A 1,113,453-nucleotide genomic window follows, 5' to 3' on the forward strand; every position below is an offset into this window, starting at 1 on the left:
TTGGTGGCCCTAATGAGGGCAGGAAAGCAGGGTATTAATTCTGTAAATAAATCAAAATGCACAAAAATTGTGTCCACATGATTACAGGAATATACCTGTCCTTTGGAGAATGATGGTTTTGACTTGCAGTGTATTGACCTTTCCAAGGTAACCCAAACTGAACTTCATTTTCTACTTTCACTTGCTAGTTCTGCCTCAGGTGGAAACTGTTCTTGCTAGCCTGTGTCATTGGAGACCTTGCAGTTACCGTTCAAACCCATACATTTATTTGCAGACAACACAGCTCTTATTTTACTTAATCCTAGCATCACAGTTCTACAATCATTCAGCAAGCTAATAGAAAATGGAGATGTAACTGGTTTAAAATCAGGGCTTTTTTGTAGCAGGAACTCCTTTGCATTTTAGACAACACCTCCCTGATGTAGCCAATCCTCCAGGAGCTTACAGAGCTCTGTCGGAGTCCAGCTCCTAACACAGGGCCTACTGTAAGCTCCAGGAGGATTGGCTACATCAGGGGTGTGTGACCTAATATGCAAATGAGTTCCTACTACAAAAAAACCCTGTTTAAAATTATGCTAGTGACTAGTTTGAGATGAGAAGAAGAAGATGATGATATTGGATGTATACCCACCCCTTTACTCTGACTTTCAGAGTCTCAGAGTGGCTTACAATCTGCTTTATCTTCCTTCCCCACAACAGATACCCTGTGAGGTAGGTGGGGCTGAGAGAGCTCCCCCATAAGCTTCCCTTTCAAAGACAGCTCTGTGATAACCAGGGGTCGTTTTGTAGAAAAATAGGCGGTGGAGCTCATCCAGGGATTGTTATGCAGCTGCACATACTATTCAATGGACAAGGAAGTGGAACTCTCAGAAGGAAGAGGTGGAACTCTCAGAAAGGTTCAGGAACTGCACTCCTGTGATCTCCCACTGAATCTGAGGCCTGGTGATAACTATGGCTGACCCAAGGCCATTCCAGCAGCTGCAAGTGGAGGATTGGGGAATCACACCTGGTTCTCCAAGATAAGAGTCCACACACTTATCCACTACACCAAATTGCACATGCACATACCCCAGTTAGATCAAAAGAGCCTGGTGTGAGTGAATGGATCATCTTTGGTGTGAGCTAACATAATATATCTGGGTGCCATCATTCTCAAATCATCAGTGACCTATAAATCTGAAGTCTTTCTCCATGTCTTTATCCTTAGAATGGCCCATTCCAGGTTAGACTGAGATGGTGTGAATGGGCCATAGAACTTCATATGGATGGAGAGGAAGTCTCTTAAGTCCTGGTGAGGTGTTATGCCCACATTGGCTAGCCGTAGGCACCATGACCTTCCTCTATCAGCACATTCCTTAGACATTTGTGGGCCATGCTTTGTTCCCTGAGGGACAGGTGTACAAATCTTAAGCTTGCGTTAACCCGCCTGCTGGTTAGGATTGCTACCTCTAGGTTGGGAAATACCTTGAGATGTTGGGGGTGGAGCCTGATGGCAGGGCTTTGGAGGGGAGGGACGTCAGTGGGATATAATGCCGTGGAATCTACCTTCCATAGCAGCCATTTTGTTGCCAGGAGGTCATCTCCAGCTACCTCGGGAACCTCAGCTCTTGTGTGTGTGTGTGTACCAAATCTCAGGTTTCTACATGGTGTGAACATTGCTTTTGACATTGGCGACTGGGTGAGTGACTCAGTCCTGAGTATCTTTATACATTTTGATAACTAGTTATTTTGAATATTGGATAGGGTGACAGAAGGCCCTGCAGACATGAAGTGGGCATGTTCATGTGTCTCCGTCTGTGGTGTGAATTCATGGGGAAGTTGCCATTAATGTTGTTCCATCCGTGGAAGGTTATTGCTCATTTTGCTAGCGCGTCACTGAATTAGGAGAAGTTGTCCTGACGTATCTATTCCTCGCACAGTCTTGAAGCCCTTGCGGTCTGGTGGTCAGGAAACAATTCAGAAAGATATAGCCAGGAGCCTTTAATAACAAGAAATCCCCAGTGAACCTGACCTTAGACCTCGAAGAAGATCTAAAAATTAGTATGGTGCCGCAGTGTGTTTTTATTATTTAATGTTATTAAGCAAACTTGGTATCTTATTTCTCTCTCTTTCTAAAAGCAATTGATTGGATATGTGGTTGTAGCTGGGCAGAACAGCCCACTGGATGGTGTTCGCAAATGGAATTTGTTTAGAGACTCTGAACAGACATTTGTTCAGCGAAGACCTTTCCTGAATAATAGATCACTCTGAGATAGCTCTGCAGCTCTTCCATGCATAGAGGAGGATGATAAAGATGCAACTCAAACAGGTTGCTGCACAAGAGGGATTCAGGCATGGGGAGGGGGCGGGGGGGGGGATCAGCTCATCGTATCCTTGCAGTAAAAAAAGGAAGAAAGAACGGCTTAAGTCTCAGGCTGGAAACCTAAGCTGGCGCTTAACTTCTTGGGAAGGCTTGGAGATGCTGAGGTCAGGTACATTCTGTATTCCAGGTACACAGAACTCCCTTTCTGCAAATGGAAGGAGTCCAGGTGCCGTTTCTTTAGTTCATAATTTTTTTGAATTTTTAAAATGAATGAGTAAACACAAAAAAGGGAAAACAAACTATCCACAATTAACAACAACAACAACAACATTTGTGTCTTCAAATGTAGGCAAATGTTAAAAGCAGGGGGGGGGGGGTTTGTAGCAGGCACTCCTTTGCATATTAGGCTACAGCCCCCTGATGTAGCCAGTCCAAGAGCTTACAGGGCTCTTCTTACAGGGCCTACTGTAAACTCCAGGAGGATTGGCTACATCAGGGGGGTTTAGCGTAACATGCAAAGGAGTTCCTGCTACAAAAAAAAGCCCTGGTTAAAAGTATCCTTCCGTATGGTGGTGTGCACCGACTATGGCAATCAGGCAGGCATCTGTTGGCATAGTGGTTAACAGCCAGTTTGGTGTAGTGGTTAAGAGCAGCGGACTCTAAACTGGAGAACCACGGGTGACACAGCCCAGGAGTCTTGCTGGGCCCAAGGGGGCCGTAATAGATATTCTGCCACCAGTGGTGCACCACCAGGGGCAGAGCACAAGACCAGGAGATATCTGAAGATTTGGGGTTGGAGCCTGGGAAGGCTGGAGTTTGGGCAGGTACGTCAGCTTAGTATAATGTCATAAAGTCCCCTTTCTAAAGCAGCCATTTTCTTTAGGTCTCATCTGGTTGTTGGGGATTGTACTTAGTCCACCCAGGTCAGTTCTGTCTGCTCTAACTGGCAGCAGCTCTTCAGAACCTCAGACAGAGATCTTTCCCTCGTCCTTTTAACTGGAGATGGCAGGGATTGAACCTGAGACCCTCTGTATGCATTGGAAGTACTGTATCCCTCAGCCGTGGCTCACAGTACAAATGTGATTATCACATACTGGCACGCAGGGCTTTGTTTATTTGGAGCAGGAGCTCCTTTGCCTGTTAGGCCACACACCCCTGATGTAGCCAACCTTCCTGGAGCTTACAGAAAGCCCTGTACTAAAAACCCTGAAAGCTCTTGGTGGATTGGCTACATCAGGGGTGTGTGGCCTAATAGGCAAAGGAGTTCCTGCTACAAAACTCTCCCCTGCTGGGATGTGCCACAATTCTATTACTGGATGCAGCAAGACTGACTTTGATAGGCCCCGTAGATCTCCTTCTTGCTTATGTGGAAGACAGAGGCCGTTGCAGTCAAAGTGACTTATTTACAAGCCAGTGTATATTATTCGGGATTTTCAGAGCCCTTTTGTAAAGCACCCTTCTGTGAGGGTGACGAAGATGGTGAGGGGTCTGGAGGCCAAGTTCTGTGAAGAAAGGTTGAAGGAGCTGGGCATGTTTAGCCTGGAGAGGAGGTGGCTGAGAGGTGATATGATCACCATCTTCAAGGACTTGAAGGGCTGTCATCTAGAGGATGGGGTGGAATTGTTTTCTGTGGCCCCAGAAGGTAGGACCAGAACCAATGGGTTGAAATTAAATCAAAAGAGTTTCCGGCTCAACATTAGGAAGAACTTGCTGGCCTTTAGAGCGGTTTGATGTAGTGATTAAGTGTGTGGACTCTTATCTGGAAGAACCAGGTTTGATTCCCCACTCCTCCACCTGCACCTGCTGGAATGGCCTTGGGTCAGCCATAGCTATCTCAGGAGTTGTCCTTGAAAGGGCAGCTGCTGTGAGAGCCATCTCAGCTCCACCTACCTCACAGGGTGTCTGTTGGGGGAGAAGATATAGGAGATTGTAAGCCTCTCTGAGTCTCTGATTCAGAGAGAAGGACGGGGTAGAAATCTGCAATTCTTCTTCTTCCTCCTCCTCCTCAGTCGAACAGGCTTCCTCAGGGGGTGGTGGGCTCTCCTTCCTTGGAGGTGTTTAAACAGAGGCTGGATGGCCGTCTGACAGCAATGTGGATCCTGTGAATTTAGGGGGAGGTGTTTGTGAGTTTCCTGCATTGTGCTGGGGGTTGGACTTAAAAGACTCTGGAGGTCCCTTCCAGCTCTATGATTCTGTGAGTTACCTTGACCTGAAAGAGTGGGACCTAGGCCTCTGGCTTTTTTTGGTTGCTGCAGCTGTGGTGAGAATTATAATGCTGTCCTTCCTAGTGATCACAAATGCACATAATAAACCAGACAAACCGTAGAAAGAAGAACAAAACGAACAGAGAAAACTGTAAGATCCCTGCTGGTACTTGCTGAATTCAGTTATGTCACAGGAGCGCAAAATTGGGCTGAGATGGCTTTTCCAGGTCAGGGTAACTCATTTTTGCAATTCAGCCCATACTTCTGATGCTTTCACCTATGTCTAGTTTGATCATCTGAATTTACAAAATTACCAAATTGCTATGCTGATTCTCTGCACCTACAAGCCAGCCTGGAATATTTGAAAGCGCAGATGATACGCGATGCGAGGAGATAGCAACTTTTGAAATTGATCACCTTAACCTGTGACAAATAGACTCATTACTGTGCATCCTGTTGTGATCCTTCTATAATGTTTTGCTGGCTTGCCAGGCTCATGTGCATATTCATAAATAATGGTGCATTAACTTTCTGATGATTAGCTCCATAATAAACACATGAGTCACTAATTACTGAACTGAGAAGAAATAGATCAGTGGGAGGGTTGTGGGGGAGGGCAGCATCCCGGGAGAAAAATGTAAAAGAAAGATAAGGCCTCAACTACTTACCATCAATTCTGACCATGGAGTTCCTAGTGATTCATAGAGCGACCCAGAAGTTACAGTGGCAGTTCTAGCAGTTGTCGGAAACTCTGTAGTCAGAAGTTCCCATAAGAAGATAACACCATATTTTTCTTTTTAATTTTTCTCTCTAGGATGATTGTGCCCCCCCTCTTTCGCCTCAGTTTCTGCCAGACCGTCACCTGAGCAAGGACTGCAGTTGGCTGGAGGTTTCCTGCCATAAGAGGGCAAATGGAAACCCTAATAAGAAAGGCAGATCGGCAGATTAGGACTTTAGAGATTTGGGTTTGAATCATGAGTCTCCCGTTAAGATTACTTTGTGACCTTGAGACAGGCACACACTTTCAGCCTAACCTTTTCTTGTAGGGGAGGGGAAGGGGAGGGGAACTGTCTTTCTGCAGATAAAGCATGAGATAAAAATGGATGGGAAGGTAGATAGCAGAGTATATTGAGAGACAGTAGAGTTTGAATTTGGGTCCTCATGTATGTACAGCAGGTGTTGTTAACCTCAGGTTTATTTATTCAAAACATTTGTAAGCCACCTTTCTACCTTATTAACAATCTTATGCTGCTGGGGATTTGGGGAACCTTTAGATGGAAAGAAAACCAATAATTTTTAAATTATTCATATTTAACATCTCTGTTCCAAAATTATGCACTTTAAAAAAAACTTGGATGCTTTTGTAATACGTATTTAAAAGTTAAGGACCTTTTAGAGTTATTTAATTTAGAATATTCTTTGTAGCAGAAATTTCTTTGCATAGTAGGCCACGCCGCCTGATGTAGCCAACCCTCCTGTAGCTTACAGTGGGATCTGTACTAAGAGCCCTGTCAGCTCTTGGAGGATTGGCTGCATTAGGGGTGTGTGGCCTAATATGCAAAGGAATTCATGCTACAAAAAAAGCCCTGTTTATATATGTTAGCTTTCTCCTGAAATAGTCAGGAGGCACAAGGTGAGTGACAACAGTAGAAACAGTATTAAACCTCGATCCTGGGGCTGGCATGACTTCTCCTGCAGCGCAGTTTAAATTGCTCTGCAGGAGAAAGTGGCCCCAGGATCTGTGTGCGGCGGGGAAGCAAGAGAGGATCAGTTGGGATGGCGAGAAAAGCTATTCCCTGCTGAAGTGGTGCAGAGCTCTCAGCTTCTGTCTCCCCCAGCTGTTCCAGGGCTTGGTATAGCTGAATATACCTGAATGGAGGAGGAGGAGAAGAAGAAAAAGAAGAAAGCATTATTTGGGCTCAGCTATGTGGGTAGCCAGTCGGATTCTCTGATCTGTATTCAGCTTAAATAATACCCTTCAAATGCCTTTAAGATATTTTCTTGGTTTTTCCCCGCAGCTCAGTTTATGCTGAATGTAGACCCCATAGTGGCTGCCTATTTACCTCATAGCTACTCATGGCCATCACGAACGTCCACTGGCAGTGAAATTCTACTATTTAATTACTTGTTGAGTAAAGACGAGTAAAGATAATGCTGTTAAAGTGATGTACACATTATGTCAACAAATTTGGAAAATGCAACGGTGGCCACAGGATTGGAAAAGGTCATTTATATTCCAATCCCAAAGAAGGGTAATGCCAAAGAATGTTCAAACTCTATCACACCATTGCACTCATTTCACATGCCAGCAAGGTTGTGTTAAAGATCCTACAAGCTAGGCTTCAGTAGTATGTAGATCGGGAACTATCAGAAGTTCAAGCTGGGTTTCGGAGAGGTAGAGGAACTAGAGATCAAATTGACAGCATTCGCTGGACTATGGAGAAAGCACGGGAGTATCAGAAAAAGGTCTATTTCTGTTTCATTGACTACACTAAAGCCTTTGATTGTGTGGATCACAACAAACTGTGGCAAGTCCTTAAAGAGATGGGAGTACCAGACTGCCTCACATGTCTCCTGAGAAACCTGTATAAGGGTCAAGAAGCAACTGTCAGAATGGGATATGGAACAACTGATTGGTTTAGAATAGGAAAAGGAGTTCAACAAGGATGTATATTGTCACCCTGCTTATTTAATTTACATGCAGAGTTCATCATGCGGAATGCTGGCCTGGATGAAGCAGAAGCAGAAATTAAGATTGCCGGGAAAAACATCAACAACCTCAGATATGCAGACGAGACCACTCTAATGCCAGAAAGTGAGGAGGACCTAAAGAATCTCTTGTTGAGGGTGAAAGAGGAGAGCACAAAAGTAGGCTTGAAACTCAACATCAAAAAGCTAAGATCATGGCATCCGGCCCCATCACTCCTTGGCAAATAGAAGGGGAAGACATGGAAGTAGTGACAGACTTCACATTTCTGGGATCCAAGATCACTGCAGATGGTGACTGTAGCCATGAAATTAAAAGACGTTTGCTCCTTGGGAGGCCAGCTATGGCGAACCTGGGCAGTATAATAAAAAGCAGAGACATCAGCCTGCCAACAAAAGTCTGTATAGTCAAAGCAATGGTATTCCCAGTAGTAATGTATGGCTGTGAGAGCTGGACAATAAGGAAGGCCGAGCACAGAAGAATAGATGCTTTTGAGATATGGTGCTGGAGAAGAATCTTGAGAGTCCCTTGGACTGGAAGAAGATCAAATCAGTCAGTCCTAAAAGAAATCAACCCAGACTGTTCCCTGGAAGGTCAGATGCTGAAGCTGAAGCTCAAATACTTCAGCCACCAAATGAGAAGGGAGCACTCACTGGAGAAGATCCTGATGCAGGGAAAGACAGAAAGCAAAAGAAGAAGGGGGCGGGAAAAGAGGAGATGACTGGACAGCGTTACTGATGTAACAAACACTAGCACACTAGCAGAAATCCTCAAGTTTTTGTGCCGCACACTACAGTTTGTGATTGGAGGTAATTCATTCTTCCTTCCACATCAGGATTCTATAGCTCTAGCATGACAGGGAAGCAGTGTTTTAGAAAATGGCAGCTGGGAAAGAGCAACAACAGGGTAACGATGCCAACAGGAGTGGGACTACTACAGCGTGAAAACATACACCATTCTTTTCACACAACATGTCAGTGTGCTTTGATGATGTTCTTTCCAAAAGCATTGAAGTAAAGCAGATGTGTCAGAAGTGTTTATGGAGAAAACCTCGAAAGAGGATGATTAGAACCAGGAGTGGAATTCTAGCAGGAGCTCCTTTGCATATCAGGCCACACACCTATGATGTAGTCAATCCTCCAAGAGCTTACAAGAATTCCACCCTTGATTAGAACACATTGTGGGGGTGCTCTAAAAGCACCATTCCAGTTCGGAAGCCAAGGTAGCAGAGGAAAGCCTCCATATAGAAGCAGGCATATCCTGGCTTTCCTGGATTTTTTTTTTAGTCATCACATCATAAGTGACTTATGGTGTAAAAAGTAAAGATAGTCCCCTGTGCAAGCACCGAGTCATTACCAACCCATGGGGTGACATCACATCCTGATGTTTTCATGACTTTTTACAGGGTGGTTTGCCCTTGCCTTCCCCAGTCATCTACACTTTCCCCCCAGCAAGCTGGGTACTCATTTTACCGACCTCGGAAGGATGGAAGGCTGAGTCAACCTTGAGCCAGCTACCTGAACTCAGCTTCCGTCGGGATCGAACTCAGGTCGTGAGCCGAGTTTAGGACTGCAGTACTGTAGCTTACCACTCTGCGCCAAGGGTGACTTCATAAGGTGACTCCATAAGATTTTCAATGCAATTGTGGTTCAGAGGTGGTTTTCCATTGCCTAGCTCTGTGTAGCAACACTGGACTTCCTTGGTGGTCTCCCATCCAAATGCTAACCAGGGCTGAGCCTCCTTAGCTTCTGAGATTTGACAGAATGGAGGCTGCAGAAGATGGAGCAGCCTGGCTTACATTGTTCTTCCTGCAGCCTTTCTTCCCATTCATTTCTAACATGTTCTTGTCGGAGGCATTGAGGCTGGTACAATGGTCTTGATAAGAAGCTGAGAATGCTTTCATTATGCAGGAAGGCTGCTAGGTGTTTTCCACGGACTTCTGAGGCATTGATGAATAAGATTTCTTCCTTTTGATTTCATCTGCTCATATAAGCAAGTCTTCCTTTGACAGGAGGGAAAGTGGGGAGCCGGGGAAATTAATTCATTTTCTTTTAAGTTGCAGTACCCTGTGCTGTCTACGTTGGTTAGTTGTTCTCAATACATCTGTAAGTTAAAAGTTCTCTCCCTAATTATGAGGAGACTAGTGTTCCTTTCCTGACTCCAAAATCATCTCCCCTTTTAAAAAAATCATTGCTGCTTTTAAGTTCAAATATTGGTCATGAGCAAGTGTGTATATATAAATAGTATGAAAATGTTTTTTGAAGTTTTAGACTTAAAGGTTTTCGTGGCTCCAGCACTGGGGTGGGGGTGGGGGGCGAGGCAGGCACCCCAGGCAAAATTCTTCCCTACCAACACATTCTAGTTTAATTTACAGTTTCAATTAAAATAACACACAAGCACACCATTTTCAGAAAAAGTGGGATAATATTGGTCACAACTTTATTGGTTACAGCTGCCAGTCGATGCTCCGCTGGACACCTTGGGATGACAGGTTTGGGATTCCACTAGGGCGGAAGCCCAGAGGTGGTCTCCCCTGCCGACTGAGCGTGAGGATAATCCTCCAGATATGCCCCCGGGTTGGGTACATCAGTTGCCCCTCATGCCAAGATCCCAGCATAGAGGGATCCCCATGCTCTGGAAGTGGGCACATAGGCCAGTTTTCCTGAGAATGGATCCAGCCCCATGCTGATACTGCCAAGTTGTGATAAGAAAATCAAGAAGACAACCCATATGCAACCCCTGCAAAAAAACACCTAAATAAAGGGCTGGGAGAGTGGGCCAAGCAATCCAATGGCCAAAGAGGGCAGGTGGTGGCGCTGGGTCCTAAGTAGATGCTAGCCGTCACTGCCCTCCATCCAATCCCAGAGACAGCCTATATGGCCAGCATCAGGCTAGGGGCGGGCCTTGTTTCCTGCGCTTGGCCTGGCCCGCCCCCCTCCACCCAGTAAACGGCTGCCCTCCCTCTTATCCCTCCCCGCGGCACCACAAATGAGACTAGGGTGAGTCCAGGTCTCTGCTTTTTATCATAAGAACATAAGAAGTCATGTTGGATCAGGCCAGTGGCCCATCCAGTCTAACACTCTGTGTCACACAGTGGCCAAAACCCCTAATGCCATCAGGAGGTCCATCAGTGGGCCCAGGACACTAGAAGTCCTCCCACTGTGTCCTCCCCCTGCCAGCAGCAAGAATACAGAGCATCACTTGCCCCAGACAGAGAGTTCCAGATGTTACTTCAGCCTGTTTGCACCCAAGTCTTCATTTCAGGGTGTCCTTGAATAATACATGACAGAATCTAAGTTATCAGGGTCACTATGCAGCGGCAGGCAATGGCAAACCACCTCTGAAGGTCTCTTGCCTGGAAGACTCTATGGGGCCACTGAAGTCAGCCTCAATTTGACAACACTTCCCACAACCACAGGTCCCAGATGCCGAGGCAGAGCAATAATTATAACCAAAATGCAAGTTCAAAAACAAAGTTTAATTTCATTTCTTATGAATATTTCCCTTTAGACAGTAAATGTGTGAAAATGTTTAATGTGAAGTGAATTTTTCTTGGACAGTTGAATGAGAGCTTTCATCTAGGCGGCCAGTGGCTGTTTCCTTCTCGGTTACAAGTACAACTTAAAAATCTGGACCAGTTTTCTGTAGCTTCCGGTTTTGTTGGCTTTCTGTTGGTGAGGCCCACAGTTCCATATCATGGGGTTTCTTCACAGTCTTCATAATTCAGTGATGCTAAAACTAGCAAGCAAACAGTTTCTGGATTAAGTTTTGCTAGAGCATGACTGATAGTGTTGGACCAGTGATCAGGAAAACTAGATTTTTGGAGGCATGTAAATAAAGCGAGAACATTCATTGCCCCTGAAGAAGCAAAACTCCCAGGTGGGTCATCTTCTGCCATTCTCTTCTTGTCTGGCTGACACAGCTCCCTAAAAGAGAGAAAAGCAGTGGGGCTTGATTACCCCAGCACCTGTTGGACAGCAGCAGAAAGGCCATTGGTAGAAGTGAGGAAATTGTCAGGTGACCCAGGATTTAAGACTGTCTTTTACAAAGCAGAAGCTGTTAACTGGATAGGAAGCGATTGCAGATGTTGAGAGTTGAAAAGACAACTTTACTGCTCCTGCTGTGTCCACCCCTCACATCTTAAACTTTCAGTCTCCAACACATCCTTTGGGATGTTTGGAATCATTTCCAGTTTGTTTGAAGGGTGGTTGAACTTGCTCGCATCTTCTTCAACTCATCCTTTCTCCAAAGGGCTCAGGACGGGTGTGTGTAGGATCTTCTGCTCCTGTTGTAACTTCTGGTTGCCACTTCACGCTGGCTCTTGGGTGTAGCTTTGGCTTTCTGCCTGCTCAACATACTGGTTGCTATGGTTGGTCAGTTCGGACATTGCTTCAAATCTTAGCATAAACAGTGCTTACAAATGCACTTGAAATCCTCGTTTGGATTCTGACTTTGTCAGCCAGTCATAAATTGTGACTTTTCATTGACCGGTTTTAACATGCTTTATCAGACTGCAAACTTGTACTAATGTCAGTTAATTTTCTTTTTAAATTATCCTGCTTCGTCGTTTTGCTTACCTGTTCAAACCTCTGACCTTTCTCATCATCCATTATGTGTGACTGCTAATTCTGTTGATTTATGATGGGATTCACAACTAACCTTCCTACCTTTTACTCTTTCCTTTTGAACTTACCTTGGAAACTTACAATACTGGTGAAATTTGCACCAAGCCACTCTACCTTGCCCACCCCCCAAGTCGTATCCCCTATAAGGAGAATTCCTAATATTCCACAGGAGGACTTACGCTCTGCTGAGCACCTTCTTCTACTTGTCCCTGGCCCAAAGGATGTCCACTTAGCCTCAACTAGGGCCAGGGCTTTTTCTCCCAGTGAAGATCCGAGCCCTGGGGAGCCTGCTGCAGTTATGCAGGGCCTGTAAAACAGAGCTGTTCCACCAGGCCTTTAATTGAGGTGGACATCACTGAACATCGGTATGGCCTCCTTGCCACATGCTAGCCCAATCTGGAGTAGTGTCTGACTATTATCACTATCATCTATCTTTATGTGTTTAGCCATGGACTGGGTTTTCAAAATGGTTGCCGTCTGAATAATTAATTAGTAAATTGATATGTTTGGTTTTATATTTTGGTTAGTTAGTTTTGTATGTAATTGTTTCATCTTTGATTAGGCCTGCCCTGAGGCTGTTTGGGAAGAGTCGGATAGAAATGTGAAATACTAAAATAAAAATATATATGATTTCACTTCACATATATGAAGAAGTGAGCTGTGATTCTTGAAAGCACACACTGAAGGAAATATTGTTAGTCCTACAGGAGCCAGCAGACTTCTGTTTCACTTATCGGTTCCGACATCACACTGAACTGTGTTGATGAATCCTTTCTGATTGAAGTCATGGTCCAAGTTTGAACCTTCACCTCTCCCCTGCCCTGTCTTTCTCCTCAGATGTGGTTAGTATACACTGAATCATAGGCATCCTCCTCCATCCTGTTGCTTGGACATCAACACTCAGTTTTGTCTTTGATTCTTCCCCTTTGTTACAAAATAGGAGTGCTGTGTTTTAGTTTAAGGAATGTCACACAGAATGGTGCAATGGTGAAGTCAAAATGGAACAGGAAGTCTTGTTTTCTGCAGTGGAAAGTTGAGTGTGAGATTCTTATATCTACTAGATTGAAAACAAAACTCTGCAGTGCAACAGAATAGCCACAAAAAGACAAGTCCTTTCTGTCGGGAGAAAAATGGTGGTGAGAGTTAACAGTTGAAGAAGAAACTTGTGGCAGCTTAAAGGGAACTTTTGTGGACTAGAAATGCAACAGACTAATATGACTGCGTGTTTGGAAAGGCGCGACTGACTTCTCTCTGAGACAGAACCTAGATTTCTTTTTCTTTTCTTTTAAACATAATTTTTATTAAAATATATAAAAGCAAATGAACAAAATATTAACAATGTGCAACAACTAAATTAAAATTTACAGTAATTATATTTGCGACCATTTCAGTAAGGCATATAAAGGAATATTGTCATTATTTACTTTAAAAGAAACTTAATATAAATAATATTTATTAATAATATCTGGAATCTCACCTTGAGATATTATTCTAAAATAGAAAAACATACTGATTCAGAAGATCTACTTTGAGAAAGATTTGTTATGGATTTTATATTCGATGTGATTTTGCTCATTACGTAGAGATTCCATAAGTTTTTTATGCCAGAGATTTAAGTTTGGTTGCCAGTCACTTTTCCAAAGGAGAGCTGTTTCTGATTTTGCAGCGTATAATAACATTGTTATTGTTTCCTATGTGTGTTTTGAAGGTGTAATTTCTGGTCTTAAATTTAGTGATAATGATTTGGGAAGAGCCTGAGGAAGGGATGGGGCTCTCTGCAGATGAAAAAGTGGCACCTGGCCATGGAAATCTGGCATGTGCAGTGATAGACCATCAGCATCCTGAAGATTGCTTCTGGAATGAGTCAGAAAGCTCTTCCGAGGTTAGAAGTAAGAGTCGGGTCTAGACCCCATGAGGACTCTTCCTTACAGGCAGCCAAACAAATATGCAACGCAGAGCTTACTCTAGATGTAATCTGTTAATGATCCAAATACTATCTGACGTAGTCCCTCTCTGTATGTATGCCGTGAGAAGATCTATTTGCAGATTTTGGCTGAGGGGAGTAGGGAGTTAAGATGATGCTCATCCTGTGATTCTTGGACAGGTTCTTTGGCTATCTCCCTAACATCTCCAGATGGTAGATTTCCCCCCCACCTCCCCCATTTTGGGCCTGTGAACAGCCGTCCTTTTGAGTCCTTCATAGAGGAATGGCAAAAGAGTTCCAAAGGAAGATGTGCATTTGGGACAGTTGGCAGAAATGAGTTTATCTTTGGAAAATCAGTGTGGAATGGTGGCTGGAGCAGGGCCGTCAAACTCATTTGTTATGAGGGCTGAATCTGACATAATGAGACCCTGTTGGGCCAGGTCATGTCGGGCTGGGCCCTGTGTGTACCGATTTAAGATTAGGTAGTAGAGATATCAGGGGTCGTTTTGTAGGGGAAAAAATGGTGGCGCTCATCCAGGGATTGTTATGCAGCTGCACCTACTATTCAATGGACGAGTTGGGAAGGAGGAGGCAGAACTGTCAGAAAGGTTCAGGAGCTGTGCTCCTGTGAGCTCCCTCTGAATCCGAGGTCTGAGAGATACAAACTTTATAAAGGACACACACAAACACAATTAAAGATTAAAAAGACAAAACTTAAAACATTTGCACTCTTTGGTCTTAAAGGTGTTTTCTTTGTACTTCTTCCATGAGATCCAGGGAACTGCGCAAAGGAAGCTTTGGATCTTTCCTTCCTTCACCAGTGGACCAGGAGGGGGAGGAGACTCAGCCAATAGAAGGAAGAGAGGCTTGGCTCAGTAGCTCTGCTGTGCGATTGAGAGAGCCTGGTAATGCAAACTCCCCCTCCCTCCCCAAGGGAGGAGCCTCAGCTGATGGAGAAAATAGAGGTTTTGCTCTGTAGCTCCTGTGCGATTGAGCAAGCCTAGCAAAGCAAGCTGTATGCAGAAGGAAGCAAGAGAGAGGGAGAAGGAAGCAGATGACAGCCAGTTGCTTGGGGGCCTGATAGGGGCCCTCCAGGGACGTCATTCGGTCCCTGGGCCACATGTTTGACACCCCTGAGCTAGAGAGTCAGACAAGGGCAGGGAAAACACACAAGGCTGATCAGTGGCCAGTCTCTCTCTTTCTCAGTCTCACTCGACTACCTTGTAGAATATGATGGTAGAGGAGAGAACCCTGCACTTCTTGGAAGAAGAGTAAGATAAATTCCTTAGGTAGAACCATTTGGGCCTGAAGACATTGCGTAGAATCCAGCCAGGTTCAGCACTTTTGCATTCCATTCAGCTCAGTGGGAGAGTTAAGTCTGTATTTCAATCTCTTCCATAGAAATCAATGAAAGTACTTAACTTTTTGGCTGGCTTGGGCCTCCTGTATTGAAATGGGCTAAGAGATAGCTTGGTGTGACTTTTTCTTTTTTTAAAGCCCCTTTAGTGTGGTGTGCCCAGCTGCTTCAATAATGCAGATTGGCACTGCTTTACTTTCTCAGAAGGCGTGTGCCAGAATACAGCATCCCATGTTCCAGCTTGGCAATCAGGTTTTATATTATTAAAAGAGAACATAAATTATCATTTTTGTGGTCCAGAGTAATAAAAAATGCAAGTTGTCACCGTTTCTTCCTCTCCTTCTTCCAAGACTGATTTCTGAATAAAGTATGCACATTAACTTTGGTCTAAGGAAAGATGCATATATAATTTAATTTGCATACATTAAAAACTTAGTTTTATTAATGATTTAAGATTCTCTTACATTTGGAAGTCTTCCACATTTTTTTCCTACCCTCGTTGAGCTGTTCCTGCACTCTCTTTGGTAATAACGGCTTTTATATTGCAAAATGATATTGGGAACTAGGGTTGCCAACTCAAGGTTGGGAAATTCCTGGATATTTGGGGGGTGGAGCCTGGGTGGGGCAGACTTTGAGGGTGAGGAGGGACTTCAGCTGGGAATAATGCCATAGAGTCCACCCTCCAAAGCAGCCATTTTCTCCAGGGGGATCTGATCACTGTAGTCTCTAGAGATCAGTTGTAATTCTGGGAAATCTCCATGTCCCACTAGGTGGTTGGCAACCCTACCTGTAAAACTCTTTGATGTTCTCTCCTCCCACCAGTCTCACTTACTCTCAAGTGCTTTGGGCTATTTATTACCCAAAGTGCCTTTTTCCAAAGTGGGAACTTTGAAGTTATGCTGTCAGGTGGGCGGGCAGTGTTGCATTAGAACGCCAAGATGGTATCTGGGTAAACGGAATGTCTCCTGTGGCAAAAGACTGGGGATTTTTTTTTGTCTTGCAGAGGAGGGTAGCAAAAGATGTTAAATTAACATCATGCATTTTTAAAAAAAAAATACCTGGATACCAATTATTCTCATGAAAGATGATGTTCTTGGAGAGTTTTTTAGAAGTTTTTTTTTCTCATCGGTAGGCTGCTTTGGACTTATTTCCAGATTACTATCTCCCCTTCCAATAATAAAATAAAATGCATCCTAGGAATCTCTGGAGGCCCATAAGTGTAGCTCTTAAGGACTTGTTCTCAGTGTCTGTCTGGGATGTTGACAAGCTGGAACTGGTCCAGAGGAGGGTGATGAAGATGGTGAGGGGTCTGGAGCAGTGTTCCCTCTAAGCTGAATTAGTGTGAGCTAGCTAACAGATTTTTAGCCTCCAGCTCACAGATTTTTGTCTTAGCTCAGGAAGAATAGCCCCAGAGCACACTAATTTATGCAGTAGCTCACAACTTTAAATGCCAGTAGCTCACAACTTTAATACCAGCAGCTCACAAAGTAGAATTTTTGCTCTCAAGACTCTGCAGCTTAGAGGGAACATTGTTCTGGAGACTAGGTCCTATGAAGAAAGGTTGAAGGAGCTGGGTATGTTTAGCCTGGAGATGAGGTGGCTGAGAGGAGATATGATCACCATCTTCAAGTACTTGAAGGGCTGTCATATAGAGGTTGGAGTGGAATTGCTTTCTGTGGCCCCAGAAGGTAGGACCAGAATCAGTGGATTGAAATTAAATCAAAACAGTTTCCAGCTCAACATTAGGAAGAACTTCCTGGCTGTTAGAGCGATTTCTTAGTGGAACAAGCTTCCTCGGGAAGTAGTTGGCTCTCCTTCCTTGGAGGTTTTTAAACAGAGGCTAGATTGTCATCTTGACAGCAATGAGGATACTGTGAATTTGTGAGTTTCCTGCATTGTACAGGGGGTTGGACTAGATGATCCTGGAGATCCCTTCCATCTCTATGATTCCATGTGCCTACTAAGAAGTAGGCCAAGCTATAGCCCTTATATTTATTAAACTTTAGGGTACCATGGGACCCTCTGAAGTTTTTGTTGCAGTGGGAATCGTCTCTGGAATTTCTGCTTAGAGTTCCTCATGCAAACAGACTTTTGAGACTGTAGAGCGGCCACTGCTCCGTAGTAAAGCTTCTGCTTTTTTGATGAAGAAGGTCCCAGGTTCACTCCCTGGCATCTCTGGTTGAAAGTATCAGGTAGTAGGTGATATGAAAGACTTCTGCCTACCAACCTGGAGAGATGCTGCCAGTCTGTGTAGACAATACTGACCTCGATGGACCAATGGTCTGAGTCAGTATCATGCAAGTTCATGTGCTCAAGATATTCCTGCTCTACCATACTATTCTTGGCTGGGTTTTCTTATTTTTTGAATGAAGGCCCGATAATGCTTCTAATTATGATCAACCAGAGCTACACATAACAGTGGTTGACCCTAATTAATGATAGTGTAAGTTAAGTGCTGTCAGGTCGCTTCTGGCTCAAGGTGATCCTATTAATTAATGACCTCCAAAACTTTCTATCGTTAACAGCCTTATTCAGGTCTTGCAAAGTGATGGCCATGGCTGCCTTGATGGAGTCAATCCATCTAATGTTTGATCATCCTCTTTTCCTGTTGCTTTCCATTTCCCCTAGCACCATTGGCTTTTCTAGAGATTCTTGTCTTCTTACTGGTGTAGTGATTAAGTGTGTGGACTCTTATCAGGGAGAACCGGGTTTGATTCTCCACTCCTCCACTTGTAGCTGCTGGAATGGCCTTGGGTCAGCCATAGCTCTCTCAGAGCTGTCCTTGAAAGGGCAGCTTCTGGGAGATCTCTCTCAGCCCCACCCTACCATTTGTTGTGGGGGAGGAACATAAAGGAGATTGTAAACCTCTCTGAGACTCTTTGAGTTTTAGATTGAAGGGCAGGGTATAAATCCAATATTTTCTTCTTCTAAAACGAATGATTGTACAAGAGAGATAAAAATTGCAAAAAATTTGAAGTTGTGGCAAGAAATTGTATGTGTTGAAGGAAAATATGCATCATTTATTCACCCTAAACATTAAACAATATGAAATGTCTCATTTAAAGCTATGCATATACAATTGAGTGTTAGCTGTATTTATGAAAGTTAAAATTTATAAATGCCTTAGTTTCTTAGTATTCTTAGTATTTATGAAAGTTTCTTAGTATTTATGAAAGTTAAAATTTATAAATGCCTTAGTTTCTACAAGCAACACTGCACATGTACCCAGGGCTTTTTTTGTAGCAGAACTCCTTTGCATATTAGACCACACACCCCTGATATAGCCAATCCTCCAAGAGCTTCCAGGGCTCTTAGTACAGTCCTATTGTAAGCTCCAGGAAAATTGGCTACATCGGGGGGGGGGGGGGGTGGCCTAATACGCAGAGGTGTCCTGCTACAAAAAAAGCCCTGTGATGTATCCAGTGCTAGGTAGAGACAGCTGCAAACTGCTACCTTAGCACATGTGTCTTTATTTTTTGCCATCTGAGAAGTAGTAAACAAATGACAGTATTATTTGGACATTAGCGGCCTCATACAATTACAACAAGACTAGTAGCGTATCTGAATGCCTGAGTAAATGTTTACCCTGCTGGAAACATTGGATACAATACTGAACTCTTCAAGCTCGTACAATGCGGCATATTAAATTGTGGATGAAATGAGACATGTGTAAACAGCTATTTGAAAACTCTCCAGTATACATATGAATTGTCCATGTCTAATGCTGTTGATATCCTGACCTGGCTTAGAGCGATCTCATCAGATCTTGGTAGTTAAGCAGAGTCAGCCCTGGTCAGTATTTGGATGGGAGACCTCAAAGGAATACCAGGGCTGCTACACAGAGGCAGGCAATGGCAAACCGCTGCTGAATGTCTCTCGCCTCGAAAATCTTATGGGGTTTCCATAAGTCATCTCTCACTTGATGTCATTTTCCACCATTGCGGTAGATTATGCAAACACTTTCTTGCTATATACAAATTTCATTCGTACCAAAGGAGAAAATATTTCATACATCCAGACTGTATTTTGATCTTTCTTAAACCCGGTTTGTTGTAAAGTTTTGGGAAAGGATCACAGGAAACGCAGAGAAGGCCAGGGAGGTGCACGAATGCAACGTGGTGCTGTGGGGAAACAGGAAAAAATCAAAACCTTGCTTCCCAGCAGTGTTGAGCAGGGGACATGAAACCCCCCTGGAGGTGGCCTTTCTCTTCTTCCTAGAGCAGAGGTGGCCAAACTGTGGCTTGGGAGCCACATGTGGCTCTTTCACAAATATTGTGTGACTCACAAAACCCCCACTGCTCTCTTTGAACCACTTCTCGAAGCCAATTGTCAACTTGGAAAATGTATTTAAAGTTGCTTTCTTTCCACCTCTCCCTCCCCCATCTCCCTCCCTCCCTCCCTCCTTCCTTCCTTCCTTCCTTCCTTCCTTCCTTCCTTCCTTCCTTCCTTCCTTCCTTCCTTCCTTCCTTCCTTCCTTCCTTCCTTCCTTCCTTCCTTCCTTCCTTCCTTCCTTCTCCGTGGCTTTTACATTAAGCAAGTTTGGCCGCCCCTGTCCTAGAGCGTGGTTTGCTCATGGAAAAGGGCTGTATTTATGACCACAGCTTCCGTTGTGCTGCCTTTGCCATATGAAGATTTTGGAAGCTGCCACCTCTTGGCCTCCGGGGAAGAGTCAGTCAGCTGCATATTTTCTAGCCGGGCTTCCTTGAACTGTGAGGTTTTTGCGGTGCCTGCCGTGTGTGATTGCTGTGCAGATCAGTGATTTTATTTGGTTGGACATTTGTTCTCTGGGTTATAGAGTATTAATTTGTGGCTTTATAAACAGTTGAAATGTCTTCTTTTCCTCCAACATTTTAATAGGGAAAAAAGAAATCTGGAATTGCTGGGGGTGGTGGTGGTGGTGGTGGTATGCATTGGGGAGAAAAGCTTAAGCTCCCCCGCCCATGTTTTTCTGCTCAAATAGCCCTCCCCTAAGGTGCTTTTTCATCCATGGAGAAGAGATATGGGTGCCTCTTGGGTGGGTGGAAAAACAGCTAGGGGTAGGGGGTGAATTCTGAGCTGAGAAGCGGCTAGAGGGGGATGGATCCAGCAGCCTTTTGCATTCAAACCAGAGAGCCGCCTGAGGCTGCCTGGTCTTTGAAAATGAAAAGTCATGGGGAGAGTTGTGTGTGCCTGCATGTGGAGTGATGAACTCCCTCGCCCCAGGGAGTTGCTGTCAAGGGCCAGCTTTCATTGTGCACTCTCCCCTCGAGTCATCACATGTGATCCTGGCTGAATTGCTTAGGCTTTGTGTGCTTGTCCACAACTGTAGCAGCATTCCTCTCCCTTCTTTCCCCTGGATGCTCCCAGAGGACCAAGAAAGAGATGAGAAAGCTCAAGAGATTCGGAAGTCAGGCAGGAATGGCTGTGCAGGAGGAAAGATGGCCTCCTGGGAGAAGAAATGGTGAGCAGAACTAGCCGAATGGGACATTTGGGAAGATGTAAGCCATTTCCAGTTTTCAGCATGATAAGAAATATTTTCTCTCCTCCCTACCTCCTCTCCTGCTTTGGGGGGGGGGCAGTTTTCTTTCATTTTTTGTTGTTTCTGTGTCTTTTCACACCTTAGCATAAAGCTTTTTGCACACAGAATGCATTATTTATTTATTTATTTATTCATTCAGGTTTTAATATTTTATTCAGGTTTTATTGTACATAATTATAATCTTGTTGTTAACTGCCTTGAGACCTGCTATCAGGAATAGCAGTCAATCAAATGAATGAATGAATGAATGCCTGTGGTGGGTTTGCCAGGTCTGTGTTGGAAAATAACTGGAGACTTGGGGGGTGGAGCTGGGAGAGGGTGGGGTTTGGGGAGGGGAGGGGCCTCAGCATGGTACAACGCCATTGAGTCCACCCCTCAAAGCTCCCATTTTCTCCAGGGGAGCTGATCTCTGCCAGCTGGAGATCAGTTGCAAAAGCGGGAGATCTCCAGGCTCCACCTGGAGGCTGGCAACCCTAACCTGTGGATGACCTGAAACTTTCCACATCTCCCATACCAGAATGGGGTGTGCAAGAGAATGGGAAGGACATATCTGTTGTGTTTGTAATGTGGTTTTAAAGCCCAGAAGAAAAAGACCTCCCCCTCCCCAAACAAAATTAAAAAAAGGCCAGTGAACAGAAAGTAATTAGTAACCAGAAAAATAAATGTGAAGAGACTAGGGTCGTATGTGACTACAAGTCCCTGTAGTATTCTGTATCATGTGGAGATGGAGAACACGTGTGCAAAATGACTTTTTAAACAGTGGCTTAATATAATTAGGCACAATCAGTGTTCCCTCTAAGCTGAGTGTGAGCTAGCTCACAGTTTTCTAGCTTCTGGCTCATACATTTTTGTCTCAGCTCAGGAAAAATGGCCCCAGAGCAAGCTAATTTATGCAGTGGCTCACAACTTTAATGCCACAAAGCGGAATTTTTGCTCTCAAGACTCCACAGCTTAGAGGGAGTAGTGGCCACAATACATCTGGGGGTAGGAAACAAAGTTCATAAAGTGAAGATTACAGGCAGGCTTCATTCCTAATGCTTGTTTTCTAGCAACAAAACATGGAGAGAGGACAGCTCATAGATTTCTAGGGTGACATTGTGAGGCTTATTGTGTACATTTCCCTCTTCTCACTACTGCTGCTTCTGCCCCTCTCCTTTGCTCAAAATCTTCTCCCCTACTCTTCCTCCCTTGAATAGCAGCCACCAGAGCTTCACACAAATTGACCTGTTTCACTTAACAACTAATTAAATGATGGACTCGACTGCCAGTAGAAGTAGTGAGGGCTATGAGCATAGGTGGTTTTGAGAGGGGGTTTGACAGATTCATGGAAGAAAGGTCTAACAGTGCATCTGAATACAAGGAAGCAAGGAATGCAAGGAAGCAAGGAATGCAAGGAAGCAGTGTTAAGGGAAGGCCTTTACCTCTGTGCCCTGTTTCTTGGCTGTCCAGGGCAACTGGTTGGTAGCAGTGTGAAACAGGATGCTGGGCTGGATGGACCAGTGGTGTGATCTGGCAGGGCACCTCTGACACTCTTAGCTGAAGACGCTTGCTATTGAATGTGAGCCCTTTTGCATGCTAAGTATGCTCTGTTTTAGAATAATAGAATCACAGAGTTGGAAAGGGCCATACAGGTCGTCTAGACCAACCCCCTGCTTTATGCAGGATTAGCCTAGAGCGGGGATATAAACATGTGGTCCGGGGGCTGAATCAGGCCCCCAGGCAACTGGCTGTCATCTGCTTCCTTCTCGCATTCTCTTGCTTCCTTCTGCATTACAGCTTGCTTTGCAATGCTTGCTCAGTACCACGGGAGTTACAGAGCAAAGCCTCCATCTTCTCCATTGGCTTCCCCTTGGGGGGGGGGGAGGCAGAGCTTGCTTTGCCAGGCTCTCTCAGTTGCACAGCAGAGCTGTTGAGCCTTCTATTCCTTCTGTTGACCTAGGCTCCTCCGCCTCCTGGTCCCCTGGGGAAGGAAGGAAAGAGCCAGAGCTTCCTTTGCCCAGTTCCCTGGATTGCATGGGAGAGATACAAAGAAAGCACCTTTAAGACCAATGAGTGCTAATGATTTAAGCATGTTTTAAGTTTTTAAAACATCTTTAATTGTGTTTGTCGGTGTCCTTTATACAGTTTATATTTCTGTTGCCTAATCTTAAATAGGTACACATATGGCCTGGCCCAACATGGCCTCGCCTGACAAGGTCTCATTTATGTCAGATCTGGCCCTCATAACAAATGATTTTGGCACTCCTGGTCTAGAGCATCTCTGACAAGTGTTTGTCCAGCCACGGCTTTAAGACTGGTCATGAAGGGGTGCTTGCCACCTCCCTAGATAACTGATTCCACTATTGAACAGCTCTTACTGGAAAAAAAGTTCTTCTTAATATCCATCTGGTACCCTCCCACTCTTAATTTAAACCCGTTATTGTGAGTCCTCTCCTCCGCTCCCAACAGGAACAGCTCCCTGCCCTCCTCTCAGTGACAGCCCTTCGAATACTTCAAGAGAGCAATCATGTCCCCCCCCTCAACCTCCTCTTCTCCAGACTGAACATTCCCAAATAACCTCAGTCTTTCCTCATGGAGCTTGGTTTTGTTTTTGCTTTTGTTGAACTGTTCCTGCATTCCTCCTTAAGGCACGGAAATGTGGTGAGACTGGAGTGAGACAGTTGGTTTGCCCTTGTATGATCATTGCGACAAGATGGCATGAGGTTGTTAAGGGGAGGCAGAAATAGAGAGAGATTTTATGTGCGGGTCTAGTACTTAGGTGCTTTGAATGCTGATATTAACTGAAGTCAGACCTAACATTTCAGCATCAATCTGGTCTGATTATTATTATTTATTTTTTTGCTAAATTGTTTAATGTTTCTGTTCGAATTGCAAAGCTGACTGTGCAGTGGATGTGATCTTTTAATTAGCAGGTGTCATAATTAGCATTTCTGGTGAGTTGTACTCTTGTATGCATTGTGAAAGACCCAAGTCAAACCTGTCAACAAGTCGAATAAAAATACTTTGCTCGCAGTCTGAGAGAGAGAGAACGAAATCCGCAAGTACCATGGTAACTAACAGATCAAATAAGAACGCAAGAAGAGCCCTGCTGGATCAGACTAGTGGTCTGCCTAGTCCAGCAACCTGTCTCAAATGGTGGTCAATTGCTTGCCCTGAAGGGCCAACAAACAAATCATAGAGACCAAGAAGTTCCTCTGATGTTGCCTCTGGCATTGGTATTAAGAGATTTATTGCCTCTGGATGTAGAAGGTCCCCTTTAGTCGCCAGTAGCCACTGAGGAACCTGTAATCCATGAATCTGTTTAATCCCCTTTTAAAACCTGCAGGCATCTCTCCATCCTCTGGCAGCAAATTCCACAATTTAATCTTTTGTCAAAATGGGCAATTCGAGGGATGATCTAAAAACTCTCTGATATCATGCTAGCAGGTTATGGGTTAGATCCAAAGAACTGCGAGGGGAACAGATCTTTCCCGCCTCTCTGTTTGCTCCGCATCCCCTGTTCTCCGTATAAAAAGACTTGGATAGCCCAGGCTTGCCTGCTGTTTGGATGGGAGACCACCAAGGAACCCCACAGTCGAGACAAAGAAGCAGTCAGTGGCAAGCTATCTCTGAATGTCTTCTGCCAGGGGTTGTTGTAAATAAGGGGTTGTAAATAAATGTTGTAAGCTGCCCTGAACCCGCTTGCGGGATAGGGCGGGATACAGATCGAAAAATTAAATTAAATAGCATATTAGGCCTCACCCCCCTGATGCAGCCAATCCTCCTGGATCTCACAGTAGGCCCTGTAATAAGAGCCCTGTAAAACTCTTGGAAAGAGCGCTGTGGCTCAGAGTGGTAAAGCTGCAGTACTGCAGTCCTAAGCTCTGCTCACAACCTGAGTTCGATCCCGGTGGAAGCTGGGTTCAGGTAGCCGGCTCAGGGTTGACTCAGCCTTCCATCCTTCTGAGGTCAGTAAAATGAATACCCAGCTTGCTGGGGGGAAGTGTAGGTGAACTGGGGCAGGCAATGGCAAACCACCCCGTAAAAAAGTCTGCCGTGAAAACGCTGTGAAATCAACATCACCCCAGAGTTGGAAACGACTGGTGCTTGCACAGGGGACTACCTTTACTTTACATTTCTTTAAACTCTTGGAGGATTGGCTACATCAGGGATTTGTGTCCTAATATGCAAAGGAGTACCTGCTACAAAAAAAGCCCTGTAAATCAAATGTGATTTGATGGCAAAAAAAAAAAAAGTTATTGTGAGACCCTTGGGAACAGAAGGGGGATAAATGAGGTGTGTTGCAGTGGAAGTCTGGTACAAGCTACTGCTTGTGACCCAGGAACTTTGGACCTAACCCCATGGTACAAGCAATGTACACCACTTTTTCACTGAAACTTTATACTGCATTCTTATAATTAGAAACTATAGCATTTTGTTTATCCATGACTCAGAGATACCTTAAAAGCAAAGGAGTGTTGTTGACACACAATGACTTCTTCCTCCCAGCTCTCACCTAAGTCCTACAGAATGAACCTTGCCTCATGTATCCGTGTGTGTTTGCGTTTATCTTATCTGCCTTTTCTATCAGTGTCTGGGTAGCCTGAGCAGTAATTCAGACCACTCTCGGTCGAGTTTGGTTGGCTGTCCCAGAGGATTCTATAGTCAGCCCTACGTTTGGCATCAAACAGAAAAATTCCAGCGATCTTCTCTTGCTAAGTCCATGAGACTCATCCAGGCCTGTGTTGGCCTTATCTTGAAGGCTGGCTATTTGTTTACCACTGATCTCACATGAAAGAAAAAGCAGCCTTGAAAGATCTGAGGTGAGTATAAAGGGATTAGGGGCCTGTTTTCCTGTCCCTTGAACAGTCTTTCTCTCTTGAGTGTAGGGTTGCCAGCCCCCACGTGGGGCCTGGGGATCTCCTGCTTTTACAACTGATTTCCAGCTGGCAGAGATCAGTCCCCTGGAGAAAATGGCTGCTTGGAAGGGTGGACTCTATGGTATTGTACCATATTGAGGCCCCTCTCCTCTCCAAACCCCACCCTTTCTCAGCTCCAGCCTCTAAGTCTCCCAAGTATTTTCCAACACAGACCTGGCAACTCAACATATTGAAAGTTTTCCTCTTGGTTGAACTTGGTAGCCTCCGTTGTAGACTCAGGCTGGACATTATGTGCATAGCCATGGTTTAAATTAAACTGTATGGTTACTGAGGTTCTTTGAATGCAGGCAGGTCCATTAACTGTGGCTGGTAAGAGATTGTCAATCCAAGATCTGAAGTTGTAGGTTGAAGTTTGGTTTACTGATTGAAGTTAGTCTTAAATATGTGGCTCACTCTGAAACCCAATACCAGGAAGCAACACCGGAGGAAGGCCTCGGCCTTTGTGTCCTGTTGCTGGCCCTCCAGAGGTTCTAGTTAGCCACTGGATTGTTTTCCCAGTGCTGGGATATTAGCTTGGCGTCTGGTGGGAGAAAGAGGAAGTCTCCACCTCCATCCAATGCAAGAAGTGTATAATCTGCATATGCCTTTGTAATTAAAGTTCATAAATGTGAGCCCTTGTGAAATATGGATGGCAACACATAGGCTGCAATCCCGGGAACATTCCTCCCCCACACCCCCGAAGTAACTCTCAATGAATAAAATGGTGCTTAATCCTGAGTAAACCTGTGCAGGGGTGTCAGACTCATTTGTTACGAGGGCCGGACATAAATGAGACTTTGTAAGGCTGGGCCATGTCGGGCTGGGCCATGTGTATACCTATTTAAGATTAGGTAGCAGAGATATAAACTTTATAAAGGACAGAGACAAACACAAAGATTTTTTAAAAAATAAAGCATGCTTAAAACATTAATACACATTGGTCCTAAAGGTACTTTCTTTGTATTTCTGCTGTGGGATCCAGGGAACTGGGTAAAGAAAGCTCTGGCTCTTTCCTTCCTTCCACAGGAGACCAGGAGGGGGAGGAGCCTCAGCCAATAGAAGGAAGAGAGGCTTGGTTCAGTAGCTCTGCTTGATTGAAAGAGCCTGGCAAAGCAAGCTATTCTTCCCCCATTCCTCCCCAAGTGAGGAGTCTCAGCCAATGAAGAAAATAGAGGCTTTGCTCTGTAGTTCCTGTGTGATTGAGCAAGCCTTGCAAAGCAAACTGTTCTGCAGAAGGAATCAAGAGAAATCGAGAAGGAAGCAGATGACAGCTTACAGTAGGACCTGCACAAAGAGCCCTGTAAGCCCTTGGAGGACTGGCTACGTCAGGGGCTGATTCAGCCCCAGGCTATATGTTAGTGGATGAGGGGAGAAATCAGTGATATCCAGATCTTATGGGACACAGACAAATCAAGATTGAGTTAAAAATAATAACTTTATTTATTTACTTCATTTTTAGTCCATGTTGCTGAGATTCAGAGTGGATTATAAAATATATTTAAAGAATTGATTAGACAGCACAAGACATCCAACGATCAATGCAGTAGGACAAGAATTGCAGAACTGGAAAACAATGTCTAAAAAGAAAAGCCTGTATAAGTCATGACATACCGTGATGCAGAAAGTGGGTTACCAAGTTAGGAATGTGTCTGAGTATTTGTTCAATTAAATGGCAGGGTATAAAATGTTGTGTAGAGTTCAGATAATGAAGAAGGTACAGAGACTGTACATTGGTGCAGTGAAACTAGTTGACCCATGCAAAAAATACGGTGGAGTCATGGATTTAGCCAAGATAGTCAATAGCAAACAAACATGAACAATAGTCCTAGTGAGTTGTTAGCCTAGTGCAGATAAATTTAACAATAAAATTAATTGTGCATGTTTATGCAAGAGAAAGACCCTTTGATCATAGTAGTAGATTTACTTCTGAATATACATGCATAGAATTGGGCAGTAAAGGATTGCTTTCAATAGAGAACAGAGATCCCAATTTTTTTTCTTTTGGGTTTTCTGCTTTGTACGAAGACTGGTGGACTTAACAGCGAAGTTTCTTTCCGACTGAATGGACATCTCCAGAAAAGCATGTTGCATTTATCTCCAACACAAGTCCTGACAATGCCAGTAAACGGTATTAAAAACAATCATATCTGGCTTTGTCAAATGCAGGTTTAGTACCGTAAGCCCTTCTGCAGGACATTTTTATGCTGTAATTTCCAAATGAGATTACTCTCTGTCAAGAAGTGGGTTAATGACAAAAAATGATTAACATAGCTCAACTATCAGTCTGAATTTCAGTCGAGTTCAAATGTTGTCAAATGTGCTAGTGACTCACTATCCTATTTTTTAAAAATATAATTGTCTACACTGCAGAGTAGAATAATTTTTGAATTTTTGTATTAACATGTTTTAAATATTTACCCATCATTTTACCATGTTCTACAGCAAAATGTAGCAAACGGGTACATATCTCTGGAAAAGGACAGCGCTGCTATACAGGCAGGAAGAAACAAAAATAGTCAATAGTCTATACATTAAAAATCATTAATCTGGAAAATATAGCTATTTTGAACCTAATTGCACATAGTAATGGCAGCTAGACAGGTCCTTGAAGAATAATATTTTGTGTGTGCCCCTGAGGGAGAGAAAGTGCAAATGTCATGGTATATATGTTACATCATCCTAGATGCATTTTTCTAGCCTGGATCATTTCTGCTATTAATTTATTCACTTAATTTATACCTCACCTTTTCCCCCAGTGGGGACCCAAAATGGCATGCATCATTCTTCTTCCCTTTGTTATTATCTTGAGCTAACCTACTGAAATGTTAAGGCAGATGTCAGACTAACTGCAAAAGAAACCAGATAATATTCCGTTCGTCCAAAGTCTAGAAAAAAATGTAGTTTAGGCAGCATTACCAAAACGGCAGTTTTGGCGGGGGGGGGGTTTTTTTGTAGCAGGAACTCCTTTGCATATTAGGCCACTCCCTCCCGATGTAGCCAATCCTCCAAGAGCTTACAATAGACCCTGTAATAAGAGCCCCGTAAGCTCTTGGAGGATTGGCTACATTAGAGGTGTGTGGCCTAATGTGCAAAGGAGTTCCTGCTACAAAAGAAAGCCCTGAATTTTAGAGATAGCTGCTACTGTCCTGCAATGTGGCATTGAACCTTGGAAAATCCGTAGAATACAACTGTGTATGAACTAGGGTTGCCAGGTGAGGCCTAGAAATCTCCTGGGATCACAAGTGATTTCCAGACCACAGAGATTAGTTCCCCTCGAGGAAATGGCTGTTTTGGAGGGTGGTCTCTGTGACATTATACCACACTGAGGTCCCACCTCTCCCTACACTCCACCCTTGACAGCAGGGTTGCCAGCTGTGGGTTGGGAAATACCTGGAGATTTTGGGGGCAGAGCCTGGGAAGGGAGGAGTTTTTGGAAGTGAGGGTCTTCAGTGGGGTACAATGGAGTCTACCTTCCAAAGCAGCCATTTATTCTGAGGGAACCAATTTCTATAGTCAATTGTAATGGAGATTGGCAGCGCTACTCAGGCTCATTCTCCAAGTCTCCAGAAGTTTCCCAACCTGGAGTTGGCAACCCTTGCATGAAGTGACTGCATGTGTCAGTTTTCACCCTCAATAATCAGCTGCAGCCCTATGATTGTAGCCCATTGTTGGATTCTGGAAGGGGAAGTCTGAGATGAGAATCTGTAGTTGACTTGGGTTGATTTCAGTGGAAAATACAGCCTGTTTCTTCGGAGAAACTCTAGTAGCTGCCATTACAATGAAGCCGATTTCCCACTAAACTTACGCTGCTCTCACACTCCTCTTCTCTGTGGGGCTGCTCCTGGATTTCGCACAAACTGCCCCGGACCAGCAAGTCGCTCTGCCTCTCTTCAAGTTCCCTCCACAGCAGGCAGGATCCTCTGAAAACCGGTTTCTGTCTGTTGCGGAGGGAACTTGAAAAGGGGTAGCGCAACTCCCCAGCTCAGGACAGCTTGTGCGAAATCCAGCAGCAGGGAAAAGGAGCAACGAGACTGAAACAAGGTGAGTGGGAAATTGGTCTGAGTCTTTCCTAGTGCTCTGCCTGCTCTGGGAGAGAGAGAGAGAGAAAAGGGGGATATTAATTAATTCATTGTTTTCCCTGTTTGAACTTCCAAGTAGCAAGTCTTGACATCTGTAATCAACTTGCAGCCACTTGAATGGAGAAGATTGAGTCTAGAATTTAGTACCTCCATGGCCTACATGCAGTTAGAGGTGTTCCCCCCCCCCCCCACACACACACCACAAACGAAAAACAGGTTCAGGGCCCCATCAAAACTGATGGCTTTGTGAAAGGCGACAAAGTATTTAGAAGAAAATGACGACAAACAGATTGCTTTCTTTGATCTGGTGCAGAAGATCAAAGAATATGGCGAAGATACATGCAGATTATCCATGAGGATTTTGGGTACAACATAATCATTTCAAGGTTGGTGCAGAGCCTGATGGAGTAATTTTGCAACTATATCTCCAGTTGCAAGACACCTACTAGAGCTAGAGAATTTGTGATTACCTCTCAATGGGACAGTTGCATGCTTAATTAAAAATAGGATCCAGTCTGTCCCCATGTGTAGGGTTACGGTGTCCATCTCTCAAAGGCTGAGTATCATTTGACTTTCAGAAAACTGTGGTTGCAGATTCATTGGAACTTCTTTTTAGATTGATATTTACAGAGCAGGAAGGAAACATGAATGAACATCCAAAGTTCAGGCCACTGTACAAGCCATTCAACCAGGAGTTACTCCCACTCCATGGCAGATAAGTCTCAATATACAGCTACACCACCGTTTCGTTTTGAAGTATCTGACAAGAGAGGTGTATAAATGTAGCTTCTCTCTGCTTAGATTTGAGATTAGGAAGGATGAAATGTGTGCTTGTTGGATCATGAGATTCCCAGCAGTATTTCCAGCAGTATTTCAGTTCAGCATTATCAGTGTGGATCATGACACCAGATCTTTGGCTAGAAATAATAGTGTTACATATGCCGCAGCTTCCAGAGCAGCAAGAAGTTATAGGGATGGGTTTTACCAGGGGTCATTTTGTAGAAAAATAGTGGCAGAGCTAATTAGCATAACTCATTAGCATATGTCCTTCCCCAGCCAAAATCAACCCGATGCAAGAAAGGAGATCCCTGGGCGAGCAAGGCCTGCTTGGGCTGGCTAGAGATCCAACCAGCCCAAGCAGGCCTCACTCACCTGGGGCTCTTCTGGGCCACACACACCCCAGTCAAAAGACCAGCAAGCCGCCCACTGCCCAGAATCCTATAAGAAGTGGAGAAAGGGTAGCGCAGGCTTCTCCAGGGGTTAATGAGGGCTGCTGGGGGCGTGGGAAAGTCCCTGGTGGCTGGCCGGCTGCCCCCTCTCCTAATCCAGGGATTGTTATGCAGCTGCACCTACTATTCAGTGGACAAGGTAGGTGGGGAGGAAGAGGTAGAACCCTCAGAAAGGTTCAGGAGCTGTTCTCCTGTGAGCTCCTGCTGAATTCAAGGCCTGAGTTTTACTCAGATTGACTTGCTTTGGAGGAGAGAATCCTGGAGACATCTGACTTGCTTTTATAGATTTTATCTTATTTACACAATATAGGTAGAAGCTAAGAGGCACTCCTATAGGGTACATCCATTGCCCCACATGAGAGAGAGAGAGATTGTGCTTTAGCCAGTTCACAGGAGTGGGTATTTCTGTCCACCTTTTCCAGCATCAGAACTGCCCTTTCCATCTTCTCTCTCTGTCCCTTTAATAGGCAGAAGTTTACCATTTCCAAACCCTGAGGGAAACTTACATTTCCTGAAGCCCACCAAGAGGGATGGCTACAGTGAAGAATAATTACTTTTCCTTTTGTCATGAAGGACAGGTCTGCAACTGTACTTTCCACATCTGTATTCCATCACACTGCTCTGAATGTATTCTGAGTCCTCAAGAGAGGGACCTGGTGTTCTGGAAATGACTTCTCTGAAAAGCCTACCCAAAGAAAGTGAGACCAGCGGGTGATCACTGCCAAGAAAAGGCCCCACCTGTAAATTATCAACCAAAATGAGCCATGCAGGGGAAATAAGATAATAATCAATCAAACTGCATCCATAAGAGGTAGAGAAGAAGATATTGGATTTATATCCCGCCCTCCACTCCGAATCTCAGAGTCTCAGAGCGGCTCACAATCTCCTTTATCTTCCTCCCCCACAACAGACACCCTGTGAGGTGGGTGGGGCTGAGAGGGCTCTCACAGCAGCTGCTCTTTCAAGGACAACCTCTGCCAGAGCTATGACTGACCCAAGACCATTCCAGCAGGTGCAAGTGGAGAAGTGGGGAATCAAACCCGGTTCTCCCAGATAAGAGTCCGCTCACTTAACCACTACACCAAACTGGCTCTGGGGCTGGGGCTGCTGTTGGATCTACAGCTGTACTTTTCCTCAAAGGAGGAAGCTGTTGGATCTACAGCTGTACTCTTCCTCAATTGATTGCACGTTATCTCCAGTCAGCAGCTACCACGCCACATTGTGGATGTTGGCATTGCTTATTCACTGCAAGTAACCCAGCATACAGGGCTTGAACTGTTTGCAGCCTACCTGAACTGTCTGCCGAACAATTTGCTCTCTGGTTCTGTGGGATGAGCCGGAAGTAAGCCAAACCCAGTGGGCGCTTGAACATCCCTCATTAAGAAACTTGCAAAATGCAGTCGTTGCTTGAGAACCCTTTGAAAATGATTGGCATTGTCCGGCTGACCCTCTCTTTTAACCGTCAGAACAAATTGTATTGTGAGCGGTTCTACATCGACTCAAAGGCAGCTTCCGGAGTGGCAACCAGCTGAGTAGCTGACAGCCTTGCATGTGTGATTATTATGCCCCGCACCATCATTGGTATATTTATGTTATTTGCAGTCTGTCTTTCTCCTGGAGACTCAAGATGAAAAGGTGAACAAGCTAGGTTGTATGTAGGGTTGCCAACCCCCAGGTGGGGGCAGGGGATCCCCCGGTTTGGAGGCCCTCCCCCCACTTCAGGGTTGTCAGAAAGCGGGGGGAGGGGAGGGAAATGTCTGCTGGGAACTCTGTTATCCCTATGGAGATTTATTCCCATAGAAAATAATGCAGAATTGATCTGTGGGTATCTGGGGCTCTGGGAGGCTGTTTTTTGAGGTAGAGGCACCAAATTTTCAGTACAGCATCTAGTGCCTCTCCCCAAAATATACCCCAAGGTTCAAAACGATTGGACCAGGGGGTCCAATTCTATGAGCCCCAAAAGAAGGTGCCCCTATCCTTCATTATTTCCTATGGAAGGAAGGCATTGAAAAGGTGTGCCGTCCCTTTCAATGTGATGGCCAGAACTCTCTTTGGAGTTCAATTATGCTTGTCACAGCCTTGATCTTGGCTCCACCCCCAAAGTCTCCTGGCTCCACCCCCAAAGTCCCCAGATATTTCTTAAATTGGACTTGGCAACCCTAGTTGTATGTGTTGGCTTTGCACCTGCATAGTAGGCAGCATGCCTCTGTCTTTGCCTCCTTCCTTTGACCTTTTCCTTTTTTTTTGTCCTGCACCTTTGCAGCTGAGAAAGCTTTTTGTTCTGTTTCATTCACAGTGCACTAGGAGGACCCAGTTTGTTGGCACAGAAGCAGAGCTTGGAGACTAGAAACGAAAACCGACCACTTTCTTAAGGCATGCAGGAGAAATATAGAACCCCCTCCCCGTTCTGGCTCATCCCTGATAACTAGAAAACAGGGTGGGTCCAGCTGTCTTCCAAGGAGCCTTCCCCAACTTTAAATAGAGTTCTTACAATTTTTTAATGAATCTTCCTCCAATGGATGTTGGAGGAGGCATCCTTAGATTGAAAGAAGCCTTCCAATGCAAGCCAGAAGGAAAGTGGGGTATGAATATTTTAATAAACAACTTTTGGAGTGGTAGAATAAGAGGTAGGGTCTTGTGGTATATAATGCTGAACTTTTGGCTGCAAGATAATCTTAGGATCTCCTGGCTATGCCACACATGCCGCCATATGACAATGAAATAATTTTACCCCTCTTGGGGTAGAAAATTGTTTTCAGAAAAAAAAATGTTCTTGGGTGCTTTGAGTAGGCAGATGTGGAGAGTTTGGAACAGTGGGGAGCCATGATAAAGTGTTTTTTTCAGGGCTGTGATTGCCCAAAGCATTTACAACCCAATTCTCAGCATTTTTGAATGTTGAAAGAAATACACCCAACTTCTTTCCCCCAAAGTTTGAGTCTAGTGGCTCCCTTGAGACCAACAGAGTTTAATTCTGAGTATAAACTTTTGCATATCTGAAGAAGTATGCATGCGCGTGAAAGTTTGTGCCCAGAATTAAAATCTGTTGGCCTTAAAGGTGTCACTGGTTGCAAACTTTGTTTTCTTGCTTCAGACATGCAAGGCTACCCCACCTTCTTTTTGCCCAAGAATTTTAGTGTGCCAATCACAGTTTATGAGCAAACCGTGATCCGAACAGGGAGGTCATTAACAATTCTTGCTACTAAAATATCTGTTAATGATGTTATAAAGAAATATACAGTAGTCAGGCTTGATGGGTATAAATTTGGTTTGTCAGTAAGAGAACGGTACGTACTGTTAAGTTTAGGAATTGGCCCACGGGGAAAGTTTACAGGAGATATGATTGTTCAGACAAAGAAGGGGTTTTTCTTTGCTAACGAGACAAACAACAGTTCACCCTCATGCTGTGTGTAAAATTGATGGCTAGTAGTTGCTGAGCAGTGCGTGCAAAGGGTGATGCAGTGATGGTCACAACTGCAGTAAAATATGCTAAAAAATGCAGTACTGTTTTTACTGGGAAATGAGGCAGATCTCCTAGGCCTTTTGTGCCACTCTGCTAATATTGATAATAATTTCAATTTACTTCAGAGAAAAAAAGAAAGTCCAGAGAATCATTCAGAGCTGTGTAACTTTAAATGTCTGAAGGAAAACTTTGGGTGCGAAAGTACTCTCTAACTACTTCCTTTGCTTGGAGGGCGCTGTGGCTCAGTGGCAGAGCATCTGCTTGGGATACAGAAGGTGCCAGGTTCAGTTCTTGGCATCTCCAGTTAAAAGGATAAGGTTATTCGATGAAGTGCAAGACCTGAACCTGAGACCCTGGAGAACCACTTCCAGTTAGCATAGACCAGGGGTGGCCAAACTTGCTTAATTTAAAGCCACATAGAATAAATGTCACATGTTTGAGAGCCGCAAGACATGAATGTCAGATGTTTGAGAGAAGGAAGGAAGGTGGGGAAGGGAGGTGTGGAAAGAAAGCAACTTTAACTTTAAATGCATTCTCCAAGCCACTGGTTGGCTTAGAGAAGTGATTTAAAGAGGGAAGTACTTCTTCACCCAAAGGGTGATTAACATGTGGAATTCTCTGCCACAGGAGGTGGTGGTGGCTACAAGCATAGCCAGCTTTAAGAGGGGATTGGATAAAAATATGGAGCAGAGGTCCATCAGTGGCTATTAGCCACAGTGTATATGTGTGTGTGTATACACACATATTGGCCACTGTGTGACACAGAGTGTTGTACTGGATGGGCCATTTACCTGATCCAACATGGCTTCTCTTATGTTCTTAAGTCCCCCTTCTAGGTCAGCAGATGGGAATAGTGAGGGCTTTGAAGAACCACACAATGTGTGTGAAAGAGCCAAATGTGGTCCCAAGCTACAGTTTGGCCACCCCTGGTGTAGACAGTACTGACCTTGATCGGCCAAGAGTCTGATCCAGTAGAAGGTTGTTTCATTTATTCATGTGTGCTCTTTGCACACACTTTTAGTGGCCATTAAATGAGCACCTCTCATTTTTTTGGCGTGGGAGAATCCTGCAGAAATTTGGCACATACTCACTCCGAGGAACAAGCAGAGGTTTACTACAGTAGAATGTCCTGAAAACTGCTCTTTGGAGCTGGGGGAAAGGTGGTTCATACAACAGAAGTCTGCCTGGTGGGAGCCTAGCTGCATTTTGTGATGGACACTTTTGTGAGGAAGTTTTTGTATGTCATTTGTACGAGTTCTCATACATCCTTTGACAACAGAGACTGCTACAGTTCATGGTTTGTGTCTTGAAGATGGTCAATCTGTAGGTTCAGAAAACAGTCTTGTAACTGCCAATGCCTAGCTAAAATGAATGAATATGGAGATAGTAACATGTGGATGCTGGCGATGCACCTGGGGGAGGGACGGTGGCTCAGTGGTAGAGCATCTGCTTGGGAAGCAGAAGGTCCCAGGTTCAATCCCTGGCATCTCCAAAAAAGGATCCAGGCAAATAGGTGTGAAAAACCTCAGCTTGAGACCCTGGAGAGCCGCTGCCCGTCTGAGGAGACAATACTGACTTTGATGGACCAAGGGTCTGATTCAGTATTCAGTATATTCAGTATATGTTCACCTAATAATTTCTGTGTATTTGCCAAAGTTCAGTGCTGTTTCCCATGAGTTGCAGCCTTTTATAAAATAGCTGTGTTGAAAATGTACACCTGACTACACCCCCCCCCACTGCCCCAGATGTTTGATATGTGAAATCCATGAGTTGTTCATTTAAATAACACAGGTTTGTTACTTTTGCAAGTAGTTTGATGTGGAGCCATATTTATACAAGTGTGGGGAGATAATTCAGGGTGGTGGTAGTGGTCACAATGATAAAATTACATCTGAATTCCACCCTCCTCCCCAGTATTTTACACATGAACAAGGAAGAGATCTGAATAAACAAATGCTATCCCTTTGTCATGTCTAGCACGGCCTTTAGTATGAAGATATTTTGAGTTGAGTTTTATTATAAGTCAGAGACCAGATAAAAAGATTTTGGTTTGTATCAGGGGTGGCCAAACTGTGGCTCGGGAGCCACATATGGATCTTTCACACATATTGTGTGGCTCTTGAAGCCACCACCCTGTTGGCTGGCTTGGAGAAGGTATTTATCTCTTTAAATCACTAAGCCAGTGGTGGGGAACCTTTTTTCTGCCAAGGGCCATATGGATATTTATAACATCATTTGTAGGCCATAAAAAATTATCAACTTAAAAAACAGTGCTCCGCCGAGGGAGAATGATTCAGGCCAGCAAAATTAATGCAAATAATTGTTTTTCTATTTGAAGTCATGTGAGGAGAGCCTAATTTGACACACACACACACACACACACGGCCCGCCGCCCTAGGCAAATGCATAAGTCCAGGGCTTTTTTGTAGAAAAAGCCCAGCAGGAACTCAGTAGCATATTAGACCACATCCCCTAATATTAGCATATTGGGTCACACACTCATTAGCAGATTAGGCCACACCGTCTGGTATAATCAAGTGCAAACTGAACTGTGACAGTAACTTTTCCAGGCCCTGCAGCAATTCTGGCCGGCCAGCGAGGCCACAGGGAGGCTGCCACACAGTACATCTGAGCCCTGTGATCGCTGCCTGGCCCTGGGGAGGCTGCTGCGCAGCGCAGCTGGGCCCCATGATCCTTGCTGTCCAGCCAGGCCCCAGAGAGGCTGCCACATGGCTTGGTTTGGCCCAGCAGTCCCCAAGGGCCACACCAAGTGACCTCAAGGGCTGCATATGGCCCTCGGGACGAAGGTTTCCCACCCCTGCACTAAGCCAAGGCAGCCGGCAGTTTGGAGAATGTATTTAAAGTTGCTTTCTTTCCACCTCTCTCTCTTAATCTTCCTTCCTTCCTTCCTTCCTTCCTTCCTTCCTTCCTTCCTTCCTTCCTTCCTTCCTTCCTTCCTTCCTTCCTTCCTTCCTTCCTTCCTTCCTTCCTTCCTTCCTTCCTTCCTTCCTTCCTTCCTTCCTTCCTTCCTTCCTTCCTTCCTCTGACATTTATTCTATGTCTCTTACGTTAAGCAAATTTGGCCACCCCTAGTTCATATGATTGTGTATCTACTACATAATACACGGCAGCCCACATTGTTCAAAAGAGTGTTGCTTTTTTTGTCTCTAAATTGAAATGTCTGTTAATATTACCATTTATTCCGTTTTCCAAGCGTTACGTAGTGAGAGCAGAAGGGAAGAACCATTTGGAGGCTGTCAAGCAATTCAAGGAGATTCTTATTCCGCTGCCCATAATGTATCCTTGAACAGTGTTTATTGGATTAAAACTAATTAACTGTTAGCTTAATGATCTTCAGGGTTTTTTTTTGCAGTAATAACGAGGAGGAGACTATCTTGCTTTTCTGTATTGCTCTGAAAGTAACAGATTTGCCTTTGTTCTGTGAGCCAATTTAGGTGGTTATTCTGTTTACCCCATTGTACAGGACATGGATCCATATTCTTGTATGCTCATTGCTGATCCCTTGCTTGCTTATATGAATGTGAAGTCCTTTGAGCTTTGAGTTCAGTGAAAGGCATTTATGTGCTCGTAAGAATTACATTTTAAAAGTATATGGCCGGACCAGTTGATCCCTTTGATAGTGCTGTTTTGTTTATGCACAATTTTCATTTGATCCATTTGTTTTTACGGGGATTCCATTTAACATAGAGGTCGGATCTGCTTTGTGTCAGTTGGACATGAGCAATAGAAGTTCCTGAAGGATTTTTAAAATCATGATATTCTGAACTGGAGGAAAGATGAGCTGTAATACTTTGGATTTCAGACATAGAGCTCTGGAATAAATGTCACTTCATGGCATATTATTTTAAGGGTGTTTGGTTGTCTAATCTGCTCAGATATCTTGATATATTGCCCAGAGATGATTCACAGACCCTGTTGATCTCATGATGATGACAACTTTTGCGTGACAGCTGGGCATTTGAAGTTTTCATTATGTGATGGTTCTGGATGTAATTTTTGTTTTTTTAAAAAAATCTTGCGTGGAAAGCTGTTGCAATATCATGCAGCAAGACAATCACCCTTTTCCACTTCAATGGGTTTTGAGTCCTGATAGAAAATTGGGTAATAGAAGCAAGGTGTGAAGGTTGTTTCTTGACAGTTATCTTTTAACGGGGTGTGTGTGTGTGTGTGTGTGTGTGTGTGTGTGAACTCTTCTGATAACAATGGAGGGCTATTTAGTTGATTAATTATTTGCCTTTGTGTGAATAATTGATCACCATAAAATTATACAACCCCAAAATTTCTGTGTAAGCACATTGTGGAAAAAGACAGTGAAATGGTAATTATAAATGACTATAGAATTATAAATCAGTGACATTAGTAAGTACTATAAACTAGTAAAACCGAAGCTATATCTCACTGCTTCAAGGAAATCCTATTATATTGCTTTCTTTTTCATTCTCTATTACAGTAACATACTTGCGCCAAAGTAGCCTCAAAAAACTGAAAAGGGTGTGCTGTTGTAGTCCAGTTTATTAAGAGCTGTCTTCCCTGAGCAATCAATTTACGACAGAATAGATTAAATCCTTAAGTAATGACAGTCCTTGGAACTTCCATGGTGTTTCATGAGCATTCAAAGCACTTCAGAATATATTCGTAAACCTTTGTTATGATCCCTGTCTTGCAGATTGGAGTGGGAGTTGGGGGCAGAGATGGTGGCTAACCTGAGACCATCTGCTGAGTTTTTGACAGAGCTGACAGTTGAACGTATAGAATCAGTTTCCAAATAGAAGGCCTCTCTAGCATAATTTTTAAGTTGAAAAAAGGTTCCAGATGTCTGCATTTATTTATTTATTTAGATGATTTCTAACCTGTTTTTTGTGCAAAACAACCGAAATAAAATTCCAAAAAGGAAAAAAAAAACAGTACAATAAAACCATAGTCCACGAGAAACCAGGTGCAATAAAAATTAATAAAATCACCTTGTTAAAACATTTATCAAGCAGCAGTGGGCGTTTAAAGCGACAATTACACAATTATGATTTAAAATGTCAGTGCAAATTAAAAGTCAGTGCAGCTATTAGCTGTATCAAATGCCTTCTGAAAATGGTACTTGGTCTTGAAGTTTCTGCAGACAGCGTTTTCCATACTTTTGAGGAAGCCACTGAAAACGTGTCACCTTGCCAGCTTGAACTTGGAGAAGACCAGTTCAGAAAGATGACTGTAAATCCTAGACAAACTGATATGTCTACAGCAGTCCTTAGGCCCTGAACTATTTACAGCTTTAAAGGTAGCACTTCTTATTGAACCCAGAAATCAAAGAAACAAATAGAATGTTTTCTTGGAGAAATGTCCCAATTAGGCAGTTTCCAGACAGCCTTTAAAGGCAGCTCCAGGTACAGTATACCACTAATCTGGGCGATGTGTAGTCTCATCTGGATGTTACCTGGCATATATTGCCAGGTCTGGTTTTTCCAGGAATGGATGCAGTGAACAAGCCCAAGCTGGTAAAAGGTATCCCTGAACACGCTTGTCAAATAACAATGAGGGATTCTTGAACATTCTAGAGCGTTCCTCAGGGAGCTACAACTTCATCCTGCAGGGGTGACCAAACTTGCTTAATGTAAGAGCCACATGAAATAAATGTCAGATGTTTGAGAGCCAGAAGACATGAACAAATATTATACACACATCTTTATTAAAACTTTTAATACTTTCATTACACAGAAAGATAAAATACATATGTATGCACTTTACAACACGGCCATGCTAGAAGAAGACTTTAAAAACAACAACTGGGAATAACAGTCCCCATAAAACCAGCACAGGGAAAGAGGGAATTGTTTTTTTGGCATTGGTGGGAGAAGGAAATACCATATAAATCACTGACCACTGTTTGCATCATTATGCATTTCTCTTCGCTTTGACACCAAGGTTGGTAAATACAGCCCCTACAAGAATAATGAAACTAAGGGGGGCCTTGTGTCACCCTCTTTAATTCCATCCCTCCTTCCAGTGGCTCCCTCAGCTCCTGAACTCTTTCTCTTTGCTCTAGGTCTCCAGGTGACCTCTGTGGTGGCGGAAAAAAGGTTGCAAGCCTTCCTATTTCCCCCTCCTTCCCCACTTCACACATGGCAGAAATAGTCACCTACCTATGGGTCAGTGCTCAGAGGCTGACTGAGGTCCTGAAGCTAAGCATGTTTACGTGAAAGTGAGCTGCATTAAGTTCCTCCTCAACCTCTGGGAGCCTTACGATATGTGTGAAAGAGCCACATGGGGCTCCCGAGCTGCAGTTTGAACACCCCTGCACCATCCTAGGACCATCACCTTCTCTCATATGAGCCTACCTGTTGACTCTGGTCATCTTCAGTTGCCCCTGCCATCTGAGGCTAGATGGGTGATAACCTGAGAAAGGGCGTTCCCAGTTACGGCATCAAAACTTTGGAATTCATCTGCCTCTTTGTATTGGTGTCCTCTTCCACTAGACTTTTTGGTTCTTTTGACTTATCCCCAGTAATGGTTATTGGCCTCCTCCCTGGTTCAGTTAATATATGTGTATGTATTTTTATTGAATTATTTTGTTTTATTCTGTTTTAAATTGTTCAGATGTTTTAATGTTTGCATCCTTGGGGACCCTGATCTGGTGGAAAGGCAGCATAAAAATGTTTTAGATCAATCAATCAAGAAGAAGAAGATGACATTGGATTTATATCCCTATATTCTGAATCTCAGAGTATCAGGGTGGTCACAATCTCCTTTACCTTCCCCCCCCCTCAGACATCCTGTGAGGTAGCTGGGGCTGAGAGAGCTATGGCTGACCCAAGGCCATTCCAGCAGGTGCAAGTGCAGGTTCTCCCAGATAAGAGTCCGCACACTTAACCACTACATACAACTGCTCTCACTCCAAACTGGCTCTCTCATTCCAGCAAAGGTATATTCCAAACCCCAGAGTCAGGATGCCTGTAGTCAACAGTGCTTCCATTTTTGTAGCAGGAACTCCTTTGCATATTAGGACACCCCCCCCCCAGATGTAGCCAATCCTCCAAGAGCTTACAGGGCTGTTCTTACAGGGCCTACTGCAAGCTCTTGGAGGATTGGCTACATCATGGGTGTGTGGCCTAATATGCAAAGGAGTTCCTGCTACAAAAAAAAAAGCCCTGGAAGCAAGTCAAAGTCAAAGTCATTAGATTCTTCCTCCCCTCCTCAAAAATGGTTTCAGGAGTAGGAAGTCAATAGGACTGCGGTGTTTCCTTGCCATAGGTCCTGATGCCATGTAGCCATGATACACGAGACTCTTGCTACTGCATACAGACAGTGATAAAATAACATCTAGGAAATATTTAGTGTTCTTACCTTTTAAAAAATAAAGGGTGAAAGTTTTCGTTGTGCAGGAGAATGTATTACTGATTTCATAAGAGAAGTACTTATTACACCCACACACGCTGTAATGAAACTATAATGTCATCAGCAGGAAAACCCAGATGAACGTTGGGGTAGGAAATTTTTGCTGTTCATATGCAGAGCTAGCGGAGAAGAGGAAGCAATTACCTTTCAATACCTGACAAAAGACTGTGGGTTTTCTAGACAGGGATTTTTTTTAATGCTAAGTAAAGTAGACCAATTACTTTGGAAACACTTAAAGAATGGAACTCGCTTGTAACTCAAAAATATTTATGATTCCGTAAGTTCCTTCTTCTGTTTCAAACCTGTCCTCAACCCATCTCCATCAAATTAATCAGCTTTAACAATCTGAGGAATTGTTGAACTTCTTTTGGAATGATGAAGCAGGCCAAACCAGGGGATGCAAGGAAGATTAATTATCAGGCTGAATTCCCCACTGGCAGTTGGCTTAATGAAAAATCTTTTGTGGATCCATTGATTCTGCCTTTTCTTCCTTTTGCTGGCTGGTGCAGCCTTCCTATGGTTTGAGAAATCTTTTTAAAATCAGTATTTTACTTCTATTGAGTATTTTTGCTGAGCAATGTAGAAGATGCTGTAGAGAACAAGAAACATGGCTCTTATCAAGAGAGGACATTCAATACATCAGTGGAAAACCACAGGCTCTGGTCCCATATTCATCCTCAGAATCACCGGTTGAAGGAAGAGAAGGATGGTCTAGGAGGACCAGTTGCCTGACTCAGTGTAGGGCTACTTCATCTTTCAGGGGCTGTAGTCAAATGAGACAACAGCTGGAAACAAGTCATAAAATAACCTAACATGCTGTGGGTTGGAGGTTTGGGTTTCTGTACTTTTTTTTTTTACAAAGAATGTAGAAGGAAGGTGTACAAGGGAAGGAAACACAGAAGAGGTATAGAGAACATTTGAGTAGCTGACTGAGAAAGTATGGTTTCTATGGAGAGCCAGTTTGGTGTAGTGGTTAAGTGTACGGACTCTTATCTGGGAGAACCGGGTTTGATTCCCACTTTGATTCCCTCCACTTGCAGCTGTTGGAATGGCCTTGGGTCAGCCATAGCTCTGGCAGAGGTTGTCCTTGAAAGGGCAGCTGCTGTGAGAGCCCTCTCTAGCCCCACCCACCTCACAGGGTGTCTGTTGTGGGGGAGGAAGGTAAAGGAGATTGTAGGCCATTCTGAGACTCTGTCCTTGAAAGGGCAGCTGCTGTGAGAGCCCTCTCAGCCCCACCCACCTCACAGGGTGTCTGTTGTGGGGGAGGAAGGTAAAGGAGATTGTGAGCCGCTCTGAGACTCCAATATAAATCCAATATCTTCTTCTTCATCTTCTTCATCAGGGTGTTCCTATTAGGTCTTGACCTAGATGGCCCATACTATTATCTGATGAAGTCTGCTTCTAGCACACAAAAGCTTACATTCTGAATAAAACTTTGTTGGTCCTAAAGGTGCAACTTGGCTCTTGCTTTGTTCAGAATGGTGGTGTTTATGGTGGCCACAAGAACACTGCCATGTCTGGTTTGGCCTTCAGTTGGAGTGAATTCTGGAGGAGACAGTAGAAAAATGACCGGCAAAATTAGCAGCGGTTGCAGCAAAGAAAGAATGGAATTGTTGGGGAAGATAGAATGATGAGTTGGAGGTGGAAGAATCATTGGATGCCCAGCTCAGTTTATGATGTTCTAAGACAGACAGAGTGCAATGAAGAGTGAAGAGCATGGTGTGTGTGGACGAAGTGGCAGATTTTAAAGTTTTATTTAAAACTGCCTGAATACATTCATCCAAAATATATTCCATTCCTGAGGACACTAGCCAGTTTCTGTTTCAATTGCACGTCTCATCATAAGAACATAGGAACTTAAGAGAAGCCATGTTGGATCAGACCAATGGCCCATCCAGTCCAACACTCTGTGTCACACAGTGGCCAAAAATACACCCCCAAGTGCCATCAGAAGGTTCACAAGTGCATCTAGAAGCCCTTCCACTTTGCCCCCCCCCAAGCACCAAGAATACAGAGCATCACTGCCCCAGACAGTTCCAATAATATACTGTGGCTAATAGCCACTGATGGACCTCTGCTCCATATTTTTACCCAATCCCCTCTGGAAGCTGGCTACGCTCGTAGCCGCCACCACCTCCTGTGGCAGTGAATTCCACATGTTAATCACCCTTTGGGTGAAGAAGTACTTCCTTCTATCCGTTTTAACCTGACTGCTCAGCAATTTCATTGAATGCCCACGAGTTCTTGTATTGTGAGAAAGGGAGAAAAGGACTTCTTTCTCTGCTTTCTCCATCCCATGCATTATCTTGTAAACCTCTATCATGTCACCCTGCAGTCAACGTTTCTCCAAGTTAAAGAGCCCCAAGCGTTTTAACCTTTCTTCATAGGGAAAGTGTTTCAAACCTTTAATCATTCTAGTTGCCCTTCTCTGGACTTTTTCCATTGCTATAATATCTTTTTTGAGGTACGGTGACCAAAATTGTGCACAGTATTCCAAATGAGACCGCACCATCGATTTATACAGGGGCATTATGATACTGGCTGATTTGTTTTCAATTCCCTTCGTCAATTTTAGTGTGAGCAAAAAAATAAAGTGGGAGCCACCAGCCGAATTTTATTTCCCATGGAAATGTTTTCCATGTAGGAATGTATTGCTACAACCCCTGTCGAGGAGGATTGTGAACTGGAAAAGCAGGATTAGAGAGTTCCTAAATCTTCTTTAGGAGAGAGGCAGTTTATCAAACATACCTCTTTGCACACCCCCCCCCCCCCTTTTCTGTCTCAGCATAAATAATAGATGCAATTCTTGTGTCGGACAGTTTGTGTCCTGAATATAGTACATATTTGACTAGCTGTAGCCCTTCTTCTTCTGTGCTAGTATCTTCACCATAAACTTTTCAGTGGGATGAAAGATGTTCCTTGGCATGGGTATCATAGAATTGGAAGGGGCCATACAGGCCATCTAGTCCAACCCCTTGCTCAGGGCAGCATCAGCCTAGAGCATCCCTTACAAGTGTTTCTCCAGCTGCTGCTTCAAGACTGCCAGTGAAGGGGAGCTCACCATCTCGCTAGATAGCTGATTCCCTGTTGAACAACTCTTCCTGGAAAAAAGATTTCCCTGATATCCAGCTGATACCTACCCACTCTTAATTTAGAGCCATTATTGCAAGTCCTCTCCTCTACTGCCAACAGGAACAGCTCCCTGCCCTTCTCTAAGTGACAGCCCTTCAAATACTTAAAGAGAGCGGTCCTCTTCTCCAGACAGAACATTCCTAAATCCCTCAGTCTTTCTTCCTCGCAGGGCTTGGTTCCCAGGCGCCTGATCATACTTGTTGCTCTCCTCTGCACCTGTTCCATTCCATCCACATCCTTCTTGAAATGAGACATTATTAAACCCACATCTGTATTATTTTTTTTAAACCAACTCCCAAGTATTGAGTTCCAAAACTCCAGACTGCTCACTTGGACAACTTCCCTTGGTGTTGTTATAATACCGTAATCTTCTTGTTTGCATTCACATGTGGTACTCAGTACCAGGTGGGTTGAATACTATTACCTTGTGGGCCATATAATACATCAGGGGTGGTCAACGATAGCTCTCCAGATATTTTTTTTGCCTACAACTCCCATCAGCCCCAGCCAGCATGGCCAATGGCTGGGGCTGATGGGAGTTGTAGGCAAAAAAACCATCTGGAGAGCTACCGTTGGCCACCCCTGTAGTACATGATAAACAGGTAGCTATATTAGCTCCAAAAAACCAGGTAGCTATATTAGCTAATTATAAGGAACTAGGAGTAAGGTCCATTGTGAAGAAAAATACAACAGGCTCTAGAAGGAGGCTCTGGGCAAGGCCCCCCTTTGCTATCTTTCCACCCAACCAAGTGAAGGCATTCACTCCCCCCCACCTGGAGAGTGACTGACGTGTAATGGGCCTTTAGTGTGTTCCCACAGTAACTGCCAGAACTGAAGTTGGTTGCATTTTACTGACAGAATCAGCTTTGCTGACTAGCAAAGGGAGAGAGGAGCAGACTCAATCAATGGTATGCAAGTACTCTTGATTAATAGTTTGATGGGCCAAAGGTTTGTACCGCACAGTTCCACCAAGCCCCAACCAGGATGGTCAGATTGGCCATTGCGACAGGAGAATTATTACTAAAAGTTGAGCTTTTGTGTGTACACACACTTCTTCAGATATAATGAAATGGAAGGAAATGATTCATACTTATGGACAGGACTGAACAGCAAATTAGCATGTAACATGAAGATATTTTGTGACAAAATAGGAATAACCAGTTAAGCGAATAATGTCAAAAAGCTAGATGGATTTTATTAAGGGGAACAATAGTTCAAGCAATAAATATGTCAAAATAGGAAATAAATGTGTAAGAGAGTACTTTCTAATTGTGGGAAGTTAACTTTATGACACCCCATTCATTTCCTCTCAAGTGTGAGGATAACAAACAGCATTTGTTCTTATGTCGGGGTGGGCTTTAGTGTTATGTAGTGTTATGTACGCTATATGTTGTTCTAAATACTATACCAATATATTCTTTAGAGGTGTGTTGTCAGAAAAATCTATTCTATATATTGCATTGTATTGCAAACAGCATTCCAATATATTATTTTTAAATGCATAAAGATATAGAGGATGTATAGTCCTTGGTGAGAATGAATTAGTACATGTCATGAAATAAGAAACCAATATTGCTGTTAAGTCCTGGGGAGTGTTTGTTCTGAATGTTGTAATAACTTGTAATTCAGCAGTTTCCCTTTCCATTCTGTTCCTGAAGTTCCTTTGCAATAAAACAGCTACTTTGAGGTCTCCCATTGAATGTTATGGGAGGTTAAAGTTTGTTTGTTCTGTTTGTCCTCTACAGGTTTGTTCTGCTTGTCCTCTGTTGAGAATCGAAGGCCATTGTCGGCATTTAATGTCATATATAACCATTGAACTAGGGTTGTCTGGTCCCTCAGTCAAGCAGGTGGGGGGACTGGGGTGCACTTAACAGGAGGGAAGCAAAAAGAAGCAAGAAATAATTGTGATGTGCCTATGCCACTTTCAGGACATCAAGGGTGACTCTCTGGTTTGTGGGCAAAACTCTGTGGTAAAACTAGCTTCAAACTATAGCATTTCCCCCCCAAACCAGAGCACGCCCCCCCCCCCCCCCCCCGGACATCAACCAACATGCTTATTTCACTTCTGGGTGATACAGACACGTCACATTTACTTTTGGTTTCTTGCCTGTTTCGAAGAGAGGATAATTTCCCCCAATTAATGAATCAGGGCGAGAGGATTCAAACCAGGGAATCCCCTGCCCCCAATTGGGGACTGGCAACTTACACTGAACACACCTGCAGTATGAGTCTCTGTTGCCTAAATTGTGTCTTTCTGTATGTAATTTAAAACATTTTTTCAAGAATGATCGTAGCCAGCTTCCAAACAAAATTGCTGCCACAAAAACCCAAACAACCCATCAGTGAGTTCCCATATACTGATAGCGCTGTTTAGAACTCAGCTGAAAGCACTGGAAGCAGCTTTACAAAGGCAGGCCTATGGAGCAGCAGCCTCATTTAGTGGGCTTCCCAGAAGCTTCCTCTCTGCTGCTGTCATCACACAGGATGGCTTTGGGGTCAGATCCAGCAGAATCCTTGTGACTTCCTCAGTGTTAGTTTTGTACCCTTGAACGCATCTGCAGTATGAGTCTCCCTTGCCTCAGCCATGCCTTTCAAAGTGCAATTTAAAACGATTTCTCAAGAATGATCTAAGCCAGGGGTGGCCAAACTGAGGCTCAGGAGCCACATTTGGCTCTTTTATACATATTGTGTGGCTCAAAGCCTCCCCCACCCTGTCGGCCAGCTTGGAGAAGCTTTTTAAAGTTCCTTTCTTTCTACCTCAACTCTCTCCTCCTTACCTCTCTCCTTCCTTCCTCCCTCCTTCCCCTCAAACATCTGACATTCAAGCATCTGAGGTTTTTCTGTGTGGCCATCCCTCATCTAAGCCGACTGACAAAGGCAAAACTGCTGCCACAAAAACTTAAATAAGATGCTTGTGTAAATGTGTGGAAACAGTCACTGTCTATGGAATTTGAGACTAGGGGCTGCAGCTTCTTCCCCTTTTCGGGTCACCAGAGTGAAAAAGTGAGACCTGTAGCCAAGGGTCTGCATCTGTAAGGACCTCGTCCACTTCCCTTTCCCAGAGGCAAGATTTTCCCTGTTTCTGTTGGCTTTTCTGACTGAGCAGCCCTAGTGGTTTGTTTTCTTTTTCTTGAAGATCTCTGGCTGTCCCACCCTGACTCAGTATGATATTTTACTATTGGCTCAGTCCAGGAGCCTGAGGGAAGGGTTGGGATTGCCCTTTAGCATAAACCACTGAAAGTGGTGCTTGAGATGTCTTGAAATTCAAAATTAACAGAATATTATTCAACAGACTGAGGAAAGGTCAAGTGAAATCAGGGGTTGAAATTTTTGAGGTGACATGAGGGACCTCTACTGAGATCCTGGAGAGATGTTTCCAGTCAGTAAAAGAAACCTGGGCTCCCCAAAATCATAGGAAGCTGTATGAGTCTCCTTAACCTGTCACCCCTATGCATTCAGACTCTTCAAACTTGGAGTGATAATATATGGATCTGTTCCACAGAGTTATAATAATTCCTGCAGTACAATGCATGCAAATCACTTTGAACCTTTGAAAGTGCTATATAAATGCCACATGGTATTATGCTGATCTGTTGTTGACTGCGTGAAGCCAATTAAACCCGTGCCCTTTTAGGGCACACTGAAATATTCCGTGTTGGATCCAGGAGCAGCTGGGGCAAAGAGTTTTTAGAGGCATGTCTTCTTTGCCCTTCTTCTTTCTGTGATCCTCAAAAAGCTGTTCCTGAGGGCAGGGGAGATTTTTGTAGGCAAAATGCCACATGGCTTGGTGATCGGCAGAGCAGATCTTCCAGTAGTGGATGAACCTCAGCTGAGAAAGTTACTGAGTTCTGAGGACTTGAAAATAACCAAGGATTACGCACACTTTCGAGAATAGACCAGTTTGTATGTCTGCAAACTGCCAAGAAGCAGCCCATTCTATAATCACGAGTTGCATAAATGAAATGCAGAGCATTTTTTGTAGCAGGAACTCCTTTGCATATTAGGCCACACCTCCCTGATGTAGCCAATCCTCCAAGAGCTTACCGGGCTCTTCGTACAGGGCCTACTGTAAGCTCCAGGAGGATTGGCTACATCAGGGAAATGCGGCCTAATATGCAAAGGAGTTCCTACTACAAAAAAAGCTCTGGAAATAGTCGGGGGGGGGGGGGTTGTTTGCTTGTTTTAATTCTGTGTGGACCCCAATTGGCTTACATCATTCTCTTCGCCTCCATTTTACCCTCACAGCAACCCGGTGAAGTCTTTGCTAGATACTTCCTTGATTCCCTCTCCCACTGTAGAAATGACCAGCAGTGAGCAAAAATGCCTGACTACGTTGCTGGGTTTTGGAGATAGCCGGACAAACAGGTAGCATATACAAATATGTGAAGTTGCCTTCTACTGAATCAGACTGTTGGTTCATCAAAGGCTGACTGGCAGTAGCTCTCCAGGGTCTTTCGCATCAGTTACTGTCTGATCTATTTTTGACTGGAGATGCTGAAGACTGAACCTGGGACCTTCTGCATTCCAAGCAGATGCTCTACCACTGAACCATGGCCGAAGGCAGATCTTCAGTTTGGTACAGCCAGCCGATTCTAAATTGTTTGTCTAATCAAACATAGAAACATAGAGCTGGAAGAGACCTCAAGGGTCCCTTCATAACATTGCACAACACTGATAACTTCCCCCTGCATAACACATTCTGTGAACTTAGGCAGATCATGAGAAGGAGAGCAGGGGGAGGTACTTGTGAATTTCCTACATTGTGCAAGGGGTTGGACTAGATGACCCTGGAGATCCCTTCTAACTCTACAATTCTATGATTCTAACACAGGAAATTCACAACTACTTCCCATTCCCCCATGGACATCTGCTCTATGCTCAGAGGAAGGCAACAACAACAAAAAAAAAACCCTTCAGGATCCCTAGGCCAGTCTGGCCTGGAGGAAAATTCCTTCCTGACCCTAAAGTGCCAATTGGCTTTACCTGGGCATATAAGTAAGGACCATAAGAGCCAAGCACTGACTCATTCCCTTTCTGCTCTCCCTCTCATGATCTGTCAGAATCAGCATTGCTGTCAGATGGCCATCTAGCCTCTGCTTCAAAAACCTCCAAAGAAGGAGAGCCTACCACCTCCCGAGGAAGCCTGTTCCGCTGAAGAACCACTCTGTCAGGAAGTTCTTCCTAATGTTTAGCCAAAAACACTTGATTTTCCAATCCATTGGTTCTGCTCCAATGTTCTGGGGCAACAAAAAACAACTCTGCTCTGATCTATAGAGTAAGGAAAGCAGATGCACTGCCGCTGCACATATAAGCTGGGAGCAGTCTGCGTTTAAGGAAAGTGCAAGGGGTTGGACTAGATGATCCTGGAGGTCCCTTCCAACTCTACAATTCTATGATTCTGAGCCTGCCTCGGTGGGGAGGGCGGGATAAAAGTGGAATTAAGTAATTAATTAAATAAATAAAAACCTATTATACACATTAGCTTTGAATTAGCTAAAACTGTTCCTGAGCTGTGTTTGCCTTCCTCTGTCTTCCTGCTCTGTTGGCTCAGGAAGGGCAAATGGCAGTAACTTTAAACCGAAAGGCAAGAGTGGAGCGGAGGCTGGCTGCACCCGGCATAATTGTAGTCGGCTGCTAATATTAAGGTTTGTCAGACTAAATAGCAACTATTGCTCCGCGGATAATTACCAACTCTGATTGTAGACTCCGATTTATTCAGTTAGACTGGTAGCCCAGGCAATGTTCACTGAAACCACTACTTAGAATGGCACAATAGTTTGTTTTCCAGATCGCATTCTTTAAAAAGCACAGTGAGAGCAGAATCGCGGCTCCCCCAGATTACCTGCTGAGCCAGGGGTTTTCAAAGCTGTGGAGACAGGAGGGGTGGGTGGCATTGGGTGTTGTGGGGAACCAGCAGGAGGGAAGTGGGTTGAGCAAATGTTCTTGGCTTCTTTGGTGGAACATCTAGAGGGGATGAACAACGGAGGAGGGCATCACTTATGCATTTCAGCTTGGAGAAGTGTGGGAGCTGATTGGCAGAGCAGGGGAAAGAATGTTGGTTCTACCTGCACATTCCGTTTGTTGACAAGTTTGTCGTGTGATAACCCCCCTGGAACAATTAGATCAGGGGTGTCAACATCATTTGTTATGAGGGACGAATCTGGCATAAATGAGATCTTGTTTGGTTGGGCCATGTCAGCCTGGGCCATGTGTGTACCTATTTAAGATTAGGTAGCAGAGATATAAACTTAATAAAGGACACAGACAAATGCAGTTAAATATTTTTTAATTTAAAAAAACCCTTAAAACATGCTTAAAATATTAGCACTTGTTGGTCTTATAGGTGCTTTCTTTGTATTTCTCCTGTGGGATCCAGGGAACTGGTCAAAGCAAATTCTAGCTCTTTCCTTCCTTCTCTAGGGGATGAGGAGGGGGAAGGAATAGAATAGAAGGAAGCCAATAGAAAGAAGAGAGGCTTGGCTCAGTAGCTCTGCTATGGGATTGAGAGAACCTGGCAAAGCAAACTATCCTTCCTCCCCTGTAAGGGAGCAGCCTCAGCCAATGTAGAAAATAGAGGTTTTGCTCTGTAGCTTCTATGCGATTGAGCAAGCCTTGCAAAGCAAACTTTTATGCAGTAGGAAGCAAGAGAGAGGGAGAAGGAAGCATACAACAGCCAGTTGCTTGGGGGCCTGATAGGAGCCTTCCAGGGGCCTGATTTGGCCCCTGGGCCGCATATTTGACACCCCTGAATTGGATGTCTGGAGTTTAAGGGCAGTGCGCCAGGCTAAAAGAATGAAGCTGAGAGGAATAGAGGATTTGTGTTTTACCAATTTCTTTTGTTCTTCCTTATTTCAGTCTGGTGTGGTGCTAGAAATATGCTTGTACATATATAGGGAAGGCAAGCAGATGGCAACTGGTTTATTCTCCCAGGGGCGCACAAGGCATTAATCTATCCTTGTGGTAGCCAGGTGCTGGGCTAGTGGGAGACCCTGAGGCAAGGCCTCTGAGCTTGGAAGGGAAACTGGGAGTCATCCTCTCAGTGGGAAACTCCTATATTGCTCAGGTGGTGGCAGTGGCTACTGAGAGAAAGAAAGGAAAATTCCCCTCCAGGGGAATTGCGAACCCCAAGGAGTGCAAGGCAGAAACATAAGAGAAGCCATGTTGAATCAGGCCGATGGCCCATCCAGTCCAACACTGTGTCACACAGTGGTAAAAAAAAAAACAAAAAAAAAACAGGTGCAATCAGGAGGTCCATCAGTGGGGCCAGGACACTAGAAGCCCTTCCACTGTTGCCCCCCCAAGCACCAAGAATACAGAGCATCACTGCCCCAAACAGAGAGTTCCAACAATACTCTGTGGCTAGTAGCCACTGATAGACTTCTGCTCCATATGTTTACCTACAGGGCCCTTTCAAGAGAAGCTCAGGGCAATAGAAGTGTGGAGCCGTGCTAGACCCATTGGAGATACAGAATATTGCCAACTGAAATACACCAGTCCCTTGGTGAGCTGCCTGAGGAAGGATTGATTTCAAATGTGGACAGAGGCAGTGGTCCAGCTGCAGCCACACCTGTTTGGAAATTACAGTCACACCTGTTTGGGAATTGCAGTCACACCTGTTTGGGAATTATTAGACTTCAGGAAAAACAAAGAAAGAACATTGTACATCGTCTTTATAAAATGGACTGTAACATCTTTCTAGATTAATACGTGAATATTATTGTGGTTAAACATTGTTTTTCAATATATGTATTAGTAAAAATAGTCATATGCATGGTTCAGTGCCTGGCATCTCCAGTTAAAAAGGGATCTGGCAATAGGTGATGTGAAAACCTCTGTCTGAAAGATTGGAGTGCTGCTGCCTGTTTGAGTAGGTTTTGATGGTCTGATACAGTATAAGGCAGGTTCATGTGTGTTCATGTGTGGCAGAGTGGAGATTCGAACCTAGGTCTCCCAGATCTCCCAGTTTGCCACTCTAACCAGTGTACCCTACTGGTGGGTAAACAGTGGATGGTTTTGTTTCAAGTTCAGCAAATGGGGTAGCCACATTCTCCTTTCTATCTGAGATCCCAAACCCCTATTGTGCCTCCCTGTAGAGTTGTTGTTTGTGCACGCATTTAGGGAAGTAATTGCATTTTGGTGTAGTGGTTAAGTGCGCAGACTCTTATCTGGGAGAAACCGGGTTTGATTCCCCACTCCCCCACTTGCAGCTGCTGGATGGCCTTGGGTCAGCCATAGATCTCTTGGAGTGGTCCTTGAAAGAGCAGCTTTTGGGAGATCTCTCTCAGCCCCACCCACCTCAAAGGGTGTCTGTTGTGGGGGAGGAAGGTGTAAAGGAGATTGTAAGCTGCTCTTTGACTCTGAGATTCAGAGTGAAGGGCGGGATATAAGTCCAATATCATCTTCTTAATTACAAGGGATGAAAAGGGCTGATGAGGTATGTAGTGAAACTGGATTTTTATTTATTACGTTCTATCCCTGCTTAGTGGTAGACTTAATGAGCAGACTCCCAGTAGTATTTGCCAAACCATAACCAGCTTTGCTGCAGCAAATCATGTGCTTCCAGGCTGTGACTTAGAAATCGATCATCTGGTTGAAATAAGTATCATATACTTGGGGGGGAAATTGGCTAAATATTTGCAGTAGTCCTGCAAATTAGTGAGGAAAATAGGTGGCATCTTTCTTAGCTGGATAGGGTTCTTCTTTTTGCTGGTGAAAGATTACTACAGGTTTCAAGGACCTTCAAGTGTAAAGTAATTAGTTTAGATGCACAGTTTTGAGCTGGTCTTCCCACATGCTCTTCTGCATGACCCCCCAGAGGTCGTGACCCCCGCCACAGCTGCTGGCGCTTCTCTAGGCAGGAACTCAATTCTTTGCACATTCCTGACAGTCTCATACACTCTCTTATTTTGGATGCTGGGCAGAGATGTTGCATTCTATAATTCCGTGAAGCCTTGGCATACAAAATGTGACAAGCTTGCAGCAAGCAAATGGGTAAATTTGTTGCTGTAATGGTAACAAAGTGGAATGTGTTTCCATGGGATTCACTTTGGCTTCTATTTTTTTTTTTACAGTATTTTCAGTTATTCCCCCCCTCTCTTAAAATAATCCGTTTGTTAAATCAGTCATTTTATGTGAGTATAATAAGTGTGTTTCAGGCTGAAAGCTAAACGATTACTCAGATTTTTAATTGGTTCTGCAGGCTGTTATTTCTAAATTAGCTACCTCTGATAAGCATTACTACATAAGCAGCATCATTTCAGATTTTGTGAGTGGGGGAAGGGCAAGATTCACCTAAAGATCCAAATGCCTTCTCTTGGTTTATTCACAATTAAACTGGAAAGATCTTTGCTATTTATACCTCTTATAATATCTATAGTTATCTAATCAATCACCAATCTTATACGTAGATCCACAGGGCTTTTTTTGAGCAGGAATGTACAGGAATGGAGTTACAGCTGGCTTGGTGTCAGGAGGTGTGGCCTAATATGCAAATGAGTTCCTGCTGGGCCTTTTCTACGACAAAGCCCTGTGTGAAAAAATGGCAACACCAGGGGGTGTGACCTCTTACACAAATGAGTTCCTGTTAGGCTTTTTCTGCAAAAATAGCCCCGTAGGTCCATATATATTTTCTGAATAGTAACTTCCAGTTTGAAGAGCCAGTGAGATTGGGTAACTATTAATGTTCCAAAGACAGCCTCACATGTAGCTTGAAATACAGGGGACAGGTGTGTGCCCTCTCCTTCTGGCTTTACTTACACAACTCTTCTGTTGCTAGGAGCAGCGGTGGTGTGTGTGTGTGTAATTTAAGTATGGTGAATTGTAGAGGAATCATGCGTTATGATTTTGGGATTGTCAGGGGTCCTATGGGAGTGCTTTGGCATTCCTTGTGATCTCAGGATTAAAGTCCCAAGTTGGAAGGGAGGTGTTAGCCAGGTGGGAGACAGAGGCAGGTAGGGGAGATTAGTCCCGGGTTTCCAAAGTGAGAACAATCGAGAGAAGGAGAAAATATTGGATTTATATCCTGCCCTATACTCTGAATCTCAGAGCAGTCACAATTTCCTTTACCCCCCCCCCCCCCAACAGACACCGTGTGAGGTAGGTGAGGCTGAGAGAGCTCTCACAGAAGCTGCCCTTTCAAGGACAGCCCTGTGAGAACTATGGCTGACCCAAGACTATGCCAGCAAGTGCAAGTGGAGGAGTGGGGAATCAAGCCCGGTTTTCCCAGATAAGAGTGCACGCAATTAACCACTACGCCAAACTCGCTATCTGCTTGGTAACTCTGCTTGGTAGGAAAGACTTCAGGGAAACAAATTGCTAAGGTGTGTTCATAGCAAGGGGGGTGCTGAATTGCCTTGCTCAGTCATCAAACCGAGAGCTGAGTCAGGTGGTGGGTGTTGCAAGATGGGATCCTATCAGGCCTGACTGGCCTTACTATTCCCTGAAAAAGACATAGAAACATGTCCAAATTGGTGAGTCTGTCTCCATTTTGAATCCTTAGCTAGCGCTAAGGTCACAGCCAGACTTGGGCCTGCCTCTGGATGCCTTAGTTGCTGCTCTGAAAGGCTGTTGAATATTGTTTTTCCGCTTTGTCAGGGCTCTAGTCAGCTGAGCTTTTCCCTTGGTTCTGTGCCTCTTTCACTTGATTATACCCATTTCAAACTGGAGAGTTTCAAAGCAGTGTTTTGGAACTGGTGGAAGGAGGCGTTGCTCTGATAAGAGACTTCCATCTCATATAGAGGGTCTGTTTCCCTGACAAGGGGCATAGTCAGGTGTGTGCTGCTAGAACTCACTTTCTGAGAAGGAGGATCTGGGTATCTGAAAGACACAGCCTCAGAGAATTGGATGAGGTTTTTGCCATTACTATTTCTTTAAGCCAGGGGTGGCTAAACTTGCATAATGTAAGAGCCACATAGAATAAGCATCAGACATCTGAGAGCCGCAAGACATGGACATCAGACATTTGAGAGAAGGAAGGAAGGAAGGAAGGAAGGAAGGAAGGAAGGAAGGAAGGAAGGAAGGAAGGAAGGAAGGAAGATGGGGAAGGGAGAGAGAGGTGGAAAGAAAGCAATTTTAACTTTAAATGCATTCTCCAAACTGACCAACATGATGGTGGGGGCTTTGAGAGCCACACAATATGTGTGAAAGACTTGCAACCCCTCCAAGCCACAGTTTGGCCATGACTTGCTCCCAAGCCACAGTTTGGCCATCCCTGCTTTAAGCTGTGCATCTAACCTAAGATGGATTATGGCCTTTTCCTGCTGTCTGGCTGCTATGGCACTGCAGTATGTTTCTTCCTGGGGATATCTGAGGGCCAGGATCCACACATTGGCTGGCCATGGCAAATTTCCATTGTCCTCCGAGTCCTCCATTGTCCTCCGAGCCCCAACTCTCTGCCTGAATTTGGGCCATTGCAGAAGTTCAGAAAACCCACAGCAGTCTGTTTGTACAGTAGAACGCAACTGCAGGGATAATCTAACATTGTTGTCTCCAAGCTCCAGATGGGCGCTGGACCACTTCCAGTGCCTTGGAAGTGTCATGTTGTGATGCTGAGTTGCGTGGGATGGGGGAAAGGGGGGTTTTCCCTGACCTTGCGTTGCCCTTTGGAGGGGTTGCAAGTCTCCCCATTGCTCAGGGTGGCATTAGAGGCAAGATCTTACCCACCTACTCACAGATGTACATCTGGATAGGCTGTCAACATTTGGGAGTTTACCTCTTCAAAGATTACAGCGTCAGCCCTGAGGTTTGAGAAGTCTTTGATGCTAAAGAGGAAAGGAAACAGCTCAGCTGCTGTTATAACCAAATATCTCTTCCTAGCTAGAAAGAGTGGCTGAGTGAGAGGTGCTAGTGTGAAGGCGGGTGAGATTGGTGCCAGCAGAAGACTGTCAATCTTTTAACCATAATTAAAACTGAGCCATGAATCCGTGCATTTCCCCCTTCCTTCCCCTCTTGGCATGAATCCCCCTTCTCTTTCCTTCCTGGCTTCAGTCGTGTTTTAATCTTACATGCATGCTGGAAGACAATTCCTGTTCCAAAAATTTTGAAGTATTTTCTTTTTTGGTTCAGGGACAAGCACAGATATTTAACAGTGCGGTGTGTGAGCATTTAAACAAAGCTAAACTCTTTGTGATACCAAACTCGGTCAGTCCATTCTTTTTCAGACAGGTGAAGTTTTTCAGAAGTCATGGAGGCTTTGTCAGGGCCAATAAGCCCCCTGGTGGAGGTGGAGGATTCCTTGCCCCCAGATCCTGTTGCCGGCCACTGCTAGAAGTGGTAGCAGAAGTAAAATTAAAATGAAAAACAAGGCCTCATCTATTTATAGGGAGGTCTTGCCATAGAATTCCTGGTGAGTTCTAGAAGGGTAGCTCTAGGAATTACTGAAAACTCTATGGTAAGAACTTCTGGTTTTACCATAGTGTTTCTGGCAATTCCTAGAGCTATCACTTTCACTTATGAATAGTTCTAGGAATCACCAGGAACTCTGTGATAAGAACTTATTTGAGTAAACAAGGCTTACTTTTTAAAATTTTCCTACTGGGATGCTGCTATCCCTCTCTCTGGCACTGTTCAAGTTGAGACCAGTGGGGAGATTAAGAAATTTATCAAAGAAAGGTAGTCTTAATTTTTAAAAAATATGTATTTGTAGATAATTGAATTTATTTGCTTGTTTCTGTTAGGCTCCTTATCGAGTATGTAATCAGGCCTCATAGATTACAGTGGATACAATGGGCAACATTTTGGTTTGTTTCAGTCCTCCTGTTTGTTTGTTCATTTGTTAAAAACTCTGCTTTTGTATACTTAACAGTTTGCATTTTTCATGACACTGTCTCTGAAAGGGGCCAGCACAAAGTAAAACAAAAATTATGATTATGGACAGTTAAGGAATGGAAACCATCGGTAGCTCGCATTACAATTTATTGTCATTCCTAAAGCAAACAAGGGAATCAATACTTATCTGATTCTTTTTTCAACGCAACTGAAGGCTAAATTGATCTAAAGTTGTGTTCCATATATTAGAATATGTCAGTCTGCAGAGCTTTTCTGAAAATCTGCTTGGAGAGGTTTCTCAGGGTTTCTCAAGATTGCCTTCATCGCTTTAATTTGACTAATAGATGATTATTTTATATTGCTGCTATTTTTCAAGGCCTGGAAGTCAATGAGCTGTTGGACAGCAGGAAGAGATTTCATTGCTTGTAAAGAGGAGATGGCTCTTTCCTTACAATGAAAAAACACTGCAGTTGCCGCTTAGGAGCTGAGTACTCAATAAACAGTGGTGTATTCTGTGGGTCAGCTGGATTCCTTGTTTCGTTCCTCGCTCATGCCTCCTGACCCTCTGATCTTCATGGTTTGTGGCAGGGAGCAAGAAGGTGAGAGAACGAGAGTGTGTCAGATCGAAGATTTATGCCTTATACAAAATGCCTCAAACGCCAAGTCTCCTGAGATAGTCGCATTTGTTCAATTTGACGCTTTCACCCTTCATTTGCTGCCCTGAGGTTGTGGGACAAGATGAGTAAAAAATGGTTCTGCCCATCCTGCTCCCCAGGGGCCAGATCTGAAGATGTCCTGTGAAACTGGGAGCCATTGAGGAGCCAAGGAGACCCGGCAGCGATAGCCAAACTAGGGTTGCCAGCTCTAGGTCAGAAAACTCCTGGAGATTTGGGGGTGTAGCCTGGTGACGACAAGAACCTCAGTGAGATACAGTGCTATAGAGGCTACCAGGAATTTTTGGGTAGCAGGAACTCCTTTGTATATTAGGCCACGCACCCCTGATGTAGCCAATCCTCCAAGAGCTTACAGGGCTGTTAGTACAAGACCTACTGTAAGCTCTTGGAGGATTGGCTACATCAGGGGTGTGTGGCCTAATATGCAAAGGAGTTCCTGCTACAAAAAAGCCCTAGAGTCTACTTTTCAAAGTGCCCATTTTCTGCAGGGGAACTGATCTCTGTAGTCTGGAGATGAGCTGTAATAGTGGGAGATCCCTATGCCCCACCATGAAGCTGGCATCCCTACTTATTCAAGAGAGAGTCAGCTTGGTGTAGTGGTTAAGTGCGCAAACTCTTATCTGGGAAAACCGGCTTTGATTCCCCACTCCTCCACTTGCAACTGCTGGAATGGCCTTGGGTCAGCCATAGCTCTTGTAGGAGTTGTCCTTGAAAGGGCAGCTGCTGCAAGAGCTTTCTCAGCCCCACCCACTTCACAGGTTGTCTGTTGTGGGGGTTGGGGAAAGGTAAAGAAGATTGTGACTACCCTGAGATTCAGAGTATAGGGTGGGATATAAATCCAGTATCTTCTTCCAATGTTTGCCTTGCAGATGGCAGGGGGTAGGTGTGGGAGCTTAATTCTCCCCTTTCCTTCCTATATTTCCTAGAGTGCACATGTTAACTTCCATATATTTCTAAGCCTTTAAAAATGGTAGCATATATTTTCTGTAAACTGAGATGGTGCATCATACATGGTGTATCTTGGAGAAGTGCAAAATGGCCTTATAATGCTGTAGTGCCAAGTGTAATATCCAGTTAGAGATCCAACAGGTTGCATTCAGCTAGGGTTGCCAGCCTCCAGGTGGGGCTTGGAGATCTCCTGCTTTTACAAGTGATCGCCAGCTGGCAGAGTTCAGCTCCCTTGGAGAAAATGGCTGCTTGGAAGGGTGGTCTCTATGTCATTGTACCTTGCTGAGGCCCCTCCCCTCCCCCAAACCCCACCCTCTCCCAGCCCACCCCCAAAGTTTTCAGATAACCCTACATTCAATGGTTGTGCATTATGTGCCATCAAGCTGCTTCCAGTTTATGGCAACCCTACGAATTACTGACCACCAAAACATGGTATCATTCACAGTCTTGCTCTGATCTTGCAACTGGAAGGCCATGGGTTCTCTTACGGAGTTAATCAATTTCTTGTTGGGTCTTCCACTTTTCCTGTTGCCTTAAACTTTACTTAGCACTTTTGTCTTTTCCATTGACTCTTGTCTTTTCATAAATTTGACCAAAACCCAATAGGCTCAGTTTGGTCATTTTGGCTTCTGTGAAGAGTTTAGGCTGGGTTTGATCTAGAACTCATTGATTTGTCATTTTGGAGGTCCACAGTGTCCATGAGACTCTCCTCCACCTCCTCATTTCAGATCAATCAGTTTTATTCCTGTCAGCTTCCTTCATCGTCCAACTTTCACATCCGTACATAGTAAGGGTTTGGTAGTAAAGACCATGTAGTGGATTTGGATTCCTCCTTGCCCTCTGCTTTCAGTCCCTTCCTCAGTGCCGCTTAGTCCTGCTGTGCATTTCTTGAAGCGCCTCAGGGTCTTACTCTGCTTTGTCCATTTATAGCGCCTTTGCTTTGCTTTCCTTTAGAGTGACAATATCGTGAAATTTTGGTCAGTTATCTATCGATCAGCTCAGCTTTGCAACAAACAAGCAGAACCCTAATTTTAACTTGAAGGCGCTTCCCTGAGGCGAGAAGGTCCTCTATTAATGCAAACCTCTTTCTGTAGAAAGAGAGAAGGGTGCTAGGCTGGCATGCGATCAATCTTTCTGTAAAATGCAAAGTTTAAAGATTGGGATGGGGGAATGTTTTTGATTTTGTTTTTCTCCAGCATCAAAAAAAGCCCAGAGATGAACTTGAGGAAGCAACTGTGTGTATGTGTGTCTCTTGTGGCAATATCCCAGAGCTCTGGTATTTTCTCAACTCCACGGAAACACCAAAAGCTTTTTAAAAAACAACAGGGAAGGTGATGAGCCCCTGCAAAACAAAAGGTAGAATACCTTTTGATTGCCTCCAGCACCTGCTCCTTACCTAGAACTTCATCTGATAAACTTTCCCCCCCTTGCAGTATACTCTTTTAAAGCCAAAAACAAGACATGGCACTGGAGTCCTATGTCTTTTTTTAAGAAATAAAAACAATAAGTAGTTTCAGATCAATGGAAGAGAAGAACACACCTCTGGCTGAGGGTGATGCTTTCACTGGGGGTTCCTGGGGAACAGAGAAGATCAGTCAATGGCCTAAAGTAGGGGGCACTCCAACTTTATTTTGCCTGTTTGCACCTTTGGAATTCTGTCAAAGGGCAGTGGGCACAAGCAGAAAATGGCTGTCATGAGAGGCCAAGCTGATCACAAAATGGCTGCCGCAGGAGGTGGGGCCAACCACAAAATACCAGAGATCAGAGTTCTATACAGTTCTTCACAGTAATGCTTCAACGTTTCATGCAGACGTTCTGTTTAACAGGATTGCTTCTAATCTGCTCAGCCAATCAGAAACCCTGCTGGGGAAAAGCCCCACCCACTTTCTAATAGGCAGGTGCCAAAGAAGGTGTTGAGGGAGTGCCATAGCACCCAGGCATGTCATGTTGATTACCCCCAGGGCTTTTTTTGTAGTAGGAGCTCCTTTGTATTTTAGGCCACACCCCCTGATGTAGCCAATCCTCTTGGAACTTAACTGTAGGCTCCGTACTAAGAGCTCTATAAGCTCTGGGAGGATTGGCGACCTCAGGGGTGTGTGGCATAATATGCAAAGGAGTTCTTGCTGCAAACAAAAGCCCTGATTACCCCTGTCCTAAAGAAAGCATGAAAAGGAATAGGGAAAGGGGAGTGGTAGGAACATGAGGGAAAGGGGAGTGGCAAGAACACGAGGTGTGAAGGGCAGTACCAGCGGCAGGAAGAGGGGTGTGTGTCTCAGTGATATTCAGAGACCAGGTTCCTATCGCCTATTGCTGAGATCTCAAGTGTGATTAGCTTCTTTAAAAGGAAGCACAGGCAGAGAGCAGAGCACGGGGCGGGGGTGGGAATGGGGGCTGAGAAATCTATAGCGTTGAATTGGATCTGAACTAGTCGTGTTGATTTTTTTTTTTTTAAAAACCCACTTCCTGTAGCGCCTTAAAGTTATTTGTTGGAAACCCCAGGCAAAACAAATGCAAGCTGACGATACGGCGAGCACAAACACAACTTTGAGCAGCATATTGCTACAATAACACTGAGATAAACAACAAGAAATTTCTTTAAATACATCAGGAAACCAGCCAGGGAGAGGGAGTGGGGGGGGGGGGTTGGATCACAAGAGTGGGAGACTTGCCAGAGAGTGATAGGGAGAAGGGGGGGGGGGTGAGTGATTTGCGTCTGTCTTCACTGTGGCAGGTGCGAGTTGGTTGCTCATGGCAATAGTGCTGTTTTCAGGGAAGGTTTCTGAAGACGGGATGAACAGAGGGGGGCAAGAAAAGTCCTAGGCTGATTGAGAATTCAAACTTAACAGATCATTAGGTTTGGATCATGTACATCCCAGAGTCCTTAAAGAACATAGTCATGAAATGGTGATTTCTTAAAACAATATGCCGGTTGTCACTGAGGCTGGCTCCCATCCAGACGATTAGGAAGCAGGAAATACAAATGGTGATTTTACAAGAAAGATACCAAGCAAGAGTCAAGTTGCACCTTTAAGACCAATGAAGTTTTATTCAGAATGTAAGCTTTTGTGTGCTAGAAGCACACTTCATCCGACAATAGTATGGCAAGGAGTCCTTAATATAAAGAAAGTGGGCAGTGAGTTAGTATGTAGAGTCATGGAAATGTTTTTTAGCAGATTAAAAGAATCATAAATTGGGGTCTGGGGTTTGTTAGTTTGTGTTAGCTGGGCTGAAACAACAACGAAGGGTAATATAAGTTGGAATAGCAGATTCATATCCATGTACAAAACCCATTAAGTATCCTGGGTGTGAAGTGCATTAAATGAGAGTCTGTTGTAATGTTAGTCCCGTGTGCAAGCACCAGTACTTTCTGACTCTGGGGTGACATAGCTTTCGCAGCATTTTCATGGCAGACTTTTTACGGGTTGGTTTGCCATTGCCTTTTCCAGTCATCTACACTTTCCCCCCAGCAAGCTGGGGACTCATTTTACTGACCTCGGAAGGATGGAAGGCTGAGTCAACCTTGAGCCAGCTACCTGAACCCAGCTTCCGCCGGGATCGAACTCAGGTTGTGAGCAGAGAGCTCGGACTGCAGTACTGTAGCTTTACTGCTCTCGGTTAAAATGAGGGCATAGGTTTCTCAGAGGTTTGATTTAAATATGTAACACACGTATAAACATAATGGTTAACTTAACTGGGTGGGGTAACGGTGGAAATTGTTGTTAAAGAAAGAGCTGTTGAGAAGAACCAGCTCTCCTGAGAGAGAATGGGAATAGGTCATGCAAAGGGAAGTCCTTTCTCACCTTCTGTTGGAGGCACTTTCACACATGCAAAATACTACAGTCTCAACCCACTTCAGCGTTGGTTTGCAAGTTGATTCGTATATGTGTATTTGTGTCTGAGTAAATTTCAGAGTATACATAGATCCAGATTCCCCCCCAAAATAGGCATATTAACGTCATCCTGGAGTCTCATTTAAACGTCTACTTGTGTTCGATTAACAGGAAACCATAGAAGTGTTATAGAAAATTAAATTTCAGTTTAATTCCGTTTTGCTTTGTTTTAACCAAAAGATGTTTGTGGCATGTTGTACTAGTTGAGGTTGGAGAAGATGGATAGCTTTCTCACCTGTGGTCTTTGGCCTTCTGTTTTCCACGTTTGAAGTTGACAATTGTGATTATTTCTTTCTTTTCTTATTATGATCTTCGCAAAGTGGCTGTTTTAACTAGTCGGCGTTGTAATATCTCATACTAGGTCACCTGGCCAGAGAAGATTGACAGACAGAGCTGCTTTTGTATTGCCTCTCAGGGTAATTGTTGCTTCGTAGATAATGAGTACACTTAATGATGTTCTTAAATGTGGCGCAGCATTCTGCTTTGCCGTGTTGATATTTCAATTTTAATGCACTACTCCATTGGCCCGCCAACACTAACCTGTCTCTTCAACAGAACCGTAAAAATTATCTCCACAAAAGAAAAATAGAGCTTTTGAAGAAATAAGTAATTTAGTATAATATTCCTGCTGGGAACATTCTGTACTAGAAGAAACGTTGCCATTCTTTAGAGTTTGCAGAAACCCTGAAGAGTGTTTCATCTGTAACGGATGAAATGGAGACCGGGCTTATGCAGAAGACGATGCTTTCCCCGTTGGGAATGGCACTTTCCTGTTATTAATTTAAGATAGCGCTGCTTTAAAGGAGTTATTGTCATGGGAAGATCAGATTAAATAATGATTTATCTCTTAAGAGTAAAAAAATTAAATGTTTATATATTTATATATGTGTGGGGTTTTTTTTGCTAAATTACAGCCTGTATCTTTCAGGGACAGCTTTTGACATTAGAATTCATAACACTTTAAAACACTGTAGCTCCGTTGATAAGGAAAGGACTTGAAGGGTGAGAATATGTCGTAGAACAGTTGTGGTATTTAGTAGTCTGTGCTTTGTAATGACAGAAAGCAATGATATTCCTGCTTGGTTTCACACTACGTTAGAAGCTTGCAGAACTGCAGTTGGTTTGCCTTTTTCATTTTGTACACAGTAATTGATTTACCTCAGAATCGAATTAATATGATGGAGGATCCCCAGGAGATGGTGAATACATTGTATTTTTGCTTAGAGCACCAAGGATCAATTCCATGCGAAAAAAAATGAAATCATTGAGAGCAGATGCCTAAGAGAGCTCAAGATTCCCTTATTTTCAGCGCTGCTGTGTGCTGTGAAACTTACACAATGCTGGTCAGCATCTAAGTTTGTGAGAGGGTCATGTGGAAGAGAGATTGGAGTGTGGGTTGTCCCTCTAACAGTGCAATCCTATCCAGAGAAATCATCATCATCATAATCTCCTCCAATTAGTGAAGCACCCTATTCTGGCTTGCACCAAGGAACAGGGTGACAACACCAACCATCTTTATTGGCATAGCAACCATATTAATAACAGAAGAAGAAGGACAATTCAAATAGTCATGGCCGAGTCTGTTAATATATCACTTGCCTCATAGATGGTTGAATTTGTGGATCTTCTGACAAAAATCTGTAATCTTTCATTGAAATCTGCCTCCGTTCCTGAGGACTGGAAGGTAGCAAATGTCACCCCCATCTTTAAAAAGGGTTCCAGAGGAGATCCGGGAAATTACAGGCCAGTCAGTCTGACTTCAATACCGGGATAGTTGGTAGAAACCATTATCAAGGACAGAATGAGTAGGCATATTGAAGAACATGGGTTATTGAGGAAGACTCAGCATGGGTTCTGTAAGGGAAGATCTTGCCTCACTAACCTGTTACATTTCTTTGAGGGGGTGAACAAACATGTGGACAAAGGAGACCCGGTAGATGTTGTTTACCTTGACTTCCAGAAAGCTTTTGATAAAGTTCCTCATCAAAGGCTCCTTAGAAAGCTCGAGAGTCATGGAGTAAAAGGACAGGTCCTCTTGTGGATCAAAAACTGGCTGATTAATAGGAAGCAGAGAGTGAATATAAATGGGCAGTCTTCGCAGTGGAGGACAGTAAGCAGTGGGGTGCCGCAGGGCTTGGTACTGGGTCCCATGCTCTTTAACTTGTTCATAAATGATTTGGAGTTGAGAGTAAACAGTGAAGTGGCAAAGTTTGCAGATGACACTAAATGTTCAGGGTGGTGAGAACCAGAGAGGATTGTGAGGCACTCCAAAGGGATCCGTTGAGGCTGGGTGAGTGGGCGTCAAGGTGGCAGATGAGGTTCAGTGTGGCCAAGTGCAAAGTTATGCACATTGGGGCCAAGAATCCCAGCTACAAATACAAGTTGATGCGGTGTGAACTGGCAGAGACTGACCAAGAGAGAGATCTTGGGGTCGTGGTAGATAACTCACTGAAAATGTCAAGACAGTGTGCGTTTGCAATAAAAAAGGCCAATGCCATGCTGGGAATTATTAGGAAGGGAATTGATAACAAATCAGCCAGTATCAAAATGCCCCTGTATAAATCGATGGTGCGGTCTCATTTGGAATACTGTGTGCAGTTCTGGTCGCCGCACCTCAAAAAGGATATTATAGCATTGGAGAAAGTCCAGAAAAGGGCAACTAGAATGATTAAAGGGTTGGAACACTTTCCCTATGAAGAAAGGTTGAAATGCTTGGGGCTCTTTAGCTTGGAGAAACGTCGCCTGCAGGGTAACATGATAGAAGTTTACAAGATAATGCATGGGATGGAGAAAGTAGAGAAAGAAGTACTTTTCTCCCTTTCTCACAATACAAGAACTCATGGGCATTCAATGAAATTGCTGAGCAGTAGGGTTAGAAAGGATAAAAGGAAGTCCTTCACCCAAAGGGTGATTAACATGTGGAATTCACTGCTACAGGAGGTGGTGGCGGCTACAAGCATAGCCAGCTTCAAGAGGGGATTGGATAAAAATATGGAGCAGAGGTCCATTAGTGGCTATTAGCCACAGTGTGTGTGTGTGTGTGTATGTGTGTGTGTGTGTGTATGTGTGTGTATGTATATATATATATATATATATATATATATATATATATATATATATTGTCCACTGTGTGACACAGAGTGTTGGACTGGATGGGCCATTGGCCTGATCCAACATGGCTTCTCTTATGTTCTTATGCAAGCCGGGGTGGTTTTGTAGAAAAATAGGTGTTGGAGCTCATCCAGGGATTGTTATGCAGCTACAATACTATTCAATGGACAAGGAGGTGGAACTCTCAGAAGGAGGAGGTGGAAGTCTCAGAAAGGTTCAGGAGCTGTGCTCCTGTGAGTTCCCACTGAATCCGAGGCTTGGATGCAAGGTACATGAACTTCGCCACAGTTTTAATCACCATTTGATTCTGGGAAGATAATAGATACAGTTTTTTGTGATCATCAGGTTTCCCTAGTATTTGGATGGAAGTTCTCCAAGGAATACCAGGGTCGTGAGCAACGTTCCCTCTAAGCTGTGGAGTCCTGTGAGCAGAAATTCTACTTTGTGAGCTACTGGCATTGAAGTTGTGAAATGCTGCATAAATTAGTGTGCTCTGGGGCCATTTTCTGTGAGCGGAGACCAAAATGAGTGAGCCAGAGGTTAAAAAACTGTGAGCTAGCTCACACAAATTCAGTTTAGAGGGAACACTGGTCATGAGGTGGAGGCAGGCAATGGCAAACAACCTCTAAATGTCTTTTACCTCGAAAACCTTACCAGGGCTCTCCATAAATCAGCTGTGAGTGACCTGACTGCAAACAAACCCTAAAAAACCAAACCTCTACGTAGGATTGCAGTGCGGGTCTTGTTAGTGTAGCTGCCAAGGGCTTCATGCACTTGTTTTGTCTTAGTGTTGACAACAGGAAGCCCAGCAGATCTGGGGATCTCACAGACCAACACAGGTGGGTTGCCATTGCCTGCCTCCATGTAGCAACCCTAGGCTTCCTTGGTGGTCTCCCATGCAAGCTAATAGCCTGGGCTGATCCTGCTTAGCTTCTGAGATCTGATGAGATTGAGTAAGCTTGAGCCATTCTGGTCGAGCCAGCAGCTGCCCAAGGAGAGCCCAGTGCCCATAAAGATGCAGAATTCCAATGGGCTCCTTGAGGACTCCAGCCAGAGCACATGATGCATGACACTTAAAATCTCTGTTAGTATAGCTAGTAAAAAACTTAGATCCAGGTGGACAGCCGTGTTGGCCTGAAGCAGTAGAACAAAGTGGGAGTCCTGTAGCACATTTTGGTTTGTTTAAGACCAACAAAATTTTATTCAGAATGAAAGCTCTCAAATGCATGCAGACTTCGTCAAACAATGGAGTGGGGTACAGTGAGCAGAGCTACTTATAGCTGGTGGGCAATGGTTAAGAATGCAAAGTGGTACAAAGTTAGAATCCAGTGGCACAATAGTGAAATTAACAAATGGAAAGAACACTTGGTCTGGGTAGCATCTGCGTGGGAAACCAATAAAACAGTAACATGTCAGAATGAGAGCATGAAGTAAAATGCTGTCAATTGCTCTGTTGTTTGCAAATCAGGGTTAAACTGAGGACATGGCTTTCTCAGAGCTGTTCTTGCCCGTCTAATTTACTTTTTAACATGTAACATACATTATAAACATCATTTTCATTTGCCATTAGAAGAAAAAGAGGATACATTAAAATATAGCGAACGATGGGTTTTAGTATATGTAATGAGATAAATAGCCAATATCCCTTATTTGAGTATTTCAAGTTAAAAAACATTCTGATATTTTAAAAGAGAAATACATTGGAATACTGTGGATATATAGCTATACTTGGTGAAAAGCTTGTCCTTCACTGTTTTAAGGGGTATTGCCCAGCGGTCACTTCCATAAAGCTCTGCGTTTGTGCAGCAGAGGTTACAGTTTTCAAAACGAGCGAAACTTTAAGGAACAAGGCATCTTATAGAGCTGATGAGAGAAATTTGTAAATTTTTGGATCTGAAATCAATTTGCTGGGCGGGAAGCAGCCGCTGCCGTTTAAGAGCTGTGAATAGGAATCGACGTGGGAGGCTGGAATTGCTCTGAAAACAGCTGGCAGAAGGGTTCCAGTGGTGCCGGTGGGATGTAAAGGTTATCTACAGGGCACAAAGACGAGAGGACGGGGGTGGGGTGCGGACAGCTGGTTCCTGGTGCATTGATACATGTATTGATCGCTTGCCGATATCACTGTCAAGATACTTTTAACTGGGTAAGCTTGTTAAGGCTAAAAGCTGTTCCCACATCAGAATCCTAAATGCTGCACAGCATCAGGCAAATAGAGGATGCAAGAGGGAAATAGGGGAGGGCTCATTACTGGCCCCAGATGCACTTCTCCCCCACCATTTCGGCATCCATTTCCCCCCCCTCCTTTACTTTCTGTTAACCAGCCGCAACCCACCTGTTCCGTTTTCCCACTGCCCTTTCCATACCTCCTGATAGTCTCCCAGAGGAGTTTGGTGCCCTCTCACATTGGGTGTCGGGTGTGTCACTCAATCCCTGTGGGATGGCAGTCAAGCCTTCCGTGGAGGGAATGACGGAAACATTGTGTGGGATTGCTGCAACAGTTCAGAATCTCATTATGTTCTGTCGAGATCTCAGCTGGCAAGGAATTCTCTCTCTCTCTCTCTCTGACGCACAGACAGAGGGAGACACACACAGAGAGACACACAGAGAAAGAGAGCATACGGGGGAGCAGGGCTGTGGCTCAGTGGTAGAGCACTTGCTTGGTATGCAGAAGGTCCCAGGTTTTCAGTCCCCGCCACCTCCAGTTTAAAAAGATCTGCTGAGACCCTGGAGAGCCACTGCCAGTCTGAGTAGACAACACTTACTTCGATTTAGTGAGGGTCTGATTTGGTATAAGGCAGCTTCATGTGAGACCTGTGCAGATAATTGTTGTTAACAGAGCTGGGGGATTACCTTTCTATCTTCTGTTCTGGCCATAGTGCTCATTTGCAGCTGACCTTGTGTTTATACATTTCCCCCCTCAATGATGAGAACTGGACAGGGTTCTCCTCTTGGCTGGACAGGTGCCCAGTTAAACATTTGGATGCAATACATTATTGACAAGAGCCATGCTCCTAAATAATACGTATTGTTCATTAATCCCCCTCTCCAAAATCTGGTTTTTTAATGCCTGGCAGGGAGACAAGAGGTCCATCATTTATTTACATATTTTACCGCTAGAAAATTAAACCTTCTTGCTCTTTTAAATCAATAATTTATCATGGGTCTTTATTTAAAAGGTTAAGAACAAATTAGGATTGCTGTTGTTTTTCCTGTGTGCCAATAAGAATGGGTTAGGTTGGTGTTCCTTTGAATTTCCAAACTGTTAAGGGGGTATGTAGCTGGGTGGGGGATATAGATGGAAGTTTGGGGATTGTGTTAGGGCGAAGCAATGGCAGTCAGGCTCAGATTTCTATTAGCGGTAATGAAATCATGATTGAAGAGCTCCGGTTTGCCGGACAAATTGCCCTTTCAGGCTGATGCAATGAAAGGTTGTTTGTTCAGTTTTTAAAAAAACCTTTGCCGTTGCTTGCAGATCGGCTTTCTGGACTCTTCTGTTTTTCCTCCAATCTGAAACGTGTCAGAAGAGTTACAGCAGAGGGCCTGGTGTGCTTCGTATTTTGATTGAAAAATTGATCCTTTTGTACCAAAGCAGTGGTGGCCTTGATAGCCCAAGCTAGTCCAACCTTGTCCGATCTTGGACGCTAAGCAGTGGTCAATTCCAGTTAGTATTTGGCTGGGAGACTAGCAAGGTTGTCCAGGGTTTATTACGCAGAACCATAGAAACTTTTGGGTGAATGAAGAAGATGATGATATTGGATTTATAGCCCACCCTTCACTCTGAATCTCAAAGTCTTAGGGGGGTTCACAATTTCCTTTACCTCTATGACGTAGGTGGGGCTGAGAGAGCTCTCCCAGAAGGGGTCCTTTCAAGGACAGCTCTACGAGAGTGATGGCTGACCCAAGGCCTTTCCAGCAGCTGCAAGTGGAGGAATGGGGAATCAAACCCAGTCCTCCCAGTTACAAGTGCACACACTTAAGCACTGCACCAAACACTGAGTTGGCTTGATATGTGAACTCTTCTTCCAAGTGATCCAGCAGGTGATGATTCTTTCTGGAGATCTTTTAAGATGATTGTTTGGCCTGATTTGAGATTTGGTGGTGGAGGAAAGTGTTGTCAAGTCAGAGCCAGCTTATGGTGACCCTGTAGGATTTTCAGGGCAAGAGAGGGATGGGGTGCTTTTTCACTGCCTGTTCAAATAATTTTGTTAAGCAAAGATATTCGAGTTTTGCTTTTGCACAAGAAGAAAGTTGGTGAGATTTTTCAGAGCTGTTGTTACTCGTAGCTTTTTAAATTTCAATCACTATGCATACTTGTGGTTCTATTATACAATCAGTCCTACACATCCTCCGCTGCAAGGGGACCCTCATCCAAACTCATTCAGCCCCATAATAGCCACCAGATTAACCATCTCTCTCAAGTAAAGTTTTTTTTTTTACATCCTCACTTCATTTTTGTCTTGAATGGAAGCCTCTTCTGATTTTGACACTATTGTCCTAAAAGATAATGGAGGTGCTTACAGAATTCTCAAGTTCTCCCCCTGCTCCAATTTTGCAATTCTGAGTCAGTTAATTTTGCTACTGGAGCTGCACCAAAATGTTAGCAATTCTACTGCCCCCAGTTATTATTTACAGATTTTGACTTCTGCCCATGACCGGTTTCCCCCAGTTTTCAGCATGCCTCTTATCAGTGGTGTAATTAAAACTTGGTTCAGAAAGAACCCTTTGTCTGATTGCATGGTCACATTTGAATTCCTTCATTCCCTCAGTATCTGTGCCCTGTTGTTGGCCCTCCAGAGGAATTGGTTGGCCACTGTGTGAGATAGGATATTGGGCCACTGGTCTGATGCAGCAGGGTTCTTGTGGATAGTCAGTGTTCAATTTTTGGCCGGCTCAGTTGCATTATTTTTCTCAGATGTTAATAGGTGCTCTTTTAAGACAAATAAGACTCCAGCATGTTGAAAGATAGCTGGTTCAGAATCTTTCTGTCTCTTCATGTGAGGAAAAGGACTGAGTGTCGTGCATGTGGTTTCCTTTTGTTGTACATGTTGCTAGTTTTATTTACTATTTTGGCTAAAGTATCCAAAGTATCGCTGGAGTAATCCGCACAGAATTTGACTAGTCTGGGGAAGTACGGATTATCCAGCGTCCTTCACTGCCTCTTCCATCATCTTGTTATTCTAAATAAGAAGAGAATTTAAAAATGTAATTTAAGTGGATGTGGTAAAGCTACAATTGTTATTCAGATGTATCCTTGTCTGCATTTTGCTGAAAACCTGACAGGGTCACCTTTGACATCAGACTTGAGACAAAACCGTTCCCCGTTTCAGATTCTTTCACTCTTTTGATAGGCCAAAATGATCTGGGGTTTTGGCAGATGTATGAACATGTTCTAGGATTGTCTTGTTTCTGTGTTTGACTGGATTTACATTTCATTTCATTTTCCTCGTTAGAGTTTCCAGAGGAGTAAAATCTCAGACTGAAGGCCTAACTTATAACGTCAAAGCACCAAGGTATTTTCTGCTAGGCCTTGCTGCTGACTCTACCCACATGGTTCTTTAGACTCTGGAGAGGTGTAGGGGTCCTAAATCCCCCGCCTGGGCCGAAGACCCCCGATTTGGAGCCTCCTCCCCCTGCTCGCCAAAAATCTGGAAAGCGGGGGGGAATGGCAGCCCTTCCCACCAAGACGAGCCGAGTGCAAGCGGGCCTCTGGCTGGGTTGGCTGCCCACCGAGGTCTCGCGCCGCTGGAGCTGAGCGCTCCTTCTCAGAGCCCTTTTCTTTCTGGTGGCGCAGCTTCCCTTCCCGCCTCAGCCCAGCTGGCTGGGGGCTCTTCCGCGCCCTGGTGGTGGAGGGCCGGCTGTCCCCGGAAGGAGGGAGGGAAGCGCGCTTGTGGGCCTCTTCTGCGGCGGCAAAACAAATGAAAGAAAAGTGAGCTCCGTTGCTGCTGGCCGCGCTCGCTGCCTTGGCGCCCGAGCCACTTTGCAGCGACGACGGCTCCAGCCGCATCACCACCCCCCGCGCCCTCGCTTCCTACCAGGGGCCGCAGCAGAGCCACTTGGGGAAACCCCCGGCAGAGCAGCCGCTTTCTACAGGAGCCAGCAGGTGACAGGACTGCACGCAGGTGGCGGGACTCGGCGGGACTGGCTCTTCTGACTGCCTTGACTCGAGGGAGGGCAGGTGAACTCCCGGCGGCGAACTGGTATGGGTGGGCAGGCAGTCAGGCAGCCGGGTGGGCGGCTTCTGTTGCTGGGGAGGGGAATGCCCTTAATCAATGGGCAGGCGGGAGCAGCGGTGTCGGACTCGGAAAAGAAGGTGCCGGGGTTGCCTTGGGCACTTGAAGCTGGGGGACAGACAGTCGCCTGGCCAAAGTGGGGGAAGGCAGGGACTGCTGGGAAGGGCGAGCGAGCAAGTGCCAGAAGGGCAGCAGCAACGGAGCATGGGACCAGCTGCCCATCGTGCCTTCCTTCACAGCAACACATACACACCAGAGTTGAAGAGCCTAGGATCCTCTGGGGACGGGGCTTCCCCCTCTGGTCAGCTGACTCGGTGGCAGCGCGGGAAGCAGTTTCCCCCACCCCCACCCCCACCCCAGATGTAGGACTATGGCGGAGTGCAGATTTGCATTGGGGGGTGGATCCACATGTCACTTGAGGACTTATCACCAGCTTTAAGAGGGGATTGGATAAAAATATGGAGCAGAGGTCCATCAGTGGCATAATTGCCCATCTTGGAGTTCAATTATGCTTGTCTTACCCTTGTTCCTGGCTCCGCCCCCAATGTCTCCTGGCTCCACCCCCAAAGTCTCCTTGCTCCACCCCCAAAGTCCCCAGATATTTCTTGAATTGGACTTGGCAACCCTAGAGAGGTGGCATCTTTTGGCTCGACCCTCAGTCTTCCAGGCCACATCTGTTTCTGTGGCAGGCACTTCCCTATCATATCCTGAGTCTCCAAGTTTAACTGGGCAGCCCCATTTCATGACTTCAGAGCCTCAACTGAAAGAAGAGTCTAGGTCAGCTAGAAGAGAAGCTGCTTCCTTCCAAGGTTAGAAGAGCAGAGATGTGTTCCGGGGCTTGTTGGGACACTTTTTGGCTTTATGTTGCCCCTCCTGAAATGGCCTGATCATTTCTTTCTTGCTTCTTGTCAGACAGAAAGTTTTACCGCATCCCGATAGGGCAGGTTTTGAAAAGGAAACCGAAACTGAAAATTTGGATCAGTTCTGTTTTATGCCAGGCCTTTTGACACTATGCGAGTCTTTACTCTTTGAAAAAGAATTATAGCTGTATGGAAATGGGACATCTGTTCCAAGAAATGTATTTTGATCATAGCAGAAGTAAAAGAAAAGAACCGGGAGGTGGTAGCGGGAACAGACGGCATTTGGTTTATATTAAAGCAGTGCGGAAGGAATTGGATATGGAGGATCCACAGAGAAAGAGTGCATTTATGTTGTATCTTCCTGCCCATAAGACTCCCCAGTCCTGACAAAACCCTGGCTGAATGGCAAATTACAAGTCTGGAGTAATCAGGTGGCGCGGCAGAAAAGCAATCTCCGAATTAATTAACTGTGCGAGAGCTGCCTGTGTAGCTGGATGGCTTAATGGGAAGAATGTGATGCATTTTGAGCTATCCTGGCTTCTGGAATGTTAATTGTGCTTTGCGGATGCTAAAATTAAATCCTTTCCAGGAATAGTGAATTTTTCAGGAGACGTGATATTATTATTCCAAGGCACTTTGTTTTTGTTTTCAAAGCTCATCGTGAATGACAGCCGCTACCCAGCTCGGCTTGAGGACGTTGCTGTGCCTTAAAACCACCAAATTCCTAGTTCAAAAGAGAGCGGCTTCTGCTAATATATTAACAGATTTAAGTGAAGCCAGAAGGCCGTTGGGTCCCAGTGAGGCAGGTTAAGAGTTCCCTCCATTAGACAAAGAAAACGGGAGCGCTGCTTAAGCTCAGGAGATGAATGTAGTTAAAAAGGTGAGCAGCACAGACGTCCGCCTCGGGTCCTTCCATCTGCTCCTCGTGGCCTACTTGAAAAAGCAGAGCCTTAGGCCACAGTCAGATCTCATTACGATGGAAGGCTAGAACACAGACGGTTTCTTTTTATGGCAGGAGCAGGCAATTGCATCTGTTGTGATCACGACTTTTTAGAAAACCAACTTGTTACCGCCTGCTGTCAGAGCCCAAAGAACAATGTCTCAACAAGGTCGGAGTTACGATCAGGTCTGGAAGGGCGGCCATTTTAAATGTGCGTGTGCGAATAGGCGAGAGATTTGCAGATGCCTGGGTAACAAGCTGAGGCATTAAAAGTCTGGTGTTAGACCAGCGGTCCTTGGTCTTTCATCCACTCTCTTACACCAAGTATGCAATATAATAACCAAATTCTCCCGCTAGCCACAAGTTAAAAAATTAGGACATAAAATGGCCACTTTATTTCTATAGATAATTTTGTGATACATGTGCCAATCTCAATAGGGCTGCAGGGTTGCCAGTCTCCAGGCGGTGCCTGGAGATCTCCTGGGATTATAATTGATTTCCAGGCAACAGAGATCAGTTCACGTGGAGAAAATGGCCACTTTGAAAGGTGAAATCTATGGCATATCCCATTAAAGTCCTTTTCCTTCCCAAACCTTGCCCTTCTCAGACTCCACTCCCAAGTTTCCAGGCATTTCCCAACCCATTGCTGGCATCTCTAGTTGCCAGCCAGGAGGATACTGGGGAAGCAGGAATGTGGGATTTCCACAATGTCAGCAGCATGATGTCACTTCCAGGGCAAGTTCAGAAGTGATATGTTGCTCTAGGATTCCACAGAAACTGTGGTTTTACCATAGAGTTTCCACTGAATCCTAGAGTGACATTGTCACTTCTGGGTATGTCCTGAAAATGTAATACCATTGATGTGACACTGGGTTTTTTTTAATCCCCCCCCCCCCCAACAGCCTAGTGAGTGACTGTGCAGGCAGGAGATCCACCTGTGTTCAGTGAGACCCTTGTGCCTGATGGTTATCAGCATTTGGTTGTGTTCAGCACATTTTTAAAAGAACCAGGGGGAGAAATCTTGGCTCTGAGATTTATCAACTATGTTGGATTGTGCTGTTGCTGCAATCTTAATAATAGTAATTGAGGAAAATGGGACTAGCTTCCCAGTAAATCAGCTTAGGTTTGCTTCCTTAGACTCCATAAGCAGACTTTTGTTTTGTTTTTGTGTGTATGATTAGAAGTCACACAAAGAGAACCTTACCGTACATGGAATGACCGATGCCCCATGGCAGTTAGGTGGAATGGTAGAGAACCTCATGGTGGATTCCATGGAATGGTATATTGCTCCTCTTCCATGCCACTTGCTCTTTTCTTTTTTCCTTTGCTTCCGCTCTTGTAACCCCCCCCCAAGTTTTCAATGCCCACATTAATTTATACCTGTAGACATAAATGGGACCAGCTAAGAGCATTTCCTCAGTTCTGTCAGCATCCCATGAATTTGCTCTTTATCCCACCTGCTGTGCCTTTTGACTTTGAGGATTTCTAGAATGGTTCTAGAATGGTTCACCCTGCCAACAAAAGTCCATATAGTCGAAGCGATGGTATTCCCAGTAGCAATGTATGACTGTGAGAGCTGGACCATAAGGAAGGCTGAGCGCAGAAGAATAGATACTTTTGAGATGTGGTGCTGGAGAAGAGTTCATTGGACTGCAAGAAGATCAAATCAGTCAGTCCTAAGGGAAATCAACCCTGACTGTTTTGTTCCCTGGAAGGTCAAATGCTGAAGCTGAAGCTCAAATACTTTGGCCACCAAATGAGAAAGGAGCACTCACTGGAGAAGATCCTGATGCTGGGAAAGACAGAAGGCAAAAGAAGAAGGGGATAGCAAAAGATGAGATGGCTGGACAGCATTACTGATGTAACAAACATGAATTTGAGCAGACTTTAGAGGATAGTGGAAGACAGGAGGGCCTGGTGTGACTTTGTCCATGGGGTTGCAAAGAGTCGGACTTGACTGTGCAACTGAGCAACAAAATAATGGTTCTCAGAATTTGCATTTGAATTCTGTACTTTGTTTTTCAGTTTACATCTTTTTTCACCCTTGCTGCTTATGGATGTACAATGTATGTACATTGAGTAAACTTGCAAAAAAAAAGGAATCCTGATTTGATATCAGAATCATGCCAGTATTTTTTGATGTATGTGTGTGCTTTGACTTAAGAAATGCACATCTGCTTTTAGTGGATATTAGTATTCCGCAAGGGGTTGGGGGGGGGAAACACCTAAAAACTGGGCAGTGTGCAGAGGTGTGAATGACATTTGGAAATCAAAATAGGAAAAGATGGCAGTTGTGGCCAAGAGTGCCTTTTACCAGCTTTAATTGGATGGCCAGCTGTTGTGTTTTCTGGGCAGAAAAGATCTGGGCAAACAGTGCTGCATGCCCTGTGTATAGCTAGATAAGATCATTGCACTACATTCTATATGGGGCTGCTATTGAAAGTGGAAACTTCAATAAGTACAAAATAATGCAGCCAGGATATTAACGCGAGTGGGTTGTAGAAGCTGTAACACTACAGTCTTGGCCTATCTATGCTGGCTCCCATTCTGTTTCTGGGAAAAAAACAGGGTTCTGGTGTTGACCTTTAATGTCCTACCTGACTTAGGACCAATGTACCCGAATACCACCTACTCCTTTATGAACCTACCCACTACTACAACATGCTTTGAATGCTGCTGCTTTCTGAGATTAGGTGGATAGTATCCTGGGAAAGGACCTTTTTAGTCATGGCACCATGGCTCTGGAACTCTATCTCCAGGGAAACTTACCTGTCCCCTTTAGTCGCTGTCTTCCACCAGCAAGTGAACGCTTCATTTTTTCTGACATTCCCTCAGTGATCCCTCCTTCCTTCCCTGTGTTTTATTTGCTCTTTTTTATGTTTTAGTATGTGTATTCTAGCTTTGGTTTTACTACTTTTAATGGTGCCTTTTTGTTTGGTTTTTAACAGTTTTTAGGATGTGTGTTTTATTATGAATGTTTTTAATATGTTCATTGCCTTGGTGGTCCTGTTGAAGGAAGAAAGGCGGGGTATAAATTTTGCAAATAAATCAGTAAAATAAGAATGATGGATTCTTGGTGCTGTTCTGGTCAGTTAATTCAGAACCCCAGAATTCTAGGAGAAATTCTGATGATATTGTAGATATCGCAGGTCCAAGAAGGCAAACTATACTTTTTGGATTTGGATTTATAGACGATATTGGATTTATATCCTGCCGTATACTCTGAATCTCAGAGTCTCAGAGCAGTCACAGTCTCCTTTATCTTCCTCCCCCACAACAGACACCCTGTGAGGCAAGTGGGGCTGAGAGAGCCCTCCCAGAAGCTGCCCTTTCAAGGACAACTCTTACAAGAGATATGGCTGACCCAAGGCCATTCCAGCAGCTGCAAGTGGAGGAGGGGGGAATCAAACCTGGTTCTCCCAGATAAGAGTCTGTGCACTTAACCACTACACCAAACTCGCTCTCCATCTTCAGCTGACCTCTCTTGATCAATACATTTTTGTTAGAAAACAAATGTTGACAGATCCAGGTAGGCAGCCTTGTTGGTCGGAAGCAGTAGAACAAATTAGGAGTCCAGTGGCACCTTTAAGACCAACAAACATTTATTCAAGGCATGAGCTTTCATGTGGAGGCACACTTCTTCAGCTAAGAGGAATCCGAGGAAATGTGTCTGCGCATAAAAACTCATACCTTGAATAAACTTTTGTTTGTTTAAAAAAAATGTTGTAGTTGACCATGGTGGCATTTCCTGATAGAGGTCCTCCTCCCCTTGATGCTGAGGTGTTATTTGGGATGTGTTCTCTTCTTTGGGATCTTATTGAAGAATATTCTGAAGGGTTTCTCCTCTTTTTTGAAGAACCAGCTGTTTCCATCTTTGAAATACCGAGTTATATTTTCAGCTGACCTCTCTTCTGTGGGATCAGTTCTCGCATGTCTGAAGGCAGTGGGAATCTCTGCAGTGGCTTGACTGGTTCTGTTCTGGAATGTGAGCTGCTATTCTGCTGTTTTTTACTGTCATTTAAAAAAAATATTGTTGTTCAGTTGCACAGTTGAGTCTGACTCTTTGCAACCCCATGGACCAAGTCACACCAGGCCCTCCTGTCTTCCACCAGTCTCTGAAGTCTGCTCAAATTCATGTTAGTTACATCAGTAACACTGTCCAGCGATCTCATCTTTTGCTGTCTCCTTCTTTCTGTCTTTCCCAGCATCAGGATCTTCTCCAGTGAGTGCTCCTTTCTCATTTGGTGGCCAAAGTATTTGAGCTTCAGCTTCAGCATCTGACCTTCCAGGGAGCAGAACAGTCAGGGTTGATTTCCCGTAGGACTGACTGATCTGGTCTTCTTGCAGTCCAAGGGACTCTCAAGAGTCTTCTTCAGCACCACAATTTGAAAGCATCTATTCTTCTGTGCTCAGCTTTCCTTATGGTCCAACTCTCACAGCCATTCATTACTACTGGGAATACCATCTTTTTGACTATACAGGCTTTTGTTGGCGGGGTGATGTCTCTACTTTTTGTTATACTGCCTAGGTTTGCCATAGCTAAAAAAATACTGCTTTCAAATTTCGCTTCTAATTACTGCTTCATCGTGGAAAGGGTTTGTTTTTTTTAGCAGGAACGCAGCTCCAGCTGGCTTGACATCAAGGTGTGTGGCCTAATATGCAAATGAGTTCCTGCTGGGCTTTTTTCTCAAAAAAGAGAGCCCTGTGTAGAACAATTGTGATGCCAGGGGGTGTGGCCTAATATGCAAATGAGTTCCTGCTGGGCTTTTTCTACAAAACAAGCCCTGATCTTGGGTTATATGTATACAGCATTTCAGATGATGAGGTACTCAAATGATGTACACAGATGTGAGTAATTCAGTCTTACCAATGTCCCTTTATATTTTTAATAACAGTAGAACATAATTTTCCAGATCTTAACAAATGAATAAGTTGGTGGGGAAATAGACATTGGTTGGAGTCATTTACAAATGCAGAGAAAGATACATTGGACTTGTGATTTTGTTCATGAAGCATAAAAACTATTCACCTGCTATATTGGTCACCTGGTTACTGACACTGTGATTATGCAGTTCTGAATCTGGAGATTTGATTCTTCCTGAGGAACAGCTAATGCATTCATTATGAAATTATGCTGCAGCATAATCTTTTGGGAAAGAGGTTTAACAGAGATAGTATTGTAAACCAGATTATGGGCTGGATCTAGTGCAAAATTTCCTCTTGCAAAAGAGCTCTTGGGCAAGTGGAAATGCAAGAAAAAGATTGCAGTAGCCACTTGTACAAACTCAGACTTACTGTATCCCCTTTTACATTTCTCTTTGCTCAAAATCTCATGCAACCAGTTTCTGGGCACTATAATATATAGGGAGGAAAGCTGTAAGAGTTGCACAAGATCTTGCCGAAGTGGAACAGCACTAAATATGTTTATGTTCCCATTTGTGCATCGCTGGATCCAAGCCACTGTATTGAAGCAGCCTAAATGATTTGGAAGTCAATTAAACCTTTAGGCAGGGGTGTCAAACTCATTTGTTATGACTGCCGGATCTGACATAAATTAGACCTTGTTGGGCTGGGCCATATGTGTCGTAAAATGTAATGCCAGTTGCAGAGATATAAACTTTATAAGGAACACACACAAACACAATTAAAGATTAAAAAAAAACCTTAAAACATGCTTAAAAAGATTAGCAATCTTGCAGAATTTTGTTTATTTATCTCTGATAACTGACAGCTTTTGCTCTGAATCATTGCATCAAAATCTTGAGACAAAGTTTGCGCTGTAGCAATCTTGAGTATGCCGTTTAGGTGTTGTTCAGGTGTATATCTGTAAGTTGCAAACCTACTTTTGATTTACTGACATTCATTGCAGAAATCTCATGGTCAGTGCTTTGATCCTAAGATGCAGAGGAAAATATGAAATGGCTGGGCATTGCAAGCTTCATAAGTTGCTTCATGTGCTGGTCAGCCAGTGGAAAAAATAGAGGCTCTGTAGTTTGACTGAGCAAGCCTGGTAAAACAAGGTGTGATGTAGAAGGAAACAAGAGAGAGAGAAGGAAGCAGACAACAGTGAATTGCTTGCGGGCCTGTTAAAAGCCCTCTGGACCCGATCCTACCCATAAGCCACATGTTTGACACCTCTACTTTAGATTAAGTTAGATTATATTGTAGTAACACTGTTGGTTACATCAAGATGGTTAGCCATGTTGGTCTGTCTGTAGCAGCAGAAAAGAACAAGAGTCCAGTAGCACCTTAAAGGCTAACAAAATTTGTGACAGAGTATATGAGCTTTCATGAGTCACTGCTCGCTACACCTAGAATGTGAGTCCATCTTGAAGAGGGTGTGATTTCAACTGCCGAATGACAATAGTATGTGAATGATAGTAGCAGGCATGACTGGATTAGGTGTGATATGCAGAGGGGTAGTAGGCGTGAAGAAATCAGCATTGGCAATGAGACAGGAGACCTAGGTCTTTATTCAGTCCGGGAGGCTGCATTGTCTTCAGCTTCATTATCAGTTGCTACTCACCAGTCTTTCTTTCTCATCTCCCTTTGTAATTCCTTTGTAATAGAACTGCTACTCTTAGGACAGCAACTGAATGTCCTGGAAGGTTAAAATATCCCCCCACCAGTTTTTGAATGTTGTAGTTTCCAATATCAGACATGCCCAGGGCTTTTTTTCTAAGCAGGGATCCTTTGTATATTAGGCCAAACACCCCTGATGTAGCCAATCCTCCAAGAGTTAACAGGGCTCTTAGTGCAGAGCCAGCTTTCTACAGAGCCAACTTTCTTAGTGCAGAGCCAGTTTGGTGTAGTGGTTAAGTGTGCGGACTCTTATCTGGGAGAACCGGGTTTGATTCCCCACTCCTCCACTTGCACCTGCTGGAATGGCCTTGGGTCAGCCATAGCTCTGGCAGAGGTTGTCCTTGAAAGGGCAGCTGCTGTGAGAGCCCTCTCCAGTCCCACCCACCTCACAGGGTGTCGTGGGGGAGGAAGGTAAAGGAGATTGTGAGCCTCTGAGACTCTTTGGAGTGGAGGGCGGGATATAAATCCAATATCTTTATCTTCAACTGTCAGCTCCAGAGGGACTGGCTACATCAGGGGTGTGTGGCCTAATATGCAAAGGAGTTTTTGCTACAACGAAAGACCTGCTTATGGCCATTTATTCTTTGTCATAGGGACTGGTCTGTTTGTCCAATGTAGAAAGTGGAAGACCACAAATTTTGTTAGTTTTAAAGGTACTACTGGACTCTTGCTCTTTTCTACAATTAGTTAGGAAAGACTAAAGACTACATGGAACCTTCTGAATTAATTCTTTCTTTTCTTTTCTTTTAAATTGAAAGCAGCCTCTCATATTGAGAATTTTAATAGAAGATTGAGGAGGGTGGGTGTAATTTAACCTTTCTTTTTCTCACTAAATAGCCGTCCCTAACTGTTTTTTATATGTGAGGAGAAGGAGCTGGAGGTCTCTATTCTTCCTCTTCTTGTAAGTGGAAAAAATAGTGGAATTATTTTGACAGGATAAAGGGAAGAGAAAGGGAACCTCTGTTTTCCCGCTCTACCTTTCTGGCGCTGATTTTATTTTTGAAAAAGTCAGAAGATCATGGAAGGAGCCCCATTTGCAGTATCCAGGCCAGCGCAAAACTTCCATTTACACTATACTGCCAGAAGAGAGCTTTTCGGGCAGAAGAGGATCTGCTAATTGAAACCTTAGGGTCGGGAGGTAAAAACCAGCCCAGTGGATTGAAGCCACAGACTTTTGAGAGTCAATCCCATCAAAGGACATTTCTGCCACAAATTGGAAATCAGAAATACTTGAGCCGTAAAGGTTGTCTCAAGAAGCTGCAGAATCACTTTCTCTGGAAACTTTAAAGAGGAGAAGCGATATGAATCCCAGCTGTCTCTGTGGGTTTTGTTGGTTAAAGGAGAGATAGGGAATCCTCCAGGATCCTTAATGTGTATCCCCCTGCCCTTTCTGCAAGTGGTCTCTTCCTCATGTTCAAATCAATGTGTGTGCATGGGGATGGGTGGGTTTGAGAGGTACACTTTGTCAACAGCATCATTTGAGATCTTTGAGGTGATATCTTGAGAATGTCTCTTTTTTTTCTCCAAACCTATTATAATGCTGGTATTGAACCTCTCCCCAGTGTGCTTAATGCACAGCAACAGACAGACAAGTACAAGTTCCTGAAATGCTATATTTATTCCTTAAAATAATTCATATCTACTTTATATGCACCAAAAAGTAGATAAGCTGTATTAAAAATGCTGACTCATGTGTGCAATGAAGTGCCAATAAATACTCTGCTTTTCATAGATGCAATATTTTCTTAGGTGTTTAATTTAAAACAAAACAAAACTGCAGTATCAGATGTTCTTTAGTGTTTATCCCCATGGGCTGGAGAAAACGGACCGTTTTCAGAATGAATGACATGAAAATGTTTATGTATTCAAGCATTCATCCTGTCCTTAAGACCTCCCAGTGGGATGCGTAGTGGTGTTTAGTCTCTTTATCCACTCCAATCTGCTATTACAGAGTTTCAGAACTCAAATGAAATGAGTGGATACACATGTTCAGCCATCAGAACAACTTCCACGCGCGAAGCACACATGTACGTTGCTGGAGGAAAAAAGAATAAATAAATCTATGGGAGAACTGACTGACTTTGATCAATGAAACATGCAACATTTCCAGCAGAGGTGCCCAAAGTCACTGCAGAAAAGTTTCACGTAGGTATGGGAGAAGCATATCGCTTGAACATCTGTTGTTATTTTTGCCTTGGAAGGCTTCCCTTGTTAATGGTTTGACCTCTGTCAAATTACACAGTCTGCCTTAAGAATTTAGTAGAGACTGGAACAACTTTGGTTTGGGATGCAAGGATTTTTCACGGGATCTAGGATAAGTGTATGGTGGGGTGGCTTTTTGGGGGGAGGGGTCAGTAGTCCTATTGTCCTTTTCTACTCTTGAAATTAAAATAAAAGCTGTTCTAAACAAGCCTGTGCCTTGGGAGCCAGTGTAGTGTAGTGGTTAAGAGCGGTGGACTTCAATCTGGAGAACCAGGTTCGATTCCCTACTCCTCCTTCAACTGAAGCCAGTTGGGTGACCTTGGGTCAGTCACAGTTCCCTGAGAACTCTCTCAGCCTCACCTACCTCACAGGGTGTCTGTTGTGGAGACAGGAAGGCGACTGTAAGTCGTTCCGAGACTCCTTTGGGTCTAGTGGAAAGTGAGGTATAAAACCCAAGTCTTCTACTCTTCTTTTTTTCACTCATGAAAAAATTTCAAATAAAAGGGAAGAAGGGGTCGGATAAAGAGCATTTTGCCAAATATATTGGCCCCATTGCATTATTTTGTTTTCTGACAAAAGGTTTTTGACAAAAGGGGGGGCTTTGACTCTCAAAAGTCAAATGCCCTAAAAATGTTGTTAGTCTCTAAGTGGCTAGTGGACTCAAGTCTATTTGTTTTCTTAAGATTCACTGCTGAATTGTTTTCTCATGTATTGGGCTCTGCTCACTAATTTAATAGCCTTTCTCATACCTGTAACCTGCCCAGCCCTTCTGCACCGTTATGGAAAGAGCAGACATCTCGTGGGGCCCATGTACAATATGAACTAAAATGTGACTGCTTTAGAAATGTCAGTATGTGACATTAGCAGCAGTTTTTTACTGCACTGGTTTTTCTTTCTTTTTTTTATAGGAATGTGATTGCAACGGATGAAATAATTCCTGAATAACGTCTGATCCTAAAAGATGCTTTCTGAGCTGGTTCCTGGTGGGAGAGTTTGCACTCTTCACTGGGGTCGCTAGCCCCCAGGTGGAGCCGGAGGACCCCCCATTTCACAGGCTATTGACCAGTGCCAGGCAACTGGCTGGTTGGGGAAGTCCCACCCCAACCGCCAGAACTCAGTGCAGTGTCCTCAGCCTGATGACATCATACGGAAGTGACATCATCATGCCAAGGACATTAACGTGGCAACACTCTGGTATTTGGGGCAAAACTCTATGGTAACCAATTGCTACCATACTGGAAATAACCTGTTCTCAGAATGCTGCTGGTTTTTCAACCTGCTGTCCCTCAGGCCAGTGGTGACCAGAGCCAATCTAATTGCAAATCTCCCTGCCTCAACAAATGTTGAGATAGGGTTGGGAAATTCCTGGAGATTTGGAGGTGGAGCCTGAAAAGGGTGGGTGAAGGGAACTCAGCAGGAGTCTTCTGCTTTAGAGTCTGCCCTCTGAAGCATCCGTTTTCTCCTTGGGACCTGATCTCAGTAGTCTGGAGCAGGGCCAGTGTGTGGGAGTTGGCAAGGTAGGTGGCTGCCTCCGGCACCATCTCGCCTACAGGCCCCCTCTTCCACTGCTTCGCTGCTCACAGCTTCCATGGTCACAGCCCCCAGAAGCTGAGAGTGGCAGAACTGCACCCCAGTTTGTGCTCTCCTCCAAGCCTGGCTTCCAATGTGGTGAAGTACGCAGACTCTTATCTGGGAGAACCGGGTTTGATTCCCCACTCCTCCACTTGCACCTGCTGGAATGGCCTTGGGTTAGCCATAGCTTGAAAGGACAGCTGCTGTGAGAGTCCTCTCAGCCCCAGCCACCTCACAGGGTGTCTGTTGTGGGGGAGGAAGATAAAGGAGATTGTGAGCCACTCTGAGATTCGGAGTGGAGGGCGGGATATAAATCCAATGTCATCGTCGTCGTCTTCTTCTTCTTCCTAGCCGGGCGTTGCTCTGAAGCTGCCACTCCTGCAAAGGGAGACAATCTCAGACCGAGGCAAGCAGTCCCATGGCCCCTTTCCACCACCCGGCAACCAGATGGAAGAAGGAGGAGGCGTGGCATCACTCAGACCCCCCCCCCCATGGGGGGTGAGCAGCCATGCAGGCGGCCTGGGGCAGCAAAACCCCCAGCGCCTCCCTTAGTCTGGAGATCCACCATAAATCTGGGAGATCTCCAGGCCGCACCTGGAATTTGGCAACCATATGTTGCACAGAGGATAACTATGCTGAGCAAAACAGTTGCGCCAGTAATGACAGATCAATGCAATTTTGTTTTGTTAGTATAATTTTTACATTTCACAGAATTCAGCTTCCTAGTGGGCTGCTTGATGCGCCATCCTACGCATGTCTATTCAGGTGGAAGTCCCACTGTGTCCCACGGTGCTTACTGTCTGGTAAGCATGCATAAGAGCGCAGTCTTCATCCGAAAAGTCTCTCAAGAGTTACATTTTTCGAAAGGTGGCTGTTTTCCTTTTCATTGCATAGAACAAAAGCCCGAGGCGTCTTTCTACGTCATGCCTAGAAATCTTGGCTCATATATCTTATCTACGTAAGAGGATTATCTAGTATAGGAGTTGATTAACGAAGAGGGGGAAAGTAAAAGAAAGATGACAGTATTTCAGTGGAAAGGGGAAGATATTGAGGTATATATATTTAGAGAACTACAGAATTCCATTGCCAGGAAAACGATACTACCTTTTAAAGCATCCTGAAATATGACTTTTGGAAGTACCTGTCAGTTGAAGGAATGTGAAAATTGCCTTTTCTGGTTTGTTGCATTGAGATGCAGAAATCCAGCAGTGGTTTCTCATTTAATGTTTCCTGCGCTAAATCAGGAGTTCTGTTATTCACATGCCTAAGGCTTTTTTTTTTTTTAAATGAAAATTATTCCTGCTTCCAGTCTTGAAGCGACACGCCTTAGTACATTTAATGTATACTTCTCATCTGAATAAATTAATACATACAAATCAGAAAAGCAAGGGGACAAAGTAATTTGGAACTAGTATGAGAGAGGACAAAAATAGCAGAGGAAAGATTGGGCAGTCTCTTAAAAGTATCCCCTGGAAGGTAAGGTAAGGTAAGGTAAATTTATTTTTGTATCCCGCCCTCCCCCGCCAAAGGCAGGCTCAGGGCGGCTCACAGACAAGGTAACAGAACCATGTGGTCTTCTGCTGAAGGCAGAAGTTGAAAACAAAATGGCGAGCTAGGGGGTACAGTTTGGTGGTCCAGTATACATGCTGCACTACAGGTTCACATTTTTCTGTGCTAGTACAGAAAGAGTTGCTGCCACTCAAAAGTTGCTTCCACTGCAGAGCATCCACACAGTAGTTGTTGTTGTTTTTCACTTTGTGTGTGTGTGTGTGTGTGTGACTGCCTGCACCTGGAAGTCATATTGACCTCTGGGGACTGACCCCTACTGTGGGCCTGGAGGATATTCAGGGAGGTGGCTGAATAAGCTAGCCCCCCTTCCTGACTGGTTATTTCAAGCACAGTCTCCCATCCAAGTTCTCACCACAGTCAACCCTGCTTAGCTTCCGAGATCTGACGAAATCGGGCTTGTCTGGCCTATCCTGGTCATGGTGCAGCGGGTTCGTTTCCTGAACATCATGGTGTCATGGATCAGTCAAGCACAATCGATCTGGAAGAGGACTCTAGGGGAAAGGGACAGGTTACTCAAGGAGATTCCAGCTCACAGTCAATTTCAGACAACCTATTGTAGGAAGCTGTGCAGCCAAATAACAATGCAGAATCAGACATTAGCACTCTAGTTGTTCAGGTCTAGGGCTCAGAACCAGTGTGCCACCATCAACCTCACCTCCTTCATCATCAGATCTATTGGAATGCAGACGAAGGAGGATCCACCATGAGATATTAGAGAGAAGGCAGAATTTGTGATTAGCAGCCTAGAAAATGTGTCGGATTGCTTCTGACCTCATCGTCACTGACTGCCTTCATCTGATTATTCTGACTCCTTGGATCGTTTCTGGACTCCTTTCTGATGTTCCCCAAACCTGCTCTTGTTGCTTCCATGTATGACTTAGAACTGAATTCTGACCACACTACACCAGATGGTGTCTGCATGACTTTGCCTTGCACCCTGTCTGCTCTGAGGCACATAATTGCTATTCCCCTTAATATTTTTTTTTTCATTTCTTAAATCATAATTGAATGGTTGCTACAGCACAATAATAATCTGTTGCAACAGTGTATTAGTTCCCAGCTTTCTTTTTTTTTTTAAAGTGAGTTGCTAGCCCTTTTCCTTGTGGAGTTATAATTCAAAATGTGCAGGGTGCATATTTCCACTCACAACCATGCAACGAAAAGTAAAGATAAGGAGAAAGATATTGGATTGCAATCTTTCTAAAAAGATCGAACCAAATCGAGTTTGGGAAAGATCCTAGGAAAGCAGGGAAAACTAGAATGTGGATGGAATCGGAATTGGGCTTGCTTGGCCTATCCAGGTCAGGGCACAGCGATTTCCTTTCCTGAGCATCATGGTGTCATGGATCAGTCGGGCACAATCGATCTGGAAGAGGACTCTAGGGAAAGGGGACAGGTTACTCAAGGAGATTCCAGCTCACAATCAATCTCAGACAACCTGTTGTAGGAAGCTGTGCTGCTAAATAACAATGCAAAATCAGACAACTCCAGTTGTTCAGGTCTAGGGCTCAGAACCAGACAGTGTCCCACCAGCAGCCTCACCTCCTTCATCATCAGATCTATTGAAATGCAGACGAAGGAGGCTCCATCACGAGATGTTAGATATCAGTGTCCTGTGGATTCTCTTTAAGATATTGCTGATATAGGGAAGCAGAGGCAGAGCAAACAGCTAGAGAAAGTAATATTAAGTTTGCTGGATGTGCGAATCAGACTAGGTATAAGGCTGGTATGTGTTTGTATGGGATACCATTCTGCATCCATTTTTTTTTCTTTTTTAATGATCAAAACAGCCCTAACTGCATTCAGGATACAGTCTACTTTTTCCAGTAGTCAGCAGTGGAATTCTAGCAGGAGCTCCTTTGCATATTAGGCCACACACCACTGATGTAGCCAATCCTCCAAGAGCTTACAAAAAAAGAGCCTTGTAAGCTCTTGGAGGATTGGCTACATCAAGGATGTGTGGCCTAATATGCAAAGGAGCTCCAGCTAGAATTCTACCCCTGCCAGCAGTAATTGCCTCTGTGCATAACTTTCTGTGACTGCTCGAGTGCAAAAATCAAACCAAAGGAAGGAAGAAAAACTAGCAAGCCAAGAGCTGGGTGTATGCTGTGAACATTCTGTGTGCTGTGCCTAATCTTCACTTCAATAATCTTTGTTCCTGGCAGCTTTATCCTAAACCTGTCCACAGTGGTTTCTTTCCACGGAGTTCAACGGGACTTGCTTCCTGATCGGTATGTTTGGGATTACCGCCCAAGTGTGCCCTTAAGTGGAACTTAAGTAGCAATAAAATACCATTTTCGCAATTTCTAAAAACAAACAAACAGAAACCACTGAGCTAAACACAGTGAGTGCTTAAAATGTGCACCATTAGGAAAAGGCACAGCACTTAAACAATTTACTCTTAATTTGCTTAATTGGCACAGGATTACAAATTTCTTGGCATGAAATATTGTCAGAGCGGTGCTACAGCATAATTAAATATTTTCTGCAGGCTCACTCAGTGTCTCACCTGAGATCCAGGCGAGGGGTAGATTAGTTCATTGCCAAAAGAAAAAAGGCTGTTTTAATGGCCGAGGCCAAATCCAGTATACCGACTTTCTTCAGCCAAATGCCTCCTGAACTTGTCAAGCAGAACATAAGCTGATTATATCTTCTTATTTATTTAAACCCCATGGCCAGAAATACTTAGGAGGAAGGGGGTTCAGGAGGGATGGGAGTTTCTTAAAAGCAAAATACTGAAAGTCTGACTTGAATACCGGGAAAGTTGGTATAAACCATTATCAAGGACAGAATGAGTAGGCACATTGATGATCACCATCTTCAAGTACTTGAAAATGTCCTATAGAGGATGGTGTGGAATTGTTTCCTGTGGCCCTGGAAGGTAGAACCAGAACCAATGGGTTGAAATTAAATCAAAAGAGTTTCCGGCTCAACATTAGGAAGAACTTCCTGACCATTAGAGCGATTCCTCAGTGGAACAGGTTTCCTTGGGAGGTGGTGGGTTCTCCTTCCTTGGAGGTTTTGAAACAGAGGCTAGATGGCCATCTGACAGCAATGAAGATCCTGTGAATTTAGGGGGAGGTGTTTGTGAGTTTCCTGCATTGTGCAGGGGGTTGGACTAGATGACCCTGGAGGTCCCTTCCAATTCTATGATTCTATGATTTTATTTTAAAATTTATTGATGTCAGTAATTCTCCGTTCTCATTTGGATTCCACTCTCACTTGGACGGATTACAATAGCATTCCTTTTGCATATGTACTCAAAGATATACTGCCTTTGAACATGGAAGTGCTTTTTAGCTGTAAGGTCTATCAAGACGTATTAGTTGTATCTTAAATGAATCTGTTTTGTTTGAACCTTCATTAACATTTTTAGAACTGAAAGAAGCACATATCACACAGGTGTAATTTACCAGGGGGCGTGGTATAGCTGTGGCTCTTTTTCAAAGAATTAATTAAGTTAATTAATTATTATATTTGCTTTTCTTCCTGACAAAGGACCCAAAGTGTGCGCTTGTGGGTAAATGCAAATTTATTGTTGTTAGTGTGCAGAACACCCATGGCTGGTTTCCTACATTTGATGTATGCAAATATATGCAGTTATTTCCTGAAATTCTTTTTGTGGCTTTGTTGTTGTTGTTGATTTACATTCATTTCTGCTAATTCCCCCCACCCCCCCACCCCCAAAAAAATAATTTTAGGAAAGCTTCAGGAAGGAAGAAAGGAAGGCTTCTCATAATTTATCATGTCCATTTTATGAGGAGTATAATAGCAGGACTTCTTTTTGGGCAGGAACACACAGGAACACAGTTCTGGCTGGCTTGGTGCCAGAGGGTGTGGCCTAGTATGCAAATGAGTTCCCGCTAGGCCTTTTCTGTAAAAAAAGCCCTGTGTGAATCAATGGTGATGTCAGGGGGTGTGACCTAATATGCAAATGAGTTCATGTTGGACTTTTTCTACAAAAAAAGCCCTGCTGATACTTGTTTGGACTTTGTGGCACCTGTTTAATTTGCTGCTCCCCAGAAGCCTTCTGAAGGTATCTTATCTTTCTTTAGAGTCAGTTTGGTGTTGTGGTTAAGTGTATGGACTCTAATCTGGGAGAATCGGGTTTGATTCCCCACTTCTCCACATGTACCTGCTCTTTGTACTGGGCCTACTGTAAGCTCTTGGAGGATTCGTTATATCAGGGGTGTGTGGCCTAACATGCAAAGAAGTTCCTGCTACAAAAACAGCCCTGATATATACCTTATGCTTGAGAGCTGAGGGAAGGCTTGGGACCAGACTCCTCTCTTTTTAAACCCTGTCTCTCTCTTCAGTCTTGGATATTAAGAACGAAGTCATTGACCTGGTTTCCCTCTATAATGAACTGTGATCTTAGTAGGTCCTCAGATGCCCTCTTTGGCATTGGATTATTGTATGTGTTTGAGGGAAGATTTTTTTTTTCCCTTTAAAGGCAGGGACAAGTCCTTAGGGTTGCAACCAGCAGGAGTCCAGGGGGGCAGATAGGGGGGCACCATCAATGTGACATTGTTAAATCACATCCAGGATAAACCACAAAGTTACATCATGACACTCTAGGAATTGCCAGAAAGCCTTAGAATTTATGGTGATTCCTAGAGTGAAACACCATCACTTCAAGTTTTCTTTAGAATTGTAGAATCAGAGTTGGAAGAGACCTCCAGGGTCATCTAGTCGAATCCCCTGTACAATGCAGGAACTTCACAAATACCTCCCCTGCACACATGCATTCCCAGTGACTCTTGCTTCATGCCCAGAAGATGGCAAAAACCTCCAGGATCCCAAGCCAAACTTGCTGGGAGAAAAATTGCTGACTGACCCCAAAGTGTCAATCAGCATTTCCCTGGGCATGTAAGAAAGGCCCACAAGAACTAAGCACTGATGCAACCCTTCCTGCCCTCTTTCTCATGATCTGCCTAATTCACAGTATCAGCATTGCTGTCAGATGGCCATCTAGCCTCTGTTTAAAAAACTCCAAGGAAGGAAGCCCACCACCTCTCGAGGAAGCCTCTTCCACTGAGGAACCACTCTAATGGTCAGGAAGTTCTTCCTAATGTTTAGCCAGAATTTAATTTCAATCCTTTGGTTTCTTGGCCTGACCTTCTGGGGCAACAGAAAACAATTCTGCACCATCCTCTATATGACAGCCCTCCAAGTAGTGGAAGATGGTGGCCATATCGCCTCTCCGTTGTCTCCTCTCCAGGCTAAACATACCCAGCTCCTTGGATGTGATGTAACACTGTCATGCAGTGGTCTTTAAATCTGCTTTTTCTGCCACTGGCTGAAGGAGCTGCGACCGCTGGCGGAAAGGACCACTCTCTAGTCTGTCTGCCTGCCTGCTCACTTTCCCGCATTAAAGAACTATGGACAGGAGGTTCTGCACTGTTGATGTGTAGTTGCAGGGGAGACCAGAGAAATCATAGGTCAAGAATTAACCTTAAACATACTGAACATGCAGTTAGGGAGGCTAACTTTGCAGATGTTGTTGAGAGATTAGTGCCTGTTCTTGGTGGTGGGAGGGGGCAGCTTCCACTTTCTGTCTATCCTCCCTGCCTTATTTTGCCATAATTGTTCCAGCTATTACATTCCTGCTGCATCTTCGTTTTGCTCTACATGACGCGGCCTGCATAGCTCTGCAAAGCTGAACATTGATCGCCACCAGTCGATACGGTGTGCTCGTTCAACCTTGCTTCACGGGCCCGCACCGCTCTGTGAAAGAAATAATTGTGGGGAGGCCTCGGGTTGGTTGCCTGCTAGGAGTAACCTGATTGAAAAGGACCCGGAGCTCTCTGAGATGCAGACACCCTGAATAGTTTGCTGCCAGGAATTATCTGTTGACCTAGACGGTGCTAAATTGAGCAGAGATGAAGTACTAGTTGTTATTGATTTATGGCGTTCTCTCTCCTGAGGAGCATGAAAAGGGTGGAGCCTTCCTGGGTCTACTGAGTGCTAAAAAAATTCAGTAGCGATTAAGAAAAACCCACCTTCAGGCTTAAGATAATTCTACCTCAAAACCCGCTGTGGTGAGCATGGCTGCCTCACTGTCAAAGGTAGTCCTTTGAGATGGTTTTATTGGTTTAGGTCATAATTCTCCCATTGAAAGCCAAGATGAGTCCTGCTACAGATTGGTGCTGGTGTCTTCTTTTGGAAGTCCTCCCCATCTGCCAGGCCTTTAAAAAGACAGGACACGGAAGCTCAGTTGTTACCAACCTCCAGGTGGTGGCTGGGTATCTCCTGGAATTACAACTGATCTCCAGATGACAGAGATCAGTTCCCCTGTGTCAAGTTCTGCAAGTTCTTCTCCATTAAACGACTCAGGGAGGTTCAAGAATCCGTTTATTAGGATAAAGACATGACAGGCTAGACCAGGTGTGACCAAACTTACTTAATGTAAGAGCCACGCAGAGTAAATGTCAGATGTCTGACAGCTGCAAGATATGAACATCAGATGTTTGAGAGCCACAAGGAAGGGAGGGAGGGAGATGTAGAAAGAAAGCAATTTTTAACTTTAAATGCGTTCTCCATGTCACTGTTTGGCTTGGCTTGGAAAAGTGATTTAAAGAGAGAAGTGCACTTTCGGGGCAGTGGGGGCTTTAAGAGCCGCACGATATGTGTGAAAGAGCCACATATGGCTCCCGAGCCACAGTTCGGCCACCTCTGGACTAGACGGTCATTGCTGAAACTGACTTTGGAGGGCCCCCCTACATATCCCTTATGGTTGACGGTTATGCAGTTCAAAACCCAAGGCGCCAAAAGCAGACATTCCCTCCCCCCAAGGTTCAGTCCCAGGAGCCCCTTCATTTGCAGGTGCAAGCCATTCTCTGTGAACCAGACAACCTGGCCTTGAGACGCCTGGCAGAGGGCGTAAGAGACTTCATGAATGTTATGATACAGAATGCAGATAGACAGCATGCATAGCACAGAGCTTCAATGAACACGCCCATGTTACCCGATGGACGGGATGGGGATGGCTTGTGGGGGAGCGTGTGGAGACTTCAAGACGGCCCTTTTTGAGCCGGCCCAATTCAAGACGCCTCCCAACTGCCTCAAAATGGCGGCCTGTTATCACTCAAAGAGTCTTGTACAGTCTCAGTAGGACCAGCAGTATATTTGAATATAGGATTAAACTTCATAAGACTGAGAACATGGCATTTTTCAATAATTCTGTTATCATCATGTACATCGTAGCATATTAATTGTGTTAAAATAAGTCCCATTTAAACAATAACACAATCCTTGAAAATCTGTTGAGTATCTCTGCACAATATACATTGAAATTACCATTCGCAAATGCTGCCAATTCTTTTATGTAAAATAAGTCTTCATAGTGCATGTTTTATGTGAGTAAAACTTTGTCTTAAAATCATTTCATTCACTCTAACAGAGAAAATATTTTGTGGGTGCTTTTTTCAGTGCTTTCCCCCTTCCAATCTTCAGTTTTTTACTGCGGGGGGGGGGGGGGTTGCGTTAAAGGTTTTCTTCAGGGTTTTCCCATCATTAGTGGGTGTCAAACTTCACTATATTTGCCTTGATGATAATAGTTCTTCCGTTTGTTTTACATGTTACCTTCACGCATTAAGTCTTTATGTAGAGGCAAGAACAGGTATGTGCAAGCCAATTAAGAGGACGAAAATAATATTGGGAAAATTAACACAATTTGACATGGTCTGGTATTGCATCTCGTCTCCAGCAGTAGATGTGAGGGTATCCTATTTGCATATGCCCTAGTTCAAAGGAGAAATGGAGATCAAAGGGAGCAGCTCACAATGGCTGTTCGGATTTCCATTTCTTTTAGTCCCCAGCAGATGTGTGTGTGTTGTGTGTGTATACATGTCTGAATATGAAGTCAGAATGTGCCTTCCAGCATTTCAGTCTGTAGGCTCAAATGAACTCCATAGTAGTTATACAGCACTGTGATGTGAGAAGCGAGGTCAATGTTTATCTTTGCATGCTTTTCCTGACTCAAATGCAAGATTAGTTCCTCCCCCCATGAAAAAAAAAATGTGGGTAGAGTGCCCTCAAGTTGCAGCCAATTTATGGCTACCCTGTGGCATCTTCAAGGCAAGAGATGTTCAGAGGTGGCTTGCTGTTGCCTTCCTCTGTGTAGCAATCCTGGACATCCTTGGTGGTCCCCCATTTATTTATTTGTTTTCATTTGTTTGTTTCTGTTAATTTATTCCCAGTCCCTCCTGCGAACATCTTGGGGCGACTTCCGACAATAATAACAATGATAACAACATTGAAATACTACCATCAAAATTAAAAAGGTAAAGGTAGTCCCCTGTGCAAGCTCCAGTCGTTTCCGACTCTGGGGTGACGTTGCTTTCACAACGTGTTCACAGCAGACTTTTTACGGGGTGGTTTGCCATTGCCTTCCCCAGTCATCTACACTTCCCCCCCCCAGCAAGCTGGGTCCTCATTAAACATATGAATATATGAAGCTGCCTTCTACTGAATCAGACCCTTGGTCCATCAAAATCAGTATTGTCTACTCAGACTGGCAGCGGCTCTCCAGGGTCTCAAGCTGAGGTTTTTCACGCCTGTTTGCCTGGACCCTTTTTAGTTGGAGATGCCGGGGATTGAACCTGGGACCTTCTGCTTACCAAGATGATGCTTACCACTGAGCCACCCTCCCTCCCCTGACCGAGCTCAGAAGGATGGAAGGCTGAGTCAACCTGGAGTCGGCTACCTGAACCAGCTTCCGCTGGGATCGAGCTCAGGTTGTGAGCAGAGGGCTGTGACTGCAGTAATGCAGCTTTACCACTCTGCACCACAGGACTCTTCAAAATTACAGTATCATAAACATAATAAAACATTATTAAAATCACAAACATAATAACAACAGGCCTCATTTTGGGCAAGATCTCACAGGAGCGAAGCTCTGGAACCTCTAAATTTCATTGTGCTCTTTCTTACCCCCCCCAACCCCCTCCTCTTGCTTCCAGGCTCCATTGTTCCAACCCCCTGAGAGAATTTTGCTGAACTCTTAAGATTTGACAAACTTTCTAATATTTCCTCACACAAACATGGGAAAATAACCAAGACATAAAGCAGGCAGATGGAAATCTTCCTCATGCCACTGTGGCCACATAGGAGAAAGTCATTTAAAAGTATGATGAGAGTAAGGTTTGTTTAAAAAGTATGATGGGAGTAAAGATGACCACTAAAATTCAAGAAACATTTTAAGATAGATGTCAGTGGTGTGTGGCATATGCAAATGAGTTATGGAAATAAGTTGTGCTAATGAGCTCCGGTACCTATTTTTCTACAAGATGACCCCTGAGTAACGATATCCATCCATCTAAAATACTAACCAGGGCTGACACTGCTTAGCTTTTGAGCTCTGATGAGATCCGGCTATCCTTTGCCATCCGGGTCAGGTAAGGTTGCCAGGTTCTCCCTGGCTACTGGTGGGGTTTCCAGATCCAAATTGGGAAACTCCTAAAGTCGAGTTTTAGTGCACTTTGAAATAAATGCATATATTGTGTTTATCATAATTTTCTCCCAACCAGCCTTTGGTTCCCAAATTTGTTCCACCTTGAGTGGAGCATGCATGGTGGAATTTGAACTGGGATCCACAGAGTCCGGTTCCATGCTGATGCAGGCATCGCCTGATGCTTTCAGGGGAGAGAGGTTTTGCTCTGTAGTTCCTGCGCAATTGAGAAAGCCTCAAAGAATGGAAATTCCTGGAGATTTAGGTAAATATTGAGGCAATTCCTAGGGCCTTGGCATTCTTGGGTTTGGCACTCAAAGGCATTTTTCCCTTTGCATATGGCAAACTGTGGAAGGATGCAGTTCATATCGGGGCATGGTGGTAGGATTGCCAGCTGCCCAGAGCAAAAAAAATGGTGCTATCCTTCTGTGGCAGGCTACCCAGCAACAAGCTGCCTGGCAAGACAGGACAAGCCCTTGAACCGAGCAGCAGGGATCACCCGGGTGGAGCAGGGAGGGACTGGGTCATGAAGGTGCAGTCGGGAACAGCATTGGCAGGCTCCAAAGGTGTAGCGGCATCGAGCAAGCCTGGAGGGGAGAATAATTTCATTTAATTCATTCATTTATACCCCCACCTTTCTCCCCAGTAGGGGGCCCCAGGGTAGTTTAAGTCACTCTCCTCTCCTCTGGTTTTAATCCTTACAACACGTTTTGTGAGGGAGGTTAGGCTGAGAGTGTGTGACCAAGGTGACCCAGTGAGCTCCCATGGCATGAGTGGAGATATGAACCTGGGTCTCCCAGTGACAAGTTCAACTCTCTTAACCAGTACACCACACTGGCTTTCTGGGCCCAGGTGATTTAAGTCAGGGCTTTAGGGTTTGGAGTACAGAGAAGAGGAGGGCAGGTGTGGAGCTAGGGCTATAAAGAGAGGGTGGAAAGTGGAAACGGCTGGCTGGGAAAAGGAGGAGGTGGTGGTAGGTGGAAGCATTGTCCCATGCCATGCTGTGTAACCCTGAAGTGGGTGAAGTTAACCACACCTTCAGGAGCTGGGATAAAGCAGCCTGAATAAGGAGACAGTGTCAAGGCTGATGATTAAAAGACACCATGGACTCCAGGTATGATGTTGTCCTGTCCTCAGAGAGTGATGCACCCTCCATCACTAGAAGCTCAATAGGATGTTGTTTACCAGGTGTGTCATTTAGCTCTGTGGCTTCTATTATGGGGCTGGGTGTTTTTCGGTATGTCCGCTGGCACCTCTCTAGGTGATGGTGTAGAAAATGGAGGGTGAACACTTTGTCCTTGTTTTTTTCCTGATCCGAAATTGGCCCTGCAGAGACGCTGTTTGCCAGATTGCAGCATATTTACAAGCACATGGTATGTTGCCTGCATGAGGTTTGTGGGTCCATTTCAAGTTGGGAAAAAGAGCGCAGAGGGGAGAGGCTTAAAAACTACTCTGCCGTGCTTTAATCCTCATCTGAATATGGTTGCTGTTTACAAAGGGGGGGAATGCATTGGAATGCCTGCTTTGGAACTTTATTTGATCCATTAATTGGTTGCATTTTGCACTCTGCATTTTGCACACTTCACAGGGCACAGGGAGGCTTTATTATTTCTTTTGGGACAGAAATTGTGCTCATTTTTATCTGAGCAGGACCACCAACCCCAAGAGACAGAATCCAGTACTCTTCTATGCAGTTTCTGACACCTTTTTGGACCAGCCGGTGCCCCTTCTGAGATTAGGCAGGTGCAACCCAGGAGAGGGCCTTTTTGGTTGTGGCTCCTTTGCATATTAGGCCACATACCCCTGATGCGGCCAATCCTCCAAGAGTTCACATGGCTCTTTTTTTGTAAGTTCTTGGAGGATTGGCTACATCAGGGGTGTGTGGCCTAATATGCAAAAGAGTTCCTGCTAGAATTCCACCCCTGGTTGTGGCACTAAAACTCTGGAATTCTCCCAGGGAGTCTTGTCTGTCCCCTTCTGTTGCTCTCTTGTTACAGCAGGTGAAGGCTTTTCTGTTTCATTTGGGATTCCCTCAGTGAGCTTTCCTTCCTAACCAAAGTTTTAATGGTTGTTTTAAATGTTGTTTGTGTATATTGTGGCTCTAGTTTTATTCATTTTTAAAAGTGCTTTAAAGGGCTTTTATGATGTGAACTTTAATGTATGTTTTAGTTTGTTATGTCCCTTGGGGGCTCTTATGAGGGCAGAAAAGTGGATATAAACAGTCTGAAAACCAATAAAGAAGTCAGTTGCCCCTCCCAGCCTCTTGGAATTCACTTCCTGTGGACACTTTGCTTTAATTGCTTTAAAAAGGCATTAAAGCAAAAAGCTACCATGTCGACAAAACCCCAACTGAAAATTAAATAAACTTTTACTATATTATCCAAAGTATAAGAAAACCATTCACAAATCCATCAGTAACAAACATCACACGTACAAAAATTGTGCAGTAAGTGAAACAAATCACAATTGATATAGATTCTCAGAACAATTTCATCTGGGCTGGAAGTCCCCCTTCTATGCTCTAGATTCTGGGGCAGCTGGTACCTGTGGAGTGGGGTGGCAAGCAACTGACAGGAGTGTGCATCTGGCCAATCCTTGGGTGAACGGGGGAGCACAGGGGCAAGCAGTCAACTTGCAGAATAAAGAGAGGTCCTGTCCTGGTAGTGGGGAATCTGAACCAAGATGTGGAGGACTGGAGACTGGAATGATGTCCGCAGCCAAGCCAGGATGGGGTGTGGGGGGGGGGAATAAACCCAGAGAAGGAGTCCTTAAATAAAGAGGGTTGAACAACGGTCAAATAGTGGTCAAAACCTTCTGTGAAGCATCAGCAAGGGTAGGGGTCCCTGCCCCTCTTTGATTAGAGTGCTTAGCAGGGGTCGTTTTGTAGAAAAATAGTTGGTGGCACTCATTAGCATAACTCATAAGCAAATACCACTGCCACCCCAGCCAAAAGCAACCCAAGAAAAGAGAGCCCCAGGCGAGTGAGGCCTGCTTGGGCTGGCTAGAGATCCAGCGAGCCCAAGCAGGCCTCGCTCACCTGGGGCTCTCCTGGGCCACCCCGTCCACAGTCAAAAAAGTCAGCAAGCCACCCAAAATCACATAAGAAGTGGAGAAAGGGTGGCATGGGCTTCTCCAGGGGTTAATGAGGGCTGCTGGGGGCATGACAAAGCCCCTGGTGGCTGGCTGGCTGCCCATTCTTTTAATCCAGGGATTGTTATGCAGCTGCACCTGCTATTCAATGGACAAGATAGGTGGGGAGGAAGAGGGGGAACCCTTAGAAAGGTTCAGGAGCTGTGCTCCTGTGAGCTCCTGCTGAATCTGAGGCCTGGTGCTTAGTACAGCATAGCTGAACACAAGCATGAGGCATCCAAAACATTTGTTTGGGAGGAAAAAAAGTGTTCTAAAAGCCTTGAATGGTTATCCATGTGTAATTTTCCCCCTACAGAGTAATGGTGGAATTTCAGAGGGTGGCAGAGGAATCCTGGAGCTACCCAGACCCCCAAGCTCAGCGTGTGCATAATTGCTGAGGATCCCCCTGCAGGGTTTCACACACACACCGCCCCCCAGCAATTGCATTGTTTATGTTCTAATTTCTTCAGTCCGCCATGAGGGGAACTAATTTCAGCAGGCGCGTATTCTAATTTCCCCTTTTGGATGCTCTAGACTCGGGGGGGGGGGGGGGGGCAGTATAATTACTGGGAGGGAGGAGAGGCATCGAAACAAGGTCCCAGAGTACTCTGGACAAGAGGTTTGTCTCCATAATTCGCAGCACAAACACAGGCTCCTGTCTTAGCCGCATCTCTTGCAAGGAGCAGCCGGCAGGTGTCAGATTCTCGGGTTGGAGCTTGCTGGCCTCTGGGTGGGACCTGGGGATCTCTGGGAATTAGAACTGATCTCCAGACTGCAGAGATCAGTTTGCCTGGAAGAAATGGCTGCTTTGGAGGGTGGACTCTATGGCTGAATTCAGACGGGCTGGCACTGGCACCCCCCATAGCTGGATTAAAAATGGTGCATTCAGATGCACTCATCTGGGCCCCAGCCAGCACTCGCCAGTTTGGTGTAGTGGTTAAGTGCGTGGACTCTTATCTGGGAAAATGGGGTTTGATTCCCCACTCCCCTACTTGCAGCTGCAGGAATGGTCTTGGGTCAGTTATAGCTCTCATAGGAGTTGCTGCTGTAAGAGCTCTCTCAGCCCCACCTACCTTACAAGGGTATCTGTTGTGGGGGTGGGGGGAAGGTAAAAGGAGATTGTGACTCCTCTGAGATTCAGAGTGTAGGGCGGGATGTAAATCCAGTATCTTCTATCTTCTTATTCTTCACCCGTACCTCATCCTCCAGTGCCTCTATGCGGCTCCAGAAAGCCATCTGTTACTAACTGGTGGCAAATCTCTGAGGTGCATTTTTCGGCATCTGGGTGCTGGCTACTTGGCAGCAGGGATGAGTCTGCAAAAGTGGGGGTACCCTTGCCCAGACCAGGGGGCTGGCAACCCTGACTCCTACACTAAATTTTACCGATGGAAGAAAATCTGAAACCTATTTGTGTAGATTTTGGCAACAGCAGAGCTCCCAGCCTTCTCTTGTGTCAGACCTATTTTTTTTTAATCAGTGTGACCCAAACAGGAGGTTTGTGAAATAAAGCGTGTCCATTTTCTTCCCCTCATGCTCATGCTGAGAGTTGTAACCAGCCCTCCCAAATTACACATTTCAAAGAACTAATTCACAGGCTTGCATAACTGTTCCCTTCTCAGTCTGCTGACTCTTGAGTGTTTAAAGCTATACTGCCCTGTTGGGTTTTTTTTGTACCAGGGACCCTCCTAGCAATGCCTTTACCCCTTGATTGCAACTTCTAAAGCAGGGCTGGCCAAACTGCAGCTTGGGAGCCACATGTGGCTCTTTCACACATATTATGTGGCTCTCAAAACCCCTACCAACCTGTCAGCCAGCTTGGAGAAGACATTTCTCTCTTTAAATCACTTCGCCAAGCCAGCCGGCAGCTTGGAGAAGGCATTTAAAGTTAAAGCTGCTTTCTTTCCACCTCTCTCCCCCATCTTCCTTCCTTCCTTCCTTCCTTCCTTCCTTCCTTCCTTCCTTCCTTCCTTCCTTCCTTCCTTCCTTCCTTCCTTCCTTCCTTCCTTCCTTCCTTCCTTCCTTCCTTCCTTCCTTCCTTCCTTCCTTCCTTCCCTCAAGCATCTGACATTCATGTCTTGCGGCTCTCAAACATCTGCTGTTTATTGTGTGTGGCTCTTACATTAAGCAAGTTTGGCCACCCCTGTTCTAAAACATATGGGAGGGGGAATCACATTTGCAGAACAGCATGTGAGGATTTAGAGATCTTCTCCTTAATGCCAATTCTATACCCCGATCTTAGCACATGTGGAGCTGGGAATGTATACCTTGGGTTTGAAACTCCAGTTTCCAAAAGCTGTGGAATTTATTCCTGGATCTGAACTCTCGCCTGTCTTCCCTGAGAGCCAGTATGGCATAGTGATTAAGGACTGTGGACTCTTAATCTGGAGAACTTGGTTTGATTAATATGACTCCTTCAAATGCTGCCAGTTGGGTGACCTTGGGCCAGTCACAACTGTCACAGAGCTCTCCAAGCCCCACCTACCTCATAGAGCCGGGGACCCCAATCCCCGGGCCATGGACCTGTACTGGTCCATGGCCTTTTAGCAACTGGGCTGTGCATTGTTTAATTATTTCATTATATATTACAATGTAAGTAGCAGTAGTAGTAATAACAATAATAATAATACGGCATTGGATTTATATCCTGCCCTCCACTCCGAATCTCAGAGCGGTCACAATCTCCTTTATCTCCCCCCCACAAACATAACAGACACCTTGTGAGATGGGTGGGGCTGAGAGAGATCTTACAGCAGCTGCCCTTCCAAGGACAACTCCTGCCAGAGCTATGGCTGACCCAAGGCCATTCCAGCAGCTGCAAGTGGAGGAGTGGGAAATCAAACTGGTTCTCCCAGTTAAGAGTCCACACACTTAAGCACCACACCAGACTAATAGAAATAAAGTGCACAATTGTATCATCCTGAAACCATCGTCCCATTCCCCCCCCCCCCCCGGTGGAAAAACTGTCTTCAACAAAACTGGTCTTTGGTGCCAAAAAGGTTGGGGGCCGTTTGTCACAGAGTGCCTATCGCAGGGAGAGGAAGGGAAGACAACATTAAGTCCCTCTGAGACTTGTTTGGGTAGTGAAGGGATGTAATTTCTGCTTTCTAGATTGTTGCAATACCTTTGCACAAAGAGGCCCTGAACCTGAAAGCTAGCATTATATCAGTGAGGTAACCCCACAATTCCCACCTCCTGTCTTAAGGCTGTTATTAGGCTCCTGGCATGCTTGTCTGGTTCTAGGCAGCTGGTCTTACTTGCATCTCGAATGAACAGAGTTGGGAGACCCAACAGTCTTATTCAGAATGTAAGCTTTAGGGTGCATGCACACTTGCTTACATTTTAAATAAAACTTGGTTGGTCTTAAAGGTGTGCTGCTGGACTCTAGCTTTGTTCTATTGCTTCAGACCAACACGGCTGCCCACCTGGATCTCCTTGCATCTCAAAGGCATATCCAGATGTTGCTACACATCAGCAAAGTGCCGTTGATTGTCCAGATCCAAGAGGATGTAGTGGGTTGCGCTTGGTGCAGTTGCAGCAGACTCCTCTCCAGAAGGAAAACCTACTGCTAAGGAAGCTGCAGGAGCACAGCAATAGAGGCAGTAAGCACAGTTCACAAAATCACCCCCATAAGCCCCCCTAGCCCCCCAAGCGAACCTAGAATGATGTTTATAATGTATAGATTGATGTTGATATGTAAATTAGGTGGACTGCAACTAGGAAATACATGTCCTTTGTACCTAGATTTGCAGAAACACCAACTGGCAGGAAACTTTATTACCTTTTATGGCTATCCAGACCACATCGCCAAGCCACACTGTTTTACCATGTGATCATAGTCAGCTTGCCCTCTTAATCAACAAACTGCATGTATTTCTGCCCACTATACCTGATTCCCTCGTCTGATGAAGTGTGCTTAGGGAGCACACAAAAGCTTACGTTCTGAATAAAACTTGGTTGGTCTTAAAGGTGCAAGTTGACTACTGCTTTGTTCAACAGCTTCAGATCAGTGGGAGAGCCGGTTTGGTGTAGTGGTTAAGTGTGCGGACTCTTATCTGGGAGAACCGGGTTTGATTCCCCACTCCTCCACTTGCACCTGCTGGAATGGCCTTGGGTCAGCCATAGCTCTGGCAGAGGTTGTCCTTGAAAGGGCAGCTGCTGTGAGAGCCCTCTCCAGCCCCACCCACCTCACATGGTGTCTGTTGTGGGGGAGGAAGGTAAAGGAGATTGTAGGCCATTCTGAGACTTTGTCCTTGAAAGGGCAGCTGCTGTGAGAGCCCTCTCAGCCCCACCCACCTCACAGGGTGTCTGTTGTGGGGGAGGAAGGTAAAGGAGATTGTAGGCCGCTCTGATACTCTGTCCTTGAAAGAGCAGCTGCTGTGAGAGCCCTCTCCAGCCCCACCCACCTCACAGGGTGCCTGTTGTGGGGGAGGAAGGGAAAGCAGATTGTAGGCCATTCTGATACTCTGTCCTTGAAAGGGCAGCTGCTGTGAGAGCCCTCTCCAGCCCCACCCACCTCACAGGGTGACTATGGTGGGGGAGGAAGGTAAAGGAGATTGTGAGCCGCTCTGAGACTCTTCGGAGTGGAGGGCGGGATATCAATCCAATATCTTCTTCTTCTTCATCAACACTGCCCACTTGGATCTATCTCAATTGTAGAGCATCTGCTTGGCATGCAGAAGATCCCATATTCACCTCCAGTTGGAAGGACCAGGCAGTAGGTGATGTGAAAGACCAAAAACCTTGGAGAGCTGCTGCCAGTCTGAGTGGAACAGGAGTGTCAGACTCATTTGTTGTGGGGGCCAGATCTGACATACATGAGACCTTGTTGGGCTGGGCCACGTGTGCCATAAAATGTAGTGCCAGGTTGTGAAGACATAAACTTTATAAAAGATGCAAACACAATTTTTTTAAAAAAAAACTTTAAATAAAACATGCTTAAAACATTAGTATTCTTGGAATATTTTGTTTATTTAACAGTCTCTGGTAACTGACACCTCTTGCTCTGAATTATTGCATCAAAATCTGGAGACAATGTCTGTGCTGTAGCAATCTTGAGTATGCTGTTCAGGTGTTGTGTGTGTCTTAAGTTGCAAATCGACTTTCGATTTATTGACATTTCACTACAGAAATCTCATGGTCAATGCTTTGAGCCTAAGACCCAGGGGAAAACATGAAATGGTTTGGCATTGTGAGCTTTTGTACATAAATTGCTTCATGTGCTGGTTAGCCAATGGAGAAAATAGAGGCTTTGCTCTGCAGCTCCTGTGCGATTGAGAAGCCTGGCAAAGCAAGCTGTGATGTAAAAGGAAGCAAGAGAGAGGGAGAAGGAAGCAGATGACAGTGAGTTGATTGGGGGGCTGATAGGAGCCCTCTGGGGGCCAGATCTGGCCCTCGGGCCACACGTTTGATACCCCTGGTCTAGATAGTACTATAAATACAAAAAGAGGCTTTTCTGGTTGGACTAGAACTGGGGCTGGCCTTAGATGCTTCATGTTAACCTTTTGTAGTCCACCTTTTGGGTGAAGTTTTAAACATTACCACCTGCCACAAGCAGAAGGTGGTGATGGGGAAGATATTTGCAAAAGGAGAAATGCAAGCAGTAAATGTTTCCTGCTCTGTGCTAAGGGTCACCTGCCCAGGCAGAACCTGTTTTCCAGGGGCCTTCATTGTAGCATGATTTGATGCACGCACCAGTCCTTAGATTTCATGCACTCTCTTTTCAGCATGGTAGTTGCAGCAGGCGGAGCAGCTTGGGACATCTATGGTGGGTTCTACATGTGGTGATGCAGTGAAGGCAGCGGAGTATCGGGCACGGTGCCAAAAGCAGAGCTGCAACAATATAATTTCATGTTCGCTAGAACAAATTTACAGCTTGCCTCTTAGTGGATGTGGGGTGGGGGGGGAGCCTTGCTAATTGAAAATACATGTTGTGAAAACACTTATTGGAAGGATTTTAATTTAACCGTTTAATTCACACCTAAGTGGTTGACAATGCCTGCATTTCATTTTCACTCCTGGCAAATCCTGGCCAACAGGAGTGATTTTTTCAGTGCTGGTGAGGTGAACGGTCACTTCTTCCTGAGCAGCCACAAAACTTGGACCTTTTGATGTCCAGTCAGAGCTCGGTTTGCATCACTTATGGAATAAAGTGTTCAAAAACAGGGAGCATGTAGAGCTGCAGTACAAAGGAACGGCCAGGATTTCATCTCTCCAGGCAGGGCCAGCTCCCCCACTAGGCAAACTAGGCAGTTGCCTAGGGCGCTGGCAGGGCGGGAGCACCAAATTCGGCCTTCCCCCTCTTCCCCCTAGGCAGATGCCTAGTTTGCCTGCTCCCCAGCCTCCTCCCTCCCTTACCCACCTCAGGTGTCTATTTCAATACCCGGATATCTAAAAGGTCACCCTCCCCTGGCCGATCAGATGATCATCAGGAAAAACTGCAGTATGCTCTCACTCTCCTTGCAGGGCAGGCCAACAGCAGCATGAAGAACTACGAAGCCTGAAAGGGCGGCCGCAGTGCTGCCTCCTTCCCACTTCCTGGATGGGAAGGAAGCAGGGAGGAGTCAGCAGTGGCCTGCCCTGGCAAGGAGAGTGAGTGTGCGCTGTGGTTTTACAGCCTTTAGATAGCCCAGAGCACGTTTCGACCGCAGCTCTGGGTTGCCGGTCTGCCTAGGGTGCCATGTGCCCTCAGGCCAGTGCTGAATCCAGGACAGTCCTTGCATGAATGTTCCGTTGAATCTCACCCCTCCCCTCCAACAACCACCTTTCCTTCCTGTCTATGTGTCAACCTAATACATCAAATATACCAAAACACACTAAATACACAGGAAGAATGACATGAGGATCTGCCATTCAGATATTGAGCCTGTGTTGGCCTTTCTTTGCTCAGCCTGCAGTACTCTTAAGTAACCCTTGCAAGGCCTAAACCGACCAGTTGAGTTGGTTTTCTTAGGATCTTTTAATTAGGACCAACCAGAATATCTTCAAATAGCAGTCAGCCATTCCCAGAACCCTCTATCAGGTTGGAAGTTTAAAAGTGGGAGGGAGAGAGGGAAGGGGAAATAGCTTTAAAAGGGCATGATGACCAAGGGAAACCTCCACAAAGTGCCTCTGAATCTCATAGGCAGGAGGGAACGTTAGGGGAAGACCTTGGGCTCTGTACCCTGTTGTTGGCCCTCCAGATGAACTGGTTGGCTACTGCGGGAGGCAGGATGCTGGACTTGATTAACTACAGCTTTGATCCAGCCGGGCTCTTCTGATGTTCTTATGAAGACCTCGGCTTCTATGCCCTGTTGCCGGCTGTCCAGAGGAACTGGTTGGCCGCTGTGTGAGATGGAATGCTGGACTAGATGGACCACTGGTCTGCTCTGGCAGGATTTTTGTGGTGTTTTTCTAGTGTTTTTAGAGCTCATTGGCGAAACTCCTGGTCTACCATTTGTACAGTCTTAAAATGGAATGTTGGATGTGTTGTAGGTTGAACTGCGTTTCTTGTTTCATCTTGAACCCGACTAGCCCAAAGTCAATTATGCAGTGATTCTCACTGGCTAGGACTTATGCTGCTTGTCTGATACTGACACTGGAACCCTTGTTGGGCATTTGTTCATAAGAATCCAGATAATAGAAAGTAGGAGGCAATGCAATTATATTATGAAAGAAAATGCCATTTAAAACTGTAAACATCTAAATTGAATATAAAATCAAGGATAGACTTACCTGTTCCTCCCGCTCCAGTTTTCATTCTTCCAACTCCATCCCATCTTATGCCTTTCAGTTTATTTTCGCCTCCCCCAGTATTGGTACTTTAAACAAATATGTCTTTACTCTACTTGAATGCATGTTTCAGTGAATATTAATATTTCCTTGTCTGTTTTTGTTGATGGACAATAATCAAACTGAGAGAATAGGTTTATTGGCTTAGGGAAGAAATGAATAATTGGCAGGTTGCTGCTTGTCCTAAGTTGTACGCTTTAGTTTACTGGTGTGATTATTTTCTTTCATGCTTTTCTTAGTTTATTTTTAATGCCTTTGCATTATATCTATCCCTCCTTTTACCCCAGTGAGGACCCAAAGTGGCTTACATAATTCTCCTTTCCTCTGTTTTCTCTTCACAACAACCCTGTGAGGTTGCTTAGGATCAGAGTGTATGACTGGCCCAGGGTCAGCCCAGCAAGCTCCCATGACGCAAGTGGGGATTCGAAATCAGGTTTCCCAGTTCCTAGTCTGACACATTAACCACTGCACCACACCGGCTCTCAAAGAGCTGGCATTACAGTTTTGTGCTTCCTTTCTGCTCAGTTGTGTTATTGATCTGCTAACTGTAATAATTTTCTTTTTTGTTTTCTCGATTTCTCATTTTTATTACTTGGATTCAGAGCTCAGCTCTTTTTTTAACCTAAAAAAGTTGTTCTTAAATATAAACCTTTCCAAACATGGTCAGTATGCTGCACTGTCTAGATGAATTTGAAGTGACAAGATTGTTCTGTATTGTTTAAGTAAGGAAGTGTATAGAATTAATTTACTGTGAAATGTTGTACCTTCTGTCTCTGTTTTGTTCGGTTATTGGCAGTGCTTCCCTCAGGCTGGCTCAGCTGTGCTGGAACTGTCAGCTCTTCGCTGAGAGCTCATCTGATCAGAGTCTCTTCGTCAGGGGTTGCCAACCTTCAGGTGAGGCCTGGAGTCCCTCTGGAATTACAGCAGATGATGGCTGTTTTGGAGGGTGTGCTCTGTCACTGCCCAGCTGAGGTTCCTCCCCTCCCCAAACTTTGTCTTCCCCAGCCATCACCTCCAAATCTGCAGGAATTTCCCAGCCTGGAGTTGGCAACCCTGGATGCGCATGTTGTGCCATAGAGTCACTTCTGACTCAGGGTGACCTCCAAAACATTCTGTTAGCAGGACAGTAGATGGCAACTCTACCTTTGTGCTTGATACTGTCAGGAACAGGTCCCTGACAAGTATTTCTGGGGATGGCACTATTGCTGGAATGATTGGCTTGGCTCATTACCCAACTCATCATTTTACAGATGTATTTGTATCCATGTGCTTTACTAATAGAGAGTCCCATGGCACAGAGTGGTGCAGTACTGCAGTCCAAGCACTCTGCTCACAACCTGAATTCAATCCCAGCGGAAGCTGGGTTCAGGTAGCCGGCTCAAGGTTGACTCAGCCTTCCATCCTTCTGCGGTCAGTAAAATGAGTAAGCAGCTTGCTGGGGGGAAAGTGTAGATGACAGAGGAAGGCAATGGCAAACCACCCTGTAAAAAGTCTGCCATGAAAATGTCATGATGTGACATCACCTCAGAATCGGAAACGACTGGTGCTTGCACAGAGGACTGTCTTTTTTTTTTTTTTTGCTTTACTAATCCCGAATTACAAATGTATTCACCACTACTAACATTCATTGTATTTTCAGAAACATTCGGTGTTTGTGTGTAATGGGAGATTTCCAGTTTGCAGGTGAACAGGGAGCGTGGGGAGACAGCTCTAATCTGGTCTCTCTGGGCAACACCGATATGGACCCGTGTTGGGATGAGTCAGTGGTATGTGGTCTTGATAAAAGCAACACAGAGGCCTGAGAAAAGACTTTATAACAATTTTTATTCAAATGACTTTGGCGGGCGCGGGAAAAGGGGGGGGGCGTTGCGTCCGGAGGTATAATTGTTGTAGGACCAACTGTCCACCTGAGTTTGGCAAGACACAGTCTTGCGAATAGCATGCTGATAATGGTTGCTCTCTGATCTGTCAATAAAGCTTGTTCTGCATGTATTTGAGGAGTCTTAGGTTAGTTTCTGGACGAAACCTTACAGGTACTCCCATTTCCTCTGCTTCATCCTGCAGGAGAGGCAGGGAGAGTAAAAGGAAAGCAAACGGGATGTGGGCTTCCTGAGGGCTTCCCTTGACCATTGCCATCTGAAGTGCAGCGTGGCAGGGCTGACTGTTTCCACACGGGATACCCTGCCCAAGCTTCGATAGTGTTAGAAAGCATTCCTCCCCTCGCAGCAGTGTGGTATATTTGTGCAACTTGGGGTGGGGGGTGGGGGTTCTTTGGCTTTCCCACAATCTTTCTCAAACCTGCGCACAAATCCAGTTTGCGATTTGTGAAGGATTATAGCAAACATGGTGTAATGGTTAAGTGCGGCAGACTCCAATCTGGACCAGGGAGTTTGATTCCCCACTCCTCCTCCACAGTGAAGGTGCTGGGTGACTTTGGGCCATTGCCAAGTCCCCAACGGTTCAGTGATCAGCACCAGGCCATTCAAAGAATAGACTTTTATTGACTTACTGACAGGTTAGGCTCAAGATGGCAAAAGGGATCAGGCAAAAGGAATGCTTCAGTTGTTACACAGAGATAGGAGCTGGCTAAGCAAGAAGTGAAAGTAGTGTCCTGGCTAAATGGCAAGAGGCACTCTTGACAGTCAGTCACGGTTGTCTCAGAACTCTCTCAGCTTCACCTGCCTCACAAGGTACCTGTTGTGGGGAGGGGAAGGGAAGGCGATTGAGACTCCTTAAGGTAGAGAAAAGTGGGGTATAAAAAGCTACTCTACTTCTAGAATTTGATTCTGAGCAGTCAGGTGTTAGCCTCTGTGGTATGTACACTGTTACTCAGGTTTATTTTAAAGTTATTCCCGCAAGGTTGTAGAGAGGTAGCTGTGTTAGTCTGCTGTGGCAATATAAAACCAAAGTTCAGTGGCCCCTTAGAGACTAATAACAATTATTTCAGTACATGCACTTTCATCAGGCAGAGCTCACTTCTTCAACTATGTGGGGAGAAAGCCATTATGAGAATTTTTATAAATTTTCCAAGTGCAGTCCTCTGTGTAAGGGACTGAAACATTGCCAGTTACACATAAACGGATGATAAGAACATAAGAGAAGCCATGTTGGATCAGAGCAGTGGCCCATCCAGTCCAACACTCTGTGTCACACAAGAACACAAGGGAAGCCCTGTTGGATCAGGCCAGTGGCCCCTCCAGTCCAACACTCTGTGTCACATAAGAACATAAGAGAAGCCCTGTTGGATCAGGCCAAGGGCCCATCCAGTCCAACACTCTGTGTCACAGAAGAACATAAGAGAAGCCCTGTTGGATCAGGCCAAGGGCCCATCCAGTCCAACACTCTGTGTCACATAAGGACATAAGAGAAGCCATGTTGGATCAGGCCAAGGGCCCATCCAGTCCAACACTCTGTGTCACATAAGAACATAAGAGAAGCCATGTTGGATCAGAGCAGTGGCCCATCCAGTCCAACACTCTGTGTCACATAAGGACATAAGAGAAGCCATGTTGGATCAGGCCAAGGGCCCATCCAGTCCAACACTCTGTGTCACAGAAGAACATAAGAGAAGCCGTGTTGGATCAGAGCAGTGGCCCATCCAGTCCAACACTCTGTGTCACATAAGAACATAAGAGAAGCCATGTTGGATCAGAGCAGTGGCCCATCCAGTCCAACACTCTGTGTCACATAAGGACATAAGAGAAGCCATGTTGGATCAGGCCAAGGGCCCATCCAGTCCAACACTCTGTCACAGAAGAACATAAGAGAAGCCATGTTGGATCAGGCCAATGACCCATCCTGTCCAACACTCTGTGTCACATAAGAACATAAGAGAAGCCGTGTTGGATCAGAGCAGTGGCCCATCCAGTCCAACACTCTGTGTCACATAAGGACATAAGAGAAGCCGTGTTGGATCAGGCCAGTGGCCCATCCAGTCCAACACTCTGTGTCACATAAGAACATAAGAGAAGCCCTGTTGGATCAGGCCAATGGCCCATCCAGTCCAACACTCTGTGTCACATAAGAACATAAGAGAAGCCATGCTGGATCAGGCCAGTGGCCCATCCAGTCCAACATTCTGTGTCACATAAGAACATAAGAGAAGCCATGCTGGATCAGGCCAGTGGCCCATCCAGTCCAACATTCTGTGTCACATAAGAACATAAGAGAAGCCCTGTTGGATCAGGCCAATGGCCCATCCAGTCCAACACTCTGTGTCACATAAGAACATAAGAGAAGCCATGTTGGATCAGGCCAGTGGCCCATCCAGTCCAACACTCTGTGTCACATAACGACATAAGAGAAGCCGTGTTGGATCAGGCCAATGGCCCATCCAGTCCAACACTCTGTGTCACATAAGGACATAAGAGAAGCCATGTTGGATCAGGCCAATGGCCCATCCTGTCCAACACTCTGTGTCACATAAGGACATAAGAGAAGCCGTGTTGGATCAGGCCAGTGGCCCATCCAGTCCAACACTCTGTGTCACATAAGAACATAAGAGAAGCCCTGTTGGATCAGGCCAATGGCCCATCCAGTCCAACACTCTGTGTCACATAAGAACATAAGAGAAGCCATGTTGGATCAGGCCAGTGGCCCATCCAGTCCAACACTCTGTGTCACATAAGAACATAAGAGAAGCCATGTTGGATCAGGCCAATGGCCCATCCAGTCCAACACTCTGTGTCACATAAGAACATAAGAGAAGCCCTGTTGGATCAGGCCAATGGCCCATCCAGTCCAACACTCTGTGTCACATAAGAACATAAGAGAAGCCATGTTGGATCAGGCCAATGGCCCATCCAGTCCAACACTCTGTGTCACATAAGAACATAAGAGAAGCCATGTTGGATCAGAGCAGTGGCCCATCCAGTCCAACACTGTGTCACACAGTGGCCAAAAAGACCAGGTGCCATCAGGAGATCCATCAGTGGGGCCAGGACTCCAGAAGCCCCCCCCCCCATTGTGCCCCCCCACCAAGCACCAAGAATACAGAGCATCACTTGCCCCAGAGAGTTCCATCCATACCTTGTGGCTAATAGCCACTGATGGATGAGAGAGGTCCGGAAGATCTCCCCGAAATATGGCTGTACTGCATGCAAAAGGGTTGTTCTGGTGAGCTAATTGTGACTACAGAAACTGTTGAATAGATCAAAGTACATGTGTCAAATGTGTTGTACTGTTTATCCATGCCCTGACTTGAATAGCGCAGGCTAGCCTGATGATGTCAAGATAAGCAGGGTCAAACCTGACTAGTATTTGGATGGGACACCTCCAAGGAAGGCTGTGAAGAGGCGGGCAATGGGAAACTACCTCTGAATGTCTCTGCCCTGACCTGGATGGCCAAAGCTAACCCCGTCTTGTCAGAGCTAGGAAGCTAAACAGGATTGGCCATGGTTAGTACTTGGACGGAAGGGCACAGGCAGTCCAGAGTCGCTATGCAGAGAGGCAGGCAATCGCAAATCACCTCTGAACGTGTCTTGCCTTGGAAACCCTATAGGGTCCTCCATAAGCCGGCTGTGACTTATCAGCAACAACGACTACTGCTACAGGGCTCATCCATAGATAGTTGTTTCTGTTGTAAAAGGATAGAGAGAAGAGCTCTTTCGTTGATCAGTTTAGGTGAAGGGAGGCATAGGCTCCAGCACTGACTGTATTTGGAAACTCTGCTCAGTCTCATTTAGCCAATCAGAAAGCAGAGTTGGGCTTGAGAGGAGCATTTATTTCCCCCTACTGAATTTCTCAGTGCTAAATGGTGATGTAGAGTGCTGACTTTTTCCTCCAGCGGTGGTGATGGACGGTGCCGTCAGTCTCGGCCCTCTTGGGTTTTCAAGGCGAGAGGGGAACAGAGGTGGTTTGCCATTGCCTGCCTCTGCACAGCGACCCTGGACTTCCTTGGTGGTCTCCCATCCAAGCAGTAACCATGGCCGACCCTGCTTAACTTTCTGGCTCTGACAAGATGGGGCTAGCCTGGGCTGTCCAAGTCAGGGCAGAGATGTTCAGAGGTAGCTTGCCATTGCCTGCCTCTGCATAGCAACCTTGGATTTCCTTGGTGGCCTCTCCAAGTATTAACCAAGGCTGACCCTGCATGTAGCTTCTCAGATCTGATAGATTTGAGTAACCTGGGTCATCCAGACCAGGACAGAGACATTCGGAGGCGGCTCACCATTGCTTTCCTCTGCATAGCACCCCTGGGGTTACTTGGTGGTCTCCTATTCAAGAACTAACCAGGGCCAACCCTTCTTGACTTCTGAGATTTGATGAGAGTGGGCTAGCCTGGGCCATTCAGGCCAGTACTTCTCCAAAGGACCCGCCCCACATTTTCTTTTGTGCCAGTTTTGCTTTGCATCCTTTCAGATCCCTTCTTCTGTTTGCTTTAAACACAAGACACATTATATGTGCCTTGACACAGACAGTATTTTCCTCATAAAACTAGACTAGAGATTAAAACGGTGGCTTGAAGTGGGTTTTTCAGCTGCGGTTACCAGAGAATCTTACTGTGTTTATGGGTTGCGGTTGTGCAGAAGTAATGCCAAACTTGGTTTCATAGATTCTTGAACACCGTGACGCTTCCTTTTTCCAAATTAAATTGGAGGCACACTTTGCTCTTACATCTCAGAAGGTTTACTTTTTAGAATATGCAAAGATAAACACTATCCATCTTTAGAGGAACTCCCTCCCTCCCTCCCCATATTTCTGCATGAATTCTTCTTCTGCATGTGCATCCCGTTACGTGAAGGAGCAGTTCTGTGATGCATGAAGGAATGCGTCGGGGAGTCTCTTCTGAGAGGGAAAATAGTTGCGATGCAGGTCTGCACTGAGAATGATCAAAAGGTCCAATCTCATTCAGTGCAGCAATGTGGCAGGATTGCACTGCAATTCCTATGCAATTCCTCGTTGTCTGCAGGGGAACTGATCTCTGAATTCCTTCCAGTTAGGCTGCCTCATTACTCCCAGCTCACCCTTAAAGGGTGCTGGTGTCTACTCCACAGAAAAGGCTAAATCCCAGATTATCTGGAATTTAAAAAAAAAAAAGATTCAACCATTGCGTCTTCCCCTCTCCAAGCATCCCAGGAGCTGTGCTTTTGGAATGCTGCTGCTGGATGTTCTTTAGTGCCTCTGAGCCTTGTTACACGACTACAGTTCCCAGGGTTTCTTGATAGGGAATGTTTATTTATTTATAACATTTACATACTTGTCTTTCAGTCCAAAAAGGGCCACCACCAAGGCAGCTAACAAAAACAGAACATCAAAAACAGAACATTAAAAACAGAGCAGGAAGGAGAGGTCAGGTCATTAAGCAAATGTCAAATGAAATAAAGTCTTTACCCATCAGTGAAGTATTTCCAAGTTTGGGGCTGGGGTGTGGTCATGCTGACCAACTCCCATGCAAAGGCTAAGAATGCAGAGTTCATTTTATTTTATTCACTTATACACCACCTTTCTGGCCAGTGGGGACCAAAAGCCACGTACATCATTCTCTCTTCTATTATATCCTCACAACAGCCCAGTGAGGTAGGTTAAGCTGAGAGAAGAAGAAGGATTGCAGATTTATACCCCACTCTTCTCTCTGATTCAGAGCAGTTTACAATCTCCTATATCTTCTCGCCCCACAACAGACACCCTGTGAGGTGGGCGGGGCTGAGAAGGCTCTCACAGCAGCTGCCCTTTCAAGGACAATCCTTGCAATAGCTATGACTAACCCAAGGCCATTCCAGCAGGTGCAAGTGGAGGAGTGGGGAATCAAACCCGGTTCTCCCAGATAAGAGTCCACGCACTTAACCACTACACCAAACCGAGAGTGTGACTGTTCCAAGGTTACCCAGTAAGTTTCCGTGGCACAGATAAGGATTTGAACCTGGGTCTCCCCAATAGTAGTCCAGCACTCTTAACCACTGCACCACTCTGTGGCCGTTTTCCCACTGAGCTTACCTCGGAGCGACGTCCCTCTTCACCGCGCAGCGTCTGCGTGGATTTCCCACCAACTGCTCCGAAGAACCAGGAAGTTCCCGACCTTTTGCGTCGCAAATGGAAACCGCCAAAAACCAGTTTACATTTGCGACGCAAAAGCCGCGGGACTTTGCGGCTCCTCCGGGTTCTGCGGAGCAGTTGGTGCGAAATCCGTGCAGACGCTGCGCGGTGAAGAGGGACGTCGCTCTGGAGTAAGGTCAGTGGGAAAACGACCAGTGTCTCTAGCTCTCTCTCCCCCTCCCTCTCAGAGCTGTGAGGAAGTGGTGACCAAAGACAGCACACATAACGACAAACAGATCCAGGTGGGCGGCCATGTTGGTCTGAAGCCATAGAACAAAATCGGAGTCCAGTAGCACCTTTAACACCAACAGAGTTTTATTCAGAATGAAAGCTTTCATATGCGTGCAGACTTCATCAGACAACGGAATGGGCTACAGTGAGCAGAGCTACTTATAGCTGGTGGGCAGTGGTTAAGAATGCAAAGTGGCACAAAGTTAGAATCCATTGGCAAAATAGTGAAATTAACAAATGGAAAGAACATTTGGTCTGGGTAGCATTTGCGTGGGAAACCAATAAAACAGCAACATGTCATGATGGGAGAATGATGGTGAGTGTCATAGGGCAATAAATGCAGTCTGTTAATTGCTCTATCGCTTACAAGACCGAATAAAACTTTGTTGGTCTTAAAGGAGCTACTGGACTCCTACAAGGACAAACAGTGATTTCTCACAAGTGGCAAATCTGGCAGCCCCTTGCACTCACTTCTCACGGGGGGGTGGGCCATCACAGGAGCCATTTGATCTCGTTTCTGTCCTTGGCAAGGGGAGCAACAAAGGGGTGTGTGACTTTGGTATCTTTGGACTGTGCAAATGCTGAACTATGTGGGTTTAAGAGAGGGAACCCAAACAGCACTCAACACAAGCTTGACAAATAGAAATGGGGCTATTTCTCTGCTTTTCAAGGTTTTAGTGCAAAAATTAATAAGGCTGCAAAGATCACAGAGGTTATGGTTATGCAATCCGATGGCCAAAGAGAGCAGGAGGCGGCAACGCTGGGTCCTAAAAAGCCACTGTTCCCCCCACCCTCTGACTCACCCCAGAGACAGCCCAGAGCGCCAACATCGGGCTGGGGTGGGCCCCTATTTCCTTCACTTGGCCTGGCCCCCTCCCCCTGGCAAAAGGCTGCCTTCCCTGCAGCGCCACAAATGGGACCTGGTTGATTCCAGACCCTGCTTATGGTCATGGAATTGTGCAAGTTTTAGCCAATGCCTCTGTTTTCATTTAGCTGGTACAATGTTGTGTAAATTGAAAGTTTGCATATTTTCACCTGACATTGCTTGGTTTTTTTTTATTTTGCTCTTCCCACATGATTTGAAAGGAAATTTTTCATTGTTTGAAGTTATTTTTTTTTAATTGTAATGCCCAGCCTCTTTATTTGTGGTGTTGGTGTGATAATAAAATGACAGAACGGTTCATTATAGATCTGTGAGGAAACCTCCAAGACAGGCAAACATGATGAATGAGCAGTTTTAGCAGTCAGGAGTAACTGTGCCGTCTTAACGTGTTCACAGAGCAAGATTCAGAGTAGGAATGACTACAGGTTGCATTTCCTTGTGTCTTCTTGTTTAAAACACCCTAATCTTGTATCTGAATTTAATAGCATTTCTTTTTGTCATTGAATCCCAGTGTTTTTGAAGTATATAAAATAAACATTTTGAAGCGTCAATCTATATGTGCTATTAACTGAAATGCTGGTGACTGAGGCACACCATTCTCAAATGAGAAATATTTTCCCTCTCTGAAATGCCTGCACCATCGGCTGAAAATTTCTTTTCTCTTTAATCTCTTCCTGTTGATTTTCCTCATCCATCTTCTCACGTATCATTCTTCACCTGCCTTTCAGTATCACCTTTCAGTATTTTTAAAGGTCTTATCAGATGGCCTTTAACCTATCTGCACTCCCCTCGAACTTCTGCATACAGCCACACCTTACAGTATGAAAAAAACTGTAGGGGTGTTGTGTGGGTTGCTAATTACAATGTGTATAAGGTGCTTTGGAGACTTGGAGTAGTGCCATTTAAAGTGCTAGTTTTGTTACTGCTGATCCTGTGATACGTGAAATTTGCTGGCGGGGCATGTGGTGATGGCCACAGGCATTTGTTGTCGTTGCTGTCAAGAGACAGCTGACTTACGGCAACCCTGCTTCCAAGGCAAGAGACATTCAGAGATGGTTTGCCATTGCCTGCCTCCATGTTGTGACCCGGGTATTCCTTGGAGGTCTCCCATCCAAATACTAGCCAGGGCTGACCCTGCTTAGCTTCTGAGATCTGATGAGATTGAGCTAGCTTGGGTTATCTAGGTCAGGGCTGGTACAGGCATAGACAGCTTTAAAAGGGGATTAGATTCACAGAGGAAACGTCTGTCAGCAGCTACTAAGCATGGTGGCTAAAGGGAACTTCCATGTTCACAGGCAGTCAGCCCCCCCCATCCAACTTTCAGGAGGTAACATCAGGGAAGGCCTCAATTTCCATGCCCTGTGTGAGACAGGAGGCTGGACTGGATGGACCACTGGTCTGATCCAACAGGGCTCTTCTTAGGTTCTCATGGAGGCCTTGACCTCCATGCCTTGTTGCTGGCCCCTCAGAGGAACTGGCTGGCCCCTGTATGAGATAGGATGCTGGACTAGATGGACCACTGGTCTGATCCAGCTGAGCAGTTCTGCTGTTCTCATGAAAGCCTCGGCCTCCATACCTTGTTGTTGGCCCTCTAGAGGAACCCGCTGGACGTTGTGTGGAATAGGATGCTGGACTAGATGGACCACTGGTCTGATCCAGCAGGGCTTTTCTTAGGTTCTGGCATCATGTTATCACGAAAACAAAACAGTTTTACTGCAGAATTGGTCCTGTGAAGTTTCTAGCTTTGTTCTCTCAAGGCTGCAGGTGTTCTGAAAACACCAGGGAAACAATTCCTGTAGATTCGGCAAATGGCCTTGCTTATTCTGTGGGCTGTCATGAAACGCGAAGGAGCTGTCAGGCCCGCTGGAGCCAACGGCAAAATCTGGGCAAAAGGAGGGCAACAGCTGTCTAGTTCAAGAGGTATCTCTGAAGGAAGCAAAATAAGATCATGTCAGAGATTTTATGCTAGTGGAACCTTTTCAGTGATGCCCCTAGCAAGCATGGAACGGATGGGGGGGGGGGGGTCTAATAGGAGAAGAGCCATTGAAAGAGGATTCACTTCAGGCCTATTCACCAGGGAGGCCTATTCACTTCAGGCCTATTCACCTATTCACCTTTTTACACTGGTCAAGAGCAAAAAGGGATTCTTCTCAGTGGAGAATTTGACCACAGGCCATTAACAGAGGGGAATAATTGGCTGCCACAGTAAACGTTGGATTATGGAGCCAGAGAGATGTGCTTTTTGTACGCACAAAGCCATTCATGTATCGTCAGACATGGCCCATGCTGCCAGAGGTATCAGGAATGGTTAGAATTGCCCTGCTTGGGTCAGGCCACATAAGCCAGGACAAATCTGTTAGCCTTCAATTTTGATTGCAAACTGGGCATGGGGGTGATAGCTGCCCCCATGTTACTTGTCCTCAACATCTTGTAGTCAAGAGGTGTACTGCTTCTGGATGTGGAGGTTTCATGTGGAGCATGAGTGATTTCATATGCTAACTGACATTGGCAGGCAGATGACAGTAGAAGTTGTGATTGGATTAAGTGTGATATGCATAGAGGTAGCAGGTGTGGAAAAATCCACATTGGTAATGAGAAAGAAACCTAGGTCTCAATTCAGTCCAGGTGGAGGCATCATCTTGAGCCTTGTTATCAGTTGCAATTCAGTCTGGCATAGTGTTGGATTAGGATTTGGGAGACCTGGTTTCAGATCCCTGCATGCCCTGGAACTCACTGGATGACTGTGGGCCAGTGACATTCTCTCATCCTGACTCTCCTCACAGTGGGATAAAATGCATGCTGTCCTAAGCTTCTTGGAAGGAGGATGGGTTGGAGAGATATGCACCAACTAAGTAATTCTAGCAAATAATCACGTAGATGCATATAATCCTAATAGCAGCAATTAAAAAAGAAACGAGCAGCGCTTAAAATCTTTTAACAGTTTAGAGTGAGAATTAATTGAGCCAGTTAAAATAATTCTCCTTTCCAGAGATCTGAGAAAAAAAGAATTGTCATGTGGCACTTGTTCTTCAAAGAGTAGATGCCAAACATGAGGACGCTGGGAGGAAGTTTCCCGCCAGAGGTGCCGACACAAAAAGGGCTCCGTTTCTTTTCTCCACCCATATTGCTACTAAAGCTCGGGGTCCACAACCAAGACTTCTATAATAGTCTGTATCTTCTCATGCTGCTAGAAAGGCATTTCCAGGGGTGAAATTTTAGCAGGAGCTCCTTTGCATATTAGGCCACATGATGTAGCCGGTCCTCCAAGAGCTTACAAGGCTCTCTTTTTGTAAGCTCTTGGAGGATTGGCTACATCAAGGGGGTGTGACCTAATATGCAAAGGAGCTCCTTCTAGAATTCCACCCCTGGGCTTCTCCATTTGAGGAAGGGGGTGTGTGATTTCTACCAATTCCCTTCTTCTTTGCCCTCTGGCTTGTCTACTGAGACTTGAAAATGTTCAGGATTCTCCACAAAATCCATGGATAGTTGGGTGCTCCAGTGATCAGAAAACTGCCAGAAAGTTTTGTAGGCAGGAGGTGAAGTATCTAGTGCAGTTCTTCTGTCATTGATGAGATGGGCTCCCATAAAGACAGACTGGTTAGTGTTAGCTGCGTTCTGAACCAATTAAAAATATCCCCATCAGTCTTGCAAGCTCCAATTCATGTGCTTTGCTGCCTTGATGTGGAAACTGTGGCCAAGTCTTGCTTTTCTGGGGAAAGACACAGCTGGTGATCCAGCCTCAACTTGCTAAAGGCACTCCGTGTCCATCTGTAGAAATTGATCTTACTGTACCCACCAGCTGTTGACCTGCTCCTTTAGGAGGAATACAGATCAGTCTAAAACTAGGTTGACTTCTCATTTCTTATGATCTCTACTGTCAGCCAACAGCACTGGAGTTTTGCCCGGATTGAGCTTCAGTTTATTGGCCCTCATCCAGACCACTGTCCATCCTAGACAACTGTTGAGAACATCCGAGTGTGTGACCTAAATTTTGCTGAATTCATATGGATCACCTTTTACCCTCAACTACTTTAGAGCAGCCCTGACCTCAATAACCCAGGCTAATCTGATCTTGACAGGAGCTAAGATTATGTAACCAGACAGTTCTGTGATATTCCAACCTCAAAACAACTCAAAACACAATTAATGATGACAATCAATTATTGTTATTAACAGGGGTTTTTTTGTAGCAGGAACTTCTTTGCATATTAGGCCACACACCCCTGATGTAGCCAATCCTCCAAGAGCTTACAGGGCTCTTAATACAGGGCCTACTGTAAACTCCAGGAGGATTGGCTATATCAGGGTTGTGTGGCCTAATATGCAAAGGAGTTCCTGCTACAAAAAAAGCCCTGCTTATTAAAGGTAAAGGTAGTCCCCCGTGCAAGCACCAGTCATTTTCGACTCTGGGGTGACGTTGCGTTCACATTTTCACGGAAGACTTTTTACGGGGTGGTTTGCCATTGCCTTCCCCAGTCATCTGCCCTTTCCCCCCAGCAAGCTGGATACTCGTTTGACCGACCTCGGAAGGATGGAAGGCTGAGCCAACCTGAAGCCGGCTACCTGAACAAGCTTCCGCTGGGATCGAACTCAGGTTGTGAGCAGAGTTTAGGACTGCAGTACTGCAGCTTTACCACTCTGAGCCACAGAGCTCTTTCCAAGAGTTTTACAGGGCTCTTATTACAGGGCCTACTGTGGGATCCAGGAGCCATGGGGTCTTTTAAAAAAAGTCTGCCATGAAAATGTGAAAGCAACATCAACCCAGAGTCGGAAACGACTGGTGCTTGCACAGGGGACTACCTTTACCTGCTTATTAAGGATGTTTAAATAAACTTAAATAAATATTGTGCATGACCAGGTGTATAAATGATGAGTCAAAACTCATTTCATTGAGAAAAGTCCATTTCATAAGAAGAAATCCAGTTTATGTCTTCTGTTCTCACCGTGCCAAAAATGAGTCCTCAAAATGTGCAGCAAGCAGAAGTTCTTAGTGCACAGCTATGCCCAAATAAATCCTTGGTGCGACAAGGCGGTACTCTAATTTCCAAGTTTCATGTGAGCTTTGTCCAGCTTCAAATTCACACGCTTAAAACATGGCAAAAATGCTTCAAGGCCCAAACTCCTCCCTTAGTGCAAAAGCAGAATTTCTTGAGTTGTGTTGAGGTTTGAATATCATGGAACTATCTGGTTACATAACCTTGGCCAGGGCTTTTTTTGTAGCAGAAGCTCTTTTGCATATTAGGCCACACCCCCCATATTAGGCCACACCGCAAGGCAGTTGGCCCCCTTCCTGGACCCCGACGACCTAGCAACAGTGATCCATGCTACGGTCACCCCGAGGTTGGATTACTGCAATGCCCTCTACATGGGGCTGCCCCTGTGCCGGACCCGGAAATTGCAGCTGGTGCAGAATGCGGCCCGGCTGCTATTGGGCCTCCCAAGATGGGGACACATTCGGCCGGGCCTTCGGGCTCTGCACTGGCTTCCAATAATATACCGAGTCCGGTACAAGGTGCTGGTCATTACCTTTAAAGCCCTATATGGCCTGGGACCTGCCTACCTGAGGGACCGTCTCTCCCCACACGTTCCCCAGAGAGTACTGAGGTCTGGAACTCAAAACCTGCTCACCATCCCCGGGCCTAAGGAAGTACGTCTCAAGGCAACTAGAGACAGGGCCTTTTCTACAATGGCCCCTATGTGGTGGAACCAGCTACCGGAAGAGGTGAGGGCCCTGCGGGATCTTGCTCAGTTCCGCAGGGCCTGTAAGACAACCCTCTTCCGGTTAGCCTATGCCTGATTAGATAAATGTAGCTGCCAGATTTCTGTGATTATACTGTATAGTTCTGATGTTAAATATTTTAAGGTTTTTTAGGTTTTAAATGTCTGTTTTTAAATGTAATAACTTTGTTTTGATTTTATTGTTTTATTATTTGTTGTAAGCCGCCCTGAGCCACTTGTGGGAAGGGCAGGATATGTTACCAAATAAATAAATGAAGTAGCCAATTCTCCAAGAGCTTACAGTAGGACCTGTAAGAAGAGCCCTGTAAGCTCCTGGAGGATTGGCTACATCAGGGGAGTGTAGCCTAATATGCAAAGGAGTTCCTGCTACAGAAAAAGCTGTGACCGTAGCCATTTCATCCATGCATTCTCTTCTTGGTTGCTCAGATCTCAGGAGCTAAGCAAGGTCAGCCCTAGCTAGTATTTGGATGGGAGACCACCAAGACAATGGCAAACCACCTTGAAATGTTTCTTGCCTTGAAAACCTTACAGCGTCGCCATAGATTGGCTGAACCTGACAGCACTTTGCACACAAACACTTCAGAGTAGTTAAAGACACTTCCAAAAAGTGTCAGAAAGACGAGGAGAGTGTTGACTTCTACGTATTTAAAAGCTGACCTAAGGAGAAGAGTTCGTAGGAATTTCATATCTCATTTGTTGATAAGCTTAACTAAATGCACAGAATGGAAAACGCATGAGTGATGAAGCCGTATACAATCAGGAAGAGAAGACGGAAGGGAAATATATGTGAGAGTGAGTTTCTGTTGCCTTCTTAAATTATCACTTTTCTGTTTTATCAGACACCATTTGGCAAACTGAGAAATCTCTATCTGTCATAAGTCTGTCTCAATAATTGATAGCTACATTTCTTTACGATTTATCTCAATATGCTCACAGTGTTAGATTATAAAACAAAGTTTGAGTCCAGTGGCACCTTTAAGACCAACGGTTTTATTCAAGGTATGAGCTTTCCTGTACACACGCACTTCCTCAGATACAATGAAATGGAATTTACCAGTCCATACTTACGGGAAGAGGATGAGCAGTTCAGTTTCATTGTATCCAGGGTCGGCGCATGGGAGTAGGACAAGTAGGCGGCCGCCTGAGGGGGCCACTTGGCCTAGGCGCCCCCTCTCCCCACACCCCGCATCTGCTGCCTTCCTGACTTCGCTGAGGCTTCTGGAGGCTCATGAGAATGTAGCCCGGGGGGGTGGAGGAGTGGGATCCGGCCTGGGCTGCAGGAACCCCTAGTACTGGGCCTGATTGTATCAAAGGAAGTGTGCATGCACACGAAAGCTCATACCTTGAATAAAACTTCATTGGTCTTAAAGGTGCCATTGGACTCAAATTTCATTCTGTTGTTTCAGACTAATATGGCTACCCACCTGAGCACTAGATGATGAACTTGGTGATGATGGTGCTTGGTGCTTGGGAGGGGCAACAGTGGGAGGGCTTCTAGTGTCCTGGCCCCACTGATGGACCTCCTGATGGAACCTGTTTTTTGTTTTGGCCACTGTGTGACACAGAGTGTTGGACTGGATGGGCCATTGACCTGATCCAACATGGCTTCTCTTATGTTCTTATGTCTGGGGCAGTGATGCTCTGTATTCTTGGTGCTTGGGGGGGCAGTGGGAGGGGCTTCTGGTGTTCTGGCCCCACTGGTGAACCTCTTGATGGCACCTGGAGTTTTATGGCCACTGTGTGACACAGAGTGTTGGACTGGATGGGCCATTGGTCTGATCCAACACGGCTTCTCTTAGGTTCTTGTGAACTTTGCATGCTGTTCTTTAAAATGCCTTGCCCTTAGCAATGCTTCCGGTGGGCAGAGTTGGATTGGGACCATCATGTGGCGAGTCAGATGCATTAATTGTGAAAACATACTTTGATAACACAGCTGGCAGTACTTGGGTGGCTGCATTTAACGCCGGCTTGCTATTTGCATGGTTTTGTATCATTAATCTTTGCATGCGGTTGTAACGTCAAACCAAGTGTCAAAAAATGATTCTCTAAGTTAATGAAAATATGACAGTCGGTATTTTATTGTAATAATTTCCACTTGCTGCATGCTGTTCAAGTAGCTGCAGCATCAGAATTCTTCCTTGTGGGAGCTCTCAAGTGTTTGGTCAGCAAGGTTAACAAAATAACAGCCCACAGTCTATCTCTCACTTACACAGGTGTCCCCTGCTTTAGCAACCCCAAATCAATGTAGGTGTTTATTTGCTGAAGTATTTCTGCCGGCGACCAAGATTAAGAGAATTCATACCAAAGTATTCCCCATTATTGTGTATGGTTGGCATTAGAAAAAGCCAGGACATTTTTTTAGTAGGAACTCCTTTGCATAATAGGCCACACCTTCCTGATGTAGCTCTGTACGAAGAGCCCTGTATGCTCTTGGAGGATTGGCTACCTCAGAGGGGTGGGGCCTAATGTACAAAGGAATTCTTGCTATGGAAAAAAAAAGCCCTGGAAAAAGCTGAAAGGGAGAAAGTTGATTGATTTGAAATGTGGTGTCAGAAGAGAATTTTAACATACACCGTGGGCTGCCAAGAAGACACTAGTGGATTCTCAACCAAATCAAGCCTGGACTCTCCCTAGAAGCTACAATGACCAAACTAAGGCTATTGTACCCTGGTCTTATTAAGAGAAGACAAAAGAGCTTTGACTCTCATAAAATTACCCTTAAAATCTTGCTGGTTTGTAGGCTGCTACTGGGCTTGAATTTGGCTGGGCAGTGATGTGGCAGGTGACATTTCCACCACTGCATCTCTGCTCCTGGTTTTGTTTGGTCCCGTTCAGTTTGAATCTCTCGACTGAAAATCGAGACAAAGCAATTAATATTTATTTCACATCCCTGTGGCCTTTAGTCTCCTAATGTTCTGGACCTGTTGTGCTGGTTTTGCTTTCCCAACCCCATGGGTCACTTCATTTCACGTAATATTTGACCATTAATCCTTACGACATCTGTCTTTTTTGTTTGGTACAAGACTGAATCTGAGCTGACCTTCAGGATGTCCTTGCCCAGGCGTCTCATTTTCCTTTCCCTCCTCTATTTAGCCCTCCCCAATAATCAAATCCTCCCCCCTCTAGTCCTTTCCTGCTTTGTTTGTGTCCTCATTTCTGTCTCATGGTACCAGCTCACCCAGTTGAGTCTGCAAGATTTTTGCCTTGCTTTGTTTACACATCATAAATCCATGCGTTATTGACTAAAAGGAGTTCCAATCAGCTTCTGTACACAATAAAATAAGGCCTTTAGTTTAGCGTGGAAGTGGTAAGCCCACTGTCGGAACTGTACTGCATTCTGTACAAAATTGTGCTGCACAAAATTGAATGCTCCGTTCTGTTAGTGGAAATTTTGGACAATGAAGGGGAGATCCTTGTCTCTGTGGTGTCCATGGAAATACTTGTGTGTACATTTCTGCAATTCAGGAATCATCAGAAAACTGCAGCCAGGCCTTCAGTGTGTGTACTCAAGTATTTTAAAAGTGATACTTTAATGTGCTGTTTTTGGGAAAGTCACATTAGAGATGCTTCATTGTCTAGAGATATTTTTAGTAATTCAGTAAAGGGTCACTTTATGCAGTACATTAGAGAGCTTTCTGGAGCCCTTGACATGCCTTTCTGACAAACTCTAACTTGTAGAAATATATCCACAAACTTCCCAGATGTTTTCCCTGATAATCCCCCACATTATCTCTGCAGACACCCATGAAAAAGTCTGGGAGTGTGAATTGGATGGATCATTGGAACTCCCAGAGACTGGATTGCAGTTTCATTCAGTCACATGCTCTCCCCTCATCACATCACCTGCTACTTGAGCCCATTAACTAGAGATGCTAGAAATTAATCCTGGGGCCTTCTGCATGCCAAGTAGATGCTCTACTACTGAGCCACAGTCCTTCCCTAAGCCCTAAAAATCAGTTGATGACTCTGAGGAAATGTTTGGTTTTAATTTATTCCAAAAAAGGTACTGACTGACTGACTCACTCAGAAGTGGATATAAGTCCCAGTCATATAGCAAAGCATGTCGTGGATTGTCCAGAGGAAGGGAACTTGGTACTTGAGCAATCAAGGGTTCTCAGCCCTTTTGAACCTATGAGCCGCTTTGGAATTCCGATGGAGTGTGAAGGACACAGCCACAAAATGGCTGCCATTAAAGGACGGCTGCAGGAGATGGAGCCAGCCACAAAATGGCTGCCACAGTTTACCATCAGTCACATAGTAAAGATTGTTGTGCTGTGGAAACAGCTGCTTCCAAAGCAACATTTTTTTTTTAAAACCTGCACAGTCAATCAGAAGCTTTTCTGGGCAAAAATTCCCCTGGCCCCTCCCACTTTCTGAAAACACTTGGAGGACACCAGGAAAAGTGTCAGTGGGACACCATCTGCAGTTTCACCCTCACTACACAGGGCTTGTTCCCCTGTAAGCTCCTCGTAGAAACATATGGAGGCTACTCAGCTACTGTAGAACATCTGGATCCAAGATAGGCCTCTCTCCTTTACATGCCCTGATAACTACCTAGCTTTTCTTCATTTGTTCCTTCCACTGTCCAAGTCTTGGCAATTCAGCAGGGTCTGCTTGGCTGTAGAGATGTCTTCAAAGAAAAATTCACCTTGCTGGCAAGCTCTTCTTAGGTCCTATAGAAACCCACCTCTCCTGGCTATGTAGATTCCGCTGTCTCAACCAGATTTAGTTTTCTGATACCCATTGACCGGTGTTGAGTCATGCTCTGGCTGAGCATCTTTCATGACTTGTAAAGTTTTCCACAAGCTCTCAGCTGGCCCTGGGGAGGCCGGAGTAATAAAACAAGTCCCAACGCACTCAAAACCAAGCCAGAGGAGTTCTTTAAAGGACACTGAAGGATACAAAAGACGAAGAAGAGAGCAATCTCTCTGTATGATAAAATTATACAGCTGCAAAAGCATCAAATTATACAAGTCATTCCTAAAACTCCTTTATACCAGCAGTAGCACTTGCTGCATACTATAAAGATGTGAAAAGTACTAAAATTTCTTATCCAAAGTCATAATAGATTTTTAATATATGTATTAAAAAATCCCTTATTCTAGCAGTTGTTAAACTTCATTGCATTGCAGGGTGCTTGTCTGGCTCGCTTATCGACACTTTTTATTGCATTACAATAGATAAGAGGCTAATTCTGCACTCCGATGCATCTGTCCAATACCTGATTTAGACATGATGCTGTTACCAGTGAACCATATTTGATTACGGTGCGTTGTAACATGTGCAGTGTCACGGTGCATATGATGGGTTGGATGCAGCCACCTGCCAAGGAGTCCTCCTCCAACTAATGAACCTTCCTTCAATTTAAGAAGCTCTTCTGCCAACGGAAGATGGTGGAGGATGGCTTCAGACCGCTCATTTGAACAAACTGATCTTTGCTGGCCTGTGAGCTCTGTCATGAGGCTAAGAGTGCCATCCATCACTGGTATGGTTCTCCTGCTCTGCCATGTTCATTTCCTCCTGTGCAGTAAGAAACGGGGAAGCATTTCATGGCCCCAGTGATCATTTGAGAGCTTCTGAGGGGAGTGCTTGCCAGAGGGGGGGGGCACATCTTTAGGGAATCTGGTTAGGGATTTGAGGAGGACTTGATCAGTTCCTTTGCAATCCTTGTGCATGGTGTGTTCGTTGCCCATTAAAAATGTCTTCTGTCGGGTTTGTATTTAGTTAGTAGAGGATTATTCCCTTTTCCAGCAGTCTAGTGCTGCCTGGTTTGAACTATATTTCAATTATAACATAGAACAGGGGTGTTACTCATTTGTTGTGAGGTCCAGATCTCACATAAATGAGACCTTGTTGGGCGGAGCTGTGTGTGTCATAAAATTTAATGCCAGTAGTGGAGATATAAACTTTATAAAGGATACAAACACAATCAAAGCTTTTTTTAAAACTTAAAATAAAACATGCTTAAAAATTAGCACTATTGCAATATTTTGTTTATTTAACAGTTTCTGATAAATGACACCTCTTGCTCCGAATCATTGCATTGAAATCTGGAGACAATATTGCACTAAAATCTGGAGACAATATCTGCGCTGTAGCAACCCTGAGTGCTGTTCAGGTGTTGTTCAGGTGTGTATCTGCAAGTTACAAACCTTGTTTTTATTTGTTGACATTCATTACAGAAACCTCACGGTCAATGCCTTGATGAGCCTAAGACCCAGGGGAAAATATGAAATGGCTGGGCATTGTGAGCTTTTGTACATAAATTGCTTCATGTGCTGGTCAGCCAATGGAGAAAACAGAGACTTTGCTCTGTAACTCCTGTGCAATTGAGCAAGCCTGGCAAAGCAAGCTGTGTTGCAGAAGAAAGTAAGAGAGAAAGAAGGAAGCAGATGATAGTGAGTTGCTTGTGGGCCTGATAGCAGATCTCCAGGAGCCTGATCAGGCCCACAGGCTGCACGTTTGACGACCCTGACATAGAGAGATGGCTCCCACTTTATTGTGCTCTTGCTTATTTTTTGGCTGACTTAAGATGGATCTACACAAGAAAACATGTTCTCTGGTTCAGTGCAAAAGGCGCCTTGGTTAAGTAGTGATGGTAGTGGGTCACCATGGCTGTGGCCAACCAACTTCAGCAGTCCTCTTCTTGATTCACCTTCAGTGTATTTTTCAATTGTATTGCCTGTTGGCATTATGCTAATGCAAATTTCATCCAATCACGGAGAAATTTCCATGGCTTTCTAAGACTCAATTAAAAATTCATGTTAGCTGTTCAGAGAGCTCTTGAGTTAGTTCTTAGACTCCGGAGTGTATCTCCTCTGATCTTGCTGATTTATAAATGTTTAATCATCATATCTTGATTACTGGTAGTAAACATTTGTTCTGTTCATGGCAGCATATGACGGAATTTGTCCTGGTGGTTTTTGTCAGAGACAAAGCAGAAAATATGTAGAGAAAATCGTAATACCAATTTTTATATTGTTGACCTTAAGTCTGACGAGTTGACTAGGGTTGTAGGTCTGGTAGGCGGGTCATTTTCAGGAAACGAGAATAGTAATTGCCGTTGCACAGTGACTAGAAGGTTGGAGTGATTATACATTTCATGTCAAAAGTCATGAAAAGTTATACTTGTGCAACTTTCTTCATGTAGCATAGATTTTAGTGAAGACATAAGGTGTCGTATGAAGAGACTAACAGCCTACGTGTGTTAAGTGCTGTCAAGTCACTTTCAATTGCTGGCGACCTTGTGAATTAATATCCTCCAAAATGTCCTTTCGTTAACAGTCTTGCTCTGGTCTTACAAACTGAAGGCTGTGCTTTGCTTGCTCAAGTCAATCCATCTCACGTCGAGTCTTCCTCTTTTCTTGCTGCCTTCAGCTTTTCCTAGCATCATTGTCTTTTTGCAGTGACTCTTGTTTTCTCAGAATGTGACCAAGCACGATAGCCTCAGTTTGGTTATTTTAGCTTCCAGGGAGAGTTCAGGCTTCATTTGGCCTTCAGCTCACTTGTCTTTTTGGTGTCCACAATATGCATAAAACTCTCCTCCGGTACCACATTTCAAAGGAATCAACTTTTTCCCTGTCACCTTTATTCCTTGTCCAATGTCATTTTTGGCAGGTCTGTGTGGAGGCATTTTGACTGAAAGTGAAAAGCTACTTCTTAGTAACAAAGACGATTGGAAGGTGGGACATTTTGGAGTCTTGTGTTTTAGCTTCCTGATGGGAACATCCTCTCTGTTCACTTGTAGTCCATGTCTAAGTCGTTACTGCCTTTGATTAGTATTAAGATGATATTCCAAGCATCACCTTGCATCCTGACCTGCAGCTTTCAGTTTTATTGCATCTGCACTTTGATTTCGTTTTTATTGCACTGGAGAGCCAGTTTGGTGTAGTGGTTAAGTGTGCGGACTCTTATCTGGGAGAACCGGGTTTGATTCCCCACTCCTCCACTTGCACCTGCTGGAATGGCCTTGGGTCAGCCATAGCCCTGGCAGAGGTTGTCCTTGAAAGGGCAGCTGCTGTGAGAGCCCTCTCCAGCCCCACCCACCTCACAGGGTGTCTGTTGTGGGGGGGGGAGGTAAAGGAGATTGTGAGCCGCTCTGAGACTCTTCGGAGTGGAGGGCGGGATAGAAATCCAATATCTTCTTCTTCTTCTTCTACATTACGGTTTGCCAAGGATAGTACGTTATCACGTTTTCCCTAAATCAAATACCGCTTTTTCATTAAAAAAACAACAATATAAGTAAACAACTAATGAAAATAACACGTGCATAATAAAAAATTAAACAGTATTAAGTCTGTTAAACCGTGTTTTTTTTTTTTTTTACTCCTTTTGCATAAAAACGGCATAATTATTGTTGTGTATTGGGACTTCAGGTTTCATTTACCAGTGTTCCTGTCTGGCGCATTGGGGACTCAGGAACATTGGGCAGTAGGATCAAAATCCCTGCTGCTCTGGCCCAATCAGAGGCCCCCTGCTGGTTCAAATGACCCAATAGCATTCTAACGCAGGAACCCAGGACTGTATAAAGTTGGCCAAGTTAGCAGTCTCCTAGTTCAGCGGTTACCATGCTGTAACTCAGTAAAGAGCTATGAGCACTGCAACCTCATTTCCTCAGTGCTTTGAACCCGCTATATTATAGTTATGAATAACTTAATTTAATTTCAACTTAGTACAGCTGGAAACACTCGGCTGGGGCATGTGTGTACACTCATCCTTTGAAGAAAGCTATTGCATGAAGCAGTGACCTTGGAGGCATAAAGGAGCCAGGACAAATCCCAGTTCTGTCATGCAGGAATTCCATATCCTCTCTTCCACCCCAGTGCTTTTCAGTCCAGATTATGCAACTAGCTCCGTTTTTGTAAGCACAGACTAAAGAAACTGCCACATTCCCACAGTTGTGCAAACTGATTCTTCACATTGGCTGGTTCAGGCGTCTTCAGTGTGGTGCATGAAGGCACTGTGGCACCCACAAGCACTTTTCCTGGTGCCTGCCAAACGTTTGTAGAAAGTGGGTGGAGCCAGGTGGGGCTTTTTGCCCAAGGAGCCTTTTGATTGGTCATTGGGAATTTTAATTGGCTGTGCAGATTTTTGAAAACATTGCTGTGGCTGCAGCTGCCACCACAGGACAAGGCTCTTTGCTGAGTCACTGCCAGGAAGCTAGGGCAGCCATTTTGAAACTGGCTCCACCTTCTGTGGCAGACATTTTGGGGCTGCGCTTGCAATATTGTGTCAAAATTCCAAAGGGGCCCACAGGCTCAAAAAGGACCCCCGGGTAGCTGTCTTGCCTTCATTTGGTCGTCTTGCTGCCTTTTTTGTTCCTTTGCAGCCTCCAGCTTAAAAAGCTCCCTTCCATTTTGTGCTTCTTCTATCAGTCTTTGCTGACCAAGGCTTTAGGATGCATCTCTGTATCGTCATTCTTCACCCCTTGCCTTTTGAGATATCAGTCGAGGAAGCTCAGATAGCTTTGTTCCGCTTGCTGTGACAAGCCTGTGCCACCTCCTGGTTTCCACATCTCCGGGCTGTGCATCATGTTTACGTTGCGCCATTAAACTTCCTACCTACGCAGGAGGGCCCTTTCCCTCAGCGAGGGTGGCGGGGGTTGTAAGCTTTCGGAAGACCCTGCTTTGCCAAAGATTTAAATTTCTGCCGTAAATAAGGGGAAAGCTTTACTGAGCATAAATGGCAGTCTGTTGACACATTATGGAAAACGCAAATGGAACGGAGCTTGGCGTGCTGGTGAGGGCGTTGAGATTTAATAGTACATTTGTATCATTTATCCCAGTGGGAAACAACGCAGGATGTTGCCTTGTAAATTTTTACTACTCTATAATAAAATGTAACTATAATAAATGGTGTCTAAGCAAATAATGTAGCAGCTTCTGGACCGCATCCAAGCTGTCTTCATTACTGGGGTTTGCTTGCATTTAAGTTATATTCAAGTGGTGGGAGAAACAGTTCCCAGATCTCACAGAGGAACTTGCAGACGGCGCTCAGGTGCAAAAGGATCCTCTCTATCCTATCTTCATAGCTGCCCAAGCAAAATAAAAAAAGGAACAGTGGTGGAGGAAGTTTTACGCCAATAGCAAAAAATGTTCTGAATTATGCCTCCCCCGCAAGGGGTGATAGAAACAAGATGAATTCTTATATGAAGCTACTATTTCTGCATTAGACAGATGAGCTTAAAGCGGAGGGAACCCTGCCCTACATGTCCCATATGCAATTCAGTAAAAGAGTGTGGGATGATCAGCACATTATCTTTCCACACTTCTGGATATCCCTTTATATGTGGAATGCTCTACTGTTTTATGCATTTATTGAAAACATTTATTGGCTACCTTTCTACCACATAGAAACTCAAGGTGGATTACTCGGAGTGTGTGTGACTGATTCCTCACTAGCCAGGATTATCTGAAAACCAGGATCCTGAAACGGCGGAGGGAACTTGGGAAAGAGACACGGGGCAGGTTGGAGCCCCATACCTTTCTACCACATAGAAACTCAAGGTGGATTACTCGGAGTGTGTGTGACTGATTCCTCACTAGCCAGGATTATCTGAAAACCAGGATCCTGAAACGGCGGAGGGAACTTGGGAAAGAGACACGGGGCAGGTTGGAGCCCCATGGCGGCATGTGCAAAATTGGGCAAAAGACTGGGGCAGTGAGGAATTGGTCTGTGTTTAAAGAGCCCTCAAGCTGCAGTCAACTTACAGCAAAGGGTTTTCAAGGCAAGTGAGAAGTGGCTTGCCATTGCCTTCCTCTGCAGAGTGTCTCTGGGGCAGTGATGATCTGTATTCTTGGTGCTTGGTGGCGGCAACGTGGGAGGGATTCTAGTGTCCTGGCTCCACTGATGGACCTCCTAATGGCACCTGGTTTTTTTTTTTGACCACTGTGTGACATAGAGTGCTGGACTGGATGGGCCATTGGCCTGATCCAACATGGCATCTCTTATGTTCTCTTGGTGAACTTCCATCTCCTTATCTCCCAAGTTCTGACAAGACTGGGCTGTATTGTGCAGCCTTCCCTCCCATCTTTCAATGTAAATAATAATAAAAAGCATTGAAAACATTACTTAAAATCAAAAATTTAAAACTTTCAGTAGGCAGATCTGTGAGTTCTAGATCTCTCCTGTGAGCTGTAGCTACCAAGAAACTTGCTCATCTCTGTGTAGGGGAATATGTCTGAATACCAATTTTCACAACAGTTTTATGCCAGGGAATGTATAACAAGTGTAATGTGTGAATTGGGCTGAGTTTGGGTTTTTTTAGTTGAATCAAAAAACTTTTTTGCCATTTTTTAAAAAAAATATAGTTTTTTGACACTTTAAAAATGAATAGCTTTGTACTGCAATCTTAAGTAGAATTATACACTCTTCTAAACTGATAGAGCCCAGTTGTTCATATGTAAGCATATTTTATCCTAAAATTTATCCTAAAATAGATAAAATTATAGAGACTCAGACTTTTTATTTCTGTGCACAGACCGATTAAAATACAGGAAGATAAAATTATACATAGGAGGGCCAAAGAGTGTTGATATGCAAGGGATCTGTGCCATGAGCAAAGCTCAACTATTTGCTTGCTTTGAACCCTGTTTTTAGTTTTGGAGGTTTTTTGCAGTGAATTTTGATATAAAAAGTCTCATCTTCAGTGGTGTTCTCCATTTGGACAACTGTTTGCTTTTCTGATTTTGAAATGGTCCTTCAACGATCTTGCAGTGAATTCAACATAAGTCATTGCTCCATAATCTGGAATTGCATCATGAAGAAATATTAAAGTTTTGAGAAAGAGATTTCAGTGAACTTTAACATTTTGTTTCTCTGGGAAACATCTGAAGCGGAGCGACCAGGGAAATGAACTCTGATCAGGGAGCTGAAACCTTATCAGTTAAAAATCTTATCAACAGGCTCTCTGGAAATTTAAGACAAGCTGCTGTTCCCAGGTTGATGTAGTGGTTAAGTGCGCACACTCTAATCTAGGAGAACTGGGTTTGATTCCCTGCTCTGCCACGTGATGAATGACCTTGGGTCAGTCACAGTTCTTGCAAAAGCTGCTCTCTCAACAGCAGTTCTCAAAAGAGCTCTCTCAGTCCCACCTACCTCACGGGGTGTCTGTTGTGGGAAGAGGAAGGGAAAGAAGAAGGTAGAGAAAGAAGTACTACTTTTCTCCCTTTCTCACAATATGAGAACTCATGGACATTCAATGAAATTGCTGAGCAGTTGGGCTGGAACTGATAAAAGGAAGTACTTCTTCACCCAAAGTGTGATTAACACATGGAATTCACTGCCACAGGAGGTGGTGGCGGTTGCAAGCATAGACAGCTTCAAGAGAGGTTTGGATAAAAATATGGAGCAGAAGTCCATCAGTGGCTATTAGCCATAGCGTATTGTTGGAACTCTCTGTCTGGGGCAAGTGATGCTCTGTATTCTTGGTGCTTGGGGGGGGGCATAGTGGGACGGCTTCTAGTGTCCTGGCCTCACTGATGGACCTCCTGATGGCACCTGGGTTTTTTTTGGCCACTGTGTTACAGAGTGTTGGACTGTATGGGCCATTGGCCTGATCCAACATGGCTTCTCTTATGTTCTTATGGAGATTGTAAGTCACTCTGAGATTCTGAGTGAAGGATGGGGTATAAATCCCAACTCTTCTTCCTCCTCTTCTCCCTCAATTTGCCCATCTTCAAATTAGGGATAGTAATGCTGTCTTTCCTCCTAGGACTGTTGAAAGGATTCTTACTGTTGGGTTGAATCTGTTTTTCCTTGTGTCTTTATAGGACTTTTGGATTCCCAATTTGGATGCAGCGCTTGGGAGGAGCAGAGCAGGAAGGGGTTGTTTTCTCTTGAGCCTGTTCCCAAATTCTTGCTTTTCCGCTTGTTCTAGTTGGCAAATGTGAGCAGCTTTGTTTTTAGCCCAGCCTCATGGGTAGACCATGAGCACTTAAAATATGCATGTGTTTAAACTGACACATGCAAATTAAGCAGTGACTGGATATTTGGGGATAGTTGCCAATCCTCAAGCACAGCAGGGGATCATAATTAACTTCTAAATATATTTCTTGATACACAACAGTGACGTCTGAAGGTATTGCAGCCTGCTCTAGCGGAGTGGCTGGGAAGAGGAGTTGAAACTCTACTGGTTAAAAAATCTTATCAACAAGAGTCTCTGGGAAACTTCAAGGAAGCCTCTGTTCCCTTGACCTGTCTGCCCATCTGCCAAGCAGGAACAGTAATGCTCAGGGATGGAATTCTTGCAGGAACTCCTTTGCATATTAGGCCACACCCCTCTGATGTAACCAATCCTCCAAGAGCTTACAAAAAAGAGCCTTGTAAGCTCTTGGAGGATTGGCTGCATCAGGGGTATGTGGCCTAATATGCAAAGGAGTTCCTGCTAGAATGCCACCTCTGGTAAAGCTGGTTGTTTTTCCTTGGGCTGTTGAAAGGATTGCTAATGTTGGGCTGGATCCCCCCAGCTTTCTTCACCCAAGCCAATTGTCTTCCCTACGACAATCCTTGTACCACGTAACTTACATCCATGGAAGAGCCAGTTTGGTGTAGTGGTTAAGCGCGTGGACTTTTATCTGGGAGAACAGAGTTTGATTCCCCACTCCTCCACTTGCACCTGCTGGAATGGCCTTGGGTCAGCCATAGCTCTTGCAGAGGTTGTCCTTGAAAGGGCAGCTGCTGTGAGAGCCCTCTCAGCTCCACCCACCTCACAGGGTGTCTGTTGTGGGGGAAGAAGATATAGGAGATTGTAAGCCGCTCTGAGTCTCTGATTCAGAGAAGGGCAGGGTATAAATCTGCAATTCTTCTTCTTCTTTGTTATGTCATCTCCCAGTAAAGCCATTTTTAACAGTCGAAGGGTACCCATCCTTCCTTTCCCACCAGTTGAATGTGACCCATTGTGTGAAGCAACACCAAAAAGTACTTGACTCAATGGTGGGTGTTATTGTCAGCCTGCTCACTTTCAGTGTATACCATACATCAGGGGTGGCCAATGGTAGCTCTCCAGATGTTTTTTTGGCTACAACTCCCATCAGCCCCAGCCAGCATGGCCAATGGCTGGGGCTGATGGGAGTTGTAGGCAAAAAACATCTGAAGAGCTACTGTTGGCCACCCCTGCCATACATGTACCACAGATCAATTTGGGCCTTCTCGAGTCTTTCTCCTACAAATGAAGGCTCTTGCTCCAGGATGGCACTAAAAGTGGGGAAATATCCATGGGTTTCCCTTTGATTTCTCAAAATTGTCCTGGCACACACATTGACCATAAAAAGGCACAAGACCAGAGAAGTTCTCTCTTCACCTCAGCTGATCTCTGGCCTCAGAAACTTCCTGGCTTGGAGATAAATGCCCAGAGCGAAGGGCTGTGTGGTGGTTGGCAGCTGCTGAGAATTCCATGCTCTCTTGCATGCTCTTTTTCCTGTGGAATACTGATACCCCCCTTTCCCCCTGACTTTCTAAGCCAGGGGTGCCAAACATGTGTCCCAGGGGCCAAATCAGGCCCTGGAGGGCTCCAATCAGCCCCTGAGCAACTGTCTGTCATCTGCTTCCTTCTCCCTCTCTCTTGCTTCCTTCTGCATAACAGCTTGCTTTGCAAGTCTTGCTGAGTTGCACAGGAGCTACAGAGCAAGATCTCTATTTTCTCCATTGGCTGAGGCTCCTCCCTTTGGGAGTAAGGGGGGAGGCAGAACTTGCTTTGCCAGATAGATCCAAGTGGGCAGTCGTATTGGTCTGAAGCAGTTGAACAAAGCAGGAGTGCAGTTGCACCTTAAAGAAAGACCAACCAGGTTTTATTCAGAACGTAAGCTTTTGTGTGCTCTCTAAGCACACTTCATCAGACGAGGGGATCAGGTATAGTGGGCTATACCCACTATACCTGATCCCCTCGTCTGATGAAGTGTGCTTAGAGAGCACACGAAAGCTTACGTTCTGAATAAAACTTGGTTGGTCTTAAAGGTGCAACTTCACTCCTGCTTTGTTCAATTGCTTTGCCTCTCAATTGCACTGTAGAGCTTCAGAGCGAAGCCTCTCTTCCTTCTGTTGGCTGAGGCTCCTCCCCCTCCTGGTCCTCTAGGGAAGGAAGGAAAGTTCCAGAGCTTCCTTTGCCCTGTTCCCTGGATCCCACGGGAGAAATACAAAGAAAGCACCTTTAAGACCAATGAGCGTTAATATTTTAAGCTTTTTTTTTTAAAAAAAATATTTAATTACGTTTGTCTGTGTCCTTTAGAAAGTTTATCTCTCTGCTACCTAATCTTAAATTATGGCCTACACACATGGCCCGGGTCAACAAGGTCTCATTTATGTCAGATTTCGCCCTCAAAACGAATGAGTTTGACACCCCTGTTCTAAGAGTTTGAGTCAGATCTGGGGGTGAACTCCTGGCTCTCCTGCTGTCATTTCTTGCTTGGCCCTGAGCCTCTTCCCTTGCTGGGATTCTCACCTGTTAGTCATGTGAGCCCCCCAGGTTTTCCAGGAAGAATATAGGCCAATGGGGAGCCCAGATGACTCTTGAATGTCATTTACCAGGAGTCAGTTGTGAGGCACTTGTCACAAGTAGATGTGTACTTAACTACAGTGCTCGGTTCTGGGCGCGGGCCCTCGTGCTCTGCAAAACATTGCTGCCTCAAAAGGAAAACCCAGTTGCTCGGTTGGGCCCGTGGAGAAATTTACTACCCGTTTCTCTCCCTAAACAAATTCCTTCTAAATTGGAGGAAAATTTATTTTACGTTGCCTCCGACAGAAGTAAATTTGTTGCGAGATGAACCCAAAGGGGCTAACTGTCAGGGTGAGCTTTTAAGTTCTCTGTACGGTTGCAAAGCAAATCTGAAAGCAGATAAGCCTTTGAGAAAGGAAGGCGAGAGCGAGCGTTGCTGAGGGCAAAGTGGGTCTGGAAGAGGGGGGACCGATTAATTGTAAGGTTGGAGGAATGAGCGGGTGCTTTTGCAGGCTACAGAAGTGTGAAAACAAGGACGTGCCCTGCCCCCCCATGTACCCCAATGCATTAGTCTGTTAGCAAAGCCTAGATTGGATGTCTTTTCTTTGCTGCAGGAGTGCCCGTTCTCTCTCCCCTCGCCATGTGTGGTTTGTATAATGCAATGCAGAAACGTCTCCTCTCCCCGCCATTGAATGCTAAAGCTTCCCGTTGTGCTGCCGTAATGTACCATTTTAGACAGTTGTGTGGCTTAGTGCACGCTGCTATGATACATGATGGCGATGGGAGACACTAATGTTTTCATTCTAATGGTCAGCCAATATAATCCATAACCTAAGACACAGGGAATTGTTTGTAATTCTTGCTGGAGGTTAAGTTGCCGGGGCTTTTAATATTTTATGTTCTGAAAGTCCTTTGCAAAGGCTGAAAGCTTTACTTGGTCTGCATATTTCTGATGTACCGTCTTTTCTTCCCAAAGCATGCCATAGATAAATTATATAGAAGGTAGCCTCGTAAAATTTTGAAATGGGTTGGGGGAGAGTGAGTCTGACTTTACTTTTGGAACTAAATCCAGCTGAAGATGCCCCATGCTTTGGTAAAGGCTCATCAGCTTCTTGCTGAATCTTGCTCGTATGTGAATGTAAAATGGCAATCAAGATTCCAATGTCATGTTTACCAAGCTCTAATCAGGGGATCTGACATAAATGGGACTTTGTGGGACCAGGCCATGCATGTTATAAAATGTAATGCCAGGTAGCGGATATATAAACGTTATAAAAGGACACAGGCAAACACAATCAAAGATATTTTTTTACTTAAAATACAAACATGTTTAAAACTCTCATGATATTTTGTTTAAAATGGAAAGATAGGGGAATAGTGGGATCTGGCAATGCAACTTTTAAAATAAAAAGCACAAGGATCACAGCAGAAACTAAAAAAAAAACAAAACTAAAATGTAAAATGCTCTGAGCCTAGGAAGACATGAAATGGCTGGGCATTGCAAGTTTCTCCCCCAACATGGGTCTACTCAGATTGGCAATGGCTCTTCAGTGTAATATTCCTGTGTAATGGACTATGGGTTCCCAGGTTAGAGTACTCAATAGGCACCAATTCTCAGGTCCATTCAGCAGAGACAAGCTGGCTGAAAGCACCGGCCCTTTATTTGCAAGGAGACAACTCCAACAAGCAAACTGAGCATACGCAAATGATGTAAAGTGAAACTACTTGAGCTCCACACCATTGAAATGCTTTGGAGCACAGACAAAGTTGAAAGGAAAATGTGGAATGGTTTTTCCATTAAGGTTTCTGGGCCTAGACAGACTACTCTCAGGGTAGTCTTATCTGGGTGCAGAGACCTTAATGGAAAATCCATTCTGCATTAGATTTGCAAGCCAGGAGAGCTTTCTGCTGAAGCCAGCAAAGACAAGGCAGAAGGAGCTGGGAATGTCAGCACCCTGGGAGCTTCAAAGGGTGAGGCAGGGCTGATGCCATGCTTCCTGGCACCCTAGGCTGGGGGCTGCCCTCTCCCTCCTGGGTGATTTAAATCACATGAAGAGGGCCCCAGGAGCAGCCGCTGCCCTCCCTGCACCAGTGAATGGTCCTGCCAATCATTGGGGCAGAGAATGCTGGCTGAAGCTGCTGGGCCGGCCTCTCCATCAATTTATAGAGCTGGGACTTTAAATCATGTGGGGCCAGCTGATCGATGGGATCTTGCACTGGTGTGGGGAGGGCAGCTGCAGGCCTTGACACTCCTGCCATAACCCATAACTTTTCAGTTTGTATCGATATAATCCATCCTGAGATTTTTTTTTTAAAGTGCTTTTATCAATATTTGATCTAACAGTAGTGTGAGGTAAAGGGACCATTTGTGTGGAATAATTCCAGAATATGAATCAAGAAAAAGTAGGACTGGAAGAAGCTGTCTTATTCTGGCAAAGTCTGGCTTAGCATTGCATATTCTGAAATGCAGAAATGGTCACCCTGCCTGAAATAGAAGGTGCTGGGATTGAACCTGAAGCCTTCCACGTACAGACCTGTGAATCATGCCTCTTCTTTAATAAGTAAGCAAGAAATGTAATGGGATGGATTCAGCACAAAATGTCCTCTTGAGCTGGAGTTATTGTGCAAGCAGAAATGCTAGAAAAAGGCTGCATGCAATAGCCAGGGCTTTCTTTGTAGGAAGACCCCAGCAGGAACTCATTTGCATATTTGGTCACACCTCCTGACATCACTGTTGTTTCACACAGGGATTTTTGTAGAAAAAGCCCAGCAAGGATTCATTTGCATTTTAGGCCACACCCCCTGACAAGCTAGCCAGAACTGCGTTCCTGTGTGTTCCTGCTAAAAAAAAAAAAAAGCCCTGGCAATAGCTAATTGTTCTAAGTCAGAGGTGCCTAGTCTGGTGTCTGTGAGTGCGATGCTACCCACTGACACCTTCCTTGGTGTCTGCCAAATGCTTTCAGAAAGTGGGTGGGTCTAGGTGAAGCTTTTGTCCAGTAGGGCTTCAGTTTGGCAGTGCCAATTAAAAGGCATTCTGTGAAAGAGAGCTTCTGTCTGAAATGTTGAAGAGGTATTCTTAGAATTATTCATAACCTTGCTCCCTTACATTTTGTGATTATTTCCACCTCCTCTGGCAGCCCCTTTGCTGGAATGGCTGGAATCGACTGTCTCCCGCTTCTTTAAATTTATTTTTATGCTAAGCTATGGGAACAATTTTTAATGAGTAGAAGAATGGACAATCCGGGTTTTTTCTGGAGTTCCTGGTATAATGACCCATGTAGATCACCTGGAGCTATGGTCACCAGTTTTGACTCTCCTATCCAGTAAAGAAATACTTCCTATAGATGTCCAATATTTTAGATGTTTGAGATTCTAAGAAATGGTATCTTGTGTTCTTAGACTTACTTGATAGATTGCTTTGGGTGTGTGTTATCTAGTGTCGGATATTAGATTTCTCTGTAGGTAACTGAAATTTGTTTTATCTTTCTATTGCAATCTATACTTGGACACTACAATTGTGTTATTTGTTGTGTACCTGTTTTATTTCTTAATTTAAAAAAAATCCCTTCACCTCTTTCAGAAGCCATTTTCTGATTGACTCTGCCTGCTGTGGCACCCATTCTGTGCTTGGCTCTGCCTCCTGTGGCAGCCATTTTGTGATTTGATCCGCCTCTTGTAGCTGCCATTTTGTGATTATGCCCACTGCCCTATGTCAGACTTCCAAAGATGCCTGCAGGTTTAAAAAAGTTGTGGACCCCTATGCTAAGTCAAAATTATTGTATCCCTGCTTGCATCTCCACTTGCTGAAGACATTGCACAACCAATTTGTGGACACTGGAAATACACTTTTTGGTCTTGATTCATATAGGGCACATTTCTATGCAAAAGGCAGAAGGAAAGCACACACTTTCATTTAGATTTAGTTCTTGATAACATGCAAAAAGCAACAAGAAGGATCCCAATCTTAATAAGGCACAGTGGGCTTGAAGCGCTTGCAAAAAGGAACAGGGTTCACCTTTGGAAGAAGCTGGCTTCTCATACTTCTCTCTAGGTCTGATTTGAAAGGGAAAGAGGTCTTGCTTAAAATGGGCTGATGGTTAATTAAAGCTCTACAGAATTCACCTCTCAGAATTAGAGTCCAATTTCTTCTAGTTTGTTGTAGTGGTTAAAACCAGTGCATGGACTCTTATCTGGGTTTGATTCCCCACTCCTCCACTTGCAGCTGCTGGAATGGCCTGGGGTCCGCCATAGCTCTTGAAGGAGTTGTCCTTGAAAGGGCAGCTGCTGTAAGAGCTCTCTCAGCACCACCCACTTCACAGTGTGTCTGTTGTGGGTGGGGGGGGAGGTAAAAGAAATTGTGACTGCTCTGAGACTGAGATTCAGCGCATAGACTGGGATATAAATCCAATATCATCTTCTTCATCATCATCTTGTTATTTCTGTGTTGATATTAAAATCTTAGAATTGTAGAGCTGGAAGAGACCTCCATGATCCACTAGTCCAACCCCTGCCCAGTGCAGGAAACTCAAATACCTCCCCCCCTCACCCTCAGTGATACCTGCTCCATGCCCAGAAGATAGCAAAATTTAAAAAAAAAAGCATCCAGGATACTACTGGTCAAAGTATGCTGGATATTGGCCAGGAAGAGATTCCATGTATTAAAGGACATTCTGGGAAGGCAGGTGTATGTGGACGCTTGTGGCGTGAATCATTCTGAACTAGATGGTACTCAGTGGAGCTCCATTCACAGCTTAGTCAATATATTTATTAATGATTTCCAGCCCTACATTCCAGAGCAAATATATAGTAATCCTAAGCAATGCAAAGTTATGTAGGCACTGGGTTTGTTAAACACCCTGTAGTACAACTGTTTTTAGATAATTGTTTTTATCTTTATGTTCTCGCTCATATCCTGAATTTTAATTAGAAGAAGAGATTGGATTTATACCCCACCCTTCACTACCCAAAGGAATCTCCTTTCCTTTCCCCACCCCACAACAGACACCCTTGTGAGGTAGGTGTGGCTGAGAGAGCTCTTTCAAGAACTGCTCTTGAAAGAAATTGTGTCTGATCCAACGTCACACTAGCAGCTGCATGTGGAGGAGTGGGAAATCAAACCTGATTCTCCCAGATTAGTCTACACCCTTAACTATTACACCTTACTGGTGTAGTGTAATAATACCTATTAAGATGCAGTCTGAGCTATACAACAGGGATGTATCCAGAGTTATACAACAGGGATGTATTGCAGTCTGGGATCCAGTGTTGCACAGGAAGAAACATAAATGGACTTAGTGCACTTCTGCTTTCACAAAAACCCAAAAACTGCCCAATTTTCTAGCTATGGCCTTTGGTAGAGGATGTACCATTGACCTGGAAGCAGGTGGGTTCTCTCCACACAATTCACATATTTTCCCTCTCTCCTGGGGGTGAATGAGATAGATGGTGTAGCACAGTAGCTAAGGGTCCAAACTGATGAGAAGAAGACGACTGCAGATTTATACCCCACCCTTCTCTCTGAATCAGAGACTCAGAGCGGCTTACAATCTTCTATATCTTCTCCCCCCACAACAGACACCCTGTGAGGTGGATGGGGCTGAGAGGGTTCTCACAGCAGCTGCCCTTTCAAGGACAGCTCCTGTGATAGCTATGGCTGACCCAAGGCCATTCCAGCAGCTGCAAGTGGAGGAGTGGGGAATCAAACCTGGTTCTCCCAGATAAGAGTCCGCACACTTAACCACTACACCAAACTGACTTTGAAGGATCCATGGCTAGATCTTTCTGCCATCCTTGAAAGCCATAATTCAGGTGAACGGTGCTGTGTAGGAATGGGAGAAGAGGAGAAAGACAGGCAAAAGATGCAACCTTGTCTTTTTCCCACCAGAGACCAAGGATGCAATCACACTGGAGATTAGACGTGATGTTATCCCAGTTCTGAAATCCATGCCCTGGCATTCACACACCCCCTGCTCTGCTGGTGGGAGAGGCATGGGCTGCATACATGCATGAGGAGTCTTCAGACTGCTCACGCACACATCCATTCAAACATCTGGGAAATGCACCCTACATATCGTTTATAGGTTTGCTACCTGGAAGTTCCCAATAGCTATTAAATGGGTCCCAGCCCATCCTCAGATGAGGTAGGTACAGGCAGGACTTGGGAGGCAGATGTGCTTGTGTGATTAAGTACATTAAATCCGGATGGGAGGCATGGCTAAGTAGGACCAGATCTCTCATGTGATCGCGCTCTAAGTGGTGCATGGGGGGCAGTTCAATGGGCAAACCTCTTCTCATCCTTCTGTGGCCCCGACTCAATAGGGCTGAAAATTTAGCTTTTAGAGGCTGTCGGAAGTTCTGGACTCTTGAAGACTTGTTTTTAAAGATATCAGAAGATCTGTGGTCTTTGCATTGTCTAGTTTGACTCTAAGTGACTCAGCTATGAATCAGGGGAAGTCGCTATGTACGACCCTCCCCATCGTTGTTGGATGACTTTAAACCAGCCATTCTTTGCGTTCCATTTGTAGTATTGGGGTATATTAATAAATCTTACGGACAGGGCTGCAAGTTTGAGGGATGTACGTCAGGTCCTGAGGTATGACTCCCTGCTCAACACAATTCAGTGTGTACACAGCTTTGTTGTCATGGTGGGGACACTTTGACCACAGGAGCACAAATTGTGGCTGGCCTTGCTTTGTACCCATGATTGTTTCAGTAACTAATTACTGTATTATCTATAATAATTACTACATTAATCAGACCTTGTGCAAACTTTTAGATTATTTTTTGTTACTTGTTGTGCAAGAGCTTAGATTTATTATTGTCCTTGTTAACGTGTCTTTGCTGCCTTTCACCACAAATAGCGTCCCCAGGGTGGCCAACTTCTAAACATTTCAGCATTGAAACAGCATTTAAAATAAAATATGTTTGCAACAATTCAATGAAAACACACACATACACATGTAACACTAAGGTTAAACATCAGGGTGGGAAACTTTTAGGTTTGCAAACTCTCCTTTGTTGTTTTGATACAAACTTAAGATCTGCCGCCTGGAACAGGCCTTAAAATGATCCTTTATAGAGCAGAGCGAGGTGTGAGGTCTGAGCTGCGGCTTACTCCTTGTTTACTTCCTCTCAGTACTGACTGGAGAAGGCAGTGGCAAACCACCCCATAAAAAGTCTGCCAAGAAAACGTCATGATGTGATGACACCCCATGGGTTGGAAATGACTTGGTGCTTGCATAGGGGACTACCTTTACCTTTGTACTAACAGTGTTGGACTAGAGTACATTTGAATTGTTCTACATCAGGGGTGTCGACCTCATTTGTTATGAGGGCCAGATCTGACAGAAATGAGACCTTGCCGGACCATGCATATGCCTATTTAAGATTAGGTAGCAGAGATATAGATTTTATTAATAACACAAACATATATATTATTTTAAAAACTTAATAACATGCTTAAAACATTAGCACTTATTGGCCATGTGTGTACCTATCAAGTTACCTACCTATTAGGTAGCAGAGATATAAACTGTATAAAGGACACAAACACAATTAAAGATATTTTTTTAAAAGCCCTTAAAATGAAACATGCTTATAACGTTAGCACTCATTGGTTTTAAAGATGCTCTCTTTGTATTTCTCCCATGGGATCCAGGGAACTGGGCAAAGGAAGCTCTGGCTCTTTCCTTCCTTCCCCAGGAAACTAGGAGGGGGAGGAGCCTCAGCCAATAGAAGGAAGAGAGGTTTAGCTCAGTAGCTCTGCTGTGCAATTGAGAGAGCCTGGCAAAGCAAGCTATTCCTCCCCCCTTCCTCCCCAAGGGAGGAGCTTCAGCCAATGGAGAAAATGGAGGTTTTGCTCTGTAGCTCCTGTGCAATTGAGCAGGCAAACTGTTATGCAGAAGGAAGCAAGAGAGGGGGAAGAAGAAGCAGATGACAGCCAGTTGCTCAGAGACCTGATAAGAGACCTCCGAGGGCCTGATTCGGCCCCCAAACTACATGTTTGATACCCCTCTAGATTCTCTGACTGTTGTTCAAGTTTCTTTGTAGCATTTTATGTTTTTCTAGCTGCTAACCAGCAGCTTCTGCTGATTAACAGGTCTGTTAGTTCCTTAAGTGCAAGAATGGGGTCTACTAGTGGAATTCTTCTTTTTAGCACCAAGGGGCTTCCTTTGTGTTGGAATCTGGAAATAGTGAAATACTAGGAACAAAGAGGCAACTTTGAATTCTGCCACAGCTCAGCTGCAGAACCTAAATCTAAGGATTTGTGCTTGTACCTGGTGGTGTAACGAAGACCTTGCCACTGAATGTGGGCTGAATGCCTTGCCCCACCCTTGGGGTTGCAAAACTCGCAAACACACACCTGGAATTAAGAGGGGGTGTTTCCAGGGTAGAGGCACAGTTTTCAAGCATGAAAAAAAGGAATTAATGACTGTCCCCCTCCCCTCTACTTTGCCCTGTTGACTTGGAAGTTGAACAGTCTGCTGCTCTCTCTACAACCTGTTTGTAAGCTCTTTCTCACTTCCAACCTGACTAAACTGCCAGATGTTTAGAGTCATGGCCTTTGCCTGACTCTCTTTCAGTTTCTCTTGCATTTAGATACTGACAAAGTGCTAAGTACAAATAGAGGAGACCATCTTGACGCTGAATGCAGGTCCTATATAGCCCAGAAAGAAGCTTGAGCAATTGATTGGAGGAAAATCATCAATAAATTGTGAGGAAGCCAGGCTTCTTTTATCAAAAACAGAGTTGCCAGCCAAATGATCCTTCCAGTTGCCACCTAGCTTCAGTCTCCTTTTCATAGGTGAGGTGTCAGAGTGGTCCATTGCCACACGTTATGTACCTTTCTTGGAAACAGCTTTCTTAAGCAGTTTCATCTTATGTTATGGCTTTGCCGTAGGGACAGTTGCCCTGTTGGACTGTAGCTGTTGGAGAGTAGCTGTGTTGGTCTACAGTAGAATGTGTAGATTCAAACGGGTCATTTTGTAGAGGAAAAAGGTGCAGGAGCTCAGTAGCATGTCTCATTTGCATATGCCCCAGGATCTGTGTCTAGCGGGGAGAGAACTCCCTACTGAATGCAGACCTTGACTGGAGGTTCAGGAGCTGTGCTCCTGTGAGCTCCTGCTGAATTCAAGCCCTGGATTCAAATCTGCAACACCACAGAAACCAACAAGGCCATAGGGGTATGAGCTCTTAGGAGTCAGAGCTTCCTTCACCAGATAGAAATCTGTTGGACTATTAAAAAGAGATATTTACATTGGTTAAAGGTTTCTTTTATCGTTTGTATTGTTTAATGTAAAAAAAAAGAATGAAAAATGGAAAGCTAAAAAACTAACAATGTGCAGCACCATCTTCCCTGAATTGTTAGAGCATTACTTCAAAAACTGTGCTTTATAATTGTTCCCAATGAATTGTTGTAAATATATGGTAATTGTATAGGAAACAATTGGGCCAACTTTCCTGCATACAGGAAAGTGTGAAAAGGCTGTTCTATAATTGTGATCATTTCCTGGAGACAAGTGCAAATAAACAATAAAACCTTTTCTCTCTCCCCAGAAATGCTGAATTTGGTTGTCTGCAAAAAAGATACATGGATTTTTAGCAGCTGAAGAACAAATTCAGGTAATTACAGCATCTATTGAAACTGGATTTAACAACTGAAAAAATAATTTTAGAATGGCATTAACTTAGTCACATAAAACCACATGTTATTATATACTGATTTTATGGCTTTCATTTTGTGAAGAAGGATATTGTTGCTCATTTGAAATTGGGAGATATGTAACATGCGTGTGGAAGAGTCCATAAGACCTACATGTTCCCCCCTTCCTAGCATCTGGAAATGATAGATTAGCCTGTAGGAATCTAATGGGATGCAGATAATGGCTTATTCTGTTTATTTATTTATTTACATTGTTCGATTATTTTGCTTAATGGGTAGCTCACAGACAGTTCTAGCACTGACTCATTAAAGCGAATGGGATTTCAGTGGCCTAGTTTTAGTTAACATTTGCTTTGTGGGAAGGAAGCAAGTTGACCAAGATGAGATATGATGGGATTGCATTAGCAGTGATTACACCTTTATTCTTCTCCTGGTTCAGGCTGACACACAGAGGGGTGGCTTGGCAGATGGCTAGATAAGGTATGGCAAGTATCTAGGGCAGGGGTGTCAAACATGCGACCCAGGGGCCAATTCAGGCCCTCGGAAGGCTCCTATCAGGCCCCCGAGCTACTGGCTCTTGTCTGCTTCCCCCTCCCTCTCTCTTGCTTCCTTCTGCATCTCTCCTTGCTTTGCAAGGCTTGCTCAATCGCACAGGAGCTACAGAGCAAAACCTCAATTTTTCTCATTGGTTGAGGCTCCTCCCCCTCCCGGTCCCCTGCAGAGGAAAGGAAAGAGCCAGAACTTCCTTTGCCCCGTTCCCTGGATTGCAGGGGAGAAATACAAAGAAAGCACCTTTAAGACCAATGAGTGCTAATATTTTAAGCATGTTTTATTTTAAGTTTTTTTTTTTAATTAGGCATGTTTGTCTGTGTCCTTTAAAAACTATCTCTCTGCTACCTACACACACATGGCCTCTGCTAGGTACACACATGACCCGACCTGGCCCGGCCCAACAAGGTCTCATTTATGTCAGATCCGGCCCTCATAACAAATGAGTGACACCCGTGATCTAGGGAAATCTGTGGATGGTCAGGACCACGGACAGCTCCCTGGGGCTGGCTGCAGACCTGCAGGTGAAGGCAGCGCCTGCCCTGTTTATTCCAGCAAACATCTGAAGCTGGCCAAGTGTTTTTAAATAGTCTCATGGGGAGGCCTGTGTGTCTGTGAATGCGATCCAGGGTTTGGTGGGGAATGCCTTCCCCTTGGTGACCCTCCAGAGACATCAGCATCCGCAAGAGAAGAAGGATGGCCTTCTCAAAGGGGCAGGGTTCAGAGTTGTTCCCGTCGTATGTTTGGATCACCTTCTGTTATTCTGTGGGAAGTTTGTCTCTGGAGGTGGTTCTTGGTCTCAGTCCTTTTGGTGTTTGAGGACCCTCTGTCTCAGCGGTCCCCAACCTTTTTGGCACAGGTATTGTGAAAGACAATTTTTCCACAGACCAGGAAGGGTGTGTGTGTGGGGGGATGGTTTAGGGATGATTCAGTTGTGCACTTTATTTCTATTAGTTTGGTGTGGTGGTTAAGTGTGCGGACTCTTGTCTGGGCTTGATTCCCCACTCCTTTACTTGAAGCCGTAGTTCTTGCAGGAGTTGTCCTTGAAAGGGCAGCTTCTGTGAGGGCTCTCTCAGCATCACCCACCTCACAGGGTATCTGTTGTGGGGAGAGAAGATAAAGGAGATTGTGAGCTACTCTGAGACTCTGAAATTCGGAGCGGAGGGCAGGATATAAATCCAATGTTGCCGTCTTCTTCTTTTTCTTCTTCTTCTTACTGTATTGTAATATATAGTGAAATAATTATACAACTCACAGCCTGGTTGCTAACAGGCCATGGACCAGTACTGGTGCACAGCTTGGGGGTTGGGGACCCCTGGGGATAGGTCAGAATCTGGAGCCAATAGTATTTTGCTTGCAATCCCTACCTGAATAAGTGTTTTGATCAATCTGATTTGGAAGAAAAGTGTCTGAAGTTACATAGGATTCATCCACAGAAGCTGCTGTCTTAAGATGCGTAAACTCTCAGTGCATCTAGGGAAATAGGTCAGGGAAGGTATATCTGGGTGAAAAAACAAGATACATTTTCAATAAATGGAGGATGGATTTTGCTAGTTCCTTTGTTTAGCTTTTATTCACCCCGCATGCTTGCTACAGGATTTAGCGCAGTATCAGTTTTACAAAAAGTATAGAGAGAAAAATGGTAAAGAGTGAAGCATCTGGATTCCGAATCATGTTACGATACATTGAGCATTTTGCCAGAGCCTGTTCAGCAATCCTGAATTTGCTTTTACTGGTCCTGTTTCTTAGTGGCTGAAAATTCTTCTCATGATTAATTGCATTTTGAATTAACATTGCTGCTCTCTCTTTGCCTCTTAAATATTATGATCAGTTTGCCCGGGGTTACTCTGCTTCATACCTGGAATGAATTTGCAAACGATAATTCTCTATATTTCTAGGTTGGAATAGCCTTTGTTCTTGGATTATGCAGTATTATGCATGCCCAAAGCAGAAATAAAAATGTGCTTCTTTTTTTTTTTGCAGACCACAAGCATCCCTGAACTTAGGCTAGAAATTAGCTTAGAAGTATTAATAATCTTTTAAAAAGATACTGCGTGTAGGAAAGCCTCTCAAAATTGAGAATCATTTTTTTTAAAAATGTGTTGTATTTATTCCTTCATGCAAAAAAGGCAGTGGATTTTCCTCATCCTCACTGGGTAATTTAAAATTATTTTGGTATCCTTGTTTTTATGTGTCATTTTGGTATTGGCATTCTGGATGTATATAATTTCCTGTTTAATAAGGAAAGATCTGAAAATATTCAAATGGTGCGCGGTGGCTCATTTGTTCCACATACCGTGGGGGCTGGCTTCATTCCAGTGTTAATGAGGTAATCAAAATGCATCATTTTTGGTCATACTGAACACAAGCCTTGCCTCCACATGTCTTCCTCAGGGAAGTCTGAGTTTCGCACACGTCTCCTCAGGATCACCTTCTGCCCGGTGGAACAGCACTCGTAAATGTCTACAGAACGTTGTGTTAGCACATTTACTAAATGTAATTATTGGAGCAGGGGGAGAGACTGTGCTTCAAACACCGCTGTTGTGGTGAAAGCTAAATGTATTCATAATTTTCCGTGTCTGACATTTTTATGCCGCCTTTTTTATACTTCCATTTTTATGCTGCCTTTCCACCCAATTTAGAAGCCCCCCAAGGCAGCAAACAATCCAAACAATTAAACTTTTAAAAAAATCATATTATAAAAAAAAAATCATTTAAAAACAACAACTCAAACACATAAGTAAGAGGGGACGCCAAATGAAACAGAGAAGTTGTGTGTTGGCGGAAGACAGAGACCGAGGGGGACATACCAATCTCGCTAGGGAGGGGATTCCAGAATTGGCTCTGTGCAAAGGCTCCAGGCAAATGTGGCTGCAGAGCTTGGGCCCAAAACACTTCATAAACACCGGAGAGAACTCTGTTTCTAAATTGGCGTCCCTCCTGCCTAGAGTGAGCTCAAGGCACAATCGGTCAGTGCCAGGGGTGGCAAGTCTGTATCGGCCTTTTGGGTTTATTTATTTTTCCATTTTACAATCTGCCTTTCCAGATTGGACTAACGTAGGAATACAGAATAAGGAAACATCCATTAGCTACATATAATACATAGCATGGGCCAGGGATCTCTAACCTGGTGCCTATGAGTGCCATGGCTGCAACCTGTACTTCCTCTGGTGCCCACTGAGCTTTTGAGAAAGCAAGCCATTGTAAGACAGGGGTTGTTTTGGCTACCCTCATGTCAAGGAAAGAGTTTTTCTTTGGAGGATCAGTATAACTAATTAATCCCCAGGCTTTCCTTCGTTGGTTTGTGGTTTCATTCGCTCTTGAAGATTCTTCCCAAGAGGTGTGACGATGAAGGTCTTCTGTTTGGCTCCGCCTCCTGAAGTAGCCATTTTAGACTTGGCACTGCCCCCTGTGGCAGCCATTTGGTGTTGGAGCTCACGACCCTCTCTGAAAATTCCGAAGGTGGCTCTGAAATGCTGGAACCTCCTGCCCATAAACAGTGCTGTCTGGTAACAGAAGTTACAAGACGTCACACCACGTGCACACACAAACAAACCAAGATACTATGTATAGTGTCCTGTACCCTTCTTCTCAGCTGCTGCTCTCTTGCCGTCTGATGCAAATTAATTATATTCTGGAATGGGAGTAACTTTCATTAATGCCAAGATGGAAGACTGGAAGGTGATACAAGAGTTGTGCATTCTGTTGAGTGCTTCTTCGTGTTCCCTGCATACACCAGTGCATTGGCAGGGGTGAGAAGGAGACGATGGGAGAGCACAGAGTTTCTGCACTACTGGATCGGTCCTTTATTATGCGTGTGCAGGGGGGGGGGGTTGTAGCAGGAACTCCTTTGCATATTAGGCCTGATATAGGAAATAATATAGCTAGCAACTAATATAGCAAATAACATGCACCCATAATATAGCCTGCTATCTAGAGATGACAAAGTGAAAGATGCAGGTCTTTGGCATGCTATGTGGAACAGTTCCATATCAGATGGCATCGTGTGCTCTGACAAGCTGATATAGCCAATCATCCTGGAGCTTACAGTAGGCCCTGTACTAAGACGTCTGTACTAAGAGCCAGTTTAGTGTAGTGGTTAAGTGTGCGGACTCTTATCTTGGAGAACCGGGTTTGATTCCCCACTCCTCCACTTGCACCTGCTGGAATGGCCTTGGGTCAGCCATAGCTCTGGCAGAGGTTGTCCTTGAAAGGGCAGCTGCTGTGAGAGCCCTCTCCAGCCCCACCCACCTCACAGGGTGTCTTGTGGGGGAGGAAGGTAAAGGAGATTGTAGGCCATTCTGAGACTCTGTCCTTGAAAGGGCAGCTGCTGTGAGAGCCCTCTCCAGCCCCACCCACCTCACAGGGTGTCTTGTGGGGGAGGAAGGTAAAGGAGATTGTAGGCCGTTCTGAGACTCTGTCCTTGAAAGGGCAGCTGCTGTGAGAGCCCTCTCCAGCCCCATCCACCTCACAGGGTGTCTTGTGGGGGAGGAAGGTAAAGGAGATTGTAGGCCGTTCTGAGACTCTGTCCTTGAAAGGGCAGCTGCTGTGAGAGCCCTCTCCAGCCCCACCCACCTCACAGGGTGTCTGTTGTGGGGGAGGAAGGTAAAGGAGATTGTGAGCCGCTCTTAGACTCTGAGATTCGGAGTGGAGGGTGGGATTTAAATCCAATATCATCATCTTCTTCTTCTTGGAGGATTGGCTACATCAGAGGTGTACGGCCAAATATGCAAAGGAGTTCCTGCTGCAAAATAAACAAACAAACCCTGTGCATGCAGATTTTAGTGAAGTTAAATGTTGCTTTGCAGTATGATAAGTCTGTAGGTTGGTTTCAGAAGCATAACCAGATTCTCAGACTGAAAGAAAAACACTCCTAGGTTCCTTACTAAATAATCTTGGGTGGATTCTAGGGGGTTTTTTCATATCCATAAAAACATGGGAGGAGGGTTTGCAGTGACATCTGCTCCAACCCTTAACAGAAGGAAGCTGGCAAAATTACATTGGGAATGTACAGGAACTAAAGGAGTAGCTGCCTGGAAAGAGAGAGGAGAAGAAGAGACTTCCTCGTGGAGAAGGGATGCTTGGAAAGAATATTAAGCCTGCCACAAGTCATAACGCAGTTTCCCATAATACAGCTAGCAAAAGCTCCTGCTATCTAGAAATGACAAAGTGAAAGATGCAGGTCTTTGGCATGCTATGTGGAACAGTTCCATATCAGACAGCATCGTGTGCTCTGACAAGCTGCGTAGCCAGATACGGGAAGACACAGTGCTGGCTTCAGTTTCTGCTGCCTTTCTGTGGGACAAATGCTGGCTTCATTTGTGCCTTGAAGTGAGTTGGGAGTGCCTTGGGGAGGGGAAAAAAGCTAGTATGCACAAGAGTTTTTCAGATTTCAGACCCCTGTTGGAACAGGCTGGGAGAGGGAATGGAACAGAGACACTAGAAACTCATGCAAACACAGGAACCTGCCTTATACTGAATCAGACCATTGGTCTATCAAAGTGAGCCCCCCAGGGCTGAATAGGGATGTAGGATTCTTGTCTTATTACAGATGCTAATTTTCTGCCTTCAAGCCTTTCCCCCCTCTGCTCTGATCAAGCTTACTGCAATATGCATGGTCCCTCTGCATCCTTTACATGCATTCTTTACAACACCCTTCCTACCATCTGTCTGAGATATTAGAGATATAAAGACTCTGAACTCTCCATTCCTATTCACGTCTGATGAAGGGAACTTTGATTCTTGAAAGCTTCTACCCTGAAAATCTTGTTGGTCTCTAAGGTGCTACTGGACTTGAGTTTAACAAGGTCAATATTGTGTCCTTTGACTGGCAGCAGTTTGCCAAGGGGTCTTATCCATCGTCTTCTAACTGGGGATTCTGAGGACTAAACTTGGGACCTTCTGCATGCCAAGCAGTTGCTCTACCACAGTGCATTGCGCCTTCCCCGACTCTTAACACTCATGGACAACAGATGCTAGAGGGGGTGGCCAAACTTGCTTAATGTAGAACAAATGTCAGATGTCTGAAAGCTGCAAGACATGAACATCAGATATTTGAAAACCACAAGACAGGAAGGGAGGGAGAGGGGAAAGAAAGCTATGTAACTTTAAATGCATTCTCCAAACCACCGGCTAGCTTGGCTTGGATAAGTGATTTACAGAGAAAATCCTTCTCCAGGCTAGCAGACAGGGTGGTGGAGGCTTTGAGGGCCAAACAATATGTGTGAAAGAGCCACATGTGGCTCCCAAGCTGCGGTTTGGCCACCTGTGTGTTAGAGCCACTTGTTTTTCTTCCATCTCTGTGCCTATCTGGATATAAGCGACTTAGCAACTGTGATCCACGCAACGGTCACCTCGAGACTAGACTGCAATGCCCTCTACGTGGGGCTGCCCTTATGCCGAACACGGAAACTTCAGGTAGTGCAGAACGCGGCGGCCAGGCTGCTAATGGGACTACCTCGGTGGGAACACGTGCGGCCTGGGCTGCGGGATCTGCACTGGCTGCCGGTTGTGTACCGTGTTCGCTATAAGGTGCTGGTTATTACCTTTAAAGCCCTATATGGCCGAGGACCTGCCTACCTAAGGGACCGCCTCTCCCCATATGTTCCCCAGAGAGCACTGAGATCTAGCTCTCAAAATCTTTTAATAATCCCTGGGCCAAGAGAGGCTAGATTGAAGACAACCAGGGAGCAAGCCTTTTCAGCAATGGCCCCTCGATGGTGGAATCAACTTTCAGAGATGGTGCGAGCCCTGCGGGACCTGAACCAATTCCGCAGGGCTTGCAAAACATTTCTTTTTCAGCTTGCTTTTAAGACAGAACCTGGCTAAACTGACCTGTAGCCATCTAGCCATCTTATGTATGATTGTGACTTATAGTATTTTATAGCACCTGTTTTTATCTATTTTAATTAATTTATGTAATTGATTGTATTTAAATTGTTGTCTACATTGTTTTATTTAAATCATGGTATTCCATGTCTGTGAGCCGCCCTGAGCCCGCCTTTGGCGGGGGAGGGCGGGATACAAAAATAAATTTATTATTATTATTATTATTATTATTATTATTATTATTATTATTATTATTATTATTATTATTATTAATAATAATATTATAATATAAGTAAGCACTGTTTGATGTGTTCAGGGGAAAGAGCTCCGTGACACAGAATGGTACACTCCAGTACTGCAGCTCATGACCTGAGTTTGATCCTGGCAGAAGCTAGGCTCAGGTAGCTGGCTCAAGGTTGACTCAGCCTTCCATCCTTCTGAGGTCAGTAAAATGAGTACCCAGCTTGCTGGGGGTAAAGATGACTGGGGAAGGCAATGGCAAACCACCCCGTAAAAAGTCTGCCATGAAAATGTTGTGATGCGACATTACCCCAGAGTCAGAAACGACTGGTTCTTGCACAGGGGACTAACTTTACCTTTTTTACTCTGTAAATACAGCCAGATCCATTCTATTAAACATTTTTTTAGGTTTGAGGTTTTTTAAAACCAATATTTATGGTCAAAGGAATGCAAAAGGTCAGGTTCAGTGAGTAATGAAGCAACGAGTCAGGACTAGGGGTGTGCATTCGGCAAAAACCAAACTGAATAAGTACCCCAAAAATACTTTCTCAGTATTTTTCAGGTATTTATTCAGCCAAATACAGATTTTCTAATCTGATTTTTTTTTCCAAGTTAAACATTTTTATTGAGGTATAAAAGTAGCTTACAATCCATAACACAAGAAGTTTACCGTGAAAATTAACAGAGATAACGTCGTAAGCTTAATAGACAAAATACAGAGCAAAAACAACAACATTTAAAAAACAAAATAAACAAAATACAAACAGAAGGTAATAATAATTATAGTTGTTATAACACAGTATTTAAAAATAAAATAAGATCAGGGAAAGGAAAAAGGAAGATATAATACCCTTTAAGTAACTTGAAATTAACTTGTTAAAAAACAAATTTTATAACAACAGGAAATCCTTATACATTTTATTTTTAGAATAAGAGTTAGCATAAAATGGATCGGTGTCAAGCTTTTCCAGAATGGGAAGCCAAATTGCCAGATATTTAGCGTAGGCTTGGTATGGATCTTTGTGGTCTATGGCTGCCTGAATTTTATCCATTACAATGTGTTCCCAGACCTTAAGTAGCCAGTTGTCAAGTGTCAAATTCGATGTGTTTTTCCAGGACTGCGCGATCGTGGTTTTAGCCGCTGTCAGGAGTTTAACTATCAAGGATTTTTTAGAAGGTAAGAGACGGGTATCAGACCAATGATTAAGAAGTATCCTTGATGGGTCATCTGGGATCAGGACCCCAACTAGGGAGGAGAGATGGGCACAAATTGAGGTCCAGAATGATCTGATTTTAGGGCAGTCCCACCAACAGTGAAAATAAGAGGCTTTGAGCCCACAGTTTCTCCAGCAGTCTGAAGAGCCTAACTGGGTCATATGGGAGAACTGGTTAGGAGTAAGGTACCAACGTGCAATCAATTTAAAGTTTTGTTGAGATATATTTATAATAGTAGATTGTAGGGCATCACTAGCCCATATAGAATCCCATTGGTCGGGGGAAAGGGTGATGCCACAGTCTTTATGCCATTGAGTGGTGTAAGAGGGTAAGGTTGCTTCAAGTTTGGACAATAGGATTCGATACAGCCGTGAAATGAGACTTTTAGGCGTTCTCTCTTCGTGAAAATGAAGAACCAGATATTCGTAGTCAGATGAAGGGCGAGAAAATGAAGAAATCACATTAGGGTCCTGAAGAAAGTGCCTGATTTGAAAGTATTCAAACCAAGGTGCTGGCTTGGTCAAAACTTGGTCTAGGTCATTTTTAGGTAGAAGTTGTTTAGAAGATGAAAGAAGATTAAAGAAAAAAACTTTTGAGGAGTCTCTCCAGACCTTGAAAGAGAAGGGTAGTTGAGCAGGGAGGAAATATTTTTGTCCTACAAAGGATGAGATGGTAGAGAGACCTGGAGCTAGAAAATAACGCTCCGAATCCCATACTGACAAGAGCGCCCTGAGGAATGGGTTCATAAATTGCCACGGTGGGTGTTCATTTTTCTTAAGCCATAGTAGTTCGTAGTATTTCAGTGGGGTAAAGTGAGCTTCCTCTATGGGCGTCCATGGCGGTGGGGGATGTTGGTACAGTATTTTGGTCATCTGGGATAAAATAGTAGCTTTATAATACTTTGCAATGTCGGGAACTGCTAGGCCACCTTTTTGTCTTGATCGACATAAAGTTGAAACTTTGATTCTAGGCTTTTTATATTTTCAGATAAAGGAGGTCAGTATTTGTTGCCAGGATTTAAGATAGGCTGAGAGATCTCAATAGGAAGAGCCCGAAAGAGATATAAAAACTTGGGGAAAATGAAAGATTTAATTATATGGATTCTTTCCATCCAGGATAATTGCAACTTATCCCATTGCTTTAGCGTGGTAGTAATCTCAGAAGCCGTGGCCGTGTAGTTAGTTTTTAATAGGCCAGCTATGTTTAAGGGAATTTTCAGCCCCAAATAGGACCAATAATCAGAGACCCAATGGAAGGGGTAGTTTGCAATTATGTCTTTTTTAGAAGTATCGGAGATTTTAATTGGGTAGAGAATTGATTTTGAGTGGTTAACTGTAAGACCTGAAAGTTTACTGTAATCAGACAGGAGAGAGGAAACAGCTTTAATAGACTGTAGTGGATTTGTAATATATAAGACTATATCATCGGCAAATAAACTTATTTTGAAAGTAGAATTTTGGACAGTGATACCAGAAAACTCTGAAGAAAGCCGTATCAAATTTGCAAAGGGCTCTATGACCATGGCGAATAACAGTGGTGATAGGGGGCACCCTTGACGAGTTCCTCTTTCTAGGATAAGTGAAGGGGACTGTTGGCCATTAATTTGTATAAACGCCGATGGACAGGAATACAAAGAATCTATAACCGTTCTGAACCTAGGTCCGAAACCCATATGATATAAGACTTTTTTAAGGAAGAGAGGTTCTACACTATCAAAGGCCTTCTCTATATCTAAAGCAAGAATGCAAGAGTCGTATGGCTGAAAAGTGCAATATTGAATTAGGTTAATTGTTTGTCTAGTATTGTCTGTGATATCGCGATTCGGAATAAAGCCTGATTGGTTGGTGTGAATATAGAGCCCTATGATTGTGTTCAATTCTAATCTGATTCAGCTACCGATAGAGCTGAGCCCAAATAAAAGCCTGATTTTCCTGGGCTTTGGAATGCTGGGAAATACTGATAATATTTGGGTCCAATAGACCCAAATTTTAAAAAATGGCACCCCACCCCCCGGGCGCACACAGGGCCCATTTGGCCTCATTTGGAATACTGCGTGCAGTTCTAGTTACTAGACCTAAAAGAAGATACTATAGTGATGGAAAAGGTGCAGAAAAGGGCAACTGAAATAATTAAGGAAATGAAACACCTTCCCTATGAAGAGAAGTTAAAGAGGTGAGGGATTTTTAGCTTGGAGAAATGACATGGGGTGACATGATAGAGTCCTACAAAATTATGGATGTGGTAGAGAAGGTACAGGAAGAGGTACTTTTCTCTCTTTCCCACAATATAAGAACTTATGGGCACTCAATGAAATTAACAAGTAGTAGGCTTAGTATAGATAAAAGGAATTGTTTCTTCATCCAAAGAGTGGAATTCCCTGCCACAGAAAGTGGTGGCAGCTACAAGCATAGACAGCTTCAAGAGGGGATTGGATAAGCATATGGAACAGAGGTTCATCAGTAGCTATTAGCCATAAAGTGTAGATGGAGCACTGTGTCTGGGTTGGTGATGGTCTGTATTCCTGGTGCTTGGGGGAGGACAACAGTGGGGGGGGGGGCAACAGTGGGAGGGCTTCTGGAGTTCTGGCCCCACTGAATGACCTCCTGATGGCACCTGGGTTTTGGCCACTGTATGACACAGGGTGTGGGACTAAATGGGCCACTGGCCTTATCCAACGTGACTTTTCTTACATTCTTATAACTCGAACCTTGGCATGAGGGCCGATGCAAGAGTCCTTCATTTCATGGGTGAAATGTTTGGAAGTTGTACTTCAGTTGACCTATTAGCAAGAAAGATTCTGGCCCATGGACCTTCTGATGGCAACACTTCTTCATAGTTTGATAGTACTACTTCAGAGTATTGCATTCTTCTAGACTGTCTCGTCATCCAGAGTTTAAAACTAGAATTTAATAAGCAGCAAGTAGATTTTTCCTTTTATTTGGATTGTAGAGGATATCAAACCCCAAGTTCCCTTCAGCACTTTGTCCTTCTGCTGCAGGGCATTAGATCTAACTTGTGATCCCCTTGGGCAGTTGACAGTCAATACCTTTGTGTTTTGACAAATGCTGAGAGCCTTTCTAGCTTGATGTAGAGCTGAGGTCCCAACTTGGTGCCAGGGCTTTTTTTGTAATAGGAACTCCTTTGCATATTAGGTCACACCCCTCTTATGTAGCCAATCCTCCAAGAGTGTACAGGGCTCTTCTTACAGGGCCTATTGTAAGAGAGGATTGGGTACATCAGGTGTGCGTGGCCTAATATGCAAAGGCGTTCCTGCAGCAAAAAAAGCCCTCGTAACACCAAAAGACACCTTTCCTGTTGTCCAAAAAGTGTTTTTAGAAAGTGGGTACGGTCTGGTGGGCCTCTTGCTTTTGATTGGCCATTGGTGATCTGACTGTCTGCGCTTGCTAAAATAACATTGCTTTGGTGGCAATTGCTGTTAAGAGTGTTGGTTTTATTTTCTCATTTTGTAAAGTTACCTTTGGGCTGCCATTTTGTGACTGGATTTGCTTCCTGCAAGCAGCCATTTTGTGGTTACTCCCACCACAGTATCAGAGTTCTAAAGATGCCCACAGGCTACAGAAGGTTGGGGACCCCTAGCATAGAAATATCCCTGCAAGCCTGACTGAAAGTTTGACTTCCCTTTTTGGTAATCAAATTCCTGCCAAGTATCATAGGGGCTTCCTGTTTTTCATAACATCCATGCTGCTTCTTCAGTTAGCTCCGGAGGACTTTGCAACCAGAATTAATCTATATGATGAAAGGAGTTCCAACAGTTTTCCATATTTTAGGGGCGCAAGTGGTGTTTGTCCAATTATCTTGTTAATTAACCGCCGTATCCCCTCTAAGTCTGCCCTGCCGACATAGCGCATCTCCACAGCTGTTCCTCTTCCACCTGTCCTTCCACAACATTTGACATGTTAAATTTCACTTCCAGTCGGAATAATTCACATTTCATTCATCTTCAGTGCGGAGGCTTTCATTTGGCCTGGAGTGAAAATAACACATTCCCACAGCTATCATCTCAAATAGTTTCATGTTATTATAATCCAATTCCCTTCTCTTGCTCTCATATTTAATAATCTAGAGGTAGAGCTGTTGACGCTTCTAAAGGGTTTAAATCTCATTCAAAGCTGTATTAAGCTTGACACAATAGTTAATGTTTCTGGAAGTGTTTAGGGTTTTTTTTTTTTTAATATTCTCTCACCGCCACTGTCACACATGGCCTTTTTGTGTCATATGCATTGTGATGTAGACAACTGAAATCTTTTGAAAGGTGCAGAATTTAAAAGCTTTCCAGAAATACCAGTGATCCCAGGTAGTCTTTAATGGAAGTGTAATATTAGCCTAGGAGGTCCCCAACTTTTCTGAGCCTGTGGGCACCTTTGGAATTCCGGTGCAGGGTAGTGGAAGCAATTATAAAATGGCTGCTGCAGGAGGAGGAGCCAATCACAATAATGACTGCTATAGGAGGTGGAGCCACATGCTCAAAGGAATCCCAAGCTTTGGGTGGGGGGAGGTGTTAAATTAAAAAAAAATACACAAAATGGCTGCAATCACGCACACACAATAATCCATGTTCAATGTACTTTCCAACTGGATTTTGCCAGTTCACACAGTAAAATCCAGTTGGAAAGTGCATTGAAAATGGATTGAAAGTGCATTATTTACTGGATGTGATTGCAGCCAAGGAGAGAGAGAACAAAACTAACACTGTGGTTGCAGTGTACGGTCAGGAGCCCTGCTGGGCAAGAGTTCCATATGCCCACTTTCTAAAAATGCTGGGTGGGCACCAGGAAAGGTGATGGCAGACACCACGGCACCTCTGGGCACCATGTTAGGGGCCCTGAGTTAGTCTTTGCAGAATTGCACATGGCTAAGAGTTAACCATGAAATGAAATCCTTTTTCACAGGGCTTTTTTTTGTATCAGGAACTCTTTTGCATATTAGGCCACACACCCCTGATGTAGCCAATCCTCCAAGAGCTTACAGGGCTCTTCTTACAGGGCCTCTTGGAAGCTCCAGAAGGATTGGCTACATCAGGAGTGTGTGGCCTAATATGCAAAGGAGTTCCTGCTACAAGAAAAAGCCCTGCCTTTTCGTCGTCTTTGCTTTAATAATAATGAATATACCACCCACTTATAATGCAGTGGAGCCGGTAAGATCCTTGCTATCTGAACCTCGAGAGAGATATTGACAACCACCCGAAGCTTGTTTTCAGTAAGTTCTGGTATCTTGCATCTTCTGGGATGGTAAGTTGTCTGGGAACCCTACTGAAGTATTAACTGCAAGTGGGTTTACAGGCAAAGAGCACCCTTATAGAGTTTGAGGGCGGATTTTTTTTTTAAGTTAACATTTTATTGATTTATTTTTGTTCTAATAAGAGTCCCTAAGAGAGTCGCAGGTCTCGAGTCGGCTTGGGGTTTAAAGCCCTGGATAGGGCAAATTGGTACAGTTAGTTTTATTTATTTATTTATTCATTTATTTATGTTCCGCCCATTCCCCCATGGGGGCTCAGAGCGGAGTACATCAAATGTACAACAGTAAAGCAAACAAGACAGCTAAAATCATAATAAAATCAGTTACAGCATTAAGCTCAGAATCTTATCAGCACTTTACATACCACATATTATGATGTTACATTACCCACTGGCCCCCGTCAGTAACAAAACAGTCCAAATAATTAAGAAATAGCAATGCTATATTAATAGCGTAGGTTTTTTCCCCCCTCTGGCACTGATGATGGTGGCATGGAATGGCCTCAAACATTTCTATACCACTTTTCACCCAGCTCAGGGACCCCGAGGGGATGAAGACGAAAACATTTCAAACATTAGAGCAGAGTTTAAAATACAAACATAGAATCATAGAAATCTAGAACTGGAAGTGGCCCCAAGGGGCATCTACTCCAACCCCTTGCGCAACACAGGAAACCACAGCTGCCTCTCCACTCTAAATGGTGACCCCTGCTGTATATATAATATATATATATAGCAGTTAAATAGACACAAACAGGGAGGAAGTTTAACAAGCGGTAGTGAGGAAGCACCAAAAAAGTAAAGAAAAACTCCCTACCCCTGAATTTTCCTGTTGCTTTTCTTCCTGGCCTCTATAACTACTGAGTGGTTACTAGGCACCAGCTAGTGGCTGCTATGGAGGTAAGAACTTGTACAGTGTTGTGTAGTGGGCCCAGCAGCTCTCTCATCACGTGCTCCCAATGTTCTTTGACATGGAACGACCTCTCTCTTCTTCTTCGGTAGTGGAAACTATGACCCTTTATGTTACCCTGAGTTGGGTATGCAGACCTGTTTTGGGAGACTTGCTGTAATAGTGACACTTGCTAGCATGTGTTAAATTGTGAGCGAGGATTGCCAGTGTCCAGTTGGGAAATTCATGTCCAGGCCTCGGATTCAGCAGGAGCTCACTGGAGCACAGCTCCTGAACCTTTCTGAGGGCTCCCCCTCTTCCGCCCCACCTACCTTTTCCATTGAATAGTAGATGCAGCTGCATAACAATCCCCGGATTAGGAGAGCAGCCAGCCAGCCAATAGGGGCTTTTCCAAGCCCCCAGCAGCCCTCATTAGCCCCTGAAGAAGCCCACACCACCCTTTCTCCACTTCTTATGTGGCGGTTGACTTGCTGGCGTTTTGACTGTTGGTCGGGCGGCCCAGGAGAGCCCCAGGCAAGCAAGGCCTGCTTGGGCTGGCTGGATCTCTAGCCAGCCCAAGCAGGCCTCGCTCACCCAGAGCTCTTTTCTTGCATCAGGTTGCTTTGGGCTGGGGGGGGGCATATGCTAATGAGTTATGCTAATGAGATCCACTACAAAACTTCATGTCTATCTGGGGGCAGAGCCTGTAGAGGTGGCAGAGTTTGGGCAAGGGAGAGGGCTCTCTGTGTCCTTTTGCACTTGCTCTCTTTGTCCACACCTGGTCCTGACCAGTGTTGCTTTTTCAGTCATGGCACCTCCCTTTGGAATGCCCTCTCTGTTGTCTACTGTACTTTTCTTTAGGCGACAACCCAAAGTTTCTCTTTACACAGGCTTTTAGGTCAGAAGGTCCATCTTTTTATGGTCTGCTCCAATCCTGAGGATTGCTTCTGTCAGTATCCTTTTAGATTACTCTGTGCGCTTTGTATGTTTTTCAGACCTGACTTTTTATAAATGTCTTTTTATTTTATTTTATTGGTGTGGCTTGTTTTATTAGCATGTTTTTATGGGCGTGATGTTTTCATTAACTCATTTTTATTGTGTTGGGGTGTTTTTTTGTTTTGGTTATGAGCTTCTTTGAACAGACTTGGAGAGGTGGTTTACCAATTTTAAGTAAATAAAGTAAAATTTTTAAATTAAAGTAAATAAACAAACATGCATTTAGTAGCTCTGTGTGTATGCTTCTTGGCTTGAAAATTATAGTGAGGAAAATTTCTTCCAGATGGGTGGATTTTCTTACCTTTAAAATGAATTTTTAATTATTTCTGTTTCCTTCTCTGCTCTGGCTCACTGCTCCTTTGTTTGCATTGTTGCAGAAGATGGAAAAATACACAAGAAGATAATTTGTGTCACCCAGGGAAGATTTTTTTTTTTTAAAAAAAGAGTAGGTTTAAATTAATTTTTTGAAAATGTGTTATTCTTTTATATTTTATTCTTTTTTTTTTTACTCAACACAATACTGCTTCTTCCAGCAAAGGAGAGATGTCACAACGAATGCTTGGGTTACATTCTGAGCCAGATAAGAGTTCCTTGAAAAAAATGAAACTCCACTTGAAATGTATACAAACATTACGAATTTGGCAAAATCATATTTTGGAACCAGGCAATCCAGAAGAGAGAGAGAGTGTGTAAAATGCTATCAAGTCACAGCTGATTTATGGTGACCCCTGCAAGAGACTTTGAGGGCAAATGAGTAGCAGAGGTGGTTGGCCATGGCCTTCCTTTGCAGAGCCTTCTGGTAGTCTCTCATCCAAGACTTATGGTGACCCATCAAGGGCTTTTGAGCCAAGCAGGAAACAGATGTGATTGGCCATGGCCTTCCTCTGCAGAGCTTTCCTTGGTGGTCTCCCATCCAAGACTTATGGCAACCCAGCAAGAGGCTTTCAAGTCAAGTGAGAAGCAGAGGTTGGTTGGCCATGGCCTTCCTCTGCAGACCCTTCCTTGGTGGTCTTCCTTCCAAGACTGATGGTGGCCCTAGCAAGGGGCTTTCAAGGCTAGTAAGAAGCAGAGATGGTTTGCCATTGCCTTCCTCTGCAAAGCCTTCCTTGGTGGTCTCCCATTCAAGTACTGACCCTGCTTAGCTTCTGAAATGTGATGAGATGGGGCTATAGCATGCTGACTTCCCTTCCCTCAAAGTATCCCTAATGTAGGTATCACTAATGAGTATTGAACTTTGATGAGGGATCTGAATGGGCTGTTCTAATATACCCACCAGTATTTTATTAAGATAAACTGGGATAGCACTCTGCACTCTTCAGAAGAAGCACAGGATGAAGAACCTTGGAGGTTTTTAAAGAGGGGCTAGATGGCCATCTGACAGCAGCAGTGATGATCCTGTGAATTTAGGGGGAGGTATTTGCGAATTTCCTGCATTGTGCAGGGGGTTGGACTAGATGACTCTGGAGTTTCCTTCCATGATTCTGTGGTTCTAGGATATGTATATATTCAGGAAGCAGTATCAGTCACCACTTGCTTTCATCTGAACTGTTTTTTCTAAATTGCTTATTTTGAAAACATGTAGAAAAACCATATTCTTGATCCTTTATTTTCTCTTAAGTTTGAACCGTGTTTAAGTGCAAAGTTCATGGGAACTCCTGGGGAATAAACAAGTTGAGGATGGTGCTTGGAAGAATGTGAGGCCCTTTCACACACACTAAATAATGTACTTTCAATCCACTTTTGATGTTCTTTGCAACTGGATTTTACTGTGTGAAATGGCAAAATCCACTTGCAAACGGTCACCAAAGCGGATTGAAAGTGCATTATTTAGCACGTGTGAAAACACCCTGTGGCTGCAATCACAAACACACCCAATAATACACTTTCAATACACTTTCCAACTGGATTTTGCCAGTTCACATGGTAAAATCCAGTTGAAAAGTGCACTGAAAGTGGATCGAAACTGCATTATTTAGCATGTGTGAAAGCACCCTAGATGTCTATTTCTTCTGTTCCAAGTTCTGTCTGGGTCGAGTTGAGTCCGTTGAACGTTTGGCCAGAATAGGAGATTGTTGTGTCTCATGAGGAAAGGTGGGCCGCTAGCAAACTTTCTGGATGGCTGAGAAGCATGTGCAGCAGAACTCCAAACTGCTCTGCTGCGCCGCCTCCGAGCTCTATAAAATCTGTCAAATTACTTATTCTTGGCAACAGAGGCAGCCCAACGAATGTAAACAGCAATTTGAGAGCCGGGTCCCCAGGATTAAAATTTTGTAAACACTCCAACTAATTGCGTCCTTGTTCTTAGCGTACTGAAGGCACCATTTAGCCAAAGCGTTTGTTTACTGAATTTTGTTTATTTTAATGAACGTGAGTCTGGTGGTGCGCTGAGTGGGGCATGGTGGGATCAGCAGGAAATGCTAATGGGAAAGGATGCCTCATGCCTGGAGTGCGTACATTACCGATAACTCTGTTAAAGGGGCAATGTGATTGCCTTCTGTTTCTTGCTTATGGAATCCCTGGAGGGAAACTATTCTCCCGCTGATACGGATCAGGAAACAATAAAACGGCATGATTTGGACTTCACTTATCAGCAAGAAGTTGGACAATGAGGAGGCCCATGTTTCAAGCAACGTCATGCCCTGTAGGAACAGTTGGAAGAGCTTTGCGTGCTGGAGGGGAGGGGCCGTGGCTCAGTGACAGAACATCTGCTTGGGATGCAAAAGGTCCCAGGTTCAGTTCCTGGAATTACCAGTTAAAAGGACCAGGCAGTAGATGATGTGGTGGATCCCAACCTGAAACCCTGGAGAGACACTTCCAGTAAGTGCCGAATTCAGAATAAGGCAGCTTTGCGTGTTGGTTCAGAATAAGGCAGCTTTGCGTGTTCACATCCATTAGTCATTTTGGTTTCTGGAACAGCTGGGATGTGTGGTATTAGAGTTAACTAAAGATGAGACCTTTGTTTGATCCCGGAGTCATTTATTGTCAAAACTTCCCTTTGTTGGTTGGGAGGTTCCAGCTTTGTTTACCAGTCTGGTTGGTTGAATCTCTTAGTGAGGCCTGGAGTTGCGTAGGAGCCACCAGATGGTATTAAGTGAAGCCAGCTTACCAAGCTAGGACTGGTGGAGGTTTATGAGCAACAGCGCCAAGCTGGGCAAGGCAAGGATGGCCAGACACAAAGACTGATTTCACACTAGGGCTTGTTCCAGGTGGAGAGCCCTTTTGCCCCTGGTGCTTCTCTCTGTTTTTGCACAAGCTGCCCCGGAGCTGCGAGTTGGCGTGCTGCTTTTCCACAGCAAACAGAAACCGCTTGTCAGAGCATCTCGCTTGCCGCAGAAAAGCGGCGTACCAACTCACAGCTCCAGGGCAGCTTGTGCAGAAAAGGAGAGAAGTGCCAGGAGCAAAAGGGCTCTCCACCCAGAACAAGCCTAGTGTAAAATCAGTCAAAGTTTGCAGGAATTGGACAGCTCCCAGTAAACATCCCTTTGCAACCCTAGAGGATTTTGTGATCACTCCCAGTAGGATGGGGATTGGGTGAGGCAATATGGGAGTTTGCCACCTAGTCATGTACTCTGAAAACATGGTTTGGTTTGATATGGCAACCTGCCCATTCTGTTCTTAGATTTATCCCCACAACAACGTCTTAATAACAGAACAAGTAGCATGGCATGGATATTTTGCTCAGCGTAGGATTTAAAAGTCCATGATCTGAATAGCCCAAGCTAGCCTGATTTTGTTAGCTTTCAGAAGCTAAGCAGGGTCAGCCCTGATTAACACTTGGATGGGAGACCACGAAGGAAGTCCAGGTTGCTACTCAGGGGCAAGAACTGGCCAACCACCTCTGTTCATCTCTTGCCTTGCAAACCCATTGGGGTTGCTATGTCAGCTATGACTTGACTGCAAACGAAGGAGGGGCTAAAATCATGCCCATAAGAAGGCTGTCTGGGGCCTGTTCTCTTAAAGAGATGGTGGGAACCCTCATTTAATAATAATTCAATATTCCCATTATATTGAATTCTAATTTATGGTCAACGTTGCTGGTGTTCAGCAAGAGCAAGTAACGACTACTACCATAAAATTTCGCTTTGGCTTTGACATCATAAAAGCAATGAACCATGAGCACTTTACATTTCTGTGAGCTAAAAGGCAAGACTCCTGGAAGTTTCTCTTTTTTTGATATTTTGAACTGAGCTTACACTCTGGAAATCTTAATTTTTGTGTTTCTGGAATGACTGAAAAGACTGAACGGCTTCTCTTGTGGTCTTCGTAGCATAGAATGGTACAGTAGTTTTATGCATATCTCATCACTTTGATGATTCAAACCCAGGAGTGGGCTTCATGAGGGAGCTTCCATTGGTGGTAAGTTGCCCTTACAAAAGTTGACATGTGATGTTACCTTACAAAGAGAGCAGGGTGCATTTATGGTCTTGTTGAGTGGGTATTTTTAGTCTCACCTGATCCAAGTATCTTCTGCCTTTGCCATGTTTGCTGAATTGCACATGGTAGCCATGTTGGATTTGTTGTGTATTCATAATGTTATGTATTGTACATTTTCAGCTTAATCATTAAGTAAAGACTTCTGAGTGGAGCATCTCTGTGCATCAAATGTACTCGCTTTCTATACCTCTTGGTTTGAGTTGTGTATGCCTTTCACATTTTACCTTTCATGTGATTGTTCTGTTTTGCTCTGCCTTATTGATTTCTCTTCCCAAATTTTTTTCTTTCATTCGCTTGGATGTTTTGGTTCTGATACAGTCTCTGTGGCTTAGATGATGGAATCACAGTTCTTGACTGCTGTGCTTTGAATTATCTAGGAGTTGGTGGTGATTATGATTTTTTTTTCCCCATTAAGTTACAACCTGCTTAACAACAGGCAAGGTCTTAGGAGTATGGTGCCCTGGGTCCAGCAGAGTACGAATTAGGGAATAATTTATTATTATTATTTTAGAAAAAGGTTTTTAAGTTGGATTTTTAAAAGAAAAAAGTATTTTGGACATTTTCTTACCTTGGGCATTATGATTCCTATTTGTTAGCAAGTCATACTTTTGTTATTACATCCAGATTAGGCAATCTATGGTATGTGGAAGAGCCATAGTTCACTTGCTGGCCGATGTTCACAGTTTCTAGTTCGGCTTTGCAAGCAGTCTGCTGTCTCTGCATTTACAGATTTAGGCTTAATTCAGATGCCACACCAAACCATGCTATGTGAATAAGCCTAACAAGATTCCCGGGTTCCTCTCACACACCACAGTTTCCTCCCTGTGTTCTTGAGTTTAAAGGAAACCATAGTTTACCACTACAGCCCAAGTAGCGCACTATGGTTTGCATTTGTTGCACAAACTAGAATTGCCCCCGCCACAGTTTGTTTGTGGTCTGCAGTCTGATTTGTTGGGTGAACACAACACATGGTATTCTGGCTGAGCTCTAATAGCAAGCTTTGGTTTGCCCTAAATTCGAGAGGGAGAAATTGAGGGAAGAAGGTGCAGGGAAGAATACACCAGCCCTAGGCACATGTTGGATTTTGTTCATCTAGTGCCATATCTGAAATTTTCTTAACATTTCCTCCAATTGCAGACATTCCTATGTTGTTCCATGGAAGATTGTGCTGCAGAGGGACCTGGTTCTTTCCAAGTATGATGATTGTGTTCCATTATGTTTGCATCTTCAGGCTCTGTAATTTCTCTGTGGCAATCTCTCTGTGTAGGCTGCTTGCCAGAAATATCCACAGAGTGGGAGGGGGGGAAATCTATATCTGACAATGTAAGCTTTGACTCACAGAAGCTTATACCCTGGAAAATTTTGTTGGTCTCTAATGTTTTGCTGGACCGCAACCTTTTCTTGACTCCATCTTGAGTTTGTACGAATTGCATCGATAACATTTCTTTGTGTTGAGCACTAGTTTTCCATAGCCTCCGTACTCTCTGGGTTGTTGCATGCCATGGCAGACATTGTTCTCACCTGGTGCAAAACTTGATTTGTGAGTGTCTTCGTAATTGCAAGTTTCCTGACCTGTGAGGCTGCTGAAAAAGAATTTCTAGCCTTAGAAACTGGAGTATCTAGAGCAGGGGTGTCAAACATGTGCCCCTGGGGCCGAGTCAGGCCTCCAGAGGGCTTCTGTCAGACCTCTGAGCAACTGGCTCTTGTCTGCTTCCTTCTCCCTCTCTCTTGTTTCCTTCTGCATAACAGCTTGCTTTGCCAGGCTTGCTCAGTTGACAGGAGCTACAGAGCAAAGCCTCTATTTTCTTCATTGGCTGAGGCTCCTTCCTTCAGGAGGAATTGTGGGGGAGAGAGCTTGCTTTGCCAGGCTCTCTCAATTGCACAGTGGAGCTACTGAGCCAAACCTCTCTTCCTTCTGTTGGCTGAGGCTCCTCCCCCACCTGATCCCCTGGGGAAGGAAGGAAAGAGCCAGAACTTTCTTTGCCCAGCTCCCTGAATCCTATGGGAGAAATACAAAGAAAGCAGCTTTAAGGCAAACTAATGCTAATGTTTTAAGCATGTTTTATTTTAAAGGGTTTTTTTAAAAAAATCTTTAGTTGTGTTTGTGTCCTTTATACAGTTTATATCTCTGCTACCTAATAGGTAGGTAACTAAATAGGTACACACATGGGCCAGCCCAACATGGCCCGGCCCAACAAGGTCTTATTTATGTCAGATATGGCCCTCATGAGTTCAACACCTCTGTATTGTTGATCTGCTTAGAAGAGAAGGGCATGGTGGCTGCAGTGGTGGTTTCCAGTTGCTTCCACCCAACAGTGGGCATTTGTACAAAAGGGATAGAAAAATGTGTATCAATAGATAGATACATGCAGGGCTTTCTTTGAGCAGGAACGCAGTTTCAGCTGGTTTGGCACCAGGGAGTGTGGCCTAAGATGCAAATGAATTCCTGCTGGACTTTTTCTACAAAAAGCCCTGTGTGAAACCATGGTGACATCGGGGTGTGTGGCCTGATATGCAAATGAGTCCAAGCTGGGCTTTTTCTGTAAAAAAAAAAAAAAAGCCCTGGATACATGTGTAGACAGCTTGTGATTAGTTGTAGATCACGTTTTGAGAATGTTGAATGAGAATTTTATTATTCATTTTTTATCCCACGGTTCTCCCTAGTGGAGTCCCAAAGCAGGTGGCATCATGCTCCTCTCTTCCATTTTACCCTTGCAACATTCCTGTGAGGTAGGCTGGGCCGGAAAAGTGACCGATCCAGGCTCTCCCAGCCAAGCTCCCATGGGATTTGCACCTGGGTCTCCTTGATTCTTGTCTTAATCACTTCACTACTGTAGCTCTGACGTGGGAGTGGTTGTGGCTCAGTGGCAGGACATCAGCTTTGCATACGAATGCTCCTGGATCCCTTTGCAAGAGCTGAAGACGATCGGACAAATGGAAAGCAGACTTTGTGGGGCATTCCAGCTCCGCCCGACAGTCACATGAAGAGGTGGAATTCTAGCAGGAACTCCTTTGCCTATTAGGCCACACCTTCCTGATGTAACCAATCCTCCAAGAGTTTGCAAGGATTTTTTGTAAGCTCTTGGACGATTGGCTACATCAGGGGTGTGTGGCCTAATATGCAAAGGAGCTCCTGCTAGAATTCCACCCCAGGTCACATGTACTGTATAAGAAACAAACAGTCCAGGGGTCATTTTGTAGAAAAATAGGCAGTGGAGCTCATTAGCACAGCTCATTTGCAGAACTCATTTGCATATGCCACACCCACCCCTGACATCACAGGAAGGTGTACTAAATTATATCAGTTCAGTATCCACCTTAAAATGCTTCTTAATCATACTTTCAAAATTCCTTTCTCCTGTGTGGCCACGGGCATGATGAAGATTTCCATCTGTCTGCTATGTATATTTTGGTTGCTTCCCCCATTTTTGTCAGGAAAATAGAGAGTTTGTCAAATCTTAGAGTTGAGCAAAATAGTCACGGGGTGGTGGTTTGAACAATGGAGCCCAGAAGCAAGTATTTGGGGGAGGGGGTTAAGAAAGAAAGAGCACAATAAAATTTAGAGGCTCCGGAGCTCTGCTCTTGTGAGCTCCTGTTCAAAATGAGGCCTGAATCAGTCTGTCAGCATACAGTGGATGCTGTAACTGAGCAAAATCTCCTGGAAATACTTGCTATGTAGATCAGCAAGATAATAACCTCCCCACACTCTTCTCTCACTCTCGTTTAAGCCTACAGACAGGCCGCTTTAAAAAAAAAATTGCATTGCTTCCAGCACTTTGATTGACTCATCGACCGCCCTGAACATGCATGCATGCAAAAATCAGTTCTTTCCCCCTCCTTAGTGTTTTCTCTGCTTTGCAAATACCTTTTGTACACAGCTGACTCCTTGACGTTCCTTCCCAACGCCCCACACAGAGGCTGAGAGGAAAGAGACCCAGCCGCGGAGGCATTTAACACACTCCTTTGGCTTCGTATGGCTTGGATGCTGCGGTTGGTTTCTCCCGCGCAACCCCACTGAATACCAATAGCTGCTATTTTGAGAGCCAGCTTGTTTGTTTCCGAACACTGCAGGAGGCGAGTTGCCTCTTTTTGCATGTGGCTTTTGACTCACCGGTGGCTTGCAAACAATGCAAATGATTCCAAACTGTAAGCATTGGAGTTCTATGCCGGCTGACTTATTTGACAGTAAAATATTATCTTCGCTAAACATGTTTTTTTTTTTTTTCCCCCTCTCTTCGTTTTCTTTTTTTGGTTCTTGTCGCCAAAAAAGCTAGAATTTTAATAAGGAGGAAATTAACACAAACGAAGTGATGAAGCTTGTTCCCTGAAGCCTACACTTGAAGTCATCATTACAGACTGACTTTGATTTAGAGAGGATTTTTGGGTCTCTCTGTCTCTCTGTGTGTGTATGTATGTCTCCCTCTCTCTCTCTCTCTGTCTGTCTGTCTGTCTGTCTCTCTCTCTCTCTCTCACACACACACATACACACACACACACAGGGCTGGCCCTGCCGCTAGGCAAACTAGGCAATTGCCTAGGGAATCAGCCTTGGGGACACTGAATTGTGCTTTTCATTTCCCCCACAATTCATCTTTTTTTGAAAATTGGTTATCAGTGCGGGGGGGGGGGACAAGAAGTTAGCCTTGCCTAGGGTGCCGGATAGTCTAGGGCCAGTCCTGCATACACACACACACACACAACAGAGCTCTCCTTGTCTATAAGAAGATGGCTAGGATATTGTGGCACCTTCCTTTGCATCCTAAAGGACTTGCAGAGGCAAACAGAGAACAAAAAACTGCAGAGCCTCACAGAAGCTCCTGTCTGAGAGTGGATATGCAGAGGTGTCTTTTCTGTTTGCTCCTTTTTAGCTCTGCAATTAAAACACAGGTACGCTTTTTGTGTGTGTTGTAAGTCCCATGTGAGGCTACGCTCAGTTTGTTGAGCAGTCTCTTCCCCTCCCCAATCCTTGGATGGGGAGAAAAGATGGGATATTATTATTATTATTATTACTATTATTTATTACATTTAATGGATCGCCCTATCCAGGCTAGCGCCAGACTCAGGGCAGTGTATCACAGTGAAAAACAAATATATATAAAACCAATTGCAGTAAAAAATTACAAACCCTGATGGCGTCTTTAAAGTGTTCTTAGTCAGTACATCACATCAGGGTTGGGGGGATCCCCCCAAGAGGGGGTGGAGAGGAAAAGGTGCCAGCACGGCAAGAAATAATTAAAATGAAGCAAGGAGCCAAGTTGGAAGCAAAGCTTCTGTTGAATGCATTTTTAAAATCCTGATTGGGAATTCCAGGTTGTTGGTATGTGGTGGTAGGAAGTGACATTGAGTTGCAGCCAACTTGTAGAGACTTTGTAGGGTTTTCAACGAAAGAGACAAACGGGGGTGGTTTTCCATTGCCTACCTTTGCATAGCAGCTCTGGTTTCCCTTGTACTAACCGGGGCTGACCCTGCTTAGCTTCTGAGATCTGACAGGATTGGATTAGCTTGATCTCCCTAGGTCAGGGCAGAGATATCCAGAGGTGGTTTGCCATTCCCTGCCTCTGTGTACCAACTCTGGCCTTCCCCGGTGGTCTCCCTTCCAAGTACTTCCCAGGGCTGACCCTGCTCAGCTTCTGAGAAATGACGAAATCAGACCGGCCTGGGCAGACCAGGTCAGGATGTGGTCATGTGTCAGGCCAATAAGCCAGCTTTGCCTTTGTCACAAGCAAATTGGAGTTTGCTCGTGACATATGAACACCCTGTATCTGGATGGCATTACAGTGGATGGTAATTTAGGTCATTGCCAAGTCAACCACTATTACATATAAAAATGTAAAACTAAGAGTCCTCTGCTGCTGCTATAGCTTGGGAGGGCGAACATCCCCAAATCTAATTTTAACATTTATTGAAGATACTTAAGAGATTTAAAAGCATGCAATTACTGGAATATTCAAATGATTACACATGGCAAAGTTTAACATCTAAATGGAAATTATAGAGACAGCTGCGAGATATCAATAGACATATGGTGGAAATGTAAATATATCCTCCGAAACTGTACATAAACATTTCCAAGCACGAATACTTATGGAGAGAAAATTCCAACAATCCATTGAAGTAATAATTGGACTGTGATTCGGGAGTTGGGAAAAGGCACAGGGCTTGGTCAGTCTTGGTTCTGAGTTGTGTCAGCTTCCGCCTCTCCAGAAGGAGTGCACATTGTTGCCCAGAGTCTGAGAATCTTTTGGGTTTACTTGAGGCAACTTTTTATCAGTTCCAGTCTGTGTTTCCCTGAAGCATCAAGTTTTTGCCAAGTATATCAGGGATGTCTTGTCAAGCTCGCTCCTAATTTAAAGACTTGAACTTTAGATGAAACGCTATGTCTGGGGCAATGTTGCTCTGTATTTTTGGTGCTTGGGGGGCAACAGTGAGAGAGCTTCTGGAGCTCTGACCTTGCTGGTGGACCTCCTGATGGCACCTGCATTTTGGCCGCTGTGTGACACAGAGTATTGGACTGGATGGGCCATTGGCCTGGTTCAACATGGCTTCTCCTATGTTCTTAAGACCAGAGTTCCTTGAATGGCCATTAGCTGCAAGGTCCATATGGAACACTGACTGAGGCAGTGATGCTTTGTATTCTTGTTGCCGGGGGTGGGGTGGGGGGGCGACAGTGAGAGGGCTTCTGGTGTTCTGTACCCTGCTGGTGGACCTCCTGATGGCCCCTGGGTTTTGGCCACTGTGTGACACAGAGTGTTGGGCTGGATGGGCCACTGGCCTGATCCAACATGGCTTCACTTATGTTCTTCTGTGACACAGAGTGTTGGGCTGGATGGGCCACTGGCCTGATCCAACATGGCTTCTCTTCTGTTCTTATGTGACACAGAGTGTTGGACTGGATGGGCCATTGGCCTGATCCAACATGGCTTCTCTTATGTTCTTATGTGACACAGAGTGTTGGACTGGATGGGCCATTGGCCTGATCCAACAGGGCTTCTCTTATGTTCTTATATGACACAGAGTGTTGGAGTGGATGGGCCATTGGCCTGATCCAACATGGCTTCTCTTATGTTCTTATGTGACACAGAGTGTTGTACTGGATGGGCTATTGTCCTGATCCAACATGGCTTCACTTACGTTCTTCTGTGACACAGAGTGTTGGGCTGGATGGGCCACTGGCCTGATCCAACATGGCTTCTCTTATGTTCTTATGTGACACAGAGTGTTGGACTGGATGGGCCATTGGCCTGATCCAACATGGCTTCTCTTATGTTCTTATGTGACACAGAGTGTTGGACTGGAGGGGCCATTGGCCTGATCCAACAGGGCTTCTCTTATGTTCTTATGTGACACAGAGTGTTGGACTGGATGGGCCATTGGCCTGATCCAACATGGCTTCTCTTATGTTCTTATGTGACACAGAGTGTTGGAGTGGATGGGCCATTGGCCTGATCCAACATGGCTTCTCTTATGTTCTTATGTGACACAGAGTGTTGTACTGGATGGGCTATTGTCCTGATCCAACATGGCTTCTCTTATGTTCTCCTATCTAGTTTTCTACATAGGGGGACCTGGGCTATAAATATCATCAGGCAAGTGTGCAAGCCGCTAAACACTGAGAGCTGTCTTAAGCATGTCTGCTCAGATTATTCAACAGGGTTTACTTCCAGGAAAATGTTCTTAGGATCGTTGCCAGAAAACTGGTCAGCAGTGTTCCCTCTAAGCTGAGTTAATGTGAGCTAGCTCACAGATTTTTAGCCTCCATCTCACACATTTTTGTCTTAGCTCAGGAAGGATGACCCCAGAGCACAGTAATTTATGCAGCAATTCATAACTTTAATGCCAGTAGCTCAAAACTTTAATGCCAGTAGCTTGCAAAGAAGAATTTTTGCTCATAAGACTCTGCAGCTTAGAGGGAACATTGGTGGTTAACAAGGTAACTCTTCTGTTGTTTTGGCACTACAGTGCAGACCACATGATTAAAGATCTTTGTTGAATCTCCCTTAAAAAAAAAAAAAAAGGAGATAGTGGGATCAAATTTCTGCCACTGAGAGTGGATTGGGATCCCCAAAATGATATCATAGCGATTCTTACAGCCATTCTCTTACTGCGATATATAGCTATTTTGTCTACTGGACCTGATTTTGTTACTCATATTTCTTTGTTGCCCTGTGTTTTGTAAGATTCATCAGCAACTTCTTGGCCCTGTTATCTCTAATTTTTCCAGCCCTCCAGTAAGGAATTACCCAGTATTTACTTGCTGATAAATTCCCCCAGACCTAGTAGCATAGTATTTGGCTATTGTACTGCGCAAGGGCTATTATATTTTTCAAAGGCAGTGAATATTTGACCAATTTTGCTTCAATGCACTGCTTTTCTATGACATTGTTTTAACTACTTTTTGGACGGTATAACTTTTCCTGGATTTTACCCATTCTGATTCTGTCTGTACTTTAAATCTACTCTTTTATGCCATTAAAGGTTTTTAAAATTTGATTGGATATAGCTATTGCTGAAATAACAGACCAAAGTCAAGATTGCTGGCACCACTCTACAAAGAACATTAACTCAAAAGACCAGAATATGTGCACACTCTCACCTTGGGTGGAAAGGACTTCCGTGAGTGCACATAGGGGAGCTAGATTTGTGTCCAGTAGCACTACAGAAAGCAACAGGAATTTTGGGGTGTAAGTTTTAGAGAGTGAAAGCTCCCTTTGTCAGATACAAGGCAGAGGGATGAAGAGGGCTTTGACTTTTGAAAGCTTTTATCTTGGAAAATCTTGTTGGCCTTTGAGGCACTGCAGGACTCAAATCTGGGGTGTTCCGCTGCAGAGTGACACGGCTACCTTCTGAAACTGTCTGCATGTGGGAGAGAATAGGAACAATGTCTTTCAGCAGTAGCCCTGGTGTTGTGTAGGATGAAGCTGTAGGGTCATGTGCAAGATTACTAGGAAGTCAAAAGCTCCCTTTGGGGATCTCATCCCAAGTATGGGAGTCATAGAGTGTTGACTCCAGCCATTGAAGGCCAGCAGAAGGTTTGTCTGCAAGTTGTCCTCTCAGTAGCAGGGATGTCAAACATGTAGCTTGGAGGCTGAGTCAGGCCCCCAGAGGGCTCCTATCAGGCTCCTGAGCAACTGGCTATCATCTACTTCCTTCTCCTTCTCTCTTGCTTCCTTCTGCATCACAGCTTGCTTTGCCAGGCTTGCTCAATCGCACAGGAGCTACAGAGCAAAAGTCTCCATTTTCTCTGGTGGCTGAGGCTCCTCCCTTGGGGAGGAATGGGGGAATAGCTTGCTTTGCCAGGCTCTCTCAATCTCACAGCAGAGCTATTGAACCAAGCCTCACTTCCTTCTATTGGCTGAGGCGCCTCTTCATCCCCTGGGGAAAGAAGGAAAAAGCCAGAACTTCCTTTGCCCAGTTCCCTGGATCCCGTGGGAGAAATACAAAGAAAGCACCTTTAAGACCAATGAGTGCTAACGTTTTAAGCATTTTTTTTAAAAAAAACCCTTTTAATTGTGTTTGTCTGTGTCCTTTATAAAGTTTGTCTCTCTGCTACCTAATCTTAAACTGGTACACTCATGGCCCAGTCTGACATGTCCCGGCCTGACCAAGGTCTCATGTCAGATTTGGCCTGCATAAAAGATGAGTTTGACACCCCTGTGGAGTAGATTGTGGCCAAACAGTGTGCTGGACAGAACTGTTGTTTCATTTCTGCTCCAAAGGAGGGATGCCAGGCTCCAGGTGAGACCAGAAGATCCCCCAGAATTGTCTCCAGACTGCAGTGGTCAGTTCCCCTGGAGAATATGGGTGTTAGAGGGTAGGCTCTTTTTGGCATTGTACCCCACTGAAACATCTGTCCTCTCCAGGTCATTCTGAAACCTCTGGAAGTTTCCCAACCTAGATCTGGCAATGCTGTCCCCCCCCCCCCCCATCCCTTGCTGGTTAGCAGGAGGGACTTGGCAGCCCTGCTCAAGAGACATGAATTAATAACATAAGAGAAGCCATGTTGGGTCAGGCCAATGGCCCATTCAGTTCAACACTGTGTCACAAAGTGGCCAAAAAAGCCAAGTGCCATCAGGAGGTCCACCAGTGGGTCCAGGGCACTAGAAGCCCTCCCACTGTGCTCCCAAGCACCCAGATTACAGAGCATCACTGCCCCAGATGGAGAGTTTCAACAATACGCTGTGGCTAATAGCAACTGATAGACCTCTCCTTTATATGTTTCTCCAACCCTCTCTTGAAACTGTCTATGCTTGTAGCTGCCACCACCTGGGTGAAGAAGTACTTCCTTTTGTCAGTTCTAACCCAAATATATGACAAACTTGCCTTTTGAAGAGGATTGTGGAGTTTGTGAGTGATGGGGCTTATGGTGGCAAGTTTCTGTATCCATGTCAAGGTTTTCCTGCTTAGATGGCCACTATAGGGTATTTTTAAAAATGACAGAATAAGAAAAATCCCATAGAATCCAAGCATTAGAAATTGTTTTGCAAAATGGATTTAATTAGGGAGCTTACCTTCAAAGCCTGAGATGATTGGAATTTTGAATGTTAATTACTGATGCTATCTCTACTGTTCCACTCAAAAGCATTCTTTAAAGTTAAGATTATAATTGGGATTTGTCTACATAATGTTTCATGTATTGCAAAAAAAAAAAAGCTATGAATTTCTTAAAGTTCACATGGAATTAGCTTAAAAAGCAGGAGATAGAAGGCATTGTGAACAGTTTGGTCTCCTCGGAGTGATGTTGCCTTATGTTCAGCCCCAGCAATTTTCATATGTGCTCCTGATGCCAAGAAATCAGCAAGTATATATTTTTAATTTAAGGATGAGAAGTTGTGTAAGTTCCATGTGGACAGATTCAGGCATCAGTGTAGAGTGTCCATGTCTTAAAGTGAGGAGGCATGTACATGAGGGAGGGAAAATGTGTACATGGTACCTCAACTGGTCAAGAAGAGCAAAGCCATTTTGGGTAATGCAGAAACTGGGAGAGAGGACCAGTGTTCCTTCTAGGCTGAGTTAGCTCACAGTTTTTTAGCTAGTGTGAGCTAAAAGGTAAAGGTAGTCCCCTGTGCAAGCACCAGTCGTTTCCGACTCTGGGGTGATGTCGCATCACAGTGTTTTCATGGCAGACTTTTTATGGGGTGGTTTGCCATTGCCTTCCTTAGTCATCTACACTTTCCCCGCAGCAAGTTGGGTACTCATTTTTCCGACCTTGGAAGAATGGAAGGCTGAGTCAACCTTGAGCCGGCTATCTGAACCCAGCTTCCACTGGGATCGAACTCAGGTTGTGAGCAGAGAGCTTCGACTGCAGAACTCTAGCTTTACCACACTGTACTAGCTCACAGTTTTTTAGCCTCCAGCTCACACATTTTTGTCTTAGCCCTGGAACAATGGCCCCAGAGCAAACTAATCTATGCAGTAGCTCACACCTTTAATGCCAGTAGCTCACAAAGTAGAATTTTTGCTCACAGGACTCTACAATTTAGAGGGAGTATTGGAGAGGGCCTCTCCTAGGTTTTCTTCTTAGTGGAGATGGATTGAACCATCCTCCAAGTAGTTCCTCCAACTTAAGCAGTCCTTCCTCTAGCAGAAGAACTTCTTAAGTTGGAGGAAGACTGCTGAAGGCTGGGGAAAAGTTTGCTCAGTGGAGTGGTAGGACAGGGTGTAAGATCCGCTCTGATCTAAGCAAGATTAAGGATGTTCAGTAATTAAATTCACTGGTTTGTAATGGAAGAGATCTCCTCTCCTGGAGAAAGGCTTCCAAGGTGGTTGAGCACAGCTGTGGGATACTAGCCACTAGCCAACCATAGTTTGTATGTATGTCTCCAGGGGTTGTTTTGTAGAAAAATAGGTGGTGGAGCTTATTAGCATAACTCATTAGCATATGCCACCCCCCCAACCAAAAGCAACCAGATGCAAGAAAGGAGAGCCCTGGGCAAGCGAGGCCTGCTTGGGCTGGCTTGAGATCCAGCCATCCCAAGCAGGCCTTGCTTACCTGGGGCTCTCCTCGACCACCCCCGCCAGTCAAAAGGCCAGCAAGCCACCCACCACCCAAAATCACATAAGAAGTGGAGAAAGAGTGGTGCAGTTTTCTCTGGGGGTTAATGAGGGCTGCTGGGGGCATGGCAAAGCTCCCGGTGGCTGACTGGCTGCCCTCTCTCCTAATCCAGGGATTGTTGCACAGCTGTACCTACTATTCAATGGACAAGGTAGGCGGGGAGGAGGAGGGGGAATCATGAGAAAGGTTCAGGAGCTGTGCTCCTGTGAGCTCCTGCTGAATCTGGGGCCTGTTATGTCTCTAAATTAAAAGCTGTGAGGAATGGAAGAGCAGGGAGAGCATTGGCTTAATTTTTTTTCACTTCTGCCATTTTCTTACTGCAGAGCTCTCCCAAGCTACGTCGTCATCCTTTGGAAGAGAACAATTTGAGGGAGGGAGCAATTTTGAGCAGAGAAATGGTGGGGAAAGGAGGGGGGGCTGAACAGCCACTTCCTTCCGCCCTTCTTCCAGGGAGACTAGTGGCTTGCTGCAGTAGCTCTAAAAACATCAATCACCATTAGGTGACTGTTCACATGCCTCCTGAGCATCATCTAGTCTGGTCCTGAGACCGTAAACCTGTATAGTAAATGATAAGACCAGAGAAGCCCTGTTTTGCTGACTTCATAAATCTCAGGCTTTAGGATGGGGAGACATTGCAGAGTGCTCTTCCTGGCTGGGAAGAAAAGTTTGAATTGCCACTCAGAAGCATGCAGGTGTGAGAGTCTGGAAACTCAATCCCTCTGTTGGTTTACAGTTATCAAGGGAGGCCAGCCAACTTCCGTGCTTTTGATGCTTTGCAGCTATCTTGAATATGTCAGATAAAATATTGCCAGGTACAAATAGACTTTTGAGCCCTGTAAGTACTTGCTCCTCTTCTCCCAGAAGGTAAATATACAAGAAACAAGATTTGGTTTAGCTCAAATGGGTTCTGAGCTGGATAGCCCAGAATAGACTGATCTAACAGATCTTGGAAGCTAAGCAGGGTCATTCCTGATTAGTATTTGGATGGGAGGCCACCGAGTATTTGCAGGGTCACTACGCAAAGGCAGGCAATGGCAAACCTCACCTCTCAATGTCTCTTGCCTTGGAAACCTTAGAGGATCACCATAAGTTAGCTGCAACTTAATGCCACTTCCTCCCACTGACAGCAGTTCAAAATGCAAAGAGCAACCTTTAAAATTTGGGCATCTGCTTCCTGCTTGAGACAAGCAGGTCCTGGAACCAACAGTATTGAGTTCAGAAGAAGTCAGAAGTGAACAAAAACCAGGACTCTCTCCTTTTGCTTTTTTAAAAATAATTGATATTTCAGTTACGCAGACAGATTGAAATATATAGACAACAATTGCAGCATTATAAAAATAAAGGTAATATTAACAATTAAAAATGGAAACTTTAAAAACTATGAGCAAAATCTGTACAGGGGTGTCAAACATGCAATTCGGGGGCTGAATCAGGCCCCCGAGAAACTGGCAGTCATCTGCTTCCTTCTCCCTGTATCTTGCTTCCTTCTGCATAACAGCTTGCTTTGCAAAGCTTGCTCAATTGCACAGGAGCTACAGAGCAAAACCTCTATTTTCTCCATTGACTGAGGCTCCTCAAGGAGGAAGGGGGAAAGGAATAGCTTGCTTTGCCAGGTTCTCTCAATCATACAGCAGAACTACTGAGCCAAACCTCTCTTCCTTTTACTGGCTGAGGCTCCTCCCCCCAGTCCCCTGGGGAAGGACGGAAAGAGCCAGAGTTTCCTTTGCCCAGTTCCCTCAATCCCACAGGAGAGATGCAAAGAGAGCATCTTTAAAACCAATGAGTGCTAACGTTTTAAACATGTTTTGAGTTTCTAAAAAACTATATTTGTGTTTGTCTGTGTTCCTTATAAAATTTATATCTCTGTTACCTGATCTTAAATAGGTACACACATAGCCTGGCCGACATGGCTCAGCCCAACCTGACATGGCCTGGCCCAGCAAGGTCTCATTTATGTCAGATCCGGCCCTCATAACAAATGAGTTCGACACCCCTGATCTATAAGATAGATATAACATATAACAAAATATTTATGATTTCTAAAGAAGCTTGTACCTTGTTGTAGTTTGGTCTAATTTCTCTATTATGGGTGACTATTTTGATATAAATTTAATATATTTCTGATACGGGTCTGCTTGGGAGATACCCACAGTGATTATATCCATAATGTAGTGGTCCCAAATTGTAGTAATGACACACGATTCAGGGATGAGGGTCACGCACCAGTCTGTCCGTGCTGCTTGTGTCTCTCCGACAGTGGTCGCGTTGCTTTATTTTATACATCCCTCTGTACACAATCATTGACTAACAACGTGCAGAATGAAACGGCCAGTGTTTACATAAGCTTGTAACCCCAAACGTGGATTCCAGGAAGGAGGTGAAAAGGCGGGCAGCACATTCCGAGACCCTCAGCATTCTTGCATAGGTCAAGGTACATGAAAGCTTAATGCGGCCTTCTGAGTCTTAAGATGCAGGCCGGACAAAGTTGGCCAGGCCATTGTCCTTCCTTCATCTCACTCTTTTTTGGTTTTTGTTAAAAGGTGTCTGCCCCCTCACCGTCACTCTCTGGAATCGATTGTATTAAAGGGGTGTATCGTTCCAGTTGCTTTGCTAATAAATGTGCATGATTGGCTTGCAAGGAACCTATATTCTTCTCTTGACGGTTTACATACTCTTGTACACAAGACAGATAAGGAAGGCAAGCATTGTATAAAGCAACACTGTAAACAAGACACATAATCAGTCTGAGATGATAATGCCATATCAGAAGAATCACAGGTAGAGTCTAAGGGGACAGTTTCTCTGCTAATGCGTGAGGCAGAGGATTCCATAAGCCAGGATCTTCGAGGTAACACCACAGCAAGGCGACTTAAACAACATACAGAAGGAGATATATTAGCAGGAATACAACTAAAAGTTCAATGGAAGCAAGAGGAAAACCAATCAGGCGGTAAAGGAATATAGCCATAATTACTGGTTACATTAATTGTTATATTACATTTCCACAAAGGGGCATCTGTTTGCAGGCAACCATGCAATGGCTTATGGTGGGAATGCCAGTTGGGTAAAGTTGCATAAGAGATTTGGGATGCATTTAAACATTTAAAAAGAGCTGTATCAGTTCCTGGAGCCTTGCAAACGGGAATGGCATATGTAAATCAGTGTGCTGTGTTATACAAAAATGTGAAACATTGTTAATGTTAGTCTTCAGTTTAACATTTGGGAACGTTTAGCTATGTCCAAAACTAATAGCCTTGACAGGAGACAAAATACATAAACATAAACAACAAAGTTTGTTAGCTGTGCAAATACAGCAGCCGCCAAGTCCTCTGGAGATGGCTCTTGCCCAGCCTCTTCCAACGTTTGTTGAGCTGGATGAGTTAGACGCTTCACATCCCCCTCGTGTGATATCACAAACTGTCTGGGTCTGCGGGCGTTACACAATCTCTCGTTTGAGGCTGAGATTGAAATTGGGAAGTTGATTTAGGAGATCCTGATGCCATGCCATCTTTAGCCAGGTGAACACAACGTGCCAGAACCCACAAAGGACCTGCAAGAGAAAACGCAGCAGCATGCCGGCACCCCCAGTTAATTAGGGGCACTGAACCATGCCAAGTTAATAAGGCCAAATTCAATTGTTCCTGAACCTGCGTTTGGGTAGGAACCTTCATTTTCACTCCTTTTAATTGTTTTTGAAGAGTGGTTTTCAAGGTCTGATTAGCATGTTCCACAATAGCTTGACCTGTGGAATTATGCAGAATACCATGACTGAGACAGATGTCCCATTGTATATAAAATTCTTGGAAACTAGCAGAACAGTAGGCAGCGTCATTGTCTGTCTTGAGTTTTTGAGGTTTGTCCAGGACAGTGATGGCAGCAATTAGATGAGCAATAACATGCGTGGCAGACTCTCCTCTTTGAGGAGTGGCCCATAGGACACCTAAATAGGTGTCTGCAGACACACGAACAAATTTCCAAGGGGCAAGGAGGGAACATGCGTGACATCCATTTGCCAGAGTTTGTTAGAGAACACTTTCCCTATGAAGAAAGGTTAAAACACTTGGGGCTCTTTGGCTTGGAGAAACATTGACTGTGGGGTGACATGATAAGAGGTTTACAAGATTGTGCATGGGATGGGGAAAGTAGAGAAAAGTCCTTTTCTCCCTTTCTCACAATACAGAACTCGTGGGCATTCAATGAAATTGCTGAGCAGTCAGGTTAAAACAGATAAAAGGAACTACTACTTCACCCAAAGGGTGATTAACATGTGGAATTCACTGCTACAGGAGGTGGTGGCAGTTACAAGCATAGCCAGTCCCAAGAGGGGACTGGATAAAAATATGGAGCAGAGGTCCATCAGTTGCTATTAACCACAGTGTGTGTATTTGTATGTGTGTGTGTGTGTGTGTGTGTAGAAGAAGATATTGGATTTATATTCTGCCCTCCACTCAAGAGCTGCAGAGCGGCTCACAATCTCCTTTATCTCCCTCCCCCACAACAGACACCCTGTGAGGTGGGCAGGGCTGAGAGGATTCTCACAGCAGCTGCCCATTCAAGGACAACCTCTGCCAGAGTTATGACTGACCCAAAGCCATTCAAGCAGTTACAAGTGGAGGAGTGGGGAATCAAACCTGGCTCTCACAGATAAGAGGCCACACACTTAACCACTACACCAAACTGAAACATATATTGGTCACTGTATGACACAGAGTGCTGGACTGGATGAGCCACTGTCCTGATCAAAATTTAATGAGAACTGTTTGACAAAGGCGCTGGCATTCTGGTGAAAATAACTATGACAGAGAAAGGGATTAGTACATAGAGATGTAACACCTTTTAAATCTTTACCAGCATGCATCGCCCTGAGCAATCAAGCCAGGAAGATTAGGATGGCTTGGAATTGTAGCAATGAAAAAAGTTAACTCACAGCCAGAAATTTAAAACTGCAAGATTAAAAATATAGCCAATCAAAATTAGAGTCAATTTGAGAAGTGATACATGCACCCGAAGTTGATGAATCAAATTTAATGCATATAAGGTGTCAACTATTAAGTTGAAAGACCTTTGTAAATAGAGTTTTTCTAGCAACAACTTCAGCCTGTTGCACTGAGCGCTGTTGCAAAGTGCAGTGAGTCTGTTACTCTTTTCCCCCAGCAAACTGGGTACTCATTTGACCAACCTTGGAAGGCTGAGTAACTTTGAGGCAGCTACCTAAACCCAGCCTCCGCCAGGATCAAACTCAGACCGTAAGCAGAGCTCAAGACTGCAATACCGCAGCTTTAACACCCTGCACCCACGGGGCTCTTTCTGAGGCCAAATTAGCATTTTCCTTGACCAATTTCATCATCAATTCTCCTGCTTCATCAGGATTATCAGTCTTCTGATTGCTGCCTGAAGACAGTTGATAAAGTCTAAATAGGATTCTTGTGGCGTTTGACAGACAGTTGCAACAGGGAGCACAATTTGAGCTGCAATAGTGCTGAACTGTCCAGCTCCATATATTTGTTCAGCAGTATAAGTCCCATTGGAGCCATGCCCTTGAGCATTAGCCAAATTACAATATTCACTGTCCCATATCACATACTTTCCAGAAGTTAACATCATTCCCACCATATTTTTTCCAATCTTGAGGAATCACAGTGTATCCATTAGAGAGTCCTTCTAAAAGACTATGCACATCAGTTTCCCTTATGCCCATGTCTCTGATAGCCTTTTGAATTTCACTCAAAACAGAGCGGGGCAACACTCTACAGTTAACAGTCTGTTGCTCATTCTCATTCTGTGCATAGGTTACTGGGCATACCGATAAAAGGTCAGGCAACTCTTCCCCTGTCAACTGTTCAGGGCAAATAGACAACATTTCTGCCAACTCTGGAACATTTTCCAATTTAGCCTGATCAAGTTCCTTCTCCAAAACTTCACAGACCATGTGTTCTGGGGCATTAGATAGTGAGCCCACGGGTAGATCCATTGGTGGAGGAGGAGGAGGAGGAGGAAGAAGAAGAGGGGGGCAGGGGGCACAAGTTGAACACCAGTGCAATTTAGGGGACAATCTTTGGAGAGCTGGCTTGTGTTAGAAACGGTCACAAATTTCTCTACTGCATACCTGCATTTATGCCAGGCTTGCAGAATTTCAACAGAGGCTCGGGGCTCTGTATGAAAGGTCTTCCCTATCTTCTCCCAGTCCCGAAGTTTAAGAGAATCTCCCTCCGGATACCAGGGGCATTGCTTACTCATCTCTTGTAAGAGAGTCTGAAGTTGCCCAGAAGTCACGGACCCGCCGTACTTCTGAATGAGGAACCGCAGCTCCTCCAAATGTTTCTGCTGGATTTGTGAGAACTGCCCGTTCATACTCACAAAGGAAGGGGTCGTTTAGAACGAAGGAGTGCACCCAAGGGGTCTGCTCCAGAAGTTTGTGAGAGGGGTTCCTGCTCGCTGCGCCATATGTAGTAATGACACACGATTCAGGGATGAGGGTCACGCACCAGTCTGTCCATGCTGCTTGTGTCTCTCCGACAGTGGTCGCGTTGCTTTATTTTATACATTCCTCTGTACACAATCATTGACTAACAACGTGCAGAATGAAACAACCAATGTTTACATAAGCTTGTAACCCCAAATGTGGATTCCAGAAAGGAGGTGAAAAGGCGGGCGGCACATTCTGAGACCCTCAGCATTCTTGCATAGGTCAAGGTACATGAAAGCTTAATGCGGCCTTCTGAGTCTTAAGATGCAGGCAGGACAAGGTGGGCCAGGCCATTGTCCTTCCTTCACCAAATAATTGAATACCATTGAGTAATATTACGGGAATCTGTAGATTTCCATTTTTGAGCTATACAGTGTCAAGTCGGCTGATTCAATAACGAGACGTCGTTGATACAAAGTTTCTAGTTTATTGTTATCATGATTCTCGACTGCTGTAAGATTGAAAGACTGGCGAGTATACAATAGGAGCAAGCATATAAGGTATACATCAAAAGGATTCTTGAGGGAGGGGCACTCTATGCAGGGCACATTCACACATTGATGTTACTATTTCGTTCTCAGGCCTGGCTTGGCCTTGAGTGTCTTTCAAGCTCCAAAACTCCCACAACACTCTGTCTGAGAAGGCACCGTAATCTCTTTCCCAAATTCCCATTTCAAAGCAACACTACATAACAAAGGAGAGGAGGGGGGGGGGTGAGGAGCACTCAGGCTAGCAGCATTGGCATACAGTATGGCTTTACCCAGGATACATTTCTCCTGAACCAAAGTTTGAACACAGACTTAACCAGAGTTGAAGCAGACTTGACATACAGGACTCTCTTTGTATCTTTAAAAAGCCTCAATCCACTAACAATATAAAATGACCTTAGGAATTGTACCTCTGGGAGCTGAACGGATGGGGGACCAGTGTTCGGACATGCTGTGTGGCAAAGGATTTCAAAATGTCCCTTTCCAAAAAGGAGTTCCTTCTCCCACCTGCACCGCCGTGCAGTGGATCTAGTCACATTTGATACCATGAGTTATTTGGAGAGGACTTATCTCAGGGCCAACTTTTATTCTACCTTTTCCTACCAGGTTAGCAGAAGACATTTTTATATTGGAGGTGTATACCAAAATTTTACTCCTGTTCTCTGAGTTCTTGAATAATTATATGGTAATGGAACATGCTATCAAGTTGCAGCACATTTACTGCGACCCCTCATGGTATCTTCAGGGCAAGAGACATTCAGAGGTGTTCTGCCATTGCCTGCCTCTGTGGAGCAGCTTCCTTGGTGGCCTCCCATCCAAGCAGGGGTGGAATTCTAGCAGGAGCTCCTTTGCATATTAGGCCACACCCCCTGATGTAGCCAATCCTCTAAGAGCTTACAAGACATCAGGGGTGTGTGGCCTGAAATGCAAAGGAGCTCCTGCTAGAATTCCACCCCTGCATCCACGTAAAAACTAGGACCGATTCTGCTTAGCTTTCTGAGATCTGACAATATCATACAAACCTGGACCATAAGAAGAAATAACTGTGACACTTTACTTCTGCCGTTATAGTCCTTTGTTTCCATTATTCCTTATCCTGTAACTTGTGCCAGCTGTAGCCTTTTTGGCTGTCTGCCTAATTGGAATGACATTTTGGGGGATTCTGCCTCTCCACCAATGAGATTCTCCCTGCCAGATCTCAAGCAGGGAAGAAGAAGGACTCCTGTTCTAGAGGAAATGGAAGTTCTCACTCGCACAGCAGGTGTAAAAAAATGTTCGGCAACCCCAGATGGCAGGCAGAAGGACAGAGGTGGCACGGGGAGGGGTTTGGCACCCTTAGAAGGCAAGCGGCAAGGCAGGCAAATATCCTGCAACCCCAGAAGAGCACTCTAATCAAACAGCAGCAGTCATTGTAGAAAAATCACAGTTTCTTATTAGCTCGAAACAGCAGCGACTGCCAATTGCTAGGAAGTGGAGATGAAATATCTGGTTTTGCGATGTGCGTAAATAACTTAAGTTGTCAATGTTTAACAATTACGGGAGACAAAAAAATTGGTCACAGGAGAGTTTTTCTTCAGAGTTGCCAACCATTTCTAACACTTTGGGAATGAAAATAAACTCCCAAGAATCTGTCAAACAAGGAGTGCTTCAGTCAGTCAAGCTGATGAACATGGTGATAAACAGTTGTGTTCTAGAGGGGTGTGAGTTACGATCATGTCCCAATGCACAGATCCACATTTGCCTTTCGAGAAAGGCCCACTATGTTTTTATGGTGCTGCTTTTGTTTCCAGGGTTGGTTTTCTTCCTTGTGCTCCATTTCCCACCAGCCTGTGGTTGAGGCCTGCACTTGTTGGCGTTTCTAAAGAGATGGTGCCTCATACAGCTTACCCATCACAAAGCACAGAACAACCCTACAGTCATAATGAGAAAGTACTCAACATCAGCAGAGAAGTAGTGATGTGCTGTGCTTAAGCAGGACCCCAAAAGCGCTCGCAGACACCACATACAATACATGCTCTTCTCACTGGTGAATATGCTTGTCTGTCGTGTTTCCTCTGACTCAGACCTTTCCCTGTTTTCCCTCCCCTACTATCCTCATGCTTCAGTCAGTCAAGCTGATGAACACGGTGATAAACAGTTGTAGAGGGGTATGAGGAGGGTGTTTTTTTGTAGCAGGAACTCCTTTGCATATTAGGCTGCACACCCCTGATGTAGCCAGTCCTCCTGAGGCTTACAGTAAGCCCTGTATTAAGAGCCCTGTAAGCTCTTGGAGGATTGGCTACATCAGCGGCGTACCCAGCTTGCTTGGGGGTAAAGTGTAGATGACTAGGGAAGGCAATGGCAAACCACCCCGTAAAAAAAGGAAAAAAGTCTGCTGTGAAAATGTCATGATGCGATGTCACCCCAGAGTTAAGAACATAAGAGAAGCCATGTTGGATCAGGCCAATGGCCCATCCAGTCCAACACTCTGTGTCACACAGTGGCAAAAAATTATAGATAGATAGATAGATAGATAGATAGATAGATAGATAGATAGATAGATAGATAGATAGTTGGAAATGACTGGTGCTTGCACAGGGGACTACCTTTACCTTTTTAATAGCTACTGATGGACCCCTGCTCCATATGTTTATCCAGTCTCCTCTTGAAGCTGTCCTAGCCGCTGCCACCTCCTGTGGCAGTGAATTCCAAGTGTTAATCACCCTTTAGGTGAAGAAGTACTTCCTTTTATCCTTTCTAACCCAACTGCTCATAAATTTCATGGAGTGCCCACAAGTTCTTATATTGGTGGAATGGAAGAAAGGTACTTCTTTCTCTACCTTCTCTGTCCCATGCATAGAATGGATGCTCTCTGCACACCCAAAGACGATGCCTGCTGGGTACTTCCTGATCCACAGACGTGAAGGAAAGCCAGGACTGGCTCTTTGAGGGAAGAAATACCTTGTTGAGAAAGCAGCCTGGTTACAGAAAACCCATCAATGTCTGCCAATGCCAAAGGCACTGGGTGTTGTATCACGGGCCTTACAATGATTACAAACCTTGTGGGTGTAAAAAAAAATTGCAAAGACATAAAACTTTCGCCTTGGAATTTTACGTGAGTCGAAAGTTTGTCCTGGAAAGTCTTTTCCCTAATCTCGAATCCTGTTTAAGCCCTCACATCCCTTTCTAAAGCGCTTAAGAGATGGCACAGAATTTTTCACTCGTTCATTATCGGTGCTTGCTGTCAAAACGCAAGGTTCATCTAACTAAGATGCCAAAATATGTGCATGGCATTACCAGGTGCTGCTAAATCAGGACCGCCGTGTGCCTTTGTTCTTCAGGAGTTGTGAAAGCAACAGATGCAGGTCAGCAGAAAATGAGAAAGGTGGTGTTTCTTGCAAGCATTGCAACAACACACCATCACTGATGGGGAAACAAACCTCTCCTCTCCACTCCGGGCTTTGGGGAAGAGCCATTTGGGCAGAGCTGCCATCTGTGGGACTGTGACTCTGAAATTACAATTCTTGCAAATGAGAATAAGATTCTGGTGTAGCAGCTTCCTTGTTGACTGAAAACAGTCAGGTTGCATGGTCCATTTTGTTACCCAGGCAATGATTTGTTCCCCTGACTTGGTCTCTTCAGTTCTTGGAAGCTCAGCAGGGTTGATCCTGGTTAGTACTTGGATGGGAACAGGGGTGGAATTCTAGCAGGAGCTGCTTTGCATATTAGGCCACACCCTCTGATGTAGCCAATCCTCCAAGAGCTTACAAGGCTCTTTTTTGTATGTTCTTGGAGGAATGACTACATCAGGGGGTATGGCCTAATATGCAAAGGAGCTTCTGCTAGAATTCCACCCCTGGATGGGAGACCACCAAGGAAGTTTAAGGGTGCTGTGCAGAAGTAGGCCACGTCAATCCATCTCGGTTCAGCTCTTGCCTTAAAAACCCTATGAGGTCACCATAAGTCAGCTGCGACTTGGCAGAACTTTCCATCACCACCCGGTTACAAATAATTTAAATCACTCAGTCAAATTCCTTGGAAAGCTGTCACAAAAAAGAAGAGGCTGTTGCTTTGGTGTGTTAAAGAAATAACTACATAATTGCAACCCTCTAAGGAGCAAAAATTCTACTTTGTGAGCTGCTGGCATTAAAGTTGTGAGCAACTGCATAAATTAGCTTGCTCTGGGGCCATTTTTCCTGAGCTAAGATGAAAATGTGTGAGCTGGAGGCCATACCAAACCTTTAATGGCATAACAGTTGCAAATAAAAATACACAGAGTATAAAAATTTAAACATTGGATATAAAATCAAAATGAAACTGAGTTTACAGATGCATTCATACATGGTCAGATTTAAATTTAAGGATGTCAGCAAAAATTTTGCCACAGCCTCGCTAACCTCCCCCTCAGTATCATTCAGTAACTAATAACAGGGTGGCAGAATAGACAAATCTGTGGAGAAAGAAAGCTTACAAAATAAATCTTTACGGAGATTATGATAAAAGGAACAATCAAGCAATATATGCTGAATTGAGTCGGGAATATTGGCTCCACAGGAACAGTGTCTGTTGCCTAAAGGGACTCGATGATTTCTCCCTTGTAAAACTTTGGAGGGAAACGCATTTAGTCTAGCCAACATAAATGCCCTGTGATGACTTGGAATGGTCAAGTCTGATAGATAATGGGGCATTTTGCAGCAGAAAGCATAAAGACCTAAGGAAGCTGGGGAGCAAATATAAGGGTCTGTTGGCCGTAGTTTTGTTTCCTCCAACTCCCACAGTCTCAGTTTAATACATCTGAAGATATATGACTTATCAGAAGTAAGAAAATCATCAACCTCTATCCCCAACTGGTTAAGTTTGGACATAAGAACTGCTGACCAGGATGAAATATATGGATCTCTTTTCATACAATCAAGAAGGCTGTTAGGATCTGTTCTAAAGTGAATTTTGAGCCAGAATTTAAACACTGCAATCCAGGCTTTTGTCTCCACCAAAGACTGACCCACTTCAGAGCAGAGAGCAAAGTAGGACACACATTTTGACATACCAAGAATTCGTCTAAAGAATGAGGCTTGGATGCCCTCCACTTTCCTGGTAAATGCTGAGATCCATATAGGGATACCATAGAGAATTTGGGCTAGCGTTTTGGCTTTGAACACCTTAATTGCTGCTGGAACTAATTGGTTGCCCCTTGCAAAGAAAAACTGTTTAATTTGAGCAGCCGAACATTTAGCCAAGTTGACGGTGTTGTTACGATGTGAAACCCAGCTTAACTTGTGATTAAAAGCGATCCCCAAGTATTTAATTTTTTTTTGTTTGCTCAATTGTTGAGTTGCCAATAAACCATCTCTGTGGGCGCCAGCAATTTGAAAAGACAACTACTTTAGCTGGAGGCTAAAACGCTGTGAGCTAGCTCACACCAACTCAACTTAGAGGGAACACTGATTGCAACACATGCCCTTTTAAGTTACTCTTCTTTTTCATCGTCGTCATGGTTGTTGTTTGGTATTGCAATCCTAAAGCAGCTCTCTGGTCTGCCCCGGATGCCCCAGGCCAGCCCAATCTCATGAGAATCCTGGAAGCTAAGCAGGGATTTGTATGGAGGACCTCCAAGGAAGTATACGGTTGCCATACAGAGACGGGCAATAGCAAACCACCTCCGCACATCTCTTGCTTTGAAAACCTATGGGGTCACCATTGTGTTTTAACAATTTATTGATAACATATGGCTATAAAACTTAATTATAAATTTTCTGAACTAACCCATATGGTGGTATTTCAATCCCCCCCTCCCTCCAATGTTGACTTCCCCGAAGTTATAGATTTAAATTCAATACTAAAGGTACTACTAACCGATCAAAGTTCAATATATATTTTTTCTCATTAATACTAAAAAATTGTCCAATGTCTTTTTACATTCCACTCTTTCTCCATATATTCTTTAAATTTCTTCCACTCCTTTTTAAATATATCTAAATCACAGTCTCTTAGAGTTCTAGTTAATTTGTCCATCTCACTCCACGATAAAGCTTTCTTGATCCAGTCCCATTTCTCTGGTATTTTTTCTTGTTTCCACAGCTGCGCATACAATGTCCTAGCAGCTGAGAGCAAGTACCAAATTAAAGTCCTGTCTTCCTTTGGAAATTTTTCTAATTGTAATCCAAGCAAAAAAGTCTCTGCAGTTTTCTTGAAGCTGTAACCCAAAATTTTGGAGATTTCTTGTTGTATCATCTTCCAGTACTCTTTCGCTTTTCACAAGTCCACCACATATGAAAGAAAGAACCTTCATGTTTTTTACATTTCCAACATCTATCCGACATCTTTTTACTCATCTTGGCCAGCTTTTTCGGAGTCAACCACCTCCGCACATCTCTTGCTTTGAAAACCTATGGGGTCACCATTAATTAAGTGATTCCATGGCACTTTACATGCACAGAATGATTTGTTCCAGTACTAACCTTGCTCAGAATGAGTGGCGTTGTTTCACTCAGGCCTGACACGGTGTTCTTAGTGTGTCCCAAGCGCTCCACAGACATGGTCCCTACAGCAACTTGATAAGCTAAGTCAGTATTATTTCCCACATACTGCAAATAGGTGCGCTGGAGCTGAGAGAATGGAGCTTCACTATAAAGCCACTCTGTGAGATAGGAGCAAGAGCAAGGTTCAAGCTGGGGATGTTCTAATTCAGATTCTCTCTCTCACGCTGGCCCCTGTCCTAAGTAAATGCACCAGAACTGCATGGCAAATTCAGGGATTTTGTTGCTGTTTGGAAAGCAAATGCTGGCCACATTGTTTTTGTTCATTTCCTTTTTGCTGTCGTTTCTGCAGTCACTTCTGATAGAAGATTCTATGAGATTTTCTTTTACTGTAGGACATGGAGGAGAACATACTGGTATTTCGTTCTCATTTCTCTCTCGCATTCTCTCTGGAATATATTTGAAGCACTACCAGTTATGGTCTTAAAACATCAGTAATATTGCTTCCCTGTCTTGGAAGAAATTTTTTAAAACATTTCAGACTACCTTTTTTGAAGGATGTCTGTCTCAGCACGCTTTTGTACCTTCCTGATGGACGCTGTCTTTGGCTGCTTTAACACACGTTAAATAATGTGCTCTCAATGCACTACAGAAATAGTTTGCAGCCATCATTTTCAGCTGGAGTCCCCTCTTTTACACAGGTAAAGGTTTAGTTGCAAACAATGGCTGTAGTGCATGGAGAGTACACTATTGAACAACATGTGAAAGCAACCTTTTCCCTGAAAGACTGTCCCAAAACATCAGCTGGTGCAGAATTCAGAAGCTTTGCATATTAGTATTTGTGCAGCTGCCTTGGAGTGGTTTGTTTCCAGGTTGAATCCAAGATGCTGCTTGGCTGTTACCACGGCTTTTTTTGTAGCAGGAACTCCTTTGCATATTAGGCCACACCCCTCTGATGTAGCCAATCCTCCTGGAGCTTACAGGGCTCTTTGTACAGACTCTTACTGTAAGCTCCAGGAGGATTGGCTACGTGCAAAGGAGTTCCTGCTACAAAAAAAGCCCTGGCTTTTTCCTTTTCAAGCCTTTCATGCCCTGGGAATTTCATATCTGACCTCCCCCCCCCCCACCCTAAGCATTTTCTGCTTTGTGAAGATTTAAAAAAAAACAAAAACTGGACCTTTGGATAATGTTGAAGTGTGCTGGGCATTGTGAGGTATTTCTCTTTTAAATATTTTAAATATTTTATTTTTTTTTAAAGCTGGACCTTTGAATAATGTTGAAGGGTGCTGGGCACTGTGAGGTATTTCTCTGTATAACTCTAGTTTTGTGGTCTGAATTTATTTTTAGTGGATTTTTCTTTTTTAGCTGTGAAATGGTTTTTAAATTATGGTTGTTAGCTGCTCTGCGGCCCAGCAAGATAAAATAAAATTTTAAAAGAAATTGTTTGGCTTGTCATAATGATATAACTGAAGTAAAGTAAAGCTGCGGCCCTGCCAGGATTGCCTGTCTGGGATTTCTCTCACTGAAAGAGACGGAGATTTGGGGAGAGCAGATGATAACTGTTGGTTTATTTACTTTGTTTATACCCAGACCCTCTCCCAGTATGGGCTCAAAACAATTTTCCTCATTCTTGTCTCCTCTGCTTTATCCTGGTAGTAGCCACCATGTGAAATATGTTAAGCTGAGAGAAAATGACTGCCCCAAAGTCCCCGAGAGGGGATTCGAACCCTGTTCTCTCAGATAATCCAAGGCTTTTTTTGTAGCAGGAACTCCTTTGCATATTAGGCCCCGATGTAGCCAATCCTCCTGGAGCTTACAGTAGACCCTGGAAGAAGAGCCCTGTAAGCTCTTGGAGGATTGGCTACATCATGGGGGGGTGTCCTAATATGCAAAGGAGCTCCTGCTATAAAAAAAGCCCTGCTCAGATTGTAGTATGACATTTTAACTGCTGCACCTCACCGGCTCTGGAAAACGTATGGCAGGGGTGCAGCCTTGTGGGGCCTTTTGAAACCCTCGTGTGCTGGGATGAAAGTTCTCTGTTGGGATAGGGGACCAAGGGTTTAGTACTGTTCTGTAGTTCTTAATATACATTCCATTATGCAGATGAGGGTCTTTGAAGAACCAAAGATATTCCATAAAAGCCTCCTCCCTCCATTACCTTTCTTGGCCCTGCTAGCTGCTCTTTTTGATGCCTTTTTTTATCCTCCTCCTTTGATAACTGAGTCTGTAATCGCTTCTCGGCTGTCAGAATTGGCTATGGATACTGCAAAGCCAATTCAGAGCAAGGAGAGTAATCTTTCTCCCCTCATTGCTGTTCTGTGTCCTGCCATGAAGGAGGCTTCAATCAGATTTAGACAGGAGAGCCAAATACGGTGTAGTGGTTGAAGTGTCGGACTAGGATCTGAGAACCTCTGTTTTGAATCCCCACACTCTGCCACAGAAGGTTTTGGGGTGATCTTCGGCCAGTTTACACACCCTCTCAGGGTGCGTTCACACTGCACTAAACAATGCATTTTGCAGCTGGATTTTTTACTGCGTAAGAAAGGCAAAAACCCACTTGCAAAACACATTATTTAGTGTAGTGTGAATACACCCTCAATCTCACCTACATCACAAAATGGCGGATAAGAGAACAATGCAAGTTGCTTTGGGGAGAAAGGCAGAATGCAAATATAGTAAGTTGAGTGAAGGAATGAAGGACCTATCTTAGGACCTAGGCAGGATAAGCAAAACACACAGTAACACCATGTAATAATTGCTACACTCAAGCCTCGTTGCACAATGGTAAAGCTGCAGTACTGCAGTTCTAAGCTCTGCTCACGGCCTGAGTTTGATCCCGGCAGAAGCTGGGTTCAGGTAGTCAGCTCGAGCTTGACTTGGCCTTCCATCCTTCCGAGGTTTGGTAAAATGAGTCCCCAGCTTGCTGGGGGGAAAGTGTAGGTGACTGGGGAAGACAATGGCAAACCATCCCGTAAAAAGTCTGCCGTGAAAACATTGTGAAAGCAACGTCACCCCGGAGTCGGAAATGACTGGTGCTTGCACAGGGGACTACATTTACCTTTTTAATAATTGCTACATAAAACGCACTACTGTGGCTTACATATAGATTGTGTTTATATAACAACACTCTTGAATAAATGCACACATATGATATTATATTAGTCACTGTCACAATACCGCAGTTCCACTTTTCCAATTGATGTTAAGAGTCTCTAATCCAAGTCTCTAATACCGTGGAATGAGCTGGTTGTCCAGTCAAAGAACTTCCCTCTGGAGCTTGTTACTGATATTGCAACCGAAATTAAAATATGCATGTGGTGTTGGCTACTCTGTGCAAAAATATACATGAAGATGATAGTGGCTATGGTCCAAACTTTCCACATATGGCTGCCAACAGCACAACAGTCCACAGTCCAAAATTGAAGAAGACTGCAGATTTATACCCCGCCCTTCTCTCTGAATCAGAGACTCAGAGCGGCTTACAATCTCCTATATCTTCTCCCCCCACAACTGACACCCTGTGAGGTGGGTGGGGCTGAGAGCGCTCTCACAGCAGCTGCCCTGTCAAGGACAACTCCTGCAATAGCTAAGGCTGACCCAAGGCCATTCCAGCAGGTGCAAGTGGAGGAGTGGGGAATCAAACCCGGTTCTCCCAGATTAGAGTCTGCATACTTTACTACACCAAACTTGCTCTCTACCCAAACTGGCTCTCTACAAAAACAAAAAATCTAGGACACACAAAAAAAATTAATAATCTCATCTCATCTGTTTTATGGTCCTGGAAGATTCTGCACCACAAAGTCAGGTATGCAGTGCAGATTCAACGGCATCCACGTTGAGAAAGTTTATAAACCAAACTCTCTTTTTCCAGACAGAAGAAACCTGCTGCAGATTGCCATGGCCAGAATAGCCTTCCTGGGCTTTGCAGAATGTTTGCTCCCATTTACAGGTTTCCCCATAGAATCCTTTGGGAGGGATTGCAGCCTGAATGGCACTGTGAAGAAGCGCTCTGCCCAGCAAGGGGTGATTGGCTTGAGCTTTGCTCTGGGGAGACAAGACTGTTAAATGGTACTTTTGAAAACCCCATCTCCTCATCAGATTCAGGATGGCTATTCAGAGTGTCTCTGTGGGGTTCTACTGGAGAGCTTGGAATTTTAATTACTGTCAGATGCAAAATGTGAAGTATTTTCCGTGCATTGGGGATTTTCAAATGGAAACAACCCCCAATTAGTGGGAAATCAAAACCATTTTTTGCAAATTCATTTACACTTATGGCAGGAGAGTGGTTGATGGGCTAACCTGGGAGGAAGGGGTCAGCAGGGAAACCACTGCAGCCTCAGAAGGAAACTGATAGGTAGGATAGGAGCCTGTGTTAACCCAAGATCCTAAATGGTTAATCTAGGCTCGAGAGCAAGGGAAAGCTAACAAGCAGGCAGGCAAACCAGGAGGGGCAAGGAGGCTCAGAGGTGAAGGTGGGAAGCCCCACCCTCTGGGAAGATTAAGTGAGCTTATTACAAGAGAGGGCAGTCTCAACCTATGGGTGGAGCTGGCAAGTAAAAGTGGCATCCTGAGGGAGAGGAAAGCTGTCAAGTTGGAAATAAAAGAATCTCTCCATAAGAGAAGTGGTCTGTGAATTAGACTGCCACTGTTGCCCATGGAGCCTCTAGGCCCCTAGCGAAAAAAATGGGGGGGGGGCACCAAGGGGTTCAGGGGGAGGGAGGCAGAGATGGTGCTGAAGCAGGTGGCAACCAGGGAGGACGAGGCATGCCTGTTGGAGCTGTGTAACTGAGGAGGGACTGGCCACTAGGAAAAGCTACTCTTGAGTAAGACATAAACTAAATCTAACATTCAAGAATCCAGTTTAAATCATTGGATACCATACAGTTTACAAAAACAATACATAATATGCTAGGTATTAAGACATAAACTTTTTGCCCCTTGCCCAATCAGCCTGTGTCTTACAGAGAGCCCTTTGTGGTCTCTCTTGCCTCTTCCTTCTCCTGGTGAGGTAGCGGTGGTGGCAGCCAGAGGTTTCCAAAGATGTTGCCTGACCAAGTGCTGGCTATTTCTAGTTGGGCGTGCAGCACCTTTCTCGTACTGAATCTGTGCCCTGCACTGGCCACGCTGCTGGTGGAAGCACAGCCTCCCTCCCTGCCTACCTAGCCACTGCCACTAATGCCACTGTAGCTCCTCCCAGTACTGGTGGCCATGTTGAGTTTCCCGCTCCTTGAGTTCCAGGGAAGATTCAAGAGGTCAGGGGTGGGGGGCTACCTGGGATCTCATTGCAGCTCGGAGCTCAGGAACTGCCAGCCCACCCTGGAACTCGGCCATCAGCCTGTTTGCCCAAGCAGCAGTGCTACCACTTCCTCCCAGTCCCACTTAGTCCTTCTCAGGTTTCTCTCTTGCCAGTCTGGCTCTCTGTCTGGCTACTCACCACCACCGGGCTGAGCAGGAGCACATTGTCAACACCAACATCTGCTGGAGTTTGGCCGTGGTCACCCAGCGGTCCTGAACCCGGGCTGCGTGTTTCCTGTGGCTCACCTTGGGGTGGGGTGTGTGTGGCAATTTGGGAAGGGGGTGTCACCCCTCCTGCCCCTGCCTAGCTGTGGGCCTGCAGCCCAGAATACTGGTGAGAACATGGACAAATATCCACGCTCCCCCCGCCAGTCTTTTACTGCCCTTGCTGCTCATAATGCCCTGGTGAAAATCCATTAGAACACAACAGAATGTATTATTATAGTATAGCGACCGATCTGTGAAAGACCTTACTTCAAAAAGCCACCTTGAGATGAAAACCTCTTTGAATGAATTAAAGCAAAGCATTAACCGCAGACAGTGCAATCCCATACAGTTAGTCCAGTCTAAACCCATCAATTTCAGTGTGCTTAGGCTGGAGTTTCTACTGCCAATCATAGTGCTGCTTGATAACGGAAGATTCCTTTAAAGACTTCAATCTTTGCAAGGCACAGCCGTCGGTCTCTAAGGGAGATACTGAGGTTTCATTTATTAGTTCCAGGTTCGAAGCCCGTAAACAGAGTGTTAATTAAAACTTCTCTTTTAAAATAATTTGACCGCTCAAGATCTGATTAAACAGAGCATTAAATAGATGCACAGAATACTGGTGTGCCCTATAGAAATCAATCCTGTATAAGTATGCACCTCATTCTGGTTCTACCTAAGCTGGTTTTAAGCAGAAAGGGTTAAGTTTGAAGCTTCTTCCCCCAAATGTTGACCAAACTGGGCAAAGCAGATTACATGGAATTCCAGATGGGAGAGACACAAACGTTAAAAGCTATTCCCAGAGAGGAATGCTATAAACTTCCAGGTTTCCCTGGAAGTGATGTCACATCATTGCTGATGGCCAACCTCCATGTCCCATTCTTCCTGTCTACTGCTGTATGTCTGGCAACCCTGCTCCAGTTGCCCCCCCCTCCCCTGTTTAGAGCTCTTCATGAGTTTTACGGCAGTTGTGCTGTAGAGATTCACTAGCTGGGAATTTTGTGCCTTTAAAAGTTTTGTTCTCTATCATGAGTATTAAAGATGAGATTTCTGTAATGCATTTAGCCCTATATTCTTTCCCCTCCAGTTTTGCTGGGAGAAGGGCAGTTTGAGAAATCTAGCCACTTCCCTGACAGCAGGATTCAAGTGCCCTTGAAAATTGAAGTCTAATTGGAAATAAAACAGAATCGGTGCTGACACAGCATGAGCCAAAGGGGGGGGGGGGAATTACTCCTGGATATGTTGGAAAGGAACACTGTTTTGCAACATAAAAAATGTGAATCTTGAATGTTCTCCTCCTTGTTTCCATATTTCCCCTCATTGTTTTTGAGAACATCTTGTCATCTGAAATTGCCTGAGCTCAAATTTGCATGGAAATAGTATTTCTGCTAATGCAGAAGTTTCTATTCTGTTTGACCAATATTTCAGCATCCCAGATTATGTTTATTTTTCATACCTTGTGCAAAATCTCCCCAATGACCTTTTCCTATTTATTATACAGTTTCCAGTGTCTTTACTGAAATGTCAGAATGTGGAAATTGGCAATGCCACATGCGTCTTTTTGTGCCACTCACCTGTTCCTTGCTCTAAATTATGCATGTGGTATTCATTATCTTTGGGTTTTCAGGGACCTCAGCAAAAGAGACCAGAAAATTTGTGTTCCGTTATTAAAAATGTTCTGCTCAGTGACAGTGAATTACACAAGGCCTTTTTTTTCAAAATGGAGTATTAATGGAAGGTTTTCTGAAGATTTTTAGTTAAAAAAAACTCTACATCCAAAGAAGAAGAGTTGGTTTTATACTCTGCTCTTTGCTACTCAGAGGAGGCTCGGAGTGGCTTACAATCACTTCCCTTTCTCTTCCCACAACAGACAGCCTGTGAGGTAAGGGGGGGCTGAAAAAGCTCTAAGAGAACTGTGACTGAACCAGGGTTACCCAGCTGACTGCATGTGGAGGAGTGGGGAATCAAACCTGGTTCTCCAGATTAGAGTCCACCACTCTTAACCACTACACCACAGCTGGCTCTTTGCACACTTTGCCCCTCCCAGCCTCTTCATGGCCGCTCACCTAAAAATGATTCTCTGAAGAGACAAACTGTGTCTGTCAAGTCCATTTATATCTAAATGCATTGTCTTGTTTGAGGCCTTCCTTCCAGACCAAGTTCTACTGGTTAGTGAAAGAACCACATAAAGAGGAAGTCTCCTTAGGCAGGTAGGAAGCTTCAAACTCTGCTGAGTGGTTCAGGAACATAGAGGGCGTGACCTGCCTTAAGGGTTTCCAGGTTCCGCCTTCTCCCTGGCAGGGGACTTGGGGGGGGGGCATTCCTAGAGGGGGTGTTAGCTATGGCTGCTGGTCACATGGCATCAGAGCAGTGTTCCCTCTAAGCTGAGTTAGCGTGAGCTAGCTCACAGATTTATTTATTTATTTTTAGCCTCCATCTCACACATTTTTGTCTTAGCTCAGGAAGGATGACCCCAGAGCACACTAATTTATGCAGTAGCTCACAACTTTAATTTCAGTAGCTCACAAAGTTGAATTTTTGCTCACAAGACTCCATAGCTTAGAGGGAACACGACATCAGAATAAAGATATTCTAGTAAGGTCCTTGATTTTTGATTTTTTAAATTAAGTACTGCACTGAGTACTCAGGCCTATAGACTAGATGGGGGCAGAAGAGGCCTTCCAAAGCAACTGAAACTCTTTTCTTTACCTGAAGAGAGAGGTTTTTAAATGTAGTTATGGCTTCTGTTGTTAGGATTTTTCTTAGCTTTAAGAATGGCCAAGCCTTCAGCCCTGAGAACTGTTTCTGCAGGGCTATAAATCCTGTAAACACCAGACATTGGCATTTCTTCTTGGATACCTCTCCCTACGATACTGAGTTGATACTTTCAGTATTTTTTTGCTGCAGGTGACAGAGTGAAATACAGAGCTAGCTTTCTTATGCTGTGTAATGGGAATGCAGTTTATTTGAAACTCTGGTGTTAATTTTAAACATTTTAAATCAGATGCAATTTGGGTCTCTGATAGAGTAGTTTCTAGGGTTGCTAGATCTGGATTGGGAAATAACTGGAGATTTTTGAGGCAGAGCGTGGGGAGAGTGGGGTTTGGGGAAGGGAGAGACCTCAGTTAGCTATAAGGCCCCAGAGTCCACCTTCCAAAGAAGCCATTTTCTCCAGGGTATCTGATTTCGTTAGTCAGGAGATCAATTGGAATAGTGGGAGATCCCCAAGTCCCACTAGGACAGGGGTGGAGAACCTCCGCCCCTCATACGACCCTCGAGGTAATTTGGTGTGGTCCTCAGGGATTGCTGGGCCCAGCTTCTACACCTGTGCCATCAAGAAGATTGGACCACATGTACCGCGTCCAAGAGGTTGATGCCGAATTCCTTTTCACCCACCTGAAGCCAAACTCGGTGGTTGTATCCTCCTCATCAAAGGCCCACAAGACTCACCTACTTTCCCACCAGACAAGGAGGGAAAGAAGTTGGACAACGTTGGGAGAAAGTTTTATTCTGCTGGAGCGCTGGGGGTAAAGGTATCTAACTATGCTGCTTGCATGGCTAGATACCAATACCCGGTGTGGGAACAACTCACCCCCCTCCTGTCTTCGCTGAGCGAGGAGAAGAGGTCTGCTGCAAAAGGAAGGCTTTGCTGTAGCCAATCAACAACTGGCTGCAGCAAAGCACATGGTAGATGTGTCAGCAAAGACGATCACATTGGCTGTCTGCCTCCGCCGCCACTCCTGGCTTAGGTCAACGGCCCTCCAGCAAGACACCAGGGCTTTCGTGGAAGATCTGCCCTTCGAGGGCGAAGGCCTCTTCAGCTCGACCACCGACAATGCTCTTCAGGAAATGGATAAGAGCATAAAGACCTCCAGGAATCTAGGTGTCCTGGCGTCTTCCAGAGCTGCTAAACCAAAACAGTGGCATAAACCCTGGTCCAAGAAGCCATATCAAAAGTTTTCCTCGGAACAGCAGTGGAGACCTCGCTCTGCCCAACCTGAGAGTAGGTCCCCATACAGGAACAATAGAAACCGATACACTTCAGCACAGACCACTGGCAAGTCCAAGGGTGCTTGCCCCCAAAAGCAAGTAGCACTTTCTAGTAGCACGCGTCACTGTCTCCACTTCTTCTTCTATCCGCCTCCACTCATCCCTGTCGGCCTGGGAGTCCATCTCTACGGACAGGTGGGCGCTTTCCATCATCGCAGAATGCTACAAAATAGACTTCGCTCAGATTCCGAACCAATCTGTGGTAATCACCACACCTGCTTCCCCACCTCTGCTGGGGAAGATACAGCGGGGCTTCCTTCAACCCGTGTTTCATCTCTGGGGGTACCCTCAGGTGGATGTGTTTGCCACAGCCAGAAACCGGAAGGGTCCTCTGTTTTGTTCCAGAGGGTGCATGGATCCAGAGTCGTTGGGAGACGGTCTGTTGTTCCCGTGGGAAGGTCGGTTCCTATATCTGTTCCCACCTCTGCCACTGCTGACAAGAGTTGTCAACAAGATCGCAAGGGAGAGACCATGCTGCATCCTGGTGACTCCGTGGTGGCCTCAGCAGAACTGGTTCCCGATCTGGCGAGGGGGGTTCCCTCCAACTGGCGAGGGGGGTCTTCTACCAGTTTCCGGCAGAACCAGACCTGTAACTGTAGATCTTCGAGTGGTCATCTGTGCATTCACACTACCTGCCCTCCTTCCCCACTGCTGATGGTCTCCCTCCAGTAGGGGCTTCCAGCAATCAGGAAGGATCCAGCGGGATCCTCGTGCTGGCGCCGGCGAGCATGCGTACTGGGACGCCTGCGCATGCCTGCTGGTGCCGAGCACGAAAAAATCCTGGGCTTTTTAGGTACCGATTTGGGGATCAGCGCAGGTGCTCTATCCCATGAGTGTGAATGCACGGATGACCACTCGAAGATCTACAGTTACAGGTAAGCAACCTGTCTTTCTCCCTTGGCGGAGCACTTTTTTAAGCTGATAATTTTTTATGGCCCGTGAATGATGTTATAAAGCTCCATGTGGCCCTTGGCAGAAAAAAGGTTCCCCACCCCTGCACTAGGAGATTGGCAACCCCAGTATTTTCCACCCTCCTTTTCTTTTTCTGTAGTAGCCAGCCTCCGTTCAGTGCGTTCTGTAACTGTTTACTCCTGCTGTACTTCTTTAGCTTGAGTGTTCTGCCAGCATGGACCAAGAACAAAGTGGATTGTTTTTGTTGTGATGCGTGCATAGTAGGTCAGTTTTTGTAGCAGGAGCTCCTTTGCGTATTAGGCCACACACCCCTGATGTAGCCAATCCTCCAAGACCTTACAGGGCTCCTATTACAGGTTCTTCTGCAAGCTGTTGGAGGATTGGCTGCATCAAGGGTGTATGGCCTAATATGCCAAGGAGCTCCTGCAAAAGCCCCCCTCCCCTTTGCATATATATCTTTCTTATCCCTGGGTACAAACCTCTCTTTGTGTGCTTTCTTCCCTCTGTCTCTGGAGCAGTTAGCTGTTGTGCCTTTGCTTCTTTGTGATGACACATCCTCAGTTAATGGTGAGCATTTTCATTTTGTGCTTCCAAGGCCTCAAGTGCTCTGGCTTTTTTCATGAGAATTCTGTCCTCCCATAAGAGTTCTGCCTTTTGCCAGGCATCCTCATCCGTAAAAGCACTCTTGAAATATGAACTGCAGGTGGGTCACCCACTTATCAGTAGTTTCTGTTGAGCCTTGCTTTCTCTAATAATTTCCCCTTTCCGTTGAAGTGTTTTTCCTTGCCATGTAGTAGGTCTCAGATGCTTCAGACAGCTAACTGGTCTCTCCCTCCACTCCCGTCTCTTTAATCTTATCACTGGAGGCCCAAGCTCTGCAGATGTCCCTGCACATCTGTCCAGTACTTATTAGTTAGCGAGCAGGCTTTTGAACTGCTAAATTCTCCAGCCTTGCACAGGACAACTCTGCTCACTCCTCCAGGCTTGCCCAGTTCTTTGCTCTTTTTCTACTTTCAATCCCTGTACGTGACACATTTCTTATGTTGCTGTGCATGGAGCCAACGATCTATCCCACTGCTGCCACCATGCATCGTCTGCTCCTTATAGGAGCGGAGGCTCAAATTAGAATGAACAGCAGGACAATATCTAGACATCTAACCCCAAGAGATACGTGGATTTTCTCTTCTGTAGGCTCCTCCCAGTAGCTCACATTTTACTGTTGACTCTGTAGAAGACAAATTCCTCAATTGTAACCAGGGGCAGCCCTAGGGCATGTGGCATCCTAGGCAAGGCCCTGCTGTGCTGCCTACTGCCCTCCTCTGCGGTACCCGCACTGCACTGCAACCCACACCCTGACACCCCCCGCGAGCAATGGGCAAAGCCAGAGGAGGGTGGGGAGGGCACCCAGCCTCAGAGAGTGCCACAGAGAGGCTGCATGCCAGCTGGCTGGTGTAGCTCTACCTCCCTTCCAGAAGTTCTGGAAGGGAGGCAGAGCAATGCCGGCCATCATGTGGCCCTCTAAGGTGCTCAGAGAGCATCACAGAGGCCACAAGCTGGCCAGGTGCCTCCCCCCTCCTCTGGCTTTGCCTGTGGTCCACAGGGGGGTGGAAAGATGCAGGCGGTGGTACAGTGTGCACATCATGGAGGTCAGTGGGGGCTGAGGTGGGGCAAATTAGGCATTTGCCTGTGGTGCCGGGGGGAGGGCCCAATTCGGCAGCCCCCCCGGGCCCAACGCTCTAGGCAAATGCCTAATTTGCCTAGTGGCAGGGCTTCCTCTGGTTGTAGCAGTTTCTGTTATAGGTGCTACACAGCAGGTAGATGGCTAGTCATGCGTTTGTTAGCTCAAGAGTTTGAACTGCTCTGTAATTTGGTCCTCTTCTGGCCTTTTCTCCTGAAATTTGGGTTTACCTACAGTATTCGCAACATGGTGTGTTTGTATATAAAAAGCTGTCCTGCTTCTGTAGCCAACTCCAGCAGCACCTAGGACTGGCATTTTCAAATCAGCTTACCTCAGAGTGCCATCTTGTCTCTCCACCCCCAAGTTTAAAATTTTCTTCCTTGAGTACGGAATCACAACAGGAACTTTACTACCCTGTAATTCCAATAATCCCTTGCAGAATAAGCCTGAATTTTTGGCAAGGTTTAAACCAATATTCATTAAAATGGTTGTTTTCCTTAACACATGCCATTTTTCTTAGCAGTCTTGCGTTGATTTTTTTCTGAAGTTTGGCCAGACAGAACCCCTGGTGAGGATCTCAGTGCCAAAATTCTGACTGAATGCATAGACTTCAGGAAGGATTGGATTTTCAAGCATAGTGTCTTTTTCATATGTGGTTTAAGCACGCTGGTGCTCTCACGCTGGTGTAATATTTCTGAGTGCAACTCAGAAATCTTTCCAACAGCCCTTTTGCAGATGGAGATCTCAGGGGAAGGATTACCCAAGGCTATCTGGAACAAGGGTCCGCAACCTGTGGCTCTAATGCCAAATACGGCTCGATATGGAACCTAATAATGTGGCTATTCACAAAAGAACATCAAATCTTTTAAACTGGAAGCTTATTGGAAGGAGTGGGTGGGGTATTAGGATAACAAGGATGTGAAGGGAATGGCAGGCAAAGATTTGCATGGGATTGAAGGGCTTTTAAGAAGTGCTTTACAAAAAGGGAAATGATGGAGACAAACAGCTGCTGGTAATCCATGTGCAGATTTGTGCCAGTGTGCTGAAACAGCCACATAGGGTGTTACTTATTGTTTATTGTGGTATCTTGTGTGTTCCATTTCCTAGTAAAAGACTGGACTGGGGGTGGGTTGGGGGCCATGGAAATGTTATAGATTATTAATTCACTTGTCAGTTATCAGTAATGTTAACTTTCAGCAGCCCCGTGATGCAGAGTGGTATATCTGCAGTTCTGCAGTCTGAGCTCTCTGCCCATGACCTGAGTTCGATCCTGGCAGAAGCTGGGTTCAGTTAGCTGGTTAAGGGTTGACTCAGCCTTCCATCCTTCTGAGGTCGGTAAAACGAGTCCCCAGCTTGCTGGGGGGAAAGTGTAGATGACTGGGGAAGACAATGGCAAACCACCCCGTAAAAAGTTTGCCGTGAAAACTTCGTGATGCGACGTCACCCCAGAGTCATAAACGACTGGTGTTTGCACAGGGGACTACCTTTATCTTTTTAAATTTTCAGCTATTCATATACAGTTTTTGCACTGGCTCTTTGTCAATCACTTGCTCTGAATGTTGATTTCATTTGGTTCAATTTGGAGTCTGTGGCTGTGAGATCCAGTTTGATGTACTGGTTAGGAGTGGCAGACTCTAATTTGGAGAACCTGGTTTGATTCCCCACTCCTCCACAGAAAGCCATCTGGGTAATGTTGGGTCAGCCACATTTCTCTCATAATTTTCTCAGCCCTAACTACCACACACGGGTGTCTGTTTTGGAGAGAGGAATGGAAGGTGATTGTAAACTGTGCCAAGACTCCTTTGGGTAGTGAAGGGATAGCTATAAAACCAACTCCTCCTCCTAAATCACAAATTTTGATCCTTGTACTGGGGTTAAGGGATTCGGATCAATTCCCCTCTCCTAGCTAGTGAACAATTCCCCTCTCCTAGCTAGTCTGTTGTTAAAGTTAAATGGGTACCATGTGGTGTTTAACCATGATTGAATACTAACCATGTCTTACTTTTTACTAGGGATTAGCCAATTCCTGACCTGGATGACCCAGGCTAGGCCAGTCTCATCAGATTTTACAAGCTAAGCAGGGTAGTATTTGGATGGGAGACTACAAAGGAAGTCCCGGATTGCTACGCAGAGGCAGGCAATGGCCAACCACCTCTGTTTATCTCTTACCTTGAAAACCCTACAGGGTCACTGTAAGTTGGCTGCAACTTGAGAGCATTTTCCACCACCACTGGTCAGTTCCTCCGAGGGGTGGAATTCTAGCAGGAGCGCCTTTGCATATTAGGCCGCACACCCCAGCTGTAGCCAATCCTGCAAGAGCTTACAAAAAAAGAGCCTTGTAAGCTCTTGGAGGATTGGCTACATCAGGGGTGTGTGGCCTAATAAGCAAAGGAGCTCCTGCTAGAATTCCATCCCTGGTTCTTCCTGATTAGGCTTGTTCTAACTCTAGACCAGTTTTTTTCAGCTGCCTTCATCGTCATTCCATGGAACTCCATGGAGGAGAACCCAAGGACTGAATGTGCCTCCCCATTCACTCCAGTCTGTGTTGAGAACACAGATCAAGGAGGACACTTTTTTAGCTCCCAGTGGCATGGTGGTGGTCAGTTGTAGCTGATTTATGGTCAGGGCTGACCCTAGACTGTCTGGCACCCCAGGCAAGGCTAACATTTGAGGTCCCCACCCCGCACTGATAATGTCACCAAGTCACATTGGGAACGCCCAATTCAGCACCCCCAGAAGGCCAGCGCCCTAGACAATCACCTACTTTGCCTAGTGGCAGAGCCGGCCCTCTTATGGTAACCCTGTAGGGTTTTCAAGGCAAGAAATGTTCACACTGGTTTCCCATTTCCTGCCTCTTTGCAGCAGCCCAGGACTTCTTTGGGTGGTCTCCCATCCAGATGCTAAAGAAGGCTGAGCCCTGCTTAGCTTACAAGATCTGAGGAGATCAGGCTAGCCTGGGCCACATTGCCATAATTGCAAAAACAGGGATTATGAGAATGTGCTCCCATGTGGTACAGCCAGGGGTGGAATTCTAGCAGGAGCTCCTTTGCATATTAGGCCACACACCTCTGATGTAGCCAATCCTCCAAGAGCTTACAAGGCTCTTTTTTGTAAGATCTTAGAGGATTGGCTACATCAGGGGGTGCGGCCTAATATGCAAAGGAGCTCCTGCTAGAATTCCACCCCTGGGTACAGCATATGAAAGGTAAAGTTATTTTTTTTGTTTGTTTCCATATTGCAAAAATGCAATTTGTATCCTCCTCCATAGAAAACAGACAAATAAACTCTTTCAAAATGTTTCTATTGAGTATTGTCAGAACACAGGAGCCACGTGGGTATCATACAAATAATTTTGAAGGGCTTTCCTGAAATATGTGGATCTGTAGACCACAGATATATGCACCTAATTGTACTCCAAAGAGGAGGGGGAAAATCCTCAGCATTCACAGTTTATGTAGCTTAAAGGACAAAGAGAAACCGTGCTCTTAAAGTACTCATTGTCTCTTCCATAGAACAGGTTTTGATCCACAGAGCAGGCAGACGGAGGGCGGACCAAGATTCACTTAAGCAATCCACGCTTGTAGGATCAAACTAACATCTTGGCTCTCCAGAGCTTCAGATCTTTCTTGAAAGTGAATCCTGCTTAGCGTTAACAGTGGATAACCATGGTATCATTATAACACTTAATTAAGGCTGACTGTTGGGACTGTGATTTGGCTCATTATGTTTTCATGGGTTCCTTGTGAGTTTGCAGCGATGAGACTTGTACCACGGACTTCTCAACTTGCCATTTTAAGAATTTTGTCTCCCGGTGGATCAGGATGTTGTTACGCTTTTGGGACACTCTTGTGCCTTGATTTCTTTCTTGAAAAAAAAAAATCTGCTTGTTAACCAGGAAAAACAACATTAAAACAGCACAATCCCCATCTTTCTTGTGGGCGAGGATGCTTCAGAGATCTGCCTGTCCTTGAGAGCAGAGTTTTGAAAGAAATAGTCATTAACAGGAGGACTGAGAAATCCTACATCAAAGTCACAACGGGGGAGATCTAATCAAGCCTGACTTTTCTCTTTCACCCACTGAGTGTTAGAGGGGCCCATGCATGGTGGCTGTTTAATTTGATACTGGAGACCTAATTATTATATTAAATTAAGAAATATTATGTAACTATAAGTGCACATCCGTCATGGCAACATGTTTGCTTCTGTTCATGTCAATCCCTCTGTTTTGCTGTCATTGCAACTGCAAATGTGAAGTCACTGGAGCCTGTGGATACTGATTTTGTCTTCACTTTCCCCTTATACCTGCTGTTCTCCCTCTCTGCTTCAACTGGCAGGCTTTTTGTCATTTTTAGAAGAATCATTAGTAAGTATGTTGGTTATTAAAACACCGTAGTGATACATCTATCCAGGGGTGGAATTCTAGCAGGAGCTCCTTTGCATATTAGGCCACACACCCCTGATGTAGCCAATCCTCTAAGATCTTACAAAAAAGCCTTGTAAGCTCTTGGAGGATTGGCTACATCAGGGGGTGTGGCCTAATATGCAAAGGAGCTCCTGCTAGAATTCCAAGCCTGGTACCAATACATCTACCGATATTTAAAAAAACAAAACTGGCAAAGCCTTCTGGTTGCTGGAAAAGGAATGGGCAGGCACAAAAAATGGTGCTTGATGTGGACAGGTAGGTGCAGTCAGGGCTCATCTTGTAGCAGGAACTCCTTTGCATATTAGGCCGCACCCTTCTGATGTAGCCTACCCTCCAAGAGTTTACAGGGCTCTTCTTACAGGGCCTACTGTAAGCTCTTGGAGGATTGGCTGCATCCGGGAGGTGTGCCCTAATATGCAAAGGAGCTCCCGCTACAAAATGAGCCCTGGGTGCAGTAATCTGAAGCTTCCCATCCAAACATAACCCAAAGCTGCTTTGGGTATTGTCTTCCCAGACGGTTCTTACAAAATAAGTCTGGGAATTCATGCAGTGAAATTAGGGGAAACTCGGAAGCTGGGTGACCTCGCAAGGATGTCATGCAAATACCCCTAACTAACACAGTTGTAGTTTAGGAGAGACCATGGTGTAAGAGCTCTGTGTGGACTCAACCGCGGCAACCAACTGTGTGCAGGGGAGGGGGGGCAGGGTGTTCTGTGCTGGATGAGAAAGAAGTAGAACCAGATTATGTGAAAGCTGTGGCTTGAGGTAGAGCCCTTAAGATTGTATTAGGTGTAGTGAATGTTTTTCTCAGGTGCTTGAAAACTGTACTTTCAGCGTTGCATACCCATTGGGCTAGATTTTCCTCTCTGCATCCTCCTGCCTTTTCTGATGAATTGCCATTTCTCTGGTTTTCTCAACACAGTGTTCAATCCAGCCCCCAATTTACAGCTTCTCTTGGGAGAATATAGGCACACAGATTAAATCAACAAATGTCTCACGGCTTCATTGACTCAGAATCACCGTTTCCTGGATAACTGAAGGCACTGTGTATTGAAGATACAATACTAGCTTTTCTCTCTGTGACTTCCTTAGCTCTACATTCCTGTATGTTCTCTCTGTGACTTCCTTAGCTCTACATTCCTGTATGTTCTTATAGCAAGAGGTTGCAATCTTGGACCACTTGCTAGTCCACAGACAGAATGGTTTCTTCTTCTAAACTTCCAGCCATGCCAGCTTGTGGTAACCACTGGAGATGGGAGGCACTGCATTTGACATTTATCACACAGGTAACTTCCATGCTAAATAATCCATATCTTCAAAACCACATGGCGGAGACTACATGCCTTCACAGATACCACATGTGGTATATTACCTAGAGGCGTGTGCAAATACTGCTTTTAATATTGCTATTCAGTGTGACATCACCAAGTCCTACTCGATGACAACCATTAGGCCCTGCCCAAAATATCAGGTTTTGGCAGGGCTTTTTTTGTAGCAGAAACTCCTTTGCATATTAGGCCATACCCTCCTGATGTAGCCAATCTTCCAAGAGCTTACAAGGCTGTTCTTACAGGGCCTACTGTATGCTCTTGGAGGATTGGCTACATCAAGGAGGTGTGGCCTAATATGCAAAGGAGTTCCTATTACCAAAAAAGCCCTTGGTTTTGGTATGATGGACACCTGGCAACCTTACCCCCTTCATTCATTTTACTCTTGTGATCCCTGACTGTAAAGTTTTTGGCTCTATCTATATAAGTTTTCTGTTAAATGTAAGGAAAAAAAATGATTCAAGTATCACTTGAGGAAGTGGCTATAGTATTTCATTGGTTTTAAATTGTATTATAGATGTTTGAACCGCTAGCTGCCCTGAGCCTGCTTGCAGAGGGCGGGATAGAAATTTAAAGTAGTAGTAGTAAAATAATAATAATGTTATCTCCCGTTTTCATTTATCTTTAGTTTTTTTCCTACTATAAAGCTTGGTTCGAACCCCATTCTCTCTTGTTATGCACCATTTTAGGGCTGCATGCTTGAATCAATATAATCAACAGCTGAATCTGCTAAAGCTTGAATTGAAGATTAAAATTTGATACCTCCCCTTCCACCCCAATACTAATTGGTTGGCCTAAGATTTTAGGGCCCAGTGAGCAAGACACGCAGACAGTGTGACTCTGTCAAATTGAAAGGAAGAGAAAGAGCAAGCGGGCTTTTCTTCTTGATTGTATCCAAAGCTGATTGATATTTTGCATTTCAAATGAAAAGGGCCATGGCTTTCCTCCTAGCTATATAAACTCAGCCAACTGAAGCTGACGGGGGCTCAGTTAAGATGGATGTCAGCACATCATTTACATCTGAATCTTCCAGAATACCGATGGCCTTGGAACTTGTTCCTTTTTTGAGGCTTATTTGCCTCCTGTATGTTGTTTTCTGTGTAGATTCCCAAACGGATAAAAAAGAAAATGAAATTCCCGTCGAAGAATTAGTGGCTGGGTTTTGTTGTTGTTGTTGTTTTGTCTTTGGTTAAACTCTCACACTGCCTTTAGTCCTCAAAACAAAACGTATTGACCATTTGGTTCTAATGTGCAGATTTCATTTTGGTTTAATCAAGTGATCAATCCGTTAGCATTTTGAGGAGCAATTAGTGAAGAAGTCTTTAATCAGCTGCCAGTACAGGAAATGAACTCTGTTACACATCTGACTTTCTGCTCACACAAGGCATAGACCTCTCTGGGTTGTGTCCAAAGGCCCTCTTTAAGAACATAAGAGAAGCCATATTGTATCAGCCAATGACCCATCCAGTCCAACACTCTGTGTCACACAATGGCCCAAACCCAGGTGCTATCAGCAGGTCCACGGCAGGGCCAGAACTCCAAAAACCCTCAGACTGCTGCCCCAGAAGCCCCAAGAATACAGAATATCATTGCCCCAGACATAGTGTTCCATCTATGCACTGTGACTAATAGCAACTCATGGACCTCTGCTCTTTCTTGTGCAAAATTACACTTTTGCATGCATGAATTGGAGGGGAGGGCAATTTTTACTGATTGCGCTGCACTGCAAGCTCCCTTGCAGCCTTGTTTGCTCTTCTAGAGGGATCCCCATGCACCCCATCAGCTGTGTTTAAGGAATGTCTCTAGCTGTGGCAGGAAAGGAGAAGCAAGAGAGATTCATTCCACAAGCGGAGCCTTTTGTCGGGTGACACTTTGCACCAGCCCATTGAATATTGGGTCTTAAATTGAAATCTGTTCCTTAAAAAGGTAAAGGCCGGTTTGGTGTAGTGGTTAAGTGTGCGGACTCTTATCTGGGAGAACCGGGTTAGATTCCCCCCTCCTCCACTGGCACCTGCTGGAATGGCCTTGGGTCAGCCATAGCCCTGGCAGAGGTTGTCCTTGAAAGGGCAGCTGCTGTGAGAGCCCTCTCCAGCCCCACCCACCTCACAGGGTGTCTGTTGTGGGGGAGGAAGGGAAAGGAGATTGTGAGCCGCTCTGAGACTCTTTGGAGTGGAGGGCGGGATATAAATCCAGTATCATCATCTTCTTCTTCCTGTGCAAGCACTAGTTGTTTCCGACTCTGGGGTGACATCGCATCACGATGTTTTCATGGCAGGCTTTTTACGGGTTGGTTTGCCATTATCTTTCCCAGTCATCTACACTTGAGTCAACCTTGAGCTGGCTACCTGAACCCGGCTTCCACTGAGATTGAACTCAGGTTGTGAGCAGAGAGCTTGGACTGCAGTATTGCAGCTTTACCACTCTGCACCATGGGGCTCCTAATCTGTCCCTTATAAAGAGCTAATCCACACAGTAGCCAGAGGGGATTTGACAGACATGCGCATATTTATGTCATAAAAACTATTTAAATAATGCATTATGGTGCCTATAGCTGATAGTGGGTTAGATCCTGATTCCCTTCCATTGAGCGATGAGGCTTCCATTTGTAGAAAGACTCATTCCATGAAGATGTGAAGAGTGTTTGCCTGCCATTTATAGGACAGCTCCTTCCATGACAAGAAGATTCCCCCTGTTCATGGAAGAGTGTTCTGTGAGTAGAAAATTCCCTCACTTACTATAGAAGGAATTTGGAAAAAATGAAAACCTTTGAAAAGTTGTGTTTAAAATAAATCATAGAATCATAGAGTTGGAAGGGATCTCCGGGGTCATCTAGTCCAACCCCCTGCACAATGCAGAAAACTCACAAATACCTCCCCGTAAATTCACATGATCTTCATTGCTGTCAGGTGGCCATCTAGCCTCTGTTGAAAAACCTCCAAGGAAGGAGAGCCCGCCACCTCCCGAGGAAGCCTGTTCCACTGAGAAACTGCTCTGTCAGGAAGTTCTTCCTAATGTTGAGCCGGAAACTCTTTTGATTTAGTTTCAACCCATTGGTTCTGGTCCTACTTTCTGGGGCCACCAAAAACAATTCCACCCCGTTATCTATATGACAGCCCTTCAAGTACTTGAAGATGGTGATCATATCACCTCTCAGCCGTCTCCTCTCCAGGCTAAATGATTACGTACAAGCAGGCCTCTCACTTTCTGAGAGTTCCTCCTCCTCCTTCTGAGAGTTCCACCTCGTTGTCAATTGAATATGTGCAGCTGCATAACAATCCCTGGATGAGCTCCACCACCTATTTTTCTACAAAATGACCGCTGCGTACAAGGTGAAAATGTCAAATTGCAAAAGCATATGACTTATTGAATCCAAATTTTTAATTAATTGACCGAGAGTAACTGTGTTCACAATGGCTAAAGTTAAAAGTGCAAGATTCCAGGTAACTGGAAATAAATACTTTTTTTAAAAAAAAGAAGGAAGCTATGCCAAAAATGTCCAACAATCAAATCCTCCCCTCTCCCTATGAGAGTCAACCCATAGCTCATTTGGGATTCTCCTTATTTGAAGGATAGCTCATTTCCTACAGTAAACAGCTGAATTGCAAAATGGATAAACATTGAGCAAACATAATTAAAAATCATATATCCACATGTACAAACTTAAATAGCCAAGTTGTACAAATTATGCACTATGGTAGAAAGGACTTTAGTAAGCATTTTTTGAAAGCCTTTTAAAGGGACATCAAATGACACCTCAAAAAAAAAAAAGATGTAGCTACATAAAGTTTTAAAAGGCAACACATTCTCCCCATTTTCTAATATTTTTGTATATGACAATTTACAAGAAGAATGATTGGATACTGCTGCAAGTTATATAGTGAACAACCACAGAGAAAAATGTGAAGCTAATTATGGTGTGATGAAATATACTGGCCATTTATAAGACACTGTTACTCTCGGTCAATTAATTAAACATTCTTTCGCTTTAGCCAGATGTATTTGACTTCTAGTGCAAGTTCTACATTTCCCTCCATGTGGCTAAGGTTGCAATCTGTAGACAGAACAAGGTTTGTGTCCAGTGGCACCTTTAAGACTAACAAAATTTTATTCAGGGTATAAGCTATCCGTGTGCAATCACAGTTCTTCAAATAACAGTGAAACAGAATTTCCTGAGCCATTACATACAGGTAGGGAGAGGGTGGTGGGGTCTTTGCTAGGCTAGCTAGAGCCAAAATGCATAAATAACTTGGTGATTCTAGCCATCCACCAGGCTGTCTCTTCCTTTGAGAACGCACGCATGGTCTTGAGGACAAAAGGAGATTGAGGAAGAATCGCACAGCTACAGCACCAACCCCAAATCAGACTTTTCCCTGCAGCCACTGTGGCCGGATCTGCCTGGCCCGCATTGGTCTTGTCAGCCACCAGCGAGCCTGCAGCAGACGTGGACTACTGCACCCTTCTTAAATCGTTAGCGAAGTCAAGCCGAGAGAGAGGGGATTAAGGCAGTTGGTAACTATGAATGGCAGTAAATTAGCATACAAATACAAGAGTTAACAAAACACATGTGAGGATGAAGTTTGAGGCCAGTGACACCTCCAAGACCAACAAAGTTCAATTCTGGGTATAAGCAAGAATGGAGAGACTTAGCATGTGTAGATGCATCTATAGAGGATGAAACTGCCTTGTATTTTTGAATATATCATTGCACAGTCCCAAAATGCTGGATGGAAATTTGTCATTGTGAATGTTGTAAGTTTTCTAGATGCTTAAAATGGAAGGTTTTCTAGATGCTTAAAATGAATAGGGGAGGCGTGGAACACAAAAAAATGGTGATTAATTTCATTTTGTGGTTTGGTAGTTTGCCCAGTTAGGTAGTTCGTTGGCCCCCGAGAGGGCTAGAAAGCGCCAGTGTGCCGTGATATGCCAGACATGATGACATCACCTGGAAGCGATGTTATCACACCGGGCATGTTACCAGGGGAATGCTCTATCACTTGTGAAAAAACTCTATGATAACCATAGAGATTTTTCCCGAAGTGATAGAGCCGCCCCCCCTGGCAACATTCCTGGCACAATAACATCACTTCCGGGTGCTGTCATCATGTCACAATGACACAAATGAATCACCCCAAAACCAAGCCGTTTAGTTTTTATTTCACGCACAGCACTGTTTGCTGAACTGGTTAGTAATGAATCACGAATCAGCCATGTTAACCACACATCGCAGTTCGTCTGTCGATTTGTGTCCACCCCTAGTCTGTACATGATGAAAGGAATAGACATGTTGTTATGCATTGATATTGAGTAATTTTTTTTTTATTATTGTTAAGATGGCATTGCTCTGTAGTCATTGATTATAATGTTAAGGGAAGCCTTATTCACAGCATTCAGTCTTTGATGTTTCATTATTCTATGCTGTGAGCCTGTTTGTCGTATTTCCCACCTGGAGGTTGGCAAGTCTAGTTAGAACAGATATTTGGCCGGACTCAGGATGAATCTGACTAGAACACAGTTTGCAGCTCATACTAGCACCTGTTTTGTGGTTATGATAAAAGTGCATTTACTTTTTTGCCACCTCTTGCCTAGCCTCATTGTTACCCAGAAGAAACATTCTGAACAGTTGCGACAAAATTAGTCCAGGAGGCCATACCTGATGAAATATCAACTGCCCAGGCACTTGCTGAGAGATGTTTGCTATATCTCCTTTGATCTGATTTGGATGATGATGTCTGAATCTGAGCCTCTCTCTTGTTGCTTTTGCTTGAATGAATTCCAGGTGTTGCAGCCTGAGGTACGTGGACAGAATCCTTGAAGTAGTTTGGCTACCCATCGGTGCTCTTCACCCTTATCTCTACTGGGAAAACCAGGGACTTTAGGTTTATTATTGGCATCTGTCTGAGGGATGGAGAAGTCCCTGTTGCTCGTAAGATCAGTTAGTCCTTAAAAAAAAAAAAAAAATTGCATCTTCTGGACATAGGAAATTATAAACCAAAAGGCAAGGTCGATAGAGCAGAGGTTGGACCCGCTCCCTGTTCTTTTGAGTTAGGTTAAGTTCCCAGACTGTTTATAACTCTGGTTGGCTTTGAGACAGAAACGGCTTTGGTTGTTCTGGTGGATGATTCCTGCCAGGAGATAGGCAGGAGTGTTTCCTTTAATCTTGGGACAGGTGACACACCTTGACAGCAGTTCTGTTCTTACCAGTCATGTAGGTCTTAGGTGATGGGGGACTTCTGCTGTCATATTGGAGTTATCCTGTGGGGTTTTCTAGTGTTCTCCTTGCTTTTTTAATATCTTAAGGTAGGTCTTTGGAATTTGGAATACGGTCCCATCAATATAGGGATGACACTTAGTGTGCCTGAGACAGAGAGTGAGAGAGAGAGACATAAGGACAAAAGGGTGGAGGTACGTCAATTTTCCATGTTCCAGAGACCAAGTTAGATCAAATGTGTGTCTTGCACATACAGCAACCATAACTGCCTGTGTCAGCTGCAGTGAATGTTGACCAAGCAAATGGAAAAGGGGAGACTTCAACTTGAAATCTTGCTCATTCATTCTTGGTTAAGTAAGAGTTTCAGGGGAATGATGGCCCTGTTTTGATATTTTTTACAAAAAAGCATAAACTCCTATTACAAGTTTGCTATTTGCAAACTGCATCAGCATCTCTGCTTTGAAGGCTGTTCAGAAACTTCCGGAGCCCAGAATTTCAACTGGCATGGGCCCTAGAGACCATGTCGCGCCAGTTCTAAAATCATCTGCATGAGATGCCTGTTGGTTTCCAGGCTCAGTTCAAAGTCTGGTTTGTTCTTTGAATTTTTTGTTGTGGTTTAGGTTGTGCTTATTTGAAGGAACAGACTCTGCTCATGCCTGTCTCCCAACTCCTTTTGTATGGAGATATCACAGAGTCCTAAAATCAGAAAGTGCCTTGCACACCATCTAATCCACACTCATGCTCAGTGCAGGAAATTGAAAACTAGAGTAATCCCAGCAGATTGGGTGTCTAGCCTTTGCCTGAATACCTCCAGTAAGAAAGACACACTCCCATCCCTGCTCCAACAGCTGGTTCCTTTGCTGATCTACTCCTACTGTTAGAAAATATCTTCTAATGTTCAACCAAACCCCTATAACGTCCTCTTAAAACAGGTTTTTGCCACCTTTCACTTAGCAGTCCCTTAGGTGTATAAAAAACCAGGAGTGGAATTCTAGCAGGAGCTCCTTTGCATGTTAGGCCACACACCCCTAATGTAGCCAATCCTCCAAGAGCTTACAAAAAGGAGCCATGTAAGCTCTTGGAGGATTGGCTACATCAGGGGTGTGTGGCCTAATATGCAAAGGAGCTCCTGCTTGTATTCCACCCCTGCTTAGGTGTATAAAAACCATGTTCATGCCTGAGAAGTAAGGTTGCCAACTCCAGATTGGGAACTCTCTGGAGATTTGGGGTGGAGTCTGGCAAAGGCAGGAGTTGGGGGAAGGGAGGGACCATGGAGCCCACCCTCCAAAGCAGCCATGTTCTCTAGGAAAACTGACCTTTGTTGTTTAGAGATCTGTTGTAATTCCACGATATATCTAGAACTCATCTGGAGCTTGGCAACCCTACAAAGCGGTCCCCCCATACAGTCCTGCTGCCTGAAAGTATAGTACAGGGGTCCACAACCCCCAGGCCTGTTAGCAACCAGGCCTATTAGCAATCTGTTAGTTGTATAATTACATCATTGTATATTACAATGTAATAAAAGAAATTAAGTGCACAATTGTAGAAGAAGACTGCAGATTTATACCCCGCTCTTCTCTCTCTGAATCAGAGACTCAGAGTGGCTCACAATCTCCTATATCTTCTCCCCTTACAACAAACACCCTGTGAGGTGGGTGGGGCTGAGACAGCAGCTGTCCTTTCAAGGACAACTCCTGCGGGCGCTATGGCTGACCCAAGGCCATTCCAGCAGCTGCAAGTGAAGGAGTGGGGAATCAAACCCGGTTCTCCGAGATAAGAGTCCGCACACTTCACCACTACATCAAACTGGTTCTCTATCATCCCGAAGCCATCACTCCCCCCCCCACCCTGGTCCATGGGAAAATTGTCTTCCATGAAACCGGTCCCTGGTGCCAAAAAGGCTAGGGACCACTGGTATAGTAGATTCGAGGTTTCATGGGGTTGGCACCAAGTTGGTGGTCTTAAATAGAAACTTGAAAGCTTATTTCAGAATGCTAGCAACTGAATTTGTTTTAATTGGAAGAACCGTTTGTTCTTTGTGGTATACTTATTTTTGTAGGGTTTTTTTTAATGTGTATTGTTCAACAAACATTGACTATAAAGTAGTAGCATTAATAAAGATAAATATTTCAATGATTACTTTGTGCTTATTGCTGTGGAGAAATAACATGGTGAGAATGGATGATCTTCAGTAAAGGAAAAAAAAGAAATAGTCTTTTGTACACATTTGTGAAGTCCCATGGTGCAGAGTGGTAAAGCTGCAGTGCTGCAGTTGACGCTCTCTACTTACGACCTGAGTTCGATCCTGGCTCAAGGTTGACTCAGCCTTCCATCCTTCTGAGATCGGTAAAATGAGTGCCCAGCTTGCTGGGGGGAAAGCGTAGATGACAATGGCAATGGCAAACCACCCCGTAAAAAGTCTGCCGTGAAAATGTTGTAATGCGACGTCACCCCAGAGTCGGAAACGGCTGGTGCTTGCACAGGGGACTACCTTGACTTTTTTAAAGAACATGCGATGAAATTGATTGACTCAATTAACGAAGACACAACCCTCTGTCTGCAAGACCTGAGCAAAGGTGTTAAGGACAGGACATTTCGGAGGGCATTAATTCATAGGGTTGTTATAAGTTAGAGACAACTTGATAGCGCTTACCCACACACACACAGAGAACATTTAACTGGGAATATTAATGTCTCTATTATAAACAACAACTGTATACTGATCTGAAGTCTTCATCATGGTAGGCATGTGTGAGAGAAAGAACAACTTTTTTTATTAAATCAACTTTACCAATTAAAAAGTAGAAATGTGTTTCCTCACCTTTTCGTCTTAATCTTGGTTGCAAGAGTATGGTGTGGGAAAAATGTAACACATCAGGTAGCCCTAAGGCCTTTTGTCTATGGCATTTTCAGTAATAATTTACTTATATTTTAATAGCTGCGTTAGAATTGGCTGAAATGCTACGTGAGCCGAACGGCTGCAGCTAGGAGCCACATCCATGCGGTGAGGTCTCTACATCAATATACAGACATTTGCCTCCATTTCCCACTTGGATCTACTAGAACTAATCATACCAGTCTTTGTGCTGTCTCCATGTAAGTGGTGTTATCTTTTCCCCACCCCATCCTGTGTGAAATGCCACCATGTTCATGAACAGCTGCAAACGGCTTTCATAGCAGTTGCAATGGAGTGGCGATCTCCGTTATTATGCAATTATTAACAGAAGATGCCCTTGTTACCTTATGAAGAGACTTCCTATCTAGTATTATGCAGAGGACAACAGCCGATCCTGCAGGCTCCGCTGGGGCTTGGGGGGGATGCAGTTTAAACTGCCTTCCCTCAATGGATCGGCTTCTCCAAGCACTCTGTGGCCATGGGGCACTTAAGGAAGCGAATGTTTGGAGCTACCATTTTGGGAGATTCGGGGAGGGTTCGTAGGAGGCACTTTATCCCAAAGCCAGCGGTCCCCAACCTTTTTGGCACCAGGGACCAGTTTTGCGGAAGACAATTTTTCCACTGACTGGGGGGTGGGGCAGGGTGATGGTTTCAGGATGATACAACTGTGCACTTTATTTCTATTAGTTTGGTGTGGTGGTGAAGTGTGCAAACTCTTCTGGGAGAACCGGGTTTGATTTCCCACTCCTCCACTTGCAGCTGCTGGAATTCGCAGAGTTGTCCTTGAAAGGGTAGCTTCTGGGAGAACTCTCAGCCCCACCCACCTCAGAGGGTGTCTGTTGCGGGGGAGGAAGGTAAAGGAGATTGTGAGCCACTGTGAGACTCTGAAATTCAAATGGAGGGCAGAATATAAATCCAATGTTGTACTATTATTATTATTATTACTACTACCTTGTAATATATAATGAAATAATTATACAACTCACAGCCCTGTTGCTAACAGGCCATGGACCGGTACCAGTCCAGGGCCCGGGGGTTGGGGACCCCTGCCCAAAGTGGTTCAGAAAGGATCTGTCCATGCTCATGCCTAATTTAGACTTTAAAAGATTATTGTTCTGTTGTGTTAAACTAAGTTCTGTGTTTTTGTTACACAGTAGGATGTTAAGTGAAAAGTAAAACTGCTGTTTTATTCTCTTCGAATTATTGCAGGATTCGTTCCAAGTTCTGCCCCATGGAACCCATAAACTGTTTGCAATGGAAGTGTGCAGAATCTTGGGGTCTGATCCTCATAAAACTGCTTTGTTATGTAATATAAGCTCGAAAGATGTAAATGAGGATATTCAAATGAGAATATGTAGAACTGTATGGTGCAATTGCTATGATGCTGCAGAAGAGAGAAAGGGATGTTGCTGTGTGAATTCCAGAGATCTGGTGTTCTCTGGAGAATAGGAAAGCAGTGCTGGAAGCACAATTTGCATTGGAAGTCAGATGTTACTTATAGTTGCAGAGTTTGCAATGATTGTTGGGGAAGATGTTGGAAGAGGAGAGAGTTCCTAAATAAAAGGACTATTATTAATCTTAAAATAGATCTGTGTAACTCTGCTAACACACTGAGAACAAAGAGCTTTTACTGTGTGTAGCTGCAATGCACTTTGCTAAATTGAGAAGGGATACTGTAACAGTTACTCCCAACAGAAAGCAGCAAATAAGTTTGCTCAGGAAGAAGAAAGAATGCTGGGGGCGGGGGGGGGCAGTTATGGGGATGAAAATACTCCAGTTGCAACCTCTAGTTCTTTGTCCATGAATTGCAACAATTCTTTGTCCATGAATTGCAACAATTGTTGGCAGGAGTTTGGCAAATTGCCAGTGCTGCTAAGATTTCAGCAGCAGATCTAGAGGTGCATTTAAAGACATTTTGTGGTATTTCATCTGAACCAGGGGTGGCCAAACTCTTTCACACAAATTGTGTGGCTTTTGAAACCTCCACCACCTTGGAAAAATCATTTGTCTCTTTAAATCACTTCGCCAAGCCAGACAGCCAGCGGCTTCGAGAATGCATTTAAAATTAAAGCTGCTTTCTTTCCACCTCTCGCCCCCTCATCTGTTTCTCCCCTCCCTCTTCCTTTCTTCCTTCCATCCTTCCTTCCTTCCAACATGACGTTTATTCTATGTGGCTCTTATGTTAAGCAAGTTTGGCCACCCCTGATCTAAATTGACAGGGGCAATAGAGCATTCTGTTTAGAGAGTGCACACAAGAGAGTTAGTAGAAGATGACAGTATTCCTGAAAATATTAAGAGGAGGAAAATTGTAGAAAACTCGCTGCCACCTGCATAGCACATAGCTTTGAAAACAGGGAGAAGAACCTCTGCAAAGGAATGCTTTGCTGTTTTATAAACAGCATATGGCAATATTGCTTCAGTTTCTGAAATGAAAGTTAAGTTTTATGAGACTTATCCGCACAGTAATCAACCCCCATCGGCATATCTAAATTGTTTGCATATTTCTGTTATGGACATATTAGAAGAAGAGGGGATTATTAGAGGAAAGATTTACGCTTTATGTGCAGAAGCAATTTTTAGAGGATGCTGGCGTGAAGCAGTGGTGGAGTTTTATATATATATATATATATATATATATATATATATATATATATATATATATATATATATATATATATATATATATATATATATATATATATATATATATATATATAATATGTGCGTGTGTGTGTGCACTGGAAGCCATGGTGACCTCTGGTGACTGACCACTACTGGGTGCATTGAGGATATTCAGAGAGGTGGCTGAATAAAGCCTGCCGCTGCCCTCCTGACTGCTGGTATTCCTTTGGAGGTCTCTCATCCAAGTAGTTGTCGGAGTCGGCCCTGCTTAGCTTCCAAGATCTGATGAGATCAGGCTTTCCTGGGCTATCCAGGTCTGGGTGGCATGAAGCGTTGTTATCAGCTCTTAGAATAAAAGACATAGGGGTTGGTAGTGGATCAAGAGAAGTTCGCTATGTTGATCTTCTTCATGCTGTGAAGTCTTTGGAGAAAGAAATTTTGAATAAACGAGAAAGGAAACCAAAACAAAAGAGATGCACGAAAAGGGAAGACCTTTAAATAAAAAAGTGAGGCCAGCTGAAAAAAGTGCAGCAAAGGTGGAAAGGCGTGGTTCTAACAGAGCAGTAGACTGGGGATCCTAGAATCGGAGAGAAAGAGAGAGATGGGTAATGCTTATCCTTCAGCAAGCAGGGGGATTTAGCAGTTCTGAGCCACCATTCTCACCTTGACTAGGGATAGCCCAGGTAATCCAATCTCATCAGAAGCTAAGCAGGGCTGACTCTGGCAAGTACTTGGATGGGAGACTTCTTTGGAATACCAGCAGTCAGGATGTGGTTGGCAGGCTTTATCCAGCCACCTCCCTGGACAGTTTTGGCAAAATGCTAGTGTTGCCAGAGATGCAGTAACATCACTTCTGGTTACTCTGGAAGTGATGTCATTACATCGTTGGCAGAGACCTCACAGATAGGTTAGTCTCTTTTCAGTTTCCAGTGTCATGCTTGCAACCCCAGTTGTTGGGAGGTGGTTAGTATTTTTTAATTGTTGTTTTCAGGGGTCATTTCATAGAAAAAGAGTCATTAGCACAACTCATTTGCATAACTCATTTGCATATGCCGCACACCTCTGACATCACCGGAAGGTGGTCTAAATTATAGCCGCTCAGCATCTACCTTAAAATGCTTCTTGAATTATGATTGTCATATTAAAGCCTTACGCCCATCATACTTTTTAAATTACTTTCTCTTATGTGGTCACAGTGGCATGATGATGATTTCCATCTGCCTGCTTTATATGCTTTGGTTCTTTCCCCATTTTTGGTGGGGGAAAATATTAGAAAGTTAGTCAAATCTTTGAGTTCAGCAAAATTCTCACAGGGGCTTTGAACCATGGAGCACAGAAGCAAGTTTTTTTTTGGGGGGGGGGGAGGGTTTAAGAAAGAAAGAGCACAATGAAATTTAGAGGTTCCGGAGCTCTGCTCCTGTGAGTTCCTGCTCGAAATGAGGCCTGGTTCTATTATGTAAGCCTCCTTGAGCAAGAATTGTTGTGGGAAGGTGGCAAATACAGAGGTTGTTACTGTGTAATGTGTGGTGACGTTAATGACCGGAATTAAGGAGACGCCGCTTTACTGGGAGAGGCATCAGTTGATGAGTTTTGCTGGTATTAATGTCCTTTAATAAACCTTTCAAGGAAATTTGGAAAGGGGGGTGGAGGTTAAGAGGAAAGAGTTCAGTTGGCTCTTTTATAGCTTGGTCTGAAAATATATTAGAGAGTTCTGATAGAGCGTGTAATTATTTTTCAAGGTGTTTATACTAAAGAATTAATAACTCGGCATACTTAAGGCTCTATTATAAATGTTTCAGATAGACGATGTTCGAAATTAGAAAATGACCCTTAGGAGAGCTTTAACATTAGAGGCTTTGGAGTTAATTTTTAAGAGATTATAACTGAAATACAGACACAACCTTGTCATGGGTGCATTCAAGTTCATAGTTACAAAATAAACCTTTCCCCAGACATACAGCCCAAAATCGAATTATGTTGACATTCTTCATGGAATCTGGTTCCAGGATATTCTTCAGGATTTCATAATGAACTATAGTGCATGCTCAGCTCTTAGGGAACAAAAAATAACAATATCCATTGCCAAGGACACTTTGTGGCTTTGCATTTAGATAGAAAAATGCTCAATGAGATGAGAAGTGCAATATTTTAAATCGCTTGAGTATATAATATTTGATATTTTTGTATCAGCAAGTGGAATTTGGAGACTCATGATTTTCTCCCTTTCACTTCTTTCCCTCTCTTAGTGTTTTGGTTCTTTAAGTTATTTGCTGTGATCTAATATGTTGGGCATTTTGTTGGTTGTACACTGATTTAGCACATATATTCATGGCAGTGTAAAATGTGCAGAGTCAGGTTATATTGAGGGCAGCTTTTGACATATATGTTGGGAGGAAAACCTAACCTAATGCTTTGCCTCTCATGAAGATACTTGTGCTGACTGTTCTTCTTTATTCTACTGGCAACTGAGAATGGCTGCTCTTGGACATGGTTGCTCTCAGATTTTGGCACTCTAATCTTAAAAATGTGGGCTTGGTGATTTTAGGCTGTAGAAGGTTCACTGACAGAGGATGTAGTGGTGGCCATAGGCACGGCAGCTTTCAAAGGAGAACAGACAGATTCGTGGAGCATTTGTGTATCAGTGGCTACTAGCCATGATGACTTCATGAATCCCAGTGCCAGGAGGCAAAGTCAGGGGAAAGGTCCTGTTTTTGGACTTCCAAAGGTACTGGTTGGCCACTGCATAAAGCAGGATGTTGAACTGGATAGACCACTTAGTCTGATCCAGCAGGGCTCTTATGGTCTTAGGCCTTATCATAGATGACGTTCCTGAAGCCATTCAAGATAACCTTCTTTTACAACTCTGGCCTAACTTTCAGTGAGGTACCAAACCGACCATTTCATATGGCAGCTGGGGGCTCACTGGATGGAATCCTCCTTTGTACGTAAAAATCCCTTTACATGGGAAACTCGTTTGTCAAGGTTAGGTTGGAACTCTTCTCTCTAACATGCTAGTTGTTTGGGTGTTTTCCTACACGGGGGGCATGTTTTTGCGTGCAGAAGCATTCAGTCATCAACCTATATGTAGTGATACAGCCCAGGCTCAGCGCCTCTGTGAGGAGGCCTCTGTCATTCAAGATTAGGTATCTTGTAAATCTACAGTCCCCGAGATGGTGCCCATGGGCCTGCCAACACCTTTTCTGAGGCCTGCCAAGTGTTTTAGAAAGTGAGTAGGACTTTTGTCTAGCAGGCTTCTGACTGGCCAATGGAGATTTGATATTAGCTGAGTGGATATTTTAAAATGGCACTCCATTATTCCCTATGGAGACCGATTCCCACAGGGCATAATGGAGAATTGATCCACAGGTATCTGGGGCTCGGGGGGGGGGGCTGTTTTTTGAGGTAGAGGCACCACATTTTCAGCATAGCGTCTAGTGCCTTTCCCCAAAATACCCTCCCAAGTTTCAAAAGGATTGGACCAGGGGGTCCAATTCTATGAGCCCCAAAAGAAGGTGCCCCTATCCTTCATTATTTCCAATAGAGAGAAGGCATTTAAAAGGTGTGCGGTCTTTTTGGAGTTCAGTTATGCTTGTCACAACCCTGCTCCTCGCTCCACCCCCAAAGTCTCCTGGCTCTGTTCCCAAAGTCCCCAGATACTTCTTGAATTGGACTTGGCAATCCTACCTGACACAATCACATCTGGGATGTTGTGTGATGCTCTGTTATTTGGGAAAAAACTATATGGTAAATTTGGCTTCTACATAGAATTTTTGTCCAAATACCAGATCATCACCCCAACATCCTGGATGTAATGACATCCAGTCAGTCCTGGAACATTTAGAAAGAATGGATGTGATTACTGAGAGCCAGCATGGTTTTCTCAAGAACAAGTCATGTCAGACTAATCTGCTCTCTTTTTTTGAGAAAGCGACTACCTTGCTGGATCGGGGGAATGCTGTAGACATCGTTCATCTTGATTTCAGTAAGGCTTTTGATAAGGTTCCACATACTATCCTTGTTGGCAAGTTGGTAAAATGTGGTTTGGATTCTGTTACCGTTAGGTGGATCTGTAACTGGTTGACAGATTGCATCCAAAGAGTGCTTGTGAATGGTTCCTCATCCTCTTGGAGAGGAGTGACAAGTGGTGTGCCTCAGGGATCTGTCCTGGGACTTTTTTGTTCAACATCTTTATCAATGATTTGGATGAAGGAATAGAGGGCATGCTTATTAAATCTGCAGATGATTCGAAATTGGGAGGGGGTTGCAAACACAGAAGAAGACAGAAACAGGATGACCTTGACAGGCTGGAAAACTGGGCTAAAACCAATACAAGGAATTTTAACAGGGGTAAATGTAAAGTTCTGCATTTAGGTAGGAAAAATCCAATGCATGGTTATAGAATGGGGGAGACTTGTCTTAGCAGTAGTATGTGTGAAAAGGATCTAGGGGTCTTAGTGGATCATACGCTGAACATGAGTCAACAGTGTGATGTGGTGGCTAAAAAGGCAAATGCAGTTTTGGGCTGTATCAACAGAAGTATAGTGTCCAGATCACGTGATGTGATGGTATAGCTTTACTCTGCTCTTGATGACCTCACCTGGAGTATTGTGTTCAGTTTTGGGCACCACATTTTATGAAGGATATAGACAAGCTGGAACGGGTCCAGAGGAGGGCGACGAAGATGGTGAGGGGTCTGGAGACCAAGTCCTATGAGGAAAGGTTGAAGGAGGTGGGAATGTTTAGCCTGGAGAGGAGGCGGCTGAGAGGTGATATGATCACCATCCTCAAGTACTTGAAGGGCTGTTATATAGAGGATGCTGTGGAATTGTTTCCTGTGGCCCCAGAAGGTAGGACCAGAACCAATGGGTTGAAATTAAATCAAAAGAGTTACTGGCTCAACATGAGGAAAAACTTCCTGACCGTTAGAGCGATTCGTCAGTGGAACAGGCTTCCTTGGGAGGTGGTGGGCTCTCCTTCCTTGGAGGTTTTTCAGCAGAGGCGAGATGGCCATCTGACAGCAATGAAGATCCTGTGAATTTAGGTGGGGGGGAGGTGTTTGTGAGTTTCCTGCATTGTAAAAGGGGTTGGACTAGATGACCCTAGAGGTCCCTTCCAATACTATGATTCTATCACTTCTGGGTCACATGGGCAATGATGTAGATACTTTGCTGCATGCAAGTGGAACTCCCTGTTTTTGGGGGCGAGTCCCCCCTGCCGGCCAGCTGATTGGAGAAAGGGAGGTGGTGGGGCTTGTCAGCAGAGGCAACCTACCTCCACTGGGGGCTTGGCAACCCTATCCTTCATGGATTAGCGGCCTTCCTGTCGTTTCATTACCTGTCCCTGTGGGAACATGATTGGTATAGACATTTTTCCAGCTTCTCTTCCTTCAGTGGCTTGGGTTTCTGGATTATTTGTAGGATTATCCTATGAGGCATATTCTCATAACCTCTCAGGAACTAATGACATGAAAAGGGAAAAAAACAACATACTGCATAGTTTTCCATTTTTAGAAATTTGGTTTATTAATAAGAGACTGTCACTTCCACTGAATACTTAGGAAATCATGACAAAGGGTTAGCTTAATGATTGTTGTGACATCTGTGCATTCAAACGCTCTTAAATTGTATTCCAAGCGGTAGTTCTGGATAGGAAACAGCTGTTTTAATTAGAAAGAAATAGCAGGAAATTAAAAGTAATTTTAAAAGGCAATTTCTTTGGGCGTTTTACTGACCACTAGAATTTATTTACCATACAGATCTGGCAATAAAATCAATATTTATGAGATGCCTTTTAATTAGACTGGTTTGCAGGCTTGAAGCAATTAATAATAATACTCAGATATAGACTATAGTAGTCCAGAGGGCTGCTTTCTGTACTGAAGATTTGATGAGTAGATTAACTCAATATGAGAGGAAGTCTCTGTATTTTTGCACAGATTATTTTATTTATTTTATTATTATTATTTTTTAGTCACCACTCACCCAAAGGGCTTTGTGGTGATATACAGCTAGGGTTGGGCATGAACCGGGGAAAATGGTGGTTCATTTCATTTCATGATTCATTTGAGTTCTGACCTTCATGTTTCATTGGTTCACTTGGTTTGGGAGGCATAAAACTCACTGGGAATCTTCAGCAGGCTCTTCTCCACCCATCCTCCAAGTCTGGTGAAGGTTGGATTTGGAATGTCTGAGTTGAGGCCTCCCAAACAGGTGTTCCCAGGACTGCTCAGCTTCAGTTCTCACAACAGCTCTTTGTGCTGCAGAATGGGAGCTCCATGATTGGCTCTCAGAGCTGTCAATCAAACTATGGACAACTGCTATGGGTGTTTCTAGGGCTCCCAGAAGTCCATCTCCAATCTTGTCCAGGAAATTACTGCATCAGCACCAGGCTGTCTGGAAAAACGAAGTTCAGAAATGAACCAAATGAAGCATCGAGGTCCTGACCGATTCGGAACAAATCACGAATCTGCTCGATTTGTGCACAAATCACAAATCATGGTTCAGTTCGTGCCCATCCCTACTTACAACATTAAAACCAGTAAGGTAAAAACAACATAAAACAAATACATCATATTATTAAACATTAAAACATGTGGCTGTCACCGCTGTTAAAACAACCCAAACGTGTGGTTATTTCCAAAGGCCAACCAATATAATGCAGCTTTGCATGTCCTGCAGAAACCAAACAAGACTCTGGCTGCCTGTCATCCATTTATCTGTCTGTCTGTCCATCCATCCATCTGTCCATCCATCCATCACCTATCCCCCCCTCCCTCCCTCCCCTCCCCTCCCTCCCTCCCCTCCCTCTCTCTCCTCTCCGTATATGGTCTTTTTTTTTAAAAAGAAAAGAATGGTCCTTCAAATTCAGAAGAAGCAGAATGTTCAAATTTCGTTAGTTTTTAAACCGGATATCTAATCTGTCTTCTAAGGCAGGGGTCCCCCACCTTTCTGAGTCTGTGGGCACCTTTAGATTTTTAAGATGGGACTTGGGTAGCTATCCCAAAATGGCTGCTGCAAGAGGCAGAGCCAAATTCAAAATGGCTGCCACATTTTGTCCCTCATCTCTTTGCAAAAGAACCACTCCTCTCAAAACTGCCTTATTCAGAGCCAAGCCAATTGTTTGTGAAGCTAGTATTAACTGTACTTGGATCAAAAGCATGGTCCAGCCAGTAGGAGGACAACAAACAGGGAATGAGCTTCTGTTCCTGAGGATTAATTTCCCATTTTACAGCCCAGCTCCCTGGGCTGTAAGATTGAAACAAAGTTACCTCTGTGCTTTGCAGAAGAAACCCATGGTGGGCCACATGCCCCATTCCAATACTTTATCCCCCCCCCCTTTTTTTTAATTGAGTCACAGCTGACCTCCGGCCACCCCATAGGGTTTTCAAGGCATGAGCTGTTCAGAGGTGGTTTACCATTGACCTGCCTTTGCACTGTGACCATGATATTCCTTGGTGGTCTCCCATCCAAATACCAACTAAGGGCTGACCCTACTTAGCTTTCAAGATCTCATGACAATAGGCTAATCTGGGTTATCCAGGCTATGGCCTACCCCCAGGACGCAGGAACACAGTTCTTGCCGCCTTGGCATTGGGGGTGTGGCCTGGTATGCAGATGAGTTCCTCCTGGGCTGTTTCTACAAAAAAGCCCTGTGTGAAAAAATGGAAGAAAGGTTAAAACGCTTTAGCTTGGAGAAATGTGAACTGAGGGGTGACATGATACAGGTTTACAAGATTATGCATGGGATAGAGAAGGTAGAGAAAGAAGTACTTTTCTCCCTTTCTCACAATACAAGAACTCATGAAAATTGCTGAGCCGTCAGATTAGAATGGATAAAAGGAAGTACTTCTTCACCCAAAGGGTGATTAACATGTGGAATTCACTGCCACAGGAGGTGGTGGCGGCTGCAAGCATAGACAGCTTCAATAGGGGATTGGATAAGCATATGGAGCAGAGGTCCATCACTGCTATTAGCCACAGGGTTTTCATGGAACTCTCTGTCTGGGTCAGTGATGCTCTGTATTCTTGGTGCTTGGGAGGGGCAACAGTGTGAGGACTTCTAGTGTCCTGGCCCCACTGGTGGACCTCCTGGTGTCACCTGTTTTTTTTTTTCACACTTAAATTTTTATTAATTTTTCTAAACAAAATATTCATAGACATTAAACATAATAAACAATAACACAGATAAATACTAAAACAACATAAAGAGTACTCTTACAGTCTTCTGTTAATACATATCTAAGCATTTACCATCCATGTTTCAAGTATATTATTTCACAATGTATCCTATCTTTTTTTCCAAATTAAGAAGAAATTTAGTAGTATGAGAAGGTTATGTATTTTTTTGGAATGCATTTTTCAAATTCATCATCCAAGCTAATATAATTTAAAAACGGGAACCATTTTTCAATAAAATTGTTGTCTTTCTGTGGTAAATCATTCACCCTTATCTGTATAGCTAGTTTATCTAATGCTGCTATTTCCCATACTTTGGACATCCATTGTTGTTTATTAGGAGACACATCACTCTTCCAATGTTGCGCTATCAAAAGCTTGGCCGCCATGAGTAATAAAGCTGCCAACTCCTTCTTTACTGAAGAAAGTTTTAAATTTGGCCAGTAGTTCAGAAGGATTGACTCTGGGGTAAAAGGAATATTACCCTCAACAATATTGTCTACTGTTTTTTTAATCTCTTTCCAAAAATTATTAATTTCCGGGCACAGCCACCAGCAATGTAAAAAGGACCCTTCCTGCCTACAGTGTTTCCAGCATTCAGGGTTGGGTTTTATATGATGTCACCTGTTTTTTTGGCCAATATGTGACACAGAGTGTTAGACTGGATGGACCATTGGCCTGATCCAACATGGCTTCTCTTATGTTCTTAATGGTGACATCAGGGGATGTGGCCTAGTATGCAAATACATACCCCTCTCCACCAGTGTCCCCTCTAATTCAGTTCAGATCTTGAAAAAAATATAACTGTAATCTTAAAATGAGCAATGGGCAGTGCAAGACTCTGTGTGGCTCCAGTTTGCTGCCAATCAGGGCTTCCTGTGTTAATGATTGGCTGTTCACGTCCACAGCTTTGAGGGAAGACTGATCTCCAACTCATTTCAGATGAAAACCTGAAAACAGCCTTATGCCGAATAAGATCAGTGGCCTACCAAGGTCAGGATTGTCTTTGTTCTGACTGGCACATATTTTTGGGTGACATTCTATTTAGTGACTTTCATGTTATTTTAATCTCTCTCAGGCTTCCCATATTCATAATAAGCCTTGGGCAGGAGCCTGTTTTAAAGACCTTTTCCCTCTTAAAAAAATGATAAAAGCTTGTTTCTCAAATAAGAGAAGGAGAATAAAAAGAAACAAATGAATGCCTAAGGGAGAGAGAATGAGAAGGGGGGAATAAAGAGGAAAGAAGAAAAGTCTGAGGGAGGGAGAGAGCAAGAGGGGGAAATTGGACTGCCACATTGATTAAGGGAAGTCCAGTATCCAGCGGCTGCGGCAGCTAATACAGTCATTGAAATCCCTTTCATTTGAATGTGGGCTGCCTCACTCTGCCCACTAGGCATCAGGGGAAGAACTGAGGGGGGGGGGAGCCATAGTGCTGATGGTAAGTATGCCAGACTTGAGGTGGGACCTGAGGATCGCCTGGAATTACAACTCATCTCCAGACTGCAAAGATAATTTCCCCTGGAGAAAATGGATGCTTTGGTGGGTGTACTCTATGGCACGTTAACCCCCTGGAGGTTTCTGTGCTCCGCAGGCTCTACATCCCCTCCAAATCTTGGGAGTTTCTTAACCTGGATCCAGCAACACTACTGCCCCAGCCCCTGCTGATAGGCTGGGGAGACCTGGCTACTCTAGCCTAGTGAGTATCATGTTGGGGACCTTTTTGTTTATGGATGGAATGGTCTACACACTGCCCTGAGTTACTTGGAAAGAGCAATGGGATACCAGTATGGTGGTACTTGCTAAACTTTCATTTCTATAAGACCAGAAACACCCTTACATGCACACAGAGTCACATACTTGATTTCTCCAACAGATTTAATTAGAATGGCTAGAAACTTTCTTTTTTTAGTAAGAGCTGAGGAGCCTAAGTTCTGCAACCAATATACTGTATTATTCTGTGCTTGTGCAGAGCCACATCATATACAGTCATATGCGCTTTGCACACCATTGATCAACATCTGCTGGTTATCACTGTCCCAAAGCGTCAATCAGGGCCAGGGCCTTCTCTGTCCTGGCCCCTACCTGGTGGAACATGCTTCCACCTGAGATCAGGGCCTTGAGGTGATGGGCACCCAATTAGCCAGCCTCCCTGCATAGAAACTGCCCTGACCACCTGCCCTCATGTGGTCCTTGTATTATATAAGTTTGATGTGACTCCTGTTACCATCTGTCCATCTTACGGAGTATTTGAACTGTTGTTTATTTGACCATTTTTTAATTGTGACATTTTGATACTACCTGCTCTGAGCCCGTTTTTAGAAGGGCGGGATATAAATTTAATAAATATATAAATAAATACACATCCCTAAATTTTCCTAGGACCAATCTTATCCTAAATTGTTCAGTTTCCTAGGACCAATTTTATCCTGAATTGTTCAGTTTTTAGGGAGGTGCTCAAATGGATCTTTGGTGCCATTTCTATTTCACTCTTAGTTTCACTGTTAAATAACTTTGTTTCTTAGATCCTAACCCTTGCCAGTGTCCAGGGGCGACCTGGTAACTCTATATTGTCATGTGTTTTGCCCCAAGCTGATGATGTGGTATGACGAAGGCAGATGATCTTCATGTGTGACAAAGACACCTAAATATTCAGGGTTATTGGCAGAATGTGGGAGAAGCTGCTAGAATTATCTCTCTGTATTCATGGCCTTTAAATTCCTGGCTGTAAAATAGTAGTTATTAATCTGATTGTACCAGGTAAAGAAAAAGAGAGAGAGTTCTCATCAGTGAAAAGCTCCAGATGGTCCCTTCTCTATTGGCAAAGTGATTTGCCCTCCTTAATTAGATTTCAGGAAGGCAGAGAAAATCAGGGGGAAAGTGAAGTAGTTCTTTTGAGTCTTGGAATGCTTTCCCTTTTATGTTGAAGTGCTCACTTCAGTCAGAATGATCCCGTTAAAGCTATGCTTTCTTGACAGTGTCTGTGGCTCTTGAAACTTAAAATGCATCCATTACATTAATTGATACAGTATGAATTAAAAGAATTCCGTTCAAAATGTGCTTTTTTTAAAAAAAAAAAAAACACCCTCAATTATTCAAATGTTTAGTGTAACCTATGGAGAGAGATGGGGGTTGGACAAGTTTTGGCATTGGCGAGGGAGGAGGCATTCTGGAGTAGGGTTTCCAGGGAGTGTCCTGCAACCAGCAGGAGGATTGAGGGGTGGGGGGCTCAGCATTGTGAGAGATCTTTTTTTATTATTAGATGAAGCCTCATTTACTTCCCAGAAATGACAAAAGGCTGCTCTAGTAATTGCTGGGAACTCTGTGTTAAAACTGGTGTCCTAGAGCTACCCCAGAAATGACGAAGGCAGCTGGCATGATGGTCATCTTTTTCTCCCAGAGCTGCTCTAACTCTGTTCATAGGTCTTGTTATCTGAGATCTTCTCCTGTTCTTTCTTTTCTGTTCTGTTGTCTCCTGCGATAGCAGTGTCGATTATCCAAACTGTATTTCTCATTGTAATATTGTAGTAGTAGTAGCAGTAGTAATTATTATTATTAATTTTGTCAGTCAGATATTTGACTGGTAGCTGGTGTTCTGCAATTCATGATCTAGCCTGGTTGCCCTGACCTGGATAGCCCAGTTAAGCCTGACCTCATCAGATCGCAGAAGCTAAGCAGGGTCGACTCTTGTTAGTACTTGGATGGGAGACCTCCTTGGAATACCAGAGACAGGAGGCAGGGACAGGCTTTATTCAGCCACCTCCCTGAATATCCTCCAGGTCCCTAGTAGGAGTCAGTCACCAGAGATCACCATGACTTCCAGGTGCACACACACACACATGCACATGCAAATATAATTATAAAAATACCCAAGAGAAAAAGAGATCTAGCCAAGTTCTTGGAAATTGCAGAGGTATGAACATATGAAGCTGCCTTATACTGAATCAGACCCTGGGTCCATCAAAGTCAGTATTGTCTTCTCAGACTGGCAGCGGCTCTCCAGGGTCTCAAGCTGAGGTTTTTCACATCTATTTGCCTGGACCCTTTTTTGGAGATGCCAGGGATTGAACCTGGGACCTTCTGCTTCCCAAGCAGATGCTCTACCACTGAGCCACTGTCCCTCCCCTGAGGGACAGTGTATCTTTGCAGGATTCTTGCTGTTCCAAACAACACTGTCTTCTGGAGCTGTTTTTATTACTGCTTCTTCTGTTGTTGTTATGAGTTTATAGAGTCCACCTTTCTTGCTGAGACTCAAGGTGCACATCAAGTACAATCAAGGAGATGAGACATCCAAATGGACCACAATATTTGGACTTCTGAAATTGAAAACAAACAGAAATCTCAAACAGAGCTGAAACATAATGCATTAAGTGGTGTGGAAACTACCTAGTCTGAAGGATGCTTACAGTGATAGGTAGAAATACAGGGGTATGGATCACACTCCCTGCCCCTTTTACTAATGCAACTTTCTGACCATGTCATTACAGCCAGGACTTCTTTTTGTAGCAGGAACTCCTTTGCATATTAGGCCACCCACCTCTGATGCAGCCAATCCTCCAAGAGCTTACAGGGCTCTTTGTACAGGGCCTACTGTAAGCTCTTGGAGGATTGGCTACATCAGACGTGTGTGGCCTAATATGCAAAGGGGTTCCTGCTACAAAAAAGCCCTGATTACAGTGCATTCTGTTTACGTGCTCAAAAGCTCTCGAGTAATTCTGTTTTGCATATTTTGCAGAAAGACAGGACAGTGTGAGCCTCTCTAATTTCCTCAGGGAGGCCATTCCCTAAGGTTGGGTCCACAATGGAGAATGCACAAGTACAGGCGGTTATCAATTTTGCCTACTTGCAGATTAGTACCTGCAGAAGGCCCTTCTGGGATGAGTGAAGTTGTGGTGGAGCACAGGAGGAGGAGCAGTCCCACAGATAAGAGGGACCAAGGCCATGAAAAGATTTGTAGGCAGGGTTGCCAACCCTTCTGGTGGTAGCTGGAGATCTCCTGGAAATAAAACTGATCTGCAGACCACAGGGATCAGTTCATGTTGAGAAAATGGCTGGTCTGGAAGGTGCGCTCCTATGGCATTATACCCCATTTAACCCCCTTCCTTCCCCCAAACTGTGTCCTTTTCTGACTCCCCCCACTCAAATCCCTAAGTATTTTTGAACCGAAGGCTAAGCACTAGGGATAGGGTTGCAAAGTCCCCAGCATTGCCCGGTGGGGGACCCGGAAGTGATGTCATCGTGCCGGTGCTGTTGCTCACGGCCGCTCTAGGCATTTCTGGGAAAACGCTATGGTTTTCCCAGATGCTCTAGCCATTTGGGAGGGGAAAACTCTATGGTACCTATTGCACCATAGATTTTTTCCCTCCCAAATGGCAGAGCGTCCAGGAAAACCATAGTGTTTTCCCAGAAATGCCTAGAGTGGCCGCTGTGCGATGTTGCCAGCGTGACGTCACTGCCAGGTGATGTCATCGCAGCGGCGACATCGGGGGAGGTTATCCCCACTGGCGCAATGTGGGCTGGCCGGTTGGGAACCTCCTGGGCGGGGGAATCCCCTCCCGGACTGGGGGCTTGGCAGCCCTAACTAGGGATGAGCATGGACCGAAAAATGAACTAAGGTTCGTATTGTAAAGTGAGATCTGTCAGCTCTTAAGTAAGCAGGAACAGTCTATTCAAGGGGAAACAGTCAGAAACAGTACAGGCAACTTCACTCAATATATATACTGTGGCTGAGTTAAACACCGCCCCCCCCCCCTTTAATTGGCAGCAATCCCTCCTATTGACCTTCATTTGCATTTCCTGGAAGACATGCCTCACAACCCGATTGGCCAGTTCTGAGAGAATGGCCAATCAGAATGCAGGCATCAGGATCCTGGAGAGTAATGGAAGCGTGCTTCAAGCTCAGGCCTACTAACTGAACACTGAACATGGCAAATACATAACACAGCAAATACATAACCGTTCAAACATGAACTGGGCTGGTTTGTGGTTTGTTTTGAACTGGTTTGTTTGGTCATGCCACGCCTGAACCAAGAAATGAACCGCCTTTTTTCCTTGGTAGTTCATTTGGTTCATTTATTCAGTTTGTTTTTCCAGACAGCGTGGCACCAGTTCAATCAATTCCTAGGAAATGCTTTGGGTGGACAACTGGGTGCCCTAGAAACACCCATTGCAGTTATCCATAGCTTGATTGGCAGCCCTGGGAGCCAATCATAGAGCTCCCATTCTGTTCTGGGGGAGCCCTGACTCAGCTGCTTTCACATTGCAGCAGGACGAAAGAAGTGTCAGTTGTTCTGAGGGCTGAAGCTGAGCTTTCCCGGGGACACCTATTTGGGGGGCTATAACTCAGACATTCCAAATCCAGTCCTTGCCAAACTTGGAGGGTGGGTGGAGGAGAGCCTGCCGAAGACTCCTGGTGCGTTTGGCATCTTTAACTCATGAGGGGACTCTTCTACACCTCATGAACCAAACTAACCATGAACCAGCATGAACCACCAGTTCAGGCAATCGAACGAACCATGAACCACCATTTTCCTGGTTTGCACCCATTTTATGTATGTGATGAGCCGTGACTACGCAGTAGCCTTCCATCCCTCTCCAATTACATTAATTTTCATCTGCCTGTCCATTAGTCATTGAGTTTCTCATTGTGGGAGACCAGAATGGGGCCAGGCTGACATAGCAGGTACACGTTTGTAGTTTGGATAGGAAGTCTCTTGGATATATGATCTGCTGAGCAATTAGGAATCTGTTTGCAAGGTTCCTGGGGAGTTAAATGTTGCCTCTTTCAAGCTGCAACTCAAGTTGGTGGTTATGTGTTTGGAGCCACCTCCACAAAAAAATGGGAAAGAGTAGACAGTGCATGTCATCTTTCTCTAAGATATTCAACAATTCAAGAGCATTCAAGACGATATGCAGGCCCTTTTCAGGTGCTGGAAGCCACGGGGATGAAAAAGATGGGCAATTTGATTTTCCAGCTTTTCTGTTTGTAATCCTAAACAAGGGGATAATGGGCACACACAGAGCAGATAATTTCCGTCTTCTTGCCAATGCAGGTTTTATTGTTTCTCAGCCTGGCTTTTATTGAAATTGAGTTTTCATTTCTCTGTTGTACCAAGAGGAGCTCTCAGCAGCATGGAGACTCTATTCCATGCGCTTCTTTCCTTGTTGTGCATTTTTAAATGCCTTCAGTCTCATTGATCTACACATTTTCCCCAGGTCTTTTGCAGAGACTTAATTAAAACATATATTCAGTCTGGCTTAAAATAATTCTGGATAGCATGCAACAGAGAGCAGAACAGTCAGTTAAAAAAAAAAGAGGCTTCCAGAGCAGGTTCCTTTTTCAGTTTAAATTTAATTTGCATTTTTCTTGCACCAACTCTGTGCAGTCTATTCTCCTGGAAAATTTCCATGGGCTCTGTTTTTTCAGATGCCTGAACCAAATTGTGAGTTGAACTGCATGCATAATCTTTGGGGTTTTTAAAAAATGTTTAGTTGTTCTGTAGCACAGCATGAAAGGGATATGTGGTTGATGCTAATCTTAAATAAAGATTTGGAGGACAATTGAATACACTCAGGTTGTTATACGAATAGCCTCATTCTGGCAGGCAGTAATGTAGCCGTGTATCCTGTCTACAACTATGACTCAGTGGCTCCTTTAATACCCACAAAGTTTAATTCTGAGTATAAACTTTTGTGTGCATGCTTATATTATGCATGCTAACGGTCAGGGGTGGAATTCTAGCAGGAGTTCCTTTGCATACTAGGCCACACACCCCTGATGTAACCAATCCTCCAAGAGTTTACAAAAAAGGAGCCTTGTAAGCTCCAGGAGGATTGGCTACATCAGGGGTGCGTGGCCTGATATGCAAAGGAGCTCCTGCTAGAATTCTACCCCTGCTAATATGCAGAATAAAACTTTTTTTGTCTTAAAGGTGACATTGGACCCCAACTTTGTTCTGTTGCTTCAGACCAACATGGCTATCCACTTGAATCTATAACTGTGAGAGTTCTCGTGCTACTGAAGGAGCATGGAACCTCTCTAGTAGAACAGGGCAGCTGTGCCTGCCATCCATTGCACTCTGTTGCTAGAAGTTTCCTGAAGTACCCTTTTTTCAGCAAAGGAACTTTTGGTATTCCTGTCACTTGAATTGGGTCTAGAATTGTAGATATCATATTAGTGATTCAATTATATTAAAACACATACTTGCGTTTGGTGCCTTTAAAAATCTACATAATATAATATCAACTGCTGTCAAAGAACTGGACCGGGGTGGCCAAATTTGCTTAACATGAGCTACATAGAATAAACATCAGATGTTTGAGGAAGGAAGGAAGGAAGGAAGGAAGGAAGGGAAGGAAGGAAGGAGGGGAGAGAGGGAGAGGTGGAAAGAAAGTGACTTTAACTTTAAATGCATTATCCAAGCTGCTGGCTGGCTTGCCTTGGAGACATGATTTAAAGAGAGAAATGCCTTCTCCAAGCTGGCCCACAGGACATTGGGGGCTTTGAGAGCTCCACAATATCTGTGAAAGAGCCACATGTGACTCCGGAGCTGCTGTTTGGCCACCCTGAACTAGACTGAAAGCAAAAGTAAACCTTAAAAAATCAAACAGTCTGATAGGTCATTAAATCCATATCAGAGCAATACCATTTTGGACTCAGCATTCAGGGTGTTTTGTAAAAGGAGGTGTTCCTTCCAGGTTGTGATGTTTGTACACAGAAACATGTAGAGTCCTGGGGATCCCCTGGAATAACAGCTCATCTCCAGACTGCAGGTGTTCCCCTGGAGATGACTACAGGTGTTCCCCTGGAGAAAATGGATGCTTTGGCAGATGGACTCTATGGCATTGGACTCTACTGGGGTCCCTGTCCTCTCCAGGCTCCATCCCCAAATCTCCAGGAGTTTCTCAACCTAGATCTGGCAACTGTGTGCTGTCCACCTTCTAGGGTTTCCAGCCTCCAGGTGGGGCCTGGAGATCTCTCGCTTTTCCAACTGAACTCCAGCTGCCAGAGATCAGCTCCCCTGGAGAATCATTTTGCCTGTGTAAGTGTTGGAATTGATTTCCTTATAATGCTATGAGCCTTGATTCCAGATACAAAAATCACATGGTCGAAGAAGAAGATGTTTGAAACACGCGAAGATAAGAAAGCGTGTCACCACGTTATTGAATCTGTACATGTGGACAATCAACAGAAAAAACAACCTTTGAATCATTCTTCTAAGCCTACACTTAATTCAAGGACTGTTTGTTGGTTGAGTATACTGCAAATTTTGCATGCTGCATACAGAAATAAGAACATAAGAGAAGCCATGTTGGATCAGGCCAACGGCCCATCCAGTCCAACACTCTGTGTCACACAGTGGCAAAAATTTTTATATATACACACACACTGTGGCTAATAGCCACTGATGGACCTGATAAATAATTACTGTTTAAACCTGGACAACCTTACATGTTTTTCTTCCATCTCCCTATATGTTGCTTAAAAAGCTGATTGTGGTGTTTCCCCTTTAAACACCATTAACATAAATAATATATTGCAGAGTGCGATTAAGCACTGATACAATGTTTGTGGAGGGTGTGTAATTCTTGTAAAACTGTTACACAAGTTGTAATTGTTCTTTGTACAGTAATTTCTCTCAGCCTCCTATGTTTTTCTCACCCCTGGAGAAAATGGCTGCTTGGGAGGGTGGACTCTATGGCACTGTGCTGTCTTGAGGCCCCTCCCCTCCCCAGATCCCACCCTCTCCTGGATCCACCCCCAAAGTCTCCTGGAGTTCTCCAACACAGACATGGCAACCCTACTGCCAGTGCCCAAGGGGAACTGGGAAAGCCTTAGGAGCAGGATTGCAGAGTCTAATAAAACCTTGGCAAAGGCTTATTTACAGACGCAGACACAATTTCAAATAGCAGACTTTTTTAAAAAAATGGGCAAGAGTTAAGCATGTTCATAATTTTCCTCTTTAAATCAGCATGACTTCAAAGGGTTGAATTTTTATCGCATCCCTCCTTTATCATATCAAAAACATTCCAGAGAAGTACCGCATTAGTGCGTGGCTGCAAAATGAAATAGGCACCTTGAGGCTTCATAAGGACCCAACATTTTATTCCATTTGTGGACTAGAGCCCACTTTTTCAGATGAACATGCATTTATAAAAACAGGATTCCAAAAGGGACTCTGGATTCTTTTTTTCTGCAGTGTGTGTAATAGTTTAGAACAGGGGTGTCAAACATGCAGTTCAGGGGCTGAATCAGGCCCCCAGAGGGCTCCTGTCAGGCCCCCGAACAACTGGCTGTCATCTGCTTCCTTCTCCCTATATCTTCCTTCCTTCTTCATAACAGCTTGTTTTGTCAGGCTCTCTCAATCACACAGCAGAGCTACTGAGCCAAGCCTCTCTTCCTTTTATTGACTGAGGCTCCCCCCCGCAGTCCCTGGGGAAGGAAGGAAAGACTCAGAGCTTCCTTTGCCCAGTTCCCTGGATCTCATGGGAGAAATACAAAGAAAGCATCTTTAAGACCAATGAGTGCTAACATTTTAAGCATGTTTTCAGTTTTTTAAAAAAAATATATGTGTTTGTATTCTTTACAAAATTTAGATCTCTGCTACCTAATCTTAAATAGGTACACACATGGCCCAGCCCAACATGTCTCAGCCCAACCCGACATGGCCCGGCCAACAAGGTCTCATTTATGTCACCTCCAGCCCTCATAACAAATGAGTTCGACACCCCTGGTTTAGAAGATACTTCTGCAGACTCCTGCAATGTAGTCCTGTGGGTGGTTGCACAGAAGTCACCCTGGCACACTTCTATGAAAGTATGCTCCATTTAAAGAATTATGAGAACAAATGCATCTATTTGCAAGCTTGGGGAGGAATGCTTGCATACAGTTTGCTTATAAGATATTTTTTATTGCCACAAGCAAGATAATGTCCATATGAACATATGAATCTGCCTTATACCGAATCAGACCCTCGGTCCATCAAAGTCAGTATTGCCTACTCAGACTGGCAGCAGTTCTCCAGTGTCTCAAGCTGAGGTTTTTCACACCTATTTGCCTGGATCCTTTTTTTGTTGGAGATGCCAGCGATTGAACCTGGGACATTCTGCTTACCAAGCAGATGCTCTACCACTGAGCCACCGCCCCTCCCCTTCTGTGCAACACAGGGACTTTGCTTAGACTAGAACACTGATGATGTAGGGTGGAGCTGGTGAAGTTCACCTGCAGCTACAAATGATCAGTTACCCTGAATGAAATGGATGCTTTGGCAAGTGAACTCTGAGATCCCTCCCCTCTCTGAATCCTACCCTCCTCTGGCCCCACCCCCAAATCGACAGGAATTTCCCGATCTAGAGCTGGCAACCCCAGGAGTGGAATTCTAGCAGGAGCTCCTTTGCATATTAGACCACACACCCCTGATGTAGCCAATCCCCCAAGAGCTTACAAAAAAGAGCCTTGTAAGCTCTTGGAGGATTGGCTATATCAGGGGTGTGCGGCCTAATATGCAAAGGAGTTCCTGCTACAAAATAAGCCCTGCGTATGGGATTCGAGCAACCCCAGGGATTCTTTATCCAAGTCCCTTGCCAGAGCGCCAGTGACTCAGTCCTTTGGGATGGCCCTTGTTACTAACCACTTTGTTGAACATACCCACCTTGTAGGTTTGGGGAGGCTGGGCACCCGAAGGGGCTACAGAGCTCTGAGGAATTTATTTATTTATTTATTTATTTATTTATTTATTTATTCATTCATTCATTCATTCATTCTATGACTTATATCCCGCCCTTCCCATAAAATGGCTCAGGGCGGCTCACAACAAATGATAAAAACAATAAACAAAGTGCAAAAATTGTTACAATTAAAAAGTCAAAACATTTAAAAACCTTAAAATCTTAACATTAAAACTATACCGTATATTTCACTAAAGTCTGATAAGCTACATTAATCTAGTCAGGCGTAGGCTAGCCGGAAGAGGCTTGTCTTACAGGCCCTGCGGAACTGAGTAAGATCCCGCAGGGCCCTCACCTCTTCCGGCAGCTGGTTCCACCATGTGGGGGCCATTGTAGAGAAGGCCCTGTCTCTGGTTGTCTTGAGACGGACTTCTTTGGGCCCGGGGATGGTGAGAAGGTTTTGCGTCCCAGACCTCAGTACTCTCTGGGGAACGTGTGGGGAGAGACGGTCCTTCAGGTAGGCAGGTCCCAGGCCATATAGGGCTTTAAAGGTAATGACCAGCACCTTGTACCGGACCCGGTATATTATTGGAAGCCAGTGCAGAGCCCGAAGACCCGGCCGAATGTGCCCCCACTTTGGGAGGCCCAATAACAGCCGGGAATCCCTGAGCCACGTCAAGAAAGGTAGCCCAAAATGTACCTGGTAGCCTTTTACCTGATCTATCCTTAGTGCAGCTGATGGCATCCTGTGATTCTTGCAGTTGTAGAGCTGAGACAGGAGTGGAATTCTAGCAGGAGCTCCTTTGCATATTAGGCCACACACCCCTGATGTAACCAGTCCTCCAAGAGCTTACAAAAAAGAGCCGTGTATGCTCTTGGAGGATTGGCTACATCAGGGGGTGTGGCCTAATATGCAAAGGAGCTGCTGCTAGAATTCCACCCCTGGAGAACCCTATGTCGATCACCTCCTGTGTTGCTGATGAAGTGAGCCAAGTCTTTGCAGTGCAGCGGTGCCTTTCTTCTCATCCTGTCCCAAGAGCTGCTTGGCGGTTTTGGCTTCAGAACGAAGGTTGACAACTCTGGTTTGGGAAAGTTCTGGAGATTTGGGGGGTGGAGCCTGGAGAGGAGACTCGGTGGGGTAGAATGCCAGAAAGTCCACCCTCCAAAGCACCCACTTCCTCCAGGGAATTGAGCTATGTAGTTTGGAGATGAGAGGTAAATCACATTTGCTTTGACAGTCATGGGCCTGGGGAACTGTGGGAAAAAGCACTAAATTTCGATTTCCAAGGAACTGACTTAAACCTGACCCCTGGGTTTGTTTTATAGAGAATGAATCTCCCATTATGCGGGCAGCTATAAATTACGCTTTTTACTGGCCTACCTAATTGCTTTCCTCTTTAATATAGTTTTTTTCTTCTTCTTTATTGTCGTGAATGAAAAGAAAAATAACTTGTTTATATGCAATATGCAGTTTTACATATTTTAGAATTATTATGTTCTCTTGTTTTGGAGAGAGAGAGTTCTGTTCTGCCATTTATGAAAGAAAGAAAGGGGGGGGGAAGTCAATCGCTGAATGATTTGGCTCATTAAGCTGAATGGCTTGGCTGTACGGCAAGTGCTGATTTAAATGAAAGAGATTTGCCTTTCTGACGCTTTCGCCTAATAAGGTAGTGCCACGTTCTTCCAAAAAGATGATGTAGTCATAGCAGTGGACATGGTTTTACGCAGGATTTGTGCTTGGCTTTTCCATCTCCAAGTTGCCATAGGGTTTCCAACTCCAGGCTGGGAAGTTCCTGGATATTTGGAAATGGGGAGGGACTTCAGTAGGGTATTAGCAGGGCTTTTTTTGTAGCAGGAACTCCTTTGCATATGAGGCCACACACCCCTGATGTAGCCAATCCTCCTGGAGCTTACAATAGGCCCTGTACTAAGAGCCTTGTAAACTCTCGGAGGACTGGCTACATCAGGGGTATGTGGCCTCATATGCAAAGGAGTTCCTGCTACAAAAAAGCCCTGGGTATAAGTCATAGGAGCTCTGTGGCACAGAGTGTTAAAGCTGCAGTAATGCAGTCCTAAGCTCTGCTCACGACCTGAGTTCGATCCCCGGCTAAAGCTGGATTTTCAGGTAGCTGGCTCAAGGTTGACTCAGCCTTCCATCCTTCCAAGGTTGGTAAAACGAGTACCCAGCTTCCTGGGGAGAATGGGTAGATGACTGGGGAAGGCAATGGCAAAGCACCCCGTAAAAAAAAGTCTGCCATGAAAACATCGTGATATGATGTCACCCCAGAGTTGGAAACAACTGGTGCTTACACAGGGGACTACCTTTACCTTTACTTTTCAAAGTCATAGAGTCCACCCCCCAAATAAGCATTGTTTTCCTGGGGAACTGATCTCTAGTCTGAAGACTTAATTCCAGGAGATTTCCAGGTCCTGTCTGGAGCCTCACCCTACTGAAGTGGAATGAGTAGCAACAGAGTATTATTATTCCTACTTACTCACAGTACAGCTCCAGACTTGTGTAGGGTATCAAGATCTTGCCAGTGTAGATCCATTGGGTGTGCTGTCTATCATAGCCTCTAAAGCCAACAATTCATAAAAGGAAACCACAAAAAATGTTCATGCAGAGGTGTGGTATCCTGCCTCACATTTCAGGGCATGCATAGCCACTAAGTTGAGAGCCAGTTATATTTAGATCAATTTTATTCTAAAATGTTTTATTGAATAGCTTTTGCTTTTGACTTGTACTTGTTATTGGCTGAATAAATTGATTGACTGATTGAAGTTGAGAACCAGTTTGGTGTAGTGGTTAAGTGTGCAGGCTCTTATCTGGGAGAACTGTGTTGGATTCCTCACTCCTCCACTTGCACCTGCTGGAGTGGCCTTGGGTCAGCCTTAGCTCTTGCAGAGGTTGTCCTTGAAAGGGTAGCTGCTGTGAGAGCCCTCTTAGTTTCCACATAGCTGGAATTAAAACACCTCAGAGTTGTGGGGGAGGGAGATAAAGGAGATTGTGAATATTTTCTTCTTCATCTAAGTGACTTTCACACCTGTTTACTCAAAATCAACATGAAAATTGCATTGGCAAATTTGTGTTATTGAGGAAGAAGATGAATCCTGTGAGGAAAAAGAAGTCCAAGAAAAAGAAATGTTCCTTTGAGGAAAAATGCATCTTGCTTCCCTGAAACTAATGGCCAGCAATTGCATATTTATGGAAAGACCTGTGGAACAACAAGAGATCAGTTCGTTTTGATAGCCCTGCAAAACACCTTTGGTCTTTCCTTTGACCCTGTGCCGCTTGGTAGGTCAGATCCAAACTCCACATATTTATTCTGATGCATTTTTTAAAAAAAGAAAATCCTGTCGATTTTCTCTTCTTTGCAAGTCGAGGGCTGCTTATAAAATGTTAAAACTAATAGTATGCTGTGTGGAACTAAGTGCAACGGTAAGTACAACACATGTTTGAGTGCATCTGGCTATGAATAAATCATGAGTTTCCACATAGCTGGAATTAAAACAAAAAAAAAAAACACAGCGAAGAGGAAGCTGAACTTTTCTCTTTTTCAGCGAGTAATAATCAGGGCTGGATGCGGTGCTTGAATTGGTGAGTGATAGGAAGGAAAATATTCCGTTCTGATGCTGGATCAGAGCCTCTGCTATGTTTGCCAAAGCTGGTGGATTTGCTTCTTGAACATGAATAAGAAGCTGCCTTATGCTAAATCAGACTCTTAGTCCATCATAGAATCAAAGAGTGGGAAGGGACCCTCCAGGGTCATCTAGTCCAACCCCCGGTACAATACAGGAGCTTGACAGATACCTCCCCCACATACATACATCAAGGTCAGTATTGTCTACTCAGACTGGCAGTAGCTCTCCAGGGTCTCAGGCAGAGGCCTTTCAACTGGAGATGCCGGGGATTGAACCTGGGGATTTCTGCAAATCAAGCGGATATTCTGCCACTGAGTCATGGCCAGTGTTCCTTCTAAGCTGATTTAGTGTGAGCTAACTCACATTTTTTTAGCCTTTGTCTTAGCTGAGGAAAAACAGCCACAGAACAAACTAATGTATGCAGTAGCTCGCAACTTTAATGCCAGTTGCTCTCAAAGTAGAATTTTTGTTCACAAGACTCTACAACTTTAGAAGGTCATGGTTCCTCCCCTCACTTGCTTATTCACTGGGGGGGGGGGGGAAGCAATTCAGGACTCATCTTAGCAAGCCAGAGAAATGTAGTGTGTGTTAAAGGCTGTTCCCCCATTATGCGCGCGCACACACACATCCTCCAAGTATTCTATGGATGAAAACGTTTGTAACTTCCCTGTTCAGGCCCCAAAGAGCTTTCTTTTGAGCTCTCATATTATGAAGACTTTAATGCTGCAAAGAGACAATCTTGTAGTGTTTTGAAAGCTAAGAAGGTGTCCATTCTTTCAGTCAAAGATAGACTTCATTCATTCATTCATTCATTCATTCATTCACATTTTATTTATATCCCGCCCTCCCCGCCGGAGCAGGCTCAGGGCCTGGGAAACACTTGAGCTACTTGGGAAACACTGGAGCTAGGGGTGCCACTCTCCATGTGGTACCTGGGAGGGAACCCCCAAGAGTTACACCTCATCTCCAGGTAACAGAGATCCTTTCCAATGGAGGAAATGGAAAGTTTGGAGGGTGGACAGTATGACGTTGTACCCCACTGAGGTCCCTGTCTTCTCCAGACTCCATCCTAAAATCTCCAGGAGTTTCTCAAAGTGAATCTGGCAACCCTGTCCTCACATCCCCTGCTGGTAGCCATAGGAGACCTAGCAACCCTAACTGAAATGCTGATGATGATGATGCAGAAGAAGAAGAAGACAACGACGACAGGCAAGCTGGAGTTCTAGAGCAGTGCAGCGGTACTGGACAGTGGTGTGATGTATGGCGAGAGGGGTGTAGAGTCTAGCCTAGCAGAAGTTGCATAAACATTTCCCGAATATATATTTGCAATATTGCATAAAAGGGTAATAAGTGATTCCAGAATTAGTAAGCTTATCCTTCCTTTTGCAAGTGTGTTCGCTTTGGGGGTGGAAAGACGTTAACGTCCTTGGTCTCACAGGAATGGTTTCCTACCAACGAAAAAAAGCACGATATTCAATTCACAGGTTTATTTATTCGGCGTTCTTCCTTCGCTCTGCAGAGGGGATTGGCAGGTTACACGTTTTCCTGCCAAAATCTATTAGCTGCTGCGTTATAATTGTGGCTCCGTTTCAGGATTGTTTCTTCCCTCTTTTAAGCTATGAATAAATTGGAGGGAACCATTGGTGAGCATCAGGCATTTCCACTGACATCAAAGGGAATCTGGCTGCAGGGCTTTTAATCTACCCGCTCTTAAAAATTCCGTTGCTCAAATTAGACTGCTCAAGTGTTACAGATAAGGAACAGAAAATGTTTGGCTTTGGGGAAATAAATGTTGTATCTCATGTGTATATTCAAAATATTGAGAACAAAATTCTCTTTTAATATGTGCTCTTCAGTATTAAACATCAGTTAAATGATGTTTAGCCCTGTAGATGCTGTAATTTTGTGTCTACATATGTGGTCTGGATGCCCCTCCCCCTCCCCAGGAATTTAAGCACAACAAACTTGGCTAGCACATTTTTATCCCACCTCCCCAGGAATTTAAGCACAACAAACTTGGCTAGCACATTTTTATCCCACCTTCCTTCCAGAGGCCTCTGGGTGGCATATGTTAGTCTGTCCTCCTCAATTTTACTGCCCTAAAAACCTTGTGAGGAAAGGTTAAGGTGGCCCAAGGTCACCCTGTAAGCGATTGTGGTTGCCAGCTTCCAGGAGAAAAAAACAGTCCTGTCCCTTTAAAAGAGCCTGATTGGGATGTTATGTACCGTGTCGCATTATTTACCTCTGTGCTATGAAAGGCTCCAAGTGCACACTCCTGTACAGTGCCTCTGTTAAAGGGACAGGACCTGTTGGCAATCCCATGAACTTCTTGACACAGTGGGGATTTGAACCTAGAACACTCTAAGACTAGCCCAACATTCTAAACACTTACAGGGGTATTATAGGTGCGACCCGAAGGCCAGATCCGGCCCTCGAAGGGTTCCTATCAGGCCTACAAGCAACTCACTGTCATCTGCTTCCTTCTCTCTCTCTTGCTTCCTTCATCACAGCTGGCTTTGCCAGGCTTGCTCAATCACACAGGAGCTACAGAGCAAAGCCTGTTTTCTCCATTAGCTGACCAGTACATGAAACAACTTATGTACAAAAGCTTGCAATGCCCAGCCATTTCAGGTTCCCCCCCTGGGTCTTAGGCTCAAAGCATTGACCATGAGATTTCTATAATGAATGTCAATAAATCAAAAGTAGATTTGCAACTTACAGACACACACCTGAACAACACCTGAACAGTATACTCAAGATTGCTACAGCACAGACATTGTCTCCAGATTTTGATGCAATAATTCAGAGCAAGAGGTGTCAGTTATCAGAAACTGTTAAATAAACAAGATATCACAAGAATGCTAATCTTTTAGGCATATTTTAAGTTTTTATTTTTTTAAAAATCCTTAATTGTATATGTCCTTTTAAAGTTTATAGCTCCGCTACCTGGCATTACATTTTATGACACACTTGGCCTGGCCCAACAATATTTCATTTATGTCAGATTCAGCCTTTATTAAAAATGTGTTTGACACCCTGGTTTACCATGCTGTCAGGTTACATGGGCCCACCCTGGAGGCAAGAAACATGTTTTGGGGTACCATTCTGTTTTCTCCAAGGTTGTTACAGTGTTTGAACCTTAACAGGAAACACTGTGTGGATTTTCTATGCCAGATTTCACAGTGGTTTGGAAGAGCTTCCCATTTCCAATGGAGATGGAAGATCTGTGCTGGGCTAGTCCTTCGTGCAGGTAAATTACTCTCTCCTCTGGAATGAATAAGGCAGTAAAGGGCCAAAGCTCAGCAATATGAGAGATTCAGGAGGAACCATGGTTTTGTGAAACACATATTTTGCATACAAAAGGCCTTGAAGTGGACCCCTAGAGTGTTAAAAATCTCAGGTATGAGCACTAGGAAAGATTTCTGCCTGGGACTTTCAAAAGCCATCTGCAATTGGAATAATGTTTGCATAGATGAAGCAATAACCTGATTCAGTATCTGGCTGCTTTCTGTGTTTTTGCATAAGTATCATATTCTTGTGTAGATTTCAGAGTGGACGTGTACAAAGCCATCTCTCCAAGGTATATGCTCCCCCCACCCCCCGCCATGTCGGTATGTCATTCATTCCACTTTAGTTTCCTTTCTGTTGAAATGTTATTTTTAATTTTCTGTTACTTAATCAGATCTTGGGCTGCCAGTGCTTTCTTTTAACATTTGTTGTTTATACGTCTGCCTGCAGTGTCTATGGTAGTGATCTTGTTGACCAGGGGTGGCCAAACTTGCTTAACATAAGAGCCACATAGAATAAAATGTTAGATGTCTGAGAGCTGCAAGACATGATTGTCAGATGTTTGAGAGCAGGGAGGGAGGGAGGCAAATAGGAGGGGAAAGAAAGCAACTTTAAATGCATTCACTCCTTGGGTGACATACAAAAGAAGAAGGGACCTCCTTTCACCAACCATGTCTTTCCTGCTTTGGTCTCAAAAATAAAACTCTGAAGATTAATTATTGATTTAATTGAGTTCTGGGATGAACAGCTGCAGAATTTGTGAAGTGTGAAATTGTTGGCTTTGGCCTGCTCAGGTCTTGAGGCAGCGTTCTCGATCTTGGCCTAGACTTTGGCTTCTCTTCACCTCTGGCTTACCTATCATGTACCCATCTCTAGCTGCCACTGGGTAATTGCTGTTTGCTTTCTCTTCAGTTCCCTCATGACTGCTGTATATTTATAAGACTAGTGAACACTCTTGTAATACCCAGGCACAAAAAGGGCCAGATTCCTCTGATCGCTTCTCCTGTACCTCTCTTAGTGAGGCACTGAGGTAATTGACTTACTCTGTGACCCATTTCACACTAGGGCTTGTTCTGGGTGGAGAGTTCTTTTGCCCCCGGCGCTTCTCTCAGTTTTCGCACAAGCTACCCCGGAGCTGCGAGTTGGTGCACTGCTTTTCCGCGGCAAGCAGAAACCACTTGTAAGAGGATCTCGCTTGCTGTGGAAAAGTGGCACGCCAACTTGCAGCTGCAGGGCAGCTTGTGCGAAAACAGAGAGAAGCGCTGGGAGCAAAAGGGCTCTCCACCTGGAACAAGCCCTAGTGCGAAATCGGTCTGTGTTTCTTTCCATGGGCAGAGGCCTCCCCTAGTCTGGACACACCCTTTGCTTGTAAAGAGAAGTAAAGTCCTCCTCTCTCTCTCTCTCTCTCTCTCACATCACTTGATACAAACATAAAAATACAAACATAATCTTCACTGCAGTTGGTTTCGTTTGCTTCTTAAACATATAACGAGGAGTGGAGAATTTGGCCTGATAGCATGGTTAGCAGAAAGACAAGCAAAATAGAAGCTCACCCCTTCCCCTTTTAAAACCATGATGTTTGCTTAATAGTTCTGCTTGTGATACATAACAGTGGAGCTATTTCCCCATTCAATTAATAATCAGTTCAGCTACCTGGGGTGCATCATCTCCTCAGATGCTAAGATCGACAAGGAGATTAACAACAGGCTGGCAAAGGCAAACCGTGCCTTTGGCCGACTGCACAAAAGAGTGTGGAGCAACAAGCATCTGAAAAAAGGCACAAAGATCAATGTTTACAAAGCGGTTGTGATGACAACCCTCATCTACGGCTCCGAATCGTGGGTTTTATACCGTCATCACCTGCGACTCCTTGAGCACTTTCATCAGCGCTGCCTTCGCACCATCCTCAACATCCACTGGAGTGACTTTGTGACCAACACTGAAGTTCTCAAGCGGGCGGAGGTTACCAGCATCGAGGCACTGCTGTTGAAGACGCAGCTGCGCTGGGCAGGGCATATTTCTAGGATGGAAAACCACCGCCTTCCCAAGATTGCCCTGTATGGCGAACTCTCCACCGGCCATCGAAATAGAGGGGCACCAAAGAAGAGGTACAAGGACTCCTTGAAGAAATCCCTTGGCACCTGTCGCATCAACCATCACCAGTGGTCTGACCTAGCCTCAGATCGCAAAGCATGGAGGCACACCATCCACCAGGCTGTTTCTTCTGTTGAGAACGCACGCATAGCTGGTCTTGAGGACAAAAGGAGATTGAGGAAGAATCGCACTGCTAGCACCAACCCTAAATCAGACTTTTCCCTGCAGCCACTGTGGCCGGACCTGCCTGTCCCGCATTGGTCTTGTCAGCCACCAGCGAGCCTGCAGCAGACGTGGACTATTGCACCCTTCTTAAATCTTCGTTCGCGAAGCCAAGCCGAGAGAGAGAGAGAGAGAGAGTAATAATCCCAATCCCAATCATACAGTACTGGATTCTAATATGTCTTAGACTGATTGTGGTTCAAAAGTATTCTGAAAGCACTCTCTGCAGGAAGGAGTGAGTGACTGAAATTCATCTGAAAAGTTCCTTGTCAGGGAAGTAATTTGTGTGGAGTAAATTTTTGTTGTGTTTCAAGCCAGACACCCTGCACGCAAACATTTTTCATAAGCCGTCTCATCTGCCCCCTCCCTATTTAGAGAGTGAATGTTTCGGGTCCTGTTCTTATAGATATTTAAATTGGTTCTCATTTTCCAGAATAGAAAGCAGTTTACCAAGTTCACCATTTATCGAAACAGGAAAGCTGTTTATATGTTACGTGGAAGTTGCAATCAGTAATGGCTCTCTAGAAAACACTGCAATATTGTTTGGGGCTGAATAGCTCTGAATCTCTGGATTTTTAAAATTATTATTATTTTAATGCTAGAGCAGTGCTCCTAAATCTGGAAGTCCAGAGTGACTGACTTTTAAAAGCTCGTGCATACCGTGAAGCAAGCAAATGGATGCTTCAGAACAGTTGATCTTCTTCGTGGTCTCTGTGCTTCACACTCATGGGATGAAGCGCCAGCACCGATCCCCGATCGGTAATACAACAGCCCCAATGCGCATGCACCCGGTGGGCACGAACATCCCGCCAGTTCCTTCTTTACCGCCACATTGGATAGATACATTCGTGGTAGTTCCAGTCGGTACTTCACTTACCTTTTTTCCTCTCCGGGTTTCTCCTCGTTCTTGTTCTTGTTATATATATATAACATATATATATGTAAAAAGAAGAGACTGTTAGTTTACTGTTGCTACCCCTTGGGGTTTTTTCTCCCCCCTCTCCTCCTCCTGCCATCCCCTGTCTATGGAAAAGCGTTGGGGGGGTTTTCAAGCGGTGTCTTAAATGCGGGAGCAAGATTCCTCTTCCCGATGGACATTCCCTCTGTTTGTTGTGTCTTGGGGAAGGCCACCGAGTTGAATCTTGCCATAGTTGCTCGAAGTTTTCTAAGCAGACCAGAAAAAACCGAGCGGCAAGACTATCGGTGGCGCTGTTGAAATTGGCTCTCGCACCGCAGATGTCGACATTGGCATCGACCAGCACTTTGATGGCCACTCCGGCATTGGTTCCAATCTCGCTGTTGAGCCAACCGACTCAGCCACTCCAGGGAGCCGATCACCCCCACCCTTGACTCTAAACCCTTGACTCTGGCCAAGAAGGCCAAACGGGATCAGCACTCTTGCTCCGCTGAGTCCAAGAAGCATAGGAAGGAGAAGTGGCACCAAGATCGGCAAACTCCTTCTCCACCACTGAAGGACCCGGCGATCGTTTCAGGAGAGCCTCCGGAAAAGCTCCTTGCCTTACTGAAAAGCCGCTTGGGTCTGACGGATGTTCAGCACTCCTCTCTCTCTGGCTCTGATTTGGAGATTGATCTTACACAGCAGTCGGCATACTTGAAGGAAGGCGGCGATCCGTGTTCGGCGTTGGACATCGAAGTTTCCCAGCCGAAGGACCGCTCGACACCGAAACTGCCGCTGATACCTCAGCCAGATCGGTTCAGTGAGATTCCAGACCCCTTTTGGTGGCCGCATCCTTTGCCCAGTTGGGACCCACGCCCATGGGCATATCCATTTGGGGGCTATCCCTTTCATGCTCCATACCCATGGAACACCCCCCCCCCCCCTAGAACCCAAACTGGGACCAGCGTTCTGAAGCTTCGCATCGCTCCAGAGTCTCGGCACACTCTCCACCTGGTCGACGGGACTCATCGATGCCGACTTCAACACCAAAGGTAGTCAGGAAGCAGACACTTCCCAGCATCCATGACCTCGAGCGGACTCCCTCTGCTGGGATTATGGTAGACACACCAGACTTACCATCTGAAGACAGTGCCCCATCCTCTCTGTCGACCTTGGATAATGAGGCGGAGGACAACTTGGGTCAACAGCAGGAAGGGTCCTCACCGGAATCCAGGATAACTGAAGATCTCCCAATCTCTCCTTTAGAAGACTTAAAATCATATGGGGAGTTGATTAAAAGGATGGCGAGCTCTTTGTCTCTGCCAATGGTCCAGCCTCAACCAGTCATCGACAATACGGTTTTTGATATTATGCAGAAGGACACATCAACAGCTGTAGCCCTTTCTATCACAAAGGTGATCCTGTTTTTCGTGCATCACACTAAGCCATTTAGAAAGGAGCCCAATCTATTTGTCTCCTATGCAACACCTAGGTTCGGTTTCAAGATCTCTGCACAGAGACTTTCTAAGTGGATCATAGAGGCCATTAGACTCTGCTACCTGTTGGCGAAGCGTCCCTTGCCAGGGCCTCTCTGTGTGCATTCCACTAGAGCTATGGCTACATCTACAGCATTCCTGAAGTTGGCGGACATATGTTTGGCTGCAACCTGGGCATCTCCTCATGTCTTCATGCGACATTATGCCCTGGATGTCCAAAAGCACCACAGAGCACAGCTGGGTACCCTGGTCCTTCAAGCTGCTACTTCTGCATAACCGCCAGCTCCCTCCTCCAGGTAAGCCTAGCTTGCTAATTTCCCATGAGTGTGAAGCCAGAGACCACGAAGAAGATAAACAGGTTTCCTACCTGTAACTGATGATCTTCGAGTGGTCATCTGTGCATTCACACTACCCGCCCTCCTTCCCCTCTGCTGCCGGTCATGGTATCCTAGATAGGCGGTGGGGGGAAAGAACTGGGGCTGTCGTGCATGCCCACCGGGGTCGGGCGGTGAAAAATCCCGGACTTTTGTATTACCTATCAGGGATCGGCGCTGGCACTTCATCCCATGAGTGTGAATGCAGAGATGACCACTCGAAGATCATCAGTTACAGGTTTGTTTCCTAAATCAATTTCCTCTTTTAGTGTCTGGCTACATGTAATATTCGATATTCATCACATGAAAAATTGCCGCATGTAAGCCAGTTCTGCCACCCCAGAGGCACGCAGAGAAAGCTGCAGGCAATTGTAGCCAAACTGAGAGGAAACCGAATCTACGGGCCAGCTTTCTCCGTGTGTTCTCTGCTTATCTCTTTTCTGAACAACCTTTCGCTGCCCTCTCACTCACAGTCCAGAGGGGAAACTGGTCACTTAAAGGAAAGATGAGAAAAATGTAACAAAAACATAAAAATAAAGGTAGCCAACAGCTCTATCCCTCCAGCTTTTTCATTCTCTCTGGCATACCAAAAGGCTGCTCCTCAGTCAGTGACTTAACTTTCCCTCCAGATCAAGAAGGAAGGACACAGTTGTCAGATAAGAAAGCTGGACAGTGGCTTTAGTTTTCTGTCTGGTTGGCTAAGAGCCAGAGCTTTATTTGAAGCAGGAGCTCCTTTGCATATTAGGCCACCTCTTTGATGTAGCCAGTCCTCCTGGAGCTTACAGCAGGCCCTGTTCTAAGAGCCCTGGAAGCTCTTAGAGGACTGGCTACATCAGGGGTGTGTGGCCTAATATGCAAAGGAGTTCCTGCTACAAGCCCCTTCTGCTCTCCTGCCTGTTTCTGAAAGGGCTCTTTAGAATTCTTGACCATCAAAGCCTGCCTTAGGTGTGCCTGTTTTCATGCAGTGGGTTATAAGATGAAGCCAGATGCTAAGGCAGAAGGTTTAGATAGGGAAAAGGAATCCCTTTGCAACTTCAACGCTCTTAGTGAGGCTAGCCAGACTATAGGAAGTGACTTGTCACCATTTCAGGGAATCTCGTGAGAGCGTCGGCTATTTTACTCCGCCTTTGGGGGGGGAAAAAACCCCTTTATCATGGTGAGCCAGGGTGCTTCACAAAAGTTCTCATGCCTGTTTGTAGCGGAGTCCCTCAACTTTAATAAATGTGCCAATGATGAGATGAGCAGTGATGTAACGTGGCATGGAATTTATTTATTTATTTATTTATTTATTTACATTTATATCCCGCCCTCTCCGCAAGCGGAATCTCAAGAGTGGACCATTAGTTCCTGACGAAGAATGTGCAAAGCATTTGTGATCAGGGCCAGTGCATAGGAGTAGGCAAGGTAGGCGGCCTCCGAGGGTGCCGCCTCATCGAAGGAGCAGGGAGCATGTGCCCCCTCCCCACAGACGCTGACCCTGACTCTGCCACATTCTTTCTTCGCTCTCATCGCTCACAGCGAAGAGAAAACACAGCAGCCCCTGTCAGACTCTGTTCATTGATACTATTGCTGAATGCTGACTACCAACCATATTGATTAACTCGCATATATGCTCACTAACCTGTGTTAGTAGAATAGGAGGGGGGGGCCAAGTAGGGAATAGCCAAAGAGTAGCTTCCCAGGGACATCAAAGGTTGCTAGGCATTCTTTGAAGTGGAGAATGCCCAGCAGATTCTCACCTCCTCCCTAGAGGCAGCAAGGACATCGCCGCCAGGAAATGTAACTACTAACTGTAGAAGATAAGGAGGAGCTGTGTGAAAAGTCTCACATGCAAAAGCAGCCTTTGTTTTGGGAATTGGCGGGTAGTTGTAATTGCTTTGATGTAGAATGTTAAATACCAGTGATTCGAACTGCTCGCCATCAGTTCCAGTGCCTATCATGCTGAAGTAACTTTGGAGTATACAATAAATGCAACTTTGTTTCAAATAATCAAGCTTGCTTATTTTGGGAGCTTCAATGAACCTTCGCTGACAGCCCCTGCTCAGCTCCCTCTGAAGCAGGCAGAGGGCTGGGTAGGGGGTGCGTGGAGCGTTACTTCTTTGCTCTGATTGAACCAAAGAAAGAATGCGGCAGCCTCTGCTCAGCTCCCTCTGAAGCACGCAGGGGGCGCGCTGTGGGCCATCACGATGATGTCATTGCATTGCACATGCGATTGGAGTATGTGGGAGGCGGCAGTGCTGGGTTCTGCCTGGGGTAGCAGAACTCCTAGCTCCGAGGCTGTTTGTGATCAGGGCTTTTATTCTAGCAGGAGCTCCTTTGCATATTAGGCCACACACCCCTGATGTAGCCAATCCCACAAGAGCTTAGAGGGCTCTTATTCCAGGGCCTACTGTAAGCTCCAGGAGGATTGGCTACATCAGGGGCATTGGCCTAATATGCAAAGGAGTTCCTCCTCCATAAAAAAAACTCTGTTTGTGATGTGATTTAGTACAATTTCACAAAAGAAGCAACTTTCTTTGAGAGTTTGATGTGCTGCTTGTAGTTGATGATAGGAAGAAGGCTGAAGCTGTCTTCACATATTGGTATTCTGCAGGCTTCCAGCATCAGACATTGGGGATTTTGAGATCACTTGTGCCGTCTTCTTTTTGGGGTCGTGTTTTGTTCCTTTCCTGGCCAACCTTTCTTCATCTTTGTCATCCTCAAATTAAACCCCGATGTACAAGAGAGGGAAAGTGTAGAGTGGGCAAAATGGTGATTTATTATTGCAGCAAGAAAAAAAAAATATGACTCTGAATATGAGTGCCCTGGTGCAGAGAAGGAACAGATGTACATTCTGGTGTCTAGGAAGGAGCTCTACGCGTGATCGAAAATAAAGGTTAAGGCAGCGATGTGGTGTCTTTGCAAGAATGCGCTTGCTCAGAGTGCAATCTTCAATCAGGGAGGATTGTATGAGGCCATTAATCTGGTGCAATTTTAACAGTGAGCCCTGTGGCACCTTCAAGATTAAGCAGTTTATTACGGCACAGGCTTTCACGGATACGAGCCTACTTCATCATATGCATGAAGTGGATTGTGAATGTGCGGGATCCAGGGGGTGGTGAGTGGAGAATCTCTTTATCTTATCTGAGCGGTTCTCCTATTATCTTTCTGTATTAGTACCGTGACCCTAGGATGTGGAATGATATGGTTATGGCCTGGTCTCATCAGATCTTGGAAGGTAAACGGGGTTCAGTACCTGTATGGAAGTCCACCAAGGATGGCTCTGCGGAGGAAGGCAAGGCCAATCACCTTTGCTTCTCCCTTGCATTGAAAACCTCCTTATGGGGTCACCGTAAGTCAGTTGTGACTTGATGGCATATACATGCTGTCAGAGAGCCAGTTTGGTGTAGTGGTTAAGTGTGCGGACTCTTATCTGGGAGAAACGGGTTTGATTCCCCACTCCTCCTCCCCTTGCAGCTGCTGGAATGGCTTTGAGTCAGCCATAGCTATTGCAAGAATTGTCCTTGAAAGGGCAGCTTCTGGGAGAGCTCTCTGAACCCCGTCTACCTCACAGGGTGTCTGTTGTGGGGAAAGAAGATAAAAGAGATTGTAAGCCACTCTGATGGGCCCAGCCTCGTGGCACAGAGTGTTAAAGCTTCAATACTGCAGTCCTAAGCTCTGCTCACGTCCTGAGTTTGATCCCCGGTGGAAGCTGGGTTTTCAGGTAGCCGGCTTGAGGTTGACTCAGCCTTCCATCCTTCCGAGGTTGGTAAAATGAGTCCCCAGCTTGCTACGGGGAAAGCGTAGATGACTGGGGAAGGCAATGGCAAACCACCCCATAAAAAGTCTGCTGTGAAAATGTGAAAGCAACGTCACCCCGGAGTCGGAAACAACTGGTATTTGCACAGAGGACCTTTCCTTTCCTTCCTTTCCTAAGCCACTCTCAGACTCTGGTTCAGAGAGAAGGGCAGGGTATAAATGTACAGTCTTCTTCTTCTTCACAACTGCATGAAATTTCCACTCTTTTCCTTCACTACAACCCTATAATGTAGTCTGGATGATGACTTCTCCAAAACTAGGATGGCCAGAGGACAGTTCTCCTTTCGTGAGGCCTCTTCTCTGAAATGTATGTGTTCTGCTTTTGTTCAATAAAATTGGCTGTTTGAGGATTGCTCAATTCCTGAGCAGCCAGGTACCCAGAAATTCCCTGCCACTGGATGAATGGGTGGTCAAGCTACCTAGGATGTCTTGCATGGATGAGAGAGGATGAGCCGTAAGAAGGGAGAACAGGAAGGATCATGAAATGTTTCCCATCCACACTTAGAACATGGACAGCAGTCAGAGCAGACCCGAGGCAGAGCTGTATTTCTATTCAACTTATTATAATTCCATGAAAATGTGCATTATGAGTGTAAATTAGCACATGCAGCTGTTATGCAAACTTTTACCTGTGTTCTCTTTTTGAGGGTTTTTTTTGAGCTGGGGGCAGGGGCAGGCTTTATTCAGCCACCTCTCTGAATATCATATTGTATACCTTTATTGGCATATCAGCGATCTGATATTTATTCTATGTGACTCTTAGAGTAAGCAAGTTTGGCCACCCCTGCTTTAGGGCATCATACCCCACTGAAATCCCTCCATCCTCAAATATCCACGCATTTTCTAACCTGGAGTTGGCAACCATAGATTGAGGCAGGAAGGAGCATTAGCTGCTCTGACTCCTGGGGGGTGCAGGTGGTTGCAGCCATTCTGATGACCATTGTGATGATGAGGAGGATAAGGCTGCAGAAATTATTGCTTCTGCCCTTCAAAATCTGCTGCCCGGTGTCACTTCCCTCTAACCTCATTGCAGATCCAGCCAGGCTTCCTGTGGCTTTGTTTCCTTAGTCAAAGCAGAGGTCTCATCCATTTATAGGAACATGCAAGCTACTATAGCCAGTTCGGTGTAGTGAGAGCCAGTTTGGTGTAGTGAGAGCCAGTTTGGTGTAGTGGTTAAGAAGAAGATGAAGAAGATATTGGATTTATATCCCGCCCTCCACTCTGAAGAGTCTCAGAGCGGTTCACAATCTCCTTTACCTTCCTCCCCCACAACAGACACCCTGTGAGGTGGGTGGGGCTGGAGAGGGCTCTCCCAGCAGCTGCCCTTTCAAGGACAACCTCTGCCAGAGCTATGGCTGACCCAAGGCCATGCTAGCAGGTGCAAGTGGAGGAGTGGGGAATCAAACCCGGTTCTCCCAGATAAGAGTCCGCACACTTAACCACTACACCAAACCGGCTCTCTTAAGTGTATGGACTCTTATCTGGGAGTATTGGGTTTGATCCCCCACTCCTCCATATGCGCCTGCTGGAATGGCCTCGGTCAGCCAGAGCTCTCCACAGAGGTTGATCTTGAAAGGGCAGCTTCTGTCAGAGCTCCCTCAGCCCCACCTACCTCACGGGGTGTTTGTTGTGAGGGAAGAAGATAAAGGAAATTGTAAGCCACACTGAGACTCTGATTCAGAGAGAATGGTGGGGTATAAATCTGCAATCTCCTTCTCCTCCTCCTCCTTCTCCTCCTCCTGCTCCTTCATCTCCTCCTTCTTGTATTCTTTGTACTATTCTGATGAACCTGTTGGTCGAAATCAGACACTCCATTCAAACCCTTCGGAAGCTCTTTCCACAGTGTAATGCAGCTTCCCTTTAGAAAATGGCTTCAGGAATTGCAGTCTTGATCCAGACACCACTCCTAGCTGTGGCTAGTGGTGTTGTGATGTCTGAATGGGTCGACGCTGGTTTGTGGCCAGCCGGAAATCTTGCAAACATAGTTCGAAGTGTTTTTGCAAAGCATGGCTTGTTCTACGGTTACTTTATTTTTATTTATTTACATTATTTGTACTTCGCCTTTCTCACTGAGACGCAAGGGACATTACACATCATAAGACAATGTGATTGATAGGAAGAGAGATCTAATAAGTATTGCAGCAGGATCAGAATTACACTGACCTGAAACAAAGCACAGAGGATTCAATGTGATATGTTAAACAATACTGAAAGGGGTATTACATAGGGATAAAAGCAAAGCAGTGAAAGTAGGATAATACATACAGCAAACAGATAATGCATACAATGCATCCCTTTATAGAAATGTTCTCCTGAGCAATTCTGTTTGACGTAGTTGGCTGAACGACAGAAGCTCAAGAGCCTTTCTGACCTTCTCAGGCAGGCCTTTCCACAAGGTGGGGCACAACAGGAAAAGGGACATGTGCAGGTGGTTGATGATCTCACCCAGTTGCAAGGTGGCATATGAAAAAGACCCCGCTCAGAGGAATAAAGCTTGTCATAGACTGGTTACAGATGGGTGGTTTAAGCCACCCCAGGGATGACTGGCAAGCTGATCTGAAAAGTGCATCCAAATGTGCACATCTGCCCGCTTCCCCTGGCCCATACTCACCCTGTCCTGGTCTGACTGGGAGCTGCCTCAAAAAGGTACCACTTCCAAAGTGGTATCTATTATCAGATGCGTCTTCAAGGTGAGGTGTCTCTCCGGCCATCTGGATAGCTAGGAAGCACCTGGGGAGATGGGCACATGAGCACTAGACACTCTTCCAGGGCACCCATGGCCCATCCCTGTTCTGGGGGCAGGCCACGGGTCATCTGCACACTCCCAGGCACTCGTTTTCTGACTGAGTCACTTCTGGGTCAGTGTCATGTTCTCAGGGTGCAGGCAGGCAGGAGTCCAAAGCCAGTCCAAGGTCAAAGTCCAGGAAGTCAAGCAGGAGCCAAGTCACCAATGCAGAATCACAAACCAGAATCAGAAGTCAATGTCCAAAAGCCAAAAGGTCAGGGTGCCAAGGAAATCAAGCAGGTCAGGATCAGGAAGGAGCATGGATGCAAGCCAGATAATAGACTTGTTGCTTCCACAAGTTTACCAGGTCCTGGGTGGGAACTATATGGGAGTCTCAATCAGCCTGCTCCCTGGTTGGCAGTGACTCTGCTAGAACTCAGGGCTGAGAGATCTGAAGCATCGGTGTGCCTCACGTCTTTGCTCTGAACGTTCTTTCTGGAGCCTGCTTCGAACTCTTAAGATGGGAGGAGGAGAGCTTGGAGGAGATTGATCGTAAACAGCTGACACTGGTGCCTGGAGAGTGATTGATGGGCCAGCTGCTATTTGTTCAGCTGAGGAACTGGGCACGACTCTTCCAGGTCTGTTAACCCTTCCAGCTCCTCCTCGTCAGGGTTCATGACAGTCAGCTTGATGCTGCCCTAAGCCAGCAGTCTGTAACCAGGCATAGTGGAGCGTAGCAGTCCTGCAGATAGGAGGGTCCATGGTCATGAAGGACTTTGTATGTGATAACCAGCACTTTTCTATAGATATTGTAATGATGGGGAGCCAGTGGCACGGTGAGCGTCGTATGCAGGGTTGGAATTCTAGAAGAGCTCATTTGCATATTAGGCCACACACCCCTGATGTAACCAATCCCCCAAGAGCTTACAAAAAAAGAGCCTTGAAGCATATGGAATATGAAAACAGACAAGCCATTCTAAACTATAATTTGCCTGTCTTTTTGAAACCTCAAGCCATCATTTAGGTTGCAAACCATAGCTAGCGCACATCATGATTTGGTAAGATTCTGGGTGTCTGGAATTAAGTCTTTGGCAGATTCTCACATTAAAACATATTTTGATAAAAGATACATGCTCAGGCAAGTTTTTAAATGTTATGCACTTGGTGGACCTTTAGTGAAGCTAGGGGAAGGTATTTGTAAATTCCCTGCATTGTGCAGGGGGTTGGACTTGATGACCCTGGGGGTACCTTCAGACTCTGATTCTACTGTAAAGGACTTCAGTATGCCAGCAGATATTGAAATGTTTTTTTGAATACGCACATGGTTTTCTTGAGCTGAGGTACTTACTAGCAGAAATTAAATGAACCACATTCCTTTTTAGCTCTATCATGCTGAGCTGATAGCAACAGCATACCTTTGGTGCCTAGAGTTTCACATACCTAGAAAGGAGTGCAAAATAAAGCTATCTTGGATGATGTATGCTCTCACTTGAGGTGGAAGAAAAAAACAATCTTCTTACACTCTCTCCAGATGCAAATGGGAAGCTTCATGTTTCTGTAGTTCTCCCCACCAGCACATAGGATGGGAAGACTCATTGTCCGCTATTAGATTTCTGACACCAATTTGGCAATGTGGCAATTTCTGTGCATTTCATTAGTCGAGTCAAATGAAAATTCTTGAATTTCTCTCTCCCTCTTGACTCGTATGTTTCTGGCAGGATATTCCTGTGCCCCATTGAATGGTTGGAAGAGGTTATCAGCTCAATGTCCTGGTCTTCTCCGAACTTGATGTCACTGATAGGGTTTCCCATTCAGCTTCCTTAACAGCCTTGCAAATATATCCTTTGTACGTAAAAGGACATTAGTGAGAATGGTGCCAACTGATGCTTTTGGAATGTTGTAGAACTGGATCAATGCAACATGATAGTGTGTTGAGAATACGGCTTTAGCCAAGTGTCAGATTCAGTAACTCTCCTGCGTTGAACCGAGTGCCTTGTCAGTTGGCCTAATTCCAGCAAGTATAATTTGACTGTGAACCGACTTCAAGACATACAATACAGCTCGTCAATTCCAAGTCATGCCTCCTTTGTTTTCCTGGACTCCAAATCAGCCCTGTCATAATTTTTTTTTGCTTAAGGGATATAAAGGACAAAACTTCCATCAACAAACATCATCCAAGTTTTCCAGCTGGGATAACCTAAAGCAAAACAGAGCGGACGTATCAGTTTTGCAAGCCTTGGGGCTGAGTAATAATGAATGGAAGTGTGAATCCGCAGCATCCATCTTTAAATCCAGTGGGGCTATGAAGACAGAAATGCTACCATTGATTTTCTTGCGTGTCAGAATGAATCCAAATGCACCCAAGGCAAGAGACTCACCAGTTATGGGGGGGGGGGGGGAATGATAGATCATGCCATCCCCAAAATGTAATATGCTTTTTGTTTTTGGTGAACTTAAGTGGATGGAAGGATAAACAGAGAAAGGCTGAGGGGAAATTGTCTTGCTTGAGTTCTTGCAAGCTGATGTGTTAGCATGGAGTGCCCTCAAGTTGCAGCCAATTTATGGTGATTCTGGCAAGGGGGTTTCAAGGCAAGTGAGAAGCAGAGGTGGTTTGCCATTGCCTTCCTCTGCAGAGCCTGCCTTGTTGGTATCTCCTCACATTCACCAACCCTGTTTAACTTTTGAGGTCTGATGAGATCGGGTTACCATACCATTGCACATCCCTGCCAGTTGGAAGCATTCTGAAATTAGGGAACATATGCCACTCATAGGACTAGACTATTCTTTTTAGGGAACAAATGCCGAACATAGGACTAAACTATGTCAGTTTGGTGTAGTGGTTAAGTGTGCGTACTCTTATCTGGGAGAACCAGGTTTGATTCCCCACTCTTCCACTTGCAGCTGCTGGAATGGCCTTGGGTTAGCCATAGCTATCGCAGGAGTTGTCCTTGAAAGGGCAGCTGCTGTGAGAGCCCTTTCAGCCCCACCCTCCTCACAGTGTGTCTGTTGTGGGGGAAGAAGATATGAGAGATGCTACTCTGAGTTTCTGATTCAGAGAGAAGGGCAGGGTATAAATCTGCAGTCTTCTCTTCTCTTCTCTTCTCTTCTCTTCTCTTCTCTTCTCTTCTCTTCTTCTTCTCTTCTCTTCTCTTCTCTTCTCTTCTCTTCTCTTCTCTTCTCTTCTCTTCTCTTCTCTTCTCTTCTCTTCTCTTCTCTTCTCTTCTCTTCTCTTCTCTTCTCTTCTCTTCTCTTCTCTTCTCTTCTCTTCTCTTCTCTTCTCTTCTCTTCCCTTCTCTTCCCTTCCTTCCCTTCCCTTCCCTTCCCTTCCCTTCCCTTCCCTTCCCTTCCCTTCCCTTCCCTTCCCTTCCCTTCCCTTCCCTTCCCTTCCCTTCCCTTCCCTTCCCTTCCCTTCCCTTCCCTTCCCTTCCCTTCCCTTCCCTTCCCTTCCCTTCCCTTCCCTTCCCTTCCCTTCCCTTCCCTTCCCTTCCCTTCCCTTCCCTTCCCTTCCCCTCCCCTCCCCTCCCCTCCCCTCCCCTCCCCTCCCCTCCCCTCCTCTTCTTTTCTTTTTTCTTTGTAATTCTATGAACTGGCAAGGTAAGGGTGGAATATGTAGTCCCTTTCAGGTTTATCCTTGCAACAGTGCTATGAAATAGGTAGAGAGTGTGTAGACTTTCTGGCAAAATAGATATGAGAGATGCCACTCTTGAGTTTCTGATTCAGAGAGAAGGGCAGGGTATAAATCTGCAGTCTTCTCTCCTCTCCTCTCCTCTCCTCTCCTCTCCACTTTCCTTTTTAATTCTATGAACTGGCAAGGTAAGGGTGGAATATGTAGTCCCTTTCCGGTTTATCCTTGCAACAGTGCTATGAAATAGGTAGAGTGTGTGTAGACTTTCTGGCAAAATAGAGATTGGAAGTCAGGTATCCCCAGTTGTACCCAATAGGACCCTTCAGTTAGCATACAAGAAAAAACCTTCAGTGGTAACTGGTGGCACAGCTTTGCCCCTCTCCCAGACCCTTTAAATTGTGAAAGCTACAGAACTCCCAACTACTTTTTTTGTTTCTGGGGACACATACCTTAAATTGCACAAATCCAAGCCCCTCACATAGCACAGGGAGAGAAGGGTAAATGCATCCATAGAGGGTTCTGGGCTAAATAAGCAGCTTTGTGTGAGGTTTTGCTCAGGTTCAATCATGAGGCTCCTTAAGTTGGTTCAAAGTAAGATTTTAATGATGAGGCTTGAAGCAAACATTGATGACATGCATTCGCAAGACCAGGTCTTGCCAGATTGAAAGGAACCAAAAATTGTCAGGCAAAAGTTTCTTGAATTAATATAAAGTCCCTTCTCAGGCCTCAGTGTTTCCTCCGGTCAAGGTCACATTCCAAGTACTCTTCCCCTTTCAGTTGGTCCATATCAGCGTTGTTCAGGGAGATTGGATTAGAGCTATCTCCCCATAGCCCGTTTCTACCTGCAGGCCTAGAACATCCCAGTACACTTAGGGTGATAACAGTTGGCCAATTTGGGGTGGTTGGGAGGTGTTCCGAATTGAGCTGGCTCAAAAAGAGCCATCTTGAGCTTCCACATGCTCCCTGGTGAGGTGGTCCCATCCCATCTCCAAGGCAATTGGGCAAGTTCAGACCAGGAGGTGCCTCAGAAGCTGGACTGCTATTTTTCTCTCCTGAGGAGTCAAGAGCTTGTGCGCTCATGCACTCAAGTGCTCTAATTAGGTTTTACAAGAAAAAAAATCCGCCTTCCGCCCTACTACTTTCACATCCGCCCTGCCGCTTCCAGACGCCAATGGGATGACTGGCTGTTGACTCAAAAATTCACTACCACTTTGGAAGTGGTAGCTTTTTGAGCTGGCCTGCGGAGGCCGAGGGGCAAGGTGAGTGCGGAATGGGGATGGGTGGCAGATGTTTGTGTGTGGAATGATTTTTTGGGTTGATTTCAGAGCCATCTGAGTGCTGGTCTGTAATCACCCGTAGAATACCAAATGCCTAAAGAAAGTCAACAGGTGTTAGTATTCAAGATTACAGTAACAGTATGTGGTTAGTAAATCATAAAGTCTAAAACATAGTGAAATAATAGTAGCAAGCAATAATAGTAATGAGCAAGGATAACAATACTGGCAATAGCAACAACAGCGAGGCACCAAAGCCGCAACTGTCAGGGATTTATTGCTGACACTTTGTGCTCTGGAAATTGCATAGTAGCTCAAGGCTTATGGAGCTTCAGGGATTGTTGCTCAGAAACCCACACCTCAAACTATAACTTAGGAGTGCCCCTTGGGGATGAAGGGCTTCCTCGCTGCTGCTTCCAACACTTTTGTTCTTCATGGGCCTCCAATTTGTAGCTTGCATGGTGGTGGAAAGAGGCATCAGGTTGCAGATGTCTTCCAGAAACCCTGTAGCATTTTCAAGGCAAGAGATGAACTGCGATGGTTTGCCATTGCCTACCTCTGCATAGCAACCCTGGGCTTTCTCGGCAATTTCCCAACCCAAGTATTTACCAAGGCCAACCCTGCTAGAGAGCCAGTTTGTTGTAGTGGTTAAGTGTGCAGACTCTTATCTAGGAGAACCGGGTTTGATTCCCCACTCTTACTCTTGCAGTTGCTGGAATGGCCTTGGGTCAGCCATAGCTCTCGTAGGAGTTCTCCTTGAAATGGCAGCTTCTGGGAGAGCTCTCTCAGCCCCACCTCACAGGGTGTCTGTTGTGGGGGGGAAAGATAGGAGATTGTAAGCCGCTTTGAGTCTCTGATTCAGAAAGTAGGGCGGGGTACAAATCTGCAGTCATCTTCTTCTTCTTCTTCGTTTCTGAGATCTGACAAAATCAGTCTAGTTTGGGCCATCTGGGTCAGGCTGATTTGTAGTTCTCATGGATATGAAATTCATACTGAAAAGTCCATCATCCTGAAGTCGTATTTTGGAATATAGAAATAACAGCCTGGCCTTCAGTTTAATTAGATTACATTTTTCTTTGTCCACACTGGAAAGAAGTCAGGTAAGGCCAGGTATGGATGGATACGGGAAAACTGCCAGTTTAAGAAATGTTGCCTTCCATATCGCTCCTTTCTGCTCTTTCTGTGGTTTCTTGAGGAATGTTGTCTAGCTTACTTGACTCTCTGGGGCCTTTTCTTCTGAGGTTCTGATTACCAAAGCACGTTTAGAATGAGTCATTAGTGTTTTCAAATGGGGTTTAGATCTGGTGTGGATTCAAGGAAGCTGAGTGTGAAGACGGAGAGGCAGGCAAACATTATAATGTGCAGGAAGTTATGTGAGAGTCTGTTCTGAGGCATTTGTTTTCTGAGGCAGTATGTGTACGTACAGTTTTCCATTTCGTATTAGGGAAGGGAAAAGCTATATGTAGTCAAGATTTATAGGTTGGACTTCAGAAAGGCAAACTTTGATAAACTTAGAACTATGCTGGGTAAAATCCCATGGTCAGAAATACTTAGGAGGAAGGGGGTTCAGGAGGGGTGGGAGTTTCTTAAAAGCGAAATACTGAAAGCGCAATCACAGACGATTCCTATGAGAAGAAAAAATGGGAAAAAACCTAAAAAAGCCAAAGTGGCTCCATAAACAGCTCTCTAAAGACTTGAGAAATAAAAAGGACTCCTTTAGGAATTGGAAGGAGGACCTTATAACCAAGGATGAATATAAACAAATCACCAGTGCTTATAGAGAAAAAGTCAGGAAAGCTAAAGCTCAGTATGAGCTTAGGCTGGCCAAAGATGCTAAGGACAACAAAAAAGGGTTCTTTTCTTATGTTCAGAGTAAGAAAAAGAGCAAGGACATGGTAGGCCCATTGCGAGGGCAAGGAAGTGAAATTGTAACAGGTAATGAAGAGAGGGCGGAACTGCCGAATTCTTACTTTTCCTCAATCTTCTCTTCTGAGGGGAACGGTGCTCAACATGGCAAAAACAGAACATATAAGGAGGGTATGAAGTTCCAACCTAGGTTCAGCATAGGGGTAGTACATAAACACCTAGTTTCTTTAAATGAAACTAACTCCTCAGGGCTAGATGAATTGCATCCAAGGGTTCTAAAAGAGCTTGCAGATGTAATTTCTGAGCCTCTGGCTATTATTTTTGAAAATTCTTGGAGAACAGGAGAGGTGCTGGAAGATTGGAGGTGGGCGAATGTTGTCCCCATCTTCAAGAAGGGGAAAAAAGAGGATCCGGGTAACTACTGACCCATCAGCTTGACGTCTATACCTGGAAAAGTTTTAGAACAAATCATCAAACAGTCGGTCCTGGAATATTTAGAAAGAATGGATGTGATTATTAAGAGCCAGCATGGTTTTCTCAAGAACAAGTCATGTCAGACTAACCTGATCTCTTTTTTTGAGAAAGTAACTACCTTGCTGGATTAGGGGAATGCTGTAGACATCATTTATCTTGATTTCAGTAAGGCTTTTGATAAGGTTCTACATACTATCCTTGTTGACAAGTTGATAAAATGTGGTTTGGATCCTGTTACCATTAGGTGGATCTGTAACTGGTTGACAGATTGCATCCAAAGAGTGCTTGTGAATGGTTCTTCATCCTCTTGGAGAGGAGTGACAACTGGTGTGCCTCAAGGATCTGTCCTGGGACCTGTTTTGTTCAACCTCTTTATCAAAGATTTGGATGAAGGAATAGAGGGCATGCTTATTAAATTTGCAGCTGATACTAAATTGGGAGGGGTTGCAAACACAGAAGAAGACAGAGGATACAGGATGACCTTGACAGACTGGAAAACTGGGCTAAAATCAATAAAATGAATTTTAAGAGGGATAAACGTAAAGTTCAGCATTTAGGTAGGAAAAATCCAATGCATGGTTATAGAATGGGGAGACTTGTCTTAGCAGTAGAATGTGCGAAAAGGATCTAGGGGTCTTAGTGGATCATATGCTGAACATGAGTCAACAGTGTGATGTGGTGGCTAAAAAGGCAAATGCAATTTTGGGCTGTATCAACAGAAGTATAGTGTCCTGATCACGTGATGTGATGGTATAGCTTTACTCTGCTCTGGTAAGACCTCACCTGGAGTATTGTGTTCAGTTTTGGGCACGACATTTTAAGAAGGATATAGACAAGCTGGAACGGGTCCAGAGGAGGGCGACGAAGATGGTGAGGGGTCTGGAGACCAAGTCCTATGAGGAAAGGTTGAAGGAGCTGGGGATGTTTAGCCTGGAGAGGAGGTGGCTGAGAGGTGATATGATCATCATCTTCAAGTACTTGAAGGACTGTGAATTGTTTTCTGTGGCCCCAAAAGGTAGGACCAGAACCAACACGCTGAAATTAAATCAAAAGAGTTACTGGCTCAACATTAGGAAGAACTTCCTGACCATTAGAGTGATTCCTCAGTGGAACAGGCTTCCTCGGGAGGAGGTGGGCTCTCCTTCCTTGGAGGTTTTTAAACAGAGGCTAGATGGCCATCTGACAGCAATAAAGATCCTGTGAATTTAGGGGGAGGTGTTTGTGAGTTTCCTGCATTGTGCAGGGGGTTGGACTAGATGACCCTAGAAGTCCCTTCCAACTCTATGATTCTATGATTCTAACACTAGTTTTCATTTTCAGGAAATTTCAGGAGCAGATTCAACTTTGGTTTGAGAGAGAGTAGGGCTGCAGGGTCCCCCCTGGTGGGGGATGAGATAGTAGGGTTGCTAGATCCAGGTAGGTAAACACCTGGAGAATTTGGGGTGGAGCCTGGAGAGGACAGGGACCTCAGTGGTATACGATGCCATAGTGTCCACCCTCCAAAGCATCCGTTTTCTCCATGGGAACTGATCTCTGTAGTCTGAAGATGAGCTATAATTTCACTGCATCTGTAGGCCACACCTGGAGGCTGACATCCCTAGGAGACAGGGAGCGAGGAATGTTCTCCTCAGATGTTTCTGGATTCCCTTTCACTCTCTGATTTGCAGGACTTAAGAATTCCCTTTATTGAGAATTTTACAACAGCTAGGAAGAGAAAGCCAGGAGCAAGTGTTCCCTCCCAGGTAGCAAGGCAAGAATCAGTTTGGAATGAACTCCCCTGGTGAGCTTTGTAAAATTAACTTCTCTGTAAGCCAAAACCATTTTTTGTGCCATTTCTTCTCTTCTTTGTATGAAAATTTGATGGAATCCAGCAGCTCTAGCTTGTGGTCCAAATGTGCCAAGAATAGCAATTGCTCTTGTCCTTCCTTTTCCCTTCCACAATTTCCCTGTCTATTCAGCTCCTTCTAAAGTCCTCCACTCTTACACATTCCTTTGCTGACACAATTGTCCAGCAGAAGACCGTTCATGGGGCTGGCTCTCTTTCAGATCACATCACAGCAGGAGGGGTCAGGGTTGCCAACACCCAGGTGGGGAGTGGGAGAGTTTTCCCAGAATTATAGGTGATATCTAGACAACAGAGATTTGCTCATCTGGAGAAAATGGCTGCTTTGGAGGTGGAGTTATGTTGTCCAGTTGGTAAGGTACAAGTCATAGTACATGCCCAAAAAGAAGAGGTAGTAGGCGATGATGGTCTCTGCTTCCCCGGTTTTACTGGTCATGAAAAGTTGAGGGAGGATAGCTGACTTTAGGTAGATGGAGAAGGTCCACAAGATCTCCAGATGAGAGAAGTCATGATTGACAAGGAATTGACAGCCCACCAATTGGAACCACAAGAAACTCCACTCTGGAAGTATCATGGTTTCCATCATAGGTAGCCTTAAATTTCATATAGATCAGGTAGACTGTGGCATAGGAACAAGCCATGTAGATGAGCTTCATAGAAGTGTTATAAAATGAAATGGACAGAGTGAAGAGATCCAGATAACAAGTAGTGAAGACCAGTGCAAAGAGAAGCTGGCTTTTCCCAGATATACCAGCGCATGAGCGGGTCTTCCAGATCCTAAGGAGTAGGATCATGATGGCTGTCAAGTGGGACAGGTTCCTGGTGAAGTGGAAGATGTTCATGGTGGCGGAGCGGGATGTGGGGAAGGCAGGGCCAGGGAGCCAACTGAAGATGGTGAGAGCTCAGCAGGTACTGAGTGACGTGGCCCGGGGGACATGACCAGAGACAGCCCGAGTTTATGTTGTTATACCTTAGTGAGGCCTCTTCCAAAGCTACATCCTTAAACCTGCAGAAGTTTTCCAACCCTGAGTTCATACCTCTGGGAGGGGGCAGAGTTGTGGGAAGATGGCTGCCAGGCCAGCTTGTCAAATCCAGGCGTATTTCTCCTTCCTGATGCACGAGTGTGAGGCCTGGGTATACCCAGCCCCATGATCTGTAGGGCGGATCTGAAGATCTCCCCTTCTCCTGTCCATTTGCTTTCATATGGTTGCACGCAGCGCTTTTTTTGAGAAGGAATGCAGGGGGTGTGGCCTAACATGCAAACAAGGTCCCGCTGGGCTTTTTCTACAAAAAGCCCTTTGTGAAGCGATGGTGATGTCATGGGTGTGACCTAATATGCAAATGAGTTCCTGCTGGGCTTTTTCTACAAAAAAAGAAGAAAGTCTTGGTTGCACTTCATTTTTGTTGTTCTCAGCCATTTTGAGTCCCCCCGGTGGGATGAAAGTTGGATAGAAACAACCTTTAGAATAGGGGTGTCAAACCACAGGCCAGAACTGGCCCATTTTGGGCTATTTTCCAGCCCATGAACACCTGGTTGTTACTTTTAGTGCCAGATGACAGAGGCCCTTTGCATTATGTCCCTGTTTACTGACCGGGTGCTAATGTGTAATGGACGGTTGAAGTGGGAAGGTGGGCCTCAGGGAGATTCTGTAAGGAAATACTGTGGGAGAGTGTTAATGCTTTCGGCAAGTTTGTATTTTGAATAAACAATAAAATTGTTGATTGGGTTTGCCTGTGTCCTTTACAAAATTTATATTGCCAGTTCCTGGCATTATGTTTTATGGCGCACATGGCCCGGCCCCACAAAGTGACATTTATGTCAGATCCAGCCCTTGTAACAAATGAGTTTGAAACCTCTGCTGTAGAACATAGTTTGGAGGACAGAATGGTGTTGTGAGTCAAGTGTCAGCCTAGGGGTGTGGAGGCCCCAGTCGGTGATACAACTCATTGTGTTCCTTGGCCTACTCATCCTTTTAGCATAGCCTGCTTCATATGTTTGTTGTGAGAGTACAATAAAGGTGGCGAGAACCACCTAAGCTCTTTGAAAGAAGGTGTGGGGAGGATATATGCATGTTACAGATTTAGTGTTGACTCAGAAGGTTGCCTTTGGCGCGAGCTGAAGGGCGAGAGCTAAAGGGCTCTTGGCCTGTGGCTCTTCGCCTGGAGGCTGTGTAAGGACCAGGAACCCAGATGCCTATTTTCCTTGTGTTCCCAATAAGGTAAGTAGACCCTCCAGAAGGAGAGTCACATAAACAAACAGGATTTAAAAGGGGACTGTATAAAGCTATCATGAAGGTAGAATGCCAGCAGCGGGGTGGGGGCTTTCCAGTGTTTTGCACTGGGTGTCACATGTATGACTATCTGCCCACAGAACAGAAGTCTTGGGTGTGTGCTCAATGCAAGGAGCTCCTGGTCCTCAGGGAATGAGTTCGGACCCTTGAGACCGAGGTGACTTACCTGGAGAAGCAGAGACAGTCAGTTAGGCACTCAAAGAAGACTCTCGGGGACGTATTAGATGAGCTCCACTCTGAACATGGCAGCCCCGTTGCTGCCAGGGAGCATGAGGGTCAAGAGGGAACAGGGCACCGTGCTGAGGATAAGGAGAATGCACCCTCAAAAGTGACCTCTTCTTCAGTTGGTGAGCGGGTATCCTTTTGCGCCAAGGAACCATCCCTGGGCAGGGAGGGGGGGGGGTCTTGGTAGTTGGTGATTCGATCCTTAGGCAAGTAGACAGCTGGGTGGCAAAACTGTGTACTGACCGTATGGTGACTTGCCTGCCTGGTGTGAAGGTAGCGGACATTACGCATGTTGTAGATAGGCTGATAGACAGTGCTGGGGAGGAGCCAATGGTCGTGGTGCATGTTGGCACCAACGATGTGGGGAAATGCAGTCGTGAGGTCCTGGAGGAAAAATTTAGGCTGATAGGCAGGAGACTTAAGGCCAGGACCTCCAAGGTAGCCTTCTCAGATGTGCTACCTGTTCCACGTGCAGGGCTGGAGAGACAGGCACAAATTAGAAGTCTCAATGTGTGGCTGAGACGATGGTGTAGGGAGGAAGGGTTTAAGTTTGTTAGGATGGAACCAGGCTGCTGGCGATTAAAATCAAAAAGGTGGCAGAGCAGTTTTTAAACCAAATCTTGGGGGAAAGCCGACAGGAGATGAAATGGTTTGGGAGGGCTCATCTCAAAGAAATGAAGAGTTAGCTGTTACTTTTCTACCGGGTAATGGATCATAATTGTACAATTAGATGGTGACAAACAGTATGAACTGTCTGCCAAAGTCTCGAGGCAGCAGGAGGAAGGTTGTGGACCTAACTTGCCTGGGAAATTATAGATTTTTGTATACAAATGTTAGAAGTAAAATTGGTGAGTTGGAATGTTTAGTGTTGGGGAAAAACATAGACATTGTGGGAATTTCAGAAACTTGGTGGAATGAGGAGAATCATTGGGACACGGTGATTCCTGCATATAAGTTATATCGGAAGGATAGGGAGGGAAGGGTTGGAGGTGGGGTGGCTCTGTATGTTAGAGAGGATATACAATCCAGTAAGACTGAGGTCAGAGAATTAGATTCCCTTCTAGAAATGCTTTGGGTCGAAATAGAGGGCCCAAAAGGAAATTTAACTATGGGAGTTTGTTATCACCCACCAAATCAAAAGATAGAGGACGATTCTAATATGATGGAAGGATTAAAGATGGTGGCTAAACGTAAAAACTGTGTCGTAATAGGTGATTTTAACTAACCGCGGATTGATTGGATCAATATGTGTTCAGGTTGAGAGAAAGAGATTGAGTTTCTAGACGCTCTCAATGACTGTGTTATGGAGCAGATGGTCACAGAACCTACCAGGGGTGGGGCGATCCTGGATTTGGTCCTAAGTAATGCCCAAGACTTGATGAGAGATGTAAAAGTGATTGCATCGCTTGGGAGCAGTGACCATAATGTTATTGATTTCACCATTAGTATAAATAGGGAGTTGCCTCAAAAGACCAGCACAACCACATTTAACTTTAAAAGGGGTTAATTCTCTGAGATGGAGAGGCATGTGAAGAGGAAACTGAAAGGAAAGGTAAATACAGTCAAAACCCTTGGAGAAGCTTGGAGGCTATTTAAAACTACAACCCTAGAAGCTCAGATAAAATATATACCACAAGTTAGGAAAGGCACAAACAGGTATAAGAAAAGGCCTGCATGGTTAACAAAGTAACGGAAGCTGTAAAAGGTAAGAAGGACTCCTTTAAGCGGTGGAAAACTAGTCCAAGTGAGATTAATAAAAGGGAACACAGGCTGTGGCAAATCAAATGCAAGACTGTGATGAGGCAGGCAAAAAGGGACAATGAGGAGCATATTGCAAAAAACATAAAGACCAACAATAAAAATTTCTTCAAATATATTAGAAGCAGGAAACCAGCCAGGGAGACAGTCGGGCCCTTGGATGACCAAGGGGTAAAAGGATTACTGAAGGAGGATAGGGAAATGGCGGAGAAGCTGAATGCATTTTTTGCCTCCATCTTCACTGTGGAAGATAAAAAGTGTTTGCCCGCTCCAGAACCACTAATTTTGGAAGGGGTATTGAAAGACCCGAGTCAGATTGAGGTGACAAGAGAGGAGGTCCTACAACTGATTGACAAATTAAAAACTAAGAAGTCACCAGGTCCGGATGGGATACATCCAAGAGTTCTGAAAGAACTCAAAGGTGAACTTGTGGATCTCCTGACAAAAATATATAATCTTTCATTGAAATCTGCCTCCATTCCTGAGGACTGGAAGGTAGCAAATGTCACCCCCATCTTTAAAAAGGGTTCCAGAGGAGATCCGGGAAACTACAGGCCAGTCAGTCTGATTTCAATACCGGGATACTCGGTAGAAACCATTATCAAGGACAGAATGAGTAGGCACATTGATGAACATGAGTTATTGAGGAAGACTCAGCATGGATTCTGTAAGGGAAGATCTTGTCTCACTAACCTGTTAAGAGTTCTTTGAGGGGGTGAACAAACATGTGGACAAAGGGGACCCAATAGATGTCGTTTACCTTGACTTCCAGAAAGCTTTTGATAAAGTTCCTCATCAAAGGCTCCTTAGTAAGCTTGAGAGTCATGGAGTAAAAGGACAGGTCCTCTTGTGGATCAAAAACTGGCTAATTAATAGGAAGCAGAGAATGAGTATAAATGGGCAATCTTTGCAGTGGAGGACGGTAAGCAGTGGGGTGCCGCAGGGCTGAGTACTGGGACCCATGCTCTTTAACTTGTTCATTAATGATTTGGAATTGGGAGTAAGCAGTGAAGTGGCCAAGTTTGCAGACAACACTAAATTGTTCAGGGTGGTGAGAACCAGAGAGGATTGTGAGGCGCTCCGAAGGGATCTGTTGAGGCTGGGTGAGTGGGCGTCAACATGGCAAATGAGGTTCAATGTGGCCAAGTGCAAAGTAATGCACATTGGGGCCAAGAATCCCAGCTACAAATACAAGTTGATGGGTTGTGAACTGGCAGAGACTGAACAAGAGAGAGATCTTGGGATCATGGTAGATAACTCACTGAAAATGTCAAGACAGTGTGCGATTGCAATAAAGACGGCCAATGCCATGCTGGGAATTGAAAACAAATCAGCCAGTATCATAATGCCCCTGTATAAATCGATGGTGCAATCTCATTTGGAATACTGTGTGCAATTCTGGTCACTGCACCTCAAAAAGGATATAGCATTGGAAAAAGTCCAGAAAAGGGCAACTAGAATGATTAAAGGGGTTGGAACACTTTCGCTATGAAGAAAGGTTAAAACGCTTGAGGCTCTTTAGCTTGGAGAAACGTCGACTGTGGGTGACACGATAGAGGTTTACAAGATAATGCATGGGGTGGAGAAAGTAGAGAAAGAAGTCCTTTTCTCCCTTTCTCACAATACAAGAACTCGTGGGCATTCAATGAAATTGCTGAGCAGTCAGGTTAAAATGGATAAAAGGAAGTACTTCTTCACCCAAAGGGTGATTAACATGTGGATTTCACTGCCACAGGAAGTGGCAGTGGCTACAAGCATAGTCAGCTTCAAGAGGGGATTGGATGAAAATATGGAGCAGAGGTCCATCAGTGGCTATTAGCCACAGCGTGTGTGTATGCATGCATGTGTGTGTATGCATGCTGTATGACACAGAGTGTTGGACTGGATGGGCCATTGGCCTGATCCAATATGGTTTCTCTTATGTTCTTAGAATTGGTTATGGAATTCAGTTATGGAAATTTCTAGTACAGAGACTGAGCCTCCTTCCCAGCATTTCCTTGAGTCTTCCAGATAGTGACCCCACCTAAGGTTGCCAGCTCCAGGTTGGGAAATAGCTGAAGATTTGGGTAGGGGGGTGAAGTCTAAAAAGAATGGAGTTTGGGGAGGGGAATGACATCAATGCCATTGAGTCCACCTTCCAAAGCAGCCATTTTCTCTAGGTGAACTGATTTCTGTTACCTGGAGATTAGTTGTAATAGTGGGAGATTCACAATTACCACCTGGAGGTTGGGAACCCTATCTCCAGTTGACTTGCGATTGTGTAGACAAAGCCTGAACTCTTATTCACACTTACTTGAGAGAAAGGACAGGTGAACTCAGTGGAATTTTCTTCTAAGAATACTCACAGAGGTTAGGCCTGAAAAGGTGTTGAGAAATGATCAGATGTCATTGGTTCAATCCTGTCAGAAATTTCAGTCAGACAGAAAATCCAGATGGTTTTACTGGTTATACTCCACAGCACGTATAAATTTCATGTTGCTGAAGGCTTGGACATAGGCAGACAGAGTGTACATACATCTGCTGAGCCAAAAAACTCAATGGATATCTGTTGCCAAGTTATGTCCACATACTCCTCATACCTCACAGGGCCGTTGTGAGGCTGCTGTAATCTCTGAGGGAAGCATGAATACAAATAAACGACTCGGAACTGTTGAGATTTAAACCTTTACTTTCACAGCTGCTCCCCCTTTTTATATTTTAGATCATTTTAAAGTCTTATATTTATGTTGATTTTATTCAGCTAAAGGCTTCCTTTAGAACATTGTTCACATAACGTATAGGCTGAAATAATTTTTTTTCCACGTTAAATTTACTCCTAGTGAAGAGATTTATTCAGTGAAAAAAACAATTGCAAATGAATGCAAATGGGACGTTATTGTTTGAAAGCTGTGATGTATGACTACAGGATATTAGAGCACTGGAGAGTTTGATTTATCACGCTGCATCGTTAATGTGAAGGAGGCAGGAATTACAGCGCTAGGCCTGCTGCAAGCTGGCTTTTGCTGGGCTGTCCTACAAGCCACGAGGGAGGCCACAGTGTCCTCCTGGTGGATGTCCTAGCCCAGGGGTGGCTAGCCTTGATTAATGTAAGAGCCCCAAGCACATAGAATAAATGTCAGATGCTTGAGTGCTACAAGACATGAATGTCAGATGAGGGAGGGAGGGAGGGAGGAAGGAAGGAAGGAAGGAAGGAAGGAAGGAAGGAAGGAAGGAAGATGGGGGAGGGAGGAGGGAGGGAGAAGTGGAAAGAAAGCAACTGATTTGCTTGTCTTGGAGAAGAGATTTAAAGAGACAAATGCCATCTCCAAGCCAGCCAGCAAGGCAGTGGGGACTTTGAGAGCCACTTAAGGTGTATGAAAGAGCCAAATGTGGCTCCCGAGCCACTGTTTGGCCCCCCCTGTCCTAAGTAAGAAACTTAAAAGGTTAATATGCAATTAAAGGGCCAAACATTAAAAGCAAACTGTATAATAAATCATAAGCAAACATACATGTATTTATTACAGAAAGCTAAAACCATTTAGGAGCCCATCATTAGCCTCTATCCTTTGTACAATCAGAAAACCACACAATGGAAACTTGACCTGATGCATTTTGACCTAAACTGGTGGTCTTCCGAGGTCAGAAAAGTAAGTACACTTTTCTGCTCATAATACAGAATACAAGAAAACAATAGAACAACGCTGGAAGCACAAGGATCACAATTTAATGAAGTGACAGAGGCTTAAAGATATTCTTGAGGCCTCTTATTCTACAGCCTTATGTCCTAATCAAGGACATATATATTGCATCCAGTGTCTTATTGTATGCCGTATGGTCCAGAATTGATCAAGGTAGGTGTAAGGTCAGATCCTATGTGCCAAGAGTGCTTTGAGAGCCACGCAAGGTGTGTGAAAGAGCCACATGTGGCTCCCAAGCTACCATTTGGCCACCCCTGTTTTAGCCAATACCCACAAAAGCCCATGGGATGGAGAGGAGAGAATGGTATTGAGCTAGGACTGGGGGGAGACTCCCACGCAGATCTTGCATCAGCAGTGAAGGGTGGTGGCTGATCTTCAGCCTGGCCTACCTCACAGGGTGGATGGGAAGTTAAGAGAAAGGCAAAGGGTGTGGATATGATGTTGCCCTGATCTCCTCGGAAACAGGAAGAATTTTTTTTTAAAGGAAGGAAATCGGTTTGTAAAGAAAGCACCGTTGTAAAGCGAGAGAAGTCTTCTTTTTTATGTTCTGCTTTTATTTTTCCATCTTGCGTGCTTGATTACGTACTACGTTATGAATCCCTTGCTGAATTATCACCCAGTAACGGTGGTGAGATTAGGATGTAGCAGGGTGGATTAGTGAGCGTCATAACTTCTGCGTGGCAGCACTGCCAGAGAGCAGAACACAATGAGCTGATTCCTTCAAGCTTGGCTGAAACCCACCTCTGAATTAAACCTGCAAAGAATCTCATTTCGGGCTGTTGCACACAAGCATAGGGGACTTCTGATGGTTACCTTACGTTGAAGCCTTATCTTCTGGAATCGTTTTGCTTGGGTCCACCTGCGACCACTGCTTAACCCAGCATCAAGCTACTTTCCACCCTAGATGTAATTTTTTTTTTAGATGCATGTGCTTAAACAGCTGGTCACAGGCAGAGAGTTAGCATAGAATCGTAAGAGTTGGAAGGGGCTATCAAGGCCACATGCTGTCTAGTCCAACCCCCTGCTCAGTGCAGGATCAGACTAAAGTATCCTGCTACCATTTGCCCACATGGTCTTATGAAACCACACATTTTAGGCACACAGAACTGTGAGTAAGACTGAAGCCATATTAATTTTCAAGTTCTACTACCTGCATTTCAGAGCCGGCGTAGCCCCTGCAGCTAACAGCTTAATCATAATAAACAAAGGAGGAGGAGAAGACGACTGCAGATTTATACCCAGCCCTTCTCTCTGAATCAGAGACTCACAGCAGTTTACAATCTCCTATATCTTCTTCCCCCACAACAGACACCCTGTGAGGTGGGTGGGGCTGAGAGGGCTCTCACAGCAGCTGCTCTTTCAAGGACAACTCCTACGAGACCTAAAGCTGACCCAAGGCCGTTCCAGCAGCTGTAAGTGGAGGAGTGAGGAATCAAACCCGGTTCTCCCAGATAAGAGCCTGCACACTTAACCACTACACCAAACTGGCCATTTAAACCCATTGACTTCTGCAGACTTAGAAGGGCACATCTTGGTTTAGGACTGCACTGTGTAAGAGGTTCTAATCAGAAGGGCCCCCTTTCATATCTTGCTTTTTGCCATAATCTCAATATAGGTGGCTTGAGGCAAATCACTGCTTTCTCGGTATAGCGGCAAAGTGTAGATATTGGGGTGAGTCCTTCCACTCTGTACAACTAAGTGCAGATCCTTCCACTGGAGGCTTACAATAAAATAGTGCTGAGTGCTTTGGACAGCTTGTTATGATTTATTGTGGCTTACTAAGGTCGGTTCCGATAGCACTTTTCCTTACATCTTTAAAATGACTACCTGGAAAATGTTCAGAACGTGACTTAAACTTTGCATTTGACATTTTCCGAGATACAAGTCCCCAGTAACGTGTTCCCATTATATGTTTTGAGTCTATCAGTGACGGGGGTGAGGAAGAACTGTGGTTGCATTATAGTTCATCAAAAGGGCTGAAATATTTTCCTTACACTGTAGCACATTTTAGAAAATACAGTGTTTCTTTGAATTCAAAAATGCTACACCTTCAATGCTTATCTATGTTCATGAAACACTGAGAAGGGACAGAAATGAAAAACAAACTTTTTGGGGGGTGGATCATGGATTGCTCCGTGGCGCAGAGAGTTAAAGCTGCAGTACTGCAGTCCAAGCTCTGCTCACGACCTGAGTTCGATCCCGGTGGAAGCTGGTTCAGGTAGCTGGCTCGAGGTTGACTCAGCCTTCCATTCTTCCGAGGTCGGTAAAATGAGTACCCAGCTTGCTGGGGGGAAAGTGTAGAGGACTGGGGAAGGCAATGGCAAACCACCCTTAAAAAGTCTGCCGTGAAAACGTTGTGATGCAACGTCACCCCAGAATTGGAAACGACTGATGCTTGCATGGGGGACTACCATTTTTTATGGATTGCAGAGGCCTCACATTTTGATATACCTTGCCTTCTGGTTTATTTTGGAGACTTTCTAAAATGACTTTTAAACACTGGTTTATGCACCTTTTGCTACAGCACCGATTACTTCTTCTTTCCTGTTTATTGTTATCCTTTCCTGTAGTGGTGGCCTTTTTGGGCTGATCTAGTTTATGTATTGCCCTGGCATGGATAGCCAAGGCTAGCTTGATCTCAGAAGCTAAGCAGGGTTAAAGGTAAAGGTAGTCCCCTGAGCAAGCACAAGTTGTTAGCCCTGGTTAGTATTTGAATGGGAGACCTCCGGGTATTTCAGGGCAATGGCAAACCATTACTGACCACTGAAAACCCTACGGCAGGGGTGGCCAAACTGTGGCTCTTTCACGCATATGGTGTGGCTCTCGAAGCTCCCACTGGCCCATTGGCCAGCTTGGAGAAGGCATTTCTCTCTTTAAATCACTTCTCCAAGCCCAGGCAGCCAACCTCTTGGAGAATGCATTCAAAGTGAATTTCTTTCCACCTCTCCCTTCCTTCATCTTTTCCTTCCTTCCTGGATGCTCTCAAACATCTGACGTTCGTGTCTTGCAGCTCTCAAACATCTGATGTTTATTCTGTGTGGCTAAGCAAGTTTGGCCACCCCTGCCCTATGGGGTCACCATAAGTCAGCTGTGATTTGATGGCCAAGAAAAGGGGAAGAGCTGGTGTATATGCGCACTGAACGCTAAGGGGGTCATTTAAGAGGAAGAAAAGACACATTCTGAAAACTGTATCCCTCTGCTCATGTGCTGTGGTCTAAAGTCTGTGTTGGACAAAAGAATGGCCAATTACTACAGATTCAGAGCTGCTCCAGAAACAAAGTAATTCAGAAACCTCCCCCTCCCCCCAAAAATCCAGATAAAAAAATCTAAGGTGGAACAACTTCAGAACCATCTCTCTGAAGATGTGTTAGAGAAACGCCTTACCCTTTAAACAAAAGAAGCAACATTATTTCTACTTAATAACTGAATCTGCCTTTACGCTGACCTCTCTGGGAAATTACTTGACAGTCTCAAATTATTATTATTTTAAATAGATGGCAGGTGGTGACAAAATTAAACTAGTGCAATAAGAGCAGAGCCCCAAGCAATCCAGATGGTTCTGCTACATCTTTAAAGTAGTTCTTGGGGACGTCTCTCGCAGACTGAATCTTTGTGGTGGAAAGTGCTCAGCAGAGAGAAATTCCTGGGCTGGAGGGCTCACAAAGCCCACCTCAGCAATGGTCACTGATCTCATCTGAAGTTTCACTGCCTTCTTCAAAGTCTCAAACTGGTGTGTGTGTGGGGGGGGGGGGGGGACACAGTTTCTCCTGGTCTTGGACAGCCCTGTTTTGTTTACTGTCATCATACTGCATTGGAGATTGATTCAGTATTTGGGAGATGTTAAATCAGGAGTGGCCAAAACTGTGGCTCGAGAGCTGCATATGTTTCTTTCATGCATATTGTGTGGCTCTTGAAACACCCACCGCCTTGGAAAAAGCGTTGCCTCTAAATCACTTCTCCAAGTTGAGCCAGCCAGCAGCTTGGATAAAGCATTTAAAATTAAAATTGCATTTTTTCCACCTCCACTTCTTTGCCCCATCTATTTTCCTTCCTTCCTTCCTTCCTTCCTTCCTTCCTTCCTTCCTTCCTTCCTTCCTTCCTTCCTTCCTTCCTTCCTTCCTTCCTTCCTTCCTTCCTTCCTTCCTTCCTTCCTTCCTTCCTTCCTTCCTTCCTTCCTTCCTTCCTCCCTCCCTCCCTCCCTCCCTCCCTCCCTCCCTCCCTCCCTCCCTCCCTCCCTCCCTTCCTTCCTTCCTTCCTTCCTTCCTTCCTTCCTCCCTCCCTCCCTCCCTCCCTCCCTCCCTCCCTCCCTCCCTCCCTCCCTTCCTCCCTTCCTTCCTTCCTTCCTTCCTTCCTTCCTTCCTTCCTTCCTTCCTGCCTGCCTGCCTGCCTGCCTGCCTGCCTTCCTTCCTGCCTGCCTGCCTGCCTTCCTTCCTTCCTTCCTGCCTGCCTGCCTGCCTGCCTGCCTGCCTGCCTGCCTTCCTTCCTTCCTTCCTTCCTTCCTTCCTTCCTTCCTTCCTTCCTTCCTTCCTTCCTTCCTTCCTTCCTTCCTTCCTTCCTTCCTTCCTTCCTTCCTTCCTTCCTTCCTTCCTTCCTTCCTTCCTTCCTTCCTGCCTTCCTTCCTTCCTGCCTTCCTTCCTTCCTGCCTGCCTGCCTGCCTGCCTGCCTGCCTGCTTTTAAACATCTGACGTTTATTCTGTGTGGCTCTGACATTAAGCAAGTTTGGCCACCCACCCCTGTGTTAACTGTTGATGGTGGAAAGTACCATCAGATTGCAGCCGATTTATGGCAGCCTCCTCGGGTTTTCAAGGCAAGAGACAGATGGGCTTGACATTGCCTGCCTCTGCATAGCAACCCCATTCTTCCTCCGTGGTCTCCCATCCTAGTACTAGCCAGGGCTGACTCTGTTTAGCTTCTGAGATCTGGTGAAATAGGGCTATTGCGGGCCAGGCAGTTCAGGGACATATTAAATACCAAGGATAAAAGTCAGACAAGTCTTTGTTTGATGGGACCAAGTTGATCAAGGACCAGTTTAGGCACCAACAACTGTGCAGCCGTGCCATCTCTGTGATGGACATTCTGCTTATTTGAATGCATATTCTTATAAACTGTATCGGGGGGGGGGGGATTGCTCATTGTGTAATGACCTAACCAGCCATGACCTTGACCTTGACGGCCCAGGCTAGTCTGATCTCATCAGATTTTGAAAGCTAAGCAGAGATGGCCCTGGCCAATACTTCGAGGGGCAACCACCAAGGGAGCTCAAGGTTGCTACACAATGGCAGGCAATGGCAAACCACCTTTATTCCTCTCTTGCCTTGAAAACCCTCTGGGGTTGCCATAAGTCATCAGTGATCTTTCCACCCACCACCAGCCAGCTGGAAGACCACACTGTAGTTTGCTTAAATTGTCAAATTGGCAATTGGAATAATGTTAGAATATTTAAAAAAAAGCAGGCACCTGGAAGGACAATCCCTTCTCTAGCTGGCGCTAGGTTTCAGGGCCCCGTCACCCATGCTAGATGCTGCCAACAGTGGCTGTGTTCCCTACCAATAGCTGGTAGCCAGCTGAAGTTTCCGAACCATCTTCAAGGACAAGCCTACGCAGATGGTTTTACAGCAGTCCCATCTGGAGGTTGCCAGGGCATGAATTAGTAGGGATAAATCTGTATTGGCTAGGAGAGAGCTGCAGCTGCCTAGCTTAATAGCAGAAGCAACTGTTGACATGTACTCTGTTCCGGCCAATGCTGCTGTCCAGTATTCAAGAGGAAGGGCAGGGTGCAGGATTGTCCCCAGACGGCTCACATGTTCCTGACCTTGCTGAGAACAGGCAGTCTCCACGTCTTGAGTCCCAAAACCAACCAGTTACCATCAACTCTGGCTTGTCAAAATTCAATTGCAGTCTGTTCTCACCCTTTTGGCCCTTAAAAGCTTCTGGGTGCTAGCAAAAGAATTCTGCTGCTGCTCCTGAGTTTTATGAACAGCAAGCTTCTCATTTAAAGCGTAGGTCAGGCATAAGGAGCACCCCAGAACTGGGACTGGAGGAACAGGACTTAGTTTCTATCGAAGGCACGGAACGCACACAGCCTGCGATGAAGACTGTGCCTTCGTTTTGGAGCTGGACTTCCATTTTGCGTCAGATTATTGAGCTGGATGGGAGGGAGAGAAGGCAGCCTGGGTGTAGCCTGATTTCATCAGATCTCGGATGCTAATCAGTGTTGATACTTGGAAGGGAGAACGCCAAGGTGGAGTCCACAGAGGAGTGTGATGACAAAATCACCTCTGCTTCTCACCTGCCTTGAAAGCTCCTTGCTAAATTAGGTGCGATTTGACAGCACTTTGCACGTGCATGTTGAGCTGGATCCCACGGACCTGTTCTTCAAGTGCAAGCTCTTTCCACTGGCAACAAAAGCCCTCTCCTTGATCCGTAGAGAAGTCTCCAGAGAAAAGTGCTTCTGTTAATACTGTGCATCTACAAGATCCAATGTGAGCACATATGAGGACCAGCCTTCCAAAATGTGATGTTTTTGATAGTTTGAAACAGTTTTTAGCTGTAATCTTGGAAGAGTACCTACAATGCCCTCCTGAGCAGATGTTCTTGGAACCTCTGCTCATGTTCAGTAGAGTTCCTTCTGCTCATGTTCAGTAGAGTTCCCTCTTAGGAGAGTGTTCTTATGATAGCATTGTGGGTCTAGGGTTGGGAAATACCTGGAGATTTTGGGGCGGAGCCTGAGGAGGATGAGGTTTAGGAAAGGGAAGGAAATCAATAGGGTATAATGTCATAGAGTCCACCTTCCAAAATGGTCATTCTCTCCAGGTGATCTTTGTTGCCTGGAGATCAGTCATAATCACAAGAGATCTCCAGACACCCCTTGGAGGTTGGCAACTGTATCTGCCCTGTAGGAAAAATTCCTTGTTAGCTTGAGGCCGCTTCTGAAAATGTCTTCTGCATTTTTTGTGTTTTGAACATTTGGGGTGACTAACAACCTATAAATGCCATAACAACAATGCAACCATAATTTCAATAAAATCCAATTAAATATATCGTGTAGATAGACATTGAAGCATGTGAAAGGATTTTTAAAAAATCAACATTGACTTGATACAAAATGACGCAAAATATGATGTATTTTAAGATGTGTTTAAATGAGTGAATGATACAGTGCTATCCTAAATTGATTGAAGTCAGTCACTTTTAAAAGGGTTAACTCTAGATAGGACTGCATTGGTTTTCTGTTACACTTATTTGTTCTCAGTGAATCCCCGGTGAGTTGAAGGGTAGAAGTGGGGTTGGGAGGAACACTGTGCCTCTGAGAACACACAAGAGCAAAGTGTTTTGAGATCATCTGACCTTTATAACACTAGAAGAAGAGATACTTAATTGATTTATAAGCACTTCTTCAGAAGTCTCTTCTGAGGCTGTTTCATTGATTAAAAATACCCTATAGAAGGGAGCAGTTGTGTTTATTCGTCAAGAGAATCGTAAAATAATGTCAAGCTGTTTGGGGAATGAAAAATTAAAATGTATTAGAGAAGCCGGAAACTGGACATTTAACATTTGTCTTCTGGTGGAGTGGACTCGTTTGGTTTGGCTTGGTATTAGCCACTTAAGAGCTACAACTCAGTTCAAAACGTTGAAAAATGGGCAGAGATGTTTTCGAGGTAATTGCTGCTTAGAAACTAGTCTTACTAAGCTAGTATAAATATTTCTGTATTTAAATAATAACTTTTTTTTTGTTTGCTTTTTAAAATGTGCTGATCAGAATTAGCACTGGAATGTTTCTCTTCCATGGCATGGTTCAAATGTAGTGGGAATCCATGGTGTGTATTTTACTGGGATATGGACTGGTGTAGTATCTTGTCAAATATTGGAAGCTAAGTAGGGTGGTTATTTGGATGGGAGACCTCCCAGGAAGGCACTGTAGAGGATTTTTGTTGTTGTTGTTGTTCAGTCGCACAGATGAGTCTGACTCTTTGCGACCCCATGGACAAAGTCATGCCAGGCCCTCCTGTCTTCCACCATCCTCCAAACTCTGCTCAAATTCGTGTTTGTTACATCAGTAATGCTGTCCAGCCATCTCCTCTTCTGCCGTCCCCTTCTTCTTTTGCCTTCTGTCTTTCCCAGTTTCAGGATCTTCTCCAGTGAGTGCTCCCTTCTCATTTGGGGGCCAAAGTATTTGAGCTTCAGCTTCAGCATCTGACCTTCCAGGGAACAGTCAGGGTTGATTTCCCTTAGGACTGACTAATTTGATCTTCTTGCAGTCCAAGGGACTCTCAAGATTCATCTCCAGCACCACAGCTTGAAAGCATCTATTCTTCTGCGCTCGGCCTTCCTTATGGTCCAACTCTCACAGCCATACATTACTACTTGGAATACCATCGCTTTGACTATATGGGTTTTTGTTGGCAGGGTGATGTCTCTACTTTTTATTATACTGCCCAGGTTCGCCATAGCTGTCCTCCTAAGGAGCAAATGTATTTTAATTTCATGGCTACAGTCACCATCTGCAGTGATCTTGGATCCCAGAAATGTGAAGTCTGTCACTACTTCCACGTCTTCCCCTTCTATTTGCCAAGGAGTGATGGAGCCGGATGCCATGATCTTAGTTTTTTTGATGTTGAGTTTCAAGCCTACTTTTGCGCTCTCCTCTTTCACCCTCAACAAGAGGTTCTTTAGGTCCTCCTCACTTTCTGCCATTAGAGTGGTGTCATCTGCATATCTGAGGTTGTTGATGTTTTTCCCGGTAATCTTAATTCTGGCTTGTTCTTCATCCAGGCCGGCATTCCGCATGATGTACTCTGCATATAAATTAAATAAGCAGGGTGATAATATACATCCTTGTTGAACTCCTTTTCCTGTTCTAAACCAATCAGTTGTTCCATATTCTGTTCTGATAGAGGATAATAAATGGCAAACCACCTCTGCTTAATCACTTGCCTTGAAAAACCCTACAAGGTCGCCATAAATTGTCTGTGACTTGTTGGGATTTTTGTGGCATTGTAACTAGGAATAATTTGTGAAACTAGGATTTAGCTTGCAGACAATTACTCAAATCCTGGTTTGCCTCAACAAATTCTGGTTTCTGTAGGCATAGAGAGCAGTTCTGAGGAACATGCCAGGGTGTGTCTAGATACATACAGCATGTGAAAGCGTTGTTGAGACCAACTGTTGTGAATAAAGCAATGGCAAATGGTGGTTTCAGATCCTGGTTTGTTGGACCCATCTAAATATTGGGACATTTAGTTAATATAGCAGTTTGTCCAGTCATGTTAGTTACATCAGTTACATGTTAGTTATGAATAAAGTCCAGGCATAATATTGAGTGCACTAAATAAATCTCCCAAGAAGTATATTGCAAAAAAGGCAGGGCTTTTTTTGAGCAGGAGCACACAGGAATGCAGTTCCGGCTGGCTTGGTGTCAGGGGGTGTGGCCTAATATGCAAATGAGTTCCTGCTGTGGGTTTTCTACAAGAAAAGCCCTGAAAAACGGTAACTTTACATTTATTCAAGTATATTTAGATGGGCAGCCATGTTGGTCTAAAGCAGCAGAAAGAACCAAGTTTGAGTCTAGTGGCACCTTGAAGACCAACGAAGTTTTATTCAAAGTATAAGTGTGCTTGCCCATGAAAGCTTATTCCTTGAGGGGAAAAAACAACTTTGTTGGTCTTAAAGGAGCTGCTGAACTTTCTTTGTTCTGTTTATTCAAGTAGATTCGGTTCACATTCAGGTTGCAATCAAAGAGGAGAGAGAAGCCTAATCTGAAAATTCAGAGGTGTTAGCAGTGTTAGTCTATTGCTGCAAAAATAGCAAAGTGTCCAGTACCACCTTCAAGGCTAACGAATTTTATTGTAGCATAAGCTTTCAAGAAACACAACTCTATTCCTCCATGCATCTGATGAAGAGAGCTGTGTTTCTCAAAAGCTTATGCTACGATAAAATTTGTTAGTCTTAAAGGTGCTGCTGGACTCTTTGCTAATCGAACGAACAGTCCTCCTATTGCAAGCGGCCAGCTAGTCCAGCATCAGGGCATTGTTTATGCAAGAGAAAACTGTAGAGACATGTGAGTCCATGAAAAGCCATGTGAAAAACGGGAAGAACAAAGCACACAGAGAAAGAGGAGGGGTCAGAGGGCATCTACCAGGTTAAGACAAAGAGAGGCATCCCATTCAAGGAAATAACATCTGTGCACAGTGAGAGTGATATAGAACACACAAACACACCCGGTTTCCAGGAATGGTGAGTCACTGAGTCACTCACTCCAACACTAAACATAATTACTGGCATGGCCAGCATTCTGAACTGAGCTCACGTCTTTCACAGTTGATGAACCTTGCATTTTCCGAAGTCATGAAGCTACACACAACTAAAGCAGTATTAGGGACACAAGAGAAGTTCAATCAAGGAAAGAAATTGCATCTGTTACCAACTGTGAAGTGCCCCCCCCCCAAGTCTAGGCAGGGGATCCCCCTGTTTTGCAGGCTGCTCCCTGCTGCCAACCAGCTGGCTGTAAAGGGAAGCCCTGCCTCAGCAGCCATGATGTCCATTTAGATCTGTGTTTTAGAATATGTGTGTGCGCCTTTAAATCTCAGCAGGACTTGAAAGCTGCATGTGGGGGCAAGCTGGCAGAGTCATGTGGCTCTTCCCAGGTGAGTGTGTGAGAAAGGAAGAGAGCACAGTCCCTCTGTTTGTTTTGTATTCCTTTCAGAAGTCATTTGTATAGTAAAATGGATAGTAAAGAGTTAACTAGAACCTGATCATGGGGTGGAGGAAAACTCCACCCCCTAGACCTCTCCCTTACTTTCATTTTCCTGTGTTAGTCTGAAGAAGGTAGTTTGAATAAGGTAGTTGAAATACAGCAGATTGTTATGTTCAGCAATTCCCATGAATAAAAATGTGGGGTTACATACTGTTTATTTTGGGTGTTTTTTTTTTAAAAAAAATGTGTGTTCACTTTCATTTAGTGGAAGTTCAGCTGCTGGGGAACCCAGGGGGAAAAAAGATGATGAGGAAATGAAGACTATATTCAGGGACACTGTTGTATTTTTATTTATATATGTATTTATTTTAGGGAATGGAAAAGTCTCCAGGCTCCACCCTCAAGTCCCCAGGTATTTCTTGAGTTGGATCTGGCAACCCTTAACTGGCAGTGAAACCTGTGAACATCAGGGATCCGCTTGAACTCCGATGGTTTGAAGAAGAGCAGAGCACAGAGTTGGGAGCGCTAGGTTAGGAAATTCCTGGATATTTGGGGGTGGAGTCTAGGGAAGGCAGAATTTGGGAAGGGACGTGAACACAGCAGGGATGTGATACCATAGAGTCCCATCCTGTAAAGTTGCCGTTTTCTCCAGGAGAACCAATCTCTGTCATCTGAAGATCAATTGTGATTCTGGAAGATCTTCAGGTCATACCTGTAGGTCCTCTACCCTGTTGGAGAAGGAACAACAGCACACAGAGCAAGCTTTTGAGGACCCAGGAACTCTTTTATCAGACCCAAAAAGCAAAAATAAGGGGTGCCGGTGGGAGGGAACAAAAGATTTTTCAGGCCAGGATGAAAAATCATAGTCTGCAGTTGATATCTATCTTATAAAGGAATGCAGGAGTTTTGACCAGCGGTGCAGGGTGTAGAAAAATAATATCAGAACAGAGACCCCCCCCAGAGTCAATGCCCTGTTGAATTTTTCAAGAGGCAGGGAGAAGTGTATGCTCAGAGGGACACTGTGGCTTTTGTACTGTCCCTACTGCAAAGCATGTGCACCAAGAATAGAGAGACAGAGGCAGGCAAGCCCTTCTAATTTGTGAGATGAAAATGCATCCTCAAAGCTGTTACTCACTCCCTGTGTGGCCTTTGATAGCGTTCCACTTTCTGTGGGGGTCTTTGCTAACATGGCACTGCTTTTCAAACCTCCGTCCCCTTTTTTTCCTCTAGAATTGCCACTTAATAAACACTTCCTGGAAAACTTTAAAATATCTGTAGATTCACCTGAGCATAGCTGTGAAAAACACATACACACATTTGGATGGTATCCTAGACAGATGTGAAAAAGGCACATGAGTTTTGACACACGTGAAGTGGAAAAGAACGGTTGGCGCTTTTGAAGTTCGCAGACGGACGTGTGATTTCTTTGTATCTGATCTTTGGCTTGGGTCTTGGAGAGGGCAAAAAGAAACTTGAACTACGCATAGTTATCTGAGAGAATCTGTCCTATTAACTCACTGGGATATACTTCTGAGCAGACCAATTCAGGAGTGCTCCTGTTGACTTGAGAAGCCTGTAATGGTCTCGCCTTGGACAGTTCGTGCTTATAATATTAATTCAGTAGGGGCTGTGGCTCAGTGGTAGTGTTGTGTGCAGTTCTGGAGGCCTCACTTCGAAAAGGATGTGGACAGAATGGAGCGGGTGCAGAGGAGAGCTACGAGGATGATCAGGGGCCTGGAGACCAAGCCCTGTGAGGAAAGGCTGAGGGACTTGGGAATGTTCAGTCTGGAGAAGGGGAGGCTGCGTAGGGGACATGATTACTCTGTTGAAGTATCTGAAGGGCTGCCACTTAGAGGAGGGCACGGAGCTATTCCTGTTGGCAGCAGAGGATAGGTCTCGCAATAATGGGTTTAAATTAAGGGAGGGAAGGTATCAGCTGGATATTAGGAAAAACTTTATTACAATAAGAGTTGTTCAACTGTGGAATCAGCTACCGAGGGAAGAGGTAAGCTCTCCCTCACTGGCAATCTTTAAGCAGTGGTTGGATGAACGCTTGTCAGGGATGCTCTAGGCTGATTCTGCATAGACCAGAGGGTTGGACTAGATGGCCTGTATGGCCACTTCCAACTCTATGATTCTATTCAGTGATTCTATCCGCTTTGTATACACAAGGTCCCCTGGTTTAATCCCTGGCATCTCCAGGTAAAAGGATCAAGAAGGAGGTGACAGGGAAGGCCTTTGCTGGAGACCCGGGATAGCAGCTGCCTGTCCTGAGAAGTCCTGACTTTGATAGGCCAAGGGTCTGATTCAGTATAAGGCAGCTTCATGTGCTTGGTAATGCAAAAAAAAAAAAGGAAGTGCCAGTTTTGAACCTCTCTTTCTGACAGGGGATCGTTTTTTTTGATTGAAGGGATTGAAAGGAGTTCAAGTGTTAGGGGAAGAGCTTTAAATCATTAAAAAGCACGAGAGCCACTTCCATGATTCAGTCTCTGTGAAGTAAAAATTGCCTTCGATGGATGACGCGTGAGCTTGCTGCTGACGTGACCCCTGTATTGGCTGTAGTTGGGTGGCAAAATAGGATAACTTACGGACTGCCTCACACTGCATTAGTGGCTGCTGCCCCGTGACACGGAAGTTAGCCCTTGATAAACGTTCAGGAAGGTTGCAGAAGATCTCTCCCCTAATAATTATGCTGCGGTTCGTGGGCTTCTTACCATTTCCCACATATAGTTTAGATATTTTATGAACTCTAATATCTTTCCGAAAATAATTAGGGCAGATAGACGTTAACCTCGCTCTGTATTTCAAGTCGAAATATATAGCTTGTAATGTTATTTTAATTAAATGGGGAGAGGGTTTGTTGAATCGAGATACCCATGAAACATGTTGATGTTTTATAGAGTTCCATTAAGAGTATTGTAAAAAGCAATTTCGAGCTCAAAGAAAATCTAGTATTTACACTTGGTCCTTTCAGCTACCGGGGGGAAAGTTCCGTCATTATCTGCTGACAGAGCATTAAAACCAAGATATTTATTCCCTACAGAAATGAAATGCTTGAGAGTAGCTCATTATCAGCTCATCTATTTTCGCTTTTAACATCTTTAGCTTCAGAGAGGAGGCTTTTAAAATCAGTATCTGCTATGGATGGAACTTTTCACGGACTCACCAATGCTGGGAACCAATGGTCACGAAAAGGGACATCTATTTTGTAAGAGATTCGGTGTGGCAACTGTCGTTTACATTTCTAGTTGGTGGAAAGACGACTAACATCCTTCCACTCTGTAATATCGTCTCTGTATTTGCCTTATCTGCTTCTGTATTTAGAGAGCCAGTTTGGTGTAGTGGTTAAGTGGAGACTATTATTTGGGACAACCAGGTTTGATTCACCACTCCTCCACTTGCAGCTGCTGGGATGGCCTTGGGTCAGCCATAGCTCTTTTAGGAGTTGTCCTTGAAAAGGGTGTCTGTTGTGGGGGAGGGAAGGTAAAGGAGATTGTTAGCCACTCTGAGATTCAGAGTGGAGGGTGGGATACAAGTCCAATATAGTCTTCTTCGTCTTCTTAAAAAAAAAATAAACCAAGTTCCCTGACCAAATTGCGTGTGATTGAGATCTCCACTAAACTCACTGGGTGGCCTTTATCTTAGCTGCCTATATCTCAGAGGCTTGTTGTGGAGGGTGGAATGAGAAAAACCGTGTGTTTTGCCCTCTAAGCTCCTTGGGAAAAGGGCAAAAAGTGGTCTAATTCTGAATCAGGCCATTGGTCCATCAAGGTCATTTCTGTCTGCTCAGACTGGCAATGGCTCTCCAGATCCTCAGGCAGAGGTCTCTTCCATCACCTACTCCCTGATTCTTCTAACTAGAGATGCCAGGGATTGAACTTGGGACTTTCTGCCTGCCAAGCAGATGCTCTGTTGCTGAGACACACAGGAAAGTGTGATGAAAGAGGAAAAGGCTAATAATGAGAAAGCAAAACAAAATACATGCATACAAGGGGGTAATGCAGTGTCACTGGGCGATAACTCTTTATTTTCCTGATCCATCTTGATTTCTCAGCCCGAGTCTCAGTTTCTCAGGAGGTTTCTGCCCGCTGGGGGTGGGGCGTGGGACAGCACTTCCTCGACCCCAGTCAGAAAGAGGAGCTCTAAAGATTTGGGGCAGCTGTGGAGGGTCGGAGAATGATTTTGAAAGAAAAACTGGGGCTGGTAAAGCCGAAGCCTTCTCTGGATGAGTCTGAAAGGGGGCGCAAGTCCCAAAGGAGAGCAGCTGCCCAGGGAAATAATTTCTGCTTCCTCTAAAAAAACAGAGAGAGTTTTATATGTGCTGCGGCCTGCTGTGGGCCCATACCTATGGAGGGGCGTTTTGAGGCCCCGCCCCCTTAATCAAAAAGCCCTTGCTCCACTAATAGCCATGTTGGAAATGTTGCTTTTGAACGGTGAACTGCCTCTGCTTAGTGCTGGCACTCTTTAGAAGCTGCCACCCATCTATCGATAATCACTTTGAGAGGTGGAACAATGCTGGAGGAAAAGCACAGGACTCGAGGCTCTGGCTGCACCAAACTCACTGCCATGGCTCCCACTCTAAGTTTCGGTCCGAAAAAGACATGCTCGGCGGTTACTATGGTGACTGCAAGGCCCTGCCCACCACTATGCACTACATGCCGGGACAGGAAGAGAGGGGATCCTTCAGATGGGCAAAAGGGAAGTGCACAAAGAGGCGAGGGAGGAAGGTGGGGACTGGCTGCGTTCTGGCAGATGCTACAAGAGACATTCTCTTCTCCTTTGCCAAGCTGCTTCCAGCTTCAATGACATCTTACTTCATCCTTTACCTCCTTCCCTCTCTTCTTAAGAACATAAGAGAAGCCGTGTTGGATCAGGTCAAAATCCGCTCCAACATTCCGTGTCACGCAGTGGCCAAAAAAAACAGGCACCATCAGGAGGTCCATCAGTGGGGCCAGGACACTAGAAGCCTTTTCATTGTGCCCCCCAAGCACCAAGAATACAGAGCATCATTGCCCCAGACAGAGAGTTCCATCTATATCCTGTGGCTAATAGCCACTGATGGACCTCTGCTCCATATGTTTATCCGATCCCCTCTTGAAGCTCTTCTTCTTTTTCTTCTTTTCCCATTCTGTGCCTTCCGAGTCGATCAGACCCCCCACTGCTTGCTGTCCGAATCCTAGACCCCTCCTTAGCTACCAGATCTCTTGCACCTCTCTTAGGTTTCTGTTCACCATCTCTCTTTTGTAAGTGGGTGCTTCTGCCTTGCCGGTGCCTGAGATTGTTTTGTTTCTTTGTTGATGTGGCATTCAGATTTTTATTTGCCAATTTAACTTACACCCGTTCCAAACTGAAGGTCTCCAGTCTCACCTTCCCCCCCTACTGCTGAGATGGACTGTGCCACCCCCTTAAAATTTAAATGCCCCCTGAACAACAACAAAATCCTGGTTACGGGTCCGGTTACGGGCCTAGTCTCTTGTGTTGCTGACCTGTGAGAACCAGCACGGTATAAAGGTTAAGGTGTTGGATGACTGTCTGGGAGGCCCACTCTTTCATGACTCTTGTTGATCAACCTTGGGCCAGTCTCACACTTGCAGCCTAACTCGCTTTACAGAATTGTTGTGATGATAAAATGGAGAATGTTGCAAGCCACTTTGGGTCCTCGTTGAAAAGTGGTATATAAGTGAAGTAATCAGGGCTTTTTTTGGTAGGAAAAGCCCAGCAGGGACTCATTTGCATATTAGGCCACTCCCCTTCATGCCAAGCCAGCCGGAACGGTGTTCGTGTGCATTCCTGCTTTAAAAAAAAGCCCTGGAAGTAGTTATTTTTAAGGGGAAGTGTTGTAGGGGTTTGCCACTGAAGGAGTTAGCCTGGTTAATGTTTGCACACACTCACACATTATGTGGAGGAGGCACTGTGTCTGTTGGTAACTTTCCTGGCAGACATAGTAGTGTTTGCGGTACTCTGTTTGAAAATGTGATTTGTTAAGAAGGCTGTGAATGCAAGGAGAATATCATATAAAGTCCTCAGTGCGCTGCAGCACGAATGGTGTTAGTTATACAGTGTGACGTCCCTGGAAACTGATATCTATTGGCAGGACCGCCTACGGTGTCAAAATCAGAATTTGCGAGCACAAGGTGTATAATTAGTGGGGAAGCTTCAAACTTCTCTTGAGAGAAACTTTTCCGTCTTGGGACATGACAGGAAAGTGTCTTAGATTCTGGATGATGGAGAAAAAGTTTCTGGCACGTGGGATTCGGCTCCATCAGATACTGAGAGAGGGAGGGTTTTTTAAAATGTTCACTTTAAAAACAAACCTGGGGGTTTGAATGGAAATCTGGACTGCATTCTTCCTCAGTGAACAATAATTTGCTCTGGGTAGAATATGCTGCTTGACTTTGTATTCTGTTCACGAATGTCATACTCTATAATATGGTAGTGGTCTTGGTCAGGGAATTATAGTTTATTAGTTGTTCTTCTGATTGGTTATCTGATTGGTTTATTAGTTGTTCTTCTGATTGGTTTATTAGTTGTTCTTCTGATTGGTTATCTTTCAGTAGTCACCCACTCAACTCTCCGGGCAGAGAGGGGATTCGAACATGGATCTCCCACATCCTCATCTGACACTAACCACTACACCACACACAACCCTCTCCCTTGCTCTTGTTTTAGCTTGGGTGTGTGTGTGTGAGTGAGGTGGACAAGCTGCCTGACTCCCCCCCCCCCACCTCTACACAGGAGCAAGACTTTGTGCAGTGCTTACTCCCAACTCCAAAGTGGAAATGGAGGTCAACAACATTGTCTGGGTCCCCCTTGTCCCCATGGTCATCCACTGTCTCCCGTCCTCCAAAAACTCTCCAAGGTTGGTGAAGCAAGACTCCCCATCCCGCCACCTCTGCTCCCCAGCTCATTTGGTGCAGCTTAGCTTCTTAGTTTGGAACTGGTGGGAGGGTAAGCCAAGGAGCGAGAGTGTGGAGGTGGCATGCTGGGTGAGCTTGCCCAATGTCAGCCTGGAGGCTTGACCACCAGTGGTGGTAGCAACAGCGCTGGGGTAAGGGGAGCTGTGCCATGAGGTGGAGTTGGACTGGCCACCCCAGCAGCTGCTTCTTTCTCCACTTGGCCTCCCTGCCTTGGTGCAGCAGTGGCAGCAGCTCTGGGCTTGGCGGCCACCATGCCCAGGCAGGCTTGGTTCTCCCTCCTTCTGTCCTGCATTAGCCCTGCCACTAGATGGCGCCCTAGGCAGCCACCTACTTCACCGACTCCTTAGCGCCAGCTCCACTTGGAAGAGTGACCGCCTGGAAGCCTCCGCAGAGGAAAGCAGTGGCAGACTGCCTCTCTTTCTCAGTAGCCTTGAAAAGCCCATTCTAGAGTTGCCATTAGTCAGTTGTGACTTGGTAGCAAATCCATATGCAAGTTTGTTGCTTGCAGTGGGCTTCAACCGGAGTAATTCTGCATTGGATTGCACTGAATGTCCCATTGCATTTATTAAAGGGTGACATGAGCAAAAATACTTAGGATCCACCACATATGTCTCTGCCGGTTTGCCAGCCTTTAAAGCTGGGTAGATGTTTTCTGGAACATTTTCACCATGGTTTAATTCCTGACTCCTCCCTGGTCCCTGGAGCAGGAGGCTTAGAAGTTTTCTCAATTAGTGCTAATAAATAAATGTATACTGAGCCTCAACAGGTACCTTTGCATGCAAATAGATTCCTTCCAGACACAGCTGAATGCAAGGCAGTTGGGGTCAGAGACTGTGGTTACCGTCTTGAGACTCTGGTCCCTTGGGATGAAGGGGAAGGAGCGTCGCTAGGCAACCATACGCATCGCTAGAACTGCATCAACCCTCCATAGCTAGCCCTGTATAGAGGTGCAAAATCTTGGTGATGTGGAGCGGATGGAAACCTAGCAACATCTCCCCTTTGTATATCAGCTTCACCTCACACATTCGGAAAAGATATATCAGAAGGAATTTAATTTTGTTTGCCATTTGCCGTCGATTTCTCGAGGAAAAGTCCTCTGCTTTTTTTTCCTTCATGCTGTTGGTGACCATCTGAGCACAGTGCAAGTACGAGCGGTCAGCAGCACGTCTTGGTTTAAAAACACCATTCAGCAACAGTGCCTCTTACTTATGAGAAATGGGATTTGTCTCTGTTATTTGGAAGGTCTTTCTGTAATTGTTGGGAAAGCCTGGACATGAAGCATGTAAAGTTAGGCACTTGGAAGTCCCCTTGCTTTTGTTTTTCTTTTCTTTTTTGTTCAGGGAAACCATTTGGATACAGGATCCATATGGATTCTCTCAGCTTTTTAAAAGTGTTATGAAGTTCTTCCTGTATGTACTTTTAGTTGACTTAACTGAACTGTGTGTCCGAGTTACATGTATTATTAAATAGCCGGGCCAGTGAAAAACACTGCAGTTTAGACCTTGCAGTGAAAGCAGAACTCTGTCCTAAGTTTGCAGTCGGTTCCCAGTAAATGGCTCTCCCACTCTAAGCTTGGCCCCCTTCTATCAGAGGGTGAGAGTTCCACAGTGGGTGTTCATTGTCAGGACACCCTCTGATAGCGAGGGGGCCAAGCTTAGAGTTCAGGGGTGGCCAAACTGTAACTTAGGAGCCACATGTGGCTCTTTCACATGTATTGTGTGGCTCTTAAAGCCCCCAACAACTCAGCCGCCAGCTTGGAGAAGGCATTTGTCTCTTTAAATCACTTCTCCAAGTCACCCAGCAGCTTCCTTCCTTCCTTCCTTCCCTCCCTCCCTCTTTCCCTCCCTCCCTCCCTCGCTCCAACATCTGATGTTTATTCTATGTGGTTCTCACGTTAAGCAAGTTTAGCCACCCTTGCCCTACAGGGTTACCTTAAATTGGCTGCGACTTGATGGCATGTTCAGCCACCAAGGAAGATTAAAGAAAGAGAGAGATGCCCTCAACCTGTGTCCATCACAAAGAGTTGTGTCCATCCATAACTTTTAACCATAAACACTAAATGGAACCTCTCATGTTCAAAGGTAGCCTTCTGAACTTTGAACACCTCTTGCTTGGGGGCGTTGAGAAGAAGACAAAGATTGCAGATTTATACCCCGCCCTTCTCTCTGAATCAGAGACTCAGAGCGGCTTACAACCTCCTATATCTTCTCCCCCCACAACAGACACCCTGTGATGTGGGTGGGGCTGAGAGAGCTTTTACAGCAGCTGCCCTTTCAAGGACAACCTCTGCCAGAGCTATGGCTGACCCAAGGCCATCCCAGCAGCTGCAAATGAAAGAGTGGGGAATCAAACCCGGTTCTACCAGATAAGAGTCCGCACACTTAACCAATACACCAAATTGGCTGATGGGTTGTACCTGGTTTACCCTGGTTGGAAAGAAAAATGCTGAGTTAAGCTGAGCATTGGTCTGGTTTGATGTTGAGTGTGTTAGATATGAGTGTGGGTTTTTCAGGGTGGATCGGGCACTGACAGTTTTTTACCAAGGGTCATCCCCCTGTCACATGTCTGTGTGCTGGTCCACCGTGTTTGCGAAGCCCTGTTGCCGAGCTGAAAGTGCCGCTTTAATTTTGCTGATGCGAGATTATTTGAACCATGAAATTTTCAGCACAGCTCATTAGTGTAGAACGAGGATAAAATAAGGTGGAAGGGACCGTTGACAATAGTGATTAAAACTTATCACAGAGGTTCTATAATTGGTACCTCAGCTGAGAGTAAAAGTTCTCCAAATTGGTTGTAGAACATGCTTGTTTCTAACAAGCTGACAAAGATTTATGGATCCTTTTTTTTTTTTCTAATTTCCATCCGTCCCCAAGGCAATATCTCCCCCCACTAATAATGATAAGAAACAATATTAATGGCACATTGCTTTCTGCAGAGGGCTTGAGCAGAAAATACACCGCAGGTCTGGATTTATTCAGGCTGCCGTGAAGGCAGCTGGGCGGCGGAAAGTTTTTTTTTTTCCTGCATTCATAAAAATACATTTTGAATGTGGACTCTAAGTGACCTACAGGGCAGTCTTAAATGTCACACCCTTCTAAGCCTAAGGGTGTGATTCTGCTTAGGATTGCACTTGTAGAAACTTGCACTGTTTCATTTTTAAATGTTTTTTTTAGCTGTCCAGTCACACCTATGTAGATTTTTCAAGGCAAGAAATGTTCAGAGGTGGTTTGCCATTGCTTGCCTGTGAGTAGCGACTCTGGACTTCCTTGGAGTTTCCCACCTAAGTTCTAACCAGGCCTGACACGGCTTAGCTTCCGAGATCTGACAAGATCAGGCTAGCCTGGGACATCCAAGTAAGGGAAATAATTCCATCATCAGTGTTGAATTAAACCCTTGGGGTTTAATCTTGGGGTGGGGGTGGGGGGGCTTGCAAATCATCTCAGCGTCGAAACACTCACCCTGCCCACCCGTGGCCCCCACTGCAGCCTGCAGGCGCCTTCTTATAAAAGCCCCTTTTACTGAGCTGTGGGGGAGAGGCAGAAAGAGGCAAACTTGGCGCAGCAGCAGCAGCCGCTGCACCAGGCAAGTCGGGCAAAGAGCAGCTCAGTTGCTGGCTGCGTGTGCAGGCTGGGAGGGCAGCAAGCAGGGGGGGGGGAACGAGGGGTGGGGAAGCTGACCCGAGGCCCCTAAAGGCACAGGGGCCCATAGGCCAATGCCTACTTGGCCTAATCGTTAATCCAGCCCTGCCATCATTAACATATTTTTTTTTAAAGGCAATCTGGGATAATGGTATTTTAAAATTATTTTTTTCAGACTATTTGCAAACATACCTGCTTTATTGAGTCATGTGACAGCCAATGTAGTATACAGGCAACCATTGCGGCATGTACAGTTGCCAGGTCTGTGTTTGACTTTGGGGGTGGATCCAGGAGTGGGTGGGGCTTGGGGAGGGGAGGGGCCTCCGCATGGTACAATGCCATAGAGCCCACCCTCCAAAGCAGCTGTTTCCTCCAGGGGAGCTGATCTCTGCCAGCTGGAGATCTGTTGTAAAAGCAGGAGATCTCCATGCTTCACCTTGAGGCTGGCAACCCTAGTGGCATAGCAATTATCGTGTCTGACTTCAGGACCTTAGAGATTCAGGTTCAATTACCTCCAGGGCTTTTTTTTTTTGGTAGAAGAAGCCCAGCAGGAACTCCTTTGCATATTTGGCCATACCCCCGATGTCACCATTGTTTCACACCGGGCTTTTTTTTGTAGAAAAAGACAAGCAGAAACTCGTTTTCATATAGGTCACACTCCCTGATGCCTATTCAGCTGGAACTGAATTTTTAAAAGCCCTGGTTGGTTACTTCTTTCTGCATTGAAACATTCTCTGGGTGAACCTGGGCTAGTTGGGCTGTCAGTCTGAACAGCCTTGCCCTCAGCTGGACAAGCCAAACAGGTTTGGTTGAGACATAGCACCAAACTGTAGTTTAGCTGTGGTTAGATTGTGCGACCCAGGGTTGATTCACAGACAGCTGTTCAGATCCTGGCTTGCTTTGGCACAAGCAGGATGTGCTTTTTGCCTGTGCTTTTTCCGCCATCTTCTCCAAAGAGTCCCGGCTGGTATCCCAGCATGCACTGAGGCAAGTGCTGGGGAACAAGCCAATACCAAGCCTGGACGCCTGTATGAATTCATCATGTGAAACCATAGTTAAGATGAACTGTGGTTAATGAACAGACTTCAAACCATGTTTTCTGACCATGGTCTGAAAGACACTGTGCATTCCTGTTTTGTGGAGTGTTCCACATTCAGACAGTCATACGAACACAATTAGTTCTATGAAATCGTGGTTTTTGTGTGGTGCCCAAAATGAGCCCCAGATCCCATGGTTCAAAGTGTGTTTACTAACCATGGTTTGTGCCAGCTATCATTTGGAGCAATGCCTGAACTGATTAGTTGACCTACTTCTGGTGGCCGTCGCTTCTGAACAAAGGAATACTGAGCAAATGGAAAAGGGAGTCAGACCAAATGTGCTATGCCCTGGCTTGGCTGCAAAGTTGGTTCACTGAAAGTGTATTGTATATCTTCTACTGGAGAGGAGTATGCTGCTAACATTGGTGTATTCAACATATCTTACCCCAGCCCAGAAGGATTCATCAGCATGTACTGTGCTGGATTTCATGCACAGTGACCAGTAGATGAAATCAGGTGCTAAGCCAAACCCGGAATTAATCTCTTTACAATCTTATTCCTCCATGCAGCTGTGTTAGATGTGGTCAGCACAGGGCTTCCATAACCTGAGGTTTCTGGCCTCATGACTCCACTTACGTATGCAAAACCATGCAAGATATAGGAAACACATTCCTCTGTTAGCTTGTCTCTAGGGAATTTTCCTTCAGCCCAAATGCCAAAATGCCTCCTCCCCACCCCCACCCCCCCTCAGTTGCCAGCAAGGTTTGACAGGGACCCTTTTCTGTTTCAATCTTACTGGTGTAAACAACCAGGGCCGACACTCGAGGTTCTGCCACTTGAGGCAGCCCCCTGTGCCATGCTCCCCTAAGCTCCCTTGTACCAGAAGGGATGTCATTGTGCAGGGCAGCAGGGGATGGAAGAGTGACAGGTGGCACACAAGAGTGCTGCCGCACCACCGCTTTCCCCCTGCACTAAGCTCTTCGGAGGCTTTCTTGGAAGCCTCTGAAGAGCGCAGTGTTTTAGCAATGCCGGTTGCTTTTGAGCGCAGTGTTTTAGCGGTGCCGGTCGCTTTTGAGCGCAGTGTTTTAGTGGTGCCGGTCACTTTTGAGCGCAGTGTTTTAGCGGTGCCGGTCGCTTTTGAGCACAGTGTTTTAGCAGTGCCGGTCGCTTTTGAGCGCAGTGTTTTAGCGGTGCCGGTCGCTTTTGAGCGCAGTGTTTTAGCGGTGCCGGTCGCTTTTGAGCGCAGTGTTTTACTGGTGCCCGACGCTTTTGAGCGCAGTGTTTTAGCGGTGCTGGTCACTTTTGAGCGCAGTGTTTTAGCGGTGCCCGACGCTTTTGAGCGCAGTGTTTTAGCGGTGCCCGACGCTTTTGAGCGCAGTGTTTTAGCGGTGCCGGTCGCTTTTGAGCGCAGTGTTTTAGCAGTGCCCGACGCTTTTGAGCGCAGTGTTTTAGCGGTGCCCGACGCTTTTGAGCACAGTGTTTTAGCGGTGCCCGACGCTTTTGAGCGCAGTGTTTTAGCGGTGCCCGACGCTTTTGAGCGCAGTGTTTTAGCGGTGCCCGACGCTTTTGAGCGCAGTGTTTTAGCGGTGCCTGACGCTTTTGAGCGCAGTGTTTTAGCGGTGCCCGACGCTTTTGAGCGCAGTGTTTTAGCGGTGCCCGACGCTTTTGAGCGCAGTGTTTTAGCGGTGCCTGACGCTTTTGAGCGCAGTGTTTTAGCGGTGCCTGACGCTTTTGAGCGCAGTGTTTTAGCGGTGCCTGTCGCTTTTGAGCACAGTATTTTAGTGGTGCCGGATGCTTTTGAGCGCAGTGTTTTAGCAGTGCCAGTTGCGGCCGAGTGCTTTCAACCCAAAAGCGATTGACGCCGCTAAAACAGTGTGCTCTTCGGAGGCTTCCAAGGGGAAAGTGTTCCTCTGATCCTGCCTTCAAGGCTGAGTCAGCAGAGCACTCTGCGTGGGTAAGGGGGCACCTGGTGGTGCCCCCAAGCAGATAGCGCCCCAGGCTGCTGCTTACCCTGCTGACTCCCACACGCCAGCCCTGTAAATAACTCCATCTAAGTCCCTGCAAAGGAGCAAACGATTGATAGGCCTCTTGAATCCAGCCTCTCTTTTGTTAATTAGTGACCTTAACAGGTGATCTAGCGGAATTGTTCGATTTAAATTCTTCAGGCGACGCTCTTTAAATGCTCCTACATCTGAAATATTGTTTCCTGTCAGTCAGTCAAACCAATTTCACTCTACTCTACTCCTTGTTTAATTATCTCAAACAGTCATAATTACTTTATTGGTTTTGTTTTCAGGAAGCTAGGGGACAAAAATCAATTAAAACACACCTTGTTCTAGAATTTTTTCCCTTCACTTCTGCGCCAGTGGATCACACACACACAGCATGCTTTTTAAAAGCTAAAGCCAGATGCTTCGGTTGGGGAGTGAGAGGTTTGGGTGGGTGGGGGTAATATCCAGACCCTTGTTTTTTTTCCTTTCCTAGCAGCTGTTTGCTGGGGTTTTGCATCTCATGCAGATGCTGGATTGGGAAGGGAACTGCCAGTCGAAGAAGCTCACTTCTATGTTCCTTCTGTGGATGTTTTGACAGCTAAGAAAATGTTGAGCACACAGGAACTATTTCAGTGCTATTTTTTTTTTAAATATACATATGTGATGGTTTCAGTATAAAATAGATCTGTTTCAGTTTTCTCTTTTATATTATTCCAGGATTTACTCAAATGCTAGACTACTTTTTTCACAGGTTTGCTGTCAATTTCTTTTAAAAAGAGGTTGTCATCTTACAATTACATGCAAATCACAGTTATATCCAACAATACTTTTTGATGCATGGATTGCATCTCAAGGGGGGCACCTTACATTTGTGGTCAACTTTCTTTTGAATAAACATGGTACTGTTCTCACAGGTTACGGGCATTAGTGCTGATCAGCATGACTTTTGTGGCAGTTCTTAGAAATCCAGTTTGCAGCGGTTTTGCTTTTTTGGCACGATTGACAGCACAATAGCATATGTTTATTTAATTTACATTTTAATCCCACTATCCCATCTGTAATGCTGTAGACCAAATTAAAATGGTTCCTCTTAGTTTTAATTTGGGCAGGCTTGAGGCCTGCTTGTAAATTTTTAAACGTTTCTTTTTTCTGCAAGGCGCATAGAAACATAAGGTCAGGCCTATTAGTGTGGGCCTTGAGCTCAGCGCACCTGTGGATTGTTGCCTAGGAAACAAAAGGGAGTCACCTGTCGCTGCCTCCCTTATCGGTATCTCATTAGTGCTATTCTGCTGAGTTTGGGTTTTGATTGGGTTATTTGAATTAACCCACGAGGGTTTCCTTGGGATAAAGGATTCCCTTTCTTTACTCCCTTTGCCCTCATTTTGGGACAACTTGACTAAACTCTGAGACCCGCTCCACGCTGGGGTCTTCACTTATGGACTATTGATGGACTTTGTTGCTTTGACTAACTTGGAACCCATTAGTATGTTTAGATAAGTATATTTTATGACGTTCTTATTTTGGTTCACAGCTCCTAATGTAAATTCTTATGCTTATTTCAAATAAACCCTTTTTATTTTAAAAAGGAGTTTTCTTTGTTTCCTTGTTTGGAGGGTTGTAACAACTGAATGCCAAAAGCTTATCTAATCGCCTTGGAACTTCCCTAAACTACCAGAAAGAAAAGTATTTTGTCCTGGGGAACTCCTGGCCACATAGCTGTGGTTTGGCCTTTTCTGGTTTAGGATTAAAAAACCCTGAGGTTTGACTGGGGCCTCAGTGTGTGAAAGTATCCAGTCTGGTGGCAGCTCTACTCCAGGACCCTGTTTTGGGCCTTGTTTTTTGTATTATTGTTTTTGCCACCATCTTAACGGCCTGCCTAATCTCGGTCACAAGGCGACGGACCGTTACACCATCCTTTGAGGGTACATAATTAACTCAGATTGACAAATTTTGACCAAAATGATATTTGAAAAGGACACCTGTACATTGTGAATAGCAGGAACTCCTTTGCATTTTTGGCCACACACCCCTGAGGTAGTCAATCCTCCAAGAGCCTTACAGCTTACAAGTTCGTAGTACAGAACCTACTGTAAGCTACAGGAGGATTGGCTACATCAGGGATGTGTGGCCTAATATGCAAAGGAGTTCTTGTTACAAAAAACCCCCTGGTGGACAGCAATGAACACCTCCGGGGAGGGACGGTGGCTCAGTGGTAGAGCATCTGCTTGGTAAGCAGAAGGTCCCAGATTCAATCCCCGGCATCTCCCAACTAAAAAGGGTCCAAGCAAGTAGGTGTGAAAAACCTCAGCTTGGGACCCTTGAGAGCCTCTGCCAGTCTAAGTAGACAATACTGACTTTGATGGACCGAGGGTCTGATTAGGGTTGCCAAGTCCAATTCAAGAAATATCTGGGGACTTTGGGGGTGAAGCCAGGAGACTTTGGGGGTGGAGCCAGGAGATATTGGGGCAGAGCCAGGAACAAGGGTGTGACAAGCATAATTGAACTCCAATGGAGTTCTGGCCATCACATTTAAAGGGACCGCACAGCTTTTTAAATGTCTTCCTTCCATAGGAAATAATGAAGGATAAGGGCACCTTCTTTTGGGGCTCATAGAATGGGACCCCCTGGTCCAATCGTTTTGAAACTTGGGGGATAGTTTGGGGAGAGTCACTATATACTATACTGAAAATATGGTGCCTCTACCTCAAAAAACAGCTCCCCAGAGCCCCCGAAACCTCCAGATCAATTCCCCATTATACCCTATGAGAATCAATCTCCACATAGAGAATAATGCTCAGCAGATGTCCCCCCCCCATTTCTGGCGACTCTGAAGGGGGATTGGCCTCTCTACTCACGAGTTGCTGCCAGCTTCTTCAAAGTAACACAGACACACCATCCCAAGAGGAAGCCTTTCAATTGGAGACTGAAGCCTCCAAAGGCACATGGTCCTCTGGGGGCGGGGCTTCACCCACCGGCCAGCTGACTGGGGGCGGGAAGCAGCCTGGGAAAGCGGAAGAACCCCCGCTGGGACCTGGGGATTGGCAAGCCTAGGTCTGATTCAGTAGAAGGCAGCTTCATGTGTTCATATGTTCCCCCTAAGGGGTGGGGGGAGCAGCAACAGTTTGACATTTTGTCGATAAAATTTAGGCAAACGTGAACTGTAAGCTGTTTTTAACAATATGCTCTGTTTAAATTGTGGCCGTTCAGATTGGTCTTTATGTTGATGGGTGTGCATGAACCTGACAGTGAGTGGCATACACAGGGAAGTCCTCGAACGAGTGATATATCGGTTGTCAGGACAAAGCCCTCTCCTCCAGCTAACTGAGATTCTCTTATTTTAGGACAAAGCAGAAAGGAGATTTAAAGCTCCTGACGTTCAGGGCACCTTTCAGGGCACAACTTTGCAACGCTTGAAGAAATAATTCTAAGTACATTTCCTGTACTGACATCTAAAGATGAGATTGCCTGAAAGATCACCTCAGACACTTCTGAGCATTACCTGCAACTCCTGTCCTTTTGCCAAAGAGTTGGAGTGATTGCGTGCAAATTACAATGGTTTTGCCTGCACCATACAATTACATTTCCCTATAAGTCATCCTTGATTACATGTTCTTATCAATATGCCTCTTCCCCCCGGTTTAGATACTATCTTTGGAAGTTCAGCCTTTGAAAATGCTTACCTCACTGAAGAACTGTATTAAGGGAGAGGGGATAAATGTTCAAAATGTGTGAAATGAGAATAGAGAAATTTCAGAGAAAGCCATACATTCTTTAGACCACTTTTTTGTTTGGATGGGTGGAAAATTAGAATTTATTTATCTAAAATATTTGTAAGCCCACCTTTCTAGGCTATTCAGAGTTGGGGGGGGGGGGATTCTCCCCTCTTTTTTTGCCCTGATTCACTCTGCTCCAAAAGCTCTCAGAAAATAATTCTGTTGTACAACCTCACTGAAAAGCCAGGAGGATAGATGGCTCTTTGATGTCTTCCAGGAGGCTGTTCAACAGTTTTGGGGCTGCCACTAAAAAGACCCTGGGTGGTTGCAGAACCAGAACAAAGGTGAAAGGGACAGCAAATCTTGTTGATCTGAGAACTGATGTGGTGGTAATGAAAAATGCTGTCAAGTTGCAACTGACTTTTGGTGACCTCTCTTGGGTACATCAGGGGTGTGTGGCCTAATATGCGCAGGACATTCGAAGGCAAAAGACATTCAGAGGTGGCTTGCTGTTGCCTCCTTCTGCATAGTGACCATGGACCTCCTTGGTGATCTCCCATCCAAGTTCTAACTGAGATGGGATGAGATCAAGCTAACCTGGTCTACCTGCTGGCTGTTCTGTCTGCATCACGGCTACCTCAGTAGGACTTGTGCTGTCAGGCTGTAGACACCTTCCTGCCATTCACAGATACCAACTTTTCCTGGACCATCTCAGTTTCCTGACTGGCTGTTGAGCCTAGTGGCTCATTTTGGACCAAATTTCTGGCTGACAAGAGCCCTTCTCCCTATGGAGCGATTTGAAACAGTAGTGTGTCCACCTTGACTGCTCTTCCATATCACCCCCAAATTCAGTGGGTGGATTGAAAGCACCATCAAAAGAGTGAAGGTAGCGCAACAGGATTTTCCCAACTCAGCCTTTCCTTGCTGTAGCCCGCTGAGCCCCGCGGAGTCCCACCTGGGGGAAGTGGAGATCTACGGGTAGGAGAAATAGGCAAAATTGTCTCTCTTCTCTGCCGACAGAAATGCTTATTCCACTGGTCATTGGATCCGGCTTGGTGGTGTTGTTTTTCTCCCTTACTTGTGTTTGGTGGGTTATGCAAGTGGTCTGAGTATAGAAATATTTATTTTCTCCCTTGTAGGACAATGTGAAACAGGAAGAAGAGCAAAGCTGCATGACATGCCCGGTCATTAGATAGTTTCCCTTTGTAAAGATGATTTTTGATTCTCCCGGACCATTTAGCGTCTCTTATATCTGGAGATCCTATTATATACAGCCTTCAGTTTCAGGTTTATACAAGAACATGAATTTCAGTTCTTGCCTGGATGCATAAATGTACTGAATATCAAGAATGTACAGTATGTCACAGAAGTGAGTATACCCCCTTATATATTGTAAATATTTAAGTATATCTTTTCATGTGTCAACACTGAAGAAATGACACTTGGCTACAATGTAAAGTATTGAATCTACAGCTTGTATAACTGTAAATGTGCTGTCCCCTCAAAATTACGCAATACACAACCATTAATGTCTAAACTGCTGGCAACAAAAGTGAGTACACCCCTAAGTGATAATGTCCAAATGGGGCCCAATGTGTCAATAATATTTTGTGTGGCCACCATTATTTTCCAGCACTGCCTTAACCCTCTTGGGCATAGAGTTCACCAGAGCTTCACAGGTTGCCACTGGAGTCCTCTTCCACTCCTCCATGACAACGTCATGTAGCTGGTGGATGTTAGAGACCTTGTGCACCTCCACCTTCCGTTTCAGGATGCCTCACAGATGCTTAGGTCTGGAGACATGCTTGGCCAGTCCATCACCTTTACCCTCAGCTTCTTTAGCAAGGCAGTGGTCATTTTGGAGGTGTGTTTGGGGTCGTTATAATGTTGGAATACTGCCCTGCGGCCCAGTCCCCGAAGGGAGGGGATCATGCTCTGCTTCAGTATGTCACAGTACATGTTGGCATTCATAGTTCCCTCCATGAACTGTAGCTCCCCAGTGCTGGCAGCACTCATGCAGCCCCAGACCATGACATTGCTACAGAGGTTGAAGGGGTGGGGGGTCAGCCTGTCAGTGCTCAGCCCATACGCTGCATGCTGCATCAAATTGGTCTGCAGGGCTGTCGTCCCAGAAGGGAGCCACTTCTAAAGATGATGCACAAGAAAGCCCGCAAACGGTATGCTGCAGACAAACAGACTAAGGACATGGATTTCTGGAACTATGTCCTGTGGTCCGATGAGATCAAGATAAAATTATTTGGTTCAGATGGTGTCAAGTGTGTATGGCGGCAACCAGGTGAGGAGTGCAAAGACAAGTGTGTCTTGCCTGCAGTCAAGCATGGTGGTGGGAATGTCATGGTCTGGGGCTGCATGAGTGCTGCCGGCACTGGGGAGCTACAGTTCATGAAAAGATATACTTAAGTATTTACAAAATGAGAGGGGGTGTACTTACTTCTGTGACATACTGTATATGGTAGCACTTCAACAATCTTTTCTTTTTAAAATTTAGCACGTGTGTCCTGATTGTCCTAGCAATTAATTCCTTCAAGAAAGCACTCAAGGAATTAATTAATTTTAGCCTTCCACCCTCCTAGACATTTTATTGGTCAGCTTTTAATATATATACTACCCTTGAAGGATTATGCTGGAATACCAATGTTAATAGTTGTACCTTTGAAAGGTAGGAAAACTTCCTTTCACCTTGGGTGGGGTGGAGACTAAACTTGTTCAAGATATATTATTCTAGATATGATTCATGAACGTGAAATATTTCTTGAGAGAATTTTATCCAGGGCCTTTTTTGGTAGAAAAATCCCAGCAGGAACTTATTAGTATATTAGGTCACACCCCCTGATACCAAACCAGCTAGAACTGTGTTCCTGTGCATTCCTGCTAAAAAAAAAAGCCCTGGTTTTATCCAACCAGAAATAATTCAAACATGTCCCCATATGAAGCTGGTTGGACCTGCCTTTTGTGTCTGGAATCACTTGTGGGCAAAGATCATTCATTCATTCATTCATTTTACTTCATGCATGCCCTGCCTTTCTCTCCTAGATTATGTAACTGGCCCAAGATTGCCCAAGGTTGCCCATGGCAGAGTGGGGATTTGAACCTGGGTCTCCCAGATATGAGTGGGGCCCCCCATATGGTACCTGTGAGTACGGGGGCAACCACCAGTACTTCCTAAATGCGCACTGAGCTTTTCAGAAAGTGGGCGTGTCCATTATAAGATAAGGCTTGTTATTGGCTGCCCGCATTCAGATGAAAGGGTTTGCCACTGGAGGATTAGTCAACACCTGGGCTTTCCTTGGTCATTCTGTGGTTCGATTTCCCCTTCAGGATTTCCGTCTTCCCAGGAGGTTTGAGGAGGGAGGTATTCCACTTGTCTCTACTTCCCATAGCAGCTGTTTTGGCTTTGACTCCGGTGGCAGCCATTTTGGAGTGGTGCTCACCACCATCCCTCTCAAAGGTCCAGCAGTGCCCACAGTTTCAGAAAGAATAAGGGCCCCCTGCTCTAGCCATCAAGTTGTGTTTCCTCTTTGTGCAGAAATGTCATAGGCAGGGCTTTTTTTGAACAGGAACACAGTTCCAGTTGGCTTGGTGTCGAGGGGTGTGGCCTAATATGCAAATGAATTCCTGCTGGGTTTTTTCTACCCAAAAAACCCTGGTGGGTGTTTGTGATTCATGTTACCTGCATTTTGTAGCAAGCGTGGTGCGCTTGTATTGTTTCCTTTATTTCAAATAATGCCTCCTTTTTGGCTTGTTTTAATTTTAAAAAAATGAAATATCTCTTTAAATTGGAGCTATAAAACTTTTAATCTATGCTTAATTTTTTCTTCAAATGTTGAACACTATTGTTACACATTCCCATTTTTGTTCTTTTACAATGATATTCATATAAATACCCAAACAATAAACAGTTACATTAAACAATAGGACTTAAGTTTTTACATTTCCAATGGTTACATTAACTCCTATCCATTCTTAATGGGTTTTCTTTCTGTCTTCCAAAATATAAATAGCATTTGTCAGCACTTCAAAGACATCCGTCTTTTTAGATTTTCCGGTGAAGATTATTCAAATGCCAAGTTTTGCTTTGTTTAGCTTTCTACATTTTGTATTATCCATTTTGTTTCTGTCTACTGCAGTCTGTAAGATTTTCTCTGTAATTTTTTTGTCATTTATGCTAATGGTTTACACATTACATCCTTCATCTTTTTTGCCTTCATGTTTTAAGAAAACATTTTCTTGAAGTTCTGATATGTGATGTTCTTTTAAAAAAATCATTACACTGAATATTTGCTTGGCAGTTCCTCAATATATAATAAGAGCACATAGTTTCCTGGACCTTTGGAGAAACTTCCATTTAGGTAATGCCGTATTCCCCTCCCCCCTCTCCCTTCTGTGGTATCAAGAGTTCCCAGCCCCTCTGACAGCTGACAGCATGCTGGCATGATGTCACTTCCAGGAAAAATCCAGAAGTGACATCAGTCCTCCCTAGGAATTGATTGAAACTCTTGCGTTTTTACCATAGAGTTTCTGTCAATACCTAGAGAGGTGTAGCAATACTTAAGGGTTTTCCCGGAATTAACATAACACCACCACTGCTGGCTGCCTTCCATATCGCCAACACCCTGGTCCCCCGCATGTCTGGCAGCTCTAGTGGTACCTCTGCTCCTACCTCTCCTAACATTATTTTGTCTCTCATCAGAGTGATTTATTATGTTGTTTCTCAACTCTTTAACACTAACTTGTTTAGGTCATAAATGTGTATATACCTAGTACCTTACCTATTTTATTGTTTTCATCATCATACATCCCACTTTTCCTTGTGGCTCAAATCAAAATTTAAAACATCTGGAATACAATAAGCCCCCAAATAAACTCACTTCCCCCAATTTTGTATCTTATTCTAGCCCTTTCTTATTTCCCTTTTTCCTACTTGTGAGGTCGTCGGAGAACCATTTTGAAGGGTATCTTTTCTCAGGAAGACATTTTCTTTGTTTAATTCTTTATTTCTCAAGTGAAGGCAGAGACTGACCTTTAAAATAGGTATATATAAAACTGGCATTTGCCACTCGCTCACAAGCCACCTCTGCGGCTTGCAACGCTGTCCTAAGAAGAGTCATGCCTTTCTGAAGTGTTTTTCAGACTGCAGCTGCCTTTGGGGGCTTTGTGAGGGTCATGACTGTTCTGATGATTCTGCTATCAGTGTGATCAGTTCATGCTTACTTTTTGTCTGCTCACAGTCACATTGGAGGACTGATTATCTGGTCTCCCCTCCATTTTTTTTGCACATGTGCAGAAACATTGCAGCATTTTAGCAGTCTCAAGGTGGCTGTGCAATCCCCATGGAGAGCCAGTTTGGTGTAGTGGTTAAGTGTGCGGACTCTTATCTGGGAGAACCGGGTTTGATTCCCCACTCCTCCTGCTGGAATGGCCTTGGGTCAGCCAGAGCTCTGGCAGAGGTTGTCCTTGAAAGGGCAGCTGCTGTGAAAGCCCTCTCAGCCCCACCCACCTCACAGGGTGTCTGTTATGGGGGAGGAAGGGAAAGGAGATTGTAGGCCGCTCTGAGACTCTGTCCTTGAAAGGGCAGCTGCTGTGAGAGCCCTCTCCAGCCCCACCCACCTCACAGGGTGTCTGTTGTGGGGGAGGAAGGTAAAGGAGATTGTGAGCCGCTCTGAGACTCTGTCCTTGAAAGGGCAGCTGCTGTGAGAGCCCTCTCAGCCCCACCCACCTCACAGGGTGTCTGTTGTGGGGGAGGAAGGGAAAGGAGATTGTGAGCCCCTCTGAGACTCATCTGAGTGGAGGGCGGGATATAAATCCAATATCTTCATCTACCTCACAGGGTGTCTGTTGCGGGGGAGGAAGGTAAAGGAGATTGTGAGCCGCTCTGAGACTCTTCGGAGTGGAGGGCGGGATATAAATCCAATAACTTCTTCTTCATCATCTTCATTAATGTACATTCCATTCCCATCACACTACAGCTGAGGGTCTTTCGTGGTGTACATGTCTCACCCCTTATTGCTTGCTTCTTTCCCTGCATTTGAGCTGTCTCCGACTGATTTCTCACTAGGGCTTGTTCCGGTCTCGGAGCCCTTTTCCCTCACTGCTTCTGTCCAATATTGCACAAGCTGCCGTGGTGCTGTGTCTTACATCACCTCTTTCCCACAAGCAGAAACTGGTTTTCCAAGGATCTTGCTTGCTGTGGGAAAGAGGCAGGGCAAGTCACAGCCCAATGGCAACTTGTGCGAAATCGGACAGAAGCACAGGGGGTGGGGGGGAGGGCTCCGAGACTGGAACAAGCCTAGTGAGAAATTGGTCTCTGATTGATTCCCCACCCCAACTGAGGTTGCAGAATCCCCCCCCCCCAATATCTCCTTAAATCAGCTTCCTATATAAGCAGAGCTGCAGGAGCTGTCCTTAGGGAGGCAATCCATTAAGCAGGAAAAAATGTTCAGATTCCAATCAAGAGACTGTTTATGGGAAAAAAGAAGACCCGGATAGTATGGGGATGTTTACAAAGTTGTCTGGACATGAGGGGGGGGGGGGGGGACAGTAACATTGGGAAATGAAAATGGAACATTAAAGCAATCTCAAAAATGCCTAAGTCTGTGGAAGTCAGTGGATCTAGAAATGTAACTCTGTTTAGAATAGCGCTGCTGATTTTGTTTTCTGTGGTGAGGAGGGTTGGTACAGTTTCCCTGTGCGATTCTGGGACTGTTCCAACTCATTGTGCTTCTCCTCACTTCAGGATTTTGGACCCTCATTTTATAAAAGGTGTTTGTGTGTGTGTAGTTTATATTCCACTCGTAACATGTCATGGAATACAATCAAGTCCAGATACAATCTGCCAGGTTTGGACCAACCCAACCCTGACAAAGTCCCATACAAGTGTTATCATATAACTTTTCAGTAACATCCTCTAATTCTGTGTCCATCGGACAGGTAATCACTAACTGTTAAATCCATTAAGTTCCTTCAATGTTTTTTTATCAAAACATCCGGCTTTTAAGTCAGTGTGTTCATTTTATGCTCCCCACAGTTGCTCCCTTCTGACAATCAATATAGTATTTCCATTCTGAGAAAAACATTCAAATTAAAACATCTATTCTAAGAGATTACCTACTGATTCATAATAAAATGTTCTCTTCGTTTCTGTCTTTCTCTTCCTTCATGGAATCTTTCCAGATATGTAAATTTAACCACACAAAGGTGTTCAAAATAAGACCATTCTTAATGGGCTGCTCATGCCTTTTTATGCATATTGGACATTAAAGGCATAGCCTCCAATGTAGGGGTAAATGTAGGGGTGCTCCAGTGGGTGGGGCTATGGGTGGGGCCCGGCAGCATGGTATAACAGATAATGATGGGACCAACATGTTCCAGGGCCAGTTTGCCTAGAAATGCCAGCTTCAATGCCAGCCTTGGAGTCCCTTAGAATTACAACTCATCTCTAGACTGCAGAGATCAGTTTTTCTAGAGAAAATGGCTGCCTTGGGTGCGGGGGTAGACTTAGGGAGAAAGAAGTCCTTTTCTCCCTTTCTCACAATATAAGAACTCGTGGGCATTCGATGAAATTGCTGAGCAGTAGGGTTAGAACGGATAAAAGGAAGTACTTCTTCACCCAAAGGGTGATTAACATGTGGAATTCCCTGCCACAGGAGGTGGTGGCGGCCACAAGTATAGCCAGCTTCAAGAGGGGTTTAGATAAAAATATGGAGCACAGGTCCATCAGTGGCTATTAGCCACAGTGTGTGTGTGTATATAAAATTTTTTGCCACTGTGTGACACAGAGTGTTGGACTGGATGGGCCGTTGGCCTGATCCAACGTGGCTTCTCTTATGTTCTTATGTAGGGATTCCAGCCTCAAGGTGGAACCTGGGGATCTCACGGAATTACAACTCATATTCAGACTTTAGATACCAGCTTCTTTGGAGAAAATGGATGGTTAGGAGGGTGGACTTTACGGCATTGTTCCTGGTAAGTTCCCCGCATTTCCTAGGATTCATTCCCAAATCCTTAGGAGTTTCTCAACCTGGATCTAGCAGGCCTACCATTCCATTCCCCACTGGTGGCCTGGGGGGGTCGGGGCGGGACGGCGCTAAGGGTTCTGCCACTAGAGGCAGACCTCCGTGCCCCCCTCGAGCTCCCTTTTTTTTGCACGCACGTAGCATGCGCATCCCACAATAACATCGCCAAAAGTGATGTCATCGTGAGGGGGACTAGGGAGTGGTGGGAGGTGCATGAGAGTGCTGCCGCACAGCCGCTTTCCCCTTGCACTACACTCTTTGGAGGCTTCCTTGGAAGTGTCAAAAGTGCGTAGTTTTTAAAAGGCAACCGGCCGCTTTCAGGTTGAAAGCGACTGAGCTGCACCTTCATGGAAAGGCTCCCCTCGGCCGCTTCCAACCCAAAAGTGGCTGGGTGCTACACTCTTTGAAGGCTTCCAAGGAAGCCTCCAAAGAGTGTAGGGGAGTAAGGGGGTGCCTCATAGCACCCCCAGGTGGGGTAGCACTCGAGGCTGCCACCTACCCTGCCTACTCCTATGCACCGACCCTGGGGGGGGGGGGCTGGCAACTCTTAACATCCACATTTTCAGTAGAGAGAGCATTATGACAGCTGGGTGATGGGTGTGAGTGGAAGTTCTGCCATGAGCAACGAAAGAATACCTTCAGGTGTTTATTGCTCTGAAACTTTGTAACAAATAGCTCCCACAAGCCTAGGAAGGTAGCAGCCATCTCTGCCTGAGAATCTGCAGTTCTTCTTCTTCTTCTCCTTCTCCTCCTCTTCCATCATCATCATCACCATCAATATTTTTTTCAATGCAGATTATGGGTTCACTTTAAAATTTACTGGGTTGTGTTCAGTAGATAGAGTGTGTTTGGTGTAGTGGTTAAGTGTGTGAACTCCTATCTGGGAGAACTGGGTTTGATTCCCCGCTCCTCCACTTGCAGCTGCTGGAATGGCCTTGGGTCAGCCTTAGCTCTCCTAGAGCTTGTCCTTGAAAGGGCAGCTGCTGTGAGAGCCCTCTCAACCCCACCCACCTCACAGGGTGTCTGTTGTGGAGGAGGAAGGGAAAGGAGATTGTAGGCCGTTCTGAGACTCTGTCCTTGAAAGGGCAGCTGCTGTGAGAGCCCTCTCAACCCCACCCACCTCACAGGGTGTCTGTTGTGGAGGAGGAAGGGAAAGGAGATTGTAGGCCATTCTGAGACTCTGTCCTTGAAAGGGCAGCTGCTGTGAGAGACCTCTCAGCCCCACCCACCTCACAGGGCGTCTGTTGTGGAGGAGGAAGGGAAAGGAGATTGTAGGCCGTTCTGAGACTCTGTCCTTGAAAGGGCAGCTGCTGTGAGAGCCCTCTCAACCCCACCCACCTCACAGGGTGTCTGTTGTGGAGGGAGATGATATAGGAGATTGTAAGCCACTCTGAGTCACTGATTCAGAGAAAAGGGCTGGGTATAAATCTGCAGTCTTCTTCTTCGTGGAAGTAGATCTTTCCTACCTTTCTGTTCCACCAGCTAGGGCTGCCAGCTCCTAATTGGGAAATTGTTGGAAAACTGGGGTTTTGGGGGGGAAGAACCTCAGCTGGGTATAATGCCCTACAGGCCACTCTCCAAAGCAGCCATTTTCTCCAGGGGAACTGACTTCTAGAGCCTGGGGACCAGTTGTAATTCCAGGAGATTTCCAGTCCCCACATGGAGTTAGTCAGCCCGACCCTCAGAAGGGGAATCAGAAGAAGTGGGCCTTTGTGCTCTCAGTCTGCTTTGCATATGAATTGCCTCTCCAGCTTCTGTGAAGTTGCTCCGTCCATGAGGGTTTGAATCTGACCCCACCTACTTCATAGGCAGTGGGGTTTTTTTGAGCAGGAACGCATAGGAACTCAGTTCTGGAATCAGGGGTGTGGCCTAATGTGCAAATGAGTTCCGGTTGGGACTTTTCTACAAAAAAGCCCTGTGTGAAACAATGGTGATGGGAGGGGGTGTGGCTTGATATGCAAATGAGTTCCTGCTGGGCTTTTTCTTAAAAAAAACCCATACTCACAGGGTATCTGTTGTGGGGAGGGGAAGGAGTTTGTAAATTGCTCTGAGACTGAGTGAAGGTATAAATTCAACATCTCCTCCTCCCTCCTTATAGGATGCGTTTTTTTTCAACTCTGTGCAGTTGATGAGAGCAAAGTATGAATAAGGATAAATATACCTTTCGGGGTGGGGGGATTAATGCTTGCCTCCAAAAATCAAAGGCATGTGCTTGCTTTTAATTATAGCACGACAGGGATCGTTGGCAAGTTTAAATCTGGGGAAATGGCTTTTGGGAACTGCCATGCTGAGATTTATTTTGAGGGGAGCTGAGCATTTAATATGCCTCGCCATATTTGGTTTGTTTTATTTGTATTAGGATATTTAATTCTGGGGAACCATTTCAGCTGCTTTTCTGCATATGCATTATTTATTCGCCGTGGGTGCTGCAGTGTGAGGGAACATTCTCTTCATTCCCCCCCCCCCAACAGTTTTCATGTTACTGTTTCTTTTTAGATCAACTTACAGACTAAAGGGAATTGTACGCAGGTTGACATTTTATTCTAGGTTTTGTTAAGTGGATTTTTTTCAAAGTGTCACAGTATCAATTCTCTATAGGAACTTCATTCCTCATGATAAAAGTGTTGTTCTAAGTATAGATTTGTCTCCCCCTCGATATTTCCAAAAATAGTTTTTTTAAAGGAAGCAGCATTCTGTGGCAGTAAGAGATGCTAGCTTTCCATGTACAGGAAGATTGTGATAGCGGTGGTTACATTTTATGAGAGGACTGCATCATATGCAGGGGTAGAATTCTAGCAGGAGCTCCTTTGCCTATTAGGCCACACACCCCTGATGTAGCCAATCCTCCAAGAGCTTACAATAAAGAGCCTTGTAAGCTCTTGGAGGATTGGCTACATCAGGAGGGTGTGGCCTAATATGCAAAGGAGCTCCTGCTAGAATTCCACCCCTGATCATATGGACAGTAGAGTTTCTGAATTATCTCCACACAGTCTAGCTTGCAGTGAAACCCTAAAACAGGGACCCCCAACCTGGTGCTCATCATAGGATTTCCAGCCTCCAGGTGGGACCTGGAGATCTCCTGTTTTTACAACTGATCTCCAGCTGGCAGAGATCAGTTCCTCTGGAGAAAATGGCTGCTTTGAAGGGTGGGCTCTAGAGCATTGTACCATGCTGATGCCCCTCCCCTCCTGGAACCCTGTTCTCTCCGGGAGCCACCCCCCCAAAGTCTCTCCAGCTATTTCCCAACACAGATCTGGCAACCCTATGCCCATGGGTGCCATGGTGGCTGTCAAAACCTTTCTTGGTGCCTGCCAAGTGCTTTTAGAAGGTGGGCTGGACCAGGTGAAACTTTCACCCAGCGACACTTCTGATTGGCTGTATAGATTTTTCTGACATGTTACTTTGGCCATAGCTGCCACCTGTCAAGAGGACCTCCTGACATTTCATCCAAACTGTTACTTTTGCTCTCTGCTTAGCCAGCTCCTAACGTACAGTGACATGAAAGCTGTTACCCTGCCAAACGTTTTGTTAGTCTTTAAGGTGTTACTGGCGTCTTGTTCTGTACTACTGTTACAGACTAGTACGGCTACCTAACTTGATCAATCAGGAGAGACATTTCTCTTAATCTTTATGACTACAGGAACTACTTTATTAATTGTATTGTAGGATTGTTCCCCGATCACTGTATCTTTCCTAGTGTTTATAAAGACATTAGGCATACATATCCTGTAACATTTCATATGCCCGAAAGAAATTTCCATTCAGTAGCGGCAAATATGCTTCTGTTTGCCTGTGGTCTTATTAGAAATGAAATTATATTAAATGACTTCTGAGGTGTAAAAAAAGGTTAACTCAAGGAGAGTTTGCAAGAAAGCCATTCTACTGTAGAACATAAATCTGTTTTACACTTAAACTTCATGTCACCCTGCAGCCAAAAATAGCAATGATCATTAAACCTAATTTGCTCCTAAGCATTAATAGAAATTTATTACATCTTACAGATCTGAAAGACAATTAAACTTAATTTTCACATTCATTCCTATTGAAACGGCTGCCTGGCTGTTTGGTGTTGGGCTGGTGGGAGGGGGGAGAGGTATCCTGTTAGGGAGATAATTATTTTTACTCCTGTTCATATTTTTTTTTTGCATGCAATTGTAGGCATACCTTGAAACCATCTTAATTTGATTTTTCCCTCCTAATTAGTTTAGTTGTGAGCATGCAAACTTTTCTAGAAGCTTGCCAAGAGTGGAATTTTTCTTTTCCTTTCAGCAAATCACATTTTGCTTTTTGTAGGGGGGATACAAAGTCTATTAAAAGCTATATTTTATTATATAAATAAACCACCATGAGTTTATTTATTTGCAGCATTTATATCCCGCCATCTGCCTGGTCGGGGCCACCGAGGAGGGTAAGAATTAAAACACCTTCATGAAAAATGCATCATGAAACCAATTTTCAACCCAGAGCTAAAAATACATCATATATAACAAATTAAAACATAAGGCAGGGAGGTTGGATGTAGGTGCATCATTTCCACCCCCAGGACTCTTCACCAGGAATATTCTCCACAAGCATAAACTTCACTGGTGCAACCCTTACCATCAGCAGTTTCAAGAAACAGCTGTTTTCAGGAGACATCTGCCTCCGTCCTTCCAGCCGACAGCTGAGGTGCATTGCCAAAGATCTCTGAACTGCATTCCTCAGCTGAAGCCTTTTCTGCCACCCAGTTTGCAGTTGGGTGGTCCCAGGGGTAGCATTCTAGCAGGAGCTCCTTTGCATATTAGGCCACATACCCGTAATGTAGCCAATGCTCCAAAAGCTTACAAGGCTCTCTTTTATAGGCTCTTTGGGGATTGGCTACATCAGGTGGGTGTGGTCTAATATGCAAAGGAGCTCCTGCTAGAATTCCACCCCTGGGTGTTCCCCTGCCTGGCCAGTTTTCTGACCGAGGACTTAGGAAAACTGATGGGGCAGTAGATTCAAGAGAGAGAAATGGAAATACTTCTTTACACAGTGAGTGATTAGAATGTGAAGTTTGCTGCCAGAGGATGTAGTGATGGCCACAGGCATAGATAGCTTTAAAAGGGGATTAGACGGATTCATGGACAACATGTCTAACAATGGCTACTAGCCATAGTGACTGAGGGAAGCCTCCCCATTCAGAGGCACTGAGCTTCTGAATCCCAGAACAAGGAGGTAACATTGGGGAAGGCCTCAGCCTCTGTGCCGCGTTGTTGACCCTCCAGAGGAACTGACTGGCCGTTGCGTGAGACAGGATGCTGGACTAGATACTGGTCCGATCCAGCAAAGCTCTGCTTTTATGTTCTGTAATGTATGTGGACTCAAGCGAGAACTGAGTTGGGTATTCCTGCCTGGCTCATTGGAGCCTGACAGCCAGAGCTTGGGGACTTCGGGACAATGGGCAGCAGGATCCTAAACCCTGCTGCCCTGCTCCCATCTGGTTGGAATGGACCAATCAAACGCCTGCGCGGGAACGCGGGTGTGTATATAGTTGGCCCAGCTCAGCAGTCTCATGCTTAGCCTTGATTATGCTGAAACCAGTAAAGAGCTGATGTTGCACTACCACCTCGCCCCATCATTGCCTAGAACCCGCTATATTACATGTTCTATGTCCCTTTTTATGAAAATGGAGATTTCACCTCTTCCTAGAATTTTTGTCAGTCTGTTGTGCTAGAAGGATAGGCCGCTGTAAAAAAATGAACCTTTGGGGTGCTTGGATAGCCCCCCTGAGATACATATGGAGAGCACGCTTGCTTTGAAAGAAGGTTGGATTTATACCCCACCTTTCACTCACCACCAGCTCCTCTGCCTTCCTCCTCTCTGCCTGCTGGGTTTGCTGCTGCAGTGCTCTGTGCCCTGCTCAGCAATCCCAGCTCCAGCTACTGCTGATGACACATCAGCGGCTCAGCCATGGCAAAAAAGGAAAAAAAGCTGACTTCCCCCCATAAGCTTCCCTGGAAGTCTGGGAGACATTTCCCAGAAGTCAGGGGCAGTGTCCCCACAGCGCCCCCTGTGGCTACAGGCCCTGCATTGTGCTCTCTAAATGCAGGGAAGTGAGGGAGGGGGATCTTCTTGGGTAACATCCCTTGACAATTCCAGGAAATGACCTCACCCCCGTTTTCTTCTCCTGCGTTCCTCAGAAAGGACTGTTCATTCAGCCATATCAGTTTCTGCAAAAAAGAAAGAAAAAGGTCCACTTAACCAGAGGCAATCTCCCTGACATGATAATTCACATTCTGCAGGTTTCATTGATCAAATCAATTCCCTTTTTGAAAGATCGCCGAAGGTCCGATGGGATGTTTTCTCAGGTGTCCTTACTGCAGCTGGAGCCAGCACCCAAGATAGAGACTAAGGAGTCGCCAGCAGAGCAAAAACTGGGCTGTATTCACGCCATTTTTTTTTTTTTTACTTCCAAGTTCAGGGCATGTGTGAGGGCTGCACCGCAAGTCATCTTAGGGCAGGCAGCTGTGATGCTCCTGTAACACAGGATAACATCTTGAATTTGTATAATGTCAGCTTATATGTGCCCCGCTCAGTGTATAGGCAGCTCAGCTTTGAATGGCTCCTTAAAATAGATTGAATTATGCCTCCTTGTTCGCAATAGAGCTAGGCCGAATCAGCTTACCTTCTTGTGAGTTCGTTCTCCCGATTGTCAAAATTCAAGCTCCTGCCGTCATCGCAAAGGCATTTGCATTCTTTCAGCACTTTCTTTTCAGGGCCATTTCTCCTTTCTTTGTCTGCGCAATCTTTGGACCCCCGTCCCCAGGCCGCAGTGTAATTGCAGCCATTTGTGAGATGCAGCTTATGATGGTACAAGAGTCCGTCTTACGTGATGTCATCACAGATGTTTGTAAGTGGGACTAAACGGGTTGCCAAAGCCAGCTGGGTAGGGTTGCCAACTCTGGGTTGGAAAATACCTGGAGATTTCTTGGGGGGGGGGGGGTAGAACCTGGGTAGGGCAGGGTTTTGGGGGAAGGGGGCTCAGCAGGGTATAATGCCATATAGTTTGCCCTCCAAAGCAGCCATTTTTTTCTACCAGGGGAACTGATCTTGGTTGTCTGGAGATCAATTCTAATAGCAGAAGATTTCCAGGTGCCACCTTGGGGTTGACAACTCGATGGAGGAGCCTTCAGTATGGATGAAATGGGGAAGAAGCCAACTTGATGTAGTGTTTGAGTGCGCGGACTCTTATCTAGGAGAACCAGATTTTGATTCCCCACTCCTCCTCTTGCAGCTGCTGAAATGGCCTTGGGTCAGCCATATCTCTCGCAGAACTGTCCTTGAAAGGGCAGCTTCTGTGAGAGCTCTCTCAGCTCCACCTACCTCACAGAGGATGTCTGTTGTGGAGGATGAAGGTGAAGGAGATTTTGAGCTGCTCTGAGACTCTGAGATTTGGAGTGGAGGGTGGGATATAAATCCAATATCTTCCTCAAAAAGAAGAAGGAGGAGGAGGAGGAGGGAAATGTATGTGTACTGAGCCAAATCCAAATGGAGAACCCCAGTTTCTCAAGCCGTTCCATACACCAGTCTTTCTTTCCTTGATCATTCTCAGGCTGAAACTGTTTGTGCACGTAGCTATACCCCCCCCCCCCTGACAAGTGCCTCTCCCCAGCATCGGTTCCCCACAAGAGATGAGCAGTATCATTTCAGTGGTAACACTTCCATCTCTTCAAATGGCCATGCTGCCAGAAAAACTTGGTTCTATAAAACATTTCTCTGCTGCCTTTCCACCCAAATAGGGTCTCTAAGGCAGTGAACGTGAAAATGTTGAAACATATAAGACATTAAAACAGCATTTAAAATAGACTATATATAAAATATTTAAACAGTTAAAAACATATAAGGATACTGTTGACGTCTTTTGTTTCAGTCTGGTCCTTTCGTCCTAGAAACTGCGAAATTTTGCCTTGGCCAATGAGATTTGACTACATGAGAGCCAGTTTGGTGTAGTGGTTAAGTGTGCGGACTCTTATCTGGGATAACCGGGTTTGATTCCCCACTCCTCATGTATGTGCTGATATAACCTTGGGTCAGCCGCAAGTTCTCTCAAGGCTGTTCTGCTCAAGAGCAGTTCTGGGAGAGCTCTCTCAGCCCCACCTGCCTCACGGGGTGTCTGTTGGGGAGGGGAAGGGAAAGGAGATTGTAAGCCACTCTGAGACTCCTTTGGTTAGCAACGGGTGGGGTATAAATCCAATCTATTCTTCTCTTTTTCTTCTTTTACACGATGACATCCGTGAAGGCAAATAGCTTATTTAGACTGCGGGCAGTTTTTTTTTATCCCACATTAGTTTCGTTTGCCCTTGGTGATATTGCAGTTGGCTATATTTTTCAAGATGGAAAAGAACTTCAGGCTGTTGATTTAAGAATATAGCTGATCAGTGTGGACAAATTCCTGCATGGAACCAGATAACTATGACTTCCTTGTTTTGAATCTTTGGGACTCAGGTGGCTCCCCTTGCCTCTTGGGAAGGGGTTGTGGCTCAGTGGTAGAGCAGAAGGTCACAGGTTCAGTTCCTGCCATTCCCATTGAAAGGGCTGAGCCATAGGTGACGGGACAGACCTCTGCCTGAGACCCTGGAGAGCCAGGCTTGTTTAGTTGCGCCTTGTTTGAACTGAAGAGGTTTTTCACCATTAGTGGACTGTAACCTTATCAATATTGTAATAATGGCATGGTCTTTTCATTGCTTTTGTCTTGCTCAGTTGCACAGCAGAGCTACTGAGCCAAGCCTCTTTTCCTTCTATTGGCCGAGGCTCCTCCTTCTCCTGGTCCCCTGGGGAAGGAAGGAAAGGGTTTAAGGAGAGCCAGTTTGGTGTAGTAGTTAAGTGTGCGGACTCTTATCTGGGAGAACCGGGTTTGATTCCCCGCTCCTCCACTTGCAGCTGCTGGAATGGCCTTGGGTTAGCCATGGCTTCCGCAAGAGTTGTCCTTGAAAGGGCAGCTGCTGTGAGAGCCTTCTCAGCCCCACCCACCTCACAGGGTGTCTGCTGTGGGAGAGGAAGATATAGGAGATTTGTAAGTTGCTCTGAATCTCTGATTCAGAGAGAAGGGCAGGGTATAAATCTGCAGTCGTCTTCTAAGCTTGTTTAAAGTTTTTTTTTTTTTTTTGTAAGTAGCAACCTCCAGCGCAAGCTTCGAGACATTCAGAACGAGTGGTGGACCAAGCTTGCAGAGAGAACCCAGCTGTGTGCAGACACTGGTGATTTAAGAGGGTTCTACGAAGCCCCGAAGGCAGTATATGGTCCATCATATCAGGCCCAGAGTCCCTTGCATAGTGCAGATGGCCAAGTGCTCCTCACAGACAAGGCATCCATACTGAACCGGTGGTCGGGTTTAATTGTGTTTGTCTCTGCCCTTTATAAAGTTTATATCTCTACTACCTGGCAATACGTTTTATGACACACATAGCCTGGACCGACAAGGTCTCCTTCATGTCAGATCTGGCCCTCATAATAAATGAGTTTGACGCCCGTGGACTAGACAGTATTGAGCACGATGGAGCCAATGGTCTGGCTCAGTATAAGGCAGCTTCCTGTGTTCATGAATGTACGTCGACATTTGGGAAGGATGTAAGTTACAGGTATTTTCTTTGGGACAAATTATTATTGCTTCGGAAAAAAGAATGCTACAGTACAATGCAAAGTGAGAGGTACGATTCTTGACATCCCTTGGATGATAACCAAGACTGTCACAGTGCTGACACTTGAATGCACAGGGAATGATCTCAGGCAGCCCGGCGTCCTTGGCTAGGGTTTTTTTTCCGACTTTGTGATTTAACCTTAGTATGTGATAAAAAAAGATTATGACTTGCTCTCTTAGGCTTTGCCAGGACGGTCAACAGCAATCAGTAGCTGGTGCTCTTAGGTGCTTGTGACATTTGCTTTTCCTTTGGGGAGTAGGTGCAAAAGGGGAGGTCATGGAGAAGATAGATCAGGGGTGTTTTCTTCCCTGCACTGGAAGTCACTGGCAAGCCAGAACCAAAAGGAACAGCTTGCACTCTCCCATTAAATGGAGTTTCTTCGCGCAAGAAGCAAACACACCAGAAGATCAAGATGGGGAGCCGAGTTAAGTCCAAATGCCACCTAGTTTGTTTGCAGTAGAGGGAAGTAAGAGTCCAGTAGCACCTTAAAGACTAAAACCGATTTCCCACTGGCCTTACCTCGCTCTCACTCTCCTCTTCTCTGCGGGGCATCTGTTGGATTTCACACTATCTGTCCCAGGGCAGCAACTCGCTCCTCCTTTTCCGTGCAGCAAACAAGATCCTCTAAAAACCAGTTTCTGTTTGCCACGCAAAAAAGGCGGAGCAAGTTGCAGCCCCGGGGCAGATAGTGTGAAATCCGACGGAAGCCCCGCAGAGGAGAGGAGCGTGAGAGCGGCATAAGACTAGTGGGAAATCGGTCTAACAAAATTTGTGGTTGACTATGAGCTTTCGTGAGTCACTGCTCACTTCTTCAGATGCATGAAGCTGTAGGTGGTCCAAGATGAAAAGAGGAGAGAGAGAAACATTGAACTTGGATCATTCTCTGATTAAACTGGATCAACTGATTAACTGCATCAACTGATTATTCTCTGATTAAAGAGCCAGTTTGGTGTAGTGGTTAAGTGTGCGGACTCTTATCTGGGAGAACCGGGTTTGATTCCCCACTCCTCCACTTGCACCTGCTAGCATGGCCTTGGGTCAGCCATAGCTCTGGCAGAGGTTGTCCTTGAAAGAGCAGCTGCTGTGAGAGCCCTCTCCAGCCCCACCCACCTCACAGGGTGTCTTTTGTGGGGGAGGAAGGTAAAGGAGATTGTAGGCTGCTCTGAGACTCTGTCCTTGAAAGGGCAGCTGCGGTGAGAGCCCTCTCAGCCCCACCCACCTCACAGGGTGTCTGTTGTGGGGGAGGAAGGTAAAGGAGATTGTAGGCCTCTCTAAGACTCTGTCCTTGAAAGGGCAGCAACTGTGAGAGCCCTCTCAGCCCCACCCACCTCACAGGGTGTTTGTTGTGGGGGAGGAAGGTAAAGGAGATTGTGAGCCACTCTGAAACTCTGTCCTTGAAAGGGCAGCTGCTGTGAGAGCCCTCTCAACCCCACCTACCTCACAGGGTGCCTGTTGTGGGGGAGGAAGGTAAAGGAGATTGTGAGCCGCTCTGAGACTCTTCGGAATGGAGGGCAGGATATAAATCCAATATCTTCTATCTTCTTCTTCTTCTAAACTGGATCAACTGACAATGGGGAAAAAAGACAGAAACCAACATGCAGGCCAATGGGGGGAGGAGAGGTAGATGCCTGAAGAAGTAAGCCGCTTCCTTACCTCTTCTCTTTGAGCCTGGTTCTAAGCCTCTAAACATGTGCAGAGTTGGGTTGGACTAGATGATCCTGGAGATCCCTTCCAACTCTGTGATTCTATGAAAGTGTTTTTGCCTCACCACTGACTTGCCTTTGCACTGTTACAGCTAGTGGATGTAGGTGGTCTAAGGTAATAAGGGAGAGTCTGTGGGAGAGAGAACTCTTGAGCTTGGATCAGTCTCACTCACTGATTAAACTGGATCAGCCAGCAATGGAAAAAAGAGAGAGGCAGAAATTGTAGTAAAACCAGTCGTTCCAATCTCCACGGCTTGGAAAATAATCATTTTTTTGAAATGAACTTGGCACCTTAAAGAATATAAGTTTGTCACAGCACTAATCCGCCTGCCTTTCTTTCGAACCGTTCTTACAAATTAGCATCTAATTGGAAATGTCGATGCGCTGAAATAGATTATAAAATCACTCAAATAGTAAACTGGCCAGCCTCTGCGTGGATAATGAAATCTATACAATGAGGCCACCCATGTACAAGGGAGATGTCATTAACTACTTGGGGGGATTTCTTACATCTGCAGAGCAGTATGACTTCATAAACAAACCAGAAGTATGAGGGGAGGGATGGGGGAGGCTTTGAAAAAAGCCTAATGAGTCTTAAATATGGGGTGGGAATTTTGAAAACGGCCCGATGAGACCTAAATATGATCCAGAAAGGATGGAATGTTGAGGGCAGCTGAACGGTGAAATGTAGGTGAAGAAACCAGCTTGTTGAATCCCAGAGGAGTTAAAGAATCCTAGATGGGAGAAGAGGCAGGACACTTTCTAATTTCAGTGCTTTCGCAGAAGTCCAAATTGGACTAGTGCTTGAGGCTCTTTCTGTAAGCTGCTGCGTGAGGGTTTAGAAGTGATTGCTGGCACTAGATCAGATTGAAGTTCTCAGTTCAGTTCAGTGCCTTCATTGGCATAAGTTATAATCACGAGAATGCAGATTTTAACATACAGCAAAGAGAGAGAGAGAGAGATCACCCATTAAAAGATTTAACCCTGGAAGTAACATTATCGTGGGAGCAACACTCTGTTTTTTGGGCAAAATTCAATGGTAAATTCCTTCTATGGGAGGGATGGTGGCTCAGTGGTAGAGCATCTGCTTGGGAAGCAGAAGGTCCCAGGTTCAATCCCCGGCATCTCCAACTAAAAAGGCTCCAGGCAAGTAGGCGTGAAAAAACTCAGCTTGAGACCCTGGAGAGCCGCTGCCAGTCTGAGTAGTCAATACTGACTTTGATGGACCGAGGGTCTGATTCAGTATAAGGCAGTTTCATAGGTTCATGTGTTCAAATCAGAGCATGATCATGTCAGGGAGATTGCCCGGCGATGTCCCTGTTAAAAGGTGGGGTTTCCCCAACCAGCCAGCTGGTCCGCAGTGGGGAGAAGCTGCCAAAATCAGGGGATTCCTCGCTCATACCTGGGGACTGGCAGCCTTACCCGAGTGCCAATATACAAGGGGCCGTGTAGGTTGGATGCAGCATCCCCCCCATGGACTGGGTTCTCGGGCTTGGAAGTGGTAATTTTTAAAAAGGCTGGCTTCCCCAGACCAGGAGCTGGAGATTCTTTCATAACTGAGAATGGGTCAAGAAGGCGTATTCCAGATGTGAACAATGCAGCCGTTCAAGAACCCTCTCACCTCTGCTGGGGATGGAAAGGCAGTCTGCACATGCTCAGGGACACTTCACTTTATTTCTGCACCTCCAGTGCCCTTGCTTATACTAGGCACAAATTAAGCTGGGCTCTGGAAGAAGGAGGAGGAAGGAGCATCCTGTGGAAAATTTCCCAGGGAAGAATAGAGTTTTGTCTTGGTAAAGACTGACTAGAAAGTGGGGGCAACTACAGGCAGTACCTGGAGTCTGAGACCTACTGCTGCCCATTCCACAGTCTCGTCTTAGTATTTGGCTTCCCTTTTTCCTTATGGACAATCCTCCCTTCTTGTAAGACCCTTGCACAATCAGAGCACAGCCAGTTCCCTGCTGCAGAAGTCCTTTCTAGCCCCCTCCTCCCCGGAGCTCAGTCCCTTCCAGGTAGTGTGACACATTACCTGCCCAAGGTCATCTAGTAGAGTTCATGGCCAGCAGGGATTTGAAGCCAGGTATGTCCACTGGCATTCGAAGCACTCTGGACAGTGTCTCATTCAGGCACTGCTCAACATCAGGATTTGAACCTGGGTTTCCCAGATCCCAGGCTGGCACATCCAGTGTATCACATAAAATAATTAGTTGGCAGTTAATTAGAATCTTACATTTTGTATGCAAAAGTGAATTAAGGAAGGTGGGGGCAACTACAGACAGTGCCTAGAGTCTGAGACCCACCACTGTCCATTTTCCCACAGTCCCATCCGCCGCCACCTCAGATATCTTAGTCTTACTCAGTGTGTCCAATGAGACCGCCATATTTGACTGTGCTGTAGTGCTGGTGGTGCTGTGCTACTGGTGGAGAGCCAGTTTGGTGTAGTGGTTAAGTGTGCGGACTCTAATCTGGGAAACTGGGTTTGATTCCTCACTCTTCCGCATGCACCTGCTTGGCGTGACAATGGGTCAGCCACAACATAAGAGAAGCCATGCTGGATCAGGCCAGTGGCCCATCCAGTCCAACACTCTGTGTCACAGAAGAACATAAGAGAAGCCATGTTGGATCAGGCCAATGGCCCATCCAGTCCAACACTCTGTGTCACACAGTGGCAAAAAATTTTATACATACACACTGTGGCTAATAGCCACTGATGGACCTCTGCTCCATATTTTTATCTAAACCCCTCTTGAAGGTGGCTATACTTGTGGCCGCCACCACCTCCTGTGGCAGTGAATTCCACATGTTAATCACCCTTTGGGTGAAGAAGTACTTCCTTTTATCTGTTTTAACCTGTCTGCTCAGCAATTTCATCGAATGCCCACGAGTTTTTGTATTGTGAGAAAGGGAGAAAAGTACTTCTTTCTCTACTTTCTCCATCCCAAGTTCTCCAAGTTCTCAGCAGAGGACTTTCTCCAAGTTCTCAGCAGAGCTGTTCTCTCAAGAGCAGCTCTCTCAGCCCCCTTCCCCACCTCACAGGGTAACTGTTGTGGGGAGAGGAAGGGAAGGTGATTGCAAGCCACTGCAGGACTCCTTCAGGTAGTGAAGAGCAGACTATAAAACCACCACCACCACCTCCTCTTCTTTCTTCATTTTGGTGGGTAGAGCATGGGGAGAGACCTCAGCAGGTTACGACGCCGGAGACTCTGTCCTCACTTTGCATCGTACTGATCTTGATTGTCTGGAGATCAATTTGCAACCCCGGCTGCTTGTGACCTGGATTCTGGGAACATTTCTGCTAAGTTGTCATAACAGTAAGGATCTCGGGCAGGAAGGTGGGGTCTGTATTTTCTAAATAAACACAAATAACTGAGTGTGTGTGACAGTGTGACATTCTTCTGATTCTTTTGTGTTTGTGCGTGCTTGCAAAATTCCCAACATAGCACTAGGACTGTGATTGCAAGGTTACCCGAGAAATAAATGGGATGGAATGGGAGATAGCTGCAGCAAACCCATTCTATCTTGTTCGTGTCCTTTAGAATATGGGGGGAGGGTGTATGTGTGTCCCAAATATGGTTCTCCTTGTCCAGGGATTTATGAAGAAAGAGAGCATACAAGATACTTGTGGAGAGACTGTAGAATTGTGTGCTGTCCCATGGCCTCGTTAAAGGCTTCCTCTAATTTCCAAGATTTGTATCCTTTGCCTTCTTAAGTCCAACGGTGCATCTGTCGCAGTGGGGATCCCACCTAACCTTTCCCTTTCTGTTTCTTTTTTAGGTCTTGAGTCGGGGATATCGGGTGCGAGCGCTGTGGCCCGGGGGCTAGCCCCCTCCGCATCTTAATTTGGATTAAAGCGGATCTCTCTGGGAGGATTATCGGCAGAGGGACCTTCTTTTTCTCCATTTCTTTTGGAAACTTTCCTCGCTGAAGTGCCCTGAAGTCTTGGCTCACAGTCATGTGGCCTCTACAGTTGTTCTTCCTCACAACGCTCTTGGCACCAACAATCCACGGTAGGTGGCATGGAAGGATGCCAGGTTTCATCCCTCTCTGCTTCTCTCCCTCCCCCCAATGTGGTAGAAATTGGCCCAAAACAAAGTGTTATTTTTCAGCGATGGTGCAGCTCCTGTTAATTTGCGGCTCTGAGCAAAAAAAAAAAAATATGGATTGTACTGGAAACAAGGCATGTCAGATTGTTTCAAAAAGGAACAAAATGCATCATAACAAATGCGGGATCCATAAATTGCCAGTGGCAAGCACGCTTGGCCAACGTATCAAGGCAAAAAAAATCAACATTCCTTCAAGCATTCAGAACATGCCAAAAGGCTCTGGGTAGCCGTGGGGTCTGTGGCTGTCATAAATGGTTGCCAGGTTTGTGTTGGGAAATACCTGGAGACTTTGGGGGTGGAGCCAGGAGAGGGTGGGTTTTGGGGAGGGGAGGGGCCTCAGCATGGTGCCATGCCACAAAGTCCACCCTTCAAAGCAGCCATTTCCTCCAGGGGAGCTGATCTCTGCCAACTGGAGATCAATTGTAAAAGCAGGAGATCTCCAGATCCCACCTGGAGGCTGGCAACCCTAAACCCAGCTTTGTGGGCTGCTGGATCAGCAGCATGAAATCTAGAGTGTGGTTACCTTAACCTGTTGGTGGTCTACATTTCTTGGGAAGGACGGTGGCTCAGTGGTAGAGCATCTGCTTGGTAAGCAGAAAGTCCCAGGTTCAATCCCCGGCATCTCCAACTAAAAAGGGCCCAGGCGAGTAGGTGTGAAAACCTCAGCTTGATATCCTGGAGAGCCGCTTCCAGTCTGAGTAGACAATACTGACTTTGATGGACTGAGGGTCTGATTCAGTATAAGGCAGCTTCATATGTTCATATATATATGTTCAATGTTGTTGTAATAGCAAGATTATTACCTTATCAGGCCATACTGTTTTAAGGAAACCAGATGCTCTGCTGTGAGGGATTGAGATGATTCATCCCTGGAGATTTACAGATCCTGTGGGATTTCTAAGCACTGTAGGGACAGCCAGTTTGGTGTAGTGGTTAAGAGTGGTGGACTCTAATTCAGAGAACCAGGTTTGGTTCCCTGCTCCTCCACATGCAGCCAGTTGGGTGATCTTGGGTCAGTCACTGTTCTCTCAAAGCTGTTATCTCCAAAGCAGTTCTCAAAAGAACTCTCTCAACCCCACCTACCTCACATGGTGTCTGTTGTGAGAAGAGGAAGAGAAGGAGATTGTGAACTGCTCTGAGACTCCGCATGAAGGATGGGGTATAAATCTAATCTCGTCTTCTTCTTATTCTTATCCAGTCCTATTGGCTGGAGACTGTCTCCAGGGGTCATTCAGATGTGCATTTGGCCACAGCCTCCAAAGGGGGGTACTAAGAAAAATCAGGATCAGCAGGCTGTTTTAACTTATTGAGTAAATTCAGAACAATGGACCCCAGCCCCCAGGGCTGAATAGGGACACAGGATTCTTATCCCACTACAGAAGCTAATTTTTTGCCCCCAAGCATTTATCCTTTCCTCTAACCAATCTGATTGCAGTGTGCATTGTACCTTTGCATCCTTTACAAGCGTTCTTGTAAAGCATTCTTACAAGCATTATCCCTTCTGGCTGGGATAAAAAGAACCAGAGATCTCTGTTTCTACTTGGGTCTGCGAAGAGAGGTTCCTCTTGATTGCACCCTGAAATTCTTCTTGGTCTCTGAGGTGCTACTGGGCTCAAATGCAACTGTTTAAATTATGTAAATGCAGTAAGTTTGCACCTGTTTGTTCATTCTGCATTAAACTATTCTGTTTGTTTTTGATTGCAGTTTTGTTTAATCTCCTTTTCATTGAACATTTTGTTAAGGGAAAGGGCACTGTGGTGGATAGTGCAGCCCTGACCCCCGTACGGGAGGGGCTTTGGCTGAGAGGTAGAGCATCTGCTTGGCATGCAGAAGATCCCAGGCTCAGTCCCCAGCATCCCCACTTTAAAAGATCAGGTGATACAAAAGACCTCTACCTGAGACCCTGGAGAGCTGCTGCCTGTCTGAGTAGACAGTAGTGACCCCTATGGGACAATGGTTTGATTGGGTATCAGGGACTGGAGCACTGTGACTGGAGCACTTCCAAATGTGTTCATGTACTTTTGAAGTCATGACAGGTAGTTTGGGATTCGTTTGTTGGTTTTATTTTTAAAAAGTGAAATCTCAGAAGGCCAAATTGACGCCATTTCTGTAGTTTTGCATGGGATGTTTACCCAATGCACAAAAGCTCTCAAAAATGTTTTTAGTGGATTTTCATAAAGTAACCATCGTAGCAATAAGAACTATTGTGATGTTCTTTAGAAATGTAAAAGAGGAAAATGTACTCCAGATCAATATATTTGAGGGCCGAAAATCAGCTGTCCGTTATGAACCCCTTGCAGAAGCAGAACATCTCCTGTCTTCTTCTGGAGAGGAGGTCCCAGAAGGTGATGCTGGGGTCTCGTTGCTCCACTGGTGCACAGGATCCTGGTGTTCCCATCAACCAATGTCTGATGCTCTGGGGAAAGCTCAGTCTGGGTTCAGAGTCTGGTCATTTGGCAACTGCACAGTGTTATGGTTCCCTGACTTCAAGGGAATTGTCAATCTCATATGTATTCTCATAGCCATCACCCTACAGTGGAGCTAGGAACACTCAAAAAGTAAAATCATTGTGTTTTTGCTTCTGTTTAACATGCAGAAGGCAGGCCTTCAAATAATATGCAATTCTTTTCCGTATTGACTTAAATAAAAACGACATTAACTGCCAAGAGTGAGATTTATGACGTGCATCCAATTCTACTGAGAAGATCTCCCCCCCCCCCCCGCCCCAACACCACCATTGATCACAAATTGTGAACACTGGAGCCAGTGCTTTCCTTCCGTAGAAAAAGCTTAGCCGGAGCTCATTTGCATCTTCGGCTACACCGCCCGGCCTGGGAGCATGTGGCTGCCACATGGAGCTCTGCCCCTGAGGGCTCTGGCAGAAAAAAAAAGCCAAGATTGGAGCACTTCCCTTGTTACACATCTGCACTGGGCTGTATGTGGGGTTTTGAAAATCGATTGCACATACGTTATGGGTGGTGAACCTATCAATGGCCACACCTAACATTTACCCTCAGCCTCTTGGGAGTGAGAGGGGTCACTTTGTGGGGACCAAGACCTTCCCCCCAACCCTCTTATCTCGCCATATATTCACATCCCCATCTGCTGTTGCTTTGCTCCTCCACCTCACTCAGTTGGTGGGGGGTGGGGTGTTTCCCACAGCAGCCCTTGCTAGGACTTCCTGGAGCCCCTTGGACAAAAAGCCACAAAGAGGTGCAGGGGCTGCAGTTGATTGAATTAGTCACTTCTTGTTCTACGAGTAGAATTTCCCTGGCGCAGGAAACTCTGCCAGCAGAAGATGAAGGGAAAGGGCAATCTTGCCCAATTCCTTTGCACATTTCCGCCTTTCATGGTTAGTGATTTTTTTGTTTGGGGACCAGGGTATGTGTCTCATCAGGCCTCAGATTCATCAGGAGCTCACAGGAGCACAGCTCCTGAACCTTTCTGAGGGTTCCCCCTCTTCCTCGCCACCTACCTTGTCCATTGAATAGTAGGTGCAGCTTCATAACAATCCCTGGATTAGGAGAGCGGGTAGCCAGTCAGCCACACCCCCAGCAGCCCTCATTAACCCCTGGAGAAGCCCACACCACCCTTTCTCCACTTCTGATGGGCAGCGGGTGGCTTGCTTGCCTTTTGATTGGGGGGGGACAGGTGAGTGAGGCCTGCTTGGACTGGCTGGATCCCTAGCCAGCCCAAGCAGGCCTCACTCGCCCAAGGCTCTCCTTTCTCGCATCAGGTTGCTTTTGGCTGGGGGGGCATGTGCTAATGGGTTATGCTAATGAGCTCCGCTACCTATTTTTCTACAAAACAACCCCTGTGTCTCATGAACCTCCCCTTGAGGTGCACACGAGTATCTCATGCTTATCTGTCATAGGCTCAAACCAGGGCTTTTTTTTGTTGCAGGGACTCCTTTGCATATCAGGCCACACACCCCTGATGTAGCCAATCCTCCTGAAGCTTACAGGGCTCTTCTTACAGGAGCTACTATAAGCCCCAGGAGGATTGGCTACATCAGGGGTGTGTGGCCTAATATGCAAAGGAGTTCCTGCTACAAAAAAAGCCCCATCTCCAACCTTGCGTCCTCTAGTAAAACAGCATTCCAGCAGTATATAGTGAATGGTCAGAATTCCATTCCAGAGGACAAAAAAGAATCTATCTGTCACTGCCTTCCATTTCCAAATTCATTTCTGCCTAAGCCTGTCTGAGTGGAAATTGCAGCTATTTTAATTTCAAAGCTTCTTAAAGAGGCTTCTCCGTATGGCAACGCCAGGGAGCAAGTGAACAAAAGAGACTCTCTGTATCCGCTGCAGACTCCTTGCCCTTTGACCAACCTGCAGTTCATCAGCTTGCAGGGGGAGGAGCAATCAAGTCAGTGTGTAATTTGTATGGGAGTCCATAGCACACTGATGGAGAAGGGAGATGGGAGGAATCCCTTGATGGAGATTTCTTTTATCAAGTGTTTTCTGGGAGGAGGGGGGGAGATTCAGTGCCCTTTCAACCTGACGACTCGATGCGAGCAACTATCATGGTCCACAGATAATGGTGACAGGGGTTTGAGGAAAGTCTAGCAGAGATCTACTGGTCTGTTTGAGATGGGGTTATTCTCTCTGTGTCAGAACAGGTTTTCCATTCCGCCAGGCTGGTGTAATGGTCAAGTGCACAGATTCTTTATCTGGGAGACCTGGGTTTGATTCCCCACTCCTTCACATGCACCTGCTGATGGGACCTTAGGTTAGCCACAAGTTCTCTCAAAGCTGTTCTGCTCAAGGGCAGTTCTGGGAGAAATCTCTCAGCCCCACCTAGCTCACAGGCAATACTCCCTCTAAGATGTGGAGTCTCGTGAGCAAAAATTTCACTTAGTGAGCTATTGGCATTGAAGTTGTGAGTTACTGCATACATTAGTTTGCTCTGGGGCCATTTTTCTTGAGCTAAGACAAAAATGTGTGAGCTAAAAAACTGTGAGCTATCTCATGCTAACTCAGCTTAGAGGGAACACTGCTCACAGGGTTCTGTTGTGGGGAGGGGAGGGGAAAGGAAATTTGTAAGCTGCTCTTCTGAGACTCCTTTAGCTAGCGAAGAGAATTGGGTTTGATTCCCCACTCCTCCACTGTGGGGAAGGGAAGGGAAAGAAAATTTGTAAGCTGCTCTGAGACTCCTTTGGCTAGCGAAGGGCAGGGTATAAATCCAATCTCTTCTACTACTGGGATTAGTTTTACTGTTTGGCTCATAGTTGGCAGATGTAGCCAGCTGTTCTTTACATGAGTCCCTGACTTGGCCCCTTTCTGGAGAGAGGAGGAAACTGGCCATGTCCCATTCCTGTACATTCCTAATTGGAAGGGATATGGTTCTCTTATGTTTCTCTCCATAGGTGGCAACCTGTGCCATTGTATTGAATACTTTTTAGTCATCAATGTTCAGTCTGTGGGAATAGTTGGGATCCTTGGATAGGTGATCTTTTCTTGATCCTCTCCAACCTATATTGTTAGAACCACTTGTGGAGGAGGACTAGAAGTCTGGCTGCAAAAAGTGATACCTGCCTCTTTAAGGCAACTAGATTAAGAGAGACTCTGGTGAGACTGTTATTTAAGAAGCCCTCCCTTGAGCCATCAAATGAAGTTGATTTCCAATAGATGCTTTCCATTATTCTATTTTTCAGCAAGAAACTCAGTTCATGTTGGGTGTGCAGTTCAGAGATCCCTGGGTGACACTGACTACTGAGATCACTTCAAGTTTGCTTCCTCTCTGGGTTTCGGAACAGAGACATTCTCGAACACCCTGTCGGACAATTTACACTGAGAGAGAGGCAGCAGGAGCGCTTTTCTGTTCATTCTCCTGAATCTCTCAGTTTGGTGTAGTGGTTAAGTGTGCGGACTCTTATCTGGGAGAACCAGGTTTGATTCCCCACTCCTCCACTTCAGCTGCTGGAATGGCCTTGGGTAAGCCATAGCTCTGGCAGAGGTTGTCCTTGAAAGGGCAGCTTCTGAGAGAGCCCTCTCAGCCCCTCTCACCTCACGAGGTGTCTATTGTAGGGGAAGAAGATAAAGGAGATTGTGAGCCTCTCTGAGATTTGGAGTAGAGGGCAGGATATAAATCTACGGTCTTTTATTTGATATCCTTTATATTCTTCTGGATTTGCTGGTTAGTCGGGGGTTCAGTGGCAGCATTTTGTGTTGGTCTCACTTCTTCTGGAGGGTAGGCCCCAGAAGATCCAGCTGAGTCTCACTAGTCCCTTGCTTTACAGAATACTGTAAAATTCCTTATCTTATCCCATTACCTGTTTAGCATTTAATGTTCTGTGTTGAGGGGTGGTTTTAAAGTTTTGAAAACGTGATTTTATTGTGTATGTTTAGAACATGAGAGAAGCCATGTTGGATCAGGCCAGTGGACCATCCATCCCACACTCTGTGTCACACATTGTCACACATTGGCCAAAACCCAAGTGCCATCAGGAGGTCCACCAGCAGGGTCAGAACTCCAGAAGCCCTCCCATAGTCCCCCCCTCCTCCAGCACCAAGAATACAGAGCATCACTTGCCCCAGACAGAGAGTTCCATCTGTACCTTGTGACTAACAGCCGCTGATGGACCTCTGATCCACGTTTATTCAATCCCCTCTTGAAGCTGTCTTTGCTTGTAGCCGTCACCACCTCCTGCGGCAGTGAATTCCATGTGTTAATTACTCTTTGAGTAAAGAAGTTTGAGGGGGAAAGTTATCTGTTCTAAGCCTACTGCTCATTAATTTCAGGGAGTGCCCACAAGTTCTTGTATTGTGAGAAAGGGAGAAAAGTTCTTCTTTCTCTACCTTCTCTATCCCGTGCATAATCTTGTAAACCTCTGTCATGTCACCCCTCAATTGTTTGCTGTCCTGGTTACCTTGTGAGGGCAGAAAGGCGGGATATTACTTTTGCATAATAAACAAATCATGTGCTTTTGAATGATGCCGATAATCGAGGAATTAAGGACTGCTTTTTAAAACTGGTGATCATTTTTATTGTTCTTTGAAATTTTTTATAACCTGCCCTGAGGGTTTGTTTCCATGGTGGAAATGTGGATAGGGTTTCCAGATTCCCTGGTGGCAGGCCTCAACTTCCTACTGCCAATCTGGCTGGTGGGGGGTGGGGGAGGGTGAACTTACCTCCGAAAAGAGGGAGATCCATTCAACATGCCTATGTTACTGTCCACATGCTGCCCTATGTTACTGCCGGAAATTTTGTCATCACATCCGGGGCAACAATCTGGGCAAAAATCTATGGTGGTAGCTAGATTTACCATAGAGTTTTTGCTCAGATACCCCAGTGTCCTGGATGTGATGACATCACTTCTGGGCAATGTGGGCAGTGATGCAGACACATCGCTGTACATTGGATGGGCCTCCCTGCTGCTCCTAGTAAGTGCCCCCTTCCTCCCCTAGTTGCCAGGAGAGACCTGGCTACACTATGTATGGAGTATAAATGTTGTAAAATAAATCAGTCCTCAGGTACTCTGCTAAGCTGGGTCCAGTATACTTGGGGAAGGATTTTGCACAAGATGCTTTCTAGGTTGGACCATCTAGCTCAGGGGTATCAAACGTGCAGCCCAGGGGACGAATCAACCCCCTGGAGGGCTCCTATCAGGCCCCCGAGAAACTGGCTGTCGTCTGCTTCCTTCTCCTTTTCTCTCGCTTCCTTCTGCATCATAACTCGCTTTGCTAGGCTTGCTCAATTGCACAGGAGCTACAGAGCAAAACCTAAATTTTCTCCATTGGCTGAGGCTCCTCCCCATCCTTGTTCCCTGGGGAGGAAGGGTGGGGGAAGGAAAGAACAAGAGTTTCCTTTGCCCGGTTTCTTTGATCACACCGGAGAGATACATTCGGCACTAGATCTTTAATCCTGGTTCAGCTCTGTCCACAAACTGATTCTCTACACTAGAATCATAGAATCATAAACTCACAGAGTTGGTTTCTATGATTCCATGATTCAAGCGTAGAATGTCAGTTTAGGGACAGGGCTGAACCAGGCTTAAAAGTATAGTGCAGAATGGGCCGCAGAGTTTTAAAAAAATCTTTTAATTGCTTGGCTGTGTCCCTTATAAAGTTTATATCTCTGCTACCTGGCATTACATTTTATGACACACATGGCCTGGCCCGACAAGATCTCAATTATGTCAGATCCAGCCCTCATAAGAAATGAGTTCAGTACCCCTGATCTAGCTCAACAGTCGGCTTTCAACTGTGGCCAGGAAGCTTTCAAGCAGAACACAAAAGCATTGCTCCTTCCTTCACCATTTGCCTCCAGCTACCTCTCAACCTGGAGATTCCATTTCATTGTGATGGTTAATAATCATTGATGGAACTTGCACTTTGGGTGAATTTGTATATCCCCCTTTTAAGAACATAAGAGAAGCCATGTTGGATCAGGCCAACGGCCCATCCAGTCCAACACTCTGTGTCACATAAGAACATAAGTGAAGCCCTGTTGGATCAGGCCAACGGCCCATCCAGTTCAACACTCTGTGTCACACAAGAACATAAGAGAAGCCATATTGGATCAGGCCAACGGCCCACCCAGTCCAACACTCTGTGTCACACAGTGGCAAAATTTTTTATATATACACACACACTGTGGCTAATAGCCACTGATGGACCTGTGCTCCATATTTTTATCTAACCCCCTCTTGAAGCTGGCTATGCTTGTGGCCGCCACCACCTCCTGTGGCAGTGAATTCCACATGTTAATCACCCTTTGGGTGAAGAAGTACTTCCTTTTATCCATTTTAACCTGTCTGCTCAGCAATTTCATCAAATGCCCACGAGTTCTTGTATTGTGAGAAAGGGAGAAAAGTACTTCTTTCTCTACTTTCTCCATCCCATGCATTATCTTGTAAACCTCTATCATGTCACCCCGCAGTCGACGTTTCTCCAAGCTAAAGAGTCCCAAGCGTTTCAACCTTTCTTCATAGGGAAAGTGCTCCAGCCCTTTAATCATTCTAGTTGCCCTTCTCTGGACTTTCTCCAATGCTATAATATCCTTTTTGAGATGCGGCGACCAGAACTGCACACAGTACTCCAAATATCTAGGTTGTTGCTCGTAGTTGCATCAGGGGGCAGCAGCTTTCATATCAACCCGTTTCCTCAGCAGGTGTGGTTTTGAGAGCATCTGCCCAATGAGACCATACGAGGCCGGGCCTTTGCAGTTGTAGCTGTTTCCCCCCACCACCCCAGAAGAAGAATGGTTAAAAATCCTTTTGTTCTTCTAGAGGTTAAGACTGTTTGTTTATATCGCCTCATCTTTTAAGGTTTATAATTTTGGTTTTAGTTTACTGGTTTTTATGAGATTCTATCATTTCTTGATGCTTTTATGCATTTTTATTGCACATCATTGTGGGAACATTAAAAAAAAATGGAGGAAAGATTCATATGTACTGTAAGTAAATAAAAGTCACCTTTCTACCAAATGCCCTTAATAAATCTGTTTTGGACTTTGCATTGGTTCAATCCACCCAGTTAATCAAAGTTATAAATGGAACGACAGTTTTGGATTCTGCAGATCTGAGAAATGAAAAAAAACATTCCATTTACAGAGCGCCACAAATATTCCCCGTAACTGTTCTCCAGCGTGGCATGTTTATTTCTTGTCGGGCGAGCTAGCCCATCTGTTTAATATCTCCATTTGCGCTAGCTGGTTGCAAGTATTTTTAATCAGCCATGGATTGTGTTGTGTTGTTAGATGTGTTCCGAAATGAAGTGTGGGGTTGACTTCTGTGTTCTGTAATAAGAAATTTATATTGCCAGAACGTTTATGAGGGGGAAGGAAAAATCAGTAGAAATTGTGGAGGGAAGAACATGTTTAGTTTTCGACATTACCTTGATGGGATTTGCCATGACAGGGACATGAGTCCATCAACCAACATATGGTGCTCCGGGGAAAGTTCAGTCCAGGTTCAAGAGATCAGTCGTGTGACAACCGCACTCTGTTAGTCTTCTATGACTTCAAGGGAATTTACAATCTCGTATGTATTTGCATAACCATCAGCCCTACTGTGGAGTTTGGAATGCGCAGAAAGTGAAATTATGGTGCGGCTGCTTCTGTTTAACATGTGGAAGGCAGGTTTTCAAATTATATGTAATTGTTTTTGATACCGGCGTAAGTAAAAACTATATTAATTGCCGAAGTGAGATTTAGGACGGGCAGATTCCATTCTGTGAAGAGAGTACATTATCTAGTATGAAGCGAAGAGCTTTTTCCCCACTGGTTACAAATCAGAAAGGAGCCCCGCGGCGCAGAGTGGTATGCTTCGGTGCTGCAGTCCGAGCTCTGCTCACAACCTGAGTTCGATCCCAGCGGAAGCTGGGGTCAGGTAGCCGGCTCAAAGTTGATTCAGCCTTGCATCCTTCCGAGGTCGGTAAAATGAGCACTCAGCTTGCTGGAGGTGAAGTGTAGATGACTGGGGAAGACAATGGCAAACCAACCTGTAAAAAAAGCCTGCCAAGAAGACGTCATGATGTGACATCACCCCGTGGGTTGGTAATGACTCAGTGCTTGCACAGGGGACTGACTACCTTTACCTTTTTACAAATCAGAAACATTGGAGCATTTCCATTGTTACATATCTACACAGGTCTGTAGATTTTTTTTTAAAGGATTGCAGAAATGTTATCGATGATGAACCTATTGATGCTCATACCTCTTGGATATAAGAGGGTGCCTCTTGGGGGAACCAAAACATTCTCCTGTACCTCTCTAACATTCCCAGCCCTATTTGCTGTTGCTGTGCTCCCACACTTCGCTTGCTTAGGGCTTCTTTCCTCATTCAGCCATGACCACTGAGTGCCAGCAAAGCCAGCTGAGGGTGAGGGCATTGTTTTCTGGGCTGGTCACATGGGTGTTCCCAGCCAATTGGATTGCAATTTAAACAATTCCATAGGGATTTTTTCCCCCTTTTCGCCCCTGATTTTGCTGTGACCAGCAAAACACACATGTGGCATATTGGTTTCTAAATAATCAGCAGTCCATTGAGGTCAGAATTGTCTACTCAGACTGGCAGCAGTTTTCCAGGGTCTCAGGCAGAGATCTTTCATATCACCTGCTACTTTGTCCTTCCAGCTGGAGGTGCTGGGGATTGAAACTGGGACCTTCTGTATGCCAAGCAAATGCTTTCCCACTGAGCTACAGCCCCTTCCTCTGATAGGTAGAGCCTCCAAAAAACAGCCAATAAGGGCTGAGGGCTGGGAGATAGATGGCGTGACACTTTCTCAGGCCACCTGGAGGGTACGAGGGGCTTGCAACAAGCTGGGTGAGGCACTCTGGACACTCATGTTGCTAGGGAATATCAACATTTGTTTGGGCCAGCTGGCCTTGCTACAAGCTTGCACAGGCAGTTCACATTGCTTCCACACCCCACCCTCTTGCTTCCACTCCCTTCTCATTACCCCATGTTGCTGGCCACCCCCAGCTCCCTTCTGCCGCAGTCTGAAGGGACCCACCTCATTTCCCCAGCCTCTGACCACCAGGTACAATGTCCCTGTGGCACAAGCAACACTCTTTGATCACCAAGTGCAGCTGAGATCGCTAACCAGCCCCTTCCCACCTGCCTGTCCACAGACCTCACACAGTTGTCACCATCACTGTCATTGCCTCCTCCTCCTCTGGCATTGTGTGTAGTATAGCCAGGAGATCCTAAGATTGTCTGGCATCCAGAAATTCTAGCTCCTTTAGCATTATGCGCCACTAGGTGGCGAGCTAGTCTTGTTTTATACAGCAAGAGACATTTCAGAGGTGGTTTGCCATTGCCTGCCTATACATCACACCCTTGGTATTCCTTGGAGGTTGCCCTCCTAAATACTAGCCAAATGCTGTCCTCCCAAATACAACCCTACTTAACTCTGAGATCTGATGAGATGGAGCTAGCCTGGGCTGTCCAGGTCGGGGCTCCCACAGGCTGTCAGTTTTGGCCCCTGCCTGACCCCTCTAGGCCTCTTCCTGGGCCATAGCCTCGCCCTGTATTTTATTTGTTTTAAACCTGCCTCAGGGAGCGCCCTCCTGGGTGATGGGGAATGAACTGTGTAAAACTAGACATCCCACAGCTCCTGGATAAATGCTAATATTTACCTCAATTGCGTGTTTCTTTCTGAATAAATGTTGCTCTTGTTCTCTTTTAAAAAGCCATCTATCTTCTAGCCCAGGGGTGGCCAAACTGTGGCTTGGGAGCCACATGTGACTCTTTCGCACATAATATGTGACTCCTGAAGTCCCCACCCACCCTGTCGACTGGCTTGGAGAAGGCATTTCTCTCTTTAAATCACTTCTCCAAGCCAAGCCAGCCAGCAGCTTGGAGAATGCATTTAAAATTAAGGTTGCTTTCTTTCCATCGCTCCTTCTCTCCTCCCTCCCCCATCTATTTTCCTCCCTCCCACATTGACATTTATTCTATGTGACTCTTACATTAAACAAATTTGGCCACCCCTGTTCTAGCCTGTCAGTTTTTCCTCTGCGGTTAATCCAAGCTTCAATGGGTTTGTACCCAGGCCCCGATTCTGTTCCCTTGTATCTTTATACAATTCCCATTGGGAAACCCACTGCAATGGGGTAGCCCAGTATGTGTACGGAACTATTTAAGGATGCACCCCAGTTGTCCAGACTTTTATAGCTCCTCTAAGCAGCAGACATGTGACTCCGGTGTATCTTCAGCAGATAGGACTTCTGCATAGAATGCGGTTGAATAGGCTTTTCATTCTCCCTTCCCTCCAAAAAAAAAGAGATAATTTCTGTATTTTGGAGGGGGGGGCACGTCTCACTACCCTGCGGGAAGTGTGACACAAGTGTTAATTTCCCTGTGAAAATCTTTTTGAGAATTGGACCGCACGTATGCGCTTCAGTGGCCAAAAGCACGCTCCATTTCATTGTGCTTTCTGAGTCTCCTGTGTGCTGCGGTAGCTCATTGTCTTGCTAGATGAGAGAGGTGAGAGGTTCACTACGCACTGCTCGGGGTCATCTGTGCCAATTAGGTTTGTTAATGCAGTGCATCAGATTTGCATACTTAATGCCTCTGGCTTGCATAATATGCAAATTATGCCAACTGGAGTTGAGAATATTCGCTAGGGCAACCCTGGGATAAGGCTGAGGATATGTTTTTTTCAGGTTTTTTAGTGGTTAAGAGCAGATATGCTGAATCAGTCCAGCTCTCTGTTAAGTACAGTGGCCAACCCAATGCAGAGCATGATGCGGCTAAAGCCTGCTGTTGCCACCCATTACTGCTTCTGAACATGCAGATTCCATTTAGCCATTGTGGCTAATGGCCATGGATTGGCCTCTCCTCCATTAATGTGTCTAATCTTTATTGAAAGTCAACAAAACTACCCTTCCGTGGCCAGTACCATGTCTCACTGTGGCAAATTCCACAGCATAATTACTCTTTAAGCAAAGAAGTATCAGACCCATGCAATTAAATTGCATTCACATATTCACTAACCATGCAAATTAAGAATATTAACCATTAGGTGACCGACCATTTGGTTTACATCTATGGACCGTAGAGAGAAGTTGGAGAAAGACCACAGGAAAGATTGTTTGCTGTTGCCGGAATTGGTTCTTTTTGTTGTCGTCATTGGAGACAATGGCAAAGTTTATCTCGGTGAGAGAGAGAAATGCAGCAAGGCCCCTGCACCCTGTGGCCTCCTGGACATACTTTAAGGGGGAAGGAAGAGTGTGGCCTCAGGTACCTGGATAAAAACATAAGAGAAGCCATGTTGGATCAGACCAATGGCCCATTCAGTCCAACATTGTGTCACACAATGGTCACAAAACCAGGTGCCATCAGGAGAGCCACTAGTAGCACACTAGATGCCCTCCCACTGTCGCACCCCCCCCCCAAGCACCAAGAATACAGAGCATCACTGCCCCAGACAGAGAATTCTGTCTATACCCTGTGGCTAATATCCACTGAAGGACCTCTGCTACATATGCTGATCCAATCCCCTCTTGAAGCCTTCTATGCTTGTAGCTGCCACCACTTCTTGTGGCAGTGAATTCCATGTGTTAATCACTCTTTGGATGAAGAAGTACTTCCTTTTATGACTAGACTTGATTACCTACCCTTCACCTACTACATAATACGACCCAGTGTGACTCTTTTGACTTGCTGAAGCACCATTGGAAATACTTCTGAAAATGTCAAGATCACTTTGATTCTTTCTTGGGGAGGGGCAGTGGCTCTGTGGCAGAGCATGTGCTTGGCAAGCTGAAGGTCCCAGGTTCAGTCCCCGGCACCTCCAATAAGAATAGATCAGGTCGGAGCAGACGATGTGAAGAACCTCAGCCTGAGTCCTTGGAGAGCTGCTGCCTGAGTAGACAATACTGACTTTGATGGACCGATAGTGTGATTCAGTATAAGGCAACTCCAAGGGTTTGTGTGTTCCACCTCTCTCAGCCTTTAGAGTTGGGCAAGTGAGAAACACTTCCCTTTTGTGTGTGTGTTTTAAAGAGTGAGACTCAGATCTTCTTCATGGTCTCTGTGCAGGCCACACGCTGGGTATTGTGCCTGCACCGTAACTCTCCTCGGGAACATCCTGGAGATTAATTCTTTGGTGGGCTTTCTCTCAGGTCTGGGAAGCAGGCATCAATTGCGTATGCTTGGAGCTGAGGGAAACCCTGCTCCACCTCAGTTCCTTCCTTACCTAGGACTGCCAAGTTCCTGGGCTGGGCAGGGTTTCCCCCACCCTGGAGGTTCCCAACCCTCCAGCCCACATTGGGCCAGTGTGTGTGGGGGGGATCCTCCCCCAACACCCCCGGCACAATATCACTTGCAGTGATGTCATCGCACCGGCGACGTCGCACACTGGCCACTCTAGGATCTTCTGGGAAAGCTCTGTGGTTAACCCTAGCAATTTGGGAAGGAAAACACTATGGTACCATAGAGTTTTCCCTCCCAAGTTGCTAGAGCATCCGGGAAAACCATAGAGTTTTCCCAGAAGCTCCTAGAGTGGCCAGCGCGCAATGTTGCTGGTGCAATGATGTCATTTGCGAGTGACGTCAACGCACTGTGCGCGCTCCGCGCATGGGAAAACAGACCTCTGCCGGAGGCTGCAGGGGACGTGGCAACCCTATCATTACCATCTGCCTGGCTGGCTGGAATTCTCTTCTCTTCGATTTGTCAAGGTTTCTGCTTCAGATGAGCTCATTTTCAGCCTTGAGAGTTGGGCAAGCGAGAAACACTTCCTTTGTGTGTGTTTTTTAAAGAGAGAGACTCAGTTTTTATTACATGACTGTTGGTTTGGAGGATAAGTTGGAAATTTACAAGAAGGAATAAGATACTTTCCCCTTAAAGTTATTTCCTAGTTAAAGCCTAAGAAGCAGAAAGCAGAAGGCGGAACTGCCAATTGCTGTTCTGGGCCCTTGGCTTAAATAAACCCAGAAGAAGCCGTTCATGGCAGCAGGGAAGCCAGCCATGCCCTGATGCTTCCAAGACCCGTCAATCACAGCTTTGACTTCCCTCTATAACAAAGAGAAGGTGGAACGGGCCAGTTTCCACTACCCAAATCGAGTAGAAAGTTGTCTCTGCATTTTGTCTTTTTTTTTTCTTTGGATCTCGAAGGGCTCAGGGCCACCAACCTTTCTGAGCTCGCAGTTGCCTTTGGAAATCCTGGAAGTGGTTCTCTGTACCTCATAGGCCCCCACTGTTTCAGACATGCTCTTTTTAAAAGGGAGCCCCGGGAGGGGAAGGCAAGCAGTTGGCAACTGGCTATTCCCCCGGGGGCACGCAAAGCAGTAAACTGGGTTAGCGGGAGACATAAAAGCAAGGCCTCTAGGCAGGGGTGAAATTCTAGCAGGAGCTCCTTTGCACATTAGGCCACACACCGCTGATGTAGCCAATCCTCCAAGAGCTCGCAAGGCTCTTTTTTGTAAGCTCTTGGAGGATTGGCAACATCAGGGGTGTGTGGCCTAATGTGCAAAGGAGCTCCTGCTAGAATTCCACCCCTACCTCTAAGTCTCGGAAGGGAAGCTGGGAGTCCTGTTCCCTGCCCCCCTTGGGCATTTCCTTGCAAAAACAGCAGGTGTTGGCAGCGAGCTACCCTAGAGAGAAAGAAAAGCCCCTCCAGGGAGTTGGAAACCCCCTAGGAGGGAAGGGCTGGGCAGAGTGGGGCTTACAGGTTAGAGTGGGAAACTTTTGCCGCAGATATATTAACACAGCCTTCCTAGCTAGGAACAGCAATGGATCAGACAGGTTTATAAGAAATCTTACAAGCAAGAGAAGAGAAAGATACCCTGTAGGTAACATTTATCTAGACCACAGAGAAAAACAAATCTTGTCTATATCGCTCAACTCAGAGCAGCTTTTGAGGATCTCTTTGAGGAAGATATAATGCTCTGGGAGCATTATATAGGGAATAAAATAAGATATAATAGATGTAAAAGATATAAACTACTGTCAATGGAACAAAGGCAAAGCCGAAGTTACCCACCAAACCTCTCCTCTTACAGTCCCCCGATCCCCTCCCAGTAATTTTCTCCTGGGGGCTATGGAACCAAAGAGACCGCAATGATACCTTTTGACACTGGCATCTTCTACTTTCTGCTGTTGAAATGACATAGTTTGCATTCAGTTAAGATGGAAGGGAGAAGCCATGGCTCAGTGGTAGAGCCCCTGCTTGGCATGCAGAAAGTCCCAGGTTCAATCCCCAGCATCTCCAGTTAAAAGGACCAGGCAGTGGGTGATGTGAAAAACCTCTGTCTAAAACCCACAGGGGAGCTGCTGCCAGTTTGAGTAGACAATACTGACCTTGCTGGACCCTATGGTCTGATTCAGTACAAGGCAGATTCATGCATTTATATAGAAGTGTGGCCTGAAGGCAAAGTTGTCGTCGATGTTGGGCTGGCCTGGCAAATAAAAGCAAACCTCTCTACCCCCAGCTCTCCCCACCCCCCATCCTTTGAGCAAGTTTTATGAGGTTAAAGCACAGGCATTCAGATATATTTTACTTGCTATGTGCTGTTGTTCTATTTCGTTTTCAATAAGTAGCCCCTGACGAATCACATTGTAATAGTGGGAATGTAATGGAAACTGCATTTAGATGCAATTAGAGAAGAAAATTCACTGAAACGGCTTGGGCGAGAGGGCATTTAGTAGAAGTTAGGTTGAGGTTTTAAAGGCAAAACAGCCAGTGAATGTTTATGCATTTAGAAGTAGGACTTTTATCTAATCATCCAATTTAACTCGCTGAACAGGAAAAAAAAAGTATAGTTTCCCCCCCTTAATAAAGGGATGTAACAAGGCCTGAAACAACCCAGCGACAGTTAAATTGGAGCCAGAAGGAAACTGTCCCCAGGTAGGGACATGTTGGCATGAAAATGTGTGTGTGGAGGTTCCTTTGCTGACAGGAGAAATATTGCAATGATCGCTAAGGATGTTACTGCAAGATATCAGAGAGAGGAGCACAGAATAAAGAGAACAGTTCTAAGCAGATCTCTCCAGAAGACAGCCCAGTTTTACTCCATGGGGCTTGATGATTAAAAGTTTCAGATATGGAGGCTGAGAGCCAGTGTGCGTGTTTAGGAAAATTATGCAACCAGGACTTTTTTTGTAGCAGGAACTCCTTTGCATATGAGGCCACACACCCCTGATGCAGCCCATCTGCCAAGAGCTTACGGGGCTCTTCGTATGGGGCTTGCTGTAAGCTCCAGGAGGACTGGCTACATCAGGGGGTGTGGCCTCATATGCAAAGGAGTTCCTGCTACAAAAGAAAAGCCCCGAGGGAAACCACTCTAAAGAGCAGCTTGGGACTGGTCACATGCTTCACATGTAAAATCTCCCTGAACATGGGGAAATATGAAATTAAGAATAAAATTAAAATATATGACTGTTGGACTCCAGAGAAATCTTCCATCTAGGAAGCGGATCCTGTACTACACATGAATTGCATTGCCTAGAAATTCGCTTTGTGGCCATCTCTAGATGGAGAACATGGAAGCTTTAGAGGATGGACTGCACAGCTCTGTACCCCACTGCGGTCCTTGTCACCCCCAGGCTCCATCCCCAAATCTGTAGGAGTTTCCCAACTTGAACTGGCAACTCTGCCCACCCCCACCCCCCATTCCCCACCAGTGGCCAGGGTGGAGCTGGCAACTCTAGATGAAAGATGTAGTGAAGTTGGCACCTAATCCCACAGGAAACCTATGTTAAATTTCACCTTTGGAAGAATAATATTTTACTGGCACTCTGCTAATGCTCAGAGGTTAGTGTCACGTATTCCTCCCGAGTGAATGAAGCTGCTAAACCAGTCCATGCCATTGAGCCTGATATATCTTCCTCTGTTCTTTTCGCTCCTCTCTGCCTTCCTGGGTGGCATTTTAGAGTATGTGCCCCTCTCTCCCCACAAGTGGCTGCCTTTGTTCTTTTCCAGTAAAAGTACCCATTGGGTACATTGATGGCGTGAAATAAATAAACTCTTTTAGTGGTTTTAATTGGATTTCAGAGAAAGCCTTCTATTTGCGCAAAAACTTTCCCTGCATGTTTTAGCCTTCAGAGTTCAGTGGACTGGAAACACAAATGAGTTAATCAAATAAATACACTAGCTTGCATACTAGGGAGTATATTTTATGGTAGAATATCCTTTAATAAATAGCTAAGAAGCCCAAGTTTCTGTTAAAACAAAATATCCAGGTCACTGAATTTTGAGAACCCAGGGAACGTAAAGCTTTCCACAGGGAAGCAATCTAAGATTCAAATAATACGAGGCTATTTTTAATGCCTCCTTTCCTGTGCCTTGAATTGAAATATGTCCTGTCATTTCAGTTTGTTATCTTGCAGGCGTGATTAATTTAAAGGAAAAAAACTTACTATTTGTTATAAAGCAAAGGGATTGCAGGGATGAGGGACATTAATGATGTTTGGTTGTTTTACTTAATTTGATTGGAAAAAAAGAAATTGGCCATTGGTCAGATGCCAAAAGAATAATGAATTCATATAATCAACAGACACCTTAGAGCCAGTGAGTTTCATGTGGAAGTGCTTGGAATTCATATGTAATTGAATTCTAGTTGCACTGAACTGGAAAAAAAGAAAGAAAGAAATGTGAATTGCAGATTTCTCTGGCTGGGAGGGAGAAGTGTAGATAGAAGCTGTGGGAAAGTTATATTTTTATACTAACAAAACCCTTGAGTTATTTCAGTTGCTTTTGGTCAGGAATTGACGACCACAATTCTGGAACAACATTTTCCAAGGAAATGACTGACCTGCACTGACTGCTGTCTTTGGAATTCATTTTTTTAAATAGTTATGCTCTGCTCTTTCTGGGAAGAATTCTCACGTGGTCCAGAATGGTCCTAGGGAGGGGCGGTGACACAGTGGTAGGTCATCTGCTTGGCATGCAGAAGGTCCCAAAGTCAATCCCTGGCATCTTCTGCTTGAAAAGATCAGGTAGTAGATGACGTGAAAGAGTTGGGATCCCCAGTGTGGTATCTGTGGGGTATGACTGAAAGTAAGCTGCAGCAGCCATTTTGTGGTCCATCAGTGGCTATTAGCTGCAAAATATAGATCAAGGGTAGCCAAACTTGCTGAATATAAGGGCCACATAGAATAGATGTCAGGTTTGAGAGCCACAGGACACGAACGTCAGATGTTTGAGACCCGCAAGACGGACGGAAGGAAGGAAGGAAGGAAGGGAAAAAATAGATGCAGGGGAGGGGAGGAGAGGTAGAAAGAAAGCAACTTTAAATGCATTCTCCAAGCTGGCTGATGGGAGGCTTCAAGAGCCACACAGGTATGTGTGAAAGAGCCACATGTGACTCCTGAGCCACAGTTTGGCCACCCCTGGTATAGATGGAACTCTCTTTCTGGGGCAGTAATGCTCTGTATTCTTAGTGCTTGTGGGGGTACAGTGGGAGGACTTCTAGTGTCCTGGCCCCACTGGTGGCTCTCCCGATGGCACCTGGTTTTGGTGTTGGCCTGATCCAACATGTCTTCTCATGTTCTTATGTGGCACCTGTTTGTGGTTGAGCCCACCATGCCATGTCAGAATTCCAAAGGTGCCCACAGGCTCAAAAAGGCTGGTGGACCCAGCCCCAGGGAGCTGCTGCCAGTCGGAGTAAAGAATACTGACCTTGATCGACTTGTGGCCTGATACAGTATAAGGCAGCTTCAGGTATGTTCATGTGTGTCTACTCTGACTGGCAGCAGTTCTCTTTCCCAGCCTTTAAATGGAAATACCAACATTTTCATAGGCTAGTGCAGAGGAGTCAAACATGTGGCCCAGGGACCAAATCAGGCCCCTGGAGGGCTCCTATCAGACCCCTGAGCAGCTGACTGTCATCTACTTCCTTTTCTCTCTCTCTTGATTCCTTTTGCATCACAGCTTACTTTGCCAGGCTTGCTCAACTGCGCAGGAGCTACAGAGCAAAGCCTCTATTTTCTCCATTGGCTGAAGCTCCTTCCTTTGGGAGGAAGGGGGGGGAGGAATAGATTGCTTTGCCTGGCTCTCTCCATTGCACATCAAAGCTACTGAGCCAAGCCTCTCTTCCTTCTATTGGCTGAGGCTCCTCCCCCTCCTGGTCCCCCAGGGGAAGAAAGAGCCAGAGCTTCCTTTGCCCAGTTCACTGGATCGCACAGGAGAGATACAAAGAAAGCACCTTTAAGACCAACAAGTGCTAATGTTTTAAGCATGTTTTATTTTAAGTTTTTTAAATCTTTAATTGTGTTTGTCTGTGTCCTTTATAAAGTTTATATCTCTGCTACCTGGCATTACATTTTATGACACGCAGGGCCCGGTCCAACAAGGTCTCATGTCAGATCCAGCCCTTCTAACGGGTTTGACACCCCTGGGGCTATTGCATGTCCTATAATACTGAATTCTGGTCCCACCCATTACTAAGGTTTCCATCATGTCATTATTAATATGTGAGTGTCCTAATGGAGGTAAACAGTGGAGTAGAAACTAGGGATGGATATGAACCACTCCTGTGTAGGCCACATCCAACCAATGAAAATGCTCAGATTTGCCACCATGGTTGCGTTTTTATTTATTACTGTTGATGTGTTGATGATCATAGAATCGCAGAATTGGAAAGGGCCATACAGGTTCTGCTGAATGGAGGATCAGCCAAAGCACCTCTAACAAGTGTCTGTCCAGCTGCTGCTTGGAGACGGCCAGTGAGAGGGAGCTCATCACCTCCTTAGGCAGCTGATTCCACTGCTGAATTCCACGGATATACAAGTTAAACCACAGGTCAAAAACTGAGAAGCAACTTTTCTGAGTGCTTCATTTAAACCTGTTAGAGCAATTTCTAAATTCATTGGGTTTTCCAGAAATGTCTCAGTTTCTAAACTGGCAGTTTTTGGAAGAACAGGCGGTATGTTAGCAGGCAACGAGCTCGATAAGATAATCAACTCTTTACAATTCTATATGCCGTTCAGCAAACAAAGCTAAAACTTTTGGGCTCGGGGCAGACTCAGGTTAGCCAATTCAGAACATTTTACAATCCTGTAATATCAAATTCTATCTGAATATTAACAAGGCAATGAAATGCTGATCCACATTCTTGCGTGAGCACCGTGCAGTTGTTAATCCTTGGCAGGATAACTTATTTAAAAATTTATATCCTGCCTCATCACCATGGATTCCACGTGGTTCTGATATATTATTTAATCTTATATGGCTTTTTCCTTTTCTTCTTTTGCCACCAAGTCACAGCTTACTCTAGATGACCCCTGTGGCTTTCAAAGCAGGAGATGTTCAGAGGTGGTTTGCCGTTGCCTGCCTCCACATCGCAGCTGCAGTATTTCTTGGAGGTCTCCCAGACAGCCAGAACTGACCCTGCTTATCTTCTGAGACCTGATGTGCTTCTGCTCAGTTTCTGTTATGTATGTGATACATTGCTGAGTAGTTGGGTTGTTACTTCCCGCCTGACTCACTGAGCTTGGGGGACACTGAAACAATGGGGAAGTAGGGTCCAAATCTCCATTTCCCCTGACCAATAGCAAGCTCCCTGCTGGTTCAAACGATCCAATAACATTCAAGCGTGGGAACCAGTACTGTATATAGTTGGCCCCATTGGTCCAGTTCTTAGTTTATTTGCTTATTTAATTTATTTTATATCCTGCCCTCCCCGCCAAGGTGGGCTCAGGGCGGCTCCCGGGTTAGGGTCAAACAATGGCCGTACAAGATAAAACAGCAGTAAAACGGGAACATAAAACAATTATGACCTGCCTACCTTAGGGACCGCCTCTCTCCATATGTTCCCCAGAGAGCACTGCGATCAAGTTCAAAAAATCTTCTTGAAATCCCTGGGCCAAAAGAAACTAAATTAAAAGCTACCAGAGAACAGACGTTCTCTACAAAGGCCCCCCAATGGTGGAATCAATTGCCGGAAGAGGTGCGGGCCCTACGGGATCTTAACCAGTTCTGTAGGGCCTGCAAAACTGCCCTCTTCCAGCTAGCTTTTTAAGACAGAACTCCTGATAAGATCAGTAATACCGAGCCATCCTATACGCCATTCGACAGTATTTTAATGTCGTATTGTTTTATTGGTTTTATTGTTTAAATTATTAATTATATTATCTATTGTTTATCTGTATCATGGTTTTACCATGTCTTGTTAGCCGCCCTGAGCCTGCCTAGGCGGGGAGGGCGGGGTATAAATAAAAGTTTATTATTATTATTAATTATTAAAACATCAATATCAGTGCAATAATTCATACAGACAATGATAGCAAATGGCGAGATGGTCAGTATTTGTTCCAAAGAGGACCCGCGGTCCCATAGCGTGATAAGAGAAATCTAAGGTGATGTTGAGGCTTATGGGGCTCATCCGTTGCTATAGATGTTACCGTTATGAGAACGCATGGTGGAAGAGTGTCGTTTTACAGGCCCTGCGGAACTGTAAAAGATTTCGCAGGGACCTAACCTCCTCCGGCAACTCATTCCACCAGCTAGGGGCAGCAACGGAAAAGGCCCTGGCTCTCGTTGACTTGAGCCTAGCTTCTCTGGCGCTGGGAACTGTCCACAGGTTTTGAGACCCGGACCGAAGTGCTCGCTGGGGCATATGCGGGGAAAGGCGGTCCCTAAGGTATGCAGGGCCCTGGCCATATAGTTTTACCAGTAACATGCTGTATCACTAATAAAGAGCTTTGATCACTATGCAACGAGCCTCTTCATGCATTGAACCCAGTATTTAACAGTTTCTGAGACCCTGCTTGGTTTCTGAGGCCTTAGCCATTACCAGAGTGGTGATGGGAAATGCTTTCAGGTCACAGCTGACTTACGGTGACCCTGAAGGGTTTTCAAGACATGAGACATTCAGTGGTGGTTTGCCCTTGCCCGCCTCTGCTTCACGGCTTGGTATTCCTTAGTGATCTCCCTTCCAATTACTGACCAGGGTTGGCCCTACTTAGTTTCTGAGATAGGACAAGCTCGGGCTCGCCTTTTTACTTACAGCCATTGATTATGGCAACACAGTTTAATGCAGGGGTGTCAAACTCATGAGGGACGGATCTGACATAAATGAGACCTTGTTGGGCCGGGCCCTGTGTGTCATAAAAAGTAATGCCAGGTAGCAGAGATATAAACTTTATAAAGGACACAGACAAACAAAGAAGGTCTTTTAAAAGCTTAAAAAAAGTAAAACATGCTTAAAACATTAGCGCTCGTTGGTCTTAAAGGTGCTTTCTTTGTATCTCTCCCATGCAATCAATGGAGGGAACTGGGCAAAGGAAGCTCTGGCTCTTTCCTTCCTTCCCCAGGGGACTGGGGGGGAAGAGCCTCAGCCAATAGAAGAAAGAGATACTTGGCTTAGTAGCTCTGCTCTGCTATTGAGAGCCTGGCAAGCTCTTCCGGGTCCAGTACAAAGTGCTGGTTATCACCTTTAAAGCCCTCTATGGCCGAGGACCAGCCTACCTGAAGGACCGTCTCTCCCCGTATGAACCCCAGAGAGCACTGAGGTCAGTAGGAAAGAACAGACTGACTACCCCTGGGCCAAGACAAATCAAACTACAGAACACTCGCTCTCGGGCCTTTTCGGCCGCAGCCCCATATCTCTGGAACCAACTTCCAGAGGAGGTGCGGGCCCTGCGGAACCTTGATCAGTTCCGCAGGGCCTGCAAGACCACCCTTTTTAAATTAGCTTATGAATAACTGAATTATACTGATAAGAAGAAAATCCGCCATCAGCATCAACTAGAAGAGCGTCAAGGATAGCGTTATAATATGTTTTAGTTAATTGTTTTAATCAGGTTTTTAAGGTCAATTAATGTTTAATGTTTCTAATGTAACTGTTTTATTGTTGGTGCACCATTGGTCACCGTATTGTTAGCCGCCCTGAGCCTGCTTCGGCAGGGGAGGGCGGGGTACAAATAAAATTTATTATTATTATTATTATTATTATTATTATTATTATTATTATTATTATTATTATTCCTCCCCCCCTTTCCTCCCCAAGGAAGGAGCCTCAGCCAATGGAGAAAAAGAGGCTTTGCTCTGTAGCTCCTGTGCAATTGAGCAAGCTGGCAAAGCAAGCTGTGATGCAGAAGGAAGTAAGAGAGAGAGAAGGTGGGAGGTTACAGCCAGTTGCTTGTGGGCCTGATAGGAGCCTTCCGGGGGCCTGATTTGGGCCCCAGGCTTCATTATTTGACCCCACTGGTTTAATGTATACAGAAACAGAAGCCATTTTGCACAAGAAGTATATTTGCTTTTTAAAAGACAATATTTTGGGTGGCAGAAGGTTTTGTTCATATCCTAAATTAATTAGTTTACTGCACAATTTACAGCTATGGTCTGGAGAGATGTGCTACGATTCCTTCTGGCTCCCACTGCAAATACTGTCATTTGGCGCATAATGAACATATCAATGTCAGACGGCAGAGCAGGGATTATGACATAATCAGATCAACCCCTGTAAGGGACCTTAACTGTCTGCAAAGGAGCTTCTCTCTGGGGCTGTTACAAAGGGGACAGCTTAAAACATCATGTTTAATATCCTCCGCCACACCCAGGGAACGCACACAAGTGATGATTAGCTAAAGGAACATTGGAGGATCTCTCATCAGTGTAAATTGACGGCAGCGTTTGAAACTGTAGGCTAGTAAATGCTTTCCTGAGGGCAGGGAAGATTAAGATGGAGAAATTTGCATGGCAACAGTGGTTGCATTTGGAAGAAGCATGCAGTTTCAAATTATTTGTGATTCTAATACCAGCCAGATCATCAAGAGCCTACTGCTGGGGGGGGGGGGGAATCACAAATTACCTTTCTGGCTACTTTTTGGTCTTCCCTAACTATACTATGCTTGTGTTAAATAGCAGGCCGGATCTTGGACGGGGGGCGGGGGCAGAGGGGCACTTTCCCTGGGTGCCACCAGGGGGCGGGGGAGCAAGCCAGCAGCTGGACCGCCCCAACACTTTCTCAAGGGTGGGGGGAGGCAGATTGGCTGCTTTTGCCACCTCTCTGCTTTGTGGAGAGGCGGCAAAAGAAGCCACAGATATCCAATCTGCCTCTCTCCCCATTTAAAGACCCCGCCAACCAGCTGGTCTGTGGAATCTTTAAACGGGGAGGGAGGCAGATCGGCTGCTTTTACCCCCTCTCTGCAAGGTGGAGTGGCAGCAAAAGCAGCCCCACAGCCCCCCCACACACATATTTAAAGACCCCGCTGGAGTCTTTAAATGGGGGAGGCAGATTGGCTTCTTTCACCACCTCTCTGCAAGGCAGAGAGGCGTGAAAGCAGCCCCACAGTGCCCCCCGTGGGTAGGCAGCACTCTAGTGCTGGTGCTGCCCCCCCATACCATTTTTGAGTGGGGGGCACATTTTTTACTCTTGTCCCCACTAAAAAAAAAATGTGGATCCCACCCTGTTGAATAGAGAATCTAACCCGCAATAGATGTTCTTCATAATGTTAATTTCTACAAGGGATGTGTCAAATCAATTATTCAAATGTTACCAGTAGATAACATTCTATGACTTGTAGTCGTAATTGTTAGGAGACCCACCTCCACCCAGCACAGAAAGTGATTTTGTGAAGTCACCAACTTCCTGATACCTCCCAGTGCCCAGACCTCTCATTCAAAATTATAGGGTTGCCTAACCCCAGGTGGCACTTGGAGATATCCTTCTATTACAGTCGATCTCCAGGTGAACAAGATCAGATCCCCTGGATAAAATGGCTGCTTTGGAGGGTGGACTTCAAGGCATTATACCCTGCTGATGTCTAGGGGTTCACTATGGAAGTGCCTGTGTGCTCTCTGATTTATTTTTCTGCAGACTGTTTGAATTCATTTTAGTGCAGACTGTTTGGGAAAAGAGGCTATGCCAAAGTGCCCGTGTGCCCTCTTGAGCTTCGTATTGCAGTCTGTTTAAAGGTAGAAGCTTTGGAATATTAAAGTTCCTGTGCGCACATTTATAGTGTTCATCTTAGATTATTAAGAGTGTTTACTCAGAAGCGAAGGCCGCAAGGTTTTTCCTATCACACACTTGTTTCCTGTTATCAATGTTTTCATAGTATAGTTTCACCCTGACATTTCTTCTATTACAATTATGTCTAGGGGTTGCCAGGTCCTACCTGTCTCTCAGCGGGGGGGTGTCCTTGCATGCATAAAGTGATGGCATCACCCAGGAGTGCCATTGTTGTGCTGGGCACATTGTGCAGGGACACTCTGGCAATGTGGGTAAAAACTCTATGGTGCACTGTGCAGTTGTACTCAGCACAATAACATCACTTCCAGGTGATGTTATCATGCTAGGCATGTTGCATGTAATGGAGCTCTTTGCAGGTTGGGATCCCCCCTGGCCAGCTCTGTGCTGGCGGGTAGGGGGCTCCAAAACTGGGGGAACCCCCGCCCCAGCGGGAGGACATTAGTAGGGCTCCCAGCCTCCCCAGGCTCCACCCCAAAATCTCCAGGTATTTCCAAACCCAGATCTGGCAACCCTAAATTTGTACTTAAGCTTTTCTTCTGGGTAGCTGAACCCTTTAAATGCCCCCCATTCCCAAAACACTGAATATGGCCTGCCAGTTAACTAGAAAGAAAATACTCGAGAGTAAAGATGGTTGCATGTTGAGTCAATTCTATGCAGTTTGTTGTTGTTCCAGCATTATTAATTTAAAAACATTTGCATGCTGCTTTTCTACCCAACTTAATGTCCCCAGCCTGATGAACAATCTAAACCAGGGGTGGCCAAAGTTGCTTTATGTAAGAGCCACATAGCATAAGCAAAACACTGTACTTAATTACACAAACACATGAAAATACACAAAACACTAGTAATGTTTGTGGGAAAAGTCAAAATGTTATAACACACACACACACACATTGTTGCCAATAATTACATTAATCTGAATAATAAAAACCAAACCACCAAGTTCCAATACAATTCCAGGCTTGCAAGGAATATGTAAAGATTTTTCAGGAGTAGTATGAACATAAATTCTCCAAATGTGCATAAAGTATGTTCTCAACTGAATTTCAATCGTGATACTTCCCATTTCAATAAATATCTTTATCAAGAGATGCATATATAAATAAACAACTTAAGCCTTTACGCTGAGGCTCTCAAAGTCTCAAACTCACAATATTTCTTTTAATGCTTGTCTCTGGAGCCTTACAACCTCTGTAACATTCACGACTCAGCGGTATACTTCCTGCTAGTGTTTCGTGTTTTTTTTTTTTCATGTGTTTGTGTATTAAGTACAGTGTTTTCAGTGTATAAGGGAGATACCTGGTGTTCTCTGGTTGTTTAACCATCTAGCTTCAAGCACCCAATGCAAGGCCTACCCAGATTACTGGAACGGGTGGCTAGGTTCATATGGGAGTAGGCTGTCCTACTTCCATATGAATCTACCTTACCTGGATCTATCCATCGGTGCTCTGTACACTTTGGTAATACTTTACTTTGCACATTCCCCCCTTCTAGACACATCACACTTATGAATCCACATTCCCTTCTGTTAATGGACGTTGCTGGAGGCACACCTTCGCTTTTTTTTTCCAGCTCAAGCAATTAGCACTATTATGACATGACACCAAGATGGTAGAAATAAAAAAGGTGTCAATTCACAGTGTTGTAATAGCAGTAGTATCAGAAATGTAACAACAAAAGTGACTGCAGCAAGTAATTTGTAGATTGTCAACAGGAACTGTTTTCTGACATGTATCAAAATACGTGCCATCCTGCAAACCTGTTGAAATGGTAGTGCAAAAAACTGTACATACGTTGCAGAGACTATGCTTCTACTCCTCACAGAAGGAGAAGTTTGAGTCCAGTGACATCTTGAAGACCAACGAAGTTTAATTCTGGGTCTAAGCTTCCATGCGCACTCCCACAAAGAAGTGCGCATGCACACAAAAGCTTTTACCCGGAATTAGACTTTTGTCGGTCATAACGATGCCACTGGACTCAAACGTAGTTCTGTTGCTTCAAACCAACACGGCTGCCCACCTGAATTTATCCTCGCAAAAGGGTAAGTATTGCTGTAAACCAGTTTCTGGGGGGAAAGGATCCATAATAGGAAAGGAATGGAAGAACAGCAGATTGGTAATGATGCTGTCTTGATCTCTTGCCACAGCTGTTTATACATGTGATGATGATCATGCTACATTTGATAGGGTGGAAACACCCCGCCTAATGTGTACTCTGAAATAAATGTATCTGGAGAAGTGTTGCATGCACATGAAATCCTACACTGTGAATAAACTTTGTTGGCCTTAAAGTTGCCACTGGACTCAAACATTGTTCTGAAATAATTAGGGAAAAACTATATTATGGCCATTTGGGTTTTCTCTGGCGGCTACCATTTTAGCTTCTGTGTTGATAAAAAGGAGGCGTTTTGAGAACAATAACTCCCCAAAATCTTTAACAGGCAGTGCAGACCAGTTTAAATAACTGAACATTTAGTGCTGTATTGTCAGCGTATGAAAGCAGGGGTGGAATTCTAGCAGGAGCTCCTTTGCATATTAGGCTACACACCCCTGATGTAGCCATTCCTCCAAGAGCTTACAAAAAAGAGCCTTTGAAGCTTCTGGAGGATTGGCTACATCAGTGGTATGTGGCCTAATATGCAAAGGAGCTCCTGCTAGAATTCCACCCCTGTATGAGAGGATTATTCTTAGGCTGAGTTCAGACGGCCAAGTTGGGCCAACACAGGAGCAGCCCCCGTCCGGATTTAAATGACATGTTCAAATGCACAAATCTGGGTCCCGCCTTGCTCCCGCCCTTACCTTGTCCTCTGCTGTCGCTCTGCCACCTCAAAAAGCTACCAGATAAGTAAGTGGTAGCAAATTGCTGAAGCGCTTCTGGGGTGCCTTTCCTGGCTGTCTGAACGTCCAGGGAGAACAAGGGAAATGTCACTCATATGTTTGAACGGTGTGACTGCTTCTGTGGGGTGTGCACAGCCCATCCCTGTTCCGGCAGCGGGTCGTGCGCTGCCTGACTGCCCTGGGGCGCTTTCCCCTAAACCTGCTTTCTTCTGAGATGGGAGGCTGCTGCCCCAAGCTGCCCGTCTGTACCCAGCCTGTATGATGCTTTTTAAAAAGGATTACACAGATCTGTTGAGGGGTAGCTTCGTCACTGGCTAACAAACCCCCAAATTCGAAAACAAAGTCAAGCTTTTTTTTTTTTTTGCGGGGGGGGGGTATGTATTATCCCTCTCTGCCTCTACAGGCAATAGATGTCAAGGTGGGGGGGCATTGCAGTTTTTATGTAAAACATTTTTATTACTTCTTCTGCAGCTATTTAACTTTCAACAGGACCCTTTCTGTATACAGCCATTGTTTAAACATATGACATCGCCCACACAAGATTTTATGTATTAATTCATTAATGCCCTGCCTTTTTCCTCAGTGGGGACCCAGAGGGACTCACACGCTTCTCCTCTCCTCCATTTCATTTTAAGGCTGTCCTCTATGGCAGTGTACCTGTATAGGCAGTCACCTGTATGTCTTGCTTGTGGGCTTCCCAAGGTGTTGTCTGTCTGCAGCTGCACAGTGCTGAACTAAACGGACATTTGACCTGAGCCTGCAATGCAGCCCTTACATTTATTTTAATATATTTCTATTTTAAAAATTTCAAACAGAACAGATAAAGAAGGGTGAAAAAATAAAGGGGGGGGGACAAGGAGAATAAAGGAGAAAAGGTAAAATGAGGAAACTCGCCAGTAAAGTTCCCAAAATATGAAATACTTGTCACTAAATCCAAACTTAAACCATGACGACTTGTTAAAGTCATAACTAAGTTACATCCATAAATCTCCTTTCTTTCTTATTATTTAAAATTCTCCTTAAGCATCAAATCTGCAAATCCAAACCAAGCTTGTTTATAACAAAATTCACAAGCTCATTAAAATGCCCCTGGTGAATAGGATTCAGAAAGTGCCCTTAATGTAGCATGCCAGCTTTCATGGTTATACTGGGATCTTCAACGTATTCTCATTGAGGCGGCTAAACCCTGTGTTTGAGCTGGACCCCTTCAAAATGCTGGTGGAGGGGGGGCATGCATTTGAACATTCCTCTATATCAGAGGTGGCCAACAGTAGCTCTCCAGATGTTTTTTTGCCTACAACTCCCATCAGCCCCAGCCAGCATGGCTGATGGCAGTTGTAGGCAAAAAACATCTGGAGAGCTACTGTTGGCCACCCCTGCTGTATATAACAAGACACACCCCATCAGACAGACAGCTGGCATATCAAGGATGGGGCGAGTAGTCTAATCCAGGCTGTGGGTACTTATGGAACTCTGACATAGTGCAGTGGATACAGCCCTTACATTTAAACAGCTTCCCGTACACTCAGTAGTTTTACTGTTCAGTGGACCTTGATGGGACGCAGCAGAGAGCCAGTTTAGTGTAGTGGTTAGGAGTGCAGACACTCATTTGGGAGAACTGGGTTTGATTCCCCACTCTTCCACATGCAGCTGATGGACTTGGTGGACCGCTGGTCTGATCCAGCAGGGCTCTTCTGACGATCATATGAAGGCCTCAACCTCTATGCCCTGTTGCTGGACCTTCAGAGGAACTGGTTGGCCACTGGGTGAAGCAGGATGCTGGACTAGATGGACCATTGGTCTGATCCAGCAGGGCTTTTCTTACGTTAGTACTTATAGAACAAAGCAGTAGATAAGTTCACCTTTAAGACCAACTAAGTTTAATTTAGAATGTAAGCTTTCGTATGCTCTTAAGCAGACTTCATCAGACAAAATGGGAATGGCAAGCAGCAGCTCTTGATATAAGTGGGCAGTGAGTTGGTATGTGGAGTCATGGGAATGTTATACTTTGCTTCAGTTCCGTTTTTAGGCTTTTGGTTGTCTTATACAACCAAATCCTAATGGATTGCTTATCGAACATCCCATTTACCTAAATTTAGTCTTAATTTATTCTGCCCGTTTAAAGAGCCGGACTCGACTGTACGACTGAACAACAACAAAAATGCATCTTACGTTATGCCATTAAAGGCCTGCAATTGAAATTGCGCCCCATATTGTCATCCACCTTGAGTCCAAGTGGGAAAGGCGGACTATAAAGAGCATAAATAAATGAACACAGTAAACAATAATAATAATAATAATAATAATAAATTTTATTTGTACCCCGCCCTCCCCTGCCGAAGCAGGCTCGAAGCAAATTTGGGACAAATGTAGACTGCAATTAAGGCCTGTGACTGTCCCACTCCGGTGTAAGTCTGTAAGATAAACATAGATTTGGGTTTTCATTTTCAAACTCATTTGCGCTCGTACCTGCCAGTCCTTAATTTGATACTTTGCTATCTTTGTGGAATATCAATATGGCACTTAAATTACTCTTTGAATGAATAACAAAATAAGACTGCCCTACAGTGTGTGCAAATTCTATCATGATGTTGTTTCAGTTGAGGAGTTTTTTGTATTTACCTTTCAAATGCTTTTCATCTGGAGATGGCTAATTTGACAGATAATTTGTATTGGCTTTTTCCTGCAAAAGGCTATTTTGATTTATCAGATGGGGAATGGAAATAGCTTGCATTTGCATTCGGCACTGATTGGTGAAGCGAAGGGGGTTAGCAGTAAACAAAGTTACTTTTTTACATATCCCCCCGACTGATTCCAGTGGTGCTCTTGCCGATTCCAAACATCAGAGTGTTTCTCAGGGGAATGAGTTCATGCTATTTTGGGTATCTGCGCTGAACAGTTTCCAGCTTTATAAGCAGCAAATGTTTGGTACATCTCCACGGCTGCAGATAGCAATGCATACTAGACACAGTATAATGCCCACTCAATGCACAGCAGCCAAGAAGGTCAGAGCGCCTGCTCCGGCTGCAACGCCACTGAGGATGTTCTCCGCAGCTGAGAACGAAACGTCTGGAAGGAAAACTTTCTCCAGTAGAACACGGCACTTGAGCCCGAAAGATTCTACAAACCCTAATGATGTTACCAGCCGTGAAAACCTGAAATCTTTGATAGACACAGTATACTCTGCATTTTTATCCAGGCCAGCTTGGCAAGGGATCCTGGAGGTTTTTGCCATCTTCTGGGCATGGAGCAGGGTTCACTGTGGGATGTATGTGTTTGGGGGAGGTATTTGTGAAGTTTCTGCATTGTGTAGGAGTTGGGCTAGATGACCCTGGATATCCCTTCCAACTCTATGATTCTATGGATGGTTTAGTTGTGGTTGAATGATATTATGTAATTTGGGGGGTATTTTTGTATTTTGTGTGCTTGTGTGTGCGTGCGTGCATGTGGAAGTCATGGCAACCTCTGGTGACTGACCCCCAATGGAAGCCTGGGGGTTATTCACAGAGGCAGCCCCGTGGCGCAGAGTGGTAAAGCTGTAGTACTGCAGTCCAAGCTCTCTGCTCACAACCTGAGTTGGATCCTGGTGGAAGCTGGGTTCAGGTAGCTGGCTCGAGGTTGACTCAGCCTTCCATTCTTCCGAGGTACCCAGAATAAAAAGAGTACCCAGCTTGCTGGGGGCGGAAGCGTAGATGACTGGGGAAGGCAAGGGCAAACCACCCTGTAAATTGTCTGCCGTGAAAAGGTCATGATGAGATGTCACCCCAGAGTCGAAAATGACTGGTACTTGCACAGGGGACTACCTTTATTTATTTTATTTTATTTTAGTTGAATAAAGCCTGCCCCCGCTTTCTGACTTCTGATATTCCAAGGAGGTCTCACACCCAAGTACTTGCCAGAGTCAGCCCTGCCTAGCTTCTGAGCTCTGATGAGATTTGGCTTGCCTGGGGTATCCAGGTCAGGGCGAAAGTTATGAACATCTTACACATGCAATTTTACAGTGACCTATATAAATAGGTGCTCTTAGCTCATTATTTAGCCCTTGTTCCCTATCTGAATCTAAGCATAAGAATGTACAACTAAACGGAATACTTATTCTCATCCTGTTACCCTTGTCTCTGTATGGCTCCTTTATGGCTATAACCCCTGCCAATGAATTTCAAATTCTAAATTCCTTGGGGGAGAGGCTGTTTTTTACTCTGTAAAGAAAATCAAGGCACTTTAGAAATGAACGACATACCTCTGAGTCCCAACGAACTTCTGGCAACCCCATTCCTGAGGTGCGAGCAACCCAAATAGCCCAGTTTGACCTGTATTTCTCAAGGGCTGGGAGCTAAGCAGAGTCGGCCATGGTCAGAACCTTCAAGAAAGACTGGGGTTGCCGGGGCTTTTTTTGTAGCAGGAACTCCTTTGTATATTAGGGCACACCCCTCTGATGTAGCCAATCCTCTTGGAGCTTACAGTAGGCCTTGTACTAAGAGTCCTGTAAGCTCTTGGAGGATTGGCTACATCAGGGTGTGTGGCCTAATATGCAAAGGAGTTCCTGCTACAAAAAAAACCCTGGTTTCATCTTTCTGGCGCTTCCACTCCACTCCTCCCTACAAGGCAATGAAATTATTGAAATTCTTACTGTCATCTTTGTAGGTGACTACTGTGCTTTATTGATCCAGGTGGGCGGTCGTGTTGGTCCGAAGCAGTTGAATGAAATTAGAGTCCAGTGGCACCTTTAAGACCAACCAAGTTTTATTCACTGAAAATGTCAAGACAGTGTGCGATTGCAATAAAAAAGGCCAACGCCATGCTGGGGATTATTAGGAAGGGAATTGAAAACAAATCAACCAGTATCATAACGCCCCTGTATAAATCGATGGTGCTTCAGCAAGTCAAAAGAGCCACACTGGGTAGTATTATGTAGTAGGTGAAGGGTAGGTAATCAAGTCTAGTCATAAAAGGAAGTACTTCTTCACCCAATGGGTGATTAACATGTGGAATTCACTGCCACAGGAGGTGGTGGCGGCTACAAGCATAGCCAGCTTCAAGAGGGGGTTAGATAAAAAATATGGAGCAGAGGTCCATCAGTGGCTATTAGCCACAGTGTGTATATATATATGTGTGTGACACAGAGTATTGGAATGGATGGGCCATTGGCTTGATCCAACATGGCTTCTCTTATGTTCTTTTGTGTGCATGCACAGTTCTTCAGATTTTATTTTTATTTTATTTTATTTTCTTCGATTTATATCCCTCCCTACCCCACCAAAGCGGGCTCAGGGCGGCTTACAACACAGAATGCTAACAGTAAATCAGTTTAAAATACATTAATAATTTATACAGTAAAATACATAAAAATACATAAAACACACATCAATATACTATGCTACCTCTTCCTTAAGTCGGTTCTTCAGTATTCCAGTAGTCAAATATTCTGATGTTCATACGTTTGGATATTCAGGCATCCAGGTATCGGACAGTTGTATGCCAACTGGAAGAGGGCTGTTTTACAGGCCCTGCGGAACTGTTCAAGATTCCGCAGGGCCCTCACCTCCTCCGGATACGCTTGCATGCATGCGAGAGCTCATACTTCGAATAAAACTTGGTTGGTCTTAAAGGTGCCACTGCATTCTAACTTTATTCTACTTTGTTGTATTGTTTTTGAGCTTTATTATATGGATTGTATTATTTTATTATGTTGTACCCACCCTGAGCCTTGCCTTGGCAGGACAAGGTGGTTCTAGACTGTCTGGTACCCTAGGCACAGGGCCGGCACTAGGCAAACTAGTTGATTGCCGAGGACGCCGGTCTTCTGGGGGTGCCATATTGGGTGCCCCCATGTGACTCGGTGATGTTGTCAGTGCAAGGGGGGGGGCACCAGAATTTAGCCTTGCCTAGGGTGCCAAACAGGCTGGAGCTGGCCCTGCCTAGGTAAGGCTAACTTCTTGTGCCCCCCCCCCCCGCATTAATAATGTCACTGAGTCACATGGTGGGCATTCAGTTTGGCACACCCAGAAGCCGAGTCACCTAGTTTGCCTAGTGGCCGGGTCAGCCCTGGGCAGGGGAAAATGGTTGAAAGTCTAATTAATAAATTAAAAAAAAATGGATAAATGCAATGTTTTAACAATAAGCAAACAAATAACTGGAAGTCACACAGATTGTCTGTGAGATTTGACATACCGTCTCAACCAACCACATTTTGCTTAGTATTCCAGTCCTGAGCCTTTCTCTGCTGATCAGAGAGGAATCCGCAACAGGGGTGGATTCAGAATATTGTATTCTCCAGTGTGTGGAGTCATTGATGATCATTTTTCACATCTTGGCGTGCTCCGTTTTTGTTGGAGTGTACTCCATTTGGGTTAAGGGACACAGACGCACACGGGACGTTGCCTGTGATGCTACAGTATTTGCATAGAAGAGCTTAAATTGTTATTTGACGCCTCTATGCAGCGTATTTCCTATATAACATCAGAAACATCACGGAGAGTAATCTTGTGCCATTTGACCGCATTCCAGTTTGCCTGCTCTGTGAAGCTGCTTCTTGGTTTTGCTTCTCTCCCCGCCCTCCCGTCCTCCTCCTCCTCTCTTGTCCGCTTCAGTGGCTTGCCCAAAGTGCTGCTTTTGGTTTCTGGCCCTTTATTAGTATTCAAATGGCAGTGTGCGCTTGGCTCTTTCTTTCCACAATAGCGATTGCGGGAGTCAATCAAGCCCCTGCAGGGTGCCTTATTACAAAGGCTGTGAAACCCTGTTCATTGATCCGGAGGAAAAGAGCCAAAAAGGGTTCTTTGATTTCAGAGAATCCATCCCCTATGTAAGATTCGCAAGTGCCCCCTTGAACGGCCTTGCCAGACCAGACGATCCTGAATAAGTGCAAAAATGCGCAGGAAGCCCTTCTGCTTGAGAAATGTCACAACTGTGGCCTCGTATGCAAAGGAGTTGCTGCCACATAAAAAGCTCTGGTTGTGAGCAGGGCAAGGAAAGATGCGTGAGCAGGTAGTGAGACGCGTGAGGGAAAGGGAGCCTCTGGGAACTCTCTGCCCAAGACCTCCCAAAATCTGGAACCGGCCCTGGCTGGGATAAAGAGAATCTTTTGGTCTCTGTTTCTCCACCTAGTGATTTCTCTCCCATCCTTCCTCCAAGAAGGTCAAGGCATGCAAGTTTCCCCCCACCACACACACACACACACACACACATCCATTTTATTCTCAGCAGTTTCGCAGCAAATTGAGGATTTGAATCCAGGTCTGTTAGGATGGTTGTCCTGGCCTGGATGGAAGCTAAGCAGGGTTGGCCTTGGTTAGTATTTGGATGGGAGACTGTTGGGAAATACATGACCATTCAGAAGTGAGGAGGTTGCAATAAACGGAGATGAGGCTTAAGCTTATAAAAAGAAACATAGGGCGTTTTCGCACAGGGCTTACCCTGGAGCGACGTCCCTCTTCACGGCGCAGCGTCTGCGCGGATTTCGCACCAACTGCTCCGCAGAACCCGGAAGAGCTGCAAGGTCCCGCGGCTTTTGCGTCGCATTTTGGCGGATTTTGGCGGTTTACATTTGCGACGCAAAAGGTCGGGAACTTCCTGGTTTAGGGTTGCCAAGTCCAATTTAAGAAATACCTGGGGACTTTGGGGGTGGAGCCAGGAGTCTTTGGGGATGGAGCCAGGAGACATTGGGGCGGAACCAAGAGCAAGGGTGTGACAAGCATAATTGGACTTCAAGGGAGTTCTGGCCATCACATTTAAAGGGACTGCACAAATTTTTAAATGCCTTCCTTCCATAGGAAATAATGAAGGATAGGGGCACCTTATTTTGGGGCTCATAGAATTGGACCCCCTGGTCCAATCTTTTTGAAACTTTGGAGGTATTTTGGGGAGAGGCACTAGATGCTATACTGAAAATTTGGTGCCTCTATCTCAAAAAACAGCCCCCCCCCAGAGCCCCCGATACCCCACGGATCAATTCCCCATCATTCCCTATGGGAATCGTTCCTGGAGGTGCATAATGGCTGTGGGGGTGGGGCTTCCCCCGCCGGCCAGCTGGCTGGGGGAGGGGGGAAGCCTGTAAAACCGGGGGATCCCCCTCTGGGACCTGGGGATTGGGAAGCCTATCCTGGTTCCTCGGAGCAGTTGGTGGGAAATCTGCGCAGACGCTGCGCGGTGAAGAGGGACGTCGCTCCGAGGTAAGCTCAGTGGGGAAACGCCCATAGTTTACTAGTATAAAACATCAGGGGGAAAGGTACTTGGCATAAAAGAAATAAAACTTAGCATTCTAGCATGGCTGTCTATGTCCTAACAGCTGCATGGCTGTTTTACAACTCTTTGTTAGCTGGTTCTTCTTCCCAGAGAATTTTGAGGCAAGAAGACCAATTCAACCTTGAGTTCATATGAGTTCAAAGGAATTCCACACACAAGGTGCCAACTGACCAATGCAGTGTTTACATCTCAGACTGTTTTCCCGGGTTTAGGAAAGACAGATCCTAATTGGATTTAAGCTACATTACATCACATCCTTTTTTCTGGTAAACAGCAACAACCGTATAATGGCTGAAATGCTATTAATTTGAATGACAACACAGACCACCACGGAAGCGCAAGGTTGCCATGTAGAGGCAGGCAAGGAGAAACCACCTCTGAACATCTCTTCGCCTTGAAAATCCTACAGGGTTGCCATAAGTCAACACTTTCCACCACCATTCTTAAGATCTTTGTTCAGTATTCTGACTATTACATTATATTCTGTCTTAGCAAAAGATGGCGTCCTGTATAATACAGCGATACGACTGAAGAACGATGACGCTACACCCCACCTGAGCCTGTACCCTGCTGTGCCCAAGGACAGACTGGCCGTTTAACTTACAGGGAAATTTCATGGTGGACCACTTTCCTAGGAGGACCTCTGATGCCCAGGAGCAAGCAAAGCCAAATCCCAGCAACTCTGCCAAGGGTTCACTTGCATCAGATTCTTCATTGGCCAATGGTGATCGATCACCAAATATCTCCTCCCACACTGGCATCACTTTGTAGGAGGAAACATTGGGTGATGTAATGCTGCAGTCCACATGGAGTGGTCCATTCAGCAATGGCTTTATATCACTGCAAAGGCTGATTGGTTTGTACCAGGGCCATTTTCACTCCCCAGTTTGCTCCTGGCTGTGACCCTGAATCCCCTCATCCTCCGAAGGGATCTTGTCTGTGAGCAGAAACTGAAATTTCACAGCGAGGCCTGTTATAAAATTTTGTCTTCCTCTAGGTGGCTTTGGAGTTCATGCAGCACCAATGCATGTTCAACTTATACTTCCTTTCATCACGCTTGCATGCTTCTTCCGAAGTCCAGAGAGACATCTACTTCTTTGACTACAGTCAGATATCACAGTCAAGCATGGTGGATAAACCACAGCTTAGTTAAATTTTGGTTTGTGACAATTTTTGAATGCAGATGGCCTGACAAACAATAGTTTGTTGGTAGATGCTTCCTCGCGTAGTGCATTGTGTCATAACTGTGACTTTTTTTGTATTTTTATATGTGAGGGTGGAGGGGGGTGTCTGCACTTGGAAGTCATGGTGACTTCTGGTGACTGACCCCTTCTGGGGACCTGGAGGACATTCAGAGATCTGTCCCCAAACTTCCTAAGCCACCCTCTTCCCCCACCTTTGTTGTGATCCTCCACTTCAAAGTGGGATGCATTCATGGAGATACTTTGCCTGAGGCTGAGAAGACATGTGACATGCAGAAAAGGGCAATTAGAATGATTAAAGGTTTGGAACACTTTCCCTATGAAGAAAGGTTAAAATGAATGGGGCTCTTTAGCTTGGAGAAACGTCAACTGCGGGGTGACATGATAGAGGTTTACAAGATTATGCATGGGATGGAGAAAGTAGAGAAAGAAGTACTTTTCTCCCTTTCTCACAATACAGGAACTCGTGGGCATTCAATGAAATTGCTGAGCAGTCAAGTTAAAACGGATAGAAGGAATTACTTCTTCACCCAAAGGGCATTCAATGAAATTGCTGAGCAGTCAAGTTAAAACGGATAGAAGGAAGTACTTCTTCACCCAAAGGGTGAAGAGTGTTGGACTGGATGGGCCATTGGCCTGATCCAACATGGCTTCTCTTATGTTCTTACTCTGGGATAGCATCTGAATCAATCCTGCCTCCACCTCCTGACTGCTGGTATTCCTTGGAGGTCTCCCATCCAAGTACTTGCCAGAGTTGATCCTGCTTAGCTTCGAAAATTTGACGAGATTAGGCTTGCTTGAGCAACTCAGAGTGAAACTGTGACTTCTTAATACATCCTTGGACTTCTTGGATGATTATTTGTCAGAGATGCTTTAGGCTGATCCTTCACAGAGCAGGGGGTTGAACTAGATGGTCTGTATGGCTCCTTCCAACTCTATGATTCTATCCTGATGAACAAATCTGTTAGTTGAGTAGCACTGGCTGAGCAGCCTCTTAGATGCAGGCTGCTGCCCAGAGTAACAGAAAAATCTCACTGCTTCAGAGGTATATGGCTACCTGTGGTGCTTTCTCAGGACCAACCATCTTTCTGCCAGCTCCTTACTCTTGCTAGTGCTAACTTGCTAAGCAGCTCCAGCGTCTCCCACAAAGAAAAACAGAAGGCGCAGAACACAGGATGTCACTTAATCACACACTTTTATTATGTTTGCCTTCATATCCTTGCTGACTCAGCGAACAGTTGCGGGGTTCTACTTGACCCAGCATTATTGGTGGAGAAAGAAATTAATTCAGCTGAGCAAAAAAAACAAAAAAACCCACCATTTTCTTCCATTTCCATCTAGCAAAGTGGATGGTTCCTCACCTTGACACAGCCAGTTTGGCCATATAGAATCTATGTCGTAGTAACCTCAGCACTAGACTATTGTGATGCACTCCATGAACGCATCCCACTTTGAAGTGGATGATCACAACAAAGGTGGGGGAAGGGGGTGGCTTAGGAAGACTACTGAGAAATTGCAGTTCTCTTGTAAACAGTGTTGCCATTACTCATACTGAATTGCTAATGGCCATACAATCAGAACACCATGCAAATAAACAACTACCTAGGCTTTCACCCACCCAATACTTTACCCTACCATCGATCACTTTTCAGCAGTGATGGAAGGCAGAAAATTGTACTCTGTAACTGTAGTATAATCCAAGGCTTTTTTTTGTAGCAGGAACTCCTTTGCCTGTTAGGCCACACCCCCTTGATGTAGCCAATCCTCCAAGAGCATGTCCTATAATAAGATCCCTGCAAGCTCTTGGAGGACTGGCTACATCAAGGGGGTGTGGCCTAATAGGCAAAGGAGTTCCTGCTACAAAAAAAGCCCTGATCATAGATCTAGGTAGGTAGCTATATTCTAGTGTGAAACAATAGAATAAAATTAGAGTCCCACAGAGTTTTATTCAAGGGATGAGCTTTTGTGTGAAGAAGTGTGCTTGCACTCTGTTCTTAGTATGATCAGTTTGAGGACCTTAAGATGAGAGAAGATGTGTATCTGATTAAATCAGTTGCTCCAGAATATTGTCAGAAAGTCATCTGTGCTTTGGATCGAGAGCAGTGTATTCTTTCGGGTTCCATTTAATGTATCCTTGCAGTCAGGGGTCGTTTTGTAGAAAAATAGGTGATGGAGCTCATTAGCATAACTCATTAGCATATGCCACCCCACCATCAACAGCCAAAAGCAACCCAGCCCAAGAAAGGAGAGTCGTCTGGGGCTCTCCTTGGACACCACCTCCCACAGTCAAAAGGCCAGCCACCCGCCTAGAATTACATAAGAAGTGGAGAAAGGGTGGCGTGGGTTTCTCCAGGGGTTAATGAGGGCTGCTGGGGGCGTGGCAAAGCTCCTGGGGGCTGGCTGGTTGTCCGCTCTCCTAATACAGGCATTGTAATGCAGATGCACCTCCTATTCAATAGACAAGGTAGGTGGGGGGGGAGGAAGGGGAACCCTCAGAAAAGTTCAGGAGCTGTGCTCCAGTGAGCTCCTGCTGAATTCAAGGCCGGCTTGCCCTTCAACACTGTTGTTAGTACACGGAACTGATTTTCATCTCAGTTCAGAAGGGAGAGACAGATACTAAAGAGAATAAAGCACTGGGCGGTTGTATAGATTGGGCTGGTGAATTTGTAGCTAAACATAACCATAGGCAGGGCTAGCCCTAGACCGTCTGGCCCCCTAGGCAAGTCACCTAGTTTGCCTAGTGGCAGCGCTGGCCCTCACCGTAGACTCGTATCTCTTGCCGGCGTTGGAATGAATATAATACACAAGTGCATTTTCAGGACTTCAGAAAACAGGGCCCTTTTGCTCAGCTCCATTCAGTTGAGAACGTTAACTCTAGATCCGCCTTAATATGTTATATTGCGGCCATCAGGCAGTGGACGTAAATATATATATGTACCTCAAGACCACTGCTTATCGTTCCAGCAGGACGGAAAGGCCAGTGTGGTTATATAGAATTTATGTATAATTTATGAGTTTGTGAAATATTCAGGTCCAGAGCGTGAGCTTTCGGGAGCCGTGAAGTCAGATTTGTAAGTAAAAGCCCCCGATCCCGCCTTTCCCGCTGCGCTAAACAAGTGAAAATGATAGCCTTCCTTCATATGTGCATTTTGTCTTATCATTGGCCCTGTGCGCGCGCTTGAAATGCTCTCATAAAATCTTGCAGAGAAATTTCCCCCCAAGGAAATAGGGGGAAGAATATAATTTTCCTTTTAGTGTACATTTGTTGCCCTCTGGTTTCTTGCCGAAATGGAACTGGAACAGGGTGGCGGGGGGTTCCTTTATCTACAGAGAATGTATTGAAATGAAAGGCTATTTTAGGCATTGATTTAAGGGCTGATTCTGATATTACTTGTGGGGGAGCGCATGGAAATGCATGCTTGTATGCAAGCAAAAAAAAAAAAAGCCTTATAAAAACAATAAGGGGCTGCCGTGTGAGATTTCACACAGAAAGCAAAGAGCCTGCAATTTCTTGCCCGTGTGTTTTGGGACCAAGATATAAACTATCCTGGTATAACAAAGAGCCAAACTAATCTCGCTTGTTGGGGAAATTCATGTCCGAAAGGAAATATGGGTGGTAAAAAGCATGCAGGTGTAAAACAAGCTGAACACTTCCCCCTTTACCTCTCCAGGTGTTTCCTCCATTTCCTACTCATTGCTTCAGTACCTAAGGCAGTCTGATTCTTAGGCTTCCCAACTCTGGTTTGGAAAATTCCTGGAGATTTGGGTGAGGAACCTGGGGAGGATGGGGTTTGGGGAAAGAGGGCTTCAATGGGGTATAACGCCTTTGAGTCCGTCCCACCCCACTCCAAAAGAGCCATTCTCTCTTTGGGAACTGATCAGTTGTAATTCAGGAAGAACTTAGCCCCAGTTGGAGTTGGCAACCACATCTGTGAGCAATGTTCCCTCTAAGCCAGGGGTGTCAAACATGTGGCCCAGGGGCCAAATCCAGCCACCAGAGGGCTCCTATCAGGCCCCCAAGCAATTTGCTGTCATCTGCTTCCTTCTCCCTCTCTCTTGCTTCCTTCTGCATCACAGCTTGCTTTGCAAGACTTGCTCAATCGCTCAGGAGCTGCAGAGCAAAAAACCTGTATTTTCTCCATTGGGTGAGGCTCCTCCCTTGGGGAGAAAGGTGGGGAGGCAGAGCTTGCTTGGCCAGACTCTCTCAATTGCACAGCAGAGCTACTGAGCCTCTCTTCCTTCTCTTGACTGAGGCTTCTCCCCTTCCTGGTCTCCTGTCTTTGCCCAGTTCCCTGGATCCCATGGGAGAAATACAAAGAAAGCACCTTTAAGACCAATGAGTGCTAATGTTTTAAGGTGTTTTTTAAAAAAATCTTTAAATGCGTTTGTCTGTGTCCTTTATAAAGTTTATATTTCTGCAACCTAATCTTAAATAGGAAAACACATGGCCTGGCCCGACATGGCCAGGCCCGACGAGGTCTCATTTATGTCAGATCCGGCCCCCATCGCAAAATTGTTGTTGTTCTTTGCATTTGATGAATTGCTAGTGCCAGGCTCTGGGCAATGTACAACATTAAAAATACATATAACATCAGTTACCTTAAAAAGATTTCAAAGAGTTCGACACCCCTGCTCTAAGCTGTGAAGTCTTGTGAGCAAAAATTCCATTTTGCGAGATATTGGCATTAAAGCTGTGAGCCACTGTGTAAATTAGTTTGCTCGGAGGTCATTTTTCCTGAGCTAAGACAAAAATGTGTGAGGTGGAGGCTAAAAAACAGTGAGCTAGTTCACAATAACTCAGCTTAGAGGGAACATTGCCTGTGAGATGGGGACTGCGAAGAGGTGCAACGGGGAGGTTTCTGTTTCTCTCCCTCCTCCCTTCATACATGAATGAAGAGCCTGATGACCAACTTCTGTATCTGCTTGAGCACCATAATATGATTTTTCTTTTAAAAGGTTCTTTGAGTACCCATCTTTCTCTGCAAGCTCTCCTTCTTCTGTTTTCTCACTGTCAGTGTTTATTTTTTTTTTCTTGCACAGTTTTGGAGGCAGGGGGCTCTGCGGTATCTTTTAAATGATTGCCATACCCCCCCCGCCCCATACAGCAGTTTTTCATCCAAGAAAAAGCTGAATTCCGGGCAGTGGTATTCAGAATAGCTAATTTAATTCAGGATGAATGACAGAACGCTTTTCGCATCCGCAGCCCTTCCAACTGTGCTTGCCTACCTGTATTCTGTGTATGTTTATTTTTTTTTCTAAATGAACTCCTTAATAAGCGAGTATTAATGAAAGGGCTGTCAAGTTTGACATGGAGCTGGAAGGAAGGAGGGATAGAGACCCCCCCTGTCAATTCCCCCACCTCCGTTTACCTCCAGATGTGCTGATGTCTTCCTCTCAGACTAGGCCCTGGCAGCTGAAATTGCACCCAGGATGGAGGGGGGAGGAAATTGCCTGCTCTGTCTGCTGCAGGAATAGTGGATTTGGAGGAAAATAGGAGAGGGCAGGAGGAGGAGGAGGAGGAGGAGGAGGAGGAGAAGGAGAAGAAGAAGAAGAAGAAGAAGAAGAAGAAGAAGAAGAAGAAGAAGAAGAAGAAGATGATGATGATGATGATGATGATGATGATGATGATGATGATGATGATGATGATGATGATGATGATGATATTGGATTTATATCCCGCCCTCCACTCCGAAGAGTCTCAGAGCGGCTCACAATCTCCTTTACCTTCCTCCCCTCCTTTACCTTCCTCCCCTGTGAGGTGGGTGGGGCTGGAGAGGGCTCTCACAGCAACTGCCCTTTCAAGGACAACCTCTGCCAGAGCTATGGCTGACCCAAGGCCATTCCAGCAGGTGCAAGTGGAGGAGTGGGGAATCAAACCCGGTTCTCCCAGATAAGAGTCTGCACACTTAACCACTACACTCTCACAGCAACTGCCCTGGAACGTGACGACCTGGCAACAGTGATTCATGCTACGGTCACCTCGAGGTTAGACTACTGTAATGCCCTCTACATGGGGCTACCCTTGTGCCGGACCCGGAAACTGCAGTTGGTGCAGAACGCTGCTGCCCGGCTGTTATTAGGGCTCCCAAGACGGGAGCACATTCGGCCGGGGCTCCGGGATCTGCACTGGCTGCCAGTAATATTCCGAGTCCGGTACAAGGTGTTGGTTATTACCTTTAAAGCCCTATATGGCCTAGGACCTGTCTACCTTAGGGACCGTCTTTCCCCACACGTTCCCCAGAGAGTACTACGCTCGGGTTCACAAAACCTGCTGATAGTCCCCGGGCCAAAGGAGGCCCGTCTAAAATCCACCAGGGATCGGGCCTTCTCAGTAACGGCACCTTATTGGTGGAACCAGCTGCCGGAGGAGGTGCGGGCCCTGCGGGACCTAGGGCAGTTCCGCAGGGCCTGTAAGACAGCCCTCTTCCGGCAGGCCTATAATACTGACTGACAAGGAAATCTTTTGGATGGAACAAAATGCATCTGTAGACCGCCGGTTTTTATCTATCTTGCTTTTATTAATTTATGGTTTTAATTTTACTTGTAAGTGTTTTAAATTGTAGTATTTGTATTATCATGTTGTAAGCCGCCCTGAGACACTTCGGTGCGAAGGGCGGGGTATAAATCCCAATATAAATAAATAAATAAATAAATACACCAAACTGGAGGATATGAAGAGCTCTCCTCCCACCTTCTTCCTCTCCCATCCAGAATTCTGAACCTAGCTACATGTAAGGGTACTGATTCTGGGTTGGGAACTTGGGAGTGGGTGGATGGGGAGTTAGGCTGAGGTTAGGAAGGGAAGGGACCTCAGCAGCATATAATGCCATAGTGTCCACCCACCAAAGAAGCCTCCAGAGGAACTGATCTCTGTTGTCTTGAGATTGTAATTTTTAAAGAATCTCCAAGCTAGGTTGGCAGGTCCCTCCTGGCAACCAGTGAGGGATGGGGGGCTCACCAGGAGTAGCAAGGAGGCCCATTGGATTTATACCCTGTCCTTCAGTCAGAGTCTCAAATTTCCTTCCCTTCCTCTCCCCGCAACAGACACCCTGTGAGGAAGGTGGGGCTGAGAGAGCTTTGAGAGAACAGCTCTGTGAGAACTATAGCTGTCCCAAAGTCACCCAGCAGCTGCATGTGGAGAAGTGGGGAATCAAATCTGGTTCTCCTAGTTTAGAGTCTGCCCACTTAACCACTACACCAAACTGTACAGTGACCTGTCTGCATTACTGCCCACGTGACCAGGAAGTGATATCACCACATTGGGCTGACACGATGGTATTTGGGTAAAACCTCTATGACAAATTTGGTTTCTACTATAGAGGCTTTGTCCAAATACCAGAGCATTGCCCCAACATGATGACATCACTTCCAGGTCACATGGGCAGTGATGTAGCACATCACTGCACATCAGATGGATCTTCCTTTTTTTTTTAAAGTAAGCTCTGCTGGCCAGCTAATCAGTAGTGGGGAGGTGAAGCCTATCAGCAATGGAGTCCCACCCCAACTGGGGGTTGGCAACCCTACTGCAGGCCTCACCTGAAGGGGGGGTCTGGGACCAACATACCTTAAGGGACCCTTTTCTCCATGTGAACCAACCCCATCCACTCCAATCATCTTTGGAAACATTGCTTTGCTGTTCAGTTCATGGTTCTTGGCTGAAGCACAAGCTGATACAAATCAAGAGGTTGATTCACAAACCGAACCGGTTTGTATTAGTTCACGAACCGTTTCAAGCTGAAACCCTTGCTTTCTACTTCCCTCTGCTTTTTGTGGGGAACAGAAAGCAGGGGGTTCTGCTCTTCATGAATGGCCGCAAACTGCATCAAAAATTCGTGAAAGTTCATGGCAGGGACGGTGGCTCAGTGGTAGAGCATCTGCTTGGGAAGCAGAAGGTCCCAGGTTCAATCCCTGGCATCTCCAAAAAAGGGTCCAGGCAAATAGGTGTGGAAAACCTCAGCTTGAGACCCTGGAGAGCCGCTGCCAGTCTGAGAAGACAATACTGACTTTGATGGACCAAGGGTCTGATTCAGTAGAAGGCAGCTTCATATGTTCATATGTTCCGAACATTGCTTTGCAAACTGCGAACCAGCCAAAATTCATGACAACATCTCCTTCCCTCCCAAAACTGATGATGGAGGGGGGGGGGGAACCAAATAAAAAATATAAAGTGAACCAAATAAAAATATAAAATGAGCCAGTATAATAACTATAATTAAAAATTAAACAGAAAGCAAGTGAAAATGACACAATTATTTATCCACAGCCCTTTTCTGAGTATTTTGGTACAGGAAGCATTTGTGTCTTGTGATTAAATCCTGGTTAGATGTGTATTGCCTGGTGTCTTATTATGCTGTGGCGCTGATTCAGTCCTGGGGTAGCTTTGATAACTAACAATTATTTATGACGTTTTGTGCCAACCTTACTTGAAGAGAGCAAAATGACTGCTGATGTCATTTCCTCGACATTTTAAGTTTTCACTGTTTCCCAGTCTTTCTGACTTTAAGCATGAGAGGGAGGAAAAACTGTTCGGAATAATATTATTCTAAGCAGAAATACCTAGGAGTGAATAAATCAGAAGAAAGTGACAAGTGAACAGCCCTGAAAGGATGCTTCTTGGCATAATGAGCATCACAGCAGTCAGAACCCTGTTTCTGCTAGGACCAGCTTCCAGAACGAGGCGGGAAGCCCACATCCTTGCTGAATCACTTTGGATTGCAAATGGAAGCTTGACTGAGTTGACTTCTTCAGGAGGGAAGGAAGGAAGGAGAAGTAGTCACTGGGTTTATACCCTGCCCTTCTCTCTGAATCAGAGACTCAGAGCGGCTTACAATCTCCCATATCTTCTCCCGCCACAACAGACACCCTGTGAGGTGGGTGGGCCTGAGAGGGCTCTCACAGCAGCTGCCCTTTCAAGGACAACTCCTGCAACAGCTATGCTAACCCAAGGCCATTGGCTCTCCAGAAAGAAGGAAGAAAGAAGGATATGGAATACAACACAACACTCTGTAGAAAGCAAACATGCCAAGCTAGAATCTGTCTCTTTTGTGTATAAGTTTTTGATATACAGACTTCTTATTGTGTATATAGGAGGGATCTATGCTATCAATGCTCACCTGTAGTCCCCAGTGTGATACCCACGAGTGCATTCGTGCCTGCCAACACTTTTTCCTGGTTCTTACTAAGTATTTTTAGAAAGGGGCTGGGCCGGGTGCGACTTTTGTACACCAAGGCTTCTGTTTGCCAATGAAGGTTTGCAGCTTGCACCACAGCACAAGCATCCTCATCCTGTGACTGAAGATACGCTGCAGCAGGCATTTTAGTCACGGCTCGGCATCCTGTGGCAGCCATTTTGTGTCTGGACCCGCTGTGTTGTGTCAGAATTCCTGAGGTGCCCACAGGCTCAAAAAGGTTCGGAACTCCTGCATTTCACTGTGACATCCCCCTCCCCATTTTTTCTGAAATTTAGAGAGGATCTTTTGTGTGTGTGTGTGTGTACCTCACTTGTGTTTTGCTATGATTTTGGTTTTTTGTATTCCATTTAAAACTCTCCGTCGGTGTGCAGAGGCAATGTTGATTTCAGAAGTCTCAGACTGCTAAGAGCTCATGTTTGAGCCAAAGCTGCAAAACTGGGACAAACAGTGACAAACGTCCCTTACCATTTCAAGCCCCCTCTCCCCCCCCCCCACTCTGATAGTTGTCACAAAACACAGATGGCCATTGGCCGCCTTGAACAGTGATCCAGATTTCCAGAACAGCTGGCCGGCAACCAGAGCTCCAGAATGGAGCCAAAAATAGCAGATCCTGGTAGGATGGTTCATTTTGCCACTGCCTGGCAATCGATAAGACTTCGGTGGGAGGAGGAGAAGAACCCTAGCGATTTGTTGGAAGGGAAAGATGGAAGAAGCCACCAGAGAGCTTCTGTCTGCAATTCAGCCAGCCTGTTCTTAGCTACTTCAAGGTATCAGATGGCATCCCAGAATTCTCAGTTACTGCTCCCAATCCTCAGAGCGTGGCTTCAGAAGCTGCCCGTCAGGCATAGGCACGTCTCAGAGCACCGTGGATTTTGCCAAACAGAAGCGTCCATGGGATTGACGCGCCATCAGAATTAATTTGCGCATGTTGCCAATTCCTAATTATACGACGGCTCTCTTGACCCTAGTACTCCAATATTGCCCAAAATGGCTGAACGTTTCAATTTTAATTTAATTGGGAGAAATAACTTGCATGCAGTGGTCTGTTGTATTTTTTTTTTTTTTTTGCTCAACTTCCTGTGATCCTGGAGATGAAAGAAACCCCTCAGTCCATCTGGACCTTTCCAACAGCCGTGCGGATAAAGCATCTGTTTCTGATTATCTTTGAAAAGCCTTCGAGGAAGACAATTTTTTCTGTTTTCCTGGCCGGCTTGTTCTTAAGCATCACTGTTTTATCATTCAGACTTGGTGATTCTTGTCTCAGTTGCACAGAATAAGGCGGATATGCGTTGAAGATCCCCGGCACGGAGTCTTCTCTTCATCGCTTGTGCTTTCACCTCATTTCTATAGAAGTTACTGTTATCCATCTCATAGAGACCACCAGGATGGAATATATATACACAGTTGAGCAGCTTTTCCAAGCCTGGGGGTCAGGACCCAAAAGTGGGTCACAGAGCCTCTGTAAGTGGGTCAAGGGACAGCCCTACCTAAAGGCTGGCCCTGCCTTTCCCATTGCTCTCTTTTATATTGTGGAAATGGAGGAGGAGATTGGATTTATACCCTGGCTTTCACTGCCCAGAGGAGTCTCAGAATGACTTGCAATCTCCTTTCCCTTCCCCTCTTTGCAACAGAAACCCTGTGAGATTGTTGGGCCTGAGAGAGCTCCGACAGAAACTGCTCTTGAGCAGAACAGCTTCTGACAGGGTTATGCCTGACCCAAGGTCACTCCAGCAATTGCATGTGGAGGAGTGGGGAATCAAACCTGGTTCTCCCAGAAAGCGGCAACTCTAGGGTGCCGACACATGGCCTGCACCCTAGGCAAGGCTCCCCGGTGAAGGCGAGTGCAGCAACTGCGCGGCGCAATGGTTGCGCCTTAGAGTGCACACCGCCAGGGTGCCGTAGCTCTGTCTCCTGCATCTGACCCATGAGGCAGAGTGATGGCAGTTTGGAGGTGCACTCTGGGATGCAGGAGCCCTGCTATGCCATGGCTGAGCCCAGCTACTTCTCTCATCTTAGAGGCGAGGGCAGGTGGAAGGGCCCTAACAGGCCACCGGCCTCCGGGGCCATGATGCCTAGGGCTGCCCCTGCTCCCAGATAAGAGTCTGTGGACTTAATCTTTACACCACACTAGCTCTCTGAGCTTGGAAACAGTATCTCCTGTGTCATTCGTTAGTTAGTATTTTTTCTTCACTGCATATATTGTTGATCAAGTGAAACGCGTCCTGAGGGTTGCTGAAGTGAGTTCCTTAGAATGTTAAGGGGGATTAGAAGGAGTTGCAAAGAAGGAGAGGGTGGTCATGGATTATAACCTCTAAATGCAAAGGCTGTGTATGTCGGAATGCCCCTTCCTTGGGATTCATAGTGGGGTTAGATTCTCCCTTTGTGCAATGTTTGTTGATTTCTTAAAAACATCTGGCTAGCCACTTTAGAAAATGGAATGCTGAAGTAGATGGGTGCCAAGGTCATAGTTTGCCCAGGGTGCCCAAAAACCTTGGGCCAGTCCAGGATGGGTCACTGTACCTAATAGATTTGGACTTGTGGGTCGCCTTGCTGAAAAGGTTGGAAGCCACTGCAGTAGAGCACGCCTAGTAATCAGTGCATTAGTGGCTGCGTGGGCCCAGGAATAATTCGGTGTTTAGCAAAGTAAAGTTCTAGTCTAGCTGTTGGTTTCAACAATTCTGCCACCTGGCAGGATGGATGCAGGAACGGGTCAGGAGAGAAAGCCTGGCAGGCTGCAGTAAGAGTGGATCTAATGCCAGATGTTTTCTTCCCCCGTAGCTGATGTTGGCAGACGATTTTTGCGCTTGCATTTTGTTGTGGATTGTTGGAGCTGCACCTGGAAGGGAGAACGAAAGCAGTCCCCCACAGAGTGACTGTAGCTGCCAAATGGCTGTGTGGTGGTGCCCCCCTTCACCCTCCCCCCATCTCACTCAGCTCAGCAGCAACTGGGGATGATGAAGAAGAAGAAGATGATATTGGATTTATATCCCACCCTCCACTCTGAAGAGTCTCAGAGCGGCTCACAATCTCCTTTAACTTCCTTCCCCACAACAAGCACCCTGTGAGGTGGGTGGGGCCGAGAGGGCTCTCACAGCAGCTGCCCTTTCAAGGACAACCTCTGCCAGAGCTATGGCTAACCCAAGGCCATGCTAGCAGGTGCAAGTGGAGGAGGGGGGATTCAAACCCGGTTCTCCCAGTTAAGAGTCCGCACACTTAACCACTACACCGAACTGGCTTTCCCTCCTGGAAAACAAATTTCTGCATCTGCCAGGGCCTTCAGTGCAGTGGCTCCAGATTGTGCCACCCCTACCAGGAAGATTATTTCAGAGGGTAACCCTGTTGGTCTGCAGTGGAACATCTAGATACAAGTCCAGCAACACCTGGGAGACTAACAAGACTTCCCAGGGATAAGCTTTAGACAGTCAAAGTTCCCTTCATCAAATCAGGGTTAGGAAGATCTTGAAGAATTGGGAGTGGAGTCTAAGGAGGGCAGGTTTTAGGAAAGGGAGCAGCCTCGGGAGCGGGGTATGATGCCATAAGAGTCCACCTTCCAAAACATCGATTTCCTCCAGGGCAGAGGTGGCCAAACTTGCTTAGCATAAGAGGCACATAAAATAAACAACAGATGTTTGAGAGCCGCAATACATGAATGTCAAGTGTTTGAGAGCCAGAAGATGAGGGAGGGAGGGAGGGAGGGAGGGAAGAAAATAGATGGGGGAGGGAGAGTTGGAAAGAAGGCAACTTTAACTTTAAATGCCTACTCCAAGCCAGCCGTTGGGGTTGTTGGGGCTTTGAGAGCCACTCAATATGTATGAAAGAGCCACATGTGGCTCCCTGCGCCAGGGGAACTGGTCTCTGTCGTCTGGAACTCAGTTGTAATTCTAGGAGGTCTCCGGAGTCCCCTTCTGGAGACTGGCTATCCTGCTTCAGAGGCAGGTTTAAAACTTTGGGTTTGGTCTAAAGGTGATCTTTCAGAGGTTCCTTTGCAAATTTAAAAAAAAGACATCTTTGCATCCATGTTTTGAACTTTTTTTTGGGGGGGGGTGAACAAATAGTCTAGAAATATTGTTGATAATGTGTGTGTTTGTGTGTTGCAGTTCAAGCATGAACATTGTGAGAATGGTACAGCTGATTCATAGTAGGGTTTTGGTTTGGGGGGGGGGATTTTTTTTTTTTAATGTCTTCAAGAAAATAACAAGGCTGCCAGTTTCCACCAGCTTCATTGGCTGCATGAACACAAAAGAAAGCAAATAGCACAGGAGGCTCAAAAGGCAGATGCCAGCCTCAGGTGTGAAAATCCCCCCAAGGCTTCTACCAACCTTGCCTTTAGTTCCTAGGAAACCACAGTGGGAGAATATGGAGCGCAGCAAAACAAAATGTAAACATATTTTCCAGGCTAGACATGAATCCTAGTATTGCGAAGCGACTTTCCTAGCTGAATGGAAGCCAGCTGGATACCCCTGTTGCTAGAACTGCAATTGAGAAGCCTCCTCCCTCCTAAATTCCTCCCCCCCACACTGCCTCCCCCTGCTACCTTGCTTTTTGGTGCGTGTATGTTGATGCAACCCATTGAACCAGGTTAGGTGTAAGCAGGCCTCAGATCCACAGGAGCTCACAGCAGCACAGCTCCTGAACCTTTCTGAGGGTTCCCCCTTCTCCTTCCCACCTACCTTGTCCATTGAATAACAATCCCTGGATTAGGAGAGAGGGCAGCCAGCCAGCCAGCCACCAGGGGCTTTGCCGCACTCCCAACAGCCCTCATTAACCCCTGGAGAAGCCCGCACCACCCTTTCTCCACTTCTTGCGTGATTTTGGCAGTGGGTGGCTTGCTGACCTTTGGACTGTTGTGGGGGGGGCGGCCCAGGAGAGCCCCAGGTGAGCGAGGCCTGCTTGGGCTGGCTGGATCTCTAGCCAGCCCAAGCAGGCCTTGCTCGCCCAGGGCTCTCTTTTCTTGTCAGGTGTCTTTTGGCTGGTGGGGGGCGGCGTATGCTAATGAGTTATGCTCATGAGCTCCACCACCTATTTTTCTACAAAACGACCCCTGGGTGTAAGTTATGTCAAGCCATAGTGAAAATATAACCGCAATATGACTTTTTCTGCGTTTGTTTTAAGCACACAAAGAGCCCCGTGGCGCAGAGTGTTAAAGCTTCAGTACTGCAGTCTGAACTCTCCGCTCACAACCTGAGTTCGATCCTGGCGGAAGCTGGGTTCAGGTAGCCGGCTGGAGGTTGACTCAGCCTTCCATCCTTCCGGGGTTGGTAAAATGAGTACCCAGCTTGCTGGGGGGGAAGTGTAGATGACCAGGGAAGGCAATGGCAAACCACCCTGTAAAAAGTCTGCCATGAAAACGTTGTGAAAGCAACGTCACCCCAGAGTCCGAAATGACTGGTGCTTGCACAGGGGACCTTTCCTTTCCTTTAAGCGCACAGCTTTTAGACGTTAGCTGCCAGGACTACTTGAACAAGAACTGCAGCCTTTCCCTTCCCCCACCATTTTCTCCCTGGAAATAAAGCAGGTCTGAGTTAATTGCACCACTGCTGGGGAAAAGTTCAGACATGTGTATGTGTGTGTTTGTTACATGTCTTAAAAAGCTAGCACTCACTAAAGGTAAAGGTAGTCCCCTGTGCAAACACCAGTCGTTTCCGACTCTGGGGTGACGTTGCTTTCACAGTGTTTTCACGGCAGACTTTTTACGGGGTGGTTTGCCATTGCCTTCCCCAGCCATCTACACTTCCCCCCAGCAAGCTGGGTACTCATTTTACCGACCTCGGAAGGATGGAAGGCTGAGTCAACCTGGAGCTGGCTACCTGAACGAGCTTCCACTGGAATCAAACTCAGGTCGTGAGCAGAGGGCTCCGACTGCAGTACTGCAACTTTACCACTCTGCGCCACGGGGCTCTTCAACACTTACTAAATAGTAGCAAATATATGAAGTTCTTCCCTGTTGCCTTTCTTGGCCGTCTGGCCAGGGAAGTATCTCCCATGCGCTTGAGCAGTCTAACTGCTCCTCTGCAGTGCGTGCAGCCTGTCCCTCTTCTGGCAGCGGGTGCACACTACCTGACCACCCTGGGGGCACCTCAGACTGTGCCAGCTTTTTTTCTGAGCCGGAAGGCTGCCGCCCCAATCTGCCCATCTATAGCCAGCCCCTTTTTTTCCTGCTGCCTTCCAGTATTCCTAGCGTTATTGTCTTTGGGAGTCCATATTTAGTTCAGACGATGTTACTCAAGTACACAAATCTCAGTTAAATCATTTTAGCTTCTAGGGAGATTTCAGGCTTGTTTTGATCTAAAGCCAGGGGTGTCGGACTCATTTGTTATGAGGGCCGGATCTAACATAACTGAGACCTTGTCGGGTTGGGCCATGTCAGGCCAGGCCGTGCGTGTTCCTATTTAAGATTAGATAGAGAGATAAACTTTATAAAAGACACAAAGACAATTTTTTTTAAAAAAAAATAGATAAAATAAAACATGCTTAAAACTTGGTCTTAAAGGTGCTTTCTTTGTCTTTCTCCTAAAGGATCTAGGGAACTGGGCAAAGGAAACTCTGGCTCTTTCCTTGCTTCCCCAGGGGACCAGGAGGGAGAGGAGCCTCAACCAATAGGCTTGGCTCAGTAGCTCTGCTGTGCAATAGAGAGAGCCTGGGAAAGCAAGTTCTGCCTCCCCCTCTTCCTTCCCAAGTGAGGAGCCTCAGCCAATGGAGAAAACAGAGGCTTTGCTCTGTAGCTCTTGTGCGATTGAGCAAGCTGTTACGTAGAAGGAAGCAAGAGAGAGAGGGAGAAGGAAGCAGATGACAACCAGTTGCTTGGGGGCCTGATAGGAGACTTCTGGGGGTCTGATTTGGCCCCTGAGCCACATGTCTGACACCCCTGATGTTCTAAAGGTACTGATATTTTCCCTCCCACTGTGGGAAACTACTCAGAATTGGCTTTTTCCAGTGTTAAAACTGTGGCAGCAAGAGGGTTAAAGTCTTCTCTCACTGTTATCCTCCTTGACAAAGAAATCCCAGAGCCTGGGTTTGCAAAAGAAAAAAAAAACCAAGTAAAATAAACATAGAATGCATATATACATGAAGTTGTCTCATGGAATTGGTCTGTCAAGGTCAGCTTTTTCTATTCTGGCTAGCAATGGCTCTCTAGGGTCTCAGACCGAGGTCTAAATCGCACAAGTCTGACATTAAAAAAGTAGCAATATTCCGGAATCCAGGGGAGAACATTTAAATCTCCCAGGACGTGCTGCTGTTGATCTAAAAGTCATCATTCTCCATCAAAGAACTTGAAAGAGAGAACTCCAGGGTGGAACAGCTCAATTAGAATTAATCAAGCGTTTTGAAAGCATGTCCCAAGGCCTTAACAAGGACCCAGGGTTCCTTAGCCAGTACAAGTATTAATCAGGTTAGCCAGACTAGGGAGACTGTGTTATCACCAATTACTGCAACCGCAGTAGGAACTCTTACTTAATTATATTTTCAGAGGGTAGCCCTGTTCTGCCACAGCAGAACAGCTCGATTCGGGTCCACTAGCACCTTTGAAACCTGCAAGATCTCTAAGGTTTCTCGATTATGATTGATTTTACATATTTGTTTGTGTGTTTATTATTTCCTATCCCTTCAGCTGTGGGTTGATAGGATTTGGAAAAGGGGGGGGGGGAATCCAAATCCCTAAATTATTAAATGTTACAACTATCTAAAAACACGCACAGGGGATTCAGCAGCGGCTTGCAACCAGTGCACATCGTTAGAAAACAGCAATCTCAAGATAATGCAATTACTAGAACTCCAAATGTCAGAATTAACAGAAACTCCCAATGCGTTGCGTCTGACTTTAACATACAAGGGCCAATACAGTGACATGCGTGAGACAGTTTCTGGTGCGCCAGGAGCTCAGGGACTCTTTCTTTCCATCCAGGGAATGGCTGTCGGAAGCAAATTTTTGAATTTTGCATCATTGCGACGCTTCCTGCATTTCTTGTCCACTTTGCCCTGCTGTTTACAGCAGTTTTCTTCGTATCTGTGTCTACTAGGGTTGCCAGCCTCCGGGCGGTCTGCTGCTTGAAGGGCACTTGGTGTAATTAGTAGACTGATCAAAGCCACCAAGTAATACACCGTCTTTCAGTTTGCAAAAATATATTATAAGGATTGTGTACAAGACATAATAAACAATACAGTAATGATAGAGCACGGCGGTGCTAGAGCCTTTTAAAGCAACAGAAACCCTAAGGGGCCAAAAAAAGCCCGCGTCCCTGTCTAGATGTAGAGAGACGTCTTTTTAAGAAAGCAGCTGCGCTGAAGCTACACTCCTCAAGAGCACCCACCTTTGGGGGCAGGGACGGTGGCTCAGTGGTAGAGCATCTGCTTGGGAAGCAGAAGGTCCCAGGTTCGATCCCCGGCATCTCCCAACTAAAAAGGGTCCAAGCAAGTAGGTGTGAAAAACCTCCGCTTGAGACCCTGGAGAGCCTCTGCCAGTCTGAGAAGACAATACTGACTTTGATGGACCAAGGGTCTGATTCAGTATAAGGCAGCTTCATATGTTCACTTTGTGAATTTCAGTTGGACTGTTTCCAAGTTTGGACTTATATTTATTCATTTGGGGATGAGGGTTTTTTTGGCCTCCTTGTGGTTTCTGTTTCTTTAAAAGGCCCTAGCACTGCTGGCCTCTAGCATTATTGTATTGTTTATTATGTCTTGTACACAATCCTTATATTTTTGCAAATTTGAAAGACGGTGCATTATTTGGTGGCTTTGATCAGTCTAACCTCCAGGAGGTGGCTGGAGAGCTGGGATTACAACAGATCTCCAGGTGTCAGAGATCAGTTCACCTGGGGGGGGGGGAGGGGAATCGCCACTTTGAAAGGTGAACTCTGTGGCATTATACCACATCGAAGTCCCTCCAAACTCTCCTCTTCTCTGGCTCCACCCCTAAAATCTCCAGGTATTTCCCAACGCAGAGCTGGCAAGGCAACCCTATGTCTACAAACTGGGGCAGAAACTCCCCTCCCACACACACATGCACTGCATCTGTCCACATGGGTTCCAGTACTTGAAAGCTTATGTTAGAATGAACTAGATTTAATTAAACCATTTTGAAAGCCACCTGACCAAGAGGGGGCATCACCGTATAAGGAGGTAATGAACTCTGTTTGTAAATTTTGCATTATATGAAGATGTTTTTGTCTGAGCTGGAGTTGATAAGCACAAAAATTTATTTTAAAAAGCGACGCTCCAGAATCAGACTTTAAGTTAATGGGTCTGCCTGGGAATTATGGACCATTTGGCCAAGGAATGTAGGGCGGCCGGCACAAATTTCAGTAGGCCGGCTTTTGATCACGTTGTAGCCCATCCCAAGCTTTTGAGATACTGAGGGGTAACGTTCTAAATTATACCTAAAGGAACTGAATTATAAGTTCCAACTGTACTGTCGCTGCTACCAGAGCATTAGATCAGCTTCAGTGTTAGCTTGATCTACTGCTTAGATTGGTTTCTGTGCTGTTTGTATAAAAAGACTCTTTCAGCTGCTTTATTCTTTCACCAGTAGCCTGTTTTGTGGAGATCTGATCCTATGCAGATTTGTTAGAAGATAATTTCCAGTGGTTTCAGTAGTAATGGGAGTTTTTCTCTGTATAATGCAGGGCTTTTTTTGAGCAGGAACACAAAGAAATGCATTTCCGGCTGGCTTGGCGTCAGGGGAGTGGCCTAATATGCAAATGAGTTTCTGTGGGCTTTTTCTACAAAAAAAAAGACCCGCAGGAAACAATGGTGAGGTCAGGGGTGTGGTATGCAAGCTTTAAAGCACAGACTTGGGAGGGGCGACGTTGGGAGGGCTTCTGGTGTTGTGGCCCCACTGATGGACCTCCTGATGACCTGGACTTTTGGGCCACTGTGTGATACAGAGTGTTGGACTGGATGGGCCACTGGCCTGATCCAACATGGCTTCTCTTACATTCTTATGACTCCCAGTTTTTAAATATTTTAGTAAGAATACAGTCCACCAACATATTTCACAGAGGTTGTTTCTCACTGTTTTGGGAGTATTCATGCTATGTGTATTGTGAAAAGACTAATTTCATCAGTGAATATATGTTTGCGATACATTCAAATGCACACAAAACAAAGTAAGCTTGGTGTAGCCAGTTTAGTGTAGTGGTTAATAGCGTGGACTCTTACCTGGGAGAACTGGGTCTGATTCCCCACTCCTCCTTCACATGTAGCTGCTGGGTGACCTTGGGTCAGTCACAGTTCTCTCAGAGCTCTCTCAGCCCAGCCTGCCTCCCAGGGTGTTTGTTGTGGGGAGGGGAAGTAACACCCCTAGGAGTCTAGTAACACCTTTAAGATCAACAAAGTTTTATTCAGAATGTAAGCTTTCGTATGCATGCATACTTAATCAGATAATATAATGAGGTACAGTGAGCAGAGCTACATATAGCTGGTGGGCAGTGGTTAAGAATGCAAAATGGTATAAAGTTAGAATCCAGTGGCCAAATGGTGAAATTAACAAATTGAAAGGACATTTAGTCTGGATAGCATTAGTGCGGGAAAACAACAAAGGCAGAACTGGAGAATGATGGTGAAAGTGTCACAAGGCAATAAATGGAGTCTGTTAATTACTCTGTTGTTCCTCCAGTCTAGTTTACACTGAAAACAATATAGTTACTACAAAAAGTAAGCCAACAGGAGCTGTGTGTTTTGGCGATTCCCAGAATTATATTCAGAACATTACCAGTTTCCTTTGATGTGGAATATTCTTTTTCATGCTCTGCGCTCCTACACAAGTGCCTCGTAAAAGATGTATTTTATGTAAATATTACATTAATTTATTTATTTTTTATTGTTTGAAGAAAATACTGGTGCAAAGGTTAATGCACAGGCAACCCAATCAATCCTAAGCCTTGAATGCCTGTTCGTTGCCAGTGCTGGCACAGTGCTATTTGCTTAGCAAGGGGAAATGTACACCCCGTAAAAAAGGCCTGACTCAAAGGTGAGAAAAGCAGAGCAACCCACTATGACTCACCAGTCACAAAACGTTATGCTGATGATGTCATCACCAGCGTTCCCTCTAAGCTGAGTTAGTGTGAATTTAGCCTCCGGCTGGCACTTTTTTGTCTTAGCTCAGGAAGGATGACCCCAGAGCACAATAATTTATGCAGTAGCTCATAACTTTAACACTAGTAGCTCGCAAAGTCGGATTTTTGCTCACAAGACTGTGCAGCTTAGAGGGAACATTGGTCACATATGGAAGCGAACCAATCAGTGTCGTCCAATGCCAGCATCACACTGCTGTCACTCAAGTACAGAAGATAAGAAGAAAAGGAGCTGACCAGTGTGTGATAACACAGGACTTTCTGGTTCATGTGTTGGCATCACTGGGGATAAAATCTACCTGGCCAGCTTGGGTCTCCAACCACTGGACCCCTCCTAAGCTCCACTTTCCCCACTCCCTGCTTTTCACAGGCCACACTGCTGACACCAGCAGGTCAGTTCTCAGTGGTTGTGTCCAGAGAAGGACTAATTAGGACTCCGAAATGAACACATCGTAACCAAGGGGATCTGAAGATGTGGGTTCAGGTCTCCAACAAGATCTCTAAAATCTCTCGATTATGTTTGATTTTACATCTTTATTTATGATTTTATTATTCCCTATCCCTTCAGATGTGGGTTGGTAGGATTTGGAAAAGGGGGGGGGGCAAATCCATAAATTATTAAATGTCACGGCTATTTAAAAACATGCACGAGGGATTTCGCAACAGCTTGCAACCAGTGCGTAGCGTTAGAAAACAACAATTTCAAGGTAATGTAATTACTAAAACACTAAATGTCAGAATTAACAAAAACTCCCTCTGCATCGTATCTGACTTTAACAAACAAGGGGCAGTGCAATGAAACACATGAAGCAGTTTTTATTGCTCCTGGAGTGCAAGGACTGTTTCTTTCCATCTAAGGAATGGCTTTTGGAGTCAAATTTTCGAATTTTGCAATATTGACTCTCACTCCATACTGTATTTTCTGCTTATTTTACCGTACTGTTTACAACTGTTTTCTTCATAGCTGTGTCTAGTAGGGTTGTGGGTGGAGATCTGGCGTTGCAACTTGGTTCAAGACTTTTGGTTCAAGAGCCAGTTTGGTGTAGTGGTTAAGTGTGCGGACTCTTATCTGGGAGAACCGGGTTTGATTCCCCACTCCTCCACTTGCACCTGCTAGCATGGCCTTGGGTCAACCATAGCTCTGGCAGAGGTTGTCCTTGAAAGGGCAGCTGCTGTGAGAGCCCTCTCCAGCCCCACCCACCTCACAGGGTGTCTGTTGTGGGGGAGGAAGGTAAAGGAGATTGTGAGCCGCTCTGAGACTTTTCAGAGTGGAGGGCGGGATATAAATCCAATATCTTCTTCTTCATCATCTTCTTCTTTTCCTGTCCCTGTATTCTCTTAGCAGGCGGCAACACAGACAAGGATCCACTCTTGCTTTGTCTGCTCCACACACAGCCTCCATCACTTAATGGCAAAGGCAACCCTTATCGCAGGGGTGGCCAACGGTAGCGCTCCAGATGTTTTTTGCCTATAACTCCCATCAGCCCCAGCTAGCATGGCCAATGGCTGGGGCTGATGGGAGTTGTAGGCAAAAAAAAACATCTGGAGAGCTACCATTGGCCACCCCTGCCTTATAGAATGTGCCAAGACTTCTCCTGCACCAAAGTCCATGGTGTGGGGATCCATCCCTAGGGATTGAACCCTCATTCAAACAGGGACACAACTGTGAAACAATCTGCACATGTACTGAACAGTGTTAGGAGTACTGAAAGCAAGGCAGACAATATGGAGAAGCCAACTTTCTTGTTACAGGAACCAGGGCTTTTTTTGTAGCAGGAACTCCTTTGCATATTAGGCCACACACCCCTGATGCAGCCAATCCTCCAAGAGCTTGCAGAGCTCTTAGTACAGGGCTCAGAGATAGAATTCTAGCAGGGGCTCCTTTGCATATTAGGCCACACACCCCTGCTGTAGCCAATCCTCCAAGAGCTTACAGGGCTCTTAGTACAGGGCCCAGATATAGAATTCTAGCAGGGGCTCCTTTGCATATTAGGCCACACATCCCTGATGTAGCCAATCCTCCAAGAGCTTACAGAGCTCTTAGTACAGGGCCTACTGTACTGTACTGTACTGTACTGTAAACCCTGCTAGAATTCTATATCTGGGCCCTGTACTAAGAGCCCTGTAAGCTCTTGGAGGATTGGCTACAGCAGGGGTGTGTGGCCTAATACGCAAAGGAGTTCCTGCTACAAAAAAAGCCCTGCAAACATACTTGTACATTTGAGAGCTGCACTGACAGACTCCAGGATACTAGGGAGAGATGTCCCTGTGTATGTATGAAAGGACCAACCGCTGATCAAATGTCTGTTCATTAAGCAGCTTGTATTGGCGCAGCCGCCAGCCTCGAATGGGGAAGTTGGCAGCTGCATAGCAGAGCAACTTGATGCACACCATGGCTTTTGGTTGTGTCGTAGGTTCAGCAGGTGTGACTGGAATCCACGCTTGCCTCAGCTCCGCTGGATGCCTGCCTGCACCCAAGGAGCATAATGAGAAACATCCCAGTGGGCAGCCGTGTTGGTCTGAAGCAGTAGAACAAAGTAGGAGCCTAGTGGCACCTTTAAGACCAACGAAGTTTACTCAGAATGTAAACTTTAACATTCATGCATACTTCATAACAAACTTAAATAAGGGATATTGGTTGGTTATCTCATTACATATACTAAACCCATCTTCCGCTATATTTTAATGCCTTCTTTTTTATATATTGGCAAACTGCAGTGATGTTTATAATGTCTGCTACATGTTAATAAATTAGATGGGCAGGAACACCTCTGAGGAAAACACATTCTCGGTTTAAACCAGTCTAGAAGAGAACAGAGCAAATAATAGACTACATTTATTGCCCAGCGACACTTTCGCCGCCATTCTCCAATTCTGCCTTTGTTGTTTTCCCACAGGAATGCCATCCAGACCAAACGTTCTTTCGACGTGTGAATTTCATGTTTTGCCACTGGATTCTAACTTTGCATTCATAACCACTGCCCAACAGCTTTATGTGGCCCTGCTCACTGTACCCCATTCCATTGCCTGATGAAGGATGCATGCATACGAAAGCTTACCTTCTGAATAAAACATTTTTGGTCTTAAAGACGCCACTAGGCTCCTATTTGTTATAAATGAGAAACATTTTGCAAAGCCATGCAAAAACGGTTGGGGCAGTTGGCAGCAGGAGGGGAGAAGAGGATGTATACATAACAAGGAACGTGATGCCTTTCTCAGATCTTCTTCAGCTCTCTTAAAAATTACCTCTGTCTCCAGCTGCACTCCTTAGCTGTTCCGTCATCACCGCACAGTAGGTTCTCTTAAGCGCAATCTGTCTCTAATGAACCCTGGTGACTTTTAAGTGTTCATTCCACCCGAGAGTTAGGCTCATCATCTTCAAAAACTGGGAGCCAAAGACAGGTTCCCTAATTAGGTTGCGAAATCACTGGCCTGGTTTACGGAGTAGCCACAGGCCCGCCGACTCCCCTGAGCCCAGTTGGTTTGTCGCGTTGCGAAACCTGCCTTTGATACCTGATTTGCAGTTAAGTGCAGTACACAGCCCTCTGGGGGGAGGGAAATTATAATTAGCGGTGCTGTGATCCTTGCAAGCAGTGCTCTTGAAAATCAAAACGGACTCTGCTGGCGATGCCTGCGTTGCTCCAAACGCAGATTGCTTATACTTTTACGTTTAAAGACAGCCACGTTTGGAGTGCATGGAGAGAGCTCTCCCAGAAGCTGCCCTTTCGAGGACAACTCTGCAAGAGCTATGGCTGGCCCAGTGCAAATAAGCTGTAATGGTAATCAGACCCCCCAGCCCTTATCCACTCTAACCCAGCAAAACTTTTCCCCATAGATGAGGGAGGGAAACAGAGCCAGGCAGTAAGTTCCTGAACACAGAAGTAATGTTTATTACACACCAATGATTTTTTTTTTTAAAGCGCTGTATTATATTCCACTCAAAAGAGAAGCCATGTCGGATCAGGCCAGTGGCCCATCCAGTCCAACACTCTGTGTCACACAGTGGCCAAAATACCCCCAAGTGCCATCAAGAAGTCCACCAGTGGGGCTAGAAGCCCTGCCACTGCCTGCCCCCAAGCACAAGAATACAGAGCATCGCTGCCCCAGACAGAGAGTTTCAACAGTAAGCTGTGGCTAATAGTCACTGATGGACCTCTGCTCCATATGCTTATCCACTCCCCTCTTGAAGCTGGCTATGCTTGTAGCTGCCACCACCTTCTGTGGCAGTGAATTCCACATGTTAATCACCCTTTGGGTGAAGAAGTACTTCCTTTTATCCATTGTAACCCGACTGCTCAGCAATTTCATTGAGTGCCCACAAGTTCTTGTATTGTGAGAAAGGGAGAAAAGGAGGGACGGTGGCTCAGTGGTAGAGCATCTGCTTGGGAAGCAGAAGGTCCCAGGTTCAATCTCTGGCATCTCCAAAAAAGGGTCCAGGCAAATAGGTGTGAAAAACCTCAGCTTGAGACCCTGGAGAGCCGCTGCCAGTCTGAGAAGACAATACTGACTTTGATGGACCAAAGGTCTGATTCAGTCTAAGGCAGCTTCATATGTTCATATGACTTCTTTCTCTACTTTCTCCATCCCATGCATAATCTTGCAAATCTCTATCATGTCATCCAGCAGTCAACATTTCTCCAAGCTAAGGAATCCCATGCATTTTAACCTTTCAGGACTTTTTTTCTGCCGGAGCCCACAAGAGCAGAGCTCCACCTGGGCAAGCCAGGGCTCCGGCTGGCCCACCGCACCATCTGGCAGCAACATGCTCCCAGGCTGGGGGTGTGACCTGATATAGAACTGAGTTCCTGCTGGGCTTCTTGTGCCAAAAAAACCCACCCAGATTCCACTTATATGCATGTGTGCTTCGTAGGCCAGCTTGAGACGCAGCTGATGCAGTTCCAATAGAAGTGTTAAAGGAAGTTTTGTCCTTCTCTTGCCCTTTGGTTTTATACCCCTTTGTGTCTCTGATGGTTTGCTGCCTCATTCTGCTTTCTAGGAACAGGGTATGACTCTGCACAACCAGGTGGGTGTTGCCACAGCTTTCTGGAGGAAACAGCCTTCTGTTTGGGACAGTCTGGGGGAAACTCATCCCTTCCCTCTTATCAGAAGGTTGCCATGGGCTGATTCTGGAGACTTGGTGGGGCCTGATTGGGGGGAGAGGGGCGTGTTCATCTCCTGGCCAGAAGTTGGCAGCGCAATAGCCAAGACGCCACTGAGGAACAGGGTGGAGAGAAGGCAATTGTGTATGCCTTGTCCTTTTGAGTTCCTTGCAAACTTGAAAAAAAAGTATCTTCTGCTTTGGAACTCGTGTTCGCGGCAGACAACGGGAACAGACTCTTCCACTTGTTGCAGCTTGTCTTTGCACAACCTTCAAGTGAACCCGACCACACCCAGACTCACTTATTCACATGCTTCTGCCTTCTGTGTGGCATTCCATAAAACAACAATCAGTTCATAATAATCACCCTGGGCACAGCTAACATTGCATTTTGGTTAAAAGGAAGCACCATTAAATCAAGCATGTATAATTGCAAAGAGCCGTGCCTTCAGTAAGCCATGAGCTCAGAACTCCGTCTAGGTTCTCACATTGCCCACAATGTGCCATTCATGAATGGCCCATGGTCTCAGCATGTATCATATACAACAAGATGATTATGTTTTATTGTGGTATATATTTGAACATTTATCTTGATCTTGTTATGTGTGTGTGTGTGTGTGTGTGTGTGTGTGTATTTTTGTATGTGGGGTAAGTTGTAAGCCACTTCAAATGGTGGGGAATGAAGACTGCAGTCAATGCATAAAAACTTGCAAGTTTGTTCTGATTTGAATGGACACATTCAATGGTATTCATCATTAGATGACTTCTGTGTCATAAGGAAACTACATATTTTCCCAGTCGTACCCACATTGGCACATTAATATAATAGTACATTGATAAGTAAATCAGTTATTGATTTAAACATTTTATACCACCTTTCCACCCAGTCAGGGTCCACAAGGCAGCAGACAGAAAAACATTAGAGCAATTAAAAATACAGTTAAAATTATAAAATAATTCAGACACGTAAACACTAGAAATAGGGGTGGCCAAACTGTGTGGCTCTTTAACACACTTTGTGTGGCTCTCGAGCCACCCAACCACGTTGGACATTTGTCTCTTTAAATCACTTCTCCAAGCCTAGCCGGCAGCTTGCAAAATGCATTTAAAGTTAAAAGTTGCTTTCTTTCCCTCTTCCCTTCCCATCCATTTGCCTCCCTCCCTCCCTTCTTTCCTTCCTTTCTTCTTTCCTTCCTTCTCTCAAAGTCTTGACATTTCTTCTGTGTGGCTCTTATGTTAAGCAGATTTGGCCACCCATGCACTAGAAAGAGTGATGGTAATCATTACTAGGAACATGCCAGATGAAACAAAAAAGTCTTCACCTGCTGGTGAAAGGCACCAATAGAGGGAGACAGGCAGATCTCCTTGTGAAGGGAGTTCAAATGTTTTGGTGCCACGATGGAGAAGGCCCTGTCTCAGGTTGTCACCTGTCTGGCTTCAGATGCTGTGGTCAACTGAAGCATGCCCTCTGAAGATGAGAAGGATCGATGCTATTGAAAGCTGCCTGGAGGTCTAGGAAAATAAACTCCACCAAAGCCCCACCAGTGATATAGGGGGAGAGAGTGGCTACTTTGGGGACAGGGAAAATGCAATGAAACCCACATTGTGGATACCCCGTTGCTGGTGCGCTGCATTGTTAGCCACAATGGCAGTAGGGAAACCCCAGAAAAGCATCCCCTTCAATAATGTCTAAATTGAACCCATGTCTTTTCCCCCCAAAAAAAGGTCAAGAATAACCATGTACATCTGTGACATGTAGGAAAAAGGTTCTTTTTGAAAATCATATCATACAATTAACACTTCTGTGCCCATGTTTATGACGCCAAACCTCTTCTGCAGTGCATACTCAAGGTAAACATGCATCTTCTCTCCCGCAGCTTTCAGCCGTGCCCCTGTACCCATGGCGGTGGTCCGGAGGGAACTATCCTGTGAAAGCTACCCTATAGAACTCCGGTGCCCGGGAACAGATGTTATTATGATTGAAAGTGCCAACTACGGCAGGACGGATGATAAAATCTGCGACTCTGATCCTGCTCAGATGGAGAATATCCGCTGTTATCTGCCAGATGCCTATAAGATTATGACTCAAAGGTAGGTATTTGACGTTCCCTGCCTGGTGGATTTTGTTTTAATCTGGCTCGCTGTTTATGAACCTCTCTGTTTGCATGGGGATGTGCCGGCGCTCGGAGCCTGCGTGCGCATTGACGTCGGAGGGACTTTACAGTGCTGAAATCATTTTTTTAAAAGAATGACTGCAACCCAAATATTTGTCATACCACAAGGCTGCAGCCCAAATCTGGTTGGTTGCTTTCCATCAGTGTTGGATAGCTTGCCTCCCGATTTCTATGCTTTCGGCTTCCAAGAGCTCTTCTAAGCTGATGACCAACTCTAGAGAGACTAGTTTGGCTTTTTTTGCTACAAGCCACAACGGCCCTGTGAGGCAGAACGCCAGCTTGAGATTTCAGTGTGTTTCGGTGGCCCCAGGAGGATGCTGGAGGCTCGCTTATTTCTCTCCTTTCCCCAGCACTTTTCTCTTGTTCGCAGCTGTTTGAAACCCTGTTTGACCACTGTCAGCCCTCGTAAAGCAAATTAGGGGGTGTTTTGATATAAGGATGTATCCAAGAGCTTTTTTCTCAGAACCCAGGGAGAGATGCTGCAAATTTGATTGGATTTATTAGATTTATATCCTGCCCTCCCCGCCAAAGCAGCTCAGGGCGGCTCACAGAAATAAAATAGCAATAAAACATTAATAATACATTTAAAATAATACAACATTCAGTAATATAACAGCTAAAAAACAGTTTGGTGCTAATATTGTTAATGTCGGATGGCATTCAGTGCTCGTAGGTATCCTTTTATTACGATATCAGGAATTCAGTCAAAGGCTTGCCGGAATAAAGTTGTCTTACAAGCCTTGCGGAACTAGGCGAAGTCCCGCAAGGCTCTAACCTCCGCCAGTAATTGGTTCCACCAATAGGGGGCAGTGATCAAGAAGGCTCTCTCCTTGGTGGATTTTAGTCTTGCCTCTCTCAGCCCGGGGATGGACAGTAGATTTTGCGTTCCAGAGCTAAGTACTCTCAGGGGAACATGTGGGGAGAGATGGGCCCTAAGGTAAGCAGGTCCTCGGCCATAGTGGATATGCAAGTGAAATTGTGTATTGCCATCTTTTGTGGGTGAGAACGGAACAGCAGAATAGGAAGATATTGTCTGATAATGTAACTTTTTTTGTATTTTTTTTTGTGTGTGTGTGTGTTTGTGTATGTGTGTTTGAACCTGGAAGTCATGTCGAACTCTAGTGACTGACCTCTTCTGGGAGGTGGCTGAATAGAGCCTACTGGGAGGTGGTTGAATAGACCCTACCCCTGCCTTCTGACTGGGTATTTCAAAGAAGTCTCCCATCCAAACATTAACCACAATTGACCCTGCTTAGCTTCTGAGATCTGATGAGATCAGGCTTAGCTGGGCTGTGCAGGTCAGGACTCCTAATAACGTAACATATTTAGGTTTCTACAGAGCAAAATGAAGGCAATCCTGTTCAATAGACTGTCAAGAATAAGATCTTGCCATGAATGTCCTATTGATACTTTGCTGTGCAATGGTAACTTTTGCTTTGTTTTGACTGGTTCGTGACACAGGCCAAAGCAGGGCCACCAGCAAGGGAGGGCCCCATCTTGGCCAGAGGACAGTAGCTGCTCAGATCTCTCTTGTCATGCCCCCCAGCTGGGAGCACTCTATCCCATTAGGCAGCTGTTCCGTAGGCGCTTGTTGAAAGTGAACTGCTTCGTTCCAGAGGAGGGACAAAGCTCTTTTTCTTTCCCCTTTTTTCATACTGTAAAATTGTAAATATTTGTTCAGTTTCCTCAGAGCCCTAGCAATAGGGCAGGGTATAAATCTGGCTGAATTAAACTGTCAGGAAATGGGCCATAAAGAAGAGAGGAGGACGGCTGTTTATTTCTGAGTTCCAAAAGGCCAGATGCAGTGAGACCAGGCTGTACCAAAGTCCATTTAAATTATGTATTAGGAAGTGCCTTCTGATTGAAATACCTGCTGGCCAGCCAGCTATGGATGGGTTTGGTGTTCCTTTGCACCAGGGGTGGCCAGCGGTAGCTCTCCAGATGGTTTTTTTTTTGCCTACAACTCCCATCAGCCCCAGCCATTGGCCATGCTGGCTGGGGCTGATGGGAGTTGTAGGCAAAAAACATTTGGAGAGCTACCGTTGGACGCCCCTGCTTTATACTGAGGGTTTTTAAAACAAAGAGCTGATAGTTAATGGAATTTTTACCACTGGCACATAAGCCCAAGACAGCTGTGTGCATTCTGCCCCAGCAGAGGGTGTGCGTATGCCAGGGGTGTCAAACTCATTTGCTATGATCTGACATATACGAGACTTTGTTGCACCAGGCCATGTGCGTCATAAAATGTACGGCAGGAAGCAGAGATACAAACTTTGTAAAGGACACAGAGATGCTCTCTCGCTCGCTTGCTCTTTTTTTTAAAAAAAGGTGCTTTCTTTGTATCTCTCTTGTGGGATTGAGGGAACTGAGCAGAGGAAGATTTGATTTCTCAGAGGATGAGGAAGGGGAGGAGCCTCAGCCTATAGAAGCTTGGCTGAGTAGCTCTGCTGTTGTTGATTGAGAGAGCTTGGCAAAGCAAGCTCTCCCTCCCCCCTTCCTCCCCAAGGGAAGAGTCTCAGCCAATGGAGAAAACTATTCTGTAGCTCCTGTGTGATTGAGCAGACCTGTGATGCAGAAGGAAGCAGATTTGCTTGAGGGCCTGATAGGAGCCCTCCAAGGGCCTGCTTTGGCCCCTGGGCCACATGTTTGACACCCATGGTGTATGCCATGTAAAATCAGCTGCCCCTCAGTACAGAACTAGACTTGAAAGCATCCATGGGTCCAGCCTGTAGATGCCATCATGTTTAACTTGTCCCTCAATCTTAGTCACTGCCCTGACATGCTCCTAAGAAGCTTGCACTGGTTTGCCATCCGATGTGAATGGCCCTGAGTGTCCAGTTCTGTGCAGCATTCATCAAATTCACCTCTTTGATGTAACTCAAATTAGGCTTTATTTTTGAATGATATGCATGTTCACAGCAAAGACATACTTTGCTGAACTGAGGGGCATTGGTCATTTCGCACCTTTATAGATTATGAGTCGCAGTGCTTCTGGTGGGCTTAATATTCAAAGACAGACACCTTAGTCATCCCTCCTCCCGCCCGCCCCCAACACAGTCTTTTCCCAAAGCAAAAGTTAGAAGCTCCAGCCAGTGAGATGTGGCCTTCACATCTCTTACAATAATGCATGTCGTCAGCTGGGGTAGAATGGTTATTATACATCATTACAAAAGTATGGAAAAAGATAATGCAAAGCAAGCACAGGCAGTATAATGGAAAAGATGAAAGCAGGCTTTCACAGCCGACACAAATATGGCAAGACGCAGTTCTTGAGGCTGAGATGATATGGATGTTCTCTCTCTGGGGCCCTCTGCAGTGGCCCATGGCGTCACAGTTTGATGCTGTTCCATGTGCAAACCAACCACCTGTGGCCACAGTGGGCACATGTATAATTGGGGGGGGGGGGGGCAAGGACTCAGAGGACAGAATACATTGTTGATAGATAGCCTTGGTATAAGTTATTGGTATATGCTTTCTCAAAGGATTGCTGTCCGATATTTTGTGTTCCTCCTTTGGACATTCCTCGTTGGGCCTCATAAATATTGATATCGCAGGAAAAAAATGTATTGTGAAACCATATAGCCGTTATAAGAAGAATATTGAATTTTGCTACACATTGCAAAACGTTCTGTACCAGTTGTCACGGCTCAAGAACAGGAATTGATCATGCACTGGTCTATATTCTACATTGGTCTTCTGATTTTCTCAGATCTGCTTTCTTGGTGTAAAGCTAGCAGTGGACAAGACTGTACTTACAAACCGATTGAAAGAGTGTTCGGATCAACTGATCTGTAAGGCTCATCCGGTGTTCGAAAAACAGGTCTTTGCACTTTAACTATTTTCTACTGAGTCAAACACCTCTTAAATGTGGGTTGATGATTTGTTTGCCAGAATAACTGATTGAAAATAATGGATTGAATGATCAAAAAACTGTGTGAAAAAGGATGCTGGGCTAGATGCACCACTGATCTGATCCGGCAAGGCCCTTCTGATGCTCTTTACTGTTCAGAATGAATAACAGAAGCATGTAGTTTTCCTTCCACTCTATGGTAACATTCAGATGGTAGATAGCAGGCCTCAGATTCAGCAGGAGCTCACAGGAGCACAGGGGAACCTTTCTGAGAGTTCCACCTCCTTCTTCTGAGACTTCCACCTCCTTGTCCATTGAATAGTATGTGCAGCTGCATAACAATCCCTGGATGAGCTTCACCACCTATTTTTGTACAAAATGACTCCTGGTTCCCCCTCATCCTCCCCACCTTGTCCATTGAATAGTGGGTGCAGCTGCATAACAATCCTTAGATGAGCTCTACCATCTGTTTTTCTACAAAGCGACCCCTGGTGGGTAGTAACCATTGTTGATGTACAATCACAGTTTATTGGATTGCTTGGGTTATGCATGCACCAACCACAGAATTTGAACCAACATTCCCCGATGTGGCACCAATGGGTGCCATGGTACCCCCCCCCACACACACACACAGTACTTCCTCTGCTGCCTGCTGAGCTTTTCAGAAAGTGAGCACAGCCTTTGTAAGTCATAGCTTGTTATCAGATGCCCTCTTTCAAATGAAAGGGTTTTCCATGGATGCAGTAGCAGCAGCAGCTGCTGGAGAATCAGAAGGACTTGTAAGTATCCAGTATTGTGTTTCCATTCTTCTTTCAGGCTTTCCTCCCCCCTTCCTATTCCTTCTCTTTTCCTTTCCTTCTCCCAGGCTTCCCTTCACTTTTTACAATTCCTTCTGTGATTCTTTTGAGAAGGGAGGCTCTCCCTCCTGCGGCAACTATTTTGGGATGACTCTCACCACTACCCCCCAAAAAATCCATAGGTGCCTACAGGTTGTGGACCCCTGACTGGATCAGTTAAGAGCATGTATATCTTCCGAAGACTCCTAATGTAGCCCCCCCACATTTCCCTTTGTGTTTTTCTGGGGTCTGTTGACTCCAAGGAGAAAAACTGGGGGTGTTCAGTGGGCTGCAGTGAATTTGGGGATCAGTAAACAAAACACCAGGGAGCCCCATGGTGCAGAGTGGTAAGCTGCAATACTGCAGTGCAAGATCTGTTCATGACCTGAGTTCGATCCCAGAGGAAGCTGGATTCAGGTAGCCAGCTCCAAGTTGACTCAGCCTTCCATACTTCCGAGGTTGGTAAAATGAGTACCCAGCTTGCTGGGGGGGGTGAAATTGTAGAAGGCAATGGCAAACCACCCTGTAACAAACAGTCTGCCAAGAAAACATCATGATGTGACGTCAGCCCATGGGTCAGTAATGACCCGGTGCTTGCACCTTTACCATTTTAAGCAAAACACCACCCCTCTTCTGAAAACTTGAGTGATTGGATACAGGTTGTTACTTAAAATCAGCTACATTGGAGTCCGTGTGCTGCTGTTGCACACATATTCATTGCACACGTTATTGCACATAATCCACCATTGGTGAACACTCACCGTGCTTGCACATGCTCAGATGTCAGTGGGCTAAATGATGGCTGGTGGTCCAGCAGCAAAATATGATAGTTTGAAGATTCAGAGAGACAAACAAGGCAACTTCTGCCACCTCCAGGCTTCAACCTCCCTCCTCCCAGGAGGATGCAGGCAAACATGGGAGGATCTCCTGTATGTGGTTTTGGAATGAAAAATTCAGCAGTAATGTGTCTGGATAGGGAACAGGTTTGAGATGTAGAGAACAGACATGGCAAAGCATTGTTAGTCTGTACATACACAACGTATCTGAAAACAGACACCCTGCACAGGGCTTTTTTTTGCAGCAGGAACTCCTTTGCATATTAGGCCACACCACCCTGATGCAGCCAATCCTCCAAGAGCTTACAGGGCTCTTCTTACATCAGGAGGGTGTAGCCTAATATGCAAAGGAGTTCCTGCTACAAAAAAAGCCCTAACCCTGTGATTTTGTAAAGGCTTGAGACATAGGGAACAGTGTCAGCTGTGTTGAACCAGCACTTTAGAAGCAGTCCCTATAAACTGGAGCATTTTGTTGGCGGGAAGTTGAAGCTAATCTCATCACATGTTGAGCCGCATCATTTCCAGGGACATAAGAGAGCAGTTTTTTGGAACACTCCCTTTCAGGCAGTTTCTACCGGCCACACTGTCAAGTCTTGTTAGCATATGGTGACAGGGACATTATTTAAAAAGGTGGCTTTCTTTTCTGATTTATTGTTTTTGCATACGGTGATATTTCAAATTGGAGAAGAACATCGTTTTAATATAACAAGCGGCTGCTTCATACGCTCAGCGTGGCTGTTGTTTTATTCAGTTCCTGTAAAATTACGGCGACCCTGCGGTTTAAACAAATAAAAGGGCTGCCTGACAGGTTGTCACCGTTTCTGATGACTCCCGACATGTTTGAAAGTAACTGCAGCTGATTTCGGAGATTGTTGTGGATGCCCTCTGAAGGACTTCTCTCCTGCCTCTTCCCCATGGCCTCACTCATTCCCTCCCCCCCCCCTAGGAAAAATGGCTTCAGGTTTATAGTGCCAGAAAAGGAGATTTCTCTAGTTACGGAATGAAATCCATGACCTCTATCCTTCCCCTCTTCCTGTGTGTTGGAAGACATGTCGAAGCTGCTTCTGTCTTCGCTTCTGCAGAACGTTTGAGGCTTGTTGAACACAGCAGCTGCTAATTAGTACCTGTGGAGGGACACTTCAGATGAGAAAGAGATGTCGCTGACACGTTATTCCGCCATCTGAAGGAGGTGTGCTGCATGTATCATCAAGTCTGCCATGGATGGGTGTAGGAATGTGGAACAGCCACATCTTTTTAGGGCAAGGGAAAGGATGGACGTGTGCTGGGGGCGATGCTGCAGTGAAACTAGGCCTGGGGGTGGGTGGGATTTGCTAGGGCTGCGAGCAGAAGTCGCTTAACCTCCACAGTGGACAAGTTTCTAAGGTCAGCCATGCAATTGGCTATTCTTCCTGGGGAGAATAACTGTTTATTATAGTTGAGCAACAGGCTAAACAAGGTGCCCTGTGATTTTGCAATGATTTCAGAGAGAGAAAGAATTTGTGTTTAAAAAACCACCTCTCTAGGTAGGCAGATGGCCCACGGTTTGCCTATGTTGGTTTTGTGCTAGCTTGGTTAATTGTGATTGCCATTATTTGTACATGCAGTTTGCACATATATGTGTTGCTATTGGTATACATGTATACTAATACCATCACGCAGCCCCCACCTGCTGATCAGGGCCACACCAACACTAAGTAGGTCTTTCTTCAACCGTAAATACATATAATGGGGTTTATATCCCCCTCCCCAAACAGAATTGTGTTGTCTGTGTTATTCACAGAACAACACAGTTAGAAAGTCACTTCAGCTCAGCATCAATGTCACTGCAGCCGCATCTACAGCAACTGCGGATGCCAGCATCTGCTGTAGACCCGGGCTGGATGCTGGAAGCCACCGTAGATTGAGTGGTAGGTGGGTGGAGGAGATGGGACTTCCCCATATCACAAGCCCACCTCTCTATATATGTGCCTTTGCAGTCTCTGTGGCACGGCAGTCTTGATGCTACTGTTTTGCTATGTCCTGTGCGTGAAGAATGTCTGCTGACGTGTGTGTTTGGGTTGAGTTCTGCCTCCAGACTTGGCCAGAAAAGTCATCTCCCTATTTCCCAAGAGGCTTGGGCCTCTTCAGAGTGTAGAGACTCCCCCAAGCCTGACTAGCTGCTCTCCTTCCTGGTCTCTCCCACTTCCTTCAGCTGGGGCCTTTTATCTCCTTCCCCTTTTCCTGCTCACTCCCTTTTTCCTAAGGAGGACTTTGCCCAGAGGAGGCCTTTACTCCATAGGACGCCATTACTGGTTGTCTTTCCTCCTCTCTCATGAAGACCTATGTCGCTCTTCCCTCTGCTGTTGCCTTACTGAGGGAAGAGTTCCTTCTCTCTTCCAGGGCTAGGGCTCACAGTGGTGTGACTTGACCCCCAGCAACAGGATTGGGGGGCATTTCATGCGGCTTCAGGAAGGGGAAGGTGGGAAGGTCATTCGGCTTCAGGAAGGGGAAGGTCTGTGGACCAAATTCCTTGAAACTGCAGGGACATCTATTCTGGATCCATCTATATGCCAGTGATGGCTTGTGAGATGATCACCAGGCAAAGTATGTGCTGGTGAAACATGGAGGTTTTGGATCTTCTTGGCATTTCAGGACAGGAGAAAGTGCTCCAAAGCAGTAACTATGTTCATGAGAAAATGTCTGCTGGGGATTATAGTGACTGTTATAATGTGCTGCCTTTGATGTCAGACAAATGGAGGGTGTGTGTGTGGATCTGTGAGATCCTGACAGATATAACTGGAGATGGCACTGCTATTTGTTTTGCTGGTATTATTATCCTTGTTCATTAATGACTGGTTATTATACTGATTATTTGTATCTGTATGATGTACTAACCCCATGTTGTAATTGTTCCTTCTAAGCTGAGTTAGTGTGAGCTGGCTCACAGTTTTTCAGCCTCTGACTCACACATTTTTGTCTTAGCTCAGGAAGGATGGCCCCAGAGCAAATGAATTTATGCAGTAGCTCACAACTTTAAAGCCAGTAGCTCACAAAGTAGAATTTTTGCTCACAAGACTCCACAGCTTAGAGGGAACATTGGTTGTAATTGTATTCACGAATAGTAACACCCATTGGTTTCTTTAGACATTTAGTGTTCTGTACGTAGTGGGATGTTCCAGGCCTGCAAGTGGAAGAGGAGTTCAGGAAGACAGCTCTAATCTGGTCTCTTTGGGTAACGCTGATAAGGACCAACTGAAAAGGGAAGAGTACGTGGAATGTGACCTTGACGGGAAGTAACACTGGGGCCTGAGAAAGAACTTTATATTAATCAATTCAAATGACTTTGGTGGGTGCGATAAAAAGGGGAGCTGTTACTTTGTAAGGTATAATTGCTAGGGGACTGCCAAAACCACTTCAGTCTGGCAAGACACAGTCTTGTGAATGCAAGCGGATAATGGTTGCTACCTGATCTATTAATAAAGCTTCTTCTGCCTATACTAGAAAATAGTTCTCACTAGAGTATCTGGGCAAAACCTTACAGATCCATGACAACACAACACAACTTCTGACAGGGGGAAATAGGCAGGGATGAAAGAGGGCTGATATTCCACTACGACATAAGAGATGTAATTGATCAAACTCGGGGGGGGGGGGGGGGGGGAGGACGTAGCAGAGTTAGACCACTTGCAGTGTCAGTCAAAAGAGAGTGGAGTGGACTATTGTATTGTTTTATGGAAATATTTCCATAATATGTATGGAAATGTTTCTATATATTTAATTTTAATATGTTTGTAAACTGCTAATGTTTTTAAACTGTTGTTAGCTGCCCTGAGCCTGTCGGGGGAGGGCGGGATATAAATCTGATAGGTAGGTAGATAGATAGATGGATCGATAGATAGATAGATAGATAGATAGATAGATAGATAGATAGATAGATAGATAGATAGATAGATAGATAGATAGATAGATAGATAGATAGCTAGCCAATGCTGTTTGTGCTTAGGGGCTCCACCTCACCCTCTTCCAGAATTTTCACTGTGCCATTCTCACATCTCATTTTTCCCAAGGGAGGGCATTTGCTGGAACTTTGTGTGAAAGGGGCTTCATATACACAAAAAAGGCACTCTTCAGTACAGCTGCTTTCTGTGCAGCCATCTTCCGGTTGGCTGTAATCTTGAATTTAAGAGGCCTTTTAACTCAGTTTGGCCTAAGCTTATCACGGTTTGGGACCGGTTTGGCCATGGTCACTTCTTGGATGGGAGACCACCCAGGAAGTCCAGGGTTGCTACGCAGAGGCAGGCAGTGACAAGCCACCTCTGTTCATCTCATGTGTGGAATATCCTATGGATGGGGTTGCTTCCAGTCCCTGGCAACTCAATGGGACGTTCTTTCTTTTCCTGTTGACTCGCTAAACCATTTCTGCGTTCAGCTTTTGTATTAATGCCATGCTGCAGTTACGATGGTCAAGCTTCAGAGAGCGGCAGATGGTTTTCGAACTTCAGATCCGCTCTCCTGGCCAGATGGAACGAGGGGCTGAACTTGCCTAGAGCTTTTGCCAGTACCATCATAAATTCTTGTATATTTTCCAAGAGCTTAATTTAAAATGAGGACCTATTTTGTGAAATCTTCATCAGATTTGCTTTTAGGGAAATCGTAAGGAAAGGAGCATGTTAATCTCTGGTTCGCTGTAATTCTTGATAGTTACCTGGGTCAGAGAAATCATCCTCTCTCTCCAGGGATTTCATTAGCTCCTAGTGATGCCCGACTGCCTGCATAGTTATGTTCAGAGATTAATCATAATCCTTGATTGGCTGAGAATGTTTGAGGAGGATTGAAACAGAAGAAAACTGGCTGCTAATCATCATAAAGATAACTAAAAGAAAGAAGAACAGCTTTTCAGCCAACCCACCCCCCGCTGACTCTAGAGAACATTTGTATCAGTCCAGATATTTCTCTCTTTGTGGGACACGAGCAGGCCTTATTTTGGGCAGGAGCTCAAAGGAGCAGAGCTCCGGAACCTCTAAATTTGATTGCGCTCTTTCTTTCCTAGGAAAGGTCCCCTGTGCAAGCACCAGTTGTTTTTGACTCTGGGGTGACGTTGCTTTCACAACATTTTCACGGCAGACTTTTTACAGGGTGGTTTGCCATTGCCTTCCCTAGTCATTACACTTTCCCCCCAGCAAGCTGGGTACTCATTTTACTGACCTCGGAAGTTTGGAAGGCTGAGTCAACCTTGAGTTGGCTACCTGAACCAGCTTCCACTGGGATCGAACTCAGGTCATGAGCAGAGGGCTCCAACTGTAGTACTTCAGCTTTACCACTCTGCGCCACGGGGCTCTCTTCTTTCCTAACCCACCCCCAAAAATACTTTCTTCTGGGCTCCATTGTTCAAAACCCCTCTGAGAATTCTGCTGAACTCTTAAGATTTGACAAACTTTCTAATATTTTCCCCCACCAAAAATGGGGAAATAATCAAAACATAGAAAGCAGACATGTGGAAATCTTCATCGTGCCACTGTGGCCACATAGGAGAAAGAAATTTTTAGAAGTATGGTGGGAGTAAGGTTTTATGATGGCAGTTATAATTCAAGAAGCATTTGAAGGTAGATGCTGAGCTGATGCAATTTAGTACACCTTCGGTGATGTCAGGGTGTGTGGCATATGCAAATGAGTTATGCAAATGAGTTGCGCTAATGAGTTCTGGCATCTCTTTTTCTACGAAATGACCCCTGGACATGGGAATGAATCAGTTCTGTGAAGGAGGCATTCAGAGGGCTGGTTTTGTTCCAGCACATTTCTTTTGCATTTTAATGGACCAAGACAGCTGTTTTGTGATTCCACACCTTTTACTTATTTACTTCATTATTCCTTTTCTTTGTTTCTACCCTGCCTTTATCCCCAGTCATTCTGCTCTCCCCCATCTTGTCTTCGCAGCAGTAACCCTGTGAGGGAAGTTGAAATGAGAGGATGGGACTGGCTCAAGGCCACCCAGCCAACTTCCATGGCAGAGTGGGGATTCCACATCCGAATCTGATGCCCTAACCCAGGGGTGTCAAACATGCCGTTCAGAGGCCAGATCAGGCCCCTGGAGGGCTCCTATCAGGCCCCCGAGCAACTTACTGTCATCTGCCTCCTCCTGCCTATATCTTGCTTCCTTCTGCATAACAGTTTACTTTGCCAGGCTCTTTCATTTGCACAGCAGAGTTACGGAGCCAAGCCTGTATTCCTTCTTTTGGCTGAGGCTCTTCCCCCCAGCCCCCTGGGGAAGGAAGGAAAGAGCCAGAGCTTCCTTTGCCCAGTTCCCTGGATCCCATGGGAGAAATACAAAGAAAGCAATCTTTAAGAACAATGAGTGGTAATGTTTTAAGCATGTTTTAAAGTTTTTAAAAATATATATTTGGCTGTGTTCTTTATAAAATTTATATCTCTGCTACCTAATCTTGAATAGGTACACACATGGCCCAGACCGACATGGCTTGGCCCAACCAGACATGACCTGGCCCAACAAGGTCTCATATATGTCAGATGCGGCCCTCATAACAAATGAGTTTGACACCCCTGCCCTAACCACTATACCTCACTAGTTCTCAGTATGTAGGTCGAGTGATGATGATGAAGAACAGTTGGTTGTTATAATCCCACCTTTCTTCTTCTTGAGAACTAGTTCGGTGTAGTGGTTGAGTGAGTGGACTCTTATCTGGGGGAACTGGGTTTTGATTCCCCACTCCTTCACATACAACGTCTGGAGTGACCTTGGGTCAGTTATAACTCTGTCCGGGCTGTTCTCTCAAGAGCAGTTTCTGTCAGTTTTCTCAGCCCCACCTACCTCACGGGGTGTCTGTTGTGGGGAGGGGAAGGGAAAGGAGATTGTAAGCCACTCTGGGACTTCTTTGGATAGTGAAGGGTGGAGTGCAAATCCAATATCATCTTCTTCTACCCTAAGGAGTCTCAAAGTGGCTTAAAATCTTCCCTTCCTTTCCCTGCAATAGGCACCTTGTGAGGTAGGTGGGGCTGAGAGAATTCTGAGAGAACTGTGACTGGCCCAAGGTCACCCAGCAGGTGTCATTGTGGAGGAGTGGGGAATCATAGAAGCATAGAGCTGGAAGGGGCCATGCAGGCCATAGTCCAACCCCCTGCTCAGTGCAGGATGAGCCGGAGGAAGAACATCACTGACAAGTGTTCGTTCAGTCACTGCTTCAAGACTGCCAGTGAGGGGGACCTCACCACTTCTGTAAAGAGCTGATTCCATTGCTGAACAACTCTTACTGTAGAAAAAGTAAAGGGGTAGCTTTCCACCCTTAATTTAAACCTCTTATCGTGAGTCCTCTCCTCTGCTGCCAAGAGGAACAGCTCCCTGTCCTCCTCTAAGTGACAGTCCTTCAGATACTTCAAGAGAGCAATCATGTCCCCCCTCAGCCTCCTCTTCTCCAGACTGAACATTCCCAAGTCCCTCAGCCTTTCCTCATAGGGCATGTTCTCCAGGAATCAAACCCGATTTTCCAGATTAGAGCCTGTCGTTCTTAACCACTACTCCATGCTGGTTCTCACAGGACGTGCCTTGTACAGACAGCTCCCCTGACCACTTTTTTCCTGAATAACTGCGAGGCTGCAATTGAGCACAGGAAGGAGAGGGGGAGACTGAGGTATCAGACCAGCCCGGAAGCTGAGTTAGGTGGCCCGTGTAGGGCTGGGGTTGCTGTAGGAGCCATGACAGCAGCAGGTTTTGAGGGTCACCCAAGTGCCAGTGGACTTCCAGTGTGGGAGGCCACCTGGAAGTTTCCCAGGAAGTCAAATGGCCAACCCCCTGGGGCCCACTGTCATTGTCATGGCAGCCCAAACTCAATCCAGCTGACACTGTGCCACATCCAGCCCTGCAGGGACCTCTGTCCCATCAGCTCATCTTGCTATTGGCCATCCTTGGGACCTGCCATATGTCCTCAGGGAACTTCCCAGGGCCAGGTCAGCCTCTGTGATTGTGCCTGAGGAGAAAGAAGGCCACTAAGAGGCAAAGGATCCAGCCTTATTTGAATGGGCAAGGTGAACAATGGTTTTTCCCTCTAGGCCCAGCAGTCCTTTGATTTACAACACTATAAAATCCTTCTCTTGCATTTGCGCCTCAGGAGAAGTTTTTTATGTTGTAGTAAATCAAAGGATTGCTGGGCACGAGAGAAATGTGAGAGTGAGCTTTTCCAGTTGCCTGTTTGTACCCCTCGTCACTCCTTCTCTTTCCCCCTGGCTTCCCCCCGCTTTTCCCCTTTAATTGTTCTGCATACTACCCCTTGTATGAATTTTTACGCCATCTTGATTTTTGCAGAAATTGTCTTATTGATCTTACTGTTTTTATGGATTTTGAGTAATTATATGTTGTATTTAGTAGGCTTTGAATTGTATATGTTGTCACCCGTTCTGAGCTGGTTTCAGGGACAGCAGGCTATAAATTGAATAAAATAAATTTAATTTGGACACAAATTCCTCACCTGTTGAAGGAGCTGGGATTGGGTTAAATGCCATGGCCATCAAGAGTTTTGTCTGGGCCCCTGCTTCACAAGCACACACATACACACACCGACCCCAACAAGTCCATGCTATCTCCTGTAATATACAGAGGCTGGTATTAACTGCCCCCCTTCTGCCTTTCCGGCCCCCGCTCCCCAAGTCCTGGCAGCCCCTCTTATCACTTGATACCTTTTCTCCCAGGGCTTGACTCAGAGCCTGACAGAAAGTATATGGCAGCTTCCACCTCCTCAGCTCAACACAAGGCGAAGACTAATAGTTTCAGGCAACAGATGCCTAGACATTCCTGGCCAATCACTGACCTGTGTAGGCTGTCTGGTCTTGTATGTTTTAATCCTGGCCTTTGTCCTAGGACTTCAGAGGGGCATGACTGGGACTCCCCTCCTCCATTTTTTCTCGTAACAAAAGCCCTGTGAAGTTGGTTAGGCTGAGAGTGTGAATGACCCAAGATCACCCAGTGAGCCGCCACAGCAGAGAAGGGATTCAAACTCTGGTATCCCCAGCCATAGTCCATAATTTCTACCGGGTAATGGATCAAAGTTGTCCACTGAGATGGTGACAAACAGTATGGAGTGTCTGCCAAAGTCTCGAGGCGGCAGGAGGAAGGTTGCAGGCCTAACTTGCCTGGGAAATTATAGATGTTTGTATACAAATGCTAGAAGTGTTCGAAGTAAAATTGGTGAGTTGGAATGTCTAGTGTTGGGGGAAAACATAGACATTGTGGGAATTTCAGAAACTTGGTGGAATGAGGAGAATCAGTGGGACACGATGATTCCTGGATATAAGTTATATCGGAAGGATAGGGAGGGAAGGGTTGGAGGTGGGGTGGCTCTGTAGAATTAGATTCCCTTCTAGAAATGCTTTGGGTCGAAATAGAGGGCACAAAAGGAAATTTAACTATGGGAGTTTGTTATCGCCCACCAAATCAAAAGATTGAGGACGATTATAATATGATGGAAGGATTAAAGATAGTGGCTAAACGTAAAAACGTGTCATAATACGTGATTTTAACTACCCACAGATTGATTGGGTCGATATGTGTTCAGGTAAAGAGAAAGAGATTGAGTTTCTAGATGCTCTCAATGACTGTGCTAGGAAGCAGATGGTAACAGAAGCTACCAGGGGTGGGGCAATCCTGGAATTGGTCCTAAGTAATGCCCAGGACTTGGTGAGAGATGTAAAAGCGATCGCACCGCTTGGGAGCAGTGACCATAATGTTATTGATTTCACCATTTGTATAAATAGGGAGTTAATAAAAGGGAACACAGGCTGTGGCAAATTAAATGCAAGACTGTGATTAGGCAGGCAAAAAGGGACGATGAGGAGCATATTGCAAAAAACATAAAGACCAACAATAAAAATTTCTTCAAATATATTAGAAGCAGGAAACCAGCCAGGAAGGCAGTGGGGCTCTTGGATGATCAAGGGGTAAAAGGATTACTGAAGGAGGATAGGATTGGGTCAATATGTGTTCAGGTCAAGAGAAAGAGATTGAGTTTCTAGATGCTCTCAATGACTGTGCTATGGAGCAGATGGTAACAGAAGCTACCAGGGGTGGGGCAATCCTGGAATTGGTCCTAAGTAATGCCCAGGACTTGGTGAGAGATGTAAAAGTGATCGCACCGCTTGGGAGCAGTGACCATAACGTTATTGATTTCACCATTTGTATAAATAGGGAGTTGCCCCAAAAGACCAGCACAACCACATTTAACTTTAAAAGGGGTAAATTATCTGAGATGAGGAGGCATGTGAAGAGGAAACTGAAAGGAAAGGTAAATACAGTCAAAACCCTTGGGAAGCTTGGAGGCTATTTAAAACTACAGTCCTAGAAGCTCAGATAAAATATATACCACTAGTTAGGAAAGGCACAAACAGGTATAAGAAAAGACCTGCATGGTTAACAAACAAAGTAATGGAAGCTTTAAAAGGTAAAAAGGACTCCTTTAAGCGGTGGAAAGCTAGTCCAAGTGAGATTAATAAAAGGGAACACAGGCTGTGGCAAATCAAATGCAAGACTGTGATTAGGCAGGCAAAAAGGGACAATGAGGAGCATATTGCAAAAAACACAAAGACCAACAATAAAAATTTCTTCAAATATATTAGAAGCAGGAAACCAGCCAGGAAGGCAGTGGGGCCCTTGGATGATCAAGGGGTAAAAGGATTACTGAAGGAGGATAGGAAAATGGCTGAGAAGCTGAATGCATTTTTTGCCTCCGTCTTCACTGTGGAAGATGAGAAGTATTTGCCTGCTCCAGAACCACTTATTTTGGAAGGGGTGTTGAAAGACCTGAGTCAGATTGAGGTGACAAGAGAGGAGGTCCTACAACTGATAGACAAATTAAAAACTAATAAGTAACCAGGTCCAGATGGCATACATCCAAGAGTTCTGAAAGAACTCAAAGTTGAACTTGTGGATCTTCTGACAAAAATATGTAATCTTTAATTGAAATCTGCCTCCGTTCCTGAGGACTGGATGGTAGCAAATGTCACCCCCATCTTTAAAAAGGGTTCCAGAGGAGATCTGGGAAACTACAGGCCAACCAGTCTGGCTTCAATACCGGGAAAATTGGTAGAAACCGTTATCAAGGACAGAATGAGTAGGCACATTGATGAACACGAGTTATTGAGGAAGACTCAGCATGGGTTCTGTAAGGGAAGATCTTGCCTCACTAACCTGTTACATTTCTTTGAGGGGGTGAACAAACATATGGACAAAGGAGATCCGATAGATGTTGTTTACCTTGACTTCTAGAATGCTTTTGATAAAGTTCCTCATCAAAGGCTCCTTAGTAAGCTCGACAGTCATGGAGTAAAAGGACAGGTCCTCTTGTGGAACAAAAACTGGCTAATTAATAGGAAGCAGAGAGTGAGTATAAATGGCCAGTCTTCACAGTGGAGGACGGTAAGCAGTGGGGTGTTGCAGGGCTCAGTACTGGGTCCCATGCTTTTTAACTTGTTCATAAATGATTTGGAGTTGAGAGTAAGCAGTGAAGTGGCCAAGTTTGCAGATGACACTAATTTGTTCAGGGTGGTGAGAACCAGAGAGGATTGTGAGGCACTCCAAAGGGATCTGTTGAGGCTGGGTGAGTGGGCGTCAACGTGGCAGATGAGGTTCAATGTGGCCAAGTGCAAAGTAATACACATTGAGGCCAAGAATCCCAGCTACAAATACAAGTTGATGGGTTGTGAACTGGCAGAGACTGACCAAGAGGGAGATCTTGGGGTCGTGGTAGATAACTCACTGAAAATGTCAAGACAGTGTGCGATTGCAATAAAAAAGGCCAACGCCATGCTGCAAATTATTAGGAAGGGAACTGAAAACAAATCAGCCACTATCATAATGCCCCTGTATAAATCGATGGTGCGGTCTCATTTGGAATACTGTGTGCAATTCTGGTCACCGCACCTCAAAAAGGATATTTTAGCATTGGAACAAGTCCAGAAAAGGGCAACTAGAATGATTAAAGGGTTGGAACACTTTCCCTATGAAGAAAGGTTAAAACGCTTGAGGCTCTTTAGCTTGGAGAAACGTCGACTGCGGGGTGACATGATAGAGGTTTACAAGATTATGCATGGAATGGAGAAAGTAGAGAAAGAAGTCCTTTTCTGCCTTTCTCACAATACAAGAACTTGTGGGCATTCGATAAAATTGCTGAGCAGTCGGGTTAAAATGGATAAAAGGAAGTACTTCTTCACCCAAAGGGTGATTAACATGTGGAATTCACTGCCACAGGAGGTATAAAAAATATATATAAAAAATTTTTGGCCGCTGTGTGACACAGAGTGTTGGACTGGATGGGCCATTGGCCTGATCCAACATGGCTTCTCTTATGTCCTTATGTTCTTATTCCAGCCATTACATCTATCAATATAAAAACAGGTGTCCTGAGTGACTCATCATGGAATTCAGTGAGTTCATTCCTGCTATGATGTCAGCACCCGGTCTGAAGGGATTTTTAGTAATTTGACACCTAAAGGAGTGAAAAGGGGTAACGTGCTTTCCCAAAGGGGAAAGGCTTTGCTTACACACACCTCTCTCTCTGATTGGTCAGCTGTGGAGCTCTGTGTCCTGAGTTAAAAATCAGTTAAAGGAGACTGCAGACAGTTGAAGATGGTTGGGGAATTCTCTGAACTCCTACCACAACTAGGGGATGTAGAATATTCCCAGTCCAATCGAAAGCTGACCATCCCTTCAGGCCTAGCTGAAGTAGTAAGGACCCTACCAGACCAAACAGCCAGGATATACCCTCATATCACCACCATGAATGAAGGCCTCCACAGGAACATCATCAAGGCCACACCAGCAGTGTTTGGGGGAGAGTTAATGTTCAAACCATGCTCACCACTCATACCTTCAGATAACCCCGAGTTCAGGTGGCTGCAGTTTCCCCTCAAAGTCTGCTTTGCTATGACCATCAATAAGTCTCAGGGGCAGGCACTAAAGGTGGCAGGAGTTGACTTAACAGAGGACTTCTTCTCACATGGGCAGTTCTGTGTGGGCTGCTCCAGAGTTAACTCACCTAGCAGCCTGGGGGTCCTAGCACCTGAGGGCAGAACCACCAATGTGGTCTACAAAGAGATCATTCAGTAGAGGGGGGGGGGAAGGTTGTACATATTGTAATATCACTTTTAATGCTACCAACTACTCCTTTTAAATTCCTTCAACGAATGTTATATTTTGAAATTCACTTCATTGTTATTGTAACTGAATTTGCAGTAGTTAAATACCATAGCAAAGCACGGGTTTCAGAATAGCCTTATGTGCAGGGTCTAAGCATAGGAAACAAAAATTGGTTCATCACATAGGGACTGAGCTTGAAACACCTTACCTAATGAAATGTTTGTCATTTCAGAAATGAAACAATTTTGTACAGAATATTATAAAATTCTGTATGTGTGGGGGGGTGAATTTTGTGATTTCATGTTGCACTCCCTCACCTCCACAGACTGCTTATGTGATCAAGACTTTGCTCATTGCAATCAGTGAGCAGTTACAGAAGGATTTGTGCTTTTGGAGCATTTTTTTCCCACCCACACTCACCCCTTGACACCTTATTCAAAAAGTACCCCAAGCACCAGGATTTTTCTTTGTTTTAGAGTCTCATGGGCAGTGTTCCCTCTAAGCTGAGTTAGTGTGAGCTAGCTCACAGATTTTTATCTTCCAGCTCACACATTTTTGCCTTAGCTCAGGAAGGATGACCCCAGAGCACACTAATTTATGCAGTAGTTCACAACTTTAATGCCAGTAGCTCACAAAGTAGAATTTTTGCTCACAAGACTCCCCAATTTAGAGGGAATATTGCCCATGGGTACATTGCTTCAAGAAATTCAAGGATCTTGGGGAAAGTGCACCCAGGTGTTGCAACATTAAACAAAAAGCAAATGGGAGTATCTTCAAAACTATTCATCTGTGTAGAAATATATTAATCTCTATCAATAGATTCACAAAGAGGTAGTTTTGAAGGGAGAGGAGGAGGATGTCTATTACTTTTGTGATGTCTGTGTTGCAAGAGACGGGTGACCTTTCCCCAGGATTCCAGAATCTCAAGTGGCACCCATGGGATTTCTTTAAAAAAAAAAAATTAAAGAAGCTATTCCTGTGTCTATAAACAGTGAGGAATTAGAGAGGAGGGGTCTCTCCTGTGTAGGTTCTGATAATTTGATAGGAGATTCTCAGATTGAAAGTCCACAGCTTGGATCCATGTATTATGCTAACATTGAGCTATAAGCAGTCATTCGCAACTGTATTTTCCCTGTGTGGACAAGCCACTCCAGGAACTGAATGGTGATTATAGTGCAATACTATAGTATCCAGTAGCACCTTAGAGACCAAAACATTTTCAGGATATGAGCTTCCAAGAGTCAAAGCTCCATTTGTCAAGTCTCTAAGTGGCTAAGAGCCACTAATGGACCTTAAGAACACAAGGGAAGCCATGTTGGATTAGGCCAGTGGCCCATCCAGTCCAACACTCAGTGTCACACAGTGGCCAAAACCCAGGTGCCATCAGGAGGACCACCAGCAGAGCCAGAACTACAGAAGCCCTCCCACTTTTGCCCTCCTGCCCTCAAGCACCAAGAATATGGAGCATCACTGCCCCAGATAGAGTGTTCCATCTACCTTGCGGCTAATAGCCAACAACAGGCCAACACAGCTAGCCTCTGAAACTACCCGGCGATGTGTAGATGGAACCCAAGAGTAAATGAAGAGCAAGTCTGGATTGGGATAGAGCTAAAAAAATCACTCATTCCTAGAAATTGTTCTTCTTTTACGTGTGTGTGTGTGTGGCTAATTACAAACTGCTCCCAGAGAAATGATATGTTGGCCCTAATTAGAGTTGCCAGCTCCAGGTTGGGAGATTCTTGGAGATTTCGGGGTGGGGCCTGGGGAAGGCAAAGTCTGGAGAGAAGAGAGAACTCTGTGCGGTACAATGCCATAGAATCCCTGCTCTAAAGCAGCCACTTTCTCCAGGGAAACTGACTTCTGTAGGCTGGAGATCAGTTGTAATTCCGGGAGACTCCAACCCCACCCGGACATTGGTTACCCTAGCGTTCGTTCACATGCCCTCTCTGCAGGCTTTTCCATTTCAGGTATAGTTTGGGGGGGTCACTGGACAATTGTCACGGTGACCCCCCACTTTTCAACGGACGGGGTATTTCTGCAAAGTCTTGTCCAGCCCAGACTTTCCACTGACCCCCCACTCAGACTGACACATTAAGAAATGTGCAAAGCGTGCTCTTTTGTTTCCTTGCAATTTTTCTGCTTTGCACCCCTTGATCTTGGAAAGCCTTTAAAACTCCACAGACTGCCTTGGTTATCCTTAAATTTAGCAAGGTGACCGTAGCATTGGGTATTCATCCAACTGGGCTTCCAAACAAAGGAGCCTGCATTACTTTCAGAGGGGTGTCTCTCAGAATGAGATTCCAGATGGTGGTGCCGCCATTACTTTCAGAGGGCTGTACATCTGAAAGCAGTTGGTACATCCAAATACAGATGGCCATCCTTTGCTTCCAGTAGATTCCAGAATCCCAGTTAGCTCCCACAAGAGTGTGACAATTCACTGTCTGTTCATCCTTCTCCCCACGTTGCTGGAAACACACTAGATATAACCAGGGCTTTTTTTGTAGCAGGAACTTCTTTGCATATTAGGCCACATCCCTCTGATGTAGCCAGTCCTCCTGGAGCTTACAGTAGGCCCTGTACTAAGAGCCCTGTAAGCTCTTGGAGGATTGGCTGCATCAGGGGTGTGTGGCCTAGTATGCAAAGGAGTTTTTGCTACAAAAAAACCCCTGGATATAACCAGATTCGCTGAACTGTGATTTCTCCATAATAAAGGCCACTTCCCACATCAATTCTAGATGTGTCCTCTCTATGTATTTATCATATACTTCTTTTATAGTATGCAGTTCCTTGGTAGTTGAACCACCATTGATTAATCATCCGGTTTTTAAAGTTCACTAAAATAATTGGATGCTCCCTCCCCACCCCTCCCCTTCGACAAGGAACAATTAACTAAGAGTTCATGAAGTGAAGTTCGGTTGCCAAATATGAGTGAATAAATGGTGTTCTCAAAAACGTCTGCCCATCAAATCTGTTTTTCATGAAGCCCTCGCGCTTGCGTGGAATTAATTCAAGGGTGGGTTTTTTTTTTAATCACATTAAGTTATTTCAGTTCCACTTTCCTATGTATGTCTTTGAATAGCATCTCTTTTTTAATTGAATTTCCTCCGTGTCAGCATGGGAACTCCTGATTATACCACCTGTTTTGGCCCGTGGTGGACTCTTAATCCTCCCCCGTTTGTGGGGGGGGGGGCAGCCTCATGTTTGGGTGAGCATTGTTAGATTTTCCAAATGTGTAGCATATTGATAACACACGGAGTGGAAAACGGGCCCTTTCAAGAGCTCATTTAAAGTCTGAGCATGCAGCAAGGTTTGGTGGGTTTTTTATTTTTTTATTTTTTTTGCACTTTCCCTGAAGGAAGATGATGCTCCATTCAGCTGCCAGGCCTCATTTTATTTATTTATTTCCCCCTGTAACCTGCTTTCTTTAATCAGCAAAAGGCAGAAGGTGGGTGGAGGTGGGGAAAGCATCCTGTCCATCTCCTGATTTTTAGAGCCACTGATTTCACAACAGGGGGGGGGGGGGCGGGGAATACTTTCACGGCACAGCTGCATTTATGTGGCCGTTCCGTAGCAATGAAGGGTCAGAAATGGGATTAAACCTCCTGCTTTTCTAGCCAGGTAGGTGGTGCTTTTTTGGAAAGGCCATCAGGGATGATGAAAGTTCCTGCGCGTGAAATATGGGAGAATGCAGCAGGTAGCACCAATATCAGCCGGTTTGTTTTCAGTTGTAATTGACAGCAACAACGATAGGAACTGAATTAAATAATTGCTTACATGATGCGATGGTGTAGCCGCTGCCAGGTATAACAAGGAATCTTTGCATCAACTCCACACTTCAAGAACGGGGATAGGCAGCATGGTATTTTGGACAGAATATTGGTTCTTAGACTTGGAGAACTGACAACAAATCCCTTCTCGGCTGTGATGATCTTAGTGATTTAATGGCTCGCAGCCTAACTTGTTTCTCAGCCATAAGATGAAGTAAAATAACAGCACGGCTAAGACATCCCATGTCATGACGAGGGATGTTTTTGGAGTCAAGCAACCCAAGCAAACACTGTGCCTTTATTTAACTTATATATTTTCACCCTGCTTTTCTCCCAAAATGGCTTCCAAAATACAATATAAATAATCAAATAATATCATTCAGTACATCCAGGGAAGTCCTGGATCTGCTGGTTGAGCGCTCTCAGCTCTTCTGGCAACAAGATATGGCTAAGGGACAAAAACCCTTGGTTTTCGGCCTCCATCTCACTCCTCTAGCCACACTAGAAGAAGAAGACCACAAATTTATACCGCACACTTCTCTCTGAATCAGTGCCTCAGAGTGGCTTACAATCTCCTTTATCTTCTTCCCCCACAGCAGACACCCTGTGAGGTAGGTGGGGCTGAGAGAGCTCTGACAGAAGCTGCCCTTTCAGGGACAACTGACTCAAGGCCATTCCAGCAGCTGTAAGTGAAGGAGTGAGGAATCAAATCTCGTTCTCCCAGATAAGAGTCTATGCAATTAACCACTACACCAAACTGGCTCTCTCTAGGGGTGCCAGCTACAAGATTGGGGCAAGAGTTCTCTTGCTACCATTACCTGCTGCCACTCCAGGGAAAAATAATCACTGTCAATGTATTGAGCTACCTTACTTCCAGGAAACACCTGAAAGTGATGTAATGCCACTCATGGAATCACTGGGAAGTCTACTGTTTTACCATAGAGCTGTTGGCTATTCCTAGAGTGGCATGACTATACTTAAGAGGGTTTTTTTTTTCAGAAACAAGGTCACACTGTTTCACTGATAGTGCCCCCTCCATGTCCCCACCCCACTCCAATTGCTTCTGTTTGCCAGCTGTTCCTTGTCAACCCTAAGCTACACCCAGACTAAATGTCTGCAACAGATGAAGAACAGAAACTCAGCCCAGATCTCATTCAGCTGACAAACAGATGTTCCCAGTTTTCCTCCTTGTATTATTGCTCTGCAGTGGTGGAGTCTAACCCCTAATAACCAGCTATCTGTTCAGCAAACATAATTATCCCGAAGACAAAGACCTTTAAACATGATATCCATAAGGTACAGTGATAATCTTGGCTTCCCAAATCCCTCAGATGTTCTTAGTTTAAACGACAACAAAAATCCACAGGGCTTTTTTGTTTTGTTTTTGTAGCAAGAACTCCTCGGAGTGGAGGGTGGGATATAAATCCAATATCTTCATCTACCTCACAGGGTGTCTGTTGTGGGGGAGGAAGGTAAAGGAGACTGTGAGCCTCTCTGAGACTCTTCGGAGTGGAGGGCGGGATATAAATCCAATATCTTCATCTACCTCACAGGGTGTCTGTTGTGGGGGAGGAAGGGAAAGGAGACTGTGAGCCTCTCTGAGACTCTTCGGAGTGGAGGGCGGGATATAAATCCAATATCTTCATCTACCTCACAGGGTGTCTGTTGTGGGGGAGGAAGGGAAAGGAGACTGTGAGCCTCTCTGAGACTCTTCGGAGTGGAGGGCGGGATATAAATCCAATATCTTCATCTACCTCACAGGGTGTCTGTTGTGGGGGAGGAAGGTAAAGGAGATTGTGAGCCGCTCTGAGACTCTTCGGAGTGGAGGGCGGGATATAAATCCAATATCTTCATCTACCTCACAGGGTGTCTGTTGTGGGGGAGGAAGGTAAAGGAGACTGTGAGCCTCTCTGAGACTCTTCGGAGTGGAGGGCGGGATATAAATCCAATATCTTCATCTACCTCACAGGGTGTCCGTTGTGGGGGAGGAAGGTAAAGGAGACTGTGAGCCTCTCTGAGACTCTTCGGAGTGGAGGGCGGGATATAAATCCAATATCTTCTTCTTCATCTTCTTCCTTTGCATATTAGGCCACACACCCCTGATGTAGCCAATCCTCCAAGAGCTTACAGGGCTCTTAGCAGGGGTCGTTTTGTAGAAAAATAGGTGGTGGAGCTCATCCAGGCATTGTTAAGCAGCTGCACTTACTATGCAATGGGCAAGGTGTGAAGGAGGAGGGGGAACCCTCAGAAAGATTCAGGAGCTGTGCTGCTGTGAGCTCCTACTGAATCCGAGGCCTGGCTCTTAGTAAAGGGCCTACCGTAAGTCCCAGGAGGTTTGACTACATCAAGGGGTGTGTGGCCTAATACGCAAAGGAGTTCCTGCTACAAAAAGAAGACCTGACAATCTGCATCGTATTAGCCACCCGTGTAGCCACAGTAATCCATGCAACAGTCCCCTCTAGATTAAGCTACTGTAACTTGCTCTGTGTAGGGATACCCTTGAGACTGATCCAGAAACTTCGGTACGGAATGCAGCAGCCTGGGTGCTCACAGGGACCCTGCAAACAGCACCTATTCAGCCTGTGCTACGTGAGCTGCACCGGCTTCCATTGGAATACCGAATCAGGCTCAAGGTTTCGGTGTTAACCTTCACGGCCCTTAACAGTCTGGGACCCACATGTCTCTTGGACCACCTCTCCTGATCTATCCCCAGAGCAGCATTACGCTCAGTAGAGAAGAACTTATTGGCAGTCCCTGGCCCTCAAGACATCCAGCTGTTTTTGACCAGAGCCAGAGCATTTTTTCTGCCCTGGCTCCAACCTGGTGGAAATCCCTGCCAAATAACATCCGTGCCCTGAGGGACCGAATGTATTTCTGCAGGGCCTGTAAAGGCACAAATGTTCTGCCAAGTGTTTGGTTGAGGGCAGTGATGGTTCCATCTTTCTGGCACTCCTACTCCCTGCCCCCTTGTGAGGCAGTGGCACAACTGGAATTTTTGGCATCCGTTAGGTCACTTTTTGTGCTTTTGCGGTTTTAACGGTTTTTAAATATGTATCGTTATATGTATTTCATGTTGTGTACTGCTCTGAGCCCTTTTTTTGCATGTGAGGACGGCTCAAAATCCATTTTAATAAATAAATAATATGTGGATAGCTAAAGCTGCAGATTGGGGCCACATGGAAGCTAAACAGATCTTCTTTCAGACTTGAGGCACACTCCAGATGTCCAGAAAAATCGGGGGGGGGGGGATTAAATAACATCCCTTGAAAAGGAAAGTAGCGTTCTCTGTGCAATCACAGAGGATGCACTTACCTCCAGTGGCTGGTGCAGTCCCTGAGTGGTGCAGAGCCTAGTGGCCGCAGTCACTAGGAACCCCTGCTGTGTCCAGCAGCCTGGGACTCAGTTGGGACATGTCACTGGAAGCCCCGCTGGGCCCATTGGTGGCCACTGCCTAGCAGGGCATGCTGCCAACATGTGATACAACCCAGGACTCGTGCTAGGCCTGCTTCCACCAGCTGCACGTTCTCTGAATCCAGGGCAGTCCCTGGGTCTGGCAAGAAAGCGGAATGGAGTCCCACCCTTGGATATTGTGGACCCGCACTTGTAATAATAATAATACCCACTGCCCAAGAACTTGGCTAGATCTCAGATTGCAGAACACCACCTACCAGTCAAATATCTGACTGTAATCATCGTCATTATCATCATCATCTATGTTTTCATTGTGTGCAAAATAATTTGCAACCCAGCCCAAGGCTAGATCCAGGTGGGCAGCTGTGTTGGTCCGAAGCAATAAAATAAAGTAGGAGTCCTTATAGTACCGTTAAGACCAACAAAATTTTCATTCAAAATGTGAGCTTTCATGTGCTAAAAGCACACTTCATCAGACAATAGTGTGAATGGAATTAGTAGTCCTACACAAAGCTTTTTTGTAGGAAAAAGCCCAGCAGGAACTCATTTGCATCTTAGGCCATGCCCCCTGATGTCTCCATGTTTCACAAAGGGCTTTTTTGTCAGAAAAGCCCAGCAGGAATTCATTTGCATATTAGGCCACATCTCCTGCCGCCAAACCAGCAGGAACTGCGCTCCTGTGCGTTCCTGCTAAAAAAAAAAACAAAAAAAAACCCTGGTCCTATATATACTGAGAGTGGGCAGTGAATTAATATGCAAAATAGTGGAAACAGTATTCCTTTAATCTGTTAAAACATTTTCGCTGTTTTGTATACTAAGTCACTGTGCGCTCTCTCTCTCTCTATGTAGGACTGCTGATTTCACCCCATACTATTGTTTGATGAAGTGTGCTTTTTAGCACATGACAGCCCAAGGCTGTTAAGGTTCTAAGATACTCAGAAGTAGTGTCTTACTCTATACTGCTCTTGTTCTAACGAGTATCCCACACAGCACATACGTGTGCCCTGCTTCATACTTCGCTTAAAATGCCACCGATTTAATAATTGAGCCCTTAGAAGATGAACATATGAAGCTGCCTTATACTGAATTAGACCCTTGGTCCATCAAAGTCAGTATTGTCTTCTCAGACTGGCAGCGGCTCTCCAGGGTCTCAAGCTGAGGTTTTTCACACCTATTTGCCTGGACCCTTTTTTTGGAGATGCCGGGGATTGAACCTGGAACCTTCTGCTTCCCAAGCAGATGCTCTACCACTGAGCCACTGTCCCATCCTGAATCCATTCTGCTGCTTACCAGGTGAGTGGCTTTACCATTTCATGGAGAGCAGCTTCCTGCTCAGGTGGGGCAGCTTGTTGAACTCTAGAACTTCCTAGACCAGCTGGAAGTCCCTTTGTGATTAGCTCTTTCATCAGCTCTTTCCCTTGGAAGTTCGAATCGCTGGCGTCAAGGTTCCCATTAGGAAAGAGGAAAACAATGAGGACAGTTCTTTCTGCTCATGCTCAGCCGGTGGACACTTCTAGAACTGTGGGAGTCATTAAGGTAATAGTTAAAAGAGTCTTTTCATCTTTTAATATTTCCCTGTGGTGTGGGCTCCTGGGAAATAAAAGAATGGAATTGGTTCTCAATGTTTTGTTGATGAAGTCCTGATCTTTGGTATTTAGGTTGGTTCCCAATAAACAAGAATTCGTGAAGAAAGGCTGACTGAAAATGCAGTGCTGGTCTAGTCTTGATGAGATGTTCAAATCATATACATTCCATTGAATGCTGACACTTCCAGAAGATTACTAAACACAGGATGTGGGGGCAATTGGTAGCCGTTGGTGTAGAGCCAATTTAGTGCAGTGGTTAAGTGCAAGGACTCTTATCTGGGAGAACCAAGTTTGGTTCCCACTCCTCCACTTGCAGCTGCTGGAATGGCCTTGGGTCAGCCATAGCTCTCACAGAGTTGTCCTTGAAAGGACATTTTCTGTGAGAGCTCTCTCAGCCCCACCTACCTCACAGGGTGTTTGTTGAGGGGGAGGAAGGGAAAGGAGATTGTAAGCCGCTCTGAGTTTCAGAGTGAAGGGCAGGGTATAAATCCAGTATCGTAATCTTCTTCTTTTTTCTCCTCTTCCTCCTCCTCCTCCTCAGAGTGCAGTGTAGTATAGTGTACAGCATATGATATAAAATATGTGGTATCATGGTTTACTTGTGCAGAATCATGTGCTTATGCACCACCGCTGACAGTGAGAAAGGTAAGATGTACAAGTTGTGCCCCCAGGGTTAATCACCAATAGGATCCGTCTCCTGACTCCTTTTGTCCCCTCACCCTGCCTAGGAGCTCAGGTATGAAAACAGACAGCGTTGTAGGTCAGAAGACCATCCTCTGAATGCCCCAAAGGGTTGGAGGATTCCAAAAGACTGGAGACTCCTCTTTGGACGATGTATATATACATGCAGAGGTTACAAGGAAACCAAGCTATAATTTGTATTCTTTTCTCCTGGTGTCCAACACAGAGGAACAGCCTGCCGTTCTTCTTTGTAAGGACCCAACAGCATGATATCGAAAGCAACCTAATTATTAGAACAAATTAATCACATGGCATGGTGTTACACTGAACCAACGAGTTCATACGCCTGCATTTTAAATATGTATCTGTTGCCGTGTGATTTTTTTTTTTAACTGGAGAGCCAGTTTGGTGTAGTGGTTAAGTGTGCGGACTCTTATCTGGGAGAACCAGGTTTGATTCCCCACTCCTCCTCTTGCAGCTGTTAGAATGGCCTTGGGTCAGCCATAGCTCTGGCAGAGGTTGTCCTGGAAAGGGCAGCTGCTGTGAGAGCCCTCTCAGCCCCACCCACCTCACAGTGTGTCTGTTGTGGGGGAGGGAGATAAAGGAGATTGTGAGGCGCTCTGAGACTCTTTGGAGTGGAGGGCGGGATATAAATCCAATAGCATCTTCTTCTTAATGTTAGAACAAGGTGGAGAAAGCTACTAACACAAGCAATTCTAGTGCAGTCTTTCGGCGCATGCTACAAGTCCATTTTATTTGATGGGGCTAGTGTGGGGCAGGCTTCAGGGATTGTAGGAGGAGTTATATGGCACGTTGTTGTATTTTGTGGGTTTTAATTTGGATTTTTTTGAACCGCAGGGAAGGGTGGTGATGCTAATGAAGGAAAGTTGCGTTAAGTCCGAGACGACTTATGGCAAGGGGGCTTCAAGACAAGAGATGAACAGAGGTAGTTTGTCATTGCCTGCCTCTGCATAGCAATCCTAGACTTTCTTGGTGGTCTATACAAGCGCTGTAACAACCCTGCTTGGCTGTTGAGATCTTACAAGATCAGGCTAGGCCCTGGACCATCTAGGTCAGAGCATAATAATTGTGTTCTTTCAAGTAACAGCCAACTCATGGGGACCCTATAGGTCAGGGGTGTTGAACTCATTTATGAGGGCGGGATCTGACCTAAATAAGACCCTGTCGGGCCAGGCCATGTCAAGCCAGGCCATGTGTGTTCCTATTTAAGATTAGGTAGCAGGGATATACACTTTTAAAAGGACACAGACAAACACGACTAAAGATTTTTTTTTTTAACTCAAAATAAAACATGCTTTAAAACGTTAGTGCTTGTTGGTCTTAAAGGTGCTTTCTTTGTATTTCTCCCACGGGATCCAGGGAACTGGGCAAAGAAAGCTCTGGCTTTTCCTTCCTTCTCCAGAGGACCAGGAAGGTCGGGGGGGGAGCCTCAACCAATGGAGAAAATTGAGGCTTTGCTCTGTAGTTCTTGTGTGATTAAGCAAGCCTTGCAAAGCAAGCTGAGATGCAGAAGGAAGCAAGAGAGAGAGAAGGAATCAGATGGCAGCCAGTTGCTCAGGGGCCTGATAGGAGCCCTCCAGGGGCCTGATTTGGCCCCTGGGCTGCTTATTTGACACCCCTGCTATAGGATTTTGAAAGCAAGAGACATTCAAAGGTGTTTGCAATTGTCTGCCTCTCAGTTGCAATCCTGGGCTTCCAGGGTGGTCTCCCATCCAAATACTAACCAGGGCCAACTCTGCTTAGCTTCTGAGACCTGATGAGATTGGGTTAGCCTGAGCCATAAATATGCAAATTCATAAATATCCATCTGATTGGAGTTACCCATTGATATTGGTGTGGGGTAGGGGGAATCTTCTGCATATAGGTCAAATACACTCTTCTTTTTATGGTATTTTATAATAATTCCTGTGAGTCTTGGCTCAAGTTAAGTATCTCAGAGCTGACATTCCAAATGGAGTTCTGTTTAGCCTGGAAGTTGAGTAAAATAATGCCTATGGAAAGACCTCGGCCTCGGCTGCCTGGCTGCCCTTGGGATGTTAAGTAGTAACAGGTGAAACTGTGCCACGCTGAAACCTTTGTAGAGAATCCCATGACCGGTGTTCCCTCTAAGCTGCAGAGTCTTGTGAGCAAAAATTCTACGCTGTGAGCTACTGTCATTAATGTTGTTAGCTATTGGCAGTAAAGTGGTGAGTTACTTCATAAATTAGTGTGCTCTGGGGCCGTTTTTCCTGAGCTAAAACAAAAATGTTTGAGCTGGAGGCTAAAAATCTGTGAGCTAGCTTACAGATTTTAGAGGGAACACTGCCCATGACATGATCTAGTCCAAGGCTTTTTTGTAGCAGGAACTCCTTTGCATATTAGGCCACACATCCCTGATGTAGCCAATCCTCCCAAGAGCTTACAGGGCCTACTGTAGGCTCTTGGAGGACTGGCTACATCACGGGGGTGTGGCCTAATATGCAAAAGAGTTCCTGCTACAATAAAGGCCCTGATCTAGTCTGAGAGTTATTCCTGTTCCTGCTGTGGATGCACAGCATGTCGGTTGTGGGTAGAAAGGTATAACATCCTAAGATTATATTCTTCTGACCAAGTAGATGTCATACGAGGGACACTTGGATTCTTGAGAGTCTGTATTGTACTTGAACTAAGAACTGCAAAATATTATTAATCTTCCATAATGTGCCCATGTTGTTGTTGCCCATGTATTTTCTAGTACAAATTTTTGGTAGCACTTTAAGTTTCTTTTCAAGTTCAGCCTCAATGTGGTCCCTGCATGAGGTCTGAAGACACAAGATAGAAGCAACCCTGCAGAAGCCAAATCTACAAACATAGAGCTGGAAGGGACCTCAAAGGTCTCGTTCAACCCACTGCACTGTGGAGGAAATTCATAGCTTCCATCTCATTCCCCCAGTGATCTATGCTCTATGCCCAGAGGAAAGCAAAAAACCCTCCACGAGCTGGTCTGGAAGAAAATTCCTGACCCCATGACTCCTGGGCATATAAGAAAGGACCACGAGAGCTGAGCACTGGTTTATCCCCTTCTGACCTCCATCTCACAGTCTGCCTAAACACATCTCTGTTTAGTTTAGAGCTTGGATAGAGATCCCCAGTTGGGGGTCAATCCGCAGTTGGGAGCAGGGGATCCTCTGGCATGGAGGCCCTCCTCCCCACTTCAGGGTAATCAGAAAGCGGGGGGGGGGGGGTGTTGAATGTCCTGTCCCCATACAGTGTAATGGAGAATCTGTGGGTTTCTGGGGCTCTGGGGAGGGCTGCTTTATTGAGGTAGAGGCACCAAATTTTCAGCATAGCATCCGATAAGTCTCCTCAAAAAAAAAAAAAAAAAAAAAAAACCACCCCAAAATTTCAAAAACATTGGACCAATTCTGTGAGCCCCCGAAGAAGGTGCCCCCATCCTCCATTGAGAGCCAGTTTGGTGTAGTGGTTTAAGTGTGCGGACTCTTATCTGGGAGAACCGGGCTTGATTCCCCACTCCTCCACTTGCACCTGCTGGAATGGCCTTGGGTCAGCCATAGCTCTGGCAGAGGTTGTCCTGGAAAGGGCAGCTGCTGTGAGCCCCACCCACCTCACAGGGTGTCTGTTGTGGGGGAGGAAGGGAAAGGAGATTGTGAGCTGCTCTGAGATTCGGAGTGGAGGACGGAATATAAATCCAATATATTATTGTTGTTATTATTTCCAGTGCAAGGAAGACATTTAAAAGGAACATGGTTCCTTTCAATGCAATTGCCACAACTCCCTTTGGAGTTCAAGTATGCTTGTCACAACCTTGTTCCTGGCTCCACCCCGAAAGTCTCCTGGCTCCACCCCCAAAGTTGCCATATACTTCTTGAGCCAGACCTGGCAACCCTAGATAGGAAGCCCCCTGGGTCCCCTAATAACAGTTCCAAAGTGGATATAAATGATTAACAAACTTTCTTTCCCCCCCCCCCCCCCATGATAACAGCTTCTTTTAAGAAAAGTACATTTTAAGATAAAATTTTTGTTTAAATTAGATAAAATAGATAAATTAGATAGATAAAATGAAGGCATGGAATAGAGATTGTGGAATTACTATTACTCCAGAATGTTGGAATAAATTATGGTCTTCTTATTTATTCCATATTCCCATTTTGAACTTGAGGTTACAAAACTTTAAATTATTCTCCAGATGGTACCTGACACCGTTGCAAACATATTATGCTAAAAGAACAAAAGACGCCAAATGTTGGAGAGGGTGTGGTCTCTTGGGCTCCTTTATCCATTGCTGGTGGGAATGTCCTGTGGTAATGGAATTCTGGAGAAAAATTCTGCCCACTATTGAACACATAATTGCCCATAAAGTTCCTTTTACTCCAGACTCCATATTGCTCAACCTTTGGAAAAACGTGGAAGTGCCTAGACACAAGAGTGAATTGGTTGCATTACTTATCTTAGCCGCAAAATTAGTAATAGCCCAACATTGGAAGGCTTCTATATTGCCTGCTAAACGTGTTTGGTTTTTAAAAATTTGGGACATAGTAGTAATGGACAAATTAGCTACTAATATAAGAATTTCTGAAACATCTGATACAGGCCAGGTAAAAAACTTGTTTGTGGAAAAATGGTTCCATTTTTTTAATTATGTACAATCTGAACAAAATACAATGTGTAAATTACCAGACAAGTACTTAACTTTTGCTTTATATTAGAACAACACTCTGCTTGGCAAGCTCTGTAATGTGATAGCTCATGGATAGACTCCATGTTTGTTAGTGTTATAGCTGATGTTTGTTAAATGATTTCTATGTTATTATTCTAATTAAAAAAAAATTAAAATTAAAAAAAAAAAGATAAAATTTTTGTTGCTCACGTCCTGATGTCTTCCCTGGGCTGAACACACCCTTTCCACATTCTCAGGCACGTTGCTGCCCTCTGTGAACTGTCCGTAGGTGTGAACTCTGCACTGCTATTCCTTCAGTGCCCTGGGTGTTAGCGGAACCTGAACAGTGATAGCTTTCAAGTCATATCTAAGGGTCAGCAACACCCAGTGGGGCAGCGTGATTAAGCCACTGGAATACAATTGCACTTTGCGTTCAATAAGTAATTACACCAGTGCAAGCATTGCCACTCGCGAATTAATGTGGGCACGTCAATCACAGGCATTTTCTGGGGAAGATGCATGCCAAAAGATACGGATTTAATATTTCACTGTAATAAACTTTGCAGATCAATTTGGTAGGCCTAGTTTTTATTTTTATTTTAAAAAAAGAAAAACTCCAATAACCAGAGGATAAAGGGCCTTTTTTGGACTAGGACCGGAAGATAAGGGCATTCTCCTCCTTAATAAGAACAGAGGAGCAGTAACCACAGCAACGGATCTAAACCGCCAGAGCACAGCTGGCGTTTCAGCGTGATTTTTATTTGGGAAGGATTTTGTGGCTGTGTTCTGCAAGCAAGGGGGAGGAGAACTCTCTTATCTGGACAGAAAACTCCTCCGCCGCTTGCAAGCAAACAGTATACAGCCCGTTGATAGACTTGGCTCTCTGGTCAACCAGCAAGGCAGCATTCAGACCAGATTAGGCCGGGGAGTTTCTCATGAAAGGAATCAGCGGAAAACACAAGAGTCTGGCTGACAGATATCTGTGCCCTTGAACTGGAGGGGGGGGGGCAGGTTTTTCAGCGTTTCAACACAAAAAGCAACACTTTCTGCAAAGTGTCTCAATGCGTGCCTTGGATCAGCGAGCGGAAAAATACCTACGCCTTGGCACCGTGAGGAAATTGTTTGGGAATCGCAGACCGAGATTGTAACCGGGCTTTGATCTCGCCAAGTGGAAACGCTTGTGACAAGGAACACGATACTGACGTGGAACGCTCAGTTTCACTTCCTTTGAAAACCTTGCATAAAATATCCCGAGCTTGATGAGACGTAGCAGCCCCGTTTTGATCACACCCATGAAGGAGACTGTTCGCTTTGAAGGCTGCTGGAAATATCCCTGCCGATGACTTGTCGTTTTCGATTCAACTGCCAGCTTTTCGTGCTTTGAAGCAACTGAAATGGCTGCTAAGGATCCGTAACAGTCCTCAACCCCTAATTAAACAAATGAATCCTTCTTCTTCCTTCTTGTTCTCACTGGCCATCTCTCCCTCTCTCTCTCTGCGCTCCGTGCAGTTTGGGGCGCAGGCTTGATGTCACTATAGTATTATTGTGATTAATCATAATGCCCAGCTTGATAGCCAAGGTGAATTAGGACCAAGAGAAATGGGTGTGTGTATGTAAAGAGCCATCAAGTTGGAGTCAAATTATGGTGACCCCCTGTAGGGTTTTCAAGGCAAAGTGATTAAGCCGAGGTACTTTGCCATTGCCTGCCTCTATGAAGTCTTCCTTGGTGGTTTCCCATCCAATTAGCTTCCAATATCTGATGAGATCAGGCTATCATTTCACATCCCCAGAAATGGGCATAGATGAGCAAAAAATTAAGTCAGCATATTGAGGAAACTCTGCAAGGTAAATATTTCCGGTATTCCAAGGCGGTCTCCCATCCCATCCAGAGCTTAGCTTCTGAGATCTGGCTTGCCTGGGCTATCCAGGTCTTTTTTGCACTGGAACTGGACCTGGATCACCACGGTGTTGGGGGAAGGAAGGGACCCCGCCTTCTTCCCATATTGTCTTCCTCCCCAAAATGGTGCTGGGAGCATGTGGGAAAATAATGTCTTCTGGTGCCATTTTGGGGAGGAAAAATGGCATGGGGGGAAGGCAAGATCCCCACCTCCTCCCATGCTACATTGGTCTCAACCAGAATCAGCCCCCCCCCCATACACACACACACCACAATTTAAGAACTACCCAGCTAGTTTACTAGACTACCTGATGAAAGACAGGCACAGCTTTACTTGGCTCACTACATTTACCCACAAACTACAAAAACTTGGTATTGAGGTGGACACGCTTTTCTTATGTGACGAACTGTATGTTTCAAGAACAATCCAACCAAGGCTTATGGATCACAAATACCAGAAAGTGTTCCCCTCACATCCCCCCGTTTGCTCTGCAGCCAATCTAGGTATACTCCAAAGACATGAGAAGATACCCCATTAATTTTTTTGCTTTAGATTCCCCATTCCATCATCGGACTTTTACTCTGGCGCGTTTAAATGCCTTCCCATCAACAGTTCTCTTTGGTAGGTTTAGACAAATAGCTCCAAAATAGATTATGTCCATGTGAATTGGGAGTCCTTGATTCTATATCCCATATTATTTTAGAATGTGCTTTCCCGGCCTCACAACGTAGACAACTTTTAGCTGAATATCTCCAACACAATGTATTTACTAAAAGAAAAACTCTAACCTACTTTTTAGAAGATATTAATCCCCATATTACTACATGTGTTGTGAATTTCTTAGTAGAAGCCTATAAAATTGAATCTAGGCATACTTCTGTATTTTAATTGCTGGGTGTCTACTTTTGATTAGTGTTATTGGCTGCCGTTTTAATTGATTGCTTTATGTATTGTTCTTACTATACTTCAGACCTTTGCGCCTACTTTTGATTGTGAATCATGATTGATTTATGCCAATAAAGGTCTGAACTGAACTGAACGGACTTCCCAGCTGGGAGCTCATTTTTTAAAATGGCAGCTCATTCCCAGGGTGAACTCAGAGATCCGTCTCACGTCTCGATGGGCTCTCAATTACTTTAATCTGTGGATCACTTTCTCCCTGGTTGCTAATTTCCACTTGCTGGTCCAACTTGGGTAAACAAATCACAATAAATAAGCCTCAGGAAACTACCAGCAATAACAGCACTAAAACAGTGCAACCCATAGCTGTTAAAATTTTAGAGCTTTTCAATTTTGCGGCAATAAAAAACATAGCAGGGTATAAATAGCATGAAATTAATGTAGCAGCGCTAAAAGCCAAACAGTAAACACGACGGAATCAAAACTGCCACGCCCACATACAAATGAATCGCTAAAAGGCAGGGAGGAAACACATAGTTTTGCCGGGTGCCTGAAAGTCAACAAAGACAGTGCCAGGCAGAGAGTGATCTTATCCATTTCGGCTACCTGCCTCATTTCAGTAAGACCTGTTTAGGTGGGCAGCCATGTTGATTGGAAGCAAGAGAATAAAGTTTGAGTCTAGTGTTAAGACCAGCAAAGTTTAATTCTGGGTATAAGCTTGCTTGTGTGCCCACATGACTTCTGGGTATTTAATTCTGGGTATAAGATTGTGCGTGTACCCACGCAACCCACAATGCTGACCTTAATACTTAAGAACATAAGAGAAGCCATGTTGGATCAGGCCAACGGCCCATCCAGTCCAACACTCTGTGTCACACAGTGGCAAAAAATTTTATATATACACACACACTGTGGCTAATAGCCACTGATGGACTTGTGCTCCATATTTTTATCTAAACCCCTCTTGAAGGTGGCTATACTTGTGGCCGCCACCACCTCCCGTGGCAGTGAATTCCACATGTTAATCACCCTTTGGGTGAAGAAGTACTTCCTTTTATCCGTTTTAACCTGTCTGCTCAGCAATTTCATCGAATGCCCACGAGTTCTTGTATTGTGAGAAAGGGAGAAAAGTACTTCTTTCTCTACTTTCTCCATCCCATGCATTTATCTTGTAAACATCTATCATGTCACCCCGCAGTCGACATTTCTCCAAGCTAAAGAGTCCCAAGCGTTTCAACCCCGAAAGATTCTACAAACCCTAATGAGTTTCAACCTTTCTTCATAGGGAAAGTGCTCCAGCCCTTTAATCATTCTAGTTGCCCTTCTCTGGACTTTCTCCAATGCTATAATATCCTTTTTGAGGTGCGGCGACCAGAACTGCACACAGTACCCCAAATGAGACCGCACCATCGATTTATACAGGGGCATTATGATACTGGCTGATTTGTTTTCAATTCCCTTCCTAATAATTCCCAGCATGTCGTTGGCCTTTTTTATTGCAAACACACACTGTCTTGACATTTTCAGTGAGTTATCTACCACGACCCCAAGATCTCTCTCTTGGTCAGTCTCTGCCAGTTCACACCCCATCGACTTGTATTTGTAGCTGGGATTCTTGGCCCCAATGTGCATTACTTTGCACTTGGCCACATTGAACCTCATCTGCCACGTTGACGCCCACTCACCCAGCCTCAACAGATCCCTTTGGAGTGCCTCACACACTTAGCACATTTGTGTAGTAGAAGGCAGTTCAGTCCTCAGGGGACGGAAGGCTCCATCCATTTAAGGTTTAATTTGGGCTCAGAGATGCCTTTGTGTTGGATTGTGCCTGAAGTTTTTAAGCACTCTTTAGATAGAAGTGCAGACAAAACAGCCAAGTTTTAGCTTCTTTAAATTAGAAGACTTTCTTGGCTGTGTTGAGAAGCCGCAGTGTTGGAAGTCTACTGTTCAGATCTCTTTTTTATGGATACAAAGGCACCCCACTTTTTGATAGCTAGGGCTCCCCAGAGACATCACAGTTCTGGATAAAGTTTTCCTGCACTCATCCCCCCCTCCTTTAAAGAATATTTAAAGAAATGCAACTTTAAGGGGGGGGCAGGATTTGAAGAAAACAGAAACTTTTCTGCAAACAGAAAAGTAAATTAACTTAACCCAGTGGTATTTATTTTCCTTTCTTTGTTTTCAGCATGACAGATCAAGGAGGGAACACACCTCTTCCCACACACAGAATCTCTCTTTATGTGTTACAGTAAATGCATCTACATCCTGCATGCACACAGGACCGATGCTAAGGGATCTGCCACTGGAGGCAGACCCCCACACTGTGCCCTGCCCTCCAGCTCCCTTTTGTTTTGTTTTTCACATGCGCGCCACGATGACGTCACTAAAAGTAACGTCATCTTAAGGAGGACTAGGGAGCGGCAGGCAGCACACGAGAGTGCTGCCACACCGCCACTTTCCCCCTGCACTACACTCTTTGGAGGATTCCTTGGAAGCCTCCAAAGAGTGTAGTTTTTAAAAGGCAACCGGCCGCTTTTGGGTTAAAAGCGGCCGAGCGGCTCCTTCATGGAAAGGCAACCAGCCGCCTTTAAAACACCACGTTCTCGAGCGCCTGGCACATTGTTTCTGCTTGCTAAGGGGCTGGAAGATTTCTCCAACCCCTCAGCAAGTAGAAACGAGGCGGCACTTTCAGTCCCAGGTGCCCGGCGTGTTTTTTCTGCTTGCTAAAGGGCTGGAAGATTCCTCCAACCCCTCAGCAAGCAGAAACGAGGCGGCACTTTCAGTTCCGGGCGCCCGGTGCGTTGTTTCTGCTTGCTAAAGGGCTGGAAGATTCCTCCAACCCCTCAGCAAGCTGAAACGAGGCGGCACTTTCAGTCCCAGGTGCCCGGCATGTTTTTTCTGCTTCCTAAGGGGCTGGAAGATTCCTCCAACCCCTCAGCAAGCAGAAACGAGGCGGCACTTTCAGTCCCAGGTGCCCGGCGTGTTTTTTCTGCTTCCTAAGGGGCTGGAAGATTCCTCCAACCCCTCAGCAAGCAGAAACGAGGCGGCACTTTCAGTCCCAGGTGCCCGGCGTGTTTTTTCTGCTTGCTAAGGGGCTGGAAGATTCCTCCAACCCCTCAGCAAGCAGAAACGAGGCAGCACTTTCAGTCCCAGGTGCCCGGCGTGTTTTTTTCTGCTTGCTAAGGGGCTGGAAGATTTCTCTAACCCCTCAGCAAGCAGGAATGAGGTGGCACTCTCGAGCACCCAGGACTGAAAGTTAAGCCTCACGTTGTTTCTGCTTGCTGACGGGATATAAGATTTCTCCAACCCCTCAGGAAGGAGAAACAACGCGCCCCCGAATAGCCGGCGCCCTAGGCAGCTGCCGAATGTTGCCTAATGGACGCACCGGCTCTGCATGCATGTGTATACATCTGTTCATAAGAAAGGGCCAACACAAATACATGTGACAAATGAAACTGGGGAAATATCCCTGGATAAGTGTGAGGTTTGTGTCACGCATTCAGCTTTACAGGCATTAACTGTTATGTGTGCACAAAGGGCAACTGAGTGTACACAGACTGCATATGCATTCACTGAGACTTGTGAACAGCAACACACTAATATGTTGGGGAAGGGAGCAAAGAAACTCACCAACATTTTCATATGGAAATAAGCCTTTTCTTAGGAATCCAGATTATCTCACTTTATACTTTCATGTAACTGGGCACCATAGGCAGTGCTCTCTTGCTAGTTTGGTGTGAGAGCCAGTTTGATGTAGTGGCTAAGTGTGCAGACTCTTATCTGGTAGAACTGGGTTTGATTTCCCACTCCTCCACTTGCACCTGCTGCAATGCTCTGGCAGAGGTTGTCCTTGAAAGGGCAGCTGTTGTGAGAGCCTTCTCAGCCCCACCCACCTCACAGGGTGTCTGTTGTGGGGGAGGAAGGTAAAGAAGATTATAAGCTGCTCTGGGACTCAGAGAGAAGAGCAGGGTATAAATCTGCAGTCTTCTACTTCTTCTTCTTCTTCTTCTTCTATGGTTTCAAATTAAGCAAAGAGCTAAAAATGAGCAATTCAGGATTCCTAGAGAAGATCTTGGTTTTTGCTCCTGACCAACATAATGACCAGGCATCATGCCACCTTTGCTCCCCCATGAAAGCAAAATGAGAGCAAACAGGGTCCTGGGAATCTGACACCCCTAGAAGAAAAGAAGAGGAGATTGGATTTATACCCTACCCTTTGCTAGCAAAAGGAGTCTCAGGGCGGCTTACCATCTCCTTCCCCTCCCCACAGCAAACACCCTGTGAGGTAGATGGGGCTGAGAGAGCTCTGACGGAAACTTCTCTTGAGAGAACAGTCTTGAGAGAACTTATGGTTGATCCAAGGTCACATCAGCAGCTGCATCTGGAGGAGTGGGGAATCAAACCCAGTTCTCCCAGATAAGAGTCCGTGCACTTAACCACTATGCCAAACTGATTCCCTAGCCCCCCCGCCCCTCCCCTCCACAACACTAGTTCATTGGTATTCATTGTAAAATCACCTGCCCTGACCTGGATGACCCAGGATAGCCTGATCTTGGAAGCTAAGCAGGGGATGACTCTGGTCAGTATTTGGATGGGAGACCTCCAAGGAATTCAAGGGTCCCCTGTGGAGGCAGGCAATGGCAAACAGCCTCTGACCATCTCATAATGGATTGCCATAAACCGACTGCAACTTGATTACTCTTTCCAGTTTGGTGTAGTGGTTAAGCGTGTGGACTCTTATCTGGGAGAACCGGGTTTGATTCCCCACTCCTCCACTTGCACCTGCTGGAATGGCCTTGAGTCAGCCATAGCTTTCGTAGGAGGTGTCCTTGAAAGGGCAGCTGCTGTAAGAGCTCTCTCAGCCTCACCCACCTCACAAGGTTGTCTGTTGGGGGGGGGGGGGAGGTAAAGGAGATTGTGACTGCTCTGTGACTCTGAGATTCAGAGTATAGGGTGGAATATAAATCCAATATCATCATCTTCTTCTTCTTCTTCTTCGTCCTCCATAAAAATCACTTAATCTGGGTATGTACATGTGCAGATTTTTAAAGTCTTATAATAATTATCAACTTCTGATGACAGTTACATTCATAATCCAATCCAAAAGCTTCTACCATTTTTGCTGCTTAAAAAAAAAAATAATGACATGGGGCTGATGCAACTTGAAAGAAAAGGTAATGAATTTCCAGTTGTGTTGGTTTCTTTAAGCTTTAGATGTGTTGTTTTTTTTCTGCTTTGAAATTTTCAGAGCCGCACAGTATTTGTGATGTTAAGATGGTTTCGGTAAGTGATTAATTATTTTCCATGTTATGTTCGGCATATAAACAGGCACGTTATAGCTAATTAAATGCTTTTTAAAAACTGCGAGATACACGAAGTAACAGGATGCAGTTCGTTGCACCAATCCGCACATCACGTTGCCTGCTTTGTTGAACACCAGTTTTAACAACCCAGTCCAATGCCTCTTGGAAGTAGACTGCATTGCGTTCAGGGGCTTACTCTCAGACAAGTATGCACAGGATTTCAGTCTTAGGTACTTATTTATGTTGTTGGGACCAAGTCACAAAGCTCTGTATGCAAACATAAGAACATAAGAGAAGCCATGCTGGATCAGGCCAACGGCCCATCCAGTCCAACACTCTGTGTCACACAGTGGCAAAAAATTTTATATACACACATACACTGTGGCTAATAGCCACCGATGGACCTGTGCTCCATATTTTTATCTAAACCCTTCTTGAAGGTGGCCATACTTGTGGCCGCCACCACCTCCTGTGGCAGTGAATTCCACATGTTAATCACCCTTTGGGTGAAGAAGTACTTCCTTTTATCCGTTTTAACCTGTCTGCTCAGCAATTTCATCGAATGCCCACGAGTTCTTGTATTGTGAGAAAGGGAGAAAAGTACTTCTTTCTCTACTTTCTCCATCCCATGCATTATCTTGTAAACCTCTATCATGTCACCCCTCAGTCGACGTTTCTCCAAGCTAAAGAGCCCCAAGCGTTTCAACCTTTCTTCATAGGGAAAGTGCTCCAGCCCTTTAATCATTCTAGTTGCCCTTCTCTGGACTTTCTCCAATGCTATAATATCCTTTTTGAGGTGCGGCGACCAGAACTGCACACAGAACTGCAAACATTGTAGTATACTGCATTGTAAATAACTGACATTTATCATTAGAATGCATAAGGGGAAAAGAGCAATTCTCTGGCAGGAGGGAAACCATGGAGAAATCCAGTTTTTATCACCCGGTGCCCTGAGGAAGCGAGAAGTATCTTAAGGGGATGATTGGGGATGACTGAAGAAGTAGCAGATGCTGCCTAAAACATAAACCAACATGGTGGTTGTGGCAGCTGTCCCTGCAATATTCTGATTGGGATGCTTGATGGAATGGAATGTTGATGCAATGACACGTAGAAAAACACTTCGAAGAAAAATTTGTCCACTGGTCTAAAGCATAAACTTACTGACAAGACTCACCTGTGGATACAACTTCATTTGTGAACAGAAGGGACAGAAACTATGCGCATATGTGTCATGTATTTGTTGCTTCTGGAAATCCAAACCAAAGAATGGCAGATAATGCATCACTGCTAATCCCAGTGCATTGTGGCTCCCCGCCCTCCACATAACTCAGCCTATAATAATGAAAAATATGTTAGTTAACAGTAAAGTCATATCCTGTGACCACAGTTTAAAAGCCCAGGCTAGCCCAATCTTGTCAGATCTCAAAAGCTCAGCAGCAGCAGAAGACGACGACTGCAGATTTATACTCCACCCTTCTCTCTGAATCAGAGTCTCAGAGCGGCTTACAATCTCCCTTATCTTCTTCCCCACAACAGACACCCTGTGAGGTGAGTGGGGCTGAGAGAGCTCTCCCAGAAGCTGCCCTTTCAAGGACAACTCCTAGGAGAGCTACGGCTGACCCAAGGCCATAGCAGCAGGTGCAAGTGGAGGAGTGGGGAATCAAACCCAGTTCTCTCAGATAAGAGTCCACACACTTAACCACTACACTAACGGGCAGGGTTCTCTGGTTGGTATTTGGATGGGAGCAGGAACACAGTTCCAGCTGGCTTGGCATCAGAGGGTGTGGCCTCATATGCAAATGAATTCCTGCTCGGCTTTTTTGTAGAAAAAAGTGCAAAACGATAGTGATGTCAGGAGGTGTGGCCTAATATGCAGATGAGTTGCTGGTGGGCTTTTGCTACAAAAAAGCCCTGAATGGGAGACCACCAAGGAAGTCCAGGGTCGCTACACAGAGTCAGGTAATGGCAAACCGCCTCTTGTCTTGAAAACCTCAGTAGGGGGTCACCAAAACTTAACTGAGACTTGAGGGCACTTTCCACCACCATCAAAAGCTGAAGTCCCTCACTAGTGTGATACGTTCCAATCTTAGTTCTGCCCAGGGGTGGAATTCTAGCAGGAGCTCCTTTGCATATTAGGCCACACACCCCTGATGTAGCCAACCCTCTGAGAGCTTACAAAAAAGAGCCTTGTAAGCTCTTGGAGGATTGGCTACAGCAGGAGGGTGTGGCCTAATATGCAAAGGAGCTGCTGCTAGAATTCCACCCCTGGTTCTGTGGCTGGGAGATCATCATTGAAGATTTCTGCAGAGTTTAGATCCAGGTGCGCTGCCATGTTGGTCTGAAGTAGTAGAACCAAATAAGTCTTAAAGCTGCCACTGGACTCAAAATCTGTTCTGCAGTGTTTGGCAGGCGTCTTTCTTCTGCAGCTCGACTGGGCATTATTGTGGGAGCCGAAAGCTTCTCCTTAATGTTAATTTTAAAAGATAAGAACCCAGGGGGATGAGACAGGCTGCTTGTTTAGTAATGCGATACACTGGATATTTTCAAAGCAGAACAACTGCAACATTGGATGTGAGCATTAAATAAAATGCCGCTTATGTTTGAAGCTTTACAATATGAAATCCACATCGTAGTGTGGATTGATACGCTTACCCGGCGATGCTTTCTCAGGCTCACAACCAGGAAATTGTCACAGGGGTGGGGGAGTTGTTACTAGCCGCGTTCCCTCTAAGCTGAGTTAGGGTGAGCCACCTCACAGGTTTTTAGCCTCCAGCTCACACATTTTTGTCTTAGCTCAGGAAGGATCACCCCAGAGCACAATAATTTATGCAGTAGCGTACTGCTTTAATGCCAGTAGCTCACAAAGTAGAATTCTTGCTCACAAGACTCTGCAGCTTAGAAAGAATATTGGTTACTTACACGTCTGTATTTGACAAATGGTGTGTGTGTGTGATGAAAAGCACACACCAGAATTTAGGTTGGAAATCACTATCCCTGCTAAATATATCAGGGCAGACCCATAGCCTTGAAGCTGCCCTTTTCATTTGCAGCCAGAACAGAAGATTCCCTGCTGAAGTCCTGCGATCATGATGTCTTCTCCCTTCCTGCTCCCATCTCTTCTGCTTGTTTAGAAGATGTTCCATTACTTAAATTTAAAAGAGGGGACGAATGACTGTTTCCCCTGATACGCAAGGGGTTGGGGTTTTTTTTAAAGACGAGAGGGGCCATTTTTATTTTTTTCCGCCCGGTTGAAAAATGTTAAAAAAAACCCCAAAAACACCAGTTTCTAAAAGAACACATTTGTCTTCCCTCCTCAACAAAACCCCCCTCCAGTCCATTGACACAGCCATTGTGCGCTGGCTATTATCGCAAAGGTTCCTCAAACGCATGAATTATGCTTGGCTTTGCTGTTGAATTACTCATGAAAACTGTGCCAAATCCAGCAACAATAAACGTAATCTATGGGTTCAATAAAGCTCCACTCTCCATTTGCAGATGAAAGTTTTAAAACAGATTTTTAACACTGCAATGCATTCTGCTTTGTTGCAAGACATTTCGTTGAACTATACGGGGCACATTAGCCATTTGCATTGAATAATTAATCCCACTCTGCCCCTAAGAGCCGCCGAACCCCGCAATAAATAAACATGCTCTTACCCTCCAGAGGTACCCCAGGATTGCTTTATCTGCCCACATTCCCCTAGGAGAATAAATCGCGGCACAAACTGTGATGATCAAATAGCAGCATTCACTTTTAACCTCCCAGCCATTACCTCCTTTCTTCCAAGTATTTAGCTGCACACTGGTCAGGATTGGCGGTAGTGGTGGAAAATGCCATCAAGTCGCAGCCAGCTTATAGCGGCCCCGTATGCAAGAGACGTTAAGAGGGGATTTGCCATTGCCTGCCTCTGCATAGCAACCCTGAGCTTCCTGGGTAGTCTCCCATTCAAGGGTCATTTCATAGAAGAAGAGGTGCTGGAGCTCATTTGCCTATGTCATACACCCGTGACATTACCAGAAGGTGTACTAAATTATATCAGCTCAGAATATACCTTTAAAAAGGCGCTTCTTGAATTATAATTGTCGTAATAAAACTGTACTGCCGGGGGTGGAATTCTAGCAGGAGCTCCTTTGCATATTAGGCCACACACCCCTGATGTAGTCAGTCCTCCAAGATATTACACAGCTCTTTTTTGGAAGCTCTTAGATCAGGGTTCCCCAGCCACCTGACCGTGACCTACTAGCAACTGGGCCATGGAGCTAGTGGAGGCAGCCTCAGAGCGAAGCCACACCGCCTCTTTCGTCTACCCAAGTCCCGGGCCAGCAGAAGGGGCAGCGCTGCTGTGACCTTCTTAGCTTATCCCTCATTTATAGACCTCCACCAATCAGGAGAAAGAAAGAAAGAAAGAAAGAAAGAAAGAAAGAAAGAAAGAAAGAAAGAAAGAAAGAGAACAGCTCTACAGAGCAACAATAAAGGCATAATAAAGCAAGCATAGCAGTTAAAAAAAACTTCTAGGGAAGCTGAACAGCTTGGGAGAATTTTTTTAAAGTAGTTTTCCTGGCATGTAAAAGAATGCAAACTTGGTGTCAGTTGTCTGCAGAGAAGGGAGTTCCCCAGATCTCTAGCATTTAGAAACAAGTAAGTCTAAGCTTCCCTGACCGAGCTAGCCTAGGCTAGTCTTGGAAACTAAGCAGGCTTGACCCTGGTTAGTATTTAGATGGGAGACCACAAGGAAGCCTAGGGTTGCATGCAGAGGTAGGCCATGTCAGCCTACCTCTGTTCATCTTGTCCGGAAAACCTTACGAGGTTGCCATAAGTTGGTTTGATGGCAACAACAAAAAGGTCTATGCCAGAGTCCCCCGACCTTTTCAAGCCTGTGGGCACATTTGGAATTCTGACAAAGGCATGGTGGGCTTAGCAACAACATGGCTGCCACAAAATGGCTGCCATGGGAGGCGGAGCCAGCCACAAAATGATTGCCAAGCTTAACTTTAGCGACATAGTGTAGATCCAAAGGAACAGTTTAAAAAAAAACAAATAAACCTGTACAGCCAACCAGATCTTCAACAGTCAATCAGAAGCCTTGCTGGGTAAAAGCGCTACCTGGCCCCTTCACTTCCTAAAAAAGCATTTTTGTCCTCATATTGGCAGTTGCCATGTCACTCAAGAGCATCATGTTGAGGACCCCTAGTCTATGCTGAGATATCCACCTAAAGAAATTAGTATCTTCATGTAGTTTGCAACAGGGGTCATTTTGTAGAAAAATAGGTGGTGGAGTTCATTAGCATAACTCATTAGCATATGCCACCCCCACCCAGCCAAAAGCAATCCGATGCAAGAAAGGAGAGCCCCGGGTGAGCGAGGCCTGCTTGGGCTGGCTAGAGATCCAGCCAGCCCAAGCAGGCCTTGCTTGCCTGGGGTTCTCCTGGGCCGCCCCCTCCCCCCAGTCAAAAGGCCAGCAAGCCACCCGCTGCCCGAAGTCTCATAAGAAGCGGAGAAAGGGTGGTGAGGGCTTCTGCAGGGGTTAATGAGGGCTGTTGGGGTGTGGCAAAGCCCCTGAGAGCTGACTGGCTGCCTGCTCTCCTAATCCAGGGATTGTTATGCAGCTGCACCCACTGTTCAATGGACAAAGTAGGTGGGGAGAGGAAGAGGGGGAACGCTCAGATAGGTTCAGGAGCTGTGTTCCTGTGAGCTCCTGCTGAATCTGAGGCCTGGTTTGCAAGCATATGTTGAAACACTGAAGACAAGGGTGGGTGTTTGTTTTTTAAAGTAAACATTATTTTCACATGTGGGAAAGGTCTAGCCGAATATTCTAAAGTGTGGGGGGGAGAAGAGGAAGGAAGAGAAAAGCAGCAGAAAGGGAGATGCTTCTTTATATGGGCTTCTGTACGTCTGTTTGACCACTGGCCGTCAAGAACATAAAGCCGTCTGCAGCGTGTCCAAGTTTCTGAATAGCCGCTCTGGGTGCGGAAGTCAGATTTGTGAATCTTTTCAGAGGCACAGAATCCGTAATGAGTGTTTCTCTGTTCTGCCGGGCTCAAAATTGCGGTGCATTACATTTTCGGAGGTCAGTAAGTTAATCAAGTCAAGGATTTCCCCCCATTGTCCCCCTTATCGGTCACAGCTGCCTTTGCATTCGGAAGCTTTCTGCCTTTGCAAAGCCTTATTCAGGGGTGGGGGGGGGGCTGATGAGATTTCCCCTGCCTCCAAAGTGTGTGCGTAATGTGCCCTTATAACTGTTTTCAGGCTTAAATAGATGGGGAAAAGGCATGCATTGTATGGTTGTAGAAAAAAGGAAACCGTTGCTTTGATCTAGAATTCCATGTGCAACCCCAGTAAGGACACAGAACTTCTGTGTGCTGGTGTGCCCCCATTCCATCCATCCATCCATCCATCCATCTATCTATCTATCTATCTATCTATCTATCTATCTATCTATCTATCTATCTATCTATCTATCTATCTATCTATCTATCTATCTATCTATCTATCTATCTATCTATCTATCTATCATCTATCTATCTATCTATCTAGATTTATATCCCGCCCTTCCCACAAAGATGGCTCAGGGCGGCTGGAGGAGGAGTGCATAGAATTCCTCTGAAAGCCTTTAGGAGAGGGGCTCTGGCACAGTGGAAGAGCCTCTGCTTTGCATGGGGAAGGTCCCAGGTTAATCGCTAACATCTCCGGTTAATCTGTACCAGGTAGTAGGTGATGTGAAAGACTTCAGCCTGAGATCCTGGGAAGCTGCAGCCTATTAGTCTGGACCAGAGATGGCCAAACTGTGGCTTGAGAGCCACATGTGGCTCTTTCACACATTTCGTGTGGCTCTTGAAGCGCCCACTGTCCCCGTGGCAAGCATTTGTCTCTTTGAATCACTTCTCCAAGCCATCCAGCAGCTTGAGAACGTATTTAACATTAAAGTTGCTTTCTTTCCACCTCTCTGTCCTCCCTTCTCCATCTGCTTCCTGCCTTCTCTCAAACATCTGATGTTTTATCGAGGTGGCTCTTATGTTAAGTGAGTTTGGCCACCCCTGGTTTGGACAATCAGCTGATGGTCTGATACAGTGTAAAGCACCTTTGTGTGTGTTTGTGTGTGTGTGTTACTTTTTATTGTTAAAAATACTACTTAAAGACTGTGATGGTGCCAAGCTTGGTAATTATTTGGTTGGTTATCCATATTTGCCCATATTTGGCCTCCACCCTCCCATCCAAGTTCTTCTCTGGCTTGATATTTTGAGATAAATCTTACAGCAGCGTAGTTAGAATCCAGCAGACCCAGCACCCCAAAGCCATGCACATTTCACATGCATGCACTGAGATGATTTAATGTTAACCTCTTACTGTCGTTGGTTCCCACAATTCCAGAGACGCATGTATCACCCAAGCAAACTCTTTCCCAGGAAGGTTTTTGCCACCCAGGCTGCCCCCATGCCTGCGCCCCCCTATGGGGGTCAGAGCGAGGCTGTGCCACCTCTTTAATCCACCAGGTGGATGGAAGGGGCTGCTGTGGTTCACTCCGATGCTGTATCCCTTTGCAGGGGGGGCAACCAGGAGCGAGGCCGCACTGCCTCCTTCATCGCCTCACTCCCGGCTGCCTCCCCTGCAAGAGCAAGGCCACTCTCCTCTGAGCCCAGCTAGGAAGCCAGGCTTACAGGAGATCACACACTGGTGTGCAGTGCCTCCGCTCTCAGCTTCCCGAGTCTGTGACCCAGGAAGCCGAGTGTGGCAGAGTGGTGGGAGAGGGCGCCTGAAGGCAACCTGTAGGCGAGGTGGTGCCTGAGGCGGCCTGCTCCCACCTGCCATCCATGATGGTATTAACCTGCCAAGGCCTGAGCGGCCTGGGGCCAGCATATCTAGGGGACTGCCTCTCCTCACACACCCCCTGGAGAGCTTTGCATTCCACTGATCAACACCTACTGGTCATCCCTGGCCTCAAGCAAGGGCAGGGCCTTCTCTGTCCTGGCCCCTACCCGGTGGAAAATGCTCCCGCCTGAGATCAGGGCCCTGCGGAACTTGTTGATGGAAGCTGTTCCACCAGGCAGTGGCCATTCAACCATCTGGTCTCCCTGCCACAGCCACCCGTTTGCCCATCTGGAGCACTTGGCGTTGTATAGATCTTGTCTGGCTCCATTTTATCTACTCCAGCTGTGGGCCTATGCAGTGATAGCTAATCATTTATGTCTCTTTTTAATTACCTTAATCTTTCATTGTTTTTAATAATTATATGCCGACTGGTTTTTAATGCTCTTTGATTTGTTGTTAGCCGCCCGGAGCTCACTTGTGGGGAGGGTGGAATAGAAATCGAAGAAGTAAAAATAAAATAAGGCATATCTAGGCAGCGCCACCACAGGCCGCAAAGCAACGTTGCTGGGGAGACACAAGGATACCTTTCAAATCAAAAAGGAGGGGGAGGAGGAAGAGATTGGATTTGTACCCCACCCTTTGCTCAGAGTCTCAAAGCAGCTTACAGTCTGTCTGCTTTCCCACCCCTTTGTCCCACAAGTGATTACTTTCCATGCCGTGTCACATGTGACCAGGGGTCATTTCATAGAAAAAGAGGTACTGGAGCTCCTTAGCACAACTGATTTGCATATGCCACATACCCCTGCCATGACTGGAAAAAGGTGCCCTCAATTATATCAGCTCAGCATCTACCTTAAAATGCTTCTCGGATTATAATTGTCGTATTGAAACCTTTCTCCTATCATACTTTTTCAACTGCTTTCTTCTATGTGGCCACAGTGGCACGATGAAGATTTCCATCTGTCTGCTTTCTATGTTTTGGTTATTTTCCTGTTTTTTGTGGGGGGAAATACTAGAAAGTTTGTCAAATCTTAGGAGTTCAGCAAAATTCTCACAGGGGGTTTGAACAATAGAGCCCAGAAGCTATTATTTGGGGGGGGGGGGGGGTATAAGAAAGAAGGAGCACAATAACATTTAGAGGTTCCAGACCTCCGTTCTTATGAGCCCCTTCCCAAAATGAGGCCTGCATGTGACAGAATATGGCCTACAAAAATGAGATTTTCTAAAACAAAAAATTAAGCCAGGCACTTATACACATCAGGACACAGCACATAGGATTGGTGGGAGCAGTCTTTTAATGTGCATTGGCATGAGCATCAGCTCTTAGCAATGGTGCTGAAACAGCAGACAAGTATCCTTCTGAGTTTAAAGACGAAATGGTAACAGCCTATTGGGGGACACACTGGCCTTGAACAGGCATGGAGGAAATGAAGGCAGAAATCCCTTCACAGGCCACAGAAGGAGATGTTTCTCCATCCCCAAATTGAGCATAAAAAACATTTGATGTCGCTTGTCACTGTAGTTGTCCAAAGCACTCAGCAGTGGGGATTTCTGATGCTTATGTAACTATGCTCCACACAGACGTACACCAGTTGATGTTCTGGTGTGCCAGGGAGGGATTCATTTTTGGGAACAGAAGCTTTGTTTGAATCTAGGAAAAACTCCAAATTGCTGGGGAGACACAAGGATACTGTTCAGAAACAAAAAGGAGGAGGAGGAAGAGACTGGATTTATACCCCAGCCTCTACTCAGAGTGGCTTACAGTCTCCTTTCCCTTCCCCTCCCCACAACAGACCCCCTGTGAGGGAGGGGAGGCTGAGAGAGCTCCGACTGAAACTGCTCATGAGAGGAACAGCTCTGCGAGATCTTGTGACAAACTCAAGGTCGCATCAGCTGGTGGATGTGGAGGAGTGGGGGATCTAACTCAGTTCTCCCAGACAGGAGTCCATGTACTTAACCACTACACCAAACCGGCTTGTAGTGTGAAGGGAAAAACATCTTCTGATACATTTTGCCCTATTGAGGTGATGGGAGAGGTCTAGTCTCTATCAAAAACAAGATGACGATGCCATGCCACCTGCACCAGTCTTCCTATGGACCTTATTACCAGGTGCGAAAAAAAAGGAAATTTATTCAGGCTGGTGAATGCAGGTGTGCCTCAGTCCTTGCATTATCTTCTGAAATGTTTTTCAAGACTATTTTTAGCAGGAAACCTTCTTGTATTCCTGACCTTCCCCCTTCCCCAAAGAAAGCCACTGAACTAATTTATTTTCTTTGGACAGTCCCTCAAGAGGTAGGTAAATTGTAGGTCCTGGGCCTGTTTAATTGTATTCCTGCACTGCATCTCGAATATTGGTCAGGTGCTTTTTTGTAAGTGAGAAACGAGGATGGTGGCATTCATAGGCATAGCTTGTTGAAACACATTGGACTCTGCAGATTTTAGTGCAGCTGAGCTACTGAAAATGCTGTTATTGTAATCTGCCTAGGAAGGCCCCATAGATTGTTCCACTGGCAATTGGAAAACTGCATTTCCAACTGTTCTTGCAGAAAAGACTTGGGTTGCTGACAAGCAGGGCCAGCCCGACACCCTGGGGCACCCTTGGCAGATTTGCTGCCTGGCGCCCCCCTCACAGCTCCCCTTTTGGCTCCGCACCCCCTCCCCTCCACACCCCCTCCCTCCCTTCCCCATATATCAATGCCAGAACCGGCTCTAACGCTGCGTTCCGGCACCCCGCCCGCCTCCTGCTCCCTGTCCGCTCACCCCTCGCGTGGCGTCCCCCTGCCCCCGTGGCGCTCCACTGGCCTGCTCGATGCAGCTAAAAGTGACAGCGCTCTGCTCACTCTCTCCCTTCCCCCTGGCTCATCGCCAGCTAAAAGTAAACTTTGCCAGCTTCGCAGCTCGCGCCTGCCTGTTAAAACGCGCAGGCATGAGCTGCGAAGCCGGCAAAGCTTACTTTTAGTCGGCGACGAACAGGGGGAAGGGAGCGAGCAAGTGGAGCGCCATCACTTTTAGCTGCGTCAGGCAGGCCAGCAGAGTGCCAGGGGGGCACAGGGGCGGGTGGGACGGAGCACGGGGGGTGGGCAGCGGTGGCAAGGGGGGAGGTAGGCAAGCTAAGCGCTTGCCTGGGGCACCGGAGGGGGGTCCAGAGCCCAATTTGCCGCCTCTTGGTGCCCTAGGCAACCGCCTAGTTTGCCTAGTGGGCGAACCGGCCCTGCTGACAAGGGGTGTAGGGCAGCTTTGAATAGCAAATACCAATTTTGGTGGAAATCTTTACTGAAAAAACATTTCTCTAGATACTCATATCCACCCACCCCCACCCCCTGGTCCTGTTTTGGGTCATTACTCTGGTTTTTGCTGCTGCTTTGACATCCTCACCACTGCCAGCTGCTGTTGCTTAAAGGTTGCCAACTTCCAGGTGGTAGCTGGGGATCTCCTGAGATTACAACTTATCTCCAGGGGGCAGATCAGTTCACCTGGAGAAAATGGCCGCTTTTGAAGGTGGTGTCTATGGCATATACCCTATTGAAGTCCCACCATCCTCAGTCTCCACCCCCAACATCTCCAGTTACTTCCCAACCAGGAAGTGGCAACTCTATGTTGCTTTGTTTGTTTTTTTAACAGACACATGGGTGATGACAGTCAATCAGTGTCTTATAGTGAACAGAATGATGTCATAACGTTAGACAGTGAATCATTTTTGGCTGAGAACCTATAAAGCTATATGGTTGTGAGAGCAAGTCAAGGTAGAGTTAGGTAAAATTTCTCAAAGTGTATTTTTAGAGAGAACTCAAAACCCTTGCACACTGCTACGTGTTAATGAAAAGACTTCAGAGGATGGTGGAAGACAGGAGGATCTGGCGTGACTCTGTCCATGGGGTCGCAAAGAGTCGGACTCGACCGTGCGACTGAACAACAAATGAAAAGTTATTATGCAGACTCTCTTCTGATTTTACTTCAAGGCTCATTGCAGCCTCTAATAACTTTATGCACCAGGTGCTTCTACCCTGTGGGGGGCTGTCATAAATTGTCCCCTCCCTTAGTGGAGATTTGCAGCAGTGTCCTTCTCCTGAGCAATTCCATATGATGGGTATTCATTCCACACACAGGGGTGGGGGGAGGTTACTCAATGCAAGCTGACTTAACGTTAAAAAAAAACCCTCTAGGATTATCAGCCTCCAGGTTTGTTTGTTTATTTATTTGTTAGATTTAATTAATCACCCCATCCTGGCCAGTTCTGGGCTCTGGACAGCGTACAAGAACAACTGGTTGTGACTAGTGATCTCCTAGGATTATGTCTGATCTCCATGCGGCAGATGCCAATTCACCTGGAGAAAATGGATGCTTTGAAGTTGGACTCTATGGCATTGGCATCATACCCCCTTGAAGTCGCTCCCTCCCCAGATCCTACCCTCTTCAGGCTCTACCCCCCAAATTCCCAGCTATTTCCAAACCTGGAGCTGGCATAAGAACGTAAGAGAAGCCATATTGGATCAGGCCAATGGCCCATCCAGTCCAACACTCTGTGTCACAGAAGAACATAAGAGAAGCCATATTGGATCAGGCCAATGGCCCATCCAGTCCAACACTCTGTGTCACAGAAGAACATAAGAGAAGCCATATTGGATCAGGCCAATGGCCCATCCAGTCCAACACTCTGTGTCGCATAAGTACATAAGAGAAGCCATGTTGGATCAGGCCAATGGCCCATCCAGTCCAACACTGCGTCACACAGTGGCCAAAAAAACCAGGTGCCATCAGGAGGTCCACCAGTGGGGCCAGAACACTAGAAGCCTTCCCACTGTGCCCTCCCCCCAGCACCAAGAATAGAGAGCATCACTTGCCCCAGACAGAGAGTTCCAACCATACACTGTGGCTGATGGACCTCTCCTCCATATGTTTATCTAATCCCCTCTTGAAGCTGGCCTTGCTTGTAGCTGCTGCAACCCTGCTCTAGCTGCTGTTTGATGGAAAGGGTGTCTTCTCAAAATAAATAAGCTCCTTAGGTTCAGCTGAGAAGCATTTAAAATGAGGGGAGGAGAACTGAGTCTGTCCAGACCCCAGAGACTCCATCCCATAGAGAGGAGTAGAAGTTTTGGAATTATTTATCTTAACACAGATCCAAGTGGGCAGCTGTGTAGGTCTGAAGCAGTAGAACAAAGTTGGAGTCAAGTTTACCTTTTAGACTAACAAAGTTTTATTCAGAACGTAAGCTGGTCTTAAAGGTGCACTTGCCGCTTACTTTTATCTTAACACAGATCTCCACACAATTCTTTGCAAACCCCCAGCTTGTCACATCAAGTGGGGACATTATAAACTTACAGCAAGTCAGCTCCCTGCTTTACCATAACTGCTAGCCAAAAGGTAATCCTTTTGTAAATCAAGCAGGTACTTTAAGAATCGGTTAATGTAGGGGTAGAAATTAGCATCGGGATGAAAATGCAGATTTGAGAGGCTCTCTCCCAGCAGTCCTTGTGGCTGTTCATTAGCATGTGAAGAAAACACAAGGTTTTCAAAGGATGTCCACAAAAATTATTACAAATTACACTAGAGTCATTGCTGTTTGGAAAAATCCAAATTATATTAAAATAATTCTCGCATCTGTTCCTCCCAAAAAATAAAAAACCTGATCCCAATTTGTCAGTTAGCATTTTTGGCCAATAAATACGACTAGCAGCCAGAGAACTGACTGGCTACGTCAAATCAGTATGTGAAATGTAGCTCCTTCTCTTCTCCTGCACCCTGCTCCCAACTGGGACAGCCCAGACAACAGCAAACCACCTTTGAACCTTTCTTAGAGCCAGTTTGGTATAGTGGTTAAGTGTGTGGACTCTTATCTGGGAAAACCGGGTTTGATTCCCCACTCCTCCAGTTGCATCTGCTGGAATGGCCTTGGGTCAGCCATAGCTCTAGTAAGAGTTGTCCTTTAAGGGGCAGCTTCTGGGAGAGCTCTCTCAGCCCCACCTACCTCACAGGTGTCTGTTGCGGGGGGGAGGTAAAGGAGATTGTGACCGCTCTGAGATTTAGAGTATAGGGTGGGATATAAATCCAATATCATCATCATCTTCTTGCCTTGAAAACTCTACCAGGTCGCTGTAAGTCAGCTGCGACTTAACAGTAAAACAAAGAAATTGGAAAGCTCCTTCCCTTGCTTGCCCTCACTACCTGCTTAGAAATGCCAGGCTATAGTGCCACAGTTAGGTCCCCTGTGCAAGCACCGGTCGTTTCCAACTCCGGAGTGACGTTGCTTTCACAACGTTTTCACGTCAGAATTTTTATGGGGTGGTTTGCCATTGCCTTCCCCAGTCATCTAAACTTTCCCCCCAGCAATCTGGGTACTCATTTTACCAACCTCGGAAGGCTGAGTCGACCTCAAGCCGGCTACCTGAAAACCCAGCTTCCACCGGGGATCGAACTCAAGTCGTGAGCAGAGCTTAGGACTGCAGTACCGCAGCTTTAACACTCTGCGCCACGAGACTCTTGTCTTCCTACAATGCCACTCTGAAATGCAAAGGTGTGTTTTCTTCATGCTCTATGCTTAGAAATCTTATATCTTAACTCTCAGTGCACAGTTCCTTCCCTCTAATTCAGCTGCTGCTTTCCTGTGCTGGCTCAGGCGGAAGGAAAGGAAATGCAAGTTAGTGGTGTATGTTGACTTTCTCTTTTCATGTGCACCTCAAACCATTCAGGGGTAGTTTCACACTGGGACCATTCCTTCAGTTGAGGTTGAAGTCATTCACTTCCTACATTTTCTGATTGTGAATCCCCTTCACTCTCTGTTTTCACTGACATGGGTAGAAACACGCCTCCATAATTTATTCCCCCCCCCCCCACACACACACACTTTGAGCCAATTAGTGCTCTTACCTTATGATGCCAGGAAGATCGACTGATGATGGAAACAGAAACGGTGCCAAATTCACAATAGCCTAATGGTGTAATAGCACCAATTAAAAAAATAATAATAAATGGCAACAGCAGCAAGCACTTGGAAGGTTGACAAAGAGAAAGATGCTTTTCAGCGCCCACCCAAACGCATATCATCCTGAGAACAGGGTGAAATAGCAATGCACTTGTATTGGAATAATATTCAGGACTTACATAGATTGCAGATATATTCAGCACCAAGGCGCGCAAGATGGACTGAGCAATTAAATACATTAGGGTTTGTAGAATCTTTCGGGCTCAAGTGCCGTGTTCTACTGGAGAAAGTTTTCCTTCCAGACGTTTCGTTCTCAGCTGCGGAGAACATCCTCAGTGGCGTTGCAGCTGGAGCAATTTACTTGGCAATTATTTGAAGTAAATACAATTTACTTGGCAATTATTTGAAGTTTCCTTTTTCTCCTCCCCCTATTGTTTTGGTTGTGTCACCCCATTGTGTGAACTAATTCCTGTGTCCTGACCTGCTTCTCTGAAAGTGCCTACCAACCTATGTTCAGTTCTCTATGCCCTTCCATATTTTCTTTCCTTTAATAATCAGTCATGTGGCTGTACTTGCCGTTTAGCCGGACAATTGGGACTTTTCACCTTTGATTCTTATCTGTCTTAATTAGACGATGATATCCCTCTTTTAACATTGTCATTCGAATATCAGACCTTCTGATTTGCTCATCTGTTTGGTCTCAAAGTGTTCCGCTTCCCTAATTATCTCAGCAACCTTTTGGCACCTTATTGTCATGGTTTCTCCTCCAACATCTGAACATCCCATATTGTTCTGACCTTCTACCTTTGTTGCAAATTGGTTCCGAGTGTCTTTTCTGGCTGCCTTTTCCGTTTCATCTCTGTGATCTAACATCGCTTGTCCACTATGTCACTTGGGGATGTTAGCCTCCATGCTATTCATTAGAAGATGTACAATAGTAAGTATGCCTCTATTATGCCGTATTACTTACCTGAAAGATAGAATTATGAACAAAGGAGGAAATTTGGATAATAATTAAGCAGATTACTAATTTATAATTCCCCCTAAGGGAAATTAAGCATAATAGAACATTTCCCTCAAGAAGTAAAATGGGTAGCATCAAAATTGGATTTCTTGACCTAAAATTTGTAAGGGTATTTTGGCAGGGGGAAGAAAAGAGACTGCAGAGAAGAGAGATAATGATGGAATTTGGTCCAGTTATCTCAAAACCACTTTGATGAGAGAATCTGTTCATATGTAGACTCCAGGAGGCCAATATCATAATACTCCTGGATCCATCAGTGTTCTCTGAGCACTGAGGGCAGAATAGATCCTTGCAAAAGAGACAGACATTTTGTAATTGGTTCGAAACAAGTACTTTGGTGCTGCCTGTTAAAACGGACTCAGATGATCTGAATCAGGCAGAATATTGACTATCACACACACACAAAAAGGACAATAATCATACAGCACCAGCGAAGGGGCTCCTATGAAACACTGCTGGGTGAGTCAGAAAGGATATACATGAGGATTTTGGTGCCAATTTTAGACCATCTGTTTACAGGCGATGTGAGTTCCTGCCTTAGGTTAACTCTAATGCTTACGTAGTCCAGGAGAGAAGAGGGGTGTCGTGCGGGTTTTGCTCTTAAGGTGAAAGTGCCCTTATGGTATCTAAAATTACAACTGCAGCAATAATAGTTATGTAATAATGTAATAAGAATAGCACAGATGGCACTTTGGAAGTTCTAAAAGCATTTTGTGTGGATTATCTTGTTTCGGTCCAAACCCACAATTCTGTAAGGCAAAGGTTGCTGGATATGGAGGGCTGAAGGAGGAGAAATAAGTTTCCTAAGGCTGTACACAAATATATTGAAATCTAATAACAGGTGTGTAGTGCCCATATTGGTGGAGTGTTTTGGATATTAGTGCAACAGGGAGAATGCAGCCAAAGAAATTAGAAGCAGATTGAGCCCGGGAAGGGCAACCTTGAAAGAGCTAGAAAAGATTTTTAAGTGTGATGATGTGTCACTGGAAACCAAGGTCAAGATCACTCATGCCACAGTATTCCCTTTTGCTATGTCTGGGTGTGAAAGTTGGACACTGAAAAAAAGTCAACAGAAAGAAAGTTGCTTCATTTAGAATGTGGCTCTTTAACTTTAAAAGGGGTAAATTCTCTGAGATGAGGAGGCATGTGAAGAGGAAACTGAAAGGAAAGGTAAATATAGTCGAAACCCTTGGGGAAGCTTGGAGGCTATTTAAAACTACAATCCTAGAAGCTCAGATAAAATATATAGCACAAGTTAGGAAAGACACAAACAGGTATAAGAAAAGGCCTGCATGGTTAACAAACAAAGTAACGGAAGCTGTAAAAGGTAAGAAGGACTCCTTTAAGCGGTGGAAAGCTAGTCCAAGTGAGATGAATAAAAGGGAACACAGGCTGTGGCAAATCAAATGCAAGACTGTGATCAGGCAGGCAAAAAGGGACAATGAGGAGCATATTGCAAAAAACATAAAGACCAACAATAAAAATTTCTTCAAATATATTAGAACCAGGAAACCAGCCAGGGAGACAGTCGGGCCCTTGGATGACCAAGGGGTAAAAGGATTACTGAAGGAGGATAGGAAAATGGCTGAGAAGCTGAATGTATTTTTTGCCTCCATCTTCACTGTGGAAGATGAGAAGTGTTTGCCTGCTCCAGAACCACTTATTTTGGAAGGGGTGTTGAAAGACCTGAGTCATTGAGGTGACGAGAGAGGAGGTCCTACAACTGATAGACGAATTAAAAACTAATAAGTCACCAGGTCCGGATGGCATACATCCCAGAGTTCTGAAAGAACTCAAAGTTGAACTTGTGGATCTTCTGACAAAAATATGTAATCTTTCATTGAAATCTGCCTCCGTTTCTGAGGACTGGAAGGTAGCAAATGTCACCCCCATCTTTAAAAAGGGTTCCAGAGGAGATCTGGGAAACTACAGGCCAGCCAGTCTGACTTCAATACCGGGAAAATTGGTAGAAACCATTATCAAGGACAGAATGAGTAGGCACATTGATGAACACAAGTTATTGAGGAAGACTCAGCATGGGTTCTGTAAGGGGAGATCTTGTCTCACTAACCTGTTACAGTTCTTTGAGGGGGTGAACAAACATGTGGACAAAGGGGACCCAATAGATGTTGTTTACCTTGACTTCCAGAAAGCTTTTGATAAAGTTCCTCGTCAAAGACTCCTTAGTAAGCTCGAGAGTCATGGAGTAAAAGGACAAGTCCTCTTGTGGATCAAAAACTGGCTAATTAATAGGAGCTAGTGAGTGAGTATAAATGGGCAGTATTCGCAGTGGAGGATGGTAAGCAGTGGAGTGCCGCAGGGCTCAGTACTGGGTCCCATGCTCTTTAACTTGTTCATTAATGCTCTGGAGTTGGGAGTAAGCAGTGAAGTGGCCAAGTTTGCAGGTGACACTAAATTGTTTAGGGTGGTGAGAACCAGAGAGGATCGTGAGGCACTCCAAAGGGATCTGTTGAGGCTGGGTGAGTGGGCGTCAACGTGGCAGATGAGGTTCAATGTGGCCAAGTGCAAAGTAATGCACATTGAGGCCAAGAATCCCAGCTACAAATACAAGTTGATGGGTTGTGAACTGGCAGAGACTGACCAAGAGGGAGATCTTGGGGTCGTGGTAGATAACTCACTGAAAATGTCAAGACAGTGTGCGATTGCAATAAAAAAGGCCAACGCCATGCTGCGAATTATTAGGAAGGGAACTGAAAACAAATCAGCCAGTATCATAATGCCCCTGTATAAATCGATGGTGCGGTCTCATCTGAAATACTGTGTGCAATTCTGGTTACCGCACCTCAAAAAGGATATTATAGCATTGGAAAAAGTGCAGAAAAGGGCAACTAGAATGATTAAAGGTTTGGAACACTTTCCCTATGAAGAAAGGTTAAAACGCTTGAGGTTCTTTAGCTTGGAGAAACACTGACTGCGGGGTGACATGATAGAGGTTTATAAGATTATGCATGGGATGGAGAAAGTAGAGAAAGAAGTACTTTTCTCCCTTTCTCACAATACAAGAACTCGTGAGCATTCAATTAAATTGCTGACCAGTCAGGTTAAAACGGATAAAAGGAAGTACTTCTTCACCCAAAGGGTGATTAACATGTGGAATTCACTGCCACAGGAGGTGGTGGCGGCTACGAGCATAGCCAGCTTCAAGAGGGAATTGGATAAAAATATGGAGCAGAGGTCCATCAGTCGCTATTAGCCACAGCATATTGTTGGAACTGTCTGGGGCAGTGATGCTGTGCATTCTTGGTGCTTGTGGGGGGGGGGCAAAGTGGAAGGGCTTCTAGACCCACTTGTGAACCTCCTGATGGCACTTGCGGGGTTTGGGGAGGTTTTTTTGTTGTTTTTTTTGTTTTGGCCACTCTGTGACACTGATCCAACATGGCTTCTCTTATGTTCTTATGTGCCAATGGAGGAGAGTTGTGCAGATACTGTAAACACCAAAATGACAAATCAGTGGGTTCTAGATCAAATCAAGGCTGAACTCATCCTAGAATCTAAAATGACCAAATGGAGGCTATTGTGCTCTGGTCATATTATGAGAAGACAAGAGTCACTGGAAAAGACAGTAATGCTAGGACAGGGTTGGCCAAACTGCAGTGTGGGAGCTACATGTGACTATTTCACACATATTGTGTGGCTCTCAAAGCCCCCACTGCCCCGTCAATCGGCTTGGAAACGGGATTTCTCTCTTTAAATCACTTATCCAAGCCAACCCAGCCAGCAGCTTGGAAAAGGCATTTAAAGTTGAAGTTGCTTTCTTCCCACCTTTCTCTCCTTCCTCCCTATCTATTTCCCTCCCTCTCTCCTTCCTTCCTTCCTTCCTTCCTTCCTTCCTTCCTTCCTTCCTTCCTTCCTTCCTTCCTTCCTTCCTTCCTTCCTTCCTTCCTTCCTTCCTTCCTTCCTTCCTTCCTTCCTCCCTCCCTCCCTCCCTCCCTCCCTCCTTCCCTCCCTCCTTCCTTCCTTCCTTCCTTCCTTCCTTCCTTCCTTCCTTCCTTCCTTCCTTCCTTCCTTCCTTCCTTCCTTCCTTCCTTCCTGCCACTGTCAAACTTCTGATGTTTATTCTGTATGGCTCTTAAGTTGAGCAAGTGTGGCCACCCCTGTGCTAGGAGAAGACAATAATGGTAGGGAAATTTAATGTTGTTGGTTCACTGCCCTGAGCTCAAAATTATAAACAAATATAAATAATGTAGAAGGCAGCATGAAAAAAGGTAATGGATTGACTCAGTCAAGGAAGTCACATTCCTCAGTTTGCAAGACCTGAGCAAGGTCGTTAACCGTAGGATGTTTTGGGAAGTCATTAATTTGTAGGGTCATCATCAGGGCTTTTTTTTTTTTAGCAGGAGCACCTCTGCATATTAGGCCATACCCCCTGATGTAGGCAATCCTCATGGAGCTTACAGTAAGTCCTGTACTAAGAGCCCTCTAAGCTCTTGGAGGATTGGCTACATCAGGGGGGCGTGGCCTAATATGCAAAAGAACTCCTGCTTACAAAAAGAGCCCTGGTCACCATGAGTCGGAAGCAACTTGATGGCACTTAGTGCACACACACACACACACACACACACTGCAGTAGTCATACTAATAGAAGGATCATCATCTAGTGTGACGGATTCCATTAAAGGAGTAATAGGATCAACCCCAAGAATTGCAGATGCATCAGTTTTTTAGATGCGGTTACCAGATCCCGTAGATGTTTCCTCTTGCAGAAAACGAGTATTGGGAGAGGCTAAATGAGCTGTTTCAGATGACCAGGCAAAGTTTCCCCGCCTCCAAAGGAATTGTAATCCCAAATTACAAGGAGCAGGGCTTGTAAATTCAGTGGCCCACAAATGCTTAAACAGCAGATCTGTAACCAATACACTTAATTCATACATATGTAATCTTTTATGGACAACTTTTAAAAACAAGAGCAACAAAAGTGTTGACAATAACCAAGAAAAAAGTCACTACAGAACCACTGTAAAATGGTATGCAGCAAAATACGTCATAGGCATCCAGCAAACTTCCTGTTCTTATGTAAAACCTCTTTTTTACATGTTTGCATTGACTGTGGTAGAGATGTCATAATTTATGTCTTATTAATTTATTGTTTTAATCTTCTTATGTAAATGTTTTTTAAGCTAAAATTATGTAAGTTTATTATGTTGTAAGCCGCCCTGAGCCACTTCGGTGGGAAGGGCGGGATATAAGTCAAAATATAAATAAATAAATAAAGGAGGGTGGGGAGCTTGGGGAGGGCATTCCTTGAGGGGGCGGGGACATCTCCAGCACGGTGATGTCAAGCAGAAGTGATATAATCATGTCAGGGATGCAGCCCCTCTAAAGGCGCCAGCGGCACCAGCTTGCAAAAGCCATTTAAAGGGAATTAAATGGGTTTTGCAAGCAGGTGCTGCACAAGCCAGACCTCCAAGCGGCAAATTCATGGCTGGGAATTCAGGCACAGGTGGGCCCCACTTGCAAAAAAAGCCATTTAAAGGGAATTTAAAGTGGGACTAGGTGCCACCCATGCCTGAATGCCAAGCGGTGAATTTGCTGCTTGCAAAAAATAAAATAAAGGGGGGAACCTTTTCTTCAGACGGTTTTTGCAAGTGGGGTTAGGCATCGTGCATTCCTGAATTGCAAGTGGCGAACTCACTGCTTGGAATTCAGGAACACGCAGCTCCTGCTTGAAAGAAAATAAAAATTAAAGGGGACCTTCCCTTTATTTATTTATTTTTTTTTGCAAGCAGATGTTCTTCCCCTCCTCCCCAGCCTTATTAAATGCTGAAATGGCTGCACACTTCTGCAGCTGCTTGGGAACCTGGGATGGAGGAACAAGAGTGCCCTGCTCGCAGCATATTTACACGACTCTAATAATGGTGTCGTCCTCATGCTGGCCACAAGGACGTGGCCATATCTAGTTTGCCTCAAGTTTGTAGTCAGGCAATCAAATGTGTGTCAAAAGTAGAACTAGTCTTCGACCAGTGGGCATATCCGTCCAGAGAGGAGGATGCCACCTGTTGGGGGGGACTTATAAAGCCTTGACATCTCTCGAGCTGATTGGTGGGCATAGTAGGCCAGGGGAAAGTTCTTCGGCATTAGGAAGTGGATTGGCTGATGTCTCTCAAGAGCTGGAGGTCAGAGACCAGCTTAATTTCCCAATTTAGCTCCACTGGAAGGGGGACTGGCAGAAGGAGGAAGAGCTGGGTCATGTAAACCCCCCTCCCCTTCTGAAGCCTCTGGACAGGTCAGGGACATACCTAGGGCCTTGGAGACAAGGAGCAGACACACAAACAGTGATCTCCACACACACACACATACACACACACACAATAAAGCACATGCCTGGTATGTGGCTGGAGAACTCCTGGGATTACAACGGATGTCCAGGTGACAGAGATCAGTTCCACTGGGGAAAATGGCCGCTTTGGAAGGTGGGCAGTTGAGGCATTATAGCCCCTTGAAGTCCCCCTCTTCTCCAAGACTTGCTCTCTCAGGCTCCACCTTCAACCCCAAAACCTCCAGGTATTTCCCAACCTAAAGCTGGCAACTGTATTGGGGTGAGCTCAGCACAGGGAAGGGAGGGATATAATGCCACAGAGTCCACCCCCTAAAGCAGGAGAGTCAAACTCATTTGTTATGAGGGCTGGATATGACATAAATGAGACCATGTTGGGCCAGGCCATGTGTGTAGCTATTTAAGATTAGGTAGCAGAGATACACTTTATAAAGGACACAAACACAATTAAAGAATTTAAAAAAAAAAACTTAAAATAAAACATGCTTAAAGCATTAGCACTCATTGTTCTTAAAGGTGCTGTCTGCATTTCTCCCTTGGGATCCAAGGAACTGGGCAAAGGAAGCTCTGGCTCTTCCCTTCCCCAGGGCATGAAGAGGAGGAGCCTCAGCCAATAGAAGGAAGAGAGGCTTGGCTCAGTAGCTCACTTGTGCGATTGAGAGAGCCTGGAGTGTTGGACTGGATAGGCCGTTGGCCTGATCCAACATGGCTTCTCTTATGTTCTTAAGCTCTGCCTCTGCTCCTTTGTAATTCCAGGATATCTCCAGGCCCCACATAGGGACTGGAAACCCTAGTCAGGGTCGAGATTCTTCAGTTTTAAGATTTTCTGACTCGTAGCTCATTCTTTCAGTCATTATATTACATTCTCTGTCTGTAACTTCCGTCTTTCTGACTTTGCCATAGTAAAATAGTGCTATTTATGTATTTATTTAATGTATGTGTACATAGAAATCACCACCACCCACAGACTCATGTATCTAAAGAATGACAGGAAATAGATAGAATGGGTATCTAGACAGCCGGACCTCCAGACTGTATTAGCTAGAAACAATATTAGAAATGGCATATGCAATGGGGTGATATTTGAAGAGACAGATGGAGGGTCTTTGGAGAAATCCAAAGATAGCCGTATCAGCAAGGCAGATTGCAGACTTTGTGTCTTATTTTATTTAAAAAATCAGTTTCAAATCTGTTATTGGACCAGGGGAGGAGACCCTGAGAGATCTTACACTTCCGTTTCAATACTAGAATCGGGTTTGTTGTTGGTTATATGCAGCTTGCCTGTTCAGCATTGCCACACTTGTAAAGTATAAAGATCCTCAGTAGTCCACAAGGTGTTAATTAACCTTTCTTGGACAGCCAGACACAAAACTGGCATGAGAAGGGAGATCTCTGATTAGAGACTTCAGAAAATAATTAGATCTAGCTGCATGGGGAGAAGAAAAAAAAGTAAGTGACCAGGAAGCTAAAATCATGCAAGAAATCTACAGTGTTGTCCTAAACAGATCGAGATGGGTAGCCATGTTAGTCTGTCTGTAGCAGTATAAAAGAGCAGAAGTCTGCTAGCATCTTAGACTGACAAAATGCCTGGCAGGGGATAAATTTTCATGAGTCACAACTCTGAAGAAGTGAGCACAAAATATCCTGAGCTGCCAAAAGATCATTAGTCTTTCACTTCTGGACTCTTGTCTTACACAGCGTTACTCTCTTTTAAGTCAATTGAAGTCAATGGGCTTAGAAAAAGTGTAACTATGCTTAAAGTCCCCTGTTCAAGCACCCAGTCATTACCAACTCAAGGGGCGACGTCACATCCCGACGTTTTCTCGGTGGACTTTTTTGCGGGGTGGTTTGCCATTGCCTTCCCCAGTCATCCACACTTTACCCCCAGCAAGCTGGGTACTCATTTTACCGACCTTGGAAGGATGGAAGACTCAGTCAACCTTGAGCTGGCTACCTGAACCCAGTTTCCAGCGGGATCGAACTCTGGTTGTGAGCAGAGCTTGGACTGCAGTACTGCAGCTTACCACTCTGCTCCATGGGGCTCGCTAACGATGCTTGGGATGGCCCAAGTAATGTATTATTGCAGCCCTCGCTGAGTCCATCTGCTGGGATAACTAATGATCACTCGATGAAGCCTGAGAAATCCCCTGCATTATTGTTTTTATTTCCTAATCAAGAGGATATTGCACCCTGGCCAGCTATAACAGAGGAGGAAGTTAATAATGAGTCATTGTAAGGTTGCCAGCAGTGCTCTTGCCACGTTTGCCTGGTGGGCATTGATCATAGCCTGGCTGTTTATTTGCATAAATAACAGGAGAAAGCACCAACAGAGTGGGAGGAAGATTAATGGTCCTAATTCATAAAACGAAGTAACCAAAAAATTGTTTGCCCATCTCCCTTCTCTAAAACGTATTTCAACACCGGATGTGATTCTGCAGGAAAACCCCCCAACAAGTAATAGATAAACGTTGGCTAATGATCAAGGTACCAGCAGCCAGTGTTTGTTTGACTTTAGATGTTAGTCCAAAATCTTATGCATGCTATTTGTAGTCTGAATAGCTTTTGTTGTGGAAAAGGGTCTTGGATAAAGTGCCTAAACATTGATAGGTGATTAATCCTTGTTAAAATTAGTGATGGGTGAGCTCAGCTTGATTGGGTGTCAGTTCCGCACTCGCAGGCATTTCTCAGGGAAAATGCAGAAAATGCTTGTCTGTTTTCTAAGCAATTTCTCTCATCTCACAATAGCAGCACATGTTGCCATACAGATGTGCACGATTGCCTTGCCCTCTAGGGATTGTAGCTTGATTTGATCTCTTGTGCATGGCTGGAGTTGCAGCCCACATGGATGCAGCTGTCTTGCTCCAGGACTAGGTGCATGATGTTATTGCTGCCATTTTGGGTTCAACACGAGGACAGATTTGGAATAAATTGTACGAGTCAGATGACAAAAGAGAGTTACCAGCCTCCAAGTGGGAGCAAGAGGCCTCTCGCTATTACAGTTGATCTCCAGATGACCAAGATCAGGTCTCCGCTGGAGAAAATGGCTGCTTTGGAGGGTGGACTCTATGGCGCTATACCCTGCTGAGGTCTTCCCCTCCCCAAACCCCACCCTCCCCAGGCTCCACCCTCAAAATCTCCAGGTATTTTCCAACTCCGAAATGTCAACCCAGGGAGTAAGAGTTTCTCCTTTGGGGTTAAAGGATTATGTCATGTGTTGGTCATATTTGCAGGGTCCTTCTTAAACATTCCTTGGGATTGTCTCTCCGGATATACCCCCTGAACGGTGCTACATTCTGCTGGTAAGAACTTGCTGGAGGTCCCCAGCTCGAGGAACACCCAGCTGTCCTTGACCAGGGCCAGGGTTTTATTAGCATTATACCCTGAACCTGGTGGAACTCTCTGCAGAGTAACATCCACACCCTGCGGGACTTCATGCAGCTCTGCAGGGCTTGCAAGGCAGAGATGTTCTGCCAGGTGTTTGGATGAGGACAGTGAGGGTTTTCTGTCAGGCGTTCCTGCTTTTCCTTCCTCTCCCCACCCCTCCAGAGGCAGTGATTTACCTGGCAATTTTACCACCATCTGACCGGTATTATTATTTTGTGATTTTAACTTTTTTATTGTACTTACGTATTTTGATGTACACTGCTCAGAGCCCTGTCCCACAGTGGAGGGCATTTAAAAAACAGAATGAAATTAAGGTCAGAGGGGCAGATAAAGGGAAGGAGATAGGGTTGCCAACTCCAGGTTAGGAAATCCCTGGAGATTTAAGGGGTGGGGCCTGGAGACGGTGGAGTTTAAGGAGGGGTGGGACCTCAGATAGGTACAATGCCATTTCTTCCTGGGGAACCCCTGTTGCCAATTTCCAAGTGATGACTGGAGATCACACAGAATTACAACTGCTCTTCAGATGGCCGAAATCAGCTTGCCTTGAGGTGGGGGGGGGGGGATTAATGCCTTCACTTGGGTGGGTGGGAAGATAGCAAGGGCCTCTTTCTAGAGCCCGTTGTGTTTTTCTCCACAACAGGCCTTATTTTGTTTGTTTGTTATAATTCTGAACACAAATATGAGTTTTTAGTGGCCATATCTCTGAAAATGTGCCGGCAGGAAGATTCAGGTAGGAAAGCCTGTTTGGCTTTTTTCTTTTGTTCATCTTTCTGGAAACAAGTCACTATAAAAAAGACCAAACTGAATTTTCCCTAAGGAGTGTGAGGGTGGAGGAGAATGAAGGATTCAGTTTTGTAGGTATTTATGGGGAGAGTAATAGCTGAAAGGAGGCTGAAATATGTCATTCATATGTTTTAAACACAACAGAACGATTCCAAAACCAGTGTTTGAAATTTCTGTTGTTTATCACGAAGTATTCCAGCACAACTCCAAAGCAGTTCTCTAGTCAATTATGGTGTGCATTCACAAAAGCGTTAATGATGTATTGGTGAAAATGGCCACGCGCACAATTAAGGAAGGCTGCTGAAGGAGGTGTATAGTTGTTTTTTTTAAAAAAACTGATACTTTGAGCAATAATTGGCTAAGGATGTGTGAAACTTTAATCACAGATTACAGCCTGACATTCAATTGTGACAAAATTAAATGGCTTGATTAAAGGGTGAAGGAGCCTGGGAGTCTGACAGAGAAGCAGCAGATGTAGGATGTATGCACAATGTATCAGCTGTTCTCTGTGGTATTATCTATCTATCTATCTATCTATCTATCTATCTATCTATCTATCTATCCATCCATCCATCCATCTATCCATCCATCCATCTATCCATCCATCCTCCATCCGTCCATCTGTCCATCTGTCCATCTATCTATCTTTTGTACATAAAACATTAAATAAATAATAAAAAGGTAAAGGTAGTCCCCTGTGCAAGCACCAATCGTTTCCGACTCTGGGGTGACGTTGCTTTCACGTTTTCATGGCAGACTTTTTACGGGGTGGTTTGCCATTGCCTTCCCCAAAATAAATAATACCATTAAAAAAAATCCAATAGATATAGATATACACAGGGATTGTTTTGTAGAAAAAATAGGTGGTGGAGCTCATCCAGGGATTGTTATGCAGCTGCACCTCCTATTCAATTGACAAGGTGGGGAGGGGGAACCCTCAAAAAGGTTCAGGAGCTGTGCTTCTGTGAGCTCCTGCTGAATCTGAGGCCTGGATATATAAACATGAAAGAAATAATAATACTTAGAAAACCTGAGAGAGGGAAGAGGGAGATGAATTGCCTGATCATTTGATGACTTCAATAATGTTATTTCTTTCCAACCCCCCCCCCCCCCCCCCCAAAAAAGGAAAAAAAGAACAAGGGGGGACTCAAAATAAGCAACTCTTAAAATAGATACATTTAAAGTAGAAACAAATATATAACAACTGTGGTAGAGATCTGCACATAAGTTTCTACAAAAGGTTTTTTAAATATCCAAAAGAGGTTGTATGAGGTAGTGGTCAAGAGTGGTGGACTCTAATCTGGGGAACCAGGTTCGATTCCCTATTCCTCTTCCACATGGAGCCTACTTGGGTGACCTGGGAACTGTCACAGTTCTCTAAGAGCTCTCTCAGCCCCACCTACCTCACAAGGGGCCTGATGGGGGGGGGAGGGTGGGCTATAAAACTCATCTCTCTTCTTTCCATTTGTTGTCTTTCTGCAGTCAAAGCTGTGTTGAGACTCCTTATGGTAGGAAAAAGCAGGATATAGAAAACTTCTATTATTCTGTGGGTCCTACACAACTGCAGTCATAGGCTTCCCAACCCTCCCGCCCTGGCGGGGGACCCCAGGATTTCCACCCTCTTCCCCCGCTCCCCAAAAATACGGAAGCAGGGGGAGGGGGAAACGGCGCTAGGGAGCATGGCGAGCCGCCCGATCCTGGAGCGGGCGAGGCCGCCGCGCTGCCCCCTCCCCGCCCACTGCAGCTGCTCCTCCGAGATGGGCCCAGGCTGAGCCCATCTCGGAAGAGCAGCCAAGAGCAACGCAGCCAAAACCAGAGAAGGGGAGGGCGAGGCAGGCCAGGAGCATGGCGAGGCGCGAATCCGGGCCCTTCTAGGACCTGGAATTGTGGCTCACCACGCCCCTGGCCCGCCTCCACCACCCCCCCCCGCTTCCACCCCAGAGGCGGAGCAGGGGAGGCCGCCATGCTGCCTCTTCTCCGCTTGCCGTGGCTGCTCCTCTGAGATGGGCTCAGCCTGAGCCCATCTCGGAGGAGCAGCCACGGCGAGCGGAGAAGAGGCGGCAGCTGCGGGGTGGCTCGCCACGCTCCCCGGCGCCGTTTCCCCCCTCCCCCTAGCTCCACCCCAGTGTCTCCTGGCTCCACCCCCAAAGTCCCCAGGGGTTGGACTTGGCAACCCTATGCAGTCAGTATGCCATGCATTCATATATTGATAAAGTCGATTGCTTTATGATGTTACCCTGGTCTTTTATTTGCCGTAGAAGTTTTTGGGGGCTATTTGATGAATGTCATTTTAAGCCGTGTACGCCAACTTGTCATAGTTGAATCTCCAAGTCAAAGGGTGTGTGTGTGTGCAAATTAGGCAATATACTTTTCTGTAAGTATTCTGCTAAAACCAGGTACATTGGTTATTTACACAGATCACTTTATAGGGTTTTTTTTTAAAATGTGATGAGCCCAACATGTGTACTTACGTGTTATTTATGTAGCCATTAAATGCGGCATTGACAAAAACACGAGCTGGTTCAGGAAGTGTGCCGAATCTCCGCACACTTGGGGCCCCTACCTGCTTTTTACTCTTTCCTGTAGAGAGACTCAGGGTGGGCTGTCAGGAGAATACCTTCCTCTCAAGCTGACGCAACCGCGTCTCTATAATTAGACTTCTGGGAACGCTGCAGAAGGAAACAGACAGCTCTGCCTTGCCCCTCGAGACCCCTCCACCACAGCTGCCACTCGCTTGAGAGACCACATTACATATACATAGAATGTCTGTATTGAAGGTAGGAGAGAATGAGCAGTCCAAGGATCGCACAGCAAAATCCTTGATATTATAAGAATATCGGAAGAGCCTTGCCAGACTAGGCCAGTGGTCCATCTAGTCCAGAATCCTGGATCACACAGTGGCCAGTCAGGTCCTCTGGAGGGCCAACAACAGGGCATAGAGGCTGAGGCCTTCATAAGAACATAAGAAGAGCCCTGCTGGATGAGACCAGTGGTCCATCTAGTCCAGAATCCTGCATCACACAGTGGCCAGTCCGGTCCTCTGGAGGGCCAACAACAAGGCATAGAGGCTGAGGCCTTCATAAGAACATAAGAAGAGCCCTGCTGGATGAGACCAGTGGTCCATCTAGTCCAGAATCCTGAATCACACAGTGGCCAGTCAGGTCCTCTGGAGGGCCAACAACAAGGCATAGAGGCTGAGGCCTTCATAAGAACATAAGAAGAGCCCTGCTGGATGAGACCAGTGGTCCATCTAGTCCAGAATCCTGCATCACACAGTGGCCAGTCAGGTCCTCTGGAGGGCCAACAACAAGGCATAGAGGCTGAGGCCTTCATAAGAACATAAGAAGAGCCCTGCTGGATGAGACCAGTGGTCCATCTAGTCCAGAATCCTGAATCACACAGTGGCCAGTCAGGTCCTCTGGAGGGCCAACAACAAGGCATAGAGGCTGAGGCCTTCATAAGAACATAAGAAGAGCCCTGCTGGATGAGACCAGTGGTCCATCTAGTCCAGAATCCTGTCTCACATAGTGGCCAACCAATTCCTCCGGAGGCCCAGCAACAGGGCATAGCGGCCTGAGGCTTACTTTTGACCCTTATACTCCGAGGTTTCCTGACTCTGATCTCAGGGCTGGAGAGGGCAGGGCTGGGGGCTGCCTTGTACCCCCCCAACCAGCCCACAGCTTCCATGTGACCTCCTATGGGAGCATGCAGAGGTACTTTTTGTATGAAGTGCCTTCACATGGGGGGTGGCGTTCACACAGCACCATTTTCACAGTCGCAAAAGCACTAGTTAGTAGGCATCTATTTGCACCTGCCGTATATCATATTTGAGTGACTGTTTCCTAGGCACGAGTATTCAAATGAGGAGGAGGGGGTGATTGGATTTATTCCCTGCCCTCCACTTGGCATCTCAGAGTGGCTTACCATCTCCTTCCCTTCCTCTCACCACAAAAGACACCTTGTGAGGTAGGTGGGGCTGAGAGAGCTCTCAGAGAACTGCTCTTTGAGAGAACAACCCTGAGAGAACTGTGGCTGACCCAAGGTCACTCAGCAGCTGCATGTGGACGAGTGGGGAATCAAACTTGGCTCTCATATCTCTGCAAAAAGTGAAACACACTGGCTGAAGAGGATGTGCCCTAAAGATATGGTCTTTGAGGTTTATTTAGGTCCATACTGTCCATAACAGTCCATATGTAAGAGATTTTTTTTCCATGTTCTTTTCCATCACTGCACTTCCCTTGGGACCCCAGAAGGATCCCTCTCAGGTTCCCAGAATTCACATCCAGCCCCCGTATTAGGGATTCTGCAGCTCCAGGCAGAACCCCACACTGCCATTCCCCCCCCCCAGAAGTGATATCATCATGACAGCACACTTTTCATGCTTGGACGGCCCCTGCCCAGCCCTCCCCGACTTCAGAGGGAGCTAGGCAGGGGCCACCTCGTTCTTTCTTGGCTCTGAGCAATTGGGGCTAAGAAAGAATGCTCAGTTCGCCCCCTGCGCAGCCTTCCCTGGCTTTGGAGGGAGCTGGGCAGGGGCTGCCTCTCAGAGTATCAGGGTCAGTACGAACAGGACAGGAAGGGGGGCACCCGCTCCCTGCCCCTGCAGTGACGTGGCGCCCTAGGTGGCCACCTACCTCTCCTACTCCCACGCACTGGCCTTGTTCACATAGAGGAACAACCGTGACAGTTAATGGGATAGAACGAGCATGCACATGAAGCTGCCTTACACTGAATGAGACCATTGGTCCATCAAGGTCAATAATGTCTTTTCAGGGTGGCAGCAACTCCCCAGGGTCCAGTTAAAGGATCTGGCAGTAGGCGACATGAAATGATGATAATGCAGTCATAGTACCCTTTCTGGGGGAGCATCTTCATCCTTCAGTGAGGATGAAATTAAGCTGTGTGAGAAATTGCGTCATCTCTTCAAGTGTGCATAGAAATTAGGTCCCCACAGACAACATGGAAGCGTCTAGGAGTTCTAGGGAAATCATAAAGATTTTTAAGTCTCTCCATGTATAGCAAACTGTACTATCCTTTCCCCCCACAAAACTTTAATCCTCTGTGAGTTGCAGCAAATTCAAAATCATGTTTCTCCAGTTCAGTAAGTTACTTTGTGTTGTGATCAAAGACATTTGTCCTCACCAGTTGTATTCTACAACTGCAATAATGCCTCACCCTCCAGGAAGAAAGGGGAGAGTTTGTTGTTTTAGTGGTATTTGAGTTTATTAAGAACAAAAGTCTTAATTAAATCCGGTCCCTCTGCAAAAAAAGAAAAAAGTGGTACTGTCTAATATAGGTCAGTGCCAAGTAATAGATTTGTCGCTTTCACATCTGTTTAGCTGATACTCGAGTGTTAAACACAAATGCTGAATTTTTGAAAGCTAAGTGGTCTTTCCCCTGGAGACTGCAGGGTTCGCATTGCCACTTTGAACCTAATTAATCAACACGGAGGCTCCGGGAGCCAGGGGTGTCGACTGCTCTTTTAATTGCTGTCTTCGGGAGTCGTGTGTTTTCTTTAACCTTTGCTGCATTAAAAATTCTGCAGCGATAAAGGTCTCTGGTTGTAGTATTAGCACTCCGTGGTCGCCATCTTGACAGCTTTCCTTTCTGGCTTTCTGGTCATAGCACCTTCTAAGCTGTTGGGAGCCCCAGCGGAAGGTCCTTTCCAGCATTCTCACCCCAAGCTCCTGTATTGTGCTCCTCCGGCTTGGAAGCTGTGGAGGTTTGTCAGCGACTCACCTGATGGAGGAGCAGATTGCAAGATGCATATTCCCTTTGCATTCCCCCCCCATCCATGGAGGTTGCAGTTGATGGGGAGGGATTCAGAAGAGCGGTAGTTCAAATCTCACCCCTGCCATCAATTTACTAGTTAGCTACAGGCAAGCTGTTCTCTCTCAATATGTAAATAATAATGGCTTTACAAGACTGTCGGAATAGTTACGATACATGTGTGGTGTGCTTTGTACTTTGAAAGCACTGTTTAAAAGGTAGACATTATTTTCATAATAAAATCAGCTATACCAGGGGTGGCCAAACTGCGGCTCACAAGTGTGGCTCTTTCACACATATTGCGTGGCTCTCAAAAACCCCACCACCCCGTCAGCCTGCTTGGAGAAGGCATTTGTCTCTTTAAATCACTTCTCCAAGCCAAGCCAGCTGGTGACTTGACGAATGCATTTAAAGTTAAAGTTGCTTTATTTCCACCTCGTCCTCCCTCTCTATCGATTTGCTTTTTCCCCACCTTTCTTTCCTTCCTTCCTTCCTTCCTTCCTTCCTTCCTTCCTTCCTTCCTTCCTTCCTTCCTTCCTTCCTGCCTGCCTGCCTGTCTTGGAGCTCTCAAACATCTGACATTCATGTCTTCCGGCTCTCAAACATCAGACGTTTATTCTATGTGGCTCTTATCATAAGCAAGTTTGGCCACCCCTGAGCTATACATTGTTTTCATAATAAAATCAGCTGTAAGGGCCTTCCTCACTCTATCTTCCCAAGCAATCATTTTGGAGGCTTGTCTCAAAAACTAGACCCGGATGCATGGGGGGGGGGGGGGCGGGGAGAGGAAATATGGAACAAGCAGCCCTCAGAAAAAGGGGATATATGGCAGGGCAGGGGTCATGGGATGGTGGCAGAGCATCTGCTCCACATGCAAATAGGTTCCAGTTCCAGTCGTCACCATCTTCAGTTAAAGTGATCAGGTAGTTGGGGAGGTGAAAGACTTCTGCCTGATATCCTGGAGAGCCACAGCTAGTTGGAGTAGACAATGCGGATCTTGACGGACCAATGGTCTGATTTAGTTATAAAGAAACTTCATATGTTCATGTTCAAGATGCTGCTTGAGACTAGATAGCTGTCCAAACGTAAGGTGCCAGCTCTACTTAACAGATCTTTTGACTTTGAGTAATGTAAACTTAGATAAGTTTGGGTTGTCCATCACGTAAGATTAAGCTGTGCTAGTTAAAACCGCCAACCAACTTGAGATTTTAGATGGTTGACCATTAGGCTTTCTAATAAGATTTAATACACAGTGTATCTCCAGATTCCAAAGAGATATCTTTGGGTTGTAAAGTGAAGGAAAGACACAATCCCCCCCTTCATGGGATACGACATGAAATCTTAAGACCAAAACAGACACTTATTGTCTGAAGGCAAGGATGAGGCCCTCTTCCTAATTTTCTTTTTCAGCAGCTGGGGAATCATGCATCTATTTAAAAGATATACACAGTGCCGTCCTAAACTGAGTTACATCCTTCTAGGTCCATAGATCTCAATGGATTTAGAAGGGAGTAACTCCACTTACAGCAGCAGTCATAGTTGCTGATATTAACTGAACGCTGTCAGCTTCAATTGCCTGCTGTTCTTATTGCTAGAAGGCGAACCACAGTGGTTTCACTTCAGAATACAAAATATCTGCTATTGTTGTAAGCACAAAGCAAGATTGACAGCTGCTTTTGAGTATAAATGTCCTTAAGTCCTATGCAGGAAGGAAGGGCACTGATCCGTCTCTCCAACTTCAGCGTGTCTTTCAGTCTTGGCAATTAAAGCTGCATTTGATTTACCAATTACATGGATTGCAGTTCACAATTTTAAAAATGTTGTTTTTTAATTGGCCAGATTTTTAGGTGGTTTTTATGTTCATCACTGAGGGGGGACCCTGGGCGGATGGAAAGGTGGCAAGAAAACATTTAAAATAAAATTAAGCAAAATACATTCCGATGGTTTGAATTTGAACAGTGAAAGCTTGGGAGGGAAGGCAGCATGGCATATACTGAGCTTGTCAGATCTTGGAAGGTGAGCAGGGCTGGTATTTGGATGGGAGACCACCAAGGAAGACTCTGCAGGAGCAGGCAATAGCCAATCACCTCTGCTTCTCACTTGCCTTGAGAGCCCCTTGCTGGGGTTGCCATAGCCGCCCTGAGCCTGCTTAGGTGGGGAGGGCGGGATACAAATAAAATTTTACCTTACCTTACCTTACCTTACCTTACCTAAGTCTTGGATGGGAGACCACCAAGGAAGACTGTGCAGAGGAAGGCACTGGCAAACCACCTCAGCTTCTCACTTGCCTTGAAAGCCCCTTGCTGGAATTGCCACTGTAGTGTTGTGACAACTCTGTGCCTTCAATTAGGCTGTGTATTAGGCTGCTGGAGTCCACTTCAGGACTTTCTGTGGGCAGGAACAGGGAGAAAGAAAGTTGTATTGACCGTAGCGTCAGACAAAGAAAGAACTGGATTTATTAAAAGGACAAGGAAATAACTGTGATTTATTAAACTTTATCTGAAACCAAGCTGCCTTCTTATTTTGATACCAGGCACTAAGAGCGCAACAGCCACAAGTCGAATGTGACTTGACAGCCCTTCACACACACACAATGGAAGCTTAAGAATACATGAACACGAGTTTTACATTCAAAATATACATAATATCCTCTTTTGCCACTGTTTCAGGCTTTCTTTTTGAAGCAAGGAAATTGGGAAAACGTTGACTGTTCCTTGAATGTAGGCGAGTAAAGGTCGTGGCTGCATTCAGACGCTTGTGCAAATGGGAGTTGGTTTCCTTCTCATCAACCAGGATTCCAAACCATGGCTTAATTTCAATTTAGAACTAGGACCTTCATCGGGACAGCCCAGAGGAAGGAAGATACGCACCTGTTGACAACAAAAAGGGGGGGGGGGCGCGTCTTTCCTACATAAAGGTCTCTCGTGCAACCAGCAGGGTTGTACAAGTGAACCGTAATATTGCATATTTTCAGTCAGTGCTTTCCCACACAACGAGGCAGGCATTTAATGAAGCCTTTATCTGAAGAACTTCAAGGGAATGTTTCCTTTTCACAGAATGTACTTTTGAACCGTGACGTACAAAGCGAAAAAAACTGTCCCTTGGAATTAATCACTGAAGAGTGGTGAAGCCCAGGCTTTTGCGTTGGCTCTGCGCAGCGAGGCATCACGCAGCTCTGACCCTGGCATGCTTATCTAAGCATTAATACCGAAATTATCACTTTCGGCCTGAAAGCTCTGGATTTCGGCCTCTCATCTGCCTGGCCGCCACCACCCTGCAGCCTCCACTCCCCTTCCCTTCCCATTGCTATGCAAGGCTAGTTTTCTGACACAGATAAATGTGGTGTGCTCCTTTGTGACAGGGCTTGCACTCATTAGGAAATGCTTTAGCTGTCAGGGGGCTCAATATAAGATGGATTGGCTCACAAAGCCTTACAGCCTTTGGTCCTCCAGTGATTGAAGCTCCAGTTGTCCAGCTGTGAGAGAGACGTTCATTATCTGAGTGCTAGGAGACCATCTCCTGCAGCATTGTGCCACCATTCCCAGATGGCCTACATAGCTCCGCTGAGCCCAGAGTGTATTCCGGGAATGTGTGAAAGTGCTGGGGTTTGGAAATAACAAGGTAGCTCAGAGGTGGGCAACTGTTTTTGGTCCATGCACTTAATGGCAAGTGAGTTCTGCCTGAAAAGGTGTTGGTGTTGCTGCAGGCAAAGTGTGAGGAGGAGGAGATGAATGTGGTGCTGATCACAGCAGCAGTTGCCTCTGATAGGGGAGGGTGGTAGCTGTGATAGCTTTTGGTCTTCAGGACATGCCACTGGCAACCGCCTGCATCCTCCTCACAGGCTGATCCCACTGGGCAGCATTGGGGCTGCTGAGAGTTTCTGAAGGTAGGGGTAGAAGGAGCTCCAGTTGATGTCATTGCTCTGGGTTCCAAAACAATGTCCCATTATGCTCTGGCTTGGCTCAACTAGAGTATACTGAATAGCAGGCTTGGAGGTCAATATTCCAGAAGTCAGGCCAGGCAAAGTTGTTCAGTCCAAAGATCAAGGTTCCATAATGTCAGGCAAGGCAGAGTTGATGACTGAGTGTCTATCGTACAGTGTCCATGCCTAACAGCCTCCCTTGACTGGTTTTTATAGCCATACACTTAAGGGCCATGCTCGCAGTTGACTCCATGGGACTAATCCTGCAATAACCCATCTTTGTTATCAGCAAGCAGCTAGTGTTGGGAAGGAGGCATACACTTAGCCTCTGTTTGTGGCACTCTGTAAGAGTGTGGGTGATACTGGAGGGTTGGAAACAACCAATTGAGTTTCACCTGTTGAATCAGAGTTGGGGGGTATTGGTGGCTCTGCACCAGCTGCTGGTTGTGAATCTTGACAAGCCTGCAGCTCATCTTCCTGCTTGCTAGCTTCTGCTGACTAACAGCTGGCTACATGGGGCTCCTCTTCTTCTGAGGAGTCCTAGCTATCGCTGAGCCCTGGCTGACTCATGACATAGAGCCCTTAATGACTTGGGACCCACACATTTTAAGGACCGGCTCCTTCCATATGTCCCTGTGATCCAACTGTGGCCGTCAGAAAGGTATCTCTTGGCTAACTCAATGCTTAGGGTGACCCATCTGCCATCAATCAGAGTCTGGGTTTTTTCCCCATCATCTCTTCAGCTCTGTGGCATGGAATCCCTGATGAGGTGAGGGGGCATCTTCCTTGGTGATCTTCAGGAGGCGCTGCAAAGCCTGCCTGTTTGCCAGGGCTTAAACCATATCTCAAATAGGACATTGCAGAGTTGGAGCAAGTACAGAGCAGGGCAACCAAGATGATTAGGGGACTGGAGCACCTTCCCTGTGAGGAAAGGCTGAAGAGTCTGGGGCTTTTCAGTTTAGAAAAAAAAGATGGCTAAAGAGGGACATGAGAGGGGTTTATAAAACTATGCATGGGGTAAAGAGAACGGACCAAGAGAAATCTTTCTCCCTCTCCCCAAATACTAGAATTCATTGACATCCGATTGGCAGTAGGTTCAGGATGAACAAAAGGAGATGGTACTTTACACAGCGAAGGGATCAAAATGTAGAATTCACTGCCAGAGGATGGCCACAGGAATAAACACCTTTAAAATGAGAGTGGATGGACTCATGAAGGATAAGTCTATCAGTGGCTAATGGCCAGGGTGGATGAAGGGAAGCTCCACATTCAGAGGCACTGATCCTCTGAATCTCAGAGGCAGAAGGCGACATCAGGGGAAGGCTTCTATTCCCAGTTGGTGGACATCCAGAGGAACTGGTTGGCCTCTGTGTGAGACAGGATGCTGGACTAGATGGACCGCTGGTCTGATCCAGCAGGACTCTTCCAATGTTCTTATATAGAAAAGGCAATTAACTGTAATTGCATGTGAAGCAAAGCAAAAAAAAAAAAGCCAAAGCAAGTGGGTGCCTGGAACAGAACTCCATCTGTGCTTGCCTGTTTCACTTGGATGGGGCATAGAGGTCTTGCTCAGGAAACCTCACCTATGTCCCTCTAGAATGGGACTGCAATGTGATAGGGGACTAGTGAAACTTCTCCATCAGGAATGGTGTCAGTCTACGGGTAGTTATCTTATTAAAAGGACCAGCCAAAGTGGCTTGCAGCCCCCTTTGCCTCTAAGCTCCAACACTTTGGCTGTAACAAGAACAAAGAAAACTCAACTGTCAGTAAGTTAATCGATCTGATAAATAGCTTCAAAACTTGTGCCTGATTGTTCCCATGCCAGCTCTTAAGCCACCCTGTGGAGTGTGGCTGTCGAAGGTCAGGCACAACAGCTGCTCGTCTCCGTCCTTTCCTCTTATGAAACATTTTGTATGCGTTGTGGTGCCTATACAGATCCTCCCAGCAACTGGCAGAGGGTGGAGGAGGCCTAACCTGCTTTCATGTTCTTCCCTTGTGTGCTCACTCCCACCGACTGGGCCCATAGCTGCCTAAGACCCTTTCCCTAGTGCATGCATGCACCGGGAGTGGTGGAGCGCTGGCAAGTGGGTGGGTGCAGGGTGCTGGCAACGGTGGATGCCACCAGAAACCATGGGCCCTGGCAGCTGCCACCCCCCCCCCCCCGCTTCGGTGTCCGTTGATGCTGGCCCTGGCAAGAAGTACCAGTAATTTCTAGCCTGTTGGCATCCATCCATTCATTTAGGGGGGGAAATACATGTTTTTTTACATGTGCTTTAAAAGAAACCACATTGTCATTAAATGTCCAGATGTTGACTCTCCCAAACATGCACACAAAAAGACAGGGGTCTTTAAAAAAAAAAAAGTCCCCTTATACAATCCTGATATCAGTTGAAGCAGCCGTCAAGCTGTTAGAACTTTAAAGGCAAGAAAGATATTTTTCTTAATGATTTCGCTGGTTTCATTTTCTTCCCTCGGCTGCTTGCATTTCATTTGAGTCAGATTAAGGAGACTTTTTGCATGGAAGCCTGCACACGGAGCCGCAGCGATGATCTGTCTGGGATTTTGGCAGAAGGGGGAGGGAGGAGACCCCGTGCTCATTTCCAGGCCAAACAGACAAGCCCCGGGGCAGCAGCTGCAGAGGGGCTGAGCGGTGTGTCAATCACAGGACCATGTGCTTCAACCCTGTGATTACTTGGCATTAATTGCAAAGCGAACTCCTTTTCATTTACTGAGATGGGCAACTGGAGATTATGAGGCAGATAATGCAGAGGATTGGTTAAGGGTATCCCACATAGGGTTGCCAGACCTCCAGGAAAGAGCGGGAGATCTCCCGGAATAACAGCTGATTTCCAGATAACAGGGAAGAAGATGATGATATTGGATTTATGTCCCGCCCTATACTCTGAATCTTAGAGTCCCAGAGCAGTCACAATCTCCTTTACCTTCCCCCCCCCCCCTTACACACAACAGACACCCTGTGAGGTGGGTGGGGCTGAGAGAGCTCTCCCAGAAGCTGCCCTTTCAAGGGCAACTCTGTGAGAGCTATGGCTAGCCCAAGGCCATTCCAGCAGGTGCAAGTGGAGGAGTGGGGAATCAAACCTGGTTCTCCCAGATAAGAGTCCACATACTTAACCACTACACCAAACTGGCTCTGTGGAGGAAGTGGCACCTTGGAGGGTGGACTCCGTGGCATTATACCCTGCTGAGATCCCTCCTCAAGCTTCACCTCCAAATCTCCAGGAATTTCTCAACCCAGAGCAGGCACCCGAAGCCTGAATTGTCATCCATATAAGCCTTGCTTATAGTTCAAATTGTGCAAAGTCTTTTCCTTCAGACTTTTCATGGCTTTTTCTTTTTACACAAATTTATTTATTTCGTTCAATTTAATTCAGGCATCTAGCTCCCAACCCTCATCGGGGTACCAGTGAAGTCGATGCTGAGAGTGAAGAGCTTGGGGGGGGGGGGTGCTCCCGGATGCCTTCCTTTCAATGGAGGCCCAGGTTGCCACTGTTGCTTGATCAGCCCTTTGCCATCTGCACGTGGTCAAGCAACTAGTCCCATAGCTCACTTCCCAGGACTTAGCTACAGTGATCCATGCAATGGTCACTTCCAGGCTGGATTGTTGTAACTCATTCTATGCGAGGCTGCCCTCGAACTTGACCCAGAAATTGCAGCTAACACAGAATGCTGCAGCACGTGTGTCAACAGAGTAGCAGATCCAGTTCAAGGTTCTGGTGATAATCTTTAAGGCCCTATGTGGCCGGGGAGCTGCATATGTTCAGGACCACCTCTCCCCATATGTCCTGTGCAGAGCATTGTGCTCAGTCAATCAGCATCTTCTGGTTATCCCCAGACCCAAGGATGTCTGGCTTTCTCTGTCCTGGTCCCAACCTGGTGGAACAAGCTCCCTCTTGAGATTAGGACTGTGGGATCTGTCACAATTGTGCATTGCCTGCAAGACAGCTGTTCTGATGGGCTTTCGGATGAGGCGGGGGACATCCAAATCCATCTCAGCCTCCCCCTGCTGACAGTGCTGGCCAAATGGAACCGGCCAAACTGAACATCACTGTTGAGCCAAACCCATCCTGACTGTGAGTGATTCCGCACCGGCATTTGCTCCACCCCCATGCTTCTCCTTGCATTGGCACAAGCCGTCAATCCCCCACCAGTCGCTCTGCAGTGCCTCTTGCTTTGGGGCTGCTTCTGATTCCCATCGCGGCAACTGGAACTCCAAAAAGAAGCCAACGATGTAAGAGACACCTGCAGAGCAACTAGTGGGGAATCCATCGCTTGAGCCGGTGCAGGGAGAAGGGGGGGGGGCAGAGCAAATGTTGGTGAGAAATCACTCTGTATGCGCTTTCTATTTTTACTGAAATAAGGTTGTTAATGATTTATCCTTCTACTATTATTCCGTGACTTGTAATCCTCCCTGAGCCCGTTTGCGGGCAGGGTAGGATTAAAAATCTAAAGTAAATAAATAATCAGATCTATGGCCATTTATTCTTTAGCGTAGGGACTGACTCTAGAAGTGAGAAGTCTATTAGCAAGAATGAGGAGGGGCAAGATTAGGAGAGAAATATCCAGTTTTGAAAATCTCTTCCAAGGAGGAGGTAAAGGACTTGCAGGGTATATTAAAGAACTGTAGGAAAGTGTAGGTTTTGTATCCCAGAAAATGTGATACTCTTTGATGTGGAGTAAGTGTGACCATGAATCCAAAGGTTTTGGAAATCGGTGATCAGTGAACAGATCTGGGCTTAAGTCCTCCACGTGTCAGTATTTCCAACTTATCTTTAGATGTTAATAAATGTTCTAAGTCTCTAAGAAGCAACTGGGTTTTAGTGTTAACTTGGTCCAATGCCTTGTTGAAATTAAGGTAAACGATGACGACAGCATTCCCGTCACCTTCCTGGCTACTGCTTCCTGGGGAGGGATGGTGGCTCAGTGGTAGAGCATCTGCTTGGGAAGCAGAAGGTCCCAGGTTCAATCCCTGGCATCTCCAAAAAAGGGTCCAGGCAAATAGGTGTGAAAAACCTCAGCTGGAGACCCTGGAGAGCCGCTGCCAGTCTGAGAAGACAATACTGGCTTTGATGGACCGAGGGTCTGATTCAGTATAAGGCAGCTTCATATGTTCATATGTACTAACTCAATATGACAGTGTGATAAGACTCATCTGAAAGGATTTCTTCTAGACCGTCCAGGATGGCTTCTGCTAATGGGTTGCAGTATTGTTTTAAGATGCTTACAGATCAACCACTTTTTAATCTGCTCTTGTACTAACCCCTGACATCAGAGTCAGACTGACAGCTTGAAGTTCTCCTCCTGCCTTTTGAGGATCAGAGCAGAGTGATGTAGCTTTTAGAATAGTTAAGAGTCCAATAGCGCCTTAGAGAACAGCAAGAATTTCACGTTATCAGCTTTCAAGAGTCAAACTGCCTTCATCAGACCCAAGCAGGAATGGAGATCTGCAGGGCTTTTTTTGCGCAGGAACGCTGCTCCGGCTGTCTTGGTGTCAGGGGGTGTGGCCTAATATCCAAATGAGTTTCTGGGCTTTTTCTACAAAAAAAGGCTTGTGTGAAACAATGGTGATGCCAGGGGATATGACTTAATATGCAAATGAGCTCCTGCTGAGTTTTTTCTACCCGAGAAAGGCTTGGAGATCTGAGTGCTGAGGTCAGGTGTGAGAGGTCAGATTCAAACATGCATCCTGTCATGGAACGTTTCTGGATGACATTGGACTAGGCATGTGCTCTCAGCCCTTACCTACCTCACAGAGTTGCTGTGAGGATAAAACAGAGGAGAGGAGAGCAATATAAGCAGCCTTGGTTCCTCACTGCGGAGAAAGGCAGGATATAGACGAAGTAAATGTCTGAAAAGTCAATACGTTTATCTATCTCCAGGATTGTAGTATTTCTCCAGGATGATAGACAGAGGTTCTGAAGAGTGCGTCACCAAGGTCTTTTAAGTATCCCGAGAAGCAGATCATCTGATCTGGAAGACTTGAACACATTTTTATTTATTTACTTACTTGCTTCAGATTTCTATCCCGTCCTCTCCGCAAGCCGACTCAGGGCGGCTAACAATCATTAAAACAACAATTTTAAATTACAGAATTAAAATAATAAAAAAAACTTAGCAATTAAAATTACATTGATGGTGATACTTCAGAGTTTTAATATAGGTGGAATTCTAGTTTTCTTCAATCAGCAGTCCAATTAATGGTGTTAAAATTTCTTCTTTTTCTGAGAGTGGTCCATATGACGGTCCCCATATAATGGTCCTCAGCAGCATTATTCGGTAGCTGAATATTCCCTGACCAGTTTAACGGGCTTGAGCTACAATCCTATCCCCCTCATCATTCACACTGTCTTGGTTGAGTTGTACACAGTTCTGCCTTTGAGAGAAGACCAGGGCAAAAGAGGAGCTGAGCAGTTCCACATTCCCTTTGTCGCCTTTTTAAGATTTCACAATACTCCCTGAGCAGCGGGGCGGACTGTTTTCCCCCTCCACCTCTTACTTCAGACATGCCTCGAGAACGGCCTTTCCTTGCTCTAAATGTCCCTTGGCAACCTCCCCTCATTGTGAGCTTGAGTCTTCCTGACATTATCTCTCCAAGTCCCAAGCTCCTCATCGGTAGATGTCACATCCAACACATCACTGAAACGGGAAAAACTCACATATCGCAGTTCGGTTCTTTGCACAGTTTTCACAGGTATTTTAACCGGATTTGTTGCACCAGGATGTGACGGGATACACATTCAGATGCCCACGAATCTATGCTGTGTTGTGCAGGTTAACTGACATCCATGTTCACACGCTCCTTGAAATGTGGATCAGATTGTTGATGCTCACAACCCCTGACTAATGTACATGCTGAGGCCTGCTTACATGTGCAGTTTTCATTAGCCGGAATGGGAAAACAGTCATAGAATTTGAGGCGGAAGCAGCATCTGGTGTAACTAATTCATGCAAACAACACAGCAAATTCATTAATGTTGAAGTCTGATTTGTAAAACGTGATCTCTCTCCATAATGACGGTAGAGTAAAAGAAGTCTCACTCCATCACACACACAGTCTTTGTACCCAGACACACACACACAACTTTTCATTGATGAAGCTGAAGAATATTTAAGACTATGTGTGTGCATAGGAGTATACATACAAATGCACACACTAGAGTTGTCAGGCAGTACCTGACAACCAGTGGGAAGGTTGTAGGCAAGCAGTATCCTGGGAGAAAAATTAAAACGAGAGTTTAATAGAGTAAGCTTACCGTAGAGTTTCTGGAGATTCCTAGAGGTACCCTTGTTTTAGGCAACTCTAGGAATTGTCAGGAACTCTACAGTCAGACCTTCCTACAAGTAGAACTTCCTGTACATTCAGCCCCAGTTTCCACTTGCTGATTCTGTGAGCATTGATGGGCAAGGGTCTAACACCGCCTTAGACGTCTTTTGACATTGGCAGGCAAATGGGAACCCTAACACACACACACACGCATAGCCTGGAGAATTGAACAAGAAGTCAGTTTGGTTGAACGCCTTCAGCAAAACATTGTCATTGTAAATGAATCAGCAAGGTATTTATTCTTTCTGGTCAATACTTCAAAATTAACCTTAAAGAAAAAGTAAATGCCTTACAGGAGCATCGCTAGAAACAAAGGACAGTGTTCATTTAAAAGCCCTGCATGGATCTGCAGTGGCCCGATAAACAGGAGAAGTCACAAAATTCGATGTGTGCATTTTAGTTCATTCCTCCCATTTGCTTCCGTGGACGTGCTGCATGAAGCTGATCTAATTCTCTGCTAATGCTCCAAAACAAGGCCTTGCTTAAGGAGAGCCGTCATGTTTCTGCGGAGGCAAAGGCTCAAGTTCTAATCAGAGATGAAAATCCAGATTATCTGTGGTTTTCTTCATCAGGAAAGCTCCCTTATTTATTGTACTTCCCTGATCTTTTGGATTATGAAGCTAATGGCTTTCTGGCTGACGCTGTGAAGTAATTATCTGAATTGTGCAGCCCTTCCATTGGAAAGTCCTGCCACATGCTGAATGCAGTTGGTTTATTGACAGCTTTTAATTATATCTCCGGCTCCCTACAGCTTTTGGGTCGGATTGCATTTCATTGATGAAGCTAAGGAATATTGAAGGCTCTCTATTCACCAGCATATAAATCCCGCTCTCATTAAAATAATCAGTCGGCTCCGATTTTGACAGAAGATTGGGTTTGTGTTTGTTTTTTTTACATTCCGCTCGAGAGGAGCCTTCCCTGCCCAGCTTCCTGTCTTGTCAGGCCTTGATTTTGAAAACCAAATTCCATACATTTAAGTGTGTGTAGTGCATTAATGCAGATCCTGTGCCCTTTTTTAATTCATTCACTGAACAGCTGTTCTCAGCATTATGTGATTTTTAACTGGCATAAGGCCTGTATGTAGCCTTTGTCAGACCAGCCCCCCCATTCTGTCTGTCCTATATGCATTTTTTTTTCATGTATTTATTGATATCCTGCTTTTCTCCCCAGCTAGGACTCAAAGCAGCTTAGAGCAGGGGTGTCAAACATGTGACCTGGGGGCTGAATCAGGCCCCCAGAGGGCTCCTATCAAGCCCCCAAGCAACTGGCTGTCATTTGCTTTCTTCTCCCTCTCTCTTGCTTCCTTCTGCATCTCAGCTTGCTTTGCCAGGCTTACTCAATTGCACAGGAGCTACAGAGCAAAGCCTCTATTTTCTCCATTGGCTGAGGGGCCTCCCTTGGGGAGGAAGGGGGGAAGGAACAGCTTGCATCGCCAGGTTATCACAATCACACAGCAGAACTACTGAGCCAAGCCTCTCTTCCTTCTATTGGCTGAGGGTCCCCCCCTCCTCATCCCCTGGGGAAGGAAAGAGCCAGAGCTTCCTTTGCCCAGTCTCCTGGATCCCATGGGAGAGGTACAAAGAAAGACCCTTTAAGACTAATGAGTGGTAATGTTTTAAACTTGTTTTAAGTTTTTAAAAAAATCTTTAATTGTGTTTGTCTGTGTCCTTTATAAAGTTTATATCTCTGTTACCTAATCTTAAATAGGTACACACATGGTCCGGTCCGGCAAAGTCTCATTTATGTCAGATTTGACCCTCATGACAAATGAGTTTGACACCCCTAGCTTAGAACATTATTGTACCCTCTTCTATTTCCTCATAACAGCAGTTCTGTGGTCCATCTACCATGTCTGGGGTTCCCAGATCCCCGCCAGAGGCAGAAGATGCCCTGCTTTGCAGCCTCTCCCTCTGGCCAGCTGGTGGGGGGCGGGGGTCTAACTGAGGCCTAGGCCTGTGTTTCTGCCAATGCAGCAACGTCACTTTCAGTGCATTCTGGATGTGGACACGCTGGTATTTAGTCAAAGACTCTATGGTAAAACCAGCTTCTACTATAGAGGTTTTTGTCCAAGTACCAGAGTGTCCCCACAGTGCTGGCAACACAAGGATGTCACGATGCACACCTACACCTTATTTGGTTGCCAGCAAGTCCCCACTCAACCCTATTGGTTGCCAGGAGGTACTTGGCAAGCCTCACTACACCACAGGTGACCAGCAGTGATTCTCTGGAAGAGTGAACTATCTCTGCCTTTAATAATACCGATCCCTGTGCCAATCACAGAAGCAGAGCAAGGGGGGGCTGCAGACAGACAGTGAATGTATTTCTCTCTGTATTCAAAAGACCCCCTGTGTGGGAAAAAAAAATGACTGCAAATTAACTGGAAGAAAAACACCAAAGGAAACAGTCTGATAAACTGTGCTCCAGGAGTTCTGAAACATTGAAAGCACTAAAAAAAAAAAAGTTAAAGAAGAACATTGCCTGTTGTGACATCTCTATGGGTTATCCCAATTTGTTTACCTCAGGGATCATGATATGGAGATCAGATGAACAAGGGAGGACGGGATTGCCAGCATGGGTGCTTAGGTGGATATTTGGGAGAGCAGAGCGGGCACTGGTACCCTGATGTGCACAATTTCTATATCCGATGACTCGCTTTGTGAGACAGAGGAGGACAAGGAGAGATCAGAACAATTTTAAGCATACAGCAGCAACTGAAAGAGGAAGACGCAGGGAAAGCTGGTGCGAAGTAAAGATCCATAATTTAAATCATGTGTTGCTTCCATGTCCCCTTCTCTCTCCTACGCCCCTCAGTTTGGTTGGCCCACCTTAACTTTGCGAATCTCAGTGAGTGCATGGGTAGGGGAATACCAGGGGTAGCCAAACTCGCTTAACCTGCGAGCCACACAGAATAAATGTCAGATGTTTGAGAGCCACAAGGCACAAACACCAGATGTTGGAGGGAGGGAGGGACGGAAGGCAGGAAGGCAACTAGATGGGGGAGGGATAGAGAGGTGAAAATAAAGCAACATTAAATGTATTCTCCAAGCCACCAGCTGGCTTGGCTTGGAGAAGTGTCTTAAAGAAACAAACACCTTCTCCACGCTGGCCGATGGGGTGGTGGGGGCTTTGAGAAAGAGGTCAGTCCCAGTCCAGCTACCCTGAGAGATGGGATACCCAACGGATAGTTGTGCTGATAACTGTAGTTGGTGCACAGGGACATGCAAAGACATGGTCCTTAAGATGTGTGATACTCTTCGGTGATACTGATAAACGCTAAGGGGGAGAGGTTCACTTTCAACCAATAATGTACAGTAACCCTTCTGTTTGGATCACAATCGGTTCACCAGCTGCGAGAAGTCGTCTTAAAACGTGAAAAAATAGGCGTTTCTTGGAACATCCAGAATTGGATGGAAAACATTCTACATTTCCTGTCCTTACCCCTCATCTATTATTGTTGTTATGTATTTTTAAAAAATCTTATTTTAAAGAAGCTTGTTCTATCCCATTCAATTGGGGGGGGGGGCGTTGTTTCTTGATTCTAGCCTTTCTGGTTTGCCTGGTTGAGCCAGGGTCCAGTGGTAGAGACTGAAAATGTTCTTTGCAGGTTTTGTGGCTAACACGAATATAACAGGTCCAGATACTTCGACATGGCTATCGCCTTCCCCGCTGTGGGTTCACTCAGCAAGCCCAACAGGAAGAACAATCTCAGAAGTGATTTTATCACTTGTGTCAGTGGTGTTGGGGTGGGGAGAAGCTGCACAACTTGTCTCTTTGATGTGTCAGTCTAGCCATTGTGTCAAGCATCCTTGCTTGCGTTAGTGGAAGCGATGTGCTCTCCCGCTGCCACCTGGGAATTGTAGTTCAATCCAGTCAGTTCAGAGCTTGTTGTCAACACAGTGAATGCCACTGATGGATGAATGCTTTCAACTGCACAGGCACATATGCGCTAATGTTGATATTAAATGATGATTGACTTGCCTGTCATGATCCTGGGACATGCGTAATCCAAGCAAGCCAGTAAATTGTGAATGGGCGGGGGGCTACCTTGCCGGCACCATGGTGAATGCTGCCATTGCACAGAAGTTGTTTGAAAATGTTGCTTTAAGCAGGAAAAAATCCTTGCTCCTGAAAGACTTTATCACTCTTTTGTTCCCTCTAAATTTTTTTGTTTTTCAAACAAAGTACTAGAATCCGGGATCATTCACGGAAGCTGAAGGGTAGGAGATTCAGGACAGACGTGAGGACAGTACTTCTTCACACAGCATATAGTTCAGTTATGGATCCAAGTGAGCAGCCATGTTGGTCTGAAGCAACAGAACAAAGCAGTAGTCGAGTTGTACCTTTAAGACCAACTAAGTTTTATTCAGAATGTAAGCTTTCGTGTGCTCTAAGCAGGCTTCATCAGACAAAAATGGAATGGCAAGCAGTCCTAAATATTGAGAAAGTGGGCAGTGAGCTGGTATGTAGAGTCATGGAAATGTTTTTAGCAGTTTAAAAGAATCACAAATTGGGCTCTGTGTTTTTTTTGTTAGTGTTGTTAACTGGGCTGAAGCAACAATGGAGGGTAATAAAACGCAGATCAATGGCATAGGTGTAAAGTGCCTAAATAAGAGTTTGTTGTTAGTTCTGGGTTTAAATAGAGGATATTAGTTTCTCAAGAAATTTAAACATCATTCTAGTTTGCCATTAGAAAAAAAGAATACATTAAAATATAGTGGACGAGGGGTTAGTATATGTAATAACATACATTCTGAATAAAACTTAGTTGGTCTTAAAGGTGCACTTGACTACTGCTTAGTTCAATTATAGGGCTGGCTGCTACAGCATGTGGTGAAGGCCGTCAACTTGTAAGGCTTCAAAAGAGAAGTGGGCAGATTCATGGAGGACAGGGCTACAGCTGGCTACTAGTCATGATGGAAGTTGACTCGCTCTAGTACCAGAGGCAGTCTTCCTCTTTGTATCAGTTGCTGGGGAGCACAGGGAGGAAGGTGCTGTTGCTCTCATCCTCCTTATGGGCTTCCTAGAGGTTGTTGGTTGGCCACTGTGTGAAGAAAATATTGGCATTGATGGTCCACCATGGCTCGTCTGATGTTCTTATCAATGATTTTAAAAAAAATGTAAGTCAGATTTTTTTAAAAAAATGAACTTGTTTCTCTTTAAAAATAACTGAATTTGACGTGGAATCTAAACTCAATGCAAAGATTGTTGTTCAGTCGCACAGTCGAGTCCAGCTCTTTGCAACCCCATGGACCAAGTCACACCAGGCCCTCCTATCTTCCACCATCCTTCAAAGTCTGCTCAAGTTTGTGTTAGTTACATCAGTAACACTGTCCAGCCATCTCATCTTCTGCCGTCCTGTTCTTCTTTTGCCTCCTGTCTTTCCCAGCATCAGGATCTTCTCCAGTGAGTGCTCCCTTCTCATTTGGTGGCCAAAGTATTTGAGCTTCAGCTTCAGCATCTGACCTTCCAGGGAATAGTCAGGGTTGATTTCCCTTAGGACTGACTGATTTGATCTTCTTGCAGTCCAAGGGACTCTCAAGAGTCTTCTCCAGCACCACAGCTCGAAAGCATCTATTCTTCTGCGCTCGGCCTTCCTTATAGAGCAACTCTTACAGCCATACATTACTACTGCAAAGATTTGTTGTTGTTGAGTCGCACAGTCGAGTCCGACTCTTTGCGACCCCATGGACAAAGTGACGCCAGGCCCTCCTGTCTTCCACCATCCTCCGAAGTCTGCTTAAATTTGTGTTTGTTACATCAGTAACACTGTCCAGCCATCTCATCTTTTGCCGCCCCCCCCTTCTTTTGCCTTCTGTCTTTCCTAGCATCAGGGTCTTCTCCAGTGAGTGCTCCCTTCTCATTTGGTGGCCAAAGTATTTGAGCTTCAGCTTCAGCATCTGACCTTCCAGGGAACAGTCAGGGTTGATTCCCCTTAGGATTTGATCTTCTTGCAGTCCAAGGGACTCTCAAGAGTCTTCTCCAGCACCACATCTCAAAAGCATCTATTCTTCTGCGCTTGGCCTTCCTTATGGTCCAGGTCTCACGGCCACACATTACTACTGGGAATACCATCACTTTGACTATACAGACTTTTGTTGGCAGGTTGATGTCTCTACTTTTTATTATACTGCCCAGGTTCGCCATAGCTGTCCTCTCAAGCAGCAAATGTCTTTTAATTTCATGGCTGCAGTCACCATCTGCAGTGATCTTGGATCCCAGAAATGTGAAGTCTGTCACTAAGATAGGCTCTATTAAAATGAACACAACTAATGAGTATATGAAAGGCTGCTTTTATTTGTAATGAGGGAACTGTGGGAAAACTTGATCAGTCCTCACACAACCCATTGTCTCCTGCACTTTTATCATGGTTTTGGTTCTGGGGAGCAGGGACTGGCAATTCACACACACACACACACACGAGGTCATCTACCAATCCACCCTTGTGACCCTTTACTCCCACTCTATGCTTAAGAACTACTTGATCTCTGCAATAAGTTCCGAACTCCAGTTATAAATGTTAATCAAAGAAGGTGAAGTTTCAGTATCAAGGGTAACCATGATCTGCCCGATAATTACCTCTCGCCCTTGCCTCTAGTTGTTAACTTTCTGGTGGGATAGGGAAAGGTAATAAATTTATATGGTGAAGCAGCAGGAACAAATTAAACGAGAAAGGAATGCTGAAAACCATACAGCACTTTTTCTCCCCGCAGTCACTCTATATATATCTTTAATAGACAAGGAAACAGTTACAGTACATAGAACTAATCAATCTATACAATCTAATTCATATGTTGTTACTTCAAACTTTCCAATTATTAAGTTAACATAAGGTTATAAAATAAAGAGTAAAGGTAGTCCCTTGTGCAAGCACCAGTCATTTCCGACTCTGGGGTGACGTCACATCGTGACGTTTTCACTGCATGCTTTTTTACAGGGTGGTTTGCCATTGTCTTCCCCAGTCATCTACACTTTCCCACCAGCAAGCTGGGTACTCATTTGACCGACCTCGGAAGGATGGAAGGCTGAGTCAACCTTGAGCCGGCTACCTGAACCCAGCTTCCTCCGGGATTGAACTTAGGTTGTGAGCAGAGAGCTGAGACTGCAGTACTGCAGCTTTACCAGTCTGTGCCACGGGTTATAAAAAAAAATCATAGACTCATAGAGTTGAAGGGACCTCTAGGTTCATCTAGTCCAACCCCCTGCACAATGCAGGAAACTCACAAACACCTCCCTCTAAATTCACAAGATCTTCATTGCTGTCAGATGGCCATCTAGCCTCTGTTTAAAAACCTCCAAGGAACGAGAACCCACCACCTCCCGAGGAAGCCTGTTCCACTGAGGAATCGCTCTAATGGTCAGGAAGTTCTTCCTAATGTTGAGCCGGAAACTCTTCTGATTTAATTTCAACCCATTGGTTCTGGTCCTACCTGTGATTCTGGTGATTAACATGTGGAATTCACTGCCACAGGAGGTGGTAGCAGCTACAAGCATACCCAGCTTCAAGAGGGGGTTAGATAAAAATATGGAGCAGAGGTCCATCAGTGGCTATTAGCCACCACAATGTGTGTGTGTGTGTGTGTGTGTGTGTATATAAAAATTTTGGCCACTGTGTGACACAGAGTGTTGGACTGGATGGGCCATTGGCCTGATCCAACATGGCTTCTCTTATGTTCTTACCTTCCGGGGCCACAGAAAACAATTCCACACCATCCTCTATATGACAGCCCTTCAAGTATTTGAAGATGGTGATCGTATCACCTCTCAGCTGCCTCCTCTCCAGGCTATCAAGACAATTATATTTAACGTGGTCTACTCAAAATCTGTACTCAGCTGGATCTGTTTGGCAATATATTTCAGGCCAAAGGTATAACAGAATGAGGCTTCCAAACATTAACTAAACCCTTATAGGGAATAGACTGTGCTAAATTGGCCGTATATCACTTAGTAGGACATCATCACCATTCATGTATAAACTGCCAGGACTGAAATTAATAAATTAATCCACACAAATTAATCTCAGCAAACAAAATAGAATAATTAAAGCAAAATAGGGCAACGAGAAGAAAAGAGAATAAAACTTAAAACGTTGAAAAGTTTTTAAAACTGGGAAATCAGTCAGATACTAGGGAAACCTCTTGACCTAAACCAACTGTTACTTATTCATCTAAATTCTGAACTGTTATTATGGCCCCTTCTGCTATTATTTTGTCATTTATAAGTTCAAAGCAGACCATAGGGCACTTTTTTGTGCTGCCTTCATCTGGTACCTGTCTATAAAACCTATCATGGCAGCCGGTTGCAGAAGAAAGCCAGTGTGGTATAGCACCGCCTTTTTGGCATCAGGGACCGGTTTCCTGGAAAACAATTTTTTCCAGTGACCGGGGGGGGGGGGAGGAGGCAGTGCTGGGGTTTTGGCTGGCCCCTGTCCATGCCCCTGCTCCCCCATGAAGGTCTGTAAATGGGGGGAGAGCTTGGGGCTGCCTCTGCTGCCTTCCTGCTCGCTGGTGAAGGGCATAAGAAGTCGATCTGCCTCCCCCTCCCATTTAAAGACCTGCAGATGATGTGGGGGGGTCTTAAAATGAGGGGTAGGGGAAGGTCTTTGGCATGCTGCCTCTTCTGCCCGCCCGGGACCCAGGTGGATGAAAGAGGTGGCGTGGCCTCGCTCTGAGGCTGCCTCCCCTGCAAGGAGAGACAACTTCGGAGTCTTTCATCTGCCTGGGTCCTGGGTGGGCGAATGGAGCAGCGGGGCTACTCTGCCTTGCTCCGAGGCTGGCTCCCCTGCTAGGGGTGGCAGCTTTGGAGTGAGGCCGCACCACCTCTTTTGTCCGCCCAGGTCCCAGGTGGACGAAAGGGGCAGGTGCGGCCTGGTTGCTATCAGTTGGGGACCTCTGGTATAGTGTCAAACTAGGAAATCGGAGAACCAGGTTCAAGTCCTCACTCAGCAGGGGACCAGGAAGGGCCTTCTACTGGCTGCCACCACTCTGGTAAGAGTCTGTATGGGAGGGTCCAGAGCTCCCACCCAACCCATCTTCTTATTAGCAAAAACTTGTATCTTTGACTGAAGAGACCTGAGGACCCAGGCAGTTTAAAAATAACAGGTTTATTATTAAGTGCTAAAAAACAATGAGTGGATTGTAAAACTTTTTTAGTGCCACAGTGAATATAGAACCAGTAAAGGTTGATATAAAGACATAAAAACCGTGACACAACTAACTTCAAACCAACCCACCCTCCTTGAATGAGGGATCCCTTTCTGGCTGCAACCTGCCTTCAGCTTAGCCCTTTCCAGAGAGCACAACCCTCTCTATAGCTTGGCCTTTTTATTTTTTCCTCCCAGGTCCCACCCCTCAGGGCCAGTTTTCCCTCCAAAACTGCTGCCCACCCAATCAGAGGGAAAGAAGGGATCCTGGGAGATGTAGTCCCTGTAGCTACTCCTACACAGGCTTCTCTGGAGCCTGTAGGCCTCACTAGGCCTAGGATCATGACACTACCTCACAGGTTTGTTATGATGATATTGTATATAATTTTTCTAAATTATTGACAGTGTTAGGTTAAATCTAGACTAAACTGGCAGCTTCCACTGATTCACCCTTCCTAAGGTTGCCAAGTCCAATTCAAGAAATATCTGGGGACTTTGGGGGTGGAGCCAGGAGACTTTGGGGGTGGAGCCAGGAGACATTAGGGGTGGAGCCAAGATCAAGGCTGTGATGACCCTGAAGGGGGGGAGGGCCTCCAAACCGGGGGATCCCCTGCTCCCACCTGGGGGTTGGCAACCCTACTCCAGCTGCAACTGCAACTCCGGATCGGGTCCTCTCCCTCTCCCCCAGCGAGCAAACATTCCTGCGCAGGAGAGAGAGCGAGAGGCAGAGAAAGAGGGTCGGATCTCTTGCACGCCTCGGGGAAAGGGGTGGGGCTCACCCCTTTCCCCGCGCTGGCCCCTCTCTCCTTTCTCCTTCCCTCTCTTCCTTAAGCCTTTGGGGCTGAGTGCTCCCGCCCCCTGGGCCCGTGGCTTGGAGAAGGTGGGGGTGTTTTTTGGAGAGGGCGGTTCCCGGACGGGCTCCTCCTCTGGCCCGAGCAACTTTCCGGGGCTCCGGGCCAAGGCGCGCTCCCTCCTTCCTTCGCCCCCTGCCTGCTTGCCTGCCGTGCTCGGCAACAAAGGAGGCACGGGCGAGGGAGAGGCGCGGCGTGCCCCTGCCCAACTTTACGCAAAACTTTTTACGCTCCACTTTTCCCTGCTGGCGATGGCGAGCCCTGGGGGGGCCGGGCTGGAGGCGGCGTCGGAGGCCCCCTAGGCGGGTGGGATGGGGGGCTGGTGGCGGCTGCTGCTCGGGCCCGGGGGGCTGGCGCAGGGGGCGGCCAACGGGAGCCACGCAGTGGAGCGGCGCTGCAAGCACGCCGCACCCTGCGAAGCCCTCCGCCGGAGCGCCTGCCTGGGCTCACCGCTGCCCTATGCCGCCACCTCCACCCTCTTGGCCGACGACTCCCAGGCCGAGGCGCACGACAAGCTTCTCCTTTGGTCCGGTAAGGCCCCCTCCGCGAGGCCGGCCCAGCATGCCCCTTGCCGCACGCGCAGCCATAGGCCCAGCAGAGGGGCCAGGCGGAGAAGCAAAGCGCGCCCCCCTTGCTCCTCCAGCGTTGCTGCTCGGGGTCCTAGAAGGACCCAGATTCGGGGCTCGCCACGCTTCTCCGTAGCTGCTCCTCAGACTGAGTCCATCTCGGAGGAGCAGCTACGGAGAAGAGGCGGCAGCTGCGCAGCGACGTCGCCCGCTCCTTGGCGCCGTTTTCCCCCCTCCCCCGCTTCCGTTTTTTGGGGGGAGCGGGGGAAGAGGCTGGAAAAATGGGGGTCCCCTGCCAGGGCGGGAGGGTTGGGAAGCCTAACCCTTCCTATTGTAGACCTATCTGATGTAAATACTTAGGTTTGTCTGTCCCCCAGGGGCAGTATTTTGGGGAGATCATTGGGCTGCAATTGGTATTAGAGTTGCTGACTATAGACTGGGAAATGGTTGGAGATGGGGCGGGGGGGGGGGGAGAGCAGGGTTTGAGGAGAAGAAAGACTTCAATGGGGGATAATGCCATAGAGTCCAGCCTCCAATACAGCCATTTTCTCCAAGGGGGATGATCTGAAGATCAGTTCTAACTCAGACAACCCTAACTGGATACAAGAAAGTGCTATTCTGCTGAATTTAGTCTGGTTCCCCTCAGTATTAAGAAAACTTACTGCATACTGTCTGAGGTTGTATAAAGGTTCCGTTCAGTTTTAAATCAATATTTTTGCTATACTTAAAACAGCCAATTAGTATGCAGTTTTATTTAGGAAGTGTCTAAATAATAAATGGGAAAATAATGGATTTAAATCAATAATTAAAGTGGCCTTTTTGCTAGGTGGCTTTAGTTATTATTTAAATGACCGTGATTCAATTTAATCCACCCTGCTTTCTAGAGTCATGGCCAAGATGATACAGAGCAGTGAGTGCTGAAAGAGTTTTAACTCCAGAGATCACGTCTTTTTTTTCCCCCTTCCCTCAGAAACAGCTCTGTACATGAAGCTGCGTTATACTGAATGAGACCTTCAGTTTACCAAGATCATTATTATCTACACAGATTGGCGATGACTAGAGTTGCCAGACCCCCCTGGTGCAGGGGGGGGGGGGGTCCCACAATGCCAGGCTGCACCCCCCAGCCGTCAGTCAGCTGGCCAGCAAGGGGATTTATTTGGAGAAAGTGAAAGGCCCAGGCCTCATTGTTAGTGTTACACAGGAAGTAATGTCATAACACTGATGACACCCAGGTGACACTCTGGTGTTTGGGCAAAAACTCTATGGCAGAAGTCATTTTTACAGTAGAGTTTTCCCCCAAATACCAGAGAGTATCCTGGGAGGCAGCATGTAATGATATCATTTCCTGTGCACTGTTGGTGAGAAGGCCTGGCTTTTCTCTTTCTCCAAATAAGTCCCTCCATCCCCTGCCAGTTGCAGGACCCTAGTAGTGGCTCTCCAAGGTTGCAGCAGAGGTCTTTCACATCCCTTCCTGTCTAAGTCTTGAAATTAGAGATGCCAGGGATGGAACCCAGGAACTTTTGCGTGCCAAGCAGATGCTCTACAAATGTGCCACAGACCTTACTTCCCCACAGCATGTTCTAATATCTATCTTTATGAAGGGCCGGGAACTTCTGTCATTCCTCCCCCCTCCTGTTTATTTAGGAGTTGGCATTGTCATTTATTTGGCTTCTGCCTGTGTTGACTGTTCTTTGTTTTAATGGCATGAATTCCAATAGTGTTTGATGACACTGTGTTTCTTGCTTTGGTTGTTTTGAAGATGAGATAGAATAGGCAATAACTGTTTTAACTGAGCAAAACCCATTTTTCAAAGAATACTATAAACAAAACAGAACGGCCACACAATTTCTGCTGTAATTAAAAAAATATTTCTAATCCGTGTAAATATTGCCATTAAAAATTGTGTCACATATTGTTCACTCTACTGTCAAGCTTAGAGCTACAAAATCCTTCCAGGTTAATCAGACAAATCATAGTTTGTGATCACTTGTTTAAACACCTGTTTGTTCTTACCGGGTACATTTCCTTTGTTAAACCATGATGTGTTCTCTAAGGGTTACAGTGATCCCGACTGCAGGCCGAAAAACAGTTTCCTGGAAGTAAGTCCGACTGACTAAAATGCGGCACACTTCTGAGCTAGATCTATTTAGGATTGCTCCCGTTATACGCCCATGCACGTCTTATGAAGAATCTGCCCCTGTCGCTCCCTGATGGACAGGCATGCAATTGTTTTGCCCACACACAGCTTCCTTTGGCTTTCACACGTTGCTTTCCCAGCCTCAGATTGTGAAACTCCTGGAGATTAGGGGGTGGAGCCTAAGGAAGGGGAGGGGTCTTCAGCAGGGGATAATGCCATGGAGTCGACCCTCCAAAGCAGCCCTTTCCCCTCTACAGCGTGTCAATTTCATTCCACGTGATGATTTTCCTCTTTATTTTGTTTGCATGCAGTACTGAAATCCTCCCCCCTCCCACTGGGAATGCTGTCATCTGCTTCCTCTCCAATCCCCCTTTCAAGTCATTGCCAGTAAGGGGGACTAAACCTCACATAGCTCCTTAAAAGCTTTCCCTCCAGTGTTTTGTTTTTTTTTAATTCAGCGATCCAAGACTAGCAATAATCTCACATTGCTAGAGTCCTGCTGCTTGTAAAATAAAAATAGTTTAAAAAATTAAGCAAGGGGAAGATAGAGTTTGTGTACACCAATGAAGGGGAGGGGGAGAATAGCAGAAGGTGCAGAGCGGGTTGAACAACCTTACTACGGGCAGGGAGTGATGTTTGGGGGAGCAGCAAAAGGACGGGGAGGGGGGGACATCTGTGGGAATCGTTATGCTTTTGCATTACCTTCAGCTTGGGAGCAAAAGAAGAGAGAAATCGGCGCAAAAGCACTCTTAGAAAACCCGGGGAGACAGCAACCAGAAAGTGACTTGAGCGCTGAAGGGAGGGAAATCAATGCAGAATGACAAAGAAAACCCAACAGACATGCATGATGAAAGTGAGGGAAAGCACCCGTGCATAATAGGCCCATGGCTGAGAATAGAACACACAAATGTCAGTCTGATCGCTGAGGAGACAAAGCACCATCAGGTCAATTGAAGATCAATATATATATTTAAAAAAAAAAAAAAACCTTTTTCCTGTATCAAAATTCCTGCTCTATTATCAAACATTGTCGCAATAGACACCTCCTATAGAGAAGAAACTCATATATTTAACATCCCCTGCCAACTTAGCTCTTTATTTTCTGTTGTCTGTGTTAAAATTGTTCAATGACATCATCTCAATGGATATTAAGAAAAGCTTCTCAGAACAGGTTGCGTTAACTTTAGTGAAGAAGGTCAGCAATCAGCCCCATGCGTTGCATTAGGAATCAGCACTAGAAGCTGGGTTAAAATTTCATAAAGCACATCTCCCCCCCCCCCCCTCCACAGAGGCAGACATCACTTTCTGATACTTAATGCTAATTACAAGCTTGTTGGTGTCACAAAAGATAGCTGTTACAATAGGTGTCAACAGAAACCACGACTTGGAGGGAGAGGCAGAAGAGTGCTACAGCGTTGAAATAATTGTCATACCTGGAGACGGTTGTTCTAAATGACTCCTCTTTGACTTCTTTCTCCTCATTGTTGAACACTTAATAGACCACCTTAAGGTTACCAACTTCCATGTGGGGACTGGAGATCTCTCAGATCCAGGTGACATTGATTAGTTCTAGGGTTGCCAATCCCCAGGTGAGGGCAGGGGATCCCCTGGTTTAGAGGCCCTCCCCCTGCTTCAGGGTCGTCAGAAAGCGGGGGGAGGGGAGGGAAGTGTCTGCTGGGAACTCTTATTATTCCCTATGGAGATTTATCCCCATAGAAAATCTTGGAGAATTGATCCGCGGGTATCTGGGGCTCTGGGGGGCTGTTTTTTGGGGTAGAGGCACCAAATTTTCAGTATAGCATCTAGTACCTCTCCCCAAAATATCCCCCAAGATTCAAAAAGATTGGACCAGGGGGTCCAATTCTATGAGCCCCAAAATAAGGTGCCCCTATCCTTCATTATTTCCTATGAAACGAAGGAATTGAAAAGGTGTACAGTCCCTTTAAATATAATGGCCAGAACTCCCTTTGGAGTTCAATTATGCTTGATCTTGGCTCCACCCCTAATATCGTCTGGCTCCACCCCCAAAGTCTCCTGGCTCCACCCCCAAAGTCCCTAGATATTTCTTGAATTGGACTCGGCAACCCTAATTAGTTCCCCTGGAGAAAATGGATAGTTTCTATGGCATTGTACCCCTCCGAAGGCCCTCTTGTCAAGTACTGCATGTTCTTCACCACTCATGTCTCGATCTGTGCTGTGTTGTGAGACAGAGGCCTAGTGGACCCAGGGAGCCTGTGAAACCTGTGTATCAGTAGGAAGAGACAGCCTACAATCCCCAGAATGCTTGGCGCTGGCTTCGGCCAATCAGCGTCCAAGTCGGCTCTGAGGGGAATTGTTTAAAAGCTCTTTCAGGGGACAGACGCTGTTCTTTCCTCCTGAGAGGCCAGGCAGGAAGGACAACTGCCATTTAGGAGTGAGCAGGCCGAGGCCTGGAGCCTAACAGACTAGGAACGGTTATGTTCACTCTCACTCTGTTTTTAATGTGCTGTAAGGCAATATTCATAAAATCACGGAAGTTAATTATGTTGCATTGTTAACTATAGATTCACCAACTTTTTTTTTTCCAGAAAAGCTTCCATTTATTCACTTTACAGAGCAGCAAATATGAAATCAATATGCATGGACTGTTTGCTGTGAAATGCCATCTGCTCTTAGAAATGTATACACTCCTCTTATTTTATTATTCGTAACTTTGTTAAAGCTTGTAAACTCACGAATTTCATAATTAATTTTTTTTCCAGAAGTGCAGTGAGCATGTGAAACTGCCTTACGCCAAGGCAGAGTGTTGGTCTTCTCTACTCTGAGCGGGATCACAAGCAGCGTTCCTTCTAAGCTGAGTTAGCGTGAGCCGGCTCACAGATTTTTAGCCTCCAGCTCACACATTTTTGTCTTAGCTCAGGAAGGATGACCCCAGAGCACAAGAATTTATGCAGGAGCTCACAACTTTAATGCTAGTTGCTCACAAAGTCAAATTTTTGCTCACAGGACTCTGCAGCTTAGCGGGAGCATTGGTCACAAGTTTAAGTCTTTCAGTGTCGCCTCCTACCTGATCCCTTTTAACTGGAGTTGTGGCCTGGGATTTGAACCTGCGACCTTCTATATGCAAAGTAAGAACTCTGCCACAGAGCCACAGCCCCTCCCCCCCATAAATACAATCAAAACAGGAAAAGGAGAATCTTAAGAACATAAGAACATAAGAGAAGCCATGTTAGATCAGGCCAATGGCCCATCCAGTCCAACATTCTGTGTCACACAGCGGCCAAATATATATATATATATACACACACATACACACTGTGGCTAATAGCCACTGATGGACCTCTGCTCCATATTTTTATCTAACCCCCTCTTGAAGGTGGCCATGCTTGTGGCCGCCACCACCTCCTGTGGCAGTGAATTCCACATGTTAATCACCCTTTGGGTGAAGAAGTACTTCCTTTTATCCGTTTTAACCTGTCTGCTCAGCAATTTCATCGAATGCCCACGAGTTCTTGTATTGTGAGAAAGGGAGAAAAGTACTTCTTTCTCTACTTTCTCCATCCCATGCATTATCTTGTAAACCTCTATCATGTCACCCCTCAGTCGACATTTCTCCAAGCTAAAGAGCCCTAAGCGTTTCAACCTTTCTTCATAGGGAAGGTGTTCCAGCCCTTTAATCATTCTAGTTGCCCTTTTCTGAACTTTCTCCAATGCTATAATATCCTTTTTGAGGTGCGGCGACCAGAACTGCACACAGTACTCCAATTGAGACCGCACCATCGATTTATACAGGGGCATTATGATACTGGCTGACTTGTTTTCAATTCCCTTCCTAATAATTCCCAGCATGGCGTTGGCCTTTTTTATTGCAAACGCACACTGTCTTGACATTTTCAGTGAATTATCTACCACAACCCCAAGATCTCTCTCTTGGTCAGTCTCTGCCAGTTCACACCCCATCAACTTGTATTTGTAGCTGGGATTCTTGGCCCCAATGTGCATTACTTTGCACTTGGCCACATTGAACCGCATCTGCCATGTTGACGCCCACTCACCCAGCCTCAACAGATCCCTTTGGAGTTCCTCACAATCCTCTCTGGTTCTCACCACCCTGAACAATTTAGTGTCATCCGCAAATTTGGCCACTTCACTGCTCACTCCCAACTCTAAATCATTTATGAACAAGTTAAAGAGCATGGGACCCAGTACCGAGCCCTGCGGCACCCCACTGCTTACCGTCCTCCACTGCGAAGACTGCCCATTTATACTCACTCTCTGCTTCCTATTACTCAGCCGGTTTTTGATCCACAAGAGGACCTGTCCTTTTACTCCATGACTCTCAAGCTTTCTAAGGAGCCTTTGATGAGGAACTTTATCAAAAGCTTTCTGGAAGTCAAGGTAAACAACATCTATCGGGTCTCCTTTGTCCACAAGTTTGTTTACCCCCTCAAAGAAATGTAACAGGTTAGTGAGGCAAGATCTTCCCTTACAGAACCCATGCTGAGTCTTCCTCAATAACCTGTGTTCATCAATGTGCCTACTCATTCTTGTCCTTGATAATGGTTTCTACCAACTTTCCCGGTATTGAAGTCAGACTGACTGGCCTGTAATTTCCTGGATCTCCTCTGGAACCCTTTTTAAAGATGCGGGTGACATTTGCTACCTTCCAGTCCTCAGGAACAGAGGCAGATTTCAATGAAAGATTACAGATTTTTGTTAGAAGATCCACAAGTTCAACTTTGAGTTCTTTCAGAACTCTCGGATGTATGCCATCCGGACCCGGTGACTTATTAGTTTTTAATTTGTCTATCAGTTGTAGGACCTCCTCTTTTGTCACCTCAATCTGACTCAGGTCTTTCAACACCCCTTCCAATATTAGTGGTTCTGGGGCGGGCAAACACTTCTCATTTTCCACGGTGAAGGCAAAAAATGCATTCAGCTTCTCAGCCATTTCCCCATCCTCCTTCAGTAATCCTTTTACCCCATGGTCATCCAAGGGCCCCACTGCTTCCCTGGCTGGTTTCCTACTTCTAATATATTTGAAGAAATTTTTATTGTTGGTCTTTATGTTTTTTGCAATATGCTCCTCATAGTCCCTTTTTGCCTGCCTGATCACAGTCTTGCATTTGATTTGCCACTGCCTGTGTTCCCTTTTATTAATCTCACTTGGACTGGTTTTCCACCGCTTAAAGGAGTCCTTCTTACCTTTTACAGCTTCCATTACTTTGTTTGTTAACCATGCTGGCCTCTTCTTATACCTGTTTGTGCCTTTCCTAACTTGTGGTATGTATTTTATCTGAGCTTCTAGGATTATAGTTTTAAATAGTCTCCAAGCTTCCCCAAGGGTTGCATGACACATTATGCTCTGCATGACACATTATGCTCTGTAGAGGAAGAGTGGCATAAAAAGGTACTGGAAGGTGCCAGTGTTGCCTCTAAGCTGAGTTAGGGTGAGCTAGCTCACAGATTTTTAGCCTCCAGCTCACACATTTTTGTCTTAGATCAGGAAGGATGACCCCAGAGCACAGTAATTTATGCAGTAGCTCACAACTTTAATGCAGTAGCTCACAAAGTAGAATTTTTGCTCACAAGAATCTGCAGCTTAGAGGGAACATTGGACAGTACTTTACACACACATACACGCATAGATTTGGAGCAGATCTTCTAGTGATTAAACTAGAACTTTGTAACTATTTTTGTCAAGGTAATAGTTCTTGTCTCAGCTTCTTACCTGTGATGGCCATGATGTAACCTACATCTTCCATCATTTTTTTTTAAATGAACACTTTCTGGGCCTTAGCATGATTGGTTATTCATGTAAGGAGTAGAGGTGTGCAAAAAAAAAACAACAGTATTTTTTTCAGATTCATGTATACTGAACCTGAAAAATATTAGTATTTCCTGATATTTCCAAATCCCAGTATGGGTGTGGTATTTGGATTTGGCCTGGCTGTATTTGGTACAGCCTGGTCTAAACCAGACTGCCCAACAGAGCCACCTCTGTCCTCCATTGTTTCCAGTGGAGGGGGAAAGGCATTTAAAGGGATTGTGGTCCCTTTAAATGCTTTTTGCAAGCCACAAGTGAATTCTGAAGTCCCTTAAATGCTTTTTCCAAGCTAAGAGTTCACTCTGAAGGCATTTAGAGTGACTAAGAACCCTTTAATTGGCCTTTAATTGTAGCTATCTGTCAGTCCCAAAAATTCCTGAATATTTTTGAGATTTTTTTGGTGGGGATGCCCATTTTTAGATAGATAGATAGATAGATAGATAGATAGATAGATAGATAGATAGATAGATAGATAGATAGATAGATAGATAGATAGATAGATTAGATAGATATCAGTAGTCTGCTCAGTAACCAGCTGAAAAAATACCTGATAAATCCATCAATTTATCTGATAAATTTATCAGATATTTTTATACTGAGTCTTTACCTAGTAAAGACAGGAGCATTGGTCGTTATGAGTAATTCAGTAAAATAAAAAAAATAATTAGGCAGTGGTTCTCATTAGTTAATTAATATTATAGTCCAGACTCAATTAATTAATTAATATTACAGTCCAGACTCAAAATTATCCCTCATTAAGGCAGACACAGTGTAGCCTCAGGTATACATGAAATATTTCCACCACACAGTGAAATGAGTTCATGGTAGGGCTGTTTGTGCTGAGACTAATCCCAGAGTCAGAAATGAGGAATGGAAATCACGGGTACAAAATGTTTCAGGCAGAAATGTCTTTACTTGATTCTGTCACACTTCTGTGTTGTGCAGCCTCCAAAGGGCTTTCATTTTTGGTCTTATGAGCACTGTGTTGTCATGAATTAAGAGCAGGGGTGGAATTCTAGCAGAAGCTCCTTTGCATATTAGGCCACAAGCCCTGATGTAGCCAATCCTGCAAGAGCTTTCAAAAAGAGTCTTGTAAGCTTTTGGAGGACTGGCTACAGCAGAGGGGTATGGCCTAATATGCAAAACAACTCCTGCTAGAATTCCACCCCTGATTAAGACTGTGGAATGTTCAAGTCATTATACCGCAACATACTATTGTCAGCCTTTGTAGAAAGCTTGAGGGTCAGTTTTGCAGGACTTATTTTGTGGAGCAATTATCAGGTTCAGTATAAGGAAGAAATGAGCAGGAGTCCTATAGCATTTTTTCTTCAGATCCTGAAAAAGTGATCAGTGACTCACAGATGCTTATACCCAGCCACAAATTTTGTTAATGTTTAAGGTGCTACTGGACTCTTGCTCTTTTCTACTGCAAACACGGCTACCCATCTTGAACTTGCAGATTCATATATTCATGATATCTGCAGCTTGTCCCGCATCCTGAACTAACCTTTGCGAATTGGCCCCGGCTTGTGTGTTGAGGGACTGGCCATGGTTCAGTGGTAGAGCACCTGCTTGGCATAAGGAAAGCCCTGTGGGTTCAGCTGTGCCAGCGCTTCTGGCAAGGCACCCCCACCACCCCCAAGTGAGCGCAGATGCGGGAGGAACTGGCCAGCTGGCACACAGGCCTGGGACACGCCACCACACAGCATATTTCCCTCACCATGGAGGCAACTGAGGGACGGAGGGCCCAAACCGGTGCCCTTCTCCAAGCCCGCACCCCTAGGCAGCTGCCTAAGGCTGCTTTATGGACACACTGGGCCTTGCATTTGGTGTAGTGGTTAAGTGCGTGAACTCTTATCTGGGAGAACTAGGTTTGATTCCCCATTCCTCCGCTTGCAGCTGCTGGAATGGCCTTGGGTCAGCCATAGCTCTTGCAAGAGTTGTCCTTGAAAGGGCAGCTTCTCAGAGCTCTCTCAGCCCCACCCACCTCACAGGGTGTCTGTTGTGGGGGAAGAAGATAAAGGAGACTGTAAGCCATTCTGAGACTCTGGTTCAGAGAGAAGTGCGGGGTATAAATCTACAGTCGCCTCCTCCTCCTCCACCTTCTTCGGCATCTCCAGTTAAAAGGACCAGATAGCAGGTGATATGGAAAATCTCTACCTGAGACCCCAGAGAGCCTCTGCCAGTTTGAGCAGATGATACTGACCTTGATGGCCTGATAGTCTGATTCAGTATAAGGCAGCTTTGTGTGGTCTCGTGTTCCTTGAAATGCAAGGCATCACATTTTAACAGCGTTTGTTTTTCATTTGAAAATGTGTTTGACACATGTGATGGATCTGTGGGTTAAGGAGAGTCTCCTTAAATAGTCACACCATTCTCAGAAAAGTGGGAAGGTCACAATGCTGGCCTCCAGAGGCACGGCTTGTTAATTTTTTTGCTTCTCGAAGTTCGTGTTGGCCTAACCTTCTGACTTATCGGTGCCCTTGAGGGAGGTTTTTAGCCTTTGAATATGGATGCATGGCTCTGTAGACAGAAGCGATTTCCTTCAAGTGTTTATTTGAACTTGAATCCACAGTCTTGCTCTTCCTCTTCCCAGTGTTTCCGTTTTGACTCGGCTTCTCCTTTGACTTTCAGGTGCAGCAACCGGACTCAGTGTGCAGTGGTCGCTGGCCCAGACGTCTTTCCTGACCCTTGCCCGGGAACATACAAGTACCTGGAAGTACAGTATGAATGTGTCCCTTACAGTACGTATAGTATTCTTTGCTTTTCTCACTTTTGCTTTTTTCTTTTGAAACTGTGGCTTCAGTTATGATGGAGCTTGTGCTTAATAGTTCTGCTTGAAAGAACACTCGGTTTTCCTGTAAGTATTTGAGAAATGGTGCAGTATGGCAGAGTGTGCTTTCACACACACTGAGCAGTGCACTTCCAATCCACTTTCAATGCATTTTGCGACTGAATTTTACTGTATTAAATGGAAAAATCCACTTGCCAATGTTCCCTGAAGTGGATTGAAATTGCATTATTTGGCAGGTGTGAAAGTGCCCAGAGTTTGAATGCGAATGAAGAATGTGAGAAATCGATCGGGAAATCCCTTACCTGAATCTCCCTTAGTTGGGAGTTCACTGAGACGGTGGGCTTTAACCCTTGGTTTAGGACCCCATGATAGGTTGTGAAGCTCCACTTGCTGAGCTGCAAGCCACAGCAGAATACCCCTCCCTTTTTCGGATTTTTTTTTTTTAAAGTAGGACCTTCTACTACGGTTAAATCAAGGGTGTCATGCTTCCTGCCTCTCACTGAGAAGAGCTGTAGAACCATCTCAGTGTGAAAGAGTGTTCCTCCATGACCCTGACCCTTGACTTGTCCTTCATTGTGGAACACCTCCTGGTGTTTGGGTTGTGTTTCCTTGTTCCTGGCTGAACTGGCCTGCCACCAAGGGTTCCGGTGATGCCATTGAGACCATGACTCTAGTTCTCTCCCTCTTGTTTGGCTGTCTTGTCACATGACTTCTTGTCACATAGTATAAACCCAGTGGGCTGCATGCAACCACATGGGTTTAAAGATGGATCCCCAAAGTGGAAAAGCTGGAGGCCACTTTACTGCAGAGAAAAAGGCTTAGGATACTCTCCTGTTCTCTTAGCTTATTTTCTGTATTACATACATGCCCAAATTATACAGTGTTTGTAACCATGATAAGTTGCTAGAAGGTATGGCAGTGGCCAGTGGCATAGATGGTATAAAAAGATTGGCTATTAGCTAAATGGGACTTCTAGCAATGAACACACCTTGCTTTGGGAATAGTTATATAACAGAGGATGGCTGTTGTGTTAAGGCTTTGTTTATGGTCTTCCAGGAAGTATCTAGATGGCTGCAGTGGGAAAGAAATGCTGAATTAGGTAGATCCATTTGGGCTATATTCTCACAAAGTATCGAGGTCACAGGGCTTTATATGTAGCAAGAACTCCTTTGCATATTAGGCCACACACCCCTGATGCGGCCAATCCTCCAAGAGCTTACAGGGCTCTTCTTACAGAGCCTACTGTAAGCTCTTGCAGGATTGGCCGCATCAGTGGGGTGTAGCCTAATATGCAAAGGAGTTCCTGCTACAAAAAAAAAGCCCTGGTCGAGGAGAACATTAAACAGTTCTACATATCATATAACCTGTTCTCATCAGATCTTTGTAGCTAGGCAGGTTCAGTTATTGGTTGGGAGACCACCAAGAAGGACTTTGCCAAGGAAGGTGGTGGCAAACCACCTCTGGTTAAACACTTGCCGGTGTGCTCTCCATAAGGTGGCTGCAACTTGACAACGTATTACACACATGTAAGTGCTGAGTGGTATTATCATTTTATTTTATGTGTTGTCAAGCCTCGGTGGGATTTCAGAATAGGTTGGATCCCACAGATGCATTCCACTAGTGGAGGCATTTTCTTCTGCTCAGCATACACCTGGAGGAAAGTGCTTCCTCAGGTGCAATGGATCCATGTGGTCAGGGCCCTTTTTCTAGCAAGAGCTCCTCAGCATATTAGGCCATGCCCCCCTGATGTAGCCAATCCTACAAGAATTTAGAGGGCTCGTAGTACAGGGCCTACTGTAAGCTCCAGGAGGATTGGCTACATCAGGGGTGTGTGGCCTAATATGCAGAGGAGCTCCTGCTAGAAAAATAGCCCTGCATTTGGTCCATCCCTAGTTTTAAGCATTCTGTGCATTTTCAGACTGCACTGAAATGATAAGAAATCAGCCTGTGACATTTCCTTCTGAAGGCTCTAAATGGATGGCATTCCTTTAAGGTCTTATAAAATTTAGGGGTTAAAAAAAACCTTTTCCCTATCGCCGCGTATTTAATAGAAGAGTGTCAGATTGTAGGAAACAAACATGTCAGTCTCCCATTTTCATAACAACAGGCAGTGCTCTTTACACTCTTGATGACAAATGCTCTGAAGCAAAAAAAAAAATGAAATGTGTGACAACAAATCAAGTAATAGTTTTGGGTTGTTGGTGTTTGTTTTTTTCTGAAGCACTTCTACTTGTACAATCTGGATTGCAGAGACAGGATTGGGCTCAGAAGCTGTGATTCATGTTGTCACTAGAACTCCTTGTACGCAGAGAAAGAATATCTACATGGGAAGCCATCTTTGATCAAGTTAGACCATTGATCTAGCCAGGCCAACCATCCAGTTGACTGTTCCACCTTCTAGTAGGATTGCCAGCTCTAGGTTGGGAAATACCTGGAGATTTTGGAGGTGGAGATTGGGGAGGGGACGGGAGAGACCTCAGCAGGGTACACCTTCCAAAGCGACCATTTCCTCCAGGGGAAATGATCTTGTTCACCTGGAGATCAATTGTAGTGGTGGAAGATCTCCAGGTGGAACGTGGCAACACTAACCAATGGTGCATCTCCTGAGTTTCAAGAAGAAAAAGACATTTTCCTGTCACAGGAGGGGAGAACTATGTCTTCTGTCCTGAGTGTCTCAGAGGAAGGTTAGGATAAAAATGTAACAGATGGCTTTGTGATTCTTCTAGTGGAGATCAGAAGTGGATTGGATGTCAAGAACAGGCATGGCAAAGGGCCCAACCCATGACAACCCTGCCACTTCAATGGACGAGTAGGGAAGACAGGAAAAGCAGGCCTTTTATCTTACACAGGATAAAGTTTGCCAGGTTTTGGCAGTAGCAGCACTTTTCTGAAGCACTTTAACTGGTACAATCTGGATTGCAGGGATAGGATTGGGGTCAGGGGCTATGGTTCATGTTGTCACTAGGACTCCTTGTTTGCAGAGGAAGAACATCTACATGGGAAGCCATCTTTGATCAAGTCAGACCAATAAGGGTTGCTGGCTTGTGGCAGTGGCAGCACCTTGTGGTGCTGGTGCCTTTGGGTTGCTGCGAAGACTTGTGCCCATGTCACATGACAAGGGCCACAAGCTTCTTCCTGCCTCATGCCAGTCTAACATGTGTAAATTGAATCTCACCTCGCATGAGGCCAGAGTGACCCAGGAGGTGCACCCTCTCCCCTGGAGCTTCGACCCCTGACTTTTCCCATCAATTTTAATGCCCTGTCCATGCCTGGTCACTGGTGGAGATGCCAAACTGAGCCCTCGACTTCTTTATGCAAAGTACATGTTCTGACTCTAAGCTGTGTGTCGCCTCACTGAAATTATTATTCTCTTTAACTCAGTATTGCCTCTCAGACTCTGGCAAGGGTTTTGCATACCTTTTTATAAATTTAAATGATTTCCAAGCACCTGGAAGAGATTTGACCTTCTCCCCTCCCCCTTTCGGCTTCCCTTTTGACTCTTCTCGTTTTTGAGAAGTTTTCTTCCCTGAAACCCATTGTGGTTGTGTTGGATGTTCAGGCCATAGGAGAATAAATGGATGTTATCTCGGAAGTGACAGTTCCAGAGGGAAAGCGATGAGCCGTTTAATCTCGCTTCCCGTATTTCCTTGCACTGCGAAAGGCGTCGAGCGTTTCTGGACTGATTTTGTGCCCTATGAAACCGACTGCCCCTGGAGAGAGATGATAGGGTTCTGGGTAGTTTAGGTCTCATATTTATTCTAAGGAAAGCACTCTTACGGGTCACAAATCACCGCAAAGATATCTGGTGGGCCGTTTTTATGTCAAGTGGAAATATCCTCTGGTTGTTCGAGGCATATGCATCTTTCCCGTAAAACAGAGGTGTCTGTCTTTGGCCCAGTAATCACTGAAGCAGTAAACCTGAGGCCAGGCTGTTCCGCTTCAGACCGCAGGTGGAGACTGGTATGATGGAGTGCTCCTCCATACAAAATATGGCGCACTAAAAAAAAAAAATAGCATGCCAGTGAAAAGCGCCTTTGTTCCAACATGATGTTTTGCTGTCGTTATGTCAAGAATATATACTGTGTAGCCCCACCTGAAGTCTGAAGTGGAACTTCCCTGGCACAGGTTAACCACGCAGAGGAGAATCAGTCAAAGCCAGCATTCCCCTCTAAGCTGTGCATGCCAGCGGCCTGCTCACGAACAGAGAAAGCCCCATTCAGCGGCAGTCTGGAGTTGTGTACGGTCTTGCGTTTTAAGATTACAGCAGTTATATTCTGCTCAAGATGTAATCTGCTCCATTCGTTGGGGGCAGGGATTAGAGGGAACATTGGTCACAGCCAGTGTTCCCTCTAAGCTGAGTTAGTGTGAGCTGGCTCACAGATTTTTAGCCTCCCGCTCACACATTTTTGTCTTAGCTCAGGAAGGCTGCCCCCAGAGCTAACTAATTTATGCAGGAGCTCACAACTTTAATGCCAGTAGCTCACCAAGTAGAATTTTTGCTCACAAGACTGCAGCTTAGAGGGAACAATGGTCACAGACAGGGCTTTTTTTTGTAGAAAAGGCCCAGCGGCAGCTCATTTGCATATTAGGCCTTATCCCCTGATGCCCAGCCAACCAGAACTGCCTTCCTATGCATTCCTGCTCAAAAAAGTCTTGGTCACAGCTATCTGTGGAGGACGGTGTTAACTCTACCAACAAAATGGCTGGGACTGCTACATTTCCCAGTCAGAATATTGGCGTCGCAGGAATTGAATCATAAAACAAGTTATTACCCTTTGTCTGAGGTAAATGCCCATAAAATAACATATTTCTGATCAAACAAGGCGAATGGTGTTTTTATATGACCAAGTATGTACTGTAAATATATAAATGCAAACACTGGTAGGCTAACTGAGAGACTTCAGAAGTCCTGCGGTGAGGAGTATTTTCAAAGCCTGTCAGGGCTGCTTTATAATGGAATGAGGCTCTCTAAGCTATGTCGGCTTAAATGACCTGGTACAAATAGTATTTTATTATTTTTATTATTATTATTCTTATTCCAGAAAAGGATGCTTGACAAAAATAAATATGACGGCATTTTCTTTGGCTAGCTACATGGAAAAATTATGATGTAGCTTATTTTATTTTTAATCCTTGCCCAAGGCCCTAAGGTGGCACCATACCTAGTTTATACCTAAATGTGTTTCTGCACCTCAGTCAACAGGGACCGCTCTTGATTATGAACACCCGCGCTCTGGCTGCGCTGCGGGGTGGGGTTTCTTAACCACTTGGGGCTTGACATGGTAGTTGAGTACAGGTCTTTGGAACTGCAGCTAATTCTAGGGCAGGACCGGATCTACATGTTTTTTGAGGGGGGGGGCAAAATTAAAAAATGATGCCCCCTTATGGGCCATTCTGTCTTATGGTCTCATAGAATACAATGGACTCCATACCCAATTTGGCACCCCTCCTCCATTGGCGCCCGGGGCAAGCACCCCCTCTGCCCCCCCCCTAGATCCGGCCCTGTTCTAGGGTGATGGGTTCTGAATCTGAGGAGGAGGGCAGTGCTAGCTAGAAGAAGAGTGGGTTTTTATGCCTCATTTTTCTCAAGGAATCCCAAAGCAGCTGATAATGGACTCCCCTCTTTCTTCCCACAACAGTCACCTTGTGAAGTCAGTGAGGCTGAGAGAGTTCTGACAGAACTGTGACTGGCCCAAGGTCTTCCAGCAGGTTTCACGTGGAGGAGGAATGGGAAATCAAAGCCAGTTCTCCAGATTAGACTCCACCGCTCTTAACCATGACACCATACTGGCTTTCTTTAGCACTAATGTGAGAAACAGCCAGTGGGTTGCAGTGGTTGAAGTGCCATATGAGAATCTGGGAAACTCAGATTTTAACCCCCTCATTATGCCATGGAAGTGTGCTGGGTGACCTTTACCCCCCAGTCATATGCTCTAAGCCTAACCTACCTCGTGGAGTTGTGGTGAGGATAAAGGCGCAGAGAGGAATATAGCGTAAGCCACTTTGAGTCCCCATCAAAGAGGATGCTTATAAATAAACAAAATACGAGAGTGAATGTTTTTCCTTCAACTTCTTTTCAGAGAGCCCGTGAGAATTTCTCTGAACTTTGAGCATGCAATGCACACTTGGATACCAATTCAAATGTGTTTCCAATTTATACTCCTGCTGTCAGAATATGGGGTATCTAAATGGCAAAAGAATATGCATGTGTGAATTCAGTTCTGTAACATGGACTACTTGGATCAAAACAAGATATTCCTGTTGAGAGGGAATTCAGAATCAGCCCTACTTTTATTTCTAAAAAGCTGAGTGAGTGTATGTGTGTATGTATTCTATTTAAAATACATGTAGCTTTTCTGTCATATACTCAAAGCAGTGTATTTATGTCATGCAAGATTAACAGATAATTTCAAAAGAATGTTCTATAAAATACCCTCCAAAATATAGCCAATATATTTTGTGACGTGAGCTTTGGATTCAGAATTAAACTTTACGAGATTATTCCACTATTCTCATAAAATTTTAATTGCTGCCAATCAATGTCAAGTAAAGTTATTTTCCTAACAAGTAATTAAGATAATATTAGCACCTATCATCCTATACCCACACACTCGAGTCTTACTGTCAGGTCTATAAATCAGGGAGAAAGCATAACCCAATTAATAGAGTATCCAGTGAAGGCAATACATCCAAAACGACTCATGAAAGATAATTCCAGAGATAATCACTAATTCCCACAATCACCTCTATCAATGCGATCCATCAAGAAAGAGGGTAATAATAGTAGCACTGTTGATAGAAGTTAAATTCAGGTGGGTAGCCACGTTGGCCTGAAGCAAAAGAACCAAGTTTGAGTCCAGGGACACCTTTAAGGCCAACACAGTTTTATTCAAGGTATGAGCTTTCATGTGCAAGCATAGGTTTTTTTTAAAGTATCTGAAGAAATGTGTGTGCAACATGGTAGCTTATATCCAGCGTTAAACTTTGTTGGTCTTAAAGGTGCCACTGGACTCAAACGTTGTTCTCTTGATATCTCTATTTTCGGTCAATTGTTATTGCAAGATTCAGGCCACTGCAGGGTCACGTTCAAGGAGCATTTGAAACGTTCCCAACCGATCTTCAGCTTTTCCTTAGAGAATTATTGAATGTGTAAGGATGCTATGGCCAGTTTCTCACTAGAGCTTTAATCCTGGTTTAACTCTATCCCCAAACTGACTTTCTACACTAGAATCAGAGAATCAGAGAAACCAACTTTATGACTCTATGATTCTATGGTTTTAGTTTAGAAAGTCAGTTTGGGGACAGAGTTAAACCAGGATTAAAGCTCTAGTGCGAAATTGGTCTATGAAAAATCTCTCCGCCAACACCAAATAAGCTGAGAGATCCCTGTGGTTTCAGATCTTTGGGTAAAACTGCCTTGCACATGGGATTGTTTAAGAAATTACCACAAATCATAGGTTGTTCTTGGGTTAAAAGAATTCTGGCATGCACAGTCCTTTCTTTTTGTATAGGAGCAGACACTCTGCTTTCACTAGTAGCGCTTCCATCTTGTCAGGATTCAGTTATTAGCCCACCCAGTGGTTTCGCATAGATTTGAAAGAGCATAGGGTACAAGATGGGACAGCCGAGAGGCCAAGAGGGCTGAGCAGGAGTCCTGCCCCTGCACCACCATCTGGAACCTATCTTCCAGGTAGAACCGGAACCACTGAAGAATGGTGCCTCCCAATCCCAGCCTGGAAAGGCAGTCCAGAAGGAGGCTGTGATCAATTAGAGGACATTTTGGAGTCACTGGTGGTAGTGACAGAAGTATTGAGTTGATGGTTGCCAGTATATGAATCCAGCTGGAGCCATATGGTTGGACTACCTATTGAGTTGGCCAAGACTTACCAAATGGGTCCATTCATGGTAGCTTTCCAAACTTCAAAGAAGGAGATCCCATATCCTTTATAAGTAGCTTGTTCTGTTACCCAGTTGTTGGAAATAACTTATTTTCTCTTGAGATAAATCAAAATGGGTAGCCATATGTAGCAGTTGAAAAGAGCAAGAGTCCTGTAACCCCTTAGACTAACAAAATATAAGGCTGGATCTGATGGGGGGGGCAGAGTGGGCGCTTACCCCAGGCGCTGACGGAGGGAGGGCGCCAAATTGGGTATGAAGCCCATTCTATTCTGTGGGCCCATAAGTTAGAATTGACCCATAAGGGGGCATCATTTTTTAATTTTGCGCCCCCCCCCCAAAAAAAATGTAGATCCGGTCTTGACAAAATTTATGACAGCTTTCAACAGGTGATGCCCACTTCTTCATATAGTCTTCAGGTATCTGAAGAAGCGAGCAGTGACTCATGAAACTCATACCCTGCCACAAATTTTGTTAGTTTTTAAGGCGCTACTGGACTGTTTCCCCTGGCATTGCATTTTCTCTCTCTTTTCCCCTTCCCCCATGCCAGCTGATGCCAAGTAGACAGATTTCATTTATCGCCAACACCTGTGACCTGCTCCAGGCTCTTCCCTTGCCTGTACTTACTTGTCATTTATTCTTCTATGTTTTTGCTAGTCCCTCATTTCATTCTAACCTGAATTGTTCCCTCCCCCTACCCGGCAACCGGAGTATTAGGCTAGCATAACTTTCTGACATTTGAAAGATAAGTGTTGAAATTGTAGGTCACCACCTGCTTGGAATTATCTTGAAATCAGGATGAGAAGAAAGGGGGTGAACATCGGTCTTTCCACATGTGTCTGAGTTGTGTCAGAGAATTATCATAAATTGCCCCCCAGGCCCAAAATACCACCTCAGAGTGGCTTCACTTCAGGATATGTCTCAGCTCTTCAGCTTAGACAAAGAGTCTTTTGAGGTAGGGTCCCTTTCCCTTCTGTCTTCCTAGAATGGCACTAAGACTTAAATCAGCTTTAACTAACACTGGAAGGCACTGCAAGATCGTTCAACCTTTTCAGAAGTATCTGTATAAATCCTACCTAATCCTATCAGGCATTGATCCTCAAAGTCAGCCACCCCTGGACAAGAAAGGCCACAAACTTGATTTCATGGGCATTGTTTGACAAAAAGAAAACAACAGTAATCCTTTGCATATGTAAATGTTCAAATGCTTAACTCTCATTGTCTGTCCTTACAATAGCATGCTACAAGGTACGCAGAGCTTTTTGTTGTTGCGGGAACTCCTTTGCATATTAGGCCACACTCCCTGCTGTAGCCAATCCTCCAGAAGCTTACAGGGCTGTTCTTACAGGGCCTACTGTAAGCTCTTGGAGGATTGGCTACATCAAGAGTGTGTAGCCTAGTATGCAAAGGAGTTCCTACTACAAAAATAGCCCTGAAGGTAGGTGACAGTTACCACAGAGTGATAAGACTGAAAGAAGTTGGCTTGCTTAGCAAACTCAGACCAGGAAGTTAAGCTACTTTGCTATAACTGTGCTCGAAAGGTACACTTTTCTTTCCCACCCAAAGGTCTGCTGGTGCCTCCTCATCCTCTAAGCCTAGCATCCACAATGTGGTGCCTGTGAGTGCTGTGACACCTGCTACCAACTTACCTGACACCCACCAAGTATTTTCAGAAAGTGGGTGAGGCCGGGTGCGTCTCTTACCCAACAGAGCAATGACGTTCTGCTTGGCTGTGTAGAGTAAAGCAATGTTGCTTCGGCAACAGCTGCCACCAGTTTGGGTTTTATTCTTTTCCATTCATTCCCACCCACCCAGTGTATTTTTTAACATTACCCCTCTTCTCCCTTGCATTTGGGCGTCCTCTTGTGGGTGGTGGCTCCACATCCTGCAGCAGCCATTTTGCGATTGCACTCATCACACCATGTCACTACTCCATGTCCCTGCTTTCATGCCTCGTAGGCATAAATGTAAATATTGATCAGGGAAGAGTCAGTCGTGTACAGTGCTTTTTTTGTAGCAGGAACTCCTTTGCATATTAGACCACACACCCCTGATGTAGCCAATCCTCCAAGCGCTTACAGTAGGCCATGTAAGAAGAGCACTATGAGCTCTTGGAGGATTGGCTACATCAGGGATGTGTGGCCTAATATAAAAGTCCAGGTTGTGTACCATGGAATCTGAGGTCTTACTGAACATTTCCAGCCCTTGGAGCAAGACTGCTATCCCTTCTTGCACTTAAATTTATTTATTTGTTATTAGCAACAGTAGCGGTAGTGGTGGTGGTGGTGGTAGTAGCAGTAGTAGTTACATTCTACAAGGCCACTCTGGAAAGTAAGCATGCGTATCCAAAAAGAACAGACCAGTTCCAGGCTACTTGCATGTATATCCAGTTTATATGGACAGGGGAAGAGAGGGAAACAGAAACACTGGTTGGGTCCTGTGGATCCGTTCTTCTAGCAGAGGCACTTTCAAATATTGTGTAAGGGGAAAGCTCCTTCCATGAGACCAAAGTTCCTCTAATAGAGGATCTTCAGACTCCAACCCAACTTTAGCATAATGAAGTCTGATGCATTTAACGCATCATAAGCTTTCAGGTGCCTGTTAGGTCCATGAGATGTTGCGTTTGGTTTGCTGGCAGGCTTATACTCGGAAAAGCTCAAACAGCAGAAGAGGAGGAAGGAGTAACACAGAGCCCCCTTTTCCCAGGATAAACGTGTGTTACATTACATGGTGGAGGCAGGTGAACTGAATGTCCGCCAGGAGTCAGCATGGACCATACCCAAGCATTGACAGTAGGGTGAAGAGTATGCATAAACCTGTCAAGAGGAACAATTACCTTTTACAGTGAGCTAACCATCCCATCGCCTGGCTGGCCCAGGCTAGCCCAATCTTGGAAACTCAGCAGGGGCAGCCCTGGTTAGTCCTCAGATGGGAGACCACCAAGGAAGTCCAGGGTCGCTGTGCAGAGGCAGGCAATGGCAAACCACTTCTGAAGTCTCTACCCTGACCTGGCTGGTCCAGGCTAACCAGATATCGTTGGAACTGGGTAGCTAAACAGAATCGGCTCGAGTTTCTACTTGGATGGGAGACCACCAAGGAAATCCAGAGTTCCTATGCATAGAGAGGCAATTGCAAAGAGAGACAATTTGAACGTCTCTTGCCCTGAAAACGCTATTAAATTACCATAAGGCTGTTACAACCTGACAGCAAGAAGCAAACGATTTTCTAGGGCAAGAGGGCAAATTCCCAATGACTCCGACCTTGCACATGCCTTGTTTGGTGTAGTGGTTAAGTGCACAGACTCTTATCTGGGAGAACCAGGTTTGATTCCCCACTCCTCCACTTGCAGCTGCTGGAATGGCCTTGAGTTAGCCGTAACTCTGGCAGAGGTTGTCCTTGAAAGGGCAGCTGCTGTGAGAGCCCTCTCAGCTCCACCCACCTCACAGGGTGTCTGTTGTGGGGGGGAAGGTAAAGAAGATTGTGAGCCGCTCTGAGACTCTGTCCTTGAAAGGGCAGCTGCTGTGAGAGCCCTCTCCAGCCCCACCCACCTCACAGGGTGTCTGTTGTGGGGGGAAGAGGATATAGGAGATTGTAAGCCGCTCTGAGTTTCTGATTCAGAGAGAAGGGCGGGGTATAAACCTGCAGTCTTCTTGTTGTTGTTGACCCTCAGCTCCCTTGATATTGCCCATCAGTTCAGAGGACCAGGGCACCAGTCCCTGACTCTGCCAATAATATTTGTCACATTTTGAAATGTTTGGAGGTGTTGAACTTTTGTTCACTGCCAACAGTCATCTCCTTTACAACTTTGTGTACCCGACTGGCTAGATTTATGTTGCTCACACGCACCGCCGCTGTGGCAAAAAGGGAATTTTGTTGCTCCCAATATTCTTTCTATTGCCGACAGAAGGGGGGATTGGCTCACGTATCAATAAACGTGAGGGATGTTAAGGGATCAGAATTCAATAAAGTTTTATTGCGGCACAGAAGTGGTCAGCAGAACATTTAGACACGTTAAATGCGAGCTCATGTTTCCTTTCACTGGACCTCTGAGCCAGTGAATAGGCAGATAATTGAATAACCGCACTTTTAAGAGAATCCAGGCTCTAGAAAGCAAACAGAGCCTTTCATTGCTTCTTTTTCTTCTCTCTGTGTGTGTGTATGAGAGAGGAAGTGTGCTTGTGTGTGTGTGTGTGTGAGATCAATGATGGAAAGAAAATAAGACAAAATTGCAGCTTGAAAACAATTTAATAAGACCACTTTCCCCCTCAGGATCACGGTTCTTAATTGTTTTGAGTGTCAGAAGTTCTGTGCATGTAACTTTATCTTCAGCTATGTGGCTTGCACTGCCCCACACAGCTGCTTCCAAAAGGATAAAGAAATAACCATAAACGTTTGCAAGTGACTACAATGGATTCATGTAGGGTTGCCAACCTCCAGGTAGTAGAACCAAGAGAGAAGTCCTGTGGAGATAATCAAAAACACAACCACAAGGTTATAGTGACAATTAACTCACAATTGTATTAGTAACCATAAATACAATGAAACATTTTGGCCGTTTAGAGCCTTTTTGAGCATTTGCCATAAGTGATGGTTTTGTGGAAACTATGGTCTCTATTAGTGTTATGCAAGAATCTTATATTTGTTATTAAAATTTGTGGAATATCTCCTGTTGAAAAAGAATTGGAAACAGGTGGGGCAAAAGTTGACAGCCTGTCCAGGGATTTTCAAGCAACATTTGGAAATTCATATTTCATTGGTGGAAATTTCACTGAAGAAATCACTAGATGAAGAAGACGTTCTCATGTTGGACTTTTTCCATATGTATGTACGTTAAGGACTTTATTAAGGACATACGTTTCTTTGTGTTTATGGTCAATAATGCAATTGTTAGTTAATTGTCACTATAACCTTGTGGTTGTGTTTTTGATAACCTCCAGGCAGTGGCTGGAGACTTCTTAGAATCATACCTGCTTTCTAGGAAACAAAAATCAGTTCCTTTGGTAAAAATGGCTGCTTTGGAAGATAGCTGCTGAGGTCCATCCTCAAACCCCACTTTCTCCAGGCTCCAGGTATTTCCCAACCCACAGTTGACAACCCTATAATCTCGGCTGTTTCTGAGTCTCGCTTTCAGGTTCTCCTGCTAGGGATATGCACGAACCTGTTACAAACCTAAATTTCTCACAAAAATCACTGGGTCGTTTTTTGCGAACCAAGGTTTGCGCCCATCCTATCAAGAACCCTCCTATGACCCTCCACATTTTTTTATGAGCAGGCCCTTAGCCAGGATTTTAAAAGTTGAGGGGGCATGTAAAAAATCAGGGGCACTTAGCAGCTCCCCTCCCCGGCCGCTGCTGCCATAACTCAGGGCACACAACTCAGGAGGCCTGACTTTCCCTCCCGCATCCACCACCACTTAAGGGCCCTTTAAATGGTGTGGGAGGGTCAGTGGCTGCTCCTGGGTACACCTCCTGTGCAATTTAACTTGGGGGAGGGGACGACCCCCTGCCTCTCAGCTTTCACCCCTGGAGGGGGTGGGAGGGGAGGTCAGGGCAGCTGAGTTGGGGCACCCGACAGGAAGTCAGAGGGCAAGGCCCCCCAAAGCCCCCCCTGTAGCTACAGGCCTTTTTAGGAGGTTCTTGCGCCTTGGGGTGGGAAGCGGGCAGGAGCAAGAGGGTTCATTAAAATGGCTTCCATCCATTTCAATCTAACAGTGGGGCTGGTGCGCCCATCAGCTGTAAGACTGAAATAGATGCAGGCCGTTCCAGCAATCCTCTCGCTCCCCTCCCCCTCTTCCATGCAAGGGGTGGAGTAAAACGGTGGACTTTAATGACTGACAGCCACTTAAATCTAATGGGTGACAGGCACACCAGCCCCACCGTTAGGCTGAAATGGGTCTGCATTCAGCAGGGAGGGCCCTCCTGGCCACAGGCTGATCCTGACTGCCATGGTTTCTCCTCCCACAGTGCACTTTAAACCACACAGTAGGAAGAGAAGCTGATCCCTGGATCTGTGTGCTGCAGGGAGGACTCTCCCAGCCACAGGCAGATACTGGCTGCCATGGCAGAGCCCTTTAAATCATTTGGTATAAACTCCTTCCCAAGAGATTCCCTGCCACACACACACTTTCTCCTGGCCAAGGCTTGCCAAAGCCAGGAGAAAGGGAGACCCTTCCTAGGAGATACCCTCTTCCAGAGCTTTCTTTGTAGCAGAAACTCCTTTGCATATTAGGCCACTCACCCCTGATGCAGCCAGTCCTTCTGGAGCTTACAGTAGGCCCTGCACAAAGAGCCCTGTAAGCTCTTGGAGGATAGGCTACATCAGGGGTGTGTGGCCTAATATGCAAAGGAGTTCCTGCTACAAAAAAGAGCCCTGCCGTCCCCACTTTCTTCTGTCTGTAGCTAGACACAGCCAGGAGAACGGTGGAAGGGAGTCCCTTCCCAGGAGATCCCCCCCCCACACCCTTTCTCCTGGCCAAGGCTCACCACAGCCAGGAGGAAGGGAGATTTTCTCCCCACTTTCTCGCCACATCTCACCACAGCCAGGAGAAAGGGGACCGCATTATGTGCATGTGGCGGAGACAGCTCTCCCAGACACAGGTAGATCCTGTCTTCCATGGGTGTACTTTAAAGTGTGCTGCAGGAAGAGACGGTGACTCCAGGATTTGCATCTGCATGCAGTTCTCCTCCTATGGCGTCTCTAGATCATGATTGGGGGGTGGCATTCTTCCACATCACAAAACTTCACAAAACAAATCAGTTTGATAAACGGGAATGTCCATGAAGGTCCGTGGTTCGTACGGTGCCACAAACTGAAACGAACCTCTTTTTTTCGGTTTGTGCATATCTTTCGTCTTCGCTTCCCCACCCTTCAGCCGAGTATCCTGTAGGTTTTAGCTCTGGCTTCTTTCCTTGGGATTTCTCCTTCCTGGAGCATGTCCCCCCTGAGGGAACATTTTCAGAAAGTTCACAGACCATGGAGAGAGAAAAAACAGACTAGAGGCAAAAACCTCAAACTGGTACTTGAAGAAAACAATAATTTATTGATGCATGTGAATTGCCAGACATGTTTAATTAAAAAAAAATGTTCTTACGTTTTGATCCAAGTAGAGCATCTAGAGCGGTTTTCTCAGGACTCTTTCTCCAGGGAGTATTTCAATTCACAAAAGAGTCTCCAAAGCAGACTTCTAAAAAACAAAATATGTTACATAATTTACATTGACCCATGTTATTTTTTGAATTTCTCCTTTAAAAACAAACTTTGAGTACAGCCCCGGCTTCTTGCAGATTTGTCCACAAACGTTTGTGGTTGACAACTGAAGTTAACTCTTTCAAAGACCAAGTTTTTATATTTTTGTTAAGTAAATGGTTTGTTTGGTAGGCTTTGGGACTTCAGAAACCAGCCACTCTGGGATGGTTATTTTTGAGTAGATAATCTGTATTTGTGCCCTGCTACAAAATGCTTTTCCAGACAGGCAGTTGTCAAGAATATCTCAGTCCAAGGGTAGGGGAGGTCCTCTACTCAATAGAGTAAAAATCTTTCCCTTGTCAAAGTCCTTACAAAGATCTATTTACCAGTTCCATCGGTCATTGTTTCATACTACACTTCCAGGAGTACACAGGTGCAAGAGGCAAAGACTGTAGAATAATGGTCATGTTGGCTCGCAGAAAAAAATATTTTAAAAATATGCAAAGGATTAATATACTACATGAGAAAAAATTGCCATTTATTATATCAATAGGAGGGAATTTCCTGTTTATAGACAGGGAGATAAATGCTCAGTAAGCTGCCATTTAGTCCACAAGAACGTTGGATTTCATCTTTACAAATACTGAGGATATGATAGATAAAAATGTGGTAGATCAAATGAACCTTTCCTAGTACAGTTTGATCAGAAGGGCATTTGCAACTAGAAATACATCTGAAGCATTTGATTACAGAATGTTAACTTTTTAAAAAGAGTTAATCAGTTTCATTAGAGAGATCTGTCAAGAAGAAAATGTTAGCATCCTAAAAACAAGTGGTATTTGTCAGTTTACATACTAATTTATATATTTCAATTTTATTTTATCATTTATTGAGATTTTTTAATGCCCTCTCTCCAGGAACCTCTCTGAAGCATCTTAAAAAATGAAAATAATAAAAACAATACATTGAAAGATATTAATTAAAGTCCAGGATTAGAAACCCAGCCCACTATCAGAACACTGACAGTTTATAATAATAGTTTCCAGAATAACCTAGTGTTAAAAGATCAAAGCACCTGGATGGACGGAAATGTTTTGAGCCTGTTTGCAGGGAGGGCAGGATACAAATAGAAATGAATGAATGAATAAAATCAGTGTTGGTGCCAGGAGAGCCTCAAGGGGTAGAGGATTATACAAATGAGGTGCCACTACAGAGAAAGTCCTGCCTCTGGTTGCCCCCCACCTCAGCTCTGAAGGCAGGGGCACAGAAAGCAGAGGTTGTGTCAGGTAGATCTTAAGTGGACCGGACAGTATGAGAGAAGATGGATCATGCCACTAAGAGCACTGGAGGTAAGAGCCAGGACCTTTCAATTGTGCTCAGAAACAGGCAGGCAGCCAGCACAAATCTTACACAGCTGGGATGACACCCCTCGCAATAGCCTGGCTGCTACATTTTGGACAAGATCACATTTCTGGACCATTTGCAAAAGCAGGCCCTTGTAAAAAACATTCTAGTTAAAAACATCCTTGACAATACTTTGCTGTACATGGAACAAAGAGGGAAGGTGATTGTGTCAGATAAGAGGACCTGACACCAAGGCTGTCAGCCCTGTGCCTGTCAATCATGGAAGCTTTGTGGGGCAGGGCATGGAGAAGGTCACGCAACATTGTGACATCACTTCTGGGTGAAGGCCTGGAAGTGACATCACACATCAAGCAACACAGAGATTTGGAGAATTCCTAGACAATCAACACAATGATGTCACTTCCAGGTCTTTGCCCAGAAGTGAGTTGGCCACATTGATGCCATCCCCCCATGACTCCATTGAGGCAGCATAATGACAGGTGTTTGGCTGCCATCAGCAGTTAGCTATAAACAACCAAATGAGCAACATGAGCAAATGGGCAACATCGACAATCACCGCACACCTGTTAGGGAGTGGACTGCCTGAGGAGGTCAGGAAACTCGGCAAAGCTGACTGAATCAAGAGAGCTTTTTTACCCAGGAAATAAGCTTTGGCTGGGGAAAAGCACGGAAGCAAAACAGGAAAATTAAATCGATTAATCCTGTCACATGTATGATTAATCTGCCGTAAATAATAAATGCATACGGCTGAAGAGGAAGAATAAAGAAATTTTTGTTTGTGGAAAAGTTACATATAGACTCGGTAACATCCACACTATTCTAAAGCTTATGGCTCCCTTAAATAAATTGGAGTTTGTTTGTTGATACAGTTCAAGTGGACTTTATTGTTGAAAGATATTTGAAAACTGATCTAGACACGGCACCTTTTTGGTTTTTTTCATCAGCAGTTAGCTGGCAAGTCTACCACACACATTGTAGCAATGAACAACCTTTGACTACCAGTGGGTTTGCTTTTGCTACTCCTGGAACAGAATGGAGAAACTGGTTCTTTTACAAGACTGTGATGTGCAGGAATACTTTTGCAACCAACCCACTTTATCATGTCCATTGAATGGTAAATCAGTAAATGTGCAGAAGTTTCATCCTAGAATCCTCTTTGGGTCACATTGCCTCTGAGGATACAGTCAGTACAGCCTAAGCAAGCACCACCATTTTATATAATTAGAAAACCAAAATAATTATATTATATAACAAGTGTAACATTTCAAAGAGAAACCGTAATGAGAATCCCCAGTGAAGCAAATTATGGCTTTGTTTATGTATTATGAATTCATTTTCAGCCTTTATGTTCAGCTTTCCCAACACTTAGAAAGCAGCAAATAAGAGCTACATGAAGTAATTAATAAAAACTGAACAAAGTATGTTTAAAAATACAGAAACAGCCAGCCAGTCCTATAGTGAGCATAGTACAGTAGCCAGGCGTGCATGCACCAGTATGAGATCCTGTTCCCCCTCGAAGGGATATAACTAATAAAACATTGTTGGAGATTTTAAGCAGGCGTCAACACCCACCACCCTCCCCTTTGCTCACTCTCTTGCCGATTTCTCACTATCGTTTCTCCGCCCCCAGGCTTCTGTTTTCCTTCAGTGCAATAGACTGATTTCCTACCAGTTGCTCTGCAGTAGGGGTCCCAAATCCTCCGCTAGGCCTGGAGACCCCCGATTTGGAGCCTCCTCCTCCCGCTGGCCATAAAAGGGAAAGCGGGGGGGGAGGGGGAGAACGGCAGCCCTTCCCACCCAGCCCGCAGCAGCCAGAGCTCTTCCGTTTTCTCAGGCTGCTTCCCGCCCCCAGTCAGCTGGCCGGTGAAGGGAGGGGAGCCCAGCCATGCCCCCAAAGGACCATGTGCCTTTGCACCTCCGGAGGTGAGTGAGTTCTGTCTCCTGCATCAGATTTCCCAAAAAGGGGGGGGGGCGGGGGGGAGGGGGGTGGAGAGGGAAACGTCTTCTCATAGGGTATAATGGGGAATTGATCTGGAGGTTTCGGGGGCTCTGGGGGAGCTGTTTTTTGAGGTAGAGGCACCAAATTTTCAATATAGTATCTAGTGCCTCTCCCCAAAGTATCCCCCAAATTTCAAAACGATTGGACCAGGGGGTCCAATTCTATGAGCCCCAAAAGAAGGTGCCCTTATCCTTCATTATTTCCTATGGAAGGAAGACATTTTAAAAGGTGTGCTGTCCCTTTAAATGTGATGGCCAGAACTCTCTTGGAGTTCAATTATGCTTGTCACACTCTTGTTCCTGGCTCCGCCCCAATGTCTCCTGGCTCCACCCCCAAAGTCCCCAGATATTTCTTGAATTGGACTTGGCAACCCTACTCTGCAGGTGCATTTTAAATCAGGGCTCCCTCCAGTTCCCCTCGCAATTTCTTAGAGAGCCAGTTTGGTGTAGTGGTTAAATGCGCGGACTCTTATCTGGGAGAACTGGGTTTGATTCCCCACTCCTCCACTTGCACCTGCTGAGATGGCCTTGGGTCAGCCATAGCTTTCATAGAAGCTGTCCTTGAAAGGGCAGCTGCTGTAAAAGCACTCTCAGCCCCACCTACCTCACAGGGTGTTTGTTGTGGGGTGGGGGGGGAAGGTAGAGGAAATTGTGACCGCTCTGAGATTCAAAGTATAGGGCGGGATATAAATCTAAAATCTTCTTAATCCTTAAAAGACAGCATCACAAAGCCGCGAGGGGAACTGGAGGGAGCAGCGCATCAAAATGCACCCACAGAGCAACTGGTGGGAAATCAGTCACTTGCACTGGGGAAAACAGAAGCCTGGGGATGGAGCAACACTAGTGAAAAAGCAGTCTCTGTTTGGCAGTTTGTCCTCCCCAACCAGGATGGGCCATGACATGTGCTGCTCACCGCAGCTAGCCAGTTGCTTTCTCCAGCTTCTGAGCAGGTATGTGATGATGGCTAGGAGCACCAACTTCAGCCACCTCTTGCTTCACTTCCAGGGTGGCCATTGATATATATCTTCTCTAGGATGGCTACTGCCAGTGGCTTGCTCACACACATGAAGCTGCCTTATACTGAATCAGACCAACGGCCCATCAAATTCAGTATTGTCTAATCAGACTGGCAGCAGCTATCTGGGGTCTCAAGCAGATGTATTTCACATCACCCACTACCTGGTCAATTTTAACCGCATGGGGCATCAAGAGGCATTTCTTTTTCAAACTGGAACTGGTGTTTCATCTGGAACTGGTGTTTCAGGTCTCTTGTAAGCAAAAAGGTTTTATTTTCCTAAATTCGAATCCAGTGGCTCCTTAGACCAGGGGTCCCCAACCCCCGGGCCACGGACCAGTACCAGTCTGTGGCTTGTTAGCAACCGGGCCATGACATGTATAATTATTGCAATATATATTACAATATAATAATAGAAATAAAGTGCAGAATTGTATCATCCCAAAACCCTGCCCCGATCCGTGGAAAAATTCTCTTCCACGAAACCAGGCCCTGGTGCCAAAAAGGTTGGGGCCTTAGAGAACAGGACTTCTGGGGTATAAGCTTTCAGGAGTCAATGCTCCCTTCCTCAGAGAGTTTTGACTCTCAAAAAGTTTATACCCCCAAAATCTTGTTGGTTTCTTAAGGTGGTAGTGGGCTCAAATCCAGCTCATCTACTGCAAACGAACACAGCTAGCCTCTGAAACTATTTTTCCCTTTAAAAATTTCCCTATAACATTTTTTGCTGGGGTTGTGGGAGGAGAATCCTCACATGTATTCTAAGAGACAATCATTTGGGATCCTGCTTCTCACTTGTTTTATTAAATTTATTTACTGGTTTAATCAGCCTATATGAACAAATACTTTTGCCCCCCTGTCCTTTTTTTTCCTGCATGAGTAATTTTGAATCCATTTAATATGCTCACAGACTCCATAATCTCATTTATATTTAATTTCTCAGATACTTTATATAGACTCTCCACTTGCTTACATAGATTGCTCTATAAAAGGATTTAGAACACAATATTAATCAGACAGCAAAAGGATATTCCAGGCTAGATCTTTTGATTGATTCACTAAGGCCCAATCTTCAGTTTCTCCAGAACAACACCGTTGACTTCCACAAATTACTGTGGAATTGCTAGGTTTTGGATTGGCAACTTGATTGAAATATAAGTCCTGTAAATTTTGTGATGGGGAGGGAAGGTATTGCCCGATGTGGTCAGATCTCAGATGTTAAGCATGGTTAGAATTTGGAAAGAAGATCTCCAAGGAAGACTGCAGAGAAAGACACTGGCCAACCACCTCTGCTTCTCACTGGCCTCGAAAGCCCCTTGCTGGGGTCACCGTAAGTCTTGGATGGGAGATCACCAAGGAAGGCTCTGCAGAGGAAGAAAAGAAGATATTAGATTTATATCCTGCCCTCCACTCTGAATCTCAGAGTCTCAGAGCGGCTCACAATCTCCTTTAACTTCCTCCCCCACAACAGACACCCTGTGAGATGGGTAGAGCTGAGAGGACTCTTACAGCAGCTGCACTTTCAAGGACAACCTCTGCCAGAGCTATGGCTGACCCAAGGCCATTCCATCAGGTGCAGGTGGAGGAGTGGGGAATCAAACCCGGTTCTCCCAGATAAGAGTCCACACACTTAACCACTACACCAAACACACTGAGCCAGTTTGGTGTAGTGGTTAAGTGCGTGGACTCTTTATCTGGGAGAACCAGGTTTGATTCCCCACTCCTCCACGTGCAGCTGCTGGAATGGCCTTGGGTCAGCCATAGCTTTGGCAGAGGTTGTCCTTGAAACGGCAGCTGCTGTGAGAGCCCTCTCAGCCTCACCCACCTCACAGGGTGTCTGTTGTGGGGGGAGAAGACTTAGGAGATTGTAAGCCGCTCTGAGTCTCTGATTCAGAGAGGAGGGCGGGGTATAAATCTACAATTCTTCTTCTTAACCACTACACCAAAATGGCCAACCACCTCTGCTTCTCACTGGCCTTGAAAGCCCCTTGCTGGGGTCACCATAAGTCGTCTGAGATTTGACAACACCGTACACACACACAAATATTGTCATGTAGATAAATTCTTCCCCGATTTCCCTATCGTATATTCAACTGCTGGCTTTCACCATATGCACTTCACCTTTGTCGGATTTAAAGGGATTCTGAATGACAAAAATGTCTTTCCTCGTTCATTGAAGAAGAAGAGAGCAGCTTACAATCTCCTTTCCCTTCCCCTCCCCGCAAGAGATACCTTGTGAGGCAGGTGGAGCTGAGAGAGCTCAGAGCACTGCTGTTGAGACAGAAGCTCTGCTGAGAACCTGTGGCTTACCCAAGGTCACACAGCAGCTTCATGTGGAGGTGTGAGGAATCAAACCTGGTTATCTCAGATTAGAGTCCACACACCTAACCACTGCACCAGACGGGCTCTCTGGCTGAATTTTAGGGGTGCATCTAGATTCTAAGGATAACCGTTTGTTTCTGAAGTTATATTACAATATGGAGTCTTGATTTTCTAGATGCTGAGGGGTTTCATAGTGCCACCGCACAGTCCCCCCCACACAGGAAGTGATACTTCCGCTCTGCTCTGTGATAGTGAGATCTCTATATCTAGACCTGTGTGCTGTACTTTTAAGATGTAGACAAATTGGAATTGCTTTCAGAGGGAGGGCAAGCAAAGATGTTCAGAAGCCTAGAAAACAGTTCCTGTGTGGAAAAGGCTGAAAGAACTGGGTATGCTTAGCCTGGGGAGGACTGAGGAGAAGCACTCTTCAAATACCTGAAGGGGCTGTTGACATTTAAAGAGGGCAAAGATGTGATCTCTGCTGCTCCAGAGGGCGAGACTAGATGGAATGGACTGCAGTTATAAGGAAGGAAGATTCGGCTTGAAGCTCTAGGACAAACTTCGTAGGGGTGAGAGCAATGGAACTGATTAGCTAGCCATGGACTCATTGGAGGTCTTCATAAGGAGACTGGACATCCATCTGTTGGCAGCGTCCCAGCTGTGGAGTTCCTGCATTGAGCTGAGGGATAGACTTGGTGGCTCCTTCCAAATAAAGGCTCTTGCATTTCAAAAGGAGATTGGTGGCCTTAGCATGTTTGTATGTGCATGCACTGAAGCATTAATGTGTTTCTGGGACAAGTTGCACAATGGTGGAGTGGTGGAACACACTTCCTAGTGCAATCCGGCCCCTGTGGGATTTAATGCAGTTCTACAGGACCTGTAAAACAGAGATGTTCCGCTGTGCCTAGGGTTGAGGCAGTGCTAACTTATCTACAATGGCCTCCCCTGTCCTGCTTTAGCTGCTTTGTTTTATGCCAGAGGTTTTAGTGCCAAAGGCCATATGGATATTTATAACATCATTCATGGGCCATAAAAAATTATCAACTTAAAAAACAGTTCTCCACTGAGGGAGAATGATTCAGGCCAGCAAAATTAATGCAAATAATTGTTTTTCTATTTGAAGTCATCTGGCACACACCCACACACCTGGCCCGCCGCCCTAGGCAAATGCATAGGTCCAGGGCTTTTTTGCAGAAAAAGCCCAACAGGAACTCAGTAGATATTAGACCACATCCTCTAATATTAGCATATTAGGTCACACCACCTGGTATAATAAGTGCAAACTGAACTGTGGCTTTGCTCACTGTGCTGGATTCCTCGTCTGATGAAGTGTGCTTAAGAGCACATGAAAGCTTACATTCTAAATAAAAATTGGTTGGGCTTAAAGGTGAAACTTGACTCCTGCTTTGTTGAACTGTGACAGTAACTTTTCCAGGCCCTGCAGCAATTTGGGCAGGCCATCCATGCCCCAGGGAGGCTGCCGCACAGTACATCTGGGCCCTGTGATCCCTGCCTGGCCCTGGGGAGGCTGCTGCACAGTGCAGCTGGGCTTCCACGATCCTCGCTGGCCAGCCAGGCCCCAGGGAGGCTGCCACATGGCTTGGTTCGGTCCAGCAATCCCCGAGGGCCACACCAAGTGACCTCGGGACAGAGGTTCCCCACCCCTGCTTTACGCCATCATCACAGTTCTCCTCATTAACTCACCTTGTCCTATTCCATCTCTGGCTACACATAACCAGTGTCTTTTTTTGACTCATTAAATTGCGCAGCTGGAGCTACTTTAGGGTTGCCAAGTCCAGTTCAAGAAATCTCTGGGGACTTTGGGGGTGGAGCCAGGAGACACTGGGGTGGAGGTAGGAGCAAGGGTGTGACAAGCATCACTGAACCCCAACAGGAGTTTTGGCCATCGCATTTCAAGGGACGGCACACCTTTTTAAATGTCTTCCTTCCCTCCACCCTCCCCTTCTCTGATTTCACCTCAGAGGCGGAGCGGATCGGGCGACGCCGCTGCGCAGCTGCCGCCTCTTCTCCGCTTCACTGTAACTGCTCCTCTGAGATGGGCTCAGCCTGAGCCCATCTCAGAGGAGCAGCTACGGTGAAGCGGAGAAGAGGCGGCAGCGCAGCAGCGTCGCCCGCTCCGCTCCGCCTCTGAGGTGAAATCAGAGAAGGGGAGGGTGGAGGCAGGCCAGGAGCGTGGCAAGCCGCGAGTCCGGGTCCTAGAAGGACCCAGATTCGCGGCTCGTCACGCTCCTGGCCTGCCTCCACCCTCCCCTTCTCTGATTTTACCTCAGAGGCGGAGCGGGTGATGCCGCTGCGCTGCTGCCGCCTCTTCTCCGGTTCACCTTAGCTGCTCCTCCAAGATGGGGAGGCTCGCCACACTCCTTGGCGCCGTTTCCCTCCCCCCACTTCCGTTTTTTTGGAGAGCGGGGGAAGAGGCTGTAAATCCTGGGGTCCCCCGCCAGGGCGGGAGGGTTGGGAAACCTAAGCTACTTAATATTTTCTGCATTCGTGTTGTTAGTAATGGATTGTTTTTAAGGATGGTGTTAAATTTTAACTTTCTGTATGTTTTAAGAATATAATCTGCACTGAGCCTGCTGGGTGGGGGGCGAGGAGGAGGAGGAAAAAGATGAAGAAGAAGAAATTTACAAAATGTGTATCCCACCTTTCTACTCTAGCAAGAGCCATCAAAGCTGCTAACAACTTAAAATGCATGAGATCACATTTTAAAACCATCAAAATCAAACCCCCAACAACAATCATTAAAACAATTTAGAAAACAAAGTTCAATTTAAAAAAGAAACAAAAAAATCCTTCACTTGGTGGCGGAATATAGCAACAAGAAGGGGACGGAGGAGGCTTCTTGGGGGGAGAGTCCAGAACCTTGATGCCATGACTAAGAAGGCCGTGTCCCAGGTTGCTGCCCACCTAATCTCAGAAGGCATGGGCACCCAAAGCAGGGTGACCAATGATGACCACAATAGCTGGTCAGTTGTGGCACTGCTGTCTAGGAAAGTCATTTCAGGGACTCTTTTTTTCTGGGCCTACCTTGGTGGTCAGAAATGCACGTTTGTAGCAAGCAGGATTCTTATTTCACTAAGAAATGGAAGCTCCTGGCACAGTTCTGCTTTCTGAAACAACAAATGCTTCTTATCAGGAGATTGGGGGGGGGGGGCACCATCCTGTAACGTAAGTAAGAAAACTCTTTGAGGAATACAATAAGCTGTTATATTCACATGCAAATTAGGGTGGAATGGGTTTTCTCGAGGAAACACTGGCCAGATCTCATCACTTAAGACTGAATTAACAGATGGTGCCTATGACTGGTTTTAAGAGTGAGCCATAAGTCTGAAAAGCCCCAGCCTCACGAAGCATCTCCAGCTCCCACAAACAGAAGGTTGGACACATTATTATTTCTTCTGATCAGTATTTGATGGTTCTGGTCTCCTGTGGAGCGTAATGATGCATTTTTAAAAGCCCTGCACTGCTGGTCCGTGGCTGTAATAAACAATAGAACTGAATTTTTAAAACCCTGTCCTGTTATGAGTAAAAGTCTAGATAGTCGGAGGGCACATTCATATCCAAATTCAGGGGGGGATTCTTCTGTTGAAAATGAGCTATCAAGAAACTTGGAGCAGGAATTTAAAAAATCCCAGTTGTAGTTTGCAATTAACGCATCTGATATCAGCTGTAATTGCAAAAGAAGTTGAAGCAATTTGAAATGAGAGAGATTCTTATAAGGTATTTGTTCTTCTATGAACAGGGCTTTTGGGGGGGCAGGAACGCACAGGAATACAGTTCCGGCTGGGTTGGTGTCGGGGTGTGTGGCCTAATATGCTAATAAGTTCCTGCTGGGCCTTTTCTACCAAAAAAGCCTTATGAATAGTAGCCATGATCAGCTTGTTTGCCCTGATCTGGATAACCCAGGATCGTCAAATCTCAGAAACTAAGCAGAGTCAACTCTGGCTAGTATGTGGGTGGGAGACCACCAAGGAATACCAAGGTCATGGTGTGGAGGCAGGAAATGATAAAACCACCCCTGAATATCTCTTGCACTGAAAACCCTACACGGCCGCCATAAATTGGCTGCAACTTGATGACTCTTATAAATATTTATATGTTACTTTTCAGTCGTATAATCAAAGCAGTGTATTTTATGCCCTGCAAGATTAAAAGATGATTGCATGGGTATGTTCTATAGAATACCCACCCAAACATAACCGATATATCATGTAATGTTAGGTTTGGATTCAGTATTCGACTTTATGAGATTATTCCAGTATTCTCCTCACAAAATGTAATTAATGCCAATCAATGTCAAGTAGTTATTTCCCTAACAAGTAATTAAGATAATATTAGTACCTATCATCATATTGGGGTGTTGCAGATGAATATATAGTAATGTAAAAAGGTGGCACAAATGATACAAGTTGGGTTTTTTTACACTTAATTCCCCCCTGTGCTGTTTTCAGAGAGATTCAGAAGTGGTTTACAGTGAAGAATGCTCCACAAACTAAATAATATGGTTTCCCTCTAAATTAATACCCAGACAGCCTGATACATGGTGGATCTTCTTCACCCATTTCTTCAGTGTGTATTTCTGCTGCCAATTTCCTTTGGCACTCTGCTTAGGGAGAAGCTTCTGGTAGGTTGTTACGCACATGGCCCTCACAATCAAGATGGCAGTTATGCTGGCTGAAAATGAAGGAGCACAGAATCAGGCAGCCCAGTATGGAGAAGACATTTGTGCCGTGGAGACTGTCAGCCCAGCCAAAACAACCTGTCACTGGATCTGCCCTTTCTGTCATGGCAACCTCTTTAAGAAACAGCTGCTCTCCCTGAGGGAAGATACTAGGGCACTGTTGTAGCAGCTGTTAGGATAGCTATTTCAACAAAGGCATATCTCCCAGACACTCACCCATTTACCAACCTGCCACAGTGTTTACATTTTGACCAGTTCAGGTAGCTTGAAGAGTGCAGAAAACAATGGGCTATAAATGTGTGTGTGTGTGTGTGTGTGAGAGAGAGAGAGAGAGAGAGAGAGAGAGAAGCGCGGTCAAGTCAGCTCATTTATGGTGAACGTGTAGGATTTTCAAGGCACAGATGGAGGTGGGTTGCTGTTGCCTGCCTCTTTATTGAAGCCCTGGACTTCCTTGGTGGTCTCTCATCCAAATACTAACCAGGGTTGAGCCTGCTTAGCTTCCAGGATCTGAAGAGATAGGATTAACCTGGGCCATCCAGGTCAGGGTAGGACTGTAAATACCTCAACACTGCTTTGATTCCTTTCTGTAACTTAGACAAAGGACGATCAATATTGGTGTATTTGATGGTGAGAAAAGCTTCTTGTACACAATAGTATTGAGGGCTGTGTTCCTCCAAGAAGCCCTGGAGTACTCAGTTCGGACATCAAGCTAAACCTTGGTTTGAGCTTCCAAAAGTACTTGACAGATATGGGTTAATTTCCCAGCTGTTCAGCACTTCAATTTCAGTGTCAGAGCAATGGGCAGAAGCTCTGGATCGTCAGTTCAGATATCACCGTAAAGCATGATCAGTACAAACTGTGGTTTGCAAACCCACTTCCAGCCATACTTTCTGATTCTTGTTTGTTAACCAATTGCAAGCCATGGTAGGTCAAGTCAGATACCCACTCTAATCCCTACTTAAGTTTCCTTACATGTAGTTTGGAGTAATTCCTGCATTCAGGTTTAAGTTAGCACATGAATAGCGGATCCAGTGGCAATGTGTGTGTGTGTTTTAAACAAATCTGTGCAATTTCAAGACAGTGCACAAAAAGGGTCCAGGCAAATGGGCATGGAAAAACCTCAGCTTGAGACCCTGGAGAGCCGCTGACAGTCTGAGTAGACAATACTGACTTTGATGGACCGAGGGTCTGATTCAGTAAAAGCAGGGACTGTTTTGTAGAAAAATAGGTGGCGGAGTTCATCCAGGGATTGTTATGCAGCTGCACATACTATTCAATGGACAAGGAGGTGGAACTCTCAGAAAGGTTCAGGAGCTGTGCTCCTGTGAGCTCCTACTGAATCTGAGGCCTGAGTATAAGGCAGCTTCATATGTTCATAGTTAGAAAATATGTAGTACTGTACCTTTCTTCAAGAATGGCATGTCAGGGGTCCAAGTTACCTTGTTCTGAAGGTATTTGCTTACACTGCTGTTACGTCTGCTGGGTTTGGGCCACATCATTCCTGTATGGTTCCATCCCTGAATAAACATGTGGAGTCTCTTGTTCTTCCTTTCTCTGCTCTGTTTATTGTATGACAGCCATGTAGCACTGAAGCCTAGTGATTACATCACTCCAGGGACTTCCTGCTAGCCTTGTTCTTACTCAACAAGAACCCAAGAGTCTCTGCTTCCATTGCCCTTATGACATTTCACCAGAGACCCCCTCAGTTGCCTTGCCTCTCACTTTCCCCCTATCCCCACCTCACCTTCTCATTTGGGTCTTTCTAGCTGGCCTTCCCATCCAAGCCCTACCCCCAAAGGGGCAGTGTTATCCCCATGCAGAAGGGCCCTGGTGTGCTCTTCAAGGACGCTGCTAGGGAAATGGAATCTTCCTAGGCATTATGGGAGGCTGCATGCCCAGAAACCAAAAGGGGAGGATCCATTATCAGGCCAGTTCCATGGGAGGCCACAAGGTGGAAACAGTCTCCGTAGACTTTCAGTGGGGGCCAGTAGGTGTACCCTGCTCTGCCAGAAGATGAGGGGAGCCATCCTTTTGGGGCCCTGGTCACACTTGCATTAGAAAGGTCAGCAAACTATTTCATTTTACTTTGTTCTCCAAGTTTTATATTATAACTTCTGGAAAATAAATAAATAAGTAAGTAAGTAAGATAATTGCTTCTGGGCTCCATTGTTCAGAACCCTAAGCAACTAAGGATAAGAGCCCCTATTGGCTCATATGCAACACTTTCTTGATTCCTTCCTCTCTGACAATCTCTAAGGAACACTGCCCTTCCTTCCTGGGCAATCCATCCATTTGGATAAGCATATGGAGCAGAGGTCCATCAGTGGCTATTGCCCATAGCATATTGATGGAAATCTCTGTCTGGGGCAGGGATGCTCTGTATTCTTGGTGCTTGGGGGGGGGCAACAGTGGGAGGGTTTCTAGTGTCCTGGCCCCCACTGGTGGATCCTCCTGATGGCACCTGTTTTTTTGGCCACTGTGTGACAGAGTGTTGGACTGGATGAGCCATCTTAGCTTACAGCTGCTCTTAAATTACCAGCAATAGATTTAAAAGTAGATTTACTTTGAATTCTCTCATAAGTCATCCATCTACATTCTTTCCACAAAAAGCTTATGAGCCAACACCAGTAAGCAATGGCCCTGTCTTACCAGGGGGCGGCATTTGCAGCCTGGGGCCTTTTACCTTTCTGAAGAAGGCCTTTTACCAGTTCCAGACCAGCTGTGTGGAGCTTGCACAGGGGAGGGGGTGTGTCCCTGTGGCAGCTCAAGGCCAGCCAATCACATCTTGATTGGGCCAGCCTGGGAGGGGCAGAGCTTCAGGTGGACCTGATCCTTTTCAACCGGAGATGCTGAGGACTGAACCTGAGATTTTATGCATGCAAAGCAAATGTTCTGTCACTGAGTCATGACCCCTTCCCCATCTGGTGATGGAATTGTCTCCACCCACCAGGAATAACAGGAAGGGGGGCAGTTACAGTCTTGCTGATTTCTAATGTTTAGAAAATCTGCTGCCATCTTGTCATGGGCCCCCTATTCCCTGTTGTCCCCGTTAACCATTACAAAGACATTTCTATGTGTGTAAAACTGCCCAAAGATGGCAGGACTGGAAAACGGTCTCCAGTGTTTCCCATTGCCAGTAGACCCTTTGTCAGTATGTGGGTCTGACTCAAACATGCCCTGCTACCAAGAATTAAATACCTGATGAATAGGGTTGCCAGCCTCCAGGAGAGGCCTGGAGATCTCTCACTTTTGCAACTGATCTCCAGCTGGTAGAGGTTAGCTCCCCTGGAGAAATTGGCTGCTTTAAAGGGTGGACTCTGTGACATTGTACCCTGTTGAGCCCCTCCCCTTCCCAAACCCCACCCTCTTCTGGATCCACCTCCAAAGTCTCCAGGAATTTTGCAACACAGATCTGGGAACCCTACTGAAGAATCAACATTAAACAATTTGTTTGAGATTTTTTTTTTCACATTTAGGAAAGCAGAGATAAACAGAGATTGAAACATTTAGGAAAGCAGAGATAAACAGTTACTTTATAGCAGAGATTTTTACAAAATAATTTAAAGAAGAATAAACCAGGTAGGTTTAATGAACAGACTAGGATTCTTGATTTAAAGAGCGAGAATGAACATCAGCATTCTTGGAAAAAAATGTATATAGGAGTTGTATAAAGCTCTGTTAAAGAAATTGCATTCATCTCATAGACCAGATATAATCCCAGATGGTGGAATTTTCAGAGACCTCCCTCCACAAATGTTCGTGAGCACGATTTCAAGTTATTGAAGTCAACATGAAAAAGTTAAAAACAGAATTAAAAATCCAAAAATAATGCTGAAAATGTATTTGCTGCTGTCCCATCTGCAGACCCAGCTGCCAGAGTCTTGAGAGTAAACTATCAGAATCTTCATTTAAAAAAAAAAAGATAACAACACAACAGCAGAAACAGCACCACAAAGTCTCACCTTCCAATCTCTGTGTTCTACCAGAATTTGGAAATATGTACCACACTATTCATTGCCAGATGGAATAATATTGTACCCAATTACGTTAAAGAAAACCAAACAGAAGTTATACAGGAACCAGGACACTTGTCAACACCATCTGCTATTTAAAGAATGTTTTCAAAAGCATATCTCCTGTTTCTGGTATGGGGGGTGGACTTTGACCGTCCAAAGAAATTTGCTAAATCTACATTTAAACCTATTGCTGGTCATTTGAGAGCAACTGCAAGCTACTTCCAAATGGATGGATCACCCACCACTTGAGTTAGCTCTGGAGAAAGGAGTGGTGTGGACCAGTTCTAGACAAGGCATCGGCCCCCACCCCTTCAAGCTATGCCACCAGAGCTTTATTTGAGCAGGAAAGCAAAGGGAATGCAGTTCCGGCTTGCTTGGCTTCAGGGAGTGTGGCCTAATATGCAAATGAGTTCCTGCTGGGCTTTTTCTACAACAAAAGCCCTGTATGCCACTTCCTCAATCAGGAGATAGGCTGTGACATAGTCCTCCAAGGCACTGCCAAACAAATGGCCCCAGAGTATACAAGGTTTATGCTGCAGTTGCAAGAGGCACAGTTTTATCCAGGCTTTCTGGGAGCCCTTGCGATCCAGACAAGCAGTTAACTGCACTCCAAAATCCCTAGTTCTTTAATGGCACTGGACGTGTCTTTTCTTTAAGTTCAGAACAGAAGCCCACCTGGAGGTGTGCGTTGCACCACCTAAGGATTTTTCAAGAAAAGTTGTGTTTCTTTTTCATTTCTAAGAACACTTCCCCATTGGCCCTGAGTCCTGGGTGACCCAGGCTAGCCTGATCCCATCAGAACTCAGAAGGCTAAGCAGGGCCAGCCCTGGTTATTAAATGGCTGGGGGGCCACCAGAGTTGCTATGCAGAGGCAGACAGTGGCAAGCCACCTCTGTGTGTCTCTTGCCCTGAAAACGCTACAGGGGTTGCCATAAGACAGCTGTGACTCGACGGCACTTGCTTATTTTGTATTTTGTGTATACGTGTGTGTGTATGCACCTGGAAGTCATGTTGACATCTGGTGACTGACCCCTACTTGGGGGCCTGGAGGCTATTCAGGGAGACGGCTGAATAAAGCCTATCCCTGCCCTCCTGACTTGGTAGTTCAAGAAGAAGATGATACTGGATTTATATCCTGCCCTATACTCTTCATCTCAAAGTCTCAGTTTACAATCTCCTTTACCTCCTCCCCCCACAACAGACACCCTGTGAGGTGGGTGGGGCTGAGAGGGCTCTCCCAGAGGCTGCCCTTCCAACGACAACTCCTATGAGAACTATGGCTGACCCAAGGCCATTCCAGCAGGTGCAAGTGGAGGAGAGGGGAATCAAACCTGGTTCTCTCAGTTAAGTGTCCGTGCAGTTAACCATTACACCGAACTGTCTCCCATCCAAGTGCTAACCAGAGTCAACCCTGCTTAGCTTCCGAGATCTGATGAGATTACACTTGTCTGGGATCTTCAGATCAGAGCGTCTCGATAACACTTTCCACCACCACCACCAAGCCCCACTGAGTAGACTTCAGAAAGTTTCTGAGTAGACTTGCTAATCTGCTTATTGATTTACTTACACTATGTGTAAACGGCCAGTTTGCTGAAGTGATTTGCATGACAATTGACATTTGAAGATGCAGGAGTGTTTGTTTCCTGTGGTTTTCTGGCAAAAACCCTGCAGCAATGCTCTTTGAGATGCTGTGACTCTCAGCATGGCAAGGTGAAGGCAAGGGTTACTTTAAACCAGGAATGGTCAACTGCTTCTGCCTGAAAGCTGCATTCTCCTTCAGCCAAGCTGTTCTTGGACAGAACTCCTCCCAGCCATGATGTCCCTACCTTTTCCCTGCCAATTGGCTGGAAGTGGTGCCCCCTAGTGAGGAGGGCTGGCAATGGCTCCGCTAAGAACATCCTGTTTCAAAAGGAGTTTCCTCCTACCCAACCTTTAGCTGACACGAAGCCATTGTTTTTCTTATTTTGTTTTGCAGGTGCATTTTACAAGCTTGCAGCTTATTTAGAAGGTTAATCTCACCATTAAAAGTATGAGTTGTTTTGCAGAATACAGAATTAACATCCCCCCGATCTCAGGGAATTTTAACAGAGGTTTCTGAGATTGTGGGTGGAGGAAGGGAAAAGAGAGAGAGGCTTGCGCATCGGATGCTGCTTTTGAATGCTGATTCCAAGAGGCTTCGCAGTGGCAACAGCCTTTTCCTGCTTTCCGTGGTCAAGAGCCGTGGCCTCACTTTGGAGAGACGCTGCTGCGGGCCCTGTTTTCCCCTCCCCGCTGAGCCCATTTTTTGAAAAACGATGAACAGCAAAGCTCAGGTGTTCTCTCCGCATGGAAAGTGTACCGAACGGAGAGGCCTGACGTGTAACACCATTGAAGAATCTAATCAGGGATGCTTCATTGGGCTGCAAAGTCATTGTTGACGACAACATTTGAACGGGGAAATGGGGCTGTAATTGCTGGAGGAGGCTTAGGTGTGCCAGCACCGTGAGACCCGCTGTTATTTAATTGCCGCGGCACACAAGAGAGGTTCTGGCGGCTGAGAGAGGCTTGCTGCAGTCCCCGAAGGGTCACCGCCACGGGCGTTCCTCCACTGCGATGCTTTGAGAGTGAAAAGTGGCCTGTGCAACCATTGCCGGTGTTTATAGAGGGACCGTGTGGGTCTCCTGGCTGGATGCAAACACTGTCTAGGTCAGGGGTGTCAAACTCATTTGTTATGAGGGCTGAATCCAACATAAATGAGACCTGGTCGGACCGGGCCATGTGTGTACCTATTTAAGATTAGCAAGCAGAGATATCAACTTTATAAAGGACACAGGCAAACACAAAGATCCAATAGAAGGAAGAGAGACTTGGCTCAGTAGCTCTGCTGTGTGATTGAGAGAGCTTGGCAAAACAAGCTCTGCCTCGCACCCCTTCCTCCCCAAGGAAGGAGCCTCAGCCAATGGAGAAAACAGAGGTTTTGCTCTGTAGCACCTGTAGGATTGAGCAATCCTGGCAAAGCAAGCTGTGATTCAGAAGGAAGCAAGAGAGAGGGAGAAGGAAGCAGATGACAGCCAGTTACTTGGGGTCCTGATAGGATCCCTCTGGGGACCTGATTCATCCCCCGGGCCACGTGTTTGACACCCTTGCTCTAGCTGATCAGTAGTAGGGCATCTGATTGTGCATGACACTTGGCTCATGGAAAGGGAGGAAGCTGAATTCCTTGCAGAGTTAATTCAAGGTATTTTGTTGCCCCAACCTTGTCCCCTCCAGGGCCCTCATTGGCTTTGGCTGGAACCTGAGCTGGTGGTGCCACAAGCCCAGGAAGGGATCAAGCTACTTTCTTCATGATCCTCTGTTGAGATACCATCAATCTAGTGGCTTACACACTGGATTTGGGGAGTAGAGCCTGAGGAGGGTGAGGCTTGGGGAGGACAGGGACCGCAGCATGGGACAATGCCCTAGAGTCCACCCTCCAAAGCAGCCATTTTCTCCAGGGGAACAGGTCTGGAGATCAGTTGCAAAAGCGGGAGATCGTCAGGGTCCGCCTGGAATTTTGGCAATCAAAATGAGACTCACGGATGGAGGTGGTAAACAGGAGAAGCAACATTTCCGTGTAAAACATCCAAAGGAAAAAAAGGAAAGGTCCCCTGTGCAAGCACCAGTCGTTTCTGACTCTGGGGTGACGTCGCATCACGACGTTTTCACGGCAGACTTTTTACAGGGTGGTTTGCCATTGCCTTCCCCAGTCCTCTACGCTTTCCCCCCAGCAAGCTGGGGACTCATTTTATCGACCTCAGAAGGATGGAAGGCTGAGTCAACCTGGAGCTGGCTATCTGAATCCAGCTTCCACCGGAATTGAACTCAGGTCATGAGCAGAAAGTTCAGACCACAGTACTGCAGCTTTACCACTCTGCGCCACGTCCAAACAATACTATCAAAGAAATAACTACCAGTAACAACCACTTAGAAAATAACCTTGAGTACCTTAATAGTACATAACAAAGTAACTTTTTTGGAAAGTGTAAGAACATGAAGTGCTGGATCAGTTGGAAGTGCCTTGTCATGTACTGAAGCTTGGAAAAAGCCCTTCGGGTGAAAATGTCTTAAAGTCCCAGGAGAGCCCGTTCAGCTTGTAAAAGGATTTAAATATCACTGCACATCAAAGAATCTCTCGGACTGCAGTTTGCTATTCTTCTTGCATCCTGAAGTCCGTCATTTCGGTATCTACACCACAGGAGAAGTGAACAGTCAACCTAAAAAAAGAAAGAAAAATGAACTTACCTATTGAACTGTTTTGGGAATTGATTGTTCCCCTTCCTGTTTAAATGTAATGTTTTGTTCTGTCCTTTAGAAGTGAATATGTAGAAGTGTTATGTACTATTAAGGAACTCAAGGTTATTTCCGAAGTGGTTGTTATTGGTAGTTATTTCTTTAATCGTATTGGAATTTGGCAACCCTGTGTGTGTTAGAACCCAGAAGCATGTCATGACTTAGGGTTGCCAGCTCCAGGCTGGGAAATTTCTGGAGATTTGAGAATGAAATGTGAGCAGAGCAGTGTTTGAGGAAGGGGCTTAGCAGAGCGGTGACACTGCAAAGTCCACCCTCCAAAGCTGCCGTTTCCACCAGGAGAACTGATCTGCATCGTCTAGAGATCAGCCATTATTCCAGGAGTACTCCAGGTCCCACCTGGAAGTTGGCAACCCTGTCATGATTCTCTCGCTGGTAGGTTGTGAGTCTTGGAAAGAGGAGAGGAACAGAGTGAGTTAGGAGAGGAGATTTTGGGTGGCTGGATGGCAAACGTAGGCTTCTCTCTGCACCATACGTTCCATGGCCATGCCACAGAGCTTGTTATTGAGTTCAAAACGCCACCTCATTGAGTGTTAACCGATGTAAGATTTTTCTGCATTTTATATTGGGGAGAGGGAAAGCTAGCGTGGAGTTATTTTGGAAGCGAGGCTCCAAAATGACAGTAACTTTGAGAGCCACTATCTGTTAGCTCACAGATGCAATTGCACATTATCTACGCATTAAAGCCGAGCACTTGGAGATTTGCAGGAAAGCAGTGATTTTGCCAGATTGCCCATTAAATCAGATCCATTAGGCAAAAGAGGGAGGGGGGAAATGAGACTGTATGACTGTGGGCTTTGACACCTTCACAGCTATCAGTAACAACTGTGGATTCAGTACGTAGGGACCACCATAGCCATTCAGCGCACTGGTGAGAGGCTAGAGAATCTTAGAGAAGAGCCTTTTCTTTGGCTCGATGTGCAGTTATTCCTTCAAAGGTGCTAGATGGGAAATATAGGAGGATTCCATATGAAGACAGATGTTTCCCTTGTTCCATAGGAGAAATGGAATCAATGACCCATGCTCTTTCGAGGTCCATTCCACCAAGTATATAGGGATAAGTTTATTTCCCCATTTTTAAACAGTATAGTGGATGCAGACAAGGCCTGCCTGGAGAAACTTAATTGATGAAAATCTGCTTATCTCCAGACAAAGAGCTACATTTTGTTACCAATTGGTAAAATTCCACAATAAGAAACATGATTCTGTATGATTTGTATGACCTGTCTGAATTGTATGATTTATATGATTTTATAAACATTTGATATTTGACATTTAGACTTATTTTAGACTTTCTGGATTCATATAAGATTTGAAGGTTTTTATGGTCAAATAGACTTCTTGGAATATTTCTGGTGATTTTATAGACATTTTATATTTTAGACATTTTAGGCTATCTGGATTCTTATAAGGTTTGAAGGTTTTTATGATCAAATATTCCAAGTTTTGGTGGTTTTAATAAGGATGCATTATGATTAATGGCCTGTGGCGTGTAAATAACGGCGTTTGACTGTAAATAAATATTCATTCATTCATTCGCTGCACCAATGAGATGCTAGAGAATGTTTTAAATATTCCAGCTTCTCAGAAGTACACCTCCTCTCCCCAAGACCAGAAATCTGTCAGTACATGAGGTGTAGGGTCCACTGAATTGTCAGTGGGAAGGGGATGCAAAGAAGGAAGGAGGAAGCAAATTAAGTCCAAGGCAGTATGAATGCAGCCCTTGTGCAAGAGACTCATGAATTGGTTTTGTGCGCGAATGAACTTGTGAGGGAGAGAAGGGGATGAGAGGCCCGCAAAGAAGCAACCGTAAAAGTAAATTTTCGTGGGCCTCTCCTTGTTCAGCAATACTTTTAGAGCAGGGGAAAAATAGAAACTTTAGCCTACAAGTCTAGAAGAAAGAATGCTTGAATGAGAAGCTCATGAATTGTGAGGGTAGAGGATGTTGATGCATTATAATTTTCCCCAGGGGCTTTTTTTGGTAGAAAAAGTCAGCAAGGCTTGTTTGCATATTAAACCACACCCCCCTGATGTCACCATTGTTTCACAAAGGGCTTTTTTGTAGAAAAACCCAGCAGGAACTCATTTGCATTTTAGGCCACACCCCCTGATTCCAAGCCAGCCAGAGCTGCGTTCCTGTGTGCTTCTGCTCAAAAAGCCCCCTGGTTTTTCCTGTTCAAAAAAAGTCAAGTGGTATAGCATCAATACTGAGTGCCTTCCCTTTTTTAAGTTGTTTAATAAGTGCTATTACTACTTTAGATGTAACTGGCGGGGGGCGGGGTTTGAGGAGAGGCACCAGATGCTATGCTGAAAATGTGGTGCTTCTACCTCAAAAAAACAGCCCCCTCCCAAATACCCACAGATAGTTTCTCCATTATACCCTATGGAGACCAGTCTCCATAAAGTATCGTGGAGTTGCCAGTGGACATTCAAGCCCCACCCCTCACCCCACTTTCTAATAACCTTAAAGCAGGGTGAGGGCCTCCAAACCAGGAGATTGGCAACCCTAGTGTTTATTAAGCCTTCTGTGGAAAACCCCTTCATGTGAATGAATGCAGCCAGTAATAATTCCTGCCTTACAATAGCTCTGCCCACTTTCTGAAAAGCTTGGTAACCTCAAAGGGAAATACTGATGGGCACCGTAACACTCCTGCATGCCACGTTGGGGGAACTCTGATATAGAGAAAGATCTAGCATATTAATCATCCCTGCATTTATAGAGGATAAACTACTGCCAGGATTGCGGCCCCCAACTTTTTTGAGCCTGTGGACACTTTTTGAATTCTGACACAGGGCAGTGAATGCAACAAAATGGCTTCCGCAAGAGGCGGAGTCAACAACAAATTGTAAGGGAGCAAGGTTTGCAGAACTCTTAAAGTAACCCTTCAGCATTTAAGGCAGAAGCTCTGTAACAGGATGGCATAGCCAGTCAGCAGACCTGCTGGGTACAAGCCCTACCTGCCCCCGCCCACTTCCTAAAAACACTAAGTGGGCATTAGGAAAGATATTGGTGGGCTGGGCACCATGGCACCCCAGACACTATGTTGGGGATCCCTGGTCAAGGTGAATGGACTTCCCAAAATGTTGGATTTTTAATTAAAAAAAAAAAGTTTACCATTATAAGTTAGTATTTCAAGACTGGATATGATATATGGCAAAAAAAGTTTCTATGGGACAATTAATCAGTAAGAAGTCATACTAAAATTCTATATAAACAGGAAGGATTAGTAGTAGGGTTGCCAGTCCCCAGGTAGGGGCAGGGGAACTCCCGATTTGGAGGCCCTCCCCCCGCTTCAGGGTCATCAGAAAGTGTGTGTGGGGGAATGTTTGCTGGGCATTATTCCCTGTAGAGACCGATTCCCATAAGGCGTCACGGGCTGGGGCCAGGTCAGGCGACGTCCAGGGGCAGTCCAAGGTCTGTAGCTGGTGAACAAAGAGGGTCCAAAGCGCCAAAACCGAATCACAGTCCAGGTATCACAGGTCAGAGGTTCAGAAGCCGAAGTCAGGGAGTCCAGAAGTCGAAGCCAAAGTCAGGGGGTCCAGAAGCCATAGTCCTGATAAAGGCGGTCACGCACACGAGCCACCCAAGAGGGCGAGGCAGGGGGGTTTGGATCTTCTCCAGCAGGAGGCAGGGGCACTGGTGCAGGTGGCAGGGGCACAGTTTCTTCTGCAGGCTCAGCTTCTTCTGCAGGGTCCCCAGCACTCATGACACTAGGTATAATGGAGAATTGATTGGTGGGTATCTGGGGCTCTGAGGGTGAGGCTGTTTTTTGACGTAGAGGCATCAAATTTGCAGCATACCATCTGATGCCTCTCCTCAAAATACCTCCAAGTTTCCAAAAGATTGGACCAGGGGGTTCAAGTCTATGAACCCCAAAAGAAGGTTCCCCCAACCATTTTCCAGTGGTGGGAAGGCATTTCAAAGGTGTGAGTTCCCCCAATGTGGCCAGAACTCCCTTTGGAGTTCAATTATGCTTGTCACAACCTTGTTCATGGCCCCACCCCCAAAGTCTCCTGGCTCTACCCCCAAAGTCCCCCAGATATTTCTTGAATTGGACCTGGCAATCCTAATTAGTAGACATGGGTACGAATATTAGATGATACTTTCAAGCAGTGAGAGTGGCTATGGGAAGATAAATCTGTTAAAGGAGAATCAGGATTCGGGAAGGTTTTGTTTGGTTTCAAAAAAGAGGTTGGCGAAGAAAAGTGTTATAAAGATATCTTCAGGTTTCTCTTTGTGAACAGTTTTGTACAAACTGCAAAATATACCTTCTCCGTGACTTTTCTCATTAGCTTTTATATTTTATACCGGACAAAATATTTCTGTATGAAGTATTGTGAGGAATATGTCCAAACTGCAAAAGAGAAATCTGGCTTGATTAATTTAGAGAAATGGCTTGAGGGGAACATGGTTGTGGCATGAGCGCGATAGATCTAAGCCTCTATTGTTGCAACCTTTTTTCCCCCTCTCAGTGCAGATACACTGTACTTACCTTGCTGAAGAAATAAAGCATTTTTGAAAGATAAATCCCCTTTAGAATTGTTAATGGAAGGTAATGCTACTAAAGGATTGATAGGGCATCAATATAAACTCTTGTTAAATTTAAACAACCCTACTGGCAACTTTTAGAAGAAATGAAGGGGGGGGGGGAGCTTACTGGCAGCTTTTAGAAGGGGGGGGTGGGGAGAGTGTTCTAGAACAGAAGCTAAACAGAATTGGGCCTGGTTAGTGTTTCGGTACGAGACCCACCAAGGAAGTTTAGGGTTACTACACAGAGGCAGGCAATGGCAGAAAACCTTGAAAACCCTATGTGCGTATGTGTTGAGTGCCATTAAGTCACTTCCGACTTACGGAGACCCTGTGAATTAAAATTCTCCAAAACATCCTGTCATTACCAACCATTCTCAGGTCTTCCAAACTGAGAGCCATGGCTTCTGTTATTGAATCAGTCCATTTCTGTTCTTTCCCGGCTACAACTTTTCCGAGCCTGATTGTCTTTTCCAGTGAGTCTTGTCTTTATGTGGCCAATGTTTAGCCATTTTAGCTTCTAGGGAGATGAAAACCCTATGGAGGCGGTGGGGGAGGGAGCCAGCATGCAGCTGTTGCATGACAGCAAAAGAAAAATATAGTAATTGCAACTGCAGAAATGGCTCCAGTTTACATGTCTTCCAAAGTTTTATATCAACCAATCTTCAGTAAAAAAAAAATTTATAAGACACAGCATTATGGGTTCTTGACCCCTTCTAATATATGATCCAGCCTTAAATACTTTCAGGAGATGCCAAGAAGGAAAGGCGGATTTTGTTTTCAAAGAAGGGAAGGCTTGTCTTCTGAACTCGTCTGGTAACAGGATATTTTAGGAAAGGAGTTTTTAATTTAATTAAGGAAATGGCATTTTTTCTTTTACAATATATTAAAGAAGTAGTTTTGCTACAGTATTTAGTACTAGCGTTGTGGTTCTTGAACTGGTTTCAAATCTCTTCACTTCTGTCAGATAGTATATTTTCCTTGTATTAGAAAAAGATTGATCCCTGTCCTTCACTGGTGTAGTTTATTGCCTTAACGTCTTAAGTTACTTATTATTGATGGGTGGGAATTACAGTCCAAGTGGACAGATTTATTGAAAGAGTCTCTTTTTTGTGATATACTGAAGGAATAAATTCCAGGGTAATATCCAACCACCTGTCTTTTTCTCGATTCTTTAATTAGGATGTGACTATGGTCTAATATAGTTTTATATCCAACAGGTTTAAAATAGTTTTTCTACAATGTTCTGGGTGTTCCTAGTCATGCATTATTTGTTTATGTACATAATAAAGAAATTTTTAACTCATTAAGACACCTTGAATATAATAAAAGGGCAATTTTAAACTATTCAGAGTACAATAAACCAACAGCAAGCAAGCAATTATTCTAAAGTCTTACAGTAGAAAAATGTTTTGAGCTTCTTCCAGAAAACTGAAAGAGACAACCCCGGCTGGTCTCTCTCCACTCTGCAGGTAGGTCGTGTACCATGTAATTTTTTAAAAGGGCACTACACGTGAACTGTTAATTCCATTACCTTATTAATTACAGCAGGAAATTTCCAAATGCTCCCAGGATCAGGGAAGAAGAAGACTGCAGATTTATACCTCGCCCTTCTCTCTGAATCAGAGACTCAGAGCGGCTTACAATCTCCTATATCTTCTCCCCCCGCAACAGACACCTTGTGAGGTGGGTGGGGCTGAAAAGACTCTCACAGCAGCTACCCTTTCAAGGACAACTTCTGCGATAGCTAGCGCTAACCAAAGGCCATTCCGGCAGCTGTGAGTGGAGGAGTGGGGAATCAAACCCGGTTCCCAGATAAGAGTCTGCACATTTAACCACTACACTAAACTGGCTCTCTGAGTGAAGGTTTCTGAGTGATGTCACAGGTACAAGGCAGTCAGCACTATGCGCAACTGGCTCCCATGGCAAAAATGCAGAATCACTAGTTTTTTAAAAAAACTTCAGTCCAGGAGAAGAATTAGTACCTTTGAACTTCACTGCTCTAAAAACATTATGTGATTTCTTTGCCAACCCTTCAACATTTTACAGAAATTAGCTGCCTTGGTGGCCCCTCTGACAACAGAAAAGTGGGATATAAATTTTGTAAATGATAATAATAATAGGGACAGTTTAGTGTGAATTTATTTATTTATTTATGTTGTTTGTAGTCCACCTTTCTCACAGGGACTCCACGCAGATTACACATAGTGAGTCAGTACAGTCAACAAAACGGGATATTCACTAACCAATGCGTTAGGATTTTAGAAGTTTGGAACCAGCGGAAAGAACTTTGTTTGTTGTTTGTTTGTTTGTTTGTTTTATTTACCTCCAGTCTATGTCCCGCCCATTCCAAAAGCGGACTCATGGCGGCTAACAGTCATAGTAAAATGAACAATGTCAGTTACAAGTTTAAAGTAATAAAACATAAACAATTAACAGTGTAAAAACAAAATATTAGGTGCAATACAAAATCTTGAAGCATAGGCGGATCAGATTATATTAGGTCTTCTGTTTATCTGTTAGTGGTCCTTTTGATGGTATTGCTCAGCGGCATAGAAGTGGCAGACTTCTCCCACTAGTTACTATAGGCCTGTCAAAAAAGTTTGGTTTTACAAGTAGGGTTGCCAATCCCCAGGTGGGGGCAGGGAATCCACCGGTTTGGAGGCCCTCCCCCCGCTTCAGGGTCATCAGAAAGCGGGGCGGGGGGGAGCGGAATGTCTGCTGGGGACTCTGTTATTCCCTATGGAGATTTATTCCCATAGAAAATCATGGAGAATTGATCCGCGGGTATCTGGGGCTCTGGGGGGGCCTGTTTTTTGAGGTAGAGGCACCAAATTTTCAGTTCAGCATCTAGTGCCTCTCCCCAAAATATCCCCCAAGTTTCAAAAAGATTGGACCAGGGGGTCCAATTCTATGAGCCTCAAAAGAAGGCGCCCCTTTCCTTCATTATTTCCTATGGAAGGAAGGCATTGAAAAGGTGTGCTGTCCCTTTAAATGTGATGTCCAGAACTTCCTTTGGAGTTCAGTTACGCTTGTCACAGCCTTGATCTTGGCTCCACCCCTACTGTCTCCTGGCTCCACCCCAAAGTCTCCCGTCTCCACCCCCAAAGTCCCCAGATATTTCGTAAATTGGACTTGGCAACCCTATTTACAAGCCCTGTGGAATTGGGAGAGATCCCGTAGGGCTCTTATGGCCTCAGGGAGAGCATTCCACAGCATTGGTGCTGCACTGAGAAGGCCCTGGCCCGTGTTGAGCTTAGTCTGGCCTCCCTTGATCCGGGGATGGACAACAGATTTTGAGTTCCCAAACTTAAACATAGCATAAGCATTCACATAACACATAATGGGGTACAGAAATCACATCATGAGATCCTCCTCCTTACAATAAGCTATACACAGCAGGATAAACCAGAGTCCCCAATCACTTACTATTTCTAGTACTCCTGATCTCCCACCAGGGATATTACCCCTCCCTGTCCACTGCATTTTGCTCAAGACATTTCTGTACTTGCTGTACAGTTATTTATTTACTCATAGATCATCTTTCTCACTCAGACTCTGCCATTTGTAGTAGTAGTTTTGAAACAGAATGAAGGAGTATAAACATGTCATTTGTTTTTTGGTAGAAAAAGCCCAGGAGGAATCATTTGCATATTAGGCCATACTCTGTGATGTCGCCACGGTTTCACGCATGGCTTTTTTGTAGAAAAAGCTCAGCAGGAGCTCATTTGCATATTAGGCCGCATCCCGGCACCAAGCTAACCAGAACTGTTTTCTTGTGCACTCCTGCTCAAAAACCCTGGTTTATACAGAAGTAAACTTGACTGTGTTCAATGCAACATGACTCCCCCCACCCCTTTTTACAAGAAGTATTAACCTGATTCAGGCTGCAATTCTATGAGAGCAATCCAAGCTCTGCTCACAACTTTGATCCCGGCAGAAGCTGGGTTCAAGTAGCCGGCTCAAGGTTGACCCAGCCTTCCATCCTTCCGAGGTTGGTAAAATGAGTACCCAGCTTGCTGGGGGGAAAGTGTAGATGATTGGGGAAGGCAATGGCAAACCACTCCGTAAAAAAAGTCTGCCAAGAAAAGGTCCTGATGTGATGTCACCCCATGGGTCGGTAACAACCCAGTGCTTGCACAGGGGACTAGCTTTACCTTTTTAACGTATCTGGAGGTTGTTTTCTCATATTCAAAATTCTAGTGTTTGAGGCATGCTCAGGAAACCACACTTGGTGGTATGGGTGTCCCCTTACCTGCTTATAAATGCTTGACAGAGCAAAGGTTGTTTCGTGCCTCAAACCACTGAGGTGGTTTTGGAAGACACGTATCTGCCAAGCTGCTGGTAGATTTTGGTTAATGAGGATCATAAATATATTTGAATGATATTTGCCTTCATTTGGTTCTGGCAGTTGCGGAGGCAATCTGTGTCATCCGAATGATCAAATGTTTTCCTTGCGCAGATTAAATATGAGCTGTATTAATCATAGGAAGGAAAACGGGCTCTAGAGACACCTTTGCAAGATAGCTCAGCCACGCTTTTGATTTGCTTCTGACCCCTTCTGGACTGAAAACGGTGATTTTTGAGGGCCTCGCAGGTGATGAATTATAGCACAGCGAGGAAAGCAAAGCACCAGCATATGGCCAGATTCTCACTTTCCCCCAAGGGCATTTCCCCCCCATAAATGACACTTCGGCTGCATTTTCAGTCCTCCGATGTGTCATCTGTGAATGTTATTAATGCAACAAAGAAAGTAGCAGAGGGTCATTTGATATCAAAGTACTTTCTGATCAAAACGGGTCTTTTGTTCATTCATTCTTTCAGATTAAACAGCACCGGTCCTGATACAGATCTTTGGAAAGGGCATTTGTTCTGCCTTTCTTCCATTTTTATCCTGCTTTCCCTCTAAAGGGCTCGGGATGGCCTACATGGGGGCTGTCCTATTTTTATCCTCACAACAGACCTGAAAAGTATATTAGACTGAGACTTAGTGACAGCTAGCCCAAGACAAGCAAAGTGGGCGGATAAGTGGGGATTTGAACTTGGACCAAGTCTAACACTACTCCCACTTTTTCTGGCATTTGAGTTAGACAATTGTGCATTAATTCTTACTTTTTGCTTGTCGTATTTAATTAATTCCCAGGGGAAAATCCACATTCTCCTCTCACTTTTGCTTCATTTCACCTGGAGCGCTTCCTGAGAGTTTCCCAGAAACTCCGAGTAGAAAATAGCCACATGGTTACCAGAGACACTTAGAAAGGGAGTGTTGTACATGTGATCGGGATTGTGACTAAGATATGGAGTTCTTGCCTGGCTCATTGGAGCCTGTAGGACTGAGCTTGGGGACTCTGGAACAATAGGCAGCAGGATCCAAATCCCTGCTGCCCTGCTCCAATCATGAGCCCCCTGCTGGTTTTGAATGGTCCAATAGCAAGCTAGTGCGGGAACTTTGAGTGTATATATAGTTGGCCCCATTGGCCCAGTATTTTGAGGCAGCGCTGTACTATGCTGTATTTAATTAAGGAGCTATGATCACTACTACCACCTTGCCTCATCATTGCATGGAACCCACTGTATTATAGGGATGAAGGGGCAAGATCTTGCAGAACGTTCTCCCCCCAAAAAACATTTTCATCTGTACATTTAACACCTCTAGCCTAAATAATTTTTCCCTCATGTACCTTGGAAAGAATGCAAGCAAATGAGTCTGTGATTCCCCAGATCCCCCACTTTTTTCATTTATGATTGGTGATATGTTGGCTGCCTTCCATTTTCTGATTAGAAGGCTGATTTTAGTGACGTAATCCTATTCAAAATTAGCAATTGTACTGTGCCGAAGAACAACCAAATGCATGCTATCCTGGTTCACTGGCCTACTGCTTTCTCAGTTGACTGGTAATTCTAAATGTCACGATCATTCTTTGTCACCTTACTAGACCTAATTATTTTAATGCATCTTCAAAACACAGAGGTTCAAAGTGTAGCTATTTTTCCAGTGCTTCTCTGCGGAACTTTCTCTTTGTGTTCAGTGCTCTGTTTACTCCTTTCCTCTCACTGACAATATTCCCATGCAATCTGACTAAATTTCAGAAAACTCTGTTGTAAAATAGCCAAGTTACAGTGCTTTAAAAAAAAGTTCAGTGTACAAATTGGCTGAAGCTGATCACTGCTTTTGTGCAGAAAAAAAACAAATATATATATAATTGAAATTCTGAAAAGTGGGCGGTAAGGGAATACAGAATGGGAAGGAAAAAGGGGTAAAAGTAAAATAGAGTCATTATCATTTTTTCTCTCCATCACTATAATACATAATAGTACTCTTAGGCTGATTCCGCACTCACCTTTCTCCGGGGCAGGCTTCCGTTTCTGGGTGGAGCAAACTGGCGATTTCGCACCAGTTGTTCTGTGCCGGCATTTTGCGCGGGGCAAATCACAGGTATGCCTCATGTAAAATGTCAGCACGGGGCATACGAAAATTGATTCTTGAAAGTACTGCAATTATATGCTTTGTGACAATGGAAGTTGATGTGAAAAGTGAATAAGCAGTGGCTTAGATAAAGCTTACAGCGAAACGGGGGAAAAGAGACCGGTTTTGCCTGTCAGCTTTTTTTTCCTTTTGGGAACTAATCTGTGATTCTGGAAAATTTCCGTACCCTTGAGATTGTAACTTACCACTTAATAAATAACAGTATTTTTGGACAAAGATTTTGAACATTATTTCTATATTTTTTTTGTATTGGTTTGTTAAGGACTAATTCTATCACAAGAGTCAGTGGTACACAGTGCCTATGCTTGTTCGCCAGGTCCACACACCGTGTGACTCTTTTCTGGTTGCCCAATCACCAGGTGGGGGCAGGGGATCCCCCGGTTTGGAGGCCCTCCCTCCGGTTCAGGGGGGGAAACGTCTGCTGGGCACTCCATTATTCCCTATGGAGACCAATTCCCATAGGGAATAATGGAGAATTGATCCACAGGTATCTGGGGCTCTGGGAGGCTGTTTTTTGAGGCACCAAATTTGCAACATAGCATCCGATGCCTCTCCTCAAAACACCCTCCAGGTTTCAAAAGGATTGGACCAGGGAGCCGCCAAAGAATGTGACCTTATCCTTAATTATTTCCAATGGAAGGAAGGCATTTAAAAGGTGTGTGGTCCCTCTAAATGTGATGGCCAGAACTCCCTTTGGACAATTATGCTTGTCACAACCTTGCTCATAGCTCCACTTCCAATATCTCCTGGCTCCACCCCCAAAGTCCTCAGATATTTCTTAAATTGGACTTGGCAACCTTACTTGCAGCTTCTTGGTCTTGTTTTTTAGAGATCAGGAAGCCATGAGGGAAATTGGAGAGCAGGGCCAGATTAACAATTAGGCCAAGTAGCCATCTCTTTTCTACTTGGTCTTAGAACCTCACCAATATAATCGATATCTTTCTTCACTTTACATTGACATGATAGAGGTTTACAAGATAATGCATGGAATGGAGAAAGTAGAGAAAGAAGTACTTTTCTCCCTTTCTCACAATACAAGAACTCGTGGGCATTCGATGAAATTGCTGAGCAGACAGGTTAAAACGGATAAAAGGAAGTACTTCTTCACCCAAAGGGTGATTAACATGTGGAATTCACTGCCACAGGAGGTGGTGGCGGCCACAAGTATAGCCACCTTCAAGAGGGGTTTAGATAAAAATATGGAGCAGAGGTCCATCAGTGGCTATTAGCCACAGTGTATGTGTGTATATAACATTTTTTGCCACTGTGTGACACAGAGTGTTGGACTTGATGGGCCATTGGCCTGATCCAACATGGCTTCTCTTATGTTCTTATGTTCTAGTTTTTACAGGATTGTATTTTCTGGTCTCCCCCATCCTGGCAATTGTGACATCTTGGCTGTCCTCTCTGGGAAAAGACAGTGGACAGCATGGATCCCCAGTATGATCTAGCAGGGCTCGTAAGACAGGCAGGGTGTGGTCCATCCAGGGTTTTTTTTTTGTAACAGGAACTCCTTTGCATATTAGGCCACACACCCCTGATGTAGCCAATCCTCCAAGAGCTTACAGGGCTCTTCTTACAGGACCTGCTGTAAGCCCCGGGAGGATTGGCTACATCAGGGGGTGTGGCCTGATATGCAAAGGAGTTCCTGCTACAAAAGAGCCCTGGGTCTATCAACAACTATCTCCCATCTTAGTGAATGGAGCCTCCATGGAGAGTGACAGTCTGAATAATCAGGTATTGGGGGTATGCCACAAGGCTGATTGGCTTCATGCTCCACCTGTGGAATTGTTTGGAGGTGCTGAATTGACCGCTTTTTGGAAAGGGAATTCTGGAAATGCATCCGGCATACCTTTGGATGCACAGAAAGAAAGGGAAGGTGTTTGTTCCTGGCTTGAGCTGGTGTGGTATTTGTGTGAATGAGTGTGTGGAGCAAGATGTGAGTAGTTAAGGGAGATCGGGAAGATTGGGTGCTTTCACATATGGTGATTGTTTGCAAGTGGATTTTGCCATTCATACACAGTAAAAATCAAGCTGCAAAGAACATTATTTAGTGTGAATGCACCCACTGTATGTGTGTGATGGGGCAAAGAGGGAAGACTTGTGAGTGGCCAAGGAGAAAGAAAGAGGGAGGAATAATAAGATTTCTCTCCCCTGTCCTCCACAAAATTAGAACTTCCGAGGAATTCTGCGTCTGAGAGTGGTGGTTCCAATAGCTGTCATGTTTAATGAGTTCTTTTTTTCCTTTTTAAAAATGCCTAACGGAAAATTCTATTGTTGAAACGCTTGAGTTTGAAAAGAAGAATTAAACCACTTACAAATTTACATGTGAAGCTCTTATACCAGTTCGGGAGCCACATGTGGCTCTTTTATACATATGTGGCTCTCAAAAGTCCCCACTCCCCCATCGGCCAGCTTGGAGAAGGCATTCATATTTGTTCAATAGCAGCACCCTTCTTTGCTGCCCGCATACAGAGAGAGAAGCACAGACCGAGGGCAAATTATGTCACTCCCAGTTGCATCCAGCAAAGGCAGTGGAATGGCAAGGCAGAAAGGGGAGCTGGGAAAGATCTAATTTCTTTCAGCTTAGGGAATGCACAGGAGGGGCAGAGGATTGATGATCAACTAGAAAGAAAAGAAGGGACACAAAATTTATTGTCGCCAAGTTCGCCATTGAAACACATAGAATAGAAAAAGGGAGGGGGACTGAGGGACTTGAGCACAAATGAAGAGGATTGCCATACCTCCGGCTCCCTCCACCAAACCAAACCTAATTTCTCTCCAAGTTGCTTGCAGTCAGCTAGCAACAAATGGGCTCCATCAAACAGCCTGGCAACGCAAGAGAGCTCAAGATAAGAGCTGTGGATTCTGCTTTGAAGCAGGAAAGGAGGCAAGTCTCGATAAACCAGGATTTGTACAACAAACCAGGGCTTTTTTTTTTTAAGTCCAACAGGAACGTATTTGAATATTAGGCCACACCCCTTGACATCACCATTGTCTCGCACAGGGCTTTTTGTAGAAAAAGCCCAGCAGGAATTCATTTGCATATTAGGCCACGCCCTCTGAGCCCAAGCCAGCCAGAACTGTGTTCCTGTGCATTTCTACGCAAAAAAAAAGCCCTGCAAGAAATTGATCTGCACAAACTTTAGTTTATTTTGCTGTCTGAATGCAACCTATGTTTTGAGGAAGGCAATACTTACAGGCTTCAGGGGAAAAGGCAGTAAAATGGCCAATTGATAGGATCATTTAGAGAGGGTTTTTTTCTGTGCTCCAAATATCCCAATTTCCCCCCTGAACAAAAATGGAAGGAAACCCTAGGGAATAATTTTCCAAATCTTTCTCCTTCTACCCTCCTCCCCCAAGGTCTTTATTTCTATAGGAAACACCTCAAGAGATACATTGTTTCCTTGACTATGATTGATCATGCTGTGAAGAAGTCCTCACATTTTGTAAACACCGGTGAAAATGCACCCTGTGCATACTCAGAGGGTCAGTTTCTCTTGTGAATAAATAGTCCGAGGGAAGGGAAGGAGCTTCCACTGCCTCTGGCATTTCCCAGTTTTCCGCTGACTATGTGACCCCTCCTTTTTCCTGCCCTCCCTTGATGTGTCTCACCTATGGGGTGGCTATTTCTTTCCTTAAATATCTTCTTGCCCCTCCCCAGACAGTTATCACCATCTTCTCTTTCTGCTGGTCTCTCTCTTGCAGGCCCCAGCCCCTAAACAGTCAGATTACTTTTTCGTGGGTATTGTGGGGCGGCCATATTTCCAAGTGGGACCTCACATAACATCAATCAAGAAGAAGAAGAAGAAGAAGAAGAAGAAGATATTGGATTTATATCCCGCCCTCCACTCCAAAGAGTTTCAGAGCGGCTCACAATCTCCTTTACCTTCCTCCCCCACAACAGACACCCTGTGAGGTGGGTGGGGCTGGAGAGGGCTCTCACAGCAGCTGCCTTTCAAGGACAGAGTCTCAGAGCGGCCTACAATCTCCTTTCCCTTCCTCCCCCACAACAGACACCCTGTGAGGTGGGTGGGGCTGGAGAGGGCTCTCACAGCAGCTGCCCTTTCAAGGACAACTCACCGAGAGCTATGGCTGACCCAAGGCCATGCTAGCAGGTGCAAGTGGAGGAGTGGGGAATCAAACCCGGTTCTTCCAGATAAGAGAGCTCTGGCTGACCAAAGGCCATTCCAGCAGGTGCAAGTGGAGGAGTGGGGAATCAAACCCGGTTCTCCCAGATAAGAGAGCTCTGGCTGACCCAAGGCCATTCCAGCAGGTGCAAGTGGAGGAGTGGGGAATCAATCCCAGTTCTCCCAGATAAGAGAGCTCTGGCTGACCCAAGGCCATTCCAGCAGGTGCAAGTGGAGGAGTGGGGAATCAAACCCGGTTCTCCCAGATAAGAGAGCTCTGGCTGACCCAAGGCCATTCCAGCAGGTGCAAGGGGAGGAGCGGGGAATCAAACCCGGTTCTCCCAGATAAGAGAGCTCTGGCTGACCCAAGGCCATTCCAGCAGGTGCAAGGGGAGGAGTGGGGAATCAAACCCGGTTCTCCCAGATAAGAGAGCTCTGGCTGACCCAAGGCCATTCCAGCAGGTGCAAGTGGAGGAGTGGGGAATCAATCCCAGTTCTCCCAGATAAGAGAGCTCTGGCTGACCCAAGGCCATTCCAGCAGGTGCAAGTGGAGGAGTGGGGAATCAAACCCGGTTCTCCCAGATAAGAGTCCGCACACTTAACTACTACACCAAACTGGCTCTAGTGGTCTCCTCCTAAACAAGTGGTCTCCTCCTAAATGATCCTGTGGTCTCCTCCTAAATGATCCTGTGGCCAAACTCAAGAGTCTTTGAGAGTTTTTGCTGATGAATTGATAGTGTCAGAAACGTACACCTGGGATAAGGCCAAGGCATTCTTTAAAGTCTGGACATTTTTATGTACTTAAAAGGAATGCAGTATTATCTAAACGATAACTTCATCAAATCCCCCTGCCCTTTATAAGCACCCTACCCTGCTTCATCATAGTAGCCAAAGATGATTTTCAGCCTCACTGCAGCAGAAAAGTGATCATGGCCTTCGGCAGGTTTTCATGTTTGTAGTTGGAGGGGACACCTGGTTGTGTCCTGTGGTGTACAGTGCATAAGAATGACTCTCCCAGGTTTTTGCGGGGAAAGTTTTGGGCCATCTGATTGGAATCTACCTGGAACAATTCTTCAAAAGAGTGAAGCATCTTTAGATTTGGCAGACCTGGGTCAGTTGGAGCTAGGCTACCTTTGGAAGGAATTGTACAGATGCTCTGTGATTTATAATAAGTAAACTTACCTATTAATTGATTATTATTTTTTTGTTGACAGACATTCCTGATCAAACCATGATTGTGTGGGGCATTTTACTCTCAGGGGCTCTAGGATGGGTTTGCTTTTAGTAAACAGTTCTTGCCATAAGGTGGCTTCAAAGTGCGTGCAGTCGATCATTTTGCCACAGAGCTGATAGATTCTGTCGGAGCTGAGAAAATCCTTGGTTTGCTTATCTACATTTTTGGACCATTTGATTCTTTGATAACTGGAAACATGAGTCAGTTCTGCGTCAAATTTGTCAGTTAGGTGAACTGTTAGATTTGGAATTTTTCATTCTAAGGTCATTGGCAAATGGTCATTGTCTTGGTGGGTCCCAGCTTTTAAATAATCTACATAATCTAGCAGAGGACAAATAAGAATTATTATCATATGGCATTGTATGGGGTATAGCCAGGACATCCAAAGATTGTCTGGCAACCTTAAGTCCCAACTCTTTTATGGTGAGCTAGACTTATTTTAGAGGACTGAGAGAACTCTGAGAGCTGTGATTGGCTCAAGGTCACCCAACTGACTCCATGTGGAAGGGTGGGGAATCAAGCACAGCTTTCCAGATTAGGGTCCACGGCTCTTAACTACTACACCACACCAGTTCTCGAAACTAGGACAAAATCAGTGGCACTAGCTCCTTGGCCTGACCAGAACGTGTTCTCACCAGGAATGTCATCCTTGACTTAATTTAATTTAATTTAATTTAATTTTTCGATTTATACCCTGCCCTATCCCACAAGCAGGCTCTGGGCGGCTTACAACATTAAGAAACCTCACAAAACATCAAACAAACTACATCCAAACTAGATAATCTCATAATTACAGAATTAACAAAAACCACGGTCCACATCATTGGCAACAAGTCATAGACCACATAGAGGCTGGTAATGTTCAGCATAACATAAGCATAAGGTGCTGGGGGGAGCGATGATTCCAGGGGACACTCACTGGCTCAATTAAAAGCCTGGCGGAAGAGCTCTGTTTTACAGGCCCTGGGAAATTAGATAAGTCCTGCAGGGCCCACATCTCCTGTGGGAACTCATTCCACCAGGTAGGGGCCCGGACCAAAAAGCCCTTGTTGAAGCCAGTCAGGCGTCCTTAGACCCAGAGATCATGAGAAGAAAGACAATAAACTTTAGAGATTCTGGAGCTCTACTCCTGTGAGCTTCTGCCCAAAATGAGGCCTGTGTTTACCTCCCCCCCACCCCTTCAGTTCTTTCATTATCCTATTCTCCTTCTGCAGGAGTCATGGTTATTTCTGTTCTACAGATGTAGAACTTAGCCTGAGATACAGTCCCACCAGAATTCCACAGTTCACTGTCTTGTCTTATGGTTATCTCAGTACATTTGTGGGATCTTCACGGGATACATTTAATTGAGTTGTATCACCAATGAATACTCCGTTATTGCAAACGGCAGGAAGGAGAGCAGGGATCTGGCAGGCATCGCCGCTGGTTCTTCTACCTTGCTAAGCCTTCTGGCGAGAATATGTTGAAGTCCATCTGCACGGTGTTCAGTTTCTAGGCTAGAAAAGGAAACTTCCAGAGTCAGTTCAAAGCGTTGATGTTGGCACTGCTAAGCATCCTGTTGAAATGAATGAGGTTTCTGTCTGAGAAACCCTGGTTGGAACTGAGCTCTGAGGATACAACCTGATGCATACTTTCCCTAGGAGTAAGTCCCATTGAAATGAATGGAACTTTCACTCAAATAAGCATGCCAGAAATCGCACAAGTCTGTTGATCTTCAAGACATTCCATTTTCCTTCTAACCAAGGTTTGATGAAAGAATTAAAAACAACAAAAAAAGGTAAAGGTAGTCCCCTGTGCGAGCACCAGTCGTTTCCGACTCTGGGGTGACGTTGCATCGTGACATTTTCATGGCAGACTTTTTACGGGGTGATTTGCCATTGCCTTCCCCATCATCTACACTTTCCCCCCAGCAAGCTGGGTACTCATTTTACCAGCCTTGGAAGAATGGAAGGCTGAGTCAACCTTGAGCCAGCTACCTGAACCCAGCTTCCACCAGGATCAAACTCAGGTCGTGAGTAGAGAGTTTGACTGCAGTACCGCAACTGAGCCTGCCCTGGCGGGGAGGGCGGGATACAAATAAAAAGTATTATTATTATTATTATTATCTTTACCACTCTGCGCCATGGGACTCTTATGAAATAATACTCTGTTTCTATTTTATTTTTAAACACCAAGGGAGACTTTGGAAGTCAGCAAGTGTCACGTCCCCAGTCTTCCAGTTAGCAACACACTCTTGAATTTAGCAAAATTTGTTAATTGGTGAATGGGAGACGCAAGGCAAGACAGGCCTTGTGGAAACTGACAATGGGAGGGTTTCACCCCTTCATATACCTTAGTTAGACTGTTACATTTGAAAGCTACAGGTGCCAAGCACTTTGACCCTCCCCCCAAAGTCCCATTCCTGTGCTTTGTTGCAGGTGCAGACTAGATCCCTGGGAAACAGACGACGACCTTGAGCTGCCCAGGAACTAGGCAGAGCCATACGTGTGCTTGTTACAAAGGAAAGATAGCATTCAGCATCAAAGCAAGCGTGATAGCAAAACAATGTATGAGGTTACTACAGTGCATGCACCGGACCATCAACCATGGCAAGAGACCCTCTTGACAGCAAGGAGCTTGTCCTATACTCTAGACATTCTGCAAGTAACTTAAGAACAGAAAGGAATCCATCTTCTACAGGAGCGGCAAAAATGGACAGTGCATCAGGGCTGCCTGCCATCACTTTCTCCACAAGGCAGCCATGTTGGTCTGCCATAGAGGAGCTCAATTCGAATTCAGCAGCACCAGGGTTTTTTAGCAGCGGGAACTTATTTGCATATCAAGCCACCCACCCCTGATGTAGCCAATCCTCCTGGAGCTTACAGTAGAAGAGCCCTGTAAGCTCTTGGAGGGTTGGCTGCATCAGGGGGTGTGACCTAATATGCAAAGGAGTTCCATCTACAAAAACGCCCTGAGCAACACCTTAGAGAACAACAAGGTTTTCAGGGAATGAGCTTTTGAGAATGAAAGCTTCCGTTCCTGTGTCAGATGTTGGTTCCCCGAGGTTCTACTGAATTCGAACCTTGCTGTCCCCCAATGTGTTTCGTGTGCTCAGACCACAAAAGCAGGCAGGAATTTCTACAGAATGCAAGGTCCGTGTGTGTATTTAACGTGCTGCTTTCATAATAACCAAATTAGGAAGGCTCCATCCATCTCTTTTCTACTTGGTCTTAGAACCTCACCGATATAATCAATACCTTTCTTCACTTTACATTGGTTTTTCTAGTTTTTACAGGATTGTATTTTATGGTCTCCCCCATCCTGGGAATTGTGACATCTTGGCTGTCCACTCTGGGAAAAGACAGTGGACAGCATGGATCCCCAGTATGATCTAGCAGGGCTCGTAAGACAGGCAGGGTGTGGTCCATCCAGGGCTTTTTTTTGTTTTGTAACAGGAACTTCTTTGCATATCAGGCCACACCCCCTGATGTAGCCAATCCTCCAAGAGCTTACAGGGCTCTTCTTACAGGACCTGCTGTAAGCTCCAGGAGGATTGGCTGCATCAAGGGGTGTGGCCTGATATGCAAAGGAGTTCCTGCTACAAAAGAGCCCTGGGTCTATCAACAACTATCTCCCATCTTAGTGAATGGAGCCTCCATGGAGAGTGACAGTCTGAATAATCAGGTATTGGGGGTATGCCACAAGGCTGATTGGCTTCATGCTCCACCTGTGGAATTGTTTGGAGGTGCTGAATTGACCGCTTTTTGGAAAGGGAATTCTGGAAATGCCCCCGGCATACCTTTGGATGCACAGAAAGAAAGGGAAGGTGGTTGTTCCTGGCTTGAGCTGGTGTGGTATTTGTGTGAATGAGTGTGTGGAGCAAGATGTGAGTAGTGTATATGAGGGCTAAGGGAGATCGGGAAGACATTGGGTGCTTTCACATATGGTGATTGTTTGCAAGTGGATTTTGCCATTCATACACAGTAAAAATCAAGCTGCAAAGCACGTTATTTAGTGTGAATGCACCCACTGTATGTGTGTGATGGGGCAAAGAGGGAAGACTTGTGAGTGGCCAAGGAGAAAGAAAGAGGGAGGAATAATAAGATTTCTCTCCCCTGTCCTCCACAAAATTAGAACTTCCGAGGAATTCTGCGTCTGAGAGTGGTGATTCCAATAGCTGTCATGTATAATGAGTTCTTTTTTTCCTTTTTAAAAATGCCTAACGGAAAATTCTGTGCTTGAAACGCTTGAGTTTGAAAAGAAGAATTAAACCACTTACAAATTTACATGTGAAGCTCTTATACCAGGGGTGGCCAAACTGCAGTTCGGTAGCCACATGTGGCTCTTTTATACATATGTTGCTCTTAAAAGTCCCCACTGCCCCATCGGCCAGCTTGGAGAAGGCATTTGCCTCTTTAAATCACTTCTCCAAGCTAAGCTGCTGACTTGGAGAATGCATTAGAAGTTAAAGTTGCTTTCTTTCCACCTCTTCCTCCCTCCCCTATCTATTTGCCTCCCTTCTTTCCTTTCCTCCCTACCCTCCTTCCCTTGTCTTGTGGCTCTCAAACATCCAACATTCGGTGGGGAGGGTGAGATATAAATCGAATAAATAAATAAAATTCATGTCTTGTGGGTCTCAAACATCTGATGTTTATTTTTTGTGGCTCTTACGTTAAGCAAGTTTGGCCACCCCGTCTTATACCAACAAATAGAGGGCATCTTCACAAACACTAAATATTGCATTTCCAATCCACTTTCAGTGCACTTTGCAACTGGATTTCACTGTGTGAAATGGCAAGATCCACTTGCAAATCGTCGCTGAAGTGAATTGAAACCACATTATTGAATATATGAAAACACCCAGAGACAGCAGTGGGAAAAGGGACAGAGACCAGCCACAGCCCCTTTTCCTCTGTGAGGAGGCTGAGGAGGACAGCTTTTTCAAAAAGCATTTGGGGTTTTTTTTAATATATATAGCTCCTGTGTGTGGAACTTCCTCTGCGCAGGCTGAAGGTAGCACAAGGGAATATGAAAGTTGTGTCAATGAATCTCAGTCTGCAGTGATTCACAACTGCAGAACATCCAGTGATGAACCGACTTATGTGAATTGCCACGCTTACAGCCAATCTTTGCAATATGAGGAGAGTTGCAAGCTCTAGGTTGGGAAATACCTGGAGATTTTGGGGGTAGAACCTGGGGAGGGTGGGGTTGGAGAAGGGAGAGGCCTCAGCAGGGTATAATGCCATAGAATCCACCCTCCAAAGCAGCCGTTTTCTCTAGAGCAGGGGTGTCAAAGATGCATTTCGGGGGGCGAATCAGGCCCCTAGAGGGCTCCTGTCAGGCCCCCAAGCAACTGGCTGTCATCTGCTTCCTTCTCCCTGTCTCTTGCTTCCTTCTTTATAACAGCTTGCTTTGCAAGGCTTGCTCAGGAGCTATAGAACAAAGCCTCTTTTCCCCATTGGCTGAGGCTCCTCCTTGGGGAGGAAAGGGGAGAGGGAGAGCTTGCTTTGCCAGGCTCTTTCAATTACACGGCAAAGCTACTGAGCCAAACCTCTCTTCCTTCTATTGGCTGAGGCTCCCCCAGTCCCCTGGGGAAAGAAGAAAAGAGCCAGCGCTTCCTTTGCCCAGTTCCCTGGATCCCATGGGAGAAATACAAAGAAAGCATCTTTTAAGACCAATGAGTGCTAACATTTTAAGCATGTTTTAAGTTTTTAAAATATATATATTTTTGTTTGTCTGTGCTCTTTATAAAATGTATATATTTGCTACCTAATCTTAAATAGGTGCACACATGGCCCAGCCCGATATAGCTCGGCCCAACTCAACATGGCCCAGCTCAACAAGGTCTCTTTTATGTCAGATCCGGCCCTCATAACAAATGAGTTTGACACCCCTGCTCTAAAGGAACTGATCTTGGTCATCTGGAGAGCAATCATAATAGCAGGAGGGGATCTCCAGGTGTCACATGGAGGACTGGCAACCCTAAACACATTTACGGCCTTAAATTGTGGCTAGACCATTTTCTTGCTGCTTTGGCTCACTTGTAAATTTGTATGTGGTGTTAACTTTTTCCTAAACTAAAACTTTTTGATCCTCAATTGTTTGTCTGTTTGGTCAACTAAACGGTTGGATCGATCAATTAAAATGATGCTTCCAGTCAATCGAGCAGCAGACAGAAGAACTGCTTTAACACAAGTACTTAAAGCAACAGTGACTTGAGTGTGGGGCTAGACGTGGGAAATCCGAGGCTTCAGAATCCCTGTTCGTCGTGAAACTCACTGGGTGACCTTCTGCTAGTCAGCCTCACCTACCTCACCGGGATGTTGTGTGTGAGGTCAGAACAGAGGAGGGGAGAACAGCGTATCATGCCTCGCACACAGCGCTGAAAGGGCAGGATTAAAATGTAATTACATCACAAGAGGCCATCTAGGAAGAGGCCTTCTTTCTTCTCCCACCCACCAGGAGAGTGCATGCCTTTCCTTTCTGAATATATGTATATCTTATTAAGCCTTTGTCTAGGTGATGGCGGCGGATGACAGAGCTCACTGTTGTTTTATCCAAAGGGGAATAACTGCATTGATTATTTCAAGATTTTTTCCCATCAGTTTACCCCTGTTATCTGTCAGGTGATGATATTGCAGGTGCAGCAGATTCCAGAGTATGCCAGTTTTTGGTTTGGAATGCCTGCTGCTCCAGGGCTGCCTGGGGCCACCCGTAACAAGGCAGAGGGTGCAGTTATGGTGGAGGGGGTGGGTAGGGTTGCCAGCCTCCAGGTGTTGGCAGCTGATCTCCAGGCAACAGAGATCACCTGGAGAAAGTGGCTGCTTTGGAAGGTGGACTCCCCAATCCAAATTCTGCCCTCCTCAGGCTCTACCCACAAAATTTCCAGGTATCTTCCAGCCCAAAGCGGGCAACCCTAGGAGTGGGTGAGTTTTTTCTCTTTTTTTGCCAGTTTTTCCCTCATACTGCAGTTTCCCCTACTTTTGCCACCTGTGCTGTTCCGGAAGGTCACAGGAACAGAATTCTGTAAGAAGGGGGAGCATTACTCGGTCAGTCTAATGCCTCCAGGTGGAGCTTTCCATGCAGCCCACTGGTTTCTACCAGGGGTGGAATTCTAGCAGGAGCTCCTTTGTATATTAGGCCACACACCCCTGATGTAGCCGATCCTCCAAGAGCTTACAAGGCTCTTTTTTGTAAGCTCCAGGAGGATTGGCTACATCAGGGGGTGTGGCCTAATATGCAAAGGAGGTCCTGCTAGAATTCCACCCCTGGCTTCTACCCTGCCCTGTCCCCTGTGCCAAGTTTGGAGCCTGCCTCACAGTCACATCGGCTGCGGGAAGGGCTGCTTCCATCAGAGCAACGCTTCTTTCCCGGGGTGGGTGGAAGGCTGCTGACCTGGCAGAATGGAGGGGTAGATTGCCAGCTGAAGCATATTCTGCAAATCAAGTATTTCTGGGACATTCTTGTACTTCTGGGGCCGTCACGATTGGCACAGACTCTTAAAAAGGTATTGGTTGTGATCTTGCATGCCTGTTAGACCCTCGTGTAAGTTTTGGTGTGCCTGGGGTTTGTGTTTATAGAAGTTCCCTGCTTAAAGAGTGAGGGAATCATGTTTTGCAGAATGTAGCGATCGATGAAGTAAGAGGCTGATATCTTAGGGCCAGAGGTAAAAGAAAAGTGCCTACCCAAGTACGAGACCATTAATCTATTCTCTTTTTCTCCTTTCTTGCTTTTCTTCTTTCTCTACAATAGAAGTGGAACAAAAAGGTAATTAAATGCCTTTTTTCACTTTTTTTTGTATATAGATAGATATACCCATTCTAAGTCGTTGTGGGATAAGACATTTAACAGTTTAATGCTTTAGCTGAAGCTCATCGTTAATTCTCTCGCCATTTTTAACGCCATTTTCTGCTGTTCAGTAATACTAATGTCACTTTTTTTTCTGGAAAGGCTTGCGGTGCCATCGTTCTTTTGACAGGATTATCTAAAGAATTAAAATGTATTTCTCTCATATCTTGCTCAATTTATGGAAAAGCATGAAGTAATTTGCAAGAGTACACACACAGACACACACCCCGCTAAAGTACTAGAGGTTTAATGGAGACATTTCCAAAAGGTCTTTTCCCCTCCATAAGTTAACAGCAATGGTTTGATTTCTGTTGGTTAAGTACAAAGCAGTCCAGCCCCCTTCTAAGAATATAAGAACATAAGAGAAGCCATGTTGGATCAGGCCAATGACCCATCCAGTCCAACACTCTGTGTCACAGAAGAACATAAGAGAAGCCCTGTTGGATCAGGCCAATGGCCCATCCAGTCCAACATTCTGTGTCACATAAGAGAAGCCCTGTTGGATCAGGCCAATGACCCATCCAGTCCAACACTCTGTGTCACACAGTGGCCAAAAAACCAGGTGCCATCAGGAGGACCACCAGGGGACACTAGAAGCCCCCCCACTGTTGCCCCCCCAAGCACCCAGAATACAGAGCATCACTGCCCCAGACAGAGAGTTCCAACAATATGCTGTGGCTAATAGCCACTGATGGACCTCTGCTCCATATGTTTACTCGATCCTGTCTTGAAATTGTCTATGCTTGCTGGCATCAGGGGATCCCCTGCCCTCAGCCACTCAGCAGGTGTGAGGGCAAAATGGTGCAAAAATGGGGGGGGGCATCGGCAGCATTCCAACATGTCCCTTCCTGTGCTCCCTGGAAGTAGCATCAGCATATCCCTGGGGTGTGCCAGGAACATTCTGGCGTCGGGGCAAAACGGTATGGTTAGACCACCGGGTTTTGTGAAAAAGTGCTGATGCCGCTTCCGGTGTGCACAGGAAGTGACAACAGTGTATCACCAGCAAGGGCTTCCACTAACTGGTAAGTCCCTTCCTGCCGCCCACCAATTACCAGAGGGACCTGGTAACCCTCCTGGTACTCAAAACGGTCGTAAAGCGAACCACTAACTAAATTTGAAATCTTTCTGCCCCCCCCCCCCCCATCACATGAGCTCTTCTAGTGACATTAAGTCTGCAATCTTAAAAGCACTTTCCTGGGGAAGAAGCCCTATTGAACACAATGGGACTTACCTCTGCATAGCCCTGCTTAGGATTGAGCAGGCAATGGAATTTGCAGCTTTTGTACAAGTGCCTATACATGCATTCTCCTCTACATGTGAGCTGTATCCCTCCCAAGTCATATGCAGAGAGGCATTGATGCTTTTGGGGGTTTGTATGTAGCCCTCAGTGCAAATGGGAACTGAATAGGTTGAATGGGGCAAGCAGGCACTGCTCCAAGCCCACACACCACCCTCAAGGCTCTAGTGATCATGGAAAAGGCATTGTCCCTCCATCATATCCAGTACATTTCTGAGTTTCAGAGTCGAAGGCCAAGGATTTCAGTATTTAACTCCACCAGTGCTCTGCTGGGTGAAATTTATGGTTGGATCAGTGCATTCCTATCCTGGGTTGTGGAAAACCCAAATACAAAAATTACTGGCACAGATTGATGAGCCGGAAATTCCTGCGATTGACGGTCCTGGGAAACCTCTTGCTGGTTTCTGCAGAGGGAAACCCCACAGTACCCACAACGGGGGTGTCATTCATTCTCTACGCACAACAAACAGTTCAGGAATTTCCTGTTCACCTCTGTACAAATGGGAGTCTCTTTCCGTGGGTGGTGTCGCCTTAGGCCACCTTTAATGTTCAAACCAGCAGCTGGAAATTTGGCACATGCCCCATTTCTTTGTACGCTCCCTCTTGCTGAAAATCACAAGTCTCCCAAGTTGCTTGGAGCAGGTTGTTACTGGAATTGCCGCCTGAGAAAATAATTAGATGCAATGCAAAAAAAAAAAGCATGCATTCACGCAGATGCGGACGATGAACTCTGCTGCAGCCGCAGTGGCCCTGATCCAACAGTCCTTAAGTGTAACCAAGGAAACTAGAATCTCATAGATTTACTGGCGAAGGAGAAAGGAGCAAGGCAAATTTGAATCCAAAGCCACCAACATTTCCCCCCAGAGACCTGATTCCAGCTTTCCTTATAGAACTATATAGGAACATAAGAGAAGCCATGTTGGATCAGGCCAGGGGTAGAATTCTAGCAGGCGTTCCTTTGCATCTTAGGCCACACACACCCTGATGTAGCCAATCCTCCAAGAGTTTTCAAGACTCTTTTGTGTAAGCTTTTGAAGAATTGGCTACATCAGGGGTATGTGGCCTAATATGCAAAGGAGTTCCTGCTAGAATTCCACCCCTGGCTAGGGCCAGTGGCCCATCCAGTCCGACACTCTGTGTCACACAGTGGCCAAAATCCAGGTGCCACCAGGAGGTTCACCAGCTGTGCCAGAACTCCAGAAGCCCTCCCACTGTCCCACCCACCCACCCACCCACCCAAGCAGCAAGAAAGATATCAAAACAACCCAAGGTGTTGAATGGAGCCAGAAGACTGAATGCAAAGAACAGATTTCTGCATTTGATTCCCCATTCCTCTGGGGATGTTCATGAAGGAGCAACAAGTCTAGTGGGATTGCAGTCCAAAGAAATGGCCATTGTCCAAATGGTCCTGTATAACGTATTGTGTAATACTACCATCACCAAACAAAACCTTTTGTCCCCTGCATTGAGTATGTCAGATCCAAATAAGCATTTTGTGCTTTTTCAGTATCCCATTTTTTCCCTGAATAAAGCCCCTTTTAGAATTGATGGTTTGGAATCTGAAAGCATCCCTCCCATGTTAAAGAAATAATGATTACGGTACACCTGTACAGCAAATGATTTCAGTCTTTGCAGGTATTGTTTGCCTAATGTTTGATTACTTCTGTATTGCAGAGGAAATAGGCTTGTAACTGAAGTCTGGATTCTTCTGTGGAGCTTTCTCTCACCCCCCCCCCCTTTCCTTTTCTTTCTCTTCTTGCTTTCTTCCTTCCCCTCCCTGCATACTCATCTCCTTGGTCTTTCTTTACCAGCCCAGCTGCATGCTTTTACACGTTTATGTTGCAGTTTCCCCAAACCATCTTGTTACTTAATCCACTGAACGCTGCGCTAGGTTTGTTTCCCTCCCTATTTGCTTTTTTAAAAAATGCCTTTTTAGTTGCTAAGGGATTTTTCTCTGCTCTGCAATAGTTAGCTGCTAAGTATATAATTTCAAAGGTGGAACTGTGGCCAAGGGACATTTAAAAATGAGGATGGAGAACAATTTCTGCGAATTTCCCCCATTCTCTTTGTAGCGTAAAGAGCCACTCGTTTTCATTTTGCCGTTTAGGGAGGTCGGGGGTTTCTCTGGAATTTTCTCCGTCGTTCTTGAGTTATAAAACTTTGAAGTGCATGTCAGAGAATCCCTGGAACAGCCAGTAACCTGCTTTGTTTTTAACTCTTTCCCTCCCTTCAGTTTTTCTTTGCCCCGGACTACTAAAAGGAGTGTATCAGAGTGAACATTTATTTGAATCCGACCACCAGTCAGGAGCCTGGTGTAAGGATCCTTTGCAGGCTTCTGACAAGATTTATTACATGCCATGGACCCCCTATAGAACAGATACCCTAACGGAGTACTCTTCTAAGGATGATTTCATTGCTGGGAGACCGACGACGACGTACAAACTGCCCCACCGGGTAGATGGCACCGGGTTTGTGGTGTACGACGGAGCTTTGTTTTTCAACAAAGAGCGAACCCGGAACATTGTCAAATTTGATCTCCGGACAAGGATAAAAAGCGGGGAAGCTATCATTGCTAACGCCAACTACCACGACACGTCTCCATACAGGTGGGGAGGCAAGTCTGACATCGACCTGGCCGTGGACGAGAACGGCCTTTGGGTAATCTATGCAACCGAGCAGAACAACGGCAAAATAGTGATCAGTCAGCTGAACCCTTACACCTTGCGGATCGAGGGGACATGGGATACCTCCTACGACAAGAGGTCGGCTTCCAACGCATTCATGATCTGTGGCATTTTGTACGTGGTGAAATCTGTGTATGAAGACGACGACAACGAAGCAACGGGGAATAAAATAGACTACATATACAACACCGAACAAAGCAAGGAAAGTGTGGTGGATGTTCCTTTTCCAAACTCATACCAGTACATTGCTGCTGTGGATTATAACCCAAGGGATAACCTCCTTTATGTGTGGAACAACTACCATGTGGTCAAATACTCCTTGGAGTTCGGGCCTATGGACAGCAGAACAGGTAAGATCCTGAGATGAGTTTCTGTTTTGATATCTGTGAACTTGCATTTTGGATTGGCAGCCAAAGTGGGCTGCGGCTGAGTGGTTGGGGCATGAAATGGATAAGGCCTCAGATTTGATCCCTGGTGTTTCCAGTTAAACAGATTTCAGGTAGCAGGCCTATGAAGAATCTCAGCCTGAGACCTTGGGGAGTTGTCGTCCATTAGGATCTGTATTCTGAGTTAGAGAGACCATTTTTGTCACTCAGTTTATGACATTGCTTCATCATTCATTTAAAATTAGTACATACGTCTTCTTCTGTATATCGACGGAGCTTTGGTTGTGCTAAGCTCAGTGTTTAATGATGCTCTGATGTTTGCAAGAGGGTGGTTACTGTCTTTAATGCACTTGAAAATAAGAAGGAAACGAAATATTTGGCACAGATGGATGTGGCAAAGCTCCGGCTATTCTTTGGTTACTGAATAAAGCCACCATAGGAAGAAGAACTTTAGAGCAGGGGCGAGAGTGCATTCCTAACCCTTTTGCCCCTGGTTGTCTTTCTGTTGCAACTCTCATCAGTCAAGCTGCTATGCCCTCCTCTGCCCAGGATCCAGGGGTGGAATTCTAGCAGAAGCTCCTTTGCATATTAGGCCACACACCCATGATGTAGCCGATCCTCCAAGAGCTTACGAGGCCCTTTTTTATAAGCTCTTGGAGGATTGGCTACATCAGGGGTGTGTGTCCTAATATGCAAAGGAGCTCCTGCTAGAATGTATGTAGCCAGTCCTCCAAGAGCCTGATGTAGCCAATCCTCCAAGAGCTTACAAAAAAAGAGTCTTGTAAGCTCTTGGAGGATTGGTTACATCAGGGGTGTGTGGCCTAATATGCAAAGGAGCTCCTGCTAGAATTTCACCCCCACAGATAATTGTTTGTTGTTGTTCAGTCGCACAGTTGAGTCTGACACTTTGCAACCCCATGGACAAAGTCACGCCAGGTCCTCCTGTCTTCTACCATCCTCTGAAGTCTGCTCAAATTCGTGTTAGTTACATCAGTAATGCTGTCCAGCCATTTCATCTTTTTCAGTCCCCTTCTTTTGCCTTCTGTCTTTCCTAGCATCAGGGTCTTCTCCAGTGAGTGCTCCCTTCTCATTTGGTGGCCAAAGTATTTTAGCTTCAGCTTCAGCCTCTGACCTTCCAGGGAACAGTCAGAGTTGATTTCCCTTAGGACTGACTGGTTTGATCTTCTTGCAGTCCAAGGGACTCTCAAGAGTCTTCTCCAGCACCATCTATTCTTCTGCGCTTGGCCTTCCTTATTTGTTTACCTCCTGCAATTAATTGTTTACCTCCTGCAAAAAAACATATTCCAAACTGGAAAGGAAGTTTGAAAATGAGGGGCTCAAGAAATGAATGTCAGCTGTTTAAGGCCAGTTTGAATCAAGTTAAGATTTTTTCACAGTTTGAGCTGGGATAGATCCAGTGATGAGAGGGCACCTTCCATAAGTGTTCATGATCTGTGGAGCTTTGTATGTGGTGCAGTCCCTCCCCAAAATGCCAAATGCATGGAGTGGGGTTTGAGAGGTTTGCAGCAACATGTTCATGTTCAAATGTGATTTATGATTTAAAAAAAAAAACCTCAGTTGTTTCAGTGGCTTTATTATTATGTAAAATGCTTCCCAGGCTTCATGGGGTTATCCTTCAGATTTGCTAGACGGTTGCAAGAGGGGATTCACTTGAGATTCTGTTTAGACACAGATGCAGAGTCAGACGACACTTCTCCATCTTTAAAGGCCATACAGAAGAGGGAGTTTCAGCCAGAGAAGCTTTGTTTTAAATCCCTGTGTGGCAAGAGATCCCTGCCAAATTCCTCTTTCTCGCAAAGGTAGAGAAGCAGCTTGCTGTGCAGAGGAAGACAATAGCAAACCCGCTCTCTTTGCTTGTTGCCTTGAAAGCCCTACAGGGCTGCAAGAAGTCCACAGTGATTGAACAGCACTTGACACAGAGAGAGGAGGAAACAGCTCTGCTCTTTCTTCAGGTATCCAGTTGCAGGCACAAGGCCTAGTAAGGAGAGAAGAAGACTGTAGTTTTATACCCTGCCCTTCTCTCTGAATCAGACTCAGAGCGGCTTGCTGTCCTTTATCTTCTTTCCCCACAACAGACACCCTGTGAGGGTAGGTGGGTCTGAGAGAGCTCTGCCCTTTTAAGGACAGCTCTGTAAGAGCCCCATGGCGCAGAGTGTTAAAGCTGCAGTCCTAAGCTCTGCTCACGAACTGAGTTTGATCCCCGGCAGAAGCAGGGTTCAGGTCACCAGCTCAAGGTTAACTCAGCCTTCGATCCTTCCGAGGTCGGTAAAATGCGTACCCAGCTTGCTGGGGCGAAAGCGTAGATGACTGGGGAAGGCAATGGCAAACCACCTCGTAAAAGTCTGCCATGAAAACGTTGTGAAAGCAACATCACCCCAGAGTTGGAAATGACTGGTGCTTGCACAGGGGACCTTTCCTTTTCCTGTGAGTGCTATGGCTGACCCAAGGCCATCCCAGCAGCTGCAAGTGGATAAGTGGGGAATCAAACCCGGTTCTCCCAGATAAGAGTCCGTACACTTAACCAGCACGCCAAACTGACTCTATGTAAGAGAGGTCTTATGTAGATCCACAAAACAGCACACCATCTTTTGGAATAAAACCATACCACACCTTTTATTGATCACAAACCAAGGAGCATTAGTGAAGCATGGGGGTGGATCCTAGGAAATCAAGCAGCCCACCTGCCGCTTGATCCCAATGTGCCACTGCCCGCCTGCTGAGGAAAACTCAGGAGAGGCAAGTGTCATTGGTAGCAGAAGGGCGGGTGCTCCTAAGTGGTACCAGTTTGCCACCTGAGGTGAGCCTGGGCACAGCTCCCAAGCTGAGCATCCTACATGTTGACTCAAACCCCAAACACCTTAAGGGAGTCACCACAAGGGGGAAGGTGGACTTGCAGGCCCAGCTCCCTCAAAAGGATCCGCCCGGATGCACAAGACCACTAGCTTTGACAGAAAGTTTATAAAACTCACCCACTCACCCCAGTTCCAAAACATGGGGAAGGTGGGTTAGGGTTGCCAGGTCCAATTCAAGAAATATCTGAGGACTTTGGGGGTGGAGCCAGGAGACTTTGGGGGTGGAGTCAGGAGTGAGGTTGTGACAAGCATAACTGAACTCCAAAGGGAGTTCTGGCCATCACATTTAAGGGACTGCACACATTTTAAATGCCTTCCCTCCATTAGAAAGAATGAAGGATAGGGGTACCTTCTTTTGGGGCTCATAGAATTGGACCCCCTGATCTAGTCTTTTTGAAACTTGGGGAGTGTTTTGAGGAGAGGCATCAGATGCTATGCTGCAAATTTGGTGCTTCTACCTTAAAAAAACAGCCTATCCAGAGCCCCAGGTACTCACAGATCAATTCTCCATTATACCCTATGGGAATTGGTTTCCATAGGGAATAATGGAATAATGGAGCAGACATTTCCTCCCCCCCCCCTCTTTCTGATGACCCTGAAGCTGGGGGAGGACTTCCAAACTGGGGGGTTCCCTGCCCCCACCTGGGGATTGGCAAGCTGAGGGCGGTGGGGATCCCAAGAAAATTGCACTGCCGTGTCCACCGGCAACGAGACTTAAACACACCAGGCAGGCTCTGTCATCATTCCTCGGAGCCTGCCCAAATTCAAATTGGCCAACTGGTTAGGCCCCACCCAGATGACTCAGGGTCAGCCAGCACAATAGCCCAAGGCTCCTGCCTTTCCAGCTGATTATGCTAAGGGGAGGGGGGAACCTCCCGAAGCCCTCTCCTGCCCACACAGCAATCCGATCATTTTAGGAAAGTCTTGGCCACACTTGCGTGTACTATACATGCAGTACTGATGGGCGGATTCCTTCTTTACGTGGATTCCTCCTTTATTTATCTGCATCATTTGGGAGGAGGGAGTAAAAATCTTTTCTGCCAGCAGAGAGCACACCTTACTGAGCCAGAGGTAAACCCCTTTACCACAGGGTTGCCAAGTCCATCCTCTGCTGCAGTTCTTACCACGAGTCTAGAGCGTCCCCAGTGTGGTGATGTCACTTCCAGGTGATGTCATTGTGCTGGGGATGGCATGTGGCGATGGGGCTCTTTTGGGGTGGGGATCCCCCCAGCAGCCTGCTCCCTGCCAGCGGGCTGGGACCCTCCAGACCAGGGGATCCCCCACCCCCAGCAGGAGCTTGGCAACCCTACTTTACCATGAGCAAATAAGGGCACGTCCGGTGAGCAAGAGCCAAAGGCCCTTTAAAAGGTTCCGGGCACTCATTGCAAGAAGTGGCTAATGATAAAAGGCGTGTTTCACCAGGGCTAGGAGCAGAAGGAAGGGCTGCCACCCATTCATAATTGGTATGGTTTATTCATATTGCAAGAACTGTGTTCCTAACAAGTAGAAAAATTGGCTGTGGATAGCATTTCTTCATATTTTTGAATTATTTCCCGCCAGAAACTGTGCCCCAGGTGGACAGCAGTCAATTTTGATTGGAGGATGAATCTCCAAGGATACATCTGTTGTTATGAATAGATATATTGGCATATTGTTGATCCTTCCTCATCGCCCTCCTGGAAAGCCAGTGTGGTATAGTGATTAATATTGTTGGACTACTATCTGGGAGAACCTGGATTCAAATCTCCATGGAAGCTTGCTCACACTCTCTCAGCCTAACCAGCCTCACAGGGCTATTGTAAGGGGAAATTGGAGAAGAGAAGGATGTGAGCTACTTCGTTTTCCCATTGGGGAGAAGGGCGAGGTAAAAATGCTGGGCTTTTTTTGAGCAGGAATGCAGCTGCAGCTGACTTTGTGTCAGGGGGTGTGGCCCAATATGCAAATGAGTTCCTGCTGGGCTCTGTGCAAAACCATGGTGACATCAAGGGGGTGCGGTTAATACGCAAATGAGTTTTCTACCCCAAAAAAACCTGTGTGAATCGATTCAATAAATATGTTGAACAGAAGATTCGTTGTTCTGATAAGGAAATTGGGCTTGGAGTTGAGAATTTTAAGGATAAATTTATGCGGAATGGGGCCATGTTTTGCATGCAGGAAGCCGCAGGTTTGATCCCCTTCCTGTCTAGTTAAAGGGATGAAATAGGAGATGATGTGAAAGCCTTCCACCCAAGACCCCAGAGAGCTGTTGCCAGTCAGAGTAGAAAATACTGACCTTGGTGGATCAAGGAGTCTGACTCAGCTGAAAGCATCTGCATGTGTTCAAAGCTAATATTTACTTTAAAAAGAGGGGGAATGTGGCAAACTGTGAATAGGGATTGGAAGAAAGGTTAAAACGCTTGGGGCTCTTCAGCTTGGAGAAACGCTGACTGAGGGGTGACATGATAGAGGTTTACAAGATTATGCATGGGATGGAGAAGGTAAAGAAAGAAGGACTTTTCTTCCTTTCTCACAATACGAGAACTTTTGGACATTCAATAAAATTGCTGAGTAATCGGGTTAGAACTGATCAAAGGAAGCCCTTCTTCACCCAGAGGGTGATTAACACCTGGAATTCACTGCCACAGTAGGTGATGGTGGCTGCAAGCATAGATAGCTTCAAGAGGGGATTGGATAAACATATGGAGCAGAGGTCCATCAGTGGCTGTTAGCCACAGCTTATTGTTGAAACTCTGTCCGGGGCAAGTGATGCTCAGTATTCTTGGTGCTTGGTGGGGCACAGTGGGAGGGCTTCTAGTGTCTTGGCCCCACTGATGGATCTCCTGATGGCACCTGGTTTGTTGGCCACTGTGTGGCACAGAGTGTTGAACTGGATGGGCATTGGCCTGATCCAACATGGCTTCTCTTATGCTCTTATGGCATAAGCATGGCTGTTCATTTTTGAAGTGAATAATTACTTGGCTCAGTGTCCCCATACAGTTATCTACATGTAAAGAAGCATCTCAGGAGTAAAGAAGGGAGCCATAAAGATTCCACAAAACTGATTTTGATCCTCCTTGGGTTTCCTCTCCCCATTTTGCCGCACGCTTGTGTCGTCATGTACTTTTCAGAATGGAGGGAAATGAATATGCCTCCAGATGTGCGACTATTGTTTTTCTGAGAAAGGCTTGGAAAAGCTAGGACCTGGATGGCTCATAAATAACACAGTAGCCCGCAGTATTGTTGGTTTATTTTGCTTGCTTGCTTGAGAGAGAGAGAGAGAGAGTTGCATTCTTCCTTTCGATTGGTGGGCTCTGGATGACCAATAAAGAGGCTTGACTCAGTGCGAAAGCATTACAGTACAAAAGAGATAGCAGAACAAAAAGTTAGCAGGTACAAGAATGACACTCAGTGGACATTTTACAGTGCCAAGTAAACGGAGTCATGCCCTTCAAAGCTCATTGACCAGGGCTTTTTCTGTAGCAGGAACTCATTTACATATTAGGCCACACACCCCTGATGTAGCCAACCTTCCAAGAGCTGATAGGGCTCTTAGTACAGGGACTAATGTAAGCTCCAGGAGGATTTAGTATTTCAGAGGGGCATGGCCTAATATGCAAAGGAGTTCCTGCTACAAAAAAAGCCCTGTCATTGACTATAGTAGAGTTAGAAGGGCATGACACTGTTAGAATGGCACTGCCAGCGTGCTGGATCTGGCCCATTCTTTGGAGGCTGTTGGCTGATGGTCCTCCTGTGGCCGCCATCACAACGGGGGAAGTGGAAAGGTGGCTTTCTTTAGCCCTTCCATCTGCCAATGACAGTCAGTGGCCTTTTTATCTATGCCGTTCACAGGGCGTTTTCTCTCTGAAAAGTTTTGTTTCCAGACCAGGGCAAAGAACCCTCATCACGTCCTTATGATATGCTAATTGAGCGCATCTGTAGCTCAAATAAAGCCGGCAGCAGCAGTGATGGATAAAAACTTTAAACACAAACGACACCTCGTTAAAATGTGATTTTTCAGATCATAAATCTGAGCCCTTTCCTTTGACAGCTGACTAATCAGAGGGCTCGGCCGGGATGGGAAAGGGACTTCTGTCCTCCAGGTCTTTTTGGCTTTCGTGTCCTGCGTTTCCGCTGGAGGAATGCTTCATGGACAGCCGCAGCCTCTTCAATCATTCCTTGTGTACAGGATATGAATTACTGCACCTCCAAGAGCTCCTCGTAGGATAAAACCCATTTACTGTCTCTGAAGTTTAATTTAAGCCACATTTCAGAAACTGAATGGCTGCTGAAAATTGAAATGTTGCCTGACTTCTTATTCTGAGAAAAGGGCCTTTCCTACCTATGCTCAGATGACTCCTATTTTCTGGTGCTTTCCTCTCCTTGGTAAAACACTATTCTTGTTTTAGAGCTCTCTTGGGCCTATTTGGGTGATCCTAGAGTTGCATTTGTTTTTTTCAGAAGGAAGAGAGGCTTGACTCAGTAGCTCTGCTGTGCGATTGAGAGAGCCTGGCAAAGCAAGCTTCCCTTCCTCCCCAAGGGAGGAGCCTCAGTCAATGGAGAAGACAGAGGCTTTGCTCTGTAACTCCTTTGCGATTGAGCAAGCCTGGCAAGGTAAACTGTGATGCAGAAGGAAGCCCCATCATCTCAGGTTATTAGAAGTTAAATATCAGTGGCAAGTATATTGAGTGAGTCAATCCTAACATTTTCACTAACATGTTGGCACTGTGCAGAACACAGCCTCACAACTGATCCAGTTTTGAATTTAAAATATATGTTATGGTGGTGAAAAGTGTCATTGCCAGGCAGCCCTGCATAGGGTTTTCAAAGTAAGAGACCTTCAGAGCTGCTTTGCCATTGCCTACCTCTGTGTTGTGACCCTGGGCTTCCTTGGTGGTCTCCCATCCAAATACTAACCTGGGCGGACCCTGCTTAGCTTCCAAGATCCGATGAAATCAGGACAAGATTGAGGGAAGGATGGTGGCTCAGCGGTAGGGCATCTGCCTGTCATTCAGAAGGTCCCAGGTTTAGTCCCCAGCATCTCCAGAGAGAATATCCCACAGCAGGTGAGGCGAAGGACCCCTGGCTGAGACCCTGGAGAGCTGCTGCCAGTTTGTGTGGACAGTACTTACTTTGATGGACCGAGGGTTTGATTCAGTAGAAGGCAGCTTCATGTGTTCATGTGTAGCTTGGGATATTTAGATCAGGGTATATGTCTTATAAGGAGCCCCATGGCGCAGAGTGGTAAGCTGCAGTACTGCAGTCCAAGCTCTGCTCATGAACTAAGTTCGATCATGGCAGAAACTGGGTTCAGGTAGCCGGCTCAAGGTTGACTCAGCCTTCCATCCTTCTGAGGTGAGTAAAACGAGTACCCAGCTTGCTGGGGGTAAAGTGTTGATGACTGGGGAAGGCAATGACAAACCACCCTGTATAAATCTGCCAAGAAAACGTTGTGATGTGACATCATCTCTTGAGTCAATAACAACTCAGTGCTTGTACCAGGGACTACCTTTATATGTATTATAGGATAGCCGTACTGTATTTGTAGATCTTTAAACACCCTCGTGGCTTTGGAGTACATACAGCAGGGGTGGCCAGCGGTAGCTCGCCAGATGTTTTTGCCTACAACTCCCATCAGCCCCAGCCATTGGCCATGCTGTCTGGGGCTGATGGGCGTTGTAGGCAAAAAAAAACATCTGGAGAGCTACCATTGGCCACCCCTGACATACAGGACTGGCTTTCAGAGAGTAAACGGAAGACTCTGGGCGGCAGGTGGGAAAGAATGATGCATCAGAAGAATCCATTGCATCAGCAGAAATGCACTCCAACTCAGGGAAACTGATACTGGAATCAATTCTGTGAGTTTTCCAGATGCCCCCGGCTCCAGTTTTGATCTGAGGAAATACTGGTGTGCATTTTCTTGTGCTTTTCTACCACTCACTTTTATGGGTGATTCTCTGCCTCTCTTTCTCTCTCCCTCGCCCCTCTTTTTTAAAGTCCTCTGAGCTTCCTCCATATTTTTCTTTGCCAGCTCTTCTTCACTGCTTGCAACTGACAACTCCTGGGTTGTGTAATTTATTGAGGGACAATTTACAAGGGGGCGCAGCCGGTTCTTAGAAGGGGCTATTGCTCCAGCGTATATCAAGAAGCGAACGTAGTCTTCTGTTATTTATTAATATCTTCCTTTGAATGTTTGCGCCTCATTAATTGAGGTTAGTCGTTCCATAAATTATCCCACTCTAATTTGTGTGTGTGTGCGTTAGCGTGCGCTCTTTAGCCAGAAGGAACAAGCAGGAAAAGCTGTTTCTGTGGAGAAGAATTAAAATCAAGAGGGTACTTTTCTGAAGTGAAATGTGCCTTACACTCTCTGCGTTGCTATGGGCAACGGCGGATTTCTCTTTCACTGCAGTGTTTCCCTCAAAAAGACAATTGTTGCTATTGGGTCCTATTTGCCAAATTGGAAGGAGAGAGAATCTTCCAATGCCTTTTTTTTTTTTGCCTGTACTACATGTAATATATGCAGGGCTTTTTTGTAGCAGGAACTCCTTTGCGTATTAGGCCACGCACCCCTGGTGTAGCCAATCCGCCAAGAGTTTATAGGCCTCTTAGTAAAGGGTCTACTGTAAGCTCCAGGAGGACTGGCTACATCAGGGGTGTGTGGCCTAATATGTCAATATAACATGTAGCAGAGGTACTGTCCTGGGGCACCATAGCACCTGTCAACACCTTTTCTCTGGCACTCACCAGATATTTTTAGGAAATGGGTGGGACCACGTATTCTGATTGACTATTGGAGAATGGGTTGCCTGTGCAGATTTTTAAAAAGGTTGCTTTGGCAGCAGCTGCCCCCACAGCACAATGACCAGCTGCTCTTTGTTACTGAAATTAACCATGGCAACTGTTTTGTGACTGGCTCCACCTCCTGAGGTAGCCATTTTGTGTCAGCCATTTTGTGGCTGTGCCCACCCTGCCCAAGTGTGCCCACAGGGAGCCAGTTTGGTGTCGTGGTTAAGTGTGTGGGCTCTAATCTGGGAGAAACCAGGTTTGATTCCCCACTCTTCCACATGCATCTGCTGATGTGACCTTGAGTCAGTCACAAGTTTTCACAGAGCTGTTCCTCCACAGGGCCTGCAAGACTGCACAGTTTCGAATGTCATATAACATCTAATGGGAGAGGGCTGCCACCACCTCTGGATCCAACGCACTTTTATTACTAACTGCCTAGGATCTGTGCGCGTGAGAAAGAAAATATTACATGATCCGCCTGAAGTAGCACCATTGTCATTTATCTGATTGTTTTAATATTGCTTTTGTTTACTGTCTATTTTATGCTATTAGCTGCCTTGAGTCTGTACAGAATGGGCAGGATATAAATATAATGTAAATAAAATAAATAAAGGGCAGTTTCTGTCAGAGCTCTCTCAGCGCTACCTAACTCACAGAGTGTCTGTTGTGGGGAGGGGGAGGGAAAGAAGATTATAAGATGCTCTGAGACTCCTTTGAGTAGTTAAAGGCGGGATATAAATCCAATCTCCTCTTCCTCCTCCAAAAGGTTGGGGACCCCTGGCAGATAGTATAGCCTTGAACTGAATAGCCCAGGCTAGCCCAATCTCATTGGATCCCAAAAGCTAAGCAGGGATGGCCCTGGTTATCATTTGGATGAGAGACCACTGATGAAGTTCAGGATCACTACACCAAGGCAGACAATGGGAAACCATCTCTGAACAGCTCTTGCCTTGAAAACTCTGAGGGGTTGCCATAACTCAACTACTTCATGGCACTTTCCACCACCATAACATACATATAGCCGGTGTGGTGTAGTAGTTAGACTAGATTCTGGAAGACCCTGATTTGGATCCTGCTTCTGCTATGGAAGCTTGCTCGGTGACCTTAGGCCAATCACATTTTTCTTATCACATGGAATTCACTGCCACAGGAAGTGGCGGCATAGCCAGCTTCAAGAGGGAATTGGATAAACATATGGAGCAGAGGTCTATCAACTCCTCCACTTGCACCTGCTAGCATGGCCTTGGGTCCGCCATAGCTCTGGCAGAGGTTGTCCTTGAAAGGGCAGCTGCTGTGAGAGCCCTCTCCAGCCCCACCCACCTCACAGGGTGTCTGTTGTGGGGGAAGAAGGTAAAGGAGATTGTGAGCCGCTCTGAGACTCTTCGGAGTGGAGGGTGGGATAGAAATCCAATATCTTACTATTATTATTATTATTATTATTATTATTATTATTATTATTATTATTATTATTATTATTATTATTATTATTATTATCATCACTGGCTATTAGCCACAGCTTATTGTTGGAACTCTCTGTCTGGGGCTTGTGATGCTCTGTATTCTTGGTGCTCAGGAGGGGCAACAATGTGAGGACTTCTGGTGACCTGGCCCCACTGATGGACCTCCTGATGGCACCTGGGTTTTTTGGTCACTGTGTGACAGAGTGTTGGATGGGCCATTGGCCTGATCCAACATGGTTTCTCTTATGTTCACATACTCTCAGCCTAACCTACCAAAGAGGGTTGTTGTGAGGTGAAAATAGAAGAGAGGAGAATGATGTTGGGTCACGTAGGGGGTCCTCATTGGGGAGAAAGGCCAGATATAAATGAAGTAAATAAATAGTGCTCTGGAGACTGTACAACAGTTAGAAGTAGCATAGTGGACCAGATGTGAGAAAGGTAAAAGAAAACAGGAATTTTACAGCTCAGGGAATTGTGACAAAGAGGGAAAGTGAGGCCAGGTAGGGTCAGAAACAATATAAAAGAATTGGGTCTTCAGGACAAACTGAAAGGAGGAGAAGAGATTGTGAGTTGACAGATAAAAAAGATGTTTCAGGACATCTGACAAGAAACTGCCATGGGTTGTTTTGTTTTTTTCATGTCTTTCACAAATGCCATAGCCTCTTATTTTAAAAGGAGTCGACTTAACCATGCCTCATGATTTACAGAGATCTTAAAATCCTCTGCAGTGCCTCACTTGCTGTTGCAATGAATGAATATCTGGGATGAAGGACACACGTTCAGAGAAAATGACCCTTTGAGAACTTCGCCCTTGCTCCACCCCATCTCACACAAAAATGCAGATGATAGATGTGTGTGCCTAATCCCCCCATGTCGATATGGCTGCCACTCCAAGAAACAAAGTTTGGGGCCTTCCTTAAAGATCTTTCCTCCAGCTTAAGGGGCTCTTCTGTTGGAGGAAAAGCTTCTTAAAGTCTCCTGGAAAGTGCTTTTGGCAAGGGTTGGCTCATTCCTGTCCAAACCCATGGATGTAGATGGGTAGACTGGAATAACTGGAGTAAACTATGGGGTCACCACCATAAAGCAACTGTGAATTGACAGCACTTTCCCCTGCCAACTTTGCATGAGCTTACACTGTGAGCTTTGTAGAATCTAAGTTAAAAGTCCTGTCTTCCTTGTGACACACCCAGATGGAGTATTGTAGATTTTGATAGTATGCTGTAAGACTAGTATGCTGTAAGGAGAGCCAGTTTGGTGTAGTGGTTAAGTGTGTGGACTCTTATCTGGGAGAACCGGGTTTGATTCCCCACTCCTCCACTTGCACCTGCTGGAATGGCCTTGGGTCAGCCATAGCTCTGGCAGAGGTTGTCCTTGAAAGGGCAGCTGCTGTGAGAGCCCTCTCCAGCCCCACCACCTCACAGGGTGTCTGTTGTGGGGGAGGAAGGTAAAGGAGATTGTGAGCCGCTCTGAGACTCTTCAGAGTGGAGGGCGGGATATAAATCCAATATCTTCTTCTTCTTCTTCTTCTTCTTCTTCTTCTTCTTCTTCTTCTTCTTCTTCTTCTTCTTCTTCTTCTTCTTCTTCTTCTTCTTCTTTTTCCCCACTCTCTTGCATAATGGTTTTTACAGTTCAATTGCTTGTTTCAAAAACAGGTGAGATTTTATTTCTGATTTTGATGAGTTAATTTCTGAATGCACATCTCCAGATTCGTGTTTTGGTTATGGAGGTTTGCCCAATCTTTTTGCTGGTTTCTGGTAGAGGTGTTAAGAAGTATGTAGATTGTAGCCAGGGCTTTTTTTGTAGCCGGAACTCCTTTGCATATTAGGCCAAACCCCCTGATGCAGCCAATCCTCCAAGAGCTTACAGGGCCTATTGTAAGCTCCAGGAGGACTGGCTGCATCGGGGCGTGTGGCCTAATATGCAAAGGAGTTCCGGCTACCAAAAAAGCCCTGAATTTGTAGCTAAGACTTCTTAGTTCATAAAGAAGCAATTAGCAATATGGCCTGTTTACTTAAATGCAGCTTGGTTTGTTACACTTGCAGTAAGAACACAGGATTCAAGATAGTGCAGCAGTGATGAAGCCAGGTACTTTGTGGTAGTCTGCAAATTTTTCCTGACAGCTCTTAGGCCTGTGTGATAAATGTTACAGAAGTTACGTAGATACCAAAACCCTAATGATTGGAGGATTCCGTCTCCTGATGGAATCTGGGAGGAAGAACTGGCAGAAGCCTAGGGAAATGGATGCTGAAGCTACTGAAGTCAATGTCTCTTGGACCCAAGCTATACAATATGAAAAATTGTTTTCTTAATTGGAGGCAGAGGTCAGTTCCTTTCATAGCTTGGAGAACCTCTCTAATTCTGTTAGCACAGTCTGCAGTCCGTTGTCAGGGCCCTGATAGTAGTGTGGTCATAACTCCGGCTCTCTCTTTTTTCCTGTCACATGACTGTCGTGTCATATGCTCACACTTTGGGAGGTCCCATGATGCCCTGTGGAGTTGAAACGTTGAAAAGTTAAAGACTGTGAACTAGATCCTTTTTCCTTCTGGTTCTTGGTTGTGATATGGTAACAGCCTTGGAGACCCTGATAAATTATCTATTCTGGTGAGCTCATGGGCAGGGGGAATGTTTTCATTTTTGCTTCTCTGGGATGTCTTGGCAGCCTTCAGTTCTTTCAACATTAGTCTTCTGGGTCATGTTATAGCCGTGATTTGGAGTTTTAACCTTTGAAGCCTTGAACTCTAAAACACCTGAAGGACCATTTCCTGCAATACCAACCTGCCTGAGTTCTGTTATCATAGTATTAGATCTTCCTATGGCAACCCATACAGACTGAGATCCAGTCGGAAAGATTGTGTGTAGGAGGGAAGTATAGTCAGCTGCTCCCGCTAAGCTAAAAACTTCTTACTCCCTCAGAGGGTGAGAGTAACACCATTATTTCTGGTCTCTTAGAGCAGACTGGGGACTTTTTTGATCCCAGGGATGCTTTGAATAAAACAGAACTTATGTTGTTTTATCTGGTATTGTGACATCGCGTATTTTCATGGCATATTTGAATCTGTACAATCATCAGCTGCTTTGGGTTTCTCTGGGGGGCAAAAATGTGGAACACAACTCAATTAAATTATATATTTAAAATACTTGTGGCCCAAGACACTTGACAACATAATCAATGAAAGTAATAAAAGCAACCCTGAAGACATCCTTAAAATATGACCAGCAAGTAGTATATAGTATATATACTATATACTACTATATAGTATATAGTATATATATAGTATATACTCTCTCTCTCTCTCGGCTTGACTTCGCGAATGAAGATTTAAGAAAGGTGCAGTAGTCCACGTCTGCTGCAAGCTCACTGGTGACTGACAAGACCAATGCGGGACAGGCAGGTCCGGCCACAGTGGCTGCAGGGAAAAGTCTGATTTGGGGTTGGTGCTGTAGCAGTGCGATTCTTCCTCAATCTCCTTTTGTCCTCAAGACCAGCTATGCATGTGTTCTCAAAGGAAGAGACAGCCTGGTGGATGGTGTGCCTCCATGCTTTGCGATCTGAGGCTAGGTCAGACCACTGGTGATATACTATATATATAGTATATACTATATATATACTATATATATAGTATATGACCAGCAAGTCCCTAATCCTGGGGAGATCATAATATAATGCCCAAATTGCTGCTCAGAACTGTCCCCAGAACCCTCCTGGGGGAAAAAAAATGTCTTGTAGGATCTCCTAAAGCAAGATAAGATGAATGCCTGCCTCACCTTGTGTAGGAGATCATTCCAGAGCAGAAAAGCCAGAATCCAGGCACCCAGAAAAGCATGCATCCAGGCAATTGCATGATTAGAGGAGGGTCAACCAAAATAACCAGTTAGATGAGCAGAGTATGTACTGGGAGACACAGTGAAGGGAGCTCAAGATAGCAACTGTACCAACCAACATCACCTTCCTTTTGCCTGTGTTCCAGTTCACCGTGACATTCAGACATTAGCCCACAGCAGAGATGGCAACATCTGGTAGCTCTGCCAACATAATATATATATTATATAATTATATATTATTATTATTATTATTATTATTATTATTATTATTATTATTATTATTATTATATAATATATAGTGTCATCATGCTATACTACTGCCATGTTGAGGGAGGATGGTGCAGTGGGACACTGTTGACCAGGGCTTTTTTGTATCAGGAACTCCTTTGCATAGTGGGCCACACACCCCTGATGTAGCCAGTCCTCCTGGAGCTTACAGTAGGCCCTGTAAGAAGAGCCCTATAAGATCTTGGAGGATTGGCTACATTGGAGACAGGGGGTAGCCTAATATGCAAAGGGGTTCCTGCTACAAAAAAAGCCCTGGTCAACAGCATCCCACCACACCGTCCCCCCTCAACATGGCAGTACTGGCACGACCCACTGCCATGAGCACTCTGAGACGGTGTCCCCCATGTTTTCAGCTTCTCTCTACTGACTCTGTTATTTTTCCAGTTGTCTTCTGAAAGATTGATTCTATGTTGGTTCTGTCAAAGCAAGCTAAGTCTCATGCAGCCGCTGAGACAGTTATAAATGGCTTAGGCAAGTCACTTTTGCTTGGAGCCCTTACCTGTGTCGTCAACGGTAGAGGAATTATGAGCTTTGATGTATGACTCACACTCCCTAAAAAAGCCAGAATCTTGCTCAGTAAGGGAAAAGAGAAAGGGAAAGCGTAACACTATTGCTTAATCAGACACCATAGCAGACCATAGGTATGCAAGATCTAGTGTGCTGTGGCGTTGCCAAAACATAGACTTGGTGCAGACATAATGCGTCAGCGATCCCAGACCGAGCTTTTTTTATCCCTTTCCTTTTCTCCTCCTGTGTTGTGATGCCTTCCAGCTTCCTGGTTTGCAGCAAACCATAATTACTCTGCTGTATCCAAAGCTGTAACCTGGGCTGCGTGCTTGTCCTGCCAGCCGGCTTTTCCTACCTCCCAGCTGACCGTTTCAGCTGAGACAGCCCTGTGTTTCATAGCCCTGTCCCAGGGGGATGGCACTCACAAATCTTCCCGATTTCAAAGCCCACGACTCTCCCTCTGCCCTCCCTTTTGTATGCACCCTGCCTGCAGATGGATGGTGGCTCGAGCAGAATGGTCCCCGCCTGCCATCTTTATGACCAGGACTGAACAACGGCACTTCCAGGGCTCGCCCCTTGAGGGTTGCTGGTGTCACGCCCGAGAATCTGCAGAGTTGGATGTTCGGATGCTAGATCGGAGTTTATGGACAGCCTTTCGCCAGCATGGTGTTTTTTTTTTTAAATAAATGCTGCATTGTATTGAATTGCCTCCTCCTTGCTCCCTAACAACTACGTTGCGACAAGACCTTGCGTTTTGATAGCGCCTCTTAAATTATCTTTGCGTAATACAGGAATGATGGTTGGAGGCTGGGCTCTTTGATGAAGATAAATATGCTGGCTGGAGTCATGAATCAATATTACAGCGTCATTAAGTAATTTAATTTATTAATTGCAGGTTTAAGAGTGGATTAAAAGGGAGTTATCGCCTATGAAAATGTATTTGGTATCGATGTTCTGGATAGAATACTGGATAGGCGGGTGTTCGACCTTGTCAAAGAGGCGCGGAAAGGCTCGGTGATGGAATCGAGGAGGCAGAGACAGCTTAAGAGAGATGTCGCAGCCGCCTGCCGGTTTTTGCGGCATTGCAAATTGAATTCAGATATGTGGATGGGGAAAGGACTGCAAATGCAGCGAGGCAGAGCGCAGAGTCCGTTTATGCATTCTTGCTGTGTTGGCCGAGTGCCATGATAATGCACACAGTGGTGGATGCCCACTGCTGAGTGCCTCAGAGGGTGAGCCAGGTGTCCAAAGCAAAGCTGTTGCGGGCACTTCACCTTCATCTCTCAAGTCAGGCAGTCCATTTCTCATGATTTCCCAATTATTTATTTGTCACAGGACTACCCCCTCTGCCTTCATGTTAGCAAATAAGGATATATCTCAGGGCTGGCCAAACTTGCTTAACATAAGAGCCACAGAGAATAAATGTCAGATGTTTGAGAGCCACAAGGAAGGAAGGAAGGAAGGAAGGAAGGAAGGAGAATAGATGGGGGAGGGAGGAAGAAGGGAGAGGTGGAAAGAAAGCAACTTTAACTTTAAATGCATTCTCCAAGCTGCCGGCTGACTTGGGGGGGGGCGGCTTCAAGAGCCACACAATATGTGTGAAAGAGCCATATGCGACTCCCGAGCCACAGTTTAGCCACCCCTGGTATATCTGACCCATGCTTCTTTTTTTATTATTCCAGTTTGAGGGCCGGAGTGGCAGATTCTTGCATTAAGACTCACCTCAGATCAGAATTCTTAACATAGAGATTAGTAGTAAATCAGCAAACTGCTATTTACTTTCAGTTGTGCAGAAAAGGAAGCCCTTGGGTTGGAAGACACATGGATAAAACATGCCTGTTACTTTGCAGACAGAGCACAGCATGGATTAGGCTTTCATTTATGTTTTCATGGTGGATTTGACTTCCCCAGGCTGATTAGATGTTTGCTTTTTTGGGTTTTTTAATTCTGTGGTCCCAGTACCCTTTTTAGATGCAGATTTACAATAGTATTCAACATGATTTTGTTTTAATTTGCACAACAATGAGGTTTTCAGAAGAAAGGGCAAACATAAAGATTATTATAGTTTATAAGATGAAGAATTGTTGGGGGCCATTCAGACTCGACAGAGCATTTAGCCTGGCTCCTGTTGATATAAATTTTATTCATGGACTGCCAGCATCCCCAGACAGAAAGACCCTTTGATGTCTCGCATGCCCAAAGGCTAAGAACTCAGGAGATGCCAACTGCTAGTTTAATTGATTGAGGCCTTCCCCCAAGCATGGCCATCCTCCCCACAGATTCCCAAACTCAAGTAGCTAGACCCCTTGTTCTGAGGCCCACTCCACCCCAAACCATAGCAGGTCCACCATGGTATCTGTGGCATACCAAATAAGTCAAAGATCTGCTTGTATCAGCCCCAGTGGCTTTTGTGATGGAGACACACGGGGGTGGAATTCTAGCAGGAGCTCCTTTGCATATTAGGCCACACACCCCTGATGTAGCCAATCCTCCAAGAGCTTACAAAAAAAAGCCTTGTAAGTTCTTGGAGGATTGGCTATATCAGGGTTGTGTGGCCTAATATGTAAAGAAGCTCCTGCTAGAATTCCACCCCTGCTAAAATTCCACCCCTGGAGACACATCTCTCTCCAGGTGGAACCTTGGGAATCCCCTGGAATAACAGCTCATCTCCAGACATCAGTTTTCCTGGAGAAAATGGATGCTTTGGAGGATGGACTCTACGGCATTGTACCCCACTGAGGTTCCTGTCTTCCTAGGCTCCATCCCCAAACCTCCAGGAATGGAAATCCTACCCCAACATCACCTGGCAATCCTACCCCTCTTCCAGATTTAGCAATAAGGAACTCCATTTTGTGAAGAACCCACAGTGCTGAGTGTAAACTCAGATGGCCATCAAAAATCCATGATCTTGGATTGTGTTGTGGGTCCATGATTGTGTTATGTTGTCCATGAGCCATGATTGTGTTGTGAGGAGTGGGTTTTGGAATAACAGCTCCACTTTCCGAGTGAGGCAAATCAGCCCGCCTCCTTTCTCCCTAAAATATTGACTGGAAAGAATGGGTTTTTGTCTGCTGATGTCCAACCATGGCCATAAAAGACTGTCCGACTACATAGGGATGATTTGGCTCATGTTTTTTCTAGATGAGCATCTTTATGTCTTTATCTGTGTTTAGAATAAATGCCTAAAATTGTTTCAAGCCTCCCCTCTCTGCCAGGTCCATTCTGATTTGTCTTTCTGTTAGTTATTAATTAAGGTTGCCAGCTTCTGGGTGGGGAAATCTCCCGCTTTTGCAACTGATCTCTGACTGACAGAAAATGGCTGCTTTGGAGGGTGGACTCTATGGCATGCTATCCTGCTGAGGTCCCTCCCCTCCCCAAACCCCACCCTCCCCAGGATTCATCCCCAAAATCTCCAGGTATTTTTCAGCTCAGACCTGGCAACTCTAGTTACTCTGGTCATTCCACTTAAACCTGCTTTGAGCCAGTTTGGTGTAGTGGTTAAGTGTGTGGAATCTTATCTGGGAGAACCGAGTTTGATTCCCCACTCATCCACTTGTAGCTGCTGGAATGGGTCAGCCATTACTCTTGTAGGAGCTGTCTTTGAAAGGGTAGCTGCTGTGAGAGCTCTCTCAACCCCACCCATCTCACAGGGTGTCTGTTGTGGGGGAAGGAGATAAAGGAGATTGTAGGCCGCTCTGAGACACAGATTCAGAGAAAAGGGCAAGGTATAAATCTACAGTCTTCTTCTTCCTTCTGCACCTTCAAAGTGTCAAGCCGAAGTGGGCCAACTTCCAGTGGCATTAAGGTGTCCTCTAGTCTTTCTCACCCATGTCTTGACTTCAGACATTTTGACCAACTCGCCACTTCTGAGGGGCAGGTCTTGCAGTCAGAGAAGGGCAGAGGACCCTATCCTGTACTGTAAACATTTACACTTGTTTGATCTCTGGACTGTAAAGAATGAATGAATGAACAAACTTTATATAACTACTCCCCTCATCTTATTAACTTCATCCAAAAAACATGTTTGAGGGAAGCCAGATGTAGGTTACCCCTTCTTTCACTAGCAAATTCTAGACCAGGGGTGGCCAAACTTGCTTAATGTGAGAGCCACATAGAATAAACATCAGATGTTTGGGAGCCACAAGACACAAACAAATATTACACATCTTTATTAAAACTCTTAATACTTTCTTTGCACAGAAAGATAAAATACATATGTATGCACTTTACAACACAATCATGCCACAGAAGGTGACGGTTTTAAAAACAAAAGCTGGGAATAACAGTCCCCATAAGACCAGCACAAGGAATTATTTTTTTATGCTAGTGAGAGAAGGAAACACATAACCATATAAATCACTGGCCATTGTTTGCATCATTATGCATCTCTCCTTGCTTTGACACCAAGGTTAGTAAATAAAGCTCCTACAAGATCTATGAAACTAAGGGGGAACCTTGCGCTGGCCTCTTTAATTCTGTCCCTCCTTCCAGTGGCTCCCTCAGCTCTTGCACTCTCTTCCCCTGTTCTAGATCTCCAGGCAACCTCTGTGGTGGTGGAGAAGAGCTTGCAAGCCTGCCTATTTCCCCTTCCTTCCCTGCTTTACACACAGCAGAAATAGTTGCTTACCTATAGGTCAGGTCTCAGAGGCAGATTGCAGTCCCAATGCTAAGCACACTTACTTGAGAGTAAGCCTGCATTAAGTTCCTCAGCCTCTGGGAGCTACACAAAATGTGTGAAAGAGCCTCATGTGGCTCCCAAGCTGCAGTTCGCCCCCCCCCCTCCCCTTGATCTGGACAGATCAGCTGTCCCTTGAGTTGATGAGTCAAAAGTGACTTGACATCAAAAATCCAGTTGCAATTGAGTAGGAAGTTACTCATCTTCTCATGTATTTTATTGTGATGGTGCAGAGTTGGAAAATAGGTCACTGATGCCCGTTGGCATTACAGTCCCTTTTCCAATGCACTGTTCCAGCGTTGTTGTTTTTAGGGTGGAGAAGACAAACAAAACATTTGCATGTGTCACACTGCCACAAAACAACGCATTTTGTTCTTATTTTACAGAGTACATGACTGTTGTTCTTTGTGACCTGAAGGAGCCAAAGCAACACACGTCTGTTTCTTAGAGAATGTTGCCTTCAAAGAAAAAAAAATATATGGACAGATTATCTCTGTAGTACAGACAGTTTTGACCCCTTTATTAAATTGTGGATGGTTGGCAACCTTGCTAGGCTTGAGTGGGAGGTTTTCCAGAGAGCTGGAACGCTACACCGTGACCTTGACAGTGAAGCAAACACTCTTGGTTTTTTCTTTTCATTCCATTGTGTTGTCAAGTTGTGTTGAATTTTCTTGTGATATAGCAAGAATTCAGATGTTGCTCTCCACCTCCTTGATTAAAACCAGGCCTCGGATTCAGTGGGAACTCACAGGAGCACAGCTGCTGAACCTTTCTGAGAGTTCCACCTCCTTCTGAGAGTTCCACCTCCTTGTCCATTGAATAGTATATGCAACTGCATAACAATCCCTGGATGAGCTCCACCACCTGTTTTTCGACAAAATGTCCCCTGGTTAAAACTCTGGTTCATATTCTAGTCATCTTTTGGTTTGAGTGCAGCTACCTTCTTTGTGGCTTTGTCACATGTCTGCCCAAAATGGAAATCATTCTACTTGTGATGTTTCTCCTCAGGGTGGATCCATTTGTCCCTACCTCCCTGCTGCAAAGTGGCTAACTCCTCTCCAGGACCATATTGCCCATTAGGCTAGTAAGGGTTTAGCTTTCGGCCCTTGCGTTTTATTTATTTATTTATTTATTTTGTCAATAATGGTGATTATTAAACCAAGGGGGCTGCCAGTCCCCAGGTCTGACAGGAGATCCCCCAGTTTTGCAGTCTCCTCCCCACCATCAGCCAGCTGGCCAGCAGGGAAATGCCCTGTCCCAACAGCTATCATGTACCTTTCTACCTGGGAAGACTTAGAAGAAACTTGGAAAAAACTCTTTGTATTTTGGAAGGTGTGTGTGCCTTTAAATTTCTGTAGCAGCAAGCCTGAATGGGGGCAGGGTGAGCCAGCAGAGCCACATGGGTGAGTTTCCAGAGCTGTGAGAGCCTCTGTTTTGCATTCATTTTAGAAACCATTTGCACAGTAAAATAGATAGTAAAGCTGTGTGAAAGTAAGAAAGCCTCCATTTGTTTTGCATTCATTTTAGGAGTCCATTGCACAGTAAAATAGATAACAAACTAGAACCTTTCATTTCTCTGTGTTAGTCTGAAGCACTTGGTTGAATATACAGTAGATGGTTACATTCAACAACTCCCATGAGTAAATTGCCCTAGTGATATCACAAAAGTGTGGGCTTGCAAATGGTTTATTTTGGCTGCTGTGTGTGTGATTGTTTGTCACATTTAGTGCACATGCAACTGCTGGGGAATGAGGAAATGAAGACTGTATTCAGGGGAACTGTACTGCTGTATTTGATTTATTGAAGGGAATAGGAAAGTCTCCTAGCTCCACCCACAAAGTCCCCAGATATTTTCTGAGTTGAACCTGGAACCCTAACTGCTGACCAGGTCAGCCAAACACCATGGGATATGTGCAACAATGCAACTTCCCACAAAATCAGCAACAAAGAGGCCTTCGCCATTGATATCTTCATCACAGTAATTAATGAACTGAAAATGTTTTAGAATGTGAGATCCAGGCCTGTGCTGTTATTGATACAAGCTTAGAGTTCTGGAAATGTTTTTTTCATCTAACATTTCATGTTCCCTAGTCAGTGAAGGTATCAAACACCCATGCCAAAAACATCCCAGTCGATCTTACTCAAGAAATTCAGAAAGTTATTGAATTCAGATCCATCCCAGCTATTGAGATGATGAAGCAAAATCTATCGGAATGTGCTGTGTTATTGAGCCCAGTGTGATAAAATGTTTCTCAAATGTTGAAACTGCATTGCGGCAGAATTTGTCACTACCGATTATTAAATGTAACAAAGAATGTTCCTTCTGGAAAAGATCAAAAATGTCCTCCGATTCACCGTGACTTAAGAACTATCTTGACACTTCGTCCCTCTTGAGCATGGAGAGCAGATTTATTGAGTCTTTGATTTTACAAGGACATCATTTCTGGAAAAGAGAACCAATGCTTGAAGAAATTGGTGTTTACTTTATGTATGAAAATCGTCTCTTTTGTTTTGAATACAAGATGTCATGATCGCTATTTTATGTAGTTCATACTTAGACTCTTTCTTCCGCTTAATCTTAGGACCCTCGTACCCCTGATCTATTCCTCATTGGCCTGCTGCTTTCACAAGTGCAAGCAACACCTTTATCTATCTCCTTTTAGACCTACTGCAGTGCTAGGGTAGCCAGGTCCCCCCTGGTCACCGGGAGGGGATGGAGAGTAGGGATGTGGGGGGAAAAATCCGGTATTATCCGGATTCAGAACTATTCGGGGCCGAAAAATTCATCATACCATATATTTCCAAATAGTGGTATTTGGAAATAGCTGAATATATGGGAGATTTCCGACTATCCCCAAATATGCGACCCCATTATACCCTATGAGCCATTGAACTCAATGCAACATAGGGTATATTGGAAGCACCCTGGAGGGGAGGGAGTGTGAGGGAGAGCCCCCAAATTTGCAGGGAAGCTGCAGGGGACTCTCACTCAAGGAACCACCAAGGCCCAAAAGGACTGGACGAGGGGGTCCAATTCTAGGGGCACCCAAAGAGGGGGCCCCATCCCACCATTATACCCTTTGGGCCATTGAACTCATTGGCAAAATAGGGTATAAGGAAAGCCACCTGGGGGGAAGGGGGTTTGAGGGAGAGCCCCCAAATTTGCAGGGGACTCTCCCCCAAGGAAACCCCAAGGCCCACCCACATGCCCAACAGAACCCTAACTCCAAATAAACCACCCACCCAGATCAGGAGAAGTAAAGGGAGTTTTTAAAAGTCCTTTTACTTAACTTAAATCCTGTTAACTAAAATAAAAAAATCACCCCCAAACTTACCGTACCTTGAGATTTCTTCTCCAGTCCAGGAAGGCCAGGCAAGAAGACAGAGACAGCAGCAGCTGTAGCCCGGGGGCCAGCGCAGCACAGATCTCTCTCTCTCTCTCAGCCAGGAGTCTAGCAGCAGCAGACTCCTTAAAAATTTTCTCTGGCCATACACAGAGCAGTTTCAAAAAAGACCACTGCTCTGTGATTGGCCAGAGAACCCTGTTTCCTTGTAATCTCATTGTCAGGATACAAGTAAACAGGCCTTTTTTTGAGAAGGAATGTACAGGAATGCAGTTCTGGCTGGCTTGCTGTCAGAGGGTGAGGCCCGATATGTAAATGAGTTCCTGCTGGACTTTCTCTGCCAGAGAGAAACCCTGTGTCAAACAATGGTGGTGATGGGGTGTGTGGCCGAATATGCAGGTGAGTTGCTGCTGGACTTTTTCTACAAAAAAAGCCCTGCAAGTAAAACAAATGTTGCTTCTGTTTGGGATGTTAGCCCAGACAGCAACAACGCAATTGCCCTGCAAGGATGCATGTATTTGCATTTTGCAAATGGGAAAATGCTTGAAATGGTAGGAAAGGAGGCAAACAGCTTCCCTGAGACTGAAAAACCTCCTTTCTCGCCATTTCCTTGGAGTTCCGAATACTGCCAAATGCTGATTCGGTGGTATTCAGGGCAGCAGTATTCGGCTGCCATATAATGGGAGGCAATGGGATCCAGTAGTATTCGATGCCAAATACTGCCAAATCAGGGGGTATTCAGGGTTGTATTCAGAGCCGAACCGAATGCACCCCCCTAATGGAGAGTAGGTTTCACCAGACCCCAAATTGTGATTCTTTTAATCTGCTAACAAACATTTCCATGATTTTGCATACTAATTCACTACCCACTTTCTCTATATTTAGGACTGTCTGCCATTCCATCCTATTGTCTGATGAAGTGTGCTTCTAGCACACGAAAGCTTTCATTCTCAATAAAACTCTGTTGGTCTTAAAGGTGCCACTTGACTCCTGCTTTGTTCTACTTTTTACCAGATTGTTATAGACAGACAGTTGTATCAGATTGATACATACATACATACATATTGTTGTTACTCATCTTAGATCCTGGGCTGCCTCAGAGAAGATATAAAAATATTCTAAATCAGTGGTTCCAGACATGCACCCTGGGGGCTGCATCAGACCCCCTGAGCGCTCCTATCATACCCCCGAGCAACTGGCTCCTCTCTGCTTCCTTCCACCTCTCTCTTGCTTTGTTTGCATCACTGCTTGCTTTGGAAGGCTTGCTCTATTGCACAGGAGCTACAGAGCAAAACCTTGATTTTCTCCATTGCTTGAGGCTCCTCTCCCTCCTGGGGAGGGAGAGAAAGAGCCAGAGTTTCCTTTGCCCAGTTCCCCAATCCCATGGGAGAAATACAAAGAAAGCACCTTTAAGACCAACAAGTGCTAATGTTTTAAGCATGTTTTATTTATTTATTTTTAAAAAAATCTTTAATTATGTTTGCCTTTGTCCATTATAAAGTTTATATTAGGGGTGTGCATTCGGTTCGGCCGGACCGCATAGACCACCAAATCACCCCTGATTCGGAAGTATACGGTACCGTATACTTCCGATTCCATTTTCAGGCCATTAAACGGGAGCCGTATATGGCTTCCCGTATACTTCCGTATAGATATTCGGAAGTATACGGAAGTCAATGGAAAAGGCGGGAAAGACGCTTCTGCAGCCTCAGGGGAGCTGCTTGCTTCCTTTCCCACCTTTGGAAACCTTTTCTCGCCTCTCCCATAGCCTCCCTGGGATCAGGGAGGGAGGGGGAGGGGGAGAGGAGCCCCAGCAGCCAATCCAAAGCATGCATTTGCAAAATGCATTGCAAATGCATGCTTTGAAGGGTTTTTGTGTAGCTGATGGCTGGGCTAATCCCTTAGCCATCAGCTACATTGTTGTTCTTTTGTTCTTTTGTTTACTTGGGTATCCAAGTAAACAGTGTTCACTGGCCAATCACAGAGCAGTGCTATTTTTTGAAACTGCTCTGTGTAGGGTCAGAGTCTGCCTGGCTGGACTCCATTCCATTGCTGTTGTGTTTTGTGTTGGTATGAGAGAGAGGTTGTGCTGCTCTGGCCCTTGGCCTCAGCTGCTGCTGCTCTCTCTCAGCCTTTCCTGACCTGCCTTGAGAAGAGAAGACGTCTAAGGTAAGACAGTCTTGGGGTTCTTGTTTTTATTTTAGTTAGTAAAAGGACTTTTTAAGACTCAGAATCCCTTTACTTATCCAGATTTGGGTGGGTGAGTACTGGGTAGCTTATTTGGGGTTAGGAGATTCTGCTGGGGGTGGGGGCCTGAGGTGGGGTGGAGGGTTTGCCAATTTGCCCGTTTCTTACTTTAGTGAGAGGACTTTTAAAAGTGCAGTGTCCTTTTACTTTTCTTGATTTGGGTGGCTTGGATTTCTTGGGGTTAGAGTGAAGGGGGGTTTTTTTGGGGGGGGAGGGGTTGGTAAAGTTCCTGTATTGTTAAAAGTTAAGTTTTTTACGGTTTTAAAAGGATTCTGTGTTTGATTTGTTGCTGCTGTGTTGTGCTTCTGGTTCTGGTTCTTGCGGGGGGGGGGGCTGTTTGGCCTAATTTTCATTGTTTAAAAGGCCACTTTTTTAACCATTGAGTTTCTTGGCCTTCTCCTGTTGTCCCTTTTTCCTGGTTCTGGTTTTTTTGGGGGGGAAGCTGGCACCTGGGTGAGAGACCCAGAACCAGAAGGCTTGTTGTGCTTGGCCAGCTCTCCCCATGTTGTTTGGGGCAGGGCTGGAGAGCTGGCATCTGTAGATTGTGTGTTCTGTGGCAGGGAAGCTGGCACCTGGGTGAGAGACCCAGAACCAGCAGGCTTGTTGTGCTTGGCCACCTCTCCCCGTGTTGTTTGGGGCAAGGCTGGAAAGCTGGCATTTGGGTTTGCTGCAGCCAGGTCTGCAGAGCAGACCTTGAGCAGATTGTGTTTTGTGTGGCAGTGACGTTGGCAACTGGGTTTATATTGGTTCCAGGCCTGCAGGGTTCATAGAGTAGATAGAGGGATGTAGTGCATTTGGGTCCTATAGAGATTATCTGGTGTGAAGTTAGGTTTGGCTTTGGGTGCCCAGGAATTTTTTGGCCTTGTGGGTTTTGTGTGGGACAATGCCCTGAAGCTGCACAGCAGTTTGGGGGGCTCTCCTCAAAACCTCCTGCCCCCCAGAGCCACTTTTCCCACGACAATTACAGTGGGGGAAGTGGCTCTAATTGTTTTTTTCTCACCATTGGGAGCAGTGTTCCTTTTGGGGTGCCCACAGATGGGTGCAGTCTTTCTGGGCCAGGGGGGTTTCATGCTGGGGAGTTCCCTGAAGCTGCCCTGCAGTTTTGCGGCCTCAAACCTCCCTCTGGCCAGAGCCACTTTCCCCACAGCAATTATAGTGGAGGAAGTTGCTAATTGGGCTTTCACCATCATTGGTGGCAATGGGCCTTTTGGGGAGCCCAAAGACAGGGACCCCCTGGCCCAATCTTTTTGGGACTTGGGGGTTTTATAGGGGAGAGTTCCCTGTGGGTTCCCTGCAGTTTTGGGGGCTCTCCCTCAAACCCCCTGCTCCCCAGTAGCCTCTAATTATGCCCTACGTTGCCATTGATTTCAATGGCCCATAGGGTATAATGGTGGGATAGGGGCACCATCTTTGGGTGCCCCTGGAATGGGACCCCCTGGCCCAATCTTTTTGGGACTTGGAGGATTTGTAGGGGAGAGTCCCTTGAAGGTCCCCTGCAAATTTGGGTCCTCTCCCTCAAACCCCCTCCCCTCCAGGCGGCTTCCAATATACCCTATTTTGCCATTGATTTCAATGGCCATAGGGTATAATGGGGTCGTATATTTGGAAATAGCCGCGCATCTACCGTATATGCAGCTATTCCAAGTACGGTAATAGGAAATACACAGTATTCCGTATCTTTTTGGCCCCGTGTATTTCCGAATCCGTGTAATTCTATATATATATATATATATATATATATATATATATATATATATATATATATATATATATATATATATATATATATATATATATATATATTTGCACACCCCTAGTTTATATCTCTGCTACCTAATCTTGAATAAATATGCACATGGCCCAGCCCGACAAGGTCTCATTTATGTCAGATTCGGCCCTCATAGCAAATGAGTTTGACACCCCTGTTCTAAATAAATTGCAGTGGCTGGAAGCTGCTCCTTTTGCTGTATTCAATAGTAGTGACACTTCCAGCTTGCTTATTACTGTAAAGGAAATCCACCGAGTAAACCATCTATCAGCCTTACTCTTGACAGGGAGTTTGTCTTCTCAGGGCATTTTGCAAATGTAACTAAATAATTTTCTAGGCCCAGCAAGTTAAACATCAGATCTTCTTATAGGTATGTACTCAGGAGACATCCTTGTCAACTTCCCATTTCGAAAAAATATCTGAACAATGGCAGTTTTTTTCCCATTTGCATTTCATATTGTCATCCAGCATTTCAACAATATCTGTAGGTTGGCAAAAAAAACCCCAAAAACCCTGCAATCTCCTTGTTGCCAATTTTCTTTCCACGAGAAGCTGAAGTGTTTTATTGACACTGTTTTTAGAGGCTGTGATGTTTTGGGCTTAATATTAGCATCAGATACAGTGTGACTCGTGGCAATATTGTGAGACAGCCCAAAGCCCTTGCAAAGAAGTTTCTAATGGTGAAAAGAGTTGGTTGGATAAGAATCTGTTTTATACAGTGAGACATTCTGGCCTCTGGTTTTCAAGCTGTTTTCCAGGGAAACCAGAGGTTGCTTAGACTCTTGCAAGCAATTCCCCAAAGGCAAGATCAGGAATATTTGAGAAGCTTTCCTGAAGTATGACTTGCCCAGGGCTTTTTTTGAACAGGAACACACCGGAATGCAGTTCCGGCTGACTTGGCATGAGAGAGTGTTGCCCAATAGGCAAATGAGTCCCTGCTGGGCCTCTTCTACAAAAAAAAAGCACCCTGTGTGAAACAAAAGTGATGTTAGGAGGTGTGGCCTAATATGCAAATGAGTTCCTTCTGGGCCTCTTCTACTTAAAAAGTCCTGGACTTGCCCCATTATTATCAGCCTAAACTTGCAATTTGCAGCTGTGGGGTGATGTGGCTGTGCATTAGAGCACTTCATTCGCAGGCTAGTTTTCAGATCAAAATCACCCTCCTTAAGAGATTGTTTCTTCTGCCAAGGGGAAAGAGTTTGAGAACTATGTCCTGTTACCTACTGGCAGGAGTAGATTTTGAAGGAAAATTAGCCAATTTGGTCTCATCAGATCTCGGAAGCTAAGTAAGGTATTTGGATGGGACATCACCGAGTGAAATCCAGAGTCACTATAGAGGAAAACAATGGAGACTCTGCATCAAGGATAGCTAAACTTCCTTAATGTATGAGCCACATATAATAAATGTCAGATGCTTGAAAGTCATGAGACAGGGAGAGGAGACAGGGAGGAAGGAAAGTAGATAAGGGAGGAGAGATGGAGAGATGGAAAGAAAACAACTTGAACTTCAAATGTGTTCTCCAAGCTGCCAACTGGCTTGGCTTTGAGAAGTGATTTAAAGAGAGAAATGCATTCTCCAAGCCGGCTGATGGAGCAGTGGGGGCTTCAAGAGGCACACAATACATGTGAAAGAGCCGCATGTGGCTCCTGAGCCGCAGTTTGGCCACCCCCTTCTCTACAGAGTCATCTTAAGTTGTCTGTGACTTGGCAGCACTATATCCAGACAACTAGCCTAGATCCCTGAGCTGGATGGCCCATGCTAGCCAGATCTCAGAGGCTCAGCCCTGGTTTAGTGCTTGCATGGGAGAGCTCTACGGAAGTCCAGGGCTGCTATGCAGACGCGGGAAATGGCAAACCAACTCTGAATGACTCTTTCCTTGAAAACCTAAGTGGTCGCTATAAGTCGGCTGCATCGTAATGGTGCTTTCTGCCGCTACTACCCAGCCTAGAAAGTGATAATTATCATATTATCTTTGCACTTCTGCTTTCAACCTCCGTGAGCTGCTTTTCACTTAAGCAAAAGCCAGAAGAAAGTTACGCAGAATTCTGCTTAACATGTAGTCCGGGTGGCCCTACCCCTAGGCAAACTAGGTGATTTCCTAGGGTGCCGGCCATCTGGGGGTACCAAATTGGGCACTCCCCATGTGACTCAGTGACATCAGTGCAGGGGGGGGAGGCACCAGAAGTTAGCCTTGCTTAGGGTGCCAGATAGGCTAGGGTCGACCCTGCATGTAGTTGGACCTCAGTTCCCTCAGTTAAAAAGCAAAGGCAAAAAAAGGACTGACCTGTTGCATACATATGGAAAATACTCGGTAGAATGTGCCCCAGAATGCAGTGCAAAACAGAAATGCGCAAGGGAATCCTGGGCTCAAAGGGTCAGTGTGGTGAAGATCTCCTGAACACAGGAAGTTTGAAAAGCAGTGGATGAAGTGGGTGGAGGGCAGCTGCTGAAGGTGGTAGTGTATAAGGAAGCCTGATCTCGCACTGTGGCTCAGCAGTAACACTAAAATGGGACATTTGGTTCCTTAAAAGGAAATGCCAGTGTCCATGTCTTCTGACTGAGTAGAATTAGCAATCCCCAGTTGAGGGGAGGAGATCCCCTGGTTTGGAGGCCCTCCTCCCACTTCAGGGTCATCAGAAAGCAGGACATGCCATTATACCCTATGGAGACTGGTCCATGTAGGGTATAATGGAGAATCTGTCTGTGAGTATCTGGGGCTCTGGAGGGGGGCTGGGTTTTTTTTAGGTAGAAGCACCAATTTCTCAGCATAGCATTTGGTGCCTCTCAAACCCACCCATCCCAAGATTCAAAAAGATTGGACCAGGGGGTCCGATTCTATGAGCCCCAAAAGAAGGTGCCCCCATCCTCCATGGTTTCCCATGGAGGGAAGGCATTTAATAGGAGCACCATTTCTTTAAATGCGATGGCCAGAACTCCCTTCAGAGTTCTCACACCCTTGCTCCTGGCTCCTCCCCTAAAGTCCCCAGATATTTCTTGAGTCGGGCTTGGCAGCCCTATGCTGAGCAGTCAGGTTAGAACTGATAGAAGGAGGTACTTCTTCACCCAAAGGGTGATTAACACATGGAATTCACTGCCACAGGAGGTGGTGGTGGCTGCAAGCACAGACAGCTTCAAGAGAGGATTCGATAAACATATGGAGCAGAGGTCCATCAGTTGCTATTAGCCACAGTGTATTGTTGGAACTCTCTGTTCCAACTCTAGGGCAGTGATGCTCTGTATTCTTGGTGCTGTGGGGAGGGGGCAACCGAGGGAAGGGCTTCTAGCATCCTGGGATTTTTTGGCCACTGTGTGACACAGAGTGTTGGACTGGATGGGCCATTGGCCTGATCCAACATGGCTTCTCTTATGTTCTTATGTGACCGGGTCTGCCACAAATGAGTGATGGATTTCAGGTTTGGAGTAGGGTTTGGATGCAGCAGCAGCCTGAACAACCCAGACTAGTCTCAGCTTATCAGAGGTTAGAAGCTACACAAGGTCAGCCTTGGTTAGTGCTTGGATGGGAGACCACCAAGAAAGAATAGGGCTGCAGTGCAGAGGAAGGCAATGTCAAAAACCACCTCTGAATGTCTCTTGCCTTGAAAACCTCTTAAGGGGTCTCCATAAGTCAGCTGTGACTTGACAGCACATGATAAATGGTGATGGCAGCATTTTGGAATGAACCTAGAGAACAGCGAAATAGCAAGCTCCCTTTATTTTCTCTGCCTGATCTGCTAGCAAAAGCGGGGTGGGAAGGAGAAATGTGGTGGGTGAGGCCAACTGAAATTGGTGGTACACGCTGCACGCTTCATTGTACAAGGCTCTTCACACAATGCCTGCACTGTATTTATGCTAAGAACAGAATCTGAACTTAGAAACACAACACTGGAAACAAATATAGAAATGCTTTATTGCATTAGAAAATATGCACTAGTTCAGGGGTGTCAGATATGCGGCCCAAGGGCCAAATTAGGCTGCCAGAAAGCTCCTATCAGGCCCATGAGCAACTCACTGTTGTCTGCTTCCTGCTCCCTCTTTTGCTTCTTTCTGCATCACAACTTGCTTTGCCAGGCTTGCTCAATCGGACAGCAGCTACAAAGCAAAGCTCCTTTCTTGAGGAGGAAGTGGGGGAAGGAGAGCTAGCTTTGCCAGCCTCTCTCAGTTGCACAGCAGAGCTACTGAGCCAATCCTCGCTTCCTTCTGTTGGTTGAGGCTCAACAAGCCAGTGAGGTGGATTAGACTGAGTGTGTGTGTCTGTGTCTTTTATAAATTTTATATCTCCCCTACCTGGCATTATATTTCATGACACACATGGCCCAGCCTGACAAGGTGAAGATCCGGCCCTCATAACAAATGAGTTTGACATCCCTGCACTAGATTCTCACCATCCATGGATTCATAAACTGTTATTTGCAGTCCACAATCCAATCACGTGATGTAACCTCCAGGCTGATTTTACTCACATCTGGGGCTCGTCTGCATTCTCATTTTTGTCTCTTTTGTGTCCCTGTTGCTTCTGGGGCTTTTCCCGCTTTTCCACATGTGTTTTGCTCCCTCCGATGTAGATTCAATATTACATCACTGTATTTCCGACATAAAAACCATAGGAAGATATGCCAGACATACTGCGATGTAATATCAAATTGACAATGAGGGGGAGCAAAACATCTGTGGAACAGGGGGTGGGGAAGCAATAGGGACACAGAAGCAACCTGAGAATGCAGAAGAGGCCATAACCATTACACCAACATTACTTCCATCATCATATGCATCACTGAATTTTAGGGGGGGAAGTGTCTGTTTTGCTATTAAAGGTAAAGGTAGTCCCCTGTGCAAGCACCAGTCATTTTTGACTCTGGGGTGGCGCTGCTTTCACAGTGTTTTCATGGCAGACTTTTTACAGGGTGGTTTGCCATTGCCTTCCCCAGTCATATACACTTTCCCCCCAGCAAGCTGGGTACTCATTTGACCGACAGAAGGATGGAAGGCTGAGCCGGCTACCTGAACCAGCTTTCACTGGGATCGAACTCAGGTCGTGAGCAGAGGGCTCCGACTGCAGTACTGCAGCTTTTCCACTCTGCGCCACGGGGCTCTATTTTGCTATTAGGGGGACACCAAACAATATTTGTGGATTTTGCTGTTCACGGTGATCCCGAGAGTGATGAGAGTCTCATGTGCTTTGTATGTAGTCTTTATGCACACTTGCTTTGCCGCTGTCCTGTGCCTGTGATGAAAATTTAGCAGCGTGACTTCATGCAACATTGCAGCCCTTATGACTATTCATCCTTTTACTGCATTCTGGAACAAACCCAGTTGATAAACGTTACTATGTGACATCAGGGATTTTTTGGTAGAAAAAGCCCAGCAGGAACTCATTTGCATTTTAGGCCATACCCCTGATGTCACCATTGTTTCACACAGGGTTTTTTGTAGAAAAAGCCCAACAGGAACTCATTTGCATATTAGGTCACACCTTCTGACACCAAGCCACCTGGAACTGTGTTCCTGTTTAAAAAAAAAAAAGTCCTGCGTGACATCAAGTGATTGGCAATTACCAATATGGGCAAGAGCCGGTCCTTAAGCTGTGTTGATCCCAGGTCATACAGGGCTTTCAAGGCCGATACCAGCACCCTGAATTGAGCCTTGAAGCGAGTTGGAAGCCAGTGTAGAACAGGACTGGAGTGTTATGGTCTCTCTCCGTTGAAGCTGTTGGTTGGTTTTCTCATCCTGAATCATAAAGTAGGATAGTCATTTTGGGATATTGCAAAGTCAGTTTTCTCTAGCATTGCCACTTGTAATGTTTGTTTTCCTTTGCATCTAGATAGTGAAAAATTTGAACAGATGTAGCCTTCCCCAGTCGGGAGATGCAGTGATAGAGTAGGTTGTAGATAGAATTTCTGTCGGCCCGCACTGATTTTTTTCCACCTGGGCTAAAATGTGACAGCTCCTACAGAGTGTTGGAAATTAAGTGGGAGTGGGAATCATTATGATTTCTGAACTGTTGCTGCCTGCACAAGAGACCTATGAAAGACAGGTTATCTACAGGGGTCAGCTTCAGACAGACAGTAGCAGGCTGAGCCACTACAGATGGACTTTGGTGCCAGTGCTCTTCTCTGAAAACAGCCTTACAGAAGCAAAAAACTCTTTGAGCCTCAGCACTTACCCCAACATTAACTAATCATAAGAATCTATGAGTTCAGGGAGAAGGATTACAGAGCAGCCCTGTAATTCTGCTGGGCTTTGTCATCACCTCCGGGGGACATAACTGACAGCTCTGGTTTCCATGGCAGCTCCCTGTGATGCCTGGAAGAAGGTTGGTTGAGACATTTTGGTCACCCTCCGCTGCTCACTTCTTTCTCTGGCTTTCATCAGCAGCTCCTTTCCCTCCCGTACTCTGAAATGGTCATTGGGTTACCTTGATCTTACTCATGAGTAGCAGTAGCCACTTTGCAGTGTGCCCATTTCCCAGCATCCCATTCTGGTGAAATAAGAAATCCCATTCTTGGGAATCTTGCTGCTTTCATCCTTTACCTTACTCCATGCTCCCACTCTGATGTGGCCTGTTCCCCACGCCATCTTCTGCGTGGATGGATGAATGGATAAATGGATAGGTAGGTAGGTGGGTGGATGGATGGATGGATGGATGGATGGATGGATGGATGGATGGATGGATGATAGATAGATAAATAGACAGACAGACAGACAGATAGATAGATAGATAGCTTTTTTGTAGAAAAAGCCCAGCAGGAACTCACTTGCATATTAGGCCAGACACACCTTGACATAAATATTGTTTTGCCGCAGGGTTTTCTGTAGAAAAAGCCCAGCAGGAGCTCATTTGAATATTAGGCCACACACCCCGACACCAAGTTAGCTGGAACCACATCCCTGTGAATTCCTACTCAAAAAAAGCCCAAGACAGACAGACAGATATTCAGCTTCACTACCACCCCACAGCATTAATATCTTAAACCGACCCAACAGAATGTAAGGCGCTCAATAATATTTAATAACATCATGGCAAACAGCACTAATCAAGAATTAATAATGCCTTCTAGGGAATAAAACTGTATGTTTGAGATGTTTTTAATAATTTACTGTTATTTTATTGTAACAATTTAATTTTATGTTGTTTTAATTGTTGTTAGCCACCCTGGGCCTGCCAGGGGAGGGTGGGATATATAATATGATAAAAATAAATTAATAAATAAAATCTTATGATAGAGTCAGATTTCTTCTTCTGGAAGAATGTCCAGAAAGATAGTAAGGAGTGAGCTTGATGTTTTTGAAAAGTGTTTTATATTTAATGGTTGTACTTATTTATCTTAGTTATATGTACTCATATTGCATTTACAATATTTCTATACTGCCTTAAGGTCAAAACATAAATCCCAATAAAGCCTGACTACAGTTGTCTTTAAAAAGTATTAACAACAGCTCATAAAATCCCCAAACTAATGGCATTAGCAATAAATAAAGGAATGTAGTTCAAGTTCTCATCCCAAGAAGACTTTCCTTCAGTTCTGCTTCTTCCTGCAAATGGTCTTCTCAGGTTATTAACCAGTGCTGAGAGAACTTGTATGGGTGGACCCAGACTGCTATGGTTTTAGAAGCAGTGCCTGCAGTTGTCCTCAGACAACTAGCTTGTTTGTTTTTCAAAGAAAACTCTGGAACTGCCTGAAGGTACGTGGTTTTGCATAGCACATTCTGCCTTTGCGTTTCTTCTTGGGCATGTGTCAGTCCATGGTTTCTGATCACCTGGGATTCAAGGTGGGTAAACAGTTGAGTCTGCAGGGGTACATCTTCAAGGGTTGGCCCTACTGACAGTAGCCAACCTGCAACTGGCAGAGCCTTGCCCCCAAAGGCAGTCCCACTGATAGTAACTGGTTCCAAAGATGGTTATGGCTAGGGGTGAAATTCTAGCAGGAGCTCCTTTGCATATTAGGTCACACACTCCTGATGTAGCCAATCCCCAAAGAGCTTACAAAAAAGAGCCTTGTAAGCTCTTGGAGGATTGGCTGCATCAGGGGTATGTGGCCTAATATGCAAAGGAGCACCTGTTAGAATTCCACCCCTGGTAATGATGCTTATCAGCTGGAAACAGAAGTGCACCAGGTGCTGGGGGATTGGGCAAGGCAGTAGCCTAAACCACCCAGCCTTCCAGCGTGTCCTACTGAGGGCAGGAGGCGGCAGCTAGTTCATCGAGCTGAAGGGGACCAGGTACAACTGCCAGTGCCACTTTGGCTGCTAAGGCAGCTAGGCCCCTACAGGCTAAGTATCACTGCAACAAGCATGGGAACGTAGTTGCAAGCAGGCGAGGAGGAGACAGGAATCTCCACATTCAGAGGCAGTCGACCTCTGAATCTCAGTGCCAGAAGGCGAGATAAAAGGAAAACCTCAGCCTCTCTGCTCTGTTGCTGGACTAGATGGACCACCACTCTGATCCAGCAGGGCTTTTCTTATGTTTCTTGTGAAACCCAGGCCATGAGACAGAATCCAAATTTTGTGTGACTTGAATTTTTGAACACAAATGTTCTGGAACTGTGCTTTTCTTCTGTGCGTGGAACAGCACATTGCATGTTGCGATTTATATTATTTAAAAAGCACTGGAGATATATATTGGATGCCATTGTAGTTGTGCAAAGGGGCATCAGAACATAAGAACATAAGAGAAGCCATGTTAGATCAGGCCAATGGCCCATCCAGTCCAACATTCTGTGTCACACAGCGGCCAAATATATATATATATATATATATATATATATATATATATATACACACACACACACATACACACTGTGGCTAATAGCCACTGATGGACCTCTGCTCCATATTTTTATCTAACCCCCTCTTGAAGGTGGCCATGCTTGTGGCCGCCACCACCTCCTGTGGCAGTGAATTCCACATGTTAATCACCCTTTGGGTGAAGAAGTACTTCCTTTTATCCGTTTTAACCTGTCTGCTCAGCAATTTCATCGAATGCCCACGAGTTCTCGTATTGTGAGAAAGGGAGAAAAGTACTTCTTTCTCTACTTTCTCCATCCCATGCATTATCTTGTAAACCTCTATCATGTCACCCCTCAGTCGACGTTTCTCCAAGCTAAAGAGCCCTAAGCGTTTCAACCTTTCTTCATAAGGAAGGTGTTCCAGCCCTTTAATCATTCTAGTTGCCCTTTTCTGAACTTTCTCCAATGCTATAATATCCTTTTTGAGGTGCGGCGACCAGAACTGCACACAGTACTCCAAATGAGACCGCACCATCGATTTATACAGGGGCATTATGATACTGGCTGATTTGTTTTCAATTCCCTTCCTAATAATTCCCAGCATGGCGTTGGCCTTTTTTTATTGCAAACGCAGACTGCCTTGACATTTTCAGTGAATTATCTACCACGACCCCAAGATCTCTCTCTTGGTCAGTCTCTGCCAGTTCACACCCCATCAACTTGTATTTGTAGCTGGGATTCTTGGCCCCAATGTGCATTACTTTGCACTTGGCCACATTGAACCGCATCTGCCACGTTGACGCCCACTCACCCAGCCTCAACAGATCCCTTTGGAGTTCCTCACAATCCTCTCTGGTTCTCACCACCCTGAACAATTTAGTGTCATCCGCAAATTTGGCCACTTCACTGCTCACTCCCAACTCTAAATCATTTATGAACAAGTTAAAGAGCATGGGACCCAGTACCGAGCCCTGCGGCACCCCACTGCTTACCCCACTGCTCACCCCATCAGCATTTTGGACTTCTTGTAGCTCCTGCACCACCTTTTAGAACAGCCCCACCCAGAGTCCTGTACAACAGTCAAGGTCTAATTTCAAATTCAACAAGCCCTAGAGGATGACAGCAATATCCTTTTGGTTCTGGGAGCGGGCGAATGCTTACAATCAGTACAAGGGAAAAGTAATAACAAAACCATGCCTGACTCTGGCATCCGAATAAATAAACGTCTTACAACTTGTCATTTTCATTACAGCCGCCGAGCCAGCGGGTCGTAGGTGAGACAAACTGCGAATTCCATTTTCTGTACTCTTTCCGGCATTCCTCCCAGGTTTCATTCAGAAAATTCGTCGTGAGCCTGGAGAAGGTCGTTCGGTCACACGGTTGTAGAGATCATCTGATGTGTGTACAGTCTCTATTAACGGTGTGGACAGCTGTTATGGAACATTTCTTACTTGAGCCTCTGAGCTGACTGGAGTGATAGAAAAGGGAGGGGAAAAAACCTATCCCACGTGTGACACAGATACATTTGATGAGGAAGAAACGGGAAGCGAGAATAAAGAACTCCACGCAATGCTGCTTTTGGCACATGAACCTGTAGTGGTATTTTAGAACCATCCCTGTGACTTGGTTGATATTCTTAGTTTCTTTACAGGAAGATGAATATTCCCTGTCTTCTTGTGACTTCTATGTCATCAGGTAGCTATACCTGGTTAGATTTGGGTGAATTTATTCTGGATGCAGGCTTTTTGAAGGGGATTTTTGGCACTTCAGGTACACAGAGAGTGGTTAAAATGTGGAATTTGTCACTAGAGGATGTAGTGTGTCATGATCCTGGGTCTAGTGAGGCCTACAGGCTCCAGAGAAGCCTGCCTCGGAGTTATACTGAAAAGCCTACATTTCCCAGGATCCCTTCTGTCCCTCTGATTGGGTGGCATGGTTTTGGAGGGAAACTGGCCCAGAGAGGGGTGGGACCTGAGAGGAGAACATAAAAGGACCAAACCCAGACAGGGTATGTTCCTTTTCCTAGGAGGCAGAGCTGAGGAAGGCTGCTGCAAGGAAGAGACCCTCACCCTTAGAGGAAGGGTGAGTAGGCCCAGGTCTGACTGAGACAGTCTAGGGACAGTAAGTCCAGACATGTTAGGGCATTTGTTTATTTTCCCTTCATCCCTTCTACGGTTTAATGCACCTTGTTAGTTTATATTGTACTGAACTGATCTTTTAAATAAACCTCTCTTTTTGTTGTTGTTGTTCACTCTGCCTAGTCCTCAGATCTATTATTTGGCCTAAGCTAAAGGAGGCCTGGAAGGGCTTGGGAAGGAACTCTGGGCCTTCTCAAGGGGAATCCTTAACCCAGAGTGGTGGCAGCAATTGGTAATACCCCTCTGAGTTGTGACATAGTAATATGTAGTGGGTATGTTTAGCCTGGAGAGGAGACTGAGAGGTGATATGATCACCATCTTCAAGTACTTGAAGAACTGTCATATAGAGGATGGTGCAGAGTTGTTTTCTGTTGCCCCAGAAGGTCAGACTGGAACCAATGGGTTGAAATTAAATCAAGAGAGTTTTCAGCAAAACATTAGGAAGAACTTTCTTACAGAGCAGTTCCTCTGTGGAACAGGCTTCCTCGGGAGGTGGTGGGCTCTCCTTCTTTGGAGGTTTTCAACCACAGGCTGAATGGCCATCTGACATTACTGATTCTGTGAACTTAGGCAGATCATAAGAAGGGAGGGCAGGAAGGATTGCATCAGTGCTTAGTTCTTGTGGCCCTTTCTTATGCACCCAGGGAAATGCTGATCGCCGCTTTCAGATCAGGCAGTAGCTTTTCTCCAAACCAGTTTGGCCAGGAGATCCTGGAGGATTTTTTTTTTTTTTGCCACCTTCTGAGTATGGAGCAGTGGTCACTGGGGGTGTGGGGGGAGGTATTTGTGAATTTCCAGCATTGTGAAGGGACTAGACAACCCTGAAGATCTCTTCCAACTCTATGATTCTGTGATGGCCACAGGAATTAACAGCTTTAAAAGCAGAGGTGATAGATTCATGGAAATAAAGTCTATAAGTGGCTAGTACTAGCCATGCCGACTGAGGGGAACCTCCACATTCAGAGGCAAAAAACCTCTGAATCACAGAGCCTGTTGTTAGCATTCCAGAGGAACTGGTTGGTCACTGTGTAAGACAGGATGTTGGACTAGATGGACCATTGGTATCATCTAGCAGAGCCCTTCTTATGTTTTTATGAAGGCCTCAGCCTCTGTGTCCTATTGCTGGCATTCCAGAGGAACTATTTGACCTCTGGGTGACACAGGATGTTGGACTAGATGGTCTGATCCAGCAGAGCTTTTCTTATGTTCTCAATGCATTTTTAAAACTGTTGCATGGTTTTAAATGGATATCATGATTGGACCTTCTGCCAATACATTTCACCCCTGGAATCAAGCACAGTAGGAGACGCTTAAGAGTTTAATTTTTCTTATTGATACTCAGCAGAAATAGCATGTTATGGTTTACAAAACGGCCTGTAAAGAATGGTTGAAAGGGCATAGTTCAATGGTATATTGGTTATGTGCTAATATTTTTTCTCTGTATTTTGTGTGTGTGTGTATGCGCATGTACACACACATACATGTATATGTATGTGTGTGTGTGTCTATATATATATATATATATATAAAAGAACAGGGCATCTATATGTTAGAGGCCACTAAAGAAGTGGGGTTCCCAGACTCCCACCAGGTCTGTGCACAGGAAGTGACATCATCACACTGCCAACAACATGTGGATGCTCTGGTATTTGGGCAAAAACACTATGGTAAAAATTGCTTCTATCATAGAGTTGTTGCCCGAATACCAGAGCATCCCCACATTGCCAGTGATGTGATGACATCACTTCCGGTGTGCATTGGAAGTGAAATTGCCAATGATAGAGACCTAGGCCTCCGCTTGCTATCAGTAAATTCTTCCCCACTCCCCACCAGTTGCTAAGGATATGTGGAAACCCGATAAAGAAGACCATTCTCTCAGAACACATTAGGTCCTTTGTGACTTTTTCATGTGGAATGCCTTATTACCTAGGAACATTTTATCTGTGTTATTAAAGGACCATTTTATTTGGATTACATATTTCTGAGATAGACTTGAAGCAGCTTTTTCCAGGTTTCAGTCCTGTGAATCTACAATTTGATGCCTCCAACCTTTTCAGACCCATTTTTAATCTGTAACTACAAATGAGACTAGTTTTCATTTTCTTATGAGATACTCTTATATTTTCCTGTTGCCAAAGAGGGACTGTCAAGTTGCTCCACATTCCAGAGCAGGTATTAAAGGGGAGGGGGGAACCTTTCTCTGCCTGAGACCTAGAAAACCGCTGCTTGTCTGAGTAAAGGATAGTAAGCAAAATGGTCTGATTTCCTATAAAGTAGCTTCATAAGGTCATACCTAAACAGGAGCAAAGAACGGGGGGGGGGGGGGGGTTGCCTCTTTGAATGCAGCTGGTTATTGAATTGTGTTTGCATTGATAATTGCTAATAGTGCCTGTGGATTTGACATTATGTACAAGAGACGGCTGCTCTATCACCATTAGAACTTCTGGCTTTGGACAAAATGGTGTGTAGTTCCTTTGCTAATATCATTGCTTGCCCTCACCCGGATAGCCCAGGATAGCCTGATCTTGTCAGATTTTGGAAACTAAGCAGGGTCTGCCCTGGTTAGTCCTTGGATGGGAGACCACCAAGGAAGTCCAGGCTTGCTATGCAGAGGCAGGCAATGGGAAACCACCTCTGAATATCTTGTACCTTGTAAACCCTATGGGGTTGCCGTAAGTTGGCACTGACTTGGTTGATATTTCCACCGGCAATGTCATTGTTTAGCTGGGCCAAAATATCAGGCCATCTGTGATCCAGTCCAGGGGTGGCCAAACTGTGGCTCTTTCGCACATATTGTGGGCTCTCAAAGCCCCCACCACTCCAAGCTTGAAGAAGGCATTTGTGTCTTTAAATCACTTTGCCAAGCTAGCTAGCAGCTTGGAGAATGCATTTAAAGTTAAAATTGCTTTCTTTCCACCTCTCCCTCCTTCCTCCCTTCCTGTCTTGTGGCTCTCAAACATCGGACGTTTATTTTATGTGGCTCTTATATTAAGCAAGTTTGACCGCCCCTGATCCAGTCACAATACTAATTTAAATGGACACCTTGGAGAATATTGCCATGCATTTGGTACGGGTGGCCTCAGGCAGGTGTGGACAGGGGCAGCTGCTCTGAGCCCCATGCTGGGGGTGGCAGCAACTGCCAATGTCTCCATCTCCAAAAAAAGGGAGAAAGAGTAAGAGTGGACTCCTGCTGCCACTTCTGCCAACCACATCTTGGGCTTGGACAGCCAGCTTCTGGAGGTGGCACTTACCTGCTCCGTCACCTGGGGCAAGGGCCACCTCTGGTGGGGGAGCCAGCAGTTAGATGGCAGTCATTTTGGGCTTTTGCCCAGCACTCTAGGGTCCTGTTCAGATGCACAGTATAATCAGATGTCGCTGCTGTTTCCTTCCGGATTTAAAGTGGCTGATCAGACAGCAACATCTGCCTCCCGGTATTAACTCATGGTAGCCTGCCCCCCCACCCCCATCCTTCTAAGAACCGGATTATTTCATTACCTGCTCCTTTGTGGTGTTTTTTTTAGTTCTCCAGTTTCACCTCATAGTTTTCTCCATCTGGATAGTTCTGCTGCGATATTAACCAACTTCCGGATGTCTGAAGACTGTCCCAGAGCAAAAGGAGCCTCAGACATCCGATTTACGGTCGCCGATTTTTTTTTTTTTAGTACTTAGCAATATGTGCATAACCACATAATGTTTTAACCTATGTGCATAATGCACGCATGCGCATAATAGTGGAGGAAAAAAGAACTGCATGGTGCCGTCACGTGGACGGCAGAAGACAGTTTCACCGCGGAGTGATTCGAATTGCAGTATGGCAGTCTGATCGATAATATCTGGAACGAAGATATTCGGAACAGAACCGGGTCAGTTTAACACAGACTCAACACGCTGTGTGAACAGGGCCTAGAATTGCCAAGACTGCTCCTAGCCTCAGGGCCCTCTAATACAGGGAAGGCCAATCTGCGTCTCGGGAACCACATGCAGCTCTTTCACACATTGTGCAGCTCCCGGAGGTCAAGGAGGAACTTAATGCAGGCTTACTCTCAAGTAAGCATGCTTAGCATTGAGATCTCAGTCTGCCTCTGAGCGCTGGCCCTTAGGTAGGCAATTATTTCTGCTGTCTGAAGCGGGAAAAGAGGGGAAAATAGGCAAGCTTGCAAGCTCTGCTTCTGTACCACAAAGGTCACTCAGAGACCTTTAGTGGGGAAAGAGAGTGCAAGAACTGAGAGAACCACTGGACAGAATTAAAGAGGGTGATGCAGGGATTCCCCTTAGTTTCATAGCCCTTGTAGGACCTTGGTATCAAGGCAAGGAGAGATGCATAATGACACAAACAGTGGTCAGTGATTTATATGGTGCATGTGTGTTTCCTTCTCCCACTGGTGCCAAAAACAATGTCCTAATCTTTCCCTGTGCTGGTCTTGTAGGGACTGTTATTCCTAGCTTTTGGTTTTTAAAAAGTCTCCTTCTAGGATGGTTGTGTTGGAAAGTGCATACATACGTATCTTTTTGTGCAAAGGAACTATTAAGAGTTTTTAAAGAGATGTGTCTGTAATATTTGTTCATGTCTTGTGGCTCTCAAACATCTGTCATATATTCTGCATGGCTCTTAATGTTAATCAAGTTTGGTCACCTGTGCTCTAATAGATGAAAGTAATGAGAGTGTCCAAGCCCAGTTAGAACAAAACTTATTTTTTTTTTTTTATCATCTTATTCTTTGTCGGGAGGAGTTGATTATTTTAAAAATCACCTAATTAAAAAGTCTCTTTTAAATACATCCTTTGATTGACATTTTTATTAGAAGAACAACAGGAACCTTGATGACTACGGAGTTTTTGAAAATGCTTTTTGGCACTTCTGGAACTGCTTATAGATGCATCATGCATTGCAAAAAACTTTTTGTTGTTGTTGCCTTTGGAAATTTCCACCAGCATCTTGAAATGTTAACGTTATTTTGTCATTTTAGGTGAGAAAAAAGTATGAGTCATTGCCTCCTCCTTTTTGTGCTCTATTAGCATCATTGAAGGCTTTGTGTGAAGTCTGTTTTATGTATGGGATTTTAGCATTTGTGTCCGGGTGGGAAGTGTCCAACTGCGCCAACTTTGACTGACCTGTCAAGAAGAAAAGACTTCAATGAGAACTCCTGCTAAAATTGCTACCAGCACTTGTGTTAGGGTTTTTTAAAAAATTCCTAGGGATGAATTATCATTTGAGTTAAAATGGCAAATTCAGAAGACTCATCTCTAGTTTGTTGATTTTTAGATACCGTTTGCAGATTGGAGAACTCATGTGCTTTTTGTCTTTGGGTTTAGTCTCTTGAATTTAATGTGGTAGCTGCAGGGGTGGAATTCTAGCAGGAGCTCCTTTGCATATTAGGCCACACACCCCTAATGTAGCCAAGAGCTTACAAGGCTCTTTTTTGTAAGCTCTTGGAGGATTGGCTACAGCAGGGGTGTGTGGCCTAATATGCAAAGGAGCTCCTGCTAGAATTCTACCCCTGGGTAGTTGCAACTACTTTAAGAAAATCTGTATGAACTGGGAAAGGACTGAGGCTAAGAATCAGACCAAATCCCTGGCATTTCTTCCGTTGTTGGACTATTCTTACTGTAAGGAAATTTCCAAAGAAGAACCATACATAAGGTCTGCTTGTTTGGAGTAAGCCCAAGTTTTTGAGTTCCTTAAATTTTTTCAGCAGGCTGGATATTAAATACAAAGAAGTGTGGAGGGGTGGAAGGAAGGGAAGCATGTCAGGGGATGAGGGTAAAGCCTATGGGCTACCAGGTGCCCCCGGCCACTAGCAGGGGATGGGGGATTAGGGTTGCCAGCTCTAAGTTGGGAAATGACTGGAGAGTTGGGGGTAGAGCCTGGGGTGGACAGCAGGGTTGCCAATCCCAAGGTGGGGGCAGGGGATCCCCTGGTCTAGAGGCCCTCCCCCCTGCTTCAGGGTCATCAGAAAGTGGAGGGGAGGAAAATATCTGCTGGGCACTCCATTATTCCCTATGGAGACTGATTCCCATAGGGTATAATGGAGAATTGATCTGCGCGTATCGGGGGGGGGGTTGTTTTGTGAGGTAGAGGCACCAAATTTGCAGTATAGCATTTGATGCCTCTCCTCAAAAGACCCTCCTAGTTTCAAAAAGATTGGACTAGGGGGTCCAATTCTATGAGCCTCCCGAAAGAAGGTGCCCCTATCCTTCATTATTTCCAATGGAGGGAAGGCATTTAAAAGATGTGCGGTCCCTTTAAATTTGAAGGCCACAACTCCTTTTGGAGCTCAGTCGTGCTTGTCACAACCTTGCTCCTGGCTCCACCCCCAAAGTGTCCTGGCTCCACCCTCAAAGTCCTCAGATATTTCTTGAATTGGACCTGGTAAGCCTAGCAGACCATGACCTCATGGGGTACAATGCCATAGAGAGGTACAGTGCCATAGAGACTACCTTCCAAAGTAGCCATGTTCTCCAGGGGGACATCTCTGTAGTCTGGAGATGAACTTTAATTCTAGGGGCTTCCCAGGTCCAACTTGGAGGCTGGCATCCCTAAGCCCCAAATTTGAAGTTTATAGCAGGGATCCCCCATACTTTCCTGGTGGTCTGCCAAGTGTTTTTAGAAAGTAGGCAGGGCCAGATGGGCTTTTGACCAGCTTCTGATTGGCCACTGGAGATTTGATTGGCTGTGCAGAATTTTTTTTAATGTTGCTTTGGCAGCAGTTGCCACCACAGACTCTTCACTGCGTGTTTGAAGGTAAGACAGGGAACCATGTTGTAACTCTCCTCAACCTGCAGCATCCATTTTGTGGCCGTACCCACCATGCTGTGTCAGAATTTCAGAGGTGCCCAAAGGCTCGAAAAGGTTGGGGAACCCTGGTCTATTGAGTCTTTGGAAGCATATATCATTTATATCCTGTCCTTCAAGGAACTCCTGAGAAAGCTTATAATAAAACATTAATAGAGAGCGCAACCAAGTTAAGACCAATGGAGGAGCATGTTGCCTGTGTCGCAGAGACCAGCTTAATAAGAGCCAAATGGCAAAGGTCCAAAATGTTTCTTGTTTTCCGGGAAGAGTTCTTGTTTTCTGTTAGCTGTCTCTTGTAAATTATTCCACCTACTTTTTGTCTTTGGGGATAATACTGGAAATGCTTTAAAAAATAATGCAGTACTCACAAAAATGCACAAAGGTTCGCATTCTTGTTTTTTTATTGACTTTCCCAAGACTTTAGAAATTAAATGTTGGGCAGGTATGTGGTGGAGTTGGTGCATATAAATACCAATGTATAAACACCAAAACACCCTCAAGTGAACAACCTACCATTAGGGATAATGTATTACAGGTCAATTGTCTATTTTCTCATCTGACAGCTGTTAAAAAAACCTGAAATCATGGGACTGGCGCAGACTGGGGCAAAGTTAGTTACTTCCTGTTTGTCTGAGCACAAACCACAATGAACAGTTCTCCTTTCTGCATAACGTTCTCCTACCGGGCTTCTAAAATGTTTATGGCAGAGTCCTTTGCCCAAGGCTCTTGATTAGACTTAGGTATGCAGGGCTTTTTTTTGTAGCAGGAACTCCTTTGCATATTAGGCCACACACCTGATGTAGCCAATCCTCCTGGAGCCCTATAAGAAGAACCCCATAAGCTCTTGGAGGATTGGCTACATCAGGAGGTGTAGCCTAATATGCAAAGGAGTTCCTGCTACAAAAAAAGCCCTGCAAGTATGAAATAAGAGGCTAGACTCTCTGGAAAGTTAGTAACTGATTAAATGACAGGAATCAAAGAAGAGGAAGAACTAGAGTGGGGTCCTCAGCCTGGTTCCTCCCCAGCTCCTTCTCTGGTGTTCAGCTAGAGCTTTTGCCCAGCTGACTTCTGATTGACTCTTGGAGAGTTGATTGTCTGTGCAGGTTTTGTTAAAAAACGTCGCTGTGGCATCAGCTGCCAGCACAGCACAAAGATCACTGCTGTGTTACTGAAGTTAAGCCGTGGCAATCATTTTGTGGCTGGCTCCACCTCCTGTGGCAGCCATTTTGTTTCTGTGCCCTCCATGCCGTGTCAGAATTCCGGATGTGCCCGTAGGCTCAGAAAGGTTGGAGAATCCTAAGCTAGGCAGATTCCACATTGAGTTGAGGTCATCATAGCGGTTCCACAAGGGTCCGTGTTTGGGACCTGTGTTTCGTTAGTGCATCAGTTATCTGGAATGACCATAAATTACTAGGAATTGTTTTGTTAACTAATATGCCTAGTTCCCAAGCCCATATGTCAAGTAAATGAATGTAAGGTACAGCTGGTAATAGACAGCATACATCTGTGTGTGTGTCCCTCTGTGAAATGTGGGATAGTATGAAATAAGGCTATCATAGACACAGCTGCCAGAGTAGTGGTTAGAGAAACTAGGATCTGTTGGGAAGGGGGTTGAAATCTCACTCTGCCATGAAGGCATATAAACAGCTGCAAAAGGGGATTAAATAGAATAATGGATACATTTATTTGTGGCTACAAGCCATAGTGACTGAGGGGAACCTCCACATTCAGTGGCACTAAGCCTCTGAATTCCAGAACAAGGAGGCAATATCAGGGTAAGGCCTTGGCCTCTGTGCCCTGTTGCTTGGCTGTCCAGAGGAACTGGTTGTCTACTTGTGTGAGTCAGGATGCTGGACTAGATGGACCACTGGACACTAGATGGCTCTTTGTATATTCTTATGAAAGGCTTCAGCCTCTATGCCCAATTGTTGGCATTCCAGAGGAACTAGTTGGCCTCTGTGTGAGCACAGGATGCTAGACTAGATGGACTATTGGCCTTATGTTTGTACAGAACAAAGTAGGAATCCAGTAGCACCTTTAAGACCAACAAAGTTTTATTCAGAATGGAAGCTTTCGTGTATGTTCATCCTGGTGATCTTGAGCCACACACAACTCTCATACTAACCCACCTCAGAGATTTTTTTGTGAGGATAAAATGGAGGAAAGCAGAATGATGGAAGCCACTTCAAGCCCCCAGTGAGGAAGAAATATGGGGTATAAATGAAGTGAATAAATAGGTTAAATACCCATTAGAGCTTCAGGCTTGCAACAGTTAGAAGGCAGCCAACACTAAAGCATCCTAGAAGGTGAGCTGAATGTCTCCATGTTACAGCATGGGCTATTGCAGGGGTGGCCAGTGGTAGCTCTCCAGATGTTTTTTGCCTACAACTCAGCATGGCTGATGGCTGGGGCTGATGAGAGTTGTAGGCAAAAAACATCTGGACAGCTACCGTTGGCCACCCCTGGGCTATTGGGATCCTTACCAAGAAGTAAAGACTTCACTGCTTTTTCAAATATATAGTACGTGTTGCTCACTTTTCGAACATACTTAACCATTGAAGTTCCTAACACCCATCTGCTGAGCCTGAACTTTGCAAACAGTTTGTAATGAAATTCGTTCTTCTTAAGTCCGCTTCATTTACCACAGAAAGACAAAATGTGTTTTACTCCTGCTATGTATCTATAAGTGAACAATGAGGACAGACGTGTGTTTGATAAATGGGGTCAGGAAATACCTGGAAATTTTGGGGGTGGAGTTTGAGGAGGAGATGAACCCTCAAAGGGATATAAATGCCATAGAGTCCACCTTCCAGAACTGCCATTTTCTCCTGATGAATTGATCTCTGTCACCTGGAGGTCAGTTGTAATAGGTGTCCAGACACCACCTAGAGGTTGGGAACTCGATGACAAATCGTGTTTTACGTGTGATTAAAAAATATGCCCTTTTGCCTTTTCTAGTCATAGTTTCTGAGCGGATTTTATATATTTTTTTTCTAGATACTTTTCTTTTTTTTACATGTTACAATAATAATCATCACTGAAGAGATAAGCTAGAGAAGAACTTCTGGTTTCCAGTACCGTGTGGGGAATAGCCACTGATGAACCCTGCCTTCCAGGAATCTGTGTAGTTTCCTTTTAAAGCCTGTAGCCATCACTACATTCTCTGCCAGTGAACTCCACATTTTAATAACTCATTGTATAAAGAAGTATTTCCTTTTGTCTATTCTGAATGCACTGCCCATCACTTAATTGGATGGCCTGCAGTTCTAGTAGTTTAGGAGAGGGAGAAAATGTTCTTTTCTCCTCAGTTCATTTGGGGTTTGTCTGAGAAGATTAAACCAAGACTTTAAAATTACCTGCTGCACCACTGTGCAAACACACAGAGAAGGACCCCTTACTTGAAAGTAGCTATAAACTTGTTGGCACAAAGTATTTTTTTTAATCACAGGCATTGTAATCAAAGGGCCATTTTTTTCCCTGACCATTAAACTAAATTTCTGTGTGCATTAAAAATTCCGAGATGTCCCTTCTGTTTTCCCAGAAATTGCAAATAGGGATGGACACGAATGAGCTGACGAACTACAGTTTGTCATGAATTTTGGTTGGTTCACAGTTTGCAAAACAATGTTCATTAACTGAAAGAGCCACCGTGAACTTTCATGAATTTTGATGCCGTTTGTGATGGTTCATTAAATTCGTTAAACCCCTTGCATTTTAATCTTAATGAAAAACACCTGTTTGGTGGAGGGCTCCCTGCCACTCAGCTACTTGGTTTAAATGGTTTGGAGCAGGGGTAGAATTCTAGCAAGAGCTCCTTTCCGTATTAGGCCATATCCCCTGATGTAGCCAATCCTCCAAGAGCTTACAAGGCTCTTTTTTGTAAGTTCTTGGAGGATTGGCTGCATCAGGGGTGTGTGGCCTAGTACGCAAAAGAACCCCTGCTAGAATTCCACCTCTGGTTTGGAGCCATTTAAACCCCTGCTTTCTGCTCCCTGTGAAAAGTCACAAGGAGCAGAAAGAACATAAGAGAAACCATGTTGGATCAGGCCAATGGCCCATCCAGTCCAACACTCTGTGTCACACAGTGGCCAAAAAAGCCCACAACCCAAATGCCATCAGGAGGTTCACGTGGGTCTAGAAGCCTTTCCACTTTGTCTCCCGCACCCAAGCACCAAGAATACAGAGCCATCACTGCCCCAGACAGTTCCAATAATATACTTTGGCTAATAGCCACTGATGGACCTCTGCTCCATATTTTTATCCAATCCCCTCTTGAAGCTGGCTATGCTTGTAGCCACCGCCACCTCCTGTGCAGTGAATTCTACATGTTAATCACCCTTTGGGTGAAGAAGTACTTCCTTTTATCTGTTTTAACACAACTGCTCAGCAATTTCATTGAATGCCCACGAGTTCTTGCATTGTGAGAAAGGGAGAAAAGGACTTCTTTCTCTACTTTCTCCATCCCATGCATAATCTTGTAAACCTCTGTCATGTCACCCCGCAGTTGACGTTTTCTCCAAGCTAAAGAGCCCCAAGCGTTTTAACCTTTCTTCATAGGGAAAGTGTTCCAATCCTTTAATCATTCTAGTTGCCCTTTTCTGGACTTTTTCCAATGCTATAATATCCTTTTTGAGGTGCGGTGACCAGAATTTCACACAGTATTCCAAATGAGACCGCACCATCGATTTATACAGGGGCATTATGATACGGGCTGATTTGTTTTCAGTTCCCTTCCTAATAATTCCCAGCATGGCGTTGGCCTTTTTTATTGCAATCGCACACTGTCTCGACATTTTCAGTGAATTATGTACCATGACCCCAACAGAAAACAGCGGTTTAAACTTAAAATGGCTTGCAAACCCATACAAACCGGTTCAATTAATAAACCAAACCCTACCCCCACCCCGATTGTTTCAGTTCATGGTTCAGCCACAAACTGAACAGCAAAGATATGGTTCGTGCTCATTCCTAATAGCAAATTTGTCATAATCTGTGTGATCCTCCCTTGCAGAGCTTTTTTTTTTGTTGCAGGAAAACAACATATCAGGCCACACACCCCTGATGCAGCCAATCCTCCAAGAGCTTACAGGGCTCCTGGTAGAGGGCCTACTGTAAGCTCTAGGAGGATTGGCTACATCAGAGTTTGTGTGTCCTAATATGCAAATACAAAAAAAGTCGTGCTCCCTTGTAAGAACACTTTAGATGAGGGAAGTAACTCACATTGCTTTTGTGCTAGGGTTGTAAGGCCTCCCAGATGAATTAACATATTGACACAAACATGGTTTGGATTAACCATGCCAACCTACAGATATCAGTTCCCTGGAGAAAATGATGATGATGATGATGATGATGATGATGATGATGATGATGATGATGATGATGATGATGATGATGATGATATTGGATTTATATCCTGCCCTCCACTCCGAAGAGTCTCAGAGCAGCTCACAATCTCCTTTACCTTCCTCCCCCACAACAGACACCCTGTGAGGTAGGTGGGGCTGAGAGAGCTCTCACAGCAGCTGCCCTTTCAAGGACAACCTCTGCCAGGGCTATGGCTGACCCAAGGCCATGCTAGCAGGTGCAAGTGGAGGAGTGGGGAATCAAACCTGGTTTTCCCAGATAAGAGTCTGCGCACTTAACCACTACACCGAACTGGCTCTCTACAGGGGAATTATGATACTGGTAGAAGATGGTAGATTTGAAGGGTGGACTCTATGGCATTATTCCCTACTAATTATTCCCTCCTTTCTCCAAACTCCACCCTCAAGCTCCACCCAGAAATCAACAGGAATTGCCCAAACCAGAGTTGGCAACCTGATTTTGAGGCTAATGTGTTCTGTATTTACCCAAGGGGGAAATGAGGTAATATATATGGGCAGCCCAGTCCAGATATACGTGACGGCCTGCTTCCATGAATACAAACTCAACTAGCTCACTTTCAGCAACTCCGGCCCTAGTCACTTCTAGATTTTTATGCCTTAGTCATAAAACTGTTACACAAGAAATGGTACGTGGCCTGCAGGCTATGAAGTCTTTCTTTGGATGGTCTGCTCAGCATTAGCAGAAGAGGTTATTTAAAGAATTTGAAGGGCATGTCCCAGAGCATAAGACCTGGCAAATCTTTTTTTGGCGATTAAATGGGGCCTTTCCTGCCTGCTGTCTTTTTATCACATTGTACCTCTACGAAGTTCAGTATATGATTGTCCTTTCCTCATTTTATCATCACAGTATTTTTTTTTTAAATCTAGGAGGTAGGTTTTGCCCTGAACTGAGCATTGCCTGTCTCCAACTCTTTGTGATATACAGGCTAACGATGTTTAGTAAAACTTTTTAGGAGTCATGTAAATCTATTGTATGCATTATAAACAAGTACAGCCTTACAGCATAGGGTTGCCAATCCCCAGGTGGGGGCAGGGGATCCCTGGTTTGGAGGCCTTCCCCCTGCTTCAGGGTCATCAGAAAGCGGTGGGGGGGGGGGGAAATGTCTGCTGGGCACTCCATTATTCCCTATGGAGACTGATTCCCATAGGGCATAATAGAGAATTGATCCGCAGGTATCTGGGGCTGGGGGGCTGTTTTTTGAGTTAGAGGCACCAATTGTCAACATAGCATCCGTTGCCTCTCCCCAAAATACCCTCCAAGTTTCAAAAGGATTGGACCAGGGAGTCCAATTCTATGAGCCCCCAAAGAAGGTGCTCCTATCCTTCATGATTTCCAATGGACAGAAAGCATTTAAAAGGCGTGTGGTCCCTTTAAATGTGATGGCCAGAACTCCCTTTGGAATCCAATCGTGCTTGTCACAACTTTGCTCCTGGCTCCACCCACAGTGTCTCCCGGCTCCACCCCAAAAGTTTCCTGGCTTCACCCCCAAAGTCCCCAGATATTTTTTGAATTGGACCTGGGAACCCTGTTACAGCATTACAAGAAAGGTCCATCCACAACATTACAAGAAAGGTCCATCCCCAATGAGCACCCAGATATAAGCTCATTTCGTCATGTCCAAAGACTTCCTCAGGAGTATTCCTGTTTCCTTCAAGCCTCTTGTTACAATTCATTATTAATGCTTTCTGCAGCGTCTTTACTTTCTTCAAAAATTCTCATCCTGGAATAAACCATGGTAATTATAACGGGATGCGACACAAGGGTGAATGGAAGTAGACAATTTTTAAATTAATTAAAATCCAAAAATCATTAATTACTCCTTGTAATGTTGTAAAGCTGTACTTCTTTATACAACAGATTTACATGACTCTTTAAGTTTTACTAAACATTGTTAGCCTGTATTGTTTTTTGTATTGCCTGTAATATGAACTGAGATCCCATGTTGTTGGTATCTCCAAGTCATGGCTGAAGATCTCCTTGGATCACAACTGATCTCCAGGCAACAGAGATCAGTTCTCTTGGAAAACATGGAAGGTGGGCTCTGTGGCATTATACCCCATTGAAGTCCTGCCCCTCCCTAAACCCCAGCTTCCTCAGGCTCCACCCCAAAAACCTCCAGGTATTCCCCAACCAGGTGCTGGCGACTTTACATGGTCTGGCTAGCTAGTCCAATCTTATCAGATATTCGAAACAAAACAGTGTCACCCTTGGTTAGCATTTGGATGGGAGACCATCAAAGAAGTCCACCAAGGAGACCACCAGGGTCACTATGCAGAGGCTGGAAATGGCAAACTACCACTGAATGTCTCCTACCTTTAAAATCCTATGAGTTTGCCATAAATCAGCTGTGACTTGACTGCAAAAAAAAAAAAAGTTAGGGCCAAAGATTTGATTGGCCCCGGGTTCAACCCAGTGAGCGCCATAGCACAGAGAAATTTGAACTAATGTCTCTCAGGTCCTAGTCTTATCAACCTAAATGCTGCACCACACTGGCTCACATGCAGTAACTACCATACAATCTAACTGCCTCACCAAGATCCTAACCATTATGCCGCACAACAAAAACAACAGCTCAGATCCAACTGTTCCCTTAATGATAGCTAAAACCAAAGAGCCACTAATCAAGAAATCTCCAGTTTGCGTCTTGCACCTCCCTCTATGAACTGCCTTAAGGAACCTGTTCTTCCCACAGACCCCAGTTATAAATGAGGGGGGGGAGCTGAATATACTGTAATTATAACAAATGGTAGCATGGGGGCCTTACAAAGAAAAGAAAAGAATTTGCAACAAGAGTGCTACAGAAAAGCTCAATATTCTTAAAGTGCTCCACATTTTGGCTTAATAATTATAGCACTATTTGGCTTACAGTTATTTCATGCTTTGCATAATGTTGTGCTTTGTGATTTTTGCAGTGATCTTTATGGCCAGCTGGCTATAGTTCTAGCACAATAAGTGTTGGATTGACACATGGACCCTTTGGGGGGGGGGACGTCACACTGTTGGAAGCAGAGGGGCAATAATTGGGTTAGAGACAAACAGGGGTGGCATATTAGACCCCACACCCCTGATGTAGCCAGTCCTCCAAGAGCTTACAAGGCTCTTTTTGGTAAGCTCTTGAAGGATTGGCTACATCAGGGGTGTGTGGCCAAATATGCAAAGGAGCTCCTGCTAGAATTCCACTGCTGGAGACAAACGAAACTAAGTGTGCTGTTGTACACATCTTTGTGTGTGAGGGAGAGATAGGACACACTGGTGGTAATTTAGGGATGCCAGGCTCCAGGTGGGACCTGGGGATCCCCTGGAATTACAGCTCATCTCAAGATCACAGAGATCAGTTCCCTTAGATAAAAGGGAAGCTTTGAAGGGTGGATTCTATGGCAGTGTACTCCACTGAGGTCCCTGTCTTTTTCAGGCTCCCCCGAAAAAATCTACCAACCTGGATCTTGCAACCCTACCCCCAACCCCCACCAGTGGCCGGGGGGAACCTGGCAAACCTGTGGTGGTATCGTTTCTTTGGGAAGGGTGCTTTGTGTGTGCTTCTCATATGCCAGGGGTGGCCAACGGTAGCTCTCCAGATGTTTTTTGCCTACAACTCCCATCAGCCCCAGCCAGCATGGCCAATGACTGGGGCTGATGGGAATTGTAGACAAAAAACATCTGGAGAGCTACCTTTGGCCACCCCTGGCATATGCTGTTGTGAAGGAAAGAGAGAAAAGTGCTACTGTGTCTTTGAACGATCATGAGAACCAGTGTAGCCTATCAGTTGGACTAGGAGTAGGAAGAGGTGGGTTCGGATCACCTTTCTGCCATAGAAACTTCCTGGGTGACCGGGGGCGCTTCACTTGCTGTCAGCCTAACCTGTTTCACAGGATCCTTGTGAAGATAAAACAGAGAATGTGTGAACTATGTGATCTGCTCTCAGTTCCCTGGAGAATGCTGTGATAAAAATACACTAAATAAAAGAAGAGAGTCTGGCATGTGTGTGTTGCATTTGCGAGGAAGAGGAGGAAGCGTGCCATGTGTTAGAGAGGAACAAAGGAGGTGATATGTATGTGGGTGTGATAGGAAATTATCCATCCATCATCTTTGTCTCATATTTGTGTATGAATATTTTCTCTATTCTCGGTTTATTCTCTGTTTCCGTGATCCATATTGGGACTTTCTTTGTAATACGTGGTTCTGTCTCCCTTCCTCGAGATCTCTGCCATGGATTTGCATTCTCTGAGAATAGAGGGTCACTTTTCAGGACTAAGATACGGTTTCTCAAGTGTAGTCCCATCTCCCTCAGGTCAGGCAAAGAGAGGTAATGACATCTGAAAGCATGGGAGGTGGTGGCGGCTACAAGCATAGCCAGCTTCAAGAGGGGGTTGGATAAAAATATGGAGCAGAGGTCCTTCAGTGGCTATTAGCTACAGCGTATTGTTGGAACTGTCTGGGGCAGTATTCTGTATTCTTGGTGCTTGGGGGGGGGGCAAAGTGGAAGGGCTTCTAGCCCCACTTGTGAACCTCCTGATGGCACTTGGTGTTTTTTTGGCCATTGTGTGACAGAGTGTTGGACAGGATGGGCCATTGGCCTGATCCAACATTGGCCTGATCCAACATATGTTCTTATGTTCTCTCTTCACAATTTGTGAAGGTAACTGTGAAAACAAGGGCCATGTGGGGATAATCACAAAAATGACTCGGCCTTGCATAGTTGATGTAAAGATCACTGAACTCTTGAAACACTTTAAGACATAGTATGTTGTTTGTATGGATGCCAGCTTCCAGGTGAGGCCTGGGGAATTCTAGAATTACAACTCATTTCCAGACTACAGAGATTAGCTCCCTTGGAGAAAATGGATACTTTAGAGGATGGCCTCTATGTAGGGTTGCCAATCCCCAGATGGGGACAGGGGATCCCCCAGTTTGGAGGCCCTCTCCCCACTTCAGGGTCATCAGAAAGCAGGTGGGGAGTGGAGGGAAATGTCTGCTGGGCACTCCATTATACCCTGTGGAGACCAATTCACATAAGGTATAATGGAAAATTGATCCATGGGTATCTGGGACTCTGCAGGGGCTGTTTTTTAGGTAGAGGCACCAGATTTTCAGCATAACATCTGAGGCCTCTCCTCAAACTCCCCCCCCCCCCCCACAATTTCAAAAAGATTGGACCAGGAGGCCCAGTTCTATGAGCCCCCAAAGAAGGTGCCCCTATTCTTCATTATTCCAAGTGGAGGGAAGGCATTTAGAAGGAGCATGGTCCGTTTAAATGTGATGGCCAGAACTTCCTTTAGAGTTCAATCATGCGTGTCACAGCTCCTGGCTCTACCCCCAAAGCCCCCAGATGTTTCTTGAGTCGGACCTGGCAACCCTACCTCCATGGCATGGCATCCCACTGAAGTCTCTATCATCCCAAGCTCCACTTCAAAATCCCCAGGAGTTTCCCAGTCTGGATATGGCAGCGCTACCTTCCCCATCCCCTGCTGGTGGCCGGAGAGGACCTAGCAAGTTCATTTGCTTGTCCACTCAGTATGTTCTGTGTATGATAGACCATATCGCTTTCCAGGTATGGAAGATAAGATGGGTGTCTTTACCATTCCCATGTTCTTTGGGTTCTTTCTTTATTGAGAATATTTCTATGCCTCCTCTTCAGTATATTTCTAAGTGCTTCATCTTTTCACTTATGCTCAGGCCTCATTTTGGGCAGGAGTTTACAGGAGCAGAGCTCCAGAGCCTCTAAATTTTATTGTGCTCTTTCTTTCTTAAACCCCCCCCCCCAAAAAAAAAATCTTGCTTCTGGGCTCCATTGTTCAAACCCCATATGATAATTTTGCTGAACTAAGATTTGACAAACTTTCTAATGTTTTCCCCCACAAAAACTGAGGGGGGGGGGAGCCAAAACATCTAGAGCAGACAGATGGAAATCTTCTTCATGCCACTGTGGCCACATAGGACAGAGTGATTTAAAAAGTATGATGGGAGTAAGCATTTTAAGCTAGATGCTGAGCTGATATGATTTGGTACATCTCCCAGTGATGTCAGGGGTGTGTGGCATATGCAAATGGGTTATACAATTGAGTTGTGCTAATGACCTCTGGCACCTCTTTTTCTACAAAATGACCCCAGCTTATGCTGAATCTTTTTGACAAATATCAGAGCACAAAACTGGGAGCAGCCAGTGACCATCTCGTGCCAGTGGTCTTCCTGGGAACTCCCCTGGAGGCAAAGCAGTCTCAGCCATGTGAAGTTAAAGCATTATCGAACAAACTTGGGGAGGGACGGTGGCTCAGTGGTAGAGCATCTTCTTGGTAAGTAGAAGGTTCCAGGTTCAATCCCTGGCATCTCCAAAAAGGGTCCAGGCAAGTAGGCATGAAAAACCTCAGCTTGAGACCCTGGAGAGCCGCTGCCAGTCTGAGTAGACAATACTGACTTTGATGGACCAAGGCTCTGATTCAGTAGAAGGCAGCTTCATATGTTCATATGTTCAAACTTAGTTACTAGGAATATATACCTATAGTAAAATCTGCTGTTACTCCAAACTAGCCTGCCTGTGAGCAAATCACATGGGCCGAAATGTAGCGGGAAGGCCATAAACAGAGACGCACACACACACAAAAAAAATCAATGTTGTTTAACTTCTTCATTAATGATCTCAGAGAGGGAACAATCCAAACAGCATACTAATTAACGCCGCTGCCAATGTCGAATTGGAATGGCTTGGAAACATTAACGAGGGAAGAAACATGCCGAAGATTCCAGAGTGATTAGAACAGTGTGCTCCTGCTGAAATTAAGTAGTATCCCCCACAGACAAAGTGGAAAATGGTACATCTGAGAACAAACCCCCCAACCTGGGGTTATCGGCAGTCCTCAAGCCAGTCGTTGCCTGTCCAACTGTCAAGAGAGTTCATTTCTGGCTCTTCTCCCACAAAGCAAATGAGCAGTTTTTGTGCTGACAGTAAGAGCAATGGCAGAATGTGTGGTGTGTACACCCGCAAAGGTGCCTGTACATTCTGTGGTCTTGATCGGTGCATGGTGGAACATTACCTGCTTTTTGTGGGTGGGTTTGTCAACAGAGCCTTACTTGTTACAAAACTGGCTTCATACTCTATGCGAGGGGTACTGCCACCACCTGTTAAGTATGGGAGGATTGTTTTGACAGCATACAGTCGACCGTCAAAGCAGGATGGTTGAGATGTAGGAATGGCAGCCTTCAGGCAGGGCCTGGAGATCCCCCGGAATTAGGGTTGCCAAGTCTACTGCGGCCTCTGGTGGGGGTGCATAGCGCACTTGGGGCGATGATGTCACTCACAAGTGATGTCATTGCGCTGCGACATCGCACGCTGGCCGCTCTAGGAGCTTCCAGGAAAATTCTATGGTTTTCCCAGACACTCTAGCAATTTGGGAGGAAAACGCTGTGGTACATAGAGCATCCGGGAAAACCACAGAGTTTTCCTGGAAGCTCCTAGAGCGGTCGGCAAAATACATCACCAGCATGATGACGACACTTGGAAGTAACGTCATCATGCCAGCGACGTCGGGAGGGGATCCCCTTGCCAGCCCATGCAGGCTGGCAGGTTGGGGAGCTCCAAGGTAGGAGAACCCCCGCCCCGACCGGGAGTTTGGCAGCCCTACCTGGAATTGCAGCTCACCTCCAGACTACAGACATCAGTTCCCCTCGGGAAAATGGACACATTGGAGGGGGGGCTCTATGGCATTGTATCCACTGAAGTCCCTGTCCTTCCCAGTCTCAATCCCCCAAATCAGAGCCTTTTTTGTAGCAGGAACTCCTTTGCATATTAGGCCACACGCCCCTGATATAGCCAATCCTCGTGGAGCTTACAGTAGGTATAATATAGTGGGTTCTCAGTGCATGGAAGAGATGAGGCAGCAGTGATCCAAGCAAAGCTCTTTTATCAAGTACAGCATGGCAGTGGCTGAAGACTGGAGAACGGGGCCAACTATATACACTTCAAGGTTCCCGCACTAGGATGCCATTGGATCATTCAAACCAGCTGGGGGCCGGTGATTGGAGCAGGGCAGCAGGGATTTGGATCCTAGTGCCCCATTGTTCTTGAGTCCTTAAGCTCCGTTCTGCAGGCTCCAATGAACCAGGCAGGAACTCTATTAATACATACTTTTGGTCAGCATACACAACAGTAGGCCCTGTACTAAGAGCCCTGAAAGCTCTTAGAGAATTGGTTACATCAGGGGTGTGTGGCCTAATATGCACAGGAGTCCCTGCTACAAAACCCCCGACCCTGAGTACAACTAAGATCAAACTGTATCAAACCACGTGTATTTCTGGGCCACCCTGTTCTCCTGGGCTCAGGCTGGGATGCAGCAGTTTCTCCAGAAATGATGGATTCCTTCTTCCTAAGAGGCCTCCGGTCTCAGCAGTAAGAAGAGAATCAAGAGATTTCTGCGTGGAGGAGTTGCGCCATGGAAGGGTCATTTCCATGCTGTTTCTTTTGGCCTCCTTAATGCTGATCTCACGCAAAGCCGTGTCTGTTTTTCCGCTTTTCCTTCTCTGTGTTTTATCATCAATGCCTCAATCTCTTCTTTTTGTGCTCGAGGGGAGAATCCCATCAACGATCTTTGATCTACAAGCACCATCCATTTCCAGAGCAAGTCAACCGTGCCGCCTCTGTCCAACTCCCACAGGGGTGGCTGGTTCACATGCAAGAAGGTGAGGACAGCCAGGAAGAGAAAGCAGGATGGGAGAGCAGACGGGGAACTTTATCTTTTATTATCTGATGGCACGGGCATGCTGATTACCTAAGAGCATTGTGTGATTAAAATTAGAACGGGATGGGAGAGAGGGAGAGGTGGGGGGGGGGTACTGTAGAAGGATACTCAACTTTCCAACTATGAAGTGGACTTCTATATTGCACCTTTGCATTCATTCCAAACATTCTTTGCAATACACTTATCTCCTTTGCCCAGGTTAAAAAGACTCATCTCCTTTTCTATTCTACCATGTTTGATAAAGGTAGCTTTGTCTCTCGAAAACATACACCCCGGAACTCTTGTTCCTCTCCAGGGCTGCAGGAACTCATTTGCATATTAGACCACACACCCTGATGTCGCCCTTGTTTTGCACAGGGCTTTTTGCAGAACTCATTTGCATATTAAGCCACACACCCCTGACAACAAGCCAGCTGGAACTGCGTTCCTGTGCGTTCCTGCTTTTAAAAAGCCCTGTTCCTCTCCACGATTTTACTGGACTCAAGAGAGAGCCAGTTTGGTGTAGTGGTTAAGCGCACAGACTCTTATCTGGGAGGACCCAGTTTGATTCCCCACTCCTCCACATGCAGCTGCTGGAGTGACCTTGGGTCAGCCACAGTTCTCTCAGAGCTGTTCTCTCAAGAGCAGTTTTCTCAGAGCTCTCTCAGCCCCACCTCCCTCACAGGGTGTCTGTTGTGGGGAGAGGAAGGGAAGGAGACTGTTAGCCACTCTGAGACTCCAAGTGAAGGGCAGGGTATAAATCCAATCTCCTCCTCCTCTTCTCTGACCATTTGCTTTTCTGCCACTGATTTGACAGTTAACCGTTCTTTTATTTAAAAAGATTTTTAAAAAGAAAAAAGCCCTAATGTAAAGACTTGGCACTCATATTCCTGGCAGCAAAAGAGGCCCAACTGATCCGAGTTCCCTTTTCCAGATGGTTTTTCCAGCTTCCCCAAAGACCTGGTAAATCTGCCTCAGCAAGAATAAGCAGAGCTCTTGCCTCACCTTTTAAGTTTTATTACTGTGTAAACTGGAGCAGAGCCAAAAAAAGTGTTTCCCACATCAGCAAGGAATATGAACTGTAGCTGAATCAGAAAAAAAGGAGAACTGCTTATGAGTCCAGGCTCAGCTGCAAGCCTCGCATGAGTAAATAGCGCTGACGCACACATTGGCATCGAGGAAAAGTTGTGCAGATACTGTGCAAAGAGATCCAGTGGGTATATAAGCAAAACTCAGAGCGATCCCAGTGGTGCCTCTAAATGTAACTCCAGCAGTTTCTCCCACCAATTGAAGTTGGTGCCAAAAATTGTGGGGCATAGGCTGGTTAGGAGAGCGGTGAAAAGGGAGACAGTGGTGGTGTCTCCAGCCCTCTGCTTTAGCCAGCGTGGGAATTGCCAGAATGCAAACAAAAGAGCCAATACAATTTCAGTACAAATCCTCAGACTATCTAATACAGGGGTGGTCAGACTGGCTCAGGAGCCACATGTGGCTCTTTCACGAATATTGTGTGGCTCTCAAAGCCCCCACTGCCCCCTGTTGGCCAGCTTGGAGAAGGCATTTGTCTTTTTAAATCACTTCGCCAAGCCAGCCCCAGTGGCTTGGAGAATGCATTTTTAAGTTAAAGTTGCTTTCTTTCCACCCCTCCCCCATCTATTTGCCTGCCTGCCTTTTTGTCTTGTGGCTCTCAAACATCTGATGTAATTCTGTGTGGCTCCTGCATTAAGCAAGTTTGGCCACCCCTGGTCTAATAGAACTTTAAAATGCAAATAGGGTTTATTCAACAGAGAGGTGGGAAGCCAAAATAAGACTACAGAAGGTGGTGGCTGTGGTGGGTAGAAAATGCAATCAAGTTGCAACCAATGTATGGCAATTTGTGAGAGAGAACTCAGTGAACTTTGATGAGCAGTAGACTTAAAAGAGATAACACAAAGTACTTCTTCATCCAAAGAGTGAACACATGGAATTCACTGTCGCAGGAACTGGTGGTGGCTACAGGCATTGACAGCTTAAAAAGGGGGATTGGATAAACATATAGAGCAAAGGTCCATGAGTGGCTGTTAGCCACAAGGTATATAGATGGAACGGAACACTCTGTCTGGGCCAGTGATGCTCTGTATTCTTGGTGCTTGGGGGCAACAGTGGAAGGGCTTCTGGAGTTCTGGCCCCGCCAGTGGACCTCCTGGTGGCACTTGAGTTTTGTCCACTGTGTGACACAGAGTGTTGGACTGGATGGGCCATTGACCTAATCCAACATGGCTTCTCTTATGTTTTCGTGTTAAAACAATTTTATTCCAGTAACATATGTTAACAATCAATTCTTGCATTATTAATTACTTCTTTTTATCTATCCCATATATTACTTTTCTAACCCCTCCTCCCCCCATTACTTGACCCCCGCTGGTGCTGTATACTTAAAAATACTAATATTTAAAGGTACCCTTAACTAATAAAACAAAAATTTCTATTTTTCTTTCTTTTAAAACTTAATCATTATCAAAAATTGTCCAATGTCCTTTTATTTTCCACTCTTTTTCTATATAACTTCTAAACTTCTTCCACTCCAACTTAAAAGTTTCTAGATAATAGTCTTTTAAAATTCTTGTCAATTTGTCCATTTCACTCCAAGTTATAACTTTTATAATCCAATCCCATTTCTCTGGTATTCTTTCTTGCTTCAACAACTGCGCATACAATGTCCTAGCAGCTGAGAGCAAGTACCAAATTATAGTTCTATCTTCTTTTGGAAATTTTTCCATATATAATCCCAACAGAAAAGTCTCTGCAACTTTCTTGATTTCATATCCCAAGATCCTAGATATTTCTTGTTGAATCATCTGCCAATACTTTTTGCTCGTTCACAAGTCCACCACATATAGTAAAAAGAACCTTCATGTTTTTTACACTTCCAACATCTATCTGGCATCTTACTGTTCATCTTTGCCAACTTTTTAGGAGTTATATACCATCTATACATCATTTTAAAACAGTTCTCTTTAATACTATGACATGTTGAAAGCTTTATAGAATTCTTCCAAAGATATTCCCAAGTTTCCATCTGTATTTCTTTATTTACATTAATTGACCATTTAATCATTTGAGATTTCACTACTTCATCTTCTGTAGGCCATTTCAAAAGCAGTTTATATAGTTTTGAAATTAATTTTTCATTATCTCCAAGCAGAACTATTTCCATTTCTGTTTGTTCTTTCCTTCAGTTTTAATGTCTTTTTCCACCAAACTCTTTATTTGTTGCATTTGAAACCAGTCATATTTATTATTCAACTCTTTCGCAGTTTTCCGCTCTATTTTGCCGCCTTGTATTTTTAATAGCTGATTATATGACATCCACTTTCCTTCACCCACTTCAGCCGTTATGGCTTCTCTTATGTTTTTAACCCCACAAGGAAGGAGACAAATGGATGTGGCTTGCCTTTACCTGCCTCGGTGTAGCAATCTGGGACTCCCTTGATGGTCCGCCGTCCAAGTACTAATCAGGGCTGACACTGCTTGAATTCTGAGAGCTGGCCTGGCCCATCCAGATCAAGGAAAGGCTGCATGTTGAAACACTCAAATAAAAGCTACTCAGAAATCTCATGTAATTCAGTGGGGATTCTCCCAGGGAAGTATCCTTAGGATTGAGCCTCAGAGTCTCTCTCTCTCTCTCTCTCTCTCTCTCTCTCTCTGAGAGCCAGTTTGATATAGTGGTTAAGTGCACAGACTCAAATCTGGGTTTGCTTCCCCACTTCTGCACATGCATCAGCTGGGTGATCTTGGGCCAGTCGTAGTTCACTCAGAGCTGTTCCTCTCAAGAGCAGTTTCTGTCAGAGCTCTCTCAGCCCCAACTACTTCACAGGGTGTCTGTCATGGGGGAGAAGGGTAAAGAAGATTGTAAGCTGCTCTTGAGAATCAAAGTCAGGGTATAAATCTAATATGTATCTTCTGTTTCTCCTCCTCCTCCTCTATCTATCTCTCTCCCCCTCCCTCCCAACCTCTCCCTCTCTGATGTCTTCTTAAAGTCTCTCTCACATATAGTCTTTCTTGCTACTTGGCTACCTCTCTGTGGTGCCACTGCTGTAGATCCACAGAAGCTAAAAGCTCTATCTTAGACTCCTCATGGCGCTGTTTTGTTCTCTGCACAGAATGCACCTTCTACAAAATGTCTCCTTATAAATCTCTCTGTTCCTCCTCCTCAGCAATCTTATCTATCTCATACAACTGTCCTTCACAGAGAGAGAGAGGGAGAGAGAACTTTTCCCTCAGAAATTTCACCAGGGAGCCAAACTCCCGCGTCATTCCTCCTAACCCTTGACTTGCTTTTGATGTGGATGAATGCAACCACAACTAGGTCTGAAATAAGTCAGCCTCTGGTTGGTGGTGGAATGTGCCGTCAACTCACAACCCCAAGGCAAGAAACAAATAAAAGTGGGTTGCCATTGCCTGCAACACAGAGTGTTGTGAAGCGACCCTGAGCGTCTTTGGTGGTCTCCTATCCAGGGCATTTTTTTTGGTAGCAAGAACTTCTTTGCATATTAGGCTACACCCCCTGATGTAGCCAAGCCTCCAAGAGCTTACAGTAAGCCCTGTAAGAAGATTGGCTACATCAGGAGGGTGTGGCCTAATATGCAAAGGAGTTCCTGCTACCAAAAAAAGCCTTGCTCCTATCCCAGTACTAACCAGGGCCAACCCTGGTTTAGCTTCTGAGATCCGATGAGATCAGGCTAGGCTTTACTGCTGAGTAAATCCAGGGGTTCTGGAACATCACTTTGGTACATAGCTCGTTCTGTCATTATTTACTGAATGACTTAGTCTTTTATTAGGATTGTGGTTTAATGAGAACAAGGGTGAGAGAAAGGGTACTTACTAAGATCTGCTTAGAGGTGGATGAGCTCTCAGTAAAAGGAAAAGTACTTTCACATTGTCTAGTTGTTCTGCTCGTGATCCCAGTGGGAGGACTCAGCTGGTGTTTTGATAGTAAATAATAGTAAATTATATTGCGGTTATTGACTCGGGCAAGCCGTTTGGGGGTAGGTCTTCGGCCTTCTTCATCCATACTTGGCCCTTACCCATAGTTTCATCTTCTTCAGGGATCCCCGACATGGTATTCATGGGTGGCGTAACACCCACCAGCATCTTTCCTGGTATTTGCCAAGTATTTTTTAAGAATGGGTGGGTCCGTGTGGGGCTTTTGCCCAGCAAGGTTTCTGATTAGCTCCTGGAGATCTGATTGGTGGAGTGTTGTTTCAGCTGCAGCCCCAACCATGTTGGTTTTATTCTCTCTCATTCCTCTTTCCCGTTTTTTTTATTTAATTACCCTTTTTGTCCCCTAGACTTGGTCTTCTACTGTGTGCGTGGCTCCCCCTCACATAGCTCCCATTTCATAGTTGGACCCATGAGTGGAATTCTAGCAGGAGCTCCTTTGCCTATTAGGCCACACACCCCTGATGTCTCCAATCCTGCAAGAGCTTACAAAAAAAGAGCCTTGTAAGCTCTTGGAGGATTGGCTACATCAGGGGTGTGTGTCCTAATAGGCAAAGGAGCTCCTGCTAGAATTTCATCCCTGGTTGGGCTCAACACAGTATGTCAGACTTCCAAAGGTCCCCACAGGCTGAAAAAGTGTGACCCCTGCTTTAACTGATGATGATAATGATGACGACGATGATGATACTGGGTTTATACCCCACCCTATATGCTGAATCTCAGAGTCTCAGAGCGGCCTAAAGTCTCCTTTACCTCCCCACACCCACAACAGACAGAGAGAGCTGTCCCCAAATCTGCCCTTTCAAGGGCAACTGTGAGAGAGCTATGGCTGACCCAAGGCCATTCCAGCAGCTGCAAGCGGAAGAGTGGGGAATCAAACCCAGTTCTCCCAGATAAGAGTCCGTGCACTTAACCACTGCGCCAAGCTGGCTCTTCTGTTGCTGGAATTGTTGGGATGGGTTCAGACAATTGCAAATGTTTCATTAATGGACAAGATGGCACCAGCCACTTTAAAGAACGTAGTTGTGAAACCTCTTGGTTTGTGGACAGTTCAAATGTGTCGCCCTGTGACACATTTTTAGGCCCTCTGCTCTAATAGGCGACAGGTGACCTGCTCCAGGCTTTCTCAGACAAGACTGGAGTATTGTTAGAAATGGAGCCGCTGATCAGGGACGGAGCAGTCAGCCTGTACTAGATATGGTTGCATCTCCCCTGAATCAGGAGGTTAGCCATTTGGGAGTGCTGAGAGACCGGGGTCAGCAGATCAAAGCGCAGATTTGCATTTGCGGTACGTGGCATCTTTTACCAGCTTTGCTTGGCACGCCAACAGAGACCCTGCCTTGAAAAAACAAGATCTGGCAACCGTTCACCATGCTCTGATCACATCTATGTTAGATTACCGCAATGTACTCTACATGGGGCTGCCTTTGAAAATGGGCCAGAAGATTCAATTAGAGCAAAAGTCGGCAGCCCGATTGCTGACTGGCATTTATAGAATCACATTATGCCAGTCTGACAACTACTACACTGGCTGCCTATTGGCTTGTGAGCACAATGCAAAGACCAGGTTATTGCCTTTAAAACCCGAACGGCTCGGGATCAGGGGACCTCAGAGATTGTCTCATCCTGTAGATATGAGTTAAAACTCTTCATCTGAGACTCAGTCCTTCGTTGATTATCAATGGTAGAATAAGTGTTAACAAAAAGAAAGGACATTTCAGTAGTGGGTCCTCAATTATGAAATGCCTTCCCCAAATCTGTGAGCTGGATACTAAGCTTTATAAAATTTTGGCACCAGAAGACCCAGGCCTGGGAGCTCACAGGAGCACAGCTCCTGAACCTTTCTGAGAGTTCCCCCTCCTCCTTCCCACCTTGTCCATTGAATAGTAGGTGCAGCTGCATAACAATCCCTGGATGAGCTCCACCACCTATTTTTCTACAAAATGACCCCTGAGAAGACCTATCTATTTTTAGGCATTTGGGCAGGAGTGGAATTCTAGCAGGAGCTCCTTTCCATATTAGGCCACACACCCCTGATGCAGCCAATCCTCCAAGAGCTTACACGGCTCTTTTTTTGTAAGCTCTTGGAGGATTGGCTACATCAGGGATGTGTGGCCTAATATGCAAAGCAGCTCCTGCTAGAATTCCACCCCTGCATTTGGGTGATTTTGTACCTTTTTGGTTGTTTCTGCTGATTTGAAAATATTAGTGGCTGATTCTTAATGTATATTTAGGTGTTCGTTATGCACAATATCTTGTAGTTTGTAAACAGTTTTGACTGAGGAGTGTGGGGTATATCATTAATAAATAAGGGGTGGTTTTTTTCCATTCTTGTCCCATGGTGAACAGATACAGCCTTCAGATGCCCACCATGGTCTATGTAACAAGGACTTTTTAGGTAGGGAAGCAGCTGTGGCTCAGTGGCAGAGCATCTGCTTGGCATGCAGAAGGTGCCAAGTTCAATCTCTGGCATCTCCTAAGTTAGAATGGATCAAGCAGCTGGTAATGTGAAAAACCTGGAAATTCTGGAGAGCTGCTGCGGTCTGCGGAGACAATACTGACCTTGATGGGCTCAGCATCTAATTCAGTACAAGGAACCTTCATGTGTTCAATTACATGCAATGGCATAGACTTGAACTAGAGTTTGGGTACAGTCTGCTGTGAAAACGTTGTGAAAGCAGTGTCACCCCAGAGTTGGAAACGACTGGTGCTTGCACAGGGGACCTTTCCTTTCCAAACAGTAAAATCCAGTTGGAAGGTGCATCGAAAGTGGATTGAAAGTGCATCATTTGGTGTGTGTGACCACAGCCAGAATGTGATCGCCTTTCCCCATACGCACCCTGGAGCTTGTTGCAGTCTGCTACACAACACCTCCTGACCACCCCTGGCCCGAAGGATGTTCATTTTGCCGGGGCCTTCTTGGCTCTGGCTCCTGCCTGGTGGATTCAGCTCCCTATGGAGATCCGGGCCCTCCTACTATCATTACTATCATTTTGTAGGGCCTGTAAGATGGAGCTATTCCGCTGGGCCTTTGGTGGAAGCAGCGGGCGTCCTATTCCAGCAACTATTCCATCAGTTAGCCTCCCTTGTCGGGACATCATGCTTTACAGACTATGATGCTATCCTATTTATCATCACCGTCATTTTGTCTTGGACCGAAAACTGCTGTATCCTGTGAAATGTCCCCTTCCCTCCTGACGATGCACCTTATTTGTTTCATTGTTCTTTTGTTTTGATTTGTTAATTTTTTTGTATTGTTTATAGATTTAAATGGTAGGGTTTTTTATTGTTGTTCAGTTCATGTTGTGATCCACCCTGAGCGCGTGATGGAAAAGGCTGGAATATAAGCCTACTATATAAATAAATAAATTTTGTCCATGCTACCTGCATGAAGCTGAGTGATAGCAGCCTGAGAACAGGGACAGGTATCTTGGAGAGGCGTATACCTCCTGTATGCCCAGCCCTTGCCTAAGTGAGCCTTACCTTTAAAGCCCTATATGGCCAGGGGCCAGCATACCTTTAGGACCACCTCTCCGCATACGAACCCCATCGGTCCTTAAGATCAGCCACTCAACATCTTCTGGTGGTTCTGGCCCCAGAGACATCTGACTGGCCTCGAGTAGGGCCAGGGCCTTTTTGGCTGTGACCCCTGCCTGGTGGAATGAGCTGCTGCTGGAGACCTGGACCCTGCAGGACCTGTTCCTGTTCCGCGGGGCCTTTCAGACAGACCTCTTCCCCCAGGCCTTTAGTTGAGCTGCTGTTACGTCCGTGGGGATAATGAAGATGTAAGAAATTGCGTTTGCCCTTTAGCCATAACAGAGATGTCTGGGACAGTGGTGCTTAGCCAGGCTTTTTTTCTGTAGCAGGGACTCCTTTGCCTATTAGGCCACACACCCCTGATGTAGCCAGTCCTCCAAGAGCTTACAGTAGGCCCTGGACGAAGAGCCCTGTAAGCTCTTGGAGGATTGGCTACATCAGGGGTGTGTGGCCTAATATGCAAAGGAGTTCCTGCTACAAAAAAAGTCCTGGTCTTCTCCAATCCCAAGTTTTGAAATGAAGATGGTATTAGTCACCCTGGTGGATGATTGGGTGTCTGCAAGAGAGGGAGGTTCTTTCTGTTGATTCTCATTGTCCTGTCAGTGACATTCACTACCATCCACTGTGGTATCAACCATGATATCCTTCTGCCTGCCCTTTGTGAAGGGCAGCAGCCCAGTTCCAGTAGGTGGGTATAATATAGTGCAGGGGTGGCCAACAGTAGCTCTCCAGATGGTTTTTTGCCTACAGCTCCCATCAGCCCTAGCCAGCATGGCCAATGGCTGGGGCTGATGGGAGTTGTAGGCAAAAAAAACATCTGGAGAGCTACCGTTGGCCACTCCTGATATAGTGGGTTCAGTGCATGGAGGAGTCAAGGTTGCGGTGATCAAAGCTCTTTATTGAGTTACAGCATGGTAACGAGTAAGCTATAAGACTGCCTTAATGGGCCAACGGGGCCAACTGTATACAGTTCAATGTTCCTGTGCTAGGATGCCATTGGATCATTTAAACCAGCAGGGAATCTGTGATTGAGGCAGGGTGGCAGGGATTTAGATCCTATGACCCATTGTTCCCTAGACCCCAAGCTCAGGCTAAAGGCTCCGATAAGCCAGACAGGAACACTGGTAATATTAGCATTAGTCCACATACACAACAGTGGTTCCTTGCAAGCTGAGGCATTCAGGGGTGGTATCATCCAGGCTCGAGTAGTTTCTCAGTACATAACGGACAATCAAGGACGTTGTGTGGATAATATGCCAGCAGCAGCTAGGGCCAGGTGCAGGAAGTGACAAATGGGAGATGCCGCTGACTGCACAGATGCAAAAACAGCACAGGGACTCAAAATAGGTCTCTTTTTGGAGTGCAAACAGATCAATAATCTCAGAGGGTTCCCGGCATCACAGGAAAAATGGGCATTACAAACAAGGAGAAATTTGCATTGTAAACTGGACAAGAGAGAAGAAACTAAGGCTTAACCTAGGCAAGGTGAGGTTATCAAAAGTACTTTTGCCCTCTTTCAGGGTGGGTTCAGACAGGCAGCTCACGGCAGTAGCCTCTCAGCTTTTAAAAAAGCCAGCACAGTTTGACGCACACTGCCACAAGCAGATGGCACACACCCGGCTGCCAAGGGAGGCATGGACTGGGCATGACCTGAGGAGCGATCATACCACTTGTGCGCTTGGAAGGCAGTTGTCTGGTGCTCCTTGACTGTTCAGACAACCCAGAAATGCAAGCCCTTCAGCAGTTTGCCACTGGGAAGCAGAAAGGTAAAGGTAGTCCCCTGTGCAAGCACCGAGTTGTTGCTGCCCGTGGATTGACGTCACATGTCATGATCCTGGGCCTAGAAAGGCCTGCAGGCCCCAGGGAAGCCTACATTTCCCAGCATCCCCTCGGTCCCTCTGATTAGGTGGCAAGGGCGTGAATGTTGGTTATTAGAGTAGGGACTGTATAGTTAAACACGTCAGGGCTTTTTATTTCTTTGCACCAACCTTTACTGTTTTTATATTCACTTTAGCACTAAATCTTTGTCACCCGCTTATTGTTTTGGAGCACTAATAATAAACTTCTTTTTGTTGTTCTACCTCCTGGGTTCTCACGTCTCCTTGGTCACAATTAGGAGGTATTTATTAATAAGGAAGACAAGGGTGGTTGGGTGCTCTGGGCCCTCCATACAGACCCTTACCAGAGTGGTGGCCGCCAGTAGAAGATCCTGCTAGGCCCTGCTGTGTGACATCACATAACAATATTTTCTTGGCGGGCTTTTTACGGGGTTGTTTGCCAAGTAGTCGGTGGCTTTTTGAGGCAGAGTTGAGGTGGCGGGAGATGAGGTGAGTGCGCTTCTGGCTCGGGGTCCAGATGTGCATGTGTAAACGCACCTTTAAATCCAGGGGTGGGGATGGCTGTGTCAGACCAAATTGCCCGTCTGAACGCAACCTAAGATGCAATTACGCTCCTCTTCAAAGAACTGATGTTTCACTTGATGGTGCTTGTAGATTGAGGGCTGTTGTTGTGGATATGCAAGTGGCATTTATAGCCCAAAGTGCCTTCAGATGCCTGCTATGATCTATTTAACAAGGATTGTTCACGTAGGGGTGACTGATGCTCCAATTGCATCCCTTCTTAGAAGGAGATAACCCTGCCTTACTCATACATGTAGTAGTAACATCCAGGCTAGATTACTGTCATGTGTTTATGTGCAAGAATGCCTTTGAGAAGTGTTCAGAAACTTCAACCAATGCAATGATCATATCACCTCCATCTTGTTTCTGGGCTCAGTTCAAAGTCCTGCTTTTACCTTTTAAAGGCCTAAGCAGTCCAAGGCTCTAAAGAACTGCTTTTTCCACATGAACCTGCCCATTAGTCAAGACCGGGAGGACGGGGGGTGGTGGTGGCCAAACTCGCTTAATGTCAGAACCACAGCCACATAGAATACATATCGAAGGAAGGAAGGAAGGAAGGAAGGAAGGAAGGAAGGAAGGAAGGAAGGAAGGAAGGAAGGAAGGAAGGAAAATAGATGGGGAGGGAGATGGAAAGAAAGCTACTTTAACTTTACATGCATTCTCCATGCCCCGGCTGGCTTGGCTTGGAGATATGACTTAAAAAGAGAAATGCCTTCTCCAAGGTGGCCAAAGGGACAGTGGGGACTTCAAGAGCCACACAATCTGTGTGAAAGAGCCACATGAGTCTCCCGCGCCACAGATTGGTCACTCCTCGTCAAGACCATAACATCCTTCTTCAGGAGGGTGTGTAGCAGACACTGATACTTCACAGTTCCTCTTCACCATCACACTTTTGCCTGGTCCCCCCCCCCCCCCAGCCACTTCCAAAACCAGAAATAAATTAGCTGGAGGAAGTGGGAAGGTGGGTGGTGGGAAGGGATGTTAAGGGAGAACTGGCAGGTGGAACAAGGGCCATGCATACATACCCTCACACAAACAAGCTCCGTTTCTCCCTTGCAGATGCCTCCTTATCCCTGTAGCTGATGTTGCATGTTAGATGTGGGGTTGAGAATTCAGTGTCCTTGTATCGCATTCTTACAAGAATTGTGCCCAGAAATGAAGACATACGTACCTGCGTGAAAGCAGCACACTGAGGACGCCAAAGTTCTCGATGATCTCATTTCAGGGTCTCATAGAAATATTAAAAAGCGCAGGGGGGAGCAAATAACCACAGGGAACACCACAAGATCATTCCCAATATATTAAATCCTAATCTCAGGGAAACTCGCTGCCTTTGATCTGAAAAGAAAACAAACAAACCTGAAACCTGCAGAAGGTGCTGTCAAACACCCAAATCCTTGCTCGAAATGAGTTGGCAAGAGTTATTCATGAAGTCTGTTGAGAGCTTCATCTAAAAGGAACAAGCTGCCCCTATCGGAGCTGGATTTACAATTAGGCCAAGTAGACACTGGCCTATGGGCCCTCATGCCTTTAGGGGCCCTGGGCTGTCTTCCCCCCTATTCCCCCCCCCCGCCGCTTGTGGCCCTCCCAGCCTGCACGAGCAGCCAGCAACTGAGCCGTTCTCTGCCTGACTTGCCTGGTGCAGCTGCTGCTGCCGTCGTCGCCAAGTTTTCCTCTCTCTGCCTCTCCCCTGCAGCTTAGTGAAAGGGGCTTTTAAGAAGGTGCCTGCAGGCTGCAGCAGGGGCCATGGGGGGGGGGGGGCAGGTGCTCAGACTCTGAGATAATTTGTGAGGAGCCCCTTAAGATTTCGACTGCCTAAGGGGCCTCCGCAGGGTTTAATCCGGCACTGGCCCCTATCCATTTTCAGCCAGAGATCTTCCACCGCTACTACTATGTGTCTGTCCCATAACCAGGTCAGGAATCAGACTGAAAATGGTTGAGAGAAGAATCCTCATCCAGATATGACTGAAGTCTCTCTCATGCAACCACTGTGCTGCTCACCCTCCCCCCCAAAGGCAGGTGAACTGTTTACCAGGCCTTTTTTTTCCCCCCGGCGAAGGCCTTTCCAATAAAGGCAAACAATCGCCTGTTTTAATTCCCTCAGAAAATGACCCTGAACCATGGAGGTATTAATTATGCTTGTCAGAGGTGTTCTCAATTTGTCCTGGCAAAGTTTAATTAACCAAGAAGAAGAATCAAGTTTTAAGGTTAAGTGGCCTTCACAACTCCAAGGACACTGCTTACTTCAGACAGAGGGATCCGTCTGAAGCAAGCCCTAGGCCTGTGACAACATAAGAGAAGCCATGTTGGATCAAGCCAACGGCCCATCCAGTCCAACACTGTGTCACGCAGTGGCCCAAAACCCCCCAAGTGCCATCAATAGGTCCACCAGTGGGGCTAGAAGCCCTTCCACTGTGCCCCTCCCAAGCACAAGAATACAGAGCATCACTTGCCCCAGACAGAGAGTTCCAACAATAAGCTGTGGCTAATAGCCACTGATGGACCTCTGCTCCATATGCTTATCCACTCCCCTCTTGAAGCTGTCTGTGCTTGTAGCTGCCACCACCTCCTGTGGCAGTGAATTCCAGATGCTTCTAAACTAACATTCAAATCAGAATGAAGTAGTGGATAACCCAGCTCCCACTACTGGCCTATTGGCAGCCCCTGACCCCCTGCCTCCACTCGGTAGGGCCACGAGAGAAAAAATAAAGGAAAGATCAGTGTCGCACTGGTGCCATTACATTGCTTCTGGTACAAACCTGGAAGTGACATCAAGTTAATGATGTCACTTCCAGGTTTGGGCTGGAAGTGGTGTAACAGTGTTGGCATAACACACATTATGTTTTTCCAGCTCACAGACTCTCCCAGTGGGTGCTTTTGACTGGCACTTGAGTGACCACTTAAAGGACAGGCAAAGCCCAAGTGAGATCATCACCCCACTAGCCACTCAGATGCTGTGACGCTACTGCAGTTGCGGCACCCAGTTTTGTTAACTCCTGACACCTGCTCATAAGGGCACCACCTTAGGTCAGGGATGTCAAACGTAAGGCCGAAGGACCAGAACCAGCCTATTCAAGGCTGTTATGCGGCCGGTGAGAAACTGGTGCAAGGGAGGGAACAAGAGGCTGCTCAGGGATGGGTGGGTGAAGCCACTTCTATAGGGTCTTCAAAATAGTGGACAACCTTGTCTGCAGTAGTCAAGCAGAACCTTTTCACTTCAGGGACTGGTAAGTTGGAAGCCACCGCAGCTGCGTTCATGCCTCTCTGCAAGGATCAGTGTTTGCACATGTGGGATGCAGACAATCTTCTGTTGGGGCATGGGAGTGTCTGCCCAGCACTCTACTACTGGCTCTTCAGTCCACCCACGTGGGTTTTTCTCTATACCGCCCAGGACTTTTTTGTAGCAGAAACTCCTTTACATATTACAATAGCCCCTGATTACACACGCCCCTGATGTAGCCAATCTTCCAAGAACTTACCGGGCTCTTCCTACTGCAAACTCCAGGAAGATTGGCTACATTAGGGATGCGTGGCCTAATATGCAGAGGAGTTCCTGCTACAAAAAAAAGCCTTGGTACTGCCCTTCCAGCCCATGGGGTCTTGCAGTGATGACACACCAACTTGGAACTTACCGGTTGCTGTCCTTTATAAAGTTTGTATCTCCACCACCAGATATTATGTTCTATGGCGCACATGACCCAGCCCAACAAAGTGACTTTTATGTCAGATCCAGCCCTGGTAACAGGTGAGTTTGATACCCCTGCTCTAGATGGTACTGACCAGAGCTCAGGCTTTTTCCATCTGTGGAATGGGGTCCTTGAAGAGCTGAAGGGGGGAGACTCCTTGGAGATCTTCAGGGGGCACGGCAAGGCCTGCCTCTTCGTCAGAGCTGCTGAGAGGGGCTAAACAGCAGGCATCTTTTTTGGGGTGGGGGGGATCTAGAGTTTGCTATTTTAATTTTGCTTTTACCTGGACATGTTTTTAACTACCACTGTAAGATGCCTTGAACTAGAAGTAAAGACGAGATATAAAGGTTTTAATAAATAGATAATGGAAACAATAGAGAAGACTGAAGAAGACATTGGAAGACATTGGATTTATATCCCGCCCACCAATCCGAATCTCAGAGTCTCAGAGCAGCTCACAATCTCCTTTACCTTCCTCTCTCACAACAGACACCCTGTGAGGTGGGTGGGGCTGAGAGGACTCTCACAACAGCTGCCCTTTCAAAGATAACCTCTGCCAGAGCTATGACTGACCCAGGGCTATTCCAGCAGGTGCAGGTGGAGGAGTGGGGAATCAAACTCAGTTCTCCCAGATAAGAGTCTGCACAATTCACCACTACACCAAACTGGCTCTCCAAGACTACTAGCTGATCATTTGGATGGTCCAGTTTTACCGCTCGGTCTACAAAGCTTGGAATTCGAACTTCCGAGTGGCAGGGCTTTTTTTTTTTTTTTTTTTTGTAGCAGGAGCTCCTTTGCATATTAGGCCACGCACCCCTGATGTAGCCAATCCCCCAAGAGCTTACAGGGCTCTTCTTACAGGTCCTACTGTAAGCTTTTGGAGTATTGGCTTCATCAGGGGTGTGTGGCCTAATATGTAAAGGAGTTCCTGCTACAAAAAAAGCCCTGGATTTGATGTCTGGATAACAAAGAACTAGCATATCGCCGTCACCCCTGCCTCTTGCTGTTCGTTTTGAAAGCAGCCACACGGCGGAGGATGAAATTATAGCGGATTACTTGCAGACATTATTTTCCCAATGCATTATGAATGTATTATCCCCCTGAAGAGCTGTTTTCGGTGTACGGCTTATGCCAGTGGGGTGAGTTGGGGAGGGGGGGGGATACTCCTCAAAGTCATTATAAAGAATCCAAGTGGAAGTGGCAGCAGGTCTCTGCTCTGGGCGGTGTTTTGGAGTGGGGGGGAGAGAATCGCTCGCAGCAACAACAACACGACGACGTCGATGGGGAACGATATTAATTACTTGCAATGCGCCTCGCAAGAGGGAGCAACTGCTTTTTTTATTACCACGCAAATATTATTTGAAAAGGGAAGGTTACTCTAACCGTTGTCATCAGCTACGTATCATTAATTTTCCCCCATATAGAAAAGAGATTAACGGCCGTGTAAATTGTTATGGAAAACAGGTGAATGATAACTGCATATTTTTAATATAAATAAGTTTCTGCCTACACCTCTCTCTCTCTCGCTCGCTCTTTAGCTCATTGGGGAAATTATGTATTCAAACCGAATAAGCATCTTTACAGTGGCGCTGAGACTTCTTAGACAGCTTGCGTGCCGACGAAAATGACTACTTATTGCAACAACTTCCAACCATCTGTCAGTGATCCAAAGGAGAACGCGGTGTTTTTTTGCAACTATAATACCTTTATTGGACTGTCATTAATAAGTCCCCTAGTGAACACATTTATGTTAAATGTAAATACATTGCAGAATCTTTTATTAGGAAGCAAATGCTTGTGAATGTAGCTGCTGGATGTGGTTAGAATTCAGCCTTGTCATACTGGGAATTTGCAACTGTTGGATTGTTTTTATTTTTGAACATAAATCCCACGTTTTTCTTCCTTTCTCTTTTTCTCCTTGTCTCCTACCTTCTTTTGTTTCTTCCCACTTCTCATGCTTTGTCTCTCTGTTCTTCTTGGAATGGTAGACTAGGATCATGGAGTCTCGGGTTCAAATCCTCACTTGGTATTGAAGCTCACCAGGTGACCTTGGGCCAATCACTCTGTTGTAGGCTAGCCTTGTAAGTTATATGGATAAACATATGGAGCAGAGGTCCATCAGTATCTATTAGCCACAGCGTATAGTTAGAACTCTCTGTCTGGGGCAGTGATGCTCTGTAGTCTTGGTGCTTGGGGGAGCAACAGTGGGAGGGCTTCTAGTGTCCTGGCTCCACTGACGGACCTCGTGATGGCACCTGGTTTTTTGGCCACCGTGTGACACAATGTGTTGGACTAGATGGGCCATTGGCCTGATCCAACATAGCTTCTTCTTACGTTCTTCCTCTCAGGGATGTCGAGAGGGTGAAAACGAGAAGGGGTAGTCGATGTGAGCTTCCCTGAGAATTCAGTGTTTCCTCTAAGCTGTGCACATGAGCGGCCGCTAACTAATGCAGGAAGCCCCGCTAAGCAGCAGTTTGGAGGCGGGCATGGTGTTGAACTTCCCATTGCCCATTTTAAGATTAAGGCAGTTATATTCTGCTCAAGAAACTGCTCTACTGGGGAAAGTAGGGGGGGGGGGCATTAGACAGAATATTGCCTGAGATCCTTGGAGGAAGGGAATAAAAATGTATGAAATAAATAAATAGATCCAGGTGGGCAGCCATGTTCGTCTGAAGCAATAGAACCAAGTTAAAGTCCAGTGGCACCTTAAAACCAACAAAGTTTTATTCAGGGTATAAGTTTTTGTGTGCAAGCACATTTCTTCATATACAATGGGCGATGCTTGTTCGTTTCTTAAAAATATCTAGTTAGCCACAGCAGAAAATTGAATACTGAACTAGATGGGTGCAAAGGTCATGGTTCTCCTAAGGTGCCAGAACTCATGGGCCAACCCTGGCTAGGTCAACAGACCAAGTAAATTTGGATTTGGGAGTCACCAGACCAAAAAGGTTGGGAAATTGCTCATATGGGAGATCCAGCTTCAAATCCCTACTCTGCTGTGGAAGCTTACTGGCGACCAATGTTCCCTCTAAGCTGTGGAGTCTTGTGAGCAAAAATTCTACCTTGTGAGCTACAGGCATTAAAGGCGTGAGCTAGTGCACAAATTAGCTTGCTCTAGGATCATTTTTCCTGAGCTGAGACAAAAATGTGTGAGCCAGAGACTAAAAAATTGTGAGCTAGCTCACCCTAGAGGGAACACTGCTGGCTACCATGGACCACTCATAAAACTCTGAGCCTGACTTACCTCAGAGGGTTGTTGTGAGGTAAAAATGGAGAAGGGAGCACAGTGGATGCTGCTCAGGAGGAAGGGCGGGATAAAAATGTACTAGATAACTGATTCTAATTTAGTTATGACTTGTAATATTTTTTTGTTATCTGCTGAGAATACAGATCCTTGCCAGTTGACTGCTGGAAGTTCATCTCTTTTGTTTGTCCACAGGGCAGGCACACCACGGCCAGGTCTCCTACATTGCGCCTCCGATTCCTTTAGACTCCGATCTGGAGAGGCAGTCGTTTAAGGGTGAGTTGCCGATTTAATTTGACCCCTCGGAGAACTTCATTAACGAGCCAGAGCATTATGATGATATATTGATCCCATGTCCTGAGCAAAATATTCTGAGGCACAGATGTTCTTTCGATTCGATCCTCGACTTGGTCTCCTTCATTTCTTGTATGGTTGCCTGTAAGGGGCTTTACGGAATTCTTTGATCAATTCTATGCTGTGTGGTTTGTGCTCTGGCTTCGCCACCATGTTTTCAGGATCTTATTATTCTTTGGGACCAGCCAGCGAAGTCTTGTGACTCTCTCCGAGAGCTGCAAAGAAAAACTGCCAACACTGCTGCTGAATACGGTTGCTGTAGGCGCATTCTCTGTTAGGTTGCTTGGATTCAGAAGTCTTGTGAAGTTCCCTGTGGTTCTCAGGATATTTTGAAGAATCTGAACGAGTAACAGCAAAGAAACTGAATGTGAAGGTGTTTTATGGAGATGGTTCAAATAAATCTCACTGACTTCAGGTGCCCAGAGTGGTTCAAAAACCCAGGATTCCTCTGGGAATTTGATAATATTTGGGGCTTGGTTCAAACAGTGCTATCAGCTTTGCGATATCTGTTTAATTTTTTTGCTTAACTGAATACCATTTGAGAAGATAACACTTCTAAGGTTGTGATAGAATCTTAGTGTGGTTATTTATCAGTGTCTGAAGTTCAGGTTCGTGTTTGAGCCATTTGTTTGAGCCTCGTTGCCCTTAGAAGGTTTCCAGATCGAGGTACTGAGAACGCCTCCAGGCTATAACCTTTATGTTACATAAAAGAGAGGATTTCACGAGGTGTGGTTTTTCTATCCTGGTGGAATCTTTCCTTTTGTGTAACTCATGGGCTGTTTCTAGGTGTGGGAAGAAGTACAAAGTGAATCCTTTCACCCATTCCATTTCACCCATTCCAAAGTTACTCTGTCCTAGTAACCACAGGTCTCTGACCTCCCCCTATGACCTTCCCTCCCCCATGACCTCTCCCTAAAAATCTATAGCTGACTTGTTTGCTAAAAGTTGCCAATCTCCAGGTGATAAGCAACCAAGTGAGAAAACATAGATAAGGAAGAAAAGAAAAGCAAACAGCTACTGTGTCAACGCAGTCTCAACGATAAAGTACTATTCAGTGCTATACAAACTGAATCGATAAATTACTATACAAACTATTCAGAATTATTCAAAATAAATGATTCAGAACTATTCAAAATATATCCACAATATGCATTACATATACCAAAATTGCACAAACGGAAACAAATCACAATTGCATAGAAAAGAACAGACAGGGGTGGAATTCTAGCAGGAGCTCCTTTGCACATTTGGCCACCCACCCCTGATAGAGCCAAACCTCCAAGAGATTACAAGGTAAGCTCTTGGAAGATCGGCTACATCAGGGGGCGTGGCCTAATATGCAAAGGAGCTCCTGCTAGAATTCCACTCTAGAGAGCAGAGAATCCAACGGTCTCCACATAGGGAAGTCTTTCACAGTTTGCACCAAATCAACTTTCTTTAAGATGGATATCTTCTGTTCCAGAAGGTTTAATGCAGAGGAATCCAAAGTAGAAAAAGTCCACCAGTCTTGGCCTCAGTTTAACTTGGTTTCAGCTTCAGCTAACTGGCATACCAGTATTCTGCACCTCATTTTGCCAGAGACCTTTCCGAGCTTTATCCAAGTTGAAACTTTTCAGTGAACAAGAATTATTCTTTAATAGAATGCTCAAGACTCTGTATAGGAGCCCTGTGGTGCAGAGTGGTAACTGCAGTACTGCAGTCCAAGCTCTGCTCACAACCTGAGTTCAAGCCCAGTGGAAGCTGGGTTCAGGTAGCAGACTCAAGGTTGACTCAGCCGTCCATCCTTCTATGGTCAGTAAGATGAGTACCCAGTTTGCTGGGGGTAAAGTGTAGATGACTGAGGAAGGCAATGGCAAACTGCTCCCTAACAAAAAATCTGCAGAGAAAACGTTGTGATTGTGATGTCACCTTGTGGGTCAGTAAAAACTCGGTGCTTGCACCTTTACCTTTTACAAGATACTGTATACTTCCCAACTATTCTTTTCAAACTCCAGGTGATGGCTGGAGATCTCCTGGGATTACAAATTATCTCCAGGAAACAGATCTGTTCTCCTGGAGAAAACAGCCTCTTTGGAAGGTGGATTTATGGCATTATACCTTATTAAAGTCCCCCCTTCCCCAAATCCCACCAGACTCGAGTCTCAGTTTCTCCAGGACTTTCCCAACCCAGAACCGGCAACCAACATTCCCTCTAAGCTATGGAGTCTTGGTGAGCAAAAATTCTACTTCATGAGCTACTGGCATTAAAGTTGTGAGTACTGCATAAATTCAGTTGCTCTGAGGCCATTTTTCCTGAGTTAAGACAAAAAACATGTGAGCTAGGGGCTAAAAATCTGTGGCTCATTTTCGAGGGAACACGGATCTCCAAATGGCTGTGAGGCCTGGCTGCCTCCTGTGAAGCCTCTCTGAATGTGTACAGAAATAAGTGTGTTGCTTTTGCGCATTACGAGTAAATGATTATGCTCTGAGGAATTCCACTGTGAATGTACACCACTTTTCAATGGCTGGCAGATTTATTCATAACCAGTATGTTTTGTTTTGGGGGGAGGGAGGGTTATTTTTAAATTTCACCACAACTGACATTCGCCCACATTATTTATGACTGTGATGCATTTCCCCCTGTCCCTCTGTACACCGATAGTAGCTCTGAGGAGTGTGTAAACTCTTCTAGTTTACTGGCGCATTAGTGTCACTATCCATTATGAGGTAATTACCTCAGCTCACCGCTACTGTACGGAAACATCGTCGTAGTAGCCCTGTAAATCTCCAAATAGAGCCAGGCACTGAATCAGTGCTCACAATTAATGTTTGGTTCTATTTCTGCACTCCCCATTAATTAAAAAAAATATTTTTAAAAACTTAGCCGCACATATGAAGCGCCATTAAACACTAGTTTAAACCTGCTTTGAGGAAAGTAAACATTACTCTGTGACCGTTATTTTATGGGATTGTTTATGCTTATTCGTATGCAGATTAATTCTACGGGCAGCTGAGAGGCTTTTCTCTGGCAGGCGGAAAATTGTAGCTTCCACTGGCTGTTTTGTTAGGTTGAGGCGAGGGGTGAGGGGAGAGACTTGGGCTCGTTTGCTTGTTCTTTGGAGCATCAGTTTGGTCACGTAATTTTTCTTTGCCTTCCCTTTGTTTCTTCTGCCCAATGGCATGCACACTTTCCTCAAGGGACTGGTTCGAAGGCTTGTATACCTCTCGTACTTTAGGTACATCCAGCACTCAGTAAACGTAGCATCCACAAAATGTAGCAGCATTGTTGATATATCAAATTTACAGCATACAGCACCAGTCATGGCCGGTCTCATCTCATGCACTGCTGGAAGCTGAAGCAGCCCCACTCAACAGATAGGTCAGGCAGAGGTCAGTGGATTTCCCAAACCAAACTGGAAACCAAGGCGCACATGTCACTCTAGGATTTCAAACTCTATTCCCCTTCCCATACTCTGCATGCAAATACCGCCCCCCACCCCTCCTATCTTAAAATCTTGCCTCATTAGTGGTAGCCAGGTCAGTAGGCATCTACATCACTGACACGTCCTCCTAAGGAACTAAGCACCTGAAGCTTGGGGGAGGGAGTTGTGGGGTGAACCTCTATTCAACAACAACAACAAAAAACCCTTCTGGTTCACCAACTTCAGCATTCACCCTGTGCCCAGGTGTGTGGGTAAATTGCTTTCAAGTCATAGCCGGCTTATGGCGACCCCCACAAGGGGTTTTCGAGGCAAGCAGGAAACACAGGTGGTTTACTGTTGCCTTCATCTACAGACTCTCCCCTGGTAGTCTTCATTCCAAATACCAACCCTGCTTAGCTTCCGAGATGGGGCTATACCACATTGCCTTTCCTCCTCCCTGTGCAGCCCCTTTGCTGTGCACATTTGCCTCATTCAGATTTGGAGGCCTGGTGACTCTGGGTGACGGACTGTATTTGGATGGCAAAGGGGATGCACAAGTGAGGGGAAATTGGTGCTTTTCTTGCTGCAGCTATTCCAAATACTTGACGTCCTACTTTCCTGAGCCCAGTTCCTTTCTTATCTCAGAGTCAGGCTGGGAGAAGACCTGAAGCGGTATCATCAGTGTAACTCCCTTGATGCTAGAATTAGCCCCCATTGAAGTGTGTGAACATCAGATGTGATTACCCTCATCATGTCAAGTTTTGTCCTAACTGAGGTGTGTCTTGGCTTTGCCACCGAAGTGGTGAGCTTGTAAACCTGAGAGCTGTTCCACACACAAAAAAAATCATCTCCCGTGCATGAAAAAAAAAAATGGTTTCTGGTCTAGTCCTCTCCCTGGCATGGAAGTTTTGTTATGTGCCTAGAATTTCTTTTGTATCAAGGAAAATACAAAGCCCTTGCTGAGATCCTGAAGTGATGTAGCCCAGACTGAAGCCTCAGTGAAAAGATCATATTTTGCACCTGAAACAAACTCCTCAGACCTATGGGCAGAACTCTTACTGAAGGGGCTGGTGCACCAACCATGGAGGTTCTAGGAGACTCACCATCAGGTTCCACCGCTTTTACTACTTGGGATAGAAGTGGTGTTCTGGAACTTTGCCTGTACTTTAACCTTACTCACCATGATGACCTCTTCTTCAACCCTCAGCTGCTGCCAGACAATGCCTGAGTCCTCACCACAAACATATATTGGATGGGGGCGGGGGGTAAAGCAGGATCAGAGGTAGGAGTGAAAGCTGCAGTAGACAAAGCACCATGAAGCATCGTTTTCATCTGGGAAAGCCCCCTCTCCACAGCTGGTCTATTTGACTCAATGCCAAGTATGTTTGGAGCACAGAGTGAGCAGTGTGTTCTTGTTTTACCAGAGGCCCTTAAAGTACTGGTCTCCAGCCTTTTTGAGCCTGTGGCCACTTCTGGAATTCTGACAGAAGGTGGAGGGTGCAGACTCAAAATGGCGGTGGTGGGAAGCACAGCCAGCCACAAAATAGCTGCCACAGGAGGCAGAGTCCACCATTTACCCAGAAGTAAATGGTTGCCAGGTCCAACTCAGGAAATATCTGGAGACTTTCCCATTCCCCAAAATAAATAAAAATACAGCAGTGCGGTTCCCCTGAATACAGTCTTCAGTTCCTCCTTTTGATGTTGAAGCTTAAGAAAACTACATCTTAGTGTCTCAAGGGGTTTCTTTCCATTCACTATTCCATATTATTTGAAGTCACTTTTAATATGTGGATTAATTAACCAATGTTTTAATTAACATTTTTAAAAAAAAAAATTCAGATACACTTAAAATGGAAATAAAGTTCACATAACAACACAAAAATTGCCTTTGTGAGATTACTAATGCAAATTGTATTAATTACTCATAACCAATTCATTGTGGTACCTTTTTTGACCAGCAGGGGAAGGGGGTGATGTGGGAGACAGGAAGCAAAAAAGTTCTGTCTTGGTTTCGCTGATTTCCATTTGTACCACTTTGAATCCAAGCCAACGTTATTTCAGCTGCATTGCTCAATCCAGCATTTCACAGATGTACATAGAATTGCCTTTTCTTAGGGGTGCTGTCTAATTTGTGCCCAACCTTATTTAATTTCACCATTGTAGCTCTATGCTAGCTTCTTAAGCCTCGCTCTCATTTGTGGTGGGGGATGTATATTGCCTTATTTCCGTTTAATAGCTGTCAGGATTTTGGCTGCAAAAATTTCATTCCAAATTAACTGTTCTAATTTTCCAGCACAATCCTCAGTATTAACAAACAGTACAGCTTCAGGGTTTCATGGAGTGACCCAGCCAGTTCTATCCTGCTCTCTTATCTTGCAAATTTCCATGGCAGCTTCTAGAATTGGTTGTGTGCTTTAAAGTCATAGCCAAATGAGGAAACACACATGAAGAGACAGGTGAAAAACCTGCTTGGTTTATCATCAGATATGATCGGTGAACTCGGGAATTTGGAGGCTTTGCCCGTAATAAAAAGAAGTATTAAAGAGATTGATTATGCTAGCACACTGACTCCTGTTTGTCTTACTTCCTCTCATCTCAGGTTTTCGGTATTCCTTCCCCAAGATATCATACTTTTTTCTTTTCTTTTTTTTTTACAATCCCATGCCTTTTAAGAGCTTCTTTTCCCCCCAGATTAAATGCTAACCCTTCTATAGTTATGAAAGGTAGATATATTAAGTTACCTTCTGCAGAAGGGACCTGTTTGTGTTCCTCCAGTTTGATTGATTCTCTAGCTTGTATGCTATTGTAATGCCGCTTTCATGAGGTTCTTAGCTTGCATTACACTACTTTTCTTTTAATTGATTTGCCTGGATTCTCTGTGTCAGAGGTAATACCTTTTTTATTGAGTGATAGAAATTCTAAAGTTACACTGGCAGTTGCAAAATTTTATTTCAGTCCTTACGTCCCTTAAGCAAGAGGTTTAAACAATTCCACTGCTCAAGATCTATGTATCAAGGAGCTTCTAAGGGAATGGAAAAGTAAACCCAGAGTGTCACCCAAAGTCTGAATGAACCAAAATGTATTTAAGTAGCATTGAAAAATTGACAGGGTAGACTGTGGAGGCTTGAAACATCTGATTGCAACCTCAGGGCTACAGTCACTTATTCTGCTCTGGACATAAGGAGAAGATCTTCATCAGAAGGTTTCAGTATTCAGAAAGGATTATATATCACACTTTTGAGGGTCAGAATCCAACGAAACGCACTGCTAATTCTCTACATCCAAATGGACTTGAAGTTCACATTTCTTTAGCACCATCTTCCAATACCTAAAACCACTTAGGAATCTGAGTGTTAGGTTCCGACTCCCTGAGGGGTGGAGCCTGGGATTGCAACACCCTCCAGCCTCAATCATTGGGGAGGAAGAGATTCGGTCCCACCCTTGTCCTCCACATCTGCCCTTCTTTAATTGAGAGGCCGAGGTCTGTCCTGTCCTTCTCAGCCAGCCTACGTGTCACAGAGCTGTATTTATTTGAACTTTTAGTGTGCGCATTTAGAACATGAAACTTTGGTAATGGGAACTTCGTGAAGCAGCCCAGTCTGAAAACAAACAGGGGAAGAGCATACTGCTAACCCTTGATCTTCTCAGAATGCTTACAGGTCCTGTGCTTCAGGACACAAAATTCAGCCAGGAAGTCTGGTCCACTAACTGTGGATACAACTACAGTGGAAGCCACACAGGCAACAAAGAAGGGAAGGGCGCATGCCTTAAAAAGTTACAGCCACAAATATCTCCCTCATGTCCCTGCCCCACCTTAGCAACCCTTCGCTTCCTGAACAGTTGTATATCCCACATATGGGGCTCAAAGAGAATATGCACAGTGCAGAGAAAGGAGGAGACTTGTGGTTCTGCCAGCAGAATATTACTGTGAAACAGGCACAATGTCGGGCCATTGCTGGCACAATTTCATGCTAGTGTAACTTTTTACTGTAACATCCCACATGCAAAGTGAAGACACACTGGTGATGGTGACAGGCAAGAGAGCCGTCACATTTCTGGGTGAATGCCGCTCAGCCTTCCGTTCCCAGCTGCCAAATACTAGCGTCCACTTCCGGCGTGCAGGATTGGACCCCAGGCCAAATGGAGCAGTCAAACAAACTACAGACAACTTTTCAGTGCCACTCCCTGGAAAAGATGGGTAAGCATAACCCTAAAATGACTTTCACAGAATCTTCAAGTGTGTGATGTTGTAAGGGAACCTGAAGAGGAAGGACTTAGTTGGTGCCACCCTTTCAGATCCTAACATCACCACATTTGGAGGACTGAGTCCACATGCAGTCTAATGTGGTTTCTGAACATTGATGTTCTTGTGTCTCTCTTGGCACTTTCTAGGCAGCCCTGCCACAGGAATAGAGGGAGGAATGGATGGACCATCACACACAGTGAAGGGCTGACCACGAGCAAGGCCAACAATTTGCATTAACCAGTGTGCATCTAGCTGCTCTGCTGTGTGGTTGCCAAACTTGTTATACTCTGGCTCCTCGACTTCCTCCTCCACCATTGCAAGCTGCTTACTGGATAGCAGGAGTGTCCAGTTCAAGTCCTGTTCGGTGGTCGCAAACAGGGAACTGATCTTTTGATGTTCGGTTCGCTGGTTCGTCAATGTTCAGCGGGTTGCTTCAGTGTATTCCTCTACTGTATTCCTTCCTAATCGTGAACTATATTTGGCTTTTCTTTTTATATATATAACCATACAATCCTTACATCCAACGTATTGTCCCAGTGTAGTTCCACCTCCCTCCACCTACAAACATACTCCCAACCATTCCGGGAGTGTTCAGAGATTTTCCTTTATATTTCTATTATTCCAATATTAATCCTTTACTTTTTACCCAGCAATATATTGGACCCCAAGTTTCTTTACATTTTTGGATGTTACCATCATGTAGCCTTGTGGTCATTAAGTCTAATTCCGCAGCTTCTACAAGTTTGACAATAAATTCTTCCCTGGTAGGTATTTTGGGCACCTTCCAGTATTTGGCGTATAGTATTCTCGCAACGGTGACAATATACATTAACACTTTTGTTGTTTTGGGTGTTAAGTTCTCTCTACAAATGTTTAAAAGATATAATTCTGGAGAGTAATGTAGATTAATTTTTAGAATTATTTTGGTCCAAGTATGAATCAAAGCCCAGTACTTTTTAGCGTGCTCACACTGCCACCAAATATGGAACAACGACCCTTTAGTCTTTTTACACTTCCAACACTTATTGGAATAACTAGGATATATGCGGTCTAAAGATCTATACCGCAGTATAACTGTATTTATTGGATTGGTTTTAATTTAATGTTTTAATGTCTTATTGTTCTATATTGTAAATCTAAGGCTTTATTTATTACTGTATGTTTTTATGGAATGTTGTTAGCCGCCCTGAGCCTGCCAAGGTGGGGGAGGGCGGGATATAAATGAAATTAATAAATAAATAATAAATAAATAAATATATCTTAGATAGGCGATCTGGTGTCAAATACCAACGATGCATCATTTTATACAGGTTTTCCTTAAAAATAGCAGACTTAGTTAACTTTAGATTACATTTCCATATTTTCTCCCAGTCCTCTAAGTCGATGTTAAATCCAAAATCTCTTAGCCACTTTATCCAAGACTCTTTTACTATTTCCCCTTGCATTTTATCTCTAAGTAACCATTCATAGATTTTTGAGATTAGTTTCTGATCTGTCTGGATAATTTGGTCAAGATCATTTAATTTTTTGGGGAAATCTCTTCTTTTATCTATTTGGTATTGTGATTGAATTTGACATTTTAGCCACCAATCTGATTGGGCCATTCCTTCTAATTGTAGATTATTTTGTCTGTCTAGCAAATTTTGATAACAGATTGGATTGTTCCAGTCATAAAGATTGGGGTGGGTATAACCCTCTACTGATGACAGCCATAATGGAGTATATGAGTAGAATTTTCTAATTTCCAACCAGACATTTGGCTTTTCATGCAAACCCACTCTCAAGCCCAACTGAGTTCTACTGCCTCCCCATCCTTGTTCCATAACTGTCCTGCTCAGTAGATAATTGTTTAAATATGCAATTGGATCACTGGCAAATCATACAAAGCAATCGTAAATAACTGCCGTGCTTCAATAAAATTTTACCCTTTGGTGTTTGCCTTAGTAGTCCTTAGTGGTGTTAATGCCTGACAATTGATTTGCGTCAGCGTCATCCTCATGCACGCACGGCTCTGCGAAAACCCACTGCACGCCAGTTCGGCGATTTGCGGCTGTTCAGAAATGAACTGATCAGATCGGGCGACCCGCTCGCCGTTCATCTATCCTTTTGAAAGCTGTATGTTCGACTGTTGAACACGGTCATGGCAAAACGTGCAGAATCTCTCGCAGACATTTGTTTGACTGGTGAAGCCACACCTGTCATGGGCATGGCAAGACGCATGTTATGCCGCTGTTAGTCAATACAGCTTTTAATGGAACGCCAGGACAAGAGCGTTGGCAGCCCCATTCATCTTCCTTGCTTTCAGAACGCCATTCCTGGTGCTGTTCAATAAACAATTGGATTTTTTTTCACAGCTGTGCTTCTGTTTTCATGGAGCTTGGCGGAGAGTGATCTGCCCTGTCCCTCTGGTCGTTACCTCTGCTCAGTTGTTTTTAGGGGAGTCAAAGGGTCCTCCGCAGTTTGGATTGTTGTGCTCCATCCACCAGGGAAGGAAGAAGAAGAAGAATGCAGATTTATACCCCATCCTTCTGTCTGAATCAGAGACTCAGAGCGGCTTACAATCTCCTTTATCTTCTTCCCTTTTTTTGTTTACCCGTTTGATATTTTTGCATAATCGAGTACAAATAAGCATTGTGTGACGAGAACTTTTCCACCGCAATGGAATTCCTTTGTTCGTCAACATCCTATTGGATACTTTACTCCCTTTTTAAAGAAATCTCTGATAATGTTTGGATTTGCTGATAGATAGTAGTGTACATATTCATTCAACATAATTTCACTGGAGGCAGTTGTATTATTATTATCATTCTTAAAAGGTGGAATAATTCTTTTATCCTGTTTGTTTTCCAGTTGATTTGCTGGTAAATGAACTGCCTTATTGCTTCTTTCAAACCATTTTTTATTTTAAAAAAGAGACACTTTCTCAGCTCCAAGGAAAAGGAGACTTTTGGAACAGAAGAAGAATTGCAGATTTATACCCCGCCCTTCTCTCTGAATTAGAGACTCAGAGCGGCTTACAATCTCCTTTATCTTCCTCCCCCACAACAGACACCCTGTGAGGTGGGTGGGGCTGAGAGAGCTTTCACAGAAGCTGCCCTTTCACGAACAGCTCTGAGAGAGCTATGGCTGACCCAAGGCCATTTCAGCAGGTGCAAGTGGAGGAGTGGGGAATCAAACCTGGTTCTCCCAGATAAGAGTCTGCACACTTAATCACTACACCAAACTGGCTCTCTAGGGTTTACAATCCCCCCAATCACTGCAAGTCTATTGTTTTGCGCAATACCTGGCAAACAAAGGCTGCTGGGACAAACAGAAACAGAGGGAACAAACCTCATAATTCTAGGGAAGGGATGGATGGGTGGGAAAGTAGGCCGCAAAATCAGGGCTATTTTTGTACACACTCCTAATGTAGCCAATCCTCCTGGAGCTTACAGTAGGCCCTGTACTAAGCTCTGTAAGCTCTTGGAGGATTGACTACCTCAGGGGGCATGGCCTAATATGCAAAGGAGTTCCTGTTCAAAAAAAGCCCTGAGCAAAATGATTGGCTGTTTGAGGCAACCAGTCAGCACAAGCAGCCCCTCTCTGGGGATTGGTTCTGAGGATGCAACATTCAGATGGCAGCTGGGGTTCCTCTCAGACCTCTCTAGTCAGTAGTGACAAGCAGGACACCTCACCTGACTCCTCAGGCTTGTCAAGCCTCTGCTTTTGTCTGCAGTCTTTCAGCGCTTGTATCGATTTATTTATTTGACATTTAAAAAATTCTATTCTGCTTCTTCTTCTCGCAAAGTGGCTTGCCAACAGATAGCCTCAGTAAGAACACTAAAAGCAGAACAACAATAAAACATAATCCACACAGTCAGTTTGAAAATACAAATGTCTGTTTTGCCTCCCTGGCAAAAAACAAAACCAAACCGCAGAGCTTTGTTTCGACCGTCAGCCTTTTCCGTTTACCCATTTGATAGTTTTGCATAATCAAGTACACACAAACTATTGTGTGACGAGGAATCTTCCACTGCAGTGGAATTCCTTTGTGCATCAACATCCTATTGGATACTTTTTCAAGAAATCCTTAATAATGTTTGAATTCACTGATAGATGAAGACTGGTATAGTAGTGTACATATTCATTCAACATAATTTCACTGGAGGCAGTTGTATTACTATTATCATTCTTAAAGGGTGGAATAATTCTTTCGCGGTGTTTGTTTTTCAGTTGATTTGCTGGTAAATGAACTGCCTTATTGCTTCTTTCAAACCATTTTTTTTATTTTAGAAAAAGAAACTTTCTCAGCTCCATGGAAAAGGAGCCTTTTGGAACAGAAGAATTGCAGATTTATACCCCGCCCTTCTCTCTGAATCAGAGACTCAGAGCAGGTTACAATTTCCTTTATCTTCTGACCTCACAACAGACAACCTGTGAGGTGGGTGGGGCTTTCACAGAAGCTGCTTTTTCAAGGACAGCTCTGCGATAGCTTTGGCTAACCCAAGGCCACTCCAGCAAGTGCAAGTGGAGGAGTGGAGAATCAAGCCCAGTTCTCACAGATAAGAGTCTGCACACTTAACCACTACACCAGACTGGCTCCAGTGTTTCTTTGTTTTGCTTTACAGTTTTTATGGATCACATCTATCAGTCTGTCCTAACCCTAAAATCTGAATCTCCGATTTTTTCCCTCTTTGTTTAAATACAGGACAATTAAATTTATTTCTAATAATGTTTTTCTTGCAGTCCATACACAGCTATATGTAATTTCTTATGGCATACTTAATGTGCCAAAAAAATCCCAATTTCTCTGTAGTATTTTTTCACAACATTTGTATTTTGCAAAAGCTTCTATACCTTGGGTATCTGCTCATTTGAAATCTGTTACTGAAAATACTGGTGGGTCATATTAACTATAGATGCATTAGTTGCCTTCTCAATACCCAGCATCAAGTTAAAGTTCTTTCTATATAAATCTTCAGCAAACTGAAGTGTAGTGGTTAAGTACGTGGACTCTTATCTGGGAGAACCGGGTTTGATTCCCCACTCCTCCACCTGCACCTGCTGGAATGGCCTTGAGTTAGCCATAGCTCTGGCAGAGGTTGTCCTTGAAAGGGCAGCTGCTGTGAGAGCCCTCTTAGCTCCACCCACCTCACAGGGTGTCTGTTGTGGGGGGAGAAGATATAGGAGATTGTAAGCCGCTCTGAGTCTCTGATTCAGAGAGAAGGGCGGGGTATAAATCTGCAGTCGTCTTCTTCCTCTTAATTCTGTCCTACTGAACCCGCAGTGAATCCTGAACTAACAATCTGACAATCTTCTGTCTCCAAATGCAATCCTAACCAGTGCTTTTTGTTCTAAAAATGTACCAATACTCATATATAAGGTTGCACTGACTTCCCCCAATTTCCCCTTCCCTTTGCAGATCCCCTCTAAGCTGTTTCTGACATCTACTATCTCTTTTTCTTTGACTGAGTGCAGCAAGTTGGCATATAAGGGTCAGAACATGGGGAGCCTTGGAAATATAACAGCATTCAGTATTCAGTACCAGCAGGGGTGGAATTTTAGCAGGAGGTCCTTTGCATATTAGGCCACACACCCCTGATGTAGCCAATCCTCCAAGAGCTTACAAGGCTCTTTTTTATAAGCTCTTGGAGGATTGGCTACATCAGGGGCGTGTGGCCTAATACACAAAGGAGCTCCTGCTAAAATTCCACCCCTGAGTACCAGTGAGTGCTGTGAGGGCCAGTTTGGTGTAGCTGACTCTAATCTAGGAGAACCAGGTTTGATTCCCCACTCCTTCACAGGCACCTGCTGATGTGACTTTGAGTCAGTCACAAGTTCTCAGAGCTGTTCCCCTCAAGAGCAGACTCTATCAGAGCTCTCTCAGCTCCACCTACCTCGCAGGGTATCTGTCGTGGGAAGAGGAAGGGAAGGAGGATTGTAAGCTGCTCTGGTTCTGAGACTCGGAGTGAAGGGCGAGTATAAATCCAATCTCTTATTCTTCTGTCACAACAGAAGCCCTGATCCTAACCAGTCAGGAATCCAATGATCAGGGCTTTTTTTGAGCAGGAACGCAGTTCCAGCTTGCTTGGTGTCGAGGTGCAGCCTAATATGCAAATGAGTTCCTGCTGGACTTTTTCTACCAAAAAAGCCCTGTGTGAAACGATGATGTCAGGGAGTGTGGCCTAATATAGCAATAATGAACATGATGATATGATGATACATACCCATTTAGAAATCCTATTCATATGATAATGATCAAGAGTTTTGCCTGTGCTCTCTCTCTCCCCCCCCCCCCGCCCCCGCCCTGGTCATAGAAAGTTTGAGCACTTTTTTTCACAGCCAAAGAAAAAACCAAAGTACATCTCCTTTTCTAACTCCATGCTTACCATTGCAACAAAATGGACATTCATTCTCTCTCTGCCTTTTAAAGTTGTACCAATTAGCTCTTTTGCACTGACTTCTTTGAAAGATGCGCTTTCCTTTGTGCGGAACCCCTGCTTGTTTGTGCATAGACTAAAAAAAGAAATACGTTTCCTTCCGTTAAAAGCCTGAACCATCAATTCTTGATGAACAAAGCAAAGCCTGAATCGCTAAAGAAATCAAAAGCCTGCAGTGAAGCGCTGCGTGGTGCATTATTTGGAGCTAAGGCTTTCAAGGGCAGAGGGGGTCATTTCCCCACTGGGCATGGGCAGTTCCTGGAGACTGGAAACCCGGGAGAAAATGGCCGCTACCTTCAAACCGACTCGCTGTTCTGGTCTGATGTGGCAGCCCCTTCCACGCTTGGAACCGGATCACCTTCCACAAATTTGTTTGGATACACTTTTCCTTCTAAAATAATTTTAGGGCGAGTCGCCATTGGAAACAAGCAGATGGGGAGAGCCGAAGACAAGCTGTTAAATTAATAAACATGTGCCGTCCTTAATCAGGAGACTGGTCCAGTTTGGCACTCTCGCCAGATGATTTGTGTGGCCCATCAACACCGCACCTGGTGCACGGACAGTGTGTAAATGCAGGCGATTAGAACTTCATTATGTCAAATATGATCATCGGTAATGACAAGTCAAACAGTTAATTTATACTCCCCCCCCTACCCAGAGGGGGGAAAAATAATGGAGGGGTTATTCATGGGGGAAAGCTTTTATTGTGCTCTTCTTATTCTCCCACAGAGTAAATAATACACCTTTGTCGCTGATAGCAAAATACCCTGCTGTACTCATTTACACTTGTGGGAATGTCTCTTGCCTTGAAAACCCTACAGGTCACCATAAGTCAGCAGTGACTCGCTGGCAAAAAAGAAAAAGTCTCTACATGGGCCACAAATCAGAAATGATTTGGGTGGTTATAAAATGCTTGTTTTGCATTTTTATAAACCACTTAGACACGTAAGCGAAAACAATAAAAGCCATATAAATCAATACAAAAAATTTAAAAGCTGGTAACAACAGCTCAGCCTTGCCAGAAGCCCAAATCAAGCAAGATCAATAACATTATTTTAAATGCATTCGTCAATTTTTAAAAATTCCCTCTGCGAGGCCTTTCTTTTATTTTATTCTTCCGAATAAAATACTGCGAGGCCTTTCTTTTATTTTATTCTTCCTCATTTAGCTGTTTGTTCGTTAAAAAGACAAATAGAATTCTGTCGTAACTGCTTTGACTTTAAATGGAAGATACGCTTCCGCTAAGATGTCTGCTTAAATAACAAGAGATAAGCTTCTATTAACAATTCGGTCGACGCAACCATCCTTTTGATAATTAGTATTTTATCTCTCGGTCTCTGTTTTCGGATGCTTCCTGGTCAATGCGGCGGACAACGTCAGTGATTAGTTATGGTATTAGCATCAGAGAAGGACAGTCTTGGCTGTTATCCATTTAAAAGTGGTGTTGATTTATCAGAGTGGGAATCAGAATCCCCTTTATAGCAATCAGAAGGCCAATTCTGTCGTTCTTGCCAGATATAAAATAGCAGAAACTCCTGGGAGAGTAACCCCAGTGGTTTCTCCTAATTGTCAATCAGGAAGGGAAGGCAGAGTTGCAGATGCCAGTTCTTGGGATTTTATGACTAGTTTTATCATTCTTAAAAGCTCCGGCGACTGAAATATGAGACTCTCAGCTTCATAAGGATTGCAGTGAAATGTCTGGAGTTCTGTCTTCAGTATTTCCTCAGAGGCTTACAAAGCCGGAAGATGAATCGAAGGAATACCTAATTAATCAGGGCTCAAGCTGCTGAATCACTAAATCAAAAGGATGAAGCCAGAGAGACTTGCAAATAGAATGATACTGCTTGTGGCTCTGGATTGCTTGTAAAATTTCCCCCAAAATCTGGCCTGCCTAAGGAGAACACATGCCCTGTTAGACGAATCACATGTAGCTCCCAGGTATCCTTTTGAAACACTCACATCGATTCCCCACTAGCCTTATGCCGCTCTCACGCTCTTCTTCTCTGTGCGGGTTCCATTAGATTTCATACTATCTGCCACGGGGCTGCGACTAGCTTCGCCTTTTTTGCACGGCAAACGGAAACCTCTAAAAACCAGTTTCTGTTTGCCGTGTAAAAAAGGCGAAGCTAGTTGCAACCCCAGGACAGATAGTGTGAAATCTGATGGAACCCCCACAGGGAAAGAGGAGTGTTAGAGCGGCGTAAAGCTAGTGGGAAATCAGTCTCAGACTCCCCAAAAGAAATCCATAAGCTTCTCTTCTGCTCAGTTTTTGCACTTCCAAGTTCAGTGTGCATCACCTGTCACAACCAGCCCAACACATAAGGTTGCCAATTATGGGTTGGGAAATTCTTGGATAGTTAAGAGGTGGTACCTGGGGAGGGGAGGAACATCAGCGGAGTGTAATGGTGTAGGCCACTCTCCAAAGCAGCCATTTTCATCAAGGACTGTTCTATGTAGTTTGCAGATCAGTTATAATTCTGAGAGATCTCCAGGTTCCACTTGCAGGTTTGAATGCCTTCCAGCGCACCGTACTATGGGTGGATGCCAGGTCCCAGCTAACAGTCAGAGATCTTTGGGTTTCCCAGTTCAAATTAGAAACAGTGACAAGGGATGCCTCTAGTGTTTTCTCCTCTATCCTCATTCCGACATGTAGATCAATTCCTCACTAGCAGTTGCTCCGCCCCGGGGCTTCTGCTTCCTTTGGCTCAAGCCATCAGTTCCCCTCCCATTGCTGTGCGGATGCATTTTGATCTGGAAAGGAAAGGTCCCCTGTGCAAGCACCAGTCGTTTCCAGCTCTGGGTGACGCTGCTTTCACAACGTTTTCACAGCAGACCTTTTTACAGGGTGGTTTGCCATTGCCTTCCCCAGTCATTACACTTGCCCCCCAGCAAGCTGGGTACTCATTTGAACGACCTCAGAAGGATGGAAGGCTGAGTCACCTGGATCTACCTGAACGCTGGAATCAAACTCAGGTCGTGAGCAGAGGGCTCCAACTGCAGTACTGCAGCTTTACCACGCTGCGCCAAGGGGTTTATTTTGATCTGAGGCTCCCTTTAATTTCTCTTTTGGCTTTTATTGTTTTTGCTTACATGGTTTATAAGAACGCAAAACCAGCATTTTATAATTTGTGATTTGTGACCTATGTAAGAACTTACTTTCTTTCTTCCTTTCTCCCTTCCTTCCTTCCTTCCTTCCTTCCTTCCTTCCTTCCTTCCTTCCTTCCTTCCTTCCTTCCTTCCTTCCTTTCTCTCTCTCTCTCTCTCTCTCTCTTTCTTTCTCTCTTTCTCTCTTTCTGTCTTTCTCTCTTTCTTCCATTCCTTTCCTTTCCTTTGTTCCTATGTTGCCACCAATGTTCCATCTACGCTGTGGAATCTTGTGAGCAAAAATTCTACTTTGCGGGCTACTGGTATTAAAGTTGTGAGTTGCCACATCAATTAGTTTGCTCTGGGGCCATTTTTCTAGAGCTAAGAGAAAAATGTGTGAGCCAGAGGCTAAAAAACTGTGAGCTAGCTCACACTAACTCAGCTTAGAGGGAACACTGATCCCCACCCTTGTTGCCTCGTACCTTTGCTGCTGACCAGCCTCTGACCTTCAGAAGCTGTTCCTTCAGCATCAGGCCAGACCCCTGAAAACCTCCCTGGACTGTTTCCTTGATATGGTCTGGAGGCCTCTGTCTCCTTGGGAGTAATTGCAGGGAGCAGGAGATCTGACCCCCGACACATGCATATATAAAACAGAAAGCAGTTCAGAGTGCGGATGGGTTTGGCATGCACTGCGGTTGTCTCCTTTATGCTGATTCAACTGTTTTCTTATATTACAGTTATAACTGATGTACCGGTGCACTGAGAACAATTAATGTGTGTTCTGTGTGCTTGGAAAGCAGGTGGTAATTAACTCTATCTTGTCCAATCAGGGTGAGAATAACATTTTTAATTTAATAACGTGAGCAGAAACATGCAACTGCTACAGGCTTATCCATGTAAAATCAGAAAAACTGCAACCCAGATAAAATGGAACAGATTTCCCCCCCAGTGCTGGATGCTCAACTCCACAGGATTCTGAGAAGCACAGTTGGTCTACCTTCTCCCTCCCCCCCCCTCCTTCTATCTTTTTGGCAGGACTTATAATGAAATAAAACAGGGTCTAGTTGCTTCTAATGTGATATCTTAGTCATTGCCTTGTGTATGCTTAATTCTGGACTCGGTCAGGGCTAAACTAGATGTGACGGGCAAGCCGTTTTTAGTAAGTTTTTCCCTGCTTTGTTGGCTTCTGTCTAGTACATCTTCATTCCTTCAATTAGCTAATGGTAGCTTTCCCTTCTCTTCACAACCACATTTTGAGATTGGCGATGTTGGTGAGGGGAGGTGAGAACACAACTGGCCCACCCAGCAGGCTTCATAGCAGAATGGATCCTCATCCACCAGATCATTTCAGATCCTCATCCACCACTCCAGCCATTACGTAACACTGGATCTCACAATATCAGACATCGAAAGGGGGATGTGTGTGCCCTGACCTGGATAGCCCTGGCAAGCCCGATCTCACCAGATCTCGGAACCTAAGCAGGGTCAACTGTGGTTAGTACTTAGATGCAGGCCTCAGATTCAGTGGGAGCTCACAGGAGCGCAGCTCCGGAACCTTTCCGAGAGTTCCTCCTCCTCCTCCTGAGAGTTCCACCTCTTTGTCCATTGAATAGTATGTGTAGCTGCATAACAATCCCTGGATGAGCTCTACCACCTATTTTTCTACAAAATGACCGCTGCTTAGATGAGAGACCTCCTTGAACTACAAAGTCAGTAGACTTTATTCAGCCACCTCATTATCCTCCAGGCCCCCAGTAGGGGTTGGTCACCAGAGGTTGACATGATTTCCAGGTGCAGATATACACACACCTCTAAAATACACAAAAATACCAAAAAAGGGGGGAATGTGTACGAAGGAAGGTGAATCTTTCCACTTCCCTCCCCATTCTCCATTATACAGAACCCGTTTCCTACCACCCTGTTTTCATATCAGAAGAAAGCCAGACCAGGATAAAATGTCTAGAGGTGACAGGTTGCAACAAGTAAAAATGGGAGGGGGGGTATTCATGAGCCCCTCCTAGAATTACAATTCTCGATCAAATTGAATATGCTTCTGCTTGTCCCGGCCTTCTTGCTTCCAACCTATTTTGATGTCTTAAGCTAAAAGCCTCATAGTTGTCAATCTCAGTCTTCCCCCACTTCCTGTGTGGGGTTGTCAAATTCGGGATGGGAGAATTCTTGGAAATTTGGAGAAGGGAGGGTAAATGCCATAAAGTCCAACCTCTAAAGCAGCCATTTTCTTCAGGAGGATTTCATCTCTGTAGTCCAGAGATCAGTTGTAATTCCATGCTATCTCCTGCGGCAGCTCTGTCTCTTATGAATTTGATGGGGGAGTCCCTGCCCGGGTAAACCCCGTGACCCTATACTTGGTCCTCTGGTCCTCAAAAAAAGCAGCTCAGATACAATACAAACCTCTGGTGAGTGCCCTTTGTTCGCCAGCGGCTTGTTGGATAGATTAATCTTTTGTTCTTCAATGGATTAATAAAAGAATTAGCTGATAATTAAATAGGAGCTGGGGTTGCATATGCCTTTTGAAAGCTTCCCCCCCCTTTTTTTTAAAAATCTGAGCCTCTGTCATAGAAAGCACAAAAGATTGTGCGTCAGACTTTGGGAGTATGCCATTTCATAAACTTCTCCCCAAGGAGCTTCAGCTAATTAAACAAATGATTGCAAAATACCCACAATATCGGCCCTGTCGGCTTACGCTTGGGGCATCTAAACTAAGCTTGCAATTATCTATTCAAACAGAGTGTGCCGAAGCATCGGCAGAAGCCACTGTGTGGTTTGCAGATAAGAAAGAAGCTTGGGCTTTTTTTATTTCCTAAAGGAGAGTCACCATGGCCTTTTTTTATCGTCATTATTGTGTGGAGTGCAGGGGTAGCTTGGGAACAAGTCAGTTAAGCGGTGTGCATCTCTGCCAACCAGCCCCTAAGGAATTGCCAGCACCAGGGGTTTTTGTTTTGTATCAGCAACTCCTTTGCATATTAGGCCACACCTCCCTGATATAGCCAATCCTCCAAGAGCTTACAGGTCTCTTAGTACAAGGCCTACTGTAAATTCCAGCAGGATTGACTACATCAGGGGTGTGTGGCCTAATATGCAAAAGAGTTCCTGCTACAAAAAAAGCGCCCTGGCCAGCACTGTGGAGACCTCTTGGTTTAGCTCCTGGCTGCCACTGGCCCCCAAGAATAGCAGCTTACCTGGAACTATCCCAGGATCATCTGCACTTAGGAAATCTTTATAAACCTCTGAATGCTGAAGGCAGGACGCAACATCCGGAGAAGGCCTCAGCCTCTCTGCTGCATTGTGAGCCCTCCAGAGTATTGTGTGAAACAGAATGCTGGACTAGATGGATCACTGGTCCAATTCAGCAGGACTCTTCTTCTGTTCTTGAGGACGATTGTGACCTTGGTTTGTATGGTTGCTAAATTTAGAAATACCTGGATATCTGAGGGGTGGCACCTGGTAGACTGGTGTTTAGGCAGGGGAGGGATCTTGATAGTTTATAATGCCATGCAGTCCACCTTCCAAAGCACCCCTTTTCCCCCAGGAGAAGTAGAATAAACGTTTTTAATAAATAAATGAATATAGAATTTATAAATGCTTACAGGTGCATTTTTCTTTCATAGTTTAAAAGTCCCCTTTTGAGTTCATTCTCTCCCAGTGAAAATCTTGTTTAAAAAACACTTGACAAGCTGTAGGCCACACTTAGGCTAGAAAGAAAAATCTGAATTGCTTCAGAACATGATATACACCTTGAGTGATCTCTGTGGGCCAGAATAGATGATACTGCATTTCTGAGTCCACCACAAGGATAAGGCATTTTAGAGCTTGGCTTTTTTTTTAATCTTTTCACTTCTGAAAATGTTGTGGGTGCCCAATTCTGCTGGGGACTGTGGTGCAAGGGAATAAGAGAGCCAGTTTGGTGTAGTGGTTAAGTGTGTGAACTCTTATCTGGGCAGGAGCTCACAGGAGCAGAGCTCCGGAACCTCTAAAATTTATTGTGCGCTTTCTTTCTTACTCCCCACCCATATACTTGCTTCTGGGCTCCATTGTTCAAACCCCCTGTGAGAATTTTGCTGAACTCTAAGAACTGACAAACTTTCTAATACATTTCCCCCACCAAAAATGGGAAAATAACCAAAACATTTCTGGCAAAGCAAAAAAAAAATGCAAAGAGAAACAGTCATTTACACAAATCACTTCCATCTAAAGATATTAAAGACACAGTCAATAGAATTGCATGTTACAATTCCTTTAGGCCAGGGGTGTCAAATCTGTGGACCACAGGCCACACCCAGTCCCAGCAAGGCTCAAATCCATCCCCACCCCCCCAAGCAATTTCCTTCTTCTGCTTCCTTTCTTAAGAGATGCTTCTGCAGCTGTACCGTAGCTTGAATCCTCCTGGATGGAGCTGAGACTTAGGTTTTTTGTCTCGTTATCAATGCTGATATATCGACACCTACTAATCCTCTGCATATTACACCCAGGGGTGGAATTCTAGGAGGAGCTCCTTTGCATCTTAGGCCACATGCCCCGGATGTGGCCAATCCTCCAAGAGCTTACAAAAAAGAGCCTTGTAAGCTCTTGGAGGATTGGCTACATCAGGGGTGTGTGGCCTAATATGCAAAGGATCTCCTGCTTAAAATTCCACCCCTGATTAGATCTAATCCAAACAAGCCTGCTATCGTCATTCACCTGTTATTGGCATTCAACATCTGAAATCATCTTTGTAAAGTTTATATCTCTGGTACCTGGTGTTACATTTTATGGCATGCATGGTGTGGCCCAACAAAGTAGCACTTATGTCAGATCCGGCCCTCGTAACAAATGAGTTTGATGCTTCTGCTTTAGACTGTACCGTTCAGACTTCAGGAGAAGCGTTACACGTTTGACTGTTCCCTGTATAAAAATCCCCTGCAGGTGGAAGAGAAAAACTGTTAGTTAAAATAGTCCCTCAGTTGTGCTGGTTTTTCACAGTCAGAGAGGATATTCCCACATAAGGGAAATGCCTATGCCTGCAGTTTTAAATGGGGCAGCCTAGCAGGAATTGCCTCTACCACATAAGCCACATTATTATGCTGCAACTGAAATGGAATAGCAGACCCAGTGTGTCTAAATTTGGTGGTGGGAAGTGCTGTCCAGTTGCCACCTAACTATGGCAGCCCTGTAGGGTTTTCAAGGCAAGAAACGAACAGAGGTGGTTTGCGGTTTCCTGCTTCTACATAGCAATCCTGCAATTTTTTTTGGTAGTCTGACATCCAAGCAGGGGTTGCTTTGTAGAAAAATAGGTGGTGGAGCTCATCCAGGGATTGTATGCAGCTGCACCTACTGTTCAATGGACAAGATGGGGAAGGAGGAGGGGGAACCCTCAGAAAGGTTCAGGAGCTGTGCTCCTGTGAGCTCCTGCTGAATCCGAGGCCTTTATCCAAGTACCATCTGGTGTAACTTTTGGAGGATATCAGGCTCATCATCATCATCATCATCACATTTTATTTGTATCCCGCCCTCCCCGCCGAAGCAGGCTCAGGGCGGCTAACAACAAGAATTCAATACATACATTGTATAATATAACATTTTAACTACAATTAATTAAAATCCATTAAAATTCTAAAAACAATAAAATTAATATTTTTGTGCTGTTACCCAGATGGCAAGTTTTACTTAGCCTGAGCGATCCAACACCTGAGCGATCCAACATAGGCCATGTCTTTCTTTAGGGGAAGGTAAAGGCAGCCTTACCCAGGCCTCATTTTGGGCAGGAGCTCATAGGAGCACAGCTCCGGAACCTCTACATTTTATTGTGCTCTTTCTTTCTTACCCCCCCCCCACCCATATACTTGCTTCTGGGCGCCATTGTTCAAACCCCCTGTGAGAATTTTGCTGAACTCTAAGAACTGACAAACTTTCTAATACATTTCCCCCACCAAAAATGGGAAAATAACCAAAACATATAAAGCCAGACAGATGGAAATTTTTAATTATGCCACTGTGACCACATAGGAGAAAATAATGTAAGGAGTATGATGGGAGTAAGGTTTTATGAGGACCATTATAATTCAAGAAGCATTTTAAGGTCAATGCTGAGCTAATATAATTTAGTACACCTTCCGGTGGTGTCAGGGGTGTGCGGCAAATGCAAATGAGTTGGGCTAATGGCTCTGGCACCTCTTTTTCTACAAAATGACTCTTGACCTTACCTGTCTGAAAGTTTGATCCCACACCCACAACTAACACTCAGTAATACCCTTCTGAATGACAGCACAGTTTGCCCACCTGGCCTCCCCAAGAAGATACCTTCCTAATCCTCTTTCTGAAGCGACACCTGCCTGCCATCCAATCTACATCTCTTTTATTTCGGAAGAAGGGGAGGGGGAAACCTGAGGAAAAAAATCCTTCACAATTCCAATAAGACCATGATTGAAGTACAGGTTTAAAACGCTTCATAAAATGCCCTTCCGAGATTCATCAGATTAGGATTTAATACTGAAAGGGTTTTATTTCTTTCCCCCCTCTTTCTTCTAGGATGGCTATTCCAGAATTGTACTTTTATAGTGGCGAGAAAAATGTTCTTCTGATCTCAGCCTACATTTATTAATGGAAACTCGAACCTGCAATCTCCTTTAACTGAAGTTAACTCCCACCTCCGCTGACCCCTTTAATAACATCTGGAGAGCTCAGTCAATCAGACAGGCTTTCTTTTTTGTTAGATTTCCTGTTTCTGAAGTCTCTCTTATTGCCGCTCCATCCTGCAACTTTCCCGTCTGCAATCATTTCTTCTCAACCAATGGCGACTGAAATTCAGCCCAGGATTCAAAATGACTTGGGGTCTCTGGGTAACGAAGTTCAGTCTGGTTTTTTTTTTTTTTTAAGTGCTAATTCTTATCTTGGATCGTTAAATAAATGAATGCAGGGCTTTTTAAATAGCAGGTTTGCATATTAGGCCACACACCCCTGATGTAGCCAATCCTCCAAGAGCTGACAGGGCTCTTAGTACAGGGACTACTGTAAGCTCCTGGAGGACTGGCTACAAAAAAGAAAAAGAAAAACCCTGAATGAACTGATATTTTATTTTTTATTTTGCCACTACAAAAATGTGGGCCCCACTTTTAACTGCTGCACCACACCACACCACACTGCACCACACAATTGGAGAGGATGTCTCCGGCTAGGCCTTCTATTTGGATTTCTAAAGACTGGTTGGGTAAGGCTGGAGTGCAGTTGACTGCTCCCGCTCCTGCCTGTTCTCAGCTAAGAGAGAGAAAAACTTTTTAAAACTCAGTCCCAGCTTCTGAAGTGAAGTGTGTTTTTTCTACAAGCTGCAGCCTGATCCCAGTTCATGGGGCTGAGCCACTGACATATAAAGGAAAGTGCAAATGCATTGTGCAGAGCACGAGTAGAACCTGCGTAGAGACTGATGTGTGAGCAGCTTCTCAGAAGGGCCATGCAGAGTAGCTGCCGGGATGCCAGGGGCTTCCACAAGAGACTGCTTTGGAGAAGAGAAGAAAAAAAATCATTATTTTAGAGCGATCGTTGAAGTCCTTGTTTGCCAATCCAGTTTAATTAATGCACAATTTTTTAAAAAGACCATTGCTGCTTGTTAATTAGGTCTCCTTGAGTTGAAGGCTTCTGCTACTATGGATTCCTATCGCCCCAGTGGGTATGCGGCTGCCACTAATAAGACACAGACTCCAAGATGTTACTGGGAAGAATTAAACGGTCTATGGGAAGGCGCCTTTTGCACAATACACTGCACGATCCATGAATAAATGATACATGAATAAATGGAAAAATGACAGAAGCAACACAAAGATGTCTATCATATGGGACACATAAACAGGCAGTGCATAAACATATAAACAGGCCGGGCATAAACATAAACAAGATATGAATCTCTAAGTACAGTTCTAACCCACTCCTCAGTAGAGGACACACTAAATAGTAGAAACATGATGAACCATAAAGCGCTATGTGCTCCAAATGCAATTGAAACAGAAGGCTACAAAACGAGAGAGGAAGCAATAGAACGTGCACGCCATTCCACCCTCCTCCCCTTCCGGCTGCATCGCAAATTCCCTGGCAGACAAGCTAACACAGTTTCATAGCTATGCAGGGGTCGTTTTGTAGAAAAATAGGTGGTGGAGCTCATCCAGGGATTGTTATACAGCTGCACATACTATTCAATGGACAAGGGGGTGGAACTCTCAGAAGGAGGAGGTGGAACTCTCAGAAAGGCTCGGGAGCTGCTCTCCTGTGAGCTCCCACTGAATCTGAGGCTTGTAGCTATGTATCCAAGGATCCAGGAAGGTTGAAGAGTTTTGCAGACTTGTGGGCCTCTGTCCACTAATCATCAACTGAGCATGAGGTAGGTTAAGGACTACAGTTGGATGAAGGTTTCCCACCATGGGGGCAAATGGGAACCCTATTCCAAGTAGGGTTCCCAGCCTTCTCCTGAGGTCAGGGGTTCCCTGGGTTTTGGGGCCCCCAACGTGCCAGCATAGGATCCCCATCCCCAAAGAGCTCTGTTGCACTTGACATGCCTGGGGACGCTCTAGCAATTCTGGTAAAAACTCTGGCACCATAGAGTTTTCACCCAAATTACTAGAGCGTCCTTGTGCAACATGCCCAGCAAGATGATGTCATTTCCAGGTGATGTCATTGTGCCATGTGTGGGGCTGTTCCCTGTCGGGAGCCAGGTAATACACTTGTATTGAGTGAGCATATATCATCCTCCACCAATAATATCTACTGTGCTGCAGAAGAACAAGCAAAATTTGCATTATGTGCGCTCTGCCAAGAATCTGGGCAGGTGTACAGTACCAAACTTAAATATAAGAAGCAGAAAGAATCTCCCAGGCTCATAGCCTGTAAGCTAACAATTTGAGACCCCCACTATCTTGCCCAGTTGGAAAACACTGACAGAATCAGCATGACAAATTTTAAAAATGGCGAAAAGCCTTCCCAGCCAAACTGTTGGGCAAAAAGGATAAGGAAGCAACCTTGGATCCCGCAGAGCTTAAAAAACAGAGCCCCTCTCTGGGCCTTGAAACTGTCCAACAATAACAGGAGAAGTAATTTAAAAGTCTGCTATGGCCTTGCCCAATTAGGTCTGTGTGTTCTACACACCAGCTGCTTTTCTTGGCCAATGCATCGAGGTTCATTAGGTCTCTTAGCCCGCTGCGGCAAAACCACTCCTTGCCAACCAACTCAGATCTCTGCTCCCATCAAATACTTTGGCCCATGCCTTAACCCCTCCACTCACAACCTTTGGTGAGATTCATCTAAGTCTAGCACAACCAGAGGGGAGTTCAACCCCACTTTTGATAAGTCATTTTGCTTTTTATGTATTGCGTTTTACTGGGTTCTTGTTGCCTGAGCTTGAGGGAGGCACTAATTGTAAACCAGGATCCTGAAGTCTAGACGAACAGGTCAATCAGGATGCTCGGCATCTAAAAACATGTAACAAAGAAATGCAAATGAAGGATCTTGGAGAGAGCCAATAGGAGTAACTGTTGCCTGCTAGGGGTGTGTGGTTAACTATTGTCAGATTGTATATAGTTTGCTGTGTTTCCAGTGTTTCGGTGTGGCTGTTTCTTCTTGCAATAAAGCATTCTTGGTTGATTCAGAGCTGACTGAACTCACTTTATTTCAGCCCCCCTCACTACTAACTGCATAAACTTACCTGCATAGACTTACCTACCTCACAGGGTTGTTTTGAGGTGGAGGTGGGGCTTTTCTGTAGCAGGAACTCCTTTGCATATTAGGCCACACACCCCTGATGTAGCCAATCCTCATAGTGCTTACAATAGGCCCTGTACTAAGAGCCCTTAAGCTCTTGGTGGATTGGCTACATAAGGGGTATGTGCCCTAATATGCAAATGAGTTCCTGCAACAACAAAAAAGCCCTGGGTGGAGGAGAAGAGAACTGTGTAAATTGCTGTAAACTCTGAGAGGAAGAATGAGTTTTAAAATGTGATAGAATTAGATTGGGACAGAAATCTTTCAGTGCTGCGTTGGTGGGCGGTAAAGGCCAAACCGTAGCCTGACTGAATTGGCAACAGAACATTCGCTTTCCCTAATCTCTTTTCAAACTGAGAACAAGAGGGCATCTTGGTATTGTTTCTGGTAGGCGAATTTGTAATGCTGTGTTTAAAAAGAAAAAAGGCCGAAGTAGCTGCAAGTCAGGCAAAGAATGGAAGGAAATATGTGTAAATGAGCGAAACGGTTTTTTCAAAGATCCTTTCATGGCAACTTTCACATCCACAATCAAACCTCACCAAAATTTGGCACAACACTTGGAATAGAAATCATGGTATGGGAGGGCTGCAAGTCAAAACAGGCATCCTCCAGTCCTTTCTCCTCAGGTGATTCATTAAATGGCGGGAAACCCTCTTGAGGCCTAGTAGAGAGAAATGGCAGATCCTGGCAGTGACTCCAGCTGGGTGGTGACACCATGGTACCTCAGCTGTTTGTGTCAGGTGAGAAAATGAACAGAGTTATGTCTGCAGGTGTGGATCATGGCATTCTGAGGGAGAAAGCCCTGCCCAGAGCTCTGAAAATAAGAGAGATCTAAAATATTGTAACAGCACAAAGAGGATAACCAGGTATCATGGGACCCAAAGGGGGAAAAAAAAGGAAAAGCTCTGTTGTCTTAGTCACTTATCTGAGGCCTACTGAAGCAGAAAGCCTGCCTCCCCACTGCCTCCTCACTCATCCACTCTCTGGTGTTGTGTTGTGGCGTGCCACGCTCTCAAGTACAACAGGATAACACAGTCATTTTTAAGCATTACTATGGAGTGCGCCTTGAAAGCACTGAATCATTGAAAATTGAAAAACATAATCTGTGCTTTTGAAAGCCATCCAATTTCTTTTTATTCCCAGCCTCTGAGCCATTTCAGAAATTGAAAAGTAACCACCCAGCCATTCCCATGTTTAGGTTATTATATGTTTAAGAGATTCTGAGGCCATTTAGCAGCGTGCCGTCACCCGTCTTTTTGAGTAAATCTGGATCAAGTTCTTTGTACCCAAATTGAAAACCAACTCTTAATTGTACTCTGAGAAGCGGTCCAAGCGTTTATTAACAAGAGGGCAACATTGAGGGGGAGTATTCAGCCAGGAGGGCAACTTGGGAGGGCTTTTTGTCTTGGACTGAGGCTAAAGGTAGGCTGGGCATAAGGCAGATTTTGCGTCCCATAGTAGACCTGTTCCCATGTCACAGTGGGCATATGTACATCAGTTAATTAATGAAACCTGGGACCAGTGCCTGCATAAATGTAGGGATCAAACTTTACGTTCAGTCATATGTACATCAAATGTAACATGAGCATTGTGCATATATAAAGAAAAATAAAGTATACACCGTACACAGATGGTGCATGCATGCATTCACTGTGACTTGTGAACTAGATTTCTTTTACTGTTCCAAGACTTTGTCCCATTTTATGTTCCGTTCACCCGTCTTCTGGTTTGCCTTGGTGAAATTCTAAATTTAGTTTAATTGCTTTATGCATAATTTGCCATAGGCTTTTGGTGCACTTTTCATTATAAACCAAAGCCCAGAATTGGGCAATAATTATACCATCCAACAGCAATAGAGCCAAAAGATATAAGACTCAAAATTTTTAAGGGTTTTAAAATTATGCAGTGAGACGCACAGATAAACTTTCCAACGCTCCACTCTCCTCTGGATCTTAAAATTCAAAGTATCCTTACTTATTCAGAAAGCACTCTTCAACAACACTGAATATCTCAACATTCAAATAGTGAGGAAACCCATGGCAGAAGGAGACCACTTAGACACATTCCAAGTTAAAAACGAAGTCTTCCATAAGGAAAATTCTGCTAGAATCCCAGAACTTCGGAAAAGTGGGGTTGACAAATGCCCACAGCTCCCCTTTTCCCTTTCAAGATCCAAGAACGGTTTTGTCCGAAAAGATTAGCAGTTTCCATCCAAATTAAAACCCTTAATATATAAAACAGGACTTGCATTTAGAATTTTAAGAGATGTGAATCAAGTTCAGGATGCAGGCAGAAGTGCTTGAAAGCAGTTGAAAGAGCCGGCAGTCACCTCTTAGGCTATTTAAAAATGGTGATTGCAGCCGCGGAGCTCTAGAAACTTGACCCCCGCTGAGTTCCTCAGCTCCCCAAGTTTGCCTCTGGAGACCTTCCCCAGGACCCCAGATCAAGTCCCCTTTACAGAGGACCCTCCAACGGCATGATTTGGGGGCAATCATCAGGACAAGGTCCGTGGCTGCTCCCCGCCGCGAGGCGCCAATGCTAGAAAAAAGGCTTTTGGTTCACTTTTTGGGTGTGTGTGAAATTAACATTTTATTTAATTTTATATTATAAGGAACCATACACCAACACAAAACGAGATTATAAATACAGCAGAACAACAACAATTGAAACCAAATGTGAAAAATAATAGTATGTAACATTGCATAGCAAAAATAGAGCATACCAATTTCATAACAAATGGTAACTTCGACATAAACTAAAATCATGTACAAAAATCACAAAGAAGTTACCATACATTCATATCATTGACTATATTAGGGCATTCATGATGATTCAATAAGTACACTAAAATTGAATACCATATGGAAGTGAAATGCGAAGGCAAAGAAGGGTTTTCAAGGGATTTGACGTTATCAGTAAGTTTCGCTAAAATATATAGATTCTACAGCAGGGGTCCTCAAACTTTTTAAATAGGGGGCCAGTTCACTGTCCCTCAGACTGTTGGAGGGCTGGACTGCCATTACTGTACAAGGCCACGGGCCGTCAGTTCTCCGTCTTCTGCATCTCTCTCCCTTCCCCACACCACACACCCTGGCCTGGGAACTCACCTCAACTTGGTATCACCTCACACTCTGTCTCCGCCGCCTCAGCCCAGTGCCGGAAGTGTGCGTTGCTAACGCGAGTTTAGGTCGAACGTCACTTCCGGTCTGATTTTGCCACAACCCGGCGGGCCGCATAAACGTCCTCAGCGGGTCGCATCTGGCCCGCGGGCCGTAGTTTGAGGACCCCTCTCCTACAGCTTCTTGTGCCATATAGAGAGGGTAAGTTCGTTTAAAAAAAATTACAAAGTACAACAGGTTCAGTTGTTGTTCAAAAAGGAATCTTGATGTGACTGTGCAGTCGTATCTGGATAACTTTTGCTCTATGGTATGATGATCATTGTGCATATTTCCTACCGTTCCTCAGCAACATGTTTAAAAAATCGCAACAAAAATGTGCACAGGTGCAGTTATTGGATCACAGTTAATGCATGGTGTTAACGCTTTGGTGCAGACACAGTTTCAGTAGCTTTTGTAGTAGTGCTTGATTGAGAATGGAGGGGTATATGTCTTCTTAACACTTTTGCACCTTGCAAAGCCGTGACCTTCTTCCTAAGCTTTCATTTTGTTTTGCACTTGGTGCTAGCAGGCAGCTGAGTCTGTTTTCCCCCTCCTCAAATAATCACCCTTAGTTGAGCACTTGTCACAGAGCACAAACAAGGAAGTGAATTCTGATTCACATTCAAATGCTCATCCCTTTGAAAGCAATACCGTGGTGATGGATCGTGCCCGCATTTTTATTTACATGCAGATGCTCGCACTAATGTGAATGAGGTCGACTTGCAGCACATTATGTGTTATGGGATTCACACCACTGTCCATGTTCTACCCCAGCTAGCTCTGACGAGCCAAATTTTGCTGTGTGATGCTGCCGAAAGTGGTCCGTGGTGAGCCATCGGTCCTCAAACTTTCCAAAGTGGCACCCACTTTTAAACTTACTTTGTCTATGGAACCTGCTTACAAAGTCACTCCATGACACTTTCCCCCTCCCCTGCATCAAATCTCACATCACCAAACCAGTTCATATTTTATTTTGGGTTAAAAATATAGCAGCCCTAATAGGCCAGAGTATCCTAAACTCATCAGAACTTGGAAACAAAGAAAGATTGACCATAGTTGGAACTTGGATGGGAGACCACCAAGGAAGACTAAGGCTGCTATTATAGGGAGCTTACAGTAGGCCTCATACTAAGAGCCCTGTAAGCTCTTGGAGGATTGGCTACGTGAGGGGTGTGTGGCCTAATATGTAAAGAAGTTTCTGCTACAAAAAAACCCATTTGTTTGTTTGTTTGTTTATGAATCACCCCATCCCGGCTAGTGCCCAGCTCTGGACGACTTACAATAATGAATAAAATACAATCACATACAAACCAGTAAAACCAATTAACTAAGATAAACTATTATATCCGATAGCATCCTGTTAATATTCTCCTAAACCAGATTCCCGAATGCGCCATCGGGGGGGGGGGGGAACCCTTTTGAGGCAGAGGAGGGAGGTGTCAGCTCGGCACTGTTGCTGTCCTAATCAAAAGTGGAACATATCTGCCTCATAGGCCCTGCAGAACTGAAGAAGATTTCACGGAGCCCTGATGATCTTCTTCGTGGTCTCTGTGCTTCACACTCATGGGATAGTGCGCCTGCGCCGATCCCCGAATCGGTATCTGAAAAGCCCGGGATTTTTTCACGCTCGGCGCCACTGGGCATGCGCAGGCGTCCCAATGCGCATGCTCACCGGCGCCAGCGCGGGGATCCCACCAGTTCCTTTCTGACCGCTGCGCTGAGAGGTTTTTCTTTCAGTTTCTCCGGTCGGTGAGAATCCTTGGCTTTGCCTTTTTCTCGTCTTAGCCCTGGGATTGCAGGTCAACCTGGAGAAGTCCCATCTTACTCCATCCAGGACAGTTCAATTCATAGGGGCTCTATTGGATACAGATCGACACCGAGCATTCCTTCCTGCGCAGAGAGCAAAGGACATCATCAATCCGGTACAGCTTCTTCGAAGGCGGCAGTGGGGCACGGCCCAGCAGCTCCAGCTGATGCTGGGGCTGATGGCCGCGACGACAAGCGTGCTACGTTTCGCAAGACTGCGAATGAGAGGACTGCAGCTATGGTTCTTACGCCATTTTCGTCCTCTCAGAGACTCGCCTCGAAAGAGGTTTTCCATCCCACCTGGGACTATCCAATCTCTGCAATGGTGGGGATCGGAGAGCAACATCTGCCAGGGGGCTCCCTTTCATCTACCAACCCCTACCGTGACTATCGCTACCGATGCTTCCATGTGGGGGTGGGGAGCTCACCTGGAAGATCTATGTGTGGGGGGCCAGTGGCTTCCGAAACTGAGTCGGTGCCATATAAATTACCTGGAACTGCTGGCGGTTCACTTCGCCCTTCGCTCCTTCCGCCCTCTGTTAGCAGGGAAGACCGTGGCACTACTTACGGACAATACCACTGCCCTGTGTTATATAAACAGACAGGGGGGACGGTGTCCCGCAGACTGTGCTCGCTAGCGATGGATCTCTGGATGGAGTGCCTCCAGTGGGACATTTTTGTGAAGGCAACGCATCTGCCGGGGGTCCTCAACATTCAGGTGGACTCTCTCAGCAGGGGTGGAGCTCTCCCACACGAATGGGAGCTGCAATGGCGGTTCCTGGAGCCGGTGTTCCAGCGTTGGGGGTACCCACAGCTAGATGTCTTCGCCACAGCGGAGAACAATAAGTGCCCCTTGTTCTGTGCCAGGGGAGGTGCGGATCCAGTCTCGCTGGGAGACGGACTCTTACTTCAGTGGGGGGGCTGGTTCCTTTACATGTTCCCACCCTTGCCTTTACTGACAAGGGTAGTCCACAAGTTAGTGCAGGAGAAGCCACGTTGCATCCTGGTGACTCCTTGGTGGCCCCGTCAGAGCTGGTTCTCGATCCTGCTCCAGCAGTCGAGGGGGGTCTTTTACCAGTTCCCGACAGATCCGGACCTGTTGTCGGCCCAGGGCGGGCACGTACTCCATCACAACGTGCCTCACCTGAAGCTGACGGCGTGGTTCATCGACCAGTAGGTTTTTCCACCAGGGTCCAGCAAGTCCTCCAAAGCAGCAGGAAGCCTTCCACTCGTACCTCTTACGAGAGGAAGTGGAAGAAGTTTAGTAACTTTGTGGCTGGCTCCCCTACGCCGTCTGACTCTGTTGGGTTGTCGGCAATTTTTGAATTTCTTTTAGCCTTGGTGGATGAGGGGCTGGTATTCTCTTCCATCAAGGTTTATTTGGCAGCTATCTCTGCTTTCCATGTTTCAGTAGAGGGTTACTCTGTTTTCGCTCACCCTCATTCCAAGAGGTTTATGAAGGGGCTGTTTCGCCTTCACCCCCCTTCTAGATCCCCTCCACAGTTGTGGGACTTGACTCTGGTTCTGGACAAGTTGACTCGTCGTCCCTTTGAGCCCATGGCAACATGTTCCTTACAACTTTTGTCTTGGAAGACTGCATTTTTAGTTGCCATTACCTCGGCACGTCGTGCGGGGGAGCTCACGGCGATGCGCTGTGACTACCCCTACCTTGCCTTTAGGGAAGTGGGGGTCTCCTTAGCTCCAGACATCACTTTTCTCCCCAAGGTGGTTTCCCAATTTCACCTTAACTTAGAAGTTTGGTTACCCACGTTTTACCCTAGCCCTTCCTCGGATGAGGAGCGCAGGCTGCATGCGTTAGACGTTAAACGTGCCCTCTTGTTTTATTTGGATCGCTCACGGGGTTTTCGTAAGGACAACCAACTTTTTGTCTCCTACTCTGCCCCCAAGTTAGGGTCCAAGATTTCGTCTCAAAGACTTTCCAAGTGGCTTACTGAGACAATTAAACTTTGTTATTTGTTGGCGAAGAAGCCTTTACTTGGACCTGTTCGTGGACACTCCACAAGGGCAATGGCCACGTCGGTGGCATTCCTGAAGGGTGTGTCCCTTTCCGACGTCTGCAAGGCGGCTACCTGGTCTTCTCCGCATGCCTTCATGAAGCATTACGCGCTGGACGTGCATGCTCAGCAGAGGACTCGGTTGGGAGCTGCGGTGCTGCAAGCTGTTTTTTCAGGTTGACCGTCTTCCCACCTCCAGGTATGCTTTGCTTGCTAGTCTCCCATGAGTGTGAAGCACAGAGACCACGAAGAAGATAGACAGGTTGCTTACCTGTAACTGTAGATCTTCGAGTGGTCATCTGTGCATTCACACTACCCGCCCTCCTTCCCCACTGCTGACGGTCTCCCTCCAGTATGGAGCTTCCAGTGGTCAGGAAGGAACTGGCGGGATCCCCGCGCTGGCGCTGGCGAGCATGCGTATTGGGACGCCTGCGCATGCCCAGTGGCGCCGAGCGCGAAAAAATCCCGGGCTTTTCAGATACCGATTCGGGGATCGGCGCAGGCGCACTATCCCATGAGTGTGAATGCACAGATGACCACTCAAAGATCTACAGTTACAGGTAAGCAACCTGTCTTTCTCTTGTAGAGAGTTCCACACCAGGTTGGGGCCATGACTGAAAAGGTCCTGGATCTTGTTTGAAGACAGCTGGACCTCTTTAGGGCCAGGGATCATCAATAGATTTACAAGCAGTAGAGCATAACACTCTTCCAGGGACATAGTGGAGGAGGCAGTTCCAAAGACACGTCATTCTCAGACTAGTCAAGGCCTTAAAGGTCATAACCAAAACCTTGACACTACAAAGAGGAAGGCAATGTCAAACCACTTCTGCTCATCTTTTGCTGCAAAAATCCAGTGAGGTCGGAACTTTATGGGTTTGCCATGAGTCAGATGTAACTCCGGTGGTTTCCCATCTTGGAACTGGCAACCCTACCCCTCATCCACTGTCCAAGGCTAGGGGGAACATGGCAACCCTGCCTTCGTGTAGAGGAGAGGTTCCCAAACTTATTTGGCCTAACACCCCCTTTTCAGAAAAAAAAAACTCAGCGCCCCCCTGGAAATCTTCAGCTCCAACTAGCGCAATGGGAAGGTGCCACTACCGAGCCTCTTTCAACCCAAAAGTAGCAGGTAGCTGTAAAATGGGGTGTTCTTTGGAGGCTTCCTTGAAGGCTCAGACAAGTGCAGGCAATGTTTGCCCTGCAAAGAAAAGCAGTGGCTCAGCAGCACCATCCAGGGCTCTCGGCTTGCCTGCTGGCTGGCGCAATCGTGCCACATGGAAAGGGGGAGTAAGGGGGTGCCCAGCATTACCCCCTGGCAGGGTGGCACCCTAGGTAGTCACCTACCCCGCCTACTCCCAGCGCTGGTCCTGCAGAAGACACTCTGTGTCTGGGGCATTGCAGTTGGCTGAAATCAACAGAAGCAACCACCAGTGGTAACCAGAGGGCTGTAAGAAGCTTGACGTTCTGCAAAAAACCTTGTGAGGAGAAAGCTACAAGTTGGAATTCTTCAGAGAAGTTTGTGCAATTGCCTCAGTGCTTCCACTGGCCTAACTTGAACTGTATTGCTGAGAGAGAAACTGCAAGCAACCTTGAGAAGCTGCTAGCTGTAGCAAATATTGGCTAGGATAGTAAAGTTTTTTGTTTTTGTGTTTCTTGTTTGTCTATACACCTTTATAATTATTCTGTCTTGTGTATAAACTACATCCTTCTTATATTTTAATTGGAAGGAGTTCTGGTCCTCATTACTAGTCTGATTGGGTGAATTCACACTAACTGGCAGACAAAATGGAACCCTCTATTTTTGTTAATTAGAATTTTTCTCTAAATTAAAAAATCTGGACCCCCTCCCAGAAACATGATGTTTTGACACCTCCCACTCTCCTCTCCCCTTCTTCCTTTATACTTCCACCACCCCCTTATTTTTATTCACTGCTCCCCAATTGCACCCAAGGCCACTACCGCCCCCCTGGATCGTTCCAGCACCCTCCAGGGGGCAATATCGCCCGCTTTGGGAAACACTGTAGAGCTTTGAGATCTCCCAGTATTACAGCTAACCTCCAGATTAGGTATTTATAAATATAATGGAGCAACAGGTGATACCTGGTGGCCATATCACACCTTATGCAGAGGCAAACCCATTGAGCCTCTGCAGTGTTCCCTCTAAGCTGAGTTAGTGTGAGCTAGCTCACAGTTTTTAGCTTCCAGTTCACAAATTTTTGTCTTGGCTCAGGAAGGATGGCCCCAGAGCAAACTAGTTTATGCAGTAGCAAGATTGCTCACCCACTACTTAAATGCCAATACCTCACAAGGCAGAATTTTTGCTCACAAGCCCCCACAGCTTAGAGGGAGCATTGTTCGTAGCTTACCCTGTTCCCAGGGCCGACCCGATGCCCTGGGGTGCCCTAGGCAGACTTGCTGCCTGGTGCCTGCACAGCTCCCCCCTTCCCCCCCATGCGGTGTCCTGCCCCCCCCCCCCCAGTACTCTGCTTGCCTGCCCGCTGCCGCTAAAAGCGGCAGCACTCCACTTGCTCCCTTCCCCCCTGGGGCTCACCAGCTAAAATTAAGCTTAAACAGCTTCTCAGCCCGTACCTGCGTGTTTTGTTAAGTGACAAAATGCGCAGGCACAAGCTGCGAAGCTGGCTAAGCTTACTTTTAGCTGGTGAGCAGGGGGGAGGGAGCGAGCGGAGCACCACCACTAAAAGTGGTAGGCAGGCAGGCAAGCAGAGGGGGGCAGGAGGGTGGGCCGCCACACCGGGGGAGGCAGGCGGCGGCCCGGAGGGGGCTAGCCGCAGCAGCATGGAGGGAGGCAAGCTAAGTGCTTGCCTGGGGCACAGGAGGGGGGGACGAGAGCCCAATTTGCCGCCCCCCGCCTCTCAGAGCCCTAGGCAACCGCCTAGTTTGCCTAGTGGGAGGGCCGGCCCTGCCTTTTCCACCACCTCCCTCTTGGCCTTGTGGCTAACGTGCAAGAGGCCTGTGCTCCACTTTTAGGTACTGGTTCGCAGTAGGAGAATCACTGTAAAAAAGGAAGAAGTAACTGTCCCCTTCCTGGGGCATCTGGAATGTCGTCTCACTTCCCCCTCCCTCCAGCAACAGAACAGGGCTGTAACAATGCAGAAAAAATGGATGGAAGTATGGAAGGGGTGGGGTTTGGAGGAACTTTTGCAGCAAAAACTGAACCCTGTGCACATTTTATAGAGTGCTAAGACCCTGGGGAGACCATACAATTTAAGCATTATTGGCTACGAATCAAAGGATTGTTTTTAAAAAATCAAGCTTTGAATATTAGTTGCTTTTATGTTATATTATACCAGATCAGACAGGTTGATGTACGAGCGTGGTGTTGTTTCATAGGGCTTTGTTCATTGTCTACATCGGCAAGTTCCTTGGATGGTTAATTTCAGTGCAATACACTGTATGGCTGTGGTACTCCATCTGCAGCTCACAGACAGCCACAATTACCATCAACCAAAAGGAATCACATTTGCTTCCACCCAGGGCTTTTTTAAAAGAGAAAGCCTAGCAGGAACTTATTTGCATATGAGGCCACTCCCCCGGCATCACAGTTGTTTCACGCAGGGCTTTATTTGTAGGAAAACTTATCTGGAACTCATTTGCATATTAGCCTACACCTCCTGGTGCCAAGCCAGCTGGAATTGTGTTCCTGCTCAAATAAAGGCCTGCTTCCATCCCTGGCACCTAAGGGATGCTTACAGCTTATGTTTTCCTCCAGAGGCAGTGGCGGGCTGGGTCAAGAAATGTTGATTGCCAGGAGACAAAGGGGCCCACCCACATCTATAAGGCCATCATTTAATTTTTATAAGAAACAAATACAATTTTCAAAAAATACAGAAGTAGAAAAAGGTACGAGTAAAACCTTTGCAAAATAAATGTGTATGCGTATGTGTGTGTATGTGTGTTAGTGATTACAGTGTACATATATTGTACATTTTACTGGCAGTATGCAGTAGATATTAAATGTAAAAACAGATTGCCTTTTCTCCAGGGGAGCTGATCTCTGCCAGCTGGAGATCAGTTGTAAAAGCAGGAGATCCCCAAGCCCCACCTGGAGGCTGGCAACCCTAAACACAATATATATTTTAGTTGCATTAAGAACATAAGAAACATAAGAGAAGCCATGTTGGATCAGGCCAATGGCCCATCCAGTCCAACACTCTGTGTCACACAGTGGCCAAAAAACCCAAGTGCCATCAAGAGGTCCACCAGTGGGGCTAGAAGCCCTTCCACTGTGCCCCCCCCCAAGCAGAAGAATACAGAGCATCACTTCCCCAGACAGAGAGTTCCAACAATAAGCTGTGGCTAATAGCCACTGATGGACCTCCGCCCATATGCTTATCCATTCCCCTCTTGAAGCTGTAATAATATTGTAATAATATTACTGTAATAATAAGAGCCCCGTGGCGCAGAGTAGTAAAGCTGCAGTACTACAGTCCTAAGCTCAGGATCTGAATTTGATCCCGGTGGAAGCTGGGTTCAGGTAGCCCGCTCAAGATTGACTCAGCTGTCCATCCTTCTGAGGTCGGTCAAATGAGTCCCCAGCTTGCTGGGGTGAAAGCGTAGAGGACTGGGGAAGGCAATGGCAAACCACCTGATAAAAAGTCTGCTGTGAAAACGCTGTGAAAGCAACGTCACCCCAGAGTTAGAAAAGACTGGTGCTTGCACAGGGGGACTACCTTTTTTTTAATAATGCAGTAACAATATTGGAACTTCTGTTATATTTCCAAGCTACTAAAAGGACATTAACATTTTCAGCATATTGTCTAATGTTTAAGGGGGCTCACTTCATCAGGAGCCCACTTGCCATCAGGCAAGCTGTGACACCCTGGCCAGTCCGCCACTGTGCAGAGGTGGCTGTTTTGAGGTGGAAACCACCTGCCAACTACAAGCCCCGCTGAGCAAGGGCCTTGGCCACTTTCCTGGAGCAGGTGCTGCACTGGGGAACAGTGCTCACAGGAGCCACAGACGGCTCCCATGGTGTGAACAAGTCAAAACATTATGACCTCAGGATTATGGGATTCATTCGATACCTGAAAACGGCAGCTGTGACTCTAGAAGGCTCATACCTCAAAATAGGATTGCCAGCTCTGGATTGGGACATGCCTGAAGATTTGGGGGTGGAGCCTGAGGAGGGCGGGGTTTGGGGAGGGGGGCTTCATTGCAGTATAATGACATAGAGTCCACCTTCTAAAGCAGCCATTTTCTCTAGGGCAGGGGTGGTTAAATTTGCTTAATGCAAGAGCCACATAGACTAAACGTTAGATGCTTGAGAGACACAAGACATGAACGTCAGATGCGGGAGGGAGGCAGGCAGGCAAATAGGTGAGGGAGGGGTGGAAAGAAAGCAACTTTAACTTTAAATGCATTCTGGAAGCCACCGACTGGCTTGGCTTGGAGCAGTGATGTAATGAGACGCCTTCTCCATGCCGGCTGACGGGGCAGAGGAGGAGCTTCCGGAGCCACACAATATTCGTGAAGTCACAGTTTGGCTATCCTGCTCTTGGAAAACTGATTTATATTGCCTGAAGATCAGTTGTGGTAGCAGGAGCCCTCTAGCCACCACCCGGAGATTGGCAAACCTGCAAAATCTCATTGGTCTCTTAAGTGCTACTGGACCAGAATCTAACCGTTCTATTGCATCCCAACATGGCTGCCTTCTGAAACTGAAATTGTTCGGTGTTTGGTCTATTGTCATCATGCTGACATTCATTCTGATGTTTGGGGAGGGTTATATCCTGAGTGAGAGTTGTGGCTTTGAAACTCAACTGGGATCTGCTGTCTTTTGCCTGGGTAAAGCTGTTGCAGAGTGCTGGTCTCAAGTGTTCTTTCTTAGGTTTTGTCACCTGCAGTTCATTCTGGTTTGCCACAGATCCTATAGACATAAATACTGAAGGAGTACTTTGGTGTGCCTCTGAAATAATATTTTGTGCCTCTCTGATCAGCTCTCTGGACCCTAGTGTGCAGGGAATCGGGGCACTACAGAAATCCCTAAAGCTGTTGGCTTGGAGGTTTTGTGGAGCTGGGACTGGCTTTAGCATTGTTGTTCCCTTACTGCTCAGACCGGTAATAATCCCAGACTTCTGACTATACTTTTCAGTTTTGTGTAAACTGGTGGGAACGCTAGAGTTAATAGGGTTGCCAACCTTCAGGTGTGTCCTGATTTACAGAGTGCAGAGACAAGTTCCCCTAGAGAAAATGTCTGTTTTGGAAAGTAGACTTTAAGGCTTTACACCTTGCTGAGGTGCATGGCTTTTTTGTAGCTGGAACTCCTTTACATATTAGGCCACACCCCAGTGATATAGCCAGTCCTCCAGGATCTTACAGGGCCTACTATAACCTCCGGGAGGATTGGTTGCATCAGGGATGCATGGCCTAATATGCAAAGGAGTTCCTGCTACAAAAAAAGCCCTGCTGAGACCCCTCTGCCCCACAAACAGTTCCCTCCCAGGGCTTTATCCTCAAATCTACAGGAATTTCCAGAAGAACCCAGCAGCTAGCTGGGGAGTGGGGGGGGGGGGGGGGCCTTGCCCTGGCTTAATGTACACCAATCCTGATTAAAGCTTACAGTGGAATCTGCAAACATCAATTTTATGCTGTCTTCCTCTGTGTTTCCGATTCAAATTGCTGCCTTTTGTGCCCAGCCGCAAAACAGCTTTGCAAACATTGTCGAAGCAGAAGCATTTGTTTTAGTTGCCAGGGAGGCAGCAGGGAAGAAGCCGATTGGCTGGCCATTGGATGGCGAGCCATCCTTTGGAACAAAGCATACAAATCATAGGAGAATGTTGATGGTAACCAAATTGTGTTTTCCCTTTCTTTGGACAAAATCCCCACTAAAGCTTTCTTTCTTTCTTTCTTTCTTTCTTTCTTTCTTTCTTTCTTTCTTTCTTTCTTTCTTTCTTTCTTTCTTTCTTTCTTTCTTTCTTTCTTTCTTTCTTTCTTTCTTTCTTTCTTTCTTTCTTTCCTCTCTCTCTCTCTCTCTCTCTCTCTCTCTCTTTCTTTCTTTCTTTCTTTCTTTCTTTCCTTCCTTCCTTCCTTCCTTCCTTCCTTCCTTCCTTCCTTCCTTCTTTCTTTCTTTCTTTCTTTCTTTCTTTCTTTCTTTCTTTCTTTCTTTCTTTCTTTCTTTCTTTCTTTCTTTCTTTCTTTCTTTCTTTCTTTCTTCCTTCCTTCCTTCCTTCCTTCCTTAAAACCTTGTACACTGTTAGCTTCGTGAGTATTTTTTTGCCGCCGGAGTGCATTGATGATTTGGGGCCCAGTTGTTTGTCTTTGAAAATGGATTCAGCAGAAATGATGGCTTGTGTGTTTATCCTGTTATAGGGAGAAATTGTATTTTCTCAGTGAATTGCAACGATCCGCTGGGGATCCCGGAAATGCCTCTTGGCGTTTCCACTCACGCTGTGCCTTGGCCTAACTACACACACTTGCCTTTACTTTGCTGATGTGTATGGTTTGTAAGTCGGAAGGGAGAGAAATTAAATTTGTTCCTTCCTGGTATGCAAGAAAAAAGGAGAATTCTACAGCAGGCTCCTGAGTTTAATAGGAACAGCCTGGCATTGTGTGATACAGCTGCCATCTCTGGGTTGGGAAATACCTGGAGGTTCTGGGGAGTGAAGCCTAAAGAGGGCAGGGTTTGAGGAGGGGAGGGATGTCAATGGGGTATAATGCTATAGAGCAGGGGTGGGCCAACGGTAGCTCTCCAGATGTTTTTTGCCTACAACTCCCATCAGCCCCAGCCAGCATGGCCAATGACTGGGGCTGATGGGAGTTGTAGGCGAAAAACATCTGGAGAGCTACCGTTGCCACCCCTGCCATAGAGTCCACCTCCCAAAGCAGCCATTTTGTAAAGTGATTTCTGTCTCCTGTAGATCAGGTGTAACCCCAGGAGATCTCCTGGAAGTTGGCAGCCCTGCTCTGTGAGCTCTGTCGTAAACAACACTTGTATTTTTAAAATGAGCAATGTTTTATTTAGCTATCCTTCAAGGACTGAAATGTTTTCTGTAGAAATGACACCACCGTCACCCTACGTCTGTTCCTAGAAATCTTTATTTCGACTGTCGTTTATAAACTGTTTCTGGAGCCAAACACAGTAGAAATGAGCACTCCAAACATAAAATGGTGATGATAAAGTTAGGATGATAAAAACGATCCCCTGATGTACCACCGTCTTACCCTGGATTTTAGAGTTTGCGTTTGACCCAGTGGATGAATTTGTATTCTGTACTATCGAATGTCAAGTAAGTTTGCTCAGGTTGGCATTTAATCATAGCTTGAGCCAGAGTGAAAAACCATTTATATGTAAATGATTCAGATGCCTTGTTCTTTTCTAACAACCAATTAGATTGGTTTTAAATCATATAAATGAGTAAGTGAAATTTAAAGCACATGCAGTTAGTGTGATCATGTATCTCAGGGTCTTCATAAAATTGATTTCTGAATTATGCTTGAAGCCAGGTTTTTAAAAAAAGAAGAAAAAGATGAATCTAATCTTATCTACTATCCTGCATAGGTGTTGTACACTCCTTAGGACTGTCATAATTTTAAGGAACAGGCTTGTCCACCTTGTGTGGTTGATTGAGGCAGCTCACAGAGGGGGCACAGAGCGGAAAACTCTCCCAAGGGGTGTGTCCAAAGGGGGGGGGGGAGCCAGCATTACTAGTGGTTGACCATGATTACCAGATGGGGGCCCCCAAACATAAACCAAAATTATTGCAAGTTGATGGGGACGTTGCTCAGTGGCAGAACATTTGCTTAGCGTGCAGAATTTCTAGGTTCAATCCCCAGCGTATCCAGTTAAAAGAACCAGGTGGAAGGTGAAGTGAAGGACTTCTGCTTGAGACCCTGGAGGGCTTCTGCCAGTCTGAGTAGATAATACTGACTTTGATGGACCAACGACCTGATTCATTTTAAGGCAGCTTAATGTGGGTTCTCTATGCATGCCAGTGAACTGGGCCTCCTGAATTACAAAATCACAGAAAGAAAGTGCATGCCCAGGGATTTTTTTTGTAGCAGGAACTCCTTTGCATAATAAGCCACACCACGCTTAGGGAGCCAGTCCTCCAAGAGCTTACAGGGTTCTTCTTACAGGGCCTACTGTAAGCTTCAGGAGGATTGGCTACATCAGGGGGGTGCGCCGTAATATGCAAAGGAGTTCCTGCTACAAAAAGAGCCCTGCATGTGACATTTGTTCTGTTCCGGTGTCCTTAAAACTGAACACTGTTCCTTCATGTAAGGAGAGTGTCGGTTGTGATTATTGGAAGAGCCTTCAGATTGGCCCCTGCCCGTAGAGAAGGGGACACAAACGCAGAGGAATCCTGCCTTTTATAAGCGATTTTCCTGTTGCCGATAGTTGTGCTGTTCACACATTCTGTGGTACATGTTTGGGCAAGCAAATATCATGGAGTTCACTGAATCGCTGCCAGCTCCCGGACATGGGGCAGTTTGCTTCTCCCAGAGCACTTTTGTGGTGGATGGTGGTATGGCTCCTCTGGAGCATATCCACAGATGGATGGGGGGCAGGGGCAATTGTCTCTGATTCCTCCCTTCCACTGCAGATATTTGACTACCCCTTTAGGGTTATCACCAGGCCCAGCATGGCAACCAGTAGGACTTCAAGTAGCGGACATGGAGGAGGGACACTGCGACTTCTTCACCCAAAGGGTGATTAACACATGGAATTCACAGCCACAGGAGGAGGTGGCAGCTACATGCATAGACAGCTTCAAGAGGGGATTGGATCAAGATGTGGAGCAGAGGTCCATCAGTGGCTCTTAGCCACAGCGTATTGATGGAACTCTCTGTCTGGGGCAGCGATGCTCCATATCCTTGGTGTTTGGGGGGACAACAGTGGGAGGGCTTCTAGTGTCCTGGCCCCACTGCTGGACTTGGTTTTTTTGGCCACTGTGTGACACAGAGTGTTGCACTGGATGGGCCATTGGCCTGATCCAATATGGCCCCTCTTATGTTCTTATGACATCATTTCAGCCTACTTCCACTTTTAAAAATTGATGTATTTACAGTTTTGCTCATTATATTGCTAAACATAAAAATATAGTTACCAAACACAAAGACTAACATGTATATTCATACATGACTATCAATGGTGGGGTGGGGACATTGCCAAGTCCTGTCTAATTGATTACCACCTTTTTTTAGGACAATCTGATAACAATATAAGCTGCTTTACACTTCATAATCCATTCTGCTGTACTAAGTATGGTATTCTTTTTCCAATAGCATCCATATAGAATTCTCCCTGCTGTTATCAAATGCAAGATTGTATTGTGCTTTTTGGGGAATGGTGTGACATCGCTTTAACCTAGTCATTTTTCCCCCACCACTGAACACTGGCTATGGGCTAGGAATCCTGTTTCCTCCCTGGAGTGCTGGCAACCCAACCCCCTCATGCTGTTCTTCAGAGGTGGAATTCTAACAGGAGCTCCTTTGCATATTAGGCCACACACCCCGGATGTAGCCAATCCTCCAAGAGCTTACAGTAGGCCCTGTAAGAAGAGCCCTCTAAGCTCTTGGAGGATTGGCTACATCAGGAGTGTGTGGCCTAATATGCAAAGGAGCTCCTGCTAGAAAGTGAGCCCTGAAAAGGAGTGAAGGGGAAATAAACTAATGTCCTAACGCATCTGCCAAAAATGCCCCGGATAAGAGGGACAGGTAGGGGTAGGTTGTTCCTTTTGAAAGTCATTGTGCCAAGAAATACATGTTAGAATCCTGCTAATTAGGGAATACTAGAAAATACATGTTAGGATTCTGCAAACTGGTTGCTCTTTGGACTTTTTGAAATGTAATTTAATAGAATTTAATGTTTGCTTTCCGCTGGTAGCATCAACGTCCGGAGCCACGGGGCTGGGGGGCATGACCACGAGTACGACACCCCGTATCGTCCCCAGCAGCACGGTGCGCACCACCACGGCATCGGCTTTGGGCAGAAGGAACAGAAGTACGAGCACGCCTTCCCCAGCGGTGGATGCCCCCAACGAATTGACCACGCACCTGGCACCCGCCTCTTCCCAGCTGCCTGCTATTGGAGCAGAGAGCTGCGAGACCATGGAAGCTCGCGAGATTGTGTGGTTTAAGACCCGCCAAGGACAGATGGCGAAGCAGCCGTGCCCAAGGGGGACCGTAGGTGAGCCCATATAAAGATTTTCTTGCCCTGTGTAGGAATCGTTTAATAATGAGCAGGTTACTCTTGCTAAATCCCCACCTGGGGAAAGCAGTGTCAAGAATGTACATTTAGAAACAGCATCAAATTTATTAACACTGGCAAAAGCCATCATAGCCTGCTACTAGGAGGAAAAAGTCTCTCCATTTCCTCCTTGACTAAATGGTGGAAGTCCCTAGATCAAGTGACCAGTAATCATGCCATAGAGTGATGGGCCTTCCGTATTAAGTGCTGCAATGATATCTTTATGATGATTTAAAAGTCTGTGCCCTTGCTTCTCTTGATTTGATGATGAACAAAAAAGGGCAGAAGTGAAACATTTGTAGCCTGCAGACAGCAATGCAATTATCAGTTAACCTTCGCATTCAGAAACAGTAAATCGCTGAATCCCAATGCCAGGAGGCAAGATCAGAGGAAGGCCTTGGCCTCTGTGCCCTGTTGTTGGCCCTCTAGAGGAACTGGTTGATGGCTATGTGAGACAGGATGCTGGGCTAGATGGACCATTGGTCTGATCCAGCAGGGCTCATCTTAGCTTCTTATGAAGTCCTTGGCCTCTATGCCTTGTTGTTGGCCCTCCAGAGGAAATGGCTGGCTGCTGTGTGAGACCGGATGCTGGACTAGATGGACCACTGGTCTGATCCAGCAGGGCTCTTATCAGAATTTTAGCCTCTCTTCCACAGGAAGAATCCATGTTACATCAAGCATTAATAGAGACCATATGCCAGATTTCTTTTAGAGGGTTATTTCCATATCAGCTAAAGGCCTAAAATATATTATTTATCTTGAGATATTGTTTTGAGAGACAGAGACAATTTTTTTTGCTTGGCATAAACCAGAGACTTCTCAGTGCCATCTTTTTTGGGCAAGGTAGATGCATTATGAACCAGGACAAAAGGACATTCGCTCTTATCATTTGGGCAGTGTGTGATTTTTTTCCAGCACAGAGATCAATCTTGACATTAGAAAAAAAGCAACATATGAAGTATCCCTAACAGGGGTGCTGTGATGGCTAGGGGGTTATGCTAGGTGGTAAAACCGCTGTTTAGACACCTGAGTCTGTGGGAATTCTGTTCCAGTATCTAGTTTTCTTCCAGAGAGAGGGCTGAGGGCTGCCTGAGGGAGACTGTAGGCAGGAAAAAAGGACGGGAAGTTTCTGTCAGCATCGGAGAAGACAGTTCTGTGTGTCATTCTGCCAAGTTATGTGGTCAAGTGTTTAACTCTGTCTCTGTGAGGTCTGTCTCTGGCGATGAGCAGACTTGGTAACCAAATACTCCCTCTAAACTGTGGAGTCTTCTGAGCAAAAATTCTCATTTGTGAGCTACTGACAATAAAGTTGTGAGCTACTGTATATGTTAGTTTGCCCTGGGACCATTTTCCCTGAGCTAAGACAAAAATGAGTGAGCTGGAGGCTAAAAAACTGAGCTAGCTCACACTAACTCAACTTACAGGGAACACTGTTGGTAACAACAAGTTTTAAAAAGACTTCACCACATAACCTGTATATAAATAAATCTTATTCGTTGTTTAATTAAAGCTCTTGCTTCAGTAATATCTGCACTTCAGGCTCAATACAAAAGTTACCTCACAACAGTGACCCAAAGACTTTGCACCAAGAACATCTTGTAATTGTACAGGGAAGCTTATATCACAAAACCCAGCTAGTTCTCTAGATTCATCAGTGAGGCAGTGTAGTTTCATGAAAGGAGCTGTCATCATGGGTACTTGCTTTCGAAGGCAGCTGTGATCTATCCACCCCTGTCGCTCATAAAGTTTTCTTCATTTTTATAGGTGTGTCAACGTTTCTGTGTCTTGCTCCTGGTGGGATATGGGACCCTCAAGGACCAGACCTCAGCAACTGTTCTTCACTTTGGGTCAACCACATCACGCAGAAGGTAACTGTTTCACCTCTGTGCTCTTTCCTCATTCCATACTGCCCCTCATATGTGTGTTCTTAAGGTCAGATTTGTCAGACAAATGGTTGATACCTAGAACTCGCAGATCTCCTTGAGCACACCTTGCAGATTCCCTTTAGGGCTGATATCCAGAACTTAAGCATACTGTGAGATTTATTTGTTTATTTATAGTCCCCCTTTCTCACAAGGACTCGAGACGGATTACAAAATAGTCCCCCTGTCTCACAAGAACTCGAGACGGATTACAAAATAGTGGAAGCAATTCAGTTAGGAAGCACAAGATGTCCTGTGCAATAGGACTGGCATCATTTACATTTATTTACTTCTTAGTTGACTTTTCTTTTTTAAGACTCCAGGTGGATAACATCGTGTAGGGAACAATGCAGCTATAAGAATGCGTGAAACAGTACAGTGGTGCTCTCCAACTTTCAAGATAGGATGCATGAATGAAGATGCCTCATGCTTTTCTATAAACTGGAATAAAAGTGCCTGTTAACTGAGGATTGTGCAGAAGCACCAGCCATTGTACATATTCCTCAGGTATCATGGAACTTCCTGAAGGGCCATCTTGGAGTTTTTCCCTCATTCTGTTGCTGTGCCATTTACCTGTCTAGGCTGCCCTCTTCATTGTTCCCTCCTTCCCTATCACTTCCACAGCTTGGCCTCTCAGCTTCTCCAAGGCTTCCCACATGGGTGCCCATTCTTTTTGGGTGAGGGTGCCTCTCCCCGCCCCCCCCCCCCCCCACACACACACACAAACAGACTCCAGGGGAGAAGGTTGCACTGTCATTCTTTGAAAGGAGGTACTCAGGGCTTTTTTTTTTGTAGCAGGAACTCCTTTGCATATTAGGCCACACACCCCTGATGTAGCCAATCCTCCAAGAGTTTACAGAGCTCTTAGTACAGGGCCTACTGTAAGCTGCAGGAGGATTGGCTACATCAGGGGGTGTGGCCTAACATACAAAGGAGAATTAGAAGCAAGGTCCTCGGGGGACACTGCCCTTGCCTTGGCGTCTGTGTTCTGTGTACTCTCCACCTATGGGGGTGGCAGGAGGTTTACCTCATCGCTGGCCATGTTAATAGCTTTTCAGATAAGGACGTCAGCCACAAGTGACGTGGTTCATTTTACAAAAACCGTCCCTTTTAAGAGTCAAAGAACAGCACCCCGACACCTCAGTTGTCTTGAATCAGCCTAGATTCTCACCATTGTCTGAAATGTCCCAGAAAAAAATCCTAGATTGAAATTCACTAGCACCAGGCCTCAGATTTAGCAGGAGCTCATAGGAGCACAGCTCCTGAACCTTTCTGAGGGTTCCCCCTCCTCTTCCCCACCTACCTTGTCCATTGAATAGTAGGTGCAACTCCATAACAATCCCTGGATTTGGAGAGTGGGCAGCCAGCCAGCCACTAGGGGCTTTGCCATGCCCCTAGGAGCCCTCATTAACCCCTGGAGTAGCCCACACCACGCTTTCTCCACTTCTTATGTGATTTTGGGTGGCAGGTGGCTTGCTGGCCTTTTGACTGGGGGGGGGGGGGGCAGCCCAGGAGAGCCCCAGGTGAGTAAGGCCTGCAGGCCTTGCTCGCCCAGGGCTCTCCTTTCTTGCGTTGGGTTGCACAGGTCCATCAGTGGCTATTAGCCACAGTGTGTGTGTATATATAAAAATTTTTGCCACTGTGTGACACAGAGTGTTGGACTGGATGTTGGACTGGATGGCCGTTGGCCTGATCCAACATGGCTTCTCTTATGTTCTTATGTTCTTTGGCTGTGGGGGGGAGCGGCATTTGCTAATGAATTATGCTAATGAGCGTCACCACCTATTTTTCTACAAAATGACCCCTGGCTAGCACCTTTGAGGCAAAAAAGATTTGGGGTGTGAGCTTTCAAGAGTCAAAACTCCCCTTTTTAGGTACCTTTGGTCCTCAGAAACTTAAATCCTGAAAATCTTGGTCTCTAAGGCGCGACTGGACTCTGATCTAGCTGTTCTACTGAAGACCGATGCAGCCACCTACTGAAATGATCTTCCTAGAAGAAGACTCACCTTCCTTTCCCATCCAGTGGCAGCAGTTCCTTCAGAGCGCTAGTCGTGCCTCTGAAATCATCCTGTGCCAGCTCTGATCCACCCCCCATTGTAAGAAGCAGCAGGGAAGCCCTGTTAGAGAGACGGTGCTGAAGAGAAGTGGCTTCTCATGTTGCCTCAGAGTAGGTGCCTCAGGTCCTTCAGCCGAAGACTGGTGAGATGGGAGGCACGGAATGAAAGGCCTGGTGCTGAGATGCCACAGGAGGAAGAAAAGACTTCTTTGGCCATTGTTTGTGTTCTGTCTTTCATACTATCTTGCTCTTTTCAAATCAAAAACACTTTGCCTGGTGCAGTCTCATCCTAGGGGTCGTTCCTCAGAAACAGGACTTGCCATGTTGAGCAGGGCTTTCTCCCAGGCAAGAGTGTACTGGAAATATAGTTTACACGGGGCTTTATTTGTAGCAGAAACTCCTTTGCATATTAAGCCACTCCCCCCTGATGTAGCCAATCCTCCAAGAGCTTACAGGGCTCTTAGTACAGGGCCTACTGTAACTTCCAGGGGGATTGGCTACATGGCTGGGGGTGTCCTAATATGCAAAAAAAAAGCCCTGAGTTTGCACCACTGCAGTCCCAGGCAGAGTATATTTTGGGTGATTTTTGGAAATAGGCATTTATTTATTTTTTTCTTCCTGTGCTCCCTTCCTTGGGGATATGTAAGTTCTGGGTTGGGAAATACGCGGAGATTTGGGGATAGAATCTGAGGAGGTAAGGTTTGGGGAGGGGTGGGACTTCAGCAGGGTCTAATGCCATAGAACCCGCCTTCCAAAGTGGCCATTTTATCCAGGTAACTGAACTCTGTCACCTGGAAATAAGTTGTAATAGCAGGGATCTCCAGCCACAAGCTAGGCATTGTACAACCCTGGAGAAACACCCTGAATGTCAGGCTGGAGAAACACCCTGAATGAAAAACAAACAAAATGTATAATACAAATTAAATAAATACTCATAACAATTTTCTTATATATTTCAAAGCCTTTGTTTCATATGCGCAATCTGCAATAACATCTCACGTTATGAGAAAAGTCCCAGACTGATTCCCGAAATCTGCTTCCCAGACGTTAAAGAGTTAGACACCAGTCATAAACTCCAAACTTTAAGACGCATCCAGCTTCACAATTGAACTCCTCTTTACAAGGTAGAAGGTAGTTTAGAAGGGACCCTGTCCAGTGGGGCCCTGCCACTAGGCAAAGTAGGAGATTGCCTAGGGTGCTGGCCTTCTAGATGCGCCAAATTGGGCCCCCCCCCCAATGTGACTCGGTAACACTATTGGTGCGGGGAGGGGGGGCACCAGAAGTTACCCTTGCCTAGGGTGTCAGACAGACTTGGGGCGGCCCTGGTTATGATCCTCTGGTGGAGGTCCTTGTGCTATGGAAATGCGGTGGTGGATTCAACACAGTGATTTTATGTTTTCATCAGGTGCTTCATTCTGAGAGTCACTTCTATAGAGGGGGGGCCTCAAAATTTTCTAAACCAGTAAAAATGATTCATCAGTTCCGCAGTGTAACCAACTATTGTGCTGGGTTGTTGCTCCCCTCAGCAGCGGTTTTGACCACACTTTTGCAGACCTGTTTCTTGTTCAGGATGTACGTTCTCAACAACAGATACGCAGTTTTCCATTTGGAGCACTGAAAACCATGACTACCTGCAGCACACCTACAAGGCAGACATAGGCCCCTGCTCAGAACATAATTGGAACCCATTACCTGCTCACATATCCTCTTTGTACTCATGAAAGAAATCGTTGCCCTCAGTGTACTGAAATTTAGAAAATGCACGACTCCATTATATTCAGGCCTTTCACAGAATAGCAATGATAGTTTCCACTTAATGGCCCTTTAAAATTATATCAGCTACGGTCATCTTGGGAAGGTGGTGTTTTAGAAGAGGGCTGAACTCCTAAATTCCCTTTTTGATTGTTCGACCAAGGATATGAAAACCGCTTCTTGTTTCCTCAGTTAGTCGGAGTCCTAATGCATCGAAGTCTAGATCCGTTTTATTTTTTAATGGATTCATCCTTTCCCATGAGATTTAATGCGTTTAAAGGTGTTTTTTTTTTTTCCATATTGAATCTTACATCTTGAATTCTTTTGAGAACAAGCCCCTCGCAAATCTTGCTGCCGTCGGGGGGCGGGAATGGGCCATAACTTGGTGCTTTGATAATAATCCCCACATCTTACGTTTTGTTTAGGGTTGCCAGGTCCAACTCAAGAAGTATCTGGGGACTTTGGGGGTGGAGCCAGGATGCCTTGGGGGTGGAGCCAGGAGCAAGGGTGTGACAAGCACAGCTGTACTCCAAAGGGAGTTCTGGCAATCACATTTAAAGGGACCGCGCTGCTTTTAAACGCCTTCCCTCCATTTGGAATAATGAAGGATAAAGGCACTTTCTTTTGAGGCTCATAGAATGGGACCCCCTGGTCCGGTCTTTTTGAAACTTGGGGGGGGGGGTATTTTGAGGAGGGGCCCCAGATGCTATGCTGAAAATTTGGTGCCTCTATCTCAGAAAAACAGCCATTCCCCCAGAGCCCCATGGATCAATTCTCCATTATACCCTATGGGAATCAGTCTCCATACGGAATAATGGAGTGCCCAGCAGAGATTCCGCCACCCCGCTTTCTGATAACCCCGAAGCAGGGGGAGGGCCTCCAAACCAGAGGATCCCCTGCCCCCAGCTGGAGATTGGCAACCCTAGTTTTGTTCCACGATTTCATGCTCAAAAGATGATGTCTAACGGCACAATCAGCTCCATCCCAAGGACAACACGCAGCCTGACGAGAGAAAGATTCTTGCTTAAGCAGGGCTTTTTTTGTAGCAGAAAGCCCTTTGCATATTAGGCTACACACCCCGATGTAGCCAATCCTCCTGGAGCTTACAGTAGGCCTCGTACTAAGAGCCCTGTAAGCTCTTGGAAGATTGGCTACATGAGGGCAGTGTTCCTTCTAAGCTGCAGAGTCTTGTGAGCAAAAATTCCACTTTGTGAGCTAGTGGTATTAAAATTGTGAGCTACTGGCATTAAAGTTGTGAGCTAAATGATTGTGCTCTGGGGTCATCCTTCCTGAGCTAAGACAAAAATGTGTGAGCTGGAAGCTAAAAATCTGTGAGCTGGCTCATGCTACCTCGGCTTAGAGGGAACACTGCATGAGGGGTGTGTGGCCTAATATGCAAAGGAGCTCCTGCTACAAAAAAAGCCCTGATTAAGCATACTGTTTTGGAACATGGAGGAAGCCTAACCAGTTTCCTGAGCATCACGTTGTCCTTCCTGGATTTTTCAGTGTCAGGATTTGAAACAAGACACATTTTTCTGCCATGGCTGTTCAAGCAGGCTTCTCCACTATCTTGCTCCTACAAATGATTAGAATCCTTCTTCTGCTCCAAACTCAGTTTCCCAATATCCAGCTGATGCTGTATCAAGATCTCTTTTAATCTAAAATAGCGGTCTCTGCTCTAGTGTAGCAGCTCCAGAGGGACATAGATCAGTTTCCTTCTCTTTTTTTTGGCTTCCTAGAGCTGCTGGCTCCTGGTTGGGAAAGTTAGAATCACAGAGTTGGAAGGGGCCATATAGGCTGTCTTGTCCAACCCCCTGCTTGAATGCAGGATCAGCCTAGAGCAGGGGTGGCCAAACTGGCTCAGGAGCCACATGCGGCTCTTTCACACGTATTGTGTGGCTCTCAAAGCCCCCACTGCCACATCAGCTGACTTGGGGAAGACATTTCTCTCTTTAAATCACTTCTCCGATCCTAGCCAGCGGGTGGCCTAGAGAATGCATTGAAAGTTCAAGTTGTTTTCTTTCCACCTCTCTCTCTCTCTCCCACATCTATCTATCTTCCTTCCTTCTTTCCTTCCTTCCTTGTACATATGAACATATGAAGCTGCCTTATACTGAATCAGACCCTCGGTCCATCATAGTCAGTATTGTCTTCTCAGACTGGCAGCGGCTCTCCAAGGTCTCAAGCTGTGGTTTTTCACACCTGTTTGCCTGGACCCTTTTTTTGGAGATGCCGGGGATTGAACCTGGGACCTTCTGCTTCCCAAGCAGATGCTCTACCACTGAGCCACCGTCCCTCCCCCCGTAGTTCTCAAACATGTGACATTTATTCTATGTGGCTCTTACATTAAGCAAGTTCAGCCATCCTGGCCTAGAGCATGCCTGACAAGGGTTTGTCCAGCTGCTGCTTAAAGACTGCCAGTGAAGGGGAGCTCACCATCTCCCTTGGTAGCCGATTCCAGTGTCGGACAACTCCTACTGTAAAAAAGTTTTTTCCCCTAATATCCAGCCAGTATCTTCCTGCCCTTAATTTAAACCCATTATTCCAAGTCCTGGAGATCTGAGTTCCTGGAGATTTGAGGGAGAGCTTCAGGAAGAAAGAGTTTGGGGCAGGGAGGGACCTCAGCAGGGTATAAGGTCATTGAGTCCAATGATCCTCCAAAGCAGCCGTTTTCTCCAGGGGGTCTGATCTCCATCATCTGAAGATCAGTTGTGTCACAACTCAATGGGGTGTTACCATTTGCTGCCACCACTCTGGGTTAAGGGTCCCCCTTGAGAAGGCCCAGAGTACCCTTCCAAGCTCCTTTGCATATTAGGCCACACACCCCTGATGTAGCTAATCCTCCCAAAAGCTTACAAAAAAAAAAGTCTCGTAAGCTCTTGGAGGATTGGTTACATCAGGAAGGTGTAACCTAATATGCAAAGGAACTCCTGCTAGAATTCCACCCCTGTAACCTAATATGCAAAGGAACTCCTGCTAAAATTCCACCCCTGGGCGTGAAGACCAGGCAGAGTGAACAACAGGGGGGGGGGGGAAGTGTACTTAAAAGTTCAGTTCAGTGCAATATAAATAAACAAGGTGCATTAAACAGTAAAAGGGCTGAAGGAGAGATAAACAAATGCCCTAATGCGTCTGGACTTACTGTCCCTAGACTGTCTCAGTCAGACCTGGGCCTGCTCACCCTTCCTCTCAGGGCAAGGGTCTCTTCCCTGCAGTAGTCCTTCCTCAGCTCTGTTTCCTAGGAAAAGAACAAAAGCTTCCACCTCCCAGGCCTTTTATTCAACCATCCTCTTTCTCTGATTGGACCAACATGGCACCAAAACCTTACAGGGCTTCTGGGAGTTGTAGGCACTTCCCACTACTACCCCTCAGGCTTTCCTGGCCCTACGGGCCTCTAAGGTACAGCCCAGATCATGACAAGTTGTAATTCCAGATCTCCTGTCCCCACCTGAGAATTAGCACCCACAGAATATGCAACTTTTTCTCTTCGATAAAGATCCAGAACCTCCTTCAGCCTCTGGAGGGTTTCTTCTTTCCGTTTTTTAAATTATCACAGCCATTCTTCTTCATAGCCATTCTTGCTGTTTGAATCCCTTATACACAGCTGATCAAACGTGGCTCAGCATTCCAAATGAAGGCCAGATACCTTGTCTGGAATCACTGATGTTTCTGTCATCCCAGAAATGCCTTAACGAATATAATGGAGAATGAAATGCCAGAGATCACAAGCCATTTGGTAAGGGAGCCGCGTTCTCTCTTCGTCCTCACGGAGAGCAGCCCAGCAAAAGGTTTCTTCAGTTTCCACTGAAACTCTTCATTCTTCCTGAGCAAGCATGTTCCAATAAAAAAAGCTTATCGGCCTCTTCCTCAGGGTGAATGGTAATATTTTTCTTCTCCCCAGCCCCTGGTCTGATAACTTCGGTTTGGCTTGTTTGTCATGAATGCTGGTGCTGCATAACGCTCCAGAACCCTTTTAATTTTTCACATCTTTGGGCATGGTTTTCATATATTATGTCCTTCGATATCTGCCCTGACCTGGATAGCCTAGGCAGGCCCGATCTCATCACATCTTGGAAGCTAAGCAGGGTTGACTCTGGCAAGTACTTGGACGGGAGACCTCCTTGGAATACCAGCAGTCAGGAGGGCAGGGGCAGGCTTTATTCAGCCACCTCTCTGAATATCCTCCAGGCCCCCAGTAGGGGTCACTCACCAGAAGTCACCATCACTTCCAGGTGCACGTGCGCCCACACACACAAGTACAAAAATACCAAGTGTGTGTGTGTGAGAGAGAGAGAGAGAACAAAAAGTTTTGAGCTTTCTGTCAGCTTCAGATCCAGTGGTGGCTCTGCCACTAGGCAAATTATGCATCTGCCTAGGGCACTAGGCTGGGGGGTGCTAAATTTGGCCCTTCCCCCTCTCAGCAGTATAGGCAAATGCCTGTGCCGCCTGCCACCCTCCTCTGTGGCGCTCACACCACCGCCTGCACCCTTCTACTCACCCCCCACAGGCCGTAGGCAAAGCCAGAGGAAGGTGCCCAGCCTGTGCAGCGCTCTCCAAATGCCACAAAGACCGGGCACCCTCCCCCTTCCTCTGGCTATGCCCGCAACCCACAAGGGGGCACAAGGGTGGGGGCGGACCGCAGAGGAGGTCGGTGGAGTGGGGCTTTGCCTGGGGTGCCGGGCGCCCTAGGGCCACCCCTGTTCAGATCCAATAACTTATCTTTTCTTGGCTGGTCGTCCTTTTGTTATGACCCAATTAAGACAACTAGCCACTAGAAAAGGAGGCAAAGTACTTATTTAAATATTTATAGTATATTCAAGTTTCATCTGTCCTTTGTATTTAATGGCTGCTTTTTTTGATCTTGTAGAATTTCTTTTTAATGCTTATTTGACCCCTGTAAGCTTTCTTGTTTTATGTACAGCTTTGAATATTTTGGTGAGGAGGGCTACGCGACAGGAAGTGCTGTAATCTCAGCTTCCTGTTTTTGCGAGTCTCTCTCATCTCTTGCCCCTCCCCTCCCTGGACTGTGAAAGCGTACTTGGAGTGCTTGTTGTCCCCAACACGTCCGAAGCCACGCAAAGACCAAGTTCTCACCAAGGTGGCAAATCTTTGAACTTCCAAGACTTTATACAAGTGGAAGCTGACTTAACTGAATGTTCCCTTCTGAACTGGCTTTGTTCCCTACTCTTCCTCCTCATGAAGCCAGCTGGGTGACTCTCTCTGCCCCACCTACCTCACAGCAGGGTGTCTGTTGTGGGGACAGGAAGGGAAAGCAATTGTAAGCCACGTTGAGACTCCTTAAGACCGAGAAAAGCAGGGTATAAAAACCAACTCTCCTTCTCCTGCCATTCACATAAACCGGGGGTGTCGAACTCATTTGTTATTAGGGCCGGATCTGACATAAATGAGACCTTGTTGGGCTGGGTCATATCAGGCTGGGCCATGTGTGTACCTATTTAAGTTTAGGTAGCAAAGATATAAACTTAATAAAGGACACAGACAAACACAATTAAATATATATTTTTTAAAAAAATTTAAAACATAAAATGTTAGCACTCATTGGTCTTAAAGGTGCTTTCTTTGTATTTCTCCCTTGGGATCCAGGAAACTGGGCAAAGGAAGCTCTGGTTCTGTTCTTCCTTCCGCAGGGGACTGGTGGGGCGGGGAGCCTCAGCCAGTAGAGAGAAGAGACTTGGCTCAGTAGCTTTGCTGTGTGTTTGAGAGAGCCTGGGAAAACAAGCTCTGCCTCCCACCCCCTTCCTCCCTCAGCCAATGGAAAAAATAGAGGTTTTGCTCTGTAGCTCCTGTGTAATTGAGCAAGCCTTGCAAAGCAAGCTATTATGCAGAAGGAAGCAAGAGAGAGGGAGAAGGAAGCAGATGACAGCCACTTGTCTGGGGGCCTGATAGGAGCCCTCTGAGGGCCTGACTCAGCCCATGGACTGCATGTTTGACACCCCTGACATAAACACTGTGTACTTACATATTGTATTCCCTGTTGTGAAGTGGGGGGCATTTCCTGCTTTCCCCATAGCATCATCATGCATTCATGCACCTCTCAGGGCTTCCATGGCTTGTCTCTGATCTTTCCAAAGCCTGGATGGCTGCTGCGTGGGTGGGAGCATTCAGATTTTCCCGGTCCCACCCTTATAGCAGCCATTTTGTTTTCCCAGTTTCCTGCAGCAGCCATCCCCTCTTCCTTCTGGCTGGAGTGCCAAGTACGGAATTGCATTTGTGACCCCTTTTCCTTCAGCCTCAGGACTAATCAGACCTTTGAGCAGGGTTGAGAGCTCTTGAGCCTGTATTCATCAACGAACAGTTGGAGAGTGCCAGCCAGGGATCCTTGTAAATCAAACAATGCCTTACTGAAATTATCCATGCATCCTGGACTAACTGCATTCATGCTCCAGTGTTCGCTCCCAAGGTTTAGTTTGCCAGACATAGCTGTGAGCAGGGGTCATTTTGTAGGGGGAAAAGGTGCAGGAGCTCAATAGCATATCTCATTTGCATATGCCCCCAGATCTGTGTGCAGCGGGGAGAGAATTTCCCACTGCATGCAGACCCTGGCTGGAGGTTCAGGAGCTGCACTTCTGTGAGCCCCTGCTGAATTCAAGCCCTGGTTATGAGCACGGTTATGATGTTGGTTGCCGGGCCCCTACCAGGGGCAGGCTCTGGGACCCACCCCCTACCACCAATCAGCTGGCCAGCAGGGGGCTTACCAGCAGGAAGGCTGGGTCGCTGCCAGCAACATAATACCATCATTTCCAGAAGTGATGTCACCGCGCCACTGGAAACGTGGGCTTTGACCTGCTTTTCCTGCTGTTTCAGTCCCCACCCTGCACGGTTGCCAGAAGTACCTGGCAAATCTTAAGATGATGGCAGGTAGAACTCTGCCTTGTCCTTTCTTGGCCCTCCTCCTTTGTAGGGCTGATGGCACCACAGTATCATGGGCTCTTTTGGGTCTTCCTCCTCAACCTCCATAAGATGGTTGTGTCCAGTTTTTTGCTCAGTTCCAGATGTTCCCCGTTGACATCTTTGTGGGCCTTTATGAAGCTCATCGGCTCCACCCATTCTTATTTTAGGGTCACTTCTGTTTATCTTACCATGGTACAGAAACAGACGATGTACCGAAAAAAATGCAATGATATGCAAATTTTCTAGCTTGAAGCTCTGAAAATGTGTAATCTATATTTGTCAAGGCCTTTTACAATTTAACAACACATACGGTATATCTGTATAACAATTACAATAGCTCCAAGGTTCATACAGGCAGGGCTTTTTTGTAGCTGGAACTCCTTTGCATATTAGGCTACACACACCCTGATGTAGCCAATCCCCCAAGAGCTTACAGGGCTCTTCTTACAGGGCCTACTGTAAGCTCTTGGAGGATTGGCTACATCAGAGGTATGGCCTGATATGCAAAGAAAGCCCTGCATACAGGCAACATCAGCTGGGTGCAGAACTTTCGAGAGACTGCGTTGATCCATGCATAAGAAGCTGTTGTCTGTGGCTCCATTAGAAATAATGTGTATGAGAGACTGTGCAGAAGAAGAGCACCAAATCTGCCTTAAATTCTGGAAGAGGCAAGTTCTCTTTCTCTCTTCATGTGAACTTTTGTTGAAATTCCTCAAGGTGTACGACTCCAGATCAACATTGATTAAGACATTGTTTTGGGCATTGAAATTTACAAAGAAGTGTTAGAGCACAAGGTCTTAAGTAGATGTTGCCTGTATGAACCTTGGAGTGCGGCTATTGTAATTATGATACCGTCACATGTGTTAATACATTGTAAAAGTGAAGAGCCCTGTGGCGCAGAGTGGTAAAGCTGCAGTACTGCAGTCCGAACTCTCTGCATATGACCTGAGCTCGATCCTGGCGGAAGCTGGGTTCAGGTAGCCGGCTCCAGGTTGACTCAGCCTTCCATTCTTCCGAGGTCAGTAAAATGAGTATCCAGCTTGCTGGGGGGGAAGCGTAGATGACTGGGGAAGGCAATGGCAAACCACCCCGTAAAAAGTCTTCCATGAAAATGTCATGATGCGACGTCGTCCCAGAGTCAGAAACGACTGGTGCTTGCACAGGGGACTGCTTTTACCTTTACATTGTAAAAGGACTTGAAAATGATAGATTATACATTTTCAGTGCTTCAAGATAGCAAATTTGCATATTACTGTATTTTTGTTTTGGTGCAGTCTTTTTGTATTACTTATACCGAGGCCTGTTTGTATCTTACCATGGTGGCTGGGGGAGGGAGAGGCTAGCTACATGGAGAGGTTCAAATGTGTGTCATACTAGAGTGGAACAAGTCTTCTAGGGCCAGAGCTTTTCACCCAATCTTGCAAGTATTCTTTGTTTCGAAACATGGCTTAGGTAGGAAATTTCAGGCTAAATTTGCAGAATTCAGGGGATAGTTCAGGGACAGTTGCAAGTTAGCTGTTTTTCCTTTTGCTGAAGCTCACATTCATGCAAACAGGCACCCTTCCTAATTCTAGCATAAACCAGATGGTGAAAGACAGAAAATATACAACGAACTCAAAGCAAGTCGCATAATGGTCATGGAATTGCTTATGTAAAGGAAACAGGGTTAGTACATGAATGCCTTACGAAAAGCATTTTTTTAATTTGGTTCAGCTGTGGGGAACAAGCAATAAAATCCATTGCATAAATTCATGCAGTGCACTGGATTGAAGGGGCAACGGATACCTGGAGTAAAAGCAACTTTCAGTTTTGTCTCTCTAGACGAGAATTCCAGGGTGTCCCATAAAACTTATGGGCAATAGATTAAGGACAGACTTCCTTATGCAATGCGTGATTAAAATGTGGAATTCGCTGCCAATAGTCATAGTGATGACCACAGGTATAGACAGGTTTAAAACATCTATCAGCCATGGTCACTTCAAGGAAACCTTCACATTCAGAGGCAGTAAAACCCTGAGCCAGAGGCAGTAAAACCCGGAGCCAGGAGACAACATTAGGTGAAGGCCTCGGCCTCTCTGCCCTGTTGCTGGCCCTTCAGAGTAAGTGGTTGGTCACTGCATGAGACCAGATGCTGGACTAGATGAACCACCAGACCTGTTCTTAGGCCATCTGGCAGCATTGGCTGCCACAACAACCACGGAGGAATGCATCATCATGTGGAAGACCTCTCAATCCGCTATTCATTTTTTTTTTATATACTGGTGCTGATATGTAGATCCTTCAGCTGTACAAATATATTCTTTTTTTTTTCTTGGAGAAATGAAAAGATTCTCAGTCTGTCCAAAGTTGCCCCAGGGCTGATTCCCCCAGCCAAGCCACCAACTTAGGGAGGCACACCAAAGAGACAGGGGCTTAGCTCAAGGGGCCAGAGCACTGCAGGGGTCCAGCTCATTCTTGGCCATCACTGCTAATCAGGTCCAAGCTAAGCCTCAGGAGCAGTGTTCCCTCTAAGCTGAGTTAGCGGGAGCTAGCTCACAGTTTTTTAGCCTCCAGCTCACATATTTTTGCCTTAGCTCGGGAAGGATAGCCCCAGAGCAAACTGATTTATGCAGTAGCCAAATCACTCACAACTTTAACGCCAGTAGCTCACAAGGTAGAATTTTTGCTCGCAAGACTCCACAGCTTAGAGGGAGCATTGCTCAGGAATAGCATCGTGGGGCCCGGCCAGCAGCAGCACCAGGAAAAGATGGGTGTACCTGGCTTGGGGAGACACAGTACCTTGAACCAACCCTGTGAGGGCCCCATGCCAATTACAACAGCAACAAGATTGGACCATCCACAGAGACAGTAGAGGCCTCTACATACTCTGGGGAAATCCTCTGGTATGCAAAAAAGGGGTTGGAAACTTCCCCTGGTTGAGGACTGCATATGAAGTGTCATGATCTGTGCTGTGCTGTGAGAGAGAGGCCTAGTGGGCCTAGGGAGCCTGTGAAGCCTGTGTCTCAGTAGGAAGAGACAGCCTACAATCAGCCAATAGGCGTCCAAGTCGGCTCTGAGGGAAATAGTTTAACAGCTCTCTCAGGAGGCAGACGCTGTTCTTTCCTCCTGAGAGGTCGAGCAGGCAGGATGGCTGCTGTTAGGAGGAAGACCCCCACTCTGAGGGAGAAAGTGAGCAGGCCGAGGCCTGGGCCTAACAGACAAGGGACATTTAAGTTCAGTCGCGTTAGGGACCTTATGTTTATTTTCCTTCACCCATGTCACTACTGTTTTAAAGCACCTTATCTCTTCACTTCCCCTTTATTGAGTCTCCTGTTTAAAATAAACCGTTTTGTTGTCCTTTGTTACTCTGCCTGGTCTACACGCCTCTTTTCTTGGCCAAAGCAAGGGATCTGAAGGGCTTGCGAGGGGACTCTGGGCCTTCTCAAGGGACACTAATTCCAGAGTGGTGGCAGCGTCAGGTGGCACCCCCATCTGGGTCATGCCGTGAAGGAGAAGGCAGGGAAAGAGAACCAGTCTGCTGAACCCCTGAGAGCTTGCAGAATGCTTGAGTAGGGAATTTGGGGTGCACGTGATCTCCCGTTCCCCACCCCCATGAGTCATCGTTGAGCCCCGGACTGTTCCATTTCTCGTTTGCCTTCAGCCTTGCCGCCCGCGCCATTTCAAAAAAGAAAGAACCAAACAGGCCTCCTGCAAAGTGAGAACAAAATAGATGGTATCAGCCTTCAAAAATGACAGGACAGAACAGGACACGTTTTGGCCGGGGCAGTTTCTTAATGAGACAAGAAGAGATTTGCTCCAGGGTCAGAACAATTCATGGTAATCGCCGAGAAAAGTGGATCGCTCGGTTGTGCATCACAAAGGAAGCGGAGGTTGTCTTTGGGTAGCCAGAGGTTAGGAAAGATTTTTTTTTTTTAAAGCAATGGTCCAAAATAATTACGGTTTCAAAACATGAAAAATGTAGGGAAGGAAGGAAGGGGTTTTGCATTTGCAGCTGAATCCTAATTTATAATACCTAAGTTCCTTATTAGTGGAAGGAGAGCATCCAGGGCGGCCTCTGCCCCAAACACGTGGAAATGGGCTCCTTTTCACTGGAGGCAGCAAAATAACACCATTTTCTCCTGTTCTCCAAACCACAGCTCAAGTCGGGAGAAACGGCTGCCAACGTTGCGAGGGAACTGGCCGAGCAAACGAAAAGCCACCTGAATGCTGGAGACATCACCTACTCAGTCCGGGCCATGGACCAGTTGGTGGGCCTACTGGATGTGCAGCTCCGAAACCTCACTCCTGGTGGAAAAGACAGTGCTGCACGAAGCTTAAACAAGGTAAGGAAAGAACCACTTTGGAAAGCAGGAGAGGACTGATTAGGTTGGCTCTATCTTTTGCTTCTACAGAGGGTAATAATGCTATCAGAGTGATAGAATAAGATCTAAGAAATATGAGTTCAGATCCCCTGCTGAGCTATGGAAGCTCACTTGGGCCAATCATAGGCTTTCAGCCTCACCTCTCTTGCAGGTTTGTTGTGAGGAGGAAACAGGGAAGGGAGACCTGAACTGCCTTGAGCCACATCTGGGCTGTCCTGCACACCTAGGAAGAGGAGCAAGATAGAAGTGTGGTCTATAGATGAATCTCTGCTGTCGTGGCACACTGGAGCATCTTCAGTCTTTGTCCATTCCAAGAATGCAGCCAACCTCAGGGGAAAGGGGCGTGTGGGTCTCTTCCAAGAGAAGGCTTTAGGGGGAGCCTACCTGGGACTGAAGAAGGCTTCACAGCTAGCTGAGGCAGGGGGAGGATGACTATCCATTAAGCACCAAAGAATTCTTCAATATGATTTATAGCAAGAGTAATCAACCTTGTTATATTCTCTACCTGTGAATAATTGGGGGGTGGACCCTGAGACAGGCAGAGTTTTGGGAGGGGATGTGCTTCTATGGGGTAAAATGCCATACAGCCCACCTTCCAAAGCAGTCCTTTTCTGTTCTCTGTTGCTGAGAGCTCACTTGTAATCCCATGAGATCTCCAGCTACCACCTGGAGGTTGGCAATCCTAGGCAGTATGGAGATAGATGAGCAAACTTTCCTCAGCAGGAGTCAGAACTGGCTCAGTAATTACAAGCAGAGTTGGAAAATGCTAAAGTATTTTTTTAAAAAGCTTATTTTGCATAGCTTCTCTCAACACCCTCCCCCCGAATTTGTAATATTTTTAGGTTTTTCCATTGATTTGTGGAACCCTTTGGTTGTATTAATCCATTGGAATTGATTCTTTAGCTCTGTTGGAGCTAGATTGGCATCCAAGAATTGGGAAAGTGTTTAAGCATTATGTTGAAGCATGTACAGGCTATGGAAGTTCATTATCTGAACCAAGTTGCAAATTTCGGCACTGATTTTAGTCTCGCCCCCTGCCTGCTGTGGTGGTTTTACGCTTGCCAGGAGTTTGTATATGGAGGAGTTCTTTTTTTTTAAAAAAAATGCAGTCTTCTGTGTTGAGACCTCAGTGGAGCAGTCCACTTCATAACCTCATCATTCTCCCACCGCATTACGCTATCAACCGCACTTCAGGCTTCTCTAACCAGCCCTAATTGAAACTGTTGTGTGCCAAGTCCCAGCATAACCACTAAATTTCGTAGCCATGTTCCAACGGTACCGGATATTTGATCACATCAAAGGGCACTGTGAAACACCACTTCTCATGTTAATCCCCTGTTGAAGGTCTTCCACCAAGACCACTAGAAAGGTCTTCTTCTCAAAGCCAGGCTAAAAAAGATCAAGAGTATTTCTATCATCCAGGTGTGCCTGGGGTTGCTAAGCAACTATATGCTCAATTACGTTGCTCGGAAACCGGAGATCAGATACTGGACGATAATTTACTGGGTCATCAGCACTCAAAGATCCCCTTAGGGAGTGAATGGATAACAGCCTTTTAAAGAGATAGAGGCTTCTTCCCCATCATCATCTGATATTTTATAGATCACCTAAATTATACTCAATAATAATTGAGAACGGAGTTATATCTGGAAAGCAATCTACGCTTACGAGTTTTTATTAGCCAGGAAAGGCAGCCGTTCAATAAGCATGTGGTTAAAAGCATCTTCCCCAAGCACGCTGCCTCTGTGTCTGAGGAGGGAACAAAGTGAAAACAATCCAAGACGAAGTGACAGGATGACATAATCAACACCTCCAGCACAGGTATTGTTCGCAGCTAGGACATCCACGTCAGAGTCGGGGCAAGCAATTTTATTTTCACAAGGGTTCGTGAACATGTCTTGACCTGAGCCGCACATGATAAACTCGGTACAAATGTTGGCATCTCCCAGAACGACCATTGCGGAAGGTATCTGTGCCAGGTCTACGATCATTTATGCCAGCTCAGTCAGGGGACCCTCCCATGCGGCCCTGGTGCCCAGCACATGTTCACAGTTGTTAGTGCTCAAAACTGAATAACAGAATATCTTCAGATGTGATTCTGCTTACGCATTTGCTGGTTTGTTGAGAGGAGAGCAACGTACCTCCCCCTTTGCCGCCAGCCCTTCATTGAAACAAAGTTCTTCTTGAATTAAGGCTTGACTAAGCCTTCTTCAATCCACCACATTTGCACAAAAGCCCGTTCACAAATTACACTGAATTAATGTACTATCTGTGCATGGCATTCACTTGATTTTTATTTATCCACGTGTTGAGCCATTCTTATGTTACACGGCAACACATGTAGAGGTGAACATGTGGTTGAAAACCGCCATTTATCCAGGTGCTAATCCCCGGTTTCAGTTGTAAAGTGAACACGCATTGGCTGTTTCTTACGAACGGGGTACACGTGTACTTGGAGGCTGTCCATGTGTTCAGTGTGATGTGTGAACAGGGCTCTTGGCAGTGATCACCACATGGTCAACCCTGACCTCCAACCGTGCCTGCTGTTATCCCTGAAAAATTATCGTAATTTTGTAAAGATCTGATTCTCAGCATTTTTAAATGGCCGTTCGGTGTGCAAAAGCCCATGATAGTATCTTAAACTGTCAATCAGAAAACAATCACAACAAACGAAGCAGTCCCACTGTTCCCGCCATGATGTTTGTCTTCCGAAATGCTCATGTTTTACATAAACTTCCATTTTCTAGCATTGTTTTTTTCTGCTCTATCACAAAACAAGCTGTCATTGTGTTAGCATTATATCAGTGTATCATTATTCATTTGTTACAGACTTTGCTCGGGTGTTTCTGTTTGAAATAATTACCAGTTTTCAGACATCGGGTAAACTTCTTAATATTTCACGCCAGTGGATTACTGAGGACCGCCTCGCTTAACCGGCTTCAGTATCTCATCGCAAGCGATCTATTTTTAATCCCCCTATTACACATGGCACCCATTTTTCCCACACTCACACACATATTTTCCATTTTGTTCAGACTGTGGCAGAAGAGGAAAAAAAGACTCTTAAACTGAGCAAACTATTCCCAGATCTGTTGAGTGCTTTGCCCAGGCAGCTTTATCTCATCAAGTTTCCACAGTCAAATAGCATCAATCAATTACGGGCTGTGTGGAAATGCAAGAGAGAGTGCTGAGTCCTCTAAGCCACAGCCGGTCCAGTCAATCATGGCACTCACAGCCTCGGTCATTTACTTCCCCTCGTGATTTTATAGAAAGCCACGGCTTTTTGCCCAAACCCAGAGAAAAACTATCTGCTTCCATGGTCCATATCCAGAACTGCTCATTTAACGTAAATGTACAATCCAAATGTGCAAATCAGCCACCTATTCTTCATTACCTTCCATGGGTACACGTTGATACACATCCAGAGTGCATCACATTCACATTCAGATGTAGAAGTATGTTTGAGATTTCATCTAAATGCGCATTTCATTGAAAGCTATCAAAGACATCTTCATGCAAATGAATGTCTGATTTGCACTTAGAGTTCCTGATACAAAGGCAAATCATCATCTCTGGATCAGGGCACATGTTTAAATTATTTGGCTCAGATGGTCCTGCAAACCATATCTGAAAGCAACAGAAATGATCTCATCAGATCTTGGAAGCTAAACAGGGTCGACTGTGGCAAGTACTTGGATGAGAGACCTCCTTGGAATACCAGAACTGGAAGGGCAGGGCCAGGCTTTATTCAGCCACTTCTCTTGAATATCCTCCATACCCCCAGTAGGGGTCAGTATGGAGATACAAGATGGAGAGCAGAATTCATCGAGATTAACAGACTAGGAACCGCCATTTGTATTGCGCAGGAGTGTTACAGTTTATGTGTCACTTTTGCTGCTTACTCAGATCTGGACGTTGACTGCCCCAGGGAAACTGAATAAATGCCTTGACACAAATGCAACCACATTTGTCCAAAATGGTACCCAGGCACAGTCATTGCTCCACATCAGCTGCTTCTTCTTGGCGCCATTTTAAATTTATCTTTATTGTGTATTCCTGTTCAGAGCTGAGATGGAGTCCTGTGATGGTATCACAGAGGCCGAGCAAAGCCCTCCCACTGAATTGGGGATAGCGGGATGAGAACAACATATCCCCATTGCCAGAGCAGCTAGTTTGACTCATGGATCTTGTGGCTCCGTTGTCCACCAGTGCCACACAACAGCTAGATTTTTCCATAGATCCAGGTTTAGTCGCATCTAGTAATGAATGTGTAGTTGGGGCAGTTTATGCATTCAGAGTTGCAGTCCATACAAATGGATGCAGCGCAGATATCAAATGTGTGTCCCCGGCCACATTCTTCCTTTACTAGTCAGCTACATTCTATTTGGTTCGGGGCCAGGGAACATCAGCTCTGTTGTCTCGGCAACAGGTGGGGAGAGATGACAGGTCACATGAAGTTGCCTTCTACTGAGTCAAGGTCCATCAAGGTAAGGTCCACTCAGGCAGGCAGCAGCTCTCCAAGGTCTCAGGCTGAGGTCTTTCCGGTCACCTCCTGCCTGGGTTCTTTTAGCTGGAGATTCTGGGGATCGAACCTGGGACCTTCAGCACACCAAGCAGATGCTCTGTCACTGAGCCATGACCAGGGCTCTTTTTCTAGAAGGAGCTCCTCTGCATATTAGGCCATGCCCCCCTGATGTAGCCAGTCCTCCTGGAGCTTACAGAAAGCCCTGTACTAAGAGCCCTCTAAGCTCTTGGAGGATTGGCTACATCAGGGGGGTGTGGCCTATTATGCAGAGGAGCTGCTGCTAGGAAAAGAGCCATGGTCACTCCCCATACACAGCACCTCCCCAGAGTCACTGTGGCCCTTGGCTGGATCCACTCTGATCGGCTTCTTCCAGGATGGTGTTAACATTTAAATCCACTCCTTCCCATGCACTGCATTTTGCATGCTCTACGAATTCTAAGCATGGAGCTGCGAGCCGGATCACCCCGCACTCTTGTGTATTTTAAGAGCTTCCAAAGAATCAGCGAGGGATAATTTCACGGGAGGCTGTAGAGAGTTTTTAAATTGGCCATTGTGCCAAGGGAAGGTTTATAAGAACAGTTTTCACAGTTTGTTCTTATTCATTTGGTGCTCTCTGATGACTATGACGGCAGTAGTTTAAGCCTGAGCTAGTCTTTAATCATATTAAAAGGCTGTTGCTTAACTCAGTGTGTAAGTTAAGTTTTCTCAGGAACACGTTGTGATAGGAATAAACGTGTGTGTCCTTTTTCTTACCCCTGTCGTTAACTGTTTCTTTTCTTTCTCCTTCTTTGGTGTTTCCACCGCTGTCTTGATGGATTCAGCTTCAGAAAAGGGAACGGTCTTGCAGAGCCTATGTCCAGGTACTCCAAAGTATTCATGAATATACAGTTATTTGCTTGCCTTGTTGGGGTCATTACTGCTGTGAATACACAGTGCCTTAGGGAGTTTCACAGGCAAAAATGGACAGGCTTTGATATGAGATGGTTGCATAGAGCGATGACGCACTCTGTGAGCGCACCTTAGCACTATGCCACCATCTCGCATCAAAGTACAAAAGAGGACATCCAAGACGATTAGGAGGAAAAACTGAAGAGCATGAGCCTTTTCAGTCTAGAAAATATCCAAATAAATAAACAGGAAAAAACCACCTAAGGGAAAGTCATGTGGTTTTATAACTATGCATGGGGGTGGAAAGGGTGGATAGAGAGCCAGTTTGGTGTAGTGGTTAAGTTTGCGAACTCTTATCTGGGAGAACCGGGTTTGATTCCCCACTCCTCCACTTGCAGCTGCTGGAATGGCCTTGGGTCAGCCATAGCTCTCTTAGAAGTTGTCCCTGAAAGAAAGGGCAGCTGCTGTGAGAGCTCTCTCAGCCCCACCCACCTCACAGGGTGTTTGTTGTAGGTGGGGGGAGGTACAGGAGATTGTGACTGCTCTGAGATTCAGAGTGAAGGGTGGGGTATAAATCCAATATGTTCTTCTTTCTCTATCTCATAATACTACAATTTGGGGACACCCAGTGAAGTTGAAGGGCGGTGGAACTCAGGGGCATCCAATCCAGTTGGTTGGCAGAAAGAAAAAATACTTCTGTACTCAGTGAGCAATGAAATTGGGGGGGGGGTTCACTTCCATAAAGATACACAGGCACCAACCTTGTAGTGAAGGAGTAGAGAGACCATACAGCAAGCAGTCGTAACGATAGCCATGAGCACTGGTCATGTTAAAAGCGCATTAGACTGGATTTGTGGAAGGGAGAGCCATCAGTTGCTACTAACCATGAAAATTAAAGGGAACCTCCATATTCAGTGGCAAACGGAGACAACATCTAGGCAAGGCCTTGGCCTCTGTGCCTTGTTTGTTGCCACATCAGGGGAACAGATTGGCCGCTGCATGAAACAGGATGCTAGACTAGATGGAGAACTAGTCTGATCCAGCAGGGACGTTCTGGCCTAACCATGTAAAATGCCTAAGTTCCTTTTATCCCTTCTGTGGTCCCTTTCTTGACACTGTTATCTGACAGTAAACCTGAAGCCTGAGCTCTAAAGTGGACAATTTATTGCCCATTTAGTGTAATTGGGAGCTTTTAGCGAAGATTTTTCAGCAGAACCATCTCAGTAGATCACATTGTTCTGACACCAAGTAATGTTGGTCCTTCATCATCGGAAATCTCTGAAACTTCTTAATCAATCTACCTCATGCTGGAAATGGTCAGACCTGCAGCGAGAAATTTGTGACCAAGGGCCTAAAGAATTACTGGGCAGGAGAATCATGTCAGTTCGAAATAGCAAAAATCTCAGGATAACTCTAATGTGCTTTAGGTTGTTTAATGTATTAATTTGAAACAAATTGGATTTTAAGCCAAGGGGTGGGGTCGTGTGGGTGTGTTGTTTCCAGCCATAACCACAATACATTATGGATCTTTTCTGCATTACTGTGTTGGGGGCTGTTTCGTGTTATTTTATTGCAATTTTTTGTTGTGGTTGCTGTTCAAGTGTAGAAAGCAGTAGGGTAAAAAAAAAAAATCTTAAATATGTCATCAGCAGAGCTTTTTTTGTAGCAGGAACTCCTTTTCATATTAGGCCACACACCCCTGATGTAGCCAATTCTCCAAGAGCATACAGGGCTCTTAGCACAGGGCCTACTGTAAACTCCAGGAGGATTGGCTACATTGTGGGGTGTAACCTAATATGCAAAGGAGTTCCTACTACAAAAAAAAAGCCCTGATTGACAGTAGTTGATAAAAGCAGGCTTTGAGTCTTTTCCATCTGTTCCTCTTATAAAGTAGCTACTTAATTGAGGGAGAAAAATCGGACTACAAGTAGAATAAAAATAAAAGGGTAAAGGAGATATTTATTTCAAGGCAGCTTTTGAACAGGTGTGTCCAATGGGCTGGAAACCCTTTGCCAGGGGTCCCCAAAGTGGTAAGAGTGGGTGCCATGGTGCCTGCCCACATCTTTTCAGGCACCAGACAAGCATGGCCAGGGAGCTCTGGCCCCTGTGGCTGCCATTTTGTGGCTAGCTCTGGCCATTTTGTGGCTCCGCCCACCACGCCATGTCAGAATTCCAAATGTGCCCACGGGCTCCAAAAGGTTGGAGACTCTTGCCTTTGTTATCAGACAGCAATCAATTGATTAGCATCAAAGGTATCGCCAGATAATGATCACTATTTCTAAGTCTTGAAATACTGGGGTATATGTATACACCTATAAACAAGTATTGGGATTTGATGAGATTGAAGGGATTCGGGGGAGGGAGGGGAGGTTAAAGCAGTGCAGGAGCGCAGCTGCAAGAATTCATAGCTTCTCTACGTGTGACGATGAGCTACACAAAGGGGCAACTTGCGCCGCTCACAACAGCTTGAAAATGGAAGGATCCCTTGTGTACCCCTGGAACGATGACGAGAGTTGGTTTATAGAGCATCCCTCGTGGGGTCACTTAATTGGCTTGACGACGACGAGCTCCGCCGTGCATGTCAAACAGCTTCCAGACCCCTCCGCTTCTGGCTTTTGCTTAACTCGTCCTGTTTTGCGTTAGTGTGTCAGGTTGAGTATCCTTGTTAAATGGCTGGAATAAATTGGCTAACGGGGAGTACACAGTACAGCATATTAAATATAACCACGGGGAGTTTATTTAGCTAGGCCACGACGTTGGTGCCTAAGGAGAAAAGGATCCCAAACTTTTACCTACTGTAATTAAAAGGACATCCCAGAGTAGTCTGATCCACAGCGAGGGTTTTGTGGTTTGGTGGCCCATTGTTAAAGCTCTGTAAGCTTAATATATTTCGCAGCAGGGGAAAACTTGCTCTTGATTTGTGTCAGTAAGAGAGAGGATGGCAATTCAGGCCCCGCAGTCACGGGCAAACAAAGAAGCAGCCAGCCGTTTTGTCACTGGCGCATCTCATTTTCACATGGACGTTAAGGAAGAACACGTGCGCCCAGTCCTGTGTGTTAGCAGAGCTGTTAGAGTGGCGGAAAAGGTCATTCTGTACAAACTGCCATTCACAATTTTCAATGCACTGGGACCAGAGAGGCGGAGTAGCAACTCACATGACTGTGGGGTAAGGTTGGTTGTGTAATATGCAGACTGAAAGGGGTTCTGCAGTACTGCAGGTTGTTGGAGCAATGAAACTCTAGGAATCTAGAACAGGGGTGTCAAACTCATTTGTTATGAGGGCCGGATCTGACATAAATGAGATCTTGTCCAGCCAGGCCATGTATGTCATAAAATGTAATGGCAAGTAGCAGAGATACAAACTTTATAAAGGGCACAAACACAAAGATTTTTTAGAAGCTTAAAATATAACATGCTTAAAACATTAGCACTCATTGGATTAAAGATGCTTTCTTTGTCTCTCTCCTGTGCAATCCAGGGAACTGGGCAAAGGAAGCTCTGGCTCCTTCCTTCCTTCCTTCCTTCCTTCCTTCCTTCCTTCCTTCCTTCCTTCCTTCCTTCCTTCCTTCCTTCCTTCCTTCCTTCCTCGGGGGCCAGGAGGGGGGTGAGCCTCAGCCAATAAAAGGAAGAGAGGCTTGGCTCAGTAGCTCCACTGTACAATTGAGAGAGCCTGGTAAAACAAACTATTCCTCCTCCTTCCTCCCCAATGGAGGAGCCTCAGCCAATGGAGAAAACAGAGGCTTTGTTCTGTAGCTCCTGTGTGACTGAGTAGGCTTGGCAAAGCAAGCTGTGATGCAGAAGGGAGCAAGAGAGAGGGAGAAGGGAGAAGATGACAGCCGGTTGCTCGGGGGCCTGATAGGAGCTCTCCAAGGTTCAGATTCAGCCCCCGGGATGCATGTTTGACAGCCATGATCTAGAACATCAAAGCCTTCAGAGTTACTGAAGGACGTTGGGGACCCTCAGGTCCAGGATGACTCCAATCTGGTTGGTGGAAGGTGCTGTCAAATCACAGATGACTTACGGCAACCCAGTAGGGTTTTCAAGGCAAGAGACATTCAGAGATGGATTGCTATTGTCTGCCTCCGCAAGGCAATCCTGGACTTCCTTAGCAGTCTCCATTCAAGAACTAACCAGGACCAAGCCTGCTTAGCTTCTGCAGTCTGACAATCTAGCTTCTGCTTGGGGCGGGGGGGCATAGTGGGAGAGCTTCTAGTGTCCTGTCCCCACTGATGGACCTCCTAATGGCGCCTGGGTTTTTTGGCCACTGTGTGACACAGAGTGTAGGAATGGATGGTCCATTGGCCTAACCGGACATGGCTTCTCCTAAGATTGGGCTAGCCTGGGCCATCCAGGGCGGGGCAGTCTAAACTCATTGAAATAAATTGATTTGGCCTGGAGTAACTCTGCATAGGATTGCACTCTCAGGTAAGTCTGTGCTTTTGTTGTACCTCATTTATTTGTGATGCACATTTTTGTTTATTTAAAACATTTTAATGCCTCCCGGTTTGGATTCCCCAGGGTGAGGAACAGTCAAAATATTTAAACAGATTTTGGAATGCAGATACGTATAAAACAGTAAAAACGAATCCACAAAATGCAAGCATGTAAACAGCGGCAGAAAAGAGGATCAGTGAGGATCACTAATGGAACACCAAACAAAATAGAATATTTTCAGTCACTGGCGGAAGACAGTGGTAGGGGAAAAGAAATCACTTTGGGGAGGGAATCGCACAGTTTCAGTGTCACAACCAAAAAGGCCCTTTCTTGGTTTGCCCCTTGTCTAGGCTCAGATGGCAGAGGTGCCTAAAGCTGGGACTCACAATCAGGGCTTTTTTTTGTGGCAGGAGCTCCTTCGCATATTAGGCCACACACCCCTGATGTAGCCAATCCTTCAGGAGCTTATAGGGCTTTTAGTACAGGGCATACTGTAAGCTCCAGGAGGATTGGCTATATCAGAGGTGTGTGGCCTACTATGCGAAGGAGTTCCTGCTACAAAAAAAGCGTTGGTCAAGCTCAATTAGAAGCAAGTTATACACCATAGATGGCAGTTTCATTTGGGCACATTCTACAATTCAGGGGCTTTTCCTTCTCTCTAGAGTAATGTGCCACCAGAACCTGATCAAGGTGGGGATTTCCCCATGGGGAAGATCAGGACCCTCAGCTCTCTTTCCAGATTCTGAGACCTTGCCTCTGCATCTCCTGCTCCCCAGTACCTGGCTTCCACAGGACAGTCTAACCCTTGGGCACCTTTGGAGGAATAACCAGTTGCCAGCCTCTTGCTTTCACTCTTCCTGGGGCTTCCTTTTAAAATAGCATGTCCAAGGCAGGTGGGGGTCTGTGTGGTACAGAGAATGGCTGCCAGCATTAAAAGATATAAAGTATTTATTAAAAGAAAGTGTTTACAAGCATATTTTTAGCACAGCACTAGACCTAAGCAAAGGTAAACAAAAGAACTTGATAAGAAACACAAATTCTCTGTCCCTGCTCAAAATATACTTTGTCTGATGACACACTCCATAATGTAGCTTTTCTGATTTCTCTACAGAGGTCTTATCACCTTCAGTCTACTTTTTAAGGTTGCCAAGTTTGTGTTGGAAAATACCTGGAGATTTTGGGGGTGAATCCAGAAGAGGGTGGGGTTTGGGGAGCAGAGGGGCCTCAACATGGTACAGTGCCATAGAGTCCACCCTTCAAAGCAGCCATTTTCTCCAGGGGAGCTGATCTCTGCCAGCTGGAGATCAGCTGTAAAAGTGAGAGATCTCCAGGCCCCCCCTGGAGGCTGACCCTATTTCAGATATCCAAGTTGACCGCATGGTCAAAAATGACTGCCTGCTTGCAGGCCCCAGCTCAGAGGCCCCCTACCAGCTGCATCCCAAAGGAAAGAGACCTATTTCCTGTTGTGAGAATGTTTTAACAAAATCCTTTTCTCAACCTCCTCACTAGGTCACACCGGGTCAAAGAAGCATTTCCTGAAGGCTCCAGAAAGCCCCCTTTCTGAAAGCCTCTCTAGTAAAAAGTCTTCCAAACCTCTATGTTCCCTGCTTGGAGAAGGGGGAGAGTTTGCCCCACCCATTATCTCCTGCTAGCTCCATTAGCATTTGTATGGAGGTGGGCGGATCTCCCTCCCTCCCTCCCTTGCCTGTTCTCAGCTCAGAGCAAAAGAATAGTTAAAATGCACAGAGGAAATTGGGACTCGTTGCCAACCTCCCAGGAGAAAATGCATTTCTTCACAGCTCTCAAGTCTAGGGAAACGCAATGTCCCCTCAGCCATTGCCTTTGATAGCCACAGAAGGGAGTCCATTGGTGAGCTAGGTGAACGGTGTACCAATAGGACTCCTATCCTCTCCCCGCTATCCCAAGTCAGGCCAACATATTCAAGGCCAGTGATGCTTGGCACAGGGATCCTCTGGAAAGGAAAACAGTCTCAGACAAGGACAACCACTCAACACCTCCACCCCCATCCCTCAGTTGATGGAGGTTCAACTGTCCTGGGAGAGTAAGCTGGGTAAGGGGAGCTACCTCGCCTACCTAGGTCTTGGTCAAGCATATCAGGTCAAAGCATCCCTTCAGGAAAGTCTACTGGAGACTGGAAGCCTTGTTTTTTACCAGCTGGCATTACACAGCATTAAGGTCAAAGAGAAAGGGATTAACTGAGCCTGCACACTGTCATTCCTTAGGATGGGACAGAAATTAGAAGGGGTCAGAGCATCTCTGTATCTTGCCCACCTTTCGTGAAACAAATCTCCTCCCATCACTGTACCTCCCTCGCTGCCATCTTACAGGAATAGCCTGGTCAACAGCACATAACATAGGCTGCAAGGTAGGACTCCTAGACACCTGTTTGTTCCTTCATCCAAGGTTCCAAGACAACCAATGTAATTGTCACTCGGACTTCTCTATTCTACCCAAGTCCTCTGCTGAGTTTATGAAAATACATTCATTTTTAAGAGAAGACACTTGGGCTGGATTTAGACCAGCATTTTGAGTCAGTGGATGGACGGGACATGGGCGGAGCAAAGAAGCATAAACAAACACACACGTCTGCCTCCTGTCCCACCCCCAACCCATCCGAGGGCTATCCCACTTGCACCTCAAAAAATTACTACTTCCAAAGGGGAAGCTTTCTGCGGCACGAGTGGGATGGCCCTTGATGGGTTGGGAGCGGGACGGGAAGCAGTCGTGTGCATTTGGTCGTGCTTTTTTGCTCCGCCCGTTTTCTGTCCATCTATTGGCTCAAAATGTCAGTCTGGACCCAGCCATCATGTTATACACTGCATCCTTTGTCCAAAGGCCCCGTCGCTCTCAATTTAGAATCTTCAGTGCAACAGTTAAGTATTATCTCAGGATAGATTCAAAGGATAATTGTGTGGGTCTACAGTAGAACATCTCGCTTCAAGTCCAGTCAGTGCTCCCTTGGCCAGATACAACTTTCCAACTTGCATCTCAGAAGAATTTCTCACGTAAAACAGTTCACTAATATGTACCATACACAGTAGGCTAAAAAAAGTTGCAGAGATATAAAATAAAGTCCTAATCGGGCAGAGCTACAGCTCGGACGCCCTCCCTCATCAGGCGGAATCGGAAATCTCCCCAACTTGTATCTGACAGAAGGGAGCATTAATTCTCAAAAGCGTATACACCAAAAATCTTGTTGATCTCTGAGGTGCTACTGGACTTGAATCTAGCTGTTTCGGATGACACAGTGAAAATAGTTTATTGAGAATTATAAGTGAGTGGTGTGAATAAGTGCTTCAGTAATTGGGTGGTCGAAGCTGATGAATAGCCCCTTTGTGTTTGGACACTTGCATTCATTGATAATGGACAGAAAGGGATCGGCTGCCATGGAGAATTGGCTGCCATCCCTTTATGAAATTGTCTTTGGTGCACTCCCTTGTGCTCCGATTAGGGAGTAAAAGCAACAACACAAAACACCCTTTGATCTGTTGTCGAACATGATAATTTACACGAAAAAGGACTGAACAATGGCCGGAAGCCGCACCGCGTGGAGAGGCCACTCCAAGACAAAAACAATGTAAAGACATTTAGCCAAATGACAGATTTTTCTTGTTTAATTAAAACCATAAAAGACAAATGGGTTCATCTGTCATCAGCACCCCGGCAGAGGCTAACGGCTTTCTAGTTTGCTTTTTTGACCCTTTTATATAAGGATTACAGTGTTCTCTTTGATATTCGGCGGGGTCCAGGCCCTCCCACGGCTATACAAGCTCTGTGGAATAGCCTTTGCGCAGCCAGTATTCGTGGGGATCCTTGTGCCAGCTTTCAGTCTGCTGCTTGAATGCTGCCCTCCCGTTTGAAGTAGGCATTATGAACTTGCAACAGCTTATCAGTAACTAAGAGGAAATTCGAGCAAAAGGAGATTGGAGAAAGGGCTTCGATAAAAACAATGCCACAGTCCTAATTCGGGGGGGGGGGGGGGCGTGTATCATTTTTTTGCTTGTTTTTGTTTTGGAGAAAGGGAGCCAGCTTCCTTTGCGGCATTTTGTGATGTTGCTAGCCCATTTGTACGACAGGAGCAGCAGATAACTGTACAAAGGTAACCCCGGTAAACCGGGATGCCTGTTAGCTTTCTTTTTTGAATTCAAGAAAAGGTTCTCCGGTGCTATAGAAAAGAAAGGAGGAGGACGCTTGACACATTTTTCCACTCCTGAAAAGGCTGTATGTGGATAAGTGCTCACCATTTTCCCAGAACTAAAATAAACCAAAGAATAGAGGTAGGCCTTGAGAAAAACGGTCCCTTGTGTTAGAGGTGATATTGGGGCCGCTCTCCAATAGGTCTCTGACAACCAGACAGTAATATACACTAGGACGTGTACTAGCGTTGTTTGATCAGAGAACTGGTTGTGCCCGCGGAGGGCAGGGGAGGAGCTGGCGTTTCCCGGCAACGGCAGTTTGTTGTTTGAATCGCTCGCAAAGCCCAGCTTCCTTGTCGCCGGCCCAATTGGGAGGGAAGAAGTGCATGTCTCCTCCAAGCAGAGGCTCAGAGGTAGCCTTTGATCTCCCAAAGAATGAATCATCCACGCAAGGATGCAGAGCCAGGCGCTGAGGAAGCGGATGGAGCAATAGGCACCATCCGTGGCACAGCAAGCAGAGCTATAAGACCTGGGCCTTTTGGCGCAAGGGAGCCGTTTCCTTGGGTCGAAGTGCACTTTTCTTGCTTTCGGCAGTAATCGCCTAGTTCAAGTCTACCGTTTCCTCTCACTGACAGTGCTTCGGGGTATTCTTTCAGGGGGCTAGTGAAAAACGACATAAGTCGCTTGAAAAAAATCTTTTAATGTTTATTTTTTAATCTATTTTATTTTATTTTATTGGATTTATATCCCCCCCCGCCGAAGCAGGCTCAGGGCAGCTCGCATCAATAAAACCTTTACAATACTGAGCTTTAACCATTAAAACATTGAATGATGTAAACAATTAAAACATTAAAACAGTTTGGCGCTAGTGTTAAATTTCAGTATCTTCAGCCCTCTTGAGTATTTTCCTAATACAAAGGACTCTGGAACAATCAAGTTGCTTCAAACCCCTCAGTTGGGTTCTGAAGGAGAGGGGCAGATGGTGGCAAGGATAGAGGAGAAGAAGAAGAAGATAAGAGGTTGGATGTATACCCCGCCCTTCACTAGCCAAAGGAGTCTCAGAGGGGCTTACAATCTCCTTTCCCTTCCTCTCCCCACAACAGACACTCTGTGAGGTAGGTGGGACTGAGAGAGCTCTGACAGAAACTGCTCTCGAGAGGAACAGCTCTGCGAGAACTTGTGGCTGACCCAAGGTCACTTCAAGCAGGTGCATGAGGAGTGGAGAATCAAGCCCGGTTCTCCCAGATAAGAGTCCACACACTTAACCACTACACCAAACTGGCTCTTGGGAGGGGGTTACTTAGGGAAATGGGGGCTGGCAGACAAAGCAGTGAGGAACGCAGTCATGAAGAGGTTATGAGCAAATTCGGCTGTGGAGAGGTTGAGAGGAGAGGATGCTAGAAATGAGGTGGGTCAAACAAAGGACAGGTCTGACGATATGAGACCAGCTTTAATGGGAAGAGAAATATCTGCAGTCAAAGGATACAGAGTTGAGAGATGGGGCAAAGAGGATCCAGAAGAAACAGGGAAGACGGACAGCCAGTAAGGAGGAATTCTGACAGGGTGGGGAAATAGGCAGGAAAGAGACATTGCAGCACATCGAACTGAAGTGCTTTAGTGGTCAGAGTGTCAAGCTAGGAACAGGTAGGTAAAAGGTAGTCCCCTGTGCAAGCACCAGTCGCTTTCAACTCTGGGGTGATGTTGCTTTCGCAACGTTTTCATGGCAGATTTTTTATGGGGTGGTTTGCCATTGCCTTCCCCAGTCCTCTACACTTTCCCCCCAGCAAGCTGGGTACTCATTTTACCAACCTCGGAAGGATGGAAGGCTGAGTCAACCTGGAGCTGGCTACCTGAACCAGCTTTCGCTGGGATCGAACTCAGGTCGTGAGCAGAGGGTTCTGACTTCAGTACTGCCGCTTTACCACTCTGCGCCACGGGGTTCTTAGGAACAGGTAGACCCAGGTTCAAATGCCAGTTTTTGCCATGGAAGTTTGCTGGGTGACCCTGGCCCAGCTGTTCTTTCTTTCAGCCTAACCTACCTCACAGGGTTATTGTTATGAGGATAAAATGGAGAGGAGAACGATGCTGTTAAAGCCGCTTTGTGCTGCCGTTGGGGAGAAGGACGAGGAATAAATGAAGCAACTTTTTTTTAAAAAAAAGTCATGTCAGGCAGAGGGAGAGCTCTTTTGAACATGTTCAGACTGCAGAGTATTCACCGTTTTCGTAGATGCTGGAGAAATGTCAACGGTGAGTCAGTGGCTCAGCGGTGCCTGCTGCTGTTGTGGAGATAATTGCATCTAGAAGGTTACAGGACTCTGCCGTCCCTCTGGCATGTAAGAGCCTTTGTTCACACAGGTACTGGGCACACAGTTTACCCTTGCAGGAAAATGCAGGAGTGAGTCCAAAACTTGTACGCCTCTCCCCATAATGCGGATTGTCAATAGTGAAGAAGCATATAGGGACCCCGGATTTAGGGTTGCCAACCCCCACGTATGTAAATACAACAATAAAAGATATGGGGAAACACAGTGTTAACAGGTATAACAGCAAACCAGCTGTGCAAATGTAAATAACACAGAATCTTCCAGTAGCTAATCTTGTAGTGGATATTGATTATTAATAAACGTTTATAAATCATAACGTGTATTGATCTTTCAAATATGGTTCGCGAAGCATATATCAATGGTACATCCAACTTCAACAATACATAACGTCAGAAGAACAATAATATATGGTCAATAACAGAAAATAGTTCAATGAGAATATGCTCCAATATTTTCTGTGTGACCACAGCCCTCGATTTCTCAGTCATGCGACAATAGGCATCCTTCTTCAAGCCACATCTTCGGTAATAGAATAAAAAATTCCAGTTGGGACCAGTGCTCATGAGAAACCTTTTTACTTGCAGTACGTGGTTTGCTTCTTTAATGCCATCAGCGTATCAACGCTCCCTTACTTACGTGTTGAAAGATGTAAATGTGTCTGTGGGAAGACCTATTTTCCATGCATTTGTCCAAGCATAGTTTTGAAGTCAACTTAGCCAATAACTATCACCACATCTGTCCACACAATAATGTAGCATTATGTGACAAAGTCAGGGTGAGTGTGTGTTTGTCGGTTATGGATGTCTTTCTGGTTACATTCATTGGGTGACTATGAGATCCAGTATTATGTATTGCAGCCATCCAACTTGCATGACACAGCGGCTTGCTATTGTTAAACATCAGCCACCACACAAAAGCTGGTGTGGCGTAGTGATTTGAGTTTCAGATTAAGATCATAGAAGCTTACTGGGCCAGTCATGTACTCTCAGCCTAACTTACCTCACAGGGTTGAGATGACAATAAAATTGAAGAGAGGAGGACGATGTAAGCTGCTTGAGCCCCATTGGAAAGAAAGGGGAAATATAAATTAAATAAATAAATGATAAAACTGAAGATAGGGGACAGTTAAAAGGTTAAAAGGTAGGTTGGTTGGTGGATGGGAAGCAGTGGAAGACGGTAAGCAGTGGGGTGCCACAGGGCTCAGTACTGGGTCCCATGCTCTTTAACTTGTTTGTTAATGATTTGGAGTTGGGAGTGAGCAGTGAAGTGGCCAAGTTTGCAGATGACACTAAATTGTTCAGGGTGGTGAGAGCCAGAGAGGATTGTGAGGCACTCCAAAGGGATCTGTTGAGGCTGGGTGAGTGGGCATCAATGTGGCAGATGAGGTTCAGTGTGGCCAAGTGCAAAGTAATGCACATTGGGGCCAAAAATCCCAGCTACAAATACAAGTTGATGGGGTGTGAACTGGCAGAGACTGACCAAGAGAGAGATCTTGGGGTCGTGGTAGATAACTCACTGAAAATGTCAAGACAGTGTGCAATTGCAATAAGAAAGGCCAACACCATGCTGGGAATTATTAGGAAGGGGATTGAAAACAAATCAGCCAGTATCATAATGCCCCTGTATAAAACGATGGTGCGGTCTCATTTGGAATACTGTGTACAATTCTGGTCACCGCACCTCAAAAAGGATATTATAGCATTGGGAAAAGTGCAGAAAAGGGCAACTAGAATGATTAAAGGTTTGGAACACTTTCCCTATGAAGAAAGGTTAAAACGCTTGGGGCTCTTTAGCTTGGAGAAGGAAGGATAACAGAAGACAAGGGGCAGCTAAAAGTGGGTTGGCTGGTGGGTGAGAGGGAAAGAAGGAAGCAGGGAAAAGGGAAGCTAATACAGGGGCTGCCAGGGAAACAACTGAGAAATTGTGAAGGAAGGTTAAATGTTCTTGCAGGTTCTCCGTGTGTGTATGTTAATATTATAGCCATCTATCTATATCAGAAAAATATAAGATAAAAAGTTACCTCTGTCTTCCACAAGGTTTTCATGCATTTGTAAGCCTCTATGATGTTGCCACTTAGTTGTCCTTTTTTTTTTTCTTTTTTCAATTTGAAAGCCGCAAGCTTTTTGTTTTTCCTTGCAGGGAAGGTGCTCCAACTCCTTCTCTGTGCCTCTTCTAGCTCCTCGCTACCCTTTCTTATCCCTGGTCAAATAGGTCTTGCAGGTTTTTGAAGCACTGTCGCCGTGAAGGAAGATTCTGAAGCGAGCCAGATCTCTTTGAAGAAGCCCCCATGCTCTCCAATTCTTGTGGTTTTTTAAAAAGTAATTATTCTTTGGCCTCTGGCAGCCGAAGCAGCTGGATGCAGATGATGAAAAATACCTTGAGTGTAAATCAGCGGTTGGGCTTTCTTACAGTAACACAGACTTTTACAGAGATGTTGGCACCGTGCTGGATAATCAACTTCCCAATTTTATTATATCTTGTAGAAGGAGAAATGCGCAGCAGCAGTGTGGCGATTAATCTATTTTACGTTGTGTGGTGTGAAAATGAACGGCATGCAGCTCAAGGCAAAGATTGTTTTTCTTTTTTTGTGACCTTGGCCAAGGAGTTGCAGCAGACAAGATAGGGAAAGGGGACGTTTTGGTGCAATGGGAAGTTTTCCTGCTCACAATCCCTGCTAGCCAGGTGGCACGTCAATGAAAATATGTGTACGGCTGAGAAGAAGAAGACCATAGAATTATACCCCGCCCTTCTCTCTGAATAGCTTACAATCTCCTTTATCATCTTCCTCCACAACAGACACCCTGTGAGGTAGATGGGGCTGAGAGAACTCTCACAGAAGCTCTGCAAGAGCTATGGCTGACTCAAGGCCTTTCCTGCAGCTGCAAATCAAGGATTGGTGAATCAAACCCGTTGTCCCAGATAAGAGTCCACACTCTTAACCACTACAGCAAACTGGCTCTCTGTAGTACAAGGTTGGATTCTACCAGTGTTCCCTCTAAGATGAATTAGTGTGAGCTAGCTCGCAGTTTTTTCGCCTCCAGCTCACCCATTTTTGTCTTAGCTCAGCAAAAATTACCCCAGAGCAAACTAAGTTATGCAGTAGCTCACAACATTAATGCCAGTAGCTCACGAAGTAGAACTTTTGTTCACAAGACTCCACAGCTTAGAGGGACTATTGGATTCTAAATACAGCTGAGTGACTTCGGGGACGTTTAGTTTTAATTTCTGGTAATGCTTAGTAAGGTGACAAGCAAATATTGGACCACATAAAACCAGACGTGCCACTGGAAGGAAAAAAATCACAAAACTGTGACTGACTTATTTCGGCCATGCCATGCAGAAGAACTCACTAGAAAAAGCAATTATGCTTGGATGGGATAGCGGCAAAAGGAAACCAGGCCACCAAAGAACACAATTTCATTTTTCATTTCCTTTTAATGGATTTATATCCCGCCCTCCCCACTGAGGTGGCTCAGGGTCTTATGGCTAGACACCATAAAAGTCATCACCAGCCTGAGCATGGAACAACTCAAAGAAGCAGTACAAGATCAGAAAACATGGAGAGAGCTGGCCCGTAGAATTGCCAAGAATCAAACACAACTGAATGGTTATCAACAATGCTTAGTGCTTGTACAGTTCCCAGTCTTAGTACTTCTGCAGTTCCCTGAGGTTCCTAGCCTTGTTTTACCTGTGGGCAGTTTTTGAATCTTGAAAACAGGTAATGGACACCAGTATCAAATGACTGCCATGGGAGCTGGGACCTTCTTGCAAAATGCTGGGATGTTCCAAGCAAAGTATATTCCAGATGGAGGCTCCCTATAGGCACAAAGTCTCCGGGGGTCTTCTGATGTGTCTCCAACTCCAGTGAGATGGACACGAGCCAGGATTTGTTCTTTGCTTTGGAGAAGAAGTGATGATCCTCCCCCTCCAGGAAACTCATTGGCGGGTACATGTTGAAGGTCACTATTCTTTGCATTCGTATCACTGGAATGCTTACAACAACATGGCAAGATAGGTCAGCATTATTGCCCCCATATTGCAGAAGAAGTTCTAATGATAAATTACGGTGGTTTTGCTTTAGGGTTAGCCTGGAATTTACTGTACCCTTCCTCATGCTGTTAACCACTATGCTGCTGTGAATCAGCTCATATTCAATGCGCCTTACACTGTGACATGCTGTGATTGGCCAAAGATATTTGGCTACAGGAAAATCCCAATATATGGACCATCAGACTATGATGCTTGGGTGTCAAAGATGCAATTAGTACAATGGTGTTAACGTTTTTCATGGCCAGCTTTTGGTATACTGGTTTGTCTAGTTCCAAAGAGCTGAGTGTGTTACAAACTCAGTTTTTCCACTAAGCCAGGATCCACAATGCAGTGCCCAGAGGCACCATCAGGGTTTTTTTTGTAACCTGAACTCCTTTGCATGTTAGGCCACAGACCCCTCATGTAGCCAATCCTCCAGGAGCTTACAGGGCTCTTAGTACAGGGCCTGGTTTAAGCTCCAGGAGGATTGGCTATATCCAGGGTGTGTGGCCTAATATGCAAAGGAGCTCCTGCTAAAAAGAAAAGGCCCTGGGCCCCATGGTGCCTGCTGACATCTTTTCTGGTGCCCGCTATTTTAAAAAAGTGGGTGAGGATTTTGCTCATTAAGTCTTGATTGTCAGCTAGCTGTGGAGTTTTTAAATCTTTGGCAGCAGCTGCCATCAGAGCACAAAAACCTTTGCTGTGTGGCTGAAGTTAAGCTCTGGCAGCCATTTTGTGGCTGTCTCCACCTCCTGCAACAGCCATTTTGTAGCTGTGCTCACCGCACTGTGTCAGAATCCCAGGGTGCCTGCAGGCTTTAAAAGTCTGTGGACTCCTGCGCTAACATCTCAAAAAGGATTATGTGGTATACTGTGATCACCTAATTCTGGTCATCCCCAGGAGCTGCGCAAGAAAATAAGGAAAGCACGAGCATAGAAAGAAGGGGTTTTAGCTGCCTCTAAAATAGCTCCCTCCATTTACTCATATGACATAGACAAATAGTGTTAGTGAGACTACTAAAAAGGGTTAGACCCCAGCAGTCAGACTCTCTCCTAGAATATCAGCAGCCTGCCTGCCGTCGTTGTGCTTGTCTTGTACAACAGCTGCTACAACCATCAATCTTTGCCGGATGGTCCACACCCAGATGCATTTTTGGCTCCCCATGGGACCCGAAGGAGCAATTTACCTTATGCCTAATGTACGATGCAGTACAACCATCTTACGGCGCATAATATCGCCTTCGAATGCCATCTGGCACTGAATAATTTTTTAATCCGTCAACTTTGGGGGGAATAAAAAAGACAAAAGGCGTTGAGAAGCACACCTATTAAATGTTTGCCCTGTGACTTTGGATCTGCAAAGCACACTGTTGAGGGGGGGAAATGGCTCCCTTGGCCCTGCCTGTGGAAAATGGGATGGGAGTGGTGATCAGTGCAAAGGGAGCTACACCTCAGGGGCAGTTTCTCAGGCCAAATCACCCAGGTGTCCATGGAATTGCTTTCTATAAGCAGGGGTGGAACTATAGCAGGAGCTCCTTTGCGTATTAGGCCGCACACCCCTGATGTAGCCAATCCTCCAAGAGCTTACAAAAAAGAGCCTTGTAAGCTCTTGGAAGATTGGCTACATCAGGGGTGTGTGGCCTAATATGCAAAGGAGCTCCTGCTAGAATTCCACCCCTGTCTATAAATATCACGATTGCTCTGTCTCTATAAGTATTTGAAGGGCTGTCGCTTAGAGGAGGGCAGGAAGCTGTTCCTATTGCCAGCAGAGGAAAGGACTCGTAATAATGAGTTTAAATTAAGGGTGGGAAGGTATCAACTGGATATTAGGGGGGGGGGGATTTACAGTAAGAGTTTTTCAGTGGTGGAATCAGCTACCAATGGAGGTAGTAAGCTCCCCATCCATTGGCAGTCTTTAAGCAGCGGCTGGACAAACACATGTCAGGGATGTTCTAGGCTGATCCTGCATTGAGCAGGGGGTTGGACTAGATGGCCTGTATGGCGCATTCCCATTCTACGATTCCATGAATGGCACAATGAAGGAGTTGCCAGTGGTCCACAGGTGCTCTCAGCTGGTCCCCAGCTACGAGTGGCACAGGACTAGCATCACCCCACGAAGTGTCCCAAGTTAAGGCCCAGTGGCATCACGGGACTCTGAGGAGATGGGACTACCTAGCTTGTGTTGAGAAAATGCCTTGAACCAACCTTGCCTTGCATATTAAGGGAAACAATACAAAAAAACCAACGCAAAAGATGCTGGACGTCCTGGGAGGAGCCAGCTTTGTGACTCGTCAGGTTTAGAGAAGAATTGTAAAATGCACAGCCCTGAATAATGCCCCGATCTGAATGTCCAATGAAGCTCTACAGTGAAACGGCCGGTTCCAGCCTGCGGCCCCATTATCGGATTCTAAATTGGCGAGATTCTTGCCTTCCTTTTCACTGGTGCAAAGAGAAGGGATTTTGTTCCCATTTGAAATCTTCAAGAGTTCAGTGGACTTTAAATATTCGAGAACGGACTACAGCTTCTGCTTTTAGCGGCTCTCCGATGAGTCAAGTATTTTTGTGAGAGTGCAGTTTTGCACGTTTGAAACGTGTGAGACTCATATCAGGAATTGACTTCATTTATGTATAAATTGATCTTTATATGTGTTATTGCGCCGGTAATTTTAGCTGTGTCGTTTTTTGGTATTGTTTCCCAGATTAGTACCGGCTTCCTCTTTTTGGTTTCTTATGCATATTAAGGGAGGCAGGAACTGAAAATACATAACTGGATACACGTAAAATGGTTGAGTCTACGGTGACCATAGTTTTGCCCAGAATACCAAAGCAAGACCATGCAACATCCCCAACATGATGACATCACTTCCACGTGACATTATCACGTTGGGGGCATCACATGCAGTGACATTGTCCTGCCCCCCCCTCCCAGAAAGCTCCCTCCCTCCCACCCACCCCCACCCTTGAGACAGTAAGACCCAGCAATCCTAACCCTGTGTCACGAGTTATGCCAGTGACACATTGGCAGAATTTATTTATTTATTTATTTTAGTATATTTCTCTTCCGCCCATTCCCTGTAGGGCTCAGGGCGGAGTACAGCATATGATAAAACAATAAAATACAATAAAAACATTTTAAAAACCGACAACTCAACAGCACTCAGAGAAGAATGGCTGTAACATTGCCAAGATCCAGAGCGGTTCAAGCTCTGCTTCTTGGATGGAGGTTGCAAAAAAAAAAGAAATCAAATACCGCAAACCAAACTCCTGAGCTTGGGGAGTCATGTAATGAATTTGTTATCGCTGGCCAAGACTGATGAAATCTTAACCCCCCTTCTGAGCATAAGCCTAGGAGACACAGATAAACCCTGGAACCTGATCAGGTCCAAGTATAACTTGGTTTAAAAAAAAAAAGTCTTTATTGCAAGGAGCATAACTTTTTCAAGCACATCATTTAATCTGCACACTCAATCATATCTCATGTGTCTTTTATACTTTAGAGCTATCAGCACACAGTCTGAGACATCTTTTATTCCAATTCCACATTTTATTATTTAAAATATTGGGGGCAATAAAAAGGTATCTATTTTAGAAAAAGAGTGATGTTCTACTGAATAAGAAGTGAACCGTGTTTGTCTGGGCTGTAATGACCTCCATACATCTTTCATTTGCTCTGCCTCCCCACCACCCTCCTTTAAAAAAAAAAAAAGGCAAGATGCTTTTTAACATTTTTCAGTTTTAATTTTCCCAATTTTATTTAAAGAAGGATTACCACGTTATTAAAATTACCGGCTACTATGATATTGTAACATTCCATTGATATTTACACTTTCCAAAGATGCTCAGAATAGAAGTTCTAATTAGTGTTGGGTGCATAGGTACAACCTAATAACCATTATTCGTTTGACCTTTTAGAATCCATGTTCTGTCCTTGTTGTCGTCTAACTCTTCACTGATTCTGAAATGTAATTTGTCAGATGCCCTTGATCTTAGTTGGGGCCCAGGAGAAGCTCTCTGTAGAAGTTTCTGTCTGTCTTTGGTTCTTGAAAAAGACCCGTATTCTTCTAAGGTTCCAGTTGGTGATGAAAAAAGTATTGTAAGGCTGCTTACAAATGGGCAATTTGGGGTGAATGGAAGGCATCCCGAATCGGGCAGGCTCAAAAAGAAGCAGCCTAAACTGTCCACATGCTCCAGCACAAGGCACCGCTATCCTGCCGCGGGGCGGCTTGGTGCAGTCAGATGGCTGTAGTGCACCATTCCCTTGATGCAGTTTGAGTGCTCATGCTCTCTGGGCAGTTTTTAAAAAGAAAAAAAGAATACCAGCGAGCACCTAGAGCGGATTGGTGGATTCACACCACCAATCCGCCTCGCGCACTTCCACATCTGCCATAGAGGCAACTGGCATGTGGCTCAGAAATTTGCTACGACTTCAAAAGCGATAGCTTTTTGAGCTGCTCTGAGGATACCGGAGGACGGGGTGAGTACGGGACGAAGGTGGGCGGCAGATGTGTATGTTTGGACAGGTTTTTCTGGTTGGTTTCTGAGGCGTCTCTGGGTCACCCCAAACTGCCCATCTGTAAGCAGCCTAAAAGTCATACCCGATTTATGGCAACTGCAAAGGGTTTTCAAGGCAAGAGAAGTTCAGAGGTGGTTTGCCATTGCCTACCTCTGTGTCATGACTCTGGTATTCCCTAGTGGTCTCCCATCCAAATATTAACCAGGGCCAATTCTGCTTAGCTCCAGGTAGTGGCTCGAGCAATCCTGCTTAGCCCCAGTTCTTGACCCCCAGGTAGTGGCTCGAGATCTGCTATTACAACTGATCTCCAGATGGCATGGGTCAATATACCAAGAGAAAATGGTTTCACCTTGAAGTCCCTCCCTGCCCAAACCCTGCCCTCCCCAGGCTGCACCCCAAAATCTTCAGCTATTTCCCAACCCAGAGCTGGTAACCCTATGAAAAGCCCATGTCTCTGGATGGTATTGCCCTCATCCCTTCAGGCAGGGGCATGGAGAGCAGGGCTTATTGAGTGGTTTTAACTGACAGTATGGAGTGTTCAGAAGGAGAGAGCCAGTTTGGTGTAGTGGTGAAGTGTGTGGACTCTTATCTGGGAGAACGGGTTTGATTCCCCACTCCTCCACTTGTAGCTGCTGGAATGGCCTTGGGTTAGCCATAGCTCTTGCAGAAGTTGTCCTTGAAAGGGCAGCTGCTGGGAGAGCCCTCTCAGCCCTACCCACCTCACAGGATGTCTGTTGTGGGGGGAGAAGATAAAGGAGATTGTAAGCCGCTCTGAGTTCAGAGAGAAGGGCAGGGTATAAATCTGCAGTCTTCTTCTTCTTCTCCCAATCACAGCTTCTAATTCTACTTTTCATTTAATGCAAATTGGGAGGTTGTTTATCATCTTGGGGTATGGGGGAGGAATTAGAGTGGAGGTTCTGAAGGTAATTTTGTAGATCAGGGGTGTAGAATTTATTTGTTATGAAGGACGGTTCTGACATAAATGAGACCTTGTTGGGCCAGGCCACGCGTGTCATAAAATGTAATGTCAAGTAGCAGAGACATAAACTTTATAAAGGATGCAGACAAACACAATTAAAGATTTTTCAAGAACTTAAAATATGCTTAAAATGTTAGAGAGCTCTTGCAATATTTTGTTTTTTTAACTGTCTCTGATTACTCAGTCTCTTGAATTGAATGATAGCATCAAAATCTGGAGACTGTTTGTGCTGTAGCAATCTTGGGTATGTTGTTCAGGTGTGTATATGTGTAAGATGCAAACCTGCTTTTGATTTATTGACATTTATTATAGAAATCTCATGGTCAATGCTTTGAGCCTCAGGGGAAAGCTTGAAATGGCTGGGCATTGTGAGCTTTTGTACATAGGTTGCTCCATGTGCTGGTCAACCAGTGGAGAAAATAGAGGCTGTGCTCTGTAGCTCCTGTGCGATTAAGCAAGCCTGGCAAAGCAAGCTGTGATGCAGAAGGAAGTAAAAGAAAGAGAAGGAAGCAGATGAGAGTGCTTGAGGGCCTGATAAGAGCCCTGTGAGGGCCTGATCCAGCCCTTGGACCACACATTTGACACCCCTGCTGTAGATCAGGGGTGGCCAAGGGTAGCTCTCCAGATGTTTTTTTGCCTACAACTCCCATCAGCCCCAGCTATTGGCCATGCTGGCTGGGGCTGATGGGAGTTGTAGGCTAAAAAATATCTGGAGAGCTACCCTTGGCCACCCCTGCTATAGATAATACTTGCCAATCCATTTCCATCAGACTTACCTGTCTGGACACAGTTTGTCTTACTTGAGTCTTGTTTCTGTTCCTCATGGAAGCTCTGTATACTTCCTGTATGTCTCCCCAAAGGCAAAAACCTTGGACAATAGTGTAGTTTGGTAATTTTAGACTTAATGCTCTTGTGAGGACCCCATCCCTTTAAATGTAAGCTTTTGTAAGCTCTTGGAGGATCAGCTACGTCAGGGGTGTGTGGCCTAATATGCAAAAGAGCTTCTGCTAGAATTCCACCCCTGCCTGTTACTCATTCTTTCTGTGACCGGTAGAGCTTCCTAGCTGTAACTTGCTGTTCTGGAGCAGGGGGCTGCTGACCTGGTGAAGGCTTTTGCCCCAAAGTCCAACGCTGATGGTGTCGCTGGCCTTGGATCCTCCATCTCAAAAACAGGAATGGAAATGGAATCTGAGGCTTTTGGAAATGCATTATAGGAAGCCAGGCATCAAAGATCTTGCATACCCAGGTGGAGAAATTAGTTGTTTTTGATACTTGTATGATTTCGGAACACAGGCATTTTATCATGAAATTTTATCGAGATTTAGTGGCTGTGAATGCACTGAGCAAGAAAAGTAATCCTTTCTCACTTTCCCTTGAGTGGAGCATTTCCTTGAACTATCATCTCTCCACCGCAGCTCAGAAATGTACCCTGGGGGCAACACTCGAGGGTTATTTGCTGGTCACTGGAGTTCAGCCAAGCATTTAGGAAGACAGTGCAGTTCAAAGACAATAAATTGAATGCCTCTGATATTCCCCCTATGCCTCTAACTCGTACCTTCTGGAAGTTTGTACTCCAAAAGTTTCCAAAACTGAACTACACTCTAAAGGAAGATACGTAGCAGTGCCTCAAGACTGGCTCTTTTTACTGAATGGACGTCTTGGAAACGTTGTGCATTTCCCTCCCCAGTACCTACTGATGTGTTGGAAATAGTATTTGAGTATTATTTCTTGGGACTTAACCGGAAAGGTCATGGTTTTTTCCTCTCGTTTATGTTCCCATTCGCATATGACAGGGAGTGAGGTCAGAAGTTAATGATTTCAAAGGGTGCACAGGTGAGGAGGGCTGACCTTACTTCCCAGTGGTCTTTCACTCTGGGCACTGTCCTTTCCTGCTGGGTTCCAAAATCAGAATAATGGGAGGAAACAGTGCCTGAAGCAAGGAAAGTGAAAGGAGGCAAGGTGAGGGAAGAGTTCTCTTCTCCTGGGCCTCCTATTGATAGTAAACTGACCCACATACTCCTTTCGGTATGTGACAAGTGAACAGGCACAGCTGCCTTGTTATGTCTAGTTTGACCCTTAACTGGGTTTGCAAGAGATACTGACATCTGGTAAAACCAGGGGTGGAATTCTAGCAGGAGCTCCTTTGCATATTAGGCCACACACCCCTGAAGTAGCCAATCCTGCAAGAGTTTACAATAAAAGAGCCTTGCAAGCTCTTGGAGGATTGGCTACATCAGGGGCGTGTGGCCTAATATGCAAAGGAGCTCCTGCTAGAATTCCACCCCTGGGTATAACCCAACTCCGCTTTGCTGATCAACTTGAGTTGGAAGAATGTCTGGTTCTTGCAGGATGGTATGCCTCCATGTCATGGGCATCAGGGCCAGGTGATTGTGAGAAGCTCTCAGGAAATCAACCTTGTTCCTCCTCTTCCCAGGCCATGGTGGAGACAGTCAATAACCTCCTCCAGCCGCAAGCTTTGAATGCTTGGAGGGACCTGCCAGCCAGTGATCAGCTGCGTGCGGCGACCATGTTACTGGACACTGTGGAGGAAAGTGCCTTCGTGTTGGCCGACAACCTTCTCAAGACTGATATCGTGAGGGAGAGCACCGACAACATTCGTAAGTAGAGGACGTCTTGTTGTCGGCGTCCGCTCGGTTGTGCTTAGAGTTGCTAACCTCCAGGCGGTGGCTGGAGATTTCCCTCTATTACAACTGATCTGCAGGTGACCAAGATCAGTTCAGCTGGAGGAAATGCGGCAATCAAAGCCGGGACCACGGAGGTTACTATAAAAGAGAACACCTCAAAGTCTCTCCGTGTAACAAAAATAATATTCCTCATTATTCCTACTTATCCAGTATTTACTAGGAACAAACACAGTGCTTACAGTGATAGCCAGACAAAATATAAACAAACATATTTCTACAACACAAAATCCCTCCGGAACCGAAAGCACACGCTGCTCCTACTGTATGATGGATCAATGTCCTATAGAAAAAATATGGAGCTGTAATACAAGTCCGACAATACCCAAGACCAGTCCGATATTGTTTTGAGTGCAGAGACTCTTCTTCTTGGGACCGTCGTCTTTATTGTTGGTTCAGTAGGTAAGTGGTGCTTCTTTTAATTTTTGTCTCACTTTCATGGCTTTGTTTTCATTTCTCCTTGGAATGCCTGTAAATTATCTTCATATCCTTCTGAAATGGCGTTCCATTTCAGAAGGATATGAAGATAATTTGCAGGCGTTCCAGGGAGAAATGAAAACAAAACCATGAAAGTGAGACAAAAATTAAAAGAAGCACCACTTACCTACTGAACCAACAACAACAACAATAGTAATAGTAATAATATTTTATTTATATCCCACCCCCGCCGCAGCAGGCTCAGGGCGGCTCACAAAATATGGCATAAATACAAGGTTACAATAATAAAACATTATATCATACAATATACAATTCACAATATTTGCTATTACATTAGAAAACATAATTAAAATATTTACATAATTAAAATATTTATTACATTAAAAAACCTTATAATTAAAACCATCAATTAATTAAATTCTAACAATAAAGAAGATGGCCCCAAGAAGAAGAGTCTCTGCACTCGAAACAATATTAGACTGGTCTTGGGTATTGTCGGACTTGTATTTCAGCTCCATATTTTTTCTATAGGACATTGATCTATCATACAGTAGGAGCAGCGTGTGCTTTCGGTGGGATTTTGTGCTGTATAAATATGTTTGTTTATATTATGTCTGGCTATCACTGTAAGCACTGTGTTTGTTACTAGTAAATACTGGATAAGTAGGAATAATGAGGAGTATTATTTTTGTTACACAGAGAGGCTTTGAGGTGTTTTCTTTTACAGCTGGAGGAAATGACTGCTTTGGAAGGCGAACCGTATGGAATTGTACCCCATTGAAGTCCCTCCCCAGACCTTGCCCTCCTCAGGTTCACCTCTCAAATCTCCAAGTATTCCCCAATCCAGAACTGGCAACCCAGAGTTGTGTTGCCACTTACTTAACTGAGAACAAATAATGCAGAGCAGTTAGGGTTGCCAATCTCCAGTTGGAGGCAAGGAATCCCCTGGTTTGGAGACCCTCCCCCCAGCTTCAAGGTTATCAGAAAGCAGGGTGGGGGAGAATTGAATGTCCACTGGGCTTTCCGTTATAGTCTAGGAGACTGATCCCCATGGGCTATACTGGAGAATCGATTTGTGGGTATCTAGGGCACGGGGGCGGGGCTGTTATTTGAGGGAGAGGCACCAAATTTTCAGCATAGCATCTGGTGCCTCTCCTAAAAAAAAAAACACCCCAAAACCCCAAGTTTCAAAAAGATTGGACCAGGCGGTCCAATTCTATGAGAAGAGATGATGATGATGATGATATTGGATTTATATCCCGCCCTCCACTCCAAAGAGTCTCAGAGCGGCTCACAATCTCCTTTCCCTTCCTCCCCCACAACAGACACCCTGTGAGGTAGGTGGGGCTGGAGAGGGCTCTCACAGCAGCTGCCCTTTCAAGGACAACCTCTGCCAGAGCTATGGCTGACCCAAGGCCATGCCAGCAGGTGCAAGTGGAGGAGTGGGGAATCAAACCCGGTTCTCCCAGATAAGAGTCCACACACTTAACCACTACACCAAACTGGCTCTCCCAAAAGAAGGTACTCCCATCCTCCATTATTTCCAGTGAAAGGAAAGCATTTAAAAGGAGCACAATCACTTTAAACGTGATGGCTATAACACCTTTTGAGTTCAGTCATGCTTGTCACAGCCTTACTCCCTCCCACCCCCAAAGTCTTTGCAAGGTTCTGTGCTTTTCTAGAAGGAAGTGCTCATGACACCATATGCTTAGAATAGCTGATATTGTTGGGGGTGGGGTGGTCATCAGCAAGCATCAGTTTACTGTAGTGGTTAAGTGTACGGTCTCTTATCTGGGAGAACCGGGTTTGACTCCCCACCCCTCCACTTGCAGCTGCTGGAATGGCCTTAGGTTAGTCATAGTTCTGGCAGAGTTGTTCTTGAAAGGGCAGCTTTTGGGAGAGCTCTCTCAGCCCTGTCTACCTCACGGGGTGTCTGTTGTGGGAGGCGGAAAGGTAAAGGAGATTGTGAGCCGCTCTGAGACTCTGCAATTCAGAGTGGAGGGTGGGATATAAATCCAATATCATCATCATCATCATCATCATCATCATCAAACGGACTTAACATTACCACCTGTTTGCCAACAGTTTTCCCACAAAGAAGGAAATGCCAGTGGGGAGCACTTTGCTGCTGCTGCTGCCTTCTTCCTTTTAGACTTTCAGTCCCTTTCCTGGGAGTAAGCCCCAGTGTATAAAATGAGACACTTTCTGAGTAGACCTGCCTAGGATTACTCCCTTGATTTCATCTTGATTACAATTCTGATGTTTCTGCACTATTTCATTTCACTTTTAATGACTTGCCCAAACAGCTAGTTAACACAAAGTAGGAGTCCAGTAGCACCTTTAAGACCAACGAAATTTTATTCAGAATGGAAGCTTTCATAAGCATGCATACTTCATCAGACATTCTGAATAAAACTTTGTTGGTCTCAGGGGTGGAATTCTAACAGGAGCTCCTTTGCATATTAGGCCACACACCCCTGATGTAGCCAATCCTCCAAGAGCTTACAAGGCTCTTTTTTGTAAGCCCTTGGAAGATTGGCTACATCAGGAGCGTGTGGCCTAATATGCAAAGGTCCTACTAAACTTCTTATTTTTTTCCTATGCTTCAGACCAACACAGCTGCCCACTTGGATCTAGCTAGTTAACACAGTGGTTCTCCGGGGGGAGGGGGGTTCTTTCCCCTCCCTGCTTCTTTGTTGGGCTTACTATTTCCCCTTTCCACTCTGAGGTCACAATTTAGTTACATTTACACTTTTTTGTTTTTCGGTTCTGTGGTCCTCATCCTTTTCTAGACCTTCAGTCACTGGATAACGAGAAGATCTCTTAAAATCTTCCTCTTGATCTGTCTTCTAGCTGCTTCCTCTGTTGGCACTGTCGTATGTACTTCTGTGCTTCCTGCCTCATTAAATTAGTTTGTTCCATTGTCTTCCCAATCTCCCCACCCCACCCCCCTCAACTTTGGTGTTCTCCAACTGTTCGTTATCTCTGTGCTTTTGACTTGTTCCCTAGAACATCTCTGGCATAAATTCATTCTTCTCAAGTTATTTTTTATTTCAACTTCGTGCTTGCTTCTTTTTTGTCTGCCTCAAGGTCAGCAGTTTAACTTTTCTTCGCTTGTTTGTAATCCTTTCCCAAAATCCCGTTCCTGTTTTAACTTCACTTCTTCAACCTTCTCCTCCTCCTCACACTGCCATTCCTTTTCTTCCGAACCTTTTGAGGAACTATGTTGGGATTAAATTTCTTCTCCATTCTCACTTTATCCTTCTAGGTAGCTTCCTTCTGTGATTTCTTCTTCCATATCAGGGCTTTTTCTGTAGCAGGAACTCCTTTGCGTATTAGGCCACACACCCCTAATATAGCCAATCCTCCAAGAACTTACAGGGTTTTTCTTACAGGGCCTGATGTAAGCTCTGGGAGGGCGGGAGGGCAGGTTTGTAGAGTTCCTGCTACAAAAAAAAAAGCCTCGCCTATCAGGAAACATTTATTTTTCTCTACTCACATTACCAGATCTGTTTCTTTCTTTCCTCCTATCCTCCTTCTGTCCTGTCCTCTTGGTCTTTGTTTGAAATCTGTTCCTTCAACAATTTCCCCTGCTTTATTCTTTTTAAACAGTCATTCTTGCCCACTCTTTCCCCTTCCTTTTCATTTGAAATTTTGCGAGGGCACTGTTCTTTCCTGATGTCTTCTTTTCTTTTCTACCAATTCCCTTTCCCCCTTTTTGTTCTTGCTGAGATTTCTAGAAAATACAATCAGGCTGTATTGTCAATTTATTGGGACGTTCATTTCGGTCATTTAGGCCTTGTTTGTTTTGCTTTCTTCTCAGGCCTGTTCTTTTTTTTTTCTTTTTTTTAAATCATACTTATTTATGTCTCTTTCTCTGTTTTGCTCAGGTGTTTGTTATTTATGTCTCTTTCTCTGTTCGTTTTGCTTGGGGGCTTGCTCCCTTGATGGGATTGTGGATTTTTCTTCCAAGTCAGATCTTGGCTTCATCAGGCATATTAATGACTAGTTAAGATTTCTGCCATCATAACGGCCCAGGGGATATGGAGAGGTTGCTTAATACAAGAACCTCTAGTGGATTGAAGCCAGGCCTCAGATTCAGCAAGAACTCACAGGAGCACAGCTTCTGAATCTTTCTGAGGGTTCCCGCTCCTCCTCCCCATCTACCTTATCTATTGAATAGTAGGTGCAGCTGCATAACAATCCCTGGATTAGGAGGGCAGGCAGCCAGCCAGCCACCAGGGACTTTGCCACATCCCCAGCAGCCCTCATGAACCCCTGGAGAAGCCCGCGCCACCCTTTCTCCACTTCTGATGTGATTTTGGGTGACGGGTGGCTTGCTGGCCTTTTGACTTGGGGTGGGATTGGCAGCTCAGGAGAGCTTCAAACGAGGCCTGCTTGAAATAAACTTGAAACTTGGTCTGGCTGGATCTCTAGCCATCCCAAGCAGACCTCCCTCACCCAGGGCTCTCCTTTCTTGCATCAGGTTGCTTTTAGCTGGTGGAGGGGCGGCATATGCTTTTGAGTTATGCTTATGAGCTCTGCCACCTGTTTTTCTACAAAACGACCCCACCTACCCAGCATGGGATCCTTTTTTGGTGGAAGCAGGTTAGCCTGGTCTTAAGAGTCATGGGCTGGGTCCAGATTGGAATTTTGAGCCAGCACACGGATGGGACGTGGATGGAGCAAAAAAAGCAACAAAAACCCACACAGCCAAACGTGCACATCTGCCACCCATTCCACCCCTAAGCTGTCCCAGTAGCACCAAAAAAAGCTACTGAGGCAGTAGCTTTTTGCAGTGCCACTGGGACCGCCGTCAGATGGGTTGGGGGCGGCAGCAGGACAGGAGGTGGACATGTGGGCTCTCCTTCCTTGGAGGTTTTTAAACAGAGGCTGACAGCAATGAAGATCCTGTGAATTTAGGGGGAGGTAGTTGTGAATTTCCTGCATTGTGCAGCGGGTTGGACTAGATGACCCTGGATCTCCCTTCCAATTTTATGATTCTACATGCGTTTGGTCGCGCTTTTTTGCTCCGCTCATGTCCTGCCCATGTGCCGACTCAAAATGCCGATCTGGACCCAAGCATTGACGAGTTTCTCTTGTAAACTCTCACAACCACTAATTGCTTTACCTTTTACTTGTATGGATGATACACATTGGGAGGGGGGGGGGCACCAACGAGGCAGGGATTAGATATGCTCCTAGTGAGATTGCCGTCCCACTCCAGTGATCACAGGCATTCTCACCCTTGCCTTTGCGTTCTTTTTCTTGGTCAATCTCAGGGTCTGATGAAAGATTGGGAACTGGCATGTCTGCCCCTGTGGATACACACTTGCAGCAGTCCTGAAACACTGACGTTTTCTGCATTCTTGTTTTCCTGGCTTGTGTGTTCCTGTTGCTTTGGGGAGGGGGGGGATTCTGTTCCACATGTGTTTTCCTCCCTCCAGGGCTTTTTTTGTAGCAGGAGCTCTTTTGCATATTAGGCTACACCCCCCATGATGTAGCCAATCCTCCAAGAGTTTACTGTAGGCCCTGTACTAAGAGCCCTGTAAGCTCTTGGAGGATTGGCTACATCAGGGGTGTGTGGCCTGTTATGCAAAGGAGTTCCTGCTACAAAAAAAGCTCTGGCTCCCTCTAATGGTTGATTCAATATTGCACTGTTTTATGTCCAGCAGAAAAACCAGCAGTTTAAATCTTCAGGGCATCAAGCAGTATAATATCGAATTGACCACTAGAGGGAGCAAAAGACATGCAGACTAGCAGGAAAAATCCCAAAGCAATAGGAACACACAAGCAAGGAAAACGAGAATTCAGAAAAGCCCACTACCTAGTAAATTAGCCTCACGCTGATCAGGAGCAGGAGAGAAAGAAAACTGATATGTCTAGCCATGGCCCAACCACAGAGAACTTGGCCTACATTCTTTACCAGGCTTCCTCAACCCAGAGAAGAGATGAGAGCAGGTGGACATCTCTGCTCTGGGCTAAGCACAGCTCAAAGCCCGCCCTCAGGTTGGGGGTTTATTGTTTAAACCAAGGGTGCCCAAACTGTGGCTTGGGAGCCACATGTGGCTCTTTCACACATATTGTGTGACTCTTAAAGCCCCCACCACTCTGTTGGCCAGCTTCAAGAAAGCATTTGTCTCTTTAAATAATTTCTCCAAGCCAGCCACCAGTTTGGATAATGTATTTAAAGTTAAAGCTGCTTTCTTTCCACCTCTCTCCCCCATCTATTTGCCTTCTTTCCTTCCTCCCTCCCCCCCTTCCTGTCTTGCGGCTCTCAAACATCTGACATCCATGTCTTCCGCCTCAAATATCTGACATTTATTCTATGTGGCTAGTACATTAAGCAAGCTGGGGCACCCCTGTTTTAGACCATAAGAAAGGGATCGTGATTTGTAGTTGCCTAAAATAATGTTTTCTAACCAGAACAGAGTCTGCCCTTCTTCTGCGTTGACTTGCATTCTAGTCACTCCCTTTGCCCTTTTCATCACGTCCTCAGGACAAGAAAGGCAGCTGCTCTATGTGTGCCTGTGTCCTGCGCTCTTTTTTCCCTTTTGACCATTGGCATTTCCAGATGCCAGTCTTGTATAGAAGATCAACAGGAGACTTGCTGCTGATGGTGCCAGTTGGGCACTGGAACTCTTTTTGCAGAGAATTCTTTCCCAGCGTGACTTTGAGCACCACAGAATAAAAACGTCAAACTAATTTAAGGCCGTGTTCTCTAGAAATAACACTTTGTGCATCAGGAATCCCATTCAGCGGACATAAAATGACGTTCTTTACCTAGGAAATTGGACCATACTAGTGGTTTGCTGCGCTAAAGTCTGAGATTGGACGGTTTTAGGCACTGAAATTGTCAATAATAGCATGGCAATCTGGGCTAAGAATCAATTGTTGGCCCTGGTCCTTTTGCAAACCATCAAGTTTTGCGCGGCTGCCCTGGAGCAAGATTTGGTTCCCCCGCTATGAAAGGCTCCAGCGTTGCTGTCGTGAATCTTAAGACTGGCCAACAAGCCTCTCAGAAAGCATTTTGAGCTTTTTGTCGAAGGTCCTTGGGAGATTGTCTAACAAAGTTCACTCGCGTAAAGTTGCTAGCGAATAAGAACCCTCCATGGAGTTGTGGACGGCACGCTGTTGTCCCTGGCTCCATAATTTATGTACATCTGATAGGACTGAGAGCCCCATTTCTCAAGGAAGCTGATTTTAAATGTAATTTAATTGCTTCTCTTTAGTTACACATAATCCAAAAGATTTATTTCAATTTATACCTTCTCCTATCCCTAAGGCTTAGCGTGATATACAGTGCTTAAGTAAACTTGATGAAAAATGTACACCTGCATTGTACAGGGCCCACAATGAAGGATTAGCTCTTCTCTGTTCATCCCATCCCAGCTGTGCAGTGCTGGTGGGGGAAAAAAGGCTCTGCTAGCCAGAATGATCATCACTCTCCATTTTTGCTGCAGTCACTTACAGAAGTGTATTTATTTGAGAGTTCTGCTGTCTTTGTGGGACATGAAAGAGAAGCTCTTCTTTGCAGCTTTATAAAGCTTTTTCAGCAGGAAGACATGAACATATGTATATATACAGGCCTCGGATTCAGTGGGAGTTCACGGGAGCGCAGCTCCTGACCCTTCCTGAGAATTCCACCTCCTCCTTCTGAGAGTTCCACCTCCTTGTCCATTGAATAGTAGGTGCAGCTGCATAACAATCCCTGGATGAGCTCCACCACCTACTTTTCTACAAAATGACCCCTGTGTGTGGGTGTGTGTGGGAGGGACGGTGGCTCAGGGGTAGAGCATCTGCTTGGTAAGCAGAAGGTCCCAGGTTCAGTCCCCGACATATCCAACTAAAAAGGGTCCAAGAAAGTAGGCGTGAAAAACCTCAGCTTGAGACCCTGGAGAGCCTCTGCCAGTCTGAGTAGACAATACCAACTTTGATGGACCAAGGGTCTGATTTAGTAGAAGGCAGCTTCATATGTTCTTATATAAATATATAAGAACATATATATATTTATTAAGAACATATATATATTTATTTATATAAGAACATATGAAGCTGCCTTCTACTAAATCAGACCCTTAGTCCATCAAAGTTGGTATTGTCTACTCAGACTGGCAGAGGCTCTCCAGGGTCTCAAGCTGAGGTTTCTCACGCCTACTTTCTTGGACCCTTTTTAGTTGGATATGACGGGGACTGAACCTGGGACCTTCTGCTTACCAAGCAGCTGCTCTACCCGAGCCACCGTCCCTCCCGCCCAAAGGCTCTGTTCATCTTTATATGGCGTTTATGTTTGCAGGAGCTACACCAGTACCACTATGTCGTGTTTCAGTTAACTCCTAAGTTAGTCATGACTGTGCCCAGGGCTTTTTTTGTAGCAGGAACACCTTTTCATATTAGGCCACACCCTCATGATGTAGCCAGTCCTCCTGGAGCTCACAGTAGGCCCTGTAAGCTCCAGGAGGATTGGCTACATCAGGGGTGTGTTCTAATATGCAAAGGAATTCCTGCTACAAAAAAAAGCCCAGGCTGTGCCCATGTTAATCAGGGGGGCTTTTTCAGAAGTTGCAGTCCACTAATTTCATTGGTTTCAGTGGGCTGTTGCTCAGAACTATATCCCATAATTGAGCTTAGTCCCAAGCAAGGGTGGATGGAAGCAGTCTAATTGCAGTGGAACTCCATGTGATTTATACCTAGTTCTGTGTTCTTTTTTCCTTCTTTCTTTCTAATGTTAAAAATGTTTTCCGTACAGCTGCTGTCACTGCAGTTTAATAAAATGCTCAGACCGGTGCTAGAAGAGTCAGAACAGCATAGAGGTTATTGATGCTGTGGTCACATCTTCTGATAATAACAAGGCAGAGAAATCAACTCAACAAGAAATTTATGTTGACATCCCCCCCCCCCCCCCCAGGCTCTGAGATCTGCTGCTCAACATCTTCTCATAGTCCCTGGTCCTAAGGACGCCAGGCGGGCTTCAACGAGGGCCAGGGCCTTTTTGGTCCGGGCCCCTACCTACTGAAATGAGCTCCTGCTGGAGATCCAGGCCCTGTGGGACATCAATGTAAGGCAGAGCTCTTCCGCCAGGCTTTTAATTAATCTAGTGGGTGTCCTCTGAAAGTCATCACTTCCCCCAGCATTTCACCATTATGGTGTTATGTTATGCTACTAGCCATCAACCGCATACTGTTTACTGCCTGTGTCTGTAAGGTTGTTTACCGTGCTGCTCCTCTTCTGTAATGTCTGTTTTTACGGTATTGTTCTAACTCTGTTGTTTTATTGTTGTGAGGAACCCTGACCCCACTTGTGCGATAGGGCGGGGTATAAATCTAAAAATTAAATTAAACGTAGCCAGGGGCCATATGAGAGTTGTTAGGATTGCCTTGACAGTGGCCAGTGGGCAGCCATATTGGTCTGTAACAGAAGAGCAAAATCTGAGTGTGCTAGCACCGTAAAAGCCCAACAGAACTTTCCCGGGTATAAGCCAGGGATGGCCAAACTGTGACTCGGGAGCCACATGTGACTCTTTTACACATACTGTATGGCTCTTGAAGCCCCCACCCACCACCCCACTGACTGACTTAGAGAAAGCATTTCTCTCTTTAAATCACTTCTCCAAGCTAAGCCAGCCCAGCAGCAAGGAAAATGCATTTAAAGTTAAACGTTGCTTTCTTTCCACTTCTCCCCCTCCCCTCTCTATTTTCCTTCCTTCCGTCCATCTTCTTGTGGGCCTCAAACAGATGATGTTCATGTCTTGCGGCTTTCAAGCACCTGATATTCGTGTCTTGTGGCCACCCCTGGTATAAGCTGTCATGTGTCAAAGCTTACCTTCGATCTGATGAAGTGAGTGTCGACACACAAAAAAGCTTTGGGAAATTTCATTGGCTGTTACGGTGCTACTAGACTCAAATTTCTTTCTTTGGCAGTGTGTTGCAGTGGACAATGAGGTCAAAAGTTTCATAATATTGTTTCTGGAAGGTTTTTCATGTGGTTTTTGATCAGTTATGTCCTCTGTGCGCATGCGTGCCATTTCCCCCTCTTCCGCGCAAACAGAACTGGAAGTTGCAAGGCTGAGCACAGACGGGAACCTGGAAGACCTGAAGTTTCCACAAAACACAGGCCACGGCAGCACCATCCAGCTCTCGGCGAACACGTTGAAGCAGAATGGCCGAAACGGTGAGTTTGATGCGTAGCGGGGGAATCGCACCGCACAGTAGCATCAGAAGTATGAAACCAACGCACTGTTACTTCTTGCCTCACCAGCACTGTTTCAGTTCCCAGGAAGGGGCCCCCAACTAGTGTAGGAAGAAGGCACATTATGTCCTGTTAGAAAATATTGGACTTCTGATATTTTTTTTTTTGTAATTAACATTTTATTGGAGCTTTTCAATACAAAAAACAAACAAGAATGCAAAGGAACAAGGATGTAAATAACATTGCAGTGCAGTAAATAATATTGACTATAGCTAAGTAAGAAGCCCCGTAGCGCAGAGTGGTAAAGCTGCAGTACTGCAGTCAGAGCCCTCTGCTCACGACCTGAGTTCGATCCCAGCGGAAGCTGGTTCAGGTAGCTGACTCCAGGTTGACTCAGCCTTCCATCCTTCCGAGGTCAGTCAAATGATTCCCCGACTGCCTTTACCTTTTTAAGTAAGAAGTATGTATAAACAAGCTGTAAACCGTAACAAGCAACATAGGGCAGAGACACACAGCTGTGACTTCCAGGATATTAAAGGTAACATTGGGAGAATAGCAAACTGGAAGAATCGTGGGGAGGTTGGTTGGAGCTACTGGGTTAAATGTAATTTTGAAAAAATCATTTGCCTTGGAAGCACAGAAGCTTTTTCACATTATTCCCAATTCTCCACGTTTCCCAGTTAAGGGGAAAATGCTGTCCAAACAAATTACAGAGTTGATCTGGTTCCAATGGTGACGAGAAGGAATTATACTTTCAAAAACAGAAGCACATCTTACATGACGTATTCATGTAGGTACATTTAACTTACTGTGAACAATTAACTTCAAAAAGGTTTGCTCGGTACAACCTCAAGCCCAAGTAGGAGAATGAAGAAGAGAGGTCCTATATGAGATGAAACAGAAGGTAATCCAATGGCTAAAGACACCCCACGTCGAACCAGTGAGAGGGTGGGACCAACTGCCAGGCGTAACTGATTGGGGGAATTCTCTTGCACTTTCCCTCTCAGATCCTCTTGCATACAGAGTTACAATAACTTAACAAGAACTAATCAGAAATCCTCACCATACCCCAAACTCTTGTCCTCCCAGATACCACAATCTCAGCATTTGGTGCTTTAGGAGTATATGAAGTTGTCTGCAATATATTTTCGTTTTTCCCTTTTTTCTTTAATTAATTTGCAGTAATGTTTTTTTTTCTGCATACCAGAGACTCCCCTGCGTATAGACACCCCCCACACACCTTTTTTTGTGGGTGGCTTGGTTTTTGATTGGCATGGTAAGGACTAGCTGCTTGACCTTATTGTCATGATTTTAATGTATCCTAAGTAGTTTGCATACATTATCTTGTTGCTATCTTTACAACAGCCTGGAAAAGTAATTCAGCGTCATTTCCCCCATATTGCTAATCGGAGGGTGAAGTTTTACTGAGACAGTAGCTCCGATCACACCCACAAAATCCAGTTGGAAAGTGCATTGAAAGTGGATTGAAATTATTATTTAGTGGGTGTGATCGCAGCCAAAGATTGACCGGCCTTAGATCTTTTTTTCTCCCCTGCTTTATTGAGATCTTAACATTAACATTATATGGGATAATGCAATTATAAGGATAAAACTGGAGGATAAAGAAATCAAATCCGTTCTGCACCCAGATGGCACAATTCTAGCGTTGACAGACATCGTGCTAATTCTTTAAAGGAAGTGCTGAATGTTGTCAGAGAGAGAAGACAGTTCAGATTATTTCCTTTCATTACACTCGCATTAAAAATTTCTTCTCCCAAACTTTTCCTGTGGAAGAGGATTTTTGAAAATATATGCAAGTCCAGAATAGCATGTGAAACACTGCATCAAACATAGCTGTATGTTCCAAAAATATCTTATTACCATTGGGCCTCACAGATCTTTCAGAACATTCGTTCACAGTTACTCTGTGGCATGCTGATTCAGTTATATTCATTTCATGTCCCCTTTGCCGCCCACCCCAGAACACTATGAGGTCAATAGATGTTTATTATGGTATAAAGGGGGGGGGACTGATATTACAAATTCATATGAATCCTTAGTTGTTGTTTTTAATCCCAAACTCGGGGGAAGTAAAATATCTGCTGAGTTCTGGTATTATACCACTAATTTTTCAATAAAGAATTGTAGATGATGATTTCGGAATCTTGAGCTTTGGGAGATGATGCTTTTCTTTAAAAATAACGAGAGGCTGAAATTTGTGGATCTATGATAGACAGTAATGGGCTCTCTTTATTCCAGTACTTTCAATTAAGACACTTCCTCTCAAAACTAAGAGGATAATTTGAGATAACGGAGTTTTTTTCTGCTGCATACAAATTGTATCCAGTGCTGAGAAGTGAGCTTACAGGAATGAAAGGAGAGCTCCTTTCCTCTTTTCCAGGAGAAATCAGGGTGGCTTTTGTCCTGTACAACAACCTGGGCCCCTACCTGTCCACAGAGAATGCCAGCATGAAGCTGGGGATGGAAGCCATGTCTACCAATCACTCGGTCATCGTGAACTCTCCCATTATCACTGCGGCAATAAATAAAGAATTCAGCAATAAGGTGTATCTGGCTGATCCTGTCGTGTTCACCGTCCGGCACATCAAGGTAAGGTAACCATATGTTTCAATCTGGTTTGTTTTTCCATTTTGCTTTGAAAAACTACATAAAACATTTTCTGTTTTTCCTTGCGTGTTTTACTTCTCTTCATCAAGGTGTTGTGGGTCCCAGTTAAATTTGAATTAGTGCTTTTAGATTGTGTTTGGTGTTTATTTTTATGGGGCATGCCTCATGTTTGCATGTCATATTAATAAGGGGTGACAATGGGATATCTTCTGTGTATCTATCATTTGATTGCTAATATCAGTGATCTTCCATGAAGATAGATGCAGGTGGGTAGCTGTGTTGATCTGAAGCAGTAGCTCAAAGTTTGAGTCCAGTGACACCTTTAAAACCAGCAAAGTTTTATTCAGCTTTTGTGTGCGCGTATTGTATTTGTATCTGAAGAAATGCATGCAAAAACTCATACCTTAAATAAAACTTAGTTCATCATAAAGGTGCCATTGGGCTTTAATGTTGTTCTACCTAATGATCTGTTTGAAATGAAACTGAGTTCTTTGATTTACAGTCAAATCAAAGGATTGGGATAGTCTTAGTCTCTGTTTGCATAATTTATTGCATCCTAGGTACTAGGGAGAAGGTAAATACAGGTTTTGGTGCCCATGATTCAGATTACCAAACCTGAGCACTTCTGTAACGAACATTGTACAATAATGAATTTTCACTTTCGCAGTGAAGATAACTGGTTCATTCTGAAGGGGCCTTCTTGGGTTTTGGCCAAAACGAACCAGGAGCAAAGAATTAAGACCACAGAAGTGAGAAAGGTAGTGATCATTCTTAGATATGCACAGGTAGAATTCATAAGATCAAACTCTATTGCTGGTGGCTGGGAAAACAGAATGTGTGTTTTAATGCTGAAGTGTTTCTGTTACATGCATTTATTTCTTCCTTGTAGCAGTCTGAGGAAAATTTCAACCCTAATTGTTCATTCTGGAGCTATTCTAAACGCACAATGACAGGGTATTGGTCAACGCAAGGATGTCGACTCATGACAACCAACAAGACACACACCACCTGCTCCTGTAACCACCTTACCAACTTTGCTGTCTTGATGGCTCATGTGGAAGTGAAGGTAGGACTGATGCTTGGGAAAGGATGGGCAAAGCACACCAGTAACGGGGAACACAATCTGTGCAGCAAAAAGCCAGCTAGAAAATCAGACTGTGACAAAAAGACTACTCCTCTAGAAGCAATACAACATTTATAAAGCAGAATAAATGTTTACCAGTTACAACATATATAGTGAACACAATGCATACACATAGGAATATTACATAATGCAGTAACATTTCACCATCTTACAGATAGAGAGGGATAGTCTCAAAAAATAAGTCCCAGGCACTCCAAAACAATATTATGATCCAGTGTCTCTATTATTGAGTGCTTGCTGACTTCTCTGTACCAGGAGACTCTTCTCCCAAAATTGGGGCGCAGGAACCTTGAGTTCAATCGTGTAGTCTCTTTGTCAAGAGCCCTGGTTCACCCTGCTATATAGCCTTTAAAAAATGTTGACATTCATTGCAAATGGAACAAGATAAATCCTTCACTGTTTTCAAGTATTGCAGTACACGTTCTTCTAATCAGCTCCTTGTTGGGAAAGGATGGGTTCATCTCCCAGCAGCTAGGTCGCTTGTTGTGAAGAATAGCAGGTTATTAAGCAAAGGTGATTCCAACTCGAAGAGAACTCCACCAGTTCTCAGGATGATTCTTGCTTGAACACATACCTGGAAGGCCCACTCTCTCTCTCCAAGAGTAGTCTTCCCAACCCTGTTTTGCCAAACGCAAGGAGATTTTGATGGTGCCTGAGGATGGCACACTTTGGGGGGGATGTGGTGTCACTTCTGAGTGATGCTCTAGGCCACCTTTATTGATCTCTATGGTCTTTACCATGGAGACAAGGGGAAATGCCTAGCGTCACTATAGGGAGGCCATTTTTTTTCCTCTCATGTTCAGTTATTTGAGGGCAGAAAATTCAGACTGGCGATGCGTTGGATGAATTAATGAGGCGCCTATCCAAGATTGACACTTTGAAGCCTGAGTCGCATGTGCTAATAGAGGTGCCGGGGATCTTCCCTTGCTGCCTTTTGTTACTTTTTGCCAATTCTGTTGCTTTTCAAGATTGGTTCTTGTACACTGGTGTATGTATATAGCTTTCCTGTTCATACAATTGAAGGGGGTTTCTCACTGCAAAAGGGGCCAGTGGGAGAGAAGAACTGAAGCCTGCTCCACTCTCTTTCTTACTTCCCCCCATTCCAGTATCTTGACCACTGGTATCAAGCTTGGATCTGATACTGGAAGTGCCTGAAGCGATAAAACATGGGGTGAGAAAGGCATCAAGTAGCTCTCCTCACACACACACATCCTTTCAGATGTGCTGTAGGAAGTACCTCCTGCCCTCCGCCCCCACACACACGCCATCTTCTTCGTGGTCTCTGTGCTTCACACTCATGGGATAGAGCACCTGCACCAATCCCCGAATCGGTACCTAAAAAGCCCGGGATTTTTTCGCGCTCGGCACCAGCGGCATGCGCAGGTGTCCCAGTACGCATGCTCGCCAGCAGCAGCACGAGGATCCCGCCAGTTCCTTTCTGACCACTGCACTGAGAGGATCTCCTTTCGTGTCCCCGGTCTTCAGGAAATGGATAAGAGCGTAAAGACCTCCAGGAACCTGGGTGTCCCAGCTTCTTCCAGAGCTGCTAAACCAAAACAGTGGCATAAACCTTGGTCCAAGAAGCCATATCAAAAGTTCTCCCCGGAACAGCAGTTGAGACCTCGCTCTACCCAACCTGAAAGTAGGTCCCCATACAGGGGGAACAACAGAAACCGATACGCTTCAGCACAGACCACTGGCAAGTCCAAGGGTGCTCGCCCACAAAAGCAGGGCCTTTGACTTTCTAGTAGCACACGTCACCATCCCCACTTCTTCTATCCGCCTTCGCCCATTCCTTTCGGCCTGGGAGTCCATCTCTACGGACAGGTGGGCGCTTTCCATCATCGCGGAAGGCTACAAAATAGACTTCGCTTAGATTCCGAACCAATCTGTGGTAATCACCACATCCCCTTCCCCACCTCTGCTGGCGGAGGTGAGCAACCTCCTACAGAAACAAGCCATAGAGCGGGTCCCGGTGGTGGCCAGAATGGGAGGCTTCTACTCTCATTATTTCCTGCTTCCCAAACGGGATTGGGGTCTAAGACCAATCATGGACCTTCGGAATCTGAACAAGTTTATTCTGTACCAGAAGTTCAGAATGTCTACTCTGCAGATAATTCTGCCCCTCATCAACCAAGGGGAGTGGATGGCAATGCTGGACCTCAAGGATGCCTTCTTCCACGTCAGCATCCATCCTGCATTCAGACGTTTCCTTTGGTTTGCAGTAGGTTCCCAACACTTCCAGTTCAAAGCCCTTCCGTTCGGTCTGTCCACTGTACCTCGGGTGTTCACAAAGATGATGAGCATTGTGGCTGCTCACCTCTGGCTTCAAGGGATAGTTGTCTTTCCATACATCGACAATTGGCTCCTTGTAGCGGAGTCGAAAAAGAGTTTGTCAGACCATATTGCCACCACTCTTTGTCTTCTTCACACCTTAGGTCTGCAGGTCAACTTGGAAAAGTCACATCTTACTCCATCACAGACAGTTCCATTCATAGGGGCTTTGCTGGATACGAACCTTCACCGCGTCTTTCTGCCTCAGCAGAGAGCGATGGACATCATCAATCTTGTCAGGCTTTTACAGAGTCGAAAGTGGGGCATGGCGCAGCAGCTGCAGCGGATGCTGGGGCTGATGGCGGCAACTACAAGCGTGCTGCTCTTTGCGAAGTTGAGGATGAGAGGCCTACAACTATGGTTTCTTCGACAGTTTCGACCATTAAGAGACTCACCTCGGAAGAGGTTTGTAATTCCACCTGTGACACTCCGAACACTGCAGTGGTGGAAATCAAAGGACAACATTTGTCAGGGAGCTCACTTCCACCTACCTGCAACAACAGTGACGATCACAACAGATGCGTCTTTGTGGGGCTGGGGGGCTCACATGGACTCTCTCTGTGTGGGGGGCCCTTGGCCTTCCCAATTGGCTCACTGTCATATAAATTACCTGCTGGCAGTTCGGTCCTTCCGCCCCATGGTGGCGGGGAAGGTTGTTGCTCTGCTAACAGACAATACTACTGCCCTGTGTTATATCAACAGGCAGGGCAGGACAGTTTCTTGATGGCTCTTTGCACTGGCACTGGAACTGTGGTCGGAGTGCCTGGAGCACGACATCTTTGTGAAGGCTGCGCACCTCCCAGGGGTGCTCAATCTGCAAGCAGACTCGCTGAGCAGGGGTGCAGCTTCCCCGCACGAGTGGGAGATACAGTGGCACTTCCTTCAACCCCTGTTTCAGCTCTGGGGGTACCCTCAGGTGGATGTGTTTGCCACAGCCAGAAACCGGAAGTGTCCTCTGTTTTGTTCCAGAGGGGGACAGATCCAGAGTCATTCGGAGATGGTCTGTTGTTCCTGTAGGAAGGTCGATTCCTATATCTGTTTCCATCTCTGCCACTGCTGACAAGAGTTGTCAACAAGATCGCAAGAGAGAGACCATGCTGCATCTTGGTGACTCCGTGGTGGCCTCGGAAGAACTGGTTCCCGATCTTGTTCCAACTGGCGAGGGGGGTCTTCTACCAATTTCCGGCGGAACCGGACCTTATGTCGGCTCAGGACAGTCATGTATTCCATCACAACGTACCTCACCTGAAGCTGACAGCGTGGTTCATCCACCCTGTGAGTTCTCCAGCAGAGTCCAGCTTGTTTTCCTGAACAATAGGAAGTTGTCTACCCGCGCTTCCTATGATAGGAAGTGGCGGAAGTTTCTTCAGTTTTTACTTGATCCCGCAGTCTCACCCCAACGGGTGGGACTATCGGTGATTTTTGAATTTTTGTTATCTCTGGTGGATGCTGGCCTTGCTTTTTCATCTGTTAAAGTTTATTTGGCAGCAATATTTTTCTTCCATGAGCCAGTTGAGGGGCATTCAGTTTTTGCACACCCTCATTCTAAGAGATTTTTGAAGGGTTTGCTTAGGCTTCATCCTCCATCGAGATCACCCCCATAGTTGTGGGATTTGACTTTAGTGTTGGACAGCCTGACTCGGCGTCTTTTTGAGCCAATGGCCACGTGTTCGTTACAGCTTCTATCTTGGAAGACTGCTTTTTTGGTAGCCATCACATCAGCACGCTGTGCAGGGGAGCTCACGCTATGCATTGTGACTACCCATATTTAGTTTTTCAGGAGTCTGGAGTGTCGTTAGCTCCTGATATTTCTTTTCTCCCCAAGGTGGTTTCTCAGTTTCACCTTAAGTTAGAAGTTTGGTTGCCCACGTTTTATCCTACACCTTCCTCGGATGAGGAACGTAAGTGGCATGCTCTAGATGTTGTGTGTGCCTTATTGTTTTATTTGAGTCGCTCCAAGAGTTTTTGTAAGGACCAGCATCTTTTTGTTTCTTATGCTGCTCCTAAGTTGGGTTCCAGAATCTCGTCTCAGAGGCTTTCAAAGTGGCTCACTGAGACTATTAAACTGTGTTATTTGTTGGCAAAGAAGCCGTTGCCTGGGCCCATTCGTGGACACTCTACAAGAGCGATGGCGACGTCAGTGGCATTCCTGAAAGGAGTGTCCCTGACGGATGTTTGCAAGGCTGCCACCTGGTCCTCTCCACATGCTTTCATGAAGCACTACGCTCTGGATGTGCATGCTCAGTAGAGGACTCGTCTGGGAGCTGCGGTGCTACAAGCTGTTTCTTCTTGTTGACCGTCTTCCCGCCTCCAGGTATGTCTTGCTTGCTAATCTCCCATGAGTGTGTAGCACAGAGACCATGAAGAAAATAGACAGGTTGCTTACCTGCAACTGTAGATCTTCGAGTGGTCATCTGTGCATTCACACTACCCACCCTCCTTCCCCACTGCTGACAGTCTCCCTCCAGTAGGGGCTTCCAGCAGTCAGGAAGGAACTGACGGGATCCTCGCGCTTGCGCCATCGTGCATGCATACTGGGATGCCTGCGCATGCCTGCTGGTGCCGAGTGCAAAAAAATCCCGGGCTTTTTAGGTACCGATTCGGGGATCAATGCAGGCACTCTATCCCATGAGTGTGAATGCACAGATGACCACTCAAAGATCTACAGTTACAGGTAAACAACCTGTCTTTATGCATGGAAGGGGTAGATGATGCCTTCTCCATCACATCTAGTTTGTGATCCAAAGCTGCTATAATTTCTTGAAAAGTGGCTTCTGAATTTCAGAATAAATGGTGTGATCCTATTAACTTAGCATATCTTTTGTCGCTGCTATGCAGCTCCTGATGACTTTGCCTTTATTCTGATTGTCCTTTACATCAAAGAGGTGGACTGGATGATAACTGCACAGAACTTGACACATTGCTCCAGATAACAGCATCCAATATGTTGGTTCTCCACTTTCTCAAGTGTTCAGAAACGGCAACACTTTTATATGTATTTCTACTAGCATTGATTGGTTAGATACTTCAAACATGCCCAGAACAGGTAGAATTATCCTTACCCAGTATACACACAAAAGCACACCTTTCCTGCAGCTACCAATCTGACTCTTGAGATGTCCATTACTGGATTTAGAAAGATCCTTTGCAGGCTACCCCCTGTAACCCATAATTGGGTAGTAGACCTACACCTTCCATCGCCCCCTTGCCTGTTCAGATTAAGTCTTTTCTTATGCCTTCGAAGTTGATGCTCTTGTAGGAGTTGTCCTTGAAAGAGCAGCTTCTGGGAGAGCTCTCTCAGCCCCACCCACCTTACAGGGTATCTGTTGTGGGGCAGGGGGAGATAAAGGAGATTGTGACCACTCTGAGATTCAGAGTATACGGTGGGATACAAATCCAATACCACCTTCTTCTTCTTCTGTGAGTATTGATGTCCATTTTTAATGCCAACCTGTACATTCCTGAGGGATGACTCAACCCAGCCATCCAAGAATTGCAGCAGAGACTTGCAGCTGTTCTCAGCCATGGCTTAATTATATTTCCCTTTGCAGTTATTCGAGACCAGCTGTAATGCTAATGATGGCTTGAACAACAGGATACTCTGTTGTGTGTGTTTTTTTCTCTCTCGGAAATTTCTTTTTCTTTTCTTTTTTTTTAAATGCAAAGTCGTGAGAGCATGGACAGAAGGCTGCTTAACCCTTTTGCTTTCTGGTTTTTGTCCACTTTAACCCCAAGCTACCACTGGCATGGTTAAAGATAAGTGTTTTCCCCTTGTGAGAAAGTAGCCAAGGAGGGGTTTTAAATGCACAAAAGGCAAAAAGGGGCACACACAGACGGTTCTTTGTCTGCGGTGAGGCATTAAAAGAATCTCTTCATTATTTGTCATTTGAGACTTTAATTTTGTTTCTGAATCTTTAATAACTACCATTTTAAATTTGGGGAAGAGGTTGGGGAAGAACCAGTCTGGTTCTCATGATATATACTGTATTTCCTCAAATGTAACAGTAGGCTTATTCACAGGTTTGCCATCAAAAGAAACAAAAAGACAAGGTCATTTTACATTCCCATGTAAGTTACAGTTATGTCCAATCATTTTTTTAAAAGTACAGAATGTTTTAAAGGGAGGTCATCTTACATTCAGTGCTGTCTTCCTTTCAAGTAGGATGACCATAGTTTGATTTAGAGAGAGGGTTTCCCCCCACATTTTGACCACCCCCAAAACAGCCAGAAGAGATTAATGTCCCTATTCAAATTCTGGACTGTTAGGAGGGCAAAATCCCCTGCTACAAGATCTTCAGAAGCATCTTGTAGATTTCTGCATGCACACACACACCTGGAAGTCATGACAACCTCTGGTGACTGACCCCTACTGGGGACCTGGAGGATATTCAGGGAGGTGACTGAATAAAGCCTGTCTCCCCTCCAAGTACTTGCCAGAGTCGATCCTGCTTAGCTTCCGAAATCTGACAAGATCAGACTTGCCTGGTCAGAGTCCCAGGAAGGTATTTGATGAGTTGGAAGCTTGCCTTGTCACATGCCTGGGTTCTTTGTAGACATGGATTCCTCATGGATCTTCTTTGTGGTCTCTGTGCTTCACACTCATGGGATAGAGCGCCTGTGCCGATCCCCGAATCAGTACCTAAAAAAAACGGGATTTTTTCATGCTCGGCACCAACAGGCATGCGCAGGCGTCCCAGTGTGCATGCTCACCAGCGCGAGGATCCCTCCAGTTCGTTTCTGACCGCTGCGCAGAGAGGTTCTCCTTTCGTGTCCCCGGTCAGTAAAGTAATCTTGGATTGCTTTTTTGCCTTTGGATATAGCCCATTTGTTATTTTCCTAGTGTAGTTAGTTAGTTAGTTGTTAGATAGTTAGTTCATGTTGTTTTTTAAAAAAAATTGTTGGACTTGCCCTTCAGGGCTTGTTTTCCCCCCGTTTTTCCCCCTCAGAAACTTTTCTGGGCAGGGTTTTTTCCTGGGCGTCTATGGAAAGACGTTGGGTTTTTTATAAGAGGTGCCGTTCCTGTGGGAAGAAGATTGCCCCCCCCCCCCCCGGATGGCCATTCCCTCTGTCTCCTCTGTCTGGGCGAGGGACATCGAGTCGAGTCTTGCGCTCACTGCCTGAGCTTCTCTAAGCAAATTTGCAAGAATCGAGCGGTGAGGCTTTCGGCGGCTTTGGTCGAGTCAGCACTTCGCCCTCAAAAGATGGCATCGGGCCCGTCGGTACCGATGGGTGAGGCTGCGGCCCCGACGGTCACATCGGCTGAGGCTTCGTCGATTAGAACCGAGATGCCAGTCGAGTGCAGGCATTCCACAAAACGGCCTTCTGAAAGGTCAGTGGACACCCTGCCTAATAGGCGTCAGGATGATTCGGGCACCCGATCATCCGCGCCGAAAAAGGTGAAGTCGAAGGAGAAGGGAAAGAGGAAACCATCCCGCACCCCTTCGCCTTCGCATGATGCTTCAACATCGACAGCTCCACCGAGGAAGATCTTGGTGTCCCCACATCGTAGCCCTTCAGTGTCGAGAGGCAGTGCTTCGCAGCTGCGCCTATCGGCATCGGAGCACAAGATCGACCTGACTCAGCGCTCCCATTCTTCAGGGTCCAGGCGTCGCAGTGACAGCAACTCGGTCTCGGAGGTGGAGGTGCCGATGGAGCTTTTGGCACCGATGGATCAGATGAGAGGCCAGAGAGAGCTGGAGCCAACTTCAGTAGTTCGTCGCTTCCCACTGCTTCCATCATGGGAGCAGCACCAGTGGCCTCCTTACCCTTATCCTTACCCACCGTACTAATGGTATCCTCCTCATGAGTTCGGTGACTGGGACCAACAATCTGAGGCATCCCACATGTCCAGGCTGTCTCAACATTCTAGAAGACATCCTTCGGCATCGATCGCTGTCCCACCTGACAGACGCGGCATAGTGGTGGAGGAAATCCAACCTCGGTCGTCGGGGTCGATCCGGTCACCCATCAGAAAGTCTACTCTGGTGCTCTCGGAACGATCTCTGCACAGAGAGTCTTCATCGTCGGACTCTGAGGTCGGTACCGACAATCCGGACCGGGCTTTGGAGCCTTCCCCGGTGTCTCATAAGGCTGAAGATCTTCCCATCTCACCGTTGGAGGATCTGAAGTCCTATGGGGACCTGGTGAAGAGGATGGCACTTTCCTTCTCGCTTCCTGTGTCACAGCCACAACCCGTTGTAGACAATAACATGTTTGACATTATGCAGCGGGATACGTCTACAGCAGTTGCCCTGCCAGTGACGAAGGTCATCCTACAGGCAGTGAAGGAGCCCTGGGCGAAGCCTGCTTCTATGCCAGTGTCATCGAGGAGGTTGGACCATATGTACCGTGTCCAAGAGTCCGGGGCTGAGTTCCTGTTCACCTGAAGCCAAATTCGGTGGTTATTTCCTCTTCCTCCAAGGCCCGCAAGACGCATACCTCTCCCCCAGACAAAGAAGGGAAGTTGGATAATGTCGGGAGGAAGTTCTATTCTGCTGGGGCGCTGGGAGTAACTATGCTGCGTGCATGGCTAGATACCAATACTCAGTGTGGGAGCAACTAACCCCCCTCCTGTCTTCCCTGAGTGAGGAGAAGAAGTCAGCTGCAAAGAAGTTGCAGAAGGAAGGCTTTGCTGTAGCCAAGCAACAACTGGCTGCAGCAAAGCACATGGTCGACATTTCAGCAAGGACCATCACTTCTGTTGTCTGCCTCCGCTGCCACTCCTGGCTCAGATCTACAGCTCTCCAGCAGGACACCAGGGCCTTTGTCGAGGATCTGCCCTTCGAGGGCGAAGGCCTCTTCAGCTCCACCACCGACAACGCACTCCAGGAAATGGACAAAAGTATAAAAACTTCAAGGAACCTGGGCGTACCGGCATCTTCCAGAGCTGCAAAACAGAAGCAGAGTCAGCTTCAGGTGGGGCTGACAGCGTGGTTCATCGACCCTGTGGGTTCTCTAGCAGAGTCCAACATGTTTTCTTGAACAGCAGGAAACTTGCTACCCACGCTTCCTATGATAGGAAGTGACGGAGGTTTCTGCAGTTCCTAGTTGATCCCTCAGTCTCCCGCCACAGGGTGGGATTTTTGAGTTTTTGTTATCTCTGGTGGATGTGGCCTTGTTTTTTCCTGCCATCAAGGTTTATTTGGCAGCAATTTCTGTGTTCCATGAACTGGTTGAGGGGCACTGTGTTTTTGCACACCCTCATTCTAAGAGGTTGTTAAAGGGTTTGCTTAGGCTTCATCCTCCATCGAGATCACCCCCACAGTTGTGGGATTTGACTTTAGTGTTGGACAGGCTGACTCGACGTCCTTTTGTGCCGATGGCCACATGTTCGTTACAGCTTCTTTCTTGGAAGACTGCCTTTTTGGTAGCCATCACATCAGCACGCCGTGCAGGGGAGCTCACGGCTATGCGTTGTGACTACCCATATTTAGTTTTTCGGGAGGCTGGAGTGTTGTTAGCTCCTGATATTTCTTTTCTCCCCAAAGTGGTCTCTCAGTTCCACCTCAACTTAGAAGTTTGGTTGCCCACTTTTCATCCTACTCCTTCCTCGGATGAGGAATGTAAGTTGCATGCTCTGGACGTGAAGCGTGCTGTATTGTTTTATTTAAGTCGCTCCAAGAGTTTTCGTAAGGACCAGCAGCTTTTTGTTTCTTATGCTGCTCCTAAGTTAGGTTCCAGGATCTCGTCTCAGTGGCTTTCAAAATGGCTCACTGAGACTATTAAACTGTGTTATTTGTTGGCAAAGAAGCCGTTGCCTGGGCCTATTCGCGGACACTCTACAAGGGCAATGTCGGTGGCGTTCCTGAAAGGCGTTTCCCTGACGGATGTTTGCAAGGCTGCCACCTGGTCCTCTCCGCATGCCTTTATGAAGCACTACGCGCTGGACGTGCATGCTCAACAGAGGACTCGTCTGGGAGCTGCGGTGCTGCAAGCTGTTTCTTCTGGTTGACCGTCTTTCCGCCTCCAGGTATGTCTTGCTTGCTAATCTCCCATGAGTGTGTAGCACAGAGACCATGAAGAAGATAGACAGGTTGCTTACCTGTAACTGTAGATCTTCGAGTGGTCATCTGTGCATTCACACTGCCCGCCCTCCTTCCCCACTGCTGACAGTCTCCCTCCAGTAGGGGCTTCCAGCGGTCAGGAAGGGACTGGCGGGATCCTCGTGCTGGCGCCGGCGAGCATGCGCACTGGGACGCTTGCGCATGCCCGTTGGTGCCGAGCGCAAAAAAATCCCGGGCTTTTTAGGTACCGATTCGGGATCGGTGCAGGCGCTCTATCCCATGAGTGTGAATGCACAAATGAACACTCAAAGATCTACAGTTACAGGTAAGTAACCTGTCTATTCTGGCTTTCATCTGTCTCCCAGCTATTGTCTTATATTTACCACCTCTACCACTTTGGAACTTCAGGTGTGCTTCAGCTGGGCATGCTTGTGTTTATTTCAGACAGTAACTTTCTTTGTTCATTCCTGACACATTTCTTGCCACAAGGGGGAACTTTTGGGGGTGCTGAGGGTGAGTTTGGATCCAACATTTTTCTGTACAAGCTCATTTTTGCCATGTGCCCGACCACGTTTGACCTCCCATCCTGGAAGATCTGTAGAATTGTGTCAGATCAGCCAACAAGCAGGTTTTGAAATGGGGGACGTAGATCCTTACAGAATTTGAAAAAATGTCGAGTCACGAGTGTATATGTGTGTGTGCGTGTTATTTTTACAGATATTTTAATTGTAAAAGTAGATTCAATCCACAATGCTGAAATTGTACCAGCAGAAAATTAAGTAATAGCTGTTTTATTATTTCTTTTTTTAAAAGAACCAACTTCACAAAAAATGTCTTTCTGAAAACAGAGCTTTCTCGGCTCTCTCCATGACACCAAATGGCTTTGATAAAAATTGTGATTCTTTTCTCACCCATTGTTGCTGAATACCACTCCAGTAATGAATGGGCCCTTATACTATTTTAGTGTAAGCTGAGAATGATAATGGCTGCAGAGAGGCTGTAGCGGAAAGAGTTCTTCCCATCAGGCAGCCTTGCGGGGAGGCAGCTCCTTTTAATAATGTGCATTGTGTGTCTTGGCTGCGTTATCCTGTATGTTTGCTCAGGATTGTTATGTTCCACCTCTTTGTTGAAGCATCATCAATTGAAAACACATAGGGGGAGCACTGCATAATGCCTCACTGATTTCTCTTCATCCAGTGATCCTCTTTCCTTTGCTTTTTTTTTGATCTCTCAGTAAACCTTCTCTCCATTTTATTTGCAATGTAACTTTGACATATGGTACATCTTACCAGAATTCGATAGCTACTACAGCAAAACTGCTATGAGTTAAAGCATTTGGCTCTTCAGCCGAGTTGGGCCATGGAACCTCACCAGTTGGGTTGCAGAGTTCCTAGAGAGCCACTTCCTCATAGAATTATAGAGTTGGAAGGGATCTCCAGGGTCATCTAGTCCAACCCCCTGCACAATGCAGGAAACTCACAAATACCTCCCATCCCCACCCCTGTGGTTTTTGGGAGGATCTGCTGCTGCATATACATAGAGAAGAAAAAATGTTATAGCTCAGTGGTAGAGCAGCTGCATGGCATGTAGAAGGTCCCATAGATCTTCTGACCCATAGATCTTCTGCCCCCATGTCTAATTAGCCTGTCCGCTGTAGAATAAATATGTAGCGAAATGGGAAATGAATTGTTCTGTGTAGGGCAAGGAAATGAGATTCAGCCATGTGATGATATTGCAAAAAAAAAGGTCAGTGCCATTATGGGAAACATTAGCGTGAGCATCGCACGCAAGACCTAGGAAGTAATAGGTTTGCATTGCACTAGTGAGAGTATTCTTTCTCACAAAAAGTAATTACTTCCCCCATTTGGTTGGAAATTGTGTTCATTACATCTTCAACACTCCAGTGTGATTTATTAGCAACCGTTCTCTCTCCTTCCTTGTTACCTCTGTTTATCTCCCAGTACGTCTCTCAAGTCATAGAGAGCCATTTCCTCACAGTTCACAGTGTGCATCTGATAAAGTAGGCTATTGCCTATATACACAATATGTCCTCTTTATGTTTTATGAAATACAAACTGGTGAGAATTCTGGTGGAGGGTTCGGTAGTTATGCCACGTATGGAAAATAAAGAGCATATTTGATTAGTGGGCTTTTGAAGGAAGGAAGGACAAAGATCCAGCGATTCCTGCTGCCATAAGGCACATAATCCTGTAGTTGGAAGGGCTCTTTTAAGCCATTGTTTCCCTGCCTGTGGGTCAGAACCCAAAAATGGGTCATGAAGCCTCTGAAAGTGGGACACAGGCCAAGCCTTCCTTAATGGCCACCCAATGCTGACAATAATGAGATCTTTTGTATTTTCAGATAGATTCATTTATTGTAGATAGAGTAGGACATATCACTGATGAGTCAATGTACAGATTGAGTAAGGAAAGCAAAGCAAGGTGGGGTTATAGTGTACCACCATTCCACATCCTCCAGAGCAAGATACAGAATAGCAAATGGGATGTGGAACGGCAGCAGTACAAAACACAAGAATATGGCAGCATGCAGTGGCCCCAATGCACAGCAGTTTGCTTATGGTAATTTAATTTAAAACATTGACTTTTGCGCAGTTGTAGTGTTCATTGGGGGGGGGAGGGGTGGGCTCCCTCTTGGGTATCCTGCCCCCCCAGGGAAAGTGTATGCGCAATACATAGCCTCTCCTTCCCGGTGTAGTGAACGCCGCGTGGTCACTGTCCGGCTATGCCTGGCACATGGTCACTGCAATGGCCTCTCCTGCATTACTGCATCCGTGGCAACACCTTCCCGCTGGTCCCCCCCCCCCCCCGTTTCTCATAGAGTTTGCCACATCATGGTGCGACCGAATGTCCGGCGGTATAACCGGATGGGCAGGCTGGGCTCACCAACCTCGCCAGCCAAGAGAAGGAAAACTCTAACATCAAACCCGGGCAGATAGAGCTCGTTAATGTAACACCTACCACCTGGAGGACTCGCTGCCGGCGTCCCGGCTCACTGGGCCATGGCAGATGACCCCAAGGTGAAAGGGTGGAGCCAATACCACGCACACTGTGCTTCACCTAAAAATTCCTCTGCGCAGGCCTGAAGGGCATATCCACAACCCGCAACACACCAAGTCCTGCAGCGATGGGCAAGCGGCGAAATGGCAGGTGGAAGATGAACATATGAACATATGAAGCTGCCTTATACTGAATCAGATCCTTGGTCCATCAAAGTCAGTATTGTCTTCTCAGACTGGCAGCGGCTCTCCAGGGTCTCAAGCTGAGGTTTTTCACACCATTTTGCCTGGACCCTTTTTTGGAGATGCCGGGGATTGAACCTGGGACCTTCTGCTTACCAAGCAGATGCTCTACCACTGAGCCACCGTCCCTAACTGGAATGCCACTGGAAGCCGCAGTCCCGATCCTGCATGTAGGCGGTTCAGGGTATTGGTCGCCTGATGCTGACCCGGAGACGAAAGCATCTTTCGGCAGCACCCTGAACGACCAAGCAGCCTTATCTAGGGACAGCACTGCTTGCTCCACACGGAGAGGGGCCTAGAAAAGGTGGCCTAAACAAAGCTCGTCTCCCCCACCCCAGTTGGTTAGCCACGGGCATCCTTACTTGCGGTCAAAAAATAACAACAAAGAAAAGGCACGCACCTGCCTCACAAAGTGTGCAAAAACTTAAGCTTGCGTGTTGGAACATCAGAACCATGCTTGACACAGTAGACAGTGGTCGCCCTGAACGACGCTCTGCTCTAGTTGCCCACGAACTTCTCAGGTTGAATATTGACATAGCAGTACTCAGTGAGGTCCGTTTCCCTGAGGAAGGTAGTCTTCAAGAACATGGTGCTGGCTATACCCTCTACTGGTCGGGTAAGTCAAAGGCTGAGAGCCGTCTTTCTGGCGTTGGCTTCATGGTCAGGAACTCCATTGCCTCCAAACTCGAAAACCTGCCAACAGGTCACTCAGATCGCATCATGTCCATGCGCCTCCCACTTCAAAACAAGCAGCATGCAACACTCTTCAGTGTGTATGCCCCAACCCTTCAAGCAGATCCTGCAGAAAAGAACAAGTTCTATGCTGATCTACGCAACCTCGTACGGAAGACCCCTACAGAGGACAAGGTGATCATTCTTGGCGACTTGAATGCCAGAGTAGGTAAAAACTCGGAAGCCTGGAAAGGAGTACTTGGCAAACACGGCATTGGCAACTGCAATGATAACGGGCGCCTCCTGCTAGAATTCTGCACGGAGCACCAGCTCACCATCACCAACACTATCTTTCAGCAGAAGAACAGCCTGAAGACAACCTGGATGCACCCACGGTCCAAGCACTGGCACCTTATCGACTACATTCTGGTGCGCCAGAGAGACCTTCGAGATGTCTTACACACCCGAGTAATGCCCAGTGCGGAATGTCATAGGGATCATCGTCTTGTATGCTGCAATCTCCGTCTTCACTTTAAACCCACACCCAGGAGAGGAGGTATCCCTCGGAGGAAGCTTCAGGTTGGCAGCCTTCAGTCAGCCGAAGTTAAAGCTGCCTTCCAGGCAAAACTCCAGTCAAGAATTGAGGACCCCAGTTGCCCCTCAGACCCTTCTCCAGAAGCACTCTGGGAACACCTAAAAACTACCATCCTGTTGATCTCTGAAGAAGTCCTCGGGTTCTCCACAAGGAAAAACAAGGACTGGTTTGACGAGAACAATCAAGAGATCCAAGAATTACTAGCGAAAAAGAGATCTGCCTACCAAGCACATCTTGCTCAGCCCTCCTGTTCCGGGAAAAAAGCAATCTTTTGCGCTGCATGTAGCATCCTCCAGCGCAAGCTTCGAGACATTCAGAACGAGTGGTGGACCAAGCTTGCAGAGAGAACCCAGCTGTGTGCAGACACTGGTGATTTAAGAGGGTTCTACGAAGCCCTGAAGGCAGTATATGGCCCATCATATCAGGCTCAGAGTCCCTTGCGTAGTGCAGACGGCCAAGTGCTCCTCACAGACAAGGCATTCATACTGAATCGGTGGTCAGAGTATTTTCAGGCTCTCTTCAGTGCCAACCACGTAGTTCAAGATTCAGCAATCCACTTCACCCCACTTCAACCAGTGAAAACAGAGTTGGATGAGATCCCCACCCTAGAAGAGACTGTTAAAGCCATCAAGCAACTGAAAAGTGGCAAGGCAGCGGGAGTTGATGGAATCCTACCAGAGATCTGGAAGCATAGGGGCACAGTACTACATAGCACACTTCACAAAGTACTTGTCACCTGCTAGGAACAAGGCAAACTACCACAGGACTTTCGCGATGCAATCATCATCACTCTACACAAGAACAAAGGAGAAAAGTCAGACTGCTCCAACTACCGGGGGATAACCCTGCTCTCCATCGCAGGCAAAATCCTTGCCAGAATACTCCTGAACAGACTGGTGCCCACCATTGCAGAAGAACTCCTCCCAGAGAGCCAGTGCGGCTTCAGAGCTAACAGGAGCACCACCGACATGGTATTTGTTCTCAGGCAGCTCCAAGAGAAATGCAGGGAACAGAACAAGGGTCTATATGTGACTTTTGTCGACCTTACCAAAGCTTTCGATACCGTTAGCAGGAAAGGCCTGTGGCAAATCTTGGAACGTTTAGGATGTCCCCCAAGGTTCCTCAGCATGATCATCCAGCTACATGAAGACCAGCGAGGCCAAGTCAGACACTGCAACGACCTCTCGGAGCCCTTCCCAATAGGCACAGGTGTAAAGCAAGGCTGCGTTCTCACGCCAACTCTCTTTATGATCTTCTTTAGCATGATGCTTCAAAGAGCCGCAGTAGATCTAGATGATGACGATGGTGTCTACATCCACTATCGCACCGATGGCAGCCTGTTCAACCTGAGGCGACTAAAGGCTCACTCCAAGACAATGGAAAAACTCATCCGAGAGCTACTATTTGCTGATGATGCTGCACTCGTCTCCCACTCGGTATCAGCTCTGCAGCATATGACGTCCTGCTTTGCAGAGGCTGCCAAGCTATTCGGCCTAGAAGTTAGTCTGAAGAAGACAGAAGTTCTCTACCAGCCTGCACCCCAGGAAGATTATCACCCTCCCTGCATCACTGTGGGTGAATCAGTTCTGAAGACAGTCCAGCAGTTCAGCTACCTGGGGTGCATCATCGCCTCAGATGCCAAGATCGACAAAGAGATTGACAACAGACTGGCAAAGGCAAATCGTGCATTTGGCCGACTGCACAAAAGAGTGTGGAGCAACAAGCATCTGAAAAAAGGCACAAAGATCAATGTTTACAAAGCGGTTGTGATGACAATCCTCATCTACGGCTCCGAATCGTGGGTTTTATACCGTCATCAACTGCGACTCCTTGAGCGCTTTCATCAGCGCTGCCTTCGCACCATCCTCAACATCCACTGGAGTGACTTTGTGACCAACACTGAAGTCCTCAAGAGGGCGGAGGTTACAAGCATCGAAGCACTGCTGTTGAAGACGCAGCTGCGCTGGGCAGGGCATATTTCTAGGATGGAAAGCCACCACCTTCCCAAGATTGCTCTGTATGGTGAACTTTCCACTGGCCATCGAAATAGAGGGGCACCAAAGAAGAGGTACAAGGACTCCTTGAAGAAATCCCTTGGCACCTGTCGCATCAACCATCACCAGTGGTCTGACCTAGCCTCAGATCGCAAAGCATGGAGGCACACCATCCACCAGGCTGTCTCTTCCTTTGAGAACGCACGCATAGCTGGTCTTGAGGACAAAAGGAGATTGAGGAAGAATCACACTGCTACAGCACCAACCCCAAATCAGACTTTTCCCTGCAGCCACTGTGGCCGGATCTGCCTGTCCCGCATTGGTCTTGTCAGCCACCAGCGAGCCTGCAGCAGACGTGGACTACTGCACCCTTCTTAAATCTTCGTTCGCGAAGTCAAGCCAAGAGAGTTCATTGGTATTGCTTTACACTAATACCCAAACAATGTGTCTCTCACATGGTTAATCCAAAGAAACCAGCCTGGAAAGAAGCAATAATTGCATCATTAACTTAAAAGCAACCAAAAGATGCAAAGGGATGAGCAAAGAAAGGTTTTCAGGATTGGAATTAAAAGAGTCCCTAACCAGGTGGGGATGCTATGTAAGGCTGGCTGGTTTGACACGGAAAAAAGGAGAAGCTAAGAAAGAACGGCAGGTAGAAAGACTTGGAGGAATAGTTTCGAGGAGGAAAGCAGAACAGGAGAGGCAAGGAGATCCGCTGATTTCAGTGTCAACAAACACAGGAAAAGCCTCACGAGCAGATTCAGCTATAAAAGCGGAGGGCTTTGAGAGGCCTTTTAAAACACCTGGGCTTACTTGTACACAAATAGAAGAAGCAGCACTATTGGCTTGTGCTGCACGTAGGATGTCTGATGATGTTGGACCAACATTTGGGATTTGGCTACCCACTAGTAAAATTTCAGATTGCACTGTGGTTGGAGGACTTTTAGCATCCAGGACCACACAGATGAGTCAGAATCCAAGCTGTCATTGGATAATTCAAGCTTTCTGTTATAAGGGGGTTCTATTAAGGAATATCCAGGTGATGTAATGGAGAAGAGGGGATGTGTCCAGTTGCAGCAGATTGAGTCAACTTGGATGGCAGGCATGACTGAGACTTGTGGACAGCGGTCAAGAGATAGATGAATGGTGCTACTTGGGCACTTGATTCGATTTCCAATGTAGATTGTGAAGGAAATTCTGAGAGGGTCTTGCAAACATGGGTTCTTAACTCATTGCTAGGGTTTGAGGATGCTTCAGAGGGGTCTCTGGATTTCTTATGGCAGTCAAGCTATTTCTTCTTGGAACCACTGAGGGAAATACATGCCTTCACTGAGAGTCCCAAACTTGGTAATGAACAATAGCTTCATCCAAGCCCCCCCCCCTCATTTTGCAAGACCAGAAGATCTCAGCATGCAAAAACGCATGGGTCTCAATGGGGGGGAAGAGGTGCATGAAGTAACCACCTCTACTCTTGCCTCTGGAAGAGAAGAGAACAAGTCTTCACACTCTGTGTGATAGTCCTTGTCAGTTGAATAGCAGTATTGTTTCTCCACTCAACTTTCTTGTCTCTTGGCTACTCACATCTAGTCCCTTCACTCTTTCCTTGTAGGAACTTGCCCTTATTCCTTTGTGCCACTTAAACTGGCCCAAGTGGGAGATTATTTGTAGAGCACAGGGGCATCCACAGCTATTACCCATAAAAAGGTAGTCCCCTGTGCAAGCACCAGTTGTTTTCGACTCTGGGGTGATGTTGCTTTCACAGCGTTTTCACGGCAGACTTTTTACGGGGTGGTTTGCCATTGCCTTCCCCATTCATCTACACTTCCCCTCCCAGCAAGCTGGGTACTCATTTGACCGACCTCGGAAGGATGGAAGGCTGAGTCAACCTCGAGCCGGCTACCTGAACCCAGCTTCCTCTGGGATTGAACTCAGGTTGTGAGCAGAGGGCTCCGACTGCAGTACTGCAGCTTTACCACTCTCAGCTACATAAAAAATAGTTTCCGGTTTCCATTTTTATTTTTCCTAAATACCGAGAGATTCTAAAAAGCCAGTAAATGACATGACCCCTGAGCTTGTAGGCTTCAAACTGCAGTACTGCAATCCCCTGGTAGCCTCGCTGTCAAAGTGGATTCGTGGGATCGGATTGCATGTTAATGTTGGACAGCAGCAGGCCTTTTCTCCTTGTCAGAACAGCTGGGCAACAGATTAACAGTGCAATCCTAAACAGAGCTACATCCTTCTAAGTCTGTTGAAAATTGGCGGGCTAAAAAGACTGCAACTCTGCTAAGAATTGCATCATGTGTTGCTCAGGGGAAGTTGTAGAATCTCCTTCCTTCCAGGAACATCTGTTGCAGACGTTTGCACAATCCTCCCAGCAAAGCCGTTTGAGATAGAACTGATGCATGCAATTAGAAGATCGCTAGACAAAATTGTTCCTGGGCTATGGCTTTTCAGACCGCGGGTTGGCAGAGTCACATATTTGAACACACGTACACACCCAGATACTGTCTGTATAAGATAAGCATGTCAAAGAGAAAAATATACTAGATCCTTTTCCCTGGAGGGGTTGTTATTTGGGAAACTTAGTCTAGAGACTCCCCCTTATGCAGTCTGAAGCGATGTAATCCAGGAGCTGTTTTATCCTGCATACTGTTAATGCGTCAACAAGCCTTTATATTAACCTTTACTCCTACTCTGCCAGGAATTACTTCCCAATATTTACTTATTTACTGGGTCTAACAAAGTGAAAAATTAAATTGTGGGTCCTATTATGATTCCCATCCCCCTACCCCCGGTTTACCAGTAAAAATGACAGCATTAGCTGGGGGTTTTGGGGGGGTGGGTGGGTTGGAATCCAGTTCTGTTCCGTTAGGTAGCCTTGAACCATTTGATATAAAATGTCTTGCAAGCTATTAGGTATTTTGTTAAATTCGTAAGCTTGCCAGAATGAAGCAACCATCCTTTTTGTTCATTGCAGGGTTGCGATTCCTTTTCATTTTCCTTGTTTGCCAAGAGGCAGAAAGATGCACTTGGGTTCTCTGGAGTGGAGCTCCTTTTAGCTCCATCTCTAACACTTCTTCACAATTGCATTCATTCGTTGAATGAAAATGGAAGGATGTTTGACCTGAAGAGATCTTTAAAAATTACAGTGAGCTGTCTAAATTCCTCAGTCAGATCAAAGGGAGAGAGAAGAGGATCTTCTGTATTCTGCTCTGTTGTCTTTCTTGGCTTCACTCTGCCCTTCCTCTTTCTCCCATTGCCTTTCCATTCCACATGGAGAGTGCTTAAAATTAATATTGGAATTGACATTTTGGCAGTTTGCTGTAGTTTTCTGCTTATGTCTCCCGCTTCCACTCCCACCCTGGTATATTACTAATATGCATCAGTGTTTCTTTGGCTTTGATTAAACCACAGAACAAAAACAGCTACACGATTGCATCGGGGGTGGGGGTGGGGGGAGATGGCACAAGGTGCAGAATGAAAAGAATGTCCTCAATGTGGGTGGGTCCTGACCTTTGAGGGGTGGTAAAAGGGCAGCAGGAGATCCAAGGGAATCTGCATGCTTTTGAATTGCCTTCAGCTTGGAAGCGGAACAAGGGAAAAATCGGCGCACAATCGCTATTAGAAAACCGGGGAAACAGAGTCCAGGAAGTGACCAGAGCACTGAATGGAGGAAAATCAATATAGAATGACAAAGAAAACCCAACAGACATGCACAGTCAAAGCAAAGGAAAACACCCATACATAATAGACATGTGCAATGCTGGTTTAAAATGTTACATCTCAAGGCACACCCGTTCCTTTCTGGGCCCAGATTACTGCCAGCCAGGTCCAAAACGAGTGCTGGCGGCAGTCATGGCTCAGATCTAGCCATCAAAAGCAGCCTGGGACAGAATGCCAGTTCCCTCCTGTGTTGCCAGCAGCTAGGAATGAGCCCCTGCACTGTTTCCCTCTCATCATTCATTTGAATGTCTTGACCAGAGAACTGGCCCAAACTAGGGATGTCAGCTTTCAGGTAGAACCTGGAGATCTCCCGTAACTACAGCTTATCTCCAGACTACAGTGATCGGTTCCCTTAGGTAAGAGGGTTGCTTTGAAGGGTGTGCTATATGGCATTGTACCCCACTGTAGTCCCTGTCCTCCCCAGGCTCCACCCCCAAATATCTAGCTGTTTTCCAACCCGGAGCTGGCACCAAGCATGCTTGCTTGGAACTGAACTAATGTTCGAAATCAAAAGTATGAATGATGATTCAGCAAATTTATCAGTGCTCTTCTGCAAGCAAGATCAGGTCATTGGGAGTCCCGGAATCTCCAGGCAGAAGGAAGTTTTGTTTGCCTTCCTAAGCAATGGAATTGAAATAAAAATGTATTACCAGATGAAGTAGGGAAGGTCTACTTAAGGAACAATAGAGCCCTGTGGCACAGAGTGGTAAGCTGCAGTACTGCAGTCCAAGCTCTGCTCACAACCTGAGTTCGATCGCGGCAGGAGCCGGGTTCAGGTAGTTGGCTTGATGTTGACTCAGCCTTCCATCCTTCTGAGGTTGGTAAAATGAGGACCCAGCTTGCTGGGGGGAGAGTGTAGATGACTGGGGAAGTCAATGGCAAACCACCCCATAAAAAGTCTGCCGTGAAAACGTCATGATGTGACATCACCCCAGAGTCAGAAACAACTGGTGCTTGCACAGGGGAATACCTTTACCTTTACTTAATGAAGAGCAGGGATGGGCCACTGGAGTTAGGGAATTCCCCTCTACTTTACATGCCCCATTGCACCTTGACTCCTGGCCTCTAACAATGTATTTGTTCTGAGTCAGCCTTTGTTTTGTACATTTCTCAGTGTATCAGACAGTGCTAGCTACGGCGTCAGACTGCGATGGGTAGTGGACCACCTCTTAAGCTCAAAAGTCTTCTAAATGAATTGCATGCTCTTGATGCTGCTGTTCAAGCATCTTTTTGTAACATGTTTGCAACCCCTCATTACTGGCTCAGTGAAATAAATGAATCATGGGCGAACTGGTAATTAGACAGCATAGCTTCGAGAGAGGTATTGTCTGTGAAGGAGACATATATATTCTCTCTGAAGTAGACGCTGTTCCTGCTGCTACTTTTTCAAACATCTGAAGCTGTCCGGTTTAGCTCTGAGAAAGCAGTTTTATTCCTTTTTAAAGAAACATAGCTGAAAACCAAGCCCAAATCTACCTATTTTTATCTGTGAAACGCCGGAGGGCATCGGTGCCTTTTTGATGAGCTGAACAGATTGCGCTGCTTAAGGCTGTATTCATAACACATGTTTCTTGGTAGAAAAATCCATATCACTGCCAGATGAAGGCACATAAGAAGAGCCACACTGGATCAGACCAGTGGTCCATCCAGTCCAGCATCCTTTCTCACACAGTTGTCAATCAGTTGCTTTGGAAGGCTAACAAACAGAACTCAGAGGCCTTCTTGCTGATGTTAAGAACTTAAGAAGAGCCCTGCTGGATCAGACCAGTGGTCTATCTAATCTAGGATCTTGGCTCACACAGTGGCCGATCAGTGACTCTGGAGTGCCAGCAACATGGCATAAAGGCCTTCCCCTGATGCTGCCTCCCGGCACTGGGATTCAGAAGTTGAATACCAGTTCCAGGCTTTTTCATAAAGAGTTACCACTGAATTTTTTTTTTAAGTGAAATGCAGTTCAGAATTTGCAATTCTGCTAACAGGCAACGGCAGACTGGGGTAGGCTTTCCCAAATCCTCAATTCTTCATCAAATTCATAGCAAGGTCATTCATGTCGGAAAATACGCTCGTGTGTTTCAGCAACACTGAAACAAGGACCGATTCCCCACTAGCCTCGTCCAGGGCTCCTGTTCCTCTTCTCCGTGGGGCTCCGTTGAATTTTGCACAAGCTGCTCTGGGGCCGCAAGTCGCTCTGCCTCTTTCATGCTGCAAGCAGAAACCGGTTTTTAGAGGCTCTTGCTTGTTGCACAAAAAAGACAGAGCGAGTTGCAGCCCCGGGGCAGCTTGTGCAAAATTGGAAGGAAGCCCCACGGAGAAGAGGAGACCGGGACAAGGCTAGTGGGGAATCGGTCAAGCAGCTTGTCTACATCTGCCTTTGTGGTATTTTAAACCTGTTGCAGCATGCTTTGTTCCTAAGAACATAAGAACCTGCTGGATCAGACCAGTGGTCCATACCAGCATCCTGTCTTACATAGTTCCTTTGGAGGTCCAACAGCAGATCATGGTTCCTCTGGAGAGTCAACAGCAGGACAAAGAGTCTGAAGACTACCCATGGTGTTGCCTTTTGGCTCTGGGATTCAGAGGATTAGTGTCTCTGGACGTGGAGATAAATTCAGGTGGGCAGTCATCTTGGTCTGAAGCAGTAGAACAAATTCCAAGGGCACCTTTAAGACAAATTCCAAGGGCACCTGAGTCCAAGGGCACCTTTAAGACCAACAAAAGTTTATTCAAGGTATGGGCTTTCGTGTACAGGCACACTTGCTCAGATACACTGAAGTGGAAGTTAATGCTTCATATATATAGGCAGATGCCTCTACATAGTTGAACAGCAAATTAGCATGTGACATGTTAAAGATGCTCTTAATTATTTTAGGAGAGGGAGAAAGATTTCCCTTTGTCAACTCTTTCCATCCCATGCATAATTTTATAAACCTCTATCATGTCCTCCCTTAGTCATCTCTTTTCTAAGTTGAAAAGTTCCAGACTCTTGAGCCTTTCCTCATAGAGAAGGTGCTTCAATCCCATAATCATCTTGGCTGCCCTCCTCTGTGCTTTTTCCAGCTTTGCCATGTCCTTTTGGAGATGCAGGGACCAGAACTGTACACAGTATTCCAAATCAGGTCTCACCATAGACCTAACATCACAATTATGCATAGAAATTAGACCTAAATCTTGCATTTTAATTTACCTCTGTTCTTTGGTCAAGATTCAACGGAAAGGAACAAAAAAAAAAAACCCTTGAGGGAATACGCACAGAAAAACAAAAATAGCCATTTTATTTTATTTATATGTCTTTACTGAGGACATGTATCTGCCATCTCCCCGGTATCACATTGTAACAATCTCCATGTTAAAACACTCCATTAGTGTTTACCTGAATTGATGATCCAATATTTAAACCATGTTTCCAGGACTTTTGGAAAGTTACTTTAAATGAGTTTTTAAAAACACAGTATTATAATCCTGATTTGGGGGCGGGGGAGGATTAAATTGCTGTTTCTTTGCGACTTTTCAGTGTTTGTGGTTGTTGCTCAGGACAGTATTTCTGGTAAAGTGCTTTTTAAAATCTGCCTGCCCAGAGGCTCAAGAACTGCAGCAGTTGTTCTCACAATGGAGCTCCCTTTACACAAGTGTTGCTTGATGCCAGGTTATTGATGCCACTGATAAGTGTGGAAAATACATGCAGTTGGTGCCATTCTCTTCCGGTAAATGAGATCGGAAATTGGGCGCTGCAAATACACTTGCTTTTTGCTGAACTTGCAAACCAGACAGACGCTGAGCGAGGAGAAGCGAGCATGCATACTTTCCGTAGACAGACTAATGCAAGTCTCCTATTATGATCTGCGATTCCCTTGGGTGGGAGACTGGCAGATGAAAAGCAGACTCCATCCAAGAGTCTCAGACGAGCCGGCCCGGAGCGGGTAGTGACTGGTTGCCCTTTCTATTGTGTCTGCAGCACGGAGATGCGGTCCATGACCTGCTCCTGGACGTTATCACCTGGGTCGGCATCCTCTTGTCCCTTGTCTGCCTCCTGATCTGCATCTTTACCTTCTGCTTCTTCCGTGGGCTCCAAAGCGATCGAAACACGATCCATAAAAACTTGTGCATCAGCCTGTTCGTGGCAGAACTTCTTTTCCTCATTGGGATCAACAGGACGGACCAGCCGGTAACTATCATGTCCAGAAGCACTGAACTAGGGAGTGTGCATTTGGATCTACCTGGTCAGAAAATGTACCTAGAAAACACCTGGCTGATATTTTTCAGGAATTCTAGCAAGAGCATCGTAGGCCACACATCCCTGAGGTAGCCAATCCTCCAAGAGCTTACAAGGCTCTTTTTTGTAAGCTCTTGGAGGATTGGCTACATCAGGGGTGTGTGGCCTAATATGCAAAGGAGCTCCTGCTAGAATTCCACCCCTGTATTTCGGAATCTCAAATATTTCATGGGTTTTTGGGGGGGAAAGTCGCTTTAAAAATCCCAGATAAATTCAGGAATTATCAGCAAAGCCCCAAAACTAGCTGTTTTCAGGCTTTCTTCTGCAGTCCTTTTAAACAAGGAATGTTTAAAGGAAGTGCAGAATACAGTCCACAAAACAAGCGAGAGCTGGTGGATAGCATTCCCGTTTCCCCCCACTAGCGCAGTTTGGACTGCCCAAAAGAGCCTACAAAGCAGCTGATCTCATGGGAAGAACTCTTCCCATGGACTCTCCCCACTGGTGCAGCTGGGAGTCTCTGGGGCAGTTCAGAAATGCCCAAAAGAGCGCCAGCTGAACCCACAGAAAGAGTTCTCCCTGTGGTATCAGCTTCTTTGTTTAAAGGAACTGCCCAAAAGAGCGACAACTGAGCTGCCTCAGCTATTTTTTTGAGACTTTGCCACTGCTTTCTCCCCCCGCCCCTCTATTTTTTGATCCAGGTCTATTGGACCTGAAAAAATTGAGATTTGGTTCAGGTTTATAGGACTTGGGGGGGGGGGAATCAGGATTTAAAAAAAAAATCCCAGATCCAAATACTTTACCAGCATTGGGATCTGGTGGGGTGTTTTTTTTGTCCAAATGACCCAGGATACTGAGAAAAACAAATTACACACCCCTACACTTGAACCCTTATTCTTTGCAGTCCAGCAGTAAAACATCTCCTTGTTTCATGGAAGACAAGTCTATCAGGAGCTGTTAGCTGTGACATCTAGGCTTGGATACTCCAGAAACAGTGTACTCCTGAGTACCATTGGGAGGGGGCGTTCTCTTACAGCCATACTTGTTGGCTTCCAAGAAGCATCTGGCTGGCAACCGTTGCAGGCAAGACTAGTCCAAATCAGGGGTCCCAACTTCTGAACACAATGTAATGGGCACAATCTAGCACACGCTGGATTGATGTCACCGTCAGGATTGAACGAATGAATTGTCAGCTGTAATGTTGTTGTTGTTCTCCTAGATCGCGTGTGCTGTGTTCGCTGCCCTCTTGCACTTCTTCTTCCTTGCTGCTTTCACCTGGATGTTTTTGGAGGGCGTCCAGCTCTACATCATGCTGGTGGAGGTCTTCGAGAGCGAACATTCGCGAAGGAAATATTTCTACTTGGTTGGCTATGGGATGCCTGCTCTGATTGTGGCCGTTTCCGCAGCGGTAGACTACAGAAGTTACGGCACAGATAAAGTGTGAGTTTCGTTTTGCACCCAAATGTGATTTGGAGGATTTAAAAAAAAAAAAAATAGGCCTCACTGAAACGCACTTTGGGAGTCCTGCTAGCAAGGTGTGTGACCTTGTTTGGGGTTGGGGATGTGTATGAGGGACCTCCTGTGTGAGGGGCCTGGGATGGCTCTCAGAAACACTGGCCAAGGGAACGTTGGTCCGAACAGATAAAGACAATCTTTCCAGATGAACTTCTAAAAGCCCCAGACTCATATTCAGTTCTGGTACACTAAAATAACATCTCATACCGATTCCTCACTAGCAGTCACTCCGCCCCTGAGCTTCTGCTTTCCTTGGAGCAAGCTCCCAATTCCCCCTAGTCACTGTGTTACCGCATTTTGACTTGCGGCTCCCTCCAATTTCTCTCGCCGCTTCCAGATCTCCAAAGAACAAGGCCAAGTTGCCACTGGGGAAACTGGAGGGAGCCACGAGTCAAAATTGTGACTAGTGGGGAATCGGTCACTTGCTCTAAGGAAAGCAGAAGCCCGGGGGCAGAACAACTGCTAGTGAGGAATTGGTGTTAATGTCGCATAGTGACACAAGTGCACACATGAAGCTGCTTTATATTGAATTAGATCATTGGTCCATTGAGATCAGTTTTATCAACTCAGATTGGCCTCAGGTGGAGGTCTTTCACATCACCTACTGCCTGGCCTTTTTAACTGGAGATGACGGGGACTGAACTGGCACATCAACTAGATGCTCTGCCACTGAGCCCTAGTGTTTCCCCATAATGGTTAGCCTAGCTGGGGGGCGGGGGAACTGTGTGTGTGTGAGAAACAGACCTTTGTGGCAAGAGAAGAAATTTGCCACTTTAAAAAAAAAAAATCAGGCCATATAAGTGTTCCAGGATGAAAGAAAGAGAAGACATGGTTTTGAAAGAACTAAATAAAAATGAAATATATGATTAAAAAGTAAAAAAAAATAAAGGTAGTCCCCTGTGCAAGCACCAGTCGTTTCCAACTCTGGGGTGACGTAGCTTTCACAACGTTTTCACGGCAGACCTTTTTACGGGGTGGTTTGCCATTGCCTTCCCCAGTCATCTACACTTTCCCCCCAGCAAGCTGGGGACTCATTTTACGGACCTTGGAAGGATGGAAGGCTGAGTCGACCTGGAGCCGGCAACCTGAACCAGCTTCCGCTAGGATCGAACTCAGGTCATGAGCAGAGGGCTCCGACTGCAGTACTGCAGCTTTACCACCCTGCGCCACAGGGCTCTTATAACATGATTGCAAACAGTAATTTGTAAAATGAGCCGGCATTGTTCCTAGGAAAGCAAATAGCATTGCTGGTATCAAATACATTCAAATGTATTTGAAAGGTCTACATGAGTGCTGAGAGTATATGGTGGGGGAATACTCAGAAAATCACAAAAACTTACAGATGCAGGAGGAAGCACTTTCTCCTTTGTCACTGGTGACGTCAAGGGGCATATCTATCGGACGGCTTTAGCCACACTCCACACAGCTGTCAGTGGGCTGTTGGGGAGGGGGTGAATTATATGCTGATAGCATCAGAAAATCGCTTGTGCTGGGAGAATGTGACATCTCTGCAGCCAGGTCCGACTCTAGAGGGTGGCAAGGATGGGCATTTGCCATGGTCCTGATGCGAGCAGAGAGGCCGGTGCCCTGAAACCTTCTTCAGAGGTACCATGAGAAAATTCCCATTGGGCAGCTCCAGGATTCCAGGCTGAAATAGCCCATGGGGGCTGCTCTGCCCAAAAGGCCTGTGCACCAGCCGAGCCGCCCAGCCTCTCTCTTTTCTCTTTAACCAAGTGTAAATTTTATCATATTTTTAAAAAAGAGGTTACAACGTATACAAAATTATGATTATATCACTCCAGACAGAATTAAACCGATATAGTGTCCAGATCGTGTGATGTGATGGTGTCGCTTTGCTCTGCTCTGGTAAGACCTCACCTGGAGTATTGTGTTCAGTTTTGGGCGCCAGATTTTAGGAAGGATATAGACAAGCTGGAACGGGTCCAGAGGAGGGGAACGAAGATGGTGAGGGGTCTGGAGACCAAGGCCTATGAGGAAAGGTTGAGGGAGCTGGGTACGTATTGCCTGGAGATGACTGAGAGGTGATATGATCACCATCTTCAAGCCCTTGAAGGGCTGTCATATAGAGGATGGGGTGGAATTGTTTTCTGTGGCCCTGGAAGGTAGGAACAGAACCAATGGGTTGAAATTAAATCAAAAGAGTTTCCGGCTCGACATTAGGAAGAACTTCCTGACCGTTAGAGCGATTCCTCAGTGGAACAGGCTTCCTCGGGAGGTGGTGGGCTCTCTTTCCTGCAGGTTTTTAAACAGAGGCTAGATGGCCATCTGACAGCAATGAAGATCCTGTGAATTTAGGGGGGAGGTATTTGTGAGTTTCCTGCATGGTGCAGGGGGTTGGACTAGATGACCCTGGAAGTTGCTATGATGTAGCAATTGAAGAGGGCATCGCTGCACTACAAGGCTTCTGGTTGTTTCCGTCTGTGGCATGAGAGGCAAGATGTGATCCTCTCTGGGGTTCCTGCCACTATTTGTCAGGTCCAGGAGGGGCTGGGGATCCGCCTTCAACTGCGTGGTATGTTTGGACAGCTGAGTTTACTCCAGAATTTCTTCAAGAAGAAGAATGAGCCTGCCTAGGAAACCCTCCTGGCCTGGGAACAAAATGCAGTTGACGGAGATGATCAGATTTCTCATCCCTACCGTTTTACTTTAATTTCATTTTTGTTTGTGCAAACTAAACCTGTCAGTCTTCATTTTCATACCGTTATCTTCTTCTTGGCAGCAGTTCTCCCCCCCCAATTAAAATAAATGCATTTTTCAACATTATCATTATATTGGTTGTACAATTGAAGGCAGCACGCAAGTTACATAAAAATAGCAACCAAAGTGGGAGCGACAGCCATGCCAGTGTATTGAGACAAGATACAGAAAAAAAGGAAAACTAACCCGAAAATGGCATGAAGAAGAAGACGAAGATATTGGATTTATATCCCGCCCTCCACTCCAAAGAGTCTCAGAGCGGCTCACAATCTCCTTTCCCTTCCTCCCCCACAACAGACACCCTGTGAGGTGGGTGGGGCTGGATAGGGCTCTCACAGCAGCTGCCCTTTCAAGGACAGGATCTCAGAACGGCCTACAATCCCCTTTACTTTCCTCCCCCACAACAGACACCCTGTGAGGTGGGTGGGGCTGAGAGGGCTCTCACAGCAGCTGCCCTTTCAAGGACAGAGTCTCAGAGCGGCCTACAATCTCCTTTCCCTTCCTCCCCCACAACAGACACCCTGTGAGGTGGGTGGGGCTGGAGAGGGCTCTCACAGCAGCTGCCCTTTCAAGGACAGAATCTCAGAACGGCCTACAATCTCCTTTACCTTCCTCCCCCACAACAGACACCCTGTGAGGTCGGTGGGGCTGGATAGGGCTCTCACAGCAGCTGCCCTTTCAAGGACAGAATCTCAGAACGGCCTACAATCTCCTTTACCTTCCTTCCCCACAACAGACACCCTGTGAGGTGGGTGGGGCTGAGAGGGCTCTCACAGCAGCTGCGCTTTCAAGGACAGAATCTCAGAACGGCCTACAATCTCCTTTACCTTCCTCCCCCACAACAGACACCCTGTGAGGTCGGTGGGGCTGGATAGGGCTCTCACAGCAGCTGCCCTTTCAAGGACAGAATCTCAGAACGGCCTACAATCTCCTTTACCTTCCTTCCCCACAACAGACACCCTGTGAGGTGGGTGGGGCTGAGAGGGCTCTCACAGCAGCTGCGCTTTCAAGGACAGAATCTCAGAACGGCCTACAATCTCCTTTACCTTCCTTCCCCACAACAGACACCCTGTGAGGTGGGTGGGGCTGGAGAGGGCTCTCACAGCAGCTGCCCTTTCAAGAACAACCTCTGCCAGAGCTATGGCTGACCCAAGGCCATGCCAGCAGGTGCAAGTGGAGGAGTGGGGAATCAAACCCGGTTCTCCCAGATAAGAGTCCGCACACTTAACCACTACACCAAACTAGCTCTCCTGGTCCTCCTGGATTCAGATAAAGGCCTGACTCATACACAGGCAATGAGCCTGTGTCTGGGTTGAACCTCTCTTTTTTTTAACCAAGAGTAAACTTTAATAACTTTTTTAAGAAGAGGTTACAACATATACAAAATTATGATTATATCACTCCAGACGAAATTAAACCAATATATAGAACATTAAAGCAGCATTATAATCTTAAATACTAATAATGATAATAAAAATAATTGTAATAGCCTTCTAAATTCTGAAAAACAGAAATCCCATCAATGAATAGCATTAATGGCTTCAAGCATAGAGCTAAATTCTTTGTTAGAGGCCAAGAGGTTTAAAACTGGAAACCAAACGGCCATGAAAGACTACTCAAAAGGGCCTGAATCCGGGTGAATTAAGGTGCCTGTGATTTTATCCAAAGAGAGAGAGCCAGTTTGGTATAGTGGTTAAGTGAGCGAACTCTTATCTGGGAGAACCGGGTTTGGTTCCCCGCTACTCCACTTGCAACTGCTGGAATGGCTTTGGGTCAGCCATAGCTCTCACAAGAGTTGTCCTTGAAAGAGCAGCTGCTGTGAGAGCCCTCTCAGCCTCACCTACCTCACAGGGTGTCTGTTGTGGGCAGTGGGGGGGGGGGGGAGAAGATACAGGAGATTGTAAGCTGCTCTGAGTCTCTGATTCAGAGAGAAGGGCGGGGTATAAATCTGCAGTCTTCTTAAAATGCAAAGATAGAGCGGCACCTCTTGATACTGCAGGTGGAATAGCATGACTTCTCTGCCCAAAGGGCCTATGTGTCAGCCAAGCCACCCAATCACCCATGGGCTGTCTCTCTCCCACATGCAAACAGGAATCCCTGGGCATAGAAAGCCAGCATCTCAGGGAGAAGGGTTCCCTCCTTGAGATGCTAATTTTCTATGTTAAGGGGGTTGCGTTTTTGTTTTTCTTCTTTCGCTGTCCTATGCTCTTGATTATAGTCTGAGGTGGAGTGGGCCGGATCTTGATTTGCTGCCTTGGTGAGAACAAAGGCTCAGCCTCTGACCGTTGTGCCCAAGCCGGGGAGCGGAGAGGCTGCGGAGTGCCCAGCATTAGTTCTGCGATGCAACCAGGCCCCGTGCCCTCTAATTCTAACAGAGCACCACGCTTAATTCGTTATTAGCCAGACTGTCTGCTGAAAAGCTGAAAGGGGGCTGATGAAACCAGCAGAGCCTTCAGTCAAATAAGCGGCGACGGAATTGTTTGTTCTGCTCGGTGCAGCAAATTGCCTCCCTCATTTACAGCCATGAGTATTCGAATGTCTTCATCATTAACGAAGCCATCCTCCAAACCAAACTTTTATGAGCCTCCACCTCAGCTGGCAGCAAGAGGCCTCAGCATTGACTCCCATTCCGTGGTCCAGTCAGCCAAGCGACTGCTTGGGGTGCCTCCATGAGAGGCAAGTATGGTGTAATAGAGCAGTGGACTAGGACATATTGGCTTAGTAAAGAATGGGGGCTCCAGGGCCCCTTGCTGAGGCCTTGATACTGTGAGCTTTCATGAGACCATTTTCACGTGGGATATATTGGATTGGCTCCCAAGTGGGATTGCCAGCCTCCAGGTGGGGCCTGGAGATCTCCCGCTTTGACAACTGATCTCCAGCTGGCAGAGGTCAGCTTCCCTGGAGAAAATGGCTGCTTTGGAAGGCGGACTCTATGGCAGTGTACCACGCAGAGGCCCCTCCCCTCCCCAAACCCCACCCTCCCCTGAATGCACCCCCAAAGTCTTCAGGTATTTTCCAACACAAACCTGGCAACCCTACACTCAGGTCAGCATCTACCATGCTGAGAATCTGGAAGCAATTTCATATACACCTACATATTTCATATACACACCTATGAAATACTTCCAAGTTCTGCTTCCTTTTTTCCCCTCACAACAGTGGCATGGACAAGCAAGGCATGGGCCGTTTTCGCACTCACGTTTTACTGGCGCCACGACCCTCCTCACGCCGGCGAATCTGCATGGATTTCGCACCAGAAGCGCCGGCGCACCCAGAAGCGCCGGCTACTTCTGTCGCTAAGCCAGCGCAAACGGAAATCGCAAAGATGCAGGAAAACGTTTGCGCTGGCTTAGCGACGGAAGTAGCCGGCGCTTCTGGGTGCGCCGGCGCTTCTGGTGCGAAATCCATGCAGATTCGCCGGCGTGAGGAGGGTCGTGGCGCCAGTAAAACGTGAGTGCGAAAACACCCATGGAGAATATTCAGAGAGGTGGCTGAATAAAGTCTACCTCTGCCTCCCAGCTCTGGTATTCCAAGGAGGTCTCCCATCCAAGTACTTGCCAGAGTCGGCCCTGCTTAGCTTCTGAGATCTGATGAGATTGGGCTTGCCTGGGCTATGCAGGTCAGGGCAAAGTTGTTAGCCATGTTGATCTGTTTGGATCACACACAGAAGAGGAGACCGCGCTACAAAGCTAACCACACAAGCTCACGGTCAATTACTCCAAAAAGTATTTTGTATTCTTAGAAAAGTCGAGTAAAGTGCTTGTAATACTGTAAAGACAGTCACATTTCACAGTATGCAGACCCAAACAAATAATTATGAATCACATTCACGTATAAGCCGAAGCTTAAAAATGTCCCATACCATACCATACCAAACCTTTAATGGCATAATAGATTCAGATAAAAATACACAAAATATAAAAATTTAAACATTGGAGATAAAATCAAGATAAAACCGAGCTTACAGATGCATTCAAACATGTCCCCATATGCTAATCTTCTTGGGCTCAGTATTGTTGTAAAGTCCAGTCCCAGTAGTCCAGTGAGAAAGCACAAAACGGCAGACTGGTGGTCACACCGTTTTCCAGCAAGCTTCGTCAGGCACAGATACAATATTGAGATGGCGATACAATCCCAGGTTCATTTCGAGTCATGTGCAATGCTGGCGTCACCCAGAAGCATTTTTAAGCTTCGGTTTATATGTGAATGTGATTCATGATTATTTGTTTGGGTCTGCATGTTGTGAACTGTGACAGTCTTTACAGTATTACAAGGGTATTATGATTTTTATGCACTTATAAGCACTTTATTCGACTTTTCTAAGAATACAAAATACTTTTTGTAGTATTTGTCCGTGAGCTTGTGCTTGTGTGGTTAGATCTGTTTGGATCAGCAGTGTTTTGGTGCATGCACCATTGTTAGGGTAGGGAAATGCAAATCTTTTTGGCAGGCGTTCAAGTTCAATTCTGATTGAACTCTGAGCAAATTGTGATGTTTGAACACACAAGTTCAGCTGTTAAGCCCATTCAACATGCAATTTATGGCATCCCTATCCACAGATACCAGAGAGAGGGAAGGAACTTGGCAATCCCTGATGCGCTAGTGCTGGAGGAAAGCCTCTCTAGGAATCTGAGCATGAACACATACACATTTTCTCTGCTGTGAATTCTTACGCTGAAATTGCTTTTCAGCCTCTGTCTAGGCTTTTGGCACATGCATTTTGTGTGTAACGTTTAGCCCGTAGCGGTTGGCTAAGGCAAGGGGGAGTGCAGAAAGTAATTTGCCCAAGATTGATGCTCTGACGCCATTCAGTTCCCTGGTGCACTCACAGTCTTTAAAACAGCTTCTTCTGCCATCATTTTTATCCCATTTAAATGGTGCGAAATAATTACCAAATGCAAGTGGTTGTTCGGTCCCATGTGAGTAACATGAACATTGGAATATATTAAAGGGGGCGCGCAGACTCCGTCCTTTTGAAAGTGCGCGGCCAACTTCCGTACATAATAAGATTTGCCTCATGCGGAGTGGGAAGCGGCTCAGCCTTTGGAAGCAGACTGTCGCGCGTTCACATAAGAGCGTGATAAGTTGGCGCTCTTCAAATTTTATGGTCCAATGGCATCTAATGGTTGTTTATTGGGTGCATTTAATACACACCAGGGATAGCTTTGGGGTTTGATTTCTTTTCAGGCAGAAAATAGAGCAAACCTTTATAGCTGTTATTACTCGAGAAGAACAGCGTGGTTGAATAGACCCCAGTTGTCACTGTGGCGGCGAGGAAATTAAAAAGCAAAAAAAAAAGGACATCGATGCACGGAACACGATTAGCATATGCCTGGAACTGACAAAGCCAGTTCAGCCACTGGTGAGAAAGCCGGAGGTCTGGTAATTCTAAAGATGTGTGCAGTGTTTGCACGGAAAGGCCTGCTCGTCAGATTGGCAAGAGCCATCCTTACGGGACGTCATAAAACTGCCAAAAGTCGAGAGTTCTGTGCAGCTTTGCTTCCCAAGCCAAATCATTGCCCTCCTCTGAAGCCTTTCTCTGCTCCAACCCACCCATCCCCTCCCAGCACAGCACCTGTGCTATCGATTTTGTTCCAGGCAGACCATTTACGGAGCCGGTTTTGATTTTAAAGGGGAACACCTCGGCGTGATACCTTATTTGCACTTTGCGCCCAAAGAGGATGTTCAGCTTTTGCTCAGAGAGGGGGAGGCCATCATCCGCACTTAGATCGGGGCGCGCAGACGGAATTGATTCTGTTGTTTAGAAATGAGACCTATAAAGAAAGAAGTGTTTGGGAACTGCGGCACTCCTGCCTCTTCTCAATCTAACACCTCTTAAGGAGCCAACTGGCTCTCGATACTGTAACATGCTGAAAGCAAAAAAGAAAGAAAAGCTTTTCCCAGTGTTGGCTATTAGGCCCTGCTTTACACTCGAGTTAGAAGCAGCCTGAGCACACCGGTCACCGATTGCAGCATTTGCCAATGTTGTAGATTTTCCAGGCTGTTTGTCCGTGGTCTTGGCATCGTGAGACCTGATGTTTCGCCAGCAACTGTGACTGGCATCCTCAGAGTTATAACCCAGAAAACTGGAGTTCTCTCTGGGTCAAAGTGGGAAGAAGATGGTAGATTTGCCAACGTTGCTTGGAGTGAAATCTGCCAGTTTCCACTGCTGGGGATGCCGGCCGCAAACCTTGGGATGTCCTGAGAATCCTGTGGCTTGGGACACAAAAGTGGGTCATGAAGTCTCTAAAAGCGGGTTGCAGGCCAGCCTTCCCTAATCCCACCACCACCTTTCCTTTGCTTCCTTTTCTGTTTTGGAAACTGAGACCGATTTTGCACTCACCTTACACCGCTCTCATGTTTGTCTTCTCAAGCGTGGTGTCCTTCCGATTTCCCACTATCTGTGCTGGGGCTGCAGCAAACATCACGGTTTTCGCACAGCAAATGAAAACTGGTTTTTAGCCATTTCCGTTTGCTGCTGCCCCGGCACAGATAGTGAGAAATAAGAAGGATGCCACGCTGAGAAGATGAATGTGAGAGTGACGTAAGGTAAGTGTGAAATCGGTCGGAGACTTGACTCTGGAAACAATCATGTCATACATGAGTTGGGTTTTTTTCTTCACTGCATATACATGTTGATCAAGTGAGTTGCCACTTTGGTATAGTGGTTAAGTGCGGACTCTTATCTGGGAAAACCAGGTTTGATTCCCCACTCCTCCACTTGCAGCTGCTGGAATGGCCTTGGGTCAGCCATAGCTCTCGTAGGAGTTGTCCTTGAAAGGGCAGCTGCTGTGAGAGCCCTCTCAGCCCCACCCACCTCACAGGGTGTCTGTTATGGGGGGGGAGAAGATATAGGAGATTGTAAGCCGCTCTGAGTCTCTGATTCAGAGAGAAGAGCGAGGTATAAATCTGCAGTCGTCTTCTTCTTAGAATCTCGTGAGGGATTAGAGGGAGTTGTGAAGAAGGAGATGGTCAAAGGCTGGAATGAAACCTCCATATGCAAAGGCTGTGCGTGTCGGAATGCCGCTTGCTTGGGGTTCCTGAGAGCCAATTTGGTGTATTGGTTGGGAGTGCAGACTCTGATCTGGGAGAACCAAGTTGGATTCCCCACTCCTCACCTACAGCAGCTGGGTGACCTTGGGCCAGTCACAGCTCTCTCAGAGCTATTCTCAAGAGCGGTTCTCTCACAGCTCTCTCGCAGGGTCTGTGTTGTGGGGAGAGGAAAGAAAATGAGATTGTAAGTTGCTCTGAGACTTCAAGTGGAGGGTGGGTATAAATCCAACCTCCTCTTCCCCTTCTTTGTGGGGACAGCACACTCTTGTGCGCTTGTTTCTCAAAAATACCTGGTTCGCCACTGTAGAAAATGGAGTGCTGAGCTCGATGGGTGCCAAGGTCACAGTTTACCCAGGGTGCCAAATAAAAAAACCCTAGGGACAGCCCTGGATGAGTCACCGTTCCAACTCTATTTGGACTTGTGGGTCACCATACCAAAAAAAAAGTTGGGAACTGCTGCTATAGAATAGGGATTCAAGTCTAATTAGAGGGACTGACACAAGGGGATCAGAGCCAGAGGGAGAGAATAGCACATGGAATGACCTGTTGGATTCTTGCTAGGCCCATCTGCATGGGGGGGGGGGGGCTGTGGGGGCACTGCCCCCCTGACCTCTATGCAGGGCCCCCTAACGTCCAAGGTACAGCCTGCCGTTTCCTTTCTTCTGCCATGGCTGAACTGCTGGAGCATCATCAGCGACAGCTGGAGCTGGAAGAGCTGAGCAGGGCACAATGCACTGCAGTAAAAAGGAGCGGGCTAAGAGGAGGGAGGCGGAGGAGTGGGAAGCAGAGAAAGCCACATGGAATGGGCTGGGGAGGGGGGGTCAGATGGACAGGGCCGGATCTAGGGCGGCAGAGGGGGTGCTTGCCTTGGGTGTCGCTGAAGGGGGAGGCGCCAAATTGGGCAAGGAGTCCGTTCTATTCTGTGGGTCCATAAGATAGAATGGGCCCTTAAGGGGGCGTCATTTTTTAATTTTGCTCCCCCTCCCCTCAAAAATATGTCGATCCGGTCCTGCTGCTGGCTGCAAAGTGCTAAGGTGGAAGGAAGCTCCCCTGCTTGCACGCAAGGTGCAGTCCCTTCTTGACTCCAAAGTTTTAGGGTTGGTGGCTCAACTTGGCCACTTTCAGAGCCTCCAGCTTCTGCCCTATCCCAGAAAGCTTCTGAGAAGTGGCAAGCCCTACAATGGATGCTAAAGGGTGCCCCCTGACTTTTTAAGAAGCCCCCCGAACTTCTAAACTCCACTTTTCCCTGGAGACCCTGAAACATCAGGTCAAATTTGGCAACCCAGGTGGTGGCTGAGAAATACTAGGACTGCTTCACACTAACAGTTGCTGTCCAGGAACTTTGAAGGAACACAGGCTTTATGCATGCAGCAGTGAAGCGGCAGGTGTGGCGTTCCCCGTTGCAGAGATGTCAATAGTGACGAAAGCTTCCTTTTGCCTTTCCTGCAAACCGCCACAGGCACAGATGTCAGCTCTTCCTCCACTAGCAGAATTAGAAGAGATCTGCGTGGCCTACAGCTTACAGTGTGTTTTAAAAAGTAATGCAAAAAGCTCCTTCCAAGACGCGAACTCAGCATTCCAAAAAAAATGGCCCTGCCACAGAAAATCTGGTTATAGGATGGGGAGACTCGTCTTAGCGGTAGTATGTGCAAAAAGGATCTAGGGGTCTTAGTGAATCATACGCTGAACATGAGTCAACAATGTGATGTGGTGGCTAAAAAAGGCAAATGCAGTTTTGGACTGCATCAACAGAAGTTTAGTGTCCAGATCACGTGATGTGATGGTATCACTTTCCTCTGCTCTGATGAGACCTCACCTGGAGTATTGTGTTCAGTTTTGGGCACTACATTTAAGAAGGATATAGACAAGCTGGAACGGGTCCAGAGGAGGGTGACGAAGATGGTGAGGGGTATGGAGACTAAGTCCTATGAGAAAAGGTTGAAGGAGCTGGGGATGTTTAACCTGGAGAGGAGGCGACTGAGAGGCGATATGATCACCATCTTCAAGCGCTTGAAGAGCTGTCATATAGAGGATGGTGCGGAATTGTTGTCTGTGGCCCCAGAAGGTAGGACCAAAACCAATGGGTTGAAATTAGATCAAAAGAGTTTCTGGCTCGACATTAAGAAGAACTTCCTGACCGTTAGAGCGATTCCTCAGTGTAACAGGCTTCCTCTGTTATATCACTCCAGACAGAATTAAACCGATATAGTGTCCAGATCGTGTGATGTGATGGTGTCGCTTTGCTCTGCTCTGGTAAGACCTCACCTGGAGTATTGTGTTCAGTTTTGGGCACCAGATTTTAAGAAGGATATAGACAAGCTGGAACAGGTCCAGAGGAGGGCAACGAAAATGGTGAGGGGTCTGGAGACCAAGGCCTATGAGGAAAGGTTGAAGGAGCTGGGGATGTTTAGCCTGTAGAGGAGGTGGCTAAGAGGTGATAAGATCACCATCTTCAAGCCCTTGAAGGTCTGTCATATAGAGGATGGTGTGGAATTGTTTTCTGTGGCCCCGGAAGGTAGGACCAGAACCAATGGGTTGAAATTAAATCAAAAGAGTTTCTGGCTCGACATTAGGAAGAACTTCCTGACCGTTAGAGTGATTCCTCAGTGGAACAGGCTTCCTCGGGAGGTGGTGGGCTCTCTTTCCTGGAGGTTTTTAAACAGAGGCTAGATGGCCATCTGACAGCAATGAAGATCCTGTGAATTTAGGGGGGAGGTATTTGTGAGTTTCCTGCATGGTGCAGGGGGTTGGACTAGATGACCCTGGAAGTCCCTTCCAACTCTGATTCTAAAATGTCAGCCATGCATCTAGTAACTTCTTCCATGTTCTAACATGATCACACTTGGCGTTTCCCTCCCTTTGCTCTGTATATCACCAAATGCCACTGGCACGGTAGAGAAGGCAGTGTCACAATATCAGGACATGGAGTGAGTTCTGCTTACATTTTCGGGAGTCTGAGAGGTGGGAAAATAGACATAAGGCTGCCATTTGTTTTTTGCTGTGGTTGATGTTTCTCATACTGCTGCCTGGTTCAAAGCAGGAGTCAAGTTGCCCCTTTAAGACCAACAAAGTTTTATTCAGAACGTAAGCTAAAAGCACCCTTCTTCAGACGAGGGGGTTAGGTACAGTCTGAATAAAACTTGGTTGGTCTTAAAGGCGCAACTTGACTCCTGCTTTGTTCAACTGCTTCAGACCAACACGGCTGCCCACCTGGATCCTGCTACCTGGATCTGCCTTGATACTTCAGCTGCCCATTGCAATCGAGGAGTGTAGACGAAATGGGGCCTTTTTGGGTTCCCCTAGAATGGGAATGCACCCCAGGAAGATTATCACCCTCCCTGCATCACTGTGGGTGAATCAGTTCTGAAGACAGTCCAGCAGTTCAGCTACCTGGGGTGCATCATCTCCTCAGATGCCAAGATCGACAAGGAGATTGACAACAGGCTGGCAAAGGCAAACCGTGCATTTAGCCGACTGCACAAAAGAGTGTGGAGCAACAAGCATCTGAAAAAAGGCACAAAGATCAATGTTTACAAAGCGGTTGTGATGACAACCCTCATCTATGGCTCCGAATCGTGGGTTTTATACCGTCATCACCTGCGACTCTTTGAGCGCTTTCATCAGCGCTGCCTTCGCACCATCCTCAACATCCACTGGAGTGACTTTGTGACCAACACTGAAGTCCTCAAGCGGGCAGAGGTTACCAGCATCGAGGCACTGCTGTTGAAGACGCAGCTGCGCTGGGCAGGGCATATTTCTAGGATGGAAAACCACCGCCTTCCCAAGATTGCCCTGTATGGCGAACTCTCCACCGGCCATCGAAATAGAGGGGCACCAAAGAAGAGGTACAAGGACTCCTTGAAGAAATCCCTTAGCACCTGTCACATCAACCATCACCAGTGGTCTGACCTAGCCTCAGATCGCAAAGCATGGAGGCACACCATCCACCAGGCTGTCTCTTCCTTTGAGAACACACGCATAGCTGGTCTTGAGGACAAAAGGAGATTGAGGAAGAATCGCATTGCTACAGGACCAACCCTAAATCAGACTTTTCCCTGCAGCCGCTGTGGCCGGACCTGCCTGTCCCACATTGGTCTTGTCAGCCACCAGCGAGCCTGCAGCAAACGTGGACTATTGCACCCTTCTTAAATCTTCGTTCGCGAAGCCAAGCCGAGAGAGAGAATGGGAACCCCTGGTCTAATCTTTTTGAGCCCTGGGGGGTTATGTAGGGGAGAGGCCCTTGCAGCTGCCCTGCAGATTTGGGGCCTCTAGCGCAAACCCCCTGTCCTCCAGCTGTACTTCATTATACCCTATTTCGCCATTGACTTCATAGGGAATAATGGAGGGATGGGTGCTTCATTTATTCATAGGGAATAATGGAGAGATAGGTGCCCACAGAATTGGACCCCTTGGTCCAATCTTTTTGAAACCTGGGGGTTCTGTAGGAGAGAGTCTCCTGAAGCTTCCCGGAGAATTTGGAACCTCTACCTCAAACCCCCTGCTCCTCAGTCGCACTTCATTATACCCTATTTTGCCATTGATTTCAATGGCCCATAGGGTATAATAAAGCCGTATATTCAGGAATAGCCGTATATCTCCCAAATCAGATTCGGCTCCTGAATCTGCTATTAGGAGATATACGGCCTCCTGTATTTTTCAGCCCTGAAATTTTTCCGAATCTTTTTCTTTGCACACCCCTAGCTCTGAGTTGACTGAATCAGGTTTCTGGAGGGATTAGAATAGTTTAATGTTTGAGCATCAGTGCCCATTCTGAAATGCTTTTTGTGGCAATCTGTAATGTTGATCGATTGACACAGGGCTTTTTTTGTAGCAAGAACTCCTTTGCATATTAAGCCACACACCCCTGATGTAGCCAAACCTCCTGGAGCTTACAGTAGGCCCTGTACTAAGAGCCCTGTAAGCTCTTGAAGGATTGGCTACATGAGGGATGTGTTGCCTAATATGCAAAGGAGTTCCTGCTACAAAAAAAGCCCTGGTTTGACACTTCCCACATAACAATCCAAAAATGTCAAGGTCCTCAACAGATGAAAGTGAAAACCAGGTTGTTTTGCATTTGCCTGTTATTTATGTCATTGTTGGGGGGCGGGTTGTTTTGTTTTAGTTATTTTAATTGTTTTCCTGTTCATGAGAGTTAAAAATTATGTCGATACCTCAAAGCCAAACCGGATGGTACAAGGGAGTCTTTAACTGAAAAGTAGTTGACAGGTTACAAAATTCTAGAATCATATCAAGCTTAACCCCTTTCCCCTGCTTTCCAGTCGTCTGCTCAAAATCCCCACAAGCATAAAGCAACATGGAACCCATATTTTGGAGTGGGAAGGCAGATAAGAAGGCAATCGTGAGTTTGGAAAATAGGAAGGGAAAGATTCAGGGGATCATTTCGTAGAAAAAGAGGTGCCAGAGCTCATTAGTACACCTCACTGGCTTAACTCATTTGCATATGCCACACACCCCTGACATCACCAGAAGGTGTACTAAATTATATCAGCTCAGCATCTACCTTAAAATGCTTCTTGAATTATGATGGTCATCATAAAACCTTACTCCCGTCATACTTTTTAAATTACTTTCTCCAAAGTGGTATGATGAAGATTTCCATTTGTCTGCTTTATATGTTTTGGTTATTTCCCCATTTTTTGTGTGTGTGTGGGGGGGGAATATTAGAAAGTTTGTCAAATCTTAGAGCTCAGCAAAATTCTCACAGAAGGGTTTGAACAACGGAGCCCAAAAGCAAGCTTTGGGGGGGGGGGGGGGATAAGAAAGAGCACAATAAAATTTAGAGGTTCCGGAACTCCACTCTTGTAACCTGCCCAAAATCAGGCTTGGAAAGATTTACACTGAAACGCACATACACACGTTCATATTTCTGCAGAGACACATTCAGGAGGTACTTTTTGCCTCTTCCATTATCGTTTCGTTTGGCTCTTAGGAAAGAGAAGGCACGGGCCAGTTCTACCCCACAGCTCTCCTGTGCAAATTTAATTAAGGAATGTAAACTTGCAGTGTCAGATGCAGGTAAATTGATACCTTTGGTTGGGAGAAGATTCTACAAGTTTTGCAAAAACTCTGTCAGGCAGATTAGAATGCCAACTAATCCAAAGGGGGACAGAGGGAGGGAAACTAATTAATGCAAGTATCTCCCGTCTTCCGCTAAACAGAGACGTAATCACCAAACAGTTTGTGTGCGAAACACATGCGCAACACCATATTATGGCAAGGGGGGGGGGGGAACAGCGGCAGATTGTTGCATTGATTGAAAACACGAAGCCTCAGATCCCTCCTTCCAGCAGAAGAAATCCAATAACCACAGAGCGGGATAGCGAAACAGCTGCAGCCCAAGCCTCACCAGCAGAGTATTAAATAGCCAGGAAGAAGAAATCAATGTTTGGCAGCTGCAATAGCAGCGTTAGAGATCCCAGCGCACAACTGTTGACTTAGCGCCCCGCATGATAAGCTCATACGCCAAAATGGAGGTCAGCTTCCTTTGGAGGAAGAAATCTTGGCCTCAGACCTGGTTTGGCGTTCGGGAGCCACAACAAATTCCAAAAGAGCAGGGCTTTTTTTGGTAGCAGGAACTTCTTTGCGTCTTAGGCCACACACCCCTGATGTAGGCAATCCTCCAAGAGCTTGCAGGGCTCTTAATACAGGGCCTAGTGAAAGCTCCAGGAGGTTTGGCTACATCAGGGGGTGTGTGGCCTAATATGCAAAGGAGTTCCTGCTACTAAAAAAAGCCCTGCAAAAGAGCATGGCAAGAACCTTCCTTGCAAGGAGAGCACTCAAACTAAGGACACGAACTAGGGATGCAGCTTCTAAATGGTATGAATATGAATATGTGTGTTTGATGTGTTGGTATGTTTGTGGAAGAGCACCTCATTTCGTTGCTCTCTTTTTGTGGAGAACAATGACAATAAATTTATCTATCTATCTATCATCTATCTATCTATCTATCTATCTATCTATCTATCTATCTATCTATCTATCTATCTATCTATCTATCTATCTATCTATCTATCTATCTAAGCGGGATCTGGGGATACCCCAGAATTACAGCTGATCTCCAGACTACAGAGATCAGTCCCCCCCTAAAGAAAATGAATGCTTTGTAAGGTGGGATCCATGGCACTGTGCCCCACTGAGATCCCTGTTCCCCCCCAGGCACCACCCCCAAATCTCCAGGAGTTTCCCAACCTAGACCTGACAACCCTATGTCCCAGTGGCTGACAGCATGGTTCATATGGGTGGCCTTAATGGGCAGACTGAAGGTTAATATGGGTGGCAGAATCCATGTGGCACCTTAGTTTCAGTCCGGGGGAGGTGAAGTGGAACATGGAGCCTCAGGGTGGCGGAGGCCAAACTTGCTTAATGTTAGAGCCACGTAGAATAAACATCAGATGTTTGAGAGCCGGAAGGGAGGGAGGGAAGGTGGATGGGTGGATGAGGAGGAGAGAGGGAGGAGAGGTGGAAAGAAAGCAACTTTAAATGCATTCTCCACGTCAGCTGACAAGGTGGGGGGAGGGCTTTAAGAGCCACACCGTATGTGTGAAAGATCCACATGTGACTGCCAAGCCACAGTTTGGCCACCCCTGCTCTGGCCCCTTGGATCCTGCTGGGTGAACTTGTAGGGCTCTTTCTCAGCAAGTGTTGAACTCTTCTGGCCTGAACACGTTCGTGGAGTCGCAAGGGACGCTCACTGGAATTCCAGAGTCCTGATGACTCTGCCTCCCCATTTGATAGCGACCCTTCTGAATTGGGCTCTGGACATGGGATATGATAGTCCTGGATCCATACAGATCCCTGAATGGAAGCATCCCCAAATATTCCAGACTCCAGGAAGTGCAATGTTGTTACCCTTTTCCTTAGTTTAATCTCTGTTTGGAACACCAGGTTTGGGGGGGGGGGGAGAGAGTAGGGTTCATAGGCCTGTTCCTAGTAATCTCAGGACATTTTAGGGTGGGGCAAAGGGGGCAATTGTCAGTGCGACAGTTTGACATCGTTTTCAGGCCAGACCCAGAAGTGACATCACATTGCTGTAGGATTCTGGGAGAACTCTTGTGATAAAACCAGTTTCCCCTGAATCTTAGTGAGGTGTGATGCCAGTTCTGGGTTTGGCTTAGAAATGACATTACAAAGACACCAGTTCTGGGAGGAGGGTATCTTTTTCCTCCAAAGGCCTATCAAGGATCAGAACCAGAAAGCTTCCATTGTGCTCCACACAAAATGGGAAGAAGGAAGCATGTGAACATGCTGCCCAGGTCTGCTGGTGCCCATTACTGAGGACCTCAGTGATCCTTTGTTGAGGGTGAAAAAGGAGAGCACAAAAGTAGGCTTGAAACTCAACATCAAAAAAGCCAAGATCATGACATCCGGCCCCATCACTCCTTGGCAAATAGAAGGGGAAGACATGGAAGTAGTGACGGATTTCACATTTCTGAGATCCAAGACCACTACAGATGGTGACTGTAGCCATGATATTAAAAGACATTTGCTCCTTGGGAGGACAGCTATGGCAAACCTAGGTAGTATAATAAAAAGTAGAGACATCACCCTGCCAACAAAAATCCATATAGTCAAAGTGATGGTATCCCCAGTAGTAATGTATGGCTGCGAGAGTTGGACCATAAGGAAGGCCAAGTGCAGAAGAATAGATGCTTTCAAGTTGTGGTGCTGAAGAAGACTCTTGAGAGTCCCTTGGACTGCAAGGAGATCCAATCAGTCAGTCCTAAGGGAAATCAACCCTGACTGTTCCCTGGAAGGTCAGATGCTGAAGCTGAAGCTCAAATACTTTGGCCACTAAATGAGAAGGGAGCACTCACTGGAGAAGACCCTGATGCTGGAAAAGAAAGAAGGCAAAAGAAGAAGGGGACGGCAAAAGATGCGATGGCCAGACAGCGTTACTGATATAACCAACATGAATTTGAGTGGACTTTGGAGGATGGTGGAAGACAGAAGGGCCTGGCGACTCGACTGTGTGACTGAACAACAGCAACAATCACTGAGGGCTAAGTCAGTCAACACACTGGGAGTTCCACGGTGTTGGGGAGGGGTGTTATTTTTTTAATTACCAGATGTGGGCAGATGTGATTTGCAGAAGGAATAAGGACCTTCCAGGCCATCAATCAAGCTTTATTGCCAAAGCCAACAAAAAGTCACATGTAATCGTGTTAGTTAGAGGCATCATTTGCATTTTAGAAAGTCTTCTATTTCCCCACCTACCTCTCTCGGGTTTTCTTTGCAGCAATTGCAAATAATTCAGACTGACAAATACCTTTATCTTTATCAGACAGCAGACAAACAAGGTATATCCTTTGATGACCAACCAATACACTGAGCGAGGAAAAATGAAAAGACAAAATTTTCCTTCTTGGGGAATCATACAATGGGCAATACAATAAGTAATGGACTAGACTCAGGGGTGGCCAAACTGAACAGATGTTTGAGAGCCAGGACAGGAAGGAAGGAAGGAAAGCAAATAGATGGGGGAGGGAGAGGTGGGGAAAAAGCAACTTTAACTTTCAATACATTCTCCAAGCTGCTGGCCAATTGGGCTGTGGGGACTTCAAGAACCACACAATATGTCAAAGCAATAGACAAGTTGTACCTTTAAGACCAACTAAGTTTATTCAGAATGTAAGCTTTCGTATGCTCTAAACAGACTTCATTCCAATTTTGTCTGATGAAGTCTGCTTAGAGCATACAGAAGCTTACATTCTGAATAAAACTTAGTTGGTCTTAAAGGTACAACTTGTCTACTGCTTTCTTCTATTGCTTCAGACCAACACGGCTGCCCACTTGGATCTACACACAATATGCGTGAAAGAGCCACATGTGGCTCCCGAGCCACAGTTTGGCCAGTCCTGGACTAGATCTCTAATATGAGGATACCTACCCTCCAAATACACAATAGCAGGGGTGGAATTGTAGGAGCTCTTTTGCATATTAGGCCACACCCTCCTGATGTAGCCAGTTTTCCAAGAGCTTACAAGGCTCTTTTTTTTAAGCTCTTGGAGGATTGGTTACATCAGGGGCGTGTGGCCTAATATGCAAATGAGCTCATGCTAGAATTCCACCCCTGCACAGTAGGCATAAGTTCAGTGAATGCTTTCCTTAATGTTTGGGTCTCTCAGTAGTTCGACATTCTTTAACCACCGCACCACAGCGGCTGTCAAATAAAGAGAAATATGATCTTTTTTTTTAAGTAACTGCATGCTAATGAGAAGACCTGTTGTTATTTATTACTTCTCTATCCAGCTTCCATGAAATTTATAGATCTGCTTATGAAGACTCTGTTGAATATAAGTAATTGCCTGTTGTGGGGATTCTGAATATTGCCTCATTTTATCTTGGCAAATCTGGCTCCCGCCCCAATCTCAACTGCTCCTACTAGCATTTCTTTGGCAACCTGAAATCTGCCACATCATTGCATCAGTGCCACTATCAAATCGCTCTTTTATCTACACTAGACTTTAGATTGAGAAAAAGGTTGCAGGAGGCCTGACCTCCATTTCTTTCATACTGTGAACCCAGTAAGAATCAGCCCCCACTTGAGAAGAAGCTGAAGACCCTGGAACTTTTCAGTTTAGAAGAGCAGCGACTAAGAGGGGACATGATAGAAGTTTATAAAAATTATTTGGGGTGGAAAGGGTTGACAAAGAGAAATTCTTCACTCTCTCACAAAATACCAGAACTTAAGGGCATCCAATGTAGCTGATGGACAGTATGTTCAGGATGGACAAAAGCAGGACTTTTCTTGTAGCAGGAACTTATTTGCATATTAGGCCACACCCCACTCATGTAGCCAATCCTCCAAGAACTTACAGGGCCTATTGTAAGCTGCAGGAGGATTGGCTACATCAGGGAGATGTGGCCTAATATGCAAAGGAGTTCTTGCTACAAAAAAAGCCCTAGCCAAAAGAAATACTTCTTGGCTGGGTTCAGACACGCAGTTTAAGCCACCCCAGGGATGGCAGGCGAGCACCCTAAAAGAGCATGTCCGAACGTGCTCATCTGCCTGCTGTCCCATCCCCCATTTACCAGGAACTGGCTCAAAAAGGTACCACTTGCAAAGTGGTACCTAACTGCTGCACCTCCCTGGCCATCTGGACAGCCAGGAAGCATCTGGAAAATGCCCAGGGAGCCATGAGCGGAGGGCATGAGCGCTCTCGGTGCTCCCCCAGGGTGCCTGCAGCCCATCCCTAATTGCTGGGGTGCCTTTGAGGCACCTCCCTGGTCATCTGGACGGCCAGGAAGTGCCCAGAAAATGCCCAGGGAGCCGTGAGCCCGTCCCTGTTTTATGGAGCATCTGGATCTTCTGGGGTGCTGCAGTTTCCACCAGGTCACTTCCAGTCAGCATGCCAGCAGTCTGAACTCAGCCCTTTACACAGAGGGTGAGCAAAACGTGGAATTCACTGCCAGAGGATGTAGTGATAACCACAGGATTAAACAGCTTTAAAGGGGGGTTAGATAGATTTGTGGAGGATAGTCTGTCAGTGACTACTAGCCATGGTGACTGAGGAGCACCTCCATGTCTGAACATGATTAAGGCATTACGCCTCTGAATCCCAGAGCCACCAGGCAACATCGGGGAAAGCCTCAGCCTCTATGCCCTGTTGTCAGCTGTCCACAGGAACCAGTTGACTGCTGCATAAGACAAAATTCTGGACTAACAGGGATTGTCTTGTAGAAAAATAGATGGCGGAGCTCATTAGCCTATGCTGCCCCGCCCCCAGCCAAAAGCAACCCGATGCAAGAAAGGGGAGCCCTGGGCGAGCGTGGCCTGCTGGGGCTAGCTAGAGATCCAACCAGCCCAAGCAGGCCTCACTCACCTGGGGCTCTCCTGGGCCACACACCCCCTAGTCAAAAGGCCAGCAAGCCACCCGCTGCCCAAAATCACATAAGAAATGGAGAAAGGGTGGTGTGGGTTTCTCAAGAGGCTACTGAGGGCTGCTGTGGGTGTGGCAAAGCTCCTAGTGGCTGGCTGGCTGCCTGCTTTCCTAATCCAGGGATTGTTATGCAGCTGCACCTACTATTCCATGGACAAGGTAGGTGGGAAGGTGGAGGGGGAATTGTCAGGTTCAGGAGCTGTGCTCCTGTGAGCTTCTGCTGAATCTGAGGCCTGGATGGATCACTGGTCTGATCCAGCAGGGCTCTTCTTATGTTCTTGCATGCACGTCTGATAATGAAAGTTATACAAATTCTGGGGCTCCTCCCCCTGCTCTCAGCCATGGTGTCCCTTCCTTCCTTGCATTGTGAGCATATCTGGTCCGCTTCCCCCCTTTTTCCCTCTTTCAGCTCTATGTGTTGAAGTCTTTCTGCACCTGTGCTATTTGATGGCCTTTTGATGGTGCAGCCAATAGTGGCTACACTTGTCATTTATTTTTTTCTGTCATTCTTTTTTCTTTTTTCTGTCATTCTTTTTTTACTATGGGATGATAACTTTCAGATGTAAAACCTGCACTAGGGCAAAGCTGAGAAGTGCTGAGTGTTGTGAATATTTCTTCTGTCTTCTGTGCCATGTTTTATTTCAGGGTTGTTTTTTCAGGGGGTGTTTGAAAGGTTGACTGTTGATGCAAGGTTTTTCTGGATTTTTTCCCCCTTACAATATCAAGGTCAGCAGCTCTTAACATTTCATCCACTTCCACCCACTGAATATGTGGTGTTGTGAGTACAAAATTACGACAAAAATTACACTCCATACAAGGCAGCGTTATTTATTTTATATTTATAACATATGTAAACGGTACACGTATATCTGGGTTCATGCAGCGGGACTCCTATTTTCAAGAACCATCAGCTACCTCCTTAATTTTAGGTTTGATTTCCGATTTTTGAGTTCTGCTTTGTGAAGGGCCTGAAGGAGAGCTTCAGGGCTTTATCTTCAGGGCAAAGTGAAGCAACATAAAGCAACTCTCCTCTGTTGGTTGTGAAAAGCTATTACAACACGTTGAAGAAAAAGATATTGGATTTATGGTTGTTCAGTCGCACAGTCGAGTCTGACTCTTTGTGACCCCATGGACAAAGTCACGCCAGGCCCTCCTGTCTTCCACCATCCTCCGAAGTCTGCTCAAATTTGCATTTGTTACATTAGTAACGCTGTCCAACCATCTCATCTTTTGCCGTCCCCTTCTTCTTTTGCCTTCTGTCTTTCCCAGCATCAGGATCTTCTCCAGTGTATGCTCCCTTCTCATTTGGTGGCCAAAATATTTGAGCTTCAGTCTGGGTTGATTTCCCTTAGGACTGACTGATTGGATCTTCTTGCAGTCCAAGGGACTCTCAAGATTCTTCTCCAGCACCACAGCTCAAAAGAATCTATTCTTCTGCGCTCGGCCTTCCTTATGGTCCAGCTCTCACAGCCATGCATTACTACTGGGGATACCATCGCTTTGACTATATGGATTTTTGTTGGCAGGGTGATGTCTCTACTTTTTATTATACTGCCCAGGTTCGCTATAGCTGTCCTTCCAAGGAGCAAACGTCTTTTAATTTCATGGCTACAGTCACCATCTGCAGTGATCGTGGATCCCAGAAATGTGTTACATTAGTAACGCTGTCCAACCATCTCATCTTTTGCCGTCCCCTTCTTCTTTTGCCTTCTGTCTTTCCCAGCATCAGGATCTTCTCCAGTGTATGCTCCCTTCTCATTTGGTGGCCAAAATATTTGAGCTTCAGTCTGGGTTGATTTCCCTTAGGACTGACTGATTGGATCTTCTTGCAGTCCAAGGGACTCTCAAGATTCTTCTCCAGCACCACAGCTCAAAAGAATCTATTCTTCTGCGCTCGGCCTTCCTTATGGTCCAGCTCTCACAGCCATGCATTACTACTGGGGATACCATCGCTTTGACTATATGGATTTTTGTTGGCAGGGTGATGTCTCTACTTTTTATTATACTGCCCAGTTTCGCTATAGCTGTCCTTCCAAGGAGCAAACGTCTTTTAATTTCATGGCTACAGTCACCATCTGCAGTGATCGTGGATCCCAGAAATGTGAAATCCGTCACTACTTCCATGTCTTCCCCTTCTATTTGCCAAGGAGTGATGGGGCCGGATGCCATGATCTCGGCTTTTCTGATGTTGAGTTCCAAGCCTACTTTTGTGCTCTCCTCTTTCACCCTCAACAAAGGATCACTGAGGTCCTCAGTAATGGGCACCAGCAGACCTGGGCAGCATGTTCACGTGCTTCCTTCTTCCCGTTTTGTGTGGAGCACAATGGAAGCTTTCTGGTTCTGATCCTTGATAGGCCTTTGGAGGAAAAAGATACCCTCCTCCCAGAACTGGTGTCTTTGTGATGTGTTTTTATTAAACTGATGTCATGGCTGACAGGTTTCTCTGATGCTCGTAGCCAGTGCTTTCAAACAGTTCTTTTCAATGGGGGCTTCTAACAGGGGAGCTGAGCTTGGAATTGCTGCAAGAAAGCAGAGCAAGTAAGTGTGTCTTCCTTTTTGCTCATGGAAGTTTGATTCCTGAGCTGTGTAGGGCTATCTGTCTGAAGCTTGCTTCTTGCTCTTGGTGTGTACTCTGCTAGCACATGGGAGCGGCTTCTGCCGCGTAAGTGCTTACAAACAAGGGCTTTCGAAGTGGGGAGTCCAGTGAGGAAGTTCAAAGGGGAGCAGTAGAGAGTCCTCACAGCAAAGTTTCTTGGAAAAGAATACAGTCTGTTTGCGTTGGGGTAAGTACTATATTATCCTTCTTGCTACAGAAATCCACAGATTTAGGCAAGCACCTTATTTTGACCCAAAGCACCTTAAACAAACAAAACAGTTTAGAAGTTTGTAAGCCAATTGATGTCATGGCCGACTGGTATTTTGCAAGGAGAGCCACATGTATGTGTATCTCAAGGGTCATTTTGTAGAAAAATAGGTGGTGGAGCTCATCCAAGCATTGTTATGCAGCTGCTCCTACTATTCAGTGGACAAGGTGGGAAGGAGGGGAGAACCGTCAGAAAGGTTCAGGAGCTGTGCTGCTGTAATCTGCAGAGTCCAAAGCCTGGTGTTATCTGCATAATGGACAGATTAATGAGTGTGTGCTCAGTGCATTGAGTTCTTGGCTTTCAGAGAGCGAGGTTTGTTCCCCTGAGGTTAAGAGTCACCAACCATCATTAGAAATATAGACAGTGGAGTCTGTGATAGGCATTTCAATCACATAATGATTTGCCTGCCTGGTGCAAAGGTTATAGGCATCCCAAGCTGTCTAGATAGGTTGGTAGAGCTGGGGAGGAGTCAGTGGTTGTGGTGCTTGTTGGCTCCGTTGACATTGGGAAATGTAGTAGTGTGGTTCAAGAGGGGAAAAATAATAGGTTACTAAGCAGGAAGCTGGAGGCCAACTTGTTAACTTTGAGGTAGCACTTTCAGAACATCAAAGCTAGAAGTTTTGGAATCACTACCTGTTCCTTGCTCAGGGCCATCTGGACAGGCACAGATTAAGGGCCTCAATTCATGGGTGAGAGGATGATGCCAGGAGGGAGGTTTTAAATTTGTTTGGCACTGCAGACCTTTCTGAAACAAGCTGAACTTGTACCAAAGAGATGAGCTTCACTTGAACCAAAAGGGAATCAGGCTGGTGTCACAATAACAAAAAGGTGGCAGAGATGGTTTTAAACTAACAGCCTCTAGTTTGGGACAACTCATCCTACATAGAAGATGGGGAAAACGTTCAGGATGATATTATAGGAGCACAATAGGACTTGGGAGTGAGAGTAGGCTGACAAAGGAGGGTCAAGAATTCAATAGCCCTGGTCAAAGACCAAGTGGCCAAGTAAGACATGGATTGTTGGAGAGGGAAATATGTTATAGGCATCTGTATGCCAGTGCCAGAAGTCTCTGAACTAAGATTTGAGAAACGAGTGCGTGGTGCTAAATGACAATTTAGGCATGGTGTGGGTACAAGAAATGTAACTGAATGGGAAAAATCAATAGTACGCTGTTAAAACTGATATAAAATCTGTTGACAGGATAGGAGGGACATGTTGAGAGAAGTGTTATCTTGTATATTAAAATGGGTCCCCAACCCCCGGTCTATGGACTGGTACCAGTCCGTGGCCTGTTACTAACCAGGCCACGGAGTGAGGCACAGGCACGACACTGCCCCTTTCGCCCACTCGGGTCCCAAGCGGACGAAAGAGGCAGTGCAGCCTCACTCTGAAGCACTACCTCTTTCACTCGGCTGGGTCCCAGGTGGGCAGAAGGGGCAGTGTGGCAGTGACCTTCACCTAACCCACATTTAAAGAGCCGCATGGGGGGGCAGTGACTGGGTCTGGGGGCAGCCTGAGGCAGCAAAACCCCTAGCACCCCCACCCCCACCGGTCTGTGGAAAAACTGTTTTCTACAGAACCGATTCCTGGTGCCAAAAAGGTTGGGGGCCACTGCATTAAAAGACAGCATGGAGTCAAAGAAGCTAGGAAATGGGGGAATAAACTCCCTCATAAAATCCCTCAGGGTGGAGAAATAGGACCCTACCAGTTCCTTTAAACTGGAAAGTATCACTCTCCTGATCAAACTCTTGAGGCTGATCTTGAAATAAAAAGGAAATAAGGGATGTAGCTAAAGATAGTATGTGGTAATGCTGGGTAACTCCAACTGCTGTTACATTGGCTGGGTAAATGTGTGCTCCAGTCATGCTGTAGGAATGAGATTCCTAGACATTTTTTAAATGACTGTGTGCTGGAATAGTTGCTCACAGAGTGAACCAGAGAAGAACCAGAGATCTTGGACTTGCTTCTGGACAAGGTTTATGATCTGCTACAAGATGCAGACATTATTGCACCAATTGAGAATGGTGACCACAGTAGTATTAGAGTCTGTATTCAAGTCAATGAAGAATCACATTTTACTTCAAAAGAAGGAACTTTATAAATATTAGGAGACAAATTAGAAGGAAGCTGAAAGGGAAAATCAAGAGAAACAAATCCCTAACGGATGCTTGGAATATACATAAAAGACCACTAACCAAAGCTCAGATACAATGCATACCTTGAATGAGGAAAGTCTAAAAGGATACCTGCATAATTAGTAACACAAGCCAGGGAAGCCATAAAAGGTAAAAAGACTTAGTTTTAAAAGTGAAAGGCTTATCCCAACAAGGTGAATAGAAGGGAATACAGGGTCTGGCAAAATAAGTGTTACGTTAATAATCAAGTGAAAAGAGAAGAGGGGCAGATTGCTAAATGTGGCTGGACCAACGGGACGCAAGTCTTTAAATATGTTTAGAGCGGGAAATTGGCCAGAGAAGTTGGGCCTTTGGATGGCTAAGGAAAAGGAGGATTGGTAAAGGAGGATGAGAAGGTGGCAGAGAAGCTAAATGAATTCTTTTCATCTGTGCTCACTGTGGAAAGTGTGGGCGCAAACTCAGGTCAAAGCAACTGTTTTCAGGAATGGAGTCTGAAGAACTGAGTCTAATTGAGGTGACAAGAGATCGAGTTCTAGACCTGTCGGGGAGGTTAAAACCAAGTCTCCAGGTCCTGAGGGCGTACATCAAAGGGTTCTTAAGGAACTCAAATATGGCATTGTTGATCTTGTAACTAGTGTGTGTAACTTGTCGCTAAAATTAGCCTCTGTACCAGTGGACTGGAAAGTAGCAAATGTTACACGAGTTTTTTAAAAGGGTTCCAGAGGGAGAGCACAAAACGACAGACTTATGTAAATTAGTAGAAGGTACCAAGTAAATTAGTAGAGAGTAAGGATAGAATTATTAAGCACATGGAGGAACAAAGCAGAAAATCAGCATGGCTTCAAGAGCATCCAGTGAAGTTGAGCAATAAAGCCAGAACAGACAAAAAGAATACTGCTTTACTCAGCATGTGATTGAAATGTATTCAGTGCCAGAGGATGTAGTGATGGCCACAGACATACATGGCTTTAAAACGGACTGAATACATTCATGGAGGGATAGGTCCATCAGTGACTTACTGGCCTTAGTGGCTAAAAGGAACCTCCATATCCAGAGGCAGTAAACTTCTAAATCCCAGAGCCAGGAGCCAACATCGGGAAAAGCCTTGTCCTCTGTGCCATGTTGTTGACCATCCAAAGGAACAAGTAGGCCAGTGAGTGAGACAGGATGCTGGACTAGATGGACCATTGCTCTGATCCAGCAAGGCTGTTCTTATGTTGTGTTCTTTTGTTGCTTCTATACAGTAGCTCATCTCATTTCTCCAGGGACAGAGGGTAGTGCTGGGAGACATTATGACCTCCAGATACCCCTTAATGTGTGGGGTCCCTTAGGGGGCGCTTCTCTCCTTCATGTTAATATCTGAGCTGGTGCAGAGTTTTGGGCTTGGGTGTCACCAGTATGCTGATGACACCCAACTATATCTGCTACTGGACGGCCACCCAGACACTGCCCTGCACAACAAAGATGGAGGTTCTGTGGCAGGGGGCTCAGGGCTGGGGTATAGACTTCACACTCTTGATGGGGCACTATTGACACCGGCACAGTCTGTCAAGAGTTTGGGCATGATTTTGGATGCCTCCTTGAATATGGAGTTCCACGCACATTGCCAAGTTGGCATTTTTCCATCTCCATCAGGCTGGGCAATTGGCCCCCTTGCTGCGATGGTCACCTGCAGGCTAGACTACTGTAACTCACCCTACACTGGCCTGCCATTTAGACTGACCCAGAAGCTCCAACTGATCCAGAATGCAGTGGGGACATCATGGATTGGGCTATTCAATAAAACAGCAGCAGCAGCAGCAACAATACCATTTTTACACTAGTTTAGCACATTTTATGCTACTTTTAATGGATGTAATTTTTAAGGCTGAATAATTGTATGGCTCTTTGCTGGTGGGGTTAATGCTGTTTTATTGGTTCTGCATTTTATTGTGGTGGCTGTGCTTGTGTTTGATTTTTATTAGTAACTGCTTTGGTCAGATCTATGCAAAGGTAGCATATAAATCTTATGAATACATAAGTGTTCAAGATCCAGGCAATACACACAGCGAGACACAACCTATACATTCCCCCATATTTTTTCCTGTTGAGGAGATTAGAACTGAGCATGCTTGGGGAAGAAGTCTTCTTCTCTTGAACAAGATCAAGTTTCATCATCGCCAAAAGAGGGATCCGAGTGAAGGAACCACCTAGGGCTGTCTGCCTAGGATTTAATTTCCAAGTAAATTTCCATAATTCCCAAGCGAAATTGTTTTTACATTTCTTTGGACAGCAGGCATTAAATCATCTCGCCCGTCTCCAGTCTTACCGCAAAACCACCAACAAGAAAAGGTGTTAATTTAAAGATCATACGCAATTTTTGCAGAATTTATATCCATCTGTCTCATAACTATTCAAGTCCATTTTGTCATCAAATGAACTTGGAATGGAAATGTAATTTCCCAGGACCGTTAACCATCGGGGTATATTAAATACAGGCAAAATTAAGCGATTAATAATTTAGGCTGGGTCATGAATCACTTAGCTTGATCATAAAGGTCAGTTGTACTTCTAGAAATATTCATGAAAACAATGCATTCCTCCACGGGGGGGGGGGGGGAGAACTCTCTTGAATATAATTAAAGTTCAGCCTTCTGATCAGCGAAGAGCAGCTTTGGTTGAGTGCCTGTTTTAGGGCTTTTGATAAAGATTTTCTTCCTAAAGCTTTAGCAAAGTAGATTCTGTGCTATTTTCTTTTGCTTCCTCCAGAGGTAATTATCTTACTCCATCAATAGCACTGTCAGACGCCCGGCATATAATTCAGCTTTTAAATGAACAAGCCATGTAATATTTCCTGCCTCCTAGTGGAATGTTATACAGCTCCCATTTCTCTCTGTCACTCGCTCACTGTTGATATATGCTCGCCGCACAGACTCTGAATGCCGTCTTTTCCTGCTTTTCCCATTACAGATGTTGGCTTCGACTTGACACCTACTTCATCTGGAGCTTTATAGGACCAGCAACCTTGATAATTATGGTAAGAGTTCCCTCTTTTGTCGAAGTTCAGAAGCCAGACTTGAAATCTACCTTCATAATCTTCAGCATGTATGTAGATTTAGGATGGGCCGGTGCCCATTGCCATGGAAGGACACTGTGACAAATGCATCATCTGAATGATAAATCCTTGTAGATATGATGGATGGGTGGAAAGAGGCAGGCTGCTCTCCTCCTACTCCTAGCAACAGGACTTGTGGACTCTGCAGCGTGATGTGAATGCATCACCTGTGTTCCTCTGCAAGCGCTTTTTTCTGTTAGATTGGAATCTATCTCAGTCAATTTCCCACTTCAGAATAGAAAGATATGATTCCTTGCAGAGCCGATGAATCTTAACAGCGTCTCCGCTGTACATGTCTGTCTCATCTGGGGAATCTACACTGTTGCGTCCAACTTTACCAAAATGTTTCTGCAGATGGGGAGGTGTTGAGTAGACGGGACAACAGCGTTTGAGACTCTGAGAGATAAACTGGCCCTTGACGATGCAGTCGGGCATAGTTTATTTAACCGTCGGATCCTAGCGAGCAGTCTGAAGAAGCCAAAACAGGCGTCGTTTCCCATTCATGCTTAGATCATGTTTCCTTTTTTAGCCCAAACTCCTTAGCCTCATAGAGAAATCTCAATACAGCTGTGGGAATGGTGTGTGGGAGCCATGCTGCCTGTGGCACATGGTGGCTTCTTAAGTCTTGATGAAATTCACATGGTCTTGAATGGGAACAACACCAACAACAAAAACCCTTGGAACTCTCTACCAGGTTCCTTTGTACCAGGTGACCAGCCAGCAAAACGATGATCTCGTTACAGGCAGGTGTGACTCGCATAGTTCTGATGCCCTGCCTGCAGAATTTAGATAAACCTGACTATAGAAGAGCCTTCACACTCATTAGAGCGAATATGCTCCCTTCAGCAGTCACAGAAGGTAAATACAAAAGGCGCCCCTATGAGGAGAGGTTATGTATTTGCGGAGACGGGAGGACAGAGGCGAGAGAGCACATTCTCGTTGAATGTAAACTTTACCAGAACATTCGCTTGACTTATATTACTCCTGTTTGTGACCAATTCCCGGGGAGACATTTTAGCTTTTATTTAGATAAGATTTTAGTGGATAGGAACCAGGAAATTTCTATGAAGGTGGCAAAGTTTGCTGTGCAAGCCATAAGACTCCATAAACAACTAATTGATAGAAACATTTAAATGTCTATGAAATATTTTAATTCACGTTTTATAACTGGAAATGTTTTATGACTAGAAATGGAAACTGAAGTTTTTATGTATGGCGTTTTGTATTATGCCCAAGTTCAATTGTATGCCTTGGTTTTTTTCATGCCACTTATTACCTATTTTCTTTTTCATTGGGTCTCTGAGCGTATTAAACTTGACTTGACATTACAGGCAGGTGTGTCACTACAGGCAAGTGGGTCACAGCCTTGACCTATTTTGTTGTGCATGGCAACCTCTCCTTGTGGCCAGTATACCCCGGGAGCAAAGAGAAGTCTAAGACAGCATTGCTAGTGATGCAATGATGTCATTTTAGCACACACTGGAAGTGATGTCAGCATGTTGCTGGTGACGCAGGGATGCTCTGGTGTTTCGACAAAAATTCCATGGTAGAATGCATTTTACCATAGAGTTTTTGTCCAAATACCAGAGTGTCCCTGCATCACCAGCAGTGTGATCCCATCATTTCTGGTGTGCGCTGGAAGTTACATTACCGTGTTGCTGGCAAGGCAAGCTTAGGCCTCCTTTTGCTGCTGGTAAGTGCTCCAATGTCCAGCTAATCAGCATTGGGGTGGAGGAGTCCTGGAAGAAAGGATCTCCCACCCCCAGGAGGCCTCCCAGATGGTTTCATTCGCAGGCATGGCACATGGCTGATAGGGCCTTCACAAGTTAAGAAGTTCCATGAGCTCAAGGAACCTGGAGAAGAAGCCACTATTTTTGCTGGAGGCTTGCCATTAAAAGCCACGGCATTAATACCTTTGGGGACACTGTGCCTACATATCCAGATCCTGCTTGAGAATGTCTTACTGCACTGTTCTTAATGGGGAATTGAAATGCAGAAAGTTCTTCTTGGAGAGTTGGGGTGCCTCAAGTGAGGAAAGCATGCCTGGCCGTGACTGCTTAAATCAGCAATGCACCAACACCCCCACCCCACCCTCTCTGGTACATTGTGGCTCAAAACCAACAATAGCATGGGTTGTGTAGCTCCTTGGGAGGACGAACCAGTCTCCCCCCACCCCTTTCAGCCTAGCTATAACTGATAAGAGACAGCTTTGAGGTTCAGGAGAGAGTTTAGAGAAAGAGTTGAAAGACTGAAATGCTAAAGCAATGTGTGCCTGTTGATTTCCAATTCAACTGGAGAAATCCATTGATCTCTGCCTGATCAGCCTGCTGGGAGGGGGTCAGCCCTGCCCCTGGGTGTGAGGGGAAAAAACAGTACGCTATGGTGGGTTGCGCAACTGGTGTTACATGCCATTAATTTGGCAGTGCAGAGGCAGTGTGGACTAGCGATGCAACTTGGGAGTCAGCCGTATTGCATAGCAGGCACCTTTTGCCCTCCTGACAAGTGCTTCCAGGAGCCTAAGTCGGTTCCCTCACCTTCATCTAGCAAAAGACCAAGCCGTTTTCTTCCCTGCTTTGAAGGGCCTTTACAAACACCTTGCCTGACTAACGAGAAATTGCCGCTCGCCTCCGGAAGCGCTCTGAGTAAATGAATGAAAGCCGGGGCACTGTTGTGATGACTCTGCTTTGTGTCTGACTCATTGAGAACTCGGCTTTCGGTAATGGAAAGCTTCCTCCGTCTCGAGCGATTGAGTATTTTTTTTTTTTTGTATCTTTACCGAGTCTAACAGGCCGCGCTTTGTCTCATCATCGCAGTGTGGATTTTTTTAACAATTGCTCTCCTTCCTGTATATCCCATTTTGCGGCCTTTGAAAACAGGCCACACACAGAGCTCTGCGCGCCAGTGTCACTGCTGTGCCTGAAGAGTCAGGATTAAATAATACACCGCAGAGACCCAAAAAAACCAACATGTCAGATTTTTAAACATCTGTTTTTCTACAAAAGCCCTTGTTAAGACCAGCGTATCTGACACGGTGGCTTTGTGTCCTTCTGTGGATTCTTTTTCTGCAAGCTCCCTTGCCAGACGAGTCTCTTTGAAACAAGTCTGCAAAATGAGCGAGACCTAATTTCTCGCCACGTTTTGTTTGCCGTGAACAATCGGTTCTCACGGAAGCCGTAAACTTCACTTGGGCTGATTGCCAGCAAATGCTCACCTGATTTTAATAGGGTTACCCTTGCCCACTTATGGCGGGAGACCTCCAGCTAATTACAGCCCTTTTCTGCCAAGGCTCAGCTGGTTGGTGGATGGAAACCGGGAGCATGATAATCCTGGAGAGAAAATTTAAAAGAAAAATAAGGCCTCAGAAGCTCTGACTGTATAATTCCTGGTGTTCCCTAGAGCTATCAAGAACAAACAAGACTAGGGGTGCTTTCACACTATAGTAAATAATGCGTTTTGCAACTGGATTTTAGCTATTCTCACACAGTAAAAAAAAATCCAGTTGCAAAACACATTATTTAGTGTAGTGTGAATGCACCTGCGGTTTCTTAACCCCAAATCCGTAATTAGCTGTGGAGAACAATCTCCAAATGTGACAGGGGGCTTTCAAAAGTATGCATTTAATCAAGTTTATTTGTTTACCTTTATCTGTAGTCCGCCTTTTTTTCCACTGGGACTCAAGACGGATTACAGTGTAAAGCGATGCAACTGGTAGGATGGAGAACACTAAATCACAAATACTAAATAATGCACTTTCAGTGCACTTTCCAACTGGATTTTGCCAGTTCAGACAATAGAACCCAGTTGAAAAGTGCATCGGAGGCAGGTTGAAAGTGCATTATTTAGTGTGTGTGATTGCAGTCTGAGTCTAACAATCGCCAGAGAGTTTGTGGAATGCTGCACCCCCCCCCCAACCCTATTACCTGGCAACCCCTACAATTCAGTGATGCTGTTGCCTGCACATGGAAAACTATCACAATGAAAATGAACATTGAAAACTGTCATACCACAAAAAGACTTGACTGAAACCCTGTTCCCTGACATCTAGGCTGCAGTCACACACACTAAATAATGCACTTTCCAACTGCATTGTACTGTGTGAACTGGCAAGCAGATGACAGCCAGTTGCTCGGGGGCCTGATAAGAGCCCTCCAGGGACCTGATTTGGCCCCTGAACTGCATGTTTGACACCCCTGGTGTTCTGTGTGTGCAGAAGGATTCCCTGAGATGAGGTTCTACCTGCAGTCTGCATGGGGATGCCCTTGAACACAGCCCAGAAACTACATCTGACCCAGAATGCGGCAGCCCGACTACATTCAGGGGCTAATCGCCAGGAACACACGTTGCCCATTTTGAAATGGCTTCATTGGCTGCCAGTCTGTTTCATAGCTCGATTCAAATCCCTTCATGAGATGGGACTCACATATCTGAAGACCCATCTCCTTTCACTAACTACAGTCATCAGGCAGTCACCTTTTGGCTATCCCACTGCTTAGGGTGGCCCATCCAGCATAGACCGGAGCCTGACCTTCTTCCATCGTGGCTCCGGCTCTGTAGACTTCGCTCCCTGAAGAGGAGAGGGGTCTCTCATTGGAGATCTTCAAGAGGCACTGCAAGGCCTGCCTGTTTCCAGTGGGTTTGAACAGCAGGCATCTTTTAAAGGGAATTTGGGACTTGTCGTTTTATCTTTGGTTGTAGCTGGGGATGTTTGAACGATTCTTGCAAGCTACTTCGAGCCAAAAGAAAAGTGGGATATGAATGTTTAAATAAATAAATAAATGCAGTAACTCTCCTTTTTTAAAAAATTCCAGCTTAACGTAATCTTCCTTGGGATTGCGCTATACAAAATGTTCCATCATACGGCCATATTGAAACCTGAATCCGGGTGCCTCGACAATATCAAGTAAGTGATATTTTCCCCCTCTCGTTAACGAGTTCTGTCTCTGTGCCGCCTTGCGCAGTCCGTCAAGGCAGAAAGAGCAGGAGCTCGTGGTGTTCGTCCGCTCACGATCCAGTAGTTTTCATAAGCGAATGATCTTTCCCAGTGATGTTACTCTTCAGATTTTAAAGCCTACTGTGCAAAGGGTGGAACCGCTTGCTGCTGTGAATGAATGAACATTAGATGGGCACAGCCAATGGCAGAGGTTTGGCCAAAACAATTCCAAAGGAAAGATCATGTGACCCGTTCCAGGGATGACATTATTCTCATGTGTCCCCCACCATCTTCTCTACACAAAGTTGCACTTAAGAATCTGTAGGAGCAGAGTGGGATTTAAAGAGCTAGTGCCTAAAAATAGGCATATTAAGTGTCCAGGGGTGTTTTTAAAGAGCCAAAGTGGCCCTTTAGCTTACCATGAAAGTTCCTGGTGGGCCACTAGCAACAAGGAGCGAGCTAAGCCAAGTGGCCATTTCTGGCAGCGTCGCCACTTAACTGAGCTTGCTCCAATGCTACTTTAATGTCTTACTCTGGTGCAAGGTCTGCAGCACAAGGTCTACATTGTTGACAGGGCCAGCCCTAGACTCTCAGGCACCCTAGGCAAGGCTAACTTCTGGCATCCCCCCCCCCCCCTCCCTGCACTGATAATGTCACCGAGTCACATAGGAGGGTGCCCAATTTGTTGCCCCCGGATAGTCACCCTGGGTAGTCACCTAGTTTGCCTAGTGGCAGAGCCGGCCCTGATTGTTGATGCTGAAAGTGGAAGTAAATGCTTGGAAGAGAAAGCTGTAGGTTCTTGGTCATAAGAGTGATCTTATGAATGCTTCTGTAGAATACTTGAGGGGGAGGGGGTAAGATCAAAGTCTGACCAGCTTTCTGTCATGTAATATACTGCACTCTGCTTTGCTTGCTTGGAGGACTTCGTCTGCTCCAGGACAAAACAGTGTTTAGACTGGGACCGATTTCGCGCTCACCTTACGCCGCTCTCAGGTCTGTCTTCTCAGCGCGACCGTCCTCCCGATTTCTCACTAGTTGCATCGGGGCTGCAGCAGACATCGCGGTTTTCGTGCAGCAAACAGAAACTGGCTTTTAGCGGTTTCCGTTTGCTGCGCGAAACCCGCGATGTTTGCTGCAGCCCCGACACAAATTGTGGGAAATCAGGAGGACGCCGCACTGAGAAGACGGACGTGAGAGCGGCGTAAAGGTGAGTGCGAAATCGGTCTGGGTTGGAAAGCCATTGGGTGGGATCCCGCGACAGCCTTCCGCCAAGTCTTCTTCCGAAAGAGAAACACTTCTGACAACAGAGAAAGACTTTCTTCCATCAGAAGAAGTCTTTTGTCCCTTGAAGGAAAACCTTAGCAGAAGGGGTCTTTGACATTTTATAGACGTGGTATCTTACAGATTGAAAATTATGTCAAAGGCGTGGGGTATGGAAGTCAGGAGTAAGGATGACTGTGACTTGCTTCAGGCAGGCTTGGAGGACTGGAAAACAGGTGTGAGTGTGCTGGTTCTCTTTCCCAGTCTCCTCCTTTCAGGTTCCTTTCAGCTTCTCTCACACAGCTTTTCTGTTCAGCACTAACCATCATTTGCCATGATTTTGAATTGATAAGTTACTATAGTTAGTGCTTTCCCTCCAAACCAGAGTAAAAAAAAACATAGTTTGACGTGGTTTTCTGTTACTGGTTTGTAGGCTAAGTGCTTAGCTGTGTTTGCCAGTCCATGTGTCAAAACTGTGGTTAGCACTAAACAGGAAATGTAAAGGGAAATCATGGATGAGAAGGCAACAGGTGGTAATAATTTAAAAGCATCACATTCCCATTAAACGCAATATAATCAAGTCACATTAAAACCATTAAAAGGACCCAGGTGCGCATCGGATTAACTGTGACATGAAACCGAACTGGGATTTCTTTCTTCGCCTCTAACAGATGAGCAGGTAAAGGCTTTGGATAATCCTCACTCTTTCTGTCCAATCCGGCTACAAATGGGACATCTTTGGTGGTCCTCAGAGCTCATTGTGGGTAGCAAATATCCTCTTTCAGCCATGTTAGAAATGTTAAAACTTCTTTGGACTTGTCCTTGCCCCCATAATCTTTGCTCAGTGGAACTACAGTTTAGAGAAGACGGAAAGTGGCCGACAGTTTACCTCAGTTCAACAACAATTGTGGGAAATGGCTTGTGAATTTTTCCTGTACTTTCTGCGTCTGGCACAAGAACCACGTCTTAGATTATTCAGTTGCTATTTACTGGGCACAGGGAGAAGTTTTGAAGGAAAAAAAAATATAGGACATTAAATTCTGAGAAAAGACCCTCAATCTTCAAGGCCAAAATGTAGGGTACAAGCAACCTTAAAATTAATTGAGAAACATGAATAACCCTGCAGAGCAAGAATAATGGAGCTTTGAATGCTATAGATACTTTAGATTATGTACAGTTTTAGCTGTGGCTATATAGGTTCTTGTTCCCCAAACTTCAGTACCATAGAATGCCTCCAAGATGATTACCCCCAAACTCTGACTGGTATCAGTTTTCCAGAGTTATAGACCTTTCATTGCTCAATTGTCTGAAGTCTGTTGCCACTGGAAGTGATGGGCCCTGAATTCTCTGCCTGCAAGTTACGTGCTCAATCACTGCTGGATGGCAAAATGCAGGATGTATGGAAGGGCAGACCTGGTGGAAGCCCGCAGATAATATCTTGGAGAGATGATGGGGAAATGGCTCTACACTGCTTTTCCTGCCAAAATGTCTGCAAATCATTCCAGCTCGAGGCTCAGTTAGATAAGATCATAAGAGAAGCCATGTTGGATCAGACCAATGGCCCATCCAGTCCAACACTGTTTCACAGTGGCCAAAAAACCAGGTGCTATCAGGAGGTCCACCAGTGGGGCCAGGTCACCAGAAGCCCTCGCACTGTTGCCCCCCCCCCCCCAGCACCAAGAATACAGAGCATCACTGCCTCAGACAGAGAGTTCCATCAATATGCTGCAGCTCATAGCCACTGATGGATCTCTGCTCCATATGTTTTTAGATATGATGGACCCATGTCTCTTCCCTATTCCCAGACAGAGTTTCTCGCCATACTCTAATTTCCCAGATAGCATGTATATCTTCTTTAGCATAAGAACTTAAACTGTCCCACCCATTGACAGACAATTGTTTAGGCTTTTGACCCAGTACAAGAACTTGAGGGGAAAATACAGGAGCTAGCTTGTCTTATATTAAAATCCTTATTGAAATGGCACTTGAGGCAAAGTAACTTTCAAAACAGAAATAATATTTTATTGAATGGGCAGGGAATATGAAAAACACACACACAGAGAAGATTGTCAAGGATTAGGAAAGCTGAGGTAACACTTTATATTATATAACAAATAGAGATCTTGGATGATACATTGAATTGAAATTGAATTGAAATACAAGAGACTGTATTAGAGGTTTAGTTCAAGATTTTCTAGTTCTATACAGTGAAAGGTACTTTTAGCATAATTCAGCACTAACAGTTAATGTTTTCTTGGAGAACAGTTCTTGTTTATAGTTCCTAGATTTCTCCTCTTAGAAATCTGGTTTCTCCCTTCAGATGTTACAGCTTTCTACTAACTCCTGAGCTTGTCCAAAGCTTATTCTCTCTCTGCTCCAGACCCAGGTCCTTCTCAGAGCAACCCCTGTTCCCTGGCAGGACTTAGTCTTCTTTTCTCTAAGAAGCAATAACTCCTTTTACTATTTGGCTTATGTGAGATTTTTCTCTGGGTGCATTCACACACGCTAAATAACCTGCTTTACTGTGTAAGAATAGCAAGATCGACTTGCAAACAGTTGCCGTGTGAAAGCACTCTCTTAACTACCTGGATGCTTCTAGCCAAATCTCTCTTCCATTATTCCATTGTCTTTATAAAGCAGTTTTGTAGCTTTCTTGACTGAGAATCTGAATTCTCCCTCAGAGTAACTCTAATATAGTAAAGACAAAGGAGTCTCTGTTGTTCTCTTTTCAGAAGAACTAACTATCCCTTCAGAAAACACAGACTCCAAATGTCTCCTCTTTCAGATCACACACACTAAATAATGCACTTTCAATCCCCTTTTAATGCACTTTCCAACAGGATTTTACTGTGTGAACTGGCAAAATCTAGTTGGAAAGTACATTGAAAGTGCATTATTTAGTGTGTGTGAGATCGCAGTCCAAGTCTTTGGCTGCTGAGCCAGACAAAAGACCAAATGCAAAAAGACCTTTTTCCCCTGCAGAACATTTGTTTTTATTTCTCTAACAGCTGATGCTGGCCAGTCAGAGAGCATGTAGAGCCAGTCACACAAGCTCTCCACTCCAGGGAAGATTAACTCCTGAACTCCCTGTTTCTCTGAGACAAGAAGCATTTTAAAAGCCTTTCCTTTTGCTATCCATCACAGCAGCTTACAAGTCGGCTTTAGGATTGGACCTTGAATCATGGTTAAAGTTGTCCATGCTAATACCTGCTGCCTGAAGAATCCATTTGTGCAGTTGAGCTCCTTGAATGTAAATTGTGCAAATTTAACATCAGTGGGCAAAGCTGACCTTCCATAGGCTGCATTTATCAGTATAACATAGCATTTTCAGGTGTGGATTACTGACATTGCTTTATTAAATATGCTGAATGGTCCAACAATCCTTTCACCCCATTGCAGCCTGGGGGTACCTCCCCTTTGGGCTCACCTGGCACCTGCCCTGCAGGTTGAATTTTCAGGGCCACTCCAAAACAGTTTGGTGTAGTGGTTAAGAGTGCAGACTCTTATCTGGGAGAACTGGGTTTGATTCCCCACTCCTCCACTTGCAGCAGTCCCATGGCGCAGAGTGGTAAAGCAGCAGTACTGCAGTACTGTGGTCTGAACTCTCTGCTCATGACCTGAGTTCAATTCCGGTGGAAGCTGGATTCAAGTAGCTGGCCCAAGGTTGACTCAGCCTTCCATCCTTCCAAGGTCGGTCAAATGAGTACCCAGCTTGCTGGGGGGAAAGTGTAAAAGACTGGGGAAGGCAATGGCAAACCACCCCATAAAAAGTCTGCCGTGAAACGGCTGGTGCTTGCACAGGGGACCTTTCCTTTCCCTCCACTTGCAGCTGCTGGAATGGCCTTGGGTCATCCATAGCTCTCGCAGAGCTGTTCTTGAAAGGGCAGCTTCCGTAAGCTTTCTCAGCCCCACCCGGGATGCTGTTGTGGAGGAGGAAGATAAAAGAGATTGTGAGCTGCTCCGAGACTCTGAGATTTGGAGTGGAGGGCCGGATATAAATCCAATTTCTTCTTCTTCATCATCCAGGCTTTTAACTATGGGGTTTCCATCTTTCTTGCCTGTTTTTTTGTAATCTGCTTTAGTCTAGGCAGACAGGCCTGAGCTTGTCAGAGCTCAGAAGCTAAACAGCATTGGTCATGAGTAGTAATTGGATGGGAGACCACTGTAGTGTACTGAGAGACGAGTCGTGGTGAAGGCATAAGTATTTAATAGCTAGCACACTACCGAACTGGTTAACACGCGGTCGGGTCCGCTAATATATACAAGCATCCCGGAACATCCCCTTTGCTGGCCAGCCCAATCCTGGCCAGTTGAACTTCCCGCCCTTGGAGCTGATTGGGGTGGCTTTCCCGCGCTGTGCAAGGCGACCCGCGGGCGGCTCGGGTTGCGCGGCGCTGTGCTGATTCCAATACTCTACACTCCTCCCCTCCTAGTTTAAACTACATAGTCCTGTAGGTACGTTGGTGCCCTGCGTTCCCGGGTTGATCTCCTCGGGGTTGCTATTGGTGTGGAGCCCGACCCCGCTGCGGGTGGCTCCGTTTCTGGCGGTGGATGGTCCGGGTCGGGTAGCGGCTCTGGTACGGGTTCCGCGGCCCCGGGGACCTCGTATATGGGCTGTTCTTGAGTCGGCGGGGCCCCTTCTGGGGACTCCGTTTCCGGCAGTTCCCTGATCCCGGCTGCCTCCGGCTCTTCGGGCAGGGTGCGGCGGCGCAGCTGATCGATGTGTCGCCGCAGTACTTGGCCCCCTGCTGTGGTTACTTCGTAGGATCGGGAGCCGGTTACTCTCAGGACCCTCCCGGCAACCCACTCCGGGCCGCTTGCGAAGTTTTTCGCGTACACCGGGTCGCCCGGAAAGAATCCCCTTACTGCCTCGCGAACCTCGGGGGACCCGCGGACCTCCGGCGCCCTGTCCGGGTGGAGCCTATCTAACCGGGTGGTTAGTTTCCTCCCCATGAGCAGCTCGGCGGGGCTGAAACCAGTTGTGGGGTTTGGGGTGATCCTGTTGTGGAACAGGAACGCGGAGAGGCGGTGGTCCCAATCCCCCTGGACGATGCGCCCTAGGGCTTCCTTGGTGGTCCGCACCATCCGCTCCGCCTGGCCGTTGGTGGCTGGATGGAAGGGAGCGGATCTTATGTGCCTTATCAGGTACCTCTCGGTGAACTCTCGGAATTCCCGGGAGGTGAAGGCCGTGCCGTTGTCCGTCACTAGGGTGTCAGGGATCCCGTGTGTGCAGAGAACCCTTCTGAGCGCCCGGACGGCTGCTGCGGTGGAGGTCGAGGTGACCGGGATCACCTCCAACCATTTTGTGTGAGCATCTACCAGTATAAAGAAGAGTTGCCCCTGATGCGGCCCCGCGAAGTCTAAATGGAGGCGGGACCACGGCCGCCCGTTTGACTCCCACCTGTGGACCGGGGCGGACGGCGGATTGGGCCTGGACTCCTGGCAGGGTTGGCACCTCCTAACCCACCCCTCTATTTCCTCGTCCATGCCTGGCCACCACACGTAACTCCGGGCCAGGGCTTTCATCCTCACGATGCCCGGGTGGGTCTCGTGGAGATCTTCCAACACCTGTCTGCGCAAGGGGGGGGGGACCACCACCCGGCTCCCCCAGAGTATGCACCCCTTGTGGGTCGATAGCTCGTCCTTCCTGGACGTGAATGGCCTGAATGCATCTTCCACCTTGCCCGCTGGCCACCCCCTTCCCACCCAGTCCCTGACCCGCGCTAGGATGCGGTCTCTGCCCGTAGCTCGAGCCACCTCTTCGGCGTGTAGTGGGCGCTCGGGGAGGGACTCTATAAGCATCACCCCGTGGGCCGGGGCGGGATCTGGGTCTGTGGCGGGCAGCGGCAGGCGGCTGAGGGCATCGGCGTGCCCCATTGCTTTCCCTGGGCGGTGGACCAACGTATAGGTGTACGAGTTCAGGAACTGGTTCCACCGTAAAACCCTCTGTGAAAGGATTTGGGGGGTTTGCCGGTCGGGGGCTAGGAGGCCGAGGAGTGGCTTGTGGTCCGTGGCAATGGTGAAGCGCCTACCGTAGAGGTAGTCGTTGAACTTGTGGACTCCCGCCACGATCGCTAGGGCCTCTTTATCGATCTGGGCGTAGTTCCTCTCGGCTGGGGACAGAGTCCTGGAGTAATAGGCGACCGGCACTTCCCTCCCGTCCGGGAGTTGGTGCCCCAGGACCGCTCCCACCCCGTAGGGAGAGGCGTCGCAAGCCAGGATCAGGGGAAGGTTTTCATCGTAGTGATGAAGAACCGCGTTTGAGACTAAGAGGTCTTTGACCGCCTGGAACGCCGCGGCTTGGCGCTTTCCCCAGACCCATGGGGCTTGTTTATCGAGCAAACGGTGTAATGGTTCCGCCACCGCGGCTTTGTGCGGCAGGAATGAGTGGTAAAAATTCAACAATCCGAGAAAACTCTGTAGTTCTGCTTTGCATTTGGGGGCAGGGGCCTGGACAATGGCCTTGGTCTTGTCCGCGGTTGGGTGGATTCCCGCTGCGTCCACTGCGAAGCCCAGGAACTCCACTCGCGGAACACCCAACAAGCATTTTTCTTTTTTCACCTTCAGCCCCGCCGCCTGGAACCGTCTGAGGACCTCTCGCAGGCGGCGGCTGAACTCTCCTTCGGTGGGGGCGGCGATCAAAACGTCGTCGAAGAAGGGCTGGACTCCGGGGATCCCTTTAAGGAGAGAGTCCATTATGCTTTGGAAAATCCCCGGAGCCACGCTCACCCCGAACTGCAGCCGTTTAACCCTGAACGCCCCCCTGTGGGTCACGATTGTCTGTGCCTCTGCTGTCTTAGCGTCGACCGGCAGTTGCTGGTATGCCTGAGCTAAGTCCAGCTTCCCAAAAACCTTCGCCCCGGCTAGCGCTGCGAGGACATGGCTGACCACCGGGACTGGGTAGGGATTGTCCTGTAGAGCCTTGTTGATCGTGCACTTGTAATCAGCGCAGATCCTCACCTCCCCGTTGGGTTTTACGGGTGTCACTATAGGGGTCTCCCAGTCGGCGTATGTGACTGGCTCTAGGACGCCTTGGGCCGTGAGGCGGTCCAGTTCCGCCTCTATTTTCGGTTTTAGGGCGAACGGGACGCGTCTCGCCTTGAGCCTTATGGGCCGGACCGTTGGGTCGATCGGTAGGGTGATGGGCGGCCCCTTGTAGCTCCCCAGGGACCCGTCGAAGACCTCTGGGAACTCCCGGCAGACCCCGTCGAAATTGCTGGTCCGCATGTGGTCTACCCCCACTAGCTGGATTCCCAGAGGCTGGAACCAAGCCAGCCCTAGGAGTGTGGTCAGTTGGCGCTTGACCACCAGGATGTCTAGGGGTCCTCTAAAACTCCCTCGTTCCACATTCACCCGGGCCCACCCCACGATGTGTACCGGGTTTTTTTGAAAGTCCCTTAATACGAAGTCCGCTGGCCTCGTATGGAGGCGGCGGCGGGGGCATAGTCTCTTGAGGGTTTCCTCCGAAATGATCGAGATGGAGGAACCCGAGTCTACTTCCATGAGACATGGGGCGCCCTCGATCAGGACCGACATTTTGACCTTGTCGGGGGCTGCAAGGGGCAGGTTCAGTACCTGTAGACTGGTGGAAGCCGTCGTGTAGGCATCCAAGGAGTCGTGATGCGCTGACGGTTGGCGGCGGCTGTTTTTGGCCCGGCAAGCCCGGGCGATGTGGCCCGTCTTCCCACAGCTGCGGCAGTCCAGGTGGCGGTACGGGCAGTCCCTTCGCTCGTGGGGGTCGCCGAAGCTGGCGCACCTGGAACCGGTGGTGGCGGTGGGCCTCTCCGTTGCTCGTGGCCTCGCGGGGGCCCGTGTGTCGGTTCTTTGCGGTCGTCGGAGCTGGAACGCGTCTCCCTCTGCTCGGACCTCTGGCTCTGCTTCACCCTGGTGTACTGCCTCCCCGCGTTGCTGGCCGTACGCCTTGGTGGCCCTCTCAAACGCCGTCGCCTCGTTGAAGGCTTGTTGTAGGGTGAGCTCTTCTTTTGCGAAGAGCTTCTGTTGCAGCCGTTCGTCTCGGAGGCCCCAGACGAAACGGTCCCTCAGGGCTTCGTCCCTCTTATCAAAACTGCAGTTCCCGGCGATTTGCCGAAGTGCCGCCAGGTAGACCGCCGCTGTCTCCCCCGACTTCTGGTCCCTCTTGTGGAAGAGGAATCGGCGGGCGACGATGGAGGGTTGGGGCGCAAAATGGCCCGTGAGGAGTCTTACGATCTCCCCGTAGGATCTCTCGGTCAGCCTTTCTGGAGCGGAGAGGTTTCGTGCGATTTCGAAAGTCTCTTCCCCACAGACGCTCAGCAGGACGTCTCTCTTCCGGTCATCATCAGTGATCAAGTTCGCCCTCAGGTAGCACTCGACCCGTTCGGTGTAGGTCTCCCATCTCTCGGGGTGCTCTGGGTTGAATTCAGCAAGGTGGCCCGTCGTTACGCTAGAGTTCGCCATGGTGGCGGCGGGCTGCTCGGTCGTCGGTCTCTCGCCTTCCTCGTCTCCGGCCAGGGCTGGTTCCCCGCGGGGTGGCCTGGCCTAGCTAGATCCCATCCTCGTCGCCAGTGTAGTGTACTGAGAGACGAGTCGTGGTGAAGGCATAAGTATTTAATAGCTAGCACACTACCGAACTGGTTAACACGCGGTCGGGTCCGCTAATATATACAAGCATCCCGGAACATCCCCTTTGCTGGCCAGCCCAATCCTGGCCAGTTGAACTTCCCGCCCTTGGAGCTGATTGGGGTGGCTTTCCCGCGCTGTGCAAGGCGACCCGCGGGCGGCTCGGGTTGCGCGGCGCTGTGCTGATTCCAATACTCTACAACCACCAAGGAAGTCCAGGGCTGCTGCACAGAGGCAGGCAATTGCAAACAAGCCCGTTTGGCTCTTGTTTAGAAAATGCCATGAAAGGTCACCATGAGTCGGTTGTGACTTGACGGTGTCTAATTATGATTATTCTAGCTTGCCCGCTGTTTTGTGAGTATCATTTTTAGACTGTTGAACATTGCTTTACAGAGTTTTTATGCCACTGGCTTCTTTTTGTTGCGTTGTTTTTCTGGTTAGTACAATCATATGTCAAGAAAGCTCCCTGGAGAAAGCGTGGGCGAGATATGCAATAAATAAACAGGCTATAAAAAGATCGCTGTACTTTTTGGATGAAAATTAACAGTTTTAAGATTAATCGGAAGCAATACCAAGAATAGGAACAGCGTTTCCTGTTGATTCCTAACTCCCAGAATGCAACACAAGTTTTCTCTTTCTCTCTGTACTTGCTTTTCTGAGCCAAGGAAAATGCACATTACTTATTTTTTTTTATTTTTACATTCTGTATTTAGAAGAGATATTTTTAAGCGTACACCATGAGTGCGTGAATCTATTTTAATAAAGTGGAATTTAGATAATACATTTGGTTATGGAAACAATGAATTAATTGCCTTCCAGCTACACTTTTACTGACATAACATGTCAGTATAAATCACTTAGTCTGACATAAAAACCTGGCTAGGTTAATAAAGACATGAGAGAGCAGTAAATTTCAAGGTAGGCGGTTGCTGTAATGTGATACTATTCCTTTTGCCCCGTAGTTTTCGAGGGCAGAACTGTCTAACCTCCTTCAGGGAACGACTCCTCGCTGCTATAGCAGAATAAAGAGCATTGCCCATACTACATAATTTGATTAATCTTTAATCTAGACCTTGTCAAACACCCTTTGAAGCAATAACGGAAAGTGCTTCTGTTGTTTACAGCATGTCTGGAGTCAACTACAGTTCGATAATATCGATTATCTAATCCCAATGTATAAAAAACATTACCAAAGGATCTTATAGAACCATTGTTACGTCAGCTGCAAGAAAGGTCGCTTGTTTTCCTGGTGTGCGTCTCTAATCAGGATAAGTCCTTCAGCCAAAGAAAAGCCCACCAATGACGCAGCACACCGTCTTCCAATATGACAGTTTTGAGCATACTGTTTGTAGAAGAGTGCTTGGGGCTGAAGATATAAATGCCGGATCACTTATGATCTCTTTTTGAGACTTCCCTTTTTGTTTACTGTTCAAAGCAGATCTCTGCTCATGATGGGAAAGAAGGAAAGGAGCGATTTCACCTCCTTCCCCCTCCCTGCTATAGCTCCCTGAGCAGTGTAGTTATTATGTCATGTCTGTCAAACTCAGGAATAAATTTTCCTGGCATCAGAAATGGGATTCAGAGGTTTATTGCCTCTGAATATGGAAGTTCCCCTCAGTCATCACTGGATGCTCTCAAATTCTAGTGTTTTGAAAGGGGTTAAAATTCAAGGAGGAACAGAGACGATCCCATGATTGCAGCTGGTGGAATCTATCCCAGCACCTGGCAATGAGTCCACTGTGCCTATTGGAAGAGAATGTCATTGTATTCTTGAGCAAGTCCCTGAAAGGGCAGGTTTCAATATGAATGAATGGACTTGGCTTCACTATGCACTCATACGCTGCCACTGGATGTGGAACGAGCATCAACAAAAACAGCTTTTCTCAGTGGCCTGACCTGGAAGAGGGACTGGAAGCTCACTGTCATGCAAACAAGGAAGTTACCTGTATAAAGTATTCAGAGAACTCGAGGAGAACCAATGAGAGGAAGGCCTTCAAGGTTGCCTCTGAACAGGGCAATTGTACATTGGAAGCTTCGTGGGAGAATGACACCATCCCTACAAGCTTTTATAAGCAGTCTTACTGAATGGGCAGGAAGGATAACAACAGTAACAAGGCAGAAAGAAGGAGTGAGGCAAAAATAAACAAGATCAGCCCCAGATTCCAGAACTAATTACCCTCAACCAAAACAGCCATATTTGCTTCCATCCCTCGCAGGAGGCCTGTCTCAGGGTGGTGACCCATTCCTCTAGTCAGGGCCTTTTTTGAGCTAGAGTGCACCAGAGCACCACTCTGGTTGTCTTGGCCAGGGCTCTGGCTCAAAAAAAGGTCTCTGACAGAGTTCTGGCCAAGCTTGCAGGGCTGAGCCATGCTGCGGTGGTAGCTTCCTGGAGCCCGGTTCACCTTTTCTAGGGGGGGAAAAACCCCTTCCTCTAGTAGTGACTGCTTAAGAACATAAGAAGAGCCATACTGGATCAGACCAATGGTCCACCTAGTCTAGCATCCTGTCTCATACAGTGGACAACTAGTTCCTCTGGATGGAACCTTGTGGGCTCCAGGTCAGAGAGGCTGGGGCCTTCCTAAAAACATAAGACAAGATCTGCTGGATCAAACCAGTCGTCTATAGTCCACTATCCTGTCTCATACAGCGGCCAACCAGTTCCTCTGGACAGCCGACAACACGGCATAGAGGCCAAGACCTTCCCTCGATGTTGCCTCTTGGCTCTGAGATTCCAAGGTTTAGTGCCACTGAATATGGAGGTTCCCCTCAGTCATAATTGGATGCTCTCAAATTGTAGTGTTTTGGGAGAGGGATTAAAATTCAAGGTGGGAACCACCTGCCAATCACAAGCTCTACCAGGCAAGAAGAGTGCCCTCTTCCCTAAAACATGATGCAGGCTCTACAGTGGGGAAATGTGCTCAGAAAAGCCACAAGTGACATGTCAAAGAACCGCATGTGGCTCCTGAGCTTCTGAGTGGGTAACACAGACCTAGCATATCAATGCTACTCTAGAAACAGGACTACATAATTATGAACTCTAAAATCTGGCAGCCATTTAGACGGAGAGAATTTTGTAAATACGCATTTTAGTAGAATTTTTCATAATGTGCTTCATAACTGGATTTTGCATTGCTGTGGTATTCATTTCCACTCTGGTCCTTTTTGGATGAGGCAATTTATACAACTGGAATGAAGCAATTACCCAAGCTGAGGTTCACCAAGCACCAAGGAATACATTAGCAGCTTTCAAGTTGGGGGTTATTCTTGAAATATCCTACAGAATGCTTTTTTATGCCATGGGAAGTTGACCATAGATGGTTCTCTAGCTGTAGAGCAATCTAGTTGTAGGACAGGTTGCTGTTAATACTAGCTGTTCACATGGATTTTGATAAACATAATGACAAATTTAATTTATGCAATGATTGTCAAGTGTCAGGTTCCCTGACAATCTATCCAAACTGGCTTCTGTTGCTGAGTTTGGCAAGATCCTCCAAGGTCCTGTGATGAAGAAGATGATATTGGATTTATATCCCGCCCTCCACTCCGAAGAGTCTCAGAGCGGCTCACAATCTCCTTTACCTTCCTCCCCCACAACAGTCACCCTGTGAGGTGGGTGGGGCTGGAGAGGGCTCTCACAGCAGCTGCCCTTTCAAGGACAACCTCTGCCAGAGCTATGGCTGACCCAAGGCCATGCTAGCAGGTGCAAGTGGAGGAGTGGGGAATCAAACCCGGTTCTCCCAGATAAGAGTCCGCACACTTCACCACTACACCAAACTGGCTGTCTATTAGAGCTATGGCTGACCCAAGGCCATCCCAGCAGGTGCAAGTGGAGGAGTGGGGAATCAAACCTGGTTCTCCCAGATAAGAGTCCGCACACTTAACCACTACACCAAACCCGGTGATGTACAAACAACTCTTTCTCCAGGGCACATATAATGTGTCATGCTGGACATTTCCAGAAGAGGCAATTTTGACAAAAGGTGGTGGAAATGGGACAACTGTTGAAATTCCCTCCTGCTTGCCTTCACTGTTCAGAAGACCCAACTCCCTCCTTAGCATGTGGTCACCTCAGCAGGGTTCTTAGCCCAGAAAGTTCCATAAACTGGACCCAGGACTACCATGTTCTTTAAAACAGACCCTGAACACTCTCAGCGTTAACGGCATTCAATATTCATCAGTTGGCTGTTTGATATCTCACTTTCGTCAGAGAGAATATAGAAATCCCATTCAGGCCTAAGGAAACGGCCTTCGGGCATACTTTTATCATGTATTGCAAAAGCTTAGTCAGGAAAAGTACCAAGAAATGTTTAGCTCCGCTGAACATTCTCTTCAGCCTCTTTAGTCATCAGGGGCTTAAGCTGCTTTTCGTGCCCATTCAAGAACCAACTGTCACAGACATGGACAGGAACACAGAAAAATAGTTGCTGGTCTTGACTAAAAAGATCATGGAAGATGCTTCTGCAGGCCAAAATCTGGACTGAACTGATCTCTCAGTTAAACACGCCTGAGGTAATCTGACTGCCAAACTGGAGCATCCAAGGATAGGGTCATAGAACAAAGGAGTAACAGAATAATACGGCCTTCGATAGCTGAGAAACAGTAATCCATACCAGTGGGCAGTATTATTGAGGGCCAGCTGCAGAAAGCATTTCGAATGACAAGAATGCCCAATGATATACAGATGTGAAGATAGAGCTATCAAGAAGAAGATTTGCAGATTTATATCCTTCCCTTCTCTCTGAATCAGAGTCTCAGAGCAGTTTACAATCTCCTTTATCTCCTTCCCCCACAACGGACACCCTGTGAGGTGGGTGGGGCTGAGAAGGCTCTCACAGCAGTTGCCCTTTCAAGGACAGCTCTGAGATAGTTGCGGTTAGCCCAAGGCCATTCCAGCAGCTGCAAGTGGAAGAGTGGAGAATCAAACCCGGTTCTCCCAGATAAGAGTCTGCACACTTAACCATTACACCAAACTGGCTCAACCTCCAGGTGGAGCCTAGCAATCTCTCACTATTATAATTGACCTTCGAATGGCAGAGATTGTTTACCCTGGAGATAATGGCTGCTTATAGCATTATACCAGGGGTGGCCAAACTTGCTTAACACAAGAGCCACGTGGAATAAACATCAGCTGTTTGAGAGGCACAAGACATGGATGGCAGATTTTTGAGAGCCAAGGAAGGAAGGAAATAGATGGGGGAGGGAGAGGCACCCTGGCTTGGCTTGGAGAAGTGACTTAAAGAGACAAACACCTTCTCCAAGATTGCTGACAGGGTGATGGGGGCTTCAAAAGCCACACAACATGTGTGAAAGCCACATGTGGCTCCCAAGCCACAGTTTGGCCACACCTGCATTATACCCTGCTGAGGCACCTCCTCTCCCCAAATCCCACCCTTCACAGGCTTCACCCCAAAGTTTTCAGGTGTATCCCAACCCAGAGCTGGCAAAACCCTATATGAAGGTATAATTCAAAGATGGAATGTGTTGGTTGAGGACGAGCAGATGATCATGGACAGATAATCATGAGCAACATGTAATCGTAACTGTGAAATATGCTTGGTTATTTGAGGATGAGTTAACACAGCCTTTATATATTTTAAGAAGATATTTGAGTAGAGATGACTTTGAATGGGGATTGAAGCTTTTTAGTTAGACAAGAATATGAGCCCTAGCAGGTGGGACAGCAACTTATTGTTGGATTCTGAAAACCTATAGAGATATGAAATGAATTGATATAGACTGTCTTTTCTCACTTTAATAAGACAAATGGGTTTAATCATTGCTCTCTTTTATATACCCATGTAAAATCAGTAGATGGGATTAAAAAACTCTTTTGAGTTCGTTATTAACATTAATGATGTAAATAATGGTGTTCTAATAAAAAGATAAAATAGAGGCAAGATTTTCTAGTGATATTGCTGCTTTTGTGTACTGCAAACAAAGTAAAAAATGTTTTTGAGGTGTACCACCTGGCAGAAGATTAATGATCTAATTGTTGGAAAGCTAACTAGATGCTGAGGCCTGGAATCTAAATGCAACGCCTAAACTTGAATCCAACTGGACCAGAGTCATCTGGAACAAAACATAATAGCCAGATCTTATCAGCCAAACAGGAGCAGAGCAATTCATAGATTATGCTTAGCCAAAACTCAGTTAGCCCTTCAGATTTTACTCAAAAGGGAGTTAAAGCCAAAACCAGCTCTCTGAGATGCGCACCTTCTTCATGCACTTGTCTTCAGATTTGTTGTTGTTCAGTCACACAGTCGAGTCCGACTCTGCAATCCCATGGACAAAGTCACACCAGGCCCTCCTGTCTTCCACCATCCTCCGAAGAGAGCCAGTTTGGTGTAGTGGTTAAGTGCGCAGACTCTTATCTGGGAGAACCGGGCTTGATTCCCCACTTCTCCACTTGCACCTGCTGAAATGGCCTTGGGTCAGCCATAGCTCTCATAGGAGTTGTCCTTGGAAGGGCAGCTGCTGTGAGAGCCCTCTCAGCCCCGCCCACCTCACAGGGTGTCTGTTGTGGGGGGAGAAGATATAGGAGATTGTGAGCCGCTCTGAGTCTCTGATTCAGAGAGAAGGGCGAGGTATAAATCTGTAATCATCTTCGTCGTCATCTTCTCCATAATCCAGCAAATGTTGGCGATTTGATCTCTAGTTCCTCTACCTCTCTGAAACCCAGCTTTAACTTCTAGTAGCTCCGAATCTACATACTGCTGAAGCCTAGCTTGTCTTCACATCCCTGTTTACTTACATGCGCATACTTTACATTTTTCTGTACTCACTTTAAAACTTGGTGATACACATTTTATGAAGAAATGAAAACTGAAGGGCCCAGAGAGAAAAAGTCTCCTTAAGTTCAGATCAATAATTATTTTCTTTCTTGAATTATGTACATCAGTGTGTTGATCATAAAACCATGAGCACGGAAAATGAAAGGGCTGAGGTCTTCCAAGCCACCCTTTGCTTAACCTCAGCATCCTCCTCTTTTCTCCCCTAAGCTATCTCAAAGGAAGGAGCATCATGGTCTCGACAGTCAGTTCTTCTGTTGATGGAAAGATTCCCACAAAAAAGGAAGCCCTAATGCAACTAGTTAACTTTCCCTTGATATAGCTTCAAAGACTTACCCCTTGGGTAAGGGATCTCTCCTGCTCCCTTCTCTTCCTGCAGCTTTTCCAGAGAGAACAAACCTCCCTCCCAGCCAGGCCTGTTTATGCTTTCCAGGGGTCATTTTGTGGAAAAACAGGTGGTAGAGCTCATCCAGGGATTGTTCTGCAGCTGCAGCTTCTAGTCAATGGACAAGGAGGTGGAACTCTTAGAAGGAGGAGGTGGAACTCTAAGAAAGGTTCAGGAGCTGTGCTCCTGTGAGCTCCCACTGAATCCGAGGCCTGATGTTTTCCTCCCAGGTCCCACCCTTCTTGGATTGGTTTTTCCCTCCAGAACCTCTTCACCCAATCAGGAACAGAAGGGATCCTGGGAGATGTAGGCCCTCTAGCTTCTCCCTGCCCTCTAGGCTGCACTAGGCCTCAGATCATGACAAGCTCGGAGAGAGTTGTGACTGACCCAAGCTCACTCTAGTAGTTGCATGGGAAGGAGGGGGGAATCAAACCCATTTCTTCCATATGCGAGTCCGCACACTTAACCACCACACCAAACTGGCTCTCCCTCTTCCACAATACTGGAATTCAGGTTTATATAGTGAAATAAATGGGCAAAAGAGTAGGGACAGAGAAAAGAAAGCACTTCTTCACAGAATTTCTTATAGAAGATGGCTACTAGTTTAGATTATGTTAAATGGGGATGAGACAGATTCACGGTGGAAAGATCCTTCAAGGCTATGAACCTTGTTGGCTCCATGTTAAGAGGCAGTGTTCTTGCACAGTGGTGGAATTCTAGCAGCAGCTCCTTTGCATATTAGGCCACACCCACCTGATGTAGCCAGTCCTCCAAGAGCTTACAAAAAAAGAGCCTTGTAAGCTCTTGGAGGATTGCCTACACCAGGGGTGTGTGGCCTAATATGCAAAGGAGCTCCTGCTAGAATTCCACCCCTGCTCTTGTGAAAGCCAGGAGGTGACGAGCAGCAGGAACAATGGGATGTTCAGCTTGCATATCCTTCTTGTAGGCCTTTCAGTTGCATCTGGGTGACCACTTGAGAAAACAGGAGGTTGGACTTGATGGACTTTTGCTCTGACCCAGGAGGAGTCATTTCCTTGTGTACTAATTGACACCTTCAAGGCTAACACATGTATTGTGCCCAGGGGTGGAATTCTAGCAGGAGCTCCTTTGCATATTAGGCCACACACCCCTGAGGTAGCCAATCCTCCAAGAGCTTACAACGCTCAGTTTTGTAAGCCCCAGGAGGCTTGGCTACATCATGGGGGTGTGGCCTAATATGCAAAGGAGCTCCTGCTAGAATTCCACCCGATTATGCCATATGCTTGTGTGGGCAAGAGGTCGCTTCTATGATGTGCACAAACAGAGATGTGCATTTTCTAAATCAGGGACATTGCAGACGACCTGCAGGAGACCATTTTTCAACAAAAGCACTTCAAAGGAAGATTCCATCTTGAAACTGCAGAAAAGGGATTGATCAAGTTTCGCTGACCTCAGCTGGGGCAATTAATTCCTCTCCAAGTGAGGAAGATGGTGTTCGTTGCCAATAACTGTTGTTGTGAATGATTGCTTATTTCATATAAGTCTGGGCTTTGCTTAGAAATTTCGCAGACTTCACAAGTGACAACCCTTGTATTTGACAACCGTAGCCTACCAGCTGCTGGGTCTATTCCTCTCTGACGCAGCAGACAGGAATCTCAACTGAGACTGCCTGAGGAAAATCATGGGAAGGTATGGGAGAAGAGAACGTATGAGGCTGCCCACTTAATTCTTATGGCAATGCTGAAACCCAGGGAAGAGAAAGAGGCCAGGAAGATGAAGAAGGACTAGAAGGGCAGAACCAGAGAGAAGAATGGAGTTATAACCTGCCTCCATCTCATTGCCAAGAAGAGAGAGCTCCCTGAAGCAGTGGACCCTGGGAAGGCCACCCCTGCAGCAAGTGCACACCACAGCACAGATGGAAACTGGAGCTAAGACACGAGGGTATATTCTGACCCCTTTGGGTGTATTTCAGGCCTCGAAACAGAGGTTATGGCTAGTGATGGAAACTCACTAGGTGTTTGCACAATCTCCAGGCCAGCACCATCAGCAGGTGGAGCCCCAGTGAGATCTCTGCCCCCACCAGCATGTGCCAGCTCCCTTGCAAACAGATCCTCTCTGAAAGAAGTAACCATGTAGCCATGGGACAGTCATGAACCCTAGAACAAGGACAGTTTGGTTCACTAATTATATTTATAGGGACAAGCTGGAATGGGTCCAGAGGAGGGCAATGAAGATGGTGAGGGGTCTGGAGACCGTCCTATGAAGAAAGGTTGAAGGAGCTAGGCATGTTTAACCTGGAGAGGAGGCGGCTGAGAGGTGATATGATCACCATCTTCACGTACTTGAAAGGCTGTCATCTAGAGGATGGTGTGGAATTGTTTTATGTGGCCCCAGAAGGTAGGACCAGAACCAGAAATTAAATCAAAAGGCCCCAGAAGGTAGGACCAGAACCAGAAATTAAATCAAAAGAGTTTCTAGCTCAGCATTAGGAAGAACTTCCTGACTGTTAGAGTGGTTCCTCAGTGGAACAGGCTTCCTCAGGAGATTGTGGGCTCTCCTTCCTTGGAGGTTTTTAAACAGAAGTTAGATGGCCATCTGACAGAAATGAGGATCCTGTGAATGTAGGGGGAGGTATTTGTGAATTTCCTGCATTGTGCAGGGGGTTGGACTAGATGATCTTGGAGGTCCCTTCCAACTCTATGATTTCCCCCCTTTACCTATGTGCATATGTATCTATGTGCATGTGCATATATCCACATTTATTTACACAACATCAGTTGAGGAGACTGCTTCATGTATCTGGTGTATGATGCTCTGGTCCATCACAGCTGATACCACAATATATTTGGTACTCTTTAAAGAGTCTTGGATTGGTAGTCTTTGGGCAGGTTCTTTCCATGAGGATTCCATGCCACAACAATGTCACTTCCAGTTACACAGCAGGAAGTGATGTCACAGGACACCATTTCAGTCACTGTTAGCAGAATAGATCCTTAGACTCCTATCTTTGTTGTTTTTGCTAAAACTTTACCTTGCAGCTGTCACTCATTGCCATGTCTAGCTCAACTCAGAATTTTGTGTGTGTGTGTGAAGTTCCGTCAAGTCACTTCCAACGTATGGCAGTCCTATGAATGAATGACTTTCAAAAGTCCTATCATTGATAGCCTTCTTCTGGTCTTGCAAACTGAGGGCCCTTGTGGCTTCCTTGAATAAGTCAGTCCATCTCGTGTTGGATCTTCCTCTTTTCCTGCCACCTTCAACTTTTGCTAGCATTATTGTCTTAACCATGCGTTATGCCTTGTAAAGTTAATGGGTTTAAGCATGCCCAACAGTGTGTGCAAACGGTGCCCTTCTATGCTAGGTTTCCTCCTATGACTTGTTTTTATGTGGCATCTTGACAACCTCATAAGTTCTCTTCTCCCAGCTTTGCCATTTGGTAGAACTCTTTTTAAAACTACGGTGCAGTCGCTTTGGTGTTTTGCGTAATTGCATCACATTCTTGACACGTCTTCAGTTTGATGCTCACTATAACCTCTAAACCTGCCATGGAACTCCTTCATTGTAATAGATTTCAACAGACAACAATTACCCAGCTCAATAGTTTTATAAGCTAAAGCAGCTTTTATTGAGTAGTTCAAAAACCCTAAAAATGGGATCAAGTAAGTGGCTGCCTATCATTCATCTGTCCCTCCAGCATAGGTAAGGCTGTATTATTTTTATGGCTGAGATTCCAGTCTGGTAACATATGAAGAAAGAAACCCTATGCTAAAAATTTAAGAGACATTCAATTTTTTTTCCCAGAGGAAGGATTTCGCACTAGGGCTTGTTCCAAGTGGAGAGCCCTTTTGCTCCCGGGGCTTCTCTCTGTTTTCACACAAGTTGCCTCAGAGCTGCGAGTCACAGCGCCCTTCTCCCGCGGCAAGGAGAAACCGCTTGGGAGAGGATCTTGCTTGCTGCGGAAGAGCGGCACGCCAACTCATAGCTCCAGGGCAACTTGTGTGAAAATGGAGAGAAGCCCCGGCAGCAAAAGGGATCTCCACCTGGAACAAGCCTCGTGCGAAATTGGTTCAAGTCTCAGGGTGCCCAATCTGTACATATTTATTTAGGAGTGAGTCCCATTGTATTCAGTGGAGCTTAATTTCAATTAAGTGATCATCGGTTTTTAGCCGTCTTTTTTTTCCTCAGGGTCTCATAAGGACAGAGTTAAAATCTCAGAGTGAGGATCCACAACCAAGGGTGCAGGTTATTCTCTGCTTATCTAGAAAGATTTTGCCACTTGCTTTTCACAATGTGAACCGCAAACAGTGCCGTTCCAGAATTCAAGTCATGCAAAAAGTTGAGTTGTGCAGAAGGGTCGCTGTTTATCACAGTATTCTAGAGGAATGGCATGTTAGTCTGTCGCGACAAAATTAAACAGGACTCCAGCAGCACGTTAAAGATTAGCAAAAATGTATTCCAGCATAAGCTTTTGTAAATCAGAGTTTATTTTGTTAGATGGAGTGAGGTCTGAGTCACAAAAGCTTGTGCTGTAACAATTTTGCTAGCTACAAAGGTGCCACTAGATTCCTGTTAGTATTTCGTGAAGAACTGGCTTCCTGGTTGCTCTAATGGAGCCTGCTATAGTGTGTGCGAAAGGAGTGAACCGATGCCTCACAGCTAATCAGAAATACTCTCTAAATCATGAAACATTCATATGTCTTATTTCAGAGACAACCCATTAAATAATACCTTTAATCTGAAATGGGTGGTTTAAGGGGAGTCTTTTTAATATTTATTAAAATTTTGCCAAATTTGTCAAATCGCTGTTGGCGATGGCCTCATTTTCATGGCAGCAGAAAGCCTTTAGAAAGCATGTACGGGGGCACATGACTAAAATACTTCTCCAGACAAAATAAAATAAACAGGGACCGATTTCCCACTCACCCTACGCCGCTCTGACGTTCCTCTTTTCCGCACGGCGTCCTTCCGATTTCCCACTATCTGCCCTGGGGCTTCAGTGAAGATCGGCGTTCTTGCGCGGCAAAGAGAAACTGGTTTTTAGCAGTTTCTCTTTGCCACGTGAAAAAGCTAACACAAGCTGAAGCCCCGGGGTAGATAATGGGAAATCGGAAGGATGCCGCTCTGAAAAGAGGAATGTCAGAGCGGCATAGGGTGAGTGGGAAATCAGTCTAAGGACAGGCTGGGATTTCTTCTCTCAGACATTTTTTTTTTGAGCGAGGGTCTGTAGCTCAGAATTGCCCAACTTTAAGGTTGATGGTGAACAGGGGTGGAGTTCCAGCAGGAGCTCCTTTACATATTAGGCCACACCCGCCTGGTGTAGCCAGTCCTCCAAGAGCTTACAAAAAAGAGCCTTGTAAGCTCGTGGAGGATTGGCTACATGAGGGGCGTGTGGCCTAATATGCAAAGGAGCTCCTGCTAGAATTCCACCCCTGATGGTGAAAAGACTGAAATTTTAAAAGATTTTCTATTCTTTGGCTCCGTCATCAACCAAAAGGGAGACTGCGGCCAAGAAATCAGGAGATTGCGACTGGGAAGGGAAGCCATGAAGGAGCTAGAAAGCATTCTGAAGTGCAAGGACGTGTCCCTGGTGATCAAGATCAAAACAATTCATACTATAGTGTTCTCCATTACTGTTCAGGAGTGTGAAAGCTGAACAATGAAGAAAGCTGACAAGAAGAAGGTTGATTCACTTGAAATGTGGTATTGGAGGAGAGTTTTATGGATACCACCAAAAAGTCAAATAAATGGATTCTGTATCAAACCAAGCCTGAACTCTCCCTAGGAGCTAAAATGATTCAGCTGAGTCTAATGTACTTTGGTCATATTGTGAGAAAACAAGAACATAAGAGAAGCCATGTTGGATCAGGCCAATGGCCCGTCCAGTCCAGCACACTGTGTCGCACCTCCACATGCCATCAGGAGGTCTATCAGTGGGGCCAGGACACTAGAAGCCCTCCCACTCTTATCCCCCTCCCAAGAGTCACTGGAGCTGGTTTCCGATTGGCAGTTTAAGGCAACCCAGGGACAGCTCAGAAACGGATCAGCAAAGCGCATCCAAACGCACACATCTGCCTCCTGCCCCGGCCTCGTACTCACACCATCCTCTGGCATCCTCAAAGCAGCTGAGAAAGCTACTACTTTTGAAGGGGTAGCAAATTTCTGAGCCATTCGCCTCTTTGGCATCCGGACGCAGAAGCGCGCAAGATAGGCGGATTGGTGGTGTGAATTTCCCAATCCACTCTAAGCGCTCACTTGTATTCTTTTTTTTTTTTTTCAGGTTAATAAATGGTTTATTTGATAAAATTCTTAATACAACTATAACTTGAAATAATACAAGGTTGCGTATATCTTAATGAGTTTGGTCAATTAAAAACAGCAAAAGAAAAGAAAACAAAAAAGAACATCCAACAATAAACAGTACATTTTAACCAGCAAAAGTTATATAACCAAAACAAAAAAGAGGGACAAGCCAATGTTAAAATTGCGTAATCATATACAGTGGAATGAGTTATAACCACAAGAAGTCTTTATATAATTTACTTTTGTTATAAGAATTTATATAAAATGGATCACTATCAATTCTTTCCAGGATAGGAAACCAAATTGCAATGTATTTAGAATAGGCTTGGTAGGGGTCGGTAGTGTCTAAAGACGCCTGAATCTTGTCCATTGCTATGTGCTCCCAAATTTTTAGGAGCCAGGTGTCGAGGGATGGGTTGTTAGAGTTTTTCCAGGATTGGGCTACCGTTGTTTTTGCGGCCGTTAAAAGTTTGGTCATAAGGGATCTTTTTGAAGATGACAATTTGGAACCAGGCCAGTGATTGAGAAGTATTATCTTGGGGTCTTCAGGAATTATGGTTCCCAGTAAAGATGAAAGATGAGAGCAAATTGAAGACCAAAAAGGTCGTAATTTAGGGCATACTGGAATCCTCACTACCCTCATACACAACCTCATGGCACAAGGACTGTGGGTTCACGCTCTCTCCAGACCAATGGGACGCCATTTGGGAAAGCGAAATTTTGCACACCAACATTATAAATATATCACAACAGAACTTTAAATTAATTGCCCGTTGGTATCTTACTCCTATCCAACTCTCACATATGATTACTTCGACTTCCCCAGTTTGCTGGAGAGACTGCGGTCTTAAAGCTTCCTATATCCACTGTTGGTATTCTTTAAAAAAAAAAAAGCTGCCCTGAGCACATGTGCGCATGGCCACTAAGAATGTATGGGGGGAAAAGAAACCCAAATTGCACCAAGGAAATGGTGCGCTACCGCCATCTGGGCTTGCCAAAGTGCCTCCCGCGTGGGATACAGGCATTTAGCAGGCGAGCGTGTGGACGGGCTCCCATGCGCCCCAAGCTGCCGGTTTGGAACCTCCCTAGAAAAGACAATCATGCTAGGAAAAGTTGAAGGCAGCAGGAAAAGAAGCAGACCCAACATGAAGTGAATTGACTCAGCTGAGGAAGCTGTGGCCCTCAGTTTGCAAGACTTGAGCAAGGCCGTTAATAACAATGCTTTGGAGGGCATTTGTTCATATTGTAGCCCCAAGCCAGAAGCAACTTGATGGTACTTAACAGACACACACACACACACACACTGTAGCAAAGTGGTAAAGCCCTGCTTTGCATGCAGAAGGCCCCAGGTTCAGTCCATCTCATCTCCAGTTTAAGCATACGAAGTAGAAGGCAACGTGAAACTAAGGCCTCAACCTGAGACCCCGAAGAAAGGATGCTTTGATAGAACAGTGGTCCAGCTCAGCATATGGCAACTTCGTATGAGCGGCATGTCAAGAGAACTTAGGGCAAATCATCCCAGCAAGTGAGCTTCCATCGAAGTGATACAAAAAGCCCAGAGATAGGCTCAGTCCATCAGGGGAATTAGACCAATGAAAGTTCAAACACTTCCTGGTTTTGCATCAAGAAGGAACAGAGGCTGGTAGTCCTTTAGGTCGCTGCTGAGTGACATATGGCCCGGTTTGATTCCTTAACCTGTCTCAGTTTTCTAGGCAAACTAACAAGTTGCCTGGCAGACACCTGCTGTTCAGGGACCTCTGTTTTGAAAGCAAAACACAATCTATCTGTGGTACAAATGACTCAGTTTTAGAAGGTCAGCCAGTGTGCCAAACTCAAAGCAGCTGGCTTTTGAGAGTGCTCCAGACGAGGACTTTTTTTGTAGCAGGAACTCTTTTGCATATTAGGCCACACACCCCTGATGTAGCCAATCCTCCAAGAGCTGACAGGGCTCTTAGCACAGGGCATTCTGTAAGCTCCAGGAGGACTGGCTACATCAAGGGGGTGTGGCCTAATATGCAAAGGAGTTCCTGCTACAAAAAAAAACCCTGCTCCAGACCATCCAAACGTGCCCTCCTTTTTTCTTCTTAGCCCATATCTCAAAACTGATATAAAACCAGTTACCTATCTCTTAGATGCCAAGCTAAACACAGATTTTTAGAGAAAGACCTCAACAGGTTTCTGGCTTCAGGCTCCTTTTCTCCACCACAACTATTTCTTTAACATTTATGCTGCAGCTACAATACACCTTAGACTCCAGATACTCCTCTTGCCCTAATATCCATTTATTCTTGTTTTTGTGATAGCTAAATAACTCTCCCACAGCTACCCTATTAACTCTCACCCCCTGAGGTGTTTGCTGAGCATCATAATTCATTGTTCTCTCTGGTTTCTTTCTCTCTCTTTTTCTCAATTTTTGGTTGAACAAGTTAACTCTCTCTGACTTCTCACCTTTTTTTCCCGTGAGTTCTTTTCTAAGGTTTTAGAGCCTGTGTGAATAGTTTGTTGAACTTACTGCTGAAGGAAATATGGGTTCAGATCTCTCTCCCACAAAGCTCCTCGAGAGTTTATCGCTATCAGACAGGGTTGCTGGTGAAGGTAGGATTTGAGATGCATACAACTTTAGCTCAAATATTACAGAGCTGCTCTCTCTCTCTCTCTCTCTCTCTCTCTCTCTCTCTCTCTCTCTCTCTCTCTCTCTCTGTGAAAAACTTCTCAAAGACTCTTCTCCCCTGACTCCCAGATCCCATTCCTTCATAAAGCTGTCTTTAGGTAGGACCACAAGAAGTTCTTAGACCCTTTGGCCTAGTTGCATGCCCTTTCACTCCTAGTAATGGAACCCACAGCTATATCCTTTCTAGGCTTGCCAATCCCCAGGTCCCAGTGGGAGTTCTCCCACTTTCCCAGGCTCCTTCCCGCTCCCAGTCAGCTGGCTGGGGGGGGGGGGGGAAGCCCTGCCTCAACAGCCACCATGTGCCTTTCCACCTCCGGAGGCGTCAGACTCCACTTGGAAAGGCTTCCTCTTGGGATGGTGTGTCTGTGTCTTTAAGGCTGAATGGGGGACGGAGGCAGAACAACATGGCTGCTCCCAGTGGCTGTGAAAGCAGCCCAGACCCTCCGTTGGTTGCCCAATCTTTTCAGAGGCCGTTTGCATAGGAAAGGTAAACATGAACCTTTGGTTGCTCTGTGTTATTTTGAAGAAGTTGGATGTTCAGCAACTCATGAGTAGAGATGCCAATCCCCAGGTGGGAGCAGGCCCTCCCCCGCTTCAGAGTCATCAGAAACGGGGGGGGGGGGGGAATGTCTGCTGGGCACTTCATTATTCCCTATGGAGTTCAATTCCCATAGGGTATAATGGAGAATTGATCTGGGGGTATCTGGGTGCTCTGGGGGGGGGGCTGTTTTTTTAGGTAGAGGCACCACGTTTTCAGCATAGCATCTGATGACTCTCCTTAAAATGCTCTCCAAGTTTCAAAAAGATTGGACCAGGGGATACAATTCTATGAGCCCCAAAAGAAGGTGCCCCTATCCTTCATTATTTCTAATGTAGGGAAGGCATTTAAAAGGTGTGCGGGGGTCCCTTTAACTGTGATGGCCAGAACTCCCTTCGTAGTTCAATTGTTCCGGTCACAACGTTGCTTATGGCTCCACCCCCAATGTCTCCTGGCTCCAGCCCCAAAGTCCCCAGATATTTCTTGAATTGGACTTGGCAACCCTAATCCTGTCAGTAGGTTGGTTGGCTCATTCTCAGTGGTGAGGATTTTCAAAGGTTAGTGAGTGAGGCCCACCCATAAGCAGCAAATCTGCCGTTAACACCAGAGTCCCTGAAACTTCCACCCAGCCAAAGTGTCATTCATCTCTAGCAGATAAGAAATTTCAGTGGAAGGCGCATCGGAGAGCCTGAGGAAGTGCTTTCCCTTTTGTCTCTCATCTCTCAGGACCAGAATAAAGCCTTCTCCCTCACCCCCATCTGTCACAAGGCAAGGTTAACATGCTCCTCTGAGAGGGCTGTTAGGGATCCTAGCTGGACAACACAAGTTCTCCATAACTTAAGAAGAAGAAGAAGACTGCAGATTTACCCCCCCCCCCCTTCTCTCTGAATCAGACTCAGAGCGGCTTACAATCTCCTACATCTTCTCCCCCACACAACAGACACCCTGTGAGGTGGGTGAGACTGAGAGGACTCTTACAGCAGCTGCCCTTTCAAGGACAACTCCTGTGAGAGTTCTGGCTGACCCAAGGCCATTCCAGCAGGTGCAAGTGGAGGAGTGGGGAATCAAACCCGGTTCTCCCAGATAAGAGTCCACACACTTAACCACTACACCAAACTGGCTTAAGCTTTACAAACTCCTTGGGCCCAATCAAAACTATCATCCAAACCATTTGGAATCTGCTTTTTTAGCATTTTCTGAGTCACAAAAAAGACATATTGAATAAAATTGGATCCTGAAAGTGATTCTGAGATCTCCTGCAGCGACTTATTTCCAGGAGTCCTTCGCTTTCCTCTTCCCACTTGTATGAGTCCATCTTTCCCAGTTTTATATAACTGCTGGGGGGGGGGGGGCGGGACTTGCAATCGGAGTGGTGCTCATATGCAAGTCCTGTTTTGGCCTCTGGATAGAATTGAGGATGAGTTGTTTGGTCACTTTTGTGGTGCACCACCTCATTATTCACCAAACTTGCTAGCATACAGTTGCCATTTTTATGATATTATCTGGCTGGTTGAGCTCTCTTTTTTTTATGACGGCTGTGTTCACGTTGAATTGCTGGGGTACACACTAATTTTTCTGCTGTCAGATGTATTCCATCAAGGGGAAAAAACCCTGATCAATGGCTATCGATTTGGAGTGTGTCCTGAAAGTTATTAAATACTCAAGGTCTTGCTATGAAGTCATTAATCATGACGATTGCTTTAAGGAATCATGTATTTAATATTCTGTCAGGAAATCCTGTTGGCTGGTTTGTAAAATGTAGATTAGTCCAAAATCTTTGCTGAATCTGTATCATACCAATATGGGGCTGAACTTTGCTAGCAAACAAAAATATCGCCCATAGCAGCAAAAGAGGATTTTTGACAACAGGATACTCAAAGCAGCCATTGAACTCACTGGAATCTCACTGCGGGCTGCCTTTAGGCGGAAAGGTGTCCTCATTACTTCCAGATGGCTCTCTTACAGTGATAAATTAACTGAATTTGGCATAATTTAAAGGCAAGGCATAAATAACGAGCTTTCATGTCTCGCTGTTGATGTACCGGCTCCAGATGCCAGTATTGGTCTTCACTGCCTAACAACAACTTAGTAGTGGCAATCCATGCACTTGTTTGTCCTGGCAGTATATTCAGCACTCTAATGCTGCCTTCGGCAGTCCTGTGTGTGGGTCCCCAGCACGTCTTGAAGATGCAGGAGCACAGATCACCTTTCAATTTGCCTCCAGCGTTCGAATCTTAAATAAATTGGGTAGTGTAGCCGCTTGGGGAGGGAACGTGCCCTAGGCAAGTCCCTTTTTTGCAGTCAGGAAACAGTCTGCTAGAATCCAGTTTGGACCGGGTCACACATTAATTGGCTTCCTTTCAGCAAGAGAGGTCATTATGCCAAGATTGTGCTTCACGACCATGAAACATGACCATCCATCTCTTTCCCCCATCGTGATTTCTGCCCATGATGGATAGGAGTCTGACATGTCCTTCGGGCATCTGTCCAGCCTCTTTTTACTCTTTACACCTGCCTGTTCTCCTCTCCTGCTTTTTGAGGAACCCTCCTAAGTCCTTTGCGGTTGAAAAGGACACAGCATTTTTCATTACCAGTGGTGCTGTATTGCGGGCAGCACGCTTCAGAGTGTCTCACCTGGGTGAGCAAGAGTATGTGCTTCAGAGGCAACATCACAGAGGAGATGACCAAGCTTAGGTAACCCTGTGGGCCCAGTCCTAAAGGTACTAGTAGTGGTGGAGGAGACTAGTGGTGGAGGAGAGCCAGTTTGGTGTAGTGGTTAAGTGCACAGACTCTTATCTGAGAGAACCGGGTTTAATTCCCCACTCCTCCACTTGCACCTGCTGGAGTGGCCTTGGGTCAGCCATAGCTTTCATAGTTGCCCTTGAAAGGGCAGCTGCTGTAAGAGCTCTCTCAGCCCCACCCACCTCACAGGGTGTCTGTTGGGGCGGGGGAGGTAAAGGAGATTGTGACCACTCTGAAACTCTGAGATTCAGAGTATAGGGCAGGGTATAAATCCAATTTCTTCTTCTTCTAGATCATGGCTAATTGATCCCAAAATTCCCAAATGTATATTTAGGTACCTGTAGGTAAAGGAACACTTTCTTGCAGTATGAGCATTGAAGAGCCAAAATAATAATAACAACAACAACAATGGTGCAGTGGGAAGACAAATGGTATGCCCAAAAGTTGGTTTAATGAGCATTAGGGATGGGTATGATAGATAGATAGATGAATTTATTGTCATTGTTCTCAACAAAAAGAGAGCAACGAAATGAGGTGCTCTTCCACAAACATACCAACACATCAAACACACATATTCATAAACCATTTAAATACATCTAAAACCATTAAACCATTTAAACCATTAAAACCATTTAAACCATTAAATAAACATTCATAAAACCATTAAACATTCATAAAACCATTAAAACCATTTAAACCATGAACCACCTCATAAACTAAAGTTTGTGATTAATTTTGGCAGGTTCTTGCTTTGCAATGTCAGATCTGTGATAGATCAACTGGAATGAACTTTGCCACAAACTTTGAAGCTGTTTGTGGAGGTTCATTGCAGTTTATGAATGGATACATTTCCAGACAGTCTTGGCTCAATCAAGATGTTACCAGACTTCAAAGCAGAAGAGGAGGGAGTTTCCTGTGAGGGTATGTCCCTGACTTATTCCTGAGCTGTTCAATAGACTCCTGTATCTGCAGCAATGCAAGCAAAAGAGGGACGTTTTTTCAAGAGCAGTACAACTGGTTTAGCATACAGAATGCCCAGCAGAATCAAGTCCCACTGTGGCAGTGCAAGCTTAAAGGGACTGATCGATCTCAAAACACAGAGTCACAAGGAATCCAAGCAGGGATGGCGGTTTCTGCAAGCTTGCTGCAAGAGAATGGGAACAAGAAGGAACACTGGCAAAGGGGGATGGGGGGAAGAACCCTATTGAAACTGACAAGAGTAGTTTGAAACTGACAAAAGCAGTGGTGAGAACCCCAAGACAGAGGGGGGAAAGAACCTCCTGAACCTATGTCTGTAATTTCCCCAGAAAGCACTTTCCTGAAGGCACCTTCTTGGTAGGGGGAACGTAAATCAGGTCCCATAGATCCAATCTTCATCAAACCTGGGCAGGAAGAGGAGAGTCAGCCAGAGATCCCCTGTGAGTTTGTTGTCTCGCCAGCAATTTCTAAATTGCTAAATCTTTAGAAATTTTTCAAATACAAGTTGCCAACCCTATCTATGGGGACGTTTATTTTATTTATTTATTTATTTGTAATTTATATCCCGCCCTTCCCACCAAGTGGCTCAGGGCGGCTTACAACATATAAAATCTAACATGAAACATAAAAGTTTAAACATTTCATATAATTTATATAATTAAAATTAGACCACTCAAACAATTTACATATAAGAAGATTAAAAACATTCTACAGACTTATAAAACTACGCTCGACTTCAGATTTCAGTGCCGGTTAGTTGTAAGCCTGCCGGAAGAGGGTTGTCTTACAGGCCCTGCGGAATTGAGCAAGGTCCCGCAGGGCCCTTACCTCTTCCGGCAGTTGGTTCCACCAGGAAGGGGCCATTACAGAGAAGGCCCTATCCCTCGTAGATTTCAAACGGGCTTCCTTTGGCCCGGGGACAACAAGGAGATTTTGAGTTCCCGATCTCAATACTCTCTGGGGAACGTGTGGGGAGAGACGGTCCCTCAGGTAGGCAGGTCCTAGGCCATATAGGGCTTTAAAGGTAATGACCAGCACATTGTACCAAACTCGATAAAGTATTATTAAGTACTATTAAGATCAATTCTGCCAGAATAACAACTATATTGACATCAACTAGAGCATTTTTGTGGGGTTCAGGAGCTGAAGTGCAGCAGGACAAAGATGATAAGAAATTTGGGGGTTTGTGTAGGGGGTATTTTTTGAGGGAGTATATGCTGATGTTAATAGGGTCAGGATGAGTGCGGTATCAGGTTGTGTCTTTTTAAAAGACACAGAGTGTGGGTGATGGCAGGTTGCACCACTGGCATGCTGAGAGAGCAAGAAACAAAAAATGGGGGTCCCCCAAATGAAAATTATAAACACCCATTCATTGATGGAATGTTTTTTTCTCATGCCACACAGAACACCCATGTCCCTTTGAAATGCCAAGAACCAAGGAAAGTTAGTAATCTTTATATTAATATTCTGGAGATTATTTTTAGTTGACACATTAAGTAATGAGGAAGTGAAGGCTAGATTGTAGCAATATTAACGCAGTGCCAAATATGAAAGGTCAAGAACAAATTAATTTTAATTAACTTTCAGCCTCATGCAAAGTTCCAAAAGTGCTCAAAAAGAATGTCTAGTGCATTGTATTATTTATGTTGCTGTTAATAAAGGGTATTACGTGACTTCTGGTTTTGAACTTTGCTGTGGACCAGCATGGCTACCTCTGAATTTTTTGCCACTGTTGAATGTCTGTATTGCATTCCTCCATAGTGGATTCACTGAGTAGTTTGCATTATAGTTTTTGATGCCTGGTTTTTGGATTCCATCTCTCTCTTCTGGCTATTTCAGTGGCCATGATGCTAATTAACAGCCCATTTAATCTGTGCATCCCTTTGAAATAACAGGTGCAGCTGAGCAGTGGTCTCATCCCTTCTTCCATGGTGGCTGGCAGCCTTATTCCTGGCACCAGAATGGGAGAAAGTATGACGATGGTTTGTAAAATCACATACACATGACTGCCTCAGTGTGTTCCTGCTGAGCCATTAGAGGCAATTATTGGATGGGAGGGAGTCACCGGGAACAGAGAAGTGAACTGCCTGCCCATAGCATCGCTCAGTATGAGGTGGTTGTAGGAAAAAAGATGCTTCCAGTCTGTGTCAGGCTGGTCCTATGAATTTTTTTTTTAACTGAGCAGTCATCTAGGTATTGACAGTCATAGGGATGGTACTGTGTCATGTTCATGCTTCACACACCCAGCTTCACTGTAGGCTGAAGCTAGCATATTTTGTTTTCCTTCTAGTGTCCTGGCCCCACTGGTGGACCTCCTGATGGCACCTGGGCTTTTTTGGCTATTGTGTGACAGCGTGTTAGACTGGATGGGCCATTGGCCTGATCCAACATGGCTTCTCTTATGTTCTTAATATGCTCTGGGGAGTCACAAGCAAGCCGTTAAGAGTCTCTGTAATACTAAAATCTGTAAAGACGAGGAAAGATGGCTTCTTGTCCAGTTGCTGTACAGTTCCATTTTTTTTTTTTAGCGTCAAGTCACAACTGACTTTTGGCAACCCTTTATGGCTTTCTAAGCAAGAAACGTTCAGAGGTGGTTTGTCGTAGCCTGCCTCTGCATAGCGACCTTGGGCTTCCTTGGTGGTCTAATCTGGGCTGACCCTGCTTAGCTTCCGAGATCAGGCAATCTGGGCTACCCAGGGCAGGGCAGTTCCAGGGCCAGATGGTCAGAATTTACCTCTTAGCATAGTTCTGTTCAGTCCCCAAAATCAACAGCAAATGAGACACTATCCCCTAGCAGGAATTTCTTCTTGACGCTGTTACGCTGGATGAGAAAAACAAGGGGTGCAAAGTGCACAGGAGATAAGAGAAGGGAGCGTTGAAGAGAAAGACCAAAATCTATTCCTCAGATGAAATGTTTATTTGTAGGAATGCTGCTTTCAAACATTAAATATAACACAGTATAATATGTAAAAGATTTAAGCTTGGAATTCAGTAGGATTTGCAGTAGCCCCGATGTAAATATCTATACATAGACTGCGCCCATGATGACTTAAAATAGATGGCTGCAAATGGTGGTTGCCTTGGTTGGACAGAGATCCCACAATTCCTTCTCCTACAAATATCCTCCTACATTATAATTCTCTTGCCAACCTGCTATATTAGATTGATTTTATGTGATCAGCTCCTTTATATGTGACCAGCAGGGCTTTTTTGTAGCAGGAACTCCTTTGCATATTAGGTTACACCTCCCTGATGTAGCCAATCCTCCAAGAGCTTACGGGCTCTTTGTACAGGGCCTACTGTAAGCTCCAGGAGGATTGGCTACATTGGGGGGTGTGGCCTAATAAGCAAAGGGGTTCTGGTGATCGGATTGGGCAGATGCAAGAATGGGGCCATTGCTCAGAAGCATCTCACTCTAACAGATGAAGTATACAAGGTGGCCCAATTGTCTTGAGGCTGTGGGTGCGTTTGGAATTTTGACAATGGGAAGTGGGCACCACCACAAAATGGCTGCCTTTGGGGCTGGAAACAGTCACAGAATGTTGGACAGTTCCAAGCTAAGCATCTTCCTAAGATGGAGGCCACTGTTTCTGAATGTTGGATAGTTCCAAGCTAAGCATCTTCCTAAGATGGAGGCCACTGTTTCTGAATGTTGGATAGTTCCAAGCTAAGCATCTTCCTAAGATGGAGGCCACTGTTTCTGAATGTGCACTCAAACCCAAAGGTGTTCTCCTGAAGCGCCTCCTGCCCCAGTAAGGTGCAGGGAAGCCTGGACTGGCTCTTTTTTGCGGGGGGCGGGGGAGAAGCAAATTATCACCAGCATGGCGGGCACCATGCTGGGGATCACTGCTAATAGACCATCCTGTCCATGGTGTTTGATGTGATAAGATGATCTCTTACAGCCATGTGAAAAGTAGCCAGGCTTTGAGGGTGGAGAATTGTGTAGGCACCATTCAGTCAGACGCCATGCTGAGAGAAAGGAACCTTTCCTAGCTAATGGCCCTTCTCTCTCTCATTATCCAACTCGGCTAACCATCCTTGATTTTCAGTTGCTAGGGGTAATTAGCCGAGTGAGAGCATCAGAGATCAAATGCCCTTCAGGCAGCTGTGGTTTCTTCTCTCTCTGCATGATAGCAGGCAAACGGTTCAGAGTTCCTGAACACTGACTGTCCAGAGGATAGCTTCAGACTTTGGAGCGATCAAAGCACCTGGCCTGGGGAATGTTAACAGGCACCAGGTTCCATGAGAACTGGTGGGGAAAACGCATGGCTTCAACAATATAGAGCAAGCAAAGATGGAGAGGGTAGAACTTGGACTTTGGGACTGAGGAATCTCAAACTAGCATCACTGACATTTCATCCAGGCACCCAAAAAGCAGGGCTTTTTTTTTAGTAGGAACACAGTTCCAGCTGGCTTGGCGTTGGGGGTGTGGTCTAATATGCAAATGAGTTCCTGCTGGGCTTTTTCTGCAAAAAAAGCCTTGTGTAAAACAATAGTAACATCAGGGGGAGTGGACTAATATGCAAATCAGTTCCTGGTGGGTTTTTTCCACCCAAAAAGCCCTGTATGAAACAATGGTGATATCAGGGGTCTATGGCCTAATATGCAAATGAGCTCCTGCTGGGCTTTTTCCTGCAAAAAAGGCCCTGTGTGAAACAATTATGATGTCAGGGGTGTGGCCGAATATTCAAATGAGCTCCTGCTGGGCTTCCCCCCCCCTGCAAAAAAGCCCTGTATGAAACAATGGTGATGTCAGGGGGTGTGGCCTAATATGCAAACGAGTTCTTGATAGGCTTTTTCTGCCAAAAAGGCCCTGTATGAAACAATGGTGATGTCAGGGGTGTGGCCTAATATGCAAATGAGCTCCTGCTGGGCTTTTTCCTGCAAAAAAGGCCCTGTGTGAAACAATTATGATGTCAGGGGTGTGGCCTAATATTCAAACGAGCTCCTGCTGGGCTTCCCCCCCCCTGCAAAAAAGCCCTGTATGAAACAATGGTGATGTCAGGGTGTGTGGCCTAATATGCAAACAAGTTCCTGAAAGGCTTTTTCTGCCAAAAAGGCCCTGTATGAAACAATGGTGATGTCAGGGGTGTGTGGCCTCTTATGCAAATGAGCTCCTGAACTATTTTTGCCAGAAAAGCCCTGCCGAAGAGCATCGATAGAACTTTCATGTTGTGTTTTCCAATGCAAGCAGTTCCATGGATTTTCTCGCATTACAGACTACACCACGTTTCCCGGAATGACTGTTAATTTCTGTGTCAGAAAAAGCAGCCCGGGAAACTGTGATTAGTCGCAACAGGAGTACAGCTGCGAGGGGAGGGGGGGAGACGACTTGCAACTGAAGAAAACATATTTTAATGAGAAATTGCGGGTTATTTTTCATCTTCGCATTCGGTTAGCTCTCCTGTTTGGTAGGCAGCCAGACGTACATGTTCTTTTGAACAGCGGTAAATAGGTCAGCTGTCAGCAATGAGCAGGAGCGGCTTTTGAGACCATTCTAGTGCCATTATCTGCAAAGAGGATAATGGAGTCTGACTCTTGCAAAAGGAGGGGCTCGAGGAATTGTTATTGTCAAAAGCTGATAATAAAAAGATAAGGCATGTAGAATGTATCTTCATATATCGGGGGGAAGAATGCCTTAAGGTGCATGGGAGCTTGTCAACTTCTGCCGAGGCTTCCCGAGACGGCTGTATTAAATTTCCAATATTAATGCTCTTCAAAGGCAGCAGATTTCTAAATCAATTGACATTTTGCAGAAGCCAAACGAGAGCAAGCAAGGCAGCTGCAGAGCTGGAGTGTGGCTCCTTTTCCTATATCCATTGCCACTGTCAGGAAATGACAGCATTGCTGGTTTGGAGGGTGTCCGATAGAGTCTATAAGGGCTTCATTCTCCCAAAGGCTGTCTGTGCTATACCACTTTGGGCTATGACTCACCAGATTGTCTGCTTCACCAGAGAAACCAGCAAGTCCAGAGAAAGCTTAGAACCCTGCTCTAGTTTTCTACATGTAGGGCCTTCTTTTGTGTATGAAGAAGCACTCTGTCTTGCAGGGCTTTTTTTGTAGCAGGAGCTCCTTTGCATATCAGGCCACACCACCCTGATGTAGCCAGTCCTCCAAGAGCTTACAATAGGCCCTGTACTAAGAGCCAGTTTGGTGTAGTGGTTAAGTGTGCGGTCTCTTATCTGGGAGAACTGGGTTTGATTCCCCACTCCTCCACTTACAGCTGATGGAATGGCCTTGGGTTAGCCATAGCTATCGCAGGAGTTGTCCTTGAAAGGGCAGCTGCTGTGAGAGCCCTCTCAGCCCCACCCACCTCACAGGGTGTCTGTTGTGGGGGGGAGAAGATATAGGAGATTGTCATCCGCTCTGAGACTGATTCAGAGAGAAGGGCGGGGTATAAATCTGCAGTCTTCTTCTTCTCTTAGAGGACTGGCTACATCAGGGGTGTGTGGCCTAATATGCAAAGGAGTTCCTGCTACAAAAAAGAGCCCTGCTCGGGAGTGTGCAGTGAGATATGAAAGTGGCATAGGCCAGACTCAGGTTTACCACCTCAGTGCAGACCAAACAAGACAGAGAAGCAGGGAGATCCAGGATCTGCTCTCCTATTAGGGAGATCTCTCAGAATCACAACAGATCTCCAGACTACAAAGCTCAGCTCCCGTGGAGAAAATGACAGCTTTGGAAGATGGACGGTATGGCTTTGTACCCCTCGGAGGTCCCTCCCCTCCCCAAACCCTGCCCTCCCAGGGCTCCACTCCCAAATCTCCAAGAATTCTTCCACCCAGAGTGGGCGAGCCCATCTCCCATAGTTCCATTTGTTCAAAGCAAAATGGGAAACGAATGCTTGGGGGGAAGGCTGTTTTAGCCCTTCCCTAGACGCTTTTCCTGATCAACATTCCCCCAGTCTGAAGCAATTAACCTTTTTTTTGGGGGGGGGGACATTTCGACTAAATAAACAACACCTGGGAAAGGATTGAATGCCACCTCTCCAAGCATGCATCCTCACTCTGGTTTGCTCTTTGTGGCTGTTCCGAACTTGAAAGTGGGGGGAATCTGACCCCCCGAGATCTCTTCTAACTTGGCCCTGGCAACAGGGCCAAGCTGAGTCCCACTTTCTCTTGCTCGAACCGGGGAATTGCGTGTTTGATTGCTGACCTGCCTAGTACCTCTTTTGTCATTATATTCTAATGTTGACGTTCTTGTCTTTATGTCTATGCATTCTTCAGCTTTGAGGATAACAGACCCTTCATCAAGTAAGAATGACCTGAATGGCTGATAAATCCCATTTATCAGTGTGGTCCCATGAACCTGCCTTGTCAGATCAGTATTCTTTAAAAAAAATAAACCATTACAGCTTCTGTCATTCACATTCAAGGCAGAAGAGCAAACTGTGCAGGAAAGCAGGAAGGCCTACTACTTCTACCCTTCGTGTATCTCGATTGGCTGCCATGCAAATTTTAAAAAAACAACTGTGATCTCATGTAGTACAGACTTGGGATCCCTCCGGATGAGCTTTCCTGGCGTGTTAAAGCTGCGCATCTCTGAACGCTGAAATGTGAGTTCGGAGCGATTGGCTCAGATTGGAATTAATGCATCGGAGGGGCAAAACGTTCAAAAGGCATCCGAGAGCATTCATGCGCTCATTTGAACTGATGTTAAAGAAGCCCTGACTCTGCGTTTCTGGGCAAAGTGCAAAAAATTCTGCTTTAATGATCAAAACACGCAGCTGTTCCACAACCCGTCAATGAGGACACGGCAGATATTTAAATATTCTACATCTTTGAATAACGCTGATTAACTTTAAAGCCTTTGAATAAGTCTGTACAAAAATGCTGGAAGTTAACAGGAAACAACAAAAAAAGCATCAAGTAGAGCCTTGGATAATGTATTATTTATCCTGCAAGAAAACCTAAGAAATCAGTAGCGTAGCTCATACCAATGCCCCTAACTTTACAGTGGACTTTCAGTTTGTTCTTCTGGTGAAGAGTCCTTTGTGTTCATTTCTTTTGTCTCATATTCATCTCTGCCATTCTTTTACAGGAATTGGGGGGGGGGGAGGGTGGACACAATTGCAGTAGTACTGGGGTGTTACAGCAGGCCCAGAGCAGGCTGAATCTAAGTGCCCCCTGCTGCTCCGAAGGCCTATACCTGTTCTCAGTGCCACCGTCTGGGTCTGAGCTGAGCAGATGTTGCTGCTTAGACTCAGCTTGCTGCCAGCTGCCAATGGCCTTGCGGGGCAAAAGCCCACCAAAAACTTTCCAGTAAACAAAATGGCTGGCCTACCAATGGGCACAGTGCATTTGAGGCCGAACTCACTTATCCATAGGTCTGCTTTGTGGAAGAAGAGAAAACACCAAAGGGCTGATTTCTCACTAGGTTTGTTCCTATCTTGTAACCCTTTCCCCCCCTGGCGCTTCTGTCCGATTTTGCACAAGCTGCTGCGAAGCTGCGATTTACCCCACCTCTTTCCCGTGGCAAGCAGAAACTGGTTTTCAGAGGATCTTGCTTGCCATGGGAAAGAGGCAGAACAAGTCGCAGCCCCGCAGCAGCTTGTGTAAAATCAGACAGACGCACTGGGGGGAAAAGGGCTCCAAGACCGGAACAAGCCTAGTGAGAGATCAGTCTAGCTAATTTTTTATTTATTTACAGTTCACAAATGCAAGCCCGAGCATTGTTGTTTTTGCTTTTTAATTTGCGGCATATCTACAGTATGCAAAAGCAGCTGTAGGCTCTATGCAGTGATGTTTTTAAAAGTTTTTAATCAATTCTCCAAGACTTGTACTCCACTCCCTCTATGCTTGAGAGCTCTGATGCACTTCAATATCGGGGCAAATTCCATTTCCCTTACTTACTGTGTGCGCAGAGCTTATCCTGCCCTTGAAGCGATTAGTGAAGCCAGAATGCAGGAGAAGTCTAAGAGAGCACCAGAGCTTCAAAAGACCTTTAGAAGGAGCTTCCAACTTTTGTAGAATAAATGGATTTTGACGTGATCCACAGCCTAGTCCACAAAGACTTATGACATTTTTTCCCCATTTATTGTCAATACCGAAGGCCCTTCCACTTTTGCGCTGCCAGCCATGAGAGGAGAGGTACACAACAAAAAATACAAGCTAGTGACCAATTTATTAAGAAATATATAGAAACCTGTCCAAACGTCCAAAACATGTACATTCAAGTCCCAAAGTAGTGTGGTGACAAGCCAATCAATTAAGTACTTGTTTCTTTCCAGTCTTCATCAGACGTGGGACCAATATTGATTCAATTATATAGATTCTTTACATCATTTTTTAAAAAGGGGGGCGCAGAGCATCTCCAACAGCAATTTCACATCAGCTACAGCTCAGTATGAGGCTTCTTTGGGTAATCGCATGGACTTGTGCACATCTTGAAGTGCCTCCATGGTTCCATATGTATGAGTAAGGTCTTGCATGCACGCTTGGCTTTCCAGATTATTTCAAAAGCAGACTGCTGGGTTTTTTGTTTTTTTAAAAAAAGAAAACTTGGTCATCTTATTGCAAATAGAGAGTTTATTTTATGTTGCCGTGAATGGAGTCGGCATCAGCACCACAAACAGACTCTGTACCTGCATCGGAGGTTCTGGAGACCTTTCTGCTTGAGCAGTGTATGTGCTTATACAGTGGGGGTGGGGTAAACCAAAGCCCTGGGCAGCAGCCCTTCTTTTTTCTTTTCTACACCACAGCCTTCTTAAAATGCAAGGGGACTTGAACTGAAAAGCAGACTGCGATGCAAGTTGCCCTGCACTCTGAAGGTGTTTTGTTGGGTTTCGGCTGTTGTGTTAAGCTGAAATCACAACATTGTCTCGTTGGCCAGCCTTGAGCCAAAACTGCAACATTTTATGGGACAAAGGTTTTGTGAGCATGCCTGAGTTAACGTAAAAGTAAAATTAATTCACCAGCTATACACACATGCATGCAAGGATACACTAGTAGTTCAGTAGAGGAAATCTCATTCCTCTGTTCCTCCCTCCTTCATTTCTTCTCTGTGCCTGCTCCTGGCACTACCTGCCGTCTCTCCCCTTTCCTTCTCTCCCACTGGGGTCGTCTGGTCTCTATTGGCAACTGGCAGGGAGTGAAGGGGACTTGCCAGGAGCAGCAGGGAGGCTCATCCAATTTACCGTGATGTGCCACAGCCTACTTGACCTAGAAGTGACATCATCACTTCTGGGACATCAGGGCGATATTTGGGCAAAAGCTCTGTGGTAAATTTGGCTTCTTCCATAGAGTTTTTTGCCCAAATACCAAAGTGTTATCCCAACATCCCGGATGTGACGATGTCACTTCCGGGTAACGTGGGCAGTGATGTAGACACATCACTGCATGTCAAATGGATCACTCTCTTTTTCTAGAAAAGTCCCCCCTTGCCAGCCAGCTGATTGACAGTGGGGATGTGGGGCCTGGTAGCAGCCCCCCCCCCTCCCAACCTCCACCAGAGGGTCTGGCAACCCTACATCCCACTACTGAACTCTCTCTTTCTGTCTTGGCCTCATCTTCAGTTTTACTTCCCCCTGCAATGTCTCTGTTTTCCTTTTCTCCTACCCACCTTCCTATCTTTTGGGGGCTACTTTCACACTACTACCATACCCCATTTTTCTCTGATGCCAGATAGGAAGGGGGATTTCAGACAGTTTAAAAGAAGGAAAAGGGGAAGTCGGCCCTTAACAGGAATGAATACACTGGGAAAAGTCCCATCTTGGCCCTCAGAGGCAAAGTAGCCCCTTCCCACAGCTAATGTGTTCTTAGGAGATGAGGTTTGCAAAGAGAGTTCAGGTTTGCAGAGGCAATGCCATACAAGGAAACAGTCTGGGTAGTCAGCCAACAGATTTATGGCATCAAAGAGAACCACCCATCAGTGGTGGAAAACTGGTGGTAGAAAAGTGAAGGACAAAAGATTAGTCGATTTGTGAGAGAAAGGTACAACTAAACTGAGACAAAAAGCCTCTGGTTCTCCCCTAGCAGCTTCTGCTGCTTCCTAGTTACCCACCTTTGTCTCTTGTTTCCTCTTCTCACCTTCAGACTTGCCTTTTTAGCTGCTCTCTCTCCAGCTTTACCTTCCTTCTATTTTACCTTTTTCAGTCCGTTGGTTCATTCACACTACACTAAATAATATGTTTGACATCCGGATTGTTGCTATTCTTACACAGTAGAAATTCGTATTTAAAATGCATTATTTAATGCAGTGTGAATGTACCATATGTCACTTCTTCCCCTCCCCATTCACACTACAAACAGGGTTTCCAGGTCTCCTGTTTCAGTGTCAGTCTCCTGTTTCAATGTCAGACCTGCTGCCTTTTCCCACCACTGCCCAGCCAGGTGTTGGGAGAAAAATGGGGGGGAGAAACACAGCCATCATTATTGTGAGGCATGTCAGTTGTGGGGAGACTGGAAATGATGTCATTGTGTTGCTGCAACATTCTGCCATCCATCTAGAACTCGATGGTTAAACCATGGAGTTTTTTCTGAATGTTATGATGTCCCCAGTGACATGACATCGCTTCCAGTACCCGGAAGTGACATCATCATATTATCCATAGTGGTCACCGTGTCGCTGGCAGGGCCCTCTCCCCAACACAATGGGTCTCCCACTCATGCTGGCAACTCTGATTAATAAAGTATTGGAAGCCTGTTTTCAAAATGACTGCCAAAAATTAAGCAGACAATGTTTCTATTACTTCATTATAAAATTTTAGTTTTATTAAAAATATATATAATTTTTGCGTGACACACATAAATGTACACATATATACGTTCGCAATATTGCCAAGATGTTGTTCTACTTTGCTACAGCTATAATACATATCGCTTTTTGAATTGTCTAAGTAAATTATTCTTTTGCTCCTTGGAAACTTGCGGAGAATAAAATACCTGTGTTTCAAACTATGATGACCTAGCCCCATTCCCCTCACTCAGAGGCAGGATTTCCCCTCCATTATTTTCTTACTGTCTGCCTGAGCAGCTCCTTTATCTATTTTCTTTGTATCCAAGATATATGATATGGCTGTCCCGCCCTATTACTTCATTGTATTTTCATGGTGGCTCAACCCAAGAGCTTGAAGGAAGGGGCAGGATCACCCTGTAAACTGAAACTACTGAAAATGGCACCCAAGAGGCTTTTTAAAGTTCAACAACCCCCCAAAAAATTTATTTAACATAGAGGGGCAAAGGTCAGGTGAAATCAAGGATAATGTGGCTGATATAAATAAATAATGAATTCTGAGGTAATTTAGTAATTTCACATTCACATTTTTCCTTTCCAAAATTTCTTTTCCTTTTCACAAAACCTTAGAATCTGTGAGGCTTTTGTTTCAGTGTTTCCTATAAACACTCCATTATACTTTCTTGAGTTTGACTGACTCTTCAGGTTTCAGAAGGCAAAGGATACCCTATCAGGCATCCAGAATCAAACTGTAGCTACAGGCGGACCAGGCCCATCCTTTCAACCCTCCCTTTCAACTCCACTGAAGGGTCCCCAGTCTGTCCTCTTTGCTCACTGCCACTCTGAACAAGCAGTAGCATTGCTGCTGGTCTTTTTGCTTCTCTTCCCTTCCTAGCACAGCATGCAAAGCAAGTGGCGGGGGGGGGGGGAGAGTCAAGAGGTCTCTGTCTCTCTGAGAGAGGGGCACATAAGGAAGGGGTGGGGGAACAGAACTGCTGTGACTGCCCAGGCGAAGGGGGTTTTGCTTGTGGGACTCAAGGCGGCTGACAGTGCCAAGAACCCAGGGCCGCCAAACCAGGTGGGCCCCCCCCCCCCGGTCCCCTCGAACATAAAATCCTGGCTATAGCCCTTCCCTGAGCATACCAGGGATCACTCCACTCTTGAAAACTATCTGCCTTTCAACTGGGTAGGAAATCTCTTCTCTAACTAGGAGTCTTCACTGATTCACCCACTCCTCCTTGCCAACCATCCCAGTCTTCAATCAGTATGAAACTGTCTTCAGTCAGAGCTAAACTCTCTTCTATTAGAGTCAATCTTTCCACAGTCAGGGTTAAACTCAAACTGAGTTCTCTTTAGCAGACAGTTCCCACGTCTTTCTGCTCAACTGATGCGAACTGATTAAATTCCTTTGAACAGCCTGTCACTTAAGGCACTCTGGCTCTGTGAGGCATTAACCCTTCACATTCTATTAAATGTTTATACAGCTTTTATACAACGTATGAGTTTTAAAGTGTAGTCTGTCACACAAACATCAGAAGGAGATTTTATATTGTTTTCTTGTACAAGGCAAAACAGGCAATAAAATCAGTGGTTGATAAAACACAGAGATTGGGCTGGATCCCAATAAAATCAATGGTTGATAAAACACAGAGATTGGGCTGGATCCAACCAGTTTTCTGCTGGTGAAAAAGGAAGGCCCACCCCCAAAAGGCTTTCCCTGGCATGGACAAAAGTCATATGGAACATGGGCTGTGGCAAGAAGGGGAACTGGGTGACATGGAGTGAAAAAGCTGGCTGAATCCAACTGACAATTGGCCATTTTACTTAGGTTTTTCATCCACATTTAGTGTGTTTTTTCATTCCCTAAATAAACATTCAAAACACTTTCGAACTTTCATCAACCTTGCCACTAATAATCATAGTAAGAAGTATTGATGTAGTACTTTAAGGGATTCAGATTTCTCCAGACCCAGTGGAAGCTTTTGTTGATGCAAAAGATTTTCATCCAAGTAACAAGAATCACCTTGTCCTTCCAGCTATAACCCAAAATGCCTTCCCAAATGCCTGGAAAATGGGACACCCCACCCCCAGAACAGCATGAGAGAAGTGCTAGAGATCCACTGTGGCAAGGAGATCAGTTCAAAAATCACCCACCCCTTTCTGTCCAAAATCTTCTGTGGAATCCAGCACCATGTCTTAGCAATCTTAGCAAAAAATAGTAGCTTTATAAGGTATGTCATTTATTGTCCTTGTAATGAGAATGAGATTGAACAAAGAGTGGCTTGCCTAAAGCCATCTACTGAATTCCCTGCAAAGGCAAGGACTGAAATGGTAACTTCCCAGCGTCTTAATTACTACACCACAGCAGCTCTTATCAGGTCTCGCCATTGTACAGAAGAAGAGCAAAAGGCAAGTTCACACATTCAAAATGGCTGAATGGATCTCTGCATTTGTGAACATGTGACTTTTAATCAGGGGTGGAATTCTAGCAGGAGCTGCTTTGCATATTAGGCCACACACCCCTGATGTAGCCAATCCTCCAAGAGCTTACAAGGCTCTTTTTGGTAAGCTCTTGGAGGATTGGCTACATCACCAGTGTATGGCTTAATATGCAGAGAAGCTCCTGCTAGCATTCCACCCCTGCTTTTAATACACGTGTCTGGAAACCTACATATATTGCATTAAAGCTCAACCTATACTTTTCCAATAGTACAATCAGTGCCACTGAAGTTACAGACCAGGCATGTGCTGAAGCAATCACATAGACAATCCCCACCATTTTAACCTCCCCCAGAATCCAGCAGACCCAAGACAGAAAGAGTATTGGCCATCAGAACTGAAATGGGGTGTGAGAAGCAAATTATAACCAGGGCTCTTTTTTTTTTAGCAGGAACTCCTTTGCATATTAGGCCACACCCCCTGATGTAGCCAATCCTCCTGGAGCTCACAGTAAGCCCTATACTAAGAGCCCTGTAAACTCTTGGAGGATTGGCTACATCGGGGGGGGGGGGGGGCGTGACCTAATATGCAAAGGAGCTCCTGCTACAAAAAAAAAGCCCTGGGTGCAACTCATGAGCCTACTCCTTGGATCCCCTGCCAATCTTTTATACTGGTACATAGCTGCCAGTTCAGTCACTTCTCTGGCAAGACATAGCAACAAACTTATTGGAAGAGGAAGTAAAGTTTGCTTGAGGAACAAACTTATCGGAAGAGGAAGTAAAGTTTGCTTGAATCAAATTGATTAAACTTGATCCCACCAATGAGATACCATTGATCCCTTCTGCTTCCCTTTTGTCAGTCCAACAGTTTATTGAGAGTATCAACCATATGAGTGTAAGGAAATAAAATAGACAGTTGAAACACATGCAGTACGCACATTCCTACAGCTAATAGTCAGTGCCTGTATCACAGCAGAATAATTAAGTGAGTGATCTGTCTAAAACGGTTGCTGTGAGCCAGCTGATCTTGTATTTGTTTACTTTTCTGAACTATGATCAGTTCCTTCATCCTTTCTCCGTACCTGGATTTTTAGCGCCCCCCCCCCCCCCCAAAAAAAAACTGAGTCAACTATGGTAGTGTCAGGGCTTTTCCTCATGCTCCTGATTTTCTTGGCAGTCAATCCACAGGCACTGGAATTGGTTTGGGCATGATTTTTCCTCACATCTGCCCTCCCTCTGCATTTTCACAGTTGTGAAGTCAGTTTTCTTCCACACATGCCTTAAGTAACCATGATTTTCGAGGGAGGGTGTTGTTGTCCTCAGTGGCGTCAGCACACAGATACCCTTTGATTTTTGTGTGTATTTATATCAATATATTGGTAACAGGCTGGGTTTTTAAAAAAAAATGGCACTAAAATATTGATATACACCACTGTAATGATAGTTTTAGCAGATTCTCAATGATTTCCCTTCTTTTTTTTTTAAGTAAGTCTCTAGCCATTAACCTCATGGAGATATAAAGAAGAAGGCTTGTCTGCAGGAGGGGAAAAGCTAGAGACTTACCGTTTTGTACATGAAAGCTGGATGTTCAGAGAACCTGGTTAACCTATCGTTACAAAATTATACCTATATATTAGTATTTTCATTCCTTAAAAGAAAGAAATTGAAAACAAAACCATTCATCTTCAGGGCAGGGAGGGAGGGGGAGTGGTTTATTGAAAAGTGGGATGGCGATTGGTGGAAGCGAGCAGGACAAAGAAAACCAACAGAAACGTTACACGTTAAGAAAAGGCAACTCCAAATTTTCTTCCAGAAAAATATTGGGGTAGAAGTGGCCGCAAAAAATAGCATAAAACTATTAACAAAACAAAAGATACAGAAGCTAAAGGCGCAAAAAATGTGTGCAGAAATCAGGGGATAAACCAAAGTAGTATCATGCCAGATAAATAAATGTCCTCGGTACCAGTCAAAGTAGTACTAGTTCTCTACTAGTCTTAGACAGGACACATCTGTTGATACCAACTTTGAATGAAGACAGTTTCTGCACTAGATTGTAAACCCATCTGCCATTCGTTATCCACTGTCCTCTTTCACAGCCCGTTATTAACACACCTAATTTTAGATCTGTTTGTTTCTTACGTATCACTTCGATATTTATCCTTGCTTAATTTAATTTCTGCTAACAGATTGCCTTTTAAGCATTCAGCCAGCATTACCACTAAAATAGTCGCGTTCCTCAATATTGCGCCACTCGCAGGCTCAGCAGCTCTGCAGGCCCAGCCATTGACTAGCCACAGTATCAAAGATTCTGCAGGGACCAAAAGTTATTAAATCTCTTCCCCTCTCCCGCTTCTCCCAGAACACACTGCTGCATAGTGAAGGTGGTTCAAGCCAGAAAGCCAAGCCATCGGGTACAACAGGAAGGCAAACAAACGAAGCTCATGGATGCCTAACTCCAGCCAAGTCATTTCATGTGTCTCTTCTGTGCCGTTTGTTTGGCCCTCTACTGGCCAAACATCATGTGAAATAGGATGCTGGACTAGGTGGACCGCTGGTCTGCCCCAGCAGGTTCTGCTTAGGTTCTTCTGTCCCTTGCACATAAATAATTCAAGATCATTTTCTAATCTAATGTTGATCCATTAATAGTTATTTAGGGAGTTCCTTTTTCTTCCCCTCCACATTCAGTATTCAATTAACGGTGAGCTCCTCTTGTCCGCATTTCTGAGGGTATCTTAGGAAAACATCATGATGGACTAGATTAAAAAAAAACTTGCTTTCCTAAAGGCTTAATGTGAGCTGATTCCTCAACCTACACTGCCAGATGCCTACATCAATCTTGTAGGTTATGCTAAGAACGAGTCAGTGTTGTCTGCAGTTAAGGTCGTACCCATCTCTTTTCAAAGCCCGACCCAAAACCAGATAGGTTGGGATCCTCTGGAGAAAGGTGCTGTCCCTTTGGATCAAAGGAAGGTTCCTTTCATCAAGGAGTTTTTTTTGTAACAGGAACTCCTTTGTATATTAGGCCACATATCCCTGATGTAGCCAATGCTCCTGCAGCTTACAGTAGTAGCAGGGCCGGCGCGTGGGAGTAGGCCAAGTAGGCGGCCGCCTCAGGTGCCACTTGGCCTAGGGGCACCATGAGGCATCCTCTCTCACTGCACACACCACCGTTGGCCTCCCCATGCCCAAAGACGCTCCCCGCGAGTGCTCAGGCCGGCCCACCTCTGCTTCAAAGGGAGCCGGCTGGCTCCCTTTGAAGCAGGGGCGGGCCGGCCTGAACGCTCACATGTAGTCTCCCCGCACCCAAAGATGCTTCCCACGAGCACTCAGACTGTCCTGCCCCTTCTTCAAGAGACTGAAGGGGGCGGGGGTAGGGGTTCTTGGCCTAGGGGCACCAGAACCCCTAGCACCGGGCCTGACTAGGAGCCGTGTAAGCTCTTGGAGGACCCCTAATGCAGCCAATCCTCCAAGAGCTTACAAGGCTCTTCTTACAGGGCCTACTGAAAGCTCCAGGAGGATCGGCTACATCAGAGGTGTGTGGCCTAATAAGCAAAGGAGTTCCTGCTACAAAAAAAGCGCAGCCTCTGGTTTCCAAAGGGGCATTGGGCTGATGTTTTATGTCTCTGTACGTACCAGGTAGTTGGACTCTTAAGGGTGCATCTACACTACACTAAATGCGTTTTGCAACTGGATTTTTGCTTTCTTGCACAGCAAAAATCCAGTTGCAAAGCACATTATTCAGTATTGTGTGAACACACCCTAAGTTTCTCTAAAACGTCAGACTGAGAAGAATATCATTTTGGGGATCGTTTCCCCCCCCCTTTTGCCTCCTTTTCTTTTTATAGAGACAATTAGGCACGATGAATATTTCCTCTTTCAGTTATACCAAATGTTCTAAAGATTTCTCATGCCAGCTAACTGCCTTCTAAATAATTCACTCCTGGCCCCAGTAGAAAACAAACTGAAGCATTTTGAAAGTTCGGCCACGAAAAACCGCAGCCACCGAGCAAGGAACTGTGTCCCCAGACTGGATTTATATTTTGCTTAAACTGGATTTGCAAACAGATTAAATCGGGATACGTCATGCATAGGGGAACAGGGAGGGGGGAAATGTTGAACGGAGCTAAGGCTAGTGCCTACCAGCACAATCCCATAGGTCAGGGGTGGCCAACGGTAGCTCTCCAGATGTTTTTTGCCTACAACACTGATCAGCCCCAGCCATTGGCCATGCTGGCTGGGGCTGATGGGAGTTGTAGGCAAAAAAACATCTGGAGAGCTATCGTTGGCCACCCTGCCATAGGTAGTTCTTCTGTGGGAGATGCTTGGAATATAAAAGGAGCCGTATTGGGCTCCTTCCGTGCTCTTGAACATCTTCCTTTCCTGTCACTGGGGCTAGTGCAGAGAAGCGCTTTGCGAGATCCTGCCCTAGGCCAATAGGAGTGGAGAACAATTCAAAATATTTGGATTCCCCCCCCCCCATGCAACATCGACATCTTTCATTACATCAACACCGCTACTGCCCCCGCAACATTTTTGTTCCAAACTGACTTTGATTGAGAAGCGTTTTTCATGCTCATAGCATTTTCATCTGTGTATTTCTGTTTCCTTCGAGCTAGAAATTTGGTAATAAATGGTACTGAATTCAAGAAGTGTGTTTCTCGCAAAACAGCCCTCATAACGCTTTCCTTCTCCTCTGAGGATGGCTTGAAATGCTTATTGCATGCATTGTTCTGGGGAGTTTTTTCTGTATGAATCAAAGACACTTTCTGTCTTTTTTTCTCTCTGTTTCTCAACAGGTCATGGGTTATAGGTGCAATAGCTCTACTCTGCCTATTAGGACTGACCTGGGCATTCGGACTTATGTATATTAATGAAAGCACAGTCATCATGGCGTACCTCTTCACCATTTTCAATTCTCTGCAGGGAATGTTTATATTCATTTTCCATTGTGTCCTCCAGAAAAAGGTAAGGCCAATTATTCCATGGTGAACGGAAGCGAGATGGGTAGTGTGTGTTGCCTAGCAACTGAATGTTACTCACGGTGCCGAGCATTTTAACTTGTCAGTTTATCTGCGGGCCAGTTCCTATAACCACATCAAGGTGTCTGAACCAATGGGGGATGCGAATGGGCGTTGTTAGGTACGAAGTGTCCCCTAAAGGTTTAGGGGGTGCCCGGAGCAGTGCGGCACGTGAGCGTGTATTGTTAGGTGCAGCGTATTGTTAGATGCAGAGGATCTACGGCAGCTAGAAATGTTTGTGACATTTTCCCTACTTCGAATTTCTCTCTGGATTTCGGGTGCTCCAAAGTGCCATGTGTCCTGTGTGTGGGAATCATTCCGCTGATGGTTTTGCAATCTGTTGTTCTTCCATTTCCGATATCTAGGGTATGTACAGACTGATGCACATGTATTGTTATCCCTCTGTGTTCATTTCTTCCTGCTCATTCATGCCTCAGTAACCTGGATGGGAGAGAAAGAGAGAGAGAGCAGAAGGAGCGGGAAGCCCCAGGAAACAGCACACATGCCAGGCCCAGAAAGAACTTCAGAAATTCTTCCTGTTGAATTGGAAGGAAGGCCAAGTGACATACAAAAGAGAGAGAGCCCACCCCCCCAAAAAATACTGGAAACGAGGAATGCTAGCTTGTCTCTAGTTAGCACCACAAAAATAATAATAACAATAATACACAGGCAACTAGGTTTTTTGGCTCTGCCCTTTTGCCAGATTCCCCCACCAATACCCAAACCAGAATGTTGAACTGATTACCAACCGTGGGCATCTTTGCACAGGGCCGGATCGGGGTGGGGGGGGGGCAGAGGGGGTGCTTGCCCCGGGCGCCTACGGTGGGGGGCGCCAAATTGGGTATGTTGTATTCTATGGGACCATAAGATAGCATGGCCCATAAGGGGGTGTCATTTTTTAGTTTTGTCCCCCCCCCCTCAAAAAACATGTAGATCCGGTCCTGTCTTTGCACCTGGTTTTCACTCCGCTTTGCCTTCTTAACAGCATCACCTCCCCCCCCTTCCCAGCCTATTATTTCTTTCCCGTTTGAAAGGGGGGAGGTTGTTTAAAAAAAATTATCATGCTTTTTCAATGTTGTGAAAAGACACAGAGGAAACAAAAGAAAAAACGGGAGAGCTCTGACTGCCACATGGCATTTTGTGTAAGGGATGCAGTTAAGCCAAGCTGGCACAGAAGCCTAGTGCTGAAAAGCCCCTTAGTGGTGATTTGTTGTTTTTTAATTAAGTGCTCCCAAGGTTCAGGAATGCCCACATGCTACAATGGTTGGCAGGGAGGGTCATGTTTTTCTTGTGCCTTAGAAGGCCAGGACAAAACCATCAAGAGGCAGATTTGGGTAGTTTGTTCAGATTGGCCCAAGTGCAAGCCTGTGGTGGGGGGAGAGTAGTGACTGATGCAGTAGCTCACCTTCTGTTGCAGCTTCTTCAGAGGAGGTCATCTGTAGAAACTACACTATTGTGTATATACCGGGGGTGGCCACCGGTAGCTCTCCAGATGTTTTTTGCCTACAACTCCCATCAGCCCCAGCCAGCATGGCCAATGGCTGGGGCTGATGGGAGTTGTAGGCAAAAAACATCTGGAGAGCTACCGTTGGCCACCCCTTGTATATACAGTTGGAACGTTCTGCACTAGCTGTGACCCTATGGAAAAAAATCATTTTTCAAGAAAGCAGGCAGCCCATGGGAGAAAGGAGTGGGTAGATTCATAAGAGGGCTCCTCCACTTCACCCACATCTCTGCCCTACAGGGGCTGGCTCACCCATTAGGCAAACTAGGTGGTTGCCTAGGGCGCTGGCAGGGTCGGTACGCCAAATTTGGCCTTCTCCCCCTCCTCCCTAGGCAAACACCTAGCTTGCCTGCTCCCCAGCCTCCTCCTCCCTCCCTTCCTTCCCCACACCCAGATCTATTTCAATGCCCGGAACGGTGGTTGAGCGCCATGCTCCCGGGCTATCTAAAGGCACCCCCCCCCCGGTTGATCAGCTGATCAACGGGTAAAACCACGGAGTGCAGTCACTGTCCGTCAGCAGTAGCAGGAAGGACCAGCGTCCTGAAAGCGTGGCTGCACTGCTGCTTACTCCCCACTTCCTGGATGGGAAGGAAGTGGGGAGGAGTCAGCAGCATAAAAAATGGACAGCTTCATGTGTGTTCGTGTGGAAACTATGTATGCTTCCCTGAGCTCCATGGGGAAGGCATGGGATTAAAATGCAGTAGACAAAAAACAGTTAAAGCGGGGGGGATTTTAGAATAAACCAAGGATGGAAAGGAGGAAAAGAAGATACTTGTCAAAAGGCCACGAGCACAGAAATACCTTCACCTGGCACCTGAAGCTAAAAAAAGCAGAGGTCAAGCACATTTTTTAAAAGGATGTGTTAAAAAATTTCCTCAAAAAACCAAAATAAAGGCAGTGACTTTTTTAAAAATCAGGGGCGCATAACAGGAACTAGGATTGCCCCTTCCAAATGTGTTCTAGCCCTTACCCCCTGGTAAAATCATGCTGCTTGTTATTTCTCTTAGGAAGAGTTTGGAGATGCATTTTCAAAATGTTTATCCTCCCCCTTCCCTCCAAAACCTGCCTCTCCAGATGGCAAACACCTCTGGATGTGTTTGAATTGCAGCTATTTCTGAAGAATTACACAGTGCAAGATTAAACATTCTGCTCAATAATCTTATGTATTCTATAAAAAAAAAAAGGAGATTGTTACAGCCGGTCGGAAACCGCTTCCTAAGTCTGTAGAACAAGCTGTTTTGGAATAAATGAATACAGTAGACACCATGCGGGTGAGAATCTTCCATAGTGTGTACAGGGCATTCAGGCAGCGCTCCTTGGTGAGGAAATAAGGGGATTAAATGCGCACAGAAGTGTTCTTATTTGCATCTGTAAAATGCTGGAAGGTCAATCAACAGATAGAGGGACCTTGGTTCAGTGTTGAAGCATCAGAAGGTCCCAGGTTCAATCCCTGGCATCTACAGTTAAAGGATCAGGTAGTGGATAGTATAAAAGCCTGAGACTCTGGTGAGCTGCTGTCAGTCAAAGTAGGAAATACTGATATTGACAGACTAGTGGTTTGTGACTCAGTCTGAGGCACCTTCCTGTATATGTTTTGGGGAGGGCCATGACTCAGAGAATTTCCCAGGTTCCAGGCTTTTTTTGTAGCAGGAACTCCTTTGCATATTAGGCCACACACCCCTGATGTAGCCAATCCTCCTGGAGCTTTCAGTAGGCCCTGTAAGAAGAGCCTTGTAAGCTCTTGGAGGATTGGCTGCATTAGGGGTGTGTGGCCTAACATGCAAAGGAGTTCCTGCTGCAGAAAAAAAAGCCCTACCAGGTTCCATACCTGGCATCTCCACTTTTAAAAGCTTCAGGTGTTAAGCAATTGGAAGGATGCTGACCGAGACCCTGGGAAGGTGCTCCCAGATATACTGACCTTGGTAGACGTGTGGTCCAACTCAGGAGAAGGAAGTCCCATATGTTCTTTGTGGGGAAAGGATCTCAGGGAAGAGAACAGGAATCAGGAAAACAAGAAGGCAATGGCAAACCACCCCATAAAAAGTCTGCCAAAAAAATGTCATGATATCACTCCATGGGTCAAGTAATGACTTGGTGCTTGCACAGGGGACTACTTTTACCTTTTTACTATTTCCCATGCCCTGACCTGAGTAGCAAGGGGCTGTGGCTCACTGGCAGAGCATCTGCTTGGCATACTGAAGGTTCCAGGTTCAGTCCCTGGCATCTCCATTGAAAAGGTCCAGGCAGTAGATGACATGAAAGACCTCTGCCTGAGAACCTGGAAAGCCATGGCCAGTCTAAGTAGACAATATTGGCTTTGATGGACCAACTTCAGTATAAGGCAGCTTCATATGCGGATGGCCCAGGCTAGTTGGAACTCGCAAGATCTTGGAAACTTAGCATGGTCAGCTCTGGTTAGTATTTGAATGGGAGACCTCCAAGGAATACTAGGGTCATGACTCAGAGTCAGCCAATGGCAAATCACCTTTGAACATCCCTTGGAAAGCTATGAGGCCACCATCAGTGATGGCACTTTCCACCACATTATATCCTACTGCTTGCCTTTGCCTCTCCTTATTCTTAAAAGCTCTTGTTTTGCTGAAACTCATAGAGGTTTTCTGTGTTGCTTCCATTCCTATTAGCCCCTCCCTTCCTGACATTTCTGGTTTGAAGAAGAAGACCACAGATTTATACCCGCCCTTCTCGCTGAATCAGAGTGGCTTACGATCTCCTTTATCTCCTTTCCCCACGACAGACAACTTGTGAGGTGGGTGGGGCTGAGAGGGCTCTTACAGCAGCTGCCCTTTGAAGGACAACTCCTACGAAAGCTATGACTGACCCAAGGCCATGCCAGCGGCTGCAAGTGGCGAAGTGCGGAATCAAACCCGGTTCTCCCAGATAAGAGTCCGTGCACTTAACCACTACACCAAACTATCTCTCTGAGATCATTTACGCATACTCATGGCAATGGAGAAGAAATGTGAAAGTGTAGTTTTTTGCAGGGGTCAGGAAAACCCTCCTCAAATGCTCCAATGCAGTCTTCGTTATTGTTTAATGCCAGTGGTCTTGCTGAAATTGGATCACCCTTCTGGAAATGCTCTGATTTGCTGCCTATCACCAATCAGGTGCCAAGAAACTCCTGTAAAGGGGGCTCACACATAGACAGCAGTGTGAACCCATGAAGCTGCTTCATACTCAATCCCCTTGGTCCTTCAGAGTCAGTATTGTCTTCTCAGAGTGGCAACAGCTCTCCAAGGTCTCAGGCAGGGGTCTTTCGCATCACCTACTGCCTGGACCTTTTAACTGGAGATACCAGAGACCGAGCCTTCTGCATGCCAAGCAAATGCTCTACCACTGAGCTGCAAGGAGTTCTTAACAGATGCTTTCAAAAGGAGAACTCCTTGTGCACCTTTCCTCCCAACCCGCATTTCCTTGCGTGGCTCCCTTCCCATTTGTCTCCCAGCCAAGCCGGGTTTAAGACTCCAAGATGTTTGAATTCAGTATGCTTGGCTGGTTAGCTAAGTGACCGCTTTCCAGGGCTTGAAAATCTTGCTCTCCGCCTGAAGTTGATCATTTGAAGCAGAACTCCTAGAGAACATGCATCGCAAGGGGAAGGGACATATCTGGTGTTCCCTCTAAACTGAGTTAGTGTGAGCTTGCTCACAGGTTTCTTTAGCTTCCAGCTTGCACATTTTTGTCTTAGCTGAGGAAGAATGGCCCCAGAGTAAACTAATTTATGCAGGGGCTCACAACTTTAATGCCAGTAGCTCACAAGATATAATTTTTGCTCACAAGGCTCCACAGCTTAGAAGGGCATCAGGGTTTTTTTTTTTTTTTGTAGCAGGAACTCCTTTGCACACACCCCTAATATAGCCAATCCTCCTGGAGCTTACAGTAGGCCCTGTATGAAGGGCCCTGTGAGCTCTTGGAAGATTGGCTACGTCAGGGGATGTGGTCTAATAAGAAAAGGAGTTCCTGATGCAAAAAAAAGCCCTGGAAGGCATATTGGACATAGCTACAAAGAAATATCTTACACCAGGGCAATGGCATATGAGATGCCTTCTGGAGTGCTTTAACTACCCCCATATTGTCCCAAAATGTCGACAGCTGATCTGTTATCTGGCTCCGTGCCTGAATGACACACATTGCCACACTCTCATCCTCCACTTAACTTCATTTGCACTTTTGGTTGCCCTCAGGCCTCAGATTCAGCAGGAGCTCACAGGAGTGTCACTCCTGAAACCTTTCTGATGGTCCACCTTCTTCCTCGCCACCTATCCTGTCCATTGAATAGTAGGTGCAGCTGCATAACAAACCCTGGATTAGGAGAGTGGGCAGCCAGACAGCCATCAGCGGCTTTGCCACACCCCCAGCAGCCCTCATTAACCTCTGGAGAAGCCCGTGCCACCCTTTCTCCACTTCTTATGTGATTTTGGACAGCGGGTGGCTTGCTGGCCTTTTGAGTGGAAGGGGGGGCAGCCCAGGAGAGCCCCAGGTGAGCGAGGCCTACTTGGACTGGCTAGATCTCTAACCAGCTCAAGCAGACCTCGCTTACCTGGGGCTCTCCTTTCTTGCATCGGGTTGCTTTTGACTGGGAGGGGGGTAGTATATGCTAATGAGCTCCACCTATTTTTTTTTTTTTACAAGATGACCCCTGGTTGCCCCTTTCTCTTCAGTTTTGTCCCATGCTTTCCTGCTTACCCAGATGAACACACCGAGTCTGGATTTCCCTTCACTCCGCAAGCACTTTGACAGCAAGGTTATCATTTAATTATTAGAAGCTCTCTTTCTCACCAATCAGTTTGCCTCACCCAAAGGGATGGTAGAGCTGTTTTTCAAAATGTCAGATTTTCATTCTAATATTATTTCTATTTGTTATTTGTACAGAAGGGAGGGGGATCTTAATAAACTATTGATATTGAAAAAGAAAACAGGAAATCACAAGAGACCAAGGCATGCTGTGAGCAGCACCGATTCAAGACAGTGCCATTTAGAAGAAGATGATATTGGATTTATACCCTGCCCTTCACTCTGAATCTCAGAGTCTCAGAGCGGCTCACAATCTCCTTTACCTTCCTCCCCCACAACAGACACACTGTGTAGTAGGTGGGGTTGAAAGAGCACTCCAGGAAGCTGCCCTTTCAAGGACAACTCCTACGAGAGCTATGGCTGACCCAAGGCCATTCCAGCAGCTGCAAGTGGAGAAGTGGGGAATCAAACTCGGTTCTCCCAGATAAGAGTCCGCACACTTCACCACTACACCAAACTGGCTCTCAGTTTACTCAGTTGGAGCCTCTGCCTCGTAGCAACCAAGCTGGACCCCACACATAACACACACAGAGTTGAACTACTAGGGCTAATTGTGAACAAGACCTGAATTCTCCTGACTCCTAAAATTGCAATTTAAAAAACGTCTCGTGAAAACCACACAGGATGATCCGGTTCTCATCTGTTTTAGTCAAGTACGCATTGTATAGATTTCCCAAAGGCATTAAGAAACAAATATAAATCCAGGCCATCCCTGCCGAAAACATTTTTGTCTTGAGGCTAGTAGAATGTGAGTGTGTGATCACACGAGGTAAATGAGGAAAGCTTTCCTGATGAAACCTAGCCGGGCATTGTGTATATGCCCTTCATAGCCCTGAGAGAGAGAGAGAAATTAAATGTGTTTGCTATGCATGCCATGCACCCTGCAGAGAGAAACATCATCCAGATAGATCCATATATAATTTGCGTGCAAGAGGGGGGGAGGGGGGTAGACAGGCAAAGTGATGTAATTTCCAAAAGCAAGGCATGCCTTCTTATTTATTTTATTTATTTATTACATTTGATTTATATCCCGCCCTCTCCGCAAGCAGACTTCTTGCCATCAGACTGCCGCCAACTGTGTTGTTCTTTCAAACGTTGGTTTGTTTTTGGCTGTGGCTGCAAACGCTGTTCAGGAGAGTTCTTCGCTTTTTTTCACAGAGCAGAATCCCCACTTCATTTATGAAAACGGTGGGCACTATTCAGGGGTCGTTTTGGAGAAAAATAGGTGGCAGAGCTCATTAGCATAACTCATTAGCATATGCCACCTCCCCCCCCAGCCAAAAGCAACCCGACACAAGAAAGGAGGGGCCCAGGTGAGCGAGGCCTGCTTGGGCTAGTTAGAGATCAGCCAGCCCAAGCAGGCCTCGCTACCACGGGACTCTCCTTGGCTGTCCCCACCACCACAGTCAAAAGGCCAGCAAGCCACCCACCACCCAAAATCGCATAAGTGGAGAAAGGGTGTCACGGGCTTCTCCAGGGGTTAATGAGGGGGGCGTGGCAAAGCTCCTGGTGGCTGGCTGTCCGCTCTCCTAATCCAGGGATTGTAATGCAGATGCACCTCCTATTCAATGGACAAGGTAGGTGGGGAGGAGGAAGGGGAACCCTCAGAAAGGTTCAGGAATTGCGCTTCTGTGAGCTCCTACTGAATTTAAGGCCTGGCGCTATTCTTCTGCCACACTCCTGGTTGGAAGCAGAAGAGACACTTAAAAAAAAACCCTCATCTGGGTTGATAACATATTGCCAGGGCTTTTTTTTTTTTTTTAGCAGGAACTCCTTTGCATATTAGGCCATGCCCCCCCTGATGTAGCCAATCCTCCTGGAGTTTACAGGGCTTTTAGTACAGAACCTACTGTAAGCTCCAGGAGGATTGTGGCCTAATATGCAAAGGAGTGTGGCCTAATATGCAAAGGAGTTCCTGTTGCAAAAAAAAAGCCCTGCATCTTGCAGTTGTGTGCTTGTGCTGTGTTTCTTTAAAAGGAATGTTTTGGGAGTTTGACGGTGCGAGTTTTCATTATGTCAGTGCAGTGGAGAGAGAAAGGGAGCTGTTTGCCATTGTGGACACACCTCCTCTGTCAAGCAGCCGGTCCTGCAAACTGACATTGCTGCCTCTGTTTTGTACTCCCCAAAAATCTAAGCCCTCTTGGAAAAAATCCAGTTGTGGGAATGGCTGCCCTTGAATTGTTTGTTCCCAGTGAAAAGAACATCATACAAACATAAGGATCCCAGATCCCGCTGATTTTTTTTTAAAACAAAGAGTGCCAATCTCCCCCCCCCCCCCGAAAAAAAAAAACCAGCCACAAAATAATCGACTCAGGCCTTGTTTTCACTGATAAGGTGAACCAGTGTCTGGATTCCATCCCTTCGTACTGCAGAGATGGAGGTTTTACAGAGCTGAATGGCTCGTACGTATAGTCAGCACTTTCCCATCTGTTTATTTACTTCATGGATGCCCCGCTTTTCTTCCTGTGGGGTCCCAAGGTGGCCTGCCACATTTCTGCCTTCTGCATTTTAACCTCCAAATAACCCCCTCAGGTGGGTTACGCTGAAAGTGTAGGACTGGCCTGAGATCACTCAGCAAGGCTCCCTTGTGGAGCGGGGATTCCGACGTAGGTCTCCAATATCTTAGTCTGACACTCTAACCCAGGGAGGTCAAACTTATTTGTTATGAGGTCCAGATCTGACATAAATGAGACCTTATCGGGCCAGATCATGTTGAGCTGGGCCATGTGTGTACCTATTTACGATTAGGTAGCAGAGAGATAAACTTAATAAACATGCTTTAAACATTAGCACTTCTTCTTAAAGGTGCTTCCTTTGTATTTCTTTGTATTTCTCCCATGGGATCCAGGGAACTGGGCAAAAGAAGCTCTGGCTCTTTCCCTCCCTCCGCAGGGGACCTGGAGGGAGGGAGCCAGTAGAAGGAAGAGAGGCTTGGCTCAGCAGCTCTGCTGTGCGATTGAGAGAGGCTGGCAACGCAAGCTATTCCCCCTTCCTCCTCAAGGGAGGAGCCTCAGCCAGTGGAGAAAGTAAAGATTTTTTTTTCTGTAGCTCCTGTGCAGTTGAGCAAGCCTAGCAAAGCAAGCTGTTATGCAGAAGGAAGCAAGAGAGAGGGGAAAGGAAGCAGGTGACAGCCAGTTGCTTGAAGGCCTGACAGGAGCCCTCTAGGGGCCTGATTTGGCCCCTGGGCCACATGTTTGACACCCCTGCTCTAACCGCTATGCCACAGTGGCTCTCCACCTGGCTATCTTGACCACCTCTGAGACTTTAGAGATGGAGTTCTTTGTTTTTCAAGGAGGAGCATTCAGGTAAAATGAGCCCCTGCCTGTAGTCTGAATTATCTAGCTTTATCTCCTCAAGCCCAAACAAGACATGTCACTGGGAAATCTGTGAACAGGATCCTCCCAGCATCCCCCTAGCTGCAGAAGGCCTCAATGTGGATTGGGGCCACAGTGTGGGAGAGGGAGGGTCTTGTGTAATGATAAAACGTTTCTTGCCTTGAAAACCCACAAGGTCCCCTGTAAGTCAGCTGTGATTTCACAGGGGAGAAAAACCCAAGCCTGAACTCTCCCTTGAAGCTAAAATAACTTAGCTGAGGTTACTATACTCTGGTCACATTCTGAGAAGACAAGAGTCACTGGAAAAAATGTTAGGAAATGTTGACGGGACCAAGAAAAGAAGAGATAGATTGACTCGATCAAGGAAGCTGTAGCCCTCAGTTCGCAAGACCTGAGCAAGACTATGAATGATGGGATGTTTTGGAGGTTATAAATTCAGAGGGTCCCCATAAGTCAGAAGCAACCGGACAGCACTGAACACAAACCCACACCTCACACAGTGTATTCTCAGAACTGCTTCACAGGTAAAGTGAGGGGCAGGTGATGGAACAGTTGGTACTTCCACCTATCCAGTAGTAGAGAAAGTGTGGTTGATAAGTTAATGTGCTTTTTTTTTTAGCCGCAAGGGTTGTATGCTCAGCGTCTCTTTCTGTCATGTATAGATCAGGACATATGTTCAGACTGAAAAAAGGAAGAAGAAGAAGAGATTGGATTTATACCCCATCCTTCACTCAAGAGTGTCAGAGCGGCTTACAATCTCCTTTCCCTTCCTTTCCCCACAGCAGATGCTCTGTGAGGTTGGTGGGGCTGAGAGAGCTGTGAGAGAACTTCTCTTCAGAGAACAGTTCTGAGAGAGCTGTGACTGGCCCAAGGTCACTCAGCTAGCTGCATGTAGAGGAGTGGGGAATCAAACCCAGTTCTCCCAGATTAGAGTCCACGCTCCTAACCATTACACCAAACTGGCTCTTGGAGGGGAATAAAAAGATTCTTGTGGCTACAGTGGAAGCACCCAAATGCAGATTGGTGAAAGTATCTCAAAGCACTGCTTCCTACCATATTTTCATAGTTAAAGGTCTCGTATAAATGTATAAAAGCAAAAAATAATTAAGTGGAAGAGATCTCCTGAAAGTTAAGCAAGCAGTCGAAGAAAAGGAAACACTGAATGACTACACTAAGAAAAGTAAAAAGTGTATAAGGCAGACTTATTTAAGGTTACAGAAACAAAAGATTACGAGAAGATTGCCATCAAAACTCACTTTGGCAACTGGAAGGAAAAGTACTTGTACGAGCAATGTTTGAAAGTCATAGGGAATAAGGATAGGCACAAACCAGGAAAATAGATGTTCATCCTGGTTCGTGGTTTGCAGTGTCACACAAAGCCTGAACCGGTTCAGACCTCCTCTGGTTTGCGAACCTGTGCTCAGGTTCAGGTTTGTTGGATTTATAAAACCCATTTAAAGGGAATTATTCTTAAAATGGTTTGGACGCTGGGCACCATGTGAGAGTGGAGCGCAAGCGGTGAATTCACCACTTCCAGGTGAATTTGCTGCTTGTAATCCACTTCCATGTGGTGTCTGCTGTCAAAACCCATTTGAAGTGCAAGCAGTGAATTCACGGGGGGTGGGGGAGTGAAAAGCATTGGTGAACTGGCTTGCATCTAATATATGCAAGCCAGTTCAGCAATCCCTTTCACTCCCCCCCCCCCCAGCCCCTGCAGAAGCTGTGGAAGCTCTCACGAGTGAACTAATTTAAATACTTTCTGAGCTCACTGGCAAGTCATACCACCCCAGTGGCCGCAACCCGAACGAACCACACAGCAACCATGGTGGTTCATGGGCAGATCACGAACCAGCTTGGTTAGCAAAAGACAAACAGGCCTGGTTTGTCATTTGGTTTATGCCCACCCCTAGTAGGGAATAAAGAATCTGGGGGGAAACCACTTTCATTGATTTGGGGGGGGGGGAACCTGAAGCCCACAGAAGGCACTGTCAGACACTCAGATCCTTATTCCAAATGAGTCAGTAAGACTTATTAATTGCATCGAAAGCTTCAGCTAAAAGGAACAAGCTGCCCCTATCCATTTTCAGCCAGAGATTCTAAAGTAACTATCAAAGCTGTGTCTGTCCCATAACCAGGTCAGAAATTAGATTGGAAATGGTTAAGAGAAGAATCCTCCTCCAGGTATGACTGAAGTCTCTCTCGCGCAACCACTGTGCTGCTCACCCTCTCCGCCAAAGGCTGGTGAGCTGTTTACCGGGTCATCTTTTTTCCAGTGAAGGCCTTTCCAATAAAGGCGCACGATCATCCATTTCAATTCCTTCTGAAAATGACCCTGGACCACGGAGGTATTAATTATGCTTGTCAGAGGTGTTCTCAATTTGTCCTGGCAAAGTTTAATTAACCAGGAAGAAGAATCAAGTTTTAAGAGAAGTGGCCTTCACCACTCCAAGGGCACAGCCTACTCTGGACAGAGGGATTGGTCTGAAGCACTCCAGAGGCCCGTGACGAGTGAATGCTTCTAAACTAGCATTCAAATAAAATGAAACAGTGGCTTATGAGGCGGCTTGCAAGGGCTAACCCTGCTGCCACCATTGACAGGCTGCCAGGTCTCGTGCAATGTTCCCTCTAAGCTGCAGAGTCTTATGAGCAAAAATTCTACTTTGTGGGCTACTGGAATTAAAGTTGCGAGCTCCTGCATAAATTATAGTGCTCTGGAGTCATCCTTGAGCTAAGAGCAAAATGTGTGAGCTGGAAGCAAAAAAGGGGAACACTGTTCTCAAGTTATTCCCTGCTTCTGCATAGCCGCCCTGGACTTCCTCGGTGGTCTCTCGTCCAAGTACTTCCCATGGCTGACCCTGCTTAGCTTTCAAGCCCTGATGAATCTGGACCATTTAGGCTTTTAAAATCCTGATAAAAATGGTGACATTCGACTTTTCGGCTAATCTTCCTGAAAAGCAGGGGGATGGTGGGGAAAAAAAGTGTTGTCGTGACACAGTTGACTTATAGGGACCCCTGCTGGGCTTTTCAAGGCAACGAATGTTCAAAGGTGATTCGCCATTGCCTGCGCTCACGTCAAACGCAGGGTATATCAACTAAATTCCATGCGTGTTATGCCTTATTAAATAGTTCCAGCTTCTGTATCTTAATAATAGATGCTGCTAGGGTTGCTGGCTCCGGTTTGGGAAATACCTGATGATTTGGGGGATGGAGGTTGAGGACGACCGGATTTGGAGTGGGGAAAGACTTCAGTGGGGTGTGATGCCATACGGTCCATATTCCAAAGTGGCCATTTTCTCCAGGTGAACTGATCTCTGTCACCTGGAGGTCATAGTAACCCCAGGAGATCTCCAGCCATCACCTGGAAGTCAGCTAACAAAAATTAGAGTATGTATTCCAAATTCACAAAAACATCAAACAAGTCCAAATATATAGTAGAAAATTCCGATGAAGCTTCAAGAAATTCATGAAGTGCATCACCCCACCAATTCCCAAAGTGGGGCGGTCTTCCGTTCCGCTCCTCTGCTTTTGTAGAAAGTGCTTGTGCAGACCCAAACTTAAAATAAAGATGTTGTAGAATTCCATATAAAGTCTTGTTTCATCTATTTCGAATGCAAATATAAGCATGGACTCATGTCGAAAAGCTTCTGATGGTATTGTCAACTGAATCACCGTTTCTTCTCATGTCTTTTATCAAAGAGGCGCATTCGGTAGTCCATCTCTACACTAGACAATTAGAGAACCATACCAGTATACACAGACAAATATTTACAATAATACAAGACCCCTCAAATTTACACAATCTTACCATTTCAAACAGGGCAGCTAGTTCTCAAGCGCCTCAGTGGAGAAAAAATCTCAAATTTTGAACACAGCACCTCAACCTAAATACCATAAAGAAGACTGCAGATTTATACCCCACCCTTCTCTCTGAATCAGAGACTCAGAGCAGCTTACAATCTCTTATATCTTCTCCCCCCACAACAAACCCCTGTGAGGTGGGTGGGGCTGAAAGGGCTCTCACAGCAGCTGCCCTTTCAAGTACAACTCCTACAAGAGCTATGGCTAAACCCAAGGCCATTCCAGCAGCTGTAAATGGAGGAGTGGGGAATCAAACCCCAGTTCTTCCAGATAGGCGCCCGCACACTTAACCACTACACCAAATTACACCTGTTAGATCTCTTAAAGCTTCATAGAAATTCTGTACTATATAGTTGGACTCTTGATGTTTTTGTGAATTTGGAATACATACTGCAATTTTTGTTAGTTGTTTTTCACGGCTTGTTTTGTTGCCTTTACCTTTTTCCATGATTCTCTTTTGGTTGTACCACCTGGAAGTTGACAACCGTAGCTGGCTGCGGATTTGGGGGAGTTTTCCTTGTGGTGGTGGATTTCCCATTTTATCTACATCATCCACTGCATCCTTTTTAAACTGCTAAATTCCTTTTAATTCTCTCCGTTATTTATCCACTATACTTATGAAACTGTTGGGTCTTAGCCAACTCAGGGAAGAGATCCCTAGGAACAGTGCCTGTCTTCTCCCAATCTGTCCTGATTCACTAATTATTCATGCTTGGCGCCTCTTTTCTAGGTGTGAACTGGCTTTCCGCTAACACTTTCTAACCGGCATTTCTCCATTTTTAAAAAACGGATCCTGACGGACTATTTTACAAATCCTGGCACTGCCTAGCAGTAATCCATCCAGAACCCAGCATGCTGTTGGGGTTGAAGAGGAGTTACCAAATGAAAGGAGTAACCCTCCTATTTTGTTTCACGGGTGGCGGGGGAAGGCTGCCAATCCAAAGGCGGTTTTGGGGGGGATTTCTCAGGGAGCTTTGCTAACAGCTCTCAAGGTTCTTCCTCCCACACAAGGGTAGTTTCTCAAGCCTGCTGCGCTGGAGACGCTCATACTCTCCAGTTGTTCTCCAACCAGTTTCTCCTTCCCAGACTGAATTTCTGGCATCCCCGCCTTTCGTTTTTTTCCATGCTGATTCTGCAAATTGTTTCTTCTAATTTTCTTTGTCTTCCTTGAGACGACCGAAGCGCAGCAGGAGCTGAGCATTTTGTGTTGCCTTCTGCCGTCTTTTAAGCGCTCGCCTCGCTAGCCGAAAGGCGTTCCAGGCACTTCGTTTGATCGCAGGCCTGACAAGGCCTGCCGCCTCAGCAGCTTTCTTTATATGCTCATAGAATCTCTTTGTATCATAATTAATATCTCTCACTAATTTGGGGGAGGGTGTTAGCTTCTTCAGTTCCAACCCTGTGTGTTTCCGTACAGACTTCTGCTGTGCTCAGGTTCGCTTTTATTCTAGCGCTGCTGTTGTGACGTTTTGCTGCCTTGTGTTGCTTCTTTCTGATTTTTCATTTCCCAAAAGACGGTATTTCCCTGAGTGCAAGAAGGAAGTTGGAAATAGCCCCTTTGCTTTCTGGGACAAAACTAGGGTTGCCAACCTCCGGTCGTGGCTTGGAGGTCTCCTGGAATTACAGCTGATTTCCAGACTATAGAGAAATGGTTCCAGTGGAGGAAATGGCTGCTTTGGAGGGTAGACTCTAGGGCAGGGGTGTCAAACGCATTTGTTATGAGGGCCAGATCTGACATAAATGAGACCTTGTCTGGCCGGGCCATGTCTATTTAAGGTTAGGTAGTAGAGATGTAAACTTTATAAAGGACACAGACAAACACAATTTAAAATTTAAAAAAAAAACAACCTTTGAACATACTTAAAACATTAGCACTTGCTGGTCTTAAAGGTGTTTTCTTTGTACTTCTCCTGTAGGATCCAGGGAACTGGGCAAAGGAAGCTCTGGCTCTTTCCCCAGGAGACCAGGAAGGGGAGGAGCTGCAGCCAATAGAAGGAAGAGAGGCTTGGCTCAGTAGCTCTGCTGTGTGGCTGAGCAAGCCTTGCAAAGCAAGCTGAGATGCAGAAGGAATTACAGCCAGTTGCTTGGGGGCCTGATAGGAACCCTCTGGGGGCCTGATTCAGCCCTTGGTCCGCATGTTTGACAAGTCTCCCTCTCCTTATTTCACTCCTTCCAGATCCTACTCCTCTGGGCAAGTTTTCCTTCCAAAACTGCTGCCCACCCAGTCAGAGGGACAGAAGGGATCCTGGGAAATGTAGGCCCTGTAGCTACTTTAATACAGGCTTCCCTGGAGCCTGTAAGCCTCACTAGGCCTAGGATCATGACAGGTCTCTCCCTATCCCTCTCAGTCATAGATCAGCAGTGGTAGCCTCTTCCCTTCTAGCACATTCCTGAATGGTGCTTCTTCTCTATCCTTGGCAGTACATTGCTTTGCTTCTCAATAGGGGGGATTGGCCATTAAATTTATAGGGGAATTTCCTGGCAGGTCACCACCCTAGAGGGCCATTGGCAGCCAGGAACAAACAGAGCCAAACCCAAACGTCTCTGCCAGTGCTACAGAGACCATTTGATTGGATCCTTTAGTGCAACAGTGATCAGTCTCAGCTCACCAATTGCCTCCTCCCATGCGACTTCCCGTTTGCAGAAGGGAGCAATGGACTAGGTGATGCCCAGGGTTGGCGCTGCTGAGCTGAGTGAGCCTGCAGCACTGGCTCATAGTGTCACAGGGGTCATTCCTCTTGGCTGCTCATGAGTCATTTTACCTTCCGAGGCTGCCTCTGTTTGAAAGCGCTTCTCTGGTTTGCTGCATGAACATCTGAAACTGCCTTACACCCATATCATACCATACCATACCATACCAAACCAAACCTTTAATGGCATAACAAGCGCAAATGAAAATTTAAAATGCCTTCCCTACATTAGAAATAATGAAGGATAGGGGCACCTTCTTTTGGGGCTCATAGAATTGGACCCCTGGTCCAATCTTTTTGAAACTTGAAGAGCATTTTGAGGAGAGTTATCAGATGCTATGCTTCAAATTTGGTGCCTCTAGCTCAAAAAACAGCCCCTCCAGAGCCCCAGATACCTCCAGATCAATTCTCCATTAGACCCTATGGGAATCGATCTCCATGGGGAATAATGAAGTGCCCAGCAGACATTTCCCTCCCCCCACCCCATTTCTGACGACTCAGCAGGGGAGGGCCTGTTCCCACCTGGGGATTGGCATCTCTACTCATGGGCTGCTGAACTTCTAACTTCTTCAAGTAACACAGAGCAACCAAAGGTTCAAGTTTACCTTTCCTATGCAAACAACCTCTGAAAGGATTGTGCAATCAATGGGGGGTCTGGGCTGCTTTCGCATGCTGTTCTGCCTGCTCCCCCACCCCATTCACCCTTAAGGACACAGACACACGATCCCAAGAGGAAGCCTTTCCAAGTGGAGCCTGAAGCCTCCGGAGGTGGAAAGGCACATGGTGGCTGTGGGGGCGGGGCTTCCCCCCCCCCCCCCCCACCGGCCAGCTGACTGGGAGCGAGAAGGAGCCTGGGAAAGCGGGAGAACCCCCGCTGGGGCCTCAGGATTGGCGAGCCTAATTGGAAATATAACCCAAAAAGACATTGGACAATTTTTTAATAATGATTAAGTATTAGAAAAAGGTAGAATATGAATTTAGATTTTTATAGTTAAGGGTACCTTTATAAGTTAACTTTAAGTATATAACTTCGGTGGGAGTCTAGTAACAGAGGGAGGGGGGATTAGAAAATATCATATCGGTTAGAGATAGAGACGATATAAATGGATATTGTTACCGTATGTTATCAATAAAATTGATAAAGTTTAAAACAAGGAAATATAACCAAAAGAGAGACAAAGATTCCTTCATGGTCAGATTTAGATTTAAGAATATCTTCCAAAATTTTTGCTACAGCCTCTGTAATCTCCCACTTATTATCATTCAGTAAGATGACAGGGCAGCAAAGTAATCCAGAGACAAAAAATAGCTTGCTAAATAGTTCTTTACAGAGATTGCCATATATGAGACAATCAGACAATATATGCTGAATTGAGTTGGGAGTATTCGCTCCGCGGGAACAGAGTCTTTCAAACAGAGGTACTCAATTATATCTCCCCTGTAAGACTGGGCGGGGGGATGCATTTACTCTAGCCAGCATGAACGCCCTATGATGACTTGGAATCATTAAGTCTGATAAATAACGAGGCATCTTACCACAAAAAAAATCAAGGCCTAAAGGTTTTGCTGAGGAGCAAAACCGCCTTACACCCAATGAGACTGTTGGTCCATCTGGCTCAGGACTGAACCAAACGGCAGGGAGTCCTGCACAGAAAGTTCATTCCCCTTTCCTGCTGCCTGGGATTATTTTAACTGGAGAAGCCAAGAACTGAACCCCCCGTGGCCTTTTGGATGCAAAGCCTTGTCCTCCCTGCAATGACCCATTGCCCCACCAGTTCTTCTTACCTACTTTTCTGAGTCTGCATCTGCCTTTTTTCTTCTGTGTTATCTCCAGCTTGAATGTTTGGACTGCAAAATGATCTCCTTTATAGAATTTGGGTATTTTATTTGATGGCACTTAGCATGGTGTAGTACTGGGCCAGGAATAGTATTGGACCAGGAGTAGAAAGACTTCGGTGAAGGCTGCACTCTGCTCACAACCATTTTTATACTTCCTGCATAAAATGCCTATGTTAGTTGCATCTGAAGAAATGGGCCATAGTCTATGAAAGCTTATGTTGGAATAAAATTGTGTTAGCCATTAAGGCCATCATGTGGGGCCTGAAGATTTCCCAGAAGTACTGAGAGCCAGTTTGGCATAGTGGTTAAGAGGGGCAGACTCTTAATCTGGAGAACCGGGTTTGATTCTCTACTCCTCCACATGCAGCCAGCTGGGTGATCTTGGACCAGTCACTGTTCTCTCCGAGCTCTCTCAGCCCCACCTACCTCACAGGTTGTCTGTTGTGGAGAGAAGAAGGGAAGGTGACTGCAAGCTGCTCCAAGACTCCTTCAGGTTGCGAAGGGCGGTGTATAAAACCAACTACAGAGATCCGTTCCCCTAGAGAAAATGGCTTCTATGAAAGGCAGACTCTATTGTATAATACCCCGTCGAGGTCCCTCCCTTTTCCAAGTCCCACCCTCCGCAGACTCCACCCTCAAATCTCCGGCAATTTCTTGACCTGGAGTTGGCAGCCCTGTACAAGACTCCTATTATGGAATCTTACAAAGTGACTTTGGTCCTCTCATTCTCTCCTTTCCTCAAGCAAGCCTAGCCTCCCTTGGCTGTTGTGAATATAAATGGAAGAAGGAGCCAAATACGGTCTTTGGAGGACAGGTGGTATAAAAATACAGTTTAAAACAATGCAAGTTAAAGGAGTTTTAGACAGTTCCTCTTTGAAACGTTTGTATTTGTTTTAAGCAGCATACATTCAAGAATATACTTTAAAATGCAAGTTCAACAGAGGCAGACAAAAAGACACGTAGGTCACTCTTCTAGCGGGTTATCAGAAAGTCATTGCCTGACAGCTCACGCAGGGTTGCGAGTTGCTAAGGGCCAAAAATTCCAAGGCTCCTGCAGAAGGGTTGTGCATATGACGGATCCAGGCCAAAATTTCCCAGCAGACAGGACAGGGCTAGATGCTTTTTCAGATGCCTCCCTTCCCCACTTTTACAGGACTAAGTTTCTCCAGGACTTTTTTTTTGTAGCAGGAACTCCTTTGCCTATTAGGCCACATCCCCTGATGTAGCCAATCCTCCAAGAGCTTACAGGGCTGTACAGGGCCTACCATAAGCTCCACACCCCTAATGTAGCCAATCCTCCAAGAGCTTACAAAGCTCTTCTTACAGGGCCTCCTGAAAGCTCCAGGAGGATTGGCTACATCAGGGGTGTGTGGCCTAATATGCAAAGGAGTTCCTGCTACAAAAAAAGTGCCTTTTCTCAGAGGATTGGCCTTATGAGCAGCTACAAAGAACTAGTTCATGCCTGAATTCCACTATGAGGGGGGGAAACACCAGTGTGGGGGTCACGTGAATTCATCTGCTCGTGGGCTTAAGAGAAGCATCATACTGGGCCGGAGCTGAACAGCAAGGCTGTTCTTATATTCTTGATTAGAGATCTTTACCCCCATCTTTTTGGTGAAGAAGGCCCAACCCTCCAGAGATGTGTATCTTCTCAGAGGTCCTGACACCCTAGGTTGACACAGGACCACGCAAAGTAGGATCACGATTTTGCTAAAAGGAAGACAGCAGGTTGGTGGAGCGATTGTAAGCTGGTCTTTTCACAGTCCTAACTCGGAGCTGTTGAATGGGAGCTTTCTCTCAGGAAAGTGTTAATAGGATTGCACAAAGTTAATTGACTTTGGATTTCCTGCATTGAGCAGGGGGATTGGAATAACTGACCCAGAAGGCCCCTTCCAGGAAATGGCACAATACAGCGGAGTCAGCATTTGAAAAATAAAAGAAGGAACGGCCTTGAATAATTGAAGGGGAGGGGGAGGAAAGACAATGGCCGCAGAGAGACGTGTCAGGCAAAACCAGAACATTCAGTCAAAACCATCGTGCCAATTTTTACACTACTTTAATGGGGTGTTGTGCAACGGCAGAATAACAGCAGTGAAAAATGACAGGATGGCTTGGAGTCTGTGGTGCCTCTCACAAAATTCCGGTAAGCAAATCACAGAACATACTAATTGCCAGTGTTCCCTCCAAGCTGAGTTAGTGTGAGCTAGCTCACAGTTTTATAGCCTCTGGCTCATTTTTTTTTTTGTCTTAGCTCAGGAAAATGGCCCCGGAGCAAACTAATTCATGCAGTAGCCAAATCGCTCACTCACAACTTTAAGGCCAGTAGCTAACGAAGTAGAATTTTTGCTCACAAGACCCCACAGCTTAGAGGGAGTGTTGCTGGTTGCTGGTTCACAACCTAAATTTCCCAGCACACAGCTGAGGGGACACAGGTCCCTCAGTGATCACTTTTTATTTCATCCAGGTGGGGAGCCATGTTGGTCTAAAGCACCTGAATAAAGTTAGAGTCAGAGGCACCTTTAAAAAACAATATGGTGCAGTATTTAGAACAACATATACTGATTGCAATGTAATGCAATGGAACTTGAAATATACCTCACCCCAACTAAAAGCAGGGGATATGCTGTAAGTCAGTTGTCCCCAACCTTTTTTGGCACCAGGGACCGGTTTTGTAGAAGTCAATTTTTCCACGGACTGGGGGAGGAGGGCTGATGGTTTCAGGATGATACAATTATGCACTTTATTTCTATTAGTTTGGTGTGGTGGTGAAGTGCGTGGACTCTTATCTGGGAGAACCAGGTTTGATTCCCCACTCCTCCACTTGCAGCTTCTGCAATGGTCTTGGGCCAGCCATAGCTCTCGCAGAGTTGTCCTGGAAAGGGCAGCCTCTGGGGAGAGCTCTCTTAGCCCCACCCACCTCACAGGATGTCTGTTGTTTGGGGAGGGACGGTGGCTCAGTGGTAGAGCATCTGCTTGGGAAGCAGAAGGTCCCAGGTTCAGTCCCTGGCATCTCCAAAAAAGGGTCCAGGCAAGTAGGTGTGAAAAACCTCAGCTTGAGACCCTGGAGAGCCGCTGCCAGTCTGAGAAGACAATACTGACTTTGATGGACCAAGGGTCTGATTCAGTATAAGGTAGCTTCATATGTTCATATGTTGTTGGGGGGGAGAAGTAAAGGAGATTGTGAGCTGCTCTGAGACTCTTACCGATTTCGCACTCACCCTATGTCACTCTGACATGCCTCTTTTCAGCACGGTGTCCTTCCGATTTCCCACTATCTGCTCTGGGGCTTCACCTTGCGTCGCCGTTTTTGCGAGGCAAAGAGAAACCACTAAAAACCAGTTTCTCTTTGCCGTTTTGCAAAAACGGCGACTCAAGGTGAAGCCCCGGGGCAGATAGTGGGAAATCGGAAGGACGTCGCACTGAAAAGAGGAACGTCACAGCGGCGTAGGGTGGGTGCGAAATGGTTCTCTGAAATTCGGAGTGGAGGGCAGGACATAAATCCAATGTCATCTTATTATTACTACTACTACATTGTAATATATAATGAAAGAATTATACAACTCACGGCCTGGTTGGTAACCAGGACCGGTCCATGGACCCCTGCTGTATGTTACCTTCATGCTTTAGGGGAGACTAATGGGGCGTTGTAAAGGAATCTCTGTTAACTTCCCACAATTAGAAAAATTTCTCTCACACACTTATCTCCTATTTCAACATATTTATTGCTTCAACCTTTGTTCCCCCTTAATTGGATCCATACAGCTGTTGATTGCTCCTGTACACTTGGCTTGTTGTTCCTGCTTTGTCTCAAAATGTCCTCATCGTGTTATATGCCGCTTTGCTGTTCAGCCCTGTCTATAAGTTTTTTTTCTTCCATTTTGAGGTATCTGAGGAAGCCTGCTTGCACACGAAAGCTCGTACCTTGAATAAAACTTCGTTGGTCTTAAAGGTCCCCCTGGACTCTAACTTTCTTCTCCCTTATTTCATGTGATTGCTCTTCATCTGTGTTCAGTGTCGTGGACCAGGCTTCTTTTACAGTTTCAGGCATCACAGTGAACATACTGCTGCCAAAGGCTCATGCCATGCAATCCAGTACTGCGCTGAGCCCTTCTAAATCTATTGTCTTCAATGGACAGGTGCGACTGTGCTTAGTAGGGCTGCCAGGCCCCCGGCCTGGGCGGGGGTTCTCTTTCCCTGGAGGTTCCCAACCCACCGGCCCACATTGGGCTGGCATGGGGAACCTCCCCCAACATTGCTGTCACAATGACGTCACCCAGAAGTGACGTCATCGCACCGGCAGTGTAGCGCCCCGGCCACTCTAGGTGTTTCCGGGAAAACTCTATGGTTTTCCCGGACGTTCTAGGAATTTGTGAGGGGAAAATTCTATGCAGCCTGCAGGGTACTTGGCAACCTTAGTGCTTAGGATGGTGCTGTTGGATGCCCAGATGGTCTGAAAGCTGCTGCTTCTGGAAGAGGGGTTTGTGGCCTGAAAGCGCACAGCCACTGAAGGCAGAGTTGTGTTGCTGCGGTTTCCCCCCTCAGGAAAAAAAACAGAGAAAGCTGTGTGCGTGTCTGCATGTCCGTGACGTTTCTTACACTCTTGCCAGAAAGCAAAAATTTTATCCCAAGTACCAGATCATATAAATCTTAAAGTGGTATTGATTTTCAGTCGTAAGCTGAATGACCGGTTTATTTTTGCATCGCTTTGATGTGCCTGGGCGATTGCTGGGGTCTGAAGTTGTCAGCAAAAGAATAGCCTAAAGCATTCCCTTGCAAAGGCATAAACGTGTGTGCAAGCATAAAATTGCCAATTTTAACAGGTATACACAAACGGCGGCCGTTTTAACAGTCTCCTCCCCCCGATATGCTCGCGTGCACGCAAATATCAATGGACAAAAGACAAAGAATGGGTTTCTCGCTAATGAATGTTGCCGTTTAATTGCTTAGGTACGTAAAGAATATGGGAAATGCCTGCGTACACATTGCTGTAGTGGGAAAAGTACAGAAAGCTCCATCGGCTCAGGAAAAACGTCTGGGTCACGAACTCCCGGAAGATATTCCACAGGCTCACAGGTAAAGCATGCCGTTGTAAGCTTGAACAGAATCCCGAGCAAGTCTGTCGCTGTGCCAAAACAGTTATCTGCTCAAGTCTCAATAATCAGAATTCATTTCCATCTCTGAGAGCATAACTGTGCTTCTAATGAAAGTCTCGTTTCTTCAGAACCGAAGAATGGGTTTCCTGCTAACCAATATTGCCCTGTAATTACTTAGATACGTAAGGAGTATGGGGAAATGTTTCATTTCATTTGTACTGTAATTGATGGAGGACACGGTGAATTACATGATTGCCGTCTGACACAGGGCTTCCACTGAAAGTTGCATCCTTGAGACGTATTTGCCTCCGTAATTCCAATAATGTGTAGAATTTCTTTGCCTGTGTCACACGCGATCGTCACACTTAGCACTGGTTAATGCTTGTGCACATATGGAAAAGCACAACCAAATGATACCATGAATCTATAGAACCCATCAAACAGTTTTGGCTTTGACTCTTGAATAGGCCAGAGCTTCCCTCCCAGTCTTTCTACATTCTCAGCTTGCTCATCTCTTCCATCCATTTATGCCATTGGGAGGCGAAAAGAATGCCCTGCCTCGTCTCTAGCTCACTTGCTGGCTTTCTGGCTCTCATCCACATGCAGCCAGGGCAGGCGCACTCATGTGCACCTCTGCTCTCCTTTTCTCCCCCCCCCCAAAAAGAGGAGGGGGTGGGAATCTTTCTTGCCAGGGTGAGTATCCAGCAAGTTGCAATCCTCCCCAGGAACTCCTTTGCATATGAGGCTACTCCCCCCCCCATGTAGCCAATCCTCCAAGAGCTTACAGGAGGCCCTGTAAGAAAAGCGCTGTAAGCTCTTGGAGGATTGACTACATCAGAGGGGGGTAGCCTCATATGCAAAGGAATTCCTGCTACAAAAAAAGCCCTGATCCTCCCAGTCCTGAACTTAACACCAAACATGCTTTTTAGAACACTTTAAAAAAAAAACAAAGCAAACAGCATACAAGAAGCTTTCTTTGGAAAATCTCTCTGCTGTTGAAATTGCATCATTCTGTTTTCACAGTAGGAGCCCCGTGGCGCAGAATGTTAAAGCTGCAGTACTGCAATCCTAAGCTCTGCTCACGACCTGAGTTTGATCCCAGCAGAAGCTGGTTTCAGGTAGCCGGCTCAGGTTGACTCAGCCTTCCATCCTTCCGAGGTCGGTAAAGTGAGTACCCAGCTTGCTGGGGGGAAAGTGTAAATGACTGGGGAAGGCAATGGCAAACCACCCCGTAAAAAGTCTGCCGTGAAACGACTGGTGCTTGCACAGGGGACCTTTCCTTTCCTTTTCACAGTGGCACACACACACACAAGCAGCCTTTCTTTCTGACAAGGTACTACATTGGATGAGGGGAGGAGATGCATCTTGTAGGGTGAAAAATGGGCACTTGGTCGCTAAAGGTAATGGGAGGAGAGCAGTACCATGAACTGATATTTAATTCCAACAGTGAAGGGATGAAATAATTAATATTTTGCAAAGTCTCCTCTCCAGGGATTCAGCCCAGCCATCCCTATTTGTCCGGTACTTCTCTCTGGTACGCCACAATCTTGTGGTAAGATCTGAGGTACTTTATTTTGAGGGAGCAGAAGAAATGTCAGTAGCATGACTTAAGCAACACCCTCTTGAGTACTTGAACTTAAACCTCCAAGTGAGATCAGATGTTTCCTAATATATCTAGAAACATCCTCTTTGCTTTCAAAACTGGTCAGAAAACAATCTGCAGCAGATGGAGAAGAACTGGGCAGGACTCTAGAGAGGTGGCGTGTAAATGCCCCTAAATAAATGGTGTAATAATAAGTGTGGGCTGAGAGGGATTCAAGCCACAGGGTTGCCAGGTCAGACTCAGGAAATATGTGGGAACTTAGGGGGTGGAGTCAGGAGACTTTGGGGATGGAGCCAGGAGCAAGGGTGTGACAAGAACAATGGAACTCCAAAGGGAATTCTGGCCATCACATTTAAAGGGACTGCACTCCTTTTAAATGCCTTCCCTTCGTTAGAAATAATGGGGGATAGGGGCAGCTTCTTTGGGGGCTCATAGAATTGGATCCCCTGGTCCAAACTTTTTGAAACTTGGGGGGTGTTTTGGGGAGGGGCGCCGCATGCTGTGCTGAAATTTTGGTGCCTTTACCTCAAAAAACAGACACCCCCCCCCAAGATATCCATGCATCAATTTTCCATTATACCCTAGGAATCGGTCTCCATAGACTATAATAAAGTGCCCAACACACATTTCCCTTTCCCCCCCTCCACTGTCTGATGACCCTGAAATGGAAAGAGGGCCTCCAAACTGGAGGATCCCCTGCCCCCATCTGGGAATTGGCAAGCCTATCAAGCTATCATTCTTGGTATACAGAAAAGGGCTTTTTACAAGTATCTAAGATGCCCTTGTTTTGATAAGGGGAGGACCCACCTACATCATCCTCCTGTCTGTAGGCTTCAGTTCTCCTGTTCTTTGCTGCCATGAACTCCTCCCTTCCCTTTAAACCCTACCCCCATTTTTCTCATCTGTATTTCTCTCCTCCGCTCCTGCATTTACAACAGCCAGGGAACTATGTATTCCTCTAGGAAAACCTCGCCCTTCGCTTTATTTACTCTTGAGTTATTGAGAGCGTTCCTGGGCTCCATTATTCGTTTATAGTGCCAGGTTTAGCTCCTTATTCAGTAGGGTACCAAAACAGATTTACGGCGAGGAGTTCATATAAAACGGAGTAGTTTACTACTTAATCAATAGAAGCTAAACACAGATTTACTCTGTATTGCTAATAGATGTAATTATATCTGACACTCCACCAATTATATTTTGAACTAAAACATGCAGGGTGTAACCATTAAGGGGAAACAGTCTGTGATCTGCGCAGTTGCCGAGGCAACGTTGTTAATTCATACCAAAGATGTGAGCAAAGGAATTTCCACAGGTGCTCTGGAGCGGCTATGGGTAGGCAGAAGCAGGAGTCGAAAAGTACAACACACTGCCCAAATGCCTCTCCTGACTTCACAGCAGCCTTTAAGAGTTGACTCCTGAGGCCTAGGCATGCTGGGCTTGTCCTTCGTGTGGCTTCTTAATGTTGAGATAAGGAATGCACCATGTGATCCTACACTGGGTTTCATTCCCCACTCCTCCACATACACCTGCTTGATGTGACCTTGGGTCAGCCACAAGTTCTCTCAGAGCTGTTCTCCTCAAGAGCGGTTTCTGTCAGAGCTCTCTTAGCCCCACCTACTTCACAGGGTGCCTGTTGTGGGGAGGGGAAGGAGATTGTAAGCCGCTCTAAGACTCCTTTGGATAGTAAAGGGTGGGATATAAATCCAATCTCTTCTTCTTTCTTCTTCTCCTCCTCCTCGTCCTCTGCCACTGAGAAGGATTCCAAACCTGTTCAGTGCTTTCCATTTAATGAGAAGTGTTTCCAAAGATAGCATCCTATATAGGAATGCCAGACCCCCTCCCCAAGTGGGGAGGGTCTCCTGCTAGCAAGCCCCACCTCTCTGCCACCAGCTAGCTGAATGGCAGGGGGAATTACCCCCAAAAAATGGGAGGAACACCAGAAATTAAAGCAACCCAGAAGTGATGTTAGGCACGTTGAAGGCGACACTCTGGTTTTTGGGCAAAACCTCTATGGCAGAAGTTAATTCTACCATGGAGTTTTGTCCAAAAGCCAGAGTGTCGCCTCCGATATGCCTATGTCACTTCCGGGTCACATAGGGACATTGCTGAAATGCCACATGTTCCTTCCTGCTCCCAGTAAGCACACCCTGCCCTGCTGGCAGCTCAGAGAGACCAGGCAACCCTAATCCGGGCAACCCTAATCACGCCTTAATTGGATCTTTTGTATTCAAAACAAGGGTGCTTCTTCTGTGAAACCAAGAGCCTGGGCTACATTTGCCGTATATATTTTATTACATTTTTATTAAAAAAAAAAAAAAACAGAGTCCAGCCATCTAAAATATTTGGTTGCAAAAGCCATAAAGCCCATACAATAAACACGTGACAGACATCTGTAAACTCACGAGCCTTACTTTCCAATAACTACTAAAAGTACGCCCAGTTCCATCCAAATTGATTTCATCATTGGCTTTCCTCTTTTACCCTGACATTATAATTAGCAGGTTTATGCATGGTAGCTTACCCATACCATTTATTTTCCTGTTTGGCCAATGTGGGTGAAGCTACTATTCTACAGTATTTTGCATAAATTATTCTGGCTGGGGGAAACCATATACGAAATCAATTCTCGATAATTAGGTAGTTCTGTCTTTAGTTCAAGCAAAAAATAGGAAGGGATCTAACTGGAATTGTAACCCAATTACCTTTCAGCATTAATCTGCTGCCCACGTTTTTTAGCAATAAAGTATTTCTTAGCTATAAAGCACATGGGAGGGGAGATCTATTTTCCTCATTTTTGCTTTTCCAAGATGTGAGTCTAATACGCCTGTAGCATTACCTACCAATGCTAAGTGTTCTTTACCAATTTGTCACACACATAAAACAGGATGGCGCAAGAGAATTTGTTTCCATGTTTCCAAATACTGAGACAAACAGATTTCCTTGGATTGTGCCCACAACTGATTATATATCTCTGTTTCAAAAACAACATGTTCTGTACTGCAAGATTTGTTTTAATTTTGATAATCTTGATAATACTTTCCCCCCCTCCAAGATAAAGTGATTGATTCATTTCTCAACTGGATTTGAAAACAGTTCATCTCATGGTAGCAGCTGATCAGTCATCTTTCTTTTACTTTCTTCATATAGTCGGTGTGATTTTGCAGTAATGTGTGATTTTGCAGAAATGTGCAAGGCAGGGGCTGCCCGCCCAACTCAATGTACATATGCTAAATAATGCACCTTCAGTCCATTTGCAGGGCACTTTAGCAAGCGGGTTTCCCCATTTCACACTGTAAAATCCAGTTTCAAAGTGCATCGGAAGCAGATTGAAAATGCATTGTTCACTGTGTGTGAAAATGTCCCATGTCTCCTTCCCCGGGCTTCCAGGGCTTATCGATCCTCACTGATCTTGATGCTCATGTTCTGTTGTCCTTACACTATATGCTGGAGGAAAAGTCAGAACTCAATGCAAAACCTTGACATTCCAGGGACACACCTGAGACCTCAGTGTGAAGAGACCGCATCTCTCTGGTGACCGGATGTCTGTTAAGGAGGCTCTTTCATCTTGCTGGAGCCGGACCATGAGATTAGGTGGACCTTTGGTCTGAGCCAACCAAGCAGTTTTCATTTCCCCAGGATTAGTGCACAGCCTGGAACAGATATAGAGAAGAAAATGGTGGAACCGCTTTCAATAAATAAATAGCCCCTTGTAAATAGCATGATGGGGACGGTAGCCATTGTCCTGTAGGGGAAGGAAATTTACAAGCTGGCCACCAAACAGAGGCAACTCTGCAGTCTCTCCCATAGCAAAGGTGGAAATACTACTCACCCCTCTGTATGAAACATGGGCCAGTTTTCACATCACAGGGTAAACCGGTTGGGTCTAGTGCTGGCAGAAAAGAGTGGATAGGAAAGGTTTCAGGAATAATGTGATAGGCCCTCTAGTAACGATCTGGGTATACCTCTTTCTTTACTGTGTTTTCATGTCAGATTCAGGCCAAACCAAAAGTGTGGCTTCAAAAGTACATGGCAGTGCCATTACATGACCAAGTTTATAACGTTCTGACTTGAGTTTATAATATGCTATACCACAGCTGACCCTCACCCACCATTGTGCCACTGTTGCTCCTGGGAGATGTGCCGGCCGCACCTAGCAAGCAGACCAGGCAGAGATCAATAGATTTTTCAAATGGAACTAAAAACTGAGAGGGGTGCCATTCTAGGATTTCTGTCTCTATGCTCATCGCCATGTTCCTCATCCAAACCCCTCCACAAGCCTCAAAGCCATGTCTCATTGGTGACAGCCACATTAGTAGGAGTGGCACCAGCACCTTCTCCTAAGGAACTACATGTCCTCTTTTGCTTTATTTTGGGGGCACAACGCAGCAGAAGATCTTCTGGCATGCCCCCTCCTTGAGTAGGCACCTCACATCCAAGGGCCTGGCCAGATCTTACATTGGCATGATCTCTGTATCAATCAGGATTTGCAGAATCACACAACAGAGTACTGTTGCCTTCTTGCCTTGCTTGGAAGTGTCTGGCTGTCCACTTTTGGAAACTGGATTCTGGATTAGATGGTCTCATCCAGCAGGACTTCTGTATGTGTGTGCTGCTAAGCTGGACTCTTAAGAACTTAGAACAGAATTCCCCATGATTCCGCCCAGCACGGCTTTTTTGTGTAGAAAAGCCCTAGCAGGAACTCATTTGCATATTAGGCCACACACCCTTGCCATCACCATTGTTTCACACAGGGCTTTTTTGTAGGAAAAGCCCAACATGAAGTCATTTGCATATTAGACCATGCCCCCTGACACCAAGCCAGCCAGAACTGCATTCTTGTGCGTTCCTGCTCAAAAAAAAGCCTTGCCCACCAGTACATCCCTTGGTGCCTGCCAAGCTTTTCAGAGAGTGGGAGGGGACATTAGAAGGAAGAGCTTGTTTTTTGCTTGCTTTCATTCAAATGAGACCGTTTTCCACTGGAGGATTGGAACTAGTAAACACCTGGGGGATTTCTTTAGTCAGCGTGTGGGTCCACTTCCCCTTCAGGTTTTCCTTCTTCCTAGGAGGTGTGAGAAGGAAAGTATTACGTTTTGTTCCACTTCCTGCTGAAGCCATTTTGAGTTTGGACACCGTTTTGGGACAACACTCAATACCCCTTCTCAGAATTCCAAAGGCACTCACAGGCTCAAAAACGTTGAGAGACCCTGGTCGAGTGTCTATTTGGGGTTCTTTGCGCAGGCAGAAAAAATGCGATTTGAAATGATATTCCTACAGTGCCTCACTTCCCACCTGAGATGCCTTAAGATTTCTTGAGGGAGACGGGAAGGAGCGAGTCGTCGCCCACTACAGCTGAAGCTCTTTCCTCTTGTCCTCCTCCAGAGTCGTATCCGCAGGATGTGGAATGACACAGTCCGGAAGCAGTCAGAGTCCTCCTTCATTACCGGCGACATAAACAGCTCAGCGTCACTTAACAGAGGTAACTATAAACTGTCAAAATACGTGTGACCCTTGCATTCGCTAAGGAGGCTAAACGGCAGTGCCTTTTCAACTTAACAAGATGTTCCTCCTTCCCTTAGATTAAAAAAAAGTTTCCGCAGGGAATAAAAATATGTATTATGCACTATAATTCATTAATGGTGGGTTTTTAAAAAAAAAATTGCCGTATTTTTTTTTACATACATTTTTACAAATATTGTTACTGGAAAGCCGTTATGGTGGGCGCAGAGGGCGGCGAGGCGGAATCTAGTCAGCCGCGAATGCCGGGAATTGGAAGCTGTCAGGCTTCGTTGCTAGCGATGAAATGGGCAATTACAAAACGATAGAGTCTGCGGAGATCGCCGTCCCAAGTGGGGGGGAGGGGGGAAGCAATTTCAAAGGCTTTGCGAAGGTGAAAACCTGCTGCTGAATACATACTTAAAGGGGAACGGCGCGATGTGGAGCCAACTCATCTTCTCGGGACCCGGAATGGATGCCTGACTAATGAGAGCTGTCCCGTGGCTGATAGGAAAATATCTGTTAAACAAATCTCTTGTAACCGAATCGAGTTAAATGAAATATACAACCCGGTATAGTGTAAGGTGTTTGTCATTGCATGCGGAACAACAGTGTAAAAAGCCTCGATTGTGGTTGCCAGGTTGCAGCCCAGAAATCCCAGGAGGCTGTTCAACATCCTTGCGGCCAAATTTAGGGACAGTTTCTTCCACAAGGCCCACCATCCGAGCTGGTGGATGCAACCCCCTTACTGTTTTTGCCTTCCAGCTACAGCAAACAGGATCCTTTGCTTTGCTCCACAACCAGGGCTATTTTTGTATCAGAAACTCCTTTGCATATTAGGCCACACGCCCCTGATGTAACCAATCCTCCAAGAGCTTACAGGGCTCTTGGTACAGGGCCTACTGTAAGCTCCAGGAAGATTGGCTGCATGAGGGAGGTGTGGCCTAAGATGCAAAGGAGTTCCTGCTACAAGAAAAAGCCCTGTCCACAGCAAACTGGGGGGAAGGGGGGAAGAGGATGAGAGAAGCCCCTTTATGGACGATGCTGTATCCTGTTTTATAACCGCAGAGCATTTAAAGGGACAGGATGTGGCCAAGCATCCCTGCTTCTCTCTGGTTTTTGTTTTGTTTTGGGGTCGGTTTGATTTTTTTTTTTTTTTTGGCATGAAATTGTAGCACGAGGGTTTTTGACCTGCTCAGTTTTACCAGGCAACGTCGGTTAATCTCGTGCAACAAAAACGAACAGGAGTCGTAGCTTCTTAAAAACCAGCAAAACTGAATGGCAGCGTAAACTTCTGCAGAGTAGAACCCGCTTGGTCAGATGCCGGGGTGGATCCATGCTGGGCAGACATTGGATGTAGGGCATGTGGGAAGTCTTCATTGGAAGAAGCGGGCTCTCGTCTGCGACAGTCTGTGCAGGAATTTTTTTAAATGGCAGTTTTAAAGGTGCCATAAGCCTCCTGCTTCTTCATGTAGCTTGTAGTTACAGGGGTTTTTGAGGGGACAGGGTTGCTGTCAAGTTGACGTAAGGTGACCCCATAGAATTTTCAAGGCAAGAGATGTTCAGAAGAGGTTTGCCACCACCTGCCTCTGCGTAGCAACCCTGAGTTTCTTTGGTCTCCCATCCAAAGACTAACCAGGACCAACCCTGCTTAGCTTCCAGGATCTGACGAGATCAGGCTGGCCTGGGCTATCCAGGTCACGGCTTCAGTTCCTTAGGGATTCTTAAAAGTCTCCTTATGTAGATTTTATTTTTGCCGCAATCAAAGGAAATTTGTCCTATTCCTGCCTTCCATTGTCCGGTAGTTTGGTGACAGCAAGTGTATCTGATATCAAATCCAGCTTGAGAAACTGGCACCACTCGAGAGAAAAAGGTGTGGCAGTGTTCCTGAGTCCACCGCGGGGACTCTTCTGCCGTTTTAAGGAATGAAATTCCCACTCTTTTCAAAAGATGCAAGGATCCAGTTTTGCTCAGGGCCACAGTGCAGGGGGAGGATCTAAGAGCAGGCCCATGCCTGCATTCTCTGTCTCTGTCCTCTTTGTTCCAGCCTCTCTATATGCCGTGAAGTCCATGTTAGTGACTGCAGAACACGTTGATCTGTGGGGTCTTTTTTCACTGCAAAAATTAGAAGTCATCCGGAGCACTTAAGCCTAGAATGGTATTTTATGTGTAAAACATAGAAACGCAAAAGCATCGGCGGAACAGGCAATTAAGGAAGTGAGAGATGAAGGCGCTTCTAGCTTTTCTGTTCCAGTGCGGCATTGTTGTTTGTTTTGCAAAGCCCATACTCAAGACTTAGAAAGGTGATTCAGCTAAGTGACAGGATGGGTGGTAGGCAGCCTTGGCAGACAGCCATTCTTCACATAGGCCAAAGTCTCTTTTTTCTAAGCAACCCTTTATTTCCTCTAGTTCCTTTGACCACTTGGGCTGGGGGAATCAGTTGAATGTCACCTGCACATTTAGGTCTAAAGGACAGGTGAGCTTTGAAGCTGGCCTTCCAAGTGTGTGTCTTAATTGCATGAAGGCAGGCGAGATGAAAACACCTTTTTCCTGAGGACATAACGTTAATTAAAGGTACTTACTGACACTGCAGCTTATCCATCACTTGGGAAGGAAATATACAGGAGCTGAAAGGGCAAATAGGTATGGAGAAATTGTCATTGCAAAGGAGACCCTGCTGAGGATGAACGGGTTGGAGCCAGTGGCTCTGTCAGGGATGGACAGTGAAGAGAAAGTCCAGGACCTCGGCCAACAGTGGGAGTGGCAGTTTCAATGCAGGTTGTACCTAGAGATGGGTGAGCTCCACCCAAAGTAACGGTCTGAGTGTCATGCTAGGATCTAGGAGACTAGGGTTGCCAGCCCCCCCCCCAGTGGAGGCAGGGGATCCTCCATCACCAGGCCTCACCCCTCACCACCTATCAGCTGACTGGCAAGGGGACTTACCAGGAACAGGAAGGTGGCCCAAGCTACATCGGCAGCAATGTAACATCACGTCCGGCATGTCCTGGCATGTCCCGGAAGTGATGTCATCATGTTGGCAACGTTACGGTGACACTCTGGTACTTGAGTAAAATTGCTATGTTAGAAGCCATTTTTACCAGAGTTGTTGCCAAATACCAGAGCTTCCCTGTGGCATTGCAACGTGATGGTGTTTCTTCCAGGACGCACCGGAAGTTATGTAGTAATGTAGACTGGGCCTCCCTCCTGGCCCTGGTAAGTCCTCCCCAACCCCCATCCAGTTGTCAAGAGGGATATGGAAACCCCAGGTTGGAATTCTGATTCTGCCACGGAAACTCACTGGGCGACTTAGGGCCAATGACACATTCCCAGCCTCATAGTTTGCAGGGATAAAAGCGAGAAGAAAAGAATGATGCAAGCCACTTTTGGTCCCCATGGTGGAGGAGTTGGGTTTAAATGAGGCAAATCTTTGTTTCCTTCCCCCAGCTCATTCTGCAACTGAGGGCTCAACTAGACACGACCATGTCCATGAGTCCACCTAGACAATGCCTCTGGCCATTTTAGGGATGAAATCCCATCTGTTTACTAATGCCACAGCGGCCCTGCCCCGATCAGAACCGCATAATCTTCTACATGTTGTAATCCATCTTAATATAGTGATCAGGAGGAGGAGGGACTGTGTATTCCCCCACCACCATTTTCAACCCAAACCCCCAGGGTTCCCATGGTAGAAGCATCCCCATTATGGATGGGGATGCCATCACATCTAGTTAGGGTTCCCAGAATGCCTGAACATAAGGCACGGATGGGGGCTAAGACCCTAAAGTCTCAAGCTTCAGATAGTTGTGTAAAACTGCCTCCTTGCCCCACAGATTTCAGCTTTAGTGATCTGGCATTTTCCTTCTCTGATTCTTCTAGGGCACACAAAGTCACAACTTGGTCCAGGTCCAGATTTGCTAACCCTGGGTATATGAATGTATTGGCAGTCTCAACTCTGAATGTCATCCAGTCTCAATATTTAAATAGATATTCCTCAAACCTTTATCATTTAGATCCTGTGTTTTATGTTGGATCTACAAAGAGATAATCTGAAACGTACACAAGGAAAAAAAGGGGGATATTGTTGTCACTACTGTCTTCAAAGATAATAAGTTTAATGTCAATTTCATACAGATTCCTTCATAATGAGTAGAGCAAATTAATCTCAGATTCAAACAGCGGGAATCTGGGTCAGAGAAGAAATTAAAATGCATCGCCTCAATATCCAGTTTTCTTTATCCTGAGCATAACCTGAGTCTTTTCAGACTGAAATCTCCCGTTACATCTTCTCTTCCCAAATATAATTAAGCCGTGGTTTCTAGAACGGAAGGAGTCTGCTCTGCGGTAACTCAAAGGAATGCCTAGGAGTGGGGGTAGGCAGGCTTTTAAATTATCCCCCGACGAGGGCATATTTTTCCAACACCAATATTAAATTTTGGATTGTCATTCTGCCTCCAGCTAAAACGCTGGAAAGTGTCACATTTTTAACTCCTGGGGACGAGTCAGTAATTACAGTCCAAGAATTGGACCCTTTTTCATGTTGAAAACAGACCGGTTTGAAGGTGTCATCTGAGGCTGCCCCTTAATCTTTTCCCACATTCGGCCCTGAAGCAACACAGGCCCCGCTGTAGACCGGTGTGTTCTCCACTGGGGCCCTCTCCCTGTGGATTTTCCTATGCTGAGAATGTCCAGAAAGCTGGATGCAGCGTTTGTGTTGGCCAGCAGTTGCTGGTGTTGTTTTATATATGGTAGGATCCACTCAAAGCAAAGCATGCATTTCAATAGGAAAAAGTTAGGCAGCTGCTTGGCTCCCTTATCAAAAGGCAGTAGGGATTCTAATGCCAGTCAGGATCACCCCCTTAGCATTCAGGCAGTGTTGCAGCTGGTCGATTCACTAAGAAAAAGTTTGGTTTTTTAAGTTTTAAGATGTTTTATTTTTATTAAGAAGTCTTACATGATATTGTCACATATTTCCAACTTCCACTTTCTCGGGGAGAACTTCCTAGATCATGACAGGGGTTTTTTTAGAGGAGAGGGCTGGATACCTTCCAATTCTTAGCAGCAGAGTAAGATGGTAAGGCTGGAGGAGGGGGAAATCCTTGCTAGAATCCAGTTTGCTTCCGAGGGTTGCCTTAAGGTATATGAAGATAATACTCTGAAAGATGCTAGGCAGAGGCTGGTATCCCATGTGGTGCAGTGAGCAGAGCTGAGGTCAGATCCCTACTCTGCCATGGAAGAAGACCAGCTGACCTTGGGCCAATCAGTCTGTCTTGGACTAACCTACCTCATGGGGTTGGTATGCAAATAAAAGGAGAGAACCACATTTGACGTTTCAGTGAGTCTCTACCTTCTCCCACATCTCTACCTGGAATGCCAATGGCGGCCACTCAGCTAAAATCCTGGGCCACATGAGCCCACCCCATAACCATTGTACTTGTGGACACAGGACCCCCCCCCCCTTAGAGGAGCCCCTGCTCAGTATTCTTCAGAGCTCTTTGAACATTAGTCCCCCCCTGTTTCCTTGCTCCTTGAAAGTTGTTTTGGACTAGGCAAGCTCTGAGTTTCCAAGTACAGTCATGGACTGATTCTGCAGTCACTGTTGCTCCATCCCTGGGATTCTGCTTTTATCGGATCAAGCAATCGATTCCCCACCAGTTGCTGTGTGGACGCACTTTGACCCGCAGCTCGCTCTAATTCCCCCCACTTGATCTTGTTTTTAGTGATCAAGTAGACGTGAGGGAAATTGGAGGGAGCCATGAGTCAAAATGGGCCTGCGCAGTAGCTGGTAGGGAATCGAACATTTGATCCAATGAAAGCAGAATCCCGGGGGTGGAGCAGCAGTGACTGAGGAATCAGTCATGCTATTTTATTTATTCATTGGATTTATATCCCACTCCTTACCCATAGTGTGGGTCTTGAGGTAGTTCACAACATACCAATCACCCGAGCCCAGGATGCATGCTCTGTGGGGGAAAGTTCTGCTTGTCCGTCTGTGAGGATGTTGCATTTTATATAAGTATTGTCTTGCCACCAGAAACATTAACCATAGCCTCCCACTCAGCATTCCCAAACCAGGATTCTCCATTAGGATAAAGAATGAATTACGCTGTACTTGAAAGTTTAAAAATTAGTTATAATTTCCCAGGTTCTTGCTGTGCAGTAAAGGTGTTCTGATGTACAAATTAATCACAAGCACACCGATTTTACTTTGTCAGTGGCCCATCTGTTTGAGATACAGGGCAAAGCGCAGGCCATTTAAAAGCTGGGATGGGAGTGTTCCAGTGTACAGAACTCAAGGATGAGGCTAGCCCAAGTCTTTCCCGTCAAGCTAAGCCATTCTCCAGAAGTGTGTTGTTCCTGGGGAAGGTGAATCTGTTGAGTGGCTTTTCTTGCTGCTTTTGAACGCTAATGCCTTTCACCAGCTGCAATACCTCCTTTATTAGGCCCTTATTATACCTCCTTTATTATTCTCAAGAGAGGTGGCCGGTTAGCTTGGAAAGTTTCAGAATTTCTGCGTCTTGCAGATGTCCACAAGAAGCCGTTTCAATTGTCTTGCAGTAAAGCCATCAAGGTTCAAGTGATGTCTTCCTTTTGTGTTTTTTTTCTTGACCATTTCTCTATGATGGTTTACAGCAGTCCTTCAGTATCAGTTAGTACAGTTGGCTCTTCTAATAGAGGATTTCAGTGAAGTACTTTCTACCGCAGATCCTGAGGATTTTCGGCGTAGGGGGAAAGACAACTAAAGGGGCACGATAAAGGGTTACACAATTATGCATGGGGTGGAGAAGGTTGATACGAGAATTTTTCTCTCTCCCATTACATTTGAACTTGGGGGGACATGATGGCAGCAGGGCTAGGGCAGACAAAAGGAAATATTTCTGAAGTCAATGAGCACTTAAATTGTGAAAAACTGCTCCCAGGGGATGCGGTGATGGCAACTTAGCGTAGATGGCTTTACAAGGTGATTGGATAGAATTATGGAGAAAAGGTTTATCGATAGCTACTTGCGCTGATGGTGAAAGGGAACCTCCATAACCAGAGGCAGTAAAACTCTGGATACTAGTGCTAGGAGGCAATGTCAGGGGAAACCCTTGGCCTCTGTACCTGTCTGTTGGCCCATAAGGGCAACTGGTTAGCCACTGTGTGAAATAGGATGCTTAACTAAATGGACCGCAGCTCTAATCCAGCAGGCTACTACTGGCATCCTTATACTTCTATTAAAAGACCCTCTCGGTTCAACCTAGGAAAGTATTGTGTTTCAGTACTATACCTAAGGATGTATGTATTCTGTCCCTGCTCTTCCATGGAGTTTTCAGTTTGAACACCCCTTACTTTTGGCTGTCCTTGGAATGGGCAACTCGGTCATTTAACTTACTAGGGAACTTCCATGAGCTGATGGAAGCCTCCAATCTGAACCAGCCCCTGGCCGAAAGCAGCACAGAAAGAGGCAACATGTGAGCCCGGGTCCATCACCACCAGATGGGTCCAAGGAGGAGGGGGGCAGGTTTGAGGAGGGGCAAATGCAGAACTCGTGCCTACACCGCCATGAGGAGGTGACCAGTGCCTCTTCTTCTTCACTAAGAAGCACATTTGCAGGTTGACTGGAGCATCCTAAAGGATTATGGGGTTGGTGATGTAGCTTCTGGCAGTGGTGACTGCTGTAGAAGGACGGTACAGGCAGAAAGGCCTGTGACTGCCAGTATCTGAGCTGCTCTGAAGCTAGACAGGAGCAGTGCAGGCTGAAACACCTTGGAAAGCAAGAGCCTGGGCATGACAAGACATGTGAAAGGCAGCAGAGGAAGGCCATTAAAACCAGGGCAGAGCCAGAAGGGAGCACTCCAATTAAATCAGGAAAGTCTGAATGGAGACAGAAAACTAGGGTCAAGAATGAGCAGTAGAGTTGCCAGCCCCCAGGTCCCAGTGGGGGATCCCCCAGTTTTGGGGCTTCTCCCCACCACAGAACAGCTGGTCTGCAGGGGAAACCCCTCCCTTAAACAGGGACATTACCATGCAGCATCCCTGCTGTGATAATGTCACCCTCAAAGTGACCTCATCATGTCGGGGATGTTGTAGGGGAGTCTCTGGTTTTTGGACAAACCCTATGGTTTAAGCCCAATTTAACCAGAGCATCCCCCGCACAATGTCCCCAACATGATGATGTCACTTCAGGGTGATGCCATCACAATGTCCCCGCCCAGCCCTGGAATGCCCCCCACATTCCCCCACCAAACTGGCAAGGGCCCTGGCAACCCTAATGAGCAGAGAGCTCGAGTGGCCTACATTGAGGCAATCCTGTTTGCACAGTGATTCAAAGTAGCCTGCCGAATCTTTGGCTGCTACACTAGAAAGCAGGAAACTGATAGAGTGTCCTAGTCTGCTCCCCCTCTAGTCCAATAAGTACTCTGCTGCAGCAGTCAGAGATATGGAGGAGGACCAGTAGCACTAGTCACTAGCCAGTTACCCAAAGTCACTGCCAGAAAATAAGTACTCTTTTTCAGAACGCTTAGAAAATATGGATTTCTTAGTGGCTTTTCATATGAACATATGAAGCTGCCTTATACTGAATCAGACCCTCGGTCCATCAAAGTCAGTATTGTCTTCTCAGACTGGCAGCGGCTCTCCAGGGTCTCCAGCTGAGGTTTTTCACACCTATTTGCCTGGACCCTTTTTTGGAGATGCCAGGGATTGAACCTGGGACCTTCTGCTTCCCAAGCAGATGCTCTCCCACTGAGCCACCGTCCCGTTTCCTTTTTTTTTTTCCTTTTTATAAAATGAGAAAGTGGGATGTAGGAAAGGGAGAATAAATCCATAGATGGTCCAACCAAAGCTAACATTGAGCTTCAATAAAAGGTAGGTCTGTGAAATGCAGTTGTTTCCTGATTTCTTCTGGTTCTGAATTACACCTCTGCAACAATTGTGTGCGAAGCACATTAACCAGTGTTGGGTACAGGATTTCCAAAGCATTTCTGCTTGTGAGACAGTGACCTTCCATCACCCAGTGGCTCACATTTTACTTTCCACACTCTGAATTCCCTCACCATAATGCCCCATTCTCACCTGGATCACCACTTCAGAAGTTGCTTTTGTTGTTGCTTTTCCAGTCAGCTTGTATCCAAAGAGTGCATCTGTGCAGCATTGTGTTTTCACGAAGTGTACTGCTTGGACCGTGTGTTTTCTGTGCTTGGATTAGTTTGAGTTTTATTAAGAAAGACGTTTTCTTGCAGAGAGCAGGGTCTTTGGTCAGCTCATTCGGTCAGAATGCTGCTGCAAGATTGTTAACTCAAAACATCTGTCTACAGTATTTAAAAAACACTTGCTGTGTTTCTGGGCACAATTCAAAGGGCTGGTTTTTACTTTAATGTCTTAGAAGCCCAATGGAGTCAGAAAAGTATTGTAAATGAGCAAACAAAGGAAAGGTCTGGGACTGGGGCATCCAGAACAACAGGTGGATTTGCCCATCTGTTCAGGTCTTTTCTGTAGTGGCCCCTTGTCTCTGAAACGCCCACCTGCAGTTATTGATGGGATGCCAAGTTATGTGGAGCTTTAGGTGATAGGTGAGAATATTCTTATTTTCCCAGTTAGTTGAGGACAATTTTTTTTTTACCCCTCGCCATTTTTTCTTGTGCTGTCTTGCCTGTCTTAACCAATAATCATTTTATTGCTCTAGTCTGTTGTAGAACATCTTATGCGGTGCCTTTTATGTCTTCGTTGTAATCTCTGTTTTAATCAACCACGATTTTATCGCTTTCTTTTAAAAGTTCTGTGCCGCTCATTATTCTGCTGCTAAGTGTTTTGGTTTGTACTGTGCTGTGCTGTATTTTAATAGGCATACCCTACCACAAGAGTTTTTAAACTGAAAGTGCAGGTTAAAATACTTTTAGTAATTAAATAACAGTGAAGGGGGAGGATCTCATTTCTCAAGCTCCTCTGCACAACAGTGTGCCAGTCTTAGAAGCTATCACCTTGCCTTTGGATTGGGAGCAAGGCCTCACCTGCTACTGAGAAGTTCCTTGGGCAACATTGGCACTTCGCCATTGGCCAACCACTGCTGTGCTTGTGGTCTCTCCAACCCTAGAGCCAAAGGAATAGGTGCTCATAGAGTTCTAGGTGTGATCCTAGTCAGTCTAGACTCTAGGAGTTGAGTCCAGATTAGGGACGGGCACGAACTGAAGTACCAATTGCAATTTGTACCTAAGACAGTTCGTGGCTCGTTCCTAATCGTTCAGGTACTCACAAAACAAAAGTGGCTTGGCTTTTCTGGTGGTTCTTCCGTGCCGCCCTGGAAAATGTGCCCAGCTCGATAGCATCATTTCTGGGTGACATCATCACACCAGGGATGTTGTGGCACGGCACTGCTTTCTAGACCTCCTGAACCAAACGAACCACCGTTCATTTCAGAAAATCAAAAAACTAACTGAACCACTAAATCAAGAAAATGAAACGAACAACCGTTTTCACATTTCGTGCCCATCCCTAGTCCAAATCCTTCCAGTGTAGTAGTTAAAAAAAAAAAGTCTGTTGGTGAATTCCTTGCAAATGTTTTAGAAATCAGAGGGACTATTATTAGAGGTGCCAATTTCCACAGGTTATCACAAGCCCCCACAAACTCCAACGAGTCTGTATTGGGAGGGGCTGTCATGTTGATCTACTGTTCCTGGCTCAAATAAGAGGCCATGCCTCCTCCTTCCTCTTCCTCCTCCACTATCAGCAGTAAAGGAGTGATAATTAAAGAGATCTGCTGTGTGATATATATGCTATGCAGGGAGGCTGAATGTATTCTTTGCACTGCTGGCAAATGTTTAGCGCTGAAATGGCAGATGCCTCAACACTTAGCTGAACAAAGTAGGAGTCAAGTAGCACCTTTAAGACCAACAAGGTTTTATTCCAAATGTAAGCTTTCGTGTGCATGCACACTTCTTCAGACCGGGGGAATAGGGTCGAGTGAGCAGAGCTTACATAAAAGCTGGTGAGTAGTAGTTAAAAATGTCAAGTGATACAAAGTTAGGATGCAATGGCTTCTTCCAGCTATTACCCTCAGCCTCCTTTAGGAGGAAGCCAAAATGTAAAACTATGTGTGATCAGCACTTCAGAGACTATAGCCTTGGTTGTTGATCGTATATCCCCTTGTACTGATTTGAATTATGCACTGTTCTTTGTGTACCATCTCAGGGCATCAGCTGCCATAGTGCCATCTTGCAGAAGCCCCACTGAAATGAATGAGCTCTCCAGCAAAGCAGGGTCGAGCTTCCAGAATTTCCTGTATGAATTATGCCTTTAGGGCATTGGAAGTGCTTGGCCGTGGTTCTGCTGTCATGGGCTATGACAAAAGAGAAGTAGTCTTTTTACATAGTCCCCAGTGCTTAGAACAGTCCTTTCCTCGTCTGTTCCTGATACGAGAACCAGAAGCTTTCCAGTATTTCTTCACCCCAATGAGTCTTAGGCTCATGAGTTCAAAGGATAAGTGAAGCTGAAATAGAGTTGACTTGACTTGAACCCCCAGACAAGCGTCTGTATTTCATACTTTATGAATCGTATCTTACTGTCCTCTTTATGTTCAAGAATTACTATATAAAGAAGGGAAAGAACTTTTTACATGGGTGGGCTTCTTTCTCTGAGAAGGCAAGATGGCATATCCCAGGTGACCCCAGCCTTTTTGAGACTGCTGTCACATTTGGGATTCTGATTCGGCATAGTGGGCGCAGCAACAAAATGGCTGCCATGGAATGGCTGCTGCGAGAAGTTCAGCCAGCCACAAAGTGATTGCCACAAAGTGACTTCAGTAACACAGCACAGATCCTTGTGCCTTGGTGGTAGCTGCCGCCAAAGCAACATTTAAAAAAATCTGCACAGCCAATCAAATCTTCAATAGCCAATCGTAAGTTTTCCTGGGTAAAAGCCCTATCTGGCCCTGCCCACTTCTTAAAATTACTTGGTGGGCACCAAAAAAGGTGTAATCGGGTGCCTTGGTGCCCACAGACACCATGTTGGGAAAACCTAACCTATCCTGTAGCCACTCACTGGCTAGCAAGGAAAAGAAATGCTTGCTTGGCCGCGTCTGTTTCTGGGTTCTCCAAGCACTTTTTAAAAATATGCATAATATTGCATCCTCTGATACCAATAAGCTGTTCGGAAATGAAAAGGGCAATCTTGATGGGACTGCAGGAGCAGAGCCCAGAATTTGGAGGGAGGGGAAAAACCATAACTAAACCGTAAGTGAGTGTTCAATGTACCATTTTGTGTTAATCGCAAGCGTTTTTTTAATTTCTTTGGCCTTTCCCTGTGGAGCTTCTTCCTGTGAAGGGACTGCAATCATCCTTTATTTGTGGCTCGCATGCTGGGTGTCTCCCCACTTTAAGCTCCGAGCAGATGGTCGGGGACATCCTTGGCGGGGCTGGTTTAGCATCGCTCAGATCCATTTTCCTTGGCATTGTCAGTGGCATCTGTGCTTTTGGTGGCATTTTAAAGCTTTCCAGTCGCATTTTGCTGGCTGCTTTTAATCAGGACTGTTGAAACTGTTGTCAGTCTGAATGTTTTCTTTTCTCCCCCCCTCACATTTGCCTGATTGACCTTTTTTTGCTTTTTTTTTCTCTGTCTTTCTATCGGGCTGCTCCAGGAGCCATGGCTAACCATCTTATAACCAATGCTCTCCTTCGTCCTCATGGCACTAACAACCCTTATAACACATTGCTCGGGGAATCGGCGGTCTATAACAACCCTTCCGTCAGCATGTACAACACACCAGGTGTGGTGGAGTTCCTCTCATTTTTCTAGTGAGAGTCCCATTTTATGTGGCTTATATAGGCACAATTTTTCTTTCTTTTCCCTTCTTTTTTTAAATGAACACAAATAATTATCTCCCCACCCATTTCAGAACATTTTTTTTCCATTTCCCTCAGGCTTTTTCTTCGAAGAATCTAAATTAATTTTGAAAGACACCCATTAGTCAGACCCATTCAGACGTCTGTGAACCTTTTTTTTTTTTTAATCTTTTCAGTGTTGTTTTACTCTTTAGTATGTATTTGGTCAGTTGTATCCATTTATCTCTTGTATATTTCTTTGTCAAATCATTCATTTAATAAACAGAAGCTTTGTCCAAGGTAAGTGACGTCTAAATGGCATTTTCAGTACCAAAATGATTGTTGGTTTTTGGAATTCAGAACAAGACTGGAGTACTGCAGGATAAAACATATAACTAGAATATATTTTAAAAATTGAATCTAATAATAAATCAATATGTTCTGCTCCACTACCTGCACACACCATAATTTATGAATCCCTTCCTAATATGATTAAATTCCCTTTTCCTTATGCGCCATTGAAATTAAGTTAATCAAAGCCAACTCATCCCATTGATTTCAATGTGACCTCAGTGCAACTAACCTCAGTTGTCTCGGGGCACAGTTGAATTGTAGCTTAATGACAGTAACAGTAGTACATCGGTTCCTATGGTATGCAGAGAAGAATGCAAATTCAGTCGCAAAAGTTTAGACAAGAATGCAGAGTTTGTACTAGCAGAGCCAAAGCGGGTCCTCTTCTTTGGGTCATGCCTATCTGCAACGAGGAGCGTGACTGATTGTGCATGCACGATGCAAAGTTCTTAAAGTCTTAATAACACATGGGTAGCGTAATAACACTGGGTAGCGGCTGCTCATGATGCAATGATGAATTTAGGAGTCCCATTCGTCTTCCAGCCACAGAGATGAAAGCATGTTTTAATGTTTTATTTCTCTTGCAAATGCTTCACGTGATCATGTTTTGCAATGCATTGATTTCTGTGGAAAAGGTAACATAGAACATAAAGTGTTCTGGTATTCACCCATCTCAAACAGGGGCAGAGGGGGCGGGCAGAAACAATAATATAAAACATTCATCAGTATTTGCCTTTCATTCCAGAAATGTGCCATACCTGATAGTAATACTGAGAGCTATTCTATAAATCTTCCATAAAACTGTTTCTGCTGCAACAGTATTATCTCAGGATATGACAAGGGTTCACCTGAACGCTGCAATCTCTTCTTCTATTGCATTGATTGGCACCTTATTTTGCTGATTCCATGGTCGTAATCAATGTTGGAGAGTTTGATTGGAGCACAAATTATGAACAGAAATGACCTGTAGTGCCTGGAAACCAAAGCTGAATAGCATTACTATTTGTTCCATTATAATTATTGACAAGAGATGCATATTTTAAGCTAAGCAGTTGCTTATTTCATGTTATACTGCATATGTTTTATGAGTAAATCCAAAACAGCTAATAAGGCCGTAGAAAAATGGACACCAAGTAATTTCAAGGAATCCCATGCCAGTTAAGAATAGCTCATTACCACTAGTAGACATTGTTCTAGGCATATTTTTTTCAGTCTGTTATGATGTATTAATAACTTGTAAAATGCTATCAGTGAGAGCAGGACACAAGGATGGAGAGCCACAGTTAGTACCTCTAGGCCCCCAAAACTGTGGCAGTTTGAGTAAAACTGACTAAAATTGCAGAGTCCAGAGAGAGTTCATTTCACAGTGCCCCATAAGGTTTCGTGGCCATGGATGACCAAAATGGTCCCCAAGGCAGAAGTTGGTCCAATGCTGAACTATCAAAGGTTACGAGTGATTTGTGTGTGTGTTTCTCTGGTGGTAGTATAGCTTTCATTTCAGTTTCAGTTTATTGGCATAAAAGCAGCAGTAATGGTAGTATAGCCGTAACTGGGATCTTCATCTGTGAGTGATTCATACAACCATGTTCCGAGCTTAGTAGTAAGTAAGCAATCCCAATTTAATCATGTTAGTCAACACAGACTTGAACGTGTGAATGTGGAACCCAAGAAATCCATGGGGTAAAACCAAAAAATGTGGAACCCAAGAAATCCACTCCATGACCAGATCTTGATTTATTCCATTATCATCTTGGGATTTGGATTGGCTCAGTTAGCTACCCACTTATCCAACCAAAACCTGTGAAGCCAACATAACATAGGCCCTGAAGCTGACTGTAGGAATTAACCATTAGTTTCAGTAGATTTTATTAGGAAGCAGGGGTTAGGCACCCCTCTAGAATGGGGTAAAAAAAATATCCAGTTTGAAATGTCCAGGGAGTGACACCCCAAAACCACATCCATGCTGTCTGCTATACATGCCCTTCAAACTCAAGCTTGCATATCCTGTTTACTTGATGCATACAGATCACTCCTTTCCATCTCATTAGCTTGCATGAGAGTTGAGCAACAGAAATCAATAAATAGAAAACCGCTGGTGGCGGGAATGGGGCACCCCATGTTTACATTCTTATTTAATTTGCCCTGGGGACAAAGCTACTTCTCATTTTCACTATATTCTTGTTTTGGTCTTCTAAAAAACCTTTCCTCTTTGTTTATGAGTTTTACATATCAAGTCATTACAGAACACAGCAAATATTAAAAAAAAGAGGTTATCTGTTCAAACCTAATGTTACCCCACTAGCTTAATCCATATACCTCAGTCTCTGGAAATAAATTCCAGAGTTGTTGACTACTCAAAGTAAATATAAATATGAGAAAAAAGTATTTTATGCAATGGTTGTTTTTAATTTCCACATGCAGCAGTTAAGATAACCCTACTCAATAACCCTTATTGATGGTCTGAACTTTATAGGAAACCCCTTTCCCTTTAACTGTTAATAACTCCATCAAACTCTAATTGATCCCAAAATTTCTGACCTTTCCCATTAGTCCTAATATATATGGTCTGACATTTATAAAAAGAGGTACCAATTTAAAAGGAAAACCCCATCAACAATTTATTTTATGTTGCTGTAGTAAAATTGTCAAAAATCTTAATGATCTGCCATTCTAAAATGTTTCCGGAGAAAGGTCAGGTAGTAATTGCAGTGGAGATTAACATCATTCTATCAAATATCTGCAGAATAGTTACTGGGGGAAAATTTGGAACAGCCTAATCAAAGTACCATTGGGGTCTCCAGTATGTAACATGATGTCAGATTAAAATAAAAAGTTCCTCCATGTAACTCTAATCACAGTGCAGTACAATTAACAAGAAAACTAACAAAACCTTCAGGAAGTTTTCTGAATCTTCAGGCACTTCTTTCAGAATGTTGTTTTTAGTAAAACTTGTCTTCTGATTCTTCTATTCATCCAGTTAACTTAAAGTTGAATACCTGTTTATAGAACTGTGCCTAGTGTTTTTTCAATTCACTTTTTGCCTCAAAAAATAGCTTTTGGAGTGTAAAAAAGAGTAAGAGTCCAGTAGAACCTTAAAGACTAACAACATTTATGGTAGGGTAGGAGTATTTGTTGAGTCAATCTTCAGTTCTTCAGAAGCATCTGAAGAAGTGAGCGTTGACTCAACAATGACTTAACAGTGACTTACAAAAGCTCATATGCAATCACAAATTTTGTTAGTCTTTAAGGTTCTATTGGACTCTTACTCCTTTCTACCGCTACAGACAGACTAAACATGGCTACCCACATTGATCTATCTTTTGCAGTGTGAGAGACCCACTTGAAAAACTATTCACTGACACTGTCCTCTTCCCACCTACCCCCTATTTGCTACTGCTTTGTTTATTTCATTGCTTCTTGTATGATCCCAGAGCATCAGTGATCACATAGTCGGTGTGATTACATCACTGCACTGTAGCCAATCAGATTTTGCTATATACTTCTTCATCAGAGGCAGATGAAGGTCATTCAGAGTGGAGGCAATGCTTTATAGAATTATCATATTGTAGTCAATCCTAATCAATCATTATAGCAACCTACCACTTTTACATTTTTCCCAGCAACTTCTGAAAAATGCTGACAAAGGAATGCTGACAAAGATTTTCAAAAAATGCCCCACTTCAGTTCAACCCGATATAGGGACTGAATTCTCTCCATCTGGAGATCCCTGGAGATGGGGATCTTCCCGAAGAGTCTCAAGGAAGCTGTGGTTGTACTGCAGTTTTTAAAAAAGTCTTTGGATCCTTTCAATCCAGCCAAATACTGCCGAGTCTCAAATTTACCATTTCTGGATAAGGTGGTTGAGACAGCGGTAACTGAGACAGCAGTTGAGAACAGCAACAATTTTTCTTATAGTTGGCACCCTTTCATTGTTCCCTCCCCACACACCCCGCCGCCTTGGACATTCTATTTTATGTTCCCTCTCCCTCCTCCCAAAAACCAGCCAGTTGTCCAGTATTGGAACCAGGCTGGCACCCTAGGCAAGGCTAGCCTCTGCAGCCCCCGCCCCCCACACTGATAATGTCACCGAGTCACTTGGGGAATGCCCAATTTGGCACCTTGTTTGCCTAGTGGAAGGGCCAGCCTTGATTGGAACTTGATTGGATCTTGGACTATCTTTTATTCTGGGTTTTAACCAATACTCCCTCTAAGAGTGTCTACAGAAGTCATTATGGCAAGTTCCAGTAATCAGTACCTTCCTCTCATTCCTGAGTTTGAGCACATAAAACAACTATCGGGAGGGGGGAGGAAATAATGGAATTTTAATTTTTTTAAACTTTACCATCCAGCAAAATTTATTACAGGAAAATAATTTAAGTATCAGCCAACCAACCCAATGAGGTATTGGTTAACCGTCAATAATTCTAAAAGTAGAATCCTCTATATTAATCCAAAATATAATCCATTAATACATTATATTAATTTTAACCTAATAATGAACTAGAATCACTAATTCCACAATTACTTAATGCATTAACTAAAACTGTAGCTCTGATAACCCATTGTGATCAATAGACACAGTGCTCTATTCAAGAGCAATACAACGATGGCCTTGAAAAATCACAGCACCAAGGTCTTGAAAGGACAGAAAAACTGGCCCCATGTTTTTTCACTCTTCTCTCTGCCTGGGGCATAGCCTATTGTCTGTCACCTCCAACCATCACTAGCTTTTGAGCAGGAGAACCAAGCTGTATTCTGGTTTCACTGGCAGCAGTCCAGTCGGGCAGCAAATCCAATTATAGGGAAAGAAATCATTTGAAACAGAAGCAGAGTTCAAATGAAGCTCTGGTCCTGTAGCAGAAGCAAACACCCATGAGCATGAACCAATGCGTGCCCTTGTTCCTTAGAAATGTCACTCCTATTTGTCATGGCCCATAAAGGTAAGGAGAGGATCGGATAAAGAGTAGAATGGAGCAAAGTTAATAAGGGCAATAAGGACTTTGCAAGAACCTGACGGAAAATGAGACAGATTATCCATCCTTCCATTGAATGGTGTCCTTCAGCATAAAAGCAAATTAGTTTAACAAACATGCTAACTGTGATATATGTGAACTTCAGCAAGGCTTTTCATTCAAAGCTTTCCATCCATTCTGGGTTTGTTCCCATAAGAAAACTTAAAGAACGTGGACCAGAAGAAATTACTATGATATCTGTGCAGTTACTTCAAACAGCACACTTAACATGGTTGTAATGAAAAGGCTGGCATCAGACAAGAAAGAAGAATTTGGCAGCCCAACACAGGTTCCATGGAATGCTTTTCCAAAGAAAAAGAAGTTAATCAGAGCCTGCAGGTTCCGGGGGGGTGGGGGGGGCGGTGTCTGTGTATAAAACTGGTTTCCGACAAGCTGATGAAATGGGCAGCGCAGGAAAATGGACAAATGTAACGAGTTTCTCAAAGGAAAGAAGAACTAAACGTCAAACTACACATCTGGAGAGAATGGGCTAAACTGAAGCACTTCAGAGAAGAATTTGGGGAGCTTGTGGCTAACAAACACTGATCAAGAGATTCCGTGGTGTCGGTTTTTGGTTACCTGAACATTATTTCCAAAACTTGGGAAGCATTACCATCTCTTCAATACTGATGGTGAAATTCCATGCAGAGTCCACTGGGCCAAAGTGCACAATGCGAATGTTTACAAGTAGCAGAGAAGTGATACGTAGATGACACAAAAAAAGTCTTGAAGACAAAGCCTGCAAAATCAGACTGAAGGAAGAGAAGACCAGAAGGCAGGACATGTGGACAGAGGCTACCTTAGTTCACCTTCTGGGACATCGGCTAGATTTAGGGTCAACGTGAGAGCTAGTCGTTGAATTGTAAAAGCAGCTGAGCACCAGAGGACAAACTTTCACAGGAAATTTCTGCTGTATTTCAGGCGCAAGGCATCTTGTCCTAGTTTAGACCTGATGTGCCACCGGGCATTTTCTGTCTCTGTGAATCTGTTACGAGCTACAAAGTGTCAACAAAAGGCAGACTCATTAGTTTGTCAGTCATGAGTGTCTGTACATTTCTACAGCTGTTGTTACGGGGCTTTTCCCAGTCCCTGTTTTAATAAGCCTCTGTAGATTGCACCTGAAGTAAGGCATGGTCTAAATTACACTCTTAATACATTTCTGGCATGAGTACTTACTACGAGTATTTATTGTTGTAGTGGGGATTTTTTTTAAAAACAAAATTTTTCATTGCAGAGTTTCTCCCCTGTCCCTCCTCTCAGAACTACAGAGGTTTCATATACTGTGAGTCACTGCTGACTTTCTAAAGGAAGTTGTAGAAACCAGTCCTGTGAAAGCCAGACAATCTCTATTCTTTCAGAAAGTTTAGATTCAAAATACCATGCCTGTGTAGATAATAAGTCCTTGTTCCCCGTGAAGATAATGCAAATGTGCAAAATGCTAAAGGCCAAAAAGAATTCTTTAGGAGGATTCCTAAGGTGACGAGCTAACATCTCAACATGCCAAATGCATCTAGTGATCTTTACAAATGAACACATATGTCATGTGAAAAAAAGTCTCCCAAACAGTAATTGTACTGTTTAGACTGTGGCCAGGAAACCTCAGTTATCAGTAAACTGCTTTGTATAATGAGAATCAACATTGTAAACCTCTCTAAATGCTGCATGCTTCCATCATTATATATTTTGTTTCATTTCATAATAAATGGAGTAAATCTAACACGGAAAACGGCTCCACATTTCAGATTAAAGGATCTGCATTTCAGATTTACCTGATCTCCGAGCGCTGAAATTATATGCTGAGGTTTCAAATGGAATAGGCATTACTCCTAGAGTATATGCTAGTTAGATTTTCAAATGCAGTAACCAGGCCACAATTTGGGCAGGAGCTCACAGGAGCAGAGCTCTGGAACCTCTAAATTTTATTGTGCTCTTTCTTTCTTACACCCTCCCCCCCAAAAAAAACTTGCTTCTGGGCTCCATTGTTCAAATCCTCTGAGAATTTTGCTGAAATCGTAAGAACTGACAGACTTTCAAATATTTCCCCCCACAAAAAATGGGGAAATAGCCAAAACATATAAAGCAGACAGATGGCAATCTTCATCATGCCACTGTGGCCACGTAGGAGAAAGTAATTTCAAAAGTAAGATGGGAGTAAGGTTTTATGATGACAGTTATAATTCAAGAAGCATTTTAAGGTAGATGCTGAGCTGATATAATTTAGTACACCTTCTGGTGATGTCAGGGGTATGTGACATATGCAAATGAGTTGTGCTAATGGCTCCGGCACCTCTTTTTCTACAAAATGACCCCTGCAGTAAGCCAAGCAAGCAAAATCTCTCTGGGAGTCCCAGGAAAACGCCCAGCTGGCACGAGGGGAAAAGCTTCGGGAAAGATGGGAACAAAGAGGTCTGAGGTTGGATAACCAGCCATTAGGGATCCCTGTGGAAGGAGGATGGCGGAACTACTTGAAGTTAGAGCAGGATACAAATTGAGAGAGAAATGATCCCTGTGAAATATTTTGGATGTCCTGGGCTGTCAATTAAAATCCGTAAAAAGGATAAAACAATAACAGAAGTCCTTTGTTCCTAAAACGAGAGGGAAACAGCTTGATCTGGCTGTGGTGAGGGAAAAGTTATAACAGAAGAGCAGCAGGGAACTTTGGATCAATGCAATTTAATGGGACAATAAAACATTTCATATCTGTGTGTTTTCTGAGCAACCAGAAGGAAGCTTTAAAGGGGGGGGGGGGAGCAAACAAGAAAGATTTCATGCACACGTTTTCCTTGTTCTGAAACTGCGTGCTAACGTAAACGTGAGGGAATATTTAATTCCTAGGCAGTCTCTATAGGATTTTTGGTTTTCTCATTCAAGAAACAGATTTGTAGCTAGCATTCCCCTTCCATGATTCCCTTTTTGTTGGTTTTTAAAGAATAGAGGAACATTTTTCAGCTCGGATAGTACAGTAGCCAAGAGCTGAAAGGCGGGATTACATCATGTTGCTATAAGAACAGAAGCATACTGCCTCACCCTATTGCCTCACATTGCATCAGGGATTTTATACACATCCTTCTTGGTGCTGTGAAAGGACCAAAGCCTAAAGCAGGAGTGTCAAACGTGTGGCCCAGGGGCCAAATTAGGCCCCCCGGAAGGCTCCTATCAGGCTCATGAGCAAGTCTGCTTCCTTTTCCCTCTCTTTTGCTTCCTTCAGTTATCAGAGACTGTTAAATAAAATTAATGCAAGAGCACTAATCTTTTAAGCATGTTTCATTTAAATTTTTAAAAAAATCTTTAATTGTGTTTGCCTGTGTCCTTTATAAAGTTTATGTTTCCACTACCTGGCATAACATTTTATGACACACGTGCCTGGCAGGCAAGGACACGTATGTCAGATCCGGCCCTCATAACAAATGAGTTCGACACTCTTGGCCTAAAGGGTATCCATCTACTATCGTGCCATGTGCGACATTAGAACATTTGGTCTTCTGAAAAGTGAACTCAGCTGCATTCAGAATCGTAGAGTTGGAAGGGACCTCCAGGGTCATCTAATCCAATGCAGGAAATTCACAAATACCTCCCGCCTTCCACACACACTTTCATGTCCAGAAGATGGCAAAAAAAAAAAAAAAACCCTCCAGGATCCCAGTCAAACTGGCCTGGAGAAAGATTGCTTCCTGACCCTGAAGTGGTGGCTGGCATTGCCCTGGGTGTGTAAGAAAAGGGCCACGACAACTAAGCATTGCTCTCAGATGGCCGTCTAGCCTTTGTTTAGAAGCCTCCAAAGGAGAGCCCACCACCTCCCGATGAAGCCTGTTCTTCTGAGGAACCCAATCACAAGACCAGCAGGTGGGAAAATCACTGCTTCACCCATTATCTTTTTGTCATTTGAAAATCAAAGATCCCTCCTCAATGCTTTCCCACCAGAGGCAATAAATAAATAAAGGGTTTAGATGTTCCCTCTAAGCTGTAGAGTCTTGGGGGCAAAAATTTTACTTTGTGAGCTATTGGTATTAAAATTGTGAGCTACTGGTATTAAAGCTGCAAGCTACTGCATAAATTATTGCGCCCTGGGGCCATTTTTCCCGAGCTAAGACAAAAATGTGTGAGCTGGAGGCTAAAAATATGTGAGCTAGCACACGCTAACTCAGCTTAGAGGGAACATTGCAGATTCTTTCCAGATTGGGTAGGGGGGATTTAAATGGGCAAATGGCAGAAATTGAAAGGGTTAGCACAGTGGCCCCGTCCCCTTGTTTCAGGAAAGCGGGCAAGGTCCTTGCCCCATGGGGCTTGTGGTCAGCAGGTGGTTCCTACCTTGAAAGAGCTGCCCCCGAAGGAACACATAAGCTCTGAGCCTCCTCATAAAGAGGATGTAAGCATGATTCTCTTTGTTGATGGCAACTGCTAATGCAGCTCTCCATGGGTGGCAGCATAAGGACCTCTGGATTTGTAGATCCTTTCTCCCTTTCCACTGTTATTCTTCTCTTCATACTGGCAGTTTTACATTGCTGCTTTTAAGGTTTTAAAAAAATTACGAGTCTCTTCATGCATCTCCTCTGTAACATCTAGTTTGACCCTGAGAAGTTTGGTGACCTTCTCTTCCACGAAACTCTTAGAATCAATGCTGATGTCTGAGTGCGAAAGCTTTAGCAGTAATCTAAAAATGTCCTCTTTCCTCCCAGTTTTGCATTTACAGGATGTTTCACTTTGTCTCAGCTTTGCAGCCTGGCTCTCACAAACCTGTTCTACTTGCAAAAGGTGTTTTTTTTTCAGCTGCGGAAGGCTCTTTCTGTTGTATGAAAACACATCCTGCTAGTAGAATTGACCTGCAGGAACGAGGCCTAAAGTTCCATCTCCCTCCACAAGGAATCTTGTTCCTGTCTTTATTAATTTGCATTCTTATTTCTTTATATATAAAGCTCAATGCATGTAATATACACTTTTGCACAAAATATGCCAATCTCTATCTCTGGAGGGCTCACCTTCTTACTCAGTTTCCCAAGGTAATTTTTCCTAGTCCCTTTCCAATACTTCCATACCTAGCCTCCCATCACCATGGCTACAGCACTCTGCCTCCCATACACTAGGGTTGCCAATCTCTAGGTGGGGTTTAGAAATCTGAAATTATAACTAATCCCCAGACTACAAAGATCAGTTCTCTTGGAGAAAATGGCTATCTTAGAGGGTGAAGTCTATGGTACAATAGCCCCATGGGGTCCCCCTCTCCTAAACCCTGCTCTGCGCAGGCTGCACTTCTAAGTCTCCAGCAGATTCCCAACCCAGAATTGGCAACCCTGTTTATCCCAATTAAAATTTCTATGCTCTTCCCCTGCATATCATTATCAGTTATCTCCTCTCAAGCAGAAAGATACAAAAATGTATAGTTGGCCTTGAGGCTTTTTTGGGATAGAGAAAGCCCAGCAGGAAGCCATTTGCATATTAGACCACACCCTGATGTCACCATTGTTTCACACGGGGCTTGTTTGGTGGAAAAAGACCAGCATGAGCTCATTTGCATATTAGGCCACACACCCCAGATGCCCCAAGCCAGCCAGAACTGCGTTCTTGTGCATTCCTGCTTAAAAAAAAAACAAAACCCTGGCTGGACTTCAAAACAGGGGCTCAAAGATGGAGGCCAGCAACACATTTGGGGATAGTTTAACCCCCAACTCAATAGTCCTTCTTCCGATTGGTTCACCATTTCAAAACAAAATACAGTCACCACTTTAAAATGAAAACTCCCAGGGACTGTTCCACATAGAGAGTGCTTGTGGAATGATCCAGGGATGTCACAGAGCAAAATACTACCCACCTGGCATATGAACGATGGGGAGCACATTGTTGAATATGGGCCCTAGGACACCCTTCTCTCTAAATAGGATGGCTTTTCAAGTTACAAGGAGATTTTAACATGGCACATTCAAAGTGTGCTGCCCTCCACAAGTCCACATCTCAGGTTTTATAGCTCTGTGGGGCTATATTGGGTGCATCCTTGTCAACCTGTGGTGATTTCAGCCATGCTAGCCTAACTTTCAGTTTTGAGGATAGGATTCAGAACACCTGAACACACCACTGCCAAATGTAGGGACTCTTCACCCAAATAAATGCCAACTCCAGGGCAGCAAATGCATTGGAAACTGAACCTACAAACAACTCTTAATATTGGAGATTCCCGCCATGAAGGGAAAGACATTATCCATCTGCACTGTTATCTGGAGAACTGGCCACTTTGCATGAACCTTCCTCAAATGGCAGACCAAGATTGGTGATTTACTTGAAGATCTAGAAATGGCAGCCTCCAGGTGGGATCTGGGGATCCCCTGGAATTACAGATCCTCTCCAGTTCCTCTGTAGAAAATGGATGCTTTGGAGGGTGGATGCTATGCCATTGTACCCCACTGAGGTCCCTGTTCTCCCCAGGCTCCATCCTCAAATCTCCAGGAGTTTCCCACCCTGGATCTGGCAACCCTAACCCCCCATCCTCCACCAGCAGCCAACCCGGTACGCCTAGGAAGATAGTGGGCACTCAAAAGAGTTGTAGGCCAAAACGGAGCAAAGACCAACTCACTTTAGACTGAATAAGGGTTTGGCTGAAGCCTCCAGGAAACCAGCTACTAAGACAAGCAATATTGGAACTCAAAAAAATTCTTTGGGGATTCATTTCCTGATAGTCTAATGAAGTGTCCTTAGTTCCAACAAGCCTTGTACCTATTTCAGTGGGCTTTGCACTGGGACACGGCAAAGCTTGGCACTGTTTTTGAAATACCCTTCAAAACACTAAGGCTTCGTTAAAGAGCCCTTGGCACTCTGGATGAGGGAGAAGTCTGCAATAATAAGGCAGTGCTCAGAGAGAAGAGAAGGCGCTCGTTTTAACGGTAAAGCTAATAAGTGTAATAAATAAGAGTAAATGAAAGCTCTCATTTTAAGACTTCGGGAAATACCTTGGGTGCTTTCAGACTACAAGGCTGGTACTTTTTTGGTTTCCCTTTTTAATTTTGGATTGCATCTTGAAAAAATATATATAAGGAAGGGGGGATTCGATAACTGTGTTTATTGTTGTGCATCAATCATGCTGTGGCTAATCCTTTCTAAACCATGTAAAATTACGTCATGTGCTTCCAGAAGTCGAAATGGTTTCCGTTTAATCCTTTTGCGGCATATCATCAATTTGCTTTTGACTCACCTTCCTCCTATTGTCGCTGTAAGCTTACTTGTTGTTTTTTCTTTCCTTTTCTTCATGCTGTCGTTTAGAGCCCTACAGAGAGACAAGTATGGGAGTAAAGCTAAACATTGCATATCAAATGTAATTTTTTTTGGTTCACTTTTTTTAAATGCATCATATTTCGATGATGTAGATAATTTAAAACCAGTCCATCCATCCCAATGCAGAAATCGAGAACAATAAGCCACATTATCCGTGTCTTGATAGAGATTAGATGGCTTCCGTTGTTGTGTCTGTTTTCGTTTTGTCTTTCATCCAGTGTGTGTGTGCGTGTGTTTATGTCTTTTTATTTAGCTTTGTGTGTTCATGTACAAGAATGACATTTCAGTTGATGCAGTTTTTGTCTGCTAAACTGCCATGCTGTCTCCTCATGTCACTGTGGCACATCTCATGAGAGGCAGAATCCATTGGCAATGCAACGCAATTCCTTTGTTTCCCTCCAAAACAAAATCACCTCACTGGTAATTCTATGCATTGGCAGAAGGAATGAGGAGCAATGCCTTAATGCATAAACTACCTAGCCACGACCACTCTAGAGAAAGAGGCACTCATTACCACACCAGACCTTTGCGACACCTTTTTTATGTCCCCCCCCCCCTTCAGCATTGTGGATTGTTGGTCGAGATTTATGCGATGAAAATAAATGGCTTCATTCTACGTCTGTGATGGCTGCCCTGTTTTTATGCCCAGCCTTTTCTGTCTGTCTGAAAATACAGGTTAGCCGTATATCCAGCAAATATCTGAAGTCCAAAATAAGAGTGACATTTTGGGGACATTTCAATTCAGAGAAATCGCAAACTCTACTGTGACACTTCCTAAGCCCGAGCAGACATGCTATCTCTAATGCCTCACAGATGCAGACTGAATTCAGTATTTTCAGAAGGTACCCTGACAGTGTATTAAAAGGGGGTTTTTTTCTTGCGGATGTGAATGGCCATTAATCTTTGTTGTCAACAAATTGCTTTTTCTAATCCAAGAGTCTCTGTTCAGCCTGGTCTGCCATCGTTGGCAACAGCATCTGAACTAACGGGAGCAGGGGAAGCATACGGGAGCCATAATCTTCTCTCATGTTTTGCGTTTATCTAGAGGATTATAATATTAATTAAGGGAATCCCTGGTGGATGATAAGCATCAGAAGGCTGACCCTTGTCTCTCAAAGGGTGGGCCTCCCAGATGGTGGCGGCTTATTGCTCTTTCGGCCCTTCCAGAGCAGCTGTCCAAGCTTGCAGTCTGAGCAGCTCCACATGACCAACAGAATTACCCTTATTAAGGTGAACAAAAAAAATCACAAAGCAACAAGATGGTTTTCAGGCCGCACAGGCATTCTCCGCAGAGCAAAACTACATGTTACAGCAGACACAGACCCAACCCGTGGCCACCGATAATATTTTAGGGGTGGGAATGAGCCATTTAAAAATAGCCACAAGCATGGAGTCGTAGAGTTGGAAGGTACCTCTAGGGTCATCCAGTCCAACCCCTCGCATAATGCAGGAAACTCAAATACCTCCACCACACCCCCAGTGGCCCCCGCTCCCTGCCCAGAAGATGGCAAAAAACCTCCAGGATTATTGGCCTGGAGAAAAATTGCTTGTTGTTGTTCAGTCGCACAGTCGAGTCCGACTCTTTGTTGCGACCCCATGGAGCAAGTCACGCCAGGCCCTCCTGTCTTCCATCGTCCTCCAAAGTCTGCTCAAATTCGTGTTTGTTACATCAGTGTGTAACATTCGTGTTTGTTACATCAGTGTGGCATCAAAGTGGCAAGCAGTATTTCCCTGGGCGTGCAAGAAAGGGCCACGAGAACTAAGCACTGATGCAACCCTTCCTGCCCTCCTTCTCATGATCTACCTAATTCACAGAATCAGCATTGCTTTCAGATGGCCATCTAGCCTCTGTTAGAAAACCCCAAAGAAGGAGAGCCCACCACCTCCCGAGGAAACCTGTTCCACTGAGGAACCGCTATGTCAGGAAGTTCTTCCTAATGTTTAATTTCTTTGGATTTAATTTCAACCCGTTGGTTCTGGTCTGACCTTCTGGAGCAACAAAAAACTTTGCACCATCCTCTGTATGACAGCCCTTCAAGTACTTGAAGATGGTGGTCATATCACCTCCCAGCACCTAATCCTGATGAGGACTGAAGTGAGGCGACAACAAGTGATCTTGTTTCCCCACTCTATGCCTTTAGGGCTACTGGAACATCTCCCCATGGTGAGGGGTGAGGGACAAGATCAGCTGGTGCTGCTGTGCCACAATCCCAATCAGGATTTACCTAATCGCAGTTTTTGAACAGCAAATTTCCCCTCTAAAACAGTATTGGCAACCACCAGTTAGGACCCATGTCTACAGTAATTTGGAATTTGGCACTCAGGCCTGATATTTAAAAGAGGAAAGATGGTGGCTTGTATTGTAAAGTGAGTTCAGTCAATTCTTAAGTAAGCAGCAACAGTTTATTCAAGAAGGAACAGTCCCAAACAACACAAGCAACTCGCTCAATATATACAGTGACTGAGTAAAACACGCCCCCTTTGGTTGCAGCAATCCCTCCTATTGGTCTCTCCAGGATCTTTCATTTGCCTTTCCTGTAAGAAATTCCTCGCGTCTCGATTGGCCAGTTCTAAGGGAACGGCCAATCAGAATGTAGGCATCAGGATCCTGGAGAGTAATGAACACATGCTTCAAGCTCAGGCCCCATACAGCAGTAGGAATTATAATATGTAACAGCTTGTATCCTACTTCTCCATTTAGCTAAGTTTCAGAGCCTTCCTTTGGCCAGAGGGAGGCTTCGAAATGTGGCTGAGCAGAGGATTAGGGCATGAGAAAGCAGTCAGTTTACAGCAGAGTAGCAGCCCTGCCTTTCTGTAGAAGATGATTCCGCAAAGACTGGCAGGCAAATTAAGGGTAGTTTTGTGTCCCCTGCAGCAGAACAAGATATGGTTAAGCAAATCTGGCTTGCTCTGAAGGGCCGGCAGTTATTCAAATCCGAGCCTTTATCAGGCATTAAAAAATCCATACTTAATATTAACAAAGCTAGAGTTAAATTCTAGATGACTTGGCAGGGACTAATGGTGTCATCTTAAATGGAGTTGCATCCCTCGAAAGCCCACAAACCTCAGTGGAAATAGAGCAGTAGATCTCTGTGTAGGATGGTTCCGGAGGGTAGCCATGTTGTTCTGCCGTAGAGGTCTAGTAGCACTTTAGAGAACTAACAAGGTTTTGGGGGACACGAGCTTTTGGGGGTCAGTGCTCCCTTCGTCAGAGTACCTCTCAAAACTCGAAAGTTCGTACCCTGAAAATCGTGTTGGTCTCCTAAGCTGTTAACTAGACTTGAATCTAGCTATGCTGCTTAGGATGGCATTTTCATGGCCAGGGTTGTAGTTTGCATAGCTGATGCCCTACAGTAAGCATTCGGTGGAGGAAAGATTCCTGCTCCTGCTTATGTCTCTTGCTGTGTTACTGGTCATGTGCTACAGCAACGAGACAGCTGCCATCGGGATGTGCCCAGGTCATAGCCGCATGTGAAGCTGTAAGCACTTCTTCTTCCGTTAATTTTCCCATCCAGTCTTTACTCTTTTATTGGCCTTAATGATCGCTATCCCCCGCCCCCTTTCCTCTTCTGTGTCAGAACAAATGAGACCTAAATAGAAAAGAAGAGAGGCCTAAGCCTCTGAATTCCAGAGGCAGGAGGCAACATCAAGGGAAGGCCTCGGCCTCTGTGCCTTGTTGTCGGACCTCGAGAGGAACTGGTTGGCCACTGTGGGACAGGATGCTGGCCAAGATGGACTGCTGGTCTGATCCAGCAGGGCTCTTCTTATGTTCTTAAGAGACTGAAAGGCAGATTTAAACCTCACATGCAAAATGCTCTCAGGTTCCCAATACTGGTACCATTTCATACCAGCAGAGCCTTCTGTGATTCTGAATCGTTCACATTTTATTGTCCTCTTATTTAGGTACAGGAAACAAATCAGTTTCTAAGTTTTTTTATGAACAGAAAATGTCTATATATCTGTACAAACATGATACGTATCGGTCATGTGTATAACTAATGATCCCCCTAAAAAAGCTTTTCTATTTCCAGGCCCTGGGCATCCCTCATTCCCTGTGTGCCAATTCAGATGTAGTCTTAGGACTTCTGCATCCCGCAAGGTCTAGCAACGGATTCCCCCTGCCCCAGCAAGGGCAGCGTTGAACTGGAGGCGGGGGAGGGAGGGAGGAAGAACACCCCAAACACAAATCAACCACGAGTTAAATCTTCCAAACTCAGATACAAAAACCTCACAGTTGTATTGCTCAACAAACATAGCAGCAAAACGAAAAGAATATAATCACAGCTGCAACTGTTGACACAGTTCTGGTTGTTATAGATGAATTCATTTCTACAGGTCCTAATAAGCGACTTGAAAGTCAGCATGCCAGTTGTTCATTAGCAACTGGCCAGTTTTAGTATTTAATATTGCAAATTGTGGGCTGGCTTAAAACTTGCAGAATAAAAGTTGTTGATCTGCATGCCTCTGCAAATGCAGATTGGTTCTAAGCATGTTTGGTTCGAAGCCCAGTTGAGTTCAACTGAAATCACTGTCTACAAAGTATGCTTAGAACTGCATTCTTGCAAACTGCATTTATTTCTACAGATGTACTCTGTGTTCATTGAGATTACTCCCAGGTAAACGTGAACAGGATCGCTGCAGGATTACTAGTGACCAGGAGTTACTGAAACCATCTTGAGTACGTAGCCATAGGACTGGGTTGTACACCCGCCTTTAGGTAGTTGTGCTTTACATTGAATTGTGTCAGCAGTGCAGCAGTGAGGGTAATCTTTAGTGTTTGCTACTGTTCTGCAAAGTAATGCAGTTAAGTTTTGCCGTTTTTGTATTGTACTTTGGGAGCTCATAGTCCCCAATGCCTCCTTGATTGGGTTTTCCTATCAGTCATGAACAGCTGTGTAGCAATCATCAGCCAACACGCAGGTAGTCCTGTTAGACACCTCAAAGGTGTTTTAGAATTTTTAAGAAAGTAATTATATCCACAATTAATTTTTTATACATAAACTTGATACCAAGTTCAAACTTGGCGTTTAATGAACTTGCACATCTCCATTGTCCTCAGTGGGGTTGCTGTGCATGACAAATTGGATTTTATCCTGAGGATTTATGCTCAGAACGCAATTTGTTTTCATTAGACCATTACAAAAAAAACCTCACCACTCGCTCATGCTCAGAATTCCTTTAAATAAACCAAGAGACCCTTTCAGAACTAATTTTGAGCTAAGTTCAGCAGTATTACCCCTGCCTTCACATCAGTAGGAATGTTTTGCTAGGAGCTTGGGAATTCTGTGGAGACATGACTTCCAGCGGAGGGGAAGTATATTGTTGTTGTCAACAAGAAGCCCTTGTTTTCATACAACAAGCCTGTTGGAAAAGCCTGTTTTAGTCTTGTGTGGTTTTCCTTGCCTCCAAACTTTAAAATTTATGTACTCCCCCCCCTTTTCCATTCCTTTTCTCTCTCTCTCTCTCTCTGTCTCTTTTATTTTGTGCACGGTTTCTGTAGAATGTAGCCAAAGAATATTGCAATTGCATTGCCCATTAGGGCAATAGCCGTGTAGAACAGGATCCCCCATGCATATACCTGTTGGTACAAGTCAACCTTTCTTGTGTGATATTTTTCAGAGGGGCTTCTGAACAATGCCAGGGATACAAGTGTCATGGATACTCTACCACTGAATGGTAGCCACGGCAATAGCTACAGCATTGCCAGCAGTGAATACCTGAGCAACTGTGTGCAAATCATTGACCGTAGCTATAACCACAGTGAGACCGCCTTAGAGAAAAAGATTCTGAAAGAACTCACTTCCAACTACATACCTTCCTACCTGAACAACCACGAGTGCTCCAGCGAACAGAGCAGGAACCTGATGAACAAGCTGGTCAACAACCTGGGTGGTGGGAGCAAGGACGACGCCATTGTTCTCGATGACGCCACCTCCTTCAGCCAAGAAGAGAGCCTGGGCTTGGAACTCATCCACGAGGAGTCGGATGCCCCGTTGCTCCCCCCGAGGGTTTATTCTGCAGAGAACCACCAGCCTCACCATTACAGCAGGAGACGGATTCCACAAGACAACAGCGAGAGTTTTTTCCCCTTGCTAACCAATGAGCACACAGAAGATCTCCAGTCACCCAATAGGGACTCTCTTTATACTAGTATGCCTGCGCTGGCTGGCATGCCGGCCTCGGAAAGCATCACCACCAGCACTCAGACCGACCCCCCGTCAGCCAAAAGTAGTGATGTTGACGACGTGTACTACAAGAGCATGCCAAACCTGGGCTCCAGAAACCACGTCCAACAGCTACACACTTACTACCAGCTGGGGCGAGGCAGCAGTGATGGATTTATAGTCCCGCCAAACAAGGATGGGACCCCATCGGAAGAAACTTCCAAAGGACCGGCTCACTTGGTCACTAGTCTATAGAAGACGAAGCGAGATGTTTTAACAAAAACAAATGCTCCTCGCCCAGCGCTCGGATTACTGTTCAAAGTTAAATCAAAGCGGTGGTAATATTGTGTATTCTCCCACTTCATGCTGTTCTAAACGACAAACAATTCTCATACCTTTTTAATAGGATTTCTAGGCACGCCCAGGAAGAATGCTAATGGCTGTGATCCCCCTCTCTCCTGTCCCCCCTTCCCACCCCCTACCCCCACCTCAGAGAGACTTCAGGAAGCGAATGAAGGGATGCGACAGGAAAAATAAAATGGCCTGCTGTGTGGCCGTCTGAAATTATAACTGTATTCGTTTAAGCATCTTTGGATGCGCTCTTCCTCTTATTACCAAGGACCTGATTTCCACAAGGCCGAACGTGCATTTGCGACGACTAGCAATGATGCATCTAGATTGGAGTGCTGCACAAAAAAAGAAACAAAAATAGCAAAAAAAAACCCTGTTTATTCCGAATCTGTATCACATAATAGTTTTTTGGTCTCTCATCATTTGATTTCACCACGGCCCACTTAAGCTGTGGAGCAAACCTTAATGAAATAGAAGGGAAGTCTGTAACTGTATGCTACACAGCATATTTTTTATGTTTTGCTGTATTAACTGATGATAATTCTAATGGCAGAGAAAAAAATGGAACAATTCCTATGTAATGTACAGATACTAGCATTGCACATATAGTCTGCTTTTTGTTCCGCCAGAACTTGCGTCCCTGTTAATGTAGTGGAAAAAAACAAACTTTTTTCTGTTGTGCTGGTCTCGCAAGGTTGTCTACCAGTAGGAGCAAGATTTTTCATACATCCTCCTTTTTTGCCATTTTTCCATATAAATTTGTTTTCCACTGGGCAAAAAGAAAGAAATTCACTCGATAAAGATCTTTTTTTCCCTCCCCATATTGATTTAGAAACTCCATTCTCCAGTAGTCTTAAGGTATTTTCTTTCCTAACTCTGTATTTCTTTATAAATTTGTCAACCAAACATTTTGCAAATTAGGAGAGCTGGACAAACTTTTATGTTTACAGTGCACAACCAGTGAGAAGGTGCTGCATTCGTGGCATGCAGCCTTTCTCCAAGACATTAGGTACCCTTCTAAGAGACGATATATCCTCAGGGGAGTCATTGGGACTTCTGCATTTGAACATGCCGTCCTCTGCAGGAGCCAAAATCCCATCCCCAAGCTAGGAACTTGTACTGCAGAGGTTAAAAAAAAAATTGACTGACTCAGAGCAAAGATTGGGGGGAGAGAGAAAATAAAAACCTATTTTGAGTGGTAAAAAAAAAAAAAATCCTTCCATTATTTTCCTAACAGGAAATGTATTTATTTGACAAGATTTAAAGTAATGTAGGCCTTCCCTGGAGGTAAATTAGCAGCACAGATTCTACTTTTTTTTAATTTATGATGCATTTTGTATGGTCGCCAAGTTGAATGACCTCATTACTAATATTTGTTGTAAAAGTGACATTTGTTTGCCAACCAATAAACAACTGATTAAGATTTAGAAGGAACTGTTATGTATGTCCTGTGCCATTGGTCTTTCTTGATTTCTCTCCCTGTTGCCGACTTGAGCAAAAGGAATTCAGCTGTCTTTTCTTTTTTGGTGTGTATTTTTTTTTCTGCTGAAGGTAGCTATGCAAATAAAAGGCTAATTCAGCACAGAATTACGCAGGAAGGATGTTGAAAACATAGACTAACAGTTAGACTCTGGAGGGAGGCAGAGAAAGATGCTGTTTGGACTAGAGAACTCTGCAACTGTAGCTCTGCTTCAGCATTGGCCTTTGATGTGGACAGGATTTTAGATAGCATGTCTCACAAGGGATGCTTACAGACGGGCAGTTTGGGGCACATGGGATGTGTCCCAAATCGGGCAGGCTCAAAAAAGAAGCATCTCAAACCGTCCAGCCGCTTATGCGTTCTGGGCAGGTTTTTTTAGAAGAAGAATACCAGTGAGCGCTTAGAGCAAATTGGCGAGTTCACACCACCAATCAGTCTCGCTTGTGTGCTTCTGCATCCAGACACCAAAGAGCTCAGAAATTTTTTTGAGCCGCTCTTAGGACACCAGAGGACGGGGTGAGTACAGGACGGAGGTGGGCGGCAGATGTGCACGTTTGGACAGGTTTTTCTAGTCAGTTTTTAAGGCATCTCTGGATCACCTTAAAGTGCCCATCTGTAAGCAGCCCAGTTGTTATCCATCCTTTGTGTAGCTTTGGCTGAGGATATAATGCCACAGAGGAAAAACCAACACCTATGAAGCCTCTCCAAGATCCTTTGTTCTTCTTTCCAGTGCCCCTGGGCTGTTGTTAATCATGTTATCTGGAAAGGAGGCATCTTACTCCCAGTTGCTTTGGTGTATGGAGGGGGAAATAAAGCTCTCTTGTGTTTCAGGAGAAGATAAAATAGCAGTTTTGAATGTATCCTCTAGGGAGATATTGGTGGGAAATCTCTGGTATTCCACACCCCAAACTTTTTGTGGATGACTTGTTTGCAGGATTTGGGGGGGAAATAAATAAATAAAAACCACCAGTTCTACTTAAAGTTAACTTGTTGAGATAGAAGCTCGAACTGGCTTTTCCAGCAGATAAAGAAAATACATAATTGCAAGTAAATCAACAGAGCGGAACTAGAACGATTGCTGGTTAATATGAAATTATTTTGATGCCCCCCTTAGGGGTAGCTGTGTGCAAAGGTCACCTCTGGTTCCAAGAGTATTTCAGGAAGAGAGAGAACTCTCATGAGAACATAAAGACTGCCCCCTTTTTAGCCCCACACAGGTGACAGTGAAGTGACAGCAGGGGCTTTTCCTTATTCTTATGTTCCTTGCTTGCAACTTCCTGTTGACCTGACCTGGATAGGCCACGTTAGCCTGATCTCATCAGATCTTGGAAGCCAAGTTGGGTTTGCCTTGACTAGTATCTCTGAACTTCTCTTGCCATGAAACCCCTATGAGGTTGCCATAAACTTGCCAGCAAAAAAAGAGAAAAGTTCCTGTTACTTCAGGGTTTCCCCCCCCCCTCTGTTCCACGCATATTTTGCTCCCTCTAGTGGCCAATTTGGTACTACACCAGTTTGTTATGTCCAGCATATCTCCCTGCAGGTTTTTATGCCACACATAAACCAGTATAATATTGAATTGACCACTAGAGGGAGCAAAACTTGCATGCAATAAGGAAAAAAAACCCTGAAGTAACAGGAACTTATGAGCGAGGGAAATGAGAATGCAGAAAAGCCCCATGTTGTGCAATAAGCCATCATTGTGCAGTGGGGTTGCCATCTTCCAGGTGCGGGCTGGAGTTCTCCTAGAATTAGGACTGATCTCCAGGGCACTGAAATCTGTTCCCCTGGGGGGAAATGGTAGCTTCAGAGGGCAAACTGTATGGAATCATATCCCCCACTGAGCTCCATCCTCTCCCCAAACTCTATTGTCTCCAGGCTCCGCCCCCCCCCATCACTAGGAATTTCTTAAGCCAGAGCTGGCAGTCCTGTCATGCAGAGACCAAGAGGATCAGCACAGTCTCACTCCATGATTATCATGTATCTACTCAGAATAGGACAGATGTTCTGAAAATGATGAACGCAGACAAAGTGATGCAGAACCCACACATAGTCAAAGTGAGGCAGAACTCACATAGAACCCACATCTAAGCAGAACCCACAAAGTGAATCTTGATGTATAATGTAGAACTCCAGGTTATGTGACAAATAGGTAGTAGCTTGAAATGGACTGATAACAGTTTCTGGGATAAGGGAGGTTCCCCCTCTGGTGGCTGTTTCAAGCAAGCATGGCTGTGGCAGAATCCCACTTCTTTAGGAAGCACCCAATTTTCCTATATACCTCAGTTTTCTTCCCATGGAGGACCCAATGTGGATTGAATTATCTTCTCCATTTTAAAAATCACACTGTGATGATAGTGAGAGTACGTCAGTGGCCCAAAGGCATCCGGCAAGCTTGCATTGCAGAGTGTGATGTGATTTCAACATTGCAGAGTGGAGATCTGAACCTGGGTTTTCCAGATCCAAGTATGGCAGTCAAACCAATACATCGTACTGGATCCAGGAAGCCAAAGGGATGCTGTATTCTTCTGAGCTTTCAGTATTTTCCATGCCATTTTATTTTATTTTATCAAATTTATATCCTGCCCTCCCTTAACGGGCTCAGGGTTGCTAACAACCGTTAAAAACCACATAGAATATGAAAAACAATATACAAAAAAATCAATTCCACAAATTTTTAACCATAAAATCTAAGATACGCGTTGATGTTTCTGAATATCTGACTTTGTCCAATGGGATTGTCAGTGCTGTGGGGCATTTGCTACCTCCCCTTAACCGTTGCAGGCAAGTTTAAACAGTTCGGTCCTACAGGCCCAGTGGAACTGTGGCAGGCCCCTCAGGGCCCTGATGTTTTCGAAGAGGGCATTCCACAGAGTGTCGAAAATGCTCTAGTGGTGGACAATCAAACTTCTTTCAGTCCAGGGATCTGAAGGAGATTTTGGGATCCTGAGCGTTGCCGTTGGTGCTGGACACACAAAGTGTGGTCCTAATCCTCTTAATTCTGTTATGGGGAATGCTTTTTTAAAAGTGTTCTCAGGGCTCACCAACATGAATTAAAAGTACAGGGTCTGAACCCACACCCTTAACATCTTAGGCTAGTTCCAAGAGGGCAGCTGTGTTGGTCTAAAGCAGTTGAACAAAGCAGGAGTCAGTTCGCACCTTTAAGACCAACCAAGTTTTATTGAGAACGTACACTTTCGTGGCTCTCTAAGCACACTTCATCAGACGAGGGGATCAGGTATTGTGGTCCTCATCTGATGAAGTGTGCTTAGAGAATACACGAAAGCTTACGTTCTCAAAAAAAGTTGGTTGGTCTTAAAGATGCAACCTGACTCCTGCTTTGTTCTTCTTAGATTAGTGTACAATTAAATCCTGTTCATAAAATGTGCGCTATCTGTGTATCCAAAGCTAGTATTAAGGAATTTCCTCGTAAAATGATAGAGACCCTTTTCCCTAGATGTGAAAGTAAACATAAGCCTTGTAGCCCCTTAAAGGCTAACAGTGCCACCCTAAGAAGTATTCAACCCTTCTAGCCCCATAGACTTTAGTGGATCTAGAGAAGTGTATTCTTTTTAGGATTGCGCCTGTAACATGATTTTTATTCCAGAACGAGCTTGTGTGGACCAAAGTCCCACTTCTTCAGATGCCACACAATGGCTCCTTGCTAGGAAGACATTTAAATGTGTGATTATGAAGGATAAAAGTACAAACAGCAGATTGAAGGGGCCCTGAAATGCAGGAAATACTGGCTGTGATCTAATTATGTACAATTCCAAGTCCTTTCACAGGAGAGGTCCTTACTAATCTCCCTGGTTTTGCAAAACTACTTGGTACCTATAATGGCTGAGGAGGACTACTGAGAATGCAGAAAGCTTGAAATCATCCATTAAGAACTCAACAGGGGTGCAGGATTCCTCAGCCAGAGAGGCTGAACATACGTTGACTTTCAGCGGTATAGCAAAGTGCATTTTGGCTTTCTGTTGCTAAAGCGTGTGATCAGCTGGAGAGCTCCATGGTTCGTTGTAGTTTCGCACAAGCTGATTTCTGTAGTTTAAACTGTACACGCTCCCTGCATTTTCCCCTCTAGCAGCAGCCATATTTTGAACAGTGTCGTTACCCTGGGCTGTCATACAGAACATAATTCAGTAAACTTGTGGAATGGGAAGCGCTGGACAAAGTTTGCAAATTGCTCACGAGAAGCTGGAATGTTATCCACAGCTCGCGAGATGCCACGAGCCCATTAATTAGCCCCGCCAACGAGCCAGGCGTTTATGCACACGCTTATCAAGAGAGCCATTGTGGATAATGCGTCGCGTCCTGAATGTTAATCAAATGTAAAAGGTTTAGAGACATCTGATCATGAATGGTGAAATCACTCTCGCCTGAGAAATAAAACAAAGCCACACTTTCAGTTTAATTAAAGCAACCCCACTACACAGGCAGCTATTCTAGGGGAAATTAAAGAGCATCTGGTCAGCTATCTCTTTGAGAGTTTATCTACCCATACAACTGTGACTCAGTTAAAGAGCCTCTGCGTGGCATGCAGAAGGTCTCAGGTTCTATTCCTGATATTTCCAGTTAGAAGGATAAGGTAATAAGTGATATGAAACAGCTCTTGTCTGAGGCCCTGAAGAACTATTGCCAGTTTGAATGACTGACCAAGGATCTAATTCAGTGTAGGAGCAACTTCATGTGTCATTGGCTAAAACTTTTCCGGAAGTATATTATGACAGATTGCGGGTAGAGGGGTATAGCATTATTAAATACCACATCATGTAAAAGAGATCTCTGTGTGTGGAAAACTGAACGTATCAGCTAACCTTCTGCCTGGAAAGCTAGATTTCTAGGTGTAGGAGCTCACTCCTGAGCATGTCTACTCAGCAGTAAGTCCTGTCGTGTAAAGGTGCGCAGGACTACAGCCTTGGCTACAAAAGCATTGTGTCGTTGTTCTTGAACCATACTGCTTAAGAATGCGGGTTAGTCTGCATAGGTGGAAGGATGCTCCTGTACCAAAAAATAATTCTTCACATATATAGCTACATACCTAGGAAAAGGAAGGAAGTACTTTTTTTTAAAGAGCCCCATGGCACAGAGTGGTAAGCTGCAGTATTGCAGTCCGAGCTCTGCTCACGACCTGATCCTGGTGGAAGCCGGAATCTCGGTGGAAGCCGGCTCCAGGTTGACTCAGCCTTCCATCCTTCTGAGGTCGGTCAAATGAGTACCCAGTTTGCTGGGGTGGAAGCGTAGATGACTGGGGAAGGCAATGGCAAACCACTCTGTAAAAAGTCTGCTGTGAAAACGTTGTGAAAGCAACATCACCCCAGAGTCGGAAATGACTGGTGCTTGCACAGGGTTAGGGTTTACCGTTTTACTTTTTTTTTTAATTCCAAAAAAATTAAAGCCCCTCCCCCCCCCAATTAAATCCTGGCTACGGGGCTGGCTGTCATGCTAAACTGCCGGTACTCAGAGAGAACTGCATCTGTTTCAGCCCATTCGCTCTACAGAACATGGCGCTCCTGCCCGTCGGATTCTCATGCAGCCCCACTGTTTGATCATTCTTGCAAAAAATTCGACCGAGTCTTTTGCATGACTCTAAAATTTGTTCTGTTTTTTGCAAAGGAAATGGTTTGATTGGTTTGCAAACCCTGTTTTAGGAGCCAGCACTGGCCAAGCTGTTGCAGAGCAAAGTGGATAAAATGCTCCCTCTTTCTGTATGGTTAACCTGCAGAGAGGAGTTTGGCCAAGCTGCAGTCTTGGGTGTGAGAATGTTACCAATAGGCACGTCTTCCAGTTGTTACCTCAGAAATGTTGGGGAATTAATTGTGGTCATGGGGTGGGGGGACACTCTCCAGGGGGGGAAAGCCAAGCATAAAGTAATCGTTGCAAGAAAGAAGGGAAGTTGGTTGTGGTTAGAGGGTATACGTTTGGTTATGATTTGGATAGCAAGAGAAGTATTGTCGTAGTAAAGGATGGGGAGGGGCTGTGGCTCAGTGGAAGAGCCTCTGCTTTGCATGCAGGAAGTTCCAGGTTCAGTCCCTGGCATCTCCAGGTTAAAAGACCAGACAGTAGGTGATGGGAAAGGTCTCTGCCTGAGACCCTGGAGAGATGCTACCAGTATGAGTAGACAATACTGACTTTGATGGAACAAGGGTCTGAGTCAATAGAAGGGCAGCTTCACGTGTATTCATGTGTGATGTTCTTCTAGACTTTCATGTCAAATTCACAACTACCAAGACATTTCCTTTTATTTATTTCCCAGAAGCCAAGTCCTCAAGTAGTTATGACCTGGCAGGGTTTGTGTGTTCTGAACGTTTCCTTTCTTAATACTTTTTAAGCCAACTTACAACCCGCAAGATGGAGCTAGGGGAGAACTAAAATCTTTGAGACTTTTTCTTGTGGACATTCGCGGGACTTTAAAGTGTATGTCTTTGACTAGATCATGCCCACGGTATCAGTTTTTAAAAAAAGAGAAAAAATGCAGTAAGCGATATTCAGCTTGAGTGGCGGAGGACTGTGAAAGATTTGATGATGTGTCAGTGGTTGATGTCAAAGATGTGAATGCTCTGCTCTAGTAGATGGCTACAGACACCTTGTTTGCAGTGCACTCCTGTGTAGAATTACTCCAGTAGGAACCCATTTATTTTGAAGGTCTTAGGGTTTAATTTTTTTTCTTTATTTAGGGGGGTTCTGGCCCATCATTCCCCACAAGTGGGCTCAGGGCAGATCACAGCAAAATAGTAAAATGATAAAACAATTCAGCATAATTCCAATAAAACCTGACCAATTAATGTAAAAATAATGGCAATCCCAAAAGATCCCTGACAATGGATTTATACCCCTTGCCACGTTCAAGGTTGGCATATTGACAGATGGAACCAGGTCACTGCCTATGGCGCATGGTGATAGTATAGGGGTGTCAAACTCATTTGTTATGAGGGCCGGATCTGACATAAATGAGACCTTGTCAGACAAACACAATTAAAGATTTTTTTAAAAAAAACTTTTAAAAAAATGCTTAAAACATTAGCAATCATTAATCTTAAAGGTGCTTGCTTCATATTTCTCCTGGGCAATCCAGGAAACTGGGCAAAGGAAGCTCTGGCTCCTTCCTTCCCTAGGGGACCAGGGTGGGGAGGAGCCTCAGCCAATAGAAAGAGAGGCTTGGTTTAGTAGCTCTGCCATTGCTTTGCCAAGCTCTCCCTCCTCCCCTTCCCAATGGCGGAGCCTCAGCCAATGGAGAAAATAGAGGCTTTGTTCTGTAGTTTCTGTGCAATTGAGCAAGCCTGACTAAGCAAGATGTTGTGCAGAAGGAAGTGAGAGAGGGAGAAGGAAGCAGACAGCAGCCTGTTGCTCAAAGGCCTGATAGGAGCCCTCCAGGGGGCATGATTTGTCCCCCAGGCCACTTGTTTGACACCCCTGATATAGATGTTATCATTTGCAGGTGCAGGTGGTTTGCAGCAGGGGAGGCCTATAGAAGTTAAGACACCAGCCACCTCAACCAAAGCCCCGCCAACTGAGTTGGGGAATTCCTGGAAATTTGAGGATGGAGCCTGGGAAGGACAGGGACCTCAAGGCAATACACTCTACCCTCAAAAGCGTCCCTTTTCTCTACAGGAACTGATCTCTGTAGTCTAGAGACAAGCTGTAATTCTGGGAGATACCCAGGCTCCATCTGGAGGCTGGAATCCCTAGTTTAGAGTGGAGGAACTCAGCATAGGATTGGGGAGGGGGGCCAGAGTGGCCAGTGGGGACTTTGCTCGAAGGGGCAGTGGCCATAAAAGAAGGTGTGAGAAACAGTAAGAAGCAAGCAGCATCTCAACAGAAATGGTGTTCCATGGCAGGAAATTGCTTCTTTGTGATTAGTTTGCAATCCTAAACAGAGCTACGCCCATCTAAATCCATTAATATCAATGGGATTAGAAAGGCATAGCTCTTTTTAGGATTGTGCAGCAAGTGACCTCCGATTAATATTTGGCACCCTGAAAATCACTGTCGAGGGAAAATCCACTAAGTGTGGAATTACGGCCTAAAATTAAGACAATTTAAATTTCAATAAGCGAAGACTGATCTGGATAGCCCAGGTTAGCCTGATCTCGTCAGATCTCAGAAGCCAAGAAGGGTCAGCCCTGGCTACTACTTGGATGGGAGACCTCCAAGGAACACCAGGGTTGCTTTGCAGAGGCAGGTAATGGTCCTCTTAATAGCTCTTGCGCCTTGAAAACATTAAGGGTCACCATAAATCCATGGCGCTGTCCACCACCACCACCAAGCAAGGACGTGTACTGATAAAGAGCTCCTATCTTTGATGGATGAAGTAGTAAGCCTGAGGTAACATAGTAAAAGGATTCAAAACTGCTGTAAAAATGCAGGACATCAGTTTAACAGCTCTGTGAAATTTGGTAAGTCAGAAACCAGGTAGGGGATTTGATAGTTTTTCACTGGCACTTGGATGTAAAATGTTTTGGCCGTAAACAGGGGGTGGCCATAAGCATTCCGGCACAAGACTGGCCCCAACAGAAGGCTGGGGAATGGCACCCCCTGCTGCAAATGGAGAGTGCAGTTCTCTGCAGAGTTACTCCTAACCCATCAATGAGTTTAGACCGGAATTACGTTGCCTAAGGTTGCCCTGTAAATGGCAATTTGTGCAGGTAATTATAGCAGCATTCATTCTGTTGACTACTGATACAACAGCGCAGAGAGAAGGCTGCGTGTACTGGCCACTGAATCGCTCAGTTCACGTTTCTCTGATTTGTCTGTGTCTGCTTTTTAATCACCCCAGCTTCATGCCTTATGTTGTTATTGCTGAGTTTTGACTGCTGCTGAATACTAACCCATTTCTCAGGATAAAGAGGGTGGCAGTTGGTGTCCATGTGAAGGTAGGAGAAGAATGTTTAGACCTTGAAGCTACTGAGCCAGGATCGCTGGACCATCTTGGCCAGTGTGGTCTTAGGCCTCCTGGGATCTCTTTGAACCAAAGATGACTTTCGGTGTACACATAAACGACTTGTACTCTGACAGACTTTGGAGCACTCACCGCAGCCAGTAAATGAGGAATTCCTTGGGAAGCTGACAGAAAAGGAGTACAAGCTAGATATCCCAGCAAAAATTATTGGAATGCATTCAAGACATCTCTTTCAGAAGGCTAAGAAGGAAGTAAGGTGTTCTGCTGGTTTAGATTTGGTTCCAAGCAGCACGGAAGAACTTCTACAGAATACAGAGACGCTTTTGTGGGAGAAAGCACTCACAAGGCAGTAGATATTGCATTTAAAGTGGACTTTTTCAGAATGAGAGAAGCTGTTTTGGAAACATACTAGTGGTAAACCATATGTCTCTAGTATGGGAAGAGTGACAGGGAAGTGAATTGATGGCCATGAGTCTTTTAAAAAAATATCTGGGTGAGGGGAGTCAGTGAAAGAGGGAGGAAGGAAGGAAGGAAGGAAGGAAGGAAGGAAGGAAGGAAGGAAGGAAGGAAGGAAGGAAGGAAGGAAGGAAGGAAGGAAGGAAGGAAGGAAGGAAGGAAGGAAGGAAGGAAGGAAGGAAGGAAGGCAAATAGATGGGCAAAGGAGAGGCAGAACGACCTTTAAATGCATTCTCCAAGCTGCCCGCTGACTTGGCTTGGATAAGTGATTTAAAGAGATAAATGCTTTCTCCAAGCCAGCCGATGGGTTGGTGGCTGATGGGGTGGGGGTGGGGGGCTTCGAGAGCCACACAATATGTGTGAAATAGTCACATGTGGCTCCCAAGCCACAGTTTGGCCACCCTTGGTTTAGCAGATAAGAAGGAAGGGGTGAAGAAGGTCTGTCTAGATTCCAGAAAGAATTTTTCTATGGTCACACACAGGATTATGATATGAATTCTTAAGAAATGCATCCAAGAGAGAAATCCTACAGAGCAGGTACGCAGCAGCTGAAAATCCACTTGAAAAGCATAAGGATAAATGGATGCGTGCCAGCCTAGAACGAGGTAGCTCATGTTAGTCTACAAACTTCTTGTGCAATTTCTGTATGAAACAAAAGTATGGAAGAGTGCCACCAGGAGAGGACAGAGCTCAGAGTACAAGAAGGAATTGGAGAACTGGATGGATTCCTTTGCCACCAGGAGAGATAGGAGGGAAGAACCAGAAGCACAGCTGTAAACCAGAAGATAAAAGATTTGGCACAAAAAGACATAGGGAGTTGACAAACTGAACCCAAGGCACAAATGTAAATTTGTAATACAAAGGCCCTTGATATCTATCGCTTCCACTACTTTAGAAGAAGAATGGAGTGGCCGACAGGATAATTCTAGAGAACTCTGAGAAGCTGAGATGGTGTAGCACTTGATTTGTCCAATATTCGCTTAAAGAAAGATTTGTAAGCGTTCAGGAGATTACTCACAAATGGGTACAAGACAAGTCTATGATGAGATAGAGAGGCCCGGAAATACAGAAGTGTTCACCTTCGAGAATAGGATTAAGGAGGAAATAAGACTGACCATTTCTGTCTATTTAAAAGACTACCAGAAGAGAAGGAATTGTTCATCCATTAACAGGATGGGAAGGAATGCCGTGAAACAAAGTGAGAAGGAGGAGAGCAGTAAACATTTTCTCACAGCCTGTCATTAAGCTGCTAGGAAGGATCTGTGGATTCATTTCTTGACTGCTCAGATGAAAAGGTTAGAGAGGGTTTTTTTGAAGGGTGTTTTAGGTGTTGGAGATCCCATTTATTGTTTAAATGGTTTATCAAGAACATGCTCCCTACCCTTCCAACCAGAAACAAATCACCAAAGCAGGTTACAGTACTCTTAAGAGGAAAATATTTTTAAAAAAATCATTGGTGCAGTGGGGGGAAAATATTTTTATATGCTGACTCCTATATGTTTTGCCTATGCTTCATCGAGGGGGATCTGTAAAATATGGACAGCTCAGTAGCTTCCAGGACATCAGTATGTTAACCATATTTGTCAAAATATGTTTTTAATTATATATTTTTGATACTTTTCTATATTTACTGTTTTTATGGCTCCCCCCTGACAAAGCATAGGTGAGATGTGTGGGGGCGTGATAAGGGAAGTCAAGTCACTTCTGATTATGAGTTAATGTTTTCCCAAAGGTCTTATTAACAGCCTCGCTCAGGTCTTGCATGAGGGCCGTGGCTTCCTTGATTGAGTCAATTCGTCTTCTGTTGGGCCTCCTTCTTTGCCTGCTCCTTTCCATTTTCCCAGGCATTCTTGTCTTCTCAGAATGTGACCAAAGTACGATAGCCTCAGTTTTAGGGTTGCCAGGTCTGACTCAAGAAATATCTGGGGACTTTGGGGGTGACAAGCACAATTGACTTCCAAAGGGAGTTCTGGCCGTCATGTTTAAAGGGACTGCAAGCCTTCCCTCCATTTGGAATAATGAACTATAGGGACATCTTCTTTTGGGTCCAATCTTTTTGAAACTTTGGGGAGGGGGTGCTTTGAGGAGAGGCCCCAGATGCTATGCTGAAAATTTGGTGTCTTTATTTGGTGGTATCTCAGAGCCCCAGATACCCCCAGAGTTACCCCAGAGCTCCAGATACCCACAGATCAATTCTCCATTATACCCTATGGGGATTGGTCTCCATAAGGTACAATGGAGTGCCCAGCAGATATTCCCCTCCCCCCCGCTTTCTGATGACCCTGATGCAGGGGGAGGGCCTCCAAATTGGGGGATCCCCTGCCCCCAACTGGGGATTGACAACCCTACTCAGTTTAGTCATTTTAGCTTCTAGGGAGAATTCAGGCTTGATTTGGTCTAAAACCCACTGATTTGGCAAAAGGTGTAGGGGTCTTCAATTCTGATAAATGACTTTTTACTATTGTGTAAGCTTGGTCTGTTTGCTTGGGGTTTTTTTAACTTTCTTGTTCTGCTCATTGGTACATTACTCTCTTCTGGACTTTCACAATACACATAAAACAATATAAGTATACAAGAAAACCGTAATGATAATGACAACCATGCTAGGGGCAGGCAGACATCTGCTGGGGTGAAACACTTGATCTGTGATATTGCAATGCTAGGAGCAAAACAAAGATGCAGTCAGCAAAGTCCTCTAGGCAGAAGTAGACAGGAACAGACGTTGTTGACCAAAAGGCTTCCCAGGCACTGACTGAATTTTGCAGTAGATTTCTGTTTGAAGCAGGTGTTGCCCCACCAGTAGGACTGTTAATTTCTCTTAATTCGTCTTTATACAATTTCTCCCTTAAATCCAAAAAATCCATATGTCCAACCCCCCCCCCCCTTGTGGGAATTCTATCTCCTAATAAACCCCATTTCAATCAAAGACAAATTTGAAGAGGAGAAACAGAAAGGGAGGTTCCTCAAAGCTTCAGAACTTCTACTTGTAGATGCTCAGAGACAATGACCAATTCCCCACTAGCCTTATTCCGGTCTCACGCTCCTCTTCTCTGCGGGGCTTCTGTCCGATTTTGCACAAGCTGCTGCGGGGCTGCAACTCGCTCCGCCTATTTTCCATGGCAAGCAAGATCCCCTGAAAACCAGTTTCTGCTTCTGCTGGAAAAGAGGCGGAGCAAGTTGCAGCCCCACGGCAGCTTGTGCGAGCTTGGATGGAAGCGCTGTGGAGAAGAGGAGTGCAAGACCAGGACAAGGCAAGTGGGAAATCGGTAAGCGTCTTTCCAAACCTTCCTAGATGACTGTTACAGACCACCTCGTGGAACCTAAAGCAACTGCAGAACTCCCTTCCTGCCCTTCCTTTCCTTGAATCGTTCTTTAATCAAAATGGGATTGATTAGGAAACGAGTCCTCATTGGTTTATCTTCAAAGAGAAACCCCCCTTTTAAAAGAAAAAATAAAATAAGAAGAATCAATAGCTGTATTTTTTAATGAATTTTTTGGGGGGACAGATGTCCCCCTTCCCTTATCAACACTAGCTCAAAGAGAAGAAGAGCACAGGAATGTTTAGTATACTAGGATGGTTTGGCAGAAAATATCTCTGGAAGGTGCCAGCCACGACCACACTGGCAGAAGCAACCACTGGAGCTGTCTTTCATATCGTAAAAAGAACCCACGAGAAAATTCTTAAATACGTCTATTCATTGAGGTTGCATATGTGAAAATGAAAAGAAGGCGGAGCCACTGATGGCAGCCACGGCAGCAAGAGGATTAGTCCGGGTTTGTAATTCTGGTAATCTCCATATGTAAATCAGCTTTCTTTTTAGTGTAGCTAAATCAGAAGACAAAGTAGATTTACAGTGCGATCATAGACACATTTACCCTGAAGGATGGCTGTCACTCTGTTGAAGGAATGTTAGCTGGTTAATCTTATTTTAAGCAAAAATGTGTATGTAACTGATTAGATCTGCATATATTTGCATATAATTGAACAGCTGTTCAGGGGGGTGGAGAAGATTGTTCCTGTGTTTTGAAATGCTGTGACCTGGGTGGCCCAGACTTGCCCCATCTTGCCAGATCTCACCAGCTAAGCAGGGTCAGCCCTGGTTAGTCCTTGGATGGGAGACCACCAAGGAAGGCCAAGGTTGCTATGGAAAGGCAGGCAGTGGCACCCCACCTCCGAACATCTCTTGCCTTGAAAACCCTATGGGGTCACCTAAGTCAGCCGCTAGTTGATGGCCCTTTCCGCCATTACCACCACAGTCTGGCTGTAGCAAACAGAATCAGCATTCCATTCTAAACCTGCCCTAAGTAACTTATTTTTGGAAAAAAATCTGTACCCTGATTTACTGGAGTACGTTTAAATTGCCCAATACAACTTTAATGTTTATTTGATTAGTTGACTCATTACCTCCTTACTTAGAAACAAACCTCACACTGGATTAATTAGGGTTTCATGGCAGGTCACTTTGTGTCCTGAATTCATTATTTTAAGTTGCAAATCCAACCAGGCCTAAGCAATTTTTGCCACAAGACCTCTAAGACAGCCAGCACGCTCTGCCAGGGAAACTTGCTAGGAGACCTTTGGCTAGTCTCATACTCTCAGCCTAGTCTACCTCACAGCTGTTGTGAAGATAAAACAGAGGAGAAGAGAACAACGTTAAGTGCTTTGGGTCCCTACTGGGGGAAAATGTGGGATATAAATATTTAAGGTGACTTTTGCATCCAGTCCTGGGTCAGCTGAGGCTGTAGGTGATGGGCAGAGTGGCCATTTTGTTCTGGAGCAGCTTCAAAGAAATGAAGGTAAATTACATCCCCATAACTTCTGTCAACCAGTTGCCAAGTGTATCTATTGGCTATGGACTGTTAGATTCAGAAATAGCTATGATGAAAAGAAGCCACTGGTTTACAGATCAAACCCATAATGAATCAAGTTTCCAACCTCCAGGTGGCACATGGAGATCTCTCACTATTGCAGTTGATCTCCAGATGACCAGCCTCTTTAGGAAAGTGGGCACTGATGTTGCCTGGAATTTTTCTCCCTCTCCAAAAACTAGAACTTGAGAGCATCCAATGAGGACTGAGAGGAACCTCCACATTCAGAATCCCAGAGCCAGGAGGCTTCATCAAGGGAAGGCCTCAGCCTCTATGCCCTGTTGTTGGTCATCCAGAGGAATTGGTTGGCCACTGTGTGAGACAGGATGTTGGCAAAGACAGACCACTGCACTGATCCAGCAGGGCTCTTCTTATGTTCTTATCTATAACAGGAAACCTGCTAAAAGCTGCTGATGTTTCTCCTTCTTGCTTCAGAGTGACCAGATGCTGAGAATGGCAGGGCTCCTGGATTCTTCACAGTTGTGGAGAGAGAGAAAATTGGTTCTCGAAAGGTGCAGCTTATCAGGAAGGACTGACAATGATTCTCCTCTACACAACTGTTGTCCTGTGCTTGGTCACATTTCTCTCTCTTCACCCCCATACCAGGTTTAGCTGAAACCCTAGCCTTGAGACTTTGGAAGTCCCTGAAGTTGTAAAATGTGGAATTCGCTGTCAGGAGGATTTAGTGATGGCAAAGGGCATAGACGACTTTAAAAGGGGTTAGACAAGTTCGTGGACGATAAGTCTGTCAATTGCCACTAGCCGTGGTGGCTGAGGGGAACCTCCACATTTAGAGGCACAAAAACCTTTGAATCCCAGTGCCAAGAGGCAACATCAGGAGAAGGCCTTGACCCTCCAGAAAAAAAAAAGGTTGGCCGCTGTGTGAGACAGGATTCTGGGCTAGATGGACCACTGGTTCAATCCAGCAGGACACTTCATACATTCTTACATTCCTTCTCATTAAAACAGAATGCTTGCAAAAGTGGAAGATGTCCACCAGTGTGACCCATTTGTGGGCCTTGACCCAACTGCTGGACCAATGTCCTAACCCTCAGAACAGGGACTTGGTATTCACAGCACAGAAGCCCTGTGGTGCAGAGTGGTAAGCTGCAGTACTGCAGTCCAAGCTCTGCTCACAACCTGAATTTGATCCTGGTGGAAGCCGGGTTCAGGTAGCTGGTTCAAGTTTGACTCAGCCTTCCATCCTTCCAAGGTCAGTAAAATGAGTACTCAGCTTGCTAGGAGTAAAGTATAGATGACCGGAGAAGGCAATGGCAAACCACCCCATAAAAAGTCTGCCAAGAAAACATCATGATGTGACGTCACCCCATGGGTTGGTAACAACTTGGTGCTTGCACAGGGGACTGCCTTTACCTTGTTATTCACAGCACAGCTGAAGTCACATAAATGCCACCAGCATGCTGTGAGGCTTAGAAAGGAACAGGTGAGGGAAACACATTAGCTCTGTGGAAAAGATTATAGTAATTTGATGCTATTAACTCAGTCTAAAGGGTAGGCTAATCCCAAAGATCTCTTCTGTTGGGGTCTCATTCAAGCTGCCTTTATGCAAATAGTAGGCTGCCCACCTTTCTCTCCAAGCCAACAGCCACCATTCAAGCATGCTTCTAAGAAAAGGCATGTGACAAGAGACCAAAGTGTGACACAGCAGAGTGCCATGAAGGAGAGCGTAAGGAAAAGGCAGGCAGATGTCCTAAAAGGTGGCCAAAGCAGCCCGGAAACACATTTGCTGCATTCCGAAGCATTTGTTTTTGAGGCAGAGGAGGAGCCCTCAAATGACTTCTACCACACTTCTGCTCTATGGGAGCAGATACCCTGACCCAGCTGCTTTCACTTTGCAGCACGAAGAGAGAAGAGTTAGTTGTTGTGAGATCTGAAGCTTAGCTTTCCTGGGGGGTACCTGCTTTGGGGGGGGAGAGAGTTATAACTCAAAGGGCGTTTTCGCACTCACCTTCAAGTGGTGCGACCACCCTCCTCACGCCGGCGGATCTGCAGGGATTTCGCACCAGAAGCGCCGGCGCACCCAAAAGAGCCGGCGACTTCCGTCGCGAAACCAGCTCAAACGTTTTCCTGCTTCTTGGCGGTTTCCGTTTGAGCTGGTTTCGCGACGGAAGTCGCCGGCTCTTTTGGGTGCGCCGGCGCTTCTGGTGCGAAATCCCTGCAGATCCGCCGGCGTGAGGAGGGTGGTCGCACCACTTGAAGGTCAGTGCAAAAACGCCCAAACATTCCAATTCCCATCTTCACCAAACTTGGAGGTGGGTGGAGGAGAGCCTGCTAAAGACGTGCAATGAATTTGGCATTTCTAACTCTCTCTCTCTCTCTCTCTCGACTTGACTTCGCGAACGAAGATTTAAGAAAGGTGCAGTAGTCCACATCTGCTGCAGGCTCGCTGGTGGCTGACAAGACCAATGCGGGACAGGCAGGTCCGGCCACAGTGGCTGCAGGGAAAAGTCTGATTTGGGGTTGGTGCTGTAGCAGTACGATTCTTCCTCAATCTCCTTTTGTCCTCAAGACCAGCTATGCGTGCATTCTCAAAGGAAGAGACAGGCTGGTGGATGGTGTGCCTCCATGCTTTGTGATCTGAGGCTAGGTCAGACCACTGGTGATGGTTAATGCAACAGGTACCAAAGGATTTCTTCAAGAAGTCCTTGTACCTCTTCTTTGGTGCCCCTCTATTTCGATGGCCGGTGGAAAGTTCGCCATACAGGGCAATCTTGGGAAGGCGGTGGTTTTCCATCCTGGAGATATGCCCTGCCCAGCGCAGCTGCGTCTTCAACAACAATGCCTCGATGCTTGTAACCTCCGCCCGCTTGAGGACTTCAGGACTCACAAGGGTGCTTTCTACACCTCCCAAACCAAACAAACCACCAACCAGTTCAGGAAATCAGATGAACCATGGACTACTGTTTTCCTGGTCTGTGGCCATCTCTGCTGTGGACTATGAATCTGGAAGTGCCAGATTCCAGTCTTGCCTTTGTTGGGAATTCAGGAAATGGCCTTAGGCATTCTCTCAGCCCGATCTGCAATACTAAGAAGATCATACTGAACAACTTTACAGTGCTTTTGTAAAGGACTACAACTATCAGGCGCTTATTGAATGTTCAAAAGTGCTATGTTCAAATGCTCCATGTTATTCCAGCATGACAGAAATCTGGGATTTACTGCAGTTTATCCTTCAAAGCTGAGGAAACCAAATGGCACACACATCCAAATGTCTGTGTTGGCATGGGCTTCTGTGTGATCATTTATTTCTGGAGAGAGCAGGATGAACTGCAGGCACCTCCACACAAACACACACCCCTTGTCAAAGTTGACAGCCCCAACTATCAGTTGGCTCACTAATGTGCTGGGCATTGTGCCACTGGATATTTACTTATTACTTTTTATCATTTTACTTTATTTTTATCTCTCCTTTCTCTCCAGTGTGTCCTCAAAGTGGATTACATCATTCTCCTTTCCTCCATTTCATCTTCACAACAACCCTGTAAGTGTTGTTGTGGGTTAGGCTGAGAGTAAGTACTGGGGTCTTATGACTCCAGTATGTTCTAATGGTCTTCCTAGAAAAGCACTCCTATCATTAGAATCATGGAAGAGGTTAGACAGGCCATCTAGCCCAACCCCCTGCTCCATGCAGGATCAGCCTAGAGCAGTAATCCTAAACCTTTTTGGCACCAGGGACTGGTTTTGTAGAAGACAATTTTTCCAGCGACCAGGGCAATGGTTTCAGGATTATACAACTGCGCACTTTATTTTGGTGTGGTGGTTAAATGTGCGGACTCTTATCTGGGAGAACCAGGTTTGATTCCCCATCTCTCCGCTTGCAGCTGTTGGAATGGCCTTGGGTCAGCCATAGCTCTCGCAGAGCTGTCCTCTCAGTCCCATTCACCTCACAGGGTGTCTGTTGTGGGGGAGGAAGATAAAGGAGATTGTGAGCCACTCTGAGATTCAGAGTGGAAGGCAGGATATTTCTTCTTATTATTACTACATTATAATATATAATGAAATAATTATACAACTCACGGACCGGTTGCTAACAGGCCACGGACCGGTACTGGTCCACGGCCCGGGGGTTGGGGATCCCTGGCCTAGAGCATCCCTGATAAGTGTTTGTCCAGCCACTGTTTCAAGACTGCCAGTGAGGGGAGCTCACCACCTCCCTTGGTAGCTGATTTTTTTATTCACATGAAATACCATGGACAACTTACTCTTTGAGTGCAGTTCTCCAACCAGTTCCCTATCCACCTAACTATCCTAGAGTCCAGTAAACAGTCCTCTAGTTTACCCAGAAGAACATCATGGGGAACCCTGTCAAAAATCCACGTGAAATCCCCATACTAATCCCATTGCAACACCATACACCCCAAATAGGTTTTCACAAATTTATTTATTAACTTAGGAAGAACTCGCTGTCCTGTTTCCCTCCTCCCTTTCCCCTCCCAATGGTACAAATGAAATAAAATATATACATTTGAACTTTTAAAAAGTTGGGTTTTGTTGTTTTTTGAGTGAACAGCCAAAAAACCCTACTTGGCAGGAAAACTCCCCCCCCCCCAAAAAAATGAACAAATATCTAGTGAGTAATATCTGTTCTGTCAAACTAGTAAAAATGATATAGCTGGTTTTTCCCACGGTGTTTCTTGAGATTCAGAAATCAGATCTGCTGAACAGCTGGTAATCTGAGATCTACCCATGCAGGTTTGACCTATCCTATTACCCAAGTTTCTCCAGGGGGTAATTAAAAAGTGATTGAAGTTATGGGCAGTAAAAGATGCAGCCTAAGGCTAAAAGGAAATCCACATGGAGCGGGTTTGGCCATCCCCATTTTTCTATCTGCCAAGACTCCCAAACCTCATTATTACGACAGGAAGTGGTGGCAGATTCCTATGAGGAAATGTTCTCTGATCTGTTGAGAGGGGTTTGGCTGCAAATCAGAATATACGTGTGTGTGTGTTCGTGCAGAGCTCATTTTGTAGCAGGAGCACCTTTGCATATTAAACTACACACGCCTGGTGTAGCCAATCCTCCTGGAGCTTACAGTAGGCCCTGTACTAAGAGCCCTCTAAGCTCTTGGAGGATTGGCTATATCAGGGGTGTGTGGCCTAATATACAAAGGAGCTCCTGCTACAAAATGAGCCCTCTGTATGTGTATACACACACACACAAATTGTACATTTAATTTTAAATTGGCATTTATAAAATAGTGTTTTTGCAAGGGATGCTAAGAATACCTTTTAACGTAGGCCGGATAATTGTGGATGTTGTTGCAGAATAGAGGGGAAACCATTTTTAAAGATCAGGTGTCAATTCTACTCAGCGCCAACTTCAGGTTAGAGCTATAGCGAGGAGATGCAAAAGGACCACTTGTGGAAACAGCATCCATCTAAGACTGTAATCAAGCAACTAAAAGAGGAAGGATCCCCAGAAACAAATTATGAGTACAGAGATTATTTATAATGTACAGCCCTTATTTACATTGCTTTCTCTCAACACTTCCTCTAAACAATAGGGAAAGGGTGAATGGTGTGTAGTTACTGGCCTAATGTTGAAAGCTCAGCAGGGTCAGCCATGGTCAGTAGTTGGATGGGAGACCACCAAGGAAGACTGGAGTTGCTACATGGGGGCAGGCAATAGCAAACTATCTTGGTTCATCTCTTGCCTGGAGTGCCTCATGATTGGAATTGTCGTCAGTTGCAACTCAATGACACTTTTATCCTCCATTCCCTTTTTACTTGAAAACCTAATAAAGCTATGTAAAAAAAAAAAAATACCACACACACACACATGGCCCAGCCCAACAAGGTCTCATTTATGTCAGATCTGGCCCTCATAACATATGAATTCAACACCCTTGACTTAGCACATCTCACCTCCTGCCACAAATCTGGTTAGTCTTTAAGGTGCTGCTGGACTCTTGCTCTTTTCTACTGCTATGTAACAGAGCTGTTGTGAAAGTAAAAATGGAGGAGAGGAGAACCCAGTGAGCCACTTTGTGTCCCCCATTAGAGAGAAAAGCAGGGTATAAGTGAAGTAGATAAATGAGTAAGTAAAATAGAAAAGGGGGAAACTGGAAAACTGTGAGCTCCAGCTGATGCGACCATTCTCTTCAGAGTTCAAGGAACTAAACATTTTTAAAGGACAGAGAAGTAAAAAATCTACAACATATCAGGTATTGCTGGCAGGGAGAGTCTTGCTGGTAAGAGCAATTTTAAAATATATTCAAGAGCTGTACTCTCTGAACATTACCATGTGGAAGAGGGCAGGGACATCCACTAGCTAAAGATATGTAATGATTTTTTAAATTTAAAAAAAATGCAGTAGTAATGTTATTTGCAGCCTTTGATGTTATGGATACTGTCCAATAGGTGCTGACTCTTCACAGCCACATACCAGCATAACAACGGACATGCTAGCAGTTTGTGGTATATGGGGAGTGGGGGGGAAACGATTTCCGTTTTTAACCAACAAGCCATTATGGTTAGTGTGTGTTTTTCATAGCAGGAGTGTAGCCTTAAAAATCTGAATCCTGTACAGTTGGAAGGATCTTAAAGACTAATTTACGGAAGCTTAAAGACATGTGACATAATAGTGTGATATTTTTGCCCCTTGGACAGCAGAAGCAAACACATCCTATATAATATGTGCTCTGCTATGTAGGGAAGGGCAACTGCTGTTGAAGAAGTAAAAGCCCTTCACACAGGCCTAGTAGATCCTAGCCTGTTTGGATCCCACACAACAACTGAGTAAAACACAATTCTTTTTTGCTTGATAATCAACCAGTGACTGGAAATCCCCTTTTAAATGAGAAAATGTGGTGTGTGAACTGAGCTGTAGTTTTGCCATGGGCAATCATGATGCCTTGGGTGGTAAAGAGAGTTACCAACCTCCAGGTGGTGACTTAAGATTTCATGGGACTACAATTGATCTCTAGGTGACAGAGATCAGTTTACATGGAGAAAATGGCTGCTTTGGAAGGTGGACTCTATGGCATTATGACCTCATCAATGTCCCTTCCCTCTTCAAACACCAAACCCCGCCCTCCATCCCCAAAGTCTCCAGGTATTTCCCAATAAACCACATAAATATCTTCCCTTCCTGATAGGATATTTTAAATTTTTAAAAGTTTTCTATATTATTAGTAATGCTCTCCCATCATAATGACCATGAGCAGAAGGCCAAATGGCCTTCATAAGGACATAAGAAGAGCCCTGCAGGACTAGACCAGTGGTCCATCTAGTCTAGCATCCTGTCTCACACAGTGGACAACCAGTTCCTCTGGAAGGCCATCAACAGGGCATAGAAGGAAAGACCTTCATAAGAACATAAGAAGAACCCTGCAGGACCAGACCAGTGGTCCAGCTAGTCTAGCATCCTGTCTTACAGTGGACAACCAGTTCCTCTGGAAGGCCATCAACAGGGCATAGAGGCCAAGACCTTCCCCTGATGTTGCCTTCTGGCTCTGGGATTCAGAGACTCACTTGCATTGAACATGGAAGTCCCTCTAAGTCACCATGGTTTGACTTATCTGATAAGACTTATCCTCCATGAATCTATCTGTTCCATTTTTAAGTCTTTTTATTCCTGTGGCCATCGCCACATACTCTGGCAGCATATTCCACGTTTTCATCACCATCTGTGGAAAGTAGTATTTCCTTTTGTTTGTCCTGAATCTACTGCCCATCAGCTTCCTCTTCCCTCTGTCCACCTATGGGGACAAGATCTTGCTCAACAATTACTAGGTCAGGCAAGAATGACCATTTGTTTAAATATTTACACCCTGCTTCACACCTCAATGGGGACCCAAAGCCACTTACAACTTTCTCCTCTACTCCATTTTATCCTCACAACAACGCTGTGAGATAGGTTTGACTGAGAGTTGTGAGACTGGTTGCACATTACCCAGTAAGCATCCGTGGCAAAATGGGGATTCGGACTGGGATCTCCCAGAGCCCAGTCCATTATGCTGGCAGGACAGAATTGCACTAAGGGATGTACTTCTTTGTTTTTAATTGTGTGGGAAGGGAGGCCGCCTTCTGAAGTCATAATTCTCCTAGTGTGATTGAATGGGGGTCATGGCGATCAATAGGCCTGGAGTTTAATGGAATTAAATGCTTGATTTCTGAGTGCTTTGTGGCTGACAACAGTAGAGTCTCTGATGTTTGTGCATCTTAAAGTTGGAAGAGTTTTTTGACTCCTGACTGGCCAGGCATTGTCAGAGTGCTTTGTTCTATGCTTTAAATATTCTACTTCTGTTATTGCGTCTAGAAACCTACATGCTACATACGACTTTATTGAATCAAGAAATACAGAAATACCTTGTGTAGGAAATTGATCCACTGAAAAAGATTCTAGGTCATAAATGCAGGTTCATATTGGAGTACTTAAAAAAAAAGTTCATCCCCTTGACAATTTCCTAGGCACTTTAAGTGCTTTAAATGTAAATAACCACAAAGATCAAAATGTTTCATCAGGTGGCAACCCCAGGGAGGACTGAGGGGCAGAGAAACTGGACTACAGGAATGCCATGGCATCACTTAAAGTTTCGTACCTGTATGTGAGATTACAGAACCACATGACTCTCTAGGCATTTCTCAGATCTCTCTGATTTTTACCACTGAGGTTTGAGGGATTCCCAAAGCATCTCATGGCACCATGATGTCACTTCCAGGTACAAAACCAGAAGTGGTATTCCATAATACTGATTTTCTGGGGCAGGCTTCTAGGCTTCCCTGAGGTTTTTACTCACATGAGGTAGCACTGGGAACTGAATGTTGATTTAGGCCTGTAATGCTTTAGATGGATTGAGGGAATGCCTTCTTCCATATCTCTCCCCATCACATATACTTTCACAGGCCTTGCTCTGTTTTCCTCACAGAAGGATTGGCTACATCAGTTAGGAGGGCCTTCTCAGGGCTGATTCCTCACCTTGTGAGGTTCACTTTAGCCCATTCACTTGGAAGGCTGGAAGATTAGCGCCAACATTTTATTTTGATAGGCTCTGATGTGCTGATATAATACTGTGTTGTGGGTTTATATTGAGTTGGTTCTGATTATCTGTGTTTTCAAACTCATTTGAAGCCCTTTTTTGGAGGAAGGTAAGATAGAAATTCAATAAAATAGACATTCAGTGATGGGAACAGGGCTTTAGCGCAATGACTGGGCAGAAGACCTCAGTAGCCTGTTGAGGGACAGTCCTTATTCTCTTCCTGCTGGCCCCTTAATTCTTTTACCTGTTTGGCTCTCCACTGACTAGCAATGGTAGTGAGGGGAGAGAGAATCCTCCTTTGCAAAAGTTGCTATCTAGCAAAAGGGCTGTCATAGATGGTCCTTGCCGGGCCAAACCACCCAAGCCATCCTTTGGGGAAGCAAAATGAAGAGGGTATTGATGCTTCCGGGGGTGGGGTGGGGCTCAGCTACCTCCCAGACTGGGAGGGTCTTCTGGGCCAGCACCCATGCCAGCCAGAATCCAACCCAAGTAGTGGTCTTGGGGCAAATGCTTGGGGCAACCAAGTCGCTGCTGACAAAGTTTACAGACCTGTATTTCTGCACCTCCCCCCATTTAGAGTCCAATGGTACCTTGAAGACCCAACAAAGTTTTGAGCTTTCATTGTCCAATGAAGTGTGCTTGCACATCAAAGCTTTTAACTTGAATAAAACTTTGTTGGTATTAAAGGTGCCACTGGACTCTAAGGTCGTTTTCGCACTCACCTTAATCAGCAGCGACGATCCTCTTCACCGCGCAGGATCTGCGCGGATTTCGCACTAATTGCCGCGGAGCACCCAGAAGAGCCGGAAAGTCCCGGCGCTTTTGCGGCACAAGCGGAAACTGGTTTTTGGCGGTTTCTGTTTGCGCCGCAAAAGCGCCAGGACTTTCCGGCTCTTCTGGGTGCTCCGCAGCAATTAGCGCGAAATCCGCGCAGATCCTGCGCGGTGAAGAGGGTCGTCGCTGCTGATTAAGGTGAGTGCGAAAACGACCTAACTTTGTTCTAAGCCCAACACGTCCACTGGCATTTGTAATAACACCAACCAAACCCTAACAGGGCAAACAAACTAGTCTTGAAGGAAGATACAAGAACCCATTTTGCCAATGGGGCTGTTTGAGCCCAATGGGGTTTAAGAAAAACTGAGCTGGCCATGGGGAAAGTGAAATTGCAAATGGATATAGAGGTGTATCTAAAGGTTTAATGTAGGTCTGACACTCAATTCCCTCTCCCCTGGAACTTTGGAAACTATAGTTCTGTGACTAAAGGCTCTGCAAACCTAATGAGGCATTCTCCACATTCTCTTCATAGTGCAACTTCCATTATTCTTTCTAGGGAAGCCAGGCTAGAGAAGAAATTATGAACGTATGTAAGCCTAGTTTGCTTGTAGTAGACAACAGGGCTTTTTTGATAGAAAAGGCCCAGCAGGAACTCATTTGCATATTACGCCACACAGCCTGACACCAAGCCAACTGCCCTGGTAGACAGACACCCTGTTGTTGTCTCCTGGTATGAACCACAGTCCACAGCACAGCACTCTTGGGATGTCACCAAAAAATATGGCCTCAAAATTTTACTATATAATAACAGGCCAAATCCAGGAAGAGTTAGTGAAAGATGAGGCATTGGGATTGGCTGCATATAACTTCTGCTCAGTCATGCCCACTAAGAAAGAGCCAGCCTCCAGACAGCTTTCCATAGTTTTCTCAATATATTTCTTTTCCAGTGGCGATAGCCAGAGTGAGAGAGATTGTCTTCCGTTAGCATGTGTGTGTCATCCAACTCTTAGAAAGGATTCCACAGGTTGCTGAGACCTGAGTTGGGCTTCCTCTAGAATTAAACTAAGAGCAAGCATATTGGCAGAACGTTACCCTTGAGCATGAGTGAGTCCATTAGCATCTTGCGCTTCGAAACAGGCAGGCAGCAGATAAATACTCCAGCATCAGGGAACCCATGTACAGAACCAGTGATCAAGGGCTTTGAGGGCAGGGGTAGGGTTGCTAAATTTCCTGAAGCTCCGATACAAGGAAAGAAGGCTCTGGGAACAAAAGTCTTAGATGTGGTAGATCAGAAAGTGAAGTATAGTTGTGGTTCAGGGAGGTAGAGGACAGGGCCTTCTGGCTGTCAGGTACAAAGCTTTGGCTGTGCTTGAAGTCTCAGAGTTAGAATCTGAGGGACACTAGGAGATCTAGGAGAGGCTAAGGAGAAACTTCTGGTCAATCCCTGAGACTTGGCATTGGAAATCCCTGAGACCTGGCAGAGGAAATAAGGTGGGGTGCCACTGCACAACCCTTAAAACAAGGGTTGCCAACCTCCAGGTGGGGAATGGGGGTCTCTTAGAATCAGGGGCCATTTTGTAGAAAAATAGGTGGTGGAGCTCATCCAGGGATTGTTATGCAGCTGCATATACTAGTCAATGGACAAGGAGGTGGAACTCTCAAAAGGAGGAGGTGGAACTCTCAGAAAGGTTCAGGAGCTGCGCTTCTGTGAGCTCCCACTGAATCTGAGGCCTGCCCAGAATTATGATTGATCTCCAAACTACAGAGATCCACTTCCCCTGGGGAAAAATGGCAGCTTCAGAGGGTGGGCTGTATGGCATTACACCTCGCTGAGCTCCCTCCCCAAACTTCGCCTCTAAATCTCCAGGAATTTCCCGACCTGGAGTTGACAACCCTACCTAAAGCAGTCTTCAGTTAGCTGTTTGAGGACAGTGGACAAGAGGGTAGGTCTACATGGAGAGCATTTCAAAAAGAAAACAACTTCACAACCACCCGTGTTATTTTTTTAAAAAAAGAATGAAAATATTTTTCTCTTAAAATTAAATTTTAAATGTATGTTTGCAAAAAAAGGATTGAATAGCTATAAAAATAATTCTGTTTTCTGTGAGGGAGAATTCAGTGTGCTGGAGGGAACCCTCAGTCACTGAGCATACAGTTTAGGCAATAATGAAATCACTTAGCAACCCATCGTAAGAATGGTGTATTGGGGAGGGGGGAATAAATCTGAATGGTTTATCTTTATTCGGGTTGCATTTTCCTCTGTATGGAATTCTTTTCTTTTCCTTTTTGTTCCTTCAGTGCTTTGTACAATCACATGTGAAAGCCTAAAGTGAAACCTCAATAAAAGAAGATCAGTAAATATGCAGTAGTGAGGTATTGTGTTTATTATGGTCTGAAAGCAAAGTCTTGTGCCTTTTTTTTCTTTTACAGGCATTAAAACAGAACACACACCCATACAGGGTTGCTGAACCTGGCAACTAGCAGGAGGGTTGAGGCCAGGAATATGAGAGTGCATGGCATTGGCTGGATCCCTAGGTCACTTTCAGGGGAAACCTGGAAGTGATACGTGATGACAGCTGTAGGAATCATCAGAAACTCTATCATTTTACCATAGTGTTTCTGTTGATACCTAGAGTTACCCTATATCACTCCAGGGATATAGCAACACAGCTGAAATTGCTGTTTTTTCTCATTTTTCTCCACTCTGAGCAGCAGCAGCAGCAGCAAACAAAAGCTGCCAACAAGAGGCCTCTCTCCACAGCAGAAGGCCTTAATCTGAGCATAGTCCACATGCAGACATCATAAAGTGGTGAACCTGGGTTTGGACTGTACCATATCTACAGTTGCCAGGTACGATTCAGGAAATATCTGGGGACTTTGGGGGTGGAGCCAGGAGATACTGGGGCAGAGCCAGTAACAAGGTTGTGACAAGCACGACTGAACTCCAAAGGAAGTTCTGGCCATCACATTTAAAGGGACCACATGCCTTTTAAATGCCTTCCCTTCATTGGAAATAATGGAGGATGGGACATCTTCTTTTGAGACTCACAGAACTGGACCGCCTGGTTCAATGTTTTTGAATCTTGGGGGGGAGTATTTTGAGGAGAAGCCCCAGATGCTATGCTGAAAATCTGGTGCCTCTACCCCGCCCCCAAAGCCCCAGATACCCACGGATTGATTCTCCATTATACCCTATGGGAAATGGTCTCCATAGGGAATAATGGAGTGCCCAGCAGACATTCAACCCTCCCCTCCCAGCTTTCTGATAACCATGAAGTGAGGGAAAGGCCTTCAAACCAGGGGATCCCCTGCCCCCAGCTGGAGTTTGGCAACCCTAACACCAGACAGCAAGCAGAGACTCCCATAACTGAATGTTCCTCCACACACACTGCAGAAAAGTTGGTTCTAGCTTGTTTCCCTTGTGGTCTGTTAGCTAGGTGTAGGGAGTTGAGGGGGAAGGGGGGCAGTGATGGAGAAGTATTTCAAATATAGCATCTAATATGCTGCACAATACAAACTCATGTTAGCTATCTCAGTGAGAATTAGGTCCAAGTGATACTGTCATGTTGGTGAATAATCTGTTTTACAAAAGCAAAATCACCACTTGTAGAGAAAGATGTTCCTAAATATTATTGAGCTGAGGTCACAGACAGTGTGTTCATTTCTTTAAAAACCACTCTTAAAATAACCTTGAGTCAAAAGTGAAGGATTTTGCTTCAGTGAACCAGAAAAGCCACAGATTCTAGAGCTGACCACTTAGAGCAACTCTGAAGATTTTGGGGGTGGAGCCTAGGGAGGGCAGGGTTTGGAGAGGGGAGGGGAGGGGAGGCACCTCAGCAGGGATGCGATGACACAGAGTCTACCCTCCAAAGCAGCCATTTTCTCCAAGGGAACTGAACTTGGACCTCTAGAAATCAACTGCAATAGCAGGAGATCCCCAGGTGCTGCCTGGAGGTTGGCAACCATAGCAGATGCCCTTTAAAAAGTATCTGAGCCTCGTTGGATAGTAGAGTCTCCTACACCCAGGTGGGACCTGTAGATCTCCTGAGATATCAAATGACCATCAGACTACAGGAACCAATTCCCTCCCTCTTCCAAAGCCAACCCTCCCCGGACGCCACCTCTAAACCTCCAGGGATTTCTCATCCCACAGTTGGCAACCTTATTGGACAGAGTGGTCCACAAGAACTTAACCAGCACAGCACTGCACAGACTTGTGCCTTTCTCCCTTGCGGACACAAGGCAAACTTGCCACCTGCAGTGTAGCAGATTCTTCTGCAGAACCACACCAGTCGGCTCCATTAAATCTTCATGCCAAATCCTAGTTTGTTCAGAGCACAGGTCAGATCCCAGGCTATGGTTGGAACTTCCAACAGGCACACTGCGAACTACGGCTGCTTTTGGTTATTGCTCTCATCATAATCAGTGCCAAACTGACTCCATGGTGAAGCCAACTGAAGTAAAGTGAGCACCTTCACAATGGTTTGTCAATTCAAACATCACATCAACGCCTAGTTAGCACCAGTGCTTTTTTTGAGCAGGAATGCACAGGAACACGGTTCTGGCTGACTTGGCATCAGGGTGTGTGGCCTAATATGCAAACTAGTTCATGCTGGGCTTTTCTATTTAAAAAATCCCTTATTAGCACAAACCTTTTTTAGCTTGTAGTTCCCAATTTTCATTTGCCGACCCATCACCAACTGGGGTCTAGTAATTCCAACATAAAACAATCCACACTTCCTTAACTATAATTCCCTGTGATGTCTGAATTCAGGCAGCATGTCTGATGTACTGAGATTCAGAACCTCTGATGCTGTGCTGAATCTTGCCGTCCAAGAGACAGGGAGAAGAATGACAGTGATACAGAATATTCAGCATGCTTGGAAAGGTAACTGTCAAGTGCGCTAAAGGGCCCAAAGTTTTAGGAAGCAAATTGTCACAAAGATATTACAATAAAGCTCTTCAGAAACTGCTGCCATTGACAGAATTCTCTAGGAATAAGACTGTGATTGCAATAAAACTGATTTTAAAAAAAATCCTGCCTCTTTACTTATCTGCAAGGCAGAATTTAATTTCAACTCAGCTGCATAAAAGCTAAACGTGCTGTTATGTTTGTCATGTACCAGCTATGACAAATCTAACCTCCTTTGATTACTATAAAACATTGTATGAAAAGTGGTGACTGAAAACTTTGAATTTTTATGTTGAGAGATTCTGGCCACAACTACCTTCTAGAATTACCCATAGCCATTGAGATAATTCTATAAGTAATTTCACATTAATTGGAAAGTGAATTTGCTCTGGTGCTGGCCAAGCTCAAGAAACTATGCCTTGAAAACTGCTAAAATTCATTAGGGTTTGTAGAATCTTTCGGGCTCAAGTGCCGTGTTCTACTGGAGAAAGTTTTCCTTCCAGACGTTTCGTTCTCAGCTGCGGAGAACATCCTCAGTGGCGTTGCAGCCGGAGCAGGCGCTCTGACCTTCTTGGCTGCTGTGCATTGAGTGGGGCCAGGGCTGCTGGAGAGCTGCTATTTATAGGCTGGAGGGGATGTGATGAAAGGGCAATTGGTTTGTAGATGTGCCCATTGTTTGGTGGGGCTTCCTGGAAGGGTAGTGATAAGGAAACTGGCTGTTGAATGTGACCATTGTTCTGTGTTAATTGCTGGGAGGGTTGGAAGGGGTGTGAAGATAAGGAAGATGGTTGTTGACTGTGCTGATTGTTCTGTGGAATGTGCTGGTTGTTCTGTGACTTTCTGCAATTTATAGTCTACCGACCATTTTAAAAGTAATTTATATATTTTTGAAATTAATTTTTCATTATCAAGCAGAACTTTTTCCATTTCTGTTTGTTCTTTTCTTATTTCTTCAGTTTTGATATCATTATCCACCAAGCTCTTTATTTGTTGCATTTGGAACCAATCATATTTATTATTCAACTCTTCAGCAGTTTTCAATTCTATTTTGCCACTTTGTATTTCTAATAATTGATTATATGACAAACACTTTTCTTCACCTATCTCAGCCGTTATTTTTATTACCTCAGCTGGCACTATCCATAACGGTCATCTCCATATTTTTTATATTTCATCCATGTATTTAGCAAATTATTTCTTATGTAATGGTGAGAGAAAAAACCGTCCATCTTCTTTTTTTCCATAATACAAATACGCGTACCAGCCAAATTTATTTCCGTGACCTTCCAACACTAAGAGTTTTTTGTTTAACAGCGTTATCCATTCTTTTATCCACACTAAACAAACTGCTTCCTGATATAATTTTAAATTCGGTAGTTGAAATCCACCTCTCTCTTTTGCATCTGTCAAAATTTTCATTTTGATCCTTGGTTTCTTCTCAGCCCACACAAATTCTGAAATTTTCCTTCGCCATTTATCAAATTGTTTGCTATCTTTCACAATGGGAATAGTTTGAAACAAATGGAGTTTGCTATTTGAGATTGTGGACTGGTCATGTGTAGGAAGTGTGTGAGATTCCTGTGCCGTATTTATATCCTGGGGTAATGGAAGCATAAGAAATGGACAAGGAGTTTGGACTTTATTCTCATTTTTCATAAAACCACTGCGCATTTGGCATTTGATATGTCAAGAGGTGATTTTTCAGTATGGAGCCTACTGGCTTTTTTTCCTGAATCCTCCATCCATGTGACTCTTTGCAGTTGCTAATTCCCCCAGTGGGGACAGGGGATTCCTCACTCCCCCCAAGAAACAGGAGAAAAAAAAATGGCTGCCAGGTCTATAGTGTGACATAGCTTCTGGGGAAAATCTGGAAGTGACATCTTGACTCTCTAGGAATTGCTGGAAACTTTATGTTTTGTTGATTCCTAGAGATAGCTGGTGTCACTTCCAGGCAGAAGTGCCACATCTGGGTGCTGATGGCTGCCTCCCCCATGCCCCCTCAAATCTCCCATTGGTTGCCAAGCCAGGCCTAGCAATCCTATCTTCCCAAAATTGCCCTTTTAACATCTAGGTTTAGGTGCCTTTCCCCTCTGCAGTTGAAGATATATTACAGTTGCTGCCAGAAACAGCTGTTACTTAAAATGTACGACTTCTTTGTATGCTTAAGCAATGCTTAATTTAATGTGAAATAATGACCCAAAGTGATATCAGCAAACATTTCAGCAACCCTCCCTCCTCCATTTCCCCATATCTCGGATGGAGCAATGTCCCTGAAGACTTGGTTTGACCTTTCACTTCCAGCATCCCTGCTTGGCCAATGTTAAATCATCATTAAAATACAGAACTGCTTGTCTTATTATGTTCAGTGGCCAGTCCGTTTCCTTGAGGCTCCTCAGAGCTCCGCTAATTGTTCTCTCCTGCTGTCTTTTCCAACCCTGCTTTCAGATTTGAAATGTTAACAACTTGCACAGTGTTCTAGCAACCCAGCATTCCAGCAAGCAGTGATGGAAAAGAACAGCAATCTGGCTAGAAAACAAGGGAAAGACTAAGACTTGCTTACCCCGCAAAGAGTTAGGGCAGCAGCTGGTGATCTTTTGGGATCGAGTGCTGGAATAAATGCAAATCTGGAAGGGCTAGGGTTCCAATTATGACGGAAGACCTCAAGTTAATTGTGGCCCTTGGTGGCTGAGGCTCAGCTGACTGGTGAGCAGAAACTGCAGTCAAGGGGGGCACAGTTGTCCTGGGGGAGAAACTTTTAATAAGAAAAATAAGACCTCATGTACTTACAGGAAGTTCTGTCCAAAGAGTTCCTGAAGATTCCTAGAGCTACCCAGATGTGACAAGGACAGCTCTAGCAATTGCCCCTCCCACAACCACTGAAATACAGCAGATGTTGGTGTACCATGAATAGGGTTCCAAGTCCCTTCTGGCATGGGGGGTGTTGACATTGCCTGGAAGTGACATCATTGCATCGGGGATGTTGCGCAGTGGGCGCTCTAGTTTTTGGGCAAACTTTATGCTAAAAATGGGCTTAAATCATAGAGTTTTGCCCCCAAACCAGAGTGTCCCTGCACAACATTCCCAATGCAATGACATCACTTCCTAGTGACATCATCACTTTGGGGACTTTATGCAACAATGTATGACTGTTTAGGAGTGGCATTTCCCCCACTGGCCCAGTGGTCTGTGATAGGAAAAAGCCCCTGAAACCAGGGGATCCCCTGCTGGACCTTGGGGCTGTCAACTCTATCTGTGGACAAAGGGAAGAAGATGAGAGTTGTCCTTTGCCGAGTACACTGAGAGCAAGCCAGGCTCTAGCAGAATTGCCATCTTTTCAGATCGTCACGTTGGTTGCTTGGGTGGAGAAGAGGGCAGGTTTTGGGGAGGGGAAGCACCTTAGCAAGGATGCAATGTCACTCTAGGACTTCTTTTTCTCTTATATACCATAGAGTCCTTTTTCACTTTCAGCATATTGTTAAAACAGAGTGCCTTATTCATTAAATAGGACTAGTAAGGCCCTAACTAAGGTGACAGGACAGGTGTGGGTGGCTGTAGGGATGCCAGCCTCCAGGTGGGATCTGGGGATTCCCAGGATCATAGCTCATCTTCAGATAGAGATCAGTTCCTCTGAGAAAACTGATGGCTTTGGAAGGTGGACTGTATGGTGTTGGGCTAAAAGGGTGGCAAGGTGTCTACCAGACCCAGGACAGATCCTAAAATTTAACAAACTCAATTGTAACACAAGTTGAGTGGTTGTCTCTTTCTCACTGCGGTGAAGTGGCTAAACAGAGATATCACTGAGATATTGCACTGTTAACAGTATTTCTCATGCAGCAAATGTTCGTCAACCTTTATTAAAATGCAAAAAAAAAATTTTGACATTCAACATCTTGTCAATTGATGTCATCAAAATCTCCTAGAGCCAGAACATCTCCTAATTCTTACCTATATAGCAATAACACATGACATTTAGTAAGTGACTCTAAAGAACTGACTGTGTTCTGAATCCTCGGTCTTTAAAATTGTTATTTAGCAATCTCAACGGTTCATGTTCATGGTTATGCGGTAGAGCAGATGCATCGCTTTATCATCCTCAGAGTAAGACTATAAATCAATACCCTTGGTTGTATGATTAAGAGCCCGATCCCAAAGTCTACAGCTGAGAGTCAGTAAGGCAGATAATCCAGTGCCAGTCAGACACTTGGCCTAGATGTAATGCCAAGCTATCGTTTCACATTACACAAATGAGCCTGGAAGGAGCCACGGGCTTGCAAAATCTCCCCCCCCCCTCACTTTACACACTGTGATTCCCTCCCTCCCTTCTCAATTTGCTGGAGAACCATAACTTGCCATTGCATTGAAACAGGTAAACCCCAGATTTTGGGTAACTAGACATGATGCTTTTTTAAGAGTCAAGCCTTGGCTCCTGTTTTTCTGCACCAAAATAGCATGGGAGAGGATTATTTTCCCCATTCTTGCTGCTCTGTGTGGAGTATTCTGTGCATATGAAGCAACAAAAACAAAGGAATAACTCCTTTCCCCAGCGTTGTGTCCATGCAGGAAAACAGCTTGGGATGGAATGCAGGAGTCCTTTCTTTCCCTGACACTGGTGTTCCAGGTCCAAACAAATTAGGTCCACAGAAACTGGGATCAAACTCCTTAAACCACCGCACTTGTAATTTGGCCCTAAGGCTGAGGTCTTGTTGAAGTTCCATTAGAAGTTTTCATCTAAATGAATGAAACACCATTGAAATGAATAGGCTGCAGAATGCCTGGAACAGCAGCCCAGTTCTTACGTTTGCTAACCAAGACTTCTCCATTTCTCATACTAACTAAATTTAAATGTACTGCAAGCTAAGGGTAGGGGTGTATAGGGATTGGGTGTTCCACTGCTCAAGACTTTGGAGAAAATCCCACTAGAAACTCTTACACAGGAACATCTCCGTGTGCAATAACAGAACAGTCTCAGAGCCCTGTACTTCTGGAGTCAAGACCAGAGCTTGGCTTGCCAACCTGAAGTTCTCCCAGAATTACAACCAGTCCCCAGACTACAGAGATCAGCTCCGCTGGAGGAAAAGGCTGCTATGGAGGGTGGACTCTATAGTGTGCCATAGATTTTAGCTGAAGTTGCTTCCCAAATTCTCCCATCAATACTCTCCCCCCCTCCGAATCTCCAGGAATTCCCCACGCTGGAGCTGGCAACACTAACCAGAGTCCAGAGGTGGCCCAAGGACTTCTTATATCCTATGAACCCTCCACAACTTTGTTTATAGTAGTTAACAAGAGATGTAAAGCAGCTATTATGTTACACAACACTTAAGGTGCTCAGTGTCTGTAATTACCCCTTTATATAATATGCAAATAAGGTTAACCTGGACTTGGAGGACTTGAATAGGGCGACCCCATCTTGGAGGTGGTTGGGTTTTTTATCAGAAACTGCTTTTCTTACCTAGATTTTCTAGATATTTTAAGGGTTACATGTTGCTTACTACATTACTGCAGAGATGTCTAGAAAAAGAACAAGCCTAAACTTCTGCAGATGAGCTATAGCCCAGAAAAGATTATGCTAGAAGTGTGTTAGTCTTTGAAGTGTCACAGGATTCTTTGGTTGTCACTGCAAAAGCCAGCATCTCCCTGAATGCCTGAAGTCCCCTGTTATCGTGTCTCCAGTCCCTGTACGATAGCGGCTCTCCATGTTCTTTCTGCATCAGGGTTCATTTGGATGTGGCTTCTATCGAGTACAAGATCTGTGTGATCCATTTGTGTGTGTCTCTCTACTGATATTTGGGAAGGGTACAAAGAATTCTTTCTGGGGAAAAGATTCTCACGGGCCTAAGGAACATCTCTGCCTGCAAAGACCTGCCTGTTCAGTTCGCCAGAGGGGGCTGTTCTCTATTGAGCTTACAAAACCTTTTTGAATCTTCTTCTGAAATGTTATCCTTTTTTTCTAACTTTCTCTCCCAGGACACAGTCTGCATTCTGAAACCCACATGTCAACTATACCTTGTTTTTTTACTCCAAAGGGGGGGGAAATGTGTATAGCACCACATGGGAACAGCAGGAGGAATGTTTAGCAGCATGTTCACAAGCCAGGAGTAGCAAAAAAAAAAACCCCACACTCACAGTCACCCTTCACAAGTCTTGAGGTAGATTATCCCCTTAGAGAACAAACAAAAGAGTCTTCTGGTACTATAAAGACTAATTGATTGGCAAAATCTTCGGCCAAGGCCCACTTTACCGTATACAAGGAGCACTGAGAAAAGAGAAAAGGGGGAAAACGATATCTTATTTTGAAGTGAGGCTGGAAGGTCAGTCGATGCATGAAAGAATTAAGCAGCTCCTAATGAATGTAGAATCCAGTCAAATGAATACAGGATCCAGCTGATGCAGATGTGACACATGCCGACCCCACTCAATTAAGCAACCACTTGTGTGCAATGGCCAGAGCAAGATTGACAGTGGAAATGGATGCCTAAAGAGAGATGTGTCGCTTTTTGCCATTAACAAAGCCCTTCCCAAAATTTGTACGGATCAGTTTCATACTTGCAGATGAATTTGTTAACTTCCCTTGAGAGTCTTTTTTGTAATAATACAGCAGCTTTAAAATATGCTGCAGAACAGCTTGGGAAATTGAAATGCCCACTGTTTTGTGAGTGTTGCTATGTCCAGTTTGTGTCCATTTTTATTCTCTCGTATAGACCAGTTTGGCCCACAGGAACGGCAGAAGCACATGTTACGAATATCACAGCCTGTATGAAGCTAAAAACATTCTCGAAGGTTGGCTGGCCCCCTGATGAAAAGGTTGCCAATCTCTAAGTAGAGACTGGAGATCTGGAACTACAACTGATCTCTAGACTGCATAAATCGTTTGTTTATTTAAAACATTTATTCCACTTCTCTTAGAGAAAATGGCTGCAAGCTGACCTTGCTCATCTAATTCTTCCATTCTCCCAGCAAGAACTGTAGATTTGAGAATACCTCCTGAAAACACTGCAAGCGCTAGCTGTCCAAAGAAGATGAGCAAGAATGGTTATAGTGTAGGGTTTTGTGGTAGCCAGTGGATTCAGCATGTATGTGGGGCAGACAGTTGGTATTGAACATAAGGTGTTTTTTAAGTTTATAAGAAAAAAAAACTGTTGGATCAGACCAGTGGTCCATCTCACCCAGTGGCCAACCAGTTCATCTGAAGGGCCAACAACAGGACATAGAGGCCAAGGCCTTCATAAGAGCATAAGCCCTACTTCATAAGAGCATAAGCCCTACCAGTGGTCCATCTAGTCCAGTGGCCCTTCTAGTCCTGTCTCACACAGTGGACAATCAGCTCCTCTGGAGGGCCAACAACAGGGCATAGAGGCTGAGGCCTTCCCCTGATGCTGCCTTCTGGCTCTGGGATTCAGAGGTTTACTGCCTCTGAATGTGGAGGTTACCTTTAGTCACCATGGCTAGTAGCCACTGACTGACCTATCCTCCTTAAATCTGTCTAATCCCCTTTTAAAGATTATATCATCAGTTTATCTTAGGTAGGGGAGAGGCTCTAAAGGACAAGAGCAGAGGAAGCATTGAAAAATCTGGCAACTATACCCGTGTCATCTCTCCAAAGGTAGAAGCTGTTCCAGATCTGAAATTGTAGTCATTAAGGATGAATTGGCAAAGCTCAACAGCCAGGTGTGTTCAGGCATCATCAAGGATAACACTCTTGGTTGTTTGCAATTCACCTTTCCGTGGAATATTGGCACCCAAAACTACAACCAGGATCACCACAATAGTGTTTTCTGGGAGATCATCCATGAACAAGTTTCCTCAGGAAGTCTGGAGTGTCCCACAGATAACTGAGTGTACTAGCAAGAGCAAAACCCATGTTTGCATACCTGCATACAACTCTTCCGTATGAACCTAAAAGGCTGTGGTTGCCGAATTCTCCCTCCTTACCCATTCATTACTCTGTTATTATTTCAAATGTATATCTATTTAATTACTTCAGAACACGGATTCCAGTGTTCTCTTTGTGCCTTCAGTATAACCAAGTCTGGAGTGGAATTCAGCCAGCTATGTATGCTTGCAAGGAGTCTGTTTTGTGTCTTTTCCTCTAAAATCGCATTCCTTTTACCTTTCTTCCCCTCAGTTGCATTTGGCATTTTGTATTAGTTAATCATTCCATCATGGCCTATTGAGCCGCTTTCCTTTCACGTATCTTAACATTCCACTTGGCTCTTGAGATTGTGGGAGGCTTTCTAAAGGCTGGCCTTGGAGAAGAAAAACACTGGTGCAGAAGTTTCCTGGTTAAGCCAGGCTTTTCTTATCTTCCTTTTGTGAGGCCAGCACAAAGCCAGCCACGGTGGCAGGAGGAAAAGGCAGAGCTGCACTTAGTTCAGCTTAGCTTTTTCTCTCTCCCCACCGCCCCCATCACTAAAGTTCTCAGCCTTGAAGGCTTCTCATGGTTCTACATTTCTAGAACACGTGCTTTCTCTCTGTATTGAACTTTCCGATTTTTCTAACCTGTGGAATCTTTCTGGATTTCTCTCGCCTCGCACTCTGGCTGGCCGCTGCGCTTTCTTCTGAGTTCCATTACAAGTGTCACACAGCAGCCTTTGAACCACTGCCATTGCTGGGTGCCTGAATAAAAACTTTTTATCATTGATGGCTTTAGGTTTTGCGATCCTACCTTGCGGGGTGGGCTGTGCCTTTTCCTGTAATGTTTTGGAAGCTGATGATTCTCCTCATCCCTCCAGAATTTGCAGGGGGTTTGGTAAAAGTCTGTTTCTCGGTTTTTTGTTTGTTTTTTGGGGAGGTTGGAACTTGGAAGCCATTGCATGAAATGAATGCATAATGTGGAAAAGGGCTTGAACTGGGTCCATATGCAGTAGAAATGGCCTTCTGACTCTCTGGTTGGCAAAAGAAGACTAATTCCCTGCCTTCTGTTTTACATCTACAGTTAACTTATTTCATTATCATTATGGCCCTCCATATGGTATTTTTTTTTTATTTCCCTTACCCTGTAAGGAGCTTCAGTGGAAATAAAAAGATGCTATATATCTGAAGAAAGACCTAATCGCTTTTTGGAGGTCTGTTAAACAACTAAACTTGGTCATTTGTTTTCAATAAAAAGGAGGCCTGGGGAAAAATATTTGCACTATTTATAGTCCATCTTTCTCACAGGGACTCCAGGTGGATTACACAGAGTGAGCCAATACAGTCAACAAAATGGGACATTCAATAACCAGTGCATTAGGACTGTAGGCCTGGCCGACGCATCCATTAGGCAGCCTTAGGTGGCCACCTGGAATACAGTTGGGGAGAAGCGTCGGTTTCAGCTCTCCCTCCCACCCTTGCTCCTAGCACGGGAAATTTATGAGCTTGGTGGTGGCGACACTTACACAGCATGCCCTGCTGCCGACTGCTGTAGTTCTGCCTCCCACGCTGCATCTGTGCTTCCAGTTGGTGGCAGGGCATGCTGTGCAAACCGTGCCGCCCCCAGCAGAGCTTGCCCTCACTGGGGGAGTGAGGGGGGGAGTGTGTCAGACAGGGGTGGGAAGGGGCGCTGACTGTAGGAACTGAAGCATAGCATAAGTATTCGTGTGAGACATTAAGTGGCATGAAAATTTTGTAATAGGATCCTATACCAATTCCTTGCTAGCAGTTGCTCCGCCCCCAGGCTTCTGCTTTCCCTGGCTCAAGCAATCAGTTTCCCACCAGTTGCTGCACAAGTGTATTTTGATCTGCGGCTCCCTCCAATTTCTCTCATGGCTTCCCACTTTTGTTTTTTGGAGATCCAGAAGCTGCAAGGAAAACTGGAGAGAGCAGAGATCAAAATGCACCTGCACAGCTACTGGTGGGGAATTGATCACTTGAGCGGGAGAAAGCAGAAGCTCAGGGGTGAAGCAATACTAGTGAAGAATTGGTCCTACTTACAGTAAGCGATATGCAGCAATATAGCCCACAGTCCCTGAACATTTACCCAAGTAACTTGTGAATCATTTAGAGCAGCAGTCCCAAACCTTTTTGGCACCAGGGACCGGTTTCATGGAAGACATTTTTTCCACGGACCGGGGGCAAGGGGATGGTTTCAGGATAGTAAAAGTGTGCACTTTATTTCTATTATTACATTGCAGTATATAATGAAACAATTACGCAACTCACGGCCCGGTTGCTAACAGGCCACGGACCAGTACTGGTCCGTGGCCCGGTGGTTGGTGACCTCTGATTTAGAGCAATGTGACTGTATTACATGGTGTAGAAAAGCTCTCTTGAATAATTCTGTTCTGCATAGTTTCCAGATCTCCGTGGGTGGGTCATTCCATAAGGTGGGAACTACAATGGAGAAAGCACATTGCTGTACACAGCTTTGGGTCTGTGTGAGAGGGACAAGCAGGGTATAAATATTTAAATACATAAAATTCAATGGATGTATTTTGTTGCTCTCTACTGTCACATAGTGGGAAAGTCTGCAACTTAGCTTCATTGTGCAATTCGTCTTGTGTCTTTCACAGATCTTGGAACCACAGCAAGGCATGAGCCAGTCTTTCGAAGAGTCCTCATGGAAGACAGCATCATCTAGTTATGCCAGGAAGATCCGCACAGTTCCTGGATGGATCTTGCGCTCTCTCAATCTCTATGTGTAACACATAACGCAAGCAAAGTACTTGGGGAGGGGGAGGGGTCCTTTGCTCTTATTTATACACAGAAGTGAGGGTATTTCCACTAAAAGGTTCAGGTACATTTACAACTTCATAGCCCCGTCGCAATGTACAGAAATGTATCTAGTATCGGCACACATTATAGTGTGTGGCAGAAGAGATGCACAAGCGAGTCACATGTTTCTGGTTTTTTGCCACCTGGGTGTTTTCCTCCATAAAAAGGAATTTCACACTTTCCCCTTCACGGGGAACCACGTTGGCTCCAGACATGTCTCGAACCTATGTGGGGGGGGGGGTAGGAAAGATGTGCAAATTCCCTTTAGGGATGAAACCACAAAGGATAAAAGCTTTTCTACTCCATTTTGCAATGTACAAAAAAGCCCAAAGGTGAAGGCAAATGTGAATAGACAGTTTTGGGGCCGCGTCTGTTTTTCAGAGACTCAACATTTTTTGAATGTCTGGCTTTTATTTTGAATATCCCACTTTTCAGGCGCTTCACCTGGTTCTTGTGGAGATGGGCTGTATGTCTGGAGCACACTGTTTCAGACTGCGGGTCACCAAAAACTTCCCCATATAAAATAAACTCCTCAGGATGGAAGAGCAGCAAGTCAGGATAACAGTAGGTTAGAACTCTTCTCCCTGAAAGGCTAGGTTTCTGTGTGCAGAGATTTTTTTCTTAATGGCACACTCTGTCAGCAAACATCTCTAGGAAGCAGGCCAGAGAGCAAGCACAAAATCCGGGTAATACATTTGATTAGGACCCACCCGAATGATACAGACCATCGCTTTTGAGCTCAACAAAACTCTTCTTCAGGCTGGACGTTACAAAAAAAATTAAATTTTAAAAAATGTAGCAATTGTGCTTCGGTTATCCCTGAGATCGTTGGCTGGTGTTTCGCCTTTCCCAGACTTAGTTTTTACTGGGCTGGTTAGTCTATGCCTGAGCTGGAGCACTTCAGACTACAAGTGGGTTTCAGGTGATTAAATGCTCCTCCGCATTTTTTGAAAAACAGAATTTTATAGAACTGGCATGTACAGTGGAAAGTTGGGCTAGGATGCTTCTCTCTGACATGCTAATTTTCTATGTGTGGGGATTTTTTTAATTTATTTTTGTTTTTGCAGTCATTATCAGCCCCTAGCTAGATCCTGAAGTGGCACAACTGGGTACTGTTTTTTTTAAAAAAAGCTATAGTTCATTGATTCTCAGCTAGTTTGGTTTGAGCAGGCATAAGGTGTGGTAGTACAGAATGCCTCCCCCCCTCCCCCACGAAGTGCAGTGGAAAACCATGCCTCACATGAAGATACTGAGGCAAAGGGTTGGTCCGTCTTCCCAGTACTGACTCTACAACAGGGCCGATTCTCCAGCCAAACCACCCAAGCGACTGGGGCAGAACCAGAAGGCGACAAGCGACTTTGAACCATAGGGGCGCAACTGGCTGTCAGTCAACAGCATCAAAGAAGATGACTGGCAGCCCCTTTCTGCACCCAGCTGCCAATATCAGTGTGTTGGCAGCAACAGTATAGGCCCAGGAGGGCACAAGATCCTGTTTATTCAGCCTGGCAAGGCCCCAGTCTGAGGTCTTCTGGGTTGAGGTGCACTGCAGCAATCAGACACCGCCTACCCGGCAGCTGAGACAGGCACGGGCCGCACACCCTCAGGGCAGAGACTTCACACTGTTCCTGTGGGTGCAAATGCACCACAGAGGTGCATATGCATCATTTGATGTGCATGTGAGCTGTCCTAGTATGAGGTAAAGATGAGCAGGCCATAGGGAGCAGATGTGTGTGTGTGATTGCACACATTAAATCCAGGAATGGGAGGTGGCTATGCTGGGCCAAAAGCCTGTCTGATCAGTCACAGTATATCCTTAATATTAACTCACAATGCTTTGTGTTTCTATTAAAACAGCCATGGGGGGGTCTAATTTTGACTGGAGAGATTAATACCTTCCAAACTGTTTTCCCCAGTTGGAATTCCTGCCCCTTTACCTTTTAAAATTTAATCTAAATTCCTGCTTGGGAGGAACATAACAGATATGAAAATGTTTTCCTCAGAGCTTTGGGGTGGTGATCTATGTCAACACAAAGAACACAGCACTGAAGTGAAGTGAAATTCAGGCATCTGTTCACAGTCCCACCATATTGTTTGTAGCTTGGGCCCAAGATCCTTGGGTGAAGCGGCGACCTGAAGCAGTCATGTCCTCTCCCACATATTTATCTGCTCCTTCCCTCAGGATGCCTTAAAAGCAAGTGCCAGTTCCCAAACTTTTGTTAGATACTTTCTCACAAGTGACTGTTCCCAAAATGATAGCTGAACTTTTGTGAGGGGAAGGAATCTCACAGGAGTCCAAGAAGTCCTATAGCATATGTGTGGCTTTCCCCCCCCGCCTCCATTTTTAATACAGCTGTGGCTCCTGAGAAGAAAGGAGGGCTATCTTCTCCAGCCATCACTAGATGTCTGAGATACATCCATAGAACCTTCTGCACATAATGGACCATGCTCTGCTGTTAAGCCACGGTCCCTCTGACCTTAAAATTTGCCACTGGGTTGTTCAGATGGTACCACCCAGGGGTCATTTTGTAGAAAAATAGGTGGTGGAGCTCATCCAGGGATTGTTATGCAGCTGCACATACTATTCAATGGATAAGGAGGTGGAACTCTCAGAAGGAGGAGGTGGAACTCTCAGAAAGGTTCAGGAGCTGTGCTCCTGTGAGCTCCCACTGAATCCGAGGGCTAGTACCACCCAACAACAAACTGTGGCCCTCAGTTGTTGTGAGATGCTGATTCCTACACAGGCACTGAAAACTACCTAAACATCATGTACAGCAAAAGACATACCTAAGGTGACTTTGCCATGCTTATAATGTCAGCCCAGCTCTTACCTTAATTTATTTATTTATGTATTTATGTATTCATTTTATAGCCCACCTTTCTCCAGCAAGGGTTTCAGCCCACGTCAGATTACAAAAACACAACTGGCAGCAATAAAACAGCAGTAAAACCGATACATATCCATTGAAAATCGAATACACTCGATTTAAAAAAAAAAAAAAAGCATCATCAAATTTTACCACATGAGAGGAGTCACAGCAGCAGCTCCTGAGGAGTTTCTGGCAAATCTACAGAGAGGCTGAATGGTTGTTCAAAATGAAGGAAACTGTAATAAAAATGTGTCCTGAATATACCAGTTGTGGCACGTGCCCAGTCATTTTATTTTCTTTACAGAGATTTTTATTTGCATGCTAGTTTGAAAAAATTACTTTCGCCTCTTCCTGTCTCTGAGATGGTAGCTTTTTCAGCATCCAGATTACTAACAGCACTAGCTTTTATTTTCAGGAGAAAAATGACATTCTGCCTGTGTGTTAAAAATATTACTATTTAGAGTATCATGTTTGTGGCACTTTATGGAGGAACAGACAAAAGGACCAGGCTTTCTCCTGATTAGCTTACAAAGCTAAGATTTAACACAGGATAGGGAAGAACTGAGCGGGGGGGAAGGATGCACTGGGCAGGCATTTAGTTGAGGTCAAATGCTCTGAGGCAATTCCAGGGCTGTGTTAGTCAACAGCAGTTTAAAAAGCAAAGGACCTTCGGCATATGAATCTTCCTTATACTGAATCAGACCCTTGGTCTACCAAGGTCAGTGTTATCTACTTAGACTGGCAGCACCTCTCCAAAACCTAAGGGGTTGGTCTTTCACTTCAGCTACTATATGATCCTTTTAACTGGAAATCCCATGCAAAGCAAACACTCTGCTATGGAGACACAGCCCCCCCCCCCCGTAAAAAAAAGATCCCATGACACCTTAAAGACTGACAAAGTTATTGTGGCATTCACATTTGTGAACCCTGGGAACACTTCATCAGGTACATGAAATAGTCCTTAAATGATCCCTTTCCACTGAGGTTACTTCTTCCTGCATCTCATTAAATGGTCTCTGACTCACAAAAGCTGATGCCACAGTAAATCTGTTAGACCAATTTTGCACTCACCTTACGCCGCTCTCACGTTCGTCTTCTCAGCACGGCTTCCTTCCGATTTCCCACTATCTGCCCTGGAGCTGCAGCAGGCGTTGGTGTTTTCGCGCAGCAAACAGAAACTGCTAAAAACCAGTTTCTGTTTGCTGCGCGAAAATGCCAATGTTTGCCGCAGCCCCAGGGCAGATAGAGTGAAATCAGAAGGAAGCCACGCTGAGAAGACGAACATGAGCGTGGCATAAGGTGAGTGGGAAATTGGTGTTAAGTCTAAGAAGCTTCAAGATTACATAGTTTTACTTCTGGTTGAGGGGGGAAATTAAGGCTTCATGGCCAAGATGGGTTTTGAAAAGGAATGGAAAGAAGAGAGAGACTATTGCTTATGACTTTGACCAAGACACCAAACTCTATTGACTTCCACAGATACATGAATTTCCACTTTCTTATCACACATACATGTCTTCCATATGCAAAAAAAGGATACCTGGTTTTCTTCGTATGATCTGGCAGAAGTGTTATGACAGCCTGAAAAACTTGGGGAAAAAAAACTTTATGCCTTGTGGTAATAAGGACATCCAGGGCTCTTAGAAATGGAACTGGTGGTAGAATTCAGTCTTCTTGGTACCATGGATGAGGAGGAGGAGGAGGAAGAAGAAGAAGAGGAAGAGCAGCTTGGATTTAAACCCTGCCCTTCACTCAGAGTCTCAAAGCAGCTTACAATCGTCTTCCCTTCCTCTCCCCACAACAGACACCCTGTGAGGTAGGTGGGGTTGAGAGAGCTCTGAGAGAACTGTGACTGACCCTAGATCACTTAGCTGGCTTCAAGGGAGGAGTGGGGAATAAAATCAGTTCATCAGATTAGAGTCCACCACTCTTAACCACTACACCAAACTGGCAGGTAGACAATCAGTTATAAATATTTCTTGCTGTCCTATAACTCAAATAGGAGAGTAGGTGGAGAAGGGCCTGTTCTCAAAACCTTCTATGTGAGGTATCTGCTCTTTGCGCTGACTTCTAGCACATGGCTGAAACGGCAATATAGGTGTGAGCAATCCACAGCATAATCCACAGAATCAAATGAGGAATGCTGTTTTAGTCTGTGTAATCTGGATAATTATAAGCCATTGCAAATTATACTGCCCGTGTTCCTGGGACAAAAAAAAATGGCTACCTTTTTAATTAATATTTTTTCCTGAAGGATTCTGAAGTTAATAAAATGCAAAACAAAAAAGAAGGGCAGGAACCAGAAATCCCCATATGAAAATGAAGCTTTATGAATATGGCTCAAACTAGGCACCCCATTCAAAACAAGAACATAAGAACATAAGAGAAGCCATGTTGGATCAGGCCAATGGCCCATCCAGTCCAACACTCTGTGTCACAAAAGAACATAAGAGAAGCCATGTTGGATCAGGCCAATGGCCCATCCAGTCCAACACTCTGTGTCACACAGTGGCCAAAAAAATTACATATATATATATATATATATACACACACACAAACTAAAACAGACAGAAGGTCACAACTGGCGAGTTCAGGTGGCGAAGGGCAAAATCTTATCCTCACAATACAAATCGCTACTGTCACTATAGCAATATCTGTCACACATAACTAGAAAAACAGCACCTTTTTGTGATGGATGGAAATATTGGGCGTTTTCGCACTGACCTTCTAGTGGCGCGACCACCCTCTTCACACCGGAGGATCTGCCCGGATTTCGCACAAGAAGCGCCGGCGCACCCAAAAGAGCCAGCGACTTCCGTCGCGAAACCCGCTCAAACGTTTTCCTGCTTCTTGGCGGTTTCCGTTTGAGCGGGTTTCGCGACGGAAGTCGCCGGCTCTTTTGGGTGCGCCGGCGCTTCTTGTGCGAAATCCGGGCAGATCCTCTGGTGTGAAGAGGGTGGTCGCGCCACTAGAAGGTCAGTGCGAAAACGCCCATTGAGAGCTTTCATTGGAAAGCTGGTTGCATTGCTGATAAATGCACAACTAGTTCATTCAAAGGAATCAGTGGTCTTCACTATCAGCCCTACCATAATCTCACAGTATTGGTCATCCCCATAGAATGACATCCTGGGAACAGGCTCAGGTACAATAATTATTCTGCAGCTTTGGAGCAATGAAAGTTGGTCAATCCATAACCATTCTTTTTCCTGAATGGAGAAAAAGCCTTTACAAACACAGGGTGCCTACAGATAATTCTGCCAATATTTGTCTACTTTTCACAAAATTGATTTTTGGGCTGAGAACCAGAACAATTAGAAAAAGGAGAGTTCAATTTAGGGGGGGGGGGGGGAGAGAAAGAAAGGTTGCGCTGTTGTCAAACCCTTCCTCAATGGAGCATGGGTTTCTATTTAATCCCATTCAATTTGGGGCTTCCTGGAAACTGCAGTTTCTTTTCCCCACTACAGGTGTTAAATGAGTCTGTAGCTACAAAGGCAGAATTACACGGCTGTTACTAATGGCTGCAGTCGTTATCCTGAATACCTTTGGGATCTGCGTATCAATGGCACAAACATACCGCTGTCACAAGCGTTTCATGGTCTTTTGACCTCATTGTCCAGTTTCTCCTTCTGTACTTTTTAGTCTTTAAGGCCCCACGAAACTCTGAGCTTCTGAGTTGTTTTTTTGAAGCTGCAGACTAACATGACAACAGTATTCCTCTAGAGAGGGAAATGTCTATTTTTGAATTTAAGATAGATTTGGGGGCTGTTTTGTTTTTGTTTTTGCAAGTGACAGCAGAGAATTGCTTCTGTGTTCCTGTCAGCAAAAGAGGCAGTTGCTTCCCGGGGGGGGGGGGCGGGGGGGGACCCAAACACAGCAATAATTGTGCACTTATGGCAGACAGGTTGAGGCTAGTCAAAGGCAGAAAGGACCGATGCAAAGATCCGCTTTCTACACGCTGGAGGCGCTTGTGAATGGTAAGCTGGTAAGGCGAGCAGGGATATATACCTAGAACCAGGCATGCAGTCTCTAATGCATCCACAGACACACAGCATAAAGCCAGTGTGGTGTCATGGTTAAGAGTGCTTGACTGAGATCTGGGAGTCCCAGGTTCAAATCTCCACTCTGTCATGGAAGCTCAGTGGGCAGCTTTGGGCCAGTCGCCCTCTCTCAGCCTAACCCACCTCATAGGGGCTTTGTGAGGATATAACGGAGGAGAGAAGAATGATGCTGTAAGCTGCTTTCCCATTGGGAAGAAAAATGGGGTGCAAATGTAGCAATAAGAATAGAGCCAGAGGGAATGTGCCTTTCCTCCAGTAAGATACAATAAGATGCAATAAGTACAGAGCCAGTTGGAATGAGCCTTTCCCCCAGTAAGACCCAGTAAGATGCAATAACTACAGAGCCAGAGGGAATGTGCTTTTCTCCCAGAAAGATCCAGTAAATAACTTTGGGATGGTGATCTATGTCAGCAGAAAAAGCACATAATGGAAGTGAAATTCAGGCATCTGTTCACAGTCCCACCATAACTGATTCCAGTTTGCTAAGCTGTGAGGGTCAGGCTCGGGGCTGGCATCAGCATAGTCTAAGGTGGGGCAGCTGCCAAGGCCCAGTTCTTCTGGGGGGAACCCCTCCCACTGACCCCACCCACCACTCCTGCCACCTGTCTGCACCTGTGCTCCCAGAGTTATTGAGAAAGGGCATGTGGGTGGTGCACAGGAATGGCACCCCTGGTTGCAATTGAAAGGTGGTGCAGAACAAGGACGGTGAACATAAGAGAAGCCATGTTGGATCAGGCCAATGGCCCATCCAGTCCAACACTCTGTGTCACACAGTGGCCACACACACACATATATATACACACTGTGGCTAATAGCCACTGATGGACCTCTGAATGTCTTCCAAGCAGAAGTATGCATGGGTGGGGAGGGCATGCGGAAGTGATAGAGAAAGGGAGTCCTGGGAGTGAGCAGATTGAGGGGGTGTCCCTGTGTATTGCCTGCTCAGCTGCCTCCCAACCCGGAACCAACCCTGATCAGGCTGCTGCTCCACTCACAATGGACGATGGTGCTTTTAAATGCTGTAGCTTAACTGGTTTGTCGATCCTGCTGCAGATGTGGAGATGTCTTCACTGTGACTGACCGGAACGCGCTGCCCTCAAGAGCTCCCAACGATGCTCGCAAATTGCAATATCTCTATAGACCGAAAAACCTGTTCATTAAGTTCAGGTTTCATTTTAGTTCTCTTTCCACTCATTCCTGTGTGTGTCCAGCCAGAACTTGAGTTCCATCGTGATCAATAGGACTGGCTTCCAGGAAAGTGTTCCTTAGGACTGCCTCATTAAACTGCACCCAATTAAACTGCTGAGCTATCAGGTCTCCACCGGGGCCATAATATGTATTTCATCCATCCCCGAGACATGGAGTAAATTTGGCACAGAGTAAATTTTAAAATGCCTTAATAACTGTAGATCTTGTGATTAAGTGGCTTGGGAAGCTATAAGAAAGATTAATAAATTTGTAAAAGTATAAACAGGGCTATTGTCTGAGCATTTCTAAATTCCTTCTTGTCCATTAGAGATGTGCCCTTGAAGTGATTAATTCCAACCATTTGAATTGAGATGTATATTCTGCATGGATGGGGGGGGGGGAGTTTAGCATTTCCAAAAGAGGATTTATTAATCAGCCGTTCCTCCAAGCATTGATTCTGCGCCTTCTTTTAGGCTTCCTTAGTACTTAGTGGCATGGCTAAAAGGAAATGAATAATTCCAGATGTACAAGTGGCATTTAGCGGTGCCACGTGAATTGATTAATTTGCGTCAACTTTAAAGCTAGGAAGGTTTATCTTTTATTGCCACAACATCATCCATCAGTGTATTATTTACGAGTCTGAAGCATCAACTTCCCAGGGAGAGAGGAGCTCTTCATTGCTTTATTTATGCATAAATGTTGCTTAATCTCATACACCAATTTTGTTTCCCCCCCCCTCAATTTTTTCTTCAACTTGTGCATTAACATGTATCACTTTAAGCCACATTCACAATTTGCAGAGTTGCAATTAGGGCACTGTCTTGCAAGATAATTGCAATTAGCAATTGTGCAATTTTGCACTGGCTGTGATCAGGGCTTTTTTTTTTAAAGCAGGAACACAGTTCCAGTTGGCTTAGTATCAGGGTGTGGCCTAACATGCAAATGAGTTCCTGGTGGGCTTTTTCTACTAAAAAAGCCCTATCTATAATATTTCCTTGTTGCTAGTGGCTGCCTATTTTGACGAACATTCACAAGCTGATCCTGAACACTTTGCTTTAAATGCAATGGGTAGAGTTGCCAAATCTGGGTTGAGAAATTCCTGGAGATTTGGGGGTGGAGCTTGAGGAAAGTGGGCTTTGTGGAGAGGAGGGACTTCCATAGTTTGCAATATGATAGAGCTCGCTCTCTAAAGCTGCCATTTTTTTCCCAGGGGAACTTAGTTCTGTAGGTTGGAGATCAGTTCTAACTCCAGGAGACGTCCGCACTCCCCCTGAAGGTTGTACAAATACTTCACACCTCTTTGGACAATAAAAGCAATATATTATGAATGTCAATGTGTGTGGCAATGCTTACTATAACATACAATCTCAGTATTAACAATCACACTGCAATGTTCTAAGCATTCATCCACCAAAGTCTAAAATACTCCTATCCATCGACTTGATCCTTGGAGTTGAGAACAGGTGGCCAATGTCCTTCCCCTTTCAATAACCATCTTCTTCAGATCTCACTACAAGTCGGTGCACTTATCAGTGACTATGTCATCAAAGAGTACAATCAGCCAAAGCAAACAGAGGATACATAAAGTGTTTTCAAGGTCAATATGATCCAAACCTAATACAGAGAATCACCACTCCACAAGGTGCACGTGGAGCTCAGCCTTCGGAATAGAGTTGCCAGGTCTGACTCAGGAAATATCTGGGGACTTTGGGGGTGGAGCCAGGAAACTTTGGGGGTGGAGCCAGAACCAAGATTGAATTCTGAAGGGAGTTCGGGCCATCACATTCAAAGGGACCGTGCACCTTTTAAATGCCTTCCCTCCACTGGAAATAATGAAGGATGGGGACCCCTTCTTTTGAGGCTCATGGTCCAATCATTTTGAAACTTGGGGGCTTTTTTTAGGAGAGGCACCCGATGCTATGCTGAAAACTTGGTGCCTCTACTTCAAAAAATGTAGTTCCCCAGATAATTAGATATCATTGCTCCATTATATCCTATGGAGACTGGTCTCCATGCAGTATAATAGAGTGCACAGTGGATCACAGTCACACACACCAGCTTTCTGATACCGTTGAAGCAGGAGGAGGGCAAAGTGAGCTTCTCGCAGAACATTAAAAGTAGCAGTGTGCATTTTTGCAAAACAGTAATGTCCGCTTTTCTGCTGAACATCCATTAACAAGCAGGAGAGACAAAAAATAGATAATTTTTCAACCGCTATGATGGTTTGAAAAACCTGTTCCATGGAGGTTAAAGTTCTGCTTGATTTTGCCAACCAAACCAACTTTAAAAGGGGTAAATACACTGAGATGAGGAGGCATGTGAGGAGGAAACTGAAAGGAAAGGTACATACGGTCAAAACCCTTGGGGAAGCTTGGATGCTATTTAAAACTATAATCCTAGAAGCTCAGATAAAATACATACCACAAGTTAGGAAAGGCACAAACAGGCATAAGAAAAGGCCTGCGTGGTTAACAAACAAAGTAATGGAAGCTGTAAAAGGTAAGAAGGACTCCTTTAAGCGGTGGAAAACCAGTCCAAGTGAGATTAGTAAAAGGGAACACAAGCTGTGGCAAATCAAATACAAGACTGTGATCAGGCAGGCAAAAAGGGACTATGAGGAGCATATTGCAAAAAACATAAAGACCAACAATAAAACTTTCTTCAAATATATTAGAAGTAGGAAACCAGCCAGGGAGGCAGTGGGGCCCTTGGATGACCATGGGGTAAAAGGATTACTGAAGGAGGATAGGGAAATGGCTGAGAAGCTAAATGAATTTTTTGCCTCCGTCTTCACTGTGGAAGATGAGAACTTTTTGCCCGCCCCAGAACCACTAATTTTGGAAGGGGTATTGAAAGACCTGAGTCAGATTGAGGTGACAAAAGAGGAGGTCCTACAACTGATAGACAAATTAAAAACTAATAAGTCACCGGGTCCGGATGGCATACATCCGAGAGTTCTGAAAGAACTCAAAGTTGAACTTGTGGATCTTCTAACGAAAATCTGTAATCTTTCATTGAAATCTGCCTCCGTTCCTGAGGACTGGAAGGTAGCAAATGTCACCCCCATCTTTAAAAAACGTTCCAGAGGAGACCCGGGAAATTACAGGCCAGTCAGTCTGACTTCAATACCGGGAAAGTTGGTAGAAACCATTATCAAGGACAGGATGAGTAGGCACATTGATGAGCACGGGTTATTGAGGAAGACTCAGCATGGGTTCTGCAAGGGAAGATCTTGCCTCACTAACCTGTTACATTTCTTTGAGGGGGTGAACAAACATGTGGACAAAGGAGACCCGATAGATGTTGTTTACCTTGACTTCCAGAAAGCTTTTGATAAAGTTCCTCATCAAAGGCTCCTTAGAAAGCTTGAGAGTCATGGAGTAAAAGGACAGGTCCTCTTGTGGATCAAAAACTGGCTGAGTAATAGGAAGCAGAGAGTGAGTTTAAATGGGCAGTCTTCGCAGTGGAGGATGGTAAGCAGTGGGGTGCCGCAGGGCTCGGTACTGGGTCCCATGCTCTTTAACTTGTTCATAAATGATTTAGAGTTGGGAGTGAGCAGTGAAGTGGCCAAGTTTGCGGATGACACTAAATTGTTCAGGGTGGTGAGAACCAGAGAGGATTGTGAGGAACTCCAAAGGGATCTGTTGAGGCTGGGTGAGTGGGCGTCAACGTGGCAGATGCGGTTCAATGTGGCCAAGTGCAAAGTAATGCACATTGGGGCCAAGAATCCCAGCTACAAATACAAGTTGATGGGTTGTGAACTGGCAGAGACTGACCAAGAGAGAGATCTTGGGGTCGTGGTAGATAACTCACTGAAAATGTCAAGACAGTGTGCGTTTGCAATAAAAAAGGCCAACGCCATGCTGGGAATTATTAGGAAGGGAACTGAAAACAAATCAGCCAGTATCATAATGCCCCTGTATAAATCGATGGTGCGGTCTCATTTGGAGTACTGTGTGCAGTTCTGGTCGCCGCACCTCAAAAAGGATATTATAGCATTGGAGAAAGTCCAGAGAAGGGCAACTAGAATGATTAAAGGGCTGGAGCACTTTCCCTATGAAGAAAGGTTGAAACGCTTGGGACTCTTTAGCTTGGAGAAACGTCGACTGCGGGGTGACATGATAGAGGTTTACAAGATAATGCATGGGATGGAGAAAGTAGAGAAAGAAGTACTTTTCTCCCTTTCTCACAATACAAGAACTCGTGGGCATTCAATGAAATTGCTGAGCAGACAGGTTAAAATGGATAAAAGGAAGTACTTCTTCACCCAAAGGGTGATTAACATGTGGAATTCATTGCCACAGGAGGTGGTGGCGGCCACAAGTATAGCCACCTTCAAGAAGGGTTTAGATAAAAATATGGAGCACAGGTCCATCAGTGGCTATTAGCCACAGTGTATGTGTGTATATAAAATTTTTTGCCACTGTGTGACACAGAGTGTTGGACTTGATGGGCCGTTGGCCTGATCCAACATGGCTTCTCTTATGTTCTTATGTTCTTAACTATACTCAAAAGCACAAAGTGCTAGCTCCAAATATGCACAAGTGAGAGAGCAACGAAAGAGCATGCAGAAAAATGAAGCCGGTGATGAGGAGCAAAAAATCCAAACACCAGTTATTTGGAGCTTTTGCAACAGGTATGCTCAAAACCTCATATGTCTCGTGTGCGGATGATCAAGGAATGCTGCATAATTGCTCAGTACTGATACTAGACACAACCCTGAGGGAAATAGCTACTCAATTACAAGACACAGAACTCTTATTGTAGATTGCCAAAAGAGACAGATCAAGATAGGTAGCCATGTTAGTCTGTTACCGATTCTGCAGTTGCTATTGCGGAATTGGTAAGTCTGTACCCGAAGAAGTGAGCCATGGGGTTAGTTTGTTTGTTGCTACGGGACTTTTCTCTTTTCTACTGCCAAGAGAGATTTAGTTATAACTGAAGCTAAATATCAAAATAGACACCAGACAGCCAGTGTTCCCTCTAAGCCAGAGGTGTTGAACTCATTAGTTATGATGGATGGATCTTACACAAATGGGACTTTGTGGGGCCAGGCCATGCATGTCATAAAATGTAATGCCAGATAGCAGAGGTATAAACTTTATAAAGGACACAGATAAACACAATTAAAGATATTATTTCAAACTTAAAATACAAACATGCTTGAAACTCCTTCAATATTTTGTTTAAAATGGAAAGGTGGAGGATCAGTGGGGATTTGGCAATGCAATTTTAAAAATAAAACATCAAAAAAAAAGCACAAAGATCACAACAGAAACTAAAAATATAAAATGATCTGAACCCAGGAAAACATGAAATGGCCGGGCATTGCAAGCTTCTCCCCCTCCCCAGGTCTACTCAGATTGGCAATGGCTCTCCAGCGTAATAACCAGCTTTGGCTGAGGGTTCCCTGATTAGAGTACTCACTAGGCACCAGTTCTCAGGTCCATTCAATAGAAACAAGCTGACTCAAAGCATCAGCCCTTTATTTGCAAGGACACTTCTCCAGGAAGCATGAGCTTCAACTGACCACAGGAACACTGGAAAGTGAAACTGAGCTCCACTCCACTGAAACACATTGAAGCACAGACAGAGTTGCAAGGAAAACGTAGAATGGGTTTTCCATTAAGATCTCTGGGCCCAGACAGAGTATCTGGGTGCAGCAACCTTAATGGGAAATCCATTTCACATTTTCTTTGCAGCTCTGCAAGTCCAGAAGAGCTTTCTGCTGCAGCTGCAAGACAAGGCAGAAGGAGCAGGAAATTTGACAGTCTTGGAGCTTCAAAAGGTGAGGACAGGAGGGAGAGGGGGAAAGAGCAGAGGGCCTGATTACTCTGTGCATGTGAGCAACCCCTCATTAACACAGGAAGCCTCACTCAGCACCATGGAGCTATTAAGGATCTTGCACTGCCCATTGTCCATTTTAAGATTTACAGCAGTTCTATTCTGCACAGGATATGAACTGCACTGCTCAGGATGGGGGAGAAAATTAGAGGGAACATTGCACAGCCTACAGGAATCAATTGTTGCAGAGGTAAAAAGGCTGGCCATGGCATCTGATACTTGCAAAGAAAATGAGAGAATTTTCAGTGCTTGTATCTTCATATATCAAAAATTGTGTTGAAGAGGGAACCTACAGATTGAAGCTTTCTGATCGACATGCACTGGACTAAGAATGTCCTAGCATTTCTGGTTTTGCAAAGATGCTCAACAAAGTCCCAGCCAGAGGTTAGCTCCTGGCATGCTTTGGACCAGACGAAATACAAAATCCATTCCAGTTCTTGACTCCATTCCATTTCCACATGCTAAGAGATTGGTGAAGATCAGTCACGAGCTGTTTCCTTTTCCCATGCCTCACAGAGTCTGAAGTAGAGTTGCCCGGTCACCCTGACCACCAGCAAGTGAGGGGGCAGGATTGCCAGATCCAGGTTGGGGAATTCCTGGCAATTTGGGTATGGATCCTAGGGAGGACAAGAACCACTCTCAAGGCAGTGAGAAGGAGTGGTTGTTTGCCATTGCCTTCATCCTCAGAGCCTTCCTTAGGGGTCTCAGGTACAAGTACCAACCCTTGCTTAGCTTCTGAGATCTAATGAGAGTTGGATTATACCAGGGGTTATTTCTGGGGGAATGCACTGTATCGGAGTTCGAGAATCTCTTTATGGAAACAAATTTCTCAAAAACTGTTTAAAAGTTCACGAGGGGCATCAGGGGAGCATGACATCACTTGTGAAAGGGGATTTCCCCAGAGGAACCCGATTGTCACTCCAGAAAGGTCCTCCTTGTCAGTCAAAACCATAACATTGTTATTGTTTATAAAAACTGCTGAACTTCCCTTAACAGCCTTTGATCCAACAAAGCTACATTAAAACATGGTTGCTTCAAGGTCATCATTCAGCAGTAGGCACCAAAAGTAAGACCCAAAAAAGATCTGAGGACGTTAGTGACATGTCTAAAGTTTGGAAACTGTTTTAAAGTAGAGCTAAGTCCATAGCACGTTAAAATAATATTGTTTCAAAGAATCCCATGTGTTTCTCCTTCATTTCCCTCTTGAGAGGTCCAGCACCTCTTTTTCCAGAAAAAACTGGATTATTCCAGGCCTCATCTTGGGCAGGATCTCACAGGAGCAGAGCCCCAGAACCTCTAAATTTTATTGTGCTCTTTCTTACTTACTCCCCCCCCCCCAATAATTGTTTCTGAGCTCCATTGTTCAAACCCCCTGTGAGAATTTTGGTAAACTCTAAGATTTGACAAACTTTCTAATATTTCCCCCCACAAAAAATGGGAAAATAATCAAAACATATAAAGCAGACAGATGGAAATCTTCCTCATTTCACTGTGGATATATAGGAGAAAGTAATTTAAAAAGTATGGTGGGAGCAAGGCTTTATTATTTAGAGCCAGTTTGGTATAGTGGTTAAATGTGCGGACTCTTATCATAGAGAACCAGGTTTGATTCCCCACTCCTCCACTTGCATCTGCTGGAATGGTCTTGGGTCAGCCATAGCTCTGGCAGAGGTTGTCCTTGAAAAGGCAGCTGCTGTGAGAGCCCTCTCAGCCCCACCCCCACCTCACAGGGTTTCTGTTGTGGTTGAGGAAGATAAAGATTGTGAGCTGCTCTGAGACTCTGAGATTCGGAGTGGAGGGCGGGATATAAATCCAATATCATCATCATTATGATAATTATAATTCAAGAAGCATTTTAAGGTAGATGCTGAGCTGATATAATTTAGTAAACCTTCAGGTGATGTCAGCGATGTGTGGCATATGCAAATGAGTTGTGCTAATGAGTTCTGGCACCTCTTTTTCTACAAAATGACCCCTAGCGCCTTCCCTCTGCCCCTACAGTATCAGGTGGCATAACCAGAAAGCTCTTCTGCAGGCAGAAACCAGGGGGCACTGTGTTCGAGCACATATCTAACACAGCTTGCAAAAGAATTCTGTCATATGTCAAGAGATATAAGAACTGTTTTAATTGGGGGAACTATGAAATCAAAGTAAAAGAAGAATAATGAGCCTGACAGTCCCTCAAGGCTGGGAGGAAAGCATACTCAGAAATATGGTATATCAGTTAATGGCCAATAAAATGCTTGTGGAATGTATAGCCATTAAAACTGATATATTTCTGTTCCAATTAAAAGTAGTAACAATGAGTGAATGTTATCTGCTGAGGCAGGGGTATCAATTTAGTTCACCCTATCTTAAGAATATATGGGTAAAAAATAATCTCACAAGGTGTTCTAATTCTATAAGGATGTTGAAAAGAAATGAGCGAAGATAGTGAGGCACAAGTAATAGGAGCGCATGCTGGAGATACTTGTAGTACAAGGTAACCTTTTGAAAATGATCATTCTGGAATCAAACACTGTTTCTCCGACCTCCTAAGCCTGAATGTCTTTGTATGTACCTGAATTTGGGTAACCTGAATTTGGCCTCATGTAAAAATCGTTTATTATTTATTTATATTCATATTTTAGATTTATGAATTGTCCAGTTCCCAAATACACAAAAATTTAAAAAAACATCGGTATAACATTGCTAAAATCAGTAGAACAGTTCTTCTTATAATGTAATTGTTATATTATTATTATGTAATTGTTTATGTAGAATTATAGTTTTGAAATTTTGAAATGTTTAATGTAGAAAAAGTGTTCTTTTCAAGAGATCAAAGTTTTAGTTCTAGTTATTGTGTAAATAAGTGAATAAAAGAAAATGGACACAGATATTCATTGACAGCACTTTCTTCTTATACTATACCCATGACAAGCCTAGGATTGTGTCTCAGCATACCTTTTTCCTTGAGATGAATAATCAGGTGTTGGGAAGCCTATGGCTTAAGTGCAAACACTTATGACGATTAAGCTGACCTAAAAGCCATTGATGAGAGTAAACTAAAATGTATGTCCTCCCGGTAAAAAAAAAATTCCATCAAAAAACATCATTAATCTGTCAGGAATCTTGATGTGAATGAATTTCACAAAACTATGAAGTAGTTGAGGTTTCCTCTCAGATATTGCTACAATTTCACTGTCAATCAGTGGTACTCACTCCATGGTTCACAGAGAGCCACATTCTCAATTACCAGGTGCATAGCCGTGTTGGCCTGAACCAACAGAATGAAGTTAGAGTCCAGGGGCACATTTAAGACCAACAAAGCTTTATTCAAGATATGAGCTTCCATAAGCATGCACACTTCCTCAGATAGACAGAAATGGAAGAAAACCATTCAGATTTATAGACAGGAAAAGGAAAGGTCCCCTGTGCAAGCACCAGTCGTTTCCGACTCTGGGGTGACGTTGCTTTCATGTTTTCACGGCAGACTTTTTACGGGGTGGTTTGCCATTACCTTCCCCAGTCCTCTACGCTTCCCCCCCTCCCCCAGCAAGCTGGCTACTCATTTTACCGGCCTCGGAAGGATGGGAGGCTGAGTCAACCTCGAGCCGGCTACCTGAAAACCCAGCTTCCGCCAGGGATCGAACTCAGGTCGCGAGCAGAGCTTAGGACTGTAGTACTGCAGCTTTAACAATCTGCACCATGGGGCTCTCTTATAGACGGAGACTGAGCAGCAAATTAGCATACAGCATGCTGTTTGTTACCTTCATGCTTTAGAGGAAATGAATGGGGCATCGTAAAGCAGCTTCAGTTATTGTCCCATAATCAGAAAGAATTCTCTTACACATTTATCTCCTACTAGGAATAAGACCCGCTGTAAAGAAAAATACAACAGGCTCTAGAAAAAGGCTTTGGGCAACTGCTTCCTATGCTTGCTGTCTTCCCCCCCGCAACTCACTGCCCTCCAATACCACCCATTCTGCAACCACCTCTTCCTCTCAGCTACCCTCACACTCTTGGCACTCCACTACTCATGACATTCACTCACCCTCCACCCTTGCTGTCTTCCCACCCACCCCGCAGCTGAAACGGATGTTGACTTCCCACTCCTTCCATCCCGCATATGTGTTTGTGTGTGTGAGTGGGTGGTGGCTCAAAGCCCTGAAACAGGCCCAGTATAGAGAGAAGTAATAATGATAGGGTGGGGGGGGCATGACAATGGTCACACAGATGCTGAAGCATTTCCTTTTGTTTGCAGTGCATTGTTGCTGCCTTTTCCTGTCATATTCAGCCTTGCGGTGCTTAGCATCAGCATGAGTTTGTGCTGTGATCTGAGTTTTTTGGCCAGGCATGGTTGTGTTATAGTATACCAAAGAGCAGGGGTGGCCAAACTGAGGCTAGGAGGCCACAGGTGGCTCTTTCACACATATTTTGTGGCTCTCTAAGCCCCCACCACCCCATTGGCTGGCTTGGAGAAATTCTCCTCTCATTCTCATTCTCCTCTCCCCTTTTTGACCTGCACAACAACCACGTGAGGTCTGTGACTTGATTGCCTAGCAACTTCCCCAGTGGCCCAATCCTCATTTGTCCTGGGGTGAGGCTGAGGGGAGGCGGGAGAGAGGGAATAACAGGAAAGAGGTGGCAGCCATGACCTCTGAGGAAATGCTCCCAGTGGAGCCAGGCATTGCTGCCTAGTTGCATTATGACAAGAGCAGCAGCTCCCTGGCTATTTCAGTGGCCTTTGGAGGCTGCATCTGCTGTCTGTGTGGGCCACTGATGGGGTGGCGGAAGTCTGTTGCCTCTGGCAGCCACAATGCCTTTCATGAGGCTGCAGTAGAGCAGCAGCCCTTTCTGTGGCCAGTTGATAGAGAGGACAGAGAAAAGTGTCAGAGATGTGTCTGTCTCTGCGGTGAGACTGTTTTGGCAGTTTGTTCAACATTCCCAGGCCTGCAGTAGGCGGGGGCAGGGGACTCAGCCAATGAGAGGCCAGAGATGCTGACTGAGCCATGATGGGCCAATGGTTTATGGGGTGCATTCCATGCATTATGGAGAGCTCCCTTTGGCCACCACAAGAGGGCTTTTATATATAATTTTGACATATTTATTGTTTTAACTGTTGTTCCCATTAATTAAATACATACAGTTGTTGACCCTATACACTTAACTTATTCCTATTTTGTCTCCACATATCTTCAAATACCTTAATCATATTATATGCTAATTTGCTGTTCAGCTTCTGATTATAGGTTTGAATGGTTTTCTTCCATTTCATTATATCTGAAGAAGTGTGCATGCACATGAAAGCTCATACCTTGAATAAAACTTTCTTGGTCTTAAAGGTGCCACTGGACTCAAACTTTATCTTCAATTTCCATCAGTCAAAAGAGTCACATTAACTTTCATCCCTAGCATGAAGCCTACACCTCAGAGATGCTTGCAACTTACCCATCCCTCAAGCAGTGGCTGTTCCAAGGTGGGAGCCACCTGCCAGCCACAAGTCCCACCAGGCAGAGGCCTTGGCTACTTTCACAAAACATGGAGCAGGCACAATATTTGGGAACAGTGTTCTGAACAGCCACAGATACCATGTCAAAAAGGGCATGCAGCTCCTGAGCCACTGAGTATCCAGTGACTTAAATATTTAGCAAAGATACAGACATTTAACTATTTGGCAGAAATTTCTGCATTTTATTGGGACTGAATTTTTCCTGGTCAGGAACCTCCCTGGAAAATGCTGTGCAGCAACTCTGCAATCTGTCAGGCTTGAAACTGATGCATCATGTTTATTCACCTCTCAGCCACAAGTCTCAAAAGCATTTCTCTCCAGAGCAATGAATTCTGTATGCATGAAGACTAAGAAACAAGTATATTAAAGAACAATGAGATGGTATGTGATATCAGACAAACGTAGCAACATTCTTCCTCTAATAAACATGGAAAGGGGTGGAATCCCATCAGTACCATCTCATACATTTGGCTGATATGCCCTCAGTAACATTATTGAACGACTCATTGATCAGGACCAGGGAACTGTTCTATTGAAGATTCATGCTCCTTGATCTGAAAGCATGACTCACGCTGAACTTATTAGGCATTTATTAACTGCAACCAGAAAAGCAACCTCTCACCATTGGGAAAGCAAAGTAGGTATAGATGCTCAGATAGATTGGGGACATGATGGCCATGGATAAATTAACACAGCAAATAAAGTTGGTAGCCCTACAGGACACATGGCTGCTTTGCCCCTTTTCTACTGCTGTATCAAACTGATTCCCAATAGATATGCAACTCCTATTGGAAAGTGGAAAGAGGCACCATACGCTCTCTCATCATAGGGCTCCTCCATATTCTCATTTCCCTCGTTTGTGTGCCCCTACTGCTTCCGGGTCCTTTTCCACATGTGTTTTGCTCTTTCTAGTGCTCAATCCCCGACGCGGGGATTCAGGGGCTGGCCTTGCAGTGGCTTTTCTCTTTCCTTGAAGGTCGGGGACAAAGGGTCGCGATTGGGGGGGAACTATCCCGGAGGCACACACTTGATTGTGGAGTGCCCCAGGGAGCGGTTCTCTCCCTGATGTTATTTAACATCTATATGCGACCCCTTGCCCAGATTGCCCGAAGGTATGGGCTGGGGTGTCACCAGTATGCTGATGACACCCAGCTTTATGGACGACCGGCCGGTCTGCGCCCCAGAAAATCTGGATCGGGCACTACAGGCCGTGGCTGAGTGGCTCAGACTGAGTGGACTGAGATTAAATCCTGCGAAGACAGAGGTCCTTTGCTTGGGTCGTCGGGGATCGGGTGGGGGGGGAAATCCCCTTGCCAGCTTTTGACGGTGCGCCGCTGATGGCGGCGGATAAGGTCAAGAGCCTGGGGGTGCTATTGGAGCCTTCTCTAAAGATGGAGGCTCAGATAGCAACTACTGCCAAGTCCGCGTTTTTTCATCTTAGGCGGGCAAGGCAGTTGGCTCCCTTCCTGGATCACGACGACCTAGCAACAGTGATCATGCTACGGTCACCTCGAGGTTGGACTACTGCAATGCCCTCTACATGGGGCTGCCCCTGTGCCGAACTCGGAAATTGCAGCTGGTGCAGAATGCCGCGGCCCGGCTGTTATTGGGCCTCCCAAGATGGGGGCACATTCGGCCGGGTCTTCAGGCTCTGCACTGGCTTCCAATAACATACCGAGTCCGGTACAAGGTGCTGGTCATTACCTTTAAAGCCCTATATGGCCTGGGACCTGCCTACCTGAAGGACCGTCTCTCCCCACATGTTCCCCAGAGAGTACTGAGGTCGGGAACTCAAAACCTTCTCACCATCCCCGGGCCTAAAGAAGTCCGTCTTAAGACAACCAGAGACAGGGCCTTTTCCATAATGGCCCCTACATGGTGGAACCAGCTGCCGGAGGAGGTGAGGGCCCTGCGGGACCTTACTCAGTTCCGCAGGGCCTGCAAGACAACCCTCTTCCGGCTAGCCTACACCTGACTGGGAAATAAATGTAGCTTATTAAACTCCTGTTAATTATATTGCATTTGATGTTAAGGTTTTAAGGTTTTTAGGTTTTAAATGTTCTGACTTTTTAAATGTTAAATGTCAATTTAAATTCTGTTTTATCGTCTGTTGTGAGCCGCCCTGAGCCATTTTTATGGGAAGGGCGGGATACAAATCATAGAATAAATAAATAAATAAATAAATAAATAAAATTTGATGGGATGGTTGATCAAAACTTTCCATTATAAAATAAAACAGCATAATTAGAGGTGCTGTCAAGCCATACCATGCCTGTCATCAGACCGCAGTCTATGTCTGCACTCATATCTACACTAAGTCCCAATTGAACACAATAGAACTTGCTCTCATGTAAACATGTATAGGATCAGGCTAAGAATCTACTTGCAGAGTGGAGATGATATTCCAGTATAGTTGAGCAGAGTCATAATTTGAACAGGAGCAAAATTAGAAAATGACCAAATAAGAAGGAAAAATTTGGTCTCTAGTTAACTTCTCCAACCATCTCTTCTGGAAATGGGGCACCGTATGTTGACAACATTGGAATTTATTGCCAGTTTTACAAGTACTCTACCAGGAATACCTTTCTCTTGGTTATCTCCTGCGCGCATATTCAGTGCGGGCCATTTGCGCAGGGCAGTAATGAATTAATTTCCCATTCATGCTATGTTCATCCTTCAAAATTAAACAAAAAGCCAATTAAATATTAAATCACTCCAACTATTTGAACAGGGGAAACAATTATTTAAGGAAAGAATTCTTCATTTCGTAAGGGTTCTTATTTTGGAGCGGATGTTCAGTTAATGATATTTGAAATGCAAGCTTATCACTACAACAATTTAAAAGTTTCAGTGAGGGTTTTTGAGGGGGGGTGATTTGTTTTTAGCATAACAAGATTTTTCACATTGTGAATATCAGCACTCGAAACAAAGAAATCATACAGGAGTGTGCTGCATATTGTCTTTCTCTTCTTTAGAAGGGAAACTATGGAGTGGGAGTGGAGATATTAAGTGTAAACATGCAATACAGGAAACATTTTCTACGAAATCTAACAATGAAGACAACTGGCAGAATTCCCTCTACCAAATTATTGTGCTCTTACTACCGCTACTACTATAGTAGTAAGAAATACTACCACTACTGGAGGTTTTAAAGCAGATGACTTTCTGACAGCAATGCTGATTCTGTGAATTAGGTAGATCACGAGAAGGAAGGCAGGAAGAGTTGCATCAGTGCTTAGTTCTCGTGGCCCTCTCCAACACACCCAGGGAAATGCTGTTGGCCACTTTGAGGTCAGGCAGCAATTTTTCTCCAGGCCAGTTTGGCAAGGGATCCTGGAGAGGGGTGGGTTTTTTTGTTTTTGTTTTTTGCCATCTTCTAGGCTTGGAGCAGGGAACATTGTTTGGGGGTGGGGTAGGTATTGGTGAATTCCCTGCATTGTGCAAGGGAGCTGAGCTAGATGACTCTGGAGATCCCTTCCAAGTCTTTGATTCTATTATTCTTCTGCTGCAGTAGTAATAATAACTACTACTACCATTACAGTAGTAGTAAGAACACTGTAATGTGGTAGGGGGGTTCTGCCAGTTGTCTTCATTGTTAGATTCCACAGAAAATGTTTTCTTTACTGAATACAGAAACTTGTTACTGTAGTAGAACACCATAATTTGGTAGGGGAAGATCCACTACAGCAGTAGTAATAGGAGGAGGAGGAGGAGGAGGAGGAGAAGGTGGTGGTGGTGGTGGTGGTGGTGGAGGAGGAGGAGGAGGGGAAGGATACAGCCATGCCAGTGGGTTTCTTTTACCTTCCCTTTTCCTTACTGGGAAAGTTCCAGGTGGACCACTGTACTAGATGGCTACCAGGGACCAGGAACAAGCTGAACCAAATGGCTCCTATATTGCTGGCATCACCACTTGGCTTGGACTTGGGCCATAATACTTATTATGAGGGCTCACTGGATGACTTACCCAATTGTTAGATTCCATAGAAAACTTGTTACTGTAGAACACCATAATTTGGTAGGGGAAGTTCTACTACAGCAGTAGGAGGAGGAGGAGATGATGGTGGAGGAGAAGGATACAGCCATGCCAGTGGGTAGAAACCCTACGTAGTGGGTTTCTTTTACCTTCCCTTTTCCTCACTGGGGAAGTTCCAGGCGGGCCACCACACTATACAGCTACCAGGGGCCAGGAACAAGCGGAAGCAAATGGCTCCTATATTGCTGGCATCACCACTTGGCTTGGACTTGGGCCATGGTACTTATGAGGGCTCACTGGATGACTTACACCAATTGTCTCATTATTGGTTGTTTTTGTTCCTTTAAAGCCATGCATGGCTTGGGACCAGGATATCTGAAAAACTATCTTCTCCCATATGTCCCTGCCCAGGAATTAAGACCTGATTGTCCCTCCCATCAAAGAAGCTCTTTGGTGAACACTTGAAAGAGGGCCTTTTTTAGTGGTGGCCCCACAATTACAGAACAACCTCCCCAGTGAGATGCACCCTTTTGATGTCCAGGAGGCAGTTGAAGACTGTTTTATTTAGGACTGCATTTGACTAATTTAGTTTTTACTGATTGGCAGTCCTAATTGGAGGTCTTTTATGTGTCTTTTATAAATGTTGTGTTCTTTATATTGTAAAGCTGCCTTGAGCGCTGCAAGGTAGAAAAGTGGCTAAATCATAGAATCTTAGAGTTAGAAGTGACCTCCAGGGTCATCAAGTTCAACATCTGAATCCGGGAGAGAGCCACCACCTCTTACCGCTGAGAAGCTGCAGATATCATGGGATCATTAACAGAAAAAAAAGGAAGATCCCACCATATCAAGTGTATAGCACCACAGAATGTTTTAAATGTATTTTATTGGTTTTAAATTGTTTTATATAATTGATTGTTAGACGCCCTGAGTCTGCTTGCGGAGAGGGCAGGATATAAATATAAAGTAATAAATAATAAACAGTCCAATCCCCTGCACAACGCAGGAAATTCACAAATACCTCCCCACCCCCCAAACACACATCCCCAGGGACCCCTGCTCCATGCCCAGAAGATGGCAAAAACCTCCAGGTTCCCTGACCAAACTGGCTTGGAGAAAAATTGCTGCCTGACTCCCAAAGCGGCGATCAGCATTTCCTTGGGCACATAAGAAAGAGCCATGAGAACTAAGTGCAGATGCAACCCTTACTGCCCTCCCTTTCATGCTCTGCCAGTGTCTTAAATAAAACAAATAATACAATAATTTATTGGTGAGATGACACACATTGTCATGGATGCCATATCCCAGGTCCAAGTCAAATAGTATTACAGGCCAGGGGTCACTCAGGTCCACTTCATCTCAGGATGTGCTGCCTAGATATCAGGCTGGTGTTCCAAGGCATACCTTTCTTGGCAAGCTAGTTCAAGCTATATCCTCTCCTCTGGGGTCTTCACTCTGGGGCTGTCCTATCAGGTAATACCCAGTTTGGTGTAGTGGTTAAGTGTGTGGACTCTTATCTGGGAGAATCAGGTTTGATTTCCCACTCCTCCACTTACAACTGCTGGAATGGCCTTGGGTCAGCCATAGCTCTTGCAGACTTGCCCTTGAAAAGGCAGCTGCTGTGAGAGCCCTCTCAGCCCCACCCACCTCACAGGGTGTCTGTTGTGGGGGGAGAAGATATAGGAGATTGTAAGCCACTCTGAGTCTCTGATTCAGAGAGAAGGGCGGGGTATAAATCTGCAGTCTTCTTCTTCTACCCGTGTTAGGTTGCCATATATGATTCAGAAATGGTTCATAATGGCTTCATCTTGCTATAATACATCTCAGCCTACGCCTTGATAGGTTCCGTTCCCTATAATTGGGTTCAGATTTTATAACTGAATTTTCTAAGGGGGGGTTGACATATACCTATAAGTTAAAATTCCACCTTTCCTGCATGCAGGGGGTCAGCAGGAGCCTCTGCATTCCACTAAATTCAGTGCTGGCAAACCCTCAGCATTAGCATAGTCTCTGTAATGGTTCTGAGTTCAAAATGGTGGATCCAAATTATACTTTCCCCCATGACAGGAGTCAGCAGACATTTGCAAGTCTATGATATTTCTTTTCTTCTGTGCAGTTCACAAAAAGGAGATCTGCCTGAGAAGATGTGGTGAAGTTATAATGCAGTGAGGACCTTTGTGCTCGAGAGAGACAATTAAGAGAATCATGGAGAAGTGTGTGATATGAACTCATGGCCCTACATGTTCAGCTGGAATGAACTTGTTCATTAATGATTTGGAGTTGGGAGTAAGCAGTGAAGTGGCTAAGTTTGCGGATGACACTAAATTGTTCAGGGTGGTGAGAACCAGGGAGGATTGTGAGGCACTCCAACAGGCTATGTTGGGGCTGGGCAAGTGGGCTGTCAATGTGGCAAATGAGGTTCAACATGACCAAGTGCAAAGTAATGCAGAGTGGGGCCAAAAATCATAACTATATATACACATTGATGGGGTCCAAACTAGGGTTGCCAATCTCAGTTGGGGGCAGGGGATCCTCCGGTTTGGAGGCTCTCCCCCTGCTTCAGGTTCATCAGAAAGTGGGAGGAGGAGAGGGAAATAGCTGCCAGGTACTCCATTATACCCTATGGAGATTGATTCCCATAGGGTATAACGGAGAATTGATCCATGGGTAGAAGCACCAAAAATTTCAGCATAGCATCTGGTGCCTCTCCTCAAAACACCCTCCAAATTTCCAAAAGATTGGAGCCCCTGAAGAAGGTGCCTCTATCTTCCATTATTTCCTGTGGAAGGAATGCATTTAAAAGGAGCACAGTCCCTTTAAATGTGATTGTTAAAACTCCTTTGGAGTTCAATTGTGCTTGTCATACCCTTGCTCCTTGCTCCACCTCCAAAGTCTCCTGGCTCCACCCCCAAAGTCCCCTGATGTTTCTTGAGTCAGACTTGGCAACCCTAGTCCGAACTGGCAGAGACTGACCAAGAGTCGTGGTAGATAACTCATTGAAAATGTCAAAACAGTGTGCAACTGCAATAAAAAAGGCCAACGCCATGCTGGGGATTATTAGGAAGGGAAATGAAAACAAATCAACCAGTATCATAATGCCCCTGTATAAATCAATGGTGCGGTCTCATTTGGAGTACTATGTACAATTCTGGTCACCACACCTCAAAAAAGATGTTATAGCACTGGAAAAAGTGCAGAAATGACTAGAATGATAAAGGGTTGGAACACTTCCCCTATGAAGTAAAGTTAAAGCACTTGGGGCTCTTTAGCTTAGAGAAACGTCGACTGAGGGGTGACATGATAGAGGTTTACAAGATTATGCATGGGATAGAGGGTAGAGCAAGAAGTACTTTTCTCCCTTTCTCACAATACAAGAACTCATGGATACTCAATGAAATTGCTGAGCAGTCAGGTTAGAATGGATAAAAGGAAATACTTCTTCACCCAAATTTAATTGCGTGTCTTTTATAAAGTTTATATCTCTGCTATCCAGCATTGCATTTTATGACACACATGACCTGGCCCCACAAAGTCCCATTTCTGTCCAATCTGGCCATCGTAACAAATGAGTTTGACACGCCTGCCCTATGGGAAGCAGTCTCCATAGGATATAATGGAGTGCCTGGTAGACATTTCCCCCCCCCTTTCTGATAACCCTGAAGCAGGGGGAAGGCTTCCAAACTTGGGGTTCCCCCGCCCCCAGCTGGGTATTGGCAGCCCTTCAGGCTATGGGCAAATGAGCTGAGCACCTTAGTAAAAAACATGTTTACCCAGAAGTGGGGCTGGTGTCAGCATACCCTGAGGTAAGGCTTCTGGAGAAGAGGCTACAGGAAGTGCAGGCAGCTGCGAACTCTGCTGGCAGGTGAGCTCACAAGTGGGCAGGAGAAGGACACACAGGCAAGCAGAAGGCACGGGTGGGGAAGAAGGTGTGAAAGGAGCACCTGGTAAGCATGGGGAGAAGAGGAGGGCCCTGATCCCTCAAACCTGGAACCAGCCCTGCCTGGAAGCATTTCCAGATGGACTTCGTCCCAGTTAAGTTGATGTGCTCCAAAATTAAGTGTAAGGAAAGACCTCTGTGCTAGAGCTGGCAATCTCCACTGATCTCCAGACAACAGAGATCAGTTCCCTTGGAGAAAATGGCTGCTTTGGAGGGTGGGCTCTATGGCATCAATCACTGCTGAGGTCTGCCCCCTGCATAAACTCCCCAGGCTCCAACCTCCCAAATCTCCAGGTATTTCCTGATCCAGAGGTGACAACCCTGGCACGCTTGCATGGTGAACATCCCCTTTCCAAAGAGAACAAATGAAATCCCCAGTTGCACATGGGCAACAGGAGGGCATCTGAACTTCTAGATTATGCCCAGTTTATCTTCTAGATTAGGCCCTGCACATCCATGCTGCTCGGTACTATGCACGGAAAAGCTCTATGCAGAGCTCAAAAGAACGATGGATCAAAGCCAGCATGCTAAGAAACATGGTATAAGGATTGGAGGAGATCCACAGCAAGGGAGGGGGGAATGATCTGCTCTGCCCTTTGGAACAGGCTGGCAAGAAGCAGACCGTAATTAGCTTCTCACGTGCTCCTTCCTTAATTAATGCCATTGACAGTTGCAGCTTAAATAAATGTCAGGCCAGTGCAGAAATTCCATCTCATTACAGACTGTCAACAATCTGGATCGTCTATGCAGGAAGCTAAATTTATTAGGATGTATCTATTTGTTTTAGCTGGACTTGTTGCCTGTGCGGGTTTTTCTACCTGTGAGACAGCACTCCCCAAACAATGACACTTGTAATATGATTTGCAGCAAGCCCGGTAACGCCTCTGAATTTTTGTAGAACTGCAGACAAGAATGGCTCGAAATTATCAAGGAACGTGTTCTGCCAAGTATAAAAGAGCCATTGCAACAAACAAAACAAAACAAAGGGGGAGGAGAGGCTGGGCCACAAAAGCACCTCAGAAATTCAAAGGAAACCAAACACCGACAACAAATTCCGCTGGCCCACCCACAGATCAACCAATTTTAGAAAGGTTTTCAGGCCCAATTTGTACCCCATTACACAAATTAGTTCACATCATTTCAGTATTCATTAACAACAACCGCTGCTACTATTTAACATTCAGCCTGGAGACGGAACATATTTTTCTTGGTTGAGGGCGGTTTGAGGAAGGAGTCTTGCAAGAATTCAGGAAGCCTTGGCAGGGGATATGTAGGGAGAATATATATATATATATATATATATATACACACACACACACATACACACACACATACGAGGATGCTAGATAGACTTGTCAACTTTCAGGTGGGGCCTGGCATTCTCCTGGAAGTACAACTACCAGGGCTTTTTTTTTGTAGCAGGAACTCCTTTGCATATTAGGCCACACACCCCAGATGTAGCCAATCCTCCAAGAACTTACAGTAGGCCCTGTAATAAGAGCCCTATAAGTTCTTGGAGGATTGGCTACATCAGGGGTGTGTGGCCTAATATGCAAAGGAGTTCCTGCTACAAAAAAAGCTCTGACAACTACTATCCAGACTACAGAGATCAGTTCCACTGGAGGAAGCATAGACTCCAGGATAAATGAAAGTCCTAGAGTGGCTGCTGAGAGTAGAAGCTCTAGTACAGTGTTACTCAGTGGCTCAGAAGCCAGCTGTGGCTCTTTGGTATGTCACCTATGACTCTTCTGGGCACTTCCCCCCCATGTGCCACTTACCCTGTATTTCAGGAACCTGGGCAAGGCCCTTTCCCAGTGGTGACTGTGGTTGGCAGATGGCTTGGTTGATGGTACTTCTAAAAGTGTTTATCTATGAGCAGCAGAATGAATATCACTGCTCTATAGGGTTGCCACGTCCCCTTGTCATCACAGTGGGGGGATTTGAGGAGCATTTCAGGGATGGGCAAGATATTTCATGCAATGTCCCCAACACAATAACGTCACCCAGAAGTGATGACATTGAATTGGCACCTTGAAGGCTTCAAAACCACAGCTTTTGCTCAAAAAAAACCAACAACCCCAGAGTGTTGCTGCACAATGTCCCTGGCACAATGCTGTCACTCAAAAGTGACATCATTATGTCAAGGTCATCATGCAGCAACATCACTGTCTGGTGTGGTCCAGTTGGCCAGCAGCAGGCCAAAGCCCCTAAAAGCAGGGGAACCCCTGCCTGGACCTGGCTGGCATCCCTACTGCACTAGCACTTACATTCCTCTATGGGTGGCCATAGGCACTAGGAGAAATTTATTGATAGTCACCTGTTAAGTTAGTAAAAGTGAGAGGCTGGTTGGAGACTGAAAGAAGAAAAGGCCTACTGTTGCCTAGTGTCCTCTTATTGGTTCATTAGATTGAATCTTTCTCCTTAACATAGAGGAAAACACGATAATTTTGAGAAGATTTCTTTGGGTTGAGCATTTAAATTTAAATTTTGAATTTTGGTGGGAGAAAGTGACCTCACAGAAGGGAAGGAGTTGCTCTTTGAACTGGATGTGACCGCACAGTGTTAGGATAGAGGACCATCTCCAGTGAACCAAAGAAGAGAAGATCCTATAGGGGGCAGTATAAGGAAAGCTAATCAAATAGGGATAAGGGACGCTCTACCTCCTTTTCTCTGTTACATATCTTTTCTTTTTGGATCTTCAAAAATGCTAATCTCAGGTTATAGTCTGCTACTTCTTGGGAGTACCACAACCAACTCTCTATAGACAGCTGTGTCTATCTCTCCAATTTCCTATTCAGGGTGTCAGTTCCTTAAATCACATTTTTTTTATCCTTAATCAGTTTGCATGGCTTCTATCACACAGGACATGACATCACATCCGACAGAGTTCTCTTCCCAAACTCCTCCTTCCCTGGCACCACCCCCAAGAATTTCCCTAAGGTTGAAATAAGCTGTGGACCAAATAGGCTATGGAGATTAGCTGCTCCAGCTCCTGGGTGAAGATGGAGAGGGAAGGATGTGCTTCAGGTGACAAAATGTTTTGTGCCACCACTACAACATGGCAAGCAAAGCTTTGTTTGGATCTCTTTCATTCTTAAAAACTATTGTCTGATTCCAGTCTTACACTGACATGTAGAAAACTACTTGGTCAGAGGACTTCTACAATCCACTGTAGCTGGAAGGGCCAGGAGCAAAGTTCACGATTAGGAAGGTAGTCAGAGTGTAGGATTGTTTCTCAACAGACACCTGCAAGAGGATGCCGCAGATCAACTGAAAAGAGAACATGCAGTGCTACTGTCAACAAGGAATAGGAGATGGATGAGCAAAGAAGAGATGAAAGATGGGTCCTACTGGGGAAAACAACAAGTGAGGGTGGGGAGACTGGCAGTGATTTGTGTTTTAATAGTGGGGAGAGAAGCTCAAGACAAAAGCAAGCAGAAATGGCAAGGAACAGACAAGTAAACAGAGAACAATTGCTCAACAATAGCTTAATTTTCACATCCAGGAAAATCACGTGGCATAGCTGTCCTGTGTCTGAACCATGTCAGACAGCAACAGTATGTGCTAGGGTTACCATATTTTGAAAAACAAAACAAAACAGAGGACCAGTTTCATTTTGGGCAGGAGCTCACAGGAGTGGAGTTCTGGAACCTCTAAATCAGGGGTGTCAAACATGTGGCCCAGGGGCCAAATCAGGTCCCTGAGCAGCTGGCTATCATTTGCTTCCTTCTCCCTCTCTCTTGCTTCCTTCTCCATCACAGCTTGCTTTGCCAGGTTTGCTCATTCACACAAGAGCTACAGAGGAAGGGGAGAGGGAGAGCTTGCCTTGCCAGACTTTCTCAATCACACAGCAGAGCTACTGAGCCAAGCCTCTCTTCCTTCTACTGGCTGAGACTCCTCCCCCTCCTTGTCCCCTGGGGAAGGAAGGAAAGAGCCAGAGCTTCCTTTGCCCAGTTCCCCATATGCCATGGTAGAAATACAGAGAAATCACCTTTAAGACCAATGAGTGCTAATGTTTTAAGCATATTTTATCTTTTTTTTGCAGTGTTTGTGTCCTTTATAAAGTTTATATCTCTGCTACCTAATCTTAAAAAGGTACACACATGGCCCAGCCCAACAAGGTCTCATTTATGTCAGATCCAGCCTTCATAATAAATTAGTTTGGCACCCCTGCTCTAAATTGTATTGTGTTCTTTCTTTCTTACCACCCTCCCCCCAATAGTTGCTTCTGGGCTCCATTGTTCAAACGCACTGTGAAAATCTGACAAGCTTTCTAATATTTTTTCTCACACAAAAAAGGGGAAATAACCAAAACATATAAAGCAGACAGATGGAAATCTTCATCATGCCACTGTGAACATATGAACATATGAAGAACATATGAAGCTGCCTTATACTGAATCAGACCCTTGGTCCATCAAAGTCAGTACTGTCTTCTCAGACTGGCAGTGGCTCTCCAGGGTCTCAAGCTGAGGATTTTCAAACCTATTTGCCTGGACCCTTTTTTGGAGATTCCAGGGATTGAACCTGGGATCTTCTGCTTCCCAAGCAGATGCTCTACCACTGAGCCACCGTCCCTCCCCTATGGCCACATAGGAGAAAGTAATTTAAAAAGTATGATGGGAGTAAGGTTTTATTATGACAATTATAATTCAAGAAGCATTTTAAGGTAGATGCTGAGCTGATAGTATTTAGTACACATTCCGGTGATGTCAGGGGTGTGTGGCATATGCAAATGAGTTATGCAAATGAATTGCACTAATGAGCTCCAGCACCTTTTTTTCTACGAAATGACCCCTGCAGAGGACATATTTCCTGACTACTTCAAACAAGCGATCACTATGACAAATCCCATTTTAAATACTCTTGTAGCAGAACCATTGAGATGCCTACAACTGTTGTCATGTGGAGTATTTAAAATGGGATCTGTGCTCTGATATTTGCCAAAAAGATTCAGCATAAGCTGGGGTCATTTTGTAGAAAAAGAGGTGCCACAGCTCATTAGCACAGCTCATTCGCATAACTCATTTGCATATGAGTTATGCCACACACCCTTGACATTACCAGAAGGTGTACCAAATCTTATCAGCTTAGCATCTACCTCAAATTGCTTCTAACTAGGAATATTCCTAACCTTCCAACCCAAAAAGAGGACTTTTCAGCTGTTTTTTTAAAAACAGTCCAAAAGAGGATGGACACTAGTAACCCAAATATATGCCCATATACCATATTCTCATGCTTTCGAGCTGTGGTGCTGGAGAAGACTCTTGAGAGTCCCTTGGACTGCAAGATAATCCAATCAGTCAGTCCAAAGGGAAATCAACCCTGACTGTTCCCTGGAAGGTCAGATGCCAAAGCTGAAGCTCAAATACTTTGGCCACCCAATGAGAACGGAGCACTCACTGGAAAAAAACATGATGCTAGGAAAGACAGAAGGCAAAAGAAGAAGGGGACGGCAAAAGATGAGATGGCTGGACAGCATTACTGATGTAACTAACACAAATTTAAGCAGACTTCGGAGGATGGTGGAAGACAGGAGGGCCTGGCATGACTTTGTCCATGGAGTCGCAAAGAGTCAAACTCGACTATGTGACTGAACAACAACACCATATTCTCAGTCTCTTTCTGAATAATCCCCAACACAAGAGTTTCCCTTTTCCCCTAATGCAACACATGGGCTTGACACTTTCATTGAGCTAATCACTACAGCCCCAAGATCTCTGTCCCTTTCAGTCTCAGCAAGTTCAGACTCCATTAGCATTCACTTTAAATTTGAGATTTTTTTTTGTTTCAGTGTGCATCACTTTACACATATCTACAACACTAGAGCCAGAATCCCCATTCGTGCCATGGAAATTTGCTGGGCGACCTTGGGTCAGGTACAAACCTTCAGCCTAACCTTCCTCACAGGGTTGTTGTCAGGATAAAACTGAGGAGAATGAGGTAAGCTGCTTTGGGTTCCAAATGGGGGAAAATGTGGGATCCAAAGAAATAAAACTTCATTTGCCACATTGCTCTCCCAGTTTGTGGAGATCTCTGCACAGCTGGTCTTGCTTTTCACCATCCTGAATTATTGTAATAGTAATATCATAATATGCTAATAGTAAGCAACTTTTGATAGTGTCACCTCACATCCAGTGATATTAGATACTCTGTACCAGAGAACCATAAAGATGAATATTCTGATGTGTGGGTGAAGTCTTCAATACTATTCAGCTACGACTTACTTTATATAATTTTAAGTCACCACACATCATATAAGAAGCTACACGTGGCCTTCTATCATTTTATTCCAGGATGTGTGTCTTTGTACATTTTATATATTGACCACTGAGGAAGCCCTTAGGGGCTGAAACACATATGGCTATTGTAGCAACTGGAAGTCCATCAAACGTATATGTGAAATTGTATATGGTTTGCAAATTTTACGCAGTCTGAGATTCAGACAATTATGTTTTAAAATTCATTTTTGTGTATGCTTTATATTAAATGTTATAATTTTTTATGAATTGTGTTACAGAGAGCTTGACCTTCTATTACACCGCTATCTACATGCCTGTTTACTCTGCCGAAGGACTCCAAAAGGTTGGTGAGGCGAGACTTCACTTTGCAGAAGCCAAGCAGATTTTCACTCAGCAAGTTTTCTTCCTCTGTGTGCCTAATAATTCTGTCCTTGAAGATGGATTCAGATGGGTAGATGTGTTGGTATAAAGCAGCAGAAAAAAGTTTTGAGTCCAGTGGCACCTTTAAGACCACCTTTACGTTTTGCTTAACGTATAAACATTCATGCACACAAAAGCTTATACCTGGAATAAAACTCTGCTGGTCTTAAAGGTGCCACTGGACACAGAATTAATTCTATCTTTGGTTACAGTTTCTGCTAATTTACCTGGAACAGATGTTAGAGTAACTGATCTGGAATATCCTGGTTCCCTTTGGACCATTTTTAAAGATCAGAGTGTAACATTTGCTACACTCCAGTTTCCTGGTACAGTGGATGATTTTAGTGATTGTTGATCTATCTCACATTTGAGTCCCCTAAGACAGTGACTCCCAATCTTTTTGGCACCAGGGACCAGTTTCGTGGAAGACAATTTTTCCACAAACCAGTGGGAGGGGGGTATGCTGGGGTTTTCGCCACCCCAGGCTGTCCCCCTGCCCTGTCCCTGCCTACCCATGAGGGTCTTTAAATGAAGGGTAGGCGAAAGTCGCTGCCGCAATGTCCCTTCTGCCCACCAAGGATCCGGGTGGATGAAAGAGGTGGTGCTTCGGAGCGAGGCCAAACTGCCTCTTTCATCCACCTGAGTCCCAAGCAGGTGAAAGGGGCAGCGAGGCTGCTTTGCCTCACTTCACAGCCCAGTTGCTAACCAGCCACAGACCAGGCAGAACTGGTCCGCAGCCCAGGGATTGGGGACCCCTGCCCTAAGAGACCTTGCGTGTATGCCATCAGGACCTGAAGACATATAGGTTTTTCATTTGCCTATAGCTTGATCTCGTCCGACCTTAGAAGCTATGCAGGGGTTGGTACTTGCAATGGAGACCACCAAGGAAGACTTTGCAGAGGAAGGCAGCAGCAAACCACATCTGCTTTTCACTTGCCTCGAAAGCCCCTTGCTGGGGTCACCATAATTTTGCTTCAACTTGATGCCACTTTACACACATATACAGTTGTGAAGACGGCTCTCAGTGAGCCATGCAGTGAGTACTACTCCCCTAAGACACTCAGGATACCCAATCCTAAATCACCTGATTTCATCCATGCCATGTGGTATAGTGGATTAGCTCTGGACTTGGTCTAGAGAAAGCCAACATGCACACTAGATGGCCTTGAACACATCACTCTTGAAGGGGATTTTCACTGACTTCAGGCCTTACCTGAACATGATTTATAGAATTCATGCAGAAGACAAAGCACTGAAGCACTCGCCATACAAATTAGCATTCTGGGAAGTGTAGGTTTCACATTAGAAATTCAACTAAAGCAAGAGCCTTACATTTGAAAGCATCCTTCATTTAACCTACCTCACAGGAGTGTTATGCAGATAAATGCACACTGCTCTAGACTTCATGGGTTTTATTTATTTCTTTTTACAAATGTGATAAATGAATGAACTAACAGAGATTAGGCTGAAAAAGGACAGTGGGGTCTAACTTTCCTCCTGTCATACAGCTGAAAAATCGTAGACTCTAAATCTAAGGTTGCCAGCCTCCAGGTGGGGCCTGGAGATCTCCCAGGATTACAACTGATCCCCAAGACAGAAAAATCAGTTCCCGTGGAGAAAATGGATAGTTTGGAATGTGGATTCTATGGCACTGTACCCTGTGGAGGTCCCTCCCCTCCCCAAACTCCATCCTTCTCAGGCTCCACCCCCAACATCTCCAGGAATCTCCCAGCCTGGAGTTGAAAACCCTACCTCAGACAAATGTTTCTTCTTTGAAAAACTCAGAATTTTCAGAGAAAGGAAATGTGTGGACGTTTTCTAAGCAAATGTGTGGACATTTTCTAAGCACCATGAAGCTCTGTTCCATTTTCCAAGGAGTCCGAGAAACCCTTGGGTCTCAATAACACACAGCTCTTTAGGTCCTTTTCCCATGTACTGGATACCATTAAAAAGAGTTTGCCTCTTTCACACACTAATAACAGGCGCACACTACCAAATACCCTGAAGAAATGCTGGATTTAAAGGGTATTTTGTTTAGAGAACTCTGGAATGCTAGTCTCCGGAGAATCCCTGCCTGCTTTCTCTGTTTGTTTGGCAATATCTCCAGAAACAAACGTTTCCTGAAAATTAAGTTCTATTTGCTGGTGTGTGTGGGGGCAGGGGGGGACTGGCGGTCCTAAAGCTGATCTTACTTGAGCAGGAGTGCCATCTGGTGGTCAGGAATAGCTCATTCCCATTTCCCTCATTTGTGAATTGGGACAGCAACACACACAGCAACAGAATGCATGGATCCTTGACAGTAAGTAAATCCCACAGAACTCAGGGGCAAGTCTTCTAAATAAGCACGCATTACGAGGAACTGAATTTTTAATGTCCTTCCTTACATCTTCTCTGTCTCAGCTGCACTTTCATTTCTACCTCACATTAATGAGGACGTTTTATTTACATTTATATTCATCTTGCCCAGCTCCCGCCTAAGAACCTGTAGGGGCAGAAGTTCCCAACCTTTTTGAGCCAACAAGCACCTTTGGAATTCAGACACAACATGGTGGGCACAGAATATTCCCACAGAATAGGAGGTTAAACCAGCTACAAAATGGTTGCCACAGCGTGCTTCAGATACCCAGTGGAGATTCTTGCACTGTTGTTACAGCTGCTGCCAAGCATCGTTTTAAAAAATCAGCACAGCCCAATCAGAAGCCTTGCTGGGCAAAAGCCTCATTGGGCCTCACCCGCTTTCTAAAATCACTTGGTGGGTGCCACAAAGGTGCCAGCAGGTAGCATGGTGCCCAAGGGCACCACACTGGGGATCCCTGCTGTAGGGCATGCTGGCTCAGGCTGTTCTTTGCTGACTAGCTTCAGTTTCCTGCTGTCTCCCTTCTTGGCCCTTCTTTTTTGCCTTGAGTCTTTCTGACCTTTAGGTAGATAACTCAGGAAACTTCTCCAGGTTGCTTCAAGCTACATTAAAGCAACAGAAAGACAGAGAAGTTGCAATGGCAAGAATGGCAGGGAACCAGTCTTCAGCCGCCTACAACAGAGTCCAAGTAAACAACAACATCAGTACACCGTAGAAACAATGTCCCAAAATCAACTGTGTGACAAAAAAGCTAAGCAAACTGCATATAATTCAATAATGTTTATGACTCTAGAAAAAAGCGTTTGCCAATCTTAAAGTTTGATTGTTTGTGGCGTGTAGCAAGGAGAACAAGTTGATTGCAGATATCTTGGTATGCTCTTGAAAAAGCTTGGGCTGCTGTGGGCGGCCCCCGAAACTATAGAAGTATAGTCGACAAATGCTTTGAGAGAAGAGGAGAGAAGAGTGTTTTGCTTCAAATTCGTTCATATCCACTGGAACGGACTAAGATCTCCATGTCACACTCCCTATTTTTTGGATTTACAGTCAGTGGAGTTTTGTATCCTTATGGATTGTTTTCAGTGTTATTTATCCACATGGGACCACAAATGGACATGTTGTGAGACTCTTTGATTGATTTCTTTGGAACTTACCAACCTGATTGCTTTTCAACACACCTTGAGTTATAGAAGATGATGATATTGGATTTATATCCCACCCTACACTCCGAAGAGTCTCAGAGTGGCTCACAATCTCCTTTACCTTCCTTCCCCACAACAGACACCCCGTGAGATGGGTGGGGCTGGAGAGGGCTCTCACAGCAGCTGCCCTTTCAAGGACAACCTCTGCCAGAGCTATGGCTGACCCAAGGCCATTCCAGCAGGTGCAAGTGGAGGAGTGGGGAATCTAACTCGGTTCTCCCAGATAAGAGTCCGCACACTTAACCACTACATCAAACTGGCTCTCCACATTATCATTGTTATCATTGTTTGCCCTTTAAGAATGTACTTTAATGCAAGTCTGTACTCTAATGTTTTTATGTAATTTTTTCTAGAGTCATAAACATCATTGAATTATACGCAGTTTGCTAAGTTTTTTTGCCACACAGTTGATTTTGGAACATTACAACAGAGTCCAAGCAGTAAGCTTGCCAGGTCCTATCTTCTTCCCGGTGGTGGGATCTTCAGGCCTTCCCAGGCTCAAATTTATTACAGAGTTTTGCCCTAAACTACAATGTCACCACACGACTGTGGCGGTGCAATGGTGTCACTTTCAGGTGACATCATCATGCTGCATTTCAGGGCATTTATGGGTGGGGAAACCCCTACCTGGACTGAGGGGCTGGCAACCCTACCAGACAGTGGCTGCAGTCTAACGGGTGCTGGACTCCAGGGCTCACAGCTTGGCTCCATTTGTCTTCATTAGGGGCACAGGCTCTCTTGAAAATGCCTCACCACAATGCCCCTGGACTCAAGAAAGAGAAACAGAGAGAAGAGCCCTTAATCAGAGCTGGCATCAACATACCCTCAGGTGGAGCAGGAGCCAAGGATCAGGGTTTCTGGTGGGGCCCGCTCACTGGCTAGTTCTGCATCACCCATGGTACCTGCTGCACACACAGCCCTGTGCCCCTGGGTGGTGGGAAGGCTTGTGAGCAGACAAGTGAAGACCACACAAGCATGTGGAAGACATGCAAGTGGGTGAGAGGGAAGGAGAGCATGTGTACATGGGGTTGGGCACAGGAGTGGAGATGGGCCCTGGGAAGTGTCTGCCCAGGGCCCCAGAAAACCTAGAACCAGCCCTGGCTATAACAAGTCAATGCAAAAAAAAATCAGGGCAAGGAACAAGCACCCAGAAGAGGAGGATGAAGCATTTACACTCCCCAGTCTCAGCTAGGGAAACCTACAAAACCCTCCTATCCTGCTGCATCGAGAAAGCCTTCATGCAGATCTCAAATGAAATCCACTGTACACACACTGACCCTAACAGGATTCCTAAATTTAAAGTCCTTGATCCTGTAAAAATTTGCAGATGGTTATTAAGGTCACCCTCTACAATTTATTTCAGCCAGATAAATATTAGTAAGCTCAGGTTATTACACTATTCCCTGAACAGTGGCATCTACTCAAATGGCATCTCAAAACTCAAAAAGGACCTGCAGGCTCAATGAGATTGGGGATCCCTGGCCTAAGAGATGAGGCCAAGCTGAGTAATAAAAACCCCTGAAACCTAAGTAGTATGGAAGAAGAAGATGATTTATATCCCGCCCTATACTCTGAATCTCAGAGTGGTCACAGTTTCCTTTGCCTTCCCCCCGCCACCCGCCAATAACAGACACCCTGTGAGGTGGGTGGGGCTGACAGGGCTCTCACAGCAGCTGCCCTTTCAAGGACAACTCCTACACGAGCTATGGTTGACCTAAGGCCATTCCAGCAGCTGCAAGTGGAGGAGTGGGGAATCAAACCCAGCTCTCCCAGATAAGAGTCCACACACTTAACCACTACACCGAACTGGCTCTGGTAGACAGCACATGGTGAGATACATGCATTAAAAATGCCAATTTCTACTAAATCACTAATTAAAAACAAGAATATAAGAAGATACTGAACTGAAAGTGCCCCCAAGGTACAATTCTTTGACCTTTTAACCATTTATGTTTATTTTTCCATATCTGATCTCAGTGAGGGAGGGCTGCTGGAGGAGATTCCAAATTCCAAATTGTTAAACCCACACACACACGCACACACCCTTCAGTCAACTGCTATTTGTGCTAATATATACTGCCGTCTGTGACAAGTCCTGGTTTTGCGACTGAGTGTGGGGGAGTCAAAGTTTTTCCCATTTCTCTGTATTTTCTCTTTTTCACATTATGCAGCATAAGTGAGATTCCTCACAACGCAGATTTCTTCTTCCAAACACAAGCAACTACAAAAATGCAATTTAAAATAGTTCAGATAACCATACATATTAGAGGAAAAATCCAGGTTATTTATTATGCATCAGAATAATTTTATCCGGGACCGCAGAGAAGTATCCCAGGGTTTGGGGAAAACAGTCTCACAGTGCTTGACACATGCCTGCTTTTCCTTTGCAAATTGATCCACTAGCATGGGAATCACACTGGAGACAAGGGTGCTGCATGTTTTCCCCTCCTCCAGCATTCTTCCAGTTGCTACATTAGTTTATTATTTTATACGCCATAAAGACACAGGATTTTTGAGTGAGGGTGCTGTAGTCATATTGATGGTGTCAGTATCAACCCTCCTTCTTCCTCGCGTGTGTTATATTGATAGACTATTAAAAGGCTAGACGTGCATGAGAATCACCATATTGTCCCTGGAGGAAAACAACCTTCACTCATAGATTCACCCCACTATTGGGGCATTTGGGGCTGCAAACTAATTTTTAAAAGAAGGCAAATGTAAATGTCTCTAGCAGGCCAAGAACAATGAAATATGTCAGAACTAAAGTGGTAACAAATACACCCAAAGCCCTTCAAAAAGCTAACTGCTTTAACTATATGCTTATTACTGCTTTAATGTGATGCTATTATGTTTTCATATATATTGTAACCTTTTTTGAATCTCAATAAAAGTGTTTGGAATATTTAAAAAAAAACACCAACTCCCACGTAAAATAAACAGGGAGGGGGAGTTTTACAGGGTATCAAGGCACAGACATGTTTTCTAGATATGTATTGCTATCAGGAGTTTTTAAAAAATGGGGGAAAAAGACTTACCTACATAAGGGGGGAAACTGTTCTTTCCAGGGGAAGGGACAGGGGTTAGGGCATATCAAGAGAGCCAAGCAAAAAGGCAAAGAGTGAAAGCTAAGTAACCAGAAAGAGCAATGAATCCTCCTGTACAAGGACCACAAATGGCCATGGCAAAAAAGGCCTTTTCTTCAGGGCAAAGAAAGAAAAGATACTGATCGCTGCAAGCACACATGAAAAGCAACGTTTTTCAGTTTGGTGTAGTTTGGTGTAGTGGTTAAGTGTGCGGACTCTTATCTGGGGGAACCGGGTTTGATTCCCCACTCCTCCACTTGCACCTGCTGGAATGGCCTTGGGTCAGCCATAGCTCTGGCAGAGGTTGTCCTTGAAAGGGCAGCTGCTGGGAGAGCCCTCTCCAGCCCCACCCACCTCACAGGGTGTTTGTTGTGGGGGAGGAAGGTAAAGGAGATTGTGAGCCGCTCTGAGACTCTTCGGAGTGGAGGGCGGGATATAAATCCAATATCTTCTTCTTCTTCTTCTTCTTCCTGTGCTTTCTCATAGCTTTATACTACTATCAGGCCAGTGTTTTTAAAAAATAAAATATTTGAAGATTTCCCAACACAAGGAATAAATATTCCTCATTACCAAAGGTGGGGAGAGAGAGGACATAGGACAGGGTTGTCCCATTGCCCCTCAGTCATGGTCCAGTCAACAGAAGTGGGAGGAACCAAAAGTGCAAGAAACATTACACATACAAACAAATGCAATTCAAATTCCATTGCTAGGAAATTATCAGGGTAGAAGTGGTCCCAAAAAAAACGGGGGGGGGGGGGGGAGCCATGGGAAAATTCCAGGGAAAAAACAAATGGTTCAAGAGAACATGAGCAAGACAAGGAATAAACCAAAGCAGTATGGGGCCAAAATCAATGCTGTAGTACCACTGTGCAGAGAAATACTACAAAAACAGTGTGGATCTTTTCAAACTGCCTTTGGATTCCGTTTTAGTAACTGGTTGCTAATGGATTTTTTTCCTGTCATTTCAGACAGACCCCTTTTAGTAACCAGCTGCTAGTGGAACATATTTACCTGTTCATACAAACCTGCTGGTGTTGGGTTAGCAAAACATGGTTGAGCCACTTTTGAGGGAAATTGCTTTTTTTCTGTTTTCAATGCCTTTGTTGCACTTTTGAATGACTGTGGTATGCTGTTTAAAATGTCCACAGCACTTCCTACAATGCTGCTCCCCCCCCCACTGCCCTTTTTCACTGTGCTATCATTCTCGGACTTTTCTTAAAAAAACATTCTAAGGTGAGCACTACTACAGCAGCACCATTGAGATGCATTGACTCCACTGACTTAAGCACTATAGCCGTTTAGCTCTATAGTGCTCACCTTAAAGTTTGAGGAAGATCGTGCGGAAAAAAAGACGGGGGGAGTGGCACTGTTTAAAATGACCATAGCGCTTCAGCTTAACAGAAGGAAATTCACTGTATGAAACCCTTGTCCTTGTACTGCTTTACTCAAAATCGAGCCAATAATGAATAACATCCGTTCTGTGAGCCTCTAGTCTTTTCTTCTCCAAAGGAAATCAATCCTGGAACTTTGCACAACTCAGAGGGCATATATAATAGTAGGGCATGTAATAGTATGTAGTAATTGAGAGCTGATACAGTAGTTAGAGTGTCCAACAGAGAACTAGGAGACAAGTTTGAATTTGAATTTCCCCCAGGAAGCTTGCTGGGTAACCTTGGGCCAGTCACATACATTCAGCCTAACCAACAACAGGATTAGTGTTGTGAGGATAAAATGGAGAAGAGGATGATGTTGTAAGCCATTTTGGGTCCCTACTGGGGAGAAAAGTGATGTATGAATGAAATAACTAAGTCATATTCCATGATTATAAATGCATTAATAGACATTACTGCCAGTTCACTTACCAGGCAAATAGGCTTTCTATATATTTATCTGTTTGTTTGGTTATACCCTGCTTTTCTCCCCAATGGGGCTCAAAGAGGCTCTTCACACTGCAAGCCAGGGCCTTAAAAGTCAACAGTGATACAACCTTGCTTGTCCAGCAACCTCAAGCAATACAACACATATGCTGAGAGGCCTCAGCCTTGGGCGGGCCTAAAGTGATCTGTCCCTCCCGCCCCAACACACACAATTCTATTTTTAACAGTCTCCATACTTATTTAAGGAGGTTTTCCTATAACTCTTCCCTTTGCAAACTATTCTGTAGTCATGGATGGGAGAGGTTCTGCCCAACAGCTAAGAAGAAAAGGAAGTTAAAGGTAAATTGGGAAAAAACAACAAATGTTCGCTAGAAAGCGAGTCCCCAAATGCCCCGTCAACACAGAACTTCTCAGAGAAATGGCACTGCTTCCCTGTTTTAAAGGAAGTACCAATTTCTTTGTGACACCAGCAGTCTCAATTCTCTCACCCTAACAGTAGTTCTTGGTGCACGCCAAGCAACTAACAAAGCTCCTAAGGAAAGGGGCAAAGCCTGACATGCTTAATAGGCACTCAAGAGGAGGAAGCCTGCTGAGAGCTGAGAACAGACCTCCCATTCACCTAACCCACTCAGCTACAGCTCATCTGTATAGCAATATTTCTAGACCCATTCTCCCTATCTGATGGGCACCTATCTCACGAGTAATAACTAATAATAATAATGTACATATACACAGTGCTTGAGAAAGAATTACACTCCCTGTAACAAAATGGACAGTTTCAGCCATAATAGCCTATTCACACGGCTCTTTCAACCAGTGGCAGCTAGGGTCTTGAGTCAGCCCCTTCCAGCTGTTAGTCACATTAAAACACATGTCAAAAGCCAGCACTTCATGCTGAACCACCAAATTGGATTTCAACATTTGGCTGCAATCAAGGCAATTAAACTTTGGTATATACTGGAGTAACACTGTCTCATACTGTGGATTTATGGTACAGACACATGCCTTCTCCAATAAGCTGGCCACTAGTGAGACAAGCAAAGCAGCATAAACTATTACAATCTAAATATTTGATTACTGAGATTCACCAAGTGAATTCTAAGAGCCATTTGCTGATGGAACTATAGACAAACCAATACACAGCTAGAAGTATATTCAGTGGTTGATACTACCATCGCTGAAAATAAACATTATCACTGGATAAAGGTGAAGGTAGTCCCCTGTGCAAGCACCAGTCATTTCCAACTCTGGGGTGATGTCGCATCACGACGTCTTCACAGCAAACTTTTTATGAGGTGGTTTGCCATTGCCTTCCCCAGTCATCTAGACTTCCCTCCCCCCCCCCCAGCAAGCTGGGTACTCATTTTACTGACCTCGGAAGGATGGAAAGCTGAGTCAACCTTGAGTCGGCTACCTGAACCCAGCTTCTGCCGGGCTCAAACTCAGGTCGTGAGCAGAGCTCAGACTGCAGTACTGCAGCTTTACCACTCTGTGTCATGGGGCTCTTCATATGACTATCACTACATATGAAGGAGCAAATGAAGAAACTGATAATCCCCACCATTCCCCCAAATCTAATACAGAAACACATCAGACACATCTCTTGAAAATGTATTTTCCAATTCATTTAGAAATATTGAAATAACTAGTTTGTTCATATCAAATCTTCCAAGGTTTGCAACTTCCACCAAAGTGTTTAAATGATACTTATTCTTTTTGTTCAGCACCTTTAGTTTCCTTCAACATTTCTTGCCAGTTTTTCTCCATCTCCTCCTTACAGGTGAGAAAGGCATTTTCAAGCTGTCTCATTGAGTTGGCCAACTCTGGGTTAGAGCGCATCACCACCATATCATAAGCCATCCAGGTAGCCTGCACTGGGACAACCCAAAAGACTCTGTCAATAATTCCATGGGATTTAGTAGAAAGAGACAGCTACATGCATGACGAGAAAGTGTAAAGTTGCTAACAAGACACAAAAGTTGCCAGTTCTAAACAGAGTCCTCTGTTCAAATATCTGAGATTAAAATCATTGCCCATAAATATGTGCACTGCAATACTTGTGTATTTCTCCCATTTTCTCAACATGGTTATTGACTCTAAGGACAGATTTGCTCTAGCATTTTTTTTACTTATGAAGATTCAACTTTGACAGCCTTGCTAATGGAAACTTTTCATCATATGCCATCTCTAATAGCTCTTAACATAGACATGGAGCTCCAGTACACAAAAATAGGAGATTCCATGTGCAAAGCATATAATTACAGAACACACACATTATCTGAATTCCCCTTCAGATTGTCTGTGCTAACAAACTAATGTGAGTATATTAAATGCATCACCATTTTTTATTTACATCCTAGTAAACTTCTGAGGAAGCACGTGCCGGTATTTTAATTAATATCTCCTTTACATAATCTTTTATAATAATTGTTGGTGTATAAATATCAAAGAAACTGACTCAAGAAAGAAAGGAAATAGTTTTCAAGGACGATTTAAAATAAAATCAACAAGAACACAGAAGTTCTATGTACTATAGACACTTGATCAATGCAGACAGAGTCTATCTGATGCAGAAAGAAACATGGCCACAATAATCCCAAATTCCCATGTAATCCAAGGGCACATTTCTATTCCTTGTAGTTATGGAGAAAGCTATGAAGAGTTTATTCTATACAGTTTCCAGTAGTCAGAAAACAGGAGCACTTTGCCCCCATGTTAAAATTAAATAGCTCTTCTTAATACAAAGGAGGGAAACATCACCATAGTCATTCTAGAAGTGTTTCTTAAATGGTTTGAATACAGACCTGCTTTAAAGTTTATTCTACCTTCTAAACTCTCCTAATCCAGCATCAATCATTTGTTCCAGATGCAAAGATTTTGCAAACAAATACCCACACAACAGAAATCCTGTGGCTGAGTGTACTAGTCCTGTGAACTAGAGCATTCAACCAACATCAACATTAGAATAGGCAGGGCTTGAATTCAGCAGGAGCACAGCTCCTAAACCTCCAGTCAGGGTCTGTGTGCAGTGGGGAGTTCCCTCCACTCTGCACACAGATCCTGGAGCATAGGCAAATGAGATATGCTACTGAGCTCCTGCACCTTTTTTTCTACAAAATGACCCCTGAGAATAGGAATATAAAAGGCTATCTCCAATCCTTCCTAAAACTGCACACTGTGAAACACCATTTATACAAAGCAACAACTTCTTCCAAAGCAGACAATGACAGTGCAGATGAAGGGTCAGTAACTCCCCCACAACACATACAGAGATTCAGTATGGAGAAATGAGGATCCTCTGTCAGGGGCTTTCAATGTCTGCCATTGGGTGAGAGAAAAGTTTCATTTGCACAGGATCTTCTCTGTCCCTGAACTTTGTGCTGTCTCCCCCGGGATTACCAGGTCTGTATTGGAAAATACCTGGAGACTTTGGGGGTGGATCTGGGAGACAGTGGGATTTGGGGAGGAGAGGGGCCTCAGCATAGTACAATGCCATAGAGTCCATCCTTCAAAGCAGTCATTTTCTACAAGGGAGCTGAATTCTGCCAGCTGGAGATCAGTTGTAAAAGCGGGAGAGCTCCAGGTCTTACCTGGAGGCTGGCAACCCTAAGTCGCCACACACATCTGGCTATTCCTCCATGTTCCCCAGAGGAGTTTAAGAACCATATTTCAAGAACAGTAATTTAATTATCATTTTTCCAGTTGAACAATGAATGCAGTACACCTCACTCTATTTATGATGCTTAGTTTAAAATCTTTAGCCAGTAGTGTTGAGAGAGAAAGGCAGAAAAAATGTATAGGTATGTACTAATTAGTGGAAAGATTTAGTTGAACTAATCAGTAACCCAACAAAGAGGATTCTTGCAACTACTGCCTCACAACAAAACCTAGATTAAATTTAGAGGCCTTGTTTAATTATCCAGTTGGCGTTATCAGTATTTGACTTTCTTTGTATCAATACAACCCAGTCCACAAGGAGTTCAGGTAAAACCAGAACCCAATGAAACTGCAAAGTAAAACCAAAACTCTTTTCCGTAATATACTTCACTACCTGATTCTTGGGGTCAAACTACAGAAGACAAACTCGTAAGCATTCAAAATGACAGTAACATCTCTTAAAAGATACGTTATGCTTTTCTTTTTCCTAGTACACCAGTCTCCTGAAAGATGAATGCTTCTTTGAAAGTAATGGAACGTGTTCATACTGTTGTTTTCTTACAGACAGCACTCTTATGAAGTTGCTGCTGACATACAGCAAAATCCACTCAGCAGAAACCTATAGTTTTATTTGCTCAAGAAGTTTACCACCTCTCTGTTTGGATTATGCTGGACTAATAGCCTTGACTCAACTCTTAATTGCACAAGATCCCTAGTGGTCCCTGGATGTTAATGAGCATCCAATTCAGATTCAGTGAATTTGGTTTAAGCATTGTAATGCGGAGGTGTTATCAAAATCAGTTATTCACTCAGATCTCCCTTTCTGGATCAAAACCAGTGCTACTACCAATAATTTAAATTTTCTGTAGGCATAAAAACCACCTGATAATTTTTCTATGTCTTCTAGGAGCTTCTCTAAGTCTTTATTCAGGTCCTCAAGCTTTTTAACCATATTGTCGTAACTTCTTTCACAGGGTTCGCATTTGGCCATCTAAAAAGAAATGAATGTGAGATTAGTGGCAATGGGTATGCATAATGGAGGCTCATTTTTAAAGCATATAATGCCTTTGGGTTATTTTTTTAAAAACACATAGAGCACTACAGTGTTGTGTACAAAAATGAGACCGTACAATTCATCCTATTGTTGTTGTGAATGTGCAGATTTTACCACAACTCCGAGTAGGAAACTGATACCCATTATCTGCAAATAGCTATCATCAAACATTTTTCCAAGAGGCTGTTAAAACACCCTGGTGAATCTAGAGAATAAAATGACATACTCTTAACATGGATGCTGAAAAGTAACTATATTTGGATAAAGCATAAGCCTTTAACGATTAATTCAACACCTCTGAAATCAGAGCACTTTCTAAGTGCCAAAATAAGGGTTTAAACACTTAACTTCAAACACTCCAGATTTCAAAACTGTACTACTTGACAGCTGTGCAATAGTGGGCACATGGGAAAAGAAAATCTAATATCCATTACCATAGTAAATGTGGAATAAAATTAAATAAATGTACTAATCTACAGGCAAAAAAAATACTCCTAGTAAGTTGTCCCAGAGCTCCAAAGAGATTTTAAGCACATAACTGAGTCTTTTACTACTGTACTGATAAAGTGGCCTGGTTTAAGCCAAATATCCATTCAGCTGGGCCAAAAAAAGAAGGCACAAAAATCACTCGCTAACAGTACTGAAGCAAATAAATAATACCTAGCATTCACAGAGCGCTTCAAATAATTATCTTAGTAATTTAAACACTTAACTTCAGGCACTCCAGTTCTCAAAATTATTTTATATTGTATTGTGCTTTTGGCGGTGAAGCACACATCAATGCTGAGTGGGAGAAAAGAATACCTACGAGATGGGCTAAGTGATGGGTAGTGAGAGATGGGCTAAAAGGTGGCACACTCAAGAGAAAGGAGCACACGAGGACGGAGGCTCTAGTCCACTCAAAGCTTAAGGTGGAATAAAATTTTGTTTAAATCTTTAAAGGAGCCACAAGAATATTTGTTTTGATGCAACAGACTAATGCAGTTGCCCCTCTGGAATTATTCCTGATTATTTAGCAGCTGCATGGCAGATAGCCGTAAGAGCTGGGAGCCCTGGAATAAACAAGCCCAAATGCTGGTGGTAGGCTTCTATTTGTGCTTGACAATTATGCTATAGTGGGCATATGGGGAAAGAAAACCTATCATTTATCACTAGAAAATATACTGTGACTGCAATCCTATCAACACTTTTTTTCTGCCATCAAGTAGGAGTCAACTCATAAGGTTTTCAAGGCAAGAGACTACCGAGGTGGTTTGCCACTCCTTGCACCCCCAGTGATCCAGGATTGCTTTGGTGGTCTCCCATCCAAATACTGACTAGATCTGATGAAATCTGATTGGACTCTGTGGGTCCTTCTTTCAAGTAAACATTCACAGGATCATGCTGTAGATTCTAGGGATACTTTAGTCCAAGAGTGGGGAACCTTTTTTTTGCCAAGGGCCATGTGGATATTTATAACATCATTCGCGGGCCATTAAAAATTATCAACTTAAAAAACAGTACTCCACCGAGGGAGAATGATTCATGACAGCAAAATTAATCCAAATACTTGTTTTTCTATTTGGAAGTCATGTGGGGAGAGCCTAATCTGGCACACACACACACACCCGGCCCCCCACCCTAGGCAAATGCATAGGTCCAGGGCCTTTTTGTAGAAAAAGCTCAGCAGGAACTCATTAGCATATCAAACCACATCCCCTAATATTAGCATATTAGGTCACACACTCATTAGCATACTAGGCCACACCATCTGGGATAATCAAGTGCAAACTGAACTGTGACAGTAACCTTTCCAGGCCTTGCAGCAATTCTGGCCGGCCAGCCAGGCCCCAGGGAGGCTGCTGCACAGTACGTCTGGGCCCTGTGATCCCTGCCTGGCCCTGGGGAGGCTGCTGCACAGCGCAGCTGGGCCCCATGATCCTAGCTGGCCAGCCAGGCCCCAGAGAGGCTGCCACATGGTTCAGTATGGCCCATCAATCCCGGAGGGCCACACCAAGTGACCTCGAGGGCCGCATACGACCCTCGGGACGGAGGTTCCCCACCCCTGCTTTAGTCCCATGGGAGCAGCCGTGTTAGGGCTCACAGGGACATTACATGAGATGGGTAATTTTTTGAAATTTTATTCCAGCATGTTTTGTGGACTACAGCCCACTTTTTCAAATGCAGCATTATAGGTCCTCCCAGGGCCATGAAATACAGGAAGTACAGAGTGAGATCTAATTATGTAAAATTCAGCATAGTCTCAGCAGCCATATCTGGTGTTAACCAAGTTAAGAGAACTAGAGAAATGGGCTATAATTGTTATAGTGAATGGTATTTGCATGCACTCTTCTTGAATTTTACATACAGTATGTTACAGAAGTGAGTACATCCCCTCACATCTTGTAAATATTTAAGTATATCTTTTCATGTGACAACACTGAAGAAATGACACTTGGCTACAATGTAAAGTAGTGAGTCTACAGCTTGTATAAACGTGCTGTCCCTTCAAAATTACGCAACACAGCCATTAATGGGTGTTTTTACACTGGCAGTTTGCAACTATCTCTGCATTGTAAACTCACCTTTTACATTACATAACATTCTCATAACTGTTTCGCATCGCTGCTTCCTGATGCATTTACATTTGTTTCAGTGAGATGGGTTTCAATGATGATGCAAAAGCGTTTTTCTCAAGACTAGTTTTGGTCTTGTCTTTTCTCTACAGGCGTTTCAAACTTGTATTGTAAAAGTTTTCCTGTGTTTTAAACGACTCCTCCAAAAGCCACCACAAGGTGCAGTAATTTGCATGAGAACTGACAGCACTTGAAATTTTTACATATCATTGCTTGCCTCATCTAGTGATTTAAATTTGTATTGTTTTTGCAGTGTTGACATGATTTCCAAGCAATCGCATACATTTAACTAAGCACTGGTATTCTGGCTGCCCTCTGATCAGAGACACCCCACCCCACCCCAAATTGAAATACTTAAATGTAAAAGGAAAATAATTAAAGCGGAACAGTGGCAGGCGATTTGAAGACTCTAAAACTCTGGATCCAACTGAATGTAAAAACACCCAATTTCCAAACTGCTGGCAACAAAAGTGAGTACACCCCTAAGTTATAATGTCCAAATGAGGCCTAAAGTGTCAATATTTTGTGTGGCCACCATTATTTTCCAGCACTGCCTTAACCCTCTTGGGCACAGAGTTCACCACAGCTTCACAGGTTGCCACTGGAGTCCTCTTCCACTCCTCCATGACGTCACATAGCTGGTGGATGTTAGAGACCTTGCACATCTCCACCTTCCGTTTCAGGATGCCCCACAGATGCTCAATAGGGTTTAGGTCTGGAGACATGCTTGGCCAGTCCATCACCTCTACCCTCAGCTTCTTTAGCAAGGCAGTGGTCGTTTTGAAGGTCCGTTTGGGGTCATTATCATGTTGGAATACTGCCCTGTGGCCCAGTCCCCGAAGGGAAGGGATCATGCTCTGCTTCAGTATGTCACAGTATATGTTGGCATTCATGGTTCCTTCAATGAACTGAGCTCCCTAGCGCCGGCAGCACTCATGCAGCCCCAGACCATGACATTCCCACCACCATGCTTGACTGTAGGCAAGACACATGTCTTTGTACTCACCTGGTTGCCGCCACACATGCTTGACACCATATGAACCAAATTAGTCTGCAGGGCTGTCGTCCCAGAAGGAAGCCTCTTCTAAAGATGATGCACAAGAAAGCCCGCAAACGGTTTGCTGCAGACAAGCAGACTAAGGACATGGATTTCTGGAACCATGTCCTGTGGTCCGATGAGACCAAGATAAACTTATTTGGTTCAGATGGTGTCAAGCGTGTGTGGCAGCAACCAGGTGAGGAGTACAAAGACAAGTGTGAAACATCTGACGAAGCCAAGCTCCAGGTGTGAAATGGCCGGCTCCAGTGTGCGGCCCCGTGATCAACTCATGGAATTGGGGTTTAGCTCTTGCACCACTGACAGTCCCTGAGAATGGCACTGTGACTGCCTCATAAATGTGGAAATGATTGCAGTGGAACTTGTTATATTTTGAACTGATGATTCAAATTTTCCCGGTCTTGCCGGGTTTTTTGCCGAGTCAATTTGAAGTCATAGGAATTCACTTGTGTAAATTCATGTTATCAGCTTTGTGCTAAATGTATTTTTGAGACTTTTTCTAAATTATACACTTTAATGGTTTAAAAAGCGTTGCCAGTAATTTACAACTGCTAGCCTTTTTTGGTTTTCACATTTGGAAAAATAATGGTGGCCACACAAAATATTGACACTTTGGGCCCCATTTGGACATTATCACTTAGGGGTGTATTCACTTTTGTTGCCAGCAGTTTAGACATTAATGGCTGTGTGTTGCGTAATTTTGAGGGGACAGCACATTTACACTGTTATACAAGCTGTAGACTCACTACTTTACATTGTAGCCAGGTGTCATTTCTTCAGTGTTGACACATGAAAAGATATACTTAAATATTTACAAAATGTGAGGGGGTGTACTCACCTCTGTGACATACTGTAACTACTTCCTTCTCTGCACTTCCTGGCTGTTTGATCCTCTTGAGTGTTTCTCCCATAAAACAAAAGCTTATACTGGAATAAAATCTTTTTAGTCTTTAAAGTGTCATTATTTACACTGCGAAACAAGTAGCATGGTTAGCCCTCTGGAACTATAAATCTTTAACTGCTGCAACCATGAGTCAACCAGCATTGTTTCCAAAGGTTAATTTTGCTGTGTTTTTTTTTAATTGAGGCAGAGCAAGTTTACACTCCTCCCCCCCCCCCAAAAAAAATAGGTGATCATTTACACACAACTTTCTTCTTTTTCAGCCCCTCCCCCCAACAGATAAATGCTCTTTTCTCCTGCCCTAGAATGTACAGCATCCATTTGCAGATTTGGGAGGTTTAAAAACAAAACAAGGCAGAATACACGCTATACCCCATCCCTGCTTTTACACTTGCATTGATCTGGTGCAGTCGATGCAGAGTCAGAGAGGGTTGCTAACTCTGGATTGGGGAATTCCTTAAGATTTAGGAGGTGGAGCCTGGGGAGGGCAGAGTTTGGAGAGGTGAGGGACCTCAGCAAGGTATAATGCCACAGAGCAGGGGTGTCAAACTCATTTATTACAAGGGCCAGATCTGATATAAATGAGGCCTTGCTGGGCCGGGCCATATCAAACTGGGCCAAACCATGTCAGGCCAGGCCATGTGTGTACTTATTTAAGACTAGGGAGCAGAGATATAACCTTTATAAAGGACACAGACAAACACAATTAAATTTTTTAAAAAACCAAACCTTTTAAAACATGCTTAAAACGTTAGCACTCGTTGGTCTTAAAAGTGCTTTTTTTTTTATTTCTCTCATGGGATCCAGGGAATTGGGCAAAGGAAGCTCTGGCTCTTTCCTTCCTTCCCCAGGAAGGGGGAAGAGTCTCAGGCAATAGAAGGAAGAGAGACTTGGCTTAGTAGCTATGCTGTGCGATTAAGAGCCTAGACAAACAAGCTCTGCCTTCTCCCCCTTTCTTCCCAAGGGAGGAGGCTCAGCCAATGAAGAGATAGAGATTTTGCTCTGTAGCTCCTGTGCAATTGAGCAAGCCTGGCAAAGCAAGCAGTGATGCAGAAGCAAGAGAGAGGGAGAAGGAAGGAGGTGACAGTCAGTTGCTTGAGGGCCTGATAAGAGCTCTCCAGGGGCCCAATTCGGCCCCCGGGCTACATATTTGACACCCAGGTCATAGAGTAAATTCTCCATGGCAGTCACTTTCTCCAGGAGAACTGATCTCTGTAGTCTGGAGATCAGTCGTAATTCCAGAAGAACTCCAGGCCCCACCTGGAGGCTGGCAATTCTAGTGGCTATAGGAACGAAAGCATTCCATGCCTAACAGTTCCCATTCTAAGCCCTCCCCCCTCCAGCTGTACAAGCACTCTGCTTGTTTTCCAATTGTAAAAGGTCTGAGAGCAGCACGAAAGGCCACATATGGTTTTAACAGCCTGTCACACATGCCAGTGAATATGAAGTGCTTGGATTAAATTAATTCAGTCTCACTGAAATCAGTCATGGCAAAAAAAGGATTGAATCGTACCACTTGGACTTTAGTAGGTTGTGGACGAGAGTATAAATGAGTTAAATACGATGTTACATTAAGAAAAAGAAATGAATCCAAGCTCTGGAATTACTTTGGTAACCAGATTTAATGGGATTTATTTTGAATAAATATTTCATAGGGAATTAATGGTTTGCAACAGGGTGTTAAATTTTTTAAAACGGGAAAAATTAACCCAAAATTCCAGTTCCTGATGTGAGCCATCATTCGTCCTAATTACTCACAAAATTACTTCAATCCCTTTGTTTCAAATGCTTGTTCATGAAAGAAAAAATAATATCTGTGCATAAGATTACACTGTTATCCAGAAAGTGGATTGCTTTCATTTAACTGTACTCAACTGTAGCCACTGCCCGTCTCTATAGTTGTCAAATAATCATATTGGATTAAGAGCACAGCTCCAGCTATCTTTAAAACTGATAGCATATGCTCTACAAATTGTTGCATTTGCTTATGTCATAAAAGCTGAAATACCATGATAAATAGGCAGAATCCACCATAGTTAAATTTTTATGCAGTGTAATCCAATACACAGCAGAAATTTCTACTCAATGCAGAACCCAGTGGGTTTACACTCTAGTGTGCTTAGGATTGCAGCTGCCAAACCAAAATTGACCTATTATCCGACAGTTTTGGAATGGAAACTGCTTTCCAGAGCCAGTTTGGTGTAGTGGTTAAGTGTGCAGACTCTTAACTGGGAGAACTGGGTTTGATTCCCCACTCCTCCACTTGCAGCTGCAGGAATGGCCTTGGGTCAGCCAGGGCTGTCACAGAGTTGTCCTTGAAAGGGCAATTTCTGTGAGAGCTCTCTCAGCCCCACCTACCGCACAGGGTGTTTGTTGTGTGTGGGGGAGGAAAGGTAAAGGAGATTGAGACTCTGAGTGTAGGGGAGACTTCCGGGGTTGGAAAATGCCGAGCTGAACTGCTTCTCAGAAGGGGAGCAGGCTGGAACTTCTGCTCAGGGTAGTGGAAGGAAATCTAATGCCTACTGCCTACTTTTCTCAGACAGAGATCAGTCCAAGATATGCACAGGAAACTTTGAGGAGATTTACCTTGGCTAAAAGGGAGTCCCGGGGGGGGCTCCTTTGAGGCTTTGAGGGGTCTCCGGAGACGAGTTGCATTTTCATCATCTGCAGAAGTTTCCAGAGTCATTTATTTGACATAAGCTCAACAGGATCCTAATCTTCTTTGATACCACTAAACATCTAAAGCTATAAAAGACCGGTGTTGATCTGGATAACTACAGAAAAGGTACAGATCGCTATCTTTCATTCCGGGACTAATTAAAGTTAAACAAAATAAAATCAGAAGGTGGAAAATTGAAATCTAGAAGGCTTGGAAGAAGAAGGGGAGAAGGGGTGAAATTTGGACTTTGTAAATTTAAAGGACAGTGCTAAAAAGTGGAAAGGAATTTATTGTTTTGTCTACTTGCAGTTTTGGAGAAAAAGCCCCATCGTCATAGATTTGCAGCTCCCACAGCCAACACAGGAAATACGTCAAGTATCGTGAGATCTCTCTACCAGCGAAAACGGGATTTGGTGGCAAGCAAAGCAGGAAGTATCAGATGGAAAAGGGAAATCATTGAAGCAGCCAGCCTACTCTAGGACTATAATATCATAGAAAAACATCGGCGGCCATTGCTAGGAGGCTAAAATTTAAATAAAAATTTTAAAGGGACATTAAAAATTGGTGGAGCCGACAGAGGTGACGATTTTAAGGTAAAGACTATTGGACATTACTGTTAATAACCATTTTAGAAGCCTCTAGAGGAAAAAGGAAAAAAAAATTTTAAGTGAAGCAGAAAGTCACGACCGCCATTTTGGAAAAAATAAAAATAATTAATATCTGAGCCCAGGAGGCTCTGAGGACAGCAAAATTAGGCTTATTGGAAAGAGCAAGCCTCACTCTTTTAAATCTGATAGTTGAAATTTAATTTGGTGAGGTCAAAATTTTCGGTGTTTTTACATGTCAGACCACAAGCAAACCCGTGCAAGGACTGCTTCACTGGAGAAAATACAGGACCAATTAGATGCAATGGAAGCCAGGGTAATGAAAGGGATGAAAGAGATAACTGCTTCCAAAAAAGAAATTAGAAAAGATCTTGAAGAGATAAAAAAAGATATAGAGGATCTCAGAAATGAGACTGTGGTGACATCTAAAAAAGTGCAAGAGGTGGAAGGGAGAGTGAAAGTACATGATTCCACCTTGTTAAAAATACAAGAACAAGTGGCAATTCATGACTGCAAATTGATAGAGACCCAGATACATCTGAGAAGAGTGCCTGAGGATGAAGAAACTGATTTGAAAGAATATATAATAAAAATAATTGCAGAATTTTTGGAGGAAGATCCTGAAGGGACTAGAAACATGTATGATTATATGTATAGAGTGAACTCACTATATGCCAAAAAAAATAATCTACCAAGAGATGTGGTTATAAGATATATGACAAAAGAAATGGTGGGGAAAATTATGAATAAAAACTTTGAAAAGACATTGATAGTGGGAGGCAGCAGAGTAAGAATTATGAAGGAGTTGCCAAGACAAGTGATAAATGACAGAAGAGCATATAAGAAATTGACAGAAAAATTACGGGACAATGAAATGAGGTATAGATGGATAATACCTGAAGGTCTGAGCTTTGAACTACAATGAAAAAGGATTACAATTACAAGCACACAGGAACTGCGTGGATTTTATGAAGAACATAAAGAATTTGCACCATGATGGATTACAAATTATTATCTTGGAATGTAAATGGACTAAATTCACCACAAAAAAGAAAGGCAACATTTCATTGGATTAAAAAGCAAAATTGTAATATAGTTTGTTTACAAGAAGTACATATCAAACAAAAGGATTACAAATTTTTATGGAATAAGCAATTGGGACTAGAATTTCATTCATTGGCTGAATAGAAGAAAAGGGGAGTGATTTCTTATATTAAACAAGAATTGAACCCGAAATTAGTGTTTAAAGATAAAGATGTAAGATTTGTAGTGGTAGAAATAATATTAAATGCAAAAAAAACGTTGTTACTGGGACTGTATGCACCAAATGGAGCAAAGGATGCTTTTTTAAAAGACATTATACAACAATTTGATGAAGTCACATATCATCAAGTTTTGATAATGGGGGACTTTAATGGAACAATTAAGAACACACTGGATAGGTCTGGGGAGGGGGGAATAATAAGGAAGGAAAATTGCCAAAGTCTTTTTTTGAATTGGTCAAACAAGAAAATTTGGAGGATATATGGAGGAAATTTAATCCTGAAGTGCGGGACTATACCTTTTTTTTCAGCAAGACATAAAACTTTTTCCAGAATTGACATGTTGTGGGGTACTAAAGATTTAGGCCTTATAACAAAGAAAATAGAGATTTTACCTAAAATAGGGGCTGATCATAACCCAGTAATGTGGATTACAAAACTGTCTAAAAAGTCGAGAAGATGGAGATTGAATGAAGATTTACTACAGAATAAAGAGTCACATCTCTAGAAAATGAAACTAAAGCTTTCTTCCAAATAAACGATAAAGAAGATATAGAATTTCAGACGGTGTTAGGGTTGCCAAGTCCAATCCCAGAAATATCTGGGGACTTTGGGGGTGGAGCCAGGAGACTTTGGGGGTGGAGCCAGGAGACACTGGGGTGGAGCTAGGAGGGGGAAACGGTGCCGGGGAGCGTGGCAAGCCGCCCCATCTCGGAGCGGGCGATGCCACTGTGCAGCTGCCGCCTCTTCTCCGCTCGCCATGGCTGCTCCTCTGAGATGGGCTCAGGCTGAGCCCATCTCAAAGGAGCAGCTGCGGTGGGGCGGGAGGGGCAGCAGTGGCGCGGCGGCCTCGCCCGCTCCACTCTGCCTCTGGGGTGGAATCGGAGTGGGGGGGGTGGGAGCGGGCCGGGGGCGTGGCGAGCCGCGAGTCCAGGTCCTAGAAGGGCCCGGATTCGCGGCTCACCATGCTCCTGGCCTGCCTCCGCCCTTCCCTTCTCTGGTTTTGCCTGTGCTGCTGCCGCCTCTTGGCTGCTCCTCCGAGATGGGCTCAGCCTGGGCCCATCTCGGAGGAGCAGCTGCAGTGGGCGGGGAGGGGGCAGCAGCGGCACAGCGGCCTCACCCGCTCCGAGATGGGGCGGCTCGCCATGCTCCCCAGTGCCATTTCCCCCCCTCCCCCCGCTTCCATTTTTTTGGGGAGCGGGGGAAGAGGGTGGAAATCCTGGGGTCCCCCGCCAGGGCAGGAGGGTTGGGAAGCCTAGACGGTGTGGGATGCTTATAAAGCAGTAATGAGAGGAATACTGATTACATTGAATAATAAAGACAAGAGGGCAAAAGAAAAACAAATGCTGGACATTCAAAATAAAATAAAGAAAAAAGAAGGGGAACTGAGAAAAAGGCCAGGGAAAAGAAAATTATGAGGGAGATTACAATATTACAAACACAAATGAGACATTTGTTAAATAAAGAACTGGAATAGAAACTGAAAAGATTGCAGCAGAAATCTTTTGAGGGAGCAAATAAATCTGGAAAATATTTGGCCTGGCAACTGAAGAAAAAGAGAGAAAGTAAAATTATTAATAAAATTGTGGTGGAGGGAAGAGAGGTGGTAGATCAAGAAAGAATAAAAAGAGAATTCTTTAAGTATTATGCCAAATTATTTAAGGGTGTTAACATAAAGAAAGAAAAGATGGAAGAGTATTTACAAAAGATTAAAATAGCACCTTTAACAGAAAATATGGGAAAAGTTTTGAATGATCCAATTGAAAAAACAGAAATTGAAGCAGCAATGAATGCAATGAAAAATGGAAAAGCACCTGGGCCAGATGGATATACAGCTAAATTTTTTAAAACCTTCAAAGAGGAGTTAATACCGAAACTTCAGAAATTGATGAACATGATAAGAATAAAAGGGAAAATACCAAATACGTGGAAGAAAGCTGTTATTTCGTTGATTCAAAGGAAGCTAGAGATGTCACGAATGTAAAAAATTATAAACCTATCTCACTATTAAATAATGACTATAAAATATACACAAGAATCTTGGCAGAACGGCTTAAACAACATTTGACAAATTTCATAAAGGAAGATCAAGCGGGGTTTCTCCCCAAAAGGCAAATAAGAGACAATATTAGAACTGTTGTAAATATTGTAGAATATTATGAAAGACATCCAGAAAAGGAAGTAGCATTATTCTTTGCAGATGCAGAGAAAGCATTTGATAATTTAAATTGGGATTTTATGTTTGCAGTAATGGAGAAAATGGAGTTGGGGAAAAACTTTATAAGGATGATAAAAGCAATATATACTGAACAACGTGCAAAGCTATGTATAAATGCAGATCTTACAGAAGATACGATAATTAGCAAAGGTACAAGACAAGGCTGTTCGCTTTCCCCACTGTTGTTTATAATTACTCTTGAAATCTTACTGATGCAAATCCAAGAAGATAAAGAAATAGAAGGATTAAAAGTAAAAGGATTTATTTACAAATATAGAGCATTTGCAGATGATATAATGTTTATAAATGAAAATCCCATACAAGTCACACCTTTGTTGTTAGCTAAAATACAAGAATATGGGGAATTGGCGGGACTTTGTATTAATAAAGAAAAATCAAAACTTCTATGTAAAAATATGCAAATAAATAAGCAAAAGGAATTGCAGAGGCTGACGGGTTGTGAAGCTGCCTTTAAGGTAAAATATTTGGGTGTGGAGATAACAATGAAGAATATTGATTTGTTCAAAAATAACTATAAGAAGCTATGGCGTAAAATGGATGAAGATATGTTAAAATGGAATAAACTTAATTTGTCATTGCTGGGCAGAATAGGTGCAATTAAAATGAATATTCTACCAAAATAATGTATTTGTTTCAAACTATCCCGATTGTGAAAGACAGTAAACAATTTAATAGATGTCAAAGAAAAATTTCAGAGTTTGTGTGGGCTGGGAAGAAACCAAGGATTAAAATGAAAATTTTAACAGATGCAAAAGAGAGAGGCGGATTCCAGTTACCAGATTTAAAATTATATCATGAAGCAGTTTGTTTAGTGTGGATAAAAGAATGGATGATGCTGTTAAACAAAAAAACTCTTAGCGTTGGAAGGTCATGGAAATAAATTTGGCTGGCACGCTTTTATGTATTATGGGGGAAAAAAGATGGATGGTTATTTCTCTCATCATTATATAAGAAATAATTTGCTAAATACATGGATGAAATATAAGAAATATGGAGATGAGAGAAAACCGTTATGGATAGTGCCAGCAGAAGTAATAAAAATAACAGCTGAGACGGGTGAAGAAAAGTGGTTGTCATATAATCAACTATTAAAAATACAAAGTGGCAAAATAGAATTGAAAACTGCTGAAGAGCTGAATAATAAATATGATTGGTTCCAAATGCAACAAATAAAGAGTTTGGTGGATAATGATATTAAAATGGAAGGAATAAGAAAAGAACAAACAGAAATGGAAAGAGTTCTGCTTGGAGACAATGAAAAATTAATTTCAAAACTATATAAATTACTTTTAAAATGGTCTACGGAAGATGAAGTAGTGAAATCTCAAATGATTAAGTGGACAATAAATGTAAATAAAGAAATACAGATGGAAACTTGGGAATATTTGTGGAAGAACTCTATGAAGCTTTCGACATGTCACAGTATTAAAGAGAACTGTTTTAAAATGATGTATAGATGGTATATGACTCCTAAAAAGTTGGCAAAGATGAACAATAAGATGTCAGACAGATGTTGGAAATGTAAAAAACATGAAGGTTCTTTCTACCATATGTGGTGGACTTGTGAAAGAGCAAAAAAGTATTGGCAGATGATTCAACAAGAAATTTCTAGGATCTTGGGATATGAATTTAAGAAAATTGCAGAGACTTTTCTATTGGGATTACAAATGGAAAAATTTCCAAAAGAAGATAGAACTATAATTTGGTACTTGCTTTCAGCGGCTTGGACATTATATGTGCAGTTGTGGAAGCAAGAAAAAATACCAGAGAAATGGGATTGGATTGTAAAAGTTATGACATGGAGTGAAATGGACAAATTAACAAGAATTTTAAGAGACTATGACGTAGAAGTTTTTAAGATGGAGTGAAAAGCGTTCAGAAGATATGTAGAAAAAGAGTGGAAAATAAAAGGACATTGGACAATTTTTGATAATGATTAAGTCTTAGAAGGAAGAAGAATGTAAATTTTTGTTTTTATTAGTTAAGGGTACCTTTTAATATTAGTATTATAAGTAAATAACACCGGCAGGGGTCAAGTAACGGGAGGAGGGGTGGTTAGAAAGTTATATATGGGATGGATAAAAAGAAGTTATTAATGATGCAGGAATAAGATATTGTTACCATTTGTTACTAAATAAAAATTGTTTTAACTGAGACTCTGAGTGTAGGGCAGGATATAAATCCAATATCTTCTTCTTCACCACCCTGACAACCTTTGCTGAGACAGAGGTTGTGATCAGATGGGGATTTAGCTGTAGTGGCCTCTCAGGCTTTGAAAAGCCGCCCCAGGGTGAGGCGCACCATGGCAATCAGACAGCACCCATGAAAAGCACTGGCTGCTTACACGCTGAGAAGAGCATTCGGATCACTCCTGTGCATGCACAGTATATTCATACATAGCATGCCCAGGCTGATCAGACACGGAAATACGCCATGGAGCTGCTGCAAGGAGTTTGCTACTGGGACGTTCCCGGTGGCTGGTTTTTTTCCCATTCCTAGCCCATCCTACGAAGTAAGGATGGGTGGGCTGCAGGGAGATGTGTGTGTGTGATTGCACACATTAAATATGGGGGTGGCTATGGTGGGCCAAAAAGTCTGTCTGATCTCACCCACTGATGTGAGGAGCACAATCCTTGTGATACTCCTGGTTCTTTTGACAGCTCTTGATACTATCAACAATGGCATCCTTTGGCCATTGTCACCATGTGTAGGGTGTAGTTCATACCCTACTTGGCAAGCTGCATTAGCGTGTGGTGCTGGAAACTACTTTAATCTACTATAACCTACTTAAATGCCTGTTTTCCCTGAGGGTTCTCCCCCCCCATGAAGAAGATAACAAATCCATCTAGAGATGGTAATAGGCAAGGCATAGTGTCAGGGCTGATGGTTAACATGGACAGAGAGGTTGCTGAGGGCACTAGGCTGCGCTAGAGAAGGAGTGCACAAAAAACATTCTAGAGTCAGTCCAACTGCTGCCCAGGGAAGATACTGGAGCAGATTAAAGAGTACAACCTGAACACAACCATGGACAACTTGGTGAATCCGGAGAAGTCCATACAAATTTGTCTACAACAGGTCCTGTCTGTAAGTGTACGTGGGATTGCAACTATGAAGCCCAGTGCTGTATATTGCAGGATAAATTCTGACTGGCTTCCCTGAGTACACTTACCAAGGAATAAATTCCACTGAATTCAAGTTACAAGTAAACAGGAAAACACTGGAGTGCATATCTCTGTTTCAATGGAAAAATTAAGCAATTGGTATTGAACTCTCTTCCGTAAGAGTCAATAATACTTAAAAGTGCTTAGCTTTGGCTAGATCATACAATACAGCTAGTATACAAAGGCAGATTATTTGTAAGGATACTGCTGTAATTTTGCCCCCTATTGCCTCATGTAGCAGTTTTTAATTTTAACTTTTGATTTTTTTTAACATTACCTGTATCTAGAGCCTCTACTGAGGATATGTTTCAGTTTAAAAAAAAATTAAATGAGCATGCAGGTGTAACATAGTATCTATGGCAACTGGACTACTAATCAGTAATGCCTGGATTTAAATCCCATCTGTGCTATCAACATCCTGAGCAGTATTAGACAAGCAATTCTCAGTCTGCAATATGGTCATAATAATACCATCATGCAGTTCTCCTAAACTGGGGGGGGGGACCCCAAAAGTGGACTGCAATTCTCACAGATGAGTTGCAGGCCAGGAAGAGGCTAAACAAGATGCTCAGAGAGGGCACTCAAAAAGGTTCAGCAGCATATTTGGGGCTGCCTGGGTGTGAGGTCTGAATGGCCACGAAAACCACTTTTTTGTTCAGTGATTTGTTGTTCAGTGATTTGTTGTTCAGTCGCACAGTCAAGTCCAACTCTTTGCGACCCCATGGGGCCAAGTCACGCCAGACCGTCCTGTCTTCCACCACCCTCTGAAGTCTGCTCAAATTTGTGTTCAGTTATATGTATCTATAAACACGAAAAGTAAATATTTGATCTGCTAAAGCAATGAGGAGGGAACGAACTGGAGAAATAAGGATGCTCAGAGAGGCTTGCAAAACAGTATTATTTCAACTAGCTTTTAACTGACTGACGACCACCACGATATCAGATCCGACTGGATGCCTAAGAACACTGAATGCCATCCTAAATCATATGGAATTAGCACCATATTGTTTAAACTGTTTTAAATTGTTTATTTTAATGTTTAATTTAACGGTTTTTATTGTTATCCTAATGTGTCTGTGAGCCGCCCTGAGCCTGCTTCGGCTGGGAGGGCAGGATATAAATCAAATAAACTAAACTACAAGAGTCTGCAAGAGAAAGGGGGGAGAAGCAGAACTGGAGAGATGATGCGTAAACTGAGGCGAGATTCTCTTGTTTGTGTTAAAAGGGACAGGAACCTGGAATCCTGCTACTTTTCAGACAACCCACTAGCAAAATCAGCAATCCCCCAAATAATGCACTAGTTTCAACCCACTTTCCGCTGGATTTTACTGTGTGGACTGGCAAAATCCAGCTGGAAAGTTCATTGAAAGCTGATTGCAAGTGTATTATTTAGTGTGTGTGATCGCAGCCCATAAGAGATTCCCATGTTGGACAGTAGAGGTTCCCAGGTTGGATAATCAGCCATCATGCACACTGAATAATGCACTTTCAATCCACTTTGCAGCTGGATTTTACTGTGTGGACTGGCAAAATCCAGCTGGAAAGTCCATTGAAAGCTGATTGCAAGTGTATTATTTAGTGTGTGTGATCGCAGCCCATAAGAGGTCCCCACGTTGGATAATACACTTTCCAATGCTGTCTAGCGACCCTTTGCAGTTTGATTTTCCTGTGGGAAACTTGGAAAGCCTACCTGCAAACGACTGCTAAAGCGCACTGAAAGCACCTTATCCAATGGGTTTAAGCACACTGAGCAGTCCCATCGCTACAATAAACTGTAGGGCTGAGTTTGTGCGGGGCGGGGAAAGGCTCTGTACTCCGCCCGGAGCTCCTCGGAAGGAGGGCGGCGGGATAAAAACGAGCCCTTTTTTTTTGTCTTTCTTTCCTTTTTTTTTGACACGCGATGGGTAACCGCTTCTTCATTTTGTGCTGCGGCCTGTCCCTGAAAACAGCCCGCCGAGAAAGCCGGCCGTTTGTTCAGCCCCGACCCGAAACGGAGCCCTCCCCTCAGGCGACGAGAGGCACAGGTCAGCTCCGTCCCTCCCTTCTTCGTCAGGTGCCGCCTCGCCCCTTTTAGCCGCCCCTTTGACCGGACACGGCAGCCTTTCCCCTCTCCTCCTCCTCCTCCGTTGACTAACTCGCCTTTTCTTCGCGTCCTCGGCTCCCCTCAGGAGCTCTCGCGCAGCCGCAATGGCCGCCGGGGCCTTCCTTTTCCCGCCAAAAGCGCCCGCCAACTGCCCTCTGAATGGCGTTTCCCGCGCGCCGCCGCTTCAGCGTTTCCTGGACCTGCGCGGCGTCGAGGGCATCTCCTCGTTGATGCCGCTTTAAGAGGGAAAAACGTCTTGGGCTCTCTCCGGGCGAGAAGAAAGGGCCGAGTGCCGCCTCTCGAGAACGACTACAGCCGATTCAGGCGTGCGCTTTCGCGTTCCGCCTTCAACGGATTGGTGCCTGAGGAGCGGGACGGTTCAATCTCGTCCCCCTCGCCTCGCTCCCGATCCGATTCTGATCACTAACATCTGAATCAGGGATGGGCCACCCCTGATTCAGGTGTTAGCGATCTGAATCGGATTGGGATTGGACAAAGTTTTGTGGTTTTTTTAATACTTTTTTTTTTAAATTGACAATGTAAACAGCTTGCAGAAAACAGTGAAACATTAAAATGGTATGGTAGGGAATACAATCCACACGTATACAATAATACATGCAAAAGTTCAGTTCAAACGATTTAGGATGAAGAAGAAGAAGAAGAAGAAGAAGAAGAAGAAGAAGAAGAAGAAGAAGAAGAAGAAGAAGAAGAAGAAGATGATGATGATGATGATCTTGGATTTATATCCTGCCCTCCACTCTGAAGAGTCAGAGCGGCTCACAATCTCCTTTCCCTTCCTCCCCCACAACAAACACCCTGTGAGGTGGGTGGGGCTGAGAGGGCTCTCACAGTTGCTGCCCTTTCAAGGACAGAGTCTTAGAGAGGCCTACAATCTCCTTTACCTTCCTCCCCCACAACAGACACCCTGTGAGGTGGGTGGGGCTCAGAGGGCTCTCACAGCAGCTGCCCTTTCAAGGACAGAGTCTCAGAGCAGCTCACAATCTCCTTTCCCTTCCTCCTCCACAACAGACACCCTGTGAGGTAGATGAAGATATTGGATTTATATCCTGCCCTCCACTCCGAAAAATCTCAGAGCAGCTCACAATCTCCTTTCCCTTCCTCCCCCACAACAGACACCCTGTGAGGTGGGTGGGGCTGAGAGGGCTCTCACAGTTGCTGCCCTTTCAAGGACAGAGTCTCAGAGCAGCTCACAATCTCCTTTACCTTCCTCCCCCACAACAGACACCCTGTGAGGTGGGTGGGGCTGAGAGGGCTCTCACAGTTGCTGCCCTTTCAAGGACAGAGTCTCAGAGCAGCTCACAATCTCCTTTACCTTCCTCCCCCACAACAGACACCCTGTGAGGTGGGTGGGGCTGAGAGGGCTCTCACAGCAGCTGCCCTTTCAAGGACAGAGTCTCAGAGCGGCTCACAATCTCCTTTCCCTTCCTCCCCCACAACAGACACCCTGTGAGGTAGATGAAGATATTGGATTTATATCCTGCCCTCCACTCCGAAGAGTCTCAGAGTGGCTCACAATCTCCTTTACCTTCCTCCCCCACAACAAACACCCTGTGAGGTGGGTGGGGCTGAGAGGGCTCTCACAGTTGCTGCCCTTTCAAGGACAGAGTCTTAGAGAGGCCTACAATCTCCTTTCCCTTCCTCCCCCACAACAGACACCCTGTGAGGTGGGTGGGGCTGAGAGGGCTCTCACAGCAGCTACCCTTTCAGGGACAACTTCTGCCAGAGCTATGGGTAACCCAAGGCCATTCCAGCAGGTGCAAGTGGAGGAGTGGGGAATCAAACCCGGTTCTCCCAGATAAGAGTCCACACACTTAACCACTACACCAAACTGGCTCTCCAAAGTAGTCAACAAAGTTAGTTTTTAAAGAGGGAAGCCACTTATCCATTATAGATCTATGTGACAACATATTAGAGTCATGGTTTATCTCATCCGGGATTTTGTCTAATATGAAATAATCCCAGACTTTGTTGTGCCAAGCCTTTATAGAGGGAGGATGCTCATCTTTCCATTTGAGTGCAAATGGCCAAACTCGCTTAATGTAAGAGCCACATAGAATAAACATTGCATGTTTTAGAGTTGCAAGGAAGGACTGAAGCAAGGAAGGAAAAAAGATGGGAAGAAGGGGTGGAAAGAAAACAACTTTAACCTTTAAATGCATTCTCCAAGCTGCTGGCTGGTTTGGCTTGGAGAAGTGATTTAAAGAGACAAATACCTTCTCCAAGCCAGTTGACAGGTGGTGGGGGCTTCAAGAGCTACACAATATGTGTGAAAGAGCTACATATGGCTCCAGAGTTGTAGTTTTGGCCACCTCTGATCTGGATGATAATAATAATTTCAGTTCTTCACTAACGTGTGTCAAAGTGGCCCCCAAAAGGGTTGAGGAAGCCTTAGGGCAATGTTGCTTGAGATGATAAACCACTTTTAGGTATTGTTTGTCAACTCGCCCCTGAATATACGAATCACCTGCCAAAACACACATTTTCCCCTTTAATCCTGGAAGGCAGATTGGATTGAGAGAAAATTACAGAAAATTTAATAGGCCAATCTGATCATTATAAATCCCTTTTTCTTCTTTCCCTGTAACACTGTAACTATTGAAACAGTGGCATTTTTTTTGTATCCGGCTTCAAAAAGGCGTGATTTGCTTTAACTGTAAAGTACTCCTTTATCTCCTGTATACTTCTTAGCGTATAATGCCATTAAAGGTTGTTGTTGAGAGAAAATTACTGATCGGAGAGCTCATCAAGCGAGTTTCATGGTAACTTGCAGAATTTGAACCCAATATACCGTTCAGTGCCAAAGCTCAGCCAAAGATTTGTTACAGGATGCTTGCTTTCAAATCATGATAGTGGTTTCTGTTGTGCTGCTCCTTTTTATCCTCACAGCAACCCTGTGAGGTAGGCCAGAGAGTATATGACTACCAGTCGTTGACTAGGAGCCATACAGCAAACATTCATGGCAGAGTGGCGATTCAAACCTGGTTCCAATAATACTTTCCTCCTTTCTCTCCCCTTCCACAAGCTTCCCCCCCTCCATTCCTTTAGCTTCATGGAGCTTTAAACTGCCACTCACCTGTGGTACCCAGTTTGCTGGGGGGAAAGCGTAGAGGACTGGGGGAGGCAATGGCAAACCACCCTGCAAAAAGTCTGCCGTGAAAACGTCGTGAAAGCAACATCACCCCAGAGTCGGAAATGACTGGTGCTTGCACAGGGGGCTACCTTTACCTTTTTAACCTGTGGTGTCATATTAAATTATTTATACCCTACCCTCACAAGTTCTCAAGGTGGCTTACCACATCATATAAAACATGCAACACAAACCGTGGCATAGTTAAAATGCAGATTAGTAGCATACAAATTAGCTGAGTGGGAAAATCCTAATAAAAGCCAAAGTATTAATGGAATCAAAACAGTAAACCCAAATGTGAGGACATAAAATCACCGAAATTAAACATCACTGAGATTCAACAAAAATGGACCCACCATGCCCTTACTACAGCTTAAAGACCTATATTACAGCATTGGAAAGAGAAATGCCTTGCCCACCTCGGTAAATCACTGGATTGAGGCCCTTAGAACTCTATCAATATTTGAACACATGGCATATAGACGACAGTTGTGCATGGGCCTATTTTTAGAAATTTTAAATTTCTTAATAGAAACTTATGTGTAGAGCTGCCACCACTGTTCTGTTTTTTGTCCCTACTTTATGTGTACTTTTTTTCTTTTAATTCTGTTTGCTAGATTTTGAGGGTTCCCCCTTGTTTTGTAAAAGAAATTTTAAAAGTTGTTTTTTTAAAAATCACCAGAAGTTTAGCCAAATTTTTGTTATGGTAAGATTCAGAACTGGGTATCAACCATGCATCTGAGTTTGTTAGCACTGTACAGAGGAGCTGAGGGAGATTTAGTGAAGAGGGGAAAAGACACTTGATCTACAAGTGGAGGAGTGGGGAATCAAACCTGGTTCTCCCAGATAAGAGTTCGTGCACTTAACCACTACACCAAACTGGCTCTCTAATGTACTGGGGGGGGCGTGTTCCTGCGGCTTTCCTGAACTTCACTTAAAGCACTGAGAAAAGAACATAAGAACATGTAAGAAAAGGAGTATTTCCAGGGGTCGTTTTGTAGAAAAAGAGGTGCTGGAGCTCATTATCACAACTCATTTTCATATGTCACGCACTCCTGATATCATCAGAAGGTGTACTAAATTATATCAGCTCAGCATCTAGGTTAAAATGCTTCTTGAATTATAATTGTCATAATAAAACCTTACTTCCATCATCCTTTTTAAAATTAATTTCTCCTATGTGGCCATATGTTTGCTACCTGCTTTATATGTTTTGGTTATTTTCTCATTTTTTGTGAGGAAAAATATCAGAAAGTTTGTCAGATCTTAGAGTTCAGCAAAATTCTCACAGGGGATTTGACCAATGCAGCCCAGAAGCAAGGTTTTTTTTTTGGGGGGGGGGGGAGGGGATAAGAAAGAAAGAGCACAATAAAATTTAGAGGTTCCGAAGCTCTGCTTCTGTAAGCTCCTGCCCAAAATGAGGCCTGAGTATTTCTACCTTCTTTTCCTTGTGCTGTACAGGTAAGCTCTGGGGGAAAACGGGTCAGGGCAGGGCAGGGCCATAGCCAGAAAATATTTGGTGGGGGGGCCCAGGGGAAAAATTTTTAGGTGGAGGGCCCCCCACTCTGGTGGCCCCCAATTTCCCCACCGCCCCACCCTCCTCCGCGGCACTCCCCCTCTCTCCCTCCCACCCACCTGGTAAAGTGCTGGCTTTCGGGGCTCTTTCAAAGAGGCTCCTGCCCTCCTCCACAGCACCTCCCCCTCCCTCCCTCCCTCCTACCCACCCACCCGGTAAAGTGCTGGCTGTCAGCTTGGGGGAGCCCCCCCAGCTGCCAACCAGCGGGAAAAGTGACGCTAAGGCCGGCGGCTTCTCTGTCGACTTTCCAACACTCTCAGCATGTTCAGCACTGGAGCGCCGGCAGCAGGAAGTATTCACTGTCGGCACCCTAGCACTGAACATGCTGAGAGTGCCAGAAAGCCAACAGAGAAGCTGCCGGTCTCAGCACTGCTTTTCCCGCTGGTCAGCGGCAGGGGGGTGTTCTTTCAAAGAGCCCCGAGCCAGCTGGCATTTTACTGGGTGGGTGGGAGGGAGGGGGAGGCGCCGTGGAGGAGGGTGGGGTGTGACAGAGTGGTTAGGAGATCGGGACCGCCAAAGCAGCAGAGGCAGAGAGAGTGGGGCCGCAAGAGCAGAGAGGTGGGGGGGAGAGCAATGGAGGGGCCATATAGCTGGCAGGAGGGTTTGGGTGGAGGGGCCTAGACCCCCCAGGCCCCCCTGTGGCTACAGGTCTGGTCAGGGGATGTACTGCTGATTATGTACAGGCTTCCCACTCCATTCCAAGGGTTCATTTCCCCTCATGAAGTTTAAGACAGGAGTTTTTGGAGGAGTCATTATTCACCCCACTGCAAAGGAGTCAGAAACACTAAGAATTTTTTAAAGGATCCTAAAGGTGAAGGGGAAATTAGGATCAGGAGATGTCTACCTCAAGGTGCTCGTCCGTAGCCTCATCTCCAGAGGCAGATTGTCCATTAAATACACTGGGGAAAGTCCCAGTGTTGTGGTGGGTGAATTAAATTTTTCAGTCAAAGGCCAACGAGTAGACCAACGGCCTGGTGCAGTGCTTTTTTTGTGTGTGGAAAAAGCCCAGCAGGAGCTCATTTGCATATTAGGCCACACCCCCTGGCCTGGGAGTATGTGGCTGCCACATGGCGGGTCAGGCCAGCCGAAGCCCTGGCCAGCCCAGACGGAGCTCTGCTCTTGTAGGCTCCGGCAGAAAAAAAGCCCTGGCTTTGTGGACCGCCCCACCTCTGTCTGAGCCGCTCCAGCCTTAGGAAACAAGTGGTCTCAACACACTTGCCATATGTGAGGTGCACAGCTACCTACTGTATCATGGGCTGCTGTGTGAGCCAGTGGCCCTTGCCCTGTGTCCAACCAAACTCCCTGTAAAAAGTCTGCCGTGAAAACATGAAAGCAACGTCATCCCAGAGTCGGAAATGACTGGTGCTTGCGCAGAGGACTACCTTTACCTTAAAGGAACGCAGTTCCAGCTGGCTTGGCATCAGGGGGTTGGGCCTAATATGCAAATGAGTTCCTGCTGGGGGTTTTTTTCGTCTTTTTTTTAAAAAAACAGCTTATCTTACAAGTTTCAGAGATATCTCTTCTAAACAGAATTTACTCTCCAAAGTAGACTTGGAACATAAATTAGGAAGTCCAATACCTTGGTTACAGTATTCCCAAATCTCTCATCTGTTCTCAGCTAAACAGATTCATAAAGTTTTGCTTCAACCCTTAACAGGTTTTGAATCTATTTTGAAAGATACAGGGTCTACAGGAAAACACCTCATTTCCAATATATATGACCTGCTTTCTAGTTTTACATATGCTAAACCTCTTTCTTATCAGACTACTTGGCAGAAAGATTGTTCCTCTGAACTATTGGAAGATGACTGGGAATTCTTCTGGGAATCATCATCTTTTAACTCTAAAATACTGGAAGTGAAACGGCAAACATTTAAAATTATATCTCACTGGTATCTTACTCCTTTAAAACTGGCAAGAATAACCAAGTCGTTCTCTTCCACATGCTGGAGACAAGGTGGGTTAGTAGGAGATTTTATGCATTGTTGGTTGTCTTGCCCAGTTATTAAAGACTTCTGGGCTCTGGTTGTGACACAAATAAAAGCAATTGCCCAGATACTTATAAGAACATAAGAGAAGCCATGTTAGATCAGGCCAATGGCCCATCCAGTCCAACACTCTGTGTCACACTGTCAAAAAAAATATATACACACACACACACACACACACACTGTGGCTAATAGCCACTGATGGGCCTCCGCTCCATATTTTTATCTAAACCCCTCTTGAAGGTGGCCATGCTTGTGGCCGCCACCACCTCCTGTGGCAGTGAATTCCACATGTTAATCACCCTTATGACATTAACACCAGACCATCTTTTCTTGCATCAATGAGCATCAATATACTACCGCAACAATAGAAAGAGGCTCTGTATTACTTTATGCAGCAAAATTTATAATTGCTAAACGTTGGAAGAATAAAACACTAACTCTAGCACAGTGGCATGGGAAATTGTGGGATGTGTACATGTTAGCTAAAGTTACTGATAACATCAAAAATTTAGAAAACTGCAATGTTGAAACCAATTTCACTTTGGTGTGGTTACCTACTGTATCTTAGAATATCTAATTGGAGTTGGAGACATTCCTAAACAAGTAAATTATGTAGGTCTATGGTAACAGTTTTGTTGAATGGTGCTTATTACATGGATATGATGCATTATTATAGTTGTAACTGTTCAGATTGGCTATACTTGAAATAATAATTAAAAAAATTGTAAAAGTAGAAATGGTCATGTGAAGGTCTTGTCCCTGGCACCTCCATCTAAAAGGATCAAGTAGTATTCTCACAATTTTTATTGCTTAATCTCACAATTGAAAAAAAAAACCCTGTAAATTAAAAATGTAAAAAAATATATATTAATATAAATTTATTTAACAAATTCAACCATAACACAACATAACATAATTTCATTATATAAACATACACACAGAGAGACATATAAAAATAACTGTGGGAAAGTGGTATCCTTTTATAGACTATGTAAATGACAACCCCTCTGCTTAATGTAAAATATCTTCAAAATATTTGGAATTTATCTTGCTTTAGGTTTAGTTCTAAAAATACATAACGTAAATCTAGGTTTTTGTCTCTGCTGGGCTTTTTCTACCAAAAAACACCCTCGTAAGGCACCCCTTCTTCTCCTGTGCCCGGCACCATTTCACCACCCTAGTTGCTACAGTACGCGCTTTACTGTGAGAAGAATTTGTACATGTTAGGCAAGCGGAAATCAGGACATTCTAGGGTTTAACCTTTTCCCTTTTGTGCTAGTCTCTATGCTGAAAGCAAAAAGCACATACCATTTTAGTCATTTGGAAAGAATAGCTCAGAGGTCAAAAGCTAAGCAGGGCTGGGTATAGGATGGGAGATCTCAAAGGAAGACAAGAGCTGCTATTGCAGAGGGAGGGAATGGTTATTCACCCAGTGCTCAACTCTTGCCTTGAAAACTGCATGAGGTGGAACTTCATGGGGTAAACATAAGTTACCTGCGGTTTGATGAAACACTTCTTTAAAAGGTAAATCTAAAAGTGTGGCAAAAATGCTCCTGTGTGTATTTCATAATACTGAATACCAGGGGTCATTTTGTAGAAAAAAAGGTGGCAGAGCTCATTAGCGTAACTCATTAGCATATGCCACCAACCTCCAGCCAAAAGCAACCCAATGCAAGAAAGGAGAGCCCTGGGCAAGTGAGGCCTGGATCTCTAGCCAGCCCAAGCAGACCTTGCTCGCCTGGTGCTCTCCTTGGCTGCCCCCCCCCACCAGTCAAAAGGCCAGCAAGCCACCTGCCACCCAAAATCACATAAGAAGTGGGAAAAGGGTGGCGCAGGCTTCTCCAGGGGCTAATGAGGGCTGCTGGGGGTGTGGCAAAGCTCCTGGTGGCTGGCTGGCTGCCCACTCTCCTAATCCAGGGATCGTTATGCAGCTGCACCTACTATTCTACAGACAAGGCAGGTGGGGAGGAGGAGGGGGAACCATCAGAAAGGTTTAGGAGCTGTGCTCCTGTGAGTTCCTGCTGAATCTGAGGCCTGCTGAATACTTATCCACATGTCTGAATGCATTATCTTTCCCCCAAGAAATCATAAAATCCTTTTATTTAATCGCTTTCTATGACATGCATAGAATAAAACTGAAACTATTTAATAATTTTGTGTTATCTGCAGATTCTAGTACAGTAAGCTACTAGTACATTCCTAAAAAAGACTTCCCCGGGAGTAAGCGCCATTGCGTAGGCTTCAGTAGGATTCTGAGTGAACTGGCATACAATTGCACTGGCACTGACTCTGTTGGAAAGCAAATATCCTCTTTGCGTGCTCAGAGACACTCATCTTTGTTAAAACGCTCTGTTGAGCTGTGGCACTGAAAACAGGCAGTGAGTGTAAAACTTTATCCGTTTGCTTGCTGCCCTTTCCCTGTCCTCTGTCTCATCATTACAATCGTTCTTTGTCCTATTCCTTCCTTGGTAATTTCAAAAGTCCACACCGCTAGTATTTGTTTTCCTTGCTGTCTCCATAGGTGCCCATCTGACTGCTCCGCACAGCTGGCTGAAGCATAAAGGTAGCTAGAAAGTATAGCACCAGAGGGCACTTTTGTGGCAGGCGTTTTTCTTTATTTTCAGCTTCTGTGTGTGTGTGTGTGTTTTTCCCCCCTTTGTAAATAGGACCGTGCTTCTATTCCTCTGTCCACCTCAATTTCTCTCGTGCTGCTAAGAAGGGTGGCTGTGTGCTGTTGCAGAGAGAGTCATTTCCTGCTATGAACACAGCCTCTGCCTGCGCTTACGACGTAGCTGAGCAAATATGTCGTTACACACCTGCATAACCTGTTCATAGGGAATATGAAATGCTAATCAAAGTTGGAGAGGAAATGACTTCCCGCGCTGGTGTAATGAGCAGCTTTGAGTCAAGACCCAGGAAGGCTCTTTCGCTCTGGAGGCTTGGCGTGGATGTGTTTGGACCTGCACCCACAGACCAAGAAGGGGTGTGCTGACGGGCAGACAGCGTATCGGAGGCCTCGGGATTCCAAAAACGGGAAGGACAAGATTTGTGATTGGTAAGGACAGGATAAAAAAAAAAAAAAAACTTTGGCAGAGCTACGGGTGGGTTGCTGGGATGGAGAGCTGCGAAACTCTGTACGTAATTCGTTGCCCGGCATCTTCAGTGTTTCATCACTGTTAATTAACACACCTGCCCCAAAGAAAATGCCAGCAATGATTTTTTTTTTCTTTCAGCCCCTATATTTTAGCTGGAGAAATGTGTGCCTGCTGGGGTGTAGGTTTGTGGGTTAGGGAAAAGGTATGTTATGTATTAATTATTTGTCAGTGGGATCCTGAAATGGAACGTCCCATTACTGAGGATGAAACTACATCCATATAGTAGCAGACAGGCAAGACTTCCTAAGTCTGCCACTTAACGTATGTGTGTGTGTGGGGGGGGAGGTATTTATGTAGGAGGACCAGTCTGTGGATGGGGGTTACTTAGTCTTTCCCTTGCTGGTCAGTTCATCCCTACAAGTCAGCCCCGCCCCACAGTACTTTTTCTGAGCAGCTAGACATTTTTCAGACTCATGGCACAACTGGGAAACGCATATAGGGGCGGTGGGGGGAAATGCGGGAGAAAATCAGCCAGGCCTCAATTTGGGCAGGAGTTCACCAGAACAGAGCTCCAGAACCTCTAAATTTTATTGCGCTCTTTCTTTTCTCCCCTCTCCCCCCCCCCACTCGCTTCTGAGCACCATTGGTCAAACCCCCGGAGAGAATTTTGATGAACTCTAAGATCTGACAAACTCTCTAATATTTCCCCCCCCCACAAAAAAATTGGGAAAATAACCAAAACATATAAAGTAGACAGATGGAAATCTTCACCCTGCCACTGTGCCCACATAGGAGAAGGTGATTTTAAAAGTATGATGGGAGTAAGGTTTTATTATGACAATTATAATGTAAGAAGCATTGTAAGGTAGATGCTGAGCTGATATAGAATCATAGAGTTGGAAGGGGCCCCCCAGGGTCATCTAGTCCAACCCCCTGGAAGAATTGGAAGGGACCTCCAGGGTCATCTAGTCCAACCCCCTGCACAAGGCAGGAAACTCACAAATACCTGCTCCTAAATTCACAGGATCCTCATTGCTGTCAGACAGCCATCTAGCCTTTCTTTAAAAACCTCCAAGGAAGGAGAGCCCACCACCTCCCGAGGAAGCCTGTCTCACTGAGGAATCGCTCTAACGGTCAGGAAGTTCCTCCTGATGTTGAGCCGGAAACTCTTTCGATTTAATTTCAACCCATTGGTTCTGTCCTACCTTCTGGGGCTACAGAAAACAATTCCACACCATCCTCTATATGACAGCCCTTCAAGTGCTTGAAGATGGTGATCGTATCACCTCTCAGCCGTCTCCTCTCCAGGCTAAACAGCCCCAGCTTCTTCAACCTTTCTTCATAGGACTTGGTCTCCAAGTATAATTGAGTACACTTTCCGGTACTCAAAAAGAGTTTTTCTAATGAGCTCTGGCACCTCTTTTTCTACAAAATCACCCCTGGAATCAGTGAACAAAGTTCTCCCCTGCTAATGTCTCCCCCACCCCCAATTAGCACAGCAAGGGAACATGAAGTGTGTTGGCCTTAAAACATAGCACTCTGCCCCATAACCCAAACCCATAACCAGAATCATAATTCTACTGCTGTCACTTTTACTTTTTGACTTGTGTTTAGCCAGGCCTATATTTTATAGACGAGCCAGTTCTAAGTTCCGCAGGATACAGACTATGCTGTATAAGTGGTAGAAACTTTGTTATCTGTTTGTGTGTGTAAGAGCCAGAAAGACTGGTTTAACCAATGCAGACTTACTTATGGTACATATATGCAGTCATGTGATCCCCTGGAGGACAGAGGTGAAGAGAAGTGAGCCAGGTATGGCTAAGGAGCGATTTCTGAAGGAGTGTGCAACCAAATAATCTTCACGGACAAACAATGAGGCAAAATATCGAAAGATATCCCAGAAAGGCTACAAAGGCAGGGAAAGCAGAGCAGCTGAGGTAGACTGTTGTGGATAATGATGATGAACGTAAACGGTAAAAAGCATCTCCGTTTTCAAAAAGTTAATGGATTATAACTCAGCCCCATAACATCTTTAACCTTTTGCCACACCGCCTCATTTTCTCCATGTTGCAAATACCCTTATTAGCCAGTGTTAATTGCAGCCATTTGAGTGGAGATGTGATTGGTCCTTAACGGAGTGAAGCAGCCTCAGCTGGAGCGAATAGAGACATCCAGAGGAGAGTTTTGCACACAAAGGTTATTTCTCTTTTGAAATCCTCTGGAGATTGAAATGCTGCCTAGATTGAAATGCTGCCTAGATTGAAATGCTGCCTGCTTCTGTTGCTCAGCTATTTAAGATAGCAGGAGAGTTCCCCCCCTCCACTAGCATTTAATATGTTAATTTTCTCAGATGAGAGTTCCCCCCCTCCACTAGCATTTAATATGTTAATTTTCTCAGATTTACCCGTGGTGGAGAAGATGAACTCGCAGTCCCCAATTCCTCATGTGTTTGGGAGGTGGCAACTCCCGCTTGGGAAACTCCTGAGATGCTGTGGTTGCCAACCTCCAGGTGGGGACCTGAAGCCTGCCCAGAACTATAACTGATCTCCGGACAGCTGAGATCAGTTCCCCTGAAGAAAAGGGCTCCTTTGGGAGGGTGGAAGACTCCATGGCAGAGGTGGCCAAACTGTGGCTCAGGAGCCATATGTGGCTCTTTCACACGTATTGTGTGGCTCTCTCGCACGTATTGTGTGGCTCTCAAAGCCCCCACTGCTCCATCGGCTAGCTTGGGGATGGTATTTCTCTCTTTAAATCACTTTTCCAAGCCAAGCTAGCTGGTGGCTTGGAGAAATCATTTAAAGTTAAAGTTGCTTTCTTTTCTCCTCTCCCTCTCCCCTTCTATTTGCCTGCCTGCCTGCCTTCTGGCTCTACTACCTGATGAAAGACAGGCACAGCATTACTTGGCTCTCTACATTTACCCACAAACTACAAAAACTTGGTATTGAAGTGGACACGCTTTTCTTATGTGATGAACTATATATTTTAAGAACAATCCAACCAAGGCTTATGGATCACAAATACCAGAAAGTGTTCCCCTCACATCCCCCCGTTTGCTCTGCAGCCAATCTAGGTATACTCCAAAGACATGGGAAGATACCCCATTATTTTTTTGCTTTAGATTCCCCATTCCATCGTCAGATTTTTACTCTGGCACGTTTAAATACCTTCCCATCAGCAGTTCTCTTTGGTAGGTTTAGACAAACAGCTCCAAAATAGATTATGTCCATGTGAATTGGGAGTCCTTGATTCTATATTCCATATATTTTAGAATGTCCTTTCCTGGCCTCACAATGTAGACAATTTTTAGCTGAATATCTCCAACACAATGTATTTACTAAAAGGAAAACTCTAACCTACTTTTTAGAAGATGTTAATCCCCACATTACCACATGTGTTGCGAACTTCTTAGTAGAAGCCTATAAAATTAAATCTAGGCATACTACTGTATTTTAATTGCTCTTGATTAGTACTATTGGCTGCCATTTTAATTGATTGCTTTATGTATTGTTCTTACTATACTTCAAGCCGTTGTACCTGCTTTTGATTGTGAATCATTATTGCTTTTATGCTATTAAAGGTTTGAACTGAACTGAACTGAGCCTTCCGGCTCTCAAACATCTAATATCTATGTTTTGTGGCATCTGACATTTATTCTATGTGGCTCGTAGGTTAAGCAAGTTTGGCCACCCCTGCTCTATGGTGTTATAGCTTGATGAGGTTCCTCTCCAGGGCTTTAAGGAGAGAAGAGTGTAATGCTATAATGATACTACACTAGATCTTAGCCAAAAGGCCAAGAATGCTGTAGTGTGTTCACCTTCTAAAGCAGCTATTTTCTCCAGGGTAATACAATAGCACGGGTATCGGTGTATTAAGCACAATATATCCTTCAAAACCTCACCGGTTGAATTATCACTCACACATAAAAAGTGGGTAAACAAGCATTTAGTGTCCATATATCAAAATAATAGAACGAAGACCCACACGACGCTCCCCCAGACTGTTTTCTGAAGTCACGTCTCAGAGGCACTGCCTTCAGTCGCTTCTTGCAGTTCAGAATCTGGGTGGAGACAGGGGCGTCGTTCTGCACGTCTCACAAAGAGATCAAAAGACCGTATTTCCTGGATTTCTTACAGTTTCGTTGGTTTTACCCTTCGTCAGTCTTCTCTCAATGCTGTTTTAACTGGAGCCACCGTACAAAGAATTCAAGCATGGATCAACGCGTACATGCTCAAGTCTCTGAGAGCCAGTAGCAGACTGACGAAGGGTAAAACCAATGAAACTGCAGGAAATCCAGGAAATACGGTCTTTTGATCTCTTTGTGAGAAGTTGTGCAGAACGACGCTCCTGTCTCCACCCAGATTCTGAACTGCAAGAAGCGGCTGAAGGCAGTGCCTCTGAGACGTGACTTCAGAAAACAGTCTGGGGGAGCGTTGTGTGGATGTTCATTCTATTATTTTACTGTAGGGACTTATAAACTGTGCACTAAATGTTTGTTTACAGGCTTTTTGTGTGTGAGTGATAATTCAACCGGTGAGGTTTTGAAGGATATATTTTCTCCAGGGTAGCTGATCTCCAACCCGGGGACCAGTTGTAATTCCAGGAGCTGTCCAGCCTCTGTCTGGAGACTGGCAACCCTAGCTCCACTTCCTAAATCTCCAGGAATTCCTCATCCTGGAGATGGCAACCCTACCCTCCATCTTGAGATTGGTTACCCTATCCAAGTATGTGCGGATGTCCACACAAACCCTTTATAGTGTTCAGAACTGAAAGCTGTTTATCTAAACCAGGGGCGGCCAAACTTGCTTAACATAAGAGCCATGTAGAATAAACATCAGATGTCTGAGAGCCACAAGACATGAACAGCAGATGTTTGAGAGGTGCAAGGAAGGAAGGAAGGAAGGAACTTTAACTTTAAATGGATTCTCAAAGCCACCAGTTGGCTTGGCTTGGAGAAGTGATTTAAAGAGAGAAACGTCTTGTGTCTAAGCTGGCAGACAGGGTGGTGGGAGCTTCAAGAGCCACACAATATTTGTGAAAGAGCCACATGTGGCTCCCAAGCGACAGTTTGGCCACCCCCCCCCCCCCCCGATCTAAACAGAAGATTTCTTAAAGGCATAGGTGCTGTGAGTGAATTGTAGATCCAGATCTCCCTGTTTGTTTTTTTTTCAAACAGTTAAACCAAGAAGGTTTGAGCTAAACATTTTAAAAGCATTCTCATTTGACCGGTTTCCCCTAAGCATGAGCAGACACTAGTGGAAGAAACAGGCCACTGTTAACCTCTGGGTGATTTGTGGGCGTGGGTGTGTGTTTGAATCAGAGCTTTTCAGATTCTGTGCTACTATGGGGGGCTGTCGTGCAGGGAAAGGCATACTGGGCTCACCTCTTAGATGAGCCTCGAATTGCTTCCCTTCATGGAATTCTGTGCTATTGCATCATAGATGTTGAAACTTGCGTTGTCGAGAGCTGAACTGTAATCCATCTGATTATCTCTTAAATTGCGGCTAGTGAAGAATTAAAATAAACTGGGTTGACCTTTGCTCCCTTAATAGATGCAAATGCTATCGCTGAATTTCCTAAGGATGCCGGCCCCTTCAAGCGTTCATTTGGCGTAATGCTTTCTTGAATGGCTGTAGCTGTTCTGAGCACAGAGCTGTACATCAAAGCCTTGCTTGCTTCCTTCTAAAGGTGAATTTGCACATTCCATTTTATAGAGATTAGAAATCTCTGCCATTCCTCTGTGGTTAATACCTGTATAAATGCATGAAATAAAGCTACCACGACACATTCTTCCCGCTAAAAGTCTCCAATACCTCTTTTCGCCGTGTGGGAATACATTTATGCAAATGTCAACCGTGGAAAAAATTACAGATTTCTAACCACCAGATAAGGCTGTGAGAGAGGCTTATCTTAACTCTGTATGGTGCCTAGTTATTTTAGGCACACGGCAAATATAATTATTCTGTTTCAAGTGGTTTTTATTTTTCTCATTTCGGAAGGACATGTTTTAGGTTAATGTTGACTCTGATAACTCGTGATCTACGGTGTAAAGAAATTAGATTAATACAGAAGAATGCATTTTCGAAAACTGACCATGTCAATTTGCCTTAAATGTACAACACTATCTAGAACTGCAGTTCCAGTGCTTGCATGTTTGGGTAGATCATGAAATATTATGGAATACATACCTGGCACTGATTCTTCTTGTGAGACGGTACAGATGTCTATTGGCTCTGGTGACCCATACAGAGATAGCCTAAACCAGGAGTCCCCAACTTGGAGTTTGTGGGCACTGTGGTACTCGCTGACACTTTTTCTGGCACCCACCAAGTGTTTTCAGGAAGCGGGTGGGGCCTATTAGGGCTTTTGCCCAACAGGGCTTCTGATTGGCTCTTGGAGATTTGATTGGCTGTGCAGATTTTTAAAAATGTTGCTTGGGCAGCAGCTGCCATGGCAGCGCAAGGATCTACACTGTGTTACTGAAGTTCACCTGTCACAATCATGTTGCAGCTGACTCTGCCTCCTGCGGCAGCCATTTTGTAGCAACCATTTTGTTGCTGCACCCACCATGCCTTGTTAGAATTCTAAATTTGCCCTCAGGCTTGAAGAGGTTGGGGACCCATGCTTCATTGCAGAGTAATTTCACTCTTGTCTTATGCAGAACTGGCTCTTATTGCTCACAGTGTGTTTGGTAGGATTCACTCCTTGCCCTGCTCCTGTTTTTAAATGCATTCCCCTGTATCCATATCTATGGGATTATTTTTATTCCAGTGGGCTGCTCACTCAGTATAATAGGAGGTGGTTTGGGCCTCTGTCATCCTAAGATCTTTCTGGGAGACCCAAGTTGGAATCCCCACTCTGTCATGGAAGCTTGCTGGGTCACCATGGGTCAGTCACTCTCACTCAGCCTAACATACTTGAAATTCTCCCCCCCATGCTGTTATTTTCATACAAATAGACCTCATTAAGGCTTATCCAAGAGAATACCATGTGGCACAGAATGGTAAGCTGCAGTCCAAGCTCTGCTCACAACCTGAATTTGATCCCAGTGGAAGCTGGGTTCAGGTAGCCAGCTCAAGGTTGACTCAAACTTCCATCCTTCCGAGGTCGGTAAAATGAGTCCCCAGCTTGCTGGGGGGAAAGTGTAGATGAGTGGGGAAGGCAATGGCAAACCACCCCGTAAAAAGTCTGCTGTAAAAACATCCTGATGTGACGTCACCCCATGGGTCGGTAAAAAGAAGAAGATGATATTGGATTTATATCCCGCCCTCCACTCTGAAGAGTCTCAGAGCGGCTCACAATCTCCTTTACCTTCCTCCCCCACAACAGACACCCTGTGAGGTGGGTGGGGCTGGAGAGGGCTCTCACAGCAGCTGCCCTTTCAAGGACAGAGTCTCAGAACGGCCTACAATCTCCTTTACCTTCCTTCCCCACAACAGACACCCTGTGAGGTGGGTGGGGCTGGAGAGGGCTCTCACAGCAGCTGCCCTTTCAAGGACAACCTCTGCCAAAGCTATGGCTGACCCAAGGCCATGCTAGCAGGTGCAAGTGGAGGAGTGGGGAATCAAACCCGGTTCTCCCAGATAAGAGTCCGCACACTTAACCACTACACCAAACTGGCTCTCCAGTAACAACTCTATGCTTGCACAGGGGACTACCTTTACCTTTATGGCTTATCCAATGGGAGTCCACTGGATAACCACAGACATGGCAGGCTCAGTCCATAGTTGGCATAGTTTTGGAAGTTGTATTGTTATTTATCATTTAAACAGCGTCATCAATATGCATTTCACTTAAAAAGGTAACTGAAGCGGTAATTGCTGGTATCTGCCTCAAGGTTCTTCTGTAAAGAACATTGGCACTAATTCTGAGGATGGCGGCAACCACATTGTCACACTCCCCTCCCCTCCTCGCAGAACTCTGGTTCCTATAACAGCAGAAGCAGAAAGTTAGGAAGTAAAGCAGAAAGCGTTCCAAAGTGGCGGGAAAAGCTTTTCTTGCTAGATCTCTGCTTCTCAAGCTGCTTGCTAAACCTTCACCCCTAACCCCCAGATATTTTTAAGGCCAATAGTGCAATAAGTGAGTCTTGCACTTCTCTCACTAACTATTTAATTTTATTTTATTTTATTTATTTAATGCATCTTCTCTCCCCAGTGGGACCCGCAGTGACATCATTCTCCTCTTCTCCTCCATGTTATCCGGACAACAACTCTGTGAGGTAAGTAGGGTAGCTGTCTTCCGGATAAGGTTGCCAACCTCCAAGTGGAGCCTGGAGATCTCCAGGCCACATGTATCTCCACTTCAGAGAGTGGAGACTATGGCATCAATCCCCATTGAACTCCCTCCCTCTCCCCAAACCCCATCCTCCCAAGTCTCCAGGGATCTCCCAACCCAGGGTTAGCAAGCCAACCTCCAGGTGAGGCCTGGGGATCTCTGGGAATTACAGCTGCTCTTCAGAGATCACTTCCCCAGGAGAAAAGGTCAGTTTCGGAAGGTGGGCTCTATGTCAAGCCCCGATATTCCCAATAATGAAGTCCTTCGTTTTATTTCAAATAGACTGGTTTATTTAGGAACTCAAAGGTACCCCAGGAGCATGGTCCTTGGAAATACTGAGATACCAGAGGTTACATGGTGCTATAGGGCAGGGGGTGGCCAACGGTAGCTCTCCAGATGTTTTTTGCCTACAACTCCCATCAGCCCCAGCCAGCATGGCCAATGGTTGGGGCTGATGGGAGTTGTAGGCAAAAACATCTGGAGAGTCATCCCTGCTATAAGGTATCATAAACCGTTACAAAAAAGGGCTTCATTCAAACCTAAAGTTCAAAGGGTACAGCAGTAACTTTCTTTTACACCACAAAAGCATTCTAACTTTACATCTCGAACTGATAACAAGCCTGTGGAAGGAGGCCTGTGAAAATTAGGGAGTGCACTCTTCAGACGTAGCATGCCTTTCCCAGTAACATAAACATTCTTGGCCAGATGGCAAGGGGGACGTGGTGGATAGGCTGTAAATAATGGAGAAGGGCCAGAGCATTGGCTTGACATTTGTTCAGCCATCTTATATCAAAATAGTCAGGCTTGACACTCTACCGTGTTATACTTCTGGCGCGCCGCCTTGCCGACGCAGGGATTCAGGGGTTGGCCTTGCAATGGTTTTCCTCTTTCCTTGACGGTCGGGGACAAAGGGTGGCGATTGGGGAGGAACTGTCCCGGAGACACACGCTTGATTGCGGGGTGCCTCAAGGGGCGGTGCTCTCCCCGATGTTATTTAACATCTACATGCGCCCCCTTGCCCAGATTGCCCGAAGGTACGGGCTCGGGTGTCATCAATATGCTGATGACACCCAGCTCTATCTGCTTATGGATGGCCGGCCCGCCTGCGCCCCAGAAAATCTGGACCGAGCGTTACAGGCAGTGGCTAGGTGGTTTAGGCTGAGCGGGCTGAAGCTGAATCCGGCGAAGACAGAGGTCCTGTGCCTTGGTCGCTGCGGCCCGGGAAGGGAAATCCCCCTGCCAGTTTTTGACGGCGCGCCACTAACAGCGTCGGGCAGGGTTAAGAGCCTGGGGGTGCTGTTGGAGCCTTCACTGACAATGGAGGCCCAGATAGCAGCCACTGCCAAGTCCGCGTTTTTTCACCTTCGGCGGGCGAAGCAGTTGGCCCCCTTCCTGGAACGTGACGACCTGGCAACAGTGATTCATGCTACGGTCACCTCGAGGTTAGACTACTGTAATGCCCTCTACATGGGGCTACCCTTGTGCCGGACCCGGAAACTGCAGTTGGTGCAGAACGCTGCTGCCCGGCTGTTATTAGGGCTCCCAAGACGGGAGCACATTCGGCCGGGGCTCCGGGATCTGCACTGGCTGCCAGTAATATTCCGAGTCCGGTACAAGGTGTTGGTTATTACCTTTAAAGCCCTATATGGCCTAGGACCTGTCTACCTTAGGGACCGTCTTTCCCCACACGTTCCCCAGAGAGTACTACGCTCGGGTTCACAAAACCTGTTGGTAGTCCCCGGGCCAAAGGAGGCCCGTCTAAAATCCACCAGGGATCGGGCCTTCTCAGTAACGGCACCTTATTGGTGGAACCAGCTGCCGGAGGAGGTGCGGGCCCTGCGGGACCTAGGGCAGTTCCGCAGGGCCTGTAAGACAGCCCTCTTCCGGCAGGCCTATAATACTGACTGACAAGGAAATCTTTTGGATGGAACAAAATGCATCTGTAGACCGCCGGTTTTTATCTATCTTGCTTTTATTAATTTATGGTTTTAATTTTACTTGTAAGTGTTTTAAATTGTAGTATTTGAATTATCATGTTGTAAGCCGCCCTGAGACACTTCGGTGCGAAGGGCGGGGTATAAATCCCAATATAAATAAATAAATAAATAAATTATATCCATCTCAAATCCCCACCCTCTAGTCCAGGGGTGGCCAAACGTGCTTAATGTAAGAGCCACATAGAATAAAGGTCAGATGTCTGAGAGCCACAAGACATGGATGCCAGATGGTTGAGAGCTGCAAGATGGGAAGGCAGGCAGGCAGGAAGGCAAACAGATGGAGAGAGAGGTGGAAAGAAAGCAACTTTAAATACATTCTCCAAGCTGGCTTGGGTTGGAGAAGTGATTTAAAGAGAGAAATGCCTTCTCCAAGCCGGCTGACAGGGCAGTAGGGGCTTCAAGAGCCACACAATATGTGTGAAAGAGCTGCATGCAGCTCCCAAGCCACAGTTTGGCCTCCCCTGCTCTAGCCCAATATCTCCATCTCAGAGTTGGCAACCCTAGCTCAAGTAAGTGTGGCTGAAAGCACATGACCGGCCCAAGAGATCAGGCAGCTGTGGAGAGCCTTTGGGGAGACAGGCAGACTTGCTTCTTCAGTCAAGCGTTGCATCTTTTATTTGTTCTTATCTCCCGTTTGCGCCTGTGCCTAGACAGATGGAGCTAGCCAAGTCTCATCAGATCTCAGAAGCTAAGCAGGGTAAAACGTAAAGGTAAAAGGCACATTTCCAACTTTGGGGTGATGTTGCTTTCACAGCATTTTCGTGGCAGACTTTTTATGAGGTGGTTTGCCATCACCTTCCCCAGTCATCTACACTTTCCCCGCAGCAAGCTGGGTACTCATTTTACCAAACTCGGAAAGATGGCTAATATTTTGAAGGGAGACCCCCAAGGAAGTCCAGGGTCACTATGGAGAGACAATGGCAAACTACCTCTGAACATCTCTTGTGGTCACCAAAACTGGGTTGTGACTTGATAGCACTTTACGCACGCTCATAAGTACTTTGAAGGGCCGTCATATAGAGGATGTTGTGGAATTGTTTTCTGTGGCCCCAGAAGGTAGGACCCAGAAAGTAGGACCCCAGAAGGTAGGACCAGAACCAATGGGTTGAAATTAAATCAAAAGAGTTTCCGGCTCAACATTAGGAAGACCTTCCTGACCGTTAGAGCCATTCCTCAGTGGAACAGGCTTCCTTGGGAGGTGGTGGGCTCTGGAGGTTTTTAAATAGAGGCTAGATGACCATCTGACAACAATGAAGATCCTGTGAATTTAAGGAGAGTTTCCTGCAACAGGGGTGGCCAAGGGTAGCTCTCCAGATGTTTTTTGCCTACAACTGCCATCAGCTCCAGCATGGCCAATGGCTGGGGCTGATGGAAGTTGTAGGCAAAAAAACATCTGGAGAGCTACCCTTGGCCACCTTTGGTGTAGGAGGTTGTGAGTTTCCTGCATTGTGTAGGGGTTGGACTAGATGACCCTGGAGGTCCCTTCCAACTCTATGATTCTATATCGTATGAGCAGAGATTTCCACCTGGGGAACCGCCCCTGTTGGTCCATGCGTGCTCGTGTGCTTGTTTGTGATGGAGGTTGCTTTATTTAACCAGCTGACATGCAGAGTGAATTCCTAAATTGCCAGACAAGCCCTTGTTGACTCATCTTGCTTGACTTTGCACTGTTTGCTGACATTGGAGCCGCTCCCTCAGAGCAGCCAGGAGGTATTTCAGAGGCTGTCTCTGCTTTCCTCCTTCCTCCCTGCTGCCTCATCCCATCTTGTGCAAATTTCAGCCCCGGAATTTTTACTCTGTTGTCTGTTCAGTCCAACCAGTTCTCTACCCGAAGACTGAACATTTCATTTCTACAGATGGGGAGCCATGTTGGTCTGAAATAGGGGTCCTTTTGTAGAAAAATAGGTGGTGGAGCTCATCCAGGATTGTTATGCAGCTGCACCTACTATTGAACATATGAACATATGAAGCTGCCTTATACTGAATCAGACCCTCGGTCCATCAAAGTCACTATTGTCTTCTCAGACTGGCAGCGGCTCTCCAGGGTCTCAAGCTGAGGTTTTTCACACCTATTTGCCTGGACCCTTTTTTGGAGATGCCGGGGATTGAACCTGGAACCTTCTGCTTCCCAAGCAGATGCTCTACCTCTGAGCCACCGTCCCTCCCTTATTCAATGGACAAGGTGGGAAGGAGGAGGTGGAACTTTCAGGAAGGTTCAGGAGCTGCACTCCTGTGAGCTCCCGCTGAATCCGAGGCCTGATGTGAAGCAACAGAACAAAGTTGGAGTCCAGTGGCACCTTTAAGACCACCAAAGTTTAATTCTGGATATAAGCTTTCGTGTGTATGCATCTGAAGAAGCATGCATGCACATGAAACCTATACCAGGGGTGGCCAACGGTAGCTCTCCAGATGTTTTTTTGCCTACAACTCCCATCAGCCCCAGCCAGCATGGCCAATGGCTGGGGCTGATAGGAGTTGTAGGCAAAAAACTTCTGGAGAGCTACCGTTGGCCGCCCCTGGCCTATACCCAGAATTAAACTTCATTGGCCTTCAAGGCGCTGGACTCCAACATTGTTCTGTTTCATTTCTTCATCTTATTAACAGCTTGCATTTGTTCTCAATATGCTACTGCAAACTCTTTCAGGGGTATCTATGAAATCAGTTTGCTCTGCCTATTTATAAATAATGGGTTTCCAAAACATTTTGCTCGCTCGTTCATCCCAGCTGCACTTTTGTACCTTTCAACATTGCACATACGAAAACAGAGGCACTCTGGTGAGCTTTGCAACATGTTAGTTCTCACACTGAGCATCATGCTTGAGTCCCCTGGACACATTGCCGAAGTCTCTTCGCCACCTGTTACATTCATTAACTCCATAATAGTTTTTTTTCCCCCCACACTGACTTCCGAAGCAGTCGCGTTAGCAGTCGTCTCATTAAAAACACGTGCACGCGTTTAGCATCTAAGAACGTTTAATCTCACAATGGGGCAGCTCGTACTTAGAGAATAATGGCAGCGCAAATGGTCTCAGCGGCATTTATGATCTGGACAGACAGGGAGGGAAAGGAACACTGGTATTTACATACAGCTGCACGTGCAGACTAATGCTGGGAAGCCAGACCTGAAGAACTCTAACATATAAGATTTGAAATGTATTTCCTGCAAGCTGGGGACAATACCGAGGACAGTGATGTATCAGGGACAGGTTCCAGGAAGTGGGGAACGTTGGGAGTGTATGAATTTTGAAACGCTGGTCAAGCGTTGCAGAATAATTTTAAAAGGAATGCTTTGTTTATCTTAATTCCGTCATGGCGCCATCTTTAATTTTATGGCCCTTGTGAGGGCAAAGTCCATGGACTTTCCCCCGCCACTCCCAGTTGCCCACACAAGAAGCTTTGTAAACAGCCTACTACAGTGTATAGTCATAAGGTTGCCAACCTCCAGGTGGGACCTAGAGATCTCCTGCTATTACAACTGATCTCCAGGCAGGAGAAATCAGTTCACCTGGAAAAAATGCTTCTTTGGAGGTTGAATTCTATGGCACCGTGCTAGGGTTGCCAAGTCCCCTGCGTTCTCCAGCAGGCGACTTTCATACTCGCGTGACTCAATGATAGAGTTGCCAAGTCCAATTCAAGAAATATCTGGGGACTTTGGGGGTGGAGCCAGGAGACATTGGGGGGGTGAAGCCAGGAACAAGAGTGTGACAAGCATAATTGAACTTAAAGGGAGTTCTGGCCATCACATTTAAAGGGACGGCACACCTTTTCAAATGCCTTTCTTCCATAGGAAATAATGAAGGATAGGGGCACCATATTTTGGGGCTCATAGAATTGGACCCCCCTGGTCCAATAGTTTTGAAACTTGGGGGGTATTTTGGGGAGAGGCACTAGATGCTATACTAAAAATTTGGTGCCTCTACCTCAAAAATAGCCCCCCCAGAGCCCCCAATACCCGCGGATCAATTCCCCATTATTCCCTATGGGAATGGTTCTCCATAGGGAAATAGAGTGCCCAGTAGACATTTCCTTCCCCCCCTCACACTTTCTAAAGTGGGGAAAGGGCCTCCAAACCAGGGAATCCCCTGCCCCCTCCCTCTCTCTCACACACAAATACTTACTGGGTCTTGTTCCTGCAGAACTTTAGTCGCTCTGAAAACGAAAGCAAAAGAAAGGGAGGGGCCGTTCTCTGAGGAAACTGTCATTGCTCCTTTCCCATGAAGCCCTTCCTGTTCCCTACTTCCTGCTCAGCCTTAAAGGCACACATTTTAAAAACTGTTTGCAGGTTTCTAAACCTACAGGAGCTCTAAATCTACAGAATGACTGTGGGGGCGGGGCTTCCCCGCCAGCCAGGTGGCTGGGGGCGGGGAGAAGCCTGTCAAAACGGGGGATCCCCCGCTGGGACCTGGGGATTGGGAAGCCTACTCAATGACGTCACCCGGAAGTGATGTCATCGTGCCAGCGACGTTGTGCGTGGCCATTCTAGCTGTTTCCAGGGAAACGCTATGGTTTTCCCGGATACTCTAGCCATTTGGGAGGGAAAAACTTTATGGTACCTATTGTACCATAGCGTTTCCCCTCTCAAATGGCTAGAGCATCTGGGAAAGCCATGGAGTTTTTCCTGAAGCGCCTAGAGTGGACGCCGCGCAACGTCGCTGGCGTGATGGCGTCACTTCTGGGCAATGTCATTGCACCAGCAACGTTGGGGGAGGTTCCCCCCACCTGCCCAATGTAGGCCAGCAGGTTGGGAACCTCCAGGACAGGGGAACCCCCGCCCAGACCAGGGGCTTGGCAGCCCTACACTGTGCCCTGCTGTGATTCCTTCTCTCCCCAAACCCTGCCCTTCACAGGGGCTACTCCCAATCTCAGATGTTTCCCCAGTCAGACCTGGCAACCCCTAAGGAGCTGGGCTACATTATGCTTATCTTAGTGAAGCTTCACCACGTACTATAGTTGTGAGGTCTAGGTTGAGAAATACCTGGAGACGGGTGAAATTCTAGCAGGAGCTCCTTTGCATATTAGGCCACCCCCCCCTGATGTAGCCAATCCTCCAAGAGCTTACAAAAAAGAGCCTTGTAAGCTCTTGGAGGATTGGCTACATCGTGGGGGGTGGCCTAATATACCCCTGCCTGGAGATATGTGGGGGTGGAGCCTGGGGAGGGACCTCAGCAGGGTATAATGTCGTCCGCTCCACCTTCCAAAGTAGCCATTTTCTCCAGGGGAACTTGTGCCAAAGATAGATTCCAGAAGTGCCAAAGGGACGTCCCTAAAGGACGTCCTTCTGTTGGATCCATATTGCACTTTGTATGAAATTGCTGTTACAATATTTCTTAGTAATTACAACCCGTCTCCAGACCTCAAAAAAATGGATGCTTTTGGAGGATGAATTCTATGGCATTCTGCCTCATGGAGGCCCCTCCCCTCCTCAAACACCCTCTTGAGGCTTAAAATCTCCAGGAATTCCCCAACCCAGTGCCTACTGATAATAGAGGCCAGTGCACACAGTTGGCCAGTGCACAACCCAACCCTACCTCAATGCCTACTGATAATAGGGGCCAATGAATGCATATTAAGAGAGATTGCTCTAAGTCTCAAGTCAAGTTTAATACAGTCAAAGACCCATCCAAAAAAGAAAGAAAAATAAGTAACAAATGACATTAAAAAAACCCCAAGGTATAGAATTCAGCTTGGGCACAGTATAAAAAATTATACATTTCAATTTCCATTTCTAACTTCTAAAACCAAGTAAATTGAAATATTTCATAGATTTTTAAATATTTGTATCAACTAGTGATGGGATGGGGTGGGAGGGGAGAAACTGGAGAAGGGGAAGGCACTGATAAGGCAAGGGAAAGAGAAAGTAAGGTAGAGAAGGAAAGGGTGTATCGGAGAGGTGGGGAAAAGCAAAGGCTGCCAGGAAGAGAAATGGGGGCAGGGGGGGGGAATAAAGTTATGCTCTTCTAAGAACACTGGCTTCAGTGGATTTAGAAGGGTGTGACTAAATGGCCACAGCTCATTGATGATATTGGCATTGGGGGTGTCGCCTAATATGCAAGTGAGTCCCTGCTGGGCTTCTTCTACAAAAAAGCACTAGACACACCAACAGAACAGGCAGGATACATCAAAATACTTCCACTTAGTCCCAAAGGAGGGGAAATAATACCTCCCAAAACTTCTACTGCCCCATCTGGGCTGTATCAACAGAAGTAGAGTGTCCAGATCGCGTGAAGTGATGGTATCGCTTTACACTGCTCTGGTAAGGCCTCACCTGGAGTATTGTGTTCAGTTTTGGGCACCACATTTTAAGAAGGATATAGATAAGCTGGAACAGGTCCAGAGGAAGGTGACGAAGATGGTGAGGGGTCTGGAGACCAAGTCCTATGAAGAAAGGTTGAAGGAGCTGGGCATGTATAGCATGGAGAGGAGGTGGCTGAGAGGTGATATGATCACCATCTTCAAGCACTTGAAGGGCTATCATATAGAGGATGGTGTGGAATTGTTTTCTGTGGCCCCAGAAGGTAGGACTAGAACCAACAGGTTGAAATTAAATCAAATTACTTTCCAGCTCAACATTAGGAAGAACTTCCTGACTGTTAGAGCAATTCCCCAGTGGAACAGGCTTCCTCAGGAGATGGTGGGCTCTCCTTCCTTGGAGGTTTTTAAACAGAGGCTAGATGGCCACCTGACAGCAGTGAGGCTCCTGTGAATTTAGGGGGAGTTTTAGGAATTTAGGATCCTGTGTCTTCCAGGGGATCACATGACTGCATATATGCACCATAAGTAAGTCTGCATTGGTTAAACCAGTCTTTCTGGCTCTTACACACACAAACAGATAACAAAGTTTTACCACTTATACAGCAAAGTCTGTATCCTGCGGAACTTAAAACTGGCTCGTCTATAAGATATAGGCCTGGCTAAACACATGTCAACAAGCAAAAGTGACAGCAGTAGAATTATGATTCTGGTTACGGGTTTGGGTTATGGGGCAGAGTGCTATGTTTTAAGGCCAACACCCTCCATGTTCCCTTGCTGTGCTAATTGGGTTTGGGGGAGACATTGGCAGGGGAGAACTTTGTTCACTGATTGCAGGGGTGATTTTGTAGAAAAAGAGGTGCCAGAACTCTAGCACAACAGTTTTGCATACACCACACACCCCTAACATCACTGGAAAGTGTACTCAATTATACTTGGAGACCAAGTCCTATGAAGAAAGGTTGAAGGAGCTGGGGATAACCTGGAGAAGAGACGGCTGAGAGGCGATATGATCACCATCTTCAAGTCCTTGAAGGGCTGTCATATAGACGATGGTGTGGAATTGTTTTCTGTAACCCCAGAAAGTAGGACCAGAACCAATGGGTTGAAATTAAATCAAAAGAGTTTCTAGCTCAACATTAGAAAGAACTTCCTGACCGTTAGAGTGGTTTCTCAGTGGAACAGACTTCCTCGGGAGGTGGTGGGCTCTCCTTCCTTGTAGGTTTTTAAACAGAGGCTAGATGGCCATCTGACAGCAATGAAGATCCTGTGAATTTAGGGGGAGGTATTTGTGAGTTTCCTGCATTGTGCAGGGGGTTGGTCTAGAAGACCCTTCAAACTCTATGATTCTAAGGGAGGGAGGGAGGGAGGGAGGCAAATAGATGGGGAAAGAGGGGTGGAAAGAAAGCAACTTTAACTTTAAATGCATTCTCCAAGCTGCCAGCTGGTTTGGTGAAGTGATTTAAAGAAACAAATGCCTTCTCCAAGTCGACTAATGGGGCAGTGGGGGCTTCAAGAGCCACACGATATGTGTGAAAGAATCACATGTGGCTCCCGAGCCACAGTTTGGCCACCCCTGTCTTAGTATGTAGTTGCCAATAAAACCTGTTATGCGTGAACTCAAATGTATCCAACCCAGTATTTAACAGGAAGGTTTGCAATCAAATCTCCTGCATATGAAAAATATAAAAAGCAGCCACGGGGGGCGGGGGGGTGGTTTGCACTGGCGTCATGGCACTGGGAACAGGATTTTTATTCATTCATTTTTAGTTATTTGCTTGGCCATATGCCATCTAACTTCTATAACCTTCTTTACAGAGCCAGTTTGGTGTGGAGAGCCAGTTTGGTGTAGTGGTTAAGTGTGCAGACTCTTATCTGGGAGAGCCGGGTTTGATTCCCCACTCCTCCACTTGCACCTGCTAGCATGGCCTTGGGTCAGCCATAGCTCCGGCAGAGGCTGTCCTTGAAAGGGCAACTGCTGTGAGAGCCCTCTCCAGCCCCACCCACCTCACAGGGTGTCTGTTGTGGGGGAGGAAGGTAAAGGAGATTGTAGGCCGTTCTGAGACTCTGTCCTTGAAAGGGCAGCTGCTGTGAGAGCCCTCTCCAGCCTCACCCACCTCACAGGGTGTCTGTAGTGGGGGAGAAAGGGAAAGGAGATTGTGAGCCGCTCTGAGACTCTGTCCTTGAAAGGGCAGCTGCTGTGAGAGCCCTCTCAGCCCCACCCACCTCACAGGGTGTCTGTTGTGGGGGAGGAAGGGAAAGGAGATTGTGAGCCGCTCTGAGACTCTGTCCTTTAAAGGGCAGCTGCTGTGAGAGCCCTCTCAGCCCCACCCACCTCACACGGTGTCTGTTGTGGGGGAGGAAGGGAAAGGAGATTGTAGGCCGTTTTGAGACTCTGTCCTTGAAAGGGCAGCTGCTGTGAGAGTCCTCTCAGCCCCACCCACCTCACAGGGTGTCTGTTGTGGGGGAGGAAGGTAAAGGAGATTGTGAGCCGCTCTGAGACTCTTCGGAGTGGAGGGCGGGATATAAATCCAATATCTTTATCTTCTTCTTCTTTAGAGCCCTACAGTTGATAACGACAGCTGATGAAGGGGAGATCACTTTGGGCTGATCATGTCCGAAAAAATCCGAAGGGCATCACGGATGCTGCTGGAATGTCAGAACAATGACAAACTGTGCTGTAAGTATGGAAACACACATTATATGGGGGAAATCTTTCATGCCGGGACAGAAATAATATTTTATAGACAACGCTTCTCTGGCTTGGCCAGGATTGGCTAGCACCTGCCCTTAACAGGATTTTACTAGTTTGTGTCTCATTTTCTGCCTCATTGGTTCCAGCTTTGCTCAACATACGCTTCCAAATACCATTGAATATAAAGTGAACACCATTCAATTGGTTCATTACAAAAAAGCCAAACAATTTGATCATAGATATGGGTGAGAAGAAAACAGACACTGGGGAGGTGGGGAGAACCCCCTAAATATAAAGGACCAAGTAACTGCAAACTCAAGCCAAGCGTAGTACTCAGGTTACCATTGGACCATAATTAACACCAGCTGGAAAGTAAGACCTATAAACGATTTAAAGTGGATCAGGTTTCAGATCAACAGATCTTCATCAGTGATAACAGCATGTAGCAAAAATACAAAGAGTTTTAAAACATCCTGTTTAAAAGCATTCACATTCAGCTTTACGGGCAAGTAAAAAGAAGATCGTTATGGTTAAATTCTCCGATGAGCAAACGAGTTAAAACGATTTTACAAATAAGATTAAGAGTTTGAGACTTGCCCAAATAACTTGAGACTCTACAACAGGCTGATTTTGACTTCCTTCGTCCGGTCGCAGCTGACTTATGGCGACTCGGTTGGGTTTCCAAGGCAAGAGACATTTCCAGGTGACTTGCCATTCCTTGCCTCTGTGGCCTGTTCTTCCTTGGTGGTCTGCCATCCAAGTACCAGCCATGGTCGACCCATCTCAACGTCTAAGATCGGACAAGATTGGGCTTTGGTTAAAAGGAGATTTTATTTTTCTTGGGCCCATCTCAGTATGAGTTTTGCATTTTCTTTTATTTTTTGCTGGCTGCAAATAGCCTGGTGTTTTCCTCCCTTTTTGCCTTTGGCAACGAAACCTTTAATAACTTTACAGAGCTCAAAGAGTTGTCAACAGCCACAATTGTGTTTAGTAACTGAATGCCTAGCGATTACATTTTTAATTACTTTTATATATACATATCAGTACCTGTATGTGGATTATTGTCAAATAACCTTTTGTTCAAAAAGTTGCTATTTGTGTTTTTTTTTAGGCCATATCCTATCAGCTGTTTGCAGATATTGTACAGAGAACAGGCCATCTGTCTTCTTTAGAACGTTTATTAAATGTTAGATTTGAAAAGGCTTTTGTTAATTATGCTCAGATTGTAATTTATATACTACACTTCTTGCCAGAGAAACTTGAGTTTGTAACCAGTCTCATATTTAGGTCACCTTTAAATAGTTCCCCCCCCCCTTTAATTTCAGGGTGTTTTTTTCTGTTTTGAATTAGTTGGGGACATTCTTTTTTGTTTCCATAGATATTAATGAACCAAGAAGAAGGAGGAGGGTGGTGGTGGTAGGGATGCTGATGATTTAAAAGATTTCTAGTGAGAAAACAAACTTTGTCACATGATGCAAATGAGAATGAAGGTGCATCAGCACCGATATCGAGGTCAGAAGACAGGTGGGGTGTTACAAAGACGTTGGAGTCCAGATGCAGAGGTACAAGGCAAAACGTAATTAGCTCCATTAGATCTGGGAGATATGCATAGAGGTAGAAAATGCAGAGAGCTATGCACAGGCCTTGTATTCAGCAGGAGCTCACAGGAGCACAGCTCCTGAACCTTTCTGATGGCCCCCCCTTCTCCTCGCCACCTACCTTGTCCATTGAACAGTAGGTGCAGCTGTATAACAATCCCCGGATTAGGAGAGCACGGCAGCCAGCCAGCCAGCCCGTAGGAGCTTTGCCACACCCCCAGCAGTCCTCATTAATGCCTGGAGAAGCCCACGCCACCCTTTCTCCACTTCTTATGTGATTTTGGGTGGCGGGTGGCTTGCTGGCCTTTTGACTGCGGGGAATAAGCAGCCCAGGAGAGCCCCAGGTGAGCGAGGCCTGCTTGGGCTGGCTGGATCTCTTATTTCCCCCCCCTTTAACTCACTTGCCCGGGGCTCTCCTGTCTTGCATTGGGTTGCTTTTGGCTGGGGGGGGCAGCATATAATAATGAGTTATGCTAATGAGCTCCACCACCTATTTTTCTACAAAGTGACCCCTGGTTATGCACATCTCCCAGCTCTCATCCAGCTGATCACATCTGGTTTTGTATTTTTGCATTCTGACTCCCAAGTGGCGTTTCTTCATAGCACTCCTCCCAACATGATCTGACTTGGATGTAAGTTCATTCTCGTTTTATCTTATGAAGCTTACACCCTGGAATGTGTTGCTGGTCTTTAAGGAGCTCCTGGACTCAAATGTAGATTTGAAGACCAAGAGGTCTATGCTAGTGGTGGAAAAGTGCCATCAAGTTGCAGCTGACTTATGGTGACCTTATAGGGTGGGGGCAGTCACACTTGCTTAACATAAGAGCCACATAGATGTTTGAAAGCCACAAGATATGAACGTGAGATGTTTGAGGGAGAGGGAGAGAGAGGAAAACAGATGGGGAGGGAGAGGTGGAAAGAAAGCAACTTTAACTTTAAATGCATTATCCAAGCCACTGGCAAACTTGGCTTAGAAGATAGAAGAAGATATTGGATTTATATCCCGCCCTCCACTCCAAAGAGTCTCAGAGCGGCTCACAATCTCCTTTACCTTCCTCCCCCGCAACAGACACCCTGTGAGGTGGGTGGGGCTGGAGAGGGCTCTCACAGCAGCTGCCCTTTCAAGGACAACCTCTGCCAGAGCTATGGCTGACCCAAGGCCATGCCAGCAGGTGCAAGTGGAGGAGTGGGGAATCAAACTCGGTTCTCCCAGATAAGAGTCCACACACTTAACCACTACACCAAACTGGCTCTCCACACCAAACCGGCTTAGAGAAGTGATTTAAAGAGACAAATCCCTTCTCCAAGCTGGCCTACAGGGGTTGGGGGCTTTGAGAGCCACAACATATGTGTGAAAGAGCCACATATGGCTCCTGAGCTGCCGTTTGGCCGCCACTGCTATAGGGCTATCTGAAGGCAGAGACATTCAGAAGTGGTTTGCTATTGTCTGCCTTTGCATAGTGACCCTGGACTTCCTTGGTGGTCTCCCAAGGGCCAAGCCCGCTTGGCTTCTGACCAGATCGGGCTAGCCTGGGCCATCCAAGTCAGGGCATGAGTTGCCTATGTTGCAGATCTAATGGAAAGCTCATTTCCCACCCACCCCTTGCAATGACATGGCTAGATCTGCTACAGGTGGGTGCTGACTGCAGACCCAAACAACGACTGGAAGAAATAACTCTCCGTGCTGCCAGAAACTCTGCTTGTGGCAGACGAGCATTAAGTGTTCTAACTTCCTTTATCGTTTGCCACTTCCTTTGACAGTCATACGGGAGAATCAGGCTGAACTAATAGTCATCCCAGTCCTCTTGGTGGGTGCATTTGTCATTGTCTTAAGCGTCATACTTTGGCTGCATTGCCGCAACTGGAGGATAAAGCAGCAGAACCTTTCAGAAGCTGAACAGAAAGGTAAGGACAGCTGAGGTTCAGGGCCGCCGAATCGCTCTGTCTCAAAAATCTGAGGCTCAAGAAGCGGGGAAAGGGAGCCATGGGGCCTCCTAGTGGAACTAGGGGGATCTGGGTGGGGGCCAAGGGGTGGTTTTATTGGGTCAGCAGTATGATTAGAATAGAGCAGATTACAATTAGAATAGAGTATGATTAGAATAGAGAAGATTAGAATGGAGCAGAGGTCCATCAGTGCCTATTAGCCAGAGGGTATGGATGGAACTCTCTGTCTGGGGCAAGTGATGCTCTGTATTCTTGGTGCTTGGGGTGGAGGGCAACAGTGGGTTCCTAGTGTCCTGGCCCCACTGATGGACCTCCTGATGGCGCCTGGTTTTTTGGTCACTGTGTGACACAGAGTGTTGGATGGGCCATTGGTCTGATCCAACATGGCTTCTCTTATGTTCTTATGAGTTGCCAGGTCTGTGTTGGAAAATAACCTGGAGACTTTGGGGGTAGAGCTGGGAGAGGGTGGGGTTTGGGGAGCCCGACAGGGGAGGGCGGGATATAAATATAATAAAATAAATAAATAAAGGGCCTCAGCATGCCATAAACTCCACCCTCCAAAGCAGCCATTTTCTCCAGGGAACATAAGAACATAAGAGAAGCCATGTTGGATCAGGCCAATGGCCCATCCAGTCCAACACTCTGTGTCACACAGTGGCCAATATATTCACACACACACACACTGTGGCTAATAGCCACTGATGGACCTCTGCTCCATATTTTTATCCAATCCTCTCTTGAAGCTGGCTATGCTTGTAGCTGCCACCACCTCCTGTGGCAGTGAATTCCACATGTTAATCACCCTTTTGGAACGGATCTCTATTGTCTGGAGAAATCCCTACCTGGACATTGGCCACTCTAGATTAGAGCTTGATGACCACAGCTGGAAAGTTATCCAGAGAAGCGGAAGGTAGCCTGTCCCCCGCAAACCTGAAATTTTAGTCATTCCCTTCGAGCCTCGAAACTGCATATTGAAACCCATACTGGCGAGTGACTGGATTTGCAGGCTTGGACACACGCCGCTTCCTCCTGTGGAGGCCTGCAGGGGGCGCACTCACCTCAGAGCTGTGGCTACCCAGCTTCTTGCAGGACACCTTCTCAACCCAGGGCTCCCAATGGTGGGATCCGTATGGGGGTCAGCTCAGCAGCAGGCTGGTATATGGGGCTGTTTCTCTGGGTCTGCCTTGCAAGTTCAGGCTGGGGGAAACCATATCATTTAGGTAACATGTATCTGTTGAAAGGGCATAGATCTTCTTGCCAAACTGACCATCAGTTTCTAGCTCCGGGCAATCTCCGGTTGTAAGAATGGGTTATTCAGCATTAATTGAATCGTGATTGTCCCATTGCTGTCGGTTAAGAACATAAGAACATAAGAGAAGCCATGTTAGATCAGGCCAATGGCCCATCCAGTCCAACATTCTGTGTCACACAGCGTGGGGCTTTTCGCTTACATTAGAAGAGAGCGCTAACAGTAAAATGTAAGCGAAAAGCCCCACGCATCCACTTCATTATTTTACTGTTTGACCAGTGCCAGATTAAACCCTGTGGAGGCCCGTGGCAGTCGAAATTTTGGGGGGCCCCTCACAAATTATCTCTTAATATCTCCTGCAGGCACCTTCTCAAAAGCCCCTTTGACAAAGCTGGGAGTAGGGTTGCCAAGTCCAATTCAAGAAATATCTGGGGACTTTGGGGGTGGAGCCAGGAGACATTAGGGGTGGAGCCAAGATCAAGGCTGTGACAAGCATAATTGAACTCCAAAGGGAGTTCTGGCCATCACATTTAACGGGACGGCACACCTTTTCAATGCCTTCCTTCCATAGGAAATAATGAAGGATAGGGGCACCTTCTTTTGGGGCTCATAGAATTGGACCCCCTGGTCCAATCTTTTTGAATCTTGGGGGGTATTTTGGGGAGAGGCACTAGATGCTATACTGAAAATTTTGTGCCTTTCCCCCAAAAAACAGGGGCCCCCCCAGAGCCCCAGATACCCGTGGATCAATTCTCCATGATTTTCTATGGGAATAAATCTCCATAGGGAATAACTGAGTTTTCAGAAGACATTTCCCTCCCCTCCCCCCCCTTTCTGACGACCCTGAAGCGGGGGGAGGGCCTCCAAACTGGGGGATCCCCTGCCCTCACCTGGGGATTGGCAACCCTAGCTGGGAGTGAGAGGCAGAGAGAGGCAAACCGGCCCGGGGCCCCTAAAGGTGTGGGGGCCCATAAGCCAGTGCCTCCTCAGCCTATTTGTTAATCCGGCCCTGTGTTTGACTAACAGCTGCGGTCCCAGTATCAGACGATGAGAAAAGCCCAGGGAAAGCCAGCCTATCAGAAGACACCTCCATCCAGCTGAGCGAGATGACCATGGATTGCCTGCTGAGAACGGCAGCCTTAACCATGAAGGAACTGGAGATACCACGAGAGAAAATCTCCCCAGAGTCACTGGAGTTTATTCAGAATGGCAGCTTTGGGGGAATTTACAGAGCAAAACTGGACACCGCCAGTCCCGGGAAAACTCAGCTGGTCATCTTGAAAGCGTTGCAAGGTAACATCCATGATGGGAGGGGCAGCCTCTCATGGTGGCCAGTACACTTCTAAAAACTTTCTACTTCTCATATATTCTCTGGCCTTTGATTGGTTTATAGGAGCATTGCGCTGAACTGGCAAAACTTCCAACACAGTTGAGTGATGGCCTACAACGACAATCTCTGTCTAAAGCAGGGGTCCCCGACATGGTACCTGTGGGGGCCATTGCACCCACCAACCCCTTTCCTGGTGCCTGCCAAGAGCTTTTAGAAAGTAGGCAGAATCAGGTGGGCCTTTCCCCAGTGGGGCTTCTGATTGGCCATTGGAAATTTGATTGATTTTTTTTGTTTAAAGGTTTCTTTGGCTGCAGCAGCCGCCAAGATAGAAGGATCTTCACCATAGATAGATCCAGGTGGGGCAGCCGTGTTGGTCTGAAGCAGTAGAACAAAGCAAGAGTCCAGTGGCACCTTTAAGACCAACCAAGTTTTATTCAGAAGGTCAGCTTTCGTGTGCTCTAAGCACACCTCGTCAGACAAAAGTATGGAATGGCAACAATCTGCTATTCCAATTTAAGTGTTGTTTCAGCCCAGTTAACATAAACTAACAAACACCAGACCCCAATTTGTGACTCTTAATCTGCTAAAAAACATTTCCATGACTCTGCATACTAACTTCACTGCCCACTTTCTCTATATTTAGGATTGCTTGCCATTCCATACTACTGTCTGATGCCTTATACTGAATCAGACCCTCAGTCCATCAAAGTCAGTATTGTCTACTCAGACTGGCAGCGGCTCTCCAGGGGCTCAAGCTGAGGTTTTTCATGCCTATTTGCCTGAACCCTTTTTAGTTGGAGATGGCGGGGACTGAACCTGGGACCTTCTGCTTACCAAGCAGATGGTCTACCACTGAGTCACTGTCTCAGTATGGGTTAAACAGGCTCGATGGGGTGCAACTTTGCTCCATTCAGCTAAGCAATTTTGTACCTTGCTGTTATGAGTGAATTTCTTTCCTGTTCTTAGTGGGGCTTCCCGAGAGTTTTCCCTTCAGCTCTAGTACGGAATTGTTTCCATTGTTGTTCTTGTGATTGTTATGGGAAATAGCTGCTTAGATGGGAGAGTGGGTTTTGTTTAAAGAGGGGAAAGCGCAGGAAGAAAAGAACTGCCTATTTCTTCTTTCTGATGGCGCTTCAGGGGCAGTCTCTGCTCTGGCGAAAATGCCTCCTCAGAGATTCACCCTCTCAGAGAGAGGGTGCAATCTGGGTTACTTATGCTGTTCTGACACTTGTATTTCTGCTATCTCAGTGCCCAGAGTTAATGAATTTATAGTGTTCTCTGGTGATCTACCGTTCCAAAATTGTTGTGGTATTTTGCCCCACGTTTGCCCAACAGCTGCTTTAGATGAGGAGCCATCATCTGTATCAAAAAGGCACCTCAGAATAGATGCCTCTGGATCTGTAGAAGGCCAAAACCTTCTCTGGGAATAAGACAAAGGCCTTTCTTATTTCCAAGGAAAAGCAACAAATTCAGCCCCAAATGATTAATGAATTATTGATTTGAGAAATATGGTATCAAACGAGCACAGGGCACCCACTGGGCATGAGAGCACCTTCCCTCCGAGCAAAATAGGGTTGCCAAGTCTGATTCAAAAAATAGCTGTGGACTTTGGGGTGGAGCCAGGAGACACTGGGGATGGAGCCAGGACCAAGGTTGTGACCAGCATAATTGAACTCCAAAGGGAGTTCTGGCCATCACACACCTTTTCAGTGCCTTCCCTCCATTGGAAATAATGAAGGATAGGGGCACCTTCTTTTGGGGCTCATAGAATTCGACCCCCGCTCCAATCTTTTTGAAACTTGGAGGGTATTTTGGGGAGTGGCACTGGATGCTATGCTGAAAATTTGGTGCCTCTGTCTCAAAAAAAACAGCCCCCCAGAGCCCCAGATACCCGTGGATCAATTCTCCATTATATCCTATGGGAATTGGTCTCCATAGGGAATAATGGAATACCCAGCAGACATTTCCCTCCCCCTCTCCCACTTTCTGATGACCCTGAAGCGGGGGGAAGGCTTCCAAACCGGGGGATCCCCTGCCCCCACCTGAGGATTGGCGACCTTAATCTAGGGTAGGGAACAGTGGCTCTCCAGATGGTTTTTTTTGCCTACAATTCCCATCAGCCCCAGCCATTGACCATGCTGGCTGGGGCTGATGGGAGTTGTAGGCAAAAAAACATCTGGAGAGCCGCTGTTCCCTACCCCTGCTCTTGTGCAATGTCGGAAGCTAAGCAGGGCCAACCCTGGCTAGCATTTGGATGGGAGACCGCCAGAGAAGACCAGAATTGTGATGCAGAGGCAGGCAACGGCAAGCCACCTCTGCATATCTCTTTCCTTGAAAACTGCAGTGTCACCATAAGTCAACTGTAACTAGGGTTGCCAGGTCCAGCGATGGCGCCGGCGGGGAAGGGGAGGCAGAGCGCCACAACGTGCTGATGTCATGTAGAAGTGACAGCATCACATCGGTAATGTTCTGCAGCATTGCTCTGGTTTTTGGGCAGGAGCCCAAAAAACCAGGGGATCCCCCTCCCCCAACTGGCATCCCTAGGAACTGACGGTCAGTTTGGTGGTCATTTATAATTGCAGGAGATCTGCAGGCCCCACCTGGAGGTTAGCAACCCTAACTGGCACCCAGCACTGCCAGTTTAATGTGTTGATTTTGTTATTTTAAAAAGAAATTCCCTGGCTGAATCTGTGTAAGGCCACTTTTCGGTGTTCTTCTCCAATGCCCTTCCATGCCAATTTCGAAATGAGAATGGCTATATTATTGCAAAAATGCAGCTGCCTGATGTCTTCTGTGCTGTTTTCTGCATAGAATAATTTAGTGGCTTCCCATGCCATAGGACTCCACAACAAAGATAATGGTGTTTCTTCCCAAACCATAGGACTATGCAAAGAAGAAAGTAGGGTTTCACCTTCAGTTGGTGGAGGAAATCCAGATGTGGGTTGTTCTTCCCACTTTGCTCCATAGCTGTGAAAATGGCCTCAAATGTGGTCCCATCTCGTGGGAGGGGCTCTCTTCTAGTCATGCCCTCTTTGCACCATCCAGGTTGATGATGTTCTGTTGCTGAGTTGCTTTAGAAAGCCTTTCTTCTCTCCTTTCACTTGATTAATAGCGAGAATAGGAAAAGACTTTAAATGCATGGGCTAGATCCAATAATCCAGTGGCAGGAACTGATGAATGCAGATCTGTCCCTCCCCCCAGCAGTTCTTTCAGATACCAGAAAAGTCTGTTCCTGGAGTTGAGGAGACCCACGTGGATTAGAAGGATGCAGGGCTTTTTTTGTAGCAGGAACTCCTTTGCATATTAGGCCACACACCCCTGATGTAGCCAATCCCCCAAGAGCTTACAGGGCTCTTACGACAGGGGCTACTGTAAGCTCCAGGATTGGCTACATCAGGGGTGTGTGGCCTAATATGCAAAGGAGTTCCTGCTACAACAAAAGCCCTGGAAGGATGCTAACATTATCACTGTGTTGTTCTAAAAGAACTGGGGTAATTTGGGGGGCTAACCAGAACCAAAGCAATCCTTCTGTTATTTCTGCTATAAGGTCCTTAAGAGACCCTCTTATTTGTTTTTTTTGTTTGTTTGTTTCATTCTGTTTTCAGAATCTGCCACCTCTCACGAGATGAAAGACTTCCTGGAAAGGATTAAATTCCATCAGTTCCTTGGTCCTCATGAAAACATAGTCAAGTTATTAGGGTGTTCTGTAACCCAAACACCCCTTTACATGATATTGGAGGATGCTTCTAATGGAAACCTTCTCAGCTTCCTTTGGACCTGCCGCAGGGTATGTCTAAGAAAAGAATGATGGGATCAGATTTGACTGGCTGTCTCATTCATTTGCCCATCCATATTACTTCTCTTGTTTTTCTGCTTCAGTGACCTTGGGAGCGATCCCAAGCGTATCTACTTAGAATCTTATTCAGGTGTATTCAGTGGGGCTTATTCCCAGGGAACTGCACTTAGGACAGCACTGTTTGTCCTTGCCTGTTCTCCAGAATAGCTATTCTTGCAAACCACCTTGAGTGCTTTAGGTGGAAAGGTAAGGTTAAAAAAAAGACCGAATAACCTCAAATGTTTTACCATTCACAGACAGGAATTTAGGAATCCACATGTCAGTTTCCTCCACTGGAATCAACAACCATCAGAAAGACATAATATTTCTTGTGATTTATTTTTATTTGACTTCGTTTCTACCCTGCTTTTCTCCTGATTGGGGACATAAATTGACTCACCAGGATTTTTTTTAAAGCAGGAACGCACAAGAACGCAGTTCCGGCTGGCTTGGTGTCGGGGTGTGTGGCCTAATATGCAAATGAGTTCCCCTGGGCTTTTTCTACCAAGAAGCACTGTGTGAAACAACGGTGATGTCAGGAGATGAGGGCTAATATGCAAATGAGTTCCTTCCTTCCTTCTTTCCTTCCTCCCTTGCTTCCTCGCTCCTTCCCTCATTCTCTTACTTCCTCACTCCCTCCCTCGCTCCCTTGCTTCCTCGCTCTCTCCCTCGCTCCCTCCCTCGCTCCCTTGCTTCCTCGCTCCCTCCCTCCTGTCTTGCGGTTCTCAAACATCTGACGTTTGCCCTATGTGGCTCTTATATTAAGTAAGTTTGGCCACCCCTGAGCTAGGGACTGGCACAGACAGGGCTTCCAATTCAAGGATGGGAAATTCTTGTAGGTTTCAGGGGTAGAACCCAGGGAGGTGAGGGTTGGGGGACCTCATCAGGGTAGAATGCCATAGAGTCCACCCTCCAAAGCGCCCATTTTCTCCAGGGGGACTGAGCTCTGAAGTCAGGAGATCAGTTCTAATTGCAGGAGATCTCCACCTCCCACCTGTAGGTTTGCGACCCTAGGCACATTTATGCATTTGTTCCTATAAACAGGAACCGTTGAACTGTATTTGCCATCTTTGCACGTATTTCCTTCCTCAGAAATTCAGAACTCCGTTATTTTCTTCATAACAATCCAAATGGTTCACTTGCCCATACACATAAAGAGTCCTTTTGCCCTTGTTTTTCTATATAAAGGAGCAAGCATCTTGGGTCCCCAGCAGATCAAAGTTTCTTTTCCCCCTCATCACAATCTTTAAAACCCAACAAAGAGAGTTGTACCGTAACCTTTTGATGTACATGTTATGCATCCACCTCATTCAGAGGCCTTTGAAACAGCATGAATACTTTAAGCTCAGAAGTGGTAACCTCATGGAGCTAGGTTAGATTTTCTGATGCTTCAGAATTGTTGAAGCGCAGGGGGAAAAAAGAACATTCTGATTTAAAAACCTGTGCGGTATAAAAGTAGGTCAAGTTCAACATAAACGTTACTTTGTTAAAGAAATGCTTCTCTTCTCCACCAGCTGATAGGTCTGCTGGAAGACAAACAATAATGGCTTTTTAATAAGCCATCACGATTGACTGATATTTCAACGACTGTTCATTTATTTGATCCCTGATTTGTCTTTCTATCCAAGAAGATCCTTATAGCTGGGCTGTTCCGCATTCTCATTTTCATTGCTTTGCGGGGAGGCGGGGGGTGTCCTTTTTTGTCATGTGTTTTGCTCCCTCTAAGGGTCATTTCAATATTACATTGCTGTGTGTTCGGCACAGAAACCTTCAGTTTAAATTGCAGGAAAATATACTAGATATACAGCCAGCACCGGCTCAAGTGTGCATGGTGCCCTAGGCAGACACGCGGCCTGCTGCCCCCCTCCATAGCGCCCCCGTGCCTCCCCCCTGCGGCACCACACCCCTGCGCCTCCCCCATCCCCACCGTGCCTCTTCCTCCCTCCGTGCCTCCTCCTCCCTCCTTTCCCCACCCCATGTCTATTTCAATGCCCAGAACAGTGATTGAGCACTGCTCCAGGCTATCAGCTGATCGGCGGGTAAAACTGCATGGCACTCATTGTCAGTGCCTGGGCAGGCTAGCACCAGCAGGAAAGACCAGCGTCCTGAAAGGGCATGGCCGCTGCTACCTCCTTCCCACTTCCTGCATGGGAAGGAAGTGGGGAGGAGGGAGCAGCAGCGACACCCTTTTAGGACATTGGTCTTTCCTGCTGCTGCTGGCCTGCCTGGGCACTGACAGACAGTGAGCACCGTGCAGTCTAAAGGGGGCCCCTTTAGATAGCCTGGAGCGGTGCTCTATCGCCATTCCAGACATTGAAATAGACCCGGAGTAGGGAAGGGAGGAAGGAGGAGGCTGAGGAGTGGGCAAACTAGGCACTTGCCTAGGGGGGAAGGGGGGGGAGACTGAATTTGGCACACCCGCCCTGCCAGCACCCTAGGCTACCACCTAGTTTGCCTCGTAGTTGATCCGGCCCTGTATATAGTAATGTAGATTACTAGACGGAGGAAAACACATGCAGAAAAGAAAAAAAAAACTCAAGGTGATGACAATCACGTTGATGACACAGAAAAGAAAAAAACAAAATAACGACACACAATGAAATGTGTGAAATGAAATGAAAACGAGAATGCATAAGAAACTTTTGTTTATACATAATAATAAAATATATGAATACAGGGCTTGCTTTTTTTTTTTAACCAGAACACAGTTCCAGCTGGCTTGACATCAGGGGATGTGGCCTAATATGCAAACGAGTTCCTGCTGTGTGAATATATGAGCATGTAACACTGCTTTGTGGAGGCCTTTTGCTTCTACTTACTATAATGTACAGTTTTTCGATCAAAATCTTTTATCAATGGCATCTAACCCCTCATATATTAAGCTAAAATTAATAAAGTGGTTAAGGGTGATTGTTGGATTTGTGGAGTTCCTGACGCGAACTTTATACTTATGCAATGTAGTTGGATCAAAGAATACTGCGAAACAGAGCTTTTTTTGTAACAGGAACTCCTTTGCATATTAGGCCACACACCCCTGATGTAGCCAATTCTCCAAGAGCTTACAGGGCTCTTAGTACAGGGTCCAGAGATAGAATTCTAGCAGGGGCTCCTTTGCATATTAGGCCACACACCCCTGATGTAGCCAATCCTCCAAGAGCTTACAAGGCTCTTAGTGCAGGGTCCAGAGATAGAATTCTAGCAGGGGCTCCTTTGCATATTAGGCCACATCCCCCTGATGGAGCCAATCCTCCAAGAGCTTACAAGGCTCTTAGTGCAGGGTCCAGAGACAGAATTCTAGCAGGGGCTCCTTTGCATATTAGGCCACATCCCCCTGATGGAGCCAATCCTCCAAGAGCTTACAAGGCTCTTAGTGCAGGGTCCAGAGATAGAATTCTAGCAGGGGCTCCTTTGCATATTAGGCCACATCCCCCTGATGTAGCCAATCCTCCAAGAGCTTACAAGGCTCTTAGTGCAGGGTCCAGAGATAGAATTCTAGCAGGGGCTCCTTTGCATATTAGGCCACACACCCCTGATGTAGCCAATCCTCCAAAAGCTTACAAGGCTCTTAGTGCAGGGTCCAGAGATAGAATTCTAGCAGGGGCTCCTTTGCATATTAGGCCACATCCCCCTGATGGAGCCAATCCTCCAAGAGCTTACAGGGCTCTAAGTGCAGGGTCCAGAGATAGAATTCTAGCAGGGGCTCCTTTGCATATTAGGCCACACACCCCTGATGTAGCCAATCCTCCAAGAGCTTACAAGGCTCTTAGTGCAGGGTCCAGAGATAGAATTCTAGCAGGGGCTCCTTTGCATATTAGGCCACACACCCCTGATGTAGCCAATTATCCAAGAGCTTACAGGGCTCTTAGTACAGGTCCTGCTGTAAGCTCCAACAGGATAGGCTACATCAGAGGTGGGTGGAGTTCCTGCTACAAAAAAAGCCCTGCTGGGAAATGATTTTTAGAGCTATTACTCAAGGAACAAATAGTTTCCTTTCTCCCCGAAAAGTTTCCTGTTGAATTACATAGACCTTCTTCCCAAATATATTCAAGGACTTGTCTTCAATGCCGTAACCTCTGCAAAATTAGTCTTTGCTAGATACTGGAAGAGGACCATGACTCTAAATAAAGAGGGGTTGTTGAAAAAACCAAAGGAATGGCTACAGCGACTAAGCTAACTTGTGTGCTGCATGGTAAAAATGACATACATTTGATAAGTGGAATGTTATTGTGACCAGGATGGTGAACTGAATTTAATAATAATGCCAGGAATTTCTTTTAACTGAATTTTTTTTTTTTATTTGAGGGGGGGAAAAAACCCCCAACCCTTACAGCTATTCCAGTCTGGGCCCATTAATTTCAGTGAGTTCAGACTGGAGTAACTCTGCCTAGGATTTTACAGCTAGAAAAGTAAATTAATCTCAAAAGCTAAGCGGGGTCAGCTCCGGTCAATATTTGTATGGGAGACCTCGACGGAATAGCAGGGTCATGATGCAGAGGCAAACCACCTCTGAACATCTTTTGCCTTCGAGGACCTACGGAGTCACCATAAGTTGGCTGCCGCTTGACAGAGAAAAAAATTAAACTAAACTAAATCGATAGCTCTGTCTCTGAACTTTTCACTGCTGAGGGAGATATAATAGCTGTCTTCTTTCCTCCCCCTCTTACTAGGACGTGGTGACCATGAATGGTTTGCCTTTTGACCTTACAGAAAGGCAGGTGTATAAAATTGGTCAACAAATTGCATCAGCTCTGGTAAGTGTACTAGATAACCCCATCCTATCCCTCATTAGAGAAGCAGGGATACAAACACGGCATAATTTTTAACTCTAGATTTGACCCACAAGGATTTGTTTAAAACATTATCATTCTTTCAACCTTGGACTCAGAATCGTAGCCGGGAATTTTTTCTTGGGAGGGGGAGGCTGACAGGGGGCAGTTTAGTACAGTGGAGCTTACTTTCAAGGAAATCTGATAAGCGGATCGAAGGAATGTGTGAAGGCACAAAGAAGTTGCTCTTGTTTTGTTTTGACTGAGCAGCCCACATTTTTCCAGGTCAGGGCTAATAACCTCCCTGGCAAGGGACAATTACATGGTCAGTTCGCACCTCGAGCTAGTCAATTACTCTCCAGCCTAACAACACTTCAGGAATGCTAATGGCCTCCTTGGCCAGACAATGAAATTGTCAGTTTTCACAAGCTGTCAGCTAGCAGGCAAATTAAAACAGCTTTTACCTACAAAAGGGTTTTTCCCCCTCAGTCTCTCTGACCGATTCCTCACTAGCAGTTGCTCCGCCCCTGGGCTTCTGCTTTCCTCATCTCAAGTGATCAATTACCCTCTAGTCACTGCACGGCCACATTTTGACTTGCGGCTCCCTCCAATTTCCCTCATAGCTTTCAAATCTCAAAAACAAAACAAAAGAGCAGGAAGCTGCGAGGGAAATTAGAGGAAGCTGCAGATCAAAATGCACCCTTGCAATGACTGGTGGGGATTTGATCAGAGGAAAGCAGAAGCCCGGGGGTGGAGTGACTGCTAGTGAGCTATCATTCTCTGTCTCTCCTACCAGAGTAGAAACAGGCACTATCAATCTTCTGGCTGGGCTGGACAAATTGGGGAGGGGGGGCATTGCCTGGTGCGAGCCTTCTTGTAGCAATGGGCCTATATGGACTCCTTTTTGCTGATGTAATTCAGTGGAAAAAAGGCCCCTGCCCAGACTATGCAGGAAAGCAGAAATTAATCCATTTGGCCACCTCGAACATCATATTGTGACTGGGGATCTAGCAGAAATACTTAAATAATAAAATTTTAACCTCGATGGAATTGGTAGTATCTGCCGTCATCAATACATCAATATATTTTAATGTGAGATCAAATAGCGCCTACCATTGTTTTCTGTAATTTTTTTATATGTTTTTATTTATGATGTACTTGTATTTTTATCTTTTGTCTATTAATATTGGTCTTATGACCTCTTAATGTGAGCCGCCCTGAGCCTGCTTCGGCGGGGAGGGCGGGATACGAGTCGAATTAATAAATAAAATTGTAGCAGATCAGTATGAAACCATTTCACACCTATTGCAAGGAAAAGGCTAACTGAACCTCTCCCAGGTTTTTTTTTCCCCCTCCTGGAGTTGGCTGATTTAACATAGCTAAGGTTGATTTCCTTGTAGAACGCCAGATGCATGGTGAATACTTCTTATCTCTATTCTTTGCAAAGGCCTCAACAGCATAGGGCCTTTTCATTGGCAAGATTTGATGTTATGCCATCAGCAGTCCTATATGGTAGATTTCATAATATACCCTACTCGGCCAGACTATGTCCGTGCAAGTCCGGATCTATTGAAACCATTTCACGTATTCTTTTGTACTGCCCTTTTTATGTAAGTATTCGTTGTCGATTTTTGGATCCTTTTCTTCTAAATAAGATGGGTCTGGCTGACCCAGATAAGGTCCAGCTTGTTCTGAAGGATGTTACTCCTGACATAACTGTGAATACTGCCTCATTTCTGTACTGGGCCGAAAAGATTCGTCAAGACAAGGAACAGTCTTGTTGTTTTGTTTAACTGTGATCTTTTGTAACTCTGTTTTTTTTCTTAACCCATTGTTTCTTAACCTGTTTTTATATGCCATTAAAGGTTGATTGATTGATTGATTGATTGATACTTCTTAACAGTGGCAACATCTCAACCAAAGTGTTTAACATGGCACACAAGGGCGCTGTAATTTAATCAGTTCAAAGGGGGAAAGGTACTACTGCAACTGACAGTGTGCCATTTTGCCCATTTCCCCAGGATTTCCTCCAGGAGAAGAAGCTGTTCCACGGTGACGTGGCGGCCCGGAATGTCCTCATTGACCGTGACTTCACCGCCAAGCTCTGCAAGCTGGGACTGGCCTACCGAAGCCACACCTGCGGGCCCAGCACCGTGACGCACACGGTCCCTCTCAAGTGGCAAGCTCCAGAGAGGCTCCTGAAGAAGCCGCCCAGCATCAAATCAGACATGTGCGGTTTGTTCCGATACGTCTCCTAATTTAGATTCCCCAGCCAAAGCTCCTGCATTGCAATGCATGCTCAATTTTCAACAGATGGAAACTTTGGTCTGTTTCCAACTGATAACTCCAGGGCTCCGGCTCAAATTGTGTTATTAAAGAAAGCTGCGGGGCGCTTCTTTTCTCCCGGTTGCTTTCTCTACAAGTTGTGAGGAAACTGCTAAATACTGAAGCATACGCTTTTTTTTTCTTGCAGATGGTCTTTCGGAATCTTGCTGTATGAGATGATCACATTAGGTGAGGCAAAGAAACCAAATCTGAGGCTATAATCGTTTGTTACTGTATCTAACTAGATGTGAGATTTGTGATTAAGATCTCTCTTGATTTTTTTTTTAAACTAGTTCGCAGCCCAGCAAAACTTATTTGAAAGCTTGGAGAGAGTGACTGAAGTAACAGCGAGGTTGTTTGCATGGATTAAATCCCCCCTCCCTCTCAGGAGCTACAGTTACTTCCACTGTGCTATTCTTGTCCTTTTTTTATTGTGGAAGGGTCCATCAGAGAAAAGTGTTAAGCAGCCTCTCTGCCTTGCAGTTGCAACCCTTCCCTTATCTTCAAAAATGTTATGCAGGGTTTCTAATCAGCTCTCAAAAACCTGGAAGGCCCCAACTGTCAAGCATGCGGGTTCAATGACGAGTCGAAGTTGATACAAAGACTACGTTTATTGATAGACCGATACTTTCTCTGTAACAGGTTTTTGAGAGTAATGCTGCCAATACATTGATACAATACTTTTAAGGCCTACTTCAAAAGGATTCCAAGGGATGGGGGTGCGGGGTAGCTCTCACACGTAAACTATCATAAATGTCTACATTCTCTTAGCGTTATCAGGACTCTGTCCTTGCTTTCCCCAGATGTACCACACTCCCTACCAGGAATGTATGGGAAGGTGCTGATTACTTCTTCTCATGTCAGTTTCAGTTCTCACTACTTCTACTTGTAGGTAATAAAGCAAGGCAGGGGAAGGGAAAGAATAACAAAGCTAGCAAAGCTGGATCCTCCATGATGTTTCACAGACCAGGTTTAGGCAGGACCCTATAACAATCAATTATCAATGGAATTTCACCATGCTTGACACCAACCACCCATCTCTCAAATCATTAGAGTTGCCAGGTCCAACTCAAGAAATACCTGGGGACTTTGGGGGTGGAGCCAGGAGACATTGGGAGTAGAGCCAGGAGCAAGGGTGTGACAAGCATGATTGAACTCCAAAGGGAGTTTGGGACATCATGTTTAAAGGGACCGCACACCTTTGAAATGTCTTTCCTCCATTTGAATAATAAAGAATAGGGGCACCTTTGTCTGGGGCTCATAGAATTGGATCCCCTGGTCCAATCTTTGTGAAACTTGGAGAGTGTTTTGAGAAGAGGTACCGGGTGTTATGCTGAAAAGGTGGTGCCTCTACCTCAAAAAGCAGCCCCCTTAGAGCCCCCCTCTACCTCAAAAAACAGCCCCCTTAGAGCCCCAAATACCCACAGATCAATCAGTCTCCATAAGGTATAATGGATTGCCCAGCAGGCACTTCCTTACCCCCCTCCCCTCTTTCTGATAACCCTGAAGTGGGGGGAGGCCCTCCAAACCAGGGAACCCCCTGCCACAACTAGGGATTGGCAGCCCTACACATCATATCTAGTTACTTCTGAATAAAACAAGCCTTGAATCCTGTCGTGTATTCAATTTAATGGCCAATGTGGTGTAGTGGTTAGAACATTCAACTAGAGATCTGGGATACCTGTGTTTGAATCCCTGCTCTGTCACAGAAGCTTCTAGAGTGGCCTTGGGCCAGTCTCTGTCTTAGGGTAACCAACCACACAGCATTGTTGTGGGCCTAAAACGGAGGAAAGGAGAACACTGTTTAGGCCCTTTGGGTCCCCATGGGGTGGGGGGAGGGTTGAAATAAAGTAAGTAAGTAAATAAAGTTAATTAAGGGCAACTCTGTGTGAATACTGGGAGGAGGGGATGGCCTCCAAGCGATTTCTTCTACTTCCCGGACTTCATGATCTGACTTAGGGTTACTGGGTCCCAGGGCTCTTTTTCTAGCAGGAGCTCCTCTGCATATTAGACCACGCCCCCCTGATGTAGCCAATCCTCCAAGAGCTTACAAGGCTCTTTTTGGAAAGCTCTTGGAGGATTGGCTGCATCAGTAGTGTGTGGCCTAATATGCAAAGGAGCTCCTGCTAGAATTCCACCCCTGTGTGTCTCCATTACAAAAGCCACTTGGGCTATCAGGGCCGGATCTGGGAGGGGCAGAGGGGGATAGGCTTCCCAACCCTCCCGCCCTGGCGGGGGACCCCAGGATTTCCAGCCTCTTCCCCCACTCCCCCAAAAAAACAGAAGCGGGGGGAGGGGGGAAACGGCGCCATCTCGGAGCGGGCGACGCCGCTATGTGGCTGCCGCCTCTTCTCCGCTTCACCGTGGCTGCTTTTCCAAGATGGGCTCAGGCTGGGCCCATCTTGGAGGAGCAGTTGGGATTAGGCGGGGAGGGGGAGGCGGCGGCGCCCCCTCCGCCTTTGAGGTGGAGTCGGGGGGGTGGGGGTGGGCCAGGAGTGTGGCAGGCTCCTCCAAGATGGGCTCAGGCTGGGCCCATCTCGGAGGAGCAGCTGCGGTGGGGCGGGGAAGAGGCGGCAGCGTGGTGGCGTCGCCCGCTCCGCTCCGCCTCTGGGGTGGAATCGGAGAAGGGGAGGGTGGAGGGAAGGAGTTCAATTGTGCTTGTCACACCCTTGCTCCTAGCTCCACCCCAGTGTCTCCTGGCTCCACCCCCAAAGTCTCCTGGCTCCACCCCCAAAGTCCCCAGATATTTCTGGAATTGGACTTGGCAATCCTAGAGGAGGATGCTTGCCCTGGGCACCATTGGAGGGGGGTTGCCAAATTGGGTATGGAGTCCATTCTATTCTATGGCCCCATAAGGTAGAATGGGTCCATAAGGGGGCGCCATTTTTTAATTCCCCCCCCACCTCAAAAAACATGTAGATCCAGTCCTGACTTCCCGGACTGCATGATCTGACTTAGGGTTGCCGGCGGATCCTCCCTGGCCAGCAGCGGGGGATTGGGGGTTAGGGTTGCCGGATCCAGGTTGGGAAACTCCAGGAGATTTTGGGATGCAGCCTGGGGAGGACAGGACCTCAGTGAGGTACAGTCATAGGCGTAAACTACAGGGAGGGGCTCCAGGGCATGGGCCTGCCAGCCTTGCTGTCTTCCCACCCACCCAAGAGAAGGCATTGACTGCCCCCCCACCTCAAGGGGAGCTAATGTCTGCCATCTAGAGAACAGTTGTAAATCTGAGTGATCTCCAGTTCCTCCCCAGAAGGAAATGGCATTGTATCTGTCCGAGGTCCTATCCCTTCTCAAACCCCACCCTCTCCAGGCCCCATCCCTAACCTGGAGTTGGCAACCCTATCTCCTTTCCTTTATCTGCCCCTCTGACTTCAGCTTTCCATTGCCTTCCCCCTCCCTGCAGCTTCTACAGTGGGGGAGCCAAAGCAGTTTGCATCATTCTCCTCCCCACCATGTGTTCTGAACAACAACCCTGAGAGGCAGGTTAGGTTGGAAGTCTATGCCTGGTCCAAAATCACCCTGTCAGCTTCCACATCAAGAACCTGGGTCTGGCAGATCCCACTCTGAAGCCTTAACTTGTATGTCCTCCTCTTAATGTCCCGCTTCCTGTCCAGGCTTTAGGCACAGTAGAGTGTCACATTGGCCACACTGGGAAAATCTACAGTGAGGGACAACTGAAACAATGCTGGATGAAGTTAGAGAGACGTTGGGCACCAGGATGATGAAGAGTCCAGTGTAACTCTACGCTTCTGCAGTTTGTATATTAGCATTCTCCTGTGTTATTCCAGTTAATAAAAACTAGAGGGGGCAATGTTCCCTCTAAGCTGCAGAGTCTTGTGAGCGAAAATTCTACTTTGTGGGCTACTGGCATTAAAGTTGTGAGCTATTGGCATTAAAGTTGTGAGCTACTGCATGAATTAGTGTGCTCAAGGGTCATCCTTCCTGAGCTCAGACAAAAATGTGTGAGCTGGAGGCTAAAAATCTGTGAGCTAGCTCACACTAACTCAGCTTAGAGGGTACACTGGTAGGGGGCATGAGGAATTTGGGGGGCATAATTTGGAAATCTCACCCCACCCCAGATCTCCTCTCCAGGATTTCCATAAGCTGCCAGAGGCTCGAGCTGGTCACCTCTTCCCCCTTTTTTCCCCTTAGCTGACTCCCCATAATCTTTCCCTCTGGCTTGCAGGGGTGGAATTCTAGCAGGAGCTCCTTTGCACATTAGGCCACACACCCCTGATGTAGGCAATCCTCCAAGAGCTTACAAAAAAAAGCTTACAAAAAAAGCTCCAGGTTAGGGGTGAGGCCTGGAGAGGGTGGGGTTTGAGATGGGCTGGGACCTCAGACAGGTACAGTGCCATTTCCTTCTGGGGAGGCACCGGAGGTCACTCAGATTTATAACTGTTCTCTAGATGGCAGACATTAGCTCCCCTTGAGGTAAGGGGTGGGGGTCAATGCCTTCACTTCGGTGGGAAGACAGCAAGGGTGGCAGGCACTTGCCCAGAGCCTCGTTCTAGAGCCCGTTGTATTTTTCTTCACAACGGGCCTTACATCTTGGCTTCTCTGACAACCACTCAACCCCCGTAAGTAAGGGTTGAGGAAACTGTTTTCAATGTATCCGAGGAAGTGTGCTAGCACAGAATAGCTTATGCTCACAATAAAACTTCATTGGTTTTAAAGGTGCTACTGGACTCAAACTTTGTTCAACTAGTTAATGATTGCAGAAGAAACTGGGGGGAAATTGATCTTAATATTATAGCTAAGGAGTTCATTCAAAGAGCATCTATTAGAAAAAACACAGTCAGTGTCAATTAAGTACAGGGGTTTCTGAATAGCTGCACCTAAACAGCTGTGTTGTACTTAGATGAAGCAATCTTTAAGGTTTGCCACAAATCATGCAGCACGTGGCAACTGCTGGGGTGGGGAGGTGGGATATGGCAGGAGAGGATGCTTGTGGGAGCAGAAGGGGGATTGGGAGAATATTTGATTGTAGTGTAATTTCTAAAAGTGATTTCTAAAGAAACAGTCTGCATTGTTAATTAAAAGTTAAAGTTGTATTTCAGCTGTCTGAAGGTCGTTTGTTGAAGCCCAATGTGTTTTGCAAGTTGAGCCTAAAGAGCAGAAATATGCCATGCACAGGAATGCAATCATTGCCCATAAATTGAATCATGTGGTTTTCATTAATAATTTGTTCTGAATATCTGTGTTTTTAAGGTGGAATTTCTAAGCAGTGTTCTAAGAGGCCAAGGTATATAAAATCCTAGGTGGTATGGGGTCATGGGCCGTGGGCACTGTCTGAATTGCCTCAAAATGTACGTGTACTTGTACTCACTTTGTAGGGTATGAGTTTGACGTGAGAAGAACATTGCCACTAACTCTGAACGTTGTACATTGCTCAGAAATTGAGCACCCAGAAACTTTTGTATTCTGCCCTGGGTCAGAGACCCATGAATTTATCAGACAAAGGTATCTGGTGCCATAGTTTTGTCAATTTCAGTACAATCGTACTTTATTAATGAGGCAGAAACAAGACACCTGTAAGTGAACGTCCAGGGAAACTTATAAAATGTTCCCCTAAAGCTTTTCTGTATTGCCTTTTACTGTCAAATTTGTGGCCATTGGTTTGTCCTATGCACATGGTATGTATATTTGCAGATCTTAAAGTGACTATTCTAAAAGTGAATTTCAAAAACAGGACACAGCAAGAGACCTCTGAGATATCACTATAACCACCGGCAAACTCCCACCTTTTCCTGGGTTTGGCCCAGTCCATGGGCATTGTTGGGGGGTGCTCCCTAAATTTATGGGGAGGAAGCTTCTCTATAAATTCATAGGTAGTGATAATGGAGACCCCTCCCTGTGATGTCACTGGCTCCTCCCTATGATGTCACTGGATCAAATGCCTCTGACTGGGCCCCAGCTCCCCCCCCCCTGGAAAATTGAAAAGTCTACACCCCTGGATACAGTGCCATAGAGTCCAACCTCCAGAGCCAGTTTGGCGTAGTGGTTAAGAGTGTCAGACTCTGATAAAGCCATCTGGGTGGCCTTGGGTCAGCCACAGGTCTCTCAGCCCCACCTACCTCACAGGGTGTCTGTTGTGGAGGAGAGGAAGAAAAAGGCGATTGTAAGCCGCTCCAAGACTCCTTTGGGTAGTGAAGGGCAGGGTATAAAACCACCTCTCCTCTTCCTCCGGGGAACTGACCTCTGTAATCTGGTGATGAGCCAGGGAATCTCCAGGTCCTACTTGGAAGCTGGCATCCTTAGATCTGATTCTAGAGGGGCTGCAGTTGCTCCATGCCGTGTTCTCAAAAAGCCAGCCTCAAATCTAGGCATTATGTGCAGTAGCACTCCACAGCCCAATGGAGCCCTTTTAAGATAAGTAAATTTGCTCAATACGAGTTGTTACATGTAACAGTGTTACAGGAGAGCCAGTTTGGTGTAGTGGTGAAGTGTGCGGACTCTTATCCGGGAGAACCGGGTTTGATTCCCCACTCCTCCACTTGCAGCTGCTGGGATGGCCTTGGGTCAGCCATTGCTCTGGCAGAGGTTGTCCTTGAAAGGGCAGTTGCTGTGAGAGCCCTCTCAACCCCAACCACCTCACAGGGTGTCTGTTGTGGGGGAGGAAGGTAAAGGAGATTGTGAGCTGCTCTGAGACTCTGTCCTTGAAAGGGCAGCTGCTGTGAGAGCCCTCTCAGCCCTGCCCACCTCACAGGGTGTCTGTTGTGGGGGAGGAAGTGAAAGGAGATTGTGAGCCGCTCTGAGACTCTGTCCTTGAAAGGGCAGCTGCTGTGAGAGCCCTCTCAGCCCTGCCCACCTCACAGGGTGTCTGTTGTGGAGGAGGAAGGGAAAGGAGATTGTGAGCTGCTCTGAGACTCTGTCCTTGAAAGGGCAGCTGCTGTGAGAGCCCTCTCAGCCCTGCCCACCTCACAGGGTGTCTGTTGTGGGGGAGGAAGGGAAAGGAGATTGTGAGCCGCTCTGAGACTCTTCGGAGTGGAGGGCGGGATATAAATCCAATATCTTCTTCTTGTAAACTGTGTCCTGACCTGCATCACATGTAACATCTAGTTTGGCTCTCAGAAACATGCTGTCAATTAATGGTATTGGGCCAGGATCAGGGCTTTTTTTTTGTAGCAGGAGCTCCTTTGCATATTAGGCCACACACCCCTGCTGTAGCCAATCCTCCTGGAGTTTACAGTAGGCCCTGTAAGAAGAGCCTTGGAAGCTCTTGGAGGATTGGCGACAACAGGGGTGTGTGGCCTAAAATGCAAAGGAGTTCCTGCTACAAAAAAAGAAAGCCCTAGCCAGGATGCAGTGGGAACTGTTTTACAGAAGGAACGTTTCTTGAGTTTTCACTGTCGCATTTTGTCTTCCCGCACAGGAGCGCCGCCGTTTCCCGAAGTTCCCCCATCCGAGATCTTGCACCATCTTAACAGGAGGCACATCATGAGCAGGCCTTCCAGTTGTCAGCCAGCCATGTAAGGACGCTCTTTCTCCTGCTCTGCGCTTCCGCTGTTTGATCCGTTCTCAGCGCGTGCTCAGATTTCCCTAAAGAATCTGCTCTCCAAAGAGCAGATTCTTCCTTGCATTGACAAGGCTTTCCTTCACATCCAGACTCAGGTGCTGCTTCGTACTCAAGGATTGGGGGGGGGGGGGGAGGAAAGAAAGAAATAGATAGGCAAGGGCTGCGTTAATCCGGGCTCTCGCCCCTCCAGAAACACAGGGGCAAGAGGGAGACCTTGCAATTATACTATGAGACTCATTACTGTCCTGCAGCGGCTTAGGATTTCAGCTAGAGGCACGCTCTGTGAAAAGGCAGCTACTGAAGCTGTCAGGGCCAGGAAAGAAAAGAGGCTAATTTGGGTTGCAGCTGCCTGGCCTGGAGAGGGGTGCGGGGAAGAGAAGGAGAGGAATACATTAGTAATGCAGGAGGCTCTCGGGAGGTAGAGCTAATGGCGCCTGCAGGAGGATCAGTTGGAAGAGATTTCTTCTTATCGCTTTCTCTCCACAAAAACCGCTTCCCATGACTCCCCCAGAGAGCTTCGTGCTACAAAGAGGCATTCCAACCAGACGGGACTGCATTTGCTGCACCCACACGTGCTGCAACCGTACCTTACTGTGGTGCCCAGAGGCAAAAAGCGCTGGGAGGGCAGCTGAGAACCAGATCTAACGTCCTCTTTGAGAGCTTCGGGAATTGAGAGCTTTGGGAATTTGGTGAGCCAGCTCCTCTTTCCGAAGCATTTATGGATAACCAACAAACGCAGAACAGGTGTTCTGTTGGCTCTTCTGCACAGCTACCTCCACACAGCGGCCACCAGTCTCTTTGACTCCTCCTCATTTTGGGGAATAATGGTTACATGATACAGTGCTGGGCATCCATGGAATGGGGTCTTGAGGCATATAATAATAATAATAAGAAGAAGACGAAGAAGACGAAGACTGCAGATTTATACCCTGCCCTTCACTCTGAATCAGAGACTCAGAGCAGCTTACAATCTCCTATATCTTCTCCCCCCACAACAGACACCCTGTGAGGGGGATGGGGCTGAGAGGGCTCTCACAGCAGCTGCCCTTTCAAGGACAACTCCTGCAAAAGCTATGGCTAACCCAAGACCATTCCAGCAGCTCTAAGTGGAGGAGTGGGGAATCAAACCCAGATAAGAGTCTGCACAGTTAACCACTACACTAAACTGGCTCTCCAGACTTCCCCAAACTGGCACTTGCTAATTGGCAATAACAAGATTGTTGTCTCAGCAATGGACCATTTTTCTCCAAGCACTCAGCCTTCAAAACCCTATCAAGCAACTCTGGAAAAGGCACAGTAGATAGTTCTGAGGGACTTCAAGAAAAAAAACTGCCTGGGATTGGTGCCACAGACTTGCCTTCTTCTCAGTGAGGTTCATTAGGAGGACTACTTTGGCCAGATGTTGGGGGAAAAGATCAGCAGGGAATAATCTGGCTAAGGATTCAGATTGGTCTGCTACTTCTTTTGGTAGCGCTCTTACAGAGATACTTTGCCTCCCAGTGAATGTATATTTTCCTAAGAGCCAGACATAGCTAGCAGGAGAAATGCTGGAGGCACAGTGGTGGCCTCTTCCTTTGCCTTTTTCCAACTGAACCTTTATCTCCTGGGCCAGGCAGTCAAGGAGCAGGATGTCCAAGCAGTCAATGAAGGGTGGCCAGGCAGTCAATGAGGAGGATAGACAGGCAGCAGTCCTTTCAGATCTCAAGGCAGCTCCTTCCTGCAAATAGGAAACCAATAAATGCAGGACCAAAGTACAAGTACCTGAGGGAGATTCACACAGCATTCAACCAGAGTTGCTACATCTTCCTCATTCCTGAAGGGAGTCAGGAACCCTCATCCCACCTGAAACAGTCCAGCATAGAGATCTGTTGTCTGGAGTTAAGTTGTGATACCAGGAAATCTTCAGGCTCCACCTGGAAGTTGACTACCCTAGGCTTGGCTGCTTGCTTCTGTTCAGCAATAGCCCCCCTATGACAGCCAGTGTGATGTAGCAATTAGCACTTCAGAGCAGGATCTGCCAGACCCAGGTTCTTGCTGTAGAAGCAGACAGGGTGATTTTGGACCAGTCACAGACTTGCAGCCTAACCTACCTTACAGGGTTGTTGTGCATATCAAAATGGAGGAGAGGAGAATGATGGAAGCTGCTGTGGCTCACACTGTGGAGAAAGATTGTTCTTTTCATAGGTAGAGGCTGCAAGGAGGGTGGAAATCTGAAGTCTGCGGGCCAGATAAAGGTTGGCTGATGGTTGGCTGGAAAGAAGATAGGATTGCCAACTTCAGGTTGGGAAATTCCTGAAGATTTGAGGAGTGGAGCCTGGAGAGGGTGGGTTTGAGAAGGGGTGGGATCTCAGACAGGTGCAATGCCATAGACTCCACCCTCCAAACCAGCCATTTCCTCCTGGGGAAACAGTGTTGCCAATCTCCAGGTGAGGACTGACGATCACTCAGAATTGCAACTGCTGTTCCAGAGGAAGAGTTGGTTGTGGGGGTGGTAGTTGGAGGGAGGTGGGAAGACATAAAAGGTGGGGGGAGTGAATGCCTTCACCTGAGTGGGCGGGAAGACAGCAAGGGTGGGGTGCACTCACCCAGAGCCTCTTTCTAGAGCCCGTTGCATTTTTCTTCACAGTTGGCCTTATTCCTAGTATTTGACATTTACTGTTCCCAGCCCCAATTGAAACACAGATTACTGCCAACAGTGTCCTTCCACCTGCAAACTGGCACATAGCTATATGTTTTTCTTAAGTCCACTGAAGTCAAATAGCGACCTGTGACCAGGATCTGACCCAAGCCGGTTAACCTAACTGTACCTCTCTTTGTGAAATGAGATCAAATCCAGCTGACAGGGAGAAAGAGAGCAGTGGTGCAGAAGGATTTGGCTGCTTCTCTTGGCTAGAGGATCCTGTGCCAGAAGAGCTGGCAGCCTCAACTATGTACAGATGTATGAGCAATGAATATGGGAACCACAAACAGTGCCACTGCCAGCCTTCACAAAGATTATATATGTCATCATGGAAGTTCATTCTGAAGGTGTCCTTTTGTGCTTCCACCAGCCCCGTCATTGTAAATCTGTCACAGAGCTCAGAGCTGGGTTTTAAAATGCTATTCAAAGCCCTACGGTTACCAACTATTCCTCTCTGGACCTGTTTTTGTTTCCATCATTTTAAAGAGAATCCCGTTTCTTATCCAGTCCGGACGTTAGCATTTGCAGAACGAAGCAAGAGATATAATTTTGATAAGCCAAATACAGTTATCGAAGAGATTCCCACAGCTATGCCACCTGTTTGCTTTGCAGGTGTATATGTGTGCGTTTGTTGACTGACAACAGCAATTCAGTTGGTTTAGTTTTCATTGTGCCCTGGTGCTTTTAGTCCCTCTGCCAGTCTCTCGTGAGCTTAAACACAATCCCAAGGCTGTTAGGATCAAGCAGATTCAGCTGCCCCAAACAGAAGTTTGAAGACAACGCTAATCCTTGAATTCCATGTGCAAGGCAATGAGGTGGCAGAGACCAAAGTGGGCAGAATGGAATGTGGACTTCAGAGTCCTGGTGGAAGATCCCAGTTTAGTATCGTGCCCTGTGTTACAACTCCCTGCAGATAAGAACAGAAGAGAAGCCATGTTGGATCAGGCCAATGGCCCATCCAGTCCAACACTCTGTGTCACACAGTGGCCAAAAAACCAGGCGCCATCAGGAAGTGCATCAGTGGGGCCAGGACACTAGAAGCCCTCCCACTGTGTCCCCCAAGCGCCAAGAATACAGAGCATCACTGCCCCAGACAGAGAGTTCCATCAATATGCTGTGGCTAATAGCCACTGATGGACCTTTGCTCCATATGTTTATCCAATCCCCTCTTGAAGCTGTCTAAGCTTGCAGCTGCCGCCACCTCCTGTGGCAGTGAATTCCACATGTTAATCACCCTTTGGATGAAGAAGTACTTCCTTTTAACAGCTCTATCCCAACTGCTCAGCAATTTCATTGAATGTCCACAAGTTCTCGTATTGTGAGAAAGGGAGAAAAGTACTTCTTTCTCTACCTTCTCTATCCCATGCATAATCTTGTAAACCTCAATCATGTCACCCCTCTGTTGACATTTCTCCAAGCTAAAGAACCCCAAGCGTTTTAAACTTTCTTCATAGGGAAAGTGTTCCAACCCTTTAATCATTCTAGTTGCCCTTTTCTGCACTTTTTCCAATGCTATAATATCTTGTTTGAGGTGTGGTGACCAGAACAGTACACAGTACTCCAAGGTAGAAAAGTACTCCAGGTAGAAAAAAAGGGAGGCAAATAAAAGGAAGGGTTGAAAAAGAACCCAGAACATCCAAGAAGCGAATTCAGATTCTTGAATATTTCTCTGAATACTCTTAATATTCTTTAAGGTCTTTTCTCTGAATCTTGAATGGTCTTTTGAGTTCTTTCTTCAAATTGTTGCATTTGGTACAATTCTATGGTCCTCATTTGTTTCATCTGAACTCCTTTTTTCTTTTTCTCTTTGACGTGTTCCTGTTGCTATTCTCCTTTCTGCTCTTCTCTTTTTAAAAATTTTGTTCACACTTTCCACGTATTATTCCTATATACTGTTTTCTTTGCATGTATCAAATGCATAACATTCAAAGTTTATACTATTTAAGTAACTCTGCTAAAGTATTTCCATTAAGATAAAAAATTGTATTATCTACAGTTCTTATATAAAAAAGCTAAATGTAGCAAGTAATGGATGTTCTGAATGAATATATTATAAATGAAAAGGATAGCTTATCTTTTAGTAATTCTAATCATTAAATCACAATCTCTGCTGTATGCTGATGGATTAAGAGTTTCTGATAATTTTGTTCACAACTAGTTTGTAAGTGTTGCGTATTTTATGTTTCGTAGAAGGCCAGTAAATCCGGATCTTTGCAAGTGAGTTTGTATGTGATTTATGTTAAAACATAAATGTAGAGTAGCTCTTCCCCCCCATCTCTGTAGTTTCTAACTGCAGTTGCTTAGAGCTTTAGACTACAGTCGTATGTCAGGACAAACCTCTGTTTGGTCACTGTGGGTACAAACAGGGCTTTGTTTACCTTGGTCTTTTCCACATTCTCATTTTATTCACTGGTAAGCTTCTGCTTCTCGGGGTGGGGGAGGTCTATTCCTCATGTGTTTTGCTCCCTCTATGTTGGATAAACATATGGAGCAGAGGTCCATCAGTGGCTATTTTTGGAACGTATTGTTGGAACTCTTTGTCTGGGGCAAGTGATGCTCTATATTCTTGGTGTTGGGGGGCCACAGTGGGGGAGTTTCTAGTGTCCTGGCCCCACTGATGGACCTTCTGATGGCACCTGGGGTTTTCTGGCCACTGTGTGACACAGAATGTTGAACTGGATGGGCCACTGGTCTGATTCAACATGGCTTCTCTTATGTTCTCTAGTGGTTGATTCAACGTCACACAGGTTTATGAACATATATGAACATATGAAGCTGCCATATACTGAATCAGACCCTCAGTCCATCGAAGTCAGTATTGGCTACTCAGACTGGCAGCAGCTCTCCAGACTCTCAAGCTGAGGTTTTTCACACCTACTTGCCTGGACCCTTTTTAGTTGGAGATGCTGGGGATTGAACCTGGGACTTTCTGCTTACCAAGCAGATGCTCTACCACTGAGCCACCTATTTCTAGCGTATCTCCCTGAGGATTTAAACAGCAGGGAGATATGCTGGAACTAAACCTGTGTGATATCGATTCAACCACTACAGGGATGAACAGCCACATGAAGAACAGAACCTTAGCAGCAAGTAACAGGAACTTAGCAGCAAGTAAAACGAGTATGCAGAAAAGCCCTTTGTCTGTGTACCCACTCCCCCTTCCCCCTCCATCTTCCCTGCGTATGCAACTGGAAAACCTCCAGATTTGGGAAATCTTCAAACTCCAATTTGCTGTAATGCCCAAATGTAGGCATCTGGGCAAATTAAAGCTCTTTCCCCCCATGCAACTGGAACTTTTTGGAATCCTGATTTGTTATTACACATTTTTTATTTCCAGCATATCTCCCTGTTAGTAGGTTTTTATGCTGGACATAAACTGGTGTAATACCAAATTGGCCACTAGAGGGAGAAAAATACATGCAGAACAGGAAGAAACAAGATCTTGTTGTTCAGTCACACAATCAAGTCCGACTCTTTGCAACCCCATGGACAAAGTCACGCCAGGCCCTCCTATCCTCCACCATCCTCCGAAGTCCGCTCAAATTCGTGTTTGTTACATCAGTAACGCTGTCCAGCCATCTCATCTGCTGTCCCCTTCTTCTTTTGCTTTCTGTCTTTCCCAGCATCAGGATCTTCTCCAGGGAGTGCTCCCTTCTCATTGGGTGGCCAAAGTATTTGAGCTTCAGCTTCAGCATCTGACCTTCCAGGGAAGAGTCAGGGTTGATTTCCTTTAGGACTGACTGATTGGATCTTCTTGCAGTCCAAGGGACTCTCAAGATTCTTCTCCAGCACCACAGTTCAAAAGTGTCTATTCTTCTGCGCTCAGCCTTCCTTATGGTCCAGCTCTCACAGCCATACATTACTACTGGGAATACCATCGCTTGGACTATACAGACTTTTGTTGGCAGGCTGATGTCTCTACTTTTTTATTATACTGCCCAGGTTCGCCATAGCTGTCTTCCCAAGGACCACACATCTTTTAATTTCGTGACTACAGTCTCCATCTGCAGTGATCTTGGATCCCAGAAATGTGAAGTCTGTCACTACTTCCATGTCTTCCCCTTCTATTTGCCAAGATGTGATGGGGCTGGATGCCATGATATATATATATATAAATTTTTTTGCCACTGTGTGACACAGAGTGTTGGACTTGATGGGCCGTTGGCCTGATCCAACATGGCTTCTCTTATGTTCTTATGTTCATGATCTTAGTTTTTTGATGTTGAGTTTCAAGCCTACTTTTGTGCTCTCCTCTTTCACCCTCAACAAGAGGTTCTTTAGGTCCTCCTCACTTTCTGCCATTAGAGTGGTGGCATCTGCATATCTGAGGTTGTTGATGTTTTTCCCAGCAATCTTAATTCTGGCTTGTGCTTCATCTAGGCCAGCATTCCGTATTATGTACTCTGCATATAAATTAAATAAGCAGGGTGACAATATACATCCTTGTTGAATTCCTTTTCCTATTCTAAACCAATCAGTTGTTCCATTTCCCGTTCTGACAGTTGCTTCTTGACCCTTATACAGGTTTCTCAGGAGACGTGTGAGGTGGTCTGGTACTCCCATTTCTTTAAGGACTTGCCACAGTTTGTTGTGATCCACACAATCAAAGGCTTTAGCGTAGTCAATGAAACAGAAATAGACATTTTTCTGATACTCTGTGCTTTCTCCATAATCCAGTGAATGTTGGCAATTTGATCTCTAGTTCCTCTACCTTTTCCAATCCTGTGGCCACTGTTGTGTTTTCCAGTGAGCATCACTTTAACAGCATCATCTTTTAGGACTTTGAATAGCTCAATTGGGATACCATCATCTCCACTCGCTTTGTTGTTAGTAATGCTTTCTAAGGCCCATTTGACTTCACACTCCAGAATGTCTGGCTCAATGTCAGCGATTTCACTGTCATGGTTGTCAAGGACATTGAGATCCTTCTTGTATAATTCTTCCGTGCAGGGCTATTTTTGTAGGAAAAGCCCAGCAGGAACTCATTTGCATATTAGGCCATACCCCCTGACATCGCCACTGTTTCACAAAAGCCCAGCAAGAACTAATTTGCATATTAAGCCACACACCCTGACACCAAGCCAGCCGGAACTGCGTTCCTGTGTGTTCCTGCTCAAGAAAAGCCCTGCTTCTGTGAATTCTTGCCACCTCTTCCTGATCTCTTCTGTTTCTGTTAGGTCCCTACTGTTTTTGTCCATTATCATGGCCATCTTTGCACGAAACGTTCCCTTGATTTCTTCAATTTTCTTGAAGAGATCTCTTGTCCTTCCCATTGTATTATTTTCCTCTATTGCTTTGCATTGTTCCTTCAGGAACGCCTCCTTATCACTCCTTGCTGTTCTCTGGAAATCTGCATTCAGTTGGGTGAATCTTTCCTTTTCACTTTTGCTTTTCACTTTCCTTCTTTCCTCAGCTATTTGTAAAACCTCATCATACAGTCACTTTGCTTTCAGTTTGGTGTAGGAGAGCCAGTTTGGTGTAGTGGTTAAGTGTGTGGACTCTTATCTGGGAGAACCGGGTTTGATTCCCCACTCCTCCACTTGCACCTGCTAGCATGGCCTTGGGTCAGCTATAGCTCTGGCAGAGGTTGTCCTTGAAAGGACAGCTGCTGTGAGAGCCCTCTCCAGCCCCACCCACCTCACAGGGTGTCTGTTGTGGGGAAGAAAGTAAAGGAGATTGTGAGCCGCTCTGAGACTCTTTAGAGTTGAGGGTGGGATATAAATCCAATATCTTCTTCTTTCTTGCATTTCTTTTTCTTTGGGATGGTGCTGGTTGCTGCCTTCTGTAAAATGTCATGAACCTCTGTCCATAGTTCTTCAGTCACTCTGTCTGTCAACTCTAGTCCCTTAAATCTATTTTTCACCTCCACTGTATATTCATAAGTGATGTGATCAAGGTCAAACCTGAATGGCCTAATGACTTCCCCAGTTTTCTTCAGTTTAAGCCTGAATTTTGCAATGAGTAGCTCATGATCTGAGCCACAGTCAGCTCCAGGTCTTGTTTTTGCTGACTGTAAGGAGCTTCTCCATCTTTAAGCGCAGAGTATATAATCAATCTGATTTCTGTGTTGCCCATCAGGGGATGTCCATGTGTAGAGTCGCCTTTTAGGTTGTTGGAAGAGGGTGTTCAATATGACCAGCTTGTTCTCTTGATAAAACTCTATTAGCCTTTGCCCAGCTTCATTTTGTTCTCCAAGGCCAAACTGGTTAGTTGTTCCGGTTACCTTTTGACTTCCCACTTTGGCATTCCAGTCCCCTATGGTAAGGAGGACATCTTTTTTTGGTGTTAATTCTAGAAGGTGTTGTAGATCGTCATAGAACTGGTCCACTTCAGCCTCTTCTGCATCAGTGGTTGGGGCATAGACTTGGATTACTGTAATGTTGAATGGTTTGCCTTGGATACGGACCGAGATCATTCTGTCATTTTTGAGATTGTATCCCATTACTGCCTTCCTCACTCTCTTGTTAACTATAAAGGCCACACCATTTCTTCTATAGGACTCTTGCCCACAATAATAGATGCAGTGATCCTCTGAGTTAAATTCACCCATTCCGTCCATTTTAGTTCACTGATTCCCAGGATGTCGATGTTCAGTCTTGCCATCTCTTGTTTGACTACATCCAGCTTACCTTGATTCATAGATCTTACATTCCATGTTCCAATGCATTATTGTTCTTTGCAGCATCGGACTGTTCTTTCACTATCAGACACATCCACAGCTGAGCGTCCTTTTGGCTTTGCCCCAGCCGTTTCACTCTTTCTGCGGTTACTTGGACTTGCCCTCTGCTCTTCCCCAATAGCATATTGGGCACCTTCTAACCTGAGGGGCTCATCTTCCAGCGACATATCTTTTTGTCTTTTGTTACTGCCCATGGGGGTTTCTTGGCAAAGATACTGGAGTGGGTTGCCATTTCCTTCTCCAGTGGATCGCATTTTGTCTGTGACCTGTCCATCTTGGGTGGCCCTGCATGGCATAGCCCACAGCCTCACTGAACCGCGCAAGCCCTCTCGCCACGTCAAGGCAGCAATCCATGAGAGGATTGCAGGTGAGATCTTGCAGGTGAGGAAAACGAGAATGTGAGAAAGAGAAAAATTTCCAACTACTGGCATCTTAATTTCCTGATGAGAAAGTACCTTTAGCTGACTGTAAGGGATGATCCCAGTTGTTTGTCTTTTAAAAGACTGGAATAGGGTTACCGATCCCCAGGTGGTCAAACGGGAAACTGCAGTGTACTGATTAGTAACAACTGGAATAAACCACTGTGTAATTGTATGTAATCGTATGTTGCAAACGAATGCTAGATAGAGTTCTTTCATATTCTGATACATATATTTTTACAAACATATATTTTTACAAAACATCCTCCAAGTTTCAAAAGGGTTGGACCACGGGGCCCAATTCTATGAGCCCCCAAAGAAGGTGTTCCTGTCCATTATTTCCAATGGAGGGAAGGCATTTAAAAGGTGTGCGGTCCTTTTAAATGTGAGGGCCAGAACTCTATAAGAATTTCTATTATAAGAATTTTGGTTTGTAAAAATATATGTATCAGAATATAAAAGAAATCTATGTAGCATTCGTTTGCAACATACAATTACACAGTGGTTTATTCTCGTTGTTCCTAATCCCCAGGTGGGGGTTGAGGATCCCCTGGTTTGGAGGCCCTCCCCCCACTTCAGGGTCATCAGAAAGCAAGGGAGGGAAATGCCTGCTACACATTCCATTATTCCCTATGGAGACCGATTCCCATAGAGTATAATGGATAATTAATCTGCAAGTATCTGGGGCTCTGGAGGGGGCCTTTTTTTAGGTAGAGGCACCAAATTTGGAGCATAGTGTCTGGTGCCCCTCCTCAAAACACCCTCCAAGTTTCAAAAGGGTTGGACCAGGGGATCCAATTCTATGAGCCCCCAAAGAAGGTGCCCCTGCCCTTCATTATTTCCAATGGAGGGAAGGCGTTTAAAAGGTGTTTGGTCCTTTTAAATGTGATGGCCAGAACTCCTTTGGAGTTCAATAATGCTTGTCACACCCTTGCTCCTGGTTCCACCCCCAAAGTCCCCAGATATTTCTTGAATTGGATCTGGCAACCTTTTAAATGTGATGGCCAGAACTCCTTTGGAGTTCAAGAATGCTTGTCACACCCTTGCTCCTGGTTTCACCCCCAAAGTCCCCAGATTTTTCTTGAATTGGATCTGGCAACCCTAGACTGGAAGCACATTTCCGTATATAAGAAGAAAACCCGGCCGAGTTGAAGTCCCGCAGCCGGTGAATTTAAACACACTACAACAAAAGCTATCTGTATCAGAGGGAAGTCAATTCTATCTAACACCATGGCAAATGGCTGCTTCCTAAATCCAGGCTATCTTCTGATTTCAGAAATCCCCTAAACATAAGAGGGGGAAATAATTCCGAAATAACAATGAGAACCCTTTAACAAGAAGAGGTATTTTCGAGGAAACTTATCTGGTAATAGAACCCGCTCATGCTCATGTTCTGCCTGTTTTGATTCACTTCTGAAAGCAATTCAAGAAGAGTGTATCTGAGAAACAATCTCACAAAACAGAACTGGAGGGCAAAGAAATCCAGGCACTTAATGCATGCTTTCCTTCCTGCTGTGCGTGTGTGTCTATCAATGTACGCAGGAAAGCCCCTATTGGCCCATGCAGTATCTTTAAAAAGGAACAAAATCATGTGATACTTTTTATTAGGGCCGACCAAAGTGACACAAAACATTTTGCAGGCTTTCAAGTCCTCAGGCCAGATGCTAAAAAATTTAAAAACACAGGGGAGTGGGAAGCGGAATTTTTTTTTGTCTGGCCATGATATTATGACATGATCTTACACGAACTCATGAAACTGCCTTATACCTTTGGTCAGGGGTGGAATTCTAGCAGGATCTCCCTTGCATATTAGGCCACACACCCCTGATGTAGCCAATCCTCCTGGAGCTGACAAGGCTCTTTTTTGTACGCTCTTGGAGGATTGGCTACATCAGGGGTGTGTGGCCTAATATGCAAAGGAGCCCCTGCTAGAATTCTATCTCTGGGCCCTGCACTAAAAGCCCTGTCAGCTCTTGGAGGATTGGCTCCAGCAGGGGTGTGTGGCCTAATATGCAAAGGAGCCCCTGCTAGAATTCTATCTCTGGGCCCTGTGCTAAGAGCCCTGTCAGCTCTTGGAGGATTGGCTACATTAGGGGTGTGTGGCCTAATATGCAAAGGAGCTCCTGCTAGAATTCTAACCCTGCCTTTGGTCCATCCAAATCAGTATTGTCCACTCAGACTGGCAGGGGCTCTCCAAGGACTCAAGCAGAAGCCTTTCCCATTACTTACTGTCGGATCTTTTAGCTGGAGATGCTGGGGATTGAACTTGGGGCCTTCTGAATACCAAGCAGGTGCTTTGCCACTGAGCCCCCTCCCTCTGCAAAATGCAGGCAGGCACAGCATTTTACTTTATTGCACTTCACTGAGAGCCAGTTTGGTGTAGTGGTTAAGTGCGCAGATTCTTATCTGGGAGAACCGGGTTTGATTCCCCCCTCCTCCACTAGCAGCTGCTGGAATGGCCTTGGGTCAGCCATAGCTCTGGCAGAGGTTGTCCTTGAATGGGCAGCTTCTGTGAGAGCTCTCTCAGCCCCACCCACCTCACAGGGTGTCTGTTGTGGGGGAGGAAGGGAAAGGAGATTGTAGGCCGTTCTGAGACTCTGTCCTTGAAAGGGCAGCTGCTGTGAGAGCCCTCTCGGCCCCACCCACCTCACAGGGTGTCTGTTGTGGGGGAGGAAGGGAAAGGAGATTGTAGGCCGTTCTGAGACTCTGTCCTTGAAAGGGCAGCTGCTGTGAGAGCCCTCTCAGCCCCACCCACCTCACAGGGTGTCTGTTGTGGGGGAGGAAGGGAAAGGAGATTGTAGGCCATTCTGAGACTCTGTCCTTGAAAGGGCAGCTTCTGTGAGAGCTCTCTCAGCCCCACCCACCTCACAGGGTGTCTGTTGTGGGGGAAGAAGATAAAGGAGATTGTAAGCCACTCTGAGACTCTGATTCAGAGAGAAGGGCAAGGCATAAATCTGCAGTGGTCGTCTTCTTTTTTATTGCATGTTTGCTGGGAGGAATCAATTCGATGGTATCCATTCATTGTTCACTCAGGGACCAGTTACAAGCCCAGCTAAAATCCACTCAGACGCCAGTAGAGACACACATTTCCCATGCAGGCCGAGAGCAAAAGGAAGCGTGTCGTTTGAGATAAATTTGAGGTGATGCCTGAGGTACAGAGTCAATTACAAACCAAATTGGGTGGTTTTACCTTGGGTCAAGTACACAGTCTTTCCCTAGACTTGCTGTCCTTCTGTTGATGATTTCCTCCCTTTCTTTGCTAGAATTGGAAAGGTTTGCACTGGATACAAATTGAGGTTTGCACTCTTCAAGTGGGAAAAGTTGTAAACGGCCACACTGATCGACACAGAATCCAACAGCAAGAATAAAATCCATGGAACGCCTTTTATTAGGACCAACCAAATTGACACAAAACATCCTGCAACCATTGCCTGAAGAATATGGTTTCCACCTATCTTTTTTTTTTAATTTTTGAAACACTCATCCAGTTTTGTGTCAAGTTGCGTCAATGTTTTGTGTCAAGTTAGTTTGTCCTTAAAAAAGGTGTTATACAGAGTTTGTGTCTCTGTGTCACCTTCCTAGCTAGCCCACAGAATGAATTAGAAGATTGATGGGATGTGGCTCAGTGGCAGAGCATCTGCTTGGCATACAGAAGGTCCCAGGTTCAGTCCCCAACATCTCCAGCTGAAAGATCTGGCCGTAGATAAATGTGAAAGATCTCTGCCTGAGACCCTGGAGAGCTGCCGCCGGTCTGAGTAGGCAATACTGACTTTGACAGGTCAAGTAGAAGAAGAAAAGTTGGTTTTCATTCCCCACTTTTCACTACCCAAAGGGGTCTCAAAACAGCTCTCAGCTGCCTTCCATTGTTTCCCTACAACAGACACCCTGTGAGGTAGGTGGGGCTGAGAAAGAACAGTGACTGCCCCACTGGTCAACCATCTGCCTTCATGCGGAAGAGCAGGGAATCAAAACCCGGCTCTCCAGATTAGAGCCTGGCGCTCTTAACCACTACATCAGACTGGCTCTCCAAGAGTCTAAGGCAGCTTCATGCGTTCTTGTGTGATGTGTTAGAATTTTTAACAGAAGATCTACAGGCTGTGGCTCTGTTTTGGACTGCTCTCTGCATGGAGTAATCAAGCACATAAAGGAGAGAGATACACTACACTTTTCTCTCTGAGTTGCTTATTTTTTACATATAAGGAGGAGAGGGAATTGACCTTTGCAATTGCACACCTGCACTTAGAAGACCAATAATTCATTCTGCCTAATGCATCAATGAGCTGTGATCAGTGATCATTCCATCAGTGGCTATTAGCTACAATGTATTGTTGGAACTATTTGTCTGGGGCAGTGATGCTCTGTATTCTTGGTGCTTGGGGAGAGGGGGCAACAGGGAGAGGGCTTTTAGTGTCCTGGCCCTACTGATGGATCTCCTGATGGCACCTGGGGGGTTTTTTGGCCACTGTGTGACACAGAGTGTTGGACTGGATGGGCCATTGGCCTGATCCAACATGGCTTCTCTTATGTTCTTATGTGACACAGAGTGTTGGACTGGATGGTCCATTGGCCTGATTCAATATGGCTTCTCTTATATTCTTATGTGACACTGAATGTTAGACTGGATGGGCCATTGGCCTGATCCAACATGGCTTCTCTTATGTTCTTATGTGACACAGAGTGTTGGACTGGATGGGCCATTAGCCTGATCCAGCATGGCTTCTCTTATGTTCTTATGTGACACAGAGTGTTGGACTGGATGGGCCATTGGCCTGATCGAACATGGCTTCCCTTATGTTGTTATGTGGCACAAAGTGTTGGACAGGATGGGCCATTGGCCTGACCCAACTTGGCTTCTCTTATGTTCTTATGTGACACAGAGTGTTGGACTGGATGGGCCATTAGCCTGATCCAACATGGCTTCTCTTATGTTCTTATGTGACACAGAGTGTTGGACTGGATGGGCCATTAGCCTGATCCAGCATGGCTTCTCTTATGTTCTTCTGTGACACAGAGTGTTGGACTGGATGGGCCATTAGCCTGATCCAGCATGGCTTCTCTTATGTTCTTATGTGACACAGAGTGTTGGACTGGATGGGCCACTGGCCTGATCCAACATGGCTTCTCTTATGTTCTTATGTGACACAGAGTGTTGGACTGGATGGGCCATCAGCCTGATCCAACATGGCTTCTCTTATGTTCTTATGTGACACAGAGTGTTGGACTGGATGGGCCATTAGCCTGATCCAACATGGCTTCTCTTATGTTCTTATGTGACACAGAGTGTTGGACTGGATGGGCCATTGGCCTGATCCAACATGGCTTTCCTTATATTCTCTTATGTTTTTATCAGCTGACCACGAGAGATGAATCTGTGATATGAAAAAACTACCCTTTCTTTTACAGGTACAGCATCATGAAGGACTGCTGGTGTTGGACTCCAACAGACCGCCTGTCTCCCACAGAGCTGATCCGGCGGATACAAAGAGCAATTGAGACCAGCAACGATCAGGCCGTCCTCCAGGTTCCCGAGCTGGTGGTCCCGGAACTGTATGCAAATGTTGCCGGAATTGACTTGGGAGACCTTGCCATTGACTACACAGTGTTCTGAAAGATGCTCTTTCACAGGACAAAAAACCCACTGAAAATGCAGGGATCTGGAGCCTCAGGAATGTAGGTCTGTTAACTGATCCCTGCTTCTTGGCCCAGCCCTCCCTCTTGGAAAGGGAGCGGCATCTCCTCTTGCTCCGAGACAGCTAGAGAAGGAACGAAAGATGGAGTTGTGCCATTTTGCTTTACCAGTAAACAGTAATGAAGGGGGAAACTATGTTGGACTTTTGGAGACAAGAGAACAAGATCACAGCCTGATTCCAGCCGTGTTTTCTTGTAAGTCAGCCCCTTTGCGTTCTTTGGGAATCGCTTCCTAACAAGCACAGCATTCAAAAGGCCTAGTTCCTTTTGCTTCTCCTGTTGCCCGCCTGCTTGCCCAAACTTCGATTGTAGGCTCCTCAGGACAGAGACCTGTCTTGAGCCAGGTACACTGATGGCGCTGTATTCTTAACAATTGTTGCTAGATCTCAGAACAGAATATTAAAGTTGCAGGCTACAGAGAGATTGGGATTCTGTCCTGGGGAAGGTCTGGTGGAATCTCACTCTGTACTGCACTCAGGAAGGAAGCAGTAAGGAACAGAGAGACTACAAAAAGTAATTCTGACTCTATTGGACTTTACTGTTGAAAGAGGTGCTTTGTGCTGTGTTGAAATCCAGAGGTATGCACGCAGCCATTCAAGGTTGCCAAGTCCCCCCTGGAGGATGGGGGTGGTACAATTGCCCGATCCAGGTGGGGAAACTTCTGCAGGTTTGGGGAATGGAGGACCTCGGGGGGGGGGGGTACAGAAGAAGAAGAAGAAGATGAAGAAGATATTGGATTTATATCCCGCCCTCCACTCTGAAGAGTCTCAGAGCGGCTCACAATCTCCTTTCCCTTCCTCCCCCACAACAATCACCCTGTGAGGTAGATGAAGATATTGGATTTATATCCCGCCCTCCACTCTGAAGAGTCTCAGAGCGGCTCACAATCTCCTTTCCCTTCCTCCTCCACAACAGACACCCTGTGAGGTGGGTTGGGCTGGAGAGGGCTCTCACAGCAGCTGCCCTTTCAAGGACAGAGTCTCAGAGCGGCTCACAATCTCCTTTCCCTTCCTCCCCCACAACAGAACCCTGTGAGGTAGATGAAGATATTGGATTTATATCCCGCCCTCCACTCCAAAGAGTCTCAGAGCGGCTCACAATCTCCTTTCCCTTCCTCCCCCACAACAGACACCCTGTGAGGTAGATGAAGATATTGGATTTATATCCCGCCCTCCACTCCAAAGAGTCTCAGAGCGGCTCACAATCTCCTTTCCCTTCCTCCCCCACAACAGACACCCTGTGAGGTAGATGAAGATATTGGATTTATATCCCGCCCTCCACTCTGAAGAGTCTCAGAGTGGCTCACAATCTCCTTTACCTTCCTCCCCCACAACAGACACCCTGTGAGGTGGGTGGGGCTGGAGAGGGCTCTCAGAGCAGCTGCCCTTTCAAGGACAACCTCTGCCAGAGCTACAGCTGACCCAAGGCCATGCTAGCAGGTGCAAGTGGAGGAGTGGGGAATCAAACCCGGTTCTCCCAGATAAGAGTCCGCACACTTAACCACTACACCAAACCGGCTCTCTACAGTGCCATAAAGTTCCACCCCCCCAAGCATCCATTTTCACTAAGGGAACTGGAGATGAGCTGTAACTGAAGGGGATCCCCTGGAGGCTAGCATCCCTCCTCTGAGCCTTCTTTTAGGCTCAGGAGCTTCCTTCCAGCTTAAATGGCTGCTATCCCCAGTGGAAAGAAGCTGGAGGACAGTGGAGCGGTAAGGCCACCTGCCAGATGAATGAAATAACACAGGATTGTAGAGCTCTCAGCTGACGCGCTCTCATCTGGCTCTTTTCTGTGGGTGATGCGTCACACGTGCCCTTTTGAATGTCACCTTTGTTCCTCCGGATGCAGCTCTCCGCTGCAGCGACATCTCCCCCTCGTGCCATCTCTGTCTCTCCTTAACCGCGTCTCTGTGCTCTCGAAGTTCCTGCCCAGTCGAAGTAAGCGACCGAGGTGTGGAAGGAGCAGGGCTGGGATTCTAGCAGGAGCTCCTTTGCGTATGAGGCCACACCCCCCTGACGTAGCCAATCCTCCAACAGCTTGCAAGGCTCTTTTTTTGAAAGCTCCTGGAGGATTGGCTACATCAGGGGTGTGTGGCCTCCTATGCAAAGGAGCTCCTGCTAGAATTCCACCCCTGGGAAGGCGAACATATGAACGTATGAAGCTGCCTTCTACTGAATCAGACCCTTGGTCCATCAAAGTCAGTATTGTCTTCTCAGACTGGCAGAGGCTCTCCAGGGTCTCAAGCTGAGGTTTTTCACACCTATTTGCCTGGACCCTTTTTTGGAGATGCCAGGGATTGAACCTGGGACCTTCTGCTTCCCAAGCAGATGCTCTACCACTGAGCCACCGTCCCTCCCCGACGGGCGAGATCTTTGAGATGAGTTATGGGAGAGGCCACATTTAGGTGCAGACCCCTAGAAGCCCGTGCTCGCATTTGACAGTGAACACACCTACACACTACATTTACACAGGGCCTCCGAGAGCCACCATGCCCCCTCCCGTGACCCTGATCAAAACCAAATATTATCGGCTTGCTAATTGTTTCTTAGGTAACCGAAGGTAAGAAACGTTAAAGGGAAACAGGCAGGATTATGAGCAAGTCCATTTTACTTATTTACCCAGCGCACACTGCAGTAAGGTGTGGTGCAGGAAAAAAACACCCCTCTTTCGAATAACAATCACCTAGCACATGTCAACATTCAACAAGATGAGACAAGTCTGAAGAAATCTAGCTACTCTGCGAACTCTCACTCCCTCTGTCTGGTTGACTTGCTTTGGGAAAGAAGGGGAAAGCCGATTACAGCTAATAGGAAAGGAAAGGTCCCCTGTGCAAGCACCAGTCATTTCCGACTCTGGGGTGACGTTGCTTTCACAACGTTTTCACGGCAGACTTTTTACGGGGTGGTTTGCCATTGCCTTCCCCAGTCATTTTCGCTTTCCCCCCAGCAAGCTGGGTACTCATTTGACCGACCTCGGAAGGATGGAAGGCTGAGTCAACCTCGAACTGGCTACCTGAAAACCCGGCTTCCGCCAGGGATCGAACTCAGGTTGTGAGCAGAGTTTAGGGACTGTAGTACTGCAGCTGTAGCACTCTGTGCCATGGAGCTAATAGGGGTATATATATTTTGCAGCTGGCACCCAGAGGTGTGTTTCTTAGCAAACACTTTGTTCTTCCCCCAAAGCAGGTGAATGGAGTCCTGCAATTGTACTAACTTTTGGAAGCAACTCTAGCAACCCTGGATACTGAAATCCCACTGGCTCCAGTTCTCCCCTCCCCTCCCCTTCTGCTGCTGCCCACTTAAGCAGAAAGAAAAGAAAGTAGGGGAGAACAAAGAGAGACCACCCCCCCTCCTCTTCCGTGGTTGATCGTTCCTATTAGTGCTGCATGTCAACCATGGAGCATGCGGTCTGGTCTTTAAAATTAAATAACAGCCTTTTGGTTTCAAACAATTTTATTAGTAACATATGGTAATAAATTTCAATTTCTTACTTCATTAATAATTACTTTTTTAAATCTATCCCATATATTACTTTCTACCCACCCCTCCCCTCGTTACTTGACCCCCACCGGTGTTATATACTTAAAATCTTAATATTAAAGGTACCCTTAATTAATAAGAACCAAAATTGATATCCTCCTCCCTCTTGTACTTGGTCATTATCAAAAATTGTCCAATGTCCTTTTATTTTCCACTCTTTTTCTACATATCTTCTGAACTTTTTCCACTCCATCTTAAATACTTCTAAATCATAGTCTCTTAAGGTCCTTGTTAACTTGTCCATTTCACTCCATGTCATAACTTTTACAAGCCAATCCCATTTCTCTGGTATTTTTTCTTGCTTCCACAACTGCGCATACAGTGTCCTAGCAGCTGAGAGTAAGTACCAAATTAAAGTTCTATCTTCTTTTGGAAATTTTTCCATTTGTAATCCCAACAGAAAAGTCTCTGCGACTTTGTTAAATTCGTATCCCAAGATCTTAGAAATCTCTTGTTGAATCATCTGCCAGTACTTTTTCGCTCTTTCACAAGTCCACCACATATGGTAGAAAGAACCTTCATGTTTTTTACATTTCCAACATCTATCTGGCATCTTATTGTTCATCTTTGCCAACTTTTTAGGAAAATTAAATAACAGTTTTGATCCTATTTTTTAGCACAGTTACTGGGTTCGCATGTGTACCCATGCTAAACACTATTGTGTCGGCTGTCGGAGAGCCCCAGCTGGGGGCCCTCATGCAGGTGTTGGGCTCCCCAAATTTGCCCCCCCCCAGTTTCTCCCCTTTCAGCAGCCCTGCATATACAAGCATACCCATTTGTAAGAAAGAGCCAACAAATATTCGCTTGATGAATTAAAACTGTGGCTCAGTACCTGAGTAAACGTGGGGCTTAAATCCCGTGTTCAGCTTTATGTGTGTTGAATGTCACATGGAAATCACTCAGTTCACATCTAAAGAGAAACCGAGTATATACTGTACACAGATTTACCTATATTCACCATAACTTGTGAACAGGGCTAGATTGACCCCTGAGCCAAAAGGGAATAGTGCAGAAAAGCTGTTGTCTCTTTGCCTTCCCTGAGAGAAAATTCCATGGAAGTGTAACTTTAACTTAGAATAGCACCCAGGATGACGCGCTGGCTGCTGCAGCTATTTTGGGGCAGGGAGCCAAGGTGGGCACATTCGATTTACCCTCTAGGACATCTTACCTGACAGCTGACCTCTCCTCGCCTTTGATTGGATGTGCAGCAAAGAGTCTCATTGCTCCTTCCTTTCTGCCATGAATCGGGTAAAATAAGGTCATGAGAAACCATGTTGGATCAGGCCAGTGGCCCATCCAACCTAACATTCTGTCACAGAGTGGCCAAAACCCAGGGGCCATCAGGAGGTCCACCAGAGGGGCCAGAACACTAGAAGTCCTCCCACTATTGCCCCAGTTCAGCCTTCGCTATATTTTGGGCTTTTCCACACGGTGATTTTTAAAATCAGTTCTGGCCCCATGTTGCTTTGGTCTTTCCCCTGATTTCCACAAGCCTTTTTGTGCCGGTAGTTTTAGCATTTGTTTGTTCATTCTCCAGTTTTCCCCTCCAGTTCTTCTGAGACCATTTTTACCCTGATCTTTTTTCTGGAAGATGACTGATTTTCAGTCACCTTTCCCCTCATGCATAATGTTTTTGTCAATTTTCATTGTCTCACTTACCTCCATCCCACTTTTCAATGATTGGATTGTTTTCATCATCAAACCAATCCCTCTCTCCCCTGCAGTGTGAAGACAATTGGTTTTGGTGGTTTTTTTTTTTTTTTTAAATACCTTTATATAGAAATATTGCTGTAGCATTGTAATGATAGGTTTTTCAGGTTCTCTGCATTCCTGGCTTTCATTTTTAAGAAGTAAGTCTCCAGCCTCCACCTTTACTGGGATATGCCTTGCATCTCCATGAGAGAAGAGGCTAGAGACTTACTTTTTAAAACGAAAGCTGGAAATTCGCTAAGCCCATGATTACAATGATATAGCGATATAACGTATTTTAGTGCCTTTTTAAAATGCAGATATTGATATACTGATAATAGCGTGGGCAAAAAATAAACGGGGTGTGTGTGTGTGTGCTGTGATGCTGCAGCTGACTCCACCAATTATATCCACCCTCCCTTGGATATCCTGACTATTCAAGGCACATGCAGAAAAAAATAAACTGACTCCAGAACTATGAAAATGAAGAGGGAGAGCTGACATGCCTAAGTGTGCCCAAATCAATTCCAATGCTCGTGGATCGACCGCCGAGAAAATCAGGAGGAAGTTGAGCGTGTGGAAAACCCCCTTCTCTCTGAAGTCCAGACGAGGACCAATATTAGCCCACTTCAGCCAAAGTGACCAAGTCTTGTGGCCTCCACATGTCACGGGGTCTCTTGTGTGTGTTGAGAAACAGCCCCCATGCGTCTTTTCCTTGTTTCTACAATCCCTAAAATAAACCTTCTATGTCTTTTGAAAGCATCTTTGCCTTTTGTCCTGACATCGTTATGCCGATATTGGTGGAATCCAACCTTAGACCACAGTCCTTCCTTACAATCTACTCGGCCTTTTCATAGCCTTAAAAAGACACTCATGCAACCACACCAGTTTTCTGCATTCTTTGTATTCCGTGGGGAAAGGGGGTTGCTTCGATATCCATATCAGCAATGTGAAAGACCCTTTTTCAGATTCCAGTGGGGCGACCTTGTTAGTCTGTTTGCAACAGAAACAACCAAGGCTCGGATCCCAAGGTGCCATTCCATCAGCAGCTCTGCATCAGCAGAACAGTTTTTTCATCAGCAAAGGAGGAGAGAAATATTTTTGACAACTTCTCCTTCCACTCCAGAGTCCCCCATTTGCTTCCCACAGGGCATTTGGGACAGCTGCCCTCGATGGGCAGTGCCCCACCCTTCATGGAAGAGGAAAAGACAAGGAGAGCAGGTTTCCCTCACTGCGCCCACCTATTCCTTGGCAGCTGGCTCAAGTGCCACCCCTTGGGCATGGTGTTAAAGGTTGTCAACTCTGGGTTAGGAAACACCTGGATATTTTAGGGGTGGAGCCTGAAGAGGGTGGCGCTTGAGGAAAGGAGGGGCTTCACTCAGTGGAATATAATGACATAGAATCCACCTTCCAGAGCAGCCATTTTCTTAAGAGAAATGGATGTCTGTCACCCGGAGGTCAACTGTAATCCCAGGTGATCTCCATCTATCACCTGGAGGTTGATAGCCCTACGTGACATCCATCTTGGACTTTTCCCTATGGCCCGCTCAAAGGCCAGGATGCAGCAGAGGCAAAGCATGCGCCTTCCTCCCACATTGTCCCCTGCAGCCTGGGTTGCCAATCTCCAGGTGGGGCCTGGAGACCTCACAGGATTGCAACTGATGTCCAGACACCACGTATCTGTTCCCCTGGAGAAAGATGGCTGCTTTGAAGGGTGGACGTGGTGGCATTGCACCTCATGAGGTCCCTCCCCACTCCACATCCCACCCTATCCAGGCTTCCCCCTCCCCCAATCTCCAAGAATTTTCCAGCCCAGAGTTGGCAACCCTACCAGGGCCCCAGAACCATAGCTGCAGCAAGAAGGGGGAAAGAGAGGTAGCTTTCCTCTTGCACATCTTTTCTTGCATTGATTAGGAATCCCAGCCCCGGAATTTTGTGACACCTTAAAGGTTAAAAGATAAAGATAGTCCCCTGTGCAAACACCAGTCATTTCTGACTCTGGGGTGATGTCACATCACGATGTTTTCACAGCAGACTTTTTTTTACGGGATGGTTTGCCATTGCCTTCCCCAGCCATCTACACTTTCCCTCCAGCAAGGTACTCATTTTACCAACTTTGGAAGGATGGAAGGCTGAGTCAACCTTGAGTTGGCTACCTGAACCCTGCTTCTGCCAGGATTGAACTCAGGTCGTGAGCAGAGCTTAGGACAGCAGTATTGCAACTTACCACTCTGCGCCACAGGGCTCTTCCTTGTGACACCTTAAAGATGAACATATTTATTGGGGCAGAAGCTTTCCCGGGCTAAACTGTAGCAAGTGTCTTTCGACAACATTGAGCTTTAGGCCAAAGTAACAAAACCAGACGTATGCCAGCAACGTTCCCTCTAAGCTGCAGAGTCTTGTGAGCAAAAAATCTACTTTGTGAGCTATTGGCATTAAAGTTGTGAGCAGTGTGTTCTGAACATATGAACATATGAAGCTGCCTTATACTGAATCAGACCCTGGGTCCATCGAAGTCAGTATTGTCTTCTCAGACTGGCAGCAGCTCTCCAGGGTCTCAAGCTGAGGGTTTTCGCACCTATTTGCCTGGACCCTTTTTTGGAGATGCCAGGGATTGAACCTGGGACCTTCTGCTTCCCAAGCAGATGCTCTACCACTGAGCCACCGTCCCTCCCCTAAATGACCTTCCGGGGTCATTCTTGAATCCTGAGCTAATATCAAAAATATGTGAGCTGGAGGGTAAAAATCTGTGAGCCAGCTCACGCTAACTCAGCTTAGAGGGAACACTGATGCCAAGTCACCCTGTGGTGTTTACTGACTCACACCGACCGCTAAGCTTTCTTCAGCTGTGCCAAATCCAAGCTCGGATTTCAATGATAATGGCACGTTTGTCATTTAAACCTGTCTTTTTTATTCTTTGCCGCCCTTCCACATGTACTCAGACACCTTGTCTCACCATCTCGGGAAGAACCGCTGAACAAACATGCCCTCCTCTGAGCCAAAGATATTCTTTTAACTCCAGCAAGTCTCTTGCCTCCAGCTGCAATGGGCTCACCTGGAAGAACCTCTGCTTTATCACTGTCAACGGCCAACTCAGGCTGTGAGTTCCCTGCCGCCTCAGAGGCAAAGATGCTTCCTCATCAGACTGAGTGGTCCTGTCTCCATTCCGGTGACACCCTGCTAATCATGACAGATGGGGGGAATGGGTCTAGAGCCAACGGAGCTGGGCGCTCCACATACCTTTCCTGTCAGCCTCTTCTTCTAGCTGGTGGGGAAATCTTGCACTGAATAACCCTTTGGTTGGAGGCCTCTCTCTGCTGCCATCTGATGGGAATTATTTGTAATGACAGGTCTGTTGCTTGTTAAATTTGCCAGATGTTCAGACTGAAAAGACAGCTCCCTCTTCACGCAGACAGTGCTCAGGCTTTATTTTTTTTAAGAAAACCCCCCAGCAGGAACTCATTTGCATATTAGATCACACCCCTGATATCACCATTGTTTTGCGCAGGGCTTTTTTTGTGGGAAAAGCCCAGCAGGAGCTCATTTGCATATTAGGCAACACCCCTGATAGCACCATTGTTTTACGCAGGGCTTTTTTGTGGGAACTCATTTGCATATTAGGCCACACCTCCTGACACCAAAAGAGCCCAGTGGCGCAGAGTGTTAAAGCTGCAGTACTGCAGTTCTAAACTCTGCTCACGACCTGAGTTCGATCCCTGGTGGAAGCTGGGTTTTCAGGTAGCCAGCTCGAGCTTGACTTAGTCTTCCATCCTTCAGAGGTCAGTAAAATGAGTCTCCAGCTTGCTGGGGGGGAAGTGTAGATGACTGGGGAAGGCAATGGCAAACCACCCCGTAAAAAGTCTGTCGTGAAAACATTGTGAAAGCAACGTCACCCAGAGTCAGAAACGACTGGTGCTTGCACAGGAGACCTTTCCTTTCCTTTTCCTGACACCAAGCCAGCCAGAACGGTGTTCCTGGGCGCTCCTGCTTAAAAAAAGCCCTGGGCCTCCTTTTTGCTGAGAGGAAGTGCAGGAAAACCACAGAATCACAGAGTTGGAAGGGGCCATACAGGCCATTTAGTCCAACCCCCTGATCTATGCAGAATCAGCCTAAAGCAGGGGTCCCGAACCCCCAGTCCGTGGACCGGTACCGGTCCATGGCCTGTTAGTAACCTGTTGTATAATTATTGTATAACCAGTAGCAGCTAATTGTATAATTATTTCATTATATATTACAATGTAGTAATAATAATAAGACGACATTGGATTTATATTCTGCCTTCCACTCTGAATCTCAGAGTGGCTCACAATCTCCTTTCCCTTCCTCCCCCACAACAGACACCCTGTGAGGTGGATGGGGCTGGAGAGGGCTCTCACAGCAGCTGCCCTTTCAAGGACAACTCTGCCAGAGCCGTGCCTGTCCCAAGGCCATTCCAACAGCTGCAAGTGGAGGAGTGGGGAATCGAACCTGGTTCTGCCAGATAAGAGCCCGCACACTTCACCACCACATCAAAATAAAGTGCACAATTGTATCATCCCAAAACCATTGCCCCCACCCCCCCGGTCCGTGGAAAAATTGTCTTCCACAAAACTGGTCCCTGGTGCCAAAAAGGTTGGGGACCGCAGGTCTAGAACATCCCTGACAAGTGTTTGTCCAGCCGCTGCTTCCAGTGAAGGGGGAGCGCACCACCTCCCTAGGTAGCTGATTCCAGTGCTGAACAACTGTTCCTGTCAAAAAGGTTTTCCAGCTAGTATATTCTTGCCCTTAATTTAGACCCTTTATTGTGAGTCCTCTCCTCTGCTGCTAACAGGAACAGCTCCCTGCCCTCCTCTAAGTGACAGCCCTTCAAATACGTCAAGAGAGCAAGCATTTAACCCCCCTACCCCCCACCCCCCAAAAAACACCCCTCCTCTTCTCCAGACTGAACATTCCAAAGTCCCTCAGCCTTTCCTCATAGGGCTTGGTCTCCAGACCCATGAACCATCCTCATTGCTCTTCTGCCCCAGCTGCATTCTGTCCACCTCCTTTTTGAAGCGAGTCCCACAGAACTGCATACAATACTCCATGTGCAGTATACAGTGGGAGACTCTGACTTATGGTTTGGATGTTATGTCTCTGTTGATACACCCCAATACTCCATTAGCTGTTTTTTTTTTTTTTTGCTGTTGTATTACACTGACTCCTCATAGCCAGTTTGGTGTAATGGTTATGTGTTCAGACTCTTATCTGGGAGAACCAGGTTTGATTCCCCACTCCTCCACTTGCAGCTGCTGGAATGGCCTTCCGTCAGTCATAGCTCTTGCAGAGTTGTCCTTGAAAGGGCAGCTTCTGGGAGAGCTCTCTCAGCCCCATCTACTTCACAGGGTGTCTGTTGTGGGGAGGGGAAGGGAAGGGAAAGGAGATTGTGAGCCTCTCTGAGACTCCTTCAGGTAGTGAAGGGTGGGGTATAAATCCAATCTCTGCTTCTGGTTTGGTGTGGTGGTTAAGTGTGCGGACTCTTATCTGGGAGAACCGGGTTTGATTCCCCACTCCTCCACTTGCACCTGCTAGCATGGCCTTGGGTCAGCCATAGCTCTGGCAGAGGTTGTCCTTGAAAGGGCAGCTGCTGTGAGAGCCCTCTCCAGCCCCACACACCTCACAGGGTGTCTGTTGTGGGGGAGGAAGGTAAAGGAGATTGTGAGCCACTCTGAGACTCTTCGGAGTGGAGGGCGGGATATAAATCCAATATCATCTTCTTCTTCTTCTTCTTCTTCTTCTTCTTCTTCTTCTTCTTCTTCTTCTTCTTCTTCTTCTTCTTCTCCTTCTCCTCCTCCTCCTCCTCCTCCTCCTCCTCCTCCTCCTCTTACAGGAAGGGAACACTTGTTCCTTATGGAAACTTCCTCTTTCTCCAGGCTTCAGGCAGGGAGGACTGCAGAAAAACTGGGACAGGAAAAAAACTGCGGTGCTCAGGGTTAGATTTCTCTAAACTTTGTATTAGTTCTTGAGATGTTTCACGGGACAACCATAGCCTAGGCTTTCCCTTGAGTGAGACCAGCAGCTGGTGTTTTGGAAGAGTTTATGAACTTAACACATGTCCCAGAATTTCTGTGAAGCACTCTCAGGGCAGGATTCGCTCAAGTGCCTTTTGAAGAGAATATGGGATCAGCTCTGGGCAAATAATCCATGGCCATGCCTGAAAGTTGCTACTTTGTTCACACAACATTGCCTACGAATTACTCCTGCGAGTTGGGGAACGCTGGGATTTGAGAAGGAAGCTGGAATGGACTCACTTTCAGTCTTGGCTTCTTGGCAGCCAGAGAACAGGAGTGAGCAGACTGGCCAGGTTTACTTTGGAATTTTAGCACAAAATACAGACAACCCAGCCCATGCCACCCTGCACTGCAAAGTTACGTCCTCCACCTTCTGTCGCATCCTTCATTTATCCTTGACATTTATCCACTGTCACCCACTGTTGCCATATTGTGGCCATTGAGAGAGCTACTAATGGGCAGGAACAAGCTGAGCAGTGTCTCACCAGTGCTGGCACCATCGGCTCATCCCAAGTGGGCAAGCTTACACCTTCAATTGTGAGCAACATTGGGCTGGTTCAACTGTATGGCAGGAGCTGCTCAGCTGGGTCTGTTCTATAGCCACTTTAAGAACATAAGAGAAGCCATGTTAGATCAGGCCAATGGCCCATCTAGTCCGTGTCACACAGTGGACAAAAACCCCAGGTGCCATCAGGAGGTCCATCAGTGGGGCCAAGACATTAGAAGCCCTCCCACTGTCCCCTCCCAAGCACCGAGAATACAGAGCATCACTGCCCCAGAGAGTTCCAACAATGAGCTGTGGCTAATAGCCACTGATGGACCTCCAGTCCAATCCAATCCTCTCTTGAAGCTATCTATGCATGTAGCCGCTGCCATCTCCTGTGGCAGTGAATTCCACGTGTTAATCACCCTTTGGGTGAAGAAGTACTTCCTTTTATCAGTTCTAACCCAACTGCTCAGCAATTTCATTGAATGTCCATGAGCTCTCATACTGTGAGAAAGTGAGAAAAGTACTCCTTTCTCTACCTTCTCTGCCCCATGCATAATCTTGTAAACCTCTATCTGTCACCCCTCAGTCGATGTTTCTCCAAGCTATAGAGCCCCAAATGTTTTAACCTTTCTTCATAGGGAGTGTTCCAACCCTTTAATCATTCTAGTTGCCCTTTTCTGCACTTTTTCCAATGCCAGAATATCTTTTTTGAGGTGCGGTGACCAGAACTTTAACTTCCAATCAACTTCTGCTGGAGATTCTCAATGAATATCTTGACACCTGGATTCACCTGATCTTTGCTATTATCGTTTTCTACTCTCTCGGTGCTGCCAGTTGACCTCTGAGGGCCTTCTTTGCTGCTCCTGCCGTGCAAACCCTGCGGATGTGAGTGGCTGGTTATAATTCTGCACAGGCCTCAGATTCAGCAGGAGCTCACAGGAGCACAGCTCCTGAACCTTTCCGAGGGTCCCCCCTCTTCCTCCCCACCTACCTTGTCCATTGAATAGTAGGTGCAGCTGCATAACAATCCCCGGATTAGGAGAGCAGGCAGCCAGTCAGCCACGCCCCCAGCAGCCCACATTAACCCCTGGAGAAGCCCACACCACTTCTTATGCGATTTTGGGGGGTGAGTGGCTTGCTGGCCTTTTGACTGGGAGGGGCAGCCCAGGAGAGCCCCAGGTGAGTGAGGCCTGCTTGGGCTGGCTAAATCTCTAGCCAGCCCAAGCAGGCCTCGCTCACCCAGGGCTTTCCTTTCTTGCATCGGGTTGCTTTTGGCTGGGGGCGGGGCAGCATATGCTAATGAGTTATGCCAAGGAGCTCCACCACCTATTTTTCTACAAAATGACCCCTGATTCTGCATAAGCACAGAATATGGTAACAGATACAGAATCCAGACTGCTGAGAAAGAAGAAGATGAAGACGATATTGGATTTATATCCCGCCCTCCACTCAGAAAAGTCTCAGAGCGGCTCACAATCTCCTTTCCCTTCCTCCCCCACAACAGACACCCTGTGAGGTGGGTGGGGCTGGAGAGGGCTCTCACTGCAGCTGCCCTTTCAAGGACAGAGTCTCAGAGCGCCCTACAATCTCCTTTCCCTTCCTCCCCCACAACAGACACCCTGTGAGGTGGGTGGGGCTGGAGAGGGCTCTCACAGCAGCTGCCCCTTCAAGGACAGAGTCTCAGAACGGCCCACAATCTTCTTTACCTTCCTCCCCCACAACAGACACCCTGTGAGGTGGGTGGGGCTGGAGAGGGCTCTCACTGCAGCTGCCCTTTCAAGGACAGAGTCTCAGAGCGCCCTACAATCTCCTTTCCCTTCCTCCCCCACAACAGACACCCTGTGAGGTGGGTGGGGCTGAGAGGGCTCTCACAGCAGCTGCCCTTTCAAGGACAGAGTCTCAGAGCGGCCTACAATCTCCTTTCCCTTCCTCCCCCACAACAGACACCCTGTGAGGTGGGTGGGGCTGGAGAGGGCTCTCACAGCAGCTGCCCTTTCAAGGACAACTTCTGCCAGAGCTACGGCTGACCCAAGGCCATTCCAGCAGCTGCACGTGGAGGAGTGGGGAATCACACCCGGTTCTCCCAGATAAGAGTCCGCTCACTTAACCACTACACCAAACTGGCTCTCCTTTTGAAGAAACTCAGGTTTCTTACTTTCTTCCCTAAAATGAAGTCTAGAGCTTATTTCTATAAAAGTATGCTTGGCGGTATGCAAGCAACTCTTTCCAAAGTAAACATCTTCAGTTGCTTATCAGAAGGACTTCAACACCCTTGCTGTATGTCTGACAAAGGCAACGTAGAAGTATACAACACAGAGAACATTTCAGAACATAGTATGCAACATAAGAGAAATCAGGCAAATTTGGAGAGCCAGTTTGGTGTAGTGGTTAAGTGTGCGGACTCTTATCTGGGAGAACCGGGTTTGATTCCCCACTCCTCCACTTGCACCTGCTAGCATGGCCTTGGGTCAGCCATAGCTCTGGCAGAGGTTGTCCTTGAAAGGGCAGCTGCTGTGAGAGCCCTCTCCAGCCCCACCCACCTCACAGGGTGTTTGTTGTGGGGGAGGAAGGGAAAGGAGATTGTGAGCTGCTCTGAGACTCTTCGGAGTGGAGGGTGGGATATAAATCCAATATCTTCATCTACCTCACAGGGTGTCTGTTGTAGGGGAGGAAGGGAAAGGAGATTGTGAGCTGCTCTGAGACTCTTTGGAGTGGAGGGTGGGATATAAATCCAATATCTTCATCTACCTCACAAGGTGTCTGTTGTGGGGGAGGAAGGTAAAGGAGATTGTGAGCCGCTCTGAGACTCTTCGGAGTGGAGGGTGGGATATAAATCCAATATCTTCATCTTCATCTTCTTTTAATGTACACAGGTTGCAGAATTCAGCTTTTCTTGGCACGGACTTTGGCTTGCCTAGGCACAGAATTCTAATTTCAGCACAAAATGCAGACAACCCAGCCCACACCACCCTGCACTGTAAAATTATCTGTCACCACCTTCTGCCACATCCTTCATTTATCCTTGACATTTATCCACTGTCACCCACTGTTGCTGTATGGTGGGATATAATCTTCCCTGCAGCTGCTCCTTTATTTTAAAAGAAAACATCAAAGTCTATTTCTTTTCTGTGTGTATTTGAAATGAAGATCGGTTCGTGCCCAGCGCAGGGTGAAGCATCTTCCACCTGGAAGCGATCTCACATGGCTGCCATGCCTTCTCCTGAGGCCATAATCCTAACCCAAAAGATCCCAGTGTCCCCTCTAAGCCGTGGAGTCTTGTGAGCAAAAATTCTACTTTGCGAGTTCCAGGCATTAAAGTTGTGAGATCCTGCGTAAATTAGTGTGCTCGGGGGCCATCCCTCCTGCTAAGCTAAGACAAAAATGTGTGAGCCAGAGGCTAAAAAACTGTAAGCGAGCTCACATGAACTCAGCTTAGAGGGAAGACTGCTGAGGACGGATCTCCAACCTACCATCTCACTGTGACCTCATATGAAGGTTACACCTAGTCCTGTACGTGGATCAGAATATGCTAGTTTGGGGTGGGGACAGTGTCATGGGGACAATCCCAAGAACATAAGAGAAGCCATGATGGATCAGGCCAACGGCCCATCCAGTCCAACACTCTGTGTCACATAAGAACATAACAGAAGCCCTGTTGGATCAGGCCAATGGCCCATCCAGTCCAACACTCTGTGTCACAGAAGAACATAAGAGAAGCCCTGTTGGATCAGGCCAATGGCCCATCCAGTCCAACACTCTGTGTCACAGAAGAACATAAGAGAAGCCCTGTTGGATCAGGCCAATGGCCCATCCAGTCCAACACTCTGTGTCACAGAAGAACATAAGAGAAGCCCTGTTGGATCAGGCCAACGGCCCATTCAGTCTAACATTCTGTGTCACAGAAGAACATAAGAGAAGCCATGTTGGATCAGGCCAATGGCCCATCCAGTCCAACACTCTGTGTCACAGAAGAACATAAGAGAAGCCATGTTGGATCAGGGCAATGGCCCATCCAGTCCAACACTCTGTGTCACAGAAGAACATAAGAGAAGCCATGTTGGATCAGGCCAATGGCCCATCCAGTCCAACACTCTGTGTCACACCGTGGCCAAAAAACCCAGGGGCATGAGGAGGTCCATCTCCATTGAGAACTTCCTGGAGATTGTGGGGTACAGTCTGGAGAGGGCAGGGCTTGAGGTGGGATAATACCCTCCAAAACAGTCATTTTCTTTAGTGGAACTGGAGTTATCGAGATGAATTGTGATTCCTGTTGGAAATGAAGGACCAGACATTGTCTCTCAGCTTGAACTCCAAAGGAGGGCCTACAAGAGAGTCAGGTAAATAGACAGGCAAACTGTGAATTTCCTTCTTGTTTGATTTTCCATCTCTGTCCCTTTGGTGTGTAGAGTGATACTCTCAGGGAATTCCTTCCTTCCTTCCTTCCTTCCTTCCTTCCTTCCTTCCTTCCTTCCTTCCTTCCTTCCTTCCTTCCTTCCTTCCTTCTGTCCTCTCTCTCTCTCTCTCTCTCTCTCTCTCTCTCACACACACACACACACACACAAAGAAGGAGCACAGTTGCTCTTTGGCGCCATGGATGCAATCACCATCTTTGGCACCATGGATGCAGTCTCCATCTGCATCCATCCAGGCAGAATAGATTCTATTCCTATCTCTCATCTATCCTATCTAGAATGGAGTTCACTAAATAAAGAACTCTTTATTAGTTTAACATAGACAAGTAGCTACTCTCAAACTTTGCTAGCACATACAGAACAAAGAAGCTACTGCTGCGTGCTGTCTATAGTGCATTCCGCTAAATAAGGCAGAGACTGTTGGCTTACTGCACTAGCGAACCTAACAGTTGAGAAGAGATCTCGAGGCTTACCTGGATGTCGGCAACCCTAAATCCAAGCCAGCACCCCAGTTGGCATAGCATAGGCCACCAATACAATATTTGCAAATCTTCCTGTTGGCTGTGCTGGCTGAATTAGCTCAATGTGTGCTTGATGTGGAAATAAACCATACCAAACACAACAGTGTCCACATTAGTCCTAGAAAAATGATCTAAAAGTGACTTAGAAATGGAGGCTGCCACCCTCCAGGTGGGTAACACAACAAAAAATGCAAGCTAGTGACCAATTTACTAAGAAGTATATAGAAATCAGTCCAAATGTCCAAAACAAGTATATTCAAATTCCAAAGTAGTGTGGTGACAAGCCAATTGATTAAGTACTTGTTTCTTTCCAGTCTTCATCAGACCTGGGACCACTAACAAAAGAAAATATTATACAAAAATATCAGAAGGACATTCAGACACCACCAACACTCTCCAGAGAAAAAATATATCATACTTACATATTGATTCAATTATATAGGATTTTTTTTACACAATTTTCAAAAAAGAGGGACGCGGAGTGTCTCCGGCAGCAATTTCACATCGGCTGCAGCTCAGTATGTGGCTTCTTGCGCACCCTAATGGTGCAACTAACCGTTTAAAAAGGCAAGCATCTCTTTTACAGCTGCCATTACACAAACATCTCATTTACAGCTGCCATTACACAAACCTCTTAAACCTTTAAGAGGTTTGTGTAATGGCATTTGTAAATGAGATGTTTGCCTTTTTAAACATGTTCGTTGCACCATTAGGGTGCGCAAGAAGCCTCATACTGAGCTGTAGCCGATGTGAAATTGCTGCTGGAGACGCTCTGCGTCCCTCTTTTTTGAAAATTGTGTAAAAAAATCTATATAATTGAATCAATATATAAGTATGATATATTTTTTTCTCTGGAAGAGTGTTGGTGGTGTCTGAATGTCCTTCTGATATTTTTGTATAATGTTTTCTTTTGTTAGTGGTCCCAGGTCTGATGAAGACTGGAAAGAAACAAATACTTAATCGATTGGCTTGTCACCACACTACTTTGGGACTTGAATATACACGTTTCGGACATTTGGACTGATTTCTATATACTTCTTAGTAAATTGGTCACTAGCTTGCATTTTTTGTTGTGTTATCCATTATAGTGACCTCTCTGGGATTGTATTCTACACCCCCCAGGTGGGGCCTGGAGTTTTCCCAGAATGACAACTGGTCTCTGTGCTACAGTTCCTGGAGAAACTGGTAGAACTGGTAGCTAATCTGGAGAAACGAGTGGCTAATTTGGAAGGCGCATTCTAGAATATCACATCCGCTTCCCTCAAATTCTGCTCTCCTAGGCACAGCTCCCAAACCTCCAGGAATCCCCCTATGCCAGAGTTGGCAACCCTACCTGAAGAACAGATTATGTAAAAACATTTTCCAGAAACTGAACTTGACAAGACCAATTATTTTTATAAATACAATCACTCCTGGATCATGCAATATTATATTTAAAAAACAGTGAATGGAAAAAGAGGAAAGTTATTTTGAAGCAACAGAGAATTGTATATCCAAGCGTTCGGACATTTAATTCAGTTTGGTGTAGAGGCAGTTTGGTGTAGTGGTTAAATGTGCAGACTCTTATCCGGGAGAACCGGGTTTGATTCCCCACTCCTCCACATAAACTGCTGATGTGACCTTGAGTCAGTCACAAGTTTTTGCAGAGCTGTTCCTCTCAAGAGCAGTTTCTGTCAGAGCTCTCTCAACTCCACCTGCTTCACAGGGTGTTCGTTGTGGGGAGGGGAAGGGAAAGGAGATTGCAAGCCACTCTGAGACTCCTTTGGGTAGTGAAGGGCAGATAGAAATCCAATCTCTTCTTCTTCTTAATACCAAAATGACGGGATGGATTCAACCATATTCCAAGTAGCCTTCCTCCAACTTAAGTGGTTCTCCAGAAGAGCCGCTCAAGTTAGAGTTAGTCTCAGTAGGGTTTTTTCGGCTTTCTAATTTTCCTCACTTCTGCGCTCCTGTTGCTTTGAGGTTTTTTCCTATTCCACATGTGTTTTGCTCCCCCTAGTGGTTGATTTGATATTACATTGAGTAATGTCTGGCATATCTCCAAGACTGTGGGCTTTTATGCTGGACATTCCACACATGCCTGCCCTGACCTGGATAATCCAAGCTAGCCTGATCTCATCAAATCTCAGAAGCTAAGCAGGGTCAGCCCTGGCTAGTATTTGGATGGGATACCTCCAAGGAATACCAGTGTCATGACATGGAGGCAGGCAATGGCATAAGAACAAAAGAGAAGCCATGTTGGATCAGGCCAATGGTCCATCCAGTCCAACACTCTGCGTCACACAGTGGTCAACAAAAATCCAGGTGTCATCAGGAGGTCCATCAGTGGGGCCAGGACACTAGAAGTGCTCACACTGTTGCCCTTCCCAAGCACCAAGAATACAGAGCATCACTTGCCCCAATCCGCTGTGGCTAATAGCCATGGATGAACCTCTGCTCCATATGTTTATCCAATCCCCTCTTGAAGCTAGCTATGCCTGTAGCCGCCATCTCCTGTGGCAGTGAATTCCATGTGTTAATCACCCTTTGGTGAAGAAGTACTTCCTTTTATTCGTTCTAACCCGACTGCTCAGCAATTTCATTCAGTGTCCACGAGTTCTTGTATTGTGAGAAAGGGAGAAAAGGACTTCTTTCTCTACTTTCTCCATCCCATGCATTATCTTGTAAACCTCTATCATGTCACCCCTCAGTTGACGTTTCTCCAAGCTAAAGAGCCCCAAGCGTTTTAACCTTCCTTCATAGGGAAAGTGTTCCAACCCCTTTAATCATTCTAGTTGCCCTTTTCTGCACTTTTTCCAATTCAAACCACCTCTAAACGTCTCTTGCCTTGAAAACCATATGGGTGTCGCCATAAATCAGTCATTATTTGACGGCACTTTCCACCAGCAACAACACATGTGCAGAACAGAACACACACAACCCCTGGCAATAGGAACACACGAGCGAGGAAAGTGATAATGCAAAAAAGCCCTTTACACTGCAGGAAGATCTCAAACTTGAGCCAAACTCAATAAATACTTCAATGAACAAATGAATAAACTTGGCTCCGTGGAGTGGTGGGATCAGGGTAAGATCCACCCCAGTCTGTTCATCAAACTGTTCCTCAGCATTGTCTCTAGCAATTTAGTAATGATGCCATCAGAAACAAATAAATCAAGCGTGATTAACGGGGACAGCTCAAAACCCTCCTCAGCCATTGACTCGCCAGGCGGTGCGAGCATCACTCTTTGTCAGTGTCCAGTTGCCCTTTGGGAGGTAAAAGGGATTTTTAAAAAGCAACACCTCAAAGGCTCGTTGCAAGGTTGAGCCAGAGAAAAAGTCTGCAACGGCAGCACTTAATACATTCGCACTTCATGCGTTCTACATACTCTGAAGAACGTTTCATGGGACTCGTAAATAACAGATAAGTCAAGAATTAAATCTCGCTTCCAGACGTCCCTCAACATCTGAGCATTATGGAGGACAAGATAATGGGGGAAAGAGTGGCTGACTGGCCCAAAGTGCTCTTGGGGATGCCTTGAATGCTTTTTGACGAATATCCCACTGTGCTGACTTTTTGCGTTCTCTGATGCTATTCTTGCCTTGGTTCATCTCCATTCCTTAAAATCCCCCAACATTATAATGGCAATCTCCATCTCAAATATGTTTTAATTAAAAAAAAAAACCCTCAATACATCTGCTGTTTCCCCTGACCTGTCTTGAGACATAGAGAGCAAGACAGACACAAAATAGATCACCAGTTTCCTTGGTCTGCT

At 45.4% G+C, this 1,113,453-nt stretch overlaps 3 protein-coding genes and 1 pseudogene across 25 annotated transcripts; 2 read left to right on the forward strand and 2 right to left on the reverse strand.

Annotated features, from left to right (window-relative positions):
* Nucleotides 1-146,388: 146,388 nt before the first annotated feature.
* Nucleotides 146,389-960,049, forward strand: ADGRL3 (adhesion G protein-coupled receptor L3). 21 transcript variants are annotated; one of them, XM_060236810.1, is made up of 26 exons: nt 146,389-146,464; nt 328,554-328,786; nt 394,765-394,978; nt 500,280-500,389; nt 559,369-559,383; nt 562,995-563,795; nt 641,363-641,443; nt 686,232-686,534; nt 688,359-688,462; nt 703,373-703,558; nt 708,944-708,982; nt 731,880-732,063; nt 742,633-742,755; nt 745,175-745,383; nt 746,291-746,467; nt 771,078-771,287; nt 772,552-772,772; nt 802,467-802,533; nt 807,420-807,511; nt 845,007-845,033; nt 856,688-856,856; nt 879,889-880,014; nt 887,017-887,113; nt 899,741-899,869; nt 912,533-912,550; nt 918,164-920,493. In XM_060236810.1, exons 2-26 carry the CDS (start codon nt 328,732-328,734, stop codon nt 918,961-918,963), a joined length of 4,557 nt encoding a protein of 1,518 aa, XP_060092793.1. In that variant the 5' UTR covers nt 146,389-146,464; nt 328,554-328,731; the 3' UTR covers nt 918,964-920,493. The 21 variants fall into 21 exon arrangements, with proteins under 21 accessions (XP_060092793.1, XP_060092794.1, XP_060092805.1 ...); XM_060236811.1 differs by having other exon boundaries at nt 746,294-746,467; XM_060236822.1 differs by having other exon boundaries at nt 912,533-912,584; nt 918,164-918,270.
* Nucleotides 269,782-270,292, reverse strand: LOC132569874 (ER lumen protein-retaining receptor 2-like; annotated as a pseudogene).
* Nucleotides 960,050-1,004,263: 44,214 nt separating the features above from the next.
* SYCE3 (synaptonemal complex central element protein 3) lies at nt 1,004,264-1,024,428 on the reverse strand. 2 transcript variants are annotated; one of them, XM_060236836.1, is made up of 4 exons: nt 1,024,018-1,024,428; nt 1,014,539-1,014,616; nt 1,007,208-1,007,316; nt 1,004,264-1,004,542 (listed from the first exon to the last, which is right to left on the reverse strand). In XM_060236836.1, exons 2-4 carry the CDS (start codon nt 1,014,614-1,014,616, stop codon nt 1,004,376-1,004,378), a joined length of 354 nt encoding a protein of 117 aa, XP_060092819.1. In that variant the 5' UTR covers nt 1,024,018-1,024,428; the 3' UTR covers nt 1,004,264-1,004,375. The 2 variants fall into 2 exon arrangements, with proteins under 2 accessions (XP_060092819.1, XP_060092820.1); XM_060236837.1 differs by lacking the exon at nt 1,014,539-1,014,616.
* Nucleotides 1,024,429-1,033,418: 8,990 nt separating this feature from the next.
* On the forward strand, nt 1,033,419-1,093,437 carry STYK1 (serine/threonine/tyrosine kinase 1). 2 transcript variants are annotated; one of them, XM_060236835.1, is made up of 11 exons: nt 1,035,870-1,035,967; nt 1,041,923-1,041,986; nt 1,052,848-1,052,968; nt 1,056,343-1,056,486; nt 1,058,801-1,059,067; nt 1,062,710-1,062,891; nt 1,067,607-1,067,690; nt 1,069,727-1,069,935; nt 1,070,179-1,070,219; nt 1,077,409-1,077,505; nt 1,092,734-1,093,437. In XM_060236835.1, the coding sequence occupies exons 3-11, from the start codon at nt 1,052,902-1,052,904 to the stop codon at nt 1,092,936-1,092,938; spliced, it is 1,296 nt and encodes a 431-aa protein (XP_060092818.1). In that variant the 5' UTR covers nt 1,035,870-1,035,967; nt 1,041,923-1,041,986; nt 1,052,848-1,052,901; the 3' UTR covers nt 1,092,939-1,093,437. The 2 variants fall into 2 exon arrangements, with proteins under 2 accessions (XP_060092817.1, XP_060092818.1); XM_060236834.1 differs by lacking the exons at nt 1,035,870-1,035,967; nt 1,041,923-1,041,986 and adding an exon at nt 1,033,419-1,033,731 and having other exon boundaries at nt 1,052,858-1,052,968.
* Nucleotides 1,093,438-1,113,453: the final 20,016 nt, after the last annotated feature.

Source organism: Heteronotia binoei, chromosome 4, assembly GCF_032191835.1.
Source record: "Heteronotia binoei isolate CCM8104 ecotype False Entrance Well chromosome 4, APGP_CSIRO_Hbin_v1, whole genome shotgun sequence".
NCBI classification, from domain to species: Eukaryota; Metazoa; Chordata; class Lepidosauria; order Squamata; family Gekkonidae; genus Heteronotia; species Heteronotia binoei.

Bases quoted from the DNA above. Each gene is read 5' to 3' on its own strand.
- ADGRL3 (XM_060236810.1), top strand. From the start codon at position 328,732: ATGTGGCCTCTACAGTTGTTCTTCCTCACAACGCTCTTGGCACCAACA. The intron at 394,979-500,279 runs GTAGGTATTTGA...TTTGACTTTCAG, and splicing joins TATAAGATTATGACTCAAAG to GTGCAGCAACCGGACTCAGT. The intron at 688,463-703,372 runs GTAACTGTTTCA...TCCAAACCACAG, and splicing joins TCAACCACATCACGCAGAAG to CTCAAGTCGGGAGAAACGGC.
- SYCE3 (XM_060236836.1), bottom strand. From the start codon at position 1,014,616: ATGATGAAAATGCAACTCGTCTCCGGAGACCCCTCAAAGCCTCAAAGG. The intron at 1,007,317-1,014,538 runs GTAAATCTCCTC...ATTTCTTTTTAG, and splicing joins GGGACTCCCTTTTAGCCAAG to ATGGCCAAATGCGAACCCTG. The intron at 1,004,543-1,007,207 runs GTGGTTTTTATG...GGGTTGTCCCAG, and splicing joins AGACATAGAAAAATTATCAG to TGCAGGCTACCTGGATGGCT.
- STYK1 (XM_060236834.1), top strand. From the start codon at position 1,052,902: ATGTCCGAAAAAATCCGAAGGGCATCACGGATGCTGCTGGAATGTCAG. The intron at 1,056,487-1,058,800 runs GTAAGGACAGCT...TTTGACTAACAG, and splicing joins TTCAGAAGCTGAACAGAAAG to CTGCGGTCCCAGTATCAGAC. The intron at 1,062,892-1,067,606 runs GTATGTCTAAGA...CCCTCTTACTAG, and splicing joins TCCTTTGGACCTGCCGCAGG to GACGTGGTGACCATGAATGG.